Below are 1,153,433 nucleotides of genomic sequence, written 5' to 3'. Positions count from 1 at the left end.
TTATGTAGGTGCTTACCACACTTGTTTTTCTTAATTCAGATACGTAATTGAATCAATTAACACTTTTTTTTCTTAATTTTTTTTTCTATGTGTAAATCTTAGAAGGAAAAGAAAAAGCTGTAAAAATTTCCATGATTCTATTAAATTCAAAACACTGTGGTAGTGTCTGTAACATTGTTTGAATCTCATATCCCTGGTTTCAGTATATGTAGAGATCCAAGAAAAATAGTGGTTCTGTAGTTGGTGAAAAGTGTCCTCCAGACAATGAAAAAGTGAAGATTGACCAAAGACTTGGAACAGTTTTATACCAGGGATATAAGTGGAAAATTGTAAAGAAATAGTGAAATGTTACAGGCAATCTTTTTTTTTTTTTTTTTTCTGTTGTGATTGTCTCCACATCAGGGAAGTTTTCATGCTACAGAATTCTTAAAGTGTTTTCATTCAGAGTAGGTTTGCGTTTACATTTTAATGTTTTCCTGTGCTCTAGAATATAATAATGGTTGTAATAATTAGCAGTATGATTGGGAGCAGACATGGAGTCTAATGGAGTTTAGTAAAATTTTGGTGTAGCCTGAAATTTCTTTTCAATGGAAACAAATAGAGTGAAGTTCTTTCTGGTGTCCCACAGGAGTATCTCCTGTGATTTTTGCATCTATTAAGGTGATTGGCAGCATTTTCAATCCATTTTCCAATTATCTCTCCAAATACTTTGGAAAATTCAATTGCCTAAAGCTCCTTTCCCTCCCTGTCTCTGCCCCCCACCCTCTCCAATTTATGCTACTCCTTATATAAATAAATTGAAGAAAGAAAGAAAAAAATGCTTGGTAACATTTGCTATGGAAAATGCAAGAGGTCAGATTCTTATGGTGAATAAACTGAATTTGGTGAAACTATGAAAATACTTTTCCAGTCTTAATATACCTTGATGATTTTACCAAAAACTGTTATGGAGTATAACATACTGCTGTGCTCTCTTGCACTTTTTCACAATAGAGTGCACTGACAGTTTCTTGTGCAAGAGACTGTTGTATGTGTTTTGAGTTGAGAATTCACATCCTTGATATTTTAGAATTATTTACTTCATACAAAGTAGAAGTTATTATTTACTTCATACAAAGAGGAAGTTTTGTAGAGAAGTTTCCTCCCCCTCTCCCTGCTAGGACTTAATTTTATATAGACACGCATGCTAATAGTCACTGAAAAGTTATTGTACTTAAGGAGAAATAAGGTGGTTGGGGTTTGTTTGTTTGTTTTGTTTTGTGTTTTTTCCTTTTGTGGATGGAAATGAAATTCATAACTTGTTAATATCTGTTTTATTCCCTCACTAATCACCATTTTCCACCCTCCTCCCTGTCCATACCATGGTTAATGGCTTAGCTGCAAAAATTGGTGGTGGATGGGAAAAGAGAACAGAGACATTAGTAAATCTAAATATGTAAATGCGTTTCAAAAATGATCTACATAAATCTGTAGAAGATCCTCACTCAGTCCTCTCATCATGCTGCTGCCCAGCATCCTACCTAAGCCTATTACTGCTCATACTTGCTGCCAGAATATTCATTAGCTCTTTAATCTTTTAATTCCTATGTGACAGAGAAATAATGTTTGGCTGTAATTATGTGTGTGCACATGGGTTGTACGCCCATGCAACCCAAATTTTATTTCTGTTCTTCCTTTTGTTGCTGTGCTTCCCTTTCTATGCCTTTACAAAGGGCACAATCAACCTTCTGATTCTGAGTCTTGACACTGGGCAAACAGATGTGCTGCCTGGAGAAACACCTCTGAGGCTTTGGCAGGTCATCTGGGAAGGTCCCTCACCTCAGGAGATGTTTCTCTCCATCTTAAATGTCCTGTTGTCTGGTGGACAGGGAAAATAAGTCCTCACTGTGTCCTCAGCTGGCAGGACACTGGGCCAGGGTAATGAACTCAGTCCTGGGGATGTGGGGAAAACAGCAGAGTGCAGAACTTCAGGCTAAAGAGCCCAGTCAGTGCTGTCTCCTGTGAGCTGGCACCAGAGCTGGAGCATCATAAGATGCAATTCCATTAATCACAGACTTTAAACCCAGTCTTCAGGGTTTAAAAGATTGGTCCTACAGAGCACAGGGAACCACCACTCCCAGTGGTCAGTAGCCAATTACTCTGTGATGAGCAGTTGTATCATGGGAGAAGTCTGGCCAGAGTCTCCAGAAGACATCCACAAGTCCACAGTGCTCAGAGAGTGTGTGCAAGTGCTGACTGCACCTCTGCTCCTCACGGTTTTCTGAGCTGTGTACTGAAATTGTCCATGTCTGGACCTAGCCATGACTATTTGGCCAACCAAATGGGCTTTTTTTGTATTTAATTCTGAAATGGAATCAGATTGTTGTTGCCTTTCTGTGAGACACGATGTCTGTGACAATGTGCCAGCAGCCTCTATGGATGGCTGGATTTGAATGTTCCTTTACTGGCCGAGCTCTTCACACCTTTCTCCCACGCAAAGACTAAAGACATCTCTTTGGAAAGTGATTCTGCTGTGGCAGCCTCATGACAGCCCATTCCATTTCCCCAAATCCTCGCTACTCCATTACAAAGAAAACACCTGCTTGCTAAGGAGAAAAGGCCAAAATGTGATTGGGAGAATCTGGTCAACAAAACTGCTCAAAGGAAAACTTTATTTCCTGCGAGAGCCAGCATGATTCTCAGTATGTGTGGAAATGAGCAGAGACAGGGCACAGGAGGTAATGGGATGTGTGAAGAGGGATACATAAAAATAGTGTGTGAAGCGAACAGCAAAACACAAACATTTCCATGGCTGTAATGACCTGGCTGCCGCTTCACCTTTTCCATTGTGTATAAAACACTTTGGGATGCTGCATGAGGTCAGCCGTGTGTGCTGGAGCAGAGCTGCAATTCCCTGGCTGTGCTGGGCTGCTGTGGCTCTGCTGTGCTCTGCCAAGTGTTGTCCTGACTGAGAACAGTGAGGGTCACTATTAGGATTGCTCAGGGCTGAGCTTGTGGAGTTACCTGCGGTGTAGGACACCCCAAAGCTCCATTAACTCCATTAATGTCCAGTTTGGATTGACCAACAGATGGCACCATCAGCCCCCTTTTCTCCTGTGGCTCAGAAACAGCTCCTAATGCGATCTCTTGTCCGCACCCCTCTGCTGCTAAATCCAGTAAATGCTTTCTAATTAATATTTCATTTGAATTCCTGGTGTCTTATAATAGCGCTTAGGATCTGTGCATGCCTACATGTGCAGTGAAACAAATTATAAGGGTACATATTTATAATTTAACCTGTAATATTCCTGCTAGGGTATTAAATGACTCTTGATTTTCAAGGGGTTTCTAAGTCAATGCTGAATTTGAATAATTTAAGCAGAAAAGGCACAGATGCATACAGTAATGAAGAGGTAAAATGCTCTTTGAAAATTGGTGTAACGAGGTGGATTGTATAAAAAGCAAACTGTGCTGGTTTCTGGAAAGTCTATCTTTCTCTGCTCTCACATTTACAGTAACTTTTTGTTGTATTCTGCAGCTTTAAGATACATCCTCAGGGTCTGTAGAGCACCCCATCAACTGATGACAATAATGACATAGCAGCTACCTTTTCCTGTATTATCTGAATTGCTAATTACATTTTCAGAGCGAGACACTGCTGAGAATGTGTCAGGAATAAGAGCTGCTTGGAGAGAAAGCCAAAAGTCACAAGGGAACAAAGTTCAACGTAGGATTTAAGGAACCATTATATATTTTTGAAGGGATAGATGCTAAGCCATGCAGATATCCAGCTTTGATTAGGTAGTGTGGAAGAGAGAGAAAACTCAGCTTATGCTGGGTTTACCATCCTTGCAATGCAAAGGGTTTTTTACTTCTGTTTAAGTATTTCCTGTATTTCAGTTTGTGTTACTGAGAGGTGTCTGCCTCCATCACCTCATTTGTACGCATTGATAATATCCCCATTGAGCATTCTGCAGCCTGAGCAGTCCCAGCTCTCACAGCCTCTCCTCATAGGAGAGATGCCCCAGTCCTTTGGTCATCTTTGCTGGGCTTGAGCCATGTGTGGGGAGCTTTTATTACCAGCCATGGTATAAAGATGTTTATCACCCTGAGTGCTTTGGAGAGCCCAATGTTGTCTTCCCTGCATGATCCATGCAGAGAGCCTCTATAGCACTACTACTGAATTGCTTGGGTTCACCAGTTGTTGGCTGATTATCTACAAAAATATGTGACTAAATAAAATGTCTGTAAAATTTGGACCCAGGATTTTTTCTTCTCATAGGAGAACAGCAGTGTTATTCCAATTTCTTTGTGGTGACTGAGTACAAACACAAGCTGAACTTGCAGAACATTAATGAAAACTCTGCTGTTAGGGTGCAAAAAGCAGAGGGAGGGTCTAGTAGTAAATGTAAAGTGAACTTCCTTTACACTCAATGCTTCTTTTTCCTTTATTTCCTGGAGGTATTTTTATCACCTCAGGTATTTCAGTTATGTTTTAATTAAGCTGTATGATTATAAGTGCTTGTCATTGAGGATATCTAGCTGGGTAATTAGAATAATAGTGTAAGGGAGAATTGGAGAATATGAAAAGTAGCTAAAAATGAGTCTGTTGTGATGCAGCTGAGTTCTGCACAGCTGCTCTGCTTTCCCCACCTCACTGAGTTCTTAAGTCACTGGCTTGCCGTCCATTCACACTACATTACTTTAAACTGGATTAGGGAAGAGTTTGAAGTGAAAACTTAATAAGATGGAAATCCAGCAGGGGTGTGAATGGGGGGACAGCAACCAGAACATCATCCAAAGCCTCTTGTGGATCATAATGAACTGTGTTCCACGACAGACAAATCTTTCCTCAGCAGAAGTGAAATAAATATATTGTTCCACAATAAATCCTGTTTAGAGATCCCCAAGGCCTGTGTCAACATGCTGCTTAAGCATGTGCTCAAATCCAGTCTGATTTCATCAAGTACTTAAGCTTTAGTCAGGCTGGCTTATGTGCAAGGAAAGGTTGAAAAATCAGAAACTGTTAATAAATACCCACTTTATCAAGCTAAGATTTGTTAGCCCTTTACCATCAATGCTTTGCTTAGATAGAGTTTGATTTAAAATTATAGATATTTTGTTTGACTTTGTTTCAAGCTGCTGGAGATCATCAGTAATGCAGGAACAAATTATTCTTCATTTTAGGTCTGATTTCAAAGAGACAATGAAAGCTGATGGAATTTTTCCTCTAAGTCAACAGGGAGCAGCATCAGGCCTTTGCATTCTTAAAAGTTTTTCTTAGATTTCATTCAGCACACACGTAATTACAATTTGAGTCCCTAAGAACACCATTGAAAAAGTCCAAAAGGAGTGAATGTGAATCCAAATTTTTATGCAGAATTCTGAAATCTAGCACTTCTTAATGATGCTGTTCATGGAATAAAAAGCTAAGGGTCAGAGTGAAAGCTTCAGAAAAAGAAACGTCATTTCTAAAATCTAGAAGAAAAAACCGAAACCCACACTTTGCAACTCTCAGTATATTTTGTAGGTTTGTGAGGTGTCCTTGATTTTTATGCCACAGCTCTTTTCTTTAATGAGACCTTTTGAGAAGGAAAGAAGCCAGCAGTTCTCTTGCCTGCACTCCTTTACTATTTGAGAATATTTTGGGAGAAAAAAGGTGCAGCTGTTCTTGTTCCTCTGAATCTAAAGGAAAGTTTCTGAGTTAAGGGCTTGCTTTGTAACCCCAGGAAGGCAGGGGTAATTTTCTGATTAGCTTTGCTGCGTCTTACATGAACTTCATCCTCTATTGATTTATGATGAGCATAGATAATTCTATGGGATACAAAAGATTGTATCTTAAATTGTGTGCTGGAACCTCTCTATAAATTTGTTGTCCAAGATGTTTCCCTTTCATAATTAAATTGCAGTACCTGGTTTTATTGCTGTTGCCAGGGATAAATCTCTGATCTGAGAGCTTTCACACTCTGTGTCTTTATTGCTCTCATTTTTATTACAGGTAAGGGATTATTTTTTACTATCTTCTTCATGATCTTGACAGAAACTTAACATATATTGGTCTGTTCCTTTTAATTTATTCGAGTGGAGAAACCTTGTATTAATAAGGTTTTTACAGATTGCCCCATATTCCTATGTTCTCATGTTATGTGCACATACCATCTGATTTTCTATAAAATTTTTAAGCTTGTAGGTCTCTGTTCTTTAGGACACCCATTTTGATGGGTGTATAACTGCTGTTGCAATTAAAAGAATGTGTGTGACATCATATATAGTAACAAAATCAGAAATTCTGGAAAGCAGAAGATTTTAGTTATAGCAGCAAACCCTGAACCCCCCTTTTGGAATTACTGTCTAGACCATATGGGGTTTTTAGAGCTTTTCCAGAGAAGAACTTGAGTGGCTGAAACATTTGTGAAAATGCCATCATAGCCTTGTCTTTAAAAATAAGATGAAGCTCCAGGTGTGATAATTAGAACAGAAGATGAAAGCAGTGCACAAGAATTAAAAACAGCATAAAATCTAATTGCAGCATTTAACATTTATGCTGTAATGTCATAAATGTCAACCAGTGGTGCCTTCAGCGGAGATTAAATGGCTTCACTTCACCAGTGGGACAGGCATGAGTAGTAAGAATTCCAGTTGTTCCTTGTGCACAGCTGTCCCAAGATCTCTTTTGGCAGAGAGTCCTACCTTTGCTACCTTTGAAATGCTTCTTTTGGGATTTGTCAGAATGTTACCCAGTATTTATGTAAATTGGGGAGCCAAGGTGTTGCCATGGCAATCTCATCTGTTTATAGCTTTTTTGATACATGAGCACCATTTGTTGTGGCACAGTTTCTAAAAATTTGTATTAGGAGCGGTTAAATACGTGATGGAGGGTGCTATCTTTCTGCTTTTGCAGGAAAGGAAAGAATACATGAAATCTCATTTCTCAAACACCTTAGACTGTATAAACAAAGGTCAGAGTGCACCTTTGTGCATTAAAGTATGGTAATGTTCAAATGCATCGAGCTCCTGGCCAGACTTTGTTGGGTTGGATCACATTTATGGAGCTGGAGACGCTCCCTCTGGTGGCTCTTGTACCACTTGGCATTTCTGCATTTTTAAAAGCTGTTCTTGGTGTATTCTGGTGGGTGAAACTCTGACAAGTGTTGGTTCAAACAATTTTGGAAATGCAGCAATGTATTTCAATTTACATTCAGCCAACAGTGATTACTGGGCTCTGTTAGCGGTGCTGTGTCAATCGTGCACAAACTTTATTACAAATTTGCCTGCACATCTCAAACATAGGCTTTGACCCCTGAAAATCAAGTTGGCCATTTCTTGACAGGGATTGCTAACATTGCTGAAGTTTAAGAAAAGACTATTTTGCCCATACTAAAGAAGTTGTTTTTATTATATATGTTTTTTCATCTTTGAGCAAAAAGTAAGCACTATGTTTATTTGATGTTGTGAAGTAAAGGGAGAAGCTGCATATCCTTTTGATTTAGCATATATTTTATCACATTTTGTGATGGGGAAAAAATACTATTTCTAGAAGAAACAAAACAAAACCACATGGATTTCAGCAATAAAGGCTCTTAACATCATCTCTTGTTTAAGACCTTTGGAGCTGAGGGTTTCATTCAGATAAGACATTTTTATGGACTGTCTACAACAGTGACTGGGCATTTAGGAATATATAGGGCTTGCAAGGAGGTTTTCCAGTATTTTGAAGTGGCAGTAGCATTTTCCTTTTCCCATTCCAAACAGTTGAATTCAGCATAATTAAAATATTGTCTCTATGAGGTGTAACTTTAAAAGAAAGTGTAACAGCTTATAGAACTCATAGGAAGGATATTTTCAGGGATATTCAAGTTAGTTGGAAAGAAACCTTAATTTCATATGCAAATGCAGGTGCTCTGGAAGCAGTTTCTCTAATAAGTGATAAGTCTGGGATCAGTTTTCTCTAATAAGTGATAAAAACCACAATATCCAATGATGTCCAGCTTTTGGCAGAGATAGCCTTGTAATCAGTTCAGTCTCCCTCTTGTGATTTGATTAACATGATGTTAAATCTTTGATGGTGTCAACTTGTACTTTGTGGAAGCGTTTATAAAACCAAGTATTTTAAGTTCCCCCAAATCTGTAAGTGTTCTTTTCAGCTTTGTTCCTAAGTTTTGTGATTTGAATGTTTCCCCTAAAGGCTCTGGAATCAATAAATTGCACTGAGAACATGGTCTTTGGTTAAAGTTAAATACTCTAAGATATAAATACTATCTGCAGTCTGCCTTTGCAGAGGAGCTCTTTAAATATTGAATAGATTGTATTGTGTTGATTCAAAAGTCAGAAGTGAAAACTCAAAGCTAAAGAATCACAAAATTCATGACATTGAAACTTGTCTAAGAGCTTTGGAAGCTAGGTTGCTGTTTTTCCTTGAATTTCAAAATAGTGAGATTCTGAACAACCAAACATCTGCTGAAAATAAAAACATGTTATGTTTTCAGTAACCAAGAAATTAACTGCTCCAGAAAGTGCTCCAGTTAGTTTAGAAATGCTTATTGACCAAAAATTAATTTCTTTCCTGTTTTTGATGAAATTCCATGCCTCTACTTTCAGTCTTAATGAATGTGTGTTTGTTTTTTTGTTATCTGTCAAGCGAGTGACAGCATTCCAAATTTAATCTTTTCATGTGCTTGGTACTTCTAACTATGGCCATTCAGAAATTAGGTCTTGTTTCTACTCCCTTTCCTGAGGGAAATTGGTCACTTGGCCGTACTATTATGATTTGAGAAACCAAAATCTATTAATCTTCAAAAGTCAGTTTGTTTTTTAAGGGCGTTTTTACATTTCTTAGTGATAGAAACTTCCTTTTCATGCGGCAAGAAATACACATAGTTCTTAATGTTCTGATTCAAACAGTTAAGTATCTTGTTAGATTTATTTAAAAAGCCATGCCAGCTAGGAGTGATGTGCAGTTTCAGTCTGTAGTCTGGTTTTCTTATTGTCCTGGGACAGCAGAATAATCTTTCACATTTTTTTTTGCACAAAACACTGTTAGCCCGATGCAACCTCTGCATTCCTGAGGGTGAAAGGCCTTGAGGGGAAGCTGTTTCAGGAGCAGCTGAGGGCACTTGGTCTGTTCTGCCTGGGGAAGAGGAGGCTGAGGGGAGGCCTCGTTGTGGTCTCCAACACCCTCATGAGGGGAAGCGGAGGGGCAGGAACTGCTCTCTGCCCTGTGGTGACAGTGACAGGACCCAAGGGAATGGCCTGAAGGTGTCAGGGGAGGTTTAGGTTGGATATTGGGAAAATATACCAATATCACCCAGAGGGTGCTTGGGCACTGAACAGGGTCTCCAGGGCAGTGGTCACAGCACCAAGACTCACAGAGCTCGAGAAGTGTTTGGACACTGCTCTGAGGCTCATGGTGTGACCCTTGGGGTGTCCTGTGCAGGGCCAGGAGTTGGACTTGGTGATCCTGATGGGTCCCATCCAACTCAGCATATTCTGTGATTCTCTGATCATGTCTGAGGCTCCTACCTCATGTTTTCAGTCTATTGTTGACATTAACAAATTTTGACAAAAGGTTAGATGTTTCAGAAACTGCATATTTACAGTTTCCAGCTTAGCTTAACCTGAAGAGAAACCTGAGCTGTTCCCGGAGAGAAGAGGCCATGCATTGTGCTTCCTCCCTTATGCTGCTCTCACAGTCCTGTGGCTCTGTGGTCACCTGCTAACCTGGGTCAAAATGAATCATTTCTAGGCCAAGCCAACTCAGATATGGGTAAATGAGATGAATATGTGGCCACAAGTTTCTTGTCATGGCCAAAGAGTGACAACAAGCAAGTAAGAGCGAGCTGTTGGGGACACTGGCAGGGAGGAGGACAGGGAGTTGGGGATTGCCTGGTTCATTATCAGCCAGTTGTTAGATTGAACCACAAATCTTTACAGGGTCAGGCCTCCTTGGTCTGATTTACACACAAATTTACTTGGTTTTCTGAGCTTTGTGCACCATGGTAGGAGCAAAGATAAAAAGAGGGCTGGGGGAGCATCTCCAAGTGCAAATTTCCCCCTTGTGGACTATAACTAGGAGATTAATTTTTATTGTTCCTTTTTTCTATTATCTTTGCATTCCCACATGAGACCAGCTCAGTGAGGCTCATGTAGCAAAAGAATAAGTTGCTCTGAACTATGGCCTCTTGTGCTTCAAGAAGGAAGGACAGTGTGGAGGAGGGATGAGGAGGAGAAATCTATAAAACAACCTTGTGCCTCAGTCTTATGTGAATTTTTCTTTAAGTATGCAGTAGGCAGCATAGAAATGTTTCCCTGATGCTCAGTGTATAACTATGCGCATGAAAGCAGCCTGTAATTTAATTAAACAGATTAAAAAATTAATTCAGACTAACATTAGTGGTTTAAGCATTCAACTTGGTTTTCCAGAAGTCTCCTAGAGCACTTTATAGTGATCTATATAGAACTGTCTCTGTAGTTTCACAGATTGTAGAGACACTTCAGGTTCAATTTTGATTTAATAAGTCTTCCAGCAAAATAATAGCAGTAGAGTAGCAGAAAAATTGCCTTACAAGGTGCCTTTCACTGATAACACAGCATAAGCAGCCCTGACTTGCCTTATATAGGGATGTTAAATTTCCTTGTCCTATAAAGAGCTTCAGCCTCCATAGAAATGAATGTGTACTTCCACTGCCTGACTACTCCTGTGAAAGGAGACCTCAGAGGGTAAAAACAAATATTGTCTATTATACAGGTTTTCCTTTGGTTTAGGCACTCAGAATCCATGTCACAATGAAAACAAGTCTAAATTGATCCGTTGTGAAAACTTCCAGACTGGAAGAACGTGTCTTTAGATGTGCATGTTGCCTTTTTAAAATAATATTTTATATTCCTTCAGAACTTTTTTCTTTTGAATGGAAAAAAAGTCCCAATAACTGAAGTGTTATCCTTCATGTAGGTCACTGAAGAAATCCTTCTGGGTCATTGACACCTGTGAAATTTTGAATTTGATAGTTCTCTACCTATTGTGGGAAATTTATAAGGTATTTTTGTGAAGGTCCCCAAGCAAACATCTACCAGCCTTGCCCATGATACCTTTGTTTTTTTTGCTTTTTCAACTAAATCTGAGCCTACTGAGGGCAGCTGCTAAAGGTACAGGCAAAGGCCAAGATTATTCCTGTTGTATTGGCTTATTGTAATTGAGGATGAGGTTGATAAATTCAGCTTAGCAAGCAGGCTGCTTTGCTTGTGCACTGCTGGGAAGTATCCAACGAAACTGCTCAATCGAAGGCAAATATTTCTATTCATTTGGGCACTGATTGCTGTTAACAAGTGCCACACACAGCTCCTTCTGTTTCTTGTGATCTCAGAATCACCTGTACTCTCTTGTTCCCACACTGCTCAATGCTGCTTCAGAGCTTTCCTAGGGAATTTATTGTGGTCACAGATATTTGTGCATAACTTTTAAATCTATTTATGGCTATCTGATGATCTTAAAGTATTTGGAATCTGCCATTTGTTAAGTAGTGACTAACTCCAAAAACATTTTTGCTGTTGCATATCTGAGTGTTGCACAGCAAATGAGAAAAAGTTTACATGTGTTGTCTTACAGGCAAATAAAAAGGGAGAATTTCAAATATTCTTTTCTACTACTGCTGATGAGTAACACATGTTCTGTGTTTTCAAACCTCTGCACTTCAGAAAAATAAGAGATCCTTGTCTTCTAAAAGTCACATGCTTTGACTTTGTGAATAAACAGAATGCACAGCACAAATCAGTGAAAATCCAAGTGCTGAGAGAACATGCAAGGAGGTGAAATAATCCTTGTTACAAAACTTGAACAATTAGTAGCAATTAGATGCTGCATTGAATAATTTATTATGGTTCTTCTTTCATATCTAATGTCTGAAAATGACAGACTGATCTGGGTCCTTGTGTAAACCATGGACGTGTGCATGTGCAGAATTACAGAGGGACTTTTTACTTGCTCTAGACTTTCTCTTATGAGTTTTACTGGATTTGAATTTTGGTTTTTGAAGGCTCAGCACTCAGTAACTGATTTTGGTGTCTTTAATAAGCTGTATGAGGAGACAGAATGCAGAATAAAAGAATAAGAACATGACAAATGTATCAAGAAACTAAATATTTATTCTTAATAATCGTGAATATATGCCCAAACCACCCTTCCACTGGTTCTAAGGCTTATCCATTATTATTGAAGGGACATTTTTATACAACATCTCTTACAGTAAACATTCTTCTCATTTGACTGTAGATAACTTTTTGCCTTGATTTTACCTGTTATTCAGAGGCTGATTTAAAAACCCAATTCTTCTTCTAATGCTGCGAGTCTGAAATTAGCATTGGAAATTGATTTTTTTTTGTTTGTTTTTTAAATAAAAATTGCTTTTTGCATAATTTTTCTGTACTTTTTCTCAGTACAAAAGAGATGAAGCTATGGGAGAGAATCCAGTAAAAGGCCACTTGGATTAAGGATCACCATTCTGGGATACTTCTTCTGTACTTGTACTTTTGTGCCCTTGTTATGATTTGGACTAAAAGCAAATCCTGCACAAATTCACATTTAATCAGTGCCACTGCAATTCCCTTGCCATCCTGCATGGTGACAAGCACATTGATAGCAAAACTTCATTTTCTTTGTGGCATCTCTTGGACATATCTGGCATATCCTTGAAAATACTAATGAGCTGGATAATAGCAGTTTTTGGATCAGATTTCTGAAGTTTGGCCACTTAGCATTAGATATTTTATTGCAAAGACAACAAGTAATAGGTCAACTCATTATTCTGAAAATGGGCCTCAAAATGGTTGCTGAATAGAGCAAAACTATGCCTGCAATTACTTGTCTGTGTAAAATTTTGTATCAAAAATTATCCATCATGAAAATCAGACCTAAAAAATACTGTGAATTGGTAGGCTACTGTACTAGGAATGGGAGGTCCTTAATCCAGAGTGTTGTATGGAGAAGAGAAAGTGTAACTCACTCTGTCAAGCATTCTAATTTGCAGGTTCCTGTTCTGTTATAATTAAGGGATAGGAGCAATAAATAGAAGGATAGCATTCAATGAAGGAAAGAAGATAGAAGAATGAATATATCACTTTTACTTCTTCTGTAACTTCTCCTCGATTTATTTCTGTAATTTTGTTTTTGAGAGATTGTTAGTGTTGATCACCCTCTAGCTCAGATTTGATAAAATAATAAAGAAAATATTGTTCCCATGGGTGCTATTACTACTTCCATATCACAGACATCACTAAAAAAGTCCACCTTTTTTCCCCCATAAATAACATTTAAGACACAGGGTTCTTGGAGTGGAGAGAGAAAAGAGATAAGGAGGAGGTTGGCCAGTGTCACTTTATTGTTGTTTAAGTGTTTTGCATGCCTCCAGTATGCAAAAGATAATTGAGAGGAAGGTAATGTAAATAGATGATAATGCTCAAAGATAATTAAGAGGAAGAGATGTCTGGTACTGCCTGAGACTGAGAAAATAAAGGCTGGTAACATTTTCAGATGGACTGTGCATGTTTATAAGTGAGAAGGCAGGGCAGGTATAATCTTAGATTAAGATTTTTGATGTATGAAGATATTTGAGACATCACTGAGTTATATAAACATGCTGTGCATACAAGGGCTCATTATACAATATGGAAACAATCTCTTGAAAGACATAAATGGTGGAAAATTTTAGGATCCTATTTTGTATTCAGTATTTTCACTCCAGTGACGTTATTCTCTACCTCCAATCTGCTGATTTTATACCAACAGCTCAGCACCCTGTAAGTCACACCACTATTTCCAGTTTCTGGCTATAGGTCTCATTGTGATGACAACTCCCTCAACCTATTCAGGTATTGCACATCCAGAAAACAAAGGGCTTTATTGGTAGTTATTCTCCACCAGATGAACGCACAGCATGTTGGATAACTACCTACTCCTCCAAAATGAATATGTTGAAAGAGTTATATTCAGAATGTATTTTTTGCCCTCTTCTGCTGACAAATTGTTGAGCTGGCTGCTCGTCACAGCAAGCTGTCAGCCATATGGATGCCATTCAGCCATTTTTGCTCCTCACAATGCTGTTGAGCAGGGCCCACACAGCCAAATGTCCGTGAGTCCTGCGACTCAGAGTGACTCAACAGAGCTGAGAGAAAGGCCACAATTTTCTCAAGTGGCTTCAGGCACCTGTGTCTCTGCTTTACTCATCTTCCTATCATAAAAAAATAATAAAAAAAATAAATTCCAAAGGGCCCTCATGTACATAAATTTAAGTTCTTTCTGCTGGGCTGCACAGTTGCATAGCTGTCTGCTTTACTGATGTGGCTTTGCAGCTGTAACAGATGAGTAATATTAGATAAGATGGATGTAAAAATAAAATAAGAAGAGAATGGCAGTTTGCAATGACCTTGGTCATGTTGCAACAGAGAGGGGAAAAATAAAACATGCGAAAGTTGTCAGCTGGTGTGGAGACGCTGTTATTAAAATAGAAATGGTATGGAAAAAGCATGGCTCAGATGAGGTACTAAGAGGTTTTCAAGAAGCCATAAAAATGTGCAGTTATATTACACTAAATGTTAGTTTACCATTAGACTTCATAACAATAATAGCTGCTAACCAGCAAAATATTCCTAAATATGTTGTCATTGACTTAGTTAGGCAGAAATGCCCAGGGAGTAAACGGGCTGCTCATGATGGCTTTTTAAAGTTGAAAGAGGGGACAAAGGGACATGCACCGTGTCCCTTTTACTTTGATATCATGGTCCTGAATGCTTAGAGATTTAGATCCTAGGGGATAAAGGGAAACGAGCTATGTAAAAATGAAACACAATTTTGAATTTTCTCATTAGATTGACATTTTCTGACAAGGTCCAATGCAAAGCGAAACACCAGCCCCGGTTTGGTCCCTAATCCTGGATCGCATGGTTGCTCTGAGCCCTCTTTGTGTTTTGGCCGTCCATTGGCCTCCCTCATGACAATAAGAATATTTTAAACCATTCCAAACGATCACGGCTTTGCTTGCTGCCCACACTTTGCCATGGTTACGCGAAGCAGTAACTCCATGACACATGGTTGGCATTTCTGGAGTTTGTTTGTTTGTTCGAGCTCTAGGAGGGTTATCAGTGATCCACATCCGAGAGAGGAGGCTGAGTTTACATCCCTGCAGCCCCCGGGCTGTTAATTTTAACAAAGCTGCCAGAATTTGCACATTGGATGTGTTTGGGGCGTGCCAGGGAGGAGGTGGTGCAAGGGGGATGTGCTACCAAACAGCAGGTGAAGGTGGCCTCACTGCCATGGGAACCAGATCTCCTGAGGGGAAGGGGGCACAGAGAGGTGTTGTGTGGTAGCTGTGTTTATTTTTGAATTGTTTGTGGCATGGAAATGTCTCCAGTGAAGGCTGTAGCTCTCAGAGGCCTGGCAGTGACCTTGGTTTAAAGCATCTCCAGCTCTGCATTGGCCAGGATAACCCTTGCTAAGTTCCTGGCTGAAATGTTTTATGTTAAAATTGGTGACCTTGTAGAAATGTGTTCTTGACAGCAGCTTCATCCACTGGGCATTTCACTGATGGATCCTGCCTGAAAAACTAGGCCTCAGGAATGTTAAGATTGGATCAAAGGCTGAGCATCCTTGGTGTCCCCCAGTCCAAGCTTGTGTTGGCCTGTAGCTCCCAAACCAAAATGATCTTCTGATCATCTCTGGTCTGACCCTTTCAGTTTCTTGAGTATTGGGATTTGGCACAGGTGAGTTACAAACATGATGTCTCCACACTGCAATGTCTCAGCTGTGACTCAAGCAACACTGCTTGCACTGCAATAAAACCTGCAAAGGTTCAACTTAACTCATGTTTTTACTGATGATTCTATTCAATCAGAAGACTAAAATCAAATAATAGTTCTAAACTTGCCTTGATCATTTCTCTAGTAAATCTAGTCAAGTAGGTTTCCTCTCTCTTGCAGCCATTAAAGATTTCAATTGCAAGTGAGTACAAAGCTCACTAAGGGAAATATTCAATGGGAAATATATTAATATTTTAAAAGAAATTATGAAATACAGTAGATGCCTTTTGCCTTTTTTTCATTTAATTTTATTAGACAATTGTGAATGGTCATTGAGAATCACCAATAAGAACATTGACCACTGAAAGGGTACTAGCTTGACTTCATTTCCACCCAATTATACATTCATTCAAAAGTGGATTCCATGAAAATGTAGAGAAAACATTGAAAAATAACATCAAATTTCTAAAACTTTAAAAAGTGCTATTGAATTGCAACTTCTTTGCTCTGCTTCTACCCCAGAGGAAACATTATATGTGATTAGTAAACAGACATATTGTGGTTTACTGTATTTGTCCATTTTCTGAATTGACAGAACCTCTTACTACAGTTTTTAGAGTAAAAAAGAAACTAATTTACCAATTAGCTCACAAATTTGTATGAGATGAGTATTGAAATAATTGCATTAGAGGAATGTTCTTTACACCTGCAAGTGAGGCAGCTGCTGCCAAAACCTCAGAAATATCACTTCAGTAAAGTCTCAGTCTACTTAATGACTTTGCCCATTGATGCTGAGGTTTGGCCTATAACACAAACATGAGCTGCTCAAGATGTTAAATCTCAGTTATGTTTTGAGAATTTGAATAAATTTTGTTAAAGTTAGAGCTTAATGTATGTTGTCCTGCTTTAAATAAAATAAATAGACTTATTCTGTAGGAAGTATAAAAGAACACAACATTTTAAAAATTAATTTATACAGCTTTTGGAATTTTGAATTATCTGGTTTTGCACTTTATTATGTTTGCAGATTTCAAATGGCATTAGACTGGGCTTTGTGTATGCCCTAAGCCAGAATTTTCAGTGACTATTTGTATCTATGAAAATACAGATGAAATCCTTGTTAACAGAAGGAAATTATTTTCAGATTTTTAGTAGGACTGATAAGATAACATTATTGCTTTCCAAGTTACATGGAAGAATTTTTCAGCCAAGGACACAACTGAAAGCTAAGGACCTATGGCAGAATTATCTGATTTTACTTGGCATTTGTTTAACTGTTGTGTGTATTGCTGAAGGCCATTTTCTCTGACAAGAAATGTCAAATAAACCAGTAATAAATCAAAACAGGAGATGGAATAGAGTTCTCTTTCCTTTTTTCATACTTTGGCAAGGTAAGGAAGGGTTTAGAGACTACTGAAATTCAAAGGATTGCTCACATATGGAAAAGTATTTTTTCATTGGGACAATTCTGTAAACTTAAGCCTCTGGAAGTGTTACAGAAGTTGTTCCCAATTACATATTTTAATGGTATCTAACTAGTTGAATGTACAGTCTTTTGTGTATGACCAGCAGTAACTATTTCTTTTAATAAGCATTTTCTTTTAATAAACTGTTCTTTAATAAACTATTCTTTAATATGCTTTTCTTTTAATAAACTATTTCTTTAATAAGCATTTCTCCCCCTTCTCTAGTTCTCTAATACAGTAAAATATGTGGCATGAGAAGATATATACATCTGATGCATGTGCCTTTTAAAATAGGGTACATTTCCCTGCTATAGATTTTAAAAATAAATTCTGGTCAGTAAGTGGACTTTATATTTATAAACCCTGAAGCTTGTTGGTGCCTGCAGTGGATGATGGCCACTTTACATCAAGGAGAGTTAATTTTTTTGATTACTAAATGTATTTATTTGAAGATTACTTGCTACCTTTTGTTGCCCTTCTTTCCTTTACCAAAATAAATCTGTTCATCTAAGGACTAGAATAACTATTTAGAAATTGACTTCTTTCAAATCCCTCTTTACCAAGGGGGCTGTGGGATTCAGTACAGGATAATTCACAGCTTTCACAATGTCTTATTCATAAGGAGCAACATCCATAGCAAGTTAGAGAAGATGAAGGAAAATGAATCAACTGCTTAAAAATCATCAGCATTTTTGATCTGCTAATAAGATCCTGAATATTTAAAAACCAGAGAGGAAGGATTAATACAGGTGGAACAGTTCAAACAAAGGTAAGAAGTTTTGGAAGTGAAAAGTCATCCCAGCCTCTAAGCAGAAAAAAAAATCAACTTTATTTAAAATGCAAAACTAAAGAGAATCCTTTAAAATTTATTGATGTAGTAAAACTCTATGAGAGCTTTGACTCATTTGTATATTGTAATGGTGTTTAGGGTTTTTTGTGCCAAAAAAAGGGAAATGCACAGTAGCTTTAGTTTTGGAAGGAATAGAAAATTGAAGTCATATTTAGCTGAATAGAGAATAATAGACTCTACAAATGTCAATTAATAATATCAAGTCAGTTTTTATATTGTGGTTTGTTCTGGTTTTGGGCATTCACTTTTCATAAGCAATCATTTGTTTTTACCTCAGCTTTGTCATCTATTTCTGTGTTGATTAACTCATGTATCATATAAATAAATTTTTAATTAAGTAATTTTTGTTTAAAATTGCTGATAAATAGTGGGGGCAAAAAACCCCAAGAAAACATTTCTAAAAAGCCAATTCTGTTAATATATAGTTTTCATCATATATTTCCATTTGGTTTTAATTACTGAGTACATTTTCCTGAAAATTATGAACCCTTATGGGTTAAAGGTTGCTATGCTCCTGCTGCTTATTTCTTTCACACAGACATCCTTCCCTGTTTCTGGCAGCCAGACTATCTTTAAAGCAGCACATGGTAACACTGAAAACTCTGGCTTCAGTGAGAAACAAGAAGCTTTTGAACAACAAAAGCCTGGATCAAATCTTGAGGTAACTGATTCAGTTCTGACTTGGGCCAGACACTCAGGTTTCCAATATCTGAGCATCTTATCTGTGAATATCTCCATATAAAGGTCTGCAAAAACCATCAAGAGGTAAAAACTGAAATTACATAATGGCACAATCTCTGTAAATAATAAAATTTCAAGCTTGCCATACAGCATTCCTTTGGCTTTTGTGGTCAGCTTTGTACATATATTATAAATATAATGAGCATACAAGATGGGTTTCAATGAGAGCAGGATCTGTGTTGCATGAATTAACAGTAGTTTTATCAGGACTGGATGAAATCTTCATCCAAAGAGGAATGCTGCTCAGCTGCATAGTTGTGACCATGTCATCTGTGAGGGAAAAATGTATTTTACTCAACAATGCTAGTAAGTCTGGAAGGGAGAATTAAAGCATTTTCATTCATCTATAAGATCTATAAATTATATTTTCCACTTAACTTTATTAATGTCTTCCGTTTCAGACTTTAAGATAGTGTTATTAGAGAACAAGTTTTCTCCCAAAATAAAAAAGAAAAAAAAAAAAAAGGCAGTAAAATGATTTTCAGGACAAAATGTTAGGCAATGTTAGGCAGCCAGCTTCACAACTTGCTCCCACTGCTGTGGCACAGACCACATCCCCTCCTTCAAGCTGCTTGTGGGACAATCCTGTGACCTGCATTAAAATAAAGCAGAATAGATGATTTGAAATTGTCACCTCACCACATACTGCCCTGCCAGAAAGTGACCATGCTTCAATGGGAATCTTAGGTACAATTCAGAAGAGGTGCGCCACATGGTGCTGCTTCATTCTTTATCAGCATCCAGTTAATTTGTATCAAAAAGCTGCCTAGATAGCTGGGAGTGTTGGGAAGCCTGTATGCTAATTGCTTTTAAAAATAAATGCATCAGAGCCACTGGGGCATTTCTGTTGTGGTTTTAGATTATTCATTTAAATTATGAGGTTATCAAATGCGAATGTGAAATTGTCGGGCATATGCTCAAATATCATCTTCCTAAGCTGTGCAATTACTCAGGGTGTCATCTCAGTCTTCAAGCAACCAGAAACTTCTGCTTCCACATAAAACATCATCAAGGTATTACAAAGCCTTTGGCAATAGAACACAATTAAAACTCCTCAAGCAGTGAAAGCCATTAATATAAAGCAGGCGAAGTTCAAGAGGAGCGGTTCGGGCGTGCCTCCGTGGCAGTGACAGGAGCACAGAGCCCTTGCAGATTAAATCTCCCTGCTGAGGAGCCAGGGCTCTGCATTGTCATGTCTCTGCTGCAGTGCCAGAGCTGCGACACTGAAAGATAATTTGGGCACCTCTGTGCCATGCCTTGGTGCCTACAGGCAGCGGTGGTCCTCCTTTTGTGAGTTCCAATCATACTAAAGCGGGAATAGCCCAGCATAAGACAGATGTTTGTGTTACTAGCTTCATCTGCAGCTGGGTTAGACTGTCCTATTCTCCTCCTGAAACCCTCTGGTGCTGTGGCCAAGTCCTCACAGCCCATCCATAAGGGCACAACCAGTTTGAGCAGCTTGGATGCAAGCTGCCTCTGCTCGGACACTCAGTGAAGTTATTATGGGGCCAAACCTGCTCCAATGTGTTCTGCAGGACCAGTGAAACTGAGGAAACATCCCCTCAGCCCACAATTAATCATATCCTTTGAGACCAAGAATGCTCTGTCAACACTGTTTTGTTACAAACACAAATTATACAGGCAGCTTCTTAGCACTTATGCAGTGCTTTCATAGCAAACCTATAATGTTTTCATCTTTTCAGCATTAAAAGAATGAGGTTCACTGCACCATAGTCAATCAGCTTTCCTTGCAGACAGTTTGCTAAGTTATCTTCATTGGTGTTTTTTGAAAATAATAGTTAAAAGAGTTTAGAATAGTCACATAGAAAAATTATGTGCTGGAAACTTTCACTTCACTGTTACTGCGTTTACACAATGTAGAGTTTACATTATGCACATAAAGAAAACATCTGTATTCTCTAATTATAGAAGCTTTAATAAACACCAGCTTTGAACCATGACTTTCTCTCTATCCATACAGTCCCAGTATACACAACTGAGAGGCATTTCCCTGTGCTACCTTTCTGATGCCCCCAAGCAAGTACCTCTGTGCAGATAAAGCTGGGGTCTGCATACAGTTACTTTTTAAACTCTACTGAAGTTGCCAGCTGTGAGGATTTCTGTATGGCAACACCCCATCCTTGGAAAGAGAAAAAATTAATTTATGTAAGCATGTAAAGAGCCCTCAGATGAAAATCACTCTCAGTCATTGCTTGTATGGCCTGTCCTTGAAAGGATCATCAATTTTCCCTGTTTTTGTACATCATTACTGAGTTACTCATCTTTCAATTGATGTACTGCAACCTTAAAAAAAGGGTGGGCCATATCCTTCATCCCACTGTAATCCCACCTGATGTCACTCTGCTTTTCAAGGGGGCAGCATCTCTTCCCACCACAGCAGTCATGAAAAGGTAGAGCTATCAGTGGTGCTGTCCAGATGTACACCCTACAGGTTTGCCAGGCAAGCAGTGCTACATTTCCTTTTCTACTGAAATTTTGTCTTCTAACTTAGAATTAACTTTTCATTCTTTTCTGCCAGGGGTGTCTGTCTGCTGTGGGCAATCCAGTTATTTTTTTAAATGATCACTCTAGCAATAATAATTATACCCATAAACCTTCCCTCTGCTAGCTTCTGTCATTAAATGAAAAATATGTTTTTACATATAAAGGTGTGATTACCTGTACCAGGTACTTTAATGACATCAACATACAATATGTGCTACGCTTCCATTTCAGAAATTTTTATGATTTGTTCAAGTACTTAATCAGGGTCTCTGGCATGATTTATTAGCTGCTTAAAATTCCTAAGTGTCATTTCCTTTAAGTGGTTACAAACTTTCTCATTAATACCTGTACAACCACCACCATAGACATTGCACACCAGATGCCAAAACCATCCTGCCCCCTGTACTGTCACCTGGCTCCAGACTTGCACTGCAGTGAATGTTCTGGAAGCTGCCTCTTCCATCCTGATCCCTTGTGCCCTGACTGAGGGCTCACATCACCAGCCATGCCCTGCAAACTGCTTTGTAGTGGTCACTGTACAGGTTTTGGCTCTTTTAAATTCCTCAAGTAATTCCTACCCATCCATTCCTACTAAAAGCATTTCATTTGTAAAGTGTGAAGACTGACATGCTAAATAAGCAGTATAATAAATGAATGCTTGAAATAATATGGTAATGATTTGAATGGCTCAAAACTCCTCTCATGATTTGTACGCAATCTATGTGGGAAATAGCATTTACAGCTTCACTGAGGAAGGTTTCTGTTTGCTTGAAGGCTCTCACTGTTTGTCCCAAAATAAACTCAGGGAAAGAAATTCATCTTCCAGCGCGTTTCTAGGAATCTAGAAAACATTTGTTATGCTCCTGTGTCTTCTTTATCTTGTGCCACTCCTTGACAGAGCCCTTGTCTTGCAGGTTTTGCTCTCAAAGCTGGACACCAGGCTGCCTGCAGCAATGGAATTCCCTGCTTCCTAACCTGAGCAGGGACAGAGGTGAGCAGGAGGGGAAAAATGCTTCTGGCTAATCTCTGTGAATTGTAAACTTTCTTTGTAGCATTCTGAGTTTGTATTGACTGAAATCTGTTGCTTTGGTTGGAATTTGTTCTGATTATATAAAAAAACAATTATTATGATGCTTAGATTTGTGAAAGTGAATAGGAAACTGCCACATATCGTTAAAAGTGTGTCATTTTAATTTTATGCTTGCATGATCTCAATTTGGTAAAAACACTGATGCTTAGCAAGTACAGCAGAGAGTAGAGGATAAAAGGACAGGGTGTGAATGCTTTGTCTTTGTGTCCTGGGTCCTACAGGGAGGATGACCCCGAGCCCTGAACTGCATTTAGCCGGACTGGAAATGTGATTGGAAATGTGTGATGGGCAAGCAGATGCCCATGGCAGGGCAGCATTAAACACACAAGTATTTACAGGACCTGTGCCCTAGGAGGCCTCAGGCTGGAGGAATGCTTGGCCAAAGCAGCCCCTTGCCAGCTTGTTTTCAGGTGCTGCCACACAGGCCGGAGCAAGTGAGCTGAGCACGTGAACCAAATCTGTGCTTTGCTCACAAGCCAGGCGTGCTCCATCCCACCCATGGAACCATTCCATGCACTGAGAAAGTCCATGGGAAATCAGGCCCTGCTGTGTGTGCATGGCAGGCATGGACACAGCTCATCAAAGAAGGCACTTAGGGCCCTAAGTGGCCCTGTGTTTGCAAAAGCCAGTCCACAGAGGGCTGCGTGTGAGGGGAATTGGTTGCTTTATACTCCTCCTTCCCACATAAAAAGGCAGCTGTGTTGTTGTGCTCCCAAAAGGCAGCTGAGTTCTTGTGCATTGGAAAAATCAGCTGTGAAATGACTGGGAAAAATTTAATTGTGTTTCCCAAAGGCAAAAGTAGTGGTGTGTTGATACAGTGTGTTTATAGACTGACTGGATCCAGCACTTTGCAGGGCTTGGAACCAGTTGCATTTTGATGAGGAATTCTGTTGTTGAAGGAAACATTTAATTTCTTTAAAGATATGGTTTTTTATGATTAGGTTATCGCTGACTAGGCTATGATGAACTGTATGAAAACACAGCCTGTAATATGTCAGGCAAGGTAGAAAATTGTGCTCTCTTCCCCACAAAGGACAGCTCCTGTCACTGACATCAGGTAACTAAGGCATACACACCACAGGGAAGCAAAATTCATGAACTAATCTTGAATCTGCTGTTGATGTTCTGCTTGACTTTTTAGAAGACTCCTCACATCTCCTGGGTTCTGTAAAACAGAGTGATAATGTGATAGACTTTGATCTTGTGGATTTAAATGCTTTTTGTTCCACCAAATCCTTTAATATTTTGTTTTTATGCAGTAAATATACTACCTAACTTCTTTAAAACCACAGCCAGCTGACTGGTTATATTCCTGCCAGGGTTAGTCACTAGCCTGACTTACGACTTATTACACTTCTGACTGATCTCCTCTTATGTGCCACTTTACCTGAATTCCTCTTCTGAAATTGCCATTAGTGCTTAGGTAATAAAAGCCCAGCATCCTGTACATACTTCAGTACTTCACATCTCTCAGGAATCTACCTGTCAGGATTGCCATTCTTCTCAGTAGCTTTTCTACAGATAAAATTAGCAACATGGTAGAGGCTTTTATCAACAATTAGCTTATTGTAGAGCATATTTCATAGACCAAGAAATGTGTTGTGTGCCATTTTGGATTGGTTTTGTGGTTTCATAACATCCTGTCAGCATGTAGGCACTGCAGGATTCTGACTTTGCTCTGACTCTGTGCTGAAATAGCTCCATTGCTTCAAAGGGACAGAAGTGAAATCAGAGTCAGGTTCAGTAGAGTTTGCTGATGGGCAAAGCAGAAACTCCAAGAGACTGGACAATTAATGGTTAATGACTCAAAATATTCTGCACTTCGTTGGCAGCTATAACAATTCTTAAATCTGCAGGTAAATTTTAATTAATCTTCCTTGCCCATAAATGTGTTTGTAGGCCTAAAGTTTTCTGTGTGGCAGAGTTGTTGGGTTCCAGGTGTCCTCTTCCCCAGTACAGGAAAGTGAGGAGTGGCACAGTCCCAAACAGCACTCTGCTATTTCACGGTGTTACTGCTGCTCACATGGCTTCTCCCAAATTAGCTTTTGACTAATTGCTGGGTCCCTCTAAGAAATAGCTGCTGCTGCACAGAGCCCTTACAGCTGCCAGGGAGGTTTGGTTCCTCTCCAGCTGAGATCCATGCCCCTGCAGCTACACAGCTCTTACACCTGGCCTACTTACATCACTTTGGGCTGAGTTACTTAAGCTGCAGTCAGGCCCTTTTGTTTAGGGTAGATGGAGTCTCAGGTCCAAGTGCCTATCATTGCTGTGCAAAACACAGTGTTACCCATGTGCTCATCAATTTCTATGCAATTATTTGCATCATGTCCTCTCTGTAGTATGGCTAGTGTTAAGTCTTAGTTAATGAGATGATTCCACATTGGCAGTGGTTCACAGGTATCAACTTTTTTTTAGAAATAGAAAATCTTGCTCCCTAAAACGTAGTTTTTAATTTTGTAAAGAATAGTGATGTTGTATATACTAAGTTTTTATGTGCCATTCCTCCTTTCTCCTGGCTAATCCATTGTATTATCCACTTTGGGCTCCCACTCTGCACTTCATGGAGTCTTGTAGACCTCATCAGAAGGAACAACTAACACTGCCATGAGGGTTTTGAGCATAAAGTCTGACATAGCTTTTGACATGTCTGCTCACATCCTGAGATTCATTCCCTCCCTGCTGTCCCTGAGCCCAAAATTTTGGGTTTAGGGATATCAAGGGAACATTCCTGCCTCTTCCTCTTATTATCCATTTATGGGCCTGTTGTCCATGATTTATGTGCAGCTGCTTTTTGAACCTATTGATACTCTTTGTTATCACAAACTCTCATGGCAAGGCTGAAATGGAAACAATCAGCTTAAATACCATGGTTACACAGAGAATGTTTTTTGAATGTTTTATAAAAGGGAATTCCTACCATAAATATAAGTCAATAGTTTGGCTTTTTAGTGTAGCAGATAGCTGAAAACATGAAAAATAGGAAAAGCAGAATGGTACTTCTCTGTCATAAGACACTGACACACAAGAGAGGCAGAAGTGGGCCAGATAAGGGTATGACCAATTGTGGTTTTCATTCAGTCACCTCTTTCCAAGACTTACCTTGCTGCTTAAGGTAGATGATAAGCAGAGGGAACACCTATAATACTACTACTTTTACAGCATTTTTCCAAAGGTTTCAGTGATTTGGAATTCAAAGATCCCAAAGTCTTTGGGTTTAATAGAAACTTGTGGTGGTTTTCCTTCACAAAGTTATCTAGCTGCTTTTTGAATCCCTACAGTCTCAGCTCCCAAAGCACTTTGTGACAGCCTGTTCCCTTCACAGGAATTCTGAAGCTCTGATATTTGCACGGGGTTTCTGTGAGCACCTTGTGTGCATGTGGAGAACTGCACAGACAAATGCACAGCTATTTCGAGCAGCAAATTCAAAGTGTGTTTATGAGCTGTGAACAGAAAAGAGGGTTTGATTTGATTTATTCACTTGAATTTTTTAGTAGGGCCATTAGCATGATGGGCATGGACCTGCTGCCTGGTTCCTGACTGTAATAATGAAAGACAAACAAAGGAATGAGTGGTGTATGGCAGGCAAGTTGTATAAGCTGGGGGCTTACATACTTACACGTATATGTGGAATCAAAGATCACTTTTATAGTCCGAGCAGCTTGTTTGGGTGGATCCAAAGCTATAGCAGCGCACTAAACTTCTGAGAAAAACAGTCCTGGTTCTGCTGGGCTCTTCAGAATGTGATGTTTTAAACAAGGCCTGCTGCAGTCCATGGTGTGGCTTATCTCACAAAGCCAGGCCCGAGCCTTCAGTCCCAGCATTGGGCTGGAGCATGCTGGAAAAGATGGGAGGAGAGGGGAAGGTTTGTACACAGCTGAAGTGGGGCCTTCTGGGTTTAATGTGTTCCATAACCAGTTCAAACAGGGCAGCAACTGAAAACCCCAGATGTCAGAGTTACACAACAGCTCCTTCAGGAAAGCAGCTTCAAGTTTTCAGTGGGCTTTATAATAAAGAGCATGCATGAGATGTTCACCCACAGAGAGTGAAGTGTTTGCTTTGCTAGCAGTACACACCCACCATCGACTCTCAGCTCATCCTTTCATAGGGGGAGAGAGGGATCTTCATCCCTAATGCATGTTTTTACATTACCCTTATGTTACTGTGTGTGGGCTGTGTATAGCAGACTTAATGCAGCAATCTGTGGACCTGCATCAATTTTGTGCCTTTTTTTGTTCTTCAAGAAATGCTGTATTGAATGCAAGTTTGAGGCTTTTTTTTTCCACCTGTGCTAAGGTTGAGTACTTTGAATGAAAGAGGGTTTATTTTGAAACTTAGAGAAGTTTGGCATTTTCTATTCATACCTGTATCTTCATATCCCAGCAGTGTTCAATTATATCAAATCTATTTTAGCCACCTACCATAGGATGTGAGTAGCTACATCCTACAAGCAACCATTTCTCCCCTCCTATGAAGGGAGTCAGGACTGCAATCTCTTGTACTGAAGCTGTTTAAAGAACCTCATTTCAGCTGTCCTGGTTTTAAACATTTGATATTTCTAACATTTTCTTATGGAGCTCTGCAAATTTAGTGTTTCTAATGGTCAGGACACTTTCACATGGCACTTTTTTACCATTTTATGGGGGTATAACAGCACTGTTATTCATTTTTCTGTCTTGCAATGCCTGAATTTAAAACCTTCAGTCTTTTTAAGCAGAAGATTGTTTTCATTGTGAGGAATGACTTAAAAGAGCCAACACTGACCCTCTTCAGGCTGCCTGGAAGGGTTTGGCACAGTCAGGGCTTAGCTGAGCACTGTCTCACCTGCCTTGATTTGTATTTCTCACTGGATTTTCTTTCCCCCTCTTTGACTCTCTCTGTCATTTACCATCAGCATGCTGATGTGTTCCCACCTGTGCTGGGCACTTTATCCCAGTCTTCTCATGGGATCAGAGTAAAAAAGATGGAAGTTACTCAAGGTGTTCCATCTCTCATTCTCACACCTCAGTGTTTACCTTTACCTGACCTCTGCCTCACTAAATAAATATTATACCTCTAAACAACTTTTCCACCAGAAAAAATCTTCTGATGAGAACTGTCTGTGATAGCTGACTCATCTCCACTGGAGTGCTGTAAGAGGATTTTAATAGATGTTTTTTTTCCTATCAGTGCTTGGTCAATAAGGCTTGACTCAATATTCTTATTAATGAGGTGTCTGACTGTTTCATAGACTTTGATTTTCATATTGTACTAAGTGTAGTACCCTAAAAAATGAGAAGTCACATCAGATGCTGATTTGAACTTATTGTATAATTATTTCTTATACATTTATTATTTATGGCGATTGTCTTATTATCTTACCTTATTTTTCCAGAGAATGAGAAAAATAGAAAGAAATACAAGTTCTGTTTCTTCAAGTTCATTGAATGATGATTTCTTAGGTGACTTTTCACCTTCCATATTTGATCAGTGGCCTGGATTCAGAGTGGGAAGAGCAGAAGAATCTAATCTAACATCTGTTCCTAGCTAGCAACAAACCTTGATGTAACAGCACAGGAGGAAAGCAAATAGCTGGGACCTGTTCCTGCAGCGCTCAAGCAGGTGAGGAGGGTGCAGTAATTCCTGCAGAGGCTTTCTGAACCCTTTTTTGGTGTGTGCTGGTGTGAGGCCATTCACTGGGGTTCTCCACAGTTTACTGGGTCCTACTGCATGCCCATGCATCAACAGAGGCAGCACAGCAGGGTGAAACCTCCTCTGGGGACTTCATGGCACAAAGTCAGAATGAGCCTCTGTAGCCCACTAAAACTTGACATTTTTAGTATAACGAAAGGGCTTCCATGTATTGCAGGGTCAAAATCTTGTACTGTGTCATCAACAAAATCCTACCCATTGACCTGAAAATGTCACTCATTTGGGGACTGAATTTAAATTGAGTCTGTCAGTTTTCCAGGGATGATGCAGAGGCTGATGAAGAGTTGCAGAGGGAGTGATGCAGTTCCCTGTGTTTAACATCTCAATACCTCGTGTGCTTAGAACAAAATCATCACTTTGTACTTGCAGAGATGAGAAGTCTCTAGCACAGCCCAAAGGGTGAGCCTGGGTGAGGAGTACCCAAGTTATCCTGGCTGCTACTAGGAAAACCATGAATGCTTTACTTGTTTTCAACGAATTTTACTTATTCCATCATCTCTGTTTCCTACTTCAAATTGTAGCAAATATAACATAGGTAAGAAAATTTAAAAGCAAGTTCATTTTTCCTACTAATAAGACCAATAATTTTTCTGTATAGAGTTGCCTTCAGTGTCCTTGATGCAGGAATGTGAAATGTTTCTTTTGGGTAGCTTGGTTTAGCTCAGCACTGTGGTATCCTGATATGGTGGGTGCTTTTTCCTGGTGGTCAGAACCCCCTTCTCTGGAGGAGACTTGTGACAGCAGATGATGCTGGTGAAAGCTTAAAATTATTGAGAAATGTGATGAGTTGTCCATGCTGTTCCCTCCCCTTGTCCTCTGGGCAAAAGGCTGTGGTGCAGGATGAAGCAGGTCAGTGCACTACATTTTATTCCAGTCCCTGTTGGCAAGGTCCAAATGGTCCCTGCATGAAAATTATCCAGACATTCTTGCTCTGACTGAACTGGCAGAACTTCTTTGCTGGAATAGAGATAGAAGTAGGCTTGAAGTCACTTTTGGTTTTGGACAGCACCTGCCTCTTCATGCTGGGGCAGTGTAGATGCTCCAGCATGTTTTGAGTGCACAGTCCTTGTGCTGAGTGTGTCCTCTTCCATCCCCTTTCAGATGGGAGGGGCAGACACACTGAGTTTGTTGCTATTACATATTTTTCTGGTGACTCCATGATTTATCACAAGCTTTCTCTCATGGTTTTTCTCGTATGGAGAGAGCTGTTTAATATAACTGCAGGAATGACTGGATCGTGGTAAGGAGCACGTAGAGCTTGCACCATAGGGTATTTTGAAAGAGTGGACTTTTCCAAGACCTCCTAAAGGTAGTGAGGACTGACTTGGCTCTGACTTTAAATAATGTAGATCTTGTCTTTTGTAATAATTTTCTGATAAGCTACAGCCTCATTCAGTTAGCATGGTAAGCAGTCCTATTTTGTGAACTCTGTATTATTTGAAGGTTCAACTTTCATGTAATTATGCCAAATACATGAAAATAGCATCCTCTCCTTATCAGCATGCAGGTTTCTTTTTTTTTTTTTTTTTTTTTAATTTGTGTGAAATAGAAATAGAAGGTAAAAGAAGTGACAGAATTAATGTAGTACATAACTCTGGAGGCATCACTATCTGGCAGAACATTTCCTAATGAAATCATTATTCAAAGGAAACCTTGCTCCTAGTTACAGAATGAATATGAAAATGATAGATGAATATGCTTAAAATAAAAGTAGGTAAATAGACAGAAGGCATGATTGAATAAGATGCAGCTAACTTGGGTAGTTTGCATTTCATTTTGTACTTATAAATCCACGTTATTGATGCCTAGCAGAGACTTGGTGTTTTCTCTGGGCTTTCCATCACTAATTCATCACTGTGGATTTCTCTGCTGCACCCTGACTGATGTCATATCACTGACTGTCCTGTGGCAACTACTCCCCAGCAATTTGGCATGCCCTTATCACTCACTTTTAATCAGATAAGATATTTTCTTCAGCACCTGCTCTTATCCTCAGTAGGCTTTCTTAATCTTGCATGAATGTTACTGACAACTGATTAAGGCCCAGTGTGGTTATAGAGGTGTCCCCTTAAAAAAATAAATTATTGCAATGTACAATAAAACTTACTCACAGTTTCAATATTTAAGAGACTTTTTAATGATCATATTTGATGGGATCCATCAGGAATTCAGATCTATTTCAGCTGAAGTGACTTTATCTCCCTATGTCAAAGAAGGCAGAGACTCATTTTTGAATTCTGCTTCCTCCTGCAATTCAGGCTGTCTTATCAAGGCTGAAATCAGACAATTTTCAGGTGTTTCCTGCAGTTTTTCAGAGAAGAATACTTTAGTAGTTCGCCTTTCTGTGTTTCTTGTTTCTGTGCTCGCAGAAAAATGCAGTTTTGCCTTGGGAGGCTGAGGAGTCAGGATCAATTACTCCACAGCTCTGCTGGACTCTGGGGTGTAAGGTCACCATCTGAATTTCTCCTCCCATGATGAGCAACTTCCTCTCACCAAGCATGGAAAGGCATATTCAGTATAACCCTGGACCAGAGTGAGGAGTGGTATTTCTATTTCCCTTGAGGAACAGTGGTCACATAACCCACTTAAAATAGCCCAGGTTTTGGTTTTTCATTCTAGAAACAAAATTATTTATAGCTAGCTTGAGTTATGAAAGATTTACTTTGAAGAACAATACAAAGCTGCTGATGGAATTATAATGAAAATATTAAGGTAAGGCTATAGCATGAAAAAGGAAATATAAAAGCAATTTAATTTCATGAGTTTTGGACGTCTTGCCCTTTATCTATTTAAGACGTAATTTTATTAAAATTTTGCAGCCTGGATGTTAATTCATTTTTTAATGCATGTTTGTCTTTCAGAGTATTATTGATTTAAGCAGCAGGTTGCATGACTGTGGTCTAGAAACAGGACTTGGTGTGCACAGTATTTATATTTCCTCTTCAAGGAACAAAAATGACCTTTTTGTTAAAGCTCCTTGTTTGGTTTTTTTGCAAACCATGCTAAATGCAGGTTGGTTCACTAATGAATTGTCCCATGATCCTCAGGATTATGAAGTTTGTCCCACAAAAGCCAGCAAGTGTCCCCACAGGCATTGTGTTCTTTTTCCAGCCTGCTGGCAGAGCCAGAGTTGGGCTGAGCAGCTGCTGAGCACCTTGCTAGAAAAAGAGATTTCTCCAGTCAGAGATGCTCTGTGGTGTTCCCTAACAGGGAGTTCAAACCAGAACCTGATCCTGAAGGTGTAAGTAGTAGTAGTAGTAGTAAATTCTCATAAAGTGAATTTATCACTTCTCTGATCCTGCAGTTTTCCATGTGCTGCTGTATTAACTCATTCCTACCTCGAGCCTGGCCTGCATTTCCATGCTGCTGTTGCAAAATGCCCCTTTCAGAGGTCCAGTGTATTCCAGGATTTCTTGGAGAAATCCACTGGTGAGTTTAGTTCTGATTTTGAAATCAAGTGGCACTGAGATTCAGACAAAGTTAAGGTTATCTTGCATGTTGTGCAAAAGGGACTTTTGTAGCTCAACCCTGGGTTTAGAAATATATTTATTTAGAAATAATTCTTGTAGGGCTATACATTTCCATATATTTACCAAAGAGCCTGAGTGTTAATGCCAAATATGAACCTCAAACATTAAGAAAATTTGCTTCTAACAGTTTTACAAAAAAATTTTATTCTTGTTTCAAATCACACAACATTTGCTGGGTTTGCACATCTATTCTCTGAGTCACATTATTATTTTTTTTTATTTTTTTTTTTTATTTAAAATGCAAATGAATTTTTTTTTGGTCACAGTTACTGAGGAAACATCACAGCAGTGTTTTCCAAATGATCCAACCCAAATAAAGCTCAAACCACAATGAACCTAAAGGCTCAGAAGCCCTCAGAATTCTAGCAAAAAATTCAGATAGGCTCAATCTTAAAAATAATAGTTTAAAGCTCTCCATTTGTTTTAGAAGACATCACACCAGAAAAGATTCCTGAGAGACTGAAATGCATCTTTTTACTCTTTACTCAACTAGATCTTGCTGCCTAGGAGATGGACAACTGGCATATGTAATTGCAGTGTACCTGAGCTTTATTTAAAAATAGGAGCCCTGTGAAACAGAGAGGTGAAAGCTTGAATTAGCATGATTAACAGACAGCTCTATATCAATTTTATTTATGATGAATAATTCAGAGCATCCCAAGTCCCTCATCAGGTTGGCTACCATAATCCATGGAATGAAACAGGGATCACAGAACAAGCAAAAAATTACAATATCCTCTTGAAAATGTCACATTGTTTTGAGGCCATCTAATCAAAACCATCCCAAAGTGTAGTGCAGGACCAAACCCAAGTGTTGGACTGCCAGGAATGGGAATCCTGCTGCATTCCACATCCTCCCCTCATGCCAGCATGGAAAGGTCGCACTGTTGATGCCTGTAAGCTGCAGCCCTCTCTTCTCCCCAGAGCCTCTCCTCACTGGTGCTGATTGAGCTGATCCACGTTCCTGAATCCCAGCCAGCACAGTGATCACTCTCTTCAGCTCTTTAACACAAGGGCAGGAACCACAGAGTAACTGGAGCGTGGTTGTGAGTCCTGCTTTGATGGCCCTGAGTCCTGACTGTCCTGCTGTGTGTGTTTTCTCCCTCAAGCACCAACATCAGGCTGATTTCTTACCCAGTGAGCTCTGCTGGCCCTAATGCTCTGCAGAACGAGTAGAGCAGCTTCCCCAGCCATTCACTACTCTTAACAATTGATGGACAAGACATTTTCCTCTTGTGCTGTTTGGTACTCTTGCTAGAGCAAGGAGCTTCCTCTGAAATGGGAATCTTTACCCAGAAGCTTCATGGTTTCCAACTTGGCAATTCTCTGTGAGAAATGCTCACTGCTCTCAACAAATTTTAATTCTAACAATGTTTAAAGAGTGCTTTAAACAGAGAAAATAAGTAAAACCGTACTCAAGGTGTCATTTGGACATTTCAAAAGCCAAATAAATAGTGAGACAATTGGTAAGTGATGTGTTGGTGCTTAGCTATATGCAATGGATTAACTTCTTGATTTGACTAATTTAAAATTCATTATGTGCACTCAGCTTTTTTAATTTTTTGAGAGGAAGCCAGGAATGAATACAACAAATTCATTCTCTTCAGCACATCAAAAATATAAATTACTGAAGTTAGTACTAATATTCATAGAACACCTTTTCTATTCCTTGTATACAGAAATATAAAAATGACAATAATGTCTGAGCAACTTTCAGCGGTGCATGGTGATGGTTTTATTCCCTTTAAAGAGGTAAAGGTGGGGAAGGAAAGAGTTGGTTGAATTACTAATATAGCTATACTTGTCTCTGTGAATGTTTTTGAGAAAACAATTTCTCATCTCTGATGGAATCATTATTGACATTTGCAAGGACTCTGGTGCAGCCTTTCACCTTTTTATCTGCAGAAAGTTCTGTCTTCTGTAGAGAATTTAGGTCCCCTTCATTCTGGAGCTGTGGGAGCTCTCCCCTCACTCTGAGGAGGCAGAAACCTCATGGCACACAGGCTTTGCTTCCAAGCAGTTTTCAGTATGAAGCAGTAGTATTTCCATTATCCTGGAGTCACCTCCAGGCACTGGCCATGACAACAGGTAGGACATAGAACAAAATGACTCCTGGACCCTAAGAATTATTTTGTTGTATTTTTTAGCTCTATAGATGCTATTCACAACAAGGGGAGTATCTTTGTCAAGGTAAAATATTCTGAGAACAGAGAAATTACCTTTAGAAATACTGCAGTGGGCCTAAGGGACATTTTTCTTCCTTACACAATATTAATTTTAAAAGTAATCAGATCTCCTAGGAGAGCAATGCCACATGAAGTTATTTAAAGTGTGTCAGAAGATGAACAGAAAAGTTAACATTGCCATTTCAGCTCTGCCATTCTTTCTGTTATGCCCAAACTTGACAGCATCCAATAATGCATGCAAGAGATCTGGCTGATCTGTCCATCCTGAGGCACAATGAAAGGAATCAAGAATAGAGCAGCTGCTTGAGCTCTGAACCATCTTGTTTTTATAGGCTCTTACATAAGCCTTTTTTCCTTCTGACTCGGTATTTACCAAGTCAAGGGTCTCTCTCCTTGTTCCATTAGCGCAGTACCTGAACTTACAGCAAAGCAAGGAAATATGGCAATAAATCTTATTAGCTGTTGCTGTAGATGGAACACAGTCCCAATGGCTCTCCTGAGTGAGCTGCATACCTCTCAAGCAGATATCATCAAAGAGAATAAGATTATGTTCAACAAAAGAGAACAACAAACTTTTTTTCAAAACGGTGATTTCTAAACTGCATGGCATGAATGCCATTCTTTGGGAAACCGAGGTTTTTCAAATGATCTGTGTATAGAACCACTGATAGGATATGTGAGAAGAGGGGACAAAGAGCTCCTGCTCTCATTCCTGTCTCTCTCTCCACGTTCCTGGCAGCAGCCTGAGTGGGCCAAGGCTACAGGGGCTGCCCCATTGTTTTCAGACCCCACAGATGATGAACCTCAAATATTAGTCTGACTTCAATGCAACTCATTTAAAGGATCAATGTTCCCACAGTTCAGTCTGAAGAGAGAAGCTGAAGTGTTTTAAAAGCTTGTTTCTTGCCTTGCTGTGGATGAGGTACCTGGCTCATTTGTTCCTCATAAGTTGCAGCTCTGAATATTTCTGAGAATATTGAGATTGCCTCTCTGCTGCTTTGCTTTCCTTTGTGTACCTGCTGGATCTGTGATGTGTCTTTGAGCAGGCCTGTCTGCTGGCCACATTTTAACTGATAGTTATGTTGAGATTATTTATTCAAGAGACACAGGTAGGCTTTCGGGTGCTTCTGTCCACCAGCTGAATGTTCATTGGGACTGAAACCTCTTGGGCTGCTCCTGGCTCTCAAGAGGTTCAGCACTGAGCCAACGCGAGCTTCCTCAGCACTGTCAAGAATGAAATGTTTGTTGGCACATCCAGGAGCTGAATGTTGGGCACCTGGAGAGCTCTAAAATTGAAATAGACACCTACTTAGGTTTAAGAGCCTTCTGAGCTGGGCAGCAGCTGAACAGAAGTTTTTAGTGTCACTGTTTGTAATTGCAGCTGACTTCTGCCTGCCTTGGATACCTCAATACCTTTTTGGGATCTGGCCCTAAATGCATTAAATAATAAAGGACAGGCAATTAAGAAGTCTTGCTTAACTGGCTCAGCCTCTTGAAGAGAGCTACAAATCAGCCTTGTTTCCTCCTCCTGAGAATCATTAGATCATTTGTTACAAGGGCACGGGGAGTCTCTGCAGTGTTTCATGGCAGAAAGTGCACAGGGCTGCTCTGTGGAGTGCTCTGTGCTGTTGTTTACAAACCCAGTGTGCCACTGAGCATCCCAGCTGCATGTTTAGTTTGAAAAGCAATATGTCAGTTGCTATTTAATTAGGACCCTGCAGCCCACCTTTCTCAGATGCAGCAGCTTATTAAAGCATTCCCTGATTGGGAATATGCAGATGCCATTGATGGAAGAAATAGCTGCTTTTAGTTAGAGTGAAAGGAGTTTGCCACCTCTAGCCTGGACTTAAAGCAGCACACTTGGACCCCAGGGTTTAGGAGTAAGGATGGAGGAGACAAACAGGCTGCTATTCTCCTTCCAAGGAAAATGATGTTGGAAGGGGTGTTGCTGTGCTCCCTGTCCTGGGAGAGGAAATTCTCCTCCCCTGCTGCCTGTGTATCCTTCTCACATGGCTCTTCTCTGCAAGAATTTCAGCAACAGGTGAGCAACTTCTCTTTACTGCTCGCTCGTTTGGGCTGGGATGGAGGGCAATAGGAGGCAAAAAAAGTTGGTGCTTGGAACCTCTGGGAGAGGCCTGCAAAGAATAAGCTGCTTCCAGAAAAAGAGCATGGCACTGTTGAAGGCCAGGCTGGATGGGGCCTTGAGCAGCCTGGTCCAGAGGGAATAGGAGATCTTCAAGGGCCCTTCCAACCCAAGCCAGGCTATGATTCACCAGTGTGCAGCCTTCTCTCATTTGGAAGGCAATTAGTTATTCTTTAAATTAAGGGAATTGAGGCTGCAAAGAGACTCCACAGTTAGCTCTACCAAAATTGTAAAGATAACTCTAAAATAAACTATAGTGTGCTATTCAAATGCTGGGTTTATTCTTAGTGTTGTTAACCACTTCCCATTTCTCTATTGCTGCAAGCTTAAAAAAAAAAAACAACCCAAACCCTCAAACTCACCAAAAACTGATGGTATGTATGTGAACTCTGGTACTGATACACTTGGAGAATTACATATTTTATTTATGCTGAGCTACAAGGGTTATTCCAGAGCTCTTAGCCTGTTTGTTTTTTCGTTTAAATGTACCTTTCCAGAGGTGATAATTCTCTGTCTCACTTTGAAATACGAAAGATGAGTTTAGAAGAAAGTGTTTAATATATTTTTTTCTTCTACAAAAGTTTACAGTAACAAAGTATCCATGTCCTCCAGAGAACCTTTGTCTGTACTTTTAAGATGGGCACAGCATTTCCTGCAGATGTTAATGTGTGTGTGTATAGAGGCAAGGGCTGTTTAACTGGTGAGAAAATTCCATTATGGAATAAGAAGATGGAGCTCAATCTTCAGCTCTCTTACCCCTGACTTTGGGATTATTATCTCTATTTGATAGTGTGCTCTGGCTTTTGTTCAAGCAAAATTCTCCTGCATTTCCCACCTCCTCTGGCTTTTTGTGAAGTGACAAATCATTGTAAGCAATATCTTCCTTCTAAGTTAATTTTTGCGGTTTCACGATGCTGGTTTTGCTCACTTAAAGACTTCCTTTTTTTCTTGTTAAGGCAATCACATCCTAAGCACAGAGGTACCCATAGAGCAGGAAATAATCATGACAATGAATCTTGCTCCCTACAAGAAGCTAAACAAGTTGCATGATTGAAGCCCATGCCTGAATGACAAAAAGTTCTGGCCATGATTTGAGCTAATTAAGCCCACAGCTTCTGTATGTCCAGCTCTAGGAGAAAAAGTGGTGATAGCTCACCACGGTAATTGTGAGAATTAGTGCAATTATATAAATATTTTACACATTTTACTATGCCACATGCTATTTCACCTAGGAATGAATAACTTGCTTTCCCACTGTGATGGGAAAGGAACAAAGTCACAGAAAAAAGAGAAGCAAGAAGAGCTGGCTAAGTGTTACTGATGGCTGCATTTTATTTACCAAGAGATGGGTATTACTCTAGCAATATATTTCTAGCCTTTTCCTTCACCAAACACACAAGTTCTTTTGATGAGCAAGGAAAAGCTATTGAAAAGCCTATGATAACAAAATCACAAGAGCAATACGAAAAGAAACTGGGAAATGCTGACAGTCTCAATTATTATAATTGTGATGGTGTTTACAGGGGTTTTAGGATGAGGGAAGAGATGAGAATGTGTTGACTTTATGTTTTAGAAAGTTTGAGTTATTATTTTATGATATATATTGTATTAAAACTGTACTAAAAGAATAGAAGAAAAGATTTCATTAGAAGGTTAGCTAAGAATAGAAAAAGAAAGAAAGATAACAAAAGTTTGTGTTTTGGACAGAGAGTCTAAGTTAGCTGACTGTGATTGGCCATTAATTAGAAACAATTACATGATACCAATCACAGATCTTCTTGTTGTATTTTACAGCAGCAGGTAACTTGTTTACATTTTGGTTTTGAGGCTTTTTAGCTTCTTAGGAGAAAAAATCTTAAGGAAAGGATTTTTCATAAAATTTATCTGTGACATATAATAATCTAGAATAGAAGGAAATTATGTTATTACTTTAATACGCACTCTTGGCAAAAGGAGTAAAAAAAAACCACACCCCAAAAAACCACCAAACAATTGTTCAATTTTTAAAGGCATTTATGAAACTGCAGCAAAACAACTTTTCACTCCCATTTAACATATATTTAGAGTTGGGAAATGGTATGTGGTATTAAAAACATGGCAGTGTTCCTTGTAGTAAACGCTTTCTGTCCTGTAAGCCAAAGAAAGGGTTGACACTGCCCTGTTTCTGCAAACCAGAGTGTTCATCAAACGTTTCTACAGTCACTGCTCACACCCAATAAACCATAAGGAGTGTTATTAGCTGAAATATTATTGAAACCACTTATGTCAAGCAAAGGGGGAAGGAGGAGGAAGTGAAGCGAATGCAGCTCCACTGGACACAGCACTGCAATTCCCTTGTTTCATGAGGAGTTACTTGGGAAGGATGGACATTCAATGTTTGGTGACAAGCTGTTGGAGTGTGATATTGGTCTGAGGGTGAAGCAGGAATGCAAAATCACTCCTGTCCTGAAGATTGCCATGTTGGAATGCAAGACAGGGGCGGGGATGGTGTAGGACGGACATTTAAATACTGTTTGACCATAGGGGAGCAAGACTCTAAGACTGTGAGTTTTTTTTTTTCAAAGTAAGAATTAGTCCAAGATCAAAGGGATCATTATTTCACTGCATTAGTCTTGGTTTGTACTGCTGTCTCTGTCCTGCTAACCATTTAGACACTTATGCATAAAACTGGCAGACATTCTGTGTCATATTCTGGCTACTCCATCCAAAAGGTGTCCATAAACATCATTCCCCAGTTACAGGGCTGTGCCAAAGCCTGGAGGGTTTGCTGGGATATTCTGAGTGGCCACATTGACAACAGGACTGATGCCAGGTGTCAGTCAGTGCCCTGACTGATCACCAGAGCAGGAAAACCAGTTCTCCCAGGCTTTTCAGCAGCCAGGAGCTGCTGGGCTGCATCCTCAGTCCTCCACATCCACCTTTGCTGCAGCCTGAGGGCTCCATCAGGAAAGCAGGGATGGAGTCTGTGCTCAATCTGTGGCCAGGTAGGGAGCAGAGAAACCCTTGGGGTGACTGTGAGCAGCACTGAGGCTGCCCTGCACTAGGTCAGATGCTGCTACTGCTCCAGCTGGAACTTTTGGGATCACCCCAATGTGATTTTCTTTTTCTATGGGGAGAAGGATGGAGGAGAGCAGCATCATCCAGCATATGAGGGTTTCAATCAGTTTTCTGCTTCTCCTTCAGTTACTTTCCAGCTGCTTTGCACTTCCCTCTCAGATGCAACAGGGCCCCAGATTTCAGCTGCTGAGATGGAAATATGCTTAATAATAGATTATGAAAAAGACGTGGTGAAAAATTCCAGTTTAGATGGAAGATTTTAGTGCCAGATTGTGCCCTGGGATTCCAATGCATATCTTCCATTAAAGCCATTAAAAATGTTTGCATTTTAAGGAAGAATTTGGACTTTTGACACAATTCCCTCCTTTTCTTTGGGAGCCAAACATTTTCTGTGGTAACAGAACATATTATAACAAGAATAAATATAATACATTCAGGCATTAAAATGAATAACAGTCCTTGATCTATTTGCTGAAGATTACAGGCATGAAATGTGAAAGCTGTTAGTGGTTTGAAGAAAGATATTTTGCTGTAATTGGCACTGCAGCTTTGGTTTTATTACAAAATATGAAGGAGATGACCAGAGAGGTGTCCAGATCCTCACATTCTGTGGAGAGATCACAGTGCATCTCAAGTTCATAACTTTGGCCAGCGGTTTGCTGCTTTTTGAATCGAGAAATCCTAAAATCTCAGGGTAATGTGTTTGTCACACACAAGCTGCTGCCTCCTATTCCAGTGGGATCAAAACCTTGGTGGTGAGGGTGTATGGCTACAGGTGTAAGGAAAATGTTTCCTGTATTCACGAGGTGCTGTATGAATTAAAATGGCTTTGCACGAATGGAACACTTTGCTTTAAACACTCAACCCTTCAGTTTCTGTATAGTTTCAAACTGGAGCAATATAAGGATGTACAGAGAGAAGGTTTGTCCTGCAGCATGGAGGTAACTCTCATCCTTCTCTCCCTCCTCAAGTGTTTGAAGCAGGCTGTTTCCATTCCTTTCCTTCAGAAATGAAAGCAAGTGCCTACAACTTGTGCTTATTCCTTGGGGAATGAGGAAAGACAGAGCTCAGCCCAGGAGCTTCTGAGCTCTCTGTTGCTTCCTGCTCTTGTGGGAGGCTCTTCTTCTTCCCTGAGTCCTGAGGTCAAGACAGACTTCACAACTGGGCTACCCAGTACAATGCAGTTTGGTGTGAAACCTTTAGAAATTTGTGTGATGGTAGATTTCACCAGAAATTAACTTGCTTTACAGACTGTTTTTTCCAAGATTGATTGTTCTCCACAAAAAAATAAGCTGTTTCATCAAAGTTGACCTCTTGAAAAAAGAAAAATCATTGTCCATCCCATCAGAGAATCCCCAGCTAGCTGTGAATAAACGTTGTTTTTAACCTTATTCCTTTATACATAAGGCATAAGTAATGCCTAGTGTGAATTTCCTTGGCATGCCATGTGTATCTTCCAATTTGGTCTCCTTGAGGAAAAATTAGCACGTTTTATTTTTGGCTGTTGGGCAGGCCATAACAGCAAAGCCAAGGGGATTTGCCTGCAAACACCAACCACAGTTGGGGTGTGGTTTCCAATGATTTAAATACTTACAGAATGCCATCAGAGGGTGAAACAAGGAGGAGGTGGGATAGGATACAGCAGTGGAGGGGTTGTTTTGGTGCCTGTAACCTCTGGGGGACTGCTCACTGTACAGAGCTGTCTCCTCAAATAAATATTTGGGAATAACTGTATAGTGGTGAGAAGAGAGGGAAAGGCCCTTACTGCTGATATTGTTCAAAAGGTTTGAGATGCTTGCAACTGTTTCCAGAATTGATTTAGACCTCTAGATAACTTTTCTGATCTGTGGAAGGGGCAAGGGCACCTCTAAATGCAACAGTAAAGCTCATCTGGGAGCAGACAAGTAAATGAATGCTTGAAGAGCCTGTGCAGATTGCTTTGCCTCGTTGCTGTGCTACTCCTCTCTCCTTCAGATCTCCGGAGTATCAGACAAGCCATTTTCCCTTGATGCTACAACCCACATAGCTGCTGTACCAAGTCATGTTTGGTGGTGGCATTTGCTGAGTGCTTTCTGAGGCTTTTCTGGTCTTTATTCCTTCTGGTTACTCTTAGCATCACTGAAGTTCAGCTGGTCCAAGAATCAGTTGTTCCCTGATGGATATAAGAAGCCAGAACACACAGCAAACATGAATGAACTTTATTTAAAATAGAACCAATCAGTCCTTTTCCTCACTAAAGAAATAGACTGAGGCAGAAAGCTGGGATGTTTCTGTTCTATAAAGAAGATCTCACACCAGTCATACCTTAGCTGGTTCCCCTCCTCTTCTTTTGTCAGTGTTAGGCATCTGCATTAGCAAGCTGTGCTTTCCATTCCAGAGTGATGAAAGGGAACAACAATAAATTACAATGCCTTTTAAGAAGTCTCCAAATCTTATCAGATCTCACATTTCATCCTGGTTGCTTTTTCATGTCATTCTTTTACTGTTACTCTAATTGCCACTCAAAGTTTATTTTGCTGCTGTTGTGCACCTAGCACTTGCAGCTACTGTGGAGAAATATTATGGAAGCAGAAAGCAGGGATCCTCTCTCCTCCCTTTTTGTAAATTCCTGTTGCTTGTGAAATTCCCAAACTCCAACCTCCCAGGTTTCTGAAAAGAGTGGCCCTCTATGTACTCTGAGGTATTGTTACACTGTTAAAAATGGAAATCTGATGCTGCTTCTTGTGGGGCGGAGGGGAAGGAGCTGAGAAAGGTGGCGCTTTCACCCCAGCTGTCTCATGATGCTTGAATGCTGGGAGTAGAAAACAATATAACAAATACCTGAAAATGCAGCCACCTACCACTCTTTTATATAAATTTGTGAGCCAAACTCACTGTTGACATAAGCAGATGCAAATCAAATGAAGTCACTGCAGTTCCTTCTGCTTATGCCAGAGGTGAATTTGTCCCTATTTTTGGAACGTGCTGGTTTTGTGCTACAGCACTGGCACACTGTATCGTGTCAAAATCCTCTTGAGCAATGGCAGTGTGCCACTGGCTGAGTAACATGATGCATGGAGTCAAACATCTGCCTGATAATGGTCCTGATCTGCTTTTTGACAGGATGCATCATGCCACTGTACCATGCCCGAAGGCATCTGATAGGAATCCTGTCAGGATCTGATAATAAGAAATGTGTGCTAACTGAATATTGGAGCATTTCAGCATTCTGTGGAAACAGTGATCTCTGTGTTAGTGCATTTATAAATCTCTTCCAAATGCCTCATGTACTTGGGTGAAAAATGATCACTAATGTACTCCCACTTCAATGTGTCACATTAACATAATAAACGATAAATCATTTTCTATTTTAGTCCATTCTGCTTTAAGGACCGATATTGGATTTTCTCCTAAAAATGATCAATTGGTATTGAAAGAATTTGTTTCTATTTGTGATTTTACAGGCTTGTTTTCTCAGTGTTATCAAGCATAAGAGGGTTTTGTTCTGGGTTTCTCTAGCAAGAACAGGCTGTCAGAGTGCTGGTTAAAAAGCATCCAGCTACCTTAAAATCTGTATGCACAAAACATGAAAAAAAAAAAAAAAGAACTAAACATGTATGCAGGAAATTGGATCATTGCTCACAGTATTTCAGTTTGAATGTTTCGAAGATACACTTTCTACAAACAGGGGATCCTCCTGGGGTCAGACAGAGCTATTTTAAACTTGTGTATTCATCTAACTGTTCTGGCCAAGGGGATGTATCCGTGTTTGTGTGTATATATATGCAAAGAGAGGGAGAGAGTATAAATGTAGAATTTTTGATCAAAAGCTTCAATTTCTGGCCACTATTAAATATACGTAAACTTCAAAACAAACTTTGTGAAAAAGAAAAATCAGATAATTCACTTTAGACCTGATGAGAAGAATACAAGAGCAAACAAGTGTAAATCCCTCCCAGGCTCATAAGCAGGGATAATGCTAACAAGGCACACTCTTTTCCATGTGAGGAATGGCATCGAAAGCCTCCAAGCACAGCACCGCAGCAGAGCAGCTCACTGGCAGAAATGTGCACACAGAGGTAGGCCAAGAAAATATCTGAATACAACTGAAGTCATTACAACCAGATCCAAGTCTTCCATCTATTTTTCAAGCTGAGAAGTACACTTAAAAAAAAAAAAAAATTTTAAACATACAAATGTGGTGGGGGAAGAGAGACTCCGGGCTAGTTCAGCCTGCATCCAACACGCTCCTGTGGAACACGGAGGTTCCTCCTGTGGAACACGGAGGTTCCTCCTTCCTCCCAGAAGAATTTCCATGATGGATCCTGGCGAGCTGGAGCGCGGCCCATGCAGGTGGCACCTACTCCAGCGGCCCCGGCGGAGCTCACCGGAGCGCCCCCCGCTCGCAGCCGGCAGCGCGGGCAGCCCGCGGCTGGGGCTGGGGCCGGCGGCGGGCGGGGCCGGGCAGGTGCTGCGCGCCCGCGGGCCGGGCGGGCGGGGCGCGGAGCCGTCCCCGCCCCGCGGCGCTGCCGCCGCCGCCGCCGCGGCCGCCGTGGCGCCCCGCGCAGCCCCGCCGCGCTATAAGTGCGGGCGCGGGGCGCGGCGGCCGCCGAAGATGCGCTGGCAGCCGGGGCTGCGCGGCGCCCGACCGCGGCCGCCCCGCGCCGGGGAGCGGGAGCAGCGGCAGCGGCAGCAGAAGAAGGAGGAAGAAGAGGAAGGGGGAGACGGCGGTGGCGCGGGGCGGCCGCGGCCATGAGCTGCTCGGACGTGGCCATGCAGCAGCCCGGCGCGGCGGCGTGCGGGGCGCCCCGCTATCTGGCCGCGCCCGCGCAGGTGAGCGGCGGGGAGGGCAGCGCTGGGAGGTGCGGGGTTTTTTGGGGAGGCCCTCCCTCAGCGGGTGCATGGCGCATCGCCGGCTGCCCTGGGCGGAGACCTCCGCTCCGGCCAGCCCGCGATGCGCTCCGCAGCCCCCGGCCTGATTTGGAGATGCGGGGAGCTGCTGAGGGTGCCCCGGAGCAGCGGACCCTGGTAAGAGCTTTCCTAACCAGAAAAAGGCATTTCCCCCTCCAAATTCTTGCATCTGGCAGATGGATGTTGGCTCGCTCAGCTGGCGTGGGGCAGGAGGGAAAAGTTATTTCCTTACTCCTCTCTACTTCTGTCCGCCTTCCTTGCTGGGTCTCCCTTCTCGCCGCGTTTGCGGGCGCGGAGCGGCGCTTTAGCCCGGCCCGGCCCGGCCCGGCGCGGTCCGCGGGCGCGCACACCGGCGGAACCCGCGCTGCTCCCCGCGGACCGCACCGCACCGCCGCTCATCCCCTGAAGGATCGTCTGCGTTGAGTTTCCACCAGCTGAATTTGGTGATCAGATGTTGTATTTTTTCTGTTTTTTTCTTTTTCTTTTTTTTTTTTTTTAAGTGAATCAGGAAATTCTTATCGGGCTGACAGCATTTTTAGACTATGCAGTGCGTGGGTGAAGTGGGACTAATATTGACTTGGCCCTAATGTAGTCATCTGAGAATACATTTTTTGGTTGTTGCTGCATTCCATAAGGTTTTATCATTATTATCCATGAAGATTGTTTTCTCCGTACATGGGAAGTGACCCCTAGTATCAACTTGCCTGGGAGACACGAGTATGGGCTAAAACATTAAAATTCCAATCGTCTGTTGCTGATTTTTTTTCGTTTTTGTTGGGAGACAGAGCCCGTTTGCAAAAATGATACCCCAGTGAACTTGTCCAGGTTGCTCACGTTCACTCTAAGCTCGAGCTCTGGAAAACTTGTGAGTTCTGCCTCTTGAAGAGTGCCTTGGCTATTATTTCTTCTCTAGTCTTGGTCAGAGCTTGCAAATCTTCCATCTGTGCAGTGATTTTACTTAGGAAGTTTGTATTTGGGTATCTGGAGGTCCAGTTCACAGCCTGTGTGCTTTGGAAGGAAAATGAATAGATAAAAACGAATAGCCTGATTCTCTGACTGAGAGACCTAGAAGTAGAAAACGGCAATTGAAACTCTGGTGAACTTCCTGACATTTAACTCTGAAAATGGATTCTCTTCCAGAACTGTAGAACACTTAGTATGGGGAAATCTCTTAAATGACCGTGTCGCGTTCAAGTGCTGTGCTTTTTATTTTTAAGCAGAGGCATGAAATTTCTTCCTCCAAAAGCAGGGCCATGTATTAAATGTTCTAGGGGCACCCTAATGATCACTGAAGTTTCTTGAAATTTTATTTTAAACAGGCTGAGTTCTTGGGGGTTATGCTGTTTAAGAGGAGGTAGATAAGCAAGGCAAGAAACGTAGATAGCTCTGATAAGCCAGTGCAGGTCCTGAGCTGGCCATACATCACATTTCCATCTAAAAGCTTTCTAAACATGGCTATCCTAGATGTTATTGACAATTTAATTTGATGAATCCTGGTTGCACTGGTTTTCCTGACACACTTGGAGCTGAAGGGTCTTCACAAGCTGCTCGGATGCCAGACTGAAAAGCCAAGCTGTTGTTGCTGAAGAAAGTGTTGCACCCTCTGCTTCTAACAGCTGCTAACTTTAGAGTGGTTTGTGTATTTTTTCTGAATCCAATGTTTTCTAAATTAAAAAAAAAAAAAAAGTAAACATACAATGAACTCCTCAAGCATCAAAATTTATTGTTTAGGTAACGAATGACATTTTGCAAGTCTCTGTTCCTTCAGAATTGTCCTGTCAGAGATGCTTAATCAACTGGTAGAGAACGTAACAAAAAAAGATGAAGGATCTGTTGCCAGGTTTTTGGTTCTTACACATGTGTTCAACATGTAGAACGCTCTTGCACTCTTTGTGAGGATGATGACCGTTGTAAAGAATGTTCCTCTTTGCTGGAATTAAAACTGTGGTTTAAAAATAACAGTGAGGGAAGATGAATTAGTGGGATACCTTAAAAATAAGTCTCTGCATTGGAGATGATAAAACGGAGCTCACCCTCAAAATATCCGAGGACTCCACCAAGGCATTTCTCAGTGGTATTGTACTACTCTGGTGTCTTTCAGTTTGTTTTCTGAGAGAAAAGGCTCTTCCATGCTCTGCTGCTGTTGGCTTGCCTTTTCTTCTCATGGCAAGGAGATGTATGTGTGTCACTCTAACTAAAGCCTGTGCATCTCCACTGCAGGTATTTGTAGTAAAGCCATCTCAAATGTGTAATTGGTTGCGCCTTGGACATCAGTTTTGTGAGCTTTAAAGAGCAAAGCAGCTCTTCAGCTGTGGAGCTCAAGTGTCTGGGCTCTGGGATCTCTCTGGAGAGCCAAACCCATCGCGTTTCCTTGGGTCAGGGGAAGTGCCTGCAGCAGGACAAAGTGGGTTCTAATGCTTGTCTCCTTTTTTATTTTTAATGGAAAGTCTCAGACTGCTTTTATATGATGAACTAGCGTGCACCTGGGTTGTGCAGGTGTTGTAGCTTTAGGGGGTGGTCCATCATGCCTTTTTAAATTTTCCCCACACTAAAGTTATTCCCGCGTTTCTGTGTCTGTGTTTTTTCCGCCCTTAAAATCAGCACGGGATTGATTTTTGCCTTGCACAGAAAGGCAGAATTTCTGGAAATGTAGCTTTCACCCATCCTTAGCCAGGAAAGGACTTACTGGCAAATTGATTTAGATGGGTTTTTTTTTTTTCTTTTTTTAAAGCTCTTAGTGGACTGAAGCCTGAATTCCTCTTGAATGTTAATGGGAGCGGAGGCTTAGCACCTTAGCTCTTTGAGATTGCTCAAGTCCAGGGTGTTTGCTGGAGGGAAGTAAGCGAAACACGCATATACACATGCTCATATGGTGCCAGAATGAACTGATGGAAATGGGGTGTGGCCCTGATTTTACAGATAACTCGGGGTTTCCGTGCTCCTTTGCCAAAAGACGGAGCGAGCGTGTGCCGGTGTTAGCACACGAACGCGTTGCTGTGTCTGGTGGGGAGCGTGCAGGCGTCAGGGTGAAACCCTGCAGAGTGGCACCATTGAAATGCCCTTTGCTGTCCACTCTGCTGAGGGGCTGTGCAGCTGGAACAGTGAGCTTTGGCTTTCCTGTGGGTTGGGTGAGGGATGGGTGTAACGGGATTCGGAGAGGCTGCGGGAACACGTAATTGGAGCAGAATCCCATCGTGTTCCCGGCACACAGGGATGGCCTGTCCTGTCACAACAGGCTGGGCACAGCAGGCTGCAGGGCTGAGGCTCAGGTGGGGCTCAGCCAGGCTCAGTAACACACCGCCTTTGGAAGGGGAACTTACAGTAAGTGGTAGTTTTGGAATTTCTCCATGGTATGTAGAGGCAAGCCAGCATCTAAGCCAAAGCTGTCCTTGCTAAATCCAGTCTTGCATAAGGAGTTGTGATATGCTCAAGTCAGACTTTCTGCTGGCAGTGCTGTAGACAGGCTTTGTCCAGATAAGGCCTTGTCTTCATTAGCAATTTAGGTCACTAACTGGGCTCTTCCTTCCAAACTGACAGAGTTGCAGACAAGGACAGGTCACATTTGATGCTGTGTCAGCTGGCTGTGGCTAAACCCCAATTAATATACTGTCACTTGTTTTTTCAGTGAAATTCTTTGCACCATGTGTCCCCAGCTTTTGAGGATGGGCTCGTTATACTGCTTATGCTGCTGCTTATGTCTGCAGTGTCTAATGGCAGGTAACAGCAGAGCATGGCTTCACATCCAAGTTTTGCAGTTCAGATTCTTTCTCAGGGCTGTTCCTTTGCTGTTTGCTCTACTAATTTCTCTGGAAGCTGTATAACCTATATAACTCATCTCCTCTCACAGTCAAAGGGTGTCAGACCTGGGTTAGGTCCTGCCCTGTGTGTGAGGTTTTGTTGGTTGGTTTTGTTTGGTTCAATCCCACGAGACATCAGTGATTTAAGAAGTTTGGCTTGCTTTACTCTATCATTCTGACTGGGACCAAATTCTACTTGATCTTCCTCTAGCTACACAAAATTAGATTTAGGGTACATCTCTGTTTACATGTACAGCAAAAGGTGTATAAATTCATTATTTTTTCATCACCTCCCTCCATCAGCACAGCACAGCAAGACCTCCAGGCTCTCTGCCTCTACAAATCCAGTGGCTCAGCTGAAAACAAGCTCTCACCTTGCTCATTTATGTGGGTAGAAGTTACTGTTTCATGTTTTTAGGGCAGTGCCACAAACACATCTTTCAGGCCCAGCATTCAGTGCCCTGATTGCTTGGAATTGTCTCCTTCCTTGAATACTTTGTGTGTTATCAGGAGGAGCCTGCTTGGCAGACAGCTCCAGAAAAGGAGGGCTGTCTGAGGATTTGCCTCGAGTTTGTTGCTGGAATTCCTTCTCAGAAGCTTATGTCAAATGACAGCCTTTTTCTCAGGGTAGGGTCATATAGTGTTTCCTCAGCGTAGTTGTTCTTTATTTTTGGTTCCTGTTCTTTTTCTCATAATGGAAAATCTGTAACAGGTGGCCACAGGCACACCAGACTTTCATGCTTGGGAGCATAAAGGACCATATGCTGTATGGTGGCATGTATGGAGATAATAAATTGTAGGAAAAGGCAACCAGTTTATGTGAAAAGTAAGAGCTGGCCTGAATTTTTGATTCAAACTTGGCTGAAGTAAAACCTTCTCTGCTCTCAAAGTATGGTTGTTTTTATGTTGTTGTTTTGCTGGCTACTAACTGGTCTGTGCTGGAAGTGCATTTTTTTGGATTTGCAAAGAGGAATGTTCTGACATTTTTACCAGACACTCTGGGTGAGACCCGGGACCCTTGAAGTCACTTGGACTTTTGCCACAGGCTTTAATGTGGCCAACATTTCGCTGCATGAGAACAGTTTTGCTTGGTTCTGGGTAGAGTATGTCAGAAAATAACAGAAATCTTCAAGGCAAGGATTTTGTGTGAGATTTTGGACAAAATGTTTTCTTGTTTTTTCTTTCTAATTTTTTCTTGTTTTCTTGCTCAGAAAGACGGGATTATGATTGTTTAGAATAAACTTCCTTTTTAGTATTCCCATATCAGCAGTGGTATGGTGTTGGCCTTCAGTTTCCTTTTGTTGTACGATTTGAAGTGAAAGTTTTAAATTTTCTTTGGAATTGCTTGTTTGTGAATATATGAAATAAAAATAATGTAACGTTGGTTGAAGCTGAATTCAGCCTGAGCTGTACAGCTCAATTTATCCAGAGATTGTGCTGTTTCAGCCATGAACTAGGGTCTGTTATCTAAGGGATATAGACACTGGATTTCCCTGTTTTCCACTTAAATTCTGTATTCTGAATTTAAATACTGTATCCTGTGTCTTGGGCAAGAGAAGATTTTGGATGTTTGTTTTGTTTTTCAGAGGCTGTTTAATATCAGTCTCTAGTGTAAGGGAGAGGTGTATTTCATGAATATATTAAAGTACTGAACCTTGACCAGAGATAACACTGTGTTTGGTCAGAAACACTTTGTAGACAACTTACATATGGAATTGGCTGCTAAAATATATGCTAGAACTGTTCAAATGAAAAAGTACAAGTTAAACTGGGCTAGCTGAGGTTAGTGACCATAAACCTACCCCGGTGTTTGTGGGTTTTTTTGTTTTTGTTCCCTCACACCCCATGATTGTGGGACAAATTCGTTTCGCAGCTGATGGTCTTGCATAGTTTTCCACTCGCAAAACTGCAGTCAAAAATACTGCGAGGAGGTTATTCTTAAGGTCAGAACAAAAATTAGGGAATTTATATGCAAACAGAGTATTTTAGGTGAGTTGGGGGGAATAAAACCCCTTCACATTGTCAAAGGATGAATACAGTGTGAAGAATGTATTTACATTGCATACAAGGAAAACTTGTTGAATAACTTTCTCTCACTGTAGTGTCTCACTTAAAGAGTTTTGCAATTGCAGGCTGATAATTTCTTCTTGAAATGCAAATTAATTAGATCTGTGTCTGATTACAGGCTTGCTGTTTTGAAAAATCTTTTAATTTAGAACTCTCATCCTTTGCTGCAAACCACAACTTTGCACTGTACATAATCCTCACATAAGGCCTTGTTCTTCTCCATCAGTCCTATCTTTTTTTTTTAGTGCATTAGAATTTTTTTTTTTACATTAAAAAGGTCAGATTTGGTGGTTTTGAAAGGAGCAAGCGCTCAGAGCATCTTGTAATGACTGTCCGTGGACTGGAGGGGAGGGAAGAGAGTTGAAATGGAAAACGAATTAGATTCTTAAGCTGTGGAAGGGGGAACATTCCTGCGCAGAGAAGCCACTCTGGAGATAAGTTTTAATTTCCTGAGCTCCAGTCCCTGTATAGGAACATTGGAAGACTTCCTTCCTGATCACCAAGTCAAGCCAGGGGCTGTGTTAGCGGTGTGTGTCTGTCTGTAATTGCGTGCTTGTGTCTGCATCTGCATGACTGCAGCATCAGTGCCAGCACCTGTAGGGATGGGAGTCAGCTCTGAACCTCTGCTGCCTCCGTTTGGGGTCTGGCATGTCGAGATTTCTCTAGAGGATCTCTCTCATACTTGTCTATACTTAGGAAAAAAAGCCTAAGAGAAACCAAAAATGAGAAAATTAGCCTCCCCAGCCACTGGTCCTGCATTTTTAAGAGGATCTGAGTGGTGGTGCAGTTTCAGGAATGGCCGAGTCGCCGAGGTGGATGCGTTGCAGGTTTCCAGTGCACGTGTCTCCTGTATGTGCAGTGTTGCTAGAACTGTTTTTGTCTTACTGAGGTCTCAGGGGTCTATGATTACTCAGGCAATACCATGAAGTTCAATTTGAGTGATATCCTAGTAAGCATTTGGGTAACAAATATTAGGAGAACTTTCCTGAGATGTTTGTTTGTTTACAGGAGGCACGAAGCACTTCCAGAAAAAGCATAGGTTACCCCAAATTCTGCTTTTTCAAAAATATGTTTACAGCCTCAGACTGTTCCATTTTAGCAGTTCTAGTTTTACTAGAGACTGCTTTATTCTGCTGTTTCTGTATTTTTGTTTATTTTATTTACTTTTATAAGTGAATCCCAATGGTTCTCCCAAAAGTCTAAGTAATATTGTGCTAAACTGAGCCACAGTATAACTTTGCTTTGTGAAGCACAGATTTACTGGAAATCCAGGCTATTGCCTGGGTATCCCCAGCTGAAATGAAATTTCATGTGTCCCTCACTGCAGTTTGTGCAACAGCATCTGAATTAGTGGTATCACTGAGCTGCTTCACATTTATCAGTTAACCCATTGGAATGTCAGATACGTTGCTTAAGTTGCCTTGAGCTTTAAGTATAGTAGGTTTTAATTCCACTTGTCAATAGCTCTTTCTTACAGTTATTTTTTAAAATAACCATTCATAATTAAGACTTTGCCCCGAAGCATTTATTTTGTACTGCAGTGAGAGAATTTGTGTCAGATTGTATGATTTTTAGAAAGCACTGCATTTAAATGTACTGATGGTACACAAAGTCAGAAAATTACTTTCAATTATTTCTAAATTGTACAAGCACATTTATTGTAAAAATGAAACTTTATAGAGTGTGTAGTTGTTTGACTTTTTCTATACAACTATTTCAGAAAAAGGGTAAAAAAGCCATAAACTTAAAGAGATTCTGATGGTGCTAGAGTGTTGCCAAGCAAGCCATTAAAGATAAGTCAAACTGTAATTCTATAGGAATGCTATGAAATACTTCTGCATATGGACTGTAGTTGTTTTTGGTTTCCTGAAAGTGCTTGTGTGTAAAGTCAGCTGTGGAAATGGCTGGCTAGCTAAAAGCTATGATTCCTGCAGCTTGACTGTTGAGGGGAGAGCTTTTTTCCCTGTGAAAACAGTTGTAAAGTGGAACATCTGAAAAATATGTTCCATGCAAAATGGATCTTCACACACATTTATTTTGACATTTAGGTTTGATTTGAGAGAGAGAGGGAGAATATTCTGAAATAGCCATTCACAGATGGCTTGTGAGGGTTTTAGTTTTTTTATATGCTTCTCTGTGTTTTTGGTTTGGGGTGGATTTTTCTGCATGTGTTTGCGGACTTGTCAATCCCCCTCTTCCCCCAGATCGCATGTTTAATTTTTTATGACTTGAAATTTTTTTTCCCTTTTCCCAAAAGTGGGTGTTAAAAAAAAAAAAAGAAGAAAGAAACCCCCCCATACCAACCAAGAAACCAAGTTCTCAAACCCTTGACCAGCCCAGCCCCCAGTCACCACCCCAAGCTATAACTTCCTGTGATAAAAATTCTGTCGTCAGTGAGTGAAAATTTATGCATTTTGTGGATTTTGGTGATACAGTAGAAAATTTCTCAGGAAGCAGGAAACTCTCCCACCTTTACAGCTTCAGCAGTAAGTGTGGGGAACCCAGAGGGCTCAGCTAGAGGAGTGTGCCCAGAGAAACCTGGTGCTTGCCCAGCTGATGTGTGAAATGCACGTGCTGTGTATCTGGCCACTCTTCCGCGGGGCTGGGCTTGACCTCTGCAGCCTTTATTGATGGAATATCCTCCCCAGGTGGGAATCAGGAGGGAATTGTTAGAGCCTGTCTGCTTTCTTTTGAAAGTATTGAGTGAAAGCTGGTGCTGATAAATTGTGGCTGTGAAACGTGCCTGAGAAGCAGGTCCATCTGTGTGAGAGGAATAGAGACTCTTAAGTGGGTGCTGGTGTTCTCTTCTTTGTGAAATGAGAGTGTGAAGTATCCAGGTAGTCCAAATTTATTTACAAAATGAGTAATCTGTGTATTCAGTTATTTTTTGTTAAGGAAACTATAAGTTGAGCTTCTGCTGAATGCCATCACTGATGCATCTCTTGTTTGTCTTGTTTCTAATGCCAGAAGAAGTTAGCTGTGTACAACAAGATGCAGGAGTCTCTGGAAGTGAGCCTTCCCAGCAAGCAAGAGGAGGATGAGAAAGACCAGCCTGCCGAGATGGAGTACCTCAACTCTCGCTGTGTGCTGTTCACTTACTTCCAGGGGGACATTGGTGCAGTGGTGGATGAACACTTCTCCCGAGCTTTGAGCCAAACCAGTAGCTTCAATTCAGAGACTGCCCTTTCCAAGAGCAAGGCAGGGCTGAATCCTCTGTGGAGAGGTAAGAGGGGCAGGAACTCGCTCTCTGTGGCGCGGCTTACTCGGGCTGCATTGCAGTAACACACATTGCATTGCAGCTGAAATTCTACTGCTCTCTGGAAGTGGAAGAGCTTCTTGGGTTGAGTGTTAAAGGGGAGAAAGCAGCCAAAGGCATGAAAGGAGCAGGCATCTCCAGCTCCTGCCATATCCTGTCTCTGCCAGGGGCTGGGAGGGAGAGGGCTTCACAAACGTCTGCTGCAAGGTTGGAGGCTTTATTTTTTTTAGCTCCAAGTGTGAAACTTGGCCTGTGAGGCAAGAGCAAAGCTGTTTGGGGTGCTGGCCTTGGATGTGAAAGAAACCTATGCAGCCTTCTCGAGTGGCTTTGCCAGGTGATCAGGATTTGTCCACGGCTGCTTTCCAGGCGGGGAGGAGCCAGCGCGGGATGGAGTGGGCTGGGGGGCAAGCCCTGGCTCCTGTGCCTGCAGCCATGTGGTGTTTTCCTTTGCAGCCTGCTTGTGGGACAGGTACAGATGATGTTATGGCTTGCTGGGTGTAAAATGGCCATGACATTACTCTGCCTCCATGCAGGGAGCAGAAATGTGGTAGGTTCTGCGAGGCATTTACTCGCTGTCCTAACACAGTGAGTAACAACGCTGTCCTCTTGTTATGCACGTAAATGCTTAAATACTTTATATATATTGGTGTGACAAGAAGCAGAACTTGCCAGAGACAACTAGGTAGCCCTTACAGACAAGACTTCCAAATTGGAAAAAGCGTGGCAAGAAGATGCTGTTTCCATTTTGTTGGATGTGCCAGTCTGGGTGTTTTTTAAAATCCCCACAGCTGCATTGTTTCTGATCACATCCTTACGTGGACTGGCAGAGGGGTGCAGCCTAAGCGAATGAGTCATGGTGAGCAATGGCCTTACAATGGGTTGATGAGAGAGGTACTGGTGGGATCTGAGCAGGAGCAGTGGTGTTCCTAATCAGTGATGTGGAGGTGAGACTGCACTGATGATAGCCACAGATATTTAAGAGAGATGGGATATTTGGAAACTACTGTGAAGAGAAAAATAGCACAGAAGAACTTGCTTTCCAGAAGGATGATGACAAATCCGAGGAAGTTTAAGCAAAGGTCAGCACAAGTGGCTGGGGAGCTGGAGGAATTTATGGCTTGAGCTGGGACCATTAACGTTAATGGGAAATTTTCCGTTGACTCGACTGAGAGAAGGATTGAACCTATACTTACTAAAAAGGAGACTGGAGCGTTTATAAATGGCCCAGACAGGCTATAAATGTTTTAGCAACAGGATCAAGGCAGTCCCTAGAGACCCCATGCCCACAGCAAGCCCTCCTCAGCGAGCCTGGGGATGTTCCGTGGGTGCGGTCGCGTGTCGTCCCTTTGGCCTCAGACGTACCCTGTTGTTTTTCCCTGTCCCCCTCTGTGTTTTCACAGCCATCCCCAGAGGGCTCTGAGTGGCCTGGTGTGAGGATTCTCCAGCCAGGCTGCCCCCTGACCCCGTGTGCCCCATGCCCTCAGTGGGGAATGGAGGTCGGCATGTCCTGAACATCTTCTGGGAATAGAGTAAGGAGATAGCCCTGTGCCATCCCTGCACCTGCTGGAGGGGCATGGAGGTCCCTGGGGAGGCTGCTGGAGCTGACAGCATTTGCTGCTCCAGAGGAGAGAAGCTGACAGGAGCTTTTGTCAGCCCCAAATGGGTTTCTGAAATATTCCTGCTTGAAAGCAAGGTGGAAGGAGCAACGCTGTCAGCTTGGTCTTCTGGTTTATGCACAATATCAGAGATGCTCAGTTCCAGCACATGAATATGAGCTTGTGTCCCATTACCTAAAGAAGTTAAATTACCATTAGCTTGAGGTTCTTCTATAAATAACCTTCATGGGTAGTCAGAATTGCTGTCAATTTCTTACTCAGAGATAAGCTAGAAAGTATTTCATTTTGCAATAGCTGTTTTGGGAGATGCAGGTTTCAGTGGAAAGTGTGTGAGCATGAACTGGCTCCCCAGCTCACTGCATTTTCTCCTTTATCTATAAGAAAGGAGGGATTAGCAATGTTTTTGACTTTTTTCATATTTTTTTGTTTTCTTATTTATTTTTAAGGTGTTCTGATAAAAATGCAAACTCTGATTTTATCATTAAGGCGATATTGCAGGGGGGTTTTTGCTTGTTTTGAGGAGGGATTTTGCTTATATATAAAAACAGAACCTGTTGTTCTGAAAAGAGGAATTTTTTATCATTTGCATGTTGATCAAGTTGGGCTAAAATTATTTTGAAAACTGATTTTTTATAAAATACAATTCTATATGACAGGCTTGAGTAATGTGAATATTGAATTTTAGGTGTAGCTGCCTGAATTCTTGTGCTGGTGCTAACGACACCTTGACACTAATATTACTTTAATGGTATTTTTATCAACATGTTTTTCCTTGCTGAAAGTGTTGGGTTGTTTTTCTATCTTACTTTCTTTCCTCTTGCCTTAAGTGAGAGCTGATGTTGTGCTACAGAAAGCTCCATGTGTTGTCTCCTTTCCAGTGTGTGCACTTCTGGTGTGTTTTCAGTGTGTGCTGTGAACATTTGGGTTGGCCACCGTGAACATTTGCATCAGCCACAGCTTTGTGGTCCTTGGGATGCTGCCTTGTCCCTGCTTCCCTGTATTTGGGGTAGGAAATTGTGGTGACTGTAGTATCTGTTAAATGCAGTATTTGACTGCGGTAGTTGGTAAATGACTCCTGAAAGGCCATGGAAGCAGAGAGATTTTTGAATTTTTATTTTTTTCTTTCTCAAGAGCAGTGTGGACGTGGCTGTTTCTCCATGTTCCATAGAGGCCAGGTATCCCTGGGCACTTGGGGTGGGTGAAATTTTCCTGCATGTTTGTGTGACATGAGCTGAGCCTTTCTGTGACATGGGCTGAGGCTTTGTGTCCAGTGGCAGGACTGACCTTTCCCAGTGGGAATGGCCACACTCAGTGGTGCCAGGGGGTGCTGGCCCCTGGCAGTGTCAGGCAGCAGTGATGGATTTGTGAAACATGCACAGGTTTGAAAAATGGAGGTGACCAAACCTGTTTGCTGTGGCCTGGACCTCCTGCATGACTGGTGAAGCCAAGCTGTTATGCAATCTGGGATGAATTCACGTTGGCAGATTCTGTGGTTTAAAGTGCTCTCTCCTGTTACTAAAGCTGTCCTGCAGATACTTTGTGGTTTTCTGTGCTTTTTTGAAGTGCAGGGCTTTGGATTTAGGGCTTTTCCATGCAGATAACAGCCAGATAGTTTTCAAAAACTCGATTACAGAGGTTAATTTTCCAGAATACTGGCCGAGCATTGTCAGGCTATGCTTTTCTGTTAAGTAGTGTGGAAAACAACAGACTGGACATGAAGTTTGCTTTTTTTTTTTTTGTATCAGCCCTGCTGCCAACAGCACAATCCATACATACTCTCCATCTCAGTGTAATCCCTTTTTACAAGGAATGGTTTACAAACAAGGAACAATACCAATTTTGGAGGAGTGCTGAGGCTTCTGTAATATGCTTGAAGCTCTCTGTAGTCTTCAAGCATGAATTGCAATAAAAATACATTGCTAAAAGCAGCCCAGCCTTTTGAAGAAACCCATGGAGTGCAGCTTGCCAGATAAGTTTGCAGCCTCTGAAGCATTTTGGCACGAAGCATCCACAACGTTTGTCCGTGGTATGTTTGCAAAGTTTGTTTCCAATATCGGAAGTTAATCAGACTCAAAAAACTGCCTAAATCAAAGCCAACTTATGTGTGGAAAAATTTCTGTGATTTTAATGGATTTTAAAACGGAGACACGAGTGTCCTAGTGATGCAGTCAGAAAACGCTTTCAAGTTTTTTACTTCCAAAATATTTTTGTATAAGCAAAGTTCAGAGGCAGGAGTGTTTGAAGAATCTGTTCATTCTCAATGGTGTCTTCACCCAAGTCTCATTCCAGCTGCTTATTAAACAAAGCAAAACAAAAGGTGATTTAAAAAAAAAAAAACTCTTACAAAAGTTATGAGGAACAGAGGATTCCTCGCCTCATCAAATGCTAAACTTCCCTGGCTTTATTTCTCCATAGGCTGTTTTTATGACTGTTCTTTCATCAGAGGTGAAGTTCTGTATTTTTATGTTTCCATCTTTCACTAAAAAAAAAAATCCTATTGGAGTTGAGAAATATTGCATGAAGCAGTACTTTCTAGCATGAGCTGGCAAGAGGATTGTGAGAATGGAGAAGCCAATACTTTGCTACACATCAAAAACACTAACTGCTCCTTCAAAAGAGGAATTTTTAGAATGTGATTTCATAATGTAGAGGTATTGGAATCCATTTAAATATAGTCTGAGCCCTAGCTGTAAGAAGCAGCAAGTCTTTTAGTTCTGACAAAAACCTTTTTGAGCTACATAGATGGTTCTGGTTGTAGGATCCTATTGGGTAGAGGGCATCATGATATATTCTATGAAGGAATAACATAAGCTGTGTTAGATATGACCTTTATTCCATCAAAGCATGCAATTAGTTTGAGAAAATCAGGTATTTTTTAGCCAAATGTTTCCTGTTCTGCAGTGTGAGCTGGTTCTCTTTCCTCTGCAGCATTTGCAGCCACAGCAGCTGCCTTTCCAAATGATGTGCTCTAGTCTGGGCAGGAGTTAGCATCTGCTCACAATTTCTGTACCAAGATCCTCAGAGGGCTCTGACTCTACAGCCTGAAGAAGAAAAATCTTCTTGAGGGGGGAATCTTATGTATGTGAAAACCTGATGGGAGGGAATGAAGGTGGGGGGAGCCAGGCTCCCTTCAGCAATGCTTGCTGACAGAACAGGAGGCAATAGGCCGAGATTAGAAAACAGGAAATTCCATCTGAATACAAGAAAACTTTTTGTTTTGTTGGATTTTTTAGGCTGGTTGTTGCTTTTGGGGATTTTTTTTTTGAAAGACTGCAAAAAAAAAAATCTGACTCGACATGGTCCTAGACAACTGCTCCACTTGAACAGGGGAATTGGACTAGACAATCTTTGTCACTATAGGACATGAAACAACACGAGCATACACACCTCTGCTCTCAAGGTGAAGGAAAAGGGATGTTTGTTTTCTGACTCCAACATTTATAGATTTCCAAAAGTGACAGTGGATTGGAGGGTGACAGTGCCACCTCTCCAATGACACTGGACAAACCAACAGTCCATCGAATTTCTCCTCCTCCATAAAAGAATGCAAAACAACAAGTTATTTCCATGAAGCATGTGAGAAAGTTCATTACAAGAATGTAAACATCAGAAGGCTTAGAAAATCTTAAAAAAATCAGAGTGACAAACCTTCCTACCTCAAATGTCCAGTGATTCTGTATTTACTTAGGAAAACTTAAAAAATCGGAGCGACAAACCTTCCTACCTCAAATGTCCAGTGATTCTGTATTTACTTGGGAAAACTTAAAAAATTGGAGCGACAAACCTTCCTAACTCAAATGTTCAGTGATTCTATGTTTACTTAGAAAATCTTAAAAAATCAGAGCGACAAACCTTCCTGTCTCAAATGTCCAGTGATTCTGTATTTACTTGGGAAAACTTAAAAAATTGGAGCGACAAACCTTCCTATCTCAAATGTCCAGTGATTCTGTATTTACTTAGGAAAACTTAAAAAATTGGAGTGACAAACCTTCCTACCTCAAATGTCCAGTGATTCTGTATTTACTTAGGAAAACTTAAAAAATCAGAGCGACAAACCTTCCTACCTCAAATGTCCAGTGATTCTGTGTTTACTTAGAAAATCTTAAAAAAATCAGAGCGACAAACCTTCCTACCTCAAATGTCCAGTGATTCTGTATTTACTTAGACAACCTTAAAAAATCAGAGCGACAAACCTTCCTACCTCAAATGTCCAGTGATTCTGTATTTACTTTAGAAAATCTTAAAAAAATCAGAGCGACAAACCTTCCTACCTCAAATGTCCAGTGATTCTGTATTTACTAAGGAAGCTTGAGTTCAGCCAAACTTCAGAGAGCGGCAAATCGTTGTGGGGTTTTTATTCTGGAGTGTGTTGTTCCTTGTGGGGTTTTTATTCTGCGGTCTGTCGTTCAGCTTCAGTCACGCTTCCCTTCTTTTCTCCCCACCAGAGAGCTCCACGATTTCAAGCCAAAGGAGCGGATTCCCCACCTCCTTCTGGACCAGCTCTTACCAGCCTCCTCCTCCCCCCTGCTTGAGCGGCGTGCACCCCGATTTCCCCGTGACTGCACCAGGCACCTTCCCAGCAGCAGCAGCAGCAGCAGAGCCCGGCAGCTGGCCGGGACACGGCCTGCACCAGACTGCCCCAGCCCCTGCCCCGGCCGCCGCCGAGGCCTGGCCCTACCCCTTAGCGTCTCAGGTGAGCCCCTCGTACGCACACATGCACGACGTGTACGTGCACCGCCACCACCCTCACCATGCCCACGTGCACCACCACCACCATCACCATCCTCACCACCATCCCCAGCACCGGGAGCCGCGCTACGGCTCGCTGCTGGTGCCCTCGGTGCGCGCCGCCGCCAGGATCCCCGCGGCCCAGCCCGACGGCGCCAAGGCCGAGCCCGCCGCTGCCGCCGCCGGCGCTACCTCAGCCTGGGCCGGAGCCTTCCACGGAACCGTGGACATCGTGCCCAGCTTTGGGTTTGATACAGGTAAGATGGCTTGGGTTTTGTACTTTTTTTAAATTTTTTTGTAATTTTTGTTGTTGTTGTCATGGTCTGTGACTTGTTTGAGCAGACGTGAACTCCCCGCAGCTGAAGCAGGGCTGGCTCTCAACAAGGAGACATCTTCATTGATTAAAGAGCCTCTGAACATGTTTTATATAGCTGAGGGATATCCCAGTTTTTCCAGTCTGTAGAAACAGGGACAAGTGCATGTGAAATGGAGGAGAAAGCACTAAACAAAAACGTGTCCAAATGATTCCCACACATGTGGGAATCCCTCCTGTAATTGCTGTCAGGGCAGCTCTCCCTGCCTTCTGCTGAGAGACCTTGGTCCCATTCAAGCTAGATGAGTTGTGGAACAATCCACAATTTTTTTTTGTTCCTTTCTGTTTAAATATTGTTGGAAAATGTTAGTTATGCTTCCATGAGGAAGTTCTCAGTTTGTTCAGCTGGTTCATATGTGCATCTACCAGTATTTAGCTCCAATGAACTAACAACTTGCAGTGCATGAGGACTGCGTCTTGAGGTGGAACATCTCGGTGTTTCCTTCCAGTTGTCACATGGAGAACAGAGGTGCCGATTGAGCTGAGCTTTCCATCAATCTAAACATCTTTCTATAGGGTGTAGGCAGAGGTGTGTGAATTAACTCCTTTTTACTGCAGAATATGTAGTCTGAAGTGCAGTGCATGAACTCCATCTGTGTCTGTGAGCTTTGAGTGGCAGTCTCTCGCCTCAGCATCTGAAGCAGTCTGGCAGCCCTCAGGGTTTGAAGTTTCTGGCCATCAGGTGACTGACAGTTCCCAGTGCATCCATCCTGGAGCTCATGGCCCCCACTGAGGGCTCCTTTTTCCATTTGATATTTATCTCACCAGCAGCAATCCTTGCAGATCAGTACTTCTTAAAGACAGTATGTTATCTGATTAAAGAAACACTAGGTTTGTATCTTAGTTCCCTTTTCCTTAAAGTATCTGTTTGTCTCCATTTTTGATAGCTCTCTCTGACTAGTTCAGTGTGTGAGAAGCACTTCTTTGCCTGACTGATTAGTGGGCAGGGGAGCAGATAATGGATGCAGAAAAAGGGCTGTTTCTTAAAAATTAAATACTATGAACCTAATTCAAATCTGTCTCTTCCCTTTAAAGCAACTTGTAACCAGTAATCTCATCTAAATACTACACTTGCTGTCTTGATGTCAATAAAACTAAGAAAAAGCTTATCAGTATTCTTAACAATTTATATATAAATAACATTTCTAGCTAAACAAGCAAAACAACAACAATTATATTTTATGCTTTTGGGTACAGAATGATAAACTAACCAGGCTGGTATCTTGAGCTTTTCCTTTGTGACAAACCCCATAAGGGGAGTGAGCCTCTTTCTTTGAAGAATGAGCAGTGTCACTGTCACTGGTGTAAGGGACAAGCCCTCCTGGACCCAGCCCCACCTGCAGGGCCCTGGTGTTTGGCTTCACCTTTTGGGAGTGGAACAGAGAGCTGTGTGAGGAATTGTTAGTCAGGAGAAGCCTCTGCCTGGCTTAGGTACAAGTCCAGCCTAGACTGTGAGTTGTTTTTTAAGAGCAAATACCTCAAAAAGGACTGGGTCCTAGCACTGCCTTAGAGAGCAGACACAGCTTTGGCTTGGTGCTGCCTGCTCCTTGTGAAAATCCCTGTGGAGGGGTACAGTTGGGTGCTGATTTTGTCAGGATGCCGATTTGGCAGTGCCTTGCATGTCACTTGGTTCCTCAGTGTGGGAGACAGTGGGAAGGATCTGAGCTGTTCACTTCTGACCTGTGCTTGGTTGTGTGGGTTTTAGTCTGAGTTCCTGTGGGGGAAAAGAAAGAGGGGAGATGTGTGACTGGTTTGAAGAAACAGAGAATCTCAGCAGACCATTGTCTCACTAGTTTGAACTAGTTGTTCAAAAGGGCTGCAACACTGAAACACAGCAGCAAAACCCTGTTAGGCAGCCCCAGTTTTGGAAACAAGGGTGCAAGCATTGGTACACAGCAGGCAGTGGAAACCTGTGACATTGCAATTACTTGCTCTCTTGCCCTGCACACTCATCTTTCCCATGCTTTTCACCCTTTGCTGGGAAGGGCAGGAAGGCTGAGCTCCCCTTTCAGCCCTGCCTTTAGCTTGTGCAGTTGAGACAAGTGCTGTGGTTACAGGCACTCGAGGCATGGAGAGAAGAGGGAGCTTAATTGCCTCAGGGTTTTGTGTGCACATCCAGCAGAGTCATCCCAGGGAAAGTGTGGGGAGAGGAGGGGTTGCTCGAGTGCCACATGGAGTCACATGCAGCACTTGCTTCATGTGCACTTGAGGGAAAGCAGATTATACTGGATAAATCTCCACATCACACAGCATTTCATTACATTCAACTCCAATGTCAAAGAGCAATTTCAAGCAAGAGGGTACAAACTCAAGAGCCTGGAAGAGTGAATTGGCTTTTAGTGACATAAAGTGCTTTCTCCAGAGGAGGGTAAGGACATAGTGGCAAGAATATGTCAGTTCTGAAAGTGTTTGCTCATATATCCCTGGAGAAAATAACCTGTGGAGCTGTCAATATGTCAGATTCCATGAGCTTCAGGTGATTTATGTCAAAAAAGTTCATTTGGTCTATACCTGAACATTGCCTTTTGGAGTCCTTCACTCACAAACTGATTCTCCCTCTTCTTACCACGGGCCACATTTCTTGTGCTACTGTCACATGGATTGTAGGAACATCTGCAGAATTCCTCACGTTGAATTATGTGGAATGATGGTGTTGGGATCAGGGCAGGCTGGCTGTAATCTTACCCTCTTCCAGCTACATTGTTGCATCTCTGCCCTGCCAAGCCAAATAATCCATCTCAAGAATGGATGATGCCAAATCACTCCAGAGGTTAGGAGGAGGTTCCCACTGCATGCCCGGTGTAGTTTGGGAATTTATGGCTCAGAACACATTGTGTGGGACATCAGCACAGAGCTGACAAACTATTGATCTGTCTGGCACATCTGTTTGAACTTACATGGTCCCGTTTTAGGGGATGAAGGAGGATTTAGCTACCTGATTGCCGTTAAAGGTGGCCTAATCCTCACGTTGTAGGCTGCAAATTAACCCTTTGGGAAGCTTCTGTGTCAGTCCAAGTGCAATTAAAGAAAGTGCTGGTCTGCATCAAGAGCTGTTAAAACCTGCTAGGTTTGTGTCTGCTGGTGTGTAGTGTCTTTCCAAAGTGCACAAGCTACAGTGCTCAATAAAAGAGTACATTTCATGTCAAGCATTGAATATAAACATGTTGGAATAAGCAGAGATTGTTTGGATTTATACCTCAGTTCCTTGTCCTGCTGGTGTGAAGCAAAGCAAGGCTGGGCTGTCCCCAGCTCTGCCTGTGGCTCAGGGCTGCAGCTGTAATGCAGTGTCACCACTAAAGCTTGTGCCAAAGCCACATCCAGCACTTCGGACCAGGGGCTGGGGAGGGGAATTCCTGTCTCTCAGTGCTGCTGGTGGTTGTAGCCATCAGTGCTTCTCTCAGGAGCAGGTGAGAGGTGTCCTGCACCTCAGGTGAGCAGTGGGGTTTGGCTGTGCTGCAGGCAGCCCACGGGAGGAGAGCAGAGCATCTTGCCTTGCCAGGGATATCCTGTCCTGCTGTGGGACACATGTGCTGGAGGAGGCTCCCTGCAGCCTCAGCACACTAAAAGCAGAGCAAGACTTTGGCATGAGTGATGGCTGTAAATCTATTAAAATTGAGGTGTGTGTTCTTCATGCTAGAAAGTTATGCACACTGCGGTGAATAACTTCAAATTTAGGTGAATGAATCAGCATCCTTTAGTCCTGGTTTACTGTGGAAAATCCCCCTTTGGAAATGCCTGTCAGTGCCATATGTTGAATTTGGAGTTTGAGGGGCCTGTCCAATCCCCTCTGCACATTTGTCTGTGTTCACACACATCCCACAAGTTTGTCACAACTCATTAAATTTGCCTAGATGTTCCCACAGAACCTGCATAATGTTTGTGAACAATTAGCTCAAAGGTAGGTGGTCCAGGGAAAGGGATTTTGCTGGAGTGGCAGTGCTGGGTCATGCAGTGCAAGTGAGGATTTCCTTGCTGAAGGGAAAGCACTGCAGGTGGGAGCTCTGGGTGAGCAGCCAGCCTTGGATTCTGTGTTAGGACTGCAGATGGCCTTGCCTTGAAGGAGATGGGAATATAGTGAGGAGAAGGCATGGAAAGTGTTCCACATTCAGTTCTGTAAATAGGACAATTGGGTTTTTTGGTTTGTTTTCTCTTGCTTTTTAGAGTCTGTAGCTATACCTTAAATCTCCTTGTTACAGCTATTTGTGCCTTGCAAAGACACCTGCCTGTTCAGCTAGGCATTCCCTTTCTACCACTTGCTGTTGTCAGGTGGAAGATCTCTTAAACACGTGTGTGTCATTTTTTTTAAGCTGCTGGGAGCCACATAACCTGTTCCTCTTCTTAGAGGCTTCCATGGCCTCTGGTGTCCTTTAGTGGCCCACTGGTGAACTTAAATGGCTTCTTTATGCTCTGAAAGTTTTCTGCTGTCTAACTTTTTTGTTTGTTTTTCCTTTTTTTTTTGGTGGGGGCCATCTTTGTTTAAAAAAAATGTAAGTAGCAAGAGAAAAATAGCTCCAAATTGTCATCACTAGCTTTGAGGGAGCTTTGAAGGGAGCAGCAGTTCATTATGGCTGTGTATGATGCTGCCAGGGAAACAAATAGCTCTTAAGCAACAAGGAGACATCTTCATTGAATAAAGAGCCTCTGAACATGCTTTTATAGGCATGCTCTAGCTGAAGGATATCCCAGTTTTTCCAATCTGAAGAAACAGGTACAAGTGCACACAAAATGGAGCAGAAAGCACTAAACAAGGTTTGGCCACCACAACCGTGGGCTCTGCTTTCCCTTTTTCTTCCCTGTTGGACACACAAGTGTTTCTACCCTGCTTGGGAATCCTCACAAGGATAGAGCCATATGCTCTCATCTTTTATGTGAGTGCTAATTGCTGTGCAGCTCAGCTCTGAAATGCTGATCATCATTAAGTATTTAATTGCTTATAATCTTAAAGCAAGGAGGTAGTTGTCAGATCTGAACCCTCCATGCCTGCCTGTAAGTTTTCAGAAAACTTACGGGTCTTCCTTCATATTCAGTGAGTGATTGGATTTTGGAAATGAGATCCATGCCTAGCACGTGGTTAAACATCATATGAACACGGAGCTCTGGTGGTTACAACATCACAGAGCACCTATTGACATTAGTGGTGAAATTAACCCAAAATTCTTAGCAAGTCAGGTGCCTGGGTACACTGCATAGCAAGAATGATGACTTGTAGTGGGAAATGTACCTTCATTTCATGGCATGTGATTTACTCCCCTCAAAACATCAAAGGACTGGTTTTAAATCATTGAGACTTGAGTGCCTTTCTACCTCTGAAAATATGTGCCTGCATCTCTGTCCTTTACTTTCCCTATAAATGAGCAAGAGTGCATCTTCTTTGAGACATTTAATCTGCACCTGCCCTTCTGTTGTCTGCATTTGGGGTTTATGCCCTCTTAGGTGTGAACAGAGAGATTGGATCCCTCTGGAGCAGAGAAATCCCAGATTATAGTGCAGGTTCCAAGTCTATAATGCTAGAGCCACAGCCTAGCACCACATTTATTAGATAGTCCTCACTTTTTTACAAAGGAAAATGTTAGAGGAACTCATAACAAATGCAAGCTGAAAACCATTAATTTTTCCCATGTGGAAGCACTAGCCATTCTTGGCTGGAAATCTTGCACTCTGTAGGTGAAATTATTTGGGATTTTTTGCCTGCTGCAGGAACATTTTCCCTCTCTCCTCTGCGAGGTGAAATACCACAGAAACTGTGAAATCCTGAAGTGTCCCAGGCATTTTCTAGAGGATCTGGTGTCTGTGGCTGGACCCTGCCTGGAAATTCTGCTCTGCTGCCGACTGGAGAATTGATGCAGACCTTTATGGGGGGTTTGTTCACTCCATGCCATGTTCCACATGAGCTCAAGCCAAGGAAGCGCATGCAGGAATTTTATCACCATTTCTGAAATGCTTGAGCCAGAATGAAACTTCAATATGGTTTAATTTTACCCCTCATAAACCAAAAGGCTTGGAGCAGTAACCCTGTTGCTAACAAGTCCTTTAAACTGTTAAATTGTCATTTGGTGGAGTTTGTTTTTTTTGTTTTTTTTTGGTTTTTTTTAATTCAAAACTTGTTTTTCTTTAGTTGCTTGGGGAAGGGGAAGAAGAAACCATCTGATTTATTAATCTAATATTTATTGATATTAATTTTCTTTTTCTTTTCTGCAATATAGGTCTACAGCATCAGGACAAGAGCAAGGAAGCTGCTTGGTTCTGAGGTGCAGAGAAATTCAGACCAGCTAGAGCTGGAGTCAGCAGAGCTGGGTGGGTGATACAGCAGTGGTTGACTCCTTCTGCGTGGAGCAAAGGACACACATGAAGATGAAGAGCCAACTGTTCTGGTTTTGCTATTGAGCCTTTTATTTGTAAGGCTATTTATGGGTCCCACAGAGTTGGAAAAAAACCAGAAACCTAACTTTTCTTTCTTTCCTCATCTGAGCCTGCTGCAGCTGGGCAACCTAACTCCTTTCTGCTCCTTTAACAGTGTTTCGTTTTGTTCAGCTTGATATTTTTATGAACAGTCTCAATAGTCAGGAAAAAAGACTCTCCCTTGACTACAGTGCGCCTTCTTTCAGGAATACAGTATTTTGTAGCTCTTTGTGCATCTATTTTTGTAGAAATACAGAAAGTTTGGGTAAGGATCGATGGGCTATTTTAGGATGACATATTTTTTTTAAAAAAATTGTAAAATTGTTAAGTTCTGTTTAAAGAACTTGCTCTCAGAGAAGCACTGGCAAAAATGTATAAAATGCTATTTTTAGATGTCTGTGATGTGTTTGTGCATTTTGGTTTTTTTTTTTTTGTTTGTTACCTCAAATGTCTATCTTTCTTATCTTTTTAAAGAGCTAAACTCCTTTGTTTCCACATTACTAGATTCTGATGCTTTTGTCCTTTTTGTTCTAGCTTAAGCAAGTATAATTCTCACCTGAAGTTTCAGCCAAATATTTTTTTCCTGGTGTTAGATTGTAGTAAAAGTGGTTCTGTTTTTCTTGCTTCTGCAGGTGGCTTTGTGCTGTGCTGACTGTCAGAAGCTTGCAAACACCTTTAGCATAGAGCAAAGCTTGAGGTTACAGCAACTGCATTTCCCACCCATCCATTCTTTCAAAATGGACCAAATACTCTTAAATCAGACACGAATATGGGCCTCATCTATGATCCACTGAAGCTGTTGAACACAGTTCTCTGTGGGTTATGGGGCTCATAAATATCAGTAAAATCTTACAGGCAGGACTTTCAGCTAAGCCATTTCAAGGTGGTCACTTACAACATCAATATTCAGGGAAAATGAACAAAAAAAAAAAATAAATCCAGGTTTATAAAAATGTGTGGCTTGTGGAAACAAAAGGTTGTCACAACAAGGAGAGCACAAGGAGAGCTCCTGTTGCCTTCAGGCTGTGTCTGCCTGGGCTGGGCTGTGCCGTGGGGCTCGCAGGACCCCACTGCAGCCTTGCATTTCATACCCAGCTGAGCCTGCATGCACTGGGGCCACGTGGAGCCACAGCCCCCCTGCTTGGGCAACCCCTGGCCTGGGCCTTGGCTCTGACTGGGTAATAAAGGCTTTGGTTGGAGCCAAGGTGGGTGCCATCAATCCTGAGTGAGGGTGGTGAGGGCGCCGTGCGCCCCAATGGGTTCAGTCTCTGTGCCCAGCCCTTGGGGACTCCAGCTTAGGAGGGACTGAGGGGGGCCCAGGGTCAGCACCTGCCTTGTTGGGTCCTGGCTGTGCCTTGGAGGTGTTGCCCTTCTGCTCTGTGCACCAGGGTCCCTGTGTAGAGCCTCATTTCCTAAGGCTCTTACAAAGCATTATGTTTATGTCACTCAGACATCCCTGTTTGAGAGACACGCTGGCCAACAAGATACAAACACATGGCTGAGATAAGAGTTTAATTTTAAGGCACTGAGCATTGTAAATGTAGTTTGGTCAGGTGGAAACCACATGGATCTGTGTGTGAAAGGGGAGGGGGGTGTTGGGAAGTGCCTGCCACTCCGAGGTTCCCTGCACTGCTGCTTCCCTCCAGGCTGTTTGAACTTGATCCTACGAGGTGTTGAGCATTCTCCCTTGTCAAGGGAGAGGGCTTGACATGCTGGCACTGGAGGCATTAGGATGATATCACAATTTGGCAAGACCCTTTAGTCTCTACCTTGCTGATTTGAAGTTTGAGACAGTGTATAAATGCTGAATGGACTATGCTTAAATATTGCTTCAAAGTAATAAGGTTGTAGTCTCTGTGTTGGGATGATGAATTAAATGTGGTGGGGTTTTTTTCCTCATCTTTGTAGTCCATCAGTATTTCTTTCTCTCAATAAATTTCACTCTCATGACAGTTCTCTATATTATTGCTGCTCTGGTGGAGCTAGCTCCTCAATTTGCCAATAAATTCATAATGTATGGGAGGGAATGGAGTACCAGCTGCCACAGTTCACTTTCTTATAAGGACAGTACAGTTCAGGGAATATCTCAAGAAAAAGAGTTCTGACTTAGGAATGTTGATAGTATTAGAAATACTGGGAGGAAAAAAAATCTTAAAAAAATCTTAAGCTTTTTTTTTCTTCTTTTTTTTTTTTTCCTCTTGGACTTGGCAAAAGTGGAAATTAAAGAAGACAGTGTGTCCTCTTTGAACTTCAGGGATGGAGATTCTGGGTGGCAGGGGATGCAAAAGAAAAGACAGCATTTCTTTTTGAGGTGTGTTTGACTTCCTGAAATAGTTTAAAGCCTAACCAGAGCAGTCTGCTCACTGCCTTCCCTTTCACAAGCTCACACAGTGAGGGACCTCCTCTGGTTCCCTATAGATGTCAAAGCAGAACAGGACAGGAGCAAAACAAGCCCACAGTCTGCACTGGAATTTCTTTCTGGATTGTATCTCTGAGTTGTTGGTTAGTGGGGATGAAGAAGTGTTGCCTCTTCCCCTCCAGGACTGCTGTTCTGCCCAGAGTTTCTGCTGCTGAACCTGGGACTGAGCTGGTGGAACTTCTGCAAACTCTGGGTGACAAGTGCCAATAAAAACCTGCTGTTGTCTGTAGCCATCCATGCACCAGTCTGTCAACTCCAAAAAAAAAGTGAAATAAATTCTTCTTTTTCCCCTAAGTCACTGATTGTCCCCTGTGCTAACAAGTGAGAAAGGAAAAACCAAAGTGTGTAGCAGCAGCCCTGCTTCTACAGTTCGAGGGATGGAAAAGGAAAGAAAAAGTTCTGCAAACTCTGTGTGACAAGTGCCAATAAAACCCTGCTGTTGTCTGCAGCCATCCATGCACCAGTCTGTCAACTTCAAAAGTGAAAGAATTTTCTTCTTTTCCCCCTCAGTCACTGATTGTCCCCTGTGCTAACAAGTAAGAAAGGAGAAGCCTAAGTGTGTAGCAGTAGGCATGCTTCTACAATTCGAGGGATGGAAAAGGAAAGAAAAAACCAAACCCACCCTTCCCTGTGACAAAGTTTTGAGTTAAATTCAGCAGATTTCCTTCTCTGCCTCTCTGCCCTACACGCACACTCACACACACGCACAGAGGTGCTTATGAGAAGCAGATGCTGCCATGGTTTTGCTCTTGGAAGAGGAGAGGAGCGCTCGCCTGCGGTGGTGGGGGATTGATGGCAGCCAGAAGGAGCAGAAAGGTTGAGCCTGCTCGTGTTTCTGCAGATAGGAAAAAAAAAAAAAAAAAAGGCCCTTGAAATCAGGTCACAGATAAGTTGTGTGTCTTAATGCATTACCAAAGGAGTTGTTTCATTCTTTTTATGTGTGGTGTGTTCTGATGCTGTCCCAAGAAAGTGGATGATTCATTTTGAGAGGGCTTATAAAACATGTTGTACTCTGTCACTGTTTCTGGGAGAACATAGGGAAATTATTGTTTTATTTCAAGAAACTCAAAATACTGACCTCCTTAAAGTTGTCCAGGATTTTATTTTATTCCTGTTAATGTTGAGAAATCTGACATCAACTTTTATGTCTCCATTTGAAGACTGGAAGGGTTCAAGTTGTCCACCAGTTTGTCAGAGGCAGCTGCCAGTTTTTTCCAATGGCCCATTTCCATCCCAACAAGAAGATGGAATAGTGTAGCCCAGGAGATTGGAATTTTGGAATTTCTGGAGAGCTGAATAAGCTGCACTTGGCAATAGTAAAATGGACTCTGTTCTGATTCCTTCCCTCACTAGCCACACAAGTTCAGGTGTCCTCAGTGAATGACAGCTTTGTCTCAATCATCCACACCTGCATCAAAACATTTGGAGATCAGATCTCTCATCACAGCATGCACAGGGGAAAGGGAACGTCACATTTCCTCCAGCCTGCCCTTAGGATTGCCTTGCCTCACCCAGCCTTTCTGCTTCCAGGCTGTTACATGTCTTGCTGTCCCTCTCCCAAAATTCCTCATGTGTATGGATATATTTCTTTACAAATATATCTATGCACATTCACATGTAGCCATACCTGGTTCCCTTTGTTCCACTCTTGTGCCTCCGAATGCATGTCCTTTGGAAATGAAGTGAATGACTTTGTCAAATCTCATCTGAGATGGAAAATGTAGGCATTTTATTGCATCTTATTCTCTGTTAACTCAGGAGTGAATTTTTTCCCTACTTGTTAAAAAACCCGAACACAACAAAACACATAAAAAAAGCCCTTTCAAATCACCTGATTTGTATCTAAAAAGATGATAATGAAATCAGCAGTTATGTGGAGAGGTGCAATATATTGTTTCTGCAGACAAGCCTATGTCTGAATATGATTATTTTAATTAATTTCAGGTACAAGCTTTTGCTCCATATCAATGGACCGGCAACATATATATTTCCTTATAAACAATTTAGAAATACATATATTTTTCAAGTGGAATTCTTTAGTATGGCAGCCTCTGAGCTTCTAAAGGGTATTTGGATGATAAATATTGTTTGTGTGTGGGTTTTTAAAAAAAGTTGATGCATGTTGTTTGGAACTAAAATCTCATGTAAAGTGGGAAAGTATTTAAAAATAAATTCTGCTTTTACAAATTAGCCCTATGGGCACCATCTGAGAGTTGTGGTGCAGGAAGATTCCCCTTTAAAAATTGAGGTTGTCTTGCTTGAGCAAGTTCAAAATCCAGGAGAGGTGGGAGTGGTCTTGGAAAGGAGCTGGTGGAGCTGAGAAGATCCTCTCCAGAACTGTAGGTACATGGTTGGGCAGTCGCTGCTCAGTACACTAAGTTTAGGCTGTGATAGCAGGTTTATACTTATGGGATGGAATGGTTGCCAAGGGGAAATGTAGATGTCCCTGGAAAACCATGTTTTAGCCCTTTTAGCCATGTTTTAGCTGCCCTTGGTCTGCTCAGTGCCTGTGACCCTCTCCCAGTTCTTACTCTGCAATCTCTATGCCACCCTGTGAGACCTCTGAAATCTGGACTGGAATTCCCTGGGAAATGCACGGTTTTTTTGTTGTTGTTTTTCTTTTTTTTTTTAACTCCCAATAAAGAAAATTTAGTTATGGGGGTCATTAAAACACTCCAGTTATTTCATGCACCTGCTGAGAGGCTCAGGCCTCCAATATAAATCAGCTGTGCCCTGTGGCTGTTTGCCTGCAGGAGCCTGGGTGCTGTTTCCTCCCCTCAGTGAAACCTCCAGTGGCATTGGGATGGTTGGGACCAGCCTTGGATGCCTGAATTTCCGTCCTGTGGTGGCCAGGGCTGGTCCAGCCTTGATTCAGGTGAGCTGGGGCTCAGGAATTTGGTGCTATAGGCAAGCAGTGTTTGTAGGAGTTTGAGGTTTACAGTAATGAGTGAAGGATCTGCAGAACTGTGCTGCACTTTCCCTGCTGGCTCTTTGGAGCTGTTGTTTAAAACCATCAGTCAAATCAGGGTTCCTCTTCCCCCCCCACCTGTTTTCCCACCTTGTTTCCCTCAAAAATCCATTAGAATTTTTTCCCCTCTCATCAAAACTGATGGGGGGGTTTGTGGGGAGGCTTTGTATAAAGAAAAGGGTCACTGTTTATTACTGAATAAATAATTTAATGTGAATTTTATTGTTATATTTGTTACGTAGCATTTTCAGTTGTATCTGTATTTCTCAACAATTAGCTAATTTTTTCTTTTTATTCTTATGCAACTAAAGAACTCATAAATCTCTTTGTAAATTCCTGCATCCTGAGATTCTATAATTTGCATGAGATTAATTTTTAGAGCCAAGGATTTGTCTTCTGTTGAAAATGTTGTAAAACAAGTGTTCTAAACTGGTTCTGTACTAAAATTAAACAGAGTGAAAGCCTTGCATTGAAGGGATTTCAAGCAGAGATCTCATGAAGGCACAGGTTTGCCTTCTCAGACACTGTCAAGTGCTTGTGCTACAATGTCCTATTTAATTCTTAACATCTTTCTTTAAATTACATTAATGCCATTTTACAATCAAACCTAGTGGAATCACAACCTTAGTCTACGACCCCTTTTCTTATTTTTATCTTTTCCTGGCAGTTTTGACAGTCATCAGACGGAAATTTTCCAAGCAATTTATTTACCTCAAATTGATTTTTTTGGCAAAGTTCAGCAATTCCCACTAAGGAGGTAACTGCCCTTGCTGAAATTATTTTACAGCTGTTTAATTAAGAAATGCTTGCATGTCTGTCTTCTGGCTGGAGGGCTGAAGGTTTGGTGTTTTGGTCACAGATACATCATTTACTGCTCCAGCAGTGGGGGGAAGAAAAACCTCCGAGCTCTGGCCAAGCACTCAGCTTTTGAAAAATTGCCACTTGCACGCAATCAGCAGGGAGCTGTTAAGAATTTAGTTGCAAAACCCTCTGAAGATCCTGACCATATGGGATGTGCTGTGTTTCAGAGCACAGGGGGATGAGCAGGGTTTTTCCCATACGTCCTGCTCCGGAGCAGACAGCGAGCAGGGCTCTGTGCAGAGTCACTGTGTTCTTCTCCCTCAGGCTGTGAGGAAGGGATGGAGAGAGCTGGCAGCCAAAAACTCCAGGAGAAGGAGCCCAGGAAAGGGAGAGAGAAGGTTCAAAAATCTTTGTGTAGGAGAGAATGGGATTGAGAGCTCCTGGGACAGGAGCAATCTCAACAATGGAGATGGGGATGGGATGTGGACTGCTGGAAAATAAGCAAATAATGCCTTGTGATGAATGATCCAGAGTGTGGGATGTGGCAGCTATCAGAAAATACTGGAATAATGTAAAATACCGGGGACTTAGAAATTTGGAAGGAAAACACAGGATAAACATTGCAGAAAATGTCTTGCTTTGAAGTAAGGTGTGGTTTAGTCAGTGAGAAGAGGCATGGGATCCCTTTGCTTTAAGACAACCACCCAAAGAGAAATGTACTCAAGGAAGCAGGAGGGTGTTAAGCTGGGGAATGAGATACCTGAAGTGCTTTCTCTTCTCCCTGTAACTTCTGCTCCAGCTGCACTGCCCCACACCTGGCTTGCCAGGTGTTCACAGGGGTTATTTCTATGCTCTCATTGCATTAAGAAATGAAAGTAGGAAAGTGATACGTTGTTTTGTGACTGATTTTATTAATGATGATCCACGTCCTCCATTAATGTGAATCACTGGTGCTCCGTTGGTTTTAGTGAATTTAACACCCATCGAGAATCTTATCAGTTACATCTGGATAAATCGTGTTTTGGGTGCTGTCAGCTGGAAAGTGGGTCCCAGATGGGTGCATGGGAGTGTCCCTTTTAGCCAGGGTCTAACTGGGCTGCTCAGCCCACCTGGAGCAGGGCAAGGTCACACAAAGGAGAGGAGCGGGGCTGCGCTCTGTGCTGGAGGAGCAGGGACGCGTGGCCTGGGGCTGGGGCTGTGTCTGGGTGTCCCTGGTGGCACAGGGGTGTCACCAGCCTGTGCTGGACGCTGCAGGCGTGGTGGGGCTGGCCATCCCAGCAGGAGCTCAGGCTCGGAGGGGTTATGCTGCCTGCGTGACGTGGGAGGCCGGGTGGGGACCGAGACATCTGGTGAGAATTCCTCACGGCTGAGCTGTGCCTTGGGCTGGGATGCCGAGTAATTTAGCTGAGTTCTTTTTTGGGGTTGCTGGGAGGAGGAGGAGGAGGGGGGGGGGGGTTTGGATGCCACAGCCTTCCAGTAACTGTCTCTCCTTCAAAATATCACTTTTGCTTTCTTTGAAGACAAGAAAGAAATTATATTTTAAAAAAGAGAACAACAAACCGGGAACTGCCCCGATGTGTTTGCCTTGACAATAACTGTACATCTGCAACAGTTTATCACTATGGGAAAATGAGTGGGTAATAAAGTTTTGATGTCGGCTGTTGCATGTACAGAGGTATCACAGGCTTTGAAAATGATTTGTTATGTGAATGCCCATAGTAGCACCGAGGTTCAAAGGGAGGTGGTTTGTTTTTTGTGCCCATTTAGTTATGAATAACACCAGCTCTAATTTCCTCCTCCCACCAGCAAGCAGAGAGTCCTGCATTGGAAGCCAAATATAGCAACAAAGATTTCTATCTCTGGCCAAAACCAAAAAAATCTGTTCCCTTTTAAGAATAGCACTCCATTCTTTTCTGATGGAGATGGATAAAGAGAAAAGTCAACTTTAAGGAAGCCAGTTTCTCAGTGGGAAACTCCCTGGTCTCTCTCAAATGGCCAGTGCAAAAGGTATGCACTTATTTTTTGGCATCAGTGTAGAAGCCAACGAGGAGGCTTCTGTAGAATGCCATCAGTAAAGCCCTTTTGGGGTTGCAGTCTGGGTAAATCTTCCCTACTTGCTGGTGTGTTTTTCCTGCACTGCCCTGTCTTGTGAGCAGCAGGGCCCATGCTGAATGGGAATGCCATGAATTGCACAACTACCCCTGCTCTCTCTGCACCCTTTTCTTCCCGGTTTGCTCTTGTGGAGAAGTTCATCTCTTGGCTCTGAGGGACAGAGCCCTGCTCCACCTGACAAGGCAGCTTGGGGAGGCAATGTGAGAAGTGGCAGCCAGCCCATGATCCCTCCTGCCCCCTTGGTTTTCTCATTTGGGAGGATGTGGGAAGTCATCCCTGTGCTGTTTCCCGTGACTTCCCAGCTGTGTTGTGCCCTCAGAGAGTGACTGTGGCCTGTGGGGCTGCGCAGAATTGTGGCTGGATGGGCTGGGAGAGAAAGGATGCTGTGAAAACAAAAAGCAGAAATGTTTGTGGTAAAGCTCTTCCTCAGGTGGTGATGTGACCTTTTCTGGATGGGAATTGATATTCCCTGAAGATGAGCGTGCACATGGGTGTCACTGCCTGGTTTTAAGTAGGATATGGTTTTAGGAGGAGGCACACGCCTACACCCACACCCCCTTTCTGATCTTGAACTTGGATTTTTGTAACATCTCTCCACCCTCTGAGGAGGGCCATTCAGCCTTTCCTTCGAAGGACTCATTCCCATTCCAGCCCACCCCCACCACCCACCCGTGAGCAGCTGGCATGTGTGACATGTGAGCAGAAAAAGCCCTTTCTCTGGTGGAGCAGCTGTCCTTGTTTCAGAAGTGTTGCTTCATTCATTTGCAGACTGTCTGGCTGAAGGCCTTTGCTGTAAGGTGAATGCTGAAGGATTACAGAGTTAGCTCTTCCTCATTTGGAAAACCGTGACTCCTTTTCTTTTTTTTTTTTTTTTTGAGCCTTGGACCCCTATGAGCAATGCAGGGAAGTGTCATCCAGTAAATATATTTGCACTGGATCTGTTCTACCAGACATGTTTCTGATGGAGTTTTAAATAAACACAAGGATGTTTGGAAATATCTTGTGTATGTAAATATGTAAAATATGCAAAACAAAGCTGACAGCTGTGGGGTGTACTCATTGCTCACGTGAGGAGGCTTTTTGTAATGTTTTTTTCCATCATCCTGTCTTCTCTTTGAGCATCTGTGTCTGTTCCAAGACAATCTGTGATTCCCCCTGGACAGAGAGGGAGGAGGCTGGATGGGCCGGAGCGATTCCCCTGAAGTCAGCCTGAAACCCTGTGAAGAACCTCCTGGTGAACAGTGGAACTGCTTTCCACGGAGCAGCACACAGGAATCCCTTCTCCCTGGAGGTGGGACAGTGCTGGGTCTGACTGGGCTTGGCCCTTGAGGGGAGAGCAGAGCTGTGTCAGGAGCGTGACAGCAGCTTTAGTCACTGTGATGGTGTTCATGGGGTTCTTGGATGAGGGATGAGTCAGACAAGGACCTGACTCCATGTTTCAGAAGGCTTGATTTATTATTTTATGATATATATTACATTAAAACTATACTAAATGAATAGAAGAAAGGATTTCATCAGAAGGCTAGCTAAGAATAGAATAACAAAGAATGATAACAAAAGTTTGTGGCTTGTCTCTCTGTCCGAGCCAGCTGACTGTGATTGGCCATTAATTACAAACATCCAACGGGGGCCAATCAAAGATCCACCTGTTGCATTCCACAGCAGCAGATAATCGTTGTTTTTATTTTGTTCCTGAGGCTTCTCAGCTTCTCAGGAGGAAAAATCCTAAAAAAAGGATTTTTCATAAAAGTTGTCTGCAACAAGTCACCAGCGCACCAAGCTCCATTTCCTGAGCTGAGCCTGTTGCTTAGGAAAGGATGACACTTTTGCAACCTCAATTTAGCCTCTATTTAGCCAGGGAGAGCTGAAGCCTACAACCCCATGTCAGGGATAGGGAGCACTGCAGTGAAAAGGAAAAAAAATCACCAAAAATCTTAAGATATTTTTTTAAATTTTAATTGAGCGTTATGCTGCTTTTTAGACACCCTTCCTGAGGGTAATTCATCCTCTATGCGTAGTAATTGTACCACTTCCAAGTTCTACAGGATATTTGGTGTGACTTAGCCACCTGTTGTTTTTGCTGATTTATTTTTTCCCCCACCTCTTTCCTTGCTCTTGTTTTCCAGTCCCACTGCTTTAAGGGCAGTGTTCCAAACTCCTGGCTGTGTGCCACTGTGGATGTCCAGGCCCGTGGGGCAGCAGCTCTGTGTGCACACTGAGTTTGTCCTGTCCATCAGCTGGGAACTTGGATGTGCAAGTGTCCAAAGGTGTAGAACAAGTGCAAGCTCCTTCTGTTTGCGTGGTGGTGTCACCCCCAACAAATGGAAGGGCTTGGCAGGAACAGCAGCCTGGGTGAGGGACAAAGTGGAAGCACAGCAGCTCAGGAGGCCTTCTGGCTCCCTTGGGAAAAGTCTCATTTATTCTCTCCAGGGAAATAGCTTGAGCGCATCAGGTTTGCGCTGCTTGTTCTCCTTGCTCCCAGGCGGTTTTTGCTTTGCTGTTCCTGACATTTCTCTGTGAGCATCCTTGAGGAGATCTGTATGAGATCTAGCGCTGAACCTCAACATCAAACATCACCTGACTGGGTTGTGGTGTCACCTTACCTGCGTCCCCATCACCGTGGGGATGGACACTGGAAATCTGTAGCAATTCTTAATTTTTAATGCTACGTTCTCATAGGTTAGAGTTTTCAAATGAACTCATTTCCTCATCTCTTACCCCAGATAAAATCTCCCAGTGACTGCATATATTCCACCTCCAGTTTTACTTGGAAATGACCAGAAATCGCCACCAGTCTGGATGATGCAGAAGAGTCTTTGAAATCACTGTTAAAATCTGTGGCTCACAAAAATGTTACTGCTTTGTTGCTCGTATGTGGCCAGGTTTTCTATTCTCATCTGTGATAGAAAAGTAGTTGCTTTTGCATGAAGGTAGACACCAAAAGACCAGAATACCCTACTTGTCCCACATTTGGGTGAGCCAAACAGAGAGGCAGAAACACTCAAGAATGGGACCCTGAACTTCTTTCTTTCCCCTTCCACCCAACACCTGGATGTTGTGGTGAGAGCAGCACAACAAGACATGGCATTTCATCCTTCCTCCCCCCTGCCCAGATCCTTGGACAGAAAGGAATTTATTTTATTTGCTTTGTGTCTGTGATACTTTGCAGTGTGTGCTGGTCCTGTCAAACAGGCACTGGAGCCATTTGGACAGTGCCTGACCAGCAAAGCCTTGATGTTCTTCATGGACAAACTCATCATTCACAGTGGGCACTGGAAAAACAGTGTTTGTGGTGCAGGGAATTGATGACAAACTGGGAATCATATCAATGTTTTTATTTGGATTTGAAACATGGAGAATTTTAACATTGAAAGTGGATGGGTTCCCCAAGCTTCAGATGTATGCCTTAGAAATTCTCCTCTAATATTTTGGGCTGTGTTTCTGTGGTGCCTAACAAAAGTTCTCCCTAGTGAAGGAGAAGATGCAGCTGTCACCCATGACAGACATTGCTGGTTATTTTTCATGTTGCTGTTTGCTAGTTTGCAGAGGTCTGAGAGAAAGTACAGAGAACCCAGATCAACTGATAAAACCTCCAGTTCTCCTGTGCAGAGCTTAATTCACCACTACAACGACTCTTATGCAAATCTTAGACCCGAATTTTCATGTGTTCTTTATATGAAATCAGTAATCGTTATAATTTCATTTCAGCTGGAATATTATTTTTCCTTTTTTTTTTCTTCTTTGCTGTTTGATGGGTCAGATTTAAACCATCTGCAGGCAGATGGAAAGGAAAAGTGGAATTATTGTTTTCACCAAAAAATTTTGCAGCTGTCAGGGTGTGTTTGACACAAGCCTGATGGCTGAAAACAAAGACAGGACACGTTGTCCCTGCTGGATATCAGAGAGCACAAGAACTCTCCATGGCCAGCTCTCACTTGGAGAACTTGGGGCTAAATGAGGTAAACAAGGTCATTATTTAGCCATACTCAAGGGCTTTTCAGAGGGAATTATTCACTGAATTATGTGCTGCTTCTGCTGGGGCTCTGTTGGTTTTGGCATGGGGGGGTGGCTCCCCAGCTGACAGTCACAATTTGTCACCTTGGCAGGGCTTTGTGACTGTCACACCCCGTGCCAGGGGCTGCACTACCTGTCAGGATGCATTGCTTTTATAATCTGGGTTAATTTGTGGCTCCATCATGAAAAAAGGGCTGGAAGCATAGCTCTTTAGGAGGGACACCAGGAGCTGTGGCTCAACCCCTCCCAGCAGGGGTGAGATTGTTGCTTCGTGTCCAGCACTAGTGGCTCCTCAGGGATACCAACGCTACTACTGCTTTTTAAAGCAGTCCTTCCCACAAGGATTCAGCCTGGGAGAGCTGGATCCACCCCTGCTGCTGGTGCTTTTGTTGTTAGTCTTTGTAAGAGTGGCATTTCTTCTGCTTGCACCAAGCAGGGAATCTTCAGGAACCATAAATGAGTTCCCAAAATGGTCTAAAACTCAAATTTTCTTACACACACGTCAGTGTGTTTGCATGAGGAGTGCAGTTCTTTGTTGTCAATGTGAAGTTTATGGCTGCTAGGCCTTCCTGATATCTGGTTTTTTTCCCATTTAATGGGAGATTTCTGCTAGGGTGGTGTTTGTTGTTTGGGGGTCTTTCAATATCAACATCAGCAACATGGACTAAGACAGTTAAAAACAAAGCTTTTGTCCTTTTCATCATGAGTTTTGTGAGTGCTAATATTATGTAGTCATTGGGAGGTGAATTTTTCTGCTCTGAAGAGACAGCCCTGTATCATTTCCATCTCCTGTGCTGACACTGTCATGTTGGTGTTTACCCATGTTGTGTTTTTTCCCCCAAATAATTTGACTGTGTAGACAGAATGTTCTTGAGCAGAGCTAAACCTAAGAGAATCAGACATTTGTGAACTGTGAGCTATTATCCATCATTAAGCCATCTGAACCCTTGCAGTGCACAAGAATTGAGTTGCACTCTTGTTATTCTGTGGTTACTGGACATGTTGTACAACAGCACAAATTGGAAACAATTTTAGAAATGGTTCATGGATACTTGTCCTCCAAAATAGCTCAGAAGATCCAGCTTTACATCCGTCTCTGGACTGAGGTAAAATGGAGCTGTGCTGCTGCAGTTGTCATAATTTGGCTGCTGTGGGAGAAGGGGAAAGGTCTGGAGATGTTTAAGTTGTTTTGGGTTTTTCCCCCTCACCTATTTTGGGGGCCAAGATCCTAAATTCAACAGGAAACCCAGGAAATCAGAGCTGTATTGGCAATGTTATCACAGGGAGCCTGGAAAGCACAGACCAAAAAGAACAGAGGCCAAATCCAGCTCTTGTCACTCTCATTAATCTGGGACGTACACTCCTGTTGGAAAGAGTGAAAAAGATTTAGGTTTAAATGCATCAGAACTCCCTCTCAGCAAGGGATTGTTCAGCAGGATTGAGTGAGGGGTGTGCTGTGCTCCCTGCTCTGCACTTTGCACAGTTCTGTGCGCCTGCCCCACGTGGGTGTGAGGTGTTCCCACTCAGCGCTGGTTATGCTCATTCTCACTCACTCAAATCTGAGGTTAAGGAGCCTGAAAGTGGCCAAAAGGCAGAAAATCATCCCCAGCATCCTGCTGGCTCCTGGGGACAGACGTGCCATTGCTGTGGATCACATCCCTGTCACATCCCACACTGAGCAGTGTGAGTGAGGAGAGGGAGCTGCATCCAGCCAGCCCAGCAGGACACCTGCTTTATGCACTGCTATCTTTCAGGGTCTGAAAGAAGGAAAAAAAGGCCAATATTCACTTTTATTCCTTTGCTGCCCAGCTATCTTTGTAAATTTTAAATTAAAAAAAATGCTCTCAGTGAGGTGAGGCTGGCCTGGTCTCTCAGAGCCATAAGTTTTCATGTGTTTTTCTGCTGTTTGTAGGTTTAAGGGATTGATTCCCACATGGGAAGCAGCAAGTGCCTTGCTGTGATCTCTGAGCAGGTGCATCTCTAGCATTGCCTGTCCCTCCCTGAAAGGAGCACCACAGGCTCGAGGAAGGAGAGAACTTGAAATAAATCCCAGAAAAAAAAAACCAACATGGTTTAAGAGAGAGCAACTTACTGAGCACTGAAATGATATTTTAAGGAGAGAAAAATGTGATACCATCCAAAGGCAAATGGTAGAGGAAGTGTTGTGGGATCCAAATCCAATTTGTGTCTGCTACAAGCAGAGCCCAGCCTCTGGAAAAGACACAGCTTTACACAAGCCCTGCACAGAGCCAGGAGCTGCACAGGAGGGCAGCTCTCTCTGTCAGTGCTGCTCCTCAGCCACATGTGCTTCTCTCCATGTTCCTACCCCAGTCATGGCTCGTAAAACTTCAAATGGGTAGAAAAAAGCAGGTTTTAGATTATGTTTTTTCCCCCTCAGCCCATAAACTGACTCACTAAGGGGAAGCTGTCTATGAAATCTTCCCAGAAGTTCAGCAAAACAATTCCTCTACTTTGTTCTTTCTGTCCTATTTTGGAAGTGCTTTAATACCCAAAAGTTATTAAAAAAAAATAAATCTGTACCACCCTTGATTCTGGCTGTTTTGTGCACATCAGAGCCCTGAAACAGGTGTTGCCTTTTTCAGTACACAGCTGAAGGTGGACAGACTCCTTAGCACCCTGATACAATGTCTGCAGGGAGGAAACACAGAGTGAGGGATGCTGCTCTGGTTTTGTAGGTGTTGGCTCACTGAATGAGCATTAGTCAAGGAGAGATCAGTTCCAGGATAGAAATTAACATTGTACTTTGTGATCAGTGTATTATAATATAAGGAAAAGCTTAATTTTTTAATTGAAGGTCAGGGTAATTACAGAGAAACATACAGCTGAGCTGACTGCTGACCAAGTTGAAGGAAGAGACAAGCAATTTAATGGCATTTCACCTGGGTCTTCCTGAAGAGTGCTTACAACTCAGGTAAGTTTTCATCTATTTTTCACCAGTAAAATTGCCTTTGTTTTCTGTAGGGTCTTGTCAGGAGCACTGAAATCAGCTAAAGCTGATAAGTGGATCTTATGTTTTCTGTGGTTCTGTTGCTGAAGTTGATGTTCTTTGGCTTTGCAGTAACTTTCCAGCTGATTTAGTGAAACTTTTGAAAGTTGGCTGAAATTGTTAAGTAGGAGGAAGCTTAGAGGCATAGCATGATATGTTTCATGTATTTTGTTTTACTTATGTGTGTAGTTTCTTTACTGAGGGAATTGTGCAGTCTTGTGGATTAAAGGTTCTCCCCACCATTTTTGGAATGTTATTTTTTTTTCTCTGGGCAATTTTTAGAGAAGATTGTGTTTGAATTGAACTCTTTAAGGGGTGCAGTCTTTTATTTTGTTGGATGCACAATAATAGGTGTGCTTCTTGGAATTGAGATAGCACAAAATCTGCTGCCGCCAGAGTCCTTGAGTAAAATTATAGCTCAGCTGAAGGCAAACATCATTTTGATATCAATTTTGATCTGCTTTCTCAAACTACTCCTATCTAATTGTGAGATGCATGCAGATTCTGTCCACCTCTTCAGAAAACACTACACAGAACTTAAGGCTTTAAGCTTGTTATGGAGATGAGTGTCTATTTTTTTTTTTTTCATGTGGACAACATGTACCAGTTACCTGATGATATATTTTATTTATATAAAATATATAATCAAGCAACTATATATATAAAATAATGTATATATTATATATAATAATATATTAATATATAACAAAATTATATATTAGTATTTTATTACATATTGCATATTTATATTATATATTCTATAACATAATATATAAATAATATTTATATATGAATTCTATATATTATACATTGTATCTATAAATTATATATATTATTTATAAATTTATATATAATATATAAATTTATAAATTAAATAATATGTACATTATATATTTATATATAGTTTTATCTATTATATATAAATTTATAAATTATATAATTTATAGATATAATTTTATATTTATATAAAATTATATATAAATATAATATATAAATATATAAGATCTTATATTTATATAATTATAAATTATATATTTCTGCATATTCGTATATTTATAAATATATGTTTACTATTTTTATATATAGATATATGTATTTATTTCTTTATTATTTAGGCTATTAATAGTGACTGCACAGGCAAAAAGGAAGTTTAAATGCGTCAGTGGATAATATTATGAATTAGTTCTCAGAGTGTAGTGGTACATTTAGGGCTGCGGTATGCCCAGAGTTTCTGCGTTAGCTGCTGCCTGTAAAAGCAGTGTTTTTGTGCTGGGAAAGCTGCCCAGAGAGCGGCAGAGAGCGGCTGGGAGAACAGGGACGTCCCCCTGCTGTCCGCACAGGTGAGCACAGGCGGGGATGCTGTGCTGAGCCTGGCAGTGCCCCGTGCATCCAAAGCCTTGCTGGCAGGTGAGGATGGGTAACGTTAATTACGAAGGCAGGAGGTGTAAACCAAGTGAGCAGGTTGAAATCCTGAGAAGGGGTTGTTTAGAATTTACCTCTGTCAGTTTTTGTGTGGATGGTTGTGATTGTGACCACCAGGCACAGCCTGTGCAGCAGCTTGGCTGTTACCATTTACAAGCAATTATTAATAACACTGTTAAATTATGAGCTAGTTTCCTCTAAGGCAGCTTATGCTTGAAGCTTCTGTGATTTAAATGTGAAACGACCCCATTATTCCTTTACTTGATTGATACTAACTGAGAATAATTAACATACAAAAGTTAACTCTGCTTTAATTAGAAAACCCTTGCTGCCACCTCTCTAATTATTATTGAAGGCATTTTTGCTGAATTTATTATGAAAAGTACCTGTATAACCACCGTGAAAGGAAATGGCTTTAGACTGAATAGAAGTTTTGTCTTCATTTTTTAAGGTATATATTATACCTGAGGTATTATATATAATGTAATATATACCCTAGGTATCATATACACCTTCATTCTTTTAAGGCATAATAAATACCTATAGAGGTTTTGTCTTAATTTTTTTTTAAGGTTTACTGATTTTAAACTGTAGATCTACCATTAAAAATGATGTACAGGCTCTCATATTTACCAGCTATTTCAAGGACACCTGTATTTGTATTTAGCTTTCATGGTGCACTATTACAGCAGGCTATTTATCTGTCCTTAGTAGAGGAATTAAGATTGAGCTAATTCTCCTGAATTAGCATTTGAATTGACACAATTCAAAGTTTCCTTCACAGCAGGGTAAATCTCTCCAGCTGTTTATGAACTGGGTGTGAGCAGCTGGTCTCATCTCAAGGCAGGGGAAAGCTGTAGGGCAGGAGGTGAAAGGGACAGTGATGTACCTTACAATCAAACTGGTCCTTCAGCAGAGCTGTGTGCTTTACCTCTATCTGCTTTTACAGCTCTCTTTGGTTTGCTCTGAGATTTTGTTCTTTTAACACTGCAGAATAAATGTGTGCTATTGTAACCAACTTGTTATGCTGAGAGAGGTGCGCAGCGCGGTCTCAGAGGTGCCCTTGAAAATGAAAATTTTTATGTTGGTCAAAAACTGCACGCGTGTGCAGGAAGGGGAACACAACAGAGGAAAGAAGGAAAGTTGTTTGGCTTTTGAAGTGAGAGGAAAGCTTCCCTGAGCTAGACCTGCACACCAGGAAAGGCGCCTGGGAGCGGCTTGGGCACAGCTCTGCTGCTGCTGCTGGGGACGGCTCGAGGGGCAGCTCGGCCCCAGCGCCGTCATTGTGGGTGTGGGTCACCATCACCCCTTGCAGGTGCTCTTTGAAATATCAGCCTTTTCTGGCAGAAGTTTTGCAGAATGTGTTCAAACCCTCCCTACACTGTCATTTCTATCGGTGTTGTTGCTCTGGAAAGATCCTTATTTGAGCCTCTAGATTGGCTGCAGCACTATTAGAGAAGGCCAGCAGACCAGATTTCCTCTCTGACATGTTTTCTGTGTTGTTGTTTTTGGTTTTTAATTTTTTTTTCTTGCATCTCCATCTGTGTGAAACAAGTAGAAACCATGATTTAACTAGTTGCATGGAAATCTCTGATGTATCAGTCCACCTCCAGGAGGTTTAGTGGAAATATCCAGTCCTGCATGTTTGAAAAGAGGAAAAAATACCCTTTGCTTATCTGTCTCTTTTTGAGCCTTGCATTTTGTTCATGTTGGGCAGTAACCTCTTGCACCAGGGCTGGGTTTGGAGCTCAGGAAAGGCTGTGAGCCTTTGGGATGGAGCATTGCTCTGGGTTAATGCTTGTCAGGAGACAGCTAAGCTGATGTGCCTGGCTGAGCACACGGCACATGGCTGGGGGCAGCCAGGCTGGCACAAATGGCCACTGGTTAAACTGCAGGGTCCGAGTGGAAATAGGGCTTCCCAAGTGGCTTTATGCAAGTTTGCTTCATAGTTGTTAAGAGTTTGTCTTTTTCTGTTTACACTTTAGATTAAAATGATATGTAGTGTGAATATCTGCTTCAGAAGCAGCTTCCTTTGCAATCAAGGCCTTAATAAGACCAAGGTATCTTTTGATAAAGGAAAGGGTTTTGCTGCTGTTCCCCACAAATCTTTTTTTTTGTCAATCACTGTCACAGCTCTGCATGGGAGCAGGAAAGAAGCTGCAGAGTGTGGGAGGATGCAATGTTGGTTTTTGACAGTAATTTCAGTCTGTTCAGTGGAACAGTTAATGGAAAAACTGCATTAACTAATTGACTGCTTTCACAAGCTGGACTTGGAAAAGCACGCAGACTTTAACCTCACAACAGAAACTGGAAAGAATGTTGCAGTGTAGGAACACATCCTGATATGGTTTGAGATTCTTGCAGAGCTTTCTGAGTGCCTGCTGCAATGTTGGAAATAATAGGAAATACACATTAGAGCAGTGTCAAGGAAGCATTCTCCATATGCCTATTATGTGCAATGGTAAGAAAATAGTGAGTCATTAAAAATTAATGCTCTTTTAAATTTCTGTGGCTTCTCTTAGGAAATGTCTGTTATAATTGCTGATATAAATACAAAAAATTTGGTGACCAAAGGTATGCCATGAAGAGAAATGGAGCAATTGAACATTTGTTCCATGCTAATAACTGGTGAGACAATCTAACTGATGGGGCTTTTATAGCATCTTCTAAATTGTAGCAGGTATTCAAGATGACATTCTCATCTCTTTATACCTTCTCTCTTTTAATGCAAATACTGAAAGCACTGAAAACAGCCCTGTGCACCTTCAAGAGGCCATTACTTTTGATTTTCATTGCAAGGCATTCAAAGATGTGTGGACTTTATCATATGTAGACAAAATGGAGAAGGAAGTTGAGTGGAAAATGGGAGCCTTAAAGAACTGAAGGAAATGTTAGTAGAAAACTCAATTTGATTATTCCCTATACATTTTTTCACATGTATTTGAGTATAAACTATAAGTGTATTTTTTTTTTCTGCAAATTCACAGCTTTTCAGCCCATCATCTAAACTTGGGACAACTTTACAGCTTATATGAGTGCTGATATTTAGACATGAGTCCTTGGCTGAATCAGGGTCTTTGCTCTTAAGTAAAGTTGGATTGAGCAACTGAGTAACCAATCAACCCCCAACCAAAAAAGATGCGCCTCTCCCATCAAAAGCTATGTTTCTAAATGCTAAATTAAAAGGAATTTTTTGGGTATGAGGACAAAACTCCTTGCATGCCATGTGTGTTTACAGATAAGTGGTTCTTGCTAGAACCATCTCCCACTGAAATGGGAGACAATACCAGCAAAACCCTTCCTCCAGCTGAGGCTCTCATTGTGCTGCTGTCATTGAGCAGAGCTCCTGGGTACAAATAACCTCAATGCAGGGGTTTAAAAATAAAAAATATGCCTGTTCAGTCTTGGCTTTCTTTGAACTTCCTAGGCAAGTCTTGTCTGTGGAAAAACATTCTGTGCAATTTCAAAACAGAAAATTGAATTGCCAAGTATTGTGGAATAGACTCAGACAAGCACCAAAACCAAGATCTGAAAACATTTGAAAAGCTTTATTTGCCTTCACTTAAATGAGTTTTGAATTCACATACTATTATGCTTGTACATTGGAAATGTAATTTTATTTTAAAATGTCAACAGCAGAGTGGTGGAAAAGACAAGATATGGAAGCTACAGAGCAGCAGCAAAAGAAATGCAGCAGAGGCAAAAAGCCCTTTTCATTTCAGAGAAAGTACTTTAGGCCAAATCCAGCTGCACTGGAGTGAGGAGAAAGATGCCCATTAACCTCTGTGCAGCTGGATTAAACTCACCCTGGGATAAGTGACTTCCTTAGCGGAGCGTATTCCACATTTCATTCTGTGTGTTAAGCTTTTTCATGCTGCCTTAAGTAACACTGATCAGCATTACTGTGTATGTTATATAGTTTATATATTTGGGTTTTTTTCCTGAAGCATGAGAGGTGTCACTGAGCCTGAGAGAAAATAAATTTTCACTGTTGGTTAGAGGTTGGATAAGTGCGTTGTAAACCTGTTCTCTGAATGCTGTGGCATGTGGATCATTCTGTTCAAATTTACATAGAACCACTGACTAAACCCCTTCAGACTGATCATGAACTTCTGGAAATCAGAATGTTCTTCATTCATCATCAGGAACTCACTTTTAGGTTCATGACAGGTTTTGCGTGTTTATAGAAACCAGGGGATATAATTAAAAAAACAGAGGAGAAGTGTTGACTGACAAAAAGATCTTTAATTTTGTTTATATATCATGAACGTGACCTAAATAAAGTTGCTGTAGCTAAAGGAGGCTAGATTTATTGTAGGGGGGAAAAAAAGAACTTTTATAACAAAAATAGGCCTATATCCCATTGCTGAGCAGTCATTAGTTTTTATAAGTTCCTTCCTTTTTCCAGGTTCTAATTGGTGGCCTGTTGGGAGCCCTGAGTGCAGAGCTGTCAAAGCAACCCCCCTTTTCGACTTTTTTTTTGTCACATTCCACTATAATTAGAGAGATGATTACAGTAACAAACACAGTACCAGCTGTTTGAAGCTTAATACTATTTAAGTATTACCATGCCTTTATTTAAAAGGTACCAAAACATATGGAAATCATAAAGCATTTCTCTCTCTTTTCTCTGTTAAACTAAAGTTTTGTATTCGGATGCTAAGCCTGTGTTTGAAGAAAGGGGAGGGGGGGAAAGAGAATATTAGAAAGGGGGAAGAAAGAGAGAATATTTCTGAAATACCCTGCAATAACTCCAACTCATCTGTACCATTCATGCAACTCCAATTCCCCTTTCTGTTCCTTCTCTGTTCTGACATTATTTCTCTGGACACAGAAGAGTGACAATAATACAGATTAGTGCAGCTCTGACAGCTTCAGAATCAATTAATGACAATAAAAATAGCAATAAAACGAAACAAAAATATTTTGAATGCTTCTTTCCTTAAAAAAATCCTTGTTTTTTAGGCAGATATATCCTTTCTAGATGGGGCTGCTTGGGCAGCTACTGGAACTAATTTCTCTCCCAGGATTCAAATTTTCTCTAGTAGAAGATATTTTCAGACAGATAATTTTTTTTTCTCACTTCTCCTGTATGTTTTAGAAGAAAGCTCATATAGAAAAAAGAAAGGGCCATGCACCAGTAAGTAATTTAAAGATACATAAAAAAAAAATTACAGCCAAACTTGCCCTGTGCAATATTACTCAGAAATCTGCAGAGCTCTTCCAGGGATTAAAGTAACCACAGAGCTTGCATTCTTGGTTATTCAGAGCTAGCTTTCTGCCAAAGAACTTTAAGACTTTGGCATCTTTTGCTTTCATGTCGTGGGGTATTGGGTCCTAGGGCTTTATCCCCTGCACTCAGAGCCCTGCTCGCAGAAATCCCCGGGCTTTGCTCGTGACGGGAGGGAGGAATGCGTGCAGGGAGGCTCCAGGGATGAGCAAAGCCAGGGCCGAGAGCTTTGGAATCGGCTTTGGCACCGCTGGGACACGGAGGAGTCCCTGTGGTGGAGCAGAGGGATGTGCTCAGGGTGATCCCACTGCTCCCATCTCCCACAGCAATTCATCTCCCGCTGCGTGCGAAGCCCGTGGGTGATTTATTCTCCTCAAACACCATCCATGCTCACACAGGAGCCAGGAAAATGTCACTGCGCTTGGAACTGAGTGCCTGGGCTTGTCAGCAGGGGTTTTGTGGCGCAGGTTTGGCTGCACCTTTAGCAAAGCTGCCTTTCCCCAGGCTTGGGTGACAACACGGGCTGCCCGGCTGGGAATGCGCAGCAGGAGCAGCCGCTCCTCATCCTCCCAACACGGCTCTGGTTTGGCTTGAACTGGAGTCGAATCTCACTGAATGATCTCTGTTTTCATTTCTATCAGAGTATTGGGAGGCTAAGTCTGGTTTCTTTTTAAATATAAACTGAAAATAAGCGTAGAAGCTGCTGCTGCTCCGGTCAATGCAGAGCTCAGCTCCTGCTGGCTCTCAGAGGAGCCTGGATGCAGATGGTGTGATGAGCATTGCTCCTGTAAATTGTAATTAAGCCTGAGTGTATCAACAACTGCTTTATAAACATTAGCCAGGAAGATGAAAGAGAAATTCAAGATAGCAAGAAAATATTTTGCTTTATTTTGGAGGTAAAGAAGTTGTCAGTGTTTTCAGCAGAGCATTATAAATGGATATTGGCTGTGAAAAATTAAGTGGTTTTTTTCTTTTCTCTCTCCTCACCTCCTTATTACTTTGGGTTTTTGAAATTAATCCTTTCCAAGAAGCTGGTGTTTTTTGGTTTTTTTTGATGTAGAGTCAGTAGACAACTGAGCTATTTCACACTTGGGGAGCCAAATTTTGCCTCCTATTGCACATGTTCCAGCGTAAATTTGGGCCTCGGATGTTTCAACAGGAGTACTGCAGGCACGGGGTGTAGAAAATTACACTGGGGCTTGTGTAGGTGCTCTAGGGAGATAATACTTTCCAGAGTGGGAAATCATTTCACCTTCAGTGACTCAGTGACTTTTTTTGGAGAAATAAATCTGTTTAAAACATCCAACAGATTTAGAGCACAGAAGATGTGGTTTAATTGCTTAATGGAAGGCTGAGTGGAACTTTTAAAGCCACGCTCTTCAAAGGCAAACCAAGGCTCTGGCATAAATCAGAGCAGCTTAAAAAGTGCTGGAGTTGTTGCTGAGGGTCACCAGTGTCCCAGTGTCACTCCTGTGCTCTGGCCTGGCCCTCCCTTGCCCCCAGGATCCATCATTCCAGAATGAGAAATCCAACTCTAAGCACCATTTCAGGATGAGAAATCCAACTCTTGCCCCACAGAGACAGAAATGAGGGGAGGCAGGGAGCTGTGTGTGTCAGGAAACTTTCAGAGATTATGTATTTATGGATAGTAAATTCATGAATATATTTGAATTCATAAATATAGATGAATTCTTGGATTTAATTATGAGCTAAATGCCTTTAAGTTGTAGTTTGGCCCAAAGCAGCCTCTTTCATGGGGATGGTGCAGAGACACCTTTCAGACAATTCCATCTGCCCCTTGGTGCTGAGCAGGGCACAGCCCAAAGCAAGCAAGGAAATGCTCTGGGGATGCTGGGGAGGACCCTGAGGTTTTCTCTGCATAACCTGGCTCCCACCAGACAGCATCCAGCAATGGATGAATAGATGGACCCCAGTGTAAAACTTTATCTGGGTAACAGTGCCTTTGCCAGCTTGGAGTTTGTTTTTTGTTTTTTTGTTTTTTTTTTTTTTTTCATTTTTTAAATTATTTTTTGCCTTTTATTTTATTTCCCTTGAAGCTTTTCTGCTAGGAATAAGATGGTCTCCTACTGGGATGATTAAAAGCAGTTCGCTGCCTCTGAAGTGGGCACACCATGTAGTGCAGCACAAGACATGAGATGCTCTGAGAAAGCTTTTGCTCATCTATCTGCTCTACTCTTGCACCAATTAAAAAACAAAGAAACAAAAAAACTTGCAGCTCCCCCTCCCCAGCCATGCTGAATATTGAAACTCTTTGCATTTTTTAGACATCAGTCTTAAAGCTCAGCTGTGGTCATTTTGGTTTGGCTTCTTTCAATTGTGCTAAAATATTTTTTTTGTTGTTATTAAGGCTTAAAAATCAAAAGCAAAACACAGATTGCAGAGAGAGGATGGATTTTAGTCCAAGTGGACTAGAATGGTGACTGTACCAGAGAAGTACAAGATTCAATATTTATTTATTTACTTTAGAAAAATTCCTTGTTTTGAGGCTCTGCAAATTATAATTTAATAAAAAATAAAATAAAAATAAAGATATAAATAATAGAATAAATATGTATGTTTATATATAAATATAAATATATATATAATAATAAATGAATATATTGTGAATACATATTATAAATATTTACTTATATAAAAATGTAGATAAATAAATAAAATATATAAATAAAATATATATAAATAAAAATAAATAATATATAAAAATGAATATATAAATAAATATATATAAATAAATAAAAATAAAATATAATCTGCAAATTATAATTACTACACAAATCCATGAAGGACTGTACTTGGAGTAATATCTGCCTATTAAAAGTAAGCAGACTGCACATTCTCTCCTTCTGGAGCTGAATTCTGGCACCTTTTATTATGGAATGGAGTGAAAATCACAGCCAGCTATTCAACACTAGGAATGCAGGGAGGTGAGGTGCCAAAACAGAAGCTGACGCCACGTGATTGATGCCAATACTTTTAATTAAAGTTGTCCAATGACTCCTTGTGAGGAACCTTTCAAAATGTGACCTGTCTGTATGAGGGGGATCAGCCAAGTGCCTTGTGGCACCCCTGACTCCCAGGGACAATGAATTATTTCCAGTTTGGTGCACAAAATACAAAAATCATTGCTGCTTGCTTGAGCACCCAGCTGCATTTGATGCTTTAGGTTATCTTATGGAGGATACCTGGAAACTTACAAGTATCCAGGCAATTTTCATAGCAGAAATTGCTAATACCGGTATGAATCGCTCAGCTTTCTCTTACTGAAAGACAGAGGCTGGGTGATGAACCAGAGAGACCAAATTTAGGTCTTAAATATGAGCCTAAGGGGTTAAAATCCCCTCTCTGGGGGCTGATCACTATGTAGTCAGGGCACTGGAAGCCCCCCAGACTGGTTTAGTGGGATCAGGTCCAAGTACCAGCGAGTTTTGGCCAGCACTGAACTCTGTGATATTCAAATATCTGTACCTGAGATAATCTGCTTGTGTTCTGAGCCAGCACAACCTGCAGCTGCACCTGTTTATTGCTTGGTTTGAGAGGAAAACTTGACCTTTTAAATTTGCTTGGAATGGACTCTGGTCAGAACTCAGAGATGTTTTCTCCTCTCCCTATCCCTGAATGCTGTTAAAATGCATAATGTTGTGTGTAATATAATGTTATGAGCATGATGATAGAATTTACTATGAGGCTGTTTGTCAGACATCTGAGGAGAGGCAGCAGTGCAGCTCTTCCATTTCAAAGGTATTTGGAATTTTCTGTGGATTAGCTTTGGTCTCAAAACTCTCTGTTTAAAAGACCAGCATGGTTTCTTCTCTGTGCTTCATAGCATGACAATGGCTCATAACACAATATATTTTAACCACGAGAGGAAAGAAAAAGACCACTTTTGCTAAGCCACAAGCATTTTGTACAGAGATATGTTTTGATTCAGCTTCCTTCATCCAGCCCAGATCATAATTTGCTTTGCTGCAAGCTCTGTAGGGCTATGCACAACATGTGTATATTTTTGGACAGTTATTTCAAAACAATCTTTAAAGCTCATAGGAGGCAACTTTGAATTTTGGTGGGGGAGAGAAAAAGGAGACAGTGACTTGGAAATAATCACAGTACATGCCCAGTTAATGCTTTTGTTCTGAATATTAGAGGTGGCTCCAAAGACCCATATGGACTTGGGCTAAGTCACTTTTTCACAGAATGCTTGGCATTAGAAAGGAGCCCTGAATGTCACCTTGCTCAGCCTTCCTGCTCAAACAGCATCCCCTGGCCTTGACTGCTCAGGACAACTTCTGAATATCTCCAAGGCAAAAACCTCCACAACCTCTCTGGGTTGCTCAGATCAGGAGGCAGCTGGCCAAGGTCTTCTTTATTTTTCCGATGTTTGGGTGTTTTTTTTCTTTTTATTGCTTTTAAAATGTGTCCTTCTGTTAGGCACTCAAGCACTTCCTTACTCTTAAGGAATGTGTCGGAGATGCCCATTGTGAGGCACACAGGCCATATCCAGGAGTAGCATCAGCAGTTCAAGTCTCTGGGAGATATTTTGGCTGCTTGCCTTTTTTTTTTTTTTTTTTTTTTTTTGCTCATGTATTTAATAGCTGGTGGTTTTTTCCTTGTTTTTTACTTTTTTCTTTCCCTTTTTTTTCTTTTTTTCCCTTTCCCCCATCTTTTTTTTTCCCCATCTTTTTTTTTCCCCATCTTTTTTTTCCCCATCTTTTTTTTTCCCCATCTTTTTTTTTCCCCATCTTTTTTTCCCCCATCTTTTTTTTCCCATCTTTTTTTTCCCCCATCTTTTTTTCCCCCCATCTTTTTTTTCCCCATCTTTTTTTCCCCCATCTTTTTTTTCCCCCATCTTTTTTTCCCCCATCTTTTTTTTCCCCCATCCTTTTTTTCCCCCATCCTTTTTTTCCCCCATCTTTTTTCCCCCCTTCTTTTTTTTCCCCCCTTCTTTTTTTTCCCCCTTCTTTTTTTTCCCCCCTTCTTTTTTTTCCCCTTCTTTTTTTTCCCCATCTTTTTTTCCCCATCTTTTTTTTTCCCCATCTTTTTATTTTCCCCTTTCTTTTTTTCCCCCTTTCTTTTTTTCCCCCCTCCTTTTTTTCCCCCTCTTTTTTTTTCCTTTTTTTCCCCCCTCTTTTTTTCCTTCTTTTTTTTTTTTCCTTCTTTTTTTTTCCTTCTTTTTTTTTTTTTTTTCCCTTCCTTTTTTTTCCTTCTTTTTTTCTTCCTTTTTTTCATGTCCTGACTTTGTGGATTAGCAGGGAGCCCTTGCAAAGGGGAGCTGGAGGGCTCTGTGTGCATGCTCAGGGGTGATGGGCACAAATTAGGAGGAGTGTGGGAAAGGAGGGCCCCGACCAACAGCTGCTGTGCCATGTGCAGGGCTGGGCTGGGAAAGGGGAAGGCAGGTGGTTTTCTGATCAATAAATGCTCTCCTGGCCAGAGCCATCTTGTGGATGCACTTATGGATTATGTCCCTTTCACATAATGTGAATTTATGCCTCTATCCCCATAGGAGGCTGGGGCTGCAGTGAATTATGCTTGCATAGCTACAGTATGGTTCAAATTATCTGAGTAGACAAGACTTATTTCCAGTTTTTAATGAAACAATAGGGACAGGTCCAAACCCTGTCAAAATTAATGACAGGAATCCTGTGGGCTCCTTTCCATTTATTCAAGAGCCACCTAAGAGGGCACTTTACCCTCTAGAAGGAATTTTAAATATAATTTTCTATGACTTGTGGGCTTATTTTCCCTCCCAGGCCAGTGGAGAGGACCCCTATTATTACTTCTGGGAGGGGGTTCAGATGCTAGCACTGGATGTGGATTCTTTGAGAATCTAATTAGGAAATACATCACTTCAGCATTCTTTTATTGTAAACATACATCACTGTAATATGGCACTGTTATGAGATAAATACCCCATATTCTGGAAATATGGAACAATCCCATTTGTTTTAAGAACAGAAGGCAGGCAGCTTTTCCTCAGGATCACAGAAATATGCTGGAAGCATGCTTTGCATTGAATTCCAGAGCCAGTGGGTCTGTGCCCGGGGATGTGGAGCTGCTGGATGTGCAGCCTGTGGAGATGGCAGCAGTTCTGGCAGCCTGATTAATGCTACAGAGAAGCAACACCTTGAGAAGCAAAGCCATCCTTTTCCCTCACAGTCTGGTAGATTCTCTTTTTAAAGACATCTGTACAACTTGCCTGTGGGCAGTGATTTGTACTACCTGTGTGGGTACTAGAAATACCTTAATAACAAGTGGCCTTTAGCAATACCTGTCCTTGTCGTGTCCCAGAGTAGCTGATAATGTTGCTGGTGCATTATTTGCTCTCCATAATCTGATTTGCTGTTCCAACACCTTCTAGTGCAAAAGGAATCACTGCCCAGGTCAGGAATCAATGGCTTTTTGCATAAAGGCTTAATTGTCTGACACCCTGAGTCCTTTGGTGAGCTAGAAGTTTAAACTCTTATTTGCCTGACCCGAGACTCCTTGAATCTGAGTGTAGCAGATTTACTTGACCTAGTGTTTCCTCTTTTGCTGTTTTTCGCCTCTGATTTTCTGCTTTTTGCTTATTTCAGTGCTGGGTACCAGTGTAGGAATTATTTCTGGCAGTGGGTCCTGTGAATGCAGTTCTGCACAGCTGGTGGCTGTGGTCTCCTAGAAAAGGGTCATTTGTCAAAATAAAAGCACTTAGCAGAGATAAGTTTCAGACCTTGTTGGGTGGGTTGTATAGCATTTTTTGACTAAAATACTCAAAATTTTTGCCCAAAATACACATCCACAATTTCTTTTTTTCTTCTTTCCTTCTTCCCTTTGTTAACCTGTCTCTAATTGGAAAAGTAGTCGCAATTCAGCGTAAGTGGGCTTTGCTTGAACCAAATGAATATTTAATTCAGATGGGGCCAGACTAATTATTTTCAGGATTTCCTTTTTGTGAAAAATTGGATTTCTTTCAGTCGGGAACCCACACTAATGGCCAGTGTCAAAATGTTTGACCTGACATGCATGCCAGCTTCTCTAGGTGCTTTTCCCTGAAAGCCATTTGTCTGGTGCCATGGTGATTCACTGAGGCAGCAGCCAGGCTGGGATCCTGCACGACACAACAAATGGTGCCCTCCACACTGCCATGACAATGGATGGCTGCAGAAACTCTGGGAAAAAACACTCAAAAATCTGCTCCTGTCCACTCTGGAGCTCAGGTGGGCTCAGGGATGCGCATGATCCTGGAAAGGTGTTGGTTCAGGCTGTCCTACAAAACCTGCTGTAGCATCTTGCCTGGTGCAGAAGGATGTGCTGAAAAGTTGTGAGACCCAGCTACAAAAACCATGTGGTGTCCTGTGGTAAAGCCCCAGCCAGGACAGTGTTTCCTGCTGAGAAATTGCAGATTATGGCAAAAACCAGAGCTGTCTTGGGTTGCAGCCTCAGCTCCTGCATGATATCTGAGCACCAGCATTTCTGGGTCTGCCTCCAGGCTGTTTTTTTCCCCCTTCTTTAGGAGTAGGATGAGGCTCAAAAATGAGCAAAGAAGGTGAATTTATTCCTGATTTAACTCCACACACAGTCTGCTGGGCAGGGGCACACATGGTGGTAGTGGCCTTTGGTCAGGAGAAAGGTTTAAATGTAACCACAGCCTTTCCCAAGCACTTTAAAATCCCATTTGAAGTGAGGGTTATCACTCAGAGTGTTAGGAACTCTCTTGTGCCACCTCCTCCTCTTGCCTCCTCACTCTGCAAAAATGGGAGAATCACAGGGCAATGAAGAAACAAGTAAATGTCCAAAGCGTTTCTTCCCCTGAGGGGTCATGTGTTGGGCAAAGGGGCCACACTGAGATTTCCAGAAAGCAATATGGAGAAAAATACATTAAAAAATGCCCCTCTGAAGTGACAGATGAGAATTGAGCTGTACAGTAAAGCAACTGCACAGGTATCTTAAAATGGTGTTTGGTTATAGCAGGAGTGGTTTATTTTTACATAAGTCAGTCTCTCACTTGTTCAATCCATGTGCCTTCTCATTAGCTTGATTTTATGGGAAAAATCCCAAACAACTAGTGCATAGTTGATTCTTTCCAATTAATTTTGGGTATGATTTTTATATTGATTTTGTCAAGGTCCTTCAAGTGCAGGCTTGGAGTCCCCGCTTTTTGTTATGATTTTCTTAGCAGCTGGAATTTTTAAAGCAGTCCATTGGGAATTAGATCTTCATCTTCCAAATTTACAAATAAAAATTCTTGGGATCCCAAGGAAGTTCTTTCCTGGAATATGTGGTTAATATGCATTCTTTTCTTCCCAAGGCCTGTGCTTTAGGGTGGGTGAAAAACCTGTGTAAAGATTACACATTATTTTATTATTTCACACATGTTGTACAGTCATGGATGCACCTTTACTGCATGTATGGCATTGACAGCTTTGTCAGGCAAATCTGACTTTTGTTAGTGGTTCCTTTGTGCTCTTAAATCTCAGAAAGTGTGAGCATGCAACAAATTAAACACTAGAGTCCTGGGTTTCTGCTGCCACCTGCCATGAAATTCCTCAGAGAAACTACTTGGTGTTTAACAAAAATAATGTGATTCAGCCTGACAGGCAAGCACCTGTAGTTAAAAATCCTGACCTGTGCAATGTCTTGTCTTTGCCATGGAAGCATCTGAGTGCTCTGCCCTGCTAGAGATGAACCAGATGACCTCTGTTGGTCAATTTAAAGTCAGCACAGCTGATAAAGTTCTGTTGCCATCTCTTTCCTTAGAAAAGTTGCTGAGGCATTTGCTTACCTGATTGTTCAAGATCTGGCTGTGTGTCTGTCCAGACCCACCAAAGTGTCAGTGCCTTAGGGCTGACACTGAATTCCCTGGAATTTTGTCCTGAGCCTGGCAAAGATGAAGCACCTCTATTCCAGTGCTATCAGTGCCAAATAGAATTTCTGATAGCAAATGAAAAACTCGAGTGCATAGGTGCACCCAGGCCTAACTGTGAAGGCTGTCATGAAAGGGAAGACCTAAACTTCAGGATTCTTGGAGAAGCAACAGGAGGCAATCTCAGGTTTTGCAGTTTGTTTTGAGGTCACTGATTTCTCGTTCTGTTAAATTCCACATCTGTAGTGTTGTAAGGGAAGGCAAGAACGGGTGTAATTGCAGTCAGATCATTGCTGGTGAGGAGCTGATGGGCTCTCTGACCTTCCATGGTCTCCTGCAGGAAGTGCAGGAATCAGACAGGAATGCAGGTCCTGAACTTGTGTTCTGTCCTTCAGGATCTCTTGGTGCACGCCCTCAGCCACAGGGTACAGCTCTGCAGCAACTGCTTCCCAGAAAGGATATTCTCTTTCTTTTGCAAGCATAACGTAATTTCTTTATTCCTGCTTGGGTTTGATTCTGGCCAATTATTTCTGTTCATTGTGATGATCTCAACCTGGCACCTGTGGGTAATGGGGATTAAACTCTGAGCCAAGGCGCTGCAGAATTCCAGTAACATCCTTGAATCACTGTTCTTCTCCCAGTTCCCCTGAAACAGAGCTGTAAAGTTATTGAGGAAACCAAGAGGGGCTTTGAGACCTCATTCCATGGCTCTTGTGATCCTGAACCAGAGCAAACTGAGCATGCAACAATCTGCTCCTCCTCCTCCTGTTATTGCAAAGGGAATAACTTTTTGCAATGCTCAGCCATCCTCTGTGGTGCAGGTGTTATTTAGGGACACCAGAGCAAGCCAGAGTTACTCTATTGGCTGCCCACATTTTAGTATATATTTGCATTTCAACCCTGCAATTAACCCAGGATTAACCCAGCCTTAGGAGCCAGTTTTTTCCACCTTTGCTCATGTTGACTCGTATTTTGTAATATATAGGAACTACTCAGGAGGAGGAAATTCAATAGAAACAGGTCTAGCTATCTAGACACAGTAATTTATGTGGGAGATTTGGCTTTAGGCATTCCCTGTGTCCTGGAAATGTGAAGAAAATGCTTGCTTTCCTTTAAATGAAAAGCATGTTTATCAATTACCGCAGTTTAAAGCCAGTCATTAACTTTCCCTGGGATCACAGAGGAGCAGCTGCTTGTTTTAGACTGATTTGATGGGAATTCTGAAAATTGTAGCTGCAGAGCAGGAAGGAAAAGACAGGAGGTGGTTCTGCCTTTACTGGGTTAGCTCCTGGTTGCTGGTTTTATGTTGGTATCCTTGAGTGACATTGCTTGTTATGTAGGGATGTGTAAAATACTAACGAAATAAAGTAAAATATTCATATTTCAATGATAATTTTTCCCATCGTAAGTGGTGAGATTCCTGGGCTGAAGCACCTGGTACAACTCACAAGACTTGTTTAATGGAGACATCTTTTTTTTTTTTTTAAATTTTAACTAAGCAGCCAGTCCTTGGTATGTCCATCAAAGAATTACTTCCCTTTTTTTCCCTGATTCACTGCCACTACACAGGAAGAATAGATGGTTCAGGGGACAGATAGTGACATCTTAAAAATTAGCAATCTTTCCCTAGCCTGTAACTAGAGACCACACTGGTATTAGAGACAAAACACTGCTTTGTCTAGATCTAAAGTTTGATGCTTTTTGGCAAACCAGACATCTGTCTGAAAGAGCTGCAGAATTTTTCTCTGTATCATCTCCGCTGCATAAGTGGAAAAGATTTTGCGATAATTCTTTTTATTTTTTTTTTCTTTTTCCAATGAACTAGGATAACTAAGCTAAATACTTTTGGGAGAATATTTATTAATATTGGAAAGAGTGTCTGGAAGTCCTCAGGCTATAGTATGCACTTGCATTTTGGTAACAGATTCTTCCCTAGCTGCATTGAAATAGTATTCACTAAAAAGGGTGAGTCTGAGTAGTAAAGCTCATTACACCAATGCAAGAGAAGAATGGGTTTTTCTGGAAACCATTCATATTATTCCAGGCTACAAGTCTAACAAATTAATATAGGATTTACAAGGTCACGTGAAATTTAGGGTTTTTAGAGAAGAAAGGTTTACTTTATGGTATTATAAAGTAAAAAATTTACTGTCACTTTAATATTCTGTAAAAGTAACCTCAAGATTCACAGCAGAATGAAAGTTAAATATTGCCTTTGTTTATAAAATATATATAAATATGCATATACAAAGGAAATGGAGAAATTGGTGTTTGGAGTTTTTTAATCAATGCATGTGTGTTTAAAGATTACTGTGGGATGGGTATACATTGTGTGCATATGTATTTTGATACATATTTTTAAAAGATATTATCCCCAAAAGCATTTTTGAATCATGTTCTTATACTACTAACTGGTTTTCTGACTTCTGTAACTCTCAGGATTAGTTTTGATTGCTGAGAGTTACAGAAGCCAGAATTTGTGGACAGCTAAAAATAATATGGAGAATTCATAGCTCCATAATGCCTCCAAATTATAAATACAGGAAGCTGAGTGTGGCCAATATTGCAATATGTAATATTACTGTATACAAAGACCTTGCAATAATCTGATTTGCAATAATTTGATATATTATTTCTTGACAAATGGGAACTCTGTAGTTTTTATTCACCCAGACTTTACACACTCATTTCTTGATTTGTCTTTCAAGAAATTTCACCTCTGGAATATTAAGACAAACTTAAACAGTCATATATCTGAATTGCTCTCAATTCAGAAGAATTGTTGAATATATATTCAATCAACGTAAGCACTTCAGGAAATTTGGGTTAGGTACACTCACAGGGTTTGGGAAATTTTACTTTTTTCTTCAAACTGTATGCCAGCACCATACAGTGATGGTCTAGGATGACTTTTTGGTAGACAAGAGTTGCCCTGAGTGCAGGAGCTCCTTTGGAGCAGCTCTTACCCTCTTGCCAGACCTGGACACCAGCAGTGACATTGCCCAGAAGTGCAGTGCAGTGAATGGGTGCTCTGTGAATTTGAATGGTTCTAGGAATAAGGATTATTGATTTGTTTTTGGGCTTGCTCATACCATGGAAACATTTTGCAGACCCCAGCAATTATTCCCTCATCCTTTAATCTGCAGGGATTTACTCTTTGTTTGTCCTTTATGCTTATTTCCTCTTCAATCCCCTACTTAAACAAGTGCTGTAGGTTCAGTGGCACTTTTTGGTTAAAATTATCCCAACCAGAAGACAAATAGGAAAATAACAATGTGGAGTGGCTCCTTTTGTGCTTATGAGGACTTGGGGCTCTCATACATGGAGGCTTGTCCGACTCAGAACAGGTCACTTCATGTTACCAGATGTGTTAAAATAACAATCTCAAAGATGTTTATTTAACAATCAAAGTTAGTTCATTATTTTTGGTTTGCTTTAGTAAGTCCTTAAGTAGTCTTTACATTTAGTGGGTCTTTAAGCAAGCCAGGCTGCTTATTTTGACTAAAGTGTCCAACTTTCACCTCTCCTTGAGAGAATGGAGGGCAATCATGCTGCAGCAACGCCAAGCAAGGTCGCAATATGCTTTCAGAAGGACTTTGTTATTTAGAACATTTGGGAACAGGGTCTGAGCCAATGTTTAGTTTTGCTTTTAAAGTGCCTGTCCTCAAACACCAGATACTTATACAAATGATTATAAATACAGGAAAAATATAAATAATGGCAAGGCCTTTCAGATTACGCCAGATTCCCAAACATGAGTAACCAGCAAGAAGACAAATCTCTTCTAGCAGTTTTATGATTTACCTTGTTTCCCCCCCAGTTTTCCTCTTTCCAAGAGTTTTAGCAGGTGAAGTTGTTTGGCAGGGTTCCTTGAGAGTGGATGGATTTTGGTGAGGACCTGGGATGGCTGAGGAGGGGATGAGTGACCCTGGATGGAAACAGCACCCCTACCATTGTCCTCTCTGCAGCAGGCACCCCAAAACCACTGGTATTCCCACCTGTTTGGACTGTAACAGTAACTCCAAGACAATTTCACAGGCTGCCAAGCTCCAGATCACAGCAAAATTGCCAAATCCCATCTTCAGGGTATGATTTCATCCCCCAGAATTTTTTCCTGTGTTAACCCTGCCTCTGGGAGGGAAGAGAGTCCTCCAGATATGATTTGAAGCATTTTGTACTGGGAGGTTTAACTCTGGCTGTTGTCACAGGGGAGAGCCAGTGCCCAGGTAGCACAGTCTGAATATGCAACAGCTTCAGGGTGAAGCACCAGTGTGTTACCTGATTCAATCCATGTGAAATACATCCTTCAGCACTGACTTTCTTCCTGGTTTCCATGGAGATGGATGATCTATCTTCTTATTTTTAACTGCAACTCTTCCTGAGAGGGGGAACATGAACAAAAACGCACAATCACCACGATCTTATTTTTTACTTAATTAAAGAGATGTGCCCTGTTCTTGAGACAAACTCAAGGGATCACACTGATGATAAGCAAATCATGGCAATGGTTGTTTTCTTAATTCTGAATGTGCAGCAAAGGGCTAACTTTGTGTGTCTTTCCTTCAATGAAATAGTCACAAATTGTGACTATTGGCTCCACAGAAGTCAGTGGCATTGCCCACAATGGGTGGACAAACTGCACTGATGTCACAGCAGTTGGGTTTTGCCCAAACTGCAGCTCAAGGGATTTCTCACAGTGAACCTGAGGATGAAAATAAACATCTCCCTGGTGTGTCTTACACTTCAAGCAACCTCTTTGAGGTGGATCAGCTGCGATAGGGCTGTGAAAGCCATCTCAGATGTGGAAGCGCTGAAATGGGAAAAAAAAAAATCACAATGACTTCCTCAGCAGTGGACTTGCACATGTTGTCACTATTCAGTAATAAGGCACAGCAAAAATACACTTTAATTTTCAGCTAAATGAAGTTGTGCTTTAAAGTCTTTTCTTTCTGGGTTTCTTGTCCTTTTTGAACCAGGAAAGTCACAAAGAGTTTTTTATAATTTTGGACAGCAATGTATTTAGTACAAATTGTCTCATACAATTACCACTAAGTAATAGCATCTTGTGGTCTTAGTATTTCATGTCACTTGTGACAATAAAAGTGTGTTTATAAAGATCAGAGGTTTTAGGATGTAGGTCATTGAGTTGTTTGTCTGACAAAGTTGAGAAGCTTTGTTAAAATTGGCAGTTTTCTGGTTAGTGTCCCTGGTCATGGAATACAAGAATTAGATGTGGAGAATATGGATTGACATGCTGAATTCAGGTAGGAATCTTATGAAAAATAAATATTTTAAATATATTTTTTAATTTATTATCTCAAATACTAAGGCAAACTTGAGATAAAATGTGCCTTTAGTTTTTGCTAACATTTCTCCAAATGACAAATTAGGCAGCTTAACTTGTGAAATCTGCAGGAAAGCCAAGGCTCTGCAACCTTTATACCTGCTACTTGAGCCTCACCAAACCATCACCTACAGCCATGTGGCATGTTCATGCCTGCAAAGCTGGCAGGGAGGTTGTCTATATTTACAGTTCTGAAATATTGACTTAAGGATCTTCATTCATTTTTTTGGGTTTTTTTGGTAGTTGTTCATTCTGCGTGTGAATGTGTATGACTGTTTCTTAAGTTGAAGGAAGGAGATCAAAATTAGAAAGGAAAAGGTGTTTTTAACTGCAGCAGGGAGATTATTTGGAGGAGGAGGGGGAATCCCTCATTCTCCTGGGACAGCGATGGAAAGCTTTGCTTTGCCAGCCAGTGAAACAGTTTGTCTATTGTGGCTCTCCTTGGAGTCAAGCACCTTGCCCTGTTTCCATGAGATCCAAGTAAAAAAAAGAAATCTAATTGCATGGTTAAATTTCAATGCACCTGACGTGCTATTCCTGTGCTATGTGAAATGAAAATTCTTTGACTGGGACAAGGCAGGAGTTCAGCATTCAGTAGTAGGGACCTGCCAAATCTGAAACCTTAGAAAAAGGGAGAGAGGAGAGAAGGGAGGATGATTTGTTCCATCTCAATAAAGAATTTAACCATATATAACAGTTGGACTACCTATGCTTTTTTGCACGTGCATGTGTTCAGACATGGCCAGAAATAATAAAGCACTTTGGGCATTCAGTGAGAATAAGAAATTTTTGCCCAAAACAGTAAAGAAGGAGGGGAAGCTACACGTTTTTTTTAATTGAGGTTTTGCATTAAAATATTGTCCCAAACAGCTACTGCATGGCAGCAGTGACAAACTAATGCTAGGGAACAGCCATTGGGAGCATCACAATAACCTCTGCAGGTGCCAAATGAAATCTCTGAATCAGCTTCTGCTTTCAGAGGCTGTGCGTTCCCAAAAGGAAAATTCCCACTTCTGCCCTTCTCTCCTGCTCCATCTTCTTCTACCTGCCAACAGCTGTGAGGACTGGGGAGCTGTCTAGAAGGCTCTTTGCAGCCTAAATTAAAGAAGCATGTTGATTTGGGAAGACTTCTTCAAAATTTGGGAGGTGGCGGAAATGCCATAATTCTGTCTCATTCATGTTCTTCTTTCAAAACTTATATATGTTGGGGCATAGCTGGTGAGCCAGGGTTGATATCTATTTTTTCTCCTGTTTCCCAGTCTAATTCCCTATTTTCTGACCAGAGGCTGGCAATCTGGCGCCCAGGATTGCACTGATACACTAATTAATTTTTCTTTATTTTTCTGGCACATAGTTCTATTAAGAGCATTGAAACAAAGTAGTTTTAGAAAGGTGGGGATGGCTGCTCCTATTTGGGGGAATATGTCTGGAGCTGGAGAAGGTGCAGCCAGGATGGGAATGACAGTCCTTAGTGAGCAAGAAGTCCTCTGGGCACGATTTAGAGCAGCCTTGACATGGTTCTAACCTGTAGCATGGAAAGGTAAAATGTCTTCCAGCTGTCTGCTGGATCTGGAATCAAGAAATCTCAGCAGCCTTCCCCTGTGAGGCCCTGCAGAAATTATGTGCAGTAGCAGAGAGAGCAGCTTAAAGGAAGAAAATATGGAAATAAAAAAAAAAAAAAAGTTTCAGAAATGAATTGCTTTGGGTTCTGAGGTTCAGAAGAAAGCAAGGGATGGAAACTCTTTGGGAAAAAAAAATAAAAATGAAAAGGGATCGTGCGAGCCTCAGTTAACTTTCCAAAATTACAGGGCCTGCCAGGGAGGTCTATGCAGCATTGCAGACCCAAGGGAGCAACAAACCCAGTTGGATTAAACTGGCTTTCCTGCCAGCTCACTAAGACAAGTGGGAAGTCCGAGGTTTGTAATCTCCTTTCAAGTTTTCTCTGGACTTGAGCTGCTTGGAGCTTGTTTGCTTGTTCCCTTCCCCCCGCCTTCCTGCCATTTAATAGGAAAACCAAGGTTAAAATGCTGAGTCTCTCCTCTCCTATTAAAACACCCCAAAACAAGCACAGAACAGAGCAGAGAGAAATAACCCCAGTGACCAGTGGCCAAAACTCACAAGCAGTGTGTGCATATCTGGAATAGTTGGTGCGCTCGCGTAGGAAATCGCTGGATATTTTACACCTCTTGCAGCGGTTTAGTAACTGGCTGTGGAAGCTCATTCCCCACTTGAGAAAGTCATGAATTATACAGTTTTTACATCTGTTGAGCATGTTGTGCTTCTCAATCATCCAGCTATACTGAGCCCTGAGTTTTCAGCCTTCACAATGAGATCACTGTTTTCAAGCACGTTCTAGTGGCATTTTGTCAAGCCATGTGTGTTTTCAGCATGGGGGCAGGGAGGGAGGAACAAAAGTATGCTGCTGTTTCACAGAATTGCAATCTACTTTGCAGCCTACATAAAACTGTGGCTGACCCATCAGCAAGAAATATTCTTTGTTTACTACTTCTTCCCCCTTGAAATAGTCTGACTTTTGTTAAGAAGAAGAGTGTAAAAGGGAGGAATATATTTTTCACTTTTGATTTCAATACCTGAATATCTTAGAAAAACACCAACCAAATAAAACAATCACCATCAAAAATAACACCCAAAAAACAAACAAACAAACCAAAACCAAAACCCACCAAACCAAAGCCACAAACACTGTGCCATCCTTAGTCTTCTTCTTAATGCATTTATTTCACTCTGTGAAGATTCATTTCTGCTTCAGCTGTGTGTTATGAGTTAAACTCTGCTATTGAATGAGAGCTGACCATGCTGTCACTGAGAATAAGGGAGATGTAGCATTTTAATTTTGTTTAGGTATAAGGAAACCACATTCAGTAATTGGCACATGTTAAATCAAACTACTCCAGGTTCACAGTAGCAGGAGGTTGATTCCATAAGAATAAACAGCTTGGGAAGGGCCAGGGAGGGAAAACCTCTGCGGAAATTATCCACAAATAATCTTTCCAGTAGAAGCAAAAAGAGAAATTAATACATTTATCTTCAGTCACCCAGGACTCATGGAGACCCCTCCAGGCTGAGCAATTCACAGGCAGACAGTTATTCCTTGCACTGAATGCATTTGATCATTGCTGTATTAAGATTCTTTTTGAAGTTTTTTTTTTCCTGGAGATGGTCACTCCTCACTTAAAAATTGGTCAACCATGGTAACACTTCTGGTTTAAATTCAGGTGCAAATAACACAAAACCAATTGATTTAATGAAGGCTGTTCATTTGGTGCATAGGGGTAGCTTAAGATTTATGCATCTTTTGTACCAGTTTTTTTTGATTTGGAATAAAATCCAGTTGCTTGTATAGTTTTTACATTGTTTGAAAAATATGACCAGGCATTCCTATCTAAGTAGATAACAAGCACTTGTAGAAAGGCACTGAAAATTATAGCGCCATGTAAAATAAGCTGGACTAGCAGTTGGATCAAAAATGTTCTTGCTGAGAAATGACGGGCAGAGAAAACCACTCTAAAGGCAAAACTGCTCTAAAGCACTTGGACCCTCAGTGCTTAATTCAGGTAGTCTGAGTGACTGTAACTCATCTCTTTTCCCAGTGCTGCGAGCGTGCAGGGCCAGCTGGGCCCAGCTGGGCTGTGGGAGCACGAGGAAGGCAGGAAAAGCTCTGCTGCTCCCTGCCGTGTCCTGGGACAGATGTCAGACCTGCCTGATGGTGCTGATGCTTTCCCCACTGCCCAGGGCTGTGCAGAGCAATGGCAGGGAAGGAATTGGGTTAAACAGGACCGAGGACACCGCTTTGCAATCCCCATTCCCCCACTTAGCCCAAGCTGCTTTTCCCTGAGTGTGCCCTAAGCCCCTCCTGAAATGCCCAGATCAGCTGCTGCTCTGTGGCTCTGCTAACATGCCCAGAGAAGTGTCCTGGCTGTGAGTTTAATCTTGATGGGCTGATCTGGCTTAAGTTTGGCTGAGCAGAGCCCACATCCCCTCCTAAACCTGACCCATTTCATCAGTTTTCTCCTTTAAGCACATGATAGTCCTCACTCTGCACAGACTGGGGAAACTGCACTGCCATCTCTTAGCCCATGCATGGAATACACTTAATTCGCTCTTCTTTTTCATCTCAATAATGTATTTTGGGTAAGGTCAGCAGCATCTCAGTAAAATTTTTAGGAGGATCAAAAAATGAGTTGTCTGTGCCCTGCTCTGGGAGGTGATTTTGTGACCCTGAGATGGGCTTAGCTGGTTAGAGCATGGTGTCAGTAACACCACGATTGGGGGTTCAGTGCTGGCCTATTCACTTGTGGGTTGGACTTGATGATTTTTGAGGGCTCCTTCCAACTCTGATACACAGAGGGTCCTGGTAAACCATGTTATTGACCCTTATAGAGACTCCACACCAGCAGTTTCCACAGAAGCCCTAAAGAGAGGTGACTTTTTATCACCCAGTATTGTTTCTGTTGAAGAGCAAGGGCAAGGTATAGGAAAAAAAAAAATCCCACTTTGGGCACAATATGGCTGTGGTTGATGTTCCTAAAAATGCTCACCCGCCTGCAACTAAATGCAATCTGCATCTTTTTTATATTCTAATTAAATAAATCCCTTTCCATCCAGAACATACCAAGGCTGAGGTCTGCTGCACCCAAGTGTCCTCAAGTTGGGTTTTTAAGTTTTAGCTACATAAGCTCTCTAAGAGACTCTGATTAAACTTTAACATCTGAGGTGCCTCTGTCCCTTCTGTTTAGTTCATCACATTCAGTGTTTCCATTATATGTATGGACAATACCCTGACCCTTGTAGGATTTCTTTACCTGCAAAACGTTCTATGCAGCCAGTTTTGCCAGGATGCAGAAATATTATTAAAAGTAGGGAAGAATAGTCTGTGACTGGAATTCTACTTGGCACATATCAACTGAATGTAAATGGATGTGTAAAAAAATCAAAGCTGTCTGGAAAAAAATATCTGAAAGGGGATGAAGCTCACCAAAGAGAATTGTTCACTATGAATTAGTAAACTATATTTTAATTTTATGGTGTTTACGCTGAGCTCAGTCACAACAGAAGTTAAGAGAAGGAGCGCAGACTGGAGGAGGGCAGCTTATGGGTTAATATTAGCTGCACTGTTTGCTTCAGGACCCTGTCCCAGGGAGGATGAGAAGCTGAAGCACCTCTGGTATCAGCACTTGCATGTTAAATGGGATTCCCTCCTTGAAGATATTTTTTGCGTTGTCAGAGGAAGGAGGGAGCAGCTGCGAAGCCGTGCTCGTCTCACGCCGACCGCAGGGCCCGCCCCACCCCCTGGAAATCTATGCCAGATGCAGCAAAGAATGAGCAAGGGTTTCAAAGTGGACACTCAGCATATGGCAGGGAATATTTTAGCAAGCAGAGAGCCTCGGATAATTTCAACAACTCCCGGTACTTGAAGCGGTTCTTGAAGACAACGCGGCCCGAGTCCCGCGGTTGGGTAAAATAAAGAGCTGAATGACTTCTTCCCATCTATGTGGAAACCAAGCTCGAGAGCAGGCTGCTGAAAGCCTCTTTTGATACGCTGTCTGCGTGCTTGCTCTGAAGCAGAGCTGCTAAGAGCTGGCTTTGGAGGAGCAGGAGGCTGAGGCCAGCAGGGATCTATGAGAGTGCAAGGATCTTTGGCCAGCCTCTGAGACAATTTGGCCTTTTTGGGCTCAGTGTCTCCAGAAGGTTCCTTGATTCCTCAGCCCAAAGGCCTAGCTCTTAGAACTGGGATTGATTAGAAAAATGGTAAGAAAATGCAATGGAAAAACTTAGGAAATGCTTTGCTTGCAAATACCAACAGGTTCAGGGAGAACAGATGAGCACTGAGAAATCCAGCTTTATTTTCCGATTACTTTAAATGTTTCCATAAAATCCTGTCTTTTAGGAACACAGTGGAAATATTTTGGGCTCCTTTACCTATGCAGAAAAGAGAAAAACTGGAACAAAACATGTCTCTAAAAGGAACCATTTCAGGAGAGGCCTTTCCCTTCTTTTGCAGAAAAGTGCTTTGGTTGAACAAGTGTGACTACCCTGCATTATTGAACTTTCTGTTGAGTATAGAAAGCTCACAAAGGACATCTTGGCTCTCTTGGTGAAAGGATTCACTCTATCCCTCACTCTGGACCAAACCCACCCAGTGAACTCAGCCTTTGGTGTTTTGCACAGCCAGTAGTGGATACAAGTTGAAGATGAAAAAAATGAAACAGGAGTATAAGGAGGCAAAGAATAAAGGCACACACTGGGACAAGGTTATAGATCTGCTGAGATAGAAGATGATTCTTCAGCTGGGATCAGCAAATTGCAAGATGAAAGGAGAGAGAGAAAACAAGTGTATATTTTCTGGTTCCTTCCTGGGTTTCAGTAATAGACTTGGGTTCTCTGGTCCTCCACCACAGCCTTGTTTTTAGAGCCTTAATTTCTTGAATCACTAACTGAAAAACATTTTAAAGACATAATACTAGGGATGTTTTCTGAAGAGCTTTTCAAATTTTCTATCTTCCAATGTTGTAGCAAATTGCAGTTATTTAGACACAGCTGCTGCCTTCTCCAAGCGTGTTTGTAGTGTCAAGGTAGGCTGGATGTTCAAATCTGAAGGCTGGGTCAGAGAACTCCTGCCATCAGTCATACACTTGTTTTTCTCTTGTATGATGTGCACCTTAGTCTTCTTCATGAATAATGGGTTGAAGCTATACCCTTATTCCAATTTACGTCAGCATTGGATGTAAGTGGAAATATTATATATATATATATCATTGTGGGTTGAGACATTAATTCTTATATTTGGTCATCTGTCTTTCATGGATATATTTCATATCTGAGCTGAAGACAATATAGGGAATTACATTAGGAATATCTCTTTCCTTGGGTTTCCCAAGGGACACCTTTAATCTTTTTCTATAAACCATACCCAGGGCTGATCCTGGGCACTCAGAATTAAGGTGGTACTGCAGCCCTCTGGTTGCAAAATTTGTCTGCACAGGAAAATTTTCCTTTGCCTTTCACAGTTAACAAGGTCATGGACTGCTTTTCTGAAAATTGCCCAGTCTAAAATGTGTATTAAAAACTCTTGCCCAAATAGCTGCTAACAGAGTTCAAATACAGTGCTCAGCAAACTGTATTTGATCTCTAGTGCTGTGGCCTGCTGGCTGAGAACTGCACTCCCAACAATCATTTAAACAGAAGCTTAAACAGAGGCGTTCCCTCAGTCCAACACAAAGACATTTAATATTGTAATTATTATAATGACAGAAAATGGTGTGCAGTCTGGGGAAAATAGCTGTGATCATATGTTTGAGTGCATTAGTGAGCATTAAGCATTTAACTTCTCTGCCTCTCCTCCTCTTTGTTGCCAAGGCCATTTCTAATTTGGGTTGTACTTGGTACAAAACTTTTCAGCACCTTCTTGTGGATCTGTGGTTTTGTGGATCTTTGTGGAGCATCGTTGGTCTTCCTTCGGGAAAGCTTAGTTCTGTAATGTCAGGTGGTGGGAAAAACAATAATACCAGCAACTAATCTGTAAAGAGTGTGTTTTTAAAAGACAGAAATTTAAGGGCATCACATTCAGGATTATGCTTTTATTTGATCCATGCCTTTTCTCAAGTCCTGTTTCTTCTATGTCTTTTGAAATCCCCACTTTGTTGTCACAAGGCTGAATTAAGGGACAAAAAGAAACATTTTTTTTTTCTGAGGAACTTTCACCCTGCAAGATCTAGGTTCTGGAAGTAAGAAAATTTCTGCATGGAAACAGTACGGTAGCATAACAGTACATTTTGTCACATCTAAATATTGTATTTCTCTGAGTCTTACTTATTTGACTCTCAGATATAGAGGACAAGGCAATTAAATTGAAGCAATGAAAGGTCTAGAAATAAAGACTGTGTTTGGACCAATAGCATCTAAATATAGAATGATTCTAGTAAAAAAGGAGAAAGATATCCCAGAGAAAGAGCTGTTTCTCTTTATTTTTAATTCTTTGAGTTTTCTCTTTTTTCCCCTTTTGATAGTTTTAAGTACAAAAACTTAATACCTTTTGCAGAAAAAAAAAAATACACAATATTACAATAGCAAAAACACCATGTTCTTTATAATGGAACACCTATTCAGGATATCAATAAGTTAGATGAGCCTTTCATAAAAGCATAACAAAAGAAAAGGAGAGCTGTGCTTATCATCTATAGGAACACCTCCCAGCCAAATTACAAATAAGGGCAGCTCTGATACTGCATTCCATTTCACTGGCTTCTACCAAATATATAGAAAAGAGTGTTGAGCATGCTCATGATCTGGATTAAATCAGGAAGGTCATCTAAAGGCAGATTTAGATCTGAGGAGAACTAGGACTCAGAAAATTCCCTTTAATCTGGCCTCTGGTACTGTAACAGCTTTATAAAGCACGTAATCTGAGTGACTTCTGAATGCTGCTGATCAGGAAAAAATCTTCTTTGGAGTTCTTTAATTCTGCTAAGAGGAGTGCCCCCTTCTTTTTATTAGATGGTTTAAAAGAAAAATTGTTTTGCAAACCACAGCCTGTAGGCGATAGAATATTTCCATGAAAACTATTCATGGAAAAAAAAGACAATTTCCATATTCTTACTTCATTCTCCTCTGCCTTTAAGAGAAAAGGAAAATCTCACTAACATTCTCTGATTTAAATAATTCTCCAGGGCAAAAAAGTAGATTCTGCATTGAAGGAGGCCTTGCATTACTTTTAATATAAAAATTGCATCAAATTGTGACAGGGATGGAGTAGAGACAGTGAATTCAGCAGATGTAACACTTTTTCTTGGACTGAAGTGATATTTGGCATAAAATCAAAGGGCTGGAAGTTCTTGTGTGTGGTACTAAAACCTTGAGGACAATATATTCAAGTTAAAACAAATCAGAACCAAAACCGAGAGCCCAGAACAAGCTGGAAGGGTTCTTTCAGTCATCAGCTGGAGGAAAGATGGTCATTGTGATCTGGTTTGGGTTTTTACCCAGTTGATGTGTAATTAATCCTCTCTGCACCTCCTTGAAAGTCTCCCTTTTCAAGATACTTGAAGAATATGACAAATCAGGCCAGGTGGAAAGCAGACCGCTTTCTTCACACTCTGCCTACAGAGTTACTCCTATGTGTAACTTCCTCGTGTGTGACAAAATAAACCTTCAGATGGTGAGCTGAGCTCTCTCCATAGCCCTCCATGGCACTGCAGTGCTCCAGATGGAGCTGTGTAGGGCCCAAGGTTTTGGTATCACCTATTTCCTCTTTACTTCAAAACACTTCTGAGCATTCGCACTTTTGTGTCTGCATTAATGCCCCAGGAATCACTTCTGGCTGGAGCCTCGTGCTCAAATCTCCTTTGCTGTGGGATCTGCTCTTCAGCACGTTGGATTCAGTGTGAAATAAGCACAAACTGAAGAGATGCTATGAGTGGGCCCTTTTCCAGAGGAGAGGCCTTCCCTTAACATCCAGAGCAGCTTCTCTAGCTGGCCCCTGTGATTATTCTCTGAGCACAAATAGCTCTCCTTATAAAATTGCCAAAATCGTGGATAGCGCAAGTTTTTCCTCACATACTGTTAAATCAGTCATGCAAGTGAAACTGAAGTTCTGCATTCACATCTGAAGGAAGTTCGAAGCACAAACTGAATAGAACTCACTTGGATTTAGATTTTCTTTTCTTCTTGTTCTTTTGGACTCACACGTGCTCTCACATGTGCCACATGGGTATGGCAAAGCAGAGCCAACATTTCAAGTGGTAGTTAGTGTGCCTTTTATTTTTTCTGCCAAAATTGAAATTGTTTGGCCCAACACATGCTTACACAAGATGTTACTGCTTTTAGTTTAGGTCCTCATTGTAGTAATAACTTATCTCTGATAGACAATTCATTTCTGAGGGTATTGAAAGCAGGACTTCCACAGAGAAATGGTCTCAGTCAGAGGAAAGGTAAAGGGTTGATTTAGGAATTAGGTGATGCAAACCTGTATCCTCTGTTAGCCTGTGATGAGCGTGAGATGTTCAATGTGTTTTCTCATGTAAACAGCAGTGAACCTATGCAAGCAAACTCACTTGCACTTGAATTTTACATGTCTCAGTCTTTGTATTTATCCTGCCTAACTAAATGCTGACTTTCTGTTAGAAATGAAACAACTTCCTCAATCTGCTGGCAAACTGCTGCCACATTTTGATTGTACTTGCACTGGTAGCTCTCCTGAGGAATGCCCCTTAATACCTCACAGGGTATTCTCTCTGTTTAAACTGTAAATGATAATCACCAGGAAGAACATCAAGTGCTCCATTAGCAACACTGATTCAGCTCCATAAATCCTATTTCCCAAAACCTTCTGAGGCTACCTGAGGGTTTTTACAAGCCTCATCAGGCTCCAGATGAACCTAAGCAGGTTTTGATCTCAAAAAAGAATAATACCAGTCAAAACCACTGTATGACCCAGCTACCCTTCAGGTATCGTTGGTGGGCAAGGGGAGGGACAGAAAAGCTGTCTGCTTCTTGGGCCAGCTGAAAGCTTTAATTAGATAAATATAATTTCTGAATTATACTGAAAAGTTGTGCTTTGTAACACCCTTGGTGATTTCACTGGAATTAGTGTGTTTTAATTAGGCATCAAATAAGTTGCTGTCTTCTACCAGCATATTCATCTCTCAACAATGTCTCCCCAGCAGCATCAAACAAGTTTTAGTTTCACAGCAAAGGTGTTTTAAAAAGGAGAAAAAAATCCCACCCCACAAAGGAGTACTAACTTTGCTAAGATTGGCCTGGCTGAGAGGTAAAACTTGATGATCAATAACAACAGAGAACACAGAGTGGGGGGAAAAGCATGACACATATCCCAAGAGGAATAAGAAAATATGCCCTGCTTATATGGTTAATCTTCTCTGTAGGCTTGCTCTGCAAATTTAAGGAAGATTAAATTTCAGATATGCTGTTTCTTGTTTTTTCTGGCAACAATAAACCTAAATTTGAGGGAGGTGGGGGAGGGAGAGGCTGAGAGGGGAGAAAGAGCCACAGTAAAGTGTCTGCTGTCCATGTAGTTTTGCCAGACTGCTGTCTCAATTGAGAGCTGTGATCGAGATTTATTGGGCTTAAAATATGAAACAGACCTTTCATGTTGGAATTCTAAATATCTTCTTAAGCAGTAGTGAGTACCACCAAATGCTTAAAGGCAGCACACTAGAGTTCAAATCCACACAATAGTTTCTTTTCTCTTGTGAGCCAGCAGATTGTAGGAATCTTGCTCCATCTTACATTTGAACTGGGCAAAGAGTATGTTGAATGTTATTATCATTGTCTGAAAATCACTTTGTCTTTTTATATTAGATTTTGGCTCAGATGGTTGAGATTGCTTGCATTTGAACATGTGCATTGAATGGGCAGGTTTATCACTTAAGTTAATAAAGAAAATGCTTGAATGCGTGCAAGATGTTTGCATCTTGGTAGCACATTTTATTAAACCCTTGGTTGTGCAGTGGGAGCAGGAACAGCTTGGGAAAGGTCTGGGCTGTTTGTTTCATGCCACTTTGCCAGCCTCCTGTTCTTCTGTTATGCCAACAGCGATGTTCCATGGGAAAAACAAAGCTGCCTGCTGGAGAAATAAACCCAGAGCCAAAGTTTCCTCTGTGGACCTCAAGGCTTGGAGAGCAAAACTGCCCTCTCTCAGTATCATTATGTTTTATAAGTGCATTCAGAACCATCTTCTTTAGTAGGAATTTGTTTAGTTAGGAAGAGCAATAAGAACATATTTAGGATTGTTAGGCTGTGAAGCATTGTTTATGAGATCTGACTAGGCTGCAGGTCAGGTAGAAGTTACATTCAACTTCTGGTACCAAATATTTGATTATTTCAGATTTAATATTTGAATGGGTTCCGATCAGCAATTAAAGCCTGGCCAACAGTTTTTTAGTAGCATGTAAGAAATGGATCTTCAGTAGCACCCCTATCAATGACGTGTGGACCAAGTGACCTGTTGAGTGTCCACTGCACCTGTGCTCATGGTTTGCTGCAGAGTAAATAATAAATAAATTGCAAAGAAAAGGAAAAAAAATAGAGAAAACTCCATGTGTGCTGGATTTATTCTCTGATTTGATATGCACAACTGAGTAGCTGGTGGTCCAATTATTGGTCCAAAATGTTAGGTCTGGGATAATGAACATACTTTGGACTCATTGCATTCCCCATGCAATGACCCTGATCCACTTCTCATTTTTGTGTAATGTATGCTCGTGGCACTATAGCTCCACAGTGGTCTGGCATTTGCATTGGCAGCAGTAGGATTCCTGGATATAGGAAGAATGACAATAGCCAGTGTGGGAAGGAATGGGTGACAGTCAGGACACCAAACAGATGTAAAATATCTTGTCATTCCCCTTAACAGCTGTCAATCACAGGCCCTTACTAAATCAGACACCCCTGAGGGTGAGAGTCTCTGTTGTCTTCTGATTTTCACAGAAGCTTCCCAGCAGGAAGCATGGTGGGGCAGCTTACCTGGGAAACCCAGGCTCCTGCAACCTATATCTTTTTTAGACAAGTCTAAAAACAAACAAGCATGGAAAGTGGGAGCTCCTTGCTCTTTGGGAAGGCCTCACTGCAGGACTGGGCACAATGGAATTAGCATCCAATTTGTATCAGTTCCCATTAGGGTCAGATCAACTCGTGTTATCCTGTTAGCTTGCAGCAGCTAGAGAGACACACACAGATGGGGCTGTGTTCTGAGGACCAGGACAAAGCCTTGTTATGCTTTTTTTTTCCCCCCTCTCCCCTCCAATGGGATTACAATGGTCCCTGTTGTCTGCCTTTGTTTGGACACTCCTTGATTGACAATACCCTGGGAGATGTCACTGTCCCTGCTCCGTGCATTGCAATAGCCTGGAGTGCCAGGGGTGCTTTGGGGACCATGTCACTGTCCTTGCTCCGTGCATTGCAATAGCCTGGAGTGCCAGGGGTGCTTCAGGACCTTGGTCCCCTCCTTTTCTTCAGGTGTTGTAAACATCTGTCACTGCTCCGCAATGACGACCTCTTGTTGAGCTTACACGTCTGCTGCTCTATCACTCAGTGTCTGAGGAGGATGCAAGAGAAAACTTTAGGTAGTGACATGAATAGAGGGCAAAGAAATAGGGCAACTTTATTATGGACTATCATCTCAAAGTAGCATGCGTGGAATGTCAATTTAATAATAGAATTGACAGCTTTTCTCTGGTTTCCGCCATGCCACAAGTGTTTCTTTGACAGTTTAAAAAATAGGCCCTTTGTGGCAGGCAGTGAGTGGCACCACATACATTTGTGAATGCCCTGCATAACTGAGATTCCCCCAAATGCCACTGTCCTCAGAGCAGCCCCAAGAATCCTTCTGCACTGACTCAGGGAAGCGGTGCATGGCAATCTGGTGAAGCTAAACAGTGTAAAATATATATGGTGTACAGTAGCTGGGAGATTCGGGCCACCTAAAGAGATGCTGAGTTCCCATTCTGTCAGGAGGGGGTTTCTAAATCAAAGAGGATGCATGTGCCATGGCAAAAGTTGCTGAATAGCTGGCAATAAATTTTTGGATGATTGGTGACAATTTTTTTCCAATTTTTCATTCGATGAGCCTTCAGAGAAAGCTTTCAGTTTCTTGCCATAGAAAAATACTAGTGACAAAACTAGAGGTTCACAACTTTTTTCCATTTTTCAACCAAAAGGTGAAAGAAATAAAAAGGCAGAAATTTACATGATTTTTCTCTGGTTTGTTTTTTATCTGGGGAAGAAATTCCAACTAGTTCCTCCAGTGTTGTGTTTATGAATACAGCTGTTCTAGAAAACAAGGGACACAGTCTGGGAAATAATACTGCTCCTCTACAGGCTGAAAATACAAAAATAAATCAGAGATCTCTCTTTTTTTAATGTCTTCTTTTCAGTGTTGGATCTGACATGAATTATCTTAGCAGAGTGCAAAGCACACTCTGACTTTATAATTAATTTTTTTGCCTCAAAGTTTGGACAGTTTATTTGTCTGTAAATCCCAGGAGAGAGCCATCCAATTAGCTTTTACTCATTTTCATGTAACAGTTTTCCAACATATACTGACAAATGTATGGGAAACTTATAACTTATATCAAAAAGAAAAGCCCTGTTTCCTCACCTTTTGGTGCTTGTAAAATTGGTTCTCCTTCAAAGATGCAATTTACAGTGACTGGTTGAAATTGAAAAGAAGCTAAGTCAAGGGAAACACATCAAAACTGAGAGCCCTTATACCTCCACACAGCAAAGCAAAGCAAACAATCTCTGTTTATTCCCTGTGATGTGTTGGGAGAAAGCAATAATTGTGTCTGAATGAAAATTCATTTGTTCAAATGATCTGCAAAATAGCCTTAAGTTTTCCTCCTGTGGCAATTTCATGAGGAAAGCAATTACTTGTGTCTGTTATGAGATTTGTCCCATTTCTCAAATGCCAGACACGTATACTCTAAATCAGACTATTTGGTAACTTTTAAAATTTTGAATAGAGCAGCATTTGGACTTATGACAGAAAGATAGCTCAAGGATGTGTTCATTCTTCTGGAAGGAAGGGATTTTAAGGCTCTTGTGCTGTCAAAATTTACTAATAGGTGCATTTTTTTTCTTTATTTTTTGTGTGAAGGTTTTATACATTATGAAGGAGAAATTTTCCTTTACCTGGTTCTCAGAGGTTAACATGAATGTTTCTTCTCAGATTCTTTCATTTATCATAGTTTAGAATTCGATCATTAGTGAACTTGTAATTTACAAAGTTTGTTTCCCTTTTAAACAGTCAACATCTTTGAAGTGAAAGTTCAAGTCAGACAAGCTTAGCTCAAAAAAAAAGACATAGCTTTACAGTGCTGTCACTACAAGGAGCTGAACCACAGCCAGTTTAGGCAGTATTATATCATTGGAATTAAACTGGTTTCCTGTCCTCTTGAGAGAAAGTCTTTAAAAAAGAGAGGGGAGAAGAAAACAATATTCTTCTTGTTTGCCTTTTGAGCTTTATGGCCCTGTGCAGCCCCCTTGTCACTTCCATTATCCAAGGAAGCATGTTTCTTTGTTTGGGCATCCAGGGCTCCTCGTTGGATGTGGTCTCTGTTGAGATCTTTATGGCTACGTTACATGGGGCAGTTGTGATGTGTTTAGAAGGAAACTCATTCCCACATAAGGGGTTCTGTCACTGGTGGAAGCAAACTCCCTCAGAGCAGATTTTTTTTTATTTTTTTTCTTTTTTGCTTTTTCCTGGGCCATAAAAGTTGGTGCAGAGTGTGCGCCCAAGCCCAACCCAACGTGCTCGTAGTGCAATCTATTCCTGCCAAGGGGTTAAGATCAAAATGCCCTGTACTGTCTGGATGGATACAAATGCTCTCCAAATACTTTTTTATTTTTTTGAGTCTAGAAAGACAGAGAAGGCATGAATTAACTTTTGGATGTGATCATGTTTTGGGGGGCTGACAGGACAAAGAAAACCAGACAGTCTAGCCCTTACTCATTCCTCTCTGGTCACAAAAAAAATCGGTTTAAGGAACAACTAAGAGCACATTTTTGAGAGTTTTAGTCTGCTTCCTGTGTGTAAACAGAAGAAAAAGGAGACTTTATCAGAAATGTTGCTCACAAAACAGTTTGTCTATATCTAATTTGGAGACAAGGTTTCGGTCAGCCTGACCTCACAGTTAAATAAGGCTGGTGGTCTCAATCTGACACCTAATTAGTATTTCCCCACCTTGCCATTATACTGCTTGCAGTTTGGCACGATCTGTGATTTCTCCTCAGGAGACCCCAAGTTGTGCAAGGCTGAGGCTCCTTTGGGCTGGGAGAGGAAGCTCAGCTGAGCTCCAAAGGGAAGTTTACAGAGCCTCCATCCACACTCAGCCACCACCATCAGCCTCATATTTTCACCACTAAACTGGAAAACAGCTGATGAAAGCCTGGAGCCTGCAGCTCAGCTCCAGTGAGAGGGAACACAAGAGAAATGTGAGGAGCTTCCAGGGTACAGCTGCTCCCCCAGCACCCATTTGTTCCATGGGAGGTTGCTGGACCCCTCACAAGTGTAAATTGGAAATGATAGCCCAGCAAGCAGAGCAGGGAGGTTGTGCTTTTGTAAAGCTCTCCACCAGTGCCACTAAAGCCACTCTGGGGTAAAGGGCTTGGTGTCCCAGTTTGCAGAATTAATTTTGCACATTTTATTTATGGGGAGAAAACAAAGTTTTCCAGACTAAAAGTAGTGTTCATGACCTTATTCTTTAGTTTTTGTGGGCTTTTTTTCTTTTGATTTTATTTTAACCTCATTCTTTTTCTTTACCTGAGTAAAATTTGAGCTTTTGCTGAAGCATAAAAAATTCTTTCTAAATGCTTAAAAGTTGTATGTGGGCAAAATGTTAGCACTTGTCACTTCGTGACATAAATTTGATATATTGAATGAAAGGAAAAAGTCTCATTCAAATAGAGAAATTTCTGTGATCTATCACTTAGGGCTTGTATAGTACATGTTTCAGGCACAGGGTGAGGTGATGATGATTGGAAGTTATTGGGAAAATAGAGAAAAGCTTACCTGAACTAGCACAATGAACAAAATAGTCACCAAAGGCTTGCAGTTCTAGCCACTGACTAGTCAAAAAGGTGCTGTCCCTGATTCATCCAGTCTTAGCCCTTGTTTCCTGACAAGAAGGCCAAGAAATCACCCCTTTTGGCCAGACTCAAACAGTGATCATTTTGTCTCAGAGATTATAAAAATTTTGGTCATTTTTACCCTGAAAGAAACCTTTCCTTATCCTTATCTGCATTCCCTCTTATCCTGCATTCCCTCTGCTGTGAGGAAAGCCATGCTCAATTCTTCCTTTACCTTCTAGGCCAACATGAATTCAGTTCTTTCTACAACCTTGGAAAATACACCCTTTCTGTGCAGATTCTGCCATTATATCCCTTAAAATTCTTCTTCTCCTCTTACAGATCTTCTAATCTCTTGCCAGTAATATAGAATCAGAGTTGTATAGGTTGGAAAAAACCTTTAAGATCACGGAGTCCAATTGTAAACCTCACATGGCCAACTCCACCACTAAGCCGTGTCCCCCAGTGCCATGTCCATGCTGGTTTTGAGCACTTCCAGGCCTGAGCCTCCTTTACTCTCCAGATTAAACACCCTCAGCCACTCCTAATCAGATTTGTGCTCCAGAGCCTTCCCCAGCTCTGTTGCCTTCTCTGGACTCATTTCAGTCCCTCAAGGCCTTTCTTGGCCCAAAAACAAACACAGGACTTGAGGTGTGGCCTCACCAGAGCTGGGCACAGAGGAGCAATCCCTGCCCTGCTCCTGCTGGTCACTCCATTCATGATTCAGGTGTCAATCCCTGCCCTGCTCCTGCTGGTCACTCCATCCATGATTCAAGTGCCATTGGCCTTCTAGGCCACCTGGGCACACTCTGGCTCATGGTCAGGCCCAGCTGACCAGCATCTCCAGGTCCTTTTCTGCCAGGGAAAGATCAGGTCTGACAATTTCTAGCTGGTGTTATCAAGAGACAGCAGATTGAAGATCCAACAGGCCCACCAGGTCACTAAACCATCATGGCCTGACTTGTCATCCAAGGTCTGTGAGCGAGGAACAGGCTGGGGACACACAGCACTGTCCTCACAGCAGCAAATGCCTTGAGCAAGGAAGATCACCTCTTACAGCTCATAAACACTCACCTGCCCTGTGCTCCCACTCAATCCCTCCATGCCTTTTAAATCCCTTAGGTTGGAAACCTTGAGCATTTGCAGACACAGGGCCCTGTTGGCAGCCAGTGATCACCATGTGGCCTTCCACTGTCACCAAATTCGCTCCTTGCCTCTGACGCTCCCACTGGAGTGTGATGGGTTATTTCTGTCTGCTTTCCTGTACCCTTTGCTGAGACCTCAGCTGTTTTCCCCCTCTGCAGCTGATAGCCCAAGTGCTGGGGGCACTCCCAGCTGGGGACATTGCTGTGTGTGAGGAAGGCCAGGCTGGGGTGCAGCCCCTGCCATGGCCACGCTGCAGAGCCCTGTGCCTCCTCCTTGGGGCCCTCCTGCAGCAGGAGCAGCTGGTGAGCAGATCACAGATGGGAGAATCAGCATAACATATGAGGTTAGAGAATGAGAGGGTGTCTGCCTTGCTGCAGCACAAATGCTAAATGCCAGGATGGCTTTTTCTGAGGGAGGAGGGATAAGGTACTTCAGGTTGTGCTAGGTGAGGATGTCTCTAGAGCAACACATATGGTTTGACGCAGACTTTTCTTGTACCAAATTCTTTGGAAAGAGGTGCTTATCTCTGAAAATTAAACCCTGAGCAGTGTTACATGTGCAAGCCTCTTGCTTCTAATAAATGCTAAATCTTCTGAAGCATCATGGAAAACAACTTGGAGGTAGAACTCCAGCAATGTCACGAAAAACTAACCAAGATGATGAGTTCATGTACAAACTCTCCTCTATAAAACAGGACATACCAGTGCAGTAAAACAATTTGTCCAGTGGCTGTGTAGGGCTCCTGTACTTGTAGCAAGTGCACTGTGACCCATGGCATGTTTATCCTCAGAAAGTCCCCACAAATTATTAAATGCTCACAGAGGCTCAGAGAGTCAAAGTAAGGTACCAAATTTGGCCACCTGGTAACTTGCTGCTTTGTGAAAATCATCTCCCCACTTCCCCTGGGCTGGTATTTGGGTTCATCTCACACCATGATGAGTTCAGGAGATTCTGCTCTCTAAACTGATAGAAATGTGTTCCTCTCTCTCCTGCTTATTGATTTTCTGTCAGTGGGGTTCAGGACATAGCTAGGGTGAGGGCAAGAGAGGTGATGGCAACTTGAAGCAAAATATATGCAAGAAGTGGGGATATTTCTGTTAGAGAAAGTGAATCTTCGTTTAGTAACAGGTAATGATTTTCTGAAGTGGGCCTTTTCTTAGCAACACTCCCACTTGCTCAAAAGAAAAAAAGGAAGAAACCATGCTGCAAAACTTCTCCTGAAGTGCCTTAGCTCAGGTTACAGCAGGACAGTGGCTGAACAGAAAGGGTTTGAGATTGAGTGCAAGTCTTGAAGGGTGAGGATGACACTGTACATTTGGGATCATCCTTCCTCCCTCTCCTAAGCTTTTGTTCCATTTTGTTGTTCTGAATTCCATAAAAGGAGACTACAGGAAGAGAGAATTTTTTGATTATAGTTCCATTAAACACACATGCTCCCAAACATACTCAGTTCCTTCTACAGTAGTGACTCATCAAGCATTACAGTAGAAAATAGTTATGTATTACATAGGGCTGCTGTGGAGAGCAGAAAAGAATGTGATTGTGCAATTAAAGTCTCTGTATTCGAGCACTTGAGATGGGGAGCTAAGCTAAAATTACATATAAACCATTAATTTATCCATTTCCTGACTATAATTCTTTGACTGTCCAAGCAGATGGTTGCATTAACATGGGGTGGGTGGGTTTTTCTCATGTAAAATAGCAATTTTTAAGTTGTTCCTAATAATTTGATTATTACTGTATCCTTAACCACAAATAATTTCATTCATTAACTTCAGTCTTGTCTTTCCCTAGGGTATGATTATTATGAAGTAGATAATGTTTTAATCTGGTCAAATGTTCTGCACATTAAAATAATCTGGGTATTTGCTTACAATATAAGTTATAGGTTTGAGTCAAATTTAAAGTGACTTATCCAAATTTTCACATTTGGGTGAGATATCCATGTTTTGGGAAGGAGGGAGTCTGATTTGAGAGTAGCTGTTTGGAAATAAACACCCTCAGATGTTGTCTAATCAGAAATTTCTGCTCCAAGACAGGCTTCTTTCTCACTAAAAGAAACATATTGTCTGAAGAAGAATTTTTCTTAGCAACATTGCCATTTGTTAAAGAGCAGAACAAAAATATTTAAGTGATTTTAAATTAATTTCACGTTTACCTAGACAAAAACTTCAGCCCAACCATCTGCAGGAAAAGGCCACTATAATTCACATTTCTATAAACATGCTGTGATGACAGGATTTTTAATACTGCACCTGAAGGAGAAAGACAGTGTACAAATGTAGTGCACCTGCTGGCTTGGGTGTTTATATGATCAGCTAAGCAGGAGCTCTTAATACTTCCCAGCAGATCTCTGCCAGTGGGCCTGCTATAAATCCCTCCACAGCCAGACAAGTTGGCCTTTATTTTTTTCATATTGCTCTGGGCATCTCACATGACATTCCCAAAAAAGGAATTGTACTACAAGCCTGCTCTGATTGCTAGTAATGACTTAACTGCAGAGGAATTATAACAGTATGAATAACAGTGGTTTGCACTGTGAATGCCTGAGCTACTCCAAAAATGCCAGAGCAACCAATATAATGTGCTTCTCACTCATACTTTGAAATGGGGAGAGAAAGTCAGGGCACTTTACAACTGCTGCTAATCTGTAAACATGGGTTGTTCATTCAACAGCAGGAAGCAAAAACAAATGGAGAGCAAATAATATTATTCGCTGTTGTTGGGTGTTATGGCAGCAAAATTATGCAGATAATTAAATTAAAATATATAGGAAGGGAAATAAAAATCTATCGCATTTAAAAAGGACAATTTGAATGGACAGAAAGTTTTTCTGTGCATGTAGATCCTATTAAAGAGCGTTAGATTTTTGACTCCTAGCTCCAAATAAACCAACACTGTTTGTGTATGAATGACCCTGCAAACTCCCTGGGGACAGAATCCTGCTAATTGTTTTGCCTTACAGCATGTTTAAACTGTCCTGTAAGTTTGGGCTGCACTTGTAAGCTGTTTCTACAGAGGTATCTGATAAAAGATACCAACAAAAAGACTGTAGGGTTGAAGTATTTAAAAAGACAACAAATATATGAAAGAAATGTAACATGTGGGTCTCTTCAGCAAGGCCAGTGAATCCCATGTAGAGCAGGGAGGTGCTTACAAAGGGGCACTGCCTCTCAGTGCTTGTTCATGGAAAAAGCTGGAAATTGCTGATGTGTGTGGAGGGGACCAAAAAGCAATTTGTGAATCAAGCACGGGGAAGTAAGGAAAGCCTGGGTCTAAGCTCAGCAATTCACAAGCAATTTCAGCCACTCTCCAAGCATGATTTAAGCAAATTCTTTGGAAGGGTTTCACCTGCAATTGCTACTGTGCTGGTAATGAGCAAAGCAGTTTCCCTAGCTGTGCTGGCGCTGCCTGGCAGCTCTGGAGGAGCGAGAGCCAGAAAGGGCAGAGGGACAGAGAGGGGATTTTGGAAAGGCTTTGTGGGACTCTAAGGTGGTTTAGAGTTTCTTGTAGCAGCATTCTATCTGGTGGGAACTGTGATGAGCCAGTGATACCCAAAACCAGCCCCCTAAGGATGGGCTTGGCCCCTCTGGCAGGGGAGGATATGTGGTGCTTCCTACAGCACAGCGCAGGGATAAATCACCCAGCTGAGAGAGCTGGTGTGCCTTGGTGAGCAGCTCTGGGCCTGGCAGGAGCAATTCTGTCCCTGCAGGGCTGATTCATCCCCAGGACAGCTCCATGGCTGGTGCTGTGGCACCCTGGATAGCCCTGGGGGCACCTATCCTGCCACCATGGAGCTTTGCTATTTGGAGCTCCAGTGAGAAACCAAAAGAATTCCTCCTTCCATGCTATAAAAACCTGCATTCCTTCCTTTGGGCAGAGCAGGCTGGATTGCTGCTTGTCTGAATTCTCTGACTTAGCTGTGCAATTTGCCAAGAAGTCTGCCTCCCTGGAAAAGAGCAGCTACCACTGATTGTTTTGCCTGAGAATCACTCTTACGAGTTGTCAACCAAAGCTGCCTCCTGGCAGCTGCCCAGGTTGCCATAGCTGTAGACAAAATGAAAATTTTATTCAGTGAGGCATCTGTATCAAAGCTAGGGTTGATGGAAATATCAGTCAGCAAAACCTGTGATGTTCTGCCTGGGAGTGGCTGTGCCTCAGCGCTTTACACCATTGTGAGAATGGTGCTTGCAAAGAGGGCGAAACTGTGAGAGAGAGCTGCCCATGGATTCATAATTCCATATAAGGAAGAATTCCATTTTTCAGATTTTGTTTTTCTCAAGATGAAGCGTGCCCTGGGTTGGAATCACTGTTTTCTCATCTACTTGCCTACCTGAGCAGAAACACCAGGGAAGAAAGATCAATGCTTCATAACTTACACTTCAAAAACTTATTGCTTTGGAGATTTTATCAAAGCCCCTAAAATAAAATCCTTACTGTTATGAGCAAAAATTAGGAAAAAGAAACCTTGCAAATGTGGGAAGGGCCTTCTCTGGGTGACACTCTGCTTCAGCATTTTAAATATTACTAACTAATTGCTAAGAATTTTTAGAGAAGTTCACCATGGTGTGGTAGGATATTTGGTAATTTGATAATTTTGCCTTTAAGAAAGGAAAATTACTTCCAAAAAAACCCTCTTGAAATGATGGAAATATTAACAACATTATAAAGTAATTTTGAAAGGAGAATACAAAGTTGAACTTGGATTGAAAAATCTTTTTTTTAATCACAGAGGAAGATCAGCTGATACTCCCCTTTTTCACTGTGGTGATTTTCTTTCTAATGGCTGACATGAAAAGCATTTTGCCAAGAAAAAAAAAAAAAATTGTGATTTAGTGTAGTTTGACTCTTGGTGCAGCTACACATTATCAGAGGAGAGAAGGATGGGCTGAGTTCGCCTCCAGCTCCCATCCAGGATTCTCCTACAGCGTACCCATGGCCACATTTCTGGGTTTTTTGCAAGGCAGACTGGATGGTTTTAGTCACCTCCTTAACATTTAGGACTAGGAGATTCTGGGCCCTGTGATAGAGTCACACAGATGGGTTGATCTGTGGGTGTTGGAGGAGTGAGAGCTCCTGGTGAAGCCAGCCAGTATCCAGGCCTGTGTGCTAGGAACACAAAGAAAACATGAGGTGTGAGGGAATGAGCATTTTTTGTACATTTGTTTTTTTATTTTTTTATAATTAAAATCTGGTTTGATACATATGATCTTTGGTACTTGTTATTATTTTGGTGGTTCCTTGGTTCCTACATCTTAGTTATGTTTCCTGCCATATGTGAAATAATAATTTATCAACCTTGTGCCTCACAAATAAATTTTGCCACAGCTTCATCCCCGAGCTGGGCTTCTTCTTCTGCTGTAGGTCATTGTTTGAATGATGTGGTGTAGCTCAGGATTTTGGACTAGAGGGGAAATTGTACAGTGAATAAGACACTCTTAGTTGGATGCTTGCATGAGTAGGTAAACCTTCTAATAGCTCCTAGGGCCCAAGACAGCTCCACGGCAACTCTGCAGGCTATGAACATAAAGTGATAGAAATATTTTTGATCATATCCAGTTGTTTATAAAAACAAAATTGAAAAAAAAAATGGTGCTTCCCAGTCAGTTTCTTTTTGTGTATCATTCTTGCTAATCTGATAAGCATTTCTATCTCTCTCTAGAATTTTACTATTTTTTTTTCACAATAGCAATTGTGTGCAGTGCAGTCACAGATAATTTGCATTTGGGTTTTTCGATGTGCATTCTTCAGAGTCCCAGGGCAATAGTGGGATGCAGAGCCTTGTTAGACTATTGGCTTTATTATCCAGCTCATGATTCACAGGAAAATGTTGTAATGACCTCTTACACCAGCAACTAATTCTTTTAAAAGATGAAAGTTATTTCTCCTCCTGGCACAGATATCAGAATCTGCCTTCAAAGAATGATATGGCATTAAAAGTACAAGCTGCCCAACACTTCTAAAGGAGTAAAAACAGCAAGAGCATTTTTTTTTCAAGTGTATACACAAGCCAGCTGTACTTTTTTTTATCCTGTGCTTCAGAGGCAGAACTGTTTCCTCCTGCTACTCAGACACAGCACATGTTAGCAATAAGTGAATCATATTTAAGATGGAGAAGAGAAGAAAAACAACTCTGAACAGAAGATTGACCCAACTCCCAAATCAAAATTAACCTACAAAACTTGGATTCGTTCAGAGAACTTTTCACAACTATGCTGGCTGTTCTTAACACAAAAGAGCACAGGCTCTTATTCCAATCTGGAATGTGCACCCTAAAAGAGCACCTAGGCAAAGAAATATTTTTTTTTTCTGCCATGGGCATTCATGTAATTTATCTCTTTTATGAACCATACTACTGTGATTTCTTCTCCTGAGTGCTTTTGATAAATACTTCCTTCAAATTATCACTTTCCTTGTGTCTTGACCTTTTTCAAGTTTGTTATAATTAATTGATGGTCTTCTAAAGCTTATTGGGTGATGCTGCTCCTTAGCTTAAATGAGTTTCCTTCTTCCCTGGTGGTTCTACTTCATCAGGATAGGCAGCAAACATTTCATCTTAGCAGGCCTAGTGAATCACTCTGTCCTGCACATTTTCTGATTATAGAGCCAGTGGTCCAAGAGTTTACAGCCCTGTTTTGTTTTGGGTTACCTTGATCATGGTTCAGGTTTTTTATATCTGTAAGAAAGAGCTCAACAGTGTTTTGTGCTTTCTTATTTCTGTGGGAAATGTAGCCTGATATTTGTAGTCAAATATTTCATATTTGTCCTTTCACAGGGGTACATCACTGGTGGATTCACCATTCTCTAGGACTTCCTCCTTCTTGGTCTATTTTGGTTCGTGAGCTTAAATTTGTAAGAAATATTCTTATCAAATGCTAAGTGAATGATCTTTGATGTAATTTTCTGTTTCATTTCACTTACGTCAGTCCTGGAGTATTCCATACCTTTTTGCATTTGACAATTAATTTTATACATTTTGTGCATGTTAGACCAGATCCAAAAGACTGAGCATATTTGACTTAAAACAGCTCATTTTCTGGTCAAACTGATATCTTAATAAAATAGAAGTTGCTTATCAACAACAACTTTAGTGAACACATGCTTCATTTTCTCCCTTTTTGTTTATCCCTGTTTCTCATTATCTCCTGCAAGACTTTTTCATAGCTCTGGAATATTACTGTCCTTTTTATGGGCAGGTATTATTGGCCCTTGTTTTTCTTAAGCTGCCTTTAGTCTGACATCTTTTAAAGCACCAAATCCCATCTCTCAAGCCCTTTCTAGAGGATCTGGGATTTCAAACATAAAATCTGTCAGCATTTTAAGAGGAAGGGATCCAAGCCTTCTGATGGGAATGTGTTGCATGGCAATCTGGCAGTCTTTGGCTTCTCTATTACACGGAATGACTTTTCATCTTGTTAGCTCCTCATCTTGCATTCTGCATTACAATTACTTCACTGAAAATGGAGGCAGAATATTAATCTTTCCTTAGAATTTGAGTGGATTAATTTATGTTTTAAACTCTCCCTTCTGCTATATGATAAACTTCTTTTTAGCAGTTTTTCCCCAGTGTACAGCTACTGAACCATTTGTTTTTGTTAGTAATTTGCTTCATAAGTTCTGATTCTACTTCTAGAAATTCTTGCGTTGTTCCCCCACTTAAAGATCTCCCTAGTGATTAGTTTCTTTGCTGATCTTCATAGCTGTATCCTTATTTCTGCTATCCCAACCCTTTTCACATTTTGGTGGTAATTGCATTTGGTCCTGTACTGAGTTTACACGAGGTTGGGGCCACATCACTGATCCCCTTCCTCAGGGTGCACTTGGTTAAGTTCTCAGTTACCTGTTTGAGTTTTCAGTCCAGGTGAATTCCCTGACTTTTTAGATTTGCCTTTTTGAAATAATAGGCTTGGTTATATGATCTATTATGTTCTAAACTTGTGGTTGCCCTATTCAGGACCATTTTTATAGTCAGGTTTTCTCTGAGGTCCATGCTATGCTACCTTTCAGAAATGTTTCTAAACCTGCATTATCTTAACCTAAAACATTGTTTCCTTACTGAATGCCCAAAGATCACTTCCCATTATGCTCAAATGCTTTTGAGCATTTTATTACTTACATTTGCTCTCCATTCTGCCTAGAGGAAGCCAGTGCCTTTTAATGACAGAATTTTAACTATTGTCTCTGAAGTTATGAGGGAAGTTTGTAACAGACCCTAACCTATATTATCTTAGATGTGCAACACATTGCTGATCTAGCACAAGGGATCCACACTTTTCTGCTTTAATGCCTCAATGTGGCAAAATAGCATTGTTAAAACCATTCTGTATCTGAAGATTTAATACACTTAATAAGCTTAATACACTTCTCCTAAGAGGAAAAGGAAAAGTGTTGATCTTTTTTCTTAAATATTTTTTCTATGCCTGTAATAGTTATCAAACCTCTTCTTTAATATATCTCCATTATTTTTTAAGCAAGATGTTGAAACCTACATAGCACAGGCTGTGTCAGTTCAGGATAAAATGGAAGACTTACTGTATGAGACTATTGGAGTTTCTGTTTCTATATCTCAGGGTTTGTTTGCTTTGTTTGGGGAGTTATCTTGTTTTGTTTTATGAGGTAATCTGCTCTAATACCAGGTCATCTTCACAAGGCTGTTTCCTGACCAGTCTCCCATCCTGTTTTGTGTACTTGCTGCTCCTGTGGTTGCCATTTGGAGGCAACTTCAAAATATTGAAGTTTTGCTCTGCATTTTGAAGCTTTTCCCCTCTGCCACTTGACTTAGTGCCATTTTTTTATTCTTGCATTTGAAGTCCTTGCAGGGGTGATCAGTTTCCAAACTAAGGACACTGTCCCAACTTATTCAACTTTCTGTAGATAACTACTACCTGCACCACACCCACACCAGCTCCCTGCACAGTCCTTTCCCCTCCATTTGGAAAATAAATCACTGATAACTCTTTTAAGTGATTTGGTTGAGGGATTTTTTGTGATTTTTTTGTGTTTTTTTTTTTCTTTTTTTTTTTTATACACCACTTCGGACCTGACACTCAGTTCTCATTCCCAATAAGAAGGTGACCCAGGCCACCATTGTGTCTTTCCAGCATCCAGACACAAAATTCCCATCTCTGAGAGGGCAGTTAGCTGGGGCTGATATGGTTTGTTCTGTACCCAACCAGGGAGCAGCTGCAGAGAGCTCTCCCATGGACACAAGGGCTGGGGGAACTTCAGATGTGGCCACCACTCCTGTGCTGAACACAGATTAATTTATGGGCTCTCTGCTCTGCTGGAGTACTGAAATTGCATGCTTTTAAAGTTAATGGCAAAGCAAAACAGTTTACCCTTTAGTGCATCCTGTTCTGATGCAAGTGGAGAAAATACTGCAGAGACAACACTTTTGGATAAAAATGAATACTTCATGACCTCCCTCCCCTCTGAAACTGAATTTAGCTACTGGTGTCATTAGGAGACCAAAGCAGCATAGTCTGAGGCTGAGCTCTTTTCTTCCTAAGGATCATTAGTAAATTAATGATAGGGAAAAACCCAAGATTTTTAATATTACAGAATATTAAGATGGCTCTGCCTTTGCTTGGGATCAAACGGCTGCAATGTGAGCATGCAGTAAATGGCAAACACATCTCTGTGCACTGCAGATCTGGCACTTCCAGAGCTGCACTCCTCAGACAGACCAGTGAAATGAGAGAATTAAATCCATCTGATTAGCAAAGCACCAATGATGCAATAAATGAAGCATCTGATGACCTGAAGATGAGGCTGGGCTAGGGAAAGAAAGTTACAACTTCTGCTCTGGATGTCAGGCTTGCTGCCATCTCTGCCTTCCCTGCCTCTGCTTTTCCCCTCTCACAAGTGCTCAGCTCTGAGTTTTCACTCTGGCTGTGAAGCTCTCCCAGAGCTGAGGAGTGGGAATCCACCTGGATGCTCTGCTTTGGTTAAAGTTGTGTCTCCTGCCCTTGTGACCTCATCACACCCAGTGCTTCTGCCCATGGATGTGCATAAGATGACCAGCAGGGTTTTATTCCTGTTTCCCAGGATGGATTGTTAATATTGAAGGAGATAAAATCTGATTTCAGGGCTGTTGTTTCTAAGCTGCATTTTTCTGTTGTTTTGTGGGTAAAGCTGACCCTGCAGTGCCTTGGTGAGGTCTCTGTGCCACCTTGTACCTGTCCTGCAATGACAGAGGTGCCAGCACTCCCTTTGACAGGCTACTGGAGAGCTCAGCAAGTTCTGTGAACTACACTGGAGGGAGAACCCAGGGAAATCCTCATAACTTCCCTACAAAACCTCATGTTTCTGAAGAAAATGCCTTTATTTTGTTTTAATTCCTTTTCCCCAAACTGAAAACGTGAGGGGAATGTTTGAGAGAATGCCAGGCACATGAATTCTCCATCATTTAACTTGGGTGAGAGTTTCTAATTGCTAGGGCACCACCATCTAACAAGTTTTCTCTTGCAAGGGCACACAGAAATCTGCAGTGGAGCTCTGTCACAGCCTTCCTGTGGCATTCTTTGATCTGCCATCATAGGAGCTTGATATTTCCTAAGGCTTTTGGCTTCTTAAACTGCTCTCTGCGCGTTGGGGGCAGCGTTTCTGTGCTGCATGTCACAAAAGAGAACTTGTTTGCTTCATGCTTCTTCTTCTGCTGTCACTTGCACACCACACTATCTGTGCTTCTAGAAACAAACAAAAAAAATTATCATCACTTAAGTGTCTGATAAATATTAATATTAAACATTCTCATGCCAAGCTGTCCATTTATGGGTAACCAACTTATAGAAGGTATTTTTCTGTGTAATTTTTTTTCCTCAAGGCTGGTATTTTGCCTAAATTTGAATAATTTCTCTAAATTGGTTTTTGTTCTACTGGAGCAAAAAAAAAAAAAAGTGCTGCAAAGTCAGAAAAGTTGATTCATTTTAATTAGTGGCTGGTGTCTGACCAATATAGACTTCCCAAGAGACTGATCCTTTTTCTCGTGCACAGTGGTTGTGAAAGGAAAGGAAAATGCACTGAGTGACAAATAGGGTTTGAAATAATTAAAAGAGGATGAACAAAGCACAGATTCTAGGAAATATGGGCAGAGGCTGATTTTTGCATTACTCATTCTTTTTATTTTTAACTCAAATTGGGGAATGGCTTTTTCTGTACCAAATCTAGTGTTGTGGCTTGGGCTCCCCTTGTTGCTGCAATGTGGCTAAATATAAAAGTACTAATGAGGTTTCTCAATAAAAATACTTGGTGTTCCAATGTTCCAGCTACAAAGTGTGAACATCGGTGATGGATGGTTTTCAGTTGGGCCACTGATTTTTCTTTTTATTCTCTTTTTCTTTTTTGTTTTGTTTTGCCACTGGATTCCTTTAAATTGTCTCCTTTTGGGTAAATTGAGTGTTGCAAGAGCTCTTTCTGTAGAGCGGAGCAGAAATGAAATTGGAATAAAAATGAAATTGTACTCCAGGTATTAATTACAGTGCTGGAATGCTGCTGTAAATTGGATTTCCTTTAAAATGCAGTGTGTTTATAACTGGACAAATTACACAGGCACAGATATCAGATTCAAGGGAGAAATAGTCAGCAAGAGGCTTTTCTGTTTTTCAGCAACCAGACTTTATTACCTTTCCTTGTGGTAACTCCCGGCTCATCATGGTTCTGTGAATTAGGGCACGACAGGAGGGGTTGGTTAATATTGGTTAACTTCTCCTGCCACCTCCTGGACAAGGCTCTGAACAGCTTTTCCCGACCTACAGATATAAAACCTGAGGCAGCACAGCCCTCTCACTTACAGCCATCCACTTGTGAAATTGTCTCAGCCTCCCTGCTAGCACCTTTCCAGCATAAAGTAATAAGAAGCATGTCATAAATTACGTTTCTTCCCCAGGAAACTTCTCTCAACCCCCTGAGTTGAATATCAAAAAGTTAAATGAAATGTTTTAACTCCTATGAAAACAAAGTCCCTCAGGACAAGGCTTTCAAGGCTTTCAAGTCTTTCAAGCAAATTTTCCAGCTGAGATAGTGCTGCCTTTCACTGGTACCAGGGTAAGGGAAGAGCCACATAGACCTTGAGTAGTCTTTGTAATAAATATCTTAAATGTGGGGATGCTCAGGTTTTGAAACACATCCTGAGTGTGTGTTTGGCTGTAAATCCTTCTGCTGATGTTATTTGCAATGGCATCACCAGAGATACTCTGTGTTCTGAAGTCACACCAGTAAATAAACAAGCACTGTTCCCTGTGCCTTCTGAATGCGTTGATCTTCTTGGTTTGAATCTACTTTACTGAATTTATCTACCTCAATTCCTATTCACATTTTCTTTTAAAATTTAAAATTCCTCTAGCATGATGGTTTGCTTTGTTTAAACTCCTTGATGTGTGTCTCCAATGCTGTTATATTCCAGAAAAACAATTTATTGGTTCGTACCAGCAAAAAAATTCCCTATTTATCAACAGGTTACTATGTAATTTAAAAATTGTACTTTCTAGTGCTCAGCTTCTACTAAATAGTGAAATATAACCAGTGGCTGCCTTATCTTCTAGAATATTCCCCTGGTTTGGATATTCTTAATTTTCATGGATAGGATGTTGCCTTTTGTGACAGACTGGGTTGACAGAAGCTTTGAGAGTGAAACCTCAAATGAACTAATATAAATGTTTTATAATATTTTACGTCCTGTCTAACTCAGACCATAGCACCTTGTAATTCCTTCACCAGACTTGTAATCTATATTTGAGCTGTGCTCCATCTCAGAGAAAAATAGCCAGACATGAGTGTGGAGCTTTCCTTTGTCCTGTGTCCCAGTGACTGATGAGCTTTGCTTCAGGAATATTGATAGAGAAGTTGATTCGCTTTTAGGCCAATGTATCTACTGCTGAGGTGGAAATGGAGTGGTGGAAACTGCATTACACAGAAATGGTAGATTTACCTCTTAAAATTGCTGCTCTCAGAGCAGCTGAGTACTATTTCAACTCAGATTAAACTTGGTAAATAGTTCAACGGCAAAGAAAAGCCTGAAGTTCTCTTTATGTGATTCTGCCAAAGTGAAAAGTTACAATTCTTCCTCATGAAGATTTTTAAAGTGCAGGAACAAAACTCCATCATATTTTTAACTAATCTAAAATTTTAGTTTCTCTTTCAGTAAGCAGAGGAGGGAAGTAACCTATTTTCCCTCCATTCTTTAGGGATGTGACTTCACATTTTTTCCTGTTTCTGTAGCATGTAGCAGTTTCACACGTGGAAGAACAGTCACCTGTACATTCAGGCAACTGGGAGGTATTCTGTCAACTGGGGAGGTATTCTACAGCTTCAGAAATACTACCTTAGGTAGCATGCCACTTCTTATCCCTCAGTGGGTCAGTTTACAGGCTTTGGTGTCAAGCACTCTCTTAAAAGAGAGTTTGGCCCATAGTTTAATGGCTCACATCACGAGAATTCACTTGGTGAAACACATGGGAGGAGAGGTGCTGAGCAGAAATGACCCTCTTCATGAAGCACTTCTAAAAGAAAAACAATTTCGAGGCACAAAAAGGAAGTATCAAATCTGTTTTCCTCATCAGGGCACAGAGATGGGCAGTGTGGCAGAAAAAGGGAATAGAAAAAATACTGGCTGACATAAAATCAGAAAGGAGTGGGAGTGAGCTTAAAACCCATCTCAGATCTTGATTTCTACAATTTATTGGTTCCTTTACAATTTAAAGGTCCTGCTTCAGCATCAGACCCTTTATATCTGTCATGAGGAGCCCCAAGCACAGTTTTGTAGCCTTTTATACCTTGCCACAACATTCCTTAATAAACTTTTCTCTGTCCTAATGTTCACATTTGTGTGAACCTTGGCACAGAGGAGAGGGAAATTCCTTTTCTGGCTTTTAGCTGTCAAGAACAGCTAAAGAGAGACTGAGAGACTTCCAATTCTGTCATTAGAAAATTAATTTTTAAATGAAATCTATAACTTTCTCTTTGTGAATACACTGAGGTTAAGAGTTATTGTAATGACAATAAGGGTTGCAATAATTGTGATAATCAGTGTAAGGGTGGTGAACCTGAGCATTTCACAGTACCTTGGAAAAAATCACACTTGGGGGTTACAAGGCCTGAACTGAACCTGAGGGACTGAGAGACACCCTGAATTCTTTGCAGTGCTTTTAAAATATTTTTCCCCTCTATGAGATATAATAATTGCATTTCTGTAAGAAACAGATATTTAATTGTGCAGCAGAGTTCTTTTTGATTTATGTTCTGTTTATGTTGCATCTTTTGTAGCAGTAATACAGAAATGAATAGAAATAATATTTGAAAAATGCCAGATTGCTGAATATTTTTGTGAGATCAAAACTTGGGGCAGGAAAGAAATAAACTGGAGAATTCTCAGGAGGTCATTAAAATTTTTTATCAAGTGAAAGTTGCTTTTCTCATTGTAAAGATAACCTTTTTTTGCTGGTTCCCCATTAATTTACAGAGAAGTAATGTGAAAATGGTACAAATCGCCACCATCCTTGGCTCTCCCTCTGAATCTGCAGTCTCGATATCTGCACTGCTCATATTTAACTGTGCCACATTTAAGGAATCTGGATTCAAAATTTCAGTTTCTGCTGAGGCTGGCATCATTGCTGGCTTCCACCTTCCAAATTTAAATTTTCTCACCTCAGATGAAAATGTATTTATTGCCTTGGAGCTTTACATCCCCAAAGCCTCCAGGTGCTGTGCTCAAGTGCTGTGAGAGAACATGTGCACTATTTTAGTGTGTGGCACAGTGCCCCAGGGTCTGTGGCATTATCCTGTCACCACATAAAATTTGTCAGAGTCAGTAAAGAAGGAGACTGGGGAAATGTTCCATGTAGTTGGGCAAGTTTAGAAGATTTGTCTCCCAGCAAGAGCTGCTTGAAATTAGAATTGAGATTTACAGCTCTTCCTTTATATTGAAAGCGCAGAAACCAAGATGTACTTCTTAGAAACACTCTGAGATATGAATTTATAACAGCACTTGGTCTTAAAATCAGACAGCATTCCAGGTTAGGTCTCACCTGTGAATATTTAGTGGGTATGAAAGGTTTGTTCAAGTAATTAAAAAAAATTACCTCAAATTTCCAATTATGTCTATTACTTGTACTGTCTACATCTTCTCCTGTTTTACAAATATATTTGTAATGTACTGTGTTAGTGTCACTGGAAGAAAATACATGGAAATCTTTCAATATTCCAGTAGCCAGTATGTTGGTACAATTCCTGTGCCAATTCACTAAGATGTTTTGTTTACCATAGCTTGGGTTAGAGGAATTTCCAAGGGGCTTGGCTATGGATTATTGCAGTTAAAGGTGTTGGTTTTCATGGTTTTTGCTAATGCAGATAAAACAATGCAATATGTCAGGGGTATTTATAATACCAGTCTAGAAATGCTTTATTTCATTGTTCTTAACATACTAGCTGTGTTTTACTGCTGCTTTTTGGAAGCCAGTCAGACCAGGCATTGCCAAATCTGATTTATCTGGGCACCACAAGGCAGGCAGTCCCTGCTGCAGCTCCAGCAATGGCTGTGTCACAACCTAGCAATGTAAGAAAAGGCTCCACTTTTTCTCCCCTCTCATCAAATCTCTCCAGCAATTCCAAATCAATGGCCCTATATAAAAAAATATACTCTCTCTCCCTATATATGCACACACACCTATGTAGGGTATATTTATTAACATAAGTAAGATTGGGATTTGATTTGCCATGGAGCAGCAAACCCCAGTTTTGATTATTCTTTATAATTTTACTAAAATATTTCTTTGTCCTGCTCTACTAGCTGCAAATTTAAAGTGTAATATACCTCTTTTCCCCCCCCCTTTTTCATTATAAGGGCAAAAGGAGTTTCTCTTATTGTCCCTAACAATAGGATCTATGATAGAAATTCTCAGACTGTTACATGGATGGCCTCCAGCTTCATTTACTCTTTCATCCCTACCTGAGCCTGACATTACCAACATCCTGCATTTCCAGTGCAGCTGAACAAAAAATAATCTCAGTGCATTACTGAGCCAAGAAATAAAACTTGGAGGAGCAGGAGAGGGAGGGAAGGAGACAGATAAATGCAGGGAAGCAGGAAAGGGGAGAGAACAGACAGAGAGCAAGAGCCACCTATGTCCAGCTCCTGTGTTTTTTCCTGGTAGCACCTAAAGCAGTGCAGAGCTGGAGGGGCAGCAGCTCTGTGCCCTCTAAGAAGTTGTAGCTGAAATAGCCAGGTGGTTTTGCCCAGATCTTGTACTTTATTTTTTGGCTCTGGGGTGATCCAGCTGCTCCTTTCTCTTCCACCACTGACTCCAGCACAGGTTGTGGCAGCAGGGAAGATCCCCCCTCTCTGTGTGCTTCCAAATGGTGGCTCTGCCATCCAAATGATGACTCTACCATCCAAATGATGACTCTACCATCAAAATGATGGCTCTGCCATCCAAATGATGGCTCTGCCACTCCCTTTTGAGTTTTCCCCTCCACTTTGTGCATTGTTATCCTTGCTGTGGCTGCGTTGTTTGGCAGCAGGTGAACTCCATACCTGTATTTCAGAATGTCCTGAAAGTACACGCCTCTTCTCCTGGGGTGTTGCTGGTGTAGTGACCAGCAGAAGGAGAGGTCAGGCTGCTTTTAATTATGATTTTCTAATAATTTTAAGTATTACATTGTCCTTTTAATAATGAGCTTGTTTAGGGAGATCCGTTTTGAATGGGTTTTAGCACAGAAGCCTTTGTTGCCAACCCAAAGGGTCTTGGAAGTGTCCCTCCTGTTCAGGGAAGTACAGTGTCCCTTGGAAGTGTCCCTTGGAAGGACTTCTAAGAAAGTACCTACAGAATGCAGCTACTTTTTATTAATGTTTATGCCTCAAGGGATCAAGGAGGGAGAGACAGATTTTCAGTTATGTGTTGCCAGAATGCCACATGAACATGTTCTGAATGCAGTTAGTTTCTTATATTAGCAGCATTTGATAAATCCCAGTTTTCATTAGCTATCTTGGCTGAGGGTGGATTATTGCACATTTCCTGTGAGCAGCTTAATTTTTATTGTTGTGTGACATTCCTTGCTTAGCATAAAAAATGAAAAACTGAACGGCATTTTCAAAAGCTGAGAAGCCTCATCAGAAACTGTGGGGGAGTATTTCAATCCTAACATGACAAAGATGCCATATACATGAAATCATCTGGAATTTTTTTCCATAAAACAAACTTCCCTCCAACCAATAGCTTCAAGAGCCACTATGCTGCATTAAGGGAGAAAAATCCTAAGGGGACAGTGATTGGAGAGAGAGACACTATGTGATTCTTTATTAATATAATGAGCCATTTATAAAAAGGAAAACATCAACAGCTTGCTGTTCTACAGCAAAAGGAGGCATAACATAACCTTTGTGGCATTGATTTGCTGCTCTGGATTAGCCTAGAAGGGAAAATAATTCCTGTTAAAGTGCTAAGAGAAACTGTCATTTTCCTCAGAAGCTAATCTAAGATTACAGATGTTCCAGAAGTTTTTTAACTTGTAGCTGACCATGAAAGAATAATATACTTTGTGTGAAGTGTAATTACTAGCTAAGAAAGAAATATGTAGATAATCTTATCTCATCTCATCTCATCTCATCATGTTGGACTAGTTTTTGATGTGACCAAATAAATCAGGGTGAGAAATGACTCACTTTGGCTTTTATTTTTCTGCTTGTGGTATGCAAATGGCCAGGTCAGAGTTTAATTTAATCTTGTTAGCAGCATCTGATGGAGATGGTGAATTATTTTAATTGCATTATTGTCTAAAGACAGTGCAGGGGAAGCGTCACTCTGTGCATTATCTGCAGATATCCCCTACTTGTTGCCCTCAGAATCTGCAGGCTGAGCAGATGGATCTTTGATCTGGCCTGGTGTAATTGTTCTTTTTCTCTTACATGGCTGTGAACAGAGTGTATTTTACAGCGCTTAGATAAATGTGCCAGAATTTCTGATGCATGAATAAGATTTTCCTGTTTTGTCTGCAGGAAGTCTTCTGGAAGGGGCACAGAAAGTTGCACTTAGTGAATTTTAGTAGTAAAATTAAATGAAGAGATTCATCTTTCTTTAATTTTCCTTCATTGAGAAAGAAAGAGGAAGAATTGCAATTCAAGGAAGCTTAAACTGTGGCATGCATTTTCCCTTTCTAAGCATTCTGGCCAAAATACCCCACCCCAAACCTGTTTGGATGGATGTGACAGTTTAAGCTTTTCTCAGAATTATAATCCTCATGCCAAGTGAGCTGGATCCATGGATTTTCCCACTCAAAGCAAATCCATTTTCAGATGAGATAAATTTTCACACTCTTTCTTTGCAGGGAGTGTCTGTGAAACTATTAAATAAGGTGTCCAATAGCAACTTGTCACCAGGGAGAAAAGATGAATAAGAAATATGTTTGTCTTTAACATATTCCAGTTCTTAGAAGAGCAGAATATAGAGATTCCACCTCTTAATGAGCAATCCCTTATACCCACGTTGATTTTACTGGTGTTAGGAATGCTCTGTTTGGCATAAAAAAAAATCCATTTGCACATATCTCTTTCCAAGGAATCTGTTTTAGAGCTGATTGTTTCATTAGAGAAGGGAGAGGGAAGGAAAAAGAGTTATTGGTGGCTTATGGACCAGACCTGCTGTTCAGACAGCATCAAATTCACAAAATCTCATTTGAACAGATGCTGTCTGGCTAGGAATGTGAAGAAATGCTGTCAATTGCTCCTTTTCCATGATTCTCTTGGTCCCATTACTGGGGCATGTGGATTAATCTGTAACCTTACAGAGGAAGGTGCACTGAAATTCCCAGCTGGAATTCCCAGCTGAAGGAGGTGCAGACATAAGGCAGGAGCATCCTTGGAGGGCAAATATTGCAAGCAATGTGTCAGGAATCAGGATCCCAATGTGGGCTCCTTTGCTGCCACACTCAGCCTCTTATGGACTCAAATTCACACTGAATTAAAGGCTGCCAGTGTGGTGGAGATAAACAACAACAGCATCAACCAAATTCTAGTCTGGCATTTGAAAAATACCTTTTCTTTCTGGTTGTTCTGTGCAAATGAAAGGAAGGCAGTGTGCTGCTACTGCACTCAGCTTGCTCTGTGACCTGTGTATATGAGAATATAATTTAGGTATTTGCTTTGCTTGTTTTGACTGTCTGAGTTCAATCCTAGTTTTGGTTCTGTATCTGGACCTGTGGTGTTGGGCCAGATCCACCAGTGAGTTTGGGAGTAGTTCTGCTTGTAGGAATCTACAAAATCAGAGGGTTTTGGGAAAGCTGCAAAAGGCAGGTTTCAGATAAAGTAGAATTATGATTAGAGCTAAGTAGTTATGAGTTAGGTGAGCAGAAAATTTATTTAAAAGTAGAAAATCAAGGGCAAATAGAGCAATGATCTGTGTATTAACGCTTGTGTAGAATAAACCTCTAAGCTACAGAAAAGTTTATCTAGCAAGATATTAAGAAGTTTGAAGCTTAATAATGGAGCTCTGAGCATTGTGTTTTAAGGCTTACAAGTAGGTATTGTATTCAAAATAAGCAAGGACTGTTTAACCAAAGGTATGTGTGCTTATAGTGATTGGATCAAACTACTGTCAATGTGCTTTTGCTTTGTGTGATTGGTCAAAAAACTTATCAAGTAAGTTGTAACATTAAGTTCATGGTCTGCTGCCTGGGGTGTGAGCTGGTGGCATCTGCCCATTGTCATAGCCATGTAATGAGACTGATGCTGGAAAATTAACCAGCTCAAGGCACGTTCCACAGCAGCCCTGTCCCGTTTGTGATTTGTTCACAGCCCCCAGCTGCTGATACTGCTGACTTAAATTTTAAGGAGCCAAAATTCCAGGAGTGAAATTTGAAACAGCTTCATGCAGGTGCTCAAAGTGCCTGCCCAGTGCACAAGGGCAGGTCCTTGCCCCAAAGGACAACTGGGGACAGCTCCAGACAGCAGGAGCAGGCCAGGCAGGGAAGTCCAGCTGTGCATTCTGTGAGTGCAGGAAACATGGCCCAGGTGTGTTCTGTGCTCATGGGTTTATTTTCAGGGCAGTCCCAGGCTGTGTGAGCTCAGCAGCATCCCAGGCAGCTGGTCTGTGGATGCCAGAGCTGGGGAATCTTGGGTTTTCTCCCTAAAGCCAAGGAGGTCAATATTTCCTGCTGTGTGGTGCATCACAAGTCACCTGCAGGCTGTGAGCAGAGTCTCTCCTCTGGAATTGCCAAAAGTGGAACCTTCAGTGCTTCTCTGAGGTGTAGTCCTCACTTTAGTCAGACTTTGGTTCACTTGTCCATAAAGAGTACAGATTATTCTCTTATTCTTATCTCCGGGATCCCAGGAGCAATCTAGGAAGGATATTATATATAAAAAATAATTTTTATTTGTTCACCATCCTCCCACTTGGAAAAATACCAGATTTAGAGTTGTTACATTTTTTAAATGCTCAGTACAAGAGATGAGCCTCCTTCCAGCAAGAAAATATGAACTGCTGGGGTAACCAAACAGTTTTGAAGTGTGCAGTTTCTGCTGTGGCAGATTGCCAGAGGGTGATGACATGGGGTTGGCATGGTGCTCCTGACTCTGGCCTTTTCCCAGACCTGAATTTATGCTGGGAATCCTGGGGGGAGTGGGGGGGGGGGGTTGCTGCAAACTCAAACAATTAGAAAGGCATAACCTGCTTCACTCCAGCAGCTCAAAAAAAGGATGATTGCCAACATTTCTTTCATCACCAATTCCCTCTTCTGCAGTTCAAACCAAGGGTTTAAATCTGGTTCCAATACAGCTAAAACAGTAAAAAATCTTGAAGCAAAAATTCAGGAAAGTAGGAAAGCAGGAACTCAGTTTTCTGAGAGGACATTGAAAGGAAATGCTCTGTGGTGTGCTGATGATGAGGAGGAATCCCTCTATCTCCTCACACCCATCTGTTTTGTGGCACATCTCCCTTGCATTCACCTACATGACAGGGATTTAAACTCTGTGACTTTACCCAGCCAAACCCTTCCCCTGTGCTCCCCAAGGCTTTCTCTACCCAGACAGACTCAAAAGCTCCAGCTCTGTGCTGATCAGGATGTGTCACTATTGTTTCCTGCCCCTCTGAAATCATGCATGCACCAGTCTGTCCATCACACATCAAAAAAACCCAGCTAGGTTAGAGCTGTAGGGCACTTGTAAAGCAGTGCGTGAAAATAAAATACAAGTGCTGATGAAAACATAATGGAATAATTTAATAATTTTTTTTCAAGATTTGAGTTATTGTTTGCTTGCTGTAGAACAGTTTACAATTAGTTTACAATTTAAGCAATTGTCTTGTTTAAGCCCCTCCTTAATTTCCTCTCAGCTGTCCTGAGTCAGAATCCAGGAGGTCATTGCATCACTCATATGAGAAAGATGTAACAGCAGATTCTTTATCACACATGTGCTTGTCCTCCCCCTGTGCCCATTTTGGCTCTAATTGTTAAAAACACCTGTCAGAAGGACTGTGTGTTTTGATGGGGTGGATTCTCAGAAGCTGTGTGGGAACTGTTCTCTGGATTACTGCTCATGAACTTCTGCTAAACTCAGCTGGTCTGCACTCTGGGCAAATAAATCCTTTTATTTGGCGGACTTAAAAAAACAGAGAAAGAGGAAGAGAGGGGGAAATAGAGGCCATCAGACTTTTCCTGAACAGGAACATTCAGAACAGTAACAAAAAATGTTGCTGCTGCTTTGCACAATTATTAGAATTGCTCCCCATCAAAGGTCAAAAGCATTAACCACGTTGGCAACGTTTATAAATAGACCCTTTATGGAGCTTTACCTAAAGTGGGATGGAGAAACACTTTGACTCAGGAAGACCAATTAGAACCAGTCTTTTAATTTAATAGCTGCATTAGGCAAGATTGAATGGATGTTGGTACAGACATGGAACACCAGACAATTTCACTACTTATGGAGTCTGAAATAAAATGCAATTTCAGCTCCATCACTGAAGGCCACAGAATGAATGGTTCTGGTGTGGCCATGTAAGAGAATGAAATGAGGGAAAGCTCTTCTAACCCCAACAGGGCCCTCTGACAAGCATTGCAACTCTTGCCATTGAGGTCTGGAGTGCTGATCTCTGGCACATCCAGTGGGGTCCAGCAAGAGCTGCCAACACAAACTCCATGTGTGGAGGCCAAGGATGCCTGTGACTGAGTGCCTCCTGCAGGGCCAGGCTGCCCTGAGCCTTTTGGGACACCCAAAATCCCCCATGGGGGATCAGGCACAGCCTGCACTCCCTGATCCTCCAGGTCTTTTCGAGCCTGAATGGTTCTGGGGTTCCAAGAGGTTCCTGGGGAGCAGAGGCACGGTGCAGGTGCCCAGATGTGAGTGCTGCTGCCCCAGGATGGCTCCAGCAGCTTTCCCTGCACTCCCCAGCTTTGTGCACCTCTCTTGAAGCAGCCAAGGGCAGGGATGGGCCTGCACCCATCAGGAGATGGAGTTTGTGGGGCAGGGGATGTGTGCAGGGCCATGAAGCACTGCCTGTGCAGGGATGGGCCTGCACCCATCAGGAAATGGAGTTTGTGGAACAAGGGATGTGTGCAGGGCCATGAAGCACTGCCTGTGCAGGGATGGGCCTGCACCCATCAGGAAATGGAGTTTGTGGAACAAGGGATGTGTGCAGGGCCATGAAGCGCTGCCTGTGCAGGGATGGGCCTGCACCCATCAGGAAATGGAGTTTGTGCACCAAGGGATGTGTGCAGGGCCATGAAGCACTGCCTGTGCAGGGATGGGCCTGCACCCATCAGGAAATGGAGTTTGTGGGGCAGGGGATGTGTGCAGGGCCATGAAGCACTGCCTGTGCAGGGATGGGCCTGCACCCATCAGGAAATGGAGTTTGTGGAACAAGGGATGTGTGCAGGGCCATGAAGCACTGCCTGTGCAGTGTCAGGCCTGGCACCCATCAGGAAATGGAGTTTGTGCACCAAGGGATGTGTGCAGGGCCATGAAGCGCTGCCTGCCCAGCCCTGCCTCAGGGATTTCCTCTGCTGGGCTCCCCACAGCCAGCTGGGCTTTTGTGACACCCCAAACCTGTTTGCACGTTTGGAAATCCTCCCCTGGCAGCAGGAAGCACTCAGGGATCCCATGGCAAACTGGCTGAGCTCTGTGCCCCACTGCCTTCACGTGGCACTGCAGGCCAGTGCCATTCACACACACAGAGCCAGAACATCCCTGCAGCCCTGGGATGGCACAGAGCCACAGGGATGGCAGGGCTGGCACGGAAATGCTCTGGCTGTTCCCCTACACCCCGAGGAGGGTGAAGGTCAGGGGTTACTGCAGCCCCTGCAAAGGTCCTTGCTGTCACCAGCTGATCTTTAAGGTCAGAAGGGTCAGCCCCAGTTGGAGTTACCCTGGGGCAGCTGTCAGGAGCCATAGGGATGTTTGGTTATTTGTGAGGGGATGGACAATGCCCTGCAGCTCTGGAGATGTTTGTGAGGGGATGGACAATGCCCTGCAGACCTGGAGATGTTTGGGCACAGACAGAGCAAAAAGGCAACATTGCTTGCTGTGTGAAATGCCAGCCAGAGGTGCTGAAAATCAGGTATAAATCCAGGGAACCCAGACAGGGAAAGCAGCTTGGCACAGCAGAATTAAGCTTCCCTAACATGTCCTAGACATAAATCCCTTAGAGGTGGGGGGTGCAGGTTGAAGTTTTGTGCCTCTGAAACAATTCTATTCCTGCTTGCTTAGGGTGGATGTGAACCATTAGAACCATTAAAACATTGGTGGATGCAGGTTTTTTCCCAGTGAAACCAGTGACTGGAGGAGCCTGACCTTTTCCAGGGTGGGCAGGGATTAGGCTCAGGTACTTGTAGCACTCTCCCACAGGTGACTTGCCCAGCCTGTGACAATGACATCAGGTGTAAGGGGATAGGGATGGCAGGGGCCAACTTCACTATGTGGAAAAAAAAACCTACTTTGATTATGACAATGTGAATTTTGATGCTTTAAAAAGCACCACCCAAAATCAATTGCATCTCCCCCAGGTTTTTATGAGTGTAAGTGGAATAAGCCCCTCCTCTTACCTTCCCCAAATACTGTCCTTCTTCATGGTACTCTCCAGTCCCTGAAATGCAGCGTGTCTTGTTCTGCAGAACTGTAAGATTTGGTGGATTTGAAGGTATTTTGAGAACGAAGTTGCTTCTCCCTTTGATGTGGTGCTGTTCTGAACCATTCCTGGTGGATTGTCATTGCCAAGTGAGAGATGCTGTTAAACCTCAGCATCTGTTGGTGATCACCTGCATGTTATGTTTCTATCCTTGGAGATGACTTGATTGAAAGGTTCGTTGCTTAAAAGCTTGGAAATGATAAAAGCAAACCAACAAAGAGTTGTTTTTACAATTAACTTTATTTTTTTTTAAACTAGACCCAACTTTTATGCATAATGCACTGACTGTTATTGTCCTGAATATTTGCTACCTTTTTTTTTTTTTTTTTTTTGAAAAAAAGCAGAGGAAGAGACTTTTTTGATGAGACTAGAGCTAGATCAAAATAAACTCTGCATTGCTCTGTGAAATAAACTGTCAGTATTCCCCTCCAGTCTGTCATTGTTTTGTGTTATGGCACTACACAGAGACTACCACTGCCCAATCCAGAGAGTTCTCCCATGATTTTCTGTCATGCTGAGCAGCTCATTTTAACCCCAGAGGTTTAAAATCCCTGGGAGCAGTTGGAATCAAGAGCAAATCACACAAAAATCAGGCTGGGAGAGAATATGAAACCTTCCAGGGCTTTACTTTTCCTAGTGCTTTTTTAATTGAACACACAACACCTCTCTTCCCCTTAGACCCCATATCTTTTAACTCGGTTTTTTTTTATTCCTCAAAAATAATTTTCTGCCTAGGCTGGGAAAAAAACCCCTCCAAATTATTCAGGGGGTTTGGGATGGGTTCAGTTGGTCAGTACGAGCAAAAAATTGGCAAGAAATTCCCTTATCTCTTGGGTTCAGCGAGAGGCTCAACGTGAACACGAGTGAAAATACATTAAAAATAAAAATAAGAATAAAACAAATAAAAATAAAAACCCAATAATTATATAAACAATAATAATAGAAAATAAATTTTAAAATAAAAATAAATTTTGTTGATTGAAGCCCCAGTCGCGCTGCAGTCCCGCCGCCGCCCACCGGAGGGCGCTGCTCTGCACCGCCGCGCTGTGTCCGCCAGGCGGCGCCCGCGGGGCTTGGCGGGTCCCGGGGCCCCGCCCGTTCCCAGCCGCGATCCCGGTCCCGATATCCCGGTTCTGATCCCGGTCCCGGTTCTGATGTCGGTCCCGATATCCCGGTTCTGATCCCGGTCCCGGTTCTGATCCCGGTGACAGGTGAGCACGGCACAGGAGGGGGGGACATGGCCGGGCGCCATCCCTGTCCCTGCCGCGTCCAAGCCCCGGCCCTGCCCACGCTCACACGTTCCCGTGCCACCCCGTGGCCGCCTTCGGCGCCGGGTTCCGAGCCACGGCGGTGGCGTCGCCGGTGGACGTGGTGAAGACGCGGTCCATGAACGGCAGCCCCGGGCAGCCCCGCAATGCCCTGAGCTGCCTGCTGGCCCTGCTCATGCAGGACGGCCCCGCCGGCCTCTGCAAGGGGTGAGTTCAGCTCCTGCGGACCGGCTGCGGTCACCGCCCGGGCCGCGGCACGGAGCCCCAAACACCCCGACCCACGGGCAGGATTTGGGGGATCCCCGCTCTGGGGATGTCCCCGCACGTCCCCTGAGCCCCGCTTGTGCCGGCACGGCTTCGTCCCGTCCTTGCTGCGGCTGGGCTCCTGGAACGTGCTGATGTTCGTGTCCTACGAGCGGCTGCAGCGCCCGATGGTGCTGGCACGGCCGGCGCTGGGCTGAGCCCCCGGCGCCCCGGGCCGCCCGGCGAGGCTCACACCGATTACATTCATCGCATCCATTCTGTTCATTGCCGGGGAGCAGCGGAGCCACGGGCCGGGGAGGGACGCGAGGAGGAGGATGCTGCAGGAGGAGAAGCGCGGGAGAACAGAGGTTTTCAGAGAAGAGTTTTAAGGGACGGAGGAAAAAATGTTTGTTGGCTTTGCAGCCGGGAAGAGCAGCGCTTCCCGAGGGCGGTGGTGAGGGCAGGCGGGACCAAGCTGAGCGCCAGGGAATTCCCGTTGTTCCTCACTGGCGCTTCCAATAAATCGACCCCATGGGGTCTGATCACAGCGTGGCTCAGGGTTTCTTTGCCTTTTTGGGGTGTTCAGGGTCATTGTCCCAGCTGTGCATGTGACACTAGTCCAGCACATTCTCTGTCATTCGTGGTGCACTGAACAACTTCCCACTGATCTCTAATTGTTCAGGTCATTGTCACAATCACCAACAGCAGCTCCACCTTCTGCCCTGCCGAGGCAGCAGATCCTTGACCCACGGCCATCTCTCTAAAGCCTCAAATGGTCCCTTTATAGGACAGTGAAGATGTGTATCCTAAGAAGGTGAGGACACAGAATTCCCTTCCCCTGTTTCCCAAGCATAAAACGCTGGGAATTGCTTTCTTCCCATGGGTAACTGGCAGGAACAAGGTTCCCTCTGCTGTCACTCCATCTTTAGCACCCTCATTTGTCACAGACACTCAGCTCTGTTTCAGGGACTCCCGTCAGACACCTGCTGGCCGTGATCAGAAGCAATTCCCCAGGCGGGTTTTATCCCCGGGAGCAGCAGGAATGACCGAGGACAGCTGCTGTCCCGGGACAAGGCGGCCGGGCTGCGGTTCCGTGCCCAGCCCCGTGCCCGCCCTGCGGAACGCGGGGTCGCTCTCTCCGCCCTGTCCCTGTGCCGGGATCGGGACAATTCCCCTGGCTCGGGCAGGGACGGTGCCCTCGGGTGCCGCCGGAGGGGACAGGGGCGCGCAGGGGTCCCCCGGGCGGGTGGCGCCCCCAGGGCCGTGTGTGCTGCGGCGCTGCTGCCGGAGCCGCTGCCGGGCGGGCCGGGTCTGTGCCGGCACTCGCGGCTCGCTGCGATCCCGTTCCATGGAGGGAAACCCGCGCCGCGCTCCAGCTGCGGTTTGATGGGATGGGCTCCGCTCTCGGGAGGCAGCGGGACGGGGGTCCCTGTGCCACCCCACGGGCCCCAGAGAGAAGCTGCTCCTGTGGCCGAGGAACAGCGGGGAAACTGAACAGTCCTGAGGGAAACCGATGGAAAAACAACTTTGGTTTGGTTTTGGACTTGACATTTTCCCCCTGGCCCCCACCTGATCCGGGTGTTTTGCCTTAGGGAACAGGAGGCAGAAGGGGGAATGGGGAAAGACATAATTTGTTACCCCAAAAGGGACGAGCTTATTTCTGTTAATTCCCGAAACACCTGGAATGATTTGGGTCTGGGAAGCACCTGGGAGCCTCCCTTTGAATCCTGGGTGGAGCCGTGGTTATAAAAGGAGGAAAGGCTGGAGGCAGGGGGGGTTCGGGGGGGAGAGGAGCAGCGCTGCCTTGGGGATTTGCATCTGGAAGCGGCCGCCAGTTTCCTGCTGGGAATCCTGGAAGGAGAACTCGGTGAGAAATGCGAATGCTGCAGCTGGAGCCCTGAGAGGGGAGAGTCTGCAGGGAATGTGTCTGGTGAGTCTCCTCATGCCCCATATCTGATGCTGGGCTGGCACCAGGGCACCTCATTCCCATTGAAACTCTCTGGAAATGCACTTCAATTACAAACTGGACTGCAAAAGACACGTGGGAAGCTTTGTGTCCCTAAGGGAATGCTCTGGGGCTGTGCAGCCTCTGACCTGCACAAATAACTCCTGCTCCCACAGAAACCTGCTGGCTCTAGGGCAGGAGTGCCAGCAAAGTGGCAGCTCCAGAGCCACCCCAGTGAGTGACTGTCCTTGGGGCTCTCGGGGCCGGGAGGGAATGCTGTCCCTGCCCCTCTGGGAGAGCAGGAGCAGGATCAGTGCTGCAGCCGGGTCTGTTCCTGCTCTCTGTCTCCAGGGTGCCCCGGAGGGCTCTGGCTCGGGATAATCTGTGTGTGAGAGCTTCCCGTGCCAGTGCCAAACCCCTCTGGGGACAGAACGTGCCCAAAAGCTCCATTAACCCTTTCTCTGTGTGTGAGAGCTTCCCGTGCCCGTGCCAAACCCCTCTGGGGACAGAACGTGCCCAAAAGCTCCATTAACCCTTTCTCTGTGTGTGAGAGCTTCCCGTGCCAGTGCCAAACCCCTCTGGGGACAGAACGTGCCCAAAAGCTCCATTAACCCTTTCCCTGTGTGTGAGAGCTTCCCGTGCCTGTGCCAAACCCCTCTGGGGACAGAACGTGCCCAAAAGCTCCATTAACCCTCTCCCTTCTGCTGGCAGGGCAGCGTGTGAGCCCAGGCCCTCCTCCCTGGAGCAGGGACAGCTGAGGATGAGCCCCAGGGACTCAGCCATCAGAGCAGGTGAGGATGGATCTCTTTGTGCTTGGCAATTGCTCTGCTGGTTTAATGTCACACTGCAGGGCTCCTCCAGCCCCTGTGCCCGGCAGCAGCACCCACAGCCCCTGGGCTGGCCAGGGAACGGCTCTGGGAGGGAAATGGATGTGCAGGAAATTTCCAGAGTTTGACAGAAGGCTCACATAGTGTGGATCTGTATGGAAATTCTGAGATAAGAAATGCTGACTTAGAAATGCCACGGAATAGGACCGACATTGCTGAGAGAGAACTGGAGCTAGAAACAAGTTTTAAAGGGTGACCTTGTAAATAAGACTGGATACCTTAGAGAGATAGAACTATGAAAGATGCTCTATAATAAGATTCATAAGGGGTAATTTGAGATGATTGGCTTTAATGCATTTACACAGGGTGTGACAAAAGCTGATAGGCCAAGAAACACTTACAGTGTATTGGAATCAGGAAATGGTTGGCTGCTCATTGTGATGGTGAATTGTAACATCTGCATTGTCTCACCCTTCACATGAGACTGAACATGGAATCCAAGTTTTTAAAATGCCTCAGTTCCTCCATGTCTGGGTCAGAAAGGAGCATAATCTGATAAACTGGTGCTTTGTGTGAGGAAGATTTATCAGATTCCTCCCAACCTTCTCTGGGGTTTTTGTGCCATGGGGGCTCTGACCCCAGAGCCACACAGGGTGTCTGTGCCTGCATAAACGTCAGTGACATTTGCCAAGTCTGGCAGGAAAGCAGAACCATCCTGGGGTTGTTTGGCCAGAGATGGAACATGGAGATGTCTGTGCCAGCAGGGGTGTGAGTGCTGCCAGCCTGGGCTCTGTGCTGCCTCTGTCCCTCAGCAGGCAGGGCAAGGGGGGAAGCTGCAGCTGAGGCAATTTTGGCTCTTTCACACTGCTTGGGCCAGACCTGGCAGCACTGGAGGAACAGCTTTCCTCCTCCTTTCTGTCCATCCCTGAGCAGAACATTGAGATGGTGCTGCACTGAGCCCTCTCTTTTGTGGCTGTTGTTTGGTTGGTTTGTTTGGGTTTTTTCTGTTTTTAATATATTTCTAAGTGGTGCAGTGAGGAGCAAGGTGCTGGTGACATGATTTCTGACTGACACATGACAGAAATGGGCACAGGTGAGTGCATGTGCTTCCTGGCACATCCAGTGTGCAATCCTGAGTGAGGATTTCCAGCCCCAGCTGCCCGTGGCACAGCTCCTCACTGCTCAGTCACTGTGAACAGCTCCCTCCTTTCCTGGGCACATCCCTGGAGTGGGAGCAGAGTCCCCTGACCCTGCAGGAATTCCCTGCTCCTCTGGAGAGGGGTGAGGCCAGAGCTTGGGGGCAAAGGACAACAACCAAACCAGGCCATTGTGTCCCTGATGCATCCAGGACAGCGTGTTCTCCTTGTTCCCAGCACTGGTGAATCTAAACAAGATTGATTTTTGACAAGATTGCCTGTTCTTCACTTCTCCAGCTCTGCCCCACACCTGGCCCTGCAGCTGTAGCTCACCTTGCCCTGGCTGTGGCTGATAAAATATCATTTTTGTAGCAGCAATCCGTTCTTTTAAAGAGCACAGAGAGTGTACAGTGCAGAAGAGACTTTGGGAAATCCATCCAAATAAGGGACTCTGCCTTCCTGCTGTTCCTGTAGCTCTCCTTCCTGCTTTCACCTGGGCTGGCAGGATGGGCAGGGCCCATATTTATCACATGAAAGTGCTGTTACTGAATTTGTCCAGAAGCTCTGATTACAGACACTCATTTTCTGACAGAAACCATTTTCATTTTGCCTTTCCCCTGTTGTTCCCAGGTGCTGCCCAGGCTGTCTCCCTGTGCTCCCAGGAGGAAGGGCAGCCCCTGCCTGGCCTGCCCAGCCCAGCTGGATGGGACAGGGTTGTGTGGCCTGGCAGGGCAGGAACAGCTGGCTGTGCTCTGGAGTGCCTTGGAACCTTGCCCTGGCAGCTTTGGAGGGGTTTCTCTTTGGGATTGCTTGTGATGCACCCTCCCTTTGTACAAAGCCCAGTGCTAAAGGACTGACAAGTGAGATAAAAATGGTTCTGTTAAAATGAGGCAAAGATTGCAATAAGAAAAATGAGCTTGCTTTTAATGTCTGAAATAGTTAGGAATAGAAATGCTGGAAAAGGGCACTTTTATGTCTGAATTGGTGTCACCTCCCATGGATAAAACCCCATAGTGAGCCATCAGAGCAGAAGTGTGAAAGCTGGATCCTTTGACTTCCACAGTGCAGTATTTTTCTTTTCCTCCTCTCTTTCAGGCCAGGACAAATCACCAAACTCCTGCCACCTTTGCCAAAAGCTTTGGAGTTTGAGCAGCCACAGCCAAGAGGCCCCAGCACAGGCTCTGCCCTGGAGGGCTCAGGCCCTGCCCTGCTGTGGGTGAGTCAGGGGCACACAGGGCTCCTCCTGTCCTCTGCCTGGGGATGCCATTGCTGCCAGCCCAGCCTGGGACTGCTCACAGGGGCCAGGGTGAGGGAAGGGACCAGGATCTGACTCCATGGGTCACAGGCTGATTTACTATTTTATTGTATATATTACATTAAACTATACTAAAAGAATAGAAGAAAGGATCTCATCAGAAAGCCAGCTAAGAATAGAATAGCACAGAATGATAACAAAGGCTTGTGGGTGGGACACAGAGTGTGAGCCAGCTGAGTGTGATTGGCCATTAATTAGAAACCATCACAGCTCTACCTGCTTTATGTATAATTTCTCTGTTAATGCCTGTGTGTTGTATTTTGACATCAATCCAAGCTTCTTCCCAGGCTGCAGATCCAATCTTTGGGTGTCTCTGGAAGTTTCTGGTTTTCCAATTCCCACATCACCCCTCTCACTCTGTATTAAGAAATTTTTATTAATAGATTTATATGGATAATTTGTAATTGGTATATTGATTAAGTAAGTAAAGAACAGATTATTTTGAGTAGCGACAAATACAAAGTATTTCAACTTGAAACTTTATTTGAAGTTATTTAAATGTTTGGTTTAGGCTGGTTAATTAGTAAAGTTGTATACTTAAAAGTAAACAAACTAAATAGAGGCATAATATTTGGTTGAATTTTATATTTTTAAGATATTATGTAATAAGAATTTTATACTATTGATTTTTATATTTATAAAGACACTTAAAGTTAATAGTTTTTGGTGGGCATAATACAAGATGTTAGGTGTAAGTTGGAATTTTTGTGTAATTTCCATTTGTATTTCCATTGATTTTTTAGTGCTGGAGTGGTCAGTGTGGTTGTTTGTGTGATGTTGTTTTATGTTTTCTATTGAAATTTACCTGGGTTTTTGTACCTGCTGAGATGTAAGTAAACTTTATGTTTTCATATGAGAAATAAACTGTTGATACATCTTGATTTATAAAATTGCATAGAGATTTGTGAGATACTTATTTAAGATGCTATTATTATTATAATTTTTTTTGTTGTAAGTATGGAGAAATATTAGATTAAAATAATGTACGCCATAAAGAAAAAATAATTAGGAATTATTTCGATTATATATAATGAGTAACGTGTGAAATTATATATTTATTAAGTATTAAAATATTGTATATTATTTTAGAGTTAGTAACAGTTGATAAATTTTAAATTAGTGGAAGGTTGCACAATAGTTAAAAATAGGTTTAGTTGTTATATTGATAAAGTTAAATTGTTAAGTTAAAACTATTTGAAATTTATTTTTGATATAGCAAACATTTGGGATTGTTGTTAATGATTTTATTTAGGTAGTGCTAGTGTTTGATTATAGTTTAAATTGTAATTGCTGCATGTTACTTAATACATTTTTATGTAATGTTTTTAAAAATAGCAGTTAGGAGTAAAAAATTTAGGATTAAAGATTAATTAAATCATAGAATAATTGGGTTTTTAAAAGTATTTTTGGAATAGAGATGTTTTGAGTACAGTAAACTTATTTTTTTTAAGATTTGAAAGTGGTTATAGACAGGATTGTGAATTTGGATTTGGATATTGAGAGTGTGAGGGTGGAGGAAATGTAGTTGTAGGAGAGGCTGAATACTTAGTATGGAACTTAGAAAAATAAATTAATGTTGTAGTTGGATTTTTTTATAGAAGTGTTCATGTAATAATAACTGAGGAAAGTTATAAGATTAATAGTTTGGAGGAGGTTTTTAATAAAGTTTTTTTTCACTTTGAAAAATATTTAAAATTATGAGATATGTTAAATTACAGTTAGTGTAGAGATTAGTTAGGGAGTTCACTTGGTTTCAGAGATGTATAAGTAGAGAATAAAAAAGTGGGATTTTGAAATTATGTGGTTTTGGTAATTATATAAAGAGATGGTGAAGTATGTGAAAGTCAGTTGTAAATATTCTAATAATATGTTATAAATAATGTTTATTATAAACTTAATTTTTTATAATTAGTCTATTAGTACGAAGTGTTTGGAGAACCTAAGATAACTTTCTAAAAAGATTTATGTATTAGGGAAATAGGGTAAAAAATTTAAAACAGTATGATATTAATAGTAATTGCTATTTTTTTTGGTGTTCTTTATAAAAAATAAAAACTAGACATTGTAATGAAGAATAGATTTTTTTATGAAATGGATGATGTAATAATGACTAGGTGTTTGTTAGAGTTTTATTGTAGTTGTTTTAATTGGAGTTGTTTTACTTTTTTAAGAAAATTAACTACATACTTTATAGTTTGGAAAAATTATTTATAATAAAATTTAGGGTAAGTTTCATTAAATAAGATTTAGAATTAATTAATTCTGATAGTAAGGAATAATAAACCTTATTTTATTAGACCATTACAGCAATAAAATGAAATTTAAGACTATTTAGACTTAAATGTAGTGAAATTTAATTGTGTTTGATTTTATTAATACTTGAGTTACTGAAGGTTGTTATTTATAAATATTGAAGTTTTGAAAGTGTTTTGGAGAAACCTTAGATTGTTGGGTTACTATTACTACCTATATCTTTACATGGTGGTTTTATTTATTGGGAGCTATGTTTCTTGGTAAAAGATTTTTATTTATGTTCTATTTAGAATGGTACTAATTTTTAAAGTGGGTTTTTTTTTGTATTTAGGATATTGATTAGAATGTTCTATATTTTTGTGGGCTTTGAGTAATATTTATTTATAGGTTTTTGATATTTGAATAATCTTTAATGGTTTTTGTTACTTTTTAAAGAGTTTTTGATTTAGAATTTGAAGAGTACTTGGTGTTTGGAGGAAATAAATTTGGAGTTATTTTTGGATATGGTTGAATTATATTTTTAATGTTAATAATGTCTACTTTTGGTACATTAGTTTGATTTTTTTGTTTTGTTATGGGGCAGGTCTCTTGTGTAAGCCTGGGACTGGTGTTAGGACTTTTGGTCTAATGTTTTATGAGTCAGCTAAGGAGGAGGTGTTGTTTTAAGTTCTATAAAATGTACTGAGAATCAGTTAAAATCAAGGAAGAAACATTATGGTAATTGAAGGGTGTTGTGTTTAAAGAGTTCTAAATCTTTTTTAATAACTTGAAATAAGGTGAGCTCAATCTACTTTTTCTGCCCCCACGACTGGCATGACCTGTGCCCATTGCTCACAATTCACCCAACCAAAATCAAGAGCAAATGTTGGCTGGGCTCTAAGAACCTGAAATAACTTAGAAGCAAAATAAATCACATTTTTCTCCTGTGTTTTGTTTTTTCCTTCAGATGCTGGACTTACCTCTGTGGACGTGCACTGAGCTCTCACTGCAGGAACCTGTCAGGCCTTGGTGGCTGTGAGTTCATGTTCTTCTCACTGGGGAGTTGGAAATAATTAATTAATTGCAGAATTAATTAAATTAATGACCCCTTTCCCCTTTTGTGCCCCGCTGTGTGGACAGGGGCAGAGAGAGCGAGCAGAGGAGCGGCCAGGGCTGGAGAGGGGCAGGAGAAAGGCAGAGGGACCTCCCTGGTGTCACCAGGGCACTGTGGGGAACAGAAAGGACACCGTGAGGGCAAGGGCAGGCGAGGAGGGGACAGCTTGGGGCCAAACCCGGGGTCACCTGCAGGGAAATGAGTCAGGGATGTTTTGGAGGGAAGAGCTGAGGGGATGAGTCCGCCCAGCTCGGCCCAAGGGGGAGCAGAGGCGAAGGCCAATCCAAAGCCAGCCCTGATCAACCCCAGAGTCCCAGAATAAATACTACAAACTGCCCATTGAGGGACTAACAATACATAAAAACAGACCCAGGAGCAAACCAGAAGGTTCCTGGGAATCCCATTACAGTGTTGTCACAGCCTTTTTAACAGAATTTTTATCACAACACTGCATTTCTGTGTTGGGATCGTTCACTCTGTGGGCTGTGGGGTTTTTGGGTCTGAGCTCCCTCACGGCGGCCCTGCAGAGTCAGGGCTGCTGGCAGGGCAGGGGGTTCTACCCCAGAGCAGACCCAGCAGCTGCCCCCCAGCCTGGCCAGGAGGGATCTGCTCTGGCTCCTGCAGGGAAGGAATGTTTGCAGCCAATTCAGGTGGCATTGCAGCGGCCTCATGTCCCGATTCAGGTGACATTCCAGCGGCCTCATGTCCCGATTCAGGTGACATTGCAGCGGCCTCATCTCCCGATTCAGCCGGCATTCCAGCGGCCTCATCTCCCGGCACTTCCCCATGCCGCTCCCACCCCTCCTGCTCGTTCTGAGGGGAATTTGTCCCACCAGCAGCAGGGGAAGGACACCAGCTGCCACCCTGGAACTCGGATTGTATGCCTGGGGAATGCTGACTGCTGGGATTTAGAGTATTCCATGTATTTGGCTGCTGAAATTTTCCAGCCCAGGGGTTTTAGCTGACAGGGCAGTACAGAAACTGTTCTCTATGTGGTGTCTGGATTTGGGGTGCCTGGATTTGGGGTTTGGTATCAGCTTTGCTAGTTCAGGTGAGTTACACCCACAGCCCCACATTCCCTGATGAATTCCTGCTGGAATAACCTGACAGCAACTCATGGAGAGTGGAAATTCCCACACAGAGCTACCACTTTTACACCAGCTGTATTAGGAGCCAGCAGAGGTTCCAGGGAAGCTGAGTGGGATCAGGACAAGGATAGGTCTATATTCCATAGAACTTGCTGTTTAAAACCCTCATCCCCCAGCTCCACTGATGTCCCTGGGGTCACTTGGCAGAGTTCCCTGGAACCCAGCTGATTTCACCCCCCACCCCTGGAGCTCAGGCTCCAGCTGATATTTTAAAGCAGGACAAGGCAGTGGCTGGATGCACTCCCAGCCTGTGCTGAAGCAGCACACCTCTCCCTGAAGAAGCCCAGCTTTTTTCAGAGCTTCAGCAGCAGCCTCTGCACATTTTTTCCCCTCAGGAAAGGGATGCACATCCCTGCCTTCAGCACACCTCCAGTGGGACCCACCTGCAAAAGTTTTCCTTCACTTCTGCACTTCAGCTGGCTCCCTGGGAAGTTCCAAACTTCATCCTGCTTGAATCTCTGATTTTGAGGCATGTCCCAGGTATACTGCTTGGGATTCAATATCTGTGAGGGAAGATGGCTTTGGTGTTAGCGCTGCTGAGGAACAATGGCCTCAGGCTGGAAAGGAGAGAGAAGATTTGGGGTGGCCGAGACATACCTGGGAGCTGTGTGGGAGCTCTGGGAGGTCAGAAACAGGAACTGCTGTCTGAGCCCCTCTGCAAACGGCCCGTGCCTCCATATCAGGCAATGCCAGCTGCTCCTTCAGGTCCTTCTGGGCTGTCGGTGGTGTCTGTCCGGGCTGAGGCGTTTCCACGTACCTGTTCAGAGCAGCCCCTGGCTGAGGGGCCACAGGCAGCGCTTTAGCCGTGTCTGTGCCAGTGCTGTCCCGGTACCCTGGTGCCCACACCGGGACGTGTGTTCGGCACGCTGCAGGCACAGCTTCTCCCGCAGATCCCAAGGGACGTGAGGGCTGCCAGCCCTTCGGGGGCTTCTGGCCTCCTCCAGGCACGCACCAGGCACAGCCGCAGCGGGAGCAGCGGCCCCAGCCCCGCTCGTTCGGCGGGGATCCCCCGGGGATGCGGTCACGGAGCGGGGGGATGTGGGCGCTGTGGCTCTCACAAGGGAATGCGGTGTCCCGGTACAGGGGAGCGCGGTGGCCGCGGTGCTGCCGGGCCGGGCTCGGTGTCCCCGCGGGGCTGAGGAGCGGTACCGTGTCCGCCAGGGGGCGCCCTGCGGGACGGGCGGCGGCGCTGAGGGAGCGGCGATGCCGATGAGGTCCCGGGGCTGTCAAGGCGATTCCCCTGCCCTACCCGTTTCCAGCCGTGATCCAGCAGCTGCTCCAGGGAAGCGCCGTCTTCCTGGCGGCCCGGCACCATCACAGCCCCGGCTCCCCACGGCCCAGAACCCAGGCGGGACCCCAGCCCCGCACCGGCTGGAGCAGGAGCGGCGGCTCAGTCCCAGCCCCCGTCCCGGAGCAGCTCTTCCTACCTGTAGCGATGCCGGTCCGGTCCTGGTCCCAATCCTACCGCGATCATTCGGCCCCGGCGGGACCCCAGTACCGCACTGGCTGCAGCCGGAGGAGCAGCACCAGGCACGGTCCTAGCAGCCATACCGGAGTGGCTCTTCCCACCTGCAACGATACCGGTCCTGATCCCAGCCCCAGTCCCGCCTCGACCATCCAGCCCCGGCGGGACCCCAGCCCCGCAATGGCCGCAGCCGGAGTGGCAGTGCCGGGCTCGGTCCCAGCGTCTGTCCTGGAGCGGCTCTCCCTACCTGCAGCGATGTCGGTCCGATCCCGGGCTCAGTCGCGCCTCGACCATCCAGCACTAGCACCCACACCCTGCCCGCCTCCCACAGCAGACACCGGCAGGACCAGGCCCCGAGCCCCCAGACCCAGACCCCGATTCCGGTCTCACCTAGCACCCACACCCTGCCCGCCTCCCACTGCAGACACCGGCAGGATCAGGACCCAAGCCCCCGGACCCAGAGCCCGATCCCGGTCTTACCTGAGCACCTCGGGCTCTACGCAGCACCAGCACCAGCCCCCGATCCGGATCTCCTGTAGCGCACCGACCGTCGCTCCCGCGGCATCCCGAGCCGAGCATCCCCCGAAGAAAGCGGGACAGATGCGGATTGGCCGGCTTTTATGGGCGGGAGGGGGGGCGGGGAGGAGGTGTGTCTCCGGGGGCGGGGCCGGCACAGGTGTGAGGGGCGGGGCGTGCACAGGTGTGAGCGATCCCAGTGCGGCTGCGCGGGGCGGGGCCTTGGGGGATTTAAGGCGCGGGGAGGGGCGGGCAGAGCCATTTGCTCCTCGGAGGTCGGCGGGGTAGGTTGCTGTCGGTCGGCGCTCTATATCTTTGGTCCTCTGTATTTTCTTCTGCGTTTCTTTTCTTTTGTGTTTCTGTTTCTCTACACCTCTCCTTTCTCCCCTCCCTTCCTCCCCTCCCCCACCCCCCACACCCACCCCCCCCCAAACCCCCCCCCCTCCCTCTCCCCCCTAGCCCTCCCCTCCCTCCCCCCCTACGGCCGCCCCCCGCCCCCTCCCTCCCATCCCACCTCCTATTCCCCTACTCACCCCTACCCTACTCATCCCTACCTTACCCTACTCCTCCATCGTTTTCCTTCCCTCCCCACCCTGCCTTCCTGCCAGCCCCGTCCCCTGCTGCCCTGCACACCCCGACCTCTCCCCGCCTTCCCCTCACGTACCCTCCCGCTCCCCTATTCTCGTTCTGTATTCCTCCCGTTCCTTCTTTCCTCGCAGCCGCGGGGCGCGGGGTGCCGGGCAATAATAAAGCCCAGAGGGCCGGAGCCCGGCGCCCCCGCCCTCGCTGGGGTCCCCACACGGGGCCGGAGCCGCTCTGCGGGTCCCCCCATTGCAGTTCAATACACCGCCCCACACCGCCGGGGTTCCGGCTGTCCCTACATCACACTGGGGGGTCCTGGGGTGGGGGTTACAGCGGCCCCCTTGTTAGGAGGGGGTCCTTGGGGGGTGGTGGGGGGTTAGGAAGGGGCCCCCTCGTTAGGAGGGGGTCCTTGGGGGGGGGTAGGTAGGTAGGTAGGGCCCCCTCCGGAGGAGGGGGGTCCCGGGGGGGGGGGCGGGGCGGAGGGGGGGCATTCCCCCCTCCTGGCCCCGCCCCCTCCCCCGGGCCCCTTCCTCCGGACGGGGTCCCGGCCCGGCCCCCTCCCGGGGACCCCCTCCTCCGGACCGGGGCCCGGGAGGGGAGGGGGGCGGGTGGGGTGGGGGGCCGGGCGGGGAGGGCCGGTCGTGTGTGTGTTTTTTTTTTTACACGTGTACGTGTGTTTCACGGCGCAGAGTGACGTGCCCCCCTCGGCTTCCCCCCACCCCACCCGCCCCCCCTCCCCCCCCGGGCCCCGGTCCGGAGGAGGGGGGTCCCCGGAAGGGGGCCGGGCCGGGACCCCGTCCGGAGGAAGGGGCCCGGGGGAGGGGGCGGGGCCAGGAGGGGGGAATGCCCCCCCTCCGCCCCGCCCCCCTCCCCCGGACCCCCCCCTCCGGAGGGGGCCCGCCCCGCCCCCCCCGGGACCCCCTCCTCCGGAGGGGGCCCTACCTACCTACCTACCCCCCCAAGGACCCCCTCCTAATGAGGGGGCCCCTTCCTAACCCCCCCACCACCCCCCAAGGACCCCCTCCTAATGAGGGGGCCCCTTCCTAACCCCCCCACCACCCCCCAAGGACCCCCTCCTAACGAGGGGGCCCCTTCCTAACCCCCCCACCACCCCCCAAGGACCCCCTCCTAATGAGGGGGCCCCTTCCTAACCCCCCCTCAGGACCCCCTCCTAATGAGGGTGTCCCCCACCCCGGGACCCCCGCCAAACAAGGGGGTCCCCAAACCCGACCCCCCATCCCGGGACCCCCTCCAAACGAGGGGCCCCCGTGGGATGGGGGAAGCGGAGCCCCGGCGGCGCCCCCTGCGTTCAACAATGGAACTGCATGGGGACACCAGCGGGGCTCCAGCGGGGCCGGGAGCGCCGGACTCCGGCCCTCTGGGCTTTATTATTGTCCGGCAACCCCAGCCCCGCGGCTGAGGGGAAAGAAGGAATGGACAGAACGGGAAGAGAGGAGGAATAGCAGGGAGGAAAGCGAAAGGGAAGGGAAAGGCTGGAAAGGGACAGAGGGACAGCGGACAGAGAAGAGAGAGAGGGGGAATAGAAAGGAGTAGCGGCATAGGGACAGGACAGGAAAGAGGAGAGGGGGGTCAGGTTTAGGGGAAGAGGAGGGGAGGGTCTGGGGGACAAAGAAGAAGAATACGGGGAGAAGAAGGAAGAGTAGAGGAGGGCACAGGAGGGGAGGCCGAAAGGGGAGGAGAAGGAAAGGGGGCAAGAGAGAGAAGGGAAATACAGGTAGGAAAAGGAACGGTAGAGGGAGAGACAGGAGGGGAGGCCGAAAGAGGAGGGAGAGGAGTCGGCTTTGAGGAGGAGAGAAAAGGGGAGAGAGATAAAAGCAGAGAAAGAAGGGGAATACAAGCAGGAGAAAGGAAAGGTAGAGGAGGAAACAGGAGGGGAGAAAAAGCTGCGGAGCGGGGACAGCAGCCACCCGTCCGCAGCGTGCTCCGAGTGAGCAAATGGCGGTTAACGAGATTACCGGATCTTAAATAACCTCGGCCCCGCCCCGCGCAGCCGCGCTGGGGTCCCGCACACCTGAGCCGGTCGCGGGCCCCAACCACGCACACCTGAGCCGGAGGCGGGACCCGGCCCTGAAGCTCCGCCCCGGCCCCGCCTCACGTAGCTTTGGTCCCGCCCCCGGCTCCGCCTCACGTAGATCTGGCCCCGCCCTCGAGCCCCGCCTCACGGAGATCTAGGCCCCGCCCCTGGCCCCGCCTTACGTAGCCGAGGCCCCGCCCCCGGCTCCGCCTCACGTAAGCCCTGGTTCCGCCTTTGAGCCCCGCCTCACGGAGCCCCGGGCCCGCCCCGCCCTGCCTGGGATGGGGGCGGGGCCATCGCTCGCGGCCCCGCCCGTGCCCCCCATACCGGCCCGGCCCGTGTCCCCCATACCGATCCCGCCCGTGTCCCCCATACCGGCCCGGCCCGTGTCTCCCACACCGGCCCGGCCCGGGTCCCCCAGACCGATCCCGCCCGTGTCCCCCACACCGGCCCCGCCAGTCGCACCGGGCCGAACCGGGGCTGCTCCCGGCGCTGCGCGGAGCCCCGAGCGCTAAGGCGGGGCCGGGACGGGCCGGGGTTCTGGCTCGGCTCCTGTCGGTGTCGGCTGCCGGGAGGTCCCGAGCGGTGCCGCCTCTCCCGCGGCGGGCGCGGTGTGGGGCGGGGATCGGAGCCGGGACGGCCGCGGGCAGCGGGAGCTCCAGAACGGAGAGGCTCCACACGGACCGAACCGGGAACCGGCCGGGGCGGGGGGAGCCCCGTGCCGGCCCCAGGACCCCCAGACTCCGCCGCTCCCCCGGTGCCACGGAATCATTTCCCAGTGTGGCCGAGGAGTCTTTATGAGAAAACTCAAAACTAAAGAATACGGGATCTGAGGGGAGGGGAGAGATTCTGGTATAAATTCAAAACACATTATGAAAAATAAATCTGTGGAGCAGCCCACGTCCTCTCCCAGCCTGGTTTCTGTGTGCTCTTCTGTGATTCCAACTGCTCCGATGGGATTTTCAGCCTGTGGGGCTGTAATGCCTTGCCCGGTGCTAAGCACGACAGGAAACAATGGGAAAACCCTCGGGATCAGGCCGTGGAGCCTCTCAGTCACCGTGTCCCAGAAGTCTGCAGTGCCCAGCGCCTCTGGCTGCAATTTGAGGGGTCTCAGCACAGGGCCCCGGCACAGGGCCCCTTGCTTCCCCAAGTTCCTTTAGCCAGGATGATTTTTGGGGTAGGAGCACCCAAAGCCAGCAGAACTGGCCTTAACCACTTTTTGTGGGACCTCTCCTCTCTCTTCCTCACCAAATTCCCACTGTCAAAAGCCATCCCCTCAGTCTCTCCGAGGAATTGGGCTTGGATTTCCCAATCCAGCAGGGCAGAAATGCTGCTGTCCTTATTGTATATCCTAACTGCAGTAATTGCTTAAGAAATAATTGAAAGGAATTAAAGGAATGAAGAGAAAATAAAGAAGAGCTGACAGCTCCAACTAAGGGATGCTCAAGCCCCTTATCAATAATTTGCTTTAATTAACCAACTCAAACAAAGTCATTGACACCACATTGATACAGCATGAGTCTTTTTAATGGAGTTACAGATAAATATTGCAGAATGTAAAAACCTTTATAAAGCCAGAAACTCTTTTAAGAGATAGACAGTGTACAGCTGCAGAGAGTCTTGGGATTCAGGAGAAAAATCCCCAAGTTTTCAGTCTTTAGCATCTTCCACTCTGTGGTCACTGACAGCAAATGTGGCTTCCGCCTCAGGAAGGCACAGGGAGTCAGGGGTTTCACAGATCCTGGTGTCACCTCAGCCTTTCAGCAGGTACAGTCTGCAGGGAGAGAGAACAAACGGGTCAGAATGGACAGACTAATTCCAGAAAATCATCCCAATCCATAAAGCACTGGGCAGAGCTGTAACAACTTCCTCAAAGGTTCATTTCCATGAGGACTGAGGGCTCCAAGCTAAAGGCACAGGCTGGACCTGCCATGGACAGACTATGGGAAGCCCAGAAGGAAAAGCTACTGGGCCAATTCCATCAAACATTCCAAAATCAGGCTCCTCACCAGCAATACCGAAAACCACTCTGGGGCAGAGCAGCAGAAAAAGCCACCTCTGCACTTCCCAGAGATATAACAGGAGAGCCCTCAGTGCAATCCTGGGGCTGGCACACAAACATTCTGTACTCACCTTTCAATGGAGTCAATAGTGAAACAGAACAAATCTCTCTTGCAGTCCAGGCTCCTTGAGATGCACCTGTAGATGCTGCCGAGGGTCTTTGAGCAGGCAGAGCAGAATAAGGTTTCCACTAAGCTGTAAGTGAGAAATAACATTGATTCAGGAGAAAAGAAAAGGAAGCAGCTCGCCCCATCCCTTTCCTTAAAAAAAACAAAAACCAAAAACTAAAAAAAAAAGCCCCAAACAGTCATGCATTATCATTTTTTCAGGCATTCATTCTTGCTTTACACAGTGTAAATTATGAGCACTCATCTTTCAGCCTGAATTTGCAGCAGCTCCTCAGGATGACTGACCTCAGCAAGCCCAGATCAGAATCACTAAAGATCAGAATCACTAAAGATCAGAATCATACAGATCAGAATCACTAAATTGTGGAAGGGACCTCAAAGCCCATCCCATCCCACCCCTGCCATGGCAGGGACACTGCCACTGTCCCAGCTGCTCCCAGCCCCAGTGCCCAGCCTGGCCTTGGGCACTGCCAGGGATCCAGGGCAGCCACAGCTGTGCCAGGGCCTGCCCACCCTCACAGGGAAAACTTCTTCTGATACCGAATCCAAACCTGCCTTTCTTCATGCTGAGGCCATTGCCCTTGTCCAGCCCTGCCTGTCCCTGTGAGGAATCCCTGTCCCTCAGGCCACACAGCACACCCCACACAAATGAGAGTTCCAGGCCCGCACCGGCATTGCGGGCCCTGCACCGGGGCTGTCCCGGGATCCCTGCAGCAAAGGCTGGGTGTGCGTGCGGTGTGAGGCACAGGGACAGGCTCTGGTGTGCGGTGTGAGGCACAGGACAGGCTCTGGTGTGCGGTGTGAGGCACAGGACAGGCTCTGGTGTCCGTGAGAGGCACAGGGAGAGGCTCTGGTGTCCATGTGAGGCACAGGGACAGGCTGTGCTGTATGGCACAGGGAAAGGCCCTGTGTCCATGTGAGGCACAGGGACAGGCTCTGGTGTCCGTGTGAGGCACAGGACAGGCTGTGCTGTATGGCACAGGGACCATTTTTGTGTACCCTGTAAGAGATAATGTGTCACCAAAGTCTGGCCTGACACACAAAGGGTCTCCAGGCCTGCCTGCAGCTGGAGCTGACAGCTGTGGGCACACCTCTGTCACCCACAGCCCTGGGCTGCTGAAACAGCTTGGACACAATAAACTGCATTTTGGAGAGCTGCCTGGGGTCCTGCATCTCTCATTTCAGCTCTTACAGTACTCATCAGTGAGATTTGCCAAAACCCTTCCTGCCTGTCCCTCAGTGCCCGCTCTGGACATGCATGTGCTCCTTTCTGTGCCTGCCCCTGGCCCCCATGTCCCCTCTCCTGTGTCCTGACAGCCTCAGGTGCCCCGTGCACCCCCAGGTGCCAGCAGCACCCAGGGGAGCTGGGCCCAAACTGGGGGCACCAAACTGGGCCAGGCACCCCCAGCCCCTCTGGCCACGAGCTGGAGCTGGGCAGTGCCAGGGTCCCAGAGAATTCCCCACCTGTCAGGAAATGCCACAGCTTTGTCCCAGAGATGAGAGAGTCCTGCAGCTTTAGTCCAGTAAAGGGAGAGGCATTGGGGAACGTGCCCAAGGGGGTTTTTCCTTCTCCCTTTCTTTCTCTCCCTCTCTCTTCTGGTTTTGTCTCTCATTCTCTCTCCCATTTTTTTTTCTCTTTCTCTCTCTCCCTCCTTCTCTGTCCCTTCCTCTCTCACCTCTTCTATTTTTTCTCTCTTTCTCTCTCTGTCTCCCATTTTTTTCCTCTCTCTCTCTCTCTCCCATTTGATTCTCTCTTTGCCTCTCTCCCTCCATCTCCCTCAGTTTTTTCTTTTTCCCTCCCTTCCTCTCTCTCCTCTCCTATTTTATTCTCTCTTTCTGTATCTCTCTTCCCCCTCCTGTTTTTTCTCTCTCTCTCTCCCTTTTTTCTCTCTTTCTCTCCCTCCTTCCCTCATGTTTTTTCTCTCTTTTTCTCTCTCCCTCTCTTTCTCTCCCATCTTTTTCCTTTCTCTTTCTCTCTCTCTCCTGGGTTTTCCTCTCTTTCTCTCTCTCTCCCGTTTTATTTCTCTCTCTCTCCCGTTTTATTTCTCTCTCTGTCTCTCTGTCTCTCTCTGTCTCTCTCTGTCTGTCTCTCTCTCTCTCTCTCGGCTGCAGCCTCCTTTAATCCCAAACTGCCCCATTTCCCCCCTGACTCCTCTCAGCTGCCCTGAATTGCCAGAGGTGATGAGCCCGGCAGCACCAGGGACTGGCAGGGCAATGCTGCTGCATCTGGAGTTTCCAAAGGCTGCTGGGGGCAGGAATCACCTCCAGAGCCCAGCAAACACTGCATCACACACTGGCACATCCAGTGGGGTCCAGCAAGAGCTGCCAACACAAACTCCATGTGTGGAGGCCAAGGATGCCTGTGACTGAGTGCCTCCTGCAGGGCCAGGCTGCCCTGAGCCTTTTGGGACACCCAAAATCCCCCATGGGGGATCAGGCACAGCCTGCACTCTCTGATCCTCCAGGTCTTTTCCAGCCTGAATGGTTCTGGGGTTCCAAGAGGTTCCTGGGGAGCAGAGGCACCGTGCAGTGCCCAGATGTGTGTGCTGCTGCCCCAGGATGGCTCCAGCAGCTTTCCCTGCACTCCCCAGCTTTGTGCACCTCTCTTGAAGCAGCCAAGGGCAGGGATGGGCCTGCACCCATCAGGAGATGGAGTTTGTGGGGCAGGGGATGTGTGCAGGGCCATGAAGCACTGCCTGCCCAGCCCTGCCTCAGGGATTTCCTCTGCTGGGCTCCCCACAGCCAGCAGGGTTTGTGTGACACCCAAAGGTCAGAAGTGTCAGCCCCGGTTGGAGTTACCCTGGGTCAGCTGCCAGGAGCCCTGGGGATGCTTGGCTGGTTGTGAGGACAGAGCCCTGCAGCCCTGGAGATGTTTGGTTGGGGTAGACCTGGAATTCAGTGGCATTCCTGATATCCTCCCGCTCCTCCCAGAGTTCATTTCTGTTGGAACACCTTGGCAATGTGTCCATCACACTCCATCTCTAAGAAAGATAGCAAAACTGTGAGCAAAGATGGAAATGTTTAGCTTTAAAAGGTTAAATGTGGTGCATGAAGCTGGAAAGCTCACTTTTGAAGGAATGTGAATATAATCCCCCCACCCCCTGAGCTTTGTTATGGGTTTTCTTTTTTTTTTTTTTTTGTATTTAGGGTGTGGAGATGCCCAGCAGGGATCAGGGTTTAGTGCTCTGGGCACAGACAGAGCAAAAAGGCAACATTACTTGCTGTGTGAAATGCCAGCCAGAGGGGCTGAAAATCAGGTATAAATCCAGGGAACCCAGACAGGGAAAGCAGCTTGGCACAGCAGAATTAAGCTTCCCTAACATGTCCTGGACATAAATCCCTTAGAGGTGGGGGGTGCAGGTTGAAGTTTTGTGCCTCTGAAACAACTATTCCTGCTTAGGGTGGATGTTTCCCAATTAAAACATTGGTGGATGCAGGTTTTTCCCAGTGAAACCAGTGATTGGAAGAGCCTGACCTTTTCCAGGATGGGCAGGGATTAGGTTCCAAGTACCACTCTCCCACAGGTGACTTGCCCAGCCTGTGACAATGACATCAGGTGTAAGGGGATGGGATGGCAGGGGGGGATCCAGCTCTGCTCTAGTGGTGGCTGGGTTTTGAAAGGCTGAACTGTAGAGCTGAGCTCCAAACTGGAGGCAGAGCATGTTCAGATCTGGCTGATTTCTTTCTTTCTTTTTTTTTTTTTTTTTTTGAGTGTAATTTTTCCAGGGCATGAGTGGAAATACTGTGTTCATTAAATCCTCAATCTTATGGCTGAAGTTTTTGGATCTTGATGTGAGAGCCTGAGTCCCCTTGGGGGGGGGGTTGGGAGCAACGTGTTGGACCTGTGTCCCATTTCTCCCCCTTCCCAATCCAGTCCTTCCCCTGGTGCAGTGACTGTGTGGCTGAATGTTGTGGTGTTCTTGCGAAGTGTTGATTTTGTTATGGTTTCTTTCTTTTGTTTTCCCCCATTCCCCTTTTCCTGGGCAATGAAATTGTAGCTCTGATGCAACAGGAGGCTGCTGGGAGAAGAGAAGCTTGCCCAGGAGAGGAATTCTCGCTGCTCTTCCCTGCTGAGGTTCAGAGCCAGGGAAGGGCTTGCACTGGCTCTGTCACTTGGGCACCTGCTCCTTGTCCCACCCTCCTTCCCCAAAGCCTGGCTGCTCCATGGGGAATGGCCTTCTTGCAATGTCCTGCCAGACTTTTGAAGGCAAATCCTGAGCACTGGCTGCAGATTGGTCTCTGCTGGCAGCAGTTCTTGATTTCCATTTTTTTTCTCTCTTCTCCCCAGGCTGGGCTCTGCTGGGATCTGGCTGAAGTGCCTGCCACTCCAAGGGGCATTTGCTCCAAGTCACTCCTTGCTTCCCTTCTGGGAGAGGAGCTGGTGGTGCACTGGGAGCTTCCCTCTCTCTGGGCTGAGGAGATGCCCCTGGGTGAAGAAGTTGCAAATAGTCTGGAAGGCAAAGCAGCCCTGGGATATAATTTGTTCCTGCAAAGAGACCTTTGCTCCTTGCTGTACAAGCAGGATCTTTAAAGCTGCACGCTCATGTCCTCCAAAGGAGGGATGGTCTTGCAGCAGATGCTGACGGGCTCTCCAGGCAGAGGCTCCCATCAGCAAGTGTCCAATGCAAAAGGCTTTAACCCAAAATCTTACATCATAGGTTAAAAGTGAAAAAAAAAAAAAAAAAGGTAAAAAATGAAAAAAAAAATAGAGGAGAATGCAGTCTGGGGAATGCTGATGTACATCACATTCCACACCCAAAGCCACCAGAGAAACAGCCCTGAGCAGTTTCTTCTTGTTTTGGAACTGCTCTGTCCTTTTAAGCTGAAATCCACTGGCATTTTGAAACCCTGAAGTTTGGGCTTAGTGTCTAAGAGCTGGGGGCAAAAGTGGCCAACTCAACCAAGTGAAAAAAATATGTTGATAATGACAGTGTGAATTTTGATGCTCTAACTTGTTTTTTTCATTTGTAAAGTTCATCAGCAGGAAAATCTGTCTGATTGCCCTGACAGAACAAAAGCTTCCCGGTAAAAGCTGCATGTGCTGTTCCCACAGGGAACTTTGCCCAAGAAAACCCCTTTTCCCTCAGATGCTGCCATCCCTGGAATAAACAAAGAATCATATTTATCCTCTACCTCCCCCAGCACCAATTTCAAGTGAAAATAACCCAAAAGCCTGCAGCTGGAATCTATATCTATATCTTCAAGAAAACTGAACAATCTTCAGTATTCTCTTGAGTGAGTTTTGATGAGTGTGGTGCAGTTACTTTAATACTTCATTGATTTTTAATATGCAATCTCACCTAACAGCCACATACTCAATATACTTATCCCCCTTTTTTGGCCATTGGAAAAGAAATATTTTACAGGAATGTGCTCAACATCTGCTGAAAACTATTATTTAGTTTGTTTAAAAAGAATCCAACCAGCAAAATGTTTCTCCTGAAAAGTTTTATACAGTTAAAATATACATGCTTTAGCAATTTACATTCAAGGTCTCTTAAGTACAAAAGCCTGCTTTACTTTGTTATGTAACACTGAGACGCCAAGTATGATTTAGTCATTCTTCACTTTAAAAACTACAACTTTTTACACAGGGTTTTAAAATTTCATCTGGAAAGTCACATGCAGAACACTTGATGTACTGACTTATATGGAAAAAAGCTAAACAAGTGCTTCAGTTGAAAAAATATATACATACATTTGAGGATCTTACTCAAACAGCAGATTTATGATAATTTTAGAATGTAAAATAGTAGGTGCAAGTAGATTTTTCTTTTTTAAATAGTACTATGTAGAACTCCATTTCATACAAAAATAGACATCCATATATTTTATTTCTGTGGCAAACTTAGAGTTATGTCTTTGTTTGGGGATGATCCTGTTTGAGTGCCCAGCAGGCATAGCTTTTGGAATCTCAAATATCTGTCTTCAGCTAACCTGAACTCTTGAAATAGTCCTAGAAATACATGCCCTGAATGTACAAATGCTGGAAAAAACATATTGTCAATGAAGATTAATTTAGTGCTGCTGAAGCCGGGGAGCTCAGGGACTTCTCTTCCCCATCAGGAGTTCACAGCCTTCCAAGGGGCTGTGGCTGAGCCAGGAAGAAACTTTCCAAGCACCACCTGCAGTCAGTGAGGTCTGGCTGTGCTGGAGCAATGGCTGTGGTTGCACAGTGTGGAAATGGAGGAGAGCCCTGGCACTCCAAGCTCTGCCCATCAGTTGTCCTTGGTGCCACCACGGTGCCCCTGATGTCCCCAAGCCGCTCTGGCACCGTGAAGCCAGCCCTGGAGTGCAGCTGCTGGCACCTTTGGCAACACATGCCAAGGTGAGCTGGTTTTGGTGCTGCTAAAAGCAGAGAAGACAAAGGCTTACCAGTGTCACTTAGGGAGTGAAAGGCCCCTGTATTGCCTCATCTCACATGCTGAGCTGGAATTCCAGCTCAAATGAACTTTTTGAACAAAACTAATTGCGTTTTGATGAGAGACGTGATTCAGGATCGCTTGAAGCCTAAACAGTTTCACTTGGGACACAAAAGCCCAACTCAAGTTCCTTGAAGCTCACCAGTGCCTTCACTGCTCAGTGAGCTTCCAGCAGGGTGAGAGGAAGGCAAAGACAGCATTTCTGAAGAGCCCTTCCCCTCTTATCTCCTGCACTTCCCATGCTGCAGAACCTCTGCCTGCTCTTTTGCATTGACCTTTCATACTTCAGAGGAAGAGGAATGGTGACTTTCACAGGAGCAGCCCCTGCAGAATCAGCTTTCCTGCAGAGAGACATTGGACCAACCTCCCATCTTCCAGATTTGTGCAAAATTCACTTCTTTTAGTAGCTGGTGCTTGGCACGAAGGAAAACAGAGAGGAGTTGCTGCTTATGGTTCCAGTGGTGTGTGACTTCAGTAGTTGGGTTCTTTTTTCCCCTCTACTTGTTGGTAGCCCACAAAAAGTCCATCTCTGGGGTGGATTTTACTCACAATATTTCAATATCCCATTTCTGTGAAGGTCTGTTTCCTCTTGGCTGATTCATAATGATGTGATTCTTGTCATAGTAATTTCCTCCTTAAAAACAAAAGAAAGTCATGAAGGAAAAGCTTTTGAAAGAAATACTCATAAAAATTACATACAAGCTTTGAGAAGTGTTACCAAGTAGGAAAATCAGCTGAAAAATAGGAATTCCATGAGGTAGGGGGCTAGTTTCTGCAACTGAGCAATGACAATTTTAACCAGCCTTCTTTTTTCAACTCCTTTTCCCTTTCTGAGCTGTTTTGTGGTTGATTTTCCTTCACCACTTTGTCTTCTGTAACTTGCACTCCTTGCCATCTGCACTACTTAACTCCCCAAAGCACAACAGTTCATCTGATCAAAATAAACCTCTGGAATCCAAAGAGAAAGGTTCCTCCCTGCCCTGCTGTTTCTTGTCCCACTGTCAAGCAACTGGGCAGCAAATGTAGGATTCAGTTTCTGACCTTAAGTACAAAGGGAAAATAAAAAAGCTGGACTATGGAAGTTAACCTTAATCAAAAAACCCACTTAAAACCTGTGAGTTTGAGAGTTTTTGTTTTTAAATAGCTTCAATATCAAGCACCAGTTGCTCACTGAGGTATGCACTGATGGTTCCATCCTCGTTGAGCCTCCACTTTTGCCTGTCCCTCCCGTGTTCTGTCTTGTCCTGGGTTGATTATGTGATGCTTTTATCCCCAATCATCTCATTCTGTTTATGCTGAATAATAAATTTTGTACCTTTAAGAGCGTTCCAGAGGGTGAAGGTGGGGAGAGAAGAGGCAGCAGTTGGTTTTCAGACACTGTACTCCACTCCTCCACATTCCTGCTCCTGACTGTGTTGTCTGTGGACAAACAGACAGCGGGACAGAGCTCTTCTTTTGCTTTTTAGTTAGTATTAGCTAGCTGAGGCAAAGAAGTTCCCTGGACTGTTTTTTTTTTTTTTTCCCTTTTCTTTGGATCTCTTGAAACTGCTCTGGACTGAACACCCAGGGGAGCACCGGCAGCTGCACCTGAGGCCCATCGGGCCGGGCCTGGCCTGCAACAATTCCAGCACTGAGGGAATGATCAGAGACTGAGTGAGCTGAGCTGCAACCCGGGGTTTTCTCAGTTTGTCATCTCTTTTAGAGTGGCAAGGGGTCTCATTGTTTGATATTGTTTTGGTTTTATTGTTTAATAAACAGTTTTTTTTCCACCTTTCTCCAAGGAGGTATTTTTTCCTCCCGGACCAGTTGGGGGAAGAGGCCGATTGGATCTGCTTTTCCCACCGGAGCTCCTTTGGGGGATTCTTCCCCACTAAACCTGGACAAGGCAGATCAAAATGTTGAACAATGTGGTCATGGTCCAGAGACACAATTATCCATTAACATCAAGTCCACCACGCTCCAAATTATCTTTTTAATATTTTTTTCTTTGAAAGAACTATGCTAAAGGAATATGCAAATTCCAGGTGACAACCACAGCTTCTAATTGAATCATCTAAAAGTTTTAATTTTTGAAGTGATGCTGAAAACCTTTCAGACACCACATATTAACTTTAAACAGTGAATAAAATTTTTAGAAAGCAGTCTGTTTTGAGTCTGAAGGAAAAAAATATTTGTTGCCTTTTTTTGTGTGTGTGTGGAAATGATGACTTTTTTTGGGTCAGTGCTGGAAAAGATGACTATTGAGTGACATCTAGTGGATGTGAAGATGCTGAACAGCAGCTTTTCAGAAGCACAAAACCTTTTGGAATACATCAGAGTTGAGGTGCTCACAAAGGGACCGCATAGTTAAAACGTTGTGCATTGTAACAAGGTGTAGGTAACAAGTCAGAGAGACAGATTCCAGCTCTTCAAGGAAACAGAAAATTAACAAACCAAAACAAAAAAATGTCAGATTTCTCTTTTTCACATGACTCCAATTCTGATGTAAAAAAAAAAAAAAAAAAAAGCCCCATCCTTCTGCCTGCTCATTGTCCTGCTTCCAGCTGTACTTTATAAAACCTCTATACAGAGACCATTTACCAGCACACTCCCTGGAAACCACAATCTGTCTCACAGTAGCCCTGGTATGATGGCCAGTGCCCTCTGATATGTTTTGGATGGATATTTTCCCTTTTTCATTTCTGTTTCATATTTTACAATTGAACATCTACTTATCCTTGAGGCTTACTGGCCACAATAAATCCAGAGTTGCTTTATAAGTGAGTCAATGACAGAAAAATTGTAGTTTTTCATGAGAGATTATTGAAGCAGAATACCTGAAATGCTTGCCTGCCTTAACTCTCTTTTTGGGAAAATGTATTTCTGAGAAGACCACATTTCAGAAGCTGAGATACAGAGACTTCAATTTTTGGAGCTGAAGGGAAAAAATGTCAACAGAAAGCTTTTATATTCCAAGGGCATGATGCATCAGGTGTCTTAGAGTACATGTAAATTTATTGATCTTTAAGTGTGTAATTATGAACTCTGGATTTTTCACTGTGACCATATAACCTCCACAGGGCTCTGTAGGAACTCTTAAGCTCCCACTTATTGTTTCCCAAGTTCCCAAGTTCATAAATGTAATTTCTTCTTTTTTTTTTCTTTTCATTTTTATCAGACAATTTAAACAAGTCCCTGGGTACAAAAATCCCCACTGAAAGTCTATTGATAAGCTAAATCCAAAAGTCTGGCCCAAAGCTTTTTAATTCTCTTCCTCCTGCTCCTCATCCACCCCCTCCCCAGAAGAACTACAGTGGCAGTTCATCTTTAAAATGGATTTTATTTGATTGAATTTTGTCTTTCCACATAACCTGCACTATATTTGCATACAGATATACCTTTTCATATCTACAGATATATCTTTTCACCTCCTGGTTTTTCTGTGACAGTTATGCTTTTGTGTAGGCCAGGGCTATACTTTTAATTTAGAAGAAATTACATTTTTAACATTCAAAACTGCTTTCTCTTTCATTGTATATTATGTTTAGTTCACTAAATAGCTAAACTTAGTAACAAAGAATAATTTAAGTTGGAAAAATCCTTTTAAGATCATCGAGTCTCATCTCTGACCTGTTATCAGCTGGACCACAACACCTGCTGCCCCTCCCTCTGCACTGACCTGGCTCTGCAGAGCTGTTCCTCTCACATGTTCTCATCCTGCTCTTCTCTGGCCACAATTACATCTGTGCCACAACTTATTTCTTCCTCTCAAATCTCTTATCACAGAGGCATTCCCACCATTCCTGCTGGGTTTAGCCCTGGCCAGCAGCGTGCTCACCTTTGGAGCCACCAGGGCCTGGGTCTGCTGGACATGGAGAAAGATTTTGGCAGTTCCCCTGCAGCCTCCCTGCTACCAAAACCTGCCCCTGCAAAGCCTTCTGGTTCCTCTTGGTGCTGCAGCTGAAATGCTTCTGCAGTGTTTTAATGAAATAAACCTGGGAGAACTAATTGAGCCTTTCAGCTCAGCCACACGATGTGTCCCTCTCAGATTGCTGAGCTTTAATGGCAATTTCATTCTTTCTCTCCCTTCTTCCCCTTTCTTTCCATCCCAACATTGAGCTCTGGAAACTGACAGACTTATCAGATATAAATCTGATAAATAATAATAACAGATACATCTGTTAAATATATTTTGCACAAATGGGACAGGACTGCTGGGGTAAGTTCCTTGAGCTTTACTGCAGCATCAGCCTCATTACAGGATTGAGACAATTGGAAGATGGCAGCAGCTCACCTTCTACCAAAGATTTCTTTGTTACAGAGCATTTTTAAAACTTTCTAGCCAATAACTTATTGTTAAGCTTACAGACAATTGTTCAAACCAATCACTAAAGGTAAAAGTACACTGTTTCACACAATACTTGCTTGTATGCTTTCTATTAACAATACACAATACTCCGTTATTAAGCTTAAAACCTTCTACTACTTGCCAGGCATATTTTTCTGCAGTCTTAAGGTCTATCTTAGCCAAGCCTAAAACTCAAGCTATTGTTTCATGGCCTTGCTTGCTGTACTATTGTAACTTTCCTGCTTTCAGACATTGCAGCTCTAAGTTCCCTGCTCTCTCTGTTTGTCAGGCCTGCTTTCACAGCTCTCTGAAAGTCTTCTTACCTTTTCTATGCTTCCCAAATTCCCCCTCTTGGTACAAATACAAAGAAACTCTCTTAACTCTCTTGTTTATTAACTACTTTGTGTTACATAGCTCTACTATAGTACATATTTCTTTATTTAGCAAAACAACTCTAGCTCTGCTATAGTACTTACTTCTTTATTTAGCAAAATTGTTTTGCTAAGTAAGTTTTCTACACAAAGGCACATCAGCAAAATTAAAATCTCCCACTACTCAATGTATTTCTTTTTGCTTGTTTAAGGCAGTTTTCTTGCTTGCTTTAAGGGTGGCTATTTTACACTACAGCAATTTAGAAAAACCCAAAAATCTTTCAAAAGAAAATTATCACAGCAGTTTTCATTTTTCTGCCACGCTAGAAGGACTGTGGCCACAGACACTGCAGCAGAAGGCACAGTCACATGTTTGATGGATACTGATTGCAAAACACTGCAGAAGTTCACAAAACAGGATGAGTTAAGTCACCTTGAATGACCATCTTTGTATGAGGCCTGCAGAGTTCATATATACAAATAAGAAGCAAAAACTTAAAGCGTTCATTCTATCAACAGATCCGACTTTGTAAACACAATGATCAAACTTACTGAGACAATGAGACTTCAGCATTTGAACTTTAGCCTTTATTCTGTGTTTTGATTTCTGTATTTCTTTTATGAACCCAGAATTCTGACTACTCATGTAAGGTCTGCAAGCTCATCAACACACATAAAGACACATTTCTAAGTAATTTACTTTATTGCTTTAAAGTTTACCCAAAAAAGCAAATGCCTTGGAACCTACATAGGGTGTACATATATATGTTTTACTGCAATTGTTCTGATTTTGAGAACTCCACATATGTGGAGACATTTCTGCTCACCTGGGTTTGCTGAGCCCTTGGGGCAGGAATGAAGCAGAGGGCAGCTGTGACCCTCAGGGCTGTTGGATCCTGGGTTTCCAATCAGAGCTGCTGCTGATTCCAAACCTGGCTGCGAGCTGAGTTATTGCACACAAACTCTGTGTGAGCAGTGGGATCCTGCAGAGGAATCATAAAAATGCAAATAAAAGTGCTGCTGCCACGAGCCAGGGCAGCTGGGTGCCAGCAGCTCCTCTTGAGCTGGGAACGTGGAGCTTGGTGTGGGGCACAAAATGCAGCTGGAAGGTAAAGGACACCAGCTTGGGGCTCGAGCACGTGTTTGTGGTTGGTGGGCTGGAGCTGACTCACAGCTGGAGAGCAGGGAGTGTGCAGATCTGCTGTCAGTCTGAAAGCATCTCCTCATTGCTCTCATCAAGTGTGTGCTACCAAATTAACAGTGTTCAGTTCCCAGGAACAGTCCAGAGGAAGGCTTGAAACTCCAGCCTGAGTGAGGTTTGCTGCAGGGTTGGGATTTTTTTTTTTTAAATTTTATTTAAAAATTTTTAAATTGCTATTTTAGTAGCCAGTCTGGACACTGACTGCAGATTTTTTAACATCCATCTTTGTTTATTAGATTGGTCTGACCTGGATCCCAAAGCCCAGGAACCACTCCTGAGGTTGGGCACTTTTTCTCCAGCCATGCATGCTGCTGTCCTCATCAAGGAAAAGTGACAGAAATCTTTTTACATGGCAATTGTATAGAAAGGATTTCTTTTGTTATCAATTTTCTAAGCGTAAAATTGTTAACTTTGCAGATAGTTTTGAAGTTTAAAATGGTTGGGCATTTGAATTTATTTATTTATTTTGGGGAATCAATATCTCATCTACTTCAAATACTGTTAGACTCATACTTGTCAAAAAAGTTTCCACTCCAAATCTATTTTTTCTCTGCATGCACACAAAGAATTTCTACTTTCAGCTATTGATGATTCAGAGTAAATTTTTTTTTTTACTTCTTCTAAGCCTGAAATACCTGTGGTTTTAAGTGTTGTCTGAAATAGTGCACATGAATCAGTAGCCCAATTCTCAATATCCCAGTGTAGATTTGTGATGGGAAAAATACTCTTAATGTGACAAATTCCAGTTTTCAGAATGGGAATAATTGTCATCTTTCTTTTCATTAGGCACAGTTTGGGAAGCAGAAGTAGATGAGCTATAAAAAATTTTCCCTAATCTTAGTTTTTTCTCTTTTTTTTTGGTCAGAAAACTCAGATCCTATAAATGAAGCGTTGCAGGAGAATTCCCATGGCTGTGCCAGTTCTCGCTAGCATTAAAACCAGAAGTTGGTCACCCTTTTCTGATTTTAGCAAACCTACCTTTAGCTGCAAATGCTTTGTTAAAAGCCACTTTGCTTTTCTCAGGACCCCCCCTGGCATTGCTGAGCTGAGCTTTGCAGGTACCCAAGCACACCCAGTAGAACACTGAGAAAAATATTGCCCACCAAAAATGCCATGGGGGCAGCTGGTGCAGGGTTTGATTGTTCTGCTGTGCTGCTTTCTTTATCAATATCATCATGACCTACACCCACAATTCCAAAAAAATACCTGAAGGAAGGGGCTGCTCTTGAAATCCTGACAGGTCCCTTATCTGGGGGTCACAGAAGGTCAAAAACCTCCTCCCTTTCACTCTCAGTGACTGGGGGGACTCTAGTTCTCTACAGGATGGAGAATTCTTGGAAAAAATTGATACCTAAAGCCAAGAAAAAGCCACACTTAACCAGCACAAAGGATAATTAAAAAAGCATTAATATTATTCTCCCTATGAAAGTCAGAAATATTTTCCTTATTAGTCAGTGAAAGGTATCTTCTAGTGAATGTATTTATGTTTTGTGGTATGGTTTTATGGTCTTTCAGTGGTTACTCGAGTGAAATCTTCCCATTTAACTATGTTTTACAAGAACATAGTGACCATTTCTATTTAGCAAGGGTACATGCAAAGCAAGACAGGCCTGTAAGACCTGAAAATGAGACAGAAGTTAGTAACGCTTGTTTTATTCTGTACAAAATCTTTGGAGAATGCTTCTTTCTTTCATTTCTATATACTTCAAAAGGTCATCATTCAAATACCCAAATAAAACAAAGCTGGATATTTTTGCTTGTTCATGGTAAAGACCCCTTGCTCTCTTTCAAAATTTTACTACAGCTGCAGGTCAGGCAGGCTCAGACCCTCAGCTTTCTCAATTATTAATAAAAATAGCTTGAACATCTTTTAAAATGTATGCCATAAAGAAAAGGAGAATTAGAAACTTTGGGGTTGAGCTGTACACAACCATCCTGGTCCCAGTGTCAAGGTCTTGTGCATGTGAATTTACTTACATGATTTAATTGGGTGGGCAAGGCTGCTCACAAAGAAAGAGAATTTGCACTTCTGGAGCCATAGTTCTGCACTGCAGAGAGAAACAGAAAAAGGTTGGTAACTTTGGCTATGGCTGTACAAAGTGCTAAAAGCAAAAATGTGTTATTTGCACCCTGATCAATGATAATAAATCATCACAAGAAAATCAATCGTTTCTTTGAGTCAGGATTAAGAGCAGCTAGAGTTACCTGCAAAAGTGCCATGAGCAGGCAAGAAATACCAACAGCATAAGCAGATGAACAAATTAACATCAACTGCTAACATCCTTCCCCTCTTCTGATGGGCAGAAAATAAAAGTGCAGGAGCAACACAGCAACTAGTTTTTCTGTGTCAAGCCTCCCCAATGTTTAAATTAGGTTCATAAATTAAATTAGACATGTTATTCTATACTAGTTGCTGTTAAAATCGAATGCTGTTTACTGCTGGTATCAATATATTATCCAATTCCATTTGCAGCTCCACCAGTGGTCATTAGTTTGCCTTTGGCACAGCCTGCAGGGATTTTACACAAAAGCTATTTAAAACATGCACCTTTGCCCATAAAGCCCAGCCATGAAACCAGTGATTTGAAAGCCTAACACGACTGAATTGCTTTTAAGAATAGTGTCCTGAAAATTTACAAGCTGTCAAGGTCAAATTACAAAGTTGCAATAAATGAATGTGGGACTCGACTAGACACTGTTTAGTGGAGGGAGAACACTTGCACATCCAACTCCCATCGATATGCACTGCTCTGGCACTCACTGCAGCTTTCTCCACCTGGTTCCCACTGTGATCTCCAGGAGATTCCATAGGAATTTATTGCAGCAGTACAAGGTGATCATGGGAAAAACTCCATGGCAAATGCCTGGCTGCTTTCCCTCTTGGTATTTTGGCAATTTTCAGAATGGTTGAAAAAGTTAAATTGCTATAATCAGAATTAAAAATAAAATAAAATAATAAAATAAGCAGTTTTCTTGCTTGGCTGTATTTACTTTTTCCCACTTTCCCTTTCCTTGTCCTCTTCCTTTCCCCCTTTTTATAATTTCCCCCTTTCCCTGTATTTTCGCTTCATTCTTTTACCCTTTCCCTTTTGTCCTTTTCATCTCTTTCCTTTCTCTTATTTTCTTTTTTTTTTTTAATGTTGACTCTTTTCCCTTTTCCTTCATTTACTTTTACCATAGCAAAGGACAAACCAAATTCTGGGGGAGAGGCTATGGGATCTTTGTCTCTTATAGCAATGATCATCAAGGAGGAAAAGTTTCCTGCAAGGACTCACACTGCAATTGATGAAGGTTGGCGAGGTATTGGCAAAGACAATCTTTATCTTTGGCATTCATTATTTAGTGAAGTTAAACATGTTTTAACAATGTTAAGCAAAAGGTTAGAGGTTAGAAAAAGTTTCTGATGTTAGAAAAAGTGGGCAAGGCATATAAAAGGCAAGGGAGTCCATCTAGGCAAACCCACACTTAACCATACACAGTTTCTTAGTCCAGACAAAAGGCATAGTTAAAGAGGCAGCATTTTATTTCATTTTATACTTTAGTTTAGCCTCCTGCTTTGCTGAGGTTCTTGTAACAACTTCACCTGCATTGTTTCTAGACTTCAAATCCCTGCATATCTATAGCAGTGATTTTTTTTCTCTCATCATTTCCTCAGGGAAAAAGAACTCCTCAGTATGGAGGAGTATTTATTCAAGTATATATTTTTTGAGAGGTCTGGAGTCCATTCTGTGTTTATTTTAAAATGTATGTGTTTTTGTGTATTTATGTGAAAGAAGGCAAGGACAAAGAAAATTGTGGGTTGCATTAGCAGCACTAGATGGTGCTGTGAAGAAAAGGATCCAAGCAAAGTCTCAGCAGCCTAACCTGGGTGCTGAGATTTGGACAGGCACCTCTGTTAGCTGAACAAAGCAGGGATGCATCACTGGTTAGGATTGCACTCTGTTCCCTTTAGGATTGCAGAGTGGCGGGAGCCATCCTCTGATCAGCACATGGAACAGGTCAGGTCCTCCAGGCAAACACCAGAAAATGGAGATGTCTTGTGTGACCTCTAGTTCAGTCCCAGGTGGCTGCTGAGACCTTCTCAGATGAGAACCAAGGGTAGGACAGGATTTTAAAATCGATGGGGCATCACCAGAGGGAGGGGAGCAATGCTCCTACAGGTCTGTAGCAGGCCAAAAGATGCAGAGCACTGTTCTGAACTAATTAAGGCATCAATGATTTGTTACAGAAGCTAGGAAAGTGGTGCTTACAGTTGTTGCCAGCAGAGAGTTTCACACCAGGAGGGAAAGCACTCCCCTAGCCATGATTTATCCTCCTTCCTGACTGATCTGCTCAGATCCAGCCTCTGGGCTTTGTCTCCTTCTGAGATGTTCCCTTTGTTGCACCCATCAGCAAAGGGAAAGGTCTGAAACTGCAGCTGGTGCTCCTGCCTGGGCTGCTGGGGCTCTGTGGGCAGTGGTGCTGCGTGCCCTCCTTCCCCACTGGAGCCAAGTGCTGCCTCACATCTTCAAGCCAAAAACCTTGAAAGTGACCCAGTGCTGATGGCTCCGGAGATGTTTGTACTCACCACTCTCAAATTTGCAAATATTCAATTCCTCAATTTACCCAATCAATTAATTTTCCCCCAGAACAAATGATGAGACAAGGCTCAACCCCTCTGTCACTGTATTTGACATTTCCAGTGCCACTTGTCCCTTCCTCATCACCATCCCCTCCTTCAGGACAATCCCCTTTTACTCTTCCTCTCCCTCCCTCGCCAAAGTCCCAATCCATAAAAATGAATTCACACAATTTTATTTTATGTTGGTGTTATTCCTAAACTTCAAGAGCTGTAATTTATTTTGCCATCTTTATGGTGTTCCCACTTATTCTTAAAACACTTCAAAGCACGGCAGATATACAGAAGGGAACTTGAAGGTCTGGTGAGTGGGGTTTTTAAGTTAAAATTATAGTATTTTAATACTTCACATGCAATGATCTCTTTGTAAAGTTTTCATAATGTCAGAGAAGTTCACAGAGTAAATTAGTTTGACTTCACTCAGAGTGCTAACATTTATAAATCTACAGTGCTGCCTTTCTGAATATATTTATTGCTGCAGAGAGGAAGGGGGATCAAAGGGCTCTAGCACTTATTTCTGCCATCATTTCTCATCTCCAGCACAGTTTGAATTTTGTATACATAGCAGTTTCTTGCTCCAGAGATGTCAGAAATTACCTGGAGACTGTTTACAGGACATTAGAATAGAATATGGACAAACCTGCAGAAGAGGAGATGCTGCATGCATTAAATATTAATGGCCCACATAAGTCACAAATCCAGATTTGCTTGCAGATTTGTTGTGTGCTGTATTTTGCAGTGTGAGCAGAGGAATAAAACTAAAGTCTGTCTTTTCTGAGCGCATCTCTCTCCCACATATTATTTTAGCAGAGAAATAAACAGTGCAATATTAGTGATCAAAAGCATAAAAACACACGAGGAAAATGTCTAATTGTAAAAGATCACAAAGGTAACAACAGTAATTTCTAGTTCGGCAAGGACTGAGGACTTGAGATGTTAAATTCCCAGAACCTGGGAGGAGTATTGAGTTCTCAGCTTATCACACCTATGAAGCACCAAGCCACCCAACAATATGCTCTTTTTCTCCTCAAAAGGGAAAATAGGGAATAATTTTTTAAATTTTTCAGAAGCGTGGCTTATTCTAGGATAATGCTGTTTGAAAAGCTCCACCAGACTGACTTACACAAACTCAGGAGAACTTCATGGTTTTTATCAAAAATGTTGATGTGACATCTAGGCGTTTAACCCCACCACCCCAAGCAAAAAAAGAAAACTCACAACTTCTGAACTGCTGTTTCTTGGCATGGAGCTAATAGATTTTTTAGTATTTTGGGATGGCAGTACCCTGGAGCCTACTCCTGAGACATCTTATTGTCCCAGTTATTTCCTGTGTGATTGAACAAACCACACCACAGCCATTTGAGGAATCACAGATGCCTTAATCTGGGTGAGAGGGGATGGATTGATGTGCCAAACCCATGGTGTCTGCTTTTGGGCAATATTAACTACATCTGTAGTATAACAATGAATAAACAACTGCTGTGATGTATTCTGTGAATCTGGAATTGTTTGGGATAATTGCAGCCATGGGGCTTGACCTTTTCTGTAGCACAGAACAAAAATCTCCTCAGGAGAGATATAATACTCCTTCTGGAACATAGCTGGCCTTGGCTTAAATGCTTCCCATAGTTGCACTAAAAAGGACAAATCTTTTAATGCTATTATTACCAAATGCTATTAATAATGTTAGAGATCTAATGGCAGGAGTGAGACCAGGATTTTTGGGTTCCTTTGTCTTACAGCAAGCTTGCCTGCAGATGTCACTCCAGACAGCTCTGCCTGATCTGTTTCTTTAGAGATTTCCAGTGCTGAAGGCTCCATAGCCTCGACAGGAATGTGGCACTTAGGACAGAGTTGGGCCCTGGGGACAAACAAACCTTCCACTTCTATTTTTTAAATGTCAGAAGTCAGTTTCACCTGAGAATGAACTGGGGGAAGGTTTAGATTGCAGCTTTTTCTACAGGTGTCCTCCATTTCTACGTTTCACAATGTCTAGAAGTACCCAGTCCTCTCCAAATTGTCCAGTTTGCTGTAATTGAGGATTTCTTAGGAAGTGCATTTCTAAGCGTGGCTGAAGATTTTTGTAGGAATCAGAACTCAGTCATCTACCAGAATGTAAAATTTGCTGTTTCCTCAAAGCCAGAGAAAGGGTGCTCCAAAGTGATCTCAAGATCTATTTTCTTTTGTAGGAGCTATGGAATAGAATTGATGCAATCAGCCACACAATCAGCTAAACTTTTTATACTACAAATAGCTGTTAAACAAATGTTATCTGCTTTCTTCTGACCTTCCACAGCTCTGAGCTGCCAGTTTCAAGCCTTCAGTCAAAAGAGGCCACCGGGAAAGCAAATGAACAAAGTGTGGGTACTTGTTGTGAAAATCATGTTCCAGAAAGTCACTGTGCATATATTTGGGGAGGTGGGAATTTCACTTTCAAGCACAGCTCCCTGCACAATCTGGCATTGTCAGGGAGCAAAAGAGATATTAGGGGTCGTCTCACACAACTGCTACGTTCCTTTAGTCACAGAAGTACCCACAAATCAGCAGAACCCTGGCATTTACAAGCAGCCTACCACCTTCTGTAGTGCTGTCCTCGTTAGCAGGGAAGGCAGAAGTGAATTTGTTAATCCTCAAAAAATGGGGGAGGCATGACTTTGTAACTAAAATTTGCAGCATGAGGAAATCAGCAGATACACTTCTGAAACTGCAGCATGGTGGGGTTTGTTCCTTCCTCTTTTTAATTTGCCTTTTTATTTTGAGGTAAATTTTGACAAGTAATTAAGTAGAGCATTCTGATTTTTTATTTGTTACTGAATTGTGATCCCAACAACAGTGCTACATCATCATCATCATCATTATTATTATTATTATTATCATCATTATTATTATTATTGTATTTTCCTTTATCTTCATGACCACACAATGCAGCTGCTGGATAATAAGTGAATGCTGGCACTGCACCAACAGCAAAACAAATACAGAGAAGCGTGACTAATATTTACACATATTCACCTATTTTCCATGCAACACTTTAATACCATTTGCTTTACTGCTTTATGTGGCAATTTTATTTCCACCCACTGATAATTTAGAATCGCTTTATACTTGGGTTTTGAAACTCATCCTGAATTATGCAACTCGAGTCTGAGATCACCAGTATTCTCACTTTACAGTTTTACTGACACTTCTTAAAATATCAACATGTTTCCAAGGAAGGAGTATGAAATATTTACTTGTAACCTCACTTGGCACCTTTGGGAAAGGAAAGAAAGTAAAAAAAATGTAGAAAAGTGGATAATATAAAAAAAATGCTACCAGGAATATTGCTGTGGCTAAACAGCCATACAGAGGAGACTGGAACCACTAAAATGTGAAATTTAATATCAGAATTGTAATTTAGTTCTGAAAAAATGTTTCTCAGTCTCTGGGTATCGGGAAATAGTTACCAAGCAACACTGTAGATATTGGTAATGCAGGCAGATCTATTCAAATAAAAATGATTCCAAACATTGTCATTATCAGCAGAGCTATGTTATTGCTGGATTCATAACCCTTGGTATCTGGACCCTTTCATATTCTATTTCTTGAGCAAAAATCTGCTTTTCCTTGAAGTTGCCTCTGTTAGATGAAGCTTGCCACCATCTGCTGTGGTTGCACCTGTGCCTTGCTGGGCTGAATGCAGCAAAATCTGCCAAGCACTGAAGGGCAAGTAGATGGTGAGTGCATGCACAGTGTGTGTGAGGAGCAGCGAGGGAATCAGAACACTCTTGCAGCTTTTGAAATGGGATTTCAGCGAGAACCTTTGCATTGAATTCAAATTGTTCAGCCATTCCTCAGGAAAACAGCAAAGCAATGGTTTAAGATCCAAAATTATCTCCCTGTTACCCAGAATCAGCCTACATTGTTTAAGAAATAGCCAGCCCAGCCAGGTGCAAGGAATTGCCATTTCCTTACCATATGGCTTTGGGGACATGCACCACAGATGTTGCTGCAGACTGGGGCAAAATGGTGGCAAAGACCATTGTCCTGGGCTGCAAGAAGCTCTAGAGCAGGCAGCTGAGTTAATTGTCATCTCCAGAGGCCAGGAAGGAGCCTCATCCCTGTTCAAACCAGAGATGTGAGCAACTGGAACCCCGCTGGCCAGAACAGTGGGCTTACATTTCAATTCTGTGAAGAGCTGGAGCGTTTGGGTGACACACAGACATCACAGGCACTCAGTGATTGTTGTACCAGCACTGCCCAGGTGTGCAAAGTGAGTCTGGCCCAAGGAAAGGCCCTGGGAGGCCCTTTCAGAAAGGAGATTTGAGTGTATGGTTTTCAATTCCCCTAAAGAGGTAGAAAAGACGACCTTGCCTTTCCTTGAGAAGGTGCACAATTATCTCCAAGTTATCTGATGCCCTCATCAATTTCTTCTCCTAGATGAAATAGACTGTGAGACCCTGAATCTTTGCTTGACCACTTGGACCAAGCATAGAAATGGTCCTGAGACCAGTGATAAATGCAGGAAAAAGTGTCAAGAGCTCAGGGCAGAGCTGTAAAGAAACAGAAGCTGCTTGGAAGGTCTGATTTACAGCAATAACACCCAATCACCTCAACCTGGGCTCTGAAGACACCTGGAGCACTCTCTGCACCTCAAAGGAGGCCCTTCGGTGCAGTGCTTTTTTCCACATGAAATGGCACAAGGAGTTTGGGACATCCCATTTCCAGCTGGCATCTGGCTCATCAAAGCAGGCACTATCTGGCACAAGTCAGAAAGAACTGAGTTTGAGCTAAACCAGCAAGGTGGAACTGAGAGCTTCTGCCAATTGTTTTGGGGGACACTCATGAAAGGCTGGGGGAGACAAGAGGGGTGTCTGCTCTGCTCTTATCAGTCTCCTGATCCAACAAACCAGCACTGCTGCACCTGCCTCAGAGGTGCAAAAAGCAGAAAACAGCAAAAGCCAGCAGGGCAGGGATATTTGGTTTCTAGCTCCTCTCTCCTGTGAGGACAAAGGAAGCTGGGGAAGCCTGCAGCCTCTTAGTTCCACTTTTAAATTTAGGCTTTTTAACATGTACATCTTCTCAAATGATAGTGACATCTTTCCTTTCTTGGTGTAAATTCTTGCAAAGCCACACTTGTTTAGATGCTCAAGGATTGCCTGCTGTGGGCAATTAAAAGGTTCTGATAAACATAAAGACAATCTTTTATCCCAGACACCTCTCTCTTCATAGGCAGTGGTAAGAGTATCCCTCTCAAGGGGTGATAAACATTCTGAGCTGATGATTGCAATTTTTAAAGGCAAACCCTGTGACAGAAAGCCACAGTGCTGATCTTATCTTGTAAAGATGCTACATGCTGTATGTTTCTGAACTTCTGTCTGTGCCTATCTTCTTATAATGTAGAGAGAAAATTATTTGTTACAGTGTTTATACCCAATTTAATTTAAGATGAGAAATCAGTGAGTAGGAGGAGAGGGTGGAAGGAGGGGGGCAAGACCTGCTCCATTTACAGCTCTTAAAAATAGCATGTGAAGCCAGAAACACATAGAAAGCTGAACTAGCCCCATCCACACGCAATGCATTTCCAAACAGAGGAGATCTACAGTGCTTCCCAATTATGTTCAGTTCACTGCAGCAGGTGACCCCAATTTCTCTGAAAAATCTTTATAACAGTCCTTTTTCAGAAAACCTGCATGGGGTGCTCAGAATAAAAGCCGAGGCCATAAGAGTTTCACTTACTTGGGCTTCCTTCAGATGGAAGTGTGTGCATTGCATGACCAGGGCAGAAAGCTGGAGGAGGATGAGGATGTTTCTCCTGCACGTGGGCACTTCAAGCCAGTGGCAAGACGAGCTGAAGACCATCAGAATGAGAAGCTGAGACATCTGTTGTGTTCACCTCCTGCAGGATCTCTGCTTCCTTCTCTGGCTGCTCCCATGGGCCCGGTGGCTGCTGTGGGTTGGCCCTGGCCATGGCAGCCAGGTGGGGTTGATGATGCTGGGTCACACCAGAAATGGTGATGCTGGTGGATCTGTAAGGGCTGGATCCCAGCTGGATCTGCGATGGCCCTTGTAGGGATGTCTGTATTTGGCTAAATTCTCTTCCTGCTCAACATCCTTGTTAAAGGAATGGACTCGCTTTAGTTTCATGTTAATAATTTCCTGGTTTGCTGTTAATAAAGCAGTGACAGAGCATGTCTGGTTTTATTATATATATATATATAATATATATATATATGTATAATTTAGGTCTGGTTTTATTTAATAGATATATTTTTAATATTTGTTTTAGTATTTATTTCATGGCCACAAAGGGCACAAATGAAACTGGCTGATGGCACCAGGAGGAGGCACCAGAGTAAAGAGAGGTCCTTGTAGGGATGTCTAGGATGTCTGTACTTGGCTAAATTCTTTTCCTGTTCAACATCCTTGTTAAAGGAATGGACTCGCTTTAGTTTCATGTTAATAATTTCCTGGTTTGCTGTTAATAAAGCAGTGAGAAAGCATGTCTGGTTTTATTTAATATATATATATATTTAATAATTAGGTCTGGTTTTATTTAATATATATATTTTAATATTTAGGTCTGTTGTTATTTAATATATATATTTATTATTTAGGTGTGGTTTTATTTAATATATATATTTTAAAATATTTTATATATATACATTAAATATATATTAATATATATATTATATATAATATACAATTGTATATATATTAATACACATATTTAAATATTTAATATATATATTTTTAATATTTAGGTCTGGTCTTATTTAATATATATATTTTTAATATTTAGGTCTGGTCTTATTTAATATTTATTTATTTATTTATTTATTTATTTATTATTTAGGTGTGGTTTTATTTAATATATATTTTTAAAATATTTATTTTAATATTTATTTCATGGCCACAAAGGGCACCAATGGAACTGGCTGATGGCACCAGGAGGAAGCACCAGTGTAAAGAGCATCAGGCTGGCACGGGAGGCAGAACTGCACAGCCTCAGGGGGAAAAGTAATAGAAGTGGAATTAAATTTTATAGTGCAGAGGGTAAATGGGCTCGGGCTTGGGGACCGAGCCCATTATCACTTTTCTGCTCTGTAGTGGGAGATCATTAGCTAGGGATGGCTGATGCTGAGAAGGATCAGGGGGTCTTGGCCATGGGACAACTGAGAGCCACCAGAGCTGTGAAAAGGCAATGACTGTCCAAAAATGCCTCTGACAGGTTCCTTGCAGGAAGGATGAGGGAGAGTTCATGCCATTTTACTGCTTAGACCTCATCTGCAATGCTGTCTCCAGTTTTAATCAGCCATAGCTAAGAAAGATGAATTCAAATATGAATAGCAGTTTGCTATGAAATGTTAGAATGTGTCCAGAAATGAAGGAAAAAAAAATGCTTTAAAATCATCATGCTGGAGGAAAATGCCAATCTAGCATGTTAATTTGTTACCTCAGTTTTTTTTTTTTCTTTTAACACTGGACATTTAAACACTAGATAAACAAAATACAATTTACTTTACAATGGAGAATGACTCCTCTACACATTTGCAGTAACAAAAGTGTGTAGCTTTGTGCTAAAATGGCCAATTTAAATTGGATTCCAAAGCTATAGTTTGGTCATCAACTGGCAGTTTGTGGTAATATGGGCTTGAATATCTAAAATAATTTCCAGTGGTGCATAAATGACTTTATGGTGTTTGGAAGTGTGTACAGGAATGGCTCCCAAGCTGGCAGAAGTTAATGAACACAAAATTAAAAAAAAAAATTAAAAAGAGGAGAAATTATGCATTTTCATTGCAGCCTTAATTCATTGTTATGCTTACTAGAACATATACCATTATTGTGCAGCCATGGTTGTATTTCATCATCTGTGTTATGCCACCACACACTTTGTGGGTGCTTTATCCCCTTTTCCGTCTGCACGGCACGGTGGGCTCCAGGAAGTTGGACCAGCACATCTTGGCCATAAACTGAGCACCAGCAGGACCAGAGCAGCACAGCTGCCTCCTCCCTCTGCCCTGGGCCTCTCGGAGGGTCTGGGGCCGATGCTGGTGTTGGGAGGGGTCCCAGCAGTGCCCAAACCACTCCCCAGCTGTGTTTAGTGCAGGGCCTGGGCAGTTCATGGCTGTGCCTCTCATCCCCAGCTCCTGCAGAGCCAGCCTGGGCTGTTATCAGTGGGTGATGCTCAGGTGTTCAGCTCTGCTGGATCCAGGGGCCTGGGGGCAGTTGAACTGTTCCTGCTGCCCACACTTCCTATTTCCTAGAATTCCCATCCATTTTCCATAGGCTGGTTGAGGAGGGAAAGTCTCTGAGGATGCTGTCACTGTTTTCCTTTTCATGGGAAGTGTGAATTTCACTTTTGGCACACAGATCCAAATTTGGAAAGTGGATGCACTCCCTTCTAAAATAAGGGAGGATCTGGGACTGGGCCATCTGTTTAGGATAAGAAAGTTAATGGATAATAAATCCATCTGTGATCTCTTGGTTTCCCCAAATTTGCATCCCCCTCTCTCCTCACCAGCCTTGGAGGTGAGTGATGGTTCCTGTGGGACACATCCCAGTCACTGCTGCTTTCACTTATGGACTAAATACTGTTGTTTAAAGGAAGTCTGGGTGATTTTGATGTAAAGCCTAAATAAATGAAAGGTCTGAAAGTTTTATTAAATAAACAATGCATGAGCAAACATTTTCTTACAGGCATCTCAGGTCAGGGAGCAGGCTGCAGCCCATGAGCAGCCCCATATCCAGCTTTGCTCTCTCCTTTTCCAAAGGAAAACTCACAACCTCTCCCTTCTCACATCATCACTTGATGAACACCAAAATTTGGATATTCCACTTTTGTGACAGGTAAGACCATGGTTATTTTTAAGAATTGTCAATATGCTTCAAAGCATGTAGCAGATGTTATCACCTGTCCAGGTGCCCAACCCAAAATTGCTGGGGTATCAGCACATCTGCATTTAGACCAGCTAGAAACTGATATTCTGTCCTTTGAGAGAAGCTTGGAATAGTCAGACAATCTTTCTATACCTTCTTACCAGAATATAAACCCTGTCTCAGTCAAAATGTTGGGCTCCAGTGGCCAAATGTGACAGCACTGCTGTTTGTCTAAGACAGAAAAAACCTTTCAAGGCTTTAGCTAGGGGATACATGGAAATATTTGCATTGAGCACCACTGTGCAAAGACTAGAAAGCACCTGCTGCAACGTTTTGTAAAATATATTTTGAGACTGAAGGGACAAATGATGTAGAGATGTTAATCAGCTAAACCCATCAATATCTGTTTTCTGAGCATGGGCCAGAGAACAGTATCTTGGATACAGCACAAACTGACAGACAATATTATTGTCAAGCAGAGAAACTATCAGGTCATACTTTAATTCTTCTCAGCTGTCCAGGGAGTTTATTTAATCTCCAGTGCAAAGGGAGGATTCACAGATATATCTAGCTGAGGCAGAATAGATGTTGTAAAAGCATATTTAATGGCATGTTGTTAAGATTTTATCATGCCCACATGTGAGCTTGGAAATGTGGCAGGTTCAACCATTCTTTTGGCACAGCAAAGAAGATACCCTTTTTAGCATAGATTTTAATCTGAAATATAGAATCTTTACTGCAGATAGCATCCTGAAGATTACTGGTTTTATCTATGTCTTGATCAGTTCGAACTCTTTTTTATAGTCTGTAAAAATACCTGCATGCACTTTTGTACATGTCATCCAAGAGAGCTTATAAAGTGCAGGTCTGCTTTCTTTTTTTTTTTTTTTTCCTCCTCATTTCTTCAGGGATGCTTCTGTACTACAAAATGAGTTTAAAGTGGTTCTAGTCTGAAGTATCCCCATGTAACCAGGCTCAAATAACGTCGCAGATGGAGCCCTCAGGAAAATATGCAGATGCCAAAGTCTCAGGCTGCAGGCAATGCCAGAACCTGGCAGTGGCACTGGGCAGCAGGAGAGATGAGGGCTGTGTAAGATGTGACCAGGTGAGTGATGGAGGAGAAAGGTGAGGCCAAGGAGAGGGACCAGTGGAACAAAGCTCTGACCTCCCCAAACAGCAACAGAGACCAGGAAGAAGCAGCCCACGAGTCTCAGTCATTGACCAGGATAACACAGAACAGCTACAACAAAAAGTTCACTTTCAAGTAGTTTGAACTCTGCAAATTTAAATTTCTGTCCCTTCTCACACAAGAAGGGACAGAAATTTAAAGTGTGGCCTTTTGGATGTTTCTCTGACTTGGGCTTTTCATTCCACCCCCGTGCAAGCTACATCAGGTGTAGCAAACCCCACAGTTCTAAAGGTGTTCTGTTAGCACTTTTTATTTAAACAATTCCAAAGGGCAGGCATTGCTTGGTATTTGTTTACCTGTCTAGGTTTGCCTGTTTGCTTCAGCCTTTGATAAAGCATCAAAGGTAGGATGGGCAAGCTGCTGTCACTGCTCCCCAAGTCACATTTGTTACATCACTTTTTAAATCAGCAGCACACTTACCACTGTTACTCATTCTTTGCCTTGGAGGTGATTATCCAAAATTTCAACTCCTAAACCAAAGAAACAAGTTAGCCCATCTCATACTCAGTTTAAATTTCACAGATTCTTCTTGGCTAAAACTAAAGAAAGAAACCCCAACCCATATTCACAAGAATTTTATCTATGTCAAGTCATCATGTTAAGCATAAATTGTTTCACTTGCATCTCTAATAATTCACAAATCTCAAGAATTATAATGCTAACAAAAAATAAATTAAAAATTAAAATTAAAATCTAAAGACAGCACCTTTGTGGGGAAGCCAAGCCCAACAAAAGTCATGTGTATTTGAGGAGTGCTCCCAGACCATAAGCAGGACCAGCATTAAAGCTGGGTGAGACAGCATTCTCTCTGCTTCTGTATTTGTTAAATATCTGATGTGTATACAAAAAAAAAAAAAAGGAAAAAAATAAGGCCACAGGTGACAGTGCTATTGTGCTGGCTTCTTTCTCAAATCCTTGTGCTTCGGGAAGAAGAAAGCACAGAAAACACTGCTGACAGTTCCATTGCATAGTTCTGAAAATGCTGTCCCTAGCCTTTCTGCAATCACTTTTGCCTTTAAACGTGTGATTTAGCTACAAATTATCACTCTGACCACAAGCACTTTCTCCATAAACTCACTGAAAAGCAAATTAACCTTTTCTCTCTGGAATGAACTCTCCTATTAATATGAAAATCAATTCAGTCCTTTTTGCTTTGGTTACCCCAGCCTGTTTGCACTTCCCAAGCTGAATAGTGACTGCCCAGTTAGTCACTAAAGAAGAACTCATTTTAAGAGCCAATTAAAAAAACCCCAACCCAATAATACAGTAAGTGATCTTCTGGAAAGCTTTTCATTACTGTGTGGTTTCTAATTGAAAAACAGGATGTCTAATTATTGCCCTGATTCTTCCTTGCTGACCTTGGAGCAGCTCCACAGGTGGTGAACACCAGTTCAGTTTAGCACAGCAGCACAATTTAACAGCAGCCCTTGGCACCCACACAATTTCCAGCTGGCTGCAGATCCAGCACGTTCCTGGGCACGTCTCTGAGGTCATTTGTCCACCGGGTGACTTTATCAGGATCAAACATTCATTTTCTCCTTGTAACTATTATTTAGCACCTGTTCTGAGGGGGTACGTACTCGTAGAAACACGTGGGCTTTTTATTGCCCAAGGAAAGGATTGTTCAAAGAACAGAAATCCACCAAGATCAAAGAAACAAAGCCTTCACACAGTGAAGACAAAGCTGCAACAGGATCCAAGTGCTGGATGGACACACAGGGCAATGGGAAAGGATGCACAGGGTTTTCCTTTGTTCTCACTATCCTACAGTCACAGCAGATGCTAAGGAGTGTTTTCTCCTCAGCTTGTCAGGCTATCATCTCTCTCACCAAAACCCAAATAGGGTTAGTAGGAAGATATTTCTGCTTTCTGGGCTCTCTCTTTTTTTTCCCTAGACTCGGTGACACAGCTTTGGTTTTCCTATCCCCACCACCATCAATGTATTCTTCTTTGGCAGAGAAGAATATCTACATTCTGCAAGATGCAGCCATATCCAGTCTCACTCAAGAATGGGCTCTGAAAAGTTAATGTGTTCAGGCTTCTGATTGCAGCAAAATAATTAAATCTGTAGTAAAACACTGACTCATGTGGTACCTTAGCAAAATGTCAGATTTCATGGTGGCACAGCATTGCTCCTGTCCCCAGGCTCTCAGGAGTGTTGTTTCAAACTCTTTGATGACTCAAAGGAGATTAAAAGCATATGTTTTTAGGACGCTTTCAGAAACATATAAAAGGCAAAAAGAAAAAAAAAAAAGCTGAGATTCTGTGGCAAAGGCTGAGGCTCCTGCAGTGAGAAATGCTGATGAGAGCTCTCACACACAACTCCTGCCCACATGCAAGCTCAGGGACATGATCCAAACCCACATCCAAGAGCAAACCCACTGATCAGCATCCCAATTCTGGCCCTGCCCAAACACCACTGGCAACTTTCTCACCTCTCTGTAGGTATATAAAGAATTGCTGCATTTCTCAAAGGCTCAAAGCAGAGCTCGTGTCAGCTGGGGCATAGAAACAAAGCCTCTCTCCAAATGAGGACTGATCCGTGGGTTTTTGGAGGGCATGGAGAGGATATAGAGGCAACAGGTGGTTTTCTTTTAAAAGATGGCCAAAGGAGGAGGTGGGCCCCCTTTTCACACAGCAGCCTCGTTGTGTGGGCAGCCACCCAACAGCCAAGAAAATGGGAGCTGCTCCCAGGGCTGTAGCAGTGTTTTCTGTGCTTTGGAATAAGCCAACATTGGATAAACACCCTTGGAAATGAGGGGCCTTTTCTTTCTTTTCCGGCCCATTCTGCACCTTGGGTTAATTTAAGAGAAATGCAGCACACATTAGCTTTGTGTCTGTGACCCAGCAAATATTTAACTATTTCTCACCCAGGGAAACGTGAGATCTCTTCCATTTCTCTGGCAATAATTGCCACATTGCAAACCCAGCAAAATCTTGAAGACTGCAAAGAAGAAAAAGGAATTGTGAGAGCTCTGCTGGTTCCTGGGGGATAACTGAAGAGCCCAATACTCACGTGGGCTCATCCTGGCTGCCATCACAGGTTCTTGCTGCCAAGGACATCAAACACTGCGTGCATGTAGGTCTGGATCAATTTACCTGGTGGTTGGGAAAAGGAGAGGGAATTTAGGTACAGAATGGAAAAGTTAACAGAGGCAGGGGAGGGGCAAAGTAAGGAAGAATTTTCCTGCCATTGCACATCCACATGCTGCAGAATTTTGGGCACAAATGCTACTAACAATGTCCATCTTATAACTGTCTCCTGAAAAAAAATCAGCCCATCTATGCACTGCTCAGAAATTAATCTTTACCTTTTTGCCAATGTGTACATTGAGAAGGGAACACAAAATACTTTCCAGAAGCATAACGTTAGTATCTGTAAATGTATTGCTGACCTCTTTATCTTCTTATTCTAGCACTTGCCATGTGCCCCAGGCCAGTGTTGCTCTAACAGCTCTATTGAGTAGTACAAGCTGAGCTGGAGCTTTGAGGTATTTTTTTTTTTGTCTGTTCACTTGTTAAACGTGTGCTCTGCTTTTTCTAATGGTGTTAGACTGAACTCCCTGGATTAAGCAGTTAATACAGGTCAAAATTAGTCCTTCAGGGACAGGCCAGCCTTGGCTTGTTGCTTCTCTCACCTGCAGAGAGAGGCTGTGGTTTTTGTCTCCTCATGTAATTTTGTGGTGTTGCTGGGTACTTCCCAGTCATTTCAAATACTGGTGGTTTTGCTAAAATCATCTGTCAATAAAGCTCCTTTTAAATAAGCTGCTGCTTAATTTCTTTTTTAATGCTGCTTCAGACCTACTTTGTTAAGGAATGCCCACATATTGCCTTTGCCCTGAGGAATGGAAATGCCTCCTCAAAGCTTCCAGAGTACTTAGCTGCCCTGCATAGTGTGGTGAAGAGGGTGAAATAGAACATATTATGAAATGTCACATCCGATTCAAACCAGATGAGCAATTAAGGGAATGAATAATAATTTTGCAGCACTGTTTCTTCATCAGAAACCTTTAATTTGGACATCAACAGGCATCATACACATCTCAGTGTGAAATACCTTTATAGCTTCGGTGGGTCCTGATGATAGCAGTGCTTAGGAAGCAAAATAGAGGCATCTATGGCACTGTTAATGGAATGATTAAAGCTGCAGATGAAAATGCACAGGAGAAGAAATGTTCTGTTAGCTAATTTGCTTTGTACTTTTACAGTGTCTCCTGTGGGAGATTGTGGGATTCTAGGCCTGGCTGCACAAATCCAGAGTGACTGCCAGCTGCACTCTGGTTGTGCTGGTCTCTGTGTTGCCACTCAGAATTGCCCTGACTCGTTAGGCAGAGTTTTGTGAATTAACCCTGCTTGTTCTAGGTTAAAGTTATTACAGCTCCTCCTCACTGCTTCCATTCCTGATAGCTGAAATTGAAAAGCTTTTTTAGCACCAACACCAACTCCTGCATTGACCTTCCTTGTTTTCTTTAGAAATAAAGAGAAAGGGGACTTTGTCCAAGTTTAAAGGCAGTTTAGCTTTATAGCCCTCAGTACAGAATCCATCATTAAAATTAAGCATGTACTTAATTGGTTTCCTGAATACAGATGGATTTAAGCACATGCTTAAATGCCTTGCTCACTTGAGGCCCTAATGGACCATGCAAATTTAAAAGTTCACTTCTCATTGAGATAAATGGAGTGGATAATCATAGATTCATCAGAACAGAAGCTGCTGCTCACTGTATGTGTTGGCAGCATCTTGCAGTATTGTCCTCTCCCTCTGCCTGGGATATCTAGAACTTGCTGAAGGAGAGAAATAGCAACAGAATAAGGAACTGGTTTTCTTCACTCAGTACAGGCCACCAATACAGTATTTGATGGTAAGAAAGATATCTGTGCATCTGCCACAGAGAAATGCTTTCCAATATGAAATCTCATAATTAAAAAAGCACTGGAAATTAGGTGGAAGCAAAAACCCCAAGGAAACAGAAGGGAAACTTGAGACTGAAAATTCTACCAGCTGCTTCATGGCTTTGCACTGTTTTTCCGAGTATTTTTTTTTTTTCCACCTGGATAGGGGTTGTTACAATGGTTAGCACTGAACACTGCCCAGCAATCCATCAATCCCAGCAAGATGTGCCCTGAGAACATCCCAGCCAAAGACTAGAGAGATGCAGATTTGTGCCTGTTTTTTTCTTGTATTTGATGGCATTTTCTTGTGTTTTATAAGGACTAACCCATGTTTCCTCAGTAATAAATTAGTAGTTTCTGGGGTGAGTTGCCCTGTTTTGAAATAGACAAAGTATGGGAAATAGTCCAAAAACTTACTGGAAGGAGGAGGAAACAGATGAAAACAATGTATTCATAGAGATACCATGCTTTCAAATGCCATTATTTAGGAAATACGAGTATGAATTTTCATTAAATCTAATTGTGGTGGACCTGTGGTGGATAATCCAGTGATGGGATCTGGGCATTTGCTGCTTTTTAAAGTGCACAGAAGAGTCTCACCAGTTGTTGCCTTTGCTTACACAACACTCAGCCCCTATCAGCTTTTCTATTTCCTTATAAGTTACAACTTCTAGGTTTGTTTTGAGCCATATTGGATCACAGAATTAAAAATGCTAGAACCTAAAATAGCAAGAAACACTGTCTAGAAAGGTGACATCCAGGAAATTTAGCACCTTGTCCCTTATGATGCATTTCAGCAAGCTATGCTTTCTACATTACATAACTACTTTGTTATCACTGTCACTTTACTGAAGATCACAAAACAAAGTAAAGGATTTATGAGAACTGTAGAATTACTTGGGGGGTGAAATTCATGTTTTACAATTAAAAGCATAAAGAAGGTAAACCTGCTTCATGTCTCTAAGAAAAGTGAAAGGATATTATGTAAGAACATGCTGTCATTATATAGATCTGTAATACCGCATTGCTGTTGCCATAAACTTTGCACTGAGTCTGCCAAGTGTCAGGACTTGCTCTGCCTGAACTTTTCTTGACCTGCCTACAGCCTTTTCTCAGTTGGTTTGGTTGTGACAGGAATTTCTCCAGCTCTTTAGGACTTCCTGAGGGATTTGCTTTACCTTTGTTCATCTTTCTGTGGTGCCACCATGGTTTCACCAGTTCTGGTAAATGTGGCCAGGCAGGATAAAGGAGACACAGAGTTCAATGTGGAGGGGCAGAGATTTGGGATGATGGAATATGGAACACAGACTTCACCCTAAAAGCCCCACAGCTAAAGAAATGCAGGCCTGGAGCTGGGCTGCTCTGCTTTTTAGGATAAGCAAGCAAAGAAAGAAAGAGAATCCAGCACATGTAAATCCGCCTTTAAAAATGGCTGTAACTCAGAGCTGCAGGTGAGTGAAATAAAGCCTGGCTGTAAAAGAATGTGAAAAGTGACCCCAAAAGAATCCAACACACTGATAGAGGAAAACCTCAAAGTGAACTTTGTATTCCTCCTGGCAAAGGATTTTGGGTGCTGACAACTCACCGGGAGCAAAACCACCATGAGAAAGAAACCCCCAACCCCAGGGGTAAGAGGGACACCAGAAGGGTGAGCAGAACATCAGGAAAAGTGGCAGAAACTAAGTGCACGTGCAAAAATTTAACTGCATTATTTTTATTATTATTTTCATTCGTGAATATTTTCTGCACAGACTTATTCTTTCTCTTTCCATGTGGAATAATAACAATTCTTGGATGAGACTCTTGGGATTTCAACTGTACTAATGATAAATTTTGACTTTATGTATAAGGTATGTTTTCTCTTTGCCTGTAAACAAGATTTTAACTACTTAGGGGAGAAATTTTGAAATCATACAATTTTTTTACACTACCAGAAAGCAGTCTATTGAGATCCAGTGGTCAGAACTCGATATAATGAAATAATTTTTATCTGCTGCCAGCAATAATAAACACATACTAAACCAAAAAGCAAACTGTGCAAAACAGGAAAATGGGAAACATTAAACAGGAATGTGCACACTGTTTTGGCTTTGTCCTTTTGCCAATGGCAAGCTTTAGGCAAGAAGGAAATAATGCTGCAGTTCATGAGCATAGCCTGCCCTGCCTTGTGCTGTTGCTGGGGTGTTCTTTCTGCACTGGCTGCCAGGATCCCTGTTTGTGCTCCCAAAATCTCTGCAGAAGAAGTGTGGCTTGCTCAGGCTCGTGGAGGTTTTCCATCAGGAGAGCAGAGCAGGATATCAGCTCCCTCCACGCTTCTGAACTACTCAAGCTCAGAGTAAAAAAAATAAAAAAATAAAAAAAAAAGCTCCTTGCAGTCCTCACTGAAAGACCTTGGCTTTTCAGGGGCTTGGAAAGATGTACACAGAATAAATTTTTACTGCCAAAATGGAGCTTATTATTTGGAGTGGTTTGGGCTACATTTGTACAGCATGGCACGTAACTGTTCTTTGGAGAGCGGCGGCGAGGTTTTATAAGAACATGGAATGGAAGCAAAGAGGTCGCATTAATTTGTGCTTTCATAATGTTGGGACTGTAAGGAAATATATTTTAAATAAGAATTGACATAGGAGACCTTCATGATAACAGCTTATATTGAAGGAAATCATTCTTATACAAAATATTTCTCGAGGCTCATAAAAGATAGCAATAACAAACACCATTATGCAGTATCTGGGAAATTCTATTTACTTAAAATGCTTTCTGCTTTTATTATTATTCAGGCTTGTTCCTTCGGTGGAAGTTCTGATTGAAGCTTGAGCAATGTGTATGATCTCATTACACCAGGGCTGCATTAGAAAATCTGATAGTGATAGTTCCAACAATGGCACCTCTCACTTATTATCTGTCACTTGGCCACAACAAGAGCCGTGCAAATTTCCTGCCATCAAACCCTGGCAGGTGGCTGGAAACCAATATAATATTCCACATTCACCCTGTTGCACTCAGGGGAAAAAAAACGTGTGTTCAATATCCTGAGTGTGGCTGGTTTGGAGGACAGGCTGCCCCACGGGCAGTGCTGGGTCACAGGCAGGGTTCTGCTCTGCTGGGGAGGCTACAAAAGGCCACCATGTAATATGGATGCACATCAACAGGAATCTGTTCACTGTACACCTGCAGGTAAGTCACAGACAGCTTTTAGGGCTGTCATTCATTGATTTCTAGCAAGTGATTCCTTGTCTCCTCATCGTCAGTTTTCTGCTGCATGCACATGCCCAAGGCCAGCTAGATTTTTGGATTTGAAAGATGCAAGAGGCTGGGCAGTGTCACTTGGCTACACATCTGCATGTAAGCACAGATCTGCTTGCAGATTTTAGAGAAAGGAAGGGAGGAAGAGTTTCCTCTCCTTGTCCCTGTGCAGCCCTGCTAAAGTAATTCAACATTATTCCTTACCCATCCTCTGCTTTTGTGGGGTTTGTCAGTACCGGCAGCTCTACAGCTGGTGGGGTAGGGTTACCTGCTCACAGGACCTGCACCTTGAAATGAAAAGTAAACCTTTCCCATTAATCTCAAATTATTAGTTTTGTAACCTTTTAAATTAGGATTAATTATGGGGAAAAGTTCTGAACACCTCACACAGAGTAAAGCAAGATAGCAGGCTGAGCAGGAAAAATTCAGAACCTTAAATATGAGGAATAAAATATATGAAAAGCTGGAAAAGAAATATCCCTCTTGAGAAGCATGGGTCCTTTTCTCTGGGCTTTCTTTCAAATTTTTAGCAACTTTCAGTATTTCTGTGTTTTAGATAAAATGTCCCCTCCCCTGACTTCTCTTTGGAGTCCTCAAGGCCATTTTCTGCCATTTCTGAGGTTTCCTGTACATCTGCCCTCCTCTGCAGCAGCCTCTGGCTCCCTTCAGAAATTCTCCAGCACTCACTCCTTCAGACTTTCCCTGCTTTCCTCTTCTCCCACCACCTGTCCTGCCCTTCCCTCCAGAGGAATTGGGAGTCTGGCATGTTAGGATGCTCTAATGGAAGATGCAGCTCCCCTTCCTCTCTTATTTCTGGGGTGTTTCTCTCCAAACCACAGCACAGGCTCCAGCACCATTCTTTGTCTCTGCTCTCCCTCTTCACAGCATTCCTGTAATGGCATCACATGAAATAAATTCCATGTGCCATCGTGTAAGTGCCTGCTGAGGAACTAAAGCCACCTTAACCAGCCTGGCCTGCTCTAAAATCTGTTTTTGTGGCAAGGGCAGCACAAATCCCCGCCTGAAACGGGCACATTGTCTCCTCCCCTGCTCCTTTCTTACCTTTTCCTGGTTCCTGGTTCCATGATGTGGGGTTTTTCTGACTCATTTGTCGATAAATCTTGGTGGAAGCCTCATGCTGGCCATCCTGAAGACATTTTCTGACAATCTGGTAGACAGGCTTGCTGAAATAGAAAATTTCCATATTGAGAATGTTACTTTTTCTTTTTTTTTTCCCCTGAAGGACTTAAAGTATCAGAGCAATGCTGCTAAAGAAAAGCCAATTGCTTTCCCTTTGTTTATAAGTGCACATCTTGATGAAATTCTGTGACTAGTTAGCTGCCAAAACCACTTAACATTATGAATTAATAAACCCATGAATTTTGTATAAGATGTTTTCTGGATTGCCTTTCTTGCTGCTGATTGCCATCTTTCTTAGCAGAATAAAGCCTCCTGCTTGGGGTTGTTGCTGACACCTCAAAGTAGCTCATTTATCCAGGCAGTAAAACAGATTTAATGAACCATGGGATACACAGGATTTTTCAGAAATGACCATAATGACAATGGTTGGTGGATAATAACAGGCTATTTACCTGTGCCTGAGTTGTTTCAAATTTATTTTCTTCGGACAATTTCCTAACCCTGGCCACAGCGACAATGTGATAGAGCTGTAGGTGTACAAGCAATTTGTTAATTAAAATTAATGCTGCCTTATTGAGCTGTTGCATTAAGCAGATAGGCCTTCTGAAGGAAGCATGATCAGCTAACCAAGCAAATCTGTGGCTCTGAGCAGTGTAAGAGATGAAGGATTTCTCTCATAAACTGCCCTCAGCCTTCCTGGTGGCTGTGAGCACTTAGAATCAGCATATCCTTGAGATTATTGATGCTCCCCTGTAAAGTGTAAAGCTTGTTTCTCTTGATGCCCAGGTCATTGGACTGATGTGTTTACCAAAGGGAATAAGAAAAAGTTCTTAGTTCTTATGTGAGCTAATCAGATTTACATTTAATCAGGTGGAGTATGATGGATTAGAGGGGTGGGTGATTACTGGAGATGGAATCAACACTTTTATGGATGACAAATGCTTCCTATCCAGAGTTACTGAGCTCCAGGAATGAAAAGAAGTTAGGAGTTTGGCCTCAAAACTTTATCAAAATTTGATTTGCCACATAGTACATCCGCAGTTATGGGGTTAAAAATGCACACATGTAAGGAATATAAATATATATATAAAAGTAATCAGGAAAAAGCAGTAGGAAACAAAATCAATTCAGCAGAGGCAGTTAGATTTCCTGGGTAGGTTTTATGTGAGATTTAGACATTGAATCCAAAAACACAATTCACAAAACCCTTTCTTAACTTTGCTGGCATCCAAAAGGATAAAGATACTTGGATGTTCACCAGAAAGTTCCCTGGTGTTCCTATCCTGCATCTGATCCTGCTCAGGAGTGACAAAAAGCAATCTCCCTCCTGATATTCCCTCCTGGATGAGGATTCTCCTTGCTTTGAAGGCTGTTTTGTGGTTTCATTTAACTGCCGCAAATTCAAGACATGGGCTGAAGGACTGTGCTCCATTTTCTGTCTCTTCTCTTTGTCACCAAAATCAAATTCCTTTGTAACAAAATAGGAAGAAATTGTCCATCTATAGATGGCAGATTTAGGTACCTAAATCCTTGAGAATACTTGGGTGCCAAGATAATTTGATCATCACAGGCCTTGGAGGGCTCCAGTGTCACTGGCTTTCATTGGGCAGACAGGATTTAACCTTGGGCATCGCTTAAGTGCTTTGCTAATTCCTCTCTTAGATCTAATTATGGACCTGTGTCACAGACAACTTTTATGGAAAATCCTTTCCTTGGGATTTTTCCTCCTGAGAAGCTGGGAGGCCTCAGGAACAAAAGGCAAACATTGATTATCTGCTGCTGTGGGATGCAACAGGAGGATCTGGGATTGGTCTCATGTGCTTGTTTCTCATTAATGGCCAATCACAGTCAGCTGGCTCAGACAGAGAGTCCGAGCCACAAACCTCTGTTATCATTCCTTCCTATTCTATTCTTAGCCAGCCTTCTGAGGAAACCTTTCTTCTATTCTTTCAGTATAGTTTTAATGTGATATATATAATATAATAATAAATCAAGCCTTGTGAAACATGGAGTCAGATCCTCATCTCTTCCCCCATCCAAGAACCCCTGTGAACATGGTCACAGACCTGAGTTTGGATTTAGTTCATGTTAATATTTTTAGGTAGCACAAACACGTGCATAATACAGCTTTCTCAGACAAGCTTGCATTCCAAAATAAACTCCAGCATCTACATGAGACAGAAGATGAATTCTAAGCATTTTGAGGAAACAATTTTGGCACTTGTGTAAAGAAAGAGAGGCAGGGAAAAGAGTTGCAGTGATAATTTCCGAGTAATCTCGATACTTTTTTCACGTGCATCCCACACCTTCAGAAGGACACATTCAGCCTCTTCTGTGAGAGGAGAGTTTTGAGATGTGCAACATTTCCTGTGTAACAACATATCAGCTTCGGGTTGTGATGAGAAAAAAATTGCTTTCAAATATCACGAGTTCAAAACTGCAGCTGAAATTTGAAAGCATTACTTTCACATTCTGCTTAAGAAAAACTGTGAAAAGAGAAGCAGAGAGGAGACTGGGGATAAAATTCCAATAAAAATAAGATATCTATATCTAGCCAGACAGTTGGTATTATATATATCTATATAATACTGTGTGCATGACAAATATGGTAACAGAGCATTAAAGCTGCATGGTTAGGCAGCCAGAAGTTTGGAAACAGCCTAGTTAAGGTTGCTTGCTGTGCTGCTCTTCTCTCTCACATTGTGAACACATTATGACTTTTTTTTTTTTTAACTCCAATACTTCTCTGCATAGTCTTTTTCGGATAGAATAAATATTTCTTTTATATAACCTCAGGAAACTTGAAATGTTGTTTATTCCTGTAAGCATTTGTGCATTTTCATTATCAGAGTGGTGCAGAGAGCAACACAGATGCTCAGGCTGTTTTTTAGCCTTTTGTACCATTCAGATGGCACAGAAGGGCCATAAAGCAGACACCACCAACCCACCTCCCCACCCTCCTCCCATATTTCCTTCTGTTGTGTCTGATATAGACGCTTTTCTTCTGCCTCCCTCCTTCTGCCACTTTTGCATTAAGTAAAATGAAACACAGCAGCACAGCTTTCCCCTCAAATGAGGGGAAAAAAGCTGGCAAGAGCCTTCCTCCATCATCACTCCCATGTATTAAAAGAGGTGCAAGGCACCATCCTCTGCAAGCCTCCGTGTGATTTTTCCTTGTCTGTCCCTCAGGCTGGGTGGAGACTGAGGGAATCTAGGTCTGACTCGTGTTTCAGAGCAGTCATGACCACGTTTTAACCCTCCCATCCTCCTCCTCCTCCCTCAGACACATGGTGTCCTCTGTTTGGGAGCACCACTGTACCTGCAGGGAGCAGCTTTTGCCCGCCTGACTTGTGAGGTGTCCCCAGCTCATTGCTGTCAGCCAACAGGAAAGCTCCCCAGCTTCTGTGCAGCCTGGAGCCAGCCCACCTGAAAATACATCTCCCCGAGAGACACACAAGCTTCAGCTGCTGCTCTCTGGATATTTTTTGTGGCACAGAACTGGATCTCTGATTTTGATTCCTTTCATTTTCACACTGGTGGCCTGTGTGTCTTCTAACCTCTCAATCTTGAACCAGAGCACAGCATTGTAAACCTTGTGCCCACAGGAAAGGGGACAAGCCTATTTTCTCCTAAAAAAACCCTGATATCAATGGTGTCACAACTGAGTTGTGCTGATGAGAACCTGGACTATGAATTTCAATGACCATCTTATTCTGAGGGTCCAAACATTTGCCAGAGCATCTGATGGAGAGGAAAAAATATTTGTGATAAACATAGAGCTATCCAGTGCATTTGTGTTCTACACTGTCAGACAGTCTAAAGGGCAAGATCACAGCTGCCCCTGCATCCCTTCCCTTTCCAGGCAGGGGTGGGCAAACACCCAGCGCTGGATGTGGTTAATGACTTTACTACTCCCAGAAGATTACCAGTTACTCCTGAAACTGAAGAACATGAATGTTCCTTCATTCATTCTTGGGAAAAAAAAAAATACACAAGGTTATTTTGCATCACCCTCATCACCTGTTTAAGCTAAGGTAGAAATATCTAGAGGAGGAGCAGCACCTTCTACCAGGATTTTTGTCTGTAGGCAATGGTCAGTGGAAGAGAAGGGAAAGATGGGGAGGGGAGCACAGGCTTGCAGAGGAAAGGCATTTGTATGCCTTTATGGTGTCTGCTGAAGGCTTCTTATTCCTGTATTTATTTACTCAGAGCTGAGGCTCCAGCACTGCCCTGACTCTTACATGCTCTCTGTAATGAGTGTGCAGGGGATTCAAACCCATTTTACTGCTTGGCTGACTAACAGACTGAAGCAAAAGGGGCAAAATATAAACTGTCAGCATGAGGTGGAAGCAACACATAATAAAAAAAAATTTGTACTGTATCTTTTCAGCTTCTATTTCATTTTGGAAGATAGCATAAAATTCTTACCTGAAGTGATGTTTTTAAAGCTTAAGGAACACAATGTGATGCTGTTATGTGACTTCATGATCTTTTATAAACCTGTGCTTAGCTTAATAGATTTCTATTCTAAAGTTATGACAGGACAAAAAGAAAATATAATGTGTTGAAAACTCAGAGCAAGATCAGCAAGCTGTATGAAAGAAAGAAAAAAATGTTTAACTGGGAAAGTCAGCAACTCTTCAGCAATTTTATTACAAATAACTCAATTATATTGTATAATTCCCATGATTGCCAGAGACCTCATTGATTACTCACAATGGTATTGCATTAGGCTGCTCATAATGAGATGTTTATTTTAATAACTATTTTCTGTGTGGATGTACTAGTTTGCAGAAGCACTGGGTTAAGGATACTTCAGTTAAGTGACTCAAGAATGAATTTAACATAATAAGAAGGACAGATGGATGGGCTTTCAGCTCCACAGCAACAGTAAAGAAGACATCACTGCAGCACAGATCCTCTCATGCTGTTCTTTTTGCAAATAAAATCTACTGACATCGGCTATTTCTGCTTAGGCTGGTTATATCATATAAAGAACTTAGAATCTTAATCAATAAAGGCTCAACAGTTCTGACACTTGTGTTAAGCAGCCTGGGAAAAACAATTGTCCATGTTTCTTTGACACATACTGTAGTATATGGAATTGCACTGGGAACAAGATAATGGGTACCTGCAGCAATGGTTTCAGATCCTGGCCTATAATTAGTGATGAAAATAATGAGGTTTGAGTTCTACTAGAACTTATGAGAAAATAGATTCATTTTACCTGCTCTGGTTTCTGTGTAATACCCATTTTGCAGGCCCATCTAGGTTCTCCTTGCTGCTTCCCTAACACCTCTTTGGTGAGCACATTTCAATATGTGAGCTATTACCCTGTGTGGAAAGCTCTCCTGGGAATCCAGCTGCAAGTCCATTTCTGTGCTCCAAGTCATTATCTCTCTGGCATGATCCAAAGGCATTCACAATACCTGCAAACAATCAGGGAACAGCTAAAGATGCAGTCTCAGCAATTGGAATTTGAAAATCCATTTCAAACACAGAGGCACTGTAATCTGTACAAAATTATTAGATTTCACACAACTACTGAGATATTTTGACAATTTAGTCCTCAAAAATCTGTACCAATAACTATATTGCAAAATACAGAGGCATCGGCACAGCGTGATGCGAGTCTCTGATCTCGAGTTAATCTTCAACAATAAAATGACCTAGAAAGAATTTATTTTTGTTTCTTATGTGGCTGAGGGATTTGAGCTGCACTCTGCAGACAGGAGAGGCCTGGACAAGATTTCATTTGATACTTCTTTTTGTCATTTCTGTTAAAGCTCTGCTTACCCTCATTAATCTCGCAGCAGACTCTGCCCAGCACCTTCCCGTGTAAGCACCACTTCCCTGCTGGGAAGGCTGAGCAGATGCTTGGTAAAACTTCCAAGATTTGGGTCAGCACATCCTATGTTATGGATGGAAATGTCTCTGGGCAGGTATCAGGGGTGTAGCTGCTCCCACTGAGGGTGTGCCAAAGCCTTTTGGAGAGAGTGCCCAGGCTCCTGTAATCCCGGCTGGATCTGCACTGGGGCTTCAGGAAACTCCAGAATTTCCCTGCCCTGCACTCCCAGCTCCAACAGCAGAATGGAGCTCCATGGACCCTCCTCTTTCTGTTTGATTCACTGGTGCATGGGTGTACCCAAAGAAAGGATTGTCCCAAGAGTCTCAATCTATATTAATCAGTTTCATCCATCACAACTCCCTCTTAGACAATACAGCTCCATCCCTGCTCTGGATAGATCTGTTCATAATCCAGAAGTAATATTAGTTCCCAGCAGCAAAATTAAACTAATTCATTGAAAAATACACAAGTAAAATGTTGGGCAGGATTGAAGAAAGGCCTTTTGAAGAAAAATGTGATGTGTGTTCCTGCATGTGTATGATTGACACAGTGAAGGAAATTAGAGAAGATGCTGCTTTTATAAACTCTTGTGTCCGACAAACAAAGTAACTGCCACATTTGTGCCTCTCCTGTTCATGGAAAAGGGATTATAAGGATTCTCTTCAGATTGCTGCAATCTGTTATGATTTCACATAAAAAAATGACCCCTAATATAAATGGAAGTATTTTAGTGGATCTTTGTCACTTTGAACCCACTTGTCCATAATGCTTTGCAAACACAAGCTGCAGTACAGGGAAATGTTATCATCTTCTCTCCAGAAAAGATAAAGGAGCATTAAACCAAAGTTTGTGACAGTTCATCTTCTTTCACAAAGACAAAGGAATTAAACTGTACAAGGACTATTTCAGGTTCATGATATCTATTTTAATAACCATGATCAAGGCTGAAATTTCAATCAGTTTTTTACTTTGAGTCCTGAACTTTAACAGGTTCCCTCCATTTTAACATGCATTGTAGAATATAAAACATATACATGTATATATAAAATGCTTAGTTTTAATAATTTTAACTGAAACTAATTGTCTGTGTCTAAAATTTTCCCTCCCTTTTGTATTAGGTAAAAGCATTAACTCTTATTTGCTATATAATTCCTTTTAATCTCATCTAGGTCTTACTTTCTAAGATTAAGAATCCTATGGGGAGACTGGAAATCTCCATTTTAATCCATACACAGATTTGCTTTTCACCATACCCAAATCTCTCTCTCATTTGCCAGAAGACACTGTAGTGACAATTTTCAGGCAAAAGCACTACATGAAAAGTAAGGCTGGTTTTCATACAAGTTTAAAGGATAAGATACCATTTGTATTATTTATTAAAAATATTTTTAAAAGAGCAGGGGAGACCAAATATAATTAAAAAAGCAGAAGCACCTGAAGAAAAGAAAATTCATCACTATTTTGCATAATTCCACATTTAACCCTTTAACAATGTTTCTACACAAATTTAAACTGCTTTGATATCTCTCTTCTATCTGCCTTCAATTTTTGCAGCTGTAGGTCCCTTAACAGTGAAATGAGAACCACAACACTTCTCTGCTTCACCAACCAGTCCAATTATTAATTACTAAGGGACAGAAAAAGACTTTCTAACTTTATGCCCAATATAATGTGTAAGCATTTCTTCCCAGAAATTCTTCTTCACCTGAATAAGGTGAATAAGGTGAATAAAGATCCTTGAATGTTTTCATCAGCCCTTCTATTATTTCCCCATTTTTTTATGGTCTCCACAGCCAGCATTTTAACAAACACTTGAGCACAGAAAATTCATCCTCCATGGCCAGAAATATGGTTTAAAAAAAAGGTAAATGAAATTTATACTTGCCTCCCATCCTGCTTTCTGTACACCCCAGCAAGTGTGTGACATGGATGAGCGCATGCAGACAAAACTGCAAAATGAAATGGCTCCTGAAAAGTAGGAAAAGAAACTGCTTGGTGTTCACACAGTATCTGAAAGCTAAAAGCAAATTTGCCCTTGAAGAAAAGAATGGGAAGGAGAAAGATACTGGAAGAGATTCAAGCAGCTGAGTCAAAGTTTTCTTTTTAAGTTTCAACTTTGTGTGAAGCCGAGTTTGACTCTCAGCGCTGCTGACACTGCAGAAAGTGAACCCACCAGTGAGGCTTAGATGAAACCTGTGTAAACAGCAGCAGATTTCATGCTGTTCTAATACAGACCCCTGTGAAAGCACAACTGTTCAGAAAAATATGTAATATACTTGGAGTGTGTGCACCTACAAACCTCAAGAGGCACCACTGCAATGGTTCTGGCCGAATGACTTCTAATTTGACACTGAAGAGGCAACCTACCAAGTAATAACTGTGAAAACTGCACAGGGACAATAATTCAGACACCATAGATGTGTTTTAAGCAGAAGGAGTTCTTGCTGTATATTAGTGCTAGCCTCAACACAAAGCTTACCTTGCCATCAGATTATTCCTCTGTGTTTTAATGTGCCATCCAAACCAAAAAAAAACCAAAAATCATAGAACCTGCAGCAGAGCACACACAGACAGGCTTACTGGCCATGTTGCATATATTGGTAGAGGAAACAGAAGTATTTGCAGTGGAAGAAATAACACGAAAAATAAAGTAATTATCCATCTGAGACAATTGGCAAACTACCCAGGATTTCACTGGACAGGGCTGGTGGTCTCACCTTAGCCAAGAATCATTACTGAAGCCCTGTTCCATTACAGCCACAAACCTTTCTTCCCATTTAGCACTTCTACACTCAAAAAACTTCCTGGGCAGTACCCGGTCAGCACAACAGCTCCATGATGAGTGCAAGTATTGTGCCCATTTCCCAGAGGCACAGAATTCAGCAGTACCAATCCAGGCCTGAGCAGGAATTAAAGATCAGGAGTTGCTTGTAGTCCCCCCGAATCTAAAAGTAAACATTAAAGGGGAGAATAGTCATTTATTGATGCTGTTCTGCACCAGTGTTCATAAGATGCACGCTTAATTCCCAGTGCTGTGCTCTGCAGAGACCACGAGCACTTAAACCAGAACGTCTCATCACCTCAGCAGTGACACCTCCGGGGATCTCCAGTGCGGGGCAGACGGGCCACAAAACCTGAGAAAGTCACTGGGGCTGCCTTGCGTGGTGAGAACGCTGACTCCCTAAAATAGGAGCACAAGAAGCTGCTGCAATGTGGTGCTATTAAATTCTGAAATGAGGGTTTGTGAAAGAATATGGGAGATTCATTAATCACCTCCACTTTGGTTTGGAGAAATCCTTTTTTTTTAAAAAAAGTGGGACACGGGTGTGACAAATTAAGATGTTTAAAATAAAATAAAATAAAACAAAAATAAACAAGAAAATAAAAAATAAAATAAATATAATAATAGAAAACCAAACAAAAATAAAATAAAATAAATAAAAATAAAATAAAATTGTATGCTCTGCAACAACGTGGCGCTGTTAAATTCTGAAAAGAGTGTTTATGAAAGAATATGTGAGATTCATTAATCACCTAGACTGCTCTAGTTTGGAGAAATCCTTTTTTTTAAAAAAAAAAGTAAGACAACATGGGTGTGACAAATCAAGATGCATTAAAATAAAATTAAATAAAAATAATGAAAATAAAATAACTAAAAATAAAATAAAAATAAGAATTAAAAAATAAATAAAATAAAATAAAAATAAAATAAAAATAATTAAAATAAAATAACTAAAAATAAAATAAAAATAAGAATTAAAAAATAAATAAAATAAAATAAAAAATAAAATAAAAATAAAATAACTAAAAATAAAATAAAAATAAGAATTAAAAAATAAATAAAATAAAAAAATAAAAATAAAATAAAAAATAAAATAAAAATAAAGTGAAATAAAATAAAATAAATAAATGAAATGAAATAAAATAAAATAAATAAAGTAAAGTAAAAATAAAATAAAAAATAAAATTGAAATAAAAAATAAAATAGATTAAATTAAAAAATAAAAAAAATAAAATAAAAAATAAAATAAAGTAAAATAAAATAAAATGAAATAAAATAAAATTGTATGCTCTGCATAGAGAAAGGGTAAGACATAGAGCACAGAACAGAGACACAGCAAAACCCAGAGACGCCTCTCTAGATAAGCCCTTTGCCAATCCAGCCACCAGGAGCGATGGGCGCTGTCCCCGGTTTGGCAGGGCTGTGCCGCAATCCGCTGGGCAGCGTGTGCCAGCCCCGCGCTCCCGCCCGGCACTGCCCGCGCCCGCCGCTCCGCGGAGCCACAAGGCAGCGAAACGGGGAAACCCATCCCGCAGCCTCGGCATTTCCCTCGGACACCTGGGAAACTTCGGAAACGCTTAGCGCCTGTTGCAAGTCAGGCAAGAGCGTGTTTATCTCGCTAGGGAAAATCTGACCTGTCCTGAATGCAGGTAGGGAATAATTGAAAATCCTGTTTGAGATCTGCGAGCATCCTTCAGCGATGCAGCAGCGCCCATCCCGGTACCCACCCCCGGCCGCAGCCCCAGCATCAGCCCTGGGTGCGGAATCGCCCCTGGAGGTGCTTTGTGCTCCTGCCCCTTTGCTGGGGCTGAGGAGGCCACAAGGGCCAGCTGGGCGAGCAAACATCTCAAACGGGATGTGGGGAAGGGGAGCAGCTCTGCCAGCTCTTGCCTGGCACGGCTGTCGGGCCACCTGGTGCTCGAGGGCACTGGAGCAGATCAAAAATAAAAATGTGCACCTGTGTATTCACCAGCTGTGACCCTAAACCGAGGGTTAAGGTAGCATCGTTGGCCCTCTCCTCAAGGAAATGATAGATGGGACCAATCCCTCTATTGACTCTTGTATCAAAATCCCCATGGATTTTGATACAAGAGTCAATAGAGGGATTGGTCCCATCCTATCATTTGGATAGGTGGCTGTGGATCTCTTAGAATCAGCCCTTAGTCTGAGGAAGTTTTGTGCAGCTTCCATCAAAGACTTTGAAGATTTTCCCAGAACCCTGAGGTTTTGAGCTCTGGTTCTCTCAGAGGTGCCAGGTCTGTGCTGTGGCCGGGTGGGCACAGAGGTGCTCAGGGTTTCTGTGGTCGTGCCATGCAGCACAGAGGTGCTCAGGGTTTCTGTGGTTGTGCCATGCAGCTCTGAGGTGCTCAGGGTTTCTGTGGTTCAGCCATGCAGCTCTGAGGTGCTCAGGGTTTCTGTGGCTGTGCCATGCAGCTCTGAGGTGCTCAGGGTTTCTGCGGTTGTGCCATGCAGCTCTGAGGTGCTCAGGGTTTCTGTGGCTGTGCCATGCAGCTCTGAGGTGCTCAGGGTTTCTGTGGTCGTGCCATGCAGCTCTGCTTGCCCAGGCCGTGTTTGCTGGATCTGCTGAGGGTGAGCTCGGTGTGTGATCCATCCCTGGAACATTTTCCCTGCTGTTTGTGCACAGAACAAGGGTTTGGCACGGAGCTGCATGCTTCTGCCTGGGAAATCCCTCGCAGATATAGAAGTGTGGAAAACAGTGAGAGCGAGCAGGATAGCAGATGTAGCAGGGAAAACAAAGCTTTGAAGGCAATTTGCCCCAGAAGGATGACTCAAGTGTGATGATTTCCTCATGTTTTCACAGATACTGTGCAAAAAGACCCAAACTTAGGAATTGGAGTGCAAGCCCCTCTCCCACACACACCTGCATGTCTTCAACACATACTTTCTATTGTAAGTAACAACAACACCTTGCTTTTGAGGCAGAATTGCAAATAAAATCTCTCCTAAAACCAGCCAGCACTTGCAGACAGCTTCAGCCCCCTGCAATCAATAGTTTCTGGATAAGTTGATGCATACAGTCTGAAGAAAATGAAATTAAATGTACTGTGTCAGTTTACGTAATCCAAGAGCCCATAGCCTTCATTTTCTGAGCCACCAAAACCAAGATCTAAAATAAGGAGATTTGGAGACTGGAGTTTAATCTCTGCATGTTTTGCATGGTTTCTTTTTTCCCCAAAATGTCTCAAAACCTTTTTAAGGGGGGAAGAAACAACTTAAAGTGTCAGAGTGTTTTAGATACAGGCTGAGAAAATGATGTAAGTTGGGAAAAAATGCTGCATAAACACCTTTCTTTCTGTGTCATGCTGACTGCCTGACATATTAGATAAGTCAGAGAAAGGCAAAAGCTTTCAGGATCCATCATCTGAATTTGCCTCAGGAATTCAGTTTTCAAATTTATTTATGTTCCTGTAGCACCCAGAGAGAACAGGAAGGGAATCTTCCTGGGATTGTGGACAACAAGAGCCAAGCCCACGCTGGAAAATCGTGGTCTCACAATACCCTGCTCTCTCTGCCTCTGTGGCTGCTGCTTGTACCTGTGCAACTGCAAAATGTTTTGATCAGGACAGCTCTCCAGGAGCCCTTGCTCAAGCACCATGATTTCCACAGGCAGGTGATGCCTTCCATGGATCCTGTCATCCTCAGGCACTCGTTATTCACCTGAACGTGCACACAGGCATGCTTCTGTGTAGGGCTGGATGCATAAAACATTGAAAACTATTCTATTAAAGATGAAAATACTCCTTGTTTATGGTTTTCATCTATTGTTTGAAATAAATTTCTCTCAAGGGTCAGTTTCCTCCCATGGAATGATTTCAGAGAGTTACTCTGATAATGATTTATCAGATGCACGTATGCAACAGAGATCACTGGCAGCTACATGAAAAATAACTTAAGAAAAGGTATTTCCTATTAATTGTCACAAATATCATGGCAACTGTCATATGAATAGTTGTTTAAAAAGTATGAGACACAATAATTTCATTATTTTCAAGGAAACAAAAGCCACAACAAAACAAACCAGATGAAAACTTCCAGAAAAAAAAGAAGAAACATGTTGTCTTTTATGCAGACACTCATTCCTTTGTTGGAATATTTACATATATACCTTTGTATTTGCAGATTTTCACATTTACTTTTTGCATTCCTGCACAGCTCTGCCAATTGCCACGATTTTACAAGATGAAATGAAAAGTGTAAAAGATAAGGATAAAGCAAACACTACAAAATCCCTTGGCTTGAACACCGATACAACTGATTATTATTTTAATCTAGTGCTTCTTGGGCAGTATTTACTTACTATTTAATATTTTTTATTAAATAGTATTTAATATTTAATATTTGGTTTCATTTAAACAGGTAAGACCTCTAGAGAATGGCTGCTGACTTGTCTCTTTCTAACCCTGGGCATCAGCCAGGTTATCCTAAAGCCCCTAAATTTTCTGCAGGGTGTTGTTAGAAACCCTTCCCCATTGAGTGCACCCTAAAGAGATGGATGTCACCATTTGGGGACCCTGTGGCAAGGGCAGAGGACCTGCCAGGAAAGCAAAGTCAGGGTCTACATGCAAGGCCCACCTTTCAACTCCATGCAGCCAAGGTCTGGGGAAGAGGGAAGTGTTTCAGAGTAAATGGAAATATCAAAACTGACAAGGAGAAGTCAAAACAGAGCCCTCGGAAGCAATCAACGCGGCAGCAATTACTCAAGAGCAGGATCTGCTGCTGGTTGCTGGTCAGGGAGATAATGCATGCCCTGTCTGTCCTATTCTCATCTCCCCTGACAGCTTGGCCCTCTAAGTTATTTCTGTACTACTCTGTCTCCTTGCTTCAGTCTTCACTCTCCAGTTTTCATCACAGCGTCTCCCTGGAGCCTTTTCCTCATCCTGGGCTGCTAATCTGTGGGATGATAAACCCAGGAGACGAAGCTTTTTGTGCAGTAAGCTACATTTTGGGTTTTTTTGTTCCTGCTCTGTTTGTTCTGCCATTCTTACTGATCTCTCAAACACACGGGGCAGAGGACAGTAAGGAAGCACAGAGGGAGAGAAGTGTAAGTGAAGTTATTGCCCAATGCAGAAGAAGGCTCGAGGTACAACATCTTCAGATGGAAAAACTATCAGAAGTAAGGTTTTAGAAGACAAAATGTCTTCCCTGCTGACAGCACCGTGAGGAATAGCTGCAGGGCAGAATTTTAAAAACAGCTTGTCTTGACCTCTCTCCAGCCTTGCACGGTGTTCAGCATGATAGATCAGGGGGAAAAAAATATTATAGTGGGTCAGACACAAAGACACATCACATTGCAACAGAGATGCAGCAGCACCCCTGATTTTTCCATGGCTCTGGATGACATGAACCAGGATACTGAATTTAATGAGACTACAAGGTTTGGAAAGAGAGAGTTCAGAAAAGAGCAACAAAATAATTAAGGGGCTAGAGGGATTTACCTGTGAGGAAGATTAAAAGAGCTAAATAAATATGTCTAGTTTGGCTAAGTGATAACTAAGGAGAGGCATTCCAACCATCTACAAATATTTGACTGACAGAGACACTAGGGAAGGAAAGGAATTACTTAGCAGGAAACAAGCAGGGAGCAATGGGATAAAATTAAGAAATAGAGAATTGAGAAATCTGAGGCAAATCCTCCTGAAAATGAGTTCTAATAGTCTGCAGAAAACATATCAGCATATATGCAAGAGGGAACAACCTTGCATTGGTAAGGAGGGGGACTTAAGTGACTTGCTGGGCCTTTCCAATCTCAAATATTTATGATTCTATAATTACAAATGATTAAATTTAATGACATGTGCCAGTTTTTTTCTTCAGCAAGTTCTGACTGTTGCCTCAGGTCATAAGTGTGCAATTATTTCCTAACTAAAGGTCTTACATTTTGACTCATGCATCCTTATGAAATTAACTAGGTTGGTCTCTCTCTCTCTTTTATTTTTTTTTTTTTTAAGTTAAATTGAATTTCTATTAATGCATTTTCTCTTATTTCCAACTAGCAGCTATCTCCCCCTGCTCAAAACTCATAATTCCCTCTTTATGCACACTCAAAGCTTGGTGGCTCAGTGCCTGAACCTGCTCAGCCTCAGGTTGGATGCCTGCTGTGTTCAAGGGAAATGCTGTTCCCAAGCCCAGATGAGCACAGGAGCTCTCCTTCCTCTGAGGATGAACTGCATGCAATAAAGGGGACAAAATGCTACATGATGTTTTCAGCTGAGAGCCGTTTGCAGGGCTTTGAAAGCAGATCAGGGCCATGTGAAAAGCCTCATGTCACTGCTCACCCCAGGGCCACAGCACCACTCAGCAAATGGAAACAGGTGTTGTGTGCTGCTGCCCAAGCTCCAGGCCAGCAGCACAGCTGGTGGGCAGCAAGGTTCCTCTCTCTCTCCTTGGCAAACTCCTGGCTTTTGATGTATATGCTTGCTTGTGCATCCAACACATGCTCCAAAACATCCCCTGAAATGGGTACAAACCTAGGGAGTGGTCACAAGGTTGTGCTCTCATGTGAGCAGTCATTTTGGGGATCCAGGCGTTTTGTTCTGCTCTGTCTCAGACAGCAGGTAGCTGCACAGCTTTTGCTGGTATTTTACCATTGGCTCTGTTACATGCACAGCCCCTCAAGAGAGCTCACACAGCCTAGTTCTTTGTGAATTATAACCTAAATCTATCTTGTGTCCAGGTAAGAGTGCAGCTCACCTCCCACTGTGGAAGGCAATCTGTGATGCCTGTTGCTTTTGTGATGCATTCTTTTGGTTTCCCCCTGTGGTGCAGCTGCAGACTGGGCGCCCTGTGTCATCAATATCTGACACACTCACACTCCCTTCATCCTTGGCTGCTGCTGAAAGCTCCTTCCCATTGTGTGTGCCGGACTCCAGCCTCAGCAGTGGCAGTAAATGACAGCAGAGTTTCATCAGGACGTGGTGATGACAGCAGTGCCTGCAAACCCTCTGGACAGCAGTATGGGATCCTCCTGAAACAGGAGATGAGGATGCACAGAGAGCCCCATCTTTGCTACCTGATCCTCAGTGAAAGGTGCTGGGTGCTGGAATCACAATATTCAGAGCACTAATTACCAGGAATCTGGCTCCCAAATCTTTTCACTTTCGAGATAACACGGCAGCAATCAGGCTGAAGTGGGATGATTAAACAAAGCACTGCCTCCTCTCCTCTCCCCTCCTCCCCCAGTCACTCTGCAGCCCTGTCTGTCATTTCCCAGCACGGAATGACAGCAAGATGAGATGCCTGATAGGAAAGCTCAGTTGCTGTGTGAATTTTACAGGAGGTGTGGCTTCAGCACAGCTTCCTCACCAGCAAAGAGCCACAAGCAGCCCTGGCTGCTCCTGTGGATGGTTTATCACTGAGCTGAGTCCAGCCAGAAGCAGGTGAAAAAGATGTAGGCAGAGAAAGGGAAGAAGGAATGAAAATATTCCCCCCCTTTTCCCAAAGCAAGAACAGGCAAAATCTCACTCTCTTTTTGAAATCCGCTGATTGTAAATCCAGTTTTGGCAGGTGTGACAAATGTCCTGAAGCATCTAAATACTTGGGGTATAAGAACAGGATTACTGCCTGTCAGAACGTGTCTATCTTTTGAATATTCTGCCCAAAGCAGCAAAAAATTGAGTAATAACATGGTACTGACAGCTTTTCATTAAGGTACAGCAACTTCAGCCATTGCCTTAGTCCACAGTCTTCTCTCTGTCTCCACAGCTTACTAAAACAGCTTTAAATGTTGCAGTTTTGGTCTTAAACCAAGGAGAGGAATTGTTCTTTTACATCTGACCAGGAAATAAAAGTATCCTTCTCCAGATTTGGACTTTTCAGGAAAAATATATTATATACAGCTTTTATATACACACATATATACATATACGTATACCTTTGCCATTTGAGCAAGTCTTTGAGAGTATGTGATACAGTGAATGCCAGTTTAACCCATGTATTGCTGGATGAGTGGAAAATAAACTTCTGGTTTTAGATTAAAAATCTAAAGCCAAGACTTGTGGCTCCTGATTTCTTCAGGGCTTTGTATGGAATTTTATTTTGTGCGCATTTTTACATTCAATAGCTAGGATCTTTTACTTCCCTAAGAGTTTTCAGTTACAAAATGCTTTTCTGTAGAACTGTCCACTAGTCCACTGTGACTGTAGATTGTCCACTAGATAATCTACATTTTCACCCTTATTTTAGGCCCTTTTTGCTTCTTGCACATGTCCAGCCCCTGGGAAAACAAAACTCCCACGTCACATATTTTTCCATCATTCTGCTTATCACTCACAGAAAATAAAGAGGGGAAAAACCACTTAGCATTTCCCATGTATTTTCTCCAGGCCGTTTGCTAAACATTTTCATCAGTTAGATTTTTCTGAACTTCCCTTTGGTGGCTATTGTTCTTGTCTCTCTGGTTTGTTGATCACTTCCATAGCTCTCAGCATAGACACTGTTCAGAAAAAACAAACACACAAATAAAACCCAGCCCAAACCCCAAATATAAAACAAAGAGCATTTTTTCTCAGCCTTCTGAACTGTGGGTCAGGCACCCTGCATAGTTACTTTACAGAGGTAGAGGTAGTTAATATATTTGCTTTCACCCAGAGTTTCTGTTGAACAAGAAACAAAACATACTTCTGAGGGTGCACAAGAAGAAACAGCAGCTCTGCTTATGCACAGAACACAAATTACCTGTGGGTAGAATAAGAATATTACAGTCCAGGATTGATGTGGTTTTCATGTTATCTTAAAGAATGATGTGAAATCTTTCCTCTCTGCACTTTTTCTTTAATGAAGATGAGATAAAACTGCACCTCTGAGGCACTCAGATTCAGGACATTTGCACATCCTGTGACTCCTGGCTCACTCCTCTGAAGGTAATTTCACTGTGACAGCTGTGAGATAGCATCTATAGATTGTTCTGCAAAATGTAACTTTCCATTAGGAGCCAGGGGGACCATTCTCTAGCAATCAGAAGCCTTTGATAAACATTTATTTTTGTCTTTTTTCACCTGAACAAGACTCTGCTACAGTGCTTGGAACAGCTGCCAGAGCAGATCTGGGTGCATTTCTTGTGGCTACTGGAAATCCATGCAGTGGCAGTGGTATCAGTGGTCAGACAAGCATTGCCATTCCTTAGTGCTCTGTTTGTATATCCCATCATTTCCATTCCTTGGTGTCCTGTTTGTATATCCCATCTCAGAGGGAAGCTTTTGTCTCCTCACTGCTCAGGCCTGGCCAAGGACAAGGGGACACATTTTTTTTTTTGGCTTTTGTATGACTTCCTTATTTATATCCAGGCTTACCATGACAGCAATATTTTTTTTTATTTTTAATTTTTGTGGAGTTTCAGACTCCATAATTTCCATTCTTCCCCTGCTGTTGCCTTTCTGCAGAGCAGCTAATTTTCATGCCAAGGATGGTGCAGAGAGCAGCCCGCCGGTTAACACAAGAGGCAGCCATCTGACAAAGGACTGGGAAAGGACTTGGGCTTTCTGTTCTAATCATCACAGGTGCCAGTAACAGGACAGGACGAGAGGCTCAAACAAAAATAAATTAATTAGCAAGGACATTATTTATGCACTGGGAATTCCTAGTGTATGTGGTGTCTGCTCCAATAACCTGTGGACAAATCACCTCCCTCTGCTGTGACACCTTAGGGAGAGGAAGGCAAATGTAAGATCCCATCTAAAGGGAAAAGGATAAGAAGCAGCTGGAAAATCTGAGGGGAAATGCCCTGCGTATAAAGAGCAGAGAGATCCATATGGACACCTGCCCCTCACCACAGCTCCTCTTGCTCCTGGCTAGACATGCTCCAGAGTGATCTGCACTTAACACCCACAGGATTGTGGCCCATGGGGGTCTGAGCATTCCAAGCTTGCTGTTCCCAGAGCGGTGAAACAGAGGTGAGCACAGAGCTTTTAGGAGAAAAGGAAAGAAATTAAAAAAAAAAAAAAAAAAAGAAAACTTTTCACAACACTTTTTAAAAAACAAATGGAACCATATAATTTGTCTTACATTGCAATTACTTCTCTGTTTGAGATGTTCACTATTTTCTGCCATTGTAATTTCACATACTGGATAATTAGCACCCTCTGCACAGAAACAACAGGAATGGCTGGGCAAGCAGGAGAACTCTTCCTGGATGCTGCTAGAATAAAATATTGTCTCATTTCTTCTCAGCTCATGACTCAAATCCAGGTGTGCAGAGGAGTAAAACTGAAAGGCCAGAATATTAAGTTAAAAACCAAAGAAAGATAGTTTGTTGAACAGTCCAGCAGAGCAAAGAAAAGCCATACTGTATAAAATTGATATGAACGTGAACATCGGTTCAAGAACTGATATGAACGTGAGCATGAAATTGGTGTTTTCAAACAATCCCCTGCAGATGACCCTTAGAATGCAGCCATTGACTCCATATGGAGGGAAAAGTCTGCCTCTTCTCTTTCTGAGGCATCAGACACAGAAATTGAAATGACAAATCTGTGCAAGAGTATTGCCTGAAATACCGATTGTTAAACACTGTCTAATGACTCAGTGAAAGAATATCACAGCTTTATCCAAATTCCATTTCAGCTCTATGGAAGCAGGATATGATGTGCTAGGAAACAAATATTCAAGTTTCCCTTCTAAAATAAATCAATTGATTGAGAATGATATGACAGGATTTTGAAACTCTGAAGTGAATACATTGATATTAAGTTAGGTGACAACTTTAAAACATTCATTAAACTCTCCTTTGTATCAGGCTTTAAATGATTTTACAAAACTCTGGGCTAAAAGCTGTTACACGTATTCTTTGATATCATTGTAAGTTTCAGTTTTAAATAGGACAAGGAATTAAGATGTATATGGTGTGCCATTGCTTCCCTGTGTTACAGAATTTTTATAGCAGTGTGAACATGGGAAATATTGCCAACAGAAGGTAAAAATGCTTCAGCAGGACATGGGCTTACTATGATGACAGAAAAAATGGATACCAAGATATTCTTTGGGGAAAAAAAAGTTTCCATAACTTTTGAGTGATAAAATTTGCATTTACAGATCTGAATGGATGCCTCAGTTCTTTGACAAAGGAGCCTTTCACTGAGGTTGTTATAATTTTACTCAGTGTTTTAAACTGGGGCAAACACCTTTCCTCATGGAATGCCCTGTCTGCTAAAACAAATGGCAAGGAAAATCAAAACCAGGCTATTCCTAAACAATATTATTGTTAGGTGAAAAACTTTTACAGTCTGTTTTCCAAAAGTAATACACAACTCCAGGCACAGGGAGGCAACAGCCCAGAATAGTAATTACAGCTGATCTCAGCCAAATTTGAGAAATAGTTTCTTGCACATAGCCGAGAGGAAATAAAAATTCCTCAAATCATACCAGCCAAAAATGGTACAATTCAGTCTTCTATGTGGTAAAAATCCAAATAGTAATATTTAAATGCAATGTTATTATCCTATTTCTAGGAATAGAATAATTTCTAGAGTTCATTAGAACATGATGAATTTCACTATATTGAAAATCGTTTTGAATTTAAACTGCAAGCTAATTCTCAATACAAAGATAAAACCTAAAGAGGAAAAATAAATCTTACAGAATCCTCCTAGAATTAATATTGGATTCTCCAAGTTCGAATTACAATAATACCATCATCAAGAGGCTCCTCAATTAACCTCATCTGACATTCCAAGCAGAATATTTTAAGGGTTGTGAAGCATGCAAATAGAAACTTCAATTAAAGACAGACTTCATACATTGGACAGCCTGTGAGAATAATGTGAAACATTATGTAACCAACCTGGCGCTTTGGTAAACACCCACAGATGATGGAGAGGAGACAGCAAAAATTGAGGATCAGCATGCTAAATCCTTTCTCAGGTAGAACCTAGAAAGATTAAGAACTTGTTTACACAGGGGAGCAGGGACTCCCTTCCCATTCTTTCCCATTTTGCTTTCTGCACGTCTGGATGACCTGCATTCACACAGCACAAATCTCAGCCCGCATTATCTGCTGGGAGGAAATATATTCTGTGCTTCTTCTGGAGCCGGGGTGGATTCAGAGCGCATTAAGTGACAGCATGCGAATATTCCTTGGGTGCAGCTGGGCCCCAGGCAGCTCCTGCCCGTGCCTCCCCACCAGGAGCTGCTCCCTCTGGAACGCTGGAAGGAGCCCTCGGATGGGAAACACAGCCCAGGGGTCCCCTTGGTGGCACCCCCAGTCCATACGGGCTCCTCTGGCACATCTCCTGCAGAGGAGAGAAGGGGAAGGTTCAGGCTGCTGGGTGAGCAAACCTGGCTCAAGGCTCTCTCTGCAGGTGCCTGATTTGCTGCACAAGGTCAGTGCAGGGTTTTTCTGCTCTTCTGCACTCAAGTGAGAGCCCAGCATGAATCTTTTTGCACCACTGGTGTAAAACCTGTCATCACTTTGCATAGGCAGCTTGTTAGTACCAAGAAACTGAGCTGGGCTTGTGGCTAATTTTTTTTCCTTTACTTTTCTTACTTTCAACTTTCCTTATGCTTCTATAAGTTGCAGCAAATATTAGATATTTTGACACACCTCCAGGACCTGTTTTTTCCATGCATCTGCTGGAGACTTGTAGCTGTTTGAAGTTTTAACCTTTCCTCAGTGACTGTGGCAGAGAAAACACTACTTAGACTCGCTGCTGGTTGTATGCATTTAAAATTTCCTGCTCCCACTCTGACTATCAAATGGGTGTTTGTAGGGATTTTCACAAGCCCTATTTTATTTCATGCCTGATGATAACCCTTTCCCCTAAATGCTCAAAAGGGTAAGTATTTTCCCTGTTCAAACCCAGAAATAATGGTTAAAAAAAAAAAGATTTTGAGAATGTAGTAGCTCACTGTATCTCAGCTATCCATCTCTCAACTGTTCTGTTCCCCCCTTCTGCCATCTGACATATATTTTCTCCTTCCACTCATTTGGCTTCTCCCAGCAGGAAATCTTCTCTTACCAGAGCAGTTTTAAAATGTGACTGCTGGCTCCTGCTTTTTCATGCAATTAAAAAAAAAAAAAAAAGATAAACACTGTCTCCCTACCCCCAAAAACTATTAATAGAAGTGTACTTACTGTGCACAGTTCAAACTAAGAATAGTGTTAAGTACTATATCCTAATTAGCAGAGTACAGTAATGCTCTCATTTTAATCAATGGGTTTTGAAGTTCCAGCTTTCATGGGAGGCAGTGAAGCACATTTCAGGATGCAGCACCATGGAGCTCCATGTCATATTTCATAGGCATTTCCCTCCCCAATTACAAAGGGCAGAATTGCTGTAGCAGAAACACATTTTTTGAGGCTTTTCCCCAGGATATAAAACTTAGCAGTGCAGCTGCAAATCAGCTCTGCATAAGAAATGGAGGGACTGGCGGAGCAGTGAGGCAGGAGGCTCCGGGCATCATTAACCCCTGGTGTTCTGACACTGTTCCAAAGCACATTCGCTGCCCCTGTGTACCTTGTGCCTGTCCCTGAGAGGTGTGACACGAACTGTGCTGGACAGCAAATCCAAGGTGAGAAGGAGAAGAGTTCATGGCAGCAGGAGGTGTAAAGGCTGCACCTTTAGCGCCTTTTTTCTCTTTTTGTCGGGAATTGATCATTTTGAAATGTAGCACCCTTATGGCCCCCTGTGATCCTTTCTTACCTTCAGTGCTTTCCTCTGGAAAGGAGGCTCATCCAAGGAAATTTTCTCTCCACCTTCATGTCTGTCCTTCCTCCTTCCCTTTCCACAGTCCTCAAACTGAGAGTAGCTGAAACAGGAAGGTTTCAAAACATGAGGTTTCAAAAATTGCAGCCAAATCTGACAAAGAACATGAGGTTTCAAAAATGCAGAAACTTTGGGAAAATGCAGACTGAAACATGCTGGAGGACAGGGTGGCTCAGCCCACAGCCTTTGGGAAACCCAGGCTCATTTCTACCCATGGATATGGAAAAACACGGTGGTTGCAACCTGTGTAATTCTGCACAGTTTCTTGAAGCAGTTATATCTTCTAAATTGTTGTCTTCCTAATTGTGTTTTGCAAAAATAAGTATTTTGTTTAGTCATCTGAGATGTGTCTTTTATGAGGCTCATAATAGTAGCTACATAAAAGAAGTACATTTCTCATACTTTGAACTTTTTCATGGTCCAATAGGCTAATATTAAAAGAAAATGGGATAACAGTGGGAACATAGCCACATTACACACAATGAAAACAGTATTCCCCCACTTTTAAAGGTCTTTTAAAGACCCTTTAAAACAGCCTGTGAACTCCTTAAGAAATAATGTACTAAAGTTTGATCAAATGCACAAGAAAATGCTACACACAAAAAAGAAAATAAAAAGAAAAGGAGGGGAAATCATATAGATCTGAATTTTTTATCATCCTCCATATAGACCACAAGATTAAGTAATTAAGTGTCCAGGGAAAATGTGATTTTTGAGTACGGAGTTTCTCTTCATTTCTCTGCTTTCATAGCTGCTCACTCGACAGCTTTTTATTCAAAATAGCTTGCAAAGCCACCAAATCACCAAATGGGCAGATCTAGGAATGGATATGTGTGAATTTGGTCCCAGAATTGCAGTTGCAGACAGGAGGATTCACAGCACACCAAAGAAAGAACAAAAAATATCACAATGCTTATCGCCTACACACAAAAAAATAGCTCAGAGTGGGTGGAGAGGTGGAAGCAAGTGCACAGAGACAGATACAGTGAAGAACTGAATGTGCAACTGCTAAAGGGGTCACACTCTTGTGCAAACCAAGCAGGTCATGTAGGCAGGCCTGGGAGAAGCTATTTCTGCTGATATTCAAAGCCAACTGTCCCTTTTTGAGCATTATTCCCTTGCTCTTCCCTGTACCCATTTGCACAGTGACTCTTCTCTCTCTTGTACTTGTGACTGTTTATTTTTTGATATCATCTGCTACTCACTAGAAATAATAATAAATTGAATGCATAGATTAAAAAGAAAAATCCAGAGTCTAAAATTTGCCAATTTAAATTAGGTTAAGAAGAAGGGTTCAAGATAAAGCAAATTAGATGAAAACCAAGATGAAATCTCTGCCCAAGAGATTGCATCTACACACCAGAGAAACAAGAGCCAACTCTCTTCCCCAGATGAGGAATCAGCTCTTATGCAGTGGCCAATACCACAGAATTCTCCTTTTATCTGTCTAGTTCTGAGGAAGATCCTCACTGCATCCCACCAGGCACAGATGTAATCAGACAAGTTTTAATCTTTTCTTGCGAGCCAGTCCCCTCAGCAATCACCAGCACTGCATTTCTTTGATTTCCTTTCCAACTGCTCTGCAGCTTCAAGGTGAGGGCTTGTCGAGCCCCAAACTCTGTGTTCCAAGGGCCAGCTCCCTTCTGCATCAGATGGACCCAAGGGCACTTAGAAGAAACATTAAAATCTTGCAGAATCAACCAAGATTTTCCATTTCACCATCCTTGAACACAACAGAATTATTGTTCCTTCCTGAGTAGGAGTATGATGGTTTTTCATAGGCAAACTGAAAAAAATAGAAGTCAAATAAAATGCAAAAATGGCTGTTTTGCTGTGATGCTGCATTGCAGATTCACATCTAATTTCTGCCAATGTTATCCACTCAGTCTTTTTCAACAGCGTTGTTTTCCAAATTTTTCCTCCCACTGAATCTGTGTGTTTGATTAATGTTTTCCCAGATGTCTGAACCTGGGGAAAAAAGGCACTTTTGGTCTCATTTTATTAAGTGTTAGGAATCACTTGGATGATCCATAACTAATTTTACTGTACTTGTCACAAAGCAGATGTGTGGCAATAGTCCCCCAAGCAAGCTGCATTCAATCATTACAAACTCCAGAGTTCCCCTTTCCATTTCCCCCCTTTTTTTGTGCTTATTTTTTTTCATTAGTAATTAACCTTCACAGTATATCATATTCTCTTTCAATGGCTTATTGAACACATTTGACACAGGAGTTTTACTTTTGATCCAAACACATTTCATCCTCTCTTTTTAGTTTCATCCCTTTGAAGAATGTCAGATTAGGATGCAGCTTGAGGAAGACAATTCCTCATTTTGGCTGTTTTGTTTCAATCATTTAGCACATTAACTCTCCCTATTTCTAATTTACCTGGAAGATTTTTGCATTCAACGGATGGAGAGTCTTTAAATATTAAGAAGAAGAACTACAAACATGAAAGTTTAAAAATTTCCCACTTTAAGGAGGTGTACTCTAACTCCACATCCATAATTTGCAACAGCTTCACAGCTAATCTTTATTTCAGCCCTCTTCCCTGGAAAGGTAGAAATCACCTCTGAATTGCCCCTCTTATTTCTGATAAGCTCAGCTATCACAACAACACAGAGATGACTGATGCCATTGAATCTGACAACGGGAGGAATTTATGCAACAATCTAAAAAGAAACTACCCCTTTGTGGCTGTGCAGAAAACACAACTGTTTATATCCACAGAGTAGCTGAGGCTGGAGGGCATCTCTGGAAATTGTCAAGTCCAGCCCTGTGCTCAAAGCAGTGTCACCTACAGAGGCATTGCTTGGGGTCATGCCCAGCTGGGGTTTGAATATCTCCAGTGACAGAGACTGAACAGCCTCTCTGGGCAGCCTGTGGCAGTGCTCAAGCACTCCCACAGAGGGGGAAAAAAAACCCAGAAGTGGTTTTCTTTTTGTTTAAAAAGAATGTTTTATATTTCAATTGGTGCCCGTTTACTACTTTCGAAAGTCACATCTCATTACACTCACAAAACAGACTTCTTGCCAAGGTATATTCTGCAGGAAAAATAAAACAGCTACAAAAAGTGCACCTGTTTTTCCTCAGAAGGTGACAAAGTGCACTTGTCACATCAATCTAGATATTTATACTACTGGACATATCAAAACCCTTATGAAACAAAAATAGCGTCTTATTCACTTTAATGAATATGACAAATACACCATCTATACACAGAAATAAAGGAATTATTTGCCAATGAAGGTTGAAATAAAAGCCATAGAATAATTGATATCATAGTGGATATTAAGAGAGAAATTACAGTATTGTTCCTGGGCCTTCTTCTAAAACTTTTGGAGAATTTACTTGTTTGGTTCCTACTCTTGGACTCCTTTACAGTGAGAGGTGTAGATGCATTTGTGTAGAGCTGTATCCACATTAGGTCTCTGGAAAAAAACACAGGTGAAACTTAGAAGAATTTTGTGTTCAAGTCTCAAAACTGAACACGGGAAAACCCAGGAGGAGAGTCTGGTAGAGCATTTGAACAGGAACATGGTATCAACTACCAAAAGATTATCACACTCAATAATTGCAAAACTAAAATTTGTTGAACGTCCATGTTTCACACCCATTGCTTCTGATCCCTTTCTCAGAAAGTCCTTAGGGTCTAGCTGACCCTGCACCTGGTATTCAAGGGGTTCTTTTTCCTTTCCAAAGTTCTTCTTCCTTTAATGAATATGAAATACAGAATACTGACCCCCTGTCTAATGAAGTGAATTGTACCTGAATTTTTATCCTGTTTAACTTCAGCAGGTGGATTGCATTGGGCAGATCTTTTGCAATAAAGGCCCAGAGACCCTGCTTGGTCAGAAGGTAAAGTTGGTTTTTATGTTTAAGCTGCAAGAGTTAACAACTCACTGGCCTCCCTGGGGCTGAATACCGATATTTGCTTCCATTGTCTGCAAACCTTTCTCTACCATGGCTTGTAAAGCTGTGTCCCACCTGGGCAGCACTGCAGCATTTCCAGCCCTTGGGGCTGACTGCTCCAAGCCCCTCATTTGGGTAATCCAACATCCCCATCCTCTGCACACAGTGGTGCTGTGCAGGAGAGGAGCCAAGGAATACTGGCTGGCTTTCTGGATGACCAGGCAGGAGCTGGATTTGAAATATTTTAACATGTCCACCTTCCCCTCATCCCAGACACAGCACTTAGCTGGAAATGAGTAATTAGTGTAATGGGCAATTTAATTTTGGCACCCAAAGTTGTTGCTCTGACAGGGACCAAGGTACCACCTTCACTTTGGAGGTCAGTCAGGTGCAGGATGGAATTTGTGTTCCAAAAAGGAGAGGCAAGCCCACAAAAATGCAAGAGGTTGGCTAATAGATGCTACCTTTTGCCAGAGAGCCACTTGAATTTTACCCTCATGATGTAAAATGTGGTTCTTCATGATATTTCAGAGATTATGACCCTCAGTGGTGCTCTGAACCTTTTGGATAAAACAAACCTTGAGAGGACATGTGGAAACAGGAGGTGTTAATAGGTTTTGCTGGTTTTCTTTCTTTTTTTTTTCTTTTTCCTGTGGAGTTTGTTTTGTTTTGATTCTTTTTGGCTGTTTTTCCCACCCATTTCACAGTGGGTGGAAAATGGTGACTGAGACATTGTCACAATGTTGAAGCTCATCTGTCTGGAAGGGTGTAACACCATGTGCTGTGGGAGAAGGAGATGGCATGAGGGAGGGAAGAGGAGACAATGAGGTGCCATTCCTTGGATTGGAGCTTTCACAAGCTTCCAGGAGAGAGGAAATTCAGATGTTTAGCTGGCAGCAGTTGGTGATGAGGGAAGAGCCCTGGCTCAGTTCCTTGCTGGGCTCAGGGAGCAGTTTCCCTCCATCTGTTAGGAGCTTCTGATTAGATGAGCTAGGTTAAATCCTTTTTCCCTCCGCTCTCCCTTCCCAATGGTTGGGAAATCACTTATTTGTGCTGCTGGGAGAAAAGAGAAGGGAAATGAAACCACAAAGCCAGTGCAGGGATTTTTAAACTCTTTGCAGGTTGCCGAGCTGGAAAGGGATGATTAGAGTGATTGAAGATTGATGAAGTGATAAGATTGGTGAAAGGGCACAGAAAGGAGCAAGGAATGATGTGTTTGCTTAATGGGATATCCATCTTAAGTTTCTCTGTCAGGCTGCCTTGTTTACAATCTGTTTAATATTTGCTCTTATCTTCTAAAAATGGTGGCTTATTGAACATTTTCTGAAACTATTTTCAGAGAGGGCAATTTTATATCTCCCAATGTGTGTGAATTGGTGCAGAGAAAGAGGAGTTGCTGCACACATTCCATGGGCCAGTGTGGCTTGTCTCAAGGCCATGCTGAAGTAAAATCAACTGCATCATGTTACAGTGATGTTTTCCACCTACAGGCACTTTCTGAGCTGACTGCCATAGTGATTAAATTGAGATTGTACAGGATTGGAAATAGAGGCCAGGACAAGCTCTTCGGGCAGCAATGCTCTGACATCAAGTTCTGGCAGGTTTTAGAGCAATAAAGCAGACACATGATTACAAAAATAAAAATAAAAAAAAAATAAAAAAAAAAAAAACAAACAAAAAAAACCCAAAAAAAGAACACTGGCAAAAGCTCTCCAGCAAATCCCAAATATATACAGGCACACAGGCCAAATCGAAGAGACAAAAATTGAAAAGGAATAATATTATTTCTGAAGGAAAGGAGGAACCTTTCTTCATCACTCTTCTAGCCTCTTCTCCCTTTTCACCTTCTGTGACTATTCTTGGATTCCTTACCTCTCCTGCTATGATATTGATCCATCTCCTGTTAGGGCATTAAATCCCACAATAAACAATACAGCAGGCTGCTCTGTTTGTGAGGCAGCCCCTTGTTGATTCTCCAGCCATTGTCTGGCCTGGCCAGACAAAACAGTAAAAGAAAAGAGAGCCACAAGCAGCATCCCAGAGCCCAGGGCAGCCTCTGCTCTGCCAGCCCTGCAGTTGGCATTGCTGGCTCTCCCTGCTTCATCCAGGTGCCATCCCAGGAGCACAAGTGGCCGCAGCCTCTTCCCTGCGAGAGGGAAAATGAATTTTGTGATGTGGATTCCACATCACTAAACCAGCCTTCCCACTGGGGGCTGACCAGAAATTAAGCTGACATTATGGCCCAGTAAAGTTGGTTGCTTTTTTCAATTCAAATTTGCTATTAGGTTATTACAGCCACAAGTTTACTTAAATGGAAATAAAAATGTACTTTTTTTTTTTTTTTTTTTTTCCTGTCTTAATCAGTGGAAAGAGGCAGCTATGAAAAGCCAAACATTTCTTTCTTGCTATCATAGAATCAAGGTAAATTTTGGGTTAGAAGGAGCCTTAGAGAGTATTCGGGGGCACCTTCCACTAGACCAGGTTGCTCAGAGCTCCATCCAACCTGGCCTTGGACACTTCCAGGGATGGAGCAACCTCAACTTCTTTGGTCAATCTGTTCCAATGTCTCACAGTAAAAAAATGTCATCCTTTCATCATCATCACAGTAAAAAAATTCTTTATAATATCTTACCTAAATCTACCTATTTCAATTTAAACCTGCTACCTCTTTTCCTATCAGCAGATTTTCTCATAAACCATCCTTCCTGTAGGTTCCTGTTAAATACTGGAAGACCACCAAAAGGCCTCATAAGGTTTTTAAAATTAAATACTCCTCTATCCACAGGACTGGAAAACCAAGATGGCCAAGAAAGCTCCCATGAAGCATTTTTCTAACATGCTCATTTATAACCCAAAATACCTGATTTAAATCTCAATTTGCATATACCCCACAGTGCTTCATTCCATTGATTAGACATCAGAGCATTTACATTTCCATCACTTCCACATAACAGCGGTGGTAGGTCACAGTGACCTTACAAATATCTTGTCAAAGCCTTTTGTGTCAAAACAGCACAACCTCAGAAATGCACTATCAAAACATCCCCATCATCCAGTGTCAAAACAGCCTCATCACGGAGCCTGAGCACACTCACATCCAGCAAATTAACATATCAAGGCTTTATGGCACTAATATCCAAGTAAAAAACAAAAACCTAATGTCTTCCCTGAGAAAAGAAAATTGTTCTTGCTCCCATTTCCCACTGCTAATTAGTTCCTCTCTACTGGGGTGTCTCTGGGGTGACTTTTATTTTTATTTCCTGACACTGTCACTAAAGTGACCGACATTTTCATTTAGTCAAGCTTGCAAAAAGTGTCTGGAAGAGGTTTCTGGGAACTCAGCCTCAGTGATTGTCAAGGCAGTAACATTCCTGCTTAGGTACAAGACTATTCAACAAAGTGAACATCATAACAGAAAAAATTTTGCAAAACAAAGCCAATACACAGTTCTGGACCATCTCCTGTTGCATTTAAATCATCTCATTGTTCAATTTTCAGGCCAGACTTATCTTACTGCTTGGTTTACTGCAAGGGACTAAATAAATTGGAACACACTATTTTTTTCTTTTTTTTTTTTTTGGTAATTTTAAGGAAATCAGATAAACCCCAAAGGTTAAATCTAACTTTTTAAAAATCACAGTCTCAGTGCTTCCCTTGCCCTCCTGCCCACCTGCATACGAGGCAGAAAAAGTATGCATAACCACACAGTTTCACACCAGTGCAACTGAATCCATGTGAATCCCATAATTTGAAGTTTAAAGCCTCTCAATCTCTGCTTTGTTTATGAGGGAGGATTTTAGGAACTCATCCCATCACTGGACAGCATGCTTAAGTGTAAACATAAGTAGCATCCAAATATATGGGCAGTCAAATTCAAGAATCCAAAAGTATTGGCAGTCTAATTCCAGAATGCACCAAACAGCAATGTTTGGTGCATTGTTGAATTAGGACATGCGCAGACATGCACTGAAAATGCAATATTGCACTCAGCTAATCTGGTGAGCCAGCGCTGCAAATATTCCTGTTCGAGCAGCACTCACAATTTCAGGCTATGACTTTCTTAATCGGTAAAACATTCAAATACAGAATAAATAAATATAAATCAGCTGATTGCATCCTTTCCATTATTTTTTCTTCAGGACGTTAGCTAACAACCAAAGCAATTAAATTTACAAGAAAGGGGAAGGTTAGAGGCACTCAGCTCTGAACTGACTGACCTTGTGGTGGAGACACCATGTCACAGCCATCAGCACTGGGGCAGGGTCTGTTGCATTTTCTCTGTTTCTATGAGTCATCTCTGTGGAAGCACAGGGTGAGACCATGAATTCAGATTTATCATATCAAGGCAGAACAAATCAGAAGCAGCAGTTGCAAATTTGTAGTGGTGCATTACTGTAATCCCCAAGAAAAGCAGCTGGGGGCATGACCACATACCTTGATCTTGTATAAACACCTTTTATTTAATTTTTCAGATTTGGCTAATTCCAAAATATGTGATATATATATATATATATATATATTTCATTATACATGTACAGAAGTTCCCAGATAAGCTGCCCTTAAAAGTAAAATCTCAGTATACAGGAGATGTTCCCTCTATTTTAAATGAGAAGACTTCTTCAGAATTCATGAACTTCTTGAGTGTGACAGATGTGATGAGACAGAAAAAACTATTCACTCTGCTATAATTGTGGCCTTTAGTTTATACTTGACTATGCTTTGATGGATTGCTGCATTTATTCATACTTTACTTTAATTTTCTAAAGAGTAAAGCAGTGACTTGCAGTCTGTAGTCTGAGGACTAATCTCAGGATTTCTATGACCAGTACCACAGCAGTAAAATCTCTTAATGTTAATGCTTCTTATTTGCATCTGCTTCTCCAAGTTCTTCACTGAAAATAAGACATACAAAACCAATTTAAAGTCAAGGGGGGAAGTTATTCAGATCTCTCTGGCAGAAGCTCCTGGAAATGGAACAGGAGCTGTTTTCATAGGTCAGCATGACCTGAGAGAGTTGGATGAAGTGACACACAGGTGTGTGAAAATTTATGTTGAGGAAGAAGAGCACTGTGGGGTGCTACAATTACAGAAGGGAATAGGAAAAAAAAGAAGTGAAGTGGCTGGGTGAGGAGTCAGAAGAGAGACATGTGTGAAGGAATAAATGGGCCCCATGAAATATAAAACAGGGCCAATTTGTTCCTACAGAGCTTTGATTCCACTCGATTTTTGCTATCCAGAGAAGGGTGGCTGAGAGATCTGAGCAAGCTTGGCAGGAGGAATGCAAGGAGGACACAGGGCTGCATCCCCAGGACTTACAAGGAATGAGGCTGAAATGGCTGCTAATGGTGAAATGCCAAAAAGCTGCTGATATCATGGGAGATCCCAGAGAAATACTGAGAGAAAACTGGGCAAAACCCCCCCTGGACAAAACCTCCATTATTAATAGATTTGGGCGAGAAAGAATATCAGGGACAGCAGAGGATGAGAAACATATTCAAAAATTATTTGATCACCTAAATTCTCAGCAAATACAGAGCAGGAACACCAGTACCCCTCTGGACCCAGGGTTTCAGCACTGTGGGAGTCACTCTGTCACAGCCCTGAGGCTGCTGCAGAAGCATCAGCTACTCACCAGTGTAGAGTGCAGGATGAGTCATTGACATAATAAATCCTCTTGGCAGCAAGGAACCCGTGAATTGACGAGATATTTTCAGCATTCTTGCAATTCACGGCACAAATTACTTCTACCAGAGTTCATTCCAAGCAGCTGAAGGGTTCTAAACACAGGGCACCTGTGTGTGGCCCAAGGTGACCATCAATGAACACTTTGGGATTTATTCTCCAACCAGAGGGCAGCTGCCTCTGTGACATTGTCACCATGACCAGAAAATGGGAAGTGACTCTCAGAATAAATGAACTTTCAAGATCCAGTTTGGGTACGTTGGTGCAAGCCACAACAGCTCCTTGATTTGATCATTAAACTGGAAACATAGCTGAGAAACTTGGTGCCACCTCTCTGACCATGCCATGGGAATTATTCCAGTGGAACACAAAGTTGAGCAGAATTCCTCATGGTAGTGGAACACAGTCCTCTTGCTTAGAGGTGTGCAGTGAGCTCTTTGCTCTGGTTGGAAGCAGCAGTGATGACATTTCCACATGGCATCCCCAGCATGGGGAGCTGTGCTCGTGTGTGCCACTCTTGGAGAGCAAACCACACTTCACAGAGACAGAAAGTCCCAAAATACTGGCAGTGGGGGACAGAGGTAAACTCTTTGGACTGTGGTAAAAAATAGGAAAAAAACCCTCAAAAACTTAAAACCTGAACATGTTCCAATGACATTCTGCCATTATAGCTGTTGCAGGCAATTTCTCCTCTGGTTTGATATTTCAGCTCAGCCTGCTTAAGTCTTCAGAGGCTGCGCTGACAAGCAAAAAGTCTAATTACCATGTTTAGTTTGCTCCTTTTAGCATGCTCTGCAGGCTCTGTCATCATTTCACTGTGACAAGAAGTTGGGTGGTTTTTTCCTTGTAGCAAGTTCTTCACTATTCTTGTTAAAGAAATACTGCACCAGAGATCCCTTTGATGGTTTGGTTATGTTTAACTTGCCATTAATGCCGTTCTCCTTTGAAACTTCCTCATCTGTGTTTACTTTCATACATCTGGTGGAGAAATATATTTGCTTTTTTTGTGTTTGTTTATTGTCACACATTAGAGAAGCATACATAAATCAAATGCTTTGTCCCTTAGGCTTTACTTGTCTTGTCTTTATGCTGTATCAAAAATTTCAATAAAAAAAGTTAAGTAATAATGCCATAAAGACATGAAAGTGCAATGTGGCACAGTGACAAATTGCTGGGACTTGTACATAAAACAATCTTTTGGAAAAAGAGATGAATTCCCATTTTAGGTAATTTCTTCCTTCTTTATTTCTTTTCCAGCTTGAAGCTTAAATAATTTTGATTTACAGAATCATAATGAAGAATCACAGTGAAGCAGAATCTCTTGAACCATGGTAAAGATGAATAAAACTTGTAAGGAATGTAAGAGACCCAGTTGTATCTAACATGTCCTCATTTTGAATCTGATTTCACTTATTTCTTCTTATTGTTACAAAAGATATGACTTTTAAACATGGATGCTTGCAGTGGCAGTAGACAAAAATCATCATAAGACAGATATCTTACTACCAAAAAAATGGAGTAAAAAGTCACCTAATTGTATATTATTGCAGATTGCACATCAGTGGGGCACAGAACTGCAGTATGCAAAGTATTGTAAATGGAGAAAGGGATGATAAAGAAGGGAAGGAAGCAAAACAATCCTAAACTTGTAAAGATATGAAGTGAGTGAGGTGGGAAATGAGAAGCACTGAAATAACTTTGCATTTTCTGCTGTGAAATCAAAAGACCAAAAGCCTAATCACATTGTCAGTCAGTAACCAGTCTAGTGCAACAGCAAAAAAAAAGCAGAGATGAGAATGGAAACTTCAACAATGGCACAATATCTTCTAATTTTTGGATCCTTTCAATTCATCCAACTTTCACCTGACCCTGCTCCTTCTAGTGTCTCTCTTTTTTGGGGGGTGTTTTTTTGTGTTTGTAGGCATGGATTTATATCATCCTGAGCATTTTTGGCTGAAAGGTGACATGGCTTTTCTACCCCTCTGTTGTCTTCTCCATCCTCTGCCTGCATCCTGTCTGCACAACTCCAAATTCTCTCCCTCTTTCATGGAGCACTGTGGCGATGGCTGAGGGTGACTGAATACTAACAGAGCAGATATGGTGATAGTGGTACTGGTGTTGGCCTTTGGGATAACAGCAACAAACCTTGCAGAGCTCCTACAGATAAATCCAGCTTCTTTTCTGTGATATTAAAACCGGAGTTGATCACCTGGTTGCTCTTTGTTTTTGTGTTCAGAGATAAAGAACTGATACCGAGATATTGAACCCTATACTGGATATTATGGGAACACTGGCTTCTTATCACTTCAGCCATGCCTTTGATCAAAACACTTAGATTTGTCTCAGTGTAGAGCTTCTTATAAACTCCACATCTATTGCTTTGCTGCCATGCTATACTCTTTGAAAAAAGGACTCAGCCAACCATAAAAAGGAAGGTTTGTATGAAAACATCTTGCACTAAATATATAAACAATCCAAATGCAACAAGAAGCTTCTAAGCAAAGTCACTGAATAATCAGCACCCATGGCTAAAAAGTTCTCACAAAATTTCACTCAGATATTTGCAATGAGTTTTCACTGATTTATGTATTCTTCTTTTTGATTCTCAATAGCAGGTAGGGGAAGTCTTTTTGGGTTTTTGATTGTTTGTTTGTTTTTAAACTACTAGAGATATCTGAAGAGAACTCCCAAGTCCTCTCTGCACTGCTTGACACAGTTATTTATGGATTTACTGTTTTGGATGTTTGCGCTTGGAGCGCTTGGTTGGCCATCCAGTTGTCACCAACAATGCAGTAGGAATAAAGTGTCAAATTCTCAGAAAGATTCATGTGTGTGTGTGTGTATTTTTAAATGCCTGAAATCTTATTTTTAAGCTTTGAGCTTCAAAGATCCACTTACCATTCAATGGTTGCATTCATATGAGCACAGTTTTAAGCAGAAGGGCTCATTCCTTATTTTGATGTAGGATCAGTCCTGCTGTTTCATCTAAACCTTATCCCCTGTCATGTAGTAGAGCTGACAGGATGACAAAAATAAAGGCTTTAGTGCTAACAAACTTTGTTTGTTCTCCCTCTTGACTTCCCGAGTGCCACTGCTATTTATTTAAAAGGAGAAGAGATCAAGCACATATACGATATTTAAAAATAACAAGCCGCAAAGAAAAATAAAACATACAAACAAATCAACCAACCAAAACTCCAGCAAAAGTGCTATTTGCAGCGCTGCTAAAGAGCAGGGATTCAGCTGGGCTGACCCTGTGCTGCTTGCAAACACCTTCACCCCATGAGCTATGAGGCTGGGCTTCAAAGGACAGCAAGGATAATGTGCAGTGATGGTGATGGGTATGGAAGGAATCAATCCCTGTTTCACATCAGCACTGCAGACTGGGGCTTACCTTTGGGAGCATTTCCTTTATTCTGTCCTAGGCTGGTTCAGGCTGTGCAGGCAGGCAGGCAGTTCAAAAGCAGAGAGTTTTACCAGAAGGAAAACATCCCATCATTTGTAATGTTACCTGTGATCTGAGGCACAGCTCCCAAATGGGAAGGTTGATGGCAGGAGCTGAGGGATGAAAGAAACTGCCACTGAAGGGGAAAGGAGCAGCTGGCCTTTTGTGGCTGGGTGCTGCAGCTATTTCTCAGGGCCCATTTTTCTGTACTTCACAGTATTTGAAAAGAGAATACTCTGAAGTTAATGGAAGTTTTGCCATTGACTTCAATGGGGCCAGGACTTCATAAATATGTTTGTTTCTCCTGTTGACTAAATTGTTATTATTGCTTTCAGCAGGGCATCTTAAGATTGATGCCTGCACCTCATAAGATTAAATTGGCCTCTGCATTGTAGAGAATACAACTTCTCCTTGCTAGCCACTCTGCTCTCTGACACTGATGATCAGAGGAGCAAGTCCTACTGCAGAAACTTATTTTGCCCAGAATAACTTGTCAGGATCTTATGAGAGAAGAGATTTGTTTTATTGGGGAAAGTGTTGTTGCAAAAAACTGATCAGATTGTTAAAGTGCATAAGCTCTCGTGCTCTGATGAGAGCAGGTACCTCTCATCTCCTTAGGCAAAGATCATCACAGGTATTTACAAAACCACAGCATATAGGACTACACTCAGGATGGAGATGGTCCTATTAAAAAGTCCTATAATCAAATCACTGTAGATCTGTCAGAAGAATAAAGGGGGTAAAGTAGGGTTAAGATTGTGGAATGGCCTTGCAGTCAGAGAAGTCTTAGGCTTAAATCTGTGAGCTGAATTTGGAGATCATCTTAAAGAGAGGCAGAAGACAAAGCAGATTAACCCTTAAATTATTGCTTGCTGTGAGGAGCAGTCTGCAGATCAAAGACTTCAAGTCACTGGAGAAGTTTTCTTTTGCAAACAGCCAGAGACTGAGACAGGGGTGAGCTGGTTCTAGCCCTAGTTAGCTCCAATTCCCCAAGAAAATTGCTCAGTCCTAAGGACTGAGAGGCACTTGGCAGCAGCAATCAATATGATGCAGTGGTTCTTTGATTGCCAGACAAAAGTTCAACAACTAAACTTTAATGCAGAATCTCAGAGCAAATGTTTTAGAAATTCCAATTGTGCTAAAGAGGATTAACTAGAAACATTGCCTTAAATTTTAAAAGCACAAGTATGTAGTGGTAGGCTGGAATGTAGCTAAGTCAATGTTATTAAAGCTGCACTTACAGGCCACCCACTTATTTGAAAATATTTTTGTGGTGGGACAATGTCCTAAGACACAGAATTTAATTACTAAGCCACAATAGAAGTGTTCAATTTGCTTTTCTCTCCTATTACTCATATTATGTCTAGAACACAAATTGATTAGGCGTTAGTATCAATTCCTGGAAAGGCTCAGATTCCCAATGCAGTCAGATTTGTTTAGCAGACAATTTATTACTTTACCTATACTGAGCATTAATATTGTATTTGTACCTCTGTGTCTACCAAAGGAAGTCCTCTCTTTTGTTTCTTGTACTTACTGGGGTCTCAATTATTTTAATGTGCATTCTTTACTTTTAATAAATCAAAGACAATTGTCTACAACCACTAAACCCAGAACAAAGTGATCACCTTGGCCATTTCACCACCCATGCTGCACATTTCAACTCTGCTGACTTCACATTTGTTTCCATGGAACTCTCCCATGAGGAGAATCAAAAATTCCAAGGAAGTTATAAAGTAATAATTTATCAATAGTAAAAATTAAAATTTCCATCTGTGGCACTGTGCATGTCATGAAGTATTATAATGCCCAATAGTGTAATGTGATTATATTTTAAAGTAATTATATTTAAAACTTTTCATCTTTTTACCATCCTAACATGCTGCTGCTATCTATTCTCCTCATAGCATGGAATAGAAAATGACAGAAATTATTCCAGCTTTAACTGGTAATGATGCCAGCACCAAAATCAAACATGACTTCCTGCAAATCTAGGCTGAAATTCATAGCTGGATCTGTGCAAATATTTCTGCTGAAAGCTGATAGGAACTCCTTACAAAATAGTTATCCAAGAGCAGATTTTAGCCCTGGTATCAGTAGCTGTGCTGTTTTCACTATCTGGATTCTAATTAAAAGTTCTGCCTTTAGTTTCAGCCAATCTTCAACCTGCACAAAATTTCTCATTTTTTTTATGTTGTCATCATCCTATCACTTAACATGAAACTTTCCAAACTGCTTGTGTCTCATTTGGACTAATTTTTCATGTGGATTTGCATCTTTGGGATATGGGTGAGGGGATTTTCAGGCAAATTGCTTTAGCTGCTTTGAGGGGTTGGATAAGGCTTTCCCACTGTTGGGTTGAAAAGCTCTAACTTTTATTTGCTCTGCAGAAACTTGGCAAAGTGACAGCAGCAGCAGATGGTACAGAATGGGATAGGAGAGACAGTCACCTTCATGTAATGGACACTTCAATGCTATTCCATGAGAAAGATTCATAACAAAACTTGTCTATGTTTTAACTTCTGAAAAAATCTCACTTTCATATGCTAGATGAGCAATTTTTGAGAGGACACAAGGAAAGAAAGCAGCAATAGAGACAAAAAGGCACAAAAGACCTTCAGAGGAAATAGCAGATTTTGGGTAACAGTGGAAGACAGGGACAGAGCCTGGCAGCATGATGTCAGCACAGCAAAGGAGCACATACAGATTCTGAGAATCATCTAACAGCTTCCTTTAAAAGAATGAGAGAGCCAGGGAGGTGAACCACGGGAGGTTCTGCTGGGTGAACTGTCTGATACAGGAAGGTGTGGATGAGATCACGTTTTACGGCCACATCCATTTGTCCGTGACTGATGCACTAAGTGGTGCAGGAGTTCTCAGCATGGGAAGAAGCAATGCTCCTGAAACACCTTATCAAAACCCAAGTTTTCTGGTCTGAGTGGGACGGAGACGTCCTCTGGAGTGTTTCAGTGTCTGATGACTCTTCTCAGCACACTTGATAAATCCCCATGCCCACTACACGTCTCCTCAAAGCATGAACACATTTTTGCTCCAGACAGAGGGACTGTTCAAATACCTCACCTTTTGGGCTCTGAACTTCCGTCCAGCTCCATCAGGAGCCCAAACATCTTAACAAGGTTCAACACTCTCAGGCAAGAGATCTGACATCTTGGGTGAAAAACATTGGAAAGGCTCCAGAAAGGTTTTCTCAGCTTCTACAAGCAATATAAACACTATGTCCTGTGTTAAAAAAGTGACAATATAGGGACTAATCAATCACTAACAAAAGTGACAATGTAGGGACTAACCACTGACCTTGGCAGCTTGATAATGTGCTGTACAGCACTACAGGACCAACTTTTGCCTGGGAGAACAGAGCAGCTCCCACCAACATGGTGTTTGTAGTGCTGGCAACCTCTGAAAGACACAGGCAGCAGTGCAGGGCTTTTTCTGCTTCATTTCATGTCGCAGACATTTTTTATGGAAAATCCTTAGGATTTTTCCTCCTGTGAAGCTGAGAGGCCTCAGGAACAAAATGCAAACATTGATTATCTGCTGCTGTAGAATGCAACAGGTGCATCTGTGATTGGCTCATGTTGGTTGTTTCTAAATAATGGCCAATCACAGTGAGCTAGCTTGGGCACAGTCCGAGCCACAAACCTTTGTCATCGTTCCTTCCTATTCTATTCTTACCTAGCCTTCAAATGAAAACCTTTTTTTCTATTCGTTTAGTAAAGTTTTAATGTAATATATATAATAAAATAATAAATCAAGCCTTCTGAAACATGGAGTCAGATCCTCGTCTCTTCCCTCATCCTAAGACCCCTGCGAACACCATCACAATTTCCCTCAGTACCTTATAAGATCTCCTGGGATGCTCTCACATGCACAGGTACCTGTCTCTCTTTCAGAAATCTTGCTGAAGACACAGATGTAGCACCATGAGATCCAAATGGCAGAGGTGCCTGAAGTCAGGCCCAAGGTTCTCCTGGAGCTCCTGTTCTTGAAGTTGAAATTGATCATCTGCTGGCAAGACTTCATGGTGTGCACTCATTTTTGTGCTATCAGGAAGTACACACTAACATTTGGTTATTTTCTATTAGCTGTTGATGTGAGGGATTTTGATTACACAAACTACTGTCATTGTGCTGAAACCAGATATCTGACTCAATCAAATAAAATGCTCTTTCTGTTGTCTCTTAAAATGCAGGTTTTCCATTGCTAATTTTTGCTATATCTTTTCTCTGCTATTTTAATTTCCCCAAAAGCCAGTTTCTTGTAAGTGTAGCTCTTTGGGGTTATTAAAGTGGGACTTACCATTCGCAAATATTACTGTTAGAAGCCTTACAATAATATTTTTCAATATTATGGCTATCAAGTAGACTGAAATGGCTTCAAAACAGTCTAATTTACTTCCAAAAGAAGTTTAAAGTACGTTTTCAAACAATTGTCTGTGATTTTGTTCGCAGAATAAAGCAATAAAACCATGAAAAGAAAGCACAGAATCACAAAGCAGTCTACATCAAACTAAAACAGTTTTTAAGATCAACACAGTGAATTTCTTCCTGACTTTGAGTCCCAAACATGTCTCAGTGTTATAACTTTGATAACTCCTATCCATGGTCTGACTGACATTCTTTGATAAAATATTAGTGTTGTACTGTCATTACACCTCTGTGGCAAGGAATCACACGTTGAAAAAGAGAGAAAAATGACATTATCAGGAGCCACTATCTCAGAATCTGTTTCAAATTTGTATACAAAGCCATTCTGACACCCTGCTCTGGCTGGTGCAGTAATGTTTTACAGCACAATTCCATCTGCAGATGTTGCCAAAGGACAATATTCTGCTACATTGACTAATGCATTTCCCTGTAAATAACCCTCTGATTTTTGTGGGACCTGATGCTGCCTCAGAAGCCATTCAGCATGAATAAAGGTGTCAGAATATGGCCTGGAGTTATTATCTGTATAACCTAAACCTCAGTAAAGCAATGAGATAGCCAGATTAATGGCTAATGCCTGGGATGATATTCCTATCTTAACCCTTGCTGTCTGACCAAAGTGAATAATAACATGCTCATGGTGTATCATCAGCCCCTGAAATGCAGTAGCAACAGCATGAAATTTCAGAATAAATATCTGCCTTCATTCTTTTTTATTCCCCTTGTGGATTTAAGTCAGTTCCCTAAAATATTGTCTAATATGATTTTAGAGATTTAATAGCATCTATTGACCAAGAAAGGACAAAAGTCAGTTCTCTCCCAGCTTTTTCTCTGTAGGATAAATTTGTTTGAGAGTGCTTGTTATTTTTAGTCTTATGTTAAGAAACTTCTTCTCAATTATCTTTGAAACAATCAAAGAGCTTTTCCTCGTTAATGGAAGGTCTTTAATGATACCTAACAACAACATATTCTATATACTACTTTGGGATGATTTGAATATAATTGCATTACAACAAGCGGGATTGTATTTTTATTCGGTCTCGTATGGTTTTACACACAAGCTGAATTATTAATAACAACAAAGTCTAGCTCAGATATACACACCATAAAAAGAAATTAATAATAACTGATAATTATGTTATTGTATAATGTTATATGGTATAGGGACATAAAATAAGAATGTATTTAATGATTCCATAAAGTACTCCAGAATATTACTGAATTCTAATAGAAATAGAATTCTAATAGAAATTCTAATAGAAAAGAGAATGAAATTAACTTCCATTCCTTTGGTACTTTGAGGTCTTTCACCATTGTCTCTATGGCTATTTTTTCATGCTTGCATAATTATTTAATACAGCCCAATCAAGTCTGGCAGAGATGATGACCATGTCCATAGCTCAGCAATCTGGATTTCTGATTGCATTTACAGTGAATGTGTGCAGATAAAAGGCCAGAGCAATCTAGTGCCAGATTCTGTGGTCATGAATTCAGTTTAGGGCCAAAATTCTCTCTTAAGTGAATAAAGACAATGAGACTTCCACCTAACAGGGAGATTCACAACACCCCAAACAGCACAAGTGTTCCCAAAAGAAATGTGCATTTGAAATGTTGATCCACGGCTATAGTCTGTACAAGCTATATGGGAAATGCATTCCTGCATGCAGAACTCGCACAAAGTGAATTTTTGAGGAGGATGACTGGCTTTTAGGACAATAGGATAACAATGCAACTCATAATTGCTAACCTACAATTATGCCAAGATAAAATTACCTGAAAGTAGAAGTACAATTCCTGATCTTCCTTGGTCACAAGAAGTTTAAGTTCACAGCTTTGCCCTTCCTGTGTGATGCTCTCTGCAGAGAGACGTTCACTGATCTGAGGAAAAGAAACACTTCATTGCCACCATACTACAAAAATATCCAAGATTCAGAGAGCCAAACAGCCAATAAAGGGGAATTGAAGACAACTGTGATTCTAATAATTAATGAGGATGATTATCTTGTGGGAAAGCAATACAAGGGGATATTTAGGAAAGGAAGTCTTTCTTTCATTTCCTCGATGGGAGATGCCTTAAGTTGTTCAAAAATTAGAGACCGGTTAATTTCCTCTGGTTACAGTTTTTAAAGTCACTGCTGGATTGCAAAGGCAATACTCTGAATTTGCCCAGCAGAACAAACTTCTCAAAGCATAGAAAATGGTCCTAGGGCATGAAATTGCTGCCATTAGCTCAGGTGTGCTGGCTGTGCTATTCACAGAACTCAAACAGCTTAGAAGATAAAAGTTTGGGTGCCAAGGGGGTCTCCAGACTGAAATGGACATTTGGGGATTTGTGGCTCAGCTAACAAACGTTCTCATATGGCACTTGAGCCTGTCCAGCAGGGTACATGGCCAAAGCCAAAAGTACATTAAAAAAATTGTGAAGAACTCAAGAGAGAGAAAAAAATGAATTCACCTTTGAAGAAATGCACATGTTGGCTCCTTTTCTTCTGCCACAAGTTTATCACAGGAGTCCAGCTCATGCAGAGGCACTGGGATGTTTCCTTCACACTGGCTTAAAACCAGGGAGAGCTGCACTCAGGGGCTGAGTTCTTCTTTAAATATGACAAAATATGCTGCAATAGGGTAAGCAAAGTGATACATCTAGTAAAGAGACATGTTGGAAGCAGAATTGCAAACCTTACAGATAAATAAATATACTCCATAATTACAAAACATAAGCAGCTCCATTGAAGAAAAAGAGCCTAAAATTTGCTGAATGTTTCTCATGTTGACAACAAACACTTGAAATCGCTCTTCAATTGAACACTACAGTAGGAAGAAAAATGCTCTTACAGTGCAGATTTTAGCTACATCTGATAAGATCTGTAAAGCCTGAGGTGCATTGACAACTCAATACCCTTAATTTGGTGGGAAAGTAACTCAAGGCAGTCTTCATTGACTTTTGCTCTAACACATTAATCACAGAAAGGAATATTTGGGGTGTCTGGGATCAATTTTTATGACTCCTCCGACTAGCTGGGATCACTGATTTGTTAGGGAATATTTCAAGTTTTTGGCTCCTTATTGTTATGGATTTTGAGTTGTTGCTTGGTTGTTTGTTTTTTCTTTAATTGACTGACTGTTTGACAAGATAGACTATTCCTTGCAATTGAGATACAGAATGAGCTTTTGACATGCAGAACTCTGAGGTCTTGTTTTAAAGTAATTATTTATCTTTTACTTGAATGACACTCTGTGAGGGATTATGGAAGAAAATCATTATAAGGTTGCACATCAGTCAGGATACTTTTCTGCCCCTTCTCTTTGATTTAGACATACACTGCCAAACAAATCAAAGATTACACTTGGGAGCTGCATGCTGCTGTGATGGATCTCTGGAGAGGAAGAGAGAAAAATGAAGTTTAAAAAAAAAAGGTGAAAGGAAACGTGAGGAATGAAAAAAAAGTTACAGCAAGTGTTGGCTCTGCTGTCAGTCAAATGAAAGAGAAGGGACAATTTGATCTATTGCAAGATCACAGCCAAGGATAAAAAAGTAGAAGTTCTCCCTGACAGAAACAAACACACACACACATTAATTTTGATTCACTCAATTTTTTGGGTTTCATTGTTCTTTGATAGACAAGAGCTTTTTCCCTGTTCTGGTGACATGCCAATGCACCAGTACAGCCTCTTAAAGACATAATGCACACATTCCATGACACAAAATTATATCCTGATATCAATAAAGCTGAGAAATTAGAAGCAAAAATGATGTTTTTCATTAATTTCAGAGCTATTAAAGAATATAATCTCTTAATGCCTCAAAAGACAACTATAAGTACCATTAATTAGAGGTCTGCAATGCTTGATATGTCTTCAGAGGAGAAAAAAAAAGAGTAAATTTCACAAACCAGCTCATTAAAACTGTGATGCTGGCTCACTGCAAACAGCTGTCAGGATGGGTAATTTGGGAGTACATGTGGGATGAGAGAAGAAAAGCTGCTGGAAATGCAATCCAAAGCAGGGGATGCATCAAAGCCAGCCCAGTGATTTACAATAGGGTGAGTTGGTGAAAATTCCATAGGTGGAAATACAGAAAACAGGCAGGACTCCTTGTGTCAGGAGTCACCTCTGATAATCCCATGACATCTTCCCCTTGGGTACAGTTTTATAGAGTGACAGGACAAGCATTAGACCAAGTTGTGCTCTCACAATTAGCTGACTTAATTGTATTGAGACTGTTTTTACCTGTGAATGTACACAGCCTAACTTGTACCACCCTCACCACTAAACGATTCCTGCTGGAGTGAAGGGGCTGAGGGACAAATACAATTACAGCCATTACAGTAGACTGAAAGCAAAGTTTTCTAGAAGGTATCCAAAGAACCTTTACAAGACCAAAAACTTTCATTAAATTGCATTCCAAAACCAATGCAAAAAACAAAATGCTGTTTAAAAAAAAATCTCTAAAAGTTTACTTTGCCCAAGTAGAGTTTGATGTTACAACATGTTCAGATTTATGGTGGAAGCATCTCAATTTAATTTTTAACAGGCTGCCTTATGTAAATCTCAAAGTGAGAGAACTCATTAAAAATTGTAGTGGAGAAAACTGTGGAATTAATCTATGAACTTTTATTCATGACTATCTGGCCCTAGAAAATTATTTGACATTGCATATGGATGTCAAATACTTGCAGACTGAACTCTGCTGGCTGCAACTCTTACTCCCAGCTTGCAGCAATGACAGGCTCACACTTGAACTTAACTAGTTCATTACATCTAATATCCCTGAAAAGTGATACATGCTCATAAATATGCATCAATTATAAAACTTTACCTGAGTTCTCCTCACCTTGGAGATTTCACTCTTTTAGGTGAGATCTGTAGGATCCCTGCTCGTGAATCTGCAGGATTTTGTCCCAACAAAGGCTAGAAAGTAGGAAAGGATAAAATCATTGGTGCTTATAAGACATTCTGTATTTCCTGACTCCTCTTTCTCTCTCAGGAAGCCTCCCACCAGCTGCAGTCCCTGAAGAGTAGTGAGAGCTCCTGATGTCATACACCCTCTGAGATGGGTTGATGCATGAAGTGAATTCTGTCCTGAAACTGCTTGATGGCCACTTAAATGTAACCAGAATCTACTTCCTTGAACACAGAAAGTATATTTCTTCTTTTAAAATGAAAGTGAAAACTAATTTTAAAAGTTTCCCTTAAAAAAATATCAACTTGAGACTGCTTCCCACCCCTCCCTTTCTTTCTACCTTAAAAAGTGAAGATTTCAAGAAGAATTTATGAACTTAGATAATGTGCATTCTAATCAGAAGAAAACATTAACCCTCCTTTTCCTCAGATCTAGTCTGCATTCTTTGTCTCCTCAGAGGCATGGCATTGCACAGATTTGCTTTCTTTTGGATTTACAGTGACTTTTACAAAACTCAAATCAGGCTAGTAGGAGCCTTCTAGGAACTTGACTGGGATTTTAAAATGAGTTTTATTATTAATTGGCAGGTGTTTTGTTTTCATTTTTTGAAAGAAGATGGGGAAATACAATCTTACTATTTCTCCTGCATCTAGAAACAAAGCTTTTAGATATACATGGACTTAGCATTCTATTTGTTCCAACTAATGTCAGTAACGTGCAGATGTGAAAAAATCTATTTTACACATTTATATACATATAGTCCCATCTCTTAAAATAAATTTCACTGTGATTTATGAGTCTTTTCATTTTTAATCTAGTTTGCATGGAACAAAAAGGAACATTAGCTATTGATAAACAGAGATTCAATCACATAAACATTTTATCTAAAAAAGCAGACAATTGGGATCATTTTATTTACCAAATAACCCTATGTGGCTTCATCACCAAAAGAAAATATTTATCTTAAGATATCTGCATTGATTTTAATTAGGTCAGATCAGCATAAACCAGTTCATTTTCAATAGATACTGACGTTCCAATATTCCACATCATATTGATTCAAAATTGTTTTTTGAGAGTTATAACGAGAAAAGAAAATGCAACAGAGGCTTGCAATACAGCCTGCTCTATGGAACCAGGTAAATCACACTTTGCAAAATCATTTTCCCCTCTAATAGAGTCAAAAAATGGTTATTATTCTTTAGGGTTGCTGCACTTTAATTTATTCTTCAATTCCCAACTGCCTAAGCAGTTTTTTCAGACCCTGCACAGTCCATCATGTGTTGCATCTATTTTCTGTTTGAGAGAAATTGTCTTGATTTCCATAACAAAATAATACTTTGTGCTATTGTGATAACAATACTGCAACAATCTGAGATATCCACTAACATTTCCATCCCTGCCTTTGTGCCCAATAAACTGAGATTTCACCAGCACCATCCTGATCCAGTAAGCTTGGATTTGGCTGAAGCACAGGTCAAGCAGCATTTTACACATTAGCAATGATATTCATAAGATAATAATGATAATAACAGAAGGAATTCTTTCCTTTTTGCACTAATAATATTTTAGATCAGAAAGATGTGACAACTGATCTTGTAGGATATGGCTGCTGCTCACCAGCCTAGAACAGCCTGAGGAAATTGTTGAGGCAGAATCTCTAGTTGTTTTTCCCACTATTGCAAGAACCCTGTACCATTAGCTGGCAGCAGTGTTTTTCTGAGTTTGGTGTTGCCTCAAAGCTTGGAGTTTTTGTTGGGAGCTGTAATCCCTAAAGTGGCCATCTCTATATCTCCCTAGCCAGACCTCTCCTTTGTACTCTGCCAGCCAGACTTTTCCCCCTTCCACTTATTTCTGCTGAAAACCTGCAGCCTCCGAAACTCCATCACCTTCTTAGGAACATCAAGTCACTTGGCAGGCTAATTGCTTTTCTGCTCGAAGAAGTTATCAAGTGAGTACACTATTTTCTGTAGTAATTACAGAGTGACCCCAGGGCAGACTGTGTACAACAACAAACCTCAGTGAGAAGGCAGATCTTTGCTATTGAAAGTGGATAAAACTCCTCCAGTGTCAATGGGGTTGTGTCTCTTTCTGTGGGCAGATAATTTGGCTTGCAATAGTTGGCTCTTGGTTGACTTCCTTTGTCTTTTTTAGGAACTATTTCTGTATGAACTCCACCTATAATTGCAGGAAAGCAATTACACCTCTTTTACCTCCAAGGTTACGATGACCAATAGTGTCTTAGAACCCAGAGTAGCAAATTTAATTCAAATCATTTTCCCCTTTGCCAACACATGGATCAGGCTGCTCACTTTCATTTTAGAATATTTCCAAGTGCTGCTCGATAAAATCCCCAGATGGCAGAGCATTTAGCTTTCCTCCCCCAGTCAATAACCAATGCATGCTCCTTTCATTGTCTCTATTAAAGAGCTCAGGTGCAATTACATCATGGAAAATTTGGTTCTCTTTTCCACATATTCAGTTAAAGATGAAACTTCTCTGTGTCCATTGCTATAAGGATTTTAAGGATAAAGACCACAAGGAATGGATCAGCCTGCTACTTGTTCAGACTTGACTGCTTGTACCAGAGTGAAGCAGTAGCTGTTACTGGCCATGAATATAGAAGGAATTAAAAAAAAAAAAAAAAAAAAAAGGAAGAGGCTAGAGGGAAATATTTTAAACAATTAGCCAGGAGCTCACAGCATGACACGTATCTGAAGACAAAGCAGGAAACAAGGTCTCAATTGTTTCACAGCTATTTACCTGCTCTGTATCATGCCTTGTTTAAAGATACTTGTTTAATCATCTTGTTCTTAGCTTCAGTGTTTTTTTTTTCCCTTGCAGTTATTATTTCCTTACAGGAAAAACACTGGTGTGGTTTATGAAGGCTGCCATTAACTCTGTCAGCCCCGAGAGATAGCAGCAACTGCAAACAGGAACCTAAATTCAGAGTTGTTAAGCTGATTATGGCAAGGGGTTTAATGCATAAACTCATCTTCACAGCAAGGGATGAAGGCCACGGGGATAAAGGAGATTGCTGGTGGTCAGGTGCCTGAGTGAGATACCTTGGAATAACCACTGTGGGAAGTCAAACACACAGTTAACCCTGGCCTGATTCTATTTTTGAAATTCTTAGGAAAAAAACCATCACCTGGCAAGATAAATGATGACAGAGCTGGATCTCAAAGCCTCAAAGTCATAATAATCAAATTAACCTTGTCATAACAAATAATCAAATTAGCTTACATGTATCTGTCTAGTTTATCTCCAGAAAACTGGGGAGTGCTTGGAAATCCCATGAGTGAAAACAGGAAGATCTGCTGTGTGAGCTTCTAGGCCTGTAAACAATCAAATCCACTCCCTGAAGAAATAGTAGCCAATTCTTAAAGGGAATCTGTGCCGACTGAGAGATCTGATGTGGCAGCATTATCACATCTTTTTTGGCAAGCACATTTAGAAAAATATAGCACTGCCAAGACAGGTCCCTGTAGTCACCATCAGAACTCTGACACATTCACACTTTGATGCTTTTTTTTCCTAAATAATAAGGATAGAAAATAATTGCAAGGAAGACCTTATGTGAGGGTTAAACCAAGAGGCAAAAGAATCTTGGCTACTTGTGTTAAAAGAAATACTAAAACTGCACTCGTACATGTCCAAATCCATATTGTTCCAAATTCTAGATTCCACAGTATAGCTCTCACTGTTAAAAGTTAAAAATTTGCCATGTGTCAAAGAAAAGGAAATATTACTCCTGGGTGCTTGTCATTATATCTTAATATTGAAAAAAAAATTGCAATTGTTTCTAATTATCAAGAGTAACGATTCTAAGCATTGTTTCTGAATTAATTTGTTGTAGTCAGCTGTCTGCATTTCTGTTCCTCTAAAACCAGGCCAAAAATAATCCTGTCATATTCATTTGTTTATGTTCAAACAAGGTTTCTTTTCTGTTCCACAAGGCAGGTGATGCTTTGTTAGTTTTATCTGCAGCATGTGTGATCCAATGCTTCAAGTGTACTATGTCTGTCTCTTTTTCGTTTTTAATTGGGATTTTTAAGTGACAACGCATTTTTATGCTGTGCTTGGGTTTTTTAAAGGTTCTCATGTCATTTTATCTACTCTGTGGTGTTGCTCAAAGAAAACTGGCATTTATTTGGAAAGAAATGAGTCACTGTCAGCTACCTGAAAGACAAGTGAATCTGCCATCACTCTGACCAGACTTATTTGTTTAATTGTTTACACTTCAAGGGCCATCAGAAGTTCCAGATAAGTTCACAGGAAAAACACAACCATGCTCACCAGGAATGACAGAGTTTTAACAAGCACAAGAGAACATCAACAGCAAATCTGAGACTTGAGAAAAATAAAACAAAAAGGTGAGGAGAGAGACCTGGCAGGTTACCCAGAGAGCCAAATCCATACAGGAGGAAAATTCAGACTGGTAACCCTTGAGTTCCCATTGGCAGTGCCTGGTTTCTTCCCTTGGGAAGATAAATACTTTCACCTCATCATTCCAGCTGCCTGTAGTCATGAAGTTAAAATCTGGGGAATGATTTGGTTGTCCACACCAAAGATTACAGCAGAAAATGAAGACAAAAAATGTGCTTACCAGAAATCCTGATGAGCCATCTTCAGAAGTGTGTTTCCACCATTTTTACACCTCCTTGACAATGTTTATAACATCAGAATCAAGTCCATCTAGCCAGCATACACATGCATTCATTTTTCATTATCCTGAGGTCACCTTCTAATCTCCAGGTCCTTCACCGTTCTGTCCATCCTGCAATGATGAGATGTTCTGAAAGAAATACAGCAGAGTATTTACCATTTTAATTTGGATTTTCTAAACGAATTTATTCATAAATAACCATTTTCTCTAAGGTATAAATACATGGCTAATTAAGTCATGCTATGGTTTTTATGGTTTTATAAATACAAGGGTACCATGCCTTGCTATGTTGAAGCAAGCAAAGATTTCCAACTTGCCAATCACCTTGCAAGTTTTTAAGCATCCTCTGTAGCAGTATCCTCAAATATTTTGCACCATAAAGCATGTGTCTGTAAGCAGCACCTGAATTCCTAAGCAAAGTTTTTTTCCTTCCCCAGGGTACTGAAGCTTCACTTCAGAACAGCAGTAAGTCCTTTAATCTTAATAAACAAAATAATAATATAAAAGAATGGTCTAAATGGTTTCCTGCTATTTACATTAACCTTTGAAAAGGTCTTCTGTTTTCTATATTACTCAATACAACTTTTACCCTGTATCTGAAATATTCAGATTGATACTAAAAGCTGCATGTTTCCAAAACAGCCCCACTCCTCATAAATTATCCTTTTCCAACCATACAGCAGTTTTAAAGGAACTGAAATTGCAGGAACCTTGCCATTTACACAACCCCCCCAAAAAACATTTAAAAAAAGAATTTGAGACACTGCAGTTACCAATATGTATATATCATGCCATTATAACTTACTCTTTGTCTCACCATCTACATTTAGATACAAAAGTTCCTGACAAAAATGCATTTGGGCAATATTTGCTTTCAGACTCCTGGGTTTAAAATGTGTCTGAGAGCAGATATTCCACCAGATGGATGTAAAATTCAATTCGGTGCAGTCTACCATTTTGGAACCTGGGAATAAAATGCTTTTGAAGATTTTACCCATAATTTTTTGTTTCCACACTGGCCCTAATTCTGGGTCCATGCTTTTTTGATCGTCTTTCACACATTTCATACATCCTTTCCTTTTATTATATTCTTCCTGTTTTGTGTGGTCAGATTCAGTTTTCAGTAGAGGCTTTAGAAAATGCTCCTTTGAATAACAGAGACAAAAGAATGTGACCTTAGTCACCTCATATATTTATATATATATATACATATATAAAAACATATATTTATACATATGTTTGTAAAAGGATGCTCCAAGCACATGAATTAATTAACATTGCCTCATTATTGATTAGCCTAACTGCTTCTGAGATAGTGGACTCTTGACTTATCAAAACCTTGCAAAGAATTTAATTCGTATTCTGGTGCTCTCCCTACATGTCTAGAAGCAATTTCAACTTTTCCCTCTTATATCAAGAAGGAAACTTGAGCCAGGAAGTGAAGAGTGTTCAGAGTAAAAGGCATTACATCCAACACCACTTTAAAAACATTACACATGCAGTGAAAATGAAGCTTGGAGAGAGAATGCATGCTTTGAGCAATTATAGGTGAGAGATTTTTTTTTTTTTTCAGATTGCATTTTATTTGTGATGTCTCATTAAACTGACAGTTTCTTAGAGAGTGGAGAGTAATTTGAATTAATACAGTATGCATTACATATATATTGCCATATGGATACTGCAATTTTTTAATGAAATAGAATTAAAAATGTAAGTTATTTGTGGGCATAGCCAAAAGTGTATTTCCAGGGAGATGAATACATAGCAAATCTCTGTAAATTCATGAGATATCAGTGTAGGTGTCAGCAAGTAAGAAAACACATTACCAGTAATAGGAAATATTTTGGCCCACTAGTAATTAATTAAAAATTTTCATAGACTTCCAAGTGTCTAATGTGAAAGTTCAAGAATCAAAGTGAAATTTCAGTAATTAACTTGTTTGTTTTAAGAATGAAAGTAGCTTCTGTGGCCAGCACTAAACTGAAGTATTTAGACACATCTTCCAAAATTTGATAACTTAATTCCTTCTTAATTTCTTTGTCTGAATATACAAACTTCTGAAAAATGTCATACATCATGCTAATGTCTTACCTAATGTATGTTTATGCCATCATTTCTTAATTTTTTTACTCATTGTAAGACTTTCCCTTCTGTAATAAACTTTTGTGCAATGCAATAAATTCCTGAGAAAAAGAAGAAGGTTCATTGTTACTTTAACTAAAATATTACATTATTTCAGAAGGCATGTGTCTCTCAGGATTCAAATGACACAGTTTTTAATTAGAAAAATCCCAATAGTAGTAGATATTATAGGCTAGAGGAAGACGTTCATATTTTACCAGGATGTATTCACTAAATCTGTTGGAATACTAGGATGGAATATGATTTTTTTTAAACTTATTAATATGTTTTAAAGCAACTTCGACCTTCAGAAATAAAAGTTTAGGAAAAGGCCCAGAAGATCACAAAATGATGATGATGCTTTGAAAAAAACTGTGTTTAAGTTGTCTTTTAGTCTCAAAAATTCAAGGCTTAAGATGAGATGAATGAACATTTATAAAGATCAGCCATGTTATCCTTACATCCCTGCATACTCTTAACATGGAAATATTTTTAAAGTCTCCAGAGAGGTCTACTATCTTTTTTATGGAGGAAAAGTTAATTGGTGCTTTTCCTTTGTCAATCACACTAGTTTTGCCAATGTTCTTTTTCACAAGAGGGATTCCTCACTGGAGCATTGTGAGTAATTGCTGAGCAGGCCCTGCACACCCAGAAACTGTACAGAAGGTTTTGGGGAATATCTTTTCCCTTCTTAAAAAGCATTATTTTCCCCATCTAGCCACAAGCAAACTAAATAATTTCACTGTTTTCACTTGGCCTCCTCTGTCCTTTTCTCTTCCATTCTCACGCCTCATTTTTCAGTGCTGTGACTCCACTTTCTGTACTTCCCTCTCTGCTCACTTTCTTTATTACTCCCTCTTCCCATTTATCCCAAACCAAGGCAGGTGCTGTGTAACCCCCCAGGAGCACATTTCTCTATTCATCTTTTTCTAATAGATGTTTCTATCAATTCCTTGTTTCTGTGCTGGACTTTCCCCATGTCAACAGTCCCACTGAGTTTAGTGCAGCCACACAACCAAGAAAAGTCAGAAAAGAGGTTTTGAAGCTTTTGCTGGATGAGAGCCTGCAAGCAGACAGATCATTTTAGTGGAAATTCTTTGGAAATTTTGTGGAAAGTAACTGTGTTCCAGTCACTGCTTAAATATCCAGAGAGCCCACCCCAAAGTAGGGTTTGCTGGGCTGAAGTGACGCACAGACCTGTCCCAGGCCCTCTCTCCTTACTAAGGAAAATGGCAGGAATTGTTGAGCTCTGAGCTGTGCTTCATTGTATTGGAGTGAAAGCAATAATGACTCAAATATTCTTGGGCAAAATTTGTGAAGATTAATTCAGGACATTGAACATTCATTTACTAAAATGATAAAAAAGTATCAAAAATTACAGAAGTATCTGGTGCTTCTTTTTCCACGCACTTCTGACGCATAGCATTATAGCAGAAAAGGGAAAAAGAAAGGGATAAGTTTTGCCCTTGAGAGCAATAATATGATTACAAGAAGACAGTTTCAGACCTATTGAATATTTCAAACCATACATTCTAATGTGTGTTTCATTAACTTTGGGGTGGCAATGAAAAGGAGGCTCCTTCATGTTTTTTTTCTCATACTGTTCCACTTCATTATTAAGCAATGATGCCAAGCTGTTCACCAGGATTGCTGCTAGCAGGCTTGAACAGCTTCTGCCAAGTGTGATTAATGCAGATCAAACAGAGTTTATTCAGTGGAAGAGATTGGCAGATAACATTTATCATCTCTTAAGAAAGTTGGGATTTCCAGACTGACGTCAGGCTGGCGATAAACTTAGAGGCTGAAGGATGTTTGACCAACTAGTTTTGCATATCCTTTAGAAGAAAGTTGAATTCCACTTTGATTAGATTTGAAACCTGAAGAGAGCCTCATTTATATGTAAAGCCTCCTCCAGTGGGTAACTTTGTTGTGGAAAGGACAAGGCATATCGAGATGCTTATCAGTGACTGTACTTTTTTTTAATAAGTATAAAGACTATGTGTCACTCACCAACACAGAGCAGCTGGCACTGGCCAAATCAGCATCCTCAGGCTGCATGGAGGGTGGGGGAATAACCCAGCATGGATTTAATTCCTGCTTTGTTAGCTGGAGCAGGCCGTTCCTTCCATTTTTTTGTTGTTCTTTCTGTCTGCTTTGCAGTATAAACTTTTCAGAGTTCAGAGGAAGTCTGAAGTACAAAACAGTATTTTGCTGTCTTAGGCGAATATCTTTCTAAATAATGAGAAGATTTTAATGAGAAAACCGAAAGTTATTTAGTCTTTACCTTTCTCAAAAGCCATTATCCTTAGGTTGTTTTCCTGGCTGCTGAGCAACACAAAAGCTGTGCTGAGAAACTCATTCAGTTTCTAAGATCTATTGCCTGGCCTTGAACCTCTAGCACAGACCTCTGCACAGAGATCTTCTTAGAATAACAGTTTTCCACTTCCTCCACCTTCCCCACCAAACACAGCCCTAATGGCAGTCAGCATAATAAAAAGTCTCCAGCACAAGAAAGCAAGTTCCTAACTGCAGTCAGCTAATCTCTGAGACACCCTGAGCTGTCTCAGGTGTTTGGAGGCAGCAGAAAGCTCATTAGCACCAGATAAATCCCATCCCCAGGCTCAGCCAGCTCATCAAGGGGAGGTTATTGCCCATATAAAACTGTCTCGGGCACAAAGACCTTTGCTTCCCTCCCATTTTGCCTGGCACTGACATAACCTCTTCTGCCTGAGCAAGAATTTCTCTGCAGTGACAAAAGTTCCTTTTTGATATCACTGTGACCTACCTGAGGCCTCTGTTTGTCACCACCAATTCCCACAGATGACTTCTTTGGAACGTGCTGTGGTTCCCAAGGCTCCAAATTAGAAAGTTTACTTGGTTTGTCTTCTTACAGAAAGGATGCTTCATAAAAATAATAGTAATTGTTTATAATAAGCAGTTTTTTCTCTATGCAAGAAAAGTAAACTGAGAGATTATTTAAAAAATTTCACTCTATAGTTACTTTTAGCAATTGCAGGTAGTATTTTTTAGCATGGTAGTTTCCTCAATGTGGCTGAAGCCATGGCTCAGATTTTGCATCCCTTAACAAAAACCTCTTAAATGTGCTCTTTTATTTATTTGTTAATTTTCTGAAACATTCTTTATACATTCTTTGTACCCCCTTTGCACTTAGAAAAATCTGCTATTGCTAACTCACTTTCACATGGATAACACAAGTTTGGAAATATGTTCTCCCAGAGACCCTGTGCTAGACATAATTACTTCATCTGGATCTTCACCCTCAGCACTGTCTTTGGCAAAGATTCATGGCTTTATAGGAGTCCAAACAGCAATTTTAAAAGAAAATAGCAACAAAACCCAACAGCCCAACACACATAATCTGACGCTGCAGCTTATGCCATGGCTCATCTGGCAGATGTTCTGAAGTGAGTGCCTCTGACTCTCAGAGCTCTGCTTTCTGTTCTGTTTGCAAATGATCATTTCTGCTTTCACTGGTGGTTCCATGCCAGATCCCTGAGGGCAGTGGCAATATGTTCCACTTAATTTCAGCTTTCACTAGACCAATATATTTTTAAAGTAATAGTAATTCAGAGTTATGACCAGAGTAGTAAGGCTGTGCCCAATCTATCCTTGGGGTTGTTTGCAGACGGCTTAGTCTGGTGCTTACTGCTGGAGAGCATTGGCTCTGAGGCCTCCTTAGCATCTTCCCTCAAGCCAAACTGGAGGATTTTCAAGCCTTGTCCTCTGCCTGCCCTGCACAGCAGCAGCTCCAGGTTGCTGGCTCAGGCAGCACAAAGTTACTCACATTGCTTTGCAATGCTCATTGCTCTGCTTTACTTCAGACATGCTCCAGAGGCAGGGGGTGTGACACTGGGCTGCCCCAGGAGCTCAGAACACAGCAATGCCAGCCCTCCACAGCAAAAAACCATCTACTTCTGTCTCATTTGGTGAGGTCCTTCTAAATTGAATTTGCTTCTCCTTAGCTCTGTGCAATGCCACTCTGAGAATAGCTGCACCTCCTCTCTCCTCTGGAAAGTGCCCAAAGCTCCACAGTCCCCCTGAATCTCTGTCAGCTGCAGCAAAGCAGCTCAAGGATCTTCTGTTTGCACCTCAAGGTACATCTGGAGCCAATCCAGTTCAAGGCTGCCCAGCAGCACAGGCAAAGTCACTTTTGTCACCTGAAGAGTGAGTGACACGAGGCAAAAGGGCAGTTCCTGCTCTTGGTAAGGACAGCTCCCAAGGCTTGGGCAGGGAGGGGGTGTTTAACCCCTGTTATCTCCAGGGATTAGGGCATGATTGCCCCCCTGTCACCATCCCAACCTCTGCTGGGGCTGCTGGAGCAGCATCCTCCTCAAAGGAGGGAGCTGAGCCCATGGAGCAGCATTTGCCCCTTCCCTGCTCACCCCCAGCCCAGGGAAAGCCTGGTCTCTGTGACAACAGCCATGCCAAAAAATGAACATCCCCCTCCCATCACTAAAGCTGCCCTCAGCCAGGCATGCCTGCACCCCTCCTGATGATAAACCTGCACTGAAAGGCAATTTGAGCATTCATAATCTCCTATATCAGGCTCTCATGCCATTAATGCCACCAGTGCTGTGACCTTTTAGCAAGATATCAGGTACTAGCAGCAGGCTCAGAATTGCAAACTTTAATTAAAAACTGTATTTTAAAATAAAACTCGGTTTAGATGCACTGATAAGTGATTTTCACTATGTGAAATTTCAGATTTGCTTTCCTGGGGGAAAAAAAAATTCATTGCAAGCTTCCTATTAATTTCTGGCTAGCTGGGTTTCAAGGACAATTTTATTAAAAATGAGCAGAGCCTTCTGTAATAAAACCTTTGCAGTTGTTATGACCACCTGTGCTACCTCCCACCTTGATCCACCACATGACACAGCACAGTTAATTTTCCCACATCCTAGCAAGGAAATTGAGCTGTTACAATTTCAGACGATGGGGCTCACATACACATATTTTAGACTTCATTATTTTTCTGTTTGACACGCCTGGACCTGGCAGAGGTTGCCTAAACAGCTTTAAGATCTCTTTCTCTATGCAGCACGGTATAAAAGCTCAGATAAAATCATTAAAGTTTCTGATTTGGTGCAAAACAAGAAACAAGAGGAAAATAAAACTGGGCTCCTCATTGAAGTGCAGAGCACTGACTGTACAGGAAAGGTCTCAAAGGAGATGATCTTAATGGATTACTGTTAATAAACATTACAGTTTATTAAACAGTTTATAAAACAAACAACAGGGTGGCACTCATCTGAACTGAAACAAACAGGGAAATGATGGCTCTTGAGGCTTACTCACCACAGATATATTGCTTCCTGCTCTCCCCGCAGCCCTAGGTCTAAGTTTTATGAAAACACTAATTGTTCCCCACTGCCACTCTTAACCACCGATGACTCAGTAGAAAATAAAAACAAACCTACAAAAAACCTACAAAAACACCCCCCACACCAGCCCGATTGGGTCCCCACAGACCAGCCTTTTTTGGCTGTGCCCGTCTCCATTTAATTTCAGAGGGCAAAACCTCCTAATCTTAGCCACAAAGGAAGGGCAGGAGAATTCATTCTGGGGAGAGAGAGTTGGCAAGCTGAAAAATGGAAAGCAGGGGAGGAGATTATAATTAATGCATATGGGTAGTTTACATGCTGTCTCCTCTCCATGGTGAGAATGTAGCAAGCTGTCTAATTGGAGCCTGGTTTTTGGCTCCACTTAAATTCCTCAGAAAGCATTGCACTCCACAGGCTGCTTAGTTAGATTTTGTAGGTTTTGGCCACAGCAGAAGCCTAATAAAAAATACTGGGATGAGGAGGGCAAGCTATTTCAGGCATAACATTCTGGAGCAATGCAAAGAGGTCACAACTGGTGAGAATCTGCATGAAATTGCATTAGGCACAGATGAAGTGTCCGATCATCTTTCTGCCCAAATTCATAAATATATTAGCACACACAACCATCAGAGTCACATCTTGTTTTTATATCCAGCAACCATCCTCTTCACTGGTCCCTGACAATTCTGATAAATTGCTACTGCCCTTCAAAAGAACTTTTGATTTCCATTTCAAATCCTGCCCTGGGTGTTGCCAGCATATATGTGTTTAAAAGAGTGCAGTGACACTCTGGAAAGAGAGTGGATGCAAATCTTTCCTGCATTTGCTCAGGGACTTTGCAAGCCCTGTAAGCAAAAGCTTTACTGCCTAAACATTTTTGTTTCCAGTTATTAAGCTTTTCTGTTTTAAAAAAGTCTTTAAAAATTTAATTCCCATTATGCAAAAAATGAATGTTAAACAGCAACAATGCCTGCTAGTTTAGGCAAATAAAGTGGATAGCTATCCAGTAAATTATGCAGCAAATTGCAAGCTGGGTGAATCAGATCTTAAAGGTGCAAGTCTTGAAGCCCCCAAAATTTCATAGCTGACATCCAGGAGAGTGGAATTTATTGAGTGAGGACAACACAGATGCCTGGCAGGGAAATGGAAGCATTAGCCTAGAGTGGGGCATCAGCCCCACTCAGCTCATAAGTCTATGCCTGAGGTGCTGCTGTGGCCAGCAACCAGTGAATATGAAGAATTTAAGTAAAATATAGACTAAATGAAAACTTCATATTTTAGTAAAATGCAGTAAGATATCTAATTCAACTCCAAAAGGATGCTTTAGCTAAGTGATGTGAGTTACCACTTTTAATTGAAGTTAGAAAGTAATTACTAATGAGGTTTAAGGAAAGACAATTTAAAATAAAATGGTACATACAGAAGGGCAAAGCTGCAGCTTCTAACACTAATCTGGAAACCTGTGTGCTCAGAAACTGTTTACTGAAGTCCCAACATTTATTAACTGCATCCCATTCCTTCTAAAAGACAAAACTCAACTACAAATTATTTGGAAAGGCCAGACTCCCTACATTAATTTACTGAGGCTTTCATCCTTCTGCACAGCACTGTATTTTTAATACTGCTCAAAAGATATCAAGTACCTTCTCTCCAACCTATTCACCAGCTCTAAATGGGATTTGACATTACGAGGTCAGCTTTGCTTTGCCTCTTGGATGACTCACAAATTTGCAGACACACAGGTTCACTGTTCTCACATGGATCAATGTTCAACAGACCACTGGCTCTGATGGCAAACATTTAACTTTCAGCCATTAAGTAGAAGAGGAAATTCAGGGTGTAACAAATTACCTGGCATCTAAACAATGTTAAAGTTGTCCATTAGGAGTGTCTGTAGACAGTGCAACAGCACATTAGTTTTAAATTGCAAAGTTCAGTCAATGGAGTCATAGAGTTCAGATCTGAAATGTTTTACTGAGATAGTTAAAGGCCTGAGCAGGGAAATGTATTTCAAGTGAACAAGAGCAGAATGGAAATACTTTTCTATGATCAGAAGAAGATTGCAATCCCCCCTCACAAGAGTAAAAAAAAAAACCTGAAAACCACTGTAAAAGATAATGGTAGTAATAGGTGATTTTTCTATAAAATTGCCATACGAAACTGATTTCATTGTGTTTTAAACTGTGTGGACATCCTGAACAAAAGATATTTTTTAGCATTATATTACACTTTGGTTTTCCTACCTGCTACAGCTCTTTCCTCCTGTATAGTCATGTGAAATGTCTGTTCACATCAGCTTCTCAGTTAGGAGTGTTTCCCACCTTGAACAGGACTGGAAACCTAAATAAGACAGAGGAACAAAAATAAGGAATATATAAAAGAGAAAGACAGATAGTCGTACTATTTGGGACAAGGGTGTAGAAATGAGATATTTTAACCCTTTGTAGTTTAAAAACGTTTCATTGGAAACTATTTTGGACTATGTGTCAAGCTCTATTTACCAGCTGCCTTTTACTGCATCATGGATGAGGAAGCACAAAAAGTATTTTCCTCATGAAAAGGTTGGTGTGAAAACAGTTAAAGATGCTGGTGAGAACAAGCTCCCATTCCAGATGGAATATGGGTGTGTTAGTGAACTACCTGGAAATGTAGGGAACTCTCAAACCTCTCAATCAGACCATTTATGGGGTTTTGTTTGGTTCTTGGTGTTTGCCTCCTCAGCCTGACTCCCTGCTTTGGGTTTCTCTACTCTGAACTTTCTTGGCCCTCAACAGAAATGTTTTATGTTTATCTCCAATTTAACCCGAATTGCAGTTCCTTGAATAATCACATTCTTCTGCCTTACCAGGGATCCTAAATGGAAGCAGACCTGAGTGGAGATGAATCTGAGAGGTTTTAAAACATAAATGGAACTCATATAGTCTGCAGAGACAGTGACAGTAAATTCTGCTTTTCTGTTTCTCAATGTATATGTTGAGAGTGTGTGCCCTGAAAAAATGATGGTTAAACATACAAAGGCTGTCCTTGGAGGAAACCTGAGAGGTGCAAAGGAGAAAAGAGACTGGTGGAGAAAGCCATTAATAAATGTAAGCTTAAAAAAGAAATGAAGGAATGGACCTCAAGGAACTGGAAGGACAGGCACAGCAGGAAGGGGAAACAGATTAAAGAAATCTGCGCAATTATTTATTTTATACTGATATTTGGTCAGTCCATCTAAACTCTCTTTAAATGATTCCACTTTGCTCACAAGGATTGCTGCAAATTAATCAAAATACTTGGGCAATATTTGGCTTATAGGGCTGATTACAGAGTGTTTTTGTAATAACCACCAGACAATGTTAGTTGTAAATGCATGAGACAACCTCTATGTGCTTTCAGTACTCAAGAAAACTGCATAATTTAAAAGATATTTCTTTCAGTCATAAGTGTATGGATAAAAAAATATCAGGCAAACAATTCTGTCAGCTTGGAAGACCAGGGGAACTCTGCCTACCTTATCACTGTTCCTTGTTGAGATTGTTAATTCTCCAGAATTATTTGTAACTCAGTAGAGAAATTTATTCATCTTCACGAGTCTAAAAGCCAAAGGAAATGAGTACCACTACTACAATCTCTCAATTTACAGACCTCATGATCAATTTCTACAATTGTCACGGCAATCAATGCATTAATACTGAAGACATGTTATCATCACTTTAGATACCCAACATAAATGTTTATCTTTTTTGGAAATCAACTGAAAGAAGCTGCATAAGAAAAAGAAAATTCTTAGAAAAAGAGAAGCCAAATGAGCAAACTCCAAGCATCCAAATGAGCAAATTCCAACCCAAAACATTAAAATTGAGCACCTTTGTAACACCTTTCAAAGTGAGTCAAAATAAATCCAAAAATATCCAAAAAGTGCAGCTATTAGTCACTGTGCTTGCTTGATACATTATCTTGGAGCATGAAACACTTCACAAAGAATGGCCATAAAATACATACCTACAGGAAGAGTGCTGGCTCCTTACTGTTTGTGTGGGAATTATTGTGACAGAGGGTTCTGCTCTTTTCTTGTATCCACTGAGGCAGTCAGTGCTGTTGAATTAGTGCTGTTTCTTTATGAAAAAAAAAAAAAAAAAAAAAAAAAAAAGTTGATTTTTTTTCAGGAATGAGAACACAATTTCAAATTTAATGTATGTTAGCGCTGACCAACTCCTAACAAAGTAGAAGTAAAGGAAAATATACACCCTGATATCCCAAAGCTTTATTGCTATACATGAAGTCATTATTATTTGTACTTCATTTTTGACATTAAAAGATGATTAAGACATTCTTATTAAGATTATTCTATGCAATTAAAACAAAACCCATCTAACCTGAATGAGGCAATTCAAAGATTTTAGAATTATTAGCACAATAATGCCTAGAGTAAAACATAATCATGTCATGGACCAAATCAATGATCTGGGGTTTTTTTCTGTACATCAAGTATTTTAAATAAAGGCATAAAATTTTTTCCTCTCTTAAAGCATGAAGTCAGAGAGTCTTCATAGGAATTTATGCTGCTATAAGCAGAAAACAACAATATGCCATCTAAATGGAGAACCGCCTCCATCTTTTTATACTTGCTTTTACATCAATATCTCTGTTCATTCATCCTGGGCAATGAAAACCAAGGTCAGTTTATCACTATGATACAAAAAAAATGTCCCTGAACATGAACAAATTTTTATAAAATTTTATCTTGTAATTCTACTTTGTGTGACTTTTGTTTATTTCCCATTGAGTTTAGGATTTTCTACAGCTGTTTAACAGGTAGCATGAAAACTACACAGCATTTGAGGTGAATAGCCAGCACTTACTAAGGGCATAAAACACTTTTTTCTATGTTACCAGATCTGTTTTCCTTTCCATATTTCCTAAGTCTTCTTATGATTGAGCTGTTCAGAAGAGCACTGAGGTCTTTTGCCCCAGTGGCTGCAGGGGAACAAGAAAGTTTAAAAGATTCTGGACCGTATTAGGATGTTCAGCAGAGAGCAGATGGACTTGGCCAGACCTGTAGGACAATTCTTTCACACCTGTCAAGGTCAGGTCTTCAGTACCTTAATTTTCAGTATAACTTTAAGTTATACTTCTGCTTTAACATTCTAGATAATGACACCATTTTCTCAAGAAACACTCCAGCAAAGAATGGGGAAACACTCACTGATTTTAGGATTTTTTTTCCTCATGTCTCCCTGCTCCACAAATGGAATTAGCATCAGTTCTGTGCAGAAGGTGGGAGCACTAAAGTCCTGGACTATGTTTTCACAGGTGATGCCAGTGATGAGGGAGAGTGATGGTAACAGATGCGTCAGGGTGCTATTTTTCCATCATACCTCACAAAGGTTGCATAAATTTGGGCTGTTTGACAGAGTGTTGTGTTGGGACTGGGTACATGACAGCCTGAGTGCTGGATCAGCTTTCACCTCCTGTTGTAAAATTTTAAGTTCAGTCTACTGGAAAATGTTGCCCTAGCACTTGAGAAATCACAGTTGATATAGGAGTAAAAACAACAATAACAACAGCAAAGCAAACACTTCTAGTGTACAACAAAAATGAGGGGAAAAAAAGACATCAGTAGTCAAAATCAATCAACCAGCAGCCAACAGGTGAGTTAAAGAAATAGCATATTTTCAATAGTACCTCAAGAAAATCTTATTTTTGCAAAGGCAGGGATGTCTCACCTGGAAACTCATCCCATTGCAAAAGCGTCACCAGCTAGGCTCAAAGTGTTAAACTTACCTTTAGTCACCTTGCTATTTGCATTTTAAAAAGAAAAGTTGTCTCATATAAGAAACCCATTTTCCTCCTTCTCTTAAACTTTGCTTCCCCTGTGGAAGCTTTATACCATAGCCCACTTTGACAAAATTTTCCACAGATATTTCAGCAAAATATCAAACATCAGGATATTTTGGTGGAAAGTGACATGGCATCAGTTTACAAAAGCCAAAGCACGAGCAACTTACTGAATAACATTAGCAAAACCCAAATCCCTCCATGACCCCAGGAAAAATGCCTGCACTTGAATTTCTTTGTGAGATTTCTTATTTAAGCCAGTTGTTAATAGATTTCATGTGAGTTGGAGTGGGTTTTGTGCAGTGCTAACTTTCACACATAACACGAGGCCATATGTCAACTGTTGTGACAGCCCAGTGGGAAACACAACTTTTAAGAAACCTTCTCTATAATACAAGCATTTCCCACAAATTTAGAGTCAACCAGCTAAAATAAAGGAATATAATTTACAGCAGAGGTCTTTAGAGGTCAAAACTGACATTATTAATGGTATTACCAAAGAAGCCAACACATAAGTAGCATAAACACCACCAAGCACTAAGTAAGGATGCAGAACTGCACAGCCAATATCTATTCATCATGCATCATCTTGAGAGGACAGGTGATACTTCCAGAAAAGCCTGCCAGGCTGTCACCTGTGTTTATAACACTCTTGCTTTCCTCACATATGCACTTTAGCATGGAGCATTATAGTTTTGCTGCTCAGCTTCAGAGAGAAATTCATCTAGTACACAGTGGTGCTGTCTCATCTGAGCTGAAGCCATATGGTGCTTCCTTACAGATAATAAGTTGTGCTGTCAGGAAGACAAGCCTGTGTAGAGTGGGGATGCACCTCCATTCCGTGAAGTCTCTTAAAACTTACTTGGATATCAATTTAAACCCACCGGGTTAAAACATCTGTGAGAAATTACAGCTGTAATCGATTGTCTTGGCTAACATGCTGCTGCCATGAAATCCTATTGCTCCTTTCCAGTGGAGTAATGCCTTCCAAGGAGAAGCAGAAGGGTGTAATGAATGACGTGACAAAACTATCAATGCTAAAAATCCGAAGCCGGCAAATAATGGGTTTCGGATTCCTCGAGCAGAAATGCACTAAGTTAAACCAGGATAATGCCAATATACTGGGAGAATATGTACAAAAGGAACATTTGACATGGATGCCTAATATTTAAACAGCGTGCATTTTTGTCCTTCTGAAAAATGCCTGTGTTCAGAGATACAGAACAGTTGTATTTGTACTCAGCGTTAATCCAATCAAAAATGTCAGGAAAAAGTATAGTCTGCCTCTCATTCTATAAATCAGGACCTATACCTCAGCATGAAGTCAGCTGCAGTTTTAAATTCAATCCATAAAATAATGCATCTCCAAGCCTGAAATTTTTTCAGCTTCTGAATAAGTGTTTGAATAAATAACTCCTTAAACTGATTAGGTAGCTTGTCTAAGAAACACAAATGCAGGCATTTTTATGTCAACTACCATTCATGTTTATATACTGATATATTTGCAGGACTTGAGATGCAATAGTGTAAAAATAATTTCTAGAAAACACTTAGATGAAATGTCCTGTTTTGACCTGTAATAAAATAAATATTTTTTCCATAATGTCTCTCAGGTTAGAGAGAAAACTAGGCTGGGTATCATATCTTTCCTTTTCCCTGAAGGAGATGCCTAAGGAATGTGAAATGACTGGCTGGAAAATGGTCTCAGTAACCCCTTAGGTTGTCAAACCTTTGGCTGCACAAGACTAACAGCTCTTTGTAAAGCATCTGTCTCAGCAACACTCCTGCAGCCCAAAGGCTCAGATCACAAACTTTTTAAGGGAAAAGTGATAAAGGTTCATTAATGTTGATAAGCTGCATTTTGGTCCAGAAGCAAGCCACAGAACTCATTAGTAGGTAGAATTATAAAGATAATAGATGAGGACTCCTGCAGCTTGGTAAAATGCGAGCCTGAACTATTTAAGTTCATTTTGCTTTATTACAGGTTTTATGGTAGTTTGCAGTCACGGTCTGCAGTTTTCCTTCCTCTCAACGCTGTTTCTCTGCAGAGAAACTAGAGAGAGGCACAAAGAGACAGAGGATTTATTTGAGCTCTCTGAGTTTAAAGCAGGAGTGACCATTCTATGTCTCACACACCACAAGGGATGCTGTATGTGCTCAGCTGTGACAGAGCTCATGTCTCAAAGAGAGAATTAGAAACCAGTGTGGCACCTCCAGAAAACAAGTCTGTAAAAGAATAGAATTCAAGTAGAGAAATGAAACTAGAAATTACCAGTCTGCAGTCGTGAAGACACCCAGTGATGGAAAGTTCTGCATGTAGTCAAACAGGAGCAGAAATCCTGAACAGGTCTGGCACTGCAGAGTGCAAGGTTCACCTCATCTGTGACTGATGATGCTGCAGAAAATTATAAAAGGCAAAAAGCCCTTGGAGAATGCAGGCAGGGGCTCACCTTCCTAAGTCCAAAAGTTACTTCAAATTTTGTTAGAAGTGGCTATATTGTAATCATGAACAGAAAGATCAAAACATCACCAAAATAAAAAAGGAAAAAGGATGATGTCACAGCAAGGAGTAAAATATGTAAAAGTAGCAAAAGCCATGTCTTATTTACATCATTTTTCAGCCTGTTTGGTTTGTAATAACACACTCACAAAGAGGTTAAATACAGGCAAGCCTTTCAAAGAACTCACAAAGAAATTATTCCACAGCATCTTGGCAAATGTGTTATGTGATCATCCCTTGTGCCAGAAAGAACAACAACCACACCATGAAACATTAATTTGAGGTTCATTCCTTCTGTACACCCAGATACACACAGAGATTCTCTCTGTATAGATACTTCTACACACACACATGTATGTGGATGTAGAAATATAATGCATTGGATGCATACACACAAAGACAAACCTGTATGTATCATGTATAAGAACATAAAATGCAATATATGATGAAGATGACATGAATGATGTACATTGAAAAAGCAGATAAAAATTGATGGGATTTTACTTTCACATAATGGTGAAAAGAATTTCATGAGCTGCCAAATGATATATCAACTCAAATTACTTTGCAAGCAACTGCATATAAATAATTTTCCCTTACATGTTATGAGATTTGTAAATCTATTTTACCATAGAACTGAATGGTTTTGCTTGCTGCATGCATGGAAACTTTATTTCAATTGAAGAACTGGCTTTCCTTACTTTCTTCTACCAGAACTGTCCAGAGTTTTTTGAAAGAGTTGAAAAAATATCCCAGAGGTCTGACAGCTATTGGAAATGGTAGACTTGTTCAAATGGGGTACCTACCTTCACTCTTGTGCTGTCATGCTAGAACATGCAAGGATAAATATTGGAGCTGCCAGAGAAAGATTTTCAGATATTATCCACCTAAAAGCCTGAGTCAAGGACTCGGCACCATTTGCCCATTATAAAAATTCAGCTCTTCACTGCCTCAGCCAGGCTGGTGCTCCTTAAGTCACCAAAGCTCTCATAACTGCTTCAATGAAGAAGAATGAGGCAATATTTTATTAAAGTGCTCATTGGCCACAACAAAGTAAAGCCTTGCAGAGATTTCAGCTGTATCAGGCTAAAGTGTTTGTATGAGATTTTTGTAGACTCGCTCATTAACACTGCAATTAATTCAAAGACAAGAACTGCCTAAGCTTTTCTTACAAACTCATCTCAGCAGACTTACACAGTCATTGAAGCTTGGATATCACCACAAACACAAAAATCCTGTACTCCATTGATTTCTCTACACTGTAAAATCTTAGGTGAAGAAACACTGAATAGTTCTTACTTTTTCTTATATCTAATATTTCTTCCATAGCATTACCATGTCTTTGGAAGATTCATTGCCTTTCTTTCCTTCACTGTATTTTTTGGAGTAAATTATGTTCACACCTTAGTCTTTTTTTTTTTTTTTTTTGACAACATTAAAGAAGAGAAAAACCTCAGATCAGTACATCTTTCCTTCCCTAAAGGGAGGCATGGCTGGACATGGTAAAACAAAAAAGAGGGAAGATAATTGCAGCATTTTGGAAGGAATTCCAGAACTGTGTCATGGGTTACCTCTCATACATAGAAGTTAGACTGTAGATTCTGACTTGAAACCAGACTGCTGAAAGGTGAAATTGTCCAAACTGCTCTCCAGGCTCAGAGTGATTTGGAATATATTTTACAGAATGTCTTACAATAGCATTTTGGTTCAGGCCAGCAATTAAATCTTGGCACTTGCTGTTCACTGTGCCTTGGTCTGCATACCAAAGCAGACTCAGCGTGCACATTTCTGCATTCTGGATCAAATTAACCAAAGGACTGTGAGCTCTCCTTACATGCTTCAGCCACAGAGTTCAGTCCACGGGATCAGCCTGGAACCAGACCAAAGGCAAACACAAGAATGCTGAGTCTTCAGCTACATCTGCTTTGCCACACTGAGCTTCTCCATTTTGTGACTTACCCTGATAAAACACACACAACTTTGGGGAGGACTGTAATTTTCTGCTGTGCCTAAATGCACCTGCAGAGAAATGGGACCAGCTCCCAGCTGCAACTTGAATGCAATCCAGACTATGACTGCAAATCAGTGGGACAGCACTGGCTAGAATGGTTCAGGATCATCAAGGAAAAGGATGAAATTATAGACTTGATTCCGAAATATTGTTTGATTCTGAAATAATCAGGGGATTAAATAAGGACATCACAATGAAATCAATGGAGTTAAAGTTGACTATGCCATCTGTGAAGTTGGCTCACAGACTCGTATTGCTTGTCGATGTTGGAAATAAAATTGCAATGCACTAATTACCTGCTTCTTAGGATCCCCATAAACACACTGCATTTAGCTACAATATGTTTAAGCCCTTAGTCCATAGATAATATCAAGATAAACTATTTTCAGTCAGCTCTGGCTCATTATGGGTGTAAAATAGTTGTCAGCCCTGACAACCACAAAACATTTAAAATTTATGCCAAGTCCATGTGATTTAACCATGCACAAAAATTCTTAATTTAACCTTTGTCAGATTATTAGCATTTTCCATAATATTTTCAGAGGATCTAATCAAACTATTTAGTCATTAAAGTCATTGATCATAATTTTTTTCACTGTGGACACTTAATTTGCAAACTTGGCAATTCTAACTCACATTTTAATAATTTTAATTATAAAGCATGGCAGATTAGGTTTTGCCAAAAAGTTCCAAGATTGATAACGGCAGAGTTAAAAACAAACCCTGTCACTTATTTCATTGCAAACAATACAAACAGAGAGTACAGACAAAATCATACTGTAGCTCCCATTACATTTGCAATGCCTCTAAAAAATAATTAGTGTTACTATAGAATTCAAGGAATTCCAGACTGTTGAAGTAACAGTGATTGTTTGCATTGAAAAATGAAGAGCTTTGTGCAGGCTAACCCTGCACAGCAGAAGGGTCTCACGTTATCTTGTGGATCCAGCCAGCTCTTTCCTCCCTTCCTAATGTGTTTCAAACCAGAATGCTCTCAGCCCCCTCCATATTTGGTCTCCAAACCTTTATAGTGTTTGGGATGTTTCAAATACATCATTTCCATTCCATGGGGCCAAGGCTGCTCTGCCAGACTGAAGGGCCAGGGTAAACACATTTCCAATTTCAAAGCTGTTTGTTTTGGTAATTCCAGATAGAGAGGTTCTGAAATTGGTATACACTCATTTTTGTGTTTACCAGAGGCTGTTTCAGATGAGAATTGCTCCCACAGCCCTCTACTTGCCAGAGCCCACATGTGTAGCATAATATCTAACAAGGAACCAAATTGAGGGACTCCAAATATTTACTAAAAAAAGAAAACTGAGAAAAATAGCGTTGCAAATCCACAAACTTCATCCCACTTAAGAAATAGCTCTTGCTGTATAATCATTTAATAGGAGTGAGGGGTAAAGTGTTGTCTCAGAGGTAATTTCAGCAAGAAAATTGAGAGAAAAAGGAGCTTTTGAGCTGTACAGAATGGTGATGGCTTTACTATATTTTACATGAGGAGAGCCCTCAAACTGAAGGGCATTTGAGACACAGCGCTTTCACGTTACTGTGGTAAACTAAAGCACAATCAAGAAGGTACCTTGGGTTAGATATTTTGGTTACAAATTTTCAGGGCCCTGTCACGAGTTCTCTGAGGTTATTAATGTCATTATTAACTTGCCTGTGTGAGAGTGGTGCCTTGAAGACTCCGACGAGATCGAATCTGCTGTGGGCATTTGACGAGTGCTCTTGTACTCTCTGTCACATAAATACCAATGAAATGGAATGAATGATCAAAAAGGAAGAAAAGTGACAAAGAACTGCAGAAGTAGTTGCTGTGAGGCCATGAGCAAATATTTTCTGCAGAGCAGGCTTGGGCAGGCTGAAATCCTGTGCCCCCCATGCACTGTCAGGGCACAGCCTACACCCATGGCAAGGAACGGCAAACTTTGGGCAAGTGCTCAAGGCTCCCCTCTCACCAAGCTCCAGGACACCAGCAAGGTCTGCAGCTTGAAATGGGCTTCTCTCCAAAAAAACCTTGGATTTGAATGTCTTCTAGGTCAACTATCTATTTCTGGGAGAACAGCCAGAATGAATAAACCCAGAATGAATAAACCCAGATCCCTCTCAGCCCAATAAGCAACCATCCAGAGCACATTTTTTCCCCCAATAAATATATAATCCAGAGAAATTATTATCATAGCTCAATAACTTCACCATTATAAGGGAGTGAATTAACTCCCCTTCCAACATTTTTACATTATCATAAGCTCGTGCGAGCAGTTGTATTTTAGAGCTAGCAATATGAAATCTTCAGTGGGACCACTATCTTTATAAAAGTTATATACAATAGAAAGAAGTTTCATTCTCCAGGTAATTCATGTGTGACTTACAGTTTTTATCATCTCTTGGTAATTATTTTCCCTCATCACGATAAGTTTCACTGGGTATATCATGTATCATATTTTAAATAACAAATTTTAATGCATGATATCCAATACCATATTCATTATTCTTAGTAAGACCAGGGAATCTAAAACAATAGTCTTATTTACATCTGACTTTAGCACAACCCTTTTTAGATGTGAAAAGCCTCATCTGGTCTGTGAGGGCACATATAAGATTACTCATATTTGCATGATGTGCAAAACTACATGTAATAATTGTGTAAAAATATTGAGCTTTTCTGAGGGTACCCAGTTCAGCCAATACATGCATTTGCCATCAGCTGTGATCAACACATAATATAAAATTTAAAGATAAATCCTAAAACATGGTCTGAAATATTTTATGTATCTCAGATAATAGTCCAGTCAGTTTTTTCTGCAATACTTATCTCCATTTCTGAAAAAACAGAGCTCCTCATTTTAGTGTGGGCATCCATTAAGAAAAGTAATTTTTGCTTGCTGTTCATAGACTGTGAAGCTCAGTACAAGACCTTTTGTGAGCTTCTCTCAAAGTCCTCTTCCACCAAAAGATGAAAGGTCTAACGCTACTTCCAAAAGCAACTCAGAGGTATCCAAGTTCTGTATGAAGGAGGAAAAAGTGAACTCACTTCCTTTTGGATGAAAGGCACAAGATCAACTCAGCCACCTGTAGGACCATAAATTCCAGCCTTAGGCTGAATTTCCCAAACTTTAGACTCTTTTCTGTGTACTGCAATCCCCTGCCCAGAGTGAGGAGTACATGCAAGATGTTGGAAAAAATTGGTGTAAATATATGGGTTTCACCAACCTCAGTTTGCTGAAGGAGTGACCTCCTCCCAAAACCTCCCAAAACACACATTTATGCTATTCCAGGACATGCAGTGCATTATAATGAGCTGCAGAGAGGGATCTCTCTGGGATTAAGACTCTTTCCCTCATCTTGGAGTTACAGGTGACCAGATCTGCTGTTTGTCACAAGGTTGAGGCTGTATAATGGCTGCTCTCAATTTAATGATTGCATTTCTCTGCCAAAGTCCACCAGATCATCTGTCAGAGTCTTACACGTATTTAACTCCTTGCATATGCAAAGTGAGGTTTTTGGCACGTTGAGAATAATTTTGCTTTTGAGTCAAACGATGCAAATTTTTTTTTTCGGAGAAATTATTTTCCATCCAGCATAACCTGCGGATTTGGAACGTCTGAGCAATAAGTCTGGATGCCCCAAAGTGCCAGACAAATGCCACTGTAGATTCAGGATCAACTCAGAGCAAATGTGCTCTGAGTTCAGCATGCCTTAGACATGCTGGATGCCACACAGATGAAATCTGACACATTCTGGGATTGCTGGGCTCAGCAGATGCACAGCCTGGTTGGGTCTTCAGACATTTTCAAGTTTATAAACAGAAATAGGGGGAATGCCATTTACGATTGTTTGAACTTGTATTCTCCAGCTTCAAGGAATGTGTTCTAACAGTGAGTGACAGCTATTCAGGAGTGATCAGAGGAGCTCACTTTCAGTACCAGAAATAGTTCAGTTTGTATTGAATAAATAACTAGGTCTGAAAGAGGGAGGACAGAGGAAGCCTGAGAGGATGTTACTTTTTAGCCTGATAGTAAGAAAAAATAAAAAAGGAATAGTTTGTCTGCCATGATCTGCCATCTTTTGTGTAAGAAGGCTTCATGCAGATTTGCTTTGACACACAGTGGATTTGGCCACTAAGGCAAGAGAATGAAAAAACATTTCTTTGTTCAAAACACAGCTGATTAGAGCTAAATCCTCATCAGGATTAGGATCTGTGAGGCAAGCTTGTAATAATCTAAACCTTCAATGAACCATTCAATGCTTTCTGAAGGGCTCTACACGCACCTTGCTCTTACAAAAACAAATATGAATACAGAGATGCACAAATCCTGGTGACTATTCACTCACCTGAAAGAACAGAAAATTTCTACAGCTGGGACAGAGCACGGAGCTCAAGTGACTTGAATGCCAAAAAAAGCCATTAAGCAAGAGAACCAAATTATGGATCATCTCTACCTTTTGTAGATGGAGAAATAAATTCCAGGAACAAACAAGAACAATTCAGATTATATAGAAAAAAAAATTTAAAATCACACAATTTACATAAAGTGGCATCTACCTTAAAATATCCATATTCCCTGCAGATATACTTTGAGCATTTAAAGAAAAAAAAATCAATGGGAGTTAGGTGATTAGGTGCTTATCATGATATTAATCTCTGATCCATAGAAGTATTTATTTTATCATAGACTTAAGTATTTTTGTAATTATTGTATTGAATGAAGATATTTTCCTAGAACAGCATACTGGTTTCCCAGGGACAATTTGAAGCCAGCCAAAACTTCCAGCCATATTTGGCTGTACACACCTTTTTGATCTTTTCAGTTATATTTTAAATCAGGCTAAAGATGCTGTTGTAAGAAATATTAGGGGTTGCAGTGTGAAAAAAAGGAAAGTCAAAGAGAATAACTTTAGGCCAGTTGTCCTTCCAGTTTTCCACAGACATGTGGCAGCAGGCATTTATAGTAGCTGCCCACTATACTCTGCATATTTAGCAAAAGCAGACCCACCAAAAGCCTTAAATCCAAGGGAAGAACTATAACAAGGGTAAAGGGAATTTTTATTCCCTTTCATCTGTCACATTTCTTCGGCAATGAACTCACTAAAAATTTCTCCCATGATAAAAAAAAATTGAGGAGTAGGTTCTATACTGCATGTCAGTGTCCTGAAGAGACATCTCTGTAATTAGAATAAGCGAGTAGATTTTAGCAAGGGGATTTAACACATCATGCCTTATTCTTTTGGCTTTGAGCTATTAGCTGAGATCTCTGAGCTTTATTCCATACACCACTTAAAAACTTATTTCACATATGAATCACTAAAAGCTGGATTTCAAATCTGATTCCTCCCTCAGCCTCTTTCACAGATGGGAAAGCTCAAGGCTTCTCAGCTACAAATTCAGCTTTGTCCTTCCAAAGACCCTTCAAGCAAATTCAATTCAGCAGCAGGAGTGCCAGGCTGGATGTGAAGGAGTCACCTGCTCACAGGGGTGTGTGTGGTGCTGAAGGGCAGTGCTTGGAGGGCCAGCAAGGGCAAAAGGAGCTAAAAATTATATCTGTGTGGTAACAGGAATGCAATAAAATGTGAGCTTCTCAAATGTGGCAGGAAGGACTGCAGGTGAGTGAGAGAGAGCTGGATAAAGGAGAGGCATGGAAAGGTGGGAGAGCTCATTCTGTGTGGAGAAGAGTGAGTAGAGTAAGAAAGGGACAGAGGGTTGTTAGTAGAAGAACCAGATAATTGAGGGGAGAAGAAAGACCAGCTTGGGAATATCACCTTCAACTTCTGTTAGGCTGTTCTTACTCAAAACCCAAATAACCCTCTCACAATCCCTTGCCTACTGCTCCTGTTGCCTCTGGGCCAGTGAGGAGGTGCAGAGCAGAGGTTCCAGGGTAGTAAAGCACAATCTGCCCTCAAACCTTATAGAAGTTGGTGTCAGCAGAGCCTGAGACTGTAGGAGCACATCCTCCTCATCCTGCAGTACAGTCAGAACAGCCTTTTCCTGCTCCAGCCTGCCTCCCCAAACTGGTGCCTGATTCCTGTGCCTTTGCTGCCTCTGCTCCCAGGTGTGAGCTCCAGCATCCACAAATAGACCCTCTGCAATCAGTGAGACTGCTCATGTGAGTAATGGCTCACAGCTGGATGCAAACAGAGCCATGAGCTCCCTGCATTTTTAGTTTTTGGATGTTAGTATTTTTCTTGTGCTTTTTTTTTTTCTCCCCTGAGAAATTGGATAAGAAAATTGCTTTTCCTAAAATCTTCTGCATTCAGGATCACAGTGATCAGCACAGCTAGACAAGTAAAAAGGAATCTTAAGTGAGGTTATCCCAAAGTTCCTGCAACTCATAGCTTTTTATTGTTGTTCTATAAAGTTCTTTTGCTGATATGGTTTTTAAAAGCAGTGAACAATTCCCCTGTGATTTCAAAGCATCCCCAAGTCTAATAAATCCAGTTGTGGTAGTCAGAACCTACCATTTCAGATAATTTTTGTGAGATCATGCTGAATTTACTTTTTACCTGGCATCCATTTCATTTTTGGTAGGATTTGGTTTGGGGTATGTACCAATAATCTCTAGTGGGAGTATTATCCCCTGAAGTCACTGGGCAAAATTGATAATATTTCCTTAGCTTCCATTTTAATAAATTTGAAGAAAAAAAATCTCAGGAGAAAAAAAGGAGATTGTTTTGGTAAGGAGCTGATTTTTATGGTGTGACTATTTCAGGGGACACTCAAAACCTGTTCAGTGTCCAACTATTGCATCTGCAAAAAATGAGGAATTTGAGAGAATTCAAACAGCATGCTACTGGCTACTAAATTGATGCCTAAAAACATTTCAGATTCTCTTGAGATCTTGAATGTAAACAGGCAAACTGTCTTCTAAAAGTCCTTGTACTTCCTACAAACTAGGAAGTCACAATACTCCTCCCTCATAAGGATGGTGCAAGGAGCTTCCTCTTTCATCCTTAAAATAAAGCAAATATCTAAAGTCATTCTATCTGATCTGAAGTATATCTGGAAAGGTATTTAAGGAAATCTTATTTTTACTGAATTCCTACTTAAATTCTTTAAACAGACATACTGCTTTGTGATTTACTTCTGTGTAATTATCTCTCCATCTTCCTTTACCTGTAGCTATCTCTGTGCAGCCTCCTTTGCCCAGCAGCTCTCTGTGGCTCTGGGTTGTGCAGCTGATTATTCATCACTATTCCTACTGCTAAGGCTGCTCTTTGTCATGCAATGGATACAATTCATCCTCATCCCACTTTCCCTGCTCCTCTTCTCTCCCTGCCTCCAGGACAAGTTCACATTCCTTCCTTGCTGTGGCTGTAGCAAGGTCACAGCCCTTTTCCCTGCTCTCCCTCTCACCTGTCCAGTTCATAAGCTCTGACCTCACATCTCTATAAAGCTCCTCCTCTGTCCAGACTTCACCTCTTCTTTCCTTCTAGTCTCTTACTACACTTAAAGTTCAGTGAAAAACAAAGAAAACCACAAAGGCTGCACAGGACAGTCCCACACTGATTTTCAATCCTATTTTTGCTGGCATCTCCTATTTCAATGACTCTCTATTTCTGTCCAAAATCTGTTTGTGCCATGAGAAGTTTTATTAAAAAAATTTTCATCTTGGAAGCCCACGTGAAAAATTTGATTTGAAATTTGGTTTATGCCAATAAATCCACAATAAATCCATAAAACCCAAAAAGCATCTCTTGACAGATTCCTGAGCAAATGAACTTTCTGGCAAAATACAATGATGACTTTTAGATTGATCAGGCAGAAAGGTGACTATTTGAAAGTCTTGTGTCTGCCTGAGGAGGGAACATGTTTGAGGAGAGGATGTCCATTCAGCTGAAGACAGAGGTAGTAGTGTACCATAAATTCATTTTTGTAGCAGCCTTGCCACATAAAAAACAGGTAGGGTAGGCATATTGGCAGGATAGCAGCTGCCTTCTTTCAGAATTTGCCTGTACATATCAGGACTGTATTTTTGATGAAGTGATAAGGAAGCACAAGCTGCAAAGTTTTGCCCACTCCTTCAGCTGAAATAACTTCATCTTACCAATGCTTGGAGAACTTCAAAAAACACCCCAAAAGTATTAACACAAACATGCAAAGATCAGTTGTACTTATAAACTTATGTCATTTTCTCTAGACTGTTGGGTTTTTCCTTCATTTTTGTTCAGGCACAGCAAATAGATGTGTCAGCTTTTTGTTGGTTCAGTAACAGAAAAATCTCTCGAATCCGATTATCCCTATTCATATATAGACTTCAGTTATTTAAAAATAAGTAGTTGGGAGATTTAGTTTTGCTTCAGAAGGTAAAGTAATCTTATTGTTCTCTAATAAGTGTAGCATGAGTCACTTCACTGCAATAGTCCCTCCACATTCCAGTCTTTATTGTCTCCAAATTAAGGAAATTGTTAGATGCATCTTACTGTGAGGAAATGAATATTTCTGATCCCTGCTGCTAAATAACACGGCAGAAAATTCCTCTGAATGTACAACAGACCTGTTTGCTAATATGAAAACTGTCCCTTGAATGCATTATTCAGTCATTTTTAATTTCAGCAATTATTTATAATTTGTTAAACCTGTAGACTAACATCACAGACAAAAAGTGAATGTTACTTCTTTATCAAGAGGGGTCCCCATGAGCTCCCAGCCTTCCTTAGTTCTTGACAGAAACTTGATTGTGATAATGAAGCATTATAGCCACAGGTCTGTTAAAAGCCCTGCTTTTGTTTTTGAAAGGAGTTGTGACAATTGCCTCCCATTTGAATCAATTTTGCACAACCCTCACAACAATTTTTTACTCCGTGATCATTTATTACACATCATTACCTGAGTGCTCGGTGACTCCCAGCACTGAGGAGGACTCACCCTGCTGAGAGCAGCAGACAAATTGATGGGCAAACAGCCCTAAATATTCTCATTTAAGGCTCTGGAGAGGGTGTGGTGAGGACAGAGGTGCTCCATCACCCCACACAGCAGCCAAGGGACACCGGGGCCATGAGGGTGGCACAGCCCCGGTGCTGATCCAGAGGGGCACAGGGCAGGGATGCTCACGCTGGGCACCAAAGGAGCCCCTTTACACCTCCCACTGATAATTAGAGAAGGCAGGAGAGCCTAGCAAGGGTGATTCACTGCCCTGGGAGCAGGATCTGCACCCCACGCCAGCACAAAGTCAGACTTGGATGCACAAAGACTTTCACTTGTTTCAGTGGTGCAGGAGGGAGACCTAGATCTTTATGCAAATCCTTCTCCTCATTTCAAAGAACCCTGCTTTTTTGACAGGTTTTAAAGAAGAGACATGTTTTTCTTACATTAATGCAGTTTCCACCTCAGCAAAGCAATGTAGTTTAGGAAATGTCTTATTAAAAACAGGTTCTGTCTTTAAATATCTAAGAAACCCTGCCTAACAAAGCTGTGCTGTGTGCAGTTTCTTGTTTTCTTAGCTTATTCTGCATTATCTAACCTACCAAATATTTCAGAAAGATTCTTTTTATGTAAAACCTGCCAACAAAAATCAATGCATAAGTAGCAGAAAAGTAATTTTGACTAGTGCCTGCATTACCTCCAACACATGAAATTTAACCAACAGAGCTTGAATTCAATGAAAAACATACATATTAAAAATTAAAAATAGCAAGTACAGAAAATTGAATTGAATCAGGATTCTCCTATCACTTGGGAAAACATATGTAAAATGGTTTATTGCACAGGAGAGTCCAGACAAAATTGACCAAGCCCCTCTTGACTTTCTCTAAAACATTTTTTGCATTAAAAACAACCAGTAAGAGCAGTGATTTATTTCTAAATTCCCTGTGTGTTCAGAGAGCCACAAAGGTCCTAAAACTGCTGACTAAGATAAATTGCAGGTTGGAATGTATTTAACAAATGATAATGAAAAATGCAGAAAAATATACAGAGGAACAGGAGATAGCAGTGGAATGGAGTACATGACCTGCCTGAGAAGTTACTACACACAGCCAAAGAGCAGATCCAAGTGCAGATAAATTCCCCCAGCTATCAATACCTACAGAATTAAACTGCTATTAAGAGAACACAGTGAATCCTTCAGCTGCTTAGCAAAGATGACTGGGAAACTGGTATTACAGTGGGAGAATCAAACCCCTTTTTTTTTTTGAGGCTAAGTTGGGAGAAAAGAATGTGCCAAAATTAAATTATTGAGTTGGAGAGAAGGAGTAGAAATAGAGAAGGAGTGGAAAAAGAGAAGAAGCGGAAAAAAAGATGAAACAGGTGAGTATTAATAGTGGCACCTCCTGCCAGCATGGCTGCCTGCTGCACTGGGCCTTGTTCCACGCTTTGGAGCATCTGGTGTTGGCCGGGATTTGGGGCTGGACACGGGAGGCGATGGACCAGGGGTCCAAGAGGGCAGGGCAATTCCTGCCATCCTCTTTTGTACCCAGGTGCAGCCAGCCCTGGCTTTGCTTGGTCTGTTTGCTTTCCAAAGCTCCTCTCCCTGTTTCTCTCTGCAGGGGAATCTCATCCAGCTGTCCCTGCAAGGCAGAGCAGGTCCGACCCTGGGCCAGGGCTCTGCAGCAGCTACAGAGACTGAGAGCAGCTCATGGAGCAGAGCAGGTGAGAGAAAGCAGAACCTGCCACCCCCCTGAACCCACCTGCCTTCAGGATTTTCACTTTCCCTGCTCCCAGGCACTCCAGACACGAATGAGATGCACCAAAAAATTCCTCTGTCCACTTAAGAAAGAGCCAATATCAGAAAAGTCCAGTCCAATATCAGAAAACTGACATGGAGAATTAAGAGGGGATATTAAAAGGGAACTTGTCTTTGGTGGATAGGAAATAAATTTAATAAAATCTTCATGCTTATAAATTAATCATGTCCTGCTGAGACTCCTTCCCAGGCTTAATGTTGAATTGTTTGTATGACACTACCACAGTGTGGTGCACAAACACTGGAGATGGAAATAACTCCACAGGGAATTGAAGGAATTGTTCTGGACTGCAGACCTCAATTCACCACCACAGCATCCATGGTAAAGTAGGACTAACACCATTTTAAAAAACAACAATTAAAAAAAGAAACAGAAATATAATTTTATCTCCATGTGGGAACTGGCTTTACCATCTGGGCTGAAAAGAAAGGGAAGGCACAACTAACTCCATGATGAGCAGATCCTTCTGGAGACAGGTTTCAATATCCCTCTGTTACCACCAGCCTCCTAATTCTGCATATGACCTGAACCCCTATTCCCTGTGTCAGCAGGGCCTTATTATTTTCCTTCCCTGCCAAGTCAGCCTCAGCTCCTCTCCTAAGCCCTGGATTTACTCTGAGAAGAGGCCACCAGGCCAATCAACTATTGACCTGCTGCTGTGAATTTTCCTCCACAGAAGCAACGACTCCAGTTTTTCTCCTGAATGAGTTTTCACAAAATAGGACTCTCATCTTTGAGATCCCCTAATCCATCTAAGTCTTGGCTGAACTGGGTTGCAGTTTCAGAAATAAGTGGAAGCAACACTGAGACAGAACAGGATCATATACTCTTGCTTGCCTGGAAAATCAACACTAAATTATGTGACTCTAAGCAAAATATATATTCTGAAATGGAACTATTTAGTTCAAAGAAAACTGTATTGATGTCTTCATTCATTTTTCTATTTTTTCTAACTATAACAATATATATATAAAATCTGTTTTCCCACCCTGGGGAGGTTTGCTTTTTCCAAGGAAATCAGATGAGGAAAGGCTTTCTGATATCTCATCAAGGAAAAAATAACCAAACCAAAACCAATCCTCTATACCTAGCTGGATATTGCCACTGACTCATAGCACTGTGTTCCATTAATCCTCCTCTTTACTCTTTTTTTATTGTGTTAAAAGAATTAATATTTTTAGCTAATTAAAGTCCCCATTTAGATGTGTCTATCATCAGATGGGAACATTCACTCCCACCTCACGATTTATATTTGCCAGGCTCTTCACCCACCCACCCACCCAGCAGACTGCCAGCCCTGCACAGCCTGCCACAAATCACAATTTCTGACTTGTTCTGCTCAGCAGTGACCCACTGCACCCCTGAAACACAGAACAGAAACTCTGCTGGTCCCCATCCCAAATCAGCTCTAATCCTGTGACAGGTGAGCACACAGAAATATTAAAGGCCAAGCTTTAGATTTGCCTTGGTTCTGGTGCACAGCTGTATTTAGAAGGGCATTCAGTCATTTAAATCATGTTTATCTTCCTGCACTGAGTGACTTGTGGTTTACACCCCTCGTATTACCCTGCTTAAGCTGGGCTTAACACCAGCAGCTTTATCTTGGCAGCCAGAAGGGCATCCAGTGGTGACATTCAGCTTTGCTTTTTTGGGACAGCACTAGCAGGGATTTCTATGAACTCCTGGTACTACACAAAGCACTGTGGTGATGCTGTAGCCCACCAAAGGGTCTCCCTCAGGGTGCCTGGCAAATGCAGCACACACAAACTGATGTGTGATGGGGAAAGAGAGAAAAATTTGCGAGGATGCAATGGACTTGGTGGTCTCAAAGGTCATTTCCAACTTAGTTCTGTGATTCTGTCTGCTTTCATCCCACAGATTCTTCCAGAGCTGCCACTTGATGGGTCCTTTTGCAAGGGAGAGGATGGGGTGGGGGTGGTGTGTGAAAATTTTGTGCTTCAAACCATGTCTCTGTTTTGGAAGAGGCAGAGACCAGGTTGGTCATTGTTGCACAAGGCAACTACAAGAGCTCTGCACTGTCAGATGGACATACAGAAAAACAACTGGCCTGCTAAAGGTGGGACACCTGAAAGCAACAGGATGAGGAAAAACAACTCTAAAACTCCAGAAAATCCTGAGCTGCAAGAAAAGGAAACAAAAAAAAAAACAAAAAAAAACAAAAAAACCCCAAAAAAACCAAAAAAAACCAAAAAACAGAGGTCTGGTGAGATTGCTCCTGAGATTTTGATGTTTTTAATTTGAGCTGTACAGCCAAGCAGTTTTCCCCACTACCTGCCTTGTTTCTAGATGAGTCATCTTTTTGCTGCCACTGCTCTCACCTCCTTCCTTCCCCACCTCGGTGGCATTTCTTCCATCCATGGTAAGATCTGCTATTATAATGCAATAGCAATAATGTAATATTGCTGTTACAATAAATATTACAGTGTCTGAGCAGTCCCAGCAGCTGATCAAATAACAGATTATGAAAAATAATCTATAACCAAAAGAGGATGCTAAAAACTACCTTGGTTTTACTTCTCCCTCCTCATTTCTTCAAGCCTGTTTGCCTAACATGAACACCAAGGCTTCCAGTGCTTTTTGTAAAAGACCAGATCCTGGCTGCCTTTGGCAACATGCTAAAGAAACACTCATTATTTATTGGATATGACATAGCCTTTCCTACATCCCTGAGTCATTCTTTGATCTCTGCTGACAATTTATTTTAAAGAATTTTGCTATCTTAAAGGATTATAACTGGTACATGGTTTCCTTTCAAAAGGATTTAAGAAAAAAAAGGAAAAAAAAAAAAAGAAAAAAAGCCTGAAACATCATTTATGTTTTTTCTACTTTTAAAAAGTTCAGCTAAGTTCACATTCACTCATAGTTAAGAACTATTTTCATTTGTTTCCTTTCCCTTCAGAAACAAACCAGCACTGCCTCATGACACCATCATTACAGCATTTGTGTGTGAGTTTGTCCTTTCATTTCTTTGATCATGAGGCAGCAAAGCCCCTCAGTGTGTCACCTTGGGGTGCTCTGCATGCACTCTGAGCAAGGCCAGCACTTCCATTTTCCTGTACAAAGCCAGAAGGAAGCAGCTTCCTGAAGGGTGGAGCAGTTTGAGATAGGATCCATATCCTAATGAGATTTTTTTTTTTCTCCCTATGACTACATAAACAGGAGAGCTGTTAATTTTATTCAGTTATGTAAGCACCTGTCTCAAGTGGGAACATTTCACTGAATCTCTGTGCTGGCTGGTCAAAAGTGGTGTATAACACCACCTTCACATCCTTAGAAACATAAGTCATTTTCATAAGATGCAAGTGAGAACCTTTTTTTTCTTTTTTTCAAGCTCTCCATATTTCCAGAATTGCAATATCAAGGGCAATTTTAGTTTTTTCTTCTCTCATTTTGGGCCCACAAAAGAGATATCTGAGTAATACCACAAATATTCAAAGATTTGGGAGCATGCACAGATCAAATTTTATACATTTTTAGCTTTCTGGAAGGATATTTTAATGTGTCTTGAGTCAGACTGATATTAGCAAAGTTAATGTTTCTGATTGCTGTGTACAGTGCAGTGAATCATCTCTGTAAGCTGAGGTGACAATTAGCAGCAGAGTTTAAAAGTTCATTAAAACTAGAAAATTTTCTTGTTAGTTTTCAGCATCCAGATACAAGGGCATTCATGAACATTTACCAAGAGTCTGCTCAAATCAGAGAGGCCCTACAAGATCTTAAGAGTATATCTGCTACTGGACTGCCCACTGTTTACAGTGTGATGGCCAGAATATTGCCATTAATTGCTACATAAACAAATTACATCAAGAGTTTGGGTACTATTTGAGCACCTACAATTCTGCTAATGTTTCTTAATAAATCTAAATATCTCATGGAAGGCAAGCATTAGAGGAGGAAGTGGTGCAAACAATCCACAACAAACAGGAGAAAAGCAATATATTCTGCAGATAGTAATTCATGACCTCACTGAGGACAGCACAGAGCTTGTACAGCATGATTTAGGGATACAGGGAATGTCACAGTTTTCCTGATTTCTCACTGCCATCCTTTTGAAATAGAGAAGGATGATGGACATGTATGTAGTACACAAAATAGAGAAGGATGATGGACATGGTAGTACACCCCAAAAAAAGTGGTGAGATAATGGCTTTAGCTGATTTTAGCCCACAATAATCTGCAGAACTTCTATCCAGCACTTAAGAACACAACTTTTTTTTTGTCCCTTACCATTCTTCCCTCTCAGGCCAGCAAGAGTCTTTTCCCAAAGCGGCCTCTGGCTCTTGGTGAGCCTGACAGAAAAGAGAGGAGTTACTCCCTGCCAGCCCAACTGGGTAGAGAAAACACAAATTTTTTACATTTCCATGGAAAGGAAAGAAAGCAAGTCCTAAAGTATTTTCTGAGAAATTATTTGAAGAGAAAGCAATTTTTTGGAATGTACCCCAGGAATTTGTCATGTCAGAGCGATGCCACAGGAAGGCCAAGCGTGCAGAGAAAATTTCTCAAGGGGCTTGGGTTATGGGGGGGACAGAAGAGAGGATCCAGACATGGAAATCACTCCAGACATGGAAATCACTCCAGTCATGCTGACTGGGGCTGACATATTGCTCTGAGGTTGAAAAAGGCCTGAGGAAGGCATGAGGGCCTCACTTTGACTCAGTTATATGTGTGAAGGCCCATAGGAGCTAATGGAAAGATGAAGGAAGATATCTGATCAGGATGAAGAAAAGAAAACCTTTCTTCCCAGAAACCTCAGGAAGGGCTTTTGAGCTGTCTGGAAAATGATGATTTTTAACATGAAGCATAAAAGTGACATTTCTGTACACAGGAACACAGCTATCTCCCAAAGAAAGATGGGTTGGCCTTGGCACATAACAACAGAAGATGACAAAGCAGGAGACACGTATAAAGTACACTGATATTGCAACTGCTCCTTTACCCCTGCCAAAGTGCAGTGCAAGTGGGAGACATTTGGAACTGGCAAAATTGAATTTCTACATGGGACTACACCTTTCTTCACTTTTACATTTTCTGTGTTTGACTGGTTTATGAGAATTATTCTTAAAAGCTGGGACCTCAGACTGAATGGTCACTGCTGTTTGTGAAGCAGGTCTTGGTACAGCCTGTTTTATTTTAATTACCTAGATCTCTAGATTTGTTTTTGTTGCCATGACCTTCATTTTCTGATGTTGTGGCTTTATGACAGCTGAAATTCTATCACTGATATTAAGATGTGGTGCATAACTAATGGCTCTAATATTCTCCTCCTTTATTGCTAGGCCTTTAAATGAAAATATTTTCAAAATCTACCCCAATACCATTGTTCATGACGTGAATACCATCTTTTGAAAAGTGTTTCCAATCTTTTTTTTGCTTGGAAAAATACTCAAATGTTTTATCTCTACGTTAACTTCTTCATTTATTGGCCTTTTTCTGGCTTTACTGTGTCTGAACCTGCTAAATTTCAGAGCACTGCATGTGCCTGAGAGATCCATTGCATAAATCCCCTTTCCTGGTCTCTGGTGATGTTACCTTTTTGTGGTACATTGGTGCTTTTATGGCCATGTCCAAGAGAAAGTATGCGCCTCCTTTTGCATGCAAGTAAATGTAGAGTTATAGGTAACATATCCCTTGTTCACCTCTTTATTTATATTTTTATATATAGATTTGGTAGGGTTGCCATAGACCTTTCACTTTAACTTGCTGCTACACCTCATGTCCCTCATGGCCCTTGACTACTGTCTCTGCAATGCCATTGACCTGAATATTCCTGTTTTCATTTCTGCCTGGTGGAAACATCTGCTCAGCCCCTCAAGCCACGCAGGGAGCCTGGTTTCATTCAGGTGTCAGAAAGGCAGCAGGATTAAACCACTTCAATGGGTGGCATGCAAGCACTGACAACTTTTAGTGGAATAGAATAGGGAATAGGAATTAGTGCTTGGATCATAATGCTTTCTGTGCAGGCAACCACAGACCTCACTACCAAAGGAAAAGTGTTTGATATCAGGCACCAACTGTGCATTCAAAATAGAAAAGGCAGCAGGCCTTCTCTTGCTGAGTTTAAGCATTCAGGGACACATTCTGTCTCCTTTTGTGCTCACTCTGATTAGTCTCTCACTTCCTTTATATTCCTGCTGTAACTGGGAGGGCAGAATGTGAGTTATACAGTAGTGACATGGATGGCAGAATGCAGTCTACAATAAGCCACAAAAAAAAGTACAATACCCCAAAAGAAAACAAAATTACTGGTATGGCAGTGAGGAACACTGATGCTGCATAATTAAATGGCAGGATATTGGTTAAAAAAATAAATTAAAAAACCCCAATATTAGGTTACTATATTTATCCTTTATTTGCACTCCATTATTTTGCTGCACCTCCCTGACACATTTTACTTCTTAAGATTTTTGGTTGAAAGTGTAGATAAATAATCTCGATTTTATCAGTAGAGACACTATTATCACAATAATAGAGACTTGAATTCCCTTTTCTTGTCTTCAGTGGGTGGCACAGAGTGTTTCCAAAGCTCATCTTTTCCACTGTGTCCCATGCTTTTTCAATGCTAAATCTTTTGTTTTAAACACACAGAGCTGCATTGCCCAACTCCTGCACTGTGTGACTTAATGTGTTTAGGTCTTACGAAGAAAGAAATCTCCAGACTTACTTAAACTGAAAAGACACTTGTCTGAGTCTTGCCCAAATCTGCTACGAAATCATTATATCAAAATGGATTAATGTGACAAGAATGTGAATATTCAGGTCAGGGGGTGAGTTCAAACAATTTTTAAAGCTCACTCCAATTTAAAATTGTGTGAAAGTAGGTTACTCTCACAGTGACTAAAGCTAGGAAATACTGCTGTCCTTTTAAGCATCACAGGGGATGGATGCCAGCGTGGCATCCTAAGGAATGGTAAATTCTTAATGTGAGGAATTGGATAATACATCACCTCCAAAGGTTGGGGGAGAGATATGAAAGATTGAAAAGCCTTAAAGGACACAGCTGAAAGCTGGCTGCTGCCTATCCTTGAGATGCTCATGCAAGGACTCTGTGATGTACAACGCTGAAAGAAGAGGCAACCGTGGGGTCTGTGGAGATGAGGTACCTCTGTCAGGGTTAATAAAATGTGAGGTTATCTCACTGCCATGTTTGGGTCAGAAAAACACTGGAGCTCCTCTGAAGACACATGGCTAAAAAGATAATGAAAGAGCTGAAGAGCTACCACTTTTCACACAGCCTTTCCTCAGAGTGAGAAGATTAACGGTAGACTGATATCACTCTGGAAGCTTTGCTAAGGCTCATGGAAAATGAGGAAGGGATTGGTAACTGCCAGCATGGTTCCACTAAGGGCCTAAATCATACCTGCCAAATTTAGTGGCCTGAACCAGCATGGGTGGGTAAATGAGGAACTAGAGGTGTCATTTACCTGGAGTTGTGCAGAACCTTTGACAGTGTCCCACATGACTGTTTGTCTATAAACTGTGGAGGCTTGGATTTGAAGAATGGACCACCCAGTGTAGGAGGAACTGGCTGGATGGTTGCACCTAAAGTTGTGGTCAACAGCTCAACATCTCTGGAGGGAAGAACTCATTGTGGCCCTCCAGTGCCTTAAGAAAGCCCACAAGAAATATGGGGAGGGATTTTTCCACCAGCATGCAGGTTTAGATTAGCTGTTTGAGGCACTGGAACAGGTTGCCCAAAAAAGCTGCGGATGCCCCATCCCTGGAAGTGCTCAAGGACAGGTTGGATAGGGCTCTGAGCAACTTGGTCTAGCTGAAGGTGCCCTCCCATGGTAGGAGGGTGTGGAAATGTTGTATGTGGTCCCTTCCACCCAAATCATTCTACAATTTTATCGTTTTGTGACAAATGGCATCTTCATCTCAAGAAAGTGACAAGTTCTCTTTTCTATTTCCCTTTTTCCTTTCTCTGTCTTACTTGCTTAGAATTCAGCCATTATTTTAGGAGACTGTAGAACTTTCTGATCTCATCAAGAACACAATCCTTATGGAGATGTGCAGTGTCCAGGCACTTTAAAATAACACTGTTTTTAAAAATCTAAGAAAGAACAACCCATCCCAAAACTTACATGGCTAGAGGGCTGAATTAAGACTTATTCAGGACTGAGGTTTCTGGTTGGGTCAAACCTGATCTCCATAAAAAGCATGTGCTGATGGCCCCATGTGTTTTTACTATTATGTTTTTTACCCATCCTTCCCCGGCTTGACAGTGATTTTTTTTTCTCTCTGAGCCATGGAAACAGCAGCATGGGACACAGATCAGTGGCACATTGCCAAACTGATACTTGGATGATCAATAGATGCATAGTAAAATAGAGTGCCTAACCCTTACAAAAGAAAGATGGTAATGAAGAAATCTCACAAGAGAAAGAGAGAGCTCCTTGCTGCAGCCACAGTCCAAATTCTCTCACTCACCATCCCAGCCAAAGTCCAAGATGGATACGGAAATTGTGTCTCCTGTTCCCTCTTCCATCTCTCCTCCCAACCTTTATCTTTAACCTCTCTTCCTCCAGTCAACCAAAGAGTCAGAAATGTTTTGTTGCATCAGTTAGATACAGTTTTGCTTTTCTGAGTTTTTTGTGTTTTGTTTATCTCTGGTATTTTTCTGTTTTGCTCTGACAGTGTGACCTGAGGTTTTGTTTTCACCTCCTGACTTTGGTATTTGCTCTGATCCAAGCCAAGACACAGATCATGATTTTTGAGTGGGAGATAAAGGAAAGATGACATTTGCCTGGTCCTCTATTTCTGCCCACTGGGACTGGCCTTTCTCTCAGGGGACATCTACCAAGCAGAACAAAGGTGAAATTGGAGTAAGTGTCAACATACACACCCTTGTGCAGTGACTACTTCTTTCAATAGGATGTAAAAGTTGCCAGAGATTGGTCTAGTCCCTCCTAAGTGTCTTCAAGCTCCTAAGACTTCAAAAGCAGCACATTAATTCCTTGTCTTTTAAACCAGGGAGATGTTCAAAGAGAGTCTCCCCATAAACCTTTCACATTTGCAATATAGCAGTATTCCTTCCTCAGCTGAGTTTCTTCTTCCTCTATAAACAATTTGCCCCTTATTTCTCTAGCTTTCCCGGTTAATTTAACTTAACAGGTTGTTCCTTGTCACATTTTCCTTTCTGTCACATTCCAAATTGCCAACACCCATATTCTACACATCCACAGAACTTAGCTGGAACTTTTATCCACCTGGGAAGATGGAGATTAACCATCCCACCTTCTTACTTGATTGCCAGTGGCATTATGCTGCCTTTTGCCTGATAAGCCAAACAATTCCTAATCCTCATTTACACAGTCAATAAACTCCTGAACACTTCCCCTTCTCAGAGTCCTCCTTATATTTCTGCATCTTCCAGTAAATTGTGCTTACTTTGCTATGGCTGTAGCCCAGTACAGACTGGTAGTTTTAGCCCACAAGCAGGGAGAAGAGATCAATTTTTCCCCTCACTCCAGAAACATTAAAAAACATTTTAAAAAACATCTTCCTTTTTTATTTTTGGCTACGCAGTTTCAATCTGGTCTCTGAACTCAGATGACAGTTTCTAGGAATCTATTAACTCTTGGAACCTCCTGTTAAAATGTCTCCATCTGATCCAGACCTTTCTTTAAGCAAGTGCCCCAAATTCAGTATAACCCTTTAGCCCTGAGGCCCAGGGATCTTCATCAAAGTGCAGAGAAGGGAATCAGTCCCTCAAGTGCCCTGCTGCCTCCCAGCGTGGCGTTTGGATTCACCACAGCAGCGTGACATTTTTAACTCATGACTCAGACGTATTTGCTGGTGGTTCAGCACAACCCCTGACCCTTTTCTGTAGAACAGCTTCCCAGCCAGCTGCTCCTCATACTTTATTTATGCAGTTGACTCAGCTTGCCTGCGTGAAGGATCGTGCACTTCCCCCTCTTCCATTTCAGCTCACATTCCCCAGGTTGCAAGGATCGTTCTGAATTCTGCTCTGGCTGCCCAGGGCACTCAGCCTCCTCCCTCCCAGCTTGCCCACACCTTGAGGGTGGGGATCATTAATGAAAAACCAGAAGCACAGGGCAGCTCTAACACCACTCTTTTGATAGAAAATCTGATAATTGCCTTCTGTGCAGAAGTTTCAAACAATTTTACACACACAGAGATGCTGTCACAGATCTCTGCAGACTGTGCTTTCTTTACTTTTGAGGATATCAGGAGAGACAGAGCCAGAAAACTTCCCAAAGTCAAAACACAAGGGATTCATTGCTTCTTCCCTGGCATGCTGTAGAAGCAAAGTAGGTTGGTGGAAACACGTTTCCCCCAAAAAAATCCATTCTCTAAATGCAACTTTGGTCTAACATCTTTCAATATTTTTTTTTTCATAGGCTCCTTCAGCTCCCAAAATAGGATCTTGTATCCTTCATGATAATCAACATCTCTGATAACACCACGCTGATCTCATTCCCACAAGTGGATTCAGATCTTGGATACTCTCTGTGGATTCACTGAGAGGGATTATCTGCAACATCATCTCAAATTATTTAGGGAAACGATACATACAAGTCTCCAAAATTACAATTCTGACCTGTCAATAGTACTAGTAAATGGTGGGGAAAGTCTTGATTCCATGTCCTTTAATAATATTTTTTAATAAAAACCCCCTCAATTTCAGATGTACAAATCATCTCCATTTTTTTTCCAGTTGGCCCCAAATCCATTATTATTATATTTGTTTAAAAAATGAGTTTTTTAAAAAGTCTACCTTTAAGAAAAAAAGAGTGCCACTTTTCCTCTATCCTTCCTAGTCTCAGCACACACATAACTTAATTCAGCATGGATCCACTGTACAACCCAGGCCCATCAAGACAACTTGGCTCATAATGTGATTTTCAGTGTTTGTGAGAATAGGTTATTGGTTAAACAGATGGGGGAAGAAGGGAGCGAGGAGAGCTTTTGAAGTTATGAGATCATAGAAAATTTATTCTGATGGTCGAATCAAGGGACTTGAAAACTGGTGATAAAAAAAAGGATTTTGCAATTTCTCATGTCTAGTTAAATTTGTATCTACTCAGGGCATTGCCCTTATACTGCAGCTGAAAAACCTGTAAGACATCCAAGGTTATACTGCAGCAGGGCACCTTCCCTGGCTTCTAATAAATTTAAATTAAGAGAGCCCTGAGTTATTGAGACAAAAGCTGAAATAGTCTTCTGTCTGACAGGCTCAGAAAAAGCAAATGATCCCACCTGAAAGGATGCATTTTGCTGAATGGGCACTCTGGAGTCACTCTGCTAAAATACACTTAAAGCGATGTCAGGATAAATATCCTTATTTGTGTTTGCAATTATAATTCATACTCAATATACAGCACCAGATAGAACAGAAGAAAAATGACCTTTATAACACGAGGTATTCAGGAACAACAGCACCAGAGGATAACTAAAAGGTTCCCATCAGTTAGAAAACAGCTCAAAAAAGTAATTTTTTTGATTTTGACTCAGGAGCGTGGCAATAGGGATTTACTGGGGCTATCCATCCTTGAATCTAAAAGCCTTTACAGGGATCAGCCCCAGCTTGGTGTCCTGGCACAGGCCAAGTTCCCAGAGCAGGGACATGGAACAGGGACATGGGCATCACCCCCTGCCCTTAAGAGGCTTCTGTTCCCCCTGTCTGGCTGCCCACCAGAACCTGCAGTTCTCTGACCCTGTAAGAGATGTCCTTTCTGCCTCAAAAGCTGCAGGGACTGATAAATTGCCTTTCCTTCTCATTCCAAGGATTTCTCTTCCTCCCCTGGCACACAGAACATAATTTCTATCATTCTGCATCTGCAGGAATTCTCATTAAAACTTCTGGAGCGCTGTCCTTGTGATTATCCTGTATTTCTAAAACCAAGGGCACACTTAGGGGAAAACAAAGAGCATTCGTGACTTTCTCAGAGCAATGCAATACATATGCAAATAAACAGATAAAACTCCCTCAGTTTCTCAGAAAATTTCCACAGCCCAAATGGGCATAATTCTACTTTTTTGCCCCCAACTACAAGTAAAATGTCCCCCTTTTTCACAAGTTCAGTCTTCTGTTGTCATGAATGTTACCTAGAAATAGAGATACTGAAAACCAAGTTGCAGTTTCAAAACCACTGGTATATGCCAATAAATTTGTTTGTCAAAAGGAACAGAAAAGGGGCTTTATAAGGGATGTAGAAGTTCAGTATTCAAATGCTGCTCTAGATATTTGAATAATTAAATGAGGAAATACATTATCTGCCTTTTATCATTTCAACAATTTTGAAATTATATTTCACCCCACTTCAAAACCCAGACTTGCAAATTTATTTGGCCTCACAAACCACCTGGCCCAATGAAGAGCATCATGGACAGGACTTGCAGGTTGGGCAGGCATCCTAAACCAAACCTACAGATAAAACTCCTGCTTCTGTCCAAGGGGGTCACACCTCTCTGGAGTCTCTTTTTAGACAAAGAATTCTCTGTCTTGCAACCACAGCTTCACTTGGCCACACTAGCAGCAAAATAACAATAACAATGATAAAATTCAGCAAAGCATAAAAACTTGTAGAACAGCTATAGTGATGCTTCTGCCATTTTTATGGGGCACTAATCTGGTTGCCTCATATGGAAGCAGATTATGGGCTCATAAAGCAGCACAAGGGATCTGGGGTGTAATGACTTTAGTAGGTACAGCAGCAGCTTTGCTACAGCTCCCCTCTTGACAAGCTGCATGATGTAGGATGAGAAGTATAAATATAAAATCAATCTAAATTTTATTTGAGATTGTGATTTCCACCTTATCAGGACAGAAAGAGATCGAAGGAGAGCACAAAGTAGCAGAGACAAATGCAAAAGCCCAACCTATAATAAAAGCTAATGCTCTCTCAGCTGCCTAACTGTAAAAATATTTCTGCAGATGCACAGAACACTAAAAGTATTTACACAATTCATACAAATTAACAGGTTTAGAAGCAAGTAATCAGCTATACAATAGGAAAGAGTAAAAAAAAAAGGCAGAATTAAGTAAATTGAGGTATCCCTCCAGAAGCTGTCATTTCAGTTACATCAGCTCGTTTCATTTGTATGGAAGAATATCAAAACCATACCTCTGAAATGACAAAATTGCGCATTTTATGCCAGCCTAGAAAAAAAAGGTAAAATGACAATTTTGCTTGATTGCATATTTGTTCTGCTCTGTTTACAAAGGAGTAATTATACATATTTCATTTTACATATTCATACAAAATGGATACTAACAGAATAAGACTCAGCAGCTACAAAGACTGATAAGACAGAGTGGCTGTATGTATCCAATGCTCAAAAAGTCTGCTGAACATCTTTTTGCATCAGCTACCAATATAATATCATAGTATTGTTTCTATTTCTTTGTGTCATTTTGAATTTAGAGATGAGACAAGGACCTGTTTTTATTTTAGTTGCTGTTATTTAGTGTGTAGCAGCATGAAATCCAGGCCTGCAATTGTAGCAGCTCATTTCTAAACACCACTGCACTTCTAAATAAAGCCTGAATCTCTCTGATCATCCATGATAGAGATGTGAAAATGAAGCTACTCCCATAATATTTTTTTAAAAAAATCCTATTTGACTTCCAGTGTAGTTTCAGAACGGTTTGGACAGAAAAGTTGTTTATGTGCCATACTTCAATAGCAGTGCAATTTTTGACAGAGCCTTATGATGAACAATCTGGAGGTATTTGAATCTAGTTGCAAATTCAGCCCTACCTGGTTCCATTTAAATGCTGCTTGGGGTTTTGGACTCTCCTGCTGTCCCAGGGACTTGCTTGGACTCTCAAGGATGTCCCAGGGTTGTGTGGAAGGCCCTCATAGAAGATATAATCAAGAAGACCTCTCCACTCCTCCACACTGCTAAATTACTGCTGGTGTTCCAGAATTTAGACCTTCGGGCACCAGAAGAACAAATATCTGCTCTCTGGAGTCTGTAAACTGAAACCTAACTTGTGCAAATGTCCAGTGTATTTCTTGTTCACAAACCTGCTCTCTGTAAAGTCTCTCAAACCTCTGAAAGTGCTGCAAGCTCTCCCACATATTCTCCTCCACCTCATCAGCCCAGAAACTCCATGAGTCAACTGTTACCTTGTCTGCTTTCACATACACAAGCAAAAAAATATTCACCATTTCCCCCTCATACTGCCTGATTCTGTCTTCAGCCACAGGACTTTTTTTTAGTAGCAGCATGAAATTTTTCTAATAAATTAATTGAAACAGCAATCCAACAAGTGCTTTAGATTACAGATGTTTGCAAGCCTTGCTTCCAAGTCTGTGTCTCCAAAACAGACACAGGCATACAGGAAGGAACTTGTCAGATATTTTGAGGGTTTTATATTGAGTAGAAAGAGATGTTTCTGGTAAGACTGGGGTAAGGAAATACTTCTGTGTTGAAAGTGGGCTTGGTAACAGCTGCACGTGCAGACCTGGTGGAACATTATAAAATGCACCACGAAAGTAAAGGCCAAACATGCAGGAAGTTAAAATGCACATGTCCACCAGAATCAGAGAAGTAAATACAGGGATCTGTTTGCAAATAGAAATCCAGTTAAATGTGTGTAATAAACAAATAAAAGAGTACCTAGAGGTCTTTGAGTTTCAGCTGCTGGATTGTCTCTGCCCCTCAAAGAATGCCTTTCAGTGTCCTTCTCTTTTACATTATCAGAAGTTGGGCTGTGTGGCCTGGGCAGCAAAATGTTATTGCAGGGGTTTGCATCAACCAAGGAGCTGTCTAGCAGCAGGATAAACTGCCACAAAAGCAAAGTTATCTTACTTTTATGTAAATTCCATCTTTGACCTGCATGCAGCTGACGGTGCATATTTTATTGTGTTCACTGGGTTTTCATTAGACTCCTTGTCATTTGCTGAGAGGTTTTTTAACTTCATTTAAATCTCCTTGTGCCTCTGAAATGTCAATAAATGTCATTGTTATCATCAGTTTTGTCCTGGGTTGACTTTTCTGAGTTTTCTGTCTCTGGATTTGATTAAAATTGGGAAATAAATAGCGAATAACATATTGATTGCAGGCTGGGAAAGGTTGCAGATAATTTATTATCTGTGAGCATGATATCAAGGTTTTTCTACCAGAATCTTCAGACTAACAAAATTCATTCTGATGGAAAAGTGGGGTTTATAGCTATTCTTTAGTGCAAAGTAGTTTTTCAAGTCTTTGCTTGGTCATCTATAGACCATAAATCAAGCTAAGATCAATGGTAGTTACCTCACACTGTTAGTTTAGCAGACCTTAAAAAGGAAGCTATTAGAGATTATTAAGCCTGAAATCACAATGCCTTTCTTACAGGGGAAACAAGAAAAAACAAACAAGGAAAACAAAAAAAAAGAGAAAAAAATCCCACCAGACATTGCCTGTGAACATTAATCTAAACCATAATTCACTGTATTAGCAGTAATTTCATTATATTGCTTTATCCAGTCTTACAGAAGAGTAATTATTTGGAGCTATATGTCCTAAACTGACATTTTTACAATCTCCAATACTGCATCACTAGCCAAGAGAATGAAAACTTAACTCACCAGCATATGCTTCTGCACTTTTCATCATACCAATGAGCCCTCAAGAATGTTCCTGCTTTCAAATCTTCCCATGACTGGGAAAATCTGAGCATAACAATGGCAATGATTTAGAGACAGCAAAATGAGACAAAACCAGATAAGACATCAATCAGGCCCTTCAGTCTTTGCTGTTTACCTCTCAAAGAGTACCTGATCTAATGCCCACTTAGTCTAGAGGAGCTCATTTACAATTTCAATTGTAATTACAGTCAGAGCCTTTGCCTCTGACTGCTGTCACAAGAGGAGACTGCTGGTATTACAGCAAACTGAATTAATAATCAGAAAACATATTAATGTGTCTGCTGGGCTGAAGAATCACTGTTATATTTTATTCCCCTGAAATGCCAACAGTGCTGCTGTTTATTAAGGACAGCTCAGGTAATCAACTGTTCTCTCACACACCAGGAAAGAATTCCAGAATGTCCAGAACTCCAGAAAACCTACAAGGAGAGCAGAACTCTTGGTGGAAACTGGACCCCAACAACAAACCCTGTCCCCACCTTTGGCCTGCCAGAATCACAGTCTGTGGCTGTGCCATACTTCAACATGAATTGAATCTCTGTGGCTCAGGTGAACCTGCAGACTGGATGCCAATGAACACCACTAATGCCAATTCCCAGTAGCACAAAAAAAAAACTGTATTACACTTTTCCAGAACCTTCTGAGACACCCCATTTCCATCATCCCTAAATCCCTGACAGCCTTTAATCTGCTCATTCTCACTCTGGTGAAGGGAAGGAATCCAAATGTTGCCTCAGATGGGATCACTTGCTAAGCAGGTTAGAACTGGTGTTGTGATTACTGCAGCATCAAATTCAAAAGATCCTGAGTTATTCCAGCAGTTCTCTGGATTGAACAGACCTGGCTCCCTGTATGGCAAGTGCAGAGCAGCAGCAACACACAAACAAACTTATTCAAGGGCACCACCTCAGGAATGTTAGTGACAGAATACAGGAATACAGACTGGATACATTAATCATTCCATTTAAGACACATAAATGAGCATTGATCAGCAATACTTGTACATATGTATGTACTAGGTATATATTTTTTGTATATATATATTAATAATACAATAATTTATATTATACAATATATAATAATACAATAATATATATTGCATATATTGTATATATACTTATGTATGTATTAAGTACATACATAAGTATATATATATTATATATATAATATATATAATATATATATTATATATTATAAGTATATTATATATATACAATATATATATTTTATATATATATACACACACACAAAATATATATTATTATGTATGCACTATGTACCTACATAAGTATATATACAATATTTGCTAATGCACACACCTGCCCCCAGGTTCAGATCAGGTTTTCCATGTATGCCCACAGTCAGGAAAGCTGCCACTCTTAAGTGACACTGTCAGTCAAACAATGTATTAGCAGATGATTACTATTAATACAACACAAACCATTCCTGTAGTATTGAAAAGCCAGAATTTAGTACCTCTGGCTAAGAAAAAAAAAAACAAACCAAAAAATAACAACCCCAAAAAACCCAATAAAAACATCAAGTGGCACGATATGAGAGGATTAAACTCGATATTATCTTCTGGGCATTTTTAAAGAGTAAACTTGTTCTCTACCACACTCATTGTGAGCAGTTGGAGGACAGTTACCATTTATTACAGGGAAGGACTCCTGTAAAGAGAGAATGAGCCAGAAGAACTGTCTCAACAATAACAGAGCTGGAAATGAACTGTCTAGAGACAAGATGCCTCGTGTAAGGTATCGAGCTACACACACTTTGTTCTGTGTCTTATTCATTTGTAATATCAGGGGTCATGGTGCATTTACTGAGGGCCCAGATGCTGGTATTGCTCAAGCTATTGCTTTCTTACTAATGTGAAAACAGAAATATGAACCATGCAGGAGAAATAGCCCAGGTCTGGAGGTGAGCAAAATGGCAAACAGAGCAGAGAGTCATCCCTGTGCTTCCATTTCAAGCTGAACCCTGGAATTAGCCTGTGAACCTTGCTTTCCAGCCACATTCCCTCTGTAGCCAGGACCCCTCTTCCACCAGTGACTCCTAATGGTGTTGCTGTAACAGAAGAAACACTCTTACATCATTTACACTCCTATGGGGACAGATCCTGTGAAGGTAAATGAAAAATAAACATTACTGCAGTTATTCTGCTTCGTGCCCCAAATTATTCCGACAGTGCCAACGACCCAAGCAGCAGAAGACTACTCATTGTCACTTGCAATAAACGTGAAAAGGTAGACTCTGCAGAGTTAGTTTGCATAGAAACATATCTAATGTTTAGTCTTTCAATATTTTTAGTTAAGCTAGAGATGGATTTTCAAGAATTTCTGAGAGATTTCAGCAGCATAAATTCCACTGAAATGAATGGGACTTTTTCTCCAAGTTGCTTTCCACTCTCCTCATTAAGTCCAAGACATTATTTTTACCGTTTCTCTACCTTTATTACAAATGTCTGCAGCATTTCCCAATGTACAATTAGACTTGGTAGCTTCCTACACTGCCCAAATATTAATACAATCTAGAAGCTTGGGAAGATTAAGTTCAGCTGCAGCAGTTTCATGCCCTGCACACTGAGCTGCCCTCAAGCATTTGTCCATGGGAGAGGGATGTGTCGATGCCCGTGAGAATGAAACCTCCCTGCTACAGGCAATACACCTGGCTCATAAGAATACAGAGCATCATCACTGGAACCTCATTCCATAAAGCTCACCCATATCTGGAACTGCTGAAATTTAGTGCAGGACACCTACTTGAAAAGATAAGCAAAGAAAAATCTTGGAATACAGACATTTTTACGTATTATTATCCTGTTTCCACTGCAGCTTTTCATTGCTGGGTTTCAGGCAATGGCAAACCCTTTCACCTCAGAAACAATTAATGAATGGGATGTTTGAAGTGGTATGGTGGGCAGAGGGATGCACACATACAATTTTTTTTCTGATTTCCCTGGTCACCCACTTACCAGAGATTCCATGACACCCCATCTGCACACTGGGCAGCATCTGTGCTTCGAGCTGCAGCACTGCATCCCTGCAGAGCTGGGATGGAATGCTCCCTGCACTCAGGATTCTGTGCTAATGCTGCTGCTGACACCGAGGCAATGCCCAATCAACCGCCTGAGCCAAGTGTTGACAGACCCCAGAGAGGCTCCTCTGCCCCCGCCGTGATGAGAGGGCAAAAGGAGAAGGAACAGAGTCCATTAACGACTGGAGGGGGATGTCAAGGGATTAAATATTGTTCTGAGTTTAGGATGAGATGTGGAGTGACTCACAGCTCCAGCTGATCCGCTGGGAAGGGAGGAGCAGGCTGCACACACAGATAGTGAGGAAGAGGCTGCAGAGGGAAGGTGAGCAAAGGATGCAGCACAGAAAGAGCAGAAATTTTGCCCAAACTTTGAGGTACAACCTCTGCTGAGAAGAAATATAGCTGTGTTGTCTCACACACTCTCCTGAGGCCTTTGAAGGATGCAATTTGTACTCTTGCAGCTGTCCCTGAGCCCAGCATCACAGAAGGGATGGATCAGAGATTTCAGTTTCTCCTGGTTTTCCCTTTGCCTGCTGCCAGAGGAAATACCCAGAGCGTGGAAGGGCAGCACCTGCCCTGAAAGCAAAAGCAGAATCCATCTGCACAAAGCCATAACTCAGTTCCTTGTGACCAGCTGAAAGTTGATGTTCATCTCAGAAAAGGGATCTGGAAAGTCCCTCATCAGGACATTCTAAGGTCCACGTGAGCAGAGAGACAGTGAGCAGAACAATTTTCCTAACACATTTCATTATAGTTAAATATCTACTTTTTAGCCCTTCTCTGCCTCTCAGACCCCTCTGCATCTTTTCACTGTTCATTTTACTAAAACACCTTATTTTTCTTAGATAAATCACAGTTCAGAAAACCCTTCTGCAATTCTGAGCATTGTAAAGTTTGCTGAAATGGATCCAGTGCATTACTCGAGCAGAGAAAAACACATCATTCCTGTGCTGTTCCAGTGAATGTCACAGAGAGTGAAACAAAAGAAATGTTTAATTACACTGCCACTAAGGCTTACTCAGACCCCCACCATCCTCCTCATCCCAGTACAATAGCAATAATCAAGCTAATCAGGAAGCTGGTGTTTATAAATCAATTAATACATCAATTAATGCACTGCTTAATGTGCTGCCTGGAGCAGCTATTACTGGCAATACATGCCAGCTAATTGCTTCCTTCCTACTCCACGGGCTCAGTGGGAATCTGCTGGCAAGAGGCACCTCTTGTGTTCATTTTCCTGATACTGAGGAAGATGCTGGACCCTCACATCTGTGTGTTGTGGCATGCAACAACCCGGGTGCCTCTCTGTTCCTCTGCCTCAGGAAAAAGCCTTCCTCCCAGAGGCAGAGGAGGGACACACTGCTTTGCAACAGGAGATGTGGAATCAAGGACACTGCACTGCTCTGCATCACTCCCAGCCCCTTCTCCCCTCGATCCTGCACCACCTAGGCCCGCAGAGGGACTGAATAAATCACAGAGCCAGCCTAAAAACTGATGCTCTAGGATGTATGTGACACACATCAGCAGGGACCCTACACCTTTCAGAAACTGTTAAATGAGTATTTCGGGCAGGAGCTGTGAATAATTTCAACCTGTTTTGCCTCAGCACAGCAGCACAGCACAAATCAGAAATTAGCTTCAGAGGGGTGGTCACACAAGTCACAAAGAACTTGATGTTACAGGGAGGTGAAGGTGCTCACGTCCATCAGTCCCCTGCTTTAGCCCTGGTGCTTTTCCTTTAAAAGTCAGTGCATAAAACACAGACTTGCCAATAAAGAGCAAGCTTGATCGCTGCTGAAACTTGACAATACACCTTGGAAAATTTGTCCCTGCCATTTCCCATCCTTTCCCTTTCTCTGGTGCAAAGTACAACAATAACCTGTAGTTTTAACCACGATAGAAACAGGCTTTGAACAATATATTTTTCACACCACCACACACTTGATTCTTCAGCCTGAGTTAGGGGAGCTGTCAGTGCCTATTAAGTCAGTGCCTATTAAGTATGGCCTTGCATTAAAAATGACACATGAAATGAATTATCCACTCAAGTGACAGCTAAGGTTTTTGGATTTGGTTGCATCTTGGGCTTCAACTAGAATATTGGGGAAAAAAATAATTTTTGGATTTTGTTTGGGTTTTTTTTTTGAGGGTTTATGGTTGGTTTTGGGAGGTGGTTTTATGGCTTTGTTTGTTTTGGTTTTATCTGTCCATGCAAACAGAGAAAATAAACAGCACTGGATAAAAAGAGATTTCTTGAGTTCAAATCTCCATCTTCCTTCCATTTTTTCCTATTCTGCTTTCCCTCCCTGAAATGTGAAGAAACCATCTTTACTTTCATTATTGCTTAAAAAAGGATAAATAAGAGATTTTTTCTGTTATGAGAGGTTATTATAGACTAGCAATCAAGTTCTAATTCTACTTAGCTGCATAATTGTTGTAGTTAAATTGTATTACTTTGAGTCTATGACATATCAATTCATTGGCTTTCTATACAATTAGACTGCAATAAATCAAAGTAATTTGCTGCCATATTACATGCAGACACTTATATGAGATCTCATTATCCTCAATCTGCCACAAAAGGTTTTGTATCTTTGTGCATGCAGGAAAAAAAATGGAAATAATTTGCTGAATTTTAAATTCTGAGACACTTGAGGTATCTGCACAAACCTTAAAAGAGTTTATGTCTTTAGAGATAACTGTTCAATAAAACGCAGCAAGTCAGAGACAAACATAAAGCAGAGTAGCAATGATATATTAATGCTGAATGTTCACGACAGAAAACCAAAGAAAACACCTCAAAAAAGGAACCTCCAAACCAGCAAATGCAAAGCAGATAGTGAAGTTTAAAAAAATCAGGCCAGAAACTTCTCAGGTGTGGAGAAACCAACTCCAGTCATCATCAGATGAGCTGCTAACTCTGAACATCTTCCTTAAATAAGGCAACAAAGAAGATAAAGACACACACAAAAAAAAAAATAAAAAAAGGGAAAAGGAGATATTCTGGAGCTGTGAAATGGTGGTAAATTTGGAATGGATGATGCTTTCAAAGGCACTGTATTGACTGAGCACTGCCTCAAGGGCAATGGAAAAGGGCTCTCAGCAGCTGAGGGAGCTGAGCTAGCTCAGGGCTCAGTGCCTTTGAAAAGTTTTCTGTGTAACTCACAAACCCCAGCAGCTTTCAAGCCAACACACTGTTCACACAAACTCTCCACAGGGTTGGGGTTCAGCATTGGTGCAGTTTGCAGCAGCACTCGAGTTTTTATTGAGATACCTGACAAAGAATCCTTTTTTGTCTCTGGTTAGCCATGTAAATACAAAAACTTTTAAAAACCCAGCAGCTTATACAACCTCAGCACTGCAAACAGGGGAAACAGTAAAAAACTGAAGGATCATGCCCTTCCCAGCTGCCTTGTTGGCCAGTTGATAGTTGGCTTCAGATTGCAATATGAGAAAATAGCTATAAAGCCCCAACACTCAATAATGGGGAGAACTCCCTCTCAAGGATTTTTTTTTCCCTTGGCCACAAAAACACAAGGTTATTTTAAATCTAAAATAAAACTTTTTCACTAGAATGGGCTGGTTTGTGTCATGTAGTTTAGTTTTCAGTTTCCAAGGGATTTAAAAATGGGAAGGAAAAAAAGGGTCACCTTTTGGAAATACACAAGACATTTAAACAATATAAAAGCATCCCTCTGTAGAAAACAAGTCACAGCTATCCACGGATGCACGGCTTAGAGATGCAGAGTCTCAGGGGTTATGCTACCTGCTGTACAGTCCTGCTAATTCAGTTGAAGTATAAGTGAAGGAAAACATTACATAGACTTGCCTTAGATTTCTTAACCCTCTGACCATGTCTAAAAAAGAGTTCACTGCTCTTAAGCATGTGATTCAGCACAGAAACACAATCCTCTGGAGCACAAGGGAATACACAACCAGACACCCCCTGCTCCTCTGTGAACTTTTCCTTAATGGACTTCATGGAAACAGAATTTGCCAGGTCTGGACATGTCACTGATACTCAAATACACCAAAGATTTATAGGCAGGGATTCTGGCATGATTCACTGTTTGCCTCTGAACTAAGATATAGAAGGCACATTTCTGGACAGGAATGTGAAATAGTGCTAGCCAGAGAGTGATGGAGGAGAGCAAACAGAGGAGAAAAGGAATTTCCATATACTATTTTTTAGGAGAAGGTGGAAAAGGACAGGAAAAAAAAAAAAAAAAAAACCAAAAACAAGGAGAAAGAAAACTACATCCAGCAAGTGGTGAAAGAACAATAATCAAGGTTAAGGAAAGAAACAAAGAATAGCCACACTTAGCATGATTATGGACACCTCTTAGTACATCTGCCAGGAAGAGAAATGAAGGGACCATTAACTTTTTAAAGAGTAAAGCTTTTTGCCACTCAGGGTTTAAAATTCACACATAATGCAAACAAGAAATTATTCATGCAGAATTTAGTCTTAAAAATGTTAGTGAAAGCTCATAATTTTATAAATAAAATTTATAAGAGAGTAAGTGATAGGGTATGCAGTAAAAAGCAGACTGATTGCTGTGCTCCACTGAGAAAGCCTCTCAGTGCTGAGGACAGGAGAAGAGATCACCAGACTGAAAAAGAATGTGCCAGTTCCATACAGGAAAGATTTTCAGAGTCATGGACCATTACAGTGCCTCCTATGAAGAGAAGCTGAGATTACACTTTCTTATCGAGAAGAAAATGTACTGCTCTCCTCACTGAAGTAATACATTACTTCTGAACAGCTCCAGATCTTGCTTCAAATCTACCACATCCTTCTTACCAAGCAGCTCCAGATCCATCACAAGTTACCACTCAAGTGTGAAACCACAAGAGAAGTTTCTTGGTAGAACCCAGAAGACAGAAAAGAAGAAAAGAGTGACAAACTGAACTTTCCATTCACAAGAACCAGTCAACATGTTTCTATAAATGACTAATCAGACATGAGTGAAAAAATACTTCTGGTAAAATGGATCAAGATAATCATACAAGGTTATGAGACTGCAATATTGCAAGGGAAAAAAAAACAAACACCAAACCATCAAACAAAATACAACACAACAACAACCTGTATTAACACTATCCAGAAGGCCCATGGGGAGTTAAAGACACTTTTATTAATAGAGATTGTTCAGTATTTAGTGATTTATGCTGTAAGGAACTTTATAATAAGGTACGAATAGATGACTGGTTGACTAAACTTTGACTATACCAAATGAGGTGGTTTTTTTCTCCCACTCTCTCCTCTTACACAGGTAATTATGTAGACATGGTCTTCAAAAGTAACATCACCATGTCCTACAAAATGTCAGTTTAGCATGTTGAAACCACTAAACACTCACTATTACAATTGCCAGTGGGAAAAAAAAAAGGGTTTTTTTCCTAGTCATTCTTATTACTTTTAATTCTCCAAGTATTTCTTCATATGCAGAAAGACACAAATGGGAACTCTCTCTGTACTTTTATTATCTGCTGTTGTAACAAGTGCTGTGAGGATGTAAATTAAAGACTTTGTAATGCCCCCTGTCCCTGACCAAGGTCATTAACCCAGCAGAACACACATTATCCTCTGTGTCTCAGAACTCTATTTTGTGAAGTTTAAAATAAAACCCTTAAAAGATCCTTGAACAAGGCTGCCTTTGACATCTTAATGCAATCTCTACTGTTAAGCCTCCTAGCTGATTTCCTATGTAATATGTGCAAGATTTTTATGCAATGCCAAGCTTGTTTCCTACAATACATAAATGACAGAATATCTCAAGTGCTATGTCTGCTCCGTGTAAGCCACAAAGTGTTTTTCAAGTAATCATGGAATCTAAAGTGGGTTGCTTACCATGACTGAGTAATGTATTTCAGAGATAGAAGTGCTTTTGTATATATAACATTATGATTTTCCCTTTGATCTCAGCTATCACATTCAGAAGTATCCTAATCTTGGAGTTTTATAGATCCTCTTGAAAGTTTATCAAACAAAGCTTTCATGAAACATACACATATTCTTGGGTATACCACATATTCTGATTTCTTCCTTTTGGTAATCATGAGCCTACTCCTCTGCATGATATTTTTGAGCAGAGGTCACACCTCTTCACTGTGCTTCATTTAGAAAACAGCCACTATCTCCTTACACTGTTGTGAATTTTTGAGTTTATTTAAGGTAATTAGCCAATAGGGATAGACAAAAAGCATCCCCAAAAATATGACACATACTGCAATAAACTATGTGTCTCTATAGAAAACAAGATATTTACAACAGTTTCAAAATTTAATTGGCTCTAGAAAAACCAGATTAATTGTTTTTAATGAACAAAGCCAATGTCAAAAACATGGAAAATTCAGAGTGGCAGAATCCACATTTCAAACTTTTCTCTCTACTTCTTTTTTTTAATGATAATGAGTTGATTGACATCCTCCCCAGAGGGGCAGACTTCTGAACACTGATAATATCACAAGCAGCTGAGCAGATTCTTTCACTAACCATTTGAAATTGCTGGGTATTGTAAGGTATTCCTCTGCTAGTGCTGACAGTAATGAATACCTAGTTTTGCACAGCTTCAACCACATGGGGGAATCACATTTTACTGTCTTCAATTTTCAGCTGGTAATCTCATACACCAGCATATTTAATACCCTTCTGATTTATAACAGAACACCCACTAATATCTTCTCAAGCACACATTTTCAAATCCTTGTACTTGAGGACTTCACAGGTGGGGGGTAAATTGCAAGGACTTGCCTTCTGAAGGTTTATCAGGAGTGCTGTTACCCCCTACAGGTGTGCCTCTCTGTCCCTGCCATATTATAGACCCAGAATTGCAGAATCCACCATAAATCTTAATTTTGTGGGCTTCCTCATGGGAACAGATTTTACATCTGGAATTGAACACACAGCTCCCTGCAAGAAATGAACATCTTTTCCTTCCCACCGTGTGTGTGTCCCCAGAGAAACAAAACAATTAAAGCTCACAATATCTAGGTGTTTAGCCACTCTCAAGTGTTCACTGCTGTTATCAATGAGCTGCCAGTCCAGGTGACTTTCAGTGACATTAATATAATTCCATAACGTCCCTGGAACTGTGGGCATTCCTTTTCCCCACAGAACTGTGACAATGGGCTCTAGGATCTAGGTGACACTTTCAACTCCTGTCAAATCACCTTCAAAGAAGTCATGGGGTTTTATCCATTTCTCCAGATCTGTTTTGACAGCACTAATGCCTGATTGTTGCTCTAACTATCCACATAACATGTCATAACTCTGTTAGAACATCTGTTATTAATTTACATTGCTAAAGAGCCAGCAGGAGCTGCTTTGTTTATTTTCCAGCGGTTCTTGCTGTGGGGATGCTTGCGAGAAATGATGCAAACACTGCTCACCTGGTGCATGTTCAGGCCCTTTTCAGTGGCTGAGCTGAGAGTGTGGAAAGCATCTAATAGGAGAGGACAGCTCTGCTTCTTTAATTGCAGGCAACACGTGAAGCACACTGTCTGTGGAAGCAGATGGGTTCTGACAATAATTTTTCAAACCTTGCTGAAATGCCACGCTAGTCAACACGAGTGAGGTTGTGATCATTCAGCTTTCAGAACAATCTGACTTGTTCAGCTCTCTCTTTTGCAGCACAAAGTCCTGGTCTGATGTTAGTTGTGTTTGAAATAATTTCTATTGTCACTCAAGGCACCGTGGCCCTAGAAGTTATGAAAGATACATCAGAAGCTTCTGATGTGCTTTTGGCCTTTGATTTCTATCCAGGCTCATAAAACATTTGCAAATGGTTCCTCTTGGGAATGCAACACTCGGACTGAATTTTATAGAGAAGCATGTAAATGCTTTTTTTCCATAGCTGAACAGAAAATAAAACACAACCAAGGGTTTGTCTTTGTGATCAACTTCACAGTCCAGCTCTAAGTTCTGGTACCCTGCTTGTCCAAACTGAACACAAATAAATTCAATTCTAGGTTCTTGAAGTCAACCAACCAGTTTCTACCAAAACAAAACTAAGTTGTTTCAAATATTTTACTCCAGGGACAGTTACCTACATTTTATTATCTTATTATTGTAGATAAGACTGTGGTGCTTTGGTTTTCCTCACTATGTGTAGTCCTCCAATACTATATCACAGTATCCACTGCATCCTAAAATCTGCCCTTCCTGCTGTGCTCCAAAGCATGCAGCGCACACTTTTGGCTCTCATGCTAGGAAAAAACCAAAAAAAAACTTCATTTATAGTCTTTCACAATATTTCAGGCATTCTGAATTAGGCAAGAAGCCACTCACATACAAACAACCTTGTTTAAGGTGCAGCTGTGGGACCCAGGGGAGGTCTGGATCAACTTCTAAGCAGTGCTGAGACACTTGCCTTCCAGAGCAATCCCACATTCTTCTTTTCAGAGGCATCATTACTGCACTGCTGGCTTTTGAACTCATGTTGCCATAGCAAACACTGTGCATTGTCTCGTTATTATTTATGCTTTGAAGGATTCTGTAGGCAATTATTTCAAAACAGAGGTATTTGCATTCTTGAGGCTGAAACGAGGCTGTGCAGCTTGGAATTCATAATGCAGCTAAATCAGTGCTTGCATTTGACCACTGCAGGGTTATGCAGCTTCCCTGGGATGCTGCTGTTGGCAAGATACTGGAGGGTCATTTTTGGATAGGAGAGATGATGGGAGCTGGGGTCTCACAGGCCACTTTTGACAAAGAGCAAGGAAGGAGCTTTTGTCACCTCTGAGTGACAGCAAGAAACCTTGGGATATAGAACTGACTTGGTAAAAATGACTAAAACACAAAACAAAGGTACCCAGTTCAACGTTCACACAAGTGAACCCTCCTTAGCTCTGCAAGAGTCAATGAATTTAACAGGGGGTCACATATAATCAAGGGCATTATCATCTGCTGAATAAACTGTGAACAGTGAAAAGTTTATCTGAAGCTCATAAAACTGCACAGATTTTAATGGCAGCAAACAAATGGGGGGAAAAGGGGGCTGTGCTTTAGGCTTCACTAACTTTCTAACTTGTACCGTCTAGAAAATTGTCACATTATCTTGTAGAGAGCCTCAGGATCTGCCAATTCTTTGTAACAAAAACATGGAAAGGTCTAAACATCAAGTATTTTCACCATCAGTGTGTGTTCATCTCCCTCAAATAGCTCTAATACTGAGAATTTTTCCAGTTACTCAACACATACTGTATGTACCACAAAACAAGTGGTCTCCATACATAAATGACAGCATAAACCTCACCTGTGTTTTGTTCCTGTAAATTGTGCTGTATTGAGCAGGAAAAAAACTTGGATCATAACACCTACATGCTATTTTCCAGAGCCAGACAATACCTTAGAGATGAACACAAGGCTGGGAAACAACATTTTTTCCCAATTCAGTGGTTTGGATGGTGGTGTGACACTGACATCAGATTTAAATACCAACAGTAAATTCTCCAAGAAGTAAAAGTGAAATCTATCAGCCTGAGTTTACACCATGCATCACAGTAAAAATCCTTTAGATGCCCTTCACTCTTTTTTTGGTTTATCTCCAAATTTTACCAGGGTGATTTTTCTACATAAATTGAAGTACAAACCCTATTTTTCATGACTGGATGTGGCTTAGGAGATATTGTGACTTTAAAGAACATCTTGCATTTTATCTTAAGTTGTTCATCTGATGTTCCTGGCTATTTCTGGAGGGACATTTGTTACACAGCTTTGCAAGTGACCCATAAGCATTTGTGTGTCTATCAGGACATGACATGGCCAAATGAAATTGCATTGACAGCTGCATACAAACACATTTTTTTGGCCTAAGAATGGATATATAAATGCCTGGGAGAGGTCATTAGTTGAATATCTATTAAAATAATCTAAATTATTGAAGAATTATTGTGGCGCACAAAAAATAAAGCTGCCACTTACAATCACTTATCAGATTTCTGCACAACTGAGAGCGAGATTTATTTTGTTATTGTATCTAATTTCTTGCTAATATTTTAAATTTAAATAAAGATACCCTTGCAGTAGAAACACAATTGCTGGGATTTTTCAAATCCTGGAAAGGCTTTGATGGCACTGTGATTACTTGAGTAGCCATAGAAATATGGACAAATTGAAGGTTGGTAGGCAACAGGAATAATCAAAGAAGAACAAAATAAATAACTCCTTAGCACTGACAGATTATTTGTTGGGAAAAAAAAAAAAAAAAGCAAAGATATGGAGGGAAAATACAATTTTCATAGAAGGTTAGTTGAGTGCACTGCAACAGGAATTTGAGAGCAATGCAAAATTGCATATTGTTTCACTTGGCTTCCACATGCTTTCCTGCCGTGCTAATGAGGAAAATGTCTTTAAAAGATCAACAAAGAAATATGAGTTTGTACCGGAGAATTAGATTTGGACGCAAGGTCATAAAATTTAGGTCACACAGTCCAGTGCACAGAGCAGTGCTGATAAATTCTGACAGAGGTGGTAATCAGTTAGGATGAAAGGAAAATAAAGAATTAAGGAAAACAACAGTTTTCACACAGCTGTGGTGCACTAAACAATTTCTATACTCAGATGCAATACAAATAGCTTGAAAGAAAAGGCAACCTGTAGTGTGATAGCCATTTAGCCAAATGCTCTGAAAGCTGAAGGGCAATGCTCAAATCCTTTGTTTTAATAAATAACACTGGTATGAAACCTGGGACAAAGGAGATAACCAGATGAGACCCATATAGCTTAAAACAAAGAGCTCAGATAGAAACCAAGTCACCACATTTTAGACTGCAGAGTTCTCAGAATTCAGAGGGTGCCATTTTCCAGTATCATGCCAGAGTCAAACTAAGACAGCCAATTACCAGAAAGTACATCTGAATTAAAATCCTCTGTAAAAATCTAATACAACTCATGTCCTTCTAATATTTTCCTTCCTTGTATGAGTCAGTCTTCTAGCCTTACAGCCTGGTCCATAGAAACTTAAACAAAATGCATAATTTCATGTGCTCATTAATGTATAATATAAGAATATGATGCAACATTGCCTAAAGCTGATGAAATTTTCCTCAAATAAGGATACTGCAAAAGAGCAGAGTCTCAACCAAAACAAATATTAAAACCACATAATTTTCAGAATGAAATAACCACACATTCAAGTAATTCTAGTCTTTTAAGGTAATTCTTGCTAAGGAAGGGGAAAAAAGGAAGGGGAAAAAAGGAAGGGGAAAAAAAGGAAGGGGAAAATTAAGAGAAATTGTTTCATATTAAAAAAAAAGGTGTCAGTGTGAAACTACTTTTTTCCTTTTTTAATCACGTAATGTAAGAACCTGTTGGGTGTTCACCATTGGCCTGTTGGCAGTGCACAGAAGCAAAGAGGCTGTGCTGAAGGCAGAAGAGCAGCATATTTTTAAATCCTGAAGTGATGCGATTAGAAAACTCAGCATTTTGATAGGGCTTAGTAAGACAAACAACAAATGCTCTCAGCCAGGAGTTTGCTCATTTTAGAGCTGGAATAAAGCTCTGCCTCAGTTTTCCTCCTTGCCAAAACAAGTTGAATTGGCAGGTTGTATTAAATGTCTCTTTGAAATGCCTTTTTCCCTAAAAAGTTCCATCAATTTTTATTTAATAGGCTTGGATGGAATTACTTACTGTTTCTGGGATCTAATTTGTTTATACAAAATAGAAGCTTATTTCAAAGTCAACACCATTCAGTGTCTCTCCCTATTTTCATCAGTATCTAAGCCCCCCAAGGGTTGAACAGCTCCTGTACTCTTCACCAATCCTTCACAATCCTTTGGGAGCCCTTTTCAAAAACCTATTAAAAATGCTTCACTCAGAGGATAAACTCTGTGTAGCTTGTTTTTATTTCACCATGACCCTTCCAATTTCCATGTGAGGTTGGTATCTTCCCTGAATGCCCAGGGGTCTCTTATTGTTCCAGTGATTGAGATAGTCAGTTTGTCTTACGTGTACCCATAGGCACTCTGCCAGCACCATGAAATCCTCTCCTCCCAGACATCCACATATCCCACTGTGTTTTTCTCTCACAAAAATATAGCCTGAAACAGCCTGGCTGGTCCTCAGCTTCCACTATTCCCAGAATGGACAGGATACTCATTAACAAAATTCAAATATCATTGCTTTTTGTAGCAATGATTTGGTGAACGTGTTACAGATCAAGCTGCCAAAAAAAAAACCCATGATAAAAAGAAAAAAAGAATATATTACCATATATATTTTTTAATAGATATATGGTAATAAATATATAATATATGTATTATTATATATATATAATATATATTATTATATCTATAATATCTATGATTGCATATATATTATAGATATTATTTTAATATATATATTAATATATATTAATATACATATTTTTAAAAATATATATATTATCCATGGGTAAAAACATTCTGAAGTGAGTTAAATACAGGACATTCCCAGGGCCTGGAAAGTGGAAAACAGAGGCCAAAAGTTTAAATGTGTGTTGTGCCAGGCAGCCAGCACTGGCCATGAATACAACCAGGTTGCTGCCTTATTCTGCCTCGTCTCCTGCTCAGGGGGTAATTTCTGACAGAAGCTGTGACTCACTGCAAAAGGTGCTATTTATCATAACTGTGTGTAGGAGACTGAGGATCCAGCTTGAATAAAAAGTCTGATTTGCATCTTTAATGTATGATAGTTTATATTTTAAGTTATTAATGAGTATGCTCATCTGAAGAAAGAAATTTGCTAAATATTTAATGTTAAACAAGCTTTACTTAAACAAACTGGAACGGAAGAAATTTCTCAAGTTGCAACCGCAGCATTTTCAAGCCACGAGTTTATCAATATTCAAATACTTATAGGAGATGTTTGGGAATCTAAAGCCACATAACAATCTCACATTTTTACAACACCTTTAAATCAAAAGGATGTCAAAGTGTTTAACAAACTGCAGGCAAGGATCATTTCACCTACAATTAAAGCACAGACATGGCTGCAATGAGCTTTGGAAGAGGTTTGGCAGCACAGAGGATCACTGAACAACAATACAGGAGAAGAATAAAGCTGCTGCAACTTCAGAGATTCAGCATCAGTGGGGATTTAATCCTCAAGGCTTATGAATTCATATCAGCATGTCTGCAAAGTTAGGTCCCCACACAATTAAAGAAAATAAAATCCATCATAAATTAAGCAGATTGAAAACAACTAATCAAATATACAGAATATTGTGGCGAGCCTACAAGTGTATTTTGAGCAGTAGGATGAGACTGAGCTTAATATTTCTTCATTGGAATACTGTTTTTTCTCTCTGCTGAGGGGCAGCACCTTGGTTACAGACATATTCTGTGGTTTTGGTCACAGCGTAAAGTAAATAATAACCACCCAAAAAAATTATGCCTATCAATCATCAGCAGCTGGTCTCTCAACCTTTTTTCCCCCACAAAAAAAGGCTAAAAAATTTAGAAAAAATTTTAAAAAATTTAAAAGAAAAAAAATTTTTAAATTTAAAAAAAATTTAGAAATTAAAAAATGAAAATAAAATAATTTTAAATAAAATATAAAAAATATAAAAAATTAAAAATAAAAAATAATTAAAAAGTAAAAATACTAAAAAATTTAAAATGTTTTTAAAAATTAAAAATATTTTAAAAAATTAAAAATAAAAAAAAATTGGTTCTCTAGATCCCAAGTCCTGATGGACCAATGTCCCTTGCATAACAGTGCATAAATAGTTCATTGCTCAGTGTCCCTCTGGCCCTGAGGTGCTGGAGCACAGTCCTTAATGTCAGCTGGAAAAACAGGGACACAAAGGGCAAAGCCAGGAAGAACATTCACAAACCATTGCTCAGAATGACTTGCACTGGATTTGGCTCAGTATCTAATTTAGTTTTTCCTTTTGCTGTTTGAGGTATTTTTGATCTTCACTGATTGGCACTACAGCCCCGTCTTTAAGGCTAAGTGGATTTTAAAACCACAAAAACACAAACCAACAGCAGTGATGAGGTAAAAGCACCCACTCCTTCAACCCTTGCCTCAAGGAACCCTGATGGGAAACCAAGAGAAGGCAATCCATCATAACACACTCCCACCTCAGCTGTGATTTTGGTCAGCCTATTTTTAACCTCGTTTAAAACAGGTTCAAGCAGAGCCATGCCTGCTTCTCAGCATTGTAATTGGAGCAGTTCATGCATTTCACTCAATGATGCTCAATTTGAGAAATTCTGGTGCAGAAATTCCCCTGGGCACAGAGCACACCCTCAAACAGACTTCTGAGAGAGACCAGTCCTCACCAAGTTGTGATGTCGGGTCACTGTTTTATCAATATCTTTCCCTAAAACCCTGAATCTTTTTGTGTTGCATCCTGTGTCCCCTGCCTCAGGAGAACAAAGTTCATGCTCCTATCTCAGCCCAGCTTCCCAAGTGCTGCCTTGTGGCACTCGCAGGAGAGCTAGACTGGTGAAAAATCATTCTCTTCAGGCTGAATTGGCCATGTAAGTGCTCTAAACAAAGCATTTCTGCATCAAAGGCAGCCCTAACAGAAATCTGTCCATCTGCACACAGGCACTGCCTGGTTCTCAGCTCCAGCCAGCAAAATGCAGGCAAAAAGGATGCTCCACACTAAAGTTTTGTGAAGTTAAATGTGGTAGAGAACAGGAATTGTTCAGACACCATAGCAATGATATAGAGAGACCTACAGGGTTGTTCTTCCTTCTTAACTGCACACCTTCCTGTTCCAACTGGCAATGCTCACCAAGTACAACCCATGAGAAGGGCAGAGAAAGTGGCTGCAGAACTGGAAACAGGCAGCCCCCATCCTGCCCCCAGGTTTGTGATTTCATGATGAATTGGCGCTTTGGGCAGCCAGCTGAGGATGAGTCAGTGCTGTTCCCTAAGCATGACCTCGCAGGAAGCCAGAGTGAAGCATCCTGATGCAGTTTACAACTCAGACAGCTCAGATAAGAGTGATTCAGCCTTTTACTCTGCCCTGCTGGGAAAGAATAAAACAAAAAAAAACAACTACCAAAGAGTCAAAATGGAAAATTCCTGTCCAGCTGCACGCATGACTTTAGTTTTGTCCTTTATACAGCAAAGAAGGGCCACGTTCAAGTGCAAAATTCCATGTGTTGTTCCCAGGTGGCAAAGGGCAGGTCTTTCCTTGTGTGGAGATTTCTCATGTGTGTGTGCACACCCACATGTGCTCAAATGAACATTCCCAGGTGCTGGAGTGGCATTCATTATTGAAACTCTCAAAGGAGAAGAGTAAATTAAAAAGAGTCCACTTAGCCAGCCACCACTGGAATTTCACTGGAGGGCATCTTTCTCATGAAATTAAGGCCTCTGATGGTGATAGGTATTGGCTGGGCTGTTTGTAGGATTTTTTACAGCTTTTAATTAGCAGGGTTTCTTTATAGGAACTATTTTATATCAGTCATCTCCAATGATTCTGTAGATTGCATATTAAAATTAAAATTTAATAAGTAAAGCTGTCAGACCTGAAAAGACCAACATATTTCCAATGGTTATCTCAATAGATTTCTGGCTGTAATTTTGAAAATCATTGCCTAACATAACAGGCTGATCACAAACAGATCCTCTTCTCCCAGCTGAAAATGTGTGACTTCAAAAAGTGCTTACTGATGTTGGAACTTGATCTTTCAGCAACATTTTTCCAGCATGTCAGTGATATGGTACAATTAATTCCTCATCAAAAAGAAATACAGCATCTCAGCCTTTCAATTTTGCTATTGCAAGGGTTTGATTTAACATCCTGAATGCCTAAACACTGCCAGGCAGCTGGGAGAGAATGGGATGCATTGAGATCTATCCTTTTTATTAAAAGCATATTATACCTTAAGGGAAGTGTGTTTTTCTATGGGGACTGCTGCACAATTTAATTACAGCAGACTGTGCTCTCCTTTTATGAGGTTTTTGGAGCTCAGGAAGCACACTGTGATTTGTATCAGCACATCCTGCCCTGTCACACTGGAAGGGGCAGGAAAATAGTATGGTTGGCAAAAACTCTCTGGACAAACTGCACAAATGACAGCACACTGTTGCCTCCACAAGGGAACATACATCATCCCACTAACAAACTATTACCCACTAGAAACATCTCAGAAACATGGGCTGGCTGAGGGAATGCAGCACCTCACTATATCTTTTTTTTTTTCCCCTATACAAGCCAGGCAACAGCTGTAAATTTCCAAAGTGGCGTTTCATTTTTTTTGGGTTTTCTGGGGGGATTATATTTCACAGAAACGCTCAAGACACCCTCAGGAGAAAAGAACCCCATGCATTTTGTATACTCAATATGCTTCTTTTTAAATGTCTTTAAACCCTTTAGTTGCATAACACAATATTCTCATTTTAACACAAAGAGGGTTTAAATACTGCTGGATAAACCAACACTTAGGAAATCAAACTACTGCAGCCCTCAACTAGGGACAGAAAATAGACAATTTAATCTCTCAGAAGTGCAGTGAAATCTGGATCAAAGTTTGCCATCGTAGAAAATGTGCTTCTGCTCATCATGGCATCCCCATCTTATGAAAGGGAACTGACTACAGACTTATGTAAGTCCCAAGCTCATTAAGTAGAGCAAGGAAAAAGGGACTGGCTGGGAGTGGTAAGCAAGATTTTGTTAGTCACATGCTACTTCAAACAGTTGCTAACTAAAAAAAAATCTCATTTTTCCTTTACTGCTGGGCAACACTTTCACTAAGACAGCAAAAGGTTCCAGAAATGTAAACTGAGGGGACTCGGGCAAGACTGACAATCTTGGAGACTTGGTAGTCTCATGGAGACCTGATAGTTCTGTTCCTCTTGGTTGGTTTTGTTTTTATCCCTCCAAGAGGTCCTCAGTGCCAGCATTATCTGAATGTGTGAATATGTCAGCTATCTTCTTTTCTCTAAGACAAATTTCCAGCCAGAAGATTTTTGAGAACAAGAATAAAACTCAATTATCGTGCAAACTAACAACACAGAAATGAAGAGCAAAGAGAAAACAAAACAAAAACCCCAAACCTCAAAGTATTATTTTTAAGGTATCACTCATGCTTTATGATATCCTCCAGATTTTTTAATACTTGGGATGTGTAAAATTGCTCATTTATTATCTGCCATGTCCTATTGTCAGCTGTTTTTACTGTCAAGTAGTCATGTGCCAAGGAGGACTCATATGTCCTTGCTCAAGCACATCACAGCTGACAGATGCTGCTGTCTCCCCAGCAATGGTGCGCAAGGAAATGCTCTCCCATCCTTGCTTTCCTCAAACCAGGAATCCTGCAGCAGGATTGCAGGAGGGACTGCCTCTGCATGTCCTCCTTCTCCACACTGAGCACCTCAGACAGCATTTTAAGGAGGAATTGAAAGGAAGAAGGGTAAATGTGAGCCCCTCAGAAGCTCCTTCTGAAAGAAGAGAGGGTGCAGGAGGTTCCTCTATGGGCAGTGTTGGCATGGACGGTAAACAAGTGCAGAATATCCACAGTGGGTGAGAGAAAGCCCTGCTTATCCAGAATGCACACACATATTGTATGCCCTCAGCCTAGACACAGAAGGAACTCATGAAGAATCCCAGTGTCCTTAGGCAGTGGGACACAGGGTGGAGGGAGGAATTATCTGCTCAGAATTGTCAAGCTCAGAGGTTGGGACTGCCCTGACTTGGCCAACCTATCAGGTTAACATTACTTTCACACATTTGCTTCCCTCGAAGGACAGATAATGCCCAAAGGCAATCTGACAAACTTTTAAAGGCATCCTAGAGAAGAAGAGTAATTCCTGCTGAGAAGCTCCCATGATTTCCTTCCATGCAATAATAGCACCACTTCTCTGTATTGTTCCATGAGGGCTATCTGATCTGGAATCAGGTCTCCAAACAATTAAACTGACAGAGGAATAAATGATGGGGAAATTGCACACACAAAGAAAGGGAAAACTTGTGTCTGAGCAGCTGTGCTGGCAGCATAGGTGTTGAGCTACTCTCAGTGAGGCCTGTGACATGGGATTTCTCTGGGCAAAGACCATGAAATTATTTATAATTTAAACTTGCATTATTAAAAAGTGGCTTCTAAATAGTTGTGTCTATCAGTTGTTCTCTTGATTTTACAAGGTACTGGCCTAGTTGGAGGCCAAGTTATTAAAAAATAATCTTCTTTGTTGTTGTAGTTATTGAACTGATGCTATCAAAAGGACTCTGATTTATAGCATGTGTCTCTAGGGAGGCTTTAGTCCATTTTTTTTTTCCTCCTCTTGATATACATTGAAATTTGGCACTCAGTAAGATTCCATTTCCCTCTTTTCCTGTGTGAGCGCAGATTTTTACGGTACTCTATTCTATTCACCCTATTCTCAAGTGAAGACATGTTGTCAGCTTACTGCAAAAGTTCCATACCTTCTCAGTGATTGCTCATGGGCATCTCCTCACAGCACTGACTCCTCCTTCTTCACAGCACAACCAAGAAACTCCAACTCTCTCCTCACCCACCTACCCCACCCTTTTATAGCACCCTTGTTATTGGGTGCTAACAGCTGTGGCCTGTTAAGGGCAGGCCTGTTCCTAGTCTTTGGTGATTAGTACAGCTGCAATTCCTCAGGTGTGAGACTGCCTTCTGCACTATTTTCTTACTTTCTGTCCCTCCACAAAGATGAGTTTAGGCTGTGGTGCATCCTTCTTTCCTGTTTGGAATTTTCTAAGATCATTTTCACAATCAGCACTTTGGCCACAACACTTCAGCCTGGAAGCACTCGTATTCAAACTGCATGGCTGGTTACACAACATTCTGAAACTCTGAAAGCAATATTTGAATGCTCCTGGATGTAACTGTGCCCTGTTTCCCTTTGCCATTCTGTGGGAATGTCACCCACAGCTGTGCTGGCACTGGCTGCTTCAGGGTCTGCAGCTGGAAACAAAAATCCTATCAGAACTGGAGAAGTTGGTTGGTCAGGGCACCTGTTACAGCCCCTTGGGTTTTGGGATCCTAATTAACACCTTTGCATGGTGCCAGCCAACATGATAGCTTTTTAAATCTTGCTTAGGATGAGGAGTGTAAGGCTGTTGAGTTGTCCAAAGAACCTCAAACAACACATTGCATCCCCTCAGCCTAGATGCAGAAGGAGGAGCTCAACTGTTGCAGACATCTTTTATGGAAAATCCTTTCCTTAGGATTTTTCCTCCTGAGAAGCTCAGAGGCCTCAGGAACAAAATGTAAACATTGATTAGCTGCTGCTGTGGAATGCAACAGGTGCATCTGTGACTGGCCCATGTTGGTTGTTTGTAATTAATGGATAATCACAGTCAGCTGGCTCAGACAGAGTGCAAGACACAAGCCTTCATTATTCTTTCTTTCTTTTTCTATTCTTAGCTTAGCTAGCCTTCTGATGAAATCCTTTCTTCTATTCTTTTAGTATAGTTTTAATGTAATATATATCATGAAATAATAAATCAAGCCTTCTGAAACATGGAGCCAGATCCTTGTCTCTTCCCTCAATATAAGACCCCTGTGAGCACGGTCACACTCAGCCTTTTGCAACCAACCTCAGTCTGCACTTGAGAGCACAGCAGGACTTTGAGCCAGATCAGGACCTAAAACACCTGCAAATTCAGCTCTTGCAGACCTCCACTTTGTTCAACACACACCAAGTAGAGAGGCACAGGGTACATGCTTAGAAAGAAAACAAACAAAAAGTATTAAACTTTTCCGGGAGCACTGCATTTTGAGGAGGAGAGGAACATGTGCAGAAACTCAGAGGGAGTTGCTGTCTCACACAGGCACAGGCAGGTAAGAGTTAGGGGCCTCCTGGGCACAGCAGAGATGCTGCCCAGAGCGCTGGTGATTAACAGCATTTTGCTCTGCAAGGGGCAGCCCCTCCTGGTTCCTGATGAGCTCCTGTACCTGGGGAGCTGTTGCCTTTCCTGATGGAAGGTGGCATGTGCTCCTGAGGTTCTTGTTAAACTGGTAATTATGCCCTCTGCCCTCCCCCCTGACTGCAAGCACAGATATTTGGCAATGGAGCACACCCTGATACAGGTCTGCATGGACATGGAATATTCACACTCAGTACAGAGAAGCATTTACTTCCAGGCTGTGGCGCCTCTGATCCAGTTTCTGTCACTTAGAATGAGTCAAATAACTTCTTACACTGACATTTCTCTCCCCTGGTGATAACTGGGGTCTAGAAAACTAGCACAGATCTAGATACTGTAGAAATCTGCAATTTGATGAGGTGAAATCCTAATCCTCCCAAGCTTCCTACATAAGGCAGTAGAAAAAGTCATGCATCTTAAAAGAGTTTCCAAGTTAGGCTCATACACTGCCAAGCACAGCTAAATATTTCTATGGGAGGAAATAATCCAAGCCAAAGGAAAAAAAAAGTGAAAATAATCTTTTTGGAAGGAAAACAGAAAATAGTATTACAGAAAAAAGTATTACAAAAAGAATAAATACTGCAAAACTAACAGACCACTGTTAGCTCTGAGCCTTAGGAAGTTCCTCAGAAAACATTTTTCAAAGAATTCTTGTGTCTTTGCCCTAGCCCCATATCTCTTAAAGTGTTACTGACTTAAAGACAAGCCCAAGATATCAGCATGAAAAGAAATCTCAGCAGCTCTTGACATATCAACAATTAACCCTGTAAACTATTTGGTTCAGAATTTCAAGATCAATTATCTTGATTAGAAACAACTGACTCATCCTGAAGATTTGTGTTTTAATCTATTTCATGGTGCTTGGAAATGCAGTGACTCTATGTGAAGCAGGGACCAAAACTTTTATCTGTTTTCTATCATGGAATGCCTAACAAATAGGCTGTACATGTCATTCTCTTCTTCTGTGTGGTCTAAGAAAGCTTCCAGTGTTTTCTGAAAATTGGAACAGCCTCACCATGAAGAGTATAGTGTGATATTTTTTCCCCCCCCCAGAACAGCCTGTAATTGACTCTCCTCCAGGAGATGGGAAATACAGAATTGAGTTTGTTCAGGCTGAAAGAGAATTGAAATTCTTCTACAAAGATGACAAAGCTCGGGAAGAGGTTTCCCAGCTTTCTTTGCTTGGGTATCACTGGCTGCAGCACGTTACACCATCACTGGCAGTGCTCACCCCCAGCTCTGTGTAAATGTGCAAAAAGGCAAACACCAGACCTTTGTTGCCTCATTCTCTTTTTCCTACCTCACTTCTTCACACTTCCTGCCAGGATATCCCCTCTCCCTCCTGTTACACCCCACAGTGTGGCCCCAAGCTCACACCACCTCCTGCTGCTCAACTTAATTACATCCTGCTGAGAGGAGCTGGACTTCCATGATGCCCATGGGTCCTTCCAGCTTTGGATTTTGCACAATTCTGTGATTGTGAGCCATCATAGGAGAAGCCACAGAGTGAGGTGATGCTGCAGCCCACAACCAGAAAACAAGAGAAGTGCCACACAGATACAGCTGCTCTGGGGTGCAGCATTTTGTCCATAACACAGAGGAGAGGCTGGACAATGTGCCTGTGCAACAGGGATATTTCAGGCACAAGGGAAGTTTCTGCATGCAGGCAGGTGCTTCCACAGTCCCCAACCCAGCACAGACAAAAAGAAGCTTCTCCATAACGCCTACAACTCTGAAAAGAAAATATTACAGCAACGGCAGGAGGCTGAGAATGAAAACCCTACAAAAGGCAGGTTTGGGCTTCATCAGTGAGAACCAACCCTCTCATCTGCTCAGTTAAACGAGCCCTGAGAGAGCTCCCATCCCTGGGGGTGGGTGAGGATGGGGAGAGCAGGGGCTGGCGAGGGTGGGGAGGTGAGCGCTGCCGTCCTCCCGCTGCGCTTTCTTCCACCCCATTCAAACCCCAGGGAACGCTCCCATTCCTGTGTGCCCACAGAAGCTGCTGCAGGAAGAGAGCCAGACTGCTCCTCAGCAGGAACTGTCTCTAACAAAGGCACATCTTCTCCTTACAATGCTCTCGCTTCAGGGTTATTTTAATCTGAAGCTTAACAGAATATAGAAGCTGTTTTGGTTAAAAAGCCTCAATGGACTAAAAGCACGACAAAGGACCCAAGAAAGATTTTTTTGTCTCTTTGCTTCATCTAAAAACTTTTAAGCCTGCTTTTTTTCCTTCAATATATGTTTTAGATACCAGTGTCTGTATCTGAGCTATTAATAGTTGATGGGTTTGGGCTGGGTCCAAAACCTATATTCCTTCTCCTTGCCTAAGGTGAACAAGAAATCCTCTTCATACCGATTGCTCCACAGCAACAGCTTCAACAAGCTGATGCTAAGCTCTAATCAATTTAAATTATTAAAACACCAATTCAACAAAACCTAACAGAGTCTATTAAATATTCTTAGAAAACTCAGAAGTTGTTCAAAGACAATGTGGACAAAAGGCTGCTTGCAGCACAAAAATGATTTGTTATGCTTAAACAGGTTGTTTATGTTATCTGACATTGTAGAACTTGCAAAGAAAACCCAAATCTGAGTTGTTCTTTATGTTAGGGCTTCCACAGTGACCTCTCTAAAGTAATGGATGCAAATAGGCTAAGTACCACCTCTCCTTTCCCAAATAATTATTAAGTCTCATTTCTATCTGAATTAAAAATGCATTCACTGCGTGTAAATATATTTCCCCACCTTGTCATTCACAACAGCAGACAGAAATCACAAGGTCAGCACCCACCCCAAACCATTACAATTCATTGTTTACAAGGAACATTCTGATTTCTCTGCCTTCATTCTCTGTGTGAGCATGGCTGAGTGCCAGCTGAACCACAAGGATGCCCAGGAGCCAGGGAGATGCTGTGGGTAAGGCACGTACTGCAGCTGTGATGATATTCAGGAAGGGGCTGGAGCATGCTGAGAGTCACTTCTGCCACACAGGAAATCAGCAGAATAAACAAGCATCCTTTATCCTAAACTCTGTAAACCCACTGCTTTCACAGAGATTAGGGAACGGTTCTTTGGTGGGGTGGGGAGGGAAATCAGTTCATTTGAAATCAGGCCTGTCTGCATCATTTCTGGAAATATTTCTTGCAACAAAGCAGCTGTGCACTGTCAGCACAAATCTGCAAAGCTTTTTTCAACAATCGTTGTATTTTTTCATGTTTAAAACTTTCTGATTTTTCCACTAGCACCTTCAGCAATGCATTCACACTCTGAACAGGGAGCACAAACCCTCCTGTGGGTTTGTGAGCAGGAGGGGTGAGGGTTGCCCCTGAGAACACATTCACCACACCACAGCTAATAAATGAAAGCAGGGGAGCTCTGAATACAGCAGCCACAGCCCACAAAGGGCCTGAAATGCAGGTACAGTGCAACCTTTCCAGTGGCTACAGGTGGCTGCTGGCCCCTACAGAAGGAAACTCTCTGTAGAGAATTCCACAGCATCGCTCACCACTGCAAGACGCACCCACTAGTACCCAGGCTGAAGAAAAGACCATAACTGGAAAAGATCTTTACATTATGACATTCATAAAAAGTAGGACTAAATTCAGAGTTGCCATTCACCATTCATTTGAAGGAAATAAAGATAATCTGAGCAAAGCTGGGAAGTTGCAAGACTTATGTACTAATGAAATGCCTAGCTATGAAAGATTCAGTCTAATTTAGCTGTAATTAACACTTATTTTGAAACAAAAATGATGCAAAATAAATAATTGAAAATCAATTAGGCAAATACTTTTGAAATGCACAATACATTAAAAATTAACCCAGAAAGACGCTTAATTTTGGATGAAGTTGCCAAAAAAACCCAAAAATACATATATATATCTATCTCAGTCTCTGTTTTCACTAAGTTTTGAGGAATTACTCATATGTCATCTTCATCGGTAAACTGGGCTGAGGGGGCATCTCAGTAGCCACATTCTTGTAAAACACAAACATAGGGAATATTTGAATTAATAATAAATAGAAATTCTTTTGGAAAGAGGCCTCACCTAGCCTTTAGATCCATGTTTTGAAGCTCTCCATTACACCCAACTTTGAACACTTTGAAGAAATAATATGGTGTAGAAGGATATAGGATTCCTACATTGCAATAAAAAATTAAATAGCTACACTTTTAAAACATTATAAGCATCTATGCTAATTATTGGACAAGGGCATAAACACTAGAATCTGCAGAGCACAGAAGGATTAATGGGTAACAATGAGATGCAGCAGAGTATTAAAGAGTGAAATGTAGCTCTTGGTTAAACAAAAGTCATCCATTAGTGCATATTTAAATCAGCCAAAAATTCAGAGTAATACCCAGATATGTGTACTGCAGGATGAGGTTTAAACATTTGGGGATCACAGCCATGAAAATAATTATTCAGTTGAAGATGAGGTCAGAGATTGCCTGTTCATCAACTGTGAACACAATATTGCTGCTAAAAGCACTAATGAAGTCCTTGGAGACAGGAGGAGATGAGTGGTCCCAGCATGGGTGAGGCAGCTGTTGGAATTCCTGCCCCCAGCCCCAGTGCACTCCTCATGGCAGATACAGGAGTGCTAGAGAGCTCACAATGAAGATGTGTGGCTTGTGTGACAACCTCTCAAATTAACTGGCTAATGTGCTTCAAAAAGATTAATTCTTGAAATTTCTATGAAAACAAGGAAGCAAGGAATGCAATCCTTCTGATGATCCTGCTGAAAGGCTGAAGTTTGGGTTCAAGCCACAGTATCTTATAAGAATTCATATCTCAGTACCCCCTTATTACAGAAATTGTTAGAACATTGAAATCAAAGGATATGTGGGTGGTCAGAACAGGTGATAAAAAGGGATCTTGACTTCTAGCGCAGACCCTGAAGAAGAAAGTTCCAGTGGAGCTGAATAAACCATTTGCTATCTGAATCTCTCCTCTGCTAAAAATTAACTAACTTCCTGGAAATTTACAAGTTTCTACTCACACCTCAAAGATTTGCTACAGAGTTCTGACACGACTGATATATCTGACAGATAAAAGTGTTTTGGATCTATAGGCTATCTTGAACTGCATTTTAAGATAAAATAAAAGCTTTGCTTGTTCTCTGTTCATCCAGAAAGTACCCGCTACAGTGTTAGTGCTTCTCCACTGCCTTTATTTCACCAAGAACAAAAGATTGCTGCCCCAACAACAATAATAACAGTACCAGTAGTGATAAAATTTATAGTCCATTAAGTTTCAGTTCTCAGGATGATAGATGCTTTTTAATAATTACAAAGATAAGATTTTACTCCTCACTATTATCTATAACAACACAACAGTGCTTAAAGCTTTTTCCTTACCAATTTGGCTTCTCATACTGGATGCACACAGTGTTTGTTCGTTACAAGAGAGCTGCTCATTAGTGCTGAACTGTTGGCAATGATCACTGGAGCATTTGTGTTTTTACCAAAATAAATAATTAGCAACTGTGCGGAAGATATTGGATGGAGAGGAAAATGGAACAAAGAAGGATCAATATGTTAAATTTTTGAGAAGCTCATAGGCTGGTGAATGACCTCAGTGGTACAACACCATTAATTGCCTTATAATACAGTTTACACAGATGGGGACTTATTTATTTGTTCATGAAGAGAAGGAGCTTTTTAGGAGGGAGGAGCCCATACAAAGTCATGGACAAGTCCCCTTTAGCATTAGGCATGCCATTAATCAGACAGTGCTTATTTCTGTCATAAATATGGATGTCCTGTTTTCAGAGATGACAGCAGTAGTTTGAAATACTGTTTTTAAGATTAGCAAAACAAATCTCTTGGATTCATTTTCCAGCCAAATGTGTGAGATATGAGCTGAAATCAGTGCAGAGCTAAAGCACTGCTATACCCCAATCTATTTGTTTTAGATCTACGCTCACAGAATCAAAAAACAGTTTGGGTTGGAAGGAACAGCAAAGATCATCCAGTTCCAATCCCCCTGCCATGGGCAGGATCACCTTCCACTAGATAAGGTTGCTCAGGGCCCCATCCAACCTGGCCTTGAACACTTCCAGGGATGGAGCAGCCAACAGCTTCTCTCTGCAGCCTGAGCCAAGGCCTCATCACCTCTGAGTAAAGAATTTCTTCCCAACATCTAATGTAAACCTGCCCTCTGTCAGTTTAAAACCATTACAACCACTATCTGGCTGTTTAAAAGGTCCTTCTCCTTCCATTTTCTAAGACCCCTTGAGCATGAAAATGATTTTCTAGACATGCACAAATGTAGTGTCTTTTCCTCCATTCAAGCCTAGACACTCCAATCTCTTATCCTTCTCTTTGCAACTGATAAGGAGCACAATGTCCTCTAATCATATTCCAATCACCACAGTGATTCCCATCCACACCTCACTTAGGGGAAGCTTAGAAGATTATTAATCAATGATTATGTGTGCAATCTCCACATGAAAAGGAACGTCAATATTTTGGGGCTAATCCAACCGTATCCAATGATCCTTTTGGAAGGGGAAAGAGGAGAGCAAGTAAAAACTGCGATACACTGAGGCAAAGAGGACAAATCAAAGTCCTCTTAAAGAAGCAGAGAAAAACAAAGAAAAGGGAAAGTCAGAGGGCCTGCAAAGCAACTTTTTAATCCTTTATTCAATGGAAACCCACCATTTGAAAGCAAGTGAATCCATTTAGCTTTCTCAAAATAAGATTCCAGTACGTTATGAGGGGCAGTATTCACAGGACCCATATAGCAGGTACACTAATCCTAGTAAGATTTAATGCAAGAAAGTCCAAAAAAAGACAGGCCACTCTTTTGATCCTGTATGAAAAGGAGCAATTTCTAATTGTAATTTGACACTGAAGATGTAAAAAAATTAGAGAGAGAGAGAAAATTTAAGGTGAAATATATCTACACAAGGTTTTAATCAACTCATCCTCCAGAAGCAACCAGCAAGGCTTCTTGGCTATGATTAGTCTACCAGTCTTTCCTTATCAACAGTTTGTGTGAAGGTGACATGATAACTTTCTCCCACCCCTTTTCCTCTGCCACGTCTCCAAAAATTTAGATTAGAATGAACGTGAAACTTGCTATTTTTTGCCGGAGGAGTCAGCAAGCAGCTTCCTCTGAAGCCCATCAAGAGGCTGGGCAGGGGCCCACTTTTGAGCACAGACCCAGCACTGCCAGTGAAGCCTCAGAACTTGATTTTCATTGCTTCAGGCCAGCCCAAAGCACGTGCATCCTGCCAGGCATGGGAGCCCCAGGGCCCTGCTCCAGCTGTGCAGCCTCCTCCACCAAAGCAGGGCTGCTTGCCAAGCTGCAGGGCCAGCAGAGAGCCCTGCGCAGAGGAGCTCTGGTGTTATCTCTGCAAGCTGCCAATGCTCTCAATTCATCATTATCTACACACAAAATCCAGTGGGTGCCTAATGCCAGCTTAAACCACAAACCAACACAGCACCAGCAACAGGGTAAGTAGGTGCCCTCAATGTATGCAAATACAGCATTGTGGGCAGGCATCTGTTGGTGCTACTACACTTTTATTCCTCTTTTGCAGCTTTTTATTAAAAAAAGTTGGAAAATTCAGAGAAATCTCCTTTTCTGAGTAGAAAACTGACAGCCTGCCTGCTGCTGCCCCTGCACAAGTTGCGCTATTCGTCTTCCAGACAGAAGCACCTCTCCATGGTATATTAATTAATCTTATGCTTCATATTCTTCAGGAGCTTTTGGAGTGCTCTGTTAACTTGAATAAATGTGGAATGACCTCGTTCTTTAACATAACCTTGCGAGAGGACTTTCCATTGAAATGGGACTCGTGCTTGCTCCTGTACATAAAGTTCCAAGGCACGTTACTCCCCTGGGTCTCTCTCCAAGCTGAATTTCAGCTCTTATCTCTTGAATAGCAGAGGAGGAAGAATTATTCTCTATGAAATATCTATATTTCTTCTGATTTTACAGTTCATATATGCACCCATATGTCTTAAAAATATATGTCTCCGAGATTAACCCACAGAAATGTAGTATACACACATACACAAGGCTTCCTTTTACCAATAAAATAAAATAAAATCAATGAAATGCTGTATCTTGTTCTATGTTAGCACTTAACTGGTGTTCACTGACTGCCTTGAGAATGATTTTGCTTGTCTCTGCTTGTCTTGCTTTCCTCATTTTACCTCATTTAAATTTTCAAATATCGTAGAATCATTACAGTTGGTAAAAAACCTTAAAGATTATCAAGTCCAATTATTCAGCTTGCACTGCCAAGTTGCCACTACACCATGTCCCCAGGTGCCATGTCCAGTCATTTCTTGAACACTTTTGGGTTGGTGACTCAACCACTTCCTTGGGCAGCCTGTTCCAATGCCTGACCTTCCCTTTCAGTGGAGAATTTTCTTTTCCCCAATGTTCAATAGAAAAATTCCCCAGTGCAACTTGAGGCCATTTCCTCTCATCTCTGTCATCTGGGAGGAGAGATCAACCCTCAGCACACTACATCTTCCTTTCATGGAGTTGTAGAGTGATAAGATCCTCCCTGAGTCCCCTTTTCTCCAGACTAAGCACCTCAGAATCTCCAGCAATGCAGGGGGTTGCTGTTACCCAAGGTATGCTCCCAGTGTTCTCACTTGTGTTTTTGTGGGTTTTTTTTACTAGAAAACTTTGCTACTTCTTAGCACGTCTACTATTTAGGCTTCTAAATGATAATATTGCAAACGGAGAAACCCAGGAATGATCTTTCCCACAGATAGTTGGGAGAGAGAAATTAATAGCCTTGTGAACTTAACCAATGAATACCTATGTTTTTTAGGTTTTTTCTCATGCTAATTTAAAAGTTTGATACTAATGGTGCTTAGCTTTTCTTCAGAGAGAAGGAAAAACTGCCCTGATAAGAATTAATTTTGATGTAGCTAGGACTAATTAAAGCCTCTATAGTTCCATTTGCAAAACTCAAAACACTTATGAGTGTTACTACACAAAAAAATAACCCCAAAAAATTCAAACCAGAGTTAAAAAATGAAGCATCATGGCATTTAAGTATTCCTCAGCTGGGAGCTGCATTAATGATCTTTAGCCTTCTCCCATGTTGCAGAGGGAACACAGCAACAATTGACAATATTCTACATGGGAATCTAACTCACTGCATGCCTGAAACTAAGACAATTATGTCTATTTTTAAAGGTGACATTTTATTAACAGGGCAGACCTGCTCATCCTCATGCCACAGTCAAAACTTTTTCATACCTGGGGGCTCAATAACCAACCTGATCCCAAAATGAGTGATTGATGCCATTGGTCACTCTGTAGAAGTTTAGGCATTCACTTCTCATTGAGTAATGTCCTTGTTCACAGCTTTCTGAGCTACCTTTATTCTGTTTAAGAGAAGAAGTCCAGTAAATGAACAACCTAAGCAAATCTCAGGTTGTGTTTGTGGAAGCATGTATACCTGGATTGAAAGAGACCCTCTGGATTTCAGATTTGTCCATTCAGATTAGGCAAGACTCGTTAATTTGATTTGAGGGCTAAGAAGTCTGAACAACCAGCTCCTCTTTGAAGCACTTTTCTGAGGGATGGCTGCAGATAACATGGGGTGGGTGCTGTTACCCCATCCCCTCTCATCCCTTTCCTCATTAGCACTGCTGCTTTCAGGATTCTTGGCCCAGTTCTGTGTCTCTCCTTTGCCAGAGGGGATAGGAAAATCTTCCTCTCCATTTCACTTTTCCCTTAGCCCATCCCCTTCACAAGAGCTTTTCCTAAACCTCTGTTCCCACAACCTTGGGCTCTAGGGCTGCTTCCCATCTCTCTTCCCTATTCTCTCTTTTGGAATCAAAATCAAAACACAATCCTATTTGCATTCCTGATAAATCATGTATAATTTCTGTAACTGACAATATAATGTGAAATTCCAATTGGGAATGGCCTCCCAAAACAGAGGGAAAGGCTGCCCACACCATGACCTCATTACACATCACACACCATACCAAGAACAATATTCTGTGGAGCTGCCAGAGGTGTTCAATAATTTTTCAGTTGTGACAAGACAGGAATTTAACCTTGACAATATTTATCCTCTTTTCATCTTTTTTTTTTTTTTTTAAGTTGCAATGAGATGGGTAAGCAACAGAGGGGGAAAAAATAGCATTTTGACTCTACTGAATTCTTACAGAACCTGCACAATGTTCAGGTTTCCATACATTATCTCCTGTGGGGGACCCCATCTGGAATCCCTCATGTTTACAGCAATCATAGAAGTCTCTGTGGGTCTCCCTCACTGAATAATTTCCATATCCCTTTTCATTTAAAGCTTGTTTATATACTGATTCAAATTAACAAGAAATCACCTGATTAGAATTCTAGATACTTCTCACTGTAGCTCTACTACAATTGGATTAATTTGAAAAAATACATAAACACCACTTATATAGAGGCTGCTCTATATATCTGATGAAAGAATTAACTGCTTGTGCAGATTTTGTCACAGATTACTCAACAGTCATGGCAACTGCATTTCAAGCAAACTGAACATCCCAGCAAGTACATAAAGTTTTCTGGAACACATATAAACCCACTTAAAAAACATGTCTAAAAGAGCAGGAAGAAGGCAGTAGGGTTTGAGATAAGACTTCCTTCAAACAGGCTGAGCCCTGCTAATGAAAACACACACTCACACAAATCAAAGTGACAGACTCAATATAAACATGCAACAAAAATTAATAATAAATCCTTCCTCCAGCAGGGAAAAGAAATGAGCAAAATGACTGCATGACCAATTAATGATAAGACAACAAAAAGTACATTCAACGAGGGTGCAAACATAGCAGAGAAACCAAATTCATTTTTAACACTGCCATTAATGTGGAATACACCCCAGACCACCATGGCCAAGTCCTTTTGACCGTGAGACTTGTCAGAGGGTCCACATGAAATTGGAATCATTGCAGAAAAAGTCAAGACACAAATGGACAGCATGAGCAGGAAGGGCTCACCTGGAGCAGATGGTGTCCACCCAGGAGTTTCAGAGGAACCTGAGGAGGAAGCAGACAAACAGTGGGTTATATTGTTATATAATTTAAATTGTTATAAAACTGTGCTAATATGTGAAGATAAAAATAGGGTGTCATTAGAAAATAAAATAAAATTAAGGCAAACAAAATAAGGGAATAAGATGGGAGTTCGATGCCTGCACATGGCCAATTAGTAAAAACCTTAATAAAAGACAGGATTAACAGAGACTTGAACAAACATGATCTACTTGGAAAAAGGCAATGCATCTTTTCAAAGAGGCAGTGCCTTAAAGACCTTTTTAGGTTCTCTTTGTTGGATTTCAGCAGAAATCTAGATAAAGATCATATATGACCTATTTAGCCTTGCAAAATTTTTTCCAACAGTCTTTGAAAAAAATTTTTGATAACTATATGGACACATGCAAGGGAAGAATTCCTGGCTCAATAATAGGGTTAATGATGGGATGAAGAAGATGTAATAGGGCTGGGTCTCAAGCAGAGAAAGAAAACCAGCAGTGAAATTTTCCTGGGACCCCTGCTGTTCTATATGGCCATAAATGCAGCCTCCCAGAGGGGGCCAGCACTGAGCTGACAAAGTTTGCTGACAATACTGAGTTATTAAAGTAAGAAGGACAAGACTCGTGAAAAATTGCAGGAGGATATTATGAGACTGAGCTGAGAAGAGGCTGAGCAATAAAATGTCAGATGCTGTTCAATATAGGTAAAAGTACAGTTAGTCAGACAGGAGAAAAATAATCTCAACTCCACATTTAAAGTGATGGCTGCTGAGCTGAGCAGTGCAGCTTCAGAGTGTGATCTTTCAATTGTGATAGACAATGCCCTGAAAATGCCTGCTCAGTGCTCAATAGCAGTTGAAAAAGACAAATCATAGTTACAAACTATTTCAAAATGGAGAGAGAATGAAATGGAGAACTCCATTATTTCATTGTATAAACCCATGGTATCGCCATATCTTGAATGTTGGCTATTCTTTAACCTCAGAACAAATACAGTAATATGAAATGTGTGGAGGAAAAAAAAAATCAGCAGAAAACCAAAGGTGTAGGTCAGCTTTTGTATAGGGCGCATTTAAGGTAAGAATCTCTGCCATGGAAATTAAGTGACTGAGGGAGGATATGAGAAAAATTTATACTATCATTGCTGGTAAGAAAAGAGTGGTTAGGAATAAACTGTTGAATTTCTTCTTAACAGAATCAGAACTAGGGGCACAAAATTAAGGTAGCAGGAGATTCCTCACACATGCTGTGGGATGGAAAATCTGGGTTCAAGAGGAGATAGATCCTAGAAGAGAAATCCACTGACAGCTACTAAGCAGAAGGAGATAGACTTGGCATACAGAGTTTTCTCACTGAGAACAATTCAATCAGAAATAGGGAATGAAAAAATTCCCCATCTTTACTCTGCTTTTACTCTTCCCTAAACATTCACTTAGAGGCTCCGACAGGGTCAGACCACAGAACTTTTGGTCTGACCCACTGTGATTGTCTTTATGTGTTTATGGCTTTAGGCTACAAGGCATGGAACCTGAAACATATTAATATTTTCCCCTGTGCATTAAATGTATCATAAGTGAAGAATGAAAAGTTGTTTGTAACTCCCTACCACTCAGTATTGGGGTTTGTCCCATATCCAGTGCTCAGCCAGAAGGAGCACTGATTCCATCTATTGGGCTGCTTTATGCTATAAAACCTGCTATATTTCTGTCCCAGAAACCTTAATAACACAACTGTCTCCATTTTTACAAGCAGCAGGAGCTAAATCTTTTATTTTTTGCATGGAGTAGTCAGGATGTTTCCTTTTGATTTTTTAGATAGTGTAATGGTTGTTTAGTACACTGCAAGGAAAGAAAATGCTAGAGATTATGGCTGAACTAGTTTTAAAAAACAGATTTGGACAAATAAAATATTTACATTGAATAGATTTCACATTGCAGTGCCTGGGAATTGGCAACAAACATTACAAATCATGAGCAATATAGAGAGTACAGAATTTAATTAACAAAGCTAAAGATGGAAAAGAAAGCACACTGATATATGGAATGTGGCTCTCAGCTTCAATATTCAGCAATAATATAGCAAGTCAATGCTCCTAAACCAATCTGAAATGAGTGAAAAACAGAAGCAACATAGTTGGAAGGTTATATTTCAAAATGCAATTAGTGTCAGAATATTTCAGAACTACTAAAAGCAAATAAGTCACCAAGTTCAATAAAAAGGGAAACACACATGACAAAGAAGTAATTTAGGGAGGGAAACAACTCATTATTTTTATTATTTAAATCTAATCATCATTAGATTAATTTAGAGGAAATTAAATGAAAGCAAAATACTACATCTTCATATTGCCAAATAATTGGTGTCAAAGAAATTTTAATTTACTGGAAACAATCCCTTCTGTGCAATTACAGGGAAAAAAAATCTTATTATGCATGTTAAATAGCAGCTTTCACTGTAAAATATAGCTCTCCAAAGATTAACCATGGTTTAAATGAAGGACTACAGAACAGAATTTCGTACATTCTATTTTCATGAAATTAAAAAAGACTGAAAAAAGCCTTACATGTATATATTCAGTAAGAATACAAGATTTTATCTACACTGTATTTTAAACGATCTTTTGGACAAAACCAGTATTTTTGTTGTGCAAAATACTGGGACGCACTTTCAGAAAACACATGTTCCAGCACAACTGCCAGCTGGCTTCTCACTTTCCATCAGAATCCAGACATTTCCATGGTGCTCCCACAAAGCCACAGCGCTGAGTGTCACCAAAATATCATTTACAGGACTGAGCAAGAGGCTCCCCCTCCCCTGGGCAGTGACATGCCAAGTGCCTCCTGCATCCTGAGCACATGGAGAACTGGCAAGGGCCCACATGGAAATTTCAGTGCTCCAGCCTGTGATGGTGTTCACAGGGGTCTCAGGTTGAGGGAAGAGATGAGGATTTGACTCCATGTTTCAGAAGGTTTGATTTATTATTTTATGGTATATATTACATTACAACTATACTAAAAGAATAGAAGAAAGGATTTCATCAGAAGGCCAGCTAAGAATAGAATAGGAAGGAATGATAACAGAGGTTTGTGTCTCGGCTCTCTGTCTGAGCCAGCTGACTGTGATTGGCCATTAATTAGAAACAACCAACATGGGCCAATCCCAGATGCACCTGTTGCATTCCACAGCAGCAGATAATCAATGTTTGCATTTTGTTCCTGAGGCCTCTCTCAGCTTTTCAGGAAGAAAAATCCTAAGGAAAGGATTTTCCATAAAAGATGTCTGCGACACCAGCCCTGACCAACCTCCTCTACAGAAAATTCACAGACACTTCAAAGGAAAATCTGTCAGGGGTAGGGACTTTTCTCTCAACTGCTACAGGTTAAATACGATAGAAATGGGCAAATGCTCACATTTTTTGATGGGTGCTTGGGTTCAGAGTAAAACATTTCTTATCTAGAAACCTGTCTGGTGACAGAGGGACCAAATGATCCCTTTCTTTCCAGTCAGCCAAGAAATGCGCCATCCTTCCAGAGTCTTTCAGCTGTTCTGCTGCAGCTAGGAACTACAGACAAACAGCAAAGTGTAAGAATGAAAATAATAATATAAGCTTTGTATTGCTTTGACCATTCCAAATTCAGGCTCAGCTGCAGGACTGTGCACAGTCAGACCAGTTGCTGTTTTACCCAAACTAGCTCACCCATCTCTAATCAAGATGCTAGCAAGCAGCTGCATTGATCCTCTGGTATTCACACTGCATTTCTGTGATGCCTGTGAAGGCTGACCTAGAGCAGAGGCTGGAAAGAGTTAAAGAATAAAGCAGGTATTTATTAGAAGGCCTCAATGGACAGACCTTGGACAGCACAAGAGCCCAGCCAGGGCTACACCCAAGATGAGCCCAAAATGGTCGCAGAATGGATGACTGGTCCATGATGACCAGATCCAGGTCTCATCCTTCTATAAGCTCTGGTCCACTAGCATGTTGGAGTTAATTGTTCAATTATGACTTTAACTTATGAAATCCCATCCTTGTTGTTTTTCTCTCTTCAGTCCACAATTGTTTATGCTCTTAAGCCTGAAATACATAATTTATCCTTAATCCCCAACTACAGAAAGAATTGGTTTTTCTATCTACTCAGTGGAGAGAGCTTACCATCCCCTAACATAAAGCTTGTAAGTATGCACTAAAGCAGTACAGAATCTGAAAAAAATACAAAAACTAAAACCTGAGGCATCATCTGTGCTCCACAGCTCATCCAAGTGGGTTTTTCCATCAGGAATCCACAGGTGTGAGCTCCTTGGCTCAGGCTGATGGTGCATCCCTTGGACGCCCACTCAGACCTGCACAATGCTGACAACCAGCCCTGTGTGCAGCATGGAGCAGGAGCAAACTCACCCAATGAGCCCCTCACGGTTCCTCCTGCAGTGACACCTCCCTAAGCACTGCTCCTTCCTTGAGGCTCAGCCTGCAGTTTTGCTCCCAGGAGTGAAGGAGGGACATTTTCCCACCCAAAGGAGTCATTGCACACTCCTCTCCTTGGGTCTCTCTCTTCCTGACCCCCCTGGGAAGTTTTCCAGGATAATTGAGGGCCAGTTCCTGTCCCAAGGCTCCAGACAAGTCAACTGAAGGAAATGAGTGAGAACCTGGGAAGAAGAGGAGAATCCAGAACCACAGCCTGTTCCAGTGTCCTGGGGATTTATCATATGGGTGAGAACCTGAGCAGAGCACAGCATGCCTGCCATTTGCTCCAGATATCCACATTTCTCTATTGTTGAGAAGTATTCAGAAGAACACTGCACATAGAGCCACAAAGGAGAATGCCCTCTCCCCCTCACCCTTGATTTAGGCTGACAAGTCTGGGTTTAATGAACTACCTGGCTACACCTCACAGTGGAAACCCATCATGGATTCCCAGTCCCTTTGGAGGATGAATCAGGGTTTGCTTTGCTCTTGCATGCACACACACAGTCCTCTGTAGAAAAGGAAAATAAAAAGTCCTTACAACTTCTCTAAAATGATTCTTTTAGAGTTCTGTCAGTAGATACAGCAGAGTAAAAGGTGACTGTGGCCTCATCACCCTTTCAACTACAAAAACAAAGGCAAAGTTTCATTACCAGGCCTTTGCAGGAGACCATGCCACAGAAATTAAGAACTTGTTTGTTTTGCATATTTACACTACTACAAAATTTGCTAAAATAGGCACAAAATACACTGATACAGAATTTGCTAAAAAAACCCACATTTCTTAGCTGCTATTAAGAAAATGTGACTATCAGAATGGTAATTGACACAAGGCAAATGAGGCCAGTGGCCATGAGCATAGCTGTGATGTACGTTTTGTGATGGGCACATATAATACAGGCAGAATTGCCAAACAACAGTGGATTAATTTTTTCTTAAAACATTAAAAACCAGAGAAGCTTTCCCAGGAAATAAGCTCATGAAGGAAGTTCCCAGAGCTCTCACTGCTTGGTGGGATCTTTATGATATCTCCAGCAAAAGGATGCATTGCTTTAGTGCAGGGAAGGTGAAAGAATGAAAAACCAGGAAGCCACAAGGCTTCCTTGGAGATACAGACTCTCTGAAAGCAAAACCCTGGTGCATTTTCTGTTCTGCCGCAGAGCCCAGGGTGGATCTCCACTTGTGTTTCATTTACCTGACTTCATTTGGATGTCACAAGGAGCCCCTGCCCTCCAAGAGAGTCCATGTGACACACAGACCTGACAGCTTCCATGGCTGTCTGAAACTCATCCTGGAGCTCAGGCTCCTCCAGCAATTACACTGTGATAAGAAATCATCTCCTGTAAACTTCAGCCCCAAGTAGCTGCTCACAGTCCATTTGTGACAGTGTTTGTTTTCCCTGCTGTAATTTTTCAGACACTGTCATACTCTATTTACTCACATTGCTGTGGCTTTTGGAAGATTTAATTCTAATTGATATTTTACTGTTCTAAGGTAATCCTACACCATTATTCAACTAATGTATGTGCACACATTTCTGTTATAAATATCTTGTCAGATACATGTGTTATAATATTGACTCTTCTTGAATTAATTTTTAATGACAAAGAAACTACTAATATATATTTATGGATAGAAAGGTGGAGTGCAACCTCCACCCACCCAAAATAAATCATGATTTGTCCCTTAAAACCATCATTCTCCAACATTGCTGTTTAATTAATCACTCAGTGCCCATGCTCTGGGGATACATGTATTTCTCTCATTTGATTAAGCTCTGAGACCTCAAACAGTTTAGCACAACACCAGTAGGTGGAGTAATGGTAAAGCAAATATCTGCTTCAGCTATTTATATTTATAAACAGCCATTTTTAATATCTTTTGCCGAGATTTGCATCAACTAGTAGTACATATATATATTTATATCTGCCAGAAACATCTATACATAGAAAGATACATTACTTACATGCACGTACTTAAAAACATATAGATTAAAAGACAATACTTAAGCCATGAAGCACTTCTTTGTCTTAAATCCAGCATTCTGTGCAGTTTCCATTAATTTCTCTGTATTGGGCGATGCATTTTGTGAATTGTGCCACAAAAAACCCTGCATTCCCACACACTCAGAGAGAGCTGATCAGCGCCTGGAGGGACTCGCTGCAAGCTCCGCTCTGGTATTGGGGTCAGCTGGGATGTGAGAGACAGCTCTGGTTAACAGTGTCATGTCCTTGCCAACCTGAAGCTGTGCAGTGTGCCCAAAGCCTTCAGCACCCTGCACAGGAGCATCATTAGCAGGACCTTTGTCCCGTGCCAGGGTGGAGGGTGGCTCTCCTTACATGAAGTAAAAGTTTCTATGGATGCAGCTGCTATTTCTTTCCTCCTCTCCATCGCATAAAATCCTCCCAGCCATTCCCCAGGACTTGAGATAAACACTAGAAACTTGCAAGATTTCAAGTAGGCCACAGAGCAGAGCCTTAACAAAAGCTTAAGAGCTCAACAATCGCTGCAGCAGCTTGGTCTCCTAGAACAGCAATTTCAAGCCTCAAATTAAAGCCACTCCCATAGGTGCTATCAAAATATAGAAACTTCAGAAAATGAAACCAATGTGCACTGAAAGAAATAGTCTCATTTATTTCGGCTGCAACCTGTAGTTTTTGCTCAGGCAAAATTCCTACCAGTCAGTTGCAGGTGTTTTTTGGTTTTTTTTTTTTAATTTTCTTTCTGATAGAACAAGCAGGCACAAGTCCCTCAGTCAGTATAAGAAGAAAACTTCTCAGTTATTATTAATTTCTTTTCTGAGTCACCACATTCAGATAAGAAGTGCAGTACACTTCTGTACAGCTATCTCAGAATGATGTCTGAGCCATAATTAAGAGAATAACATTCCCTAATATCAGCAGTCATTTTATAAGTAGAATGACTGAAACTGAGCTTTGATTGCATGCAAAAATTAAAAACTTGGTCAGGTTATCTCCGTCATTTTTCAGCTAGGAGATTCACAAGAAAAACATATGTGCAGGAGTCTAATTTTGCTCTTAGTGATCATAATAAATTGCAAATACCAACACAAAAGGAAAAAAAAGGACAAGATTTCCTCTGTGAAATTAATATAGGTCTAAAGAACTGTAAATATCAGTCTCATTATATGCACTAGCAAGTATTGGTAAGGTTATTTCCCCTACCACCATTTGTTTTATGGAGCTATGTGGGGATTATTAATATTAAAGCATCTCATGCTCCCCACGAAATTCACAAGTTCAAGAAAACACTTTCTCACATTAATTTTAAAATACTGAATCCATCTGTGCTATCTTCTCTAGGATTGCTCAAGCTCATTACAATTTTACTCTGATTCTGTTAGTAAATTACTTAAGATTCATTTGGGGGTTTTCAATCCTTCCTGTATGCAGTATTCAGTAAACCAGGAGTACCTGTGCTCTGCTAATGCAAGCACTGCAGTACAATCATCTTCCACCTCCCTATTTTCCTCAGGGAGAAAAGGGGGATGTTCAGAATTACAGATATTTCAGACTAACCACCCATTTTCTGTCAGACAAAATACAGTCATACCCCTGAAAACAAACATAACCTCGGCTTATATCAGAGAAAGCAAGTGAGCAAAAGATGAGGGTAAAATACACCACAATCATTCAATAAAAAGAGCTGGAATATTAAGGGAGTCAGGAATTAGCATGTTCTCAGGAGATTGCGCTCAAAATATCTGACATGTTTTGACACGTATGCAAAGAGCAAACGAGCTTGAAAGTTAAAGTGGGAAGGGTGGCTTTGCAGAGCTGATGCCTCATTTTAGGGGCTGTGTTCTTCAAGCTCCTGTGCCCCTCTGGGAGCTCCTGCAGGGCGGAAGGAGCCAGGCAGGGCTCACCCTGCACAGGAGGGGAGGAGCCCTCCAGCACTGGCCCCCTTTGGCAGCCAACAAAGGAGAAGACAAGAGGAAAAGCCTCCCCAATATCCCAGGCAGGTGCAAGGCAGCAAGGATGGGGCCAAGATAGAGGTGGATGTGCTGCACAGGGTTGTTGTGGCCTTTTCTCAAAAGCTAACCCCAGCTCACCCTCTGCACTGCTCCTTGCTGGCTGCTACGTTGGCTCTTCATTCCTTCTCTCTTTGAAGTAGCAAAAGGCATGAGTGCCTGGGAGAGAAAACCCCACCTTTTCTAGCAGCTGAGTGCATGAAATTCAGCTCACATCTGAGCATTTGGAAAAAGGGAGTGCAGAAGGGGTAAGCTCATATCACACACTGGCACTTATTCTTCTGCACATCCCACACCCCTGGCAGAACAGGACCTACTACCTGAGTTTCAGGCTTGTTTTTTCAAAAGAGACAAAAATGTCTTTCTTCTTCTTCTCCCTGTGTTTCCATCTTAATTGAGAGCAAAATTGTTTTCTGCAGAGGCTTTTATTCTCATCTCAGGAGGATTTAGACTGAACAGGAATTCCCCCAATTTTCAAAACGATCACCTACTGTTACTCCAAGGTTACAAATTGAGAGCTCAAAAACCACAGCTATTTTGAGAAAAATCATACTATCTGCACTAATTTTCTAATCAATCCATGTACTTGTCCCAGTTTCATTCTTTTATCTTCCCCTTTCTTTTTCAGGTAGTGATTTTCATAGATTGTGAAAAGGGCATTGACCCTACTGTAATCTCCTATCTTCTCCCAGGGAATCCTGTCCATGGGGGAAAAACAAAAAAAAAAATCCTGTAGCATTTATGGCAAGGGCCTTCTCCAATGATGACAGAAAAGATGAATCAGGTCAGTTTTACATTCCCTTAATCTGACTACAGAGTTTTCAGATTATCTCCTACCTTGCCATTCAGAGTTATACACAGCATGAGGTTGGAAGGTCTGACATGAGGAGCTAGGGGATGATTTAGTGTATGTATTTGCCCTTTTGATTTGTTTATTGATGTCTCCAAGTCCAGGGAGCCTCTTTGCATAAATCTTTTCCGATATTGCCCAGAAAGGAAAGGAAAGCCCACATTACAGCAGTTCCTTCTGCTGATGCTATTCCGTAACGCTGCATCCCATTTCCGTGCCAACAGGGGCTGGGTCTCTGTGTCGTGGTTTGCAGCATTTCATACATTTCATACTCCCTGAGCTCAGAGCCACGGAGAAAAGAAAGTTTGGAAACCAGAAGGGAAGTGGGTCTTAGATTTTCTATGAGGCAGAATTCAAGGGCAAAGCTCTTGGCAGAAAATGAGATGGGAGAAAGTGAAGTGGGGGCAGAGGGGCATGGATAAAGACAGACCTCTTCTGAGAACTTGAATATACTGCAGGTGAAATCCAATATTTAGCAGAAATATTTTTTCTTTCTTAAAAGAACTGTAAAAAACTAACAGAGACCTGCATGCAAATCTTAGGCTTATAGATTAATTCAGGTTGGGAATGACCCTGGGAGGTCATCTGCTCCAACCTCCAGCTCCAAGCACAGTCACAACTGAATCCATTCCCCCTCTGCATTTGTGAACAGGCATGTAATAAATACCATATCCTCAAGCAAATGTCCTGGTCCAAGAAAAAAAAAAATCACATCCTGAAGTACCTTGACATGTGCAAGGTAAAGGATACATGCAGCAGTAGCTATTCATTACACTATCACTTCAAAGCACAGCTTCCACATGTTAGCAGCAGCCTTCTTACAGCTTTGCCTTATCTGCAGCAGCACAAAATATTAAGTAACATGCAGAAAAATGAGCTACAGCAATGCTTCAGTGGTAGGGGGATCAGAGGAAACCTCAAGAAAGATGTGAAGGAAACGTCCTTGGAGTCCTCCTAAATTTTCTATATAGAACTGAAAAATATGCTATAGCAAGAAGCAAGATTCCCCACAGAGCTCATGTAAATGAGAGCTCTAAAAATGTGTGCTAGATACCAGAGGATTTGTTCATTATTAAACTTATATTGTGTTTACCTGTGTAGTGAAGATTGAGGAAGACTTAATTGCATGCTATGTCCTTGCCCTCTGACCTTCATGTTAATTACATTTTGCTGTAGTGAGGAATAGATGCACCATTTTCTCTTATTTCCCTAGGACTGAGACAGTTATTAATTCCTAATAAGATAGCTTTGTCCATCTGCACAAGGCTATATTTCCTTTTCACTGCATGCACAGTACTCCCAGAAGCTTTTCATTTGCATATATTGGAGATCACTTCACCCATTTAACACTTGCAAAGTAAACTTGCTTAGAGCCACTGTGTGGCTCTGCTCTGGGGTTTAATCTCTTCCTGGTCTGTAATTATAACACCCACAGAAATCAGCCAGATGAGGATGTATGCGTGTGTGTATGTATATATATATATATATATAATATTATATATATATATATAATATATATTTTATATATATGTTGTATTATATATATTATATATATGTTATAGTATATATATGTTATAGTATATATCTATAATATATATATATAAAATATATAATATATATATGTCCTCACACATATAAGAATGCATGAGAAGCACAGCTGCCTGATGCCTTCACTGAGGTTCATTTTTTTGAACTGTAAAATGTAAAGACTGATCTTTAACATGCTTCCCACTCTTCCTGTGGAGCTGTTATTGCCATGTCCTGTGGCTTAGTTTCCAACAAAGATGAGGCTCTGCTCTGCATAAGTAAAATTTCCTTTTTTTTTTTCTTAAATCTTTAAGAATATTCTTTTTATTTCAGATGGGATATTAATTGAAATTATATTCTACTCCCATCTTCACCTACTAGCTTAATAGTCATCACATTGCACAAATTATTTTTAATACCTTGAAAAATTCATTAAGTGAACAAAAGATCCTGACATAAGTCATAAGATTTTTTTTTTCCTCAAATGTGAAGTTAATAAAAAAGGACTCTAGAATATTAAGGTCTACTTCTTAAGCCAACTTTCTTCCCATTTTAAAGAAGGGTCTTTCTGCTTATTTCCAGCAAATTTAGACACTAAGCTCTGACCAAGATAATATTAAATCAGAGGATTTTAACGTGTGTGGGCCTTCCAGCAAATAAGGAGATTTTCAGAATGAGACTTGTTTTCTTTTTTTAAGAGGCTGGGCACAGGAGGCAGCAGTTAAGCTCCTTCTTAGGTTTCAAGCAGGGAAAAGCTGCCATTTATGAGAGGACTTCAGTGCTCAGAAAAGTCTCTGCCACAGATGCAAACAAAATTGGATGGAGAGGCAAAGAGAAAGCACGGCCTGTGCGGTGCCAGGGGAAGCACCATGCCCTGCTGGAGCCTGGAGAGGGGCTGAAAATCACTTGTTGCCACCAGCACAGCTCATTTTCTCTGAACTGCCGAGCATGAAGGACATATCCTTGTTTTCCTCTAAGTTCAAGACGGTGCTGGTGTACCCAGGTGGGTTTATGTCCATATGTGCTCTGACTCAGCACCCCAATGAACCAGAATTATCATCAGGCTTCCTCGTTGATAATGAAACAAACAAACAAACAAAATCTAGCAAAATCACAAACCCAAAAAAACTTTATGCCTTTTTTTTTAATTCCTATTTCCCTCACCTTACAACTCCAACAAGATTTGGCATTTGAAGGAATTGATCCAGTGAAAACCTGCAATAACATGGGTTTGGGATGAGAGGCAATTTGTGTTTTGTGGTAATCACTGAGAACCAAGCAGCAGGGCAATGGACAGATGCATCTATCCTCCCTCAAACCTATTTTCTCCAAGTTTTCCCCAGCTCAGAAGGTCATTTTAACATAATTTTCCACTCCCTGGTCAGTAACCATTCAGCTTGCCTTGCCAGGAGCTGTAGGGCAGGAATGGTGAGGGCAGGAGCACACCACACCCATTGTCACTACTCAAGGCCATTGTGAAATTACCAACAGGAATTTAGTCCATGCTAACATTTAACAGACTTGCCATAGCAGAAAAAAAAAATAAGGGAATTACCTTTTTTAATTGAAAGCTCTTTCCTTTTACTGTTAAATCTGGTTTTGCATGCAGTGTAAATATCAAAACTGGTAGATGTTTACTTACAAAGCATTGGTTTTTTTCCTACCAATTTGGGATTTTCAAATGTAACCAGATCAGTCAGAAATCAATAGAACTCCCCACAGATGGCCATGAGTAACTCGTTATGTCATATCTTGCTTTTTCTCAAGTTGCTCTACATTCATACACTCCATTTGACTGGTGGGTAAAATTATCCTTTCCAGGGAGCCAGGGGGCAACTGGAACAGAAAACTGCTCATCCTTTCCAGGCTTGACTTGGAAGCCAGTGGGACTGAGCCCATGTGTAAGTGCTGTTTCATGTGAACTGGCACCCTTCATGGCCCTTAAAGTTTCATGAGCATGCATTTGTCTGACTGTGCAGAGCAAAAGTGGTGGGAAGGTTAAATAAACCAAACACATCTGAAACTTCTTTTCCCTTGCTGCATTCCACTGCAACCAGAAAATGCCTCCACTTAGATGCAACCAAGCCTTTCATAAAAATATCACTGGTTGGCTGATTCTGATACAGCTGTGAAAATCCTTCTACAGCTCACTTTAGTAAAGGGCCCTCCATAGTTGAGGTATTTATCCAGCTTTGCTAAACATTCCTTCTTAACAGCAGCGGTTGATTAACCAAAACTGTTTGTAGCACAAAAACATAATAAATAATAAAAATAAATAATAATAAAAATTACTACTACTACTACTAATAATAATTCTACTCATCCCTTTAAAATACATGACCTATGTCAGGGCTTTTTAACTATTTGACTGCCTTATCCATATTTCATACTGTAGAGGAGCATCTAGCAACCTAATGTGGTAGGATCATGAAAATTAATTAAGTCTTTGGTCTTTCTACTCTGATTTCCAATTACTGTCCAGTGTAGTGATCATATTCTCATATATGACTCAGGTAATTCACTATTTTTTCCACTAAAACAAATTTCTGCATTGCTAATCAAACAAGGTACACTATTAGCAATTTGTTTGGTTTAGCCTGAAGTCCATAAGATCTCTGAAAGGTTTAATTCAAAAAAATCCTAATAGTCCACATAATTTCATCAAGGAAAATAAGCTAAAGCTACCAGTCCAAATAGGAAAGAGAAAACCACCAAGTTTGATATTTGATACAACAGCAGAACAAGAAATGAACATATTACACACTACTACCTTCATCATCTAAGATTTCAAGCTTTTTTCTTGGCTTGGAGCTGTTTTGTTTTTTTTAAATTCATGGATGGCATCACAAACTTTGCAGCTGCAGGCCTCAACACCAGGTTAAGAGCTGCATAATGAGTCCAAAACTGTTTCTACTTTTGTCATTTGGTGCACATAGTCTTAAATCCAAACAGGGTTGTTAAAGATTAAAAGCAAAATAAATGGTCTTAAAAAGCCAGATAAGCTAAATTGTTACAGATTATCCATGTCTCAGTTCAAAATCATTAATGGCTCTCAGAGCAAGAGATTAAAAGACAAAAATAACCTAATTAGAAAAGATTTACAGTGGGGAGTTGAATTATTTGTGCTCAGAGCAAGGCAGGATTTGATCTGAAGCACATGACAATGCATTGGCAGTGATGAGGATGACCAGGAATGTTAACTAGCACAGCTCTGCCCTAAACCAATCAAAACTGTGTGGAGAAGAGCTGAAAACAGTTTGGATATGGCACCTTGCATATAATGTCTGAGAACTTCACTCACTTTGCATTGTCTGAACAAAAGGAATGTTTAATTATGAGCTTTCAGAGATTTCTTTCACTATACCTGTAGTATGCAGAGCAGTGAATTTCAACAGCAATTTTCAACAAAAGCATGTATATTTATAAGCAACTCTTATGCTATATTTGTGAAGGGAATTCTGAATAAAAGGTAGCTACACTACTGGTGTTGGATGATTTCTTAGCCATCAGCAGGGAAGCTGCAAAATAATTTTGACTGAACTGAGCACTCAAGGGTAAATTCAGATTTCAGTTACCCGTGTGTAATGCCAGTGATTTGCATTCAAGAAGCTGTGGCTAGAATCTGGCCTCAAGGAAATAGCTTGTGTTAGTGCCATAACCTTTGTTTTACAGGGAGTACAGCATTTGGCCCAGAGGAAAAATCCACCTCTTGTAAACCAGGTAAGCAAATGGGCACAAACCTGCTCAAGACGCCACCAGCATAAATCAGAAATAATCTCATTTCCATTTAAAAAGATACTAACACTGTATAAAGGAGAAGCCTGCATGGTTGTTCTGATTTTAGTATTAGAGGGGGATTTTGGATTGTACTCCTTCAGTGGGTGACTAAGGTCTGCCTTTTTCATTCAAATTCAATTGTAATTTACCCATTAGATGCTGATGGTTGGAATCTAAAGAACTTATTTCTAGATTTCTTCAGCTATTAAATTTTCCTGTAATCAGTTTCACCCATTCACAGCTACAGCAACACTGCTCAATACTAATATCATCAAGATCTCTGCCTTGGTTAAATACCTCAGAGTGGGGCCAGAACTTTGTGCCTTCCAACTCCTCAAAAATACCAAATTGTGACACTGACAGACAGAAAACACTCGGGGAGTAGAATATAATATTCCTAAGAACAATGTATTAAATTAACAGATGTATTTTTAAATCCTTTTTCAGTGCAAGATTGCTTACATTTCTGGTAGTGTTCATGCTTTCATTATTATCCTAATCTGTATTTTCATATGTTCGGTGGGTCACTTCCCGCCCAGCTCATATCTACTGCATAAGACAATGCTGAGAAAAGCCTCAAGACCAAGGCTGAAGAATTTCAGTGTACTTTTTGCTCCTGCCACTTGCTGGTCACAGGACAGCCAAGCTGCATTAAATCTATTGTGTATTTGTATTGCTGGTTCTGGCCAGGGGGCACTGCATGAAGATGACACCCACTGCCTTCCTTAGCCAAGCTCCATTAGGAATGAGTAACAGAAATATCCCCATGGGCACACTTCCCTTTGCTAGCATGCTGCATAAAATTCCAACTCAAAATTTAGCTGGTATCTCTGTATTTCTCACTGTTAACTACAAGTGAAATGCTTATCTAATTATGCTAGCACTCCTTCCTTATTTCCTGTGGTTCAATCACCTGTAAAAAGAAGTTAAAAATAATTTGCTTATAATTTTCTAGTTTATTTTTAACACTGGTAATCTGTGCAAGCATATGACTTAACTGCCACAAGGACTTTATGCAGCCCTAAATGCTGCTGTGAATATTTCTCTTCTTTCCCAACTCCTACCTGATTGACAGGTAATACTTCAGGTACTAACACAAGGAATAATTTGGTAACCCATTTGAAACACAAAGATTATAACTTTTTCAAAGAGGTGTGATATTCAAACCAGTATGAAAAGAGTGAAAATAAATCTACAAATACCATAATTATTTTGTTTTAGAAACATCTTTGGACAGCAAACAAATGGACATTCTATATTTATAGAGATGGACAGCCACAATATAATGAAAAATAAAACCACATGAATTTTAGTTTAATTGGTCTCTCTGGACTCTGCACTACTGCATTAAAAAGGAAAAAAAATAGACCAAAACTATAAAGGAAAAAACCAAAACCCAACAAACAAAATATTTCCAACCAACCAAAAAAAAACCACCAACCAAAAAATAAACAACCCAAAAAAAACCCCCAACAAACAAAAAACCCACAAAAACAAAAAGCAAAAACTCCAAACCAAAAAAAGCATTTAACAAAATATCAGTCCTTCTACTACAATGCTAGATAGAAAAACAACAGGGTATTTTTCAGTTACATTAAAAAAGACCCCAAACTCCCTCTGTTTCCATAGTACTTGTGTCAATATGACCACGAATGACTGAACTTAGGGTAAACAGAAATGAAGTCTGCATTTCAAAATCAAAACTAAAGCACAAAACAAATTTTGCATAAAATTTCAGCCTCAGAGGCTAAGTAAATGCATCTTCTGCTAAGTTTCATTCCTGAGCCAAGGACACATCTTACTTTCAAACTTAAAGTACAAATAAGAAATGTTTTTAATGAATTCAAATCATAACCATCCACTCCCTGAGGACTGGGGAAGAAACAGTTTTGTCTGGTTTAGTCTATTATAAAGTCATATTATTCCCATTTGAAGGGGATGCATGATGTGCGAGGACTCCATCTAGCTCATCCTTCCAGAACATGAGCATCTTTCCATTTTCACTAAGTTGCACAGTTTCTCACATATGCCATGTAATGCATTTCCATGGGGGTTGTGGGGGAAATGAGACGTCTACCACCAAGAATCCTGTCCTGCTGAGATGGTCACCTGTGCTCCACAAACCAGAGATCCTTGTGCTTGCAGAGGTGCATAATTCAGCAGGTTTTCCTTTTGTGTACCTCCCCAAATCCCACACGCTTCACAAACAAACAGAGCCTGTGGAAAACACTGTTTCAGCTGACAGGAGGGCTGCAGCTCACCAGGCTGGTCCCCTCAGCACACAGCCCTGATCCCTGGGTAACCAAATGTGAGTTTGGCTGCAGAAATTTCTCCGCGTGCAAAGAGGAAAAATCATGCGCTCGCTTTTTTCCAGAGGGCCAGGAGCTAAATTAAACATTCAGTGCTCAGCTCCTGCCTGGAGAGCCCAGCATGGGGATGGCTGTGATGGCACACCTCAGCTCACCTCCTTCCCTGCTCTGCTGAGCCCTGGAAAATTGCAGGAAGTGGAGCTGGGTAACCTAAAACCAGCAGGGTACCTGTGCACCCCACTCACTCTGAGCTCTGTGGTTTTCAGCATGGCTGTTCTTTCTCCATCCTGGTCATTGATAGTTAAGTGATAATTAAGCATGAGACAAATCACTTCAAGACCAGAAAGGAAAGCTGTATATCACTTTTATCCAATACAATAAATACAATTAAAAGGAACTACTGCTGTCTCTCTTAGTTTTCCTCCATATATATCAGCTGTCATTCCTTGAGCTTTAAAGTGCTTGAATAATAAACCTGCATGGAATTGAATTACTTCAGTAGCAAGTTGATTAGTTCCCACATCCAATAAAATGTCTGCACTGTCTCATATATTTGGCATTTAATGTTGTAATTAATAAGTCTTGATCATGTGCCTCTTACAGCCACAGGTCAGTGACAACAGTGACATTCCCCTTCTCAGCAGGAAAATGAGCCTCCAAGACATTTTCCTAAGACACTTTCAATTATGATAAATTGTCAGATTTGCTTCAGTCATTTTGAGAACTACTTGAAGTATATCTTTCCAGGTAAAGGCAGTGCAAAGATAGAAAGCAGAGTTGGTTGGAGTTTGTGCAAATCACATTTTGGGGAGTATTTCAGCTTTTTTTTTGGATCATTATAGATTCCCAAGTGAAAAGGTGTGCTTTTTCAAGTACGTGTCTTTCCAACTTAATCTAGCATTTCCAATAGAGTGCCAGGTACCAAATTGCTTTAAATCTGTGTAGCTCCATTGATTTCAATGGTACATGTTCAATTTATTCCACACAGGGATTTGTCCCTTTAACTTAATATGTTTTAAAGGCAATGTTCAAAGTCATTTATACTCCCTTTCTTTTTAATGATGTACGCAAGATATTATTTTTTAACATTATTTTGTTAAATATCAGGTTGTTATTTGCTCCATTTTTCCAATTATGTTGACAGCATGACCATGAAAATACTGGCGGACATACAAGGATGGAGGCATTTTTCTGAGTTATCATCTAAAACATGTGAGATCTAGTCCAGACAGAGGGTTGGGGAAAAAAAAGAAAAACAAAAAGCAATGCTACGAAACCAACATTACTACAGCTACTTCTTTGGCACCCACAGTAAAGATACACTGTTTTTTTAATTATTTGCAAGGTTACCCAGGTCACAAAGATGCAGTTTTAAAATAGTGCTCAGCATATCAAAAAATTTAAATACTGAAGGCAAAATAAGCCTATGAATTTCTAATTGCTACTAAGAATGAAAAGTTGCATTAGAAAAGGAGAGAAAATATTGCACTTAACACCTCGGATACAATAAGCCAAGGGGATAGAGAGCCAGAGGAAGAGGAGGGGGAAAAAGCATCCTTTGTGTTGGTTCCCTTTCCTGGATCTTTGTTCAGTTACACTCTCTGATCGAGAAATGCTTCCTCTGAATTGAAGACAAATTGCTGAGAACTCTCTAATTATCAGCCTGGCTGCACATACTTAACATTTACAGTCTCACCTTGCTGTTCATGTTTGTAATGCTGCCAGACCTGACACACACACACACAGCTTAGACTCCCAATGTATGACTGATTTCAAGAAGGAACAGAGTTTGGGTCCTCTTTATTTCTGTCTAGTTTTTCTTTTAGTCTTCAGGGACAGACTTTATCAAGGCTTCTGTTTCCTGACAATCAGAAGAGCTAGAAACTTATTTCAGCTAAAGCTGAAATTTTTATACAGCCATGTGTCTGGGATGTTAAGAGAAAAAGGAATCTGAAATATCATGAGACCTGGTGCTACTGCAGTAAACACTAAGAACTTACAGGACAGTCTGATACAACATAAAATAGTAATTTTCCTCAAAAAGAAGAATCCTCCAAGCTTTGGGAAGCTTGTTTTTCGTCCTCTAAGTTTTGCAGGGCTAAAACCTCAGGATAGTAACTCACTGCTTTGCCCAAAATCATGGAGTAAATTAAAAAAAAAAACAAAAAAAAACAAACCAAACAACAAAGAAATAATAAAAACAAAACCCAATGGAATCAAAGAATTTTAGGTTTATCACCTGCTGAGTGGGAGTGAAAATGCTGCACCTTGCTTTAGACCTGCAGTGGATATTCCCTGAGGAAACCCTGTGTTTGTTGCTTTAGGAGGGCGATTGTAGGCACTGGAAATCCCAAGCACGGAGAAATGGCAAGGGGTGGAACCCTTTCTAGCAGAGACAGAGTTCCTGCCCGTCTGCAGAGTTCTGAAGGACCTTCACACCCTTCTCCTGTGACCACCCCAGCAAGGTGTGGTGTGAGGACCTTGGAGTGTCACCTGCTGGTGGCATTAGCCCCAGGCGGCAAAAGCCAGGCTGGACACGTCAGCTCGGGCTCAGGGGCCATTGATTATTGCCCAGGGGACAAAGCTGCTCTGCTCTGGGCACGGGGCAGCACACACAGTGCTCCCCATTCTCCTGGAACTTTGGAGTTCACCTGTGCAGAAGCCACTTGTGACAGTGCAGGTGTGTCCTCAGAGGGCACTAACATTTAACTCAGCAGCACCTATATTACAACCAGGGCTTATGCATCACTGAATAGAGAACAAAAACTTATTTCAGACTGAAGAGTGTCACCATAATTTCCTCACATGCTAAGTACAGGCAAACCATATTTTTTCCTGCTCTCAAGTCCTTCTCTCTATTTAAAACACTACACAGTGAAATTTGTTTTGATGCTGTGCTCTAGCAAACAAATTTAGCAGTTCTGAGAGTGTTTAAGATGACCTCTTTTCTCCTCCAGATTCCACAATATATTCACCCTTACTTCAGAGAGGCTGTCAAGGCACTTTATAAATGTGAACAGTAATTTATTTTGCAAATTAAAAAAAAAGTAAGTAGTCTTACGAAGCACTTTAAAAATAATTATGTTTGTATTACAAATTAGTAAGAAAAATCTGGAAAATTTGCGGGAGACTGAAACTAATTATCTCCTTGGAAACAACTAGTAAAGACCATGGACCAACATTAAATGATTCCAAAGAAATTAAAACAACAATAACAGGAATATTTAGGAGGACAATTGTTCAAATAATTAAAAAGGAAATGTGATAAATACCACAGAACGAATACAATAAAGAAAGAATAAAGAGATGAAATTTAAATAAGGGTAAAATAATGCACAACCTATTTACTATAATAGCAGAAATACATGAAGCACCAGTGAAACCCTGATTCTCACAGGTAAACAGCCTGACTGATAAGATCCTGCTTTTCTTAACTGTAGGAATTGCACCCAAAGGTGCAATCAAAGGATTTCCTATCCTCTGGGTTTGTAATGTGCTGCTTCCTAATTTGTAAGGTTTTTATTAAATTCATATGTAATTTGAGCTTTTAATACTTTCTCTTTGTAATACATAGAACCTGGGAAACATTTTTTCCATGTAACCGAGAGAGTCTCCAGTAACTATCTGTAAGTATACTGGCTACCTTTTGTTTAAAATGAAAAAAAAGAAAACACCCACAAATGAATGATTTCTTGAAAATAAGAAAAGCCATTATATCAAAATTCACGAGGTTTAAAGTAAGTGTGGGAAGGAGCTACTGAAAAATGTGAGCAGTCAAAATCTTTCCTGGCTGTTCACATGGACTGTCCTTTTTGTAAAGGAAAGGTTCCTGGTACCTCTTGGACAGACATCCCTCTCAGAACAAACTTTGTCTACACCAAGTCATCTCGACACTCATTTCACCCACACCAGAGGTGACTTCATCACATCAGTCTTCACTCCCTGCTGTGTCATAAAACCCCAAACTCACCCCTATTCACCTCACTTGTCTGACTCACTCACTGACTATCAGGAACTGAGAATTTCAGGGTGACAAACCTATTCCATGGAAATCAAAGTGTCCTGCCTAACCCAGATGCTTTAGACAGGAAAATCTTTATGAAGTCAGTGTTTTATGTTTTCTATTTCAGGATGGAAGGAAGAAAGGAGGACTTTGGAGACAATTTGATCTGAAACAAAACACTGTTGTGTTTTAAACCAAACCATGCCCCTTCATTTTGGATTCACCAGTATTTGATTTCCCAGAGCTGCCAGGACAGCTCACCAGAGAAATTTGCTCATTCTAGAGTTCACCTTTTCCCTGTAGGTACCTTTATTGAGCTCCAGATACATTTACACACCACAGCAACCCCTCCAGTTAAACTCTTAAATGCACTGTCTGACTCATAAGACTTTAGTGCCTGAGAGAGGATGTAGTTTGAGCCCAAATCTGAGCCAAAGTAGGCAAGGAGCTGAGTTTTACTAGTCATAAGGTGCTGGCCCTGCTCAGGCAGGCACAGTGTAACATCCAGCCTAAAAACTTTTGCAAGTACAATTTTTTTGGGGCTTTTCCACTATAATAATAATTTTATTTTCCTCTTAATCCAGGAAAAAACCAAGATTTTAAAATCACAATTTTCAAGCTCCTTCAGATCACTTTGTGTACCATCCAACTTCTATGCCCCTATAGCCGTTCACAATGTCACCCATCCTTAACACACCCATTCTTTTCCATCCCTTGATCCTCTCCAAATGCACCCATTGTCACTTCTCTCTCCATCATCTCTCCCATCCCAGCAGGAGCTCCTGAGGCTTGAAGCAGCCACGGGAAGCAATGACAACTGCATCTCAGCCTGACTTAGGCTCTAAATCAGATATAGAGGCACAAATCTTGGTCCCAGCCCACTGGGAGAGAAGGGAAAGCTGTCCCCCCCTGCAGATTTGGGAAGATGAGCATAAAGAAGGAGCTGGAGTGAAAAGCAGAGTTGGGGGGACTCACTCAGCAGGGAAGCAGATGTGCTTGGGGCTGAACCTCAGCTGGGTGCAGCACGAGGAGAAACCGGCACAAAGGAGAGGCAGGAAGGATGAAGTAATTGCTGATCTTTACAAGCCCTATGTAAAATACCATTCATAATGGTGATGACAGTCACTTTCTGCAGACAGGCACAAAGGGCTTTTTCTTCCATGGCACTCTGACAGTTTAGGCAGGAAGAGAGAGGTGGCTAGTGGAAGCAAATTGTCAGCGATCTGTCACCGATGAGCAGATTGCTTTTCCCCTCCCGAATTTTCCCTCCTGAGTTGAGATTAGTCTCTATTGAAACCCAGGGTTCTGTTCATCACTGGCCAGCACCCACAGAGATGAAATTTCTTTATCAGATCTCTCTAAATAACTAGTTGAAGCTCAAATCACTCTGACCTTAGGAAGAGGAGGAACGGTCGTTGCCAAATTCCAAAGAACAAAGCACGGTGTAAAATAAAGCTCCATAGCAAAAAAATCATTAAAGCTATTTTTCTGCATGCAGGCTGCTGTAGCACAAATTCAACCCAATGCAATCAACAAGGGAATTAAGGAAAATAAAATTATTGTAAATAAATTACTATACTTAAAACCGCTTCAATTATTCTATATTTAGCCACATGTCAACAACAGAAATTAATCTGAGAAGAAAAGATTCAGTTACACATGAAATGCTGCTGCAGTGTACCAGGAGTTTCTGAAAGCAAGGGAAATTCTCCTTTGTTTTATTTGACTTTGTTTTGATAATCACTTTGCTGTTTACCCAGGTATAATGTCAGCTTCTTCGCACAATACTAAGATCCATGTGGAAAACAGAAATGTCTCCTAATTATTTCCTTCTAAAAGCAAACAGGAGACTTTCATATCTTGTGTAATTGAATTTGAAAAATGCCAAGAAAGTTTGTTCTCTTTATAGCCGAAGTTAAAACAAATTACTTTGGTGAGGGCTGAGATAGGGGGTGGGAGGAACACAAGTTTCCATTTAATTTCCAGGTGCACACACACTTTGTCTTTAGCTGTCAAAAGGCAGCTTTTCCATGAGAGGCTAAAACAAGCAGATGAAATAAAAGCAAAGCCTCTGTCACAGGGGCTCTGCCTTTGTTCTGTATTTGTGCAATGCCCAGAACACTGAAGCTCTGGCTTCGAAGCCAGATATAAATAATCATGGAAGGAAATGAAAGAATAACACGAAAGAAATCAAATACATGAGTAACTTGAAAGAAGGGATAAAACTGTATTTATGCTGTTTAACCCTTGCTTATCTAGCTTGTGATGCTGCCTTAGGGAAAGAAGTTATTTTATTACAAGCCAGCAATATTTACAATGGTATTCTTTGCAGCATGTCAAAAGTAGCACCAATGGAATATTAAACTCATATATATTTATATAGCAATCACACTGCAGCAAAACAGCTCAGATTCTCCCTGTAGGGCAAGGCCCACTTTCACACAGAGAGCCCTGTTCAATATGTAGATCAATATATTGACATGATCAAAGTATTGACATGGTGACCATGGCAGCCTTTGATATCTATAAATAGGACCCAGAAACCCAAAATATCTCCTTGATCTCTAGGACAAGAACAGAGCAAGGTGCCAGCCCACCTGCAGGTCAGGTCCCTGTTGGTGGCCCATGAGCTGCTGCTCACCAAGCCCAGCCCATCAAAGGCTGTGCCTCAGTGCCAGGACCCTGCAAAGCTGAATCAGAACCTCATAGCACAGCACAACAGGGGACATCTCTCTCTCCAAAAAGTTACAGTTCTTATCCCTTTCAACAGAACCACAACAGGCACCAAAGAAAATGCCAGCAGTTTTCCTGGATTGATAAAGCGTCAGCAGCAGGAGCAGTGCTCTCTGGGAAGTGATCCACCACCCATGGAAACAACATTTGAACTTGGTGTCCTCTGTGCAGAGGTATTTGAGTGGTGCATAACAATGTGAGGCATTTAGACACAGCACTCAAGCACAGATCTGTGCAGTCTGCTCACCACAACGTGTGGTGATGAGGAAAGGAAAAGGTGCTCTAAGTGTAGTCACTTCCTTCCCATTGCACAGGGAACATCATGAACTGAACAAGATGAACTGAGTGAGATGGATAAACACGTAGTAGATTTGTATTTATTAGACTGCCACATCTCAATTGGAAATAGCAGAAAGAGTTAATAGGACAGCCACAGTCTTCTGCATACTTTGTACCACAAGCAGCACTTTCAGACCTTGCTGGTCTTTTGCAGCTTTGCAGGAAAAATAACATGCAAAGGTAGACAAGAGAATGAAAGCTGGCTGCCTTCAGAGGGATGTGTAGACATTTTCTTGAAAGTATAGCAGGAAAACTTTGCCAGGCAATTGTACCAACATTGCTCAGAGCAGAGCTATAGAGTGAAAATATATTGGTATTGTGATGTTACAACGTCATGTTCCCTGACTGAGAAATGCATTCATGCCAACATGCAGAAGAGAGGGAAAGAGACACAGTAATATCTCTGATTTCACCAGATGACTGGAAAACTACAGAAAGTAAAGGTTAAAATGTCACAGTGGCTATTTTTAATTTTTTTTTTCCCTGCAGAGGAACCTGGCAGAGGCAACTCTTGCTGTTGGTACAATTGCTGATGTACAACTGACATGAGGTTCCAATGGAGTTATTCCCAGATCATCCATGTGCAAAGAAAGCATCTGTGTTCTGTTTCCACGAGCCCACAGCGTGAGCAAGTGAGATGCCAGAGGAAGGAAATGCTACAGCATCATCACTCTGCACTGAAGACAACAAGGCCATTTCAGGAGACAGCAAGCCTGATATTAGTTCATATTATAATCAAAACAAATCAGGCATGGGCCATTTGGATCACCTCACCAGGCTTTAGACACGCAGGAGGAAAATTTGGTGGTAGCCAGTGGTAATATGATTCTGATGTGCTGTGCTCAATGGCTACATTTGTCATTTAGCATTCAGAGTTCCCAGACTCAAATTCTGCAATGCCCTCTGATTGCTGATTGTTTCTGGAGAAGTAGTCAACAACTTACTAAATAAATGATAATACAGTGGCTTTTCAATCTACAGTTTGTATTGGATTTCAAGCATTTGAGATGGAAATATCAACCTGCTTGCAGCTGCTGCACTTGTTGAACAGCAGAGATCAACAAAGAATCAACACTTCCACTTGTAACCACACAGTAACAACACAAAAGTGAAGACATTCATTCAAGTGTTACATAAAAACAAAAGTCCTGCAGAAATAAAAAAAAGCCTAAAAATCCTGAATCACAAGAGAGTGCAACATAAATGGCTACATCAACACAGCCAAAAAAATCTGCTATATAGGAGAAAAAAACGTGACAGGTATAAAACACGTGTCTGCATTGATCCCAGATAAAAACAAAGAGAATTAGATAATTATTTTTTGACCTATGTCTAAAGCATAAGAGTCTAACTAATCACAATAAAATAATCTATGCAAGAAAAATAAGTAGGTCCAAGGAGAGAAATGAAGACAGGCACATAATAGATGAAAAGAGGGTGGTAAATGCAAGAAAGGGTAAATCAAAAACCCTCACACAGATCTTTTAGCTCAGCAAATTTAACGAACATCTTGGAATTTTCTAAATTTACCAAAGAAGTGCTGCTGAACATCTGAGTTGGAAAAACTCCTAAGCTGAGCATAAGAAGTGTAACACAGGCCCAAAGAGTTTGAAGGAAATAGTGGAGGAAGCCAACAAAAATTCAACAAAATGCAAACTGAGGAGCTGCTAAATGGAGCTGGAAGCTTGATGAGATGGCTGCAGCACAGGGGCCTTAATCCATATTTGCTGATGCAAGTCTGGAATTCTGAGTGGTGCAGTGTCAGACTGTTTGTCTGGCTCTTTTGAAATTCCCACTGCCAGTCTGTGAGCCTCTGGTCAGGCAGGGAATGGCATTTTTCTCACTGAATCACTAAGCCAAAGACCCATCATCCTGTCAGGGGCTACTGCTGATGGAAATGTGTGTTTGGATTAAGAAACCCAACTCAAAATAGATACATTGGCCCACATGTTCCAGCTAAGTACGAGTTCCACTGAGCTCTTCCTACCACAGTTTTGCCTGTGGTTTTAATTGAAAGCTGTATTGCTTACTGTCCATCCTAAAATATTGACTGATTCTGCTGTGCCTTGCTGGACAGCTGCTGTGCTATGGCCCAGAGGTAATTGATGGAGAGATCCCCCATTCTCCACACTGCCTGTTCCACTGGGGAGCAGAGTGTCTTGCTTAATGCCTGCAGAGCACTCTGAGATCCTTAAATGAAAGGCATAAGAGCACAAAATACCATCATCATTAGCTGTAAGGGCCACTGCAGAGCAATGGAAAAAATAGTCCTTTTTCCCTGCCCATCTGGGGTTTTGCACAGTGCCTAAGCAGCGCTCCCATCCCCTGCCAGCTCAGAGAGCAAGAGATCAAATCTGTGCCTCTGGCATAACAGTGCAGAGTGCTAATTACAGAACTACCATAAAGCATCTGCTGCAATGCATAACTGTAATTCCTTGGCATGCACAAACACAGCACCTCTGTGCTCAGAGAACGGTGCTGGAAGCAAATCCTGGGGCCCAGAGCATGAGTGGCCCTCCAGGGAGTGTCCTGGGCCCAGGTGAAGGGAGGCAGAGAGCAGGGAAAGGCACCAGCCCCTGCTGCATTCCCTGAGTGCAAAAGAGTCACCAGGGCAGGCTCTGCACTCACAGAAATGCAGCAGCAAAGCCCTTGAAGATGCCACCTCTCCCTTTCCAAAGCAAGGCCAGCTATCCAAAAGGGAAGTAAGGTTCTGCTGAGGAATGCACAGAAAAGAAGCCTTCGTTTAACAGCCCAGGGTCATCCAGAATTAATTATTGTGGGACACTGTGGAGCTTCATCCTACCAGTGGACATCTCAGAGAGGTTGGATATGAATTTGTCTTCCCCAAGCCACCACCTTTTCAACGGTTCCCACAGCCAGGCATTCCTTGCTGCCACTACACAGATGTGAATAATAGGATGTCTTTGCATCAAAAATAATACTGACATAAGCAAAGGGCACTTTAAGAATTAAAACAAATCTTCTGTTCATTGTTTGGAAAGGGATACTTCTCATTCATGCAGTTACTCAACACAAGAACCAAGAGTACTCATTCATCAAATATGATGTTTGCTTGGTTTTGGGATTGGAGGGATGTAGATGCCATCCTTCCAATACAGCTCTCTCTTTGAAAGGACTTAGAAGGCCTGTCCAAGAACTCATCCAGTATATCAGGCTTATAAACTGGAAGATGAACTCCATCAGGATGGAGTCTCCAGGAAAGTCATCAAATGCTCTCTTATTCCCAGCTGGTGCACATAGATTTGAAAAAGTGACACAGAATGGGCCTGCACTCTGCACCAGGGTCGCAGGCAGAAATTATCTGCTGGAAGCTTTTTGTTAGCATGGAGCTTCTCTACAGCTGCAGCCCTGATGTGTCACAAAATATGGGCTTCAGTGCCTGCAGGAAATACGTGTCCCAGCCTATTACACCTCTCTTTTCATCAAAGAGGAAACACTCACAGCAGTCATTGCTATTATTTTAAAAGAGTGTCACACTTTAAGCTTCAACACTAAATAGGAACCAAACCTGGACTCTGCTTTGCAAGAAAGTAAGGGACAAATGAAGACATTCATTCCACAATAACAGATTATGTGTTGACAAAACCAACCCTGAAGATAAGGCCTACAACAACAACAAAAGAAGTAGCCCTATGAGTAAGTTCTATGAAGAATGCAAAAGTGCACCACAGCCGTTCTGTTAATATCTTTAAAAACAAGTGTAGTCACTTATCTATGCACAATGGCACATGAGGAAATGAAAATGAAAATTTTTCAGCCTGAAATGGATAGATGGAGATCAAACACTGCTTTTGATGAAAGGTGAATCAGAGAAATTGGAGGCTTTTTGTGTGCTGAGTTTCCTGGATTTGTTTTGTCTGCATAGAAGCACCTTTAGTAATTCAATACTAAAATAAGAAGATTGCTCACTGCCAAAATGAGTATCAAACAAGACTGGCACCCAGAGGGTGGTTGGGCACTGGAAGAAGCTGCTCACAGGAGTGGTCACAGCACCAAGACTCACAGAGCTCAAGAAGTGTTTGGACACTGCTCTCACACATGGTGTGACCCTTGGGGTGACCTGTGCAGGGCCAGGAGTTGAACTGGGTGATCCTGATGGGTCCCATCCAACTCAGAATTTCTTATAATATGTTCTAATATCTCTGGCTGGCTATAACAGGTTTATCTGAAAAGTCTAACTACAAAAAATTCTGTCTACAAAACAGGAGAAGCACACCAGACCCTTCTAACTGCATTACAGTATCAGTGCATTTGGAAAGGAGGCATTGTGGGAAAATTTCAGTAATAGGTTGAAACTGAATAAAGTAAAAATCAGCTTTCTCTAGTTGCTACAGAATTGTTTCTTATTTTCATTCTTGTCTCAAATTTATTCTCACTTGGGAAATGTTAGGTCCTCTTTCTCTTTGTACAAGGCAAAAAATATTCTTTAATAGGAGATCTTTATCAATATAGAAAAATGGCTCTACTATACATTTCTACCATTGAAATCAAAAGTATCTAGAACAGACACCATGTTCATTAAGAAAAAAAAAAAAAAAAGCTGTAGCATTAATGAATCAAAGTCAGTAACAAGCATTGGAAGAAAATAATAAAACACAAATAAATTTTTCTGCTTTTCTCAGAGAGGATTATTGGTGCTTCCTGAACACTCCTCAGTTTATTCTGCTGACACAAAGGTCCTTCCCTTCCATCTTTTAATATTAGATTTTGGGAAATTCAATTGACCACAGTGCTCCATTGCCTAAATCAGTCAGCAACATAGCATGAAGTAAGTCAAAAGAAAACAAATGTATTTTGAAAGGTGTTACTTCTATAAAATCCTGAGATAAAGAATTTATTACTTCTGTCCTCATCACTGACCCGGTTCTACTGAAGACTGCTTATGATGGCACATGTGTGCGCTTGAGAAAATCAAGAAAGCTGAAAGATCTTGTCTTAGAAAAATACATGTGAGAAATGCATCTGGAAATGGTCTTTGGGACAATTTAGAGGTGTTATGGTGTTGCTTACTCTTTTTTAAATTCATCAGTAATACAAAGTTTTTCCAAACAGGCTGGGGGGAGAATGGATTGGGAGCAGCCCTGACTGGGGGTGTTGGTGGGTGAGGAGCTCACATGAGCAGGCTGAGTATGCTCACAGCTCAGAAAGCCAAAACAGCCTGGGCTGCATCCAAAGCAGCGTGGCCAGCACTTCAGGGAGGGGATTTTGCCCTTCTGCCCTTCCATGAGTCCCCACCTGCAGAGCTGCATCCAGCTCTGGGATCCTCACCACAGAAAAGTCACGGAGCTGTTGTGGGGGACTCAGAAGGGATCAGAGGGTTGGAGCACCTCTGCTCTGAACACAGGCTGAGAGAGTTGGGCTGCTCAGCCTGGAGAGGAGAAGGCTCCGTGGAGACCTCACTGCACCTTCCAGTGCCTAAAGAGGATTTACAGCAAAGCTTTTCCCAAAAGCAGGCAGGGATTGGACAAGGGAGGGGTGGCCTTAAGCTAAAAGAGTGTGGAATTGTGATGCCGAATTTTGCCCCAAACAGGCAGAGTGACTGCCTAATCAGACTCAGCTTAAGTCAATTAAGCAGGAGGTATTTTTATTAACGACGCGTCGGAGAAATCACAAAATGGATTTCTGAGTTCACATAGCAAAAGCAAGCCTTATATACAATTTTGGGTATAGGATTACATCAGATCAGATACATAATCATGCATATTCATATGGGGCGTGGTGTAGGCGGAGCGTGGGCGGAGCATAGGTGGAGACATCTCTTTTGGGGAATTTTCAGGTGGTCGTTCCTGTTGCCTTCATCCTAGACAGGGTCTTTCCGATGAGTCTTCCTCTTTAAACTTTTGAACTCCTTTCCTAATTTGGTCAATTCCCGGTGTATTTGGCTTAGATCCCGTGGCTTGGCAAAACCCTTAGGGTCGTTTCAACATTGCTGGCTCTAAACCTGCTTAGCCCATTAGTTTCTCCTATACCTATCTCTTCCCCTGTCATGATGCTCTACCTCTTATCTAATTTGTTGCTCTGTTTTCCTAGTGCTGTGCTTTCTCCGTGTGTTCTAGTGCTAGGCCCTTCTTTACATGCCTCTCATTCCATGTTTTAACCCATTATTTCTGGAAGGCTATCTGCTTTAGGGCTTCAATTGGATCACATAATAGGAAAAAATTCTTTCCCATAAGGGTAGTGAGGCACTGGGAGAGTTTGCCCAGAGAAGCTGTGGATGCCCCATCCCTGGAAATGTTCCTAGGCTAGGCTGGATGGAGCTTTTGAAACTGCTCCAGTGGGAGCTGTCACTGCCCACAGCAGGAAAATTGGAAGTAAATAACCTTTAGGGTTCCTTCAAACCCAAACCATGCTGGGATTCCACGATACGAAAAAAAAATACACAGGGGAGAAACAAGAACAGCATATTAAATGGCAGTGCTAAAATGAAAAAAAAAAGAAGAGAAAAAAGATATAATTGTTTAAAGTATCACAGAGAATCTCTGCTTGGCAACATGATGGCAAAGCCTTAAGGCCACAGACCATATTTTGCTTCAGGTCCTTGGTATTCTTCCAGACACAAGGAATTTATCAAAGCCTGCAGAAACTGTATAAGCAGCTTGAGACTGAATCCTGTGAGCTGCTGAGTATTAAGGGAGATCAGTATACTCCTTAAAGTTACTTTTGAGAATTCTTGATTTTCTTTACAGAACATGGAGAAAAGTTGAGTGATTTAAATGCAACTCTATCCAGCAAGAAAAAAAACCCCAGATAAATAGAGAGTAATTTGAGGCTGAAAACTGAAAAATTAACTTTTCTTAGAAACATAGGTTTTGAGAAGAACAAAAAAATTAGCATAGTAAATTTGATAAAGAAGGGTAAAATACTCAGAGAACCGGGAGATAATGCACTCACAGGGATGAGATAAGCCTCAAGAAATTCTAGACAGCTAAAAATTCCTTAAAGAAATAACAAAAACATAAAACCAAGCTAACCCAGTATAAGGAGGGACAGAAAATTTAATTAGACCCCTGTTATGTAAATCAAAATTCTTCATTGACTTCATTTTAGAGGAAGCTACACAAGATTATTAAAGCTGGTAGTAAAAGAAGAGCTTTAATACGTAGGGGGAACGTGAAGCAGAGTTTACTAGGCAAAGAATGTAAAAGGTAACATGAAATCATCCTAGAATACACTAATGCAAGGTCAAAAAAACCAAGAATATTGGCCTTTTCGTAGTCAGACAATGCCCACAGAGCTGAAGCACTGTATTCCTTCTTGGCTGTCAGTCTTCACCAGAAAAATGATGCACAATTGAAGTAGGCAGCAAAAAGCCAGAAAAGGGAATAAACAGCTCAGAGAGACTTCTGATCTGTTTTCAGACTCCATAAGCCTGATAAACTTCATTTTGGGGAATTTAAAACATCTGAAAGTTGGAAGAACTTTGCCATTAATGGCTGTTCTTTCAGGAGCTCTGGGAAATGGCAGAACTCTAGAAAACCTGAAGAGATAAAATATAAAATGTATTTCTGAGATTGAAAAGAAAAATGGTAGAAATTATACCTCAGTCACCTTAACCTACTACCTGAAAACCTATCAGTACAATCAAACAACTTTTAAGACCTTGCAAGGAAACAAGGAGAAGAGAAATTGGGAAGAACAATTCTTATCAAATCTATCCAGCATCTTTATCTCGTGATATAACAGATCTTTTAACCTTAAGTTTTCTGTGACAGAAAGACTGGTAAGTCATTCACTGACTCTGTGGTGCTTATGGGAAAGGCACAGGAAACACCAAGAAGATATTTTGCATATATGTATACACACACACACACACACACATATATATAGATATGAGGGCCTTCTTTGTCCCCTTTGAGAATAGCTTTTTACACAGAAAGCTACAGCTCAAAAAGAGTAAAATAAAAAGATTGCACAAGCTCAGCCTGGAGAGCAACTGCTAAAAGCCAGACAAATACTTGGTATTACAGTGGATCACAGGAGGAACATGAATCAACAATGCCCTTCTGTAGCACAAAAAGGGGGACATAGAGGCAGGATTAGAGACAACAGCATCAACTGCACTGCTCTGCCTTCCCCAGCTCTGCTGGAGCAGTGGGTTCAGCTTTGGCTATCACCCAACCATAAAAGTGTGGGTTGCTTGCAGGGATTCCTGGGGATCAGATGTCTAAGACTCATAACCCACCAGGAAAGGCCAAACAAATCAGGGTTGATAACTGAAAAAGTCTTCAAGTAAATCACAGGCTTTTGAGGAGAGAGAAAGAAAAATTTATCCTCTATATCCATGAAGGAAAGAAACAGAAACAGGTTGAAACCGCAGCCATGGAAATCCTCTTTCCATCACCAGATTTTTTTAAGAATGGGCAAGAGAAGCATTTTTCAGGAAATACAGACAAACTTTGTCTTGTAATTTTCTGCACTGTTTTCCCTCAGGGCATTCTGAAATCCCTTTAAAACCTATAATCTATTATTTGAAGTCAGTTCCCTGCTCATTCAAAGAATTTACTAAGTCACAATATTTCCTTTTGCTACCCTGAAAAAAGAATGTGATGGAAATATTTTTAAAAAGCTATATTTTTTGGTAACTGCTCCAATTAGTATGATTGTCAGATATGAGTAAGACAGGATTTGTTGGAGTGATTTGGGTCATGCTCTGTTTACAATGATGCTTTCCACTTCTACTGTGACATTTACCAGCTGACAAAATAAACTTCATAAAAATAATACTAATGAAAAAGATAAGTAAAAAAAAGTATCATTTTTCCAACATTGACAATATTGGCCTCTGAACGATTTCTGTTTTACAAAAACAAAGTACAAAGTTATCTGTTGCAGGAAATAGCTTATGATCAATGAAATTTCTTATTTTTCTTATTATTTAGGTGATTAAAACGCCCTGTATTCTACCTTGAGGTAATCACCACACTGTCCTGAATATTTCAAGCAGTCACAGAGATATTGCCTGAATGGGAGAATTTTTAATCTTTCCTGTCACTTAGGTTAAAGCAATACCAAAGTGTTTGGTTTTGATTTTGTTTGGTTGGTTTTCTAAAGCTATTTATGCACAGAATTCTAAGACAGGGCCACCCAGAGCATACCACTACTGGCTGTCAAGAGATCTGGAAAACAGAACTAAATAAAATTTACAAGTAATGGAAAACAATAAGAAAAACCATGCCAAACAGTCTACTAAATTACTTACCAGGTTTCCTTCTTTGAAATTATTCATTCATAGCTTCTAAATATTCCAAATTTCCTCCACCCTCCCCTGGAGGTTGTCTCATTATATACTCTGTAAACATCTCAAATATATATATACAAAATAATTTTTACCTGAATGAAAATAACCTAAAGAGTTGGCTTTCTATACAAGGAGTACTTCCATACAAGAGCAGATACCATGTTTGTGTTTTTAAAGAATTCCTGAATCTAAAGGTTTGGGACAATTTTCTCACATGCAATGTTTTCTTTAAAGATAAAGAGAATAGGCCATCAGTAACATCAACATGAAACTCTTCCTAATTACCTCCTTCCCTAAATGTTATAGAAATACGACCATTACAGTTTATCAACAAAAACACAACATTGCAAAAAACAATTTGTACTAATCTGTGCATAAAATTTACTTGAAACAATATCATGGCATAAACTTTCACAAGTACTTGAACAAAATCAAAAAATCCCCTTTAACTGTAACAAAATATTTTGTCCAATGGAAATTAAATTTTTTCTGATGACCCTGTCAGTTATTGCAGATATACAAGATAGCTCCATGATGGTGCTCAGTACTGGGAAATTTCTTGCCCTCCCAATACTGAAATACAGATTTTTTGGGGGGGGAAATCCTGAAAATGGCGCACTCCAAAGAATATCCATTCCTTGTGACTAATTTTTTCAGCTGGTCATGCCTACCAGAGCAAAAGGACCATCAGGATTCAGAGACTGTGCCTCCTGCCCACAGCAGTACTGCACTGGGGATGTCTTTATCAAAAAAAAGACCTGAAAACCCAACTCCATCCTTCTGCTATTGCTGTAACCTCATTGCATCTTATGGCCCAGAGTGCAAAGACAAGAATATAAGCAGGACTGCAAAAAGGTGCTGACAGCTGGACTGGCATGAGATAATGCGAAAATTTGTGAAACCAGTGAGTGAGATGTGGTGGAAAAACACTGGGAAATTCTGACAGAAGAATATATTATCTGAAAGAGTGTGCTTGTTGAAACAGTGAGTGACAGGATTCCAAGAAGAATCAGATGGCTGGGCCATTGACCAAGCCAAGGGAAAGTTTCATGGGGATAAGGTTACACATTACTAATGTGGGGATGGGAATGGAATTTGCTCAAGAGGAACAGTGTAAAACTAGCAGGAAATTATGGAAAACAGCAATGGAACACACCTGTTCAAGTTTCAGACAGAAAAACACCAACCAACAATTTACTGCTCGTTTATTTAGAAGATGAAGCCAAAAAATAACCCAGAGACACTCAGAGGAAAATTTGTAATGAGTGTCGGGTCTCAAGAAACTGTAGATGACAGAGATGAAGATTAATCTGAATGCTTCAATAATGTAAAAGTATTAAACAGGAAAGGGAGATCAAATAATATCAGACTGAAATGCTTATATCCCTCTTTAGCACAAACCACTACCAGTTGTACCAGAACATTTATGGGCTGTGGAACTCCACTGATTCCTACAACAATTCCATCACTGAGACTCTCCTTTTGGAAACTTTATCTGAGAAAGAAGCAGAGATCCTGGTTTAGCAGCAAAAATTAGGCATATGAGAAATAGCAAGTACACAAAGAACCTGTGCTGGTGCTAAAGGTGGTTTGATTTGTTAGCCCCTCTGTGATGGAAATGGTGGGTGATAGCAGGGGAAAAAAAAAAAGTTGAAGCAGCTCAAAAAAAAGATGACCAGAAATCAAAATGAAGATGAAATGTGACAAGGGAGATAGCAGAGAAAGGGAAAAAGGAGGTGAGGAGAACTGACAGCAAAGAGCTACTTGGGATCATAAATGAGCTTCTTGGAAAGCAACGTGGCATTCACTGGGCTGGAGCCACTGAATTACAGGATTATACCCCAGAACTCAGCACCACAGAAGCCTCTCCCAGCTATCCAAGCAGCTCTAGATTTATTACCCTCTACACCTTCCTGCCTTTCTTGGCTTGTCCTTGTAGAAGCATTGAAGTCAATGCTGAATGGAAAATTAACCAGGCTCTCCCTCATCTTCTCTTTTCATTTCTCATTAAATTAGAGAGAAAATGTAAATGTTATTTTCTCTCTCACTTCACTGGTTATTGACAAGCCAGGAGCCAGCAGCGAGAAGACTTCATTCAGAGCTTTGTACTCTTGCTTCTGGTGCCAGCAGGTTTCACAGGTGCTGCTGGGAACAATTCAACCTGCAGCCCCTTTTCATTCAAGGAGTGCTGCAACCCATGCCCACCAAACACAAAGGAAAAAGTAAAAATGAAAGGCAGAGGATGCTTTCTGACAGCATTTCTTTCCAGAGTTCAGAAGTGTTCTATGCTCAATTCATACAAGGGCAAACCTTTCTTACAACAGTTTTGAGAACTTCAACACGGAAACTCTGGAAACAGAAAATTGGCAAGGTTGTAGGTGAAATTTGCTCCACATAATTCAAGAAAAACCTTGGTGGATGCTTCAAGATAGTGAGAACAGGGTTTGGCTTACTCAGGCTTCAGTAGGTTTCTTTATTTTACCGTGTTGTTACCGAGTGTGACTAAAAATACTAAAACTGCTCAAATACAGAAGTCAGATGGTTCTAGGTCCAGTTATTGAACAGAAGAGATACAGGAGAGATACAATTTGTGGAACACAAAGACCATGCTCATCTGTGCTTCATCTTGTTTCTTTCTGTATTTCATCATGTCTTTTGTTACAGAAATGAAAGAAACAGACACCACCTGTTCAGCTCTTCTATTCCAGTATATTTTTGAAGCAGGAAAAATAAATGGTCTGAGACAGAACATTTCATTCAGCTAGCTACCTCCATTTTCAGAGAGGTGGGATCATACATTTAGGCATGTAATTTCAGACCAAGCCTTCTCATATCCATTTATGGTTTTAAGGAATCTAGGATTTATTCAAAGTCATTACTCTCAGCCTCAGGACTGAGGTTTGCATGATGGCCTTTACTCTCTCTCCTCCTTCTCTCAAAGAATCACACACTACAGAATGTTTTAGAAGAGGTAAAAAACTCATCCTTCCCAAAGCAAAATTCAACTCTTACAAAAAAGTGCCAGATTTGATTTATTGGAGTGCAGCCTGAGTCAACCGCAGGGCACAGATTTCTGCAGCAGGCTGTGTTTTAGCAGATATGGTTCTTGGCTCTGCTGTTGTCTCTCTTTCACTGTGCTGTGCTTGAAGTAGTTCATACAGCTGTGGCAAATTATACTTTTTTAAAATGAGTTTTAAGTTTAGAACAACCCCTCTCAGAATTCAGCAGGAGCAGGTGAGATCCATCACCTCTTGCTGTCTCACACCAAGGATCTTGGTACCAGGCGAAGTTCCTGATCCTCCACCATCATGACCCAACTCATCACTGTTTCTGCAAAACATCTCCCTTGGCAGAACACTCCCAGGGAAAACTTGGTTTCTGTTAGAATTCTGAGTCTGCCTTGCCCAGCATAGGGATGTTACTCTTACATCTCTGAGGATGCTGAAAAATGGGACTAAATCCTCCTGATCCTATTGCCAGCAGGGAACTTCCCAAAGTGATGGAGCTGGGAATATCTGGGTGTCGCTCTGTGCTGGGCAAGCCCCCTAAGAATGATTCCTGATCTTGACTAGAAACTAGGGAGCCTTTTTCTCTCCTACATAAATTTCTCTTCCCCCTATTTCTCTCCACAATTCTGGAAGGTCTGCTCCTGTGAGGAAGCACATGGCGTGACGTTCTGCTACCATGGAAGTCAACAGCAAAACTCTCAGTTGTTAACTAGAATTGGCACTTAGCTTACCTTTTTTAGTAGAGAGTAGCACTCTAGTTCTCCAGGGAGAGGGAGAGCAGGGAACACAAAACTCCATGTTACAGATAGCCTATCTACATACTGCACCAGTTTGGCAACAAGCAAGACTTAACTCCTATTTTCCTTCACTTCACATTCCATCATTCCCTTCAAATGTATTTAATCTCTTGATGCTTTGGGGGGTGGGCTTGTTTTTTGTTGCCTTTTTTTTCTTCTTTTTTTTTCAGAATGCCAAACCTTTTCAAAACAATCATAAAGACTCTTGAAGAGTGAGGCCCTTTATTTTTGTACAGAATTAACATAGCACAAGTTCCTTTCCTGTGCAGCTGGAGGCACCCACTTGTAAGTGAAAGAGTGGCTCATTCCCCTCAGCCAGCCAATTCTCAGCCAACAATCTAACAAAGGCAAATCATTCTGGTGTTTGTCTGAAGTGTTATTCCCCACGCTGCATCATATATTCATGTTACTGTGTAAGACCAATAGAGGACAAGCCCCACCCCAGGGAAGTAAAAGAAATGTTTTCACCATTTTTCACCCTCTCTTCAGGAATTGCACACTGATTATTACTGCAGGTGAAAAAAGAGATTGATGACAGGGGAAGGACAGGGAGTGGAAAACACTGAGACTTGTGAGATAAGGAGCAAAGAATAAACTGAGTGAGAATAAGGGGAAAACATGGGTGGGAGTAAAGCTTTTGAAGAACAAAGAACAAGAAAATTATCATGAAAACAGATCATGAAAATGTTTCAGATTGTCAAGGACTGCTTCTAATCCCACCCATTTGTCCCCATTATATTTTCTGAAAAATCCCCTCCCCAGGATTTCTTCTCCTGGGAAGCTGAGAAGCCTCTGAGAAAAATGAAAACAGGATTTGCTTCTCCTGTGTTTTGCTGCTTTGGAATGTGGCTGGAGATTGTTTATCGAACATGTGAATTGTTTTTACTTAATGACCAATCACCATGCAGCTGTGTCAGGACTCTGGAAGAGGTTTTTCATTAGTATCTTGTTAAACCTTCTGCAAGTATCTTTTCTTTAGTATAGTTTTAGTATAGCATTCTTTAATATAAGTACATAAAATAATAAATTAGCCTTCTAAGAACATAGAGTCCGATTCATCAATTCCTCCTTTTTCCTGGGGACCCAGTAAACACCACACCCATTTCTTCTGGTTGTAACACAATTATTACTGGAGGAAAAAGGTAACATTTGGGAGACTGAGTGGGAGCAAACTAAACACCACAACATATTTAAAAAAAAAAAAAAAGTCGGATGGGACAAAATATACCTTTTTCAAAAGCAAATAGGGAAAAATAAACTGGTGAAGTGCACCTGTGATCCAGGACTCTTTACCTTCCCTTTCACTAACTATAAGCATTTAGGCTCAAAATGACTCCAGTGCTATGCAGTGGTTTGTGTGACAGCAGATGCTATCTGCACACTAAGGTCCAAGAACACAAACATCAGCTCCCAGCAGCAACCATGCAATGGAGAAGAATTTGCATGGTTGAAGCAGTGACTTGAAAATGTTGAAAGAGCCGTGATGGGTATCTTTATACTCCATTTCCTAGAGGCTAAGCAGCAGTATAGAGATGCAGAAGGGAATTTTCTCTTTAGCTGAGGAAAAAAAAAGCCCAGAATCCAACAAACAAAATCAGTAGGAAAAAGATAATCCACTGTGAATTTTCAGCTTTGCTTGTTTTTGGAAAAAGCAGAGTAAATAATTTCTGTTCTTGAGAACAGCTTTAGTCTGACTCAATTCTGTCTCAGGTTGTACAGTCACACAAGGGAAATCAACCTCAAGCTACCTGGCTTATCAGCATGTTTTAGAAGAGAAAAGAGCACTTGCTGACTGTCCCCTTTGCATCCCTCCTCCGACTCACTGATGAAAGCAGCTGAGCAAACAAGAGTTGGTGGAAAAGTTTGCAATTTACTTCACTAGGTTAAAAGTAAATTCTTACCCACTCCAAACAAGCAGGATGAGCAGTGATTCAGAGAACTGTCTAAATCACAGTGACTTCTGTACCTTCTTAGTCATGCACTATTCCAAGCTACCCCTAAAATGCTGCTATTTTTTGCTCAACATCAAGATCAACTCCATTGCTGCTCTCTCAAGCCAAGATGGACAGATATGTTCTTTGATTTCTTGACCCAGGCTATTATCTTGCATAAAGAAACACTATATCCCCTCAAGCTGTGAATCTGAGGTCATTACTGAGATGCCAAAAGGAGTTTAAGAGATTATTGAACATGTATCTTTGCCTTATTTTTAAAAAAGTAAACAATTTTCCTACGATCCTTTGCACAATAAGGGCAAAAAATGCCAAATGCAGTAGCAAGTTTTATTCCTGCTTAAAAAAACCCAAACCACTTTTTTCCTCATTTGTTCTATGTGTGATTAAAATTTCTTCTCAAATTCTTGCTATTTTGTCTTGAATAAATTTTTCATCTGTTGTTTTACATAACATACACTGTTATAAGTGACCTCTACAGGTAGATGTCCTCTAAAACAAGAGAAATCAACAATCAACTACAATTAGAAATATTAACTAAGCTTATAGCAATGAGTCTTCACAGCCAGTTAATGTATGCCCTGATGACTTTTTGACAAAATTTTTAGTATGCAGTACAATAGCTTGCTAATGCTGAGTGATACTTTTAAATATCAAAATGTATATTGAGATGACAGATAAAAGTGTTACATGATGTTTGCCCTTGGATTAAAGGTTCCTTATTTGTTTGCAGTGACATGAGAAATGATAATGGCTTTGGAAAAACTGATATTGTTTGTCATGTCACAGGTCCTCTGAGATCTCCCTCTTTTCTGTTACTTTTAATACAAAGGGAGGCCTAACATTGCATTAAGTAAAATCTTAGAGGCTTAGCTTAAACCTTAACATCAAAACAGCTGACATAATTCTTGATAAGTCTTTAGATGTGGGCAGAGCGATTTATAATAAGCAACAGGTTTGGAGCTTGTATTCAGCTTACAAATGACTTCAAGGTGCAGTCCCATATAGAGCACATTAACATTTAACCTTCAGGTAAAAAAAAAAGCAGAAGTCTTATTATTCAAAATCAGCTCCAAGAGCAAACATGGCAGATGTCATCTCACCAGGCAAAAAGAGAAAAATTGTTACATTCAGCACGCAGAATTCTCCCCCTCCTAATCAGCAGAAATATATGCTTGAATTTCTGTGCTGGGAAGGAATGCTCCAATTGCATTAACACTGGCAGAGAAGCCTGGCAGTGTCTCACCTGAAAGACCTTCAAGCTGCAAAATATTCACCAGGTATTTTCTTTTGCGGAGGAGTGAGACCCCTTTGCCATTTCCATTGTGCCCCCAAAACAACAAGCTAAACCAAATCATGCAGCCAGGCTAATGAGAGCAAGGGTTTGTCCCTCAACCTCTGGAAACAGAGGTTAGGGTAGAAGCATAAAAACATTCCTGCTTTTTGCACAGCCATGGCATTTAATCTTTAAAAACAATCAATAAGTCACAGTTGGCTGGAGTCAATGTGAGACCTCCATCGCTGGCACTTTGCTTGGAGGTCCCTTCCAAGCCAAGCCCTTCCATGCTTCCATGAAGTCAGAGAGAAAAGAGATGGGCTGACAGACCAACCACATTAACAGTTCATAAAGAAAGAAAGAGATAAACTGACTACAAAGAAAACAGAACAAATTTCTTCAAACATCCAAACGAAATTGTATCTCTTAACAGTATAAATATCAATAACCAGAATATCCTATGAAAACAAGAAGAAAAAAAACAACTTATGCAGCAACAGTAGCAGTGTTATTTGCATTGTTTTCTAAGAAGATTTTAATGAAATCAGCCACACAATTCCACAAGCAAAATCTCATCTGCTTTGACCATATAAGAAATAGTCAGCCTTTGGTTAAATGTGAACATGCACACACTAATCTGAAACATTTCTGCACAATTAGAAAAAAACCCCTGTACAATAAAAGTCAATCTGCAAATGAATTATAGTTAAAGCAATATATATTGCAGGAAAAAAGTAGCATTGTACCTGGTACTAATTGCAGTTAGATGAAAAGCCTAGAAACAGGAGATCCCTAACCCATAATTCCACCAAAAAAATAAACCTGTCAAAATATATTTTTCCATCCCATATATTATGTTACACACTATAACGAAAATACCCAAACCCCACTCCAAATAAAATTTCTTTGGCAAGGTGGAAAAAGTAATCTGTAGTTTGAAATTTATTTTTGATTACATTGACATTCTGGAGGTTCACTACTCTTGTAATTATGATTCAGGCTGGTAACCTCAGTTTGTGGAAAAGAATCAGAAATTAAGTGTATTGTTATGATTCCAAAAGTTAAATTTTTAGGTTTAAAAGAGATGAAATCAAGTCCTAGAACTCAGAGGGGGGAGGGAAAAAAATAATGCAGCAAAAAATCTAAAGAAAAGAATCCTCAGAGAAACAAACAATATCAAAAGTCACTTTTTTTTGCTATTACCTAAGTATTTCTTTTTAATGTTGTTGCCTGAGTATGAATTAAATACCTAAATGAATGTAACTGTGATGTAAGAGATCTTTCTAAAACAGAAGGAACTACTAAGGGGAGAAAAACCACCACGAGAGTGATGAGCACCTCTTTATCAGTCTAACCTGAGAAGTTACTTTCATTTGCTCTCCCTTCCTTGTTGAGGGTTGTTGGGAGCAGTCCTGGTTCGTGCCCAAAATGTCCAGGACCCCAAACAGATTCTTGGATAACTGAGAACAGCAAGAACACACTAACAGAGCAGCCCAGTCATCTTCCCTGCTGGGGATGCAGAGGAATGCTGATGTAAAACTGCTTTGGGCCCACTGCACCCGAGCAGCACAGAAAAACGTACTCCATGCATTGATCTCAAACAAAAACAAAACAAGCAGCAAGCTAGGAGGCAAGTACAGAAGGGAGAGTGGGCAAAGAAAATCAAGGCATTCTCATTCAGACCCATAAAGTCCAGGAAGGGACTTGAGGAGAAAAAGCTTGTTGAAATTGGGGTTTGATTGCTTTGAGGTTTTAAGCACAAGACACAAAAAGTTTCCTTGCCTAAGCAGTAAAACAGATTAAAATAACGGGGCAGTTTCTTTGCTCAGGTATTACCAGACTGAGCAGCTGGTTGTTTTTTTTCCAGGAAGGTTCTGCACAGGCTTGATTTCAGAGCCAGTGGCAAGGACCCTTCTGCCATCCTTTGATCTTTGCTGACTTCTGAGGGGACAGTGTTAAATATTCCCACCCATGAGCTGCATAACAGGGGACTGGCCAACAGGAAAACTCAGGGAGTTTAACAAGGACCTAAGGAAACTTCTGCACCTGGAAGAAAATAACTCCAGGCAGCAGCAAAGCCTGGGGACAGAGAAGCTGAAAAGTGGCAGAGCAGTAGAGACAACTTACATTATTTACATCATAGCAAGTGCCTCTCCCACCTAGTATCAGTTAAAAAGCAGGGCTACTTCCTACAGTGGCCTCAACTTTTCATTCAATTGCACAGGCTAAAAATAAGTTGCAGTAATCTCATAAGGTGTCAGAAAGAAAATGAATATCAGAAGGAAAATCTGTCACAATACAGAACAGAAGTGACTGGAGCAATACATATCCTTGATTTTTTTTGTGTCTCTTGAATTCCAAGCCTGGTCATCTGAGCTAGTCAGAAAGGGGGATGAAAAGCAACAACCCAAGAACAAAAACAACAAAAAAATCCAATGATTCACGATGATCAGAGGGATGGTGAACAAGATGCGAATGAAACACTCAGCAGATGCCAAGTAGCAGACATGCCACATACTTACTTCAAAACAGGACCTTATGCCACTTTATTCGATTGAAACCATCACTCTAATAACTTATTATTTCTATTAGACATCCCTCTGCACTTGCATTTTACTTCTCATCTCAGAATGTTTAATCAACATTGCAGTTTAGAGATAAGATGGGGCTGACCGCTTTGCGGTTCGCAAGTCCTACTAGGTTTCAGTAGAAACATTATACAAATTTATACACATATCACACTGAATTTTGCATGCTAGACAGATTGAGCTCATGTTCTGCAAGTTTTCCCAAAAAGCAGAACTAACATCAAAGTAAAAAAGTGCCCAGCTTCCTGTTCGCTTTGTAGTAGGTTTGCATTTTCAGGCATAGTGCATAATCATAAGTGAAAAAATGGATGGAGTCAGCCAGAATTACTTGTGTAAAACAGCAATTTATACACAGAATTTCCACTATAAGGAGAGAGGGGAAAAAAGGGAACAGTAAGGGGGAGGGGGAAAGGAGAGGGTCTCCTTATTTTTGAAAAATATATTAAAAGAAAAAGTACAGCAGAAGACTTTTTAAAACTCATCTCTATGAGATTTTAGAGTAACTGTGGTTATCTTTATAAAATCCATCCTATCAAAAGGAAGCAGATTTAAAAGTGCTGGGAAACCACAAACAAATGTCTAAAATGCAGAGCAGAGGCTCTCGCAACTAAAACTGATTTTACATGTTCCCCACTGTAAGTACCTGTGCTTTCCACTTGTTTACAAGCCCAGTAATTTGAAACTTGGACACCATCTACATCTGAATGGGTTCAACTGCCTGGATGAACCAGCCCAGCTCCAATAAAGTAGTAGAGCCAAATGAGCTTAGAGCCACTGGGGACTTTTCCTCATGCTGTGACAATCAGGAAAAAAGGTGTTTTTTTCCCCCCCAGTTGCATTTGAAGGCTTGACCATGCCACCCTTATGAATATTTTTCCAGAATTGTTTGGTGACCTTTTTAGTTCAGGTAGAGGCTGCCCTGGGGCCTGGCAAGCCCCCAGCCCCACAGAGGCTTTGGCCAGTGGGGATGGCAGAGGGATCTCTCCCAGCTCCCCTGGCAGCACCAGCAGGGCAGGGAGCGCTGCTTGCCCACAGGCTCTGCAGGTGCCAGTGCAGGAGAGCAGAGAGGAGAGAGCTGGCAGCTCCTGGCAGGCATGACTGGCCATTCCCTTCCTTCCCTCCCTCTCCCTTTCATGCCCCATGTGCAGCTCCAGGAGGCAGAGGTGGGAAAGAACAAGTTGATTTTGTGCGGCCCAGTTGCTCTAATCAGCCCTGCCTGAACCTGGCATTCCCATTTCCAGCTCCCCTCCCATGCTGTTAACTGGGAGCAATCAGCCCCCAGTGCAACCTGCTGCAGGTTCAGCTCCCAGGGCTCTAGAGGCAGACATCTGAACATAAGCTGCTCTTGTCTGGAGCATCAGCCATAGAAATCAGAAATTTCCCCTGAGTAAACCCAGCAGGTTTATTCCTTTTATCATAGGGCTTTGCAGCTTCTCAGTCAAGCTCTCATCTTTAAGTTATGTAGAGAAAAACAAGGTGTTTTTTCCTTTTTTAGCAAAATATAGACCCTCTGAAACTTTTAAATGCAGTCACATACATTTATCATTTAAAACACACATTTATCACATTAAAGCAGATGTAGGTCTTAGAAACCTTTTGTATGGCTCCTAAAAACAGAAGTTCTATGCAGGTTATAACAGAAGTTAGAAGACAGGTTTTTGTAGCATCAAGGCATCCATCCAGTTGATGGGCAGACTCCTCAGAAGTGCCATCCCTTCCAGCTAACTTCTGTTTCATTTAAGATGTGTTGGGCCAAGCCACATTACTTCAAGCTTCCATCACCCATGTCAATTCTTACTCTCACATCTGAACAGTCCTTTAAACAAAGGCAAGCTTTGCAGGCCCAGACACACACTGAATGTTTAGGAATCAGAACCAAGGTGGGCAAAGCCCTGCAGGCAGCTGGGGAAGCACAGCAATCCCCTTGCTGTGTGTTCAGAACAGGATTTAATAGAACAGCAGCCAAAGTGCTCCCCAAGCACCGCGGGCACGAGTGAGCGCTCAGGGCAGCACAGAGCTGATGCTGCATCTCTGCTGGGACCACAGGAGGTCAAGTTCCACCAGGCAGCCACTTCTGTGGTCTGTGCACCTCCCAGTCCTCAGAGACCCTGCCCTAAGGGCCAGGTTTACACTGCCCAAGTCATGTTTACTGCATGGCATCCTGGCTGCTCTTGCCTCAGGCCTGTTTATCTCTGCTCCTTTCCTCGCCCAGGCATTCAGATTCCTTCCCCAGTAATGGGGCTTCGGAGAGCTTGCTTTCAAACAACTAATAAAATTCAAAACAAGGCTTCCTGATTTGTTTCTTTGGTTCAGTATTCCCTGTTCAGCTCCTGCCAAAGCTCCCCTCCCCAAGGCAGGCAAAAGTTTCTTCCAAAGCATCTTCCTCCCACATATTAATTAAGCATTACTCCCAGGTCCTGCAGCAGGCTTGCTTTTCGCTGACCACAAGGTAATTGTAGACAGATTTCCAGCCAAGCCTTGTCGCTGGCTTGGTTTTTTTCCTCCACTTAGGGAGTTCAAATTCACAGAGGTTGTGCTGTGCCTACTACATTATAATACATGCAGTACACTACAAATCTTCTGCTACAACTTCAGCACCATTAACATACATAATTAGGAAACCCTCATATTACCATGTTGTAGAATCAGCAAACAACATGTAATCCAAGGATTTTGGGTTTTGTCTGGTCCTTTTTGCCCTCTAGGTGTGGCAATTAATTATACCACTGCTTTTTGTTTTGCAAGTATTATTATAGTTAATGATGATTAGTGTAGATAATTTTGTTAGGTTGCTGTTTTCTAGCTTAGGGGTATCACTTTCATTCTAAAGTGTTGATTGTTTCTTATCTAACTTTGAAAATGAGATTAGATGTTTCTTGTATTGTCAAACTATGTAGATTTATACGGTAATTTAAAATCTGATAAGCTATGAGTGGCATAGGATTGTGTAATAAAGCAATCACAGCAGTTGACACTTCAGAGGGAATTAAATTGAGTCTTGCTTTAAAAGAGAGAGACAAAAAAAATAAAAAGCACCACTACATGCAGGGGACCAAAGCACTGGGGGATGCATTTAGGGCGAGAGAATCATTACTTAACTTACAAGCAGTGGCCTCATTTTCTCTGCATGACTGGACAGGTGCATCCATTATGTGTTATTTCAGGAGGAAGAATAAAGGAAATAAATGGCCAAATACCAGGAGCTGCCTGGAATGAGACAGACTGGCTGAAGATTTCCGTGATGGGACTTGGATTACAGGCTTCTCCTAATGCAGCTCTCCTCACATGCTTTTGCAGAGACATGGATGGGAGAACAATAAGGCAGGAGTGACCTCAATCCAGTGGATGCAGTTTTTTCTAGAGGAAATTTAAATTCTCCTTGCAGGTGAGGCAAGGAAAAAGTAACCCATTTGCCTCCAGATTTAAAGACAGCTTCTAAATCAACACTGGAAATTGAATTATGCATAAGAACTCTGCACAGAAATAGGCTTTTCCGTATCTATGAAAGTGAAACAAGAAGTCAAACAAATGCTTTTAGGAAAGATGATGCCCCTGGGGACTGTTAGGGAGGCACATGATTTTGCAGCATGGGAGGCTGCCTGCTGATTCCCTTCTTACAAGGAGTCACCCCAGGGTACATTCCTAGGCTTGCTACTCAGAGCTGCCGTGCTGCAGGACAGAGGAGGCTGAAAGAACAGTCCAGAACGTGCCAGGAGAAATGTCTGTGTGAATATGGCTCTTCCACATGGCAAACATGATCTTGGGAGCCTCCAAAGGCTGCCCTGAACAGGCCAGAGCAGTGCAGTGACACCAGGCCATCTTCCTCTCCCAGTGAAGGACACAGATCCCTCTCCTCCCGAAATCACAGCATCAGAGGGAGCTGCCACCAGTAAAGAGCCCCCTCACCAGTTTGCTTATGGCACAGCCAAAAGATGTCATTAGGAGGGCAGACTGGGGACTGGAGAAGACACAGTCACATTTCAGGACCTCACCAGAATCCATATTAGAGAAATTTAAAAGTTGGCATTAAGATGGTGGAGGAAGGGATGGGCTGTGCCTTATAAAAGTGATCTCATTTCTAGCAAGAAAGAAGAAAAAATGCAGATACTTATGTCAAGCCACTGTGCATTTAAGAGTAGCTGAGTCTCAGTCTGAACTGAGCTGTGATCTACTTGTTTCAGTTGTGCAATCCATATTTTATGACCAAATTGTGATCAAACACTGTTAGAGCTATTGTTCTTGCAGATATTACATCTGAATAGTAGACACTGCTGTATCATCAGACAGCTGACACATGCCTTTCCTGGATGCAGAGCAGGAGTGGCTACCTGAAACAAGGAGGATACAAGCCCTGGATAAAAGGTGACGGCGGAGATCCTTTATTTTGGAATATTATCACTCTGAGTTAACAAGCCAAGAATGGGGAACAAGAGACAAAAATCACCTTTGCTTTTAGGATAATATTTTATGGCATTTCTCACTCTTCTTCACTCCTTAAGTCTTATGCATGTCTTGAATAATTTGGAAATCACCTGGAAAATGTAGCTGGACTATGGAATGCTCCAGTGGTCTCTATTTGCTTTAACTCAAACAAAAATTAATATAATATCATAAATGTGTCAAGAGATAAATTAAGAAAAAAAGTGTCTTTTTTCTGCCTGAAGGAGCTTAGATGCTGCAGTGCTGCTATCCTCAGTTAGCAGTTTTGAGGTATGAAAGATTCTCCTTAACAGCAAGTGCTAACAGAATGTCTTATCAGAGCAAGCACTACCTCTAACAGCTCAGATCTGCCAGTGAGAGACTGGTTAGCAAAAAGAAAAACTGATTTCTGACTTTTCTTGCACTCTACATCCTCTTGGGCTAGGGTGCAGGCACAACTGTGTTTCTGCTCCCCTAACTAATATCCTTGTCTTTATTCTGCTTTCTTCCTCTGGCCACCTCTTGCTCTGCCCCCTCCGTGGTCCATCTGCTGCTCACTGCAGTGAAACCAGCCTGCCACCCGCCCCCCAAAATCCACACTGGTGACAATGAGCCCCTTCCCAAAGCACAAAATAAAGAGTGAGCAAATAAAAACCATAACCTCCGTCACAGTCCCAAATAAGCAACGAGCATCCAAAAAATAAAAGGCTTCTAGAAGAAACCCCAGAGGAGAGAAGCAAATGCTACTCAGAAAGAGATAAGCCTGTGCTCTTAAATCACTTAATGCCTTCCTTCAAGTCACAGATCTACTGTGGACCAGAGAAGTCAAATCTTGTCTGCTCCAAGGGATGAAGGGGCACTACAGGCAGGACTCAACTTCCTATCCTGCCCTTTCATCTTCAGCAATCCTTGTTTCTCATCTGACACATCTGTGCAATAGACTGCAGTGACTTTAATACCAGAGATTCATGGAGGATTTTCCATTGTCAAACCCACAGCAATGAACAATTCTAACCATTTCTGGAAAACCTTTTTCCATCCCCCTCCATGCCTGTCAAACTACCTTAACAGTATTGGTTCAACAAAGCTGCATAAACCCAGTCTAAATCAGCTGGTGTGCTCTAATCCAGGCTTGTAACTCTTTAACATTATTGTGCTTTCATACTGCTTTAACTCAGCCAAGCAGCAAGTTAGTAAAAAGGCTTTATTTCTGAGGTGCTCCTGGAACATCCCTGCATAACCAAGAGCAAAAATTGTGTCATCCCTTCCTTTGGCAATCAAGCAGCCAGGCAAGATCCTTAACCTAACCAAGGAGTGTTCACGTGCTCAAGAATATTCATAATTATGCAAATATTTTTGGCCCATTGACTGAGTCCCTGCAAGTGAACAATTAGTTTCTCCTCTATAAATTTTAATAAGCATAGTGCAAACCATCTATGCTGTAGCTGTGAGCTTTCTCCTCATCTCATTATAACAGAGGAATCCATTTGGCATTTGTCAGCTTTCTCTGTATGTCTTCAGGAGAAAATTGTTCTTGGTATTCAGCAGCTTCCTTTTTTAATACATTGTCATGAACAAAAGCATGCATTCATTGCTTCTCAGATTTCTCTACAGGACTCGAGAAGAGAAAGTTTTGTTTGTCAGTTGTCATACTTCAGGATATTTTTCATAAGCAAATCACTCACCATTCATCAGCTTGATGTGGTTCTACTAAAAAAAGCAAGTGCTTGCTCCACTTTTCAACACACAGATGCAACCTCATTATAGGTCCAAGGATGAGCAACTCTAGATGCATAAACTCATAAGCAATTAGCATTATGGGGAGATCTTCTGTACTTTGAAACAATTTTTTTGTGCAAGCAGCTAGGGAAAACTTCCCTGTGGTTATTAATTAGAGTGGGTAATTTAGACTATTAATCTTACTGACTTTTTTCCTTTGAATTCACAGCAATTTACTTAGGAATAAGTAATTCTGATATTTTTGACAATTCTTCCAGCCTCAAACAAGTTATTCCTTTTCAGAAGGACTGCTAAGCATGGAAAGTGCATTCTCTACAACACTACAAACCACACATGGCAGAGGGGAACAAAGCCCAGTTTGAAAATCTGCATCAAAGACAGCTGAGGGCATTTAAATTGCATCTGCGACAGGTGAGCAGAACCTCCTCACTGCCCTCACATGCACACTCCTCTGATCCCAGGCTAGACAAAAATGACAGGTAAAAGGGCAAAATGAGTAATTCCCTAATTTTATTGGGGTAGGAAATAACCTGACACATAAGCCCACTATACTGACTTTCTATCCTTTAGGTCTGCATCAGCTGCACAGGCACAGAATTCCTGGTGTTATGGCAGTGGCTGCCACAGAGCCCTGCTGCCAGCTTTCCAAGAGGCTCACCACTGGCTTGGTTTATGCATCTAAAGGAATATTGCAACAGCCAAAGGCAAAACTCCTTTTGCCATCTTCATTCAGCAAAACATCCGATTTGTGATTTTTTTTCTCCCCCCATACAATCCTTGCTCTTCTGTAATGCTTAGCACCTTTCAGGAGCACACAAAGCAGTGTCTGTCACAGCCAGCTGTTTCCTTTCTACACCTTCCCAAGACAGCCCTGAATGGGAATTTCATTAGCTGGCTCCAAATGCAATAGGCCAGGTGTGGAGAGTGTATGGCAGCAGACACTCACCAAGTGCTTTACTCAGTAATGCAGAGAAACAAATAAAAATCCTACAATAATGCAGCCTCTGAATAGAACTTTGTTGCTGGTACTATACAGGCAGGGGGTGGCACAAAGAGACACACAGATGTGGTATAATTCCTGAAAAAAGGACTAGGAAACAAGTTTGGGCGCAGGACCCTGATCATCCAGGCTGGCTCTTTTCTATCTGGTTTGGGTATTTCAATTATCCACATCCATCACACTGCCCAAGCACATCCAGGGATGGAGCTCACTCCAGAGGTGACAAAGATGGCATTCCACAGGACTTGGATTCTTTTCTCTACAGTTATTTACCAGTGAGAGGGTTCATGACAAAGAAAACCAATTTTCCAGGCAGCTGCAATTGGATGTGACAGGAAATGTTTCAGACTGAGAAAGCCACACAAACTGCTTTGTAGCAAAGCAGTGCTGGGGACCCAGAGGAATCCCAGGTCCAAGGGCCACCTTGTAGAGATTTGGACATGAACTAGGGTGTGCACACAGCCCTGGGGTGAGGGACCAAATCCTCCTAGAGCTGTAGATGCTCACACACCACCAGGGTGGATGAAAATTGTTCACTGCAGATGTGCTCAGTGCTTTACAGATACCATTTCTAAGGCTTTACACTCTGAAAAGCATTTAAAGTTTTGAAACACAATCCAAACAGGCCTAAGGCAGCCTAATTTTCCTTTCAAAGAGTTATGAATTTATACTTAGTCTCCTTCTTAACAGACCATTTTTGACCCAATGGCCCATGATCTCCTTCAAATCCAGCCACAGCCTATCAGTCAACCTCTGTTTAGTTCACAGATCATCAGTGCAATGGAATTTAACAGCTGCTCAGGAGCTATTATAGTCTTTCATGTCAATCTGACTGTAAAGGGTGTAAAACAAATATCAAAAATCCTCAAGAATAATTTTAATTGATATTTACTGACCATACACAAGTAGTAAGCCTTTATGCCCTGGCTTTTTCTCCAAAAGGTGAAGCCAAAACTCCTTATGACCAGAGCATTAGAGCTGCCAGAACAAATTGGTCAACACAGTAAACATCAGATGTATTCTTAAGCTGTAGGAGCTTAACAGCACATTTAAATCCCTGCTCTTCCTTTCATTCCTATAAAATAAAACTAGCTAAACTTCAGAAAGAAGTTTGGAAGGGAATATTTTTTATTAAGACTTCACATCAGGCTTACTGTAGGTCTTTTGTGCACTTAAAATGCAATCCTCAAAACATCATGAATATATGAAGGTTCAAGAATTTAAAAACAAAAAAGTTGTATTACAGAGAGGAACAATCTTTATAAGGCAGAAAAAACAAACCAGTTTGTGGTCAGATATATCTTTCAAAGCATGAAATAAACACGTACGTAAACTAGTTACTGGGAAAGAGAAAGCCCCAACGAGCAAACTGAACATTAAAAAAAACCAAAATCAATCTCAAACTGTAGACATGAAATTCAGCCTTGAGAAATCATCTAAAGCATTAGTCTTCATTTTCTTTAGTAAAAAATGAAGTGGGGGGAGAGGGAGAGAGGCATTTAGCCAGTGGCTAAAACATTTAAAGGGTTCCACACCTTTTTGGAGAAAACACAACCCAAAAAACACCCAAAACTTTGAGTCAAGGAGAAGGAGCTACAAATAACCAGTCTTCTGTGAGTTCAGAGATGAATTCACATGTGAGCAAGGGGAAGCCCATCTGCGCTCCTTAGCAGAGGTAGAGGAAGGTGATGAATGATTTGTCTCTTTCAATAATTTCTCACTAGAGTTCTGTACACCATATAATACACCAAAAACAGCAAAGAGCAGCTGGCCACAAGCCTCAGTTTTTCCACTTCCAGGAAACATTCTCACACAGAGTAAGATAGTCGTTTTCTTTTTCTTCCCCTGTCCCAAAGGATTTTGGAGGTGTGTGAAAACGAATTAGAAAAGGAGAGCAGTTACTAAAGCAGCATTCAGGTAAAAGGTAAGCATCCATTCTCATTCCCTCAGGCAGAGGATGAAAGTGCACCCTAAATTACTAGATAATAGGAAGTGATACCCTCCACCTCCTCCATACCTCTTCCAGTAAATGCCTATTAGAGAGCAGCCTTAGTCCGGAGCTGTAAACTAAAGGTCTTAGGAAATGGGACTTGGTGGTTTGCATTCAAATCATCACTTTTGCTCCATGTGTCATGGGAGGGCTTATCACAGCCTCTGAGATTTCCATTTGCTAGCAAAAGGCAGCTGGATGTCCAGCATGACAATTTAAAGGGGCTACAAAATGCACACCTTGCTCTTTCACATCTTCTTGAAAGAAGGCAACCCTGCCTGTGCACCCATCATGGAGTTCTAGATTATAAACATATTCTCTCCTCAACTCTGAGTTTAATTCTCAGGTGTATCAGTTATCTGTTTGGTTTAGCCTCATTTTCTTTGTGAGTAAAAAGGAATATTAGGAATTAAAGTAATTGCTGAGACACAGCATCCATTGTAGAGAAAGTGAAGATTACTTAGGGTAGCAAGGCAAATTTATTAGGTGGGAATTGCAAACTCAGTCAGCATTCTCCAAAAGGACAACTCAGAAGAATAAAATTAATTTGTATCAAAAGAAGAGAAAGGAAAGGGGAAAACATGCAGATGAGAAAGGCAACATACAGGAAAGCATTATATGCATTTTTATATGAATAAATAACTGATACATAGAAATAAAACCAAACTTTTAAAGCCAACACTCTTGCTGGTTTCAAGGTCAAAGTAGATTTTCCCTCACATTCAGAGGAAAAACTAGGATGACACATTTAAAGCCATTTAGGACTAGGAAAGAATATCAACCCACTTAAAAACATGCCAGCCAAAAACCACAAAATATTAACCATTAAAAAAATTCTGTGTGTTTCTATTAAAGGTTTTCAAAATGTTTGTTCAAGTAGTTCAATTGCCAGCCAGGCATGTCACAAAACTGTTGCTCTAGATAAATTGTCCTGTTCACTTTTAAAACGTGAAAAAGGGGGAAGTTCTACACACAATTTTTTTCCTCTGTTGTGTTGTTACATTCAATCCAGGAGGCAGGAGAATACTCCTGCTTTAAGCCTTTTCACTGCTCTTCAAGCTTATTCTTGCATAAAATTTCACCCCATCTGAAACAACTCTGCCCAGAAATAGAGATCTTCTGAAATGCAGAAATGAATGAAGCAGATTGATCTTTTCAGTGTCAAATCAAGGGGAGAAATAAATAAGAAATAAACAGCTGAAGACTGAGTAAAAGCTCAGCATTTGCACACCTGTGCACAGGTGGGTTGAAGCACTGAGCACCAGGCTGCTATTAAATCAGAGTAATCAGTGAGACACATTTACAGAAATCAATGCAAAAAGCTGCAATGTGCTTTCTGCTTTCACCTCTGTGAAATGAGGGTCTTCCAAACTTGCTGAGCTCCCACTTTTTGGCCTGATAGTATTTTGAGAGAGGAACTTTTGTATATCCCTACAGAATTAACAGGATCCTCTCATTCTGCCATGTTTGCATCCTTTTTTCCCCTAAAGGAGCAACTCCCTGGGTGGAATTGAGGGGTTTTGTGCCAGCCATTTGTTCCACACTGGCCACACTTCACTTGTCAGGCAGGAAGCAGCTTTGATTAAGTTACTTGTATTCCCAAGAGGCTTCCCTCTGCCTGGGCTCACTCTGCAGTCCTCTAACCCTGACCAGGAGCAGCTGAACAAGTGACAATAGTCCTGGCTGGTTTATGCCATTAACACAGAATGCCTTTCTCACCAGCACAGAATACACTCAACTGGTGAAGCCAAAGTTTTGCTGCTCTTTTCATTACACCAGTGTACCAGAAAAACACCAAGCAGGTTTCCAGGGACAGCTCTGGTGCACAATCAGAAAACCTCAATGTGATTTTGATTCCTAAACTCCCACAGGTCCCAGGTGTGTTCTGTTCCCTCATAACTCGCTCTTGGCTTTCTGAGGTGCCTCCCAGCTGAAAACATTTCATTAGGGTTTTATGGCATGGATCTGTACCCAAATGCATAAAACTTGAGCTGGAGGAGACAAAGCATCAGAGAACAGGAGTTCCTCTCTGAACAGATGGAGACGGGGCCAGGCATCAGCCACTACAAAGGGACAATGACACAAAGTGCCTGCGTGGCTGCCTAGGACTGACTGTGGCTTCTAAGGCTGCCTCTCCAGAACCCCACCCTTCTGTCACTCTCCAACTTAACCAGGTTAAAAATACTTCCAGCTCACCCTATTTCTCTTTTCTGCATCATTGTGGCTAATGAGTGCAGCTGAGGAAGGGTCTTTTCAAGTGAAGAAGCAAAGAACTGCTCAGTGTTCTGATACAAAAACATAATACAAATGTATTTTTCTCTCTCATTACTCAGTTTAGGGGTTCACCCTGAGAGAATTTAAATTTAATCAGAAAACAAGCAAATGTAGAAATTTGATGAAGCAGATAAGTAAGCATATGGCACTTTTATGCAGTCCTGCGTTTAACTACTTTGAAAATACAAATCTAAAATAATTTCCAAAATGCCTTGACTTTTTCCTTTGTCATTCCTTTCTTCAACAGGGAAAATAATGAAAGAATATTATTTAAGCTCGTGATACATTCAGGGCAATTGCTGATTCTGTAACCCATCACAGAAAGCTCTGAGGCAGAGAGTAGGATTTTACAACTGCTAACCATTAAAAATATATTTTTAAGTTTCCCTGCAATACTTTTCAAAAGAATTTTCAAATATGTCATTAAGCTCATTATTTCTTAAACATTACAGATATTAGCATCATCATAATACCACCATTCATACACCTGCCTTTTTTCTGTCTATTCCTCTTCTAAACTTGCTGTCCTCTTCAAAGCAAAGTTCTTTCACTTAAAAAAACACCCCTCTCCCTTGCCAGCAAAGCACTCTCATTTTCTTCCTTCAAATCCCTCCATATAACCTACATTTCACTGAGATTGACAGTAGTGCTCTAAATGCTGTCAGTATCACACCCTATCTCACAATTTTACTCTTATCCTGTGTATCATATTCGTCTGAAATCAGATTCTAAATTGCTCGGGGCTCAAAGTTGCCTTTCTACTTTTCTTTATCTCAAATCATTCCAAAGGGCCAAGCTCTTCTCACCCTGACTGGTTAATTTGCAGGAGCTTTGTGGCAGCCAGAAGTACAGCCAACATTACTGTGCCCATGAACTGGGAGCCAGCTGAGCACAGATTATTGCAGCTCCATGTTTTCCACATCAATGGGCTGTGTCAGTGACATAAAAACAGGGTACATGGCACTAGGAATGTACATTGAGTTCAGCTGCTGCTGCTCATTTTCAGTAATGTCTTGACAGAGCTGTGCCTCTATTTTAATTAATTTCAATTTTTACACGTTAAATTTTTTTAAAAAAATCAGGTGGCTTTTAATTATGATTTTTTCATATTATTATGTTCTTAAAACGATCCATGAGGTGAAAAGTATAAATGATAATCATGGAATCCCAACCCCAAATAATCTATTTGAGGCAAGTGAGCTGAGATTGTGGAAAACAAGATGCTCTCTTATCTGTGTAGTACCAGAGTGCACACTGATAGTACAGCAGCAGAGTATAGCAAGGACTACACATTCAATAGTCCAAAAATAACGTGGATGTCACCAGATAAAAAATTCCGCCTTCTTGTTAAAGGTGATAGAATGTTAATCTTTTTGATAAAGGAGAAAAACCTTTTTTCATGATAATTATATGGATTTAATGGAAACTCTCCCTGTCAAAATATTAAACCAAACTCACCCCAGGAGTCCTGACCATCTAAAACATACATCTTTCTCCAGTCCTTTTGAAGTAGCAGTATATACCAGTGAGCTTTCTAATTGACTATTTTTAAAATATAGAAAACCTTCATAAACATAAAATGAGCCAATTTAAAACATTGATGGTCTTTGTACTCAAGTGCTGATGAGATAAAAAGCATATCTGAATTACAGAAAGCACAGGCTTTTAGAAAAGGTACCTCTAAGAAATTATTAAAATAATTTTTGCTTAGTGATTTTTCTAAGCCAAGGAGAAAAAAGCCATTTTATACAAACTTATTTTGAACACTGCAGTCTTATCATCATTACAATGTGAGACACACAGGCTCATTGCAAATGGCAAGAGCAGTGTGGCTCCCAAAATATCCTGCTGGGGGAATGGCAGAGGCCAGTGGTGCACAGGTGGAGCTCCTTTGCTTTTGTCCTGTTCCTAACCCAGTGCCTCCCAAAGGAAAGGGAGACTACCTTGGTGCTGCTGGGGGTTGGTGTCTCAACTGTACCCCAGGCCAGAGAGGTGGCACAGGTCAAACAGGAATCAAAATCTGATTTTTAGTTTTCATAAATTGGAACCGACAGGAAAGAATCCATTGTTTGGTATCAAAGGAAAAACACACATCCAAGTACAAATTAAAAAATGCAGGCCATCATTTCTTTCAGTTGAAAGACACAGGAGAAGTGATAAAAAATAGAAATATAATGGGAGGATGCTGTTTGAGGGAGAGAGAATAGCTGGAATGCCGAGCAATGCAGTGAGCACAGATGCCTCAAAGCAACTGGGCACTCCAGAGCCCCAGCAGCCCATTGCAGGACAAGCTGAGCATGCACAGGAGAGTCTCTGGCTCTGAGTTCAGCTCAGACTCACAGGAGATTTCAAGCCCTGACCCTCAAGAAGTGCAAGCTCTGAATCCCAAATTTCTCTAACACAGATTTTATCAGCCCTGCTGTGGCTGAGCGTGTGCTGGAAAACCTCAAGTGTGAGAATGCTGGGAGATCTTGGAAGCCGGCCCAAAAACACAAACCTGTCACCCTTTTCCTACAGAACTCAAAGGCTGTAAAGGATCGCTCATAAAGTGCCCAAAGCATGGACTCTCTGAAGCTTGATAGGGCTTTTTGCTATCTCATCTTGCTTTTTACTCATCTGCTCTTTTTAATCATGTACTCCAAGCAAAGCTGCACTTCTGCAGCACAGAGCCTTCAGCTCCTTGCTGTATTGGGGAGTTATGAAGCTGCAAAGACATTTTAATAGGAATACTGCAGCACAGCATAGAGGCAGGAAAAAAGCTAATCAAGACACTACACCTGAGATGAAAAGTTACTGCTTTCTCCTAAAAGTTACTCATTTCTCCTAAAAGAGAAAGTAAGCCAGGAAAGTTACTCTTTAGCATTCTCTTTGATCTGTGTATGAATTCTTCATTTAATTTGCTTAAGCTTGAAAAAGGTGGACAAGGAAGAGAAGAACTTTTTATGAGAAAAATGGTTTTACAGCAAACCAACTTCATTTGAGAGTTCTAAAAATGCATTAACTTATATATTATAAATCCATATTCTAGACCTTTCCCACAGTTCAACATAAAGTGAAGTTAAAAAAATTAAATTTAAATCATCACATTGTACAGGAGATGTGTCTCACTAAAGGTAGAAACATTTTGAATAAGAGAACAAATTTACACCTTATTACTGTAAAATTTACACTCAACATTTGCTATGTATTTATGATTTTTGAAACAAGCAGGAAATGGATGCGAGATATGGAACAACAACAATGTGGACCCCTTGAGAGATACTGAAAAATGCTGTATAATAGATCTGGATAGTGCATAATGCTGTCCAGAGGATTTTCAATGCCACATTGAGACAGCAGCTCCACAAGCAGCCTGCAGGTCAGAGGATTTGGATGTCTGCCTAAAATGGGTGACCCCATTTTATTGCCTGCACCACACAGCTTTGGGATTGATAAAGGGATTTAAAACTGATGAGGTCCCTCTGGCTTGTCCAGCTCTCCCATCTCTCACACATCCTGGGACCACCACGTTCCTCACTGTGTCACCACTGAGCACAAATCAGCATCACAAGGGAGGTTTGCCTTTTGCTCTAGAGACTGGGAATTCACCACAGAGTGTTTGTGCTTTCTCCTGGCCAGCTTCCCTCAATTTGGCTGACTCCTCAGGTGAGGAATGGGCCATCCCCAGTGGGGCAGGCACTGACACTGTCCCGTCATCGTGCACCAGTTACCCCCAGTGCATTGCAGAAGCATTATGCACCTGCACCTGGGGTGCTCAGCTCTCTCTTACTGCACATCTTTACAGATGAAATGACCAAAAAACCCCATGTTGTCAACTATTTCACCAAATATCCCTTCTCTGGACTAATGCCAGCACAACTGCTGCTATGAACATTGGAGAGGTATAATTTGATCCTCAAAGCCCCTTGATCCCTTTCCCTCCTTCAGCTTTGCAGATAAAGAGTGCATCATGAGGTGCATTGTGTGCAGTTTTGTCAGAGGAGGCAGTAAAAGCTGGTCCCATGGTCACATTAAATGTCCCTGGGTACCTCTTGTTAGAAGAGAATGAGGACTTTTTTTTGTGCTTTCTTCAGCCAGCTCTCCTCCCAGGGTGATGTACTAAGTACCTGCCAGCTGTTTTACATTTGGCAGAGGGAGCTGAATGCTTTTGAATGCCTTTTTATTTTTTTTTTTGCAATGGAGGCTGCTACATACATGTAAGCTATTAATTCAAAGACAAACAGGTACTTCTTTGATGGAGAGACATGAGTCTGTGAGGCAGAGATGGGTTAATAAATGTGAAAATGAATCCTCTAAGGATAATGTTCCACTGTCAAATAGCAAAACAGCTGAAGCACCGTTCTGACATCTCCTCAGGACACATGATATTCTCATAAAACGTGGGCAGGGGAGAGACTTTTGATGTCTGGCCCTACCATTTATATTTTTAGAAGGCTATACAAAAATACTCTGACACCCTGAGGTATCTAATGGTTCAACAGTCCTGTACAGTAGGTTTTGCCTCCTTTCTAAGGCACACAAATCCATAAACCTTCACTGACCTGTGGTGTCAGTGTGTTCCTGCCTGCAGCCCTTTTTTTCTGCTGTGTTAGGAAGCCTGATGAGACTGCTTATTGAATTTCTTCCTTTCAACATCAAAGATACCAGTCATGCTCTCCAATTATTTAATAGATTCTGCTGCAGTGGAGATCACCAATTCATTTTCACCAGAGATATCCAGTCATTGTAAAGAGCAATTATATATAATAACACCCTGGCTGTTCTCAAACATTCTTTTATCAAACACATAGTCCAGTGATTACCAAGATGGGCAATGATCTGATATTGATAATAAAACAATGTCTTTGGTGTTAGATTTACCAAACTACCGATGGCTTTGCTCTGCAGAACCCAGCACTCAAAATGCAGCAGCAATGTTTGGATTGCCTTTTGCTTTTGCTGTTAAATATTTATTTCATGGTCATGCTCTTTAAGCCTCACAGAAAGGTGCCTCTGATTCAGCTTTTTGCTGCTTGGCAGTGCTGTCTGGGGGAATGACACAGGGAGACAGGAGATGCTGACTTCTAAAGCCACCTCTGTTGCTGGGCAGCCTGAAGCAAGATGCTTTGTCTCAGTCTCCCCAGCTGTAAAATATTCCTACTTAACTGCGCACAGGGGCTGAAGATCAATTTGTTAATGGCTGTGCATTAGCACTGTGCCCAGCTCTTTGAACATATAATATGTCCTAAAAATACTAACCCTCTTTGCCCTTATTCACAGATGACTTTCCAGACCAACAGATTAAAGCATTCCTTTTTCAAAACTTTCCCTGAAATAAAAACCTCTGTGGTAGCTACTCACTGAGCCTCATCTCTCAGTGGCTCTGAGGTGGCAAGTCCTCAACTTGAAGTAAAAACTTTTTCTAACCCTTCCTGTTACAGCTGTGATCAAACCAGAAGCAAAATTAGAGCAGTAAGGTTCACAGTGCTCGGCTGACCTCGAAGCATAAATTGTGAAGAGCAAAATGAGAGCATCCACCTTCTCCAGACTCATTCTGAACCCCACCAGCTGACAAAGGCTGCAGTGATGAAGATAATCACTGTCTTGAGCAGATGGACAGCAGAGGCGAGTGTAAAATTCCCTGCCCTAGAAAGCTATTATGTCCCACAGGCAGTTCTCATGCATTTCCAAAAAATCCATATTTTAGCTAGACAACATGATCCTCTGTCTCTCATGTCTTATCCTTTCTCACTTGTAGGGCTATGCTAGACACACATTTTCCTTGGCATGTTCTCTTTTTCTGCCTTACAAATCGCCTTCAGGCCAGCTGTGGCCATTTGCCTGTTAGGCAGGACACGAGCACAGCTCCTGCTGGGGCAGGGGCTGCAGCTACCACAGAGCCTGCCCACAGCAGCTCCTGGGGGCCACACAGCACAAGGATGGCATGCTTATGCATGAAATAAATTTACATGAGGCACTTCAGCTGCCTGCAGCATGTTTCATTCATTCCACCCCCTGGATATGGGAACTGCTGGACATCTCCTTTCAGAATTTACCAAGCTGAAGCCTTGAAGAGATGAGTTGGCTGAAAGGCAGCAAAGACACACAGGTGCATGCTGGCAGAGGGAGAGAGATGAGCACTCTCCTGGATGGGTGGATGAGTGTGTGCAGTTATTCTGCCACAGGAGCTGAGACCTTGCACCCAGACCAGAGCCCCACAGATATCTTTTATGAAAAATCCTTTCCTTAGGATTTTTCTTCCTGAGAAGCTCAGAGGCCTCAGGAACAAAATGTAAACAATGGTTATCTGCTGCTGTGGGATGCAACAGGTGCATCTGTGATTGGCCCATGTCAATTGTTTCTAATTCATGGCCAATCAAAGTGAGCTGGCTTGGATAGAGAGCCAAGCCACAAGCCTTTATTCTCATTCTTTCCTATTCTATTCTTAGCTGGCCTTCTGAAGAAATACTTTCTTCTATTCTTTTAGTATAGTTTTAATGTAATATATATCATAAAATAATAAATCAAGCCTTCTGAAACATGGAGTCAGATCCTCGTCTCTTCCCTCAGCCTGAGACACCTGTGAACACCATCCCACCCCACACAGTCTGCATACCAGGTTATTCTCTGGCTTGAGGATGAAGCAGGTCCAACATGTCAGGAAGCCACAGCATGGGAGGGGCTGACTCACCATATTCTGCCTCTAAAATCAGCAAGAGTTTGGGGATATTCAAAACCACAGCGTGGCAGTGCAGTTTTGTTGACAGAATTGAGTCTCACAGATCAAGGGGATTGCAGGTGTGAGCAGCAGGCACCAATCCCTGTGTGAGGACTTTTTGTGGGGTCAGGGACCCTGCAGCGATGGAGGAGAAGCACTCCTCAACTCCATCACCCCGAGTTTCAGCAAAATAACTGGCCTAGTTTGCCTCTTGCTATCAACTGCTGCAGCTCTCACTTATAATTTGAATTCATACCCTGCAAAAGCGAGAGCCTGCAGCTAACAGACACAGCAAATTATTCAGCATTAAGCAGCATAATCTACACTGGTTTTCATGCTGCCTCTGTCCCACTCCTCCCCAGTCACTTACAAGCACTCTGTGGGCAGAGAAGCACATATGGAACAGCCATAGCAGCTGGGAAGGAATTTTTCTTGTGCACATGGCCTCTCTACCTCTTATTCCAATGCCACATCCATTCTTTTTCCACACCAGGCAGCTGAGAGGCTTTGTTAATATAGCACCTGAAATCTATTTTCATCTAGCATTCAAAACATGACTGTAAATGGTTTATTATTGTCATACTTTTAGATTACTTTAACTTTAGGAGCAGTACATTTCTGCTCTTCATTTTTCCTGGCAATACACCCTGCTTCTGTTCCCTGCAAGGTGAAAAGATCTATAGACTGCTAGTTGTCAGTGCTTGCAAGTAGCCATTTAAAAGCAGATATTTTTTGTCAGCGTTTTTATTTGTGAAGCTTCTATGACAGATTTGGAAATTGAAGCCCTTGATTTATCTCCAGGCTGAAAACTAGACAGAGGGAAGGACACCATGAGCCTTAGGAATGAAATTACAAACATGTCATTACCTCCTTTAATCTGCTCTTGTTTCTGTGAAATTGCTCCAGACAACCCCAAAAATCCATGTGCTTTTACAAAAAAAAAAATTTAAAAATCCTCATTTCAGGCTATATTCCTCCCATATTATTTCAGTCTTCTCACTGTTAACTTGGGTTAAAACAAAGGCTAGTAAATATACTTATTTTTAACTTGTATAGGAGCTCAGCCAACAGACCCAACCAACATACAAAACAGTCATGTCTAAAATCACCATTCCCCTTCCTTCTTTGTATTTCCCTTGAGGTTCTTTTTGTTTGTCTGGTTTTTTTTTACATATTTATTAAATCCTGTTTGTCTCACAGGAGAAAATGGTTCAATAGTGAGTCACACTAGCACTCAGTTCAGGCCACATTTGGCATAACATAGCATCACATCTGGCACCCTGAAACCATGACTGACAGACTCTGATCAAGATACACGTGATGGGAGTAGCAGGGGTTACTGCAAAGCAGGAGTGAGAGGCATGGGAGGAACTACAGTGATAAAGTGGCAAAAAGCCCAGCTCCCATTTGTCTGCTCAAGCATTTCTATTAGCTCTTGTTTTTCCACTGTGCTATAGACCTACACAGAAACCAAAAGAATGAATTTGTGCTGTTACCCATGTGACAGCATCCATGGGGGACTGAAAAGCCTCTGCTGTGATCAGAAGGGCCTGAATGGGGGTGCAAATGGATGTACAAAGCAGAGCCCCTTTCCTGAGCCAGTGCCCAAGCTGATGCTGGCACTAGTGGCAAGTCCCAAGTGGAAAATTGCAGCTTGCCTCAGCTGGGTGTACAAAACTCCCTTCTGGGCTGCCTGGTGTGTTCCCCATGTGAGAAACACTCTGGTCATCCTTAAACTATTCACAGCTGAGACAGATGGCAAGAGAATGATGGCCTTGTCCTTTGTACATTTTATTGTGGTGGAGAACAATGGTCAGGTCTCATTAGGTCTCAGAAATCAGACAGAAAGCAGCAGCAACAACAGTGCCTTCCCACTTTACATAGGTCTAAGTGGGTAAAGAAGTCACCTGCTGTGAAAAAGGTCTCATTTTGCTTCAGAAAAGATCTGGGAAAAGATCAGTCTACCTGGGGTAATTCCAGCCTGCATCTTCAAGCTCCTGCTCCACAACCACAGAGCTGAAACAAAGCTGGACTGGCAAAGAGGAGGAGGAATGTGTTCGTTCCCTTCTTTCTTAGGTGATGTGACTGAAAAAGAATGGGTTAGGTCCCTAGCTGTTAACCTTAGGAGCTATTCTCATCATCATTGACCCAATAAAGCTGTGATTTTATTCTTCTGAGAGTTAGCAGGGATGACAAGCAAACCCTGAAGCAAACGTGGGCATCTCTGCAGCCCTATCCCTTCACAGAAGAACACTCATGCCAGAGCTGAAAACACTGACACCAGGGACCACACAACCCCATTACCCTTCCTGGTAGTGTGCTGCTTGACCTGCTTTCTGGAAGAAGTTCAGGTAACAGGTGCCAGCACTGAGCCCAAAAGAATATCTGATTTATGATACACTCAGCTAACTTGGCAAAGCCTCAGAAAAAAGATAAAAGTTCAGAAATATCCCTTTTGTGAGCATCTCATGCCATCCAACTCTCCACAACTATTCTAAATGCATCCCTTTTCAGTGGGCTAAGCAGCTACACCCTAGACACCCAGATCCATGCCCTAGGCATCCACACAGATTTGAAACAGAGCTCTGGACTCTGCTGTGGCAGAGAAGCACCAAAGGTTTGATAAAAACAACTTCAATCCTTAAGCCCCTTTACCAGTACACCTCTTTGTTCTCAGATTGCTCTCTGCGACATGAAATCACTACCCACCCTTTATCACAGGTGTCTTGGGACAATAAAAGCAGTAATGTCCTAGAAAATTTGGATGCTGTACTGAATAAAGGGTATTGGTACTCACTGCCATGCTGTCTGCCTGCAGAAAGGAGAGCTGGAAACTGCAGAGAACAGCATTTGAACAAGAGTGGGATGTGGGCAGAGGTAAGAAAAAGGCAAACTGATTTTCTCTCTCCTCCCACACCCACTAAATGGCCACAGCTGAGGCCAGTGATAGCCAAGTGCAACACATCAGCAGGGCAAACCCAAAACTGAGAGTCCTGAGCAGAGAGGTAAATCAGCCCTATCAGCAAGTGATGAGCAAAACCTGTGTGCAGGAGGCAGCTGGGCCTCACCAGAGAGAGAAATGGTGTCCTTCTTTAAAATATAACACTGTTGCCATTAGATCAAGCTTCTTGTGGGAATTCAAACCAGCAATGGAATCATCAGAGGAAAAGAAAGCCATATTTAATCATCCAGGATTAACAAAAGCCATGTAATCATTAGCCACAAGCCACCTTCATGGTGATTCCTATTGTTAGGTGCTCAGGCTGCAAATTACCTTCACACATAACTTCCGTCATTGTCATATCTTTGTGATGAATGTAAAGATTTGTTTCATACCTTGACCATAATAAAACATAATTCTAGGTTTAAATTACTGTTTGCATCTTTCACTTATGACATAAACACATTTTATGCACAATATAAATAATTTTCCATATTGATTATGTAGTGGCCTTTTTCTATGGGCACATAATTTTGTCATTGATATGGCATTTCACATTATTTGGGGAGAGGTAAATTTGAAACACTTTGTTGCATAATCTCCATTTTGGAGGAGATCTTTTGGGATAAACACATCAGACATCAGTGCTTGGTGCTAAAATTAAATCTTCATCTGCTTAAATGTGTGGGTTATGAATGCAGCAGAACCATTTACATGTCAGTGAGATGAGAATCAATTCTGCAGAATGGAAAGATTACTTAATCTAAGATATATTTTCTTGTTTTAGAACTTGTGATTGACAGACTACCTTATTACTCTTCCTTTTTTCCTTAACTTTAAGAATATCTAATGAAATTAATCACAGCCTGAAGGAGACAGTTTGAAACCTGCTAAGAATTATATATGTCAGAGCAAGCTTTACAACTCACTTGGACTAATTTGCTGCTGGCAAATATATCATTGTCACACACTTCTGTAAACTTTGCATTTGCAATCTTTTGAACTAACCACACAGGCTGAAACACTACTTTTCAAGTTTTAAGAGTGTAATAGAAGTGTTGATGCAGGATTTCTAACTTGGCAGTAGCTCAAATAAGAACACATTGTTATAATCCCATGTTTTCTAATAAGTTGTTTAGTCCATATCAGTGAGAGTACTAAAAGAGTACAGACAGAGTGGAAAACAATTATTCTGTGATTTTTAAATAAAGCACAGAAAAATGCAGAGCTAAAGTCAGAAACTGGAGAAATTTGTCTGTACAGGAACTTTATGCAATTAGTATCAGATAATATTTTTAAACAATTAATATTATTATTATTGACTCACACAATAATTTATCTTTCTTGAATGGACAAAGATGGTTGCATTACCCTAAAACCAGGCTATGCAAACATTATATAGAGGCAGAAAAAGTCAAAGGGAAGTCTCCAGCAGGCTTTGTCTCTTCAATTCCTGTCACTACTGTCAGTTCCTGATTTCTGTTTGAAACAAATACCAGGGAAAATATCTGTGCTATTAAAACTCCTGCTCTACAGCAAAACCTTAATTACACCCTCCTATTCTCTTGAGTGGAGCTGCTGACACATCTGCCTGTCACACAGCCCATCTGTTCCCAAAGTTGTGTTGCTGTGCGCTGCCGCGGGAGCCGCGCTGTCCTGTGGAGAGCTCTCCTCTCCAGTGGCAGCGTGCAGAGAGCCCCGCTCATTGCCAGACTGGGTGCTGCCACTCCAGCTCTGACAGGCATCTGAGCTGGGTTTATTAGCAAACTCAGTGCACGCTGCTCAATTCAGTTTATTTCTACATCGGTGGCCGTCACAGACATTTGCTCCCCTGAGACCACCCAAGTGCAAATCTAATGGGATTTTTAATATATGTTAAACTAACATATTAGTGAGAGGCAAAGGCTAATTTTTAACATCACAATCTTTGAAGAGTTTTAAAAATGTGCCTTAAATATTAACTCCATTTCATACATGGAAAACATGGAATGGGTACTGCTCAAAAAGCAATACAACCTGGGCAACCTGATATTGATTTTGCTTCTATCAGCTAAAGGGATTTGGGGAAGACAAAACCCCCTAAAGTAACTCCTCCTGACCCAAACACGTTGACAACATAATAGATTTGTACTGACACAGAGAGTCAGGAACAAAAGATGCCTAGGGATAGGAATAAATATAGAGATATCAGTATATATATACTTTAAGCATATTTGGAGATCAGATGCAGATCTGTATTCTTTGGTCACATTGTTATGGGACTTTTGGTTAACAAGAAGCCCAGGCACACTGTAAGAGAGACAATCCTTGACCTCACTCACCACAGATCAAGTACCATCTGAAATGCTGGCTTGCAAGATGTGTTTCAACTTTCTAACTAATTACAGCAGGAAGCAGTAAGAAACCCAGGTACTTCCAGACTGTGTTTGAAAACAAAAAAAAAAAGAAAAGGCAAAACTTTGAATACTGTTTAAAACCTACTTTCTTACTGTTGTCATTATCTTGCAAAGGTTCCATATTGCCAGAGTTTCATCCCTCCTTGATGTTTCTTGTAGGCAGCTCCTCCAGGCACTGACTCTTCCTTGTCCTCACAGCAGGCAACTGACGCCAGTTCCCCTCAACCAACCAATCCACTCTTTTATAACACTCTGCTTATTGCCTACACCTGTGGGCCATTAAAGTCAGGCCTGCTCCTAATCTTTAATAATGAACCCAGCTGCAACTCTTCAGGGAGTATGATTACTTTCTATACTACCTTTACTTACTTATGTTCTATCCCCCTATAATACAAATAAAGCAAAACTTTGAATACTGTTTAAACCCTTCTTTCTTACCCATTTTTCTTGGCTTCTATTTTGTCCCCCTTTCGATTATCAGACCTTTGCTAAAGAATGTTACCTGGTAAAAAAAATTTAGGAAGGAATAGCAAAGTTCAAGAAACAAACGGATCATCTCAATCATGTTTTGAAAATTATTATTAGTATGTTTTTATCAATTAATGGGAAAAGGCAAGTCTTCTGGTGAGAAATTATTTGCAAAGGGACTTTTCACACAGCAGTCTTACAGAGACACTTCTGCTTTTGGTTTAAAGCCCAGTTCTCCACTGAGGAAATGCTGCTATAGTCCTGTACCAGCCAGATGAAACTGCTGGATCAGTCCCATGAAAAAAAACCCAAATCAGAACAAGACAAATTTTTAGCAGGTTCTTGGTGCCAGCTCTGTACCAGCAAAGGGGTTGGTTTTTCACAGCAAGCTGAGCACTAGAGTGAGTGTTTGGCCAGCAAGGGGATGTGGGTTAGTCACACTCTACCAGGGCCTCTGCTCCTTTAGAAATGAGTCATTTGCATTTCTTGCAGCTTAGCACAGCTACTGAAAGCAGCTGTGCCCTGAGAATTTTATGAGGACATTTAATTCCCAGGCCTTTCCCTGAAGGCTCACATTTCACTCACATAACAACTTCTTAGGAATATCTGCTCATGGTTTTCCCTTATCATATTTGACAAGTCCTCCTGTAGCCTTTTGCAAAAAAAAAAAACCCTGCAAACAACCCTATCCTGCATTCTCATGACTGATAGTAAATATATAGGCCTTCAGAGAAAACAAACAAAAAGTAAATACTGAGTCCCTGCATTATTTTCATTTTTTTTTTCTGTCCAACTGTAATTGCACATTTTCTAACTTGATACATGGGCAATTCACTAGCAGTATATGGCTGTGCCAGACACTGATCCTGCCCAATACCCTCCCACTCCAATTTCTATGCATTAGCTCAGAAACAAGCTGTGGAGCTGTCCCTGCTTCTTGGGAGAGGTCAGTGCATTAACATGCATTTTTACAGAGGCTAGACGAGGTTTGAGTCACTACTGTAACACCTCATGCAGTTTTTTTGACATCTCTGGTGCTGCCTAATGAGAACTTTGGCATAAAAGTCATTCAAAGAGGAAAAAAAAGAAAAAAAAAACAATGAGGAAAGAAAAAAAAAATGGCTGAAACAAGCCTTTCTTCATTCCTTGCCCCAGCATGACACTGCATTCAACATTTTGCAAAAACAATAATTGGGTTCTGTGCTTAAGCACATCCAAATGAATCAGGAGTAATTTCACAGAGGTCTGGGGGAGTTAGGCTGATTTTAAACTGAACTAGCTTTGGTATAACTCAGCCTTATTTCTATGGTTCTCAGTTTCACCTTGTTTCATACATAGGTGATGTCTGCCAAATCACTGTTGGTCATTAGGAAAACTAAACCCATAAATTAGCTGGCTCGTTAGGGATATAGGGCAGCAAGGGCTTTCCTTTATATTCTTATATAATGATCCCTGCTTCTACAGAGTACTTAATTTCCATTTGCAAGAGAATTTCATGGCTTGTACAATGAACTCTGCAGCTCAGGAAACCCTGACAATGGTCTTCACTCCTTTCTTTTGGTTAATTGTAACAAATTTCATTGGCTGGTTATAAAGGAGATTATTTCTGGGAAGGAAATTCCTGCCTGAGGTATATAAGGAGGTGAGAGATTTCCAAGTTTTGTCTCTTGAGCTTATTAATAGTGCATCAAGGTTTAACCTCTTTCAGTATGAATTTAACAGAGGGGTTTTTTAGAGTTCCTTTTAGCTGTGAAGGAGTGAGAATGCCACTGCCATTGTCAGGGAGTAACTGTCTGTCATTCTTTTTTGCAAGCACCCGAGTAAGTGGGTGGCAGCTGGTGACAAAGGCTGTGACTGCACTTGCCATTTTCTTCTGATAGCTGGAGCAGAGCTTTGGCCTGAAGCAGTTGCTGCTGACTTTCTAGTGTCTCCGGTAGAGCTTTGAGAGAGAGTGATGAAGATGTAAATATTTATATCAAATATTCCCGTGCCAGGTGAAGCTGCTGGTATAATTTTACCCCAGAAGAGTAGGGAATGCTTTAGACCACATCATCATTTCCCATTAGTGATGGGGAGAGGGCTTCTTGTGGCTACAGGAACCTCAAGCTATTCCCTTTTGCCTTATTGTCTCCTGAAGATTTTAAGCTCAAGGTGTTGCCTGTAGGCAATCTGCTCTCTCTTGGGCTCCTGAGCTCATGTGGGTTTTTAGCAGGACCCTTTGATCAGCTCCAAGGCTGCCTGTGAGTGACAGTGGAAGTCCTTTCTGTTGGGAGTCTGATGTGATGCCTCCTCAGTCCCAGCTCTGGGGACTTTAGGGCATCTCAGCAGTGTCAAAGTGACATTCTCTCAGTCTGCCATCGTCCTCTTCCAGAGGCCTTTTTCTCTCTGGGGCTTTGCTTTGAAATTTCTTTCATTCCCTCCCTGAACCCTTAACAGTTTTTGCTGTTGTATCTGAATCTTTAGCTATGCTCCTCTCCTTTGACTGTGAACCTCACATTGACAATTTAACTGTGAGACTTTCAGTGCTGGGAGAGGTATTGCAGCATTTCCTCCTGCCAACACCTTTCTTTTTCTCACTTTTGTTGCATTTCTCATTCCTCTCCACCCCACACAGCCTATATAATTCTCTTCCCCCTGTTCCTAGTTCCTTACAAGTTCTGTATTGTTAGCTTTGAGCATGAAAGGGAAATACCATTTTGTCTGGTTTTGCCCTACAAAAGGGCACAATGATCATGATTCATTTCCTGAATGAAAATGTAGATTCAATGCCACAGGGGCACTGAAAAAAGCTTGGCTATTTGCCTCCCACTCTGATGGAAATAGAGAGTGGTGGCAGAGAAAAATGTGTGATTTGGTGGTCATATAATGCCCTGATCTGGTGCTTCTGCTGACACACACACTCTGCCAAACTGCAGCACAGCCAAAACCAGCCACACACCAGCTTCCTTCATCCTTGGTTTACCTTCAGGAACTGAAGCTGAATCTCCCTCACACTTCAGTGAACACTGCCTAGCTGTACTGACTATAGTGGGAAAATCCATAATATTTTCCACTGTTGCCTTTTTCCCAACCTGGAAATGAAATGCAAGATAATTTTAGTAAAGAGGTTTTTATAGGTTTAAGGAAATTAGCATAATTGATAAGAAGCACCAACTAGGAGGACAAGTGGTGATGCAATTCCCCCTCAGGTCAAACCCCTTTGGAGCCCCCCATTCAGCACTGGCTGTGCTCTGTCCATGAGGATGGATCCCAAATAGTTGTTCTCAGCCTTGGCTCCCAGGAAGAACCAAGATAACATTGGAGCCTTGCACCTCCTGGGACTTGGGGCTCTGGAATTTGTTTTGTCTTTCTGCCTAGGGAAAAACCATGGAAAATTACTGGGGGGGGGGGGGGAAATCTAGCTACTAATAAGTGACAGAGAAACAAATATATGTGTGAGGAATTCAGAGAGCACATAAAAGAAAAAAGGCAAAAACCAAAAGGCATCACCACCACCCCCTTTTTATATATTATGGCTTCCCTTAGAAAGGCTCAGTATGTGTCCTGCTGAAAAACTTACAGCCAAACCTGTTGATCAATGAGTAAACTTAGAGTTAGTTTGCCTGTGCCACACAAAGCATCACTAGCAGCTGTGCAGGTATAAAACAAATAGGAAAAAGAGAAAGCTGTGTCCTAAGAGACAACGGTAGTTACAAAATCGTGAACTTGGAGGAGCAGAGAATGCAGAACTTGTCTGCTAGGACAAGAAAAAGGCATAGAAAAATATAGGAAGTGTTGTGCTTGTGTGTGTGCAAATTTCTGTGCAGCTGTGCCTGCTGTTCACGAGCTCAACTTGAAAAATAAACCCCCTAACTTTGAGCCCACCAGTAATTCCATGCAGAACCAGAAGAAGACCTTGTAATAATAATTCAGTAATTCAAGCTGTTCAGTCCTATGGGATTAACCCTTTCATACATCATCTTCAGCTTCCATGTGCAGACAAGGCTTGGTCACAGGCACTGCAATCCTGTGCTACCTGCATGAAGAGGGCACCAGCCTCACCTGTGCCCAGGTAAATAAAATTTAGGAACGGGTCTGCTCCCAGAGAATGCCAAAACCAGCCCCACACAGACAGAGAGACATTGCTACACTCCCAACAGGAGGATTGCTTCCCTCCTCTCCAGGAGCTGTGACTTGTTACCACCTTCAGGCAATACATTAATGTGGAGCTGGTGGCAGCAATTCATCTGTGTCACCTCTCAGGTGGATGAGAGCTGTGCAGGATGGCTGGCCATGAGGAATGTCCCATTGCACCCTCAAAGGCTTGGAAAACTTGGATGCATCTTCTCCTTAATAAACAAGCTCAGCCTGCTTCCCACAGCCTATATCAGCTTTTCAGAATTAAACCCAGGTCCTGGACTTTACTTTAAAGGTTGGATTTGAGTAGAGTTAAAAGTCTTGCTGAAGATCATAAATTTAGACCATCATCAAGAAAAGTAATCCTCTATCCTGCTGAAGTCTTTACAGGGAGAATTTGCTCAAACTGGAGCATTGAATCTCATAGGAAGAAGGAACAATCACAAACTGCGTTGGTTTCATCTTCAAGTACAAAGTGATTTTAAAAATACAAAGTTCTTACATAAACATTGGGAAAATATGAAAATATATAAATAAATAAAAAACTAAAGCACAATGCTTCATTGCACACATATTCCTTCATGGGGTGTGGATGAGGAAATAGATATGACAGCTCTTAGTCATGTTCCTTACTGCTGTTCTGGAGGGTAATCTCATCCAATGTGAATGAGTGCAAAATAATGATGTACTTTAACTGGATCACATCATGGTGTATGTGCTTTTGTCCCTGAGGTTACCATTAGATGCTCCAGAAAAAAAGAAAATGCACTGGAAAAATTACAGAATTATATAAAGTATTTTGTTTGTCCTGAAACAGGGCAGGCTAATGCCTTCATACAGGACTAAAAGCCCTTGAAAATGGTATTATTTTCTTTTCTGTTACTTGCACTTTCTGTCCAACCTTATCTGTCAAGGTTCCAATTCTGATTTTCTCCTCTTTTCTTCTTTTCTTTTCTTTGTCTTTTGTAAATTCCCACCTGTCTCTAAGTTCAATCAACTCAAAGTTCTTGAAGTGGGAAGCACTGCTTGCTTGCCAGGTGATGGCATCAGCATTTGAAATGTTTCTTGCTGTTCAGTGGCTTTGCAAATCTCCTGGTTGGATCAGGTTTTTTTGCACCTCTAGCCATGAATACAGCCTGAAAGGAAAAGCCACAGGCTCCCCCTTTGGTCCTACTACTAGAGAGAGACAAACCTGCCTCCCATGTTGCTGGCATGAGCAGTTTTCCTCCTCTCTCTGCTGCTTCTCCCCTCCACCCAGCTGGCAGGGCCCAGAGGATGTCCTCCCCCTCAACACTCCAAGCAGGGATGGTTGCTATCCTCACCAGCTGACATCAGTGCTAATTTCCTGTAAGTTGCCACAGAATAAAGGAGAGGCCTCTTTCTAAAAAATCTTTCCGGCTTGCTTAAAAACACTCTCTTGTCTTCTTTTCTTCCTGTGTGCAGCTTGCAGAATCAATAAGGCCCCAGCTCTTAGCCCTGAGCAGCAGAGAAGCTATTGCTGCAAACTCAGCAGGAGGAAGAGCTAGGGCAAGCAAGGAGCCCAGAGATAATCAAAAGTGCCCTCCCATGGCTCAGGATGTTGCCAAGTGCTTGGAGCAGGACCAGAAGGCAGCACACTATGACTCTTTGTCAAGCAAGGAATCATCTTCATTATCCCCACTTAATTATCTCTGAATTTCACTAATTGCACTTACCTTTACCTTACACTTACCAAAGGGGCTGGGCCAAGTGTTCCTCTGTAACATCACTTTTGAATAACTCTGTGTATCCTCATGCAGGTGCCTGATGGCTGTTAAAAGGGGCAAGGAGCTCCTCTTACACGTCAGTGTTTAATGTGTATAATACCATGACAGGCTGGTACAGAGACTCTGCATTCAATGAAATTATTCTCAGTATTCAGTGTAATTTCAGGCAGCCTTTATAGTTTAAAAGAAAGCCTGTTTGTTCTCCCTTTTGAAAAGAGACAAACAAGCAAAACCCCACAAAACTCTAAACTAAGAACCAACCAAACCAAACACAAACCAAATCAAACCAAAAAGCCATAGAAGGAGGGACTCTCATTGTTTATTACAACAGAAAGTGGAAAAGAGGGCTGGCTTTTTTGCTACTGATGAAAAAAAAAAAATCTATTAGCAGCATTTACAGATTTAGTATTCTTTTTTTAAGGGAACCATGTAAGGGACATACCAGGTTGAAGTGATAATTGTAAGAATCTTCTCTCAACCAGGGAAAGGCAAAGAGCAAAGTGCAGTTATCTCTGGGTAAGTTTTTGTTTGGTGACAGAAATGAGGACAGTACTAAAAACTATTCATCCAGGGGTGGAATGCATAGTTTGCTGCACTGTATAATTTTTTGGATTGTGTCATTTTGCTAGGGTACACTGTAGACTTCCAGCATGCTTTGTCCTGAAAGTCATGGACATGTGACTGAGGAAAAAGTGAAAATCTGTATTGCCGCTATATTTAAAATTTTTCTTATTGCACTTTAAAAATTGGTGAAAAGGACATCTTTTCATTTAGTGAGAAGAAGCAATAAAGATAAGAAAAAATCCACTGAATCCAACAGGACTCTACATTTGTCAAAACTGTGCTTAGTTCAGGTCACAGGAAAACTGAGATGTACAAGAGCACTATAAATCCTCTGCACAGGGGTACCAATCTGGGACTGGTTTCTTTTTCAGAAACACAGACACACTCAGAATTTCCTCTTCCCTCTGACATTTGTCCCTCTCCCGTTGAGACTGGTGGCCCTCTTGCCCTTTACAACATCAACTCAAACATGGTAAGTGGTGCAGAAAACCTTGCATGAATTCCATAGCTCCTTCAAGAGGGCTAATCCACCATTTAAGTCCCACAGGTTTAAATGCTTTTCATCACTTGACCTCTTCACAAGGATGAGTTTCCCCCACAGTGAGGATGGCATCCGACAGTTGTTACTTTGTCAGTCAGACAAAACTATAAGGCAACACGCAATAAATATTATATAAGCATCAAATCAAATAATAGAATTTGTAATTATGTCTCACAGATTATTTCCTTGGTTTACTGTTTAAAAGCTCAGAATTAATATTTTAAGAAGAATATGATTGATTGCAACAATTCTACTGCAAACAGCAAAATCTGCTCAGTGAACACTCTGTTGTACAGCCACTGGTCTAAATCATCTCCACTGCCAAACTGGCAAGCACCAGGTAATGTTTCAAATGAATAGACAATTCAGAAATGTCCAACAGATAACTAAAATTGAAATTTTATTTTTTTTCAATAATATTCATCAGACAATTTTCTGACAAGACTTTTCTGAAAGATGAAGTGCAAATGGGAACCCTGTAAGAATGTTTAGAAGAATTGTACATGACATTTTTAAGCGCCACCAAGTACACATTGAATACTTTGTAAGTATATAGGCATAGCAACATGCAAGTGTCATGTACCCAACATTACAATATGCATTTTGTCTGTTTAAAGTTATTAATGAGGAAATAAAATGAAGTTGATGTGTCTCATCATCAGTGCAATATGTTTAATTCCCATGGATTTATTTTTTAACAGGTTAATGGTTGTATTTCTGAACCATTCAAATATATTCTTCTCAGGGCCATAAATTGTCAGTGTAAGAGCAAAGTACACCAGAGTTCCTAGGAGAATACACTTAGACTGTCCATCAATAAGTGAATTTGTTATAGTCCTTTCACAAATTATGCCTTATTATTTATTCTAGGAAACTTCCTGGTGAACTGAAGGGGTTTTGTAGTTATAAAATATCTAGGCTAAAAGTAAAGGATGCACAAGGACTGCTTTATAATTCTTTTGAAAAAGAGCTAAACAGCAACTCAAACATGTGCATTAAGGACTTGAGCCTTGTTCTTTTGAGATCAATAGGCGTACTGTACTCAATTTTGATGGAAGCAGGACATATATGAATCCAGTAATCCATGATTTTCCTCTCTTGGCTCACTGTTTTGGCAGAAGCAGATGACTGTAGGTTATATTTGCATATTTCCATGAAAGCTATATAGGGATATAAGCAAATCTGCATTCACTGAAAAAGGACAACATGTGCAACTGCATATTTACTAACATTAATCAATATGCATAGAAAGGAGAGAAAGAGGAAATGATAAAGAAATCAGCCCAGCAATTAAAGACTATCCTCCTCTTTATAATCAACATGAAGAGTTGATGATCATCCTCACAATCTTATTTACAAGCTATTACTTTAAACTCCCTCCCTTTACACCTATTATAAAAACCCTTCAATACTTCATTTTAGAACAAGACTGAAAAAATTACTATGTTTAGAAGAAAATAGCATTGGTGATTTTCAGCACTATGCATAAGGGCAGGCTAAGGCTGTCTGTATTTGTGCTGAAACATGAGATCAGAGCTCACACATGAAACACTGCTGGCTTGACCCTGAACACAGGGAAAGTGCTAAAGTGCTGACCCCAACAGGCTTGGCTTTGCACCTGAAATCTTAAAAAAGGGAAGAAACAAAAACCCTTGAACTTTTCTTTAATAGTAGCACAGACTGATCCTTTCAGAGGAGATACTTTTCCTTCCTCCTTTCCAATTAGACCGCTGCTTTTAGCCCAGCAGAGAATAAATGACTTAAGACACAGAATGTGGAGGGCAGACCTGTAGTAAACACAGAAGCCATGAAGTATTTAATTTTTTAAAATTTTTTTCCCCATCTACTGCAAGGCTCTGGAAGCCCCTAGAACTGCAGACTCATTCCAATTGGCTTCACACCTTCTGTCTGGCTGTGAGTACATTAAACATTGCTGAGGAAAATGAACACAACTTGGCAACAGGATGATTCCTAGATGCTGGAAGAATTCTCTTAAGGGCTGCTGGAAGCGCACGAGGCTTGGAGCATCCTGAGGATGTGGAGTGATACAGAAGTGTGCTGTTCAACCATGTTTGTACCCTTATTTTCTCCTGAGTTAAAAGAAGTGCAGAGTGCTGGGTAGGATTCCTCGACAGCAAGAAGGAACTGTGCTAGCTTCTCTTAATGCCAAGTAAACAACTTCCACATGTTTTAGAGGCCTTAGGTCCACCCTGAAAAACCCTGTAGGAAGTCCTACTCTCAAAAGAGTATCTACTCTGTTCTGTTGACTTCAAAGGCTTCTCTATTAATTTAATTTTCTCCTGCTGTTCGCAATAGTCCTTCTCTGCTCCCCATGCATTGAGTGTTTTTAATGTAAACATGCCCTGGCAATATTATGTTTAAATAAGTGAGAGACAAGTCAGGATATCTCAACAGTGTTGATATTGCATATTTAATTCAAAAGCTTGCATGTGCTTTTTAAAGTTTCTCTTCATACGTGCATGTCTTACTTGGAAGAATTGTGTTGCAGTTGGATTGCAAATCATTATCTAGAGCTGACTAAATATTGATGTGTTATAGCAGTTTATTTTTAAGCTGCTTGGGATGAATCCCCAGCCAGCGTAAATTGGCCCACATTTAAGGCAACAGAGTGAAGCTGATTTATACCAGCTGAGGCTGTGTCCCTATGCCCTGTTAAAAAGCTAAAACTATACCAAAATTAATAAGAACAGGGCAAGATTTATGAACCCATATTTTTACCTATTTTTTAACAGAAAAAAAATAATGCAGTGATTTCATTTCAAGACTAAAGCAAAGATTCAATAGTATTTAAAATGTATACAAATATCTCATAGCTAGTACTTAGACTAAGAGGTAGATGTCATATTCTAGGAATAGTATAGTGTGGAATGATGCTAATGGCAGTTGCTAAATACATTGATTTGCCTGTTACACAGGACACAAAGGAGGGTGATAGCAATGGCAACCACAAGAAGGCTTACAAAAAAATTCTTGTCTTCTTTTGCTATTCTATGTTATCTATCTTTTGGTGCATTTCTTCTGGAAGGGCACGACAGAAAAGTGTCAAGAAGGAAAAAGATCTACAATACAAAACTTCACATTTACAAAAACATTAGCTTTATCATCTAGGGCATCCTCTGTACTGCAATGGAAGCATTGTGTACTTACAATTTATGATTACCTGGTGTTACTGAGCAAGCAGTGGAAATTCCAGGTGAGGTGATTCAACAAAATAGGGGTCAGAAGAATGCAGCTCTCTCTCTCTTTCTCTCTCTCTCTCTTTTTCTCTCTCTCTCTCTCTTTCTCTGTTGTTCATGCTAAAAATACCAGGGCATATGGCAGCATCTTAACATACTAGGCTCCCTTGAGGACAGAAAAAAAGATGAAACTTGTGCTATTGAGCCAGCAATAAGATTACAGAACAGTGTTGCCAGACATTCAGAGTGCTGGCAGCAAAGCCACTAGAGGAGTCAGTGTCTCACTTTGCCTAAAGGTATTTCAGTGGTATTTAATGGTGCTCCAAGAAATGGAAAGCAAAGCTGGTGAGAATGAGGAGCAGTATTATTTATAAATTAGTTGTCATTGCAAGTAGAGGAATTACACATATTGCATTAGGATATCCACTGCTTGTAGATGTACCTTCCACTTTTCCCCTGTGACTGTTGGGGGTCACCCCTTGCTTGAAATAATCAAAATGCATATTATAATTACATGGTTTTCCAATATCCATACACAGCAAGTACAAGATACTTACATGTAAGTACACTGTATTTACCTATATTTTTGCATAGTTTTTAGTGTGTACTTTGTGCCACTTAATAAAAAGCATTACTCATCATTTTTGTTGTTGCTGTTTTTCTTTATTAGACAGCTTGTTCAATTAAAGTTGGAGTAGCTGGGATTTTTGGTATGCTCATCACAGATTACCAGTCCCTAGGAGTGTAGAGATTAGACATTTGGAGGAGTCTGGGTAAGCCATGGGGGAAGCTGCAGTGTGAACATGAGAGTTTTAAATCATCTCCTTAATTAAGAAACGCAGTATCAGATTTAATGATGCTAATTTAATAAACTTACCTTTAATTGGAACGGAATTCTAAAGGTAAGAAGTCCGTTTTCCTTTTGGTAACACTTTACAATAAGTGGCACTAAATTACACTAGAACTGCTATGTTACAGGGAATTACATGTAACTACACTGTAACTGTTGAAAGAGCTACTGTACATGTGCGTACATGGTAACTTCAGTGCTGTTACAATCATGAATTACATAATTACAGATGATTCTGTCCTTTCTTTTCATTGAAATAGCTATATATATATTTATATATATATTATACTGCAATGAAAACACACAAGATGTTAACTTTCATGTCTCACTCAGAAAAGTTGGTTTTCTTCATGTTCCTTTAGAGAGGGAGTCTCAGTGCAAGACGAACCATCCTTAAGTAATGTGGAAACTTTTTTGAGATGTTCTAGCTTAAACTCTGAGCCTCAAGTTAAACATCAGGTTCCTTAAACTGTCTCTTGGTTTGTCAGATGACACTAAAAGAGTGGGATGATGCACCCCTTGTCTTCTGATGCACCGCTTTCTTGTTCAAATAATGAGAATGTTCTTGAAGCATTAAAAAAACCAACAAAAAAAATTAAAGTCTACATCAAAAAGTTTAAAAATAATCAGCAATCGACACTGTAAACAGTACACTGGCAGAAACTAGCTACCTGGTCTGGAGAAAACTACTCTGCAAGTGAGTGAGGGAGAGGATGTCACATACATTTTAGTGAAGGTGGTTCCCATTCAGAGCCTCCTTTTTACACACTCGCTGGTGTCTCACACCATCATAAAAACTTTTATTTTTCTTTTCAGAATGGGAACTCGGGCAAAAGGAATGGACAACTGGCTTTTAGCCTACTTAATGTCATTAGTGTTGAGCCATGACTCTGCTGACAGAAAAGAGGGATCTTTACACCCAGTGTAGTGATTTGAACCCGTGAAGACCAGACAGGCCTGCAAAGTGCCATCCAGGTAGAACGCTCTGTGTGGGGCTTTTCACACCTGCTGTGCACAGCTGCAAGGGACATCACCAGGTGCAAGACAATGGAAGATCAAATGGGTTAAAAATGAGCATATGTGAGCAGTTTTAATTGAAAGCCAATGGAAAAAAAAAAACCCAAACAAACCTGTCTTAACAGTACAGTTTATATCTGTTTTTTTGCCAAGTTGAAATGCTGTCTGTATGCAACTGGAGAATATGGTTTGAAATGGTTACCACAAGGCCAATGCTGCTTTTGAAGGCCCTGCCTGACCTTGGCTGGGTAATGGTTCAAGTAACAACCCTACTATTCAAGCGAGCTGGAGCTAGGAAGGATGAAGAAAGGCGTAAACACCACGCTGGTGGGGAATTCCACTGGAGCAAATAAGGCCCTCATCCGGGGAAGCACTTCGTTTTTAAGCATATGAACAGTGCCTTACACTCCAAGGGAACTCCTCTGATGCCTGAAGCTGACCATGAGCTTAAAAGCTTTGTTGAGCTGGGCCCCAGGTCCTGAAATAAAACTTTGATACTGTACTACAGCTAATGTAACTTACTGCTGTGACAAGAACCCATATTTTTGGTATTAAACTGAATGACTTCCTTTGCCAGCCTTTTACATGTTTATGTTTTGAAAGACATGAATATCTTGTAAACCTATACTAGTTTTCAATGTGTCTAGTAGCACCTACCTGGTTCTCTCAAACTACCATATTATATTAACATATTATTGCATTTTTCCACAGATGGGTATGGAGTGAACTGTAAAAACAAGCATGCAATCACATCAATGCAGACTTATTTCTTTAAAATGTCATACTGTATATGATTTATTATGTTAACACTCAACCACATCATATTATTTATGTCTGTATATTTTGAAAAAAAGTGCTGCTTTGATTGACGTCACCCTTTTTTCTTAGAAAGTAACAAGATAGATGCTTCAGCAAAAACAATTAAAATACTCTAATATTGTCCTTAAAAGGTTTATATTCTTCTGATAAATAATCTGTCACAGCACCTTTATCTTCCATTTTACCATACCACATGATGTCTTATTCCAAATTCTCCCTTCCCCACACAAAAATAAAATCCCAGGAGAAAGTCCTTTACAGCAGACCATCATGCTTTTATGCTTCACAAACACATCAACCAGAGAGAAATACTTCTTTTGTCAAAGGTGCAAAACACAGGAGCCAAGCGAGCTCCAACTAGACTTAACTTGCGTTCTCCAGTGTAGAATCATTTCCAAGACCTGTTATGGCAACCTTTTCTTTTCATTGGAAGAGGAAATAAGCCGATGGGCTTACAGTGTTTTGTTGTCATATTTAAGAGCATGTGATTTTTCAGCTGTCAATTACACAAAAAAAAAAAAAAAAAGATAAAATTCAGAAATAATCCAAACAGAGACCTTCACTGTGGAGCTAAAAGCATGGCAGGAATTCTCTATCATTCACGGTGACATAAGTTTGTACCTCACAAAATGCATAGACAGGAATTTAATATAAAGAATTAGTCCATTTACTGTATACACAAAACATATATCTTTTGTTTTAACACTTCTATTTTTTCTTTTTTTTTTTCCTTTTTTTTTTTTTTTAAAGTTTTTTTTTTTTGTTTTTTTTTGGCAAACCAACATAGAGAAGCAGCTCTGGAACTGCCAAATTAAAATTGAGAATTTTAGCAACTCAATAGTACTTTTTAAGGATAGTAATCAAATGTGGTTGTAATTTAAAACCTGAGGCTGTGCACTGGTTGTTAGCTTAAAACTACCTTTCCATATAACATTGTGCTTCCATTGTATAACAAAGAAAAAATTAACAAGAACTAGAAAAGTTTGCTGCTGAACAGTGCTAGGACATACAGACAAAAAAATACTAACACATGTTATCTACTCAGAATATTGATTTTGAGGCATATCTAAAGGGATATAATGGACATTAGAAAATGCTTACTTGTGACTGACTTAGCTACCGCCAAAAAAGTTGAATATGTATCAAATAATGTTTAATTGAATTTATTATATGCACTATATACAGATACTAAAATGCCTTGCAATTGTGCCCCATGAACACATCAAATTTGAGTAGGCAGGTGAGTTCATGTTTAGCAAATAAATTATAAAAACATAAATTACTCAGAAAGTTCTCTAATCTTTGTGATCCCAAAAGCCAGTAAAAGGGCAGGACAAATTGTTTCAAAAGAAGCTCTATTACCTAACTTTGCAGAATCTGTATAGCTACTCACATGTTTTTCCCACTAAACCATGGCACTGTTGTCAAGGTACCATTTAAATCATAACAAAACAAAGCAAAACACCCCAAAAAATTCACTGGACTGATCTTTTTTCCCACCAAATCCAAACATATGAGAAACTATACTAAACCAATTTCAATTTGTGTTTCCAAGGGCATATGTTTCAAAAACAAGTTGCTTTTTGCATTATAGATAGGTATAAAATATTCTTTGTAAACCTCTAATCTTAGACTTAACATTTTCTGTAAGTAAATTAGGACCTTACCTAATAGTATTTGTTATGAATTTTGTTCTATGACATACTAATAGGGACATGATAAAAGAAAACTGGAAAAGAAAGCTGCATAACACATAAATATGTAGAAAACTTGGATTAAGATGATGATTAACATTGTTAAGGCTGTATATTCAAGCACTGTATGTTAAGAGAGCAGTGGATATGATTTTTAGGCAATAAGAAATGTCCTGTTTTATGCATGATACTGTAATTATAGAATGAGGATGACAACAGCTGATTGTTGGCATAAACTGGCTACTTATAGCAGGTATGCGAGTTAATAAAGATAGCAGAAGATGGCAGAAATGAATTCTGAGAAATGATAGCCAGTTTTCTCCAGCAGTCAGCCTGATAAGTAAAACTCCAAGATTCTAGCTCTGCATCTAAATGAAATACTCTTTTTTCTCCTCTGCATTGACTTGGCTGCCTTCTGCATTGATAATGGCTGTGTCGGCATCAGGTGCATCTTCAGCTCCTTTTGCTTCATTTGTTAAATATGTTCCTGTAGGAATCAGTACAAGAGAAAAAAAAAGAAAAAGAGAATGATTAGGGTTTGTTTTTTTTTTTTTCACTGTATTATAGGAAGTGCATTTTAAACAATGCACTCCAGTTTTTCAATTAATGAAAAATATTTTTACACAGTTTTTAGTATACATCATAAAGGTGTGCTCAACTTTCTGATTTGCTTAAGAAATATTTACACTGATACTTATACTGGGAAAGGGATATATACAAACTATAGTATATCCACAACAAATTAAGGAAATATTTTAATAAAACTCCACTTTATCTAACTGCAGTAAATGCAATATATTTTTCAATTACAGAATAAGTGATAAAATCTTGGTTATTTCATGAAATAGCTATCTATCAAAAACAAAGCAATTTTGAAGAACTAGAGATTAGTAAAAGTTCTTTTTTTAATGGCCACTGATCATTTGTATTTCACTTTATATTGATCATATCTATGCTTTAATTTTACAGAATTGTATCATAAAAAGTTCCAAGAATTACAAAATTGAGGCAGTTTTATTAACTGAACTAACTCATATTATACTATCACAACTATTTTTATGCTCTGGAAATGAAAGAATGAAAAGAAGAAATATGTACAATAGTCAAATTTCCCTTTGTGAAAATCATTATTTATGGTGGCATGAGATGTACAACTGTTCATTCAGGAAAGTAAAACAAAAGAGACACACTCTCACTGGCTCATTAAAAAAAAATTCTGATTTTCTCCCAGGTAGTATAATCCAATTGTAAAGATGTTTTTTATCAATTTATGTTTGCTAGGTGTATGATTATCCTATCTAAAATGAGAGTTACTGAATTAATAAATTAATACCAACACTCATCCTCTCTCTCTTTTCCTTTTTTTTTTTTTTTTTTCTGGGTTTTAGCAATAGGCCTACAAGCTGTACAGAGGTTAAATCTCAAGGTGTGATTTTGGAACTAACTAGGTCAAAATCAAATCACAGAGAAGTCAGAAGTCAGCGTCACTCCATTCCTGCTATCTTTAGTGGCAGAGGGGGCTGAAAACGAAGGGACCAGAATTATTAAGGTAAAACCACAGAATAAAGTAAAGCTAGCCCCAGGAATTAACCCCTTATTCCAGCAGGATCATTGATTTGAATACTCAATACTGGAATCCAACATTATCTTTTAAACATATACTTGAAATATTAGCAAAATCCATTCAAATGTAAATTTTGTTCACTCAGTGCATATATATTCTGCTGAACTGAGATGGTAGTTAAAACTATGAGAACATGATGAGAACATGCAATCAAGCATCTGGAGTTCAGATCCAAAACCAAGGGGCAATCTTACCCCTTGGTCTCCTAAATCACTGATTTATAAGATGACCTTGGGCATGCACTAACTCCATGTCCTTTGCCTTGGCCAGCCCACTGGAAAACTGCTAAAAATTCACGGGGACTTCACTTGTGACTGGACTGAGAACTATTTTTTGTTCTAATCATTTAGCAGAGGGGGGAAGGTGAAAGGGAATGGCACTCCCAGGTGAAATCATGCCTTGCTTCCAAGAGTGACTGAACTTCCCCTAAACGTGTCCTACCTTTATGTCTTGCCAGGTATCGCCCAAGGAGAATTATAGAACATAGTGTTACAAAGACAACTACAGCCACTATTCCTCCTATAAGAGCATGATCGGGTCCGGTCTGTCCAGCCAAAGCATTTGGATCTAGAGGGAGAGACAAAAAAGAAAAAGTGATCCTACACAGAGAAAAAAGAAAAAAAAAGACAGAAAAATTCACAATATCAAGTTTTATAGTGATCATCCTGAAAATAGGGCATTTCACTCTTTAATATTCAGCACCGTTATTCCCACTTTTACTCCCAGTATCTTATCAACAGCACAGTGCTGCTTGTATTCCCAGATTGTTAAAACCCTGAGGACATCACAGTTATGAAAAATATTACCCTATTCTTCTTTGGCAGAGGTTATTAAATGAAAAAGGTTCCTAGCTTTGTCCTAGTCACTTTACAACTGAAAACCTGGCCACAGCTATTTATAGAAGGAAAAACAAGGAAGTAAGAATTGGGGATCGGATAGCATCAGCAGAATAGTGTCTGCATAATACATAATTTATAGAATTGATTCTCAGTGGGGAACCCTTATATGTTCTCTTCCTCTCATTCCTACCTTCTTGCACCAGAAATAAAAAGGCAGATAAAGTGCAGCCGGGCCAAGTTCCTCTGCACATGGCTGAGTCTGCATGGATTTGGTTAGATAAAGGTATCAGGCAGACTGAAACTGAGCATTCAGACTCAAGCATCAGCTTGTGAATTTTCTACAAATGCTCAATTAACACACAGTGTGTGATATCTATTACTCCAAGCTGTAATAGATATCACAGAATCATAGTCAGCTGGGATGGAAAAGGCCTTTGAGATTGTCAAGCTCAACCAATGAAGTGGCATCACCTTGTCAAGCAGTCCAGGGCACCGAGTGCCACATCCAGTCACTTCTTAACATCTCCAGGGATGGTGACTCCCCCACCTCCCTAACCAGCCCATCCCTATGCCCAATCACTCTTTCTGTGAAGAAATTCTTCCCAAAGTCCAACTTAAACCTCCTCTGGCACAGCTTGCACTTTGGTGGTGTTAAACCTCATGCTGTTCTACTCAGCCCATTGACCCAGCCTGTCCAGGCCCCTCTGCAGAGCCCTCCTACCCTCCACCAGATCAACACTCCCCCACAACTTGGTGTCATCTGCACATCTGCTAATGGCAGAGTGAATCAGCAGACTCCATTTTCCAGTTCAGAGCACTGGGAATACTGTCAGATTCAAGTGTTCTGTGTTGGTCATTTGCTTGTTCTGTTGCCCGATGCGTCACAAAAGTTGCAAAGAGACAATCGTGGGAAATAGCACAACTTTGGGGTGAGTAATTCTTCAGAGCTTTTAACAACAAACCAGTAACCTGTGACTGTTGACTCAACAGATAAATGCAGAAGGCAAAGTTTTACTCTGAGGATCATGACATGGTTCCTATTATAATGAAATGCCTCTGCTATGAAGTAATAGTAATTCTCTGAAGATGTTATTAGCATGTTCTGTATGCTGCAATCATTCCACTCCCACTGCTTCAAGGGCATTTCCCTTGTAGGAGCTGTTTATGTTCTTCAAATAGTTTGCAAACAACTTCTTTGCTTTGCAAAAGGGAAAGGCAGGAACAATATTTACACATAAAAGAGGGCAAATCTGTGAGGATGATAGAAAGGGCTCTGATGATGCTGAGGAGGTGTGATTCCATAATACCATGATTACATTCTGCTGACCAGGATTGCTATATGGCACTAGGATGTATGGATACATCTGGTATGGGAGTCTCATGAGGTGTAACAAGACTAAGTGCTGGTGCTGCACCCAGGTCAGGGCAAACCCTGTTCTCAGTCCAGGCTGGGGGATGAACAGATCCAGGGCAGATCCAGTCTGGCTGAGAAGGACTTGGGGATGCTGGTGGGTGAGCAGGCCTTGTGCTCTTGCAGCCCAGAAAGCCAAATGTGTCCTGGGCTGCACCCAAAGCACCGTGGGCAGAAGCCAAGGGAGGGGATTCTGTCCTTCTGAGCCATTCTTCTGAGACCCCATCTGGAGAACTGCATCCAGTTCTGGGGTTTCCAGCTCAGGAAGGACATGGAAGGCCACCAAGTTGACGTGAGGGATGGGGCACCTCTCCTATGAGGAAAGGCTGAGAGCATTGGGATTGTTCAGCCTGGAGAAGACATGGCTTTCAGGTGACCTAATTGTGGCCTTCCAGTACCTGAAGGGAGCCTGCAAGAAAGATGGAGAGACACTATTTACAAGGGTTTGTAATGATTGAACAAGGGGAAATAGCTTCAAACTAAGAGTAGGCTTAGAGTAGATTTTAGGAAGAAATTTTTCACTATGGGGGCAGTGAGATGGTGGCACAGGTTGCCCAGAGAAGCTGTGGCTGCCCCATTCCTGGGAGTGTTCAAGAGCAGGTTGGATGGGGTTCTGAGCAAGCTGGTCTAGTGGAAGGTGTCCCTGCCCATGGAATTAGATGATCTTTAAGGTCCCTTCCTACTCAAGCCATTCTATGATTTCAAGATCTACAAACACACATGTATATAATGTTCCATAGATGAAAGAAAAGAATCCTCTTTTCCCTTCCTTTTTGCAAACTGTGAAGCATTCTGCAACTACATTTTCAGGCTTGATGGAGCACAGAGTGGTGCGGCCATTGGAACAGATTCAGTTCTGCTCATAACAGTCACTGGACTCATCAGGCAGGACTTTGTCACTTATTGCTGGCTTTCTGAGCTCCCAGACGGACTTTGGGGAAGCTGGTCATAGCACTTCTGTGGAAATGATGGCAAATAATAGGTATTTGCCCTCTAAAAAGCTAGAAACACCTTAAAAAGTCAGCTCTCCTGCATCCTCTTCCACCTCCACATCCTCCTGGCATGGTGCTGCTGGTGGTGGCACCAGGCTGAGTACACATCACCAGCCCAGCATTTTGGTTCCATTTTGGTCATTAAATCTGACCCCAAATCCTGGGCACCAGCAGACTCACAGGGGGAAAGCAAGAGTGCTGAAGCATTGCCTTCCAAAAGCAGGAGCTTGGAGCATTCATCCATCCTCTCTCTTGCCTTGCAGGGCTTTGTTTTCTGAGCAGAGCAAGGAGGACATGGGTGCTTGCTTGAGAAGATGGAAGGTGACAGCTTGCTGCAGGAATGCCAGCTTGCTTGAGCCATCTAGAAAATTCCTCCTTTTGCGCTGCCTGTGGCAATGTTGAGTGAGGCTCCTCCCTGCAGCAAAAGGGCAGGACCCATTTGGCCTCTGAGCACCACCCATGTCCCCAAGCCTTGTGTGTGACCTGCAGGAGATGCTCTTTGGCAGCACTGGGACAGGAGCAGCACAAACGTGTTTTCCCACTAAAAATTGGCTCCTGCTGGTGTGCTGCCAGTAACAGTGAAGAATAAAAGGAGATCTTTTAAGGGATAATATACTTCCTGATGCAGGGCATAATCCAGAGAAGGGTTCGCACAGAACTTTATCTACAGGCATTTTTGCAAAGCTGATTGAAGCACACAGCCTTAGCTCAATACCCAGACGTACAACATGTGTCCTCTGTGAGCTGTAATAAACATTACAGATAAAAATCCTCACAATACACTGAGATAAATACATCTCTGTGTTTTCATCCTCCTCAGAGTAACTCACTCCTCCTCTGACACACCTGCTGTGACTACAAGAAGTGACCCAAAGCCAGCCTCAACACAAGGTTTCCACCTATTACTGTGGATTAATGAGATTCCAATATTTCCATAAGCTGAATTTTTTAAACATTAAAATTAATGTAGGTACTCATTGGACTGCAAAAGTAGCAGCATATTTTTTGCTCTAATTTCAACCTTGCTACCAAAGCCAGATTAGATTGGTTGGTATCAAACTAGAGGAGTTTGTCCAAGAAAACCCCAAAACCTTATACATAACCTATTACTACTATATTATCAGTGAACAATTTCTTTGTTAAAAAGGAAAAATGAAATGAAGGAGAGAAAGGAAAAGATGGAAGCAAAGGAAATAAAGAAAGATTCTTAAAATTGGCCAACATTTTCCTGGGAAACAAACATTTTTTCCCATCTCAAAATGAAAATCTGCACGACATAAACAATATTCTGAACAGGAAGCATACCTCATGAATAGTCTCCTCATATAAAAATAATGCTAGCATTAAATATAAACATGCTCTACATTATGCATACAGAGTAATGCACTATACTTTTGCCTTTCATGAAATGACCTAAACCCCATGAGTGAATTATAGATCTGGGGCTTTCTATCGTGGTATAAATAATTACTATTTCAAAATGTGCCCAAGCAGTATCTGAAAGACAGAAATACAGGGATTTGGAAGCTACACTTTTTTGTATTTTAGGTATTTATACAGTGAATGTGCATAATCATTCAAGTGTTCTGGGCACAAGTCTTAGCAGCTGCCAATAAAGTTTCTGAAACCACTGACCACTCCACAGTCTGCTTTCCAAAAAGCATAATAATATTCAGATTATTTTAAGATTCACGTTTTAAGCTTAATGGACTTTGCCAAGTAAATCCTACCCTGCCATACACACAACTCCAGCAAATGAAATATTAGGTATGCAATTGTGCAATAAATACTTATAATTCAGCTGTTTCTATAAAAAAAGAAGAAGAAGAAAAAAAAAGATTACACTGTTAGTGTTTTAATACATACTGGTTTTTACTACATGAGCACAGGCAGCTACAGTACCCATGGCCTGAAACAATGGAATTACAATTTTGCAATCAGACTAGATCTTCAGAGATAGTTATCCTTTGATAAAACTAAGAAAATCTTATAAAACCTCACTATACTCTTTTGTTTGCTCTTTCCCCCCCTGCCTAAATTTAGAAAGCTTCTTCAAAATACTGATTGCCAATGATGTGAAAATTTACCCATTTTCAGCTTTTGGGTTTTCCCTGTTACTGTTTGTTCACAAACTGTGAATACACTTAAATTAAACAAAACACATTTAAATTAAATAACACTCTTAAAATGACTAAGAGAAAAAAAAAAGCCTCATTTTTTAAGAGATGAAACACATCAGATAAACCTTAGACCCAAGAAATAACTCGATATACGCTTTTCATGACCTGCTGACAAAGTTTCAATGTAGAATATTTTAATATGAATTCACACTTTAGTTATGCAGAGAAATTTTGGAATAGTTTTTCATGCTTTTGCATAAAGTGTATGTTAATTATTCACCTAATTTCACTTTCTTCATGCAAAGTTTCCTTCTTATTTATGCAGAGTTGACTTGACTGAGCAGGCTGCAGGAAAGGGTCAGATAACCCTTTCCTGAGCAAAGGCAAAACAAGCACATTTGTGAATGCTGAAATGGCATATTTGGGGGAATATGTGCTCAAGTAGCCCTCTCTTTTGCAGAACTTTATCAATATGTATTTTTGGCTGATATGGTGAAGTTTTAAAAAAAATCACTCTGAGCATGAGATGACCTAGGTTTTGAGGAATCCAAAATAATAATTTGTTTTGACCATTTCTACTATACAAAAAATTGGAAATATCCCAATTTGCTGTGGAGCTTTAATAGCATTCACAAAGTGAAGAGTTATTAATATATGTATAATTCATAAATTACTGTTCCTTAAGGCTGGGAAAAGAAAGGGCTGTCCCATTTCTCACAGAAGTATTGAAACCACCAGCCTACAGTCACTTTTACTTTTACTTTGATTTAATGAATAATCAAATGCTGCTGCAAAGTAGAATTGCTCCTATAAGGGCTCCTGTGGCATGGCTTTGTGTTACAATTTATATGGTAGAAAAATCTCTTAAAATGACTGCTGATTATTTCTACATATTGAGGGACTTGCTATAACCCTCAGTACAACTCACTAATATTTAATATTTTTACAAAAAGCTATTATTTTAAGGGCATTGAATAATCAGTTCAGTAAAGCAAGGTGAATTTTAGGGTGGGAAACCCTAAAAAGTACAAAAATTAAATTAAAATTAAATAATTAGCTCTGTCTTATTTGAAAGGCTGTTGAAACAGCGCAGGTGAGCGTGAAAATGAGTGGTGGGAGACTGTGAAGATTTTTGGAGAAAATCTAGCAGGGAGCCTCAAATCATGAGATATTTAAACCTGCTTTGAAGTGTCCTAACCAGCAGAGACCAAACTGCAACAACTGTAGGGGGAGAGCAGTAGGAGGATTTCTGAAGTCCATCAGTGAATGTAAATTACATTAGAAATACTCCCCAGTGAATTTTTTCTTCATATCAACTTAATTTCCCAAGGAGACAAGAGCTTGTGTGAATATTCTCTTTCACTCTGCTCAAATTACTTATGAAACGGGGTTCCATTACAACAAGTTTTAAGAGACAGTAAAGAACTTCAGAGTCTTGTTTTCTTATAACTAACCTGAGAGGACAGGTTGCAGCAGGGGCTCAGAGCTTATTAGATATCAGAAAATGTGTAGGAAGGATGCCTTTATAAAAGCTCTAATAGAGACAAAAGCTTCTGTGAAAATCTCTGCCCAAGAATCAATTTTTCATTAGAGGTCTCTCTCCATTGCATATACTTTGGTGTCCAGTGGCACAGATCCTGTTTCAAGTTTTCACATGGCTAGGTGGCATTTATAACCTCTGAGCCCTTGCTTCCTCACCTTTTTCTCCTTTCCCCAAAGCCCACCCTTCGTGCTTCTTTTCCTTCTTGTCTCAGCTCACACTGCAGTATTTCCATAATTCAGTTAAAAAGCCACAAGGCACAATCTCATGGAAACCAGAGAAGATTTCTTTCTGCAGCTTATGGCAAAACTTGGGCTCTGAAATATATTCAGACTAATGTCATTGCCAAGATTTAGCCGTAGGGTTCATAAAATATTTAATTGTCCCACCAAGGCATGTTTTGGGGGAAAAAAAAAGGTAAAACTTAGGAAAAATCAAAGCAAACAAGCTAAAAAACCCCCAACCCAAAAACCTCCAAATAAAAACATCAAAACAGTACCTCAAAGATCTGGTTTTACATCAGTAGGAAAAAAGACTAAAGCAGGAATTGTACCACATTATGGATAGAAGGTCAGACTGAAGTGATAGCTGACAAGGTATTTGCCTTAGGAAAAGTGGCAGAAGTGCTGTCTGTGATAAATGCTGCCAAGTTAGAATTTACCCATTTTAACACCTTAATTTGGGCACCCCAGAGTTCAATTTCTCTTGCATGGCCTGGAAGGCTGAAACAGGTGTTTTTAATCTCTTTTTGTAATATACTACTAACCACTAAAGTACATGTACGCCAAACTTGTGAAACTATTGTTAAGTGGGAAAAGAAAGAAACTTTCTGCACCTTCATTTAAATTGCAAAGAGTAGCTGCCCAAAGGGGCTGGTTGTGAAATTTGTTGAAAATGCATTCTGTTATTAACCAATTCCAAACTTAAAATATGTGACAAGCTTCTTTATCCTTCAGTGCCTGAAGCAAAGAAGAACAAAACATTGCGCTAATATACAGCACATACAAACTGCTCTTTTAATAGTAGAACATCATCAACCATAGCAAAGACAGGCAGAAAAAAATACTTCTAAACCTTCAAAGGAATTGATAGCCTTTTCTTCCCATGCTACTGCAGTGGCACATTTGGCCCATTTTGCCTTTGTTTTCTTTTTTTTTTCACAGTACTGAATTTTACATACATTCCCATTAAGAAGAGCCTATGTCCCAGTAAGATAAAAGCCCTACACAATATTTCAGCAGCTGAAACCAGAGCTCCTTTTCAAGAGCTCCTGTTGTTCTCATGAAGCCAAGACTTCTTTCAGTGGACAGAAAAATGTAAATGTGTCCTGATATATATTTGTGAGCAGGTAGCCCTTGTCAAAGTGAATAAAAGCACTACCCATACCTATTTATTGTGCAAATGTATTTTATTTTAATGCTTAGAAGAGAGCTGTATACCTACAATATTGAGATGAAAAGTTTAGCAATATTTTTCAGGGTCGTTAGAGCCTTTTTCCATATTTTGTGCCTGTGTCATTGACACATTTTTTTTTAAAGATTCTTTTTTCCTTTCTCTTTTTTTTCCTTAATGCCACTGTAAAAGCTCCAGTTTCCTGAAGGGAACAGTTCCTCTAATTAGAGTACATAAAAGACTTTTCTTATTGACAACATTATATTTTTGGCTGTCAATAAACTCATTAATTGCTTCAGACTTTGTCTTAGGAAAAAAAAGAACTGAAATCTGCAATGTTTTGCCTTCCTCTTATTTTCTGTAGAGGATAATTAAGTCAATTCTGGATTTGAAGAAATACTTGTCCATCCAGCTATAACTTCTGTAGGCTGTAGAAAAGACACAAATGGCATAGATGACATGAAAATTTCCCTGTTAAGTTGAATGAGTCAACTGTTCCAGCATTTTAATTTTCATTTTCTTGTGAAGCTCCAGAATGCTCAATGCCTTCATTGCAGTAAAAAAAGATTGAACTTTGGAAACATCCACCTATTCGATACTTAAAAAAAAAAGAAAAAGGGAACAAAGAAGATCCTATCTCTATCTAGAAAAATGACAATCATGACTTCCTACTTTGGGAGAAAAAAACACATTTCAGAAGCGCCATTTTTCTTTTGATATCTTTCCATCAATTAATATAGGAAGATCCTTGCTCTTGGTTTTCTTTGTCAAAAAAGACCAGAGACCAGATGGGGTTAGTGTGCACACAGCTCCTTCTCCTGTTACCAGAAGTTAATTATTTATATAAATAATAAACCATTCTCTCATAAATACAGAAACTGGAGGTGCCAGTTTCTTCTCCCTTTCTTAGAGTGTCTTTAATCTGTGGCTTTTGGTCACTTCCCACAGCCTTTGATTTGCTGTAGTAAACATGGCCAGGACGTGTGGGAAGGGAGCGTGGCACCTGTGCTCTGCAGAGCTGGCTGAGCGTGGGCATCTGCTGCTGGCTGCCATCACAGGGGCTGGGGCCAGACTCACATGGTCCCTGGCAGCCTTAGCAGTCACAATTCAGGAGAAAGCAACTCATTATCACCATAATACACTACAGGAATGATGGGGAGATTGCTGAGACAGTGATCATTCAAAGCACCAAAGGGATCACTCAAAGCTTCCTCCTCTAACTGGAGGAAGCCCCAAGAGCTGAAGCCCACTGGAAAGTGGCATAAATATTTCCACTGTGGCTTTTCTGCCGTCTTGTTTTCCATGCTGTTACATGAACCCCTGCCCTGATTGCCTCTCAGAGCTAAGCAGCATCACTGCAGAGCTCAAATAATAAATACCACCACAAGTAAGCAGTGGGAGAATGACACACTTTCAGTCAAGAAATGGCATGAAACAAATGGATGGGGAGGATCAGTAGAGAGAGACAGAGAGAGAGAGAGAAACAAAGCTGATCCTGATGGCAGAAAAACTGGGGAGAAGAAGTTTTGTCATCAGTAAGGCAAAGCCACACATGTAAAGTAAGTTAAGAACAGGTAAGGATGGGTAAAGATCAGAGAGGCAGCAACAGATTCACAGTTGTACAAGGTACATTGTACTGAATATGTTCATGAGAGTTTTAAAACCAAGAAGGGCAGATTTAATTTAATTGAAGAACAGCTCTAATTAAAACTTAGTTCTGTGGTGGAAGAAAACCTATTGTTCAAATGAATTCTTTATGCTTGTCATACTAATTTTTTTCTTACCAAATCAGATTAGACTAATTATAAGCCTATAATGACATCAAAACACCCCAGTAAACCAGCCACTTACAGCCAGAATCTGACACCTTATTCAGGCTGAACAGCAATTTAATCTGTCATGGGACTACTCAGTAAGAGTAACTGTAATAGGAGAGCCTCTTTGGCAGTTAATAGTATATTTTATCTGTCAGTGTATCTCCAGATTAGCCATGCATACTTGTGGTTAGGGTAGTAACTGATCCAAAAGTGGATGTTGACTGATCCAGCTCATCTCAGAAAGAGAGATGTGAGAGTCATTAGCAAAGATAGCCTTCTGTAATGCACAGAGTAACAGGAGTGAGGGGTAAATTATTTATAAGGTCAGCACCACCATTAATATGTAAGGCATCTTCTACAGCTGCTCTAATTAGGGCACAAAATCTTATAAAATTCTTTGTGACAATGGCAACATCCATTTGTGAAGTTCCTGCCCAAGAGATAAATCTACCTTCAATTTGTTTGAATTTTTTTCTTGTGGTTTAATTGAATGCTATCCGTTCTTTATATGCCAACTCTGTACTAATGGAAACAACAATATTTTCCCCTTTTAATAATGACATGCTTGATGGAATTCAATATCTTAACCAAATTCTCCTCTGGGAACATTAAGCCTGTTGTTTTCAGATGCCTTTAAGTTAAATACCATCCAGCTATTAGTAAGAGAGTGTTTGCTCTTAAAGCCATCGATTGGTAATGGGTTTGCTAAGAGTAACATTGGTCTTTGCTTTCCTAAAGGCTTTCTGTATTAATAAAAAAAATAAAGTTACACAGTCTTTGCTTTATGGGCCTCTTTTCTTTTTTTTTAACTTGGCAACATGCATTAATTCCAGCAGCAGTAGCTGTAACACACCCAGATTCTACCAAGGGGGTCACATCCCCACCAGCCTGCAGCTGACAGATTCATTTCCTACCTTCTCCTGAGACAGCGACGAGGACCGAGAATCCAGAGGTCCACTGTAATTACTATGTATATTTCAGATTAAATAAATGTGATAAAAGCCTCCATCTGGCTGTTGATCAAATGTGCAGAGGCAGGCTGATTTTCAGTGACATATTACAATATGTCTCTTGTAACAGTCCCTAATGCCAGCCTGTAAATTACTTACATTTGGGATTACTTGACGACGGCAGACAGAAATATTACTCACTGTTAAAGTGCTGCCTACTGGGAGCATGGGGGACGTGGTCTAATCTTAAAGCTGTTAAGCAAGGCATTAGGAAATAATGGGGCCATGTTTATTTTACTAAATGCTGATTGTGCTCACACTGTTTGAAGATGGCAGACCCAATTTAATAGCAGCCTGAGATTGTTCCAGATGCTGGAAAGCTGTAGAAAGTCTAACACTGGGGAAATAAGTATCAGTTGTGTTCTAGAGTAAAACTTTAAGTATCAGAAAAATCCAGCAAAATATGCCAGTAGTTTCAAATAAACACTATCTTCAGAAAAAAAAAAAAAAAAAAAAAAACAAACAAAAAAATCCAAATAAAAACCCAGTAGTTCAGAGCCTTCAATTTAAGAGAAATCCCAACCAGAAACTTCAAAAATAAAACAACACAAATTTCATGGAAAAAATAGACAATGAAGTGGCCATTTCACGATTTACTTTACAGCTCTCCTTGCAATGGTGGCTGCAACATGTAGGCAGTCAAAATTTAGTACATTACTGAAGGTCTTTTAAAAACTTATGGTAAGAAAGAAAGGTTGGGGAAAAAAATGTCTGAAGGATATTTACAGAGCAACTAATTGTGGTTTGAAGGGCTTTTTTTATGATTTACAGCTTCTCCAGCTTTATAGCTCACATATCAACAAGAAAAATAATTCAGAATTGAGAATAAAAAGCTTATTAAAAAAAAAAAAAAAACGCCAAATATCATTTCCTAGTCAAATGATGGATATTCTGCTCTACTCTATTACATTGTCATGGTTCTTATTGCACATTCATTCTGCCCAGAAAGTGTAGCAGGACACTTTATAAATCAAGGAGAGTATTGGCCTTGTAAATTCTTGCTCTAAAGTTGAGCAAAAACCCTTTACTGTTGTATAGCTCTTCAAAGAACAGCATCTTTGTACTGCAGTGGTTAAAATTTGTTTCCACCTAGACATATGTCCAGAAGAAAGTTCTGGGAATCATTATGAGCCTAAGAAAAATCTAGAAATATTTTTCTCATCTCCTATGCGATCATTCCAACAGCTTTTCCTTTCTTTCCCTACTCAGTTCTTATTCTAACTGCATGAGATTTGCTATATAAACCCTTCACCTTAAATTGTCTCATTAGCTTGCATCACTTAGCATCCACTCTTACTTAACTGAAGTGGTTCATTAAATGACATTTCCTTTTAAAAGACCTCTAAAAACTTAGTCCTCCCTTTAGGAAGTCAAGAAGACAAATGGTGAAAGTAGAAAATAATGTGCTAAACAAATCTGGAATTAACACAACTTTTTCAAATGCCACTGCTGAGAAACTTTTCTCCTTCCTTCCTAATAAGTCTGTTGCCTTTACATTACTTCTATGTAAGGGAAATGATATTCCTCTCTGAAGTATTGTGAATGCTGAAACTGATTAAAAATAAAGATGCCCTTCAAAAACATGATGACACCCTCTTTGACGCAGAAGCTTTTGTTCGTCAGTGAAATTTTGGCTATGACTATCAAACCAACATCTCTAACTATACCATTCCTGACATGAAAGTCACAGACACTACATTCAGCTGAAAACCAGAAATTGTTTCTGAGAGCTGTGAAGCCAAGTCTGGGTATTTCAAGGGTGTTACAGCCCTTGGTGCAGTAAAGCACGTAAGCATGTTTTGAGACTTAAGACATGATTTAGTGCTTTTGTTGATTTGGAACTGGGCTGTTGAGCCCCAGCTCCAGTTGACACTGGCTAGAGGAGACACAGGCAAGTTAAAGAAAAAGCTAAGAATTCTAAAGCTGTGAGAAGCAGTGTTTTTAGCCTTCCTTGCCTTCTGGAAACCTTTAGCAGGCTGCTCCTCCTCCTGTGGAGTTGAGATTCATGAATTCAGAGCTCATTGTGACAGCTTCTCTCTGACACCAGCACGTCTGGGTCTGGTGCCAGCGGCAGCGGCGAGCCCGCGGTGCTGGGCAGAGCAAAATCACAGAGTCCCCCTTGCTGGGAGCAGCCTCTCATCAAAGCCCTGCTCCTGTCACCTGGGCCAAGGAGGCAGCACAGGGCCTGTTCCTTCAATATCTATTTTCATACTTAAGGTGGAAGGGGGTTTTTGCACCTCACAGCTGAGCGAAATCATGAAACCTTGTGCTTGCTGTGCTTGGTCTGCTCGCAGCAGCACCTAAGGCTCAGAGGGTGGGCAGGCGCTCCTCCAGGACATCATGCTGGTGGCACCCCTTGAGAGCAAGGTTTTTCAGGGAATAAGCATGGAAAATCAGATTGAAATCCTTGCCATTCAACAAATGCCTTGACATGCACTTTGGCAAAGTGTTCTCTTTTTCTCTGAGCCTCAGTTCCTCAGAAACAAAGCGAGGCTCAGGAACAATGTATTACCTTGACTCACAGAAGGAATTATAAAAGAATGATTTTAGATATCACAGTAGTATTGGTAAGGCAGGCACATCACCTGCCTTTACACACAATAATCTATATATTACTATTTTAAAACATTTGAAATTAACTGTGTGTTTAATTTTTACTAAGCTTTTTGTTGGAAATATATATATTTTCCTTCTTGTATAAAAGGAAACTGAGTATCTATCATTATGATTTTGCGTAATGAAGGAATTAAAAGCTAAATGCTTTTATTTCAGAGAGGTGGGACTGAACAAGACAGCCTCATGCAGCTATGCCACTGGAAGTAATTCACACCAAATAACTGAAAAAGATAAAAAAAATAGAAATATGGGAATAAGCTAGAAATAGGATGACTCTACTTTCAGATTATGGAAACAAACAGAGAAGTATTGGGAATGCTGTTAAACATTGTTAAACAGGTCAACATGTTATCCTGAGTTCATAAACCACCTTGAACTTAATAGGAAAGGATGGTCCATTTTAATAATAGAATCATTGAAGATGTATGTCAGCTGATACAAGAAGGTACCATACAATTAATATTTAAAACAATGAACAGTTATACTCTCCTGGCTTCAGTTTTCTTTTTCATCCCAGTAATGTCTACCTTCCCACAAGTGCTAATAATTTATGCATTACAATTAAACTTAGAAAATGATGATTAAAACATCTTTCTATTTAGTTACACAAAGTTACCTAAAATCTCAGGGGCGCAATCAAATATTAAATGCTTTATTTGTATGCTAATCAAAAGCAACGACACAGTTTGGAACTTTAAAATTACATGAAGCAATCAAACCTCCATCTAGTGGTCAAAGTTTGGACAAGTGGAACAATAAGGTATCCTTGCCATTTTTGTCATCACTGAGGAACAAAAGCAACCACAGCAGTCACAAAAAAGAGCCATAAAATGTTAATGTTTCAGAATAATGTGTGCACAGGTAGAGTGACTTCTCTCAATAAGTAACCATTCTGGCATGAACAAGTTATATATTTTTAGAGACCATTATGCCTTTCATTGCTGCCACATGGTTAAATCCTCATGGATAATCTTCATAAACCACTATTGTTCCAAACCTACCACAACTCTACAGGTATAAGCCAGAATACAATATATTTCACACAATGAATGAGGAGGTGCTGGGAGAATTACATGCTGAAGGAGAGAGAGTTGAAGGAGGAAACACTCTTGCTGTCTTCTACTACAGGGGAAGGAGAAGAGATGGTGGAGCCAGGCTTTCATTAGAAGTGTGCAAAGAAGAGAGGCAGTGGACACAAGCTGGGACATAAAAAGCTCAAACTGTCAAGAAAATCTTATTCACCACAAGGATGGTCAAATGCTGGAACAAGTTACTCAGAAATTCTTGGGCTTTCCATGCATGGGCATATGAAAGAACTCACCTGAATGAGGCCCGTGAGCAATCTAATGAATCACAACCCTGTTCTGAGCTTGGATCAGCTGATCTCCAGAGGTCTGTTAAAACTTTTAGCATTCTCAGTTCTAAGAAATGGGCCATAAGAACCAAAATGAAGAATACATTAAAAAAAATTTGCAGTTTTCTGCATCCTAAAGTGAACAGTTAATACTAAACCAGCATCCAGGAGGATGCCAAGATCCTGCTACTGCTTTACGCCATGCTGTTCTTTTTGTGTTGTCTTACATTGCTGCCATCACTGTCATATCCATACTGCAAAAATTCAAAAGGCTCCAGAATTATTTTTTTCCTATATTCTAGTGATGGGCACAAGATGGACATGAATTAGGGAGCAGGAGTTCACATAAAACCTTACAAATTATACCACAGAAAACAGTTGTTTGTTAGTAGAGGAAAACTCTATGTGATATAAAGGGCCTTGTCTTCCTGTCACATTTTTTTTCTCAAAATAATCTGGTTTTAATCTTACAAACAGGGTCTCAGAATTCTAGGAAAAAATAAAGAACAAACCCAAAGCTAACAAACTGTAAATTCTACACCAGATTATTTCAGAGAATGTTTTGCACAGCATTATACATAATGAGAATGTCAGAGATCAGCAAATTGTTCCAATGGACTTTCCATCAAATTATGTTTACAATTACTGAGAGGTTAGATTTGCAAAGAAATGAGCTGACATTTCAGCATTCTGTGGCAATTGCAGTATTTTCAGTCAGGATTTCAGTTTTATGGCCAGCTTGACAAAACTAGTGTAATTCTGTTTTCCTCAGGTATAGCCAGGTTTATTTATAGCGAGGTCAACTCATTTGAAATATCTTCTATTGCTTTACTCAGTAGAGAAATTGTCATGCAAGTAAAACTCTGGATGGTGGTGTCTCACTGTAATAGCAAGGAGTAAGAACCAACAACCACAGAAATTGCTTCTCTGCCTGTCAGAGTTGATATTCAATGCACAAAACATTTTGTAGATAAAAATATACTGAATCTTATCTCCATGTAATAACAGTGAGCACGCATTTTTCAAAGTACACTGCAGACCCCAAACGCAGCAGGGGCTCCGATGGAACTGCCACATGGAAGCCCTCATCTAACAATCTGACAACTAAATACATGGTCCAAATCTTCTCCCCAAACCTGAGGAGATAAAAATCCTGCTGCAAAAATTCTGGCCTGAAATTTCTCTGTCCCCTGAGTTTCCTGTGGGAACACATCCTGGAGAGCATCAGCCATCTCTCTTTTCCTTCCACTTTCCCATATCCCTTCCTCTCTGGTGAAATAACTTCAAGGAGAGGAAAGTTTCACAGAACACCTGTTAATGATCCTGTGTACCAGCTCTATCTAGAAGTGTGCTTACACACAGTTTTCTGTGTCTCCTGCCTTCCACAGCTCTCTCTCACCACCCTTTTCCTCTGCTACTTTTCAATGAAAGATGCTCATGCAGCTTCAGCAATGCTGTCATTTAAAATTACTTCACCAGTGTCACAAGCATCTCCACAAACCCTGTTATTGGCTTATTATTTTGTTTCTGTTACTTTCTGCTATTGTTTTGGAAGTGAAGAACCTTTCCTGGTCCCACAAAAGTAAGTTCCATGAGACCCCCAGCAATTTTTTTTCTATTCACTGTGAATGGGTACTCAAGATGAGAAGCAAATGGACATTTAAGTATCTTTAGTACATCTTCAGCCAAATTTGAGCAGCAAAGTCAGGAAGAGTGTTCACAGAAGAGTGGCTTAAGCCATTTAAAGGACAGCAAGACAAATGCATCCCTGAAAATACATCCTTGGATAACTGATAAGCTGTACAGCACATGCCTAGAGGCAGCATGCCTTTTTATACACCTGTGGACCTGCCTGCCCCAAAAAGTTGTTTTAAATTCACAAAGTAGGTATCTCTAGCCCTAAGTTGCCTGAGGGCCCAAGCAATTTGTTTTACCTCGAGTGTTAAATACACACTTGAAAACACTGAATTCAAACCAAAATGTCCTAACCACAGTTATTTTATTCAGATGCAACATGAAAGGGAACAGAACCATTATGTTTCACTAGACATGTGGAAGTTAGAAAAATATTAATATAAAAACAATTATTCCATGCACAAAAGAGGGTGAAACCCCCTGAAATCTAAGGGAGCCACCACAAAAAAATCACATGAGAATTACACTGATATTACATGATGAGCTTCTCACTAAGAGACAGAAATGCAGTGAAGCCCCCAGAAATGGATGTCTCCAAACAGTGATGTTTTGGGAGAAGTAGGGCTTTGTGACCTTAATTTGAAAAAAAAAAAAAAAATCCACCCCTTTTGAGTGGAACTGTCTTGGAGCATTGGATAAACACAGAAGTTACTGTTGGTGCCCGGAGAGGCTACCTAGAACAGAGGCTAGACAGAGTTAAAGGAATAAAGTAGGTGTCTATTAAAAAGGCCTTTAAAGGATACACCTTGGGCAGTACAAGAGCCTGGCCAATGCTACACCAAAGATGGATGATGGGTCATGAGTTTTCACGCTTTGATAAGTTTTGGTCCATTTACAAATTGGGGTTAATTGCCCAATTACAGCTTCAGGTTATCAAGTCCCATCCTCACAGTTTGCTCTCCTCAATTCACTGCTGTTTACACTTTTTGGGCTTTTTTGATACTTGCAATGGCGTCTTTGGTTCTCAGGCTGAAAAAGGATTGTTTTGTCTAACTAAAGTGTGAAGAGAACTTTCTGACACTTTATATGTAGTTCAGAGTCATACATTAATGCAGTACAGAATCTGAAAAATATGAAAGCTAAAACTTAAGGCATCCCTGTACCCAAAGGCCTCTTGGAAATGCCTCATTCAGCACTACCTCCCCTTCTCTAGCTGGCTGCCTAGCATCAGGCACTGAATGTCTTCTTGCCTTTGCCCTTGTTTGACTGGTTGCACCTACAGAAGCAAATTCCTCCTGGGAAAATGACTCAGAAGATGGATGCAGTGACACATCCCCTATCTCATCTCCCTTTGGTGCATGAGCAAGTGCACACTGACCAGCAATGGTGTGATTTAGCCCTGCCCATGATCAAAATGTTCCAGAACTCTTAACAAGAAATAAAGTACAGCCAGCAGAGTGGTTCCTTAACAACAGCTCACATGTGAATGAAGTGGAACCTGGAACTCTGTATTTGAAGATATCCCATGTAAAGCACATGCATCATCAATATGTTCCTCTCCTTTCTGAAATGATTAGTTTGATGCCTCACTGTGCATTCAGGAGAATACACTCAGTTAAAATCCTCCCTCTCTCTCCATCCTGCATCTCTTCAGGGGTGAGCATTTCTGTCACAGCTGTTTATTTAAAACATGATGTTTGAAGCATATGTACATTTAGTTGATAGGGTATATGACTCATTTGCATTCACCACTATTTAGTTTAAACAATTCCCTTTTAGCATCTTATGACAGGAATTTATGGTTAATTGACTAATTTTCTGTACTATTAACATCCTAACACTTTTATGAGAACACAGAAGAAAGCAGTGAATGTGAATCCTTGGAAGGTTTTCTTCTAAGCACTGTTTTTTCACAGAATTTATCTTCCAGTTATTAACAGGCAATCTGTAGAAGCCAAGATGCAGAGTTAAATGTAAATCACATTGTCTAGTGTTGCTTAAATTTGTTCTTTGAAACATCTGCTTTTCAAGCTGTATTTACCTGTCTGCTGAGAGTCAGACAAATTACAGCAAGATTTTTTTGCCTGAAGAGATGTCTGTCATTTCACAGAACAGATGCAACGAAAAGAAGTCGACTTCCCTTTTTCTAAAATATGCTGGAGAAAAAAAATCCCAAAAAACCTTGCCCAAACAAAACAAATAGTTTAGTTTTCCTTCACATCCAAAAGGAACTACACCAGCCAACCCTTTAAACAAATGCTATTATGACTGAGTCCCTCATCAGAGGCTTAGCACTGAACAGTTTAACATTGTGTTTGCTTCATGCTTGCTTTACTTTCAGTATCTAAGGATGCAGTCTTGTCCCATCTGACTCAATATACGTTTCAACCTTTTAAATATTTAAAGCATCTTAAAACTACCACTAAGAGCTGTTGGCTGACAGAGATGGTTTTCCAAATCCAAACTACTTCTGGGACCTTCTTAGTGTGAAGTGCTCAGAGATGTGTTTCTTTGTATGGAGAATACAATCCCCATTCTGCAAAGCACCGAACAAGTATTTTCCTCATGCACATATTGATGTGGTTGCCTGGCATGTCTATAAACACAGTGCCACTGAGAAGGCTTCTTGAACCAGATTTGTAATCTTTAATGAAAGTCTATCTTGTTAGAAAACAAACTCCTGAATTGTCTCCAGCCTGGTGGCAAAGAACCACCTTGTGCTGGTAAATGCCCAGGTCTAAGCAGTACAACTTCAGGAAGGATCATATTGATCATTTCAAATCACATATATCTTTGTATAACTCCTTCTTGTGAACTAGTGATTTCTAAATTTTATTTTAGAGACAAGCTTTGTAATCATCTATTGCAGGAATCCTTGTTGAAAAGGCTGACACATAAAAGAAAATTTAAAAGAAATAATAAATTTTTAGTCCCTAGACTAACACAGAGAAAAAATACTGAGACAAGTGACAAATAAAATCGCTCCTCTTAATTATCAGTTCCCAGAATCTGACTTCAAATTATTCCATCTCTTCATGTGCCAACAGGATGGATAGGGTTACTGGAGGACTAAAAGAACTCCAGAGTATGGTCCTTTAAAAGGAGCAACAGTGTAGGAGATCCATGGCACTACAAAAGTACACGTTCAGTGGGTTGCTTAAAGAGAAAAAGTCTTGTGAAGCACTCCAATACAACACTTTGAAATGTCTCGTATGTGCCTTCTGAGGAAACACAAAAAATGGTGGCTGGCATTGCTTTTTGGTAACTGACAACAGCATTTGATATCAGATCTGGCGTTTTGAGGCAGGACCTGTGTGAAATAAGCAGCTGTGCATCAAAACCAAAATATTCTTCCAAGGAGCTACAAGAAAGGCCCACGACATAAAAGGACTGATAATTATAACAGCACAAACATAATGAGCTCTGAGTGTAATTGATGGTGAGTTGAACTGTTCTTTCAAAGAAAAAAAAAAACAAACCATCAAACCACTTTCAACGTGTTTAGGGAGAGTTATTCTACTGCTAACAATTTTAAAGTATTTTTACACCTATATTGCACAGGAACCTTTTATTCCAAGAACACCCTGAAAACTGGATGACTCATATTAATATGTTACACCTTGTGACACATTTTAAACAAACTTGAAAATCAATTATAACCAAAGAAATGTTACACTGGTTGTGGAAATTTTAGAAAAAGCAAAGTAATGTTCTCTTCCAAGTATTTTGTGCCTTTTTTCTTTTTTTATACAAGAACATAAAATATTTAAAGAGATTTTAAAGAAACAGAAGAGACTGGAAAGACTATGAAACGGGAAAAGAATCTGCCCTAAGAATGCAAACTTCTTTCTGTCAATTTTTCCTCACTTTAGTTCATGAACATTGTTGAGTCACAGTGATGTAACCGTGACTTTTGGTGCTTACTACCTGACAGAATGCACTAAAATTCAGCAGAAAGACTCACTGTACCCTTGTGGGTGAAACCAATCAGGACCAAGAAAAAGTACTGGGTACATTTGTTCTCTCTTTTTGCCAGAGGAGGAGAAAGGAGAGGCAGATTTTCAGAGGTTTCTCAGAATAATGAATTAAAATCAGCTGTTTTAGTTATTGCTTAGTTATTAGTTATTGCTGTTGGTATAAGCAGCAGAAGTACCAGTTTTATTTAATGCATATAGCTCTCTTTATCATTTGGGAAAAATAGAATTAGAATTATAAATTGGCCTTCTGCTTGCTTCCTCCAAATGCTGCCCCTTTGCCCACCATTTAAAATAAACTATGAGGGGTTCTCTAAATAGTGATAGGAAATAAGACATATATCTTTCCCTGGTTTTCACTACTGCCCCTTTCTATCCTTAATGCATTTAAAGACAGAAGAATACCGACAAAGAAATAAAATACAAGGAAGAACAGAAGCTCTGCTTTGATTTTTCTGTGTGTGTCCAAGTATTTAGTATTATCAGTAAGAGGGTGCTGAAAAATGGAAGACAATATCTCTGAGAAGAGTGAGGACGAGAATAGCTCCAATGGTCAAACTCAGCCCCTATTAGGCCAGCAAGAAGAAACTTCAACTGGCAAAAACAGATTTCAAGGCAGAATACCAGTCAATGCTCTAGCATGATTAGCAAAAAACAGGCGGGTAAACAATACATATTTTAGGATGCTTTCCCTTTTTTCTTCTCTTTTTTTTCCCAATTAGCTGGTTGCTTTGCTATTGCTAAATTCCTTTTGTTTTCACAGAATTTAATTTTCTGTCCACTGAAGCAAAACTGTAGAAAAGAAGTGAGAAAATGATGGGGCAACTAGGCAGGTAAAATCCTTGCAAATCCTACTCCAAACTGTTTAATATTCTGAATCCCTACTTCAGGGAGATAAAAAACCCTGTTGGCATAGTCTGAGTTGCACTGATGTCTGAGTAGGAAGAGTTTACTGTAGATTTGGAAGCTTTGCTTTTGAAAAAAATGAAAGAAAAAGCAAGAAATTAAGATTCTTCTGTTATTCTGGGGTTTTCTAAAACACAAGCCCCAGTGATAAAGAGAAATATAAACAAACAGAAATTAGAAGCATTAGAAGTGGTCACAAAGTGCTGAAGGTCTCCATTTAATTAGCATTCAAACTGATAGTGAACCATCTAGCTCATTTTGATTCATTATGAAACACTACTGGAGAAACAGAAAAATAACATAATTCCTAATGATTAAGACTGCCATTATGTGTATTTGTATAGGCATCAGACTCTTTTCAAGTTGCTGGGACCAAGCCAGGATTGCAATTTTTGCCTGAAGCAGGCGAGAGACTGTGCTGAAATGAAATGTTACCATCCCTATTGCAAACCAAAGCGTGCCTTGGAGAGTGTGGGCTCAGTTCAGTTGCCTGAACACACACTCAGGGCCTGAGCCTTCTCTGCATCACCCAGTGGAGGAGGAGTGCTGATAAATGTCTGCTATATATCCTTTAACATACCTCAAGCACTCTGTGTATTAGTACAGCTGCAGCACTGCATTAAGCTGAGATTTCACTTTTGAATTTTCCTCAGCACCAGGAGATACAATTGGTGTACATTTAATGGATGGGTCCAGAATCAACTCAATACCTTCTTCACCCACATACCCTAACTCCCCCAAACTGTCCAATCCTGAATATTCCCTTTATATATTCAGTGTAACATGCACAACTTTACACATGGAATATTTTATACATGGAATATTTTATGGATTTACTAGGTTAGACTCACAGGGCTGGAGCCGTCTAAGCCACTGCTCTTTAACAGCCTTCAGTGATGTGTAGAAACTAAGCGCCTGTTCAGGGTATGTAAAACCAAATAACTTGGATGAAAATGTCTCCACAGACCATGAACTTCTAACCATTGACACCTCTCCAGTTCCCTGTCATTTTTCTCTCACTCATAAATGGGTGAGCATTGACAAAAAACAAGAGTAAAATCCACATGGTTTTACATTGTCAGGGCTAAAAGTCAGTGTTTCTGATTCATGACTGGCTGTGCCTTGTCCTGCCTCTGTAGCAGAGGGAGAGGTGTGACTGACTGGGATGTGGATCCTGCTGGCAGCTGGAGTTCCACACCAGGCACTTCAGGAAATGCAGGGTCAGAAATGATATTCTGCTAAGAGGAAAGAACCACAGCAACATCACAGCTGGTCTCCAGAGGTATCTGCAGAGCAGCACGGCTCTCCTTTCTCTGACCAAAAACCCAAGCACATCTTCATATGGGCTCCATGACCTCCCTGAACACAAAAAGCAGCTTGAATTTTATGTGTATCACCAGAGGAAAAAGACCAAAAAAAGGTCTCTAACGACACAGCCTATTTTCCTAAAGAAAAACCTAAACCAAAATCAAAACCCAAAGAAAACTCACAGTATCGTTTCCTTAAACCCATTATATAAAATTCTGATTTTTCAGGTTCCATTCATGTAGTTTGTAACTTCTGAATATTGAAAAATGCAGAGGTTTTTGGCAGGAAAAACAATGCATATGTATAAATTATTCACAATGTACTTAATGATCTTATAAATCTTTCTCCATTGAGATCATATAAATCTTCCTTCATTGGTACTATGCTTAAATTTAGATTTGTCTAATAGTCACCAACTTAATCTGATTCTGTCAAAACTGTACCCAATTTTTTACCTGTGTTTGCTGTGTTAAATGAACAGTGACTTACACAGCAGCACGTTTACATGGTTTGTACATCAGGAGGATTTTAGCAGTAAATTATACTGCTAGAAGATTTAGGTTAACTATGTTGGAATAAGGTAGAGGGTTGTAGCAGTTGTGATTTAATCATCTCACAATATTCCGTATTTTTATCTGTGGTTATAAAATCTGAATTTGTATTACCCCTCTCTCTGCTTTATGTTCCTTATTCCTACCATTATTGTAATAGATGCTCTTTGGGTTTCCCCATCACTTCTGTTAATTGTGGAGCCATTACTGCTATTACAACCTTGAGCCACCCAGACAGTATTTCTTTGCACACACCACCAGTGCAATTGCCAAATAGTTTGATAATCATTTTACCACTCAACTCACACAGTAGCTGGCCATAGAGAGAAATTATTTTTTCCTTCATAGCAATAAGACTCACATTTGATGAGCATTCTCATCAGATGGTATCTTTATTTTCACTGATAAAGTGAATTATATTGTAAGATGAGTAAATGCCTTTTTCATCTGTAATTTTTATTTGCATTATTTGGAAGGAGGAAAATTCATAACTTGGTTTTATGATTTTACAACGTCTTTGAAGCTGAGTGACTTGGCAATAAAGAGTCCAAATTAGTAATTCATTTTGTTAAGATGTGTTACATCACTATTATTTATGGCAATAATGGGGGGATTAAGCTGCACTCTCAAGCATCTCTGTCTCCTTCACAACCATTAGACTTTTATTTAGCTTACAAATGCAATCTTAAATTTAGGGGGGAAACTTGCAAATTCTGTAACAGCAAAAGAAAACATCCTTTATTCAAAAACATCCTGTAAGAAAGCAGAAAAGACTTTTATGACTACATGCATAATCAGTTGCCTGTGTACTTCTATGTTTTCAGGGTTAAGGCCTAATTAAAATACACCATGGTACCTTTGAGAAATTATTCTCTGTGAAAAGAAGTTCCAGCATTTATTTTTCAATCCTCGCCATGTCCCACTCTTTAAATTTTACACAAGCAAATAAATGTAGCTTTGTAAAAATAATCTTTCAAAATTATGCAGACTACTTAAACAACCTAGCTTTGCTGGTTTATAACAAAACAGCCTCCAACTGAGACTGCAATTTTTTTTTTCTTTTTACCAGACATTTAGGAGAGAAATTGTTTTAGTTTAGAGTTCCAAACAATGCACTGAGAGAACATTTTCCAGGTAGTGCTAGAGACAGAGTGGGCAGGATAACAAAAATGTTCACATGTTGCACGAAGATGTTTCTCTAGGATCTCTCTCTCACTTTCTTTGTCTCTCCCTGCTAAACCTCACTTTGCCAAAAAATGGTGGAAGCCTTTAAAAAAATATCCTAAGCCAACAGAAATTTCTAAAGGGCAAGTTCATGAAAAAAAAAAAAGGGAGCACACAGTGGTCTTTAAAAATGCTGATGATTTGTGTAATGATCACTGCCTTGGTCTGACTTTTTAAGACCTGTATCAAATGGTTTTGACCTGTGTTTGCTGTGGTTTGTGAACCCTGCTATGGATAGCAGCATATTTACATTGCCTGTACACCAAAGATGCTTTAATAATAAATCATACTCTTACAAAATTTATTTTAAGTAGACTGGATGAATGAAGAGGTATATTATGGTTGGGATTTAGTCATCTTGCAGTTTTAAGTAGTTTTAGCTGTGGTTAGAAAATTAGTAGATTTAAATTCATTTTTAAAAACATTCCAACAAAAATAGCCTTATAGTCTAGTTATTTTAGTCAACTTTTGGAAAGGCACGTTTTGATTTAATAATTTTATTGTTTCAAGTAGTAATTAAAGCCATGATTTCAGCTTGTTATGTTTTTCATCATTTAAATGATGGCAAATAGGACATTTTAATTTTTTTCCTGTGCAGACAAATCTGAGGAAATAGGAATGTCTGTACTAGAGGGGTAAACACCACCATCCAGTCCAATTTAATTTACAACCAAATGAAAAAGGGAATACTAAAGTTTCCCTTGCTCACTTCACCCATTTTTAGACTCCAGAGTCTAGAAACTTTCTGCATTGGTGACTGTATTCACATCACTCACTTTTTTCATGTCATTTCTAATTTAATTTAACTGCTGCCACCTCTCTCTCCAGCTCTTCTCCAAGGTGAAGAGTGCTGGTGTGTTTAATCTCTCTTAGCACAGACACCATTTTCAAAGATCAGCCATCCTTCTCACTTTTTTTCCCCCCTCATTTTGATCACTTTTTTTTTTTTCTTTTTTTTTTTTTTCTTTTTTTTTTTTTTTTTTTTTTTTTTATTTTTTTGCTGCTGGATGAGCAGAACTCCACGCTGCATTTCCAAAGCAGAGGTGCAGTATTTCTAAAGCACACCTGAAGGGGCACTCCTTAAGGTCCACCCCACATTTATGAAGTGGCAAAGCAATGATTTCTGTTTGGGTTCATGCCCCATCCTCTCTCTCCAGCAAAAGGCAAGAATGCTGCAGGGTCAGGTGACGGTGACAATGACACTGTAGAGCTCTATCACTCGTTATAGTGAAATAATTAATACCACTTCAGGTGGCAAATGAAAGATTTTTACGCTCTTCACAGTCCTGAAATATCTTCAGTCATTTTACAAGTGGTTTGTGAAAATTTCCCTACTGGGCAGAAGGGATTAGGGGGCATTACCCCCTTTATTATGAGAAGGAAAAATATGCATAATCTCTCATAGATTTTTATGCATACTTTGACTCTGAAAATTATGCACCTTTCCAAATTTAATAAATTCCACATGAACTGCAAAACTGAGAGTATTTATTTTTGCTAAATACTCTCACTACGTTAAAAAAAAAGTCAGTGGAATAAAAAATGGGAATGTTCAGCATATGAGTAAATAGTTTTGTTTTAAATTTCTGTCTTAAAAATATAGTTGTACTACTGCTTTCTAGCAGCAGTAATATTTAACATTATCTAGTATAGTACTGCAGATGTTCAGATATATATTTGGAAAATGAGTAAAAATTTGAAGTCAAATTACTTTTTCTTTCTTTGAAGCAGGTTCTGTGGACACTTCAGACAGAAATTGGGTCTTATCTTAATATTCACACCTTATCAAAGTTGTGAAGTGCTACATAAATTGAGCAAATGGAGTAAATGCTTGATAAGTACATAACAATATAAATGCTTTAAGCTTATCATAAAAATTATTTATCTATAATAACACAGACTGGGTGCCATGAAAAAAGAACAAACCAAAACCCCTCATTTTCTCATTTTTTAGTATGCAATGAGTAAGTGGAAAGCAAAAAAAAGGAAATTAATGGAAAATTTGGGCATGACTACACCACGGTGCCTTCTAGACAACCTTCCAAATAAACTTTCTGAAGTAAAGTTCAAAGAATGGGATTTTTATTTTATCCCTAATGTCAAGCAGGGTCCTAATGTCCCACAGACACACATGCATTTGAATTAAAAACCAGATGTAGCTCCCCTGATTTCCACAGGATTGCTGACAGAGCACCATGTGGGCGGGTTTGCAGGATCAGGGCAGCATCTGCAGCCTGACTACTGCCCCTTGTCCAGAAGACAAGGAATCAGGTCATGGGAAGGCACTTAGAAAACTGTTAATGTTAAGGATATTTTGCAGTTTTATGAAGTCACAAGCTAATTCAATTAATATGCAATCCTAATCTATGTTGAACGTCATGTAAAGCTGACAAAATGTTCTTAAATTTCAGTACAGGCCTGACAAAATGTAAAGTTCAGGCTGAGTAACTCTGTGCTGGACTGCAGGTGCCTTTCTTTGCCATGCTCTTGCCCCGCTATGTATGTAAAGGGTGCTGCCAATGCAGCACAGCTCTGCTGCTGATACATCATTTTCCTTTTGATTGCTGAAAGAAAAGCTGTGGAATGCAGTCAGAATTAGCTCACATTCCTACAACAGGGAGTGGGCATCATGTGTTTTTCTGGGACTTGCCACCTTACAGTCTCAAAACCCCACTTTTTCAGACCTATATCCTTTCATTTTTAGGTTTTTATCTGCATTTTTCTTTCACTAGAATACAGGCAATGCAAAAATAATAATTATTGCTAATGAAATATCAGCAGATAAAACGGAGATCTTAAGATATAACATGTTAATGAAAAGAATAAACTTATTGACATGGGCCAATCAATTACAAAAAAAAAAAAAAGAATAGGTGCTTTTTTGGCAGAAAAAGTGTTCATTTCATTTGAAAAATTCCATTTACTACATTTGCTAATAAATAACTAATCCACAGTAATTTTTGACCTAGATCTGATGTCTGAAGTTAAGCTTTAGTTGGAGTTCAGGGCTAATGAAGGCAATTCTTGGAACTCTCAACTGACCAAGACTGAGATTATTTGACTGCCATTTTCCTTTTTCCCTTTTCCAGCAGCCATCCTTTTAACATACTTTTAATATTGCAATATGGCTAAAATAACTGCCCTTTTCCAACACTGGTCTTTTGAACACAGTACAAAAGACCCTCTTCTAACCCTTATAAAGAGAATTAAAATAGCTTTTTCAAGCATTAAAAAGCCATTTATTGAAGGGATCCAGCAACAGATGGGGAAACGTATGATTGTAACCCTTCTAAACGTTTGTGTGCCTTTTAAAAAATTACATTATTCCATACCTTGAACCCTTTGATTATAATTTATTTGGAAGGGAAGATGACCTAAATTTTCACGTGTGATATTAAATGTAAAGCTTAGATCTTTCCAGGAACCTCTCTCTACTGGAGGCTTGCGAGTTCCAGTGCAACCTTAGGCATCTGCTGTGGCTGCCATGATATAAATGCTAGGGATGAATAGAATACAATGGAACAAAATAGCACAGAACAGAAAAGCCATGGTGAAAGAGACCCACAGTGATCATCCAGCCCAACTGCCTGATTGCTTCAGGCCTGACTCAAAAATCTTGATTGATGGCATTGTCCAACGCCTCCTGAACACTGACAGGGATGGGGCATCTACCGCCTCTCTCTCCAGGAAGGCTGTTTCAGTGCTTGACCACTCTCTTGGTAAAGAAATGTTTCCTAATGCCCACTCAGGATCTCTCCTGGGGCAGCTCTGAACCATTCCTGGCACTGGATGCCAAGGAAGAGATCAGCACTTCCCTCTCCACTTCCCCTCCTCAGGATCAGCCTCTTTTTCTCCACACTAGACAAGCCCAGAGTTCAATTAAATGGATTAATGCCAATTCTGACTCTGAATGAAGAATGAAATTGAAATATGGCATGTCTACAATATTACCCTGAGTACATTCCTGTTTAAAATTAGTTAATCAATAGTAAAAGTGAGATAAATAAAACGTGAATGATAAAATGAAAAAGTAGGAGAGAAATATGAGGTTGAAATGGGCAACAATAGGGAATTTGATGTTACAATGCAGAAGAAGCCACTAATTTTCTTTTATCCAGCTTTGTTTTTCCTATTGCCTTCCTAAACCATCTTGGCCAATGACAGACCCATTGAATTTTAGACACTTGTAACTTTAAATATTCTTTAAGAATTTACCCTGGATTCTTTATAAAGTTTGTGAAAGCATGAAGAATTAGCAGCATCATTCTGCAGCCAACAAAAGACAGAGAAAGGTTTAAGACATGTCCAATCCTACAAAACCTAAACCAGATGACCCCAAAAGGAATGAAAACTATTTTATATGATCTCTGTTTAAATGCTAGGTGTTGAGTATGTTTAATTTCATTTACACTGAGAGACAAAAGTGTAATATAGGATTGTGTTTGAATACTGAACTAAACTCAAATACTGCCAGGTATCAACCAACTATAGATTAAAAGAATTCTTTACAAAATGGTTTAATATGGTAGGATTTTGAAAGCTGTTTTGTCTAGAAACCAGGACAGTTACTAATAGGTTTAGAAGCCTATAAAAAAGGGAACACATTGTCAACAGTAAAAAACAATTTAAAAAAACCCCTCTGAATGTATTTGAACAGCATTAACTTCCAAAACCCTTTAATCTGCTCCTTATGTTCTATCTTCAGAATGTAGCTTAACAGTTCATCACTTTTTTAATAAAAAACATACATTTGAAAATGTGTTTTAGACTGACCCATGTGTTGTTCATATTATGAGCATTGTTTTTCTGTTATTATATACAAGTGCATGAAGGCATTGCCTAAATAAAAAATGAAACCAAAAAAACCCAGAAGAAAAAGTCTCCTGCCCTTGAACTTTCCTGATGTTCTTAATTTCTCCATAACACTGCAAATATAACATGAGCAAGATGTTTCAGACTCCATACAAGCCAACTAAAATATAGGGTTGAAGGCAAGCCCAGACTACTGTGAATTTCTGTTGTGTATGAATTATTCCTCTGAATGCTTGTTTGGTTGAGTAGAATTATGCAGAAATCCTATAGTCCACTCACATTTCTTAATAAATATAAAGAAGCACATTCTGCATGGGAAAACAAGACTGAAATATCTATGTCATAGTAGTAATTTGAAGTAAATTTTTCACAGAAATTATTTGGTAAGTATTAGTGAATACTACTCAAAAGGCCCAGAAAGTAAAAAGGTGAAAATTTTCATCAGACAAAAACAATTAACACACTTCCCCACAGTCCTGCTATAATACAGGGACTTACACTAAAAACAATAAAAAATCCACAGGGACTGGGAATACATAAAACCACTCACAGATTACTTGGCACAAGGTCCTGTGGTGGAGGAGAGCCAACCTGAATGCAATATAAGTCTAATTTCTTAGTGTTGCTAACTCCAGAAATATTGGGAACAGATGCTTCTGAGATGAACTGGAAGGGGTAGGGCTCTGGAATTAGGCAACCCTTAAAAACTTAAATGACCCAGGGCTGCTACTGTTTCCAAAACCCCACAGTTTACCCCAAAACCCCACAACAACAGTCTGACATATGGATGTCCACACACACAATAGCAACTCAGCATTCACACTAACAAAACTGCATTGTAGGTGATAAATGAGTTCAGGATTGGTGGCAGTAATTGTGCCAAAGAATCTCAAAGTGTGCCCAATATGTGCAATCCAGCCCAGTAACAGAGTGGATTCCTGCACTGGATGCAGTAATTGAAACTCAAAGCTAAATATCAGAAATGTTCCTCTGCACAGAAAACTGCACCAAAAAGAAAAAAAAAAAAGCTTTACATATTAATTTTCTGTGATATTCCCATTGTATAACAAATTAATATAGTTTTAAAAGCCAGCTTCTGTCAAGTATGTCCAGGGACCTGGTCCAAAGTCAATGCTAAAAGTCCATTACAGCACTTTGAATTCATTAAAATGAAACTTGTCTCCTCTCTGTAGGGTGCTGAATGCACTTCATGACCTGATGTGTATACAGCAGAGACTTGTTAGCCACAAGAAAAGAAGCATACAAAAGAAATAAAATGTCTTCCTCAAATTGTCAATCTAGGGGATTTTTCTATCTTTTCTTTTTTTTATATATTCCCAAAAAGATTTATATTCTGGCCTTTGTTGTCTGGGATCCTTGTCTCTTACCCTTTATGCCAGAAAAGGAAATTGTACATTAAGGTAAATTGCTACTCCTGATACTTCTTTCCCTTGACTGATGGTTTTCTATTACAGGCTTGCAAGAATTCAGGCTGGAAAGAAACCCAAGCATCTTGATTGAAAAGATTTGATACATTCTTTTCAAATTCATGCTATCTAAATCACAGCAGGATGACTTGTAATCAAAGTTTTTCAAAAAGAACATAAATTTGGGGAAAAGGAAAAGGCCATTCAGCCCATTGCAAGTCATCCTGGTTAACACAGTTCTTCCAGAATAGTATCTCCCTTCTTCTTTAATGACCCCAGTGCCTCCAATTCCAAACTTGGCTCAGTAGGCTATTGAAAAATTGTGTTTCTTTTTGAGTGAAAAGTACTTCCTTGTGTTGGTTCTGAATTTCATTTTTTTCAGTCAGTTCCAGTTCTGCTTCCCTGTTCGGTCTTTTATAGTCAGCCAAACAGTGAGTCAAGTGCCACTGAATAAGGTTTTCCACCCTGTATTTCTCAGAGTAGATGAGTTTGTAATTCTCTCTTTTTCTCAATTTTGCAGCTACAGAAAATGAACTCAGCTGTGATTACGAGACTGTGGACTTCAAACCAGACTTGTCTTCCACTTCTTTCCTTTAAAGGTGTGTTTGAAACTAATCTTTTAAAACACTGGCATTTGATTTTTGTTCACCTGTTTGCCTTTGCTGACTGCTGACACACACAGACACGTGCCAGCCCCTCCAAGCACTGTGGCACCCCCTTTTCTCCACAGTGCACTCCCTGAGTCTGACACAGAAAAGACATCTCAAATGACTAACACAGGAAAAAAACAACAAAACCAGGTGTGTGATTCAGCAACTTATTTCAATGCTCTGAAAATGCTAAAAAAAAAAAAAATTACCTTAAGAATACCCTTTTTTGTATTCACAGTCTGAATAACTTCACATGCAAAAATTAATAGGTCGGGTTAAATAATCTCCAAAGTCACTCTCTATAGATTTTGCTTTTATTTTTTTTTTTTGTTCTGGGAATGCTATAGCTTCAAGTTTCACCAAGGTCATCTTTCATCCAAAAAACTTAATATAATTAGTATCAATTCTGCATTTTGTGAGGCTCACACTGGAAGTTATTAACTGTGTTTCAAGTGGAGTGTCAGAGAAACGAAGGGCAGAGAGAGTAATCTTTTCAGCTTCAAAGGCACAGTTGATGACTTTAGCTCACTGGTTAGTGAGAAAGACGTGCATTTTTTATTAAAGGTGTTAGCAATGCATTTGAAACTATAAGCATTTTTCTCTCTTTTTTCTTTCCTTTCCTCATTTCTAGAACTTGGCACCACTTCAGTCTTTTTTTTAACATCCCACATAGCACTGGAACAGTGGCTTTAGATGTCCTTGTTGTCAGCTATAACAATATTTAGTTGTATACTTTTGCTTGTAACAGTGAAGCACTTTATCAATACCCTGACAGCACAGAACTTGCCAAAATCTGCCTTGCCCAGTAATAAATATAAAATAAAAAGGAAGATATCAGTTTTTGTAAAAGGAGTGCCTTTAAAATACCATAAACACCTCTCTAAATAAAGTAAAACTAAGCTTTGTGATCCCATATAAATACAGCAACAGTGAAAGACATTCAACAGCAACCATTTGCTTAATCTTTCTCCCTGCTGTAAGAAATCCAATATATTGCCCTTAAAACTCAATATTAAAATTGTGCTTGACAACACCCTTAAAATAAACCAAATCAAAATCTTAATAAGATCCTAAAGATCATAGATTCAGTTCTTTCAAATGAAATTCAAGAATCAATTTCAAAGCATGTTTGCAGAGTCTTCTTTACAAAAAATATTTGCTTTTGAGAAGAAAATGCATATGGAATGTGAAACCTTCAAGAATCAATCTATGTTTGTTAACCTCAAGGACACTGAAGTGAGAAGCAAGGCTCAAGTTTGCAACAGTGAGAATAACTAAGTGCTGAAGAGAAACACCAAGGGGAATCTGTTTCCTTAGGTCCTAAATTAAGTCTACATATGTCCTGGTGCATGCTCTTTAATAAAATAAAGGTTTCTCTGTCTCATAAATCTTTGAGACAGTCAACTATACAGGAATTTAGGCTAACTGACCCAGCAGGTCCCTCTGGAGTGAGCAGATCACAGATTATATCTGTGAATAACACACCAAAACTACATACAGTCCCACTGAAAATTAATGAGCTTATCAATTGGTAAAGTTTTACTTGGAAGAAAGGAAAGTACAGCCTATTTTTCTGTGGAAGAAATGGTTTGGATGTCTGCAAGCCATTGTCAAGCTTATGGGGCAGCACTGACAATGCACTAAAAATTGCCTGTCTCTCTTTGGACTGGCAAATCCAGATACATCCACTTCAGAGCTACCTGCGAGTGAGATGGGATAAATTCATTTAACCAAACTGCTTGTAGATATATAAATACTATGTCACCAAAATCTCTTGAAATCAGTAGAATTCCAGCTTTTAAAGCAAGAGGTACAAAAACCTACTATTTAAAAAGTTATTATTTTGAAAAGCACATTTTAAGCTGAAGAGAGCAGGAAGTTAGTATGAATACTATAGTTTTCATATCTTGTTTACACATGAATGTTGAAAACCACTAACTTGAGGTCAGCACCCAGCTAGAGGTCAGATGAAAATGGTCAGTGTGACATCAGTACACGCTGACTCTGGTGTAGCACTTCACACAGAGCTGGTGACAGTCATGACTTCAGTCCTTCTTCCCAGGGACTGTTTTTGGAAATGCCTGTGCTTTCCTGCTAGCTGTACGTGGGGGCCGAGCAGAGAGAGAGATAACACCTTACAGCCTGTGGCACCTGAGGCGAGGTCTGAGGCTGAACTCAGAGACAAAGGATGCTCTTGGCAGGCAGTAAAAACGCTTCCAGCAGAAGGGACTCTTAATTTGGAGAACTTCTTGCACTGCCAGCTTACAATAGAGACTGTCAGACTGCATAATTCATAGAAAAAAAAAAGGAAAAAAAAGCCGAAAAACCCCCAAGTGTGATCAGAGCTTAGGCTGGGAATGTTTGAATTCCTGACACATTGCTGAAGCCTCTCTGGAGCTCAGCTATATAATGGAATCTTTATCAGACCATCAAGCAATTGTGATACTTATCTGCACAGCCTTGCATTTTGGGTTAAGTGATAATCCATCAAGGCTGGAAATCATTGTGTACTTTTTAAGTTGCCTACTTCATTACTGCAAGCTGACAGCTGGATGGATTTGTTAGCACTAGAAATATTTGTCCTAGACACAAAGAGCAGGTTCCTAATATATGATATTATGATATTTTCTTTCATGTATTCAGCATGCCTGCAGCTTAATCTATGTCTCATTTATGATATTCATTTACTTGGCAAACTATTCAGATCATCAAATCTATCTTTATTTGTTCCAGAAAGCAACAGCCTCATTTCATGAATAATATGACCAAATAATGCGTAATAATGACGATGGTCTTCATCTTACATCATAATGGCTGTTAAGCAGAGAAAATTGCCATGTTATAAATGGCACAGGTCTCTGCTTTAGTTTGTAAGGTAAAAATTGCAAAGCACAAGTACTTTTTATGGCAATGGAGGTAACTAGCCTCATGTGGATCATGTTGCCAGAATTTTTTTTGGTGGTTAGACTGCATGAGTAATGTACATGTTGCCTTGAGGATTACTCTAGGATTGAAATTACAACTATAAAAAATCTTTTAAAAGTATCCGAGAACTGGGAATTCCACACAGAAGCATTTAGGTTTGATTTGGGTCTGCTCACAACAGACATCAGGGTATTTCCATTTCCATTTTTCAGCATGTAGTGCTAATACAGTTTTATATTTAGCTTCACACTGCATGAAAAATTTCCTCCTTCCATAACCACATTCTGCTGCTACTTACTGCCCTGTTGCCTCTGAGATACAGGAAGATATCTCATGTGCATGCACCAACACCTCCAATTCCTAGCCTTAAATTTTTAAAAAAAGACTATTTTCATACTATGTTTGTAGAACCTCTTGCTTGGAGCTAGCATGGTTTTGGCCTGTGATCACCGTGCATGTAAACACACAATGTTTGCCATTATTCTAATTCTATGGAGACACAGAAATCTGTAGGAATCCAGCCAATAAAGTATGAAACTGCTTGAGAATATTTGTTTTGTTTTTTTTTTTAATCTTGTTGTTTGTTTTATGTTGGTTTTGGGGGGAGGAGCGTGGAGAGGAGGGGTTTAAGGTTTCTTTTTTTTTTTTTTTTCCCAGATTAGAAGAAGGTTTTCCTGGCTCTGTATCTATCAGACCTGAAAACCAAAGAGCTCTTTGAGTTAGAACAGATGCTACAAGCTCCTCTGTTGATCTTAAATCTGTGAGCTTTGAGAATTCACAGCACTAATTGCACCACTAAGCCTGACTAGTGGAATGAAACCCTAATTAAATGGTACTTCAGAAAAGGAACAAATGCTGTGCAACCCCTAAAACGGGCACTGTGGATGACTAAGCCTCATGAAAAGATTGCTGTAGAACTAAAGAAACTCCAAGTCCTGTTCACAACAGGTATATTTTGATATAAAAATATCCAACAGTTTGGTCTACTAGCTGGCTGCAGATGCCAGGTTAGATTTTCCAGCCATTACTCAGCTGTAGCTTGTGGATGTTTCTCCTGGGTAACAGCTCTGACCAAGACAGCCCTGTTCAGAGATTTTGAAAAAGAAGGCTGGAAAATCAGTTTGAGATTTCATCATGGTCTAACATAGGTTTATCGTGATTTTTTAACACACCATCTATACAGTTGAGGAACATGTAAATTGTAAAAATAATAGTAATGAAAGAAATCAGTATAAAATCAGGAGATGGCAGTTCTTGAAAGATGGATGATGAAGACTTGAATGTCTAATGGAAAAAAAAAATCTAAGGCACTATTGCTTGAATCTCAAATTGTTCATCCTTCAGGCAAATCTAGACCTTGGGTAAGCCACTAGGAGACTAGTGCAAAAGTATGGAGAAAGAAGAAATAAAACCTATAAAGTTCTACTTTTCCTACACAGTTTGAATAAACCCAGACACAAATTAGGTTTTATGTTACTGCTACAGCTATAAAGTAGTATATAAATGAACTGGCTTTTAGCTGGCTGTCATAGGAAAGTGCTTTTAACGTTAGACAAAGATTATTTTTATTATCAGAGTTGAATGCAAGTAAGCATGCACAACTATATTTAAAGTGTAAGTCTACCCTTATCTCCTTTGCCCCTCACACATTCTATAGCTTTTCCTTGCTTTGTTGTTTCTCTCTTTGTTAATATCTCAGCCTGCCAAGTTATATTAATCAGATTATGAGAAAGAAAAATAAAACCATAAGGAAAGAACTGGTAATGTTTAGCATTTTTTTGATAGAAAAAAGTATGAGGACTACAAGTACTGTTCAAGTAGTTTCTGCATTTAAGCTGCCTATAATGACACAGTTATTCCATTAAGGTTGGGTTTAGGTTTTTTTTTTTTTTTAATAGAGACTTTAAGGAAAAACTAGGGGAAAAAAAGAAAGTAACATAATTTTTTAGCTAGGATGGTCGCCATTTACACTATTAAATAGAAATATTCACACTTAAAGTCACAATAGTTTTCAAAATTAATACATCCTCAAACCCCTCCTTATGCCACTGTCTACTCCTAAGTTTAGCTCCACAGATTTCCTTTAAGAAATCTTTATTCTACACCAAAGTTAAACCAAATAAAAGCAAAGAGGATTATAATAAGCAGAGATTTCACTGATATATAAATGTGTGCATCTTTTGGCTTTGTGGTCACCCTGACAAATAAACTCTTGATCTCCCCAGTGCAGCTGCCTGGGAGCAGCAGTGTCTGTGCTGCACACAACAACTTCTGGAGATGTTTTCAGGCGTTGCTATATAAAGCTTTGGACATTCTGGTACAGTCACCACCCCAGTGAGTCAGCTGAGCCTGAGTCACTCTGATATGTGCCATCAAACTGAAAGGATCTGTCTTTTGAGATTGGGTTTGGCATTCTTAAATTTCCACCTGTTTGGGTGGTGGAGGTGAGGTTTCAGTCTTCAGTAATAAGTAAAAATAAGCAAGTTTTATAACCTCTTTGACTTTTTTTTTGTTCCTTTATAGAAATAGGATTTAAACAAAACAAAACAAAAAAATACTCTGTTTGTGTGTGTGTGGGTGATTAACATAATGACAGCCCATGGGAAGGTTTTATGTACATTTGTGTGCACAGGCTTTTTCCCTCTGTGAATACAGAAACACAGAGCTGTTCTGGCTTGAGGTGGCTTCTCCTGCACTGTTAATCACACCCCCTCTCCCCCTATAGAACTTGGAAAGATTGGCACAGCACCACCTAAGTTAACTTTACACTAACAAAGAATTTCTCCAATGCAAACATCCCTTGTTTTACTGTTGGGGCAAATCCACAATCCTCTTGTGCCTCTTCCCAATCATAAAAGGGAAAAATTGCAAGGATTCAATGCACAGCTTTCACAAATAACATTACATAAATTTGATAGAAAATCTGATGTACCTACTCATACAGTGTATAATTATTCTTTCAGTAGTCCTCCAGATTTGTTTCTTCTCCTCATACATTTTATTCTCATTTTGTTGTACATTCCTCATCATGGTTATTAGGCTTTAAGATACCCTTGACAAATATATAAAGGGCAATATTCCTCACTGGCATCAAATTATGTTTAGGATTTTTTTGAGTTAGTAGGTAATGTACCAGTAAAAGAATAATTAATTCCTGAAGGACTGTGCACAAAAACAAGGATATGTTTTCTGAGAAAGTGAAAAGTTTGACTTAACAGAAAGTTTATGAATTATCATGCTGTCATCCAACTGGATCAGTAGCCTTTTTCATGTTGTTTACTAAATGCCAGAAAAATCAGGTCAGCAATGAATCACATGGTCCCAGAATTAACTGATAACTTTTGGAGAATTTTCTTTCCCATGAATTAAGGCTTTTGGTAAAGAGGAGGTACAATAATCAGAATGCAAAATGCCTTGGATTCACAGATTCCATTGGCTTTTTACACCCTGTGTCTTATGCCTGCAAAGACATTTCCTGTGACTGGAAGTGAAACAATACATACTCAAAGTGGACTATGTAAAAGTCATGCAGAACAGAGGACTGTCTTGCAAAGCTTACCTGAGGAGATTCTTAAGTATTAACCACTAATTTCAAAACAAAATTAGTGAAATCTGTCTAGAAAGTTTACTATGCCAGCTATGGGAAACCCAGTTTAAAGATATTATCAAATAGCATACACTACTACAGTCTGTGGAAAATGTGTTTCCTTAAGACATGATCCAACAAAGCAAGACAAATAGAAAAAACAAAACAAAAAAGGTTTGATGTTTGAGAATTTATGGATAGCTTCTCAATATATTCTTTCATGTCAAAAATCTTATTGTAATACGAAGCAGAGGTGTCAAAGGAAAATATGTTTAGGTGGTAGTTTTTGCTCAGCTAGAAACAAATGGTACTGAAAAACCTGATCTTCTCTGCAATGGCTCTTATGTTATTTGTACCTCTGTGGGGTGGGTGCTCTGACATTGCAGATGAGGTTCAGTCTTGTATTTCAGGATGGCAGAACCCCACAGCAGGCACTGAAAGTCTGTGAACATTATTTGTTTATGGGTCCAAGACAGGTAGGGGATGAAGAGACCCAAGGAGAGGCACCTTGTCCAATTTCCTCTGCCATGGGAATAAAGCACTTTAAAAGAAAGTCAGGATGAAGCAAGTTAAACTTAAATAGCTGAATATCTGAAGTCATTGTCTCCTATGCATTTACAGTGTTTCTGCTAAATGTCTTTGCCAGTAATACAGGGAATAATTTTCTCCACTGAACTTGGAAAATACTTCATCAGAGTCATATTGACTTCTGCTTTGAAAGCAAAACCAAGCAAGCTGGTGCCTTCAGCTTCTCTGCAAAGCATATCTATAAGTTTGCTGTCCTTGTTCTTTGATCTGTCTCCCTTTGTGCTCATTTTTCACTGTGACATCCCCTCCTACCCCCATTAGAAACAGCACTTCAGTGTCTTCCACTGTTGGCTAAAACACCAATTACTTTGGCCTTGTCCTCATAATTCATTATTAATTTCTGTATTTATGTTATTCATCTAGTGTATTTCTATACACTTCTGTTTTGTTAAATTTCTCACAACTTGCTAATTTCATTTTGCACCCAGTTCCATACCCATTTTCATGTTTCTTCCACATTGATATATGATTTATGTTTATAGTAAACTTGTTTTTGTGTTTTACTGAAGTTTGATATCTTACACTGTTAAGAAACCTAATTTCATTAGTTTATTTCATACTTAGTTATATTTTATATATTATTTTATACTACATGTACAGTAGTATAAAATAATATATAAAATATCTTCTCTCTGCATTGGGATAAACTATCATTTTCCTTTCAATACAAGATTTTGAGGAAACGTACTTCCCACACTCATTTGTCCCTTTGATCATCTCTCCAACAGACTCTATCAACCACTTCTTGAGATTGAAGTGGTCTCATCTTTTCAGCCATTTTGCTGCATTCACTTCTTTCTTTCTGGGAAAAGTGAGTGCTCATGTTTCAGCAATTGATCACCCAATTTCCTTTCTTTTACTTGCTATTAAAGCAGCATCTCTGTAAGTGTAGCATCAAATTGCATGCATTCTCCCATGTGTTAGAGCTGAAACTTAGAAGAGAATTCCCCCGTTTCACACTGTTCTATTGATGCTGGACACACAAATAGTGAAAATGAACACTCCACAGGAAATAGAATGAGGCCCTAAACCACACTTAGGAGGTGAGACAATGCATTAAAAACATCAGTACTACCATAACAATGACAGAATTATGACCACATAACAAGCAGAAGAAAACAATTCATGAAGGGCAGCAAACTTCAGCACAGCACACCAAGAGCATCGTCCTTCCAAGATGTGGGCTCTCAGAAATTTGGAAGCTTCTGTGCTTTACACACACCACTCTTATAAAGACAACTCCTGTAATTCTGATCCTTTTCAGGAAATGTTCCTCCTTCAACCTCTTAGACCCATGAATACTGGGCTGTTTTCCATGGTCTAAGTTTCTCTATCTGAAGGAAAAGGACAACTACAACACTTCCTCTCTCTCCATTAAAATAACAGCAATTATTAAAATATCTGTGCCCTGTGGAAGAATAATTTAGGTGATTTGATACTATGACAATTTTTATTCTTGCTAGTTAGGCAGGCCACTACAACTGACTAATAACAACACATCCAGAAAGAAAAGGTGTCATAACTGTCTTAACTTTCCTGGCCTAACTGCACCTCATCATGTCAATACTTGCAGTGTGGTAAAATAATATAATTTCCTCTCTTCTTGGGCAACGAAAGCTTTCAAGAGACCACATAAGAACCTTCTGCCATTTCATTTACCACAAGAGATTTGTAGTTATCCAGAAGATGATAATCTGCAAAACCTGCTGCACACATCTTCCCTATTTAACAGTTATCTGATCAGCCACTGAATAAAAGAGTAAAATAACCTTTATATTTTGCTCATAAAGAAATGAAGCATTACTAGGAACATATGAAAAGCTGTAACAGAAAAAACCCCAACAGATGGGGGTCAGGGAGGGGAGAGAGAACTTTTAGCTCATTTACTCTAGCACTAGTGAGATAACAACACCCCTAAATAAGGAATGCCTTAAGCTGTAAAGGGCTAACAAGGGTGATACATCACAGTGCCTCTTTGTTATCAAGCAAGATTTCATCAACAGAAATTCCAGTGCTGAGACACCTAGCTTGTTTTAAATGGTAGCACCCAAAATAACCAGCCTTAAAAAGGTCACGTTTATTTAAAAATAGCTTGCTTGCATTTTACATTAAAGTTAATTTACTAACCTTAAAAAATTAAATGTAAATGTAGACAAATAATTTAAGCATCCTGTCAAAGTTCACATACACACTGCTAGAGCAATGGCAACATTCAAGGTCATATGAAATCTTTCTTAACCCACCTATCACCCTTTGGATTATTCTGTTAAATATATACTGAGCTGAACACTTGCACCCTCTCTGCAGCAATTTCTATCCTTGTTAAAATAAAAAAAAAAAATAAAAATCAAAGCTCTAGTTTCCTCTTTATCATGTGCTTCCCAGGCCATAACAAAGAAGGATACTGTACCTCTGATGCTGGTGGCTGTTGCCGATGTGGTTGTGCTGGCTGTTAAGGCTACATTGGTTGTGACTGTTGCAGTGGTAAGGGAGGGGATGACAGTAGTGGGAAGCAAAGTGTTGAAAACATCTGGTGAGTGGAAAAAAAAATATAAAATAAAATCATATCATGCAAACAAAGGAGAACCATAACAGTGGTTTAATTTGTAAATACAAGTATGTTGAAAATGACTAAATTAAAACATGATTAACATAAATTATTACAGGTACAATAGGGTACCTTTAAATTCTTGACATTTATCACTCTCAATTTTTATAGTCAATCTTTGAGTACACAAAATTTAAAACTCTGTTAAAATGACCACATTTCCACAGAACAAGAGAGTGACAGTTTAAGTGACAAGAATCCATTTCTTCGCTGAGCCATTTTAAATGTCTCACGTAGTAGAAACCATATACAGATGAAACATGCTGTGTCAGAGAGGGAGATGATAAAAAACAACACCATCATGCTAAAATAAACACACACATGTTAACGAGAAATGGCTGTATGTTAAAACACCCACTTTCAGACAGACTCAATGAAGGGAAAAAGGGGAGAAAATTCTACTAACTATAAGAGCTGCTTTTTCCGGATTGCTTTTCTTCTTCCCACACATTTGCTTAAGACACAGTTGTCTGCTAAGATCCAGAGCAGAGTATATTTCAAAATCTTTACCCTAATTTGCAGGCACAGTCATCTTTCAGTCATCCTTAATGCTTACAATTTATTGTTAGTACACATCAATATTTTTATAAAACACCTTCAAATGAAAACTAAGAAATGATAACAATATTACTGATAAAAAAGCATGCATGCAAGCCAGAAAAACTTCATACAAAAAATGATGACAGCATCCTATAAAACCGTTCAGGTTTTGCTAAAGCAAGTGCAGGAATGCCAGGATTGGGAGCATGACTGCTTCTCTGCAGAGGAAGCAACAATACCTGATGCAGAATGCTCCAGTACAGATCAGATCATAACCAGATGTACACATAGAAAATATTTTGATTACGCTGCCAAAAGCAATAAAGACCAATAGTACTTTGCCTATAAGGTGATTGCAGGTTTTAAAGAACAAAAAACAAAAGCTCTGAAGAGAAGTAGAGAAAAGCACTTCTGAGAAGACAAAAGCATCTGACATTTTTCAGATTATTTATATGGCAGGCTTGAAAGGGAAGGACTCTTTTCTCAGCAGTCGATGGTGAGTAACCCATTCCATACTGATTTCACTGAAAATATTTCTGAAGGGTGCTATTCAGTGCAATAAAAGAGCAAAAGTCTGACCCACAATCTGTCTTCCCTTGCTTTGGAAAGAAATGCAATTGGTCCCTGAGTACCATCAATTCAGACTGAAATCAATGGAAGCTGAAGTAGCTCAGAGCTTTTCAGTATTGGGCCCTACAGAACACACTTCAGACACAGAATCCTTGAGTTCAGCATTGCTTAATTACTCTCTTAAGGCTTCAAAGTAACATGCTTACCTTATTTCCATGCTGGATGACAGATCATTTTCCAAATTTAAAAGCCTCCTTGTTTGTTACTCTGTAAGTCACCTACTATTTTCTATATTCCTCTAGTTTTGATAAAAAATATCACCATGCTCTCTGGAATCTATATCTGTGTGATGTTCTACTTCTGAAGGCATCAGAAAACAAAGATACATCTTTCATCTCTACACTGATTTTTAATCTAATGTACACTGATATTTAATCTAATTCCCAGTATATAATATTCACCAGGCAGAAAAATTAGAACAGGCTTTTTAAAACCCTCACAGTTGTAGCCATATTAATCCCCAGGAATAATGATAATATTACCTGGAGTGTGAGTATCACAATAATGAAATAGAACTGAGTATAACAAGCATTAGAAATAAATTAACATGTTAAAAAGATACATGTCACATGTACTGATGTATGCAATTTCTTCTCATAAAGGGAAACTCCTTCCCTGATAACTATCTGTTAAAAATTAAATCAAAGAGAAAAAAACTCACCTACTTCATAAGGAGAGCAAAACCTTGCTTATTAGGAAAGCTGTATACATCATTCTTGTACATAAAACTAATTAGTGTGACTCATGGTTCCATTCATTATCTTTCTTAAATACCAATTACTTAAGACTGCAATGACAAGTTATGGTTTTATGACAGAGCTATCCAATCTGCAATCATGCTGTTTACCTATTTTACCAAATAATAGCTTACATGAATCACTGGTTAACTTAGAACTTTCTGGTTTCTCTTGAGATTGAAACATTTCAAACAAGATTTCTTATTTTAAATTAAAGCTACCTAGGAAGCATTCTAGCTAACCTGAACTAGGATCTGCCAGTGTTTGAGTGCAGATGTGATCTCATCAGATTAAGAGTAATGAAAACTTGTGCAGATATTAGTTTCCTGATGAAAGTCATAAACTCTGATGCCAAACATCAAAATGGAAGCCTGGCAGAAGCCTCAAAGAAAATATGTTTTCTCAAAAGGGATGCAAAAACAAGGAATAGTATTTGGTTTCTTTCCTTGCAGAGTGAGGTGAATTTAATTGTGCAAACTACTGCAGTCTGTCTGCTTTGCTCACAGCAATACCAGGACTTGCTCCTAAAGACCCTAGCATGAGGAGAAACCAGGAATCAGCAGCCTGAGGAGCATCACATTGCCCAGGCAATGAAATTTAAGTCTGTTCTGGACTCTAGAAAGGTTTGGTTTGTACCAGCTTTGTACATTCCAGGCTCTGCCCAGTGGAATACTCCATTAACAACATCAGATTCTGCAACAGAAATGTGCAAAGTAACCAAATAACTCAGAGCTCTCCAGACAGCAGCCCAGATCCAAGCATTCTGAAATGATCCCCACATTGAAAAGACCTGTGTGTAAGGCACCTGCTGAGTCTGACAGAATGACTCTTATCAGTTCTTCCAAGATTTATGGATTCTTGTGAAAACTTTGTCTTTGCATTGAAAAGGCTTTTGTGTAAGAGAAAACAGAATATGCAGTTCAAGAAATAAACTAGAAGCAATGTCCAGTGTTCCTCAGTCTCTCATTGCAGGTGTAGGAAGTAAATGGGTTTGGAAGTTCCCAAAAATACACGGACTGCAGACAAAAAAAATGATACTTAACAACACAGGCTTCTGTTTAAGCCATAAGGATCACTGTGCTTTATTATAGAGGGTGTGCTGCTCCATGTCACACCAGAAAAGAGAATTACAATTTGACCTGTTTCTAGTCCTGCAGGATTTTTTTTTTTTTTTTTAATGCAAGGCAAACCTATCTTATTTCACTAGTGAGGCACACGTTGTCACGCAGAGCTCCCTGCTGGCAGCTGCTCAGAACATGCTATCATAGGGACAATGTAGATTTGTCCTCTTGAACTTTCTGTCAGGGAGGATCTTAGCAGAATGGATTTGCAGATTTCTGCCCAAGAAATCTGTGCTGGAGTGAAACTAATATCCACTTCCTTGTCTTGCAATTTCTGAATCTAGTTGTACACAATGTTCAGCTGAAAATGACTTTTTCTTTATGCCTCTCATGCCACTAAATACTAAGGATCATTATGACCAAGAGACCTCGCAGAGCGGAACTTTTTAATTCAAGTAGCCATACCCAAATCACTGTGCCAGATTGCTATTTCAGTAATACTAAGGTATTAATCCTTAGCCTCCTGTGAAGCAGAAAATAGCTATATTTTGCAGATGGGGAGCCAAAGAAGATAGAAAAGCCATGCTCAGGAGATCTAGAAGTCAAGCAATAATTGTCTCCATTAATTTTGAAACCTCACTTCTAAACTGGATGTTTGTTGACAGACAGATATTCAGTCAAAAATCCAATAATGTAATTAAGTTGGTATTAACTTCATCATCTTGCCAGCTCTGAAATGTAAACAACTCATGGAGAACTAATTGTTTCTATAAAAGCTGTTGGAAATAGAAAAGGGGTTGACCTTCATGCCAAGGGACTCCCATGGACTCTTTGTCACTTCTGTTCCACAGGTTATAGAGGTGAGGCTTGAACTGGACACTGAGTAGGAGAGATGGGCTCCCGACCTCTCTCTGGTGGCACAGGGAGGTTTGAGCTCAGCTGCAAATGCTCACCCAAGAGCCCTCATTTCAGTGAGGAGCTGGCATAATGCCAGAGCTGCTGCAGAGAGCAGACTGAGCACAGCTCTGGAAAGGTGTTCCTCGTGGCACTGCTGCTGCTGACACACCACAGGCAGGAGCCAGGGGCGAGCAGCCAGCAGGCACCCTGAAGGCTTGGAAAAAGGATGGTGGAACAAGGAGGAACAGGAAACTGGGCTTGGTGTGGGAGCTGCTCTTCAGCAGAGGCACAGATGCAAATTGCTTAGGAGGGGCAGGGCAGGGCTGGACCAGATCAGCTCAAAGCAGTGTCGAGCCCCACCTGCTCAAAATTTCCTGTTTGCTTCTCCTTCTTGTTTGAATTGATGCCGTGTTCTCTTTGCTAAGGCAGAAGACATCCATCCATTTAAGTGCAGAGAGTCTGGATAATTTACTCTCCCTGCCAATTTGGCCCTGAGCATTTTTACTCTCCATTTCCAAAGAAATGAGAAATGGTTCTGTTTGGTTTAGCAGGCTTATGTGAAAGATAGATCTGACCTATTGAAAATATTTGACTTTTTTGGTAAAAACACAACTGATATTTTGACATGACTGAGCACAAATCAGACAACAATAGCTGCAGCTGATAAAAATGTAAAGGCTTTTGTTTCAAGCCTGACAAAAGCTGACGGAAAAATTAAAGGATGGAGTGATAATGATGGATGGTCCTTGCTATATTTTGACTGAGAATGAAAGAAATTTTAAGTGGTAAACTGAACTGAGTGATGACCTACCTGGGAAACAATCTCACTACTCTGTGAAAAATTTAATCAGTCTGTGATATGTAGCACTAAATAATTTAGCAAGGTTTTAAATTCAAAGGGAGCTGCATTTACCTTGCTTGAAGAAAATGGGATTGAACAAAAGGATCACTCAGCTTGAACATCATGTGCCAACAGCTCCTTAGCACTTAGACTGAATGATCATGAATGCTCATGGACACAAGGTCAAGGGGTTCTTTTTACTAATTGATTCAGATTTATGAAACTCTGAAATGGCAATTATGTGCTTGACATTTTTGCTCGCAAATCAGATGTCATTAAAAGTATCCAAACCATTTTAACAAAAGCTCCTTGTAGATCTATATCTTTAGTTATACCAATAAAATCTTCGAGTGGATGAGTTCATATTGCAAGACACACAGTTGGACTAACTGGAAAGAATAATAATTTTTCTTCTTATAGAAAGTTTTGTAGCTTGCTGGTTCATTTGTGGTTTGTTTTTCAGGTTTTTTCCCCTATTTCAAAAGCAAGAGGTTTCAGTAGCAAATGAAGGAGGATGAAGTATTAAAAAATACAGCAAAAAAAAAGCCTGTGTCCTTCTATTCTCAAAGAGCCAAGCAAAAACTTTGAATGCACATCCCTGGCCCAAATTCTGTCCTTAGAAAGTTAAGAATATAACTCAGAAAAACAAAGCACATTTTAATATTAGTATTTAGTACTGGCAGTATGGTGTCATCCCAAATCACTTAAAATGAGGGCCTGATATCACACTGTGGCACCTTTTACAACACACGCTCTGACCAGAATTGCTTATGAAAAAATAAAAAATGTGATGAATATGAAAAAACAAGGTGTAGTAGCAAGTTATTTCTGATTATGCCATCTCATTTGACACTGAAATATGAAGAAGTTAGCTGCCCTAAATTGTCTAGAAAGAACTCCTGTAGCGAATATCTCATTTATTTTGTGCACCAGAGCAACAGCAGGACTCACAAAGACCACAGGTGTGTGAAAGGCTGATTTTCCACAATTAAAGCCAGGTCAGGCTCAGGACAGATGTGAGAGCTGCCAGAAAAAACCAGCTGTGGATCTCAGGCAGGGGAGAAGGAAGAAGCAGGGGGATGGAAGTACCCCAGTGTGGTAGGAAGGCATGGCAAGGGAGGACAAGTTGCAGGGCTGAGAGCAGTGACCAGCATTGACTTCTCTCCTCCCTGAAGGTACATCTGCCCAGACCCAGGTCAGCTCTCAGCAGAGCTGTGGGGCCCTGGGCCCGGAAGGCAGAAGAGGTATTTAGGATATTTAGGTAAAACCCAGCTCTGCCACCTTCTAGGGGCACCCTTGATGCCTCAGGTTTTAGCTTTTATATTTTTCAGATTCTGTACTGCTTTAGTGTGCAGCTCTGCACTTCATATTAGGGGATGGTGAGCTCTCTTCACAGAGCAGGGAGACAAAACAATTCCTTCTCTAGCTGGGGATCAAAGACAAATGATCCAAATTTCAGGCCCAAGAGCATAAACAGCAGTGGACTGAAGAGAGAAAAACAAGAAGGATGGGACTTCATAACCCAAAGCTGTAATTAGGCAATTAACTCCAATATGCAAATGGATGAAAACGTATTAAAGTGAGAGACCTTGTGACTGGTCGTGCATTTTGTGACCATTTTGGGTTCACCTGGGGTTTAGCCCTGGCCAGGCTCTTGTACTGCCCAAGGTGTATCCATTGAGGCCTTTTAATAAATACCTACTTTACTCTTTAACTCCATCTAGTCTCTGTTCTAGGTCAGCCTTCACAAGGCATCACCCTAACAAGCAGAATATGCTGAGTAGAGGCAGCGCCCACCTTTTGCTTGCACAGAGTCTAGGATGTAGTAGACACTGGGACTACATGCTTCAAATGCTTGTGGGTGCTTGCTGAAAATTCTAAGAGTAACAATAAACACTGAAAGGAAAGGTCTTTTTTTTTTTTTTTTAATGGATATTAAAACATGACCTTTCTGCACAGCACCAGATGTTGCCACAAATTTGGCTTTGTCACCTGGGGACTGGAGCAGTCTGCTGCACTCACAGCTGGTGGAGCTGCACAGAGGGACCCCAGGAAACCTGAACAGAGCATTTCACAGGAAAGCATCTAACATGAACATCTGAGAGATGCACTGGTGGCTCATGGCTCTCAAAATGTCGGCTCTGGCCTTTGAAGCCCTCAGTGCTTACTTTGGGGATGGTTTTGCTCCCCACAGCACTCCGCTGAATTTGCTATCAGCAAAAGCACTCTGGCTGCAGCTCCCTTGGAACAGAGAGAGGAGTTTGCAATGAAGGCCTGGAGATGCTGCAGCACGCTCCCATTTCACCACCCGTCACACTCATTGTTTGTCACCAGCCCAGCCATTTAAAAAGCTCCCTGTGCCTGCTCCCAGTGAAGCAGAAGAATAAAATGTGGCACAATGTACTGTCTCACAATATATTTACCTATTGCTGCTCAGTTTTGGGGGGGAAAATTGCGTTATCTGCAGCATTTGGACTGTAAGAAGCTAATAAGCTGTAATGCCTCATTTCTTAATTTCTAGTTATGCTAAAACCAGGTGACACACACAGTCTTCTTCAAAATGATAAATTTAACAAAATAATACCTAATTATTTCAATAATGAGATCCTGAAAATTATTTTACTGCAAGAAAAATTGAAATTCTGAAGTAAAAAAATTATTAATACTGAAGAATCTGTTTTCAAGCTCTCTAAGCTTTACTTTATTAATGGTTATTAGTGCAAGATTTACCTCTAAGGACAAATCAAACCAACTATTCAACATAAACATTGAGCTTCAATGTTATGGAGTAATATGAATATAATACATACAAATTTACTCCTGGAGCACTGTAAAACCTAATTTTTTCCCCCAATCTTAGCACAAGTTTTGTCAGCAGTTAAAATAAGTCCTTTCCAGTTCAATAGTAGTAATAATAACAAAGCCTATTGTTTAAAAGGAATCAATCTGTATTGTATAAAAGATCACTATTCTCATTAAAGTAGCTACAAATAGTGCATTGAAGCTTATGCAACTTGCCTGAATTTAGTAATTCAACACTTTAAATAAATAAAAAGGAAAAGTTTTAGAGCATTGTTTGAGACCACTGCCTCAAATAAAGATATCTTACTTATAAAAAGGCATATATACATATACACACACACACACACATATATATATATATATATATATATATGTATATGTCTTGGTTTTATTCACAGTTCTACATTAACAAATATAGAAACAGTAAAGAATAGACATCTGACTTGAAGACCTGTAAGATCATTTTTTGGGCAGTGCAGATCAAATTTAGGAATAAAAAAGACAGTATTATTCCCATTTCACAGGTGGGGAAATGAACACAGGAGAATTACATGGAATGTTTTATATTTTACAGACTTCTGAGCCTGACAGGGGAGTTCAGAACAGATCTCCTGAGGCTCATTTTAATACTCTGCTAAAAAAATCCCCAAAAAATCAAAACCTCAAAAGAAAACAAATTGCATTTAAAAAAGCAGTTGTCCTTATACCTGCAGTGCAAATTTCACTGCATTCAGGACAAAATGTTACCACAAAAGCCACCAAACATCTTATATGAATAAAGCCAGCACAATTTTCTCCAGAAGCACACCATTCTATCACTATTAATATGGTGTTCTAGGCCCATTGCCACTGCTTAAAAATCACATTAAGGCTGTGATGTTCATTTTTATTCTTTTTAAGTGAGCAGACAAGCCATATTTCCTTGTTTTCCCAAGTCATAAAATAGGAGTATTCAAAATTAAATGAAATAAAGTACTGGCAGCTGGCCCTTGAAAACCTATAAGGAAAAGCTAATGCACAATACAAATTCAGGCACCCAGCAGCCTTGAACAAAGATGACAGCTTTCTCAGAATGACACTTGACTCTTTCTGCACACACAGAAAAAAACCCAAAAAAAAGTTCAAAAAGCTCAGCCAGAATTGCACTGAGAAGAAAGAAAGTAATGAGAATTTTCCAAAATTTCCTTATTATGGGGACATGTTGAAACTAAATGGAGGTAAACAGATAGCTGATCTCTATTTTATTACAGTTCTACTTTCATATCTCTGAGAAATTCAGGGCAGATGACTGAAGTTGCTTTAACAACTCCAAACTTATGGCAATAATTCTAAGGTCAGTAAAGAGAGATAACAGGGACTGTAATTTATTTTAAATAAGTTTGTTTCAAAATAAAATCAAAGGGTCCAACACTAATCTGAAACACTTTATCACAGTGGGATTGCTGTATCTTATTGAAAATCACCTTGGGAAAGTGACTGGCGCTGTGCAACCTAAACCACAGATTTTTGCACTTCATTGCACTGTCTCTGACTAATACACTTAATTCTCACATTCCTATCACCCAAGTACACAACCTGAGAAAATAAGGCTCTGTCTTTCCAGCTGTCAATCTTTTTGCTCTGTTTTTTGGGGGCCTGGGGTTTTTTTTGTCCTCAAAAGAGTTCTATACATGTAGTTGAATTCCTAGCGTGATTCTTTGGTTTTATGCAACACAAAGCTATGAATGCTGGGATCCATGGAATATTGTCAAGACTTAATTTTGTTAAAACTAACCAGCTTCCCTTCAGGGTGGCAGACATTTAGTACCTTAACATTTATGCCATCAAGCAGGATAGCTCACCAGTGGAAATCACAAGGGTTTTTAAATAAAGAATACTTGATCGTATCTGCTAACTTATTTTAAACAAAGTGATAAGAGATTTCAATTCCTGCTCCAAAATGATGAAAGCCACCCAAAGCTCTCCTCCATCAGGCCCTTCAACATGTCAGCATGCCTCCATCCTCCCTGCTTCCCACCATTCAAGGGTTGGGAAACCTGCAGAAAATGTAAACTACAAAACCACTGGAGGGAAACCAAATCCACTGGTGCAATGATTCACAGTAATATCTGAAAAATAAACACTTTGCCCACTCCTTGAGTTTTTCCCTGCCAAACTTTCTTCTGTCCTTCCTCCTCTCCTTTGATTTGTTTTTTTCTACACTTGCCATGAGGATTAATAAGGGCAGTTTCAGCTGGAAGATGAATCTGCCTCAGGCATGAGGTTACAAAGGAAAGCATTTTTTTTCTTCAAGGGAGTAAACAAGCAGTGTGGATACCAGTGGAGGGAAAGCAAAGGGTCCTGATTGAAAACTCTTTGGGTCCCTGTCACAAATTCATCAAGCAATTAATAATTAAAAATTAAATAGCAAAAATAAAATAGTAAGTACTAACAATTTTTAATATAAACTTATGGATGTTAGAGATATTAATGGTTTGAGATAAGTTAATTACCTACTTTATCTGAGCCTCCATGCTCATCTTCATATGTGATCAAGAAGGCTCAGATACAAAAGTTCTCAAAACTCACTAAGAGAAATTCATATTTGCAGAAGCTTTTCCCTACCCCTCTCAGCCTCCAAGCCATTTGCAACTATCTCCAAGAGAACTCACAATCTCAGTTAGAGCAAAGCACAGTTCTGATGTATCACCTGGTAAGACCACTGGTCATTTTAAGCAGTATCACTTAGATCATGCTCTATTTTATTTCCTGAATGGAGTCAAATACTGAGTTCCTCAAAAGCAAGGCAAGTTATGGAAGCACCATGTGAGAAAGACAGAGACAGGACACCCTCATCTGCATTCCACCACCTTGTGGTGCAGGAAAAGCTTCAATTTAGAAAAATCACTAAGTCACTTCAATATTGTCTTTATGGCTTGAGTTTCCTGAATAATAAATGATCTAGATGGAAACAGAAGATAATTAGCAACTGTTAGATCATAATTTTATCATCAGTCTAAAATGAAATCATTGAGTTAATATTTTCTTCATGAATATTGCATATGATGTTCATAGACATAGTGATTTTACAAGCCGGCATCTCAAAGAAAAAAAAAGGGTAAATTGAAGTAAAGTTCAGGAAAGTTGTGGGTACAAGCAATAGCAAAAGGTGAAAAATTAGACAGCAATCTTTGCCACTACATCAAATCAGTGATAATAAATTTAACAGTACTGAAGGTCAGTCAAAACAGTCATAAAAGCAAGAGTGACATAATTGGTATATCCACACAATCTTTTCATTTTCAGAAATCCCATTAGAACTATCATATCACATTTCATGTGCACATAGAAAATCAAATATTTTCAAGAGCTATGTCTTATAAAAGGCATTATCCAAAACCACAAGTTTTAGAACACATACAATATGTATTCAAATAGGAAGGAGCTTTACATGTTAGAATATATTGTTAAAGGTTATATTGATATATTGTGTATTTTGTTATTGTTCCTTTGTGAAAGGGCTTGAGGAGAGATTTCCTGCTGCTGAAGTAGTCTGCATTCAATTTCAGTGATTAATCCAACACAAAATTTTTAAAAAATCTTTTATATATTGTATAAAAAATCACTTCATTTTAGAAGTTTTCTTTAATGAGAAACAGTATTTTAATATAAAAATGTAGAAGTGCCAACCATATTCCTCAAAAGTATTAGTGTGGTTTGGAATGTTATTTTCTTGACCTTTCCAAAATACTTTTAAGCTTATCTGGAAAAGAAATTTGTATCTTATTTTTCTAAAGTCACCATAAATGAAGAAAGATCAGTTCATACAGCTAAACCATACACCCCACTATTCAAGTATTTATCAACAAAAAGCAATTTCAAAGTAGCTGCCTTGAGAGTGTTCAGGGATAATAGCTGGACAATTCATCCATAAAATTAAGCCAACAACTCCACCACAAGTTTCTCGACAGACTTCTCCTACCTGAAAATGTCAACTGTACACTATTCTTCTTCAGCCCAATAACAAAAGCTCAATTGCACAATTTCTTAATTCATCTGACTGCAGGAAATTCATCTGCATTGTGCTTTAAAATCTGGACCACCTCTTCTAGCCCAACTAAAAGTCAGCTTTAATGTTGTGGTAATGATTTAATGCCTTAATCTCATTTTACAACATTAATGTAAAAATTGAGTATTTCAACACAATTTGATGGGCTATGCTTTGAAGAAGATAGCTTTGGGGCAAGGAAGGCTTTTGAGACTGAGCAAGCACTCATGAGCATGCTTTTATTTATTTACTTTCCAACTGAAAGCCCAGGCTCCTTTTTTTCTACAAGTTATCTTCTGTACTTTTAAATTTATTTTTACTTCATGTAAAATGGGAATAGTAGAAACTTTTCACTTCTGTTTTAAGGACTCAGTACTGAGACTTCTTTCTTTTAATTCAAACAAAGACACCAAAAAAGAAGAATCTCCAAACTAAAAGGCACACGTAGTCACATACAGTGAATTTCTAATTAAGTCTGAAGAAGTCTTCTGAGTCTCACATTCTTGAGATTGCTGTAAGGGCAATGTTGGGGTTATTCACCAAATCCCCCATAACTGCAGCTATAAATGTTATTATTGTTACATCACACCATGGCTCTGCTCAATTCTCTTTTTGCAAAGCTCAAGCTTTGTTCACATAAAGGCAAAACATTCCCATAGGCAAAGAAAGCCTGAGGTGTGTGTGTATAAATGAGACACTTCAACTCAGAAAACTTTAAAGGAGGAAACTTTTTAAAAAGTCCAGTCACCTCAACTTGTAGGACCTTAACACCAAAACACAGAGCAGCCAAGATTACTGATGAGTGTGCTGCTCCACAAGGATGCTGCCTTCCTTCCTTCCCAAAATTTTTATGTGGCTTTTTTTACATGTTAATAAAGGTTATTAAATTGTCCAAAAACACTGTGCAAGATTTACCAGAGGTCTGTAGTGAAAATATTTGCAAACCAAAAGATCTATTGCCTGTTCATTAAGCTTAATTTTGAAAGAAAGCAGAATATATCCTCACCTCCTCAGGTTTTTTCAATTTTCTGCTCTATTCAGTTTCTACCTTTACAGTGAGACATGCACAAGTGAGTTCAAGAAATAAAGGAAATAGAAGGCCCCCTGTGAGGACATCAAAACAGAAATGAAATAGAATAAAAAACCTGATTGCTGGAAAATGAACTGAAAAAGACAAAATAATCTATAACAGAAAGAGGTAGAAGAGTTTGTTTAATTTCATGAGTTTTGGATTCCACAGAGTTTCCACCGATTTTAAAAATAAAATCTTATACAGGTGTACATGGTGCTGGAAGTGTTTTTGGGCATGAAAGGTGAAGATCTATAAATATATTTGGAGGTAGGATTTAATAAACTAAGGTGTCTGGTGCAGATTTAACATAGTGATGTTCCAGATATGTAAGTCAGTCGCAGAGATTTAGAACTAGACCAAAAAATGAAGAAAAAAGGGGAGAAAAAAAAAAAGACCATGAAAGAAGGAGAATGGATACATGGGAGAAAATTGCAGGAAATGCAGTTTAAGATCACAATTAATGAGAAGTAGAGACCAATGTGGAAATACCTGAGAATCCATTAAAGGGAGTAGCAAATATAATTTTAAATCCAAACTTGAAGCACAAACAGCAAAAGAGGCCAAATAACTTGTAAGGTTGGAAAGCGAAGAGATCAAGCACCAGGCTTAAACAAACAAAAGAGGATACTTTTCCCTCAAAGCACATAACTAAATTCAGAATCTTGTTGCCACAGGTTACTGTGGAAGCTAAGATGACAAATGTTTTGAAATGGGACTGGACAAGCAGGTGGAATATAATGCTGTAGTTAGGAAAGGTGCAGTGGGATTTCTGGTCTTACACATTGTAGGAGATCTAATGAGGTTGTAACTGGGTCTTTCAGTTGCTTTTATTTGCAAAATGTTGCTTGCCCAAGAAAAAAAATACAAAATTGAGAGGCTGAAGACAAAGGAGCATGTCATGCCACTTCTTATTCCTCAGAGATCCTAAGCTGCTGGCTCAAATGATTTCCTAGTTAAAATTTGGACAATAAGAACTGCCTTGACCATCTACAGCTGCTGATTCATGTTCATTTCCACACTGCTCTTCCATGTAATTGCTGCACAACACATTACAGTTCTGAATATTTCAATTAATTTAATGCCTGGCTGTAGATTGGCATATCAGGATATTTCACCAAGGTGCTCTGTTTCTAACAGGGCTGTAAATGATCAAGTGCTGCTGTTTGCACTAAGGAGGTTCCAGTGATGTGGACTTCTGTCACTCCCTCCAAGGCAGTGCTGAACTGAGCCTTTGGCAGTGGCACCCAGAGGTGCTGAACTACTCCTCCAAACACAGCAGCTGTGTCCTCAGGTTGATTATGATGGAGCACCTCCTTCCTCCACTCCAGCTAAATCACTGCAGCTATTACTGCAGCTCTGCAAGCAGAGTCTATGTTTTTGAGTTGAGCAACACGAGTTTGACAGTTTGCTCTGTTTGCTGGTGATTAATGACTAGTATTTGGACAAAGGTAAACAAAAATTCTTAATAAATTGGAAGAGAGTGAAAATTGCCTGGGGCCCATTACCAAAGAAAGGGTGTAATATATCCAGCCAGAATGTGCACTTCTAAAGCACTAAGCTTGCCAATTAGAATACAGAAATGACAACAGCTACAGGCATTAAAGCCTCTGCCTTTGTTACTGCATGAAAAAAATGCTTGAGCAAACGACATGTCTTGCCTTTGTGCTTCTGCCTATAAACTCTGACTTTGTACCCACCTTCCTGCTTCACAGAGTACTTTTTGACATTTATTATTAACAATAAATGTTAAGAAAAAGGAAATTAGCAGTCACATTGATTCGGCAAAGCAGCATGAGCATATTTAATAGCCCAAGCCTTTAACCTTATTCAAATAGATTCAATTTCTCTGAAGTCTGGTTTCTTTAATTATACAAAAAAATTCTAAAAATAATTTTTATGTTGTCAGATACTAATTTTATTGGACAGATTTCCATTCATCTGCTAACAGCAATATTTATTTTCTCTGCCATCAGTTAACATCAAAACAGTATTACCTCATCATCACCCCTAACAGTGGAAAAAATACTACTCTTCTGTATAATTTTGTGTTTAGATCAGTCCAGTTAAAGGCATGAGACACTCTTTGCCTGGTATGTAAAATTAATATATATACATACTTTCTTACATCATATATAATTAAGATAAAATATATTTTCCATTTCTGGTCAATGTTGTCTCTACTCTAAAGCTGCCTAAACCCTCTCTGAGTTAGGAAGATAACTTAAATAATCGAGAGAATTAGTAGATTGAGTATCACTGAAAGGAGGATTTCTTAGGGGGAGACAAAAAAAAAAAAGAGAGAAACCAGATGAAGCTGTTACACCATTAACACACAGAAAGAGATAAAAATCTGTTGAAGTGGAAAAAAAAAAAAGGAATAAAATGCATGGAAATCACAGTACATATAAGAAAAGGAAAGCTGTGAATCATGTTGCCCTTCCCAGCCTCTGCAGAGGATACCTTCCAATGATGTCCCCTGTTTCCTCACACAAGCTCCTGTGGGAAATCTGGCTTGTACCTTGTCTTAGAAACCTGATATTTTAAGGTAAAAAGTCATATGATTAATGAGCTCTAACAAAGGAGTAGGACAAAAAATTACGTCAACACGTTAAGCACAGGGGAAGGGATGAGAAATCAAAGGATGCTTCCAGATATATTTGGGAAGATAAAAAATACATTCTCTATTAAATAGAAGGATGCATCTCAGAAAATGATAAAAAGTAGGTTTTCTAGCCCCCAGAGAGAGAGAGAAAAAATATTGTATAATTTTAGGAGGATTATGGCTCACTAGAGACATTCATGAATGTAATGAGCTAAAGAAGGGGTAAGGCTGCTTTAAATTTATCTATACAACGGATTGTGCTACACTTGATAAAATAATTGTGTCAGTCTCCTTTTTACTTAAAATTAACCTTACAACTCTGAACCCCAGTAAGTTGTTAAGTACTAAACATCATCTCATGCTCTGTCACAGAACTCTGATTGTTTCAGAAAGCTGGGAAGCACCTGACATTTACCTTCTCTAGTTCCAGCGCTGGAATTGCAGAAATGCAATTAGGAAAACTCAGGTACTCATAAAAGAAAAGGTCAGCAATGAGCAAGCTAAACCTGGTAACATGCCTAATGTGCTGCCAAACATAACAAAATGCCTCCCTGATAATGAATGATTTTACAGACTGCCAGGAAGTTGATGCAAAATAATCAGATCACCAGGGGACACACCACTGTGCAAGACTGGGAACGGTGAAATATTCTTTGATACAGTTCTATTGCAGAGTCACTGCTGATGGAAGAAGATCCCCCATTATAAAAGGCCATATTTTCAGAAATAATGACATAAATAAATTGGGCAGAAAACACAAATGACAGAAGTTTCAACACGTGCTAAGTGCAGAAGCCGTTACCTCATCAAAGGCAGAGCACTTTGTGCCTGCAGCCAACAACCACCACACCACTGCCTCTGGGATGCAAAAGACAATTTTTCTTTTCCTCTTCTTGTAGCAGACAATGTAAATAGAGGTTAGAGGGTTTAGTTTTTCTGTTTGTCTTTAATGCAGAAATACTCACGCAGCAGTACAGGCTCTGTGCTCCTCATGGAAAGAACTCCTCCTTATTTGTGTCACTCATCCTACATAAACTATGGTGAACTTCAAGAAACATGAAAAGTAACCTAAGTGCTTCTTTTGATAAATGATGTTTCATCAACAGTGCCAATAAATATCTCATTACTGAAAGCAGCACTTACTAGAAGTTTTATGCCAAATACCTAGAGGCAGGTAAATCTGTAGTGAAAAATGTTTCTGATATCTTACAACCACCAAGGAAATGTATTCTTGTTGTAACTGAGTTCGTAATGAGCAAATAAAATCTACATAATTCTCTTGTCTATTTAAAGACTAAAATTTACACTAGATTTTTTCATTTTAATTTGTCATAGTTATAAGAAATTGCATTAAAAAAAGAGGGGAAAAAGTATAATCATGAACTAAAGTGAAGGTCCTGCCTCTATATTGTCTAATACAAAAATTCAAATAATGGAAATGGCAACCTTCCAGGAACTACCTCTGATAGGAAAACACCATGTTTTGAGGCTCCTAGATCCAAATTGCTAGGCTGTATTAAAGGCAAATTCTAATTTTATATTATAGTTTCCCCTACAGCTGAGTTATATCAATCTATTTCATGATCATGGAATCCTTTCATGGAAGGAAGCTTTTTCACATGACACATATTTATTTATTAAGAAAAAAACCCCAAATCAATTGTAATTTATTGTGAACTTTGATATTCTTCCATTTTATTGGAAGTAGTATAATGCATTTAGGACATGGCAAAGTTTTTTGAGGTCTGACAGTAATGATGGGCTTGGTGATATCAGCTAACTTGTATGAGCAGAATTTTCTCAGGAGCAGAATCTAACTTGTGTGAAGTATTCAATGTCCTGTCTTTGCTGGTCTATAAAAAGCTAAGCAGAAAACCTCTAGCACACATCTGTCTGTTATTTCTCTTCATATACCCTTTTGTAACCAGCTTTATCTGAGCTGGGCCTGAGGCAAGTATTTATGAAACAGTACCCACAAACTGCAAAACACTTTCACAGGTGCTTACTTAGCAAAAAGTTCACAGCAGAAGTGAATACATTTTGTTTAAACTGTAAGAAGAGAGGCATGTCATAAAAGATAGACAACAAGCTCCCCACAGCTAGATCATAGCATCAATAAAAGTGCAATTATACACCCACATTTTCTTGCTATTCTTTCCATCATGACCATAAGAGCCTGATTGTATCAGCTGAAATGTTAAATATGCATGGAATGCACCAAGGAGAGCACACTCACCATGTACTATCAGGACGTATTCCGTGCTGTTCCGGCCAATGGGATTTTTTGCTTCACATCGATATGTGCCATTGTCTGTTTTGTTTAGGAAGCTGATGCTTAGAACTCTGCCATTGACAACCATCCTCTCTGGATCTGGTAGTTCTCCACCATCCTTTGTCCACAGTACTGGTTCTGGCCTGTTGGATCAAAGTGTGGCATTTATTTAGACACGTGAAACACATACATGCAACATGTACAGCAGAAATAACATCATCAGCAACTTATGAATAGTCACCTTCCACCCCAAGAATATTTGAATTACTGGATCTAATGAACTGTCATTGTTACAACCCTACCATCCTGGATATGAACTGCTAAAGAAAGTGAATGAACAAGCAGAGAAATAAGAAAGAAGAAAAATAAAAAAGGAAGCAGAATGGTACAGCAACAGGCTAAGATCTTTCCTAAATCAAAAAAATAGTTCTTGTGAGGTTTCAGGGCCCACAGGTGCTTGGCAAGGTAAGTGCAAATAGGATGATGTGGGTGTAAGTGGTTTGAAAATGGATTCTTAAATTGCTTAGGCCATTCATATTCACAAGTGAACTTGAATGCACTGAGTATTTTTCCTGAACCAGGCATATCAGTCCCAAAGTAACACATGTTACACACAGCCACAACTTGTTTGTCTTGCTGCATTGTGTCACAGCCCATCCTTTTTTCCCACCTTTTCTTCATCCTTCCCTTAAATAATTCCTTGTTTCACATCACAAGCAATGTAAGATTTAACTTGAAATCCTGGATTTTCTCCTCCTGTGAAACCTTTCCTCTTTTGCCTGATGCACTCACATCAAACAGGCCAAAGGCAATGCCCTGGTGATGGTAATCCACCAGGCAAGGTAAGGGCACCACAAAGAAGGGAACTGGCAGTCCTGAAGGTTCATATACACCTTCCCTCAGGCAAGGCACACCTAACTCCTTCCTAGAGACTCTCAAGAAGCTGCACAGCCCATGAGATCTGCCTAGCAGCCAGCAGGATGCATTTATTACTGGCACACAGCCTTTACTTACATGTAACAAGGTATATTTCCAAATTTACATGAGGGAAATCACCAAGAAGACAGGACTGTAACTGGGAATGCAAGGTTGGTTTACTGAATCTTGTCTATGCAAGGAGCAGACAGAGCATCTCAGGCCCTGTTACACCAGTCACTTCAGCAGGATATTCACAGCCTGGGGATTCAATGCTACCTTGCTTGTAGCTTTGTGCAGCATAAGCCACATATCAATCTCTATCCAAACGTGCCAGTTGTGTGACTCAGTAATAAACCAAAATATAATACACTGTTATTAAATTAGCAGTTGCCAGGTTAGTCACTAGTAGCACTACAGAAACACTTAATTTCACTAATTTGAAGCAGGTGTTTAAGGCCTATTATATATAATAACTGCTAAGAAAAAGAATTTTGCCAAAGTGTGGCCTCATAAAAAGAAAAATAATTGTAATGGCTGTAATGACATGATTTCGAGTTAGGCAACTCATGTAAACAGAGAGAATTTTTCTGAAATGCACTTCTATAAAATTCAAAGTAGTCTTTAAAGAAAAGTATTTATTCTGAAATATAATAAATTTACGCAGATTTTAGTAATATTTTGGATGACACCCTGTTAAAGTGTTGTCACACTTAGTATTTAGACAGGCTATACTCCAGAGTTTTGATTTTTTCCAGAAAATCATATGCTCAGAAATGAAAGCAAGGATTAAGAGCTGATAGTGTGATGGGCCTTATTTATGCCTTACCATAAATATGTCTTAATCCTCTTCCTAAGCTCATTTTTATGAACTGGTATCCACACACACGTGGTGCACAATGTACACACTTTCTTTCTGTTTAATGCAAGCAGGGAATCCAGATGTCCATGCTGATGTAGAAACATTGCCCTGCAGAGTTCCCAGCATTAAGGTGTGATTTGCTGTGATATTTTAAGGTGGATTTGTTCAATTTTCCGGCCAACTCCTCATTGTTTCCCATTTACCAGCTTACTGTGGCTCTGCAATCCCAGGAGTGGGGACTCTGAAACACTTCTGCTACAATGTGCACCATTACCTGCATAAATGGCGTGTTAAAGCAACTTCTGTGCAGCTGTAATTTATGGAACTTAGGTTTTAAATTGAAACTAGATGGCATATCCTAGGGGGAAACCTATAGGATAACAAATAAGTATGAAATGGAGGCATAGATATAAATTATTCAGCGAGCTCTGTCACATTGTAATACACCAACTCTAGTCTTATATAGTGCACTTAGCTGTGGTTGCAAAACGATGTGTGGCAGAAAAGCCAGGGCTTAGAGAGAGGCAGATCTGAATTTTCTGGGTGTTGGGGAAGCTGCTAATCCAGAGTGAATATTCAGCCATCCTGTGCTGTATTTTGGCAGCAGCAGAGCAATTCCTGGGCAGCAGGCCCAGAGCCAACACATCCTGGTGGCCGGGCACCGCTCTCCCTCCACCTCAGCACTGCCTAAAGCAGCAATTCCGTCACAGCCACGGAATTAAATTCTGCCGGCACTGCTGGGAAGCTTTGAGACACTTGGTCTACACAATTCACTGGTTAGGCAGAAGTGAGCTAAGAGCATGAGACATGCCCATGCACCCTGGCCATCACGCTGCCGTGGTCAGCAGCAGCAGGATGGCTGTTTAAGGGAAGCATGGGAGTACATTCATTTTGTGCTGTCCATTCCTCCTGCACTCTGCCAGCAATCATCCTGTCAGGGGGGCTGCAGGGCACATATTTTTCTCTCTTTTGCATACACTTATTATTTAGACCTGTGCCTATGAATGTCTCTAGTATCTTGTAGAATCTGCTTATGATGTCCACCATCATGTCCACCAACTATACCTCCTGTAGCAACTAATTCTGGGAGTTCCCTACCTGCCATGCAAAATGGTATTTACTTTTATCTGTTGTTCACTGATCTCCTAGAAGTGGCAATGAATATTGCAGGACATGGTAAGTAGCACTCCTTCCTGTTATAACCTCGTTGTAACTTATGGGAGCCTAGAAACTTAGCAGGCTTGTCTCTCCCCTTTTTTTCTCTTTTAGAATTTGATACCTTATGAGATTATCAGCTGGGAAAAAATTACACACAAAAAAGGGGGAAAGGAATCTTAACTTTAGAGCACATTGGGTATTCTTTCATAATTGCCTTAGTACCTTCATTGTCCAAAGCTGAAACCCTGAAACAGCTTTCCTTCTCTGTCAAAAGGCACAGACAAGTGTGAATTCCCCACAGTTTATCCTACTGAAACCTGCCCACATCTGCAGACCCAGAGAGAGTTTCTTCTCTTACCCAAGATTTTGAAAGGCATACTTAGGTTTGACACGCTAAAACACCTGGCAAACATGTACTCCCAATATTGCACATTTTTCTCTATTGCAAACATCCCTAACAATGCAGAATGTAAGCGTTTTTAAAATACTAATGACTTGCCCCAACACTATCAATGCTTATTTGAACTGGAACAAACAGGGATATTTGTACAAACAATACCTTCCATTTGTGCATTCAGTGAAAGCCATAGAAAAAGGAACAGGTTTTTAGTATTGAAATCTGAGTTTGTTAAATGTCTTCATGTCAGCCTTAAAACCTGACACAGAACCAACAAAATTTGGTATTCTTTTCCAGTAGAATGAAATAGAATTGAAATCAAGGTATAAAAATGTTGGTATGAAGTTCCACAATGGTCCATGTTTTATATTGTGGTACTTTTCTTACAAGTAACCAAACAAAGAAATGGTAAATACAGTAAAACTATTTTCTGGCCTTGAGAGTAGAAAACCCTTTCTTTCAAAACCAGTCAGAGAGAAAGGTAGGGCCAAACTGAAAGATGTTGGAAAAAAATAATTTAAAAACTCTTGATTAGAAAAGAACACCTAGGCACTGCCTTACATTTTCAAGAAGTGTTTATATAATATGAAAGTCAACAATTATGTTTTTCCACATTAATATATTTTTTTTTTTAGCTGAGGTCTTTGGAATTACACAGTATTTTACGACAACATTGGCAATTTTCTGTCTCTTTCTCCACTCTTAACCCAAGGACAGTGATTGAGTGCTTTCTTACAATCCTCCTCTCTAGTGATATCTTTATATATAACTATAATAGTTAACTTACCCTCCATTTAAAAATTATACATATATCTATATGTTTTATATCTATACATATTGACATACATTTTCTTTTTGAACAAAGTGCATTTAGGCAATGCAATCCATTTTCACTTGAAACATCTTGGCTCTATGCATTTTTGTTGCCCTTTTCTAATTTTTGTGCACAGAAAGGTCATGTACAAAGTGTTCTTCACTGAGTCCTTAATAAACAACCCTTAGACAACTTACTGACCCATTATAATAGCACAGAATAACCTTTTCATTTCCATAAGATCACACTCAAAAAACACCAAAAAACCCTGACCAACCCAAACAACAACAAAACCCCAAAGCCACCTTTTTACAATTTCACTGGGGATATTCTCATCCAACTGGGTATGTAGACATCCTGTCAAAATTTTGTAGCCAATGTGGGTAAAAATAAAGATAGAAGAAGAATAAGAATTTGAGGAACACTAACAAGATAAAAATAAATTCATATTTTTGAGTAGGGCCCTCTCCAACAATATCTTTTAGTTCTCCAAACAGGGGTACACTTGTATTTACTGAAGTCCATAAAAAAACAAAATCTAGTGCATATGCTCAAATGAGTAGTGGAAAAGGTATCACAAGATTTATCAGAGTGTTTCTTGTTGAAAACCTGGTGCAGTATTAAAAGTCATCTAAGGGAATGATTGCTTCATTAACTTGAAACTTATAGTTCTTTTGTATCAAGAAATTGGATTTTTTAGCTTTGTCAGTTAATCACCCACTTGAAAGTCTCAACCCTGGGGGAACCTCTTGTTTATATAAAGTCTCAGTCTGAGGAGTCATATTGGGATGAGCTGGTTTGGAGCATTACATCTATCAAAAACATCAATATCCACAGTCTCTAACCTTTCATAAAAGGCTTGGATAGATGGATGTTATTTTATGAGATATGAACTCTCTGTGATTTTCTAGTTCTGCAAAACCTGAGTAACCTTCACAAAGTGTTTTTCTCAGCAGTAGAAATAGTAAAGAATATCCAAAGTACCTTTCATAAAGTTCCCTTGTTTTTTTTCAGAAAGAAGCTTTGAACATCTGAATTGACTATTATTATATTTTCTTCTACTTTTCTCTTTTAAGTATTCTCAGCAGGCACAATGTAGCCTAAGAATATTTATAATGTCCTATACTAATGCTTTCTAAATGGTCAAGAATTTAATTACCAAAATGTGTTAAAAAATGAGCTGTCACTTAAATACAGATTTCAACTTTTTATATCATAAAAAATTGAAAGGATTTTACAGCTACAAAAAAACAGGAACAACAAGAGGTATTGAAGACAGCTGCAGTGTATTATGTGAAAAAGGTGCTTAAATAATAAACAAAAAGAGGTAAAAAAATCTCAAATGGTGCTAATATTCATCATTTATAGGGAAAAAAAGAGAACCCTAAAAAAAGAAAAAAAAAGAGAAAAATATAGCAGTAGAGGAAAGCAAACAGTCGAAGAAAGAAACCAAACCAGGTAAAGCCCAAACACTCTTCATTCCTTACCTTTTGTCCAAGATAGAGAAAGCCTTTGCTTTGTTCATCACAACTTTACTTAGGTGACAGACCTCCCTGCCTGGATCTTGCTTTGGATAAATCAGGCAGTCCTCTCACCCTTGCTGGATTACAGGTGCTAACCATGCTGATATGACAGACTAAATTTGCAGCTGAAAGTCCTTATCCCTCAGCAGACTGTCACAGCAACTGATTAAATTGCATCACGAATCTTTTCAAAGCAAATATATTTATTCTTCTACCCAAAGATACAAAGTATATCATGTTAGAGGGTAAAAGAGTAATTTCTCATATTCATATTTCCTCCTATCTACACTCAAATATTTCCTTGCAATTGGTATTAAGATTCCTTTTAGGTCTAAAACCTTTGCCTGTGGGAAGTTGACTGTTCTGTTTCTGCATTAATTCTATTTCTCTTTTGTGTTTCCTCTCATCAGGTTGATAATCCATTTCCTTTTATACTTTAGTACCCTTAGAGTCCAGGGCACCCTTGGACATAAGGCTTTCCACCTTTAACACAACTGTGCAATGCTGCTGCTCCCTGTCTGGAAAGATTTTCCCAACTGATCAAGCCATTATAATTGTAACTTCTTTGAAGCTACTTAACTCCAGTTTTTCCCTTTGTGCATATCATGTACTCCCTCCCCACCCTTCTCCAAAGAAACCTCCATTTCCTTTGTTATCATTTTCAAGAAGGCAAGGCAATATCAGATCAATATTCTGAAAAGTGCCTAATCCACATATATATGTGTAGCTTCTTACCTAATTCCAGTATTATTCACAATCTTCTCAGAGAAGTATAAAAACCCTGCTGTGAATAACATTTTGGGGAATGGCTTTCTCATAGTCACGAGACAGATCAACAAGAGAACTTATGTGAAAATCAGAAGACAACTTATCGGTGAATTGCACCAGAAATATCCATTGTATTCTACTATTGCAAGCAGCAGGAAGGCTAGAATGGACAAAAAGACTGTCTAAAAAGAAAAACAAACAAACAAACCCAGCAACAAAAGCAAACCAAACAAAAGTTTGTGAGGGAGATGCCACAGGAAGGAGTTGCCATCCTATAACCTATAATCTGTCCTTCTGCTATTTCACACAAATCTCTCCCACATTTGTCATGCACTACAGCTGATGTCAAACTTCTGGTGTCTCATTTCATCCCCCCTCCATTTTTTTTTTTTATTTCTCTAATCTGATCATCTTCCCAAACAACAAATTGGGCATTGCTGCTCTTTTATTAGTTATCCAGAAATTTCTACACCAGGCAAGCAGTTGTATCCATGAAAGGGAAAATTTGCTGAACTAATTAATTTATGCCTCCTATCACTTATGAATCTAGAAGCAAAAAATGGAGGAGGAAGACGTTGCCATACTTCCAGATTTTCAAGGCCAGGCCACCACTTAGGAGCAAACAAAACTGAAGAATACTGTTAAACTTATGTATACCATAAAGAAGATGGCTAATCCTCTTTTAAATGCACCATCAGGTCAGGGAATAGGCACTGACTTTTTCATTTTTTAAAATTTTTTCCACAATAAATCTGAAAAAAACCCTGGGCATTTCAATGCACTTTTAGCAGTTCAAATCAAAATGCCAAGTATTTTGGAACACTTTCAGTAGGCAGCTAATAACCACACTTTTTCTAATATGTATTTTAAAGTTTGAGGCTCAAAACATCTTAAGTTCAGAGGGAACACTATAACCTCTACAGTTTGTGAACAGCTTTAATAAGAAGTCTGCTTTAAAACCTTGTCTTTAAAAAACAATGGTATGTATGGCTATGCTGTTCATTTTATGTCACCAGTTTATAAATAATTTATATTCCTTTTAAATTTTAACCAGGAAAAAAGAAAAGTCCTCCACAGAAGTATAACATGTCTTTCAAAAAGATTCCTGAGGCTAAAAAGGCAGGAGGAGAGGTACAAGCCAGTACATCAGCAGGACAGAGAAAAAATAAAAAATAAAATAAACACCCAAAAACAAAAGCAAAAACCAAGCAAGCAAAAAAACCCAAACCACATTAAACAATCTTATGTCATAAATCCTGCCTCACTTGCTGGGGAGCAGAGGCCTTTCAGAAGTGATGGCCACTGTGAGCTAACTGGCAAATAGCTCAAGGACAAAGTAGTAGGCAACACTTCACAGGAAACATCTGCAGGTTGGCCTGCAGTTGGCCACAGATTAGATAAGATGTTTTCCAATTCCTATAAAGCAGCAAGGATGCTGGTTTTGTATCAGAATTGTTGTACTGAAGGCTGATAGGGGTGTACTGCACAATACTGCACCTGTTCAATGGGATGCACAATGCATTATCTGCCATGCAGTCCTTCAGCAGCTCTCACAGGCAATGGATAAGACACACCTAAATGACATATCAGTAATTAAAGAAAAGTGACAGCCTTGTTTTCAGGAGACTGTGCAAGAAAGCAAGGGGATAGAGACTTCTAGAAGGTGCATCTCCTTTATTGCTGTAGTAGGGGAAGGCACCAGAAGAACTGTGAAGCTGCCCCCTCATCCAGAGAATGGAAATCCAGCAGAGCCAAGTTCCAAACTGATGGCCAGGCAATCTCACACAGGGAAAGAAGTGAGGTGCACTCACAGAAAAACAATGATGTCTTGAAAGCTTCTGTAAAATTCTGGAGCTGAAAGTACTTTGGATCAGCACTGGAGCACATCGATAATATACGCCCTTCCCCTGTTCTGCCTGGGATTGGTGCCATATATTGATGTGCAAATTACAAAGACAAATCCCTTTCAGTCTCAGAAACTAAGACCTACACTCTCAGATAAGAGCAGGGAAGGGAAGAGAGGAGAAACTATAAACAGATAAGTGAATATTAAAGAATAATTGTCAAACCTTCCTTAAATATTTTACCGCTGCTCCTAAAGGCTTTTTCTTTCCTGTCAGACTACAGCCAAAATGATAAATGGCATGTAACAATTTTATTCACATGAAAAATTGTTGATTAAATATTGAAATCTCAATAGCCTGGTTTCACTATAATTCTAACTCTATATGTTTCTAATTATTCAGTCAGTATTGAAACAGCTAAATCTTTGGGCTTTCTATGCTGCTGTTTACACCTTGTTGATTCCTTCTTAACCTTTTAGAGCTATTGAAGAATTAGTAGATTATTCTTTTTCAACAGTTGCAAGTACAGCATGACTATAAGAACAAAGGATGATGGAAACTGCCATGGATTAAATGGACAATATCTGGAAAAATGTATTTCAAAGACATGCAAATGTCAGCAGTATTAAGATAATATGGTGCTCAAGTGGATGCATCAGAATGGCTGCTGAAAATTACTGGGATTAACCAGGAACTATGTTCTTAATGAAGTACTGCTGGGGATAGGAATGCTGCAGCAAAGTATAATGATAAGATGTGCACACCTTAGTTACTATGCATGTCATAGAACAGAGGAAAATAACATCTTCTCATCTGGCACATCTTCAGAGCTGTTTCTAACACTGTGTCTCCTCACAGCAGTTTACAAGCATGCTGCATCCCCTGCCAGGGGAGCAAGCACTGAGGAAAATAGTGATTTATCAGAAATAAAAGAGAAAAACATAGCAGAAAGAGCTTCAGCACCACTGATTTTAAATGCTTTGCATTTTCATGTCACGGGATTAAGGTACATTTTTTTAAGATAGCCTGGTTTACATAGGTTATGCTGAAGTGCCACATAGAGATAATGGTTGGGACTGCAAAAAACAAGAAGCAGGCAGTAACTGCTGTCACACAACATTTTCAGGCCCTTTTTCATTATGTCTGTTGTCATATCCTCAATTCCAGCTGAGGTATGAAGGGTATATAATGGAATTAATGAGCACATATTATTACGAGGGTTTTTTTCCCCCTTTGACAAATCCTGATTTTCAGCTGCTTAGATATTTCAGGCTGCCACACTGATGAATGTTCACATGCCTAATTTGCACTGTTTTGAATTTGCCTTCACTGTGTCCCAACATTCACAAGAAACTTTGTCTCTGTTATTACAATAAGCTGAGAAATCCCATCTAAGAAACGCCAGCTGCGTTTTCTGAGTTAAGGTCAAATGCTTGCTGGCATGAGAATCAAAGAGGAAAATGAAGAGTGGCTGATTCATTTCTGCTTTTTCCATTAAGTAAACAGTTGAAAATCTCATTCACAGTTATTTGCTTGTCCAAATACTACTTGTTTGAAATCATTTGCTGTTGATGTAAGACACAGTCAAAGGGAAGCCTCATTAAACTAAAATTCCTTCCTGCACTTGAGGTGCAGTGACAACACCCAGAGAGCTGATAAAAGCACCAGTGCTGCATCTTGGATGACAAGCAAGGACTTCAGAACCAACCCTCATTAACCAAGGTAGGCACTTCTTGACTTTCAATGAATGTAAGAACATCATGAAGTCTGGGAGATGAAGCAAAATATCTTCTTTTCACCAGATAAGAAACCATTAATAACTAGCCACAGCAATGACAAGATCTTCTGTTGAATTATGTCCTCTCAGCAAGTAAATATTTGTTGCTATACGCAACAGTTTATAGGAGCACCACAGGAATGAAAATATACCATAAAATTTTTGTACCTCAGTTATTTTTTCACCATTGTCAAAAAAAGCTGACGTTGAAGCACATTGTATTGAACCATAATGAATAATAAAATGTTTTATGCTTTCAAGATAATGTAACAATAACCTAACAATAATACACTGTGAACTCACGAGTATTTGTATTTCAGAGCTAAGTTTTATACCATGGTTTGTGTCAATTTCTTTTGCATTTAAAAATAACTTCTGAAATGGTAATACAATAAAGGGAAAAAGAGACAAACATTATTTACTTAGAGAAGTTTGTTTTCTTTTCCCAGATGTGTTATTATCTCCAGACAGAGGGGAGTGCTTTAGTTCACACGAACTTCTCTCACACAGAAAATTATTCATTAGTACCTTCATGGTAATAATTTTAGCACTGTAAAGGAGATATCCTCAAGCTCTCCATGGGCTCCAGCTCCATTAGCATCTAGTCCCAGCAAGCCACAACAGCCTATGTTCAGTGCTTAGCAGAGAAGCAGCAGCTGTACTGAGTCAGACAAAAAGTTCAGCTAGCCCAGTCCCTTATCTCCAACACCAGGGATAAGCAGATGTCTAGGGAACAGGCCAAGCACAGATCTCAGGCATTTCTGATACCAAGCACAGTTTAAAAATACTCTGCAAACCTCAAGGACTTACCTTTTCGTGAACTTAGGCAGTTTTCCCTTGAATTACTGCAAATTTTCACCATCTGTCATATCCATCGACAACAAATTCCCAAAGTTTACCAGTCATTTTATGAAAAATTATGTCCTTGCTTGGCAACAAAGCTGGTTCTTATTAGTTTGACTTACACTTAAACATTGCTATTTGTAGAGAGAATGAACTAGCAGTCCTTAACAACTACCTCTGTACCATTTACAATTTTGGAAAGATCTGCAATGTTTCCCTTCTATACCAAATAGGCTGCCACAAGGTGAATTTTATGGGTTCTTCAAGAATGGTTTAAAAAATGTTTATAAAATGGAGTTTTCCCTCTGCAAAATGAATTAAAACCCCATTTTTTGTTTGTTTTATTTTTATTTTTTTTTTTAATTCAGATGTCTGCTACTTCTAGTCCTTTTTATAAATTTTAGGATCTGAGATGTCAGTTCTACAGATTGTGGGATCTCTCCTGAAGCCTTGTTGTCCTGACCTAGCCAGGTGGTGTTAAGCATTAAGTTTCCAGTCACAGTTCATAATTCATCAATCTCATCCTTGAATTCCCTATGAATGCTGGGGTAAAACCTTCTGGTCCTGCTGACTTCCTACTGCTCATTCTGCCTGTTTGTTCCATAACCACCTCCACAGCCCATTTAAATCTTGCTGGTGAGCACCTGAGAAAAGAGGGAATCAGTCTTTGATGTACCCAGTTTCCTCTGCTGCAGAAAACATGGATGTAGCAAATCCATCTGGCTTCTCTGTAAACCTTGATTCTCAGTTAAAAATGTACTGAGAATCTCTCAGTTATTTAATTTTAAAAACTCCAACTTTTACTTTCAAGTTTCTTTTCTAGCTATTTCTTTACTATTCCTGGGTTTTTTGGTGGTTTGCTTACTGAATTTTTGTATTTAATCTGCCAAGATCTAAGAATCTTCACTTTCCTTTGGAAAACAATTTCAGCTTTTCAAATTATAGCTTTTGCCCTTATTATTACTTTGATTTCTCTTCTGTTTAGCCTCACCAACTTTTTCTTCTCAAGGGATTCTGCTAGGTGATATGTATTGACCCTGTGGTTCAAAACTCTTATTTTTCTAACATAGTCCTCAGGCTGCCTGGAAAGATTTAATTCTCTTAGTTGCCCCTTATAACTCCTTTTTAACAAGATTCTTCACAATTATATAGTTCCCCTTTTTGATGTTGATTACCATATAATTGCTCAGACTTTATTTTTTGCCTCTAGGTGCAAACAGCAAATAAATACTTTTTAAAGAATGAGCTGAATGAAAATGGTGCTGAGAGCTCCCTCAGTCTGTGCCACCCTTTGGAAGATTCTAGAAATTGTGTATACAAGGTAGAAAGGTAGGTTAGGAATATTTGAGGGCAATAGAAAGTAAAAACAAAACAAAAAACAAACAAAACCCCCCACAAACAAACAAGTCCAACAAAATATCATAATCCAAAAGCAATAGTAAGTAGAAATACTGATCTGACTCCCACTTACCTCCCTCCTACCACAGGGTCTCACAGTCCCTCCCCCCAGCACTTCTTAACCCTTGGTAAACCTTTACAATTCCATCTTAAAAGTGACCAATCCACTGTTCCTAAGCAGGAATAAACCAACACAATGGAATGAGGTGATCCAGGCGCAGGAGCAGGGGTTTTCCTGCAGCCCCTGGAGGAAAATACTCTGCAGCAGCATTTTCCTGTGCACGACTGCAAATCTCAGACTCAGTCTTTCCTCAGCTCTTAAATAATATAAGTTTTGGAGACAGCTTACCTTAGTGCTTAGAACAGTATGAATGTGGAAATTTTTAACCAGCCAAATTCAGGTCTGAGAAATCTCCAAGATCTTCCTCGCAATGCAAAGACTAGCTCAGCCAAACAATGAATAATTTGCTACTCTAATACTAAACTAACCCAATCTATTATGTCTCTTACCTGTTTACTGTCATGCCTGTCAGAACCACAAACACTTTTATCTTGTTATCTCCATATTTTCTGAGATTCTGCTCATCAAAGAGCAGTGTTAAGCTCCTCTAGAAGGAGGGTGCTTTATCCTGCTAGCTTACCCCACATACATGTTCTCAAGGTATTCTGCTGTTGTAAATGTGGGGTAAAACATAGATATTCAATGAGCAGGTGCTCCCTGTGACATTAGGTGGTTCCACATAGCATCTGCTACACAAATTCCTGAATTGTGAAACATAATCAGTATAACCAGCATGACTTACACTGAAAGTCATACTAATGTGCATTTTTGTGTTCTACTGCTAGTGGTTGATACAAAAACTCTATAATTTTATGTGCAACTGTAGCTAAACACTTGTCTACAGAATCTAAGTATCAAAAAGGGCAATTGTCAGATCCTTTCCCAAAACTTCTTTCTCATGTTTCAACTTGCAGTCTAGTACTTAGAATTACCTGCTCTGTATTTCAATTTTATCTATTATTCTATCCCACAGGCCTTTTATATTTTAGCATGTGTTTCCACCTGAGAGCAAGGAAAAGAATTATTTCAAAAGCCATACACATGCAAAATGGATTTAACGAGCACTAAAAATGCTGCGTGCAGTTGTTTTTCATACTGTACTTTCTGCACTTTTATGGGTAAACACTGCAAAAAAGGGATGCTTAAAAAAGAGGAAAAGCAATTATTGAATTGAGCCTATTAAGCAATGTGATCATTTTACAGAACACTAAAGGGGTAGTTCTTAAGCACTGCAGGAGGCTTTATTGTAAAGTGTAATTTTCAGACAGCCACTAATGCTCCCACCTGCTTCTTTTTGTGTCACACTTTTTATAACACCAATTTCCCTGCTTTCTGCAAAATACTGGGGAAAAGAAAAATTACAAAAAAGTGTAGAATATCCCAGCTGTGAAGAGAAGCTCCCAGAAGGACAAGATGTTTAATACAAAATGAAATTTAATCTATTGAATATACATACTGTATCTCAGCAAAAATGTTACCTGCTTCATAATATGTTATCTACTACATCATTGCATAATTCTACAGTGGAGGTGTAACATCAATGAAATATTGGTGTAGAAAGTCTAAAGTAGAATATTCACACAATCCTTTAAAATAACTGCCTTTACCTTCAAAGACAAACTACCTGTGTGGAAAGTTTCACCAAGTAGATTTCTCCCTACAATTCATGTGATATTCTTCACAAGATTTTAGAACATTTTACTGAAAATGAGCACTCATTAAATGTAATGTATAATAGATGTGCACTAAATCAAGGCAGGAGATATTAGCATGAACTCCTTCAAAAGGACAATAATTCAAAAATTGGTCAACATTTCTCTGTGGTTAATAATAACCACAGAAAACAGAGTGGTTAACCTCAGCTGACATGGGATGTATCACACCAGATCAAATTTACAGGAGGCTGGGTTTGAGTTAACAATCACCTACTCAAACACACTAAGTTCCTTTTGGAGAAATAGAAGCTCACACTTCTCCAAACAGGAAAAAAAAAAAGCATACAGACAGCCTAAATGGGATACAGAGATCAAAAAGAAATCTTAAAAAAAAATTCCAAGTAAGAACATTTCAAGAAAATATAACAAGAGCAAGGAGACAGGCAGCACAGAGATACCAGTGGTATTTGCAGAAGATAGGCTCTATCTAACTGCTGAACAAGCCAAATTCAAAGAAAGACAACTTGGAATGGACAGAAAGCAAGACAAAGGACTAGGAGAGCCTGAGCTATCCTGAGAGCTGTTCCCAGTGACAAGGAACACAGGGCTGAGAACTGTGAGGAGGGTTTCTTCTCCAAGTCTGTATCCACAGATACAATACCCTGTCCTATATATGCAAGCATTTATTCAAGCATATATTTACAGAACCTTGCCCAAAGCTGTGTGTGAAATGTGTCCCTGGAAACTTCACTGGAAACTCAGAGCAATCTGGAGGCATAAATTAGATAAAGATATTTCAGCTAATGCTAGTTCTGAGAACAAGGCAGAGACCATCAGGGAGGCCCCTGGTTAGTTAAATGCACAGTAGTTTTGTTCAAAACCATCCACCTTTCTGCTAAGACAAAGAGCTAAACATAAAACAGTGAAACTCCAGTACCTAGTAACTAAATTCACCTTCCCCCCCCCTTTTTTTTTTTTCCACTTATTTGATTTCACTTGTAGATGGTCCTTCCCAGAGAAACCAGAGAGTCCTAAATTCAGGATTTCTTATGTACAAATGTGTGTGAAGCTTAAGGGAGAAATACTTTGATACCACATTCATGTTTTACAAGAGTAATATTTCATCGTGGGTATGGACAAATCCATCCAATTTTCCAAATCATTAATATTTATTGATACTGCCTGAACTTCCAGTTTGAGCTGTGGATTCATTCTGCACAGTGATTTATAAACACAGAAACATGGATGCTTTTCCAGATTCATTATGATAATTCACATAGGCAGAATTGATACCAGCATTCCTTTCTAGGCTGCTAGGTACTCATGGCACAAACCCAGATAGCAGTGAATAAAATCTAGGTAGAAAATGAGATAATTTCTTACAGAACCTGCATCTCACCAGCCAGAGAGGCCAGGAAGTGCAATATAAAAACAGGACAGAAGAAACTGTCCATGGACAAAAGGCTGGCCATCAGAGGGTAAACCTGCCATTAGGATGCAGTTTCAAAGCAATATTGGCAAACTGCTCACACCAAAACGTTAATGGCTGAATGTCAAGTGGGCTTCCACAATTGTCTGCCCCAGATTCTGATTTCACTCTCAAGCACAGGTTTGTAGGCGTGCTAAGAACTCACTGTTACAACTCAAACCAAGGATGAGCTATCTCCTGAGTGGGATGCTGTGTCACTCCAAAAAAGTCTTGGGAACATAGGGACTGTGATCAATGTGAGACATTAAATATACACCATCTATTTGTCAATTTTGAACTTGGGACTTTTTGCTGCTTCAGTTCCCAGCCGTAAATCTGAGGTAAGTGAATAATCTAATCATGTAAAGGTGTGGTCAAAAATAAACATTTAAATATTTGCTAAGTTTTTAGATAATATGGAAAATTAAAACAAAAATCCAAAAAACAAAAATACATATGAACAGTATGAAGGAACTCTAATTCTCTCTTCTGAGGGTATACATCAAATAAGACATACAGATCTTTCATAGCTACAATTCATAACAACTGTTTCACTGAAGGAATCAAGAATCTTCTTCAAAGGAAGAGGATCCTATCACAGTTTTCAGGAAGAAAATCATTATCATGTTTGGTTTTGGTTGTGCTTTTCTCTATAACTTTCATGAGCTCACAAATAATGTTATTCTAATGAAGGATACCTATGTGAGTTTTCTGAAGTAAAAATCTTCCCTATTTACCTCAAACAAGGCCAAATATTCACTTTAAAATAGTCAACCAACTGTACTATGATTCCCCTGAGGTGCATGGAATGGAAAGACATTTCTCTAAAGCACACAGGAGACAGCTAACTTTCTCTTTGTTTCCTGTGCCCTAATTATTCCATTATATTTTGATGTCCTTTCTCCTGACTTAAAAAACTCACATATTCCATGCATGCTTTGATGAGAGTACTGACTAAGGATATGAAATATTGAACTTTTCTTTCATTATGGGTCAGTTTTTGAATTTACTTTTAGGGCAGTTTTGAGTCACTAGACTATATTGTTAAGACACAACAGTGTATAGAAGTTACAGCTTGCAATAAGAAAACATTGGCTTTTAAACAATTTTGTAAGCATGGATGACTGTAAATGATCATTTTGTTCTTTACTTTCTATATTTTTTACAGCTGCCTCATGTTTATTTTAAAATACTCAGAATACTGTCAGGCAATATGATTTCAGAAAAGTCTAGACATTACATAAAAAGGATGTCTAGGATTTCTGAAGTTTAATTACATTTCCTTCTTTGGAAAATAAACAAAGTCTCAGTAAAACTATATTATGCTATAAGAAGAAATAAATTAAGATGCAACAACATCTTACATATATATTAGGCAAGCTCATTGATTAAAATATTACAGACTGACAGCTGTCCAGGGATCCAGCCAAAAACAATGGAAAAGAAAGCAGTGCTAAGAATTGAAAAGGGAAGAGATTCAATTGGGTTTGAAACTACACAAAAGTACCTCCAAAAAAGGAATGCTGCAGAATAGTCACATTCAGTACAGAGGGTCTTGACCTTGGCTATGCAGAGAAATGACTAAATACATTTCTACCTGTAATTTGGAGAAAACAAAAAAAGCCCAAAACACAACAACCCTGGACATCAATATTAACAAAATTGTCAACAGCGTGAAGAAACCAGCGACTGAGTCTTGCAAAAGGAAAGACTAAGCTAACAAAAATACACATATTCAAAACTCTTAATTTTTTATGCCAACTGTGCATTTATTAATTGGACAAAATCCTCACAAATGCTGTATCTCAAGATCTCTTACAATATTGCACATAATAGGGTATACTCCTAGAGTGAGTCATGTTTATCTGTAGTAAACTGATGAATATATTTCCTTGTTACCTTTGCATTAACAAAAAATTTTAACTGAAAATGTCACAGATTTATCCATACAATATTCCAAACACCAGCCTTCTGCTGCTGTTTCTTCGAGCTGGTGCCTGAAGTGCTACACAACAGGGTGAGAACATCACCAAATACACGTGGCCTGCCTCTGCAAAGCCCCCACAGAACAGGCAGGCAGGAAGCCTGGCCTGCTCCCTTTATTGGTATCATCCCACTTCCGCAGCAGCAACACAGTGGTTACCCAAAAGAAGGTCATTTTCAGCTCCTGCCTCAAAGTAACAGAAATTAGCACAGGGCCTGACTGGAGCCAGAGCTGCCCTCATCCTCCTCGTGATGAGCAGAGAGGTAAAACAGCACAGTTACAGAATTAGTGCAGCCTGTCTTACACCCTCTTATGTTGCCTCACTGAATCACAATTCCATCTTCCTCTTCACCCCTCTCCCATGCCCCCAGCTTCTCCCCCTTAGCCCACTCTCAGCATCCCTGTTCCAACATTGGGATCTCTTTACCAAGACCATGAACCCATCCACAGCAAGTGGGAACCCCAGAGGCTGGGATAGTCCCAGCCCACCTCTCAGGCTGTGACAGCTGATGCTGCTGACATCCAAGGATCTGAAGACATTTTTTCTCCTGTCCAAAGTCATGGCTAATGATTGGACAAGAAAAATTCTATACCCTAAACTGTGAAAACTCAGCAGGGCCCTAGATCTAACCCTTAGTACAGTTGTTCTTTGTAGTTGTTCTCTGTCTCTCTGCTGTATCCCTGAAGGATGCTGTTTCAGCAAGAGATGCAGAGTGCAGTGGATTTCCCAGGCGTTTGGTTTCAGCAAGTCTTCCCTCCCATTTCCTGCTACAGGACTGTAAGTTAGGAAGGGCTTTCCCTCAGGACTGTTGTAGATTGGAAACACAGCATCGAGGCAACAGTGGTGTGTGTGGTTTGAGGGACAGAATCCCCTTGCAGGAAGGTGATCCACCTTTCAGGGTGATGAGCTCTAAGATGGTGTATGATGCTGCAAGTATCGTACTTATGATGGCGCATGAGCTCTCTGATGCTGTAAGTACATTCCAGCTTTAGCCTCATCCTGCTTTTCCCCTTTGGAAAAGAATTCCTCAGCAGCAGCTATCACTATTATCAATGTCACCACAGCCACCACCTGACTTCACCCCTTCTAAGTTTTCATCTCAAATGCCACTTGGAAGCTTGTGAAAATTGCTCTGGGATGCAAGAGAAATGCACCTCAAAGTAAGTGGTTATTTACTGCTGCCTGCAGGAAGCAGGAGAGACTGTGCCATAAAGCATCCAGGAGTTAACCCATGGTGTGCAAACGGCTGTGAAGGACCACGGCTGGCCCTGAGCTCTCCATGAAGCTCACAATTCATTACTTACCTTGTGACACTGACATACCTGGGCTCAGTGGACCTCTCCAATTCCTCTCTCTCTCCCAGCCAGAGGTACTCACAATGCAGGTTGGGAGCATGACATTCCTGTTTCTCAAGCTAAGCCACTGCAAACTGCTCCCAGGAGGATGCCTATTTATTACTGGCCCTGTGCCATGAAAGACTGACCTAATGAAGCAATACAGAACAGCTGAAGTTGGCAGTGCCTGTGGCCTGGACAATTAGAGGTGCATTTATTGGCAAAATATTTGTGCCCCAAAGGCTACCACATACAGGTCCCCTGTCTTGATAATTCTGTCGTGTGGAGATTTCTTTTTCTTGCCCTTTCAAAACCAGATGTAAGTTTTGCATTTGAATCATTTAAGGACAGAACACAGCTTTAATTAAAATAAATAAACAAATCAGTAATACCTTAATTGAAGCTCTCTTTAATTACTAAGTTATAACTAGTGCCTCCTAATATTTAAAGTATGTCCAGAATATAATGCATACCAAATAGAAAATATTGTGTGTGCCAAGGTATGTCACTTTTACTCCTCTGATTCTTTCCCTGATCTTGCTGTGAGTGTGGAACTGAGTGGGCCTAGAATGTCTCAAGCCTATTAGTCAAAAAAGAGCACTTCATCTGTTAAGTCATAAGGAAAATACTGAGATAAGGAAAACACTAAATATCATCCAGCCAATGGTGCACTCAATGCAATCAGTGCCGACCTCTTTCCTAAAATTAAGCACTTGCACAACTTCAGCAGATTTTGAAAATAGGGGGGGAAACAGACACTACCTCTTCATGCTCAGGGGAATGTTCAAGGGATATGAGATAAAAGGATAACTCCTTCTCCTTCTGGTATATTATAAAAGCAAGAGAGGGCTCACAATGGATTTTTGTGTTACTGACAGAAGTATTTTTCTCAGAAACACACACCCAAATGCATCAGAAGTACACAGGTACAGAAAAGACCAATTACATGGAGCATCAGGTCAGACTAATTAGATGGACTTCCAGTGTTTTGGTCTCAAGCAGGGAAGAAGCATGATCAAGGTGCTCACCCAGCCAGATATGGATGAAGGAGTTGCTTTAAAATGGTGCAGGCACATAATATTAATAAAAAAGTACCTATGGAGTTTAAATTATGCCAGCCATAACTCAGAGCTTTTGAAAACAGAAATTTTGGACTTAAATGCCTTACTTGTTCTAAATCTGACTTCAGGTTCCTACATAAAACAATTCCATTAAGTCACTAAAGTTACACCAGGGAGAAGTTCAGCCATAAGTGACATGATATTTGTCATGCAATTTACACCTTTTCTAGGTTCTAAATATTATTCCACTACCATTTTCAAGACCATTCGAAATCTGTGTATCATCACAACACTATATATTGATCTTTTGATCAGAAGGTCAATATTTAGAAACTTGATTCATAATGACTTAATAGGAAGCAAATGGATTATTGATATATATATTTATGAGTAAATATATAACAGCTCCTCTGAGCAGTTAACTGTTTCCAAGAGTCAAGTCTATTTAAGTAGTAGATTCTGTGCAAGGGTTAACCTCTGCACATTTGTCTCTAAAGATATTAATAGTAAAAGATGTTAATTCCCAAGGAAAACAATTTACATTCTTAAAGCAGGCTACACCTTTCCAAATCCTGGTAGGAACAGGCAGCCAACTTGCACATATAATTAAACTTCAAATTCCCCTGTAAATGGCAGCCAAAGTTCAATATATTTTTTTCTGAGGCTGGTTGATGAAGGAAGATTTTCATGAGATGTTTTCTCCTCTATCATCAATTTAATGATGTAAACAGAGATAGATTAAACCTGCACACCTTTCAGGTTGATATACCTGATGGGAAAAAAAAAATCTCACAGCTGGGATTCTTCCTGAAAACTCAAATAGATGACAAAGTAAAAGAGCAATCTTCTATAGACACTTAATGAAGACAGGCTTCAAGGGGTTTTCTATACCAGAGAGTACTTTACACCCCAGGAGGAGACAAAGCCAGTAGATTTCTGCAGCTGAGGATTGCAGTCACAGCAGAATAAGTAAAATAACAAAAACCATATTACTTGTTAAATCACTTACACTGGTTTTCCTTTGGATTCACAAGTCAAAATTATAGATTGTCCTTCTTCAGGCCATGAATTGGAAGAAATGATTTTAACTAAAGGTGTATCTAGGAAGAAAAAAATAGACAACTTGTTGATATACACAAAAAAGATTTATTATCTAAGAGTACATTCTTCTCTATTTACAACAGACTAAACCCCAGATTTAATTTACACTTGGAGACAGTTTCATATGGAGCCTTCTGCAATTTTCATTGTCTCCAGGAAGGCAATAAAAATGACCAATGTAACTAAACCAGTAACTTTTTATATCCCCAGGAGACACAGATAGAAAGCATGTGTATACTAAGAGAAAACTATTTCTTATTTCTGTATTTGATGCAAATACTCCATATGACTATACAAAAGTCTGATATCTAACAACAAAATAAAGAAAAAAAAACCATCTAGGATGAATAACAAGTACTCCATGCAATTGTTTGCCTATTTTTAGGCTGATATGATGGAATGCTGCTATTAGAGGAATGAATGCAATAGTGTACATTTGAATAAGAACCCTTTTGTTGTTGCAGAAGCTTGAAAGTCATAATAAGAAAGATACAATGGGCTTTCAGATAAAATACCTTGTTACAGACATTTTACAGGATATTATTTCTGAAATGCAATAAAGCTGCCCCTAAACCATAACAATCTTAAACAGAATTTGCAAAGAGAATGTTTCAAATATCTGCAAAAAAGCACTACAGAAGAATCTGCAATCCGTCCAAGGTGATTGGATTAGTTTTATAGTTTTAATTGCAAAAAGATACACAATAGAGTTACTGTGAATTCATGCCAAATAAAGCATTTGAAGTAGGTCTTTAACTTTTAAAATATTTGCCACCTGGCTTGCAAGAATATATTTTCATAGTCAACATATGACTTAGAGGGCCATCTTTATAAAGAACAAAAAAAAGATGATAAATAAAGGACTGTAACACATTTTTTCCTTAGGAAGAGGAAAAACAAAGTTCATTGTCACAGCAGAAAAGAAAATCAGATTGAATAGAAACATTTCTATTTCTCCTCATGGTTTCTTTGTCTATAGCTTCCTAATACTTTATCCTGCAAATCTAGGATATCTAAGTTTTGTCTCACTAAATTTGCAGTTGCTATTATCCTTAGCAGTGACATCAGTGATGTCGTGTCATTAAGCAAATGTGAGAGAGCATGAAAATATGACCCCACAAAATCAACGAAAAAAAAATATACTGTAACAATATAGCTTCTTACTGAGATGCCAATAGCCCTGCTGAACCCTAAATGACATCTGAACAATTAAAATGATGGACAAAAATTCTGACTTTTGATTTTTTATTTTCACACACCACAGAGTAACAGCACAAGACAAGAAGAGGGAAAGGCTTAGTGCAGACTCTCTGTAATTTCACTGAAAGTATTTTCAGCATCATTCAGCTTTCCAGAACAGCTGCTCTAACCTTACACCAGTAGCAAATCTGTTCCACAAGTTCTTATTTTTAAGGACCCTGCAAACCATTATGCAGGTGACTAATCCTTTGGAGGCCAGGCTGGCTTTTGCTTCATTTTTAGCACATGCTTAAGGCACTGACCTCAAGTGCCTTAATAAATCAGGGCATCAAGTACTTCTGTGATTTCAGTGCTGCTGTTGAAGATGAATAAATTACTCTCTTGACTATACATGGAACCAGAGGAGAAAATTAGTATCAGACAGGAATACATGAAGAATTTAACTGAGGGAGGGAGGGAGACAGACAACTAATGCAATGAGATCAAGAGGTTTCCAGAGAAATATGAAAAAGAGCAAAACTTTGATGGAAGTAATCCTGACAGCCACAGATGAAGGAAGAAATTAAAGGGCCATCTAGCTATTATTGCTGGCTTAAATATTTTAAAAAATTATCAGCATTTTATGCAATACTGTAAATGACCCAAATAAAATTGAAGAGAGGATTTCAGACAATTAAGCTTTCATCTGCATGGATCAATGCAGTGCTGCTTGCCCCTGCTTGAAGTTCCCATTCCTACTTTAATCCACCAGGCAGCTCTCTGTTCTCCACACACTTCTAAATGGAGCTTACTAACACAGAAAGGTCTTATATTTATGTTTCACCCTCTAAGGCACAACAAAGGGGTGTAGGAAATACATTCCCTAGTGGTTTTCCCTGCTAATTGACTTAAACAGTAACTACTTGTTTCTCTAAAGCAGGAAACACGGGGTTTAATTCAATATATAATTTTTAAGTAAGACAACAATGGAAAATTTTTGCATTTTATTAATGATTCTTTTTCAAAAACTAGATATTCTGAGTGCTTTATTCTCAGTATTACTATTTCTATTTTTATTTTTAGGCCATGTTTGATTTTGGTCCAGAATTACAGTGTACATTTGAAAAGGAAAAACTTTTAAGATAAACCTGCCCTCTATCTTCACATTCATACCAATAATTTAAACGAAATCTTCAGAATTGAATCAAAACTAACCTAAATATCTTATTTTTACAAAGATGATAGAACCCTGCTGACTGGTGCTTTTCCAGAACACAAGATGCTATTACAAAACACTACCTCCCACTGTGACTCTCATTTTGGAAGAACTTAAAAAGTATAAATGTACTCTATCAATACTGTGAGTTTTGACCTGTCACACTTAAAATATTAATCATAACAACTGGAATATCACATGATCTCAAGCAAACACCAACATTAGAAAACAGCCTAAAGAAAGAAAATCAAGAACTGTAATATAGAAAGTGTTGATTTCTTTTCAGATATGTTCATAAGCTTGTTATAAATAATGTAGATATATATTAAAAAAATCTTATTCTACAACAAGAAAAAAAGGAGTAGAGTCAAGAGTAATGTGGGTCAGATCTTTTCCTCCTCCTCTAAACTCAGTAGAAAAAAAACAATGTGTACAAAGCTGAACTTACCTGAACTTTAATAACTTGCACATTTTTTAGTATTTAGCCCAGCAATTTCATGACAATAAAATACCATGGGCCAGTATTCAAAGCAAAATTCTTCTGAACAAGGGAGTGGTGACTACATTTTCTTTACAATATCCACAAATATGTCCTTATCCTGAGTTCTAAGAATATTATGGAGGAGATAAGTATTCTAAAAAGAGTAAGATTTGGGAAAGTCCAGTTCTATAAAAAAACCAGTTGTTTATGCGGGTGTAAGCACCACAGCAAGTTTTCTCAGTAAAAGAGACACAATGCTTTCAGTATCCAGTGGCTTTTATAGTTACATCCATGGCCCTCCAGTCTTTAGTTTGAGTCATGAGGTACTTATGAGCTGCAACTGGTTGCTACCACCAGCCTGAACTGAGGTTCAAACATGTCTTTACATATCTGCTACCCTCCATGAGCACAGAATCGGCTAGTTTGTTTCTGGCCATACCAACTACAGATAAGAATTATGACATGGCACTTTTTTTTTGTATAACCTGTCATGATTCAGCAGACCAAAGGCAAAAGTTCCACTGAGTGATTCTGCTTCATCCATCTTTCTGGGATTTGGGCTCATCTCATCTCGCAAGCCTGGGAAACCCATTCCAGAGCTTTGGGAAGATTTATCTATTTTTGATCAGGCTATGTCAGCTTCAGCAACATACAAAATCAGTAAACATATGTGGAAAATTGATACCAGCTTATACCAGTAAAAATCTGATCTGATACATGAAGAAATTAAACACTTCAACACTTGACTTTTATTTTACTTTTAGTAGCAACTAATGGCAACATTCGTACCTTGTGGAACTGCATAACTGACTGATTTAATCTCTTTGAAGCTATTTTCAAAATAAAGGTGGTTCTCATAAGTCACTAGACCTTTGCTCTTAAAAAGATCTATGCTTAAAGGTGTGTTTACTTTCAGAATGTACTTGTTGCTTTTACACTGCTTGAAATAAAATAGACTTCAGTATATATTTATATTATTTTATCACCAAGCCCTTATAAGGTTACATGCAGGATTAAATTCCTTCACATAAACTTACTCATATAAAGTAATCACAAGAAAGCTGCTGGAAAAAATCCCTCATGATAAGTTATGTTATATTTCATGTGCAAACCCTCGACAAACACAGTGTAAAAATGGAAACCTGAATTCACAAAAGCAAACAAATTTGCTAGGATTGTAAAACAGGCCAACAGCAGAATCAGACAATTAATTTCTACTAGTTTCTTCTTAGTGCCATGATACTAAAAGTGGAATTTGGCCTGTTTTTCATATGTATTTTCAGAAGTCCTTGGTCCCATCAGTTCTAAGCAAAACCTTTCACGGAACTCACAGCTCTGGCTGGATCACTAAATCAAACTATAATCCTTTGCATTCTAAGGTATTAATCAGCAACAGGTGTGTAGGAATAAGCACATGAAAAATCATTTTGTCAGACAAAGTGGTAGCATTACCATGAGGTTATGACAGGAACACAGGTTATGATCCTGTTTTATCAAATAATCCCTCCCTTATGTAATCATCTTCAGTCAATAACACCACCTTTCTTCTTGGGCAGATGACTAGGAATATTCATAATCTTTTAGTCATCAGAATTCCAAGAGTGCTGAGAATGCACTCCAAAGAACCATGCAGCACTCTTTCCTCCAGGTAATTTTAATATATGTATTACATTAGCTGCAATATAAACTCCTTGTCCCTAGATTTCTCTACACATTCTGTTAAAAGGTAAATCTCAGCCTCCATTGGGGTTCCAGTGAAAGGAGGATTAACAGAAAAAGTCTTAGTGGTTCTTCTCTGCAGAAATTTACACAGGAATATTGTATCAGATGTACAGATCCAAGTCAGGGTTCCTAATTTGCAAATTTTTCTGCTGAGTTATAGATTAAAAAAAAAAAAAAGAAATAAATGCAATAATTTACTATGAAGTTTAAGCTTAGCACCCCAAATATCTTCCAATGTGGCTGAAAGTAGAACAGACAAGTTCACCTCCTTCTTTTCCTTTACAAGGGTAGAATTACTAATCCCAAGGGTCCTGTACTTCAGCAGTCTACATTTAAGAGGTCTGTTCTACCTCCATGACTTAGGAAGCCACTTCTACACTCCCTCACTTAGACATAATTTGATTTTTGTGAGAAGTGCTAATCAATCCATCAAGATCAGTTATTAGACCCCATGCAGTGATTTATGAGTAAAAGAGGTTACTTACTCCACTGAGTACTGAAGTGCTCACTCTATGTTGATCAGAATCAGCAAACTACTTATTGGCAGTAAATTAGAGATTAGATCATTCAGCCTTTGGAGTTCATGGATTAAGATTTTGGTCTGGTTCAGAGTGCAAGGACCTCTCATGCAGTAGCAGAGGTCAGCCAGGAATGCCAAGGTCTCCCTTCCAGACAGATTTAAAACTAAGATTTCACTTTGAATCTGAAAAGGCTCTTTTTCCTACTTATTTCATAGTTTGGATAAATCAGGATATTCTGACACATTAAAAAAAAAAAAACAAACATAGGTATTAGAAATTTTTTAGCCCAATACACATCATGAGTTAGAATTCCTCAAGCAATTCAGTACTGTGCAAATTACCTCTATTTACATTCACTGCAAACATAACACAGAATATACCCTTCATTTAATACTTAGAAAAGTTTTCTAGAGCCAGATTAGGATACTTATGAAAAGAAAAACTCATAAAACTTTAAAAATCCCCACCTATTTCCTAGAAATGTGTCTATCTGCAGCATCTTTGGTACATTCATTCTTGGGCTTCACAAGCAAAAAAATTACTTAATTTTTTTTTAAGTACTTTTTGATCTGGTGGCCTCAGAGTAGCTTTCTTATGTTTCAAAGATGACAACATTTTTGAATGTTTAAATAAGAATTTTTTAAAAATAATTTAAGTAAATGTAAACACACTGCCATAAGCAGATCTTAGATATTATACTAATACCAACACAAACTTAGGAAAACCCTGTCCAAACTGGTAACAAATATATATTCAGCTACGGCAATTATATTTCCACACTTATTTCATAAAAAGTGCAATAAATAAACCCGTTTATTTGATTCTGATTCCTACTTCCCAAGGTAAAATGGCATCACAGAAGGTGTGGTTTCTTCCACATTTCAATTAAAATCTCCTGTAGTATTATCCATTTAGGGTCTCACATGCTATACAGTAATTTTGCCAAATGTTTGGATCTTTTTGTACATGTTTAGCATGATTTTCTCAAGATTATTGCAATCCAATAATTAATATTTAAAACCAAAAGTTGTATTTACTGTTTAAGTAATAATCAATTCATAAAGCAGTATTTGTCTCAACTTTTAGTTTTGAATAGGTTGGTTCACATCATTTTAAGGAAATGGGTGATGGTGGTGGATTAGTCAACCCAGGACACAGTGCCAAGCAGAAATCACATTTCTCTTGATTTCCTGTTTTTCCCTTACCAAAGAAAGCATTTTTTTCTGGTTTGTAGAATATTTAAAGACCTGGCACAGAAAAAAATTACCCATTTGGTGACAGTAACATATAATGTTCAATATATACAAGGTGCATAGAGAAAGATAAATCTTCTGAATTATATTAGTTTATGAGTGTTTGGGGTTCAAAAAGAAAAATCCATTGGTCAGGTTCTTTCCTGTATGCATGGCACACATCAGTGTGATATATGCTGCCTAAATCTCTTTTTCTTAAAACATGAGGGATTCTGTGCTTATTTTCTCTTTCTTTTTGCCACAATGTCCTATTTAGTCTTGAAATTCGTAGCAAAAAGGGCTAAACCTTGTGAAAACTGTAGAAAAAGGAGGCACAGCTGGTCAAACATTTGCATGTGATGAACAAAAACTTAACAGCTCTACACAACATAGCTCGACAACAAACACATTAAACCTCCAAAATAAGGCTCTTCTAACTGATTAGTTTCCAGGCCGCCAAATTGTCAGGTGTCTATCTCAAAACCAGGGCAGAAACAATCTTGTCCCTAATTGTGTCATAAATAATTGAAAGCAGCTCATTAACATCATTTGACCCAAGCCTCTGCTGGAATACTTTGATTCTGATGCATCTTTCCTTTAAAAGTGACTCTCTCTCTGTAGTTTATGTTATGAACGTCTCTCAAGCTGCAGCAAGAAGCTGAGTTTGTTGGAATGAAACCTGTGATCCTTGCTGGACTTGCTGTTTGAGTGCAAATTATGTTAACAGCAAAAGGAAAGACACAGGAGAGGACCAGGGAGGAGCAAACACTTCGCTGGCTGCGTTTGTCAGGGGAAGCAAGTGCTCACAATACATCAGGCTGTGCTACAAGTGTTACTTACACTCCTCCTGCTAAAAGCACTGATACCACCTCCTTATTTCATCTTTTAGGATGATGAGTAGATGGTTTTAATTACCTTTTGTCACTAGAAATTTTCTCCTATACTCAATGATTTAAAAAGCCTTAAAAGCACTGCTAGTAAGAAAAGGCCTTGTTTAACAACCTAGCAGAGCACTGGATCCAACAGGGTGGAGTATGATGAAGGATCCATTCAGGAAGAAAGCTGTGCTTGTGTGACAGAGCAGCTCTTCCCACTGTGACCACTGAGCATCCCATGGATGCCAGGTTTTACCTTCCTGGACCCTAACAACACAGGGAACATGTCTTATTAATTACTTGCCAGTTCAGGATACACTCAGCTGAGCTCCAGGCAGCCCAGATAAAACACACAGACCTTTTCTGTGGTGTAACATCCATGTCATGGTTATCCTTTTCCTGCCAGGTCATCTGGCAAGGAAAGGGATAACCCCCCACCTTCCTCCCATTACCCACTGACTATTTCCAGAATACTCCAAGCTCTGAATTAATCTTGTGCAGTAGCACCTGCTGCCTGGATCTATAATACTCAGATTTACCATGCTATTTTTAATAAATATATTTACCTTGTGGTTGTTTTTTGATTTGAACACAAACCACCATTTTCTATTTGTATCAGATTGCAAGTTACTATAACTGGTTCATTACAACACATTTTTCTCCTTTCAGGTTTAGCTAAATTATGAGCTACCAACAGCATGTCTTTACTTCATGGTTTTATTTTATGACTGCAAACCTTCTGAATACTGAAAAGCTTTCATAAATTTCTCAGATATTTTAGTGTGGCAGTGCACAACAACAGTTCTGGTGCTATCATTTTAAAAAATGTTATAAAAATCTAACAGTCTGATAATAAAAGATTATTGCTGCCTGGTAATAAATGGCTGCCAGATGATAAGATTTTAAAAGTTTTCCTGAGAGACTAATTCATTTATTGTCTACCCATGTTTGTCTGTTCTTCTTCAAAATGCATGTTTGTGAAATCTCTTTATGTCACAGCCTTCTACATTTTTCATTGCGCTTTTTCTCTCTCTTATATCTTTGGAACCTTTCCATCATTTCCAGATGCAAAGGTAAAATAAGCAGATACCTCTGAAAATGATGATAATCTACTTTCTAAATTAATTAGCACTGGAGTGAGCACAGACAAGTTTCAGGAACTTTTTTTTTCCTTCAGAAACCATGAGATTATAATGTTCATACATGGATAGCAATTATAAAGCTCATTGAAAATCCTGTAGTCCTATATAATTTCATTCCTATTTCTAAAAAAATGTAAGGAAAGAAGTTCAGGAAAGAAGAGACTTTAAAAGTAAATTCCAAGGACAAACCACTCCAGCATGCACAAAAATAAGCATCAGATTGGATATCCTAAATGAGACGAGAAAGAGGAGAGAGGAGCACTTTAATCAGTTCTGTGCAAGTGCTCACCATTTTAATAGCTTTTACACTTACCAGCTGTGCATCCTACAGCTGTGAATCAGCATTTCCACAAATTTGGCTAATTTTGTAAATGGCAAGCAGCATGGCTTCTGTCTGTGCACTGCTGCCTTGAATAAGCACTTAGGTGCAAGTTTGCCTTGCTAACTTCACCAAAGTAGCCTGGTAGATGCAGGAAGTTTGATACTCTGCTTCAGAAAAAAATGAATAACTCATTGCTTAAATAGATGAGAGAAAAAAAAAATCAATATTATGTATCTGAAAATTATTCAATTAGTAATATTTGTGGGTGAGTCAATATCATTCAAGCAATTGTGCAATTGCAATGGCATTTAATTTCAATAAAAGTATTCAACAACACTGAAATTAAGCCTTATGATAGTACTTCAATACTTAGGTTTGACAGAAGTGAATACTTGGTACCATATCCAAATGGATATTCCAATGTCTTATTTTTGTACTCCTTTAAAACTGCTTTACAGTTAAGCAGGACAGAAACAGCATATGGTCCCTTTGTTACCTGAGATTCTTTGATGAATTCTGTTGTGTCATCCTTAATCTCATCTGGTTTATTTTGAAATTATGTTTGTTGTAGGAAAGAGTAATAACAGCTTGTAACAGAAGAGTGTAAATGCACTCTCCTGGATGCAAAACAAGAAAGTTGATGCCAATGTGGGGGAAAAGAAAGATTGATCAGTCAAATATTCCCTCCTGACACTCATATTACATGAATGCCTCAATTTGAGCACCAACCTGGCAGGAAACCATTTAGGTTACTAATTCTGTGGGCACTGATTATGTGGTACTTTGTTAAACACATCCATTGGACTTGTTTCAGCACCTCACCTGCTGCTCGTGCCAGGCTCCTTCCCCACAATTACTGAAACACAATAAAGGATGTGAAATGTGCTAGTACATAACATGTGGCTTGGGGTTTTGGGAGGGGGAAAAGAAGCTGGAAGTACAACACCAAAGCTCACGGTTTCCCCCTGCACCACTTCAAATGTTTACAGCTTTACCCTGCCTTTGTCACGTAATGTGTTCTTTGGTCATTCTTACCTACTTTGTGCTTGGCCTTCACGCAGGCAGAGATAAATGTGAACACATGAGTAGCCTGCTGAATTTAGTGGAGGACAGAGTGGCCCTGTCACCCCAGTTCTGAGTGTGTGCCACACACCTCCATGGGGATAGCACCAGACAACAGCCACTCCCCTTTACATGGCTTCGCAGAATGGGTCACTGGTTTCTGAACTATGCAATAAGTCCCATACACACATGAATGATTTGGTAGAAACAATATTTTCTTTGCAAATTACTTCTGTTTTCTCCAGTGAATGCAAGTGATGAAGCTTGTTTTTACAACTTTCATCGTGTTTAATTATTTGTGTCATGCCGCTTTTTCAGAGTAAACAGTAAAATCTGTTTCATTTAGCATCTCCATTGCCTTATACTGTGTTCTCTCAAACTTATTTATGTTTTATCTCACTTTGGCTGTTAAGAGAAGGAAAAAAAGAAAAGACAAAGAAAAGACTTCTGCCTAAACCACATTTAAAAAAAATGCTGAACTTTAAGAGAGTGCATGGCCTTTCAGTGTAATTTTATCTTCTGCTATCTTAGATTCTTTTGTTTAAAGTCTTCATTGTTCTGTTGTGTCTGACTTAAATTATCTTGAATATGGTTTAAGAACTTTAGAACATCCATAACTGTTGGAGGAGTTAAATGAGAACTCCGGATGCTCAGCATTTCCAAATATCTCTTCAGTCCTTTCTCTGACATTCATATCAGATATTAGACACTATAAACGTTGAGTCTATACACAAATAACTAAGCAGTAGCATCAGGAAATGAAAATTTGATTTTCTTGAAAATATTCATTCCACCCTCATGAATGGCAAACTGCTCTTCCTTGGGAGGTTCTGGTAATGATCTCTACATTTGTTTATTTATCTTTTCCTCCAGAGCGTCTCACCTGCTTGCTAGTCTTTCCTACTTTTAATCTCCCCCCCAAACTGCCTTTAAAACCCTCTGAAGCCCTCTCTTAGTCACACAACAGGCACATGGAATATCCTCCTGCCCACACCAGATTTCAAAGTTTTTATGCAGAGTAGACAATCTACCCTGTGGATTTTCTACATAAGATTTTACAGAGAAATAAATTAGATTATATTTCACTTGTAAACCATATTTGAACATAAACCTCCAGATGGTAAAGGTCAGGATTGTACATTAACCCTTTGAACTGGATATCCCCTTTGAAAGATGAAAGTTTGGCAGTAAATGGACTTACAAGTTTATGAATTATTTTGCATTTAAATAATGGATTTCTTATTTTCATCCATCATTAACCTAATTGATCTCATTTAAACATGCAAATTGTAGCAGTGAACTTTTCTGTTCACAGATATCATCCTTTACTGTGTACAGTGACTATCCTTTAAGTTTCATTTGTTTGAAGCATTCACCAGTATGAAAAGTTTAATAAAGGTAACTGTACTAATTAACAAAGTGCTTACATAATTATTGAGCTATATAATTAACATTTTACTTAATTTTCATTCAATATGAAGAGATGTAGAGTGCTGAAACTGTAGCTTTTAAATTGCATTCTCATTATTACTGTTTTTATCTGTATCTGACACTGGTAAGTATAGAAAAATCCCTCCTTTAAGGGAGATAGACCAGCAGCTGGTCCTCAAAGTATTGTATTGAGATATATTTATTTTCCATATTAATATTCACAGGAACAAAACCCAAAACAAAAGCACAACCTGTGTGGGTTGGTTGAGTATCACAACATGGGTGAGTCTTGGGTGGGAACCTGAATGTTTAAAAGGATAAACTTATATGAGAGTCAACTGGAAGACACCAGAACTGTCTCCTTCTCAAGGTCACAGCATTCCAGCAGAACATCAGTGAAAGAGAAAAGCAGGAACAGTGCTCAGAATCTCCTTTCAGATTCAGGGTCCCATTTCTGAAAACATCCAGCTCTTCCTGATGAGCTTCTGTCCAGGCACCTGAACAGCTCACAGGTTTTCACTGAAAGTGAAGGACATCCCTGCTTGCTCAGGCTTACAGAGATCATCTGTGATCATTGTGAGAAACCAAGGTCCTGTCTGCACATCGGACAGAAAATACAGCCCCCTCTTTCTTCTTAAGCTGGAACAAAAGGTGGCTTTAATCAATAAGATCAAGCATCAAATACTGGCCTCCTTCCACAAGTTCCAGAGGTCTCTGAGGTATCACAGCCCTAAACCACTCAAATTATTCCATGATAAAATGGTTGTAGGAAGAGAGAAAATCATGCTAGTTTGAAAAAGAGAACTGCAAAACCCTGGACGTGCAAATCTCAGGTGAGGTTTTGTTTTTTTGGTGACTCTAGGGAATAATGTGCCTGAAAAATCCAGGTCTTTTCACTGTATCAGAAGTTATACGAGAATTGTGTGGTTAAACTCATTGGTGGAAGTCATCATCACACAGATATTTTCTCTCTTGGCAACATCAAAACACGTTTCAATTCTCAGAAGAATTGCAACTATTTTCACTCCTGATTCAACACACAGGCTATTTGTTTGGGTTCATCCAGTACTTTGGGGCAATGTTAAAAATAAAATCTAAGAAAAATTGAAAGGCATGACACCTTATTATCCTAGTTAATATAGCATTTTCTGACTCTGGGGATGCATCTCTTGCCAGATTGTCCATACAAAGATTGTGGCAGTGCGTAATCACACCAAATGTTACCAGATTTTACTTCTAGCCAGTGTGTCTGTTGGGGTGCCACAGAGTATAATGAAGAGATGGTCACAAGCAAATGAGAATGAACAACAACTCCGTTGACTGATTAGAAACCAAAGAGATGAGCATCAGTGAAAGAAATTTCTTTTAAGTCTCAAATTTTCTTCACTTCAGAAAAACCTATCCTCTGCCTAGGGAGTAAAAGCTACTTCGAAAAAAAAAGGGAGATGTGCCCTTATTTCCAAATCATAGGTGTCACTTAACTCTGAGAAAGTTCTGGGAACATATACCACAAATCAAAAGGAAAAAAAAGAAAAAGGCAAATCAGAGGAGATATGCCAAAGTGCAAAAGCAATGTTGTTTTTTTAAGAACAAAACTGGGGGAAACAGCAAAAGTAAGTAAAGAGAAAGGAGCACATGAAGAGAAAATTAGAATCAGCTTTGAAAAGACAAATGGCCACACAGCTTAAAGAAAATGAATGTGTGACACATATTTTACTCATTTACAGTACAGAAGGACCATATGTAGAGTACAGAGAAAAGTTTTCCTTTCCTCTCCTATTTTATCATAGCTAAGAAGTATTCCATTTTGTGCGCTTTTGCATGAGCACACATCTGCCCTATCTGAGCTACAAAAAGTCAGCAAGTTTGGGTAGAGACAGGCACCTTGAAGAGTCACTAACATATTTAACATGTGTCATTCAAGAACTGACCATTAAGACTTAAGGGAGACGGTTTTTGTCTCTATGTAGTGTTCTGATGGGCAGCTCTGAGTCTTTCAGGCATCCATCACAGACACAGAGTCTAGCACCCAACTATTCACGACTCTTTTCTTGCCTGTTTTTAGAATGCCTTAGTTCATGTAGTGCTATATGAAGGTGCAGTACATTATATACTACAATTAATTTTTTTTTTATATATTCACACACATTTTTTACCATTTTTGTTAAGAATGTGTATTTTAGAAACTGTGTTCCAACAAAAACTTGAAAGCAGCCAAGCAGAAAAAGTGTGCTAAACCCTCCTAGCAAACATCAGGGAATTCTTTGATGAAATGACTCTGCTTGCACCAGCAGAAATTCTGGACTCATCTTGCCATCAGGGAAGCCTCCATTTGCTGTTACACCAGGAGTGAGAGGGGCAGGGTGCTGTCAGACACACGTGCACACACAGACACCTCGTGTTGTACACGGCCACACCAGCGCGTGGCTGATCCGATCCACAGCCTGCTGCACTTCCAGGGCTTGCTTTACTTAATGCAAAATCAATACCTTTATTTCCAGGACAACAACTCCAACATTCTCATGGAATGGCTGCCTAATTTTAAAGTCAAGTCCAGATGTTCATTGCAAAAGAATCTAATAACGGCTCACAAAAGAAGAAGTGTGCCTATCCCACAAATATGTTGGAATAGCATGTGGAAGCAAGTTAGCTGACGGCTATAGATTTGTCAGGCCGACAATTCACTGCACATCTGTGTCTGCCAATGTGGAATTTACTCAAAATTGCCTCTCTAGACACTTCTTTACATAACACATATTTAGCTTATTAGTGCTGTCATTTGGGAGTGTGGTCAGCTTTTGAGCAAAATCTCAGTGAGTCCATTAGCACGGATCACATCGCAGCTGCCATTTTAGAAGCACGATGATTAGGTTTGAAGTTCAAATGATTTGATTTCACTTTAAGGCTTCAAAAGCAGCCTCTGGGGTAGATTTACACAATTAATTTTTACTGAGGTCTGCTGGGTAATTTACTGTAGTCAAAGAACCTTCACTAAGGTAAGGTAATTATTACTGGGTAATTTTATGGCACTCCAATCAGTAAGAAGCAACATGTTGGCTGTTTTCTGCTCAGATAAGACCTGTAAGAAAGAGAAGATGCTTCTTTTGGGAATCACAACATGTCTGCAACACTGAGGAGGGATGAGGAGGATTCACCGACTTCCTAGATGTGAACCAGAAGTTGTACATGCCCTCAAAATGTCTTTTCAGGAGCGTGCATAAGGACTTAGACAATCTCTTAAAAATTGTACTGAGAAGCTTTCAAAACTGAAGCACCGTGCCAGTCATTCTTTAATACAGGAACAAAGAATACATTCTTTGTTTAGTCTGAGCACAGAAGTAAACAATGAAATTAAATATCCCTTTGAGATTTGTATTTATCACTTACAAGAAGCACTTGCTAATAATCAGTGGCAGCTGGGCTGACAAGCAAACTTCAGAGCAAAGCCAGAGGGGATACAAGTCTATTTTAGGTTTGCTATTGACAGTAAGGGTCACAGGAAAAATAAACTCAGCAAGCAGTGTCATGCTACCACAAACCTCTGCTGGCCAAGCAGAAACTAAATTACAGCCCAACCTTTCAGCACAGCAGAAAGACTTGGGCAGTTGGGCTGCCCTGAAGTGCACAGAGCACAACAAAGAGATGAACAGGATTAAGCACAAGTGAGATATACCATCAATTACAGACAAATAAATCAAAAGATTGGAGGAGCTAATTATCCGATAGTCTGGAGTGGGGGTATGCTATGCTTTCCCCTATTATTTTAATATTTTGAGTTTGCAAAATTAACCTGTGAAGCCCTGTAAAAACAAGGATTGACCACTCTCTCCTTCAAAACAATAATGCAGACAATCTCCACTGTCAGACTGAACTATAAGAAAGAAAGGAAACAAAGAGCAACAGAAGGACTTAGGCACTATTTCTATCCCATATACATAAATATGAATAATAGGAAATAAAAAACTTTGAGTGTAAAAGTTTAGTCCTCACCTTCATTTCATACACTGTAGCACTACTGGGAAAGCTTATTTGATTTCTCTATCACAATAATAAAACATAAGATTTGTGTAAGGGGAAGATGAGGGAATAAACATATTCTATATCTGATGGCTTTCATTTTGTTAAGTTGACTTCCTACTAAAGTTGATGACAAAAACAGCTGTGTGGACTCATAAGCACTTCTATCTACATCTCTCCATGGACTAATTACAAATATCTGTGTCATGCAGTCCCAGCATCTAAGTCAGATTTAATTTTGTTCTATCTTTCACTAGGCATATTTCATAACCTGTCATTTCATTATTTTGCTTTCTTTTTTCTCTACCTATCATCCACTGGATGCAAACACAGCCCTGCACTTTCTACTGTTCTCTTTTATTTTCCTTTGCTTTTTGGTTTGTTAGTTTGTTTGTTTTGATGGAGCCACAAATTTTGTCCAATGTCAGGGGCCAGTTGCTTAAAACAAAGCAGGCTTTTCAACTTTCAAGCATAATTATACAGGGCAGAAATGCCTAGACAATTTCTTATTGCCCTTTCCTTCTAACTGGTGATGATACACTGATAATTCATGAGGAGCATCCATGTTTTAACTTTTCAGATTTTAAGGAGTTTAAAACTCAGGAGCAGTTCTAGTGAGTGATGCCTCATCTTTGTGCATTCATTCTCTGCCAAAGTGATGCTCACCTGTGCTGTTCTGTTTGGCATTTTTGAGACTTGCTTATTATTCTCTCACAGTTGTCTGCTAATTTTATAGATCTCTGGGATACTAAGAGCATGTGGCAATGCCACACTAACCTGGTTGTGGATTTGGAGCCTAGAGGTTGTCAGATTTACAAATTCTCCTGACTTTGAGGTCCCATAATTCATCAACTTTGCCAGCAATATTTTTGCCCTGCTGCAAGGTGGCATTGAGGATTTATGTTGGATCAGCTTCCACACAGGGTCCTGTGAGCATGATTCTTGTTGATACAAACAGGATGACTTTTATATGTTTGAAATCTTATGGACTGACAGAAAAAAACCCCAGCTTCCACTGGCTGCAACAATATCCATGACAACGGTGAGCAACACAAGGAGAATAAAATCAAGGAGCCCAATTCCAGTGTAATGCACTCCATTTGGAGTATTTGGGATTGCTCCAGTGAATAATTTCACACCTCTTTTTCCTTTAAGGCTCTCTGATGAACCATATCATCAGTTCCTTGAATCTTCCCTTTTTGTAAAGTTTCCTTTCAAAATTTGACCAGCATTACAATTTCTGAGTATGCTGACCATGGAAATGAAGGCGGCAAGGACAAGGACAACAAAAGACTGATCTTAGTCTTCTTGTCACCAAGAATACTTCTTTCTCCATAGCTTTAAATGGTTCCTCCACTCTCTGCCCTAAACTTCAGCTTCTTTTGGCACATTTATTGCTTCTCTTTCTATGTATAACGACTCCATACCAGTGCTAGAGAGTATTAAATTGATTGGTGGAAAATTAATGAAGCAAGCAGGAATGATAGAGAACAATTACTTGTGCATTATGGCTTTTGATAAGCTGGCAGTCTGAGGGGGCACTAACATAAAGCACATCAGTAATAGAAATGCCCAGTGCAGTCTGACCTTGTCAGAGAACTTCAGTAAGTCCAGAGAAGAGGGAGAAAGGTCTTGTTCAAAATTTGGAGAAACAAGCATTGAGGAAGATGCACCTCACTGCTATTTAGCAAGGAAGTGCCTTGCTACAAGGGTGCAAACTGGAAGGGAACAACAAATATTCAGGAAATTTTATATATAAGAGGCCACCAAAAGGCTTTTTTGCCTTATGAGGCTCATGCAAACCAGGGCCCTGCCTTTACTTTCAGGCACATTTCACTACATTGCAGCCATTTGAAACTCTTTTTAGCTGTCCAATTTCTGCATCTAGTGTTCCATTAAATTTGGTTCATCTCCTGTGGTGCCAACATCTTGAGCAAGACACTGAAGAAAGAGCAAAGAATTAGGAAGCGAAGACATGGGCAAGTTCAGTGGCTGATGGCTGTGCAATTTAGAATTCAAGGAAAGGAAGTTGTTAGGGATTCATGTCTCCAGCACAGATGCATTTGAATATATTAAGAGAGGTGTTTAACAGCCATTTGGCGAAGAAAGGCCCTGATCTCCCTCAGTAAAATGATGGCTAGAATGCTTCAGAAAAAATTTTTAGCACATATGCTAATCCTTAATTTTCAGAAGGATTATTCTCTTCATTTTCAGACTTTTTTTTGCAGATGGCATTTTTAGCAAAGTTGTCAGCTTCTGTGTACAGAGTGCTTTTGCCATTCCTGCATTTTACATGTGCTGCAAGTCTTAGATGCTTATAGAAATATCCTTGTTTATAGAAATATCCCTGTTTAGAAACAAGTTACATATGGCAGTAATCCTTGACATGGCTCCTCAGGAACTGGTTGCAGTCACTGAACACTTGCCTGCTTCAGGGACAATTTTGTCTGCTTTATAACAGGTTGATTGTACCTGGTCTAGAAAGAAATTCATGAAAGTTCTCTTGCCTTCCCTTGGTCTGTATTTTGCAGATGCCTGGTGTTGCTTGCTAGGCAATGAGATCTACACATATTCTCCCGGAAAAAAAAATAAATCAAAAACAGCTGGACCCTGAAAAATGGTGGATATAATAGATGTGAATATGAAAATGTCAGCTGATGGTGTCTCTCACAGTTTATAAGACACAAAAACCCTCTGACTCAAAGGACAATCTGACTTTAGGAAAGGGCATGCAGAAAACCAGATTAATTCAACTTTGGGACAATGCACTGTGGAAAACATAATGTCCAGAAAGGCTGTTTGAAAGAAAAAAAATAACCAATATATAAAGATGTAATACAACTGAAGTTTGGATTACTTAGATTAACAACCTGTGTGTGCCAGGCCTAAAAATAAATCTTAAAGAGCTTTTCTTCCTGAGTCTGTGCTATTAACAATGCTAGTGAGTTTCTTGAGCAGGATTCAGTGTCATTGAGGCAATCTGCTACAAACTTCGTTTATTTATACCCTTGTTTCAAGTTTCTAGAAACTTTCAAGGCAAACTGTGAATTAGGATGCTCTGGATGTTAAACAACCCATTTACATTTCTTCAATGATAACCAAAAAAAGACAAATGTATTTTCTTTCCTCTACTTCTCGAATAAAACCAAGAACTCAGTCCCACAGTGCTCTCAATGTTAAGCTTTCATTAAACTTTTTTGAGTCACTCCTGTAAAAATAAAATAAAAATACACACTCCACCAACCAAGTACAAACCACAGAATTCAGCTAAAAGAAAGGTGTTATCTCTCTGCTCAATACCAGAGAATTTTGCTCCAAAAGACACTGAAACAAAACAAAACTATAAAAGCAAGCATGTATAATGTGTATTACTTACAGTGTATTTCTAGAACCTGCATTGCTATCTGAGGTGTAGAGTTTAGGGACTCATGATCTACTCTGCAACTTACAACTGCACCATCATCACTGCGGTCTGCTAGGAAATCCAGCGTGCTGCTGACTGTGAATGTTTTACGAGCTGAATCTTCTTCTTTTACATATTTAACATCTGAAAGAAAGAATAAACAGTTATTTATTTTTACAATATTTTTTGGAAAAAAGTAGTCCAGCATTAGACAGGCTAAATTTTCTATCATAGTTACTGGAAAAAACCCCATCTTTCATTGTTGGTTTTTTTAATATAAAAGTAATTAGACTGCAGTTATTCCTCAATTTGCTCTCATTGTCAGAATAGGAGATACATATTGCAAAAGAAAATTTTAAAACTGGTTCCATGATACAGCATTCAAACAGAAATTCCATTCATTGTTACCTCTTGAATGTTTAGGTCCATATTAGATATAAATGTCCTCTGTAGGTCATCAGAAAATGATTGTGATCTTGTCCCACCCTCATCACCTTACATATTCACAGTGCCACTGAACATTAAATTTCCCAAGTTCATTCTTATAGGCTCTCACAGTAATGCAATACATGGATATTACTGAAGCCACTTGCACACAGTCAGATTCATCCTGTGCTTACTTTATTCATTGCTTATTCTGTTGTTTGGTTAGAATTATGCTAAATTACTGATAAAGCCAGGTACAGTCATCAATGGCAGTAAACAACTGTAAATAGAGCATGCAATAGTATTTACTGGAATATACAAATGAGCCCCAAGAAGACCAGAAATAAGATTACTGCAGAAAACTTCACTCACTGCTTTACACCATTCTAAATTGACTTGATACATGATACTTGCAGATCCAGTTAAAAATCTGAGTTTTCAGCACAGACATTGCAGTGGAGGGAGTTTTCAGCTACGCTTAGGAAGCATCATCTCAGCTGAAGGTTAAAATTCACATTCAGAGCATTTTGTTGTAAAAAATACGTGCTAGATCAGAAATGAAGATCCAAAAGAGAGAGCATTTGAGTTAAAATGTCTGAATATATTAACTGTAACATGAGATTTTCTTACACATACTTTAGAATTGTTTCACTTGGTTCCCAACTACTTGCGATACTTATTGATTTTAGTTTATTTCAGAAAAAATGGTAAGCTTGTTATATTGATTTATTGCAGTGAAAGCTTGAAAAGACATCTATAAATACTTAAACATATATAGTAAATTACACTGAGATTTCATATGTCCTCTGTGCCCTAAAAAAGTGAGAGGTTTCAGTTTTACAAATTATACTAAATCCCATTAGAGAACAGAATGACCTAAATAAAATTTCCATGAAATATCAATTTTAGAAAGCAAATCTTCAATGGCTTAAGCTACATATTTTGGATTAAAAATACCTCTGACTTCAGAGAGGTGGTCTTTATCATTGTCTCCAGACAGACAAGGACACCGTGTAGTTATAAAGTTTCCATTCCTCACTAAAAAATAATTATTTCTTGCATACCAGAATTTTTCTGCCTGTTTGCTGCTAAGCTTTAAAAGATTGCCATTTCTGCCATGGTCACTATTAATATTTTGGGATTACTAGGTAAGAGACATATTGACCAGAGCTAAAGCAAAGTTATTATAATCAACAACAAATGTCTTCACTGATATTTAAAGCAAACACATGTGATATTGCTCCCGGAGTTAGGTTTCCATATTTAATAACAGGCACCTATATAGGTAACATTCTGCTTATAAGTAATGTGCACATCCCTTTGCTGACTTTAGGTGGTGGACAGAAGGCTCCTGAAAACATCAACAACTTCAATTTTATAGAAAAATTGTGGATTTTTAATCCTTTAGAAAAACAAAACCAGGTAATTTCCTAAACTGATGTTGAGAAGCCCCTCTCTAGTTATTTATTGTGTGAGAGTTCAACTCACAATTAACTTCCTCTGCAAAAAGGGCAGTGATAAGATTCTACAAACTGTTAGAATCCTCACCAACAGAATTTTTTAGCTTGTCCTCCTTTACCAGCTGTATTCCTTAGATGTTTCTTCATGGCAAATGAAAGTGTGATTATAATATGTTCCAACTGAGTGCAAATCCAACTGGATGTAAGAATGGTGGAGATCAGCTACTGGGTACACACCATCACTCAGGATATTTTACAGAATTTTTAAATATGTCAGTTGTAGCCTATTGTCTCATTTGTTTTCTTGCTGCTCCCTTCTCTCCAAAATATTCCCTTGAAGAAAAAGTTGAAAAGAAATCCAGTACACAAGCATTTTGTGTGGGAAGCACTGTAATGGAAGAGGCTGAAGGGATACAGCTTTATAAAGGAGGACCTATTGGTGTTAGGACATGTTGTGCACAGAGTGCCCTTGCAGGGCTGAAAGCTAAAACCCACTGCCATGCATGAGTAAAAGCACAGCCAGAAAGTCAGGGGAAGTGATCTTTGTCTCTTTGGCACATGCACGGCTACACTGAGAGTACCAGGCCCAGTTTTGGGCTTTCTGAAGAAAAAATGTACTACAAACCTGTTGAAAAACACTGTGGTTGGTGGAGCTGTACAAGGACATCTTAAGAAAGTTGCTATTATCTAACCTGAGGAAGAGAAGACTAAAACCAGATCAAACTGTTCCTTTAAAGTACAAAAATTATGGCCATAGACAAAAAAGCCAGAACGCCCTCAGAGGAGTACAACAAAAGCTCATGGGCAACAAACACAAGTTACACCTAGACAAATCTGGATTATGTATCATTAAATACCTACAAATAATGAAAACACTAAACAAGAGGGCTTTAGAATGCTGAAAAATCTAGCTCAGACAGAAATGTTGCTATGGAATCTCTGTCCTGGGAGACCTTTCAAACCTGAGTTGGAGAAGACCTTCAGCCACTTGATTTAACCTTGGAAGAGATGTTGGGCCAAATGAAACCTGGGAATCAGCTTCAGGCTCACTTCCATGACTTTCAGACAGGTGCACATACAGATATGGCTGTATCAACTAATACAGGGTTATATCTCATAAGTGTAGAGGTTTGATAGGGAAAAGATTAAATGGAAATGATGGAATGTCCATCATCCATTGCTCATTGCTATTTATAAAAGCACATACCTATAACACATAGAAATATTCATCTTTTAAAAAGACAGTTTTTCTGGTTTTACATGGCAGATAGAATTATTGTTTACATTTAAACTCAAGTTCTGACATGAAATGGCCTTATTATCAAAAAATTAAAAAATCATCTTTGCTTTAGAGGGATCTCAAGACAATGATCAGTGCCTCTCTGAAATCTTTGTTTATAAATTAAAGAAATTTACTCAGATTATCTTAACCTTGCAACAAGAGTTGCAACAAAATGAACTTATTTAGTTTTAAATTCTAGTCTACCTAGGAAAAGAGAAAAAAAAGGAAATCCATTTAAAATATTCCTGAAGCTGAAGAAAAATTCTTTATATAATTTTGTTGAAAGAGCATGTAACAGATTTTGTTGGAAAAGATAGGTAATTTCAAAATGAAAAATTAGAATTTAGCTTCTCTAGTATTTTTGTTCTTAATAACCTTCCAGAAATGTCACCAGAATGCTAAACTGCAGATCCCTTTGTTAAATTGGTGCATATATGAGTGACAGTACAGTAAACTAAAAGGTGTGGCACCCAGTGCTTCACATTCAGTCTCCCTCATTACTAACACTTTATCAAACACTGTTCTCTTATCAGATGATGATTCCTTTTTTGAGTCATAGCAATGGAGCTACAATTTTAGAGTGGCTTTTTCCCCTTTGGTGCAACTCTGATCTCAGTGCATCATTTATATTCGTTTGCAGCATGTATAATACAGTGGAACACAATTGGATTTACTGGTGCTAGACAGACGAACTTCTAACCTTTAATGTCAGCTGCATTAGCATATCATTTCATATCTATTTTCTCAGATTTATCATTTCACCTTTTGCACTGCACAAAGCTAATGTAACTTCTGCTGATGCCACTGCAGACTGGTTAGGTTATTTTATTTCTAACCTTTGAGAAATGGCAATGTGCTCTTCAGAAGACCTAGAAAACTGAACTGAAATGAATGTGCTCAGTACTTTCCTCCTATTTCTGGTTGTCAGGGTTTTCTTCCCCTTTACTGTTCTTTTTCATACTCCTTTTAGATTCCTTTCTTCCCCATCCTGTTTTGGTTTTGTGTGTTTTTGGGTTTTTTTTTAATCCTTTTAGGAGCACTTCAAAAAAAATAATGAGTCAAACAGTTAAACAGTCAAATCAACAAATTGCTTGCTGGCTTTAATTACTTGTCAGCTGAAGGAAATGCAAAGGTATTACATCAGATTTTAAACCAGAATTTTTAAAATATCATATTTTCAAATTTCAAATACCATATTTTTAAATAACATATTTTCAATATGGTCTTGCTGTTAGGCCAACTGTATCAGTGTTTATTTTATAGTATTGACATGGCTTGGAGTTATTTCCAATCTTAACATGCCTTTAATATGTATATTCATCATGCCATCTTTTCTGGAGGACACAATCTATGCTATGCCATAGCATAGATTGTGTCTTAGCTGTGCTGTTTAATTCTTCTTTTTACTTGCTTTGATAAGATGTTCTATGTCTTTCATCAATTTCCTCAAATTTCCCAATACTGAAAAGAATTATTCTCTGTTTACTCATTTTCTATCTTTGTTACACATTTCAAATTATTCCAGACTAAAATGCTTGTTCCTTTCAATACTATTCTCATTTTCATTAGAAATGTAAGAACACCTATAGAATGAACAGGATTCTTTAGGCAATCATCTACAATCTCCTTTATTCACCAATTTTATACCAGAGCTCTGCTTTTACACATTGAACTTGGAAGAGAAAAGGAAGGGAAGATAAATGTTCTGTAATTAACACTGTAACTTTGCTTGAGGCAGTTTATTGAGCTAATGAAATCCAAAATATAAGACAAATTAGATAAATGAAGGGTGGTTTTTTGTTTGTTTTTGTTTTTTAAAGCTGCAAAGAAAAGATGGATTTTGAATAATTTATTCATCTGGTCTTATAGCAGAATGAATAGAGATGGCAGGAATAAATACCAATACCTCATCCTTTTTATCCATTTACTTTATAATGGGCACTTCAACTGGCTTGGAGGTGTGACAGCCTTCTGCATTAGGAATCTCTCTTCACTCACTCGTTCACCAATGAGCATTTAAAACTATTCCATCATTTTTAAGAATATGGAGTAGAAAACTGAGCTCTAAGCAAAGAACATACCAAGTGAAAGAGAAGATGGGAAGGAAATAAACAGCTTTTTGTATGCAGCTCATTCCTAGCTCGCTGCATCCTCGAAGGCAAAGCCTTGCTGTCAGCTTTGGTTTTAGTCACTCAATGGCTTTTCGGTTACAGCAGACTTTGCCCAACTCCCCCCAGCCCCTGTGAAGTTTTCCTGATCCCCTTTAAAGTACATTTTCTCCTCCTCCTCACTGCAGACTGTCAGCATCCTTGCCTCAGCTGGAGATTCCAAGTTTCCCAGCTGAGATTTCCTCATTGGCTACATCCTGGCTCTCCCTCACCAGAGCAGGCTCCATAGCTCCACTATGGGAAGTGCATTCTCCTGTCTGCTCCAGGTGGTTCTGCCTCACCTGGTCACATTTTTTAGGGGAGTGTAAGCTAAATCTGGGAATTAACTAAATCAGACATACTCCATGCTGGAATGACATAAGAGAAATGAAAAGGGAAAATATCAGGGATGAGTGGTCTGACTGTGATAATAATCCAGAAAACATTTCTCTATGAAGCCTCACAGTTGAGTTTATTATGCTGCATTAAGTTCTGAGCAATCCAAGACACCAGTTTTTACTACTTGAAAAAACAATAAAAAGATGGTTATATGACCACTACAGTAAATTACAATCAATTCTTCATCTATGCACTATCCCCTACTCATTTCATGACCAATGGGAGCAACTTTACAAAGTCAGATTAAAAAAAAATACAATTCTACAGAATGGATAGTTTTGAAAATTGCATCAAATGACACCAAAATCCTTTTAAATACCTTTAACTTCTTTGTCGTTCTTGAACCATCTGATATCAGCTGCTGGCTTACTACCAGATGTCTTGCAAGTGAGCTGCATCCTCTCTCCCTCCATAACTGGTGAGGTAAATCCAGTAATTTGTGGCTTCTCCGGAACACCTAACAAGCAAACAAGCAAAATGTCTCTGATAGCATCAACTGCTGCCACAAATGCATGACCAACTTAAAGATCACTTCTTCACATGCTCTAAATTCTGGAAACAGATAATTAATTCCTTGTGCCTTGTCAGTTAAACCTTTTTCCTGCCGTAAATTATCCATCAATCTGACTGATAGTTGATTCTAAATAAATAAAGAATGCAGGAATGACCTAATTTTCTAGAGAAACAGATTGCATTTTAATAAATACCTATCTCTGTGTATTCTGCATGCAGGTCTAGTCTGATTTGTTACAATATTTAAACTGCTCAGCACAGCAAGCAGGATGACAAAGCACATTAGAAGCGCAGCTGTGAAAATTAAACATTAAACTGGCAACAAAGCTGAACTGACCTAAGTTGAAAACAGATATTTACACCTAAATAATGAAGACTTTAATAAAGAAAAAACAGGGAAAAAGGAGGGTAAAAATAAATACTGGAGTCACTTTATCTTCAGAGAAAAAAACAAAATACCAAGAGGTATAATCACAGCTGCACTGACTGTGAAGGGTCCTCTGCTGTATACAAGTTCTTCAGAGCAGATCATATGATATGGACATACCATACACATAATATTCAACATGGAAATTGCTGGTTTTTAATGAGCCATGGAAGAGATAAAAGCAAAACAAAACAAAACAAAACCCAAAACAAACAAACAAACAAGAACAGAAAAGAAAACAAAGAAAATTGGGAAAGTTTTGATCACTGCATGCATGCATAAATCCATTTAACTTAGGAAGACACAAGAATAACTTACTTTAAAGTAATACTGATGACAGTAATTTAAAAATCTCCAAAAATGTCAGTTATATCTTGCAGCTACATTGCTTTGGTGCATTCACATTTGTGGCAAGATAAAGGGCTCGGTCACAATAATTGATCCTGTGCCCTGTACTTATAAATTCAGTTTTTCTACATCTCTTTTAGAAAATGACAGATTATGTACATAAAAGCAAAGCAGCTTCACCTATTGCATAGTATATCTCTTTAATAAACCTAGTCCTCTCTTTCAGGACAGAAAAATGGAGTCTACTACAATACCTTGCCACTTAAATTTTCTAATTGAAAGCAGAGCAGTCAATAAAGAGATTATTAGTACATAAAAGGATAGTTTATCTGATTAAAAGATGCAATACACTTCAGTGGCGAAGATCCCCTTCTCTGGCAGAAAATATTTTAGGAGTTTAAAAGGTTCCTTTGAAATAGGAAATTACAAATACAAAATGAAAAAAGGCAGGAATCCTAAACTGTGCAGTTTTCTCTCTTGGAAGGTAAGTAATGATGTTGGGAAAACTTCATGAAACTCTCCCCTTAGATGAAGGTAAAGCTTAAAGGACTGTTAAGGATCAAGCTACTTTTATTAATAAATATTGGCTAGATATTTTGGGGGTTTTCTTGTCTTTGTAACACCTTTCTATGTCTTTCTGCCATTTAAAAGGTCAAACTGATGCACTCCTCAATTGTTTAGATCATGAAATGCCTCTCTACAGAAGGAAGATTAGGCACAGGCTGTTGCTATTCCAGAATATTTTGCTTTGAGTGGGTACTTTTTGTCCTTAATGGCAAAGTTGTGAAGATTTCTGGAAAATAGTCTCACAGGGACTGAAAGGGAGATGTATTTCATATCCTAAGCACAAAACCAATTCCCTGGCTGTATTAATGTGAATATTACTGCCACAGAGAATATCTTACATTAGTTCTATTAAATTCAACTGTCTGCCCATCCACATATAAAAATAAAACAAAGAGAGAGAAAGAGTCATGTTCAGGGACAGAAAAAAGGAAAAAAGAATAAAAATCAATCTCTAAAATCATATAGCCTCTTAGGTTCGCAGGTGTGTTTTAGTGAACTATAGCAATTTTGGCTGATTGGGCTACTGACATTCATAGAATCACATAAAGCTTCAAGCAGAAACTTTATATCCTGGGCATCTCTTGAAATCTATTGCTTTTCTATGTGTATCTATAACCTTTGGGGAAAACAGCAGAGCACTTAGAGGATCAAGCATAAAAGAAGCGGCAAACCCAGTGAAAATTTGCACTTTATAGACCAAAAAAAAAAAAAAAGAGAAAGGAGAATGAACCAAAAAAATGCACAGCTAAGGAAAAATGATAAAGCTCTAAAGCCCGTTTTTTGATTTCATGCTTTCTGATTTTCTCCCCTTTGCCCTATCCAATAGATTGTCAGGAGATGAACACATGCACCTTCTGTGCACTGGTGGTGCTCGGGATGTAGAGGTTATGTCCATTTTATGGAGCACTCGTTCCGTGGTGTTTGTGTGCTCCCTAACTCATTATCCTGCCACGCTGCAAACAGTAAGAGCCATGTTATTTTTCAGCCCAGCAATATGAAACAATAAACATCAGGGGAAACCAGATCAGACGCTTACATTTATCTTCTGCCAAGCCTTAGAAAAGTTCATTCTTATCATAATTTGCCAGAGCCTGAGGAGTTTAACACTTGCTTCTTTGTGCTTGGCTCGGTGTGTGCTTACCGAGGACGGTGAGGAAAGCCTTGGAAGTTTTGACAGGCATGGTGAACAAGGAGCAGGTGTACTGCCCTTCGTCCGACAGGGACACGTCGCTGACACTGATGCTCAGCTCGTGCCACGACGCTCGCACCAGCTCGATTCTGTTGTCCCTCAGAGCTGAAAAACAACAATAACAACAAAAAATCGACATTACTGTTGGATCCAGCATGTGAACAAAGCGTGGGGTGTTGTACAAGAGGCTCCATGAAGGTTCCTAGAGAAACCAGGCCCTAGAACACAGGGGTGTGGACACAGTTGTCTTTGCAGAGCAGTTTGTCTTCTCTGTGGAATAAAGTGCAAGAGTTGAGCAAGATTTTGAGGGGTGTATTGAATGATTTTTAACATACATAAACTACAGGACTTGAGTTAACTCCAGCCTTCCTCTAAAAATCCCAACAACAACTTTGATTTCTGCCCCTCCCACAGCCTTGTTCAGTGCCTAAAATAAATCCTTTCCAAAACCAGCCTGCTTTTACATATTTACACATGTTGAAAATCCTGTATCTAGCCCTGTATAGTTTGTCTACAGATTTTTCCCATGTTCATTACCACTAATATTGAACTGGACTATCAGATTTCTAAAATTCTGTAAATAATTATTTATTTTTACCAATAGACTGGAAATTCCACTTACACACGCATATGTAGTACATTTAACAAGTTGAGGTAATTGAATGTAGTGGCTTTCCATTTTTGATTATGAATAAAAATATGATCTCTTCTGTTTGCATGGAAGCAATGAGGGAGAAGGAGAATGTAGGTTCACTTAAATTCAAAAGGTCACTTTAGTTAATGATTTAAAATTTAAAGTATTTTATAGCCTATACTCAGATTAACCTCCATTTTCTATTGAAAAACTGTCAAAACATTCCCAAACATTCTATTTTTCTGCAGCAAAGTTGCTTCAGGAATCTGCAGATATTATCCAAGCCTTTCCACAGCATAGAAATACTAATATCATAAGTGAACAAACACTGTAATTCTCCTAAGCAAAGAATAGGAAAGCCTCTGTAACTCAGGAAGTTTAGATGTATACCTCTAGATTGAAATGTCTGGCCTGATAGTGTGTGAAACTTCAGTGAGTCTGTTTTTACAGCAAACCTCTGAAAGTCAAAAGCAAAATGGGACTATGGTGTTTGTCAAGACAGTTGCACCTGTATTTGTGAGAAGAACAAAGGTGTTCAAGTCCCTAATGCTGCTCTCTCTCACATCTTTCTAAAGTCTCAAAAGACTCTTAGATTTGTCTAGTTTACCTTTTCTAGTGATTAAAAAAAAAAAAAAAAAGAGTTTGACTGTGGTTCTTTTTCTACTAAACCTAGATGTTCCTGCCGAATTGCCATCCAAGTTGATCCAGGTAGATTTACATCAAAATAAGATACAGTGAAGATTCAGCAAAAGCATCACTTGAATTTGTATTCTTCTAAGACTGCCATTTAAGTTTGTTCTCACAAGAAAATCTGAGCAGAATTTGCTGATTATTTCAGGGTAGGCCAGCTAAAGCTCAGCTGCTTCTTCTGCAGGGTCTGAGGAGTGAAAGGTGGCAGCATAACCATGCCTAACATAAAGGCAGGCAATGAACTTCTTCAAAGCACATCAAAGAGACTGAGGTTGTGTGTAATGGACACATCCCAAACAGAATTGAGATGGCATATGGCCAGCCACAACAAGAAAAAAATCTCACAATTATTTATTTTATAATATCAAGTCTATGTAATGATGAAAAGAGGAGCAACTTTAAAGGACAAAACAAGCAAACCAGAAGCCACAAAATGCAAAGCTGACAGAACAACTGAGAACACCAGCTCAGAAAAACAAAAAAGCACATAAAGAAAGCATCTACCAACCCTAAACAGCAGCAAAGCTGATCATTGTGGCTTTAGCAGCCTAAACTCCTCACAACAGTGAAGCTGCTGCTATCTTTGACCAAGTAGATGGGGACTCAGAATTCCTTTCTCAGCTTGTCAATTCTAGTCAGATGCATATGAGCAGACATAAGAATTATTGCATATTTCAAATTAGTGACTTCCCCCCCCCCCAAAAAAAAAAAAGATTCAAATTTTTCCAAATGGTTTGATCACCACACCTGTTTATATAATTTGGCAATAGCAGAAAAAAATGGAAAAACAAAACAAAACAAACACACACCAAAACCAAAAAGCATCTCAGTGATCCATAATTTGGAAGAGGCATTTTTTTTTCCTTCCTGTAATCCAAAATTATTTAAAAAATAATGTACTATAGCATCTTACATGGTATTTTTCTTTGTTATAATTTTCAGTTGTTACTGCCTTGTGATAAAGATTTTATGTATTTGTTGAAATATTTTCCTACAGATGGGACAATGTGTAGAATTTCATGCCCTGAGAAGAACAGTAATGAATTCCACTACAGCACAACTGGCCTACAGATGCCAACAGCACATCATTTTGATCCTACAACTGAAATACAAACTGTTTCCATCAACTACATTCCTACTGCTCCCCTTCCTCACCTCTTCCCCTCCACACCTTTTTTAACCTTTGTAAAATATAAAAACCTCAGCTCAGTAAATTTTGTGGAAAGCTGATAAAAACAACCACAGGTCAAGAGATGAGATCAGATCTTCCATGTTTCATTAAGGAGTTGATTTTTATTGAAAGAACTGCAAGAAAGTTTTGTAACAGAAATATCAACCCAGCCTTTGCAATAAATGCTGCAAAGAGCACCAGCATAACACTCCTTTGCAGGAAAGCTGTTTGTCAGAAGCATTTTTGTAAGTGCTGGGTCTAAAAACAATTATCTGTTCCATCATTTTCAAATCTGAATATTTGTATGTTTCCTGTCTGTGCAGATGACAGGCAACCCAAATTTTACTGCTATGGCTTAGACCAAGTAAGCACTTACACAGAGACGTTTTAGAATCTTATTTTTAAATTGTATTCCTGTTTCTATATCCTCATCTGTTAAGAAACACACCAGTTTCTCTTCATGAAACTGATAGCTGTGATGGATGCCAGAATTGGTTCGTTTCCATTTTCTGTCTTAGGTAAATTTTGCTTAGAAGGGTGATGGAAACAAGAGCAACAGTGGAGAAACCAGGGGCAATTCTAGCAACTCGTGATGTCCAGGCACTATGAGTGAGTGGAGCAGGGTCTTGCTCATGGCAGAAAACCTTGCCAAGGCTGGCTGATGAAGCAAAGAGCAGCCCACGGAGCCTGGACAGAAAGCAGCTACTGAAAGGTACCAAGTGGCAAGCAGCTCCACCACAGTAGTTCAAATAAAGCTCCATAAAGTAAAATACAAAATGTTCTATCACATTTAATTAGCACTTTTAACACAAAAAAGTAGAACACTGCTCTTTTGGAACCTTCTTAGAAACTCCTTTAACATTTCACTTTGTTAGAAGCTAAACAGACCCTTCTGGCCTCTTCCTGGGGATTTTAACTTGCACTGCTTAATCATTATCCTACCCATAGTTTGCATACCTACAGAGATACTAGAAAAATGATAAATAAACAGAATATTTATTTGACTTCTGGGAAATACACATATGCCAAAAGCAGTAACAGAGAATACCAGCACTGGCATCACTTTGCTGGATTCTCATGTTGCAAGCTGTTTGAAAAATACAAAATGCAACAAGAAATATAATTACATAGTAAATTCCAATATGCCCTAGGTACATTACTTCAGTTTTCTGTAATTCCCAGACACATATGATGTAGTTAATTTGCAAGGCATGAAATAATTATGCATAAAACACTTGTTCCTAAGCAGACACACTTCATTTATTTTACCTGTCATTCTCTTTTCCTGTGGAAAAGATTTCCTTTCAGAATGTTCTCTGACACAGAAACAAACAACCTTGATAATTTGTATAGTTTAGGTAATTATGAGTAAGAGATACAGTCATGTATTTCAGCTGCATTAATTAGCAATTATTGAGACTGATGACCATCACAATAAACTTGTTCACAATCAAACACAGCTGTACTTTATTTTTAGGAAAAAAATACTAATATAATGACCATATGTTACCAAAGAGAAATCCTGCAACAGGAATTATAACAGAGAGACAAAGGAACAATAGAAATTTGCCAAAATGAAAGGAAAAAAAATGCACATTTCATACCATAAGGCAGTTGGACCTGTTGGACACCGCGGCTACACAGCAGCATCTCTAATGCCATTCCATCTGAAATGACCACATCTTTGTAGTATTTTGAGTCATATATTTGAGGAATGGGGAAAAAAAATCAAACAACAAAATCCCCAAATTCTCTAGAGTAATTTGCTGAATTTTGAGAATACTAGCTTGACATATGCTGCCATCCTGGGATTCACTCAACAAAATTTTCTTCCTTATGTTGGAGCTGTTCCCTCTCTCATGGGAATAACATAACCATTAGTTGGAACCAGAAGGATTTCTGATACTCTACAGGTCACGCTAAACTCCCAGAATTCTAGTATTTATGAAACTGCAACGATCCCTCTGATTTTCAGATTACAACTTTCTGAATGCTGTACCACAATCTGAAAAAGATTTAAAGAGATTTAAGCTGTGTTTCTGGATATACTTGAGAAGACCTTTTTTCTTTGCTCCTAATGAATTCAATATACCAAGTTCCCCATAAAATGATCTACAGAAATTGCTTATAGTTGTGCCTCAACCACCACCACCAGAGGAAGAAAAAAGAAAGACAGAACGGGAATAAATGGAACAAACCAACCTAGTACTGATATTCTGCGCCTTCTAAACATTCATATTTCTTTTCAAAACATTCGCATTTCCTTAAAAAAAAAGAAGGACTGATACACAGTTATTCTATTCATGCCTAACCCATCTAGTCTATACTTGCATGGTATCTGAATTCCTAAGACTTTAAAACTTCTCAGTTGTTTTTCATGTGGAAAGAAAATCCATTTCCTCCCTTTTTCATTTCCATTCATGCAAGTTTATTACCTTCATGCAAGTACACGAGGGTAGCAGTGTGAATTTTTAGTAATCCCATGTTTTCTATTTCTACTTTGGCATGTGCTGAGGCTGTTCTTACCTCTCAGTGGAGGCAATTCTTACCTGTCCCCAGCACTGCATTTGTGAAGCTATCACCTTTTTTCCCCGGGACAGAAGTCCTCAAACTGAGTCTACTTTCACCAGAAATGCTAATGGAAAAGGGAAAAGAATTAGGATTATCTATGCAACCTGTCAAATTGGCTGACATATGTGCCATTGGTGTCCTTTAAAGGTGGCATCATTTATAGGTAAAATCAGTGGAAATCACATAAACTGAAGGTTGCAATACTGTGGAGGGATCTTTGGCTAATTGGCTGTGGAACAGTCCGATCCATTTGCAGATGCATGATGGCTTCTCCCCCATTAGGAAAATGATTAATAACAGAGATGAGTTCAAACAGACATTCCAAACAGTGTCTTTCACAGTTTTCAGTCACTTGGATGCTGAGAATACTCCAATATAACTGAATTTTAAAACCGATTCATGTACTTAATAAATTTGGGGCATCACTGAACTTCATATAAGGTACTAAATAAAAGTTTGGAAATTGAAAAACTATGTAAGAATCCTTGGAGATAGGTTTTACTTTCAAAGTATTTGGTGATCAAAAGGAAGAAATAATGGGATCAATAGAAATATACTTCTTCCACCTGTCTATCTTCTGTTTTATGGCGTGGCTTGCAGTCTAATAAGAAAAGACTAGACTGTTTTCAGCAGAGATACACAGCTGAAATCTTTGACTATGTTATTTAGAGAACAATGTTCAACAGCAAGCTGTTTCCTCCTTTTTAAATTTTTCAGAATTTTTGCATGTTGCATAATGCATCTGCCAAAGACATGCAGCAAACTCCCTTCATCAGGAGAGGTGCTGACAGCCTCACTAAGAGAGCTTCTACTCTGTGCTTGCCTTGAAAAGGCCAAAGCACTGGGGACTCAGAAGCTGCCTGTACAGCCTTATCTATTATTTATCAGGGCGCACAGCCTTAGATGCTTACGAGGAAAACCCAAACAGAAAGGTAATTTCTTCACTGAAAGAAACAACAACGATTCTCCATTTCCTGCAATCTGGATAAAATGAACAAGAGTTTAAGGTGACTTACAAGGACTTATGATCTCGAGCACAGCTGCTGAGCTGAGGTTTCACCAACTGTTGCCAAGTGACAAATGGAGGCCAGGATGACTACGTGCCCTTCATGGATGGAATAAAGAAAACTTTCCTGCATGGCAGATTTTCTGCACTGAGCTACCTTTTCTCTCACAATCACGTTCTGTATTGGCTTCTTTTTCAGAGCACTCAAGAAATGTGTGCTCTGAAGAAAAATGAAATCTTGCAACATGCAAAAAGAGAGGAAGAACTTGTCACCTAGGGTGTCTGTAATGCCTGTTTCTTGTATTAAAGAAGCAGTGAACTTATTTTCTTCTTGTCTTTTGAGAATCATAAGGACGATATTTATTGTCTGAGAAGGTCTGAGGCCTGACTCTCTTTCCCATAAGAAATTAAAGTTTCAAATCTTTGCAAAGCACACAGACTTTGAACTATAAAGATGCTTTACTGTTTTACTGTGTTAGAATAATATTTAACTGTATCTCCAAACAATAAAACAAAAATCACATTAGTCAGGATGAAACATTGTCTTACAAGGTCTGTTCATGTGGTTCCTTGTTCAACAGGGAATTACAAGATTTCCTATTATCCTAATGCAACTGGACATGTACCACAGCACAGTAGCCTAGAAAATATCTAAAAACCATACTTCTCAAATATACAACTGCAAAGCTTAAAACTGCAAAATGATCTGGCAAGGTTAGAGATGGACAGAATTAAAATAAATGAAATTCAATAGATAAAAGTAATTGGTAGTCTTATGTACCAAGTTGGAAATGAATGTTTTGAAAACAGTAATGCAGTAAAGGAGCCCTGAGGATTATAGAGAAAATTATTTAACTATATGTTCAAATGCATCACCACTCTAAAAAGATGAATCCTATTCTGGGTTGTACTGATCCTTGCAATTATGGTAAAAGAAAGTGCTAAAACATTCCAAAATAGCATACATCACACTGTGCTGTATATTGTAAATTACAGACAGAAACAGTCTCTCAGTTGGGAAGAGAATTTCTGAAGGTCTACTGATGGATTACTGCTGCAAAAATAATACTAAGAAAATGAAAATAATACAATAGAGAGCTGTAATAAGTCCACATGTACCTAAGGAAAAACTAACAGAATTCAGAATTATTTTTTTTCTATAGGCTTCTGGTTAAATGAGACTTCACTGTGAGTGAGAAATGCTAGATAATGACTTTAATGAAGTAGAAGTGAGAAATAAATACTAATCCTCTTGCAAGCCAAAACAAAGCTTCACAGATTTCCAAGTCTGTCCTTCTGCAAAGATCAGACCAGGCAGTTTTTCCTCATGCTACTGATGTTGATACTAATCAGTGTGTTAAAGACTCCTGACCAAGGCAGAGTTAAGCTTATGTAGGTATTGAAAACTGTCTGGCCAAACAGCACAGAGCTCTACCAAGGCCATCTATGTATTTTAAAGAACATCAGTTCTATAATACTCCTTTTCCTTGTCAAGAGACTGCTCTTCACAGTTGCTGCTGGTGACCTTCATGCACTGGCTTTAGTCAGCTTTGGATGAAAGGACTCCTAAAGGACAGGGGGCACACAATAACTCAGACTTTACACTTTTAGCACTGCTGCACAACCAGGTTCTATTCCAGCCTGCCCAAATGCAATGCATTTTTTTGTGTGGGTCTCCAGCTGACCATGCCTCAAGGAAGCTCAATTTCCCTGACCTTGCAGATGGTGACATTACAGTTCTGCCCATTCACTAGCTAAGCTTAATGATCCCATGGCACTGGAAGATTTTTTAGTGGCATGAATGAGTGTTACTCATAGTAGAGTCATGTTTATGGTTCTGCTTCATATTCCTTGGAAAGTCAGGGTCTTCTAATTTTTAAACATTGCAGTTCTGTTCAAACATATTTTAGCAGAAGATGGGGAGACTTTCTCACTTTTTGATGCTCTAAAAGAGATTTTTCTCTACCTGAGAACAGCTATAAGATGCCCCTGGTCTTCGTGCACTTATTGATTGGGTAGATAGAGAAATGAACATCATCCCTCCTGTAGCAGATGGTTATTTTGGCCACAGATGCCAACAGAGGAATGCTCATTCTTCCTAACTACATTAAGCACTCAGGCTCCCCAAACTCCTGCTGCAGCCAGTGGAGCAAGTCATCTTCCTCCAGTGGCCAGTTAAGAACAGGTCACTGCCTTGAAAATATTACAGACCCTGGACAAAACAGGCAAGAAATCATCAATGATTGATGAATGTATCTGCAATCGACCTAGCAATTGATCCCAGTACCAATGGAGAGGATACTAATGCAAACATCAATACTGAAGATATTAGTGCTGTTAGGGATGACTCACACATCTCACTAGGAGGGAATTGAAATATGGAATGAAGTATCAGGAGAGATCCAAAATGAGTCTAGTGCAATTCCAGAGAGGATTCCAGAAAGCTCTTTGATGGCTGCGACATCTTTTATGATAGAGGCCTTAAAGTTTTATGATGTCTCTCACACAGCTGAGCAGCAGAAAATCTGACTCTCTACCACAAGAACACAGATGCTCTCTCTTTGTGGGATTTGTCTTAGTTTTCCACATGCAGATGTGCTGTGAAGGAACCTGTTAGTGAAAAATGGTGTCAGAAACACGCAATTAAAGGACTGGAGCTTCTCCGATACAAGTTGAGGCTAAGAGACTTAGGATTGTTTAGCAAGAAGATTAGAGAATCCTGGAGTTAATTCAAAAGAAAAAAATTACCAGCAGATCTAGATTTCTAATTTTCATCCTTGTTCCTTTTCTTTGAAATCTTTCCTGGTCACACACATAAGTGGATCTTGCCAATCTTTGGAATAAACTGTTCTTTACTCCAGTTTTTAATCCATCTAGTCTCATCCTCTTCTCCTCATCAATCTTTAATTGATAAAAAAACCTCTATTGTCACCTATATTAATAATATTTTTTTCTTATTTTCTGTAGTAAATAATTTTTTTTCCTCTGTGTGCTAGAAAGGTTCTCTGTAAGAATGAGGCCACTGGAGAAAAAAATTAAAGAATGGTCTAAACCAATTACATATAGAAAATACATCAGGAATACTGATCAGCAACTCTTTAAAAGTGAAGAGTACATCAAATTAACTTATTACTTTATATTTCCAAATATAAACTCCCAAGTACATTTTATCTGTTGCAGGAGTTCAAAAATGTAGCAATTGTAAATTTAAATTACTTTACACTTATCAGCATCCTGAGCTGTATTAGGAAGAGCATTGCCAGCAGGTCCAAGTAGAGGAACCCTGCAGCCTCCTCAGCACTGGAGAGATCACAGCTCAAGTGTTGTGCCAATTCTGGGCTCACCCAGTGGAACAGAGCCAGGTCATACTGGAGCAGGGCCACAAAGGCAACATCAATCATTTTGGAGGGACCTGAGTGCCATCCAAGCATCTCTATCACTCCCCTCCTCAACTGGACGGAGGAGAGAAAATATCATGAAAGGCTCAGGATAAGGAGAGATTGCTCAACAGTTACTGTCATGGGCAAAACAGAATTGACTTGGCAAAATTAATTTATTACCAATCAAATCACAGTAAGATAATGAGAAATAAAATCAAATATTAAAACACCTATCTTCTGACCCCCCTTCTTTCCAGGCTTAGTTTTTCTCCCAATATTCTCTTAACTCCTCTTTTCCAGCAGCACAGAGGAACAGAATGGTCAGTTCATGTGATGGGTTCAGTGCTGGCTAATCACCAGTGCACTCACTAGAATGTACTTTGATTTGCTGCTGTGATATAGGATTAGGAGAAAGGCAAAGCAGGTTCACAACTTTAAAAGGGTATAAAGAAAAATTATTAACAGTAACTACAAGAAAGAGCAGTAAGAATCAGAACAAAACTTTCAGGACCTTTCTCCCCCTACACCCTTTTCCTTCCAACTGACCATGTAAAGAAACAAAACCTAAAATTTCAGTCAGTTTACCTCCTCTAAAATAGCCTTTCTTCAGTTGATTTAGGGAGAGAAGTCCCTCTTGTTATTGTTATGGAGTTCATCACTCAGTGTTTGTGCTGCTGCTTCCTCCTCAGGGGGAGGGCTCCTCACACACTTCTGCTCCAGCATTGGAGAGTCCTCCACAAACTTAAAACTTAATCACAGAAAGAACTATGGCACTGTATTTTACTGCACAGGATCCAAAAAAGGTGTGAAGTCTCCAGCTTTACATACTCAAAATCTGACTGGACATGGTGTGGGGCAATCGGCCCTGCCTGATCCAGTTGGACTGCATGATCTCCAGAGATTCCTTTGAGGATTCTCTAATTTTTAGAGCTTTTATGAGTTTTATAATACTACAGAAAAATAAAACAAACAAACAAAAATTTGTCAGGCGTTACTCTCTACCTTTTTGGCATTGAAATTGCTTTCATATAATTAAAAACTGGTACCCTGCAGAGTGCTCTGCTGAACTGTAATAAAGAAAACTGTTTGAGGAGTATCCATCCATGGAAATAAGTCTTACCTGCTACAGGGAAAGTGTTGACAGATTAATGTGACCAACTGTGGAATTTAGTGCTGTTCTGGGTAGGCCTTCCCACAGACATGCCTTTTTCCAGAATAAAAAAGAACTTTAAAAACATTTGATTGAATCAGTGAAAATCTTTCCAGATAGAACAATAGAAAGTGAGAAGGTGAAGGAAAGGGACCCTGATATTTGTCTGAGTACACACAGGTGAGCTCTCACATACTCCAGGATCCTGTTCTATGGGGTTGTCATCTGCTCTGAGCTGCTTTTGGCACTTGGATGATAGCACAGGCTTGAGCTTCCCAAGAAATCTTCTGCATCAACACTGAATTACAGTATCATGGGCAGAAATAACAACCACCATTGAGTTTTGGAAGCTCTGGCAACTTAGATCTTCAAATGCCGACTTACTGAATACATTTTTGAGCCCCCTACGCTTGAATAGACAAAAATCATACTGTATTATTTTTATTTCCAAGATGTCTATTCTGAAATCAGGAAAATTAAAATTAAATCATACAGAACTGAATAAACCCTTGCTTAAGAAGTTGAACTAAAAAACAAAGAAAGAAACAAACAATAATTTTACAGAAAAATGCTCAGAGATAATTTCTCTAGTATCTCCTACATTTTAAACTTCCTTCACAGATTAATTTTGTCTAGTTGAATCCTAGAATATATCACCAAACATAGATTAGAATTAAACAATCTACTATCACTGCCACCAATAAAATAAAATAACATAAAATAAAATCTATAAAACTGTTCTTGCAGAGAAAACTTCAGTTCTATAAATTTAAGAATAGCAGCAGATTTAACTTCACACACAGGTGAAGGGTAATCAGAGCCATATGGATTAACACTAACTCAAAGGCACTCTAAAGTTGTATAGGAGACCATGGGGAGCTCCCTACTGTAAAATCTCCATCATGAGTTTTACACCAATAATTAGAAGAGTCTGCACCCAGGTTTATCTCTAGGGGATGAAGACAAAATTTTATCATCAATGCAAATCCATCTTCCTCATTCTGCCAGCAGACATAAAACAATAAGTGTATTAAAGCCCAAAAAAGGGGCAAAAAATGCCTTTGTCTCCCCCAACAGCACTTTAAAGGAAAAAGTTCCTTGGAGACTGCTGAAATTCAGAGGAAGGGGAAGGGAGGGGGAAAGACTGTGGGACTACTTGAGGACCTGGTCCAGGTGTGTCTCTCTAGATGCAAGACAGACAGCTACAAATGAGGCAAGATGAAACATTTCTGACTGCAACAGACAAAGTAGGATGGGAATGATGATTACACTGCTCTGCAATGGGGATTGCAGTAGCCAACTTCTCTGAATGTAGGAGCTGATAATCCATTTTAAAATTAAAGATATATTGTTCCCTGTGAAAATGAAATCAAGGACTCGACTCTGTTCTCTCCCATTACAGAACAAATCAGGTAATGTAAATCAAGTATCATCTTGTAACGTGATCTCTACTGGAATAAATTTGACAGCAGTGACAGACATGTCAAAAAGCCACTACAGCAATACCTAGGAGGCTCAATGGCCCTCTGAACCATTATTTGGTCTCTGATATTTCTGGCAATTTATTAAAGAATGGCACCTAGCTCTAGCTGGGGATGAACTTAACACCAAAAAAAAAAAAAAAAATCTTCAGCAAACATCAGAAACATGAATCTTTGTGCCTAAGGAAAACCTTTGGGCTCTGCTGAAATTCTTCAATTATTCAATGACAAGTATCTAGCTGAGTTGCTGAGCTCAAGTCTCTCAGAAGGTGCAAATGCCTTCAGGCAACTGCCTGAATTCTCCAGGGTCATTTAACTGGATTGGGAGTGCTGGGTGGATCCTATTTCTGCACCAGGGCAACTCCCAAGAAAAGTACTGTTCCACTGATTTTATCCAGGAGCTCACCCACCAGACATCCCCAGAATTATTTGCTGGATCTCCTCTGGCAAACTGTGATTGTCCCAAACCTGCCTGTGTTTGTCCCAAACATGCACTGCTACCCACAAGGGGTTAGACAGCCCTGCTCAGAAGGGGCAGATTCCAGAATTTCCACCTCACTTGACCATCTATTTGCATGCCATCACTGCTGGACTTTGGGGCATCTGTCATTTAAAGTCTCCTTTGAAACTGTCCTACTTTGTGTGAATACAGATATTACACATATGCATATAAATACATACTAATTGAATTAAAGCTTTAAGCATTTTCTTGTGTTTCCTACCTGCTAGTTTTTGTTTTTTTTTTTTTTTTTTTTTTTTTTTTTCTGCTTCCTACTGTGAATATTTGCAGTGGCATAGCTTCAGTAGGTAAAGGTGTGAGCAAAATCCATCAAGTACAAGGTCCAGATGGTTATAATGTTCTCTGAGAAGATTGGTGGTCAAAAGGTCTTATTACTGGCTTGCAACTGTGACAACTAAAAGTTTGTCCCTTCCTTCCCACCCCTAAACACTGACTGACTCAGCTATCTGGCTAGCAGCTGGACTAAACAGCCTCTTCTCTGTGTCTGTTGCAGCATGAGCAAGATCTGACCTGTACATGTTACTTTTAGGGGAAAAGTGGAGAGTCCCAAGAAGCACTGAACAGAATCCTTTAGGTTGAAGTTGGTTGTCCAGGTTTTATTCTCCATCATTAGGACTTCATAATGTTTAGTTAAGATGTTTTCTTCCTCAGCTTTCTATCTTTAGAGTAGTCTGCTCCTAATTTTTCTTGCTTTTTTGAGATATTATTCAGAGAGCTTGAACACACAATCTGAGGCAGATACTTCCTTTAGGTACCACTGCTTTTTTTTGTGGAAGCATCCTATGGCTTCCCTTGTGAGGAAAACCAGGACTTTCCACATGCTACAAAGTCATTAACAAAAGCCAAGTGTTGACTCTTCAATCTCCCATCACACCTATTTGACTGTTTTCAAAAGACAAACCTCAGCTAAGGTTCTCCTTTATTTCATCCATAAATGATACAATTAAAGGCAGGTACTGGGCACCAGTAATCAATGTACAGTGCTGAAACCTACAGAGATTCCACAGCAGTTATACATAAGGAACTTTCCTAAACAAAGCCTTAACAAAATAAAAATCTAAGAGTCCTTGTTGTTTGTATATTAGTACAAATAATGTTTGAATTTATGAGTAATGACAAGGTTCTGCACAGACCAGAACTGATGGAGTGCAGAAGATGCTTCTTTTTCTAATTTCTATTTTGCTGTACAGGAACAAAAAGGGTGACATTTCTATGGCTGAAGTTAAAAACACCTCTCCTCTCAAAAATGGATTCTGGTAACATCAAAGATATACAATCTATACAGGGTATGTGTATCAACTGAGAGGAAAAAAATGAGGAAAACAATCGTTAAGACAAACAGCAGACTAAACTAAACCTGACAGGCTTGAGTGATGACATAATACCCTCTTACTCTGTGATGGTGACACAAAAATGCCAAAGGACACAAAGCTGTCACTCTTGTTGTTTATCTTCTATCTAGGACTAATAAAAGGAGGTTGGAGAGTGACAGAACAGACACAGGGACAGTCCTAGGCATTCAGTTTGCACTCTGAAAAATGTATTGATGGATTTAGGGGTGGCTTATTTGTTATTGCCTTTTTCTGCATTACCTTTGTGAGCTCCCACAAACTTTTGATATAACTTTCTTTTTAAGCTATCATTGCTTTTTCAAATGCAGCAGTTATATTTGCTGATATTGCAATGCCATAGTAATTAAGTATCAGCTCCTGGACAATTGTCCCACTTAGTTGAAAACAAAACTAAGTTTTGCATAGCCCCTTAGGTAGCATCATGGTGAATAATGGAATATTATCAAACAATTCTATTTTTAGCTGTCTCAGAAAACAAAGCCTAAATGCATCCTGCTACATCAGCTCCTAACTACTAAAAATGGTAAGTGACACAGGTCTCTGTAGAGCACAACACCGAAGCAGCACCATTTAATTTTAGCACATAAATCTTGTAAGACAGGTAAAACTACAAAGAGAGGAACAAGAAACAGTCTACACAGTGAAGTGTTGGTGAAAAAAGTGACTTTTCTGGTTATTGCCCCATTTACTTAGTAAGAAACAACTAGTTGAAAATACTCTGAGATGAACCAAGTATTTTTCAGAGTTCTGCAGAGTAACTCAAGGGGGAAGTAACTCTCTGTTATTAAAAAGACAAGAGACAACATTTGCAAAATTTTCCCACACAAGAATACAATGCCAGTGAAAGTCAAATCACTCTTCTTTATTACTCAAGACGATCATACAATTGAAGGAGGGACTCTATAAGGCCACAGTGCCTTACAATTCATTCCTTTCACTGGAGGGGTTGCTCAGAGCTATACTAGCAAGGTTCACCTTTAAGACTTGCAAGAGATATTTTCTCTTCTAAAAGCAAATACCCAGGACCTTTAATTTCTGATTCATCCACCTCTCATATAGAAACTAACACTGAGAGGCACAATCCTGAGGAGTGAGCAATCTATTTCCCACTGAGGCTGGCATGTTCCTCTCCAAAGCACCAAATGTGCTCCTGAGAAACACTGAACTGCTTCTACTTTGGTTCCTGGTCTGTGGTTTGACCTTGTCTAGAGTAATTTTTACCTCACTGAGCCCATGATTTCTAAGCCCATGCAGTCACAGTGGCCTTTCCTTCTATCTACACATTTGCTGTAAAATGTTATTAGGGAAAGACAAGGTAACCAAGAAAGCTGGAGGGAGATTCAGCTCTCATTCCAGAGTGAGCTGGAAAACATTCCTTTATTGACACAGAAACACAAATTGGCTGAGTGTTGACAGCCCTGTTCATCTCCTGGTTGCTGAGTGCTGGGGCAGCAGCAACAGGAACAGAGTGTTTGTCTGGAATAGCTGAACTGAACAGGCATTTGAAAACCCCTTTAAGTCCCACTGCTTTATGTCCATGTGCTTGCTACTGAGGCATTTGGGATAGATTCAACTCCATTCTCCTCACTGACTACAAACCAGTGCATCCTCCTCTCCCTTTTTTCAGTGATTTTGACTGATAAAGTTCTTATTTTACAACCTCCAACAAATCATTTTGCTTTAAGGTTGTGCTCTAGCACTATACTTAACACTGGTCAATGCAAGCAGAACAATTCATAAAGTGCAGGACAATCACAAAACTCCCCTCTCTTTCCTGCACTGCACCTGCATCACATTGCAGTTATATATATTTTAATGAGATGTGTCAGTGTGCACCATTGTGCTACAGGCACATTATTGCAGCTGTTGAAGTTATTTCATCACAACACAGTACCTGAAAACCCCAAAGCTCAGAAATGCACACCCCATCATGTCTCATTACTTCAGGAATGCAGCAAACCTGTCTAGCCACTGAGCCTGGCAGCAGCTAACTCCTCCTCCTCCACATCTTATTCCTGCTTACATGTTTCTGGTGACAACAGAGGATTTTATTGTTATTTTAGGTGCAGGCATCAGCCAGAGTCTCAGCCATCTTGTGTTCCTCAGGAAAAGGCAAGAGGAAAATATGTGAATAAAATACCCAAGTGCAACAAAGGAGTTTTTAATTTACTGAAGTGTGCATTAGCTGAACTGCTTCTTCCTACTGTAGCATAGTCATTAACCTTCTTAAGAGATCAGCAGCTCTTACAAGCACATCCCCAGAAATTTTAATCTGTCCTTATTTTGTCTGCTTTTTTAAAAATATAAATAGGTACTTGTTATTTTTAATAGTATAACAAAGAACTTCCTGATAACACATTTCAGTCTCCTTTTTTTCCAACAGAAACAGGATGCACTATCATTTAAACATACCGCCACAAAACTGTTTACTTCTTTTCTGCTTTTCTGTCTGTGCCACACTCCACAGTGAAACTTAGCAACAATTAAATTAATGCATTTAAAGAAAACTATGGTTTCAAGGGCACCCTTAAATATTGCAGGAGAGCCTCAAAGCATGATGTCCTTTACACTCTGATGTCAGCCTCCTGTCAAAGCTGCTTTATTCTGACTATGAGAGAATGTGATCTTGACCAAAATAACAATGAATGGAATCACTCAGTCAGAACTACTCAGATGTAATTCATGCTCTAACACATTGCTCACCATAAACAGATTCTCAGATGACATTGTATCAGTTAGGTTCCTAGCTCAAAATTTTAAGTGCTTTCCTAAAGTAACAATAACAACTTTTACAATATCAAATGGAAATTACACTCACAGCCATGTGCAACATGTAAACAAACACTGGTACTGGGAAGGAAAGAGCTCTTAACCGGTCTAAAAGGCTTTGAGAAAAATGAGGCATGAACAAAATGCCTAAGAGGTAGGAATTGCACACTCTTATGTAAAAATTTTTGCCAGTCTCTAAAGTCTTTGATAAACCTGGGTTTAACCTTCTATTTCTATTTCAGAAAAGCAGATATGTTTACTTGCAGCCCATGAGATACCAGGTCCATTAATAGAAAAAAGAGGAAAGAGCTAAAGCAAACATGATTTACTGTTATAACCAAAAAGATAAGTGACATTCTATTCCTGGGAGAGAATATATAACATAAGGCTCATGGGTCAGGATAAGGGCAGGGAGAAATGACTCAGCAATTACCATCATGGGCAAAACAGGCTTGACTTGGGGAAATTAATTTTACTGTCAATCAAATAATCTGAGAATGCATTTAAAATCAAGTAAATTAGCAACACCAGACTCAAAGTAGGGAAAAAAAATCATAACATCACAACTATCTCAGTGCTCTACAACTTATTATCTCACAGGGTAAAACCCATAACAATTAAAAAAAAAAATCACATAAAAGAAAAAAACCCATCATAATTTAGGATATTTTTAAGGACTGGTAGAACTGCATTTTTTCTAATAAAAATTAAATAAATTTCTAATAAAAATTGAGAGCCATTTCCAATGCCTGGAGCTCCTTGGGGAAAATCTGGACATTCTGGATATTCCATTTTTCCATGGCTCATACCTAAATATAACTACAAACTGCAATTGCCACAGATGTGCATGGTACTTTTGAACCAGAACAACTCTCTGGACCAGCCATTCCCTGCTCCTCAGCCACACGAGCAACATCTTGGATATGCACAGTCCCAGAGAAGAGTTTCCTTCTTTGTTTGGGCATACCTGGCATCTGAAATGCTCAACAGGATGAGAAGGAAGCACTTGTAAAGCAGTTTATTATTGTCTTTGTTACCTGGCTAAAGCAGGTACCATGCACAGGAACAACACACACACTGCCAGTGTGGAATGTCACTGGACACAGCAGTGCCACTGCATGGGGCTGGACTAAAAGAGTCCCCTAAAAGATTTAGCCAGGCTAAGCTGTACACAGAAGTGAAGGGTAAACAGGATGTAATACACAATAAAAATGTGTTTCTGCACACAAAGGTACTTCTTGGTGGTTGTGGCTTGAGTTAATGACCTTTGGAAGAGCCTCAAAGTAAGGTGCAACAAAGAATGCATCAGATATAGGAAGGAACAGTACAGTACAGTCCCCACCAAGGCTGGTTCTGCAGTGAAAAATGCAGTACCACAGGAGGAATATCAGAGCCACATGCCACTAATGGCAGGGTGCAGAGGGATCTGACACCAGTCCAGTGATGTGGTTATTCCACACCAAGTACCTGTGCTGGTAATTCTGCACAGTCCTGTCCTTGGCTGCCTATCTCAGCTGGTTTCTCTGCCTCCTGACTGACATACAGATATTTTTCAAGGCTCTTTGCAAGGCTTTTCTTTCACTAACACAGCAATGGTGTAACTCACTGTGGGAAATTTCCAAGTTTTTTCCTATTTACTGGGTTGAATCTGATTTTACTGGCACATTGATTGCTGAAAAAACCCCACAAGACAGAGAACTGTTTTATTCTTGTAACTAATTATGTGTAACCTTCACGTTAAGGAAACCTTTTATTCTTCAGATACTGTAGTATGCCATTACAAAGTGGATTATAATTGTCCAGCAGGACTAGCAAGAGTGCATCAGAACTCACAGTAACGATTTACAGGACCATTAATTGCCTAAATATTTGATCAGTCTCCATCAGTCATCTATTGCAATATTTATTTTAGATTTAAGTAGTTTTCTTATGCTCGTTATATCAGCAAATCATATTGGGAATAGTTCTTCAAATAAGTTTTTACAGCATAGAATAAAAAAGTGACTCATGTCTATGACCAGAAAGATAAAGCAGAAATTATTTTCCATTTTTCATTGCAAGGTGATGCTTTTGCTAATCAGACCACCTGAGCCAATGCACCATAAAAGATCGTTTGGCACAGAGAATATACATCACAGATAAGCTTAATTACTTTGCAAAGGGGAAAGAAAACTGCTCTGTGAAATAGCAGACAGGTCTCATATTGACCTGACATGAGCAGAGCTGATTGCTACTGTTCTGCAGCTCAGACATGGTTGGATTTTACAAGACTTCTGCCAGGCACAGGCAAGTTACCCACTGTAGCAGTGCTAGAACCAGGCTTCTTTTCACTTTTTATTCCATACTGGATCTGGGTTCTAGGGGGGTTCTAGAGGGCTCAAGTTCACTTCAACATCTTCATTAATATCCTGGATGTAGGACATGCAGGAATACTAAGTTTGAAAACAATTCTAAATTGGAAGGAGCTGTCAACTCTCTCGAGGGCAGAGAGACCTTAGAGATGAGTGATCACCAACTGCATGAAGATTTCCAAGGGCACCTGGAACAGGACAGCCCTTGTTGTGTGCACAGCCTGGGGAATGAGGGGCTGGAGAGCAGAGTCATGGAAAGGGCCCTGGGGGCCCTGCTTGGTGCTAAATCTGAGCCAGTAGTGCCCTGGCACCCAGGAGGGACATCCCAGTCCTGGGGGCACCACCATCACCAGCTGGGGAAGGGAGGGGATTGTCCTGCTCTGCTCTGGGCTGGGGCAGCCTCACCTCCAGCTCTGGGGGAGTTTTGGGTGCCACAACATAAAAAAGACATGAAGCCATTGGAGAGTGTCCAAAGGAGGCCATGGGGATGGTGAAGGGACTGGAGGGGACAAATGGCTGAGGTCACTTGGTCTGTTCAGCCTGGAGGAGGCTGAGGGGAGACCTCACTGTGGTCTTTAACACCCTCATGAGGGGAAGCAGAGGGGCAGGCACCGCTCTCTTTGTGACCAGTGGCAGGAAACAGCATGAAGCTGAGTCAGGGGATGTTAAGGTTGGATATGAGGAAAAGGTGGCCGAACCAGGGATGTGGTGACAGCATCAGCCTGTTTGACTTCAGAGAGCACTTAGACATGCTGCTGAGAGCACATGGTGTGACTTTGGGGTGTCTCTGCAAGGCCAGGAGCTGGACTGGATGACCCTGATGGGTCCCTTCCAACTCAACATTTTCTATTATTCTATGACCTGATGGGAGACTAAGATCACTGAAAGCCCTCTAAAACTGACACTAAACATTTCCAATGAAACCCTCTTTCAATCAAAGACAATCTGTCACTATTATTCACATCAAGAAGCATCTTAATCAGCAGGAAGCCCTGCTGCAATCAATTACCAGGCAATTCCTGCCTGTGGCAGCCTTTGGTCCCAGTATGTCACAGTTTGACTGGGAGGGACACCTTCACTCACCTCCTGCTCCCAACGGGAGAATTTCAGCATTACACACATCCTCAAGGACTCACAGCTCAAGCAGCAGATCCTTGGGCATATTAGCCCCATGGCAGGTAGCTTTGTGCAGGATTTTTGTATCCTAGGGTAGCCTAACTCACAGAGAAACAGAGACAGGACACGTTTACTTAGAAATTACATTTGTGGGAGCCCATATAGGTATTCATTTAACTGCTGAGATTGTTTTCTCCATTTTTGAGCCAAATGGAAAAGAAAAGCACACTGAGAGGACTGCAGCATTTTTACTGAGGTGGGGATAAGGGCATAGTTTTAATGAGTTATCATAATATTAACTGGTGAATCAAGAGAATTTGCAAGATCTATCTAGTTTTTATCTAAGATGGAGACCTGCATGATGTAAATGTTCTGGGCCACTGAGGAAGACAGTGCAAAGGAAAAAAAATCATAAACACGATATTATCTTTCAAACTCCAAGGCACAGTACACATGCAATCTCTAAGATGGATATATAAATACATAAAAAAGCCTCAAGTACTTGTAGGTGTGCTCAAAACAACTTTTTGTTTTTCCTTGAAGTTAAAATCATGACTTTCCTAGTTCACATTAAATATTGGTAGCACTGATTTTGCAAGAAATAGTCTTCAAAACACATCTCAAGGGTATACTAGACTATATTACTTTCATTGAATAGGAAGTTAGTGACATAAAATCCTTCATCAATAATCTTAGAGTAGTCCTGTTCTATTCCAATGCAATTTATGCTGCTCAAAAGCTTTTGAGGTACTTTCTCCTTGAATAATAATGCCTTTTCTTTTTTGCTCTCTCTGGCTGGCACGCCATTTTAGATTTGATAAATCAAGCCTTAAAAATGTTATGATTATTCCAGTTGTTTCAAGCCTCCTTTCCACATGCTATTTTCCTGCCTTATGTTTTCATTCTCTTTTCCTTTCTTATGTCACTGTACTTCACAAATGTGCTTTGTTCTACATGGTTTTGCTAGCCTGGTTTTTATTGTGCCCCTTTATTATTATCTTCTGCTTCTTTTATTCCTTTTGTTTTCCCTTTATCTACTTTCATGTCTCTGCACTGTTAGAGTGTGCTGAAGTACAGAGTAGGAGAAAAGCCACCACGCATTCTAAGGAGGGTGTCTGAGTTTAGAAGAGGAAGGACTCAGCCCTAATCTGGGCTTTTTTCTTTTTTGTAACAAGGTCATTACTCAATTGTGCTTTTAGTTTAATTACACAATTATTACATTAGCCTTTCCATCTAATAGTCATTGCAAGGTTTGTAAAATGGTGGTGGCCAAGACAAAGATGGCCATGTCTTTCCCACAATTTAAATACATTGCACACTGCCATTTGATCACACTGGAGTGACGAGCACATTAGGAGAGAAGACAACCCAAAGGAAACAAAATAGTAAATAATTGCATTAAAGACATTGGAAAAGCACATAACCTATCATGGCTCAGATTCCCTGTCTCTCTCTCCTCATATTTTCACATGTTCTTTTTTTGCTTTATTTCAATAACTATATTGAAAATGGAAATATCTTCTAACAACTGAAACACTCTAACAACTAACTATCCGTAATTTAAAGTGGAATATTTCAGATGTCAATCAAATTTCTTGTGGTATGGCACAGGAAGGAGATGAAACAATGAATTCAGAGCAATGCTGCCTGCATGAGACACAGACACAGCGACTGCACAGCAAGGGAAGATGCCCAGTCTCCTCCTTTATATAAGAATATGTCTGGTAGGCCTCTGTTAATGCTGAATTTCCTCTTTAGATACCTTAAAAAATTAGTTTCCTAAACCCACTTCAGGTTCTGAATTTGCAAAAGACAACAATTTCCTAATTAGCAACAAGAACAGGAGCAAATAATTTCAGGGCAGGTATTTTAAGGAATCTTTATTCACTCCTGTTTTTCTCCCATCTGTTTGGGTTTTTTTTTCCCAGTCCCTCCTTCCCCCTGCAACATATTTCTGTTCTAAACTGGCTGTTTTTACACATAAAAAACTTGTGTTCATGAATCTGACCCCATGAGTAGAATACTGAGTGGCAAATAATTCACTTCTGTCAGGCTCTGATTTCATACTTATAAATAAAGTAGCAGGGCTTTGTTCTGATTTTTTTTTTCTTTGATAACACCATCTCAGAGGTACAATTCTACAATCCATATTCAATATAACAAATAATGAAAAAAATAGTTTACTATTTCAATTTATTGAACTATTTCTTTTTATTTTTTGTTTGACTGAAGGTTCTCAACTCTTACCTCCTTTTCTAATGATAATTATTTTGCTAATGCTATGAATCTATAGTTCCATTAGAGTACAAAATAACCATGGGAGGCAAAGTCCCAGTTCTCTCTTACATTTATTAATTTTCTTCAGTCTGTTCAGTTACTCTCAAAATGTTATGAAAATTGACAAGTTTCCTATTTCTGATGATACTTATACTAGTAGTCTAATTACTTCTTCCTGTTCTGTGACTGTTATGCAATTATATTATGCCATGAAAACAGCATGTTCTGTCAAATTGTTCTTTTTGTTTCTTCATAAAATTTTAGTACATTAAAAGTAAGAGAAAAAACATTCTCTGTAACAAAGCCACAGAAAAAGTGCCACCTTTTTTTTTCTTTTTTAAATATTTAAAAAACTATTACTAATTAATGAGACCTTCAGTTCACTGGAAGATATTGAGCGTATGAAAATAAAATCTTACATCACAATACACAATCTCTGAGATGTTCCCTGCCAATCACATTTGATTTTTCTGATTGACTCAATCAGGCACAATTTAATCAGAAATAAATTAAATGTCCTCTATTAGAATAAAAATGCACACTTGATTTTTATTCATTTTCTTATCATATTTCTAGTATCCACAACTGTATAAGGATTAAGGAGCTCAGTGATGCATTTTCAGCTTATCCCTTGGTCTGCTCTCCTAAATATCCAACACACAAGACACATTGTGTGATAATGGATGCATTTCTGGCTGATGACACTGGGATTGTAAGAAATGACAAGCTGATAACATTTCTTTCACTCCAGCTATAAGTCTGTTCCTTGTTTTAGCTAACCATAGCTAAAATGAGGGCTATTTTCTGGGATGAACTACATCTTTAGCCTAAGTAAGAATAGAAGGTTTTCTAAATAAAAGAAATGAGTTTGGCAAGAGAATATTTCTGTAGAAAAACACCAGATGATGCTGTGTGGGTAAAATCCAAAATTAAACTCAATAAAACACAAGAAAACTATTTCCAAAAAAGAGAGAAAAATCTTAAACCGGAAAGGAGGCAGAATTCACTGAAGGAAAAGATTAATTACATTTTATGAATACCCAGATGTCATATTTTTGTGGGCAAGGCCTTCAGGCTCACCAAGGCTGAGTCACCATGCCTGGAAGTGTTCAAGAAATGACTGGACCTGGCACTCAGTGCCATGGTCTGGTTGGCAAGGGGGTGACTTGTCAAAGTTGGACTCGATGATCCTGGAGGTCTTTTCCAACCTAACTGATTCTGTGAAGATGGTTTTGGCTTTGTCCAGCCTCAGCTAACATCAGATTTGGCCTAAGGTTATCCAAAAAAACCTACTCAATACATGACACATTTCCTTGAGCCTAAAGCTCTTGAAGTAAGACATCACCAAACCAACAGTATAATCCATGGAAATAAGGTGGAGCTGAGAATAAGACTGTCCTGCTCTCAGAAGAAATGTGCAGCTGTTTCAGGTCACACAGGATATGGTCACAGCAATCTGCATTGTGCTATTACAAGCATCTATCAAAAAAAAACCCCAAAAAAAAGCAGCAAAGAGGGGCATCCTTAGATGTGATTAAAGAAAACACTGGGATCACAGAACACTGAATGAACTGCTGTCCTCTAAAATTGTTTTGTGATGAGCCAGCCTTGATTCATTCCATGTCAGCAGAAGCTGTCAGATGAATGACACACTTGGGCATCGAGCATTCATGCTTCACGCTGCCAAATGAAAGAAGATGAAAAAGTCCATCTCCATACATTCAACCCTTTCCCTAATGGTTTACCTAATGATAAGGATTATGCATTAAGCAGACTGGAGAATTGAAACAGAGGTGACATTTGATGCATACGTTAGCATCTCCTCATTTGAAGTGCTCCAAAAAGCAGGGAGAGAAAGAATTAATTCTTTTCATTTTCCCTAAATTTAATTCCTGTGTGAGAAATCTCCTTTCATACAAGTACTCTAAATGAACAGTTGATTTGCATGGGACTGTAATGAGGATTGCAATGCAGAAGCTCACAGTAACTTTCATAGCTTCCCTTCAATAAGTCATTTGGATGCTTGGTCCTCAACTTAAAACCTTTTCCTAGATATTATCCAAGACCCAGGAATTCACAACACTCCACTGATGCAAAACCTGTGGAAGATTTGCTACTGTCCCATAATCTATATAACAGCACTGTTTTACTGCAATGAGCATTGCAAAGTATGGACATGTGACTTCTATGTATTTATAGCAGCCCTGGCTCCTATTTTTGCTATTAAAAATTGTTACAAGAAAAAAAAAATGTGAGTATTTGGACTCATCATTTTCTCCTTAGCCTTTACAAAAATTAAGATGGCTACTGCAGATTTGCTTCCAAAATAATGAAAGGCATGTGCTCTTTCATACTGCTTCTTTTCACATAGATGAGGAGAGCTCACCAGCTAAACTGTTTATCAATTGCCATTGCAGTTGGCTGCCATTTAATGCTTTATTTCTCTGAGGCAATGAGAAGGCAATTTTACACAAATACTTTCTATCTCGGATGCTCTCTCATGCAGAGCCCTGCTCTCTTTCAACATATCTATCTATCTATCCATCCATCCATCCATCCATCCATCCATCCTTACAAAAGGTGAGTAAACCCTTGTTATCTTGCTTGGTTTAACACCTGCTATGAAGTGCTGAAGTGCCTCACCTGTTCTTCCCAAAAGGGCATAAAGGTATAAATCCTGTATTTCTAACTCCAGGCAGGCAAGCCACAGGTGACTGCAGGACCCTTCAAAGAGTACTTGGATAATGCCACAAGGATTCTGCCTGTTAATGGAATGGATGGGGGCTAGCAGACTTTTGTTTTTGAAAATTACAGTCTGATAGTGGAAAAAATAATAAAATAGGGCTTTTAACTTGGCCTTGAGCCAGCACAGAGTTTGTTATAGATGACAACTATTCTAAAATTATAACTCAAAGATTTGAGACATACATTTTAGAAGCAGTTTAAAGAGGTACCAGTATCTTGCTGATGCAGAATTTTTTTTTTCACTCATCTGTTAGTCAGTCTCCCTCATTGGAAATATTCAAGGATTCTCTGGACATAATCCTGTGCAATGTGCTCTGGGATAACTCTGCTTGAGCAGGGGCATTGGACCAGATGAGCCATTGTTGTCCCCTCCAACCTGACCCATTCTGTGATTCTGGGACTTTGAGAAATAGATAAAAAGGTCTGTCAATATTGACAGGCCCATTTCTGAAAAACAGGGAGGGGAGTTCTTTTTACATTGTCAATTAATACTAGGCTGTTTCACTGCTTACTAAAAAAGTAGAATTCCTAGATTCGTGTATGATCCATTTGGATTTTTTTTTCTGTAAAACTGTAAGTCTATCCAAGTTTTGGATACCCAGATTTTAAAAGCATGCTTAATTTCTACAAAAAGGATAAATGAGGGTGCAGAGTACTAAAATAATGGAGGGAACAATATAAAATATTACTATTTTATCTGTATTTAGAAGCAAAAAAATCCATTATGACAATGACTGCTATATTTTAAAGTCATAACGAGTCATGCAGGTTTTATTAATGCTCAACATAAATTTTTTTAAATACATCACAAAAATTAAAGTCACTGCTCCCGAGTGGATCACGGAACCATATTTTTAACTGAAGTACATTAGGACCATTCAGAGAATGGAAAAAATGAAGCTTTGTAAAAGCCTATGAAAAAGTCTTCCCTTTAAATTTCAGTCAGCTGGGAAGCAGATGTTTTAAAAGCTATTTAATGGCAGAGGATAAGGTCCAAGCCAGCTGTGCCAGTTTTTCTAAGCACATCATGCAAACACTTACTCATATGGATGATATCTTATCATCACTGTAAGAACATTAAAATGGGCACATAAACTTGAAATGTTAAAGTTGTAGAAAAAGCCCTACCCCAGGATGATGAGTCACAAAATCCTTCTGAGCCCACGGCAATTCTTATGTCACTGTCACTATTTTGAAAGTGACAACAGTAACCACATTTATGAAAAAATAACTTAATAAAGGTGAAACAAATATAAACAACCTTCAGTAAAGATAAGCAATATTATGACAACAAATTCAAATTTGAGTTGTAAACTTCTCAAACATTGTGCTCTTCTCAAAAGAGCACATCTTTGTTGTATTACTTTCTTTCATCTACTTGAGTAAGCGTCAGTAAAAATGTTAAGGAAATGCATATTTTAAGAAAAGAAAATGGTCCATACAATTATGAAGATTTCATTAAAATATTAATGAATATAAAAATATTATCCTGTTTATATGACTTAGTGGAAAAATAGAACAGTGACTCATTCAGTAGACAAGCAAAGTTCCATCATCTGTAAACTGTTGGTACAAAATTTGAATGAGTATTTTGTAAGGGGAAATGGATAAGAGGATAAGATGAGGCTTCTTTTAACACTTCTATAAAAAGAAGTTCAGAGGCAAAAATTGCATACACTTGACTATATTCTGTCCTTATTTGAGTTGACAATTTATGGAAATTCAGAATTCAAGAACTGCAATCAAAAATACATCAGGATTTTATCAACTAAGTTCTCAGGGTTAGGGCATTAATGTGTAATCCTATTGATTTTGCTGGATACAATTTCCCAACAACCTGATGAACTATCCAAAGAATTATTTAATATTAGAATTTAACTAAAAATTTTTAAGTACCTACAGGGTCATTTGGGCCTCCTGATTTTCTAAAAAGAAAAAGCAACTATTGACTTTTAGAAAATGTATTGAAAAAAGTAATTATTTAAAATATTAAAATGAATACACTACAAAAAAGTTCTAAAACAGTACATTCTGATGAAGAAGGGAATTTGTCAACATAAGAAGGAAATACACAACATGTGCTTCAGTTTGTGGCACTGTCATCTCCTAATTAATTTTCTAGAATTAATTAATTCATTTATGAATTAATCCCACAAACAGCAGTTGAAAATACCAGGTGTTTGTTTGAACCCTGAGATCCTGGAAGTGAATGAAGAATGAAGTTTAATCAGTTCCTGAAAGCTACTTGATCTACTATATGCCCTATCATATTCATCCTCTGGTTTAGAGGATGGATGGAAGTTTATCACCAGGGCTTTTTAGAGAGCTCTTTTTATAATTATATATATATTAAAAATTATTGAAGACTAAAACTTTGGTGGAAGTTTCAGAACTACGAGCAATCATGGATTGCAACCCTGAAAATGCAAACTTCAGGAACTGGCCTGAGGCTGGCAATTGTTGCTACCACAGTTTTGACTGAATGAATCATTTGACCCTAAAGCACCTGTCCAGCCAAAACCTATCACAGAATGGTTGACAACAGCTATTTCAGCAGCATTTGTAGAGGCAAGAATACACCAAGAGTCAATAGTGAAAGTAATAAAAAAGGATAAACTTTCCATTACAAATAAAACCCAGGAAAATCTTTCTGATCCTGTTTGTACAAGAAATTGTATATAATGCCAAAGCTTAGAAGTGGAGGGGGAAAAATAGACTCCACACATTATGACTGGTCAAAGGAAGAAAGGATGTCATGATAACCCCCAGAAACAGCCTTCAGGAAAATAAGCACATCTTTGTTTGTGTTAATACTTTTGCTACAGTATTTACAGTTTCTTTGAGCATTTCTTATCTCAAATTATTACCCCTCTCAAAAGCATGAGAGAAAAAAAACCAAATCTGCCTAGGAAACCAACTAGTGAGAGTTCTTTCAAAAGTACATTTGAAATTACATAATAAACATTACTCCTTTCCCCCTGCCTTTTATCATTACTTAATGATGCATTGTTGAAATTGAGCTCTCTGTGCAAATTTCATGTGGAAGTTTTAAACCTGGTGATGGTCTGGCAATATCAAAATTCTTGGTTTTTTATTTTAGAATTAAAAGGCCCAAAGAACTAGGATTTTAAGCTATGGTTTGGTATCTCAGGGATGGCAATATAAAGAATTTGTGAAGAATGCTATTTGTTTTTCTAACCACATCATGCAAATGTGTACAACTTGCAAGTAAGACAAAAAAGAAACCTCCTTAGACCACTGCCTTTCCACTTTTTACCCTGCTTGGTGTTTTGTTTCTTTTTGGTTTTTTGGGTTTTTTTGTTTGTTTTTTTTTTTTGCTAAACACCATAAATAATAATCCCCAAATATAAGAAATATACACCTTCAGCATTCAGCTACTACTTGATTTGTTTCCATCAAACAGCAGCTTAGCCTATAACCACCTTACTTACATGTGACCTGAAAATTTCTTTTTATCTTGGGAAAATATTTGCTTATAGCCAGATCTACAATGCCTTTGGAAAAGAAAACATTGATCCTATATATATATATATATATATATATAAAGAAGAAAAATCTCTGGTATGGAAGCAGCTGTGACCTTTAACATCTGCTGTAAAATTACAGGAAGCATTTCAATTAACAACTTTAGCAAATTGCTGCATTAAAATTGCTACAAATTATTTACTCAATTTCATTAACGAAAGAGAATTTTTGTGACACAGCCAAAATACTTCTGAGGAAAAGACAGCATGCTGAGTCTGGTCACGGGGCAATTGAGCTCATTTAACACAGGAGGGGAAAACAGTGGAAAGCAAATGAAAAGTGCCATGGCTGAGCCTGGAAACCTCACTGATGGGAAGTGATCACATTTCAAAAGGGTTGTTGTGATAGAGAAACCATTAAGCAATTCCTCTGTGGCATCAGGAGACATTAGAAGCCAGAAGCCTGGAATTAGAATTCTGAGAAGAAGGAACTTTAAACACAGAGTACTTTCCTCTTTTTTTTTTTTTTTTTTTTTTTTTTTTCCTTTTTTTTTTTTTTTTTTTTTTTTTTTAATTCTGTTATTTACAGATCTATTGTGAATTTTCTCCTACATCTACCGGTCAGCTAACTCAGGAAGAAACTACACTGTTTCACTGCTTTCAGGCAGTGTGAGGTCAGTCCCATACCTCTGATTACTCCCTGACTTGATTCACAGGAGTGTTGCAGGACACATACTGAAAGCTCCTGTGGACAATCCATTCATTCCCAAGAGAAACCTGTAACAAAATGCTCTTGGACTCTGGATGATAGAAACTCCAGCTAAGTTTCATGGTAATAGTGTGACTTCTAAAATTCCAGTTCTACACCTTAAATATTGGGTCTTGTTCAGAATAAGTCAGAAATTTAAACAATGGAGATAATTCTATATGTGATGCTTCTAAGGGAAAGACTGAAATGGAAACTCAAATTCGCAAGGAGAAAAGCTTACTTGTAAAGCCTTGAATGTGAAATAAAGAATCTGCCCTCTCTGAAACTACAGAAGCTCTGAAAGAACCTTCATGTGGAAGATAACCCATATTATCACATTTGCTGTGGGTTATCCAATATATTTACACACTTTCCACTTGAATAACACAAAGCAATCTCAAAGGCAGCTGCAAGGAAAACAATTACTGCTTGATCTGGTTGTTACACTCTACCTAAACCCACACCTTTAATTTACAGTCACACAGTCACTGGGCACTAACAAAGATGACGGTACCCTGCCCTCGAAGGTAGAATATAATAATTATATATATATAATAATATATATATATATATATATATACGTATGAGGCAAAGCAGAGAAAGAAGGATCAGACATTTCAATCCCCCAAAGCACAGGCATCAGACAGAAGCTGAAAGAGATTGATGGCCATATTTGCAAAAGTGCTTGTTTGACAAAACAAAACTCTCACCTGACCATCTCTCTAGACTTCCAGAGAGGCAAGGGTTCCTCACTCTCTGTCAAATCTCCCTCCCCAAAAAAACCCTCTTAAAAAAATCCTGAACATTCATTTTCTCTAGACCACAATTTCATAAGGGACAGATGCAAAGAGCATTTGTTACTGAAAACAGAAGATATTTTTTATACAGAAGTGATCAAAGCCCTCAAAATCTTTTATCTGATGGTCAAGGATATTTTCTGTGTGATTAGAAATGTAAATTCAGAGACTTTCAGACGGAAGATGGCACTGAATATTAAATCATCAAAGTAGGATTTGTTTTAATGCTTATTCATGTTTGAACCAGAGAAATGCTGCAGAAATGTGGCTAAACATTACTATTGCCTTCATTAATACAAAAAACCACCTTAAAAAATAGGTGAGACATAAACACTTCCATCCATCCTAAGATGGATGATAGTCCATCTTATTTACCAAAGGCTACATAAAAAAACTTTGATTGAAAGAGAAATCAACACCAAATTTCATGACTCCTAACCCAGTACTTTGGATATAAAAATAATTTTTCCATAATTATCAGTTTCCCTCAGCCAGCTTCTGCCCTCTCAGTTTCTTACTGAGAAGTCATTCTGCTACAGATACCTGAAGTACTACAAAGGGATTTAAGATGAGTTTTTTTTTTCTTTCTGACAGTGTTCTTTTAGATATTCTTCTGATCTTTGAAGCCATCTATGTTCCCTCTTCATTCCCCATTTTTCTTCCCAGATATGGCTTTTGACTCCCTTTTTACTTTGAAATCCCCACCTTCTTCTACAGACAGAAGGAGCCTAAAGAGGCAGAGTACAGAAATCTCCCCTCCTGATGTTCTTTGAGGACCATTTGGACACTCCCTACTTGAAATATTGAGTCTTATAGAAATATTCAGTGAAACTTGGCAAAAATGAAGAGATCAACAAGGAGTACAGAGACTTCCAGATGATGTGAGATTAAAATGACAATCTTTAAAATGAGTTAAATGGAGCTTGGTGAGAACTAAATTTATCCATAAAGTGATGAGTTAGAAAAACTAGAGAATGACAAGAATCTAATTCCAAGTCTATGCATTTGAACTTAAATTCCTTAGGACTAGAACATTAGGGTGGCAGTTGATAGTTCTCATGAAATATCCTCTCAGTACCACCAAACATGGCCCTCCAAAAGCACCTGGATATATTGAAAGGATTACAGCATGAGTCTATCACTGCCACAGGTTAGTGAACATGCAGTTCCCTTGCACTTTTCAATTTGATGGCATTGCTTTCCTTCTGAGTTGTTTAGAATAAACAACTTGAAGTTTACAGCATGAGTGTTTTGGGATCAGGAGCCCAAGAATTCTGCTGGCTGGTGTGCTGTGAGAATGTCACTGCAAATGGCACCAGTGTGCAAAGCCCTTTGGTGACATTCCTGTGACACACCACATTCACCAGAACAACCTGGTGAGACAGGAGAATTCTCATCGTTCTGGAGAGAGACAGGTTCAATGATCAGAGGTTCTAAAATCTCCTTTAATCATCAACATCAGAATCAGTGACTCAGATGTATTCAGAGCAAAAAGCTGTGGGGGAGTTTCTTTTAAAAGAGCAAGCAAAATAAAGTAAGCAAAGCACAAAACTAATTAAACTTGATGCAACAAAAAACTCAAGCATTTTTGATGCAATTTATTAAGGAGAAAAAGCTGTGAAATTAACAGCAATCAAAAACTAATTAAAGTTGATGCAATAGGAGCAGCCAAAGAATGCCTGATAACACTTATTGAACCAAAGAAACATGGCTGTCAAGCTAAAAGAAATCAACCAAACTCTGTTTTTGAATAGTTACACAAAGATAATTATTCTCTGGATGACACTTACAGAATAAGATTCAAGTCATTACCTCAAAAGACAAAAGGACTGACATGCTGCGTTAAACTGCCTGTGAAAAAAGGGGCCTTAATACAGAAACTTCCCAAGTAATTTCTAGGTCTTGCATATAAACAAATATGATTCATCAATCAAAAACAATGCACTGCTACTGTTATATCTATTACTTCTATAAACTATTGAAAAATATTTGGGAGAATACCTTGTGCAACAGGGTACTTAGAAGGCAGGGATTCCTGGTTTTTCATCCTGTCTTTGAAACTCATTGCCTCAGTGCCTGGGGCAAGTAATTATCATCTAGGAGTCATTTGTATCATCATTTGTTTTAGGATTAGGATGCAAAACTCAATTCCTGATGTCAAGCACCATTTAAAGTATGGCTAACTACCAGAAATTCTTTTCCTGAAGAAGGTCCTGGTGGGGAATAGTGAAGTGGATCAGTCTGCAGTGAGAGCCAGGCACTTCAATTTTCCCAATGTAGTTGTACATCTTTTGTATCACCATCTCAGATTTATATTTAAAAAAAAATTCAGACAAGAATAGGTGTTCACAGATTCTAAAGTATGTTAAAAGCTTTCTGTTTAACTAAAATTGCACCTTGTCAATGCTATAGGAAAGGTCACAGTCAGGGTCCCAGGAATGTCAATCTCATCCAAAATACTCAACTTCCAGCACCTGTATTCTGAAACAATAATTTAAAACCAAATTGGATTTTAAATTGGTGAGCTCTATAGGCTTTAAAAATTCTTGCTAGTAAATCTCCAACATTATCATCATCATTCTCCTCCCAAAAACTATCACAAGTCTCCCGTTCGTGCAATGATCAAATAAAAGTCTGTCTTCTAAAACATGATATCACAGCCAAGTGTAGCACAGATCCAAAGCAAACAATCACATTTGGTTTGTTATCTTAACCTCAAAAAGATAATATCCTCAGCTGAGGAGTTACGTTTCCTATAATTCATTTAGTGCTTTTATGTTCCCACTTCTTATGCTAGGATTATAATAATAATAATAAAAATAATAATAACAACAATAACAACAAGGACAACTACCCATTTCTGGTGTAGGACATATCAAAAAGTGATGCCTGAAGCCTGGTATTCAATTCCAAAAAGCTGCAATCTGGTATTAGTGACATGGCTAGGGTAGGTTTTGATTCTTTTTAAGCATAAAATAGTGAGTTAGCCTGTTCAGTGGTTCTGATTTTCTATTTTACTCCCAAGGACTTTTTAGCAGTGGGTGAAATCCTCATTACTTGCACAGTCTTTCAACTGTACTTTTTTTTTTTATATAAGAATGCTCAGCCTTACATTTTCAAAATATCTATTTTACTTTCAGAGACAGTTTTATCATTAACGTGGATATGTAATGGATCCTTTTTCCCTAGTGTGTTGTGAAATTGCTTTAAATTTCAGAAGGAGAGTCAAGATGTTAAACCCTTCTTTATCTTGGAAATAAACACTGTCTTGCAGGGAGCACTTGTTTGTCTTCACTTCAGCAGCAGATGAATAAGGTTGCAGCAGAGCTCCAGTAAAGAGAACATTTTCATGTTTGTGTGTTACAGACTTCAGCAGCCCGGTGCAGAACTTCTTTACACTTAAAATTGCAGCACCATGTTGACTCCTTGCACAAGCAAGTTAAAGCCACTGCAGAGGGCAGAGTTGTATCTGCTACTCTGTGTCATGATTTGGTCTGTCACAGACAGGACCTGCCTATGAGACAACTGTTGGGAGTGATAAATTATATTTTAATTTCTTAAACACAGAGAGTTTTTAAAAAACTAGCTCTTTCTGATTTTTTTAGTCAATTATTCAACAAAGATCTTCTAAAACATGAAATTTCAAGAATTCACACCTGTCCTGTTTTGCCCCTTTTATACAACATTTCAGCTTTTTTCTCCATCTTTTCCTGCTGCGTAAGAAAGAATTCAGACTTACCCTTCTGGTCTAGAGCTGCCTCACTCTCTTCTCTCAGCTGCCTGGTCAGTCTCTGCCTCTTCAAGTAGAGAAGAAAAACAAAATTCTTCCTGCCTTTCTTGCAGTGGCAGAATATATTTAGATCACTTTTTTTCATTTTCCTAATACCCATGAATTTGTAGATATTTGACACTCACACTTTCTTTAAAACAGATTGGAACTGGACAACATAATAATAAGGGAACATTTTGAAGAAGAAATTGTGAGTTAAATGATGGTGCAATCATATGGTACAATTCACTAGGAACACCAGCTACAAATGTTTTTTCTTCCAGCACTTCAGATTAAATGCCCACTCACAAAATTCCTGAACTAATCTGAGAAAACTGCACTGACAGTACACCCCTTGCAGGAACATGACTTGAAAATACCTGATCATTTCTAGCTACTGAGGAAAGGAAAACCTTTGAAGATCCTCAGATCATATTGTTTTCAGTGCCACATAAATTACATCAATTCAATTTCTATTACCCTCTATTCCAGGCCTATTAAATCTTTACTAATAGGTCTCATTCATGTCATGCCTGTAGAGTGAGATGCAAGGCCCTTTTTATCATAAGTTAAACCGTGGTAATGGGGGGATGGCTGGGTGACATACTGCTCTCAGACAAGGAGAGTAATTTGCACATTTTAAAATAAGAAATTAATCCTTATCGCCTCCATAACAACTTGAAGGACAACTCTGATCCACTGTGCCTTGATCAGCTTGATGTAAAAAAATACCCATTTATTGTTGTAGATAAAAGAAGGAAAGGAACTATGACTGCTGGAATATCTTTCTTCAAAATTGTTACAAAGCACATAAAAATGAATAAGGACATTTTCATATCAATGTCAATTGATCTTTTCCTTTGCTACTCTCTCCCATGTTTGAAAACACAAACACAGATGTAGGCTGCTTGACTGTCTTAGGAGAAAAGGGAAGATTCTTTCACGATCAGAAAGAGAAAATCTATATTAATAAGGGTGTGAGGTTAGCATTTTTTTATAGCAAAGTGAGTTTATTACTGACCCGTGTGAAAACCATCCTCGGAGGAAGCTGCACTGCACTGATAGATTGTACACAGACCCCTTAACTTACCTCCTTGCAAATTGACATCATCATTGCCAGCAGATTTTGTTAAACACGGATGAACTGCACCTCTTAAAGCCTTCAGAAGCAAGGCTGACATTTTTTGGACAGTAAATCCTCTCATTTTTGAAAAAGCAATGATATACACTTTAGGACACATCGATCTGGAGGATGAGTCCGAGCTCATCCAGGCTTAAAAACCTCGGAAATAGCACAAGCTGACCTGAGTTGCATTAACTTTCCAGAATTCCCCTATAGCCCCTCAAAGGGAGTGGTTCCAACATGACATGATAGGAGAGCGTTTACACTGTCCTCAGGAGCCTCTGCATTGTGTGCTGATGTGGCCCTGCATCATCCTGGGATGATGAACTCTGGCTCGAGGAGCAGAGGCAGAACAGAGAGAAATATGGTTGGAATAAACTTTCCTTACATCACCTTAACTGCACTACAGTCAGACAGAGAATAATGTGAGTAATAAAGCAAGGATGTAGCTGGCAAGAATAGGTAAAATATGTCTTTCTGCTTAGCACACTCTCATCTATAAATGGGTAAAAGTATGCACGTCCTTGGTAACTTCAACACTCAAACCAAGCTGGATTTTAAAAGTCTAACTCACTACAGAAGTGGATTATTTTACACAAAGCCGCATGTTTCATATCATAGTTTTCATTTCCTTGGGAATTGAAGTACAAGAGTTCAGCAAAAGAGCAGGGCACCAAAACAAAGATACATTTTGCTTTTTTATCCTCCTACTTTAGAAGACAGGCATGCACAGTTTTTCATAAGCAAGGAAAAAATGTTTAAAGGAGTTGTAAACTGTACCTTTCTTTTGTCCCCACTGAGGCTGCTCGCTTTCTGAAAATAAGCATAAAAAATCTCAAGATGCCCCAGAGAGAAAGCAGGAGACATCTTTTCTGCTTCTGCTTCTCCTAGGAACAAATCCCACCAGAAACTGGCACAAAAAAGAAACCAAAATATGCTCTAATATTAGAAGAGCTTTCTTTCCACAACACAAAGCAATGCTATTTAGCAGCACAGTACCTTGTAATGCTGCCCCTTCACTTTCTGCAGCCAGGCACTCACTGGTGCCTTAGCCCTGAGCAGCTCTGTGATGGAGCAGGGAATGAGCTCACAGCTCTGAGCCAGGGCCCTGATCTCCCCTCTGTCAGAATGGGATGTTGTTCTGACACTAAGGTTATACTTGAGGGGAAGAGTCATTCTAAGAAGTTTGTGCTGGTGGTGTTGTGCTCTGTAGTGCCAAGGTTTATTGTTCCTATTTCCCAAGAGACTGAAATTCAGTTTTAGGTCAACTCTTAAACATATGAACCTGGTTCTTGAATTAGACCTTTCCACGGTTCCAATGTACCTCCCTTGTTAGGGCATGTGAGGCAATAAAACCAAACCCTAAATTACATTCAGTTTTCAATCAGAGGCTCTTGAATAGAGCCAGTGAAAGGAAAGATGCTTTATCAGTGATCTGTGCATATAGGCTGATGTTATTCACACAAAACTGGCAAAAAGCCGACATTGACAAAACCATCTTATTGAGAAAATCACTAATTAATTGATGTAGTAATGCCTCATTTCTTACTTTCTATTTGAAAACTTTCTTTTAAAATTGCTTTCCAATTTTTTTTTAAAAAAACCATGATGCTGGAATGGTGTGCTGGTTTTGGCTGGGGTGGAATTAAGTTTCTCCATAGTGGCTGGAATAGGGCTGTGTTTTGTTTCTATGCTGAACATGGATTGAGATTTTAATTTAGAAGAACTTTCCATTCCATACTTATAAAGCTGGACTGAAATAAACACTTTAACATTTTTTTTTTAAATAATATGTTTACATTAGGCAATTTCTTTCCCCTCCCCCAGATCAAGTTTGATTCTTAATGCTACATTTTGAAAGGAAGAATATTAAAATGGTGACATTTCCTGAAAACCAGCAAATCCAGATCTCACTGCAGTTCAGTTCTGAAGGAGAATAGCTATAAAAGAGACATGAAGTTTTCATTATTAACACTCAAAAGCTTCAGTAAAGAAGCTTGTTAAGCATCAATGCACAGCTATGACTGAAAGACAAACATTCTGATGACTAAGGATGCTTGTTACAGAAAGTGTGGGTACAGTGGTCTAATTAATACTTTTTTGAAATATTTTCTGTCTTTCACTGTCAAAAATGTTGTCTTTTCATAGTCTTCTCCAGAAGTTAATTCAAGGTGAAAGAGGAGGCAGATGTCATTCATGTGAAGCCTTGATACTTTATTTATAAAAATTTCTTACTGCGACTGGTGAGCAACCAATTTACCTGGAAAACACACAGGAGGGATCCTTGTCAGACAGAAGGACCTGGCACCCATGAGGTCTCTCAAACACTTCCTCAAGAACTAGTGAACAGAGGCTGCCACAGGTATTTTAACAGGAACACCTCAGGTGGCTCAGCCTCCTGGCTGAGAGGAACAGCATCTTGCATGATTTCAAGGCTCTTACTTGCCTCAGCTCTAAGGTGACCCTCCCTGCTGAGTGCAGGAATAATTCCAGTATGAAACTGTACACTGCAACAAAGGAAAAAAGGAACAAGCCCTCCCCTTTCAGTGCCCCACCACCCTGCCCACCCTGACAGATGCTCATGCACTGGAAACAGACATTTAAAATTCAAAACATTGACCAGGCAGCATCAAGGCACTGAGGAAGAAAATGATAAGAAAATGTTTCTATGCTAATAAGGGGAAACTGAAGCCTTCAACAGGTCAGAAAAAAAAATACCCATTCACAATCCTGGCTTATCTGCACAGAGAGAAAATTCCGTGTGTGTGAGTCAGTTGCTAAGAAAGCTCTGACTAATGCAGATACAAGTCTGACTTTTTAAGTTGACATTTCTACTTTTCCAGTGGATCAGAACTGTCAGGAGAGTTCCCCAGGCAGAGCAGAGGATTGCAGAGCAGAGCTATTCTGTAGCAGTCTGAGTTGTGGCATAAGTGCTTTGATGGAATTAGTAATGGTGCTTTAAGGAGCAGCCTCGGATTCTATTCCCAGCACTAGCAATTACCACTCCCATAACAGAATCAGAACAAAGGAACAAAATCAGATAGAAACGAGCTGGCAAAGAGCAAATTCCCTTCTGCTGCTGCTTTCACAGTGCCATTAAATAACATCTGGCAGTGGGGCAGGGCAGACAACTGGAGACAGGAGCATTTTAAAGTGCTGCCACTGAACCTGCCAAGAGCTCAGCTGTACAGAGTCCTTCATGTCTCTTCTGCTTTTCTCACAAGATGGGACTGTGATAAACATTTACCGTTCAAAAATTAAAAATGATCGAAAATGTCTTTTATCAACTACATCAGCAGAACATACTGTGCATCTGCAGACAGATTAAATATAATTTTGCTAGGTAGTTGGAGAAAAAAGTCTTTGAAGACAGCATTTGGCATGGGTTAATCACCTCTTTCATTAAAGAAAGGAATACATACTGAGAACATCTTTCTGCCATCCGATTAAGCAATGAGCCAATACAATTGTAAATCTTCCAGAAATTCCCCATGGTTCAACTCAACAGAGGCAATTCTTTACTTCTCAGACCATATCTCTCATTTTCAGATAAGCATTGCATTAATTGTGTACAAAAACTTTCTATCATGCTGTTAAAAGAAATGGAATGTGACTGCTTTGATTCTCCTTAGCAACCTTTGACAATTAAGAGATTGAATTATTCATATATATTTTTAATAATATAATAACATTTTTAAAGCTTGCTCACCACTCAATTGCTCAAACAGCATGCAGACCCAAAATTGTTTGCTTCCAGTATAAACAGTGCCACTGTTTCCTTTCTGCTGTTGCTGTGGCTGACACAACTTACTGTCTCTGTAACTGAGGTAAAAAGGATTTCAGGGTACTATTCTGAGATTCACATGCTATGAATCGATTTGCAAGTCATTGGAATTTCTTCTTCCTTTTAATGAGGCAGATTTTAAGCCTTTTCTGCACTTATTTTATTATTTACAATTAATAAAAGTACTAATTCTTTGCACCCATATCATGTAAGTCTGCTCAAGTTTGACTCATTTTCTGAACACAGTTCAATGCAGACAAGTTCTCTCCTCTGTGCTAATAAGCAGCACAACCATGATATTAGAATAGAAAGAAAGAGACTTGCACTGAGGCTAATGATACTTTCATTCAGGAATGGGAAGATACAAATGACACCTGCTTTATTTTTAGGCCAAAAAAAAGGGAAAAAAAAAAGAATGGAAAAATCTGAAGAATGTCAGGAGACGAAACACATCCTGCATGAAGAAAAATAAATACACATCTGCTAAGACTATACACTGCATCCTACATTTTATAAACTAAGCTTTTGTTTACTGGAATAAACTAAATCATGACCAGATAACCCTTAAGGGAAGGCCCATCTTGTATATTTTGCTTCTAAATACTATTTTAGATAATGAGAAAGTCTATTTAAGTTTCTTTGCTTCCACCTAACACACACGTGAGCCATCAGTGTAATTGTGTGGCATTATTTTTCTCTTAGGCTGCTGCTGGGCAACAGAGCTACAGACAGAAATAAAATAGTAACAGCTTGTGACAGGTTACACTTAGAATGTTTGATCAGACTGATCAACAGGCTGTGCTTCCAAAGCTAAGCTGAGGTCCAAGGAAGGAAAAGATAATGGTGGTTCCAACACTTTGGATGCATCTCAGTGAATTTGAAGGCACTTGGGATGCTGCTCCAGACTTAATGTATCTGTCACATACAAGAAATGCTTTTTACCATCTTGGACTCCATGATGGAAAATCACATCTGCATTTTTTCTTTCAAAAACTATTTCTGTTACCATCTACCCATTTATACTACATCTTGATTTTATTTTAGATTTCGGATTTTATTTTTTCTACCCAGTTTTGTAATTATTTTATATTATCTAAACAGCATACTGAAAACTTATTGATATTTGACAGTGAATATACTAATATCAATAATTACCTTTTCACTACTATAGATTAACTGTTACATGCATTTTAATTATTTTTTTACGTCTGTTAATATGAGGTTAAACTCTCTCTGCTAGTGGTTTGTTGGTTTGTTTTTTCCTCTTTTCCATTTACACAATTGCCTTTTGGTTTTTGTGTTTCCTCAAGCTCCTTTTGCCCGAGAACAAGCCTCTGAAAGTAATCTCATTCAGGTTGATTCAGTTCTTGTTTCAGTTAAATTTAAAGTTATTTTCTTTGGCTCACAGCAGAACATTGCAGAGTCTCTCACTGAGGTATTGAGGATTTTCACCCCATATCAGCAGCTCATCAGCAATTACTTTTCTGCACACAGATCCTTAAAGATCCAGGACACGATGATTTGTTACAATTTCTGTGCTGAAACAATCATGTTCCTCAAATAAGTTTCTACCAGAAAGGGAGAGGAAAGATGAACACTTGTAATAATGGGAGATCCCATGCTTCCACCTCAGAAATTGAAAACAGTACTATTTTTAGGCACATCCAGGCACTATGAAAGCATACATTTACTGCCTTTATTTAAATCTTTGGATATATTAAAATCCTCAGTTTGCCTGACCTTAATACCATGATCCTCCTGTAAGCTATTCATCTGGCTTTTGGATTGGCTTCATAATAGCTGATGTTAGATTTGGTAAAAATTGCCTTTAATTTATTTCCCACTGCTGACAGATATTTAAACACGGTATTCTATTTTTTGCTAATAGAGCAGAATTTCTAACCACATGATAAGGTGTGAATCTAATGCACACGAGGCATTCAGAAATTTCACTTAGATTTAGTACACATCTTTTACAAATTTATTTCAGTGGGTATATTATACATGTGTTTAACACACCTAATGAAAAGAGACACAGGGTGTCCTCATCCTTGCTAAGTGTGTGGAGACAAGCTTGCTACAGAGATGTTCACACTCACTGTATTGCAGCCAGCTCTGACTCAGAGAGGATTTATCTCCCTGAGCCAACAGGCTCCCAAGCTTTGCTAATTCAACACTGTGGGACAGAACATCTCTGGGATGTCTGCACCCTACTTGTCTGAGCAAGATGGAAATGTCCCCACAATCTGGCAAGCCTCCACCTCCCCAGAGAGGCTGTAATTTCAGAGGGCACAGGGCTGAAACCCACAGGTAGAACTCTGTTATCAAACCAGGTTCTGGGGTGGGTTTGGAATCAATCTACTTGTCTCAGGCCTAGGTAAGGCAAAGTGGGAATTCTGAATCATGCAGATAGAAGAGGCTTTTCCTATTCCAATAGTATTTTCTTACCTGGCAGTCACTGTCCTTCAGTCTAATATGCTTTGGAGTTCTTTCCCATCCACTTGGGTAATTCTCTAAAAATGTGTTGTTGAATCCCTCTTCTGAACTACATTTCTCCTTGACCTGCTGTGTTTTTTATTCCTGCAACATTTACTGACTGTTAATCTCCACGTTAACCCTTCTAAAAGCAGCTGGAATGGCAGTGACTGTACCACCTGCTGTTAGTGTAGGACTGCTGAGATTATATTGCATTTCATTTCAGTTCCTGTTTCAAAGTCAGCTTTTGATTGACTGCTTCCAGTCTCACTACCCAGGGTGGTGCAGAATCTTAAATTTTGAATGTGTTAAGTTACATCTGTGTCTGTGAGCCATCCTAAAACTGTTATTTTCAGCTGATCTAATTTGCTTGGAGAAACCCTGTGGAATCTGGACAGACCTGTCTGCAATATCTTAGCCAGCTCAGATGTCTCTTCGTGGCATATTTTCAGGAGTTTCTGCTTTGCCCTTGGAAGATTTTTGTCCTCCAGATGCAAAGTTATGATTACACTTGTGGTGTGATTTTTTTTCTTATTTCTGTATCCAACATCACACATTTCTGTCTGGGGAATATCTGAATGCTCCATGATTGTCTTTCCCTTTTAATCATAAATATTCCTATGCTTTTATCCTAAAGCCATTGCTTTATATACTGATATGTCATTTCTAAATATTTGCACTTCATTTTCCAATGCTGCCATTTTCCTCCGAGAAGGAAAATTTTCACCAGACCTGAAAATATCAGGTGAAAATCCAGTTTTCAAATTCAGTTCTTTCTGTTCTCCATAGTTCAGTTTTCTTGGATTTAACAATCATTTATATGACAAAACATTCATGTTCTGGTCTGTCTGGTGACCCTCTTATTCCTATGACTCCGCTATACTGAATACACTGTGATATAACAATCAGCATTCTTGCCTGTCACATAGTTTCTCCAAAAAAATAACCTTTACCTTCCCTGAGGAACACTTCTTGCTGTGCTCTTGATTAAAAACAAAATGTCTTTTTTCTGCCTACCTTCACGTTTCTTATGATGTACAACGCTGAGCTCCACTGCTCCGGGATCTACCGCTTATCATCGCGAGTGTATTGTCCCACTTGCCCTTCCCTGCACTCCAATTGTTCCTTGCTATCATTTGCTCTAAGAGTTGTCTCAAAAAACCCCAACAGGCTCAGAATTTAATGTAACAGGCCCATTTTCTCCAGAAATCCAAGGAAGTTTGGCACATCCACGTAAAAACTAGTGCAGAGAGTGCAGATATAAGAAATCTCTCTTTGCATCTCTTTTAAACTTTTTCCACCCCTCAAAAAAAGGAATTCTCATTGATAAAATATTCTTTGCCACTTAAAACAAAAATAGCCAGCAGCCTGAGCATCATGAAACTTCATTACAGAGTAATCTGAGCAGTGTCATCATAACTACTGCTTCAATTCATCATACACCAATGTATCAGCTTCATTCTCCATTTAGCTTGAGTGCTGGTAAACTCAATTTCTGCACATACCGACACTTCAGCACAATATAATGCAAACTCCTACACTTTCTAACCATCTCTACAATACAGCCATTTACTCCCTTAATTCTGCTAAGAAATGGAAAAATAAATGCTCTAAGTGGGAGTAGTTCTACTAATTTATTACAATGAAATAATATTCTAATGCATTGTAATACATTTTTAAAATGTAATTTTCATATTCATGCAGACAATAGCTGTCAAGATATTTTAACAGACTCCTGGTCCCTTTTATCACTTTATCTTTTTTAAGACATGTGAACACAAACAGGTTTCAAAAGTGGCAACTGGTTTTGAAACATGGGGTTTAAGGATAAAGTGAGACACTCGATCTCAAGAGCTCTAAGATAGCTTCTTTCCTTCCCCAGAGCACTATGGAACTACCAACCAAAATTATTTAGACTTGTTTACTATCCATGAGCCAGAGGGAAGCTGTACTGGGCTTGGTAGGATAGAATTAATTTTCTTCATAGCAATCTGTATGGTGCTGTGTTTTGGGTTCATGACCAAAACAGGGTGGAAAACAGATCAGTGCACCGAATATCGCTGAGCATTGTCAAGGCCTTCTCTGTCTCTCACTCTGCACCCACAGTGAGAAGGCTGGGGGTGGCCAAGAAGTTGGGAAGGTACACAGCCAGGACTGCTGACCCAATCTGACCATGGAATAGTCCATAAACAGAGCAATAAAACACTTGGGAGTTGTCTTCCCCAGGTAGGGACTGTTGGGACTGGCTGGCACATCACACTGCTGGTGGGACAACCTTTCCATTACTTGGAAATTTTTATTCCTATTTCCTTCTCTTATTAAATTCTCTTAAGCTTGATCTATAAGTTTTTCCTGGTTTTGACCTTCTGATTCTCTCCCCTATCCCCTTGCAAGGGAGTGAGAGCAAGAACCCATTAGTAAGAAACAAAATTGCAGCTGAACACATTAACCCAGGTTATCTGTCCCTATATGTCATACTGTGGGTCTCAAGGAAAGATAAGACCTGGCCAGACAGCCACTGATATTTGTCTGGCACAGATGTGAAATCAACAGATCTGACCAACAGAAAAAGATGATCTCAACTACATATATTGGAATGACTACTCTAAAAGATTTTTATGGAAAGCTCATTGTGAAAATTCTATTGCTACCTCATACAATTTTTTTGTTAAGTGCAAGAAGCTTCCCAAGTATTATAAAGCATTTACAGACTATTGCTATTCAGGTCAGGGAGAAAAAAAAGAAGATAGGATAATATCCTATCCCTCTGCACTAACTTCTCCCAAAAAAATAATCCTTCAATAATTATCTGTATAGTTTTCTTGCATTTTTCCCATTGCTTTTCATGCTACTTCATAGGTTGACTACAAGGTATTCTCTCCTTGAAAGGGTCTATTAAACTCTAAGTAACAGTGAATCTAATTTATATGTGTACCCTAGGATGGGGTTAAGCTTGGTCATCATCTCCTGCCTGATACCATCTCCACTCAATTATGTAACAGGAAGCAGAGCATGCGAAGGTGGAGACGTAAGTCCATTCATCATCACTACTCGATTTCACATTACCTAAATGCTAATGCTCTCCATCCTCCCAACAATGCAGCTTGTCTGCCTCCCTGTCTTGCATAACTAATTTAAACAATGTATGTTCTGCTTTCCTTTCTACTGCAAAAAGAATCATTGTTTTCTTTGCTTCTCTGACTCATGTTTTGTACGAGCCTATTCCTTTTGTCTACACACTCACCTACATCTTAAATTCAACTGCTTACTAGAATCATTAAATGTCTACAAGAGGTAAGTTCACGATTCCTCCCCAGTCAGAAATATCCTCAATTATTTTTGTAACTCACAAGTACCTCTCCTTTTTTATGCAGATTAGAATCTGAGGCTGAATCACCTCAAAAGAGAATCTAAAACCTGGCGTAGATTTGGTTTATACTTAAATTCAATAGCTGGAGCCTGTCTGCCACCAAACAAGTCAAAGAATAAATACAACTATCTAGGAGGGAGTTCAGCATCTATAACATCAAAAAGACAGGATTTTCATACCTGAAAGGACCAGCCTTTTGGATAACAATTCAATTACCATTTTAATGTTATGGTAAAAAAAAAAAAATCTCTGCACTAACAAATCCTTCTAAACTGACATACATGCCACTGGAATTAAAATCCCATGCCTTGTACACAGTGAAATTCCATCTCCCTCTAAATACCTTTCTATTGAGAAAGAAAAAGGTCAGGAGTTGTTTGTATGGAGCTGATAGCACATCCCAACAGTCACGATAGTTTGATTAGAGATGCGGCCTAAACTCTCTAAACACACGTGCAAGTTCCAACACAATACTGCCAGCCCTGAGAGGGAGCAAATGCTGAACCTCACAGGCTGCTGCTGTACCCAAACATGTCCCCAAGATCACCTGAGGCACTGTGCCTATCAGGGAAGCTCTCAAGGGCTTTGCAAGAACAGTGGCCTCTCACAACCCTTGTCTAGTACCCCACTATCTCTGAAAGGTATTGAGATGATGGAGAGCTACATAAATGCCAGGCACTCTTACACGTGAAAAATCAAAGGTCATCTAAAGAAACATATTCTGCTGCTGAGGGATGAATAATTCTGAGGCTGGAATATCCTTTCTAATTTTTCAGCAAGACATGGAAGTGCTACTACTGATGAAAGCACAGGGGACATGTACCCATCTACGATTAGCATCAGGCACATGTCTCATCAAAATCTGTGTCAGTTTGTGGCAAACTTGTCATGGTCAATGTCAACACACCCTTGTTTTACTATAAAGAGACCTGAAAACTTCCCTGTTAAGGTGGAGAGCAGCTATTTTACACTTGCACTTGCCTGACTGAGCAAAACTGTTTGGTCTGTACACACCAGGTACAGATTCTCCTCCTTTTGATAGTCCGATTACACATTTTTATACTGAGGAGATTAAAGACCTTTGATATCAACAGCCATTGTTCAGTTGTACATTCCTCCTTTATAACTCAAATATCCTGCTACATATTTATCTACATTCCCCACTGAATGGGAATATGAGAAGATGGCTGCTATAGTAAGTTGCATAAAGGTTCCTTTCAGTCTTCTCTTTATCAAATATCTCTGTGTTTCCATGCTATGGCCTTTTTCTTATAGTTCTGCATTCATATTTATGTCTCTCTGCATTTATTGCCCTCTCAAAATCCTTAAGAAGTAACACCAGCGAAGATAAAATAAAATAACCTATATTAATTTAAAATAATATCTGCCAGTTCTACACTGTTGCACATTGTACTTCTTCCAAAGGCAGCTATGCAATTATAGGTACTTGGGTGCATAAAGTGATACGGAGGTTTCTATGGCAATTATTCATTTTAATTGAAAATTGTGTAGGGAAAGACTCATTTCAAGTGCAGCACACAATTTGCATTTGCTTCCAGAGAATCTGGACTTCCTTAGAGTTGTGAATTCCTAGTTTTCAGGAAGACACAATCTTTAAAATTCTCTTGGGGCAGCAGGGGTGGGAGACCCAGGTAAGGTTGTTAAGCTTATTAACATTTAGGAGCATGTATCCTTATTATATATATGAATAAGTATTATATAAATACTTATTCAGTACAATATTTTTCACTGTCTGGTAAAGAGTTGTTCTTTTAAATGAAAGAGGAACAATTAAAAATACAATTTATACACAATATCCTTGAATCTCTGAGGTAGAGGAACCAGAAAAGGACAGAAGTGCCAAAAAGGACAGCAAGGAGACAGGTCATCAGTGAGACCAAGTCCACCAGATCAAACATTTCTGTTTTCATATATTTTAGCTACTCTGTGTTAGAATAATAATGAGGACAAAGTTATTTCAGATATTAAGATATTTTAGAGTGTCAAAGAAAGAGTTGGAGAGAAGCAGCAGTTTCACCTTGGTTAGATAATAAAAAAAAGCTATAACTTAATTTCCTGTGGGAAAATAGGATTTCTTTCTCCTCCTTATTCCCATCACCACAATGAGTCAAACACATTTTAGGCCTAAATTTACAATGAAAACAAAGTAGATGTACTGCAAGTGATGAAGACCTGGAAACAACTTCTGAACTGTAATTTCACATTCACTAAATTCAGTGTTGCCTTTTCTGAAACAAGGCTCACCTGATTTGTCTATATCATTTTAAGGCTGTATAGGCCAAGTGCCAGAAATGTCCCAAGTTAAAAATAGCTCTTGTCTCCTTCATAAATAATAAATATATATTAATCTGATGTGAAGGTTGTGGGTAGCAGTGTTCTTTACCAGCCACACAATCCTCCTAACTGAGAAAAAAACCTCTTGGAAAGAGGTGGCCAAAGCAGAAGAGTAATTTTAATAATGTGGTTTTGGTACTAATGTGCCTGGCTCATTGCACTTCTGTACTTTAGAATATCTAGAACAAAAAAGGAAGAATGACTCCTAACTTCAATGTCAATGACTGCATCACTGTTCAGAAGAATGCAAAATTACATGAGTGTGATTTTTATAATATATGTGTCATCCATTTTTAATCAACTGGAGACTAATAATTAACCCCTTGTGGAAAGGCACAGAAATTTGAAGGTCATATTTCTTCCAGGTGACTGACTGGTTTTTCCTTTTTCACCAGAAATTCTATTTTAGTCAGAAAATGGCTTTGCAAGATGGGAACCAACTTGCTTGAGAAAGGAGCAGGAGCATGGAAGGGGTCTTGCCAAGGACAATCCAGCAAGGGAGTTTTTCACTGCATGGAAAATTTCCTCTATTTTTGGCACCTGTTCTGCCATATGGTGGTGGTCCTAAGGTCTATGGTTGGACTTGATGAGATATTAAAGGCTTTTTCTGACCTTAATTGTTATATATACTTTCAGCTCTCTCACATTCTGTTGGACTCTCAACCCTCTTTTGACACTTACATTCATTCCTTCATTTTACTATTTGACTCTCTCATAATTATTAAAATATATAGCTATCAAAAAAAAAAGGTTTCTTGAATTTGTTTTATGCTTCCAGACACAAAAGAAATACACTCTCACTCCTACGTGTGCCAGTCATATAAATAGAAAGTAACCTATTGAGGGGAAGTGAAGTTCAAAGTAAGCAAATTTGATTTATTTCCGAACATGGCAACACTCAGAGTTACTCAGCTCCGATGGTGATGAAAGGCTGCTGGTGATGCTGCTTGTCTAAGCTTCTGTTTTCCAACAGAACATAACTCTGTAGGTATTCAAGCTTCCATTAATTTTCAGGGTTTGAGAAACACAGCTATTAAAAAGCAATGTTCATGGTGCTGAAAGGACAAGTAAGACCTGGAGGTTGGTTTTGGCTAACAGTAAGAGATAGGTTTGAATAGACTCTGGCAGAGGCACTGCTGTCAATAAATTAAATGCAATGACTGGTTCCAGTAGAAAGCTGGTTTTTTATAGCCAAATTGTATGCCTGGCTCGGAGAAGTGGGAAACAAGGAAAGAAAATAAGAGGAAGCTTATACAGCTTCACTTGCCATCATTTCCTGACAAAACCACTAATAAATATCTCTTTCCATTTTGGCTCAATAATGCAACCATCAAAAGAAGGTGAAGGAAATATATTTCTTACTTATAGGAACCCATACATATACAAACAGGAAAAATTGCCAGTGGAAGCTGTAGCTTCCCTCTCAGAAGGGGCAGAATGTTTTCCATGCAGGAATTTGACAGAATACTTGAGACTGGAAATATCACACAGAGTGCAAACCGCTGCTGACATAAGACTTAACATCTCCAGCTAAAGGATCTGCAGTTTTTCTTCACCACATGAAGACATTTCCATGTGTAACAGATGCAGAGTAATTCCTCCATAAAATTAATCCTCAAATATTCCTTCAAGTCTTGGGACGAGCTAAAAGTTCAATAAAGACTGCGGTCCCTTAAATTCACACACTTGAGCTCTGCACATCTCCTGTGGGGAATATAAATTGCTTCTAGTACTTACTACTCTGCATGCCATTCAAATTCTGTTGCTTTAATTCATTAAATTCAAAACTAATACAAACTTCAATTATTTGTTGTAAAAGTAGAGATTTTGCTAAAGCACACAGAAAATTCAATTCACACCAAAATGGCTACACTGCTAAAATTAATGTATTTGCAGTCCTTGCACGTCTTTCTCAGCATCCTTTAAAAGGCCACTTATTTTATAAAAGATATAGATTTTCTGAGTATTGATGTGCCCTATCAACAGACAAGGTGCCTCTGGTTTTAGTTTTGCAGACATTACTTACCCACCCCAAATCACTAATGATTACAGCTAAAATGAAGGGGTGCATGTGATTTCAAAGTACCTGCAGTCCTCTTTCTCAGCACATCAGTCCTTTTTCTTAGCATCCTTTAAAATGTCACTTATTTTATAAATATACAGGTTTTCTGAGTATGAGGTGCCCTATCAACAGACAAGGTGTCTCTGCTTTTATTTTGCAGACATTGCTTACCCAGCCCAAATCACTAATGATTACAGCTCAAATGAAGGGGTGCATGTGGGCAAAGGTGACAGCACAGGACTTACAGCTGGAAAGTTTGCCCCTTATAAAACCTCTCATCTTCAATCCTACATTCAAAAGGTACTTATGATTTCAAAGAAATTGCTAATCAAATGATTACACGCTACAGGAAATTAGGTAAAAGAGAAAGGAACCACTTCAACACCACCAAGAGATTCTATTCAGCTATTATATTAATAGTAAAAAAACATATTTTGATTGCAGCTTCTGCAGGTATAAAATGACAGGTTTTAGATTCTCTTTTATTGAAGTGCACAGATCCACAAAGCGTTTTTAGTCCTACAAGGTATTTTAAACTCTTATAATCATTCAGCAAAGCATTTGGACAGCAGTTCTTTAATTTTGAGCAGAGTAATAACTGCTCTTGTTAAAATATGTTCTAGAGTATGTAGCACATTTCAAAATAAATTCAAGCACCAGAATTAACTGTTGAACTTTTGTACTAATGAAATCAACACCAAAGCTTTTACATTTTTTAAAGCCAAGTGATGAATTTACTACTCCTCACTTCAATTTCTTTTTGGAATGTACTGCAATCTTGACATTAACATTCTATTATGTAAAATGCAATGCTTTTTCAGTTCAATTCAATGTCTACAAATATGCAGTACTTCAAAATAATGTCCTCATTTTTGTAAGGAATAGATGTTTTCTGGTCTTTTGTTCTTCACTAATTTAACTTAAATGTAAAAATATCTGTGCATGGAAACACTGGAAACATCTGGACACAAAATCCAAGCATTTTTTATTAGCTGTTAAGAAAGCCTACCACAGCAACTGTGCATTGCACCAGCAAGCAGACTGCTGTGCACTAGTGGCACACTGTGGGATTATATACATAAATGTAAAAATATACAGAATATTTATGCATGCACTCATAAAAAAGAGTCACAAGTTTTATGGGCTACTACTTCTCCTGCCACTCATAAATGCTCTTCCAATATATTTTTCAACAATGCAAAATTATCTTCAAATAAGTCTTTCAATGCAAATTATCTTAAAATAAGCCTTTCAAATCCTATTCTTTTTCTTTAATAATTTAAATATAATATACTGTGCAAGAGAGTATTTCAGTGAACCCCAGTCAAAAAAATAAAAAAATCACATAATAATTAAAATGGAAGACATCAATTCCTAGAATATATGGGAAATGCATTCACATCAGAGTAAAAAAGAGAAATGGTTTTAAACTTTTCTTTCTTATAAAAAACAGTGCAGAAGTATGAGTTCAGGAAACAATTTACCTTTCTTGTCATCGAAGTACAGCGTCTGTTGAGCTGGATTTGACCACTGGAGGGAGGTGTTATCATTTTGATCGACCCTGCAGGTCAAATTTGCTGTTCCACCTTCAACAACTGTGACGTTCTGTGTGAGTGGGAACTGCCCTTGGCTGCCTGAGGAGGGAGGGAAGGGATGCAGAAAGGAAGAGGAAAAAAAAATTAAGTTGCAGAATTGAATTTATTGCAGCAGCTTCCCACAGATGATAGACCTGGAATTCAATGTGATCTAGTCTGACCAAAGAAATAAATTTACAATAAATTTTTTAAAACTGCATTTACAATATATTCCCTATAACCAAGAAACAGCTGGATGAATTAAGAAATAAGGGTTTCCCCCCTTCTTTGTCCTCCTCTGTGAGTCATACTATTTAATTCCAAAGAAATACTCAGCATTTTTGTCTCCTCAGGCATACCAAAGACAACTCAGCGCAGGCAGTACAGTTAAATCATTGCTGAAACCATCACTGATAAAATAACCAAAATCCACAGAGTTTTTAACAGAGAGGGATGGGGCAACCTTGACTCTCTGTTTCTTTTTTATGCATTTTAAAGGCCTCTCAGGATGATGCTTTCTGTGTCAGGATTGGAAAGTTGGTGGAGAACAAATGTAGTGAGAATCTAACACTTGATGCGTGCTTTGTTAGGGGAATATAATCTGATCTCATATGAAAATGGAAGAGGTGATGTAGTAGGTCTCTTTCACATCTGTGGTTCTATCCCAGAGCACTGTCAATCACATGAAGTGCTTGCTGAAAAGTCACTGGGAAGGTTTCCAAATGCCTCTACACAATGGAGGAGCAGTGGCAGTCAGGTTCTTGAATCACAAGCATTTCCAATGGCATAGTTAGTGTTTATGTAGTGTTATAGCACACCCCTTGTCAAACAGCACAACACATTCTGACAAAAAGGGACTGCAAGAAGGGTGCACAGAAAAAAATGGAAGTGGTTTTTAACATGGGGGGGGGAAGAAAAAAAATAATCAATAATCATCGAAGCAAGACACTTTATTGAACATATGATTGTTAACTAGGATGATGTACTACTTATATTACTTATTTGAGGGTACAATGCAAAAGAAAGACAACCTAATACTCCAAGTGAAATATATGCTTCTTTCTTCTCCTGCTTTTACAGAGATTCTATTAAAAGAAGCACTGGAGAGTAGGTAGAGATGCTTGCATAAGAAGTGTAATGCCAAGATTGACACTCAAGTGGGATGTGTCAGAAATTAAAAACCTCTCCACAGCCCTACAGGAGGGAACAAGCTCATAGATGTGTCACAAGCACATCAAGGAAATAATATATACAATATCCATTAATGATACAATACAAAATCATAAAACCTTCAGAGAAAAATTCTATTTTAGTGGCTCTTATCAGATTTGTTCCCAAGTAAGTTAAACTGAGGCATGTCCTCTATACAAAAGCATGAAAATATGAAAATTTATTACCTAGGATAAAGGTTTGCAGATGACCAGAGTAAGGAAGTACTAAATAAAAGATTAACAACTGAACTTCTATTTGACCTACTGATATTGCACAAACCAGAATCCTAGCCAGATTTTGACTTCCCTACATAAAATAATCCTGATGGCCTTAGACGTGGAACAAAATCACCCACATCAGTGATAAAAATATTTTCATCAAAATGCAGATCTGAATAACTGGTATAATTTTTGTATAAATATAAACTACAGCTGTCTAATGATCAAGATTTACCATGTACTGATATTTACCCTAAGAGGGTATTTACTATCAACAGGATAACAGATATAGTAAAAAAAAAAAATAGGAATACTAAAAATACCATAGCTAATTTAAATGATGAAAAAGATAAATGCCAAAATTCTCATGACATCCTCTGTATCTGACACTTCATTAATCAAACCCTGCCTCTTGAAAACCACACAGTGAGAAATATATGATGAGAGAAAAATCATAAACAAGGATGGAAAAAAAAAGAAAACAGAAAAGATTTGTAATTTCCTTCCACTTCTCCTCTTTCAATTCCAATGTGTCAAGGAACTTCAAGATATTGCATAAATTGCTTATCATTTAAATTGGAATTTTTAAATCCAGAAAAATGCACACAGCCTGTTATTACTTCCACTAAATTACAGGCAACTTACCAAAGGAATAACCTTCTAAAGTGTGAGCTGTGAATGGGAGGCTATGTGGGCTAAAACACTTTTTGCCCACAAGAAGCATTAAACAGAATCCAGTGCCAGAGATGAGCACAGTGAAATCTGTCACTTCCATGAAAGAAGTGGAAGGGGAGGTCGTTTAATAAAGAATCTGCTGTAATGACTCAGGACCCTATTAACACAGATGAGGAGATCTCCCCATAATTACCCTGTGTTCTCTGGCTGATATTACAGCTCTTATCAAGAAGGTGTCAGGGTACGTGCACTCCATCATTTGTTAATGACTGCCAAGTCACAGACTCATCTCTGGGCAAGAAGTAAACTATTCTGATCAACCATAGAAATGCAAACTGTAGATGCCATAACCTGAATAGGTCAGAAGAATTTTCCTTTCTCTGACCAACCTAGTGATTGCTGATGATTTGGAAACAAAAATTAACTTAGAAAGTAAAAATAAGACAAAAACGTTCATTGTATCTCTTGCCAACAGAGAATCTGTATGGTTCTGGAGAAGATGCACAGAGCTTCATGGGAAGCTTGGACTGGAGAAAGAGGTACAGAGAAAATGAGAGAAAATTGAATATGGAAAGTAGCCTGAGTAGAAAGAAAGGAGCCTTTGCAGAACAAATAAAACTATATAAAGCAAGTCCAAATGAATGGATACTGCACTCCTCTTAATGAAGAGGAAAAAATATTAGCAAGTGATGGGAGAACTAAGACAAAGAAAAACATGAGATTTACTGTCGCCCTGGTTTTTTGAGATTTTCTAAGCCTTCTGATGTTGACATTCTTGTAGTGAACTTTCTCACACACTTTCTGTAAATAACTCATTGTTTTTCATTCCTTTATGGAGGAGGAGAGAGTTGATGGACTGTTGGATTGACCTGTGTCATTGCAGAGGTGTTACTGTCACCTTCCAATCCACTGTAACTTTTGTAAAACTATAAATATTGGAGTCAGAGAATAAAACTTCCCTTTTTTCCTTCACTTGAGAGAGGTGGTGTGCTTGTGTTCTTTCGTGTCCGTCAGCGACAATTTACTTTACTGTTTGCATCTGACTTGGGATACTGAAGACAGGCTGGAAGGACAGGAGAAGATGTAAAGCCCTGTATGAAACGGGTGAACACTAAAGCAAGCATCACCATCCTGCCCTTGTACTGCAGTAAAAGTGTGAAAGAAGTGGATTATGCTACTAGAGACTCCTTATGGTTTTGGAGCATCTGACAATATTTTGTGGCAGAGGCCTTGTTTCTGTTAACGCCTCCTAACAAAAAAGCATTCCATCCTGACTTAGCAAGTCCAGTAGTGGAAAATGTAGTGGCCCCTTCAGTAACTTATTTCAGAGAGTAACAATCAGCACTGTTCAAGCAAAACCACAAAATCTACTTTGGCTCTGCATTTGCCTTGCTCTAGCACCCAGCTTCCACAAGCTCTTGTATTTTTTACCCTGCTCTGAAGAGCCCTCTCTTATCAAATTTCTCTTGTAGGTACTTAGAGACTGTGATCCTATCACCCATTAACCTTCTTTTGGATAATCTAAATAAATTGAGCTCTTAAGTCTTTCTGCAGAAATCTCATTTTTCTAATCCTTTAATTAGTCTGTGCCTCTGTGTGCCCTCTTCCATGTGTCCTCTTCTTTCTGAAGTGTGCAGCCCAGACCTGGAAGCGCCCCTGCCGCAGTCACAGCAGGCAGAAATCCAAAGGGGATGCCACTTTTCTGCCAGTTTTGCTACTCTTGTTTGCACATTTAAAAGAGTCCCTTGGCCCCATGGTCAGACCCAGGTGTAGGTGAAGGTTTCATGGGGATGGCATTTTTCCTCATACACCCTTCCAGTTCTCTTCACTGCACTGAACACAGCTTTTTAGGCAAGTTCAGTAGAATTTACTTCCTACTTAACTATTAACTGAGATGACTGACAGGTATAATTGAGAGAATGGATATGACAGGGATGCTGACCATCCTAAAGACAGGGCTACCCATCCAGCTTACTTGCTATCCTTCCAAAACATGGCTGGCAATGAATGACATTCCTAACCTTCACCAGTAGGTCAATCAAACACATAACTACATATATATTCACTACAGTATGTAAAATTACATTCTGTTCCAAAATCAAATCTAGAGGGAGGACCAACAAATTTGACTGTCTATATGGAATACACTAATAAAGATTTAAAAAAAAAATACTGGTAGCCCACGTTAATAATTCCCTTGCATCTGAAAAGGAAAAAACTACAATGTTATGCAAAGGTGAACTACAACAAGTAGTGATATTACTGCAGAAAGGAGGCTGCATCAAGAAATCATTGTCATCATGTTGAATCCCAGCCCCTCTGCTCATTTTAGAAGCTTTGCTAGCAATATTATTTCAACTTTTTGGACTAGATGGAGCTATGTTTGAATATATTCTACCACAGGTTGTTTCTGCCATGCTTTGTGGAGGACCAGTTCTCATATCTCATTAGCCACAAGCTGTTCCCTGTCAAGAAAGGCTTTTTTTTTTTCCCACCCAGAAATCATGGCTAAACTGTTTTTACATTTAGCACTGATTTTTATCTCAGTATGTGTCGAGTCTATGCTGAATAATTATCATTATTTGGTCCAGTTTGTAAACATTAATCATGTGAGTTTGCCTCATGTTTTTTTGTTTATGCTTGGGTTAGGTTTTGTGCTTGGTTTTGTGGCTTTCCTTTTGGTTTTTGTTGTTGTTTTGTTTTTGTTGTTTTGGGGTTTTTTTTTAACTTTTTGCAATTACAATGAAAGCTCTTTAATGAGTTTAACACTCCCACTTGATGCTGAGGTGATACATTCTAATCAATTTACCAGGCTAATTATAAATGTGACTAGGCGGCTGTAGGCACTGAGAAAACACAATTCTCTCTTTAGTTTTGTTTCTGCAAAGGTCTTTTTTTGTAAAGTAAACAGTTATGTCACAAATGAAGAGCATTTCACATTATCAGGGCAGCAAGCTTTGCCACTCTGTATCAAAAAGGCAGAAAGAGAAATGGTTTTAGTTAGAGAGCATGGCCTGGAAAAGAGAGAGGCAGCAGTAAATTATCAATGTTTTGCCACATTGGTTCTACTTTTGAGAGCCTGGCAGACCAGCGTCCCCATGAGGTAAATTAAGTTTATCAGCATGTAAGAGGGAAAAAGCAGAGTCTAAAGTTTTATAGGAGATATTTATCCTTTTCAGTCTTGCATGAACCACGAGGCCATGGGCTTTTTATTTGGTACCTCTATAGCATGCTGTCAACCAAAACCAGAGGCCATAAAATGCAAAGGATTAGCAGAGGAAATTGAAAAAAAAAAAAAAAAGTCCAAACTTGAGCAAATTAATTTTAAAACAGTCTGAGTTTTAATAATATTGTTAACAGGACCAGACCCTAAAAATAAATATTTGGGAGGGAGAGAAAGCAGCTTACTATTTCAAATAGCAGCTTACATCTGTAGGGAGACTAGATTAATTTTGGCCTTCTTTCTTAGTAAAGAAACAAAACATTAGGGGGAAAAAAGCCATTATGATGAAATATCTAATATACTGAATCACTTTTCTGGCTTTCTCACTTAATTTATATATGAAATAATGCAAACATCTCTCCAAGGAGACAAAGTGTTATTAGCTTGTCTTTGCCTAATTTAAAGAGCAAGGATATTGTGAATTGCATTTCAGCAGGAATAAACAGAGATCTGCATTTCTGTGCAACTGGGGGCTTTTTCTGACTTTGCAAAGGGAATGAATCTGCTTCTCTGTTTTGTCAGCATGGAGACCAGATTGAAGGTTCATGTCCTGGAAATTCTGAAGGAAGAAACTATGCAAGTTGTTGCCCTTACTATTTTTAATTTTTTTTTTAGAACAGTCCTTAGGAGTGTGGTAGAAATATTGATGACAGATTAAAAAAGGCAGTTTAACTCCTGATGCAAAACTACCTGCTTTGCTTTATTCTAAAAGAAAATACAGCCATGTGCCTGCATGTTAAACTGCACTCATACAGCATTTTTAAAGAACAAAAGATTGCCTGAGCATTATTTGATACACATAGTCCTTGACTGGATGAATTCCCCTTTCTGAACTTGCTGTTTTAAATAACAGTAATTTAGTTCTTTATCTGGATGGTAAATACTTGTTGAGTTTATACAGTTATCCAGTTGAGTTTAAGTTGTTTGCTCACTGAAGAAACATCATTAAAAAAAAAGAAGCAAACCAAACAAAATCATGTCCTCCAATAAATGTTACATACTCCAGTAACAAAACCTCTTGCAGAGAACACAGGAATTAATGAGAACACTGCAGAAAGTTACTACAGAATGAAAAGTTTAGGAGAGAGAGAAGAAATAATGCAGAGAGTAACTGTTAACCCCAGACTGTGCATTCAAGGTCACTGAGCCTTTTTACTGTTTCAGCAATACTGAAATAATGCAAAGGAAAAGGACAAGAGTGCAGTCTCTGATTTCAGACTATGAAATTTATGTCTGACAGCAAAAATAGAAAAGGAAGAAGCCACTTGTTCCTTCCTTCCCTCCATGTGTGTCAGGTGTATGTTTCCCAACCAGCAGCTAACTCAAAATATAATTAATTTGGACTATATGACAGTGAAAGAGATTGAAGATATAAATTGGAAAAAAACCCCACATTGAAGTAAAATTATTCCACAATGATAAACAGGAAAAAAGTATGAGAGAGATAACAGGGGAAAAAAAAGTAGGCACAAACAGTGCTGTTTCCTAGGAACCTTGCCTAAGTGCCAATTTTTTACTCTTTTCAGGCTATTACCATGGTATTACTTGCTTATAAATGGAGAAGAGCATCCAGTGATTTTATTCAGTTATTATTTATTAAAAGGCATTCTCTTCCAGCACTCTGAATTCCTGAGGAAGTTATAAATCCGAATATATTTGAAGTGAACCTCATCTTTCCCCAAAAGTTGTAACAAACTGATGAATTTTCTGGTTCTCATAATTGGTAAATATGGCTCAGAGCTTTGTGCCACTTGTCACTTTAAAGCTTTATGCTCAATTATTTGTGCCTTAACAAATTGAAAAGTCATTTTTCCCTAAAAGCAGGACAGCATCCAGTCCTGACATGAAGAGTAAGGAATTAGACATCTCAATTTCTTTCAGGATCTGTGTCTCACTGTCACCATATTTCTATTCCTAATCTGTAATACATACCAAGGACACCTTTGCTAATCTCCCAATTATTCAGAAAGCCAATCACAGCCTTTCCCACCATTCTCCTCTATTTTAATCCTGGTTTGAAATACTTTGGGCAAATTGCCCAGAGTAATTTCAGAGAAAAGATAAATATAATTTAACATCAACGCTGGGGGCAAATATTTTGAAAAATAATACTTTTATTGCAAATGGGTAATGTGTAAAAAATGTTGAAATTACTAGAAATTCCAAAGTAATTAAGAAAATTTTGGCTAGAAGTAAAGATGAACGGATATAATTAGAAATAATAACTTTTCACAGAGCATTAAAAGAAAACAATTTTTCTTGAGCAAAAATCAAAATGTTTTTGGTTTGAAATTTTCAAATCAAACATTCCACTGAAAGATAATTACATAAAGAAGAAAAAATGTATCAGTAGATTTGATTCCTCTTTTCCCTCCTCAATTTTCTACAATCCTTTTCATGAGTTCCTTACTCTCGTTTGTGAAAAATTGCAAATCTCTTGGAAAAAAATGTTCTCTTAGGCTTTCCAGCTATTGAGCTCTATTAAAAAAAATATATTTGCATCCCTTTAGGAATACACTTTTCCTCCTTAAAGACAAATTATGGTATTTCAAGTCCAACATGTAGGTAACCCACCTGGCAAGGACTTTGTTATAGTATACCTATTTATCTTTGTTCTCTGTTTGACCTTTTTTTCTATCTGAGCTGAACACAACCAAGGTTTAAAATCCTTCCACTTTTAACTTTGTTTCACCAAATTCTGAGATATCATTCAAAGAGAAGTTAAAAGACAAAAAGGCAGCTACACAAATCAGCTCCAAGTAGTGCTGCTGTTTGAATGTTTTGGATCTCAGAAAGCATTCAGAGATCCCCCAGAATGCACCCCCATAACTGCACTGCTCATTCTTGGTTACAAACACACATAGCAAGAGCTCGCTCACCAAAGGGATCCTCCTGTGTTTAAATGGAAGTTGAACTTTTCACTGTATCCAACAGCTGAGCCAAAGTGAAAAATAAAACTGTTCTAGGTTTGCCTGAGTATTTGCCCACACAGTAGCTTTAGTCTTGTTAAAAAATTAGAACTAAACAGGTGTTGTACATATTTACACAGAGGGGAGTGAAGAACAGTGATAAAATTCCTAATAAACACCAGCTTGTTTCTTCTTTTTACTTCATTATATTTTACTTAGACTAGCACAGCACTGATCTTACCACCCCTAGTTTGGAAACAAATATGAATAAGAATCAGCTGTCATTGCACCAGTGCACTACATAAATCTTTGCTACCTGGACTTCCAACATTTCACTGCTCAGTTTGCTTCAGGTGACATGTCATCCTCAAAGGTAAATGAAGAAAAGAGCAAAGGTGGAGAAAAACGAATTTTGATCAGAGACTTCTCTGTTCTGATTACTAAATCCCTGGTGGTTTCCAGTGAAATACTCTGTAGCTGTAAATAGTACTGATAAAACTATCCTAGCAGTAAATGGGGATCAATATACAGGGGTCAGATCTTTGAATTCTGTCAATGGAACAAAATATGGACAAGCTTACTTCGATACTTTTGAAAAACTCCCTTTCATAAATATAAAAACTATTCTGAAGAGTTGTGTTTCAACACACAAAAGAAACTCTGTCTTAAAGGTAGGAAATAAGGTGCATGCAGTTTGATCTGAACAGGCACTTCCCTTAATGACCTTGTGTTGATCAATACCTGAACACATCCTGGCCAGCTGGGAATGTTGCCTGAAGAAAGCAGTTCTGATTCTCACAAAGGAAAAGTCAGAATGATTAATAAAGTGTTTTCCACTTGTGATCATCTGTATATTCACAAAGTTTTCACTCCTGATGAATTCACCATCCTGTCAATATCTACCTTCTTTGATGTTTGACTTTTTCTTGTGCAGAGGACATCACAGCTCTGTTTAAGCTCAGAAAGTTCAAGTACAAACCAACAGTTTTAAAATTGACTTTGTACTTGATGGGTTGCTTTCCCCTCTCTTGGTTTACACAATAAAATAAGGCCAGGAATTGGTCTGGAGAATAACTGTTTTCTACAATTCTAGCAGCCTTTTTGAGCCTAAGTGGCACCAAACTATAAACAACAAAATTACTTAGGCCAGACTACACTTTTAGGCATCAGAAGCCAGGCTTGACCTACAAAAATCAAAGGCAGTTTACACCAAACAAGGATGGATTTTCCACTCTGCCCTCTCCCCTTGCTCTTTCTCTCTGCTCTGTGTCCCAACAAAGAATGGCCCTTTCCCTTCCAACAACACTACTTGTATTTCAGAATGACAGAGGAGGCTTCTTCCTGTGCTACCTTCTGAGTGAAGAGAAGGCTTTCTCAGGTGATTGCTTTTTGGCAAATTTCATCTGGGAACCAGGTGAATTGTTCCTTCTAGCAGATATTAGAAGATTAGGATTGGATTCTCCTATTCTTTCATGGACCTGTTTCCTTAATGAGTCTTGCATGCAGATCAGTTGTAGCCTTGGCTCTAATTTTGTGCAATTCACATATCACTCCATGCAAAACTGCATTAGACTTGGGTGTAATTTGAAATAAAATCACTTACTCTCTTGACTTTCTTTTTTCCTCCCCGGGGTCTCTGAAATATCCATTGAAATGGCAGTGCTGCTCTGCAGCAGTTCTCCCTGCTGACTTAGGCCAGCAAGCTGCTCATGAATCTAGCAGATGTTTCAGTTGTCTAGGCCAATGGAAACCTTATGGACCCTTTTTTCTTCATCTCCTCCCAGGAGCAAATGTTAGTACAGCAGATATCTGGATGTGTGCCACGCAGCAGCAGAGACAGGAAAAAGCTGCTGTGGCTTCACTGAGCGTGGTGCTGTATAATGATTGTATTTTTTTTCCAATCCTCTCCAAGAGTGTTATTTACAAATGCCACGCTCCTCACGTGTAGTTAAACACAAACCTGGGCTCTTTAAAACATCCCCTAAACTTCCCCTGTTGTGCTATTGAACCTTAGATTAATACATAGATATAAATTAGAAATATATGTTCATATGTTGGTCTTCTATTTCCCTGCCAATATAAATTCAGAAATGCCTAAATGCAAGCTGCATTCAGCATCACGGCCCTAACAGATTGTACAGACTGTGACAATGGAAACTGGCAAGGGAATTTAGGACATAAGCAATTTAAATTTTTTAAAATGTAATTTAAAATATGGAACAGGGTGCCCGGAGAAGCTGTGGATGCCCCATCCCTGGAAATGTCCCAGGCCAGGCTGGATGGACCTTTGAGCAACCTGGGATAGTGAAAGGTGTCCCTGCCCAGGTTGGAACTGGATGAACTTAAAGGTCCCTTAGAACCCAAACCATTCTCTGTTTCTATGATTATATGGTAATTTAAAGGAAATTATATTCCTGAATTCTCTAGCTGTCCTCAAAAAACTGCTTTTTGAAACCTTATGTTTTCATCACTTGACCTCCCTTTAGCAGTGGGTGGTAGGAACAGTCTCTTATTCAAAATCTCCAAGTTCTTATTCTAGAATGTCTTTTTTTATTTTGACCTTTGGATCCCTTTTATTTGTGAGAATTCAACATGAAGTCTGTCATTTCCACTTGTCTATGAATAAAAAGCTTCAACCCAAATATCATATTTGCTTGAAATTCTTGCCCTTACTGCTCTTAAAGGTAATAATTTAGTTTAACAATAGGGATCAGCCAAAAAAAAAAAATCCCAATTTCTTTACTCTATGCTTTTATGAAAAATATTTTTAGATATAGGCATTCAGTATTCCTCTCTCATGAGACAATTAAATTGTGACTCCTCAGAAAGTACAAAAAGGTACAGGATAGGGGCACCTATGTGAAGTCGGTGGCAGAACCAGGAACTCAGAAGTGACTTCTGAATTTCCACAAGTAGTATTAGCATTAGCTTCAGTGTCATCTGGGCTGAAGCCTTTATCTTTTTTTAACAAAAACCCCTAATTTCTATCCAACAGGCTGACAAAATAACTCTATTCATCAATTACTTTCAATTAGAAAACTGCCTCTTTCTTAGGAAATTTTTTTGTCTTCCTTAAAATCATATTTAGGTATGCCCTCTTGCACAAAGAATCCCTGGAAGGAGAATCACACTTAAATTAACTGTATTCAAAAAGCAAAGAATCAAATTAATCAGCTCCATATAAATACCCTCATATCTGTACAGCTAAGTTCAACTTAAAAAAAAAATAAAAAAGGTTAACCTAAGAGGCTACAATAACTCTATAATTTATTTAATATAAAATTAGGGAATTATGTAATACGTGGCCCACAAGGGCTCTCAACAATAACAGTTTTGCAAAGTAATATATTTTTTTAAAATCCACTCAAATGTAAGAAATCAGCAAGTAAATTGATATGTGCATTAAAGTAATGCTCAAGGTCATTGAATCAATGTCAGTAATGGTTGACTAGATTTCTTACCTGGCTGTAAGAATATTTTAGTTGAAGCCTTTTATTTTATAATTTACTGAATTATTATGAAGGTTATTTGGCACCTATTATAATGTTGTCTTCTAGAAAAGAGAAAAAAATCCCCTAAACATTTAAGTCTCTTCATGATTGATAAAAGGTCTACTCTGGTAAAATTTGCAGGATAGACAAAAATTCTGCTCCTGGTCACACTAACATTACCTCACCTCCTGTATTTTACAGGAAAAATTACATGGTAGAGGAGGATGCATGATAAAATTTAGGAAACTGATATACTAGCTTTAATATAGAGATTTTCATCTTTTTTTAAACAGTTACAACTCATACCCTAAGCAGGGAAATATATTTCCCCATTGGGGAAATAGAAATGTCAAAGACCATATTTGCATATCAGGGGAGGGCAGGAGAGGGGAGGAGGAGACACAATGACTAACATCTGTTGAGCAGATTGAGATAACAAGACTTTTTCCAGACAGCAGAGTGCATTTCTCAGGTGAAAAAATGAAAGAGGATTACAGTGAATTAATGTGTTTCAAAGGGGAGTAATGTAAGCTAAAAGGGAGTTTCTGAATTTAGGAATTTTAAGGTTAAGTTTTGAAAATACCTAACATACAACAGCTCTTCAGAATGAGCATAATGATTTTAGTAACTTTCAAGCACAGCCTGTCCTGTATTTGAGTAAAATAAGTTTTTTTTTTTTTTTTTTTTTTTTTTTTTTTTTGCCAGCTGGTCTTTGTTATTTTTTCAGACCTACAGAGAAGAAAATGCAACATGCATATTTCCACGTCTTGTTGCCTGCTTACATTCAACTAATTTTTTCCTCTCAGTTTGCACAAAGCATCTCATTCTTGGCATTCTTCCACAGAGCTATCAGAATCCCTGCTTGAAACACCATATATGAGAGGAAGGCAAGAGAGGTGATCCTGTTCACCAAGTGCCTTTGTTTTGAGTATCAAGATTTCTGTATTCTCAAGACCATGCACTTGTTTATGAACAGTGACAAAGCAAATGAGCAAGTGCTTAGAACACAATGTGCTTGATTAACACTGCTACTGCAGATTTTATACCCACACACATCTACGTGTTTGTAGATGCAGACTGACTTGCAGCCATTGCAGAGGAACTGGTTTCTTGTGGAGTAAGCTGAGATTATAAAGACATGAAAAATGTTTTTTTTTTTTTTTGAAAGGGGAGCTGATAATGTAGTGGGGATTTTCTGTGATGAAGCTGTACAGCTTAAAAAGAGGGCACAAAGTTCTACACCTCTGAGCACGGAGCACAGCAAGCAGCAGAAAGGGTGACTTTGCCCATCATTCAAATCTCTTCTCAGTCAATACTCAGGCTGGAGGCATCTGTCACACTTGGACTCTTTTTTTCTTTTCAGCATGGTAGTGCAGTGCTTAGTGTTTTCTCTTTAAAACAGGCAGTGCAAAGTGGCCACAGGACAAGTCCTACAAGGGTTCATTTTTCTGTTTCTCCATTTCTGACCTAGAGCAAGCACAGCTATCTCCACACTATATCCCAATTCACACTGTTACCATCACTTTTACTGATCTTCCTGACTTTCTTTCACAGAACCACAAGAAAAAAGAATCATATCAACTAAATTATTGATCTAAGTTAAATTCCATCACCAGTGTATATCTTCCATATTTCTCCTTTGGGCCAGGCAGCTGTGGAATAAAGTTTACTGTCCTCTGCAAGATCATTATATTGCCTTTTTTAATCTTAATTTCAATAGTTATGTATCCCCCACTTCGAGAAGGTACAGAAAATCCATAACAAATTCTTTCCAAACCCTTAGTAAAAGCCTAGCTTTCAAGTGCTGTTTTACTCACTTTTAGATGTTGCTCCTTCTGCTCCACTCTGAGAATCAAAGGAACACAAAGAATGATAGCAGTGACAACATCTTTTACTCTCATGCACTGTATAAAAAGCCTGAGCGAGTTCTCCTGAGCACCATGGAATTACAGGCTATTACATGCACTCATAAATCTTTCTTACAGCATTTTTTGGGCTTCCCATTCTTCAGCTCTCCCAGAATGATGAACGTGGATTTATCAGCACAGTAATGCCAATATGAGTCAAAACTTGGAAATGTTGCTGGCTGTAAAATAATCCATGTCTAAAAAATTCAGAGGCAAAAAAGAAAAGTTGATCTTCTCAATCAATTTGATGTGTAATTAAATCATGTCTAATTTAGACATCCTCCACTAAGAATTTTTATTTTCAGACATAAAAGGAATTGCCTTGAAGCCTTTTGTCAAGCATGCTCCTCCTGTATGAGAGATTTGGATTGCTAAATCGACCTTCCTCTGTCACTGGCAGCAGAGTCTGGAATCTCTCTGCTGCTTCCCTGCAGATGCTTATTTCCCTTGCCAAAGGCTGCTTCCACTGCCCTGTCAGGCTGGCCAGAGCCTGAACTCAGTCTGTGAAATGAGTGGGATTCACTGTCCCAGGCTGGATGGCAGAGCTGAATCAGTGCAGCCCAGCTCATGGGGACTGGCAGGAACTTCTCTGATATCAGCTTGTAAGGAAGAAAATCATTACTGAACCACACATCTGTGATTTCTTGTGTGCAGGAACTACTTATATGCAAACAGATGCATGGGACTGAATAACAATGCAGCAGGATTACAAAAGATGAGTCAAAATTTGGCCAGAGTTCTCCTAAATATTACACCAAGCTCACTTACAGAAAAAACTCACAATAATATTTCAGAAAGGGAGTTTACATATTTAAAAGGCCAAGAATAATTGGTTAGCTTTCAGTTACACATAATTCTGGCTCGGTGTTTTCACAGGAAAAAAACAAACCAAAACAAGGTAACTGTTATAATCTCCAAACAAGCCAACATTGCAGAATCTGTTTCACTGAAAGACTCTAACATGATTTCTACTGCTTCTGGGAAATTATTTCAAAATAATAACTTCACTGTAGCTGGAGCATCTCATTCCCCATGCATACAAACCTTCTTTTCTAGGAGTATGTACAGGTTCTAAGATGCCTTCTTTAAAAATAACTTTTGATGGCATTGTGTTGGGATAACAGTGGAATAAAAAAAAAAAAAACAAAAACAAAAAAACCCCAAAAAAACCACCTAGACCCTCCTTAGGTTTTCAGCAAGAAACATTTATATACAGTTCTTGTAGACCTGCACTAGACCATAAAGACTATTTTCTTTCTACTAACCTTTACTTTAAAATAGGTTGAACAGCTCCATCCAAAAATGCTACCAAGAAAAAAAAAAATCTTTTAAGCAAATGAATCTGCTCCAAGAAAGGATGAAAATAAGGTGGCAAAACCAACAACTAACATTATGATTTTTGATTTCCATAAATATTTCCAATTTCCTTTGCAGTGCCATTTGGGAAAAAAGAAATATTATCCAGCAATTCTGAGACCTGGAGCTTTAATTACAAAAAAAAAAAAGTAACACCAAACAACATGAAACTTGTCACAGAGCAGCAAGACATAAGAACTGTCTTTTTTGGATACAAATGAAAATGTGAAAGAAACGACTGCATGTTGTAATGCTGCTGCAATCTGATTCTTCTGTTCCAAAAGCCACATCAAATGCACTGAGATGCTGGCACAAGGGCAAGGAAAAGTCCAAAAGTTCTACCCCAGCCTGTGTTTGAGATCTCCACCACGATGCAGAAAACTCACTTGTTTTTGACTGCTCTAACTACTCTTGTTACAAATACTCTTGCTTCAGGCTTCACACACAGAAGGCCAGCATCATGGGGAAGAAGGAAAAGAAAAACAAACAAATGAACAAAAAATCAACAAAAGCAGCAACCCCTCTCACTCCCCAAAGCAATATCACATTTGTTTGGACACGGGAAGTTCTGTTCCAATAGATTGGAACAAAATTTATGGCAAACCCAGTGATTGCAGAAAGCCCTTGGAGCCCGTGCAGCAAACTCTGCATGAATAAATGCAAACACAGGGATTACTGCAAGAGAGAGATTAAATCAAAGTTTTGCTCCACAATTACAGAAACTGCATCCATTTATTGAAATAGATCATGACATCTCACAACATCTGTTCCAACACAGTTATACAATGAGAAACTGCCTTCCCCTCACTGCTACAAGCAACTTTTTCTAGCTCTGCCAGACAAGAAATTTCGACAATAAGTAAATTTCTTATTTGTTCTCCCTTATATGACGCAGATGAGTCAGCCAAAAGTATTAAAATAGCAAATGGAGGTAAAAGTAGAAGGTAGCTTTCCTAGTGTCAGTGTGCTAATAAAGATGAGCTAGAAAAGCAGTGCCCATTCTCCAAAAAACACATTCCTTAAAAGTAAAAAAAAAATTTTTGGTCTGTAATGACACAAAAATTCATAACTACAGAAGAACAGTCAAAAGGAAGGTAAAGAGGCTTACTCTACCCCATTTTCCATCTTGAATTTATGGCCTATATGTAGGCTTCATTTAATATCACTAAAAATAGCCAAGAATCCACATTATGTAAAAAATCCCAAAAACAACAACAAACCAACCAAACAAACAAAAATAAAAAAAACCCCACCCACCAATATTTAAAACAATAAAATGTAACAGCAGAAAGTAGGGAGGGACTAAAATTTTGTTATGCCTTGAAGATGTCACTACACAACTTGAATCTGATGCAGCAAGGGTCATAATACTAGACTAGTAGGAAGAAAATAAAAAGAAAAAATTGAACTGCAAACAGAGAGAATATTTAAATAATTCCTTTGGGCAGACTACCTGCAAAGGACTGAAACATCAGAAACTGGAGGGGGAAAAAAGCTTATGACAAGAAGCCTGAACAGTGACAGGCAACTTTAAATCAGCCTTTAACATGTCTAACTTGACATGTATAAAAGGGACCGAATTTCCAAAGGGCAGGTCTTACTATTTGCTGAAGAAATGAAAACCACTTAGCAATTCTGAAATTTTATAGCTGAAATAGCTTGGGTAGGAAGAAGGCTTTTAAAAACAAAGAATGATAATAGGTTATAGTATAGCAATCACTAGGAAAAAAACTCAACCAAACAAAACAGTGAACAGGACAAGGAAAATTGCATCAAGCAGGAGAAAGATGAAAGAGCAACTCCATCAGAAAATGCTTAAATGACAAATTGATACATGCCACAGAAATTCATCAATTCTAATGATACTCTGTTTAAAAAAATCCCCAGACTTTACAGTCTTTAAAATGCAAACAGGAGCAATGAGAATTTTCATTTATATATGCACAGTTAGTTGTGCTTTTGTTTTATAATATTGCTGGAAACGGAAACATGTTAAACTGCCTCTTTGTTTTGTTTTTTACCTTAAGAACTTACTGAATTTGAAGAATGGAATTGTCTCAATGAGTTCCAACACGTTCATTTACACATTTATATACAGTCTCTAGCTGTATCACAGCATCAAAAGAGGGATTCACAGAACACAAGGTCTATCTACATTTTCCTCCTACAGGTCACAAGAAATAACAATAAATTCTTTAAGCAGAAGCACAGAATAGGCTATACTAAGGTTTCTAAACCAATTTTCATTCTACTTCAAGTTGTGTGTGGAGGGAATTGGCTAATAAAAAGTCTTACACACAAAATCCATTACAGGAAGGCTCATTTCCCCAAAAGTGGGTCAGAAACAATTTCAGCCTTGTTAACGGGATGGGGAAATGACGACTGTTCAAACAAGCAATGCAAGAAAGAGATTTTAAAGTCTTTGTTTTGCACCCAACCCCTAAGTTGAACAAACAAATTTTAAGGGATCAAAGCTAGCCTATTATGAAGCATAAAACTATCTCTGCTGAGAACCATAAATTATGTATGGAGCAGGCATATTTACCAGTGCTGCTAGTAATGCAGAACATCTCTGAATGAGCACTGACTGCTGAATGCCTCATGTTCTTTTATGATGAATTATGCAGGAAGCTCCAACACAACTGTGCTAAGGTGCTGGAGTTCATGTACAGGAGGGCTTGAGAGCCATTGAATGAGTGGGAGACAGAAATATTACCGTTTTTCTTTCCTTTTTCCTTTTACTCAGATCCAATATTTTGTGAAGAGTAATTGCCACTAACACAAAAATGAATATACTGAAAAATTAACATAAAATTATTGTCTTTTCCATTTCCTTCCACTTTTTTTTTCTTCTCATCTACCTCCTCCTTGATAGTAAAAGGGTTTCAAATCATAAAATTCAGGGAATTAGAAAGAAGCTAGACTTAGTGGGGCCCTGGAAAAATGTTAAAAATAGACTCTGAAAATGTTAGGCTTTGCGTTTGCCAGATCATGTGAAATTGCACCTGCATAAGCAGTATATGATAAATGATATAATTGTTAGATGTGATGATTGTTTAGTAATTAAATATAATTATTGTTTAATCATAAGAAGAATCATGAGAAACTATGTTAGAAGTTTGAGAGGGACCAGGAGGAGCCCATGCTTGGATGAAATATATGTATACAATAGAACAATATAAGTTTAATAATTAACATGAAGTTATATAACGATAGAATATAAAAACATGTTCATCCCGAACCCATGTTGGGGTCAGAGTTGGGTTTGTACCCCTGACACCCTGAGCTCTTCAATAAAAGCACCTGCATAGAATGATCCTCATGATTACGTGTTTCTGAACACTAACACCTTCACCCCACAGCCCTTCCTCAAGTGATGCAGCTCCATAAAGCTTTGAAATACTGATTGCAGTGATGCACTAAATGTCATGAACAAACGCAGGCATTTGAGAATTCAAGATCCAGCATTGTATGTCAATTTGATATTCCCTCCATCATGGACAGGTATTACCGCGCCTGAGTGGGTCGCAGCTGGTGAGAGAGAGACGGTGAATCTTGTATCTTGATCAGAAGGCTGATTTATTAAGATATTATATATAATACATTATGACTATACTAAATAGAATATAGAGAGAGGTTTGCAGAGCAGCTAGGCTAGCTAAGAATAGAAAGAAAGAATCTACAACAAAGTTGTGTTCAAGGACTCAGTCCCCTAGCTTGCACTGGTGATTGGCTCTTAATTATAAACATAGGAAATGAGCCAATCAAGGTGTTCCTGTTGCATTCCACAGCATCTGATAATAATTGTTTCCCTTGTCTTCTGGAGCCTCTGGCCTCCCGAAGACACAGAAATCCGAAAGAAAGGATTTCTGTGGAGAAATGTCTGCGACAGACAGGTAGTTTCCAAAAAAACCCTTTTGCTTCTTTCAAAGTAAGGATGGCTTCAGAACAGTCAAGTGTGGGGAATATCTGTGTGGCCCAATGAGGCACAATGCAAGAGCTCTTCCCAGCTCTGAGGCAGTGAGATCCAGAAGCCATCTGCTGCTCCTCTATCCGTGTGCCCAGACTGCTTGGATGCACAGCTCTGCCCTAGCTGCGCTATTTCTGATTCCACACCTAAGTTAGCATCTCTCTCTGGTTGTCTCACTGAACTCCACAAGCTGCAGTGAGAGCAGGGAGCTTTAGCAGGCACAATCCAAACCAAGAGCAGGTTTTCCCATCCAAATTGGAAGCACATAAGGACACAGCAGTCTGTCATGTGGCTCGTTCCAGGAGATGGGAAACCAATCTGAAACCCCCACATGCAGAGTCACTGTGAGCTGCTTGGTTACCTGATACCCGTGTGGGCTCGTGGTTGTGAGCACTTTATTGTTTCCTAAGACAGAGGGATCAAAGTCTGTAGGGAAGCCATCAGATTCAGCTAAAAATACGGTCAAATACACTTGATACTCAACCTGCCTTAATATGACATGTCAGGAAAATACAAAGTGTAATTTTCCCCCAGGTACTCAAAAGTGGTTCTGATTCCAATTCAAATATCATAGAATCATACCACAGAATGTTTTGGGTTGGGGAGAACCCTAAGGATCACCTGGTTCCAGCCCTGCCACAGGCAGGACACCTTCCATCAGACCAGCTTGCTCAAAGCCCCATCCAGCCTGGGCTTGAACACTTCCAGGGATGGAACATGCTCAGCTTCTCTCTGACAGAAAAGAATTTTCACCCAACATCTAATCTAAAACTACCCTCTTCCACATTAAAGTCTCATAGATATTTCCTTTTTTTTTTTCTAAAAATGAGGGTTATATTTCCTTTTTTTTTTTGCAGCCAGTGGGAACTTCACCACCTTGCCACAACTTCTAAAATATAATGACTGAGCCACTTCATCTGTCACTACCCTTAGGACCCATGGATATATGAGAGCATTTTTCAGTCCTTGTGCTATTTGTGCTACCCAAAGCCTTTTCTACTTATTTAGACCTATAGAGAAGTAAAAGTTTATAATCTTCACCTTCTTTTCAAAGTGAATACACTGGTTTAACACAGTGCATTTTATTTTAACTTCTCATTTAAAGCAGGTGGTTGAAATTTTCAAATCTTCAGGGACAAGTATCCATCTTGGGCTGAAACTTTATCTGTCTCAATTCAGGAGAGAGGATTCATTTTTTTCTCTTTAAGAAAGTTATAAACCTCATCTTGAAGTCTTTGAAGATGAAATGTATTTTCCCTATGCTCCTAACTTCAGCAATGGCCTAGAGACTTAACAGGAAAGTAGGTCATTAGAGTCCCAGATACTTTCTTTGACACAGCTAAATGACATTTCTTCTGGAATCCAAATGTCATTTTTGCCCTTTATTCTAAGAAAAATAGATGTCAATCCCCACTAGAAAACACTGTGATCATTACTTTTTGATAGAAAATTTAAACCAATGGAAAATAAAAAAAGTTGGAGGTTCTGCTTCCCTTCAGCTTCTGTTTCATATCAATTTTCTAGGCTTCCTGGGCTGCCTAAGCATGTCTCAGCTGCCAGTCTCTCCTGTTCAAGAATGAATCTAAAGGTATCTAAGGCAGCATCTGTGCATTTTGGAGGCTCACAGAGTTCAAGATCCAAAAAATTCTGCTTAGTTTCACACTGATTTAGGAAAAAAAGCAAACCTATTTTAGTGAAATTTCAGGCTACAATCTAACTCCACACTGTAACACATCCAACAGCCTCATCATTGCCATACTGTGGGCAAGGGAACAGCAATGGCTGAAACACAAAGCTCAACTGGTTCTAAGTCTAAATGGCTAATTTCAATCACAAGGCACAAGTGGAGAAGCCTTGTCTTGTCATCCTCCTGTCACCAGCCCAGATCCCTCCTCCAGCACAGCAGTTCCTCTGCTAACAATCCCCACTTGTCCCACTCACATCTTAAGCATGACTGCAAAACGTTTCAGACTGGTGATTTGTGCTTTTCTATTATGCTCCCACAGGATACACAATTTGTGTCTAATAGAAACTCACATCACACATTCAAGGAAACAAAACAGAGAGAAACAGGGAAACAATGTGTTTGTAAAATAATTTGCCATGAACAACCCAGCAAGTTCCATTACAGAGACCTCTTTAGCCACAAGGCTTTAATACTTGAGAGATACAAGCGACAAAGACTGAAAATGGAAAAAAAAAAAAAACAAATCCCAGAAAATCCTTGGCAGTGGGAGACCATGGGATGACTTAGCAGAAAAAATTCTGAAATTCAAATTACTATGCAACCTGGGCAGCAGAAATACGGTTTCGTTTAACTGATATGTAAAATTTCTGTAAACATTTAATTAAAAATAATTTCCCACTTAATTCAGCGCCATCTTCCTCCTTTCAGGAGTTCCTTCCTACCTTCATCCTTTGCACTGGCCTCATGTACATCAAATTCTTGTTTTGCCTTCTTTTCTGTAAAAGGCTTTGACCAGAATCCAGGGAAAGGGTTTGGACAACCCTATCTCATGAAAAAAATGAGCAAGATACAGAAACTGTTTTCCTAGGAAGTAACTTGAGATATCAGAAAAGGAACATCCAACTAGTGAAATTCTAAGACATTAAAAGACCTCTTTTGTGCCCCAAGCATGGAGAAAGGATCTTAAAGCCAGTCCAGTCAGAAGAAATGCTATGTCTAGATCATAACAGATTCCTTTATTGCCAATGACGGAGGCAGACTGACTCTGTTACATTTATACTGCAACTCAAAACTATATTATGCCTCATACTTGGTTCCATAAATTCATAAACTTATGTTTTCAGGTCAATACACCCTTTCAGCCATAATCTTTCACTCTGACAAGCCCTGACACCGAAAATGTTAATCTCTGCTGGTCACTGGAACAGGTGTTGAGCTCCCCAAGCTGCTGACAGAGTAACAAGTTGTGCCTCTACAGGAGCAGCAAGTCTGGTACTGAGTGATGCTGCACATATTCAAAAAGAAAAAAAAAAAATCATTGCCTGGCTGTCATGGATCACTGCAAAAACAAGGAGCATGCCTGAATACCAAGAATTCCCAAGGGAAAGCATTTATGATGTAAAATAATGCCAGGAATGCCTGGGGGGAAAAAAGAAAAGGAAAAAAGAAAAAGAGAAAAGATATATAATAATTTTAAAGTCCATCAATGAGGTACTGATAAGCTAGAGAATGTAACCAACAAGTAAACGGGATACCTGGGATATGATTTACAATATCTGTAGCAGACTGGAATGCTCTGCAAGACAGACATGACACTTCAGGAATTAAACACAAAATGGTGCAAAAACCAGCAAATGTCCAATAAAGTCTTCAAAGGATACACAGCTAGTCCAAATACAATTCTGCTGGCACAGAGCACAATTATGTAATGTAATTAGGATACAGATGAAGTAATGGCATGACTACAAAGTTAATGAAAAAATGATGAGCAGAAAATTATGGTAAGAAAAATACAAAAAACCCACCCATCAGAAAATTATAATCTATGTAGTATATATATTTTATGTGAGATCAGAAATTTTTTTGCTGCTGTTGTTTTTGTGTTGTATCTCACTGCTTGCCCTTTTACCACCACTTAACAGCATTACACTTGCTAAATATCCATGTCTTGACCAAAAAACCCCAGCAAAAAAATCCACCAGCAAGTCACCTTGTGTAGATTGGGAAGGATAAGTGAATTTGTTCCCTGCAAATGAGCAGGAAGAGGTGAAATCTAAAAGTATCATTCATACAGAAGAGGGCTGATACATCTCACAGAAAGTGCTGGACAACCTTTAGGACTGCAGTAATAGAAATGAGAAAAAATCCCCATGCACTTGGGGATTAAAAATTGAAACTTCAGCTATACCCTAGAATCTCATTAGCTGGGAACAACCGAGCAAGAAGAAGACACATTTTCTAATTTATCACTGGATGAGTATGAATGACCAATATGGAGCAGCTTCAAGGGAAGCAGTTATAAGACAGTTGAAGTATTTCTGGTAGATGTGGGAAGGCTGGATAGAAAAGATGCAGTGAATCCCAGGTAAAACACTGGAGAATTTTCTGCTCACTTCAGTCAACAGCAGGCAATTTACATCATTTGGAAAAATATCATCCTAGAAATAGAAGAGACTGAAATATATCTGTCTGCCAAAATGATGACTGGGAGAAAAAATGATAGATGTGTATTACTCACAGCAATAAAAAATTACATGTGAGAAGATGCTTATAATTAAAGATAATCTTGACAAAAGAAAAAGTTAGATGCTTATAATTACAGATAATCTTGACAAAAGAAAAAGTTATGTGAATATGCTGCTTCTGGAAATTAGAAATTACACCTGTCATTGTAAGGGAAGGGTTCAGAGTTTCCCTAATGAAATTACCAGCTGAGGAGGAAGACAAACAGAAATCAAACCAACCAACACCAAACAATAACCAATAAATCCTCAGCTTTTCAGAAGAATGAAAACAGAGGAGGAAATATGTGATACTTATAGAGATTGGTCTTGATCAGCAAGAGTACCTCCATAGCTGTTCATGTTCAACCTGCATTTCAGAAACAGCCAAAGGGCTTGAATATTGTTCTTCAAGAACTCAACCAAACTCACATCTTTTGGGAAACATGGGAACATTTTTCAGGTAAAACTGACAGCTTTACAGCCAAAACCACTGATATGACATCTTCTTTGGAGTAATTGTGACAGGAAATAACACTTTGCTCCTCACAGAAGCACTAAAGAAAGTACAATTTATTTTTAAAAAAGTAAAGTTATTAAAATAGTTGTCACTAACCTATACAAATGAAGGGATATATTTTGGAATATATTTAGATCAGATCAAGATGGCAGGTGAATAAAGGAAGATTATTTACAAGAGCATGTAGAGGCAGGACAAGGGGAAATGGCTTCAAACTAAAGAGAGCAGGTTTAGGTCAGATATTTGGGAGAAATCCTGGACCTTGATCACTGCTGGTATCCCAAACCCCAGGAACTTCTCTCAACAGAGCTCCAAGGCCCACTTTTCCCCCTGGGCTTTTGAAGAGTGGAAAAGCCAAAGATCAGAGGAATTCTACAATGTCTGCTCTGGAAAAGCATTTTTAATAGTCTGCCTTTTGGGGAATATTTATTGTTGGAGTGGGATGGGCAGTCCATTGCAATAATCATTACAAAATTTGACTTCTGTAAGAGAAGCCCAACCATGGTAGGGAAGCCCATTCATTCTATTCATTTCTGTACATAACATTATCTGAAAAGAACACTGAATTATTAGCTCATTAGTGTTACACACTTTAAAATTCCTAAAATGAAATGGACATTAATGCAGGGATTGATATTCTCCCTTCATTTCTGAGCTTCTATTTGGAAAGCATTAGCTGATACACTTTACATTTCCAGAAATCAATGATGAATAAACAAAATAAATACTGCTCCCAAAGACAAATGAAAACAGCTACTTCTGAAGGAAATTAAGTAATGAAACAAAGGTTTCCAATGACAGGGAAACTACACAAAAAGCACAAAAAGTTTTCTACCTTGAAAAACTTATGTAAACTGTTTCTTCATCAACTAAAATAAATCTTTTTTCTCCTGATACGCCACACACAGCACATATAATGTATGCATAGAAATAAGAATAACTATTAGAAAAAAAAAATAAGAGAGTCATCCTTCACAAAAGAAAAAGGACTGAAGTATTCTCAGTACCAATTAACAAAAGAAGAGTGAGTCTGTGGGAAATGAGTTGGATGCATTCTACGTGCACAGATGCTGACACAAATCAGGAGTTTGTAGCCTTATCTTTGCTTGCATACTTTAAACCAGATTTTGGAAAACTGACCCTGACTTCTGTAAGGTACATGGGGACCTGCAAAGCCTAGGAAGAGCCTCCACTGGTGGCTTCTGCAAAGGCCAGCTAGACCATTTCTTTCCATGGCCTTCTTTCCAGTGTTTCCCTCTCTCACGACAGCTACACTTAATTACTCCTTAATTCTCTTTCTCATTTCCCTTTAAATGATTTTTGTCAAGTTTCATCATTTTAAAGATTTGTATCATATTCTTTAAACTTAGAAAACTAAGTTGGAATCATGACTTATAGCTAGTAGGTCTCTAGGGAGCCAATGAACAGAATGCTGAAACAACAAATGAAAAGATCCAATATTTACAGTGTTTTGGGTGTTTTTAAAAAATTACTACATGTTATTAATCTGTTAGTTAATCTGTTTAGCCTCCAGATCTGACTTCATAGAATCATAGAATTAAGATCCTAAAAAGGAAAACCTGAGGTTTTTTTCTTTCCTGGGATGCTGGTACTGACATTGAGTTACAGCAATCTATGAAGAACACATTCATCTGTTTGGCTTCCTGGGAGCCAGCAACAGCTTCCAAAACATAAAAGGCAGAGGTTTCTTCTGAAATTTGCAATTATTTGTGATACCCTGAACAGAGCTCTGGTTTTTTCACATGAGCTGAGAAGACAATGTGATGTTGCCAGCTAGTTTTCATAAGACATGAACTTCACTATCAGCTTAACAGAGAAGGAGTTGGGTGCTCTGCAACAGGGTGAGCAGTGATTGAGGCTGTTAACTCAGAATCAACAATTTAATGTGCATGGTAAAGAAACACTGAGTATTTTTCTCTCCTTTATCTCTAATAATCCTTCAGACCTTGTGGTCAACAGGCCAGAATAAATCAGCCCACAACCATCTCTAATCACAGCTTTTTTAAAATAGTAGCATAAGAACAGCACAGGAGCAAAAATCCCTCCAAAGGACACTGCTCAAGTGCTCTCCAGTACCTTTCCTTTACCCGCAGCCCATAATTAAAATGTGAGGAGGACCTTGAAGTTATGAGCCATTGAAAGAATCCCAGGGAATGCTGAGCATAATGCTTACTTACAAAGAGCTAGAGATCCCTATGAAACCACAGCAGCACACATGAAAAAGCCTTAGCTGATTGAGGCCTTTATGCTTCATCTGAGAAACCAAGACAGAATTAACATAAACCACAAATGGCAGCAGTGATGGTGAATCCTCAGCCATTTAAACACCGTGTGTTTCACTGACCACTAAGGTAAAACAAATTCTCTGAAGATCTGATCCCATACAGAGATCTAAGGAAGAAATCTTGAGATCTGACCTAATGTGGAGAATCATTATAAGTCCTCTGGTTTTCAAAAGACAATTTGAGGAAAAAATTCCTTATGCTTAAAGCGCTTTTTTCACTTCTTTTTGTTATAAAAGCACATGGAACAAAACCAAGCCTGAAAGAAAAGTCTGTATTTTAAAAAGTGTCTATATCTTCAGAAAAATAAAAATCATGGGTTTAACCTGTACACCAACTGTTATCTTTTCTCCTGTATTTCAGAATTATTACTTGATGTAATTATTACTATCCCTTTTCCCTATATGAAATTTTGAAAAAAAAAATCTCAAACTTTAAGAGAAGTTGAGAAAATTAGATATTTAGGCCAAAGAAGTTGACAACCTGCCTCAGAGCAGCAGCTCCAACCAACTGCCAGATATTAGGCACTGATGCCCAACAATTCCACAGGACATAGCAAATATGATGAAAGCATCTTGGGAACTCACTACATCCTTTTGATTGTGCCTAAATCAACAGCCTAGGCTCTGAAGCAAAGTGTTTTGTCTGACTGGAATCTGACAAATTACTTAACTGAGCCAGCACACAGCAATATGTGTCTGAAATGCAATGTGCTGCCTTTGGAAATTCTTTGCAGAGAGTCATAAGGGCTCAATGCTCAAAACCATGACCAGATTTACAGCAGCACATCCATTCAAATAGCAAATAAAGCAACCACATTTCCAGCAGAGCTCTATTCAACTATGGCAAGCTCTCCTAATACACTGCTTTTGACAGTCCCACATGCTTAACACCCAAATGAGCACAGACAAACTGAAAAAAATAAAAAAGGCAATCAGAATTTGTATTAACCGTTGTGGAGGGAAGAGTGGCCTATGTGAAACCTGGGGAATAAGAACTGACAAAATGCTCTAGTCAATGGTAACCAGGTCCACCTCAGAATGGAGCATCCTCCTAGAGTCCCTCTCCCACAGCTGTGTGGCACTTCACAAGCATGAAAACAGACATTGTCCTTATTCCATCCCAAATTCTTCGGCACTGACTAAAAAAAACATTTAGTCAATAAAGGACTGACACATTGGCTCAGTGTAGATGCCTCTCAAATAAAAAGAATATGTTGACAGTAATATCCTGCCCCTACAAATCTCACTTCAGGGGGGAAATTTACCTTCCTGTGCTATTTCTGTGCTGTTAGAGCAGTTCTAGTCCATAAAAACCTGCAACTTTAGTGAATGATATATGATCACAACTGTTAATACTGGGTTTTTGCATCTGTTCTGGAAAACAGAATAAAATGCATTAAAAGCAGTAAAGAGGACACATAGGCTCATCAAACTGCTGCTTCCAGAGCTGCTCCATGTAAAAAATTAAAAACTGATTCATATTTTTTTGGTCTCCTTATTATGTAGCAGGACTTGGGAACTTGAATGGCAAAATAATTCTGACAGAAACTACAATGGTGAGGATTTTGACTGCATACACATGACATCATGTGGAAATGTCAGCTCTCTCAACATTGGAAAGATCTTACAGATGTCAGGGCCAAGTATTTCCATAGTATAATTACAAAGAGTAAAGAGCAGTCAGCAACTTTGTTAGAACTATTATCATCGTTATGATTCCAGCTTTTCCCCCTGAGGATCACTGCTGGAGTTTGTAGGGAAGAGAAAAGGACAGGAAGGTATTTTGTGAGTTCTCTAAAAAGCCCTCCAGAACTCAGGCAACTGGTTTCTCTCCCAAATTCCAGGACAAATGGTATATATATGATATACTTAAGTAAATTTGCGTGATTTTTTGAGACATAATTATAATGTCTTACATTATCTAATGGAAAGCTGAACCATGAAATCATCTAGTGTCCTGATCTAATGTGAATTTTGCATTCAAGAGAATATTAAATAAAAACATTCAACAAGACCCAACACAATTTTAAATTTAAACCTTCACAGTCCCTCTGCACTCTTTACATGGCCATTTTAAAAACTTTTTCACTTCCAAACTTTTCTGGCTTTTTGTTTCTCTGTGGACTGTCTTCAAAGACAAGCATGAATTTTGGTTCTACATCATCACTTTCTTCCTCATCAGAAATGCTGAATATGAGAAAACTCTGACCCTTAACTTCCATAAGAAATCATGGAGGAGAACTGAAATCCGTATCTTTCAGCCTCACAAGTTTAACCAGTGGACAGAATTTACTCCTTGGAGGAAAGCACAGCCTTTGTAAGCTGGAAGCAGTGACTAAACTACAGGGGAGGAAATACCAAAGAGACAGTAAAGGAATGGTTATAAAGGCTACATTGCCTTTGTTATTCTCTCTGAAAGTACAATCACTTACAAATACTAAAGGTGCTTTTAATACCTTTAAGTGACATATGAAAATTCTACCTTTAGAAGTCAAAACTGTACTTTGAATAAAAACATCACAAGATTTTACAAAGCAGAGCTCCTCTACTTCAATGGCACTGGAATATCTGAAAAATTTCAATCAGGTTTCAAATCCTGCTATGCTACTACAACAGTCTTGGCAAGCTTTTTGTAATGACCTTGTAGTAAGGGTGGAATATGACAGGTTTTTATTTCTACTTGTCTCAGGGGTGAAAGCTTATAACCATAAATAAATGCACTTCCAAACTACTGATTTATGGAGTTTCCCCAGGCTCTAGATTGGATTCACACTTTCAACATCTATACACTTCCACTTGTCGGCAACTTTTGCCATCATATGTTGCAGAGTGTCATTTTTGCAGATAATACACTGAGTTAGCTATTCCTCAACCAAAAAAAAAAAGAAAAAAAAGAAAAAGGGGGAAAAAGAGCACCAGGAAAGCTAATTCCTAATTAATGCCAGTAACTGAATAGCTGAGAACTTTGTGAAGATAATACAAATAAGAAAAATAGTATTTTTGGGTCTCTTTGTGTACATTTATTTCATTCTGCTCCTTACATGGAGAGCTGCTGTGTTACTGACTTAATTCTATGATAATTTTCTGAATGAGAAAAATGCTTGGCTAATTACATGTCCTAAAGAGAGGACTTAAACTGGTAGGTTTAGACAAACTGGTAGGTTTAGACCCTGTAGGTCTTGCAATTGTGTTGACCAGTTCTGGCCAACACAATTTCTCCTGGTTTGCATGGTTTTCATTCAAAACTCTGGTATGAATGAAACCTCTTCTTTACCTACATATTTACAAATATACTTATGTAAAATACACACAATAAACTTTATCTTATGATGTAAGAAAAATCAAAAATGGCTGGGTAGAACATGACCAATGATGATCTGGTGAACTCCAGTGAAAAAGAATTGATTCTTAACTAAAAGACAACACGAGGAATTGCACAACTATCCGGGCAATAACAGAGCGTGTTGGTTCAACACTCCTCACACCATCCCTCCTGACTTAAGCTTCAAATAAGCTGATACCAATTTCATTGACATAATGAGAACAAACAAAGCAAATCAAGTGAATAAAGTCCAGAGTGATCTTTGCCTCCTGGATAAGATGCTTTTAGACAGTGCATCAACTGCTACGATGATTTATATTACAGACTGAGATGTAAGCCTTAAGTAGCATTGTTAAAGCTAAATTTAATCTTATGTTTCTGAAAGAGAATCAGTCTCTTCTTTTAAAAGTAAGGCAGAAACAATATACTTGTTAATTTGTAGAAGAAATGACTGAAAGAACAAAAATGTTTTCCCATGGTTCTCAAAAATAGAGAGAGGTTCTTTAGGATACAGATGCAATACAAGTCAAGAAAGAGTCACAACTCAAAAATCCCCTGGATATCCCACCAGGCTACCAAAACCAGTCCTGTTATACCCAACTTTTGAGGCAAGTGAGATAGATTTCAAGGTACTTACAGGACTTAAAACTGTAATACTAAAATAGAAAAATAAGTTTGACGGTATCTCCCAATAAAAGGACCCCCACTAAAACCATCAGAAATACAGATTTCATGCCAGTTTTTGAGAAAGAATATAGCATTGTGTGGGTACTACAACAGAACTTTGCTATGAGAAGCAGCGGCACTATGATATGAATGGGATTGCCCCTGAGAAAAAAGTTAAAAATAGAGCTTCGTACACAGCTAAAATGGGAGAAAGAAGCATGTCAGAAATAGCTACCAATCCACCAGGTTTTCATAAAGATTGGACAGTATGAATCTTACAAAATGAAAGCAGTCACAACTTCCCCTCTGCAAGAAATCTCTTCTTGGGGACTTAGGAATCTTCTTGGGAAATGTCGCCATTTCTAATCTGTGGGCCAGAGAAGACTTAGGAAGAGAAAGTAATGTACTTCTGAACAAGGTGATAAGAGATCTTTCTGGAGGGTTTGCTTTCCCCTCTTGCAAGAAAAGTTGGCCTTTTAATTTTTTTTCTTTATAAAAAGTTGCCATAGTCATCGTCAACAACAATGAAAAGTGCCATCAAAGGAAAAAAAACAAAAAACACAACAACAAACCCCACAACCAAAATTATCAGAAACACTGATTTATACTTTGAAGGGTTAAAAGCCAATCGCCTAACTTCAGGAGGTTTGGGACAGACCTGACAAGAACACTTAACAGATACCACTGTTATTAAACTCTGGCAAAACACATCACCTTCTCTGCTGCAGTGCTGCTCAATGTCCACTTTGGGACACGGCACACTTTGGGACAGAGGCCTAATGCCAAAATCCAAAGGCCTCGTGTCCTCCAATTGTGAAGCCATTGGTGCCCCGGCACCAAAGGTGTCCCATGCCACCCCCCATCCCTCATGTAAGTGGGTTTTTACTCTAAATAAGCCAACCAAAGCAGACTACCAGGCCGTGAAGAGTCTTGAAGCCCTCAGAGCACACTTCCGCGCAGCCGGAAATGAGGCTGTGAGGCATCATAGCCTCGAGGCTACCTGCACCTGAAGAAGAAAGAAAGACTGATAGCACTGAAAAAGTGTTTCCCAAGCTAACCTGGAAGTTGCCTGTGGGTCCCATGAAGACAACAAGCAGAATTGCAGCAAAGAACGTGACGTGTTTTGCCAGGCAGGGGTCTCTGTGGGCTGAGGGCACCAGAGCGCCCTCACAGGAGCAGTTGCCGCCAAGAAGGCTGGAACTAAAATGGCGGAAATCGCGCGAGAGTTCCCTGAGGCCGACGTCAAGTGGGCGCCTGACCTCAGAGATCTGAGTCTCCTGATTGGCCAGCAACCGCAATTGTGAAACTGAAGCCTGTGTGCTGATTGGCCCACCAGGATGAGGCAAGAGCCGTTGGGCCGCCTCCCAAGGCGGTCACAGTCCCACAAGGCCCAAGGAGAATGGCGGGAAAATGGCGGGAGGGCCGTGACGGGGAAAACAAAGACAGAGCAGTCATGGATGATTGCCATGGCTGGCTCCAGTTCTGTGAGCTGCCCCAGCTGACTGACTGCTATCCACATAAGGTCCCTGTAAATGGAATTCCTGCCTTTGAGGAATTCACAAGCAAGAAGATCATCACGAACAGCAACAAGATGGTGCAGCAGTGGTGTGGAGAGCAGTTCGACATGAGGGCGTTGTACAGACAGATCAATAGTCTTGTGGAGAACAACAAAATAAGAGACATGCCACAGATTATATACAAGCAAACATTATTCTTGATGAAAACAGTCAAAAATCCCATTTAGGGTTAGGAACAGGGAATGGGATTTGCTATACATTTACTATATGTTCTCTGTTTAGAAGATGGGATGGATGATGGGGCAGTACAGGCCTTATGAGGTCTGGGTTAAATTGATGGGAATTGGACATAGAGAGTCTGTAAAACAGATCTAAGTCCTTGTCCTCATCCTGGGTCATGCTCATTGGCCAGCAACCAAGTGTATCAAAGAAGTGAAGATGAGGAGCACAGAACTCCATTTCTCAACTAATTACATTTGAATGAAGACATTTGGCCCTCTCTTCCACTTGCTGGCTGAAAATTCACAGATCATTAGCAGATCTGGTAAGACCATCCAGGATGGAAACCATTGTTAACAGCTGCCAGAAGAGATCTGCAAGAATATTGACCCAAAATTGTCCCAATAACGCTCCTTAAAAGGTCAAGGCAGTCTTCAAACAGCTGCTCTGCTAGAGGAAATGTTCATTTATAGAGATCAATTCTCATCTGGTGCATTAAGAAATGGTCCTCAAAATATTCATGCACTGAAGAAACATCTGATAGCCTGAGATTTTCAGGTGGCATTTGCAGTTTCTGCTTCACCAAATTAAGTGCCATAAATCCTTTCTCATGTTTCATTTTGCCCCCTCCTCACCCTTCCAAACCCTTCTGAACTAGATTTCCTCGAAATGCTCCAAGTATTCTGCCCATATGCATCCTATTGCAGCATCTGCCCAGAAGTCGAAACGAATTACAAAATCACAAGGTTGGAAGAGACCTTCAAGGTCACAGAGTCCAACCTGTTCCCTGACACTTCAACTAAGCCATGGCACCAAGTGGCACATCCAGTCATTTTTAAAACACATCCAGGGATGGTGACTCCACCATCTCCCTGGGCACACCATTCCAGTACTTTAAGAAGATATGGCCTGTGCAAAATCCAAGTATTTACCACAAAAAAAAACCCCAAAAAACCCCAAAAAACCGCCCAAACTTCATGCAGCTTCTTCTAGGTCACCAAAAGTCTAAGCGAGAAAACCATGGTAAAATCAAGCAATCATAGTGCAAAATCTATCCTGGAGCTGTGAAATCCTTGAGATACTTCAATTTGACTGGAAGGCTGTGCGCAAACAGATTTAAGTGGGTTTTACTTACAGGGTAGCTCAGTCCAAACAACCTGCAGACCAGATGACCTTCCAACCTAGATTGATTCTAAGTGCCTCAAGGCAAGGCTAAAGTAGAGAGTTCAACAGCTGCTTTACAGCACTTAATACAAGCAGTCTTTGACAAAGACTGAGAAAATACTTCAGGAAATAGCATTGAATTCAATGTTTGAGAGCAACGGCTCTGTTGTTCAGCTTACAGACAATGCCACAAGGAGGGGGAGGGAAGTGGAGACCAGCAGGAGTTTTGCCATGCTAACAATGCACAAACAAAAGACAGGTGATCCCACAGAATATCATTTAATAATGGGGCTCTGGAACTCTCAGATCTTAGGGTATGCATGAGGTCAACTGTGTCTTGCTGAAAACGGCAGCACAAATTCCAGACTTGCAGAAAGGAAAGATGAAGACCCACACATGAGAGCAAAGACATAAAGGACTGCTGGATTTCATATTATAAGTGCCAAAAGAGAAACTCCTCCTGAGAATTCTCTCAGTTGTGAATTGATGCTTCCAGTGGTGTATTAGAGAACTGTTTTCCAGTTAAGTGTTAGCCTTGAAAAGGAGGAACAGACCTTTCTTTACTGCTTAGACAGAGTAATGAGAAAAGCAGTAAGGCATCATCTACTTCATGTCTTCCACCACAGGAGATCATAAAACAGATCCTATGCTTTTGGTAAAAGACAGAGCTGTTGCAGGACTGAATTCCTTGTGGATATTGGGTGCTTTCATCACAGGGCTGTTCAGCTCCAAAGGAAAAGCCGAGGACTTCTTGAAGGCACTGTGCAGCTGAGCAAGAGATCTCCAAAGATAACCAGATCACAGTGTCAAACCTGTTTCAGGATACAGAGCTTCAGCTGTGCATTCATTATGCATGTGCACTTCTGAAATAAGGGTGTGTTAATGCTCACAGATGAGTGGTACACGTGAGTAATTCTGACTCATCCCACAATTCCTGTGCCTCCAGGGCAATTTCTGTTTTCAGGGCAATATATGGAAGTAGCTAATCACTGAATACTGATGAGATTGTGTTCATTTGTGCTGAAAAGTCCCTTCTGTGGATGTTGCCTTGGTTTGGGCTTTTTTTCGTTAATTATGAAGTTCTCAAAGTCTTGACCACTGTTACACAGCACCACAGCTGAATACATAACAGTACAGAAAGGAGTAAAGCAAATTTTAAAGCATGCATAGGCAAATAGATGAATTTGATTTTGTTCACTCCCCTCATTCATGTCACCCAATGCATGCAAAGTTTCTGAGAAAAGGATCTTACAGAAAGCCATGCAAGGGTTTAAAACAAAAATGCAAACCTGAGCTGTATTTTAATTATTGGTTTAATTATTCTAATGCATAAACACTCTCAACTGTATTTTCTTTGATTATTATTATTGTTCTACAACCTCAAGCTAAACAATGTATGGAATTGAATTTTGCAAACCTTGTGAATCTTGACTTCCAAAATACATTTAAACTAGCAGAGATTGTTGCCTTAAAATCTGGTGTTTAATTATCAGACAACTCAAATTTATTTACCAGAAATAATATAAAAATGATAGTAAAATACATATTCTCATGATTTTCTATGCAAATATATGTTCATACATATAAATGCACATGCATCTGTATATATAAACATGAATGCACTGATTTATGTGTATCTGTAAGTCAGAATACACCCCTCAGGTTACATTTGCTACATCACTGCTTCGTTGAAATTCAGGAAATGGTTTACAGCACTACTGACCTTACATGATTAGTTCTGAAAGGTTTCCTTCTTTGTCACACTGATTTGTGGCAATCACCTTGCTGCTCTGAAGCCATAAATCTCTGCAGATATCATAGTATGCCTTTCTATATATTGGTATGCTATCAGGAACGGTGATGATCATTTATACTAGTGTGAAAAGACAGGAAATGCTTACGAGACACTTAGGAGTTCATTGTTCTCTGTTCAGATATGTATGACTATGGCTAGAGATAAAAAATATAAATTACATTTACATATTTATGAGCATTTTTATGCAATATCTTCATTTCGATTAAAATGCCATCAATATCCCTACATTACTATAATGAAAGTCAGAAATCTAACTACAAAGCACTTAGTTTTATCTTTTTCCTGAAAACTTCCCAAATTAAAGCAATTAACAAAATACAGCATGAGCAGTGCTGATTGATAAACAATGCATTTAGGTGTAAATTCAAAATTGTAAAGAACTAATCTGGCATACCATAGGACCTAAAGACATTTTTCTTTGTTTGGAGGAGCAGAAACAACCTTGGGAGAAAATGCGTGGGCTGCAGAACCATGCAATGCAAATTGAAGGGTGCAGGCAGAAACTCACCTCTAGCTCTGTTCTTTGTAGCAGCCACTGGAAGCAAGGAAAAGATTGCACAAGAAGAAGAGAACAAAGATAGATTAGACAGAAGTTTGAGCAAGCAAGAACACAGAGAAACTTCATCACTATCGATTCAAGGCTAACAAACACCATTTCTAAGATTATTTGACCTATTTATTAGAGACACTGCTGTGCTCTGAGAGAGTTCAGATCTATGATTCTGTCAGAAACTCAGCATTGAGAAGCTTGAAAATACACCAGAATACACACTCAAAAAAGCAAAGTGAGGATTGCAGAAAAATCACGGATCATTAGTTACAAGTAGGTGAGAACACATGCACACACATTAGTGAATTCTAAAACTTAAAGCACCATTTGGCTTGCCAAAAGTACATTCTTCAAACCTAAATCTTATGTCATCCCCTTGCTCATAGTTCTTAAAACATCATTTTTTCTGTGAAGGTAATGCAAATAAGCAACAGTTAATCTGCAGATACTCCAATGATTTACAATCTGCTACACGATCACTATTTTTCTTCATTGAAACCTCTAACTTCAGATTGTTCTTGCACCCTAATGGAACATGCAAACCAAAAAGAATGACGATATTTGAACCAACAGTAGCCAATGTTCAAACTCACAGAAAATAGGGACAGACATTACAGCCTTCCTTGAGTATCCTGAATCCACACAGTTTCATGCTGGTAGTATTTCATGCCCAGCAGGGTAACAAAAACAAACATTGTAGCTTAAAATGTTTCACTAACGACCACACTATCACCAAAATAAACAGAACCATCATTTTCTGAGGCTCAAGAACAAAGTTTTTAAAATAAAATATCACTCAGAATTCAAAGTTAGAATAGAATCACTCTGTTAATGAATTAAATTAGTCCAAAAGATGCCATCCAAACCTCTCTAAGTTCTCAAGCACACTCTGAAAAGGCATTAATTCAAGAGCATCGCCATGAAAAAAACCCCAAAATATGTAATTCTTCTTCTGCTGGCCCTCCTTGTAGGGCAGAACTACATTAACAATGCAAAGACAGCTACGCCTGAGACCAAAAGACATGAAAGAAAAGGAGAAAGACCAAACCCTTTTCTGGCGGCTTTGCTTCTCTTGGTTATATCTAAAAGGTTTGCCTGCTTCATTTTCTTCTTGTTTTTAGTCTGGTGTCTAACCAGTCAGTCTTTACTAAAATGAGCAAGTAGTGCATAGCAGTGAAGACCAAGTTGCTATATATGAAGACATTGTTGAAAAGCTGAAATTTTTAACTTTATGAATGCATCAAAATATCAGTTCCCTAGCTACCTTTCTAGTTTTAGATTTTTTCACTGATCCCTCCTTTATTTCCAAGTTCACCATTGTGACTTTTCAACATTCTCCTTGCAGTGAAAACAACACAAAAATTCCTGCTTTGGGGAGGTACAACGAGCGCAGATGCTTCTGCAGAACTCTTTCCATAGGGCTGTTTAATAAGACGTATTCACCGGCAAACCGCCCATAAATCTTACACATGCTAAAAATTGCTTGTGTAGTAAACAAAATTAATGATGCCATTCTAATTTTATAAGAATTGAGCAGTTTCTCCTTCATGCAAATCTAAGTTGATAATGAACGCACTGAGTTCATCAACCTGTTCATTTTATTACACTTCCCCTTTTCTTTTCCAGTCCCAAGAATTACATCTACATGAATGTATTATCACTTCTAGCCAGAATAATCACATAAACTTAACAAAGGTCTGGAGAAAACACTATCTCCCTGTCCCCACCAGAAATTTAAAAGACACAGGAGACTTTGTACTTAATTAAACAGAATAAAAAAATATGTTTTTTTATAAATAAACACATATATTAAAAAATATATGTACTTAAATGCCTCAGAATATATATACACACAGTTATATGCTTATGTAAGTGATATAATTTATGTGTATGGACACACATATGCATGTATATTAAAAGAAACCACACATTCTCCATATTGAGACAACTTTATTTTGGAGCATGTGCACTAAACAGAGAATTATTACCTATCAGTAAATAAAGAAAAGTATTAAATGAGATTGTACATTATAATTGGAAGTAGGACAGGTTACTAGGCTTGTTAGGCCAATTATAACTCTCTGCAAACCCACTAATAGAGGACCAGATGACAGTAACCTTCTCAAAAATGTCATGTTCAATACTTGTAAATTTTCCCATTGACAGCATGGTCCAATTACAAGTCAATTCATAAAGTTCAAACTACACAACAGCCAAATTAGATGAAAATGGTCTTACAAAGTATAATTCTGCCCACAGAAGGCAACTAGCTACAGCTGTTTCCATCTTTCTGATACTTAGCATGAAGGAAAATTCCCTTTCATTGCTATCATTGAGGTAAGTTTTTCTTTTTTTCAAAGTTGAAAGAACTTTTCTCTCTTCCCTTTTTACTCACCTTGTCACACTGTAAAAAGAAGACAATTTTCAACCTATATACATTATGTTTGAAAAATTTTACCCATCCCTTATTATTACATGAAAAGCCATAGAAGACAAGCATAGACAAATGTTTTGAAAGAGCATCATCAAGACTGAAATTTAGCAGAGGGAAGTTGAGAAGCTGAGATTTTGGCTGGAGCATCAGATATGGGAAAACTCAGCTTTTTATGCCCCATGTCAGTGACAAAAGACTGTAGGTTTCAAAAAACAACATAACAGTCAAAGAATCCACTTTTGCTTTAAATCTTAAGCAAGTCAGATGATTTATCCACATTTCACATAACACATTCTCTTTTTACCCACCTAGACTTCCTTGCTTCCTGACAAAAAATAAAACTCTTCAAGGTAGTGAGTCTACCTCACCTTAAAGTAGTATATGTATATATTGCTATCTCAGGACACTGATTTGAGACTTCTGTAATACAAATCAAATTGTTTAAGACTGGCCACTAATTATTTGTGGGCATAACATAACCTAAAATCTGCTGTATATGTCTGGCATACCTTCTTGGTCTAAATTAAAAAGCCAATCAATAAATGGATAAAAAGGAATGCCATCTGATATTTCCCTGTGTTCAGGGATATCTGGAACAAAAAAAGAACATTTTTAAGGGCACTTCTCTTTAGTGACCCTGTCTTGTCTTTCTTGGGAAAATTATTCTGGACAGGAAGGCATACTACAGAAAACTGTGACCTGTCACCTTTTTAGAACTCAAGGAAAATTTTTGAAGACCAGGGAAGAAATAAAGACAAAGCAGGTGTGCTGGTTATGCATTGGAGCCATTCACGGAAGTGACTTTCTAAGAGAAGCTGCTCTCAGTTTCCTCTGCATGCGACAAAAAACCAATAAGAAATTAGCTTTGAGAATTGACAATCTGTTAAACCACTGAGAAAGCTGGACATGCCTCTATGTAAAAGATGAAAAAATCCCTAGGAAGCTCTCTTTTCCTTCCTGCCTGAGAGCAGGTTACAAGGCTGGCCCTGCTCCCATCTCAGACAACAATCTGCAGGCAAGATATTAACTCTCTCAATGCAGAGAAACATTTAGAGACCTTCAATCCTCCCTCTGTTGAGAGAAAAGGACAGAGTGAGAACATGGAGAGGAACAACATGAAGACACCAAGGTCAGCGAAGAAAGAGTCAAGTTGCAGATAGGAGGGACAAAGAGATGCCTTTATTTTTGGGCTGAAATCCTCTAGAAAAGCTATCAAGAAGAAGGTAATTAATATATCAGATTCCTTTTCCCTGTAACTCATTGAAAGTAGGGGGTGATGAAGTGTTCAAATTGTAGATATGAGCAAAGGCCTCCATGCTAAAGTAAGCAGATGTTGCAGGAGATGTGATCTCCTGAGAAATTTGAACAGAGAGAGAGAGAGAGAAGAATGATGAAGACCCTTCTGCCCCCAGGAAGAGAAGAAGGTCTCTGTTCTCAGAGATAAAGAAAACGTTTGCTCTTGAACAGCTCATCTTTAAAATTGTACCCTGTAACTTGACATGGCCCATAAACACAGCTGTGAGAAAACTGTGAAAGATGGGAGGGACTTCACAATTACAGATACCTGGGCAGCTGTTATTTGTGGAAATTGAAACCATGAGAGAACTGTTTTCTTGTGGAGAAGTCCACAAGACTTCTCCATAACTGACAAGAGGAAATCCTCTCCTTAAGTGAATCAAAAAAAGACTATTCTAGAAGTGATAAACTGACTGAATTGTTTCTGTACACTGTTAGTGGGAAAGAAAAGGTTGTAGAGGGGAGGAGAAGTGTTCTAAAGGTTTTATGCTGATTCTTATTATTCTTTCTTTTAGGTAATGCTAATAAACCGTTCTTAATCCTCTTCTAAAGTTTTGAGCCTGCTTTGCCTTCCTCCCAGTCCTATCTCACACCAGGAAATTAATAAATAAATTCTAGTGGGTGCACTGAGCCCACCACAATAATTGGTGCATTGGCCAAGAAATCGCAACTTAGCAAACCAAAACCACTACAGGAGGAACAAAGACCAAATTATCAGAAGTCAGGTTGAAAGGCATGACAGAGCTATTAGATTTCTAGGTAAGGCCGAGAAATAAATCTCCTCTATTTTCTCTAGCAAGGTTAAACAGTATTGTATTTTTCAAGGCTCTTGTGGTCACAGCATTTGTAAAACAAAAGGACTGGCCACCAGGGAAAGGTCTGTGAGTGAGGGCATCACAGAACAGCAAGAATTCAAGGTCAGTGATGTCAGGGGAGTCCCACTATGAGAGATCTGGAAAGGGGAGGCAAACTGTACAGCTAAATTTCACAGAACAAATGCTTTTAGGGCATTTTTAAATCAGAAAAGTAATCCTGCTGTAGCTGTGCTGCTGAAAGGATCTTTTAAAAAATCATTGCCTGAATGTAAAAACTTAGATTCAAATTTCAAAAACCCTAATATACCCTTGCTTTCAAATATCAATAATATATTGTGCTTTATTTTCTGTGATACATCTTTCTGACTTCTTGCTTTTTGTATGCCAACAATTGTTAAATTACATTCTTTGATAAATGGTGGCTACAAGTTGTTCAATATTTTCTCCACACTCAGCCGCTCCACACTGTTCAATTTTGTAGACACTTTTAGACAGATTTGATATAGCTTTTATTTTATTTTTCTCTTATATGTGATTTATTATTCGATTTGGAGTTTTGTCTTTTGTCTTTGGAGAAAACCACATCCGTCCAATTACTTCAATAGCTCAATAAAATAAAAAAAGGGAAAAAGCATTTCCCCCAGATATCCAACTAACCTTTTTATTTCAAAAAATAAGGGGAAATAAAAAGTAAAGTGAAAGGATTGAGGTCAGTCTTGTTCTCATTTCATCTCATTTCATCAACAGTAAAATATTTCAATTTTATAATGAGTAAATACTCTATTCAAGAAAAACTGAGATGAAAGTCACATTCATGAAGTACATTGCCTTGATTTTCTCCCAAATTCAATAACCCACAGTTCCAGCAATTCTAGAGGTCCTCTATTTTCAATAAAAAATTAACACATTACAAGTCACATGGATGCATTTATTCATCTGTATTTTTACTCCAGCCTTAAAATCTTTTAGGATCATGAAAAATGATCAGAGAAGCACCATAAATAAACATTCCCCACTCCACAAAGTAGGAGGAAACAACAACAACAACCACACAGCCCAGTTCTCCAACACATCCAACATATAATTCAGATTACTTAAAAAAAAAAAAAAAAAAAACAAAAAAAAACCACCAAAAAACCTACTTATTTTTACACTACTGACATTTAGAATTTTCTTTTTCATTTTAGCATGATGATGAGGATGACAACAACTGCATTTTTTCCCTTTGGATAAACAGACGGATTATCACTGATCATTTAGGTCACCTAAATGCCAGCTCTGAATCTCTGACTGGAAAAGCTCCTCTGTGTGACAGAAGGCCTTAGCAGGATCATTTCCTCCAGAAAATAATGCAAATTATTGGGCTCTCACAGACTAAAGACCCATTCAAACGAAGATACCCACAGGTGCTGCAATGCAGAATCCTTCCCACCCTCCTTTTCAGAACCAGCATTTCCCAAAAGCCACTGAAGGAGAAACAAACCACCACCATCACCTGAAATTCACGATGGGAATTTGAGTCTCCTGCACTCAGGAAGACATTGCTGCTCAGGAAGACACTGCCCCTCAAAAAGTGGCCAACAGATGACACAAAAACATTGGATCTATATTTGTTGGCTTCTAATTTTCTGATCTTTCCTTTATTGCTATAACTTTGCATTTTATAGTGAATATAATTTTTATACATAAGTTTTGCACAATCTTCTCATGGAAATTCCTAAAAAGTCACATGGTGGCATTTGCATATATAACCAGAATCCATACATTCTTAGATAAGCCTTCCTCTCTTTGTGTATACAACCATTAAAAAACTGTGCAGTCATGCATATGTAACTAAATAGAATTCAAACACATGACCTTCCATTATTCTATTTATTCTGTGCTCTCTCTCTGCATCATTGTATCTACAACACAAGTTCCAAAATGACATCAGGTAATTTCCCTCAGAATCATAAAATAGTCTTGAAGATACAACTGAAAAAGGGGACAAAAATGCAAATGGGAAGGATTCTGAGGATGTCAGCCACTGCATCCTGCGGTTTGAAGCATCATGACTTATCTTTGGACCCCTCCTTATAGATTGCCTAATATAGTGTTAAAACCTTTGGTGATGGGGACTTCAGAAGCTCTCCACATCACCTCTTTCAGTGTCCAGCTGTCTCTCTCAACAGTAAATTGTTTTGCTGTTATATAACCTAACCATTACATGTAGGAGACTGGTACAATTCCTTCCTCCTTCTCACACCTTCCAGGAGTGCAAATTATAGAATGCATACTTCTTACATGTAACTCTTTGCAAACCTGAAGATTTATTATTCCTGTTGTATGGTTAAAAGTAATCTAAACTTCCTCAAGATAAGTTTTCCAAGTAGCACTTCATTGACTTCCTCAGTTTTAAAACTGTGACTAGATTATGACATGCAACAACATTTATTATGCAGTACTAATCACAAAATACTGAAAAACATGCAGCTCCATTTTCTTCCTGAAAAGTAGAGTATAAACATGGTAATTTTGTTCTCAAACTCATTATGACTGGCATGATGGAGATCAGCAAAGCATCTTATAATCTAAACATCACTAGAGTTCAGGATTCCAGCTGTAGCTGATTCACATTAGCAGCTGGAAACACATCACACAGTATATTACAGGATAGTAAAACTAGAAGATGAATGTAATCATGTCCTAAAGGCCCCTCTTAAGAATATTGAGTTAAAACTATTTGCCCATCCCAAAATGCCAGCTTCTTGCATGTTTTAATGCAGCTGGATGTGTAACTCCTACAAGCAATGCAAGTTGCTACTAAGCAATTTTATCATAAGCTGGGTTTACATAAAACATCAAAGAAATTTCACTTGCAAATCAATAATTCAACTCATGAAGAAGAGAAAATACAATTTTTATATTTCATTTTACCAAGGTAACAGAATGCTTTAAGAAGCATGTATAAAGACAACTCTGGAGTAGTAGAATTAAGCACTGCAATAGGCTGTAAGCTGGGTTGTATCAGGCAGAGATACAAGTGCCCAGTTCTGCTCTCAGATCACTTTCCCAGTTATTTCAAAACTTAAACCAAATATTTGAAAAGCTTTAATACTCATTCATCCATCCTCTCAAAAAAGCTATGAAAATTGTTAGTAATACAGAATGTGTGTGCACACAAACATGTCCCGCTTCTGTGTTTTTGTCAGGTTTCCAGAGTAAAGAGAAAGGAAAAGATCCTTCTTGGAAAGACTTAGCAAAGTATTTGTCTGCCATCAGGTAACTGCGACTGGGCACAAGCAGCTGTAAGCAGTGAGCTTTTGTCTCTTCACATCTGCAGATCAATACATACAAAACATCTCCAATAATGCCTCGTCCATTTTACCCAATCCAAGAGCAACCTGTGACATTAATATGTCACATAGGTTTGGTTTTTGATGAAGTATATACTATCCTACATTATCACAAAGAGAAATTTCCTGGGTCTACCATGCTCATATACATTCCTTTCTGGTCACAGTCCACAGGTCTGGTAAACCACAAAAGTTTAAAGTATCTTGTATCTGAAAATAAGCTCCTATGCAACCTGCATGAAACAAACAAACAAAACCAAACAAAGAAAACCAACAAGAAAATCCAAACCCAAGCAAATTAAAAAAATAAAAACAAAACAAAAACCCCAAAACAATAAAAACCAAAACAAAACAACAACAAAAGCAAAAACCAGACAAACAAACAAAAAACAACCCAAAAAACCCATCCAGAGCAAGGAGCAATGCAGGCAGACAAGCAGCTGGGGTTCTCCTTATATTACCTCTGCTTACAACTGAATCATCTACTGAAAGCTCTAAGATGATTATCAAAAGGCAGCTGGTGGTTTTTGCATGGTTACTGTCCCTATTTATTTATTTATTTTAAATTATAGGCATTGGTATCTCTGTGTAAGTGTTATAATACAAACATACAGATAATCTGTATGAAATGCTTTTTTAATAAGGTTAATCTATGTATTAAGGACCACTGGGGCAATGCCTGAAGCATGTAGAAACAAGCACATATCTTAAAGGGCAGACAATTAAAACCTTAAAAGGAAAAATATTTTTTGTATTCCCCAAATATTATCCATTTAGGCTTTTCCAGATACTAAGAGACAAGCTTAGAATACTGACAAGATTGATGAAAGAAATATCATAATTAACACAGTGCAGAGCTCAGACAATTAGGTTTTCTTAGGTTCAGATGGACATCTATGACCTAAATCTAAGTACTTCTATAACTGAAGAATTGGAATTTCAGTTCCATCAGCAAATCAAATATTTTTTCAGACCCCTAAATACAAAAAAATATAACCCCTTACCCCAAAATAGTACTAACCACAGTCAAATGACTCTCTTTCAAACACACACATTGTCATTTAACCTTATAAACATGGTAGGAAAAGATATTGCATTCTATATTATTTATTTACAGTATATATCCCAGTTTAGATAATGGAGAACATAAGGTGAATCTCTCAATTCTTTCAAAATGCTATTAGGAAAATAACATTAAAATAAAAAAAAAAGACAGAAAAAAAAAATCAAAACTCTTGCATTTTTTAATGTGATTTCCTGTTGTTTTGTTCTATTTTTTCCTAACAGTTCATGAAACACAAATAAAGTGAAAAAAAAAACAAAAAATTAAGACTGCATGCCATACCCAAAGTTCAAATATTTAACTGCAATTTATCATCTGCTGCCCATAATCATGCAAAAAAAAAAAAGGATAACTACTATATTTTTCCTTTTATGTACCTTGAAAAAGGACTTCAATACTGGAAACAGAAGAGTCATAACACCACACCATTTTGTCAGCCAATATCAAATTTGATGCCTTCTTGGCAAGACTTAATAAGCAGAACTTTTGTAGATTGGGAGAGACATGTAAATGAGGAATTATTTTTATAGAAATTCACAGTCCAGAGATAAATTTCATCCTTACTATTGCTCTTTTTGCCCTGACACCATTTTACATGCATATCTGAAATTTCAGCTTAGTAATCAATTACTCATAATAAAAAACAAAAAACCAAACGAATACTATTTCATTTCCTGTATACAGTTCTAATCTTGTCCTAAAGTTTTAAATATATATGTATATGTGTGCTGAATATATAAAGTAATAGAGTTACTCAGCTCAATTACTCATCTACAGTTACTCAGCTACAATTTTCTCACAGTTATGAAAAATACAACTGAAAATTCACAAATCAAATAAATTCACAATTCAAGACTTAAGATTTCGTGCCCACTTTTTTATATAAAGAAACACAAGCCAATAATTACAATGAGATGGGTGAATGACTACTAGATTCTACAAGCCTATACCTGCACATTCAGAATATGAACACTCATAAAACAGCCATTATGTTTTTCAGAGAGGAAAAAAGAACCCCAAAAGAGTATCAATTCATAATTTCAAACATTGTTTAGAAACCTTAGAAATTAAAGTTTAAAAAAAAAAGCAATAATTGTTCCACATATTATACTTTTAATATTGACAAGAGGCCCATTTTGATTTGCTCTGAGCATTAAACATATTTCTACTCCTCCTTGCATTATCCTGCCACTGTACTGAAATTATTTGTAGGTAAGAGCCATTTATGAACTGATCTATGTTTACAGCAGATGTACACATTTGGCCACAGCTCAAAACCAGAGCAGATACATCTCATGGACAGATCAGTTTTGCCAGAGAGTCATCAAAAAAAGGATTTATTAGAGAAGATCTTTAGCAGGGTGTGTATTCATAGTGAAAATGTAGTCAGCACATGCAGCTGGCAAACAGACACATCAACAATGGTCCATGGACCACTGTAGATGCAGCACCAAACAAGAACTTCTGAGTGACTAGAAATAAATGAAGGGAGAAAAAAACATTTTGCAAGTTCTGCTGCTTTGGTAGAATGAAAAGGAAAAGACCAAGGATTTTAGTTTGTATGTAGCACAGGGTTTTAAAAACTGAGTCTAGGACAGGTGGTGAGTTAATACATTAAGTGGAAAATTATAGATGACCAAAAAAATAAAAACATTTCTTCAAAGCCAACAAGAAAAATTAAAATACAGGGAGGTAAAAAAGAAATGTGTACAGTCAATTGAAAATGGAAAAGGATAATGTGGAAAGATGACAAGATGAAATACTTTCGAGAAACTTTTGAAAAGTATCACAAAAAACAGCATTTTAGGAAATTAAAGTCTAAGTCTAGTCAGAGTGATTCTTCAGGTAATCTTCTTAGTTAAGACTTAGGAACTAAACTATTCTCACTACTCATACAATGACAAATGTGTTATGGTAAAGAAACAATTTGGGAACTCTGTTTATTTCTGAATTGTACAGCAGCTGCATTTGAGTCTTCACTGTACTTTGACCCCCAATGTGAATTTTATAACGTGCCTGAAGGACATATGCCAGACAAATAATTTCTCAAGGTATTCCTCAGCAATACAGTCTGAAATCCTACTGGAGAAACAAACAAACAAATTCCAAAAATGGATACACACACAGCCCCCATATCCCTCACTCCCCCAGACACCAAACTAGTCTGCAAGGCAAATAAAAAAGACACTATTGGGTATTTCTAACTCGTTCCTTGACATCTCTGCCAACATGCATCTTCTAGACAACATTATTACACAATTACACTGAGCTAAACAAGCACACAGACTCCCTTTAGAGCAGAAATAGCGTTTACACCCAGTGTTTAGCTTCAATCATCAGTGGAAAGGGAAGAAATGGTACCTGTTTGTAGCACAAAACTGCACAATAAAAGATAGTGAGCGAAAGAAGGCAAAAAGGAGGGAGGTGTTGCTGGTTTTGCCTGGCTGTCAGGGCACAGCCCAAAGACATTTGTAGTTCTGTGAATGAGTACAGAACAAGCTCTGGCTGTTAACAAGTGCCCTGCAAGAGTCAACCAGATCTTCAACAACTAAGTGCGTAGCTCAGCAAATATTGCAGGCATGTTCTTGCCTTGCACACCTCTTGGAGCCCACCAAAGCAGACAGGAACAACAGAACATCCTCACAGTTATCCCAGGAAACTAAAGAAGCCTTTCAGGACCATTTCTGATCACTTCAGCCACACAAGTCCTTCCCATTCAGCACAATCCTTGCAGTTCAGAAGGAGTTTGCACATGCAGTCAGCCGCTGCATAAATAGAAACTGGCAACACAACTATGACTACTCCTCCTTAAAAACCTCACACGCCTTCTCTTCAAAGAGATTTATGAATAATAGGAACTAAATAATTCATGGCACTGCAGATGCCAGTCCAAATAGCCTCTTCCTTTTTAAGGTTTCAGTTTGTAGATGTGTGATCAAAAGCCTTCATCAGTCATGATAGTGGCATTTGTACTCAGTCCAAACAAACCGTATTTGCATCTGAATGTCTTCCATTGAAATGAGAGATGTAATATGCAAGCCAAGTTCCAACTAAAAGGCATTTTATGCTATTTAAATTCAGTCAAATTAAAGGCTGAATGCAACCTAAAAGGTCTACTCTCAGAACAGTAATTTGACACATCATAAATAAGACGCGTGTTTTTGTTAAGAGGGCCTTAGCACTTGTCTGAAAATTTTACACAGCATCCTAACAGTGCTGCCTCCTGAGGGATAATAGAGGAAAATCCTATATAAAAAGGAAGGAAGTAAACAGAAAACCCACTGGCAAGTAGTGCAAAGGTTCAATCTACTCATACACAGCTATAGGAAATCACAAAACCATTTAGACTGGAAAAGACCTCCGAGATCATTGAGGCCAACCTTTAAAATCAAGCAGGTAAAAGCAGTTGTTTTGTGAAGGCAACACCAACATGAAAGATCTTGCCACTACATTTTTAAGCAAATAGGTACACCTTGGACACCAAATTTTCCCCCTGTTTTATTAATCCTATTGATTAGTAAAGCGAGGATCACTGTTGCCAGGTCCATTGCTCAGGTTTGCTACTACACTGAAAACTACCACAAGAATACCTCAAAAGAATTTAAAAAACGGAAAAAAAACACAGTCCACAAAGATCACAATTAGCAAATGGAGAAGAATTTTACGTCAGCAAGGGAAAAAGCTGTAGGATTAGATTAAAATTCTTGCTCTTGCCAAGGGGAAATATATACAACTCTCATAAATTGAGGTCAATACTAATTTTAAAAAGACTATTAAGAGCCTAGAATGTCCTGAAATGAACCTTAGTGGGGATAAACAAGATAATTCTTTTAAACTGTCATGGGGGTTTACTGTAAATCCTTTACATTTTTTCTAAATTTTTGTGAGAGGCTCTTCCTATTGTATTTAATAATGACATGTTTTGATGCAAGAAAGAAGCAAAATATTATGTATGATCTCAAACTGAAACATGTCTCAGGTCAGTATGTTTATTTTAAGTCCATCTTGTTTGGAGTTTTTTCCTGTTTGATTGGCTTTACTAATTTATTTTTTTTTAAGGAAAAAATATATCTTTTTTATTTGAAGATATGAGGACCACATGAATCAGTAATCCAAAATATATTATATTGAGGTCTTAATTTTAAAGTCCTTACATTTAATTTAGTGATTTGTATTTGCACCACGCATGAGACACACTACAAGGAGTCCAATGATGCTCATGTTAAATAATACACAATATTAATTAAAGTACTTAAATACTTAAGGTAACACTACCTTTGAAAGGAAGAGTTTATGTGAGCAAAAGGTAAGAGGAAGAAGAGGAATTTACTCCAGGAATGAGACTATTCCACAGGTCCTCTACAGACCTCTCAGGAAAACAACAAGGAATGGCTTGTGGCAGACTCGCACAACACAGCACCAGCTCTGTGAATGCTAATGAGCAAAGCCAAGGAAAAATGCTGGAGCATCAGATATTGGAGGATGACACTGATGGGGGCAGATGTAGAAAAATGATTATCAACTTCAGACCCCCTAGAGCAGCATGAATGAAATCACATCCTTGTGTTCTGGGAAATAAAACAGGCAACTTGGATAGAAATAAAGACAGCCTTTAATTATCGAAAAGTAAATTGGGAGCAGCCCATGATAATTCAGAAGTGGAGTTATTATAGAACACAATGCAGAGTTAATTCAGAAATCAGTTTGTTCAAAAGCATCAACAGCTGGCTTTAATAACAGACACAATGAAGAAAAGCTCCAGACAGGAGATTATTGAGCAATTTCAATCACATTATTAGATTTACAGCTACACAGTGGCAAAGACTCTGTAAGTTAGAGTTATTTAAATAAAGGAAAACAATACTTTGGATTGATGAGCTCCAAGAGTGTCAAGAAATGAATTTTACAGCATTATTTTGTCCAGTTGTATTTCAGAGATTACTTATTATGCTTTTACCATGCCAAAAGCCAACTTTCCCATTGCTTCATCACTTTAAAAATAAAACAAATGCTGTTGTGTCACAAGACCAATATATCATTTGAATGAAAAAAATGCTTTAGCATCAGAAAAGGTGCCACTTTCTGATGTTTCTATTTATATTCATTTAGATTTCCTTCAGAAAATTCTCTTATTGTTTTTTACTATTTTATAATTGAAGCATATGATTATAATTGGGAAAGTATGGAAAGAGCACAATCAGGTTATCAAAGTATTATAGCCAATACCACTAGCAAAGCAAAAATAGTGGATGACTCTAAGTTTAGTCAGAATGACTGAATAATTTATTAAGTGTTATAAACCAAACTTTGTGAAACACATGAAAAATTTTACATATAAAATAGGCAAAACAAATACTGTAGTGCCATAACTTGTTATGCATATACCAGAAATTAACAGTTTAAAGTTGTTTTTTTTTAACTTGTTTGGTTTGCTTTTTAAAGGAGAAGAATAAGACTCTGTTGTTCAGGCAAACTCCTGTCTTACATCTTTCTAGTTAACCAGGAATCTTTACAGCTAAAAATTTACTTTTAGAAATATTCTTTTGTCCATCCAATTTAGTTTTTGGTCATCATCTTAGTACAACAGTACAAGACAAGTGATATTCTGAAAACAGACAAATAATAATAATGTGAACACCAAACACTGGTGTTCTAAATAAGTGCATCAGGCCTGCCTAAGGACTGACTGACAAAAACTAAATACCTAAACCAAGTTTGGTGATATTGTTCTGAAGTCAGGGAATGGATCAGGACAGACACAGCAACTTGACACCCTGCTGGTTATCACATGAAAGACAAATATTTGTAGTTTCTCTCCTCATATCACCATGAAAACCACATAAACACTTGGTTAAGCTGTCAGGCAGCACATTAACAATAAAATACATTCTCATGTATTTTAGTATTGATTCCCAGTAAGGGAAAAAGTAGCTCTAGGATAAGAAGAATAACATGGCAAAGATGATGCTTCAAAGCACAATTTCTGAAACCTACATAAACATTATCTGAAGACTATTTTATTCCACCTTCCTTCTCTCTGCTTTAACCCACAACTGAAGTACACATACAGAAAAGAGAGATTACCATGGCATTTTCCTTGCTTAAACAATATTTTGACAAGTTTCAGTTCATAACAATACTTTCAAAAAGAAAAACAAAAGAGCTTCTACAGTCAGCACATTATCTACCAAGCTACACTGAGAACCAAGTACTCTAAGCTGAATATTGTTTCAAACTGCAATTTCAAATTAGATTCCCTTCAAAGAAACAAAAAGAATGCTGACAAAAAAGTGTCACTCAAGGTAAAATGCTGGTATCAGTTCTGTGAGAAGCTGTCAACCACAAAGTAATACAAGTATAAATATTTGGGCTCTAAAACAACTTATGGCAAACATACAAGTGCTAAATCCATATCAGACTCAGGATTTTTTTTTTTTAATTCTGCATTTCTAATACTGTAAGGAACAGAAATATCATTCGCACAGAGACAGCACTGCATGACCTTCCATATTTCATCACATGGCAAACAATGCCAGAGATATTTTCGCTACCAAGTGTTCCTCTGCATAAGTTGAAATATGTAACATAAGGATAAAGTACATATCAACAACAGTTGATCGGAAAATTTATTGGAAGCCACGAAAAAATCCATCTATCATGAATCATATTAATACATACATTTATTTGTTGAAAAGCAACTTTTTTTAGTTAACACAGGTTTTCCTTCTACAATTCTAACACTTTGTTTCCTTTAAGGATCTAAGTTTCCTATTCCTTTTTCTTTTGTCTCCCAAGCAAAAGAAAACCACCAGTCTTTCAATGGATTTTACATGGTTTTCAATCAGCACTGTAATCTGTCATTCAGAGAGAAAGGGTAAGAAGGAAAATATTTGGCCTGTGTAACATGAATGAATGAAAAAGTATTTTAACAAAAAGTATTCATGTAAGAAGCAAATTCAAGCTAAAAAAGTCTATTACCCACTGAATATGACAGGGATATTTCTATTGACTTTAGTAAGCTATGAATCAAGCAATAATTATACATTAGATCACTGAAAGAAAAATAACAGTGATTTAGAAAAAATAAATGGAAAAAAGGAAATAGCCCTAGAATAACCCGTATAATCTGATATCAACCTTGGCTAGGTGAAATTGCATTTTTCAGCATCCTGTAATGCTGCAATTATCAGTAGTCACATGCATATATTATTATATACTTAGCAGCCAAGATGGATGATCATTGTACGTTATAGACTCCTGATAAAATAAATTAACCGAGAAATGTTATCAGAGAGAATATTCAGAATAAATAAACCAAATTTCCTCAAAGACTTGCTGCCCAGACAAAGCGATGACTCATAAAAGAAGATCCAGGAATCAACAGACAACCAACACTGTCACAGCAAACAGCCACCTCCCAAAGTTGATATCAGAAAAACAAAATAAAATGGGATTTCTAAGAAGCAGAGCAAGCAGCCATAACATTGTCTCTCTCTTGACAGGTATCACGTGTAGCTGAGCTGTTGCTCACATCAGTTATTCTGGAAACCAGTTTAAAAAGGGAACCTCCAGGAAGGTGATCACTGGCTGTCAATGCCATGATTTCACTCCCCAAACTGCCACGTGCCATTTCATACTCCAACCCTAAAACCCAGGAATGCATTTACTAAGAAGTGGCATGCAGCTTTTTCAGGGAATTAAGTTTCTAAAAGCTGTGTTGTTCATTCAAGCAGCGATGCTAGATTTTGGGAAGGGTTAAAGCACCAGCTTTAGATGAACACAGGGTCTTTTGTATATATTTAATTATAGGTAAGAAAGACAGATGAAGGTCCTCTTCAAGCTTAGTGCCACACTGAGTGCACAGTCATCAAAACTCCATGAAAATCTATATTAGCAATAATCCCAGGTAATTTAAACACATGAAGCTCAAAGCACTGGAGATGATATTAGAGACATAAAAGTATAATAGTAATAAGGAGCATTAAATACCAGAAGATAATCACCTTGACATCATACATTTTTTTAACATTAAGCCTTTTTACATTGGGACCATTTTGAATTAAGTGACCATAAATGTGAATGAATGTTCCTTTCCTCTATCCAAACCCCAAGCAGTTGTGACTCCCCCTCCCCTTTTATGCCAGTACATTTCAAACTACATGGAGAATTTAATGAAGAAACAAACGTAGCTGAAACCCATTTCTTAGCATTTCTGTTGTGGCTTCAGTTCTCTTTTTGAATTTAATCAGCACCTAAATTTCTTTCATTGTACTTGACTATAACTGAGATGCACTTCACTCTCACAAAAACACATCTTAACCTGGCCTCACATCTTGAACCTGAAAATATTTTATGAAGTGCATTACAGTTAATATCAGGGATACTGAATAGCTCTCAGATATAATCTACACTTTGTCTCATAAATAGAAATTGACTCTAACATGAGAAAAACAAAAAAAAATAGCACACAACTTGAAACTTTCCCACAAACAGGAGATGCTTAAGATGATTTTAATTAACTCAGTGAATTTGCTGAATATGATTGAAGGCTAAATTTCAAGTTTTAGCTTTAGGAGAACAAATTTTTGACAGATCATAAATATGGTATCAGTAATATAGCGACTTAAGGCAGATCACAAGATTACTGTAATTTATAGACTTTTTGTATATTTGGACTGAACTGGACCATAAAGAATGTGCGAGGCTGGGAGGAGGGGGGTATGGGAGGATGGAGCCCACTTAATGCAAGTAATTGGTCAATTAATTTATCAACTGTGAAAAAAGTATAAAAAAATAATGAAGGGCCTAGTTAAACTACCCAATTTCTTTTGAACTTTATTCCCAGAGTGTGAAAAATCTGTTACTATGAAATCATGTTAAACTTTCCACTGCAAAAAGGAGCCAATTTCCAAGGCAGTGTTTAATTAATTTATGGAGTTACTGCTGTGAAAGTTCATTGAGACAAATACTAAAGCTGTTTTTTAAGAGGGTTGGATAATTTTCTGATGATAAACAACAGTGGCAGCTTTGTAAGCAAAGACAATGATTGTAAGAGTAATTAAATCTCGTGCTTCAGGATACAAAATAGAATCCCTTTATTCCAAGTCCAGCATGAACTATTAGTGATAGCATTTTCTTTAACTCATAAATGTTAACTCTTAGGTCAGCTGTGTTGTTTGGCCACCTTTTAACCTGTTAGCCAGTGTCAAGAGAAATCCATGGGTTAACTCAGTACGGAAGTGGCTGTATTTCCATTTCTAAAAATACATTTGGGCACTACAGTGTAATATTCATGCATTATTTCCTGCTGTTATATTTCAACATCTTCCTCTCTGCTAAAAAAACTTGAATAAACTAAAACTTTAGAAAATGTGAATAAGAGCTTTTTATCCAGAAAAAAACCTAACAAAAAAAAAACCCAAAAAACCAAAACAAACAAACAAAAAAAAAAAAAAAAAAACCCACAACCAAAAAACAATAAAAAGGAGGCAAAGTGGAAGGAAGGACACATATGTGGAAAGGAATAAAATTGTTCAAAATTTGACTCTCCTTTCATTGTCCATGTGTTTAGCACAAAAAATAATGAGTCCCGACAACACATAATACTTCACAGTAAGTGGCAAGACAAGAAAAGACAAAGCCAAAAAGTTAATAACATCTTGTACTTAGTTATAAACAATTGGACAACTTCAGAATTTCTTCCAAAAAAATATGATGCCAAATCGTGATCACTTTTAGGCACCTACTTTCATGAATATACATACTGAAATTAAAATAGCAAAAGCAGTTGAACAATATTGTTTGAAACCACTAAGCCCTAGAAGTATACATTCCCAAAAATGGCAAACACCACTCCTGAAGGAAACGATGAGTGAAGCAGCAAAAAGCAAATAAAGTAGGTAAAGCCCATGCCATACTTTGTGATGAGAATTTTTCATACTTTGCAATGCAATAATTCCAAGGACAGCCTGCAAAGAACTGCAACCCACTGGCAGCTGACCCACGCCTGAAATCCAGGTGGCTGCATTATTGATTCTTCCCTCATCACCAGCAGTAAGACATTCATCATTAAGGAGTCAGAGCTGAAAATCCCCGACTCCTGAGATGCCACTGGGCTGTGTCTGTGAGGCTGCTCAGAACGGGCACGGCGCTGTTTCCTTTCCAATTACGGCACAGAGCAGCCAGGAGAGAGCTGCTCACTCCGAGGGCAAGGCCAAGAGAAGTGTGCTTCCTCAACCTCTGGCACTGTGTGCTCTCACAAATAAGTGACAGCAGCGCCAGCGACTACAGACAGTCGGCAGAACCCCTGTAACAAGGGCCTGAGTAAATGCATTTCAAGTTAGATTCAATATTCTCCCATGTCCCCAAGGCTTTCAGAAGCTGCCATCTGTAGCCACATCAGCACAGTGTGCCCGAGTTACTCTGTCTGCAGTTTCTGTACTCTATAAATCATATCTATATTCAGAGTTCATATAGTAAAAAAAAAGCCTACAAACAAACAAAAAACAAACCACCCACCAAACGAAACCAAAACAGGAACTCACTTTCCTGAGGAATTTTCAACTCAACTATAGAAAGACAACAATATTAAAAAACTAAACCAAGAGGTTTTCTGAAACAGTTCCTCCTATTCTTTTACTCGAGAGTTAAAAGCATTTATCTACAATGACAACAAAAAAATCTAAAATCCCACCTCCCTCTTATTGATGAAAGCAATAATAATAGGTTTAGTTCTAACAGATTAATAGTTATCCTATCTATTTTGGGCTTAAGAGTGACCTTCAGAATTTTTATCAGATCTACATAAAAGACAGTTTTCAGCAGATACCCAGATTCAGAGATTTGTTCACGCCATTCATCAGACTGAAACTCAGAAGCTTGGTCAAAACATTTTCTGTTATAGCAGCTGATTATTTCATTTTTTTCTAAGGATTATATATTAGTTTTATGTCAAACATAGAAGAAAAACATACATATGGTTATTTTTAGTGTTTAATTTCATATATCTCTGACAACAGCTGCATAACTGAAAATGTTTTGACCAGGAATTAGACCAGATGAGTCCCAAAGTCTATCCAAATTTAAACTGTTCTGTGACTCTGATGAAGTTTCTGTTACAATGCAAGAGGAACTTCCTCTAATTTGTAGGTAGAGGAAAATCTTCTTTAAAATCAGTTTGTAGACATGGAAAAATGTAACATGCATTTACCATTAATAAAAAAAAAAGGACCAGGAAATAAAAGTGGATCAGTAAAGTGGGGATAGCTCAGAGTTTTCACTCTTGCTCTTCCTAAGGCTGTGAGGGATTTGAAAATAAAATCAGCGTGCAGTCAGCAGAGTGTGGTAGAATATCCAGGCTGTGCTGTGGCTCATAAGAAAGCACCATCATCCTTTAATCTCCACCTGAGTTTTAGAACTCTTTTTAAACTCCAAGCATTATTTATAAACTCCAAGCTCACTGGCTGAGAGCGTCGGAACCATCAATGCTGGTTGTTTTTCTTTAATAAATTCTACACATGTGCCATCATGGGATCCTTGGCTGAGAGAGGAGCTGGGTACTCCAGGCAATCCTCACCTTAGAAAATGTCATTATCATGGGCTGTTCTAGCAGCAAATGAAAACTTTCTTCATGAGGGTAGCTGAACAATGAAACAGGATGCAAATGGGACTCAAGAACCTCAAGTTTCTTGGAGGCACTCCATTTTACACACAATGAACTCATCTTCAACTCTTCACCTTGGGTATTTTATTAATTAATCACATATTGGGTACATTGAGACACTAATATGACTTCTGATCACAGTAGAGAAAGAATACTTTATCTCCCTATACCGTTACAGTTCTAATATTTACCAATTGTCATGATTTGTGAACACTTTGAGATTAAAGAAAAACCACTCCTGAATTATATTAGGATTTAGAGATATTATTCTTGATGGAATTAAGATTTCAATAGGCACAGAACCTCAAGTGGGGTTGCGTATAAAAGGAATTTTTCCCCCTCTGGTGGCAAATTAAGAATTTTTATAAGAAGCAGCCTTTCCTCTTGCATTACAAACAGGTTATTAGACAGATAATACAGAGTTTCAGTAGATTAGAAAGAGATAAGAACAGTATTTGCTTCATTAAATTGTAATTATGTTCTCCATGATTAGAACTTTTAAATAGTTTATTCATTTTACACAAAACCGCAAACTAGTTTATGTTGAGGGTGATTTTCTGTACTCAGCAAACACTGAGGCATCTCAAACCCAAAAGTTTGGCAATCTGAAGACCCAAGAGACTGAACAGTCTTGCAGCGCCTATAGCATCAAACTGTTCCTCACAGTAGCCAGCTATAAAAGGGTGCTAGCAAGCCATTTTGGGCATTGGTAATGGAGAATTCTGCTAGAAAGATGGTAAGATTTAGGCAGGGGAGCTCTACAGCTACAGAGACTTGAAACAGTTCCATTCCATGGTGTAGTAAATAACAAAAAAACCCAAAAAACCAAACTCCAGCAAAGCTTACCTACTGCCCCTGCTGTAATTGTTAGACTGTCACAACAGCATGCTGTCCACTGCTTCAAAGGCTGGCTTGATCCACCAGAGCACCTCAGATAAACCAGAATCCCTTCTCATGGCTCATCAGGAACAGCAGCAGCCCAGAACACAGCATTGCTTAACATTGCATTTTATTAGCAATTTTATAGGAGCTTATGCTCATCAAGCTTATGCTCATCATCAAACGCCTCCATAGTATACGTGACGCAGACTACTCAAGTATTTCTTAAAGTTTCTGTCAATGCTTTTACTAAAATTCATCAATGTACTTAATTTCCATAGGCACTAAACAAGGTCCATGGTATTGAAAATGTCATGAATTCTCTCCCTGTTGCTCCACTTCTCTCTAAAAATACACTCTGCTGACATGTTCTCTCTCCCTAATAAATAACATTCAAGTTCCTGACCTTCAGGGCTGAAAAATGTGCATTGCATCAAGCCACATACTAGATTACAGGTAGCAAGACTGTGTTTGTCTTCCTATGTATTTGCAACTAAAAAATAAACCCAAAAAACAACCAGAAAAACCCCAAAAACTTAGTTTTAAAGGAATTTATAAGAGCAAGAACAAGATCAATATTTTACATTTGAGGTTATTAAATTTCTACTAAAGACCCTATTCATCAAAAACATCTACACATGTATTCTTCCAATTTTTAATCCACTAAGACACATATGGCATTACGTGAGAAAGTCAGAGAAGCAAAGAAAAATATCCCTGGAAATGGTTATGGGTGGCAGTTTAACACTGATATTGATTAAGCACCTGGAATATATTGGAACCTGAACAGAAAAGTCTCCTGGCTGCAGAAATCGATGCAAGATGAATCTGCTCATTTTCTTTGCAGATTGGGTAATTGCACTGCTGGGTGCAAAGGCAGGATTCCAGCACAGAGCACACCCCCAGGTGTCTTTAGGGTTGTGCTTCATCCTTGTCCTGCTTCTTACTCATCCTCATCCAGTGTAACTCTGGCTGCTCTGGAATGAGGGGCCAGGCTTGGAACCTTGTGGGTGAGCAGGATGGAAAGATGTGGAAAGGGGAGCGTTGTGCGTTTGTGCCACTCTAACTCAGCCACCTCACTGAGATACCCAACTTTCAAAACACTAAACAAAACAAAAATGAACAAAATCCCCAAAAAAGAACATGTCTTACTCAGTGGAAAAACACAGTCTTAGTTTAGGCTTCCTCTCCAGCTTGCCCCTCAGAAGAATCTGTCTCTTAATCTATTAAGGCATCTGTCAAAATTCCTCCTTCTCATGGAGAAGTGACATGGATATTTCCTCAAATATACTTATGGCATTAAAGGGTTATTTTTATTTGTTTTTTTAAGACATTGACCATTTTAAGGCATCCAACATTCAATACCAATTTATAGGAAAGCAGAAAGAACTTGCAAAAATGCCTGCCACATGGTCTCCACATCAAACTGCAAGAAATGCACGCATGCAGCTGAAGTGGTTGGTTAAAATAGGCTGCAACTTCTTGATTGTCTTTAAAACAGCAACAAATGGCTGTGCTGTAAACTGGAATTTGGATGCTCCCTTCCATGTGCAAAACAGCAGAGGGTGAGGATCTCACTATGGCTCCAAATCTTACTACAGTGAGCACTATACAAAGATCAGGGCAGAAAATCCCTGTCCACAGAACTGTAAATCCCTGTTAAGAACTGTCAGCACTGCCCAAGAGAGCCAAGTTATCAAGAAAGTTCTGCAGGCCCTTAGCACATGTTTGTAGCAGAATGTGTGACTGGGGCAATGAGAAGGGTGTTTCTGAGTAAAAGAGGAGCAGAAAACAGCAGAGGATTGCTACAAAGCAAAGCACAGAACACAAGAGGAGAGAGAAAATTAGCAGGATAAATATGGCTGAGGATATTCTGGTAAATGGACTAGGAAAAAAAAAAAAAAGAGACTCAATAGCATTCAGACTCAATAGAGAACAAAAAAAAATGAGAGTTAATAAAAACTCTTAATGAAATCCTGGACTTGGATTAGACTGAATGATGTCTGGAATAATGACTGGAACAATGTCAGGCTCCAGAAGCTCATCCCCTAACCATGTTCCTGAGAAGTCAAAGCCTCTTGAGTCATTCTCAATGTTTTCCCTTTATTCTTCCTGGGAGGAACAAGGGTATACATGGCAGAAAACAGAGGCCTGACCAACATGAAATAAGTTCCTACACAGTTTTTGCTTAGCTTACTGATAATGTCTTAAACTCTTATCAGAGGAAGACAGGGCAGTATCAAAGCATGAAAACACCAATCATATGTTTAAATATGACCATTTCTCTGTGTTATTTCAGTGATTTGGACACGTTGTACAAATTAATCTACTGAAGAAGGGTCATGGGATACTTGAAACTTCTGAGAAATTGTGCAAAAATAATAACTACAAATGTAAGTGATGGTGAGTCCATATTTTCGAAGTCACTTTTCACCTGGCCCATGTGATTAGCCTAAAAACCACAGACAGCATGCCCTTACTTAATTAGGTTGCTACTACAAAATTATCCAAAAGAACAGACACAAGTTGATCTCTGATACTCATCTGCCATTTAAAGAAATGTAAATGAAATGCTTTGTCATCTCTTCATGAACTATCTTTTTTCTTTTTTTTTTTTCCTATGCCCAGCAAAGGAAAGTTGAGCAGAAACTGGGAAAACCTCAGGAAACAAGTGTATGTTTTACCTCTGTAGATGTTTTGTCTTATATAGCAACGTGTTTCCTCTCAGACTGCTTTAACCAGCTATTATTTGGGAAAAAAGCATTCTATTTGCTAAGAAATAATATAATTAAATTGTGCAATAATCACCACGAGTAAAACACTCTAAAGACAGATTTGTCAAGTGAGGAGGCAAAGGAAGAGCCTCCTTGCAAAGATCTACACAGATGGTCCCTGAGACCAATTAAAGGTCACTAGTCCCAGGACTAACAACAACTGAATAGAAGCACATCCCCATTTTGCTGCTCATACTTCCTTTACTGCACAGCAAGCCCAGAGGCTGAAAATACTTAAATGCATTAATAAAACATAAGATTTTTTTTCCAAGTAACACATAAGAGGGAAAAAAGAAAAAAATATGCTTGTTCTAGAAATAAAAAATATTTTATTTAGATTTTTAATTTAAATATTTTTTCTATCGTGGAAAAAAAAAAAAAAAAAAAAGAAAATGTAGGCCAACAAAGGCCAGGATTACCAAAGAGCTCCCCTTTCCTTTCAGCTCTTTTTTAAGCGTTTGTCAGTTTTTATTGTACTCTCACTCCTCTTTAGACTCCTACTTGTATTATTTAATTTTTCTGCTGGCCTGTAGATAAGAAATCTGTTGTCAGCCTGTCTGCATATGTCCATCAGATATGCACAGGGAATAAAATGTTTAGAACAGGAGACAAAGGGCTATTCCTTTTCTCCTGCCTGACAAAAATCAGATTCACTGGAAGCCGAAGCCAGCTATACCGCTTTCAGTGGCAGCAGGTTGAAGAAAGCTTTCTATTTACAAATATTATTTGTACCACAGAGGAACATATATTGTATGATGGATCTTTCTAACTCTAAAGTGGCTAAAATAAGCTGTTGCACTTAGAAAAGTATAATCTGCCAAATCCGATATTTTAACTATCCACAAGAAAGAAAATAATATTTATGTAGGGGGAAAAAAAACCCCTATGAAAGTAAAAATGCATTTAAAACCATAATTGAATTTTTTTTGCATTTCTTTAAAGAGCTATTCAATGACTTCTTGGCAAGGCCTGCAACATGGAGACACCTGGAAGCTCTGCTCTATAAAGATGAACAGTGAAATTCATTGGACCTCCAGTGACTGAAACACCAATGCATTCATTAAATATCACTATAACTCCACAGGTGGAAGCTCCTCTCACTTCACCTGCAGCACTTAGTGGGCAAGATTCAATCAAAAGCTCTCATAAATATGCTTGCAGTGACATTCAGCTTTGTGCTTTCCACTTAGTTTATCTCCCAGCCTAATCAGCATTTATAATGCGCTTCTGCCACTTGCATGAACACGACACACAGCAATAACACTGACCATGATTGATATTTCTTCATAAGGAATTGCTATTAGTGCAATTATTTATTTATGATATACTTTTATGAAAATCACTATTTCATGTATGAACATCCCTAAATGATCCCCATATGCAGCAGTAATTATTTATGATATTTTGAGGAATTATTTAATATCTGCACTCAGCCAACTACTTTTTATGATTCAAAGCTCAATGCAATATGCAAAAAATTGGCATCCTGAATTTGTCAACTACACTTAAATGATTGCAAACAACAATAACAAAGATATTAGCTACCAAAACCAGAATATTCAAAGCTGTTAAATCTGAGGAAAACAGTGCATATTCATACATACTCTCACTGACAGGCATTTACAATACAATTTAAAGATATAAGTAAGTGGCACAAATTAAGGGCCACTTACAAAGACACTAACAGGTTATCTACTCAGGAAAAGAAATCTATTATAGGACTATCAAATATCAAGTTATTCTTACTTCCTTAAAACCATATAATCTAGGAATACATCTTCACCATTCTTAAGGGAGAAGCTAGGATATCTTTTTGTTTCAATAAACAGGTAGAAAATTTATTATCCTCAGAATAACTATCATCAGCAATATTTATGAAACCATATTCTGGATTGGAAGGCTTTACATGAAAGAAAAAAAAAGCAAAAGAATTAATTTAGTAGCTATAATCACAGTAAGCCCCCAATTCCATAATTTTTTTTAATATATCCCCATCTGAAAGAGCAGAGTTCCAATTTGATCAGAAAAATGTAGGCAGACATGATAAGAGAGGCACATTATGGAGAAGCAATGAGGGAAGAAACAAAACACAGGAAAAGCATTTGCTGCTGCCACCTGTAAGCCATGAGACCCAGTTGTCCCCACTGTGCTACAGAAGCAAACAAAAGCTCAAAGGACTGGTTAAGAACAAAGAATCATCCAAGAACTTTAGACCAGTAAGGATCCGCTGAAGTTAAAACAGTTCAGATGTCATCTAAAACTCACTCTCTTCATTTATATAATTGGACACTAGAAAGTAGGGCATGAGATTCAAAGGACTCAGGGCTCAGTCCTTAGCAGAAGTCCTTGAGAAGAGACACAAAACATTCAAATCTAATCCTCTGCAGAAAACAACAAATTGATCAGGGAAAATTTTGTTTGCTGAAACTGTCATAACCCATCATGTCATCCTGATGATCTGACGATACATGTTTGTACAAAGAGATGTAAACAGTTTAGCTCCTTTGTCATAAGCGTTTCAAAGACAGGTTGGGAGTCTTTAAACTCTTCTCTTGTTCGATTATGGTACTCCTGGTCCTACTGACACCAAACTCCAGAGCTGCCTTTAGTGCAGAAGGGCCAGAGAGCTGGACTGAAATGACAGGTTACACTTTATGTTTCTTGTCAGAGATGCTCTGTGGAGAAAAATATCACAGACAGCAAAATGGGGCATGAACAAGTGCACGCCAATTTCTCATCAACCCCTCTGTGCCCCAATCTGCAGCCCAGCTCGGGTCTGCCAAAATCTGTGCTCAGCTACACCAAGCACTTCCACCTCCAGGGAGTCTGTGGGTGTTCCATCACGATTCCACCATGCAATAAGGGGAAAACCTCTGTTGCCCAGATTTTAGCAGCTGCCTATATTCTTCACCTTTTGGCCTTACTTCAACATCTCCCAAGAAAGAATAAAACAATTTTTAAAAAAGTTTGTTCCTTTCTTAAAGTCCTTTTCCCAAGCTGATTTTCGGTGTGTTAAATATGAAAAATAGTAGCTCTGCATCACTGAAGATAGGACACTAGGATTTTAGACAGGAAATTTTATGTGCTTTATGAAAGGCAGGACATTAATCAGTATAATGATGACATTTATTCAAACAAATGACCATAATAGAAGGCAAATGTATTAGCCACCTTAACAAGTAAGATGAAGGACACCACCAAATAACCAAAGATGTGCTTTGTTCTTAAATGTGATTGCAGGATAAACTGTTCTCCAAGGAAAAGACAAATTGATGGATTTTCCAGATTCTGGCACCATAATCATCCTTTATACCTGGTGTCTGAAGAATGGTGAGATGGGTTGACCCCAAACAGTACCTAAGCCTCCATCCAGCTCACTCTCCCCCAGCAGGATGGGGGAGAGAAAAGGACAGACAAAAGCAAGAAAAAAAAAAAAAAAAAAAAAAAAAAGTGCCTTGCAATAAAGAAATTTTAAGGAAGAAAAACAAATGAACAAACCAAACTCCAAATGAATTGGAGCAAAGTGAAAAAACTGCAAACCAGGCCCTGCCCAGCCAACAAACTCTTTCAGTCACAAATCCAAGGCACAGCACCACAAAGGCTGCTATGAAGAAAATGAACTCCATGCCAGTGCAAGGGTTTATCTACAGCCAAACTATAAATCTTCTGTCAAGAAAAAAAAACAAATGGAACTAAGAATTACTAAAACTGGTAAAATATCAGAGCCTTAACAGCTAGGCCCCAGTGAAACTTCTCTAATAATAAAAGGACAGGAAGCAAATTAATAGCTTGGAAAGAGATTTCATTGGGTAAAATTTATCAAAGGAACAGGCTATGGTGGGAGGATTTCTCTTCTGTAGAAGAAATAATAAGTAATCTGTCATAGTTCCACCTGAAAAATTCTGAATGGGGAAGCCACAGTGTGTATTCTTTTGGAATATTTAGTATGGTACAGTTAGGAGAAGACCAAAAAATATTCATTACTGGAAATGAGACAAAAGATACTGATGCACAAATTGAAGGTAATAAATCAAATTACTTATTGGTGTTGCTCTTGCTTGTACAATGTAAAGAGGAAGAAGATGAGAATATAAGAGAAATATAAGGTAGTAGTAGTTTAACACTTCACAAGTTAGTCACTATTGTATAAATCCTAAGTAATATGAAACGGTGATGCCATAATTGTGTAATATTTCTCTTCACATTTAAAGTCTGAGTATGTCTCACGTGAAGCCAGAGACTGCCAACAAGAGTCCAAAATCACTTTTTAATTTTTCAACACTGATGCACTGTGCAAAGTGAAAAGCCTTGGGATCAGTGGAAAGAGATGTGACCCAATCTGCTCCATGAAGACAGCTGGGCTCAGAATATTGATTCTGCTCTTTGCTTTGCCTGTCACTGGCACGAGGAAGCCACAAAGAATGACCTTATTCTAATGGCAATATCCACAGCCTGCTTGCACCACAGTTTAACACAGAAACTCCTCTCTCCCTTGAGGTCAAAGCCTCCTTCCAGGTGTATGAAATCTATTATAATCATAATAAATTCTCACCTTTATCTCATAGTCAGGGTGTCTATTTAGTTATTCAAGACATCACAGAATTATGCTTCTGATTTCAGCTTCTTACTCAACTCTTCCCAGTATTTCCTAAGAGATTCCTGCCTTTTCTTCAGTGCTATCCATTTGTGCCCACACCAGTATTCCAGTCCCTTGGCACTACCTTGTACACAGATCTTTAATTATTCCATTTCACCAAACATTTATGAGACTTAGTAATAAGCTGCAGGATATCTTTTTCAGCAACAAGCGCCTGGTCACCAAAAAATTTTTGCTGCTACTGATTCTTGTTCTTGCAGATCTGACAAAAAGAGATTTTTCTCCACTTGTACTTCTGGAACACCCACCAGTAGAAAGGCAGCAAAATTTCACTGAGTGTAAAACACATACAAAGCTCAGAGTTAGTCAAAAGGTGATATTAAATGGCTTCTGGCAAGGGAGCCTTACATAGAGTATAAAACTGATCCTTTTTTTTTCTGAAAGACACTTAGATTCAAAGCAGATTTTAATAATACAAAATGTTCAACAACTACTTGCGCAGAATAATCACAGAATTTAACAAAGATTGCAATATTATGGTATACTGTGAATTCTGTTTTTTTTCCTCAGTAAATTGACTACTGATATAAGAGCTCCTGTCACTTGATTATTCATTCTGTAAGATATTCCTGAGAATACTATTACCATCATAACCTAAATAGGTTTGCAATTAACATTAAAAAAAAAATATTTCTGTTAAATATTTAAAAATATTTGTGAGGAGGAAAAAACCAAAACAGATTTAACCACTGATATTCTCACCATTGTAGTCAAGGAAATTGAAACACTAATTTGCAATGGCACTATCATCTATGGCTGACACGAGGAAACACAATTACATTTCACAAAATAAAATCCATCTCCACCAAAGACCCAATATGATGGCTCTCTCTTTTCATACTGCATTAGCTCAGGGACTCTCAATCCAAAACTATCAGATGGATTTGTTAAAAGCATCTACAGATAAGTTTGCTTTTTCCTTCTGACATCAAAATCAACAGGCATGAGATTTTTCTGACTAAGCCTGACATTCCTGCTCAGACATCCAAAGCAAACTTTTCAATAAGAAGATACACTGATTGAGGATACCCTGAGGAAAAAAAATATTTATGAGTGACAGGAAGCCAACTGCTGAAAACGTATATCCCGCTCTCATCTGCATGCAAACACTTCAGAAGCTAGGGGGAAGCTATAAAACCTAGTTTGGGTATTAATTTTATGTTTTCTCCTGCAAACTAACTCCTCATTACTAGCTTAAAATAACAAGCAGGAATTTTTCTTTTTTTTCCTAGTTTCTCTATGGCAGCCAGGATATGAAGTCCTGGCCAGGCTTGGGCTGAGGGGTCACAAATGACCCCAACCTGTTGTTTGCCCACCAAACAAAAGGATTTTTGCATTCTTCAGTGGCCTGGTTCTGTGCTCTAACGAATTCCCTGCAGGAGCAATGTGCTTGTAATAAAAGACTTTGAACTTCATACTCAGAACTAAAGAAGGATTTTTCAGAGTAAAAAATTTTCATTACCTGCAAGTTTCCAAAGCCAGTATGAACTTTCACTAAGTGAAACCGGAATATTTAACCACCACAGTCATATAAAATGCATTTTAACGGACCCCTGGAGGAATGAATCATAGCTCTTTGTTTCCCTCCTCTAAGTTGGGGAAAATAATTTTCTTGGAGCAGATCCATTTTTTCTCCACTGACAGAGAAAAACTTAACAAGGGGTAAAGGAATTGGGCAAACACTCAGCCTCCCTCTACAAGTGCAAAGAGAGAGAAAATCAGGTTTCCACTCCCTACCAAAGGAACAGCACCTGCATTCAGCACTGGAGAGTGAGATTGTGTTCTCTCCCTCTGCTAAGAAAACAAAATTGGAAAAGGCATTTAATTTAATGTTGTGTCTTAATCACACCATGCTCATTAATAAAAAATAAGGTTTGTGCTGATGGAAGGAAAAACTGACATTTCCAGCTCCAGTACTGAGCAACTGGACACATCAGCAGATGATGACTTGCCTCAAGACAGCATTACATGATGTAGTAATTTTCATGCCCACACATTAAATTTAATTTGCAAATGGAAGAGTAAATTAGGGGGGGTAAAAAAAAGAAAAAAACAACTATGAAACCAGAAATCTTGATGACCTGATAATATGGTAGTGATAACCCTAAACTACTGAAATAGCTGGAAAGCAAAACACCAGCTTTGAGAAAGGGAGAGGTTGGGATAATACTTTAGACAAAGGTTTTGACCACTTTATAGAAATAAAGTAAAACTCACAAATATTTACTATTAACATATGAAGCCAAACAATGACTTTAAAACCATCAAATCTGCCCCAGAAACTCTGATCTAAATTGCTGTCAAAATCTCAGGTAAACAACCCCAGGTGCAGTTATCTTATGTAAAAAAATGTTTTCAGTTCTAAAAGCAGGAGTTTCAGGAGAACAAGGCTTATGTAATGCCGGTTGTATTAGGGTGGTGGAAAATATTTATTGTAACCAAATTTGACATAATCATACTTGTTGCCTTGTCTGACGTGCATTTTGGACACATTAACACAATTTATTGAATTAAGTGCATATTAAAAATTCAATCACTGTCATGCTTCAAATTACTTTTTCCTGACAGATGAGAACAACAGACATCTTACATTTATTCACTATTTCATCTTTGTCTTCTAAAATTCTCACTTTTTAATATCTGTTGTATTCCAGGTGACAATGCTGAAACAATCACATTTGGGAGGCAAGTATTAGCATGACAATCTGATATTTTTCTCTGCAGTCTGTGTCTTTTGAACGTGACAGACGTTTTATGCATTCTACATATATGCATATATTTATGTACAGATATGTTTATCCATAAACGTGTGTTGCTCCAATGTAAAGTCTTGCAGTTACAAAATTTTAAGAGCTTTCAGAATATTAAGTCATGAATTCCTAGGTGAACTTTAACAAATACTTTGTAAAACAAATTCTGGACTTCATTATTATTGATGGGTTTTATGAAGCCCATTAAAAAGTGAATAGAAAAAAAAAACAAGTGAAACCTTTTTTAATGTTTGCTTTATATTTATAACCTATTAGATATCCTATGAGCTTACACATAAATTGGCAAAGCCTTGTGCAACTGAATTTTAAGAGGTTATTTAAATGAGTGCAACAGGAAAACAAGCAAATTTCTTATTAGTTGCAGCCAAGTTACTTAGAGAAACCCTTTCATTATATAAGCAAGATTCTCTACAGCAGTTAGAGAGGCTGTGTACAAAATAAGATGCAAATAAAAATAATTATGGAAATTTATTACAGGTATATAAATATTAAATTCAGAATAATCATTTTGCTTCCTAAATCAAACAAACCCCAAGTATTTATTACTTGAAAAACATGAAACTCCCTCCCAATCCTACAGAAAATGCCTCTGTGGCAGGGCCTTCATTCCTTACACATTTATCTTGAATTTGGAGGGCCAGTGAAGAGCTCCAATTCTTGCCTCTGAAAGAAGCTATTTCCTATCTGTGGCCTTTACAAATAAAAAATTAAAAAATTTAAAAAAAAAGACAAAAAAAAAAGAAAATAAAAAAGGTAACTACTCAACTACTGCCTCTTTCCATTTTGTTTTAATTCCAGATGCACCACTTTTGTCCAAGTTTTTGAAGTCTAGATAATCTATATTTCAGGAAAAAAAAATAAAAAAAACCAAAACAAACTTTTGTCACGCCTTGTTTATTCATTGCTTCATTTCTGTGCTCTATTATTTTTGATTGACCTTCATCAAAGCCTCCTTATTTCCCCCGAGCTCTCAGCAAGATTCTCCAAGCCCAGTGTACTGAACAGAGGTCTCCTGTGCATTATCCCACCCAGAAACTGATATAACACAAGTGAACGTAGCAGCCTTAACTACCTGTCTCACCAATCCACCTGTTTACTCCCTCTCTGTTCTACCACATCCAAATTAAAGTCTTATTAGCCCCTTCCTCTGCCCTTCTGTTATGGATGTCTAGCATGTATTTCAGATATATTACACCTCAGCTGAAGATTTTAATTCTGCACCATCTCTTCCTCTCCACCCCCACTACTAAAATCTCTTTCATGAATTCTTTCTATAGTAATAATAATTCTTTCTATAGTAATAACCTGCATCTCAGCCTTCTAAACTTGACTTAAATTACTTGTTAAACCCTCTGCTAAGTCCTTTGTCATTTTGGTCCACAGATGCTTCTTGCATAGCATCTCTGAAATACAGCCCTTCTAATCTTTTTGGAGAGAGAAAAAGGAAAAAAATAAAAATTAAAAAAAGAAAGCAAGCTCATTCGATCTTCTGCATGGCTGCATTCCTTGTTTTGGCCTAAACCAGTGCAGTTTTGCTTGGTTCAAATCTGTTCCAGATGTGGCTACCACCAGAGAAAAGATTTATCAGTGCAGATGAACACTGCAGTGTCCCATTAGCAGTGTTAGTCCTCTGGATCACCTCAGGGAAGCAGCACACTCCTGCATTCTGAACCCCACTACAACCAAGTAGAGTCCCAAGCAATCTCACCTGTGCATCAATGCATTGCAAAAGACACTTACTTAATTTTCTTTATAGTGTAAATGGAAGTTTTTTTTCATTTTCTCATCCTTCTTGTCCTATCCCCTTCTCCACCTCAACACTGATACCAATTTCTACTTCTCAACCAAAGCGGGAAGGCTCCAAAGCCCATTTTAATACAAAGGGCAGTTTCAAACCTAAGGTGTTGGTCTTCTTGAAGCAGCCCCTTCAATCCACCTTCCCCATGCTGCCAGGATCACAACAAAGGCTCTTACACCACTCAACCTACAGCCCACTGTGCCAAACAGGACTGCAACACCATTTTACTGAGTCTATTTCTCTGTTTGATCTTTTTATTTTTTAACTAGCTTTTCTATTCTTGCATGACACAGACTATCTATTACCTTTTTGTGTTTATAGATCAAGTAGTACAGCACAGTCTTATCAGTTACACAGTGAATGAATGGAAAATAGTAATGTAAATTAACTAAAAACCTAACTGTGACAAGACCTTTCTTAGTCTCAATAAAAATACAGCCAGTCTGAGAAACAGCTAGAGCATGACTTACATTTTACAACCTCTTTTTAAAAAATAAAAGCTATATCAAAATATGAGGCAAAATTATATCAGAAAAAGGCAAGGGAGGGCAGGAAGGGGAAAAAGGGAAGAATTTTATAAAATCAGTGTTCTTCTGTAGCAAAACGATTCTTAAATATTTTCTCTTAAAAGCTATGTCTAGCTGACAGTCAGCAGTTAATATTTATGCTCATAGGAGAACTTTCTATGCCAAGGAAGAAAAAAAAAAAGTTCTTCATAATGTATTTTATATTCTGGTCTCTTGATTATTTAGACATTCAGCATCCATAAACAAGCAGTTTATCCATGAGATCAGCTATGTGACACTAAAATTAATGGACCCCTGAGAAATCTCCTTCACAAAAAAAAAAATATAAAAAAAAGAAGAAACAAAGTTGATTAGCATGCTTATACGCGGCTTAAAGGAAAGAAGGGAAATTTTGGAAGAACACAAATGTCTCACAAGACCTCAGTTTTTGCAATCATACGGATGAAAGCAACACTGTATTTTTGGTAGCTCTGCTGTTTCACAAAGTACTGCTCATTAAAGATACAAGCCTATGCCTAATAGCAGTGACAAAGGAATTATTTCAAATGCTGTAACTGAAAAAGAAACAAAAATAATGCAGCAACTTAAACCAGTAAAGGACAAATTGATTCATGAGCCAAAATACTGCCTCATAATACATGAAGACACAGTTTCTCATTGGCAATGCCACCCTTTTACAAGTGTAACTAGACAGAGAGATCTAAAACCACATCCTATCTTCAGCCAAACTCTTTCTCAAGTCATTTAAAACAGCAAACATGCAAAGACCTTGCAGCAGGCTTACCCTTTCAGCTCGTCCTAACTCAGCAGCCCAGAGCTTTTCCTGCCAAATGGGACATGGCTTTGCTTTCAAGGGGTACCCTGATGGATTCCTTTCACTTTCCTGCAGATTTGCTGCTAGAATTTATAAGCAGCACTTCAAGCCTTTTCTCCCCCTCGTCCACACTGGTTTAACTTCTTTATGATGGCAGATAATTGTTTTGGCCTTAGGCAAGGAATGTGCTCTCTGCTTAGGAAGAGGGCTGCACAGCATCTTTATAAGGGAGCCAAATGAGGAAAAATGAGGTAGTTGCAGAACGTTACATTTTTTTTATATTATCAATTATTGAGGAAACACTCTTCTGTTTAGTATGGTAAGAATACTAATAAGAGGTCAAAATATGGTATAGGGCTGTTGGTATTGATGGGAATAAGAGTCAGGATTACCAAAAATTCAAAATAAATGTTGTCTAATGAATATGGTAGCAAAACTAGGACTGAACTAACACTTAAACTACAGAAAACAAGCATTGCTATTAAAAGAATAAAAGAAAACTGAAATGAATCCAAGTGGGTGAAAAAACTGAGGGAAGTCCATCTTTTGTACAATCTATATCTTCTTACTTACTGAACCATAAATGCATTCTATTTTTAACTGCAATTAGTATAATCTGAGCTGATAGAACAAGAAATAAGTTTATAGAACATATAATGCGCATCTATAGTGAAATGGTATCCTGAAATTCATTAACAGGGACAATAATTTAATTGATTCTTGAATTCCATATATCTGAAAAGGCAGGCTTAGAGATTTTTTTAACCAAGGGAGCAGATACTTAAAACCTTCTTTCATAAATGAAACTGGAGGTGGATTTTTGAAAGCTGAGAGGTGGGGCCTCTGTAGGCAACCCAAAGTTGTGTACTACTTTATTTTGCTTCCTCCTCTTTTTAATATGGCATCAATAATTGTAAAAAAAAAATTGGATTTTCTATTTTTTTCCCTGTGTTGAACCCAGAATGGGGGAAAAAATCCTGATCACAAACTGACACAGAGATTGAAATGCCATAAAGGACTTAAAGCACCAGAAAAGAAGCAAAGGCAAAGATAGTCCTTCTCATCACCTTAAGCAGTCCTATCATCACAGCCATAATTCTTTTTCCTATTTCCCATATAAGTCTGTGCCTCCCAAGGACAGCAAATATCATTACAGGAATACTTGAGGGAAATCTCTCCACTGATACTAATGTTTTCATTCTGTAGTGGAAGCACCAAAACCTAAACTTTGCAATGGAACATTAGAACAGAGACAGCCTTCAGCTTTCCTCTATTTCCATTATTTTGTTGTTCCCTTTAAGGCTTTTTTTCTCCATTCACTCAGAGCTTAGAGCCCCTAAAGTTACTAAAGAAAAGAAAAATCAGTTTGAGTTTACTCATAAACATGACATTAGCAGAGATTTTCGAATTTATTTCCAAGTTTGTAAAAAGTACTTATGAATAACGGTGCTCATGAAAAGATTAGTCAAAAATTCATTGTATTTGAAAATAATTGGGGCTATTATTAAATCTCTTGAAAGCTTATTAAAAGCCTGGTGGTTTTTGTCATGTATTTGTATGTTTTCTCTGGTTTTAATGCAGAAGCTTTTAAATATAAATGCTGGAGGCTTGATTTTCAACAGAATAGAACCCAAACAGGTCACTGATAACACCAGCTCTTCTTCTCACACCCTTTCTGAACCTTTTCCTATGGAGACAAACTGGAAAACACCACACTGGCAGCAGCAGAGGAAGCAAACATGAGTGATCTTTTGGAGAATTCTGGCAGCTGACTGCTCCATTTCCCAGCTTTGTTAAGAACACAATATGGCAGCAACAAAACAAAAAGTCAAAGCTGTGGTTTTGCTGATATCTCATACTGAATATTTAGGAAATCTGGGGTTTTTTTGGATTTTTTCTCCAGAGAAATTTGGTTAACAAGTTTCAGACTGGTATTTAAATAGGTATCTCTGGTTTAGGTCTTGAGAAAGAGACAAAGATATATAGAGTTCCTGCAGTTCAAACTTCAGACACCTTCTCAGTCACATACACCAAAACTATGATATACCTGGCATATTTACAAGGGTTTACACAATTTTCATTAGTTCCTGAACGGCTGCATAGCAGCTCCAGTGTTTAACAGAGGTATACAGTGAAATCCAAGTGGCTGACATATAAACCTCCAGAGGCAGCACTAACCTGAGGCTGGCAGGCATCTTCTCTTCTGCCTTGGCTGAGTGACCTTTTCCTTGACCTACAAGCACGAGTATCACTCAGGAATATCAATGAGAAGTACAAGAAACCAACTCTCTCCTACACTGAGGCAGTGGCTAGTGCAGAAGGCAATGTTAAACCCAAAATTTACACTTTGCTTTCTGGATATTTGCATTGGTCTGCCTAAAAATTGACAGATTTATCCCCTTCTGCCTTATTTCCCCTTCCCTCCAGGCTTTCTTTTTTGAGGTCAGGTTCTTCTAAAACTGCTGCACAGAGAAACAAAATATTGACATGGCTGCCAGATTGCCATGGAATTACTCCATAGAGGAGAATTCTGAATTAACATTCAACATCATTCTAGCTTTAATATTTTGTGGTTCAGTCACTAGAACTTGCAGTTTATTGCATCTGTGAACTGCATTTTCTTCTGCCAGAAAATAACCTTCTGTTTAAGGCACTTGAGGTTGGGTATAAACAAAATAAAAAAAATCCTCAAACAGATTTCATTAATTCAGGCAAGAGAAAGTTAATATCCCATGACACAGCCTATTTGTTTGTAGGGGTGTTAAATGCATCATTTCCCTAATAAACTAAACCACCAGAGGAATGTCTAGAAGCTGGTGTTCCTTCCCTCAACCCATAAAATAGCAGCAGTGTCAGCCAGGTAAACTCTGAGGAAAAGCAGTCAATGGATCACACCCTGATAAGCCTTTTTGGGTGAGGTAAAGAGACTGATATCTTGATAACAGGAAGAAAATATTCTGTTTGGAATCTCTTGAATGGTCTCTTCTGCAGGATCCAGAAGCACATTTATGGTCCCCTCAAAAGAGAGAGCCTGTTCTAGCAGTTCATTACCTGCATTACAGCTTGAGCATTCAGAATCCCTGCATTTCCATGTTTGGAGGGATTGCTTGACAAATATGGTTTTCATCTTGCTGATCTTTATGGAGTTTCAACTTATCATCTAATCAATGCTATAAAGAAAACAAAACCAGCCATCTGAACAGCACAGATACATGGCATGACAAATTCAGCCTGAAAAAAAAAAAAAAGCTGGCATAGATAGAGCTGATAACATTTGCAAAAAAGGATGCTCACTGACTTATGTTTTGGAGATGTGCCCTCTCACCTTAACACACCCCAAAATAAAACAGATTAAATTCTTACTCCACAAAATGTCCAATTTAAGAAACACCTCCCCTCCTGCATGCCACAGATCAATTCACTTCTGAGCTATCATCACTGCCCAAGAGCAATTTGAAAGTCTGAAAAAACTGAAAGGTTTCCCAGCTCCTCCTATTTGTACATTTAATCCCCTGAGGACTCTTTATTAGCTATCTGGCATGGAAAGTCAAACTTATTTGTTGGAAACAAAAGCCTATAAACCAAAAGCCTTGAGGACTGCACACATCCCAATTGTTTTTCAAAACCACTGTCCTTGGCCCTTTTAATCTGACCAGCACATCCTCCTGAAGGGAAGATCACAGTCCTTCAGAAAGCTGAATAAATGTAAGATGAAAGCTAAATGTTTTTGACATGTCAACACACATTTGAAACATATAATTAGCAAGACAATTGCCTAATGGATCACCATGAATGTTAACATTGTGACTGACAAAGATCTCTGCATATGTCAGAGAAACGGAAAAATATAAAGTTTTCTGTTTTCATCCATCTTATCTAGGGAAACATAGATATAAGAACCATCAGCCTTCTTATGGTCTTATGCAGTCCCTTCTAATGAATAAAGAAGCAACCTAGACTCTTAGATTTTACTGAAAAACAGCTGAAATAAAAATTTAGCTGCCTAGCCAACTCTCAATTATTTTAAAGGTGTATGTATCACTGCAAATGCCTATAAAGATCAAAATCATCTGCCCTTACATATTCTTACATCACCCTGAGCAGAGGACTGGTCTCAAAGAAACAAATAACTTTCTCTTAGATAAGATTAGACTGAGGAGCTATTCAGATTCAGACAGTGGAATGGGCATATTACTCAAAAATCAAGGGATTTTCACCCACAATATTACTACATTTCACATGTCCTGACTTGTGGACCAATGTGTACAACAGTAATCTGTAAGTTTTTAGGGGGCTGGACTGGGAGGGTTTACAAATGAAACAACAGAAAGCCATGTAAAATAACATAAAATAAAATAAAATGAAATAAATAAAATAAGTAAAAAAAATAAAATAAAAAATAAAACAAAATGATAAACTAAAGATTTTCACTAAAATGCACAAATGGGCATCATATTCAAAAGAATACTGAATTTTACTTTTCCCTCTTTGCAAGGTACTTTACTGAACCAAAGGATTCTGGTATCTCATGATTGCAGGGACTGGACAGATGCTTGTATGCACATGCTGAACAAACATTTTGGTTTTAAAATATGTATTTATACATGCTTTATGAACACTAGCTGTGATCTGCATCTAATCTTTAGCTGTATTTGCCCTCCTTTCACCTACATGACAATCAAAAGAATAAATTTATCAATGGTGTTGTAAACCACTAGATATTCTGAAAGGAGTGAATTATTCAGCTGAATCCTAACATAGTTGCCCATGGAAAGTGTTTGACAGAACTGTACGATCTGCAGGGCACCAATCCAACTTTTAATACTGCTGTGTTACCCAAGCCATAAATATTTTTCTGACACTGTAAGGTTTAATATTCAGCTCTGCTATAATTTCTGACCTAAACCATGAACAGTTTAAAGGATTTGTACTCTCTTAATATTTCATCTGCTGTAATTATAGTTGTTTTAATGTGCTATATCAGTTTCTGCAATACAGTAGGGTTCTTGTTCTCTGGAAAAAAAATTAAAATTAAATTCTTGCACAACAAAAAAACTAATGTACTTCAAAGCACAAATCAAATTTGCTACATAAATGAAGTAAATATTAATTATGAAACTGCTGGCTCAAACAGAGGAGGACAATCACAACTTGGGAAAAAATAGTTCAGCTTCATGATTATTTCAATAACCACTACTTACCTGACTACTACAACCTGTATACTGTGTTAAAAAAAAAAGGCAATTAAACAGCAAGAAATGCATCAGATCAACAAGCTTAATTGAAAGTGAGGAGATGGAAAAATCTAATTAACTTTGCAAACTAGTTTTGCCTTTGTCAATTACATTAATTGTGCTATTGGAGTACAGGTTATGATCCTCACTAAAATTTGAATCACAAGAACATGTCTGAAATCTCTGTGAGAGAAACAGCCTCTGAATGCTTCTTAATTGCAGCAGCATCACATCTGCTGGGACACAACGTTTGTGAGGCTGAAACATCTCAGACTTTTATCTACTTGCTCAACTGCTGGCTCATATTTGAAACTTGGGATGCCATTACAATCAGTCTTTTAATGCAATACTTATAAATGGGAGTTTGGCACTTCCTTCAGCCTGGATTGTTTACAAAAGAATCATCTTATTTCACAGAGAATTCCCACTGAAAGCTCAGAACAGGGAGAAGGTACCAGGGAGAAGGAACCAGAGAATTTCCACAGCACTGCTGCAGCAGTGGCTGCCTGAGGGCCAGCAAGAACAGATCAGAACAGATCAGATTTTTCTGCCCCTACAATCTCATGGCTGCAGCTACAGCTGGTGCTGACTATGGATGATTTTCTGATGGAGAGCTCAAGATTACACCCTGAAGTACGTATTGATAACATACTAGGAAAAAAAAATAAAAAAAGTTGGAGTCTGAGGAAAGGACCGGGAGCTTTCCAGGGATTTCCCCTCGAGGGCTGTGAGTGCCTCCTTTAAGCCAGCCAAGGAGAGCAACTTCTTTCACCTCCATCCTTTCAGCAGGATCCTGACCCTGCCCAGCAGCCAACAACCCACCCTGCCTCCCGCTCACTCCACTCTTTTGTGGGGTAGGGAGAAAACAGAAGGAAAGCAAGAAGACTCGTGGAATGAGACAATGGCAGGTTAACAGGGAAAAGCAAAAGCTGTGTGTGCAAACACAGCCAAATCCCCTGCTCCCCATCAGAGGCAGATGTTCAGCACCTCCCAGGCAAGCAGAGACTCAGAGCACACTAATGGCTGTTAGGAAAACCAACACCTTAACCCTGAATGTCCCTTTTTCCTCCTACCCTGAGCTTTTATGTCTGAGCACACCAATGATGGGATGAGATAGGATGGAATACCCCTTGGTGAGCCAGGTCCTGCTGTCCTGTGTCTCCTCCCAACCTCCTGCCCATTCCCAGCCTTCCAGACTCTGTGGGGCTGCATAAAACCAAGATTTTGCACTAAACAACAATAAAAAAAAAAATATCACTGTTTTACCAACACTGGTTTAGCCACAAACACAAAGCACAGCACCATATGAGCTGCTCTGGAGAAAGCTACTTGTCCCAGTACAAATGTAATGGAAAACACAGTCATTCCATTCAAAAAAGCCATCTTTATATGAAAACAATGCCAAAAATCAGCCTGAAAGATTGCAACTTTCTGTGATAGAAACATCCTGAACCAAGCCACCCATGAGACAAAAATATTCCTTAGATCTCTTAATGCCTTTCAGACCTCTATCACAGCCTATAAACCTACAGCCTGGAAGAAAAGTTGAGATCAATTTCAAAGCTTTTCTGACAATCTTTTTATTTTAATAAAGTGAAATTAGCTAAACTATACTTTTTATTTAAAAAAAATAAATCAGTAAAACAATGACTGCAAACAATGTAATTCAGAGCAAAAGCTGTAAGCAGTTGGAAATGTAAATAAAATTCTGAGAGAAAATAACAGCAAACAATTTTGGAAATTAGTTTCAGTTACATGTTCCTCATTCTCATTGTCAAAACAATATCTTCTATTCTTTGACAAATACATACTTTTATTCAATGTTGCTGTCTCCCATCACAACACTTTCAAGCAATAAAACAAACTCCACACGCCTTAAAATGAAAACTCAGTTTTCTGTAAGTAAAATCAGCCTTGACAGCAACACAGTTGCAACAGATCCATTGACTGTGCATAAAAAAAAAAATTTTAAAAAGTGTGGTTTGGTTTTGTTTTTTGGGGTTTTTTTTCTGCTTATTCCTTTAAGAACTTAATCTGAAAATTATTAAGTGAAATGTCCTCCTTCTAAGTGTACAATTTCTCTCAGCTTGAAGTTCCAGCTATCAGGCCCCTGAATTGAGCATTGGATGGGACATCAGAGAGATCAGCTTAATCCCTCCCCTATCTCAGCACACATCACATCAATCCCATTCACTGAGCTATCAACCATCAGCTCTGCCTGTCAAGGACTCCTGCTCCTCTCGAGATCTGCCTCCTCCAGCAGCACATTCCAGCTGGAGGTGAAGGAACTGTGCTGCCCTGAGTGCCAGGGGTGCCCTGGAGGTGACACCCTGTGACAATCCCTGTGAGATGATGGAGGGGACACTCTCCAGCCCAAGGGGAAAAAGGCTTCCCCATCAGCAGATGCAGGAAAAGACAAAATGCACCAAACAGCAGGTTGAGTCCACAGGAGGAAAGGAATCAGGGAAAGTAAGTTCAGTGCAGTTCCTGAGAGCTCAAGTAAAAAAAAAAAGGTTTTGATAAAAAACACACAGCAGTTCATTTAATAGTCTATACAAGTTGGAAAGCCCAAGAGTAATGTTTAAAGCTACCCAAGTCCCCTAGAGTAAGGAAAATTTTATGGATTAAATACTTAATCCAAAAGAGAAATAGATCAGCTGCCATGCCACAACCTTGCAGCCTGAGGCAAAAATACTCTATATATTAAATTGCTATATAAACAATCCATGTCTGAAAATAAAGTGCCCTAAAAACTAAAAGAAAAAAGAAAAAGTCCATTGAAAAGAGCATCCATTTTTTTTTTCTTTAACTTTGCTGGAATGTGCTCTGAAATGTAGACTACATGAGAAAACCATTTGGCTCTCAGATATACAAACACAAGGAAGATTCCATTTGCTTTAATCAGTGTTTCATACCTAGCATTTAAGAGCAGAATTGGGCTCTCTATCAGCAGTTCTGCAATACTCCATGCTGTAATATCACTAGGCTTATCTCTCTAGTCTTCTGTTTAATTAAATTGTACTTTTTATTTTTAAGATATTGGCACAGCGGTTCCAGGGGGAAAAAAAATAGCATCTTGCACTGTACTCTGAATTTGTTTTAAACCTCTTGCTTTTCAATAAAGCTACCTCCAAAAAGTGCAGATTTTAGGTACTTCAATGGGATTACAGCTTGCCTGCTAATTCTGCCATTAAATTAATTCTGAGAAGCTCTCCACTGCAGTTACTTCAGTAACAAATAAGTCTCAAGTATAAAAGATGCATTAAAACGTGTCTTGGTCCCAATGTAAATGCAGAGAGCATTACAGCTATGTAATCTCAAGGAGAAAGCAGACGAGGAAGATTCTAATAACTGAATACTCAAAAAACCAGACATAGTTTTGGTCTCATGAAGATAAAAATATAATATTTTGTATTTGATTTATGTAGCTAGAGAGGTGCCTATTAGAGCATTTTTGATTATATTTTGATCATTTATTTTTCCATCAGAAACTCAAAGTTCAAAGAGGCAAAAGAACAAAGCATATGGTACCTGCCCCACAGAGAGGAAAACCAGAAATTAAGCAAAGGCAAATATCCCACAACCAGTAGGCGACAGAGATGAAAACTGAATTTTCCCACTATCAATATGAGTTGTTGTCACTTTCAACCTTGCCTGCATTGTTACAGCATTATATGCATCAATTAGATAACTTATTCCACTGCAGTATCACATGCACAGGTTTCCCATTTCAATAACTGTGTGAGAGCACTGAGGCACTTCACGAAGGAAGAAGAGCACTGGCAGTGCAAATTCAGGTTATCTGGGTCACCTGCATCCCAGGCAACTTTCCACAGCTGCAAAGGGATGAAGCCTTGGCTTCTCCAGCATCACTTTCACCCCGGTATTGGTGCTGGGGAGCAGCAGGTGAGCACACAAGCCACGATCCCCTCTCCTGCTGCCCTGGCACGGAGCAGTGGGATGCAGGCAGAGGAGAGATGCATTTCCCCTCCCCCATCGTTTAAACTGCATAAACTGTAATTTTAGTAAATCAAGCAAAGAGCTAATCAAGTTTTGATTTGCTAATTACTTCTCAATTTGATTAGAGCTGGCAGCTAATCATCCCTGGAAACGTAAAGTCAATCTTTCACTCACATTTGCAAATGGGGGCTTTAGTGTAAAGAAACTGATATTGTGCATTACATCCCCATAATTAATTTTTTCATATTTCAGTGCTTTTAACAACAATCCTAATTTTCATTATTGTGGCAGCACTCTGAATAAAAACTCCATAGAATTGTATGTGGCCTGAGAGGGAACGAGACATAGATAGAAGTTCTGGTACCACTAACATTAAAGTTCAAGGGGTATGTAATGTTACATTAAACAAATACAATGCAATTAAAAAACATAAGTACTCATAGAAAGGAAAAAAAATGGAAAAGTATGAACAAAGCAACACAGAATTTTAACAATCAGAATTTTCAGGGTAAACTTGTAGAAGTAGGACTTCATCCCATGAGGAGGAAAAAAAGGAAATTATATTATGTAGGATAAAGTTCAAGCAGAATCATGCAATTCAGACTATTTCTTTTTTTTTTTTTTTTTTTTCTGAACTAAAAGATAAATAGGTAAGATAATTAAGTTATTCTGTATTTTATTTCTGTGAAGTTTTTAGTATGCAGTATCTACCTGTATTTTCCTTTATCTGATTCACGAGCAGCCTTCTAGACCCACTAACTCTCTGCTGCTCCTCACTGCCTGGCTTCTGCAGATCCTTCCTACATGAGTTTCACTAAGAGATGGAAAGCTAATGCCCTGAAAAAATACATCATTACAGCTACCACAGCAGCAATTTCTGACCAGAGTAAAGTCCAAGCACGCTTTGATAGACAAAACTCAGATTAGACATATCCCTGCAAAATCCCTTCCCTACCAAAGAATCACAGAGTCAGCTGGGTTGGAAAAGACCTTTGAGACCAAGTCCAACCTGTGACCTGGCATCTCCTCATCAACTACACCATGGCACTGAGTGCCACAGGCAGTCTGTTTTCAAACACATCCAGGGATGCTGACTCCACCACCTCCCTGGGTGGATGATTCCAGTGCCCAATCACTCTTCCAGTGAAGATTTCTTTCCTGATGTCCGACCCAAACTCTCCCTGCTGCAGCTTAAGGCCATAATATAGTTTTTGTTTCCTTGTTCGTGCTTCCTCTGGCCTACATTTGATGCATCCACCAGACTGACATTATTCAAGCCATCCTTTGCCTTCAAGGATTATCACTCCAGACCCCCATCTCCCCCCAGCCATGCATTTTATGCAGTTCCTTGTGCAGTGCAGACTCCCTTCACTTCCAACACAACACATGAGGAGAGCACAAGCAAGGGAGCAGCAGCAGGGGATAAACAGCAGCTTAAAATCATTTGGGAGGCATTGCAGAAAAGGGAAATTACTGTGCTCAGTGAAGAGAAATCCTGAAGCACAGCTTGCCTCTTCCTTCCCAGCTCCACCCTTCCAGACCTGCAGGTCTGCACCAGGCAGAGCAGAACCACAGCAGTGGGAAAGGACAAAGAGGCTCAAGGTGACACTGCTGCAGCTCCCTCAGACAGGCAAAGGGCACACCAAGTGTCATTTATACCTGATTTAATAAAAAAAGTGCGGTCTAAATACCCTGCTGTGGTCTAAACACCCATAAGATACTGGGACACAAAAAAGGAGTCAGAAAAAACTGAGGCACAGTCTTAAATAAAGCGCAGCCTAAATTAGTAAAATAAATGGGTTAATTTTAGAGAAAACGCATTTCAAAGAAAAAAACATATTCAGAGCCTGTCAAAAACATTTCACTTGGAGCTTTTCCTACAAAACACTTAGCTTTTTTTCTTTTACCATTACTTCTCATTTTTAAACATCTTCGCTTTGTATTATAGACTTTTGAATGATGGCATTAAGCCCAAAAAAATTACTATGATTCTTTGCAAAGAAATTTTAAATACTTCATTTTTAAATTATTTGATGAAGAAATTCAAATCGTGAGGCTTTGTTACAAACCCAAATGATTTTTTTCAGATCCCCCCTGAAATAAATTATCCAGCCAGCTGCAACTAGCAAACAAAAATAGCTGGGATGTAAAAAGTGTCTCTCCTGCCTATAATCTTTCTTTGTCTCTATAAAAATTTCCTAAAATTTGCTGATTTAATTGAATTGCCCTTAATTCTTTGGCTTTTTTTCCTCTCATCTATCCATTCTGATTTTCAGTTGAATGCTGGAATGTTACAAGTGGAAGGGTTTTGACAGAGGAAGGTAAATCCTAAAGACACTAACAGGGCCATCAAATCTTTGGTGTCACGGATTTTTAATTTTGAGTAGCACCCTTGCTCTGGAGTCCCTCATTACAAAAATGACTGATTACTCATAACCATTATTACTGTCAAAAGTTTTACAAATTCATCATCAGTATAATAATTATAGAAAAAAAAAGTAATTGCAGCTTCAGCAATATAGCATTTGTTAAATCTTAATAAAAATCAAAATCTAAAAGGTGAGGAAATCTCTATTGTCTTTACCAGCTGCCATGAAATCATGGAAGCACATTCTGCCTGCCTGTTCTTTAATTTTCCTCTGTAAAAATAATTATGCATAAAATGTATTCTTAATCTTCCTGAAGTGGAATTTGGGACAAGAAACTAATAAAGGTAACTCTGAAACCTTACAAAACATGGAAATGCAGACTTTGTGACATTTGACACACCCTACATTATATTCTACACCAAAAACACAAGCTAGTTTCAAGTGCAAGTGAAATGGATTAAACATTTTCCTTCTGATAGAATATTAGAAGTGCTGTCCATTACAGAGTATTGAATATGAAAATTATTTTTAATCAAGCGCATGTTTCCTATCTAAAGTTCAGAACAGAAATACCAGAAGCTTTCCAAAACACCCTTAAAAACACAAAATTAAAGGACTTGGGAACCAATATTTAATCTTTAATTTTGCTGTTATCACAGGCACAGTCTAAACTTGGCTATTTGTGATTTTGGCAGTTATTTCAAAAGCACAGTCAGAAAATTATTAAGGCATTTCAATGGAATCCACATGAGAAAGCACCACTTAGCTTTGCCAGCAGTGCTTTTCAAGAAATATTGTTCCCATAAACTCCTTTGCTGTGATTCTATTGATGAAACATTCTGCATTCACCTTAACTTCCAGGTCTAAGCCAACTAATGAAAAAAATGTGTCTTTTCAAATATAAGCTATACTATAAATTAGATGTACACTGAAAGTATAACTTAAAAACTTCATTCTTACTGAAGCAAAACTTGAGGAAGATTTTTCAGAAATTTTCCAGAGGGGGACACAGTTTTCAAAGCACTTGAAACATGCAGTTGAGATGATATCTATTAAACCAGCTACTTTTCAAGCATCAAGGAAATAAAACTAAAGATTGTATCTGTCTGAAATTAGAACACAAGCACTCTTGTCCATCAAAGAGGAAAACAACTCTACAATTCAGTTTCAATATTAAGTGATCAAGTGCCAAACAACAGTGGTTTAACTCAATCCATCTATTTGGTCTCTGCAACTTTAGTCCTTCTTTACAAGAAATGAATGTGCTCTGAAAAACAAGGACGTACTCTATGAAGAAACTTAAAAAAGACTAAACAAGAAAATCTGGTATCAAACCAGAAAACCAGTAAAAGATGAGGCTTATGCTTTTTTCCTTGTAGAGAGCCAGAATACAACAGAAAAGCATGGGTTCTATTTCTTGGGGAAATAAATTTTGCCAGCCAATTCAATTTATTTGTTGAGAAAAACAGTTCTCTCAAGTCTTCGTTCTAGCCATTGCTCCAATAATTGCCTCTGCCAGTACACATAACAAATCACTGGAATGATTTGTGTCTATAATTTAATACAAAAATCATGACTTAAATGAAGTGAAGAATCAGGATGTTGACAAGCTTACTTGTGAAGAACAAAGAAATTATGCTAAGGAAAGATATGAACTTCAGACGCTTTATCATGAATTATACATCAGATTTCATAGGAAATTTAAAAGTAATGAAGCTTGATATCATTCCCTTACCTTCAAATGAATACTCTACTTATTAGCAAGCAAACTGTAGTGACTAGAAGTTTGGTGAAAATGTAGTTTTTATGCATCTGTGATCATAAATATCACAGTGGAACTGGTTTTAATGTTACTGCACATTTTTTGATACATTTGTTGGATGAATATTTCTGGTGGTTCTGAGACTTCACCTGTATTTAACACAAAATCAAATTCTTCAGTGCCTCAGGTACTTTCCCACATTACTCTCCATTAAACACTTGCACATCCTTTGAGGAGAAGTGACTTGTTCCATTTTTCAAATTGAAATTCTTGTTTCCCAATGAATCTTTTTCAAATCCTAAATTAGTTAAAAACGAATTTCCCATTAACAACCTAAACTCATCAAATGGAAGCTCTCTAGTTTAAGAAATATATCGGTAATATACAGTCAGAGGCATGCAAAAATTCATACAAAGCCTCTAAACCTAATCTATAACATTTCCCTTCAGGAACTTGGAGGGAAAACCAGAGCATAAAGTTGAAAAATATTAGGAAGACACAAAAAATTATTTTGCCCAATAGCAATCAGATTGGTAATGATGGAGTTATGAGCAAGATTTGAACAGAGGTAAATTAACAATCTTTACACCTTTTACTGGGTTGTGGGTTTTTGTTCTACGTGTGGCAATTCTACTCAGAAATCACAGGTTCAATGTAGCAGGAAATTAGGGAGAAAACTCTAAATGCTTTTGCTTCTAGTGAATCAGTTATTTTCCAATAAAATCTCATTCTGTTCTTGTTTACCTGTTCTATAGTGTGGCAGAACATGATGCTGTGATATTGAAAGCAAGCTGAGGATCTCCTCCTCAAACAGATCTCCTCCTCCTTTCCAAATTAATTTTTTAACACACTTGTTAACACAGTAAGTCACACAGCTCTTAGCAGCTGTATAAATTGCTTGCTCACATCCATGTTAATCTCTCAAGTATCTAGCAAGATGCCTCATGTCAAAACAATCTGATGGTGTAATTAAGTCCTGATCAAAAATATTATCGGAAATCACCACAAATATTTTAACTTCACGGAAATATCACATCTTTGCTTTTCATTTAACAGAACATGAAGATCTGAGTAATCATACCACAGCAAAATAATTGTCCTAATTAACATGTGTGAAGATATTGTGAGCTGAAACCTGCTGTAATTATTCCTCTGTATATGAAATATGTAAACAATTTTTGAGACATAAATTAAGAGAATGGAAACGTTTCCTCATTTTGCAGCTAGTGGCACCAAATCAGAAATTGCAACAATTTCTGCTTTGCTGATTTTTATCTGCAAGAATGTAGAAGGTTTAAGTGAAGCTCACTCAAGCTAAACATACTTGAAAACACAGTAGACAAGAGCTACTTCTGAGAGAACACAGGTTATGAATTACAAGTAGGTTATAAATGGACAAAAAGTAAAAAAAACCTACATAAAAAAAAGATGCAAACTGAAATCTCATCTTAACAGTAAATATCAGTAAAAAAAATCTGTCACAATCTATCCTGCTAAATCCCACAGATACCTATACTTTCAGTGGGAAGGTATTTAATTGCCTTCATAAAATGTAACATGAATATCAACTCAATATCACAATGCTGTCAAAAAACCCCTGTATTATTTCCCTTTACATTTGGAATAAGCAACTGAAAAAAAAAAAACTCAACCCTGCCACATTCAATTCATGATTTATGATATCAGTGTTTTCTTCTTGACTATTAATGCAAATAGAACATTTAAAAATCTGAGTAACATAACAAAAGTTGTAATGGAAACAAAAATCAATGCGAATAGTGCTAAATACATCCTATATCTTATTTCTCTAAAATTGGGCTATTACCATTATTTCTTTCCATGTTTGTCTTTTGATTGTTTGTGGTTTTTGGTTTGCTTGTTTTTTTGTTGTTGTTGTTTTTTGTTTTTGTTTTTTTTTGGGGTGAGTTTGGGGCTTTTTGTTTGTTTTGTTGATTAAGAAGCAAAGATGTTTTAGAGCAGGGTTTGGAGGGTCAGGGCAGCCATCACTCATGCTAAACTTGTCATTTCAGGAACACAGCATGTGGTGTGATCTCAGTAAAACTAGTCTTGCTTATCAAGAAGGATTTGAAAGACAGGTGAAATCTAATTTCTTAGTTCATCATTCAACTATTTATATTTTTCACTAATTTGTCTCTCTGGTTGCATAAGTTGGTACAAATTATGCAATGTGAAACTGCCCTGGTGGTGCAATAGTTTATAAAGAGCAAAGAGTATATCAGCCAAAATTCAAAGTTACTTTTCTTCTTCCAAACGTTTCAAAACAATACATGTCTCAGGAGAAAATGTTCCTTTATGCTGATATAGTTTCACATATGACACTGGTGTTCATATATTTTAGAAAATTTGGAGTTAAAGGATGCAAGACTTTTTTAAATACTTTTTTTTTTTATCTGACTTTATTGTCCTTTGCTCAGCACTTCAGATAAAAAAACCCCAGCAAGACAACTGATAAATCATTACATCCAAATAAAGCCTTTGCTACCCATGCTACTTCTACAGACATTGTTCTTGAGGCTGGATAAATTGTTAAAATCACAACAGAGGGATGAGGCACCAAAAAACCCTTGAAATACATTGTTATGAGAGTCTGGTTTATTTGCGCTGAAAAGTTGTCTAGAAACTGAAACAAAAAAGAAAATTTTATAAAAAACATGGGCAGGTCATCGTAAAAACAAAGTAGTTTTAAAAGTTCTGCCATCAATTCTCCTTATTCAACATAATGTTAAATATGTTTAAAACACTGAAATGCTTATTTTACTGTATATAGAAGTAGCATCTGTTACTTCACAAGTATGAGAAGAAAGAAATCCAGGATGGAACAAGAGCTGAGAAAATGAAAGATGATTACCCTTCATGGGTGACATATTTGATTTATTCCACTGAGATTAATTTCCTTTATCATAAATTATATTGTTTAAATCAATATTTTGAGTACTAAGTACAGGAGGGGACACGTGGGAAAACCTAAGAGAGCTGGCATGAGATACAACTGTCAGTGAATGACATGAATGACTTTGTTTATCATTATTCCATTGGGTGAGTTGTTACTTGGATATAATCTGATCTCTTCTACTGTTTCTGACCTCTTCTTCCCAACAGCAGGCATGCAACCGAGAACGATTTTGCAAGAATCCTTTTTTGTTGACTTGTTCAATCGTTTTTTGTCATTACAGAAGTCTGATGTCAATATTATCAAAGCAAATATGTGAAAATCCAGTTTTAAAAAGAATGTTTTCAGATCCTTCCTCTCCATTCAGAGAAACAAAAACAAATATACTCAGCTTTAAATCTGCCTCTGTCCTGCAACAGAAATGTATTATAAATTGCACATGACAGCTGAACACCCTAAAGAATCACTCTGGGTGCATGACAGCTGAGTTACATATTAGCCAAATATGATAGAATTAATTGTCACTTTACATTACTTTCAATAAAACTGATGAATAGATTAAATTAAATAAAAATGCAAAATCTCAGTGAAGCTTTCATTTACATTGACCAAAAGCAGAAATGCAATGCTGACAATGTTAGTCTGCTCTTAATTTTTTATTTTTTAATTATAGCTGCTTCCAAACACAGCAAAACTTCACCAGTAATTCATTTTGCACTGGAAGTGTGCATGTTCATTCTGTAAGAACACACACTACGCAGTTAAAAGTGAAAATGTCATCTCATTACTGTGTCACCCTAACAAAACAGCAAATCCCTACAAGGCAAGGGAAAACACAGCCTGGAGATCAACAGGGATTCTGAAGTAATCAAAGAATTTCTTGGTTACTTCAGGCCTAAGAAAATCTTCAGTGGAGAGGTTTACCTGAAGTTCATAAAAAGCATGTGCTGTAAAAGAAGAAAAGCAGGTGCCAAACTTTGGCAACTCATTAGAGAAATGCACACTAAAACCTGTCAGATTTGGAGCTAAAAGTACTGAGACTGATTTAGAACTTTGTGTTTGTAGAAGAAATATAAAGACACGCTTTGAAAAATTATGAAGCAGCATGCAAAATATTCTAGTTACACTAAGTGGCAAGAAAAGGCATGATTGAGCATATTTTGTAATTTTTTTTTGCCATTGTATATTTCTTACCCTTGAAATAATGATAGCCACACGGAAAAATTATTTTCAGGCCCTCACAAACTACTTGAGAACTTTCATTAGCAAATATCTGGAGATAAAACAAATGACATGAAGACACAGAATCCATGAAAGCTCTGAAAGCCCTATGCTTCCCAAGTTCTTTGTGGGTTTTTGTGTCCTGAAAACACCTAAGCTGATAGTGACACAAAATGTTTTAGTGGAAAAAAATTATAGTAACTAAAAAATGTGAAATAACTGATTTTTGTCAGAAATAACTTTCACACTGAACAGAAATTTTAGACTTGAACAGAGGCACTAAGAAATCTCTCTTAAATACCTCATGTTCATTCGAGATTTCAGTAAGAAATAATGACTACTTAGATTGCATATAAATACATTTCTTAAATTAATAATCTGTACTGTTTACTGGCTCTCCAGTGATACAAATAGAAACGTAAGCATCAGTCTGCAATACTGTCACAAGATGGGAAGTTCTACCAGAGACCCAGAAAGAGTCTGAACTTGTTTTGCTATTTCCATGCACCTGCCAAAATGGCCAGACAGGAGCTAATTTTAACAGCTTAGATATGCAACAGATGGATAGGTCACACTGCCTTCTGACTAGCAATAAATCACTGATTTTGGTCTTGTCCCTCTTATGCTGAAAGCCTGAATGAAGATTCTGATATGGAAATGAATTCAAAAGAGAAATCCGGCTCAGTGGCACATCAGGTACACATATATATGAGGGGAAAAAAAGTTTATAAGAAATATATCTGTTTAAGGAGACTCCAAGAATAAGGAATTTTACTATAATTAGTTTTACACACAAGTGGCATCTACACATAGAAAAAGAAAAACCCTAGCATTGCCTCTAAAAAAGTATGTTCACACAAAATGCTTTACAGACAGAAGAAAAGCAAAAAAACTAAAATAATTGAAATTGGTGAAAGAAAAAATAGGCAAGATATTTGTGGATAAATATCCATGCTACATACACAGTGCACTTTTAATCAGGCAGGTAAAGTTTGGAATTGAGCATACTGAAACTCGCAACTAGCGTGTCTTCAACCAAGAAATTTCAAATTCAATAGGCTGGCATCAATCATGACAAAATTACTGAATCTGATCTGGATTCTCAAGGTAGGAGTCAGCCTTAAATATTCTTTATTCACAGCTTGCTGACTGTCCACTACCATGTGCAGCAAAACATGTACAAAACCCTTTAAATTTGTCATCTTCTGACCAACACAGCAGATATTAATTCTACATGGTATTCTTTGAAGAACATATTATCTAAACTCAAACATAAACCTACACAGGAAAAAAGTTTCAAATTACACATGCATCAAAATGTATGATTTTCAAGAAAAGGTAAAGGAAACCTCTTTTTCTGTGTGTGTGTGTATCTCAAAATATTTGCTTTTTGGACTCAAAGGTTCCTGATACACAAATAGTTGTGAGAACAGTTGTTCAGTTCTTTGCCCTTTCTCTGTGGGAGGGCACAAAGAGATGGACCTGGTTTGCAATAAAAGATTCCCTTTTTTGACTGTCTGCAAGACATGAGAAGGAAAATCCATTTATAAAAGAACTACAGTAATCACAGAGATGATCTGAACCCACTGCACAATCTCTCTTCCTGAATGTTCTTGACAACCAATATAAAGGTGCCATGTTTATGTAGGGGGTTAAGGTAAGTAAACACTTAAGGCACATCCAACTCTTACTTGTTGTGATTCAGGAAGAGCATCCAGGTTTGGAAAAAACCTCAAATAAGACCAACAGACTCACACCAAATACCAGTAACATTTGTTGTTAGAAAAATTAATTTAGTCTTCTATCTATATACCAGTGTGGCAGACATCTTTTTATGAAAAATCCTTTCCTTAGGACTTTTCCTCCTGAGAAGCTGAGAGGCTTCAAGAACAAAATGCAAACATTATCTGCTGCTGTGGAAATGCAACAGGTAAATCTTTGATTGGCCCATCTTGGATGTTTTTAATTAATGGCCCATCACAGCCCAGCTGGCTCAGAGAGTGCAAGACACAAGCCCATGTCATCATCCTTTTTATTCTGTTCTTAGCTAGCCTTCTGGTGAAACCTTTTCTTATAGTCTTTTAGTATAATTTCAATGTAATATATATCATAAAATAATAAATCACACCTTCTGAAACATGGAGTCAGATCCTAATCTCTTCCCTCATCCTAAGACCCCTGTGAAAACCATCACATACCAGGATTAAAAAATGCAGTAAACTAACTTTGCCATTTCAGTAGAAAATGCAGGTGGAGAACGCACAAAACATCCCTTTTGATTTCTACTGACTTATTTTGCACCTTTGTGCGTTGTTTTTTTCCCCCCAATCTGAGTTATCCACATCGCATTAGAATTCCTTTTGCGTTTCAATTGCTCCATGGTGTGCTTATTTCTCACCTTGTTGTTCACAGCACATGAAAAGCTGAGGCAGGTGTTGCACATAAGGCTGACACTCTGTCAGCCATAAGCTGCTCTCTGGTCAGCAGCTGCTTTTATATATGCATGAGGTGAAGTATTACTGGTAGAAGAGCTTTCCGAAGAGATTCAGAAGTAAATTAAAGAAGCTACCCAGCTGGTGATTTTAATGAATAGGTAAAAATAATGAGAAAAGAAGGAAAAAAAAAAAATCATCAGACACAGAGCATGATTTCGCTGGAAGTATTTTCTTAAGTACGTAAAGTAAGCATTTTTTAAGGTTAAAAAACAAACTGGTGTCCAGCATGAGCTTAAAAGTAATTTACTGCTCCTGTGATCTAAAACAGAACGCACTGTAATGCTCTGTCATAGTTTACATCCACACTGGGGTGGAAGAACATTAAAAAAAAAAAAATCTCCCACATGCCTGCAGGTGACCGCTGTAGAATACAAAATATGTTCCACCAACAAATGGGTAGAATGAAATTTATCAGAAATTTAATTAAAACAAGTCAAATGTGCAAAATTAAAAAGAAGAAATACAAAATCTGTCCAAGCTCCCTTCACCAAATAAAAAAAAAAAAAAAAAAAAAAAAAAAAAGAGAGAAGTGATGTAATTTTTTAATATTTCCTATGTAAGAACAGCATGGGCTATTTTTTACAATGGGTCATTTTTTAGAATTCTAGAGAATTCTAAATGCAGCTAAGTGAGCCCACTTCCCTATATGAGGCCGCACAAAACTAGTCCTTAAGTCTCCCAGTATAAGGAAGATCCTGGAATGACCCTCAGTGTGGGATCATCACACTGTGACTGTGAGCAATGTGACCTCATGAGATACTGGGAGCAGGCACTTGGACTTGATGGCATTGGGAGGTCCTTCCAATTTAAATTATAACTACCCTTCTCCTAAAAAAAAAAATCCAAATAGAATTTTCCAGAGGGTTCCAATTCACTAAGGATTTAAACAACTTTTCTTTCGAGAGAAAAACTAACTATATTCCTACAGAACTGTTTTTTCTTACTAAATCTCCTTGCTCTGACATGGAAATTTCTTTACCCACTGGAAGAGAAGTACAACACATGCCCTGGTTAGGCAGGAGCTGATTTTCTACTTGGGATATTTATACTGGCACCAGTGAGGCAGCTTCTTTCCAACAAATAATGATACAAATAATAATTCTTTTACATAATAAAAAATAATAAAATTCTTTTCACCTCAGCCATAATCAGATACTACAATTTTTGTGCCTTTCATGGCATTCTGAGCAGCGTTTTGAAGACCTCTAACCTTTTTGTCAAACAATTATGAATCTTCTGACTCATGCAATCCCAGGCTGTTTTAAAAACAAGCACCCATTCAAACCACACCACATTACATCACTAACTTAAAGAAAATAACTTTTCCATTATGGAGGAAGGGAAAGTCTCTAGGATTACCACAGGACTGAGCAAACACAAGTGAATCAGCTTACTGTAGATCCAAATGGAGACCATGGGGGAAATTCTGTGTTCTTCCTCTAGCATGCTATGCTGTTTCATACATACATGCCCTATGTTTTTACATATATATATATATATATATATATAAATATTAAGGTTTACTAAAATAAGTCCTATACAGTTATATTTTTCCATTTCCCATCTATATGTGACACTGTTACATAACAGTCACTGGCTGGACAACAGATTATTTCTTCAGCATTTTGGAAGTGCATAAAACCCTTTTTCCTTGGAACTCATCTCCCTCAGGAAAGAAGGACATTTTCTGACAAAAATACTAAATATCTTCTTTGCTTTTAATGTTTGTCATGCATTTCTATTGCTCCCTGTATTACTGGCACGGTTTTCTGGATTCCCAATTTGAAGAAAATAATTTTCAGGAAAAAATTAACATATAGCCCCCACCCCCCAAAACTTTTCAAGATGTTCCCTTTGATCTGAGATGGCCATTTCAAGACTGAGAAGTGTTCACTGAACTGGAGATGAAATCTTTTCAGACTCCTCCACCAGCCACAGAACAGCTTTGCTTTGCTTTCCCCAGAAGAGGCAAAGGGAGACAGATAATTCATGTGGCAGCTGGTCTCCCTGTGGGCAGTGTGCTGTACAGACACTTGATCATCAGGCTAAATGAATATATTTAATTTTCACATAATGAAAATTGCCAGTTCAGAAACAACCGCTGTCCGTTATTATTTTATTTAATAAAACCCTTAAAAAAACAACAAAATATGGAAAAATAAGGAGAAAGTCTGAGCACCATATTTGAAAAAAAAAACAAAAAAAAAACCAAGTTTAAATTTTTAACAAATCTCCATTTTCCTGGCATAGTATTAGAGATATGTATGATGATTCCAAAGTTACCCTTTTTAGATATATTTATTATTATTAATCTGTATTAATCTGCCCACAAGTTTCTCTAGGATTGTTTCCGAGTCCCAGTGCCACTACCATCCCTTGCAATCTGCAGAAATAAAATCTTTCCTAAACAAAGATGAAAGAAAGATTAAATGGACTAGAACAGCCATTTACTGTCCTCTTTTTTTCCCCCATCATGTAATTAAAAGCTTAAAATGAAAATGCAAATTTTCAATTTTTTTCCCCATTTACAAGCTACTCTTCCATTTTTGGGGGTTGAACTTGAGGAGTTGGCCAGGTTCATAATTAATATCTGCTACATTTTTGATATAGTACTAATTTGCCAAAATTTATTACTTGCTTAAAATTAGTTTTTTACTTGCAACAGTTGTGTTGATTTTTAAGCTCATTGTGGATACAACAATGCACAAATTGTGTATGGTAGCTGGGTTCAGCATAACTGCAGCAAGAATAAAAAAACACAGGAGAATTAAATCCACAACTTCAAAACAATGTTCTGGATTCAAAATGCATTTGATACACATGATGAGGTGACTGACACTTGCAATTACATGAATATCTGCTGGCTACTAATATTTTATTCTTTTTTCAAAAGAAAGAATAATACCTTTTAAAGTGCTGTGGAAGTGATGATTAGTGCAAAACAGGAAACAACACTTGCTGGGAATGAAAAGGCTTTGATGTTTCAAAATTAAAAACTTTTAAATTTGCCACATTCTTGTTTTGATGTAAGTCAGCGTATTAATATTGGTTGTTGTAGCTGTTTTAAACCCACAGTGTGTGCTATTCTAATAACGTCACACTTAATTTCCTTGATCTTGTTGAAAAAATTATATAATAGGTCATTTGCTGAGCAAGCTCAAAATTTGTATACAGGGCCATATTTCTCTTGCCAGATTGCTTTTTAGTACCAAAGATACTTTTGATGCTACTTTTGTGCTTTTCAGTTTTCTTTAAAGACTGAAGAAATACCAGGATCTTCTAAAAGGATCTGATTAAAAATTCTTTTAGATACTTTTGTTGCTGAAATATATTCTGTTATTCTTCCATTAATAGAGATCTATCCACTAAAGATAATCTTAATTTTAATCCCAACAATAAAAAATTTGGGTTGTGGCTGTTACAGACCACTGATTGAAGCAAACACTTTATCTCTCTGTTGATATTTGCTCCTTCTCATTTCACTGCCCTCTTAAAATACTCTGTCAACAAAATAAGCAAATAATTTCAAGCTGGGGTTGCCTGGTGAAGATGATTCAAGAAAGAAGATTTAAAGTGAAAGTTTCTTTTTGATCAATGAAATCACGCATCACAAATTGCAAATTCCCCTCCTGCAACAGCTGTTTAAATCGTGTTTATTTTGCAATTAATGGAAAAGCACAATTTACCTTTCATTAGTAAGAACTTTCAAATGCAGTGAGACTAGTAAATTTTCATTTCCAGTTCTAACTGCTTGCAATTTTTCTTTTCTCTCTATTTTTTTTTTTTTTTTTTTTTTTTTTAGGGAGAGTTATTGAAACCCTCTTTACGTTATTGTTATGTAATCTTTTTTACACTGTTGTTGTGCTTGCATGCAGAAGTTTACATATTATAAATGCATGTAAAACATACAATTTATGGGTATTTTTTTGGAGTACAGAAGACTCTAATTTAGCAAAATCTCTCCTTTCCTGGAACTAGGTCGATGGAAAAAAAGATTTCCCATTATCATTATATGGAAGAGGTGGGTCAACAAACAATCACAAACCAGTTACATTAAAGAGGGCTTTTAAAAGATTATTCCTTCTGAACTACTACTGTTAGGCAAATCTAACAGTAAATATCAGGTTATCTGTTCATAGTCATTACACATTTACAAATTTAGAACTTGAGTTATCTAAAAGCAATGATCACCTCAGAAGTTGCATTAAAAACAGCATCAAGAATAACTCTCAAAGTAAAACGGAAACCATTTTTTACTTTCTAATTCAGCTCATTCTGCTCAATTTTTTGGTAATCTTTGTGCTGTTCTCAAAAGATGCAAATGAATGTTTTAACACCATGAACTGCATTGCAGCAGGATAACCAAGTTCTGCAGTAATGATCTACACATAAAAAACTAAGCAAAGTAATTTTATTTCCCCCAGAGAACCAAGATAAAAATGAAAAAAACCCCTCTGGATTTAGATTTTCTGACTTTTAACTGTCAACAAGTTCTTAATAAAAAGAGCACAGAGCACACTCGGATGTAACATCTTTTTTATCTGGGGAAAAGAAATGCATTCCTCATTAAAACAACCACCATCTCTAACATAACATTATTGACAGTCATAAACAGTCAGTTTTAAGTCTTAGCTAATAAAATTGTTATCAAATTCCCCAGTAATTTATTGCATCCTCTAAAAATTAAGAATAAACATGGGGGCAGGGCTCACTCCCCCAATAAATAATTTCTTTCTGTCCCTATGACTGCATTAGTCTCATTCTCTGACACTTCTTCTCAAGCTCCTACAGCCACAGCTTGCTGCCTACCTTTTTATGATTTCCATGCCGATGCTTAAGGAGCTGAGAGAGGAGGTTTGAGGCAGAGATAACATGAAGAAGCAGTTCCAGGGGAGGAGAAGGGCAAAGGAACCCTTTGGGGTTAAAATATATTGTTAGCTGGAGCATTCAGAACAAGCCTTTTACTACAGTACCTTTGGTTAACTACGTATCATTTCCTTGTCTTTTTGCTGTTCTGCTATGGGGATCATCCTTTACACTTCTGGTTTTATGAAAGACTGTAGTCCTACATGGATGAACACAGTGTCCCCCCTCAAACTTGACTCTCAAAGGAAATATAAAAAAAAAAATGTTTACAGATCCTAACAATTGAATAAACTAAGATTCATCTCCCAGCAGATGATGTTGGATGTTGGGTTTTTTGCATTTTAGATTTTTCTTGTTTACTTTATTTTTATTTAAGCACTAAAACTTGGACTTTCTAAAACTTGTATGCATACACAACTAATATATACACGCAATATTTATTCATCTACATATGCTAAACATTGCTATGACTGACAAAAACCCAAAAAATTGCTAATGAAGAAAATGGATGTGATAGCTCTTTAGACCTTCAAAGAAGTGACTTAATAAGAATGCCAAGGACTATTAATACAACTACATTACATAACTATTTTTTCTTTTGTTTCAATGAAGAAAGTTTTCCTTTGCTTAAATGCATAAAGTTATTTGAAACAGGCACTTTATAAATGCCTATCCCTCCTTGGAATGTAATTTCCACCACGCACATTTTCCACATCCTGTACAAGCAAGAGTAGCAGCCAGTGAGAAGTAACTAAGCACTGAGCTACCAATAGGTTGCTGCTCACAAGATTTCCAATGCCTGAAGTTTCTCCATATGTTGCTAAATTATCTTATAATGAGGATATTAATTTTCTGAAATCTAAACTGGGTATTAGTCGGTATGGAGTAAATATACTAAATTTTAAACTTGTATTTCCAGAGGACTTATAGATGATGCAAAGTTGGATCTTCCTCCTCCTCCTCCTCTTTTGCAGTTCTCATTTCTCTCCCTCAAGAGCTGTCAAATAGCTGGCAGCTCATCCCAGTCCTCAGCCCTGCAGCTCATAAAGCTGCTCTAATTCAGAAGTGCAAAAAATACCCAACACAGTGACTCTGAGAAAGAAAACTCAGTGGTTGTGTGACAGACACAATCATCAGGGGGAAAAAAATCACAGAGAAAGCTGACTTCCATCATTCAGATAAAATGCCATCACCAATTTGGCAAGCAGGTCTGAAGGAACACGTAGTAGCCAGAGATTTGCTGTGTGACCAGGGGAAAGGGTCAGAAAGGGAATCCAGCACTGAAATACCAGCTCATCAAACAGCACTCTGCAGAAGCTGGGTCCCTCTGCCTCCTTTATTTCTCAGAAGGTATAAATAAGTAAAATATATTTAAAATAACTTTTTTCCATTTGAGTTCTCATCCAAAATTTCTCTCTCCCCTCTGCAACCTTTTCTTACTTTATATGCAGGTTTAATTACAGTGCAACTATTGGCACGTCGTGCACAATCTCACTACAGTTGCAGTGGTACAAACAGCCCAGGTGTCAGAGGGCTTGAGGAGATTTTGGGGCAGGACTTGCCAAAGAAAATTAGAACCTCTAAATGGAAATTCTGCAAAATCATACTGCCTATTTGAGATCCCACCTAGATAGTTTCCTGTATATTGAGCAACTTGAATTAAAATTAGAAAAAGAAATTTAAAAAATACAGTTAATATTTAAATTATCTGTTCAATAATACAGCACTGACAGTCAGGCTCTTGCAAGACATCTGGTTATACAGATACTATGCTGGTGCTCCTGAGAAAGAGGATGTAAACTTCCAAGCATCAGTGAAACAAATTAACCAATCTTTTTCCCATCAACAATTACTATCTTTACCTTTTCCAACAGGAACACACACTTATAAGAATCAGCATAGAAAATAATTGTCAGTAAGAGACAAGAGCTTCTACATGAACCAAATTCATTTTTCAGAACGCTTGAGTTTCACTCCCTCTAATTACTGAGAGTTCTTTGTGCCATTAGAGAGAACTATCAGCTGAAGACATGCATGTCTTAGATGAAAGTGAAGGCTTTGGTGTTAGTTACACTGACACCTGAAATGAATGCTGCTTCTAACAAGCCATCCCTGCACTTACATTTCATCTGTTACCCCAACTTTACTCCATCAGACAGGAGATGGAAGCGAGTGTGCTCAGGAGAAGTGAATTTATTTGCCACTCAAACTTTGTGCTGATATTTTCACCTAAATTTTAACTACCTTCAGTGTGGATTAGCAGGACTCATTAGGATTTTTCAAACTTTCTTCTCTGGATTTGTCATAGGAGAGTTCTCAAAACACAGTTGAACCAAACAATTAGAGATTAGAGGAAGCCAGAACAAGCTTTATTAAAATTAAAGTATTCCTAGCAAAGATGTGAGTAGCTCCTCTGAATTTACGTTTAAGATGGTAAACACACCCCCACAAAAGCTGGCAAAGAACCTCTGCAGCTTCTTCCCTCCCTCTTAAGACATTATGCAGACATGGAAATTTTAAATGAATTTGACTGCTGACTTTCACAGTGGTAACAGGGTAATTGCAGCAAACAAGCTAAAAAGAGCACACTATTGCTCTCTGGTAGTTAATCTGAAATATTTCCAGCTCTTGGAAGCTCTTCCTTCTAAAGATGGACAACGAGAGCCAGTAGCTTCCCCTGGCAGGCCCAGAGACTGACTATCACAATCTTATCTTGATCGAGATATTTCCTGAAGGAGGGAGAGCCAGATCCCTGGCAGCTCCCACAAAGCACATTATCTGGAATAAAACCCTTCCCCTGGCTAGCAGGCACTGCGCTCCCCTCCTTGCAGCTGCCTTATCTGCTCTAGATTGTAAGGAGCCTTTCATGAGTTAGGCATGGAAGCAATTTGGAAGCTTTCTCAAAAGCTTGAACTTTTAGACCTACTAAATAAGGTTTAATGTTTATAAATGACATGTCAGGGTAACTCAGGAGACTCTGGAAGAAGCTTTCCTGTCTTTTTTATTAGAGAGACAGCGCCTTTTTAGTGCCTGGAAACACACACAAAAAAGTTATCAATTGACTTCACAACCTGGAATGGTTGCAAAAAGGAGCTGCAGCAAAGGACAAAACCCTCAAATATATGCTTTTATTTTAAACATAAACCCCAAATAATTTTTGCCACTCTACTTGAGTTACTACCTCAAAGATGTTCTCAAAAAAGTAAACCACAAGATCTTAAAATTGTCACTGAATTCAAATGTGTCCTCTGAGGACCACAGCTACCTACCTTTCTAAAAAGGTTTTACTTGGATGGTATTGCCCAAAACAAAAAACCCAGTAAAGTAGGATCAGGGCCAAAGCTAGGCATTAATTTCTGTGAGCAAAATGTTACAGCTTCTAGCACATTTCCTTTGATAAAAGCTAATTTACCCTTTTCTAAGCTCAAATCAAGCTTTTAATACACAAATACTTGGAACTGGAGACTGGTATGAACAAATCAATCTTCATAACACCCTTGAAGTGCGGTATGAGGTAACAAGGTCTGTTTGTTTAGTATTCAACATCACGTGACTTCAAGTTTTTTGGATAGGAGATGGATGTACACCAACATCTACAGTGCTCATATCAACTCATGATAGAACACATCAAAATAAAGCAACTTACCACGCTTCCCTGTATCTAACCAATTCACTAAAATTCTGGTTCTCTGTCTTAAACAAACTAGAAAAAAGCACTAGAACAGTTCCATTTTGATTAGTATACAATAATTTTAGTTATTATTTTATAATACCTATATTAAGAAAAAATACAATGACAGCTATTTAAAAATATTAATAAAAAATATCCCTAGACAGTAAAAATCATTAATATTGTGTAACATATTGCAAAGTCTTAGCTTTCATTGACCAACATAGTCCAAAAAAGACCCAGAAGAAATTTTTCACTCCCTTGTTGAGTTTTTTTACAGTATGGAAAATTATGTTTTCCTGAACTCCAACCTATGAATATGAAATGCTGCATGTCTCCTACCTAATTGTACTATTGCTAAAAACATTTTATGGTTCATATTTGTTAGTTCTAGATGCTTACTCAACATGCATATTCTGCCCAAATTGCTCACACTTTAAGTCTGAATCTGCTCTTACAAATCATCTTCTAGTTATTCCCAGTTTTTCGTTATGCACTGAGTACTAAAACATCTTTTCAGAATTGCTTGCCACTGTTTTTCTCATGTTCTACCAGAACCACTGCTACAGTTGTAACATGCTGTAAAACACAAGGTTGTTATATCACATTTTTTTCCTTCTTTACCCTTCCCCTTTGCTTCCATAAACTATTTGATCTACATTTAGTGTTTGGAAGGACACACAACCAATTCTCACCTCAAAGATTAGAAAGCAATTACAAAGCACAAACTCCTGTTTTCTACAAAACAGGATAACACCCTAAGCAGGATAATTTTACACAGTGCCTCAGGTTTCCTCTCATGAGGTGACATCAGAGGCAGAAGAAAGAGGGAAATTGCTGGGGATGGTGATGGTCTAAATGGCTACACCAGAGCTGGACTTCTAAAAGATTTCCAAAGTATAAACCCACAACAACAAAGGGGTTTTATACTTGTTTGTGGGCAGCATTCACCTGTTTTTACTCACAGCAAGATACTGCCAAAGAAGGTGGTCACGACCAGTATATTCCAAGAGTTTTTCAAAATAAAAGTGCCTAGTTTGTGGATGTTTTTTTTATTTTTACCTGCATACTGGATGTTTGTTCGGTTTGAAGTGTTTTCAAAAGAGATGGGGAGAAAAGCACATCATAAGCTTATAACAGGCCTTTAGAATTCTGCTGCTTACCAAAGGGCATAACCCATCCCTCCCCATCTCCTTTGGTTATCTTCAGTAGTCCAGGTGTCACATCAATTGCTTTAGGCTTCCTACATCCCCCAGTATTCCTGGTATCATCTTTTGAAAATAAGGTTCAGGTGCATTTCCTTTTCTTCTTTTGGTAATTCTGTCCGTAAGGTAACTCCAGAACTGCTGGATGGAGAGATTATCAAATAGATAAAAATCTATGCAAGTAAATCTACTGGTTATTTCACTGAAGGAAAAAAGATACAGTTTAAATATATTTTAAGAGTGCAGAATGATCTCCAGCAGATTTTCTGTACCAACTATCAGAAGCTTTATAAAAACACACTAACTCTGCTTGCTGGCTTGGAACAAGAACTAAAAGGAAAAGAGAGGGTTCAGTCCATTAACACAACCCCATTTTTTGCTGCTTTTTCAAACTATTTGGCTCAATCCTTTGTTTTGAACTGCTGCTAAATGAAAAGGTTGCAAAAGTTAATACTGATTTAATCTGATTTTCTCACAGAGCAGGCAAAATATTGTCCACAGTAACATGATCTGTTATCCACTATCTCTGAATAAAAATACTGAGCTATTTTCTAGACACTGCATTCTCCATCCTTGCCCCAGAATGACTCTGTGCTGCAGTGTGGCAAGCTATTCTAACCTAGATTAAAGAAATTAAAAATTAAAAGAAATCAAAAATAAATTGAAGTCTGCTAGGAGCAGACTTCTTCAAGGCGCACAGACTTCAGCACTGGATGAATTGACCTGAGCACTTTGCAGAGCAAGGCAGCCCAGACTGAATCTTTTTCTGCTCAGGTTAGGTGAATACTGCACTCCACTAGCTCAGGTCTATACAGTGACAACTCCCATACTTTAAATATCTGGTGGGCACCTTTAATTTGGTGCCCGTTAACATTCCTGGTCTCAGTTTCCACAAAACTACTTTCCATCATTAGGTGATGAATTAAGTCTATGTAGATAAATCTCACGTCTGAAAAGCAATAAAGTTCATAATCCCCAAAAACCAACCAAAGCACTTGCTGGTTCATACATGTTCCATGTTTCCTTAGTTTCCAAATAAATTGAGATTGATGTTTGCACACTACTGCACTCAGTAAGGCTTATTAAATATTTGTATTACTCCACCTGAACAGCAAATCCTCTCCTGCTGCACTGTTTCTTTGTGCTGAAACTCTTAAAGTGGCTACAAATAATTCCTGCTTTCAGATGAATACTTATTGGTCATATTTAATAATAATAATAGCCAGTACCACTATTAAACAAATAAAAGCATTACAGAAATCAGTGTGTTAAATAGTAAAAAAATCAAAGGTTTAGCTATCAGTCTCAGGTTCTCTAAATACACAGTAAAGACAAGTGGGAAATTATTGTCAATATTGTCAATACTGAGGCTATATTAGATAACTGAATTCAGATTAATGAGTTCTGGGGCTTTAGCTTGCCACAGTTTTGGGGCTTTTTATATTAAAGTTTGTTAATGATTTAAAATGCTTTAACAGCCCCTGAAAGGGCTTGAGTAAATAACAAAAAGCCACAGAGCAAAAATAAACCAACAGAGCTCCCTCAGACACTCTGAAACCCAGAGTGGGAATGCATTGTTTTTAAAACAAGAAATTCTTTGGTGCCAGTATGACTCCAGCCTCAGCTCTCTGCAGCATGCTTCACTCACCATACATGCAGAATGCACTTTAATTTCATCCTTGGGTTGTACACACGCATTCCTGGTATTTTAGAAGCACTTTAAAAGTATAAAATCTATTCCCTATGCCCTCATCAATTTGAAATTACCATTTTAAGGCTGATTAAATAAGGATTAGCGCCAATGTTCTACTTATTAGTCTGTGTCTTCAGCTGGAACTGATGATGTAGTATTTGTCAATAACTAGTTCACAGCCTTAAATTCTGCAAAAAGAAACCTCTGCAAGACAGTCCATCTGTCAGAAGATTTTGCAGCAGGCTCCCATGTAGAAGAAACCCATCTATTATGGGATGATACAAGCTTAAAGTGGCGTGTATCACAGCTGTTTGATTACTACTGGGAAGATGACTTGCATCCCCCTCACAGCCCTGCATCAGAATCCAGCAGTGATGGATTCAATTTCCCTGGCTTTAGGGGGATGATGGATTGCCTTGGCTCCATGTGCAGGAAAGGTAAAGGAAAGGTCCAAAATTAACACCCTGGCTGGAAGATGCTGGTCTGAGGGCTGATTTCCAGCACATCTGAATAGCGGAGAAAACATTTCGAGGAGATTTCAAAAAGTCAAAAACCGTGAGATTGCAATCTGGGATTTCTCCATTGGAATAGAGGACCCTTCTTACATGAGCCCCTGGGAGACACAAATCAGGCTGCAGGTTCAAAAATTTAATGAGTTTCTTCACAAGGTCTGACCTCAAACACACTCTGCTGTCCAGACCACCCCATTCCAGCCACTTCATGCAAACAGCACATCCTGACTAACGAAATATCACACTACGAACTCAGATCCACATTGCTCTGTTGGTCTACCAAGCAGAAAAAAGGATCAAGTTTTTAAAATCTGTGTTACTACACCCAAAAAGAGAAGCAAGACAACCCCCAATGATTTAAATCTTGCAGTGAAACATCTTGCTTCAACAAAACTATTGTCAATATTTCACATTTAAATGCCACTACTAACTTCAGTATGTTCCTTCAAAACAGTTTTGATTGCAGTCTATTTTTTCTTCGTATTTTGAGGTTCTTGTTGTAATGGACCAACATATGTTATTACAATACAGAAAATTTTGACTGCATTCACATAGCACTATTAGCTAATTTAAAATCTTCTTTAAATGTTTTCCATTATATTTTGTGTCATAATTTGTCATAATATTTTATGGCAAAATTTTAAAAGTTACCAAGATTTAGAGGTAAGGTTCAAAGAACAGTAAGCATGAGAGGTTCAAATATTGATTTCATCTTTAAAAGAGATTTTGAAAGAGAGAAAACCAGAATGATTTCCTTTAAAATACATTTCCCTTACCTCAAATACTTAAATTCAAGAAAAGAGGTAAAAAAACCCAAATAACACAACTTAAACTTGGTATCCTGTTTATGCTTTCCTCACTTCTATTCAACTATTTCACTTCCATGTATTCTTATCCTCAGAAACTAAACACCTCTAGAATCCATCAATGCTTGCACTTCAATGAATTTTCCAGTATTTTTTCCTATACATTTATTGCTCTATGTGTAAAAATTTTTCACTCAAGCTTTTTCATACCCTTTCTTAATATCTTTTGATTTCCCCCCTTTTGCTTTCTGCATGAATAAAGAGTTCATTTAACATTAGACATCCTCCCCTCAAATACATAAATTTCACTAAAACACCCATAAAATATATTCATTTTCAGTCAGCCTCTTCATCTTTCTTCATAAATTAAATCTTTGAAGCCTGGTATGATTTTTTTCATTTCTTCTCTTTGACCACTGAAGAGAAATTATCTAAGGATCAGTACTGAAAACTTCAGCCTGGGATTTGATCTACACATTGAAACCAAAAAGCTAAGGATTCTATCTTTTGAATGTGCATAAAGCTCAAACACCTTTTTTTCTCTCTACTTGTAGTAATAAGTTCTTTATACAACCTCATGCTGTACCAAGTGGGCAATGAGGAAAAAACCATTTTTTTGAAAGTCTGCAGCCCATTATCTCCCAGTTAACCATCTTATGGGAAAGCAAGATTTTAAAGCAGATATTCATCCCTAATTGTCCCTGTGCAACCCTGCCCAAAAAAGTAATTTTGTTCTTATGGGGACCCTTTGTTTTTCAGCACTCCTTAATTTCACCTTCAGGGAAGTTCGTGTATCCTAAGCTGCTTCCACAGAATGTAAATATTACTCTCTAAAAAGTCCTAATGCAGTTTTGTTAACTAAAAAACCAGCTGTAAGGTGACATATTTTCCCTGGAGCTTTGATGTGATGACACTGAATTAGAAGCTCCAGTTGAGAAACAGTTAAGAGCAAAGGAATTGTGTCTGCATGCATGTTAGTACAACAAATCTTTGATCCTGATCAAGCCCATGGGCACCATCATTACATAAATATTAAATTGCCTCCACAAAAACCATATAAAGAAATGGTTGCTAAGCAAAATATTCAAAAGGAGGAAATGCCAGAGTCAGGGTAGCCTGAAAATTCAAAAAAAATCTTGTTTACTATAATATAATTTCTAATTGAAGAGCAAAATATTACCTTTGTCACCAGGACTCCTGCATATTGCAGTGAAAGAGATCCCTACAAACTTACTTTAACTCTTATGCTCATTGAGCAGTCCTGTGCTTAAAATCACAAACCTGTATCTACTACATGGTACATTAAAAAAATATTTTCTTTTTGAACATTCCCACCACGTTCTGCTGATGTATTTAAGAACTTCACAAACCTCACAAATTTATTTTCAAAAACTCTTTTTTATGAAATCAAGCATTACTCTTGAATCTGTGTTACAGCTGTTCTCTTAGTCCCAGTTTCTGGCAGGCACATGGAACATCTGTGGGGTGTCCTGGTTTCTCCTGGGATGGAGTTAATTTTCATCCCTGTAGCTGAGCTGCATTCTGAATTTAAAGTAAGAATAATGCTGATAATATGGTGATGTTTTAGTTGTTAGTAAGTAGTGCTTAACCCAAGTCAAGGAGTTTTCAGTTTCCATGCTCTGCCAGTGAGAGATGGCACAAGGGGCTGGAAGGGAGCGTGACCATGACCAGGGCAGCTCGGCTGTCTGGGAGGGAGCAGTAAGGGGCTTTGAGGTGTTTGGTTGCTGGTTGTGATTAAAACACTACAGAGGAAAACTCACCTGAGTCCAACACTCTCAATTCTACAGCTATTCAACACTGCAAACCTTCTTTATATGAGCCACAGCCACCCAAAGTAGAAACCCTCCATGTCAGTGCCCGTCAGACACCTGCATGATTAACTGTTTATACATGTTGATTACCTCATTTTGCCTTTTATTCTTTCTCTGTCTCATTATTTAATTGCAATGTCATGGATGATTTCATCCTGTTTTAGATCAAATAGCATAAAACAAAATAATTTCAAAACATAGAACACTGAAAAATTAGTTTTACAGCAGATATCTCTTCAAGTTATACTCTGGATAGTAAAAATAAAACAAAAAACAAAACACTGCTTTGGTCATAATAAATAACAACATTTTCATATCAATTCAGATGACTCCCTTACCAAGGGATTTTAAATATATTTCAAAACTCCTCAAGACACAGCTACAGAGATAGTATATGAACCAAAAGAAGCATAAACACACACCATACCATTGTAATTATTATTACTTTCACACTTCACTTTGCTTCAATCACTTGCATTTGCAATGCAGCTGTTTTGACAGAACAAACAGAACCACCTTCTGCCTATACTTCAGTTTGTCCATTTTCCTACCATTTTTCAACTAATAAATAAGTAATAATTTTAAAGGAGACTAATATGTGAAACTGTTTTATTAAAGAGCTTCTATTTTGCTCATATAGCAACAAAAAATGCACACTTATGGGTACAGTGTAACAAGTCAGCCGCTGCTGGAAACCAGTCAACAGTTCTAAACCCAATCACTGCAAATTCCATAAAGGGGATTGAATAACTGAATTTTGGCTATTGACAGCACTTTTAGACCTGCTAGTAGCATTATGCCTTTACAGATGTTTAAAACACATTAAAAGAAATGAAATGAACAGCATTCCCTTTCAAGGCACAATGAGGGATTCTCACCTTCCATTAGCTTTCCTCTTCCCTACAATGCACTCAGGTTTTACACAGATCCTGAGTAATTCTGTTTGTGTGACTGAAGGGGGTCTTGCCCACAAACAGAAAGCCTGGAGGAGCATGATTGTACAAAAGAAGCACAAGGGGATGTGAATCTGATGCCCAAACTGAACCAGCCACCTCAATCCCCTGCAACAGGAACCCCCAGAAAGAGCCAGCTGCTGCCAGGGCATCTCATCACCCCTGCTAAAGCCAGCACAGCTCCCAGTCTTTAGTCATGATGTCAAAACCAAAAAAGGTTTGTCATGGTACACATGGTGGGGTACACAACATGGGGGCAACAGATGGAGGGGAAAAGTTCCCCAGGAGAAAAACTGAGTGGACACTCTGGGAAGTGTTCCTGGAGACACACAGAGGGAACAGCTGCAGTTAAACGTGGGGATATCTAAGATTCCCAGGGTACACAGAAAGAATAAAAGGGACTCTGAAAGAGAACAAGCAAATAGGCATGGGTTGAAATCCAGCCCTGGAATCAGGCTGAGCATATTCTGGGTAAAATGCTTATGCTGACACACTCAACTTCTCTGCCAGATCACCTTTCCTACTGCAAGGCATGGAAGTCCTTTAACTTGGAAAAGTCAGCACATGCAATCCAAGTGTTGGCACAGTCTCCATTGAAGTCCCCACATTTCCAGCAACGTGTCCTAAACCACATCAGCAGCACACACCTCAGAACACATGGGAGGTCAGCTTTTAGTTGGTGAGCCTGATTCTAGAGGCCGTCCATTTCCACTGCCACCTCCCCTACAAAATGAGAAAATGCGACTTTACCCCACTTGAATCAGTTACTCTTTCTTGCAATACCTCCACCTGCATGGTAAAAGCACATTTCATGTCCTGCAGAGGCCTTTGCTCTGCCACAATAATCACTCTGATGTCTTAGGGGTGTGTTTCAGATACAAACATCTGGCAAGTTTCATTTTTCTCAAGACAGAGATTCAGCTGGCACTGTCATGCAGCTAACATGGGTGCATTCCCTGTGGATTTCAAGCTGTCCCTGGAGATCAGCGTGCTTGTAGGCTCCACTGTTTAGTATTACCACCCAGTGAGACTGACTTTCTGCAGCTCCTCCAATCTGTAGAACCAAAATGTGAATATTAGGCCTCCCTGGAGCAGGCTCGGGCTGACAGCTGCCTGCATTCTGTATTCAGATTCAAATTTTACACTCTCCTCACACAAAACTCTCATATTTGAAGATGTAATTGGAAGGAAACCCATTCTTTCTGAATGCTTTGGGTAATGCACTAAAGAAGATTGATTTTAAACTTTCCCAATATTATCTCCTCTCAAAAAGAAGCCTGGTCCAATGATACTGAAGTCACACATCAGTGGCTGAGCCCTATAATCAGAGGAAACAATTTCCCACCAAACTGAGGCCCTGAGAAATATCCCTTACATTATCTGATCCCTGGGTCAAACATTACTTGGAACAATCCTGCCTGAACTCAGTTCCTGCCCCTGGGACAGGGAAACTGGGAAATGATTCTTCCCCCTTATACCATGATGCGATGCTTCCACAAATGTAACCAAAATTGGATGCAAAATATGGGAAATGGTAAAGAAGGCAAAAGACTCTTCTTCCCTCTAAAAATCTATTTCTGCACTATGTAAACTGACACAGAGTACAGGGGCAGCATTTTGGCTTTTTCTAGTTACACTGCCTTTGAGATTTGATACTTATTCCAGGGGTAAAAAAACCCACAGAATAATTCAGAAAAAAAAAAACCCAAAGAAACAAGCCCAAAACCACAGCATATTTCTCGTAGCAAAAAAAAAAAAAAAAAAAAAAAAAAAAAAAAAAAAATGTTATTAATAATAAACAGAGAAGAAGAGGGGAGAGGAAAAAGAAAGCCAAGACTGAAAACTGAAAATAAATAAAAAATGGTAGAAACAAAACCACGTAAATTCAAATTATTCAAAGTTTAGAAATGCAAGGGGAAGGATAAATTTTAGATTTTAGCAGACAGGAGGAATGGTTCCCCAATTCCATCAGGACTGTGAAAGTAAAGCCCCCAGAACATCTGAAATAGGGCCAGCCAGCCACCAGGACAGTTTCCTGGCATTTGAAACCACAGCAGATGGGGAAAGGGCAGAACTCATCCCTCAGAACAAGCCTCTCAAGTCAACAATAGTTCAGAGCTGACTTGGGCAAAGTCTGGCTTCCCTCCTTTGTTCTGAGCTTCCTCTGCTAGCTGCTCACTGAAACACTCAATAGATTAGTACAATTCCTCTAGAAGTGGTCTTTATCGAAATGGGCTGAGAAAATGTTCTGGCTGGCAACCTGCTTCCTTCAGGCAGAAACTCAAACTCAGGCATTCACCTGTTTGCAAGAAGTTGCTTGCAATTTGAATACAGAATTGGACTGGAATCAAATCTCATACATGTCCATCTCTGGGTGAGTCCTATGCAGCTGTGTTAGTTTATATGAGCAGCACTTTCTCAGGACAAATCTGAGCATTCCCACTTACAACTCTTTGGCGTCACAGACATCTTTTATGGAAAATCCTTTCCTTAGGATTTTTCCTCCTGAGAAGCTGGGAGGCCTCAGGAACAAAATGCAAACATTGATTATCTGCTGCTGTGGAATGCAACAGGGGGATCTGGGATTGGTCTCATGTGGTTGTTTCTAATTAATGGCCAATCACAGTCAGCTGGCTCAGACAGAGAGCCGAGCCTCAAGCCTTTGTTATCATTCCTTCCTATTCTGTTCTTAGCTTCTGATGAAGTCCTTTCTTCTATTCTTTTAGTATAGTTTTAATGTAATATATATCATAAAATAATAAATCAAGCCTTTTGAAACTTGGAGTCTGATCCTCATCTCTTCCCTCATCCTCAGACCCCTGTGAACACGGTCACACTTTGGTTCACATCTATCAGCATTCCTAAATGGCACAAATAGATTCCTTGAAGATGAAACTGAACTGGAAATACTCCATGAACACCTGTAGTGCTCCCCAGCCTCTGAGAGATGCTCCAGTCCATGCAAGAAAAGCTTTCAAAAAGGCACAAAGCAGGTCCTCAGTACCAGCCCTTGAAATCACTGCCCCTTTCTCTAATCCCACCTGATAAGGCAGAGATGGCCTTGGAGTTCACAGCAATAACGTGCACATATTTTCACACACATATTTGCCGTTTTGCCTTTCCTATACAGTGCTGGAGAAAAGCTTTCCAATTTCCACCTTCTCACTTATGTCCCGTGCATTGGAGTTCCTCAAGTACACAGCACTGGATAAATGGAAACCAAGGCTTGGTGATCACCAAAGAAAGAGCCATTTCCCCAAATTAAACTAGGAGCTGGACCAAAATCAACTTTTTAATACAATTAAGTCATCTTTGCTTACATTAAGAGGTTATTTTTTATTTCTGTCCAGGCATTTTTCTCATTATGCTTTCAAGACAATTTAATTGCTAAGTAGAGTATAGGACAAGTTATGAAAAGGAATTTAACCAATATGCATTAAAGCAAATTAATTCAAACAAATAATTTAAGTACATTTTGAAGTTTAGGAAACTGTCAAATACCTTAAATTCTCATAGCCCCCTCAACTTCACCTAAATGACTGCTTTTACCCGTTTACGCCAGTTTCAACCTAAGAAAATTCTTCCTTTTTCCTCCTGGAAGATCCATTACAACTGCTACCCAGAGACAAGCTCCTGAAATCATTCATCTTAAAAACCAACAACAACAAAACAAAAACCCTAACAAATAAACAAACAACACCAAAAACCTTTTATTGTCTGCAGTTCATGAGTGATTTTTTTGCACTTGAATCAAACCATGTCCATCGTGACACCAAAAAAACTATATGAAAATTGGTGTACTGCTAACATACATTCCACTAGTAAGTCACTAAGAAGGTCAAGCTACCTGACCTAGGTAGTAGTGCAAGTGAACAAATATTAATTTTTCAAACTCTGTATGAGAGAGTGAACAATCATCAAGGAAAAATACACAGACAAAAAAAATCCTACCTCTACATTATAAGACTGAATGCATCAGTTGTATTTAAGAGAAAAAGAAAGCAAATCTGAATCATTCTTCCCCCACGCTCTGCTACTGGTATTTGTTACCTTCTCATGTATATTTGCATGAGCAATGCTAACTGATTTCTCATTGATCATATTGATACATTCATTTGTATTTTTTTATGATCATCCCACTGACATTCTTTTATAATTTGTTTTGCATTAGAAATTAGGAGTCAAATAAAACTTAGTTTAAAACTGTGGGCAGGTTCTCTAGAGGGCATTATCTTCTCTGTTTTCTTACCATGTATAAACCTCAGACCAAAGACGTGTTTTACAACAGTCTGAGGAAAAAAACAAATTTGCAATTAGATGGACAAACACAGAAGAGACGTGGCAGAGTTGACAACCATACCTTCATTAAAAACAAACATGCATTTTGCTTTTTCATAGGATACACAAAGAGATGGTTACTGCCAGCTCATCATTTGACCTTTGCTGCTGCCATGTCAAGCAAAGCAAGGACGCATTTCAGCCAGCAAAGAATCATTTAAAATTCCACAGGTTTCAGGCAACATCTTGACAGAAATCACAAGCACTGCCTTCCAGTGACTGAGCTCATCTGGCCTCTTTGGAAAACATGGCTAAATAAAGAATTCATTAAGTGCATTTTCACATTTACTATGGGAAGGAGGAGGAAAAGGAGGAGGAAAAGGAGGAGGAAAAGGAGGAGGAAAAGGAGGAGGAAAAGGAGGAGGAAAAGGAGGAGGAAAAGGAGGAGGAAAAGGAGGAGGAAAAGGAGGAGGAAAAGGAGGAGGAAAAGGAGGAGGAAAAGGAGGAGGAAAAGGAGGAGGAAAAGGAGGAGGAAAAGATGAATCAAGAGGCTGGGCTGGTTTAAATATTTGTCTCAGCGAGCCTATGCTTTTTCCATATACAAAAAAATAATAACTTCACTCTGCATTGTTGATTTTCCTTAGATTTGCATTCCTGATACAAACCACAAACCCCTCACATCTAGAAACATTATCCATTGACTGCTTCAAGTTACCAAGGGCATAAATACTTCTCTCTGCAAAAGCCTCTAACAACCAGTCAGGAGGATGAATCACGCTAATAGCCCTATGGTGTATACAGCATTTGGCCTCTGTATTTGAGAGTAAAGGGAGCAAACAATTGAACAAATTCACAGGAGATTCTAGCACTAAGAGTACTTTTTCCTGCTGTGCGGTCACATTTGCTGATTCTCAACTATCAGGTGAAAAAATAGTGCTCCTCCTCCAGATTGCCTGGTAAAGCATGGCTGAAAAACAAAAAAAGAAAAAAAAAAAAAAACCAAACCCAAATCTCTAGATAACTCAACTCCAAAGAACTTTTCATATAATGACAAAACAGACTGAGCAAAATGGAAACAACTCCACAAGGTGTCAAAATTTTGTTTATGTACAGTCTGCAGTAAAGACCCTCTTTCTGAGCAATATTTCACTGCCTTGTACTTAATATTCCCATTAGACTGTCAAGACATTCATCTGGGAGAGGAACAGGCATGGATATTCCCAGAATTGTGTTCTTCGCCTCAGACTCCCCCCATCTGCAGGAGTTATTTGCTAAAACATGTTTACCTACAGCAGAATGCAGGGGTTCCACTGACAGCCAACTGATAGGTGACAGCTTGCCAAGGCAAAGATGCCTCCTTCAACCAGCTGTGCTTCATGGTGTTTTGTGAGTGTCAAACTAAAGTTTCAGGGATAACAGAAGGTAAGTAAGCAGTTGCTTGTTCTTTTTTTTCCAGTAACTTCTGTCCACACACTCTGGAAGGATTTGAATACATCTATATTTCAGAAGTAAAATGTTAGGACATGGTTTTAACAGATTATTGCAGTGGATTTTTTTTTGTGCTTTTTGTAAGTTAGGTGTTTTTTGTTTGTCTCTGGTTTTGTTTGTGGTTTTGCTTTTTAAGGTTTTTGTTTGTTTGTTTTTATTTTTATTTGGTTGTTGTTTACTCAACTCCTCTGAACATATTTATAATTTCTAACAGGAAGACACTGTAAGAACCACAGGGCTTTAACAAGCCACCCAGAAAGTACTTCGTGCTTTTGTTTTCAGGCTCTCAAAGGAAAATTTTCCAAGATACTGAAACGTACTGGCTCTGCAAAAACAAAGGAAGAAAAACCCCTAAAACCCCACTGGTTCTGTATAATACAGCACTACTCTTCAGATTTTCAGTCTCTCCCAAACTATGGCCCTATTATTTCAATTTCTGGAGTGTAGATAAACTGTGGCTGAAAAAAGGCCTTCCCAAGAAGGGGTTACCTTTATTTTATGGCTGATATTTGATTGTCAAAGACAAAAATAACCATTTTTGTTCAGCAATAAGGAAAACTACATTAAGTGTTACAGCTCAAAACAAACCCAGAACATGGCAGCATTCTCTCAGGTCACCTGCACAGACCTCATGCCCAAGGTATTAAAGCATCTACACTCACTGGTGTAATTTTATGGAGCCTTGGAAAAATACCCTCTGCTGTATCCACATTTTATAAGTAATCCCAAATTAATAAAAGGCTCAGTCTCTGTCTTTGTTTATGGAGGACATTGTAACTTTAAGTCAATTGAGGATGGAGAAAACCAGAAGATGAACAGGAATGATGAAAGAGGACTCAACTTCAAATATCCTATGGACCAATAAGGAAGAGACACACCTGATGGGAAGCACAGACAACATGAAATCTGTTTTTTTTCCCCACAAGTAGATCCTGAATTTGCTATTTTTTTTTTTTGGTAGAAAGTTCAGGAAAACATAGTAAGAAACAGGACTCTGATGGGAGTCTTTGCATTTTACCAGAGACCAAAAATAATTCTTTAGACCAGTGAATAGGATCCTACCAGGGAATGGGCACTTCATTTCCAGCTGCATTGCCTCAGTTAAAAGAGGAAAGGTGGAGATAAATCACATTTCATCTTTCCCTCCACCCTCCTTCCATCCAGCACTGCGGCTTCTTCCTTTATTAAACCAATCAGAGCTAGTTTGATGTAAAATCAGTGCAGTTCTCAGAAGGGATGGGTATTTTTTGGATAAACTAATTGTTACTCCAAAGCTGACAAGAAAGAAGCAGCAGCAAGTCCTAATTCCTTTTTGCATTGGGGAGTGCCAGGTACTGATCCCAGAACTGCTGAGCAGGAAGACTGCAGGGGGATAGCAATTATAAATATTATAATATAAACTATATTATTAAATATATTATTTACATTTAATTGAATATAAGCTATATTATCATATGTTACTAAATATGAAATGTTTTATTAAATACTATTAAATTTATTGTTTATATTATTAAACATAAATATTATAATATGGACATTATAAATATACAAATGCCTACGGTACTGACATGTTCTGCAGCCACAGGGCCTGAAACTCCAGCCCTTTATTGACATGTCTTTCTGTGTAAATTTTTTTTTTCTCCAAAATATTTTTCAATATAATATGTCAAATGTCGAACCACCCACACAATATATATATGGTACAAACAATAAACACGTAAAGCTTTATAGTGTAAAAGGCTCCCTGGTGCAAATTTAGACTAAGAATAAAAAAAAACAAAAACTAAGCCATATCCTATAATTTGATAATGCAGGTAAACAAAAAAACCATAAAAAATACAAAACAAAATAAACCCCAACAAACATAAAACCAAACCAAAAAAGCATAAACAACCAAAAAACCACCATAACCCTATATTACGATCTCACTATGTGAAACACAGAACAGCAACAAAGGCAAACATCGATGCCAAGGTTGTGGGATAGTGCAGAGCAGCATTTAGCAAAAAAATAAATGCAGACCCAAATGTTTTACTAAAGCTCATCCCAGATTTTCTGTTTCCTGGCATGGACAATTTATTTTTAGTACATTAATTCTCTAGAGAAAGAAAATGAGCAAGCCCACGGTAAGTCTTCCACTTATCCCAGCCATGGAGGAAATCAACCCAAGAGCTCTAGACCAGCCACAGATTTTGATGCCCAGTTTACTTTCAAACTGCATCCCATTCTCTTTGAGAACTGAGAACAGAACAGCTCCAAAAGAAGAGAAGCTGAATAGATTTATTAGTGCTGTTTTTCTGGTTGGGCTGAGGGGTTTGTGCCTTTACATCCCAATAATTATATTCCTATAACATACATAAAATCATACTGGGAGAAATCTGCTCTCCAGAAAAGCAATTTTTCAATAGTTTTGCAGTACTGTGGTTGTGCACAAACATAAGCATTCATGTAGAGTTTGTGAATTTATTATTTCATCTCCTGGCACCCTGATTTCTTTCAGCATAAAGAGGCTAATTTTCTTCAAATAGGACTTTATTGTCATTCACGTAAAAAGCTGAGTTGATTTAACAAACTCTACTTAATGAAAAATTAAATTATTCAGAAGGGCAAAAGAATATATAGAGTACAGGTTCTATTCCTACATCAGCAGCAACTGCACCTCCAACAAGGTCAGAGAACACTGTTCCAGAAAACAGAAGTTACATTCTAAACCCTTTCCTAAGAGTACGCTGATTATTACAGATGTATTCAGTATCAAGAAAAAGTGTCTGAGAGCAACTTCATTTTCTTCACCAGTGACATTTTCAGAAATGGAAACACAGTTCAGTGAATAAAACTGAATTGCTGAAGAGAGTTAAAAAAAAATAAAAATATGCTTATTAAAAATAATAATTTCTCCACTTATTTGACCCTACTTCCTTATGTTGGTGGCTTGGATAAATTGATCCTTAGTATTTCCTTCCACATATGGGTTTTGGTCTTCTATTGGGACAAGCAGGCATGTGATACATTTGGTAGGTATAAGATTTTCTCCCCAAAACTCAGCATTGTAGGTCTGCTGATCCTTCCTTGACAAGCATTTCTCTTGTTTGGCATTTTATCACTGGTTAAAACAAATTTTCACAGTCCCAGAAGTCTGTGATACTCGTAGCCTTTTTGCCATTGTGTCTTTGCACCTTGTGCAGACATGAACCCAAAATATCACAGGTAAGATTGAATTCCTTTTAGAAATTAATCAGTTTTTGGTCTTCTCTGTCACTTCAACCAGCAGCAAACCACAATACAGCTTAAAACTTATTTCTTCTATGGATGAAAGAGCTTTAGCTGCTAAATATTTGTCTATTGAATAGAGAGGTTACCTGCTTCTCCTGTTGTATCCTATTTCCCCACTTAACTGAAATCAAATTTACAGACCTGCATCCTGCTAAAAACAGCTGAGAGGAACCTCAGGATATCAGAGTCTCAAACCATTAAAATCTATTACCACACCATCACAGGATAATAAAAGAGAAAGAAAGCAAACCCAACTTTGCCAAGCCACACATGGAAAAAAGAAAACCCAAAAAAGAAACCATGACACAGAAATGAATTGTAAGTAACTCGACTTCACTTTCCTCCAGGCTCATTTTCTGCTGTGGGGAAATAGCTGTCCATCTATTTGGAATTCATGGGAAGATCGGGGCCAAAACACAGCCAAGGGAGAAGTGGTAATTCTATCCAACTCTTATATATCATGCACAGTTAGCAATTGTTGACTTGGCCTTTACAAACATGCCTGACTACAAAATAAAATATAAAAAAAAAAAAAAAAAGAATGAAAAATGAATAAAATTAGTTTCTGGCAAACATTTTGGACTCAAGAGATCCAGTTTATTTTGATTAAAATTAAACTTTAAAGACCACCTCTTTCCAAAAATGAATCGGTTTCTATGAAGGCAAGGTACCTAGAGGGATATCTTTGAAACGACAAGGATACAGATTGGGGTAAAGATGCCATCTGTACACTACATGAGGCACTGTAAACATCTTTCAGTTTAATTGTATATTTTACTGCAAATAATAAAAATGAAGGCCTTATACAGAATACTAAGCCTACTGAAACAGATGAAAAAAAATCTCCTTTATCCAGTCATATATTTTAGATGTTTTGTTTTGCCTTCTCCAAAAATGCTCATACAAACTATAGTCCTCTAAAAGTTAAAAAATCCAATCAAACAACAAAAAACACAACACAAAACCACCCAAAAGCTATAACTGAGAGTATGTATCCTTAATTTTTAAACTCTTAAAATTAGATTTAAGGCTAGGACAATAGCAATACTTTACTGTGAAGCAAAACCAGAGTATGGGGCAGATTACCAACTTCTCTTTGATGATTTGTTTGTTGCTATACACTCTTGCTGCTTTACAGTCTGGAAAGGTAATATCAATGTATTCAACAAGTAACCTATATTACAGAACATGGGTAGAGAAAAAAATAAATAAATTGATATAAGTAAAAAACCCAAACAACCCACACTTATTTACCAGAATTTTTTTCTCCCTGTCCCTTGAGGTTTACATGATTTGTGCAGTCAGTAGCACATTATGGAACTACATAAGGATAAAAAAAGCTATAATATCAACCCAATAGCCCATATTTCAATAGGCATATTTCCTATATTAGGCATATTTCTTGAGCAGTGATGAAGTGTATTCATGAATAAAATCTTTGCTTCATTGGACTAAGTTTGTTCTTGGAAAGTAGGTCAAAATTTATTCACATGGACATAGAGCAGCAATTTTCTATGGCCGGAAATGTCAGTGCCTATCTTGATTTGTAATTCTCCAGGCGAACTCCTGTGCATGAACAGGTATCAAGGCCTTTCTGTGAATTGAGCAGAAGCAGTGATACATTCCAGCAGAAGAATGAAATGATAAACTAATGCATTTCTGCTATGTGTGCTTGTCCCTTGACCTTTTGTATAAGGTCAAAAGTACAAAACAATAACAATAAGTAATCTTTTCATTAAGTTTGGACTTCACTGCTTGAGAAAACTTATTATTTGTTTATAATTATGAGTATATATGTTTTCAAGCATGAAAATAAAAATAGGAAGTTAAAGTGGACGTGGGATCACTGTACTCCTATTTACAGGCTGATGAGCTTGTATCATTTCCCACCTCCTTCCCTTCTATTTCTCAATACACCCTAGCCTGTTTTCAATATTTTTCCCTTCCAATATTTTCCCTTTTCAACTATCTGACCTTATTGTTCACACAGCAGAATCTCACATTCCAAGAACAGTCACTCCACATGACATGGTAATTTTTTACGCTTCCTAACACAGCTCTTTTTCTATCCAGAAAATATTTCCAATGGGGTAAGCAAAAAATCAGTTTGAGCACCTTCTGCCCCCAAAAAATCAAACAACCAAAAAGCAGAGAGTAGTTACAGTTCTCACTAACCTCCTAGCTTTCAATACAAACATGATTGGTACAAGAGGGTGCCTAATTTCCCTTTACTCCCAATTCACCTGGAAAAGGAGGCATGAGGAAGAGAAAGGAGGAAAAAAACTGCAAAATATTTAAGTAATTTACTGGCTGACATATTTGATAAATGCACTTCGACTGCATTATTTCAGGAAAAAGTTAGGAAGACAGAGAAGAGTGCAAGTGGGGAAAATTGTCAAAATCTATTACCTCAGGCAATATATAATAATTAAGGATATTTAATCAAGCAAAGGAAGTGGTAGCTACAGATTGTGTGGAATTTTTTTGTTGCTGTTTTGTTTGAAAAAAAACTTACTTTGGTAGAACTCTTAAATCCAGTTTAGGCTGCTTATGCATTCATAAACTGAGAATTTCATTCAAAGTGAAATCTTAATTGCCTTAGTGTGTCCTGTGTTTAAGTGCCTTTCAGTACATTTAAAGAGTAATTCCATAAAGAATAAATTATATCCATTAACTGACTTTATTGGAGATACTTGAAAGATAATATGATTGCTATAATTGATTTTCTTTTTTTGCACAGTTTTGATGAAAGCCAATTTAGTATTGAGTTCTCTCTAGCAGAACTTCCTGGTTTTAATAGTGCACACTTTGATAATTTTAAAAGCAGTACTCATTAAGTCCATTTGTCTAAGATTTTAATAAAATATGAGGTACTACATCAGCATGATCTATGTTCATTGCATTAAGTGTCATTTGCATTCTGGACATACCTACAATGCAACACTCATATTTATGTTCAGTAGCTAGTGTATTCTGTTAAGCTGGGTAGATCCACCTATTCATTACAGACAAAGTGTTAGCACAGAATACACAAGAAAAATAATATTCAGGTGGTCTCTCTCCATCCTGATATCCCAGGTGGAAAAAGTTACAGAAAATGAAAAAACAAATATAAAAAAAAAAAAAAACACAAAAAAACCCCCAAACCCAACCAAATAAAGAAAAAACAAAACCCAAAAAAACCCTCATAACCAGAAAAACCCCCAGCAAAAACCCCAAGCACAAAATGAACCAACCAGTCAAAAACCAACAAACGCCCAAATCATTTAAGTATGAGTCTTGCTAGAACTCCATAGGTCGGCTGCCTTTCCACATCATGATTTTAGCTGGTAACTTAACTTGTCAATCTAACGGAGACTTGTTTTATGCTGTGCTTCTGCTGAATTAGAGTTTGAGAAATACATTCCACTTTCATGATACTCAAAGTTGTAAGCAAAGCCAGTTGGGCAAAAAAAAAGTAAATAAAGTAACTTTCTGCAGGATTCCATTGTTCAGCAGCTGAATGGGCTACAGCTGAAATTATAGCTGTCAATTTATGTCCCTGTGTTGTCAGACAAAACACCAGTGTCCTTAAATTGATGAAACTCATTGAAACCAATTTTCAGCTCCTATCAGTCATATCTGGAGCTGCACTATTCTGATGCTGGGCACCCAAGTGTAGAAAATAACTGGAGACAGTCAGAGAGTAAAAGATATTTACTGAGCCGATAAGAACAATTGGTCAAGCCATTAGTAACATCTCAATGAGACTAGGTCTTGGTTTTTATTAAAAAAAATAACTTAAAATTAATTAAAACTTTAAAATTTTTATCATTTAGCACTACACAGTTTTAGTTGCTGCCTAAAAAAAGTAAATGCTAAGCTCTGTTTTAATACACCTTGAAATTCTTCCACATAACAAGCATGTTAAATTTTTGTGGGTTTTTTTGCTGTTTTCTGCTGTTTTGGTGGATTTTTTTTTCATCACCCACCATTCCATCCAGCTGAGATTGGATTTATTAAAATACTCTTCTGTGTACAGTACTATCAAAATCTCAGAATGCAAGACACATTCAATATGAGCACAGCTTTATCCTTCCTTTATACAAGTTATATTTCAAGTTAAAGACTTGAAAAGCTGAAAAACACATTGAGGGAAACAAAAATAATTTACTTATTCACTCAATATCTTGCTGAGAAAAATGGCCTAAAAAACCCAACCTGCCTACCAGATTAGATTCTGCCAGTGCACAAAGTTCTGCTCAGGTCCATATCCTGATTGTGCCAACAGATGCACAAACACAGACTCATCCATCCCTTGAAGGGCCTGGGATGTGTTGTAAGAGCAGCACATGGTCATAAATAAACCCAGGGAATTCAGAATTAAGGGAGCAAGCACAGGAAGGACAAGCAGCAACCACATATTTGCACAGATGATGACACAAAAAGTCATTTTTCTTATAGACCGCTATGATTAGAAGATAGAGGAAATTAATGCACATTAAAGATCACTTTCATGGAATTTATCATCTTTTGTTCAAGAAGAGAGAAAGAGAAAGAGAGAGAGAGAAAGAGAGAGAGAGAGAGAGAGAGAGAGAGAGAGAGAGAAAGAGAGAGAGAGAGAGAAGAGAGAGAGAGAGAGAGAAAGAGAGAGAGAGAGAGAAAGAGAGAGAGAGAGAGAAAGAGAGAGAGAGAGAGAAAGAGAGAGAGAGAGAGAAAGAGAGAGAGAGAGAGGTGTTCACATGTGAAATCAGAAAATCAGACCAAAATATGTAAGTTGGCAATCAGGCCAGAAAAAACTGGAGGCAGAGGCAGCAGAAATGAAGCAAAACTGACCCAGTCAGAAACTCAGCTGCTGAGCAGAGAAGCAATGAGGGAGCTCTGAGAAACCAGACATATCCAAATAGAAGCAACAGCTCAAGCATCAAGACCAGCGTTTTCCTGCTTGTTAGGTTGGGAAGAAACACTTATTTCAGCCAAATTTCAGTTAAATTGGTAAACAGTGATGCTCACCAAGACCTGACATTCTTAGGCCTCCCACTGGGTCTCCACAAAGAGTTCTGGGCATAACATAAGCCAGCAGGTAGCAGACACCTGGATTCCAAATATAAAGGATATCATGGCCATTTCTCAAGGCTATCTTTGTCAATAGACATGACTTATTAAAAAAAAAAAAAAAAACTCACTGAAAGCTAAGTGTGAGTACAAGAAAAAGGCATGACCCCATCACTAACCCCATAATTAAAGATTCTGCTCAACTATCATAGCCAACAAAGACACACTTAGCACCCCCAGTGACTTGGCCCAGTACATCATGAGGAGCTCTTAGAGCTCTATCTTAACAAAAAGGGAGCCCAAAATAAAAAACAAATCAATAATAACAATAAAAGTTACACAATGAAATTGCTTTTAATGGCCTGGCAGCCTCTCTTAGCATGAGAGAACAGACTCCAGAAGCCCCAGGATGTCAGAAATATCACAGGGTAACACAAGCAATTTCTACTCAGCTCCAACTCTGGGATCAAACTTGTAAGAGTACTAATCAAGTATAAACTATAAGATTAGTTCCTATTCTAAATTTGGAAAAGGGGCTTTCCTCTATTTATATATACTTTAAAACAGCATTTTCAATTAACATCTCAATCCAGAAACAAAAGACTCACAGTTACTTGTCAAGCTAGATACAAACATTTTAACAGCTTCAACGTTTCAACATTTACAAATCTTGGTTTGTTATGAGTTTTACATGAAGTCCAAACACTGAGGAATCACTTTGCCAACCCATACAGGCAGTAGAGCCTTTCCTCTCATTTTTTCCACACAGCCTCTGCAAGCAGCCATGCCTACCTGTGAATTCTGGCAATGACAGCCAGCAAGGGGAGAAAAAAAAAGAGTTTATTGTTTAGAAAATTAGGCCTTTTATTTGATGGATTACTATTTTCACTTAGAGCCCATCATTTGATAGTCCACATACATCACCTGTAGAAGTGGGTTAGGCAGACCAGCTTTGTGCCTAAGCTGAGCATGCAAAATCTCTGCATATATCTCTAAATATAAACCAATTTATAGTTACAAAAAAATCCTAACTTGACATTTACTGCTCCTTCTGCCTTTGTTTTTGGTTTAAGCAATAAGCAAAAGTAATGTGCTGTACGTGCAATTGACAAGTTAACTCCTACAATATATAATGTATTCCTCTAATAATAATTGTCTAAACAATAACTGTCAGCACTCAAATATACAGTAATGATGCCTTGTTACTATAACACTGTATTGGAGAATTTTTCTGCTCTCCTGAGGTCAGCAAAATTCCAATTCAATACAGTTAAAACAGTGTCTATTATTTTAGTTTTCCTGTGTTTAATATAGCAGAGACATCAATACTGTGGCACCAATAACAAACACACAAGTAACTCGAAGTACATTAACACAGATGTGGATAATTATTCTTTAACAAGTTCATTGATTGCAGCTGATAGATTCTGCTCATTACCAAAAGAAGGAGGCCTATGGCAGAACTAAAAAAAAATAAATGTGTGCCTCAAAATTCTTCCACTTTCAGTGCTGTTACATAAAAGTTTAATAGTATAAATTGCTTCACCCACGCACATTGATGTGTCCCAGCTTACTTCAGGAAAAAAAAAAAAATGTTTCTACCCAAGCCTTACCTTTGGCAGTCATTTCTAAAATGAAATGGGAACCTACCTCATAAATCTTGCAACAGGTGCCAAAGATTGAAAACCTGCTCGTACAGATTTCAGCCCCTGTGAAAATACTCTGCGAAGTCTTGATGAAAGACTTGGTTTTGAGGGAAAATGCTGGCCTTACTTCAAAAATATTTTATAGATTTTTTTCCCCTTAAAATAAGGGGTCCACACAGTTTCAAAGAAACCATAGCTAATTTTAATTAAGTTATTTGCAATGGCATAGATCTCATTTATCCAGTTATGAATTAGGATTTGGACACAGGCAGGCAAAAAAAGGAAGGGCACTCAGAAAGCTGAAATGAGAGGTAGGACTACAGGTGAACATATGGAGAGGGACTAGGGGCCAAGGAATAAAGAATAAATCTTGCAAGACAGGATAAATAAACCTTAAAAAATAAAGAGTGGAGAATATTAAGGTCCACATTTCCCTCTCCTTGGTGGACAGACACTCAGGCCCCTTCCAGAATAGTTAAATGTATCTCAGTTTTTTTCCCCTTATCAATGAGGAGCTGTGAGTCTTTAACACCCACAAGTAACAATCAGGGCAGGACTGTAAAAATAGCACAGTTTTTTAGAAGTTTGCACACAGTCTGAGGTCTAAGGAGTCCCCAGAAAAAGGAACAGTTTTTTTCTGTTATGAAACCCCTGGTGAGCTGTTTGTGCTTCCTTTCCATTATCGATGGGGTTTATATTTTTTTCCAACACAGCCAGATTTTGACCATCCACAATACTCTATACCAACAAGTTACAATAGTTTTACTTTAATCTGAAAAAAGTGCTCTTTTCTTTTTTTCCTCATTATCAATTTCCTAGGTAACCAAGAAATTATCATTCAGCACCCAAAGTAAGCCATAAAGTTTAATTTTAACATTGCTACTTTTTCTTAAGGACTCTGTATTTTAACATTCTTCTTTGTTAAAGCTTCTCCCTCACTCATCTCTCATTTCCAGCATACTCCAGAGAAAATATATTTTCCAAGTATTTTTCCCCTTCTACATCTTCCTTGCCCATAAGCACATAATCCATATAAATCTATAATTTCACTTACCAAGCATTAAGCCTCCAGAAAGCACAGATTAATTGCTAGAAAGCTCTTTAGAGGACAGCAAGCTCAGCCCCTGGCCCAACACACACAAAGCAGCTCTGAAAATGAGCTAATAAATCTCTTTTAGGGGCACACACCTTCTTTGTAGTGACCACACAAAGCACCATCCTCTCATGTGTTTCCTACCACATCCTGATTTGCCAAACCGCTGCAACTCCCACCTGGAATGCAGAGCTGGATTGCTCACAGGTGCTCCCCATTAACTTCAAGAGGCATAGGATTAAAGTTAGGGTGATTTTTGGGTTTTTGTGGTTTGCTTTGCCTTTTTTTTTTTTTTTTTTTTTTTTTGACAAACATATTAAGAAAATTTCCACAGGGGGAGTTTTTGGCCTGTTTGGGGTGGAAAGGAGAAAGGCTGTACAGTCAGCTTGAGGGAACTGAAATAACCTGAGAAGGCAACCTCCAATTATTATTTCTTTGAGGTTCCATGGAGGGACTAACTTTTCAAGGTATTACTGCCTTGATTTAGCTTGTAATATACCAATTTGAATCAAAACAAAACAAACAAAAAACCCAAAAATTGAGGCACAGCAGACATATTCCTAGGTTGACTTGCTATGTAATGTTTTCAGAATGGGATGGGAACTAACCTAATACAATCTGAAATTCCAAATATAGAAAAGTAAAGTTGTCACCACTGCTGGGTGACTTTGGAAGGACATAACAGCTTTTGTCTAGGCTTGTTTTAGGCTCACCTAAAGCAATATTTTAGCATAATAAACAGTGACAGCAACCCTCGCATTATCAGGTAACTCCAGCTTGATTTGGTTTGGCTTTGTACAGTGGTGGGGTGTAAACCCCACTGTTACTGATACCCTGAAATATTATCAGCAATAATGCAAAACAGTAGCTAGCTGTTAGTCCTCACCTAGCAAGTTATTTATGAATCTAGCATAAAAATGCAAATAGAGGAGTGAAGTCATGAAATGAGACCAAAGTCTTTCAAAGTAGGGACAGAATATCCAGGATTGTAGAAAAAAATACTTGCTAACCAATTACTGGTCACTAAGAGATGCAACCTTGAGATTTGGATCATAAGAAAAAAAAGAACAAAAATACAATATTTGTAAAACATCAGCTAGGATGTAAAGCAGTGGAACAAGGGATAAGGTGATGCAGCAAGAAGTCCTATCGCCAACAAATGAACTCCAGTGAGAGGGGCAAATAAAGCATTTATAACACACTTGTCCTAGTCAAGGGCACAGAACGCTGGCGACTCACTGCAACCCACTCTTCCCTCCATTCCTGCCTGAACCTGCCTCATTGCTGTCCCCAGAGGGAGAGGGGATGGCAAATGTCCCGTCAGAGCACAGCAGAAGGTGTAGGAAGTGTCACCACTGAACACAGATGACTGCTGAGACTGCAATGCAAAGCTCTCACAACAAATTGCCAGAGATAATCCTGATTTAGAAACAACTGCTAGACACTACCTGTGTCTCCCAGGCTTCCAAGAGCAGGGGAACTATTTCTCCTCCTTTCTCTCTCTACCTTTTAAACAATTCTAAGCTGTCTTTGGCATGCTTTTGCCTGTAAGCTGAGCCATAGGATAAACAACTTTCATTTTAGCTCAACATCTCATATTGAACCAAGTGTCTTTAAGGTCAGAACACTCAACGCTTAGGACCCAAAGCAAAGCAATGGAATGTAAAAATGCTTCATTACATGTGGTATTTTTGGGGTCCCCCGTGCCAGGAAGGAAAAGATGTACCTGACTCCATGTTCTTAGAAGGCTAATTTATTATTTTATGATATTATATAAAATCATAAAACTGAAACTATACTAAAGAATAGAGAGAAGATACAGAAGGCTTAACAAGATGCTAATTAAAAACTTGTGACTGAGCAGAGCCTTGACATGACATGAACATGTGATTGGTCATGAAGTTAAACAATTCACATGAAACCAATGTTTACCAACTGGCCAAGGTTTTACTGTCCAAACCACACTCCAAAGCAGCAAAACACAGGAGAAGCAAATCAGATAATTATTGTTTTCATTTTTCTCTGAGGTTTCTCAGCTTCCCAGGACTAGAAATCCTGGTGAAGGGATTTTTCTGAAATTATGATGATGACAATTACACCCAAGGGATACATCTAAGTGGCTACCATGAATCCAGACCATGACCAAGCCAGGCAATACTCTTATTTTAGTAGCACTGTACAGTTGTCCTGAGAAGCACTACACTCATTTAACAATCCACAATTAGAAATAATAGGCCTGAGGTTGTCCTTTGGTTGTTTGGGGTTTTTTTTTTTTTGTTTTGTTGCTTTGTTTGTACTCCTCTTGTTACTGCTGTTCTGTGCCCACTCACATCTCGAATAAATGCAGTGAAACAGATTTGTAAGAACAAGGCAAAATATAACTCACTCGTGCTCGCGGGGCAGCCACTGCAGGGGTAAACTAAAGCCATCTGTTTGTTACCACTCCTGCTGCTGTGAGACCATGCACATTTCATTGTTTCCCATGCACGAAGCACAGAATTATCAGAAACGCTGCAGCACCTATTTTTACTTCTGTAGGAAGAGGAAATCCTCTGTTGGAGCAGGGCATGGCTGAGAGCAGCAGTGGAACACCGTGAGCATCCGTGCCCTACCTGGCATGTGCAATGAAAGGCCCTTCATTTTTCATCAGCACAAGTGTAATTACAGCCCTCCTCAGTAATGGTAAATACAAATTATTTTGTTCTGCAAGAAGAAGATAAGCTCATTTTTTTATGTTTCAACAACAAAAAAAATGAATGTATGATTGGGATAAAAACATATTTATCCCAGCTTAAATGTTAGGATTATGTAACAACTTTAAAAATGCCTGCACAGAAATGCAATGTTTTCCAGTTCAGCATCCTAACAATCATCTTATAAAACTACAATGGAGAAAAAATAAAGGCTTTTCTAATTTATTACAACACTCTTTAAAGGCTCCAAAAGGTCAACCATAGGTCATTTATACTGTTTTATTTCCATTATAGCATTTCCTTTGGACACAGAAAATTATTTAAGTGTCTTATAATTTACCATTACAACCAACACCTTGGAAGTCTTCACCATAATTTGAATGTGTGCGTTGAAGACAATAAATGACAATCTATTTACTAGCTTAATTAGTAAATAGTTCTGCTCATAGGTTCTTGCTTAATTACAGTCTTCTATATCACTGTTTAATTATAAAGATACACAACAGAAATATCTGAAGTGTCTGAAATTACCATGTTAGAGATTGGAAGCCTTTGGTCTTCCAGACAAAGCAGCCTGTTGCTTAATATTTTTATTTCTTTGGAAACAGCATGAGTTTACTACTGCTAACCCAGCTAACAAGTGAGAAACTTCTGAATTTGAAATTATTGAGTGTCATGCTTTCTTCAAGAATTATTAAAATGGAGATTTGCTACAGTTTACAGTTTGTAAACTAAATCCTAAGGAGTCCTACCTAATCCTCATTTTTTTTCTTCTATAGTTAGCAAACAAGTTTCAGTCAAGGTAATGTGGTTACAATCTATTTGTATGTATTGTTTATCACAACAAATAGCATTTATAAGAATGCACAGAGCAAGAAAAATACATTTTTTCACTAGTTTTATATGTTTATTCTTCCCGAGACAGGAAGTCATTTACTCTGCCTTGCAGAACATTTAATCCCTTTTACCATTCAGATCCAGCAGGATTTAGGGATGTACAACATGTCATGGGGCAGGGCCTGAGAGCATTCCAAGACAAACCCCATTTTAACCAGATTTACAGCCCCAGCAGGCCTCCACTTCTGGGATGATTGTATCTGTTATTTTTAGAACTGATAATTACTCATTCTGCCCTACAAATTTCTAAAAATTGGCAAAGAAAACTGACAAGTATATTTAATATTCTATTAAAAATTAGGAGAGGGATAGGATTGTTCCTCTTATTTTTAATGGTATATCAGAGTAGGACTGTATTCTACAGAGGACAGTATTTCTTCACCTTTACTAGTTCAAACTGTCAGAACTATATATATAATATATATGTGTATAAATATGTTTATATACACATATATTTAATATATATGTATATACAATATATATACATGTATATGTATATATTATATGTATGTGTATATACATATTATATACACATATGTATATACATTATATATATATATTATACACACACACACATATATATATTTATATAAAATTTGCCCTTAGTGTACTTATTCCTAATTCCTTGGCTCATTAATTACCTTGAAAGTTTCTAGGAGGTTCTCTGAAAAAAAAAAAAAGCAACAAAAAAACCAAACCAACCAAAAAAAAAAACAAAAAAACCCAATAACAAAAAATTCACAACCCAGAAAAAAACCCCACCCATTAAAAAAAAAAAAAATTAAAAAAAAATCCCAATCTATCTGTGGGTTGCATTTGATATGAACCACCCACTGTGCACCTCCTGTTTCAAAGCTTTGGTACAGGCGTTGGTTAATTGTCTCTCTTGCGTGCAGTTTTAGACAATATTCTATTTAAATTGGATACATAGTTCTGTATTCAGTTTTCTAAACCGTAGCACTGAGTACATTTAATTCATCCTGATTTTAATTTTTCTAAGGAGCAGATGTTTAGTAGGCACAGGCTGCCTCACAAGAAGGGGAAAGGAGGAGAGTCAAAGTCGTTTTAGCTCCCTTGCTGAACTGATCAACAGAAGAAAAGAACTGAGCTAAAATACAGAGAAAAATCAAAGTAAAAATCCTGGTGTAACCTCAGAGAATCAGCAGGTGCTTAATTGCTTAAAAAGAATTAGGAGGTGACAGACAACAGGTTTATACTAGACTTTCCCAGTGTGGCACTGAAATTTGAAGAACACCTTGATCAAATCTCTTGTGTTGGAAAGGCCAACATTAATAGGGGGAGTGTTAAAATCTGAGCAGATGTAGCAGGAATACACAATCCCTGCTCTTTCAAATGTGCTCTGCCGTAGCAGATGCAGATGGAGCTGCTGCATCTCCATCCCATAAAGGTCATCCCATCCCTGCCTGAGCTCTGGACTCACACATTTACTGCTGGGGAGTCATTTGTGAGAGGAAGGAGGGCAGGAAAAGGGATCGGTCTGCCCACACGCAGCAAGTTTGCACTCCTCTGTTTGCCTTGGAAAAACACACTGTACCTGTACTAATCTATCAAAGGATTGGGAATCTGGAAGCGACACATTTCAAAGGATTATTGACCAATAGTTCACATGAAAGGGATTCAAAACACTGCTCACATTACACTGTACTTAAATTATTTCAGATTTCAAAGTATAAATAAATCTGCCTCTTTTGACACAAAATCTCTTTGGCTGAGACTTTTCATTCCCACCTTCATGCTTTGTTTGCTCATCACATTAAAATTTCAATTTTTTTTTTTACACAGAAAGGCAAAAACAAAGCATAAAAGATATTTACATAATACTTTACATAACAAGCTCCTTTTGAGAAATGAGAATATTAAAATTTCAAAAGTACAGTCACAGCAAGTGGTAGGCGAGCAACGCAGATAAATCAAATCCTATTTCTTGCCATGCTGTGAAAAGACGGCTGGCTTTTAATCATCATGATGTGCCATATGTAAATTCCATCAAAGAAGAAGTTTGGTAAATGTTATATTTCATAACCACAGGGAAGGAAGCTATTTATAAACACCAATTAAATGATATAATATAGTCCAAAGCCATTAATAATAAAACTATTAATGTAGGTAGACATTACTTTCACATGGAGTGGTTTTTGAAGTAAACTTTTTCAAATGCATATTTAACTAAGGAAACATTGCATATTTTCTACTCAAGGTCATTTTAACTTATCATATTTTCAGTGATAGAAGTAAGTTGTTCAAGAAAGAAAATAACACACAAAACACTCAAGCCTAGAATCACTTTCTCAAAAACTCTGAGATGGTTTCAGCCAGCAGCTGTGTTTTATATGTGGTTAGAAATCTCTACATGCATGTATGAAGCTTAAATGCAAGTTCATGTTGGGTTTTGCCAGTCTCAGGAAACATTTGGTGATAAAAATGTCAGAAGACTGCAGTGAGGTTTAGCACCACAAGCCCCCAGTGGAGTAAAGAACCCATCACAATAATACTATTACCACACTAGAATTGTGCATCACTTAAAAGTCATTACATTTCACAAAATTCCTAGAAAAGCTGTAATAATTTATGCCATAGTAATAAAGCTTTGGAGTAGTCAAAGCTACATAGTAATAAGGCTTTGGAGTAGTCACTCTGCCCTGTCTCAAACCAGTATGGAAAATTGAATCTAGATGTTAAAGCTCTAAATACTGGACTAAAGCTTAAAAAATTGTTTTTTTACAGAGAAGATGCTGAATTCAAGTGGTTTTAAAGAGAATTCTACAGCAAAGCATGAGAGATAGCTAATGACTGCTGGGCTAAGCCTTCTTGCAATAATGCATCTGACAGGCTACCCACTGGATACCCCAGCAAAGACACAAGGATAGAGTATTTTACTATATAATAAAGACACAGAGGAATTTCTTTCTTCTTGGTAGACATCAAAATCCAGACACAAAATTTCTAAAAAGAAACAACAAAGCATCAACATAAAAAACTCCAAATCAACAATCTCCTCCCCAGCTTTCCAGTTATTCAGTAGTTCAGGTATATTTTGCTTTATCTAAAAAACCCTCAAATCCAGTCCACAGTCTCACCAGAAAATTTATAGAACTCTGTGTTTCTTTTCCACGAGACAGAAAAACACATTTTCAGTTACAGATTTAAAACCAAAGGTTTTATTCTAATGAGTTTTGTAAAGAGAGCTAAATATCTCCATATTTTCAGCACACTCAGCAATGTCTGAGTGCATAAACTGAGACCTGTCATGTCTGTCTTGTGATTAGGAGAAATTTAATGCTTCACCTCTTTGTCATATTTGTTGTTTTGTCAGAACTGGCATGTAGATTGAATGGCAGATGACATTTCCAAAGATTTAAATAAGGTAAGGAATTAATGAAATTAATATATTCACTTTCTAAAGTATAATGAGTCATTTGCATAGAAAATGTAAGAGTCTGTAAAGATGAAATGAACTCCAAATGCTTGAGGACATCATGAACACCATTTCTTGTATTTCTCTGTGTATGTATGTATATGTGTAGAGGTGTGTGTGTGTGTGTGTATATATATATATATATATATACACACACACACACACTGAAGGGAAAGATTTTAGACCCCTGAATTTCTTGCTCCATATAAGAAAGAGACAGAAAATTAACACATCTACCAAGAATAAAGAACAAAAAAACACTGTCCAGGCTGTGTTAAAATGTACCACAGGAAAGTCACATTTACAAATTAAGCAGTAAGAGTTTCAAGGCTACCAGCTAATTCCAATTTAATGATGCTGCCAGTGTGTGAAACAATACAGTGAAGGAAAATAAGCTGATTTGGTCAGTCAATAATTGAAAATCTATTTGCCTGATGTTGATTTACAGTGCAACAGGATTCAGCTACTGAAATTTGTAACTGGTGCTCCTGTCAACAGAAGAAAGGGCAGCCTTTAATTTATGAATTGAAGAGAGGTAGGACTAATTAAAGATGCAACATAAAGCTGGGAAATAGGAACTCTAATATGCAGCATGAATTCACATAAATACAGACATTTTAGCCAGCTGGAGCTGAGCTATAGTGCTAACTGCAGCTCAGCTTGGCTTTGCACAGGGGGTTCAAGAGTTATTGGTGTTTTTGCTCATGTGCACATTCCCAAGATACACACAGGACTTCTTTACAAGTCAAAACAATATTGTCAGAAAGTAGAAAAATGAGTCAAGAGGTAACAAATACTACAGGGAGGTACAAAAAGAAAAAAAGAAAAACAAAGGCAAGTTTTAGGTTGAAGAATAGCAGGCAGTGCCTACAAGCACAGGACACCTGCAGGAGACCTGGTGTTTCAGCATCACTTGTAGATCTTTTGAAAAATTCTGTATTTTCTTCACAACAGCATGCACAGCTCCTCCTGCAGACAACTCAAGTCTGCTTAAAATAAGACCCAAGTCTATGTAACAATTTGCCCCACAGTTCCTTTGCTTCAAAATGAGCAACCCTCATTTCCCTCCTGGTGGCACAAGAGGATTTTGCCCTGTAATTCCTATTTCTCAGCATGCCAGGGACACTACTGGTTTAGTAGAATGAATTCTCACCAAATTTATATCATAAACATATTCTCCATAACGATATATATTTGACAACCTGTGTCAAACAAGGCAGAAGACTGACAAACCCCATTCTATAATCTCCCTGATCACACTGAAACAATACAGGGACACAAAGCAAATGACTTTAAATGCCCCATGTTGGCCTGTTATGTCTTATAAATATTCAGAATTTGGCTAGATACTCTAGGGAAGGTACTTGGAAGTTGAATTCCACACTTGCTTCAGAATGGTTATAGGAGCAAGACTAAATTTAGCCTCTCACACACAACTTCTTTTTAAGACTACTTTAGGGGCGTATGTATAAGCATAATATTTGTGGATGAGATTATCCAACAGCTAAAATAAGCATTGCAAACAGTAATTGAATGTACAAGTGTTTAGGAATTTGCTGATCTATCTAAGCCAGACTGTCAGTGAAGGCCTGGGATCTTCCAGACAGTTAATGCTTGAGGGGAAGCTGAATATCCAGTCACTACTTATTTAATACAGAAGTCATTGATATGTACAGGGAGCCTATGGAAAACTCTTTTGTCTGAACCCAACAGGAACCTCACATTTGGTCTTGAGAAAACATGAACATACCAGGAAATACTAATCTGCAGAATTGTTTTAACCCGCTTACAGTAATGTGTACCACTAATGGTACAAGTGTTCCTGTGGCATTTTGACAGGCTTCTTTACGTGTTTCTTTCTACTTATTTTCTAAAATTTATATTTCTCTGCCAGTAGTTTCCCCTACATATCCATACTACCTCACTGTTACCTCCAATTCATGTTTTCTGCATTACCTACCTACATTTCAGCTATCTACTTTACAGCAAAGCTCAGTTTAATTTCAGACTTCTTTTCAATGAGGGATAACTGACTCTATCTTCAAGGAAGTATGAGGCATGTTTACTCTTTACATTTGTCTCTACTATTGTAATTATATTTCTTTTAGTAAACACAATTTTGTATACTGCTTGCCCTCACAGAGTTGTCCTTGAAGCCTACAAAATCCTCCTTCATTTTTAAGCATCACTCTTCCACATGCTTGTTTGTGAAAGCTAAAATATTTTCTATTATGATTTAAATTCTTACAAGAGATACACAGCAATTCCAGCATATCTCTATTAACCCAAGGAAAAAGACATTTTTTGAGAGGAAGTAAGTGCAAATAGTGTCTCTGTGAAGAGACGGGGGGAGACAAATAGTTATGTGTCAGCACAGTGGGGGTAGAATCTACAACTCTATTAAACTCTTAATAGAAGTATTTAAACTAAAACACCCCTTTGAGTGAAATTGTGCACTAATGTATGTCACCTGAGACTTGCCCTGCCTCCTCTCTCTCATGCCACCACCGAAGCCTGGGACACACTTTACCCTCCTGCAGGGCAGCCAGCGATCCATCCGTGACTGATGGACCCACGGCACGGGGCAAGCACACCCTGCGGGTCACAGGGATGCACCAAAGGCAAACATGAGGCACTGCATCTGTGCTTGATGGGCAGAGGAGACAGAAGATTAGAGAGGAGATAAGGTGGATAATAGGCTTGGCTCCTGACACCTCTCCTTGTGAAGGTTCTGAAACCAAAATATTGTTGGGAGCTCTTTCCCGTTAATTAAATGGGAGCTGAGGGGATATATAACCTGTCAAGGTCTGAATAGCTCAACCTCCAACACTTTCTTCCACAGAAAAGTCTGACTGAGGAAATGAAGTAAACATTCCCATTAAGCAGAATCCTGTTTCCTTCTCCCTCTCCTTCCCCTGGAGCACTCCCAAGGTGCTCAGCCACCCCGGGTACTTGAACAAGCAGAGAGAAAACCAAAGAGCCCTCAAGAGCAAACACCATTCATTACCATTAGAGGACTTATCACTGCAGGAGTCACTTTGTTGTACTGAACAGACATGCTAAATCTGCTATTACAAAGTCACATCATTTTTTATCATTTTTTCAGAGAACAAAGTTGCTGCTTTAGCTGCACGCACCTGCGTTTCTTTGATTGCTCACCTTCACTTTGCTTTTATCACTATAGCCTGGTGCCAGCCTTAACACAGAAACAAATGACCTACTGAAGGAGGGCCGAGTGCTATAAAAAGAGGCAAATTATTCAGTTGTGATAAAAATGTGTTCTTGAATGTACGTGCACACTTCAGAACAGTACAGACAGTTTCTCACCCAGTACCACTTTTCAGGGTTAAAAGGGTCAAAGAGTCAGAGTCTGGGCAAGAAAACACAGAATAGGGAATATGTGTGTCCTGCATGAGCACATGGGCACTTTATAACCAAAAAAAGGCAGCAAAAGTTGCAAAATATAAAACTAATTTTCTTTATAAACAACAAAAGTTCTTCTCCCAAAGCTAGGACTTGCAATGCGTTAAATGCTCTGCATGTGAAGAAATTATTTCTTTAGTATTTCCAGAAATGGAAGGATGTCTCTTAGGTCACACATGGAAAGAAGCATCAACAACAAACAAGTCTGGAAACATGAATGACAAGACAGATGGCCTCTGTTAAAGCCAAACAAAGGTATTTACTAAAAAAAATTACTAAAAAACACAGCCCTTGAAGTCTACACTAACTTGAATAATGAAAAAAATTACTGGAGTGAAACCTCTGATTGAACCTAAACTTGTTTCTATAAATGTAGGATCTAATTTGTATTCAGGACACATCAATTTTCTCTTGTTTTCAAGAGAAACAATTCATTACAGAAGTTTAATGAACTCTACTCAATTTTTTATCAGGCTTTACCTTTAGGGGAGGAACAAAAGGCACTAAAGACACAAGATACTTGATGACAAAAAAAAAACCACATAAGTAGGATCTCTAAATTCATTTCTTCAGAATTACTTATCTGCAAACAAGAGAGAACTAAATCCTTTAAAAATTCTTAGAAATTATAGCCTATTTTTCATGTTAATATATGATTATCTTGTAGTTGACAACTACTGCAAAAATCACAAATTAGAGGTAAAAATCTCAGCTGAGAAACACTTCAAGATACAGATATCCTCCCAGTGAATACTGCAGTTTTATAGACTGTAACCATTTCTCTCACTGTTCACTGAGTAAAATACAGTAACATTAAAGTAAAAAAAAAATTTAAAAAATTAGCATCAGAAAAATCCTCTGCATGCTTCATTTTGAAGGCAAAAAACTAAAGAGCTTTATTTTTGTCTACTGATCTGTGACTGAAGTACATTATATCCAGCTTTAAAACATCAGCAACACTGACTGTGCAGAAAGAGAAGTGACCCATCGATTTTTATACAGCAAGTTGCTTTGTTAGAATGGTTGGGCCACACCCCATGCTGTCACTCATTCTCTAGCTTCACTCAGGCTGTGCCAGTCAATAAAAACTGAGATTTTGTCCTTCTGCAGTGTTTATGATACGTATGTTTGGGAGATGCAACAGCATTCAAAAGACCTACCAGGATTTTTGTGGAATTACACAAATGTATAAACTGGGGAAAAAAAAGTAGTGTTAATGATTTTATATTGAATTAAGAGGCCTTGCAAAGCTAAGACAATTATCATTGAATATAGTACTTAAACGATGAGGTTTCGTCTCAAACACTTTTAAACTAAAAAAAATTATTAGCATTTTAAAGAGCACCTTGAGAGACAAGAGCCTTCTGTGCAATTTAAGGTGTATAACAAATATGACAGACAATATACACAAATGTGCATGACAGAGCAAGTTATCACATTGTCATGTGCACAGTGCTCTTTAAAAAGAACATTATTCTTTTGACAGGTTTTTATTCTCATGTTTCCTACTGCTCCCAAAGACTCATTCCCTCTTTTAAGATAGTGGCAGATGTGGTAAATCCTCCAGGTTTTGGCAGAAGTTTATCTGCTAAGTCAAAGAGGTAAAAAAAAGAAGGAATGGGAATTTGAGGGTCTCTATTTGAGGTTGTCCATGCCATGGGGAGAATGTGCAGGTCACAGGCATCAGTTTATGAGCAGGCACAGGGACAACGCTGATGCAGAGTTGTTCTCCCATGGTGGCCGTGGGACTGGCACCATCCTCAGTTTTTAATTGGAAATTATGGGATTGTTGAGGGCAGAAATGCAAGGTCCAGTGTCATGCATAACCAGTAGGATGGGTGGGATAGTCCCAAATAGACTTCCCTGCATCCACATGTACAAGCTGACCACCACTGACTCAAATACAGAGGACAGAAGGCATCACACGAAGAGCCTGAATTTGTATTGCTGATGGTTAACAGAATATGCTGGTTTGCATCATTCTGCACTTCCAATAAAATTACATAATAGTGAATTTCTTTTTTTTTTGTTTAATTCAGCATGCACAAAAAGACAATCTGGATTTCTTTGTCTTCCCTTTCTCTTGATTATTTTTCATTGCCGATTCTTCCTACAGATAAGTCTCAAAGTCGTGGCACTTTGTCAAACTGCATATTACTTCTGAATCAATTTAGATGCATATTCTACTTAAATAGAGCACCTGAGGTATCTTGGTGTACTTTCTTTACACATATTATTGTTATTTGAATTGTTGATGTGCCTGTGAAAACATGGTGAGAAGAGAATCAAAGTAAATGGGTCAAAGCAAAGATTTCACAAATGGGGAAATATGCGGATCTAATACATCACTCAGGAGAACACAAATCATTTGGTTTCTGGCATAGGCTTTTTTAGTCATCTAGAAAATCAATTTTCAAAAATAGGTGTTAAAAAGAATTAACTATCCACATAAAGCCAAGTAATGATAAAGAGAAGGATCTCTGATTTCAGGCTTATTTACTAATCTTCTAACTTCTGTCAGAATACCACAAACTATGCAATTGTGTTTACTGTGACCAGCTTTCATCCTCTGATGGTTTGCACTGTTAAGTTAAAATTTACTTCCCTTCTACCTGCTATCACGAAATTGAACTACAGCAAAATTAAAATGACAGAAGAAGACAGAGCAAGGGAGCAATACACAAACATCTGCTGGAATTGTGAAAGAACAATGAGGGCCACAGAAGTAAAAAAAAAAGACAAAATAACATTTTATGAGCTACCACTCTACCAGGAGATACTAATGAAGGTTGTAGAGTTATATGACAAAAGATAAAATGCAGATAATACATCTACAGACATATGTAGGCATCTACAGACAATGTGAGGCTTCACTGTGAGCGTCCACAAAAATGAAACGTGGCCAAACATGGAACAGACAGCACGGACTCTGAAAACCTTCCCTCATCACCTCTGGGCAAGTCTAATGTAAAAATGTGGACTTAAATTACTGCTGGTTGAATTTAAAAAGTGCCAGGTCAGTGCCAGACTGCCTCACTGTCCAAAGGCTCACCCTCTGTGAGGATAAGGGGACATGAAGACAAGATGACACCGGTGAGAAGCAGGGACTTGCACTGAATAATCCTTATGAGTTCCTTCCAACCCAAAATGTTCAATGATTCTCCAATCCTGTGCTGGCCCACTGAAGCTCATGGCTTGTAAAGCAAAGGTTTTAATTCCATCCTCACTACTAGACTGCAGCTCAGGGAATCTCCTCAGCACCCTGCTCCATCCCTCAGAGGACATCAACACAGGCTGGTACCTCCTCTGACCTTGAGGAGAGGATGAAGTAAATGCTAAAATGAATTGCTGCAACATAGCCTGCCTGAAGAAAACACAGCAGGAGAAACCTGGGTATTTCTCAAAGAGCTTTCCTTCACAAGCTTGATGTTGCCACTGCCAGGGAGTGAAAGGTAATTAGACTGATTAACTGAAAATCATTGAGGAGCTGTCATTGGCTCCTTTGTCAGCGCTGAAGCTGCACAGGGCCAGGATCAGTCTGCTCTAAAACACCAACAAAGAATACTAAATGAAGAAAGGTGACTGGAGAGTGGAACTATTTACACAACGTAAACCACAATATAAAACGTTTGCTATTAGTTCTCAATGCATATTTTTCACTATAACAAGTAATAGCCACTTTCAGGGTTTCAATTTCTTGATATTTCATATTATGCCAGAACGCAATTCTTTTAAAATTAATTCCTTCCAAAGAGAAATGAAGAAATTAACAACGCTTCGCAGAACAGTTTTCAGCGGAGAGTCTTCCTGGGATTTTTAGAGCAGAACATAAAAGAATTAAAACACAAAAAAAAAATTAGAAAATTTTTAAAAATCCCCTTTTACTTCTTCAAGTGGTAATACTGATAAACTCATCAGATTTTCTTCTGACAATACAAGAATTACTGATAGGTTTCCTTGAAGCTTGATATATTTCTGGTCAATAATTTAAATACTTGGCCAATTTGTCAACAAAAATAGCAAGAATATTCAGGAAACAAAAGCTCTGGGTATGCAGATTTAGATACTGAAATATAAGATTCAAAAGTTATGGGTTGGATCTCTTAGAGCATTTTATTCACCTATTTGTAAGTCATTTTATTGTCCAACTCATCTTCCATGTGAGTAACAATAATTGTACAGAAAAACAACCTTAGACAAGGCTGCTAAGATATTTTCTGCCTTCATTCACAAATAATTTTGCATTGATCTAAACCCAAAAAACACCACCAACATTACGTGTTTGGCTTGAGCAGTTTTATCACAGATCTGTGCCTTCAGTCCCAGTGTCACCTGTGTGGGAACATCCAGCAGGCATGAAAAAACACACCATGGTGTTGCACTTTACCACACTGAACTTCTTCAAACAAAATTTTTAAAAAGAGGAAAAAAGAGCACAAAAATTGTGACTGGGTGAGAGCAACTGAATTTTTGAATAGTCAAATCAAGGGGAACAAAAAGAGACTGATGAAAAGTTGAATTACTCAGATGAGGAAAAATTAGTTGACTGCATTCCACTAGAATTTGCTTTTTGATTTGAAACTCTATGATCTGGAAAGCAACATATTTGCATTTACTTTTTAATACATTAATAGCAGCTTAATTGTGAAGGTTTCTTCTTAAATAATCTCATTAAAAATTAACTGGTGTTTGATTGATATGAAAACAGTTTTGATTCAGCTTTCTAGCTTTAATTCTACTAAAATTGTACAGTTTGAAAAGTAATGTGCTTTATTATCACAACAGCACAGTAATTTTGCGAGCTCTTCCACTGAATAATTTGATCACTGTAGAAATGAGCTTTGCTTCAGCTTGCTTTTGATTTGTGTGTACATGCATTAGGATTTTATGGTCTTTCACTAAAAGCTAAAATGGGATACAATGATGTCTCCCATGTCAAGGACAATGCAATGGGGCATTGCTCTGGGAGGAATTCTGGCTGAGGATTTGGGGTTACCCTGCCAGCAATCTAAGGAGCAGAAGAACCCTTCCAGATCACGGCCCAAAAAGGAGGACAAGGCCAAAATGTTTTTGGTGGTGCCCAGCAACAGGGCGAGGAACAATGGCCATAAAACAAAACAGCAAAAGCTCCATTAAACACGAGGAGGAACTCTTCTAGATTGAGAGCTGCAGAGCACTGGGACAGCTGCCCAGGGAGGGTGTGGATTCTCCCTCCCTGGAGACATTCAAACCTCACCTGGACGTGTTCCTGTGTCACCTGCTCGAAGTGACCCTGCCTTGGGCTGGAGGTTTGGGCTGGGCGATCCCCAGAGGTCCCTTCCAACCCCAACTATCCTTGATTCTGTGGAATACACTTCTGAAGCATATAATTATTTTTCTCTCTATAACTGATATAATAGACAATTTAGAATTTTGTTCTTTTCCCTTTTAATTATTCACCCTCTGTAAGAAAACCTTAATTTGGCGATCGATTTAAGAAACGCGCACAGGAACCACCATGCAAAACGTTAAATTGTGAAAAATGAAGTACAAAAAGAAGGTTTGCAAAAAGAAGCCCCACAATTTCCACATAATCTTTCCTGTGATACTGCATGCATATTTCATACAGGTGTGTGCTTGAACAATTTAATCTTATATTAGTGTTTCTGCACAACTCCCTCTTCATTCACGGCAAAGGCAGTTTACAGGAAGGGGAAATTCCGTGTGCTTTTAACCTCATAAATCTGCTTATAGTCCTAAATTTCATTTAAGCCCTGTACTGGCAAGAAATCTTATAGACTGAAGGTAATTTATTTCACTTGTGAATTTAAGTCTTATATTTAATGACTTTTTCCTAAACTAGAGATGTAGCTTAAAGGAGGAATTATCCATTATCCCTACCCATTTTTATCACAAAGAGACCATACCTCCATTCACAATAGGTAGACACACAAAAATCCAAGTTGCCCTAACATAACCTCACCTATAAAAACAGTGCTTATAGCATAGTTGTATGTGAAAATGATATAAAACCCAAGAATCTCTGCTATTCACGTAACGATTTACAGCACAAACTGTTGTCACAACTTAAAAGTGACTGAGAATTGCCTTGGAAATAATGGCTAATGGATTATAATAGTCTTTGTCACAAATTGTCCTGAGTAGTTTTGGTTAAGCATCATGTAGCTTTATATAGCATTATACTGCATTAATATGCTATTTCATCAAACTGCTCAAAACCTCTATTAATCTTAATGGACCCAAAGCAAGAGATCTCCTAAGAAATTTAATAACATCTCTTTTGGTATAGGTGTGCTGCTCATGGCTGGAATAAAGTTCATTTATTCACAGCATCCAGCATGGGGCTGTGTTTTGGATTTGTGCTGTCAGCAGTGCTGATAATGCAGGGATCTACTCTTGCTTGCATCACTTGCCTTCTTGGGGGTTTATTTCTCTGTCTTTGTTATTTCCCTTTTACTTACAAATAATCTGATTATTATTACTATATAATAATTTCAATGTTTAAACTATTTTTATCTCAACTCCCACGAGTTTTCTCACTTTTACCCTTTTGATTCTCGCCCTCCATTCCTGCTGGGAAGGAGTGAATTAATGAATCAATGAATACTTGGTGCCTAGTTGCTGGCTGGGGTTAGACCACGGCATGATAGATGACTCTTTAGCCCAAGAAGACAGATCCTAAAACATAAATATCTACTTGACACTGAAGCAGAGTTAATATCTGTCAAAGAAAACAAAAAAAGCCCCAAAAACGCAAAAAAATCCAAACAAAAAAAACCCAAAAAAACAAACCCACAAAAAACAAACCCCATATAAAGCCTGGACTGAGCTACCTACAATCAAAGAAATTCTAGAATTTTCTGCTTCCCCACAGAGCCCTAAAAGAGCTCAAATTTTCAAAACAGGTATTGCAAATGTACTGAGCAAAGACTTCAGGGTGGAGAAAGACACAGGAAAAGGAGCTCCTAAATTGCCTTATAGAGCTTCTTGCACTCTTGGGTAAAACACAATCCTGCAGAGTTATTATGGCTAAAAAATATTCAGCCACCAAAAAAATTTCAACAGGAAAGTAACTTTAGGTTTGTCAATGGTGAAACAGCCAGCAACATCCAAGGAAACATCTACAGCAAGCCTTTTTTTTTTTTCCTGTGCTTGAATGAAGAATTTTAACAACATTCAGCAGATGCCATCATTATGTGAGACTATCTTGATTGCTGTAACTCTGCAACAGAAAACAGGATTTGCATACAAGTGGTAGCAAGCCACTCCTCGGAAAAAGGAAATGGTGCTTCCAAGTGGACTTGTTAACACCAAGAAATATGGGATGCCTGCTGTGAAAACTTATTTAAGAGCATTGCATCGTAAAATATTCTAGTTGAAGTGTTCCTGCTGGAAAAGGGTCATTTTTTTTTACCAAAAACTTTTTTTTTACTACAGAAATGCCTGGTATCATCCCCATTTGATCTTAAATAAATATGCATTATCATGCATTTACATAAAGAAGGAAACACTGATTATCTAAAAATGATCTTAGTCTAGACCACTTGCCAGCATGCTATGTATGCAAAGTCAATTAGGTCACAGATTGGAGCACTTAACATTTCTCTCATTACAACTCTTCATATGGTGTGAGAGGGAACAACAGTGACAAATTTGTGCCTGTGCAGTTTCATGAATTCACCAGGAACAAAAAAAAAAGGATAGGGCAGGGAGAGATGGAAGGGAGAGAAGGAAATAAAAAGAAAATATGAAAGCACAAATTGCCCTACAGTCGCAAGGATTCTGCATGCCAATTAGAGGAATAAATCAGAAACTGTTCCAACTGCCACCCTTATCAAACTTAATGATGCTCTGCACAATTCGCAGGTATCAATCTGATCAGAGATACATAATCCATGGTTTCAAACTTCACCTCAGCTTTAGTACCATTCATCTGCCACAGGTAACATGCTCCAAGATTAAAACAAATAGCATATTACATTTAAAGCAAGAGCATCTGCTGGTAGTACATTGCAGAACAACAGATGTTGCTACACCAAATGATGATCAATCTTGTGCTGATCCAGTGGCACTGACAAGGCATTCAAAATGCAGCTGGACAAGGAAAGACCCTCCCATCCCAAAGTTATTCATGGAACTCTGGGTGATTTAGCAGAATAATCTTGAAACCTCTGGACATCCCAGCAAACCTTACCTTTAAAAAGCCATTTAGATTCATCACACCATTCTGTCTAGCAGTAAAGGATTTATGTTGTTTACTTGTCTTTGTGTAGCTGCAGGATTTTATGTATCCCAGTATCCAACAGTGAAGATACTGGCAGCAGCAACAACAAAAAAATCAGTGCTCAAATGTGAATACAACATTATTAAGGATACCCCAGCACTATCATTCATTTTAAGTTGCATTTTTAAAGGCAGGATGCAATCAAGGAAACAAATATTCCTCTGAAATGTTCCAGTTTTGTTCAAGAGGCTCAACTCTACTCTTGCTGGCAAACATCCACATCAAGGACCACAAAAGCACAGGTTGATGGTGAGGGAAAAAAACATGAAACAATTTTAATTACATTTTCCAGGAGACTCTTAGAAAGCTGTAGATGACAAACATTCTAGTACTGGATCTTGGCTGAAGCTACTGGAATCCATTGTATTTTGTGTCAGTAATCACAGGTTAATAAACAAATGAGGTTCAGTTGTCTATCTAAAACACAAGACTCTTACAGAAGTAATATCCATAAATCTTGATTAACACTCAGGATGTAAAAGGAAAAAAGGCTTGTTTGGTTTGTTTTCAGAGTTGTCCATATCCAATATTAACTTAAATTGAAATAAAAAGTATTTTGAATGCTTGAGCACATCAGTCTATGCAGCACAGCCAAGCTATGCCAATCCCACCTCTTAGCAAAATGTCAGCCTATAAATACTGTCTACAAGCAGAAATGAGTATGAAGCATCCTTCTGGCACAATGGTATTTCAGGAGCTTTTGACATTAATCTTGATATTGTGAACTACATGTGAAACTCCATATTTTGTTACTATTTGCATCAAACAATTTTTTTCCTCCTTTTTTCCTTTAAATTTTCAAAATCACTTCACAAAGTGACAATATTGTTGTCTTATCCTTGCTTTGTAAATATATAGACGTACAAAATACATCCAGCATGGTAACAATATGAGCTAAATAGTTTTCACAGAAGAAAAGCTGAACAGTAGAATATATTTATATTTATAACAGAATATATATATTTATAAAAGTAGCTACATATATGACACAGTAGCTCAAAATATATTTTCAAGGTTTGTTAAATATCTGCTAAGGTTGGCTATTTCTCCTTTGGAAATCAAATATTTTACTGATTCAGACACTTTCCATCTGGAAGGGAATCTGATGGTCACTCACACACACAAACAATTATATTCCCATCATAGACTTCAAATACCTGAAATGTGTTACCTTGCTGTAGTCTGATTATAGTGTGAGAAACCTGATATTCTCTTACCTAGAACACAAAAGAGAATTTGTTTTAGATTAATTCATAGTATTGTTCAAATCATACATTTTGCAAATTAAAGAAAAATAAACTACATACAACCAACAAATTCGCTTTTGACTGTATAGCGGTAATGGTCTTTAGTATTAAATAAATCCAAGATATTTGGCATCATCTTCTTTCACAGCTTTGTCATTTTATCTCCTTACATTATTAAAAACTCAGTCTTTTCCATCAAGGAAGGTGAAAAGCCATGTAAAAATCCAAGCTCCGTGTTCACATTTATCTTGGTATGATTCAGGTTCTTATCTTTCAAGCTTTGTCCAATGTGCACCACTTATACAAATGTAAATGCATATACATGGGGTTTTCTGAAAGTAGAAATACAAAGGCTTCTATAAACCTCACTCTACAGTGGTTTGGTTTTGTTTTTTGTTTTCTTTTTTTGTTTGGGTTTTTGTTTGTTTGTTTGTTGGGTGTAATGATATGAAAAAACCCACTTTGGTTTCATTTTATCTTCCACTTTCTTTTTCAACAATGACAAAGGTCCCCTAAGTTTTTGTCAGCAGTACCTTGCAGCTAAAGGAATGTCTGAAGTGGTAGTGGCACTTTCTGTTTTTAAAGTGGTAATAAACTAGTAAATACATATATTTTGAACCAATTTAACCTTTAAATTGTATACATTCTTTTAAGCAGAGTAATTTCACCTTAATGATGCCAACAACAAAGAAATCACAAGTTCTTTCAACTGCTTGAACTATGGAATATATGGATTCCTGGAACAACTGAAAGTTTCTTCCTACAAGTTATTTATTATCACTTGGTTGGATTACTGGAGTCTCAACAAAGACTTTACTTTTCACAAAAGTTTTCCTTATGACATAAAGGAAACAAAATATCTCTTAGTTTAGAGCTGCAGCCATAAACCATCAGCGATCACACTTATTATTTTAAATGTTAGGTTTGACATTTAACTTCCCATGAGCAACACAGCAAAAATGAACACAAACTCAGCCAACTTATTATGTCTTCAGCACACAAAGGTTTTCAGATGATTTAAAATCCACCAGTTAGGGTATTTCTCACTGGTCCTGGCCCAGTATCACTGACACATCCAGAAAGCACAGGCTGGCAACATTTTTGTTTTCCAGCACCAAGAACTGAGGATCTGCTTCTCCCTTTCTCCCCCCAGATGCTGCAGTTCCTTCATGCTCTGTTTGTGCAGCCAGGCACTGACCCAAAACTTCCCAGCGACATTCCCCACTCTAAACTTCAAACCATCCGAACTGGAAAAGCAGTTCTCTGTTTACTTTCTGAACTAGATCACTTAGACAGGTCTGGGTTAGTTCCTGGTAATAGCAATGCTCGAAATTGCACAACAGAGATTGTGACAACTCTCAGTGGAGAAAGCTCTGCTGGCAGATGATCCCAACCTTTCCTTTAACCTAATTCTGTTTATCCATTAGGAAACCTGAGTGATTTGATTTTCTCAGTGGACAGCTATGGGACAGCAAAACTAACCTTTTTTTTTTCCTCCCCTGCTATTGAAACCTGTGAAACAGAGCTTTATTTGAAACCAAATATTTTCCTGTTCCCTCTGTTGAGCTCATTGTCTTTTTAATAACTAACTTAGCTATTTTTGTAGATTTTCTTTGATAATTGTGACTCAGTTGGGCTGAGTGATGGTCTTGGGATAGAGAAGAGGGGAGGAAAAAAGGCAACATTCCCAATGGTAAATGGCTTCTAGTGTCTATCAGATTTTATTCTAGAGAAAAACTGCTTGGCTTCATCCTAACACCTTCCAGTAAAGGTTTTACTACACTTGAAGAATCATAGAATAGTCTGTCAAGAAAATCAACTCTTAGGTTTTGTTAAACAACAAAGTATTTACATCTTCAAAATTTAATGTATTTTATTTAGAGATTGTGAAACACTTTGAAGAAGGATGGAAAAGTGCTGTCATCTGAAAATATTTCAAGATTTTAAACAACAATTTGGCTTCCATCAGGGCAAGCCAAGAGGGTTCTGAGAAAGGAAGACTTTGCCATGTGGAAGTTCTGCTACTGCCAATGTAGTCACAGCTCTAAAAATCCTTCCTATCCAGTGGCCATGCCATTTGTCTAAGACAGAAAAAGAGGACTTAACAAGTCACACTCTTTCTGTTGCATTCCTCTTCTTATTCCTTTCTCGTCTTCTCATCAATCTGCAGAATCCAAAAGGTGTTTAACTTAGGATTTATGTGTATTATTCTGCTTCTATTCTGTTTAGGGCAGCCACCAGCATGATCTCTTTCATGTCATGTGAGAGGAAACTTAAAATTGTCTTTGGAAAAGAGAAACAGATTCTAAGGGTGAACCCAGGGATTTATTGCTGTCATTTGAAATGCCAAAACATCTGCAGGCTTTAGTAGCTGGGACATATGTAAGAGAAAAGAAAAAAAAATAGAGTATAATATAATACCCTGTATTTTCAGCTGTGAAAATGAGCAGCAGATGTTCATGAGCAACAAGTGATTTCAATGTAATAATTAGTAAAGAAAGTACCTTTAGTGTGGGAAAGCAGAAGGGCACTGACATGCTCTGGTTTGATACAAAGGGAACAGAGAAAAGTAGACCAAATAAGAATTCTGTGTCATGTACACTGAAGAAACAGGGAATGGCCTAAGGATAAAGCATCACTGGAGATTTTTATGAAGCTTTAGAGTTCATTTCCATATGATTTAGAGAGATCAGAGCTTTACAACATAGGTGTAAATTAAAAGTTATATGTTTTATGATCAATGAACCAGGAACAAGTTGAGTTCAACAAATATCTGACCAGTTAGAAACCAACAGCAATCCTACACCAATAGCAGAGCACAAGAGTAGCCTTGAATAAGCAGATACATTGTTCTAAAAACCCAGCTGGGAAAATTCATTATAAAATAATAAATAAAAAAATAAACACATAATACTTAATTAAATATATAATAAGAAATATAAAATAACACACAGTACTGGTAAAAACTCATGATTGTGATTACTACTAATGAGTCAAACTACTAAATTACCTTCCCTTAAAACAGATGACATTTAAAATTTTAATATAGTGATTTCTGTCTTAACAACCTCCTTCATTTCTTACTATAAATTAATCCTTTGAGCTCGAATGTAGAATACAAAAACATAAATATTTACATCTTCACCACAATTATTCAGACTGCACAGATCCAAGCCTTGCTCACAGCTCTCAGGCTGATCAGGTCTGCTTGCATTATATGAATTCTCCTTGAGCTCGACTTTGAGTTGACTTTGAAGTTTATGAGCTGAAAAGCAGCTAAATTAAGCAGAACAAAACAAGCAAATGACAGCTAAAGAAGCATTAGACCCAAGTATATCCATTCAATTAATTTGCAGTTTTACCCACTCTTCTGTTTAACTGCTTTGTCAAAATTTCAGCATAAGCACCATATGATTGAATTTATGCAACACACGTCAGTAAGATAAATATCTGAAATAAAGGACAAAATAAATAATTCTGCACAACAAGACCTAGTAAAAACAAACTCATTCAATTTTTTTCTGGTTTTCTTTTAAATGTATGCATTTGCTCTTTACTGGCAATTTGAAATGTTATTTTATAAATATATGTAAAAAAATCCCCTCATGAAGAGACTGAAAAATATTCAAGAACTAAAAGAAGGAGCAAATGTATAAATTATACAAGTCTTCCTGGAAAAAAGGCACAGGAGACCTTGCAGGAAACTAACAATTCTTTTTTGTTGTTGTACTCTGACACAATTCAACCCAAATAATGTGTGATCCCAATTATGATATGAAATCAGTCCTAAACAGGGTAAAGTGCTGCAGTTTTGTCCTCAGATACATCAAGGAACCCCCACTTGCCTTCTCTATCTTTCAATCTAATTTTTCACCTTAAATGTTGCTTGAGATACACATGGATCAAAAAAGAACACCAATCAAACGTTTGTATGGAAACTACAGAACATTTTAATTTTCAGAAAGATTTTTAAATTACTGTAGATATGTACTAAGTTCTCAGTAGAGATGAGAGCTACTGCAACTGTACTTTTGTACAACTCAACTTGTGAAGTGAGAAGGACTCACTTCTCACTTCACAAAGGTACCTAGAGTAAGAGGAAAAGGATTAAGACAAAACATGGGTGAGTCTAAAGAAGATGATGAGTAAACTTCTAGGAATATATTTATTTAGAAGGGGGATGATCAGTCTAGTGCCTGGTGGAGAAAAAGATACTTGGCTCTTTCCTTTTCTTGGGAAAAACCCAATGTGCTTTAGTAAACAATTTCTACTTATGTTCCCACATAATTCTTTATTGTTGTGGACACATTCTCCCAGTAATCAAGGTAACTTAGAAAAACCTGTAGCTTGTCACTTCCTGAAAAAGGTGACAGGTGCTAATTCCCTCAGAGGCATCATATTCATGCAAAGTCTGGAAAGATACTCATGGGGATAAATAAATACGTATTTTGATCCAAATATTGTCCCATTCCCATCCTTTAAATCACAGAAACGCTAGAACAAATCAAAGAAAACAATGAGAAAAAATGTGTTATATCATCAATGCCGCTCTCAAAATTGCTGACTACATCTCCCATTAACTCTATTATTTTAATGTAATCAAGGGCATTAAAGTTTGCTGAGCACTTTATGTACTCAGTATTGCAAAGCACATGCAATAACAAACTCCTATTTTCCACAATTGCCGAGTAAGCATTAATAGAAGTAACTCTTCTTTATTAAATGATTTTCTGACGAGTTTTGAAAGCTTGGATGCAGATGTACTTATCTGTCCTCTAAAGCTAAGATAAACTACAGTGCAAGCTTTTTTCTTTGCATGCATGCATGGTTGATTTTCAAATCATTCCTTGGAATAAACTAATAATTATATATAACTAGAAACATAGGAAAATGCCCCCAATTCACATTGCTGGCTAGAAAAGCATTGCCAATGACTAATTCAGAGCAACAGTAATAATATATCGAGAAAAAACCACCAAATATCAAAGATATAAACATCACAAAAAAATGTACCTTCAGTATGTTAATCAACTTACTATGGCGCAAAAATGGTAAGAAGTGTTAGGAGATATCAGAACCAGATGTTATTTGCTTAAGGATTAACCAAAACAAAAAAGTTGAGAATGTTTTAAATGCATATTCCAAGTTAAAAAAAAAATTAAAAAAAGTAGAGTCAACCAAAAATATCTAACTGGTCAAAAATACTGGGATTTTTCTCCATCTGAACTTCACACTCCTATTACATAGATTCTGTGTCCTGACAGACTGGATTGTAGCCTTGTTTCTCAAAGCCAGAAGGGCCAGATGTAGGCTCTCAACCGTAATTTGGGGTAACAGCCCAATTTAAATCTTTAGAGAAATCAAAGCTTTAAAGCTTATTTGCAAACTCTTAATTCTGGAGTAGGATCTCCACTACTTTCATGCTTAAATTGTGAGGTCGGCAAATTGTGAAACTACAGGTTAGGATAGTTCTCTAATAATCATATATTAGGTCCTATGCCATGAGTTTCTTCTGAAATGATGCAGAAATTAAAACAGCAATAACTATTGTGTCCCATCTATACCGATATAAAAACTTTAGTTGGTTTAGGAAATGATAGCTAAAATGTCTGAATATGATTCTAGATCACACACTTTGGCTTATGTTAATGTAGAAACACCTGGAAAACAATAAGAGGAAAAAGGTGTGTGTTAGATACAGGCCTGGATTGAGATGCAATAGCAAGACACATGAAAAGACAGAGAAGCTGTGGTGAGGAGGGGACCTTGGCTGGCTGCCAGCTGCCCACACAGCTGATGATGTCCAAAACAGGACAGGGAGGAAAGAATACGATGAAAACGCTCTTTTCTCCTCTTTTTTGCCACAAACAAAAAAACTCAGGGATAATTAATTTAATTTATTGGCAGTTAAAACAAAGACAAAAATCACAAAACACTCACTTCTTCAATCCCAAATCCTCCACCTCCCCCACTGGAGCAAGGCTGGGGAATGGGAGCTGTGATCAACCCACAACAACTCCTCTCTGCCACTCCTTGCTCCTCATGCTTTTCCCTGCCTCCAGCACTGGGTTTTCCATGGGATCTGCAGGGGAACATGGATCACCTGCTCCTGCTCTCCCAGGACTCTTTGTCACATTTTTCCTCACGGTCCTGGGCTCAGCTGTGCCCTGTTCTGGGTCAGCTGGCTCCTGCTGTATCCAGCAAAGGGCAGCTCTGGCTGCCAGAGCTGGGCACCTGCAGCTCCCCAAAGTGGCCTCATAACCAAAATTCTCTGCAAATTCTCTGGGGAAGCCGGGCAGCACAGTCAGCTGTAATTTGTCATCGGGCAGATGACAAATCTCAGTTCCTCTGTCAGTCTCTGTACCCAAGGTAGGTACTCTGAGTAAGTGCTGTGGCTGCTCCTGCAGCTGAGAAAAAAGCTAAATCTTTCTATTTATCCAGCATTTTGCTTTAAGAAGACCTCAGAGTCAATTATAAAAGTACGTCTATGTGAAATTTCTATCAATAACACTAAACAGATGAAGGAAGAAATAACACTATGGGGGACATGAAGATTATTTTCTTATTGACATACACAATAATTTATTAGGTTTCTCAGCTTCTATTGCTAGGAATTCTGATGTATTACACTTAGGATTACCAGTTAGCTTCCATTTCCTTTCAACTTTTGCCTCTGGATAAGCTCAACTATTCCCAAGAAGAAACACTGATCAAATACATTTGTCATGCGAACAACTATAATAAGGTAATTCATCATAGTCTGCCAGGCTCTTATTCCAGGAAGACTGCTGCATTTTTATCCTTACTTAAAAATCTGCTGTCACTCCTGCTGGAAATTTTGGTAGACACTTTGGACACGTTTAAAAGCCCTTCCAAACTGATAGTGGCAGATAATTAAGTTATCAGCTATCAAAGTCCCTTCTCACTCTCTGCAATGTTTATGACACCATGAACCTTTCTGTCTGGTTTAATCTGACCTGTTCTGAACGTCTGATCCCTTGTTCCTTCCCTTTCCCTTTCCTACTGGTGGCCAGTGACCAAAGTAATTCACTACAACAAATGAACCTCTTCTGGAGGGTCTAATTGAGCAATTTTGTTTTCTTTTCAAGGTCTGAACTCAACCACATCCCACAATCTATTCTTCAGCACTGCAGTGGCAAAAGCTTTACTTGAAGGCAAAAAGAGCTAAGATTTTAGGCTTCCAAATGGAAGAAGAATAAATCAATGTTGGTTCATAGTTGTGTGTAGGTGGAAGTGTGAGTTGCTATTTAGGCTGTCAGTAATACCATTTTTTTTGTATATTCTCTAGTCAAAGCATATTTTTTTATTTATTACAATCTTGGTGCTTCACCTCCATGCTGAGTGTAAAACTTCATGTACTCGTCCTGTATTTTCTCTTACATTTCTCTGGTAGCATTCTGTGGTTATAAAAATTCTCTTTTTCTTTTAAAAATCTGCTTTTTGTTCACAAAAAAAAAAAAAATCAAACAACAACAACAAAAATATAGGGCATGAAGTTTTACCACTGGTGAACAATCTCACAGATGGAAATGCACTGAAGAAAAAAAATTCTGAAAAAGAAGAATTTTCATCTTCCAGAACAGCATTAACAATAGCAAGGAGAAAATAAACTCAATCTTGCAGATCTATTGCCTCACACACAAACAGGGCATAGTTTTAATCCTTGGACCTCGTCCATCAGCCCCTTTTATCTGTGGTTTTTCAATATAGCGACTCAAACCTAATGACGAAGTGATCTTAAAAGCTGGAATCAATTTCCACTGCAGTCAGAGCCATCAGAAAGATGGGGAGAGAGGTTAGATCTGATAAGCAAAATTAAAAGTAACATCAGTTAAACCCACAGGTAGATACATAGGGTAGACTGCTAGCAATGCCATGCAACGTGTGCGCACTTGGTTTATTAACAGCATTTCATTTATGAAAGAAGTAGCAGCACGACACAAGATTTATCCTGAAGCAAGGCTTCATCAAGGGTGAAAGATGGGGATTCAGCACCACAAGATAAATGAGCGCTGCTCCTAACACTGGAAAAGGGAAGGAGCCCTGAGAGCTCTGGGTGAAGCAAGGACCATTCTTAACGCTCACTTCACTTGTATTAATAAGTCTTCAATAAAAAAAGGCAGATATTACAAATAAGAAGTCTAAGCATGCAAGGAAGCAAGTTGGCAATATTTCAGTCTTCAAAGTACTCCACCTTCTGAGCTTTGTTTGTATGTGTCTCATATGAAACAGGTGAAATGAATTTTAAAAACACAGAAATAGACTTATGCACTCAGAGATTCTCATGCATTTGGAATTAAGAACATTTGTAACCATTTCACTTGGATTTAGAATTTCTCAATTCTGGTCCCTGAGAAGGGAGATTCAGAAGCTAAAGTAATCATTATTTTCAAAACCAATATTTAAGTAGTACCATGCTTAGTTCTTTTTCCTAGACTTTTCACATTAGCTAAAAAAGCACCGAAACCAGTGGAGATCCAGAAACAATTATGTTTTAAAAGAAGCACCTCATATTGCTAATATAAATTCCAAATCAATCTAACTACAGCATCCAACACTTACAATTTGAGGGACACAATTCACCTCAAACTATCAACAGAAATTGATATTTTTGTTCTCCCATCCCTAGTTCCACAGCTGGATCACTCCTTGCCCACACTGTGGTTCCAGGCTTGAAGCAAACAGATGCGCCAAACAAGAAGATGTCCTGAAAATTTTGGCTGTAAATTGCAGCTCTTCCCTATCCCATGACCAAATGAATTGGCATACATTCCTTACAGGTGAGGAAAAAGTTCACAAGTGCAAATGAAAGCAACCCTTGACCATGTATGCTGGCCTTTGCCCAACATATCCACCCAAAAATGGCAGAGCCTCTCATTTTCAATTCATAGGGGTATTTTGGTCGGGTTTATTAAGTTGCCCTTACCAACCAGAGCTTGCCTGAGCTACCAGCAGTGCTAAGAAACAGAATCAGCAATTTCAGGGAAAGATTTCAAAAGTCTAAGAGCCAAGTGTTCATATTCCACTTGAAGACAATATCTTATTATAATTCCTTCATATTATGAATAGAAAATCTGGAGCCAAGATTTTGTATATGTGGAGTGCTATGGTGCAACTATTTAGTATTATAGAAAACCTTATTGCTTATATGGCTATTATGAAAATCTTCCCAGACTCTAATGAAGGTAAAACTGCTGGAGTACATACAATGAGTCAGAACTGCAAATAATCCCTATTTATGTTTTAAAACAAAATTAATTTTTGATATAAAAGCCCTTTCAAAGTTAGAGCACAGAGAAACATAGTTCTTATTGCCAAAGGGACCTGGGGACCATGACAACAAATTTCAGGACGCTGGATTTTAAACTGGAGGCACTCCTGTCACAAAACAATCATTCTATCCAGGGAGTTATAAAAACAGCCTAAACAATGCAAGGCCATAAAGTGTTTGACCTCTTTCCCACGAGCCAATAAATCAGGGCGCCAAAGAAGTACCAAACCATCAAACTGATGAAACCATGAGGCTGATGAGAAAGCCTCCAAATTCAACTGGGAAGAATTTCATTTCAAGTTTCCAGGGGGAATTCTTGATGCCAGATAGACTGAATTCCTACTCAACATCTCTCTGTCTGTGGCGATCATCAGTTTCAATTATTTCTGACATTTTGTCTATCATACTGCATCCCTGGAGAAAAGTAATGAGTCTCCTCGTGTGAAAAGTGAAAAGAATGAAGATCACATTAACATGCTTGAAATAAATTACCCACATGATCTTGCAAATATAAAACCCCAGAAAGGATCCCATTAAACCACTTGCAACCACCAGTGCGACCACAAAAATCTCCCCGTTAGCTATAAAAGTTAACTAGCGACATCTTAATTCTGGCATTGCAGCTTCATTTGTTGATTGTGTGTTCTTGTTCCAGATTCAGTAACAGCAAATATCTGATAAGAATGATCATGCCAGTACCAGCCAACCAACAAGGGCTGCTCACCTGAGGAGATGAGCACAGCCATTTCTCAACTGTTTCTTTAGGAGTGCTTGGGAAAGAAGTTTGGGAAAGTTAACTTTAACTTTTCCCTGAAGGTCGTGTTTGCACTGTAATAAAACTTACTCAGCCTTTTTTTGCAAAGAATATACCAATCAGCTCAAATCAAAAGCACTGGAAAAGTACAAATTACATTCTCTCTCCTCCTGGCTTACTGGGAGAAGCACTGTGTGATAGTCTCAAGGAAAATTAGGCAAAGAAGTCCAACAGTCTGTATTGTTTTATCTTAATAGAATTTTAGAACAGCAATGAATGCCTTCGAAGTACAACTAAGGAGAAAAGCTAATTGGCAGAACATTATAAATTATATTTTCACACTCAACAAAATAAGTATAAGATAATTTATTATTATATTCAAAAGTACAACTCAGTGGGTAATGGCAGAAGACTGCAAAAAAATAATTTAAACCACTTTCCTCTGAGAAAGACTGTTTTATGAACTACTAATGTATCAATACATTTTATAAAATACACTGATACATTAAAATAGTCTATTTTCTCCCCATTTCTACACATAATGCATTTACTAAGCAATGCTGTGGATATATGCACACATCGATACAAAGTAGCATAAAATAAGCAAATAAGTACTCAATTTTCTACTTTATGAAGTAAATTGTCTACCTTCTCTTGGTAATATTCATACAATACCTCTTTTCTAAGGTGCATAAACACGCATCTCAAGGTAACATTTTGTGCAGTTCTGCTGACTGGCAAATCAAGTTCGGTCCCAGAAACATAAAAGATGGTAAAAAAATAAAATGTTGCAGTAAATATCATCATATTTCTAGCTGACAAAAGCTTCAGGATCCCAAGAACGCCAAGTTCATTTTCTGTGATCTTTTACCACCTTTAACCATTCCTAAGTTTCTTTAGCAGAACTCCTGCGGATCTTTTTGTCAGAAAAACACATTAAGCAAATTAACTGGTTGCATTTCTCCTGGGGCCAGGAGCTACACCATATATTATAACGAGGTGATTATGTTGCCACTTTGTCATTGCCGGACTTTGCATTAAGTGTTACTTGACGTATGCTACCATGAAATGAATTAAAATAACAGGCAGTTAAATACAGGCAGCAGAACAGTGGTGACTTCACGAGCTAATTGTGACTGCAGCACACACAATTCTCAGATAGGTTTTATTTCTGCTGTCAGACAGAAAAAAAAAAAACTTATCAACAATTTTAGATGAGTAATTAATACCATGCAGACAAACACGAAATAAAATTCTAAGCTATTTTATATTTTCCTTTCTTATTCCCTTATGCTGTCAATGGGCATTTGAACTAAATGTTTACAAGTAATCATCCAGCTATTATTGGAAGCAGTTTATAGGAATCTATCGAGTCCATAACTACATAAATAAATTAACTTAAAAAAATAAATTTGAAGGACTTATTCTGCAAATTCTCAGGTAGAGGTGAGCACTGTAGAATAATTTAACTACAGAGCACTGTAGAATAATTTAACTATAAAACTAGACATGCACAAAAGGTTTGGGTCTGTATAAATAGTTCTGACCATTTAAAAAACCAAAACAAACCCATAATTTTGTCAGCCACAAAATTAAAACAAACCCATAATTTTGTCTTCTTCAGCAGAAGAATCAAACTCCGTAATCAGGTTTGGGTACATAAGAACAAAAATCAGATGTCTATTCTAAAATGCATCTGTTGCCTTGCAGCAGTCTTGAATTATAAACAAAAAAGATACATATATAAAAAATAAATGATCTGCAAACAGGAAGGGAATAAATCATTGTGAATATATTTCAATTTTATATCATGTTTAGCAATTGCTGCAGTGCTCATCAGATATGTTACACTAGTCACAAGTGGTAAAGTCATAAGCCATGATTTTGCAAAATTTCCCTTTCAAGATCTTTACTGAAACTAAACACAAAATCCTACTGACTTTACACTGACACAAACAAATCTTCTGGGTTAGCAAGCGCAGTTCTTTGTTGCACTAACTCCTATTTACACTGTTCTTAAATCTCACCTTGAATAAAAAAGGAGTAGCTATTCCAGGAATAACAACTACTGTTGCTATTGAATGTGCTGGGATATTTATTACCATGTCTCTCATCACATATAACTATGCAAAGCAGTTATTATTTTTATCATCTGCAGTTATTGAACTTCACATTCACCATCATAGAAGCTCATGCTTAACTTTAAGCTAGTTTTAAATATTTTTTTTTTTAAAACAAAGAACTTTTCGTAATTTTCCAAGTTTCAGATACTTGGGAACTGCATTTTACTTAATAAGCTGGCCTTGGTGTCACTTCTAAAATATGCAATTTGCTTCCCCCCCAAAAAAAAACCACCTCAAAACCAAATTAAATAGACATGTTAGGCTTTCGTATATAATTATATATGTGTAAAAACATGAAGAGCATTACGTCTTTTCATTTTTGAGAGTTATTACGAGGGGCACTCTTCAGATGAAAGCAAGAATTAAAAAAAAAAAAATCCTAGTTATTTCAAAGTATATCACCTCAAGATGTGGAATAGCAGTTAATAAAAGCAGAAAAAAACCCCTATAATATAGTTTATTTAGTGTGAATAAACATCTAAGTAGTTTGATTGGAAAAAAAGGATCAAGTGCCTCCATTCTTTAGACTTTCCTCTTATAGAACAGACTTTCAGAAGTAGCATTCTTATCGAGCTATATTTCATGATCAGAGGGATCTTTATTCCCCAAGTTGTAATTTAAGATAAAGAAAATATCAGAATTAACCCAGTCATCTGTAAAGAGATACTGTACACCACAAGGCGCTTTACCTAATGGTAAACTGGTATTTTATGCTTTGTGCTCCCAGCACGGGAAATGGAAGAACCATAAATCATCATGGAATAGGGAGAGACATGGGCTGGAAGAGACACTAAAGATTATCAACTTCCAAACCCATCCCACCAGACCAGGTTGCTCAGAGCTCCATCCAGCCTGGCCTTGGACATTTCCAGGGACGGGGCAGCCACAGCTCCTCTGGGAAACCTGTTCCAGAGCCTCACCACCCTCACAGAAAAGAATTTGTCCCTGATAGCCAATCTGCCCTGCTTTGGCTTAAATGGAATTGTTTTAGTAGTGGTTCCGGAATAGAAATATTCCTTGAATACAAATACTCCTCTTCCTTTTTTTTTTTTTTTTTTCCTGAAAATGGATTAGTGGTGAGTGGGAACAGTGTGGCTTTACTCTTGCTTTGTATCAACTGGCAAGATGCAACTCTGCCATTTTTCAGAAATAGCTGGTGCTATAGTGATTAATGGAAAAGGGACTATCTCAGTTCTGATGCTTGATTCATCCTTCTAAATGCAACTTCTAAATGCACAAGGATCTCACTCTGCTCACTAAACTGAGAGCTGCTGTCCTTTCACAGCACAGAAAATAAGACCACCATCTGTTTCTTTGTAAATGCTTTATCTAAAGAGATTGTTGTAGAAGCAAAGTAAATTCTGAGAATAAAATAGGAAAAATGTAATTTGAAGTTGTCACAATACAAACAAATAGGAGATGACGATGGATGAGGAGGATGGATGGAAGCCTGTCTAAAACCATATGGCCTGATCTGAGACCTAAGATACAAATCAAAATTTTGTGGTTTCCTAAAGAGATTTCAGTTACAAAGACCCTATGTAAATCATTAAGACTGCAGAGACAGAGTCCCATTGTTACCACTGCTTATAATTCTCTTAGTTATTTACGGGTATGTAAGTTTGTTATTTAAATATTGTGACATTTGCAAACGCATTGCATGTTACCACAAACTCCAATTTATAGCAAAACAAACTGCTTCAAGCTGTGCTGGATGGAGCAAATGGAAGCTGCAGGTGCCTAAGGAGTGAATGGATGCCAGCTTGTTAGCTGAGGTGAGAGGCTGAGGCAACGAGCTGGCTGAACTGGCATAATGAAGAGCAGGTTTCAGGAAAGCCTGAAATTCTGCAGGCAAACGAGAAAAAGAAGCAGAAGCAAAGACAATTTTTTTGTTTCTTGAGAGGGTCTGGACATATTAAGGTAGAGCAGGAGCTTATGGTAAGAAGCTGGATTTCTGGAGGCACTGGAGGAGGATCACTTGAGCTAGTGAGTAATTAGGCAGAAGCCAAACACCTCAAATACATGGAGGTGGTTTGGGCAGCAGGCAATGAGGAATCATGGATAACCCCCAGTAGCAGATTGCCAGACCACAGAACAAGAACAGTTTCAGCATCCATTAAAAAGACAGAAAAAAGCAAAGGCTAACAATAGACTACTTAATACATTAGCAAGCCTTTTAGTGTGATGGCTGAAATTGCTCTTTCCCCAACTAACTCTTCCAAAGGGGTTGCTGTTCATATTTCTTCTTGCCCCCATAACACCACTTTGTATCAAAACCAGCACTTGGGTGGCTTCACTGGTATTCGATAAAGAACTAATTCAGCTGCAAAGCAACCTTGCATTGTGCTCACAACCTCACCACATAAACACTCCCTCCAGCTCAAGCCAAGTCCTTATGCAGGGATAGGGCGACTGAGGCAGCATCACTTCCCATGGGTCAGGAATATAGTGAACTAGAGGGTGTGCAATGGTTTGAAAAAGAGCCAAAAACTCTGAAGGAGTCAAACCTCCTTCTGCTATCCAGTAAAGCTGGCATATACTGCACCTTCTTCAGGACCAAAGCAGAAGTGACCACAGACCTTCAGCAATTGCCACTTCTACCAAAAATTATTCACAACACAAGCTTGCTGAAAATTGTCTGTTAACTAGAAAATTACCATAATAAGATTCAAGGACCTATCCATAATCACCTTTAGAGAGGAAGCTCTCCAATTTCTTTTTTGTCTTATACCTGTCTGTGTGTAAATCATGGACCAAAAGTAAATGAGAACTTCCACTCAGCAAGAGGTACTGGGTTTAGTAGGAAAAAATACCTTTCCTTCTCAAAATACTGTCCTTTCAAAAACAGTACAATCATAAATCTTTTTTTCAACCTTGTGTAGTCTTGTACATCTGGCAATCTCTACTATAAAAAGTGTGAGTAATTTTCAGATACAAGAGCCTGTTTTACCACCCTACCATTAACATTTTACCATTTACACAGTTCTCTTCACAGGATATGTGAAGCTGGCATTATGAACAGTAGGAGGGAATAAATGCAAAACAAGCTCTTTCTTTGGCTCTTGCCCAGCTAAGTCACAGAATCCCAGAAGCTCACAGTTCAATCTTATCAGATTTTTACCACAGGTGAAATGCTTCACTTTTTACTTGTGAACTCTATCATATGTGCAGTGCAAAAAACGTATAAATAACAGGAGACAAAATGATCTTGGCACCCTCCTTTTGAATTCCACTCTTCCATCCATGTATTTTTTTAGTGAGAGATTTCATTGGTGGCAAGTTATTACAAGAACTCTAAAGCAGTCTGAAGAAAAAGGGAGAAAAACTCAATTTACATATTCAATTTGCTTACAAAAGAAATTAACACTTTATTTCAGATACTTGTTCTCTCCCTCACTTGAACTAAAAACATGCTTAAAGCCTAAGCTGATGATTTCTTTGAGACAAATTAATGTTATCTTTACCATGTGGCCATTAAGCACTCAGTCAGTGGTGACTGGAACCCTCTTGAACTTCAGTTGTACAAAGTGTCAGCTAAAGCACAAGTTCATGTAATGGAAGTGCCCTCTTGTTCTACAAGAGCAGACAGTGCTCAGAAGTTATATCTATTTACTTAGACACTTGACTGTCCTTGCTGCTTGTCGCTGTCACTGAAAAGCATCTCTGAGTTTGGCATTGACACTCCGGTGAATTACATCATTTTGTTCTCATTTATACTTGACCAAAAAAAAAGTGATGCAGAGAAATACAAAATACAGGGCCTAAAGCTAAATTCCTGAATCCTTATGTTGTTACCTGCGTATCAACAGACCGACCACGTGCAGTTCTAATTTGCTGAAATGCAACCTGAGCAGCACCTCACACTGTCCTTTCCAGCACCAACCTGAACAAACCCCAAACCATTAAAAACGATCAGGTTTCTAGTTACAGCAACTAATTTCAGTTCCTTAAATTCTGAAGTACTGGCTGAAGCACCTTAAACATTAGGAGGAGGCAGTGCATATTATTAAATTAGTGGCATGACAGAGCCCTTCTCGGAATGAAGGATGCAGATGAATTAGTGGCCACGTAATTAAAGCACGGAAGGAAGATCAGGAGAGAGGTCCCAAAATAGCAAGTCCACACAGCACTGCTGGAAATGATCTGTCCTGTTCTGGAAGCAGCCTAGCCACATTAGCATGCTGCTCTGCTGTGCCAATAAAGCTTTTGAAGTTAGAATGCCCTGAGTGTAACTGGATAAAATAAGTGACTCAACCGGGGTCGGGAATCGACAAGTCTTAAACCGTGTGTTGCGGAATGTTCTGTTCCAGAGCTGAAACAAGCAGCTTAATTCTGCCTCTCTCTGCCTGACATTAGTTCTAGTAAAGCTTTCCTGTGATTGAATCTGGCTGTGCTGCTATGCCTGTGTCCCAGACAGGATCCAGCTACTGCTAAGCCTCCTCAGTGTGAAAAGAGATCAGATGCCGTCTCCGACTTCGGGATTTACAGAGAAGTTTTTAAGAAGAAATTCTCATGGAAAAGCATGCACCAAAAAAAAAAAAAAAAACCAAAAAAACCCACAATAAAACCCCACAGAGTTTTCAGTTTCTCCCAGTATAAAAAAACCAAAACAAGACAAAAAAAAAAAAAAAAGCAATAGCTTTTCTGGACTCTCATGTACTTAATTACAAACCTCAGCAAACTAAGCATCACAAGTCAGAGCTCTGAGTTTGTAGCTAAATTTTCTAAGCCTCTACAACACAAAAACAGTAATTTTCAGATGTTCTCATTTCAGTTGTACTTAATGCAGCCCTACTGCCCAGATGTGCTCAAACCATATCACATCTACAACTGCTTCCTTGGGGTCACTCATTACCTTTGCCTGCAGTGCAACATGTGGTCAAAATCAGTAAATGTGCTCACTCTTCTCATTTTGGTGCAGATCCTGGCTTCTCTCCTAAAACAGGAGGATCTCTTAGCACCTCTGCTTGTGCCCAGCATTCTCCCCTCCCCAAACTGTGGGTGTCCAGTCCCTGTCAAACAACCTGGCAGCCAGTTTTGTTGGAATGCCTCTTGTCAAGCACGCTAGATGAACCCTCAGCTGGTCGCTGGCCCACTTGGCAAAGCTGCTGCTCTGCTTGGCCAGCTTCTTCCCCACATCCACCACAGTGCCCAAGTGGACCCATTCAATTGCCAATGAGCTTTTTTAACCTCTTCACTGTCCCTAGCCAGGTACTGCCTGTCATAAACAACACCCATGCAAATAGTGAACATCACAGGAAAAGGTTAGAAGCAGCACACATACGCATAAAATAACCAGGTAAACCAATTCATGGTGCTTCATAAAACTAATCCAAAAAACCTCCTTTGCTTTTGAGGCTTTGGTTGTACACAAGGATAAAAAAAGGACGAAAATCTGTTGTTATTCTGTAACAGAAAACTCAGGCGGCTTTGTGTACCCTGGAATAAAGGAAGACATAAAACTTCTACATAAACTCCTGGGATGCTATAAAACAATGAGTTTTCAATTTCTGACCCTGAACACTGTCAGTAAGTATGCCCTGCTTGTTCAGCCTATAAATTTTCAAGGTTATTTTGAAAGTGAAGAACAAAAAACAAAAAAACCCACAAAAAACTTCTACTCGTGAGAAAAAACCTCATATCAACAAGGAAAGCTTTTTTTTTAACTCATCCAGACATTATTACTGATACAACTTAACAAGTTAAATAGGCTAAGGCATGATGCATATTGTATTTTTAATATATTTAAAATTCAGTTTGATTAAAGTCCAGCGGGAAGCATTGTGGGATGTAGTCATAACTTCTGTGGTAGTTTTGAAAGATGTTGGTGGATTTGAGCTATGGAACCAATTAGAGCTCCAGTTCAGTCTAAGGAAAAATGAGTCTCCAAAAATAGAACACTTGTATCACATAAAAGAAAAAGGAGATATACCCATAAACCCAAACTAGAACACCAACACGAAATGAAACCGGATTTTCAAGGAAATGTGATAAAAGAAAATTAAATACCTGCAAATACATTGTGCAGGGAATTTTACACTGAGCATTTCAATTATCCAGCATAGGCATGCCAGTAAGTGCTTTACAGATACAGCTGAACTGCCTGGTACCAGTATAAAGATGAAATTAAATATCTCTCTCAACTCCTTTCACTTCATTTAGACACTTAAACCCTTAAAACAATTTACATATACAGGATCCCTGCTTCTATGCAGCCCCTTTGAGCGAAGAATGGACAGTAGAAAAGAAGGCAAAAAGACTGAATCAAAATTTGGCTTTTTGTTGTTTCTGAAAATATAACAATGTGATGGTGCTACAGTGAACACAAGAAAGAAAAATTAAAATGGTGAGCTGAATGCCTCTGGATGGAATTATTATTCTCAGTTCAGCTACCTGTTAGATCACATCTCTCAGAGTTATGAAATGTTATGCTGCATCTTTTACTTTCATCAATTGTAGCACTCCAGCATTCTACAAAGAAAGAAGAATCATTGATGTTCTAATCTCTACTTATTTTTCTTTTAGCATTTTTAATCCTTTTCAGCTTCTTTTGAGGTACAGCTTCCATCCATCTCCCAAAGAGGGCTAATGACATCAATAGACTGCTCATGAGGGCACTTGTAACAAAACATTTGCAAAAGAATTCTAGTGCTTTTGAAATAATTCAAAATTTTTCAGGAGAAAAAACTGAGCTGGACTCATTGTCCACCCCCCTTCCAATGTAATTTAAAAAGAAAATACACACACACAGAGATTTTGTTGTGGCTTTCTGAAACATTATGAAGAAAAATCTCCTGCTTGTCTTTGTGTTGATCAGTGAGAATGAAAAAGACCTGCATCAGGTTGGAAACAAGTCAAAATGCTCTTTCTGACTTGTTAATGAAATCCTTCTTATGTACAAAAGGCATTTATTCACCACCTTAATAGCCACACTGCAAGTAGATTTTATCTTGCTAGAGATTCATTTATTTCAATGAGAAACTAATCTCTTTTGTGGGATTCATCTAAAGGGATTGAATTTAAAAATAAATAAAAGGAATTGTTTACCTGCAGTAGGTAATAATACCTTTGGAAATGTCATCTATGGATATTGACTATGGAATCGTGAAGCATTAACCTGGCACACTTAAGTGAGTTCATGCTACAAAAATGTAATGAATCTATGCTTTAGACCAGCACAGAGCAAAATGAAGACAAAATTAAAATTAGATTCCAGCCGCACTCAGAAAAATTAAGGGGAAAACTGTGAAAAACAAATTTCAGAGAACAGGTTTGGAAAAGTATGTAAAAAGCTGCTGCTTGAAGCCTTGCAAATTGCATTTGAAGGGACTGACCTGACATAAGCTTGGCAATGGATGCAACTGGAGCTTTAATTGACTAAGCTTGGACATCTGTCCCGACTGCCAATCCTCCTAACCATGAGATTGATAGATGCAAGCTAATCACCAATTACAGGCAGCTCCCTCAGATCCAGGCTGGGGCTGGAGATGCTGGATGAACTCACACAGAGGTGGATAAAATGAGTGTGCAGGGGAGAAAAAGAGAGAGAGATTTCTGTCTGTTTCTTTCCAGGAGATCATCTTAGGCTGAACTCATGGAGCAAAGCAGCACAGTAATGAAGGAAAGGGAGAAATGCTGCCTCCATGACGTTGTGACCAGCCTCCACCTCCTCTTAAAGCACTTGGGAGCAAGCAAAAACCCAGTAATGTTTTACTTGCACAGCCATTAGAATCCCTTACCTCCTAGAATGCAAAGTATTTCAGCAGCGTGTAATGTGACTGCATTAGCTGTCTGCTTTTCTTCCTCCCCCAAATGCAAATGCATTATCTAGTCCTTGTAACTCTTCCACATCCTTCTTAACAGGTTACTATTTACAATAAAAAATCATTAGGATTCCTTTAGCTCCTAATATGTTTAAACTCCATCTGGAGTCCTTGCTGGCTGCTGGTTAAAGACTATGTTCTCATTTTCTCTATAAATTTACTACCATTGATAGCTTTGGATATACTGCTTTTAGGAAAAAACTCCTTTTTCTCCCTAGTTTAGCAACTGATTTGATTTTTGGCTTTCACTGGCCCAGACTTTTAAAAACATAGAACCATAGAATACAGTGAGTTGGAAGGGATACACCAGGATCATGAAGTCCAACTCCTGGCCTCATGCAGGGCACCCCAAAAATCTGACCATGACAATGAACCTTGTCTCTTCTCTCCCCTTTCCCTCCTCCAGATTGTGGAATTGTGGAATTCTTTGTGAACACAGACAGTGGTTTTATAGTTTAGACTTATTGATATGTGGCATTCACATGTAATGCCACCACGATACACCATGAGAGCACTTTTATGAATTATAATAATATTCAGGATACAACAATAGTGCAGTGAATTTATTCTTTTTACTTTCTCTTCTCTCTCCACTGTTAAAAGTTTGTTTTTTTCTCAGGACACATGCTAGTTTCTTTAAGTAATCCTTTTGTAAGTACATCTGCACAAGTACTTAGATTTGGATTTATGTGCTTGAAGAGGAAAATGGTTAAGAAATGTGGTGGCTTTTTGGGAGCAAATACTTGTTTCTATTATAGTTTATCTCCCCATTCTAGCCCTCAGTTTCTGTCAAGCAGTTTCTGTCAACTGCTCATGGAAGAAGCAGTTGAGGTTATAACAAAAGTTTCTAGGTTTGAAAAATAACAACTGGCAGCACAAAACCCCCAGCATGGCATGGACACATCTGCCCCCTAATAGTGCAGTGCTTCTTCCCCCAGAAAACCCTAAATGGTATCTGGGGTGATTTAGCAGCATGGAATAGATACTGAGAGGTACACCACATTAAATGATCCCTAATATACTTTCAAGCTAATCTACTTCTAACTTGGACACATATATCAACCACACCAGAATAAAAATAAAGTTTTTCGGGTGCCTCATGAGATGCTTTGCCATTAACCATTGGAGCTAAGCTTTTTCCAGGAGCAAATGCTTGTTAGGCATCTCTGTGCATCCAAGATTCTCTGTTTACTGTTAAAAATGAGCATTATTCAAAATATCTGAATTTATTCTGCAATGCTTAATAGGGAACTAGTACATTTGGGGAGGGGGAAGGGAGGAAGTAAAAGAACTTAGGCTTGCATTTTTATATCTCAGTGGTTAGAGAAGTCTCCACCTACCTAAAAAAGCCAAGGAAGTGACTTCCAGATATTTATGTCTGCACCAAATAAATCCTATCTCTGGCACACAAATATTTTGCAGTGGCAGCTGACTGTCCTGCTGCTGGCTGGTAATGGAAATGCCAGAAATACCTGACGTCCCAAGGGTTAAATAATTTCTGTAACAATAATGATCAAGCCATTAAATGCACATGAATATTTAATTTCAGCTGCACTTAGTTCCAGTCTTAATTGTCAAAACCACTTTGCTAAAAATATGCAAATAAATTATCTATCCTGCTCATTTATGCAACATCTTCACCTCCAGATTTAGGACAAGGAGTTAAATCCACCAGAAAGCCATTTTAGTGACTTGTTCTGCCAATTTTGTCCACTATGCACAAGGACTCTGAACCAGGACTAAGAATAGTTGTGCCATCATCCATTCTCCTTCACCACCCTTTCTTCTTACCATAATTTTCACGTTTCTCTTGATCTATTGAAAATAATTCCTCAACAATGACTTGGCTTTATCTCCAATGTTTTTAACTTGGTCCAAGAAAAAGAAAACTCCACTGTCCAACTTCAGGCTTTCAAAACAGGCTTACATTCAAAGTGTGGGAGCAACTCAGGGTTAAAATCTGAAGTGTGGAGTGCAATCCATTTTAAACAAAATTATTTATTTTAATGGCACTACTGAAAGTGCCCTAAGCATTCTCCAGAAGCTATTAAGCCATTCAGTGCATCCTGCAGTGCTAGAAACTCCACGTACTCTGGCCCAATATCTACTCCACGTGGATCCTTTATCTAGAAGAGCTATATAGCAATGAGAAACAGCAGTGACTGGCACATTGCAATAAAAAAAATAAAATATATGGTTTGTTTTTAATTAGTTTGACTGAGTTTTTAGAGAAAAATGTCTTTTTCTGCTACATTTACTTTGTCAAGACACGTAGGAATTAAAGACTTATAATGGTATTACTTAAATCACTGGAACAATAAAACTAGGCAAATAAAGCTGGACAATCAATAACTATTGGAAACAAAACTTTAAAAAGTAAACTTGAAGTTGTAAATTGCAGCCATTAGTAAAGAAAAGACCAGAGGATTAAATGACAGGGCACCTAACCTTAAAGATAGGCAAAATGCACACCTAATATTTGTGCCTTGAGGCAAAAAGTCTCAATCGATTGAGTGACAAACCCATTTTCCACTGTTGCCTGCTAGTGGCCAAAGAGCATTTTCACATCATTTTTTATGACTCAGCAGAGCAGCTGATTGCTTCAATTTAGTACCTTTTTTTAGAACACAAATGAAATTATTTTTTCTGTCATTGGGCAAATTTGAACTTTTCAAAGCCTAACTAAGAGACATTCATTGTGTTTCATACAGTGTCTTCAAAAAGATGTGTAAATTTTAAAATAAAATACAGCTGCAGATGAGTGTGACAACATAACTGAATCTTTTGCATGAAGATCTACTGTAGACAATGAGGTTTTATTATATTTGAAGGATTGAATTTTATTAAGCTGAATGAGTAGCAAGAAATGTTTTTATTAGGCTGGCTTAGGAATGTGATCAAATTTGGAATAATTTCATCAAGGTCAAGTGTGCATCCCAAAAGGAAGATGAGAAGATCAGGCTCTTTCACCCTCACCCCACACAAGTATCTACTAAAGAAAACAGCAGGTGGGACAAGCTTCAAAGGGAACAATATTGATGGGAAAGGTGGAAAAAAACCACAGCCCTAGAACATATTTGTGAATATATGAGTGCGAATGTTATGTTTAAGAAAATCTGTTTGTGCATTAATTCAATGACAAACAGCAGAGGAAAGGTTTTTTCAGGAATACTGGACTTCACACAGTTTTATTTTTTAATATCTATGTCTAACTGTTACAAGGCCACACTACGACTTTCCATTCCTTTTGAATCTCAGAGATAAAGTGAAATTAATTCCATACAGAAACATACATTGCCATGAACTATTCCTTCATTTATTTTCTGATATTTTTCTAAAGTAAAGCAGCAACACAAAAAGACACTCCCAGGTTATCCTACTAATGCATTGTTCCCAAGGAAAAACTTTTGAGCATTGTCACAAAGTTTATGCAGAATTACCCTGCCCTATTTGCCCTAAACTTCCTGCAGCAGATTCCATACAGGCAATCAAGCTTTCAGGCAGTCTGCCACTGGCTGTCCTCTTTTGAAAAAGAAACTACCATCCTAAAATCTAAGTGTGAGAAATCAGCTCTTGGCCAAGCCATCACATCTCAACATCTTACATTTTGAAGCTGTAAAACAGCACAAAATTATTTATGCCCCTCTGCCCACAGTGAGATATTTCATGTGTTTAACATTCCTGGTGAAGAGGTTCACAAAAACAAAAGGTAGAATTACCACAAGTTATTTTGTAACTTTTTCTCTAAAGTCAAAGGAGTTCTATGAGCTCTGGCCTCAAAAATAAGATTTTCTTTTTTCCTTTTGTTGAGATTTTTTTTTTAAATTTTGCAATACCCACTGTGTTAAGTAAATGCAAATAATACCAGAAATCACCATTTTCTGTAGGATGAAGTTTGTTACTGTAAAATCACTATTATTCAGAAGCCTAAATATAAAGTCTTGGTTCATAACTCTTGGTATCTATATTGTTATGTATTTTACTGGCAGCATTAAGAAAGAAAAATAGCATGTACTCTGGAAAACGATAGAAATGAGCATTTCCTATGAAATGTAACTTACCTACTGCAGCTCTAATAATGCAGGGAATAGGAAGGAAGGAAAAGAGGAAAAAAGGAAAAGGAAGTCTTCAAATTGGCTCTTATACCAGGAATGGATAAAAAATATCAGAACCTTCTCCATTTTCTTTTTTTCTTATTCTACTCAACTCTTTTTCATATTTTCCTCTTCAACACAGAAATATAGGTCTTATGCACTACTCTGAGCTATACTTTATTGCTCAGCACGTTGCTTCCTTGAATTAGACTCTCTATTGTCCAAATTCCCCCTCTAATGTGATAGAGTTTACAATATCTTTATGTGGCAAAGCATATGTTTCATCCCAGATATGATTAATGCAGAGAATTCCAGAATTCTCTACTGCTAAATGTGCATTTTAGCATTCTATTTTCTGATTTGAGATATACTGGCACAGAACAGGAGTAAGGGTAAAGGCAGATATTTATATGTTCCTAATCACAGAGAACATGTAGATCATGTAGATATAAGAACATGAAACAAAACAAAGCAGGAGATACTTTGTAAAACGGTGGCTTCCTCTTTTTCTCCACATATACTTAAAGCAAGAACATGAATCTCTCCCTCAACAAACGATCGTCATCTGCCTCCACACAGGTATGTTAGAAAGCTTTTTTTTTTCTCAAAATATGAGCATGAAGCTCAACAGGAAAAACTTTTTTTTTTTGACGGCACTTTCTTTATACCCAACTCCTCTGCTTCTCCATATATATGTAAATTTTCATATGCAGCAGGCAATGATTTAAGTTGGGGAATTAGAAAGCTAACACAAGCCAATTGCCAGGAGCTGAAGTACGAATGTTCCCAAAAGCAAAAAAATAAACCCAACCAACAACAGCGGGTTGCATTACCAGAAGCAGTGCTATGAAGAACAAATCTAGATTTTACTTAAGTGCCAACAGCTGAAGCTCTGAATAAATTTGGATAGAATGCCAGATAATTTCTCTTGAAATCAAAAAATCTTCATCAGTGTGAAGCTGTTTAACACATCTTTAATTCCTATATGCAATCTCAGTAAAGTTTCTAACATTATTAATTTCTGAGTGAGCAACTGTTAGCCCCTCACATGAAGATAATTTTTATTAAGCATGATACCCTTATACTAAGGGCCAACAATTCTCTGCAGCAACTGAGCAAAGGTTAGTTTTCACACCTTTCTGGATCCTACATGCATTTCATTCCCACAGTAGATGGAGGAATTTCCAAAGCTGAAAGCTATTTTGAGCAGCTTCCAGAGCCTCTCTTTGTAACACCTTCTTAACTGTGATTTCCTAATCACTATGCAGAAGATTTCACTGCCTAATTAAAGGACTGGTGCAGTGATGAAGATAAAGAATACAGAGCAGGGCTGCAAGCTAATCTACAAGCAAAACACAGGAGCTACTTGTCAAGAGTAAGGGCATATTTTATCGACAGCTGTGTCCAATAAGGATGAGTTATGCAGTGAAGGTTTAATATTAATGCATTTCATTCTTTCCCATCACTTACTCGTTATACATACCTAGGGCATTTCCAATTCTCTCACTCTCCCTTCTTATTGTAATGCAATTAACATTTTAACCCCTCTGAAAATCCTTGTTTTTACACCATCTCAGACTTTTCTAGACGGTGCTTGACAGAGCTGTAGGGCTCAGCAGTTATGTTTTTGGCCCGTAAAATGCAGGTGGGGCTGTGTAAGTCTTGGTGATGAGTGCATCTTCTATTTGCACCTTTAAAACTTTTCCTTTATGCCTGTGTGTCTCTCTCTATATACATTGAAGTATATAAATCTTTTTATACAATTTCCCCCCAAAAGGATACCAATAATGAAATAAAAACAGATTACTATTATACACAGAAGACATTGCCTACTGGTATGTAAAACACCTCTTTTTAAACAATATGTGGTTATGGACCTAAACACCAGGACTGTGCTCCTTTGCATAATCATGGTTCGGCTCCTTTGAGAGCTGGACTGCCTCTGTTCAAGCCATCCATTCCCTGCATGGAATTCTGCCCATTTACAGCAGAACTATCACCTGGGAAAGACTGAACTTCTACCATCCACATGACATCCATAAGGCAGCTCACAGCTGTCCAGTGAGGAGGAAAAAAGCAATAACCATAGAAGAGTAATATTATGGCTGAAAGCAGCAGTCTATTCTACCTCTACACTGTAATCAAAAAATATTAAATCAAAGTCCTCCTCATGGCTGCTAATTGTCCATTTTGTATTTGGGGGCAATTAATTTGGGACACCTGGGACATAATCTACAGACACAAACACTCATAACTACACCACAAACAAAGAGAATGCTGCTATCAGCCCATAAACTTCTACACACATGCTGGGAGTGTCCAAATGAAGACCCAACTGATGCATTTAAATTGCTGGAAATACATTGTCCATGCCTGCATTTGCCTTGCACAATTTAAGGACAGTATTAATATGGCTTCAAATCACAGAGGAACTTCAAAAGTGGATTTGTCAAATGGACATTTTACAATAAAATTTTCTTGCAACAGAAAAGCTTGGGTTTGAATCCTAGCAAGCAATGAGGTGCTCATGATCTCTCCTTTCTGACACTTTGAAGATTTCAGGGGGAACAAAGCTGTCAGGACCCCAAGTGCATTTCACCTCCTGGAGCTTTGTCTAGCTAGACTCAAAGCCAACACAAAGCAGAGCTGGTGACCTTGGAGACAGACACTGTGAAGAAAGAGAGAAGAAACCTCAGCTGGGACTGCTCCCCATTCCCTTGAGAGCTGCTTTTATGCTGAGCCTCTCATCCTAGATCCCTGCCTGCGCTGTGCTGCCACAGCCCTGCCAGCCCCTGCCCATGGCTCCTGCTGAGCTGGACCCTGACTGACCCAGCTTGGCCCTCCTGGCTCCGACAGCCACAGCACACCATCAGGACCCTTGGCTGGGTGTTCTCACCACCCCCAGGCCTGCCCAGATGGCTGCGGTGGGACAGGGCCGAGAGCACTGCCCTGCCTGCTGCGCTGCTCCCACTCCTGGGGCTGTGACCCAGCGCTGTCCCCCAAGCCCAGAACCATCAGGCTTGACCCCAAACACCCCCCCAGACCTTAATCCCCAGCCCATCTCCAGCTCTGTTGCTGTCCCTCACCTACCACATTCCCAGGCTACAAGTGATGATCGGCCCCATTCAGGTTCAGCAGTGGTCTCTGGTGGCACCTAGGAGGTGTTGGCAGGGTTCCCACTCCAACATCATCTGGTTATTACTAACAAGATTATTCCCAAAAGGCTGTACTTGCAGATAGGAAAGCTCATCCAAAAATGGTGAGAAGTAAACCTTGGTGTCCTGCAGTTTGTGCGTCTAACTAGGAGCCAACATGTAAGGGGTGAGCAAGAGGACAGAGGTTTTAACATCCCCACAGGAAAAGAGCCAGAACCACCCTCATTTCCTGCAGAAATGGAATCGCAGAACGTTAAGGATGACCTTAAAGATCATCTAGTCCCAATCCTCCCTGCCATGGCTGGGGACATCTTTCACCAGACCAGTTTGCTCAAGGCCTTAAACAATTTGGCCTTGAACACTGCCAAGGCTGGGGCATCCACAACCTCCCTGGGCAATCTGTTATACAAATAAAAATTTTAGGCAATAGGACTTGGATGTATTATCCCTCAATGAGCTAGGAGTAGCTAAAGACACCTGAGTTCAGACCTGGCACATAGAAACATTCCATATACCAATGGTCAACCTAGGCCGTAATGGATTGCCTCCCAACTCCTCAATGGGCACCAGGAGCTAAATCTAAGGATGGCAGAGGAAGCTGGATGTGTGCTGACGAGCCTGCACCAGTGCAAGCATTCCTGTCACCTCAACCCAGTGCAAGCATTCCCTGCTCTGTGGAAAAGCCTGTGGCAGCAATACCCTGAGGTGTCCGTGCGCTGAAAAGGGAATTTAAGTCAGGGTTGTACAGGCTAAGCAGAGAGCCAGACACCTACAAATTAGGCAAAACACCTCTGTCCCTCTGAGGATCTAGTTGTAAGATACAAAAGCTGAAATACTTGGGGAAAAAAAGCACACGAGGAAATCAACAATTCCGTCTGTGTTCAGTGTGAAGGCTGGGCTGAGGGCTGTAAATATTACATGCAGGAAGCCAAGGGGAAGCTGGGAGGAAATTCTGAATAGCAGCTCATGTAGTCCTCAGCAGAAGTTAAACGCTGTGAGGTGACACCAGTCTGTGAGCAGGTAATTAAAGCCTGAATTAGTGTCCCTGCCTGCAGGGGACAAATCAGGGTTGCATAGGCAATTCTCATCAGTGTTTCCTAGGCTGCCAGAGCTTGCCTTGCCACCTTGAAGTAGCCTTGGCATATGTTAATTTTCATTCCTTTTAATGTCATATTATATAAACAAGCCCTGTATAAAGATTGACTTCAGATATTTGTATTAAAAAAAAAAAAGGAATTATCCTCTTTGTTTTATTTGAAGGATATATTATAACACCTTCGCCGCTCAAAGGACACACTGTAATTAAAGACTGAATTTTCTCAGGATTTTAACTAAATCTGTCACTTAGCTTATGAATTAAACATAATTAAACACAAGGTCTCATAAGAATTATGCTTCTGCGCTTGCTCACTTCTGTATTATTTCTTTCACTAACAAATTGCTAGTTTTCCAGTGTTCTGCATAATTAGAAATAACTAACTCAGTAAAAATAAAATTAAAATATTTTCTTCCTTATTATAGTCAGAATTTTGACTTTCTTGAAATTATAGTTATTCCACTCCTGTCTGTGATCAAGGAAGGCAATAGCTTGTCCACAGGCAGCTTTGGCAGGGACTAACTGGTCCCTACCAGATGATAATATCCTTTTTATTTCTCCTAATCTCTCAGAAGACACAGAGAGCCTTTGGGAAAGAGAGCTGCCATCTCACTGAAGCTTGGCATGGTGTGAAGGTTACCTGTGAGCAGCAGGGGCTGATATTCCCACTTCTGGGAGAGGGGCTGCCCTTTCATTAGGCAGTTTCACAGAATAACTCAATTATTAATCAGCTCTTTGATTTCACAAAATAAATTAAACATGGAACTCTGAAATTGTATAATGTTCAGTAAATAAGATAAAATAGATCAATGCAATATCCGCCCTACACACTTTCTTACCACATGAGTGAAACTCATTGTTTCTGCATTCATTCTACAGATATTTCAGCATATTTAACCCATATTTACTTGCCATCCCAGATACCTGCTACCAACAGGATCAGCAAATGACCTTGGACAACCCACATCACAAGCCCCAGCTCCTCTTGGCTGCTACTATTTCCCTTTGAAATCTCAGATATTCCAAGCACTTAATGGTTGATTCTTTCATCGACCAATAGAAAAAAAAAAAAAACTGTGACAAGAGAAAGAAAAAACACAAGTTTTAGAGAATCACAGACTTTCTTTGACCTTTGGAGGTCATCTGGACCAACCCCTTGCCTCAAAAAGCACCACTTGGGGCTAATTGCTCAGAGCCATGTTGAGATGGCTTTTGACTGTTTCTAAGGTTTGAGACTACAACAAAATAAATGAAACATATAACTTCAGAGTTTTATTACGTGCAGTAAATAAGATAAAATAGATCAATGCAATATCTGCCCTACACACTTTCTTACCACATGAGTGAAACTCATTGTTTCTGCATTCATTCTACAGATATTTCAGCATATTTAACCCATATTTGTTGCCATCCCTGTTACCAACAGGATTAGCGAATGACCTTACACCATCCACATCGCAAGCCCCAGCTCCTCTTGGCTGCTACTATTTCCCTTTCAAATCTCAGATATTCCAAGCACTTAATGGTTGATTCTTTCATTGACTAATAGCAAAAACAAAACTCTAACAAAAGAAGGAAAAAACACGTAAGTTTTACAGAACCACAGAATTTCTTCGACCTTTGGAGGTCATCCGGACCAACCTCTTGCCTCAAAAAGCACCACTTGGGGCTAATTGCTCAGAAGCATGTTCAGACGGCTTTTGACTATTTCCAAGGTTTGAGACTACACAAACTCCCAAAGAATTTCAGCTTTGCTTACAAAAAAAAAAAAAAAAAAAAAGGAAAAGGAAAAAAGGAGTATGCTGGCAACACATTAATTACAACACTCTTAACCCACCATGCAAGGTCAATTCTGATGATTTACCAGTGTCTATAAGGTTGAAATTCAGCTGCGTGTTGCTGTGCAAGAGAAGAAGTGCTAATGCCAGGAATATATGCAGAAGTACAGCATAAATGCAGGTTTCACTTCTTCCCAGATATTAATCTCGAAATTGCTTATTTATAAAAAGTACTTAAAGATTCATAACCACTTGTGGCTCCTTTTCTCTGCAGCTGACAGCAAAAATTAAATACGAAACATAATTCTTGCTCAATTTTAAAGATTAATACATATGTCTGCCATCATACAAAGTATGCAATTAGAAAAAATATGGAATTCTGAGTGTTTGAAAAAAGATAACACTCTTCAAAAGCGGAATTTATTTTTCTGTCAAGTGCTGCCTTAGTTTAGAAATGCAGTTCATAAAAAAGTCATCCTCTCTATATCTCCGTTCTTATCTCTCTCATAAGATGAGTTAATGATGTTTTATGGCAGCTGCACTAACTTTTCCCTTTCCTCTGCTAAAATAAGGCAGTGAAGTAGAATGAGGAGAAGCCCTGCCTTCCTAACACTTTATGGCTTTTGTTTGGTTTTCATTTTCACTTTATCGTGTAAAGATTTTCCATCAATTTTGCATATGCTTATACATTTCACTCCTTTTCCCAATATAATTACTTCCTCTTTCCTTAAAATTGCTCTCCCAAAACATGAACAAAAGTTTTCTTGAGGCAAATTCATTATGGTTCAAAGCTCATTCCTTTTTCTGACTGTCTTTATGAAATCGAAATAAACGTAATTACCTTGGGGACCTGCAGCCCTCTGTCAAATTTGACTGAAATCAGCCAAAAGCTTTGGGTATTTTCAGAGGAAGACAGAGCCATGCAAAGTCACAAACACTGAAAAGTTGTACAAGTCTTCCTTTAAAAATCAAATCCTACTAAGAAAACCCCAAACCAACCAGGCAAACAAAACCAGTGTTACCTTAACAAATAAAATGGAAACTGTCTTGCCTCTGAGCTATGCTTCAGAAGTATGAAATTCAAAAATTCTCCTTACTCCAGGAGGAAAATTTATTTAAATTCAGTCAATTTTAATGAGCACTATGAAGTCTATGTAGAAGATTCATTCTCATAAACCAGTCTGAACTTCCAACTTTTGCTCATGATGTTCTATTACTTTTTAATGTTATTTTAATATATTCCTTAAAAAAGAAAAAAAAAGAAAGGAGAAAAGATAAAAAATGGCACCATTTTGGTGGCTCTTTAAACCAGACTAGAGGTAGCAATTTTCAAAAAACTTTTTTCTTTTAGTAAATTCAAAGTTCCTCATTTCCAAGTAAAAATAATTTGGCTGAAACTCCTCCTAAGATTAGCTTTTGTTAGAATCCTAGAGCTCATAAATGACAGAAACGTCCCAAAATCTGCAAAGATAAATCTCATCTTTTAAATTACTGAAAGCCTTCATTAAGCCTTAATATATGCTGTCAGTTTCAAACTAAATAATAGATGAGATTTTAACATAATCAGAAGGAAACTGCTGGTACCTGCCTCTGTTACTGTCACAGTTAAATTGACATGGTAATTTTCAAAATAATGCCTTCTCTAAGTCAGTTAAGGAATGACAAGCACTCACCATTTAGAAAACTTTTCTCCACACAGAAGGAAGCCCCTTACTATGAATTCAGTGGCATAAATGAGCAAACATCTCTTGCTTCGTCCAGTGTGGGAGTGAAAATCAGTGGCTGGGTGAATAAAATAAATCTGAAAAATTCATACTAACATTTTTCTCTTGGAAAAAAACATATTCTCTTGTTGAAGTACTGCTTCAATAGTATTTTATTATTTCTTATTTTGTTATTCATGGCTGCAAGGTAAAATCTATAATAATTCTTATTAAATGTGGATTTGGGGATTAGATTATAGACTGTGTTAAAAACCTACACTTAGCCTTCCATGTGCTGTGAGGATAAGGACTGCACAATGCAGGCAGATAAAACCCTGGGTCCCCTTACATGTTACCTGGCATTCCAAGGGCCATGCGCCATCCATAAAAGTTTGGTTTAGGAAGGGCTGCATTTCTCCTCTGGAAGGTCACCCTTGATGGCTTCAAAGTCTCCTTCAAGGCAATCACGTTTGGTGCCCATCAGCTGTCACTATTAGAGACATTTCCAATCCTATCCCATTTCACTATTTTAGCTGCAAAAAGGATTAAAATGGGATGTAATCATTTCAAGTGCTTCACAAGTAGCTCAGAGTTCTAGCTCCTTGATCACTTGATAAAACCAGAGAAAATATTTGAACACTCAAGGAAGGCAACAGCACTATGGATAATAAAATGCTGTGACTCAGAGCCCTTTCTCGGTGTTAGGATTCATTTTCTGGTTTTCTAAAACAAAACAAGAAATTTACAACTGAAAACACCTGCAAAGATTGCGACCCCTCTGGGCTGAGTCCAGCTCGCCTGGGCTTTGCCTACAGAATCTGACCAGACCTTGACACCTGGAAATTCTTTCAGGTCATCCAAACGTGCCTGGCATCTAGGCATGAAGCTATATAAAAATAATTTTAATAAAAACAAACTCCACCATCTACCTATGAAATGAAATTTATTACTCCATCCTCTCGAGGATTTATGGGTGATGACAAAACACAGCACAGGCTCATTTCTCTTTTCGGCTTCCAAGCCAAATAAACAGGACAGACTAACTGAACAGGAAAAAGAGAGCTGTAATTCAAATTGTGGGCTTAAGGTGTGGATGTTCTTTTACATCAATTGCTCCATGAGCTTAAGAAGCTAAACTCACCATTAATAACCAAGATTGGTCCATGATTAGAGAGCCACATCATCCCCTTTCAGTAAGGGAAAAAAAGCTTACTAGGCACTGAACTCTTCACTGATTTGACTGACAGAAGTGAGAGCCCCTCTGTGCCCCTGTATTTGTGCATTCCTTTGTCCACACACAGGGGTAAGAAGGGAAAGCCTTTCACACTTCGTTTCTAACCCATTTTCTTCCTTATGCAAAGGTGAGATGGAAGCTGTTGTGCCTCTGCTTTGGCCTCCTCCTACCCAAGCCTTGATTATTGTTGCTGCTTCGTGTCACATCCATCCGTGTGGCACGCACTGCATATATCCAGCATGAATATTTCATGAATATTGGGGAAGCAATTGCAATGTGAGACACAATGCATATTTCAGATGACACATGACTGATGTGTTTAGAGATCTGGGTTTATTATGTACTTGCAACATTCATCTACTAGCAGAAAGCTGGTCTTTTCCCCTATTGCACTGAATAAAGTCAAAGAAGGAAAACAAATGTGCATTTTGAATGTATCTGATCTTTTACTGAAACAATGAATTAAGGTACTGTCATGTTTGTTTTCCACTTTCTTTCCCCAAAGACAGAGCACAGAGATAAAAACAACACCCAAGCTGCTTTGTATTTGCTTTAAAACACAAAAAGTTTCATTTTAAAGAACTTTGCATGCTCCACACCATTATTATGTTTGAATATACACTACATTTTTTAAAGTAGGACTTCTACTATAGAAACAATTACATGATTTTATTTAATACCTCTGATTTTCTAAAGATTAATCTGTTATATCTCCAAATGATTAACAAGTTCAAATTTAAAAGGGGAGACCCACATCTAGGCAGCAAACAAGCAGTTTTTTAAGACAGGAACTTGGGTGAACATTTGTTACTATTTCTGCTGTATGAATTCAAAGTTCCAGCACGGGATTTCCTTCATTGTCTTGCTTCAAATCAAATCCAAAACAGAAATTACTTCCCCACCCATAAACTCATACACATGATTTTGAAAAGGCTTCATTTGTCCCAGTAAGAGAAAAAAAAATCTTTTTGGAAGCTCATTAAGTTTCAGAGCGAGGAGTTCTCCTCTGTATTCAATGGCTCCTTGCAGCTCCTCACCCATTTGGAGCCTTAGGAGCTCCAAGGTGCCACTGAGCTCAGCTCAGAGCCTGCCACACCTCACTCCGAAATGCACAGAAAATTGCAAGGGAGCTCTGAGACAGCTCTGAGTTAATTTAAGACGCTGATGAAGAAATGTGAGATCAGATTTCGTCTCGCATTAGCTGTTCCTTTCAGGTACCAACTCAAGCAGGTCATGCAGCTGCCGTACAGGACCTCCAAGTTTTCCCTGCACTAAAAGAGAATCTCACCACCTGGAGAAATGCTTGCTTGCTAGAAAATTCTTTGGATCTTAACAAATCACTAAACATCAAATGGAAAAATGCCAGCAACAACTCAAAACCAAACAAACATGTTGTAAGTCAGTTGATCTAACTGTGAAACTCCCTCATTAGAGCTTCCCAAACCCACCTGTTTCCCCTCCAGTGCCAGAACTGTGGACATTTCAGATACTGCACCTTCATTTTTGGCCCTTATTTAAAGGGTTCACATTTCATGAAAGAAAATGCTGCTTTTTTAATTCCTTCCTTTCCTCCTTTTGTAGATATTGCAGTGAGAAAAACAGAAAGTCTATAGCCTGTTTATAGTTCAATGTATATACTTACTATATTTTAAATGCGTTAATTCTCTGAAATGAAACAATTCTGTCACAAGTGCTAATGCTTCATGGCCTGAGAAAATAAAGGATTCAAACATGCTAATAACAAAAAATACATCTCAATTCATGCCATGCCACTGAAAAATCAAACCCAAGTTCAACATTCAGAGAAAAAAGTTTCTTAGTCCCTCAAAAGCAGACCTAGTACATGATTACCATGCATATATATATATAATATATATATATGTATTATATATGTATTTTGATAAACAAAATAATTCAAAAAAATTTCAAAAAAATTACATGATATGACCACACATTAGCAATTGTAGAAAAAAAAAGGAAGTAGATATCCTTTGGAATTGGGAAGCACTTCCCAACAATGCAGCTAATTGTAATTTCAAGTGGTGCCACAGGTATTAGCTCCCTAAAAGCCTTCCTGTGTGGCAGCTGCTTGTTCACTGGTGTTGCTGGACAGTTCATCCCATCAAGGGGCTCATCACAATCATTGCCTTTGTTTGGCAGTCCTGGTGGAAGCCAAGAGCTGCAGGGTCACCCCTGCTCCCCCTGATGAGCAGCAAGATGATGAGCTCTGCTTCTGCCTTCTCCAGAGCTCATTTTAATTCCCCACCCTTTGCTATCCAGCAAACCCACATTGTTCCCTTGGAAATATATATTTCTGTCCAGCCTTGTCTGCCTCAGGTAATCACCGTGGCTCTGGACAGCAGCCCAGCCCTTGGAAATGAGGATGGGGGTCAGCAAATGGCTGGTGTCACCTCAGAGGTCAGAATTTGTTAGGAAAAACAATGTGGGATGGCCAGCACTGCTAAAAAAGAGATGTGGAGATATTCTTCAAGAAAAGGCACCCATGAATCATCTTGGAACAAGTGTCGTGACCACACAGAGCAGATAGGATTTTCCTAAACAGAGATGCTGTACATCAGTGCAAACAATGTTAAGGGAAGGAAGGGAGGAAATTAAAAAAGCTGAAGCCTTCCTCCTGCCTTAATTCAGGAACAGAACAGAAAGAATACTGCAGCTCAGCGTGGAGACACAAATCTTTATAAAGGCTGACTGATCCCTAAAAGTCATTATAGTGACTTTTAATGTCACTACAAAAACAACACTCTTGCTTTTCTAAGTGCTGGCATTTAATCTATTTCTGATGCACATTAATAAAATAGTGCACACAAACTTTTCATGCACACATACTCACATATATGCTTTAGAGTAGCATATGAACAATTGTGTTATTCCATCATCTTGACCAAGAGTTATTAATTTCCTTGCCTTCAGCTGCCATTCATTCTTATCTTTCACATCATTCTACTTTCACTGCAATCTTCAACAAAAATCTAATGATGTGCAAACATAGGAATTCTAGGCCACTCTGTGTGTGTTCTGCTTCATATGGGACTGCCAGCCATCACTTAAAGCACTTCTGATGTTTTCATCATCAGAACATCTCCAATAGACTACAGGCCTCTGAATCAAATAAATTAAATATAAGGAAACATTCTTCTGTGTTACTACTCTTTCAGAATCAATGAATTATAAGAATATTAAAAGCAAACAACAACAATAACAAAAAAAACTAAAAAAATGCATATAAAAAAGTAGGAAATACACATATATATGTATTCTAGCCCACTATAAAGGATCTCAAGCCTTCACACCTGGCAAAGGCAGCTGTAAAGATGTTGATTCCCTCTCAACCTCATGCTTCTCAGACGAGGATAAAGCATCTATACACTCAGAAACAATGTGGTGAAAGAAAATTTGGTTGCCATATCTGAATGCTTGAAATACATGAGGAGTAATTAAAGTGGTTAGTGTTGCTCTGGTGAGCCTTGATTTTCCATACAGACAGCTCTGGGGTACACTATCTTGTTAATGCTACATTTTAATTTACTATGGTGATTTTGGCTGTTGCCTTCTGAGTCATTTGATTGTGTTTAAAGACTTCCCATGAGAAGAATACTTCAGTGTATTTACAATATTGTGATTTTCTATATGTTAATTTGGTCAGTCACCACTTGTGATAATTGACCATCTGAGATGGTCACAATTCTAAGCAAGTATCATCAATGAAATTGCATTGCAATAAAAAAACAATGACACTAACTAGGAAAAAAGTGACACTGTTACTGCAGTTTCTTAATCCCAAATGTCCAATCCCCACCAACAACAAAAGGTTTTAATATTAAAAAAAAATCAGCCATATTAAAATACAAATAAATTCAACTTAAAATATCGTATTGAGAAAACAAAGTAGTCTGTTAATCACTTAAAGCATTAACAAAATGGAAAATTACTACAAAGATTAGTGTCTGTATTCAGTGTGTGGCACCCCATTTTAGGGGATGCAGTACTTTGGGAAAAACAAGGCTAACAACTTTTAAAGGACAAATAGGTATTTTTTAGGCAAACATAAAGAGACAAGAGAGTAGGACTCAGACTGTCTCCTTAACTGCAGCTTGGCTTTATGCTCACTGAACCCTTCCTCTTCCAGCTATTTTCTCCTCCTCTGTTTTCATCCATTCACCAAGCAACTTCTGCCTCTTTTTGCCTTTAGCTTAGACTACTCTTAACAGATTTCTTCAATCACAATCCCTTATTAAAAAGTGAACTTTCCTGCCTGGTGAAATTTTGTTGTAACCTTCCCATCAGTAACTCAGCAAATTTTAGCGAGATCTTAACTTTTCCGACTGGCTCGACAGCACAACTGTACCCAGAGAGAGGGGAGAGGCTTTGCAGATTTACCACTTCAACTGGGGAACCCTCCCCACCTATTTATCCCTCTGCTGCAGCTGGTGATGGATTTTCCAGCAGACACTTCCCCACCAGACCCTGCAGGTCCCTCACAGCCGAGCCAAGGTTCTCAGCTGTCAAAATGAAACTCAGAGCTGGGCCATTCCTGACAGCTATCCTCTCTGGTCCTTTGACAGTGTGTCTGTCCAGCCCCTGAGGAATTTCACTTCCCCAAAATTGTAAAAAATCCCCCAGCCCTGCTGACAGCCAGGGTGGAAGTGGTCAGCTCCCAAGCTTGTACGGCCGTGCAGAGCTGAGGTCCCCAGGTGTCCCAGCAGCCTCACCAGGGGACTCGGGACCAGGAATCACTTCATTTTTACAGAAAGGTTTTCTCTTCTTCATGCTTTCCCTACTCTAAGACTTACTGGTTGTTTTTTGTTTTTCCTTTTAAGATAAAACTTGAGAAACAAAACCCACGGTGAGCGGCCCTGTGGCAAACAAACCATGACGGAAAACAGAGAAGCCCAGATGGAGGAGAGGAAAACTTTCCGCATTGCACAGCTTTGTATGACACCTATTTATAGCCAGAAAGAAAGTGCTATCTCTTCCCCTAATCCTCCCCACATCCCTGCCTGCTTTCAATAGCCAAGCCTTAAGTGCATGAAGTTGCTTCACTTCCACACATCTGTTAGCAAATCTGGACGGCTGTCACATAATTACTGCAGGTCAAAATAGCAGGGCTAGCAATAGAGATAACAAACTAAAGCTCGTTTGAGAAATCTCTGTATTCCGTCTGTCATGCAGAGTCAACTTTATCAGTCATTAGCTTTGTAACCTTAGCTGCTTACCACACCTGTGGGCTTTCAAATGAAACCAAAGGAGTTAGTTCTGACCTTTAAATGACTGGAAAAAGGGTACTTGAGGGGCATTTACTCTGTTGTGTGATTGTCTGCAGAGAAATTTATGCTAGAGTTCTGTCAATTTAGTGAAGTGGGACCTCCTAGAAGGGCATTCGCTGTTAAAGCCCCTTGACTCAGAAATTGAATGCTCCTTTAGCTCCCCAGCCAGGATTTATTGACTCTTCTGTAATGCTATTAGGTTGCCTTCTATACTAGAAAACTGAAGGAAGCTTTTGAATGTTAAGATTTGGGCTGATATTTTGAGCAGCTGAAATAAGACTATTCCTTTGTAATTCTTACAGGCAGTTGAGCCCATTAAAAAAGCAAAACAAAAAAACTGTGATACAAAAATAAAGTACAGTAACATTTTATGCTATTCTTTCAGACTTCATAAGCAGAAAATATTCACATGCAGTTAGAATATAATTGCTTAGGTTGAAAAAACCATATCTTTGATTGCGAACATTGTACGATAGAGACCTAAGTGCAAAGCTACGTGTTTTAAAGGAACTGAAACAAGTCCTGCTGCAGGTTTGGATTTTGGGTCTAAGAAGAGATGATGTTTCTCATTAGAGAAACAGCAGCAGAAGTTCCTGTTGATGAGGCAGTCTATCAAGTGGTGTGTGAACTAGCAAACCACTTACTAGATGCTGTGACATGTATGAGTATCTGTCCCCCATGTCCCTACAAAGTAAATGCCAGAACAAAATTGCTTTAAGAGCCAATTTCACGTTGCTCATTGCTTGCAAGTAAACTCTGCATCTTTTCAGCAGAATGAGATGCAGGCAGGAGTTTCAGGTGTAAGTAGAAAGCAGTAACTCAAGCCAGATGAACACAAAACTGCCTTTCTAGCCAAGCTACTGGGAGTAAGGCTAAATCAGCCCTTCTAAAGACTTAGTGTTAGGTTCTCCCTTCCTGTCTCCCAAAACAGCAGCAGATGAAGCAGCCTTTAATCTGTCAACCAGCTTGACAGTGACTCTCATCTGGCCAGGAGAAAGAATTTGAATCTCACAGGTTAGCTTCAAATTAACCATCTGAAAACACAAAATCGAATTTACTTTTAGGTCTTATATTTGTAATTCTAAACTCTGCTACATTTTTCAAGATGATCTGCCCTTGTACCTCCACATTGATATTTCTCAAGTGATGTTTTTAGGGATGAGGTTTAGCAGTGGACTTGACAGTGTTAGATTTATTGGACCTGGTGATCTTTTTCAACCTAAATAATTCTAAATCTGGCCTAAGTGATTTTAGGTATAGGTTTCAATTTGACAGCTAAAAAACTTTTGCTTCTCAGCTTATAGTTCCCTCCTTTCTGGAGGGAATGCAAACAATGGCACCTTCTTAAAGGACACAAGAATTAGGCAGAATGAATCAGCTGCTTCTTCAAGACAATATCCAAATTAGATTTTGTCACCTTATCAATTACTAAACTCAAGTTCAGTATTTGATAAGGTGACAAATATTATTAAAATTGTTAAAATAATAGGCAAAATAAGGAAAGATTATCAGATTCTCCTCTAAAACAATAAAAAAAAATCACTGAGACAATTTACACTCTCCATATAGCCGCCAATACTAGCAACTTAATTCTGTTAGCTAGCTGCTCTTTTCAGAAATAAATTAAAAACAAAAATCTGAAATAAGCCAATGGCTTCAGTTAGATTTAAAACTATTTGTCTTACTCAATTTCATGCAATAAAATGCACACAGAAATGTTTATGTCCTAAACTATTAGAAACATCTCAAAGACTTTTTGACACCTCAATATACAGAACAAGTTTACTCTCAGAAATGTCTGCTAAGGAATCCACTGAGCCCTTACAGATTATTATCTGGAAAAGATGAAGGAACTGGAGAATCATGGTCATTTCCATACAAATGGATAAATAAGGTACTTTTTTCATTCACGGTGTTTTGATTATGTAGGTAGGTATAGAAAAGAGACATTATAGTGTTCATTCCACTACTTATGTTTCATTCTGGCTGGAATGCAGGTAAAACACAGTTTAAAAAAAGTCATTGTTTTTTTATCCACAGTAACTGAAACTTCACCTAAAACAGAAATTACAATGTTTACATTCCCTACAGCTGGAAAGTGTTGAAATACAGTCAGTGCTTGGCTGAAATTCAAGTGTTTCCTATTGTACATAAATATTACCATCAGAAAAAAAAAACCCTTCAAAAATTATTCTGTAATTCAAAACACAGTTTACTGTACCATTCTACAGTATTTTCTTGGTGACTCCAACTTTGCTCTTTAAAATAAAGACAGAAAATTCCTAAGGAGCACTTAAATCTTGACCCAAAACAAACTTGGAAGGCATTTTGAAATTATAGCTGTAAGCAGGTCTCTGTTTAATACTGTTTCATCTGCAAACAAATCAAAAACTTCAATTATAATTTTAGATCAGATCAAACTTAGGTTTAAACGTTCTAATTTCTTTCTTCTCATCCTAACCTTTCCAAAATATAAGCTTATCCCTTCCTAATACGTTCCAGTTGATATGAAATTAAATGTGAAAAATTGAAGCAAAGGCAGTTCTGGATTCACAAAACTAGAGAAAGATGATTTGAAGTATCTCCAGGGCTGGGAAAATTAAAATCAGACACAGTTCTTGAACTTGGCAGTTAAAATATAATCTGAAAATACCACCTCCTATTTCTTTTCTTCTCACCACCCAAGAAGAAATATTACTTTGGCTCACCTTAACATACATATCATCTGTCTTTCCCCCTCAAAATCTCTGGTTTTCCTACTTGATATGCACCATATTCCTTATTCCACAAGTGGACAGTGTGAAAACAGCTCAGTGAGAATGCTGTGGGGTTTCCTGTTTATAGAGGTCAAGGTTTGTGAAATAACATGCATATATGAGATAGATGCTTAGTGCAAAACCATCTCTAGTTTCTCCTAAAACACCAAGAAATAAAATACAACCACAGCTTCCAGACTGCCCCCAGTTTATGCTTGTTTTATCAATACTTTGCAGCACTCTGAGTTCCTCCACATTAAAACTGTTTGTAGACTTCCCTGAAGGGACATCTGCACTGAACAGAAAACGTGTCCAGAAGTGACACTGAGCACCGAATCACCCCTGGTCTCTCACACTGCTTGTTACTTTTATCCCAGAGTCTCTTCTGGAAGGGACAACTCCGCTGTTCACAAAGCAAAACCTCTGCCCATTTCTTTTTTCCAGACAATTTATCCCCAGCACTGCTCTCAGGACACAGCACAGCCAACATCAGAGGCAACTGCCTCCCATCACCCCAGAGAATCTCTCACAACCAGCTCGGCACATTTTGTGTCCTCTGACTCCAGCCACAGCACAGAGCATCGCACACTTTGATATTCATACTACAAAATGGAAAGCTGGTCAGTGCCAAAGAGCCCGGATATTCCGTGCAGTGGGACCTTAGGCAGTGAAAATCCAGCTCTGTCTACAGATTCAGACTCTGTAAATTGTGGAGGAGACCCAGAGCAAAGTGACCTGCAGTGTGTACCAAAAGGCCTTTCCTGGCTTTTGAGGGTCATCTTCTCCTGCGCTGTGAGGTGTTATTTGTGAAAGTGCTTACTCATATCTACTTATTCTTCATTTTAAAATTAAATATAATCCCAGCTAGCAATCTATAAACTACTGTAAAGATTTCTAGGTAAGTATAACTTTTTTTCCCCCTCCCAACTAGTATTATTATATGCACTTTGGAATACAGTTGAAAACATCTTGTTTAAGCAACTATTCGTTACAGCATCTATTTTATATGCAATCAGACATTTGTGACAAATAATTACCTTACATTGGGTAACTTAATCTAATCTCAAAAATTCATTGATAGCAAGCACCCTTAAACTCAACCATGACATGTTACCATACCATTATCTTTCAGCACAGACATAAAGGAAATCTTCAAGAGTTTTCATTTCAAAGAGTCCTACTTGAGATTGCAGTAATAGTTTAATAACAGAGATTTTAGAAAGAGAAAGGTGGAAAATGAAATAAAGCTGTCCTTAAAGACTGAAAGCTCACAGAATTTTGAGGAAGAGTTCAGCAGTTATCAATGCCAATAGAATTTAATGGAGTAGATACAAAGCAAAAGACAAAATCAATACCAAGGTGTTTGTGCTTCATTTCTTTGTAGTTGTCAAACCTTTGAAGTTGTTAAATAATGACTTATAAACTAGGAATAGATGTCTAGTTTGACATTTCCTTAATGCCATGTCGAGAACCCATCTACTCACACTCAAAAAAAAAAAAGTTTGTATGATACAGAAGAGAAATTCAATCTCAGAACCATGTGATGTGAAATTTACAGCACCTCAATCTTTATATTGTCTTTGTACAATACAAATAAGATAATTGAGGAAAAAAAAAAACCCAAAAGATTGAATTTCTAAACAAATCTTTCTTTCAGACACACTCAGCATGCATGTAGAGAACAAGAAAAACATTTTGTCAGCTTAAGTCATTCTACAGCAGATAGAAGATCGTTCCTTAAGGATTCTCCATTGACCCGCTCCTCTGAAACAGGTCTCACTCAACCCTGGCAGGCAGTCAATAACCTAGTCACAGTTGAAAGTGGCCTGGTCACTGAGGAAACGGCCTCAAGTCGCACCAGGGGATGTTCAGATTAGGTACTGAGAGAAATATTTTCACTGGAGGGTGATCAGCATTGGAACGGGCACCCCTGGCAGTGCTGGAATCACCACCCCTGCAGGCATTCAACAGATGTGCAGATGTGGTGCCTGGGGATAGGACTGAGAGGTGAACGTGGCAGTGCTGGCTTCTGGTTGGACTCAATGATTTCAGAGGTCTTTTAAAGTGTAAATGGTTGTGTGATTGATCACCCAGAAAAGCACTCCAGGAGAACCCAGAGCATTCAAAACCACGGCATACAGACACTGTTCCCTAACCACTGTGTGCTGGTACAAGCTGCATCCCTCTCTCCTGCAGGACTGGAGTCTGGCATGGATGGCAGCCTGGCAAGTTGTGCTTCATGAGGGAGCTGCTGCTCCCTGAGCCAGGAGCTGGTACTGTGGATCTGGGGCAAATCCACCCAAGGGTGTCACACAGGAAGGCTGGGTGAATGAACCAGAATGTAAATGAGCCCCACTTGCCTAATTGCCAGGTGAGAATCATGAATCAGAGCTCTGTGTTTCTGGTTCATGACTCGTGCCCGATTAAATTGCAGCAGCTTAGAGGTTACTGTCCCACCCCAATCAGAGAGTTCAAACAAATGAAGAGGATCCAGAACTTAATTCCTTACCTTGTTGCAGCTAAATCCTGCAGGGACAGTGAGTCAGCCCTCTCAGGTGCCAGGGCTCACTGTCTCACATAGAAACTGAGATGTCCCTTGGTTTACCTTAATGCCACCATGGCTCTGGAGCAGAATTGTCACTGTCCCCTCAACCCCACTCCTGGAAAAGAACCTGCCAGCAGTGGGACAGGAAGGACAGACACCAGCCAGATCCTCCTCACCTGCTCAGCAGCAATCCACAGAGCTCATGGCTCACAGCTCTTACTCTGACCCACAAGCACCTGGTCTAGCTTGGGTTAATCTACCTTGGAAATGCAGCATGGATGCTGAACTTGAAATTCACCTCCTCACTCATTCTGTATTCACACCATTATGCAGAGATCCAGTTAAAGTTTCATTAATCATTTAAAATCTACATCACAGTAAAAACAATACTTTAATCTTACAAATACTACTCTTTTTATTAGCCATTAAAAAAAAATTAGGTAGGCGTTGGGCAAGACTATCAAACAAAAGGAATTTAAACATCACTAAGAGCCAACTCTGAACCATCCTGCAGAACAGATCAAGGTTAAAACCAATCCATTCATTCCCTCAAAAAGCAAAGGAAGCAGCAAAAACAAAGCTCCAAAACCTCCTTGCTGGCTTTCTATGTGCTTTTAATACTGCTGGAAGGATCTCATATCTCTGACAGCCATTTTATTCCTTCACATATTTATGGAATACTGAGGAGAATAGATTAGGCAGATTTATTTCCTTTCAAGGTCACTCCTTTAGTGATCTGAAGCTAAAACAAAAGCTCAGACGTCCAGAGTATTCTCATATTCTAATATTTCAATATTAAATGGATTTTAATTCATTAAAAATAGGCAGAAGTTCGGAAGAAAATTATCTTGTTGGGAAGTCAATCTGCTAACACTGGAATTGTGTGTATGGTGGAACCTTGGTAGGCCAGGGTGGGACTTCCTTACAGGCACTCTGCAAAGGGTTCATCAGACATAATCACAATTATTCCTGTGCTTTCTGCAGCCTGCCTGACCTGGGATTTCCAAAAACTCTATTACAGAGTTCAGACAGGGATACTGAAAACAAAATTGGCATAATTGAGATGAAATGTGGGGCTTTTTGGATGCCTGAGTATCATTAGGACAGTTCATTTTTCCATGACAATACATAATTAAAACAAAAAAAAAAAATCCCAGACATTGCATCAAAGCTGGTTTGGTTTTTCTTCTGCAACCAAAGTCTCATTTTCTTTTTAGGAAATTTTGTGGAAATACAAACCGATGGGAAGGACACTCCAGAGAATATTTTGTCCTCCAGTAACATGTATGGATGAGATGACATGCTGAGCAATACCTTGTTAACAACTTTCAGGTTTTAGGGAAAGTGGGGAGGGGGTTAGTTTGCATGCTGCTTGCTTTAAGAAGTTACTGCATAATCAAAACAAGATTTCCCACAGGAGGGATTCTTTAGCAGCCAAGGAAGGCAGGCAGGCATTACCCCAGACATTGAATATAGAGGATACGATAAGAGGAAGAAAGAAAAGGACAATTCAACATCTCTTATTCTTACTGCAGCTTTAGAAAGGGCTACAAGGACAGGCAGCTCAGAGACAGGGACAGAGGCACCTGGCACAGGAGATGACACTGAATTCAAGGCACACGTCCTAATCCCAGGTCACCCACTGTGGGTGAAGTTTGGGAATATTCCTCTTTCTCAGCTGGTAAGGACAGGTCTCTATTCTATCCCACGGTAAACAAATTAATTTTTGCCACTATCAACTCTTCAAAGCTCTTCAATTTCATCCCTGCAGCTTCCAGAAAACACCCCAATACAAATCATAACATAAATAGAGTGATCTCCAGCTTCAGAGAAAAGAACACACAGTTCACGGCCATGAGCACATAATGACAATTCCATACTGTTTAATTTCATCCTTTATCTCTAAAACTTTGTTTTCTAGTACCAATTTTTGGTCCCAAGAGATTGGCATACTAAGAGAGTGTGATGATACACTTGACCATTTAACTAATCCAGCTCCAGTATTTCCCATCAGAGTCTTGAAAGCCATTACACATTCAGGGAGTAAAGGAATACAATTACATCAAAACAGCTACACATCAGACTTTTGGAAGAACAAAGAAAGCAGGGCCAAAAGAGCTGATAATTTTATAATTTTTAGAGAAAGGAAGCAAGCTCATGAATCCCCTGTTAGGCTGTAAAGCACCAAAAAGTAAGGAAAAATATTTTGAGTCCTAAAGTGATGTATAAAATTCTTGTTTACCAAAGTTATTAACAGAAATAAAGCAAAATTTTGACATGCTGTCTGATCTCTTGCTTTCATCACTGGCTAGTAGCCAGTTAATTACAGCAAATTATTAATGTATTAAATTCTGTTTGCTGAAGCTATCAACAGTTTTCACTGGGTGTAAATATTCAAGTTTTGTAGAAACTGGAACAGATATGCTTTATCCTCACCTTATACCATTTGCAAAGTGAGGAACTGCTTAATGTAGTGTGGCTGTATTGTATGGAAAACCAGAACAAAAGCAACCCTGGCACAATGTCAGTGACAAACTTTAATCTGTGCCAATATCACACTTGAACTTGCACATTATAACCAATACTTCTGTAATGCCACAAATAAAAGTATTCCCACAGCAATTTTAAGAGAGAGGCATCTATAATGATAGGTAATTTGCCATTGCAGACAAACATCTGGAGCTGTCCAGAGGCTGAGCATTATTTCAGATAACTGTGCCCGGCTGTGACTGAGAACAGTGAGTAGGAAACGTTCTCCCATAACTGTCCTCTGAGAAAGGTTTTATGTATCCCCCAAAGGGCAGAAAATTTACAAATATGAGAGTTACTGAAAAACCCAGAGGACTCTTAAGGAGAAAGCAAGTTAGGTTTCACAAGGAGTTTTCAAGATAAGGATATCATCTACTCTGCGGACAGGACAATAGATATTTTTTCTATGCATACTTAACTCTTGTTCAAAAACACATGCAAACCAAAACACAATTATATGGCATAATTCAGTTCCACAAACAAGCAAAGTAATTTGATTCTGGAATGTTAACAGTTTCATTTGTTACTAGAAATGTCTAAAGAAATTAGATCATCTGAGGTTTTTTTTGTCTTAACTTCCAGGGACCTCCACCAACTTTTCACCCACTCTTTTTGCACCACCTCCTGATGGGGTGAGAATTTTATCATTGAATTTGCATCTTCTTTTTTGTTTATTTGCTGAGCAACCCTTCCATCTCCCCCTGCCTGCCTGCTCACCAGGCTTTTGGTCCTGTCCCCACTTGGCTCCTTTTCCATCCACAAACCCCCTTGGCTGTGAAGCTGGCTACCACATCCAGACCAATCACTCCCAAGTGCACCTCACCAGCTCTACACAGTCTGGTATCTCCAGCTGCCAAGCAGAAAATGTGCATGTGATGATGGCTTAAAGTGTACCATTATTGTGTCTCTGAAGTAAGGCAGGGAATGCTAACAGTCTTGCTATTTTATTTTAATGCTGTGTCTGTATATTCAAAAGTCTCATTAAGCAGTGCTGCACTTTTCCTTCCAGAAGGATGCCTGTGCAATGCAAGGGTGCAATCCTAAGGGTGTAACAAAAATGTACATGAATCACCTTTATTCATGAGATTATCTCCAGGAGGTTCTTTGTACACTGTAGGTTTAGGAAATAATTTACATTTCATTTTTGGAGATCCGTACTCCACCTGACAATAAAAAGAATAACATAAAAACGCACAAATGCACTGTTTATCTGCACTATTTCTGTTGTTTAGGTTTTTTGTGTTATTGTTTGTTTGTTTTGTCTCTTTTGTATAACACTACGGACCTGTGATACATTTGGGGCAAAAATTTTGGTGATGTATGAAATGAAGGCATCTCTAAATATTAAGAGAGTTCTTGACATGATCTGAAGAGGGAAACAGAAGCTCTCTGCTAAGATGAGGAGACACACCTTACTTTACTCTATGCAAGTTTATAGCCACTGTAGCATCAAAATAAAGCTACTTGGATGAGTAGCTGGGGGAAAAAAGAAAAGTTTAATTTACCTTATTATTCTTATATACATATTATTACTAGGTGGGTGAACCTCATGCTCAAGCATATTTGAGAAAATGTAAAGAGACAAATTTATTGTCAGAGTTTCAAACTAACTGCAATCCACTCGTTTGTCACTTCTGTGTTAACTCAGCTCCTACCACCCAAACACAGTTCCAAAAGCTCATGTTGTGTTACTGCTAAGTGTTAATTACCTTTTGAACTCTGTCTTTAGGACCAGCAGGTGATAAAGTGCAATCACATTTATCCAAAAGCCTTAAATCTCTTCTTTTATTTCTCAGCACACCAGATCAAAGTACCGTGGACTTTAATTTTAAGACAACTTCAATACTTTGTGTTTCAGCTTCTTTATCACCTTAGTGATCCAGATCTGGTTTTGGAAGAAAATCTCCACCTCTAATCACAGACTCCACCTCTCTGATACCTTTCCTGATGCTGCAGTTTCTGCACAATAGCAGCATAGATTGTGCATATCCAAATCACTGAACTGATTTTAAAAAGAGATTAAAACGGATCAACAAAGCAGTGTCTCAAAATGGGATATTTTTGAATAATGAAATTTCCCAAATTCTCTAAAATAACATGATGCATTATCTTGCTGCAGTGGATATCACGGAAAAGCTTTTTCTGAAATCTATTGGATTTTTCTTTAAAATCTTTGTATCTTTTTAGCTGAGTTTCTCTAGAACTCTGTATACATTTGAAATCATGCATGGTATCTGTCCCTATGAGCTCTCAAGTCACAAAAAAAAAAGTGACACCCTGTGGCTAAAAACTTTAATCATGTCCCTCACTCTTATGCAGAAGATGTGGAAGTCCTGCTCAACACACTGGAAAAGAGGCAGGCTAAAACTTTGCTTCCAAAATTAGTTCTGTATATTCCAGTAACAATATTTTAAAATTAAAAATATGAATTCAAAATTCAGGTTTACTGCAGAAATTCGACAAGCTCATTACAAAACCCATTTCTCTGTATCATCCACACTCTCTGATAATATTTACAAAACCAGTACTTATAAGGAAGGCACCATTGTATTGTGGGGTTTTTTTTTCATTAACAACAAATATGGGTTGAGGATACAGGCATTATGAATCAAACTAAACTCACAATTATTACCACTTCTAGAAAACAAGAACGCCTGAAGAAGAAAGTGTTACTACTGACTACATAGAGAAAGAAACACTTAATTTGACTAATTTTGTTTACACCTGCAACTCATGAGTGAAAACTTGCATCACAGAGTCAGATTGTCACAGAAAACATGTCAACTCTGGTATATTCATATCCTTAGATAAAGTAATCTGGAAAAAATTATTTCCATAATGGGGAAATACTGTAGAGGGATTTGTACATGGCAGTTTTGAATGAAACTGTTTAATAGACACGGTCAGCAGAAAAGCACAGCTTGAATATCATAATAGCTATAATTTCAATTTACCTGACATAAAGGGAGGAAGAAAGGGAGGGAAAGGAGGAAGGGAGGAAGGAAATAGGCTCCAAGAGCAAAAGGCTACAAAGGGAAGTAAAAACCAGTTTATGAATCCACAACAATCTCATGACTACATTAGAACTAATGGAAGCTTGCCAAGACTGGCACAAAATTAGTAATGTTATCCTTCTTCTCAGTAGTGGTAGCCACCACAAGTAAGAGGTGATGAGAACTGGAAGCCTTCCCAGAATTTCATTTTCTCGGGAAAGCACCCAGTAGATAATTTAATTAAATTCTAAAATGTTAGAGAAGGAAAAAAAAAATAATCCCAAGTTTAAATGGCATGTCTGGATAGGCTGTGCAAGGTGATTTATTTCTTTAAATAGGGCAAAACAGTGAAAGAAAGATGGTTTAAGTGCCTGAGAGCAGTCATCAAGGGTCTCAAGAGACAGAGGGGGAAATGGAGCAAGTTTGGGTTCAGCATTCCCTTCTGAAACTTGTAGTGCTTTTCCCATTTAGAGGTAGTTTGTTTAGGAACAATGAGGATAACTTACAGCTAAAAGATGCAAATTCTTATTAGAAATGTGTCAACTGGCCTATTAATAAATGCAATTTAATAGGAAAGTCCTTAATATGTGCTAGTAAAATAAAAATCAATTGTATTTGCAACTCTTAACCAAACCCACAGTTTAATTGCAAGACGTAATACTCCAGAAGGACCCTGCTGAATTTATTTTACCACTTGGTTCTAACTTTAACAGGTGGAAACCATTTAAATGGAACTCAGGATTGACTAACTCCCCTCTCTATTTACCTTTATATATTTGTGCCTGTGAGGTGCTCAGGAACCCCTTGGTAAGCAACACAATGTCAAAGCAAAATAAAAATAGTAAAAATTCCCATTTCCACTGGCAGCAATCAGGTCTGCTGTGAGCTTGGGCAGCCATGAGGTGATGGGGGATGCTTGGAAATATTTCTTTCTACAGAATCCATTATAGGTTATATTTAGTGAATAAACAGAAGTTAAGAGGAGATGAAGTTCTTCAGCTTTGAATTTTTAAGAGCAACGTATTTATAAACCAGCAAAAAAGTTCTGTATTTTTGAAATCAATCTGTGACAAAAAGCATTAAAAGACAACCTGGAAAAATCTTATTTTCTAAAGAATGCACCGAAGTTTTTGTTTTACACAGTCATTTACAGCACACAGGCTGTAAAATTTTTTCTTTGACCAGGTTTTGATAAAATAATCTCTTCAAATTTCAAATTCTGATCAATTATACAGAAAAAGTGACGAGGAAATGCCATCTTCAGTAACATATAGATGTAAATTCTGAAAGTACATAGATGTTTTTGCAGCAATGTGCCTCTGTAAAAAGCACCCCTATAATTCAAAGAAAGTCGACAGGTCATTTTTTCTAACCAAGTATTCATCATTAATTGAAAACTTGGGGTTTCCTTTCCCCAGTCAAGGTATAAAAATTCCTCCCTAAAATTCTGTTAAAAAAATTTGATTTTAGTTTTCATAAATGAAAATTTTAATTTACAAAATCACTAGGGAAACAAATGTTCTAAGGACTCTTCCAAACAAAAACAAACAAAGAAAAAGTGGGTTTTCCTAAAAGAACAAATATTATTATTTATCTATTTTTTGCCCGGAGTGGACACCCCCAAATGCATTAAGGGGAATACTGCAGAGTTCTAGTTCCCATGGTTACTGAAAAAGACTCTATTTGCTGGCAAAAATGTTCTTTATAATTTTGTGTTCTTGAAAGTGTTAAGACTGACAGGATTAACTACTTCTTCCATCATTATATGCTTTAATTTTGTAAAATGTGCATTTGGGGCATGTGTGTGGGTGGTGGGTGCCAATAAAGTAATTTTAAAAGGTAGGGAGTGCTGTCACTTAAAAAAACCCCAATAACCAAAAACAAACAGATTATTTGTTTCAATACTGAATTTTGGAAGATCTGATCTGGTTATTACTCGTCTACCTCAGCCTATACTAAACCTAAATCCTAGTAGAAGGAAAAGGCAAAGAATAACCTTCCTTCCTTCCATGACCCAAAGAATGTAAACATGGAAATTAAATGAGAAAAGGTAATTCCATTAACAGTATTTTCCTAGAAAACAGAGAAATAAAAATATTGTAATTCATAAAGGTGAAATTTGCACCTTAATAAAACCTGCTATATAAAGATTCCAAAAGGTTTCATTGGCATTAATTCAATATTTCCCAATAACCTTGCCATTCATTATACAAGAACAGTAAAATTTGGCAAAGCCAGTGTAAGCCACCTGTGCATTTTACACCTTAAAGAGAGGAATAAAATACTGACATTGACAGAAAAAAAAAAAGATGAAACTTCTTGGAGTTTTCCTCTAAAAACACCTCTATTAAAGAAGATCTGGGACAATGGAAACTTGAAAGTGTCTAATGTCAACTGCCAGAAGCACAAAATTTTGTGCCAGTCTTGGCAAGCTGAAGAGAGAAAAGAAACAGTATACTATTAAGAAAGCCAATGCTGTTATTCTTCTGTATCTGCTGCCAAATTGCCCAAAAAGTCTTTAGAATGCTGAGTTGTTGTACAATATATAGATCAGAAAAAAATATAATTTTTTTCAGATATACAAGGAATGATGAAATATATTACATCGTTCCTTAAAAATTCTAAGGGTTAGAGCACGGCTTATCCCACATGAGAAAATGAACACTTGAAACACCTCAAAACATGCTTTAAGAAACATTTTCCTACCTGAATAAAAAGCAACAACTTTGAGGATCAAATTAGATCTTCTGTGCATGTGGCACTTGGGTTTTATCATCATGGGGTTGGGTGAGAGGAATAAATGATAAATCACTCTTGAGCAAAGAAACTTTTCATGCTGATTTCTGCTGGGCAGAGAAAAGTTTTCCATTTAATTCTTTCTAATCACTTGCCTTAGTTAATGCTGTTTCCTGACCCTTTACCACCAAAAATTGGAAAAAACAAGTCCTCTTGCTGCCAGTGAGTAAAAAGCAGCGTGCACAGCAGAATACCAATTCAGCCTGCAAAGCTGGTACCATTCCCACTTGTTGTGCCTTTCTTTTTCTGCTGAAGTACATCATTAATGAAGAGCACAGAAAAGCACAGTAATTTGTTTCTCATGTTAACCTCTTCAGCTCACAGCCATGCACAGCAAGACAGGCTGCAGCACTAGCAGAATGCTGGCATCAAAATTACCCCTTTTCCTTCATGTCTGCTCATTTTGACAAAGTAATGACCTGCAGACAACCAATAAAGGGTGTATTTTTTTCCCAAATAATTGATGATTGAATCTACTCTCGTTACAGTTTGCTGGGAGTTCATATAGAATTACAATTTAAAGAAAATGCATCCAACAAAAGCTCCCTGCAGCTGGACCCTCTGTGTAGCATTGTAACAATCTGAAATCTAGGGTTAGAACTACAAAGACTGATTCATCTGCTTTGTTCGACACCCAATTTTAAATTCACTGTATTCACTGCCTTAAACTCACTTTTCCATAATGGCTAAAAAGAATGATTATTAATTACCCAGGCAAAACTTAAAGACCTGTCCTCAGTTTTGAAGGAGTTGATGAAGACTTCCCTCTGTTTAATACACGTTAAACTTTACTTACTTTTCAACTTACCTAATAAATCTACCCTCCAATTTGCAGCATAAATTTGAATTGCCTTTGAAAAGCAGAAGCTAAATTAGTGTTACCATTCCTTCATATTTCTGAAATAATCAAGTGCATTCCAGAGAGTGCTCTCAATATTTACCTTTCTTCTTTTTTTTCCCCCCCTTCAGGTTGAAAAGTTGTTCTGGTTGATTTCTTTTTGAGCTGAATTCTTTCAGGCTCCTCCATCAAGCAGTGTTGGTGTCTGGAGAACTTTGAAGCCTGACCTGCATCAAATCTATCAGCTCCTGCAAGACCTGTCAAGCCATCAGCAGGCCCTCCCTTGTCACAGCTGACAGAGCTGAGGGACAATATTTCCTTCCTATCATTTTCATGGCCTCTCTGCAGCCTGAGGAAAGAGGGAGATGGACTTTGCTGGCCTTGCAGTCTGAGCTGATCTTTTTTCTGGAAATTGAACGTCAGCAACAAAGGGATTTTCTGGTATCAGCCCCAGGGGTTGTGGGACGTGCACATGTGGAAGGATAAACTCTGAAAAGGCTAGTGGTATGGAAGGGGAGATACAAACTCTAACATTCATATCATGGAACTGTTATCAGGCTAACAACCACCTTGGTCCACAGGGAAATAAACAAAACACAATAGAAACTTAATGAGAAACATCTCTCCACCCTTCCTCAGATCTGTGGAACAGACAGGAGAGAAACCTTTGCCCCTCACGCCTAAATTATATTTCTTCTTGTGATGATTCCCTCAGTTCTGAACACAATCTTTGTAAACAAGGAAGAACTCTTTCATTCATAATTCCTATGAAATCACTGCCATGGTTTTTTCCATGGCAATGATTTAATATGCATTATGAAATCATTGCCAAAAAAAATGACTTTTCAGGGCACAGTTGTGACAACATGTTCTGGGGACCTGAGGTGCTGAAGCCAGGAGCAATCACTCAGTTGGTGACTACAGATCCTGGCACTGGTGTCTCCAAGGCCAAAGTGACAGAGGAATTATTGATACCTGCTGTTGATAAGGGTACATTAGGTTAAAATAACTTAATGATCAATACAAAAGTTACAGTTTATGAAAATAAAGTACAAGGCTAAGAAATGCCCCTGTGTGTTAACCCAAATGCCAGAAAGACCCAAAGACTGAGACAGAGAAGAAAGGTTTGCTTAGGTTTGGCTATCATTTTTCCAGGAAGAAGGATTGCTAGCATTTGTTAGTGCAACAACATTAAAATGGAAGGCACATTAAAGATACATAAAGAACCTTTTTCTCTATTCTGTTAAAGGCATAAACTGTATTATTAAAAAAAAAAAAAAAAAAAGGAGCAGGGCACATTTTCGTAAGGCTTTATGCAGATATATACAGTCTTTCATACTCATGTTCATGGGCTATTTGCACTGAATTGACTAAAGATGCCAAGCAGAGATAGAATACTCATTTCTGAAATATAAATCATCAAGGGATGAACAGTCCCTGGCACTCCCTTGGGTTTATACTCTTTGCTAGTTGTCTGTCTCAGCAGCTCCCTGAGACTGATGCTCAAACAATCTACTGCTCCCTGTGTACTTCCCCAGGCTTGCTTCTTCAAAACCACATCTGAAGGTGTCAGAAATTCAGTTTATTTTCCTCATTTTTTTCATTCTGCATGAGAAATCTATTGTGCTTGTTACTCAAATACTTTCCAAAAGCAGAACTGATCATTTGACAGAAGATCAGGATGACGGATATCGTGCTCAGCTGTGGCAGGGGAAATTTAGGTTGGAAACTAGAAGAATTTTTTCACAGAGAAGGTGATCAGATATTGGAAGGGGTTGCCCATGGAGGCGTTGGAGTTGCTGTCCCAGGGAATGTTTAAGGAAAGACTGGATGTGGCACTCGGTGCCTGGGTTTCACTGGCATGGGGTGTTTAGCCAAGGGTGGGACTCTGTGATAATCTCAGAACTTTATTCCAGCCTAATTGAATCTTTGATTCAATCTGATGTAATCTATAAAATATTCAAGCATAGGAAATAAATTAAAACCAAGCCAAGCCAAAGTAAAAAAGTTGTCTCCAAGAGACACTTGAAAATTAAAGCTCCTGGGCCTGGTTACAAGTAAGAGTGAAGGCTTTTGTAGGAACAACTTTAAGAGTCAAACATGTTTCTGGAATCTCCCTGCTCAGGCAGGAAAGAGACAGGTGGATAATAATCACTATGCATAAGGCAAACCAAAAACATTTTCTGCAGAAACATTACACTTGCAGATAAAACAGAAAATACCATTCCTCTACTAAACATTTGTAAGTGGTGCAAAGCAGTAGGTAAAGAATAAAAAATACACCTTTCTATTTCTTTTTCCTGTTCACTGTTATAATTACTCTCTACAGATAGCTAATTAATTAACTTCCCTTGTTATTTGACTGCACATAGTGAATGAAGAATCAACAAAACAGAGAATATCAGGATACAGAGTGGCCACAATTCCTGTTGCTCATGCACATGCATGCTGGCTCTCACATTCACATCTAGACACAAATACATGCATTTCTCTCTTAAAATAAATTAGAAAACTTATAATTCATTTAAAGAAAAATATTGCTTTAAACCAGACTTAAGTCTTACTTCTTTCTTCTGAAAATAATAAAACATTAGGGGAGGACACAATAAGCTCTGAGTAAACATGGAAGCTTAAAACATCTGTAAGAAGATATGTCAGCCTTCCAGTGAACACTATTTCATCAATATTTCAATATAATATAAGGGGAAAAGAATATTTTAATTTTACATGAGAAACAAATGACAGTTATTAGACAGAGAACAATACCTTTAGAAGAAAATGTTTTGGGGGAAGAGAGTGCCAGGCTTCATAAGAATTATGCTTTGTGGAACTGAAAAACAGATTTAGACTATATTACCTGTAGAGGGGGGCTATCACATTACCAAACTCTGAGCTGGATTGTAGTAGGACTCTCTTCTAGGAGAGAGATAGCACTCAATACTTAAAATATGATTTCTTCCTAAACGTTTGCCCAGACCCAATTACACATGATCAGACAGCTCTAATTCACGTGCCTCCCTGATTTTTATGTGGTGAGAGACTGCTCTGACAGTCATCTGTCTGACACGAACATTTTTTCATTTTTTTTTTTTCTCTTGCTCCACTACACCTAATGCAGATGATCTATCACTTCCCATGTAAACAGACATTTCTCACATGTCTAAACTGCCAAGAAACTTTAAGATGCTTTCTAGGACATCAAAAATATTAGTGCTAGGAAAATCTCTCTCATTTTAAAGTGCAATAGTTTGGTTTTGACACTGTCAATTAACGAATGAACAACACCATTTAAAAAGCAAAAAGCAGCAGCACGAAAACTGCCTGCAAAACTCAAAACACATAAAGTGGACTAGGATTTTTTGGGAAGCTGCATCTTCACAGAGATATTGAGGAACTGCTGTCTGATAGCAGAACACATCTTAGGGCTCATCCCTTTTGTTTGTTTTTTTTTAGCAAATTCGTTATCCCCATCACAGGGAGCACTATAATCAGCTCATTCAAGTTTGATACAATGCTTGTTGTGCCTTTCAGTCCTGCTAGTATTCTTTTCAACTGTGTGTTTTCTTTTATCAGAACAGCTTCCTCTATAGCCCTGGTTTCTGGGAAATCCAAAGACTTTCAAAGCTTTTTTAAATTAACTCTGAGACTACAAGAAAGTGAACATTAGACCATATGTTAAAAGCTGAATTAATTTAAAACCACACATATTACTATTGAATATTCTGGAAATTAAAATGCACAGATTACACAAAGGGTTTTCCAGTGGTTGAGTTATTCTGGGAGTGGTTCTGCTGCTCAAACACAAGTGTCCTGTGCCATAAAACAGAGCCAGGGCTATCTTGACCAGACAGTCTCAAGCTTCACAAAAAAGCTGTGCTACGTTGATCTACTCCAGGTGCATCTCTTGGCTACATTAAAGCATCGCACGTGGCATTGGATACCTTATTTTAAGCAAAAAATGTTTAAATTAATCCTGCCAAAAGAGAATTCCACAATCATTTTTTTCTTTTTTTTTTTGAGAGAATATATTAACATTTACCATATATTCCCCTTAAAAAGCAGATTATTTAGTATTTAAGCATTTTATTATAATTTTTCCTCACGAATGTAAAGGTTAGTTTTTGACTTTGACCAACCACATCATTTTAATTGTGATACATTTTGCAGTGTGGAAAATCTATTTATAGGACTCTCGCAGTTAGGAATAATTTGTTGCTAAAGCAGGCTTTGTGCTTGATGCAATCATTTATACACTATTTCCTCTTTTCTAAATTAGAGGTTAGATGAGTATTTTTCTGTTTTCAAACACTGGTCAAACAACAGAACACGCTGTCAGAAAAATATTCATCTCAGGTTAAATTTAATCTGGTAATAAGTGCACAAATTGTTTATAACAAGAAAAAAAAGCCCTACAGAAACAGGAACAGAGGTGAAATGATGCCTTTTTGCCATACGTAAATAGTGAATCAAAGGACATTATAAACATAATAAATTCTTCAAAGTGCCAGACCTTATCCAAATCAAGAGAGGAGTAAAAGGGAATTGCTTGCCTCTTCAGCAAGGATTTATTTCTCACTTGGTCGAAATATAGACAGGGAAGGGAACAAGATCCTGAACTGATAGACATCCTTAGAGCTCCACTAAAGTCAAAAGAATAAACAGATTTCGCAGCATCTGAAGATTAGCCCCCAAGAGATCAGAACTTAACAGGTTTTTTATTTTTTTCCATCCCTGAACACCCCAGCCCTCAGCACCTCTGCAATCTGCTCTAGTGGGGCTCCTGCCCATCCAACAGATGGTGCGATAGAGTGTCACAGTAAGCACTGGCTCAAAAGAACAACCTCTTCCTTGCAGCAGGCTGATTCCTCCCCCATTCCTTAAACTGCTCACTGAGACAAACCAATTAATCACAAAAAAAATTTAACTTTGGGGGTGCTTCCTCTCCAGTCAGGAACTTCGCGGCTTTTCGAAAAGACAAAAATTGCAAATTGTCCCAAAAGATTTCACAGTAAACTTTTGGAAATCTTTTATGCAATGCTACACAAACAAAACCACTGAATAAAGGTTTGCTTGTATTGGGATGGAACAACTTCCACCACAAAAAACTAATCCTTTATTCAGGGAAATTTGCAAGGAGTCTGAGGCTTAACAGCTGCTTCATAAATTCCCACTGAAGACACAGGAGCGTGCTGATAAAGCACATAAACCTATCCTGATTCACGACATCATTTACAATGAGGAAGATCCATGAGCCACAAAATTGCTCTTATTTTAGTGTGGCTGTTGCATAAAATTATCATAGAAGAAATTCTGAAAATACGTATAGAAATTTTTCGTTATTTGTTTTTTTTTATTATTTTTATTTTTCAAATAGTTATTTTTCTTAATTATTTTTTTTACTGTAGCTTCCTTTTTCCTGCTGTAATTAATAGATTCTCAGGGAAGCACACTTTCACCTGAATGTCCTAAACTGAACCCAGCCTCACCAATCCAGTACTGGATGTAGACAGAAGAATGGGCTGCCAAAGAAAATCTAATGAGCTCAGGATGAGAAGGAATAGGAACAGAGTTACCAACTGGTGGTCATGCACAAGCAAAAATATAGTAAATATATTAAAATATAATTAATTCCCCTAGATAGAAAACATTCAAATGTCTGAAACGAAAATGTCTACAAAAATAAGATTTTACCTCCGATTTTACAGAATGTTCCTTACTAATACATTATTACAAACAAGTAACCAAACAAAAAATTCTCAATGTAAAAATAGCTATTATCTACTCCTGTTAAGAGATTATTACATTTTCTGATTCAAACTCCACAATTTAAATAGAGGGTGTATTTATATTTTATAGTCCCTTGGTCATTACAAACTAAAAGAATTCAAAAGAGTATTTTGTTTTTGGTTTATACTGGTTATGGAGAAATAGCAATACCTTAAAAGCTACAAAATTACATTTTTTCCTGAAGTTCCCAAATCTGACAACTTTTATCAGGCTGTGAGAGAGCAAGACATGATTTCCTTGTCATCAGTTTACCTTCTATCTCTAAAAACCAAACAAGAAATTTCTTATGGCTGAGGATATATTTTGAAATATCAATAAAGCCCTACAACACAGCCCACACAAGTTGATCAAAAGCCAAATTATTTCTTGAATGGACAAAACACACAAAATGCTGTGCACTTCTATTCTCCTTGAGCACACACTGTTCCCTAAAAACAAACACCACCCCAGCTCACCAAGATAAAGCACGCAACGCAATGCCTTTGAAGAAAAATGTGAAAACATGCTCCACCTATGGGAATGGGACTACACCCAGGCCTTTTTTGGTTTTTTTTTTTTTTTTTTTTTGTTTTGTTTTGTTGTTTTTTTTTTTTTGTTTCTGTTTTTTGTTTGGTTGGGTTTTGTTTTGTTTTTTGTTTTTTTTTTTGTTGTTTTTTTTTTTTTGTTTATTTGTTTGGTTTTTTTTCCCATTTTGATTACTTCCTTTGCATGAGTAGCTCATGTGAATTACAGAACTAGAGACAGAACCACTTTGCTATCTGTGGTACCTTTGGTACATATTTCAGAGCCTGCACGTTAAGGTTTTCCACAGGTCAAACTGAATACTCTTCTATTTTGTTCCACTGTGGGCAGCACAACCCTGGGCACAGCATTGTATCAATATTAACGTGATTCTGCTGGATTTAATAATTGTGATAAAGGTTCCCATGACTCACAAAATGACTCCTCTATAGAAACAACTGTGCTGCTGTTTTCTGGAAAAAAATTCCACGGCTGTGCTCCCCTATCCTACAAACCAGTCTCTGGGATGGCAGCATCACCTGAGCTCCTCAGAGTGCACAATTACTCACTTTGGGATAGAAAACCCTCCTGGAAGGACTGAGGTGATTTAACCTGGCAGCAGCTGAACACCCCACACTCAGAACCAGGGCACAGTGGTTTATTTAAACTGCTAACCCAAAATACAGAGGGATTTCCAGCTGAAAATGGGACAAGGAAGAGAAAATTGCAATTTTCTTCTGGCTGGATATAATAGCATCCAAGTAATCAAACCTTTGTTACTAGGATAAAATGCAAATCCCAAATATAATTATTAAAAGAAAAAACAACACAAAACAAACAAAAAAGTACCCTGAAACTTAGAAGAGTGCTTGATGTTTTAAATAAATTTTTGCCATGACCCACCAGCATATTTAATAATCCTCACTCACAATTATGTAAAAGGAAGCTAAATGTTGGCTAGAACCTATGAACTGAAAAACTTCATTGAAAGTCTTCAACTAATACAACAAACGAAAATACTTTGCATCTACTGTCTAGATTTATTAGAAAGGAAAATGACCAAAAACATTAAACAATCAGAAAAGTTCTATTTTTCAAAGCTAAGAGCAGCAGCAAGATTGTTTTGACAGCTACACTGTATTCCTACTTCAGATAATGTTCTTCATAACCAAGCTTAGATGCTTAAGTGACATCAGGTTATTATTCCTGATTCACATAGAATATGAAAGAACTGATCAAAAATTACGAGTTACTTACATTTACTACATTATTCTTTAGAGACCTCTTGCACCTTTAAAAAGTTGTTAAAATATGAAGTATGTCATTTTATCAAATCAATAAGAAAATGAAATTTTATGATTTATAACAACACCCCTCTAAGTTTCTCCAAATTAAATAGAGAGAAAATCTTTACAAGTCTCTAGTTCAAGTAAGATGATTTCCTATCATCATCAGCTGATCCAGGATCAATGCAAAATGAACACAGTTCGTATATTGTTTACATGTAACAAAAAAAGTTAAAAATGCAAGGCTTTGAATTTCATAAGATTCATAATGAATTAGAGAATTACTTTAGAGGAACTGAGGTTTTTTTCCAGTGCTTCCCCTTAAAGCCAATCATATGTAAAAGCAATGCTGATAAGCAAGATAAGGATGCAAAGAGAGTAACAATAAATGACCAAATCAAGATGAAGTATCAAGTAAGTTTAGTAAGAACAAGGATAATGTACTAAAATATGCAGTGCCACTTATACCAACAGTCATTACTTTAAAATATATAGGCTTTATCTGAAATTATAACAACACTGAAACTATGCCTCCTAACACATCTTTCTGTACTGCAATGCATTTTTCAGCATAAATACTTTTTACTGTGTGAATTCTTCTCTTTGCCCTAGAACAACATCCATTTGAAGCCCATTTACAACTCTCTTTCCTGGTGGTGGAACTCTGTTTCTTCCCAAAGATGGCCCCTCAAAGGATTCAGATTGATTGTTTCACCAAATACATAGTGACAAAGAGATTTTCGATCAGAACAAGGACAGGCAAGGACATCAAGTGATGTTATTTCAAAGCCAGAATGCATTTTGGGCCCTAACAACAACCTCTGGTGTGACACCAGCCCGAAATGTAAAGTCACAATTTGCTCTGACATTGTTTCCCTACCATAGCCCAGCCCTTCATTTCGTGTATTTAATAAAATTATCATTTTATGCCAGAGCTCAGCATTTCATTGAGAAAAATATGCCCCCCTGGCCAAACAAGCAGGAAATGTGGAGAACAGCCTTGCACAGCACAACCACAAAGACAAAATTCAAAGCTATGAGGTTTTACATATTTTACCCTCTGAAATATGGGCAAAAAAGTAGCAGCAGTCAAATTATTACTCTTTGTACCCAAAAGACCAAGTGAACTCTTTATAAAGTTAATTCTATAAGAGAAAATATGTAAAATTGAGTGCTATGGTATAAATTCAATTTTGTAATTTTATTTCTGTGTGAAATCCTTTCTTTGGGCAGAATTGTCAAAGGGACAGATGCAGGATGCTTCTTTTGGGGAGCACGGCTGGAAATCAACAAAATCAATCTGATCAACACTTTTCCTTTTTATTTATTTATTGATGTAGAATTAGCTTCTCCTTTTTCTAATCCTCATTCATAATGGCTAAAGAAATAATTACCTCTTTTCAATCATTCCTCATCAGAGCCAACATTTAATAATTCATTTATACTTCAGGAGACATGTTGAGACTGCTAATTAGTTAAGAGATGGATTTTATGCATAATAATTTGCAGATGTGTTATAAAATTCCCACTCTTAAAACCATCATATGCTCTAGCAGCTTCCGTGTAAATAGAATTAAATTAAATACAGACTAAAATAAGCTATTTTTTTTTTTTGGACAAGATTTCAAATCAGTTTAGTTGACATTGCTTAGAAAGACTTTGTAAGACAAATGGACATATTTAAAACTACATTTTGACTGCAAAAAGGAGGATTTGTTCCAAATACATTAATTATAAATGACATTTCTATTTAACATACAGCACTAAAATGAAGCTATGTCAGTTATATTCAAGATATTTCACTTAAAATATTTTGTTTTAAAAAAAAGTGCTGATGATGGAACTTCAGGAAGTTATTTCAAATAATAGATGAGAAGAGACTACCATTTTCCTTTGGGCTGATGTAGTTTCCCTCTGTAATTATTTTATTCCCGAGTGGGTCTCATGACAGTGCAGTGAATACTGGAATCACTTTCAGAGTTCACATCTCAAGTGTTCACAGCCTGCCTCTTCCCATAACCAAACTCTTTGGGGACTGAAAGCTGCAAACACATTTTGTTCTCATGCATGCCTGTTTAGGAAGAACCACCTCCTTCTCACTTTTAATTAATTTTATACTCCCATAGTCTTGTATTCTGAGTTTTAACATTAAGCCTTCTCTCCTGTCAAATATCCATGCACCGTTTCAAAATACATTTTCATGTATAGCAGCTGTCTTAACAACTGCCAGAAAGATGGATCTGAAGTAGTGTGACTGTCTTGCTTTTCAAAAAATATTTGAGCTTTTCTCTAAGTATTTACACCATGATTATAACGCATTTTGAATGAACACACTTCCCAAATATTTTTCCCCTTATCTTTAATTTGTTTTCTGCGTTGATGGGCATAATCAATAATTCATCAATTTGTGAATCCATAAGTATGCCTTTTGCAATGTATTTTCAAAGTTTTATTTTCCTGACATGATGAAATGAATTCCTATCACACTAATCAGTGTACCTGAAAGTTCTCCTGCTCTCAGTTTCAAAGCACCATCTGTGTCTCGGGGTCTCTTCAAACGAGCTGCTAGGACCAGACTTCCCAGAAAGACCAGACAAGATTACCACTTATAAACAGAATTTTAAAGCTATTTTCTTAAAACTGGCATGTAGGAAGGAATTTTCATCAGCTCAGTGGAAGCTGTGAACAGCAGCGTGGGAAATGCTTTGCAGAAATAGTCAAATTCCATAAATGAGGCATTACCTTCCTTTGACTTCAGTGGATCCTTGGCTGATCCCCTTGACTCATGGTAAGGTTTAAGTGCTGTTGGGACTTTAGGCATCAATTGTTAGAAACTCATAAATGAGCCAAGTGGGGGCTCATTTTAGCCCAGGGTTCTGCTCTGAACTTTGTGACTCAACAGGACAATCCTCCATATTTCTTCCAAATCCTTACCCTTTACTATCCTTTCTATTCCCCCTTTCCTACTCAGAGTCTACATTGATTGCTTTGGGTTGATTTTGTGTTGGTTGCAAATCGCTTGTTTTAGGATTTTTTATTTTCCTACACACAGAGGAGGAAGCTGAAGGTGGTGAGTTCCTTGGGATTGCAGAAAAGGAAAAGGAGAAATGGGAAAAGGAGTTGTGGTGACAGGGGATGGTGGCTCACTTAGCACAGCAGTGGTAAGGAGTTAATAACCCTGTTTTACTTTAAAAACTCCCTCTTATAATGGAGTAAGGATTCATCCCCACCAGCTGAGGGGGTCAAATTAAATTGTGACATAAATCATGCTAATTATCATATCTCCTTTGGTATAAAGAAAGACATTATCTCGTGTTCTGAACTGGGGATATGCTACTGTCACATGGAGCCACAGAGGGAGCAGCAGGACTCCAGATAGGAAGAGCTGTATGCCTCTAAGGAATCCTGTATGATCTAGCTTTACATACTTACAGAAACCTTGATTCTAAACTTGATTTAAGCTTCTCTATGTTATAAAATGCCACTGATGGGGATCTAAAGAAGAGAACTTTGAAATAATGTAACTAAATGTCTATGATAATCCTAATTGAATGTTGCTAATTCACAGCATTGCAGTCAGTGGAGGACACTGGGGTGTGAACTTATGCTTTAATGCTATCTTTCCAAATCCTTTCCCCTTTAGAAATCCTTTGGGAACAATTTTTGCCTCACATCTTCCATTCAGCTCAATGGCCCCCCCTCACTAATGAAGTAAAGTTCAGTGATTTGGTCTCATGCTTTTCGAAAAAGTTATAGAATATGAATGCAATCAGTACTGCCAAAAAAACCTCATGAGAGACCACTGGGGACTGTGCATTTCAGAGGACCCTGCTCATCAGCACTGTTCTACCAGAAGGATGCTGGTAACTTCTGCTCACAGCCACCAATGAAGTGATGATGGCCCTGTGGTGAAGCAGGAAGGAAAGCAACCTCAGCCTGATTCAGAACTTTGATGCAATTCTCATGTTCCAAGTTTCAAATAACCTTTGCATTACTGTTGGAAGGTTCTGGGTGAGTTAAAGAGAAAGCACTCTGCAGTGGTTTCACAAATGTCTGAACTCATAAATCTGCAGGGTCTTTGTGAACATCAATAGTTGCCATGAACTAGACTTAAGGAGAAAAAGGAGGATGGATAGCAATGTCAGATTCAATTCACTTTAGACTTGTGCACTGCTTTGCTTTTCAAAGAGGCACAGAAACAAAAATTCATGAAATAGTCTGCCTGCTTTTCAGGTTCAACATTGTTGTGATCAACTTCTGGATGCACACCTAGCAATAATTGTTCTTATTTTTAAAGGGCCTAAAACATACTCAAAGATCATGCTTTACATGATGAGACATGCCTTAAGAAATCATGTTCTGTGCTAAGCAGCTGTCATGACAGAAAGCTTCCTCTTGGTTCTTTAGATTTCCACAGCACATCTTGACACTCAAAGTTTTCTTCCCTGCCCCAGCACTAGAATACTGCAATTTGTTCTACGTATTGAATCCCTGCTCTTGACTCCTTTAAATAATGCAATCAGTCAGAGGTGACCCCTGTCCTAAAAGAGACCCCAATATTGTAGCTCAGAATTTTGACTATGTTGAAGTCTGTGTACTCTTCACAAAAAAAAAAAAAAAAAAAAAAAGCCTTTCCTGTCTTTTTTTTAATTTTATCCTAATGATTGATAGGTTGTAGGTTGTTAACATAGAAACCACTGGATAAATACACAGGTAATTCATGTAAAACAGAATTACTGCATTATTCTATAAAGAAGAAATGGGATATTTAAAATTGATACACACTTCTAAAATTGAACCCATCCATCTACAGGTCATTTACAAGATACTATGATTGTACAAACATGACAACATCTTTCTGTTCTGTGAAAATTCACACGACATCTGCTGCGTACATTTGTTGCAACCGAGTAACTTGCTGAAATATTCTCTGTTTTCCTGCAGTGAATTAGGATGGGAGGGACTGTGCTGCGTTGTAACCATCAACATGAAAAATAATAATAAAAAGACTTTACAGGTAATATTCTTGAGATGAATTGCTGACAAACAGCCTGAAGCAGAACCAGAGCCTGAACTGCAGGCATCAAGCACCCTTTGCCTTGCCCACACCAGCCTGGGATTTGCCCTCTGCTGCCCATGATAAAAGGACTGTAGGGAGCTCTCCCCCTTCCAACCCTCCCAGAGAAGCAGCCACAGGCCAGGTGAGACTGCAATGAAAGCTTCAGTAGTCTTAGTTCAAATCACAAACACCTCCCCGAAGAAATATAACTAAAAGTAGTTTATAAAAACAAGTATATCTTGATGTTTTTACTGTATCCCTCTCCAAAATGGCATTTTTAAACATCTAAAAAATCCCCTCTCATCTAAAAGAAAAATAATCTGTATTCCTCTTAGTTTTGTGGAGTTCTTTTGACTGTCTTGCATAGTTCCATGAAGATCCATCTCTAGAATTTCATTTTACCTTTATACTTTTATCAGAAACGTTAAAAGCCTCTCCACTGATATTGCAAACAGGATTCTTGTAAACGGTATTATATAGAAAGATAATGGATATGGAAATTGTAGCAGCATTATGAATACAAAAATATAAGAGTTTTATGAATGTGGTCTGTGAGACAACTATGAGACTACAATGAGGCACCAACACTTTTGGTTTAAATATGTTATGCTAAAACAGTTGGGATGCTCACCATATGCCCATAATTCTTAAAATGAATGCAATCTGCTCAGGAAGACACTGCCACCTCTTTGAAGCCAAGCACAGATTTGAAAGACGGCATCATTTTCCTTAGCTACATATTAAACCAACAAGTTTTGTTACATTGAAAGCATAAGGATGGAGAAACCTTCAAGTACACAAATCCTTGTGAGGAAGGAGAATTACATTTCAAGGGCATTTTTGTCAATTTCGAAAAAGAAGAGCTGATCTGGAAAAACACTGAAGGGAAGGGTGTAAAAATTTAAGACATCTTGAGATGAGAAGTGTCACTTAATTCTAGTTATATTAGCTATCCAGCTACCCCTACAGCCTTGTATTTCAATTTCTCCAGATTCTTTGTGCAGAAGAGGTCATTGTTTAGGTGTTGGTGTCTGTACAGACTGATTTAGGATTCCTTGGTTTCCCTTGTTTTTTTAAGATATGTTTTCTCCAAAAGAATTTATCTTACTAATACATGGTTTGGCCTTTGAAAGAGATTTTGAGTTAATGCAATCCTTCAGAAAGAAGCAGTCCTGACCCAAAATTAGATTTTCTGAATATGTTCTGCATAGTACATAAGGACTTACAGTCCAGGGAAAGCTGGACTGTGATTTCCTGTGAGAAATGGGTGGTTTATGGACATGTGAAATTGGGAGGACTCCAACAAGGACTGCAGCAGTCAGGGAAGCAAAGGTCATGGATCAAAGTCACACAACTTCCTATTGCTCCAGAAATTACCACCTGTCACCTGGAGCTCTGCAACTGATGGGGTACAAGATCTCATCCTGTTCCAAATGCAAACTCATTCAATCCAACACTTAGAGCAAGCAGGAACAAAAGCACGACCACTACAATGGGCGTTTGGTACTTTGCAAAATTGTGGAAATTCTCATTTGCTGAGTCTTGCTGAAGCAGCACTTATCCCAGGAACAATGAGAGATGATGCCACTCTTGAATACAAGTAGATTTTCATATAAATAATGGCTGTCAGCTTTGAGTTAATCACACTTTTTGCTGAGATCACCACTATCTAAAAACAATGCATAACAATAATGAACCAGATAAATTGGTTTTTCAAAAATAATCAAGCATACTTCCTTTACACTTAGCCTTCATAGCATGAAGGCCTTTTCATTTCAAAGCCTGGTATGTTTAACATGGCTTCTTTTATTATTTTTTAACATTTTTAATGCTGAATATGGCAGAGTATATAATCTTTATTACTGAATGAGTAAATAAGCAACTCATTATTGCTCACAATGCAAAACTGGAAACCACTATAAGAAATTAACAAGTTAGGGAGGGTTACTGCATTTACTTAGAAACTGCGACATCTTTCTCTCCCAGAGAGAACATTCTCAAATATGAAGCTCCCTTTAACAATGTATATAATCATGTATTTTATATATATATATATACACACACATATATATAATATATATTATCATTATACAGTAATATTATTCTATAAAATAATATTCTATAAAATAATAGTATATAACATATAGTATATATTAATATATCAACATACTAATACATATCATGTATAATATTATTATATATAACATAATATTGTACATTGTATTATATTATTATATAAATATTATAGAATATATATTATTATGTATTATGTATGTACATACTATATTATATATATTATTATTATTACATTATATATAATGTCTGTTATTGTGTATTATATTCTAATTCAGAGGGACTGCCAATACTTATTTTTCTTGTGTTTTTAATTGTTTTGGTTAGTCTTTAGACATGCATTCCAGAAAACAGACAGCAATAGGTACCATAGATCCATAAATATTGTTCAAGATCAAATGATCTGAATCTAATTGAGAAAAAATACACCCTGAACTCAAATTCAATATAGACAGCTAATAGATCATCATGAAAAACTAGGACAGTTTTTAGGCTTCAAATGAATGAACTAATGTCAGAGAATTATAGCTGTTGGCTTCACCCAAGATATATCATGACCCTATTATTAGGAGAGAAAAACAAGTTAGCTTGGCTTTGTTTCAACTTACCCACACCCCAGAGCAAAAACCCAAATTCTAATTATATGAGATGCCTTCTGCTTCAAATATTAAATAACAATTCAAGTGTTCACAAACAATAAAACATAAAATCAATAAAATTATCACAAAGAATTGGAAAAAACAAAATAAACTGTGTCTAATATGATTGTGATAAAATCTTCCCCCACCATTTAGCAAATAAACAGCAGTTTCATTCATGAGTTTGCAAATGATTTTTTTTTTTGTCAGCTTAATCTCATTTAACTCTAACTACCATTTGATTTCCTCTAGGAATCCTACAATGTAGTGGAATCTCTGAAATGTTTACTGTCTTTGAAGAAATCATTTCTGCCTCATACACCAAAGCTTTCTGACATGGCAGGACCAGCCCATGAACTCTAATGAACCAGTAAAGCTCTTAGCTGTACCAATACAAAATAAAATATACTGAAAGACGCTCCTAAGTGGTTTTAGAGGGTGTATTTTTGGTCATCAAGAAACTTGAGGAAACAGTTCAAAAAACATCATTCCATTGAGCAAACAGAAATCTACATCCATAGGTTTGTAGTCTATACAGTCTCAACAAACATTAGAAGAGCATAGTAGTACAATATTGCTTTTCCATATAAACACACAACTAGCAAAACAAAAAAAAAAAAAAAACAAAAAACAAAACCACAAACAAACAAACCAACTAAAAACACCTCAAGGAGAAAAAAGAAAAACCCCAAACTCCACTTGTCCTTAGAAGTGATTCCTGTATTCTTCACTTGTATATTAAATAGAAAGACTTTCAAAATGAGATTTTTAAATGATGTTGTTTTTTGGTCCCCCTCCCCAACAGGCATCAATTTAATTGAGGAACTCCATCTAGTAGTGAGAAAAAAAAAAATCTCTTATGAGGAGAGTCAGACAGTGAAGCGTGCTACCCAAACAAGTTGTACAGTGTTAGATTTTCAAGTCCAGACTGAAGGAACCCCTGAGCAGCCTGGTCTGACCCCATAACCAACCCTGCTTGAGCCAGAGATTTAACTGGAAACTTCCTGAGGTCTCTCCCCCATCCAACTGATGTTGTTCTATAATCCTTCATTAAAATCATTAGCTATATAAAACACCAAATAATGCATTGGTATCAGCATCTGAAGAATTGCACGTCACTAAAAATTTATTTAACTTTCAAAACACAAACCAATGAGTCAGCTTTAGTTATATATTAATTATTGGCATTCCCAATATAGTCTCATATGCCTAAAAGGAGTTATACTCCATGCAGACCAGAGGATTACAGTCATTTGTAAGTCTTCATCTTACATCCAATTCTGCAGTTTACTTTCCTCAAGTGGTTGATATGGCTCTGAAAAATTTTTGCTTCTTAACATGACAAAGTCAAATACACGATATAACCAAATCAAATATAATTAAATCTTGAATTACTTAATTTCATGTGTGCTAATACAAAGTGTCCTATAAATGGTAACTTTAAGAAAATCACAAAGTATTTAATTTCAAAGCACATTTTGCAAACAAAAAAATCAGCATCCACAACTGGTTGAAGCTACTCAAATCTGCCATTCAAAGTGATGACAGGAATAAAACCCAGAGCTCAGGTTTATTCTTTGATCACAATGTTGCTGACTGGCAGTTTTATACAATCATTTTAAACAAAAGGTATTTACATCAAAAAGCAGCTGTGTTTGGGCAATGACAGGTTCAAAAAGATGCAGAGGGGAAAAAAGAAAATATTTCCTCTGAAGAACTCTTTCTAATTGGCATTCTGCTAATCCTGTGCACAATGGAAATTGTTTAAAGTACTTAACAGAAAAATAAAGTTCACCATTGTTCCAAGAGTATGCTGGGGAGAATTAGCAGAAAAAATGTGAGACACTGGTTCAACATGGAAGAAAGCTTCTTAAAGAGAACATATCCTACCATAAACAGCAACAATTTGGCAATTTTGTACCTTCACATATACGATGCATTTTTCTCACTGAAACATCATCTTCCTCTCCCATTTATGTCCAAAAACTTAACAAAAGCCCAAACTACCAATATCTGATTGTTGACAGTCCTTTTCCTCCTTCCTCTCCAATTCCTTAAATAAGTGCTACAGTCAGCTCCCATGAAAACACGAGTAAAAAAACTATCTTGATAAAACTGACTTGACTAACAAGAAACTTCCTTAGGCTCCAGCCCACAAATGATCCTCTATTTACCAGCATTTTTTTATGAATTTTAGCTAGGAAATCATTTATATCAATAGCAGCTTCTTGGGACAGAAGAGCTTTGCCATCTCCCCCACCGCAGGGCAGTGACCTGAGCAAACACACCAGGGAATGAGCACAAGATTTTCCAGATTAGGTGGTAGAAGCTTCCACAGAGCCTTCCCTAAAACAGCTAAGGAGCAGCAGGCTGTTATTTGTAACACCTCATGCAAAGTAGAGATGCAGGAAGTACACTAAAAGCACCATATATCTATATTCAAAAAAAAACAAAAGACAGTATGAACTTCATCATGGCTTTGAAACTCATCAAAAAAAGGAAAACTGATTGAAGTGTTCCCAAAAAAAAAAAGCAGAAGTAAATAAGATGAAATGCTTCCTACAATGGACGGCCAAAGTGATTGCCAGATGAAGAAATGAGATCATTTCAAGCAAAGCAGCATAAGCTACATCTTGGTTTCTCTATGGAGAAAGAGTAGGCTGGTATATAAATAAAAATCTAAGTAGCACCTTCATAGCACTGATTTTTCTCATATGATGTAGAAATTTGTTTTTGAACCATTGTTCATAATCCTGATTGTATTAAAAATAGTATAAAAAAATGTAGAAGCTGAGAAGCTTAACCATCAACTCCCTCCCTTGTCCTTGCTGAATTAAAATTTGCTTATATTTTTTTTATAAGCAAATTTTAATTCAGCAAGGTTTGGGGTTTAAGATGTTCTCAAGTCATAAACAAATACAGCACACTGAAATACTAATTGATGTTAAATTATTTCAGCCCAGACCTTTCTGCTGCTCACTGTTACTTGAACTGAGCATCAAAAACAATCAATCTATTACTGGTGGTAACTGACATTAAAACTTCATTTAATTCAATGCTTTCCCCTTATGTATCAATTTCAGGCATAACTAATATAGCATTAGCACTGACCTTAAAGAATTCCATTCCTCTTACCATTAAATTTGGCATTACCTAGACTAATTGTTATCTACAAATCCCCCACCAACCACATAAAGTCTTCTAAATTAGATTAGAGCAGAGGTAATTTATTCAAAAAAAAAAAAGCTTATATAATTAAAGTCCTTAAATCCATGTTACAACAATGGAATATAAAGTGATTAAAGAGTTCTACATGAAAACCAAATTAATAACTTTTTTCCATAAACCCTTTGGTCATATGACTGAGCAAAGTTTAGCAACTTAGGTGATTGCCTATGTTGGAACAAGGAAAGAGACAAAGATTTATTTGCGTGGAATAGGGAGGTGAAATACACAGATTATGGAAATGTTTCATAAAATAATTTCCCTTATTAATCCTGTTCATTGGCAGAAATAGAATCAAATGTTTCCATGTTACAATAGAGAAAAGAAATTGAGACCAGAGAATAATTCTCTTTTCCATTTACCTCTGCTCTGGATGGTAAAATACATGCAATCTTTGGCAGCTAAATTTATTGTGGCATATGGGTGCAGATTTTTATCTTGAGCTTAATGAAAAATATTTGTGAGAAACTACAATAAGACTATGCTATATTTTCTTCCAGATGGGTATTTTATACTATAGCTACAATTAGTTATATGAGTTAAGAAGCAAATTTATTACATTTATTTATCCTCAGTCAACTCAACCGTTTTCTAAACTTGCAAATGCCAATAATTCACTTTCCCGTCAAAGCTCAACAAATTATCATAATGGTCTTTTAATTCTTAGCCATTAGGAATCCTCAGTCCTCTTTATATCAAGCAAAGAACAGAACATCCTCTATCAATACTGGCCTTTTCATGCAAGCTGAAGGAAGTGGCTGAGGTGACCAAAGGTCCTCTACCACTCGGAAAGAAATTACTTTTGCTGTAGGTACTGGATTCATGACCCTATGAGTCCACAATTGGGGGTACTCAAAAAAAGATTACTGTGACTGAGATTTTCCCCCTCACCTTCTGTCTAGAAGAAGATTCAGTGCGAAAAACCAAACTGCAGAGCAGTGTAGAACTTTATTAACCTCAATCTTTCATTCCTGGCTTATTAGACAGCATGAAATAACACTGCAAAGAGATTAAAAGGAATACAGATGATGGCTTAGCAAAAAAAAGAAACATTGGAAAAAAATCTCAGAAATCAAAAGAACCAAAATGAAAATCAAACTGGAATTTTCTACAGGAAAGCTGACTGAGCCAAGGTGCTCATTGTAAAAGCTTCTCTTAGTAACATCGGGTTGCCTTGCATATAAAATTTAGATAATTTCATATTAGTGACATGATCATTAAAATAGGCTTTCCCTTGATATTCTGCTCCTCCTGCATTAAAGATAGATTAAAGAAAAGACTTCCATCTGCAAATACTTTAAGACCTTCTTTGCAATTTAATCTGTCCATTTAGGTAAAGCTGGTATCAATTTTTCCCTTCACAGAAGGGTCATTTGGCAGTAATCCTACAGGTAAATGTCCAAGCTCAGAATATAAAGTTTTTCATCTTTCTGATTGCCTTTGTAGTGATAGATTACTATTCATGTAAATGCACTCTTTGCTTTACATATATTTTATCAGCCTTAACATGTTTTATCAACATATTTCAGACATGTAAGCATCATTCTCTCCTTGGCTATGAGTTTTGAATACAGTGACAGGTTAACTGAGCTGTCTTCCCCAAAGGGAAAAAAAAAACAAAACACACAATATCCAGGTGATGGCACAACTCAAATATTTTAAGTAATTCAGAAGAGAAGCTTCCACTTCACCACTGACTGCAATAGGAGTGCAGGAAGTGGCATTCTTGGAGGAAATGAGCTTCTGCAAATATATTTTTGCTTCTTGCCTAAGCTAACCTTACAAATAATGTAAAAGTTGGAAGACTGCGAAGAAACAAGAATGTTTAACAGCAGAAGCAGGAAAGCAGAATAACTCCCAGCCCCCCAGATAAAAGAATTACGTTGTCTAAGCCAAGACCAGACTTTAATTTATGGCTGTAAAGCTGGAAAGCTTGCCTCGCTTCTGCAGTTGGCATGGGATGCACCAGAAGATCACTCAGCCTGATTTCTACCTTGTCAAAGCCATCACAGAACAGGCAATTAAAACATTTACTCTTAAAATATTGAAGCAAGAAGAAGCACTTTGAAGCAAGAAGAAATGAATACAAATTATCTGTAATAATACAGTACATAAGCAATTATATTTTGGTGTGTATTTCACTCCATACCTCTCTTTTGCAACACTGGTTATACTTTGCCTTGTGAAACTGAGCTGCTACAAAAAGATCTAATATTTGGTCCTTAAAGTTTGTCCTTCAGAAAAATTCAGAAATATTGTAATAATGTAAACTGGCAAAAAACATTACTATTAATTTTCATTTTTAAGTAGCTGCTGCTTGATATATCACTAAATCCTCCACCCCATGCATCACTTTAATTCCTTTTCACCGTGACTATCAAAGCAGCTACAGCCAAGCTAGACACAAAAATTTTGCAGGCAACTATACATTATTTATGTGGCTAAATAATTCATCTGTAATCTGTTTAAAATAATTAGGAAAAAAAGAGCACAAAGCATCCTCTGGATTATTATAATCACCAAAATATAAATACTTGTAAATCATCAATGCTTGAAGCAGTTGCACCCAGAAAAAGAAGGATAACTATCACCAGAAACAGGTACTTTGTACAAAAGGGGTCTCATACCTTGGCACTTTATTCTCTAAGCTGATAGGAAAGGCCCATGTACTTAATGCAGGTTTATGCTTAGCTTTTGGTAAGGAGCTTAGCTCAGAACATTTCCTGTGGATAGCATCACCTTTTATCACCTATATATCACCTTTTATCACCCATGTATCACCTTTTATCTTTTTGCATTACTATGGAACCAATAAAATATCCTATTCCTCCCAACATACAAGTAAGGATCACAGCTAAATTATCAGTCTGTACCTCCTTTGGGCAGCAGTCTTGAAAGATTTACTTTCCCTCTCCAAATAAGCATTTCTGAAACAGCTAGAGGATTGTTTTCAAGTCTACATTACCACATATACAAATTACGCAACTATTTTTATTATCCAAGGTGGTTTTGTTTTTTTTTGGTGTTTTTTTTTTTTTTAAATTACAAGTTTTCCTTTGAAAATGAGATCCTACAAAACGCAGAGAGACACTTCACTTTGAAATGGAATTTCAGGAGTGAAATATAAGGCTCAGAAAATGTCAATTTTTCTGTAAGTAGAACTTTATGATGAGACTTTTGCACAACAGCAGTGTTTATCATCTATTTCCCAGAAATGCACAGGTAAATATTGGGCAAGCTGATGCTGAAACATTCTGCATGGAGTTGGAAACAGAAGAAATGCAAGGTGCCCAGACATGCACATACAAAGGGAGTTCTGAATATGAAGTTTCATAAGGCACATAATTTCACATGGCATTTTGTCTATTTTCAAAAATAGACTCCATTGCAACAAGTTGCTAAAATTCTTTTATTCTAAGTTGTGGATTTGATATGTGAGTCCAAGATTCCAAACCCAAAACCAGTGTAAGAACAGGTATAAAATCCCAACCTGTCTTTTTTACAAGCTCTGAAAACAGTAACCTAATCAAAAAGAAAAGTAAATGAAGTGCTGCTGGCTATTTTTCCCCAAGTACATCAATTCATAGCCTGTCCAGTTGTACAGTAACATGCTTTTAATTAATCTCCATCAACAAGATCAGTTTACCTGTGCTCCTGTCTGTGTGAAATGAATATAAATATTACAATATCACCTATGCATTTAAATCACAGAGCTCATCAACTTCTGCTGGCAAGGTGAAAGATAAAAGCTACAGAAGGTCCTTCCCAGCCTCTGTCACTAATGATAAACAGCATTAACTGCTTCTGCAGACACTAATGCTGCTATCTTGGGAACACAGGCAGCCACCATGAGAACTTCACAGCTTCACTAATCATACTCTTGTTTGTCACAGAACACCAAATAAAATCTCAATGAGAAAAGGCAATAAATATTAACAGCCATGAACAAAGGAAGGTCACATTAATATGTAGATCTTTAAATACAAGATGCTTTCTTCATTAACTAAATAACTTGTTCATTATTACAGTGTCAAGGGAGCATGAGGGAGAAAATGCATTAAAAATATTCCCTGATTGAGAGGTTTAATATATTATATACTCAATATCTAATATTTACAGAATAGGGATTTTTGTTTGGAGTCTTTTTAATTCAAGGTTGAAAGATATTTACATAACTTATTTTATAACATACATATGTCATTCAGCTTTTGCTTTACCCAGAAATTGATGGGTAAAATTTGGTTTTGGTCCGCATTTACCCCTATAACTTATTTTTCTTCTTTTTTCTTCTTTTTTTTTTTTCCCTCCTCTAAGTTTTTTTTATTTTTCCCCTGAGGGCATATCAGGATACAACTCTGATTTCTTTCTGATTCCAGAACCACAGTATTGCCCTTAATTTTTTGTTTTTCGCTCAAGAACTAGATCAAATTATCCATCCCATATTTATTCCCTGAAAACCACAGTATTAGATAGACTTGACCTTCCCACAGTGTTTCAGTGTCTATGTGGACATGTGCTTAGGTCTTACACCTCATCTATACCAACAATACTTTTGTTACACAAATTCTCGGCAAAGGATCAGCAAGAACAAGAAGAACTGAGTCCATCAAAACTCCACTCTCTTGAATAATGCTATAATTAATCTAAATTCAGTTTTCCCCCCAAGTGAACTGTATTTTTACCTTTAGTCGCCATAAGCTCTTGAGAAACTTTTCCCACCTTCCTTTCACTCAGCAGCCGTCTCCGTACCAAAGTTTAGGGTTTAAGATATTCTCAAGTCACAAATACAGCATGATGAAATACTAATTGACATTAAATTATTGTAGCCCAGACTTCTCTGCTGCTCACTGTTACTCGCACTGAGCATCAACAACAATCAATCAATTCCTGGTGGTAACTGACATTAAAATTTGACTTAAGAAAGGAGAAAATAATGCCAGAGTAATGACTCCACCACTACTACAGCAGAAAAGGTGCAAAGGATAACTCCAAAGAGATTGTGAAATTCATCAGAAAGACCATGGATGTGAAGCCTTTTGGTGGAGCTCCAGCCTGGCCCCAAACATCTCCTCCTTAGCAACCATGGCATCACTCCATAGCACCTCAGTTATGTGATCCTCCTTGTACACAAGCACTGGAGATAAAATGAGATTATCAGGAGCTGGTGGCCCGTGAAGGGCACAATGGTCCTGTCACAGCTCAACAGAAGATTTATAAACCCTGACTGGAGTGCGGGTGAGAAACCTGAACAGCAACAGCATTCAAGACATGTGGTTAAAATGAAAAATTGTGTTTTAATAATCACTTTAATATCGTATTAGAAAGTCAGAATTAAGATGCAAATACATTTAGGGATACATTCAAATTGATCTTCAGTTGGATGATTCTTTTATATATATTAATTCACGCAGAATAAATTAAATTAAATCCATTTTTACATACTGTACTGTAAATAGTTACATTTTTGAATAATTTGTTACTGTTTTATTTTTGGAACATAGGGAACACAAGCCAGACTTTATAGTGATGCGAATTGGTCCGTGTCTAAAACTTATCACTGAAAATTCAGCATGACCACTCCCGCCATCATTGCAAATTTCTAGAGGTACAGAGGGAGGCACACCTGAGAATGAAGACAATGACTTTTGTTTGAATAAGAATTTAAATTTTAAAGCTTTCCCAGAATTTTCAGGTATCGTACACAAAGATGTCACTCCAGGATACGCTGTGCTGGTGTTTGCATCTTTCAATCTAATGGCTCAGAGTCTTTTCCCATCTCTAACTCAACTGCTGCATTTTTAACTTACACAAAATTTTTGACATCTACAAATTCCTGCAGCAAGGAGTTGCTCACACCAGTGTTGTGCTGGTTTAAAGACAGATTTCTGCTGGAGAGCTGCAACTCAGCATTACTTTTATAGCCCATGCTAAGGCAGGAACCTTCTGGAAAGAGGGAGATTCCTGAGGAAAAGGCCAAGTTAGATAAGTCCATTATCCTATGGCCATTTCCCCTTTGATTTTCCTGGTTATGGAGTCTAACAGGCTCATGCTTTCTGTCATACAGGTATATTTTCTAAACATGTAAATCCTTGACTGCATGCATACTTCACAAGCAAATCACACAGAGGTTTTTTTTTTTTACCCCCCTGAAGTGAGGGATTTTAACAGTGAAAGGTTCAGAAAAAAGCAAGTAAAAAGTCAGTCAGCCATTGGCATAGATATTCAATCCTTCCCTGAGTTCATTTAAAGCCAAATTCAAAGAGAACAGCAGGATCCCAAAATGGTATTTCAGACAAGACACTTTCAAACAAGACTGTTGTTTGACTTTCAAGCAAAAGACTTTTAGAACTCATTCATCAAAAGATAAACAAACATAAGAGACCTTATCACACAGGTGCAGCAGATGTAACAGAAAAAAGGGAAAAAAAAAATCACACCTCTGACAAAATGGGAGATAAAAGTAGATAACAAGAAGCAAACAGGGAACCAGATTAAAGTCACTATCTTGAGACCTTGTTACAACTCAGATCCATTCAGCAGAGATCTACTTCACAGCAAAATCTTCTCTGGCTTTCAGGAGACATCACAAAGAACCTGCCATTCCAGAACAGATGTTCAGGTAATAAGTGAATGCTCTACCCCATTATTCTGTTAGGAGAGAAGATTTTCATCAAAGCAACAGAAACACAATTTACTTTCACTAGTCTGATCATGAAGTAAGGGTAGGTCTCACACTAGTAGTAAAACTGAGAAGAAATTGTTGTGAATACAAAAGCTTCCTAAAATCAAAACTTTGCCTGTTCAGAGCATATTCAGATAATTCTGGTAACAAATTATCAGCTTAGAAAGCACTTATTTCTCAAGGAAGGAAACTATTAAAAGTCATAATGATGGGTGACACTAAAAGGGACAACTGGATAAAAGCCACGTGCCTCAGACAGAGTCAGACCACAGCAGTGGCTTCCTCAGGGGGAATTCATTTCTTGGGCCATTCCTTAGTGAAGAGAGACTGGTTCTTCTAAGGTCTGACCTAGAGCAATTCAGCACCCTTCCAATTATTCTTGTGGGAGAAGCAAATTTTCAAGTTAGCAACACTGAAAAATCAAGAAAAGTTTGGGAAACAAGCCTAGGAACATTAGGCTCTCATGAGGGGATTTTTTTTTTTTTTCAAGAACGGAATGTGAGAAATATCTTGTCAATCTCTTGCATTAAAAGCCAGAGCTCTTGGATGATTATTAAGTAACACAAATGGATTATTCTAACATAGAGATATATTTGAAAAAGTTGTAGATCTCAGATGTGGTTAAGTGAGGCCAACTGTTCAATCTATATTGTTTTTTGACCTAAAATTCTGAATTTGGACTTGGCAAGAATGCTCGCAGTGCAAACTCTTAGTCATATTTTCATCAAGTATCAGTGATTTCAGGTGAGTTCCAGCAAGAAACTCAGTTAAGTATCATAAAAAATATTATGGTTCCATATGAAGAACTTGTCTGAAGTTTTGAAAAGTGATGGATTCTACTACAGGACTAATACAGATCCACTGGGAAGCTTGATAGATATGGGAACTTATTTCACCACTCTTCCAAGGGACATATCCTTCCTAGTCAACTCAGGATGCGATAAATAATTTAAATCCATTTCTAAGCTCCGTTTGGGATATAGTCTATGGAAATGAGCAGCACAACCAGTAACAACTAACTCTAACAATTAAAAAAATTATTTGCCTTTCAGAGAAACAGGTCACTTGATTTATCATGTATTGGGAAAAGTCTCTCAGGCAAAAAAAAAAAAAACAAAACAAAACCAAAAAAAAAAGGCACAGAAAAATCATCCAACTTGATAATATATTTCAGGGGTAGATTTTGGGTAATTTTTCTTCTTCTGATTCCCTCCCAGGGCCATCATGTGTATTCCTCCTCAAGGAATATTTAAACATCCTCAAGGCATGTTTACCCTGTTCTTATTGTGTCAGTATTCCCTGCTGAAAATTAACTTTAAGAAACATGCAATTGATCACTTATTTGAGAGCAGGAGCTACAAGTACCTCTGAAATTATGCCATACCCTAGTGCTTACACTGCCAATGCCCCGATTCAGGGGCTACAACGATGCCAAGAGGAATCAGAGGGATTTCAGAAGGAGCACAGCGCAGCTACATGATGGAAGAAGCTGTCACAGCAGGAGGAACAACAAACAGAGGCACAGACAGAGGCAATCCTTCTGTGGCCAGCAGGTCCACTAGGAATTTGCCAGAAGCAGGGAAGATTTCCTGCAGGAACAAAGCAAGAACCTGCAACAGCTGCCTGCAAGGTACCTTTGGAATGTGTAGCCCAACAGACAATAGCAAAGGCATGGGAAAAAGTATGTTAGAAATTTAATCTGGCCAAGTTTTACCTATTTAGATATAGTTCCAGTGAAGTAAATCTGCTTACTCTTGTGCTTTAAGTTAAACATCTGCACATTAAAGATCATAATCAGAATCTAAATTGTTAGAATCAGCCAAAATGCATCTGTATTCTTCATTAAATCTGTTCTAGAGCAATCTGTCACCACTGGATAACACCCCTGAATAAACCCTGGGTAACCCAGGAATTCACCAGGCCAGAGGATAAGAACTGTACTTTTATATATGGCAGTTAATAGGAAAACAATCCTGTTCTGCTCTAGAAAAACACTGTCACTCCCTGTCAAGGCAGCTGAAATGGAGCAACGTCTTCTCCAGAACATCTTCTGAACATTGTTTTGTAAATTTGCTCAGAAATTACATTGAGAAGTAACTTTTGATAAACTAATTCACTTAACAGAGCAGTACAGATACTGAAACTACAAAAGATGGCAGATTCTGTTTGTGTCGCTGAGCACCATTCCTCTCTTCAGCTTTTAGTAGTGTCATTTTTGTCATATAAAATCCAATATTCTCATATGCAAATCTGCTGATTGTTTAAAAGCATAGCAGTATATAAATAAGATGCAACTCATCTATCTTATCTCAAAAGGAACCCTTGTGTTAAGTAGATATTACCATCTAATTGTAGTGAGTTTTAATTTTATGCATTTAAAATGCATGTGTTGCATATCTCATAGCTGCATTCCCTTTTTCCTTCCTTCACCTTTAAAACAGCAGACAGATACAGAAACATTTCTTCCAAGTGAAAGGATCACTTCAAAGTCCCAGATATTTTCTCCTTCAAGTACTATCATAGGTGATAAATTACAATAAATTGCAAGCCTAACAAAACAACACTTTAAACTGCATTGTCATATTTATTATGAAGTTCCTGGTTCATTGCATTTTGGCATTTTATACAACTGGTTCTGACAGTGATTAACATGGTTTGGGCTTCTGCTGTTTCACCCAAGAGAAATAAAACACCAAAATCTCTGCAGGTGTGTAATGGGCCAGGGATTCACAATCTGTTCTGCAAAGTCAGACTTCAAAGACTTCAAAAACAAAAATACTAAAGTTGGCATTGCCTCTGTAATAATTTAAAGCTTTTTTGCATATTTCAAGGAATTTTAATTTCAGTGTTTTAATCAGCACTGTTATTAAACAGATTTCTGCAACAATTTCACCAACTGCATGACAAATTCTCCATTAGCTCTGAGTTTCACAAACCAAAAAACATACCAAGAATTAGATCTGAGAGTTAATAACAGAGCCACCTAAATTATTAAGTACTCACTTCAGCTTGAAAAGGGGCTTTCACTTATTCGAAGCACACTGTACAATTTATCTGATGCATATGCGTGGTTAAAATTATCCAGTAATTACAAAGCAGCAATCACACAGTTGCACCTGCAGCACAGGAGCCTCAGGACAACATCCTAATTGTTTCTGTGATTACCTGTCTAAAAGTAGCACAGAACATACTGAAGGAGAGGTAAACTTCAGGTTACAATTTCAAGTCCTTTACAACTGAAAAAAAAAAAAAGCACCTGAGGGAAATCCAAAAATAATATTATTAATATTAATAAATTATGATTTATTAAATAAATATTTCTACTGGTGTTAATAGAAAATTCTATCATACATGTTATAGAAATTTCAAAAACATATTTCATGATTAAATATGTCTATTAAGAAATAATGAAGACAATCACTCTGTATGACATTTGTGGCTTGTTTTTCCTTGAAAGTGTATTCCCTTATCCACAATACACTGTATTTTATAAGCACTTTGAGAATGTTTTGCTCCCTATCCCAAGCGGCACTTTTCTTGACCTTTTGTATTTAGTTTGAAATTCAACTTCAAAAGCATAGATTCTTAAGTATGGGACCAAATATTTTGATCTTAAAAGAGGACTGAAGTAATACCCTAAACACTTCCATTTTCCCTTGGAAATTATAAACCTAATTTCAAGGTTCACTTAAAAACCTGATATTCGAAACTTCAAAATACTCATCAGAACAAAATGACTAATTGCAATACAACATAAACCCATGGAAAACACTTAGACCATTTTGCTGAATGCTCAAAGCCATTGTTCTAGAGCAAAATTAAAATCATCTTCCTGATCATAATAAAATAACATTAGCACAAAGATAAAAGCATAATCACAAAGATGAGCAAAAGCCTGGGAAGTCTGGCATGTGAGGGAACTGGGTTTGAGCAGCCTTGAGACAAGAAGGCTTAGAGGAGGCCTTGGCACCATGCTCAAATGGTGCCTAAAAAGAAGAAGGAAATTCCATTTTACAGGGAGTCCCATGGAGAAGATGAAGGGTAATGGATGTTAATTACTTCTGGAGGGATTCTTGTTGGGCACAAGAGGCCAATTATCCAAAAAGAGCCAAATCAGCTACTGCAAAAACCTCCCCCAGGGAAATGCTGGATTTCCCAACGCCAAAACCTTGAAATCCACCTGGACAGAGGCTGGGCCAGCATGTCTAGGCTGTGCTTTTGCCAAAAATCACTGAAGCAGGTGAGGGAGGCGGTGGAGTCGCCACCCTTGGATGCGTTTAAAGAAAGACTGGATGCAGCAATCAGCGCCACGGCTTAGCTGAGGTGTTGGGCCATGGGTTTGACTCAATGTTGGAGGCCTCTTCCAACCCAGTGATTCTGTGAATTCTGTGAAGATGATGCTCCAAGTCCCTCCCAAACCGGTGTTCTACGATTCTGAGATCATCAGAAGGATTAAACCAAACAAATGGACCAGAAGAGGAAGGTTAGAAGGACTGCACAGTCTTTAGCATTGCTCTTTGCTAGACAAGGATTAACTAAGCAAAGGGTCTCTTAGAAGTCTTTTTAATTGCAAAGCTGTTGATGATTTAATAATTAGGTGTGGGTGAGTCATGCAGAGGAGCATCACCCTGTGTGCTGTCCTGACTTAGCCGAGAAATAGATTGCTGCCTTGGAAATGCTTCTCTCTTTAATTCTATCAGCTTCAGCACCAGACCTCTGAACAAAAGAACAACACCTGATTCTTTATTAAGAATTCCATATTTTTTTTCGTTGAAATGGTAGGACTTCGGTGCTCTACATGAACTCTAATATTGTCAGTCTGAGGGAATTTAAGAGAGAGCCAAGTTACAAAAGCTATTTTACTTGTTACTCTTGGAAATCCACAAACTTCACATAAAATTGCTGCAATTACACTCCATGCAAGGATTTAATTAATACTAAGGAACCAGTGCAGTTAAAATACAGCGCTAAACATGTCTGAAACAAAAATAATTCATCTATGGAGACAAACTAAAATTCATAAAAAAGCACAGTAAAATCACAGCATAACAGGAGAAAAGGTAAAAGTCATGCTCTACAGAAAAAAGGCATTTGAAAATCTGCCTAATAGAGGTGGATTTCTCCAGTCTTTCACAAAGAAAAAGATTGCATAGATGCCTTGCAATGAGAATTTCTTAGAATCTCAATATAAAAACTTTGAAGTCCATTCTTCCAAAGAAACCTCACCCATCCATTAGATAACAGCTGGGAAACTAAAATGCACATGATTTTGAGAAGTAGATTTTCAATATATCATCACATACTGACTTGCTTCTAACCACAGATAGTTCATAGCACTCTTAGGAGTGTTATGGCAGCCATTATTTGCCATTATTTTTTGCAGCCATTATTTGCCATTATTTTTGATGCTGACAAAACACAACTTTAATATATGGTCCCAACTCTATTGTTTGACTTCTGATGTGGCCATATGAGAGAGCCCAGACAGAAAAGAGCAGACAAAATCAGAATGTAAAAAGTTGTTGTGCGCCATCAAAGGAGAACAAAATTAATGATTTAGTATAACAAAACACAGCGGAAAAGCCCAGGTGATGTCTACCTTCAATATGTCCTGTTTCCACATATAGTCTACTTGGAGAAGTAATAATTAAACAGGCAAAGTACTTCAAAAGTGAGTTATTTAAATCTGGACAGCAGAAATTAATAACCAGAACTCATTAGAATATTCAAGTGTCACAGATGCAAACATCAGAGAATGCAAAACACAACAAAAATATGCTAATCTCCCCTCCCCGTTAAATAACAAATATTATTAGCATAATTATCAGCTAAGCATGTGTGGCAAAATATTAACTTTCTTCCCTAATACTCACAGAATTGTGAGAGCTAGGAGCTCAATAAATAATAAACACAGGCCATTCATAGCAGGTTTGGTTTTTGGTTTGGTTTTGTGTTTTTTTCTTTTTTAATCATCAGGCATCCAACCACAGAACACAATGTTAGCCTTCCTTCCACTACACAGATTCCACAATTGCCTAGTGAAAGGCAACCTTTAAATTTCTGTGTGTTTTCCAGAGCTGCAGTCTCCTGACCCCAGGTCTGTAACACTATCACTTTCTCTCTAAATTATAATAAACATAGCATACAATAGGGATGTTAATTTTTCACATTAATTCAAACGTTGTAATAAAGTATTACCATGTCTCCTTGATATGAATGTTCCGTGATATTATTCCTATGATTATTAATTCCTCTGGCATACACCCAGAACTATTTATACTGTATATAAATTAATAAATTATGCATCTAGCAGTTAGTTGAAGCTGCTCATTCCAATTTCTGCTAATTAATAATGTGGCTGTCATACTAAATCAGAGGATTTGTGCTAAAAAAAAGTTAAACTATTATCTATCAAATTTTAAAAATGCTAATCAATATGGTTAGCCTGAAGACACTTTAGGCCTTACTTGGCATCACTTCTCCCAGACAGTTATTTTGTTTGACCACATAAACTTTCTCTGCAATGCTTTGTTTTCAGAGAAAATGAGAAGCTGGGGAGAGCAAAGAATTAATGTAGAAAGCTGTTTGGTATATGGTAAATAATATATGTATGATATTGAACAAAGCAGAACTAAGACTGTAGAGGCAAATGACTGCAAACTATCCAAAGGCTATAAAGATTCTTGGCTGATAATGACTCATATCCCTGAAAGTTTCATTTTGATAGATATCTATGGGATTTTTCCATTGACGCTACTCTACTGAGAAAAGACAATATCTGAATATGAGGCTTCCATACAGGTTTTGATGCTTAAATATTACAAATGCTTTCCATATTAAATTTCAGAGTGAAAAATAAACATGGCTTAGCACTACAATATGTACTGTATTTCATTTTGAGATGCAGACAGTAAAATTCCTTTCCTGCAAGTAACACAATTATTTCATGGCAAACAGAAATGTTAATCCTCACCACGCATGTCAGCCAGAGTTGATTTAATTCTGTCAAGACTTGCAGGTTACTGTGTACCCCAGATTTCATACAATTACAATTTCCTTCCTATGCAAAACTGACATAAGACATATTTTTTAAGCTTAAAAGTCTTCCCTCACTGAAGACACAAACATGGCCCGACTCACAAAAAAAAAAAATCTAATGAGCAAACCCCCACAGAAAATTATTTATCGTGGTATGGGGCATAGATTGAGTGGGTGTAGTTTGAAACTAGAATGGTTCAAGTACTGGATTTTTTTAATAAATAGATAGTTACTAAAAGGAGACTTTTTTTCTCTCTTGATGCAAAAATTCTCTCTGTATATCCTGCTAATTCTACAAAGTGGTTATCCAACGATGAGAATTCATTTTAGAAATAACATTTACATTAAAAAAATGTACATAGAAGACATGATTTCTCATGAGTTCTCTTAGAGATAACACTAGTGGCATAATTAGATATATTATCATATACCTATCTGTTAGAATTCTCTCTCACTGAAGTTCATGTGGTGCTGACTTTAGTACCCCACATGGAAAGGTTTTCAAAACACCTGGAAGTCACACGCTACCTGATGACAATGACAATTGATGTGGCACTCACAACAGTGACCACACCGCTTTCTGCTGGCACTTTGTCCCTCTGCTGGCTCTAAAACTTTAAAATAGCTCAACTCCAAGAGGGAGTCTGAAACTCTGAAGCAGGCAGCCAGTAAATTACTCTGACTACGCAAGCACAGAGAAAGTTGTCAGCTAAAACAAGACAAAGCTGCTCCATCCAGGAGCCCAGAGCGAGCAACGCCTTGCCAAACCCACCCAATGGCCACAGCCTGCGCGGTGCTGTGTCCACGCCGCCCAGACACCTCAGGAGTGAAGCCCAGGCTCAGCTGAATGGTGGCTTTCGGACAGAAAAGAGCCGTGGTGGCTCCCTCACAGCCACGTTTCGATTCTGCCCGTGACGCCGTGTCAGCACAGCGGGTTTAACGAGAGCACGCCGCCCGCTCAGGAGAACCGTCCCGTAAATCTCACCAGGAGGAGCTGACCCGAGGCCACCGCAGCCCCACGGAAACTGCCTTGAATCTGGCTCAACCAGCATCCAGGGCTGGCTTCTGATGTCTCCCAGCAGACACTCTAATGTAGCTTGACCTGTAGGATGTGCAGGAGGAAAAGAACAAACAGGCGAAAAAGAAAACAGGAGGTAGAGAAGACAGAGTGAAAAAAAGCATCCAAGAGATTTTACAACTTCATGGTTGAAAACTGCTCTGCACTCTTTTTTATAAGCAAACTTGAGGTACGTGAAAAATGGAGCCTGAGCATGCTATTTCTAAACTATCTACAACCAGAAGAAAATGCCCAAACTATTTCTTTGTTGAACAAAACAACATCAATACTTCAATTTTAGCATGAGCCACAAATGTTCATGATTCATTTGTAGGAGACTGGAGGGCAGCCACAAGACTAAAACATTATTTTGAAATACTTCTGAGTACTTCTACCATAGACAGGAAATGTTGGGATGAAACCTGAATAGGATTTACATTTTTTCTTCAACTTTAATCTTTCTCGAGTATAGAGAGGCTGTTCTATAACCCTGAAATTCCACAAATTTTTCTAACACCTTTCATTTTTGCCTATTTTAGCAACATCTTTCTCTCTCAGCTAAGTCTCAAAAAAGAATGACCAATGTAGGCATTCTCTCGGAGAGAATGAGAATTCATATTGTTATGTATATGCTGATATGAAGCAAAAAATTCAGTTTTTAAATGATTTAATACTGCTCTAACTATTCAGGGTCATAGATATGTTACAGAAACATAGACTTCATTTATACATATATAATGTTAGAGCACATGAAATGTTTATTTATCCTATAGTCTACTTATGCTTTCTCTGTGTATCAGCTTAAGCCTCATCTTTTTTTTTTTCTTAGGCAAATTTATATAGTCCTTATGTTTATAAAACAGTATATAAATAAATAGTAACACCTGAGAGGCAATGACACACCAGACTTGGGAAGCTGACTGAAGAAAATGGAAAATGTGGCAAAATCCTGAGTTTCTTCACTTAATCTAAATTTGCTCACCCAAACACCCCCGCAACAAACTGGCTTTCTAATGTTATACTATTATTTATTTCCCTAATTCCAATGCTGTAATATAGACTCTAATTTTTTAAGATAACCCAAACTATCAAACAGGGAAAGTCCAGGAGAGAAGAAACAATTGGATCATTCTTCCCAGAACAAATTCCACTTCTTTGTAAAGAAGATCCTACTCCCCAGAAATGACCATTTCCCAAAGCCCACAGTTTGCCATTTTTGTAAAACTAATGATGTCTGCTCTTTTATAATTACTGACACCAAAAATTTAATGTATTACATATGTGATAAGAGTAAAAAAACCAAACAAACAAAAAAAACCAAAAAATTCCCACATTGCACACATCTGGTATAAAAACTTCAACTATAAATATTTCACAGCCCATTCTCATGAAAAAGTAAAAATATTTCTCATCCATTTCTTATGTGCATTTGGGGATGTAACATGTATTTTTGAAAGCACTGTCTGAAAAATAAAAATTAAAAAACCCCAAGCCTTTCAAAATGGCTCGAAATATATTGCATTAAACACAAAAAACTACAAATCTTTAAAAACTATGTTTACTTATTCAAAAATTAAATTTCAGGTTTGAACACAGTTCAAAGAAAAAATTACTGTAATGGAAGACAGAAATTATTAGTTAATTTAATATCTCTTCACAGTCATAATAAATTAATAATGATTTCTCTTTTAGATGATACAAGTGAAGACCTGAGAGAAATACAGAAATTTTTGTCTTAATCCCTCAAGTTACAAAGTATTTATCCTTCAAAGATAAAAGCACTGGAATATATTGGGGTTTTGTTCTTGGGTTTATTTTTTTAGCATAGGATTGCACCAATGTCCCTGAAATCAATAGAAGAACAGAATTTCAAAACCACTGGATTGATTTAATTAGTGGCAAAATTAATTGCAATTTCGTGCAGCACATTTCAGCCTTCCTTTAAACTCATATTCTGCCAACACATTTTCAGGAGAATAATTGAATTGATCCAAGGGTGAGGACACCTCCAGCAAAATCTCCAGCATCCCAGAACACACAAAGGCATTGCAGCCCCTTATCCTCACCTAAAGTCTCCCACTCAGTGATCACCACTGCACCAAATAAAAAATTCATCACTCCTATCCTCCAGAACACACCCACATCATGATACTTAAACATCCAAAGGGTATATTTATAATTTTTACTTGGTAACATATACTTTATAATACATATAATTCTATAGTTTGACATTTTATGCATCCTACATGGTGAAAAGAACACGCCATGGCACTTGTGAATCTTTGTTCTTGAAATTATGTGGTTCTGTACCAAGATTTTAGTATTGTAAAGTGACCCCTAAATAGCTATAAAATGGCATCTTATTGGCATCACTATAACATCAAATCATTTAATCTAAGTTAAAATTAAAAAAAGAAAATTGAGCCTACATTCTGCATCTTGTACTTTAGACAGTAAATCAACTTCCTCCCAAAACTTAATTCAGATCTAAGAATAAATCCCACCCTTCTGCAAGAAAGATCTCATTCCTGCTACAAAGTACTCTATCGGAAAGAGGCTCTTCATTTTAGACCACAATTTCTCAAACAAAAAAACCCAGCCTAAAACCAGTAACAAATCCTTTTTTTTTTTTTCTTTGGCATTCTATAATAGACTCTGGCATATTATTTCACTTAAAAGATGCATTTCATTTAGAAATGCTCACGTCCTAATCAGTAGAAAATAGGTTAAAATACCATCATCTAACGATCCATGGATTTGGCATGGTTTAGGCTTCTGATGTCCTCTACATAAATACAGAGCCACAGGCATGTTTGAAAACCAGTTTGCCACACATGCTGAGTCACCCTGGCTTTCCCTGAAGTCAAAGGAATTTATTAGGCACTTCTTAATGAATATAACATTTTGATACTACGATAAGTAACGCTCTGAAGCAGTATCTGAGTAATGCTGCAAACAGTTTAATATACTGAAAGATGTAGAAATATTTCAAACAACCTCCTTCCTTTTTAGCAGAGGCTAAAGGGAAATCTTTTGGGAAATTAAAACCCATAATCAGGCCATTTATTTGGTAGGTCACTGACTATAAACTTAGTTATTTAACATGTTGGTTAAGAAGCTGGGATACCTTCACATGATGAAGCAACATTCTTGGAACAATAGTCCCCCCAAAAAAACTCCTACTCAAAAGCGTGCCCTTTAACCAAATAAAAACGTTTTAAAAATTATCAGAAAATGCAGCCAGCTCTATTTTAAAGCAAACAAAAACCTTTCACTGCGGAAATCCAGCAGTACTGAATTAAATTCACAAAGATACCAGTTGAGTTAGCATCTAACTCCAAGCACGAATAAATGTCTGCAGAGAAATGCAGTTAATCCTGTTCATTCAGTTGTGCCTAAGTAGCTTGTTGTAGAAGGACAGTGACCCTGTGGTGTGTACTTCAGTGCATGCACGTGTGAACTTCCAGGGAAGAGACATTTTGGGCAGATGGTTAAGAAAAACCTCATCACTGAGTTTTTCACAACTCTCCCAATTAGTGATGGAATAATGATGGGGATGGGGGTTGGAGAGAAGCTCATAAAACCAAGCTCAAGACCAACATATGGATATTTCTTCCAAGTGCAGTGAAAACAGAGTAATTTTCAGGCCTTGTTAAATAAAAACAAAATGTATTTAGAAATGCCATCAGTGGAGAACACTGGCATTACTGACATCTGTATACTGTGTTACTCCCATGGCTTGAATTTGTACACTGAGCGTTTTCACTTATCATTATTCTTCAAAATACCACCCTTTACTTATGGCAAAAACAAAAAAAAAAAGAAAACAACTAGACAAATCTAACTAAATTCTGCTGAATGAGCAAATTTTGCAAGGTATTGGTAAAGGAGTAGAGTGGCATAAAAGCAGTAATATATTTTACTAGCACACTCTTAGTTATCATGCCTTATTTCTGACCCACAAGCAAAACAGGTACTCTTCCCTCTGCACATGGACTAATCTTCACCGAGGTCAAATGATTTTATGTATTGCAACAGCAAAATTAATTGTTATTTATGGATTTTTTCCGCTGTATTTTCAATTACATTGACAAAAAAAAGATTCAAATTGTTCAGCCTAAAATTCATTTTTTGACACAAGTTTTTCTGAACTTTTTCGAAGATACTTGACATTTATTGTATTAGCTAAGACCATGACAGAGGATTTAAAGGAAAGATTTAACATCTCTTGAACACATATGCAGCAGGGGGGAAGGGGAAGAAGTTGTGAAATTATAAATGAAAGAAAAACCAGCAGTGCCAATGCTATAATTCTTGACCTTTCTGAGAGTTTTCAAAAGTAGAATATTTAAGATATTGACATACAAAAATCTGTTCTGCATTTATTACCTAAATAACTAAGGAGAAAGCTGCCATGAGTCCAGACAGTACTTGTCCAGAAAATAAAAAGTTATTATTTGTACAGTCTGTGATTTTGTTTTTTTTAATATTTTAGATATGGTAGAATAGAAAAAGAATATTCTTTTTTGTTGTTGTTGTTTGGCTTATTTGTCTCCAAGAGTTGAATCAAATATATCTCTTAATTTGAGCAAAAAGTTTCTTATTCCTGTTTTCAGTTGCGCTGTGGTGGCTTTATTCCTTCACTCTACTCCTTTTTTACTCTGTTCATTACATCCCCCACCCTTAAGTTGATGAAAATCCCTCATTTCCTTGACGCCTCGTCCATCCAGACCTGGGGAGCAGAGCCCTTGGTATCTGCTCAGGAGTGCAAATCAAGCATTCCATGCCCAAAGCTATTACACAGAAATGACTGTCTGGGGTTGCATCATCAGCATTACTGCTGTAGCATGAAGGAGAAAAACAAAACAAACATTAACGGGAGAGATGGAGGGACAGCAATGAACACAGAGACTGGTTAAATCACTGCTGCTGATTTTCCATGGCCTCCCTGCTTAAGGGAGTTAAGCAAATGGAGCCAACTATTGACATGCAGGTGTTTCATCTCACATGGACCATCACAGCACCTCAGAGATTCCAGGGGTTTGTCATACTCGGCTGAGCCAGGTAATTAAACTATTTGTTGCAATTAAATAGAATGAATACTTTAGAATCTACTCCTTCTCTCATTCTAAATTTCCAAGAGACATTTTGAAGCGCTTTAAAAGCAAAGAAATCGACCACCTTGCCCAACACATGGCAAAAAAATTCAGGTTTTCATTTGAAAAAGGTCAAGTAGAAGTCTCAACAAGGATACAGCAAAATGTATCTGACATGGACAGCATAAAACCTTCTAAGAGGTTTTCTGTCAATGATTTGTCAAAAATAGATTTTATCAATTCATAGCTTTAATACAAACCTTAGCCATGAGAGTGTCTCATGGCTGTACAGCTTTCCCTTTTTATTTCAGATTTGATTAGTACATATTCCACAAAACCTAGATCTTCTGGAAAAAAGTATTCTAAGAAGTGGTTTCAGTGAACATTTATGATTCCTCTCTTTTCTTTTTTTTTATTAAGTTTGACATTTTTGAACTACACTGTATTACAGGCTATTAGCCTAAAGCAATGATTGGGTAGATTAGATTTTTAGCGAAACACAGAATGAAAAATGTGTGAAAAATGGAAATTACAAGCTTGCATTAGTAGGTTCTTTTCAGAGGGCAGCTCCACCTTCGTTGTACAGCGAAGCAATAATAATTTACACCCTGCAGCTTACATCAGAGTAAACTGAAAACCATATCCAACATGCCATGACACTGAAGACATTGTCCTCTAAGAAACAGCTCTGTTTAAGCAAATATCAACAAAAATATTATTATTTGGGTTTTACTTCTCCACTAATAATGGATACTGTTTCTCAGCCTCCTTTTTCCTTCCTATGTCTGGTCCACCAGCACCAAATTCAGTTTCCCAAGGGGAGTTGAAACAATTTCCCTGCCCATGTGGGACTTGGGGCAGTCAGTACCTGCAACCTTCCCACACCATCCAACCCTATGGTGGCAGAACAGCTGAGCTCCTTCACTTTGTGCACTCGAAGAATTTCCCCTTCAAAAGCTCAACAGATTAAGCTCAGAGCGGTTTCTCAAACAGCCCATTCTCTGCAAAAACTCTTGCAGCTAAATCTTGCTGCATTTCACATCTCTCGCACTAAGGAAACGTGCTAAAAAATCAGGAATACTATATAATATACACTACAATAAACTAGGATAACACAATACCCACATTTTCTGATTGGAAAAAAAAAAACAACTCTCTCAGCAGATTTTTCTTTTTTTTTTTTTTTAATATATCAGTGTATTTTTTTTGCATTGTGTCTTTTTAATAAGGAAAAAATTAATCTGGAGCTGATAGATGGATAGCACTTTCAGAAAGTCGATAAGATGGCAATGATACAGCCACTGAACCATGTCTCTACCATCTCATAACTATTTTCATTATAAAACAGACTTGCTTTAACTTCATAATGGACATAACTCTTCTGGACAGAGTAAAAACGAAGCTCCAGTACTTTTTAAGTTCCAAGTTACAAACAGCAGACTTTAATTCACTGCATTTACTCTTTTAAATTTTGAACTGAAAGTCAACCTACTTTCCACCAAAAGAACAAAAACCTCTATTACTTGCAGAAGGTGACAACAACTACAACAACTCCATGTTCTCCTTTAATCTGAATTGCAAAGAATTGGTCAGCCAAGCAGAGCCAATGTGAGGATGTTGCCCCGGTGGACAGGAGACAGCAGATGGAAGCTATAGAAGTACAAGGTATCACATCTATTTTCTCAAGCAGGGCAATTCTTAATTAATCTGCAATTTATGAAACTCTCCATGCTCCCAGGAGTCTTCCCAGGGAGCCTTTGCTTGGCTGGTCCCTGGGGAGGTGAAAAACGCCTCCCTTGGTGCACTGTGCCTGTGGCATGACACTGAGGGCTCTCTACAGCACAGAGGAAAATAAGCACATGAGGAAGAAATTAATACCTAAAGCAAAACATCCAAATAGCACTGGGCTAAAAAACTGAGTAATAAATTCTAAAGGAACGTCAGAATAGGGAGCCTGAACAAACGTTGCATGGAAGGGGAGCAGATACACAGCACTATAATGAGGCATTTAGCAAGAAAACCTCTTCTCTAAAATCAAAGGCAGCAGCTGGCATTTGCTTTTAACTAAAAAGCCTGCTTTCCTTGACACAATATTTAGCTCTAACCTTTGCCTGAGCTAGTTATAAGGTATTCCCTAGAGTTGGTGGTGTCACTTTAAACAACATCTAAAAGGAATGCGGAAGACTTTAGGCGCTAAATATATTTTTTTATATCTCTTTCAATTAATTTTTGAACTACATGCAGTTAGTCAAATGTAAACACTTTGCTTCGCAGAGAGGTTGCCTTGAAGAAAAGTATCCTCCAACAGAAGGAAGAATCACCATCCTGCCAGATTAGATCCCTGGTTCACCAAATTACCCATGAGAGTAACTAAAACCCCACACAATGTAGTGTTTTTGGATTTTAATCCATAGAAAATGATCTTTATATCTCTCTGATCACTCAGGACTGAGCTTCACTATAAATTCATCTTCCCTCTTTTCTCCCAGTTTTGCAAAACTTCGTTCTCCCACTCTGGAATTTCAGACTGTCCTGCTGACTCACTGCTCCACTCCCCTACTGCTTCACTGAAATACTATTTTCAGTATCTTTCCCTGAGATCTGATTAAAGCATGTAGAGAATACTGTCACTCCTTTCCCTGCAACAGCAGATCGAGTCCTGGACTATTCTCACTTGGATTCTCTTCACTAGCCTCACACTCACTGTTTATTTCTCTTTTCATATATTTCCACCGTTGTCAATACACAAATGTGTCCCTCCAGATGAATGCCATCTGGAACAGCCTTTTTGCATTGCTTTGCCTCATCAGCCTCAGCTTCTATTAAAATCTCCTTAAAATTGGAATTTTAAAATATAAATATATTTAATATGAACATTACAGTGCAATTAAGGCAATAAACTCCCTTTGCTTCCTTTCCAAAAGTTATGCACCGTTAATTCCAAAACCACGGTCAAGCTCAAAGTGTTCAAATGCAACAATCTAACAATTCTGAGTTAGTAAAACTCACCAACAAGAAAATATTGATTGCTAAACATTAAGTTTTACCTGGTCTGCACATACATGGAAGCAAATATATATATTTAGGTACGAGTGAAAGGGAAAAGCAACCTCTCCCTCTCAGGAGAAATGGGAACCAGCAACGCGACACACTCTGCTCCTTTTAAATGTTTCATTTGTCTTAGGCTTGTGAAGAATGCCATGCTAATAAATGCTGATAGCCTGTTTTTGCAGAAGCAATCTCCTGGTTCCAAGTGAGCGGCTGGAACAATATTTTATCTCCAAACAGGAGGCAGGAGATGTCACTTGGACTGCTGGAGTCAGGGATGATGTTACCCAAAAGCTCCAACAGTGAAAAATCTTGAAATAATTTTTGAAATAATAAAGGAATTATGTAAAAAGGACAGGATATTCTGTATTTTACTTGTTACTAATAGAAGGCAGCCTGCTAGAGCTGGGTTTATCTCTACATCTTTTTATATCTATGTATCTGTTAGCTTCAATCTGGACTGAATTTACACCTCACAGAGTGAACTATGATGGTAACAACTCTGGAACAGAGTAATTTTCTTTCTCATCTGCATACTTCTCCATCAACCTATTTTCCACCAAATTGCAGTCCAAGTTTCATCTGTTTTTCTTAAATGCATTCCTATCTAACCATGTGCAAAGCACTCATACACATCTAAATAAATGCACCAAAATCAGTGTACAGATGTTTGCCTGCTTTACTGAAGCAGAACTGAGATGGAGCTTTATCACAGATGTTTTTCGTTGCTGTGGCACATCCTCAGAAATTTCTGACAAATATTGTACTTCACACAGCATGCTGCTATTTCAGCTGCTGTAAATTTCCACAGAGAAAGAGGTTTGAAAAGAAATTACTATAAGGAAAAAATCATTAATAATTTTAGTTGCTATGCTTTAACCAGAATTGCATTTTAATACATGTGATATTTTCTTTATAAATTAATGACATGTAAGATGCCTAATGAGATCTGACTAAGGTTTTAATTTAACAAAATCTGAACAACACGTGGATGATGCACTCATGTTTTATCCAAATTCACTTCACAATAGAACTTGGGGTGGGGGGTGGAAGAAAATAGTCTGATCCATAAAAAATATTTTTTAAATGTAAATACCCACAGTATATGGAGACATGGAACTGGTATCACAGGTTGAGAAAATACGTTTGGTTACCTTTTAATGTACTCAACAAAACACGGGGAGGGAAAAGTGCTGGGGCGGTTCAGCATCCTAGGACAGTGTGAGATGACTTAAATTTAAATCATTGGTGTGGCAGCTTGCTCTGTAACAAGGCTCCAGTCTCAGCTTCTCCAGAATTAAAGGCTCCCAAAACCAAAGCCTCAAACAAGGCTCCCAAAACCACAGGAAAAGTCCTGAAAACATTGTAATGAAACCTTAACAAATCTCACTCAAAGTTATGAACAACCTCATCTCTCTGTCATCCAGCGTTTGGTACCTTCCAGTTCCAGGTGTTTCTACAGCTCAAACAAATTGCATCAGTTTATCCAGACAATAAAATAACGAATATAAAAAAAAAATGCTCTAAACCAGAAGCCACAAACTGCTTCAGCATGGCTTGCTGGTGGTTCCACTGCATTGCATTTATACAACCCAACTTCCCACAGAAAACAGGACAGCTTAGACAGAAAAAAAAGTGCATTTATAGATTGGGCTAAACACAAAGTACAGCTCATCCTCACTAAAAATCAGATATATTGATACTGTACTGCGTTATTAGACACAAAATATGCCTACACAGATGGATCATTTTCTAAGTTCTCTTTTTTAGAAAATCACCCCTTTAAATCAAAGACGACACGTTGATCCAGCCTACGGGATTTCTGTCTTGTTAAGAAAAATCCAGATATTTTGTATACCACGCAAATAATCCAGTATTATATGGCCCATAGAGTTCAGAATAATGTTCCTGACACAGATTTATCACAAAATAGAACAAGGGGAATTCTACATTTGCCTTTATTCATGTGTTCCTAACCAGACATATGCACAAAAATTTTGATCTAAACAAGACACCACAGTTTGACCTGGCATTGTAACAAGCCAGGTACAAACAAACACCCCTAAAAAAAAACAACACCAACAAAAACCCCCCAACCAAACAAAACAAACAACAAAAACAAACTAAAGACCAAAACACCAAAAACCACAGAGTAACTAGTTAGTAACAATTAGAAATTACAGAATTGTTTCTATTAGTCAGAAACAATTCAATCTTTATTATTAGGCCATTAAGGATTAACAGCCCCAGCAATTTGGGTGAATTTACGCTGAATCAAGGGCATCTTCACTATTCACTCCACTCCTGTCAGAGCAAGCAGAGAATGAACAACAGGGAAATTTAAGCTCAGCTTCATGGATGGAATATGCAGCTGACTTTGTCTGCACTAAAGCAAAAACACAAACCAAGCAAAGCACTCAGCCTTCCACCCAAAACTGCAAACAGAAGGAAAACGCACAACTCGCAGGTCTGCTCTGAACAGTGCCAGACTCTGCCCACCCAGGAGAGTCCAGGAATTGCCATGAACCCCACAGCTGAAACTCTCAGCACCAAGAGAACACAATGATTTTCAAAGGGTCTAATGGAAAAACCACTTTTCCCCCCCCCTCCCCAGTCTCTGGAGCATCCCTCTATTCCCATCACCCTTTCAGGAATAACAGCTTTCAAGCTCTTCTTTCCTTCTCAGGAGACAACTAGAGCAACAAACTGCTCAGCTATCACAAGAACAGCTATTCAGAAAGACAAATTGAGTTAAACCCTGAGTGCAGATAAAATTTTATTAAAGTCCCAGTTATAGACCAGTCTTTATGTGTTTAAATATAAATTTTCATAAACTAGCAGAAGCTACCCACAGATTAATGACTGGCAAGATCTTCTATAGTATGTCCATGTCTCAGAAAAATTAGTACTTGTACATTAATTATTAATATCTATAGAATGTGAACTTGAAAATGCTAGCATAGTGACATTTTTTTTTTTTAACTATTTTTCTTATTAAAAAAAAAGAATTTAAAGCTCAACTTTTGGTATCTTTTTGGTAGGGATCTTTAAAGATCACTGTAAAAGTTTTAGTAGATGTACAAAAAAATCTGTGAGAAACAGCCCCTCTGACCAATGCCTTGCCAGGAAAGATTTTTTTGTTCGTGCTCTCTCATCTCTGAATTATATTTAAGTTTGAAAATCTGAAAGTGGGGCACTTCCTTGACCTTAATTGTTACACATTTTTAGCTATGAAATCTTTGTGATATTTTCATTATCGCCTGTCTAATATCACCTCACCTATCTGGCTTTGCAACGCAGCATTGCCTACAGCCTCTGTGCCTTGGGGAAGGATTTTTCATTTCATATTGTTTGCTCAGACTTTAATGAGATTCTTAAAAGAGCAATCCCTTGGATTGTAATAGAATCCCACCATAGATCAGTGGCTAGTAGGAAGTGTTTTGACATGACTGCTTCTGCAGAGAGGGAAATTTATGTTCACAAAAGTAAACTGGATGATGAAAGGTGGAAGGAAGAGAAAAGAATGAGAAGAGAAGAAGAGAAGAGGAAGAGAAAAGCAGCAACAGGCATCTAGATTATATTGTGTATATCATCAGAAGATATTCAAAAAAGGAGGAAAAAAACGCAGAAATGTTATTAGGAGTCACACTTTAAAATAAAACTGCTTCTCCCTCCCTCCTTCTCAAAAGATTTTTTTTTTTCCAAAATTACTGATAATGACAACTAGAACATACAGGAGTCCACAACACAAAAATGGCCAAGTTGGTTTGAAAATCTGCTAATAAAAGTTGTACTAGTGTCTAGAATAATACAATTCAGTTTTAAAAACAAGAGAGTTCTTTACCATCTTATCTGAAGTAAATGATTCCCCTTGTAAGAATCCCATGGTTATGGCCAGAAACAGAAAACACTTTGTACAGAGCAAATCTCTATATCAAAGGAAAACAATAACTTGGCTCCCCTCAATATAAGTTTTTGGCATGTTTAGTTTTAGACATGCTTTTGAAAACTTAAGTATCTTTTGAGGAAACAAATAATTATCATGATGCTGAAAATAATTCACAAAATGTATCTAATTACATTATTTTATGCATCCACTAGTATAAAATATTGAATTTTATGAAAAAAATGAAAACTGTCCAGACTTTCAGGCCACCTGTGGATTCAGCAAGACTTGGCAGGACAACAGAAACCACCAATATAAACATTAACTGCTGTGATCAGCCCTGTGTTTAACATCTCATGGTACTCCCAAAAGCACAGAAAGCAAAGAAAAATGAGCAAATCACTCTTAAAGCTAATGTTCCCTAAAGGCAAGAGGAAAATGGCAGCTGGAAGAGAAGCTGGGGAGAGTAAAAATGATTATTTGTACTTCTTAACTAGTAAGTTCCAGCCTTTTTTAATAGTGTATTAAAAGAAAAATAAAATTAATTTTAACATAATTTTAAGCTTTTTTTATTCTCCTCTAACTTATCTTGGTTTTAGTAATTATTATTAGGCATCTCAAATAATATACAATATTATTTTAGGACAATAATAATATATTGAAGATTTTAAATCACTGATGGAGCAAAAGATATCCACTTTCATCATCTCTGCATTACTGAAGTAATCAATGTGATAATCACATATCCTCTAAACAGAGACAGAGTTGTCCTAGGATTTTTCTGGGAAGCTGTGAGAAACTTAGAGATAAGAATTAAAACAATTTTTATTTTTCTGTAACCATTATCTATAAATATAGTTCTCCAGAGTGTACTATTCATAGTTCACCAATAGTGTAACAAGTTTTTACTTTGAGACCAATCAAGTCTCACCTCAACAAGTCAAATTATAAAATAACCTACTACTTTCATTAAACTAACCTTCAGCCTTCTAATTCACCTTTTAAAAACTAAACTCTTTTATTCCATCTCTAACTCAACAACACCAATGTAACACCATTATTTCTCTTCTCTCCATTAACATCCAAAGGTGAGAGCTGCCCAGTTTACCGAAGTGGCAAGATAGTTTGTTGATTTAACTGAGATAAACTTAATTTCTGAGTCACACATTTACCGAAGTAATAAACTATTACAATATCAGAAGGGTACGTGGGCACGTTAATCCACACATTGGGCATGGTATAGCAGACTGCAGGTGAATACACATTTACTTTAGTGATTTAAAAATGGTTTGGAGCAGACAGCTCATGGCACTGTGCAGATCAGACATGAATTTCAGCCTCCAAAATGCCTCAAACATGACTAAGCAACATCAAGCACTCCCAGCTAGACACAGGCTTGGAATAATTACAAACTAGCTGGTAATTAGGCACTGACCAGACTCTCCTTGATCCCAGCCCAACCTCCGCTGCCCTCCCAGCCAAGCTACAGACTGCCCAGCAGGAGAACGGGAAGGCACCAAAGAGTCTGAGATGGTTTAGTGGTGTTTGAAGGCGTTTTAAAGCACCCTCAGTGCACAAATATCCACGGACAGCTCCCCTGGACCACGGACAGCGCGCGCCGCAGATGCTGAGCGACCGGAGCTGGCAGCACACAGAGGCAGCCCTGCAGCAGGAGGAGGCTTCAGCAGAGCCCTGGGCAGACGCCTGGGCCAGGTCAGCGGCACAGCTGCTCCTGGCAAGGCTTCAGCTGACTCCGGGGAGCCCCGGGTTCCTATTAGCCTCCACTTAATCCCAGGCAAAACCTGGCCCTGCAAGGCGACGCACCTGAGCTAATGGGCTCCTTCTGGATCCAAAGCACAGAGGGGATGAGCCAGCCTGGGTCCTGCTGGCATGGAACGGAGCCAGCACTAATAAGCTGGGCCCATATGACAGCTTTCATGCTGGGCTGTGCTGCACATCCCAACAGCGTGGCTATTTTCAAGGTTTTTTTATGCTGTCCGCTGTTTTCTTCCTGACTGCCTGGCATGCCACCACATTAGTCTGGCCCTAAAACAGCCAACTGTGAGGGGAAAATATGGAAAGGTCTCCTACCAATATAATTTGGCTGCTCCTGGCATTGAGGAAAAAAGATTTGGATGATAAAAACAAGTGTGGTTTTTTTTCCTGTGATTGCATATTTGAGAATTTTAGAAGTTGCTTCTCATGCTTCTGCATGCATTTAATACCATTTTAAAAATAAAATGTGTAATACGCCATTTTTTGAAAAATTTGAATGACATTTTCATTTTATGTTGAGCTTAAAGTAATCCCTATTTTAAAGGAGTTTATATAAAATATGCTCTGGTGAAGTAAAAACTTTGTGAGGAAATACAGATTTTGTAGAAAACGTATCACAATCCTCTTATTTCTAAGATTATAAAAAACTGTTAAAAAAATCTTCCACAACTTCTGCTTTGTTTTTACTTTGGGGGAAAAATAGTGTGTTTCCTTTACTGGAGTACCAATCTTGAGGTAAGTGCACAAGATATGCCAACTCATCTTTTAAATCTTATAAGCCTCTATCTGAGCTAAAAACTTTTTTTTTGTTTCTGGTCATATGGTGAATTTAACTAATTAATGCCTGGAAATCCAATTATTCTTACATTACATTTTAAAACAGATATACTGCTTTTGCTAGTCATCTGCAGCTGAGTTCCAACTTCTACTTTTTTCCCAATATGAAATTTCTGTACTGCTTCACTGCTCAACACATTTATTTTCATCACGGGGTGGGGCTTTGATAACAAACAAAACTAAATGGTCTCAAGAGGAAACTTAGGTAAAAATTTCTTCACCAGAAAGGTTGTTAAAAATTGGAACAGGCTGCTAAGGGAGGGAGGTGAGTCATGAGATCCTAAATACCAATCCTGAAGGTATTTAAAAGGAGGACAAATGTGTCACTTCTGGATGTGGTTTATTGGCAGACATGGCAATGATGGGTTAATGGTTGGACTCAATGATCTTAAAGGTCTTTGTCACCCCACATGGTAATAAGGCCCTGACATTCCCTATTTTTAAAGGAGACTAATACAATCTAAAAACAAGTCCCTGTGGAGAAGTATTATAGAAATATAGAGCATATGCAATGTCCATTTTGACTGAAGACTTTTTGAAAGGCCTCACACGAATCACAAACTTGAATCTAAAATTCAATAAAACTGAACTCTTAAGGGTTAAAAAAAAATCAGTTGTGTTTTCTTTGCCTTGAGTGTTGCATTAAAAATAATCTTATATGCAAAGTCAGCAAATTAAAAAAGGAATATCAGCTTATAAACTGCTGAAGAAAATATATGACCATTTATGTGCAAAAACTGAAATGTTGCTATTAAGGGTAAACAACACAGCTCTGCAGAAGACCAGGGAAGCAGAGGAGGAATGACAGAGCAAACCTTGCAGCTTCCAGCCCTCTGTTCACATGTTTCTTATTCCAAAGTTATTTCATTTATAAACTTATAAGCACCTCTCCTCAGCCTTCAACAGGCAATTTCTACACACAAGGAGAAGCCCACCTTAAAAGTCAAGAAATACTCCAGATAGTTTTGTACGAACTCTCCTTTGTGCCACAAGATCTTTTTGAGTTCAATAAAATTCAGAAAACCTTAAAGCCAGGGGAGACAGCTGCAGTCTACACAGACAGCACCACAGAATATACAGAACAACTATTAGAAAAGGGTTGTTTTGTTCCCTCCCTTGATAAACCAAGTACGAAGTTTTCTTAGACTGTAGTGGAATGAATTCCATTCCTGAAACATCCTGTTATTCTGTTCTGTCACCTTTCCAATTTCTTAAGACTTTTAAGAGTAGATACTGAAAAATAAGTTTATTATGACAGTAACTGCTTCAGCAGTTCCCTGCGAAATCAACATTACCTTCCTAATTTCTATCTACCAGCCTTCAGCTTCGACATCATTCAGTTAAAGCTGGTCAGAGGCCCACAGTGGGTTATCCAGTAGAACAGTAACAATCTGCCTCACTGAAAGAGATTCCTGATGGAACTCCACGGTGCTGAGTAACCCAGAAAGGAAGGAGTAAACTACTCAGCCATCTGAGCAAGTTTGTTTCCTTTACTGTCATCTTTACTCTTTACTGACAAGCCAGGAGGAAATCCAAGATCTGGCCTTTTTTTTTTTTTTTTTTTTTTTTTCCTTAGCAATTCTTACAGTAAAATGCCAAGATAAAAACCTTAAATTTCTTCTCAGGTCTTCTGTGTCTCTTTTCTCCCAAACCCCTTTCAGCTCTCCTTGAGGTGGTTCACACTAAAATGGCACCACATCAACATCACCTCTCCCAACTCTGCTGTTGTGAAGGCAAATTTCAAAGCCACATCTGGCACCAGAGGGTTTGCCCAGAGCTGTGGAGCATCTTCCCAGCTCGTGTTCCTGCAGGACAGTTCTAATGTGTGTCCCTCAAATCTGCACACTTGCAGACCACAACAGCTTGATGAAGATGACTTCCCAGTCTTGGCTCTCAATATTTTGTCCTTAGAGTTGTGTGGATAGATTGTTCCATTGAGATTTGCTTCCTCCTTGGAGCCTGAGCAAATTTCACATGATCCTGGGGTTTTCAGCAGCAGGAAAAACCTGTTACAGAAATTACTGATGACAAACCACAAGGGCCATGTGGCCCATCAGTGATTCGATTTTCAGAACATGTTATTCAATTCGTAAGATGGTTTTGCCTTGATAGACCAACCCAAGACTTCAATCTGTCTGATCACCACAAATATGTCAAGGTTTCCAGCCTCTACAGTAATTTCTTACCATTTTAATTCTCATTTTGGTTTACCAAGTTTTCTAGACATTTTTATCATCTGTGAGTATTCGTAATTCAGGCTATTTAAGAAATACAATTATTCCATCAGTAGCTTTGAAATATCCATTTCTGCCAGAAATAAATGCATCGTAAAAGACCCTGACTGACACATCACTGAAAATTAACTGTGTGATAGTCCATTCTTTTCAATCCAGCCAGCTTTGGTTTCAGTGCCATACCTGTTTCTGACTAAGCTAGAATGCTGTTTGGCTATGAAAACAACCCCATGGCATGAAACACAGTGTTTAAAAAGTAACAAACCATACTTAGCATAGAAAAAAAAAAATAAAAAAATTAAAAAAATTACCACCACTTTCTGATTTGCTGAAAGTAGATATACACAAACCATGAAAACACATACTTCCACAAGACATGTAGAACAATATTATCGTATAATTTGGAGGAAAAAAACCTGACTTTCAATTACAGCATATTATACGCAGGAGACTACTGACAATGCAAACCCCTGCAGGGAGGGATTTGTAAAATTCCCATTACAGCCCATGGTGTACTGCTGTTCACACAGAGAGGGATTTCCTAGAGCTGACATAAAACTACACTTACCTTTGGCTGCCACTGGGGTAAGTGCTAATTCAACATAAGTGATGGTTTTATTTGTTTGTTCTGTTTGTCAGAAAGGTACAGGCACACCAGTTACACTGTGAAATATAGGAATTATGCTTCAATTTTACACACAACTCAAGGGGACATTAAAGACCATCTAGTTCCAATGGAAGATAAAGACATAAATAACAGTTTTAGTGCTCACTGTGAAAAGCTTCAGAACCAGTTCAGATGACAATGAAGACCTAGCCACTCGTTTCTGTTCTAAAAGATCTTATTAATATGGTAATTTGCAGTACACAAAACGATTTTTGATACACCAGGCACTGATAAGTGCACAACACTGAAAGTTATATTCACTATGGCCTGGTCATGTATTTTCCTGTTGTCAGTTGCAGGACATTTGAATTTGACCCAAGCACAAAAAGCCAAGCAAATATTTTATTACTTTGCATTTGCATTAGTTGAGTGCCTGGGAAAGAGGCTACTCTGGCAATGTGGCTGGTGACATTCAGGTGACAGAGGTGAGGGCAATATAAGGATCTCCGCAGACTGCAACGACAGCGATAGCACATAAAACAGACCGAGCAAAACGGAAAAATGGATCCATCAAGGCAACAGAGCCCCTTCCACCAATCAGCCTGCTAATAAAGTAGCTCAGAAAGCTCAGAGTAAGTCTATGCTCTGTCTGCGTTGGAAATTAGCAGACTGACCTTCTAAGCCAGGACTGTCAATGCAAAACTAAAGTGTCACTGAGGTCAACAATTACACATATGCACAGCAGCTGCATTATCATTCTTAGCATTTGTTTCCTGACACAGGAATAAGTTGAACTATCCTGTAATGTGAGAGCTGCAGAACTGCAGGAAGCAAAATGAAAAAAAAAATCACTTGTTTTCAAAGCCTAAAACAAGCAAACAATTGTTGCATTTTAATTGTACAGCAATAAACTGGTGATTTAATTTATTCCATATATATGTTTTAAGAGTTTGATATTAAAAATAATGAATAATTAACATAAATGAAGTAGCAATTACTCTTTTCTGCCTTTCATGTTTACCATAATAATCTATTATGAGAGTCACCACTGAAAAGCAATAAATATAATCTCACTTCATTTTGCTGATCAACAGCAATCAGTTAATGGGTTATCATATGAGATACAATCGATAGAACAGGAAATTTAAAGAGAGATGTTTATTGCTACTTAGTGAGTACTTCTATTGATATTTTAAATTTATAATTAGAATAACAGCTCATTTGCCTTTCATCATAAAAGCAGAAAGCTTCGGTCCTTGCTTTTAGACTTCCAGATTAAAGAAACCCCATAATTTTGTTGTGACAGAACTTGTAGGAAGACTAATTTCCACGCCTACTTTAACACAACAAAATGCTCCAAAATACTACCGTTTAACACGTGTTCAAATTAAAAAATAGAGATATTTCAACAGTGCCAAGCAAAGAAATAAAATACCAAGTACTAAATAAAAAAAGTGATCTCTCATTCATGCAGGAAGGATTTCAATAGGATTTTTACATTATTTTACATACCATGGACTTTATTCAGGAAGATATTTATGCATATTTCTAATCTTATTAAAGGCTTACTCACTGATGAGCTCATTGTATTTCAAGATGGGCTTTTTTTTCTCCTGCCATGATTCCTTTAGAGTTGCACTTCACAGATAAAATATAAAAAAATACAGTGTAAGAAGCCTAATAGGATGCTCCATCTGTGACATTGACATAATAAGGTGTTTCAGAAGATATAAGAAAGTCTCAAGGGGAGATTTCTTCCTAACTCCAGGCACCTAGCAGATTTCATTCTTTCTCTCCCAAAAAAAATTAAAGTCAAATTACCTCATTTTTGAAATTTAACGTGTTCACGTCTGCTTCATTTTCCCTTCAAGACCTTTCCTTTTGAATATTGTTCTAAAGATGATCAAGTTTAAATTCTATTAGTTAGAACTACCAGACTTAAAATGTAAAAAAAACATCCAAATAAAACCACAACCCCCAAAAGAATTCACAAGATCAAGATTTAAGAAAAGCAGAAGGGGAAAAAACCCCCAAACTACATTTTTGTACTCCTTCTGGGAGGGACAGGTCTTGGCCTTCCTGAGGAGTATAAAGAGCTACCATAAATTAAAGTGGAAGAACTCTGTAGAAATTGTGCAATTTATTGACATGGCATTACTTAGGTAGCAATAAGCAGAAAACAATATTAGTACTATTGAAGACACAACTCAGAAACTGAAATCTAAACTAAAGCTTAAAAAGATAATTTTTTATGTTACTTTTTAGCCTACTTCTTGAAAGGTTTAGTTGTTTACACAGCTCCAACGCCTTCTGCACTCCTTCACTCCATAAATACAGATGAGCGAAAATCAAAGTTTTTTGTACAACTAGACCACCTGTAAACATCAAAACTTTTAAACACCATAAATTCTACAGCAACCTCAGTATTACACACTTCAAATTGCACTGTTGAATATCATTCACTAGATGAATCAAGAAGATTATCCTACAACTGTATGCAGCCCATGAAGCATAGAAGCGAATTCCTTATCTCATTTACCACCGTAAGTTTCGATGTTATTTTCTACCGGCTCTAACTTGGGTTTCCCATATCAATTCCAGTCTGACTCGGCTTTTGGAAGGCACTTAGGAATGTCCTGTGGAATTACCAGTACCACACTAGAAGGAAGCGTGAATTAAGGGACCCTGGGAGGAATTATCAGTCACAGAGAAATTAGATGAGCCCTGGTGGCAGGAAGCACACGGTGTAGAAGAGCTGTAGTGAAATGAGCCAGGGCACATAAAACATCTGCCTGCGGAAACTGTGATACCTCCCAAGCCTTGCCTGTGAGCCCACTCAAAGAACTTGAGCAAAGAGGAGCATGACAAGTTATTCATTCTCATTTGACCTACTTCATCTTCTAATTAGCATTTGGTAATTGGCTGGAAAAAAAGTCAAATTTCTTGCCCAGTAGATGGTTCTTCAGGTATGCTGATTGCATTGGGTTAATGCCTGGGAATATGGCAATCTGTGCTATGTGATTTAGGAATTGAAATTTCACCATAATTAAGTAGAATCCAAGTACCTAACAGTTAGGGATTTTTAAACACACCAAATGCTACACCACATTGTAAAGAATGACATGAAAAAGCTGCCAGTGTAACTCCAAAGAAGGATAAGTAAACAAAGGAGAGAGATCTTGCTCTCTCTTTCTGCATTTCAGAACTAACAGACCATCAAACCTGAAAGAGTCCGTAAATGTTTTACAGAGAGGGGAAAGAAGAGAACATAAGTGCACTTAAAACCAACTGCAAAGTACTTTTAAGAATAAGTTTTAACTTCAGGTAAAATAGCAAGAACATTCTGAACAAAGACCAAACCAAAACCAACAAGGATAATGGAGAGGGAAAATCTAGCTAGTGCTACAAAACTGCTTGACTGGCAACTCAAGCCAAGCTACCCTTCTGCTGTTTTTGTAAACAAAGCAATCATTTACCAAACTGTCAAACGAACTCCAATGTTCTACTCTGCAAATCTCAATCTGAAGGAGCATCCCCAAGCATGCCATCAAATCTGAAAAAGCTCCAGTTGAATAAAGCCTCATCTGACCCTGGAGAATCAGCTCAGCTGAGGAAACAACAATGAAAAACACATGCAAATATATATTCTGACACATTTTTTTCAAAGGTGGGTGATAGCTTTCATTTTTTTTTTCCACAAAAAGCATCCCAATGCTTAGTCACAATGAATATTGTAGGGCACCACAAGAACCTTCACAGCAATGTTTCAGTCTCAACAAGAAACTGGTGATTAAGAGCAGTGTGGATGCTGCACCCCTTTAACTGAACTGAGGTAGGCAGCATTAACTGGTAAACAAGTAATTGTATTTTCACACTGAGAAGGAGTAAGAAGTCTAAAAAGTCAAATAACAAGTGGACTGCAATTTCAGTGGTACCAGTCATGAAGTTTGAATTTCAGTGAAGGTTGATTTGATAATGGAAGGGTAACTGCATCATTCTAGTTTCATTAAAAAATGTAAAGAAAAGCCTTTCTGGAGATAGAGAAGTGTTTTCTACTGAATCTTATCTACTGCAAAGTTCTTATTAAGGATGAGGATTTGAGGTCAATCCTCTAGTTTCAGGAAGTTAATCGAGTGATTAAGCTTTGACTAAAAATTTCAGGGATAAAGTTCTTCCAACTGAGCTTAACCTCAGCATGTGTGATGGAATTAAAACTTACTAAATCCTCACTTGCCAGAAGGACTTGTGTTGGAAACAAAACTGATGAGTTATTGCTGCCATCCCAACCTTGCACCGTATATAATTAACACAATGACAGGTTAATCATATTCGATGGCTTCTCCTGTTCTCAGTGGCTGTTATACAATATTTGGAAAAAAAAAGCCAATTTGGAACCTGCTCCTGCAAGTGCAAACGTAAATACTCAGCTCTGATCTGTTTTGCTCTACAGAGTTTAATACATGTGTATTATCCTACCCACATGCATCCATTTGAAACCAAGGCCAGTAATTAGATGTTAAATGTGCCAGGAAATTTGAGTTTCAGTCATGGGTTCTGCAACCAATGTGTGATGCACTAAAAAACCTTTGCTTGAAAGATTCTGAGTGAGCACAAAAAATAGAGTCCCATTTAATACCAGCTAATCAAAATTTCTGAAAAAGAAAAAAAAAAAAGAAAAAATGAAGACAAATTTGGAAGAATTTACCAAAGCGTAAAAACAAAATGTTCCTTATATATCCTTCAGACATTTCACGTCGCTTTCAAGTGCACTCCCAATATTACTAGTGACTCAGTTGTAATCACTCTACATGCAGACAATTATAATGTTAGGTCTTCACACTGTGACCCATAGTTACTGGTGTTGCTGCGGTTCAAAGCAGAGAGTGGGGAGAGGAGGTTCTGTCCCACAGGGGCAATCACAAGCCAGGCTGCTCCAAGTGAGTCACTTCACACACACAAGTCCAAATCTTCATGCAGGAGCAGCTTTTAGAAAAAGCTTTCAGATTACATCGACATTGAAAAATGCTAAAAATTCTTCTGCTTTAAAAAAAAAAACCCAAAAAAACCCCAAAAAAACAAACCAAAAAACCACACAACAAAACTGTTAAGGAAGTTTCCCAGTATGACCATTATGAACATTCACAGGACTCCCTGACGGCCACACTCCCAATGTCACAGATTTTCACTGCTAGAACCAAAGCCCATTCACAGTGGTGGCCCCAGTGGCCTGGTGGGCTCCCACAGGTCTCCCCACTCACAAAGTCAGGTCAGGTTTCCTCACCAGCTTGATCCCAGGTTTCTCAAAGCAGTTTCACATGACTCATTCCATAAAGCTGCAGTAAGACAGAAACAGCCTGAGCTCATTCCTTTGAGGAGGGATCTCAAAGGAACCCCTGGGCTTTTATCCCCTCACAGTCCAAGCTTGCCATGGTCTTACTCTTCTTCCCAAGTTCCCTTTTCCTGCTCTCTATCTCCCAGTGTCCATCCACCTGGCTGGAACACCCATCTTCATGCCCTCTGTTATCAAGGCCTTTGTCTTGGGCTCCCACACCCAGAGCTCGAGCTGCACTTCAATCTGCAGTTTACAAATCATGTTACCAGCATCAAATACATTCCCCTGCAAAACCAAATACCCCAAACATGTTTAAAGGCTCCCTGATCACAAACAAAGCTTATGTAGAGCTGGTTGAAGGCACAGATTAACTGCAGTGTTTCAGCCATGCACGCCTGAAGCTGAACAAGCTGGAAGTACTGAGCAGAACCACACAAGACCTTTGTTTGTTCCCTTTTCTCCTCACTACTTCTAACACAAAGACCAGATGGATGAGCTGTTCCTGTGCAATGTCTTATGCACAGAGTTGCTGAAGTTCCTGTGGATTGCAGGCACTGAGTGGGTGCCTTGTGCCAGTTCAACTCCCACACAAGTTCTGCAGGAATGGTCAGGCCACAGCTGATGCCATCTCCCAGTGCTCTGAGGAGCCAGCAAGTCCTGCTGCCAGCAAGCCTACTTAGTTCAGGTTCTACACCCATAATTTTGTCTGAAGATAAAATGTCTGAAGATACAATGCCTCCAACTCCAAAGCTGTCTCACAGAGTACAAGATTACTATATTAAGCTGTCCCCCTGTTCAATCCTGAGCCTCTTGGCATATTTCCTGGCTCTGACATCTGCCTATCAATATTTGACAGGAAAGAAGTCCAAAAGTAAAACTCTTTTAGGCCTCCAAGACCAGTCTTGACCTTATTTCTAATAATAGACAAGAATTTCTGTTCCACATTGACTTTAGATTCAGTGTGAAAGAAAACACAATATCTATAAAACCCAGTATAGCTTTACCTAGAAGCATAAAGGAATATATGAACCTAGAAAAACAACAACACACATATAGATGCACAAAATTATCACCTCGCAACTAAAAAAAATAAAATTCACATGGAACTTCTTACTGTTCTAGTTCATAGTTTTCCTATAAACCAATACATTGCAAAGGCTTCTCAGAACTTGAAACTTTTCTTAGCACAAAATCTTCCACCCCTTCTTTCCTCTTGCTGACAGTTCCCTGTGACTGTCAGGAGCCTTTCCCATATTCTGTGCTCTTTCTTCCTTTGCCATGCTAAACACCAGCAAAGACATTTGAGAGACCAGATCAAAGGTGTGGTTCAAGGGCACTCCCTTTAACAACAGCATGGCTTGAGAAATGCCGGCAAAAAAAATATTTTCAAGGCTCTATGTTACTTTGTGGATGAGTGTCTTCTAACAGATAATTGTGGTTGTCAAGGGAATTGTTACTGGTGTGTCCCATTCTATAAAAGCAGGAATAGCAGAGGACTCTTTTGATTAGATTTTTCGGATGAAAATAAAGCGTAAACGCGGTGATATTACATTTGAGAACAATTTATTGAAAAACAAAAAGGGGGTAAGTGTTCCTACTAAAGGGGGATAGGAAAAGGAGACAAGGAGCAGAGAGAGGAGGAAAGAAGACAGGGACAGCGTTATCACAAGAACCCCAGCTCTTTGTGGGGATTGACTTTTACCTCAATGTGTAACCTTTGTTGAGGCATAAACACGTGGGTCCCTCTCATGGTGTTAGGAAAAAAGATGTACATGTGATTAGTCTGTAACAATGACACCTTATTCAGGCAATCAGAAAACCACATCTTGAAGAAAACGTGGAGATTTAAGAACAGATTTCCCAAAAGTACAAACACCAGGTGACAGCAAAGGCCATGAAAGAGAGAGCACAGGATGATGGCAAAGCTGCCAGGGCTCCAAACACTAATCAGAAATGGTCAATTATAGTTACTACAGGAGCATGGGTTTGTGAACTGAAGCAAAAAAAAATATGGTTTTACAAGTCAATAAAGATCAAGTTAATAAACTGTGTTTGCCAAACAATATAAATGAACCAAAGCAGATTCCAACTGTGGAGGAAGAAACACTAAGTCAACACCCCACTCTTCCTAACCAAGAGAAGAAAGAATGATCAATATCAGTGATTTCTGGGGTAGAAAGTGAGGTGCTGACTACTCCCCATAACACCATACGGCTTTTCTACTGAATTATCACCATCAATCTTAGCACTGAGACTTGTTATGAAAGGTAAGGTTAACATTAGAGAAAGGAATTGACATAGAGTGTCTGTTTCTATCAGTTCTGATTGTCCCATTATTGGGAATGACTTCTAACAGCTGCATAATTTGGTTTATAAGAATTAATATCATTATACCAAGACAAATAATTCTCTGAGTAGACCTAAGACTTTAATGAAATTAAGAACAAGTGCCAGTTTTGCATTTACAGTGTGTTTCTTTAGGCCACATTAACACAGGGTGCTTGACATGTACCCTGCCCTTAAAGATTATAGTTAAGATGCAAAGTTGTGGCTTGATAGGAGAAAAACTTACCCAGAAGCCTAATTTGCATCTTTAACCTTTAATTTTAACCACAAATTAATGAATTAGAAGAAAAAGCTGATGGCTGCTCTCCAGAACACCTTTCTTAAGAGGAACAGTGACCAAGAACTACATCTCTTCCCTGATGGAATCAGTAATGCAAAATTGAACAGTTTCAACCAGATCCAACCGGTTCTGAGCAGAGTCGACAAGTTCAAAATGGTTCAGACTGTGTTTAAACACGATCCAACCAGTTCAGTGCAGAACAAACTGACTCTAAAATCTGGTTGACACCAGTTTAAACCAGATGTGACCATTACTTACTGATTCAGACAGGTTCCAACCGGTTCAAAACAGTTCTAACACGTTCAAAATGGTTTTGATCTGTAGATCCAACCAGTTCTAGAGGTTTGGCCCAGAGCTACATCCAGCCAGTTCAGATGACATCCAACCAGTTCTGAATGATTCAATCCAGTTTTGACCAGATCCAACCATTCAAATCAGTTTAAAGTGGTTTAATTTGGTTTGCACTAGTTTGAAAAAGATCAAAATTATGAATAAAGGCAGTATTTTAGGTTTTAATGACAATCTGTAAACGTTTCAGTCTCCTCATCACCTGCTCCAGGCTCTTCTGTCACCACAGTACCCAACTCCAGAGAAGAGGTCCTGGGCAGAAAGATCAGGCAGCCCTGACACTGTCACCATCTTTGCAACCACACGTGGCTTTTCTCCACACACAGAAAAGCTCCCAGAGTATAATGACTGTAATAATGTTGAAATAAAATAAAATGGCTGTGATAGCAGTTTCAGAGAACACAATAAGTGGCAGTTGCACCTAAAGATGACAAGCTAATTTGTACTCATATTTTGGCATTATTGACAACTACACAGGAAAATTAATCAATACCTAAGCTATCTTATTTTCCTTTAAGTGATGAAGCCCTGTCTCAAGTGGGTTTGTATTTTATTAAGGTGGGATTATTAGATTAAGCAAGCAAAGCTTCTTTGCAAATGAAAACCTTCTAACGTCACTGTCATTAGAAAAATACTAAACTTAATATGAGTTACAATATTATGGGCTATGCTTTCATGGGAGGCTGAAACTTTAAAATCTCCAATATGAAATGAGAAATAGCTTCTATGAACTGCCATTGATAATGGAGCACAAGAAAATATTACACATATTTACTGATCTTTTAAAATAGCACATGCACAATGGGCAATAATTTATCTAAATGGTGCACAGAATAAAAATAGGACACAAAGTTGCAGACAATTATCCTCAGTTTTGAGCCAGAACACCTGCAGCAGTTTCTACTTATTTGAAAGTTTTGTACTAAAAATGTAATATTTCTAATAAAGCATTTAATGAATGAACATAATTAGAATGCCGGTAAAAAAACTACAAACTACACCTAAAATGCATTAGATGAAAAACTGATGAAACAAAGTACAATAACACCACATGAGAGAAACCAGCAGCAAAAGTGGACCAGAATATTTCCAGCTACCTAGGAAGCCAAAGAAACAGGAGAGGATTTGTATTCAGGATTTCAGTGACACCTCATTTTGGGTAAGCCTATACACTGAAGGCATGTATCTAGCTAAGCATCCCCAGGAAAATACAATAAAAATAAAAATAATAAAAAAAAATTAAATTATAAAACACTAAAAAAATAAAGCAAATAAAAATATAAACAATTAAAATAAAACAGAAAATAACATAAGATAAATAAAAAATAAAATAAAATAATTAAATATAAAATATAAAATAAAAAATAAAATAAATAGTAAAATAAAGAATAAAATAAATAATACTAAAGAAAACCGGTGTTGCCTGTGGTCACATGCAAAGGGAAAGTGGGGAGCTGTACAGAATAGTTGCTCTACTCTTGTCACTGTAATGGAATAATTTACATCAAAGTTTAAAAATTTTAACATTTGTGACCAAAATTTAGATGCACACAATACACCTGATATATTGACAAGTGATAAAACTGAATATAAAGACTATCAAACAGGAGGAAGAAAACCAACAGCAGAGGAATATTAAGAAAATATAAAGAATGCAACAGTGATATATTCAAAGAGAAGGCTCTGAATGGTTCCCCAATACTCAACGCAGTCTGAAAATCATAATAGTTTCAAGAATGTGACGAAAATTGCTGAACTCTTCATTTACTTTTTGGTCATCATATCTTCAAGTCACATCTCTGCTCCAATTTGCTGGAGCAGCAAGCCATAAGAAATAAAAGAAAAAAGAATGTAAAAGAAATAATACTGAATAAAGAATCAACCCTCTTTTTTTAAGGCCTTTAGGCCGCCAAGAAAGAAATACAAGCAGCACTGCTAAGCATTTTTTTAAAGAAAAGCAAAAACACAAAGGTAAAAAAAAGATGGTGATAATTAAAAAAAATGTTAGTAGAGAGGAAGTAGATTTAAAAAAAAAACAACTATATTTTAAATTCTAAGACTGTAGCACTTTTAAATTTCAATCTTGTATTTGAAGCTGTACCATGACATGATCTAAAACAAATCTCTTGATTTATTACATAAGATTTCTTTTCATTTATGAAATTATGCCTGTCCTTGGAAGGTTGCAAAGTTTAACTAGTTCATATTTTATTTAGTACTTATGATCCTAACAGCAGGCTGCCTTAGGCCTCATTTCCACTTAATGCAGAAAAACAACATTCTTTATTCATGTACTGTCTGATCAAAGGTTTACATTTAGCACAACACACTAAAAAAAAGGAATATTTTGAGTAGATTTCTTACAGCTGAGTAAGAAAGTGAGCCCAGCTCAATGAAAATTTATTAGTTCAGGTCATACTGGTTTTGCAATTTGTGCACAAACTTGTCTTGCCAAATTTAAAACATTCAAAATCAAAAAGAATAAAGGAATGGTATGATATGGATACATAATGGAACAAACACAGGCATAACAATAAAGGAATAGAAAAAAATTGTGGTTAGGCTTCTTTTCTTGAGTGGTTACGTTTGCATTTATTTACATTATTTGCATGCTGATTAAAAGCACTTTGGGCAGAAAGGAATCCAGGCATCCACATAATTGCCTTCCTGCTAATGGATCTTTGGGCCCAGCAGCCACAAGAATGAGCAGTCAGAGGGAAGTGCCATTTACTTTGCCTTGGGTATTTTGGGCAGATTGCTGGTACTCAGACAAGCCTGCACGTCCCATCAGTCACCACCTGGCAAGGCACACAGCTGAACTTCCACTTTAACCACTGGGGTAGATTAAAGTCAAGTCAATCACTTTCAATTTCTAGGATGGTTTAAATACCTGGTACACCTCATACAGCCACCAACAAAACAACTAAATGGTCTGTGCAATTACAAAAATTGTGACCTCTTAAATTCTAATTCCCTTGAATTTGGTGTGATGGTCTAATTGATCTCTGATACCCTCTCAGAAGTTTTGCAATCAAGATGCTTCATTTCCCAGCAGTGCTCATGGGGGAAGGAAGGCAGAACACAGTTGAAGTGTTTCACAGCTAGCCACCAAAACAAATTCTGGCTGAGCTTTTGTTCACTTTTCTGTGCTGAAACTAATAAGAAGATGCAGATTTATCTGGTCAAAGACACAGGCAAAGAGGTTATTTTAAGTTCCTGTGAACAGACAATGCTTCTGGACTAGAATTAATGTCATGGAGCTCAAGACAAGCACCATCCTGGCTTACACTGTTCTGGTGCCAGCTTTATTTTACTTGAAATACGAGTTTGTTATGCTTGACAAACTGAGTGCGACCACAAACACTTCATTTGTTACTTCAGCTGCTGCAGAGGAGACGGGCACAAAAGCGTTCAAGCTGGTATTGAATGAGTTTGGTTTGCTTAATTTCTTACTTCTGTTAAATACCTACCAGCCTACAAGGAAAGGAAAATGGCAACACTTGTAAAGTTTCAGGCTCACACATGAAAAAAAAAACAGGGAGAAAAATAAAGAAATGCTTGCAACTATTTACATTTTAGATTTCAGTGATGATAAAAAGCAGTTATTTTCTCCATTTTAGAATGCTTTCAACTTTCTGCTTATTAAATGACTATCTCTCCTAACAGTGTGCTGCCACTTAGCAAAAACAAACATTTCCCTAGATATAAGTCTAAAACTTTATTTAAAACTATAAATTTTGACCAGAGGTTCTTTACTCTGGGAATTTCTCTTCTTTAATCATCATGAAAGAGATACTGGCAGAGCTTAAATTAAAGAGAGAAATCTGAAGGAGAAACAATTTGGATATAAATTACCATTTGTTCTTGGAGCTGGCCTTACAGGCCTTCCAAAACATTTGTCTGCAGATCCCCAACAGCAGGAGCTGGAGCAATCTGTCCCGTTTTTTAGTCAAAAGAATGGATCCCTCTATCCAGATCCATTTAGACCTCTAAGTACTTTGCACATGCATTGATTCTTTGTCAGACTTTCACTGGTTTTGACTGAGATTCCCTTTTTCCCATGTTCAGTGTATGTTACAGTACCAATTCTGTTAGTTCAGAAAGTCCACTTCAGTCTGGCACATTGTTAACTACCCCTTTCTTTCACTTCGTCCAAAAAACTAAGTAACATAACAAAAATCCTAGGACCAACAAGCTGGGTTTTTTCCCCCTATGAAAGGGTCATTAAAAACCTCTTAAAAGGTCTTATTAAGGAGAAAAAAAAGGATTTCTGAACAACAACAATGTATTGCATACCTGGTTTTTTAAATAACATTTAACTACACCAGTTCCCTCCAAATCAACATTTACAGCATTTCCTCTGGACAAGACAATTTCTTTCTCAGGCTTCGCTCTTTGACTTGTATTAATCACAACCCTCTCAAGTGTTGCTTTCCCCCATAATATGCCACACATTTTATTGGATATATACTCTTTCTATCTCCATGACCCCCAAGTTGTGCTCCCTCGGGTATTTCCTCTAGTTTTGAATCAAGTTTTTTAGATTTGCTTCTCCTTCCTGTGATTTGTTATTCCGCTGATTTCACATGCTAACTGAAAACGGAATTAACTTTCTGGTTTGCTTTCTCAGTGAGGCAAATTGAATTTGTTACCTTCACCACAAATTAATACAATGCAGCTTGGAAAAATATATTTTATATATACTTGGAAAACTTGTAACACACTTCATGCCACTAGTTGGTATATGAATAATTCAGATTCAATTACTCAGTGACAGAGTCACTATACAAACTGCAAGAAAATTAATTGTTTATTTCTTAGTGTGAAGGAAGACAGTCCTCCATATTCAGCATCTGAAATTGTGTAGTGAGTAGATATAGGAACAGAAACTTTTAGGAACAGAAGGACAAAATCCATGTTGTTTTCTTTCACACTTCTGTGCTCCTGGCATTACAGCTGGGCAAAGTTTAAGCCGTAGATGAACTGATGATTTTACCTGCAGAGTAGCAATTTGATTTGACCCTCATCCACAGAAAAGGCAGTCCTTAAAAGACGAGGCTTTCCAAAATAATTGTAACAAAGCAAACAAATCAACCATCAATTTCATAAATGAACATTTCTTTGGCAAGAGGGCTGTCTGCCAACTTTTGGGAAAACCTGGGGACCACAGCATGGCAGGATACCTCACGCAGATATTACTTTCATTAAAACTGATGGAAAGAAACCCAAAAAAAACAACAGCAAAACAACAAATAAAACAATTTGAATCTAAGCACCTACACCTCAGTCTTTGCCAAGGGAGGAAGGAAAGTTGGTGGCCGCCCTTCAAGGGGGAAAGTAAGTTGACACAGAAGTTACTGGAAAATGGTCAGTCAGTTTGAAGCAGAGTTGCCAAATCCATTAAATACTTAAAGAATGGACACAAAAATCTCATGTTTTCATATTAAACTTTCTTTTCAATTGCCTAGTGAAAACATGCAAGCTTAAAAATTTAAACATCGAATACTAAGGAGATAATAAAAAGGTCAGAGCTTCTTTGGAGTCCAAAAAACTAACTTGGGTTATTGTCTAATTTAATTTTTAAGAGAGAAATAAGACTTAGCACAGGTGTAGGAGAAAGATAAAAGAGTGATAAGTGTACCCATGCTATCAAACTGCAGAAATTATCATTATTTGTTACCACACAATGCTGAGTATTTAGGCAAACAAACTCGCATTTACCCCAAGGCAGTCATTTATCCATTTGGAAAGGGTTGCATTTCAATTTTGAGGGTTTTTATTTCTTTTTTTAACCAAACAAATATATAGTCCCTACATAAACCAATAAAGGTTTGAGGTTCCCTTGATATGGGGAAAGCTCTTTCTAACCCAACAACAGACTAATTTGAACTAGGTACTTGAAATTAATAATGGGACATAAAAGAGTGATGACATGTACATGGAAAAACAAAACAAAACAAAAAAAAAAACCCACAAAAATACCCCAACACAGCCCTATTTTTTCCCCTCTCAGCAGAAACAATTCCTGCATGCTTGGACAGAAGTCCCTGTCGGTTCTTCTGATACAGCTTGCCAAGGGAAATGCACAGACATTAGCTGTGATGATTAAATGCCACAAGACAACACTTAGAGATAGATTTGGCTTTAAATTACAGATGATAATTTAGCATATTTTACTTTTCCAGTGTATAGTTCTTCAGTGAAAACTGAATAGTCATGTATTAGGAAATTTCATTTCACATTTAAATTCAGTTATTTCAGAACTTTATTAACTTTGAGACTAAAGCAAAAGCTTTGAATCAAATGTTCAGTAATAAGAAAAAGCATTTGTTAAATTGTTAAAACTCTATTAAAGTAAAAGGAACAATTTCACTTTTAGAAAAGAAAAATATCACAGAAGTGATATAAGTGATAGTAAGACTATCCTAAAATATGTATTAAAATAATTCAAATTATAGTGAATTTTTTATAGCTAAAAGTATGCTGCCATGGGTGGCATGGAACCATATGGGTTTTTGCTTTTAACATTCTGTTAGTGAACTGCTCCCAAATATCCTAAAAACAACAGTTCGAAGAAAACACGGTTTATTGTGAAACAGTGATTGATTCTGTAAGCTGCAGAAATAAATACAAAAAATCTTGAATAAAGATTTTTTAAAAACTGAGAAGTAAGACGTGGTAACAAAACCAATTGTCAATAAAAGCATTGCTTGTGCCATGGCCAAGATTAGTCAGACTTTGTCTCCTAAGAGGTGATTTTGGTAGTGGTGATAAATTCAACTAATATGTGATTCATGCAAACTAGAATTACATGAGTTGGATTACCTTTAAATTGGAATACATCTTATTTGTTATTTCCTCGCATGCAAAAGCAAAGATAATGTTTTGAAAGGCACGGACATCATTACAATTTATTACCGCAGGACAGCCACGACCTGCTGTACAAAGCAATTACGCAGCTGCAGAAAAACCCTTCTTAATTATCCTTCCTACTTTAGGTCCCTTCCCAGCTCCACTGCGCAGCCTTGGCTGCACCAACCCCAAATTGTCCGGTGTGTACAGAGACAGCAGCAACCACAGGGCTGGGTTTGCAGTGGTACCTGCAGAGGCTGCAGACAGGCTGGCACAGCCGCTCTGAGGTGTGAACTGATCCCGTTTGTCGGGGCAGGTGCTAATGAAAATGCAAAATGGTAACGACTTAAAAGTCAGCATTAATTGTTCCGCCGCTGAACGCGACAGAAGGAAAAAGTCGCTGGTGAATCTCTTGTTATTGAGTGCAGCAGCAAGGAGCTGCGCAGTGGATGGAGAAGGCAACGTGATACCTCTACCAAAGGCTGCTGGAGGTGGCAAGGAGCAATGAATCATTTCTCATCTAGGGTTCAGAGTATTAATTATCTTACTCCAAAACACACACAAGAGGAACAGACATAAATTTACAGAACTGCCTGCTGTGGCATGATAGGAGCAATGGAATCAATGAAACAAAGACCTGAAGTAACAGAAATGATTTCCTCCTCTTATTTACAGTGCACTGGTTATAAAATTATGTTGGTACAGACCACCAAGGGCTAGAGAGCAGCCATCATCCAAACAGGTCACAAGTCACAGAATCATAGAATGGTTTGGGCTGGAAGATCAAGATCATCTACTTCCAAACTCCACTGTCGTGAGCAGGGACACCTTCCACTAGACCAGGCTGCTCAGAGCCCCATCCAACCTGGTCTGAACACCTTCAGGGATGGGGCACCCACAACTTCTCTGGACTACCTATTCCAGTGCCTCACAGTAAAAAAACTTCTTCTTAATAACTAATATAAACCCACCCTCTTTAAGTTTGAAAAGCTTACCTTTTGTTTTATAACTACCCACCCTCATAAAAATAATACAACACCCTGTAAAGTGAATGAAGCACAAAACGCTAGACTTGCCCCGGTTCTCCACCAACTTACACCCAGTTTCATTTCACGATTTCAAGCCTAGGAGTATTTAAGATGCTTTGTTCTGCTGTTTGCTCACCCCTGGGAGGAGCCACCTCTGGCACAGCACAGCTCCCTCCTCCAGAGGGAACCTGGACAGACAGTGGGACAGGCCTGGTGCCCCTTGGTCCAGCAGCATCCAGGAGGTAGCAAACGGGCTGCACACTAAAAAAGAATATTTACAATCCTTCCTGCATAAACCATAGCCTGAGCAGCCTATGGATAACGGGGCTGTCCACAAGCTATCCATGAGGGTAACTCAGGTTGTTTTTCAAATGTAGCCATCATTTTTTGTCAGGGTCTTAATTGTTATTTTGAAATACCACTTAACCTTCACATTCTCGACTACTCTGTAATAAAATTCCACACAAGGTGCTATCAACATTCAAATATCCCACTCATTTAAATAAGGTACTGTTATAACACAGTGAACACAGCATCACATAATTTCATAAAATTTGTTGTAGATACTTAAAACTGATTACAATTTTGAGAAAGGAATTTGTGCAGGAGCTTCATCCTGTAAGCAATATCCTTGGCTGAGATTACATAGTCCCTTTCAAACAATGTGTGGTAAATTGTTGATTATAGTCAATTAAAGGATACAATATGAAGTGGTTTTATGCTACACAGTTCTTTCAACCATAGGAAATTACTAACAAATGCTATCAAACAGCAAAACCTAAGAAAACTTGTTAAAAGCAACAACACACCTTGCACACAATGGATGAGTCAAAAATTCCTTCCAAAACCATTCCAGCATTTGTTGTGCCCACAGCACAATTCCTCACATTACAGAAATTATCAAAGCAGAGCTCTATTGCCAATTTTGGCCAAAGTGATTGTCAATATTTTGCTCTTCCCTTTTTGAGGCTTGATGTTGCCTCATGTTAAAAAAAAGGTGGGGAGGGAAGCTTTTCACATATATAAAATTATAAATATCCAACCCACAAATACAATGTTCCTACCTCTTTGCAGGGAAAAGAGAAAACAGATGGTGTCTTTTCCAGTGATAAACTAAGTAATCTGTGTTCCCTTCTAGAGATGCCAGTCTTTGTCCTCCTATGTTTTATTTTATCTGGCACATCAGTTGCAATATCATCCTGTTTTCATCACCAGTTCTCCAGACAACCACCAATGTCTGGCATGCTCCTTTGTGAATTAAATGCAAAATCAGATGGTTGAACCTGCCTTCTTCAACTCTGTAGTACAAAAGAGAGTTTTCTGAAGAGATCTGGCGCAGGGCATCATCTGAGCTTTATTAGCTTTACGTGTCAAAGTGAAAGGTTTAAACAAACTCTTCAGATTTTACTACTGTAAATGGAAACAAAGGAGAACAAGATAATCAACCACGTTCAGCAAAGAACTGATGGAACAACAAAGAGCAACAAGTAATAAATCAAACAACCATCTGTGTTAATTGATTCTGCCAAGTGCCTTTTCATTAATACCAGGTCACACTTCTAGAGTGTGTCAATAAGTATAAGCAATACACAGTCTTCCAGAAAGAGCAATCACTGCTGTTAACATGCAGAACGTTCTAATGATTGCTTCCTTGCTTAAACACCTGGATAAAAAACCCCTCCACTGGAACAGGAATAATGACACTGCATTTCACTGGCTGTCTCTGACCTGCCCTGGGTAACTTTAGTCCGGGATGAGGCTCCAGGGCAGGAAGAGCTTGTGGTGCACTCTGGAGGATGCTCCATCATCTTTGCTATCTGTGATGAGCGCCAATTCTCCTCAAAACCAAAGTGAGCCTAGACCAACCTGAATCAGGGCACAGGCTTGAATCCAGAGTCAGGCAAGCTCCAAAGCCAGGCAATCTCAAAACCACACCATGCCAAAGTAAGCTTAGACCAATGCAGGGCTTAAATCCAGAGTTAGACAAGTTCCTGGGTGCTGTGGTGGAACCTCACTCTGTCTGTGTGACTGTACACACTGCTTTCCTCACTGAGCTTTTGAAAGGATTAGATAGCTAGTATTTTAAAACCTTTAAAAGATTAAAAACTTCTAAAAGACTTGCAAAGTGACCTTGCAAGTTTGAGTTGTTTACAAACTTCACTTCACTAACTCAATTGGTTTATGTTTACAGGCGTGACAAAGATATACTTCAGTCTTTGGAAATTAGCATGCATATTATATTTGTCCCCTCAAATATTGTAAATCTATAATACTACTGCACACATTAAAAATACATAACCAGAACTCCATTTTCTGATCAAAATCTAATTTCATGCCCAGCATTTTATTTGCTTATACCGGTACTACAGTGGAATAAATAAGCTCATAGACCAAGTAGCCTCACAGTTTGAAGTTAAAAAAATTTGGCGAAAAAGTATATATGCAGATTTGCATCTATTTAATCACAAATAAAACTCATTGCATTTTCTTGCAGTCTGGAACTGTACCATGTTACCTTAATCATCAACAGAAGGCAAAAATCTATTTCACAAATGTTTCAAAAAAGCACTCACAATGTAGATTTCAATGTGCTGACTAAAGCTGGCGCAAACTGCTAAGCAAATAAAACAACTGAGCCTTTGTTATTGATAGAGGGCACTCGGACAGCCCCAGGGTTCAGCAGAATACTAAACAGATTACTGGAACCACCACCAACACCACCCCGAGCGGCGCCGACTTCGTTCGCGGGGTTTTATACAAGATGGAAACTTCTGCTACTTTACAAAGAGCTGATAAATGAGTCAGCACTAATGGTTTTTTCCCTAGCATTTGCCTCTCTGTGTTCTGTTTGCTACTTCTCAATAATGCACGTGTTAAAAATCCTTAAAATTACATCCCTGTACCCCAAAATGCCTCAATGGAGGCTACACATAGAGATCCCATCAGAGGTGACAGAGACGCTTCCAGCTTGTCCTCAATTAAATAACAGTTACAGGAGACAATCTCTCTTTGAGGCCATACCTCATGCATAACCATGCTACTAAACTGCTTCAAAATTTAAAAAATTGTTACTGTTCAGACAGATCAATTTTCCAATATATTTCACCTTTAGTTCCACTAACAATTAAGGCAGTAAAGGTTTCCCAGCCTGTCACTGCTGCTTCAAACATTCTTCCTGAATGAAGAGCTTCAAAATCAATGCAAATCTGTTTCCAACAATGTGGGCTGTTTGGCCATGTCCAGAACAAGAAGTGTGGGCCAACTGGAAGCAAATATGTAAGAAGAAACAGCTGGCAAAGAAGATCTGCTATCTGTGTCTCACACATTTCCACAACAAATCTTGCCTCCCCATCAGCTGTTGGAAGCTGGAAAACCACACTGAACACTGTTAGAGAATTATACAGATTCTTGTTACTGCAAGCCAACAACTTATTAGAGAGATTCTTCCAAACAGAAATCAGAACACAAATATTTTTAAAAGACTTATGCAATTGATTCCTAACATAGATGGGTTTATTCTTTGATTAAAAAATGTTCCAAATAAGGAGAATCCAGAATGCTCAAACTTTTGGGGAGTTCTGTGAGAGAAAACAAGTGGTCTGGAAAACATTCCTTAAACATAACTAAGAAAACAACCAGCAAGAAGCACCTGCCCCCATCAAGCAAAGCACATTGTAAGTGTGTAAGCAAGCTATTCCAGCTGGAAACAAAGTAGAATTGCATTTCAATTTTTAAAAAAAGGTCTCAAATGAAGACATTATTAGTTAAATGATCAATGCAGATATAATAATTTATATGGTTTTATATGATAATTGAGCCTCCAATACACTATGTTATTTTTCCCAATTCTAAATACTTATCTTAGAAATATGTAGTAAAATAGAACAAAAGCTGCCTGTCCACACTAACAGAGTCAAAGTGGGGGGAGATATTTTCACAATACAATTTTAAAGACTTGTAAATTGGTAAATTGCAAGTGAAGATTTCCAAAAGCAGCTCATTAGTTGTTGAGGTGATCTGAATAACATATATAGAAAATAAATATATTGCTTTAAGAATTAAGTATGTCATGTAACCATGAATCAGCCATCATTTATTCTGATATAAGAAGTGTTTATATTTCATTTATAGAAATATCAAATTCTTGAGATCTCAAGATTGTTTAGTTGCTGCTCTATGTGCACGAAATTGCTTTCACTCCCAGGGGTATCCAATACTTCTGTATTTTCCATTATTTATTTGTGATTTGATTTATTACTTGAAGATTCTGCAAACACTTACCCATTGGTACTTCAGGAGTAATAATTTAGCTCCATCACTGTTCAGTACTAGCTCAAATGCTCACATTTCACAGCTGCAATATTTAAGCAATGCGCACTTTAGAGCATCATAGCAGATCCAAAGATCTTTGGAAGAAAACACATAAACAACTAATCTGTCATTTTATGGCTGTTCCCCTCTGAAGCATTTACCAGTTGCCTGTTCTAACAAACGTAAAAATTCCAAAGCAGCTGTAGCTGAGAGCCCAACCCACAGCCCCAGGGTCTCCTGTGCTGCTCCAGCTGCCATCACCCTCCTTTGCCACCCTCTTACATAGCTCATGCACATTTGGTTTGCTGTTGATTATCACTCCTCCTTTCAGACTTTTGTTTCCCCCCTACCTAACTGCTCCCAAGTTTCTTTAAGTGTGTTATCCATCCTCCAAATTCTCCTCCTGAGATCTAATTGCACTGCATCTCCTTGAAGCTGAAGCGCACTGTGGTACTTGTGCAGTGTTCCTAATCTCTCTGTGGACCTGGCATAATTTTTTTTCTTTTTTCTAAACTTGCAAGTATTTCCATCTCCTCGTAGTTTAGCATTACACATTAATTCTATTAGCATGTTGTTAAACACTCTCCCTGATCATTAATAGAGACATTAAAAATGACTGGTTCCAGCAGTGATCCCTGAGGTACCCTCAAAACACCCTTTGTTTGTGGTGTTCCAGCCAGCTTTTAATCCACATGACAGTGCTCTCACCCAAGCCAATTTGAATTAATTTTGCAAGTCAGGCTTAGCAAAGCAACAGCCAAGCTTTCGTAAAAATCCAAAATTACTACACCGATTTCTTCTGCATTCGCCTCCCCCAAGTATTTTGTAGGTTTTTGAATCAACTAAAAGAGTAAGCTTTATTCACCAACTTAATTAACAGCTATATGCTGTGTATTTGTTCTATCATATCCTTTGGAATTTGTACGCAACTTTTAGTGCTACATCTGCTTTTTTTTTCCTGGTATTCTACATTTCCTTCATAGCTTCTCATATTTTAGAAGTGATAGGCAGTGCTGTAGTAGACACTGCCTTGCCAAGTACTGATCTGATGACTAAAAAGTGGTAAGGACTATAGCCTCAGGCTCCACAGAGAAAGCAAAAGTAGGTTTAGCCAGGAATTGCATCTGTACGACCATTGCCAGGATTTCAGAATAAGTTGCAGGATACTTTAGCTCTATAGGACTGGAGTTAAGACCAAACTAATTCATTTTCAACATAAATGAGATCCAGCCTCCACAACAGTAATTGTAAAGGTAAATATCAGAAGCCATAATACATATCAATTGCAAGAACCTTCCTGTGTGACTGTACATGTAGCTAAAAGGCATTTTAATTTATTCAATTTCTTGCTTTTTATCTGTAAATTATGAATTATTTTACAGGATTTTAGTTTACTAATTTTCTAAGCATAAATTCTTTTTCTCAGTTTGCCTTGTCAAAGACACTTAAAACTGATTTCAGTATCCCAGGCAAGTGATCTCCTGTATTTAGTAATTTGTCTAGATTTTATGTGCACATGCCTTAACCCATAGTTGTAAAATGGATCTGTGAAGATTTTTAGTTGACTTCACCTTCTTGTCATGTTTAAAAAACACTACATCTAAAAAGCAGTGATAAGAGTCATAATTTATCAATTTCTTCTAGAATATACATTTTACTATTCTCACATGCCATAAACTCCTTATTTCTAAAATTCTTCCAAAACCAATTTCTAAACTTTGATGTCCTTGTATTGCTACATTATTCAAAACCACCCTGCATTTTCATGATGGCAAATAGCATTCAGTAGCTGCAAATACACTTTCATTTTATACAGGGTTCTAAGAACCACAAGAATCAGATATAAAACTCCAGTCTCACCATGATGGACTATGTAGTTTTAATAATTTTCACTTGAATAACGCAAAGGTCTGATATTTTATCTTGATACACATCAGGCTCTCTCAAAAATAATTAATCAATTAATGGACATGAAATGCAACTACTCTTATTAAAAGCAACATGTTTTCCTTTTCAAGAAGGAAGGAGCGAGTGGGTTTTTTGGTACTATGGTAGTTAGAGATAAGTGAGGAGGCATGATACAGAAATGTTTAGTTCTGCATTATTGGAGTCAACACACTTCATGAAGAAATACATAAACCCTTCTTTATGAAGTGCTCCCTTCTTGTCATCAGCACACTCAGTACCCCATTATGAAAAAATGATACTTAATCTCTTGAAGGCTGAAGATTTCAAGCTTACTTGTTTAGTTTTATTAAATGCCTTCAAATATCCCTTTTTTAAATCTATACTAAGGTTCTTAATTACTGCCTGCTTAAGACTCCCATTCAAAGAAGTTTTCTTTAAAAGAAAGGGAATAAATGAGTTTATAATTTCTGCTTTTCTGTGAGCTTCTCCTGGACAACAAGCACCACTGTGCTGCTGGCAAACATCTGATCTGCAGATCACTTCCTATATTTCTGGGTAAAGTGGATGAAGAGAGACCATTTCACTTACTGCAAAGAACATCAGGTACAAACATATTGCAATTGTAATTTTTTTTGCTCTTGTAATTAGCAATTTCACTTTGTGCTTTTATACTGCCAGCTACATCCACAGGCATATCTCTATTTGTTTTCCATCACTGACCTCTATCCAGAATATTTTGATTTCAGTGCTCTTTGGGAATCTGATCCTATCCCTTCCTCCCTGTTTTCTCACATCCTATTCCAAGCCTACATTGCAGGATCATGCCAACTGCTACTCAGTCATGATCTTGCACAAACAACTTATATAAAATCAAGAAGAAATAGATTAAATCAGCAGCAAAGAACCAGCAATGTGCTCTCAAGGGAATGGCTGTTCTCCTGGTCTGGTATTTTACCCATCTCCTGAGCCTGATGCCTGTGCTACACCTGATAGAGGAACTTGTGTGGGCTGAGAGGTGAGAAGAACAAGATATTCTAGATCTTGGAGATTCTCCTTCTCCATGACTACGGCCACAGGCATCTTTCCCACTCATTGAAATGGAGGAAATGAGAACCTGCTCCTTTTTGATTCCTCAGGATCAAGCTCTAGAGAATGAGAGTCTCATATACAGATTTATCTTTCCCTCCAACAAAATAAAGCAGTTCAAAGCCCTTGCTGTCAAAAGTTCCTTTTGTTCTCTCTCTTCCTCAGGTTATTCTGGATCAAAAGTATCTTCCTGTACACACTTAAAAGCAGCTATTGCACGTGGGAACGCATTCCCCACTGCTCACACTTAATAAGCATTTTTGCATAGGTTTCATGTTCAAATTTCAGGGATTTTTTGTCGAGCAATTTATGTAGGTACAAACTCCTTAAAGTGTCCGCTGGGGACATCTGTCTTCCCAATTTCATCATTTCAAGTGAACATAATGCCCGTGTCCCCAGGTAAAAGCCATGATGCAATTCCATCAGACAGCTGCCGTACTTCGCGCAGTGTGGGTGTGAGAGCTAATTTTGTCCTTAGATTCAGAGGCTTCATTAACAGTCTTAACACATTCACTGCAGCTTTCTAAATCCTTTCAGGCTTTAACACTTAGGCTACTGAATAAAAAAAAAAAAAATTAAAATGGAAGTTCATATACAGAAAATGTTATTTCTCTAACCCAAATAAAGCAGATCTTTTAGATGACGCTAAATGCGACATTACAGCACATCATTCCACTGAAATGAAATTTGTGGGAAATAAATCATAGCTAGTAAAGGCTGTAAATCACTACTTGGGGCAATTTATCCTGATATAAAATATGTGAAACTCTGAATTGAGATGCATGGAGAAATAGAATGAAAATTATGTGTCTATTACATGAAGGCATATGAACATCAACATAATGCATATTCCACCACTTTGCTGTTATGCCTTTATATTCTAAGGGTTTCATCATATTACAGTACATTGACTACAAAATTCAATAATTAAAGTATGATGGAAAAAAAAACACACCTTTTTTTCCGCTTAGACAGGTATTTTCTCCTAGTTTAATGTTTCATACACTATGGGAAAACTCTAGCCATTTTCTTAAAAAAACATTAAGAAAAAACAACCCTGAAAACGTCCAACTGTCCACAATATTTTTTTCAGTATAGGTCACTTACAGGATGAGGAAAAAAAAAAGATAAATTAGTCCTTTTTGTGTGTCACAAAATACTTCCATTCAGAAAACATATTTTCATCAACTGATCTTGCATGAGAGAACCTGTCTCAATTATATTTTATTCCTTAAAAACTGTCCATGATATCAAATTATAATACAGATAACTAAGCTTTTACAATATTGCTGTTTTAGAGATAGAAGAATTAAAATTCTGCATCTAAATAATACAGAATCCAGCTATATTTCAAATTAATGTAAAAAGTTACAGCTATATTTACAACTTCAGTTAAAAAAGGAAGCTTTACTGTTAATCCCAATATAATTTGCTGATTCATTTCTGCTCCTTTTCATGCTCACTAATCCTAACCCAAAGGCTGCTTCTTTTTGGATTCTGACTTTATGACTGAAGTAATGCAAGAAATTTTGAATTATGGATGAACTTGACTGCAGTTAGCCTTGCTCCACACAAAATGACTTCCAACAGCTGCAAAACCCAACTTTGTTTCTAGCAGCAATGAGGGATAATTGGTCTAAGAGTCATTTGTGAGAATTTTGCTTTCCACAAACAGGAATTCATCTGGATGGGTGTCTCCCAACAGCAACACCTTCTTTTTTCAGGCTGAGATTTTTATAGAACAAATGGACCCAAACTGGCTCAAGAACCAAAGTTGTTAACTGGATTACACAACACAAACATTTTCTAGGTATTCCCACATTACTCCTTGGGAGCAGCAGCAAAATCTAAAAGCAATTCCAGATGAAATTTCTAAATTTCTGTCATAACCCAAAGGCCCTTTCTTACAGTGAATCACTCCTCTCTTAAGCTTCATTTATCAAGGCACTGGAAAAGGAGAAACTTGCCCCTCAGGCAAACTACAGATATTTTGGGGATGAACAAAATGTTTAGTGAATACAAAGCTGAAGCCAAAAAAAAAAAAAAAAAAAAAACAACCAAAAAAACACAAGGCAAAAAGAGTGGCAATTTCTTGTTTTGTTAAATGAGCAAAACTATGAGAGAGAAGAGAGAAAGAAGACATCAGACACATTCATTTTTCTAGACCACAGAACAAAACCTTTCCGGAGTGAAACTTTCACAGGAGAAGGAAAAATGCATAATTTCTCTTCTAGTCTTAAGGATTTCTGAATCAGTAAATTTTCATTATTTATTGCCCTTTACATTAAAGATGATCTATGATTAATTCTGTCCTGCAAAGTTGGAATTAATACTTTTCCCTACTCCCTGCGAACCAGGTATCTGGAAGCACCTGCTATATGTGATCTGACATTTTTGGGGATGCACCTCTAGTTCACGTGCAGGGGTTTTACTTCACTGATGGCAGATTTCAATTCAGGAAACAGGTTTTCATATTCTCCTAATCAGCTAAAATGGTCTAAATGCTGTTTTTGCCTGCATCTCAGGTTTTCTTTTGTGCCATTTTCTTGTCCCCCTCTCTAGACAAGTAAAAATTTGCTTTGAGTGAAAGCTATTATATCCATATAACATCAATTTTATTTAAGAAACTAATCTTTGATTAGAGAGATTACTATTTCAGTGTACATAATGTAAAAAAACAAACTTTGAATGGATCTTACACATCTTTTTCCACACTCACTGAAATTAAGTATATTGCCAAAACGAAAGTAATTTTGATTAACATTTAAATTTTATTTGAAACTCCATTCAATATTTCTAATTTTAGTATTTTTAGGTTTTTGAGTTTCTAAAAACATTGTATCAATTACTGAGTAAACATTCTATTACAAAGAACTTCTCTTCCTAGGATGAACTACTGCAGTCTAGGTAAGGTACACATGAATACAAATGTATGAGTCACCTTTGGTGACTCTTCTCTTACTCATATTAAGGAAAAGGAAGAATTTAAGACAAGCTGATAGCTCTCACATAAACAAACAAAGAACATGAACAGCACATACACTACCACTTCTGGACAAGCTGTCTGTACTAAAAGTGACTGTTTTATATTATTGAATGACAATATTTCAAGGATGTTTGTAAGTTCTGAGAAACATTTTTAACACTGCTTCTTGCGGCAGTCTACAAACATTTTTAAACTTTTCCCTGTCTCAGCAAAAGGGAAGGATAAGCTCCAATAAGAAAAGCAAACTGACAGTAGTTTATTTCTAAAGGGTTTTCTTGCTCTAAAACAACTTTTGGGTAAAGAATTAATCTCAAGGCTAGGAACTACATTGTGTTTTGTTAACTTTTCTTTTTACCACAAGCTTAGCAAAACACAACAAGGGAATGCCAAGTGACAGGTTTGCAGTGGGTGCTTTTAGCCCTCCACAAGGAAGGATGGTGCCCTATCAATAGATGTAGGGCAGCAAACTCACCTGGTTTACTCCAGCTTGCAGAAAAGAAGGGGAAAAGCAAAGTCACAATAGAGGCTTAAGCTTTGTTGTACAATAGCAGCAGAACTCAGCTAGTGAAAAAGCATTTATTTCTAGTCCCAGAGTGTTTGGAGAAAAGAAACACTGTTTAATTAAGTGTATTCAGAGGTGTTTTTTCCCATAAAGGACAGCTTTAGTCTGAGGTGGTAGATTGAGGAGTCAGCACAGGAAGGCAGAAGCCCACAGGTGCTGATATGAAACTGAGTGACAGAGCTCACAAAGGCTGTTATCCAGAAACCTCGAGTCTGACCCAGCAAGGGCTGCTATCCCTTAAGAACTGCAGGATAAACACAGGATGAACTCCCAAAACTCACACTGACTTGGCACTGCTAAAGATGGACCCATGTGCTCATCTGGATGGCTTGGCACAGACTTTGAGCACCTGCTGGCTGGTGGGAGACTCCCCACTCTCATTGATGTGGGCATCATTCCTAAGGAGCTTCAACCCAATCTGGATAACCCACAACATCCCAAACAACAAGTGAAGGAACATCAGAAAACTTACAGATTGTCTTATATGAGGGCTAAAGAGTGATATAACTTCTGTTCAGACAGATTCTGATAAAAAGCTGGTTTCAGATCCTTAAAGGTGAAAATACATGCTTTGAAAAAAATTCAGAACTCAGCTTTGAAAGTTGCTCAATGAAAATTATTAATTGCTGGATACAAGATCAATGCACAGGAATCCAAAGGGCATAAATAAGGACCCTAAAAAATATTACGTATAAATACTTGATTTCAAAAGAAACTATGGAATGAAAGCATCATCTATCAGCATAAGTTTCTGGATGCTAATGTATTTTCATATTAATCAGGATCCCACTATAGAGATGCTCATTGCAGTAGCAGTATCAGTTACACAGAAGAATATTCTTTCCAATCTGAATTAATTTGCCACTATAAGTATATGGAATGTGGACAAATTGTCTCTTGAAAACAGAAATAAATGAATTGGATCACCTCTCCTCTGGTTTCCTGTGACACATGCTCTTGCACGCCAAGTTTGTTCTGGTTATAACATTTTCTTTTTATCAGTACTTTCTAATGACACAACTAAAATCAATCATTGTTCTCTCTCTGTTGCCACAGACAGAGAGATGAATCTGCCACAGCTTGAATTGCTATTACAATGCACTTAGAGTAAATTATCTACTCAGGAATGACAGAAATCCTGCCAATTAAACAAAGTTATTCTGACCTCTTAAATGTCATCAGACTATTGTTAGAATCATTGGCACACTGGATTTAAATATTTGAGATTTAGAAAGCTTAAGCATGCGTTCTGCCCCTGGAACACCTTGGTATACAGCTTGATTCTTCATAAATCCAAGTTGTTTCAAAAGGCAAAGATCAGACTACAAACTGCATGGACTTGCTGTAGGACACTTAACCTGTAGTCATTAGCATTTTCATCACCCACAGTGTCCCACTAAACCACTACCACTGTCAGGATGGGTTTTGCTTCTGGGCAGCATTTCTCTCAGAACACAGCTTTTTCAAATTCTGAACATCCTCTTTGTGCCACTACTAAACCATTTTGCAATAGCAATATTTCTGAACAAAGCACTCTTATCGTTGGGTAACCCACATTGCTGAGGGTTAGATGACCTTGGTGGTGCTGCAACATTTGTAATTCTCCAGCACAATCAATTATTTCATGATAACGTCTTTTGTCAGAGAATATTATAAAGCAATGAGAACTGGATTTTTTTTTTTTTTTTTCCTGTGAAAGAAAAGATCTGCTTTGACTGGTATACAGAGATGCTCATACATGGGTCACTGACTGACAAGGGAATTGTAAATTACTTGGTCATAAAAAAAATAGCAGACATTTATATAGCATTGTACCTCACACACAATGACCTCCAGGCTCATTATAATAAGTATTATTTGTCAAAACTAAATTGCAGTGCCCATCATGCCTTTCAACAGTTTTTATTTTAAAATAAGCCATGAAGGAAATATTAGATTTCAAATAGTCTCAATCAGTTAGCCTAGCATATTATAGCAGGTGTACAAACCACTCAGCAAATAAAATACAGATAACAAATTAAAAAAACCTATAAAAGATTAAGTGTCATAAATTAAAATATTGGAGAGGAAACTTTCGTTCAAACTTCAAAAATTATTAGCAGGGAGGAAAACTGCTGCATGCTAAAAGGTTTAGCTCATGCTTTTAAACTTTTCCTCAGAATTCCATACACAATCACAGCAATGAAATGACAATGAAGCAAATCACAGGAGTGAGACAACAATCCCCTCAAAATTCACATCATCCTGACATATATATAGCAGAATTAAAGGAAAAAATGGTTGAACTTCTCATGTGTAAACATTTCCTGCATTAAACAATATTATTCCATAGAATTTGGAAAACATCTAGAACTGAGAGCACTTGAGCACTGACCTGGACTAGATGAATGATTCCTGTGCCAGCTTTTGCTCTTACTCTTACTGACAGGAGTGCCTACAATCCTAAATTCCCTAAGTATTTTGGCAACTCCCTGGCCATGGAGAAGATGGTAGACTAAACTGGGAGGGACATTCAGAAGTTATTTGGGGCAAAGTCACACACAGCAGGAGTGACTGCAGTCATGTCAGGAAGTTAGAGGGCTGTGTCTTGAAATAAACCCAAGTGCAATGTCCTTTCCTGCAAACAGCTTTTTCTAGCCTTCAGAGCATCCAGTAATCACATTAAAAATGGAAATTCAAAGAAAAAATATTTCAATTGTAGCTAATATTTTATGACATCCAATCTAATAATCTATCATCTCACAAGTAGGGCATGATAGCAATCAAAACCAAGACATCCCAGTAAACGTCACAATAAACTGCAATGAAAGAAGATGATACATAAAAAGTGATGGATGACTGTAGTAGGGAAACCACAATTTTTCAAAGCATAGCTATAGTTAAAAGACAGTAACATCTGAGAATAATAACAACTAATTAGCAATATCTGCGGTACATTTAATGTTTAACTGGCACTGCTTGAGGAGAGTTAAGTCCTAAACCTTTAATATATCTGATATCATTGAAGATGATTGAGGGCCTTGCACATAAAATATTACAATCAAGAGCATAAATAAAATAAATAAGGAATCACCTTTTTATGTTCTAAAGTCATTTTTTACTTTAGGCTACAAAAATATACTTCTATAGCCTTCCAGCCATTTAAGCATTAGGACACAATATGTATATTTATATATAGATTTGCACATGTGTACACTGAGATGCACAAACAGCACAAGGAGAAGTTTTCCTTCAAAAACTGCATAAAGAAACCTAAAAATCCCTGCAGCTTAGATTCATTTCTTGCTGTAAATCATTTTGAAATTTCACACACAGTAATAAAGAAATGATGAGGAATTGTCCTAAGTTTCGCACGTGATATTTCATCCAAAGTAAAAATCAAGCATATTGCTTAATAAAATTAAAAGGAAAACCTCAAACACAAAGTCAATGGATTTCAGAAGTCTGGCTTTTCCTCTAAGGATGCTGCCTAACAGAGAAAAGGCAATATTGACTCTTCCCTCCAGCCCCATACCACTTAGACACATGTAAATCAAACCACTCGTGGAAAACAAAAAATAAGTAGCAGCCAATTTCTAAAGCATAGCACAGGAAAAATATCCAGCTACTAAAACCCTGAATTGCTTCAAAAATCTATTGGGCTGCTCTAGCACCAGCTGAACAAGGGTTACATCCCTCCAGAGACCATAAAAGAGAGGGAGAACCGTAACAAAGGCTGGGCTGCTTCAACTGAACCAAAACCTCTTAATCTACAGATATAACTCTGGAATGCTTAATTTCTAGGAGAGACCCATTTAAAAATATGTTTAACTTAAAAAGTTGCTAGTCTTAAATTCAGATTCCACTTTTTCCACAACAACAACAACAGGTTTCCATATAAACAGAAGGGGAAAAACATCCTCCATAATCAAGTTTTCAATGTTACCAGGTCTGTCTCAATTGACACAAAGTCAGCTTTCCCTCACCATAAAATGAAAACCAAAAAGACAACTTAATTTATTGATTGATTGATTACATGGTACATTCAGAGAAGGTGGAATCCAGTCCACAAGGGAACAAAATTGATACTGATCAAAGATTTCTCAGGTCATCTGTAAATATTATAGTAGAATGTAGCATCAAATTCAAACAGAGAAAAACATACAATTGATTCAAGGAATATAACAGGAATCACAATGCCTGTCCATGCAAGCAGTAAAATGAGTTTCACCTGGGTTTCCTCCAACCCAAGTGAAATATGCAGAAATACAAGCTATGTATCAAATCAGCTGGTCAGAAACAGAAAATAAACTGGTAAAGAAAAAAAAAAATGGCAAAGACTCCAAAGTGAGCTAACACAGAAAACTAAAAATAGTAAAACATCTGTTACCAGAGCAAAGAGGTTACTCAACATTAAAACATATATTTTTAAACTTTCAAGATAAAAATAAAGAAGGCAAAGATTAGGCAAAGACTCTCTTTTAACACTTATATGTGATGACAGAGCGCCTATTTACAAACTATATTGTGTATTACTTTGTACTGATCCACGATAGGTTTATAATATGCGACTTCATAATCAGAAAAGTTTGAAATTTCTGCAAACACAGTTCAATCAGAAAAGGGCTGCAATAAGTCTGTGCTGTCTTTAAACTCACTTTTTATATCAGTAGTATGAAGTTAAATGCATCTCACCACAAAGTCACTCATGCATCAGCCTTGCTCTGAACCTACATGAAAAACTATTCCTTTTTAATCCACACATGAATGAGAGCCTGCTTATTTAACTGCAGAAATCAAAGGATGATCATAGCACTTTGCTCTCCAATAGCCCCATAAAAGATTAGCATGCCTTAGCTTCTCAGGTTGGGTGAGCCATTCAGGCTTAGAACAGACTTCTGAAGGCATCATTTTAAGTGAAACAATTTAACAAAGTATTACTTACTCCCTTCTTAAAATGCTATTTTTGGAATGAATTGCCATTGAATGGAATTCTATTCCACCATCCAAAGCCTGCAGTCCTTCCAAGCTTCCCAAACCTCCTCATGAGCCCTGAAATGGAGTTTCTTTATCACCTTGGTTCTGCACACAAACTGACTGGACATGCATCCAAAGTAGTTTTCTTGCAATGATTTTTTCAATGCATTTCCCAAATATTTCATTTTCCTTACTTATTCTGCCTTGAGAGCACTGCTTTATTATTCTAGAGATATCTCTGTCCTCATTCATCAATACATTTCTCCTTTCCTACTTGTCCCCCAGGGTCAACCTTAAATATCTTAAAATAGATCTCTTACAGGTAGTAACACCAAAATACTTTTTCATGCACTTTGTTTTGTTTATAAGCTGTTTATGATAGGATAGAGCAAATTCTTAAAAGATCCTTCAAAACCACAGCATTAATATACTTCTAGAAGGCACTTAATGGTTGTATGTAAATGCATAGTAACAAAAATAAGACGTTGCTCACCACTGAAACACAAAGGGAGCGATAAAATTGATGTGAATCACTTGAATTAGATGCATCAATAGTTTATTAACATTGACAGCCCACAGCTATTTGTACCTCTCCAGTGGATTCTTTAACAGTGAGAAGTACCTGGATGCATTGTGTTTTCATCCTAAGTTGTCTAAACTAACAAATAAAATCCATGCCAGGTTTGGGAAGTTGAGTAAGCATCCAGACTGTGCCAAAATTGCTTTATTGCTTCAACTGCAACCTAGCACAAATATCTGTTTCCTATGCCATGGGACTAGAAATTAATAAAATCCCTTCTAATGGAACTATTTCATTACAAAAGCTCACACAAAACCAATGTTTCTGTGTTATAGTTAAAAAGTGCAAAGGGAAAAGAAGGAAGACAGAAAAGATCTGGGAGAAAGAAGAAAGTGGAAGAAAATTGAAGTTACTCCTTCCAAATTAATAGATGGCTACATTAATATTTATGTAAGGCACCTGAAGGACTAAAACACCAAATTCTCTGCAGAGTTAAATCCTGCTTCAGTAAAAGCTTAATCTTTTAGCATTATGTATTAATACTATTATTTATAAACACATAATTATATGCTACATGTTCAAGTTAAAATCTTCAACTTACATGATGAAAAAATGCACCAAAGATAACTCATGACAGTAGGAAGACAGATGGATTTTATTCTTAAACATAAAAGGATTTTTAAAAAGCCCTGCCAATTTAGCAGTAACCTCTGGGATTCTAAAACTGTGGAGGAAAGGTAAGCCAAAAAGGATAATCATTGTGACAGATATAACTTCTATTTCCATTGGTGGCTTTTTTTTCTTCTGTTCAGAAAATATGTTTTGACTTCTAAGAGTTGGCACAAGTTTTGATTTAAAGAGTACTTACAACTAGCTGATTAAATATTTGTGGTACTCAGCAGTAAAAAGAAAAATATAAATGCATAATAAATGAATTAATATATCTGTTTTGCTGATTCTATTAAAATGTCACATGAATTTTATGAGGTAAAATTCTTGGAATCAGGAATGCACCCATAACTCCAACCCAAGAAAATGCCCAAAATCACTTTATACCCACAAAATACACAGGCCCATGAGGGACTTCACAAGTTTTCTTGATAGCTGAATCTTCAGTAAATACAAAAGGAAACTGCTGAGCAATTATATAGAGCATAAGGTGCAATTAAGCATTTATTGGCATTTAATTGTTATTAATTGTGCCGCTTTCTGTAGTAAATCACCAATTACACACAATATGCTGAGCTTAATTGCTGTGCATAAAACCCACGTGTGTTTGCACATATACACACACATTTTCACAACACCAGCTATTCCATCTCATTGTTCTTAATTGAGATGGAAATCAAAACCACTATTAGAAGCTTATTTCCAGTTTCATCTATTGGAAAGTGGAAGATAAACTTCCAATTGGGTATTTATAGAAAGGAATCAATACTTTCATAATGAGAGTATTATTTTGCCCTCCTGCCTTGCACTGCTTGTGGTTTTAAAAGGAAATACAGTCCTCCTGAAGACTGTGGAACTGACATCCATCACTCCTGGACACCAAAACACTGTTGATTCTCATCAAGAGAGCTTGGGGAAATCACAGAAATTCTCCCAAAAAACAGCTCCAAACTGCCCCAGCAACATCCTGGAATGCTGGATTGTCCTTGACCTCTTGCAGAGCCTGCTGGAACCAATGGCAATTACTGTCAGTTCTGTTGGTTACTCTGCAGTGTAGGCACCTGTAGACTCTGAAATCAAACAGGATTGCAATTGCTTTCACCCAGGTCCCCACACAGCCATCAGCTGTAACAACTGCCACTCATCACCCACTGAAAATCTGATCAGATTGACAGCACACACATGAAAGCCACCTCTCCCCTCTCCTCAAATCCAGACTATCAATTCCTCGCATGGAAAGGAGTCAGCCCTTTCCCTTCTTCAGAAGTTTGTGTTGCTACCCAAATCCATTAAAAAACTGCCCTTAAATACATGTCTGTACTATATTAAACTAGTAGAAACACAAAGCAATTTGCCTGCAACAAAGAATGTTCTCAAGCCACTTGTTCCTCAACAACACATGAAAAGAGCATTTACAAGTCCTGGGCTGGAGAAATATTGGAGGAGGGAAGGGAGAGAGTGAACTTATGTTCTGGCAGGGTAACCAATTCAGATGCTGGTGGAATTGAGACAGAAAAAGCTCAAGTCAGATGTCTCTCACAATTGCCCACTGCTACCAGCATTTTCTCAGTTATTTCAAGAGGGCCCTATCTCAGTCACCTGTGCCAGTATAAGGCCCAAAAATACAGCAACTGCAAATTTTAGGTAATCAGTCTTTATGCAAGCTAATAAAGGGACAGTTCAAGTTTTATGAAGTATTCTGCTAGCCTAACTGCCAAAAAACAATTAGGTGGAATATGCTGACAAGTTCCCCCAGAAAGGGAAGTTCAACTTACACCAAGATTGGTGCCAAGGAGCATTTGTGACAAGCCGCAAGAAGCTCAGGACTTGACAATTGCTCTGCTGAACATCACAGAGCTAACTTGTCATTGTTTGTCAGGAAATCACTAAGCTCACGTAAACAGCTTCCTTTTGAGCTATTGCCCCAGGAAAGCCCAACACATCAGGACAGAGACATCTCTTCATCCTGCTAAAAATGTTCTTCCCCATGCCAGTGAAACATTCAGGCTAAAAATAATTTAATCCAATAAAGATCATGGCAGGCTGGTAAAAGAACAATGAAAGAAGATAGGGTAAGTGGAAGATGAGAGTCCAATAAAATACAATTGGTAGTTTATAAAACCCATCAAAATAAGACAATCAAAAAGAAAAAGTCAAATGACACCTTAGTTAGTGGAGATCAGCAAATGCATTTTTCACCCAATTTCTTAGAAACAGATAAAGTTCAGAGATCTCAGAGAACAAAGTGATTGTCAGAGTGGCCTTCCCTCAAATCAAGGGGAGATGCTTTAGCAGTGAGAAACACTGTTACTATTACGTTGTAAAAACTCTTACAGAATCTATTGTTAACGACTCAGTACTTCCCTCCTCTGGGCAAAACTAAACAAAACAGAATTCACTAAGATTGTCTTCCTATTCCTGCGTTCCAAATACTTTTCCTTTATACCTATGTAAAGGATCTCATTTTTCATTTACCAATTCAGATTTAAGATTGTGACAGGTGTAATGGTCATTGCAAGCAACAGACACACTATACTCAGACTACCATAACACATTATGGCTGCCAATAAAAGTCATTAAATTGATGAAAAAGCTAATATTACCTCAAGAACAAAATTGTGTTAATTCTTGCCCCCATTTCTCTCCCTGTTTTTCTGTTTCTGGCTGTTTATCTTACTGTTAGCAACTGAATTAATTACTAAATGGCTATCAGAAATAACAAGTCCCCTCAGTTACACATTGAAAGTCATCCCTTCTTGCACACTGAAAAATTCCAGAAAGTTGAATCTTTCTATCTCAAGGACATCAAAATTAGGCCAAGCATATAATAAAACATAATTTTTTCTACTATACTTTACTCTTCAATATATGTTAGTACTCTAAGAATACCAACTGCCATCACTGATGGAAACATTATGAAACATTCCAAGGAAGCTATTCAATGAAAACAGCTGAAATAGAAAGTATTATTCCTTAATATATTTTGCTTGTTTTAGTGGGAGATTAATACCTTTTTTCACAAATTAGGCTTATATAAAGGTAAACCTTATGAATCTCCTGCAGAGTAACCTTCAGCGTAGAAGGGACATGCTACTAAAGCAAGAGATAAACAAGACATAACAAGGTTGAAATGCATGAAGGTATTTAAGAAAAAATAATTTCATAAATCAAAAATAGTGGATATTCCTGGCTAATACACTGGATCCCATTACTATATTTCCACTTGTTTAGTATCTCTATCATTTCTTCAACAAATATTTTGTCCCATTGCCATGATTCATAAAAATGCTTAAAAGGCTACAGAATCTCAGTGCTTATTTTACACTTAAAATAATTTCTTCTCAAGTAGATTTTAGATACAGGAACTAATTAGATTTAGGCTACTAATTTCTTTCATTCCATGAACATACATACAGATACCCCAGCAAATGACAAAACACTAATCAATGGGAATACATAAGACAGTGAAAAGCACGATAGGAAACAAGGTTTTTACCCTAACACAATAATTTCTGTTAAAATGAGAAATTTTAATAGAAAATTCTGTCCTTCTGATGTCTGCATGATCAAGCTATATTTTCAACACTGCTTGTTTGCAGTAGCCTGAATCTTATTAGAAACATTATATTTTTCAGTTAAAATTTAGGGAAGAAACCCTACGAGTTGAAATATGAAAGCATGAAAACTGTTGCAAAGTTGAACATCTAATATTGAAAAAAATACAGGAAAAAACCACATATTTGAAGAAAGGAATAAAAATAGCTGGTCCTAAAAAGAAGGAAATAGACACTTCAAATTGCACCTTTTGATGGGTAACAACTACTTGAAGTGTGCTGTCAAAATATGATTTACCCAACGGACGTGTTTTCTCAATTAATGGCAGGCTAAAGAAGAGAAGACATCCATGAAACTCCTCTGACAATCCACCTCTCTCCCTTATTTCCTTCAATGTCAGATGGCAATAAACAAAAAAAAAAAAATAGATCCATTGGTGAACACAGTAACAAACTGGATTATGGAAAATTTTGCTTTCTCCTACAATTTTTAAAAATCTTTTCATATGTAAGAGGAGGACAATGACAGAAAAGGAAAAGATCACAAAAAACAGCTGATCTGTATCCACTAAAAAACCCAATAGTTCAGAAAAATCACAAAAATTGAATGATTCAACTTTTATTTCACCCTTAGATCACTTGCTGATGATTTTTTTTTCTTTTTTGTTCTTGCTGTTGTTTTATAGTTTACAGCCTTCTCAATTTAGAAACAGGTTTTGGTGAAAAACTCCTACTACTAGCTGCAATTGTGTCTTCTAATCTTGCTTCAAGCCCCATGTCCTTTAGTGAAAAAAGATAACACTTTTCATAATACTAAGGTGGTTTTCTGTTCTATTTACACACCAACTCACGCAGTTTTTCTTTCTGTAGAAGAATGCATCCCAAACTGATGAAATCTGCACTGTGTGACTCACAGAAGTTCTAAGTTATTCTCAGCTACAGCAACCACCATTTCAATTATAATGAATATTCTTGACCCCAGGCTAATAAAACCAGTATCAATTAACAGCAACTTAATATTTTGCAAATAATGTAAGTGTGATGCAGGAACAGCAAATTCTTGAACATGTTACAGCAACAGATGTTCTGATTGCTTTTTTCTCTGTCATTTGCTTTTAGATGCTCTGGCTCCAAGTCTTTGTGCTCCCACGTTCTTGTACAAAGCCTTGCAAAACCCAGTCTCCTGGACAACCCTAAACTACAAATAATGAATACCAAGGCATCATAAAAACTGAACATAAAATGCCCCAGCAGGTAACCATAATGACACTGCTTGAAGATTATAGTAAACTAAAGCTTCAGAAGGTTGCATAATAAAATTGCTAAGTGATTAATTTAATATACCAATTGCTGCCACAATGATTGCAGAGGCAAGGTACGAGCAGCTGTAGAATATGCAAATGTCTGGCTGGTACAGCCAGGTGTGAAGAACTGAAGTGAATCCTGACATCCCCAAATACAGAACCACTGTGAACTGCTGCAGCTGAAGTGCAGGTTTATTTTGTGGTATTCTGCCTTGCAATAAGGTCAAAGCAGAAATATGGAACCATATGTTTTGCACTAGACCATTTATTCCATAAGTGTTCTACATTTTATCAGTGCTGCTGCCTGCAGCTTATTGCTTTGTATTATCACCACTGTAGTTACTACCTGCATTAAAGTTCCATGTTAAACATTTTCCTGATGTCTCCACACCAAAGGATCAGCTTCATCTAACTACTTTTTCCAAACTGGATCTCCATATTTGTTCAACTTTCTCTTCATTACCTTCAAGTTCTGACCTAAGCCTAAAGCTTGGAGGCAATCAATGCTGAAGAATGACCAGAAATGGTTTCTTTATTCCACTCCTCACTGAATAGAAAGTTTCCATTATCTCTCTCAACATCTTTACTCTATCAATTTGACAGGGGCACATGGTTCTACACTCCACTGCCCTCAGTCCAGAACTGTACGAAGCTTTTCTATCTTTTTCTAATAAAAGCATGATAAATGATATTGTCTAGTGAAAACTACTTGTCTTCTCTCATAAGTGTCATCTTCCTTCTAATTGCTCTATACTTGACCAAAATGCATATTAGAGTAAATATCCAGTGCCAGTCAAAACTTAGATGCAGGAAATACAAAAGCTTATTTGAACAAGCAGAAAATGGAAATCATTACAGCACAATAAATGCTAAACTAGTTAAGCCAGGATGTAAGACACCTGTGATAAAATTTACACTATGATATCCTAACATTTTTTGACAGATCACTGTACCTGAAAAATATTTGTCTTACAGAGAAGCATTATTTAAGATGCACTGTGCAAAGATAATTGGAACAAAATGGCAAATAGAAAAATGTTCACTGAAGGAAAGATTTTATCAAGCCTGGGATGGCAAGACAGCACACGGCCAACCGTGAAAGCAAAGCATAACAAATGTCCAGGGAAGTCCTTGCAATTACAACTGTACATAAACTGGGATCTCCTGCCTTCCCTGTGGGTCTGGCAGAACAGACTCACCTCTGCAGATTTGTTTGGTCCTTGCTAAAATGAGCTCTGATTTGCCTAATGGCGTCCTGGTTCTGCAGGGATCCAAGATACCAACGACGGTCTTTTGTACTTTTTCTCTTTACTATCCCATTACCTTTCTGGTTTTCAGGATTTAATAAAGTTGATTGTAGAGCATTGATGAGCTGTGGTATTGTCTGGTGACATGTCCTGTGAACCCTTTTAAACCAATCACCTTTTACTTGTTTGCTTGTTGTGAGATCCTTGAGGACTTAAGCTTCCCAAATCAAAGTAGGCGCAAACTGAAAAATTCTACTTCTTTACATTCCTTAATTCATTGTAGATCAAAACCACCTCAAAATTAAGAAAAATTCTGAAGAATTTCAGGAGGTGCATGGTATAACTAACTTCATTGAGCAGCATAAAAAAGATGAAGATGAGGTCTTGACCAAACATTGTACTGAACAGTAAAACTGAAAATGTTTCCTACTGCTGACCTCTCCCACACCACATCCCCCTGTTCATCACATCCCACCCTCCTCCCCTTTCTTCCTTCCACCTCAGGAGTTCAGTCCCCAACACACAACAGCTGTAGAGGGACACAGCTCTGAGGACAAACCAGGCAGGCAGTGGTGCCAGAGCAGTGCATCTGTCTCCAGCCCCTCACTGCAAAGGAGAAGCTGCTGCAGAAATTACTCCAGGCTGGATTAAAGGCAAAAAGAAAAGGAATCAGGCATTAAAGGCCAGATATTGCCAGACAGGGGCAATTTAAACCCAGGATTAGCACTGCAGTTATCTCAAAACTGCAGCGCAAATCAAAACTATTAATGATAACAAAGCCTACTTTCAGAATTCTGATACTACATTGCTATTACTGTGTTGCCCAGTGCTTTCTTATATGGACAATAAAACAGGCCTCTTTATATTAAATTGTACCCTTAAATGTAAACTAGATCTATATCAACTTCTGTTATCTCACCATAAAAGCTAAAAAAAAAACCAAAAAACAAAATGAAGCACAAGCCTCCTCCTCTATGTTTTATCAAGCCATTCTACAAGTACTCTTTTTCAAACAGAAAAAGTTTAAAACTCATTCATAGCATTCTTCAGACATATTCTCCTAAAATCCAACTGAGAGCTTGCCTGGCTGTGCTGCAGAACTCTAAGTCTGTGCTCTTGGTATCACAACTGTTCTTTTGTTCCATTTAGCAGATGATGATTTTGGCATTTCGGTTGTATAAATTCAAGTATTTACCTATTAATGTTTTATTCTTGAAATACTTAATCAACCAATAGATTCTACAAAGCAACCACTTCAATAGCTTCAGTTTGCTACTTGGTTTACCTTTCAATACAGCCTCAGATAACAAGTAAAGGCAGTCATTAACAAGGTAACTTTAAAAAACACTCTCCTGTGGCTTTATTTATCTGTGCTGCGTACTCACTTCATCTGCTTGCCACTACTGCTCAATACTGTGTGCACAACCCATATGGTTACTTAAAGCACTCCCACAATAAATGAACTGAAAATTCAGAAGAGAAAAAAACCCCACAAAGTACACATCTGACTTATGGAATAAGGTATTCCTCATAATTTTATAACAAGAAGCAAACTAAATTCATTTTTGCCATTATAATTTTCAAAGTGTTCAATAAATCCAGGTATGCCCTATATTTGCCACATCAAACAGAACTTAGATGGTAGAGTCCCTTCCCCAAAAACTAACAGGATATAAATTACTTTTAATTAAAAATTATAGTAACTGAGCTTGAAGATACAGTTTGGATGCAGAAAACAAAAATAAAAATTTTTGAATAATAAAAGAAAAGTTTCCCCATTAAATCCTTTCTCCATGGGAAATTATTTAACAGAGCAGGTGCTTAATCATTCTCTCCTGTTTTCACCCTTGGGCTTTACTTCTGAAGCACCATAATCAAATACAAGGTTACAATGAAAAGCTGCTTCAGTGCCCCAGTGCACAGATCACATTCTCTTATTGAGCTCCCTGCCCTTTCCTACCTGTCCTTCCTCCCTCCCATCTTCAAACAAGAAGTACAGCTTGATCTTTTCCTTGATCTTTCTGTAAAAAGCAATCTATAATATTGACCTCTAAGAAGCTGCTAGCAATTAGAATTCCCGAGGGATTACCAGGGTGAGGCCAGTGTTCGATGACTCAGGAATTGCAAAGCATTCCAGGGAGTTTTCTGAACAAAACTCCTGCACCCGGAATAGCTGCAGAAACACCTTAGCTGAGCAAGAGTCGTCTTCAATCTACCTCTCCCTACAACTCCAGTTATTGCTCCCTGTCAATCCACTCTGGAACAGCCCTTAAATGCCACGAATATCCCCCAGCCACATTTTCCACTCCTTATAAAAGCTTTCTCAAGTATGGGCACAGGGAGATGGGAAATTTGCCTTTTCGTTCCTTGATGGAAATGAGAGCTGCAAACAAAAACACCACCCAGAACAGCTTGGGTGGCCAAGAAGCACAAAAAGAGCAGATAAAGCCCTGCCTACTCTCTGCATACAGAAATAATTTTCATTGCCCAACAAAAGCATAATTATTCTTTAAGAAGAGGGCACTCAGCCACTTGAGTACTGAAAAAGTGGTACTCTTATACTGTCTTCCTTATGAACAATTATTTATTATATATCACATCATAGGAGCTTAAATTACATTCAGTAGCCATCAGAGGTAAATATTTCTAGAGAAATTTCTCAGTTGAAAATTATTTCCCCACATACCCAAGCTCTGCTGTTCTTTAATAAGTTACTCTGCAAGAACAATATAATTTGGCTGCTTTCCCATCTTGGGAGGAAAAGCAACTCTTGGGGCCAGATCGATTTTTGCATGAATCCTTTTTGAGGCATTTTTTGAGGGATTTTTCCAGACAATTTTATCTCCCAAATACTACAAAACCTATTCAAGAGACAGAAGCAGAAGACCTCAGGCTGTCCTAACATGCCCTTTATTTTCACAAACTGAACCATAGGCCACTGAGGTGTGTATTGACCATGATGTTTAGAATCTATAAATCACCTGGCCTTTGAAGTAAGTTTCTTTCAGATGATTAGTGAAAAACTGGTTCAGTGTGTAGCCATCAACATACAAGCCCTCTCACAGACACAGCAAATAATGTAACTTTAATACCATAACAGCACCAACTCATCCAACACAGAATGTGTCCTGAAGTCACTAAGAGGTCTCAGACATATATTTGTATTTAAAAAGTTTGATTCTGGATGGATGTGCCAAACTGCTTGATATTTTTTGGGGTTTTGTTTTTTGGTTTGATTTTTGGTTTTTTTTTTGTTTTTTTTTTTTTTTGTTTTGTTTTGTTTTTGTGTGGGGTTTTTTTTTTTGTTGTTGTTGTTGTTGTTTTGTTTTTGTGTGTTTTTTTTTTGCTGTTGTTGGTTTTTTTGTTGGTTTTTTTTTTTTTTTTTTGTGTTATTTGTTTTTTGTGCTGGATGTTAAATGAAGAGACCTGCAAAGAACTTCAGTGCTCACTGTGTGCTGAACAATCTCCCTGGGTGTAGCGCATTGAAGTGCTTAAAGGAGGAAACCACTTGGTAATTGTTTTCCAAGCTTTTTAAGTAACTGAGAACTCCAGACAGCAATTCTTTCATGTGATGGAGTGGAAGTACAACTGTGTTTTTTTTTGTTTTTTTGGTTTTTTTTTTCTGCAATATTGCAGCTACAAAAAAGATTTTTTTTTTTTAAATCTTCTCAACACAGCATTGGCAAAATCATCCAATTTCCTTCTCTTTCATTCACTAAAAACAAAACCAACCTCAACCAACATAAGTAGTGTTTTAGTTTAAGTTTAGTACACCAAATTAGGAGAGAAAAAGAAGGGACTAAAGAGCCCTCTTTCAATAAAACAAACTTTGTATTATTCATTATGCATACATACGCACCACAGACATGGGTTCATAAGTAAAAAACAAAAGCAAAAAATCCACACCTCAACATTTTTCTGTCAGCGATAGGCTAAATTTGGTAATTGCCCGATTTAACAATATTAGTTTCCCTCACATTTGCAAGTCTAGTGGAATTCCTAAGTAAGAATGCCCCAGAAAATTGAGATTTTTCCAGTGAAAGGAGACAGTGCAATCAGAACAGAACACAGGAGCACAGAAACAAGCAAATTTATAGTAGGCATTTGTACAAAATTTAAGATTGAGTCAGGTCTTGATTATATAAAGCATGTTGATGGTATTTCAAACAGTGAATTATTATTAGATAAAACACCCCAATTCAAAAATAAAACAAACCCACAGGAAAAAAAAACAAAAAACAACACCAAGAAAACCACCCACACTAACAACAAGGACTGAAAACCCAAACTGCTGAAAAGCCACTTGACATTAGAAACTGTATGATGCATTAGAGACTATTTACTGAATACCTAATCCAAAACAAATTGTCAGAGCATAAGAGAAATAATCTATTTAAAGAGTTCACCAAGGCACGGAAAGCATCATCCTTCTTTGACTTTATTTGTGGAGTAAATCTTGATTTAAAAGGAAAGGAAGGCAAGAGAAAGGTATCATTTATCTCTGGGAATGCCACGTGAGGTGAATGTATGATCATGTCAAAGCTGGTAGAGAAAGTCACTTTACAGGGAACAAGCATGGCTCCTTTTAACCTGCGCTATTCACTTTGGCACTCCTCAAAATTCTCTATTAGCAGTCAGAATTAAATAATGATAGATTGAATTTTTCCTACTGAAAAACCATAGAGTTTGAGTTAACAGAAAAGTGGTTGCAACAAAAACAGCATACTAGCAAAAAAACCAGCAAAAACCCACGAGCCAAGTGTGCAAAAAATGTGACTTAAGTAGGGAGTGAAGGGAGGAAGGAGTAGGATGATTTTTGCATACTCAATCTGGCATTTTGTCCCAGATGTAAACAGAAAAAAATTACTCCAGGCTGGCACTGATGAAAACATATCTAAAATGAGGAAGCCTCTCAGTCATCTTTTGGGATTTGAGGAAGAGCTGTTCTTTCTTTGGCATTTTTGTGCTAGTCCAGATCAAACAAATCAGAGGTTTTCAAAGTGCTTGAAGCTCCTATTGATTTCTGCTCCTTTCTGAAACTGATCCAGAGTTTAACACCAGCATTTCTGCCCTCTCTCAGATTCCCCTTCATTTATCTCTTCTGTTTTTTTTTTTCTTTTCCTCATCTTTTCATTCCATGACTAGCTTTGCGAAAAGGGTTTTGATTTAGCCAGTCAGGACTTTCTATTGCAACACTGCCATGAGTCAATGAGCAAAAAGCCCAGCAAAATCGATGACTAAGGGCATAGAAAGATGAATTTTGGCACAGTGAGCTGGGATGATTGAAAACTTGCTGCATCAGGTGCTCATTACAGAGTCTGGCCACTCCAGCGCAAAGTTATTTGGACTTTGCTGGGAGCTGTACTCTGATTTGAGGAACAAAAATTCAGACAGCCTGTTAATTCAGCTGCAAAGGTGCTAATCACCAGTAAGGTAGCAGACATCTTAATGAAACTTCTAGAGAAATAAGCATCTGCACCCTAGAATGGGTTGAGCTTGGCAACTGTGTGCCTTGGCTTCTAGTGAGCAGTAGAAACCACGGGTTAAGCTGTGGCTACCTAAGCAAATCTGCCAATAGATGACTGCCTGAATAAAAACAACATCATCTTGTTGTAATTTTTACGGATTTGCCTTACTCTACTTTCAAGGAAACAATCATTGATGAGAAAAAAAGTTTTCAACTCATAGTGACTAACTTTTCCCACCCAGAAAACCTTCAAAAGCAAGACTTGTCTTACATTACAGAATAATCAAACCCAGAAAATTATCACCTCTCCCTCAAAAATGTGTTGAGAAACATTTCAAGATAGATTTTACTTCCCAACTGTCCCAATATTATTGTAGCAGCTGAAATAATTTTTAAAAATAGAGGTATGACAGCAGTTGACATTGGACTAAGGAAGTTAATAATTAAGAATTTAAATGTGATCTTTAGTGTTAAAACAGTTAAGATTTCAGCACTATTTAATCCAAGAAATAAATGTAATATTATGCAGCTTTTTTCTGTACTGAGTCACTTTTCCCCTCAAATAAATATGAGACAACTGCTTAATACAGGATCAAAGTCTCAATTACTTTTTCTCACTGTCTGCTGAAACTACAAAGCAGCCTAGAAAAATAAAGCCACCATGTATAGAAGAAGAGAAAGGAAAATGAACATTTGCTAGGGAGTAATGATGAATAAATAGCAGAAAGAGCATTGTTGCAAAGCATAAAAGAAGGAACTCCAAAAGCCAGGGAAGTAGGTTTCAGAATTTGTACAGAGAAAATAGAATATAGACACTGGATTAAGAAGCTACAACATGTCACAAGAAACTATAATTGCAATATATAAATTTATAACACCGCATCAAGTGCTGTCAATTGAAAGACAAAGACGAAATAGTGAATGTCTAAATGAAGAGCCAGAAAATGTCTAAAATAATTTCCCTTACAAAGAGCAGTAAAAATAATTCACTTCAAAAAGAACCTCCTCCCAGTAAGAACAATAAGTATATGAATATAATAATAGAAATTAATTACAAACTGGATGTACATGGAGTCACTTGGGGTTTTTGCCTGTCCCACAAAACCTCAGGAGTTCATTAGGCTGAATCCAGTTCAGCAAATGCATCTGAAGCTATGTCAATGCTTTTATTCAGCCAGATTGAGCTCAAGACAATTTTCTTGAGTATATTCACAATAAAGGGGTGACATTTTATTAATAAACTATACATAATATTATCAAAAAGGGCCCTGGTTTTCATTCTGCTTAATGGGCTATATTCAAGAGACCACAATCATATCTGAAACCTGTTATTACTTCCCTAAAATAGCAGTAAGTGAAACGATGCCATTCATACAGGTTACTCAGCAGGGAAAAAAAGAATCAGTAAAGCCACCTGACACACAGCAGTACAAAAAAAAAAAAAAAGCCAAAAACCACCAACAAACCCATGCAGGACTGTAGCAGAGAAAGAAAATAATTGACCTTAAACAAGCCTGTTGCACATGAGTAAAAAACATAGGTCTCTTTCTTTTAAATACTGGATAGTGATTTTCATTATTCTCTTTTCCTGGAAGTTCTACAAACCTAAACAAGAAACTTACATAACATAAATATGCCATGGACTGGCCAATAAATTAAAGCTCATCTCACTGACTATGGTTCAACAGTCATGCTTCTAGATACATTTTAAGTATTTAGGACAAGACAATGTCAAGCTGCCTTTTAGAAAAAAATTGTGTAAGAAATCAGGGACTTGAATGACACAAAATTAAATTACTTGCATTTTTCTACTTTTCGCTCATGGTTGCAAGCCTGCAAAAAAAAAAAAAAATCCAATGTAAGCCACGAAAATGGCATGGAGAAGTCTAAAAAATTTTTAGAGTAAAAATATTTAAGAAGTGTTCTAATGTTAAAAAGTCAAGAGGTATGGAATACTCCACATACTGTATCTACAGTATAGTAGGATAGGAAAACAGACTCCATGCAGAATTTTACTACTGTTGTTGGAATATGAGAACTGAATCAACCATGAATTTTTCATTAAAAATTACTATTTATTGAAATCCAAAAATTTTTACCACTTATTATTTGGAAAAAGTAGCAGTTTGAAAAATATTTCTCTAATTAAAGCTAGATTTGGTCAGTTTCTGTCCAAAAGCACAGACACAACTACTTCACACCAGCATTAACACCATGTTGATCTTGAATTTTGGAAAACTCTGTCCCTCCTACGTGAGGGACGCAGGAGGGCATTAAAATCTCAGATATTCACATATACACAAGTTGCCTGGAACTGCTGACTGTTCTCTGAAAAGCCTCCTTCATTCTCATTGAAGCACCTGGCACTTCCTAAAAAATTATATTTGTCTCAAAGTTTCCACACACAACACAAACAAGGAAACAACTAAACTGTTTATCTGACCCATCTTCCTATGTGGCTTCACATGATTGTAGCTATACAAGAAGAGAGGAGACTTAAATTTCTGGGCAGAAATAAAATTAGAGTCTTTTCTCATTCCTTGCAGAAGAGATTAATTTATGCTTTCTTCCTTTAAAAAAATCCCGCAAAGCAAACAAAGCCGAGTAAATAATGCATATAAACTAAGGCATGGGAGGCAAGCGAGAAGGCATAAAATGGGTTTTACTGGATGAAAGTTAAAACATAACAGAAAGGGCCTGGAGTGAGGAATGAGAGCAAATAGCTCACTCACCATCACTGAACCTAACAACCACAGTCCTACCAATCAGACAGTTTGGCTTTGTACCTGTCTCCATTGCAAAATAAAAGTATGAGCACCATGGAAAAGAGCATGCAGGTAGCCAGAGAGACCCTCTGGCAATGTCATTAATCAGCAGTTTTCATTCTACCCTGATAAATAGCACAAACTGGACTAGAGTTACCTGCAAGAACAAGCAGTAACTTCAAGATGTTCTGTGGCAGCTTCATTGCTCTGCTGCCTCTGCTGAGCCAACACAGGGACCAGGTCAACATCTGTCTTTTGCAAGATGTGTAACTTCTGAAATAAAAATAACCTCAAGGATTTTCACTTATTTATTTCTTTAACATCAAATAAAGAGTTCTTCTATCAATATACACTTTCAGCTCCCAATGAATATCACCTCACTCACACTCCCTTCCCTGGCTTCCTTCATCTCCTACCCTGCATCTTGCAAGCTGAAGGAAGGACAATATACTTTATTTATATTAGAAGTCACATAGCGTGTTTTCAGCACTGCAAGCAATCAAACAAAAACATAACAAGATGTTCAATTAAGCTGCAGATCACAGACAAAGTACATCATGCCCTGTAGCAGCACCTCCCATTCGGTGCACAGAAAAATGCTGCAGTCATGACAAATCTTGGTGAAGTTTCTCTTAGTAACTACCCTGCTTAATTCATGCTGTTGTTTCATGGCAGTTTTGATATGGAAAAATATTTAGAGCTGCACTTAGCTGTTAACCTGCTCTATTCCATGCTTCCCAGGCTAGTGTGACTGCCTTCAGTCATTTACACCATTTATATCATGTACATAACACACCAGAGTCAGCTTCACAAAAATAAGGAATACTACGCAAACAGCTCATCCTTGCCATTGTTAAAGGCTGATTTGTCACCTTCCAACAGAAAGCCACAAAACCACCTGCAAGCTGAGGTGTGTTAGTCCACACAGTGAATTACAAGTGCTACAATATTCTATTGGCTGTATACACAAAACTCATCAAGATAAACAAACAAGAAGAACCAAAGAAAACCACGCTAAATGCACAAAGCAGCAACTGAAAGGAATAAAATCTGATTTTAAGCACTCTACAAAGCCCCTCTTCTGTATATGCATGTACTAGCAAAAAGGCTTTTAAAGAACACAACCAAAGAACAACTTTTATTTAGGGGTGCCCAAACAAAACCCATGTCAAAGTTGTCTTTTACAGAGTAAATAAAAGAGAGAAGCTTCAAACTGATTGTTGCTTCAAAGGACTTGCAGAGACTATTGAATAAATAATTTGGTTTGTAATTGCTGAGATCTCAGAATTGCTCCACAAGTAGCACTTGCATATATAAAAAACCCTATCAAGTCTGAAGTGTTAGACTTCCTATTGTATAATTTCACTTTGAAGTACAATGCAGGCATTATAAAGAAGTTGTTTGCCCCAGGAACACAAGGGGGGGGTGGGGTGGAGGGAGAGTCTTTGTTTTAAATGCACAATGCACATTTGTTTGAGAAGGGTGGGGGGGAAAAAAATCTCCAACCAACCAAGACACAAAAAACCATCCACAAAAAAAAAAAACAAAAAAACCACAAAAAAAAAACACAAACTAAAAAGAATCAGCAAAAAGCTAGCTCCAAGAGGAAAAGAAAAAGTAACAGGTTATCAAAACATTATTTCTGCAGTTTCATTTCCCTTCAGTCAGAATAAAACAAGGCACAGTCATAGTAATCAAAAGCCTATTAAATTCAAATTTCATCTCAAACTGGGGCAAATAATGAAGTATTAAAGTGACCTGCAGATGGGAAAATCCTTTATCAAGGTATATTTAAACACATCTTATTTGTTAGACACGGTCCTGACTGCTCAAATTGTTGAGGTACTTGAGGAATTGTGCAGTTTGGCTGCACGGGAGTCAGCAGGAATGCAATTCCTCTGGGTTTTGATAGGAAGTGCAACGCCTGCTTCCCTATCAGCTGAATTTTACATCTGCTCATCAAAAGATTTAGGAAGATGCTCCTGTTGTCATCAGTTATTCTCATTTTCAGTCATTTTATGGTTCAATTAACACCACAAGCCAAGCCTAAATGTCTAAGGGAGGAAGGAGAATAGGAACAGTAGGGTGGAAGGATGGATTTGCTCTGGTTTATAGAACCAAAGAGCCAAGCAGCGTTAACCACAAGGCAATAAAGGCTTCACATCAAGCTTTATGTAAAATAGATAGAAATAGCAACTTGGGCTACAAGAATGGGAGTTAGCACTTTTTTTTTTTTTAAGTAGTACAATCAAGTGTCTCCAACACTTACAAAAGCCATTACTGCTGTAATTAGTAACCCAAGTCTACTCATAGAAAGATAAAAAGACCAATTTTAGTACGTAAGCAAAGCTGATGTAATTAATCAAGGTGTCAGAGGATATTCCTACAGAAACACTTAAAGATGGCTATTATTTTAAAATGCAACTCAGCTTATTTATAAAATCCTGCAATTGGATTATACACAGTATCCATCCACATTTAGTAGTTACTTAAAATGAAAATGGCATTGGTATTTTGCAACTGATTTGTTCCTAATAGTGTTTATTAGCATATCTCTGGTAAAGTTTCACTGTATTTTGCTTGGATTTTCAACTTGATTAAATGCAATTCACATTATTTTGATACAGCATATAAGATCAATACAGTCTCTTCTACATTCAAGAGGTATAAGGCACCAATATTTGGATCTACTCTTATACTATCAGAGGCTTCTCCAGTAGCTAATTAATGCTGACATAAAAATTCCAGGTTTTTTGAAGTCTTGCTTTTATGTTAGCAGTTACTCATAGAATAAGGAAGATTTTTGTTCCTTATTAGTTTTCTTATTCCAGGACTACCATATTCAAAGCTATGCTTCTAAAAGCAATCCAACCTAGAACATAAATCAATGACCTTCATATTTCCTTTCATGAACCTGCCTTAAGTTTCTTCATAAGATCCATGCAACTGTGACTAGCTCCCAAACAGAACTGATAACAGAGCAGACAATAAATCACACTTTAGTTACTTCTTTGGTAGCTTGAGATACCCCAGAAGATGGAAATTATTCAAAAACACGTTTAAAGTCTATAAATTACTGTTACCTTTGGTCCAATCCATATTCTCTCAATACTGTCAATACTGGTTCCATCCATATTCTATAAATTGTAATATTAATTAAAGATTCACTGAATGAAAAATAAAGAAAATAATAATGAAAACTACTGAATAGTTTCCTATGGGATGACCCTCAAAATCAAAATTTACATTCAGTTCCACGAGCTTATCACTGGCTTATCTGTATTTCAATTGAAGCAATCAGTTTAAAATTTGATAGTATAAGTTTCACAAAAACAAAGTAATCAAATTACAGGAAAACACAACTTATTGTTTCTGCAATTCATCTGAACTTTGAGGTAGTTTTAATAGTTCTTGAAAAGCTAACCTGCTATCCAAGAATATAAAATCAGACAAAATATCTCTATAACATTTCTTACACCTTTTGTAAAAGCAGTTTTTAAACATTTAAAGAAAATTTTAACAGTTGAGTAAGTCATGTCTGTGACAAAAAATGGTAGAGGCCAAACAAGAAAGCCATAACAAAGTGTCAATCTGGCATCCTGAATTTATCCCATTCACTACGTTTTTCATATAAATTCTCTGCCTTGAGGATTTGATTGTTGAGTGCTTCTGTGCTCTACTCATGTATCCCTCTATACATGTGACATGCAACACATGGGACTACTCAGCATTTTTTAAATAAACTTCTAAATTTCCCAGGTTTTAATCCCCCCTCAAAAGTCTCATTTCCTAGAAGCATGCTCTTTTTATGTTTCCTGAATATCATTGTACAGTTATGACTGAATAAACACTATTCAGTTTAGAACACGTATCAGGCTTCCTAGAGAATCTGGAACCTTGTCTAAAGCACATTTTAAACACTTCCTTCCTTCTTCCATCATTTAAACCAACTGGACATTTGACAATTTAAGCATCCACATTGATAACACGCTCTCAGACAAAAAAGAAACACTAAATTCGCATTAAAAAATTCCAATCTCACCAACTAAGCATTTTAACGAACGTTTAAATAAACACCATTTGAAGTCAGAACTATTTTCCCCATCTGAAGTCAGAACTATTTTTTTACAAGTTTTCCATGTTTAAGTGTATTTTTGTACAGCTATGTTTCTATTAATTTTAATTTCTGACTGATATAACAGACATTTCCAATGAAAGCTGCTGCCCCTGGAGTTGCTGTTAATGTTGTACAATGCAATCCAGCAGGGCTGGGACTACAGCTAAAGCCTTTTACTGCCAGTTTTCCCATCATACACTCAGTTGTTGATAAGAAGTAAATCCAGCAAAGGCAAGCCACTTTGTTTAAAAGTCTCCCAGAAAAAACTAGAAAAATAAAAACTTTTCCAATTATAAAAAATATAAATGATGCAAATCCAAATGAAGAAATCTGTAAGTTGAGTATTAACATACAAACAATTTTTTTCCTAATAGCTTTTGCAGAGGAAATGTAAGTCCAAAGCATAATGCTAAACATTAATTAAATTCAAAATACAACACATTTATTCATAAGTTTTGCAGCCACAAGCCCAAAATAGTTGTCTAAATCTGTGAAATAATTTTCTGAATTAGTTTTTATGACTGTGAATCTTTCATGGAACACTTGTTCCTACACAGGCCATTTTCACACCTACAATTCTCAAAGTTTCTAAGTCTCCCCTATACACATATTTTAAACAGCAACAGAACACCACAGTCAGACAACTCCATGAAACTGAGTATCCAATCCAAGCATATAAACTCCCCAAGCATCCAATTCCCCATATAAAATATATTTTCAAATCTTCTGCACGTTTCTATGACGCATTAATGTAGCAACCAATTGTGACACACACCAATAATGATTAAAAAGCCACTGTAGGAGTTATTATAAATCATTCATTTTTGCTTGTGTGCTCGTTAAAAAAAAAAAAGAACCAACAAAATAAGAAATGGTATCTTTCTTACTTACCCACCACATACTACAAAAAAAGCAATGAGCATTGTTGGCAAGCAGGAATTCTGTTAACCTTCAGTTACTCACCTAGGAAAGAGAAGAGAAAGGGATAAGCACACTTGGTGGGAGAAACAACATGACAGACTTAATTTGGCAAGTAAATTTGTTCCATGTTCATGAGATTTTGGAATTATAATATCTTTGAATCCAAGTTTAAAGCATGGATATGGAAATGTTTCCCAGCAAAGTGGATCACAAAACAACAATTTGGTAGAAGTCACATTTGTGTAAAATCCAAGCAGCTCATTCAGCTGGAGCACTGACACGATTCTGTTCTGCTACAACAAGAGGAGCGCCAAAATCTTTGAAAAACGAAATGGATAAAGATTTTGAGTTCAGAACACACTGCCTAAAGCAACATTTTAACAGAGCACAGTTACAAAGGTAATTAATTTTTGTGACTACCGTATTCACTTTCAAGGTTTTCAGTGAAGTTGGTGGAAGATCTGAAGTTTTGCCTGATAAAATTAAGACAACTTTTCTGAACTGGCACATTTACATATTTTAGAGTATTCTCTCTTTAGCAGAACACACTGTGCTTTAGGTAATGCCAAATGGGTTTTAACTATGAAATGTTCTTCCAGAGATCTAATGAATTCAGCATTTATTAATGAGTAGCATGAAGGGAAAGCAACTATGAATATCAGAATAAAAGTTCTCTTCATCAGTGTATACACAAGCTACATGTGCTAAAAAAGGTCTAGGATCTCAAATGTTTACAATAAATAGAAAAAATAATCAGCAAAACCTTTACCAAGAACATTAATATCTTCCTATAGTATGCTACACAAAATTGCATTAGCTTCAGGAAAGGCTGTGCCATCAAATTTGGGAGATTTGCCAATGAATTAAACTTCAAAAGGACGTAATAAATTTGAAGTTTCTAGAAACTGAGCATATCTGAAAAACCTAACTGCAACACATTAGTAGAACGTGAGGTCATCACCATGGGCAACCTAGAACGTAGCTCTTCAGAGATGTCACTCACAAAGCCCCAGAGCATCCCAGCTGCCCACTCAGGGGACACTGGTGACACACTGCCACGTTGCAGTGCATCTCACAAATCTCACTTGAGCACCCCGACTGCTGAAGGCAGAGTGAGATGCAAAGCCATCCAGACCACGTAGGATTACCTGGTGCTTTGCATAATCCACAAGAATTTCCAGTGGTGTGGAAAGGACTGTAAAAACTGGTCCTGCTATACCCCTGCCATCCTTCACTGCACACACACAGTTCTCTTGCAGAAATTCTTCAGCAAAAAACTTGCCAATACTATAAATATAAGGTTAGACTGTCTCACTGTGGAAAACCTAACAAAATTTTATATCATAGCAGCTCTTTGATGCCACTGTAGGCTCTTACACACCCAAGGTTTAGGAAAAGCAGTTTTCTTTTTATTTTACATTTTTCTAGAGCATCACTACTGAGTGGAATAGTGTAAATATATGCAAAAGTACATAGCCTGTTTCATGACAGAAATTTTAAATACTCCTGCAGGTCAACAGGCATTCTTTAAAGAGGTTCATAATAATCAATCTCAAGATCTAAAACCTAAGTACATAAGTTAGGTCTATGGTGAGATCAGGTCCACATCGTTCCACTGTATAAGGAGAGACTGCAGAAAACTGCATGGCTAAAAGTCCAAAAGAGAATCAGGCAATCATTATGGTTGGAAAAAAAGCTCCAAGATGTCAAGTCCAGCCTTCAACTGAATACCACCATGACCACTGAACCATATCATGGATTGCTGCATCCACTCATTTTTTGAGCACTTGGTGACTCCACCACCTCCCTCGGCAGCTTGTTCTAATGCTTCACCACTCTTGCAGTGAAGGAATTTTGCCAAATATCCAACCCAAAACTCACCTGGCACAATTTCAAGCATTATTATTAAGTAAATCTTAAAAATGCAGGCAATAAAGTCCTGAGTATCTCACTTTAACAGGTAATAATCCAGTTAAGCACAAAACTTGGCCATGTTCACACACAGAAAATTCATTTCTGCCGATGGCTGTGGAACTTATAAATGTATCAGGTAACTAAACTAGCACACATAAACCATCTATTTAGTCCTTAAACCTTGTTTAATACTATGTGTAAGAAGTCCTTCAAATGCTGTCAGTAACAGCATAATTGTGGATTCCTCCAGTTTGTATTTCAAAAGTAGCAATATTTGAAATCTAAGTTTGCAAGGAAAATGCTTACTAACTTCACAACATTAAAAACTCATGGCAGCTGTATAAAGCATAAGTGAGACAAAGCTTTTACTTAAACAAGCAACTGAAAAACAATGAAAATAGCATTTAAAATATTTATTCACCATTACCACATGGCTCAATGTTATACATCAAATTTCTGTTATGAAACCAAACTATGAAACGTGCTCTACATCCACTTCCCATAAGGGCAAAGGAAAAGACACTCACCAGCAAAGAAAGGGTTTGTGAGGTTCTAATATATGCTACATTTCTTTTGTTGATAGAATATTATTAGGAGGAGATACTTTTTTATTTTTTTAAATAAAAATAACTCTTAAAATCAACTGCTATACAGTAATTTAATTTAGAGACAAAAACCCCTCTAACTTCTTTCATAAAGCCCTTCAAATTACATCAGTGCTGCAGTGAAAAATCTTCTAAGCAATGCATTTTCCAACATTATGCTTTTGTGATTTCCCAGTGTCAGACTATTAATGTGACAGCAAATTGCAGTCATTAGTCAAAAATAGTGAATAAAATGGTTTACATGCCATAAGTGACCTTGAGACTGTCTTGTACCATATTGATAGCCAAAACAATTGCTGTTTCATGATTGTTCCTGGCTACATCAAATCATACTTCAGTTTAAAAATTGAACTACATCTCAAATTTTAATTTTGTTAAAATTCTGTACTCACTTTTAACTTTCCAATGTATGTGGGACTATATATGAAATCTAAACTTAAGTGTAACCAGAGAGAAATATTCACAAAAATTAAAGATCATCAAGAAAATTTATCATGTTACTGGTGTGCATGTAGAGCATTGCTATAGTATGGGATAATTATACATTAAAATTTTAACTGTCCACACAATTTTTAATTGGAATATTATATAAAAGCCTTGTACTTCCAAAAGCACTTATCACAGAGAAAAAATTCCAGAGACCTGGCTCAACTTCAGTCTTCTTAATCAAAATTTCAATTCATGGTGTGGCTTAGTGTGATGGGGGAGGAAAGGGGACACAATATGACACAAACCACTAATTTTATTTCTTTTCTTCTTCGGCAAGTAGGAAAACAGGCAAACGATTAAAACATTTGGTAGCACAAAATTGTGGCTGCGTTACTTTTCGGAGAGGAGAAGTGCATTACATTACTTCTCTGGAAAGTTTTGGGGTTTTTTTGGGCTATCTAGCAGTTCTCTGTGTTCCTGTGTGTAAGTAAATACTACTTGTCTAATTTCACTGAAGGAAGAGACAGATATCTACAGTAACTCTTATTGCCATAATGATAAATTCCACTCCCAGAGAGCTAAAATTAGCTTTCAAATCAAAGGCTACTTAAGCTAAATATAACTATTTCCTTAAAAGCAAATTAAAATAATTTTTAAAGGTCACCATTAGTAACTGCTGAGCATTTAAAAGAAACAGCAAAGAGGCATATATTTAATTCTAATGACACAGTTCATTTAAGTTTTACATGACTACTTTTATCTAAAAGTACATGTATGCAGTGTAAAAGTGCAACACTTGAAGTTTTGATCTTAAAAAAAGCTTAAAAAAGCACATCATCTTGAAGTATAGGATTTTTTTTTTTACAGGTACCAATCTGTAAACTTAAAGTTTACATAAAGTATAGAGGCAGTTAAAGAAGTCGTTAAAGGACTAGGGTACCTTCTGTAAAAATCTCCTCAGTGCAAAAGACAGAAAAGTTACATACTCAACAGATGATGCAATCTATGTCAATTTAAACAGAAAAAAATAAATTCAAACTATGAAAATTTAAACAGAAAATACTACACGTTATGTGGCCTTCAACTGTAGAAAAATGTACAATTTAGGTTGAAGTGCATACCTAAAGCCAGAATTCAGCTGTCTATATATGAAAAATTATGTGACAGTTGCATATTAATGGCAGAGGTTAATTCGCAAAAACTTTCTAGTCAATTAGATATTTAAGAAATCATTTAACTAATTGAACTAAGTTCTTTATAAGACTGCAAAAAATTGTTAAGAGGTACATTTCTTTTCTAATTATCTTTGTACAGACTCTTCAAAACTTCCAGTGCAATTAAGCTTAATGAAAACTTTAATGATTTAAAGACAAATGAACATCATTTTAGTTGTCCTAGATAACATATATCCTTCACAAAAGGCTGAGCAGTGACATTCTTCACACAACTGCCACACACCAATGCACTTCCAAAATGGATAATATCTCTTGGCATGTCATCTTGGGTCAGGCATAATTTAACTATTGATTTCATCTGCTTGTTACACTAATTTTTATGGCAACAAGGAGCAAGGATGGGATTTTTTCATTAAGTGTTTTCCATCAAACACTAAGCACAGAATTTTGAGTAAACAAGAGGTGTTTGCCATTACAGATGTAGTGGCTCTTTCATTCCTGCAAGAAACCTGGTAAAGCACCACAGCAGAACTGCTGTCATGTTTTATGGGATATTCAGAATCCATAGGAATGGATTCTGAATATCCCATAGGAATGACAGAGCACTGCCCTGAGGAGGAGGAAACCCCCTCAAGCAGGAGCTGAAAGCCTGGCATGCTGTGGCCATGACAAACGAGCTTTATTTTGGTGATCTGCTTGTGATACAAGAAGATGGTGCTTAATGACAGAATCACATCAAGTAAATTCATTACTTAGCTAACTCATTCTTGTGGAAAGCTCATCTGGGTTTTGCAAGGTGGTAGGACAAATCAACACGCAACTAAAATAAAAAGCTTCAACTTCACTCTAGGTAAAACCCATTCCAAGTTGAAAATTTTGCATTTGAGCTACATTAACTCACTTTCCAAACATTCAAACTCCATCCAAGAATTGCTTAAAAGCAATCAGAACTATTTTAAAATATCATTTTGTGAATAATTAGCTCCTTTAAATTTTGCACAATAATCTTCAGAGATACAAGGCTATTTTGTGCTGTCTTTTCCAAACACAACGTGCTTCTTTCATCTATTACACAATATGGATATGACTATATTAGAAAACAATTGCAATTATCAAAAGACGAAATATATGATGAAAATAAGGTATTGATCAAAGCTTTCACATTTTTGTCAAATCTATTTGGAAACACACACAATACAAAAATTAAAAAGAGCTCATGTATATTCAGACACAGCCAGATGAACACACACATCAGCTATAGAGGAATTCTTTAAAACACACCAGATCTAATACTTGAAGGATCTCTGTATCACTGAATAAACCTTTAGTCAGTGACAACCACAGTGAGATCAGCATCACACCAAAACACGCACAGAGATTCAATCGGTTTTGCTCTCTGAAAGTTGACAGCATTTAAAGTCAAAGATTAAAAGGGAGCTGAGGTTTCCTTCCTAAGTTTAGTATTTACCATACAACATTCCAAATCAAGACACAAAAATAAAACACGTTGAAGTCTATGGGTGGTGGCTCTTGAAGTTTCATCTTCACAGGTTTATTTTTTGACACATCTCCAAGTAAAACAACAAACCTCCTGAAGTAATCCTCAGCTAACTGGAGGCCTGACACATATGATAGCTACACAAGCTTACCTGAGCTATGTCTAGTCATTATTAAAAAATACAACAGATAAATAGCTTGCAGATAATATAGTAGACCTTTGTTACACTTGCTGCCAATCAAAACCGGGGGCAGTATCTTGAGATGAGATGCTGGAATACTGCATCATGCTATGATAACAAATTCACACATTACTGAAAACGTACATTTTTTTACAAATTTTTAAGTATTTAAGCATTTATAAGATATTCTTTATTGCATTATAGACCTTAGAAGCCTCTTATCTTTCCAAGAGCAAGATTTAAAAAAAAAATTGAGTTTAAAAAAAAATTTGGAGGAGGATTCTTACCATCACCTCCTGCAACCAGAGGTGGTATGACAATCTTCCAGATAGCAATAAAACCTTCCTCCTTTTTTTTTCAGACTCGCTTTGGGCTCAAATTTGGGCATTATAATGTAACACATTGAGGAGCAGATTCACCTGCAACCACCACCACTGCTCCAACATCTGCCTTTTTCTGGCTCATGACAGCATAGACATTAGACCTGCACTCCTGTAAAATTCCTAAGGCTTTCTTGACTCAACTTTGCAACAATGATCGATTTATCCCACTGGTAACAGGCCAAAGGGGGAATAACAAAGGGGGTTCTACATATTTAGAGTGTTCTCTACATACTCAGATATCTTTTTAGGAGTTATGTGTAAACTCCAAGTATAGGTTTCTATTTTTGCCTATTGATTTTCACAGCGCTTTAAGCTTCAGTAAGATGAGTGAAATTGCTGAGATAAAACAATGGGCAACAAAGTCATATTTACAAATTTATGTGAGATTCCTGGGCTCCCCAGGGACGTGGGCACAGCACCAAGCCTGACAGAGCTCCCAAAGCACTTGGACAATACTCTGGGGCACATTATGTTTATATTATATAAATATAATATAAACATATAAACAAAATATATAAGAATATTATATATTCTTGGGGATGGTGCTGTGCAGGGCCAGGAGTTGGACTCCATGATCCCTGTGAGTCCCTTCCAACTCTGGATCTTCTGTGATGTTGGGATATTTTAAAGCACTGTTTGCAAGCTAAAAAACATTATTTCTTCATTGAGCTCTACATATCCACAAAAAAAATTCCATAGCACATACAAGTTACCTAGCTGATTGATATATTCATTTGAAAAAGGCAATATTTTAAAAACCTTGCTGTTGCTTTTGAATCACACAGTTCCACAAATTATCTTAATTACATGGGGGAAAAACAGGGAAATTTGCTTTTCACCACTTTAAACAGCATTTCATTAGTATAAAGATATTCACTGATGTCTAGGAATGTCACTTTTAAGTAATAAGTTATGTGCTTGGTGTTAGAACTTCTAGCACCTGGCAAAATTTGCAGCTGAGAAGGCCTAACAATTTAAAAATAACTGAATCAAAGGCTTATTTTTAATTTCAAATAAAATAATCACCTGTATTTAGCATTACACATATTTAGACAAGCTGCCTGTCTCTGTTCCCAACCACCTCTTTCCCTCTGTCATCTCCAACTTGTCATTTTTCAACTCAAATATGCAGATTTTTTTTTTTTTCCCCCTTGGATGACTTGTCATTGAAACTGTCAAAAACTAATTATTTATGTATAGTTATTTATTATTAATCAAGTAAAATCTTCCCAGACATCACACTGCTCCTGTTTGCTCCTGTCATCCTGCTGCCAGCCCTGGGTTTCACTGCTGCTGGTTTGATGCCTTTTTACACAGATCAGCCCCAATTTCCTTGCTGACCATTCCCAGATATGCTGGCTGCTCTTCTGTCTGTGTTCACTTCTCTTTTTATAAAGTCCACACCCTTTAAAACATTTCCACGCAAGACCACAACAGCTATAAAAAACCCAAATGATAGAAGTGTTTTATTCAGAGAAATAGCTTTGACAGATAAACATTTTGATTTTTTTTTTCCCCAACATTGGGAAAAACTTAAATTTCAAGGTCCCTTCTTTCAAATGGTTTCACATATGCATAAATTTGTTTCAGTTATGCACAAATTCTTGAAAACACATGACTAAATGGGTTCAACCTAACTTTAAAACAAGATGAAACAAACAAAAAAAAAAAAGCAACCAACCACCTGCCTTTCAGCTGAATTAATTTTCTATTTTGTGCACATATTGGTGAGCCAGCTAGTAGAAAAGGTAGTTCCCTGTGTGTGAAAGTGACAGGTATGCCTGTCACTTAACCTTTCAATCCTTATTCTCCAATTTAAAACATTTCTGCACCTTTCTGTTGTCCAAATTCTTGAGATATCTGCAACAACCCCTTCTCCTCCGCCCTCCTATTGCTAAAAATGGGTTCCTATCACTGGCCAAGTTACTTTTAAGATTTTTTGAAGATCTTAATGGGTGAAATGTAAACATAAATAAAAAAGAACAAGAACCACCACAGATTGTACATGATGACTTGAGAATAACTACGGCATATCTTGTGAATTTTCCAAAATAAATTTGTTGGAACGTATGAGTTGGGCTAACTGATTTAATTGGCAATTTTTTTTTCTCTTGGTATGTTTACAAGTCTCTATGTTCAATGGCAAGGATTTAACATCCCACAAGATGAGCACAGGTGGAAATAAAAACCTCCATCCAAAAAGCCCAAACAAGAGAATTCCCAGGAAAATAAACCAAAGTTACAAGAGAAAGATAATTGCAAAATCTTCCACTCAGGAAGGAGGTTCTGTCCCCCCACTGCCTGTCACAGCTCAAACTCACCACTTACAAGCAGCACATCATCCTCTTTTCCTTTACTTCTCTTCACTTACATCTAAATTTAATAGGAATCTAAAATTTAGTATTTTCTTCTGCAGTTTTAATTATTTCAACCGGGTTTGACACTACCGGCACACTTACTGCACTCTCATATTATTACTACAAAAACTGCACCTTTTTTTCCATTGTATTTGCACTGACTATTTGGATCAAACATCTGATTTATTCTCTGCTCCACATCTGCCTCTGACAAAAAAAACTAGCCCAGCTGATTGGTTTATTTTATTTCTGCCACAGCACATCACCTTCATGGATCCATACAATACATTTGTGTGTGTGTGCAACATAAAGTCTCCAGATTTGTAAATAGACACTCTCATTATTGTACGGGAAAATAGTTTAATAATAATAATAGAAAAGTTTCCAGAGTCACACAAGAGACTTGGAAACCTTAGATTAAATCTATGAACCTGCTACACTGCTTCTGGCTTCTCTCCCAGATGCCTTTATTTGTGGTTTGTTTACTCCTCTACAACTTCCTTTGGATGGGAGAAATTTTTGTGGGATTGAGGATGGCAGCTTTTAGGCTAGAGACTTTCAGATCAATTTTTTTTCTTTTTTTTTTTTTTTTTTCCAGTAGCACACAGACAGGGGAAGAGCTCAAAGCTTTATCTTCATGACGAGTCCAACAAATGCTGTCCAAAAGCCACACTGCATGAGCCACGTGTCCAGTTGGAAAGTCCTCAGTACTAAAACCAAACTGAAAACTTCTAAGAGCTTATTTATCACAGATAAAATGCAACTTGACATAACCCTCAAGTTTCTGCCACGCCAAACCAAGAAAAAAGGGCTGAAATCAGTTCTGCAGGCTTTGTTTTGCAATAGAAAAAAAACTCATTGTGAAAGGTATCAGAAAAGTAACAAAAGAGTAAGCACATTTTCTAAGCTTAAGATCCTGGGCATTTTCACATCAAAGGGCTGAAAGGAGTCACTAAAATATCCACGTGGAAAGGCTGCTTGGCAGGATGGCTGCCTCACTGAATGGCAAAGCACAGCCCAAAAAATGTAAGATGAATTTAAGACAATTACTCTGGACATATTACTCAGGCTTGAAGTATAATCAAGTGTCTGAACTCACAGCAGGCGAGCTACACCACCCTGCACATGTAAGAATGGCACAGCTGATCTCATATTCTGAAGCCACTGTTGAGCACGCAGATGTTTAAATTTTATGTCTATTATTCAACATACAGTCCAGTGAACTACTAGTGAAAATGTTCATTACCTTTTCCTTGTATTTATTGTCACTGAATGAGCTGATATATTGCCTTCAGAATTCCATCATGTTTAATGACATTTCAAGAGTTCTAGACTGTCAGAATAAACATATTCAAGTGGGTCTCAGTCTTGGGGATTTTCTTGAGGGTTTCTTTTTATTTTAGTTTGTTTTTTGTTTTCTTTTCTATTATTTTGGGTGAAACATTGTGTTTTGGTTTTTTTCATTATTTTGGGTGAAACACAACAGGACAAAAAGCTATAGGGTGGATTCATGCTGGAAACTCAGTCAAACCTAAAACACGATCATGACTTCATATTTTATCAAATATTTTCCTACATGGGAAAATCATTAAAAAAAAAAAGAAACGCAAAAGGGGAAAAGTTAATCTAGGTCTTCAGGGTGAGTTTCTAAAATAAAGAAAATTTTAAATATATTGGAACAGATCCTATGCTCTCAATCACTATCAATAGAAATCTTCTAAAATTCCCGGACTTATAAATCCCTTTAATGAAGAGTTAGTCAACAAGGAGAAAAATATTGAGTGATAAAAGGAGTCACCTGAGAGATAGAAGTCCACACCCTGAGAGATCGCACTAAGGCTCAAGCAAAGCACAAATCTGGAGTCAAAGAAATTAACCAAAAAGGAACCAACTGCCCACAGCTGGCCAGCACATCATCTCTGTGGTGCTCTGCCAAGAAGCAAGCCAATATTGGGAAAACCTTGGCAGTCACAGCTCCTCTGACTCAGAATTCCAAGGGAAGATCTCCAACATCCTTATTAGTTCTGGGAAATAGTGCCTTACAGGTTTCCTTCATCTATATCACTGTACTTTGACATGACTGATCATTCAAACAACAACTTCATAAAGACAGAGGAAAAACTTCAGTTAAAATGGAACATCAGAACCACCATTTCAGAAACTGGTTCAGGGTCCCACCTAGGCATGAAACAATGACATGATCCCACATTTAGGTAGGGAAGATCTCATAATTTAAGACCCTCAAGAAACCTGACAACTAGAAATAAAATACATTTTGTTCCTTTGGCAGTTACAGGACAATATTCAGAACACAATTAGGGCAGCAATTTAAAAGCAACTGTCTCTTCCATGGTTTCCTACATCTCATCCCAAGTTATTTATAATATTGTGTCTCCCACAAAAAAAAAAAAAAAAAAAAACCACACCTTTGTCAAGAACTGAGAATCTGTAATTTCAATAAACACTGAGTAATAACTAAAGGAATTTTCAGACTGAAAATATTTATGCATGTTTGTACATATAAAAAGGTACTTTAAAAAAATAAAACAAGAACGACAAGCTTCCATTCTGAAATAGCTACATGTATTCCAAGACAAAGTACAGCTAAAAATCAAAGACAGTCATTTTGTTCAAAAAAGTCACTAAATCAGGGTGGAATTGTGCAAGTGGAACATCATTAAGTACTGTTAGCTCTGTGCCAAATTCATTGAAAATTCTGACAAATTTGAAAATCAGGGTGGAATTGTGCAAGTGGAACATCATTAAATACTGTTAGCTCTGTGCCAAATTCATTGAAAATTCTGACAAATTTGAAAATCCAAATTGAAAATTCCCTGACAATACATAGATGCACACAAAAAAAGTAAAGAATCAACTGAATTAGTAACCATGCACAGTTCCAGGAAAACAAACATTGATGCCAACTTCCTATAATCCCCAACAGTTCAACCATGAAGTAAAGCAATAAATTAATCACTGCCTTCCCAATTCTCATTTCCTTCCACTGTTTGAATGGAGAACTAAAGGCCATAGGGGAAGTTTAAGACTGAATGGGTCTGAATCACTGAATACCAACAAATTGATTCAAGTGGACCAACAGTAATTCATTGCCCTTTAATTCTAAAGCCACTTCAAGTTAACTAAAAAAACCCATGGATTTTAAAACTATATTTCAGTCTCAATTTTGATTTTTTTTGCTTAGTATTTCTGTAAGTTAAGATACTCTATGATTCAAAGGTAATAAACATTATAATTTAATTTTATGAATAATGAAGTCTCTGCCAAAAGAAGTCAACATTTTATGTACAAAATAAGTGCAGGAATTAAAGCACATACACTAGTTCTTAATTCAATGATATTTGAGGAAAATTAAAGCATGGAATCAAAACATGCAGAAATATTTTTACACACATTAGAGCAAAACAACATTTCTGCTGCTGTTTTCTTAACTTTATTTTCCTACATTCCTTTAAGTCTGAATTTCAGTGGAAAAGGTTCTACTCCTTTCACAGGATTTTTAGTGTCTGCAGTTACACTTTCACACACCTGAACTTAGATGCTGTTCTCAATTCTATACAGGAACTGTAGAAATACCAAGTCCCTAAAAACTTCCCTCTGCAGTTCCAAGTTGGAAAGAAATTTTTCTCAACCCAAAAAGGTAAGCTGAGCTTTTTTTTTTCCTTCATAGTATTCCAGATATAGATTTCTAGCCCTGTCAACAGCTTCACAGATTACTTTTTTTTAATTTACTGTGTTAAAGAGAGTGCACAGCAACTGCAACAGAGCAAGGCTGATGTTACACACCTTCTGCGCACCTGTGCCTTTCATGCAAAGCACTCACCATGCTCAAGAGTTAAACCCCGTGAATATCATTATCACAGAGTCTTTATGCCATTTAGCATGCAGGCATTTCATGTATTTCTGCTTTAGTAACTACAACAGGTGAGAACAAGCTTGAGTAAACACATTTGTTTGCCTTCAAATTAGAAGTTTAACTGCATTAACATACTGATATGACAGAGAATTCAAAGGCTCATCATGCCTAAAACTAAATTCATATGCCTTTAGAGTCCTGGGATTAAAAAAAAATAATTAAAAACTATTCAATAATGAATTATTCCAACTACCATGCATTTATGTTTTATACAGGGAAGGCAAAAAGTGCTACCAAAATGGTAAACCTTCAGTTCCTACAGGGGACTGCAAGCCATAGCTACACACCAATGCTTCCAGAAGCACAGAAGTAAAACTATCTACAATAAGCAATTTTAACAGGCAAATTACCATCTGAAATTTTCTAAATTTCAGAAGTCAGACAATTCGTATCACTTCAAATCACATAATGCTGCTGATTTTGTAGGACAGTCAGGGAAAAAAAGCTGAACTCACATTTTATAAATTGTCTCGTTTTTCTGCTAAATTACACAAATAGTGTTATCATAAAACAAAGACAATTTTTAATGATTCTGAAAATATAATAAAATATTATCTTTTGTCTTTGGACTAGTAATTAATCACGTAAAATTTCTATTTGTAAACTGACCTGAAATACTTTTAAATAGTCAGTTTTACTTGTATGAGAATTTATTTTTTTTTTTTTTTTTTTTTGTGATTTGCTTGGTTTTGTTTGTTTGGGTAGGCTTTTTTTTCCCTTGGTTATTTTTTGTTGCTGATGGGTTTTCTAGATATGTAAAATCATCTGATATAGCCTTCTTCTTGCTGCCAACTTCTGTATTTGTGGTACTGAAAAACAGCCATACTTCCTTTTATGTCAAGCTACTGGTTTAGTTGATAGGACTCAAAATGTTAGAGGAGAAAATTCCATTAACAGGTTGGGCAGAATAATATTAAGTAATGGGGTTCACAAGGTCCTCCAAGGTCCTCCATAGTTTTACCATTATAAAACCACATAATATGTTAAAGAAATGTTATTTTCTCCCATGAGCAAATTTCTTATATATATATGTTGATAACACAATTGATTGTCCATTACCACCAGAATTGGGCACATTATGATACTGAAATACTTTTACTGATCAATATTTTAACAAATAACTCATTTTGGTTTTGTAGTTTTGCCTGAACTACTAAAGAGTACCAAGTTGTTGACTTGGACGACCCTTGTTTCACCAGGTCTTATACGTAAAGGAAAATTCACCCCAAATTTCTTTTGTCATGGGACTTGGTAACCTCTTATCTTCTCCACAGACAATTAGTGACACCTTCCACCCCTTCAAATTTCCAAAGCATTCTTTCTAATAAATTCTTCATTTACATGTATATCATGTTCTAAAAGATTAAAACACCCAACTCCAAGGAATCAAACAGGGACTGAACAAATCTCTACTGTGGTGCCTGACAGTCGAGCAGCATGGAATTACAATGGACATTTTCAACTGCTGTTGTAGTTCAATTAACATAATGTTATCAATAGCGGTAAAGCAAACCCATATAGATTATATAAACATAAATCAATTATCTAATATTCATCTTTAAGTGCTAGTTTTCTTATACTTTTTAAAAGTTCAAATCTATCTAATTTCTGCGATAGGGAAAAACCCAGAAGTTTTTAACAAAAAGAATTATTGAAGTTATTTTGATATCAGCTACATGGTTCCTGTCTGTAATGTTGACACTAATAATGATGAATCAAAGTCACAATTTTCATAGTGCTTACTTTAGAGAAATGAGCTATTTTGCCACCTTCCATGACGAAAAAAAAAAATGCAATACAAATATAGTTTTACATTATGAAAAACTTTTTTCCTCATAACTATTAGAGAAGTCTTGAATTGAATCAAGATTACAGTTGGGTACCTGGAATTCCAACACAGTGAAGCAACGAATAAAAGTAAATGAGAATAATTTAAGCCCCCCTGGCTCGACAAATATCGCAAACATGGTTCTGGTGGATGTACACACTGAGGGATTTATCAGAAGAATGACAGTGCACCACCAGACACACACAAGTCTGGGGAACACACAAGAAAGGCAAGCCCTGAAGAACAACCTCCCACCCAGGCATCTATCACTCTAAGTGCCTTCCTCACCTCCCTGCCCTCCTCTCCTCACTCTTCTAACCCTTTTCATACATCCCTCCAACTTCCACACAACTCTCCGTAAAGAAAAAAAGAGAAGCACCCAGAACTCCAAAATCTCAGGGCACTTCACCTGTTTGTTTGTCTAGCTGAACAGAGTAAAAGGTATTTTGAATCAGCTTCCAAAAGTGACCTGGCACTCTGCACAACGACAGCTGAACTTCAGAGATGACACCAGAAACACCCATGAGGCAAGGGGTGAAGTGCTTGGGTAACAAAAGAAGCTCCTGGCAGCCCAAAGTCTCCATTTCTTCCATTTTTCCCCCAAAGTTACAAAACAATCTTCTTAATTAAAATGAGCTAGGAACGAGTGTTTTAGAATGCCCTGGAATGATCAGTGATGGTAAAGTATGAGAAGACAAAAGAACAACTGAAAAAACCCACAAAACAAAAAAAAACGCCAATTCAGTCAACAACAATAACCAAAATTAGAACAAGCTATTTTTCATTCATTTTTATAATACATTAAACAAGAAGATTTACCAAAGCATTTTGCTGAGGCCCACTTGATTAACACTCAAAGAGATACTGAGCAGCACAGAATAAGATATTTCTGGAGGTTGGTTTCAGATTTTTGCAAGGCTTTGGGTTTTGTAGTTATTCCCCCCTTTTTTAAAATATTTTTTCTTTGCTTTGGTTTGCTTGTTTGGGAGGTTTGTTTTGTTTGGCATCTATTTTTTAAGAAGTCGGTATTATCTCAATTGTCTTAATTACCCTTGGCCAACGAGGGGACATGATCTTTAATTAATAGTATGTTTACTGACAAATTAAATATATTCTGCTCCAATGGCATTTCCATATATCTATTAATCTTGGGGAAAAAATTGGTATTATTTCAAAAGATAGTGATTGAAAATTTTGTATTAATTTAGTATATTGACAGGCATTTTGCATCGTATTTTCTTGAAAATTGCATGTAGGTATGTGTGTATGCATATATAACGAAAGATAACTAATTTTACAGCCTTTTTGTAAACAAGAGGGGATGTTCATTGAATACAAGACATTTTGGAGCAGTGCTTCTTTTGAAATTATATTCTAACATGATATGTGACTGAATGTTACAATTATGAACAAAACACTGCATATTGAAAAACATTTTAGAGCTTTCTGTGTGACATGGATATTTATGTACAACGTTAATTTTAATGAGCGATTCTGTCATGGAAAATAAACATGTTTTCATGGTTCAATAAATGAGTCTGTTGATTAACCAAATCTGACAGATTTTAATCTCTAATGTTTTAATCTTCTGCCTCTATCCACAATGCAACTTCTGCTAAGCTAAATATTTAAATGTGAAAGAATAATTTTTGTTTGCATCATCTAGAAAAAACCTTTACGGATCACCTTTTGCAAATTAAGACACATTAAAAATTTATAAAACAAATTTAAAAACATATATTAAAAAACCTGCTAATCTATATAATTCAACTGAATTAATTTTGTATTTTTTTTAACAGGGACACATTATACATTCCAATTATCAACTACAAAAAACCACAACACACTATCTCCAGAAATGCAGGGATATTAAAAATACCTACAAAGTCTTATCAGCAATAAGTGAGAATTTGTATGCATACCAAAATGCAGTCACATAACTCCTTCATTCTGATAAACCTATTAATTTTTATCACTTTTCCTAGTTTTCAACTAAAGAGACCAAAAAGAACAAACAACGACAAATTTGTCTATAGCACAGCACATCACATCTGCTACCAGTAGTAGGTACGCAATCACTGGGATCTTCATACTATTGAAAATGCCAAATAAACTTCATCAACATAAGTACAGGTTTGATTTGTTAGAACACAGCCACTATCACAAGGGCTGAAGATGAAATCTTAAGCCCACTGAAACTGAGAACATCATTTACCACATTGAAGAGCTTTAAAATCAGTTAAATTTCCTCATCCTTTAATTTATTTCTACTTCCATTTTAAGAACTTGGCCACAAGTTTAATTTTACTCTTGTGAACCCTACTGAGTTGCATAAGTGCCCTTCTACAATAAGGTAAATACATTTTTAAACTACTTGAAATGAAAACAAATTTTGGTCTTGTCTTTACACGGAGAGTTTCTCTCAGAGCTGCAGGAATTCAAAAAGTCATACTTCCATTTCTATTTTCTTACCATCAACATAGTAACCCAGGCTAACAAAGCAGATGCGAAAACAGTCCAAAAAGTAGTCCACCTACTTATTCTTATCACCTTACTCCTAGCCTTAAGTTCCTGTATTCTATTAGGCTTTTTCTGATCACTTAGAAGGGCCAATGTTATTCAGATTTTCATGTTTTAGGTTTTATAAACATGCTGATATCACCAAATTTTTTTCCTTTGTTCATTTATTAAGAAATAATAAAAGAACAAAGAAAAAATATTCATCTATATTCAGGAAAGGGCTTTTCAGGATCTGTAAAAGCTATATACAAATAAATAATAATTTTTATAAATACATACAATTGAAAAAAAAAATGATGACAGAACCCCATGCTCTAGCAATACTTGAAATTCCCACTCAGGAAGGGATTTTGATGCTGCTGATAGCTGTGCTCTGTACCAGCACACAACAGCAATGCTGTGTTTACACTGAAGGGCTCTCTATTTTTTTATTAGCACTTGAGGAAGTGAAGCTGGTTCATAGATAACATGGTGACCTTTCAATTGAAAAAATACTTTGTAGAGCTGAATTCATGAAGAGAAAGATGCAGAAACAATTACATAAACTAAGACTGACGGAGCAGTTAATCTTGTACTATTTTTCATAAACCTTCAACAGTGCATCAGTCAACTAAACAAATGCAGAAACCAAACACCTTTTCTCACCCAGCACACAACATTTTGAGGCAAACTTAGTGCCAATGATTGTTTTCTCTGCTTACTAAATGAAATTTTCAATTTTTCTTTTTACTGCAGTACGCTTTAGAACTGTAACAACGACTGGAGATCTATCGAGTACAAGAAAAACAACTTACTTTAAGGCCCATTAAGCAATACTTTGAGGACTGACAGTCCTGCTCACCAGGTTACAACTGAATGATGCTGTTCATATACTATTTTGCCTTGGGAGTTTAATGACTTTTCTCGAGTTTTCTTGGCTTTCCTGCACAGAAAACTCAAGCACCACAGTCCTACAAAAGCTGTGAATGTATAATAATGGGCAGATTTTGCTTTTGAATAGCTACCAATCTATACTAAGTGGTCAAAGTATGGGTGAAGTGGGAATTCAGAGCAACGCTTATTCTTCTTAAGTAGCATAATTTCCTCTACAAGGAGCAGACAGAAAACCAATCTCCACATTCTCAATCATGCCTTGACAGGTGCCCAAAGAAGAAATAAGCTAAAACACTAAAGAGTTCTTTAGTGACAGAGAGCTCTGAATTATCCCCACTTAAAACAACTTATTGTTCAGTTACACACATGTAATTGGTATGAATACTCATTAAGCAGATGTCTGTGTTAATTTCTATAATAGCTTTCTGAGTTTGTGTTTGGGCAACTGTATTATTCTGAATCTGTGAAGTTCACAATAATTGCTTAATTTGTGAATAGGCACTTGTAAATTTCAGCCAGTTGCCTGAGATTTTATTTCTATCATTGCTATTATTTTGTGATTAAAATGTCTTTGTTTCTCTTTTTCAAGTACTTCATAGTTGCACGCTAATGTTACACCCTTCTCAGGTGTCCCTCTTCCAGGTCATAGTGCACACCAGTAGTAGGTTTAATCTCACCTGATATGGAAACCTTTCCAAAATTAACATCTTTGTTATCCTGCTGTGCACAACCTGCCTATTTTTAATTTATGACTGTCCAAGATAGTGTTGCTCATGAATTTCCAATGGTGTACTGATCTTTCCTTACTTCTTCTTGATTCCGTTTCCCTTTTGAAATTCAGTAAGGGAAGCTAAACACTATGCTGATGTTTTTGGACAACTCTCTATAATGTCTGCATGGGGCATTCCCTCAAGTAATAACAACAGATAATTTAGGGATTGTGATTACTGCAGTACCTTATTATCAAGCTTACTTTAACATGATTTTTATACCTCTCCTTTCTTAAATAAGTTATCCTAGAGATGCTGCCACTCTTGCTGATGGACTGAACCTTGGCCAGCAGTGGGTCCATCTTGGAGTCACCTCTAAAATCAGGCTTACGGGATCAAAAATATCCCATTGAGCAAGTGTGAGTTGTTCCAACATAAGTAATATAATATTTGAAGATTCCCATAGTCTGATAATTTTGCAGTTTTCCCAGTAGTTTAACTTCCTTATTAGATTAAAAATGATAAAATGCCAAACCAAGCAATTTTTCTTTTGAGTTCTGAGTCACGTCCATTGTTTTCACAATTCTGCCTTAAGGTTTTACTACATACCCAAGGTCTCAACACTAATAGAATTTAGTTTATCACACAATGAAACAGTTTCCCCCTTCACCTTCAGAGCTGTGGCATTCAGAGAAAAAACCTCCAGTTAAAAATATCAAAGCAGTTCTGCCTGTAATTGACCACTCCCTTGAAGTTTACAATTCACACACAGTTTGAAAGTTTTTGCCTCTGGAACAGACAGAAAAATGCCCTTCCAAGGCCACAGCTAGAGTCCCATTTTGGCATCTCTGGCACATGCAGGTTACCTCCCACCCAAACTGCCTAAATTATCCCCTGCTTGGTGAAACAAACACATCTTGGTCTTTTGAGCTAAACATTGGAGGATATTTCAAGGAGGAATAGGATAAGCAATCTTACTTTTCTATTTTGCATGAAACCAAGACTTTAAATCCAAGCTTAAATAAGCAGCTTCATATTTGTGACTTCCCTTCAGAACTAAGGGTTCCTCTGGTAAATCTCAAGAAAGAGAAGTAGAAAGAGCTTTGAATGCCTCTGATATGAAGCCAACTCCTAGAAAATTAACAATCTCAAAACGAGGAAAAATATAATCTGAAACATAAAGGAAACATTAATTAAGAAGCAGCAAGGAAAAGCCATCCAAAATCAATTCAAGGAAAATTAAGCAAAGAGAGATGGAAATTCAATGTTTACACTAGCGTGCAGTGGTAGTGCTCTAGAAGGATTAAAAAATATCTAGTCCCTAAAGCAAGCTGATTTTAAGTGAGCAAAGTGTTACACTAATGTACAACAGATTTTGACAGTGCCTGACACAGAACACTGAAAAAACCACATTTTACTTAAATAATAAACCCACGTAATATAAGACTGCATAAACATTGTGGCTCCACTTCTGCAGCAACCTCCATGCAAGCAGCCACCTGCCACTGTTCTGATGTCAACTCTGCTCCCCAGGGGCTTATGGCTCTAAAAGAAGAATGGAGGCCACATTTGGCATTATTAAACCCTCTTCCAAAAATCATCTTTGTTTTCTTTTTCATTAAGACACATGGAATATGAAGAAGTCACTAAATCAAATAGGGACAACGCTAATACATCACACCTACATCCATAATTTGAATGGCTTGTTCACATGAGAGGGTTTTGTTTAAAAAAAAAAAATGAACCAAAAAGTCCACCACACAGTGTGCAATTTCAAATTCTTGAAATTATAGGGAACCAAGTATTAGGCTTACAGAAAGAATAGTACAGCAAACTATAAGTTATGAAAACCACAATATTAAAAGTTATTATTAAAGAGGCTGGTTTAAAAAAAAAGAAATCACTGTGTACAACAGTATATTGTTCTGTTCCCATTGTATTTGATGTACTACACACAACAACAAGTGCACTCAGCTACTGCTCCTGTCTGGTGTGGATCTGGCTGTGCTCCTACTGAACACCTGAAAAGGTTTTCAAAGACACTGAAAGGAAATAAAGTCAAATAGGATGTACTGTTCTACAAACAAAACAGCTACACAGCTTCTCAAACAAAGCCTATTTGAGTCAGGAGCCCTTTTATATTCAGGTAAAATACTGCTAATAAATTCAAACCACATATCTGCAAGTGGTTCAATTTAGTCATTGCCTTGAACACCACACTGGCAGACAATAGTATGGATGCAGTTTAACTTAAATAAGGTACCACATGGAAGCATCAATCAATAAACAACCTACTGCTAATCCATCCCAGCAAGAACTCTTTCCATCCTCTTCTACAGCTCCTGGGCTCCACTTTGATGGAGGAACTAACAGGTCTGCTTTAATAGATCCAAAATTAATCTCACAGGGAAGGGAACACAAAAAGGGGCTGTTGCCCTCATAATACCCATCAAAAAGGCCTTGTGTGCTGGTTTTGGCTGGGGTAGAGTTAGATTTCCTCCACGGGGCTGGAATGGGGCTGTGTTTTGATTTTGTTCTGAACATAGGGTAGATAATATAGAGATGGGTTTTGCTGTTGCTGTGCAGGGCTTGCACAGGGCCGAGGTCTTTTCTCATTTTCATACTGGCAGAGAGGCTGGGGGTGCTTGGGAGGAGACACAGCCAGGACAGGTGATCCAAAGGGATATTCCAGACCATGTGGCATCATGCTCAGTGTATAAACTGGGGAAAGAAGGAAGTGGGGGACATTTTGAGTGATGCCATTTGTCTGCTCAAGTCTCCCTTACGTGTGATGGATCCCTGCTCCCCTGGAAGCAACTGAACACCTGCCCAACCATGGGAAGTGGGGAATCAATTCTTGATTTTGTTCTGCTGGTCTGAACTGTCTCTCCCTGTTAAAATGCCTTTATCTCAACCCACGAGTTTTCCAGCTTTTCCCCTTCAGATTCCCTCCCTGCTCCCACTGGTGGGGGAGTGAGCAAGTGGCTGCCTGGGGTGAAACCACAACACCTCCATTAAAACAAACCATCCAAAAGGAGGAAATGTCATGTACTGGAAGAATACTGCTGTTTGGGGTTAGGAAGAGCAGTCTTCCTCCACTGGTTATTTTGCTGCACTGATAAATAAAAGCTCACAGGATTCCAAGGTTTTCCCAAGATTTTCACAAATCAAAGCCTCAAAAATAGGAAAAGGAAAGAGGGAGAAGCAATTTCACCTCGCAACACTTGAACTTCAACAATACCTACTGTAAAACCCCAGATTGGTGTCCTCCAGTCTTACCAAGTAGGATTGATAAGAAAGAGGTTTAGAAAGACTCCTACTGAGTCAATAGCAGGTTTGGTTTGTTTCAGAGATTTCTGTCCCAAACTTTAGCAGTTTTCCTTTAAGGCCTGAGATGTCTTAGTATTCAAAAAAAAACCAGAACATGAAGCCTCATGCTGAAAAGCTTTCTGTATATCATTAAAGACCAAAGGATTGGAATTAATTCTCAAAGTTCTGCTATGAATTCATTGTTACATATGAAATCCTCCATTGGATCAAGACAATAGCTTAGCTAACGCAATTCTGTCAGCAGTAGAAGCACACCAACTTAACCAGGGTTCCTGGTTTTTATACTCAACTCCTCACCTGGAAGTGTTCAAAAACCAAGTGACCACAGCACTTCACAACATGGCTTTACATGCATGGTGCTGTCACAAGCTGGACTAGATCTCTGAGATCTTTTCCAAACCTGATGATTCTGTGGTGAACTACAGGTAGATCCCCCTGCCTGGGCCTTTTGGTATCCCTCTGTGCCAAATGCCCACAAATTCATCTGATAACTTTTTGAATATAGTGGTACCATTTCCCACAAACATCCTGTGACAGCAACTTCCGGAAGGGCAAAAACCAGTGTAAATACAAATAATTTTTTTTCCCATCTGTTTCACACATCTCTTCTCATTTCATCAGAAGTCCCCAGTACTGGCATTATTTCCCAATCAGTTCTGCATTTCCCTTACCACTTACATGATTTAAAAAAAAACCAAAAAACCTTTAGTCCCATCCCTCACTCATTTAAGACTAAAATGTTGAGGGTCCTCTCTTCACTGGCAGCTACTGCATGCCCTTGATATTATTACCAGCTTCCCCCCATTTTCTCTCATTTCACCATCTCTTTCTTGAAATGAAGAGGACACTACTGCACATTGTACTCAAGAGGATTTTGCATGATTTTTTTTTTTAATATTCCTAAAAAACAAAATATGGCCTACATTTCCTTTTGAGAAAACACCCAATGAAAACCAACAAAACCCCCCTCCACTTTCCAAAGGGTAATCTAACCTGACTCGTGTTGTCATCGATTGTCACTGATAATTGGGACAAAGGAATCAGAATTCATATGAAGCATATCAGAGAAGAGGAGGTTACTTTGGCTAGACTGCTTTCTTCCTTCTAATTCCTAGTAGGCTATACAGTTTGGGAGAAAGGAGACCACCATTCTTAAAAAAAATTATGATTAACTTTTTCATTCACAAAAGTAAAATAAGTATTTAATATAACTCCTCTAAAAGCATGTAAACTTGAGAAAATCCTAATACTGCCAGTTATTTCAGTTCTACCAAGAAGGCTCAAACCAAGATATTGAATACAAACTATTTTCCAATTTCAGAACACATCCTGCACAATGAAACACTAAACTTTCATCTTTTTTAGATCTTGTCACCTTGTGATGTATGATAAAGATGCAGTTTTGTAATCACTTACATTTTCTACTTACTATGAAATTTAAAAGAATAAATCTTGTACTTTATGCAGTAAACAGTATTTGAAGTTGCATTCTATATCACTACCACAACTGTTCCCTTATAAAGCTCTACAGCAAATGGCTTTCTGTGTTTATTGTGTGTCCTAAAAAGACAATCAAGTAGATTGCATGGGGATAGAATCAACATTACTGAGCCAAAACAGGTAATAAAGCAGAAAGTCATGGCACCGGTTGTCTGCCAATACAATTGCTTTTTATCAGGCAAGAATATACAGTAACATATCAGTTGTCTTCTTTTTTTATTCTTATTTCTGAAAAGAAAGGGTTTTCCAATCAAAACTGTGTACACAAAAATTGTTAAGGCCCAGAGAACTTCACAGTTGCACTGAAGCAACACAGCAAAGACAATAGAAACAACAACCAAAAAGTCCTGACTAACCTACAAAAACAAACTAAAAGTACTTCGAGGTTTTTTCTTATCCTGAAAACATTGAGATGTAGTTATTATTTTCACTAATATGAAAAAACTCACAAAAGGCCAAGATGAAATAACTGCCTTTAATATTAGTATTTTGTGTAGCTGCACAAAACTTTGTCTACAGAAATGGTGGATAATACACAGTTTACGCCAAGTATCATAATCCATTAAACACCTGAAACTACACACTGCTCTAAATGAATCATATGCTACAGACATTATAAATATATTTACTTCTCGTTCTTATAACTACCATAACTAAGTTTGATTTTTATGATGCTTCAAATCACAAAAGCCCATAGAATACTTGGCAAGCATGTGTTTTAGAACATATTTGAAATGTTACTGTCCTGCAGGTGATAAAAGGCAGGAATCATCCCTTGACAGATGGGAAACCAAAAAAGATCAAGTGGCTTTTTCCTAGTCACAGAGACCAAATTGTCCTCATTTACAACATATCAAATCAGAGTGACTTTACCAGACCAAAGCAAATCATCTTAACATATCTGGGCTAGTTTGTTTTTTTTTTTTCTCCTCTTGCGCTTAAAGTCACAAAAAATAGAACAGACTCGACCATGAAAGAGATCCAGTAAAAACAGTCATTAGAAAATTAAAATTAAAAAAAAAAAAAAAAAAAGATCTCTTGATCTTTTGCTTTGGCCAGTTTGGTAGATTTTTGGGAAAGAAATACTATACCAGTAGTTTAAGCATGCATAACTTCTGGTGCCTTCAAACACAGAACATATACGCACTTGAGTTTGTGGTAATGAGACCTAAGAAAAATAAGTTCCTGATTGTCACAACTAGAATATTATAGCAAAACAGATTCATTCAGCAGCACAACAAGGTAATGATAACATTGCTGTGTTGTTTTTTAATAGCATGAGTTCACCATGATCTATGAGGTAAATTTGAAGTTTCCAGATCACAGTTTGAAGATATCAGGAAAAAAAAAGTGGTCAGATCTAAACACTTGGCTGCAAACTTCATCAATGCTTGTGATTTTTGTTCTCTTCTCCCCAGATAAAAAAAATCAACAGCAATTCATATTCTATATCATGGCTGACTATGAATACACTGTAAGGATAAAACTGAGAACATGCCCTTGAAGGCTGCCATGAAGTCAATAAAGACTGCCATTTCTTCTATAAATTTGACTGATTTATATTAATACAAATATGATGTAATTAGAGAGCAAACTGAATACACTATTCTCTTTAAAGCTCCCCATGCTATTCATGCTAATGCTCTGTACCTCTCACTGCCCCATATTTATTAAAAATTAGACATTATGAAGAGTGCCCAAACTGTAAGATGCCCACTGTCACATAGACTTTGTAAATTCTCCAGAGGCACTCCTCAGTTCCACCGGAGTGTAAAGCACCAAAACATCAAGCTGAGCAATCAAACTGAAGCAATTCAGCCTCTGGATTTGAACCATTTATTTCCACTTAAAAAAACCAACAAGAACTTCTACGAACTCTTCCACCTCAACACACATCATTCCCACCAGCTTCCACGTCATCCGTGTCTCATTCATCACTCATAATCACACCCTGAACTGCAGGACCAGCTGTTTGCCACAGTTAACTCAAAAATAGAGATGTGCTGAATCATGGAGAATCATGGATGCAATTAGCCAGCAAAAAAAAGCAGTCAACAACTATGATCTCTTCTAAAACTAAGGGGAGTATTTATTTTCTCTAAAATTTACTCCAGTTCACTAGGTGACCAAAAAACCCAAGCAAGGCATGAAAGGGAAAGGACTCAAATAGCTGAGTTGCATAAACTTCACTTCCAGAGTCATTGGCAGATAAAACTGAAGAAAGAACAAAAACCAGCAGAACTAATTAATCTTCTCAGACTTGTTTTAGTAATAACAACAACAAAAAAAAAATTAATCAGGAAAACCAGTCTCTGACAAATTCATGTAATAAAGCCTGAATATAATCAAAATAAGAATCCCCCCCAAAACTAAAAATATCTATATTACGGACATTCAAGTATTATTCTTCCATTTAGTACTTCTGCTTGTTCACTGAATTTGTCTCTATGAGCTGCAACCTGACCACAAGCATTTAATGAGAAGACCCTCAGAAAAGTCTCAAAGCAGTATCATTAAAAAAAAATAAAAATTGCAATAATCTGTATCCATGCAAGCAAAATCCACACAACCAAAACTCAATTAAAACCCCAAAAACTGCAACTAAGCACAGTCAGGAAATTCTACCTCCTCCATATTCTGGCAAAACAATTTATAGTTGCTTCTCATTAAGGCAGATGCCTTTAAAAGAAAAAAGGGCAAAAAAAGCTTGTCATTGTATGAAAACCTCCATTTCAGGAAGCTAGGACTCAATTCCCAGCACAAACTCACACATAATTCAACACTAGATCAGCTTCTCAAATGTAGTTTATAGCATTATGACTAAGGGGTAGTTGAATTGATTTTCAATTCAAGTCAGAAATCAAGTTAACCTCCACCTCCCAGCAGACAAGTACATTCTAGTAAAATTGGAGAAAAATATCTAAAGGTTTCTGTAGTTAGCAGAAAGCCCAGTTGCTAATGTAGCAAAAGAAAAAAAAAAAAAGATAGCACTGTAAAAGTACAATCTGCCTTCCAGAGATTCTGCAAAAAACAAATTTTTCTGGATGAGTGTGCATTCCCCCATGATGAGGATCCAGCTATGATTTATTTGCCACTTTCAGACATAATAATGCAGTAATAATAATAATAAATATAAATAATGCTGCAACTTAGGTAAAGCAGAAACAACATGTTTACTCCTGTCTTCTCACAGTCCAGCCACCTCCATCCTTGATGGGTCACCTGAACAGAGTCACAACACATCACAACACAGAGTCACAGGTCACACCTGACCACCCAGGCAGTGCAAAGTCCTCAGCAGCATCACCCACAAGGCCACAAATGTGTCACACCCTGACGACAACTCAATGGCCCCGCTCAATTTTGCACTGGGACTCAGCAAACAAACAAAAGGATGGAAACCAAACTACAAAAAATATTAGTGCTTTCTACAGATTCAATATGATTGTGGTTACGTAAGTGTGGCTGTGGAACAAGCAAAACACATAAAGCTAATAAAGTAAAAGGATTTACTTGCAAAATACATCTAAAATTGTCCTTTTGATGCAGCTTATCCTAGGCCGCAAAAGATCCCGTACAAACTTTTTCTCCTCTACCTACACATCTCTTAGGAAGATCAGCATTGGCAGTGAATAGGAATTTCAATTAAAGGTCCAATTTACCTAAGAAGTGTGAAAATCACACTGAAAATTTGTATGTATGTCTAAGTAAAATTATATACACAGAATAAACACTCTTGAATTTCATAGTGACTAGACAGAGTATGAAAACAATTTGAAGGCCAGGCTATTCAAAATATTAAGGTTCAGAAAAATCCAAAAGTATTAGTGGGCTTTCCAATATATTATTACTATTCCTGTTATTTACCTGAGGGTTTTACTCCTCTTGAGAAAATAAAAGTCAGACTGTGTCTGAATCACTTAACATCTCCCATGTTGGAAGGTTAAACCTCTGCTCAGAAACAAGGTTTTCACATAGAAAAAGAAAAAAAATCAGCTAGGAAAAGGACTTGGATTATCAGTAAAGCATCTCTGCAGAATTAGCTGAATGGTTCAGAAAAACATGCTCTGAAAATTGACTTTCTAAGCAGAAAAATAAAGCAATCAAGGAGACTGAGATTAATGCATTCTCTTTTTCAGGGAATCTACAACCCAAGACCCTAACGTTAAAATGATTGCTGTCTATAAAAGCTTCCTAAGTTGCCTGATTCAATCTAAATGAACTCAGAAATAAATGTTATCTTTACTTATAAATCATCAACTGATCAAAAATATGTTTTATTATTTGATAGCAATTACACCTTAAGAGATTTTCCATGAATGAACAAGAGCTATATAAATGAACAATACACTGAGTGCAAATGTTTTAAAGTAATGTTCCAGGAAGGATTTAGTAACATTCTGCTTCAGAGTGGGTAAATTGGTTAATTATTGAGAAAACAGAGCAAAGCACCACTTCTTTTAGATAATTTTTTTTCAATAGCGCATTTTCTTCCTCAAATGAGTGTAATCTCTACTGAAAGCAAAGACAGTTTATTGAAAGAACAGGACTGTAATGTTGCCTATGACATAACAAATAAAGATATCTCCCAGGGTAAAACAATATTTTTGAACTTTACCTATCTTTTGAGATTGATAAAAAGCTACAAACACAGCATCACTGTGTTGTGGTAAGGATTGGCAGCTTGCCTTTCTCTAGGTAAACATTTTCATTTATTAAAGTTAGGAGAAATTAGAGAAGAATATAAACAAACATCATTCATCACCTTAATACTACTCTCCTCACCCACAGTAAAAGCTCTAGAAATCCAAACAGACCACAGCAAATTAACATGAACCCTCCCCAGAAACCAACACATCAAAAAGTCAATACAGAATTGAATCACATGAAAGACTCTGTTAATTTATGGTACATTTCAACACGTGAAATATATTTCAACTTTTGGGATTTGAGGCTTTCTTTGATAGGGTTTAGTACATAATAAAGGCTTGGTAATGACTCAAAGCAATTGACATTTCAGGGAAACAATTAGGGAAATATGCCTCTACCTGCTTTTTTTTTTCCTCTTTCTCTAAAAGACAAGCAGCCCTAGTTTATCAACATTATCTGAAGTTTTTTGTTTGCTTATACCATACCTACAGCAACATTACAATGAAGTCAATACTTGCGGGCACTTTAATTTTTTTTTGCATGTCTATCTGATTGCTGTTACATAGGTGAAGCCACATACACAGAATATATATGAGTAGTTGGCTGATCTTTATACTAGAAGGTATAACGACAGTAACCAAAAATTGTGTCCTAAAATTTAAGCAGAAACATAAATGAAACCTGACTGGAATGGGCAGATAACAGAGCATTCAGAGTTCTACCTGATGGTTTCTTTCTCATCAATGTATTCATAATGTTAGGAATCTTGGCAAATGATGTCAACACAGAAGAAAAGAAACACATACAGAAAACACCAAAATATATTCTGAAGCTCCATTCTACAAAATGGATTTTGACCTGTTATGAAAAGTTCTAAAGCATTTTTCTTCACTGTTGCCTAAAGACATCTTTTACTACAAACAACCTTGTTTTGAAACAAGAGGCAGGAATTCTTGGTTTTGCCTGGATTTTTTTTTTTTTTTTGTCTTTTTTTGCTATTTCTACAGCCAGGATATAAAACTTGCTCCTCCTTTATGCATATACACCTATATCATTAAGTGCATCACCAGCACTGCACAATTTCTGTACATTCCTCAGGGATTGTACAAATTTGGAAAATCTGTTTTACTGCTTTTGCCGACAGTCCAACTCCATGCAAAAGCACACAAACATAGAACTGGTTGTTTCTGCGTCAATTCTCCAGTCAGCTTTGCAGGAGATCTCCTTACATTAATCCCTTAAAAGCTGCTTAGGCAAAAAAAGCACTCGCTCGCCTCGAGTTGTTTCAGACAAACATAAACACAAACTCCAACTCCGCGGAACTCCCTAAGAGCAGCTTGATTGTCATCCATTGAAACTCGTGCTGTGACAAGAAAATTTCAGTTCAACATTGCAAGTCAGGTCCTGTAAAACGTGGGGCTGATGTCTATTGTGAGCCATACAGGAGCTGTTGTTCCTTTTTAAATGATGCTCAGCAGCAACATGGAAATGTGGCAGAAGCAGGATGCCACCTCAGCCTCCCACCTTCCCAGCTACAAGTGTCAGATAACAGCTTCAACTACCTCATTTTCATCTCTGTGTGATACAGCCTACAGGACTTAAAAACAGTAAGAGAAAGTTACACACTTTTTCATCAAAAACGTATTTTTATCAAAATTGGTTTTGTTCAAGTACAGCCTGAAAACATTTTCTATCTGAGTTTCAAAACACTTGACTAGTATTTCTTAGTTTTGCTAAAACTTTACTTTTCTGGTTTTCTGTTTGAATTTTCATGTATTTCAGTCTATAATGATTTGATTTTTTTCAAAATTAAATCAGAATGATTCAACATCAGTTAGTCCAAAAGACTTCAAAATACCAAAACTGAATTACTGGTGTATTATTTCCACGGTAAACAAAATTTTTGCTGTGAATTTGAGTGGCAACTAAAAAACAGCATTTCCTATTGGAACAGATATTATTTCCCAACTTATTTTGCTAGAAACAATCAAAGACAAAGTAGTGAGTTCCTTCTCTTCCCTCTAAAATCTGCTCCCAGTCATTCATTCCTATCATCCAAATGTCATTTTTGACTGTGTTCTTTAGAGCCTCCCAAGAGCATCCACATTTTACAAACTGCTCTTGTATCTGTGGCAACACTCTTCTGAGATCCCTGCAGCTGAAGTGCCCCATCATAACCTTTTGTTTCCCCATCCTTAGTTAAGTGTGCAAGACAACAATTTTGCCACCTTACGAAAGTTACATAAAATCATTTTGGCTTCAGCTGAAAGACTTCATGGTAAAGGACCAAGAGAGTGGAACATCACCTGTACTTGACCTAAAAATAAACAAACAAAAAAGGGAAAACAACAACCGAAACAAACAACCCCTGAAAGAAACAAGCTGAACAAAACAAACACAACCTAAAAACACTAACAAATAAAACATCACAAGATAAAACAGAGTATATTAAAGCTACAGCATGAAATTTGACACTTCCATGTGTAAACCACATAATTTACAGATATAATTCCAGGCAGCAACAAGCCTCCCCAAATACACTAACAGTACAATGTTTTTAGGTCTTTTTGACCCACAATTACTTTGAAGAGCTATGATTATTTTGTGAACGCTTGTGTGACCCTTCTGAGTTCAGAACCATGAAGACGGCAGCACTAAACCCACAACAAATCTCATATTAGGAGGCTTCCTATCCAAAACATCCACATTTAATAGTTACTGTAATCAGCAGTGCACTCTTCAGTCTCACTGAGGGCCCTTAACTTATTTACATTTAATATATTTCTATCTATATATAATATAGATATATATTATATATAGATACTTTTTATATATAATTTATGTATTATTTTATGGTTATATACACTATATATAATATAGTATATATTATATACATATATATATAAAATATTATGTATATTATATATATATATATAATATACCTATTTTGAAGTCCAGAAAGGACTACCAGATCTGTCCACTCTGAACTCCTACAGAAAATAGGAAATAGTTTCACATAGAGAATGTCAATCCAGGCCAAATTGATGGAAGGAATAACCAAATAAAAAAAAGGTACTGGGCCAATTATACCTTTATCACAGCCCTGAGCAAGACTCCATCATGCACCTCCCAGTCTGAGAGCCCCATGACCACATGGCAGCCCATCCATTTTTCTCTTGCTCATTTCTGGTTCCTACTCTTTTCCCACCCTACTTTCGACCTACCTAAAGGTCAAAATTTCTTTTAACTGGCTTTTGCTGATGCTATGTAACCTGCTACCAGCCACTTTCATTTTCTGCCTGGACAGAAAAATTGATACTTCATATTTAACTAGTTAACAGCTAGATCCACCCTGGGGTGCCAGGCAAGAAAAGGCCTTCCCAAGGCTGAAGAGCTGAGTGGTGGCACACAACAGCCCTGGCTCTACAAGTCACTGTGCCTTGCAGGTCTGAGCTCTGAAAAGCAAGCCTGCCACTCACGCTTAGAGAAAAACCTTCACACCCTTTCACCTGTGCTTAAAAACACCATCTCTGTCTGATCTCAGCATGCATTGCCTCTTTTCATCCCTCCTTTTAAAGCACTGACAGCACAGAAGTGTACACATATTCCATTTTCGGTATGGGAGGGTTTCTTTCCTGGTATTCTGAGCTCATGTCCAGTAATAAATTGGTATTTATACACATTAAAAGAAGAAAGGGCATATAGTGTCCGTGAGAGGAGTTTGCTGTTCCTTAATATGACACTGTGCTCAAGTCACTTCATCTCCCCCTCGTCTCAAAATTGGGGTCTATTTTGGCAAGTGTTGGTAAACAATTTTAGACTTTCAGCAAGCCTGAAAAAAAACAAACAAAAAAGTTTTACTATTGAAAAAAGCGATGTCCATAAATGACCATCATATTAAAAATTAAAACAGATCTTATAATGAAAGCATAATATTGCTTAACTAATCTGATTTACTCATCTCTGAAATATCTACATGAATGAGTAAGAAGAAACAGCTGCAACACAACATTCCTTTTACGTGTGTTGTGCTGTTTACTTAATATTGAGTTTATGGGGGGAGGGAAGAGATCAATTTGAGAACATTGCTTTCCAGACAAAAAGTAATCAAGATGGTGAGAAAGTAAAGGGATTGACCTATCCTCAGTTTAAAAAAAAACCCACCTCAACAAACCCTCAGTTTGTTGCCCCAAATCCAAGAACTACCACTGCAAATTCCTTCAAAGCAGGAATGTACAATGTTGGTTTGTCTTGTCAGACTGGAGCCACGCACTCAGAAGAGCTCAAGGCAAGCCTAGATCTGCTTCTTCTGACCTGAACACTTCAGGCTGGCTCAGTGAAAGGTGGGAAGGCAAATTAAATCACCATCTGTACTAACACACACATGTTAATGGATATCAAATTAATTTAAAGGAAAAATGTGCTAAGCCTTAGATGAAGGAAGAAGCAACCTGTTGCTTCTTTCCCCCAGAACTCTTCTCCACTTTTAAAACATCATGGGATGGGAAAAAAAAAAACCAAAATTAGGAGGCACATTCTTTTTCCTCCAGAAGCCTATGAATGGTTTACAACTGTGATTTACAGCTATGAACTAAGAGAGTGTTTCCTGCTATTTTATTATAAACTTATACCCATGGTTTCTTAATCTGATGCCACAAATTTGGTACAAATGTTCCATAAAGTGATTGCTGAATGAGGAAACTGTGCTGCTGATGTTTTTCAGCATATCAGAACTAATCTCTGTATTCAGCTTCTTACTTGTAAAAAAAAAAAAAAAAAAAAAAAAAAAAAGCAAGTTTTCCAATCATTATTTCATTATCAAAACAATGCACAGCATGGAAAATACACATGTCTGTGGTGTAACAGTAAAGGCACAGAACCAGGACTGGACAGGTCTGCTAAACTACTGCTGCAGTTTTAGGTTTCCCCCACCTATTTTCAAACATCTGATCCTATAAAAAGAAAGGAATAATTTGCCAATATGACTGTCTTGCAAATGAACTAATTAATGTTGACACACACTCTCCATGAGTATAAAAGTCACAGAATTTAATTAAGCATTATTTCAAACTCCTTCACATGTTTATTCACACATTTACTGCAGTGCTTCTGGGGTCTTTTGCAGCTTCTCAAAACTTGAATACTGAAAGACTATGTACTTTCAAGTGAAAACTTTTGAGATTAGTAATAATTAAAAAAATACAAGCATTAAACTAGTATTTGTAATTTTAACAGTGTAATAGTTCTCAAAAACTGCTAATTTTAGTCTGCATCCACTATATGCACATCAGAGAATTCATTTGATTACTTCATTACTGAAACAGAAAAATGAAAACTCAGAATGTAGTAAATTTTCAAAGCTTAAAAATTAAAAATAAAGGCAGGGAAGGGATAGGAGCAAGGGCAGTCTAACTCTGCTGGGAAATGACTTAAAAACTGCTAGGCCCACTTTTCAGCAGGATAGAGAGAGAGGACAGTGTCTCTTTTTCTTTACTTCTCCTTGCTCATTGTAATGTCTAGTTTGGCCAGAACTGAGACAATCTGAGGCTTACAGACTACATAGAATTGGAAAAAAAACAGTAGTATAGATAAAACTAAAATTATATAAAACTCAAAAAAAGAAACCAACAGAAAACAACAAGCAAAAATCTCAACACCCCACCCCCAAAAAAACCAACAACAGCAAAACATCCACAACACACTATCATCAAAAACCAAGCAAACTACAAAAACATATTAAATGGTGACTTGCTTAGACTTGCTTTCTTCAGAATGAGCTTCAAATTTTCTTACTCAAAAATTTTTAAGCTGTTTTGCTACTTCTTGAATCAAAGTTGTCCACACAACACATAGGAATCCTTTCAATACCTAAAGTATTGTTTGAATCCACTACAGTAAGATCATTTACCTTGCACATCTTGCTAGAAAATAAAACAATTAAAAACTTATTAAAATAAATACATTGGACTTCTGTATATTTTCAGGGAATAGAAAATGAAATTAGACTGTTTTCAGTGTTCTAGTACCCTAATTTATGGAGTAAGAACCTCAAAATATGTTTATCACAGAAAAATTTATAGTGTAATTGAGCAATTCAGGATTCATGCTGAGAACTGGATCTATCTTAGCAGCCACTACCACACATTTCACACTGTAATAAAAAAAAATAAATTTCTTCTTTCATTTGTTCTTTCATTCATCAGTCACCAAAGTGAGGGAGGAATATTCTCGTACATGTTCACATTTGTGGGCATTTTCCAACACTATGTAGTCCCTGACTGAAGCAATTTGCATACATTTACTCAGGTAGATATTATGGCCAGCCATTACCAACAGAAGCAACTGATGATGTCTTCTCCCAATTAATTTTTATTACAAATTCTCATGGGATTATAAAACCCAATATTCACAAAAACTTCTGAACTGGAGCCAGAATTTCCCTTTACAAGCCCTAATCTCTGTTTAGAGCTGGTCTTCTCTACAGCCTTGTACCATTTCCTCCTCATCTACCTAGGAGTGATCTTCAGACTTAATTACATCACCAGAAATCACATTTTGCTGGTGTAGTAGTACCATATACACTGAGTCCATGAAAAGCCTCCCATCCTCTGTTACCTCCTGCCCTCTCCTCCCTTTTTAAAAAAAAATAACCTTTAAACACACCCTACATCTCACAGCAGACCACATCTGATGCTTCCCAGGTAAATACAAGTATGTTGAAGCAGGGTGTTACAACAAACTTTAAGAGTATATTCAACAAATTAAAGGAGTTTTTTGTTTTTTTTTTTTTTTTTTTTTTTTTTTTTAATTTAGACTGGGTCATTCTCCCATCTCTTCAATATTGGGGTGTTACCCTTGCACCAATTTCCTTCTCATGAACTACAGCTCATTAGAGAAGCAAGAACTAATCTTGAAGTGTGCCTTTGAAAGGAAAAAAAAAAGTAAAAGAGAAAAACGCGACCAAATAAAAACTCTTCACAGTTGGAAAAAAGCATTAGTAAAATTACACTCCCAAACCAAGACAAAATCCAAACTCAAAAAAACGCTAACCAAAATCCGAACTAATTTATCCAGGTTTGGTTTTTTATTTACTTTTCCTTTTTTGTAGTTTCTGTTGAAGCAAAGCCTTTGTAATAACGATTCCCTTGGATTTCAGTGTAATGTGTGGAATGTGTTTTGTACAAGTTATTTTGAGTAATCTGGGCACATCCCCCACACTTATCTCACTGGCAATCCCGACTCACACACCATGGACAATGAAAGAACTAAGCATTAGGAACCCGAAATGCACCGGTAGTACTCATACCCAGCACATGTGCTAAGCAGAGAAACTGAGATATATTATTTCCATGTAGAAATTCCTTGACTATAATGTCCATTTTTGTGTATATTGTCTGCAGAAATCATTGCAGAAAAGAGCAACTAAAAGTTAGCACATTCAGAAGCACAGGACTACATAAGAATTCGGATTCATTCTTTATGAAACAGGTAGTTATAGTTGCAAGAATCTGAACATTGTTTACATTTCCTCTAGACAAATAAGAAACTTAAAATCTGTTCACCTGGACATACAGTGGAAAGCCATTCACGATTTTTTTGTGAGGCATATTAAAGATGTGTAACAATTTTTTTTTTTTTTTGAATCCACAAAGCCAAAGCAATGCTTTTAAAAACCAGCTTGATAGATGTTCCTGAAGTACTCTAAGTTCTCTGTCTGGTTATATTTATATGTAACTGAATAATATCAGCTTGAGGTCTGTACAAGGAGTAACCTAGAAAATCTTGTTTCCCTGAAGAAGTCACTGTTCTGCACAAGGCAGGGAACATTTGTGGGAGGCTGAGAACCAAGGAAGCCACGTACTTGACACATTTAGAACTTCAGCTGAGGCATGACAGAAGATAAAATCTAACAGAGCTTCAGAAAAGCAGCTCTTTCCTAGGAAGAAAGGAGCAAGGACCATTTTTTGTAGCAATGGTGCATTCTGGACTCTTTTTCTGGTCATTTCTAGCACACCAGCTTTTAAGATATTTCTCCAAGACAAAAAGCATATAGGCATTGAATTTTTATGCCTGGCTTCCTCCCAGTGCTCTGAGGCAATCTCATCATAACTGATTTTAGTGTTTTTTGGTTTTTGTTTTTTTTTTTTTTCACTCCAAGCACTTCATTTTACTTCCATTTTTAAAGGCATTTCTTTCAGAAGAGCTGCCTGCTGAAGCAACATCTGTTCTGAAGCGCAGCAGCGGCTGACAACCTTACCAAAACACAGCCTACAGGGTTTGTGCTTGCTGTGCCTTTGCTACAACAAGCCTCACAACTGTTCTTAAAGACAGCTCAATGGCAATGTGGACACAAGAAAGAGATCTCTGAAGAAGAGACATCAATGTATGTAAGGTAACATGCTAAGAGGTGATTTGGAGCAAAAACCAGTAATTTAGGAGGAGGAAGATTATGCACCAAACTAACACAGCCTTATTGTGACAGTGCTCACAGGGGTCATATGATGAGGGAAGAGACAAGTATGTGACTCCATGTTCCAGAAAGCTTGATTTATTATTTTATGATATATATTACATTAAAACTATACTAAAAAATAGAAGAAAAAGTTTAATCAAAAGACTAGGCAAAGAATACAAAACAATGAATGATAACACAGGCCGCTGTCCCTGACTCTGTCTGAACCAGCTCACTGTGATTGGCCATTAATTAAAAAGATCCATGATGGGCCAATCCCAGATCCCCCTGTTGCATCCCACAGCAGCAGATAATAAATGTTTACATTTTGTTCCTGAGGCCTCTCAGCTTCTCAGGAGGAAGAATCCTAAGGAAAGGATTTTCATGAAAAGAATGAAAAGATGCCTGTGACACCTTATTTTCAACATGTTTCCCTGTAATCCTCTAATTCCCATGGAAAACCAACCAGAAATTAAGGACAGAGGACAGAATTTCTAATAACTATTTGGGTTAAAGGAAACAAGAGGCCTGAGCTCACAATCTCCTGTAACACACATACCAGATAAAAACACACAAGCAAATAAAAATCAGCAAAATTTCTCAGTTGTTTCAGAACCAGAACTTTCTTTCAAATGGGCCCCTTAGCAGGACTCGTTCTGCATCTGGTTATCACATAATGACATCCACACTCACAGAAGACAATTCTGACCTGAAAATGCCATGACAAGGGCATTGCCCCAGGTAACCACCTGCCTCCATGGGGCAGTAAATACAGACCAATATCACACTGACATGATGTGAGCAGCTTCCACACAAGATTTGTGCTCCACAGGAATGGTTTGCAGGCTACAAACGAAGGCCTAGATCCCTCCAAGCTGATGTAAAAGCAGACCAACACAAAATGCAGCTAAACGGTGCAAAAAAAAAACAACTTACAAAGCGAGTTTCACAAAGGCACTGCTACCCAGCAGTTCTGTGTTCTAACCTCCTCTTTTAAGGCACAGTGGAGAGACAGGTCAAAGGAAAAAATAAAACAGCTGACTGTGCACAAGTGTCAGGACTTTGCAGACAAACATGCTTTGTTGGCTAATAATACACACTTCATACTCCGGAGAGAATTGCTACCTATGCAGAATCCTTGAGAGTCAAGATCAGCCTAGGAGAAACCCAAACAGTGTCAGCAACAGCATGTGCAGGAATCCAAAGGTCACATCACACTCTAAACTGTGAAAAACACACGTGGAAAGGGGACCTGAAAAACCCAACAGCACTGAATTTCTGTGCGCCAGAGACCTCTCAAAGAATCCAAACCAAAGAAAAGTAATGCAGTCACAGCATGTGAGTCACCAGCCCGAAAACCCTGCCAAAAAACCATTAAAACACCACTAAAAATTTCAAATCTCACTAATCATATTAGCATAGACATTAGAGACTGTCAATGGGTAATTAAATATATTAGCAGATTTTGCAGCCTTAAGTGCAAAGAACAGGCATTTATCCAGGTAACCAAATGTTCACAGGAGGAGGCATCAGCTTTTTCACTGAAATATCTTTCAGTAAAGCTGTTTCATACAGCCAGTTAGCAGCAAGCACTCTCTCACCCCTTGTGTGCTTTGCCATGAGTCCTTGCATGCTTTGCCATCTTCTAGAGAAATAAAAAGCTACTTGGGTAGGTGACTTGCTTAAAAAAAAAAAACCAAAAAAAAAAAAAAAAAAAAAAAAAAAAAAAAACCCAAAAACCACCAAACTGTTTATATGAGGAGAAAAGAATCCAAACAGTGAACACAGTATTTTCCATGTTTACAGACTGACACCTCAGTTCTTAAAATTAAACAAGATTAACATACAAAAAGTAAAAGCACAATCATCATGTTCTTTCTCCACAGTTTTTTAACTGGTGTATATCAACTATGAAAAGCACTAAAACATTAGTGTTCCTGTTTGTTGCAAAACACCATATCTACTGTTCTCAAGGAAAAAGTTTATATTTTCTATGTGCATATTTATATCTTCTTTCTATGTGCATATAATCCCTCCTGGGACTCTGGTTTTGCTTAAATGTGCATCTTTCTTTTCTCTGAAAGTATTTTGTGGTCGACTAACAGAAGCTGTTTTTATTGTGGCAATCAGAATACAGTCTTACTACAATGTTATGATCAGCATTTTTGGTGTAATCTAGAGCTTAATGTCTTGCATAATTGCCTTAAACTCTCACTGAAGTGTCCATTTGAGGTACATCAGTGTTTCTGCTTCACAGCAGATCTGACCAAAGAAAGTTAGTTTGAAGATGCTAACAACATATAATACACTGAAAATATTTTACATAAAGAGGAAGTTTTATCCACACACCAAAGTTTATTGGAAATATTTATCCAGTCAATGGCACACACCTAGAAGGGTAAGAATGATGCCAGGAATTTGAAATACAGAAATCATGCCTGACTTCAGCAAATTACTACAAAAAAACAAGGCTCAACAGAACCATTGCTGAAAAGCTTTTCCTTTTTGCCTTTGACTGCAAAATGCTTATTACTGAATCACACAAAAACACTAATACTTATTTCAATGTGAGACAATAAGTAATCAATTACTGATAGGCTGCATACAGTTCTCAGTAATAGCAAAAACAGCAAGGGAATATTTAAAAGAGAAATTGTTTGACTCAATAAAACTATTTCACCATCAAATGAGTAACTTAAATTCAATGCTACTTTACCTCTAAAAATATGAAGGAAAAAGACTTCCGAAAAAGAAACAAGAGTACAAGAAGTCTAAGAAAATGTAATTGAGTCCATGGTATCAGAGAGGATTTGCTGAAAAACAGCCATGTGTAAAAAGTAAAACTGCTTACAGTCAAACAGAACAAACTAAAAAAAGAAAAAAAAAATTTCCGCTTGTAGATTGCAGTGGAACTTAATAGAGATTCTGATGGTATGCATTGATCTAGTATGGGCATAAAGTTCTACTCTTCTGCCCTAAAATAAGTTTTGTCTGAAGGCATCTTAGACTTGCTCACTTTTTATTTTAAACCAAAAGCACAGAAAACAAAATCTGCATTTGCTATCTGCTCTCAGTCAGTCTTCCGTTTTATCTTCCTTAAGTATATCTTTTGTCAGGTAGAAAACCTGCAATTAAGGATGTTTAGATTCCATAAAACAAGACAGCTTGAGGAGAAAGCGACCATAAGCTACATTAACACTTTGGAAGCAGTTCTGACTGATAAAAAACAATTCAATAATGGCATTGTTGGTCATTTTAAGTCAAATACAATGACATTAGTACTGATAAATATACTGGGAATAAGGTAAGAAAGAAAACTAAGCAAGCCTGAGGCAGTTTGAGGCAGGTCAGCATGTTCATCATCCCCTTCTGTTTTTAAAGGTAACTCATGGCTCATAACAATGTTGTTCTCAGCCTAGGAGTTAGATAATAACAGTATAAATGGGAATGAAAAATTTTTCCATCTGGACCTCTTAGTCCAACTGCCTGACCAGCTGAGGGTGACCAAACCTTCGAACACATTATTCAGGGCATTTTCCAAATGCCTCAAACACAGACAGGGATGGCATTGACCACCAGTGTTTGGTCCATGGACTTTGAATTTAGGCAGCCACTTTCTTACTTGTGGCTTGGAATATTATCTCAGCTTTTTTCACCACAGAGAAGAAGGTCAACTTAATGGTGATCTAGCTATTTATGCATATAGATAGAGGCAAAAAAAGAAATAATAATAAAAGAGTGGGAAAATAATTACACTATGTAGGATACATCAACCAGTCTCCCAAAAACATGAAATAAAGGACTCTGAATGAATTTAGCAATGGAATTACCTAAAACACAAAAACACATGTATAACATCGATATCATGTGCACATCTATATTCTTGCTCTTCTCAAAAACTTGAAATAATGTTCATTAAAAAAGTCAAAGCTGTTATTAATAACTTAAATTTTTCCTATCTAATTAATTCTTATATTATTTATTGTATTTCCATCTTCAATTGTCTTTCAATTTTGCAGCCTTTTCATCATTAGATAAAACAAGTCTGCACAATTCTAAGCAGCAAAACTGAAGAGTCTGAGTTGGCAAGGGCCCTTGCTTTCCTTTAAAGCCTAATTTTCTCTTTACACCAGCTATCACCTACTTAATATATTGATATATTTTCATTACAGCCCATGGTCCCTACAGCAGCAGAATTCTTGTCAGTTTATCATAATCATCATTTTAAAAACCCATCTTCAGCAATAGATTTCTCCTGCCTTCCTTTAAAGGACAGAGAAAGAAACAAAGCTTACACTGTCCTGTGGCTTGCACTGCATTTGAGGACTAAATTTTTTGCAGACATTTCAGTAAATGACTTGCCACTGAGACTCAAGACCCATTTTGTAAATGAGCTTAGCATTAAGTATTTCTTTTCTTTGTGAATGAAAACTAATACAAAAAAATCATAAGCTACGAGTGTCAATAACCAGAAATGCTGCTTTAAGGTATTTTAATCAGTGAATTAAACAAACACTCGAAGAATGTCTCAAAACTCCAAAAAGTAAAAAGAAAAACCCCTTGCTCCTTCATTATAAGCTAAATTATGAGATTTACGTATAAGATACAGAATATTACATAACAATAATTACTGGAAACACTAAATGATGACTAAGGTAGTGCTTCATCATCACCACAGAAAACAGTTAATGTTATGTAAATGTTACAGTCAAATTAATTTCAAGTGTAATCAGCAAACCACTGCAAATACCCAATTATCAGTAAGAAAGAATTTAACCACAGATAAGAGTTTTGTGTTTGATATTTATTTGGATATTGAATTTATCAATTTTGAAACTTTGTCCATTTCATTTTCTCTTTCAAAAATAAAATTGCTTATGAAAGTGGTCCGTAACATGTTTTTTTTACCATATGCCTCTATGAAAAATATTTAAATATTAATGCCAACTAAACTCTAATTTCCCTGATTTTTTCCACTAATATCATTAACAGCTTTGTGATAAAAAAAGGGCAGACTTCCATAAAAAAGCTTTACCCCAATGTGACACTGATATAGGCTTCTTTGCCACACAAAATTAAGAATAAGAAACCATTATTAACCACAAATCAGAGCCCATCAAATATATATTCATTTACGCACATTATAGTTGTTTGAGAGCCCTAGTATTGAAGAGCAACAGAATAAAAAAAGAAAAAAGCCTAAAAACCAAACAAAAAAATCCAAACCATAACATAAACAAACAAAGAAAAGAAAAAAACACAAAGTAGAAAGAGAACTTCAAGCAAAACTGAAGTGCAAATACATCTGCACCAGAGGAATCACTCTGCCTAAGCTGAGGTCACATTAAACCTCATTTAACCAGAGAGCCCAGCTGTTAAACACAGAAATTTCACCATAGATCTATTCCCTACAGGCCTCTCATCTATTAAAATTTTCTTTTCCTAAGAAGTATTTCTTTTCCTCATCTTGGCAAACTAAGAGTCTCTTAGTTTTTATCAACAACACACAGAATTATTACAATGGAAAAGGCACTGAGACATCCAGCTTGGGAATGTGGTGTGGTGCTCGATGTGGCCACAATTAATAATAACCAGGCTTTGCTTAGACAGAAATGAGGTGATGGTGAGACACCTTAGTTTCAAGCACTGTTTGGATATTTCTCCATACCCACTATTTTGGTGCTTCCAAGTATTTTATTTCTTCCAATAGCTTGAAAGGAAAAAAGGTATTTTGATTACTTACATCTCCATGTCTCCCTCTACCCTTTGTTTACTTTCCTGCTGTCTCATAAATTGAATTTTAGAAATTATTAACAACTCCAAATTCTATCATCCTGCCTCAAGTCCCCTTTGGATTAAGTTCAGCAGAAGGAGCAGCCTTCAGCAAACTATTTCCTTGGCAGCCTGAGGCTTACATTCTCCTGGCACTTACTGATATTAATCACGATGGCTGATCCTTTTGAACCCTTCTGTTACCTATCCTTTACTAAAAAAGCCTCTTCCATCTCCCTGAGCTTTTACAGATGAGATTGGTTGATCACATCAATCGATTACTCTATCAAAACATTTCTCAAAACTGCCTCTAGCTATAGACAACCGATGTTCTTGCCCTCCTAGGCACACAATTAAACACAAAGCTCAAACCTAAATTTCAAATTAGATCGGATATATTGATCCAAGAAGCATCAGGTTTCTCTGAAACGAATCTCAAGACATCACAGATTTAAGAAAGGCTTTTGAATTTTAGAGCAAGTAATTGCCCAGTACACACCCAGCAAAGTCCAGAACCCAAAAAGAAACATGGATAAAAACACTCACATTACTCAGAACCTAAATTATTTGTTTTTTAGCTTTTTGTGCAGAAACCAAACCAATGCTAGAGAAAGCATATCCAGATTTGCATGTGTTACTACACATGTTGATGTATAAAACACAATGAGTCACTCATACCTGATATCAATATATACATTTTCAAACTTATCTATAAAAACAATGGCAATTTAATTTGCCACATTTTAGGGGAATAACCCCATCCTCTCTCCATGAGGACTACTTTGATGTTGATAGTTCACTCCACAGGTATACACTGCAAAGTTACTAAACAAAAACATCCTCTCCTTTCTGGTGAGCAAGACAATTTGAAATAGTGAGAAGAGTCTTTAATACAAACACTCTTTTCAGCAACAGTAAAGCTGGATCATATCTTTTCCCCTGGGTATTATTATCCAGGCTGACAGAAAACTATAAATGTTAACAAGTGCTCCATTGAAATAAAAATTAACTTGGTCAGTTCTGTTAGTGGTGAAATATCCTTCCAATCTAATAGATCTTTGTTAGCACAGTATGAGGCAGAAGTGTACTACAGCAATATAGCAGGCTTTCTTTCAAGTTTTTTTTTTTTTTTTTGGTTTAACAGCCATTCTTGAGTCAGAAGGAAAAATAGCCAAGTATATATTCATTTTCAATGAAAGCAAACTTATCTGATAATAAATGACCCATTAGTTTGCTCATAATTCTGTCAGAGTTATTACAGTTTTTAGGTTCTGAATGACTGTAATTTACTATAATTGGTTTGCAGGACAAGAGATAAATTTGACTTGCTCAATTGCAGATTCACTAAAATAATTTTGAACACTGAAATTATTTCAGAGCATAACAGTCATGACAAAAATGTAACAAAACCAAAGCATTTTAATAGAAGAAATGCTACATTTTCATTTTTAAAAGCAGATTGATTACCGAACCGAAAATTACCAGCCTGCCTCAAAGTTGATTCCTAATATTATATAAATTTTGTTTTGCACATAAAACCTCCCAGAATCAATCTTTACACTGATGTTTAGAAAGAAGACGTGGCTGAGAAGAGATACAACCTCATAGTTCAACACATGCTACATGGATACAAGGCTTTGCTGAACACTTAACCTCTCTCAAGTACCTCGATAGTAAAAAGTTAACACAACACAGAAGAGACAGAAAGCTGAAGTTTGCATGGGAACTTAAAACCTCTTTTTTTTTTCCATGTTAGATTTCAACATTTGTCTGATTTTCTAACAGTTCAGAGGCCTTCTAAATGTTGAAATTGGAAATAGCTTACTTGTATGACTTGTTGGTCCTAATGCAAACTAGGAAATGGTAAGCAAAATAACAACAATGGTGGAGCAGAGAATAAGAACAACATCAGAAATATTTTCTTAAATTTCATCTTACAACTATAGGAAAAAGAAAAACCAATCTTAGTTTGCTGCTAATCTGATATTTCAAGTGCAAAATGTGGTACCATCTTCACTGCCTTGACCTCCCTTTCTGTTTACTTGCCACTCAAATAGGAGAAGCAGTACAGTGTCTATGTTTACCTTTTTTTCAGAATTCCAAAGCACTTCAGTCTCATATTTCATGTTCCTTATTCTCCTAAAACATCACAAATCAAAATGCTATTGTGCATTTAAGTACAGCAGTTGTTTTTTCAAGAAAAATACTGATTGTTATGGACTTCACTGGTTATTAGATGCTCACTCCTGTGAAAGGTTTTAAATGACCTATGTTGATATCAGAAACCTTCAGCCAAGGAAGCCAAATGTTCTAAGTGGCAAATTCAGTCTTTCACAAGTGGTAAAGCTACAAGGCTAAACTAAGTCCCAGATAAAAAAAAAATAAGAGTATTGTTTCCAATTTGTTACTGTGGTCAAGTCAAGCTCTAAAGATCCAGTCTTGCCACCTTAGGATCTGGCTCACAGTGGATAAGGCTTAGATCAGAATCCACAGCGATATCCTGAATAGGATGGGTGAAACAAAAATAAATAAAGAATATATTTCAATGACTGTTGATTTCAGCTGGAGCTTAAAGGCATTGGCAAGCCTTAAATCAAATTTCCTCCTACTTGTACTTGAAATCTGAACCAGCCAAAAACGCATCTTAACTGAGAGTGTGTCCTTCCAGCCGGTGAACTGGAAATATACTTCAGATTAACAAGGTACCAAATTATCTCTGTAGAATAACTATGTGACTCTTCAGCCTGAAAAAGATATGATAGACCCAAAAAGGCCACCACAGGATTCTGAGTTAAAAAATAAATAATCCAATTGCTTTCTCCCCATAAATATCTAGGGTTTGAAAAATTGCAAAGCTTCAGATGAGGCCTTCTTTTGACAACTACAAAATGCAATGCGCTTTTTCTCTGACAGAGACTTACAGAAAAAATACAGAGCCTTGTACACATGGAAAACACTCCTAATATACTCAGGAAAATTACACACATCCCTTTCCATCTTCACAGTAAACGCATCAGGGAGTATTGTTCTAATGAGGATGAAGGTGTTTGAAAACTCTCCAGTTGGAAGCGCGTGCGCAGGCACAGGAGCTGATGCCCCATGCCACCAAATTCACAGGAAACTTGCAGGGACACAGTGTGGTGATCGTGGCCAGAGCTCCCAGTTACCTGAACTGAAACAGACTAAATGAGCTTTGAAGAGCTAAAATACAAGCAACTCCTGAAAATTCTCTTATACAGACAATTTTTCCAGCAAAAGCACAAAGTTTGAGCACAGCCATGCTTGCTGTGCATTTGTTTGACAGGGCATGCAAACATACTCCTGTTTGTGGGGAGAAAAGAGGGAAAATCGTGGCAAAAGTAAAAGTTCCTTCCTTAAAATAAGCTCCATTTCACAAAATCCCACAGCCCCTTCCTTTATTCCATTCATTTTCCTCAAACTTTTAACAAAGAGCAGGTTAACAACAACCCTGCTGAAATCAGTTTGTCAATACACAATGGTATTATCACTTGGAAACAAGGCCAGTGATTCAGAAGACAATTTGAGAAAAAGCAAAAATCAATGATAAAAATAAGCCTGAAACAAGGTGAAAGGTTAGCTTTGATTTTTTCACACTTCGAAATATCAGGTTGTAAGTGCTTTTCATTTAATTAGAAGAAAATTGCATAGAACTGGTTAAAAACTTAACTAAAGGTCATCCTCAAGAATTCCAAACCCCTAATAATTGAGCAGCTGATTCCATGTAAATAATTTAAATTTTTCATTTTTTTTCATTGCTTTTATTCTCCATGTGCTATTGTCTGTTTATTGTGCTCTTGTTCCAACTTTTTTTAAAATAGTTGTGAATTTTATATTAAAAAAATAATTTAAAAGAAAATTTGCAAACAAAACTTCCCCAATTTCTCACCTACAAGCAGGGGGTTATTTACTTCTTCTCTAAATGATATCAAAAAGAAAATTATATGGTACCATAAAGTATACATTCTTTTAATGTTCCCTTTACAATAATGGCATATCATCAAGCCCAACTACCCATCATCAAAATTTTCCTTTTTAATCTCAAATTTAGAGAAAAAGTTCTTAAAAAGGCTTAAACCTATGTGTGTTATATATAACACATTCATTGTTAAAAATCTAAGACTATTGCATAAGAAAACCTTGAGAGTTCAGACCATAAAGTAGACAAACCTTACAATTCTCCTCATCCTTAAATGCATTCCTATAAATCATTTATTGAAAAATAACTGTCTTTCTCTGAATTAACCACTTGTGTTTATCCATCTTCAATACATCTCAGCCATCTAGAAGCAGTTCACTTATTTATGATTTACTTTTACCAAAATTTCCCAATAGGTAAAGGTATATGTTGATATAACTTTCTTCAAAGATTTGGAAAATAAAACATCACTGTAAATACTGGAGAACATGTTTACAGTGACCCATTAAAATTGCTGTAACCTCACAGCCACCAACTATCCAAATATACAAACACTACAGAGAACCTATTTTCTGTGTTAATAGCAAACCTCTTCCTGGATTTACCTTTTTTTAGAGTTATGAACACTCTACATGCAGTGAGTACATTTCGAACACTCAACATGCATTGGTACAAATGTGCAAGCATCTCTAAAAATTTGCCAGAGCAAAGGCATTCGTGAAGGTCATTTCAGGAAGATTTAACAACTGCTTGGTTAGTTACCAGGTACTTTTCCACACACTACGCAAAAGATAATTTACAAAAAGAGAGAAAAAACCCCACTCTGACCAGTTTAAACGTAATTTCACAACATGCAACATTTACAGTCCACTCTTACTTTGCCTTCCTTCTCATGCTGGGATCTCAGCCCAGACACAGCTCGACTCAATTCAAGCAGTATTAGATATGGGTGGTGAGGAAGGGTTTTGTGTTTCCATTTAGCATGGCATGACTTCATGCCAAGGCTACAAGTGTCCTCCAGCCAGAAAGCCTCAGAGTGATGGGATCCGTGCTGGAGAACCCAGGCTCCAGACTGTCATTGTCCTGGTTCTAGAATTAGAGCCAAGAAATGGGGCTGGGCAGCCCTGGGCGCTTCTAAACCTAAAATTTTGGCACAAAGGCACAACTACAAAATGCCAAAGGGATATCAAGAAATCTATTTTTAATATATAAATACAACTTCTTATCATGCAAATGCAGCTCATGCCTAAGTCTGTCACTGACAAGAAGAGTCATTCTATCCACCATTTAGCTTTCATGCCACTCTCTCGTAGATACATTTATTTCACAAGGAGGACAAAAACATCAAATACCCTCTACTATTGAATAAACTGGGTAGTTAACAGGTGTGTTTTCTCATTTCCTTACACTGGATTTATATGAAAAAACAGCTCAAGGACAAACCAGCCTACAAGAGTACACTCTCAAGTTTCCTTCAAAACTGATAGGAGAAAACAAAGAAAAAAAGTAGTCACAGTTCTGATTTAGAAATCTCTGAAGCCCCTTTCCCTCTTGAAGTAGGATATGGCTTCATTAGCATCCCACAAGTTTAAGATTGTGATACCAGGCACAACACAGCACCATCTGTAGCTGTGAGTTCAAAGAGTTTTCTTCCTTCAGATATCCAGTGAGGTAACTGAAGACCTTCTTCCCGTACTGGGGTGTCTGGAAAGCCCCTCCAAGACACTTTCCAAGGAAGTGACAAGATACTAAAGTCACTTTTTTGAGCAAAGCTTTGGAGACACATGAAAAACTGGTTTAAACAGAATAGGAAGCAAAATAAGCTTTAGAATAGGAAGCCATGAGAAAAGTGATCTGGAAAGATTTACATTGGAAGACCATTATTTTTCTTCCCCCTAATTCATTTGTTTCATTCACTACATGACTTTATTCCTACACCAAGCTAAGCAGAAACCCTAGAGACAACAGCTTCATTAACTGCACAGCTCTCACTCTCCAAACACCACCCATTAAACTAAGAATCCAATGAAAGACAGTGTGTTAACATGTAATTAAAGACAATTATAACACACACTCACAGGGAGAATGGGGGGCAAATTAAAGTTGAAGAAGTCACATGAATGCTGACAGTCCTAACTGACAGAAGATGACAAACTGCAGCAGCTGTGTGAACCAGCAAGAGAGAAATGGTGAGAGTGGATTTCATGGCTACTCGCCAACACCTGACCAAGTTTAACACTCAGGAATTCTGGATTTGCTTCCAGATTCTTCAAGCAGCTCAAAACTTTTTGCATCTGCCCCTCCTAATGAAGATTATCACTCCCAAATAATAATCTTGGTTCAATTCCTAGTGGCTTACTCCCTTCTGTATCATGTTCCCTACTTCCCACTTCAGCTGAGCACAACAGGCCCATTTCCTCACCCAAATCAGAGCATCTCATCACCTAACCTGACTTCAAACATCAAACCAGCCCAACAGCTTCCTCTCCTCAACATACAGCTCATAGATGGCTGAATTTCTTTACACATCAATGTGGCATCTTTCAGCAATCCTAATAACATTTAAGCATTCAGATCAAGTAAAAAGCCAATCCCCAAAAACAAGAGTGTGCAGGAAAATAAAACCCAGCTCCTACCATGCTCACTGTTTATAATTCACATCACAATCTCTTAGGAAACAAATTAGAAAAAGATAAATACTTAGTTGTTTTGTTTTTTTTTTTTTTTTAATTTTACCTGAAAGCCTAATGGCACAACAGAGACAAAATTAGAATCTCAGTTCCCATAACTACAGTAAGCATCCTTATTAATGCACATGATTACAGAAGGTCTTCCCCTACATTCAGTGGCATCTGCTGCTTTCTTTATAATTTCATTTACCTGTGGCAGTAGAGTTCATAAAACACAGACCAGGCTCCTACTATGATGCCTACTGATTTAACACATCTCCAAGAAAAAATAAAAAACCAAAAATAAGAGACTGTGCCTGAGGAGAAGCAAACAGAATATCAGGCAGAGGATTCAGTGCCATTTCACAGAAGCTGAATAAAGATGTAATGACTTGAAACTAGTCAAAGGCTGTTTTTTCCAGGAGTCACTGGAAAAGGATTTTACTTATCTGCAACTGAGAGCAGAGCTGTGAAGCAGCTGGCTGATGTTGATGGAGAGCTGCTCACACACCTGAAGGACAGTGAGGGAAAAAGTTTATAAGTGCAAACAACCAGGAAATGGAGCTGGCTTACTCTAAAGGACAAAGAGAAGCCTTGATACTGAGCAGGAACAACCAGGAAAAAGAAACCTCAGGGACTTGAACAAACAAAAGGGAGTATGTTTTATTTGACACCATGGACAGACACCCATGCCATAAAGTTTCTAAATTACCAATTTGACAAGTCTAACCCCAGGGTTTATAAAAGCCAAGTTTATAGATAGCAGTAAACCAAAATACACACAAATTATCTAGAAAAGGGGGGACAAAATATCTGCTATTACTTTGAACAGCAAGTACAACAGGTAAATGAAGTCTTGAAAATTCTCTTAATGAGAGATTGTGACTTCCAGTGAAGCAGTACATGAATTTCAGTACCAGTCATTATACCCATGGCAAAAATCCTCAACTTCATGCTTGCACTTTTGGAGACTGAATTGACTATTTCCATTCAGGAAAGAGGCTCTTGTATAATGCTAGATAATGCTATAGAAATCAAGCCAATTTTTTGTTTTTTTTTTCTTTTTTTTTTTTTCCTCCCAATAGATTAAATGCTAGTAATTATTAGAAAAACCAAAGAAAACAGAGGTAATGACTGGATTATAGTCTAAATCAAATTTGTCAGCATCCTAGCTACTTTGCTAAGTCCTGATGAGCTCATCTACAAAGATACAGGGGGGAAAAAAAAAGGAAAAACTCCATGAGCAACAGCAATGACAAAATCATGCAGCAGCAGCAAATTCATTTAAAAGCCATGACTACAACTCTCCACAGTCACCCATGGCACAGGGAGCAGTTAAGTATCACTGTACACTGTAATATGTTAGCCAGCACTTATCAACATGAATTTGTAATTTAAAACAAAAGGAAGCAGTTTGCTTGCAATGGGAGATAAACCCACTGTAGTCCCTGCGAAAAAGATAAGCGAAAGCTCAATATTACACTGGGGGCTAGGCAAGTTCATGGAATAACAATCAAATGAGGGTAGCCAATTATGTAAACCCCCACATGTGGCTCTAGAAACTTATGAAATTAAGATAAGGATATTAAGGGAAGTGTCATAAATACTTGGGCTAATGTGTTCACTGCTGGAAACAAGAGAACAATACATGGTCCTTAAGCCTGATTCAGTCCAGACACATGGTTCTGTATCTGAGTTACAAAGTTTTCTGTACTTTGGTACTTTTTCTGTACTTAGGAGCACAAAGCAGGATGAAAAATTTAAGCTGTAAATCAGCATCAGCTCCTGTCTCAAGTGAAATGCAGACTGATGTGCCACTTCAACCACAAACTGCCCTACATGAGGTAAATACCAAAAAAGTAAACAATTTTCAGCTTCTGTAGTTTGCTAGTATTTACAAATCACCAAGCAAAAGCATCCTTGAGCACCGTGTGCTTTCTTAGTCCTTGTCAACAAACAGAACAATTTGTCCTAATCCAAAAATATCCACACAATTTTCAGACCAAAAAGCTTTTTCTGATCTATCTGAAAAACCCTACAATTTTTCTTGAACCATATAAAAAAAGAGTTTGTCAGTTTGCTTGCCTTCTGTTTTAGAGGCTCTTTTTTTGAAGTGAGTTCTGAATTACTCCAAAACACATTGTTGATTGAAAGGAAAGCCCATCAACCTTCCTTCCTTAAACATTTAAGTTTGCCTTGAATTCTTATGTCATCCTGACTACTTCAGACCTGTTTTATTGGTTTTCTGGAAAATAACAGAATGTAGAACATTCCTATGACAAAGTAATATCTCTTTAGGTCAAAACTGTGTTTAACAAGTCCTACTTTCCCATCTTCCAAATAAAAGTAGGTCATCTGAATTCTTCTTCTCTAGGCAGATGTGGAAGGTCTGTGCTGGCTTGATAAAGTTCTTGATAAAACTCAGGGATGACTTGCTGAAGGATAATTGCAGTTGAATTGAATCTTTGCATTTCTGCTTCCCTTTTCCCTGCATTTTTGTGTAACCTGGCAACACAATTGGGACTAAAGACATCCTCTGTTAAAGTTTCTTACTATTAGGTCAATATAAGAGAAGAAAACACTTATAGACACCCCAAAAAGAAGTGGGGAAAATGAATAATAGCATTTTTTGACAACTCTGTAACATATTCCTAATTTAGATGGTACTGTGACCATATCAATTCAGATAAAAAGGGATACTTAAGAATTCTATATTCTTTAAATTTAGAAACTACTTTCAGTACTTAAAGCTTCACTGTATCCATACAAGCAGTACTTCTCCTAGTGGATAAGCAAAACCCAATATTTTGATATCACACCTTAACATCTGAAAACTGAGGAATCAGAAATAGACTGCACTGCTTCATTTTACCCAGCAAACCTCACTGCACGTTCTCACAGGTTAACCCTGTTATTTGCCTCAATTGCTACCTGCTGGGAAGTTTCCTTTGTTTCAGTCAGCTGAGACAATCTCTCATTAGGCTCATTTCTTTCACAGCAAAAGATCTGCAATCTTGGCAATTGTTCCAGACATTTTCTGTGGCTGCAGTGCTACAGTAACTTTTTCAATGAGCATTCCCTAGCAGTCACTAATTACATCAAATGAGCTTTCCTTTCCTTCTGCTTCGAATTTCTCAATGCAATTCAAGATCTAATATCATGCAGCATGGTTAATTTATGAAGAGTCCCCACCCAGTATCTCAGCTGTGATATTTTTATTATGACCTAATCATACACACAAAAAAGGGAAGAGTATGACCTCTTCCACACCTTTTCCAACTGGGACAAGTAATTTCATTACTCCAACTTCAACTTTAAGCCTTAAGCACACCATCACTTTTGCTGCGCAACAATAATCAAACAATGGTGCACATTGTTTGTTACATGTGAAGGAATTAGAATTTAGAATCTTAGAATTTCTTTCTAACCACATTCAGTCAACATTCATGTTTTTAGTCAATAAAACAAATAACCTGTCAGGAAGGCATCTTAAGCATTATTCACTGAATTATCCAGACTGAAATTCACCATCTACAATTATTAGCGACAAGTCTGATCAGACAGAACACAGAGAAACCAAGAGTCTCCTGTTTTCATCTGAGCATCCTTGCCAACTAACTCCATAACCATTATCTAAATAGTAAATGGTCCAAAGTCCTCTACAGAGATGTGAAGACGCTAGCCTTTGCTGTGAAAGCTAGCTCCATGCAATTGGACTGATTGATGTTTTTTGTCATTTTTAGTTCAGTAAAACAACGCTGAACCTGCTGTAGTGAAGCTGCTCTCCAGCATGCTGCAGCCCCTCATCAGAGGCAGTTTTACAGAGCTACACGCTCAACACTTTCCTTGGTGTGACTCACTGCAATTCCAGAGGAAGCAGCAAGTCAGCAGCTGCCTCCAAGTTCCAGCCCTGTCAGTGCTCTCTGCGCCTGCCTGACAGACTGGTGCCAGCAGCACTGATCTGATTTCCTGCGCAGCACAGTTGCACAGATTACAGAGCTTGTTATCTGATGAGTAAACAAAGTTTCTCTGCACTTCTCCACTACCCCGAGTGCTTCTTCTCGCCTAAACTATGGCTGCAGGCTAACAGCCAAAAAAAAACCCCAGTGTCTCTGAGTACCAGAAGCTAAAAATTATATATTAAATACTCTTTGCCAGCTCTCCTTTACAAATTCAGTATCTACACTCACTGATCCTGTTAAGTTTTAAGGTTCAGAGTGTGATGCCACTGTCTGGGTAGATACTGGTCATTACACATTCTTTCACAAGTCTAAATCCCAGCAAGTACTGCTCACTGCTTTATAAAAATAAACTCCAAATCAGCATAATGCCACCCTTAACAATATTTCCTTTACAGCAAAGTTCATACACAAGCCTTATTTTGAGAACTCTCTACAGCTCAAAAATCCTAGCATTTCCTCTGCTGATCCCTGTTATTTCAGTTTGCATAATTTATCTTCACTTCAGAAATTGAAGCTCCAACCTGTGCACCTGAACATCTGAAACACACATATTTCAACTCATTTTAACTCCTTATTTTCTTCCCCAACTCACACCACTGCTTCTGCCATTTGATCTCTCTATTCCAGACCATTTTATTCCCTTTGAAAATAATTTCTAATAACTACAGAAATTAATCTGCATACTTCTTATTTTTCTTTCCTTACTAATACTTCTTATTCCAGTATTAGAATTGAACTTTTTCTTTTCTTTAACCAGTGACTGAAAACACAACTATGGTACATAAACCCACATGAGTATTAGTGTTTTTGGGAAATGGTCATACTATAAAATGCAGGTTTGAAAAGCCAAAAAACCACCATAGGAACAAAAAAATCCCAAATACTTGAAAGAAGAAGAAAAAGGCCCAAACTGAAATTAAACAAATATTCCTCTTACTTTTTTATATTGGTGCAAAAACAAAGTCAAGAACTAGCAAGATCTATTACTTATTGAGAGTTCCTTTATATCCTGGTGAGCTACAGAGAAATTCAGAACCATCTGGGTCACAACAGACAGGAGACATGAAGCTTTTGAAAGGCCTGCCACAAATTTCGTAAATTGTTCTCCTAAATTATGGAGGTACAACAAGATTCAGACCCCACTCTTATATTAATTCTGTCTTGAAAGAAGTAGCTTCCACAGCTGTCAAAGGATTCATTAGAAAAAGTTTGATTAATTTCACATAACTAAGAACCTTAAGGCACAAATACCAACTAAGTTAAACCTATTCTGTCAACACTTTCAAGGAATACACAGAAATAGACATGGGCACAGGTTTCAATTTCATTTTGGACTGTTTAAAGAAAAAGTAGAAACACCTTCTCCTTTTTTATATCGATATGTCTCTACATTTGACACAACAGGGTTTCTTCATCATACCCCAAACCCTGTTAAGTTTAAGAGTTTTATAACAAAAAACCCCAAAATTACACAATTTTTACATTTTATTTACCTAAATTTGAGCTAAAACACTCAACTTTAAACTGACCCAACAGTATCCAAACAAGGTGTGGTCCCATGAAATAGCATCTGCTTAATAAGCCACACACTGAAATCCAGTCAAATTATGTTTTGTGGGTGCAGACTGACTGAACCTGAGCAGCTACCCAGTTTGTGTCTGAATGTCTTATTTCCATCCTTCTCTCCTCTCCCCTCCAACATGGATGTGTGTTGCACTGAGCTGCAGCTCTCAGGCTGCTGTCACATGCAGCAGCACAAACCATCATTTGTTATGTCCATAAATTATCAATAAAACCCAGAATCACTCCATCCTCTCGGCCCCAGCCCATAAGTGCAGCATAGAAACTGCAAAATAAAACTCATTAAAAGAGCTGCAAGATGAAGACTCATTTACCACACCAAAACCAAATCCACTGCTGCTTTTCTGATATGTGTAGGCTACTGGTTACATGGATACAGATGAAGGCAGCATTTACTTTTTATTTTTATTTTCCTGTATTAATAAGGTAGTTTGAATTATTAGACTGCTTAAAATATCATCAGGACTGACAGTAAATTCTTGGCCCTATCTACACATGGTGCATCCCTTTTTGCCCACAACAAGGGACAGCGCAATAGAAATAGGCCAAATAAATCCTTTCCAATTTCAACATGATTCAGCTCCTTCTGAAATTCATTTGGAATTGATCTTTCTGGGGAAAACACTGTAGGTAAAAGCACTGTAGGTAAACATGTCAGCCACACAAAGGTGGTAGTTAAGGATGTCTGCTGCTCATTGCAAGGCTTGAAACGGGATGAACATGGAAAGGTTCTCACCACAGAGGACTGGAGTTAGAAACGCTGTAGTTATGTAGAACCAGCCTAGAGACACAAGTGCACCTTCTGTCACAATGCCATCTCATGACATGAAATTTAGACAAACAGGAGTAGATCATATTATTATATAAATAACAGATTATACTATAGATACAGTTCATATATAAATACAACCATACAATATAAATATGTACATTTATATTAAATTTCTATATGTATAAAAAACTATATTGTATATATTATAATATAGTTATTTATACATATGTAAATTAATAATATACATGTAGAATATATATTATAATAGTAAATGTTATATAATATATAAATATTAAACACTATATGTATATTATATATAAATATAATATACATAGAAATATGAATATCAATAACATGTAGATTATAGAGAAGTAATATTTTGAATAGATTATATTAAAACATAAATAGATTATATGATTACATTTTAATATTTAAATATATTATTTACATTTTTATAATTAGAGTTTTACAGGTCTATGAACTCTATCAGATCCCCACTCATGAGTTCTCTAAACTAAAAAGCTGCAATGATATAATTTCTTTGTTATCTCCTTGAGTCTTAAATCTATTTTGGGATTAAAAAAAATTTAGGAAAAATAGCCATTTAACTAAGTACTATGAGAGCAACTAAAGACATGAAATCAGATTACCGGACAGCATTCAGCATCTCAGTTAGACCTGCATTCTATGAACACAACTAAGTTTCTGAATTAATTCAGAAGAAAGCTGTATCACAAAGGACAAAAATTAAAAAGAAAAAAGTACCACCTCAGGTCAATGAAGTATGAAATCATCTCATCATTCATGCTCTTGTGTAGTAGTATCTTGTAGACTTTTTGCTTAAAAATACCCCAAAATTAGACGACGTTCTGTTTAAAAAGGATGTAACCATAAAAAGACACAAAAAAATGCCATTTATCACTCGAATTTTGCCACATTTCAGAAGATATTCACAGCCAAATTTATCATTCTGCTTCAACTGAAGCCAAAGGATGATTCAAAAACTGTAAGAACATAAATGGGGCCAACCTCACCATGGTAAGCCAAATTTGTTTAACAGCCTTTTATATACATGAGGTAACACCTTAACACATATTTGGGAGGAGAGAACTTAATGTTCTTCACTATCTCACTGCTTCACATACTGATCATTGCAATAAAACCCCAAGAACCTCTTTGATAAGGGAAAAAAAATCACTTCAGAATGTGACAAACAGATCTGCTCACTATAAATAGTTTGGGAATGCTGTAAACACTGTGATCAAGGGCGCAGATTAACATCAAACACCTCTTAGCAGAGGGTTACATTTCACAGCTCTAACAGGAATCAAAGTCATCAAGAGGAAAGGAAATGATGTTATTTAATTTTGCCTTAAAATAAAACTCTTTAAGGATCTACCTGGGGACCATAAACAGCATCATGAATTGTGAAAGCCCAGAGCCTGAATGCATTCTTACGGCAGATGATGCTCCACACTACTCAAAATAAAACATTAGACACGTTTGGAAGTACTTCCCAAACAGCACACTTCCTCCTCAAATAGCAGCCTACCTGCTCCCATGCAATTCAAAATTAACAAAGTTCCCATTAATTCAGTAAGGGCTGCAGAAAACCCAGCAGAGCATCATCTCCAAAATTATTTATCAACCTATTTGATCTCAAATTTCAAAGACCTTGGAAAGCCCCAACAAGTACATCTCCTCAGCAAAGCCAGATAGTAGAAATACACTTTTAGCAGGAAGGTCTGGCAAGATTAATCACTGAGACAGATGCCTCAGCTATTATCCAGGATCAACCCAAAATACGCAAAATGCCCTCCAAAGCTTCTGTGAAAGTGTGGTAATAAACCATGACAAACTTGCACCATAAAACTATTCTTTCAGGACAAAACTAATCAGTCAGAGGAATGCTACTAGGATTCCTGTGTAGAAGAGTAGGTTGAGTTGTAATGACTACGAGTGCCATACTAGCTTTCTTTCCACATAAAATACACTAAAAACCTTTTCTTCAGGAAGTGAAATCCACATCTTGCTGAGCATTTAAGCAAAAAATATCCCAAACCCTGAAAATCCTCTCAGGTGGGCATTTCTGTCCAAGACAAGGGCTGACAAAGGAGTAATAAACATTCTTAGTAGCTACAGCTCTTATCCTTGATCAAGAAAAAAAAAATCAAATATCAGTTTTAAGCCAATACAGTAATATTTTTTTTAAAGTTATTTGAAGAACCTAAAATGAAAAATTATCTTTGCCTGAAGTCCTCTAACATGGACAAAGTTAGTTCTATGCTTACAGAAACACAAGGCTGGTTCTGTTACCCAGTAAATCTGTTGCTAGCATGAGGGAAACAAGTTTTAACATCTGTGAAACTACTGAACAATGTAAAAAAAACATGAAAAAATCCCACATGCATGCAGTTCAGCTCAAGACTTGAAATGAGGCAGAATACATGGAAACTTTTACATGTGCTTTTTAGACCAAGACTAAGTATTTTTGCTTTGCATCAGATTCTTTTTTCCCCACTAGTAGTTTCTAATATGCTAACCTGTATTTTCTGCATCCCATAGTTAGTCATTTTTACAGAAGCAGATAATTCTGTAGACACAGCTCACAAAGAATTGTAAAATATTAACTTGCATTACTTCTAATTAAGTAGCTTTTAGACCCATCCAAAACTCAAGTGTATTTTTCAACTACCTGAGAAGCTTTTATTGTTCCTAGTTAGTGTGCATTTTGTCAGCATACTTTTCTAAGTCACAGCAAAAAAAATAGCGACACATCAAGTACCTCTAAAGATATTAGCACTATTATTTCAAATGCTGTAGCAAAATTCAGTTTTAAATACCTTTAAAATAACCAAAAAAGCAATACATTTAACACTGCCTAATGACTGAAGAAGGCTTACAAAGGCAGTGTACGTGTCAGAGCTGCTCACAAATCAGAGAGACCTTTCACACCACGGAGCTTGTTCCCAATCCCAGCACTGACAGCCTGCCTGAACCAAACACAGCAGGACAAACAATAACTGGGTATCTGCTTGCATATTAATGGCCAATATTCCACCTGCAGAAATCAAACTGTGTTATTTCCACCCCAGCAGCAGCTGAAGTTGCGGTGTGTTTGAGGGCTGACACTTGGAGCAGCTGCAGAACAGCACCAACGCTGCAGACAGCGCGGAGCACGCTGGCTGGCACTGCTGCACGTTGCTTCAGAAGCCTCAGAAAACATCCCCAGATAATGACACATATTTTCTCCCTGCAAACTCAAACAGCCGGTTCCCACTGACACATGGCTTTGTCAGTGCCAGGTTAAAGAAATCCTGCGCATGATCACAGGGAAACTCTGCTTTCACCGTTCCAGTCAGGAGCAGCAAACAAAGATAAGGGAACACACACTCGGGAGTTTTACCTGCCACCAATCACAGAATGCTCCCAGTTGGAAAAGACCCACAAGAATCATCAAGTCCAACTGTTAAGTGAATGGCCCATACAGGGATCAAACCCACAACTCTGGCATTACTAGCACCACGCTCAAACAAAATGAATCCTTTAAGATTGGTCTTGCCTCAGAGTGTCCCCACTTCCACATGACATACCAAAATTTCCCTAAGTCCCTAACAGAGCCTGTAACTTCATCAATAACCACTAAAAACAAACATTTGAAAAGCATTAGAGTTGATCTACAAATAGATCATTAAAACAAAATGTACTAACAATATTAGATTAGGCAGTTAACACAGGTTTTATTTCATATGGACTAGGGGAGAAGAGTTCTGTTGTGACAATGCCACTGATGCTTCTGAAATTGAGAGGAGAATGTCCCCCAAGCATTGTTCCTCTCATGTTAATTTCAGAGTAAAACTTGAAGTACATTAACCACTAGGAAAGTACAACCAACACAATCTCTGACCATGACTACCACGACAGACAAAGAAGGTAGTGATATCACAGGCTTTCATTCCATATAAAAATCAGTTATTTCCTTTGTTTCCCTTTCATGATGCTGCAGCTACTTAAGAACAAATAAACAGTATTTTGGTTCTCCATGATCTTGAATACACAGAATCAATTTAGTTCCATCCATCCACTGCTTCCTCTAATAGCCTTTTGGCAGGATTTCTTTACAACTTCAGCAAAATCTCTTTCATTGACTTTGGAGTTTCTTTGACTGACTAATAGCCAAAAGAAGAAATAGAGAAAAGGAGTTTCAGACTGCAAAAACCCATCACTCTCCCTAGGTTGTAATCAGTGTTTTTCCCCACTTGGAATAATGGCAACTTTGAAAAAGGCATTTCTACTTTTCAGGGGGAAGCACTCAATTACCCCTTGCTTCACCGTGTCTTTGCCAGCAAAAATTCTAGTTTTGATGACATAAGCAAGCTCATCCCCAGGTCTCCCCCTGTTCTTCATAATGCAGAGTGGCTACAGAACATACAGTATTATCTGAAGCAATATTATTTGAAGCAATTATTTTTCAGCACACCAGAAAAGCCTCCCTTGCACTGGATATGGTACAAGTTAATCTCTAAATAAGGGAAGACAATGAAGGTGCAGAAAATCTGGTTATTTTAGAACTCCTTCCATCTGTGCATATTGAGTGCATGCATCAACTTATCAAGCCAAAACCAGTATGCCACACATATTGTACAAAATAATCTTAATGGTAATGAGGAAGCACAAGCTATTTAGGATGAAACCGTAAAAGAAGAAATTACTTGGTATTCCATCTATTGAGTTCAGTTGTGTTTTTCACTCATTAATGTAACACAAGTAAAATAAGTAGTCACAAATATTTGCACTGAAATAAAAGCATCTGGCTATGATAAAGTGGATTTATATTAATCTCCCTATCCCCTTATACCTTCTCTTTCCTTCACTGTGTGGTAACCTACTAAGAAGCGGGTCACTACAAAACAGGAAAACACATATGAGCACTGATGCACGTGAGTAGTGAAGTCCAGAGATTTCTTCCACATGCATATTAGCATTCCAGACAGAACACAGGAATCCTCAGCATGACCTGTTGTGTTTTTATAATCCTCTAAAAGAAAGCAGTCAGCATTTCAAGCCTTTCCAAAAGCTACTCATAATGAAATATGCCAAATATCTTAGTAAATTTTCCAGCTCTTTATAAAAATTCTTCTCAACAGCGCATACAGTAAGCACATCAAAGACAACATTTAGGGGTGCAAAGGTTTTTTTGTTGCTTTTCTTCTCAAGGCTGTTTTTTTTTTCCCCATTTATGAATTTTTCCTGTCTGCAAATTAAGTCTATGATCTAAAAGCTAAAGAATCAAAAGGCTCAGATTTTTCTATCACGCTTTCTTACAAACATCTGCTTAGAAAAAAAAAGGTTTTATTTGTTTGGCATCAATCAAGTGTTCAAAAGAAAAACAGCAACATTTGCTTTGCAAGGTGAACCAAGTGCAGGGTTTCCTACTATCATTCTGAGTTTTAGAGAGCCAGAAAGTTAAGTTGAAAATTAATAAAATTGGCCTTAAAACCTTTGGAACATTGCATCTGTGTGGAAACAGAGCACAGCAAAGGTAATGCAGTGGCATAACTGTGGGATCAGAGTCAGATTAAGACTCTTGGCAGCTGCCAACAGAAATAAAATGCCTCTTTCAACATAATAAACCAGCACATTATTTCCTTAAAACCAGGATATTTTTAATTAACACATTCAATCACATCTCTGTGAAAAAACAAAGCAAATTTAAATTATGGCAAAAATAAATTTGCAAATCATAGGAGATTGGGCTATTTTTGAAAGCTGTTTCCTTTTCAAAAGGCAAGCTGATCAAAAAGAAAAATGGATTTTTCTGTGATATCTGTGTGATGATGAAGGTGATGCTCTTTAGCAACTGGATCTGGACAAGGAACTCACTGCATGTAGGCCATTAGACAGATGGCCACAACTTTCAATCGTGTCCAGCCTCATGGCAGTTCAGACTCCGGACCAAGAGGTAAAAAGCTTTGTATGCCATCAATAATCTCCAGGCCATCTGTTCTCCGTAAATGGAGACACTCTAGGACAATTCTCAACATATTTTTTATTACAGTATTTATTTCAAACCTCTCCAGAAGCTATCTACCACATCAAGTTCTCTCCATTTGCCAAATATTAATTTATCTTTTTGGAATCAGCTATGAAAACACATGAGGTGCCTCTATTGAACAAACTTGAACTGGCATGGCACCCTAGAACTGAATGGCCTTTTCCATGCCTTAGCTGAAAAAGGATCTATTGTTCAAGAGCTTCTTCAAAATTTTCAATAAAACACCACTTACATTTTGCTGATCTCACAGATATGCCACATTAGGACACACCAATTATGAAAATGCTTTAATAGGAAAGCGATTGAAATTAAACTCTTGTGCTAAATACCCTCAAGAGCACACATGGATTTTAACACCCTGATGAGGTGACCCTGGCCAGCTGCCACGCACCCACCCAGCTGCTCTCATTTCCCCTTCCCACCAGCGCAGAACATGAGATGGAAAGGCCCATGGGTTGAGATAAAGACAGAGAGATCATTTACAAATTAGTACCACAAAAAAAATAGACTGTTCCCGAGGAAAATTAATTTATTAACAAATAAACTAGAGTTACACAGTGAGAAAAAAGACCAAAACTAAACACCTTCCCCTCCTCATCGCTCACCTCTGCTCCCTCATTCCTCACTCCTATCTCCTGGGACAGCATTTAAGGTCAGTACCCAGCTCCTCTTTGCTGCTGCTTCCTCCTCACACTTTTCCCTTTTTCCAGCACAGGACCCTCCTAATGGCTGCAGGGACAAAAATATTCCTGTGGGGACCCTCCATGGATGCAATGGGGGGATTTAATCTGCTATGGTCCCATCCAAAAGCTGCCAGGGAATATTTCCCCCCCACAACACTTTCACCAGGACTTACAGAGGAATTCCTGCATCTCCTGCTCTCCCTGTCCCTGTGTTTCTGGCTCTCAAAGCTGTTCCTCATTTTTTTTCCCCTTTCACCATCGCAGTGCTGCCCTCCCTTAATCCAACTGTCCCTGAGGCATGACCACTGAAAATTAATGGATTTATAGTAATAAAATATATTTATTTTTATTAATAAACTTACAGCTCAGCTGTGCCCTAGGTGGGAGGGTCAGCTGGGACCAGCTGTGGCCAGCACAGGGCAACTCTGGCCACAAGCAGATGCCCTGGACACCCACACCCTACGCACTGTGGGTCAGACTGCTACATCTGATGTCACCAGCCCCACCTTCACTTTTTCAGCATTTCTACAAAATTTAAAACTCATCCCAATAAGAATGAAGTGATATTGAAAGGGCAGTGCTGATTGTTTCCTTTTTCCTGCTTTTCATTTCTCCCCAGGCTTCCGCACAAGTCCACCGTCGGCAGCTTGTTCCACGGATAGGAACAAATTTTCTGTCCAAACAAATTTTCTGCACCAAGTCTGAGGTGCAAACTGCTGTGCCGTTCCCAGGTGGCAGACAGGCCAGGCTGTCCCCAGCCCTGGGAATAAGTTGGGACTGGGCACCCAGCCTGGCAATGGCAGCTCCCCAAAGCACTCAGGGTCACAGGCAGGCAAAAGGATTCCAGGGCAGCTCCGACACGCACAGGCTCATCTGAGCTAAATACTGCACTAGCAGAGGGTTTAACTCCACACAGCCTTGTGCTTTCTGCTGGCAGGGATCTGAAGCCCTGATAAAGAAGGCTGACAGATGCAAGTGCCATAAATCCACGGATGCTGGCAGCAAAAGCAGAGGTAGGGCTTTTAGGGAAACGCAGCCACTTCCAGATCTGGACAAGTGCTGCAAAGGAGCCTCCTTCCCTACTTGTCTTTTGCCCTTCTTACCTCCCGTTATTCCTTAAAAAGCTATTTCTCTGCAATTTTAGCATGTTGAAAAATAAAACAACACTTTAAAAACTGTCAGAAGCAAATTTAAAAAATGAAAATCAAACCCCAGAACCATGCATCCAGTACAAACTGAAAAACTGCCCAGTAGGAAGTAGCTGAGAAAAGTGACAAAGAGGTTTTCTTGGATTCATCTCAAAGAAAGCAAATTACCTCCCTATGACCAAAAGCAACTGTCCAATACGAATCAACTTCTGCAAATTTTATTTCTGGGTCTGAAATATACTTTCCTCCCATGCTATTCAATAATACTTAAAGATAATCATCCAAAAATAAATCAAATTTCATTGAAAAGGCAAGGAAACTTCAAAAAACACCTTAAATTTCAATGAACACAATTGTTTTCCCAACTAATCTTACTGATTTCAAGTTAAAGTCCCTGCCATTTTTTGCCACAGTCTCATCTCACTCAGAGATCACTTTCATTGAGAAAACCTGTGTAGAACAATTAAGGCAATGCAATTTTGCATATATGGAAGAGTGGGGAAAAAAGTAATTTTAAAAAAAGTGTAAAGTGGTAGAATACTAGTAAAAAGATTAAACTCACACACACTAAACTTGACTTCTTATAAAGAAAAACTAGTATAAAATCTATCATTGAGTTTGAAAATGAAGCAGTGTGAAATATAACCATGACTGCTTCTATTTTAGGTTAGAGTTTAGCTTTTCAGAAAACGTAATACACAGGATAAATAAATCTCAACAATTCTGTGTGAAATCCAGACAATCATTTTTCATGATTTCCTCCTTTTTTTTAGAATGAGCAGTATAGATTTTTGAAAAAGCCTATTTAAAAAACTTTTCATAATATTTTAAAAATAGGGGATATCTTATATCTTGTATCCAAAATACTGACAAACACAGAGAGCCATGGCCATGATGCAGATATGGGACCACAGTGCTGCTACACAGTCAAATATCCTATTACAAAGCAGCCTTACCAGGCAAAAGGAATGGAGAACCAGGGCAACACTACATCCTCATTAATCCACCTCCATAACACCACTTGATCTTCCAAGCAGCAGCTGTGGGAGGAGTAAGCCTGCTTGTGATCATCCTCTGGGAGGATGGTGCAGCTTCAAGTGTTCCTGTCTGGAGATCCAAGACAACAACAGTGCTCTAACAAGCAATGTGCACCAAATACTCTCACAGGAGACACAGCTCCTGTCCAGGGGCTGTGATAATCTTCTGCACAAAACTGGTTTTTGATGGTTCTTCAGTGTAATTTCCAGCCCTCCCTTCTATTCAGAATTTCAAGATTTTATTCCATTATTACAGTCACAGCAGTTTGTTTTTTTTCCTGTTCTTATCATCACAGAACTCTGGTGCAGACTCCCAGAAACTGTTGTCATTATATTGCAAAGGTTTCATGTTGTTGTCACCTCAGTGCAAGAGATCCATACCTCCTTGATGTTTCTTGTAGGCATCTCCTCTGGGCACTGACTCTTCCTTGTCCTCACAGCAGCCAACTGACCCCAGCTCCCCTCAGCCAACCAAGCCACTCATAAAACACTCTTGTTATTGCCTACACCTGTGGCCTGTTAAAGCCACACCTGCCCCTAATCTTTAATAATGAACCCAGCTGCAACCCTTTAGGGGGTAAGATTACTTTCTATACTACCTTTATTTACTTATATTCTATCTCCCTACAAGAAACCACCAAATATCCTTAGAAAAACAACACACCACCTTCCCTGATGTACATTCAGACCCAGCAACACTACCCACAGAAATGACTTCAGCAGTTTTATCAAGCTACCTCCTTTTGGAAAACAGCTGGCCAGAGCTAAGCAAATACCTGCCTGTGTTGGGCACCAAAACCATGGCAAGGTTTTGGTAGCCAGGGGTGCTACAGGTGGGACGAGCTGCCAGAACTTGTTCCCCCATGTGTGACAGAGCCAATGGCAGGCTGTGGTGAGTCCAAAGTGGATGAACTGGGGTCAAGGCTGAGCTAGTCAGGAATGGCAACAACTCTGAGGCAACAGATTTGAGAAGGAGAGGGAAAACCTGCACAATAGAAGGAGGAAAAACTTCACTGCACAAACCAGCGGTGGGAGAGAGGAATGAGAATGAGGAGCAGCTCCGCAGGAACCAAGGGAAGGAGGGGCAGGAGGTGGTCCAAGGCGTCACAGCTGAGATTCCTCTGCAGCCCAGGGAGGGCAAAGGGATGCAGAGATGCACCTGCAGCCCAGGGAGGGCACAGGGATGCAGAGATGCACCTGCAGCCCAGGGAGGGCACAGGGATGCAGAGATTTCCCTGCAGCCCAGGGAGGATCCCACACCAGAGCAGGTAGATCCCAAAGCAGGCAGTGCTGCCTGCTAGAACAGAAGAGACAATGGGAATAAGGTGAAATAAAGGAGGTCCAAACTGGCTAAAGCGAGGCTCTCCCTCCTGATGATGGCAGGCAGGCAGCCCAGAAAAGCTGTGCCATCTCAGTCCTTGGAGGCTTTCAAGCTCCTTCTGGAGCAAGAGCTGAGTAACCTGGTCAGCCCTTACAGCTGATTGTTGCAGACATCTTTTCATGAAAATCCCTTCCTTAGGATTTTTCCTCCTGAGAAGCTGAGAGGCCTCAGGAACAAAACGTAAACACTGATTATTTGCTGCTGTGGAATGCAGCAGGTACATCTTTGATTGCCCCATCCTGGATGTTTATAATTAATGGCCAATCACAGTCCAGCTGGCTCAGACAGAGCCTTTGTTATCATTCTTTCTATTCTATTCTTAGCTAGCCTTCTGAGATGAAGCTTTTTCTTCTATTCTTTTAGTATAGTTTTAATGTAATATACATGATAAAATAATAAATCAAGCCTTCTGCAACATGGAGTCAGATGCTCGTCTCTTCCCTAATCATAAGACCCCTGTGAACACTGTCACAGCTGATTCTGCTTTGAAAGCAGGAGGATGAGTTGGAAATCTCCAAAGGAACTTCCCAAGTGGAAGAATCCTATCCTGTGCTAGCATATTAAAAATTGTAGGTATAAAATATTTTCTCAATTGAATGTGTCTACCCATTATCTTGCAATACCTGAGAAGTAGGACATTTTTAGTATGACTAAACACAGTAATTTCTGATTTAAAAGTATTAAATAAACTGAAATTGCTGACTAATTGAAGGGAGTGACATCCTCTCTTAGTTAGTCTCATTAAAGTAGTGAAAATGAACAAGAAATATTCAATTGTCTCTTTATTTTATTCCCCAATTTTAAGTGGGCTGTTTTTCTGTTGTTGATTTTTTTTTTTTTTTTTTGAATCAAAGTATTTGCAAATAACTATGACCAGGCCAATTTAAACTTCAGAACTCCCAAATTTAAAAATCAATTAAACTATTTTTTTTGTAATTAAACAGATTACAGTAGAAACATCTGCTTCAACTGGATGTCTTCCAGAGTATTTACAATTCAAATGCAACTGCATTGTTTAAATAAAGAAGTAGAAATAATAAAACAAACTAATAAAAAATGCCAACCAGTAATCAGAGGAGAACATGTCCAAGTCTTTACTTATGCCTGAGTAAATGAAAACCTAATTTAACTGCAAGTATTAGGTGTTGAAATACACCTTGAGCCGATATTTGAAATTCAAAGCTGCCAGCCGCCCTTGCCAAAGGAAAATTTAAGTATTTCTTCACAAATATTCAAAGGCAGAAAGAAATATAATTTTAAGGTGAAATGTAAGGCATTCCCATATTTCAAAAGTTTTGACTTGGCAGGTCAGATGAGCTCTTCTGTGTGCTTTACTTTGTAACTCTAAATCAACTTAGACACCACAAGGAACTGAAAGAAGGAATTCCATCTCTCCCTGTAATTCCATTTTGTTCATTCCTGTTGCTGTGCCACCTACACTGACTGCTGGCTTCTGGACTGTGGAATGGATCCAGACACAAAATAACCTAGCAGAATGATTAGCTTTAATCTGCAAGTTCTCACAACCTGTGCCATCACAGAAATGCTTTCTGGCCTTGCTGTTGGAGCACCAACCAAAAATGTCTCTTATAAAAAACCCTGTGTCTGTGATTGTAGTGAAAAAACGCAGCTTTACAGATAATATTTTTGCAAGTTTTCATGTTCTAACTCTGTATTTATTTGGATGGCATTTACTCTACTAAATAATGCAAAACAACAAGAAACATATATTTTTCCACATTTAAAACTTGAAGCATATATATAAAGTAAGAAATTTTCTCACTCAGAATTTGGTGCTCAGAAAATTCAGTCATCCTGCTTGTACACATAGATATAAACCAAGCATCTTTAAATCAAAGAAACCGCTGAAACAACTATCTATGATAGGTTTAAAGACCTCCAAACAAATTTCCAAGAGAAGGGGAAGAACCATTCTGTCACAGAAATATTTTATGAAAAAACCTTTCCTTAGGATTTTTCCTCCTGAGAAGCTGAGAGGCCTCAGGAACAAAATGTAAACATTGATTTTTTGCTGCTGTGGGATGCAACAGGTGCATCTGGGATTGGTCTCGTGTGCTTGTTTCTAATTAATGTCCAATCACAGTCACCTGGCTCAGACTCTGTCCGAGACACAAGCCTTGGTTATCATTCCTTCTTTTTCTATTCTTAGCTAGCCTAAGGATGAAATCCTTTCTTCTAAACTTTTAGCATAGTTTTAATGTAATATATATTATAAAGTAATAAATCAAGCCTTCTGAAACATGGAGTCAGATCCTCATCTCTTCCCTCACCCTAAGACCCCTGTGAACACGGTCACACCAATTAAAACAAATCCTCTTCAAAGACAGTATTTTACACCACAACAGGGACAGCCAAGAAACAATAGCTAATAAACATTAAATCACTTCATAATTTAATTTGTCTTTGAAGCAAAGGCAGCCAGATTCTAACCTTTTATATTTAAAGGCCTGAGCCACGCACCAAATCCAAACGCGCATCTAAAGGAGCCTCCAATAAACATACACGTCAAAAATACAGGCTTTCATTGTATTGCAAAAGTTCTCATACCTTCTTGGTAATTTCTGATGAGCATCTCTCCTCACAGCACTGACTCTTTCTTCACAGCACAACCAACAAACTCCAACTCCCTCCTCACCCAGCTACCCCACCCTTTTATAGCACCCTTGTTATTGGACACAGCTGTGGCCTGTTAAGGGCAGGGCTGTTCCTCATCTTTGGCAATTAGCACACCTGCAGCTCCTCAGGGGTGAGACTGCCTTCTGCACTATCTTTCTTTTCTTACATTCTGTCCCTCCACAATTCCATAGCCATAGTATCAGCACATTTTACAGTCTGAGATAAGTAGGAGCTGTGGCTCTCACTACTGAAGCCAAGCATGAGTTGTACAAGGTTTTACTGCACATCTACTGAAATGCCCACCCATTAAAGAGGGAAGCTTAATAAACTCAGAGAAACAAAACAAGGTCACATTAAATAGTTCATGCTTAAAAAAATTATGTAAACAAATACAGCATCACTGAGTACTGACTGAAAATAGTTCACTCATGAGCTCAATAAAGGACTAAGACCTAAAGAGCTTGTAGAGAGAAAGTATTTTGCAATATAATAAAGTATTTTCAAAATCCCTAGCTCTACTGAATAATAAAAAAAAATTCTGGGTGAGAAATCCCTTGCTTGAGAAGGGATTTCTCTACATATGAAAGCAGGTGAAGAAGAATGTAGGTGATAGTAAAAAGGAGGTAGTGCCAGAATAAATTACGACATTTCTTCACATCTTAGTGCAGGAAGTCACATTTTCCACTGAATTCCCCTAAATCTTCCACTGGCCTTTTATCAGAAAGTCAAAGCCTAGTCTGGTGAATGACTGGAAGCAACACCAGTTTAACTCCAGTTCCTGCTGGCAACTGAACCCTTAATAATTGGCACACATTAATTCTCAGCAGCAGAGGTTGCAATGCAAAGAGAAGCTCTGACAACTACATGGGGAAGGAAAACAAATGAAAAGTACCCTGCTATTCTAAGTAATCCATTTTAAGTAATCCCTCTTGAAGTTTGACAGGGCCACAGTTAGAAAGCAATGTGAATTGCAAGAGCTGTCTAAGCACTCAAAAGCAGAGCTGTTCACGTGACAGGAGTGCCTACAAGTAGAAACAGACCTCACTTAAAGTTGCAGGGGTTTTTTATTGTATTTCTTTAATTGTATACTTGCTTTAATATATTAATTTTCACTTTATATTTATTCTCAGATTGATTTACTCCATGATTTCAGGCAAAGTGAATTTTTTTTTTTGAACAGTGAACTGTTTTGTAGTCCATTCCTGTGGTAGTTGTGTGACACTTCTGCAAAATATGCTATTTTCAAAAACATCAACAACAAGCCTAAAACACAAAACTTGCCTCAAAAACAGCATGACTGTAGGGTTACAGTACCCTGGACTGATTCACTACTTTTGAGAGCAACATAAGGAGACTGTTCAGTTCACAACGAAAGATTAAATCTATTTTTAGCCTGCAACTACACCAAGTTCAGCCTGCACATTCAGCGAGGACGACTCTGCATTATTCAAAGCAAAAAAAAAATTGTCAGAGAGCGAAACTTTGCTGGTGCCTGTGAAACCTCCCCCTGCAGGGAGCTGCTGCAAGCAGAGCCCAACAGGCAGCGCTCACATCCAGCTGGAGCAGCTGTGACAGACACAGCCCTCACTCAGCACAGAGCATCACTGGCAGCCAGGGGAGAAGCTTGGTACCAAGATGGAACAGCAGATTGCTCCCAAATTGAAGCAGACCTAGTTAAGCCTCAGAGAACTCAGGCAAAACTTTTGTCAAGCTAAAAATCTAAGAAATAGAGGGAAAAGGTAAAAAGGAATATCATCTTTGAATTATCTTCTACTGCCTCTAATTCTTCACTTATTCTATTACAGAGCATCCAAGCTGCTCACCTGCAAGTTTTAAACAGCAGCAACTTTTTTCTATTTGCAGCTGTAAATGCTTTCCAGCATTTTCTGAACATGCACCAATCACGAGAGAACCCAAGCTTTTTTTTAAATTAGTATAGAAAGTATAAAACACAGAAAGTTACTCTTGACTCACTACGCATTGTCAACTCTTACAGCACAACTCAAACAGTCCAGCCTGGAACAGATTTTTGTAAACAGAAAGGAGCCTATTCCCTCTGACAGCATTAGCTCTGCCCACTGAGCAGACGGACAAGGTCAGACCCAAAGCAGTAATTCATGCTCAAACACAGGATACATCACTTTAAACATCCGTTGCTTAAACTGGGTTCCAGAGCAGGGAAAGTCCATCTCATCTCTATACACCCACAAGATACATCATTTAATTAACTACACAACCCAGTATCGCATACAGAACACAGGAACATAATTAATGCAGTCTTGCCTGAGAGAAAAATATCTTAAGAGATACTAGTCAAAAACACTAGTGCTAAGTTTTAGGTAACTGAAATCCTTTCTAATGTGTGTTTATGGAAAGGAAAATCCCTGAACCATGTCCCTAAGCTGTGAAAAGCATCAACAATTCTCTGCGCAATTCCAGGGACAAGGATCCCCCCCCTTCCCTGGGCAGTCTGTTCCCATGTCTGACCAACTTTTCAGTGAAAAGCTTTCCTAATATTCAATCTAAAACCCCCAGTACAACTTGAGGCTGTTTCCTCTCGTCCAATAGCTTGTTATCTGAACAACCTAGAACATAATTGCCTGTATGTGTGAGAACACCACAAGAACCTTCTCATTTATCTACAGAAGCTGCAAATACTGACAACAAAAGGAGGAAAAATGAGAGCCCAAAACTAGAAGCTCTTGATAGAGGTCCTTGAAAGTGATACACTTATGATACACGCTCAGTTAAATTTCTGAAAAAAAATATATTGTAACAATGTTAAGACAAACCCAAAACGGATATAAAAGACTTCCATAAGAAAAATCAAAAGTATGCTAAGCTTCAGTACCCACAATGTGTGGGTGGGAAACTGGGGAAAATAAACTAATAAAGTCACAGGACACAGAACACTCTGCCACGGATGCTTTTTTGCAACATGCTTTTTGGCATCATTGCTTTTTAAGTTTATCTTCCTTGATAATTAAGAAGAAAAAAAAAAACAACAACAAAAAAACAACAACAAAAAAACCAAAAAACAAAAAAAAAAAAAAAAACTCAAAAAATTAAAAAACCCCACAAAAACAAAACAAAACAAAAAAACCACAAACACCTTTAATGGCAGTTAAATTACTTTAAGTATATAAAACTCACCAAAGTCACTGGCAGAAAGCAGCAATAGCTGGGCATCAGACTGAGAGCAGGATCAGCTGCCTGGGCTGAGCTTAAATGGAGCTCAGGGGCAGAGGATGAGGCTCCAATGCCAGGTGATGCTGCTCAGGGCAATCAAGGGCTGCCAGTGCCCTTGGGGCCCCAACAGATTTATTCTTTACCTTATTCCACTCACTACTACTTAAAGTGAGTTTTGACAAAATTTGTTTAAACGAGGACCTTTCTGTCCAGGAGGGTTTGATTAATAGTGAAATAAAATGCCATTTAAACACTACAACAAGCATTAAGCAGATGAACTACGAGGATTAGCACCAAAAGAGTGATTTACATATTTTTCTTAATCTTTTATCAACAATATTCCTGTTGGGCTAATTGTCAAGGAGCAAGAGCACTTGATAAAAAAAAACAAAAACAAAAACAAAGCAGCTGAAAGGAAGCTCAAAAGAGTGCATCCTTGCAGATAGTATAGAGGCAAACAAACCCTTATATCTCAGTGAATTTGGTGTATTTTTTGAGTAGATTAATAGAAACTGTTATTAAAATTGAGGTAGAAGATTTAATTTAATTTAAAGCCAGTAAAGGGGACTGGTACTTCAGAAAGCTGTTGGGGTCTTGCCAAGGTGTTAAAAAGCAGTGGACAGGGGTACATTTATACAAAAGGTTTTCAAAAATGCCCCTTGCCCAAGTGCTGTAAGGATCAAAGCTGTCACCAGCTGTAAAATCCAGCAGGGGAAAATACCTGGCTAAGGAACAGTGCAGTAGCCCATGGTCACAGCTCACAGCAAGGAGCAGTCACTGGTGGAGCCCTGCAAGGATTGATACTGAAATTGGAGATATTCAATTAAGTGCTCTATGACTGTAACTGGATGGTCCATTATTAAATTATCTCAAAGAAGAGATGAGTAGGAAAGCAATCAAGTTTGCTGATTAAAGTCGGCTATTGAAGATAAGATGACTGAACATGAACCAAACACCTAATTAAAGAGGAAATATCACCTGTAACACAGGTACTATCTTAATCATAATTTATTGGAGATTAGTATAATATCCCAGAGAAGTTTCACCAAGGATGTTCACCTTGCTTTTGCTTTCTTTTGCCATCTTTTATTTACTCCTGTTGTGGGCACAACCAGTCTTCCATTCCATATGGAAAAGCCACCAACAGATTCTGATTAGGAATTCAGATTGGCTGGAGCAGCACAAATTCCCAAGTGATTACCCATTAAACTCAGCTAGAAATAGGCATCCAGGTTCAAGAAAGGAAAAAAAAAAGTATTTAAAAGGAAAAATCAAGAGTCTTACTTTGGGCAAGGCAGGCACCTAATTGCAGTGAGACTGCTTTTGCAACACAGAGAATTTCAAATTGCCTGCATCATTTGGCTACTTATCCAATACATTTAGACTGAGTTTGAACTATATATACTAGTAGAGAGGTCACATTAAATAATGGAGACAGCTGTTTTAGTTAGTATATTTACAAAACTGCTTCTGCTGTATTATGTTGTGACAAGTTTTGTGCTGTGAAGATTTCTGCTTCTGTAGTGCTTGAGCTGCCTGATGTGTTGACAGTCTCTTCTTGTCTGTAAAAAGTCAGTATATCATAAACTTTCCTGTCCAAAGCACATTTTGTCCTCCCTTGGTCACTAATATTGGATAACTGCATCACATATTTCACCTTAAGCTTGCTGGAACAGCCCAAAGCTGCTAAATTAGGATGGGAACTAATTTTTAAGAATCATATTTAGCCAGGATCAAATGAATGTCTTGATCAGCACCAGGAACTAATAATGGATCCTCAAGTCAGTCCAAACTGTATTTTTCAGTTAAAAAAACTTCAAAATCCAGCAAAGATACTCCCATAAATTCTGAAGTTGGTATGGAACCACCCATCTAGCACAGTGCACTGCTTGCTGTGCAATACATCACAGCTTGCACAATAAAATCACATTTAAAATTACCTTCCTATCTAAGTGGAAATTACAGTTTTTAAAAAAATTATTATTAAAAAAAAATCTTTAAATTATTCCATGGTTTATTAAGGGAATTGTAGGTCCAAGATCCTGATCGCTACATTAGGCAAAATATCAAGGAACACAAAGAGAGCAGAGTTAGTAAAATGTGTGGATAAATGTGATTTATACTGGAATAGTCAATGTGGGATTTTGAATAAAAGCCTGGAAAAATAATGCAGTTTTGTGGGGAACAACAGCACAAGGTTAATGATGTTCCATCTAAGGAATTTACAAAGATTTTCAAAGGCTTTTAAACAAAGCCAAAATCATTCATTATGGGGTTTGGGTTTGTTGTGTTTTAAAAGGAAATCAGGCAACTACCTGAGATAACAAGAAAGGCATAAGCCACAGATTGTAAATCCTCACAATTCATTTCAAAACATGCTTAAAAAGGTCAATCAGGAGCAGTCAACACGGATTTACAAAAAGCAAATCACGCTCAACCAACCTAATTTCCCCCTGTGACAAAGTGACTGTCTATGCAGATAAGGAAGCACAGTGAATGCAATGTACATTGACTTTTGGAAAGCTTTTGAATGTCTGACACAGCATTCAGATTTAAAAGCTGAGGAAGCCTTCCAGCTGACAAGTAAAAACTCTGAGTTGAGTGACTCAAGAGATTCATCTGGCATCACAAATAATATACACAGGCATGAAATATTCTATCCTATTTGAACAATGCATTTATTGCATTAGTTATTAAAAAGCATTCTGAACTTTGTGTTATAAAGAAGCAGTGTGTCTCGATGGCAAAAAGCACACACATGGCAGAAAGAAAAGCAAATAACTGGATATTAACCTGAGCATTAGAAGGCAGTACCAGAAGAGCAATCTAATTCAGCAATCAGATTAATAGTCATTATTACCTCTCTCTCTCTCCTGTCTAAAATCCTTCTTTTCACTTATTAGCTGGATGTAGTTCAGAAAGCTGCATGAAATGGAGGTGCTTGGGCGGACCCAGACTGGTGGGTTTGTTTATTTGTTTGACATGTTCCCCAATTCTCTGGGGCTCAACAAGAACATGGTTGGCTGGCTCCATCTGACACTTCACAAGAACCGAGGTAGCATCAGGAAGAACAATGGCTACAGAGACTACATCAAATAGCAGGCAACCTGATTACCAATATTTAATAAAGGTTAAAAACAATGCAACAGGAGAGCACACTTATCAAAACAAAGTGTTTTGACAGAACCAAAATGTGTTTTCTTCTGAGAATTTGTCTCTCGGGCATTTTCCGTTTTCATCTGGAATGGACCAAAACAAAAACAACACTTTCCCATAGGACAAAATAAAACATAAGCTTGGCTATGTCTCTAATCAGATTTTTCAGCAATGAAGAAAAAAAGCCCTGATGTCCTTCCATCTCCAACTTCTCCACCATCAAAACAAAGTTAGACAGGGATAAAGTGATATTCCCAGAAGAGAAAATATCTGCACCACTTTTCCCTCAGTCCTGCTGCAGCTCCATTCCAGGCACTTCCACTGATCCCAGTTGTCTGGACAAACTGGTGTACTGGTGTCTGATAGCCAATTCCCTGTGCCATCCTTCTCTGCTTTGCTTTCATGTAAGTTAATTGTTTACACACAACATTGGCCTTTTCTGGTGCTAAGCACAGCTCCTACTTTCATGGCTAAACAGAGTTATTCTAGGCTGTGCCAAGAAGTTACAGCACGCTATTCAGTGAAATTAGAACAAACAGGAAAATTTGTCATCACATAAAATGCGGCACTAATTCATTTTTCACGACTGAAAAAATGTAATTATAGAGCATTTCTAATATAAAAGACTTTATTGCATAAACTTAACACACAATTTGCAAGCTCCAACTAATTAAAAAAATATTTAGGAAGTGAATGGTTTTGGAATGTTGTATGAATTAAGGATATGAGAAGAGTGACAGACTTTTCATTCATATTTATTTTTAATCAGCCAACTGGGATACCAAGATATTGTTTATGAGGGTTCTGAATACATCTAGATCAAATGGAATTACAAAATATATATAATTCTGAAGCCACATCAGTTAGTGCAAGTTACCCATACGAACACCTAAAAAAGACTTAACAGTTAGTTAAAATATTTCAATTGAAACATAGTGACAAATATTTATTGCTGAAAACATAAGAAAGAGAACAATAATGAAAATATCCTTGAAATAAGCCCTCTGAATTTGGTTCAGAAGTCCACTGACTGCTTCCTTTAAATGCCTCAGCTAGAGAAAGGGGTTTTTGTAATCAGGAGCCTCATAAGAAAAAGAATAATTCCAAAGGATAGGAATTTCTGCCTCTCAAAGAAAAATCATAGGAGCTCTTCTCTTTCTCTCATTTAGGCAATTTCAGCTCAGTGTCCTTCCATTGTGCACAAACCATGGTGGAGAGCTAATCTGTAGAGAATGAAGGTATTGAACCATGAAAAATTTCACAGAAATTTCACTTAAAACTGGTTTGTCATTTTTAGACTGCCAGCACCTATTTAAGAATACCTCTACAAGCAAATTTATATTCCAGTGAGTTAATCATGCTACAACACAAGCCTGGAACATTCACTTTGGTGGTCAGAAGAAAAGACCTATACCCTTACAGTAGACTCTATGGAAAATTAATTTGTTTTTCCCAATACATCACAAGTGTGGACTGAATTTTCAAATGCCTTTCAGAACTGTCATTATCATAATTGCCCATTTCTCTTGTTGCTTCTCTCTTTGTACAAATATTACCTGGGGTTTGCATGGAACTGAGACAATTCATTTCCTTAGCAGTGATGAGTAATCACACCACTTCATTAGGCAAGTATTAGATTTTCAGGAAAAATAAATCTGAAAAATGTATGATTTTGAGAAGACTATGAAGAACTTCTCAAGTTCAAACAAAAGAAAATAGTTAAAAACTTAAATCTTGCAAAAGTCATCTTTAATAGAGTCAGGTAAGTATGGTACTTCAGAGAAATGTTACTCAGCATTTACATTGCAATTCTTTAAGTGTGGTATCCCAGTCAACAGGAAGGGTCCAATTTGCATAGAGCATTCAGAGAAAAGAGCAATTTAAGAGCAGAGGATGCAATTTACAGGGAAATATACAAGCTGGAGGACAGCAAACACTTCATTTCATTCCACAGGTCTCGGAGGTTTAAGCATCTACCTTGAGAATCTAACATTGCCAAATAAGCAGGTCCAGAATTTGCCATCAGTAGAAATGGAATTGAAAAATGAGGAATATTTTTGTATTTCAAATAACCGTCACAAAAAGCCAAAGGGAACAGGGTACTGCTGATCCACTGCCATTTAAGTGGGAAGTATGGAATCCCAAAAGTGCAGTGGTTTAAATAATCAAAAAAATGGCAAAGAAGAGAGTCACTGCTCAGACAGAAGAGTTTGAATCCATCCTGTCCCACCAAGGGAATATTAAGCTCTTTTATCAAGTGAAGTAAGTTATTTTACTCCACACTTTTATCAGAATTGTAACGTGGAGTAGCTCACACTTTATAACCTGCTGTTCTGGAGAGGGAACTCGTGGAGCAGCATTCTCCAAGCCCTCTGCTTGAAGCACTGATCTGAGACAGGTGACACCTGCCAGGAGCCCCTGATGCCTGAGGGGGGAGTCTGCTCTCTGGTTTGGCATCAAAGAGATGGTGAGATATCAAAGTGGTGGTCCCTTCTCCTGTACAACAGGAAATGGCTCGGAAGCTCATTTGGTGCACTCTGATTTTCCTCCATGTCTAGATTCTGATTTTCCTCCATATCCAGACTCCTGGACAAATAACTACAGATCATCCCTCAGACGTTTCCTTCCTACACCAGTGTTGTTCTGCCAGTCCCACCTTGAGTTTCCTGCCCAGAAAGAGATGGCAGCAGACTAAACCAAAATGTATATTTAAAATTTCCTAACGACTTTCATCTGGCAGGAAAGACACTTAGGGAACCCAGACAGCCAGTTTCTGTAATATTACATAGTGAAACATCAAAAGATGATGGCTGTAATCCTCCTTTACATCAACTTTTTAGAAGAGTAGCAGTAAATAGGGTTTAAAATGGTGACTTAGCACTCAGACATATTATTAAAAATAAACAAAAAAAGGTTGATAATGACAGCAAACTCTCAGTCTCCAAAGCCAAAATGCAAGTTGCAACACAGAAGACATAGAAAAAAAAATGCAAATTCCTTGCAATTTCCATGTAAATACTCAGTGGTTAACTTTTATAACTCAGTTGCCCTCTATCAAACTAGGAATTGTTGTTGTACTCATGGTTCTTTTCTCCCTCATCAAAACAAAACTTAACTCAGTAATATCAGAGAAGGGAAACAAAGAAGCAGATACTAAGGACCAGTTTATTATCTATAAAGCCAAACTAAAAGGGAGCTGTCAGCTGGGATTTTCCCCCTCCTAACCTGTTCTCTGGGAAAGATTAGCTCTTTCAGATTCTAAACTATGGATCAGTAGAAAAACTGAATGGCCACTGAAGTTGCTAAAAAAATAAAACTTAACTTTCAATGAAGCAAAGCTGATTTTTTGGGGGTGGAGATTAGGAATAAAGAGTGTATGGACAGTAATAAACAAAGATACTTCAATTTGGGACAAATTTGTGTATTACTGTCCATACAAATATGGACAGTAATACACAAAAATCCGTCAATTTGTGCTTCCCTGTAAGAACAGAAAGAGTTTTGTGGTCTATTACAGAACATAAGCATTCTGTAGCTAAATCATACATTAGTTTCTTTCAGAAAATAACTTATAAAATGTAGTATAGAAATTGTATTCCAAATTGGAGAGACAGGCTAGTACCTCATTTTGCACAGCTGTAATACGCTGCATTTCAATACCAGTTCTAAACAGAGCTGCTCATTTTCGAATGGATTTCTGGAAAACGCTAAATGCTATCAAAATGTCTCAAAGCTGATTAACCTTTTATGAAATCAGAAACTTCAGGGCACACGAGCTGGGGAGGTTGCCCTTGCCATGCTGGCAGTTGCTGGACATGGTGGCACCACATCAGCAATTATTTATCAGCTCATGAGAACCGGCAGGGAAGAGCCTTTCCGTGCCCAAGGTGCTGTGTCCCTTTTCCCTGGAACAGGGAGCCCAAATGCACTGGGGAGCACAGAAATCTGAGAGTGCCTCTGCTCAGGAGCACACGAAAGCTCAGAGCTGGAGCCTGGCATATGAAGGTTTCCAGCTCCTGGCTGAAGAACTGGGAGATTTCTAGTTTGTAGATAACTCTGAGCAAACTGCATTAAAAAGCCTCAAACTGCTCAGCACATCAAGTTCTTCCCATCTGCTGCACATCAAAATCTGCTATTCATTAAAACACTGACTGCTTTCTCCTCCAGGTTTGGGGGGCTGTGTGGGCTTTGATTTTCTGTCTTTTTAAAGGTAGTTCCCATAATATTTTTTTCTTCAATTCTTGTTGGAGTTTTTAATCCTCAAAGCAAACATGGGAAAATATTTAATCTCAAATCGCAAAACCAAAACTTAAACAAAAAAACCAACCTTTTAAAATCAGCTATTTACAGTTTTACAAATATTTCTCATGAGTTAGAAATAAGTAACCAGCCCTGAAGGCCTCTGATAAGACACAGTTACATAGTTTAATATCAATAACTCCTTTCATAGAAGAAAATCCGGAGACCTTGGCCTTTTCTCCCCACCTCCCCAGATGAAGACAGGAAACTTTGTTCACCCCTTCCCTGACTGCACTCTCTGTACTCACAGCTTGGCACCTTTTTGGGCCAGGACACAGAAGCCTTTCTGGCCCTGGGTGGAAACACAGACAGCATGTTATCCATAAAACCTGTCTGCATCCTAAATGACTCTCCACCATGCTCTGTCCAAAAGAGATTAATGAGACAGATTTCCCCTCTGTCTGCTGCTCTGCATGTTTGTGTTCCACGCTGAAATCATGAAGAGCTTCAGGGCAGAATTAATAAAAATTGATTAAAGCAAACTGGATCTCTATTTTTCTTCATTTGCGCCTGGAAAAATATGTTGATACATTGCATTAAATTTCATTAGTGAAAGACAAAATTTAGGAAGTGTTAAATATCCTGATTACTATTATTTTTTTTTATTTGAGTATTTTCTATCCTTGATCTAACATGCAGATCAGCCTTTTTTCTCTTCCTGGGAATTATAATAATAACTACACATTTTTAAAATCCTTTTAGTACTGAAAGCATAAGGTGAAGGGACTGCTGAGGAGTCTTCCATTACAGCAGTGCTTTTTCTAACAAGGCACCCTTTTCCCCAAAGACATTTTGAATTTTATTTATCAAAACTTATCAAGCAGCATAGGCATTCTCCCTGTTCCCAGAAATAGCTTTGTCCCCTTTGTCACTTACAAATTCCTTACAGCCAAAGAATGAAATTCAGTAAATCAAGCTACAGTTGTGAAGATGATCCCCATGTCAAGTGTGCACTTTGGTAACAAAATATTTTGCATAGGTTTAACAAATTTTATTTATTTTGGTGTTTAACTTTGTAATGTCAGAAAAGGTTCAAAATTTTTCTCAGTATAAAAATACACACATATAGTGTACTTTTTATTTTTATAAACATGTCAACACTGCTCTCATATTTATTACATCCATATTAGTTTACGTGGAAGAACATCTGTCCTTTAATTCCGCAGCCCAATACACTTTCAAATAATTCCAGCTGCACAGCACTCCAATCCTATTTTCTCCAAGCTTGCTGTTAATCTTCCATCCAGGATGATGTTGGCTTTCTATTGCAAAATGCAAAGAAATTTCTTCCCAAAACTCATAAAGGGACTACCCAGAAGAACAGTGATGCTAAATAAATTATAATATATATGTCACTTCAACAATAGACGTGTCCAATCACTACAAACATGCAAAATCTAAAAGAGAAAAAAAAAACCAAACAAAAACAAAATACAGTCTAATAAAAAACCTGTATAGATACCCAATAAACGGAACTTATTTGCAGCCACATCAGGCATATACAGAAGTAAGAGTTCTTTCCATTTAGTTTCCCAGACTAACAGCCTTGGAGATATAAACACACACTTGTCAGGAAAACCTCCCCAGTGTGAAAGCCAGTTCTGCAAAATGTAACTGTGTATGCACCAAAGATTAAAAAAAAAACAACATTTTTTCAGGGTCAAGAGAGATTTCAGGGCAAAAAGCTGCATTTACCTCATCTGAATAAACAATAAAGAATAGAAATCCATTAACACAGCAAGAAGATCCACATTGCATCCGTTTTCAGTAGACTTGACTAATCTAGACTCCATTTCTCATAGCTGGATATTCTCCATTTTATTGAAGAAATGAATGGCACATTAGACAGAACCATATTTAGATTTTCATTGCAACAGAATGAAAAGAAAAGGTTGGTCAAACTGCAGAAGTAATAACAACAAAGTAAGAAAAATTACCACAGAATTAAGTTGCTAGGATACAGCACACTAATGTGAAATCAGATATAACAATTAAAGTAAAACTACACTTTCTGGATGTAAGAACAAAACCATGTATTAGTCTAAACCAAGTAATTAAATGGAATATTGAAAACAGAAGTAAATGGAAAAAAGCAACTCAAAATGCTGCATAGTCAATTCCATATCAAAAGCTGGAAAGGTGAATTGATGCACAATTACAGACACCAATTTGACAGTAGCAAGTATAGATCAGAGACCACTTCTGCATTTAACCACCAACATGATCTTCTGTTTTGGCAAGCTGCAGCTTAAAAATTTTTTCAGTGCTGCTGTGATAGAATAGTAAAAGCCAAGTATTAAAATCACAAAGAAACAACAAACCACAAAAGCAAACAAACAAAAATACAAACAAATGAACTCTTGAAAACACTAAAAGAGACGTAACTACTTGGGAAGTGGGATAAAGAAACTGGTTTGCACAGAAAACTCAAGATGACACAAAGTGTCCCTGTTAGTTAGGTTTTGTTTGCTTAAATACTACACCTGATGGGAAGAAATTCCTCAGAAGAGTGAAACTAATCAAGCAACCAAAACAAAAACAAATAAAAAAACCCCAATGAAAATAAGGGAAGTTTTGAAATACAGAATTTGCCTCGAACTTGTAGATAAAATAAGCAGATCAGCCTAAAGCAATGATTTTTCTGGACTGTATTAACATCAGCTTGCCTTTGTATGAATAAGCAAATAGTTCTTGCCCATTTTTCATCAAATCAAGATTCACAAATTCAGCCACAATGATGAGTAATCAGTGCATATTCTATCATGCAAGAGTTTGTCCTTGACATGTTTCTTTAGGCACCTCTGATTTCTTAGGTTATGTAAATACTGACCTCTCTGTCCCAGACATGCAAGTTCCAGATCTGCACTAACTTAAATTTACTTGACTTTATTTTGTATTTTATTTGACCAACTGATGGCAGGCTGAAGCACTTTTTAAGGTGACACAGAAAACCTTGAAAACTTAATAAAACCCCAAAACACAAAAGCTTAATGTCCAAAAAGATCGTCTACAACCACACTGGCTCAACAACAAAGTGTTTATTATCAAAGCTAATAGTGTTCATTGTCAATATACTGAACACATTTATCCTTACAAATATGAAGTATATTCTTACATAAAACTACTCTGCTGTAGCAGTTTTACTGTGCAAAAAAACCACCATTCTCAAAAGACGATTTGAGAGTTTTCTAACCAAGTAAGCACCGACATTAAAATTGGGTTATTTCACAAATAAAACTCTCCAGGCCCCGCATTACAGCCCAATAATGTGCTGGCACATGGAGCTGACAACAGATGCAGCAGAAGGAGCACCAACACTTTCAGCATCAAAACACCTGTCTGCAAGGCCACCATGGGGCAGGACAGGGCCTTGGAGCTGCAGCTAAATTCCACACAATCCATACAATTCCTTACATCGGGGAGTGATGGCAGAAAATTTCTGACTTCATAAAACGTATGAAGCTGCTGAATCTTGATGCCCCGAAAGTGAATAAAATATTTCAATTCTTCTTATGAAGGACCTTCAAGATGGTAATCATTTGCATATGGCTGATTTAGAGATTCTGACAACAGACCACGGCAAAAAAGAACAGAATCTGTCACTCCTCCTTTTTTCCAGCCACAAGTCACTCAAATTTGCTTCTCCCCAATACCTGTTGTATTGCAAAAGCCTCTGCAATGCTGCACACATCCAATTTTTGCACACAACATCCTCCCTGTCCAACAGCGGGCTCTGCTTCAAATTGCCATTGAATCAGGCAGTTCCTGCAACCCAAGACAACTTGTTGGCTTGTTTATGTCCAACAGATGGGCCATAAACTTGGAGGCAGCTAAAAGAAGAAATAAAACTGGAAAAATAGTTCTCATAAGCTAGGGGGAAGCTGCATTCACAGAAGGATACATTAAGCTTCCCTCAGTCCCCTCCCAAATATCGCACTGATAAATGAGGGGAAAATCAGTGATGGGAGCTTGCTCTCTCTTCTACTGTTGTATTTTTCACTTTCACCTCAATGATCTAAGGCATGCAAAAAAAAGGAAGGAGAGGGAAGCTTTGGGCTTTGGATTTTTTGGAGTTTTTGAACTTTTAAAATTGACAATTTCAGACAGGCTCCAAGGATGGATAACTAAAGAGTATTCTTAGCTCATGCAAAAGCTAAGATGAGAAAAGAGCTAGACAGAAATTCTTCCTGATTTCTGCAGGACAACTGTTTACTGCACAGTTTTAGAACATAAGGTCTCAGAATCTTATACAAATTCACATTTATACAATTAATATATTTCTATACATACATTAATGAAACAATAATATTGGTTTATTTTATGCATTATATTCTTTCAAATTAATACAATATCCAAATTTGAAACATGTTTAATTTTAACTCAATCATATTTGGCACAATGCCAAAGTCTCAATTCAACTGTACTTCTCATTTACATGGAATTTTATGCAATGTGTGGAACAGCCTAAGCAATAAAACTCAAAATAAAAAAAAAGGAAGGACATAGAGGCATATAAAATTTTACCATTTCTAGTTAGGATATACTTTAGAAGATAATGCACATGTGAAACAAATTCTATGAAGCTGTTAAGCTTGAATATGGTGGCAGCTGTAAAACTGTTCTACCTAGGAAAAGAGACAATTTAGGATGTAAATTTGGAGCAAAACCATCAGTGTCCCAGAACCCTCTCCAAGTGTTGAAGACACACACTCACAGGACAACAGCAGGCTGGCTGTGTCCTGAACTCCAAAGTCAGGGATTAAACTTCCAGCAAGGCTGGGGTTATCTGGTGATGTTGCTACATCATCAGAAGAGATAAAGGAGACATCCTCATCTTTGTGTGCTCTTGCTTGAACAACTTGGATGCTGATGACAACAGTGAACACACAAATGGAGCAGGGCTCTAACACCGTTCTGAGCAGGATCTGAGAAATTTATTCTGCTTTTCTCTAAAGACACCCATGGCCATTGCTTCCTCCTCCTCCTCCTATTCCACAGAGCCTTGTCTCCTCACCACACCCTGCTGCAGCTTCTCTTCCTCTTGTCTCATCCCGTCCCACTGCCAAAACCTCTTCCATTTTCCTCTACTGCAGGCACCATTGTGTTTCCTCCTTCCTACACCTCCTCTCTCACCCTTTCCAACCCCCCCAAAAGCAGCTGTGCCACCCTCTTTCCTGCTGCTTTGCACATGGGCAAGTGGAGAATCCAAGGGACAGAGGTGGGGGATCCAGAGGGACAGAGATGGAGGATCCAGAGGGACAGAGATGGGGGATCCAGAGGGACAGAGATGGGGGATCCAGAGGGACAGGGATGGGGGATCCAGAGGGACAGGGATGGAGGATCCAGAGGGACAGGGATGGAGGATCCAGAGGGACAGGGACGGGGGATCCAAAGGGACAGGGATGGGGGATCCAAAGGGACAGAAATGGGGGATCCAAAGGGACAGGGATGGGGGATCCAAAGGGACAGGGATGGGGGATCCAGAGGGACAGGGATGGGGGATCCAGAGGGACAGGGATGGAGGATCCAGAGGGACAGGGACGGGGGATCCAAAGGGACAGGGATGGGGGATCCAAAGGGACAGAAATGGGGGATCCAAAGGGACAGGGATGGGGGATCCAAAGGGACAGGGATGGGGGATCCAGAGGGACAGAAATGGAGGATCCAGAGGGACAGGGATGGAGGATCCAGAGGGACAGGGACGGGGGATCCAAAGGGACAGGGATGGGGGATCCAAAGGGACAGAAATGGGGGATCCAAAGGGACAGGGATGGGGGATCCAAAGGGACAGGGATGGGGGATCCAAAGGGACAGGGATGGGGGATCCAAAGGGACAGAGATGGGGGATCCAAAGGGACAGAGATTGAGGATCCAAAGGGACAGAGATGGGGAATCCAAGGCACAGGGATGGGGGATCTAAAGGGCAGAGATGGGGGATCTAAAGGGCAGAGATGGGGGATCCAAGGGGACAGGGATGTGGGATCCAAGGGGACAGGGATGGAGCAACCTGCTCCCTCAGGACAGCTCAGTGTTTCTCAGAGCTGCCAGGCACACAAAGGATGCCAGCAGGAAAAGCCCCACCGAGGCACGGGGCCAAAGCCAAGAGCTGAGCACGGCTGTGTGTGCTCCACCCTGGAGCAGCTTCTGGGAGCCAGGGCAGCTGAAGATGCTGACTAACAGTGCCGTCCAAGCGAGCTGTAATTTCCAGAGTATTTAGAGCATATCTAACAGCTTTAAGTCGCAGAACAAATGCATCCTGGCAAAGTCAGAAATGATGAAAAATTTGGTCACTCTCCCAAGGAAAAATGTTTAGAAACAATGTAGGAGGATGGCAATTTTTCTGGCAAGTGGCGCTGTGAAAATAAACAACGAAATAGTCTTTTAATTTGTCATCCCCAGTTAAATAATTTAAACAAGTTAAGTGATTTCTTAAATGGGCACCTGGATTGAGTAAGGTTTTAGCATGTGCCCTTTGTGGTAAACACAGCAAATAATGACAACTTTGAGCCCTTTTTAGCTATTGCTCCCTCATCTGCTGCAGCAGTAAAGTGAATCTTTGAAAAGAGTGCAGTGGAAATAGATCAGTTAGCTGATCCTGTTGGCTTTTCTTTCTTCAGTAACTATGATGGAAATACATCTTTAACCATTGTCTTGGTGCTTAGTGCAAGCACTGAATTTTAAATTGACTTGTAAACAAACATGAATCTGTGTGAATGCCACATGATGAGCACATCTCATAAGGCAGCTATTCGGGTGTCTCACTTGTCTTAGACACCTGCAGCTTCTGATGAAACACTTGAAAAGATTTGCTGTAATAGGCTCTGCAGAGGAAGCACTTCAGGAGTATGACTAAGCAAAGCAGAAACAGAAGACTGCTCCTCAATACCTATTAAAATAAATGCTCAATAACACGCCTGCAAAATATTCTAAGAGAGTTTACATATGTATGCACACTTCATAGCTGTATGCTACAGAAGATACACAAGCACTTCAGAGCTATTTAAATTATTTGAGTCCATTACCTGCTTTCTAAAAGTTACTCTTAATGAACTGTCATGAACTTTTAGGGGAAGAAGTGTAAGCCAAAACAACTTCAGCCTCAGTCACATTACATGAAACTGCTATGAGTAAAGAGATTCAAAGACATATTTTCCCTTTTGAGAAGAGTAAAAACAAAAAAAGTCTAATTCAATATACCACATATTCTTAACCACATACACATATATGTACCAGATTCATGCAATTTCTGTCATAAGAAGCTTCTATATAAATTTACAACTCAACTTTTTTTACACAAAACAACTACAGACGGTCAAGAATCAAGTTCAAAACTATATGTACTAAGAATCAATGAAATCTTGTTAAACGAATGAAATGCCAAAATAATGTTTCAGGTTAAGAGCTTTGGTTTCCTAAAATGATTAAAATATATTAAGCAGTGATTTCTTTATTCTACTGTGAAGTAACTCTACATGGTATTCGAAAGCCATAATTTTGCAGGTCTGTAAAAGCCATATTTTAAAAAGTTATTCAAAGGCAGTTTATACACATTTTTACATGGTTATACAGGTTTATAATTAATTGAAGAGTAAAATCAAAAAGCAAACTGTTTTCTTTCTTTTCTGACTTCAACCCACAGAAGAATTTTGCAAGTCCTGTAGAAAAGCTTCCTTTTCAAGTTCAAACTTTTGACTGCTTGGTGGGTTTGGTCTGTCAGCAGATACCACTAGAAATTAATACATTTTCAACTCTCCAGATATACATCCAAAAACGTTGAGTACCAGTATTGGGAATATAGAAATCTCATTGAGATGGGATTTGTTTGTTGGTTTTTTGCCACAAAGCATCAACTAGAATTCATTTTATCTCACACATTGCTTTGTCAAGTAGCTAAACCAAAGGCCAGAATACATAACCTTGGACTGCACAACTAGAAAAACATTTCTGATGAACTAGAACAAAAAAAAAATCAAACTTGTCATTTCAGAAAGACAAAATGCAGACTTGAAGCATCTACAATTAAATGCAGCAAATAATCAGAGTCAGCACTTTCACAAGGGCTTGTCTGGAAAGACAATCATAATCCATGGGCAGAAACCCAAAAACCTATTGAGCAGCTTCTGACTTTAATGAATAGACAGCTACATCAAGAGATCTCTCTGATCAATTTTCACCTAAACCTGTTGAATACATTACAAAAAATGTAATCATAACAATGAAACAAGGCAAGAATAAATTAATGCTTACAAGAAGGATGAAAAGAACAGTTAACAAGTAAGGTCTTGCAACAAATACACAAGGAAGACTGAAGAAGGAAAAATATTTCCATCTGTATATTTTTTTTATGCAATATGAATGAGATTTTGATTTAAATGTAAAGTAAATTTCAAGTTGTGTATCAGAAGACAAATATTTTTAGTGTGATAATTACAATGTTGGACACAGAAAGTCAAAAACACAACCGATCATTTTTAACACAAATAGAAGGTAGGAATCAAATATTCTCAGATCTTCCTAAGACAACAAATATCTCATATATGAAATGGAAATCAAACTCTACTAGCGTCTATTTATTTCTGGAGAACCTAAGCTTGATCTTTGGATAAAATTCATTTATAACATTCCCAAAAGCAACAATTACCAAATAGGTAGGACTGTGCTAATTGAATTGACTGCTGATACACTTGGTAGAACAACCAGTGTGGAGAAAAAAGCACAATTTAACATCCTAAAACAACTTCATTACTTAAAATACTGGACCAATACAGCAGCCTGAAATGAGAAATGGTAGCTATTCAATCCTTATGCATGATATAGAGAGTTCCCTGCTTTATGTTTCTGGTTTAAGGCTTGGAAACCAAGAAAAAAAAACCAAAAAAGTAAACAAATAACCAAATAATGAAAAATGTGTGCTCCAAATATTACAGTTCCTGCAAATGACAAGCAGAGTAACCCAGCAGCAGTGGACATTAAAAATAAGGAAGGATTAGTAACAATGAATTCCTAATCTTATTTATAAATGAATTCTTGGTTCATAAAAGGGACTATAGCATGTGGCAGCTTAGAACAGCAGAATAGTGCTGATATGTATTCTGAAAACTATTAGAATAGGCTCTGCTCATAGCAGGATATTCACCCTCTGGATTGAGGCTAGTCAAGCACACAGCATTTGGATTAGAAGCACAAGATACTTGTCACCATATAAAATCTGAATTGAGGAAGTCACTCAAGCTGTTATTCTGATATCAGGCACAGGAAGAACCAACCACAGGAACAAAAACATCATTATTAAAGAGATCCCACATAGAAAAAAAAAAAAGAAGGTGGATAAAAGAGATAATACAAATTTGCACAATATTTTTAAAAGAAAAATCAATTTATAACCATTGGTATTTAAAGCCATTACACTGGTATTTAATATTGCACCCTGAAAATATTTCATTCTTTTATTACATAAAGTATGTGAAGCTGAAGCATGTTCAAGACTTGTAATTTCTTAATTCTAATGAAGAACTTGGAACACATTTTAAGTTACAATTTGATTAGGTCTAAACTGTGTAGTGAGAACCAGTTACACATAGCAGGGATCTTTGTGCACATCTGAAATTATGTTATTTCCCTATAGTTTACAGCAGGCAGACCACCCCACATGCTTCAAATCACATATCCTGTTCCTCTCCCTTCTACCATATTATTGTACATCAGTGCTAAACCTCTCCTTTCCACCCAGCATTTCAGAACTCTGCATTTCCCCATTTCCTTGCTCACCATAACACCCCACCAAATTGCTGTCATGCAAATCCAACTTTGTGCTGCCCAGGAGAGAGAAAGCCAATCCAAACCCAGATTCCATTGCAATACCATTACACTGGTACTTGATGTTTCACCCTGAAATGTATTCTGTTCTTTTAGTAGAGAAAGTACATGAAGCTGAAGCGTGTTCAAGAATGGAATTTCTTAATTCCAATGAAAAACTTTGAACACATTAAGTTGCAATTTGATTAGGACTAAACTGTGTAGTGAGGGTGAACCAGTTACACATAGCAGGGATATTTGTACACATCTGAAATTATCTTATTTCCCTATTTTTTACAGCAGGCACTCATGTCTCAAATCACATGTCCTGTTGCTCTCCCTTCTACCATATTATTGTACATCAGTCCTGTCCCTCTCCTTTCCATCTCCTTTCCAGCATTTCAGAACTCTGCATTTCCCCAATTCCTTGCTCACCATCACATCCCACCAAAAGCTGCAGTGTGATTACAGCTTTGTGCTGCCCAGGAGAGAGAAAACCAATCCAAGCCCGGATTCCATCTGAAACCTCATCCACATGACTACACAGGTTCCTCCCAGCCTTGCAAACCCTGCCTGGATGCTTTCCCCACCTAAATGTGCACACTCAGCCCTGTAGGTGATGGAGATTAGCCTTGAAACCCCAGGATCAGCAAGGTGCTGCCCACAGGAGATCCGGTTTGGCAGCTCCCCTCACTGCAGCCTGTGGAAGCCAACAATAAAAGCAGCACATCTGCCACTGAGAATTTACTGGGTGCACTTCTCATGCACAAGGAAATTCGTGGTATCATGTTTTTTTTAGATGAATCACCTTTTATTCTTGCTAGTAAATAGCTTAATCTCCTACAGGAGAATTACAGCTTAACAAAAAGCACTCAAAGAAAGAAAGAAAACGTTCATTAAACCACATCCAGTGTGAAACTAGAGGTCTTTCAAGTGACCTGGTGTTGCAAATTTCAGGTTCTTTTTGTGAAAGAAGAGGTTGCCTTAACACTTATATTTGTTACCATTTCAGATTACTTTTTTCAGGGTTAATAAGCTCAACAGCTTATAAAATAAGCAAAAAGCTTAAAAGCACTGAAAGTATTTATATTAGGTGTTTGTATTTCCATTTGTTCAGCTTCTCTTGGAGTCTACGAAACTGACAGCCTCAAAATATGAACTCCTGCAGCTACAAACAGCAAAGGATTTAACCAAAACGAACAGAAATGGCTTCATTTAAGGAATGGCCAGCAGACACCCACCCATCCCATAGGAATTAATCGTGTCTCCTCAGCGAGGAGCATCTGTTTCAGGAAAGTAGGACAAAGGCTGGAATGTAGCACAGCCTTTCACGTCCAGCATTAACCAGATGACCCACAGTGACCTGGAACAGCATCATTCTGACTGCTGAACAAGCCAGCACCAGGTCTTCCATAACTCAGCTGCATTGGCATTAACACTTCAAAAAAAAAAAAAATAGTACATCTTTTCAATGTAGCTTCTATTTAGAGAGAGCAAACCATACATTTTGGGGGGATGTTTTCACATTTCACTTCCAGAACATTTCAGTTATTGCACTTAATTTGTCTTTATTTTTGGCAACATTTTTGCCAGAAGCCAACTCATTCATGGACATCTAATTTATTAACTTTGAATCAAGTGATAAAATATATAATATATATATATATGTTTATAGAGTTAAACTTAGTCTAGATGTTTACATACAAATATAGCTAAAACTATAGGTAAAACATTAAATCAATGCAACCTCTATACCACGTATTTTTTCTTAAATAACAGAAAATGCAACCTGACTTTTTTCCGAACTTTTGAATATGAATTTCTACTAACCACAGTGGGTGTTGCATTTTTAAGTGGACTACATCTCACTCAAAATTCTGGATTTCAAGATGCATTTTTAGCAGTCTGCACCAAGACTAATGACTAGATCTAGTTTAATACAGCGCTAGGATGAGATGATACTAAAAATTCTCACTGAGAAGAATGGGACGTGTATTAACAAAAAAGTTAAATTGTTGTGTTTGCAAAGAGAAGAGTAAGGAAAACCAGTGTACTGAAAATGAATTACACAAGGTTAATTAGCCCAGCCACATCCCCATGATGCTTCCAGCTCAAGGACTTCGGAGAGCTCTTCTTTCAGCCCCTTAACCCTGCTATAAGCTGGTATAATTGTAACTGCTCAAAAGATGCTCTTTATATAGAATAAGGCAGGCTCAACTCAAAGGGTTGGTGCAGAAGGGTGAGCTCAACTCTACTTGATACTTCATCTGTCATGGTATTTTGTGATGAGAAAGCCCCAAAAATAAAGATGTTGAAAGACACTTGCCAGCAACAAGACAAAGATGTAATGAACCAATAGTGAAAAATATAGCCAACACTTTAGGTGGCTGAAAGCCTTACTTATTCTATCACTTTTCTGAACAAATTTTAGTACCTCCACAATCTCAGAAGACTATTTGGTAGGGTGGGGGAAGAGTTTTTGCTTTGCTGAGATCATCAGGCAACTTAAAAGCACATACAAGTGCAGACTGCAGAACAGTGGTACTTATTTAACAAATCCATTCTGGGATGCAGCTGCTGACAAATAGGCATAGATAAAATGGTCCTGTTATATGCATGAGGTTTCTACGTGGCAATTACTTAAAATTTACAGCTCATGCACTCAGCAAGTTGAGAAAAATGCCAGCACACTTGTGGGACTGAATGACTTTTCACATGCTGTGACTGCACCTTTGAATTTTCACAGAGCAGACACATGGGCATATCTACAATTCCAACTGCAAAAAAATCATAGAAAACACATAGATTACAGTAAAAAAAAATCTCTTTGATATTATCTGAGAACTGATACCTATTACTTATGTGTTTCACAATGAAAATGAACAGAATCCCAAATAATTGAGTCCTACAGAGATGAAGGAATCATCTTTGCTTCAGCTTAAACATCTTGTTTCATGGTAGAAGAGCTGGACTTCAGAATTTTATTTGTATTTTTAAGTGTTGCTGGAAAAGTTTCGCGCACACTTCAAATTCTTCAGGGAAGTGGGGAGACAGAAGGGTGGTGGGCAAAAACAAAATCCCTAAAAAAATTCTTTTCTGGGTACTTGGAATATTTGCATAGAGTCAGATACATAACTGAATTAGGTTCATCAAATGTCATGCAATAATTGCCCTACCTTCATTATCCCTTATTTTCAGTATGGATATAAACTCAAGTACACAAACAATTCTTGGCCTATCTCATAATTTCCATTTAATTCTGCTATGTTTGCCATGTTATGCACAGATAAAGGTTTTCAAGATGACTTAACCATCACAAATACTATGAAACAACTCCCAAAAAAAACTGTATCACTATCATGAGCCTGAGTAGCCTTAGAACTCAATTTAGCTAGTGTTAACTTAAAAAAAGTTAAATTCTAAGGTTCTGAGATCCCACTATCAAGGGATAAAGAGGAGTAAGCACTGTTTACTCTAAACATTAACTATTTCCTTTAAATTCCATAGTTGGAAGAAAGACTTGAGGTTAAATTCTCTCTGTTTACACATCTGTTTAGTTTTCAGCTGAGCTCTGAAGTGTGAGCTGTCTTGAGGTGTGCTGAAGAAACAAACCAGAGTCACACCCTACACTGAAGTTATACTAGAGAGCCTTGTTTTGACTATATTTGAAATAAAACAGTTACTCTGTGGCAACTGAAACATGGTGAAAACTAAGAGGAAGTACTTGTAAATACCAAAAGAAAATATCTAAGAACTCAAAAGTGATGCAAAAGCAGCAAAATCTGAGATATTGTTACCAGAAACGAGGCAGCTCTCTATTGTCTCCTTCTTACAACCTTGCCACAGATACCATGGAAGTTAAGTTGCGTGCAGTTGTCTTTTTTACTAAATCAGATATTAATGTTTAGTATTACCCCATTATCCTTACTCAAATCCAAACAAAAGGAAAAAACACAACAAACACCAAAATAAAAAAAGCCAAACCCACACTACTAACAGGTGACAATGGGTTCCTCGTGCTTTTGGCCCAAAACATACAGCAATTTCATGTTTATTCAGAATTATTACTCAGCTGATATAACAAATTTAAAATAACAGGACTTATGGCAACTGACATAAGAAGAAAACAACAAAAAAGTAAAAGCTCAGACGATGGAGAAAGAATAGATAAAGTCACAGATGAAAAGAGAAGAAAATCTGAAAGTGGAACACAAAACCTAAATCAAAGCATTTAAAAAAAAATAATATAATTTTCTCACAAATAGAAATGCAAAGTATTTTATGGCTCCTTTACATTGTGGCATTTTCCTGGATTAGAAAGTAACCTTATATACAGTGTCATCTTGCACCTCATGTATAAATTATTCATTGCAATGTAAGCCAAGGGAAAAAACCTTGTGCCAATCTAAATGATTTCAAACAGAAGTTACCTAAAACTCAGTACCTCATTCAGATCTCTCCTCATACTGGTAACACTCACTAGGCAGGGGAAAACAAAAAGAAGAATTTAATGTTATTTTAATGTACTAAGAAAGCAAATCTGAGCTTTAGTGATCACAGAACCACAGAAACAGAGAATGGCCTGGGTTGGAAGGGACTTGATAGATCACCTATTTCCAACCTCCCTGCCATGGGCAGGGACACATTTGATGTTTTTGGAATCATTGTGCTTCCCAGAACCTAAGCAGAACAAAAGAGATAAAGATGGTTTTTATCATATTTCCTCTATTTTGAAATAATAATATCACCCCCCTCTCTCTTCCTCACATCTAAGGATCAAGCAGCATCCGTTTTCTGAAAGTTATTTTGGAGTGCTGCAGAATGTTGTAGAAATCACAGGACATTTTCAGAGCACCTGGCTTAAATCAGATTATTAAATAGCACCTGTAACTTAGAAAAATCAATTAAATAACAGCAGTTCTAGTTCTAACACCTCACTCTTTCATAAATTCATTCTTAGCTTGCTTTGAAAAGCATGGGCTGGGACAGAAAGACTTATAAGTGGTCCATTTATTTATTGACAGCCCACTTCCAACACAGTACATAACACATTTAGTGGTTTTGAATCACAACACTTGAAAATTACTAACTACTTATAATAAATTCTCCCTCTTTCCAGTCAAATACTTCTTTAAGAGAACACTTGGACATAGAAGGACTTGGTTCAGGGGTCCAACACTTCCTGAGAAAAAAAAGGAAAATGCTGTAAAAATTAAGTAATTGCAATAATTTTAATTATGTGCTGATCTCCCACACTATGGGCTGCGGGAGAAAGTGCAAACTTCTGAAGGTAGCTGGTTTGATAATTTTAAATTTATAATAGACATTCCGAAATCTTCTGCACACTTGTACCCAATTACAGTTAGGAACACTAAATCTATTAACACATCCCTTTTAAAAGCAAATAGTCTGTTAACCCATGCAAATTGAACCACTGTCTCTGAGATGCCATTCTGCACTAAGCAAGCATGAAGCACTGAAGTAACTCTGGCAGTGAGTTTTTATTAGTAGCTTTTAATGGTAAAAACTAAAACAAAAAACACTGGACAAAGTCCATTACCACAAAGAGGATAATAAAATGTGACTCCTGCTTCAGAGCTAAGAATATTTGCTTGTCAGGAATAAAAACAGATTTTTTTAAATTTTTGTGAATTGGAGTTGTTTTGGGTTTCTTTCCTGTTTTTTGAAATAAATCAAAATATCTTCCATTGCTTTTCAAACCATAGAATAGCTACTTTGGTGATGCTAAAATCTCACAAAAATCAACATAAAATGAATTATTGCTTTTAATATTGGTAGATACAAATTTGCAATTGTATGGGTACTATTTAGATATTTGATTAAATCCCTAATTTGAGTCAAGTAAAAGCATTTTTTGATGGTTCATTATTAAGCATAAAGTACAAACCCAACTTTCTGTTTCAGATTCCACTCTGTATTGTAGCACTTCAGAAGCAATAGGGGAAACAAATTCCATGAAAAAGTGTTTTCACACTCCTCCATTAACAGCTGCAGCTTATTTTTTGAGTAAGTAATTACATACTTAGAGCAAACACATTTATAACTCTGACCTAGGCAGAGCACATTTTCATTTCTTTTTCAGTGCAGAAGTACATTTTCCCCTTGTTTCTTTATCTTCCATCTGTTCTTTCAACGTTTTAGTTGAAGCAGTGGTCAATGAGAGGCACTCTACAGAAGTGCTACATACTGGAGCTGGAGTCTAATTAGACATTTATTATTCTGCTGCAACACTGAACACTAATAAAACAAATCTATCTCGTTCCTAGGCAGTTCATTATAATCTAGCTGCACCATTTCCTATTGCAGCATTAATGGCATTGAGACAAGACAGTGATTAAAAATTTATATTTTTTGTAAATGGAATAAAACTTAATAAATTGGTTTTCTCGTTTAATTAATTGTTGTTTATATAGTGCTACTACAGAATTACAACAAATTTCTTCCAGCAATTATTGATGATCTCATTGTGCTGTTAGCAAATTAGTCCCAAAGTGTTTAAGAAACCAACAGTGGAAAAGGATTAAAAAGGTTCACACAACTAAACAAGTTAAACTGATTAGAACAAATAAACCTAAATATTACACCAAGTATAGAGTCTAAAAAGTTATTTGAATTAGCTCCAAAGTCATTCAAACTGAAAATAAAAGGAAGTATATCACCATGCTGAATGAAACTACACCACTTGTTCAATGCAAAAGTTCTTTTCCATAAAATACAAATTGTTCACTGAGAAATTATTAGCTGTTAAAGTAGCATTCTCAATGAAATCTGAAAAAATAACTTCTTCTAACATTTAAGACAGCTAAATTCATGAAAAGTAGTAGCCTGGTGTTCTCAGTCCATACTTAAGAATTCAGCTAAGCGACAAAGATGAAAGAACAGCACCACCTAGTTCTCTATTTAAAAGTTTTCAAATATCATCATCCATTGATTTATTTTTGTAATCTGAATTCACATATGCGTGTGTATTCTGCAATAAAATCTGTCACACTGCCACAGGAAACAATACTAACAAGTTTGTCAGGAGTTATTAAAGCATCAGATGTAGATGCCTTACAAGGGTGTGCTGTGAAAAAAAAACAATAAAATCAAAACCAACTTGCACACGCAAGGATGGCAGAGATTTGCAATAATACAAATCTTGCTCTGAAGCACCACAAACACTGGATGGATTGCTCAGCTTTTCTTAATTCTCCTCTTGGGACTATTCCCTAATTTGGCCAAAACACTGTATTTGTATTGATTCCCCTGTACAACAGCCTGACACTTGATAGTGTTCCACATGTTCCAGACACAAAAAATATATTCACAATACAGACAGCCCCAATAATATGTTTAAAAACACAGTAATGTGTTTAAACAACTTTTTGCCAGCTGCTTCACAGTTACTTTTCTATTCTGCAAGCAACAGAAGCCTTTCAGAAATGGGGTAGATATTTCAGGTGTTAGCTGAACTGATTGTTTTCATGTGAAAAATTCCCCTTTTAGAGAATGAGATTGAGACAATCCAGGGGTTTTCCAGGAGGCAAGAGCAGCACCTAAGAAACTGCCTACTCCTTCTGTTCAAACATCTTACCCAAGTTGTAGCAGCGTGGCTGCCAATGTTTAAATTTGATAAGCATGTTGCTACACATGCAGAGCAGTAATTCCATTTTTTAGACATGCTGGATTTCCTAAGATCTCACTCAGATCACGAGGACATAACAGCAGTGGAACTGTATTTCTGTAGACATCTTCTGTTTTGACATTGACACTCATAAGTCACCTCCAATTTCTCATATCAACATACATTTCACTGAATCTTTTCTGTAAGCCTCTTAATTCAAACAGAGCCCAAGTGACATTGATACTTGGAGTATTCTGGGTCCTACTGCATTCTACAGTGAAATGGCTTGTCCTGTAACATTAGAGAGAAAATGGGAGTTAACTGCACATACCAAGTGCTTCAGCTGCATTTGAATGAGATGCTCAAATCAAGCAATTGATTTCTCTTAACTCAGAATGAGGAAAATTAAATGGGGCTACGCTGAAACGCTCTCATGCAGTACATTTGTACCAATCTGCAGAAATCCATCGCAATTCCTGGTTTTCCTGTGGTGACTTCTGAAGTATTTTCAGCTCTCATATTTACCCTGTCCTACTTATGCCTGTAGGAAGTCCTCCACGTTTTGCTGACATTAAAAAAAATCAGGTGAATGGACAAAAGAGACTGGAGCTTTGTGACCATCCCTATAAAAAGCATTTGAAACCAGTGTCCCTGGCAGGAGGCAGGCTCCAGTGCCAGGGACTGACTCCAACTGGCTCTCCTCCTCACCTCTGTCAGTACACATTTGAGGAAGGCAGAGAAGTAGTGGGCAGAAAACACCAGTAATTAAAAATAAAACAAAACCAAACCGAACTCTAGCAAACAAACAAAAAAAAAAAAAAAAAAAAAAAAAAAAAAAAAAAAAAAAAAAAAAAAAAAAAAAAATTTCTAATCCTGCTGTCACATCCATCTCAGGCAATTTATCCTCAAAGTAGGGAGGTTGTCCTCTCTGCAGAATCCACTTCCCCTAAAATCTTGACTTGTTTCATTCCATTTCCTGCAGAGGGGAAGAGGTGGAAAGTCACAGCAGGAGAACAGTGAAAAGTCCCAGTGCATCCTGCAAACCTGCAGTCATACAGGGATTGTTCCAGCCTGATCTTCACAGAGGTCTTGGCCCTGCACAGCAAAGGCTTCTGTGTTAAGTCCAGAGAGGGATGTTTTATTCCTAGAGAAATGGGCTGTCCACATGTCCTGTCCTCCATCCATCCATCCATCCATCCATCCAGGTATCATCCATGAAGAACACGCAGGCTCTGTCCTGGCACAGCTCACTCCTTGCAGAATTGACACATCAATGTAAACAGATTAGACAGGATCCAAATTTGAGGCCTTTATCCTCACAATCTTAAGAAAGCAAATCCCTCATGCATACAGAGCAGAGCTACTGCTGTTTCCCCACCATAAGCAGCAAGCAGAAGGAAAATAAAGGTTTATTTTTGTTTTGGTTTTTTTTTTACTGGCAGTCATCCTGCACAGACAAGGCCTAGAGGGAGATTAATCTGCATTTATCTGTGACCAGCTACTCACATATTTTGAAATTTATTTCTGAAGATATTTACTTTCTATAAAAAAGTTCAACCAATTAGAAGGAAAAAAAAAAACCTATTATATTAATTCTAAACAAAAACTTTTCATTTGTTTACTTGAAATGATAAAGACTACTAGATTTTGGTTTCCTGTTGGGGTTTCTGGTATATTTCAGTTTGCAAGAGACATAGTCTAAGGAACATTAAGTGCATCTGCACTTGCAAATCCTGTGGTACAGATATCACAGTAAATGAAGAATATCCTTCATAGCACATGTTCAACTGCCTTCTTTATCCAGATTTCCTGTTTTTCCATTTTGCATCATATCAGGAAGAAATTGTTCTTTTGCAGAACAGAAGTATCACTTCTAACAGACAAAAGCAGATTTGTACAAAATCTGGCATAACTCTTTCTCAAAATCCAAAGACAGCTTGGGAAATTCAACAATCTCATTGTTTTCAAGAACTCTTCTCCTCCCCCTGTCCCCAGATATTGCTTCCACAAAATATATAAAAGTCTAGTCACTTAAACCAATGTTATATTCCAAACTATTTGAAACTACATTAATCTTATGTGCTAAGCATGTGAAAATCCCATAAATAGGTCGACAAGCCAGTAAGGTTTTTTTATCTTTCATAAATAAAAACAAATGGCCCATGTATTTCTATTGATTATATGCCTTCGCAGTGGCTCCCAAATTCACCATTCAGAATGCAGCAAAGCAGTAATGATTTATAATTTGCAAAACAAAGATGGCTTAGGAAGCTGAAAACATTTAAATTTTTTTCTGGTCCAATTCTAAAACTCAGACTTATTTTGTGGGGAAAGTACTGAAATTACATGAGCTTTGGACTATTATTTAAGGAGTTAATGAGTTTTATTCACTCTAAGAACCAATTTTGCATTTTACACACCAAAAAGAAGTATTAACCAAAAGTTGGTAAACCACAAACCTTACATTTACTGAGGAGAGATATGCCACATACTTGACAAAAAAATCCATATAATAAGAAGAATGGCAAATAGTTCTGCAGAAGATGGGCAAATACTCATTTTAACGCATACTTAAATTACTTATACCCTGCCTGTGTTTGAAACCACACCATCTCGACTGTGTTAATACAAGCAGCAGTCAAGATTTGCCCTAAGACATGTCAGGCTGAGGACTCCAGCCTTTAGAGAAAACACAGTCTTTAAAGCTAATTCACTGCTAATTTTATACCAAAACATGAGAGACACTCTTTTACTATACAATGTCCTGTCAATTATCTGACTTGATATTTAAGTTCTGAAAAGCTTCTCAGTGTTAGGTGATGCCACTTTTGCTGCAATTGGTTTTAAATTAAAATTGAAGGGATTTCCTTTTGACTGCACACATGTAATTTGTCATTAACCACAACCACCACTGAACAAGATGGCACTTCTATATTCCTCCATATCAACCCAAATCTCACCTATTTTTCATAGTGTTACAAAGCTACACTATACAAGATTGAAAACATCAGTAACACTATTATAAACCTGCAATGGAAAAGTTAAATAACTGTGAAGTTAAGAGAAACCTGCAATGCCAAAAAGATGCTTCACATGTCATTTAAGAAGTGGCGTGTTAGTTTAAGGTTTCCTCCAAAGACAAGAAGTTCTTTGATTCATTCTCACTACTATTATTCTTAGTTGCTAACAAAAGTATTCATATAAATAGAATATTTCAACATATTATACCATTTGATGACCTGTCACAGATTTGGGAAACTTTGTTAGTCTGATTAGCAATCAGTTTAGTAAGTAAAATTTATAGTCACTGCCTTGATTCTCCAATTTGCAAATGGCTGCACTTCAGTGTTTCTGTGTATTTGAAGACATGAAAAATCTCAATCAGTTAAAGAAATTCAAGAGTGAAAATAAGTGTTTTCATTTATCAAATTAAGTCTCACTTTCTCTGTATAAATTGTGAAAATCAATGGAGAATTATTCACTGTTCTCGAGTGTACCACAATAAAGCACCAACCAGCATGTCAAGATTTTAAGTTCACATATAAAAATATATTAACACTCAGGGAAGGAAAAAAAAACCTTTAAAAAGGATAAATATGAAATGAACTTGATGATAGAACATGCTTTTTACAATCTTTTAATTAAAATAAATTTGATTGCTTCTGCTTCAACTAGTACAGCTTTTTCCCTGGTTGGGGACTAACCAGAACTGCCTCCCTGCCTCGCAGCATAGCAGGAGTAAAAGCAGGTCAAGTTACACTGTTAATCCAGCAGATGTAGGTCAGTTTGGGATAAATATCTGAGCAGACAGAAAATACCACACTGCCCGTGCCTACTACAGCTGCTGCCGTGAAGTAATTTGGTCTTACTCTCTTCAGAGCTGTCAGTCAGTGGCAGTTCTTGAATCTCCAGTGCTGAACTTGGGGAAAAAAAATGGGAGTTTTAGGATTCCAATGGGTCTGTACAGCTGCACTGCCTATCCAGCTTCTGCCAGAAGAAGCAGCAATAATGCAGTGCATCATACATGGATGATAAAGGTGTAACTGCATCTTCAAAAGTGGTCACAGATATTTTTTTGCATGTAGCAGCAGACTCTGGTTCCTTCACCTAAGGTTCAGTAATTGAATAACCATGATTAGAACCATTGTTTGATTAATACTGTGGCATACAAGAGGTTTAAAACATCACCAGGATATTTTTACCTCTAACATAAATAACAATCTTTCCTGCACTATCCTTCCCAAAAAACTGTTTACACAAAGGTGATGATAGAGGGAATATCAAAGCTATTTAAACAACCTCCATACTGGATTTGTAAAGCACACACTGCTTTACAAAAAACCTAAACCTAGCCAAATCCATTCAAAAAACAGAAGAAAAACTGTAGAGTTGTTCAGGAAGGTACCTCCACATGAAGAAAATTTATGCAGCAAAATGTTCAGCTCTGAAAGAACTTTAGGTGTTTGAATTGAGGAACATACACTATAATTATTTTACTGAAACTAAAGAGCAGCTGCCTATGCACAGTTAATAATCTCTACCAGCTATTTAAGGAAAAAAAGATAAATCCAAATTGAGTATTAAAAAACAAAAAAAAAAGATGAAAGCACGAATTTATAGTAATGTAAAACTATATTAAAACTGATTTGCTGCTACTTTAAATGCAAAAGCTACAAAAGCACTCACACTCTCCAAAAGCCATTTGATTAAACTAGAAACCAGTAAACACAACTCAGTGTTGGGAGGAAATTGTCCTTCCCTCAAAAACCCTCAACTTGTCAAGACAGCAAAAGCAGTCCTAAATAAGACTTACAAAGGTCCCAACGTCTCTGTTTTGCAAATAAAAGGACAGCAAAGGATGCAAGTAAGATTTTTTTTCTCACAATTACAGATTAAGGGGAAAGGAGATGGGAAAATAGGTAGAGAAACCACCTACATTGTTCACTAACCCCTCTGTAGCTGTTCTGAGTTCCACATGCTGGAAAGCATTAAAGGAGAGCACCAGAAGAACAGCTACAGAGCCCCCAGTGTTCTGTCCCTGAAATAAATGTTCTCTCCTCCTTTCAACCCCCTTAGAATGCTATAATGATAGTGGCTTATGCATTGATATTTAAAGCACCCATCCTGAGCTTAGTATGCATTAACATAACAGAAACTGCAAACATTTGGGCTTGGTCTTTAATTTTCATTTATAAAATGAAGGGAAAAGATCCTGAAATAGGTTGAGAAGAAAACAAAACAAAAAAAAAACCACAAAAAAAGCCACAATATTAAGGACGCTTGCAAAGACATCCACAATCATTTTTGAAAATACTCAGTTCTTCCCAAAATGTTTCCATTATGTAGATGGATAATTGCTCAAGGGCAAATTCCTGAGAGAAATCATGATTTTACAATTTATTCCTTGCCACTGGAACGTGATATTTGCCTTTCTTCCTTTCAAACACACCTCAAAAACTCCTTGGGAAGAAGGGATATGCTCATTAAGATCATACTTAATATCAATGCAATCCCAGAGGATGCACACACTAAACTGTGTCTAATAGTTTTACCATTCTGCATTTGTTTTGGGATCTGTATTTTAAAAAGCATGTCAGTGGCAATCTCTGTACACAAGACCCTGTATTGTTTTGAGAGGCCCTAACTTTTGGGAGTTTCTGCCTGCTGTTCAACTCAATTAAAACAAAATTGAAGTAATCCTTCTTTCTCTTGGAGAAGGCATTAAGAGGACAAGGACCACATCTCCTATTTCTACATTTTTAAGTGTTAGATGGAGAGGGAGTCACTGTTCCAGTTCAGTCAACCACATTCTGGATGGTTATACTGCTCTTCTTTTTGGCAAGCACCTGATGTCCACGTCCATGCCACACATGACTGCTATTACCAGTTACTTAATCAACATTTGTAATGTACAGGAGAGAAAAGAGAGAAAAAAACCCCAAAACCACCTCAAAATCCAAGCTTCAATTTAAATAGCAATATTAAAAGAATAACTCCTATTAAGAGAATAATTCTTTGGTGGCAAGAATAAGGGTAATCTCATCCAACACATTTTGTCAATAGCAGGATCAGGCCAGAGGGATGAGAGAGCTAATTATGAGAACTAAGGCTTCTGTAATAATAAACTATAACTTAGACATTTGCAGTACATTATCATGGAATTGCAACTGACAAGTAAATTTAAAAGCAGAGGCAGATTGACTGTTCTACATTTCTGAAATATGATTTTTTTTTTTAAAAGAAAAAACTAACAGGAAAGTAGAGGAGAAAAATGTGTTTGCTTCAACAGAGGTGCTTCTGTTAATGAGCACTTCCATAGAGTTACATCTTTGGTGACAAACTTCAAAACTGTTTACTGCTCATTTCATGGTAGAAACTTGATAAACACTTAGAGTGCAAGAGTGATAAATATTTGAGTGAGTAATCCCTATTCATGTACTCCACAGGGAAGTCGTGGGCCATCGTCAATGGGAATATGGATTGTTTAGTTACTTCATGTTTTAAACCTGAACTGCTATAAAATTACTAACAATAAAAAGCCACGAAGAAATCAAGCAAAATAATTCATAAAAGATGAACCAACCTGAGAACTAAGCAGCTAATAAGCCTACCAAGCCCTGGTTAGATTGATGGAAGTCATATAAAGACAGACACCATCAAGTAGAGTGAAAAATTTTATCTTTCAACTCTTGTCTAAAATATTCCACACAGAGACTGCACTAAAACTACTGTATTTATTATGCAATTTTGTATGCCCTCACAGCACCAACAGAATTAAAACTCCATGCATTTGACTTGCCGTACACTGTATTAGCATATGAACGCTTAGCTGTCAAGACAAGCCCTGTGCAGGCAGCCTTGGGTTGCCAAGGCTTTGCCAACAGAAATCCAACTGAAAATTCAAAACAAACTCTAAACACACAAGATATTGAGTAATGTGTAACAACTTGATCTTAAATCAGCCCAGATGATCTCATAAGCAGTCATATCCATGTTTGTCCAGGTTTGTTTGCAGGTTTTTTATTCTGCTTCTAACAGATCCGGGCTAATGAAAAAGAGTCTCACCCGCCAGCAATTACCTGTCTTGGCTGATTTGTTGCATCAGTGGCCACAGTTTCTGACAAATTAAAGAGTCCCTATGTTGTTTTCATTAGTAGATAGTTGCAAGCCTTCGAAGAGTCTGAAGCAACCACACTGAGAAGATTTTCCCAGTGTTGGCAAAACCTTGGACGTGGATCGTGTGCTCCCACACATGGCACTGCCCAGAGCCGAGCACATGAAGGCATTAGATGCCATTTGCATTATCACACAGCAGGGGGCTACAGCAGCTACAATTCCAGGATAATCCTAACCTGTATCTGTATCCTATGAATCCAGCAGAACTGTTTTTATTGGAGCAGTTTCTCACGTGGCCACTCTCGACAATAACGAGCTTACCCGTCAGGTTGCATAAAAGCAGCTCAGATGAAGCACTTGAGTTATTCTAAAAACGTGCCTCCCCTACAACTGTTATATTTTGTTTAACTACATTCACAAAGTCAAAAGACAATCAGAACAGAAAGGAAAAAAAAAAAAAAAAAAAGGCAAGGTTTTCTGTAAACATAAATGATGTCTCCTGGGACATGATTTAACCACTCCATGCTCGTTACAGCGCTCAAGTTAAGAATAGCAGCAGCCAGAGATCCCCACTCTTACACAGCAAATGCTGGAGAGGGCAGAGCAGGCAAATACCATCCCCAAACTCAGCTGACAAACCACTTCCCTGCTCCTCCACATGTTCTGACTCCCTCTCCCACCTCCTGGCTCCCCTGGCACAGCAAGCAGCTGACACTGCACTCTTGCACTTCTTGTCTGCCTCCTCTCTGAAGGGACTGCTTGCTGCTAATGCGATTCCATGCACAAGCTGAGAACCATTATTCTATGTCCTCTTCCCTCAGCTGATGCTTCATCAATACTCAGGACAGATTCCTTGGGCAAGTCACTCCACAGATCTTGCCAGAAAGGGAAACTTCCATACAGGACACACGTCAGCTTGACTCTTTGTCATCTTGTCTTTAATTAGCTTCAGTTCCACCACCAGAAACCAATAATTACAGTTCAGAAGTGTTTCAGATCCTCAGGACAAAGATGTTATTCCCATCAGAGCTGACAGAAAAACCTGCATGTCCCACAAACAGAAAATTTGAGGAATCTAATAAATCCATTGAGCCACTTGACTAGACAGTCTGGGGAAGTAAATCAAGCCAAAGGAAAAGCTACTTTTAAATGCAGCTATTAAGCTATCAACAAGAAATGTGTCTAATGGTAACTGTGTCTGCTACTTCTGTCAAAATAAATGGCAGAAACTAACAAACAACATTTACGAAGTTGCACTTTAAGGTGGACTGAAGGAATTTGATATTCTGTTGCATACAGCTGCCACTGAGGACAGTCTCATGGAATGTATTTATTCATCTCCTCCATTCTCCTTTACCTCAGGAAACAAGGCTTGGAGAAATTACTTCCTCTCACTTCTGCCTGAGTGTTACAGGTTCTTTATATCCCCTTGAAAGAACACTCTGCTCAAGTGTGGTACACAGAGAGCCTAAGTATTTCTGACTGAAGTTTTAATCAGGAGCTGAAAAAATAATTTTGTGAGAAACCGAAGAGATGTTTTACACACTCAGAGGGCAAGCTGGGTACTGTGTTAGGCATCACTTTCTCCCGTCTGCAAGGACAGGCCCAATCTGGTTATTTTCACACAGTCACAGTCAGATTTTTTGCACTACACCCTATTTCTTTGCAACACGTTTTTTACCTGATGCAGTTCACAGAGTTCCATCCTGCCTGGCACGCTCTCTAAACTGCAGTGAAAGACATCACTGTTTTTAATCACTGGTTTACTCTTAAAGCCGCGCCGCGCTGAATGCGGCTGATTGCATCTCAGCAAAGATCAAATCCTCCTCCTCCAGCAGCAGCCCCGATTTTATTGGTGACACAAAGTCAGTCCAGAGCCTTCCCACCCCCCAGCCCCGTTGCAGGGCAATGAATTGACAATTCAAAGGGAGATGTGAGAGGCACAGAGGAGCCAGCCCCCAGGTGCAGCGCGCCGCACATGCCCCCATAAATAATCCTGTATAGCACCAACACAGCGGCTCCTTGTGCCGTGACGTACCGGGCAACCCATCAACACCGGCAAAGAATGCAAATAATCCGCCCGACGGACGCGTCCTCCGCGGCTGCCCAGCGCCCTCCCTTCCCCTCCCATTGCTCCTCGGCCGGGAACTTCCCCGCGAGGTGGAACGGGGGCACTCGGGGGGTCGGGACCATGGGGATGGATGGCAGCGGGGGAGGCTCCCAGATTCGGGAACACGGGTGGTTCCTGTGCCCCCGCTCCGGGCTGCCAGCCGCGGCTCCCTCCGGAGAGCTCGCCCGACACATGACGCAGCCATGTGAAACGCGAAATATATTGAACTTGACGTGAAACGGCATGACGGAGGAGAGCGGGGGGAGAAATAAAAAAGAATAGAAAGGGGGGGGAAAAAAAACCCTACAAGGCCACTTAGTTTAATCGGCTCTCCGCTTCTCCTTGCCACACCGAAACACCGAGGGAAGGGTTGGGAGATGCCCGGGAGGAGCGGGGTCCGCCGGCGAGTTGCACCGGGGTGGCTCCCCCGGTGGCTCCGTACCCTCCGGGCCCGGGGCCGCTCCCCGCTCGCCATCCCGGGAGCGAAGGGGAAACTCCCGGTGGCAGCGCGGCTCGGCGGCCGGCTCGGCTCCCTCCGGAGCGGGAGAGGGCTGGGGATGCTGGGGAGGCTCCCCGGCAGGCGGGCGGTCACCTCGCAGCGCGTCGCGGGGCTCCCCTGCGCGGCGGCCGCTCCATCGCGCTCGGCCGGATAACGGGAACGAGGGGGAGCGGCGGCGGGCGGGCGGCACGGAGAGGGGGATACATCCAGGGAGAGGGGGACACATCCAGCCCGCAAACTAGCTGCAGGATGAGCCGCCTAGGAGCAGGATGGCGAAGGGATCCGCGCTCATCCGATTACCCTGCGCGCACATTCGATGCCTCGCACACAGACACGCACTCCCGGCGGCGGCGGCGGCGCAGCGAGGCGCGGGCACCCCCCCATCCCGCCGCCCCCCGCCGGGGGGGCACGGCTGGAGCCCGCACGTTTCCCCGGGATGCCGTGGCAGCGCACACGCCGCCGCTGCGGCCGCACTCGCACTTTCGGGGGGCACGTTCGCGGCGAGGAGGAGACGGCCATCGGGGGGGCGGCTGCGGGGGTCGGGATAGGTGGGGGAAGAAGCGCGGAGGGCGAAGGAGGGCGGGAAGAGGCTGGCGAGGGAAGAAGGGCAGGAAGGGTTAACAGCCGTGCGGCGCTTCAGCGCTGGATAGCGCTACCCGAGCGGGAGGCTGGGGGCGCACGGCCAGGGGGGCGAGGGAGGGAGCGGGTCAGGAGTGGGGAAGGGGGGAAATCTGGGGTGCCCCGGGCCGCAGCGGTGCCCCCTCGGCGTCCCTCCCTCCCCACGCGTGGGGCAGGGGTGGGGAGGAGGCGGTACCTTGTACGAGGATCCCGCAGAGGCTGTAGAAGCGCAGGAGCGCGCCGGGCTTCAGCCGCATCCTGGGGGCTCCCCTCGGGCTGGGTGGGCGCCAGGCACGCAGATCCGCAGCCTCCCGCCGCTCCGCTCTCCGGGCGCTTCCTTCCCCCCGCAGGAGCCGCCGCCGCCGCCGCCTCCGCCGCAGTGTCTCCCTCGCTGTATCCAGTGGGGTGAGGAGGAGGAGGAGGAGGACCAGGGTCGCGGGGGTGGATTGGGGAGGGAGGAGGAGGAGGAGGAGGAAAGAGCGGCTCTCTCCGCTGGCTCCGGCGCTGCTGGGCAGGTTCAGGTTCCCACCGCGGAGCGGTGCCGGGTGCCCCCGCCGGCTCCCCTTGCCCCTGCCGGCGTGTCCGTCCGTCCGTGCTGCTCTCGGCTGGCCTGTGGCGAGCTGTCCCGTGCCGTGCCGTGCCGCCGGGGCCGGCGGAGGCGGGGGGGATGCGCAGGGGCTCCGCTCCGCTCCAGCCGCTTCCCGGCGCGAGACACAAGGGCAACCTCCGCTCGCCCCGCCCCTTTCTGCGCTCGGGCCCGCCCCCGGGCCCGCCCCCCGCCACACCCCGGCCCTCCCTGCGCCGCGGCCACGCCTCCGCGCTGCCTTCGGCTCCGCCTCCGCCGGCCGGGCCCCTCCCCTCAGGCCGGGCCCGGCCCCTCGGGCGGGCTCGTGACTGGCGCGCGGCGCTGCCCAATGGCAGCAGCCCGGGGCAGGCCCGGCAGCCAATGAGAAGCCGCGTTACAAAGCAAAGGGGCGGGCCCCGCCGCCGGGCCCGCCTCGCGCGCCGCTGAGTGACAGCCCGCCCGGACCAATCGCGGGGAGCGGCGGCCGCGCGGCGGAGCCGCAGCCAATGGGCGGCAAGAGCTGCGGGGGCGGAGCGGGAGCGGGCGCTGTCCAGGGCCGGTGCTGAAGCGGCGGCCGCGCCGGGCGGGACGCGGGCCCGGCCGGGGCTCTGTGGGGGACGCGGGCCCGGCCGAGCTCTGTGAGGGACGCGGGCCCGGCCGAGCTCTGTGAGGGACGCGGGCCCGGCCGAGCTCTGTGAGGGACGCGGGCCCGGCCGGGGCTCTGTGGGGGACGCGGGCCCGGGCCGGGCTCAGTAAGGGACGCGGGCCCGAGCCGGGCTCAGTAAGGGACGCGGGCCCGAGCCGGGCTCAGTAAGGGACGCGGGCCCGGGCCGGGCTCAGTAAGGGACGCGGGCCCGGCCCGGGCTCAGTAAGGGACGCGAGCCCGGCCGGGGCTCTGTGGGGGACGCGGCCCCGGGCCGGGCTCAGTAAGGGACGCGGCCCCGGGCCGGGCTCAGTAAGGGACGCGGGCCCGGCTGGGCTCTGTGAGGGACGCGGCCGCTTCGGCCGGCCCGTGCCTAAAGCCCCTTCGCCTCCCTCGGTTCCTCCTCCCCGAAAGCAGCGGATGGAAGAAGCGCCGGCTCGTGGCGACGAATCCCGTGCAGGTGCCCTGACCGCGGCGGCGATGAGATCCAACCCCGAGCATTGGCGATAAAGCTCCCTGGACTTTGGGCGGGCTCTGCGTGGCGTGGAGAAAGTTTTTTTCTGTGGAGGGTTTCTCCTGAGGGTTGGTGGCATTCAGCTGGTGGTCTGGAATTGCTAATGTTCCGCTGAACGCCATGAGAAATGCAAGAAAGCAGGCAGCCGCCTCGCCTTTGTGCAGCTGGTGTTTAGCACAGCATTTTGCACAAGTGAAATCAGAATATCTGGGTTTGAATATGCTGGATCTGTCTGTAAATACCCCGTGGAGGAATTGTGTTGCCTTATCCCATAGAAAGCAGGATTCCCCTGCACCCAGATAATGATCAGGCATTTCTCCAGGTCTGGTTCCATCCTTTTCCTGTTGAGGTTTTCTCTCCAACACCATGCAGAATGTTTCCCACATTAACTCTCCGAATTCTCACCTTGATGTCCCAGGCTTTGACAGCACTTTGTGGAGATAAGTGGTGAAATAGTCTTCCCTACAGGAGAGGGAAGCTGTTTAAAAGCTCATTTCTCTGAAGGGGGCACGGTCTCAGATCGTCAAGGAAGTGCAATCAGTTGTCAGCTTCACCTTGAAGAGCTTGCACAGGAAAGTTATGCATTCTGCAGTCATATCCTCCACTTGGTTCATTAGCAAGTGATGATTATGCCTGGCAGCAGTTGAGACTGCATCAGGATTTATACCGAGTTCCCCCAATCTCCAAAAAGATGCTCACATAAAATACAGAATCAAATTAAAGAATCACCTTTTAAAGTGCTAGCATTCGTATGGTTTGTTAGCAAAGGACCATCACATCCATCCCCATGCCTTTGGAGGGTTATGTTAACACTATAGAGCACTGGAATGTCTCCTAGGACAGGGAAGCATTTGTAGTCTTCCTCTAAAGCATGAGTATATATTTGCTTTACTTTTTTTTTTCTTTTTTATTTTTTCTTTTTTCTTTATTTTTTATTCTTAGTGAAACAGGACACAACAGGCAAAGGTTTTACAACTGTTCTCTTAGGGTTCAGTGCAGGTGCAGCAGTAAAGAATGGGGAATGATTATCAAAATATTTTAGAAGACTTACAGAAAGGATCAAGTCATCATTTTTAAGGCAGCCCTATAAATGTCAGCAAATGTTGGTGTGGGTTTTGGTTTTTTTTGGTTGGTGGTGGAGGAAATTAAAAAAACAATTCCCACAAATCCTTCTCTAAGGCAGGACTGTAATCCATCCTAAAGTGCTTTTGCATTAATTATGACAGTTGATAGCTCTGTACTTTTGACAAGACTTACTTTTGGTTGTATTGTTGTTCCAGGAAACATTATAGGAAAGATGCAAGGGTCTTCTTAGCTTAGTGATTAAAAGCTGTAGGAAAGGGTCCCCTGGCAGGTTAGGAATGAGGTGCCTGTCTGCACATGGTGGGGTTTTCAAGTCTTTGCCATATCAGTACACTTGGGAAAGCTGATCTGAGTGTTTAGAAACACCAGCTGAGCTTTTCTTCCCAGGATTCACTGCCAGGGACATCATGTCACCCCCATGTCAGGAGCATAACCAAAAATTGCCATTCTTTTCTGGCTCAAGTGGGTTTGAAATGAGTTAACAACATGTTGATAGAGAAAAAAAAATCCCAACAAAAGTCCCTGGGTTTTTTTTACTAATTATACATCTGAAAAAATGTGTGATTAAAATCATTCCAGCTGCCAGATATGATGCCATGCTTCTCCTGATTAACTCAGAAGTGTTAATTTGATGGTTTGTGTAGGCATAGAAGCACATCTTGTGACATCCAGTGGCAGCTGTTATCTAAACAAGCTTTGCAATTGGTCTGTGGGGCAGCATGGCCAGAAGCTCCAATGCTTCCAGACCAAAGGGCAAGAGAGATTCTTGAGGAAACACACTTGAGAACAGAGTAAAGAGTAATACCCTAAAATACCAGTAAGAAATAACACTGAAAATCAGATGCAGAAGGCAGACATTCTATCACAAACAGAAAAATGTTCTTCTGCATTATCCTGTTATTCACCAAGCTGACATGTACAAATATTCCTGATGCTAAACAAAGCAAAATAGTTTAATCCCCAAATGTGATTCAGAAGGATTCCTCAGGTATTTCCTCTTACTAATTGGTAAGTAGCAAGTTCCCCAACTTATCATAAAATCACCCCAAAACAACAGCTGAACTCCAACCCTTCTACAGTACCTCTAGAGTTTGCCCTGAAGGACAAACAAAATCTGAAGGGATAATAATATTTTTTAATGATGCTCCTTGATAGCATCAGTCTTTAGGGAGGGGAAACCCAAGGAAAACATATATTATGCAAAATAGGATGGTTTTGTTGAATTCATCAAATGGCGGAAGACGCATAGAGAATTTATGGAGAGAGAAACTTCCAGAGTTACAAGCTGAGAAACAGCTCTAGAAACAATTGTTCTATGCTATGTCCTATAATACATATTTTAAAGTAAATTTAATCTAGAGGGTTGCAAAGAAGTAGTCACAATATGGTTGCAGAGTAGCAAAACCAACTAAAGAAGCCCCACAGGAAATAAGGAGAAGGCAAGCAGCTGGTGACAGGAGTTAGATTCTATCCTGAGCTACAAAACTGCTAGCCACTCATGATCCCATTTGGAACAGCAGTTTGGAAAGTAACATTTATTTACATGTTTCAGTAGGAAAAAATCTTGTGAGAAAACCCCCTAGCCTTGAAGAAATCTCTGGCTGTATAGCAGCCTCTTGCATTTGTCCTTAACGAGTGCTTAATGCTTCTTTGTGCCCCACCATGAGCTTCCCTCATGTGGAGCATCCCTAGATCCAGGAGGGATCACAGGAAGTGCATTTCCCTGCCCAGTGCACCATTCCTGGCCCATGTGGAAATCAGAGCCCCAGAGTTCATCCCTGCAATCTGTGCATTTCCCTTTTGCACTGCCTTTTACCTTGTGTTTCAGCAGCTACAGCAGCAGAGTTGAGGTTTTGTTTGTTTTTGTTGCTCTTTGGGGTGAGAAATTTTGAGTGGCTGAGGTAAGTCGCTGTTGTTTTTCATGGTTTGGGTTTGGTGGAAGCTGATTACTAAAATAAAAAAAAAAGCCCAGATAACATTTACTTACCAGATGCCAGCAAAAATGCAATGGTTTGAACAAATACTGTAACTACTAATTTAGTTAAATCTATCCAACTGTGAAAATATATTGGCGTGAATAAAAATATATAGACATGAAACGCATTGCACATTTTTTTTTGTTTGAAAAAAAAAAAAAAAAATTGGCTTCAGTAAAGAGCAATTGAAGTTTGAAAATATGCTCCAGAGAAGAAATGTGTTCATTTCCATAAAACATATTGGTGTGTAAATATACAGAATGTATCAGTTCCAGAGCAAAATTATGAATTCAGTGAAATTTTGTTCTGTGTTAGTTAGTAAGATGAAGCAAGTAAAAGGAATTGCATGCTGTGAATACTACATATAAAATATGTGTGGGATGAAGTCCCATTTATAAAGCAATTATAAATGTGAGATATTTCACAGACTTTTGGAGTAGAAAAAAGTCTATAAAACAACCCTGTCAATGCAATGCCAATGCAAAGTAAACCAAGGTCAAACCTCACTGGTATCATTCTCATTGAAAAATACCTAATCTACATTTCGAGTTGGTGAATATAATTGCAGAAGAGAATTACCAATGATGAGTGGAAGCAGAATTATCTTATTCATTACCTGACCTCTCATCCATATAATTTGTGGAATGAAGACACAGAAAAAATGGTGCTGTTAACATGATTCTCCATAAATTCTAGTTAGGTCTCCCTCTTCCTAGAGTGTTTGATAATTAGCAGAAATGTGTGCTCTCCTATGCCTTCTCACCCTCAGCCAAGAAGTTACTGCTCGAAGAAATGTTACTTCCCTACCCAAAACGACAGAACTGGGGAGTTACACAACTTTAACAGCTTTCATAACATTATTTCCTTATGGTTTTAAAAATATTCCAGCCATACTGTGGAATGCAGAGAGTGGTTGGGCGCTGGAACCCCAGGGCAGTGGTTACAGCATCAAGGCTGACAGAGCTCAAGAAGCATTTGGACAATTGAGGCACTTGGTGTGACTCTTGGGGTGTCCTGTGCAGGGCCAGGAGTTGGACTCAGTGACCCTGATGGAACCCTTCCAGCTCAGGAAATTCTCTGATTCTCTCATTCTGTGATCCTTGTGGGGCCCTTCCAATGCAGGATATCCCTATGATTATGTGCAATGCATGTCACAATTAGCCACAAAAACATATTAATACATGGAATTAACTGGACACTCATTGTGTTTTAAATGTGAACAGGTTCGCACATAGTTTAGAATACATCCCAACTAATATCTTTGGAATATGTATTTATCCAATTGTCTAATCAATTTTTTATTTCTAATATTTTGTAATTTTTAATTGCTTTGCTTTTTATTACTTATGCAGAGATTATGTGATGTGTTGCACAAAACCTCGCTTGCACTCAGCTGAAGTGACAAAAAAGTATTCAAAAACTCAGTAAGAAGGGAGTTGTTCTTTCTGTAGAACATCATGTCATCCCTTTTACTTTCTGAACAACAGCTCCAGTTAGTGACACCAGTACAACGATTTTCTCACATGTTCCACTAGTATAAAGGAGGCTCTGGATATTTATATCCAACATTTGGGTTTTTTGAGACTAAGATTTTCATACTAGTGCATCCTAAATTGAAAATGTTTTCAAATACAAGTCGAAGTATTTTAACTGAACCAGAGTAAGACTCATAGAATTGAACAAATACATCCGTTTGCCCATACTAAAGACTCCTAAAATATTTGTTCAAGCACATCAATGCTTTTTAAAAAACAGCTCTAAGAATTCATAGGACCTTTCTGAAAAAAGCATTTCTTTTGCTGCCTCTATGAAAATTGGCCCACGGCATAAGCCTCGGGGAAATAAAAAAATGCACACAACTGACTTTAAAGATTATAGCCTTTATTATTTCTATGTATTCTGTCTCTGCTCAACAGTCTCCTGAGAATTAGATGATCTAGCAATGAAATACAGCTAGGCTGGGTTACCAGTGCCCTTTCCAGCACTGGGAATGAGACTGTAATTCTGTCAGATGGGTGGTGTTAGGTACCGCAGTTAGGAGCAGAAAGAGCAGACTCTGTTTGACCTGTGTCTAACCAGATCTGATGCCACAATCACCCCTCTTGAAGCCCTGCTTTACTGTGTTCTGGCTTGCACACCAAAGAAACCAGGGAATATGAGAAATTGCGTGCTCCAGTTTTCGCTCTTCTGTTCAGTCAGGATTCTGAGGGCTTTAATAACCCCTAATGATCCTGTTCATCTGGGGTCTCTACCCACACTCGTGGGCTCAGGAGCTCTGTGTGAGCTGAACTGTGTCAGGACAGTGCATGTCTCTATCTCAGTCCTACTCCTATTAGATTAAGGAAGATTTTCAGCCAGATTTCAATCAATTGCTTGATGCTGTGAGCGCTGATCCCAACCTTGGCCTTCTCAGTGTGATCTCTGACCTGCTCCTGCACTCGGATGTTGCCTCGCAGCCTGGCTGGGCTCTGCTGAAACCTCTGGGTCTGTCCTTGCTCCAGCACTGTGAGACTGGGCTGTGGGTGCTGGGCATCGCTGTGTTCCTGGCTCACCTTTCTTTCTTGCTAACTCCCAGCAGATGTAGTCTGAGACACCACAGCTCCCAAGGAGCTGGAAATAGACCCAGGTCTTTGGTTTCAGAGATTTGTGTCATCTTTTGATCTGCTGACGCTAGGCAGAATCAAAAGGATGTCATGTGGTACAAAAAAAAAAAAAAAAAGAAAAAAGAACAGAGGAAAAATCCACCAGGGAGGAAGGTAAAGTATATTCAGACAAATTATTTTGGGAGACTAGCTCTAGAAAAGTACAAGTGTGATGGAAGGTCAGGGTAAAATTAGGACTTTAAATTATAGGTTGAATGTATGGAAAAGGCTGGCATAAGGCTGAGGTTGAAATCTGAGGGAAGATAAAATGTTAGTAAGGACAACCAAGGTGATGAGAACATGTTGAGACCCCAGAATGGAAGGAGTTTGTGTCATCCAGGTGAGGAATTTAGGACCAGATTATCTAGGAAATAAGAAGGATAAGATAAATCTGAAGGCAGAGTAAAGCTTCAAAGAGGAACTCAGAATCTCTGAGCCCAGAAAATTGACTGAGGAGCTATGGGAGGGGGAGCATGAGTCAAGACCAGAAAACAAGTAACAAAGACAACTGTGTGGTGATTAAAAACCAAAAAATAAAGTGCAACAGTAAAAAAGGTGAGAGCAGAAAAAAGAAGACACAAAGAACAGAAAGAAAAAAGTCAAGATTTAAATAGCACAACTTAGAAAGCATGAGCTGAGAAGCCAGAGGAATGGGAAGGGGAATGATAAAAGTAGCTACTGATAGATGAGACAAACAAGGAGAATAACAAAACTTCAGGCTTTAAATAAAAGGAAGAAATGTCGGTGTCCAGATTGTTTTGCAGGGCCCAAAACTCATTGTATCTCACTTTCATAATGCATCTGCTTTTAGTAAATATCTGAGACTCATGATCAAGTATTTATGAAGTTACTGTCACCTCTAGGAAACACTAATTTTCTATACCACTCCCTAACTGATGAGTTGAAATGAAAAGGTGTCAGGTGGATTTAAAGGCTCTATGCCTTCTGGTGATCAGCATGGATATCAATGTGAGAACATTTTTTCTCCCTCATTCACTTCCATGAATTTTAGGGAAATGCATACATTCACTGTACATAAGGATTTTACAGTTAGGAGATGGTCATAACGAAAGAAATGAACTTGTTAGTTATACAAACTTTATGTTGCTTTTGCATTTTTATACGATGAACTAAAACTGCCTGGCAGCTCTTGCTTCTGTTTTATTCCATGCCTTGTCCATCTGTTGTCCTGTTCCACCCCTCCTCCACATAACACAAGGCCTTGGGCTCAGTCAGCCCAAGAAAAGGCTCTGGGGATGATTCATGGGTTGGGGGAGAAGGGAGACACTGATAGATACAATCTCTAATTCATTAACCAGAGAAAAACCAGAAAATATGCATTCAATATGGCAGAGGTCTGAGAAAAGAGGGAAAGACAGTCTCTGAGTAACTAAATGAGGCCTTTGAGAATTGGATTATGTTTCACTGTGCCTCAGAGTTCCTCTCTGATGTTAGGTAAGTCACTCAGACCAAATGTTTTTACAGTGCTAATAAATTGATATTAATGCTCATTTTCTCAGTTCCTAACTTCGTACCAAAGAGCCTTATCTGCAGAAATGTGAAGTACTGCAGACATCCCAAAGCCGGTGTGAACTGGACTAACACGCAGAGCTGTGTAATGAAAATTGGCCACTTGGAATTAGTGGTTACCTTTGACATTAATCTTAATTAAATACTTCATTATAATGTATCTGCAGAACGAGGACAAATTAAAGTTGCATAGGCAATTCTGGATCCTGGCATTTCTTAAGCCTTTGATTTTTCAATTTTGCTGATGTTAATATGGCTTTGTATACCTATTGGTCATTTATTAGGATTCAGTTATTTACTTTTTTTTTTTATTAGCTTACTAGCTTTGATGTAGTTGAAATATTTGCCTAACACTTTAAATCTGTTATATCTCAGAAGCATAATCACCATGAATGAAGTCAGTGAAAGTTCCAGGACTTTTTTTTTTTTTTACCCTGAAGAGTGTGAATCTCTTGTATTAATCCAATAAATCACAAATGGACACAGACATTATGACTACTAAGATAAATAATGACTTACATTGCAGCTTGTTACTGGCTCAAACTATGGAACTGACTTCACCCATCTTTGGAAGAAAAATAGTGGAAATATATGGGGAAAGAAGTAAACCAAAAAGATTTGTGCAAAATGCAACGACTTGTCAGTCTGTTGAACTGTTGTTTCAGAGTAGGTGAGAGGTGTCTGTCACTGTAATTGCTACATTGTTTTGCATGTAAATAAATATTTTTTTTAAAGCAGAATTTTTTATTCAAGATCACATTGAAATGCATGTGAATCACAGAAATATATGGAATACAATGTTTATAAGTTTTCTAGATTTATTTTTTATGAAATGTGGTTCTAGACCTGCTAATATGTTGTTTAAGGAACACGACATTTTAAGAAGTGAACACAGAATAGTTTTTAATGCTTTTAAAAGATAAAAATGCAGTAAAGTGATTTATTATATCACTTGCCATTATGATAAAGGACAATGGAATCAGAGTTTGCTCCTAGGTGAAAAACAGAATTAAGAATTTTAAAAAGTGTGTTGCAGCCATAAAAAACTATAATACAGAAGGTTTAATGGATTAGCTTCCAAAATTCAAGTTTCTAAAGCAGTAAGATACAAGAGTTAGAAGGGAACATATTTATGACAGAGAGGCACAAGAAACCATAAAAAGGTTTTCAAGGTGCTTGCACTTGTTAAAGCAAATCTAAATTCTCTAATAATCACAAAATTGGTTTTTGGCAAGTGCATTCAGTTGCCATTAATAATCAGGTGTTAGAAGATGGTACTAACTTTAAAATAATGACATGTACAGTAAGATTTTTGGTTCTTATGGCTCTAAATTATGGGTCCTGAGGTTTTTTTATTAATAGCAGGACTGTGTTGTAGCTTATTGTCAGTGATTTTTCCAGTGACAGATGATAAGATTAGAATGAGCTGAAAATTATCCCTTGCTAGAGGCTGTGTATGGAAATAGTGGTAAGTAGGCACACATACAAAATGTCATTTAAAAAATTCTTCTTCTGGATTTTAGTTGTCCGAAACTTTTCACTTAAAACAGAGATTTAACTCTGCCTGAATTAATTGGATTAAGCTATGTCTCCTTTTTTTAAGATCAGAATAATTTTTATAATACCAAACTATAGAAAATCACTAAACACAACTGTACTGCGTGTGTACCCTCAGTTTTTCCTGTGGAAGTATAAAGACTGAAATTAGCAAATGCTATCTGAGCAGGAGGCAATCCACTGGAGGCTGGTTTCTTGCCTACAGCAGAACTCAATTTGATTTGCTCCATATTTATAGCTTTTGCATTTTAGAGAGGTCAAAAAAGGTTAATTAAATAATTTCAATATTTCACTTTAACAGTATGCAATAACTGTTTACTATATAAAAGGTAAGTTGAAGAAGAAAAATAAGAAACTTTATGTTCAGTTCTTATGTTCTGCTAAGGCATCTTTTATATGTGGAAAATAGAAGGTAAGACTGGATACTTGTCCAGTATTCATACTCCAAGTATAGCTTGGTATATGAAAATGCTTAATCACATCAAAACTAATTATCACTATAACATTATGAAACACATACTTAAACTTTTAAAAAAAATAATTCTTTTATTTTAAATATTTAATGAAGATTAAACTGATGGAGTAGGGATTCTCTTTGTTTTTTATAATGGTTTCACATACATTTCCACAAGTGATGATGGATTGTGAATGGGAATGAAATTTACCAAATGACTCATCAGAATCTGGGCCCATGTGAGACATTCCTTTTGTGACTCCTGTTTGCAAGCATACGCTGAGGATGTTAACAAAATACGTGAACAAACCAAGACCAAAATCTCTGTTGTTTCAAGATAACCCTAAAGACACTGTAAGTGAAAGTATCAGAACAATCTGGGACAGCTGTTAAGCTATGTTTTCCTGTAGCTGCTAGGTATAGTTTTCTCTCCTGGCTTAAGCATGTTCATGAATTTCCTGGCCTTCACAGCTGAACTTTACAAAAGCATAAATTTTCATCTAGGTTTTTGTGCAGGTTATCACATCCAGTAGTTTTAGTTTAAGTACATCATTCACTATTCTTTTATATTGGGAACAGTAACAAAATTAGAAAGGCAAAGGAGTTTCCAGGGGTTTGACCTTATGAGAGCTGTGGTCACTGGTATATTTTGGCCTGATTTCTCCAGGGATTATAGGGATATATTTTCTGCATGAGGTTTTGCAGTTCATACTGTTTAAGGAATCTCTTTGACCTCTCTAGCCTGTGACTGTTGGACTCCACCACTTCTTTGAGAGGTCAGACAGTCTAATTTGATAAAAATATGTAAGGTCTTCTGACAAACTACAGTTTTGATAGTATTCTGAAAAGAGACCCAGATGAAACTTTGCAAATTCTAGTGAGCATTAGGTCTTTTATTAATTCCATGAAACAATTTATTTACATTTAGCCAACACATTTATTTGAACTACATAAATTATCATATAAAATCGGCTTAGTTGAAACTGTGATGTTAATGTGTTATCATTAGTCACTCACTGCTGGTTACAGTCATGAGTAAGGCTGAAGATTTACCATTTTTATGGTGTCATAGCATATGGAAATCGAGTGTCTGACACTTTGAATTGTGCCATTAAAAGTGTTTTGTTTGTCTTCAAAGACCAGAATTTGCACTTCCAAATGTGACCATGAAATGGCTCACTCTCAGTCTTTATTTTAATTTTGTAGTGTTTCCACAGTCTCATTGTCTGGCTATATGGATCAGTAGTACAAAGTAACACTTTTTTTTGTGTAGCAAAGCTGGAGAGTTGAAAGCTGTACCTACAGACATTCACCAGCAGAATGTTACCATTTTGAAACTTATTGTGCAGGATGAATTACCTGACTATACTCCCTGATGACTGTGCTAGACCACATGAGACTATAGATGATGAAAAAATGAGAAGTAAAATAAACTTATCTCCCTTATTCCCCGAGTGTCTTGAAATTCAAATATTTTGAGATTGTGTGCCATTAACAATTTTGAGATAAGATTAGGATGTTGCTATACTTGTTTTTATTAAAACCTCTGTCCTGAAAGTACTTCTGAACTGTAATGGAAATACAATAGCTGGGTAACTGAACATTCTACGTAAATATTAAGAAAGGACAGGATGTTTCTGAATTTCAAAATATATAATTTAGGTTAAAATTCTACATGGGCTTGCAATGTAAAAACCATTTTAACCAACCGAATCTGTATTTTAACAAAGCATATAGATATAAAACTAGCCAAACTCTTCTAAGACTATTGAGACCATTCATGTACTTAAAGCTTGCAGACCTTTTCCTAAATTCAGACTTTCTAGAAACATTAGGGTGTGCTCACCTTGGTTTGTGTTATTTTTGATCCTGTGTGAACCTCCAGATCATCCACAGTTACTGCGCTCTGTGCAGATTCAGAGAGTGGTCTTGGAACTATAAAAGCTGGATTTCTTCTTTATGAAACTAAATCACAATGCAAGCTTCAGGACACAGTTTACACACTTCACCACCTCATGGGTTTTTTAATACATAAAACCAGACTACAGTTAGTCTAAGGAACCCCCCTGCACCCATGTGCTTATTTTCAAAATGAATGGTTTTGTTCTGCAGAGCCATTCTTATTGTGTTTTCTTGCTTGGTGGCATAACCTTATCCTTACTTACAAGGATTTCTTCAAATGAATTGAATTGTATAAATTTCATTATTGAAAGCATAATGGGGTTTTGGTGCTTTTTAGAAATTCAAGGGGGGAACAAAAAAAGCATTAGATTTGCAAAGATTTTTGTGGGACCTAGTAGGAAATTTTCTTTCTTCATTGTGAGTTGAACTTTTCCTTCAGAAGGTTACTTGTATTAAATTAATTTCTTTTCAAAACATGTTTTTCCTTGGTTTCTTATTTTTCACAGACCATGGTACTTTGCAAATGAGCTAAACGCCTCTTTATTTTCAGTACAGGAAAATCAAGAACCATCAGATCCTGGATTTTTCCATGTAGCAGCTCAAATTCCTGTCAGACTCAGTAGGAAAACAGTTTGCTACTTCACCTAATGAAATTAGCCTAAGCTTTTCCCCTCTTCTCACTGTGCTGCTTGGGTCATCATGAGCTTGAAAGTTGGTTTTGGTATTTTTTTTGCATGACCAAGTTGTGACCAAGATCTGCTTGGGACCCTCCTTAGAGAAAACTATCCCTTGACCAGAAGCAGAGTGTCTTGGAAAGCTGACTAAAATCCTGCAAACTGGCAAGGAGAATTAAGACTAATATACAGAATTTTAACAAATTTCACTTAGAGCAAACAAATAATAGATGTGTGACCATATTAGCTCAATAGAGGACGTATTTAAAGCTGAAGCGAAAGTACTGAATATTTATAAGAAAAATACACATTACCTGGTGTTGGTTTTCACCTTGGCTTCTTCCCACAGGGAATGGGATGACCATAGCTGATTGTTGTGGGGTGGAAGCTTTGATATTGTGCCACTGAGCAGTTTAAGCAAAATGCTTTTTCTTTAGTTTACCAAGGAATGGAGAAAAGCCCCCTTTTCAGTTACACTGGGAATTTTGTGATCCTCTGGCTTGGAATCTCATTTATTTCCTGAAAACTCTATCCAACAGGATCTGTAGCTCAGGTGGCAATTGTCTCTCCTTCTGTGTCTCTCATCTCTCTTTCTCTCATTGCTGCAGAAATTGTGACAGTCCTCACAGCAGGGTTTGACTGCCCCTCCATTGAGGAATTTACAAAATACTTGTTAGGGTACATATTCTCTCTCTGCTTCTAAATTAATTTCTCTTTCTCAGATACTCAAGGTATTGCCACACACTTGTGTCCACTTAGTGGACCAGCTGACATGTCCATAAATATTTTCTATCAAATCCAAACAAACCTCATTAAATCAGCAATAGGAAAACATCTTGGATTGCAATTTTTAGAATAATTTTAATAAGTCAAGATGTGGAATGCTTTTTTCTTTTGTTGTGGAAAATACAGATTTGTCTGGAAGAAAATCTAGCCTTGCAATGTATATATAGTTCTTTTTCTTTCCACTTTTCAGATTTCTAAAAGCATGAATTTTGACATGAAAGTGCTCATACAGTAGTATGAAGTAAATTCATTGTTAAAAACTATAAAATTTTCCTTACATTAAAAGTTAAAAACTATAGTTAAGTTAAAAACTATAAAATTTTCCTTACATTAAAATAATAAAATTATTGAATTCAGTAACAAAAAATAATGAGAAGCATTTACTGGATAGAATGTAATAAATAGTCCAAAACTGAGCAATTGAGTTGTTCTGTATGTCACTGGTGATACTCCCAGTTTATATAAGTTAGTTCTGGGATATATATATATATATATATATATATATATATATATATATATATATATGTGTGTGTGTGTGTGTGTGTATGTGTATATGTGTGTGTATATATATATGTGCGCGTGTGTGTATATATATATATATACATATATATATATACATATATGTGTAAATATATATATATATACACATATATGTACATATTTTTTTTTTTTTGTGAAGGAAATAATTGCTATGGAAATGTACTTCTGGTTTTAAATGTTTAACATTTGCATTCTTAGGTGCATAAGGCCCCATTATTTCACACTGGACTGTGCAACTCAATTGTTTGTCTATTGTACCGACCGAGTAGATTTTTCTGTACAATGCTTTAAGAAGGGCCTCCCTTTTGAAGTGATGTCTCTGTGACCTTTTGCTACGGAAGAGTGTTGTTAAAGCATGTCCTGCATGTGGCTGTTGTATAATACAGCTGACATTTGCTATCTGTCCCACCTGAAAAAGGCTTAGCAATACATAGTCAGCGATGCACAGATGTGTCATCCACCTTCCACACGATTTCATTGAGGTTCACGCTTAAACAATCAGAAATTTCACTGAAATTGCTAAGCTCTCTTCTTTTGGTGTACATTTGTCCATGATCAAGCTGTCATTTCGATTTCCCAGCTTCTCTCCCATCTGGTTCTGAGTATTTAATTACTTTTTTGCTACGAAGTTGCTCTTTTATGTTTCTTGAGAATTTCCTTGCTCCCCGTCTGAGGATCTCAGCATGTGGAAGGAGTGTGTTGTGTTAAAATTCCAGCCCTAGAAATGATGCACAATAGTGTTGTAGTCTGAAAATTCCATGTCAGGAAACTTATCTTGTTACTGTTCAGTGATAAAAGTTCCTGTTGCTTTTGGTACTGATTTTAATTTCCAAAGCTAAGAATAATAAACTGGGGCAAATTATGCATTTCTAAACCAGGTATGCAGTGTTTCTTACTTAGGAGCCCTACAAGTATGAGGGGGCTTCTCATTAGGAAGCATTGCATAAGAGTTAGAGTGGTCATGCAGTGGTACATGGCACAAATGGGATTATTAAAAGAAAATTGATGTGGTTTGCTACGACACTAGCTGATACTTTATTTTCTTGATTTTTAGTTGTTTTCCTGAGTGAGATGAAAATTTTCTCACCTATTTGAGTGAAAAATAGTTTTGATTCCCTGCACTCCATTGGTTTCCCTCACAACTTCTCAGTTCTAGGTAAAGGCACAAGGGCTATACAAAATATTCGAGTACAGTTTTGAAATTATGCTGCTGCAGAGAAATTTCTTTTACAGTACATTATTCAGGACACATTTTTTTCACTCACAGAATAGTGATCAGAAAGAGATTTAACAACTGTGTGGATGTGGCACTTGGGGACATGGGTTAATGCTGGACCTGCTCTGAGAGGTGTCCCTGGGCTCAGGGTGAGGCTGGGGCTGGTGCTGAGACAAAGATTTTGCAGAAGAACAGAGCTCCCACGGCTTAAGTGTCGGGAAAAAGAAGGAATGCTGATTTCTGTAGCTGTGGGTGCTTCTTTGGAGTCTTCATCCTCTTCCCACTTAGGTGGAGTTCAAGCCCTTTGTACCAACCAGGCTGGTACTGGGTAGAATGTAAGAAAATAAAGATAGTGCAGAAGGCAGTCTCACACCTGAGGAGCTGCAGCTGTGCCAATCACCAAAGATGAGGAACAGCCCTGCCCTTAACAGGCCACAGCTGTGTCCAATAACAAGGGTGCTACAAAAGAGAGGCTTAGCTGGGTGAGAATGGTGCTGGAGTTTGTTGGCTGTGCTGTGCAGGAGGAGTCAGTGCTGTGAGGAAATGACCATGAGAAATCTCAAAGAAGGTATGGAACTTCTGAACTAAAATGGTAACGACTATGCTTACTTTTGGGGCTAGAAATTGAAATGGAAAGATCAGGTTTTCTTCAACCTTTTGCAGATTAAGTTTTGCATGTGTATTACAGCTGCTGTTTAATTTCATCCTGCTTAGTACTTTCACAGGAGTTGTCACAAACAGAATTTTAATTATGCTTATAACAAAGAGCTGACAAAAAGTGATTATATGGGTTTTATCAAAACAAACAAGTTGAATCCATTTTTGTCTTCTGTGGAAGTAAGGACGGTTTGTAAAGCTGAGTTCCAAGCTAGAGGAATTTATGACCAAATTTTCTCATTTGTTTTGCCTAACCAGAAGTCACCTAAGAAGGGAAAGCAAATAATTCCAATGTTTGGATGTCCAGAGAGGAAGAAAACAAAGCTAGCCTAGGATTTGTTTGGGTTTTTCAAGGTTGAATAGTGTGTGTGTATATATATATAATTATCTGTATATATAAAATAGTGTGTGTATATATATATGTATATATATATAACATAATACAACATCAGAGACCATTCAGAAACTTGGCTTATTATAAGACATGGTTACTGATATATTCTGTTTTAGAACAGATCAATGACTTCTATACATTTTACTGCATTCTTCTTGATTTTCTTAGATAAAGCACTAATAAGAGCTTTATTTTCCCTTTTCTTCCCTGATTTTGCTGAAACATCTGGTTTTAGCCTGGTCTTATCAGAGCTGGACACTTCATAGGAGTGTGTTAAGATGACACTGAGGCTCCCTAATTAGCATCTAACAGAATCATCCTTAGCAGCTTTAAGGATCACCCTCTGGGCAGTGGTGCTCGCTGTCTGGCAGTAGCTTGGCAATCAGGCAGGCAGTAGGATTGCAGGAATTGTTAGGAATCTGTTCTAGCTTTGCCTCTTCTGACTACTTTGAAACAACGAGTTTACCACATCATTCCCCCACCCCATCCTCCATAAGCAAATCATGACCATGGTTTGATTCCAGTTCGTCCTGCAGTATCCCACTTTGGTCTTTATTTCTGCTACAGTATTATTTTTTGGGGAATTTTTTTCTGCTGTCTTCTGTCATTTATCTGGGTTTTTTTTTTTTTTTGTGGTATATTTGTGTGCATTTCTTATTGTAAACAATATTTTATTAATTTCCAAAAAACCGCCTCCTTTCCCAGGCCATATGCTTGATGTTCTGCTTAATATTGTGATAGATGTTCTGTGATATTGTGGTTTCTGTCAGTTAAATGACACATTCTTTTACCTCATGGCACTTACCTCACATTTATTTTACTACAGGCTCCACAGGGAAGCCATCACAGTACCGAGCTGTCAGAGTTCAAAAACCATCTGGATGACATTCTTTTTATGATTTATGAGTTTGTGATTTACTTTTAGGGGGGTCCTGTAAGGAACAAAGGGTTGGATGTCATGATCCTTACAGGTCTCTTCGAACTTGAGGTATTTCATGATTCTGTGTGGGTTTTTTTTTTCACTTTTTTCATCTGTAAGGCAGTGAGAAGGTTTGATTTGAACTTCAGCAATGCTGTTGAGAAACTGAACATTTAAATCATTTACCAGTATTTTAAAGGGGAACCTGTCAAATCCAGGAGTCAACATGTTTATATGTAAAGGCACTTCTTCACACTGAGACTTAATAAAGTAATGAGGTTCTTCACATTTCTTTGTCTATAAAGGTTTTCATGTGTCAGTAACCTTTAGAAAAGATTGCACTTTTTTTCCTTCTATAAGACTAATTTTAAGTACATGATATGCATTATATAACCTCCTATAATTACTAAGGAAGAAACTAAGGAAATATACTCTGTCTTGTGAAGGTATAAGAAGATACAACCTTAAAGAATGCTTTTATTTACATTAAGATATTGGAAATCATCTTATTGTGTTAAGAATAAATTGTTGCTAGAACCTCTTTCCGCTTTTGCTGATTTTTCTCTCCAGCTGTTTTGCATATTTATTAGTTTCTTATCAGAGATACTTTGAATATAATTTTAAAATTAGAAAATAAATATTTTCCTGCTTTTTGTATCAGGATAGTCATAAGGAAGTACATTTTCTGCATGGTGTACAGGGAGTTAGGCATCCAATTTCCATTAATAATGAACCATGCAAAAAAATTTGCCCTTGAGAGGTACATGTATAGACATCACAAACATTAATCATTAAAGTTGTTCAGGATTCCTGAGCTACTTTCTTATCCAAAAATTATAGGGTATATAAGAATTTAATTTTTCATTGGAACAGTTGGAATTCATCTGGCTCATCTTGCATAAAGAAATATCTTTGTACAAAGTCAGGAAATCTTTGTTCCATGGAGTTTAGTGGACAGGGAGACCCTGCCAATCCCTCTACGTTTGCAGTTTGTTCAATTCTGGTGCTTACTTCCAGGTTCCATACATGTCCAAATATTAAGCCTATTATTTGTCTTGTCAGCGAACAGGTCTGGTGGTTTTTTAGGGATTCTATGAAACTTGGATGTGTCTCTATATGTCTCTCAGGAGTTTACTAGAATATGTCACCACTTTCTGTGCCTGACTGTGACTACAAGGCTGCTTGTTTCCTTCTCTCCTTATCTAACAAGTATTCCTCTGCAGGGTTAGTCAACAATCCTGTAAATATTTATGCATCTACTTCCCGCTTCAAGAAGCATTGTTCACTTCAATGGAATGCACAACAGTGAAATTGATACTATGTGTTAAAATTCGAGGGATTAGGGCCTTGGGTTTGTAGCAACTGGCAAGGTCTGTGTGAAAATCCTGTGAGCTTGATGGAAAATGCTCTTTTGTTTCAGTGACTCACATTTGTAGGTTTCTCTTTACTGCAGCACTCCAGTAGAATGTAGATATAACCTCTCTTTTTTGGTCTGTTTCTAGTCGAAGTGTCTTCAAACAGTTGGAAGACCTAATTGTAAGAAGTAGTCTGCAGACTACATTGGAAGCAAAGCTGGTGTGTGCAGTGCCTGAAGAGGTAGCTAGAAAAATCTGAGTTTAGGTTAAGAAATCATGCTTTTATTTTATATTATTCTTGTTTTCTTTCTGTAGCTAAAGAGAAGATGGATGCAAGCAAACTTTTTTTTTTTCTGTCTTATAAACTAAGCTTTCAATGTGCCTTGTGCAGACTTGCATCAACCTCCAGCTCTGGATGTCATGAATACTGAGATTTTGGAAAAAAAACAAACTTGCAAGTATTTTTAAAAGTGCTTACTTTATTTATGATACTGAAAATGTGGGTTTTTTTTATATATTTTAGTATCTGTCCTAGTGATGTAACATTTGATATCTTATCTACAATCTATGGGTTCTGTTAGGCCTTATAATTTGGTTGGCTGCTATCTTGAAAGAAAACAAGGTTTCAGTTTTTAAGAATGTTTCACATACCTTGTAGAGGAATTCAAACAGAAGCATGGATTAAAGATTAGGCACTGGATGAACATTTAAGAGTGATGACTTCTTACAAGTGTAATTTATTTGGGGAACAAATAAAACTTCCTAAAGCTTCTTAGATGAGAAGGGTGCAACAATTTCCATAACTGCCCTCAGTTTTTAGAGATATCACTTAATTTAGCCTTAAAGCTATCACTGCTCTGCATAACTTTTATTCTCTAGTGTTTAGAGTTTTCCTTTGAAATACAGAGAAGAAAACTCACAATATGCTGGTTTTGAATTGCACCGCCTTCCTCTTGGAATGCTGCTTTCTTTACAACTTGATTTGGTTTTGTTGAGGTACCTTGATTAATTAGCAGATGGTCACCCAGTTCCTTGAAGGAGATTACATCAGTCTTCCTAAAGAACTCCCACATGAATAGATGGGATGAGTTGAGCAGAATTGTGTTGATGAGATGAGCAGAATTGATATCCAGCAGTTCTGATGTGTCTTTTGTAGGGGAATAGAATATAGGTAAATAAATGTAGTATAGCAAGTAATCTTATCCCTTTAAGGAGTTGCAGCTGAGCCAATTATTAGATTGGGAACAAGCCTGGTTTTAACAGAACACACCTGTAGGCAATAAAGTGTTATAAAAGAGTGGATTGGTTGGTCGAGGGGAACTGGAGTCAGTTGGCTGCTGTGAGGACAAGGAAGAGTCAGTGCCTGGAGGAGCTGCCTACAAGAAACATCAAGGAGGGATGAAACTCTGGCAATATAGAACTTTTTCAATGTAAGGGCAATAGAAGTGTTGCAATATAACAGCAGCCTTTAACCTGTACTTCTTAATTGACTAAACCCTGTCTTCATACCTCAAGAGCAAGCATATATTTGGAATGAGTAATGCCATGTAGGTTCTGAAATTCTGAGCTGGCCATTGCTGGGGGGTACAAGAAATCTGCAGGTAGCACCATTATCAATTTTCCTGTGACTTAAGGGAGATTCTCAGGAGAAATGACACAGTGCTGGTGTTCCCCTGATAGGAGACTACTCTGATTGCAGTACCTCCTATTCCAGGGAGTTGCAGCACCTGCACATGCTCCAGCGAGCCTCGGTGAACAGAAGGGGACTAAAAAAGACGGACGAATAACGTTTAGCAGTTTAACTGCCTATAATCTTAGCACAGTTCTAACAGATGGCTTTCATAGTGATGCCGTGCGTTGCTGAAAAGCTGGCGTATAACCTCAGTTGAATTCCAGGATCGTGTTCCATGCCTGGTGTGCTCAGTGTGTGGGAGTGTGTGTGTAAACACGTTACCTGCCTTCAAGATACGTCGTATGAAAAGTCAAGGCTGGCAATTCTTGTGGTAGCATCATCACTCTCTTTGGTGTTCAAAACCAATGTGGCTTGTTAAGATGGCGTAGAAGCCCAGAAGATAAGGGATTTTTGTGTTTGTGTCAAGCAGCAATAGCTGGATGGCTGTGAAGCCATACAGGGGTTGTTGGCACCAACAGCCAAGGATTGTTGGGAATAGCACACAGTGAGAGAAGAGCAGCGTGTGGCTGGAGAAAGGAGCCACTGGGAGGAAGGGCAGTACTGTTCTGGGACAGACACTCTGTTCTTGTTCCTACAGATAAGCACAACACAGTACAGGCACAGGAGTGAGATCTGATGCCTGTGAAGGCTGACCTAGAACAGAGGCTGGACAGACTTAAAGAATAAAGCAGGGATTTATTAAAAGACCTCAATGGAAACACCATGGGCAGTACAAGAGCCCAGTCAGGGCTGCACCCAAAATGGTCACAAAAATGGATGACTAGTCAGAGGGTCTTGCACTTTTACAAGTTCTGGTCAATTTGCATATTGGATTTAATTGTCCAATTACAGCTTTAGGTTATGAAGTCTCATCCTTCTTGTATATCTCTTCAGTCCACATTGTTTATGCTCTTGGGCCTGACATTTGGGTTGATTGTCTTTGATCCCCAGCTAGAGAAGAAATTTTTTTCCTCTAGTTACTCTGTGAAGAGAGCTTACCATTGCTTAATAAGAAACTCAGAAGTACACAGTAAAACAGCACAGAATCTGAAAAATATAAAACTAAAACCTAAGGTATCAGATCAAGAAGTAGGCATGCACTGTAGGGGGGAATAAGACCACCAAAACCCCTTGAAGCCCTTTCTTACTTACTCTTTTCCTTTTGCCGAACCCCTTTATCCAAACCCCTTATGTAGCATCTCAGGGACTTACCTACCATTTTCCAAGAGTGTAATTTGCTAACAAGACTTTGTGGGTTACTGGGAACCCTCTGACTTCTGTTTTCTCTTTAAACCCTGAGCTTCTACGAGTCTTGACTGCTCCATTCCCCTTAAGGGTGGGACATCACAGGTGCTGACAAGGTGGCTGTAATCCATTTGTATGACAGCTTCTGGTTTCCTAGCCATGCATCTGGCCATTATATCCTGAGACAGACTTCCTTCACTTAGAGAACAGGAATAAATTTTTTGAGAATCATCTTTCTGGCGGTCTTAATGCTGTCTGTGTTTGTGTGTCCTCCAAGGCTGGTAATTGATTACATAACTGTTTAAATAAGGGTCTCCTGTCAGCAGCATATGTTTTGGGGTTACTCTGGTGGAGAGATGATAGTCCTGGACAACAGTAAGGGAATAGCAGGGGCACTCACACATTTTAATGCAGTGACAGCAGTTACGGATGTTTAAATCATCCCAAAGGTGGAACCTTTAACTTCTCTTATGGTTTCAAAAAGGGAGCTAGAAACAGTGGATACAAGATCAAAAGGCAGAAGCTATCTCTGTGTCCTACAAGCAGAAAGGAAGAGTAACTCATGCTGCAATACTGTGCCTGGGACTGAGCAAATGAGACTAAGAAAGATTATGGTGGATGTGGGTAATTGGAAAACAGCTGGGATGGATATGGAGATTGAAAAAAAGCAATGAGTTCTTGTTATCTATTTTTTACTTAGTAATAAATACTCATTGTCTACCTTTTAATTAAATGTATATGTTTGAGGCAGACAGAATAATTGGTTACATGGAGTTATCACTTTATTTGCATGGGGACACCTCAGGAAATATTTAGGGGACTTCCAGCCCTTTTGTGCTGGTTTTAAGAGAAGGTTTCAAAACTTGTAACCTGTAGCAGAAGAATCAAGGAAAAGCCTAAAGGATGCCCTTTAAAGAAATTGTATTGGAAATGTCCCCTAAACTTTGGACATCTGTGTGATTCTTTCCTCCAGCTCTGTTGCAAGCCAGCCCTGGCAACCTCTCCCACAAAGCTGGCAGCCACACAGAGAGGCACAGTCACAAAACATTACCTGCCTTGTAAGCAGCTTGCAGCAGAACCAAAGCCACCTGGGCATCATGCAGACAAATCCCAGCTCTGCTTCCTTTAAAGGAGTGGCTGAGGTTGTCTTAGGAAGGCAGGAATCATCTCCCTTTTTTCATTTAAAACCGAAGCTACATCTCCAGTATTATATTGTTTCAAAAATTGGAGACTGAACTGATAAAATAAAAGATGTCATGGTCTGGGAGTGTTGGCAGAGAAGTTGAAGTCAAAGAAGGATTATGTGGGAGTTGGGACATGCTATAGAAACACCCAGAGAAAAACTGAAGGAGGAGATCATGAATGCTGCTGCTGCTCACGCTGCGCTCTATTCATTTGTTTTCCCTTCGCAGAATTTCTCACTTGGTTTCTGAAGCACGGAAAACCATACCAACTTCCTGAAATGCCATCTTGATTTTAGTCCACTGAATTTAGTTGGCAGTAGTGTAGAATGATTTGAAGAACAAGTACAGCCCCAAAGCAAGTGCTAATACTGCTGGGGCTTGGTATATGCTGAGAATTCATTGCATGAAGCTCAGCAGAAGATCAAGACTAAAATCATTAGTTAGGCTGACTTGGAGAATTTGGAAACTGGTTTTGCACTGACCGAATTGGCATGAAGCCTGCCCTGTGATATCACACATAGGCAGGAATTAATTATTTGGAAGACTAGAAAATTTTAAAATTACTGGCTCACTTGAAAAAAAAAAAGTCATCTTTGTGGGAGAACTTACAATCCAGTGAAATAACCATAAAAGATAGACCAAAAGCCCAAACATCCCCCTTTTCTTTCATATTAGTATTTTTAATACATAAACTTCACAGCAGATTAAACCCTAAGTCTAAAACAGCTGTTTAACGTATTTCTGTAACTAGGAATGCCCCTAAATAAAAAGAAAGTCTGTAATGAATTCTATTGTGTTTTGCTCATGCAAAGAAGGTGCTGTCATTGTGGGAGAAGGGCTGGCAGGGATTCACAGGGGGAATGAAGGTAGGAATAAAGGAGAATAGTACATTCATCTATAGTTAAAAATCACATTTGATTTCTTTTTGATAATTCAATTGTGCTAAACATGAATTCTCACCTTTTGTGGGGAGAGAAAATTAGAAGCATAACTTCAAGCAGACAATAATGAAAAGAAAGCATTAATCATTCCACACTGACTAGAAAACAGCAAGAATAAATCAGACAAATCAAGCATTGTGGTAACTGTTATACAATCTCATGCCTCTTTATGCCTATTATTAATTGAATGACAATTCCTATTTATGATGGGATATCTGGGTTATTTGGCTTCAAAATAAAAGGTGCTTGAGGTAGGACTTTGGTATGTTTTGCTGAGATGTGTCCACTGGTTTAAGGAATAACTTCCTGCTGGATGCAGAAAGCTAGTTGCTCTTTCTTTCTGTCAGTCTTTTCTTCCTTTCTTTGTGAGTTATTAAAAACTGGTAAATGAATCTTCACCTCCACCCAGGGTTTTAGCTGCAATCCCAAAACCCACTGACATCCTGAATGCAGCAGAAGTGCCTCGACAGGGGCCCTTTGCTCAAAGGTTTGGAAATGCTCACACGCGTTCTGGTGAACAAATATCCCCGTGGTGACATTTATGAGCAGAATCTATTCAACAGGGAAAAAATCCAACCAAGTTAATAGTATGGCTGACTGAATGTGAATAGTGGTTTTAAGCCCATGTACCTTTGATTTCATTAGGCTTAAATCTTGAAGGATTTGCCGTTCTGTAACACATTGTTTGAAGCTATCATAATTTTAGGTATTACACAAAATGTTTCTTATGTCCCCCTTCTTCTGCAGGCTAATTGCAATAGGGTTTGAGAATTTGTAAAATTTGAATATTGTTGGACTGCTGAACCCGCATGGCCTTATTGCTGGGAGCCAGCATGTTTTTGGATGTGGTTCAGATGTTGTTTAAGGTTTGGCCATTATTTGTGGCTACTCCAGCCCCTGTGAAGAGCACAGAGGCTGCTCATGCCCCAGTGCTGGTTGTACCTGCCCTAAGCATGCTGTGTGTTCTTTTGGTAATTATCTTACACATTCATAGAACATTCAATTTGACTTTCTACGTAATACAGATAACATAATCCTTCACTCAATTGCTTCATCATCATATTCCAGAGAATCAGAAAATCTTCTATACAGGGAAGAATAAAGCATTTGGTATGATTTGTAGTAAACCTACTATTAATCCATTTTTTCTCTTTCACAGTCCTGAAAAATAGCCTTGCCTCTGCAAACACTTTTGTTTCTTTTAACATTTTGCTTCCTTTGGGTTCAGACTGTGTGTTGACTCTGCTGTTCACTCTGGGTAACAGCTGTTCTTGCTGAATTGGTTGTTTTGGTGTCATCCTTCTCTGCACAAGGATGTGTTTGCTCTCTGCTTTCCTCTGGAGGCAAGGTCTTACTTAGAGTACACAGATTATTACGAAGTTAAAAAAGGTGAGCAGTAGATTAAGATTTGGCTGACAAATATTTTTGTTTCCCAAATAAACAAATGATAATTTAAACTGTCAAAAATTGAGACTGAAGGTAGAGGTGTGTGCTAATGGAAATACTTATGGATTTATGGGAAATATATTTAGGCAGTAGTAAATAATGCCCTTGGAGGCAAAAGGTCATAAGGAGTGGATCAATTTGCGAACTTTTTTCAGGAATACAAGACTTTTTCAGAAAGAAAGGTGACAAACCTAGAACTAGACTTACTCATTAGTAATTTGATGGCAAAAAAGCCATGAAAAGTCAAAAAAATGTGGTTTTAACTCTAATATAATCTCCATGTTTAAATGTATAGCTAAAAAGGGGAAACATTAATCAGTAGCAGAGAAAAACCCCCAAATATATAAATAGAAATGTCTTATTAAAAGATTAATTAATAAATGATAGGAAATGTAGCAAACCCAGAATTTCTTCTGGGAATTACAGTAACATTGGATTCAGAAATGCTTCAAGAGATTATTTTAGTCTATTCAATGACAAAAAAATTATCTAACTCATCTCTGTGGGTTTTTTTCCCAAGCGATGGACTTGGTTTTGTATTTCAACATTACTTGTTAGAAAATGTTTCTCCTCATGTCCTATGTATGTCTTTGCTGTGAATGAATACTACTCCTTGTTAACTCACCCATCTTTCCAGAAAATGCTGATTATGAATCCACGCCTTTCCTTTGGAAGAAACCAAATTCTCATCAAAATCTTTTTTTTTTTTTTGACTGAAAAACACAATTTTCCCAGTTTTTATTCACAACCAGATGTTTTTTAAGGCTATCCTCAATGATGGATTTGCTCTGGCAGATTATGTTAATCTCTATAGCCTCTGAAATAATTCTAAATCTATGGCACAGCAACTAATATTTCTTTTTGCAGTTACTAATACTGTGATATGCATTGAAAAAGATTGCTTAATTTAATGGGATTCTACAAGCTCAAAAATCTTCTTTAGGGCTGACATATTAATCGATTTTCTTTAATCTAGGAAGCATAGGGGTTAAATTTAAAATATGGTAGAGATAAATATTGCGAACAGTCATTATGCAACAGCAGAATCCAAATTTCTGTGAATTTCCTGCCTTTGAAATGTTTTATACTTCTATACATTTGAAAAACAATTGTAATAGTCTTTTCTGCAGGAAGAGCCTAACACAGCTAATTTCTTCTGGGATTTCCTTTTACCCCAAATATACCAGGTACTTTGATGTCACTGTTACAGCAGTGCTCAGGTAAAAGTGTTATTTCTGCCTTCAGCCCTTGCTTTTGATACAATATGTAGAAAGAAGCAACAAAAAGTAAGGAGCACACACCTGGAGAGAGAATGATGTTCAATGGACAACAGGATACACAAACTGCTCAAATTCTAGGCATTAATTGAGTATTGATGCTATGGCAAATTTAAAGTTCTACATGACAAATTCATGTCACTGGGCATTTTTACACTCTCACAAAATATTTTAAAAGTTACAGAGGTGTTGGAGAATCTGCTGATTATTTTTCGCTTCATCTTGCTTTGGGTCTGATCTCTCTTTCCTAAAACGTTTTTGAAGTGTGTGATTCCCTCTTGCTTTTTCATGAGTGCAGACTCAGCTGTATGCAGCAAATACAATACTTTGAGGCAGCAGTATGAATTTTTTTGTTGTATTGCTGACTTGTGAATTTAAACTTGGGAATTTTGTCAGTCATGACTTTGACTCTGTGCAGTCCTTTGAGCACCTCATGTGCTTCCTTCTGGAAAAGCAGGAAGAAAATCTCCCTTTTCTTCAGAGGAGATGCAAAGGGCATTTAGAAGAACCAGCAGCTGCCAAATCATGTGCTGCAGGTTAGCAGACTGCTCCTCTAATCCAGTTTCATTTGCCAGTGCATCACCTATACACTGAATAGAAACTTGAATGTCATGTCATGGCAGCTCTTAGTCGTGGCTGTTGTATTCATACAAGAGTTTATTATTAACACACTTAGATGTGTAAAAATATGATTTCTGTGTTTTGTTGGTTATGGCCATCACTGAGAAGATTGTAAAATACAAATCGGAAGGAGGAACCTGAGTGGGTCAAAATCAAAGGGAACATTTTTTGTTCCTTTTGGTCAGAAGGAGGGGGTGCAGTGTAATCTGGCTGCTGTTGGTTTGGCACTGGCTCCTAGGGTCCTCTGTGCCTTCATCACAGCTGCAGGTTTCTCTGGGGTGCCTCGCTAAGGACCGTGTGCTTCCCCAAGAGCAATTGTGGTCAGCTGCTGCCCCTTTGCAGCACCCAGTGCTTTCCCTGCCTGCTGGTGTTTGCATTTTGCACGTGTCCCCTGCACCCTGGGGCTGCTGTGAGCTCTCAGCTGGCCTTGCCTGACCCCAGGCTACCGTGCCAGAGGCTTTGCCAAGCACCATCTGTATCACCTCAAAGGAAAGCTCTTCAATTGTGCACCTGCACCTATTCTGAATATCTGAAGCCTTTTTGCTGCTTCAGCAGATATTATGGCGTAACCTGAATACTTTTTTTTTTTTCAAATAGAAATTTGTCAGGGAATTGAACACTTTGTGCCTTTTCTGAGAAATGAATTGCAGTTACCACTGTACTGTACCACTGAGCACACTTGACATCCATTTGGGTCGTGTAGTTTGAGTTTCACATTTAAATGCACCGAGCTTTGGTTGGCATGAGGGTCTCCACTGCCCTGCTCTCAGGATTATTGATATAATTCTGTGCAATCTCAGCCCTGCCTGGTGCTCTGGCAGTGCCTCTGCCATGCCCTCTCCACTCCACAGATCTCTGCAAGGATGTCAGTCCCCAAACTTGCCTGTGGATTGAGGCTCAATTATATTTCTTGCCAAACACAATCTCTGTATGTTCAATTTCTGGAAGTTTGCTTAGCCACATTCTTGTTTTCAGGCAAGAACTTGTTTTCTTTCAATTCTATAGAGATCCATTGATTAATCACTTGTTAATTATCATTGATTAATCTATGATAATTAGGCAGGTAATAACATGTTTTTAAATATTACTAATTAGCATACATGAATATTTAGTCTTTTATTAATATCCAGAGTAAATTAATTATCTATGTTCTTTCCTGTTAACTCATGTAACTTGCACAATGCTTGCTTTTGACACAATACAGTGGTAGTATTTAGGCTGTAAACTTTTTTCACAACAAATACACCTTGTATCTATTTGCTTCCTTGCAGACTACTTTTGCCACAGAGAATTTCTCAAGATAAGTTTCTTGGTGTTTACTGGTGTTTTCTTACTGAAAATTCATAACAATGAATGTAGTGCTGTTCTTTTCTCTCTGCACTCCATGTTTCCTTTTCAGACCTCTTACCTGCAGTAGTGTATGCTCTTTTTTTATTTTTTCCTATAATCTTTTGACCTTCAGATTATAATATTGGGCCTCAGTGATTGAAAATCCCTTCTTATATTTAACATGAGAGACTGTATGCTGTCGTGCACTTTCTTGGCGCTGCTGAAGCTCTTGGCACACAGCTAGGTCTAGTGAGGATACACTGACATTTCTGCTTTAGGGAAAAACATTTATTCTTCCAACACTTTGTTAAACTCTCTAGCTATCATGCTATACATAGAACAGTTCAATTTCTTTGTGTAGCTTTTCTTTTGTTCTTTGCTGCTTCTTGAAGCTTGTTCCTCCATTGATGGAGCTTCTGCAGCACCTTGTTTCTTGCCTTGTAACTCAACTCTTGCCCTTTCCCTTAATATCAGAACCAGTTCCAAGATCCTGGCTTTCATCCTTTCCTTACTGGGGGAGAAGTCAGTGCTCAGGATTTGCAACAAATCCCTCAATAATTTGTTGTTCTCTCCTAGTCTTGTGTGGTTAGTGTACAGTGCTATTGCCTTCCTGCTCCTGCTGTCATCACCTGCCTTGGTTAGGACAATGGGTGCTATTATTGGGATCATGGTGCTTGCATAGTATGGAACATTATCTCCTCCCTGGATGAGAGGGAACTGAATGAATCAAACGTATGGGTCTTGGAGGATGAGGTCTATGAGTCACAGGACCTTATTCTTCTCTCTTTAACTTCTTAGCTAATTCATTTTTCCTCCCCCTGTGTAAACATTTTACAGAATTTCTGTGCTGTTTTCCCTCTTGTGATCTGTGATAGGGAGTTTATTTTTTAAAATAGTTAAAATAGTTCAGTAGTTTAAATAGTTCAAACAATTCTTCCAAGATTCTTTTTTTATTAAAATCAAACTGTAAATGTGAATCCACCTAAGTTAGTCATCTAAAGACAACAGCTCCAAACAGTGTATCAGTTCTGCTGTGGATGACTTCTTGTGTGGCTTTTTGTTTTGATTGTTAAGTTCCTTTAGAGTGAATTTCCTCAGATGGAGGACATGTTTTAATTCTGAAATCATAGAAATATAAAACATTTAATCTAAACATGTATTATATGTAGACTATATGGAGGAAGCAAAGTGCTCTTCCTGGGACTCAAAAATAAGAAGGTCATTTTATCAACAGTACTATAATAGCCATCCATATAGAAGTTTTTATTTTGGGCCCATTTAAGTCTGCTTTTGTAAGATTCTATAGCAAAATAATGTAAGTGACTAAATCCATTAAAGAATATATTATCAACAGGTCTTTTACAACTCCTGGACTTTCTTGGGTCCAGTGCTAAAATAAATTTTTCTTAGCTGTCAGTGTTAAATCAGATACCCAAAAAGTCAATGAATCAAAACCCAAAAACCTCAAATATTTTGGAAGGCATTTGCAAAAAAGGCGAGATGTCAAGGAGATTGTATAGGGAATCAGAGATATTTCATCATGTTTGGATTGGAAAGAGCACACAGTCAATTTTTGTTAGTTTGAAGCTGGGAGCAACTTGTTTGATGCAAATTCTTATGAAGGCAGTGGTGGGTGCCAGAGGAGTTCTGGGATGAGGAGACACGTATCACTTGCAGGCGTGTGGTGTAACACTGTGGAGTGATGGTCAATGGTGTGGGATACAGGACAAGCAGCTGGAGGATCACCCATGGTCACAGCAACAGCACAGGAGGAGTGGAGAAACTCAAGTGTGGGCAAGGGGGTGGTGGAGAGCACAGCAGTGAGAGCAGACTTTGGGGAAAAAAGGTGGAGAGTTACTGCTGGAAGAGCTGAACTATGTTTCTTTGGGCAATATTCTGGAGAAAAGAACCAGGGTGTAACATTATCCAAAGTCCACTTTTCTTGCCTTGTAGAATGGGAGTAGTTGTTCTTTCTTTAGGTTTAGAAATTTTATTTTTCTTTCCCATATTTCTGTTGTTCCCTTGATTGGATTTTTCATTTAAATTACACAAAGGTGATTATGATCAATTCTGTTAGAATTCATTTACAGATCAAATGACAACTCCTAATGTCTACTATTTATATTACTAGTTTGAATGGACTATTCCTGTACTTGGAGGAGGTTGTCTTTAAAGACCTGCCAATTTTTTGGCTCCTCTGCCCTTGAGAGCTGTCTTTCAGTGGATTCCACTTCTATTTTTCTAAATAAGATAGTAGCAGCTACAAATAACTGCATGGTTTCCTTGTTCTGTGCTTTGCTTTTTACATACTTTGTTACCTCTTTGTTGTTCATCACAATTTGTGTGTGTGTGTCTTTTTGGTGTTCTGAGGGAAAATACATGAGGTTTTTGCATGACAAATGACTGAATTGACTGAGTGGGAAGCACCATTAGTGAAGTCAAGAACTTTCACAAGCAAGGCACAGCAGTTTAATGTACCAATCTTTTGCCAGCTTACTTTTAAACCTCCTGAATTTTCTAACATGAAGTTCCATGCTGTTTTATATTTACCTAATGTTCCTCTCAACACTTTGATTCTGCAGCAGAAGGAAGATCCTAGTTTTCCCAAGGAACAACAGGCACTCCTCCATCCCACTTGTCCATGTGTATTTTCTGACACCAGAAATCTGAGGCTTAGGAACTTACATTGGTAATAATAAAACACTGTAACAGAACAAGACAGTAAACACCATTTTCAGTCCAGCACCACTGCCTTTGCTTGAAATCATCTTTGCCAATGTAACTAATGACTTGGCAAAATAAGGGAATTCCATGAGACTGCACTTCATTATTATGTATTGAGCAGATGTAAAAAGTTCATGGTGACTTAGTTTGCTGTGGTTTATTTCTGAGTAGGTAGGGTTTGGGGTTTTTTTATATAAAAACCCTGTGTAGCTGAACCTGAGAAACAACAGATTGTTCCTGGCCCTGATGAATACCCACAGGAAGGAAGAAGGCAAAAAGGGATTTGTTGCCACCTGTGTGTGTGACACCACTTCAGGCTGTTCTTTGTTGTTGCTTGCCTTTGATGTTATGGTTGGTTTGGTATATGGGGAAGAGCTGACTAAAATACCTGGGCATGATGGCATAAGCACACCACCTAAAAGGAACTGGGAACTCCTATGGAAATCAGGAAGACTGAGAGTGTTTCCCACAAGAAAATACCATCTCATACCCCCTCCAGTGCAGGCCAATGCCACAATTTGCTTTTCTGCTTCTAATTCTGAACAGGTTGTTTTCTGTCCCTCCTGAGATTGATGCCTTGCATATGTGTATTCCGTGCACTGCTAGACTCAGATTTAGGCTCTGTGGGTGATCTTATGCCACCACAGGCCATTGTACATTCTGTAAAACACAATGAAACTGATAAAAGGGAAAAAGGGCATCCAGGTGAATTGCCAGAAGCAGCCCTCAGGTTTCCTGAACTTCCTGAAAATAAGACAGTGGAGAGAACACACTTTCATCCCTTGATGCCAATATATCATAATGTTCCTATGCCTGAAATGCCTCATGTTCTTTATTTTCATTATTAGTACTTTTTGTCTCAAGCTAGCTCTTATTGTGGGAATTCTATTAAAAAAGAAACACCATTCTTGGCAAAATTCACAGTTATGTTCCTCCTTACTTTGCTGTTTGAACACAAATGGTTTGCATGTAGCATTAGAGACTCTTCAGTAGGGGAACATCTATATGCTCAGACAAACTTGAAAAGGTATATACATGTTTATTCCAGCTATGTTCCTAAGTAGGTTTTTCAAGACAACTGCATAGAATCGCATCGTAGACAGAATTCACAATGGAGAAAAGTTTGTTTCAAACTCTGCTCTTTAATTAAATTGTCTAAACAAACAAGCTGCAACTCAAAAACCAGACATTAAAATAACTACAGCAGGGAGACAGTGTTCTGTTGCCTAGAGATTATTTCAAATGTTGATTCCTCATGAGGATTGCTCTGTGATACATTTAATATACTGTCAAATATAAAATTTGGTTAAAATTTTGCTTATCTCATTGAAAGATTATTCATCTGTTTTCCCTTTGCTCAGAAGTAATACTTTACTGGGATGACTTCGGTTCCATTTTTGCAAGTTTTTCTGTGGGTAGGAAATACTTGCTCAGGTAAGCAAAGCTTTTTGATTTAAATGGAAATAGCTTGCTTGGGTAAATGACTGCATGGTTAGACCAATTGCTTCTCCATTTCCTTACTCTTGTGTTCTGTCTGCAAATTGTCAAACATGCATCTGCTAACGCTGAGATGATTATAGAAAGAAAGATGTTTCATTCTTCAAACTTGCTGACAGATTTTTTATGATAGGCCAGTCTCTGGTTCAGTGGGATTTCCAAATTTATGAAAATTCAGTATCCAATGCTGAGGGTTCAAGTCTTTACTGAAAGGAAAAGAAAAATTAAGTCTCTAATAATGGCTTAATCAATGTGGGAAGGACTTTCTTTTACTTAATCTGTGCACCTTGAATTTAAAATATTTTCAGTTTTCCTTCCTTTCCTCTTAGACTTTCTGTATTATCCTAGGTGATCAGACCTTGCTAGGGCTACATAAGTAGTGATGACAGCAGAAAATGCTTCAGAGATAACCCTTAAGCCCTCTAGAACATGTTGATGTGAGCAGGAATAAGGTGTAGCCTGGTTAAATAGGTTAAATTACTGGGGAAAAGATCTCCTGAAAAACAGTGATAGAGGGAGGCCTCTCATCTTGGAAGTTGGGACCTGGAAGTAGCTCTGTGAATCAGAAATTTTTTAGAGAAGTATCTGGAAACTGTGGGCAGATAGATTCCAGAGATACCACCAAGAGGTGCATAAACAAGGAACTGCAACAATAATTTATCAACTGAGCAAGTGGGAAATAGTGGAAAAATCAAATTTCTCTGAAATAATGTAAATCATAATGATATGTTGGCTCTTACAGGTGAAAAATCAAAATTTTTAGCATCTATTGACTACTCAAAGTGGTGCATCCTACACCCTCTTGTGTTATAAAAAAGACTTAATTTTTATTCCAAATGGAGCCTTTTTCTTGGAGAACACCCCATGCTGCACATAATTTTCTTATAAAGGGTGAGTGCTCCTCAGGGGTTTTCTGTGAGAGTTTGGCTTTGTGACATGGACCAGCTCAAAGAGGAGGTGGTGATCTTTGTACACCCCCAGACTGGCTAACATTTTAGGTCCTGAAAACTGTGTATGATTTCTTGCCTGTCAGATTTAAATTCATAATTATCTTTTTAAAACCAAGTACATCTAAAGGAATAAGGGTTTTTTGTGTGTGTGTGAAAGAAATCATAAAAATATAATGAATTTATTTTCTTCATTAGCAAGCTGTTTCCTTCCATTTTTTTTTAAAGTATATAAATGAAGGTACAGGGAGTTTATTATTAGCATTATGTGACTCAAACTTATAAAGGACGTTTTTAGATATGATATTGTAATACTGGGAATGAAAACAAGTGGTGTCACATTTAAGCAGCACTACTTTTCAGAACTTATGTTCCAAAGTTCTTGGGAGATTCATTTTATTTTCCATTACACTTGAACTCTGTCCTTTTCACCATAACATTTTCACATCTAATGATTTCCTTAACCTATGAGAGGAAATCACCAGTAACTGTAAACCTTTCTTTGTGACTATTTTCCCTTCCCTTTATTTGATTTGTTCTAATCTCCATTTTTATGCAAAGAAAAAAATGAAATTGCTTGTAAATCTCCATCAATATCCATGTTAACATTAATACTTATTTTTCAGTCTAGAACTGAAAGACTCACTGTGACTGCAACCTGCTTACTCTACTTAATTTTGTTTTGTTTCACTTTCTGCTTTTTCATTTTTTTCAGGGTTCTGTGGACACGTTTTCAACTACAACCTTCCTGTAATCATTTCCAAATCTTTATTTTAGGCGAATAACTGCGAACCACAAGTCATGTCAACTATGACCCTGATTTGATGAAGAGGGTATTTTGCTGGAAATTTTTGAATGGTGTTTTCAGATTTAAATGAAATTCAGAACAAGGATACTTCTTTCCCTGTATGTAACGAGGTAAGTGAAAACCCTCTACAAAGCAGGTTCTCTGGAAAAGTAATGGAAGATTTCTGCAGGGTCAAACAAATTACTCAGTTTTAGTCCTCAATTCTCTTTTGTGTCTCAGAAAATATTCTTTTTGCAAGAGCCTTCATTAAGAAAAAAGAAAAAGCTAGAAATTCAGCCAGGAAAGTGCTCAAGATGTATGTTTTTAGAACATGGCTCCTTTAAAAAATATTCCTGCTGGGTTGAAGAAAAATAGTTAATATTCTAAGATCTCTTATCCTGCTGTTGTTTAGTGCCTTGAGAGTGTTATTATACTTCCACATATTCTTTATCCCTGTATCTTTGACTTGGCTTTACAACACTGAAATAGAAAGCATTTACAAACATGATCTCGTGTCCCTGAAAAGCTTGAAGAGAAGATGTGATCATATCACAATGAGATTATCTAGCAAATAAAAAGGACAATGACTATGCAAAAAAACCTTATTTTCCAGTGGCAATCATTCTTTTCTTTTGAAACACTTTAAGCCAATGAACATTAGTGAGCTAGGTGGAAGGCAAAATTTTAAACGTCACCTCACAGCTAAGAAATCAGATTTCAAATTAAAGGATGATAAAATTGGAAGTTTTATCTCATTATTATTTTAAAAAATAATTCAAAGCTAGAGTCAAGCTTCTGCCAATAATCTTGGTTTATTGTCATTGAAGGCCTATGGTAATAATCATAGAAATGGACAGTTAATTTTTTTCTACATATTTGAATCACTTTTTTTTTGAAATTAAGTACCGTATTTTGTGAAGGTAGCTCTTTCTGTCTACAAGACCTGAGCTGAATGTACTATTGAAAGGCACTGGGCTAACAGCTATGGAAAGCATAATTCTCTATTTAATTAGTACACTGAACTTGAGTAATGACATGTTGGGGTTTTTTTGTACTCTGTTCTACTGGTGAGTCTCAGGTCTGCTCTGGAGTAATTACCTATATCTCAAGAATTAAGGGGGGTTTTGTGTAAGTTTTAATCAATCTGAACTTTGCTTTTGAAGGCAAAGTACTGTGTGAGCAAAGATAAACTGTCTGACAGTCTTTAACTTCCTCAATGGAAATGAAAGTTGGTCACAAGTTTTGTCTTTTATATAAAATTTTTAGACCAACAAACATGGGTCACAAAACAGGCTTTAGAAGACTGTCCTGGTGGATGATGTTGTTGTTTCACTTTGAAGTAGTTTACCTGAAATGCCATTAAAGTGAGAATCAACAGGAACTGGATATAAAAAATACCCACAAAGATGGATGGTTGACCAGCAAAGACTCCTCTGTTTGGTTCAGATGTTTTGGGCGTATGTGGTATTTTGAGTAGTTATCAATGTACATTTATGTTTTACATGCATAAGCTTTGATTGGGTTTTTTTCCACCATTTAAATAAACAAATTCTCTCTCATAATATGCATAACAGTGTTTCCACTTCCATGAATATGGATTCTATCTTTATTTTACGAATAAATCATAACTTCTACATTAAGAAAGGAGTAGTATAACATTGCCTGTTTATATGCAGGCAGAAATACCTTATCTGTTTCTTTGTTTTTATTATAATGTTGTTTGTAAAGCTCTGGAGATTCTAAAGCTAATTTCATTGTTGTTAAACTCCTGGATAATCTGTTCTGTGACTTTGTGCACTGCTGATATACAACATTCAGAATATTTTTTCCACGTTGGAGGCTTATGTTTAGTCTTGCTTTCACTGAAGCTTGTTATAATTTATCCTGCTCATTCAGCTGCAAGGTTCAAACCCTGTCCACTGAATTTCCTTAATTTCCCATGTCTTTACTTGCCTGAAACTGTTATAGTACAACTTTCTATTCTTATTTGTGACATCACTTGTTTTTAGCTTAGAAATTCAAAATTTGATCATTTGTGAATGCACATTTGTAGCTCCTTTTGTTTTACGGTGTGCTTTTTAGGATTTAGGAAACTGAAAAGTAGAAGTGCAAGGGTGAAGGAAAATGGGAAGAATGTGGAAAAAAATAGACAAAAGTATGGTATTTCTGGCGAAGCTTTATTATAAAATTATTTTTTGGAAAGCTAAATGAAGTGGATTTGTCTTGATCATCTGTGCAAAGGAAAGTAGGAGATAGGAGAATGAGAAATTTCTTTACTTGACTGTGCAGGCATTACCTCATCACCAGCCCTGTCAGGTAGATGAAAGCCACGGAATCATTCTTTCTTCCACCTATAAGGGAATAGACAAGCCAGTTCTCTATCCATAGACTCATATCAACCTGAAGGGCTGAGGTGACAAGCAAGAGGTCAAGATGGACTAGGATACATAATGGTGTGAACTGGAAGTTGTCTTTGTATACTGGGATAAAACTGTAGCTTGGGGTAGTCTTTTTGGAGTCTTTTAAGGGGCTCTGGGTCACTGAAAGTTGTTCCAGAAATAGTATTGCATTCCACACTTTCTCAGTACCAGTCATTCAAGTGGGTAAAGTGGACATTGCATCCATGAAATTATCCCTAAGAAAGAAATGTCCCTGAGCAAAGAGGCACTTTATGTCACCACTGCACCCATTTGGGCAACAATGGCCGAGAAAAAAACTCTTCCAAAATGAAACCCTGCAGGGCAGAAACAGGAAAGGTTCAATCAGGTGCTCCAGTGCTGAATTTTTGAAAACTGAAGGCTGGTCTGAGCTTGCAGACACGCACATGGCTGCATCTGTGCACACAAATCTGGTATTTATATAAGACATCATTCCATATGTGCTCGTCTTTAGGAGGCAGATGTCAGTCTGCAAGAGTATATTCCTTAAAACCATTTTACAGTATACAACTTCTTGGAAAGAATGATGGTTTCTAATATTTTTTTCAAGCTAAACATTTACTTAACATCCTTTGCTAAAATGGTATTTAAAAAATTTTGTGGTGAGATGGTCACTGTGACTAGATTCTGATTTAACTCCAAGATCAGACTGCAAGATAATAGTTTGAGAAGATGGATTTTGTAATCTGACAATGCAGAAAAGATGAAGTTAAACTGGTGCTTCTAAAATGGAAAATTGTAGTTGTTTCACTGTGTTTATCACAAATATATGTTTAATGCCATGCCTAGATTTATGACAATTTTCAGATATCTTTGCTGTCAGGTTGTTTCGTAATGGCCAGAATATTTCCTGTCATATTTCACCTTTAATTTGTATGGCAATCGCTGCTGACTGTGCTTCTATTTTTTTCCATAAAATTATATCTGCTGAGTTCTGTGGGTTTTACATTTGATTAAAAAGGCAGAGGCTTTCTGTGCTATCATCATCATTTGCCAGATGACCAGAAATGGCTCCCAGTAAGGGTTGAAGAGTTGTCCCTGTTCAGTCCTTGGAGCTTTTTGATTGAATTTAAGTTACAAGCTATATAAATATGAGCTATAAAATATTTTTGAGGTAGGAACTCTTAGTGGTGTATCTTAGCATCTCTTTAAGAGATTAGGCTAAGGCTTTTGAGCTTGTCATTGGCCTGCGTAGAAACTTCTGGGCCCCTTTTGGGTCTCAGTCATGCATCCTATCTGAAAAAGCCAATGCTGGAAAACAGAGGAAGATGATTAATTCTCTCTGAATCTCTTAGGATAAATCTTTTCTGTCTTTTATCAGTTCATACTATTTTTATATAATACTCTATGAGAAATGTTATAATATTTTTGAAAAACAGACATAACAACTGCAATTGCTACACCTTCTACCTATTCAAACCTCTCTTCCCGTTGTATCCAAGCTGATCTAGCTAAATAAAAAAATCGATAAGATCGAATACTCTCAACTTCTTGGCTGCCTGTACATGCTACCAGCAGCAATGTCTGCCTTTTGTATCATAATGGCTCTTGCTGCTCAGTTGGTCAGGAGCATGTGTGAGAATGGCCATGCGAACGTGACTTGTTGTTTAACTCTTGAACCAAAATGCCATCAACAGCTACAGAGGTTGCACCAGGTGAAGCAGCAAAGCAGAGCACCAGGTAGGACAGGCTCCGTGGGGTGAGCCTTACATGGCAACATTTACACCCAGGAGGCTTTTTGAGAAGCAAATTGCTGGTGGAATGTTCTATTTTGTGTTATTGCCAACCCTCTTCTTTCCCTGATATAGTAATAAATGCTCTTGTTTTTTTTTGTTGTTGTTTTTTGGGGGGTTTTTTTGGGTTTTTTTGGTTTTTTTTTGTTTTTTTGTTTTGTTTTTTTGTTTGTTTTTTTTTTGTTTGTTTTTTTTCAGGCAGGGCTGTGCTCCTGTTAGTGCTGCTTAGGGTGCTGGAGGCCTTTTTTGGCTGCCAGGGCATGCTGCTGGCTCATGCTGAGCTTGCTGCCTACCAGTACCCTGAAGCCCCTTTTCCAGCTTTTTAGGTGCCATGATTTAGAGTAAATTCTGTCCAAAACATCTGAAGGAGCATAAGGCTGTGCTGTTAAAAGGAATCAGTAAAAAAAAAAATGAACATCCAAATCAGTATTCATGAAAATCCCATGAGATTGCTTCCTGACACTGATTTTTTTTGAAGTCATTTCATTATGTGACACAGAAGACAAAAGACAGCTTTTTATTACCCTGGAGGGTGATGATTTTCCTACCTGTTGGAATGAATTGTTGGGCCATATTCACATAATTTTCCATTTATTAGGAAATCCTGTTTGTGCTGTCTCCTGGAGAAAGACAGGCAGAGGTCATTGAAGAGCAAAAATGCCTAAAAACAACAACTACTGGACAAGTAAGGGGAGTTAAAAGCAAAAAGACAAGTACCCATCACTCTTATGCATATGGCTGCTGATAGTTCCAACATTTAAACACCTAATAAAGGAACAGTGCCCTGTGAAAAGTTCTTAAAAAGCTCAAGCCAAACAACTGCCTTTGCCCAAAAATAAGCATACAGTATCTGCCCCAAGTAGCTACTAGATAGAACAAGTCAGAAATTCACAAAACATCAACTAACTGGATGCAAGCCACAAAATTCGGGTGATGAGTGTGTTGAATTTTCACCATTTTTGAAGGACAGCATTACCTTGTAATTTCCCATTTTTTTCCCTGTGACTTTCATGTTGATGGGTAATAAATGCACAAGTCTGGTTTAAAAATCAGTTGCTTCCTTTCCTCAAATCTCTCAGAAGCATGACAGCACATATCTATTTCACATCACAGTAGTGAAAAAAGAAATGACACTCAACATCCTTCCCACAAGAGACAAATTGGAAATGGAATTCGAGCTTACTTTGAACTGCTTGGAAGAAGAAAACTGGTGCTGAAGTGAGTATGAATTTGCACTACTTTGACCTTTAGGCATCACTCTTGAGGGGCATAAACACTGAAAAATAAGTGGCAAGAAAAAAAGTCACTATAAAAGGTGGTGGGGTAACAAAGGAAGTTGAACATTTTTTTTTTTGCTAGCTGTTTTAAACACTTTAATAACACATGAACATAGAGTCTAGAAATATCATCAAAGGCTTTCAATGGAATAATGCCCTCTTAAAATAATTATTTTATTTTTAATTTTTAGTTTCTTTCGTCTCTTGCTCTATTATTAGTATTATGATACGAATTATATGTTGCCCTCAGTAAGTATTAATTGGTTCTTTTAAAAACATTTCATGGGTTCCACACAAAGAGCTGTAATAAGTGGCTTTTCCCCATCCAGACAGGTAATTCAACATGAAAGAAGTGAGGTTGTATATCTCTTCCTGTGTTTCACAGTTTTGGAGGGTTAAGATGCACAGAGCAATACAAGATGTTTCTCATGCAAAATTATTTATATTAAGCTGACCACTACCCTCAGTGTGTAAAAATTCATAATTCAGCTCTGTGTGTCTGCTCATTTGTTTTCTCTCCCTTTAAACAAAAACCAGCAGCTGGTGAACTATGTAGTGGATAGAAAGACTGAAGACTGAAATCCCATTTGGTCTGAAAGAATGTACTTGACATAGAAGGATACACATGAAGAACCAAAAGGAAAGATGTGTATCTGTTCATCCAACCAACACTTTTTATGCTACTCCCCTTTCTGCTCTTTTTTTGATATGCTCCAAGAGTTCAGTCTTGGGTTTTAAGTTCAATGCTTCTTTCTGTCTGAAGGACATAATGAGATTTTTTTTTTGAAAACATGCTGCAAATGGGATAGCAGTTTCTCAGTTGTAGCCCATGACAACTATTATTGCAGATTGATTGTTAACTTTTTTCCTAGCAAACAGTTCTATTTCACAGTGTGATCTTCTCCCCCCTTCACAGACTTGAAGTTAAAAATAAACTGAAGTTTGCAGTTATGTTTTCTCTTAACACATGACTGACATTTGGACAAAAAAAATCACTTTTCATTCTCGCTTTTATTATTTTCCCAAATTTTTTTTTGCTCCTGAATGTTTCTGAAGAGTATACATTGTTTCTTCTTCCTTCTCTTCAATCCTTTGTCACTGGGTCTTTTGAAGATATCAAGAGAACAATATTGCATACCTGTCCACTGATTTTTATTTTGCTATACTTAATTATTTGAAAATAAGAGTCACCTACTTGTGCTGACAGGATTTGCTGGTCATTTGTTTAACAGAGCCTTGGGCTATCCAACCATTTACTATTCTAGCTGAAGGCAGCTCAAGGCATTTTCATCTGCCAGGCCATAATCAGTGTTGCCTTCTTCTGTGCTCCTTGTTATCCAGGCCAAATATGTTGAATTTGTTAATATGGAAAACCTCAAATGTTATTTGGCCTTTCAAACTGCAAAAAAAGAGTAAATACAAATAAAACAGTACTCCAACTCTCACAAAGAATATTTTTTCGAATTATTTTCCAAGGCTTTCGCATTTTGGTGAAATAGGTATGAACTAGAACAATAACATTTCTAGAGAGGATTCTGCCAGCTAGCAGCGCAAAACCTGCAATGATTAGTCCTCAGTCCCAAACCAGTAATGAAGGAAACTGATTTTCAGAACTTGGCAAGAGTGCCTTAAACACAGCAAAGACAGAAATAGGCATTCAATCCTTGGTACCTATAAACAAGATTTCACTCCTTCCTTTATGCTATATTGATCTTTGTGTGAGGAGACAGTTTGTTTTGAAGCAAATGTCTCCGAGACACTTTGATTTTCTATGAGCTTTCAGAGGAAATGTCTGGAAACAAAAAGGATAATTTCAGTTACAGTGAGCTCCTGAACGCTGCAGCCGGGCTGCTGCTGGCTTTGGAACAGCCCATTTGTATCTTTGGGTACTCTGCCACAACCTGTTGTGTGGAAACATGCCGTTTTCAGATGCTTGAGAGCAAATGTTCCTGGTTTTGGGAGAATGAGGGCAGCAGAGTGTGATGCAGAAGGCTGCACCACTCCTTGTGCAACCGTGGTGCATCTGACGTGTGCTGTTATGATTATTTACATCAGGTCTGTGGAACAGCACAGAACATCCCATGACTTCAGCTCTCCTGGAAGTGCCAGCTCTTACTTTAGAATAAATTAGCAACCAGAAAGGAAATTCCTTTTTTACACATTTTACAAGAAAGGAAATTCCTTTCTGGTCAATTAATCTTTATGCCATTAATGGGTAAACCATATTTTATCATTATTTTCGCAGGTTGTGCTGTCCCCAAATTCAATATCGAGGAGAGATACATTCAATAAAACCTTGATCCAGCAACCAGACATTTTTAAGAAGAAGTGAATTTGGCTCTGGAGCACCCTTCTCTTAATACATTTCTATAATTGTGCCTGCTGCTGCTGCAGACATTTGCTGTTGTTAAGAACAGTATGTAAACTTCAAATTGGACTCTGAATACTGAAAATGAAACAAAGAAACTTAAAAGCAAAACAGGGAAGATCATTTTGTACCCACGTTGGGATCTGGTTGGGTATGTAAGATATATTTATGTAACTGAGTAGATAATGTTTTGCATCCTGCAGTGAGAGCGTGCAACAAGTGATTTTCGCTGGCAATCCTGCAAGGCTGCATTTGTTTTAAATCCTGTAGATACACAATATCAGCATAGTAACAAACTTGCACAGAGCCTAATCCTGAGAAACAAAAGCTATTGTTATATTTTTACTCCCTATGGTAATGCCGTTTGTTTAGTAAAAACGCAATTTGGAGTTTTTTCACAGCCACTTCTTTACTTCCACATGGACACTGTTCTTATCCGATATTTAGAACAATTCTGGTCAGCAAGGCACAGAGCAGTGAAAGTTGTTTTAGTGAGGAGACTGATATATTGCAGTTGTACAAAAGGTAGTGAACTGTGACAAGAGTCAAGGCAGCATAATTACCATTATCATTGATTTACCAACAGTGTTTCTGGTGCTATTATGTGCCCAAATTAATCTGTCTGAAAATAGCTTTCCTTGATAGAGCTCTATGAAATTAGCTTGAAGTATTTGAATACTTGAAGTATTCCTGCATTTGAATTAATGCAGTTTAAGAAAGGAACTTCAAGTTTCCTGTATCTCTTATAAACCCAACCTCTTTGGAAGTTGTCAGCCCCAGGGCTCCTGAATTCTAACTTCATTTGGAGCCATTTGCATAGCTCCTTCAAATTCCCCTGGAAATCTTTGTCCAATGAATTCCTTCCATGTAGCTGCCTTTTCATTGTTCCCTTTAAAATATGACAATATTTTTTTATTTCATTTTGATGCATCAAGATGGAAACGATTTTGAACTGTCATTTTGGAACACAGGAAAAAAAAAAGAGGTCTAAAGTTGCTTTCTCCCATTAACAGGTTGAGTTTTGATAAAAATAGGTTATTTTGTGAGAAGTCTACTTTGACTCTATCTATCTTTGGCTCTATCTATCTATCTATTGTCTATCTGTATGTCTGTTGGTCTTTTTTTATCTAGGGTTTATTTTTCCTTCAACATGGATCCAGATGGTTTAGGTTTTTCCAACCCCATCAGACTTTCAGGATGACCAGAAACATTGCAGCAAAACACGATATTTGGTTTTCACCTGTAAATGTTTGAAAAGCATCCGAGTTCCTTTGTCATGAATGGCTGAATTAACACCCATAACAAAATGTAGTGGCTTGCTTTACCTTCAGTTTTGCTTCTAATTGTGTGTTCTGCCTGTAGATTCCTGTCCATGTCCTTAGACTCACTCATGAAGACAAAACTTTGATCTTAGATATCCTTTCTCCCAGGAACATCCTCTGTGGATCTTTCAAAGTGTGCTTCTTCTTGAAGAACTATGTTTTGAGATATAATTGAAGATCTGCAGGAACCAGCTTCTTCCTGTTGGGAAGGATGCACAGTGCTCTTTCATTGTTTCCTTGACTTTTATTGCATTCTCTTACAGCATCTTCTGTCAGTTTTATTTTAAGGAGGATTTCTCTCTGTGATCCTCTGTGACTTGTACATGAGGCATAAGATGTCAGTTTTCTTAATTACTGTGGTCAGTTTACTTTATATCATGAAGAATCTGCCTTCACTTTTGATTTTCTAATTAAAATTAATATTGAAAATTCAGAACTGGTGTGAGTAAATACTGTACATTAATTTCACTGCATGAATTAGACCTGGTGATGGACCAGAATTATTTTGGTTTGACAGTAGGTTAACACAAAGGAAATTCTGCACTGTTTGCATTGCTGCTATTGGTAAAACTACTCAGTGCAAGATAAAGAAATGCTCTCATCTATTTAGTGTGAAATTAAGGGTTAAAGAAACCTGAATTATTATCATATGTAGGATTTTTATTAGAGAACATGTGCATCTCCAGTCTAACATCTATCCTTTTTGCTATATATTTTTTGTAAAAGCAGCTTAAAATAATTCAAAGTGTAACCAATAAATCTGTTTCTAACATGTAAAATTAAGCACTCCATTCTTCTCCAGTGCCCAAAATTCAGCCCAATAAGTAATCCTTTCTTTATAAGATAGGATAGAGATATCAAATCCTCCCCAACTGTTTTCCATCAAGAAAGAGCTGTGGGCAGCCTCTTGCATCCCATAGATTATACAAGATCTCAAAATCTAACTTCTGAGAGCTTTGGAGGAAATGCTTTTTTATCTATGTTACTCTGCACCTACTCTGGATTGTTCTCTCCTCTCTCATTCCCTTTCCCACACAAGTTATCTCCCAACAATTTGGGCATATTATCTGTCATCTAGTTAGGAAAGTCTCCTCAAACATTTTCTCTCTTCTGGGAAATGTCATTATCACCTCTGGAAAGTGGGTTCTAGATTCTCAAATGACAATATTTCTGCTGCTAAAAGGCTTTCTCACATAGCCCTGTTCTGGAAATACTTTAGAAGCAATTTAGAACAACAAAGCTTTTTATGTCCTTCTGATCTCATTAATTTTTAATAGAAGTAGAAGAAAACATAACTGCTGTCTAATGCCAGGCAGGAAAACAGCCCTGACACTCTGCAGCCTGGGAAGAATCAGCACTGCTTTTCAAAAGAGCTGGATTTGGACTAGTCCCTCCAGTGCTCAGAAATCAGAGCAGGGATTCTTGGCACAAATATTTAATATTAAGGTTAAGTTTATGGTCAGGTCCTTTATTCACCTCTGACAAGGAGGAGAAAGATGAACAAATCAAAAAGATGCATGGATGTGATGCATACAAAGCAGATGTCAGCAAAACTCTGGAGAAAAACATATTCTGTGCTTGCTATGAAAATAGAAAATATAAGGCAACTAGCCATCATTCCTGAAAAATTAAGGTATAATTATTTCTTGCATGTGTTAAAAAAAGCTCTTTTTGAATCACTGTATCAGTTCCCAACATTATGCGGAAGTTAGTTTTTTTTCTTTTGTATCAAAAGAAAGTACATGTGTTTAGATAAAAGTAAAATCAATAAACACACAAGTCAGAATAGAGAAAAAGTTTTTATCTGTCTCTCCCCCTGCCTGTTTCTGCTTGTATAAAACTTGGAAATTCAATAATATTAAAAAAAAATAAATTGAAGTAACATTATTTTTTCTAAGTAGATACCAAAAAGAAAAATCCTGTTGTTTTTTTTTTTTTTTCCTAGCTAAGAATCATTACAGCTGCAGTAAATCAAATGTCTCAGGGAATTTAAGTTTTCCTTACTTCTGCCATGCATAGAAGAAATTTGATTCCTATGCCGACTTTCTTATAATTATTCTGATAATGTAACAGCTCACTGAGTTACTTTCATGAATTTCAAGACTCTTCATTTTTCAGAGACAGGTAAAGAAAGTCTTTGGTAGATACCTGCTAGGTGCTGAATGCTTTTTGGAAAATTAGAGAAATGAGCAGGGAGATTGCATTAGAGCTAGACAAGAACATACAGCTGTGGGGGTGTCAGTCCTAATTGAGGATAAAGATAAAAAAAAAGAATAAAATCATATTTTTAATGAGATTAAGCATTACACTAGGGCACTTTCAAAATCAGAATGTTCCTAATAAACTGGGTTTTTCTGGCCAGCAGTGATTTCTGGGAAGATTTCAATCCTCAGTTCCTTTTCTACTGATGATGGGTAAAGAACACCCTTTTGTAGCTGATTTCATCTGTCAGTTCAATCTTCTTCTTCTCCTTTGAAGTCAGAATTATCTAATTCCTCAGTTAAATCAAATGTCAGTTTCTGTTTTTATATTAAAAGAATTGTATAAGAGACACTGAACATTCAGCGCTTCGCTGGAGTGTTTATCTTTTCGTCTCATTGATTTTGTAGACAGTTTTCCCTTCAATGTCCCTTTTCTCTTTGAGATGCCTACTGTGCTGCAGTGTTGGGGTTTTTTCTTCACAATGCCAAATAGCATCTCAGCAAGCTTTAAGATGTGCACTTTATTATAAGAGGAAAATGTCTCTCTGTCATGTACGTGATTTTTGGATTCTTTTGTTTTCAGAGGGATAATGCTGCTTGGGGAATGGAGGTCGGATCAAATATTTCACATCAAAACCTGCAGGTTCCAGAGACAGTGCCTCGGCTTTGTCTGGCTTCCAGGGTCAAACAGCCTGTTAATTGAATGCAAAACTGAAATGCCAAATAAAAAAATGCTTCTTCAAAGAGCCATAGATTATGGAGCTGGGTTTCGGCGCTGAGGAGGCAGTATCAACAGAAATATCACCACACAACCCCCCAAAACTGCACTTTACTCTGCTTTTTATTACACTGTGAGTACTCCCTCATCCTCTGGAAGTGTCGTTTCTTAGGTGCTTATCAGTGGTGTTCTGTGATTCAGAAATCACTGGATGAATCATTAACTCCACAAAGGACTTTTTCATGTCACACTAAGTACAGGAGTACCTAATCCATAAACAAAGCTATAATCCTTGGTTTCACAGTTCCCTGATCTAACAACTGAACCTACCCCTCTGAGTCAGGGTGCTAATGAGAAAATTGAATTGAAGCTCCACTGTTACTGGATTGAGTTGAAAATATTATTTCAGACACTTAATGAAAACTCTATTTTTCTCTCTTTTTGGATAAAAAGTGGTACACTAATCCAAGATTAACTTTGCTCAGACTTGTGGTTCACAGTAGGATGGGCTCAGGGGTGTGTTTGGGATCTAGAGGAGTTTGGACAGATTGTCCCAAAAAGCCTTCCAGTTTTAAAGGAATGACGTGGGTTGACCTTACCTGTACACCAGGTACCTGCCAAAGTCATTTTTTCACCCTCCCTTTTCATCTGGGGAGAGATACTGGAGTGTTTTAATTTTTGCCTCATAAGAAACAAAACCACATCACCCACCTGGTATTGGATAAAGAACTTCCTGAGGTTTAAGCATCAGAGACTGGGGTTATATTGTATTTAAATCCAACTACAAATATTTTTATATGAACATCGTGAAGGATCTGTCAGTCTCTTGACTTACATCTTCATTTTAAGGCAGTGACTTTACCAAAGTCTTGTGTTCCTGTCCACTGTCCCGTCAGCGTGTGGGTCTATGGTTGGCTAAAGGGGGTTAGAAGAACTTGACAGGCTGGAAGAGCTGGGGCTGCCCAGAGAAGTTCGGGTGCTCCATCTCTGGAAGTTTTGAAGGCCAGCTTGGATGGGGCTCTGGTCTGGTGTAAGGTGTCCCTGCCCAGGGCAGGGGTTTGAAACTGGGTGATTTTTAAGGTCTCTTCCAACTCAGACCCATGATAAATGCAGCTTTACAAATCCATGTAGCAGACATGCTAAGAGATGACTGGTACAAAGAGATAAGTTGCCTTTCTCTTTCTTAAAGTCTAAAAAATGTTCTTGATGAAAGATGAAATTGATGAAACTGAAGTGATATTTTTTAACAGATGTAACAAGGCCCCAATTTATAGCTTCAACTAAGAGTCCTTCAGAGAAGATGTCTTGATCTGAATTAATTTTTAAATTAATAATGGAATGTACTGAAGTGGCTTCTCCACTGAGAAGCAAAATGGTACTTTGCCATTAAAGCCCTAAAATGTGTTCACTACACTTCCAGGACTGTGACTCCTGCTGCTAAATTTTTTGTACATTTAGGCCAAGGAAATGTTAGAAAATGGCATTGCAAAAAGCAGAAGATATGTCTCAAGAGAATGCAGCTACTTTGGGTGCAAGTCCTTAGAACTGTGACCTGTAATATAAGAACTGCATTGTTACTTTAACAGATAATCATGTAGATATCTTTTTACATGGAAAATGTCTTTGTTTTCAATAGGTTTGTGGAAAGTACTTTTCCCAGAAAAGCTTGTCTAACACCCATTGAACTAAGTTGAAAAATTACTATTGATCTGGATGAGAATGAGATCAGCACCATACTGGGAAAAATGACACATACATATATAGAATAGTTAATGTAGAAAAGTAATTACTTCTTGCTTTATAATATGATATAAATTTAGCAATTAATCACCAAAAATTAACAATAGTTTCCAGAATTCTATTCTATCTTACATTTCAAAGTGATTTCATCATTTTTCTATATCTATCACACAGTATAATTCTTATTTTTTTCATGAAATGAAATCATTTCACAAAATGTTATTGCTCCTTTAGGTACTTTCAGGATTTAATGTATAATGGTAAGAGTTATAAGCAATTGTAAGCTTAATTAAAGAAAAGAAGAAGACATTATGCCATACTTGGAGTAAGAGGATAGTGCACTAGGTACATCAGGATGTGATTTAACCAAATATAAGGTGCTGCAAAGGTGACCAAAAGAAGTAAATGGCATGGTTTATAATGCCTAAGAAGTATTTGTTAGTCCAAATCCAGCTGAATTTCTGTGCCTCCCTGGCAAACAGCAAGTTTCAATGCAATGAACATTGCTGTACTGATGGAAAATTAACTTGTTGAATAGGCATGCAATTGTTGTGGAGGTAATCACTTCTAAAGAACATAATCTCCCTGTGTCTGGCTTTCTGAAATGGAATGAAATTAATTACTGGAAGCAAAATTTCACCATAAAAAATATGTTGACGTATAAATCATCATTGAATGCATGTGATCTTTATTTTTTTGTGGGGTGCCTCTTAAATTTGAGTGCAATTCATGCAGTATGTCAGTCCTGGAAGAGAAAAGAGAAAGTCTGTGCAACAAGAGCTGGATGTCTTCATATCTGAGGGGTTTCTCATCCTGGTAGGCTTCAGTGGGCATATGGGGAACAGGGCCTTCTGCCTTGAGAGCAGATAAGGAGCAGATTGTGCTGGTGGCAGAGTTATCTGCCTCCTCATCTCCCATATGAGCTGCGACCCAGCACCGTGTTCCAGCAGCCAGCCAGGACAAAGAGGGATTAGGAAGGTCTGTGTTGTGCCTGCTCATCACCCATGGGAGTGACTTTTAAATCTCTGTGTGATTCAGCTGACTGCTGCACGGGTCACTCGATCTGCCCAAAAACCAATCACAACAGCTGTATAGCAGGAAAAACATAAAGCATGGAAATGTCCAAAGCACTGTGTGCTCAAAACCATTCCAAGTTTTGTCTAAAACTGAAACTCTGCTTCGGAAACTGGCAAGTTTAATGTGATTATTTATGCACATTATTGAATTTTATCCAGAGGAGAGGAAAACTGATCTGATGTCAGTGATGACACACTGGAACTCCAGCTGAAAGAGACGCTGAACACTCTGCAGGAATGAAGTCTTCCTTGGCTGGACTCTATGAGCAGCAAGCTGACTTACAGGAAGCTTTGACACAAAGTCTAATCAGATTACCCTGGAGGAGAGATGAGTCCTGAAATGCTAACACTGACAAATTGCAGATCTGTGCTGATGAAAGCCACGCACCACTTGCTCTGTGCTGATCTTCTTGCTCAATATGGTACATGACAATGAAGATCAAAACCAGAGACAAAAACAGACAAATCACAGATTGTGGAGGTATGAAAAGGTGTTGTACCTTTCAGCATCTTCTCTTTGTCAACAGATTCATCTCTTGAGGTGTGTGAGATACCTTGAGATACCTATTTTCACCTTAGGTAAGCTGCCAAGCGTATGTGAAATGAGCAGTGCAGTCGTGTCCATCTGGATAACAAGGCAATTTGGGAGGCATTTCTTTAAAAAACCCCACAAATAAAAAAACTGCAAAAAATCCATGGAATGATTACCTCATCTTTTTGCAGGCTTTTCCCCTGGCTGTGTGCTAGAATTAAATCTGCTCAATGGATCAGATGGGTGCTCTGCATACTGAAATTGTAGCAAGTACCTGGACAGACCTTGTTTTAATTGGCAGGTTGTACATTTTCTACAAAAACTCGTTCTGATGCACAAGCTTTTCAGCAAACAACTACTGGAGGCTCTGTCTGTGCCCGTAAGCACCACGTGTCCAGTTGCAGCACCAGAGGGCAAGGGACATGACACAACTTGCATCCCCACAGCCTTTTTCCCTCCCAAAATAGGGTTGTGTTGTCTGCACTGCCTGTGGAGATCCAGAACACACCCCAAAGGCTCTGCTGCCCGAGCCAAGGTCGTGCCTGCTCCTCGGCTGCCTGCTCAAGGTCAGTGCTGGCTCCTCAGCCTTGGCTCAGTGTTGTGTGAGAGATGTGCCCCATCTTCCCTGTGCCCGATTCTGCCCCGTCCCACTCAACTGCCTTGCTCCCTCCTCTTCCTCATCCCCATTGTCTGACCCACACCGAGCTCCGGGCTGGCTGTGGGCGCTCCCACTCCTGTCCTGATTGTCCCTTTGCTGCCCTTCCCCTGTAGAGCAGCTGGCGTGGCACACGTGGTGAAATTACAGCCCTTATCTACACACTCAAAACCTGTGGTTTTCTTGGTTTAGCTTTGCAATTTGCACACACAAAAAAAAAAAAAAAAAAAAAAAAAAAACCAAACCCCAGCCTAACTAGAATTTAGAATTTATTTTCCATAATATCTCATAAAAATAATGCCAGCAGGTAATTTTCTTAGCAACAGACTATTAAAATAAATATCAGATTTCAGTATAGATTTTATGTTTTTTTCCTGTTTGAAAGTAATCTGAAGAATGTGCTCAATTTATTCTGCATATGGAAATTAGGTTGAATACAAGATTGAACTTTTTCCTTTACTAACTGTGTAAAATATAACACACACTTTTTTTGTGAGCTTTCCAGCTGATATCAGTGCTATTGCTTCAAGATGTAGAAACTGAAAATGGAGAGGCTTCCATATAGTTTTTATACATAAACATGTTTTTTATATATATTTTAATACATATAATATTTCTATCTTCAACAACAGGAACAATAGTTCCTGTTGAAGAAATAAACAATTGTATCCAAGGTCATGTCATATCCAGAAAAGTTAAGTTATATCCCTGGGTTTTTAATATTTTTAAAAATTTTTCTAGACCTATTTCTACTCCAGACCCAAAAGGATGTCTTCATTTCTTTGCAAAACTTAAAATTTGAACAACTAATTAGAAGAGAATATAATTTTTGATAACACCTCTGGATGGGACAAGGGTCAGAGAGAGCATTCAGTAAAAATGAAAAATCTGTCATTGTTAGTAAAATGGCTGCAAAAGAGAAATATTTTTTTTTTTGTATGTCAAAGTATAAAACTGTATCTTTAAGAATAAAAAATGTAACCATATCTGGAGCATGGAAACTGCAAAAAATTTGCATTTTTGATAAATAATGAGTTTAACTCAACTCATGCTCCATTTGAAGTGTCATTGCTTAGAAAAAGTCTGAAAGAAATATCATGTTGTATGAATGCCATCTTGGCTTCCTTTGCTTTTTTCTGTTTGCTTGTTTGTTGGGGATTTTGTTTGCTTGTTTGTTTGTCTTTGGCACTGAAGTAATTCTTCAGGAATAATTTTTTTTATTTCTCATTGATTCCAGTTAAAAAAAAAGTCAGTAGCCTGAGAAAATTTCAAAAGGAAACGAAGACAATGATTATAGAAGTGGAAAATGTATCTTAAAATGAAAGAACCAAGGAATATAATTTACATATTTTATGAAAGAGAAGTTAAATAGCAATTTTATTAAACAATTGATTCAGACACGGTCATACAAAATGTACCTTCTTTGTTCTCTTCAAGGCTTTGAGCAAAGCTGTTGGCATAAGTTTATATTATTATACAAGCAATTAAAAAAATGCCAGGGACCCTTCTCAACCATGGGAATCTCAGCTGCCAGTGCTATTTGTAACCTGTCCCTTACAAGATTTTGGTGCTGTCCATGTTGCACCCTGGCATCAGCCTGGACCAGGCAATGTTCTCTAAGGACACTTTGGAGGCATCCAAGCTGCTGTGGAGGCTCAGAGTGTTTAAAATGAGCTGCAGTGTCTGCTCCATTCCAGCTGGCCTTGACGCCAAAGCATTTTCAAAGATCCATAAATTACTAATGCACAAGTTTGCGTTGTCAAGGCCTTAGACCTGAAACGTCTCCAGATGAGCTCCCCGTGTCTGACACTTTCCTGTTTTTGCCATTTCATTATACAGGCTGACATATCTAGAGACCAATTAAACACCGACATCAGATAGTAGATTGTTTAAGTACCGCGGTTAGCAACCAGAATTAGTCTTCATTTTACATCCTAAATATTTTACATGCTATCTCCAAAATTGAAGGTGAAACATTTCATGCTCAAGGCATTTTAGAGACACAGGTAATTTAGAATCTCAGAATACGTTTGGTTTATGTTGAATTTTGCTTTTTATTATAAAAATACCTCTTACAGCGGTCCAAAGGTTCAACACATTATTCTATAGATCAGAGTGAGGAGCCAACAGTCACAAAAGAGAAATGTGGCCTCTCTTTTCTGGTCTTTGCAAAGATAAAAAGACAAGCATATTTTACAAGTTTTTCAGACATTGAATACAATATGGAAAAATGAAACTGACCCAAGTCTGCTCTAATTTTTTATTGAGCACAGGAAATACCTGCTGCTCTCCTACCATGAATCTGATTTTCTTTGGATACCACTGTTAATATGGGTAAATGTAGCTACATTAGAATTTTGCCTAAACAGCCAAGATGAGCACTGCATTCCTAGCATATCTATGAGGCTCAGCATTGCAAAAACAACATTGTACTTCATGTCTTGATTAATTAAACACTCACCTAACCTTAGGAACAATAACTCCATTTAACTCCAAAATATTTTGCATGATACAGTGACAGAATTGCAGTTGCAGCCCCCTGGAAAATGCTTTAAAAAAATAAAATTGACTTTCAGTACTGTCCACTAAAAGTACTATATTTTTTAAAGTAAAGATAACTTTTGATTCATGGAAACAATGTTTTAAAATTATTGAACTGAGACCAACAGTTTTTAGATAGGAGCTCTTCTTTTCCCAAATAATGTGCTGGAATAGTTGTCTCCTGATTTGTGACTGCTTAAAAGAAGAGTGGTAAGATAACATTTAGTTGGTATGAAACCAAATTTTTCAGCTACAATGCTTAAACAGGCCATGCTCGATTTGCAATATTGAAGTTGCTGTGTAAAAGCTGTGGAATGTGGTAAAAGCACAGAAGTTCCCTGATTCCTGAGCTGCTCTCTGCATGCCAGCCAGATTGTGGTGACACCACAGGGCATTGCTATGGAAAAAAAAAAAAAAGAATTTCAAAGAATGATTATGACAGGCAATTTCAGAGGAAACAACATTTCTCTAGCATTAGAGTGATGTGATATCATTCTTTATTCTGTTTGAACAGAGAAAGTGATGGTATCTGTTCATTACTTTGCCAGACTTGATTTATCAGGGCTTTTATCTCTTAAGGGATTATAATGATGGCTAATACTAATATATAATGAATTATGTATGTTTACACTGCACAAGTAGATTAGATAATCTAAATACATGTTGATATTTCACCAACACTTACAGGTATTATGCTTTTGAAATTTGTGAGATTTGAAAAAATAAAAGTTTCGCTATTTGTGGAAGTGTCAAAATTTGCTATTTTCCTATGAGTTTGTGGTTGGCTTCAATAAACATTTAATAGCAACTTGTATTTGGAATGGAAAGCTTTGCATGAAAAAAAATCTTAATTACTTAGTTAAAATACCTGCATTTTTCTATTTACAGCTTGATAGTCATTCAGCCATCCTTTGATATTGTTCCAGAGCACTTTTGACCAAAGATATTGTCTTTGAAATGTTTAAACAGGAAGCAAACACAAAGGGTGAATGTTGGCAAAACGAGTATCGTAACACACATACTCAAAGTGTTACTGTTAGTAGTGCAAAAATGGATTTCTCTCAATGGAAGTAATAATAGAAGAGGTTCTGAGGAAGGGAACAGTGATTTATCAGGGGATAAATCACAGCTCACCATCAGGAGAACACAGAGCCCCTGCACTTCCCTCCATCCCACAGCCCCTGGTGAGGCAAACCCTGGGTTCTGCACCAAAATATTTCCACTTCCTCATTGCCAGCTTTGCTCTTGGGACCTGTGGCAGGGGAGGAGGTGCCTGGGCTGGAATCACAGCCGTGTTCAAGAGGTGAAAATCTCATCATATGTGGGAACCCAGGACACCCCTCTGGCTGTCCAGGACAGCCAAGGCCCCTGCCAGGGGGCTCAGAGACCCTGGCACAGAACCAAAAACCCCTGTGGTTTTGATTATGGCCCATGGAGCAAATTACCAACCTTAGATGAAGATCAGCAAGCCACAACAGTCTAGGCAGAAAAATAGTGAAGTTATCACGGGGTGGAAAAGTAGATTTTGGGGTTTTTAGAACGGGGGTTCAGGAGGCAAGATGGAGGAATCTGGGTGTGTCCTGCTTTTCTCCTTGTTCTTGGCCTCCATCTTCTGCTGTGATGGTGGCACTTACAGATTGGTTTAGAGTAGAAGCTCACTGTCTAACATAGGTGATTGGTATTGGAAAGTAATTATAAACATTGTATACAGAGTTTTTAGTATAAAGACATAACACTGCCCCAGGGGCAGGCAGAGTGTCTGGAACTGTGCTGCTGGATGGACCTCGGCAGGGCAGGAGAAAATTTTTTATAGATAAGACACAATAAACAACCTTGAGACCCAGAACTGAAGAGCTCCAACTCATTCTTCAAGCATTTGGGCTGGGAAAAGAGACTTTTAACAATCTCAGGGCCACAGTGACCCAGAAAGGCCCCAAGAATCACACTCCTTATCCATCCTCTTTGGAAGCTGCCTGAGCATGAGGGCATCTGAGGTACTGCCCAAGGAGCCAAAGGAAAGTACAAGGAGGTTCCCATTAAACCAGCCTTGAGCAAACCAGAGATTTAAATCTGCTTGCTTTGTTCCCATCTCACCCATCAGCATGAGAGTTGCATCAATTCAGGCTCCCAAGGCCTCGTTCTCATTTGTGAGAAGGGCACTTCACATCACTCTGGTAATAAAAAGAGGCATTAAAGCAGGAGTAATTTATATTTACATCATTTTTATTGCTCTGTTGTTATTAGAAGGGTGTAAAGTGGCATTAGGAGAAACCACCATCAGGCTACTTAGGGTTTTTACTTCCAGGCACTACAATGCAGAGCCTAAATGACTCAGGGCATCTAAGCGAGGACATCTAAGAAAGGCATCTGTGTGATAAGGTACATATTGGAAAGGCCAGGAAAAAGTACTAGTTTAAATCTACTAAACTCACTCATAAACCCCTGGGAGGCAAGATCTGCTGGAGCAATGCCACTGAGTTATCTGGAAGCTGTTAACCTTTTTCACAAGGCTATATTGAATAAAATGTTGCTATCATCAAAAAGCTGTTTGCCAGCCCCTATGCTGTAAATAAATTTGAGATAAATACATTGCATACTGGAATTCATTTTATCACAACAGCACAGAAATAGCAGAAAATTTGTCAAGGATGTATAATAGGCACAAAATTGATGAACTTGGTGGCTGAACACTCTTCCTGCTGACCTGGGATGCACAGATGGAATAACGTTGGAAATGCCTAACCTCCTTTTATGTGTAACTTCTGAATACTTGCACAAATGCAGTATATTTCTGAAAGCTATTTATATCTAAAAAAATAACACATTGATAAAAGTGGCCTAACTGTGCACTTTGGTTTTCTACAAATAATATTGCTGGATTAAGAATGAATTTCTAGATCTCAACCAGTACTAAAATCTCTGAACTGTTCTGCTATTTCTGTATTTTGTTCCCACAGAAAGTAAAGAACAAAATTTTTGTGAACATCAGCCACTTTTACCTGTGATTTGCAGTGCTTGGTGACATGAAAAAACATTAATAAAACAGAATTAAACAAAAATCCACTTGTTTCTGCGGCTTGTTCATATCCTTTCATTCAGTATCTCTGCTATTTATTTTCTCGCAGTATATTTTACATTTACTAAGGCCAAATTTTTCCTTGTTTGCAGATGGTCTTTCTCCACTCTGTTTTGGTCACTTCACAATTTATTGTGCCATTATGTTTGTTTTCTGTCCTTCCTGCTTCAACTTCACCCATATAATTAAGAAATAAATAAAGATTGGGAAAATAAACAAACAAATGAAAAATGATAAAAGTAGCAAGAGGAACACAAGAGCTCAGTGTTCATGGCTTGGTTGAATAAAAATCTCCAAACCAAAGGACAAAAAATCCTCTTCTGAAATCCTAAAAATAACTGGACTTTGATATAGCTACATGAGCAGTCATCAAGCACTAATTAATCTCCTCTTTCATCAAAAAGAAAGAGGAGATTTCATCATCATCTTTTGGATATATTGGTCCATGGTTCATACCTATAATTTGTGAACAATATTTAAACCATGTGAAAAAATAACCCCCACAAGTCCATTCAATAGCTAAAACTTGACACAGTTCTAGACAGACTTTCTATAGGGGAAAATAGTAAAACCAAATAATTTATTATCAGTTTCTCACTCACATCTGATAGAAACCAGCAGCACACCCATGCACCTATGAAACAGTAAGTGAGAAAGAACTAAAATTTTCAAAAATGTTTTAATGGTGTGTGTACAGTTTTCAGTCACATGGAGGGTAATGTATATCTGCATTCAAATTGCTTTCCTGAACCATTCCTATAACAAATGAAGACTGCAAAAGGGATGAGCCAGGCTCTGCTGGTGCTGGAACTGTGAAAACTTGGCTCCTCAAGGCTCCCTTTGGGGAGGGACAGCCTGAATGGTTTGTGTTCCTTTTGCAGAATGGACTTTGTGCTGCAGCCTGGTGGCTGCTGTCTGTGTGACTGCATTGTCTGTGGGACTCGCCTGTGGGAGCCTGAGACAGCTATTCTCTCCTCAGAAAGGAGATAAGGATGCTGAGGTCCTAAATGCAATCAGGCTTTGGGCTTTCTCAGGTTCCCTGATGCTGCTGAAAGGAGCACACTCCCTTCAGACTTTGACATGATCCTCTGAACCTTGAACCGCCAGCTGCCAGGATTACGAGCCATAAGTGAAGACACAGACAATGCTGCTGTGCTTCAGGTGGGAACAACTTTTCATGATGAATTCTTTAATTTTAAACTATTGCAAGAGGTATTGTTCAGCTCCTGTAAACATCTGCCACGTTTCTACTCGTTGGAAGCTCTGGATGTTGTAATTTACAACAAAAACCATCCCAGCTCAGCTGAGCAATTAATAAACTTGCTGTACTTTTTTTCACTTTCAATCATTATCCTCCAGGGGATTCTTGGACTATACCACTATTCTCAGATTAAAAATTTAGGACAATAAAGAACTGCAAGTAAAGTTTATTTGCCTCTTGGGAGCAAGTAGCCAGAGATTGTTGTGTCCATCAACTCTCTGCTCACATCAGCAGACAGCTGAATGCTCCTAAAGTAGCAGAAATTGCATTAGCTTTGCTCATATCAGTGTTTCTTGCAGCTTCACAGTCCAAGGCCAACAGCAAGTGCTCACTTGGGCATTCATCATCCCTAGTGGTTCTTGCAGTCTACAATCTCAGCTTCAGCACAGAGATCTTTCATTTGCGACTGCAGAAACTGGTGAATTCACAGCACTGTGCCTGCTATTATTGCTGCAGGCTGATGAACATACGATTGTTTGCCTCCATTGCCAGATATTCGCGTCAAATTCAAATCCTTCACTGCAAACAAAGTGCCTGAAATTAAGACCTAGTGAAGTAAAAAGGCTTGCCACACTTCAGTTTGGGAAAATTTGTAACAGGGATGTGAGAAATATAAAAAGTTCTCAGGAGCTGTCATTTAGCACAATGCATGTTTTGAGTAAGTATGAAAGTATTTCTGGCAAAGTGTAAAAATAACTGCTTGCATCATGTTTTTCTGGGAAATATTTTTTTGGAAAACATAACCCTGTTTTTACCTGGAAATTCATTTTTTGTTCTAGAAATTTACTTATCTTCAAGTGAATGTATATAATTTAACTCACAATTTATTTAGTTCAGAAAAATGCAAAAAAACCCTAAGCTTACATGCTCAGCAGTTGTGATGGTTTCTTTTACATACTAAATGAGTAGGAACCTCCTTTTTATTCACCACCCCTCCTCACCCCCAATTGTTTTTTTATGCCATTTTAGGGAAGTGAAATGGCATAATTTCACTTCACTAAAATGGCATAATACAAACAATTGGAGTGGTGCAGCAGTCTGGCAAGGACCAGAGCCAGCATAAGGTAAAAAGGTGTTTAAGAACAGGGAAAGGATCTCAACTTCTTGGCAGTTTTGAGAGAAGGTATTTTGCATTTCCTGGTGAAATTATGTACCAAAGCACTAGTACAGGTGTCAAGAAAGTAGATGGTGAGCTTCATTGATAACCTGAATAAACAAGGAAAGAAACACCAGAGGATGAATTGAAGCTTTTTTTTTCTTTTTAGAAATTAAAATTTTGTTGGCTTTTTTATGAATTGGTTTTTAATACAACTAAGAATCAACTATTGAATTTCATGTTCGTATTATTTGATGTTCTTCCACCTCTTTGTAGTTTGATGTTAAACATAGACCGTATTTTAAACATTCCCAAAATGAAAATGGAAAATTATTGATCAAAAGGGAAAATGAAACACTAAAAGATTACTGGAGTTTAAGTTTTGGCCCACCCTTTTTTTTGGAGAAGGTGAGCATGAAATTGCAGATGGTTTCACACCTTAAAACTTTCCATTTTCAGTGAATCTTTAACTGGTGTAAACATGTATTCCCACCTTGTGTCATTATAGTTTACAATTGTACTTTGCCCACTAGCTTAAGTGAAGTACATCCTTTTGCCAGTACCAGATTTTTGTAAAATAATCTCTTTGAAGTGTGTTGGCTTTGCGGTAGGTACCCAAAATTTGGCAGAGTAGTCATTGGGTCATGGAGACTTTTTCTGTCTCTAAGAAGATTCCTTTTGATTTGGCTGGGGTAAAAACCTCTGAAAATCAGAATTAACCTGTGCTCAGTAGAGCATCATCAGGGCCTGATAGGATCTTTTTGAGCATTATATCCTCACTAAAGCTGCTGCAGTTCCAAAGGATTTGGTACAGGCCAGATTCACAGAAAATGCTGCCAAACTCAACCAGGTTTCCTATGTAGTCTGTGCACAGCTAAATATTCATAAAGTGCATTCTGTCCCTCTAGCTGCTGTCCAAACATCATCTTGGTTAAGAAAATGACCTTGTGCTAGTCTTAAAATTGCAATTAAGGAATTGGAAAGATCTAGTGCTGCCCTATTTCACTGATAAAGTTAAAATGTGATGAAGTTATCCATGCAAAGGCAGGGAAAGGAGAAGGATTCTGATATGTCAGGACTTCTGCAGGCAATTCCACTGCCTTTCTGCATAAAAATTTTGGATCTCTGACCTTGCCTGCTTTACTCCAACTGTGAATGTGACTCACTTCCCAGCAATGTCTTGGCTTTGCAAAGCAGAGCAAGGGAAGGCTGCATCACTGTACTTAATTCTGATATTTGTTACACAATCTATATTAGACCCTTATGCTTCTTTATTGAAATAATTTGTAAAATAGGATTTTTTTATCTGCAATTTCTGTGAAGGTGGTGAGGTAACATGAATCTACTTATAGCAATAATGCAGATTTCAGCCTGGCAGTGATAGTCAGCTACAATATTTTCAATTCAAGGAGGAATACCAATTTTATATTCTTCTCTGTTGAGAACAATGGAGTTTAGTGACTTATTATTTTGTTTGCTATTCCTTAAAAATAGAATAATGGCATTAAAATTAACAAATCAAAACAAACCAAAAAACACATTAGACTTTCTAGCATTTAACTTCCTACAAACAGCATTTCTCTCCCCCCCACCCAGCTCTATAATGCTGTTTAAAATGACATCTAGTAGCTCTCCAGATACATTTTTCTGGATACATTTCAGCTGCAGAGCTTCCAAAGAGTTCCTCAGCCACAGACTTCCCAGGTTTATGAATGCTGACATTTAAGACAAGCTCCTTGCTCTGGATAATTAGGCCTCCTTTGCAGGAATTCAAACACCTGGCTCACTTCTCTCTCCGGACCATGGTTTGCCCTTCTGTCCTTTGCAAATTTATTCTCCTTGTTGTAACATTTAAAGTACCTTAAATTTGTATTCGTGGGGATGGATCCTCATGTGGTGAAATGAAGCCTCATTTGATGGATTGCTGGGAGCTGCTTCAGTATCCAGCAGAATTAATCTGCTTGAAAATGTTCTTTTTCCATTCTCTTGCTTAACTCATATTTGCAGAGAGATTCAGAGCGTGCTTAGTACACTGGCTGGTCACCTGAAGAAAAATTCATCTTTTGAAATTTCCACTAATTCGCTTAAAATGTGTTCCTTTTTTAAAGCCTGCTAATGTATGAGAGCATTAATGGTGGCAGTAGTGTTGAGAGAGATACTGTGGGCCTAAGCAAGTTATCTTGTCACTGGGACCGAGTTCAAAAGTGCCAAATATCTGTTTATGAGGAGGAAAAATTCAGTCAAAATGTGGAAATGCTTTGGAAGACAGGAGGAGGCTCTGCTGGCAGTGCTTAAGATGAATAATATAATGTGCTCTAATGAATGTCAAAAAGCAAAATTACACTTGATTCATGCTCAGCTTAAAATATTCCAGTAAAATAATTATTTTAACCAAAGATGTGTCAAGAACCATGTTATTTCTCTGACAGTGACTGCAAAAGAATATCTCTGAGACAAAGGCCAAAAATAGGTGGATGCTTGTTCTTTACAGTAGGTTATTTGACCATTTACTCTGGGGACTTGTGAATTAGGAACTGTATCTGGAGTGATGCAATATTTCCTACATTCCCTATTGTAGTAAACTTTATAGTACAGCATTATTTCCAGGTTGTGCCTTTTCAACACTTATTTGTTTATTTTAACACTTATTTTGCGAGGAAATACTACTGAATTGCTCCTGGGATTTCTCCTTTTAAAAATTTTTTTTCTTTTTTCTGTTAGAGTTAGAAACTACATTTAGTTTAGGGCATAGTCTTGTTTTCACTTTTATTTCCTCTATTTGACCCCTGTAAACAACTGTGAAGCTATCAGTAAATTATTTTCTGTTTCTTCAAATAATTCACTGAGACATAGCTTTTATATGACTATGAACTAGTTTCAAATTAGTATGGCAACATATCCTTCTTAAAAATATTTCAAGTTGCTGTTCAAGAAAATAATCTGAAAAATGAAACAAATTTTTGCTCTCTGTTCAGATGTCCTTGTACCTTCTGTAAATATAAAAAAAGCCTGTCTACTAGGTTTACAATGAGCATATAGTAATGTCTGGTTCTTTTCTTTTTTTTTTCTCTTTTCTTTATTTGAAACTGGTGTTTGAATCAAAATCCACTTAAGGCAGCAAATACCATTATCACACTGCAACAATACACCTCAGTGCCATAATTGAGATTAACTTTCAATCACTACAATTTGTGAATCAGCAATTTCGAGAGGCTTCACTGGTTTTTCCGTGTGGAAGCAATCTACCCCCTGCTCACAAAATGATGCTTTTCTTTGGGAACATGGAAGACAGTGGAGAGGTTCTTTAAAAAACTGTTGAGACAGAACATGTGAAGCCAAATATAAATTAATGAATTTGTATCTGAGATAAATGCGATCCTTATTCTTGAGGCTTCATAACCAATGCCTTTCTTCTGATTTCAGATTGCAAGGCAAAATATATATCTAAAACCTCTTTATACTTATACAAAAGAACATTTTTAGTAAAGTAGGTGTAAATTGCTATGTCTTCTATTGGCCTAGTTGAATTTTAATAGGTTAATATTACAGTCTAAGGATTTTAGTACTGATTTCAAAGCAAGTAAAGCTACAGCCTAATGTGAAGGCACAGATTAAAAATGTGGAGATAAGATAGACAGATAAATAATCTACTTTTTTTACATAAAATGGGATTAGGCAGAGTTTCGTCTCAGACCTAAAACTGATCCAGTCCTTTTAGTGCAGAGCTAGATAGTAGTTAAATCTGCTCCTGACATAGATGTTTGCCACTCTGAATCCTGCAAGAGGTCTCACCTAGTCAGAATAGGCATCACTTGTGTGTAAAAGCTCAGTCTCTCTAGAAGATGTAGTGTCCAAACTCCATTTTTTTTCTTTCTAGGCAGTGATCTCATCACCAGTTTATATTTTGTTTCATGTCCACATGGGAGGGAGGAAGAGGACAATTTCTATTCTCACCTGCTATGTCATTTTGGTTAGCAGAAGAATAGGAAAGATTTATTAGCTCAAAAGACATGGAATAAAAATTTATAAAGCTCTTTTATGGGGTGGTGAGGGGTGAAGATCTGGACTTAAATATATTCTGTTATTTTACAGTGTCTTCCATATCTTGAATGTATTCTAAATATTGCCGCTATGAAAGGAGCTGGGAATGCTACCACTTCCTCCTCTCATGTAATGCTGGGAAAAGGAATAAGTGCACAATTTTTATACAAATTTCTTATAAACTTATATTGCAACAATTGAATTATGCACCTAAATTGGAGACCAGCTTCTCCTTTCATCTTGAAATTAGACACTTGTAGCTCAGATGTGGTTGATGAGGAGTAGATATGGTAGCATTAAACTTCTTTCTTATTATCTCCCTCGTCTGTTTCCTGAGTCAATTAAAAAGTTTTCCTAATAATGTTTAAATTTCAAGAGAAAAAATATTCCAAATAAATTGGCTTAGATAAATTTCACCTACTGAATCACCTGTGAAATAATCTCAATCAATATTATTTCAAACTACTTTTTAAAAATTGGAAAATAATTAACTCTTGTAATAGTACTCTAAGAGAATGTAGACAGCCAAGAAAGATTATCCTGACACATTAAATCATGAAAAAATAATTTTGAGGTCTATAAACAAAACAAAGAGTGGCCAAATTATAACTAATATTAGGCAGAATGGTTTGAAGTTTTCCACCAAGATGAAGTTTGATTCATAAAAGAAAATGTGTTAATCCAGTATTTGATTTTTCTGACATTCAGCTTGATACTACATGACATGAAAGTCCATAAGTTTACAGATATATACATAGGGTATTGATTAGATGGATTAAATACTTGACAGAAATCATGATAGAGCTGTTGAGGAGGATGTACAGAATCCTATCAACTGGAGTTCACAGCCATCAGGGCTTGTTTGCTGTGTGATATTTCAGTCATTGATCCAGATGATGCTGCACAATCATGGTCAGAGATAATGAAGAACCATGGGATAAGACTTAACATAAAGCCAGGAAAATCTGAGTCACTTGGATAGAAGACCAAATATTAGGAAACATCCATAATTTAGCCAAATGCACCTGGCACAGTTAGTCCAAGAGGATGGGAGAATCTGTTTTGGGAGCTCCAGTGGTGGATATGTGGGTAATCCTGGGTGATTGCCTCAGTGTGAGCTCTCAGCAATTCTTATTAGCACACAGCTGACCTCATGAAAGACATTGCTCTATGAGACAATGGCTCACAATGGTTTAATATCTAGAGAGTGAAAACATTCATTTTTCTAAGAGTTATTTTCTAAGAAACTGTTTCCCATATGTTTATAGTTGTTAACACGCCCATATGTGTGTTCTGAACCCTTCTACCTTTCAGTGGGGATTATGAGGTGTTTTTATTGTGAAGTTTGACTGTCATTAGCTTCTCAGAATGTGTAAATAAAGGACACTCAGTAAAACATGGTCTCCTGCAGTGCTCCAAATGGTTACAGCTATATTGATCTTGTTTTAAACAAACAATCATATTAGAAACAGTAAAGGCATGGATTCTACAGTATTTCACCAAGGCCTTTGTGGCAGAAGGGAATCTTTCGTATTTTCAAGTTCAGGTTCCTGGATAATTCAGGCAGCCATGATATAGAAATTATTTCAGACACCTTACTTAAAAAAAACCTCTATGAAATTCCTGTATTCACAAGAAAGACAAAACATCACAAATTAACAAATACTACTACATTGTAAGATTTGTTTAGCTGTGATCTAGGTTTTATCTGCATAACTACAAACTTTTACACTGGCCCATCTAGTTCGTAAATCCTTGGTTTATGCAAGCTTAATGACATCCAGTCTTGCCAAAGCTTGCATTTATTATCTGTTTTGAAAAATTGGTCATAGTTTTTTCCTGAGACATCTAGTGTCCCTTTTTTTCCTTGTCTATTCTCCTGATTGCAGAAATGGTAGTTTTCAATACAGAAAAAAGCTTTAGTAATTCAATGTTGATTAAGTAGGGGCTGGTTTTTGACATTCTTCTATTGAGAGAGACCTTGTACCAGAGAGCTCTTATGAATTCAAAGTGTTACTTCAAGAATAAATTGTCAAGATAAAAGGTATCAAACGTAAATAATTAACTCTGTTAAGTAGGGAAAATAACTGTATGATGTCCTTGGTACTTCTCAGTCTTTAAACAGTGGTAAAGACGCAGAACATACAAGGCATTCAAATTTTGAGTGATGTTTTAAAATCCTCTTCTTTAGCTTTTCTGGTCATCATCTACTGAAATTTAGTGTGCTTAATGTATTGAAAATGCTAGTTGCTTTTTATTTCTACCTTTATTCTTTAACTCAGGTTTTCTGCATAATTTCTTTCATATGATTTTAAAAGCCTTCCTGTGCTTGTAAGAGTTTCAGCCTCAGGGTATTAACCTCTGTTTGGCCAGGCAAAAGCACCTATGCTTACACAGAGTCACCTGGTGTCAACAAGCTCCACAGTTAGTTGGAAATTAGGGATTAATTTGACTGGTGTTTAAGAGTGTCAACACATGAAAGTAACTCCTGTATTTGTGATCCTCTAATTTTCGTGCCCATATAATTACATTCTGTGGGTTATCTTGTTAACATCCTTCTTTCCCTGGCTTTACTGTTTGTTTTGAGTGACTTCTTTTCATCACGACTCTCTTTAAACATCCCTCTGTAATGAGTCTGTGCATCCAGCTGCAATCAATCTCCTGTTAGATATTCACAGACTGAGGAACCTTGATGCTATAGGCTGACAAATAAATCCCCTTTTTCCACTGAGCGGAAGGAAAAAAAAAAAAACCCTGAAACTGTAATGGTACGAACACTAATTCCCACCGATTTCTAAGATGTCCAATTCCCTTTAATTTGTTTGGCTCAAATGATTACTTCCCCATGTGTCTTAAAAGGACTGTTCTGTCAGGCAGTATTGACTGGAGTAGCTGTGCGTCTAACTGGGTTATTTACAGAAAGTTCTCAACATGATTATTGTTAAGAGGCAAATTTGGATTAGGATTTGTGTGTGTGTTGTCAGTATCTTAGGTATCTGTTTTGGAAGCTGAGCATGGTCCATGAGGTTTGCAGACAGATCAGCTTGCAAAGATATCCCTCTAGACTGGAAGGGAAGATGTCTACTCATTACTTTAAGCATTGAGGAGGTTTAGTGTAATCAACACACTTTTAGCAGCAATAACTTGTAGCTGCTGTATTTTATTCTAGATGTAGACTAAATCCTGGCCTATCTATCGGTCATACTGCTCATACTTATGGTGAGAAGTGAGGGGGATAAGAAACACTACTTTTCTGTGGGTAACAAATATGATTGGAAAAATTTCCCACCAAATTAAATTATGAAAGATAAGCAGGTGTTCCAACACTTGTGAGTGTTTGCATTCTGAAAGGAAAGGCCTTGACAGACAGGACAGAACAAGATTGCATTTTAACATGATTGTATTTTAGCTGATTGTACTTAAAATGTATCCTTGATATGGTCCATTAGTTGATCACATGATTCTATGATATATGTAAGTAATCTTGCAATGAAGAGAAGTTGAAAAACTTGGAAAGATGCCAATGTAGGATTTTTTTCAAAACCAGACCTGTTCTTTTTCAAACAATAGTTCAGCTTCTGCATTGTGCAGATCAGAGCGGTTAGATATCAGAGAGATAAGTAAGATTGATAGGGGTAATATTCAAATTGTAATACATATCAAATTATTGAACAGCTGTTTTAATGAAGGATGAGCAATCCGAGGAAGAGCTGGTTGCATCCACAAATAATCTGCAATAGGTTACTGCAGGAATTGTTGTATGCTGTCCATCAGCTCTCTTTCAATGCATATTGCTGTTGTTGTACTGCATATTTCACTTTTTGCTGTCTTTTGGTTGTGAGGAAAAGATAATTTTATGACTCCAAAGAAGGATCTTCCTTACCCTCCCACTGAACCTCCCCTTCCCAGCCCTGTGTGGCAGTTTGCTTAGGTGAGAGCCAGCCTGGCACTGGTGGCAGCTTGGACTTTTATCAAAAAGGGAAGAAGAACCATTAATCTGCTCATATCTGATTCATTAGGTGACTTTTTTTTTAACAAAGCTGGTAAATTCATGCCCATTTGTGTGGACCTTTGCCAAAACAAGCTTGCACTTTTGTAAAGTTGGCAAATTTCCTCTTCTCTACGTGTGTTTGACATTCTTCAAACTGTCATACCACTCACCAGTGGGAAGGGACAATGCAATTGTGCTGAAATACTAAATGTACACACACAAAACTATTTTCACCAAAAATCATTGCCCCATCCTACATTCAGAAGGCATTTCTATTGATAGATGGCGTTCATAGATATTCAATATAAAAATTTTTTATTAGAATTTTTAACATGATCTTGGTTTAAAAATATTTTTTTAATAATTGCTGATAGAATTTCTTGCATCTCCATGTGAAAATTTTAGTGCAGAATTCCATGGTATTCAGAAAAGTACCTTCCAGACCATACAACAGATTAAGTTTTCTTTATGCACCCTTAAAATAAAGATGAGATCAATCTCCATGTGGTCCTCAGGTCTGTCTTCCACTCTTTTCAAAAGCAGAGCTATGTGAGATAAGCTGGATATTATTTCAAAGGTGTATCTCATGTTGAGTGTGACAAGCCAGTAGTTGTTTTCTCAAAAATGAAGATGTTTTGGAACTTTTAATTCCTGATTAACCAGTGGATTCTAAGAAAGACTGTCTGGAAAAAGAAGTGCATTGCTGACAAAGCCGCCCAGTGGATCCTTCTGTAAAAGTCTGCCTCAGGATTTTTGACAGGTGACTTAGCAAGGACCCTGGAAAGAACAGAGTTGAAAATACTGAGAATAATTAAGGGAAAAAAAAAAAGAAGATTGAGGATATGGACATCCAATAAAATAGTGTTGGGATTTTTGTGGACATGAATGAAGGATATAGAAGTTTTCTGAGAAGACAAGCATACCTTCCATGGGGGAGCCTTCCCAGAGTTCCAGTTCAGAGGTCCACTGCTATGAGAACATAGGTCACAAAATTAAACCATAGCTTAGAAACAATATAGTATAAAGAAATGCTGAAAAATCAGAAAAAAGAAAAAGTCACCAGCTGTACTGAAGTAAATTTTTGCTGTCTGAAAAAGGAGGGTAAAAAAAATTTTCTTTAACTGCGTTTGCAGTTCAACAATGATATCAGAAAAAAAGAGTGGGATACCTCTGTCAGAAACTGACAGTCGAGCTTTTCCTTACACCAAAGGATGAACCTGGAATCATAAACCAACAGAAAGCCTCTCAGAAAGGGATAGTTTATTTTTTTTCTTGGCTTGTGCACTAATCTAATCAATAGGAAGTAGAAATTAAAACACATGAGGTACTGACAGTGGAAGGAAAAACACTGATCAGCAAGAAAAGAAAGGAGCCAATTTGTTTCATGTTGGATGATTAAAACCCCTCACAGTCTCTTAAGGCGGCTGATTATGATAATAATGCAAGACCACGAGCTTATGTTTTAAATTATATTGCATCTGCTTTTTATTGGACACACAAGAATAAGGTTCACTTTGAAGCCATCTCTGAAGGTGAAGGTTTTATTCCTTTTATATTTCAAAAATGTATTGTTATAGAAACACCATATTAATAATCAAATGGGTGATTTTACTTCCTCTACTCCCTTCTGATCAAGGACCCATAAACCCATGCCTATGTGAAGTTGCTATAGTTTTTAATATTTATCATATCCTTATTTTACTGACTCAGGCAAGTGTGTATATTTTTCATCTGTCAGTTTGCTACCATAAGTCAGTGCTATAGTGACACTGAGATGTTAAAAAATCATTTGGCTTTCATGTTCTACAATTTAAAGCTGCAGTTGAATGAAGTAAATAATGTATGTCTCCTTTAAAATACTTACACTAATCTGTTCTTAAAATCCAAACCAAACTCTTATGCTAACAGAGAGGTGCAGGAGCACCTAATATTTTGCCTGCATCAGCAAGTTTAGACATGCATTTTCTAACTTCTATCCTCTAAAGGTATATTCTTCACACTTTGCAATGTGTTTCTCTCTGCCTAAAATAGGGAAAAAAAAGAAGGAAAAAAAAAAGCATGCCATAATTACAGTTCAGTGATGATCATTCATCCTAAATTTATGTTACTGTAACTTTTTCCTCCTTCTGATAATAGTGTCAAGCCTTTACAAAAAACCCTTAGTTTTTCATTGCCCACTTTTGCCCAGTTATGGGAGAACTTTCATTTGATTCCCATAAGTACTTTATTCTTGCCTTTTCATTGCAAGAATGTCTTTTGGGCATACTGCATTTTTTTCCCATTATTTTCAAACATCCCTGTGGCCTATACACTTGGAGGAACCTATTTCACGCTTTGAAAAATCATCTGTTACGTGTAATTTGCTTACTGAATGTGGCAAGTGGAGTAGTTACCAGATTGTCGAGGATAATCCACCTAAGAAACATTTCTGTATTGGGGGATTTTCTGTATTTTGGTTTGAAACAACAATCCATTATTGTTGATATTCCTTCCCAGATGTGGAAAAATTTGTAAAAATTTGAGGTGTGTGTGTATAGTGTATCAAATGCATGGTAACCATGACAATGATTTGGTTCACAACAGAAATCACAAATACTGAAATTAGCTAAACAGTTATTAAATTGCCAATTAAATAGGTAATGAGCAAGTGTAAATGAGTCAGGTATTCAGTCTTCGTTCCTGAGATCTCTTCATCTTTTGTGATCCATTTGGACACTGGATCAATCTGATGCTTCTGGAAAGAGGAGTAGGATGGGATGAAGGAAGAGTTTGGAAGTGGAGCAAAAGAGGGAAATCTTTGTTTTGTGAGTCATCTTCCTTAACAATAAAATCAAGAATGATACAGTACAACAACTTGTTGTGCATGTGAAGTCAATGACAGGCGCTGGACAGGGTAATTTATAACACTGTTCCATGTGAATGCCACGTGTTAATAATTTAATAGCAGGATTTTCAGCAAAAAACTTTTAATTGCCTAGTCCATTCCATTGGGACATCATTAAAATCGGCATTTTGCAGTGCTGAAGACTAAAACCAAGTTCTAAAAAGCTTGTCCTCCGTCACAGTACAAATGGACAGTGTCTAACCCCTCCAAATCAACAAGGACTGAAAGTCAAGGCTGGTTATGACCAGAAGGTGTCAGAAAAGTAGATGAAAGCATTCACTTCCTAAGTGCTGCTGAATTATTTCTATTTGGTGTCACAAAGATACTGGATTTCAGCTTGGATTCCAGAGGATAAAAGGCCCCTGAGTTCTTTTTGTGTCCTTTAACAGCACATCGTGAGGAGCTGGTGAAATTCACTGAGCAGCAGCATGCAATGTAACTAACCTGTACCTTAGAGAGGGTTCTGCATTTCTCAGTTGGTTTGGCTTCACTCAAGTCAAAGTTCCCTTTAAAACATGCTATAACTTGGCAGCAATCAGTGAGCTGAAATTTAAAAGAGCCTTTAGCAGCACAGACAAAGCAGCAATGAAAGATGGGCTGTTAATCAGAATCATTTGGGCTCATAATTTTCTTACAACTTAAACTTGCCCTGCACCCCTCCTCCAATCTTATGAGGTTTTCTTTTAGGTACCTTCAGTTTCCTGGAGATGTTGGAAGTCACTGTAATGTCATTTTTGTGTGGTTATATGGAACTGTTTGCAGCAGAGTCCATATTCTGTTCCTTCACCAAGACTCTAGAACATGAACAGCTCCCTTTCTGACAGGCAAGCCAGGACTCTCCATTTCTTGAAACTGTAGTCTTTCCTTCCTGCCTTCCTTATTTATCCTCACACTCCTTCTGTTCCATAGTGCTTTTTCTGTCTTTCCATGCTTCATCTTTCTTCTTCTTTTTTTTTTTTTTTTTCCTTTCCCCAAATGGCTTGTTATAAAACATATGCAGTCAGTGATTTATGGTCTAATGTGAGGAATTATCTTAACTGAACTCTTCCACCCTCACCTTCGACTCCTTGAAGATGTCCTCACCAAGTATTCTCTTATTTGAAGAAATGACAGTTTTGCTGCATCTTTGAGAACAAACAAATAGTTCCTCTTCATGTGACGTGCATTTCAATCAGTAAGATTGTTACTCAGTTACTTTAGGTTATGACCAATGAATTGCAAACAAAATAAGCCCCAAGGAATCTGCAGAACATAAAAACAAGGATCAGCCAGATTTTCCAAGGGTGAGAATGCAATTCCACAAAATGCTGGTGTTGATGGATCTGAAGCTTTGGCATCATAACACATGTAGAGAAACTTAATATATTTTAAGCTGTTTGTGAAGATTTCCATTGCTCCATGTGCAGCGAAGTGCTCCCTCAAGTAAAGACACTGAGCCTATATTTAATTCCTTTATTTGAAGTGCTCTTGTGGTGTTTTTTGGTGGATTTCCTTTTTCATGTGGATCTTCAAGCTGCTCCTCAGTTACAGTACAAATGTTGATGACACAGGGATTTCACTCAGAAGTACTAAAAAGAAAAAATGTGTAAACATTACTGAATATCTTGAGATAGACCACATGGTCTAACCTTTGCATGTTATATGGAAAGGTGGCTAAGGTGAAAGGGTAAACATTGGTTCTATTGCACTGTCCTAGAAATAAAAAATAAAAATGAAGAGGGCTTTCTTTTTTATTTTTTAATACATTGCCATTGATCTTCTGAAATGTGTGGTATTTGAAGATCAAATGCCATATCTGCTTTTGGATGCAAGATTACTTGAAATATCTACAAAGCACATTCTGGTCATCATTATATTTATCCTTGACTTTTGCACTGTTAAGACGTTAAAAAGAAATTAATTCCTGTACTGCATGCAGCCTTCAAAGACACATATTTTCAATAAATACCAATATAAAAATTTGTATGTTTTCTGTTAAGTGGGTTCAGATTAATTCTTTCCTTTCGCTGCTTTGTGAAAAGCCTAGTCACTGTGAAAGGAGACAGGGAATTTCTGGAAATAAGGAGCAGAGTCTGTATCACTCCTTTGCCAGGTGGTAGAGCAGCTTGCTGCAGCAGTTAAAAGTCAGAGCCATATGGCTCTGATCCACTGCAACTGCTACAATGGAATGAGAAGTCTGGAAAACAGAAAAAGATGAATGAAAGAGTGAAGAAGTAGTCAGTTACTCTGATGAATGTGACAAGGGCTGCTCTGAGAAACAAAATGGTCTCAATCTGTGGAGTTTGGTAAATATCGACTTTGAAAAGAATAAACATACAATCTCTTCCAGCTCCAGAAAGAATTTTGGGCACAAAGACCCCTATGCCCGTGTGACTTCCCATCAAAACTGATGGATAAGCAAGCTTAGAGGTTTATATAGCCAGTCTTGGGGAATAGGGAATAACCCAGCATGGAGTGCATGGAGGCTGTGGTTGGAGTCTGTCTTTGGCAGATATCATCATGGAAAAGAAAATGAACAAGGTAATCATCTTATACATGCTAGGTGGATTAGAGGGAAGTCAGAAGAATTATGCTGACCACACCAAATAAAGGTCTAGCCCAAATTCAGCATATATATTTAAATTTCAAAGATGGATATAGTTTAATATTAGTATCTTCCTTCCCACCTCCCCAAAGAATTTACAGTTTATAATTAACAGAAGACTATCTCTGTGCCATCTTGCACCATTAGAACAGTTCTCTGAAAGTCTTGGCAAACAGCTTATGAGTATTTTGCTTCCTGGATTTATATTACGAAGGAGAGAGTCTCCTTGACAAAGTGGAAAGTGAAGCTAAAATATTATAGGAATAAAACTCCAAAAATTGTCAAACATGCAGCCTGGTGAGATGGGAAACTTGTCCCTGTTTGGAGATGAACAGAACTAGATGTCCTGGATCCCCAAGGATGACAAAAGAGCTTTTAAAATCAGGAGCTTTTTAAAGTCAGCTGTTGCTATAAAAACAAGTAAGATTTCAAATGTAAAATTGACCAGATCAGAGTAAAATGGGCTCATACTCTCCTCTCTTATCCAGGGTGTCTTCTTGTGGGTCCTGGATTTTATTTTAGTCCTTCAGTGCTGCTGTTTTCTTCACTGTAGCAAACTCCCCAGTGTCCATGAGTTCTCTTGAAGGCAAGTTCTTCCTGGATCCACTGCTGGTGCTGGGCTCCTCACCATGGTCTTGTCATCAGGCACTGTCTTTGTCCTCTGACTCTTGAGTTCTCCACACCACAGCCTCCTCAAAACCCCCTAAAATTCTTATTGGTGACTTAGAATGTTTGCTGTCAACATTTTTTTTTTCTTCAGAACTCACATACATGGAAATAAGTTATGCAGCACTGGCTGTGGAAGGTTTTGGTACTGCAGAAGTGCTGAAAACAGATGGCTCATGGCTGTGTTTGAAGCAACTGACAAATCTTTTTAGGTGAAAATATTCAGCGCCGTTGCCTTAAAAATTTACTGGAAGAGGGATTTTTTGATCTTAGAGAACTATGTTTTCCAAAGACCTGGCAAAAATATTGAACATTCAAATTCCCTAGCTAACAAAAGTGTTGGTCTCTATTGGATAGCTCCATATCATAGTTCCAAAGTCATAACAAATTTGTAATTTTATATCAATGAATTTCCCTAGGTCCTGAAGTATTCTCCCTCTTCACAAGGAAAAAAAACCCAACAAAGCAACAAAAAACAATATTAAGGAGTGCATAGAATGAAGTAATTAATAGGTAAAAATAGACCAGCACTCTCATATGTTATATTCCTATGTCGTAGATTTTTAAAGTTTTAATCTAGACTTTTGAATGAATAATTGAAAAAAAAGTTCATAATTACGCTGATTGTGATTTTTACAAGGTTGTCATCTTGCTAATATTCTCTCAATGTATAATTCATTTGAAAATTTTAACTACCTCTGTGGTTTATACTTTTGTGTAAAGCATATACTGGATTAAGTAGGTTAAGATTACAGTCATTTTAATTAAAGAAAATTTGAATAAAACCTCTTCAATCCAAATGTAAAAATTCTGATTCAACGGGTTCTTCACTTTTCGTTTTCTATTTACATGATGTGATTGCAAGAAAAAAAGTGGGGTTTTCTGTCACAAAAACACTACAGTCAATTTTTTCAAAAATGCAACATGTAGCTCTTCAGCCAATGTGAGAAAATTAGGATTTTTTTAGGTAAAAAAGTGTTGGAAAGGAAATGCAGTAACCTATCACTGATATAATCATTATATTGACCCTATTGAAAATCTCAGGTGCAGGAGTAATTTTTGCTCAAATAAGAACCTAATTAAAATTCAAAGGACTGTTTTTTTTAGTTTTTTGGGTTTTTTGAGAAAAAATAGCCCCTGGAAAGAGTTTTGTGAAATAGGCTACCTAAGATCCAAAAGTTTTGGAATATATAAGTCTCTCACTTTGCTAGTGCTTATCTCTAGGAACTGATGACTGATTAAAAAAGTTTGCAAGTAATACTAAAGTTCTATCAAGCCAGGTACTATATGAAAATTACACATGGCGCCCAAATAGATAAAATATTTTTATTAATATTTTTCAAACTTATTTTTAGGCTGCTTGCACATCCAGAATTAACATGTAATAATGCAAATTTTACATTTATATTTTCTATTAAATGTTCCAAAAACCTTCTCAGTTTGTATGTGTTACAGGAACTGAGCTTCTGAGCCTCTGTATAAGGATTAAATGAGAAAGTGTGCCTTGAAACAGCCCTAATGTGCTTTGCCTTAGCCACATTTATCTTGATATTGCAATTATTATGCAATGCTTAATCCTTTTAGTGCAGAGCAACAGTTCAGTGGCCACATGAAAGGGAAGTGGGATGTGTTATCCTGTCGCTATTGTTGGAGAAGTAACATTCTCCTCTGCTGTTACACAGATGATTATTGTGGAAATAAATGACCTGTGCCTAATGTTTTACTATCCAACATAGCATAAACTGATGGAATGTGAAGGGCACCACAATGAAATTAGTGTGTTATCCAAAATATAATTTGAGAGGAAGTTCATCCACTTAATGTTTTGTTAGGAATATTTTATGGAATATAAGAGAAGGAATATTTGCCTCACACTTGGATTTATACACGTCTTTTCTCCTTCTCCTGAGGTCAGCTGCCTGACTAAATAAATGTACTTTTATAAAGCAAGGTGGCAGCAAGAAACTTCTGACAGAAAAAAATGGTCTAGCATGCTCATTTTTCATGAGAGCAGCAAAAAGATGAGATACAAGCCCTGACCACACTCTGTCTTGGTTCCTCCCTTCTGCACATTGTTTGTACCCATCCTTAACCACAGCACCTGCTAGTCTCAGTTAGTATTAAAATTACCAGATTTTCTGAAACTCAACAGTTTTTTACACTGAAGCATTTTAGCTCAGGTGTTGAAGAAAACCTCGTGGTTAATATAACTTTCAGTAACTCTTTTATCTAAGATTTAAATCAAATGTGTCTGGGGATGCATTTGTGGAGGGGAGATTGGATCATCTTCTATGTCCATCTAATGTGGGTAGTCTCATTTTAAAGTAATTTTTATCTCTCCTGGTCTTGCCAGAAACAGAAGTCTCTGATGGTGTCATTTACTTTAGCAAGAATGTAGATTTTCTTTTAACAGTGGACATCAGCCTATAGGAATTACTTTCCTTGGTATATTTTCCTTTTTTAGAAAACAGTGTAGAAGCAAAAAGCATCTAGGAAACATCCTGAGAATAAGATCTCTATACCTGTGGCTGCTAGAGGGGAACTAAGCAGTTTCTAAAATAAAAATCAATAGGAAAGCTGTCAGGCACTGGCAACTTACTTACAGGAAAAAAATTGTCTTCCATAATTTCTTTAGTCTTAACTTGATTTATACAGGTGAATTTTTGCTTTAATCTATTTTAGGAAACTAAATCTCCTATAAGAATTTGGGGGGGGGTTTTGTTTTCAAATCTCTTCAATACAGGAACAAGGTTTTACACATATCAAAGATTTTCTAAAAATCCCATTTCCTAATGATATTTAAATCTTTCAGGTTTTGGCTTGGGTTTGGGTGGGGTTGTTTTGTGTTTTTGAGTTTAGGACAAAGCTTAAAGTATCTTATTCACTTTGTCTGTTCTAAACTGACCTCTTTAAACTGTTTTGTCATGTTGTGTTCTTACCTGAAACTGCTGCCTCTGGGATCCCATCTTGAGACTTAAGAGGACTAATAGCTCTTAGATGATTCTGAAAATCTTCTTTTAAATTATAAGACCTTGTCTAGACTAGGATTACTGTTATAAATGTGTTTGTTGGCTAATTCTGTAGAGTGCTTTCATATCAGTCTAGATAAGGTGGCTGTGTCCTTGGTAATATTTTCCTGCATTTTTTGTAAGTATTGTCTTTTTGATTTTCTTTTTTTTTGTTTATGTGTGTGTGTGTGTGCATTTATTTGTATTAAAATCAGTATATCCCAATTCTACTCATTCATATGTATCACTTATTTTGCACAAAAATGTAAACTAGGTGCAAGGCAGTGAGTAATTAAATCCCTTGTGTGTGTGTGTATGTGTAGAACATAACTATTTCATCTCTGATTAAAAGACCAATAGAATAGGCATTTTGAGGGAAATTTGGCACTTCAATCCCAATTTAACAGAAAAGAAGCCATGATTAGAAGGGGAAAAGGTTTCAGAATGTTTGGAAATTTTATATAAGCAGAAATGGTAATATTACACAAGTATAAATGAAAATATTACATAGGTAGAAATTGTAATATTATCAGAATAATTTTGATGGAGCACAATATGGAATTAACTAGGAGTTCTACTGTTAGTAATACTGAAAAAGAGTATTTCAAGTCCACAAAAATAAATAATTTGGTGTTTTGATAGGAATAAGCCACATTTCCAAAATCCTGATCAGGGACTTGGATTCCTAAAGAATAGTCAAATTCCAGTTCAAAGAATGACAAAGAATGAAAGGAAGAAGGGAGAACTGATGAATGTCTGGGGAGAAATCTCTATACCTTAAAACATACACAAAAGATTAGACAGTGCTGCAGGAGCATTTCATGCTACACTTTTACAAATAAGCATAAAAGTGCTTGAACTCTGTGAACAGTGTCATGGGACAATTTCTTGTCTGGGAAGGGCTGGTGGGCGTGCAAGAATCTGGCTGTCCAACCTTCATTTCCACTGCAATTCATATACAATAGATAGATATAGATTAGATATAGATATAGATATAGATATAGATATAGATATAGATATAGAGATATAGATATAGATATAGATATAGAGATATAGATGATATAGATATGGATATAGATATAGATATAGGTATAGGTATAGGTGTAGGTATAGGTATAGTTTTAGATACAGATATAGATATATAGATATACATGATATAGATGGTGTAGATGATATATAGATGATATAGATGATATATAGATGATATAGATATAGATGATATAGATATAGGTATAGGTATAGATATAGATGATAAATATAAATAGATATAGATATGGATATAGATATAGATATAGATATAGATGATATAGATATAGGTATAGGTGTAGGTATAGGTATAGTTATAGATACAGATATAGATATATAGATATACATGATATAGATGATATAGATGATATATAGATGATATAGATATAGATGATATAGATATAGGTATAGATATAGATGATAAATATAAATATAAATATAAATAGATATAGATATAGATATAGATATAGATATAGATATAGATATAGATATAGATATAGATATAGATATAGATATAGATATAGATATAGATGATATAGATGATATAGATATAGATGATATAGATATAGGTATAGGTATAGGTATAGGTATAGATATAGATGATAAATATAGATAGATAGATATAGATATAGATATAGATATAGATATAGATATAGATATAGATATAGATACAGATACAGATATATAGATATAGATGATATAGATGATATAGATGATATAGATGATATAGATGATATAGATGATATAGATATAGATATAGATATAGGTATAGATAGATATAGATATAGATATAGATATAGATATAGATATAGATATAGATATAGATATAGATATATAGATATAGATATATAGATATAGATGATATAGATATAGATATAGATATAGATGATAAATATAGATAGATATAGATATAGATATAGATATAGATATAGATATAGATATAGATATAGATATAGATATATAGATGATATAGACATAGATATAGATATAGATATAGATATAGATATAGATATAGATATAGATAGATGATAGATGTTAGATGATAGATATAGATAGATATTATTATTATTACTGCTCTTACTGACACTGCCAGCCCACAGAGACCCCCAGTGGGTGTGTTTCCCACCCCAGCAAGGCTGCCTTGGCAGAGCAGAGCTTTGTGCTGTCCTGGTTGCTGTGCCCCAAAGCGCACAGTCCAGGGCAGGGAGCCATCCAGCCCTGCCAGCTTTGTGCCACTGGAGGAAATGTCAAACTGCCACAGCAAAAGGTCTGGCACAAGGCAAGGAATTTGTCTCTAGGGGAAATCAGAGCTATTCATTATTACCTGTACTTTTAACAAAAAAAAAGTTTTCTACAGAGCTTCTAAAATTCCTAAATACACTTTTTTCTTTTTATCTTGAGTAGTATGCCTAATGCTGACATATGCAGAGGTAGAAAGCAGACTAATACAAGTAAATAAATTTAGCTTAAAACTGATTTGAAATTGAAAAGTATAAAGGCTTTCACTGAACTTTCTTTTCTTTATTTATTTTGTAGTCAAAGAGAAGTTGCCAGGGAACACATTTTGCCAGGGCTCTACATGAATCCGCTCTGACTTGTTTTCAGAGCAAACACAAAACCTTCTATGAGGCCTTGCTACTGCTAGCACTGTCACTCACTTCAACCTGAAAATTTCAAGCAATTTCCCCCCTTTCTACACCAAATAAATTAACTAAATTTAAAAAAAAAGTCTCTAACAAAAGCTTCCTTGAAGTAAAGATCTTATGTTTAATTTGTGAAAAGAAGGACTGAAAGCCAGCATCTGTTTCAGCTGTTCCTTTTATGTGGAAGGTGTCTGGCTACTGCTGGGATAAGGACATTGGGAAACTTTTTTAATGTTTATGTTCTTTTTGAGCTATTCTGTTCTACTGAATACACTTTATGATGTAGAAACTCGTAGAATGCAAGTTCTGAAATTGTCCACTATGGTTATATGCAAAAAACAAACTTTCCAAAGTCTGACATAGGAGTTGGATATCTGTGGTTTTTTTCTGATAAATCACAATTCATTTGTGTTAGTGCTAGATGATAACATAATGAGGATATTAACATTGGGTATAATACTCCATTGACCAACTCACTTTCAGAATTTTGTGTTGTATAAACAGCTTGAATTCCAGTCCTTGGGGCTAGGATGTTCTTACAAAGAAAATCACATATTTTTGCATGTCTCTAACAAGACTAACACCACCACAGTGTCAGAACAGCTTTTAAGTGCTCTACACTGAAAAGGCAGTTGACAACTTAGGCAGTTGACAAAAGAAAAAATAAAGGTCATCCAAGAAATGGACTAATTCAGTGTTGCTTTTATCAGTTTAATTTTGACAGAGATCCTTTAAAAAGTACGTGAATTCCTCTCTGTTGGATATCTGTCAGAAAAGAATGGAAGTTATTATGAAACAAATCCCTCCAGCAGAGATGAATTTTTCCTGTTTTTTGAATGAGCTGTAATCCTGCCCGAACTGGTGTTATGATAGCAGTAAGGCAAAATACTCACAATATATCACAGTTGATTTTTTAGAATTTCATAAAGAATGACGACTTCAGATGAATGATTCTACAACAAGGAAAACCTCACCCTGTTGGAAGATTAACCCAGGAAACAGTGACAAGTCCTACCTGGCTGGCATTGGCTCCCCTGTCACAGAAGGTGCTCATCACTCTTTGCATGAACCCAAAAGCAATTAGCAGAGCCCCTTGCAGAGGCCATTGATGGTCTTCAGGGGGGCGTTCACCAAACAAGTTCAGTAGATTTAGGGTCATTCCTGCCATGCAGGTCATGGTACATGACCCTTTTGTGCCTCAAGATTCAATTTGACCACTGCTTCATTGAGATTTATTTAATGATAATAATAGTCTCTCATTTGAATGGCTGCGGAGTCTCTTCTAGAAAAGCTTGGAGCTACAAACCAACCCAAAATATTTTCATCAAGGAATCTCCCTACCCTGCCTATGGATGAGCTATTTAATAAGGAAGAGAAAGCTGAGAGAAGACTGCATGCTGGATGAGATGAATCTGATGGGATCCGGAAGGATTTCATAACCAAACCCTTAATAGGTCCTTGCTGCAGTGAAAGCTGATTATAGAGCAAAGATAATGAAGTTTTGAATGTTACCAAAGAGGAATGTCATGCCACCACAGCTAATTGTCTGAGTACCCAGTGCTATCTGAGAGGTTTTGGAGCAGAGTGAAGAACAACTATTGCTCTGCAAACACGACCTGAAATTGGAAGCTGGGACCTGTGCGACAAGAGTTGGGTGAGCACCATTTCCTCCATGTCCCCACTCTGTTCCTATCCTCTCCCAGACAGGCATCAACTGCAAAGGAACCCTGGGGGGGTGAGAAGAGGCCATCCAGATCAAGGTGCCAAGATGGGAACCCTCAGCCCACACCTCACCAAACCTGTGTTTTATGACCAGCTGATAAACTTTGTGAAGATACCAGGACTAAGCAAGCCTGTGTTCTGATGGAGCATAAATAAAGGGTGTTTGTGGGTCAGGCTTTGCTTCTCTTACTTGAATGCTATATGTACCTAAAAGGCATAAACACCTTGATGAAAAGGGGCAAGTTCTGTAGGCAATGACCATAAACAGATGTTTACTTTCTTGCTTTGTTTGTTTATTTAAATACACTATATTGTCCCACTGCTGGCACAACAAATTTTCATTTCTTTCTTTAAATATTCCTCGCTTTTTAATAAACATTTATTTTTCATTCAATGTTCACACTTTCTTAGTACCTGCATAGTCTGAAATGCCTGTCTTTGTGCAAGAATGTAGCTGAAAATTGGAACATTGCTGCATTTTTATATCTAATTGAAAATAAATACATAAAGCTGCCAGTTTTGCTGTGTCTTTTGCCTGATGAAAGGTCATTCTTAATCTTTTTCATAGTTAATGGAATGCACTATTGTGATTATACTGAAATCTGAATGCCTTTGGAAAGTTTGAAAACTAAACAATTTTGTGCGAGATAACAGAGAAAAATAATTTCCTTTGAAGAATGACCTTTCAAAAGTGACTAGTCCCTATCTTTTCAGTGATGCCAACATGTCAGCTTCACATTGTGTACAAACCTCCCCGTCCCTGCCATATGCAAATACCCTCAGCAAAACGGTAAAACAATGCTACATAGCGTAATATCCATTTTTTCACAAATGTTCATCAGATAACGGCTTTTAAGCATCTTTGAATACAGAGCACTGTAGGGGCTGTCAGCTCTGCCAGTTGATTTTGTTTATAAAATGTCAGCATTTCCTTTTTTCTGAAAAGGACAGATGATAGTGTCTCCTCAGGAAGGGAACCTCAGACCAGCTCTCAGCTTACACCATCAGCAGTGACCTCTATTGTCTTACAGAAAACAGCAATCATAAAAGGTAATTGTCACATACATGGGAACAGAAAAAAGGTACAAGGACATCAAGATGATTGAGATAAGATTATAATATATCCATTCTCATTTTCTAATAAAAGTTTGTGCTATATTTGTCCATGCAGTTCCTTCAGAAATCTTCAAATTTGATTTTGATAAAATTGTAAGTCAGAGTAAAACTGGGGATATGCATTCTTTTGGATGAATGGTTTATGATGACTAAATCTTACAGTTAGCAATGAGAAAGAAAAATACTTAAGAACATATTCATAAATCCTCTTAAGATTAATCATACTCTTCCTTTGCATTTTATAGATAATTTTTACAGGGTACTAAATAAATTTTATTTTCAGAATGCAGCCTGTTTCTCAGAACTATTTGCATAAGAGAAAAGATAAGAGGAAAAAATTCATAATTTCCTATTCAGAAATGCATTTAGGTACCTATTGAGTAAACAGTCAATACCAGATGCTGCTACTGGACCATTTATGCCATTGGAATGTACGTTCAAATTGACAGGAGTTGCATGGCAAGGTCCACTTAATTTATGCCACATTCTGACTATATTTCCATCTTTCTAACTTTCATTTCCTGTTTTACCATAGAGATAATATATTTTTGGTTGTCCATCACAGAGTTCTATGCATGAAAACCTTTACTTTTTGGACTTGAGTACCCATGAAGTGTCACCTAAATAGAAGCAATGCAGCCACAAAGGAAGAAAAATGCATATTGAGCCATTGAAACAGAAGCATTGGCAAGGCCTATGTACTAAAATTATTTAATTAATTTCAAAAAATGCATGGGTGCACACTCTGCATCAAAACAGCACTGTAGTGTGAGTAATATTTTGTATTTTGTTAGACATCAGGTGGTCACTGTGTTGCAGACTGAACATGCCTTCTGGAACCACACTGGTTTGTGATCTACACACTTAAGATTTTCAGGTAGAGAAATCAGTTTATATTAGTGATATTTTATACATTTACAAGATATCAGGTGAGCTTTTGGATTGGTTTGACTTTAATTATGACATGTAATAACCCATAACTTCTTTATTTGATGCATTATGATAATAGAGAACACAGGCTTCTTTCATCTCAGCAACATCTCTTCAGTATTTGAAATACTTCCTAAGATTTTGAGTATAAGGCAAAGAATTCTGTATCACATTCCTCATCCTTATTATGCTACTTAGTCATAAAGTGATAGAAGAATCCAGCTGCATGCTTTCTTGTTTGAGAAGATTATCTATTTATTTGGGTTGCTCTTGTATACCGACTCTTTTTGCCAACTGCTCCTTCCAGCAGCAGCAGTTCTTTTCTTTTCTTGGTAGCTGGGAAGTATGAGTCATATTTTGGGAACTTCTGCATTATTTTAATACACTTAATTACATTATATGCATATCTAGCCATTGATATTTTATTTCAATAACTTTCAAGCTCCTATCCAAACCCAAAAGAATAGTTGTCATAATATTTGACTTCCTGTGATTCTAGTCTCAACATCTGCAGGGACGAAGGTTCATCCTAATAATCTATTATAATTGGTCCCTTTGCACAATTAATAAGTCAAGTCTTATCAATCAGTGACTTTCTGTTTGTGTAACAAGTGCTGCAGATGCTATGCAGAGAAAAGCCTTCACTGTCAGAGAAGCTTTAAAGCCAAGTAAGAGAGATCGTTCCTGGTGACTTTTGAAGGAAGATCTCATTCACAGAGCTGTGTTTGACAGGGAATTGATTAGGTGAGCCATCAAAACAACTGTTAGAACTTAAGGAAAGCCTCTCAATACCACAGATCCAGGATGAATACTTCCAAGGTGAGAGTGCAGCAGTGACTGCAGTATTTTTTGTTAAAATCTATTTTTAGGGAGGCTACAGCAATGGGTGTAAGACACAGCCTTGCTGAGGTACTTTGAGGTGGTCTAGGCTAAAGTTCACTATCCAGCATGTGGAGGAGAAGTGGGCAGCTTAATATTCCCCTTGAAATCTGCAATGCAGCTCTGAGATGCTCCTCAGCTGGGCAAAGCTGATCAGGGAACAATTGAACCTTGCAGGAGGGACAGTTTTCTTCCCTCCTTTTCCACCACTCAGGATGGATGGGCAGAAGTGGTTTATGCAGACCAATTACAGCCATTTTTCTTCCCTTCCAGTTCACTTCCAGGATAACTCATTCCAGAGCCAGCTAAGCCCATCTCATTTGTTCTCTGCTGCTGAACAGCTGGTTGTCAGATGCAGGAGCTGAACTTTCTCAGGCAGCCCCTGAGAAAAGCCCCACAAAGGTAATAAGTCAAGGGAGGCTTGGAATGACTATAAATTAGGTGAGGGGAATCTTCCACGGGGATTGAAGGAATGGTAGAACTGCAACAGTCCCTCCCTTCTGCCCTTGAGGCTTCATCTGAGGATGATATATTTCTGATGGCTGCCAGTTCTGAAGGTTTTCCAGTTCCACAGAGACTTTTTTATGGCACTGAAAGAAGTGTGACCAGCAGTTCTTTGTGCCTCTGCTCTGCTCTCATGCCTAGCCTAGCTGGAATACTGCATCCAGCTCTGAGATCCTTGGCACAGGAAGGATGTGGGCCTGTTGGAGTGAGTCCAGAGAAAGCCACAGAGATGATCAGAGGGCTCGAGAATCTCTCCTGCGAGGAAAGGCTGAGACACTTAGGGCTGCTCATCCTGGAGAAGAGAAGGCTCAGAGGAGACCTTATGGCAGTTTCCAGTATCTGAAGTGGGCTTAAAATGGAGCTGGAGAGGGACTTTTTATTGGATCCTGCAGTGGTAGGAGAAGGGGTGAATGGTTTTAAACAGAGAGAGTGTTGGTTTAGATTAGATATTAAGAAAAAGGTATTTGTAGTGAGGGAAGTGAGGTACTGGAACAGATTGTCCAGGGAAGCTATGGATGCTCCATCCCTGGATGTGCTCAAGGCCAGGTTGGATGGGGCTCTGAGCAACCTGGGATAGTGGAAGGTGTCCCTGCCCATGGCAGAGGGGTTGGGAGTGGATGATCTCCAAGGTTCTTTCCAACCCAAACCATTCTATGTTCCTGTGACTCTGCAGCTGGCCGGAACTGGACTGAGGCACTTGTAAGTGTTAAATAGTTGAAGATAGCTTTAGAGAAGGATGTGGAATGCAAGTAAAACCAAAAGCATTGTGCAAAACCCAACAAATCCCAGATCAACATTTTCTGGTTTGTAATGTTTGCTTTTTATTGCCAAGGACATTAAGCAGGACAGACACTTAGGAGGTCTTACCCTGATGTTTTGTTCTGGAATTCATGCTCTTTCCTTGGAGCATCCTGGCAATTATCACAGTTTCTATTTGTTCATAGATCAGTAAACAAAGTAAACATCACTTTCAGGAGCTTGAAGTTAGTGGAAGAAAGAAGCAGGTCTGACAAGTAGTAGGAAATAAAATTAAGTTAAGAGGAGTGTAATGGGCTAATGCTTCACTTACAATAAAATACTGTTTTACGTATCTCTTTAATTATTGATTGCATGCTGGCTTATGGAAAAAAGGTAAATATGACAATGTAAAATAAAATGTGATATCTGATTTTGATATCACATTTTGATTTAGATTTGCAGGATTTTTTTTTCGGAATGTTTGGGTGTTTGGTTTGTTTTGCTGTTTGCTTTATATTTCATATCTGAGATGCTTGTGTAACACCCAGATATGGAGCCCATTTTGGAATAAACAATGATAAATCACATTAGAGTTCCTTCCTGATGGGCTAGCATGACTCATCATATGTGTTTAGACGACATGCCAGGCAAGCAACATAAAAAAATCAGGAAAGCATCTGAAGTGACATAGAAACAGGCAGAACCTGAATCTCTCGACTCCAAGTCTACTACATGAGAAACTTTCCACCTAAATATTTAATACTCCATGCTCTAGATTTAGAGCAACTTTGTGGCCAAACATCTGGAACAATTTATGTTTCAGATTTAGGTTACTGACATAGCAAAGAAATTGCATATTGGCGGTGAATTCTTACGTTGTTTTTAAGGAACGAAATAAGGTGATTTTAATTCCATAACATAAAATATATCATTAAGTAGGACCAACCATTCAATTCAGGAGGACACAGATTTTCCCAGAGCCTTTGAATTATTTTGATCACACAAATACATAAACTACATATGGGACCTAATAATGTATTTGCTAAAATATTTATGGAGTTAAATTATTCTATGAATTGAATTGTAGTTCACTGAGACTGTTTCGTTTTAATATTAATATGGACAAGCTATGTCAGAGATGCTAAAAATGTTGAACTTCAAACACATTTCTTGATCATTCTGATTTATATAAGTGCTTTTTCGTTTAGGGCATGTTCAGTGAAAGATAAAAGGAAAAAAATTCTTGATATACCTTAAGGTGATAGGTGAACAAAGTGAAGACCTATATAGAAATAGGTCACCAACTATCAGTTGCATATAATAAATATTTTAGTTTAGGTTACTGTAAAATGCTGTTTGCAGTAACTTTGCAGAGAAGTAGTTCAGAGTAAAATAACTTTAGAACATGGAAATCTAAATTATATTTTCTGTCAGAGTTTTCTTTGAGAGAAATGTTTATCACTTTAAATCAAAATGAATTCATTTCTTAAAAATCATATAGTGGATGTAAAACCATTCCTCTAACATGTGATCAACCCACACATACTTTAGTTTGTCATTCTTCTCTTTCATTTTGCAGGTGTTGTTAAAAAATGCAAAAGCCTCCACTTGCCAAGATGGATGTGTACTTAGTTATTTACAGCTTTAAATGAGAAAAAAAAAAAAGCCTTTGTAGAATTCTGAAAATGTTGAAATTGTTTTTTCCCAGCTGGGAAGTGGGGTTCACTTCACTTTTAAAAATATGTCTGTGTCACAATGTTCTGGAGTTTCATGCCAGGGAACTGTGCTGCATATTGTGGAGTCCCACGAGGGAAGAAGGGCTGACTCTGCCTTTGGTACCTGCCACATCCACCTGGTGAACTGAAATAGGCATGCTGATTTCAGATATGATTGCTCCTGTGAAGCAAAATGCTTGATTAATAGCAGATTTTGAGATTTCTTCATGTCTTTTTTTATGTATATCTCTAAGAGTCGCATATGAAAGGTGACCTTCCCTCTGAAATATTTCTGCACTATACTCCAGGGGACATTATTTGGATTTATATGGGACCAAGACCATTATGCATAGAGAAAATTAGATTTTTTTTATATATAAATCAAGTATTTGGGCTGCCTTTTTTTTTTTCTTTTTAGAATGTTGTGCATGCATCCCAATAAAAATGAGATTCAGGAAACAAGGACACATTAAAGAATCTGACTGTATTTCAGTGTCTTTATTTCCATTACTTTCTTTTCAGTATGCAAATATCTTAATAGGACGCCATTGAGAAAGTGAAAAAAAAATGCATAGTTACAATTACTTTTTCCATCATCAGTTACTGCCTTCTTTATCCCACTCTATGCCCAGACATATTCGCATTACTTTATTTTGCATTTCTGAAAAGATCAGTCCTCTGGTCTATGAGAAAAGCTTTGCTCTTGAGATATGCAAGATCTGACATAATCTAAAGAGGTATACCCTCAGCTGTGCTGATATGAGGTAAATAAATTAATATGGGAACCTGTGATTTAACCTCTTCAGTGAAATCCATTTCAGTATAATCTTCGATCTTTGCTTGTTGCAGCTTTTCTATGCTATAAGAACATTTTAAAATTCTGAAGCTAACCTCCTGTGAAATCCATCATGTATCTTTTAAGAGCTTTTAAATAATGTCACATGAATTTAGTGAGTTCACTTTCCCTGTACTAGGAGAACTTTAATGAAACTGTGATTTCTCTAATAATAAATACAGAATTTACATAACATCTTATATTTTTTTTTGTTTTCAGTTAAGAAAAATCTAGATAATCTTAAAAAACAATGTTGGCAATTTAGCAATTAAAGACATATCTAGACATAAATATATACAGATAGATACTCCTTTCTTCAGTATTTCTTTCTTCCTACTAGCATATTTTTAAATTTAATTCTTCCCATGATTTCTCCACTGCTGGGTGGTTGTGTAGAACTGTGGGAAGACAGCAGAGGTTGCACATTGTGGCATTTCAAGTTCAACCTACTGAAATGGTGCACCTGAGACAGCCTGATGGTTACAAAACAGAGGAGGCTCTTGCCTTCTGAGAGCTGCCCATGGAAGAGGCAGCACAAATTCTACCAGGCTCTCATAGCAAATAACTTTTTACACTTCTGAGATCAGCAGTGCCATATTACTCCTAACCAACAGCAGTCTTCAGGGGTTGTTGAAATTTTGGCGGTGAAACCTGGCGTCTGATGGATCAAGCAGTATAATGATAAATCCCACATGATTTAGTCATCTGAATGAATATATCCATTATATCTATATCATGGCATCACTATTTATATCAACATCATGATACCTATTTAGGTCTCTTTCAAGTTTGTAAATCCTAAGCACTAAAGTTGCCAAAACTGAGCACTAAAGTTCCCAAGTGATCTTATTCCTCTCCAGCTGGAATCATGTGAGATCCAGGGCTGGTCCCACAAGTGACCAGTGCCAGATGGGGACATTTCCTCTTTTGTGTCTGCAGCAGCAGCTCTTCCTCCTGGTGTCATTCTGCTCCTTTTCAGGCTCTACCCAAGATCATTGCTCAAAAGACTGATTGCACTATCCCAGCAGAAAACCATCTGAAATTGCCTCATGGAGAGGCCTGATATATGTTGCAGCTAAAGCAAGGTAAACAGAGACAGCATGCAGCAGGGAGCAGTGACAAGGTGTTAGATTGGCTCAAGCTGTCTTGTGTAATTTTGTTTTTGAAAGTGAAGTGGCACAGCTTTTGTAGCTTGGATATGAAAAGTAGTGTGAGCTCTGTTTGGTCTTTTTTTGTTTGTTTGAGTTTTGGTGGATTTTTTTTTTTTTTTTGGACTGCATGTTAGTTCTAGTACTTATCATCTGCTCTGGTTTTGCTGCGATAGAGTTCATTTTCTTCACAGTGGCTAGCGTGGGGCTGTGCTTTGGATTTTTAATGGAAACAGCGTGGATAATTCAGGGATATTTTTGTTTCTGCTGAGGAGCACTTGCACACAGCCAAGCCCTTTCTGCCTCTCGCTCCTCCACACCAGTGTGTGGGCTGAGGGGGCACAAGGAGGTGGGAAAGAACAGGTGCCCCCAACTGAGCCAAGGCATGTCCCAGGCCATAATGGCCATTATTGTTCCTTATGCCATTGTGTTCAGGGTATACAGCTGGGGAAACAAGAGGAAAGCAGGGGAGAGGCTCAGATTGATGGCATTTGTCCTCCCAGTGGTGAGGATGGCTGCACACCTGCCCACCCGTGGGAAATGGTGAATGAATTCCCTGTTTGCCTTTACTTGCATGCATGGATTTTGCTCTCCCAGTTGAGCTGCCTTTATCTCAGCACACAAGTTTTCTTATTTTAACTCTGCTGATTCTCTCTCCCATCCCACCAAGGAGGAATGGAGGAGCAGCTGGCTGGGGCTTACTCACAGGCTACACCCTAATATCACATACTGAGAAAACCTATTGTAGGTTGGAAACTATCCTGAGACCTTGGAATTTGTTTGGGACCTTGGAATTAGCTTGGAAAGAGCTACTAAAATGGTAATGATTTTTTTTTAATGTGATTTTGCAACTCCTGTAATACCTAAGTTGGTCAAAGCTTTGAGAAGTGTGTGTCTAGTTGTGTCCCCAGTCCCTTGGAAAATGAATTACTGGTGATCAAAGGCTTGTGAAATACTTCAAGAATTTTTACTAGGAAATTAGGTTGACTATTTAACCTTTTTGAACAGAGAATGTTCATCTACTAGGGAAAAGTGGAGTAATAATGGGTTATGTACCATTTTCCCCTGCCCAATGAATCCTTGCTTTCATGAGATCCATGATTTTCAAGCTCCAACACAGAGCTCCCAATTCCCCTTCATTCCTAAGAAGCTCCTCATGTCCCATTCAAGGCCCTATTAGCACAAGCATCCTGATGTGAGCCTGCTCAAACATTTGGTCTCTGAAATATTCTCCCCCTGAGCAACTCTCTCCAGATTGTCTTGCTATTTATTTAGAAAGAATATAAGAATACAGAAGGAGTAGCCATACCTGTGCACAAAATTAAACTCCCAAATACATATCCATCCCATCATGATGAAAATAATTTCAGCTGTAGACATAATTGCCATTTATTACTGACAATCATCACTATATGCAGTGAAAATTTGTATAATTTCTGTCTAAAAACGAACCTATGTGTCTAATTTTATGTTTCTGCTGAACTGAAAACATGACAAATTTATTTTGGAGGGAAAGAAAAAATTTCAAACCAAATAAAATCTTCCATAGGTAGAAATTTCCCTCTTTCCTTTCCTTCTTAAATAACTATATTGTATTTTAAATAGCTTTGAAACTTTCTTTGGATGATTCTTTATCACCCTTTTTCAATGAAATCAATAAAAAAATTTCATTGGACAAATCATGTCATGGTTTACTAACGAATATGGCATTAACATTTTCATTAAAAGGAGCATATAGATTTAGATTTAGACTAAATATTGACCTGTTTAGCTTGGAATATCAGCCCGTGTACATTCACAAACCAGTTAGGTCCAGATACATACAGGGGAATAAAAGCAAACACTTATTTACTTCAGAATCAAAAGTTGCTCTGCAACATGTCTAATTAAAAATTATAGCAAAAAGTGATAAAAAACCTACAGCAAAATAAAAAAAAAAAATATAAGTATTGACAAAAATGTTGAGTGCATACATTTAAAAAAAATTGACCAGAGATTTATTTTAAATTTTTTTATGATTTATTTTGCCATCAGAAAACAAACAACAAACAAAAAATACCCTATGAACACACAATAAAACCAACAAAAAGAAACAGGTTTCCTTCCTTCTCATTTTATTGGTGATGACAGATGTTACATGGTCTTTTAGGAGTGAAGACCTCTTCAAGAATTATTGCTAAGAAGTTAGGGCTTAGTTACCCTAAATTATCTGACATTATTGACTTTAATCAATTTAGTTTCAGGAAGGAGTGCGTAATTTCTCTGCTTCTGGCTGGTCAGCTAAGCCCTCATAAATTATTATTTTTTTAATGTTAAAAATCAGCTGGAATCCATTTCTGCAGCCATACTACTTGATTCTAGGAAGGATTTTGAGAAAATAGGATAATTTTATTCACACAGAGCCTTTGAACTATTTTGTGTAGGGAATAGACTATTGATTATGTCAGCATCTCACATACTTTGTCCCAAGACTCAGCATGGAAAAAGAACTCATTTTACAATGAAAAATATGACATGATTGCCTGGAATCAATCTTATTAGCCCCAAAAGCAATACAATATTTTCCTCAACTGATTTGACGTAGGATTCACCCAAACTGATTTCTAAATTATAAATATACATTGCTGCCGTTCAATTTTATCCTGTTCTAGACACAGAACTCTTCTAACATATTGAGCTTTGCAACCAAATATCTACATAAAAGGTTAATTGGAAGAAAAACAAAATGCCTGTGCTCTGTTTCAATACCCAGTCTTGCTGAAGCCTATAGAGCACGTGTTTTAAATGGCATATTAGCACCAAAAGGCTGTCTGTATAGAATTACCTTTAACTAGCACGTCAATTCTGCCTACAATTTCTTCCCATGAATTAAATTGGAAGTCTATTTAAAAGTATTTAAGCTTTAAAATATGGGCTTTTGGGTATGTTTTTTATTTGATGTGCTATAATGAATTGCTTCATGAAATTAATGGGAACAAATGCTGCAATATAATAGCTACTGGTGATGCTTTTCTTATTATCTGTGGAAGTTACAGATCAAATTCTTCTTTCAGATAAATTGTTGTGTGATCAGCATCACTCACTTTCTCAGGAGTTACAAGCAATGTCTTTCAGCAACTGCGCGTCATCTTTCTTTGAATAATTTTCTAAATCTGACAGACAAATTCAACCCTAACGCAAGCTGAATGCCCTCTAGTTTACACCACAATGAAATGAACTATTGCAGCCCATTTTTGAGCACTGTCCTTGGGAAATCTCTCATTATATCCTGGCTACAGTGACTGCCTTTGTTGACATTTCCATTCAATCCTACAGCCCAGATATGCCTTTCTCCACAGTGATTCTGGAGGAAATCTACTGAAGTCAATGGAGGTACAGGAGTTTAAATAGCTGTACAAGGAGAAATGCATCATGTGAGTTAGAGTAGACAAGGATGAATTCACTGTCCTCATTTAACTTGCAGCTTAATCTGGTGGCATTCCCTCATGTTTCTGGAGGTAGGAGAATGATGCACTCACTCACTATCACCCTGTCAAGTACATCTCTGTGGCTTTTATTAGGTTTCAAATTTTGGTTCAGCATAAAATAAAAGAAAATAAATCCTGGTTTATCAGTTTTATGACAGCGGCACTCTTTTAGTGCCAAAGAAAGTGGGAAAACAGTTTCCTGTCAGTGCAGCTACTAACTGAGGCAACTGTGGGTAGGGGGCTAGAACATAAATAAATAAAGGTAGTATAGAAAGTAATCTTAACCCCTAAAGAGTTGCAGCTGGGTTCATTATGAAGGATTAGGAGCAGGCCTAATGCTAACAGGCCACAGGTGTAGGCAATAAGAAGAGTGTTATAAAAGAGTAGATTGGTTGGTTGAGGGGAATTGGGGTTGCTTGGCTGCTGTGGGGTTGAGTCAGTGCTTCGAGGAGATGCCTATGAGAAAAAACAAGGAGGTATAAAACTCTAGCAATAGGGAGCTCATGTAATGTAATAGAACTCTTGCACTGTAATGAGAACAGATATGTATCCACTGGGATTTAAGGAACAATATTTTTGGGACATTAGACCTTTCCTCCTTGTCAGGGATAAATCTGAAATATTTGACAGATTCTTATTTTCAGTTTTTATGTTGTCATTTAGGTGCAGTTTCAGGCCATGACAGAAGGTGATTTGGGTATCAACAGTGCTCAGAATTTGGCCTGCTGTGCCAGGGTTCACACCATGGGCTGCTGTGCCAAGCCTGGGGACAGTGCAGTGCCCACTCTCCCCAGTGAAGCGAGGGGACCTGGGCTGGGGCTGCTGATGGCCCTGAGCTCAGCCCCAAAATCAGCCCCTGGGCTGGGACAGCATCGGGGAGGGAACAGTCAGATGCATTCCCAGGCTGGGGGGCAAGGTTGGAGTGATAAAACAGATCCAAGGATAGAGTCGGACGGATGGACGGGGAAATGCTGGGGTGTGGTGAGTCTGCAACACAGGTGTGGTGTATTATCTACAGCCAAAGCCAATCTTGAGAGCTTCAACTTAAAAGCAGAGCCCAGGGAAGGGGTGTGGCTTTTTTTAATGCTCACCTGCTTTATCTTGTGTTTTCCCCTCCGTTTTGTTGTGTACTGGGGCAGCCAAAATGTTTGGGAAGGGGAAGATGCAGTAAAAGCCTTTTTCCTTTCTGTTATATCTGTGTACAATAAGATGGAAAAGGTCATGGTTAGAGCAAATTAGCTGCTGTTTTGAGCTGGTGTACCTGGACTTTTAGAACCCCTTGTGGCTAAATGTTTACAAGGATATCCTGGAGATTGTTTCTGGATGGAAACTGCTGTTGCCTCTTCATTTGGGAGTAAGTAAAATCCTTGCAACTGAAACTAAAAACTCCTATAAAGCATGTATTTCTGTTTAAGGAATATTTTCAATCCTTATGTCTTGTTGTTGTTATTGCAATTTGTTTGACTTTTTTTTAGTAAATTCTTAATTTCTTGAAATTCTGAGCTGCATAAACTCAGGGTTATTGTTTTAATTTCTGTCTCCTTTTAGAAGCAATACATCTTTTTAGAGCAGGTCAACTTGTGTGTCGTTCTCACTATAATTTTTGAGGGGAAATAATTTACTGGTTCACCATTTTTCCTTTCTACTTATCCATTCACTGCATGATGCTTAACATGAGTTCAGTATTTCTGCTGGTGGTTCCTTTAGAATTGATTTTTTGTCTGAAGGTTTTTGAATGACCCTAGGAGCTTTAACAGTAGTTTAACCCCTTGCAAATAAGACTCATTTTGCAGCATTAATCTATGAATATCTTTTTGGGGAGACAGTACTTACTTTTCTTGGTACTAGGTAAGGGGTAGAAAACAAAACCTCTTCTCCTTTCCAGCAATTCAGTTTTTGATGACTTCCAACTGATTCTATTACCTCAGAATTGGAATGTCTTCCATATGCGAATTTAACTATAGGGTTGTTAATTTATAGTACTGTTGCTCTGCCTAGTGATGGTGACTTTCCTAAATAAGTTTCCCATAGTAGTTTAGTGAAAAGCAGACAGTTTTGTGCCACATTGATATTACCTTCTTTGGATGGTTTGAAGTCTTAAAATTTACAAAGCATCCACATTGAGTTTTCTCTCTTAAATGTAAAAAAAAAATCCCAAACAAATGCCCTCCAGCTATTGACTTGGCATCGCAGAAATGTTTTGGGATTGGATCTCTGTGGAGCCTTCAGGATACGTATTATATATATTATGAGAGCTAGAATTGTGTTTTATCTCTGTTTTTCTGTGTAGGTTCTTTTCTCCTTTTTATGACCCTGCTCATCCTCCTCTATCCCAATGCACCTGTAATTCTCTATGGCAAAAAAACCTCAGCTTTTTATTGGAAGCATCCTTTTAAATTCTCGGTATGGAGACTATTTCATAGTGTGACAAGCAGCCATTTGCACATGAAGATTACACCAGCAGAAGTGGAACTATGCAGACCCTTCTGCAAAGCAGGTTCTGGGAACTCATGCTAAACCTAAATGCTGTAGTTTGTAAAGCGCCAGTTTTCAATGTCAGCATCTATTCTTACTAGTGGCAGCCTGGGAAAGTCTCTCTGGACCCACAGCTCCTCTGTTCTAAATGCTGTGAAGGAGAATAGGTGTGTAAAGTCTCTCTAACCATGTGCGCAGGCCTTCGTAACCTAGAACATCCTTATCTGTGAGCACAGCTTCCTTTCACTTTCAAATGAAGACTTCAGATACTTTTTTTCCTTTAAAGACAGAAGTAAATATTTAAATCTCTGTGACTGTTACTTTTTGACAAATTACTTAGGCATACAGGTAATTTGCTACAGTTTCTTTATTAGTTAGCTAAAGCTGATGTCCAGATTTTAATCTGTAGTGAAGTACAAGGATGGGAGGTGCTTGAAGGTCCCTGCTCTAGACTGATATCAAGATAAAGTAAGAACTGGCAGGTGAAGGATTCTCTCTGTCCTGCAGAGCAGGAACTATCCTTTGTCAGATGGGTCAAAAAATGTAGCAAAGAAAAAAAAAACCTATAGGCGTAGTCAGGCTGTCTGTGGCACTTCTAATTTTATCTGCCTGAATGGAGATCAAGTGAGCTGTCACAGTGGAGCAAGTCTGGGTGAGAATGTTCGTAGTAAAAGCAACATTCTTGGGTAGCAGTGTTGATGTTCTTTGCACTACTGCTGGAGATTTGTGCTTTAATCCAGCAGGAAAGCTCACAGCCTCCCCTCACAGCTTATTTTCTGCCTGATCCTTTGGTTAAGTCATAATCCTGTGTGTGGCATTGCAGTCATGAAAATTGTGTCACAAATCCAGCATAATGTTTTTCTGTAGGAAGAAGCAGTAAAAGGGAAGGAACTCAGAGGGCAAAATGTGGTTTATAGAAATCTTTGAGAAATAGAATGGTATTTCTTCCTTTCTTTGAATTTAAGAACTCTTCAGCATGCAGTGTACAGACCCTATGAGTGCTACAGCAAAAGAGGCTTTAGTCTGTTCTCATCTTCTCTATGTACTCATATTAATCACATTTCCTATTATTTTGGAAGAGAACAATATTGTGACTATTTTTTGCGGGTATATTTGTAACAACTTTATAATTATGAGAGTCAGTCTAAGGGGAAAGAGGCAAAAATTTTTGCTGGTGGACTGAACTGGAACTTTAGAATCAGTGGGTAATAAGTTTTCAAACCTTGGCTTTTAATATATGAGGTTATTTTGGAGTGGGTGCTGTCTTTCCACATGTATTCACAACACATAATCTCTTTTGTCAAAAGCAGAAGTGCAACTATAACATAATAAAATACCACTGCATAGTATTTGACACTGAAAATAAGAGGAAGGGCTGAACACATCGGTGTGTATTTCATGAGAATAGTGATGGTACTGTTCCATGTTTAAAATGTTATTTACTGCTTTCTTTATACACACTTGTAAGATGTTTATCACCAGGTTATCTTTAATACTTTGATAAATGTAAATGCAGATACAGAGAAAGACAGGGATTCATTTATCAACTTCTGTAACTTTTAGCACAAATATTGTGCATGTTTAATTAGTTACATGAAAGTACTTTAAAATTCCATTAACTTGAAATCAGATTCTGGCCTATGCTTGTCCTGCACTAAGTATCCTTTTACAGTGTAAGAAACTATGTCAGATGACAGCAATGGAATAATCACTAGAAGATTTTGTAGTTTTCCAGCAATTTTAAAAAATGAACCAATTTGAATTGTTTAAATTTCCAAGTAATCATTCTTATTATCTCATGCTGTAGTTGCAATGTGGAACTCAGAGAATGAAATTTTTCAATAGAAAGCATCTTTTCTCCTTTGGTGATTGGGATTTTTGCTGGCTGTAATAAATTAAGCGATTTCCAAATGGAGTGTGTCTATTTACTGTGTTTTGATGCACTGTGGACTTTTTATGATACTCATTTTTGACTTCAACTGCATAATATCATAAATGAAAAGCTAATGTCTTTTATTAAGTAAAATTTGCTTCTAACATTAAAATATTTCTCCTACAAAATGCTGCCCTCAGACCTTGTGTGTTTGGGGATGTATTCAGTGGCAGAAGCAATTTAGTTTTTATTTTTAATAAATGGCCCTTTAGGCACTTTGGACAGTTACAGCAGAATTAGCAGTTTGGTCACATTTTAAGCGTTCCCTCTGAGCAGCTATAACACAACCTTGTTATTTCATTATGAAATGGGATCTAAGCTTCATGTGTGTCCTGTTAGGCTGCAGTTCAAAAAAAAAGATAATAGCCTCATGGGGCTTATCTTTGTTAATGTACTGTGACCTCTGCTATTTTCAATTTTTCTCTGAAGTGCTCCCTTAGTGCAGCTGTAGTAAAGTAATCCAAAGAACTTTTTGTAATGAGAACAGAATTTTGTGGCACCTCTAGATATTTGTGTGACATATCCTGCAGTGGAAATGTGGGGGTATTTGTGAGTGCATTGCATTGGGTGAGCTCAGACACCTCTCAGAATTTAGTATGTGTGAAACTGCTTATTCTTCTCAAGCTCTGAGTGTAGGAGGGCCTACGAGGCTCTTCACATACTAATAACAAATCTTATTTAACCGTATTATAAAATTTATAAAAACACCCATATTTTATCTTTTTTTCTGGGCTGAAAGTGATTGTGAACAAAGAAATAATTGCATTGCTTTGTCCATTGTACCAGCAGTATAAACAAATTGGGTATTCCAATTTTCACTTTTTCCACTGCAGTCTGAAGCCTGTATGACTTAAATCCTTGAGTCTAGAACATTGTATGTCAAATTTTCTGTTATTTCCATCTGTGTACTGCATGCAGTGTAGCTTCCAACTACCTTGAATTAACGTAGAAAAATTGGAACTTTGCATTGGTGCTGATTTAGTGAGAATCTAGGCAGAATCTGGCTCCCAGTTGCTCAGATCATAGCTGGTGTTCAAGTTTAATTAACTTAAAATTTTATTTCAGTTTTGAGTTAGTGAAATTGTCCTGCAATGGATTTATGCTACAGCTTTAATGGAAAATGTTCATTCTCACTTGCAAATTCACAACATCGAGACATTAAAGAAATTCTATAAGAAAATAAAACTGAGTGTTTCCCTTCAGGTTGGAATTACTTGTCCAAAATAGACGAAGTTTTTAGAAAATCAGGTAACTAACAGTAGAATGATGACGATGTATGTTTATTTTGGGATGACTGAAAATGGTTTTTAATTTCTGGACAGGTAATTCATGGCAGTGATTTGACCACATCCTCAGTTTTTTCTGGATATGTGAATTCTGTCCTCTTTTGCTGTCCTTGCTGAGAAATAAATTTTCCTTTGATATTGGAACAGCCATATTGATTTGCTCATGACTAAAATATGCTCCATTTTTGCATGGCCAGGCTGAATGCTCAATACTCAACTTGGAAACGCAGAAGACTGAAAACTGTTTTACATGCTTTAAAGAAGGGAGAAAAATAGAGTATCCCAAGTAGTATTGGTTGCTCAGAGTTTATTACCTTAGGGTAGAAAATATTCAGTAGAGTTAATGTTTACTTATATGAGCAATATATTTCTAATAGTAATAAGATTTGGGCATGTTAATTTTTTAGAGGAAAGCTCTGTAGCCCCAAAGACATTTTTTTTTTTGTTAAAACATTACGAGCTGTTGATAGACCCATTTTTTTAGCTCTTCACGCTCATGCTAATGAGTAGTTTAAGTCAAGACAATTTTAAGACCTAATAATCCCCCCCAAAGTATTTCCTAATTTGATTGGCTTTTTGGCTTCATCTTTATTAAGAATGTTTTGAGTGTAGATTTCTGATCAATTCAAAATATGAATTGTACAGGTATGGCAGTGACCAAGAACTTCGTATTTTAAAGTTGTGTGATTTGTTTTTTAATTTCTTGACTTATTCTACTTCATGTATTTCACAACATGAATTGGAATAAAGCAGAGTTAGGATTTTTCCAAAAGGGCTTTTTTGTGGATGGATTTGATTAGTTTGTCTTATATCTAGTGACAGATATAAAATTGCTGTAGCTGCATAGCAGATTATCCTTCCTCTCAAATTAACTGCTATAGCTTTTCAAAATATAATTAAAAACTACATAAAAAGTTTCATTAAGCCCCATTTTTAACTGTGTGACTTTATAAATTTTAGCAGTCTAGAAATGTTTTTTAGAACATCAACAATTTTTGTCTTGGTTTAAAGGGGTTAGTAGGACATCATGTATTTATATATTGATATGCATATAATAGCATGACATAGTAGAATTATAGATATTTTTACTGCTGATATTGCATATCCTACTCTTTACCATGTATCTTTGGGTTTTATTGGTCCAGTTGTGTTTTACAGCTTTTTCACTTCAGAGTAGGAAACAGGATTAGAAAATAAATACTTGTAGTTGAAGGAGAGCATAATGTATTCTAAATCCCAAATGTACGGAAGCTGCAACTTTACAGAAGCTGCACTTTACATGTGGTTTTTAATCTAACCTAATGAAACAAAGAATTTTATGTCAACTGGTTATACCATGAGTATGATGTTTTTGTGAATCCCTGAGACCAGACTGCCTATGCATGGACAGAATTTTAGGTGAAATACACACCAAGTTTCATTAACTCTGTTAATTGTGACATAATTTATTATATTTGAAGCCACTTACTGTAATCAAGCTGCAAATCTGATTTATTACACTAAGATTTGAGACATCAGAACTCCTTGCATAATTGAGTGGGAAACGTAACAGGAGGGGTGGAAAACTAAATCCAACTCTTGCAACTTTTGTTGAACCAAATCTACAGATAAATGGATGTGAATTTATGTAGTTTCTTTCCTGGTAGTCCACTTCATTGCAGAAACTCTCTGCTCAGTAGCAAAGGATTTATTAAAACATTTAAGCTGAAATGTGCTGGTATTCATTTGGCTCCAGTTAGATCAATGGAGTGCTTAAAATTAAGTGCTTGGGCAAGGTGCTGCTGTTGAAGTTGTAGAATTCCACAAAGAGCTAAAAAAACCTGCTTGTCCATGAGGGAAAATGGTAAAGCAGCATAGTTTGTGCACTCTGTACAGAAAATAAAGAATAAAAATATCTGATTGCTCTTTGGCTTGAGATCTCAAATTTGGCCTGTAGTTCTACCAAGTTGTGCTGGGTCCAAGTCCATGTTGTGGTCATGTGAAAAACGTTAGTGTGTGTGCCATCTATCATAACTTGGTTATTTAGCCAACTTATTAATTTTTCCTTAATAGGATTCTTTTTCCCTAATAGTTTCTTCTTTTCTATGGAAAATATTTAACAGTGAATGTAAATACAGGCATCTGTAAGAAATATATGTAAGTGTATATAATTTTATGTGCTTTATTTGGTAATCAATACCACGGCCCATTTACCATATTAAGAGTGTGTCATTTGTCCTGAAGATGATTATTAAGCAAAAGATAAACGTTTAAAGTTGTTTGTGCTAAGTTTTACTTCCTGTATTTCCAGCAGACAACTGAACCCTTGATATAGGAGGCTAAGTTCCATCCTAATGACTTCGGGGAGTTTGTGATGATTAATTTATTAACTTTTTTTGTCATTATTTTCCAATTGCAATTCAGAATATATATTAAGTAGTGTTAAATTGTATTGTTATAGCGGCTGAGGAAAGCAATTTGCAAAGAACAATAAATGCCAAAGATAGAAAATAAGTGCTCTGGCTATCAACAAAGCAATAACCTAACAGAGAGTTCATTTAGCACCCTTCCAGATGGCAAGAATTTTCACAAAAGAACATTGTTTGCCATCACTACTGCAAGCATATGCATTTTGCTCCTCTAATAAACATATGTATCAAATTATTTTTATACCAATATGCACATCTACACCTTGATCCCACATATTTCTAGCAAGAACATTTCTCTGTGTACGTAGACTGAAATCAAAATGTGATATTAAAGGAGTTGTATATCATGATTTGTCACCAAATTGAAAATGAGCTGTTGAATGGAACTTGATCCTCTAGTGCTTTGTGCAATCACTCTGCAAAGTAGCTAATTTGTTAATATGCTAATTTTCTAATTTCTGTCTTTGTATTGGATCCCCTCTGTGAATGTGAAACCCAAATTTTTGTACAATAGGGATTCTGTTTCAATGCTTCTAAAATAAAACGGGAAAGTTATTAAAGTGATTGCAACATTTTTATGGAGCATGATGTAACTCAATTATAGTAACAAGTGAATTTGAAAATCGTTTTGTGTGGAAGAGCACAGGTATATATGATTTTTAGGTACTAGATTTCAGAGGTATTTAAGGGGGTTTTAATTTTTATTTCTGTATATTATAAAAAAGATAAAAATTTATAAGTTAGAGAAAACCACCCAAGGAAAGTCATTATTGAGGGAAAACTAGAGTTTTGTCTTTGTTGTTACTGAGTGATCTCCATTTTAATGTATCTTTTAAATAGCTAAATAAATTGCCTGAAGTTTGAAGTTTAGTATCAACTGTGCTGAAATTTTCAGTAAATTGCTTTGACAGTTTTCCCACACAAGTTGTGATCATCATTCCGTGACATGTGACACTGTGTTGTGTTTTATGTTGTCTGTAACTTAATAATTCGGGGTTTGCTGTGTTGATTTTATTTTTTTTTTCCTCATAGCAGTAACCTTTTTTGGTATTCAATATCAAAAATGGCCCCTGGGAACTTTCTGGTTCATGTGCAGGAGCAAAGTGTCGAGGAAAGCATGTGCTAAGAGCATTGCATTCTGTGATTTGCAGTTTCAAAATGTGCTCTGACTGGAGCGTATCTGTGCATCACATGGGGAGCTGCCATAGCCCTGGAGGGAAGCTTAATGTCAAGTGGAAAAGTATGTTAAAGCTTTTAAATAGCAAATTCAAAAACAAAGATGAAGGAAGGAATATGTTCAGAATAAATTAGTTAATTTTTAATAGCAGCACTTTGCTTTTTATCAACTGGGATTATAAGGTGGAGCAATGACAGAAGGAAGGAGTGCCTTGATACCCTCCAATGGATGCCTTTAATGCACAGAATTCTGCTCCTGGATCTGTTAGACTTTGCAGACATTTTGCTCTTTGTGCCAATTCCCTTCATTCTGATCAGCCAAATTCAGACATCTGTCCCTCAGCACCTCTAGCCAGGGAGATGATCTGAGCTGCACTGTCTGTTTACATTGAGTTCATGTTTTGATTTTCCTCCTCTGTTTTCATGCTATCATTTTCCCTGTTTCTCTATGTTTTGATAACAAAGCCAGTTTAAGGCAGCCTCAGTCAGCGTTATCTAATTGTGATAATCAGGAAAATTCAGTTATTTTCTAGTCTAGGCAATGACGATGCAGTTCTGCTCTCTGTGTCCTTGTTAAATTAACCTTTGCTATGAGGATTCCAGATAATCAATAACAGCGAAGTTATAGGCAGTGCAAGGGAGTCAGAACATGATGTTCTGAATTTTGGTGATAGCTAGGAGTGAAATTTCTATTCCCCTGAAGTAATCTGGCCGTTCTAAAGATCACCTAGACTTTAGGACAGAAGACATTTTCTTATAATGAGAGGGCAGATATTGAAAATATGGGGAGAAAAAGTCATGAATATAATGAGAAGGAAAACAGCTGGGAGATTTTAGGTCCCCAGGAACTATGGATATGTTGCAGTCCCTGTGGCAGTGCAGGAGTTTCTAATAGTCAAGAAGTTAGAGCCAACAGAGATTGCATCTTGTTAAAGAGATTTCAAGAGTAAACAAGTTCCAGGTGTCGTTTGCCCTTACTGTCAAATCCATTTTGGCCTTCAAAATCAAGAGTTTAGTCATAGTGTGGATTTTCTTTGGTCCCGATTTTTTCAAAAAATGGGAGCATAAAATTTTGTTTCTAGTTTTAGTGTTTTTCATCAAATGTTTTCTATGTAAACATGTGATTTATTACCTGAATGTATTTTAATATGGTTTATTATTTCTAAATCAGCTCACATACCATTGGCCTGTAGAAATTGTAGTAGATCTGTGTCAAGGTATCAGTAGAGGTGAGTTAGTAGAAAATGGTTCTGGATGACACATCCATATCTTTGAATGGAGTACCAAAAGGAGGCATTTTATTCCCCCAGCCAGTGTTTTCTGCTTTCAGTTGCAGCTTGTACGAGACAAGTCCAGCAGGTGCACTGATCAGATTGATCTGAGAATTAATTTTTGTCCTGGGAACTCTTTATCATAAACTGGAGCCAGTGGGATGTGAAGTTCAGTTTTCCAGTCTGTAGCAGTCTATTTTATTATAGAAATTGCAAAGGAGTGAAGTTGTTGAAAGAATGTGTTTCTGGAAGTGGCAGTAGAGGTCTGTAGAAATATATGCAATATTCTAGTTTTTGTACTTGCACCTCTTTCTATTTGTTTCTGACAATTAATCAGGACAGAACTAACCTGGAACGTGAATGTGAAAACATGAATTTGTGTGTGATTTTTAGGTGAAGATGAACATGTACAGAGAGGTGCTGTGTTCTGGGCAAGTGATTCTGAATAAGGAAACAAACGCTTCAAGGAAAAGCCTATCATTTTCATGTATGTGCATGAAAGTTTGGGGCACTTAATTTATTTGTTCAAGAATATAATCCAGAAGTATATTTACTACATCAAGTCTGAGGCATGAAATTCCTGTAGAATTATGCATCTTTTTGCGTAATTTGGTTTTTCTCTGATTTTTAAGGTTTTTTCTCTTAGTTTTTCTCTGATTTTTAAGGTTTTTTGCTTTCTTCCACTCCTGAATATATTTGGTGAATGTTTAGCAAATGCCAAGTAATTAAACTGAAATTTTATGACATCAGAAAGAATCGGTCTCTCCCAAGCCCAATTGGAAAGTGTTGTGTACCTAACACTGCAATTGTGTTCTAATATTTGGCTCATAAATATGTTTTTAATTTGAAAGAAACACTTGGATTGTATAAATAGAAGCTCTGCAAGCAAGGTGTCTATTTGCACATAAAAATAATAATATGCTGCTGGTTTGTAATCCATGGGCTAAGGAGTAGTCTGGCAACTTCTACATGTTGTTTTATGAAAGTATTTTACTTTAATCTTAGTAAATTATTTTGTGACTGAATACTTGAATTTCAAAGGACAATTAAAAGAAACTTTCAGCTGTGTGTGTATGTTAATGAAAACACATCTCAGCATGCTTAAAGTTTTTGGAAAGATTTCCTAATATCAGATGTAATTCTGTCTGAAGGATGCAGCTTAGCATCACTGAGCTATTTCAATTTGCCCCTTTTTCTTCCATCCTCTAAAATGGGAAGATCTCCAGTGCATGTCTCAGCTGGATAGGATGAAACACTGAGTTGTGTTGCATCATGATGCAAATCTATGCTGTCACTGAGGAGAAATATTTCCTTCCTTTTTTTGACTAATTTTCCCATTCCAAATCAGAGTCACTGTGCCTTTACTGTACCTGTCTTAGAGTGCCATTCCAGTGTAAATGAGCATCCCCTGTGATGTCAGCATCCTTGCATGAGGTGATTGCTGTAGAAAAAACTACTTTAGGGTGAGTACAGTAGGTGTCATATGATGATTGCTGTTTTCCTGGAGAAATTTAGGGTGTTAGCTCCTTTTCTTGCTTAGGATCTGCAAGTAAGAAAATAAAAATTATTTTGAGATTTAGTGAAAAAAATCTTATTTAATGCTTTGTGTGGACTGCTGCATTGCTGTAAGCTATATGCATTTTTGTTACAGAAGAAATCGGGAGGAAATAAATGCTCTTAAAACCAGTTTTCATACTCTCCATGAAAAAACTTCCAGCAGGGATTGTTGACAAAGTGCTAAGTAACATGAGAAAAGGTAGCTGAATGGAGTCACTTTGTAATTAGCATTACTTGTCAGAAAGATGTTCCTTAGGAGTGCAAATTGTTTGAAATGAGCAGTTTTAACTTCATTTTAGAGACAGCTAAATGGAACTTATTAGTGAAGTGTTGCAATGAGGAACAGGAGGAGGTTTTGGGTTTTGTTTTAGTACTTTTCAAGTGATAGAGGTAGAAATAAGAGATCTGAATATGTCCTTCTAGGGCAACTGGCCTAATTCTGGGGAAAAAAAAAAGAACCCTTTGCTGATATTTATGTGAAGTGCTTTTCTGAATGTCTCCCCTAAAAGTTTTTCTATGTCATCTCTGGAAACTCTTTAACCTTTCTAATTCTCCTTTACTTCTTTCCTAAGTATCTTTACAATGGGTAACTACTGGTGTGGTACTGTTTCTCTCAGTTCAGAGCTTTATTTTCATTTAACACTCCTGGAAAGCAAGCTGGCAGTCTGTTAACTATCCCATTGCCTATTTACATGCCCTGTCAGGCAAATAATGTATTTATGCCACTTTGCAACAACTTCCCCATCTTTGGATGAGTACCTTCGTGGAAATGAAAATATAACAGCCAAAATTAGGATGTTTTCAGGACCCTTGCAAAACAGAGGAGTCTTTTGTGTCCCACCCCAAGTACTGTGTAAAATCTGATGTGTATCACACTTTGCAGAAACACAGATTCTGACCCACCTACTCTTTGAGCAAACCTCTTGGAACTGTTGGGCTGCTGTGCCAGAAATAGGAGTGCTTGTAGCAGCTGCTGGATTGAAGTTGGAGTGTCTGCTGGGGAAAGGATGCAACAGTCAGACAAAAATCACAGCAGCTGAGACAGACAACTACAACAGCCTGAGAGTCCTGGGGTGTATGGAGAGGCAAAATTATTGGATTCATCACAAAGGACAGATTATGAGACATCAGTGAATAGAAATCTATCCTATTAAAATTAGTGGGACCAGTTGCAGAGTAAATTGCTGTTTAACATGCACCAGCTGCTGCTGCTTCTCTTATCACACTGCAGGACACATTCTGGGACTGTCAAATTTCCTCCCAGCCATGTATTCTCATCAATATCTCCATTCTGCTGGACTGCTTTGGGATTTATCTTTTCTTTTCATAACCTTTCTGGGACCTCTCCTTTGATTTCTCTGCTTATGTCTTTTGCTGTAGCTTTTGCTTTTCTTCCGTTCTTTCTAGGAGTCAACTCTGTAGACATTATTCATCTTATCAGCTACCAAGGGTGATTTAGGGTGTGTAATAAATTTCAAGTAGTGAGCTAGCTCTTAGAAGAAGCCTAAACATATTTATTTTCTAATATGTTTTAATCAATCAGCTGCAATTTAGAGGCCTCACATGCAGAAAAATTTGTGGTAGATACAGCATTAGAAAACCAGATGGCAAAGAAGAAATTGGAAATACAGCAGATGGGCAATGAATGAAATGCAAATTAAGTAAGGTTTGAAGGATCTTGGGGTCTAACTGTAAATTTTAAAAGGGAAATACCTATTAAGTTAATCTTGTCTTTTTCATACTATGCTATCTCATTTATTTATTTTTTAAAATTTATTTCGATTTTGCTCTTGCAAATAGTATTTTCTTGACTTGTAGTTGGAATATTAAAAAGTTTTTCCTGAAACAGCATCACAAAATGCACGTCTTTTGTTATGATGCAGTTTCATGAAAGAAGTTTAGAGTCTTCTGCACAAGGACTTTGTCATGTTCTGTTTAAATACCAATGTCAGGTATTAGTCCTTTTTGATGCTCATCAAGGAACACAAGGCAATAGGAAAAGAAGTTGTCTTAGATATTTGTTAATTTTAACATCTGTACCTGTCATTTTTCCAGAAAAAAATAGTAACTGCTTTTCCCACATAACTTACATTTGCTGTACATTGACTTGTGTAAAGCATTATAGCAGGTGATAGATTTGTCATGGAGCTTTGTTTGCACTACATTTGAAGGCCTTCAACTGCAAAATCAGTTTAAGAAAGAGTGAAGTTGATTTCTTTACATGATTTACTTCGCTTTTCTTTTTCTAACAACAAGGCCCATATTGCAACAAATATTACCTTCTATTTCTGGGGAGAGGAATGGATTAGACACCAAATGAAATTGGACAGTTTTGAATTCTTGAAAAAAACCCAAACCCACAAAACCCTACACCCAAACCCAAAAAACCTAACAATAACTCTGTGACTTGAATCAGCAATGCAAAAAGTGGAGTCCTAGAAAGGGAAATATGTTTTGGGATGTGTTTAGAGAAAAGAAAAACACAATAGCAGTAATAAAACAACCCCATGCCTATGCTCATATTGGTGCTCATTTTGAAACTGTCAAACAGTTGTGGCAAAAAAAGCCTCTCCTAGAACAATGTCTCTATGGCCTATTCTTGGAAGTGACTAAAATTTGATTTTTTAATTTTTTTTTTTGAGATTAGTGTACAACAGTTAATGTAAAGTATGTCAAAAGCAGATATAAGCACTAGAAAATTTCTTTTCAGATGGCCTGAATGAACTCACCAACAGAACCCAAAATCTAAGTCAACCTCCAAGGATGTCAGCTGTTGTTAGAGTCACAATTTTTAGCACCTTTCCAAGGCACAGAGCTGTGCATGCAAATGTAGCTGTAGTTGGGATTTGTGGTCCCCTGTAGCAAACAAAATTAGGGGCAAAGCCAAGAGTTCCAGCGATTCCTTCAACAGAGGCTTCTGAATTCTTCATGAGCAGCATGTTTTTAGTCACTTGAACATAACTAGGTCATATAACCATAAAAGTGGCAAGCTTTGAAAAATCTGAGTTTCTTCAAAGTATGTTGAGATTAAACCCAAAGCCTTGGATCTGAAGGGTGTTTGCAGACATGACAACGTGTCTGTGAACCTCACAAGAGCAGGAACAGCTAATGCTTCGTGAGCATCAGCTCTGATGAGTAGCCAGCTTTGATTTGGTTTGATTTTTAGTCATCTCTTCAGCTCCGGGTTTAGAGTGTGGATTGGCTTTGTTGCCTTGAAGGATTGCAGACTACCATTTCTAACTTAGTGTAGGCAGCTGGAATAATTAATTTGAAGCACTGGCAGTTTAATTTCAAATAGGAAGTTCCCTTTTCTCACATGATTTCATAAGAAAAATGCGTAATATAATTTTTCCTTTTTTTCAAGTTTCAGATCATGAGATCAGTATGTAAAAAAGCAAAATAAGTATTTACCAAGACCAAGTAAAAAATTAAATTGCACAGTAGTGCAATAGTAAAACATAGGCTTAAAAACATATATTTAAGCAGAAAGGTCTTAATAATATCATGTTTTCCTACCTGTACTTCCAGAATTTTGTTATAAGCAGTCCTTCTTGCATCTTTGAGAGCACACAAAGGAAGTAGGGTAAAAATCAAACTCTAATAAAGTACTCTAGGATAGAATGAATCTTGCAATAAGGAAAAGGTTATCAATAAATCTCTTAAATATTACATGGGTATTATCAAGCTCTAAGAGAGCTGTCAGGCATTGATATAAATAGCTTAAGTACAGATGGAAGTGCCTTGCTTCTCTCTATTGTTCTCTCCAGATGTGTGTGGAGCAATTCCTCAGAGATGCTGCTTCACTCTTCTCTTTTCCTGCTGAAAAGCAGGTGAAAGCAGGACTAGCAAAGCAGGAGTGCCTGCAACAACAGCAGTCAGGGGGTTTGGTTTGCACAGATTTGCACCCAGGAGGAAAAGCAGCTGCAGAACTCAACAAGAACAGACTTTGGGATATGAGGGTTGTCACTTGCCCTGCCCGGCAGGACTCTGATATGGGAAATGAAGGAGCAAGAGTTCAGAGCATCACTGACTTTTCCTACCTTCATTCACCAACCTGTGTGACATCCCATCCCCTTAAAACCTCACTCCATGATGAAGAACTTTGCAGTTTCACTTTGCAGAACTGGTCTGGGGGGAATATGATAAATTTCTGTAACCAATTGACGACAATCCTGTACTTTTTTAAAATTATGGCAAAGTTCTACAGAAAGCAAATCTGTACTAACTTTGTCTTTTCAGAAAGTACTTTAAATAAGGAGGACAGTTGCACATGTGATGCATTTCGAATTTTTTTTCAAAACCTCTTAAGTGTCAACCTGATAAGGTTGCTTTAATGTATTATCCTGGAAGTTTAACCTGGTTATAATATGTATTATGATATGACACATCCCAATCATGCTTTTATGTAATTTACTAAATTAATTTGCAGTTATTGTACCCTCAGAGTCAAAATAGCTGTTTGCCAAATCAGATTGTTTGATTTTCCTACATTAAAATAAAAGGAAATGTTAAATATTCTTCTTTTGTTTTAAGGCCAAAACCCCTCAGTTCTATGTTTCTACAATGCCTATCACAGTAAGGGATTTACACAAGTGTAGACTGCTGTATGAGAGTCATAACCTAAAGAGAAACTAAAGCAGTTTTTTGGTATGTGTTTCTGACTGAAAGGTCCTGACAAGTTCTGGTAGTTAACTTTTAACTATTCCAATATATGTTACACTCTCTGCTTTGACATTCATACCTGAATCCTAGTCTTGAGCAAAGACAATTTGCAGTTTCTATAATTTTATTAAAACAGAATTGAGATGATTTCTTTTTGCATAATGTAAGAATTAATCCCAGAACATTTGCCCCAGAACGTAATTTATGTCAAAGTGCACTTTAAAAATGATGAAATTAGTAATGGAGTAAAATACTTTTCGGAAATTCAAACACATGGTAAAGGTTTTCTTCTAGCTCAGAAAAATCCTTGCCTCAGGTAGTTGGGGTGCAGGGCTGCCAATATCAGAACTATCACTCTATCCTGTTTTCATTCTCTATTTAAATAATCTTCACTGGTTAAATCATTACTGTTAGTCATTTTCAGAGACAATATCATAGACTAAATGAACCAAGTTCAGGCACAGATGTCCTTGCTTGGTAACTCTGTCTAGGTATGGAATATGGTAAAGATTCCTTTAGCATCACCTAAGGACCAGACAGTTCAGATTCCCTGGCTATTCTGTTAAAGATGATGCATTTCCTTGTTTCAGCTCTACAGATGCTAAAGGACTTTCTCAATTTTTAATTAGGAAGTAGCATTTAGACTGGTTTGTGCTGCTTTTTGTGCCCCCACCTGTCCAAGTGACAACTCATACCCGGAGCCCAGTGTGCTCTTACAGGCACACCTAAAACCTTAAAAGACTTTGTAGGATGATGATGATATGTTCCTATGTTCTCTCTCAGCTTATTCCAACAGTGAGTTTTGAATCTGTGCATTTCAGGCCTAAATATTCGGTCACCGTTTGACTTATAAATTTTCATAATTCTATCTCTGTGTTTAGACAGGAGCAAAAAATCAAGACTTTATCAGGCAGGAGGCAATCCCACAGTGAGAGACTGGAACACTGACATTTTGATGCTCACAGTTCCTAAGGGAATGAAGTCTGGGAAGCCTGCTAGTAAGGATTAGCCTTAGCTGGCAAGGACTAGCCTGCTGGTGAACCTGTCTAACTACTTGTTTGGAAGAATAACCTAAAGAAAATTGATTGATATTTGGTTTACTTTAATTTTAAATAGTAGTTAAACCGTAATGGGGTGTATAACGTGAGATTTGGGAATTTCTCATGTAATGAAAGCCAACAGATATGTTTAAAAAGCTAATAATTTGGAGAGCTTCCTCAATTCATCTGTTCTCATTCAGCTTGGGGAGAAAATGACAAGTAGGCTTTAACAATTATTCTATTTTGGTACTGTGGATACTTAACATTTTGGTGGATTGATCTGTGGTAGATCCTCCCACAATTGACGTATTGTATACTATATATATTATATATATGTAATATACATAATATATTTAATGTTATATGTAATATATGTTGAATATTACATAATATGCATAATATATAATATATATAACATATTATGTAATATAAATTATACATATTATATATATTATGTAATATATGTGGTATATGGGCTGTTATAATATATGTAATGTCTATATTATATATACTATATATGTATTATATATTTTATATATATCATATATATTATGTAGTCTGCATACGTATACAAAAAATATATATTTTCTGCATATATACTGTTGCTGTTCATTGACTAGCCCAGCAAAAAATACAGTTCTCTGCAAAAAGGTATTTCTGATTCATTTTTAGGAAAAGAATGGAATTTTTTTCTGAAACCTTCTAATTTTTAATTGCTAGAAAATTTTATGCATGAGTCATGAAGTTATGATGCGCTAACCAGTTGGAAACGTTTGATTATTTGATAACTTTATCAAACAACATTAAAATCTGAGCGAACAGAGGCATTAGATAAGGAGAAAAACAGTGATATTTAAGGGGATTTAGGCCATAGGGATGGAATTTATACAAGAGAGATTTCCCTTGCTGTAGTGATGGATATGGAACAGCTTGTGTTCTGACTGCTCAGGACAAATCCTCTGACAGGCAGGCATTGCCTGCTCTCCCTAATCCTGGCTGGCTCAGCAGCTGCTCCTCAGCCCTTTGCTGCTCACCAGGGGCTCCCCTGTGTGGGATAACAGGCACACAGTGCTGGAAACGCTTGTCCTCCTCCCACTCTGCCTGCCCAGGGTCTATAAGAGAAATCAGTACCCTGCCCAAGCCCATTTCAGAGTCCTGAATGCCGCTCTGTGCTGCCTCTCTGCTTGTTTTGTGTTCTGCTGTTGTTGCTCGAGTGGTCGGGGCATCATCTTGAGCACATCACTGGGTGTGCTGCTTCCTCCCATGCTCTGGAGACCTTCCAAAGTGGGAGGGAATCCAGCTTATAGACACTGGGACATAACCCTTGGGAGAATTAAGCTGTGTGTGCATCTTTTGTGTGCAGAGTGTTGCATTTAAAACTGTCAGGATCAGCATCAAAATTAAGGTGGAGTGCATCCTTCTCTTAGGCCCAAATGAGAGCTGGACAAAGGCTCACTGCTGAACCTCTGGTGCTTGTCAACCACAGCTTTTACTGGCTGCTGTGAGATCATTTCTCCACAGCTGTGACCAGAGTAGAGGCCTGGAAAGCTCCACCAGACTGCCTGATCCATGAGTAGAATCCATCAGCAATTTCTCCAGGTGCCTTTCAGGGCTTTGGAGGACTGTGGCTGTCTATGGGATTTACATTGCCATGTGGCATCCCTATAAAGAGCTCAAATACCTCACCCTCCCTTTATATCAGGCAGGAAGCCAGAGACTGCCATGGAAGGACATGAGTAGAATAACTGGCTGCCCTGGTATTTGATGTTTGGGTGCCTCAACATGGAATTTCTCCTGGATTTTGGTAAATCAGGAATCCTTCTGTGACTTTGTACCAACCATTCTAAGCTCTGAGAGGAAAAACCCACAGAGTGGGATAGCCAGAGGTGTACCTGCACATGAGGGTTGTTTATGAGGCAGGGGGACAGAGAAGAGATGTCAGAATATGGTATCTTAGCCTGCCGTGGAGGATGTATCACCAGGGGAAAATAAGGAGAGAGGGAAGGTTGTGTGAGGCAGATGTTAGGGTTGCGAATGTTTCTCTAGCAGGATGGAGCTCTATAAAACCAGAGAGCACATTCTCAGGCAGTGTAGTCCTTCACTTCAAAACTCAGTGAATCCCTTTATTTTTTTTCCATCTGAGTAGCTGAGTGTCACTGTGGAAGTTGCACTTGTTCTCTGACCTGTGCAGAGGGGATGCCTGGCAGCTTATGCTTCTGTGCTGTTTGTAGGTGTTTGTGCGTTCTTGATATTCATAAATGTTTATGGCCGTGGTTTATCAGTCTGTCTCTGTTCCAGAGAGTGTGATGCAGCTTTCTGTCATGCAGATTTGTTGTCTGGAGGCAGAGTCAGGTGATGGGAGGTACAGAAGCTGTTCCTTTGTATCAGCCATGCCCTGCTTGTCTCACCCTGCTCCCTGTCATACCCTGACCCCCACACTCAGTCAGTGCCCCCTGCCCCTTCCCTCCTTGCTCTCTGCCCTCTGTCAGATGTAAGGAAGGCTGAGCATTTGCCCCCAAACCGTTTTTGTGATGGTCCCAAGGTCCTGCTCTGGCTGTGCATGCCAGGATGCTCCAGACCTCTGGCTGGCAGTTGTCATTCATGATCTCATCTTCAGGGACTTGTGAGCTTTGGTTTGTTGTGGCTGGCAATGTTTCCTCACAAGATTTGCTTCAAACACCAGCCCAGGAGCAAACTCTCATGAATGAGAGTCTCAGAGAAGTGGGACCAAAGACTAAACTGAGACATGAGCCAAATTGACAGCGTAGACATGGTTATAATTTAGAGAATTTTGAAACCAATATTTTGTATTTTCCATGAAAAGCACTTGTTGTAATCTTGTGCCTTCTCACACAGCGCATTTCGCATAACAATAATGGAGATAATTATGGTAATTAGAATAAAAATTAATAATACTTGCCCTTTTTCAGTAGATTTTAAAGTGCTTTTCAACACTGACTAATTAAGTCTAACAATATCTTGTGAGGTGGGTAGCAGGTGTCTGCTCATCTCTCTGGATCCTGCCACCCACCCCAGTAGTACAGCTGCTTCTACTTAAGTCTCATTGACTTCTAAATTATCATCATGGTTTTCAGCAGATAATTTTCCCACATCCTCTCCACAGTGTGTTGACAAGTGGAAACCCTTTCTCCTGTGACTTTGGTTTTGAGAACACTGGAAATAGGCATGGAGAGGACTTATGGCTATATCCAATATAGTAGGAATGGGAGGCTGTGCAGCCATGCCAACTCAGGCATGCTTGATATGCGACAAAGTGGAGAGCATTTTGGAAGGGAAGTATGAAAGTCCTCTAGATTATGCAGGAAAAGAGCTTCAGATCACTCATCTGGGTAATATTTAGTCATATGACCAAGCATATCCTGACTTGGCCCCTTGGAAGAAAAAATGAATCCGGGTTCTGATGATGCTCTTTGTATACACAGGAAAAAAAAAGGCATAAGGAATTACAGCAAAAAGGTGTATTGGGTTTTTTTTTAATCTCTTATTTCCTTTTCACCTACCCCCTTAAACATATCCACTTATGGTGCATTTATTGTATTTTCAGCGGTTACATGAGAGGTTATTCATGTTGAGGCAAACCAAACCGAGATACAACCTGTTCCTCCTAATAATCATGGGATAATCTGGGCTCTTTGCAGCAACACAGAGGGCTTGGAGAAGGCTATGAAATGACAGATGCTTGATTAAATTTTTAAAGGGTAAAGTGGAGGATGTAGGGTAAATTTTCTGAACGTTGTACAGAAGACAACACAAATCCTGTTATTAGTTTACAAGTAATGTGGGTGTTAAATAATAACAGGGTTCCCACGCAGACATTTCTGATAGAACTGCTGCACAAATTTACACCCATGCATCCAGTGAGTTCACACTCTGGAAACTGGAATGGGCCTCTCAGTTCTTATATGTTATCAAAATTATTAGTCTTCATTTTCTCAAGTAAGGTAACAGGTTTTTTCTGAGACTCAGCACCACATAAAAAGCCTGATAATAAGTCTGGCCCTCAGGAAATAAATGATGACAGATAATCCATCAGGAACTTTGGATATGGACACTGTATCAGCCCCATATTATGCCAGATCAGGCAAATATCTTTGATCATGAGTGCACTTGTGCATTTATCAAGTCAAAAACCACTGAAATCGGGTAGTTTATAAAAGAACACAATCCTGAACAGGGGAGTTAGAGCATGTATGTCAAATTTCTTTTGAATTGAGTGTTTATCCTGTCATACAAGAGTTTTTTTTTCCTGCAGTGCAACTGCAGGCTGTAAGAAGAGGAAAGCCCAAATCCTCCCATGAGGCCAATCAAAAGAGCAGAGGTGCTACTAAAAATGTGAATAATTTTGAATCACTGTTTCTGGAGGTTAGAGAAGACCAGGCCTGGCATCTAAAATGGAAAACAAGTATTGTATAATAACTAGGATAAAGATGTAAGGCAATATTAATTAAGAAATGAAAATCAAGTGTCTCTGGCTAATATTACCACAATTGTATGGATTAGAGATTAATGCAATATAGATTAACTCTGGACTTTTAGATAACTTTTTAAAAAACCCTTTAGGATTGTATGCCTTTCCCAAAAACTCAGAAAAGGCTGAGAGTTCCAATTAATCCAATATTGATAAATATTGAAGGATACAGTTTTCAAGTATCTTTATTGAATGGTAAAAACATTGTTTAGCCTAACTAAGAGGTATTATTCAGATTTAAAAAAACTTTGGACAGACATAATTCTAAAATTGTATATCTTCTTGCTCTATCAACTGTACTTTTAAAGTCCAGTGCCTAATAGGCTGAATTTCAATTTTACTATGCTATTCAGTTTTAGCAGTCATTTAATATCTACCAGAGAAAAAGTGATAGTTGTTTATTCTGCTGATTGCAGAGTAAAGTACTGATTCTACACTTACACATAACTGTAGTAATATTGTGCTTTACTTTGTAAACTTTCCATATCTGTAAACCAACTCCTTTCCTTCAGTGTCACCCTAGCATGGGGTATCCTAAAAGCTTGCTCCCAGGAACTGTGAGCACAGAGAAGCAGTATTTTGTATTTGAAAAACAAAATAAGTTAATTAGTAACTTATGCCCTGGCAATCAGGAGAGTGTCTGAATTTAGCCTTAATTTACCTGTTTGAGATTGACTTTGGGCAGAAGAGCCAGCCTAAGAGAGAGGGGCTGTAATAATGTATTTGGCTAATCCTTCCACTAGGAGAGTTCAATTTGAACTCTAGCTACATAATTCAAATTTTAAAAAATGCTACTTCTACTCTTTATGTTGTAATTCTACTTTATTTTCTGTTGAAAATAAATTATTTGGTAGCACAGGACCTTTCTGATAGTGTCAGTAAAAGTGTCTAATTTGGTATTCTTTGCCTTTTAGGAGTTCTTCACCTTTCAGTTGTTGCTTGCAGAGCACTGGGAGGTTGCTTTCCAGACATACTGTATTTTTGACTTAATATGACATGTCTAAGGTTTTTTCCTTGTAGGTAACACCCTTCCCTGTAAAATAAATGTCTTGGGCACTGACACGTGAAAACATTCCCAGCTGGAGCAACTCTTAAAGCATTTGCTTAATGTTCTGCATAGGAGTGGATTCAAGCATGAGCTTAGGAGCTTTCAGAATCCAGGCTTGGTACCTGGCCCAGTACCTGAGAGAATAAAACTCCATGTGTCATTAAATCTATTAAATCTTCCTATCCTGCTCCCATTAAAAAAAATAAAAAAAAAAGAAAAACCAAACCAAAAAACCCAAACCATTATTCAGCTGATGAACTTAATTTGTGGTGACTGGCAGAAAATATAGAATTAGAAATGAAGTCAGCAGCAAGTTTAATGATAGAAACTCCATGTAAATCATGTGGGGTTTTAGCAGAAATGCATGATGTGAGAGGAGATTGTAGCAACCATGCTTTTAATAGAGGGCTGAAATATTCATTTTTAGTTAGTTGTCATATATCCTTTATTAAAAGAAGCAATAGTTGCAATCTAATTCTTTTATAAAGTGTTAAAATGCAGATTGATAAATTTTGATTAAAAAGTGGCAATTTTAACAACATCAGGCTTTTTTTTTTGCCTGTGAGAAGTACATATAGTCTGCCTGAAACATCTACATGGAGCTGGATTAGACCTGTTTGAGCAGACTGCTATAAAATATGATTTCAGATATCATACAGAGCTAGGGAGATAGTGCTTCTAGAGTTTTAATGTCTTTTACCTGAAAAAGTTTGTCCAAATCAAATCAAGATCTATTTAAACTGGAAATGTAACTTAGCAGTTGCACTTACTGTGTCTTATTGTATCCTTTATTGGCAAAGCAATTAGGCAAAGAAAGAATATTAATAATATTAATTAACCAGATAGCTCTGCTTTCTCATGTCAATGAAAATATTCCCTCATACAGCATTCTTTGGTCACTTTGTTCTTTCTGTTTTGAACTCAAAAAATGAGGGATATATAGATTTACTGCAGGATTAGTGTGACTGTAGGAAAAAGCCATCTGCTTTCATGTAATTAACACAAATATTAGGTTCAATAATCTGTACACAGCAAACTCAGGTTTTCTAAAAATCACTTCTAAACTTGATGGGAATTCATCACAACAGGGGAAATCCCTAACATTGCAGAGCAGCTTGTTCTGATGGATAACTATTTCAATATCAATTATATGTGCCTAACCCTAATATCCACAGCCTCTAGGCATGACCCTCTGCTGGAGTGAAAATCTTCTGGTTAGGCATCATTTTTCCTCAGTAAATATTTATTATCTGTCGCAAGACTTTCAAAATTGTCATCACTGTATTATTTCACAAAAAGTATCGTTTTGTAATGTATGCAAGGCAATTTTTTTCACTATTCATTAGTGTGATACACACTCCATGTTTCAAATGTCCGTTTTAAAATCCAGGCAGGTGCAGCTGGATGTCATCTTCCATTGTCAGCTTCACCACCACTATTAATGAAGATAAAAATGCTGGATTAAGCCAGCTCATCATTCAACTGTTTATGCATTTAAGGAGTGTACTAGATTATAATTTTTGCCACCAATTTTTTGCTTGAAATTTGAGTTTTAAAATTGTGCTTCTTGGTTTGCAAACAATCGCTTCCTAGCCTGTAAACTAGGTTTCTTTCATGTATTAAAATTCATACACTTTCTTGACTAGGTTCACCATACAAACTAATTCACAGTCCATAATAAGTGCTGTTAGGTACAATGTATCTGCCATAAAATGTTGTAGTCCATGAGATTTTAGAAATGTATAATGTTCTTTCACATGTATCTCTTACGGATGAATACAGAAAATCATTTCTCCTAGCAGTTATTATAAAAAGATAACTAAGGATAAGCCCCATCTCTTTTCCTGCTCTTTTTTGTGGTTTAGTTCTAATCTCAGATGTGTTTGTGTCTTTAGACAATGTTACAGAAGTAGAAGTGCATTTTAAATTTCAGTGGTTGTACTAAGATTAGGTCTAATGCCTGCTGCTGTTTCCATTTACTCTGTGTGATGAACTTCCACCCCATTACACGTGGGGAAAACTGTGGCACTATATCCAAGAAGAATCAGGGCATCTGGTCTGGAATCAGCCCCAGATGGGTATGTATGAACCTTGAGTGTGTTTAGTGCAATGCTGGAGAAGAAAAGTGTTGTATGCAGGCTTGTATTTCAGCCTTGTTGTGACAGATAACAGCTCCACTGCCAGAGAGGAAAGTCTCTATGAGGAGCATCCTTTGTGCTACATGGAACATGAAAATCAACAAACTTCCTATCAGTGTTTGACAATATACCGAAAATAATGCTGTGTTGCTTGGGGAGCTTCTGGAAACAAGGGCTAAATGTGTCCTTGGAGGAAATTCTCTGTATGCTACAACTCTGCCTGGTAGATGTAGCAGTCTGTGTGGAATTTGTGGCTGTGGCTGTGCACAGGGGAATACCACAGCAGGAACAGTTCCGTTCCAACCCAGCTCTGCCACCACTTCTGAAGTGGAGGCAGAGAAGGGCTGGTGGAGAATTTACTAATAGTTCCACAGAGCAGAATCAAACTTCTCTCGCAGCTCAAGCTTTGCGCTTGTATGAAGCAGTTTCCTCTCATTCCTCATGTTCAATTCATAAGGATAATTCCTGGAGTTTCCATGCTTTCTGCTTTTAAGTCCACAGGTCCCCCTTCATCATTCTGTCCATCATCTTTATGATGGTAACTGCATCCTATAGCCCAGAATATTTTTATGGACCTGACAAACAAGATTTACATTGCAGAACAGTCTCTGAAGTAAATATAGTATGGAATTACTGCTTTTTATTACAGACCAATCAGATTTTAATCTATTTTGGATGTTAAATTACAATGAGAGCTAAGATAACAATGTATAAAAAATTGTATTTTGCAACCTCCACATTGTATTTAATTTTTAAATTACAGATAATGAAATTTGTGGTTTTCTTAGTCTGCTGTATTTGCTAATCACAATGTTGCACTGAACAATGTCTGTAGGGTCTTGTTTGCTTTGCTGGGGGTTGATTATTTGATTGGGTTGTTTATTTTCTTTTAAAATATTTTTTTTTATTTTAGCAATTTCAGTAAGCCACAGTGCCTGTACATTAATTGTTTGGAATGGAAGGTAACACATAGATACAGAGTTTGTGGTATAAATAGAATAGAACATTTCTTTATATATATTTTTTTTTATATATAGTGTATATATAGTGTATATTTATACACTATATATAATGTATATACTATATATGTATATATTATATATTTAGTATATATGCTATATTTAGTATTTATAGTATATCTAATATATATGCTAGATAGTATATGTAATATATATGCTATATGTAATGGAATGTATATATAATATTATATTCATTGTATATATGTAATATATATTTCGCTATTTCCTTTTCGTGTTGTATTGCAGGACATATTTGTGCTATGGGAGTTTTTACAAATAGACCTAAATCAAGTAAAGAAAATAAACCAAACAGGAACATAGAAAGCCAATTCAAAGAAAATGCTTGGAAAATGTATTATAGCATTAGAGGCTCAGAAGTGTGTCCTAACTGAATTCTGGTGTCAAAGTAAGAACCTGAAGTTCTTTGGCTATAAATGTAGAACTTGCCCACTTATATAAGCTGCAGCAGTCAGTTGTCAGTTTAGTGAATGGAGAAAAACTCAGTTTTAGAGGAAAACAGCCATTCTACCAGAAAATATCATCAGAAAACTTAACAATATTATTGTAAGCCTAACTATTTTTAATGCAAAAATTGAGCTATTCCTTGCCAGCATTTAATTCCTCAATTCCTTTTTCTTTTTTTGGCTCATATTTATTTCATTTCTCTGATACGGTATATCACTATTAAAGAAATATGAGGCAAAACAAATTCTGCAACAAATGAGGTCACAATGTTAATGAAAAAGTTAGTGCAATAACTTTAAATTTCAGCAAGAAAGCAATGTATGTCCCTGTTTCTTCCAAGGCAGCGACTCAAAGCAATGGATATGTCCAGTGCTGTGGCTTCAGTCTAAACAATCCTTGCATGGTTGTCATCCACAATAATTGCAGCAAGGCAGTACTGCTGTCACTCTCCAAGAGTCAGATAATCTGGCTGAGCCCAGAAAAACTCTGAGCTCCTAAATATGAGAGGATATTGCAGTAAACATTTAAGACCCGCTCACAAATCTAAAGGAGAGCTTTATTTTAACAGCGTTTCATATGAGTGAAAAAAATAAACAAATTTTGGCACTCTTGAAAGAGTTTGGTAGTGTTTTGTGAAGATGAGATGCAGACATGAATGCAGGATGCATTCTGCTTACATACATTTAAATGAATTTAGGTCTCCACTTCCTTGCGCCCTGTATAGGTGCTTATTCCATTTCATAGTGAGTGTAACAGTACAATTACAATTACATTTGGTAGCATTTAACACCTGTTTTGAATAAAATAAAAGCTTTTCCAGATGGAAGCAGTAGAAAATCAATCTGTAAGGCAAAATGATTCCTTATTGGAATTAATTTATGGTGCTGTTTGATTTCACCAGCTGAAACGGTGGCTAACAACTGCTGGAAGGAGAGATTGTGTTCCTCACTCCTCACCCCTGGCCATGGAGTTTTACCCTGTCCAGTGCTGTGAGAACAGAGCTTGCTGTCAAGACAGTAAGCCAGGAGGAAATATTTTTTATGTGTGATTTTTTTATATTTTTTTAATTACCAAAATATCTTTCTGTACATTTTTGGATGACACATTCTTGAATTGGCAGCTGTTTGTGAAATTGGCAAGCCAAGTGTCCTTGGTCTGGGCCAGGAATTACCTCTCTGACTCTATCCAAGGGAGTAAGGTGTTTTTGGAACAGTTAGACCAAACTTTAGGAGGACTCAAAATGTAAATATGAATGGAGACTGTAAAGCTCTTATTCCATACCATGAAAACTCCTGGTTCTCCCCAGGTGTGTGTATGCTACACATGGCACAAAGCTCACAGAGCTAAAGCTTGGCTACGCAAGACATGATGTTCCGACCAACTTTTTGAAAAGTCTTCTCAAAATTTTGTATCAGACTAAAAGGCTTCCCTTGGATCTAAAGAATTTGCTATATAATCAATACTTCTAATTAATTGCCAGGCTTGGTGCTTGGATAACTTCAGGCTATTTAGCCCTAATAAAAGTATAGAATTACTTAGTAGAAAAAGGAAAGTTGATTTAATTTGATCTAGGGCAATTTTACAGGAATGAATCAGGGTTTCTATCTAGAAGTGAAAGAGGTACCCTCAACATACCAATATATTGTGGTTTTATCAACAAAAAGTTAATTGGTATATTCCAAGGTATTAATAGTAATCCTCATGGATGAATGACTCTGGCAAAATCTCCACAAAAATCCATCATGGAAACTGAACTTTTTATCCTTCAAAGGCTCTTTTTAATGTTCTGCACTGTGAATATATCACTGTGGCATAAATAGGTGATAAATTATGTAGGTGTGGAATTGGGCCCATGTTTTTAAAATTAGAGTTAGCTGATGTTTTAAGACCAAAGAAACTAAATATACGAGTATTGCAAAAACTTGAAGTAAAAAAAAAGTGGATTATTTCTTTGGGGGGGTTTCGTGTGTGTGGTTTTTTGTTTTTTATATCGCACAATGATGGAAAATTTCCCAATATTTAAAATTTGATGTAATTTAATATATTTTACAAGATCTGTAATATAAGGACTAGAAAATGTGATAAAGTTTTAGATAAACAAAATTAAAAGAAATTTTGTGTACTGTTGCAAAAATCGTGAACATAACTGAGATATTTAGTAAAAATAATTGTCAATTGGATTTTGATAGAAGCATGAAAATACCCAAGCACAGGAATAATTTAATCTATTCATACAAGTTTTTGTATTAGAGAAATAGCTTAGGGACATGGAGTGGGAAAAACCACAAACAGTAAACAGATAAGCAAATGATTGCCTTTGCTTCAATAAAAATGTCTCCTTGGTGTATGGTGATGCTACCACATAAAACAAATATATGAAAACATCAGAATGTTTTGAAAAATAGCATAGAAAATAACGGTGTTATAATTCTATCAGGCACTCTTTGTGTGTAGATGTGATGTTGTGTAGTTTCCGTTTTCTCTACTTCAAAAGTAAAGATGGCTTTGGGATAGATTATTAGAAATCTGGGAACACTTCTTTGCAACCAGAGGGTGAAAGATTTCTTCACAGGGATGATTAAGACAAGAATAGGCATAAAAGCCTGAATGACTGTAAAATGATGGGTTTTTTTCTCTAGGTTGTGTTATTAATTCAATGTGCTTTCTATTAAAAAAACCAGGAAGCTCAACATGTGTCACTTTAAAAGTAGCGTGGGTTTTTTTCCCATTGTTTGTATTTTTTTCTAACAGCTTTTTATTTTTTTGCTCAAAAATGTTCCCTAAAGATTTATTATTTCTCTCTTTGTTTTCCCAACATAATCTATGTAGTGTTAGTTTTATTTTTGGGTCTTTACCACAAAACTAATCTGATTATTTTTATTTATCATAGGTTTTTTTTTTTAAATTACCTGATGTGCATTTACTTTTAGCTTTTTTCAGTACCAATTTTGTTTTGCTTTTGAACTTTCAAATCTTTAAATAGTGCTTTGTGAAAATGTTTTGCCATCTCCTGCTTGCTTGCAATTTTTACTTGCTTCTTTTTAATACCTGTCAGAGCTTTAAAGTGACATACAGTACTAAAATGATGTAGAGTATTAAAATGAAGTAAACTTAATTTTAATATTAAAAGAATGAAACACGTTTTGAAAGCCATCCTAGTTTTCACATATGGTGCGTTTCTCATGTTAGTGCTGAGTTACAATGCACTAGGACAGAATTTTAAGGTATGATCATCACCACTGGTTGTCACATAATTTTAACTTGTCCCCTAGTAGTTATAATATATATCTGTGTTCTCGCTTTTGCTTTTTTTCCTAATTCAGACAAAACTTTTCTGATATGGCATTTCAAGCATGGAGACAACAGTAAAAATGTGAAAAATTGTTACTTTGTAAGGACTAGCTCACCACATCAGATACATGTAAGTACTAAGGAAACAGCTGTGAGGAAAATTCTTGATTTGAAAACCTTTCTAATTTATTTTTTTTTCTCTTGCATATGAATCCTAGAGAAGAATTATGTACAGTTACATGTGTTAAACACAAGCATCAATTAATAGCAAGGTTTTGAATTTTTGGAGTTAATTTGTTTTTTCACAGAAGATTTTGCACGGAATAATCACCAAATGTAGTGACCTTTGAAAAAGAGGAAATTCAACTTACTTTTCAATAAACTTTTAGTATCCCTATCAGTAATCCCTGATATTTTTCTGCAGAGTGGCATGCAAGCATTGGAACCTGGGTTGTACGTATGTGGTGTGGTTTTTTGTTTGGCTGCTTTTTAGTTTGGTTGGGTGGGGATTTTGAGGGGTTTTTTTGGGGGTTTTAGGATGTTACTTCTGTAGTTTTTGGGAATTTTTCTTTTTGTAATATATACTTTGCAGTACAATGAGTGCAGTCTGACCTCTAGAAATTTAAGGTGAAGAAAAGTTGGATATTGAAACAGATAGGGGAAATATTCTGGATAAGAGCCACAGGAAGGGAGTGACCCCCAACCTGGTACAAATGACATTTAGAAAGTTAATTTTACCATTTTGGAGTCAGCAAACCTTGTTCTTTTACACTAATGAAGCAGCTGAAGACCTTATTCTTTTCAAAAGACCAAGTCCTTGAGCCTTGTTCAGCATTAGCTATACTGAGATGAGATTTAATAAGTCAAGTAAAATTCCAGCTGTGCACTTTACTGCAGTATTGAAAGTAAACTGTACTCAAAAATATTAATCTAGTTCGCTGCCGCAACACCCACTTTGTTGAGAACAGGAGATTTTTGTTTTTACATATTCTCATCAGGAAAAAGTTAGTGAAGGTATGGTGAAAAGATTTTGCTACTAAAACATAACATTCCTGTGAAAAAATGCCTCCTATGAGACCCTCCTGGGTGAACTATGGCAGAAGAGCACAAAATAACCCTCTTTCTGGTTCAATTTAGAAAGAGTTTGTTGAACTCTTCCTTGAATGATGTCTAGAGTTGCTCTTTCCCAACACTTATTCTGCCACCTGCAAGCAATATTAAATTCCCTGAACCTGTTTGAAAGATTCCTCTTTGAGAACTGAACAAAATATTGGTGTATTCATGTTTTGTGATGCAGCAGGAAAAAAAATAAGAGCACTGAAGAGTAAGTTGCAAAGAGGCCATGGATGCATGGTCAAGTCCATTACAGGCAAGCTTTTTTTCCCAAGGATTTGCTCTGACGTTACTAATATGCATGGTCCTAAAATATCAGGAAATACACAGGGCAAAGCTCAACAATAGTGTCCTTGAGTCACACAGAGTATGGGTCTCAGTATTTTATTCACATTAGGTAAATGCTTGCTGTCTTAGAGAACAATCTAATTGAAGGCAAGCAAAATAGCTGTAATGACTCCCAATAAAAGCAGGAAAAAAAGAGGACAGCAGGGAACACAGGCAGTAAATGTTGTTTTCTTCACCTAACTGTGTGTTTCTTTAGGATATATCATCTTTAGAAGCAAGAATACATTGAGTTGAATATCTCCTTTGTAAGTAAATTAAATTTAAAGCAAATTTTTCTCTGAAATCAATGTGTCCTGTCTTCTCATGCCTCAGAAAATTTAGAGCAAGTTCTTCACGGGCTAAAGAGCTTTGTTTAATGGTTGGAGAATTCTCTTCAAGTTAGAAAGAATAGCCTAGAAAATGTGGAGTGGACTAGTGAGCCATCTTATCCATGTAAGCAAATAAAGAATTACATCAAGTCCATGTAAGCAAATAAAGAATTTAGACCAGTTAATTAAAAGAAGTCATTAAAGGTGCATTCTTGCAACAAACAATTACGGAGTAGAAAATGGCCTTGAAATGCAATTAAGTTCAAATGCTTGCCTCTGTTTGTCAAAATTAATGAATGCCTCCTTCACAGCATAACCTAACTTGAAGATTTGTAATTTGACACTGTTATGTAAGACACAATTATTGTCCTAAATTTCTAATCACAACGGAGTTTAGATTTTCTATTGAATTCATTGTTTTAAAAGTACAAAAGACCTTCCTTTTCTTTAGCTATGCTTTAGTAATTTTTGTTTCACTGGTGGGTGCTCTAGTCCAGGTTTTGTTTACTGGTGAGAAGGGAAATCTCAAAGTAATTTTTTCAGAGATAATGCAGAACATTAGAGGCATTTTAATTTTGCAAATATTGACCTCATGTGACGACTTATGCAAGTGGTGCTTTTCTGCAGCATTTGTACTTTGCAGTTGCATAAATTTGGTATTATTCTTAATAAAGGTTTGGATCAGATTTGGGGTTTATTGCCATTGGGCCCTTGAGACTCTCTTATTCCGTACAATATTAGGGTTATTAGGTGGGAAGAATATTGATTTTTGCATAAAATGGCAGTGCTTAAGTCTAGCAAACCAGTAATTCTCCCCTCTCCTCACCAAAATCAACAAAAATGACCATTTTAGACCAACCAACATGAAATAAATAAAAGCAGAGTCATTTATTTAATACATAATTTTAAGGGTCAATAAGGAATTGCTTCAGGTTTAGTTTGGAATGACAAAGTTATTAGAAAATAAATAGCAAATGGAAAATGCAATGAAACAACAGTACAGGGTGTGCTATTAGAAGGATCAGCTCACGGATAGGCAAATCATCAGTCTTGTTTTTCTTTTGGGGGATGAAACTGCAGGAACACCTCTAATATTTACAGTTGGTTTCATAACCTTGCTAGGCACATTTAATAAGGAAACCCTCCAGTATTTGTAGAACTCAAGAAAATTTTATTAATTTGAAAAGTTTACCTGATCTAAAAGTAGACTTTTTGAACTTAGCTTATAATACAAGTTATAAACTGCAGAGAGTCATTCACAAAGCCCTTCTTTTCCTTTATAATTTTTAGATCATTGTCTTCTGTTCTTTTTGCTTTTCCACTAAGCGGCTTACACATTTCTAAATACCTAATTAACTTCAAAATTAAGATAAATGCTTTATACTCAAATGGCTTCTTTAAACTCATAACCATTGTAATGTTGCAATGCAGTTGTAATGCAGCCACTGTCCTACATACTGGAATATAAAATATTTTATTGTTTGCATAGCACCAATATTAAGATGTTATTACCAGTTATCTGAATTTACATACAAAATGTTTCTAAGTGTAACACTTGGGAGGTTTACGCTTTGAATATTTAAGTGTTTGCATTATTTTCACCATTACGAAAGAACATGTGTTTCCAATAATGTAAATATCTTCCAAAGACAAAATAATCATTTCATGTTAAATAATGGGATGCTTTCAGTGCCTTCATACAAGGCATTCTCTGAAATATAATGATTCTTATAATTGTTTTAAGATTGTATTTTTAGTTGAAATGTAGGGTGAAAACACTTTGCTTTTACAGTAATGTTTATAGCTTTTGTTAGCGTGTTCTCTGAATTTTATTTTTCTGAATTATCCATGATAAAATCTGCTTGAATTTGAACACTTCTTTTACTTAAAATAGAACCACTGAATAAATATGCTTTTAAAAATATTATTAGTTTTGCGAAAGATAATCTTAGTGGTGCATCTCTTTGTCTTTTCATAAAAGGCTTTTAGGATTGCATGCTATTATTTATATCATTTACTATTTTCATTTAAAGATTCCATGTAAAATATTCATAAAAATTAGTGTGATCTTTACTTTTATGTGTATTTCAAAACACAGCACGCAAAATATTGTTATAGCACCGTACAGACTATAAAATGTCTTATTCGCTTTATAAACACATTTACATCAAAGCGAGTTCAGTTTAAGGGCCAAAGGGAGTTTATTTCTCTTTAAAATAAGGAAATCATCAAGATAAAAGGAAGAATGCCCCCAAAATTACTGTAATTAGCTCAATGACTCCTGTTAATCAAATAGCCCCCTCAAAATATGACTATTTCATCTTGAGTAGCCATCTCAGCAGAAAATGGACTGCAGTCACTTAACACCTGGCAAAATCACAAACAAATTGGTAATACCTTCATGTTAAAATTATATTAGGGTTATTCATGTTACTTATTAAAGTAATTTCTGGCAGTCTTCATAAGGGACATGTAAGAAAAAATATTTAAGTTATTTTAGCTCATATATTGATCACAAGTCTATTAAGATTAAAATTAATTTAAAATGTTTTGCCTACTTGGTCATGTATACAAGTTTTTCCTCATGGATAAGATCTATTTGTTGAGCATGGAGATGAAACTTAGGTTGTCAATAGAGTAATTTAATGAATCTTGAAAATATGGAAAAAACCTTTCTGTTTTTATATAGATAATAAAGACTGAAGTATATATGTCTGCCTATATAATTTTTAATTCATGTGTAATATATATGTATGTAATTGATGATAATATATGCCTGTAATTGTCATGTGTAATAATAGTACACCTAATTTATGTTTGGTTTTTTTCAGCAAAATTCCTCAACCCAGACTCTAGGCAGTAAATCCACTATAAAATTGTTTTGAACACACAGGTGGTGATGCATTATTTTATTGTTGCATTTATTGATTTTATTGTGGCACAGCACAAATCTGCCAGCAATGAAATAGAATATGATGATGCCAAAATGTGTGGAGAGACATTTCACTTCATGCATAGTGAAGAAAATTGTTGAACTGAAATGTTAGCAGTGGGAGACATAGAAAAAGAGAATGAATTGTTATTTCTTACTTTCTTGGCCTGTGTGGCTTCAGCTTAAGAAAAACCCAAGTATTTTAAGTACCATCACTCAGGCCAGCTTTAGCAGTATCTACAGCAAGCATTCTTCTGTGAAATAATTTTTGTGGTTAGGGCAAAGAGAGGGTTATTTCCTAGAGGCTTATTTTCTAGGCTGTTAATGTTCCCACTCAAATGTTAAACCAAAAATGTACAGTCAGCAAAACACCTCAAACTATGATGACGTTGCGTGTTTCTCATGCCTGTTCCTCAAAAATCCCATCCAGCAGTGCAAAATGTGGGACAGATTCCTGGTGTGGGAGCTGCTAAATCATCAACCTGCTTCTGCTGCTGGCCAAGGGAATGGGAGATGGAACAGGTGGGGAATGGTTTCAGTTTCTCATTCCAAAGGAGAAAAGCAGTGTGTGAATGTCTATGACAATGACCAATGCAGCAGAAATATTAGCACCAAGGTAACTGTGATGAGTGGGCTGCTGTCAAGGAGATAGGTTCTTTAGATTCTTAATTTTTATTTTTTTTAATACTTGACCACAGAAAGAGATTTTTGAAGTTTCCTTGTGTGTTCTAATTATAAGTTCATGATATAGCTAGCCCTCAAGATAAAACCAAAATTTTGCCTATGAAATGTTCTCTCTTTCAGTCACACAGTTTTTTAGTCTCAGTCAAATCTCAGTTCCTGACTTTTCATGTGGATTGTTAAACTATGACTGAGTATCTGATATAAAAGTTGATTTTTGCTTGAAGATTTATATTTTTTTAAAATAAGTTGAAAAAAAGTAGTGAGGAAGGACTCAAATTTTGTTCCGAATTCATGAAATCCACAAGCAGTCTGGGGTTTCTGTTTGCAGGACAGGTATATGTTGGGTGAAAAGACTGAAAATAGTTTGCTGTGTGTTTTATCATTGAAACACAGACTCCTGAACTCCCTGGAATTTCAAAAAGGACACTTCTCCTTCAGGAAATATTGTTGTGTGATGACAGCCATGATACAAAGCTGGTACTGCACAGCTGCACTTCCAAGAAACAGGAAACCCAAGAGAAGGAATGGAAACAAGAAATATGTAAGTTTCCTTTATACCTTTTCCCCCTTGTTGTCCCAGAGGGTGGAATCCTGGAGACTACAGTCCCCTGGCTGGTTTATGCTGTCCTCAACCTCTTCCATATTGCTTTGAAGGAATCAGCACAGTGCAGTTCTTTAATCAAACATCCCCTACACAGCTCCAGGTCTCTTTTTGCCTCCCAAGCAAGCTGTCATTTACCCTCTGTGACACAGGTATTACTTGCATTAAATGCACGTTCTTTGTTGCTGCAGTTAACTTATCAAGGCCCCCACCTGGTTTGATGTATCTGAAGTGGAGGTTCAGTGTTTTGGGCTTTATTCTGCATGGCAGAACAAGCTCATGCTCTTTTCCTTCTGCATGAGATGTAAAGGCAGCATCTCGGAAATATCTGAGCCTGGGGAATCAAATGCCCAGCTAAGAAGATTGCTGTCTCACACTCAAACATCATGAGACTCAGCAATATTGCATTTCCTGCATGAGCTTCCCCCAGGGATGGGATCCTGGAGGATCAGTCAGAGCATGTAGAACACGCCAGGACAAGGGCACAGCTCTCACAAAACAGCATGGCAGCTGTCATGTTTGCTGCAAAACACGGCCAGAACAGTGTGTGATAGTTTTTTCCAACCTTTTCCCTTCATCCATAATACAAGTGGGATCTCTGGATGTTTTCCGCTCTTTCTTGGATGTTTGTTCAGTTCAGTCTCTTATTATAGCCTGTGTTAATGGCCAGGTTAAAACAAGTCTTGCAGATGGGAAAACAGTTTCAGAGCCTTTCCTTGAAATGTCTTCATTTCCAAAAAATGATTTATAGATTCAGAAATAAATGACAGAAGAGAGAAAGAACTGGGTAAGGAGCACTGAGATGGAAAGATCAAGTGTTGTTCTTGGAGCAGAGAGTGATTTTTAGGGCAGGCTCTGAGAACTGCTGGTTTACCCATTGTGGGTGAGGACAGCAGGAAAGCACATCCTGCTGGAGCTCTGCTCTGTGCTCCTGTGCTCCAGAGCACAGCAGAGCCAAAAGCACCTTTTTTTTGTGTATTTTTTTTTTGTTTAGTTTTTTTTGGGTTTTGTTTTTGGGTTTTTTTGTTGTTTTTGTTTTTTTTTTGTTGTTCTTGAGCATATATAAATTTGAAGCCATAAGGAATATTGGTCATGATGTCTCTTTAGGTACAGGCAGGAGTAAGTGATCTTGGTAACAGAGACAGTAGATGCAAATCAGCTGCTCCTTACAGGTCTAGTGATTCCTCTAGCATATCAAACACATAATTTGGTTCCATGCATCAAAAGTGTTGTGCATTTTATACGAAGCAAATAGAACAAAAATAAGCTTTGTTTCAAAAATTAGATCAACCACTTTTATGTTCTCAACCCTTTTATAAGCGTTCTATGTTCTGTGGTTTTTTTCCTTCGCAACACTTTTTTTTATGGGAAATGTTATTTAATGAATGCAAAGCTGCTTTTGGGGAAAAATATTCATACAGATCAAATGGGAGTAGTGGCAGCTTCTCACATTCAGGATGGCATTTCTGCTCATAATGATAGAGTAGCAGAGACAGAGGTATTGCAGAATTGAACAAGTTTGGGATAATGACTTAATCTTTGCAAGTTCAGGTGGATGTTACACTGCCCAGGCTAAGGGGTTTTTGGAGCAAAGCTACCTGAATTAATTATTTTTTTTGTGGTCTGTACACCTTAGTAGGTAAATGTCATTGATCTGAACTAATTCCAACGAGTAATTAGTATGCACTGGTACTAGATTTGCCAAAAAAAGAGACAATTTTTTCATTCTAATTCAAAACTGGAACTGAATCTCAACTTCATACACATCAGGTGGTTTTCATAAGTTGTGTAATGTGGTTGTGAAAACTTTCTTCTAATTCACACTTTGGGCTGGTGTCTTAAAGTGAGGCTTTTTTTTTTTGGTAAACTTAGTGCTAGCATTTTTAGGAAGGTTAAGCATTGATTTTGTCCACAGTGAGTCAGGAAATGGACTTAAGAAGTATTTTCCAGCTGGCCAGTAAATGTTTTATAGTTCTTGATTATTGCAGAGTGGGAAGTCCATCACCCCACCACCTCAAGTTTTAAGAAAAAGTGTTAGAAGTTTTCAACTTTTGTGTCATGGAAAAACAAAAAAACATGAGGTTTTGATTAAGTTAATGGAACAGCAGAGCAATTACCTTCCTGCATCCATTTACTGTACTTTCTTATACATACATATTTATTTCAGATGTATTCTCTTTTCAGATATTCCAATTCTAGCAATACTTGCTAAGCTTCAATTAGGGAGTGACAAGCACCGAGTTAACTTTTTTTAGCTCAGCATATGTGACTATGTACAAACTCATGCATAAACATAAACCAAACTACCCAGCAGGAAAAAAAAAAAAAAAAGACTAATACCTTTTTTAGAGCAGAAGTGAAAAATAGCAGCCAATGAAAACTGTGGCTGTGTGATCCCAATTGCTGAGAGAGCGACGCGTTTGTCTGTGCCACCCGAGGAGGCAGAAAGCTGGGGAGTGGGAAGAGATCTGAGGAACAAAAGAGAACTTTGCAGAGCATCAGCTCTGGGAGTTGGATGTGCTGCTATGGAAGCACGAGCGCGTGGAGGCGTGTGCAGTGACAGGCATGAGCTGTGGCTGCTCTGAGAGAGGAGCTCAGCCAAGCACTGAAAATCAGCTTTTTTTTTTTTTTTCTGCCAATGGCTTCAAACCCTCAGTTTAGCTGCACTCACAGAAGTGAATTTTCACTGCATCTAACAACTACTGTTTGCGCAGCAACAGAAGCATCCACCAAAGGAATGTAAATGACCTTAGCAATTGTGTTCTTTTTGACTTCTAAAAGTGTCACCCTAGTTTAACATTTTCTAAGCCTTCTGATGTTGACATTCTTGTAGTGAACTTTCACACACACTTTCTGTAAATAAGTCATTGTTTTGCATTCTTTTATGGAAGAGGAGAGAGTTGATAGACTGTTAGTTTGACCAGTGTCATTGGAGAGGTGGCACTGTCACCCTCCAATCCACTGTCACTTTTAGAAAATTATAAATGTTAGAGTCAGAGAATAAACTTCCCTTTTTTCCTTCACCTTGAGAACAGCAGTGTGAGCTTGTGTTCTTTCGTGTCCTATAGTGACACTAAAGGGTGCTTTTGCCTCACTCGCATTCATCAGGACTTCCACAGCAAGGTTCCCTTTCTCACTCTATCATTTTGATTGAATTAGCTGTGAGAACTCTTACATCTCTTCCACTCTTTCTCCCTTTTTAACCTGTCAGATACTGTGTTTTCATTCTACTTTCAAAACTCCTTAAGACTCTTTGTTCTCTTCCTATAAACTTGTTTTCCAGTTCTGAGAAATCACTTTTGGCCCCTAGCTGGTAAGTGATGCTCTTTGCCATCTCTTCCCTGCTAAGCCTCTGGACTGACGCTTTCCTGGCATTTCTCATGTGCCCCACAGCTGTGGCAGACTGACTGGTAACCTCCCCAGTAGTTTCCTTTTCCTTTCTTGCCATGAAAAGCTCTCTCTGTGTTTGCTGCCACCACTGTGAGCACCATTTAAATGTGTTCGCTCAGCTTCATTTTACTGATGAAAGGGTTTGTTACAGACCTGGGTTGCGGTTGGATTTGGGTTTAATTAGGTGTCACCTACCTTCTCAATTCTTTTCCGCTGTCGCTTTGACATATTGTTGCTTTTTGACTGTTTAGGCTGAGTGAAAAGGCCGTCTTCCCCTTTTTTGTTGCTTATTAGGAAAAATGGGATTAAATCAAACAACCAAACATCAGTTTGTTATACCCATCTTTCAACGTGCAGAAGTCTGTTTTTGTCAGAAGAGATGAAAAGTATTCACTACTTCAGGGTCAAATGCTGCAAAAGAAATGTCAAAGTCTTTTGAAAAGATTTGAAAGAGCTGCAATTCATTAAGTTTGTCAACGAAAAGATTACAGAGGGAAGAATAAGCCTGCCTGATTACTAAGTGTAAATAGAATTAGGCCAGCTGGAACTAGGTGCAACAGGAACACAGTAAAATGACAATGTCTGATATCTTAGACAATACTTTATTGTTAAATAGATCAAATCCCAGGGTGAAAACAGCTGTTCAGAGAATGATGTTTTGGGATATATCCTGCAAGTGAAGCAGCAATAAAGGAGCAATTACTCATGCTGTGATGCCTACAGGAGCAGCTATTCCTCATTTCCTTGGTTCTGCACCCCAATAGTGCCAGCAGCAGGAGTAACACCTTCAGGAACTCAACATCTCCCAGTGAGGAAATTATTTCCCTTTTGCCTTTTGTGTTTGGGATTTAATTGGTATCATTGATCAAAGAATCAATGGTATTGATATTTTCTTCACAGGTGATTTAAAACAGGTTATTATGCAAGTCTTTCAATCATAAGACATGTTGAGGTCATAGAACTAGTTCTACAAGTACAGCACAAGCAACCCAAGAAATCAAAGGTAAAAGGAAAATCAACATCTTTCCTAGGAGCATTCCTAAAAGGGGGAAGTAGGAGCAGAAGAAAGGAAGGAGTAAGGTTTTACCTGAACTTTGTTTTCAATTTTCTTGCAGTGTGAATAACTATAGACCTGTTTCAGGTCTGAAAAAAACCAAACAAGCTCCAAACCAAAGCATATAATAAAGAATAATCAAAGCAATGATATATTTTACAGTTCCAGCTCTGAATGACAGTTTAGGGATGCTAAGGTTGCTAATTTTCTCTTTTTCACCATGTGAAAAAAATAGCTTGAGTAACATAACAAAGGTGAATTTAGAATAACTGCTTGAAATTTCTTCATATTTTGGAATTCCTTCTTTTTATGTTAAACTGGGAAAAGAGTAAAACTTTGCAACTACAGGCTTTGAGGGTTCTTTTTATTAAATATATTAATTGATCTTTTAGGAAACACAATGTGACCATATAAACCTTCCCTCATGGGTAAAATTAGAACAAAAGAGCTACAAAAGCTCTGTTGTGAGAAAATCTCTTGAATGTTTAAGATGTTGCAAAGGCCTATGTGCCTGTTTTTTTCACAAAGCAACAGGTTTCTTTTTATTATGTATTTGATATATTTATGCATAATATGCTTATTTTGTATTTTATATTCATATATAGGCCATATGAAATGTATAAGCACATATAAATGTGTGCTTTAACTTCATGTAAAAAAGTTTAGTCTCAGATGTATGAAGTATTAAAAAAAAAGTCTATGAAAATATTTCATAAAGGTAACAAGAGGAATAAAAAGAGTGGGATAGGAAGGACACTGTCATGTGGCATTATTGTCTTTGTAGTGTGAGGTTCCCTTTGTCCTGATGTTAATTTTTCACACCTGTGTGTGATTGTTTCAGTGAATAAAATGCTGCAATTTGGGAGAAGCTCAGAGGTGACAACTTGTAGCTCTTCTTTTGGGCAGGCAGTGACATAAAAAGTAGAGACCTTGGAAATGTGAAGAACTTGAATGCTTCTTGACTTTAAACCAGTTGGTGTTCAGAACACTTTTAATTAATTTAGGTGATAATGCCTTAGAACATTAGCTGATAAAACAGAAGATATTTTCCTTCCAACCAGAGGTAGACCTGGTTTTATCTGTAGTACTTCAGTAGATTTGTTTTAATTATGATTTCTGTAAATCTTGGTGGTAAAGGTTACAAATTACTTTCTGCTTTTCTTTTTACCTTTTGCTCTCCAGTTTAAGTAATAACTTTTCACTTTTTTTCTAAACTGAAAATTTGATATGAAATTTTCTCAAACTGGTATGTTTATCTTTGTTGCCAAATATTCTTCTCACTTTTTAGGTTTTTATCTCTTCATAGATGTCAAAATCTGTCAGAAAACAGTTTATATGGGGCTTTTCCCCCCTTCTTTTCTTGTTTTTGAGTGATAAAACAGTTTTTTCTATTCATAATGAACAAATGTGTTAAGTTCTGTCAACTTTTCTGACAGATGTGAAAATCCAAATGATTCCTGGCATGGATGTATTTCAACCTACTGAAGGGTTTTAATTTACTCATTTATTCCCCCTTCCTCAGGGAGCAGGATGATATGAGAGACAGGAGGAGTAGAAAACCTACCACAAATTAGAAATGTGTAAATATACGCTGTCCTTCACTCAAGTGTTAAAAGAAAAAAAAAAATGAAGAAGAAAACAGACTACTTGCTGACATGGCAAATCTAAGCTCAGCATTTACAGAAATCACTGTTTTTAGTGTGGTGCAAAATTAGAGAAAAAGAGTTTAGTAAAGTTAAGTGGGGGATAACAGGTTCAGCTGATCTCAGTAGAGGCTGTGTACTCAGAAGTGTTAAATATTGTAAAGATCTGTACCAGAGCAAGTTAAAAAGAATTTTTATGAAATATCTAGAAATGTTTTAAAGACACTTTAAAGGAGGTGTAACAAAATCTCTGTCAAAGAAAGTTATTTTTTATTGGTTTATCAAGTAAGGGAAAAGCATTCATGCAGAGTGAAGTGATCAAGGGGTTTTCCATCTTTTAATTGATCTATCAGGACAGATCAATTAAAAGAAGTGTCCATTTGAAGTTCTTGTGAAATATTGTAAGCCGAAACTGAGGTTGCCTACATAATTACAATTTGCTTTTCTGGTTCATAAGAAAGTTTGGATACAGTTTCTCAGTGGCAATCTTTGTTTCCCAGAATCCCCTTCCCCCTGCAAAATTCTCATTTCACTTACAGAGCTGGATGGACGATCTTGGCTAATTTTTATCTTTTGTTTATTCTCTGTTTTAGTCCATGGTGCCTATGCAGCTGTCATTATGTATATAGGATTTTGGTTAAAACATTCTGTTCAAATCCAAGTGAAACAAAGCAAACAAAGCTTTACAGTTTGGGCTGCAGTAACTGTTCCCTTGCCTCATGACTGGTGTCATTCTGGCATTTTTAGAAATGAGCAGCTTTTTGGAGAGACAGCAAACTTTTTGCAGGATGTAAAGAATGGCTTCTCCTTTTTGTTTTTTCTCTAGTGAAGCCTGACTAAAGTTAGAATATTTCTTTCTTACTGTTTGAGCATCATTTTCATATCATGGGGAACAAGAAAAAGGGTACCTCCCTTGTTTCTCTGGGAAGTTATGTAATTGTGCTTGATGAAGCTCTAAGGGGAAGAAAAGCCATTATGATATTTATTTTCTTCTCTGCAAGTCTCTTACTAGCTCCTGTTACCTTCACATTGTGTTCTTAGCCAGCTCATGTAGAAAAAAGTCAGCTCATGACTTAGAAAAAAAGTCTCTGCATGCTAAAAGCAAACACTTGATTCCAAGTCACACAGACCAGGATGGCAGATTTTTTGGGAAGCTGCTCTTAATGACAATTCCATATATATATTTCAGGAGTTCAGCTTCAAACCAGCTATAGTCAGGATTGTAGAGTGAGGGACTATTAGCATTTGGAGCATGTCTGATGAATTCCTGGAACACATCTCCAAGTTTATTTTTGTCCGTAAGGAATCCAGTTTGTTTACTCCCAGGCCTCTCCACAGAGTGACACGAGGCACAGTGTGTGGGTGATAGGGGGAGATGTTTCAGAAACTCTCTCTTGTTCTGGTAAAATATTTGAGTGGATGGATGAAGTGCAAACCACAGTCTTCCGTTCTAGTGCTTCAAACTGTAAAGTCTATTTCTCCAGCATGGAAACACTTCCCACTGAATTTATGGGGAATATGAGCAGACAGTGAATTATTTAGCACTTGCAGAAGGACTTGGTTTCTTCTTTTGTGGAACTACCAAACTGGTTCGAGTTGTTTTCTAAAAATCCACAGTCTGAATCTGTCCCTGGCAAAATCAGTTTCAGTCCATAGCTTTGAGTTCGGTAAAATTAATGGCAGATGTACTGGTGAAAAACTGGAATGCCAAGTGTCTTATAGGCACTTTTCAGTTTATTTGCTGGCCAAAATTCCATGGACTAGTTGTTTTTTGGAGCTGTGTGGTCTTAAACTGGTGTGCATATGTAGAGTCTGTCTAAAGTGGTCAGTACTGCAGTTGCTTCAGGTATGATTGACCACAAAATAGTAACAACTATGAGAAATAAAAAGTTTATTAGAATCACACAATTATTAAAGTTGGAAAAGACCTTTCAGATCGTATATCCCGTGTATCCAAGTGCCATGTTCAGATGCCTTTTGAACATTTATTGTTCATACTTGAAAATAAAGTAGGCTTAATTCTAGGCAATGTCAGTGCGTAAATTTTTTAACAGCACAAGGGGCACTGTGAGATGGCAACTACAAGTGAAAAAACTGAGCAGATTCTGGAGATAAAACTAATTCCTCAGGCCACCTGGACTGGTGTGTGATAACAGATTAGGAGAGAGAGTACTGCCATGATGGGAACTTGGTTTCCATTAATAAAATTGATCTCTTCTATCAAACCAACACCTTTTTCAAATACTGCATGCATAAAACACTTATGAAAAAAGGTTCAAACAGGAAAAAATGTAGTGACTCTACAGCGATTTGCTTCCCAGCAGCGTGAATTTCTTTACTTCAGTACAGTAGAAAAGGGTCTGGCTGGCTATCAAGCCTATGAAGCATTTAGCACTTGCCCTGGAATACCCAGAGGATACATCTGTGTGGGAAAAAGAACTTAAAAGTAAATATTTTTTTTGTAGTTTAGCTTATGCCCATTTTGTAACACTGATTAGTACAATTAATCTATCTTTGTGTTTGGACGCAAGGGGGAATTGTTATTTAGATGGTCACAGGACCAACAAAAATCACAAAAAAAAGCACCAAAAGCCTTGTAGAGCACATATTTGTGGGAAGTGAAAATGTTTTGATTAACAGTGAAATGTATTGTCTTTGAAATATATCCATCTATTCGTTATTTATAAAAATATGTAAATGCAGATGCACTTACTCATTTGCATTTTTGGAGTATCTTCTGTGTGGCTATTTCAGTTCTTCACTGTAGTTGAATAGTAAATAACACTAGTGTGAGTACCAGCATATTTTTATGTGTTTATTTTTGCAATGCCTAGAGATCTCTTGCTATCAACTGAGACGCACCCTTGTTCCTTCAAAGGAGACAAAAGAGTTCAGCTCTCTGTAAACCCATAACACCATTTGCTTAAGTTATGTCAAATGCTTGATCAAACTTGGCACCTGTGTGTAACAGCACTGGAGGTGCTTCACAAAAAAATCTCTTGGGGGGAAAACAGGAGAGCATTTGTTGCAGAAAAAGAATGTTTTCTTCACCTTCCTCTTCTAAAACTCAAATATCTCCAAAATATTTCTTCCAATAAATAAAGTGAAGCATAGAACGTGAACTACGAACTGCTCATATCTGTGGTATTAAATATTTTTCAAGAAGGTATTTTTCCTTCACATGGTTTTTATGGCACCATTTTCTCTTCGAGGTATCCTTTTCAGGTGACCCTATCAACAGTGTTCTAGAAAGACTAAAGTTAGGCCAGTTTAAAGATGCAAAGGGAGAACCCTCCCTAAGCAAAGTGTCTAATCTCTTCAGTTTGACTTCTTCCAGCAGTGTATCCAATGCATTTTTTCTGCGTTTAATTTTTGCCTGAGTGTACATTGACTCTTCAGAAGCATGGCAAGACAAAGAAATGTAAATGTGTTACGTTTTTATGATTTTATTTTATTTGTAATTTATTTGTCAGGAAAGGATAACAGAGAAAACAAGGCCATCTCTGATGCTCACATTTTGTGTTCAAGGTTGTTTCTTTTGTGCAACTCTGAAACTAAGCAGGAGAATAGACTGTGCTTTTTGAATGACAATAATTTACATTTAAACATTCTGTTTATCAAAATATTTTTCCTCGTGAAATTCGCATGTTGTAGCAAGTGTTGTAAATCTGGTTAACTGTAAATCTCAGACAATAGATATTATTTATTATAGAAGATACTCATCTACAGTTTGAGTTTTGAAAATCTATTGCAGTTACTCCTGTTTGCAAGAAGAAATCCATCTGTGTTAATGTTACTGTACGTCCTCCTTATGTCCACAACATTAACAGAAAAGTGAGGACCTTTGGCTACAAATGAAAATTTTGCAATTTCTCACAGTTGTCTATGTTAGGTAAAATGTTATCAAATACCACAGAGCTGCTGGCCTTTGTTGGAAGTCTGACTGTCCTGCTTAATGTATTTCAGCAAAACTTGGATTTATAATTTTCAGTCTTTATTTTTCATTCATAACTCCATAAAGAACTTGAAAAAAATGGCAGTTTTGAAAAGGTGAGGCTTGGCAGAGACTCCTTATGATTTTTTGCTGCCTTTCAATGAAGCTCCCTCTGAAGGCACAGGTGTCTTAGCTGAGGTGCAGCAGTGTTGGTCTCTAATCACTCTCATGTACCTGGGCACCACAGTAAACCATAGAAGAGGTGAGACATTTTGAGTAGAGTGATTTCTGGAATTGGATCTTAGAAATACTTAAAAATATTAAAAAAAAAAAAACCCTGCATATTGCAAGCTTGCACATCATCAGATTTTGCTTCATTGCTCTTACCTTCATTGGCTTTGGCTGAAGACAAACTGAGGAAGTACCAATGCTTGAAATAGCAGATGTGGTCTATGCTCACATAATTTAAGAGTTTTGTTTGATTACTTAATACAGGTTTGTTCAGCATGTTAATACTGTGGGCAAACTCAAAAGAATCAGTGACGCATTTCCCTTTACAATTGGAGTTAAGCACCTTCTCTTTTCTGTTGCAAGTGTTACATGGAAGAAAAGTAGATGGTTTTGCAGTGAGATTTAAACGTGACGAACCTAATGACTTGAAGGAAACTCAGAACTTTTACAGCCTAAGACACTGCACTGGTGGGGTGCAACATCAAGCTGCTATCTTACCCTTAAATCAGTGCAGCAGATGTGGAGGGGCACACAATGGGTTCTGCACAGAATCAATGGATCTCTAACTGATTTATGGCTTTTAAACATTAGAGCTTCCTTAAAATTTATTCTGCTTCTTTCTTTTCTCTCTCTTTTCTTCCCCCTTTCTTTTATTTTGTCAACTGTATAACGTATCCATATCGTTCATGCAGGGTGAAGAATGAAGGTGAATTCCCTCCCCAACTCCTTGAATTCTTTTTCTTTCGTGTGAAAGATAGGCTTTTATGTTTTTATTTTTTCATCTAAGTTTATCTACTAAAAGTGTTCAAAAGTGGGGGAACTTCTGTAAAGATCTGGAGAAATTTCACTTTAAAGTATAACACAATCAGTTTAGAAAAGCCTATATTGGCAAAAACTACCTAGTGTCATTTATCCTTACCTAGGATATTTAATTTTTAAATACATCTTCAGATTCAGTGCGAAACTACTGGTTTCCAGAGAGTGAAACAATGTGAAGGCTTATGTTTTCAATAGTTTTCCTTAAAGTACATGTCCACCTTCCCTCAACCCTTTTAATATTTTTATTTTTTTATTCTTCTCTCTCTCCCAAACTATATTTTATCATCTTATAGGAGCAGAAGGATCAGTAATGTAGTTTTTTTAAAAAAAGGTTAAAGTAGAAGTTTCAAGACTTATTCTGGTGGTAATATCAAATGAATTTTGTAATTGTGGTGATTTCTCTGTCACAGTTCCGGTCTTTACTGGAGTCCTGGAATGCATATCACAGGTATGTGATAAGTTGCAAACATTATTTCATTTCTTCATTAAGGGAAAGTTTTAGGCTGTTCTGCCTTAAAAATCTGTTTATACTAATAGAAATTGCTTCTCTTTTACCTCTTCATTAAGGAGTAGAATCTGAAATGTGTGAAAGTTGAGACAAGTGAACAAATGCGTGCATCATGAACCAAGTTATTTTCTAGTTAGCACTGCTACCCTGGGATTTAACACAGCGAAGTTATGCATTTTATTTTAGCACATTTGATGGATTTATCCCAACTTTTTTAAATGCAGAAAAACCCCATTGATTACAAATGTCCCAGAATAGCTGACTAATAGTCATTAAAATGTCCTGGAGATTTGTTTGAATCAACTCTGGACAAGGAACTCTTAGATGTAAATATTGTCCAAAAGCAATAAGGAAATTTTTATCCAAGTCTATGCCAAACATACTCAAGGTTTTCTTGGACTGATGATTTGTCAAATATTATTTTTTTGGGGGTTATTTCTGAGTTCATTATTTAACAGAGCATTTTAGATATGGCTTGTACTATAGACATCTCCTTAATAATTTTTGTTTCTGTTTGTCTACTTAATAGTGATTATTCAGGTTGTTTTGAGGCAGAAGTGTTTACATATTTATAAATGGGAAGGGGAAAAAAATTCACCATGATTTATGCATGGTACTCACGCCCCCAGTGTCCAGTTTTGGAGATGTTATACTATGATAAGAACAAGGCACCTGTTCTGTACATGAAATTCAATCTATCTGCCATGTCCCAATCCTAATTTTAATGAACCTTTGTGTGTTACTGAGTTCTACAAGTCCTGTGCATTTGAGTAGCTATCCCCCCTTGTAGATGGGCTCTCTCAGTTTATAGGCTCTCCCTGTTGTACCTGAATTTTGAAAAGTTGTCACCAGCTCAACCTCTGTGAGAAGTATACCTTGCTATTGCAGATCAGTTTTCTTAAAAGTGAAACAAAGTAATAAGGATCAATATTGTTAAAAAGTAATCAAATTGTCATACCCTAACAGTTAGCATACAGCTTGGTGCAAGGCAGCATATTCTATGCATTATTTAAAATAGGGAGTCTCTTGGCAATTTTGGCATGTCTTCAGTCTTCTGTGCCATTCGTAGGATTTTGCTGTCATTTTTAAAAGCATTTCTTACATAATATTTTTAGACCTGGCTGCAAATAGTGCTTTTGGAATCCAGTGTGCAGGTGTGGATTTTCACCAAAAATATAATAATCAAATTACTTAATGTGGCCATTTTTTCAAATTATTTATTTTGCAATTTCCTTATTGTAGTTTTTCCCCCTTCTCTTACTTTGTTATCTTGCAAATAATATATGTTGTTTCAGGTGTCAGATAAAAGTCAAATTGTGTAACATTGCTCTAGCAGATGTCAAAGGTTCTAAAGGCTCAAGTAAAGTAATGGATTTGAGATGGTATTATAAAATCATTAATTATTGGTTAGTTAAATGTTTTAGAAAGAAACGAAGTTGGAACTTTTGTCCATATGGTACAGGCCAAATGTACCACCCTTTATTTCTTCATATCTGTGCTTCTAATATTACTCTCATTTCTGTAATTTTTATAGATATCCTTGTAAATCTAGAAGTGTCAAACCCATCAGAGGATTTTTTAAGTGCCTGCATCCTTTAGGAATTCAAACTTCATTCTGAACTTCCTGAAGTTTGTACAAGCATACACAAAATATGCAGCAATTATAAATAAATATGGAAAATAAATATGGAAGAGGATTCTTGGGTTCTGAAAGAATTTAATAAATATGTGCCTACCAGATTTGCTGAATTAGGGCTGTTTGTTCTAAGTTCTTTTTATCTTCTCTCAAACAAAATATCACCCATGCCTATTGTACTTATCCTCTCTTCACCTTCATAATGAATAATTTAAGTGTTGAAACATCATTCTTCTTGAATGCAGGGCTTTGTGTGAAAGAAAAATAGGCAGTGGAAGATGTAAACTGATAGCACAAAATGTCCTCAAGAAATGAGAGGAGAAGAGACTGCGCTGTTTCTTTCTTTACACTTTTATTTCTTTCTCATCAAGGACTTCCATATCCTCTTTATCACCTCTTCCTGCTCGTTGCTTACTTATTGTGAATAAAACCTCTTCAGCTTCCTTTCAATGAAATAATTCACTTTTGTCTTTTCTATAAACCAACTCTAAACTATTTCCCCTTGTCCTTGCCCTTAAATAAATAAACTTCCTTTGCTTTTTCTCCTCTCAGTGTGGCATCTATTGGTGTATATATTGATTTATATTGATAACATTCAGAGCTCAGTCCCTGTCTTTGCTGTGTGAATTTAGATTCCATTCTGTAACTAATTTTTTCTATTGACCAGTGGGATACTGCACATTTTTTCCAATAGGACTCAGCCACCACAAAATTACAGTTGGAGTTTTCTGGAAACACTGAAAAAAATTGTGTAGACAACTCTAGACGCTCCTCTTATTTGGTATGAAAAAGGGATAAATAGTTTCCAGTGCACCTGAACAGCTGAATATTGGGTCCTTTTTTTTTTTTTTTTTAAGAGAGTTTGTGAATTAATGGCTCCTGTGGTAAATATTATTGCTTCAGTGCATACTGAATGTGTTGTATGTAGAGAGTCTTGAGGTAGCAATGAAAGTGATCAGTTTCTTTTAAATCAATATTCAGCACGCTTTTGCTTTCATGCCTTTGTTCCCCACTTTTCTTTGCATCCCCACCAAACCTTTTGTCTCTCATAGCATCAGTCCAGCTGCCAGTTTTTCATTATTACAGAAACCCTCAGCCCTCAGAAGAGAGCAGTTTTGCTTTACTCTGTTCATGACTATGACCTTCTCTAAGATTTTGTCATCTATTTCATGTCCTTACCACAGATATGGATGAAAATCCAGTCTGTTTCTATTAGCAGGATGAATGGAACTGTTCTTCAGTTGTACCCAAGCATTTCTGTATTAGATCAAACTGCTTCATGGTTAGACAGAATGTCTTTCAATTTCTTTTCCCCTCTACCTCTAGGGTGGCAGGAAACTCAGATACTGACAGAAGTTCTACTGAGGCTCCTAATTTTTTTCTAAAATTATTTCTTGTTGATACCTAGGCTAATGAATAACACATTAACTTTTTTTAGCTGAGTTTGAGGCATTCAATTTTAAATATGTCAGCGTGGATTTAGATGGGAATTTTTTATAGGAGCTATCCTTCAGCAGTTTGATAGCTTTCTGATTTAAAAGAGGTCTTAGTGTTTTAGGCTTTTTGTGTGCTAGTTTTTCTAGAAAAGGATATTTTTTGAATGCTTCCTAATGGAAGTACAGTACTGATGGCAAATCTATGTTAATTACATTATTTATTTAACAATATTAAGCTTTAAAATTGTAGGTTGAGCATTAACAGGACTGGTAATCTGAAGTCAGGCAACTTTCTCACCTCCAATATTATAGCAAGATTACAGTACAAATTAATGACCCATGTAGGAAACTCATTTTTAATGGCATTTCATTCATTTAATTTCCAAGGTCAGAGTATGGCTATGATAACAGCTTTTAATGAAGAAAATTTGCTAATTTGGTGCGTATGACAAGAGACAGCAAAGAGCTTGAGTACTCTAGCATTTTAAAATATTTAGTGCAGAGAGCCCAACAAAAAGTAATTTTTCACTGCAGTTATTGTTGTTTGCCTTTCTACTTGGTGGAAAGCAGAGGGAGAAGAGAGGCATGAAACTGCTTCCAGCTTTGAGGTGGGGAATTAATGGGGAGTTTTTGCCTGGTCTGTTGCTGTGCAGTCAGTTCTTTACAGCAGCTAAAGTGAGCACAGGAGAACAGGGTTGCAGTTGTTGTTATTAGATCATGGTCCTTGTTGAGACTGAAAGTTCTTATAAACATTTTTTAAGAGTAGTGCATCTAAACCCAGCACTTCTGCATTCATATTACATAAAAAGCCCATACCTGTTATTTACATAATATGTTTTTTTTCTCTGTGTGTTAAATTAATTCTGTCTCTGGGTTCTTTTGGTTTTTTTTCTCCCTCTGAGGAGATTCCCTCAGGTTTCACTTTGCTAGAACTTGTTATGACTTATATATTTATCTATATGATTATACAGTCCAGGAGCTCATGTAAATTCCTACAGGCTTGTTGCTTCTAAAACATTTGTTCCACTTTCTGCTCCGTGGCAAGCATTCAGAAAATAAATATTTCAAAGTTTTCCAATGTTTAATACTGATAAAAAAGTTGTTTCAATAATTTTAAATACCATGAAGGTTCTCTTATTTTGGTGAAATGTTTTGTGGCAAGAATAAAACCGGAGAGAAAGACTCTGTGTTTTGAGCCTCACTATTATAACTTTTCAAATTGTATAATGAAAGTTATGTTTTCAGCTGTGGGGAATTCTGAATATACAGGGAATTTTACCCATATTATTTGTACTTGCTGACTGATGGACTCCAGCTTTCTGTTTCTTAAAACTCTAGTATTTGAACATACCTCCTCTAACCTTAATACGAAGGCTAAAATGAGCCATAGATTGAACCTCAATTTGCTCCTGGGAAGTTCTCATTGCTTTATACACCTGAAGTATCCTGGGCATTTACTTCCTGCTTTAGCCAGGGAATATCACTCAGTGTCTTCCTCCAGAACCAGGAATAAGTGACTCCCTTACTCATGATGAAACTATAAAGACATAATGGATTGGATAATGAACAGGAAAGTAGCAAGGTGTATTAATGTATATCGAATTTATCTAGGTTGCATAATATGTGATTAGGTATGCAATCAGGCTTTCTTCCATTTATTTAATGGAATATTAAATAAATAATAATAAATAATAAAATATTTATTTCCAAGAAGTTGAGCATCCTGAATTCCAGGCACATCTTTAACATCCAATTCTCCTTTCCCTGGAGTAGTGCAGGAGTATTTAAGTATGAATCGTATTGGAAACAGTTTCAGTTACAAAAAATAGATGTTATCATGCTGTTATAGAATTTTTGGGCTGAAGTACAGCAAAATAATATTTCAATATTCAGTGCCCATTCTTTTGAGTGATCCTGAATTCAGAGAATTATAGCCTGTTGTCTACACCAACTTTGTCTTCTATGAAAATGAGCTGAAATCTTCAAACAAAGAGAAATGTTTTGCCTAAAATTAAAAGCCAAACCATAATCTTCTGGAAATCAGCATGTATTTTGATGATTTTGACAGTAAAAGATGGACATCTTTTGAGATTTACATAATTTTTTTTTGAGAAATTGGTAATTGGGGTAGACATTGCTTTTGCTGTTTGATTTTCTCATAACTATTTCCCTCTCTTCATCTCAACAAGATATACTGCAAATAAGTTATAAAATCCAGCTAGAGAATGATAGGATTATGAATTCTTTCATAAATAAATGATAACACAGACTCAGATTAACATGAATAGCTGTTTGTTGGATCGTTGCTTTTTTGTTTTTAGTAGTAGCTCAGTAGAGGAAAGATAAATTTATCTTTTTAATTAAGAGAACCTGACAAGCAGTGTTACTTCTGGGAAATCACATCTGCCCAAGGATGGGATAGTAAAATGTGTCCATTTATATTTTTTTGTGGAAAAATATGCAGGTTTAACATTAGACAGCTTAAGATTTCTGTCACCCTTTCATTTCATTTCTATTACTTAGAATTGTTTGGGGGGTGTAAATAATATAGCATGGAAATGCATTGTTTTAGCATAACATTTTTAGTGGATTTTTGAAATTAGTTTTGTGAGGCTTTGTAGAATGGTCTGTGGATATGTGACTGGTATTTGGGGTGGAGATTTGTCTTTTAGGATGAAGGAAATCCTCAAAATTAGCAGTGTTTTTGTTATTGTCCTTGTCGTATTTGCCTTTCATGGCATGTGTGAAAACACCCCTTAGGCGAACCACATAGAAGTGCTAAAAAAAAGCATACTTGGAATAAAATTATAGTATCATGATTTCTTTCATATTATCCCTTTTGGGGAAGGACAGAGAGGGGAAGAGAGGGAAATTGGCCCGCAGAGGAAAAAAAGATCACTCTTATGAAAAAGGCTGACATGTTCCTTGCTTTTGTTTGCCTTTTTTATTTTAATGTACTACAGGCCAGTAATAAGGTTGTTGAATAATTCCAAGGACACATTATCATCCACCTTCTACTTTTTATTTAACTGAACCCATGTTCAAAGGCAAAAAATATGTGCTAGCTAAAAGTCTTGTTCACAGAAGATCTCTCCCTTCACATTTATTCCAGGCCAAGTAAATCTGCCTTACAATTTTGTTAATGGCCACCTTTTTAAAAGCCAATAACAACCTCCCCCAAAAAAATTGTCACCACCATTCCCTCCTCTTCCCAAACCCTACTGATAGTCAATCAACCATGCAAAGAAAATTTCCAATTTCAGTGTCTCCTGATATGTTCTGCATTAGAAGCCTTTGGTGCTGAGCCTCAAAGTTGTTTAAGGGAGGCTCAGACTGGACAAGAGGAAACATTTCTTTAGAGAGAAAATTGTCAAACACTGGAAAAGGCTCCTGGGAGAGAAAGAGGTAGCCAATGCCTCAAACCTGTCAGTTTTCGATGTTATTTTTTCCAGTTATGTCAATTATACCAGTGAATCTGTTAAGCTGAAAAGCTGAATATTTTTAAATGAAACAAAGCTGTGTCTGAAACTTCTCTTATTCAGTGTTTCTTGTATATGAGATGTTTTCTGTTCACACTAAAAAGTTGTCTCTACTGATATGGACGAAGAAATGGTCAACTAAGAACAAGTAATAACCCTTAGTTAAAAGGGTTATAGCTATAACAAAAAACTATAAAGGCTGTGCCAGTTTAGTGCTAATGCTTACTTGGAAGAAAAGTGGTTTATTGATTGGAAACTTGTTGTAGGATTATTATTGTAGCTTCTCTTTTATTGTTTTCTTGAAACATGGCCTTGCACACCCATGGTCATTTCATTGTCAATTAATTTAAGAAAAAGAAAAATGCTTGAAACAATGCTAAGGAAAGGGATCTCTATAGTGGTTCATGCATCCAGAAAATGTTATAAATATGAGATAAGCTGTAATACCTGGAAACTAAAACTAAATTAGAATGCAAGGATGGTCTCAAGAAATGGGCAGATTTAATTCTCCAAACTTGTACCTAGTATCAGTCCATGATTGTACTTTCAAAGATTTCAAAACAAGGCATGAAAACTCAATTTTCTGGCTAACACGACAAGTCTTGACTCATTAATGGAAGCATAGAAAGTGACAATTGAAGATATGTGTAAAAATGAGGATCCACTAGCATGGTCCATACTTACAGGGAGAATCATTGATTCCTCTCGCTTATCTGAGAGGTCCAGAAACAATATTTTCAGACATATTATTTTAATGACATTTAAAGCCAGGTAAGCAGTAATTAAAATTTGAGGGATGTCTCTGAAATTAGTGATGAGGAAAAATATAAATAAGGGATCTTAAGAAGTAAAACTTATGTGGGAACTAAAATGGCTTAATTTGAATTTCTTTTCTAATCAGAGAGGAAAGGTATTTCTTCAGTTCTGAAGGGTGGGGAGAATTGTGCAAACACAATCTTTCTGTCTTTCTGAATTCTGGCCAAAAAATTTAAATTGTACATTTTATATTGATTGTTAAAGTTAGGAAAAATGAACATCACTGTTTCAGTACATACAGTTTTGGTGATATGCTAAATTTGACGTTAATTTAGGATGGGATTTTTCTTTGTGAAAGTGTCTTGACTTTATCCTGGTAACGAATAAGATTTGTTTTTTTAACTGTGAAAATATATGAAGAGCAAGTAAAACATAATTAAACCAATTTATAACAAATTTGAACATTATACATTGATACACATTTTGTGTATCTAGCTAGATTGCATGCTGTTTACATGCAAAATCATATTTTATCAGTCATATTCTTTGTTTTGCAGCAGCAGATTGCAAGTCACATTAATTTTCTGTTTATTCTCTTCATTTAGTGTAATTTCATTGTTCTTTATTTAGAATAATTCATTAGACAAATTGCTTTTAAGTTGTAAAGTCAAAGGCACTCTCTCTTTGTTCACGGCAGCGTAGCTGGTTGTCCTTCCTGTAAGTGGCCCTTCTGGAAACCACAGTGCTTGAACAGCTGCTGATAGCACTGCAAAAGCACCTCATGTAACATCAAACTCACTGTGTTCTTATTGATTTTGCTACAAATGCCACTTATCCACAGGAGAGTCAAGCTCCACTTTGTTCTGGTGATGGTCTGTTTAGAGTAATTCAACGTCAGTACTCCAAAAGTTCAATTGTGATCTAGTGCTACCTGAGCTTCATTCACACCTGGCACTAAAGCTCTGCTCATTTTGCATATCCTGGTTGGTGCCTTCCCAATAGAGTCCATCTTTGTCTCTCTTCAACACTCAGGAGCTGAATCACAGAATGGTTGGGGTTGGAAGGGACCTCTGGAGAGCATCCAGGCCAACTCTGCTGCCCAGGTAGGGTCACCTTGAGCAGGTGACACAGGAACAATCCAGGTGGGTTTGAAAGTCTCAGAGAGGGAGACCCCACAACCTCCCTGGACAGCTCTTCCAGTGCTCTGCAGCTCTCAATTTGAAGAAGTTCTTCCTCATGTTATGTGAAACATCTTGAGTTCTGTTTTATGGCTGTTGCCCCCTGTCCTGTCACTGGGCACCACTGAGAAGTGGCATGTGTGGGTGAGGGAGGAAAAGGCCAGGCTGGCATCTGCTGTATAGTGCATGGCTAGCAGAAGACCTGTGACAATTTGAGTGATTAAGGAAACGCCTAATGGAGATCTGAAGTTTTGTCATGTTGAGATATTTGATGGTGCTGGAAGGTTGATCGTTGATTGTGACGGTGGTCACAGGGGTTTTCAGGTGAAGAGACAGACGAGAATGCTGACTCCATGATCAGTAGGCTTGATTTATTGTTTTCTGATATATATATTTTACATTATAACTGCACTAAAGGGAAGGAAAAGGTTTCCTCAGAAGGCTGCTAAGCTAAAAATAGAAAAGGAAAGAATGATAACAAAGGCAGCTGGCTCCGACTGAGAGCGAGAGCCAACTCTGTCGTGACTGGTTAGTAAATCCAAACATCCACCCGAGACCAATCACGGATGCACCTATTGCATTCCAGTTTGCATTCCACAGCAGCAGATAACCGTTGTTTACGTTCTGTTTCTGAGACCTCAGCTCCTCAGAAGGGAAAAAGCCTAGAGAAACGATTTTTCACAAAAAATGTCTGCAACAGGTGATGATTTTCAGGATTCGGTGTTTTTTACCAAGGTTGAAGGTCATTGGCTTTTTCTGTGCGTGGATATAAGGATGATGAGGATGGACAAGGCGAACAATCCTAAGTAGGCCTCGATTAGGCCGGAATGCAGGCTGGTGGCAGTTTTGCTTGCTACTAGTTGTAGGTTGTCTAGTCCCTCTGGGCCTAGTGTTTTGTATCAGGAAAATCTTGATCTTGGCCTCTGCCTTTGAGGTCTTGATGTGCTTTGATGAGACCCCCTCTCAGGCTTCTCTTCTCCACACTGAACAGGCCTAGGTCCCACAGTCCCTCCTCATTAGAGAGGTGCTCCAGTCCTTTAATCATTTTGTGGCCTCTGCTGCACCCATTCCTGTAGCTCCTTGTCTTTTTGAACTGTGGAGACCAGAACTGGATGCAATATTTGAGACGTGACCTCACAAGGGCTGAGTAGAGGGGAAGAATCAGCTCCCTGAATCTCCCTTCAATAACACAATAAACATTTCTGCTTGCTTTGTGCATATCATTAGGTGATTTAATTGAAGAATAACCTAGCTATTCAGGAATCTCTAATATATATTATAATAAATAGTACATAACTTTTATACCTTAAAATATGATTGTATATAAGAAGACTGTTTGTACAGACACATACACTAATGCATGCAATGTGCAAATGAATGTGATATTTTCATCTATTTGCATTTTCTTGTTTGGACTATTGTATATGTATAAATTAGGTATTGATAAGTCTTCTAAAATATTTTTAATGCTATTTAAGGGACTTCAGACATACATCTCAATGGAAGGGAAATGAATGTAACTAAATCTCCTCAGCAGCTATGAAAATCTTAATCATGACTGATAAATTGTGCAATATCTAATTCCTGAATCAGCAAAAGCATATAAGAAGCTAAACTGCACCTGTCAATATATTTAAATAGAATTAAATACTATTCTATATGAATCTGATTGTCCAACTGAAATTTTTTTGTACTTCAAAGAAATTACATGCCTCTAGTAGGTTTAACTTGTAAGGATAAAGAAACAAGCTTAGTTTGAAAATGCAATCTGTCATTACAGCACTAGGTACTGTGTCTGACACACTTGAGGGTTTACATTTTCATCTCATGACTTCTTATGAACTTCAGAAAGACGATTTCGAAATGAGACTATAAAAGCAGAAATAACAGTTCAAGTCTTCAGAGGTGCATCCAGGTTCCTCATTTGTTAATTTCCTGCTATTAAATGACTGAAACTCTTTGCAAATAAATTTAAACTTTGCTTTGCAATATAATATTCCCATCTGTGGCTACTTTAACAGACAATGAATTGTTGCTTAATTAATTTTAATTTTCTTCCTTTCTTTTTACCTTGGCATTGTCTCATTTCATCTGTCTCCTGTAGTACACTGAACAAGTGAAAATGTTTAACTAGAAAGGAAAATAATGGAAGGAGTAGCATGTGCACCTAAAATTCAGGCTCCAAGTTTATATCAACAATTTCTAAAGCCATAACCAACAAAAGAAATAAAGTTTATATATACTTTCAATAACATGTCTCTACTGCATAGATAAAATACAATGTACTACTAAAGTACATTTATATTTTGTAACTCGAGATACAGGGAATAAACATTGCACTAACAAAACAATATAAAACAAGCTATATTTTTGTGTAGTGATACATAGAAATAATAAATAATATTAATGTGTTAATGAAGGGCTATAACGGCTGTTTATTGTGCTTACAGTTAAAGGAAAGATAAGTCTAGTTGCTTCAAAAAAATCAGTTTCTACTTTTTGCCTTCTTGTTCATAGAGTATACCAAACTCTGCTTTGCAGGTCATTAAGTAAAGAATTTTAAACTAAATTTATTGTGACTGATGCCTAAATACAGGGGTAGGAACCACATCCATAACTTTTCTCATTAAGTTTTACTTATTACTAGCAGGCTTTCTCCAAAATCTGCCCCTTATTAACTGTTAGACATATCATTCTCTCACAAGAGATTTAAATGTCATTTGCTATGAACTTATTCATTCTAAATTCTAGTTTGCAAAGCTTTTCCTTTGCTGTTACTGGAGGCAGAAGTATCTTAGTTATTAAAACATGTACTTTTTTCTAATGATTTTTCAGACTTTTAAACACCTAAACAGGAATAGCAAGAAAACCCCTGAAAACTGAAAATTGCATTTTTAGCTCCTTTCAGTACAACGTGATCTCTTTTAACTAATGTTTGATTTGAACCAGAATCCCAATTCTGTAGGATATGGTGCAGATCCCATACTAAAAATCTTGGTTTGAATAGGAAATAGTACTCACTCCACTGGAAGAGGCCATGTGGTCTGAAGGACAGAATTCTGAACTAGAATGGTTATACTTGGTTATTTCTCCTGCCAAGCTTTAGGAGGTGTTTTGTATGTCCTTCCTATGCCATCCCACACTTTTCTCACTTCTAGAAAGGCAATTATGTTTTGAACTCCATGAGTGAAACCCAGGGCATATTAATTAGGTATTTCAGAATAGTTTTTGAAAACATCCAAATGTTGAACTGTTTTACAAATTTGAATTCAAGAAATGCAAACATGTGCTATTTGATGTTTCCTTAAAATTATTGCATCTGAATTAGAACTTGTAATTGGGTCCTTTGCAAGCAATTATTTTACTGTGATAGTCTTGCCAAGGTGTGGGAAAGAAGCAAACCACAATATTATCAATATTTGATTCTTTACTCATTAATAATAATTATAAAAAGTTGTTATTTATTAATTGGATACTAATTTAACAGCAATTAATGATTAATAAAGGAATTATAAATCTAATGTTTATAACGTAAACTTTAGAAATACAGGATCTCTAAATGTCATTGCTGTAGAGATTGAATTTTTCCCAAGTTATTTGTTCAGATACTGTATACATTTGTATAAGAGTTCAGAAAAATATGTGTAGCTGTTTTATAATTTTACAGCCCCTTTAAAATTAATTTTTCTGCATCCTGGTTACATAAGCAGTGGAACGAGGCTGGGTGAGGGCAGGTTTGGGTTGGATATTGGGAAAAGCTTCTTCACCCAGGGGGTGCTTGGGCACTGAACAGGGTCTCCAGGGCAGTGGTCACAGCCCCAAGACTCACAGAGCTCAAGAAGTGTTTGGACACTGCTCTCATGGTGTGACCCTTGGGGTGTCCTGTGCAGGGACAGGGGTTGGGCTAGGTGATCCTAATGAGTCCCATCCAAATCAGGATAATCTCTTTGTCAAATGTGTTGGTTAATCAAAGGCCACTGAAAAGGCAGCTTATGTGTAACAGGCTATTAATTGTACTGCTTGATTCTACTGGTTTAAATACAGGGAGCCTCTGTAGAAAATGTGACTTGCACAAAATTATTAAATGTAGCTTGTTGGCTAAATTTTATTTAAAAGAAACTACTTTCCTGTTGTTTTCTAGACAGCCTTGCATGTGATCAGTTCCTGTTCTTCAGTCTCCTCAAAAGCATCTTATGAGAGTATTCTCTTAGCTTTAAGAGATATTCTCTTAGTTTTAATTCTCCTAGCCTAAGTATTGCTCACAGAAATGGCATGAATTAATGTGTTATGACCTCCAATGACAGGGTGGAGAAAGTGTGTTGTATTCAAAACATGTTTGAACCCCTTAATGAGAGTAAGCAATGGTCTAACAATGATTCAGCAAGGATAGTTATAAAAAACTTCAGTTACTAATTTTTTTGTTTTAGAGTAGACTCTGTAAGGAGGATTTTGTTACCTTTTGAAGTGTGGTGTGGCTATATACTTTTATTGTGGCATATTCCTTTTAATGAGATGAAATTATTTAATTTTGTGCCTATGTTCTCCTGAGAAATGAATCTCTGTGTTTAATATCTCTGTCTAACAGAAATGTCTGTCAAGTTGTGATAGACCCCAAGTTAGGTGAATGCTATTCATTCCCTCTAGTACTTTAATTTTTGCTAGTCAAGGTCTGTTGGTATGAAATTTGAGATTTTAAAGCCTGATAATATTTTGTAAAATTGTTGCTAAATATAAGCCCATGTTGATGATTCAGAAGATAATTATGATCAAAGCATATTTTTATGGGCAGAAAACTTATGAACCAGTTTTTTCACTGGCTTCTTCAGTTTTGTAACCCTGTAGTGACTTTTGTATTATTTTTAACATTTGTGCTGCTTTTCAAGGGGGTCAGATATGGGGTTTTTTTTGACAAAATTTATAAATACAAATTACCAGAGAGTAGTTAGCTGGTGTCTTTGGGATATTCTCACTACCGAAGAGTTAAATCGCCCAGATTTCCTCCTCATCTTGGATTATTTGACCTATGTCTGCTTCCCCCACAACCCAGTGTATTTCTTCCTAGGCAACCTCTTTTTCTTGGAGATCTGGCAGGTTGCCCCTAAAGGGCTGAAGAGCTTTTAGATGTAGAGCTATTTGCCCCCAGCGCTGAGGAACAAGCTGTGCTGCAAGCACACAGCACAGACTGTGCTGCTCTGAAATCCTATTGTCTACCTTTTCCCATCTGCTGCTGAAAGCATCATCGCTTCCCTTCAGTCAGATTAGAAGGACTCACTATCTAAAATAAAAAAGGAACAATGCCCACCAGTATTCTTATATCTATAACAACTTTATTTTTTGATAACTCCTTCCATTTGAAAATTTTAGAGTGCCATAAACATGAGTTCATTCTGGCTTTCTCCTTTGTGAGTAATTTTGTTTTTTTTCCCACCAGTAAGCAGCACAAAGTGCTGGTCCCTAAAACCTAGATAGCTCTCAGTGACAAAATGAAGGATTGTTACCCAGAAAGTCTTACTCTGTTGTGAGCACAAGCATCTTTTATAGCCTAATTACAGGTTACACATGAATTAACTTTTGGACACTCTTAATGAAAGGAGATGTCTATTTCAATAATTGCCTTCCAGTCAAACCCAAGCTGATGGAATGAAGTGTTAAAGTTTAACAGATCTTTTTTGGTTTATTAGTTATATCAATGTTTAAAATTGAAAAAATAATACCCTTCCATCACCCAAAACCCAGAAGTTTTCCTGTCATAAGGAAATATAATTTCTTTAGTGTATTATGCATACATATAATGCTGGTACTGACATAAGATAATTCACAGTGTAGGTTAAAGTAAGAAAATGAATTAATGGTTGTGAAAATATCTCACTTTGAGAGATAAAATTGAGGAATATTTCTGTTTCTGAATGCTACAAATTATTCTGAATTAAATATTAATCATGAAGTCTTTTTGCACCATATGCAGATTCTTCAAACTTATTAGATTTGAGAGTCAAATAGTAGCAAACTGAGAGGAAGAGAAAATCTGCATGGAGAAGAAATTTGGTAACTGCTATTTTAATTTAAATAACATAACTCTTAGGGTCAATGCCATAATATTTCTCATACATAGTGATTTTGTGCTTTGCAATTATGCATTTGAAATCATAACACTTTTGGTTGCAGACTTGTGTTTTAAAGAAACCCCAACAAAACAAACCCCCATAGTCCAATTTTGAGTATTGTTTGTCTTACTGTTGGATAGTGCTGTAACTGATGTTATTAATTTCCGACTTATGTCTGAATAGGTGTGTGTTTTCAGAACATGTTTTTGAGAATTATGAAAGCTATTCTGGAAGATTTGTGTCTTTATAATTATCTAAAACAGTCACTAAGTACATCAATGAAAAGTAAATGCAGAGAACAGTGAAACTGAATGCAGGATCCCAAAACAGTGAGTACAACATAGAAATATTTTGTATTTTATTATTATTTCTGACTTGAATGGGAAGGTTGACATTCTGTGAGATCTCAAGCTCTAGAACAAAACTTTAAAGAAGGAAACCTCTCCTTCTTTAGCTTAGTGCCACCCTTCTCTGACTGCAGCTTTTTGGCACAAGTCACGTTCTGGGACAAAACACATCATGGCTGAGCTGCAACCACTCCATCAGTCTTTAATTCCAAACTGCTAAAATCCTCTGCAAGCCCTAGGCAATTTTTTAGGAGTTAATCCCTTGTCAGCCTCATGGTTTAACAGCTTGGGTTTTTGTAGTGATATTCTCTATCCCCATGATTCATAGTAGGCAGGTTGTTTACTAAACAGATTAAAAACCAAGACAGGAAAAATTGAGCCAAACCTCTAGTCTTTGTGATTACACATAATTTTCTAAAAGGTAATGCTAAATGTTGTCATGGATTCAAAAAGAACTTGGACAAATATGAGTGAAAAAACTCAAATGAAGCAGGCTAAGTAGAAAGGGACCACCTTAGTGTTGGAAATCCTTTGGGGTGTAGGAGGTTGTAAGACTACTCTGGAATATTATTGCTCTGGTTTTGGCCTTTTATTCTAGAGGAATACACTGCTGTGGAGAGAAATCTGGGCAGGATGGTCTCTTTTCTATCATTCCTACCATTTCTCTTATATATGTTCTCACACAAATTCTTGCATGGTTCAAAGTAATCTCTCCAATTCCACACCAGCTTCTGGTCAGAAACAGTCAATGCATATAGATTTTTAGTTGCTTTAATGTTGTGAGAATTTTGAACATTGTGATTTCCAGTACTAGTGCTGCTCTTAAAAGAAAATTCCATTATTGCTGAATTGAAAGATCCTGTTCTTTAAGTAATCTCTATGTTTAAACTCATCAGTAGGTTTAGATTTTCAAACAATTTGAATCACAGTAAAAAATATATATATGCTGCAAGTTGGTGTGAAGAGAAGGAAGTCTCCTTTGTTAATAATGTTAAAAGTGTTTGATTAGTCTATGTTGATGATACCAGATAATGTTGATGTGAGAAAAACTAAGAATATGATAATTTGTTAAGATGTTCCTGCTCTTAGCAAGCTTTAGGGATAAGTTCAGACATAGGGAAAGAGTTCTTGCCCATCTAAAAATGAGTTCTATTTGGTGGCTGAAGACAGAATGGATCATTAAATACATTCACAAAAATCACTGTGATGAACTTTCAAATCCAGTGTTGAGTATTTATCTTTTTAAAGATGACTTGAGAAAAGAGTGTGATAATAGGAATATCTTTGCTAAAGAATAACTTTGAGATTTGGAAACTCTACAATTTGTATGACTCTAAAAGCCACCTAACCAATCTGGAAAAGTAAACAAAATCTTTAAAAAAGACACTTTGCACATAGTACTGGGGAGGGTGGGGTTCATATATTGCATCAAACAAATAATCTTTTAAATTATGTCTAGGTCTGGTTTCTCCTTACATTGCAAATAAGCAGGTTTAAGTTACAAAGTATGTTGTAAAGCTATATCAAAATCAATAATGTGAGCAGGTATATCTGGGCACTTTTCTCTAAATGTCTTGGATCTAGAATTCCCATCTGTACTTCACTGCATCCTATGCTCAGCCATTAGACCACCAAATTGCAGATGAGGAGTGTTGAGCATTGGTGAACAGCTGAAAAAAAATTTGGGTAACTCAGTACAAGGTCGCTCAGCACAGGTGTTTGTGTAATTATGATGTATTAGAAAACCTCTTTGTTCTATACCCTTCCAGCTGCCTAGAGAGTAAATTCCAGAAGTTTTTAGCAGAGATGGATACCTCTGAACAAAGCTGCAGCAATCACCTTTTAGAGGGAATATAGACATTTTATTTTAATAGGTCAAGGCACCACTCCCTTGAAAATGGGGCTTGCATGCCAAGTAACAGACGTGATGTCTTCTTTCTCCACGTCCTTCATTAGCAGGCAAGTTAGAAAAGAACTCACCTGGCAAATATTTGAGTAATTGCTGCAAAAAGAGGCCATGGAAAATGCTACAGCTCAGAGTGTGTGTGGTATTTTCAGGGCCCCCCTTGGCCGGAAAGAAATTATCAATCTGACTCTATGTTCTTAGATGGCTAATTTATTATTTTATGATATTATATTAAAGAATACTAAACTATACTAAATAATAGAGAAAGGATACAGACAGAAGACTGCAAAGAATGATAATGAGAACTCATGACTCCTTCCAGAGCCTCAACACAACTGGACTATGATTGGTCATTAAGTCAAAACAATTCACATGAAACCAACGAAACAACCTCCTGTTGGATAAACAATGTCCAAACCACATTCCAAAGCAGCAAAAAACAGCAGAAGCAGATGAGATAATATTGTTTTCTTTTTCCTCTGAGGCTTCTCAGTAGAATCCTGGGCAAGGGGATTTTTCAGAAAATATGACTGTGACAAGAGTATCTTGAGGATCCACCACCTCTTAAGGACAGGGGTAACAGGAGTCTGAGAAATGCTTCAGTTGAAGTGTCCTGGGAATAGCAGAATGCTTGCCATTTATTTATACCAAAATGCAGTCTAATTGTGATTTTATAGATTTCTGCATATGTAGGCAGAGGCTGGCCCTAAGAGAACATTAACAGTTCTCACCTCAATAAACAGAAATGATGGAGTGCAGAATGAGCATGCCAATACAATTTCTACTCAAAGTCATTTCTCCTTAGAAGTCACTATAACTAGATGAAGCTGTCTCCAAGCTATTTAGAAGACGTTTAAAATCATTTAATCACAAGCAAATGTCAAAGTATTTTTGCAATCAAACAAAACCCCCCTCTTCTGTACCTTATACACCTTTAAGGACATCGCAGAAAAATCTCAAATCTTAACATGCTTCCAAAGTAAGAGTAGTTTGTATTTTTAGCCCCATTTCACAGATGAGAAGCAGACATGCTGTAATTAAAAAGAAATCACCAAGAAACTGAAACTTTTTTGACTGAAACTTTTATCTACCCAAACTTTTTGCTTCTGATGCATGAGAAAGGACAGAGAGGGACCTTTCCAGGTATTTCTTATGCCTTTCCTCACCCTGCATGTGAGCTGGAGGCTGTAATTTAGCATTGTAAGAGGCTAATTTCCAGGGCCCCTTTTCCATTTCCCTTTTCCATTTTTAGCCCATTGCAGATCCAAAATGTTGCAGCAAATGGCAACAAACTCCACAATTATACTGAAAAAGCACGTATTTTGGTATTAATGCTTCTGTCTACGAACTTTGGGCTTCTTAATTTTGGTGTGAAAAAATGGAAATAATCATTATTTGTTCATGATTTTAAGTATCTTGTTCACTTTGTTCACTTTGCCAAACCAGTATGTCAGGTTTTATTTAGTATTGAGAGCAATCCATATTTTTGGCATTTTTTTAGCCCTGCCTTTACATATATATAAACACACAAATATTCAGTTCATCTTATTCAAATTACATACTTTTTCAGGAAAGTGCATAGAAAAATGAGAAAATTGAAATCTTTAGTTCCTACTTCATTGACAGTCCTGGCTTTTGGCTGAGGAGACTGAAATCAATCTGTAATTCATGATATGACTGTGCCGTGACTGCTTGTGATGCCATAATGGTGGTCTCTTTTACTCTCTGTTCTTTCCCCTAGCTGCTTTTTTTTATTATTATTCTTAGCCTTTGCCTGTCATTGAGTGTCAGGCTATTAATGTTTTCCCAGGCTATGAATGTTTTCCTAGGATTAGGGGCAATGACAATTAAATATCTCTTCAGAGTGATAACAGCTTGGCTAGTGACAATCACTCTGTATTTATAATAAAGATATTTCCTCCCTTTCATGCACATTATCTTGCTCCTATCCACAGTGATGTTCATTTGCTCCTTGTCCCATAGTTGATTGATACCTTGAAAACCACTGCAGCTCCTGGTAGCTGGTTTTCATCACTATTATTTTACAGAATTTTATATCACCAGAACACTTAGTCTCCTCATTATTCCCTTTTTTTCTAGATCATTTATGTTGAGCAGTAGATATCCCAGCAGAGCTCCCTGAGGGACTCTGCTGTTAAACCTCTACTTTTGTTGAAGCTGATCACTTAATCCTGCTATTTAAGCTATTTATTAATTCATGAGAAGGCCTCCCCTCTTGTCCCATGACAACTGAATTTCCCAAGAGTTGAGATATTATCCTAGGCCATGGTGTTTTTAAATGCTTTACAGCAACTCTAACAAAACAATTTAGTACCTAATATCAAAATTCTCAGTCTATATATTATAGTATTAATGTAAAAATAAAAGGCAACTGCTTCCCTCTCCAAAACTCCAGCTGATAACACCAGAAAAACATTTATAATGTAAACCTTGAAAGATTTAACTTTTTAAATTATGTGGCAAAGGTTGAAAATGGAATTTAAGTTAGTTACCTGTATCATGAAGGGTCCTCTTGGTTGTACTCCTTGGTTATTTTTGGTTTACTGATGGTATGTTTTCCTGTGAATTAGAGAGGAACTAAAGTAAGACAGGAAGTTTGCAGGTTGCAATATTAATGGTTGGTTCTGTGGAACTGAGTTCGTTTTGAAAAACACAATTTACAATTCCTAAAAGCTAGTAATAAGATAATTGATGCAAAGCTGTAATATCATTTGGTCCCACTTGAGAGAGAAAACTTAATATTAAAATATTTTTGACTGACAACATTGCCATTTATCTTCCTAGCAGGAGTCAAGTGAGAACAATAAAGTGAGAAAAGCTCTCTGTGCTCCATCCATATCAGCTGCCATCATACTTAAAACAAATGATGTGAACAACCCCCGATAAGATTTTATTTCTCAGATTTTTTGGATTTCAATACCCATAGTGGAACTTCAATACACTGAAAGGATTTGAGAAGTTCTCTGGGAATGACACTTTGTGGGCTTTCAGAAAGAAAAAACTAACCCAAAGGCTTAGCAATCCCAGGTGCCACCAATTCAATCACCAAAATTAGATGGCTGTTATGTAAATTATGCAAATATGAGACTCAACCTCTTCTTTCATATTTGAGGAATGAAATATTTAATGATGTTGACATTTTTAGTTATCATCAGGCCTCTGAGCTAACTCTTAAGTGGGATCAATGTTATTACAGGATCTCTGCAGATTCTGGTGGACATTTCTGCATCACATCCGACTTTATTGAACACGTATGTGTTAGCTGTGTTTGAAAATATGAAACAATGGACAATAAAAAAATAAATTTTCAGAGTCACCAAACAGATAAATTAAGAGGGAACTTTTAGAAAGGTCTGTTCTTTGGTAGTGGTCAGAATCTGTTCATATTATGATGAACATTTTGCCTATATCTTTTCCCATACTCCAACATTACTTTTGATGTAAGTTTCAAAAAAATATCACCAAAGTGCTCTATTGGATGGAAATTTTATGAGAAAAGAAATGTCATAACTCTAAACTTTTTAATTTAAATTTATTTATCTGCCTCACATCACAAAACTATATTGTCCCTTGCATTTACTTAGCAGGCAGAGAATAAGAGTCAAAAGATAGGCCATTCCAAAAATTTAATTTCAGCTCTCTCATTGGCATGCCTCACAGAAATTTCCTGATAGCTAAACCTCAGCTTTTCCATCAGCAAAAGAGGGATAACAGCGCTTAACTGAATTACAAAGCCAGTGATATTATTGCTGTTGTTTGTCCTATTTTGTAAGTAGATGTAATCATCTGTGTTACACAGAACTTTCTGAGAGGAATCTACCTATCTAAATAGAGATCTTAAAATCCTGAGGATTAATTAATTTATGTTTGCGTAGTTCTTTGAAGCTGTGTAACACTATATAAATGTTAAATATTATCTACTCCTAGCCATTGACTGCGACTTTTGGTGGGTGCTGCATATCTCAGTGCACACTATCACTACAGCCCAAGTCCTCTAAAACTCATAAAATTATTAGTTTTCCTGTTAATATTCTTTCTGTCCTCTTCTTTAACCTTCATACTCTTTGCCTGGCCTGCTAAAAGAAAAAACTGCCAGGTAACTACTCATAAAACTATTCCAGCCATTTTAGACTTTAGTTGCTTTTACTGCATAGAAACTCTCCATCTTTCTTCAAAGTTCAAAAAAAACCCAAATCAGCACAGAATGACCTGCATGACTGGGGAAGGGACACAGTGTGTGGCAGTGAGCTCCTGTGGGGAACAAACACTGATTTATAAGGGACAGTAATGTGCTGCTGCATATTTTAGGGAGAAGCAACAGGGTAACATTGGGTTCTTGGAACTGAGAAGGCTAATATTGTGATTTTTATATATACACTCTGGCTAGGTGACAATTCTCTATTCTACAATTCCTCATCAACAAAAAGAAATAGCTAACTTTGATACATAGTTGTGTATATATGTTATATATATGTATATATATGGATATATACACACAAAAAAGTTGGTTTATCTTATTGAAACTACATATTTTTGCAGGACAGTGCATGGCAAAATAAGACAAATGATATCTTTAGCTTCTACTTGATTAGTAGCAATAATTGGTTCCACAAGCTCTCAAATATATTTTTTAAAAATTGTAATTCTTAGTTGTACTGAGCATGGAGAATTGACAGAAAGGGCATTTATGATCGTTAATACATGACTATGAAACACCACATTTTTGTCCTTTTTTTAAGGATTAAGTGATTTACAATGCTCAGGTCACTGTCCTGCAGACTGTGAGACTCTATTTTAGCTGTCCACCTCTAAGTTTCTGAGCCTTCATGTCCAACCTCATGCTCTAAGTCCATCCTGATTCCTTCTTGAAGTGAGATTTGGGAATGCTCCAGCCCTTTCCCTCTCCTGATTCCTTTTCTGGAAGGAATTTTGGGCACACTTGGAACTTGAGGGCACATTTCGAACAGTGCCAATCTGACTGATTTAGGAGCAAGTGGTTTTCTGTGACACAAACCCATCACTGGGTATGGATTTGGCCTTCCATGGTGTTACCTGCTTAAAAGCCACGAGTGAGAATATTTGTCAACTGCATGGAAGTGACAGAAGAAGGCCAGTCATTACCTAGTGGCCTTGAAACATGGGCTAACTGGAAATGATTCTGTCGCATGCAGAAAGCTCAGGCTGGGACTGAAATTTGTACTCAAGATTTCCAAGGAAAGTAGAATCCAAGAGTCCTTTTTATTTCCAGTGGAAAGAGGGTGCACTCAGGTGTAGTTCCCTTTTGATGCAGCTTGAGCAAGTCACAGAAACTCTGCTGCTAATTGTGATGTGAGTTTTTGACTCGGGTTTCTTCACAGAAGTATGAAATTGTCCTCTAGCAATGCTGCTTGTCTATATCTGAGAAACTAAGGCAGAGCTCCTTTTTCTACTAATGCTTCTCCCCCTTGGGATCACCCTCTGACACATTGCAGAGACAGATTTCTTGGTTCATCATTTCTTTCCTCTGACAGAGAAAAAAATGTCTGTTTAAAGCTTTACTCTGTATAAATCTAAAATACCAGTGCTTCATACCCTGGCTGTACAGCGTGTTTCTATCTCATCCTTTCAGAAATATCCTAAAGTGTGGTTTAATCTCATGAAAACAGGTAATTTGGCCATGGGTGATACAGTGTGAAGGGTATCCTAAAATTTTGATTGCTCCCCTTTTTATTTATCTTGGTGGGGCAGATTAGAGGTTTCACAGATGGCAATCATTCCTCACGTTAGTTTTCTAGCAAGGAAGGAATAAAATCTGCTCTATAAACTTGAAGGCCTCCTTATCTATTGCTGTAACTCAACTTTTTTTTCCCTCTACAAAGTTAATGGGACCCTGGCAAAATTCCTGAAAGCCAGGTAAAAGAGGAAGTGTCTTGTGTCCTGTAATAATTCTTAGGAAAATGCTTATCATGTGTATTGTGCAACTCCAATAATGCTCTCAGCACTAGGGTTTAGTTTAGCAACATAAAACTCTTGAAGGATGTAATTTAAGTAACTACTGAAAAACACAGACTCAGACAGAAAGTAACCACTTTCAAAAATATATTGCCCTTATTTAAAAGCAGGATTTTTCTTTTAATTAATTGTTGCTAAGTTTAGTCATTTAATGAATACATAAAGGAATATTAATGAACAATAAATAGGAAAAAATATCAATGTTTTTTTCTATTAAACTGGAGGGAGAGTGTGACAAATGAGTAAAAGGCAAGTACATGTTTGTTCCTTCATTGATAGTTGTCCTCAAAAGCCATAATGAGATCAACTATCCATTTATTTATTGAAATTAATGACAGATTTTATACAATTGCTATTTTTATCTTGGTTGTTTGTGGGGTTTTTTTCCCTGCATATCCTATTAGTATACCTTTTTTACAATAATTTACCCCCATGTTTACCCAATCTACTGTCACTTTACACAAATCTTGCTAGTAAATCCTAGTGGTAATATCAATAAACACCAATGTAATAAAAAATATGCTCCATAGATTTCTTCTCTATTTAAATCCTTTGAGATTTCTTTAGTTATCTGTTTTTGCAAGCAAGCACCTTATCTACTTTTCTTGTTTTCTTAATATCAATTATTGTGGAAGCGAACACTTGCAAATTCCAGTTTTGAGCAGCAATTTTAACACAGCTTTTATCTGTCCTTCTGAAATTTTTCCTTTCAGTTCTTTTTCAATCTGTATTGCACTGTTAAAAAAAGAAATCATCCTTTTCAGAAAGAACAGTACTGGGTTGATATATCTGCATTCTTTTAACATTCATAGCTTATGAAATCCCGGCCTTGTGATTACTAACTCATTGAATAACCCACATTCAAGTCCAAGGCATTGGAAAGAAACATGAATCATATATTTGACTACAGCATTTCAGTGAGTCAGTGAAAGGCTGACTGGTTTATGCCCTGAAGCCCATGGATTCAGTAGATGTCTTTCATTTAAATGAGTTTTAGGTCAGATCTACTGTAGAGTTGCACAAACACTGAAAAATCAACAACATTCTTTAAGTGGTGTGAGTAGCCTGCTTAACATGATGAATATCATTTACTGCGTAACTAAATCTGTAAGAAATGCCTGAGTTCTGTTGCCTGTTTAAACAAAATCAAAGGTACTCGGAAAGAACTCAAGTGGACACAAATCTTCCTCAAAGTGAGTATGTTAACAGGAAAACTGAAAATATCAGTGTCCCTTTTATCACTGAAGCAGAAATTACAGGGTTTGGAAACAGATTTTGAACACTTTATCTCAAGAACATAAACCTTATTGAAAGACTTTTCTGCTTGGTCACAGATATTTTTTATGAAAGATTCATGTGCATTTGTTACCACATTCTGTTTTGTAGCATTTAAGAAAAGCATGGGTGGGAGGTGCAAGGATGAAATGTTTCCAAAAATATCCCTTCTTTTACTTTACTTCCCTTTTTATCTGCAGGCCTTGACTGTTTTGGACTTTATTTTTTCCCAGCAATTCCTTTGTCCTTGTTCCTTAGCAATGCCTCTGTCCTTGACTGCAATTCTGTCTTGGGATCTGTACTTTTTTATTTTTTTGTGGATTAAATGTCTGCTTTGTTCATATTACTTGCAGGTTTAGAATTTTTCTGGGTCAGTAAACCTGGAAGAAATGATAAAACTTTGTCTTTGGGGAAAGCTCCGAGTTCTTAGAGCTGACCCTACAATGAGACTATCAAAGTCAGTGACAGACCAAAGGAGTAAAGAAGATATTGTGAAATTGACTTGCTTTGATGGTATAATATAAAAAAGAAAATAGATGTTGAACCAAGCACAAAACATTGCCAAAAACTTAGAAAAATCCAAAACTCAATTCTCTGGAACATTACTGAATTCATCTTTCATCTTACTTCATAGTTTTGTAAAACTTTTCAATTATTTTTCTGTTGTTTCTAATTTTCAAGAATGAGGTGGTCTGGAATATTCCTCTGTGCTACCTAATGGGATTAGGTATGGCCCCATGGGAAATCAGTTGAATTTTATGACTGCTGGTGTTGTTTTTTTTTACACTTAAAATTTTTAAGTCTATGGACAACACTGAACAAAAGCTGGGGAGGAAAGGGAATCTAAAACCTTTTGAGTGTTCTGGAAAGACAATTCAGGGACAGAATTCTTCAGGCAGAATAGCCTGAAGAGCAATATCTCAAGATTCTTTGCAAAACTTCCTATGAAAAACCTTCTCTGCAAGGTGAGAGATAAGTGGGATAAATGCTCCTGAGATAAAAGGGAGGACTAAAGAATAATCTGTCAGGAAGAGAAGCTTGTTTTCCTAACAGAGTGGCCATTCTCACCCAATTCCTTTCAGGATCAGCAGGGCCCTCTCCCTCTCCTCAGGCAGCAGCAGTGAGGCTCCAGGTCAGCTTGCAGAGTCAGAAATGAAGGAGAACAATGGTCAGATAATTAAAGAAACGAACCTGGCAGCACGGAAATGAGACAATGGGGCTGCGTTTTCTGCAGGACTGGATTTCAGCTCACCAGACTGAATGACAACCCCAGATCCCAACGTGACCCTTGGAAACCTCAGCTGGAAAAGCTGAAAAAGCAAAGCACTTACCAGGAAAAGGTAAGGATCAAGAGAAAAGATGTTCAGATCAAATCCTCACTGTTGCAGGAGCAAAGCCAACGAGGACTGACGTGATTCCCCCACCAGTGATGCTTGACTGGCTGGGAAAAGCAGCACCTCCAGGACCTGCTGTGAGAGAAAAGGAGCTTGCAAAGTCCTGCAGCCAGAACTGCCAGCCAGGTCAGGTGTGCTGCTCATCAGTTGTTGAGTTATGTTGTTGGGGGAATAACAGATTGATGAATTGTAAATGAACATTGTAATTGCTAATGGGAAACAGCACAGCTCAGTGTTTCACCTCATGGTGTGAGAAGTGGGAAAACTTCTCCAGGCTGACTCCAGCCTCTTCCAAAAATTTCTTATATGCCCTTTTTTAATCTTCCTTGCTATCCAGGAAATGGGGACAGGTAACAGCTTGTCACATGTGAGTAAAAATGTCCTTTAGGTATAATAACCTCTTCGGAAAATAGGACAGTGATAAGAGTCATGAACTGCATTTCATGAGATTTTTTTGTAACATGGCATAAGAAACATTCATATCTAAATTCTAAAGAGTGAACATCATGTGTTTTACTGAAAAAAAAAAAAAAAGAGCAGGTTTTTTTCAACCTCAGAATTTAAAATTTTCCCTCTAGTATATCTGGAATCATGCACAAAAACCTTTAGGGAATGAACATCCACTAATGGGTATAAAAAGACCCAAAAACATTATCCTGAGTCATCTGTCTATTTTTTCTTCTTTTAAAGCTGTGAAAGGAAGATATACGGGAGATATACTTAGGACTGTGTGCCTTTTACATCCCATCTATATTTTTCCAATTAAAGGGAAGCAAATCTGCTTTTAAGCTATCACAGGGAAAATAATTTCCCTCCACAAGATGGCTCCCACAGTGAGAAACTCCAGGCTCTGAAGATTTCTTTTATTAATTCTTCAGAAAGTAATCCCAAATCATACGGTTTAATCTGTCTGCTTTTAGCTCCTGAGGATTGAGGCTTATTATATAAATAAAAAAGAGAGGGAGAAAGAAAGAAAAAGTTTAGTTTTCTTTTATGCTGCAATTATTCTGTGGTGCAGGATAGATAACTTTGTTATTGTGATTGCTCACAACATGGGGCAAATTTCTTGATGCCTGTTTTGATTATTTTTGCCAACTGTGTATTTTTTTTCTAAAAACTTTAATCCAAGTGGCCATTTCATGCCAAGGATGCCTAATAAGAACTCCCCACTGAAATCAGTGAGGAACTATGACTGAAAATCAATGGTTACATATGATCCAAGTTGTTTTATTCTAGAATATTCTATGAAAGTCTTTGGGGATATAATAGCAAAAACCAATTCTGGTTATTAGCTTCACAGACACACCATTTTTATGATTTTTCAGTGACAGAGTTTCATGGAGCTTAGCAGATTAAGGGGAAAAGAGAAATCTAAGAAAATATATAAAACCAAATCTGTAGAATGAAGGAGTTTTATGACTGTAGGAGTGTTTACAAGCACCTTACCTGGAAAGTTAATACCCCTTGCTCCTGATGCTCCAAAGCAGTTATGTACATGCTCATATTAAAGCATATCTGAAAGCTTGAAATTGTGAGAGAAGATTGAGCCAAAAAAGACAAAGCAAGATGTGGTTTTGTCTTTTTGTGCTGTTGGTAAAGAGCACACACAAAGGAAACAGAAATTCACCTTGATATAACTGAGCCCTGACATTCTGGTTTTGAGCCTCGAGCAGCACAAATACAACCAAGTTTTGTGTACTTGTGGCTAATTAGTTTCTGGGTTTTTTTGCATACCAGCGGTACCTGGGGCTTTCCATCTCTGATAGATCTGTACACAGAAATTGCACTTGCAATTGTGTCAGCATCTGTCTCCAAAGGAACTGAGAGGCTGAGGATGAAATCCTTGCTTTGTTCACCTGCATCTCGCCTAGGCTAAAAGTACATTCAAGTGCCCAGTGCTGGCGCAGTTATTTTGGTTTTAATGTCATGAGAGTGTTTTATTGTTCCTTCTCATGCTTCATTAATGGAAACTGTGCAAAATAATTTTTTCCTTTGAACTTATTGACAGTCCCTACTCAGAATTCTGGAAAAAAAAGCCTCACATAAAATAAAAATATAAATATTTCTTTTTTTCCTTTGGTTTTGAAAGAAAAAGGAAGATTCAGGTATTTGTGCCTTTCAAGAGGCAGATATTGAAAGTGATTGAAGATCATTTTTAAGTTCAGAAGGATTTATGATAAAATGAATGCTGATGTTTCCTCTGACTCAAGTTACCTTCTATTTAACTGGCATATAAATGAGCTTTAATTAACCTGTTTGAAAATGATAGAGAAATAGAGAAAGACCCAGTGCCAATTTAATAACAAATGTTCCTGTTATGCATGCCTGCAGGAAAGCCTGTGGGAGAAAGGAAAAATCACTGGGCATTTTGCAATGCTCACCTTGCAAAGCTCTGTTCCCCCAAGCCTTATGTATTCAGAAATCTGTCATGCAAAAATGATGCAAATCTGTAGTTTACATAGGATGTATAACCATGGTGTTTGGTAGAGCTTGGGGAACTTCCAGCAAAACACAGTTTAATTGGAAAATGCCATTTCATTGAACTTACAATCTTTTGCTCCAGATTTCTACAGCTGAGCAAACATCCAGTGCTCTTAACAATGAATCTGACAAGGACATCAGTTTTACTGAAAACTGGGAGGCTTGGGAGGGTTTGTGAAAAATCATCAACTTTTTATGGTATTTTATTTTGTATTTTTATATTTCTGTGAGTAGGAATTGTGCATTTTCTCAGTTTGGACATTGGCAGAGGGATCATCTATCACCTGCCTAGCATGGGCCCGCATTTGTAAGTACTGTGTTTCCCACATATTAGGGGAAAGTCACAAAACCCCAAATAACTGGAGTGGTATATAATTAATGTACAGGAGATGCCAGCATTATCTGCTGCAGATTGAGTTCATCAGTTAATTGAGACGTGTCTGTGTCTGTACAAACAGGTTGTGATGATGCCCTGGGAAGAGGGAGCTGTTGGAGAGATTCAAAGGTCCTTTATCTGTGGTGCTGGCCCTTTGAGATAAGTAACAGAGTGTAAGAGAGGAAAAGTGTTTCCTCTCACTTTGTGCTCAATTAGAATAAGTTGAAATACGTGGGAAGTATAAAACAATTCACTCTGTATTCTCCAGAGATCAATTAACTGGAAATCTTGAAAACTTTTATTAGAAATGGCTATAACAAAGATTAACAAAGATATCCTCTCACACAACTCTTTCTTTTTCTTGTGAATCCTCTGTACCAAAGATTTAACATGTCCATAATTCCCTCATGAATTTAATGATGGTTTGTTCATCACACAGAATGTCACCACATCATCCTTTGTTGTTATTGGCCCACTGTGTGCAGCTATATTCATATAGGTGTCCACAGAGATGCATGTCTATTACATTTATATATTTACACAAAAAATACCTCTTTCCCCAGAATACCTCCCACAGTACATTTTTTATGGCTGTGTTTATATGGAGGGAAAAAGAATTACCACCAAATTAAAATAACTCCATTTTGACCTATTAGTCTCAGCTAGACTTACAGAAAGATTCTTAATTACCTGAAAATATTCTGCTTACTATGTGCTTAACCTTGTAAATGTTCTTATGGAATGCACGAAAGGACTTGAGAAATGTTAAGGTTAAAATTTTACAAAACACTTATAGTTGGTTGCTTCCATTTGAGAATAATTATTCAAAATATATCAAGCTTTGCAGACAAATAATTCAACACCCAAAATTAGAAAGCAAATTAGAAGATTCATCAATGGACCTGTACAAAATTATCCAATTATTTTGCTGTTTGTTATAAGGTAACACCTTTTAGTCTAATGTAGTAAACATTCATAGTTAACAGCTGACTAAGATAATGCTAACAACGTGCTGTTCCAGTTTATCAATTTTTCTTTTTCTTTATGATTTTTTCCATATTTTTTTCAGGAATAAAATTTCAAAAATGGAAAAAAATTTGAAAATTGTTTCAAAAAAACTCTGCAATTCTCTTCCTAGACAGTTTTATTCTTTATTTCCAATTTTGATGTACAGCAGAAAAGCTAATAGAACACAATTGCTGACAAAGCAAGGTCTAGGTAAATAAAGTTCGGAGTTGTAATAATTTGCCAAAGCTACCCCCTGTTGCATTTTTAACAAAGAAAAAAGGTTGTATCTGAAGACAACTGGGGAAAACGTTCAAAAATTTGTGAAATAGCTTTTGTTCCATTATTTTATTTATTTACATATTAATTTACAGCAACATAAGACATGCACACATAATTTAATGGGATAAAGGGACCTCAGGAAGTCTCCTGTCCAACCTTGTGCTTATGCCTGAGCAGTTTTATGGTCAGTTTATGCAGCTCAGGATTTGATTCAGACAGGTTTTGAAACCCTCCAGAGAAGCTGCCTGCAGCATCTCAGTGCATTTGCTCCAACATTTGGTTGTCCTTAGGGGGAGAAAGAAAAAAATTCTCCTTGTATCTGGTTGGATAAAAAAAAATTTAAAAATTTTATATGGTTTTCCATGTTTCAGAACACATTGTTATTTTTCACTGACTGATCACAAAAGCAATGAACATGCAAACTGACTATGTAGCAGAACACTTCTTCTGCCTAGATAAATTTTTAATTGGTTGTTTGTGATTGAACCTGTGTATCCAGCATTCTATGCTTCGTGTCCTAATTTTTGAGAAAGCGCATCTAGAGATGGCCATGAAAACGTATTTTTGTTACTCCACATCAATAAAAACTGAAGTACAGAAAGAAGTGGATAAATCCAGAGGACACTTTTTTCTTGGAGTACAGCTTAAGACCATACAGTATCAGGAGTACAAAGATATTATTATTTATTTATTTATACTGAGAAATTTTTTGGAGCAATTAAAGGCTCCAGTGTTTGAACTCCTAATTAAGGACAGCAAGTTCAAGAACTCTGGGCAAGTTCAAGCAGCTTTCTCTCAAAGAATTTGCAGTTAATAGGAAGGAAAACATTCAGAACGCTGTAGTTTTTGACTGTTATTGTCTAGTTTATGCAGATTTTCAATTTTTCATGAATTTGAAGAATTTTTTTCAGGGAAGCCAGGCAGAGATGATTGCTGATGAAATAGTTGCAAAGGAGCACTGGGAATGCTAAGTTGTGCTAGATTCCACATAAAGATGGAACATACAAGCAATTTGGCATTAATTGCAAATATTACACGTGGAAACTCAAAAACTTTCAGCCCATCTCAGGGTGCAAAGCCAGGGTTTAACATTTGATGTGGGGAAAGGGACACTCGCAGCATCTCTCTTGGGTTATTGCTGACTAAGGGCTCATATCACTTTGTCCAAGACCAGATGCCAAGGAAAGTCTGTAAGAACAAGACACCCCTATAGCATTAAATCTAAGAACTTTTTCTCAGCCTCCAAAATTTTTTGACTCAGAGAATTCCTCAGCCAGTATCCTGATTGGGTTTTTCTTCTTTTCATTTGTTCTAACACCCTGTGTTGAGTCCTCAGCATTCAAAACATCAAATGCCAAGGGACATTTCCTCTTATATCGTGTGAAAATCTGACATCTAGTTTGACTTTTAGTGGTCCATGCAAGGATCAGAGGGTTTTCATACTGTGGTTTTCCAAAGGCAACCTTTAGAATTGGGCCTTGGGTTTGAGAAAATCTCCTTCCAAAAGCCAAATGGGATTGCTCTACTTGAGGTAAACAACACTGCTTTTTTTTTTTTTTTATTTATTTTTGTTACATTTTAATGATGTTTTTTAGCTTGGGGTGTAGAATTTATATTTATCTTGCTCAAAAGTGCCATGTAACTGATTACTAGGCTGTCATGTTTTTGGCTTTAAAGATCAATTTGCTCCACCATCATCTTAGAAATTGGCCAAAAGACTTTCAATAGGATTTGTATGTGACTTATTTCTATCTGTATCTGATCTTAACAAATTACAAATAAATCCTCTACTTGGAATATATTGTTGTAAAGAGGAGCTGAGATTACCCTGACGTGTTTTCTGTTCTGAAGTGTAAATCAAATCAGCTACTCAGCACTAGGAATTTCAGAAATTGACACACTGTCATCTCTGGGGAAATACATTTTATGGCAGGTTCTCTGACACATGTAAACGTTTTGGCTTAATGCCATTATCTAAATAAAGGCATCTTCTGCTGTATTATCTCCCCTGTGGTATCTAAGAAATCCACAGGCGGCTGGCAAATATCCACATTGGAACTGTGGAGACTTTAGGAGAGGAAAATCTCGAGTCCAGAGACCACACCAAAGGGCACCCCAAAGACACTAAGTCCTTAGGCTTAGGCAAGTAAGGATATTTAGCAGGAGATCACAATAAACCACATTTTTGAGTAGCTGTCCTTTCAGCAATGACATTGGGACTCCTGTCCTAGGAGGCTGTGGAGGCAGACAGCATTGTCAAGTCAAAAAATTAATAATAGAAATTTGAAGGATTACCCTGAACAATATTTTACATCTAGAAATTTTGATTGTCACATTTTTTAAGAGCCAGATTTCCCCTTCTGGTTTTTTCCCCTATGCCACAGCTTTTCATCTGTGGGATCTCTGAGCTGTTCCATACGATCCTTCATTTAAAAACAGATTACCTGCGGTCTTGGAGGAAAAAAAATATTTCTCCTGTTACTGAAGTTCCTCTCTATCCAGTTAGATCACATAGGATGCGGACATACTATTGGCATTTAAGTGAAAAATCTGTTTAATAAAAGTAAATTCATTCCATGACACTCAGAGGCTAAGTTAGCCAAATGATTCCAATTAATTTACCCCTTAATTTGCCATGAAATTCTATAGATAAAGAGCTATGCACATAAACAGAAGATATATTTCCCACTTTCATTCAATATGAAGAAGAAAAGTATTAAAAATATATGACCAAATTGATGTTAACTTTAGCATGGTTAAAAAATTTGTGCTGGCCAAACCACAGCTTTAAAAGAAAGGAATTGCTGAGAGCCACTAGGCAGTGGCATAATTGACTTTTGGTGCCTTCGAAAGACCGTGAACACCCCTAATAGTTTTTGGCATTTCCAAAGGCATTTATCATCATCAGTGTGCAATATTAAATAAATCTCCTTCAAAATGAATATAAATTCAAACTGCATTTCCATCTCAGCCTTCTGGTGACGTGAGGAAACCACTTGAGTTTCACTCTCATGGTTTATGACATCCCTGGAAGGCTTGATGGAATTACAGCCTTATTAACTACAGTTGGGGTACATTATTCCTTAAATAATTGCAACTACAAGTCATTATTCCCCCTAGAAATTAGAACTTGCTGTACTTTCACCAGCCATGTAATCTTGAAGTAAGTTGGGGGGAATTTCAACGTGGGAGGACATCTGCTTTTTAATTTCTGTCACTACTATACGTTCACAGCTTGGAAGAGTTGTTAGCATCCAATATTAACAGCCTTCAAACTTCTTTGTTTTGCTTTAAGGAACACTATTCACAACAATTCATTTAAGTCATCGCTGATGTTTACACTGATTTTATTGGAGCAAATAAATTTTTTAACTTTTTTTTTTTTTAATTATTTATATTTATATCAGTTTCTGGACTAGTGCATGCCAAGAAAGTTGAATATTTCTGTCATGAGCAAGTCTGACAAGGAGGAAGATGAGTGCATGTACTATTTTGTAGTTAAAAGGAGTGAACCCATCTGGGAAAAAATGCATGGTGTTTATAAGGCATGCTGCTAAGATGGGAATTTTTCCTCTCTATTGATACTTTCAGCCATCACAGCCTTATCAGCTTAGTTAGCTTTGTATATTTTCTTCTTTTTGCAGTTTTCACACTGCTTAGGCTTTTAAATAGTGGAAAGTATTATTCAGTGCTGCATGCTGAAAAGAAAACATGTTAAAGAAAAGTCTTTAGTGTAGCACATATATCATTAAGCCTGAAGGAGTTGAGGGCTTTTATTCTCTCTCTCTCTTTTCTTTTATTTTTTTCTCTTCTTATTTTATATGCAACTGTGAGGACTATGTCAGGTAGGAAGATTTCTGCACCCTGTTCTCTCATAACTTTTCATACCATAAAAATATGTAGTTATAACAAAGAAAAAATAAAATTTGTCACCACATTGAATGACCGATATAAAATTTTGTGAGATTATGGAAAAGATGGAGTCTCTCTTTTAAGTGATTCTTAGAGAAAGAAGAGTCCTTGATTACTGAGAGAAGTTTAAAAACATTTATTTGCATCTCCAACAATTGATTAGAGAGTATACTACAGAAAAACTTTGAAGGATATATTTAAATTCTAAGATGTCATAAGTATTTTGGGAGGGGTTATATTTTTATGAGTATAGCAATCTTGTTACATCCATGTGAACACTTCTGTCTTAAAATCACATTTGCTATCTTTTATTAATCAATGTTACTATTTCATATTACTTTGGTAATATATTTTAAGTTTAAAATTTTAGGAGATGGGCCTAAATCTCTGAAGGATTACAGTAAAAATGATAATATTTTTCCAAGATGAGATCTTAAAAATGTAACATATTGGTTTAGCTTGGCTAGATTAAATACTATTTAAAATTCAAGCGCTTAAAAATAATGCAAACAGTGTCAGTGTAGAGGGGGTTGAGTTTGAATTCTTTTTTAAATGAAATAATATTTTAATTCACCTTGAGGGCTTATTCTTAAATAAATGGTGGCATGAAATGTTGTGAAGCAATACACACAAATGGGCTGCAGTTTAAAATCCATGAATGGTTTGCAGATGTTTCCACACAGGAGATGGTTGGCTCAATAGAAATGATGTGTAGTGCCTGATATTAGAATTATATTGGAAGACAGATAAGTACAGCACAGAAGTTAATGCATTGCTATGGTAATGCAAAACTTTGTCTTCTTCCATTAAGGTAAGACAAATGTGATTAAAAGAATTTTTCTAATATGTACAACTCAAAAACATTTTACATCAACAAGTACTTGAGTAATGCCATAACCATAGCTAATGTATAAAATCCAAAGAAAGTAATGATCCATATTAAATTCCATGTGCCAGCTATAAATATCAACAACAACACAGAAAGTAGACATGTTTTATCAGTTGTATCCTTTAAATCTAATTATGCACTGCTTAGTATTATGAATGCACATAAATTTGCCTTTCAAGACTTACATGCTTTAGATCTAAAACCCACTACAAAAGCATGCTGAGAGTCATGGGGAAAGATGAGAGATAGCAGGAAGTATTTAAAAGGAACTTTTCTGGTTATGGCAGATTTTTTTGATTTTTAAATGCAGTTAATATGTTAGAAAAATTAGACGTATGACATATAAATGCCACCAGATGTTCATAATATATCTTTGATAACAACACACAAATGAATTATATTTGGCCAGGCAGAGAACATCCTGAAGGCAATACTCACAGGACTGTCATGGGGAGAGCTGTAATGGACAACATTTTAGGGATAGATTACTATGATTTTATGTTTTCCACAGCTCCATTTGTCAGTTTAAGTTTAGCCTCTCTGAAATTCCATTGAACTAACTGATAAGGTTGGGTAACAAATATTTGCAATTAAAAAAAGAAAATAAAAAACTCAACTAATTGAGATTTCACTTTTTGAAGCTAATTGAGGTAAGTCAGCAGAAGAGGGAGACTAAGGGCACCACGGCATGAATGTTATCAGAGATATCAAGGATCCAAGTCCAAGATCTTTTTTCCATAACTCAACACAAGAAATGAAACTTGGTCTTGGTCTTAAATACGTGACCAAGCTATGATGTTATTTGCTTTTCAAACTCTTTCTCTTACTCTCCCATGGGACATTGAGAACATTTAATTAAAGGAATCTTCATTAATAAGTTTTCTGTGCATGCCAGACTCTAAACATGGAAATTTTTGTAAGGTACAGTCTCAGAGAACTATTTCCTTTGCTTGTTGTGGAGCCGTAGTAAGACATCAATTTACTTTTACTGTGGGCTGGCAGAATTTATGAGATTATTGCTAAGTAACTTGCTCAGGGAGGGGATTTGAAGGATGGATGGATGGGTGGATGGATGGATGGATGGATAGGTTTCAGTAACAGCAATCCCCCAGGGCTGCCTTGCCAACTTTCCCCGTTATCTAAATGTTCAGCTTTCACTAAAACCTATCTCACTTTGTGATTCCGAAAGACAGGTAACTTCTGTCATTGGCAATCTCCCTCTGCCAGGCACCAACGTGAAAGCTCTTGCAGGCTTTTTAGTTTTGCCCATGCTCTTGCAGGCTTTTTGCTTCCTTTTGTGCCATTAACAATAAACAGATTTGCTGGTTTTTAATTACCGGGAATTGCATATTTTGGCACTGCAGAGGAAGAGGTCCCATGGTTTTATGTTCCTGGAGTGTTATAGGGTTCCTAAAGAGCTGCAGCTTTCCAGGAGTACTTACAGCAGGATTCATACAATTACAGGGAGAAATTACAACTTTTCAATTTCCAAGTGTCCCTTTCATCATTAAAGTTGCATCAGAGTCCTGTATTCTCCAACTGAACCATTTTGCAAAGTAAACACAAAAAAACTCCCACGTTTGATTCCACACTGTGGTTTGCTTGCATATGTGGGTAATGCACTGCAAAATTTCTCCTATTGCTTTGTGCTAAGGTGTAAATACAAAAATAATGTATTTAAACATTTCAGTACTGATGTACAGGGTATGGGTTTAACATCCTGCACATTAAAAAAAGTGAATTTGGAACATTTGGTGAATCTCAGACATAGTGATGCAATTATACATTTTATTTCTTTTTTAGTTTCGCATATGGTTCCATTATGAACACTGTTAGTGTTAGTTAGTAGTTTTCAGCTTTCTTCACTAAATTAAAATAAAATAAAACCCCACAGAAACTGCATACACAGGGTTGAAATTGCCTCTTGATCAAGGAAATAGCTACATTTTACAATAGTAAGATTCTAAAGCTTCTCTGGTGATCTGCTGTTTCTGCCCTGGGCTGAGTGAGGAGTCCTAAGCAGAGATGCTGAACAGAAATCCAGCTCTTGTCCGCTGTGACCAGGAATGTGCTCAGCCAGACATAGGTTACCCTATTTGAAGCAAGAAGTGAAAGAATCTGTTTTTTCTGGAAATTTATTTCAAGTGTTTTCAGTCTAGGTACGTATTGATATTCTTAAAAATGTATTGATATTCTTAAAAATGTGTACTAATGGTTAGTAGGATGGATATAGTCTCTCTATCATTAATATATATAGCTTCTGTGGGCCTGATGTAAGATTTTATACATATAATACACATATATGTGGGTAAATACAGAAATATCTCTTCACTATTAAGAATTTAGTCTTCAGATGTCAATTTTGAGCCATGTCTGTATCTGTTCAGCAGGTTTAACAATGCTAAAGAAAACTGTAGACTAGAAATTAAAAATGTTTGTAGAAAATTACAACTTTTTAGAGTTTAGGGATTTTTCAAGGTGATGAACTAATGTGAATATTGATATGATGATAACATTTTCATTCAATTATTATTTTGTGACACAGTCCTGTTTGGCATATTACTTTATTAGACACATCATTGAAATAAGGTTCCCAAAAATAACTCTCAACATTGGTGCATCACCATTTGCTTTAAGATGTATTCAAAATATGTACATTTAAGCCACAGAATCCTCTGGATTTGTGAGGCAAAGTGTAATTATGAGCATATAGTGAATACAGGTTCACTTTATATAGGCTTTTTTGTTCTGTGAATATCTATCTCTCATCAACTTTACAGAAAGCTGAGGGTAAAAACCAGGCGCAGAAGCCTAGTGGGTTGAATGTAAGCAAAAATAAATACTTAAACAGTGGCTACCTACAAAAACTCCTGACAATTTCTATTTTTAAATTACCTGTTATGTTGGCAAAACCTTATTATTCTGAAAAGAAAGAAGTGTTAAATCCAAGTTAGCAGGGAAAATATAAAAAATATTATTGATGCCATAGCTAAAGAGGGAATAAAATCTGTGAAAAAATATCCATATTAATTAATTAATGTGAAGAATTGGCAGAATAGAAGAAATCTTTATAAGGTTATACACCACAAAAAAGTGTGGTTCCTTCCAAATCTGTAGATCTTGGCAAATTTTCATTGAAGTGAAACTACTGTAGATGGGCTGAACCATCTCCTGAAAATCTCTCCACGGTGTCTTTTGGATTTTAAAAAACAACACAAGGACTGTTCTACTTTGGTAGCTGACATAATTAAATGAGGTTTGCAGAGAGGAGGGTTTGCTTGTTGGTTGGTGTTTGGTTTTTTTTCCTTGTGAGTTCTAAGTCTGACCTACTTCCCACAGGTGTTTGGAATCTGTCATCGAGTTTAGTGCTGAGTTAGCGTTGTTAACTTCAGTGAAAATGTAGCTCCTAAAAGATCTAGAAATCACAGCTGTGCAGTGCCTTGGAAGGGCATCACAGGCCTCCTGAACATGAATAATGCAAAGTCTAGTCTTGGAGGTAGGACTGTTTTCCAAATGCCATAATAATACATTAATTTCTTTATTTATTTATGTGAAGTAGGGGTTTAAAAAATGGGTCTGAAGTCTGCACCTTTCAGTAGTCTGTTTATACCCACAGTTGCAAATTTTCCTGTGCCAAATTAATGCTGAGCTCTTTCTTCTTTTATTAGGCTGAAATTCCTGCATTACAAAGGGAAAAAATCAAACTGAACATTCACTAGGTATATTTGAGAAAAGAGTTGAGATATGGTGTGAATTTTTTTGAGATTAAAATAGGAAAAAGTATGAATTTTACATAATGGTAATGATTAGAATAGTTCCAAAAGAGCATGGCTATTGTCTGGCATAGTATCATGTTACATATCTCATGTTTTGAAAATCTAAACTCCTATTTTATGGATCCTGTCAGCAGGGAATGCAATGTTAAGCAATATGTTTTAATGGAGTTGCTGTTGTGCTTCTCTAATGGGAGATTATGAAATTATAATTAGTGTAATCCTGCTTGTGTTACATAAAATGACAAAACTGCCATTTACTTCAGTGGGAACTATATTAATTATGCTGTTGTAATTAACCTTCTCCATCCCTCTTTTAAACCTGCTATTCTCAAATAACCGTGTAACACTTTACAGCTGGCAGCAGAGGCTGGGGACAGATTAAACCAAATACAAGAAGCAGAGGAAGTTGGTATCAGTTAGAAGAGCACCTCTTAACTTATATCAACTCTGGTAGAGGATCCTTAGAAAGGGAAGTTAGAAAATAGGCTAAAATGAAGAGAGCATGAAGGGGGTGTATCCCGTTTCTCGCAGCCTTTGCAACATCTCCGAGGGATTGTACTGACGAATTGTGCACAAATTGTGTGTCCTGCTAGAGTCAGCAAACAATTTTTGTGAGAAATGTAATGGGTGGGGAGTGACACTGCTGAATGCTAATAAAAAAAAAGGAATAAAAAGAAGTGAGGCACCATTATTGATCAATATGGCAATGTTACTGACCCTGCTGCTAAAGTTAACTTGCTATTCAGAAACTTCTATTCTGAAGACAGTAAAAGCAAAGTTGTAACTTGCTTTCTCAGTACTTGTGTAGGGGAAAATGGTTTATAAACTTAACAAAAAGTTAGGAATTCTTACTTCAGTTTTGCTTCCAATAAAACTTGATTTTTTTTTCTTGCATTTTTCAGAAGGAACTGTGTACTGTGGAAAATAGATGAAATGTAACATATTCTTGGTGCCTGTGAACACTCTGATTTTGTCTTCATCTCACTCACAGGAATATATTTCCTCTGATTTGCCTTCTTTTTCTTTATTTGGATCTCTCTTAAAGTTTGATCCATGCCTTTAAATGCCCAAAGTAATGTAGGATCAATAGGGTATTGGAAATACAGTATCCTGTTAGGGTGGAATAGCTAAAGACATATTAAGGAAGAGGGTACATGTAAATCTGTGTGCATTTTCTCTTTTGACAAAGCCCAATTTAAATGAGCAGGGAACTGAAGAGTTACCAAAGCTCTGACCTCTCCCACCTCATCACCAGAGAAACCATGAGGTCAAATCACACACTGACAAGAAAATCGAGCATGGCTTTCACCTGAGCATGAGAACTCTCATCTGCAAGGAGAGAGAGTCTCAACCCCATGAATATTTATGCATTTTGTACAATTATTGTTGAATACAGAACACGAACATTCATTAGTGCAGGAACTGAAACCCCACTTTTCCTCATCCTGGGGAACTGCACAAGTCATTAGGCTCCAAGGTCACTCCAGCCCTCAGTGAGATATTTGTTTCACCATACCACCCTCATTTTGGATGGTATAGTGGAATGAATATTTTACTCTACCATCTAAAATGTAACAACATCTGTAACAGCAAAAAGGAGCCTGCTCTATTTTGAATCTAAAATCCTTTAAATTTATTGGTGTTTTTTTCAGTTTTTTATTTTCAAAAACACTTAACCATATCCATTTTTTGGTTCTAAGTTGATTATTGTAAAATATATGTGTCTCAATTACCCATACCTTTTATATTGTTTTTAATTATGTGGCATTATTTAAATCTGAAAATGTATCACCCGTCTATATCAAACATTTATCTATAAAGTCTGATTCTATATTCTATATTCTATATTATTATATATGCACAGTATAGAGTCTTGGAAACATGGCTCTGTTAGGATTGTGAATTCATAAAAAGTAAATTAGTTGCCTCAGAAGCTGCATTCTTTCAGAATAAAAAAAAGTACAGGACCAAATATACCTGATTATGTAGCTGAACACTGGATCTTGTCTTTATTCAGAATCTCTTTTTCAAAAAAATTAGCTGTGACCTTATGCATATCACCACTACTTTTCATTAACCTTGGCTTTCTTTGAAATATTTTATTGCTGTATTTCAAGATGTGAACTGAGGCTACTTCAGGTACCATATTCCATATTTTGGTGGGTTTGATGAACATTTCTGCTTTAGTATTTTTAAAAGAAGCAGTCATCATGCAAAATATCCCTCCTATTTTGGTAACCATGTGTTAACCATAGATTAAATATGGAAATATGGACTAAATTTCTCTTATAACTTTTTCTCTTCCTTTTACAAACAGTTTAGGCATCCCTATTTTTTATTGCTTCATTCAAAAATCAAATGTCCATATTACTTTTGACATTGTAATGAGAGGTAAGAAAAAGTTACCCCTAAAAGTACATTTGAGCAAATATATACACATGCCTCCATTCATTATGTTTGTATCAATGCTTCTATTTAGAAATTAATTTGAACTAGAATAAAATTAGTGAATAGATTTCAGTTTCCCATCTGCACTCATAAAACTTCATATTAATATTTCTTCTGAGTCATGGTTTGATAAAGGTTACATAGGGATGAAACCTTTTTGATACAAGAATAATTTGAGAAACTTCTAACCATGGTTCCTTTTCTCATTTGAAAGTAGCTTAGATAATTTAAAATGCCAAGTGTACATGAAGCTTCTCTTTTACTGCTATCTGAAATACATTGGAAAGTTTTTGTTTCATTATTTCTAACCTAGGAGAACTGGAAATTTTTGTCTTTCATTAAATTAATCTCCCTTTTCTATTATAACCCAAAGGTTTGCTTTTCAGATCCAGCACCTAATATCATTTATTCCAAAACTGATGAGTGTTGTCCAATTACCTATTCTTCCACTTGAGCAGTAATTGAGTTCTGCTTAAGAACTCTTATGCATTGTTTGAATAAGCCTGATGGAGCTCTAAAGCATTCCTCAAGGACAGTAACAAGACACTGTGTTTGTGAGACTGACTCACAGGTAAAAAGAGAATTCTGAGCCACATTTTATCCAAGTGCTGGGGATTTGCTTCTCCTTAAACTTATTTTGCATTAGTGGAGTTATTTGTTATGTGACTTAGACATCTAAAGACAATCAGGACCTTTGTGTTTTGGAGAGAAAACTCTTCAAAAATTTACAGGTGAAATCAAATTCCTCCACCCCAAACCCACAGAAAGTAAAGGTAAAGCAGGACAGGATGTGGTTCATTACAATACTTCAAATACTACGATACTGCAAATGTGTATCTCAGATTTATTTCTTTTCCTTCCAGTTGGCCAATGTAAACTCTGACAGCCACAGATTTTCTTCTTGCCTGTCAATAGCAACACGGAAAGCTGCAGGTCTAAACTGTATACAGAAAGCAACCCTGCCCATTTCCTCTGAAAGGGTTATTGGCACAATTATTTACAAAGGTTATTAGGGGTTATAAATATGTAATGAAATGTTTCAAGTGCCATTTTTCATGAAAGCTGGACATGGCTTTACTTTGCTCTTGGCTCTAAAATCTAAAATAAAGCTAAAACTGCTTTATTGTCCACTGGTCTTTTGACACCAGGCACGATGTCCTACAGCACCTGTGCTGTCAGTCAGTCTTACACAGAAATTGTCGTCCTCCTTCCACAGTGGATCACTGACCTTTCACTGCATGAAGGGGATTGACATGACAACATACCTTCTGTAATTTCTCACAATATATACTTTTTTGCTGCTACACACATATTGACCTTCTAATCACACAGGCTTGACGCTGCTGGCAGTG

At 38.6% G+C, this 1,153,433-nt stretch overlaps 3 protein-coding genes, 2 long non-coding RNA genes and 1 pseudogene across 14 annotated transcripts; 2 read left to right on the top strand and 4 right to left on the bottom strand.

Annotated features, from left to right (window-relative positions):
- The first annotated feature begins 43,747 nt into the window (after positions 1–43,747).
- On the top strand, positions 43,748–71,748 carry VGLL3 (vestigial like family member 3). 2 transcript variants are annotated; one of them, XM_063150072.1, is made up of 4 exons: positions 43,748–43,830; positions 52,740–52,995; positions 59,090–59,629; positions 65,949–71,748. In XM_063150072.1, the coding sequence occupies exons 1-4, from the start codon at positions 43,750–43,752 to the stop codon at positions 65,990–65,992; spliced, it is 921 nt and encodes a 306-aa protein (XP_063006142.1). In that variant the 5' UTR covers positions 43,748–43,749; the 3' UTR covers positions 65,993–71,748. The 2 variants fall into 2 exon arrangements, with proteins under 2 accessions (XP_063006142.1, XP_063006143.1); XM_063150073.1 differs by having other exon boundaries at positions 43,750–43,830; positions 52,743–52,995.
- Positions 71,749–142,271: 70,523 nt separating this feature from the next.
- On the top strand, positions 142,272–146,228 carry LOC134415025 (dicarboxylate carrier SLC25A8-like; annotated as a pseudogene).
- Positions 146,229–150,860: 4,632 nt separating this feature from the next.
- LOC134415024 (uncharacterized) lies at positions 150,861–156,713 on the bottom strand. The gene is made up of 5 exons (XM_063150351.1): positions 156,648–156,713; positions 155,996–156,451; positions 155,782–155,901; positions 154,117–154,191; positions 150,861–151,261 (listed from the first exon to the last, which is right to left on the bottom strand). Exons 1-4 carry the CDS (start codon positions 156,711–156,713, stop codon positions 154,189–154,191), a joined length of 645 nt encoding a protein of 214 aa, XP_063006421.1. The 3' UTR covers positions 150,861–151,261; positions 154,117–154,188.
- Positions 156,714–167,565: 10,852 nt separating this feature from the next.
- Positions 167,566–203,885, bottom strand: LOC134414862 (uncharacterized). Of its 4 annotated transcripts, XR_010026862.1 has the most exons (11): positions 203,788–203,879; positions 198,907–198,981; positions 198,377–198,498; positions 192,192–192,274; positions 192,046–192,119; positions 189,596–189,645; positions 184,843–185,270; positions 176,484–176,554; positions 174,133–174,288; positions 169,923–170,026; positions 167,566–169,241 (listed from the first exon to the last, which is right to left on the bottom strand). It is a non-coding gene; the product is annotated as an uncharacterized LOC134414862 (long non-coding RNA). The 4 variants fall into 4 exon arrangements; XR_010026863.1 differs by lacking the exon at positions 198,907–198,981 and having other exon boundaries at positions 203,788–203,885; XR_010026861.1 differs by having other exon boundaries at positions 198,907–203,879.
- Positions 203,886–206,195: 2,310 nt separating this feature from the next.
- On the bottom strand, positions 206,196–252,187 carry LOC134414863 (uncharacterized). Of its 4 annotated transcripts, XR_010026866.1 has the most exons (11): positions 251,986–252,187; positions 247,795–247,983; positions 243,117–243,193; positions 240,738–240,897; positions 240,056–240,160; positions 228,928–229,007; positions 224,150–224,229; positions 220,737–220,842; positions 218,879–218,965; positions 206,782–207,247; positions 206,196–206,270 (listed from the first exon to the last, which is right to left on the bottom strand). It is a non-coding gene; the product is annotated as an uncharacterized LOC134414863 (long non-coding RNA). The 4 variants fall into 4 exon arrangements; XR_010026865.1 differs by having other exon boundaries at positions 206,196–207,247; XR_010026868.1 differs by lacking the exons at positions 206,196–206,270; positions 206,782–207,247 and adding an exon at positions 215,410–215,536.
- A 147,799-nt stretch (positions 252,188–399,986) lies between these two features.
- Positions 399,987–972,286, bottom strand: CADM2 (cell adhesion molecule 2). Of its 3 annotated transcripts, XM_063150069.1 has the most exons (11): positions 971,755–972,286; positions 601,846–601,872; positions 566,570–566,719; positions 515,857–516,009; positions 513,180–513,317; positions 507,120–507,290; positions 488,452–488,542; positions 467,544–467,722; positions 449,901–450,020; positions 409,255–409,380; positions 399,987–407,676 (listed from the first exon to the last, which is right to left on the bottom strand). In XM_063150069.1, the coding sequence occupies exons 1-11, from the start codon at positions 971,813–971,815 to the stop codon at positions 407,558–407,560; spliced, it is 1,335 nt and encodes a 444-aa protein (XP_063006139.1). In that variant the 5' UTR covers positions 971,816–972,286; the 3' UTR covers positions 399,987–407,557. The 3 variants fall into 3 exon arrangements, with proteins under 3 accessions (XP_063006139.1, XP_063006141.1, XP_063006140.1); XM_063150071.1 differs by lacking the exon at positions 449,901–450,020; XM_063150070.1 differs by lacking the exon at positions 601,846–601,872 and having other exon boundaries at positions 971,755–972,237.
- Between the last annotated feature and the right edge of the window lie 181,147 nt (positions 972,287–1,153,433).

Source organism: Melospiza melodia, chromosome 2 (genome assembly GCF_035770615.1).
Source record: "Melospiza melodia melodia isolate bMelMel2 chromosome 2, bMelMel2.pri, whole genome shotgun sequence".
Lineage (NCBI taxonomy): Eukaryota > Metazoa > Chordata > Aves > Passeriformes > Passerellidae > Melospiza > Melospiza melodia.
The sequence above is the reverse complement of the archived record's forward strand: the minus strand, read 5'-3'. Positions and strand labels throughout refer to the sequence as shown.

Bases quoted from the DNA above. Each gene is read 5' to 3' on its own strand.
- VGLL3 (XM_063150072.1), top strand. From the start codon at position 43,750: ATGAGCTGCTCGGACGTGGCCATGCAGCAGCCCGGCGCGGCGGCGTGC. The intron at 52,996-59,089 runs GTAAGAGGGGCA...TCTCCCCACCAG, and splicing joins GCTGAATCCTCTGTGGAGAG to AGAGCTCCACGATTTCAAGC. The intron at 59,630-65,948 runs GTAAGATGGCTT...TCTGCAATATAG, and splicing joins CAGCTTTGGGTTTGATACAG to GTCTACAGCATCAGGACAAG.
- LOC134415024 (XM_063150351.1), bottom strand. From the start codon at position 156,713: ATGGTGCCGGGCCGCCAGGAAGACGGCGCTTCCCTGGAGCAGCTGCTG. The intron at 156,452-156,647 runs GTAGGGCAGGGG...TTCCCTTGTGAG, and splicing joins TGGATCACGGCTGGAAACGG to AGCCACAGCGCCCACATCCC. The intron at 155,902-155,995 runs GTATGTCTCGGC...CTTCCCTCACAG, and splicing joins AGCTCCCACACAGCTCCCAG to ATATTGAATCCCAAGCAGTA.
- CADM2 (XM_063150069.1), bottom strand. From the start codon at position 971,815: ATGCGGCTGAAGCCCGGCGCGCTCCTGCGCTTCTACAGCCTCTGCGGG. The intron at 601,873-971,754 runs GTACCGCCTCCT...CCTTGCTTCCAG, and splicing joins CTGCGGGATCCTCGTACAAG to TGGCTGCTACAAAGAACAGA. The intron at 409,381-449,900 runs GTACAGTATCCT...CTCTCCCTCTAG, and splicing joins AACAGCCACCAGCATCAGAG to ATCCAAATGCTTTGGCTGGA.